The 1,097,648-nt window shown below is 37.0% G+C and overlaps 36 protein-coding genes, 8 long non-coding RNA genes and 1 pseudogene across 103 annotated transcripts; 16 read left to right on the top strand and 29 right to left on the bottom strand.

Moving 5' to 3' along the window:
• Window positions 1–5,732: 5,732 nt before the first annotated feature.
• On the bottom strand, window positions 5,733–45,743 carry LOC139977404 (uncharacterized). Its single transcript, XM_071986706.1, has 3 exons — window positions 43,638–45,743; window positions 9,040–9,473; window positions 5,733–8,470 (listed from the first exon to the last, which is right to left on the bottom strand). The coding sequence occupies exons 1-3, from the start codon at window positions 44,221–44,223 to the stop codon at window positions 8,249–8,251; spliced, it is 1,242 nt and encodes a 413-aa protein (XP_071842807.1). The 5' UTR covers window positions 44,224–45,743; the 3' UTR covers window positions 5,733–8,248.
• Window positions 33,553–33,625, bottom strand: LOC139978099 (U2 spliceosomal RNA; annotated as a pseudogene).
• A 34,819-nt stretch (window positions 45,744–80,562) lies between the features above and the next one.
• Window positions 80,563–97,003, bottom strand: LOC139977401 (tetratricopeptide repeat protein 12-like). The gene is made up of 17 exons (XM_071986701.1): window positions 96,762–97,003; window positions 95,859–95,968; window positions 95,495–95,519; window positions 94,766–94,965; window positions 93,763–93,955; window positions 92,745–92,933; window positions 91,863–91,932; window positions 91,179–91,276; window positions 90,139–90,307; window positions 88,996–89,088; window positions 88,705–88,768; window positions 88,230–88,358; window positions 87,278–87,448; window positions 85,054–85,158; window positions 84,369–84,468; window positions 83,381–83,600; window positions 80,563–82,493 (listed from the first exon to the last, which is right to left on the bottom strand). Exons 1-17 carry the CDS (start codon window positions 96,919–96,921, stop codon window positions 82,424–82,426), a joined length of 2,166 nt encoding a protein of 721 aa, XP_071842802.1. The 5' UTR covers window positions 96,922–97,003; the 3' UTR covers window positions 80,563–82,423.
• Window positions 97,004–97,208: 205 nt separating this feature from the next.
• On the top strand, window positions 97,209–148,650 carry LOC139977402 (uncharacterized). 2 transcript variants are annotated; one of them, XM_071986703.1, is made up of 21 exons: window positions 97,209–97,401; window positions 98,700–98,806; window positions 99,249–99,293; window positions 99,805–99,891; window positions 100,418–100,556; window positions 101,455–101,523; window positions 101,776–101,795; window positions 102,874–103,030; window positions 104,420–104,497; window positions 104,667–104,761; window positions 105,619–105,724; window positions 106,097–106,245; window positions 106,746–106,806; window positions 108,782–108,856; window positions 109,254–109,346; window positions 110,131–110,305; window positions 110,505–110,562; window positions 111,053–111,185; window positions 113,425–113,496; window positions 114,651–114,789; window positions 147,022–148,650. In XM_071986703.1, exons 1-20 carry the CDS (start codon window positions 97,345–97,347, stop codon window positions 114,750–114,752), a joined length of 1,878 nt encoding a protein of 625 aa, XP_071842804.1. In that variant the 5' UTR covers window positions 97,209–97,344; the 3' UTR covers window positions 114,753–114,789; window positions 147,022–148,650. The 2 variants fall into 2 exon arrangements, with proteins under 2 accessions (XP_071842804.1, XP_071842803.1); XM_071986702.1 differs by lacking the exon at window positions 101,776–101,795 and having other exon boundaries at window positions 101,455–101,543.
• A 19,127-nt stretch (window positions 148,651–167,777) lies between these two features.
• Window positions 167,778–174,047, bottom strand: LOC139977407 (protein BTG3-like). Its single transcript, XM_071986708.1, has 2 exons — window positions 173,352–174,047; window positions 167,778–172,319 (listed from the first exon to the last, which is right to left on the bottom strand). Exons 1-2 carry the CDS (start codon window positions 173,660–173,662, stop codon window positions 172,019–172,021), a joined length of 612 nt encoding a protein of 203 aa, XP_071842809.1. The 5' UTR covers window positions 173,663–174,047; the 3' UTR covers window positions 167,778–172,018.
• A 1,188-nt stretch (window positions 174,048–175,235) lies between these two features.
• LOC139977409 (uncharacterized) lies at window positions 175,236–196,173 on the top strand. Its single transcript, XR_011796529.1, has 3 exons — window positions 175,236–176,190; window positions 191,828–191,968; window positions 195,838–196,173. It is a non-coding gene; the product is annotated as an uncharacterized lncRNA (long non-coding RNA).
• LOC139977717 (uncharacterized) lies at window positions 177,226–185,790 on the bottom strand. Of its 2 annotated transcripts, none has more exons than XM_071987226.1 (2): window positions 185,442–185,569; window positions 177,226–180,118 (listed from the first exon to the last, which is right to left on the bottom strand). In XM_071987226.1, exon 2 carries the CDS (start codon window positions 180,095–180,097, stop codon window positions 178,871–178,873), a length of 1,227 nt encoding a protein of 408 aa, XP_071843327.1. In that variant the 5' UTR covers window positions 180,098–180,118; window positions 185,442–185,569; the 3' UTR covers window positions 177,226–178,870. The 2 variants fall into 2 exon arrangements, with proteins under 2 accessions (XP_071843327.1, XP_071843326.1); XM_071987225.1 differs by lacking the exon at window positions 185,442–185,569 and adding an exon at window positions 185,586–185,790 and having other exon boundaries at window positions 177,227–180,118.
• Window positions 196,174–259,795: 63,622 nt separating the features above from the next.
• Window positions 259,796–314,806, top strand: LOC139977403 (histone acetyltransferase KAT7-like). 2 transcript variants are annotated; one of them, XM_071986704.1, is made up of 12 exons: window positions 259,796–259,940; window positions 261,918–262,017; window positions 262,996–263,131; window positions 264,530–264,685; window positions 265,461–265,688; window positions 266,093–266,244; window positions 300,760–300,966; window positions 302,470–302,742; window positions 304,346–304,486; window positions 305,233–305,326; window positions 306,245–306,391; window positions 312,268–314,806. In XM_071986704.1, the coding sequence occupies exons 2-12, from the start codon at window positions 262,003–262,005 to the stop codon at window positions 312,477–312,479; spliced, it is 1,761 nt and encodes a 586-aa protein (XP_071842805.1). In that variant the 5' UTR covers window positions 259,796–259,940; window positions 261,918–262,002; the 3' UTR covers window positions 312,480–314,806. The 2 variants fall into 2 exon arrangements, with proteins under 2 accessions (XP_071842805.1, XP_071842806.1); XM_071986705.1 differs by lacking the exons at window positions 259,796–259,940; window positions 261,918–262,017; window positions 262,996–263,131 and adding an exon at window positions 263,175–263,267.
• Window positions 278,420–281,989, bottom strand: LOC139977408 (uncharacterized). Its single transcript, XR_011796528.1, has 2 exons — window positions 279,125–281,989; window positions 278,420–279,085 (listed from the first exon to the last, which is right to left on the bottom strand). It is a non-coding gene; the product is annotated as an uncharacterized lncRNA (long non-coding RNA).
• On the top strand, window positions 294,697–298,575 carry LOC139977405 (uronyl 2-sulfotransferase-like). Its single transcript, XM_071986707.1, has one exon. It carries the CDS (start codon window positions 297,463–297,465, stop codon window positions 298,492–298,494), a length of 1,032 nt encoding a protein of 343 aa, XP_071842808.1. The 5' UTR covers window positions 294,697–297,462; the 3' UTR covers window positions 298,495–298,575.
• A 928-nt stretch (window positions 314,807–315,734) lies between the features above and the next one.
• LOC139977447 (uncharacterized) lies at window positions 315,735–332,386 on the bottom strand. Of its 3 annotated transcripts, none has more exons than XM_071986786.1 (12): window positions 332,250–332,386; window positions 329,208–329,553; window positions 328,579–328,727; window positions 326,554–326,629; window positions 322,426–322,602; window positions 321,770–321,931; window positions 320,669–320,912; window positions 319,903–320,004; window positions 319,073–319,275; window positions 317,864–317,961; window positions 316,633–316,859; window positions 315,735–315,970 (listed from the first exon to the last, which is right to left on the bottom strand). In XM_071986786.1, the coding sequence occupies exons 2-12, from the start codon at window positions 329,520–329,522 to the stop codon at window positions 315,771–315,773; spliced, it is 1,953 nt and encodes a 650-aa protein (XP_071842887.1). In that variant the 5' UTR covers window positions 329,523–329,553; window positions 332,250–332,386; the 3' UTR covers window positions 315,735–315,770. The 3 variants fall into 3 exon arrangements, with proteins under 3 accessions (XP_071842887.1, XP_071842889.1, XP_071842888.1); XM_071986788.1 differs by having other exon boundaries at window positions 326,554–326,626; XM_071986787.1 differs by having other exon boundaries at window positions 329,208–329,550; window positions 332,250–332,365.
• A 1,866-nt stretch (window positions 332,387–334,252) lies between these two features.
• On the bottom strand, window positions 334,253–361,509 carry LOC139977419 (peroxisomal acyl-coenzyme A oxidase 3-like). 4 transcript variants are annotated; one of them, XM_071986734.1, is made up of 16 exons: window positions 361,185–361,503; window positions 358,693–358,963; window positions 356,062–356,304; window positions 355,382–355,456; window positions 353,167–353,256; window positions 352,232–352,464; window positions 349,670–349,766; window positions 348,141–348,323; window positions 347,454–347,585; window positions 346,912–347,032; window positions 346,360–346,482; window positions 339,889–339,999; window positions 338,921–339,075; window positions 338,008–338,143; window positions 337,442–337,596; window positions 334,253–336,938 (listed from the first exon to the last, which is right to left on the bottom strand). In XM_071986734.1, exons 2-16 carry the CDS (start codon window positions 358,921–358,923, stop codon window positions 336,831–336,833), a joined length of 2,193 nt encoding a protein of 730 aa, XP_071842835.1. In that variant the 5' UTR covers window positions 358,924–358,963; window positions 361,185–361,503; the 3' UTR covers window positions 334,253–336,830. The 4 variants fall into 4 exon arrangements, with proteins under 4 accessions (XP_071842835.1, XP_071842836.1, XP_071842838.1 ...); XM_071986735.1 differs by lacking the exon at window positions 361,185–361,503 and adding an exon at window positions 360,986–361,143; XM_071986737.1 differs by lacking the exons at window positions 334,253–336,938; window positions 337,442–337,596; window positions 338,008–338,143 and adding an exon at window positions 338,222–338,329 and having other exon boundaries at window positions 361,185–361,509.
• Window positions 361,510–362,344: 835 nt separating this feature from the next.
• LOC139977583 (protein maelstrom homolog) lies at window positions 362,345–384,547 on the bottom strand. The gene is made up of 12 exons (XM_071986980.1): window positions 384,305–384,547; window positions 382,145–382,294; window positions 380,021–380,105; window positions 378,924–379,115; window positions 377,535–377,665; window positions 376,297–376,351; window positions 374,822–374,966; window positions 371,414–371,482; window positions 369,875–370,058; window positions 368,770–368,833; window positions 365,814–365,951; window positions 362,345–364,668 (listed from the first exon to the last, which is right to left on the bottom strand). The coding sequence occupies exons 1-12, from the start codon at window positions 384,440–384,442 to the stop codon at window positions 364,469–364,471; spliced, it is 1,551 nt and encodes a 516-aa protein (XP_071843081.1). The 5' UTR covers window positions 384,443–384,547; the 3' UTR covers window positions 362,345–364,468.
• A 717-nt stretch (window positions 384,548–385,264) lies between these two features.
• LOC139977584 (histamine N-methyltransferase-like) lies at window positions 385,265–419,683 on the top strand. Of its 4 annotated transcripts, XM_071986982.1 has the most exons (5): window positions 395,209–395,259; window positions 406,060–406,230; window positions 413,781–413,997; window positions 416,372–416,686; window positions 417,610–419,683. In XM_071986982.1, exons 3-5 carry the CDS (start codon window positions 413,784–413,786, stop codon window positions 417,969–417,971), a joined length of 891 nt encoding a protein of 296 aa, XP_071843083.1. In that variant the 5' UTR covers window positions 395,209–395,259; window positions 406,060–406,230; window positions 413,781–413,783; the 3' UTR covers window positions 417,972–419,683. The 4 variants fall into 4 exon arrangements, with proteins under 4 accessions (XP_071843085.1, XP_071843083.1, XP_071843084.1 ...); XM_071986984.1 differs by lacking the exons at window positions 395,209–395,259; window positions 406,060–406,230 and adding an exon at window positions 385,265–385,357; XM_071986983.1 differs by lacking the exon at window positions 406,060–406,230 and having other exon boundaries at window positions 395,218–395,259.
• A 9,523-nt stretch (window positions 419,684–429,206) lies between these two features.
• LOC139977587 (uncharacterized) lies at window positions 429,207–433,114 on the top strand. Its single transcript, XR_011796608.1, has 2 exons — window positions 429,207–429,875; window positions 430,978–433,114. It is a non-coding gene; the product is annotated as an uncharacterized lncRNA (long non-coding RNA).
• Window positions 433,115–435,154: 2,040 nt separating this feature from the next.
• LOC139977588 (uncharacterized) lies at window positions 435,155–470,503 on the top strand. Its single transcript, XR_011796609.1, has 3 exons — window positions 435,155–437,773; window positions 437,852–439,495; window positions 470,189–470,503. It is a non-coding gene; the product is annotated as an uncharacterized lncRNA (long non-coding RNA).
• On the bottom strand, window positions 444,778–489,182 carry LOC139977586 (uncharacterized). 3 transcript variants are annotated; one of them, XR_011796607.1, is made up of 7 exons: window positions 488,876–489,182; window positions 480,986–487,144; window positions 454,706–455,236; window positions 453,798–453,920; window positions 452,863–453,001; window positions 451,431–451,523; window positions 444,778–447,761 (listed from the first exon to the last, which is right to left on the bottom strand). XR_011796607.1 is itself a non-coding variant. In XM_071986985.1 (5 exons), the coding sequence occupies exons 1-5, from the start codon at window positions 454,820–454,822 to the stop codon at window positions 447,577–447,579; spliced, it is 657 nt and encodes a 218-aa protein (XP_071843086.1). In that variant the 5' UTR covers window positions 454,823–455,211; the 3' UTR covers window positions 444,778–447,576. The 3 variants fall into 3 exon arrangements, 2 of the variants coding, with proteins under 2 accessions (XP_071843086.1, XP_071843087.1); XM_071986985.1 differs by lacking the exons at window positions 480,986–487,144; window positions 488,876–489,182 and having other exon boundaries at window positions 454,706–455,211; XM_071986986.1 differs by lacking the exons at window positions 453,798–453,920; window positions 480,986–487,144; window positions 488,876–489,182 and having other exon boundaries at window positions 454,706–455,220.
• Window positions 489,183–493,826: 4,644 nt separating this feature from the next.
• On the top strand, window positions 493,827–496,521 carry LOC139977582 (uncharacterized). Its single transcript, XR_011796605.1, has 3 exons — window positions 493,827–494,194; window positions 494,562–494,683; window positions 495,294–496,521. It is a non-coding gene; the product is annotated as an uncharacterized lncRNA (long non-coding RNA).
• Window positions 496,522–506,695: 10,174 nt separating this feature from the next.
• LOC139977160 (neural cell adhesion molecule 1-A-like) lies at window positions 506,696–514,207 on the bottom strand. 2 transcript variants are annotated; one of them, XM_071986329.1, is made up of 10 exons: window positions 514,019–514,207; window positions 513,010–513,327; window positions 512,561–512,851; window positions 511,740–512,042; window positions 511,123–511,416; window positions 510,716–510,817; window positions 510,394–510,436; window positions 509,577–509,665; window positions 509,244–509,283; window positions 506,696–509,036 (listed from the first exon to the last, which is right to left on the bottom strand). In XM_071986329.1, exons 1-10 carry the CDS (start codon window positions 514,095–514,097, stop codon window positions 509,009–509,011), a joined length of 1,587 nt encoding a protein of 528 aa, XP_071842430.1. In that variant the 5' UTR covers window positions 514,098–514,207; the 3' UTR covers window positions 506,696–509,008. The 2 variants fall into 2 exon arrangements, with proteins under 2 accessions (XP_071842430.1, XP_071842431.1); XM_071986330.1 differs by lacking the exon at window positions 512,561–512,851.
• A 557-nt stretch (window positions 514,208–514,764) lies between these two features.
• On the bottom strand, window positions 514,765–522,962 carry LOC139977161 (neural cell adhesion molecule 1-like). 3 transcript variants are annotated; one of them, XM_071986332.1, is made up of 10 exons: window positions 522,754–522,961; window positions 521,413–521,730; window positions 520,970–521,260; window positions 519,837–520,139; window positions 519,196–519,489; window positions 518,794–518,895; window positions 518,288–518,330; window positions 516,975–517,027; window positions 516,680–516,719; window positions 514,766–516,365 (listed from the first exon to the last, which is right to left on the bottom strand). In XM_071986332.1, the coding sequence occupies exons 1-10, from the start codon at window positions 522,830–522,832 to the stop codon at window positions 516,329–516,331; spliced, it is 1,560 nt and encodes a 519-aa protein (XP_071842433.1). In that variant the 5' UTR covers window positions 522,833–522,961; the 3' UTR covers window positions 514,766–516,328. The 3 variants fall into 3 exon arrangements, with proteins under 3 accessions (XP_071842432.1, XP_071842433.1, XP_071842434.1); XM_071986331.1 differs by lacking the exon at window positions 516,680–516,719 and having other exon boundaries at window positions 514,765–516,365; window positions 522,754–522,962; XM_071986333.1 differs by lacking the exons at window positions 514,766–516,365; window positions 516,680–516,719; window positions 516,975–517,027 and adding an exon at window positions 517,084–517,591.
• Window positions 522,963–527,140: 4,178 nt separating this feature from the next.
• LOC139977157 (uncharacterized) lies at window positions 527,141–570,495 on the bottom strand. 10 transcript variants are annotated; one of them, XM_071986319.1, is made up of 12 exons: window positions 535,059–537,210; window positions 533,795–533,913; window positions 532,517–532,834; window positions 532,068–532,358; window positions 531,485–531,778; window positions 531,013–531,129; window positions 530,635–530,677; window positions 529,197–529,276; window positions 528,942–528,984; window positions 528,107–528,186; window positions 527,784–527,823; window positions 527,141–527,550 (listed from the first exon to the last, which is right to left on the bottom strand). In XM_071986319.1, exons 1-12 carry the CDS (start codon window positions 535,091–535,093, stop codon window positions 527,454–527,456), a joined length of 1,557 nt encoding a protein of 518 aa, XP_071842420.1. In that variant the 5' UTR covers window positions 535,094–537,210; the 3' UTR covers window positions 527,141–527,453. The 10 variants fall into 10 exon arrangements, with proteins under 10 accessions (XP_071842420.1, XP_071842421.1, XP_071842422.1 ...); XM_071986320.1 differs by lacking the exon at window positions 528,942–528,984 and having other exon boundaries at window positions 533,795–534,008; XM_071986321.1 differs by lacking the exon at window positions 528,942–528,984 and having other exon boundaries at window positions 533,795–533,996.
• Window positions 539,677–566,940, bottom strand: LOC139977155 (neural cell adhesion molecule 1-A-like). 3 transcript variants are annotated; one of them, XM_071986309.1, is made up of 11 exons: window positions 566,801–566,930; window positions 564,366–564,484; window positions 563,471–563,788; window positions 563,048–563,338; window positions 546,266–546,568; window positions 545,674–545,967; window positions 545,215–545,316; window positions 544,752–544,794; window positions 543,514–543,572; window positions 542,667–542,706; window positions 539,677–542,247 (listed from the first exon to the last, which is right to left on the bottom strand). In XM_071986309.1, exons 1-11 carry the CDS (start codon window positions 566,812–566,814, stop codon window positions 542,139–542,141), a joined length of 1,692 nt encoding a protein of 563 aa, XP_071842410.1. In that variant the 5' UTR covers window positions 566,815–566,930; the 3' UTR covers window positions 539,677–542,138. The 3 variants fall into 3 exon arrangements, 2 of the variants coding, with proteins under 2 accessions (XP_071842410.1, XP_071842411.1); XM_071986310.1 differs by lacking the exons at window positions 563,048–563,338; window positions 563,471–563,788; window positions 564,366–564,484; window positions 566,801–566,930 and adding exons at window positions 547,192–547,482; window positions 547,614–547,931; window positions 548,951–549,735 and having other exon boundaries at window positions 539,783–542,247; XR_011796446.1 differs by lacking the exons at window positions 539,677–542,247; window positions 542,667–542,706; window positions 543,514–543,572; ... (2 more) ...; window positions 545,674–545,967; window positions 546,266–546,568 and adding exons at window positions 550,591–552,742; window positions 553,006–553,212; window positions 553,413–553,722; ... (1 more) ...; window positions 561,598–561,891; window positions 562,233–562,535 and having other exon boundaries at window positions 566,801–566,940.
• A 2,442-nt stretch (window positions 570,496–572,937) lies between the features above and the next one.
• Window positions 572,938–633,950, bottom strand: LOC139977156 (neural cell adhesion molecule 1-A-like). Of its 4 annotated transcripts, XM_071986312.1 has the most exons (10): window positions 633,476–633,941; window positions 632,600–632,917; window positions 632,180–632,467; window positions 631,241–631,543; window positions 630,656–630,943; window positions 630,196–630,297; window positions 629,697–629,739; window positions 628,289–628,374; window positions 627,354–627,393; window positions 624,517–626,934 (listed from the first exon to the last, which is right to left on the bottom strand). In XM_071986312.1, the coding sequence occupies exons 1-10, from the start codon at window positions 633,552–633,554 to the stop codon at window positions 626,826–626,828; spliced, it is 1,656 nt and encodes a 551-aa protein (XP_071842413.1). In that variant the 5' UTR covers window positions 633,555–633,941; the 3' UTR covers window positions 624,517–626,825. The 4 variants fall into 4 exon arrangements, with proteins under 4 accessions (XP_071842416.1, XP_071842414.1, XP_071842413.1 ...); XM_071986315.1 differs by lacking the exons at window positions 624,517–626,934; window positions 627,354–627,393; window positions 628,289–628,374; window positions 630,196–630,297 and adding exons at window positions 572,938–575,280; window positions 575,696–575,735; window positions 576,707–576,765 and having other exon boundaries at window positions 633,476–633,944; XM_071986313.1 differs by lacking the exon at window positions 630,196–630,297 and having other exon boundaries at window positions 624,513–626,934; window positions 633,476–633,950.
• LOC139977153 (uncharacterized) lies at window positions 587,864–605,312 on the bottom strand. 3 transcript variants are annotated; one of them, XM_071986308.1, is made up of 9 exons: window positions 604,660–605,022; window positions 603,774–604,091; window positions 603,354–603,644; window positions 602,528–602,830; window positions 591,400–591,516; window positions 591,023–591,065; window positions 588,752–588,831; window positions 588,438–588,477; window positions 587,864–588,000 (listed from the first exon to the last, which is right to left on the bottom strand). In XM_071986308.1, the coding sequence occupies exons 1-9, from the start codon at window positions 604,736–604,738 to the stop codon at window positions 587,904–587,906; spliced, it is 1,368 nt and encodes a 455-aa protein (XP_071842409.1). In that variant the 5' UTR covers window positions 604,739–605,022; the 3' UTR covers window positions 587,864–587,903. The 3 variants fall into 3 exon arrangements, with proteins under 3 accessions (XP_071842409.1, XP_071842408.1, XP_071842407.1); XM_071986307.1 differs by lacking the exons at window positions 587,864–588,000; window positions 588,438–588,477; window positions 588,752–588,831; window positions 591,023–591,065; window positions 591,400–591,516 and adding exons at window positions 591,992–592,163; window positions 592,896–593,215; window positions 601,288–601,581; window positions 601,910–602,212 and having other exon boundaries at window positions 604,660–605,312; XM_071986306.1 differs by lacking the exons at window positions 587,864–588,000; window positions 588,438–588,477; window positions 588,752–588,831; window positions 591,023–591,065; window positions 591,400–591,516 and adding exons at window positions 592,620–592,737; window positions 592,896–593,215; window positions 601,288–601,581; window positions 601,910–602,212 and having other exon boundaries at window positions 604,660–605,312.
• On the bottom strand, window positions 608,286–611,804 carry LOC139978027 (uncharacterized). Its single transcript, XM_071987946.1, has 5 exons — window positions 611,680–611,804; window positions 610,600–610,701; window positions 610,322–610,378; window positions 609,937–609,976; window positions 608,286–609,493 (listed from the first exon to the last, which is right to left on the bottom strand). Exons 1-5 carry the CDS (start codon window positions 611,756–611,758, stop codon window positions 609,385–609,387), a joined length of 387 nt encoding a protein of 128 aa, XP_071844047.1. The 5' UTR covers window positions 611,759–611,804; the 3' UTR covers window positions 608,286–609,384.
• LOC139977159 (cell adhesion molecule Dscam1-like) lies at window positions 615,861–622,394 on the bottom strand. 2 transcript variants are annotated; one of them, XM_071986327.1, is made up of 10 exons: window positions 622,191–622,393; window positions 621,477–621,794; window positions 621,027–621,317; window positions 620,208–620,510; window positions 619,577–619,870; window positions 619,177–619,278; window positions 618,816–618,858; window positions 617,991–618,043; window positions 617,612–617,651; window positions 615,866–617,194 (listed from the first exon to the last, which is right to left on the bottom strand). In XM_071986327.1, the coding sequence occupies exons 1-10, from the start codon at window positions 622,267–622,269 to the stop codon at window positions 617,092–617,094; spliced, it is 1,626 nt and encodes a 541-aa protein (XP_071842428.1). In that variant the 5' UTR covers window positions 622,270–622,393; the 3' UTR covers window positions 615,866–617,091. The 2 variants fall into 2 exon arrangements, with proteins under 2 accessions (XP_071842429.1, XP_071842428.1); XM_071986328.1 differs by lacking the exon at window positions 620,208–620,510 and having other exon boundaries at window positions 615,861–617,194; window positions 622,191–622,394.
• Window positions 633,951–637,071: 3,121 nt separating the features above from the next.
• Window positions 637,072–657,429, top strand: LOC139976978 (uncharacterized). The gene is made up of 20 exons (XM_071985910.1): window positions 637,072–637,223; window positions 637,744–637,820; window positions 638,179–638,487; window positions 638,762–639,100; window positions 640,585–640,677; window positions 642,556–642,649; window positions 643,412–643,442; window positions 643,806–643,853; window positions 644,263–644,307; window positions 645,289–645,423; window positions 645,854–645,898; window positions 646,733–646,852; window positions 647,167–647,211; window positions 647,756–647,863; window positions 649,286–649,339; window positions 650,423–650,545; window positions 650,862–651,011; window positions 651,365–651,469; window positions 652,004–652,093; window positions 652,453–657,429. Exons 2-19 carry the CDS (start codon window positions 637,766–637,768, stop codon window positions 652,073–652,075), a joined length of 1,971 nt encoding a protein of 656 aa, XP_071842011.1. The 5' UTR covers window positions 637,072–637,223; window positions 637,744–637,765; the 3' UTR covers window positions 652,076–652,093; window positions 652,453–657,429.
• Window positions 656,937–672,716, top strand: LOC139976980 (uncharacterized). 2 transcript variants are annotated; one of them, XM_071985914.1, is made up of 8 exons: window positions 656,937–657,066; window positions 660,204–660,268; window positions 661,289–661,830; window positions 662,602–662,724; window positions 663,193–663,322; window positions 663,689–663,827; window positions 665,577–665,669; window positions 668,647–672,716. In XM_071985914.1, the coding sequence occupies exons 5-8, from the start codon at window positions 663,281–663,283 to the stop codon at window positions 668,829–668,831; spliced, it is 459 nt and encodes a 152-aa protein (XP_071842015.1). In that variant the 5' UTR covers window positions 656,937–657,066; window positions 660,204–660,268; window positions 661,289–661,830; window positions 662,602–662,724; window positions 663,193–663,280; the 3' UTR covers window positions 668,832–672,716. The 2 variants fall into 2 exon arrangements, with proteins under 2 accessions (XP_071842015.1, XP_071842014.1); XM_071985913.1 differs by lacking the exon at window positions 663,193–663,322.
• A 122-nt stretch (window positions 672,717–672,838) lies between these two features.
• On the top strand, window positions 672,839–679,560 carry LOC139976979 (uncharacterized). Its single transcript, XM_071985911.1, has 5 exons — window positions 672,839–673,199; window positions 673,988–674,110; window positions 674,877–675,015; window positions 676,421–676,513; window positions 679,376–679,560. The coding sequence occupies exons 1-5, from the start codon at window positions 673,083–673,085 to the stop codon at window positions 679,558–679,560; spliced, it is 657 nt and encodes a 218-aa protein (XP_071842012.1). The 5' UTR covers window positions 672,839–673,082.
• A 1,272-nt stretch (window positions 679,561–680,832) lies between these two features.
• LOC139977318 (uncharacterized) lies at window positions 680,833–683,223 on the top strand. Its single transcript, XM_071986604.1, has 2 exons — window positions 680,833–681,115; window positions 681,326–683,223. The coding sequence occupies exons 1-2, from the start codon at window positions 680,833–680,835 to the stop codon at window positions 683,221–683,223; spliced, it is 2,181 nt and encodes a 726-aa protein (XP_071842705.1).
• Window positions 683,224–690,910: 7,687 nt separating this feature from the next.
• On the top strand, window positions 690,911–697,815 carry LOC139977316 (solute carrier family 35 member G1-like). Its single transcript, XM_071986603.1, has 4 exons — window positions 690,911–691,545; window positions 693,339–694,402; window positions 695,106–695,464; window positions 695,590–697,815. The coding sequence occupies exons 3-4, from the start codon at window positions 695,249–695,251 to the stop codon at window positions 696,247–696,249; spliced, it is 876 nt and encodes a 291-aa protein (XP_071842704.1). The 5' UTR covers window positions 690,911–691,545; window positions 693,339–694,402; window positions 695,106–695,248; the 3' UTR covers window positions 696,250–697,815.
• A 4,085-nt stretch (window positions 697,816–701,900) lies between these two features.
• Window positions 701,901–706,687, top strand: LOC139976977 (solute carrier family 35 member G1-like). The gene is made up of 2 exons (XM_071985909.1): window positions 701,901–702,710; window positions 704,535–706,687. The coding sequence occupies exon 2, from the start codon at window positions 704,575–704,577 to the stop codon at window positions 705,727–705,729; it is 1,155 nt and encodes a 384-aa protein (XP_071842010.1). The 5' UTR covers window positions 701,901–702,710; window positions 704,535–704,574; the 3' UTR covers window positions 705,730–706,687.
• Window positions 706,688–716,059: 9,372 nt separating this feature from the next.
• On the bottom strand, window positions 716,060–789,893 carry LOC139976791 (melatonin receptor type 1B-A-like). 8 transcript variants are annotated; one of them, XM_071985572.1, is made up of 3 exons: window positions 781,747–782,095; window positions 730,551–731,701; window positions 716,060–719,816 (listed from the first exon to the last, which is right to left on the bottom strand). In XM_071985572.1, exons 2-3 carry the CDS (start codon window positions 731,285–731,287, stop codon window positions 719,366–719,368), a joined length of 1,188 nt encoding a protein of 395 aa, XP_071841673.1. In that variant the 5' UTR covers window positions 731,288–731,701; window positions 781,747–782,095; the 3' UTR covers window positions 716,060–719,365. The 8 variants fall into 8 exon arrangements, with proteins under 8 accessions (XP_071841673.1, XP_071841674.1, XP_071841675.1 ...); XM_071985573.1 differs by lacking the exon at window positions 781,747–782,095 and adding an exon at window positions 733,815–734,079; XM_071985574.1 differs by lacking the exon at window positions 781,747–782,095 and adding an exon at window positions 733,688–733,826.
• A 9,267-nt stretch (window positions 789,894–799,160) lies between these two features.
• LOC139976786 (serine/threonine-protein kinase Chk1-like) lies at window positions 799,161–822,606 on the bottom strand. 4 transcript variants are annotated; one of them, XM_071985557.1, is made up of 14 exons: window positions 822,519–822,537; window positions 822,333–822,407; window positions 821,589–821,722; window positions 820,853–820,946; window positions 818,242–818,365; window positions 816,399–816,533; window positions 815,947–816,135; window positions 814,476–814,580; window positions 813,544–813,630; window positions 810,669–810,768; window positions 810,029–810,209; window positions 808,844–808,975; window positions 803,178–803,279; window positions 799,161–801,435 (listed from the first exon to the last, which is right to left on the bottom strand). In XM_071985557.1, exons 3-14 carry the CDS (start codon window positions 821,651–821,653, stop codon window positions 801,289–801,291), a joined length of 1,461 nt encoding a protein of 486 aa, XP_071841658.1. In that variant the 5' UTR covers window positions 821,654–821,722; window positions 822,333–822,407; window positions 822,519–822,537; the 3' UTR covers window positions 799,161–801,288. The 4 variants fall into 4 exon arrangements, with proteins under 4 accessions (XP_071841658.1, XP_071841660.1, XP_071841657.1 ...); XM_071985559.1 differs by lacking the exon at window positions 822,333–822,407 and having other exon boundaries at window positions 822,519–822,606; XM_071985556.1 differs by lacking the exon at window positions 822,519–822,537 and having other exon boundaries at window positions 822,333–822,492.
• Window positions 822,607–822,851: 245 nt separating this feature from the next.
• Window positions 822,852–832,710, top strand: LOC139976790 (uncharacterized). The gene is made up of 8 exons (XM_071985565.1): window positions 822,852–823,035; window positions 823,942–824,009; window positions 824,937–825,275; window positions 826,173–826,403; window positions 827,080–827,334; window positions 828,090–828,187; window positions 829,292–829,388; window positions 830,746–832,710. Exons 1-8 carry the CDS (start codon window positions 822,995–822,997, stop codon window positions 830,856–830,858), a joined length of 1,242 nt encoding a protein of 413 aa, XP_071841666.1. The 5' UTR covers window positions 822,852–822,994; the 3' UTR covers window positions 830,859–832,710.
• Window positions 832,711–833,037: 327 nt separating this feature from the next.
• LOC139976797 (ATP synthase subunit g, mitochondrial-like) lies at window positions 833,038–839,697 on the bottom strand. Its single transcript, XM_071985584.1, has 3 exons — window positions 839,545–839,697; window positions 835,433–835,593; window positions 833,038–833,698 (listed from the first exon to the last, which is right to left on the bottom strand). The coding sequence occupies exons 1-3, from the start codon at window positions 839,627–839,629 to the stop codon at window positions 833,570–833,572; spliced, it is 375 nt and encodes a 124-aa protein (XP_071841685.1). The 5' UTR covers window positions 839,630–839,697; the 3' UTR covers window positions 833,038–833,569.
• A 1,029-nt stretch (window positions 839,698–840,726) lies between these two features.
• Window positions 840,727–870,724, bottom strand: LOC139976798 (uncharacterized). 7 transcript variants are annotated; one of them, XR_011796269.1, is made up of 5 exons: window positions 870,611–870,724; window positions 869,917–870,201; window positions 868,414–868,627; window positions 867,263–867,309; window positions 840,727–842,332 (listed from the first exon to the last, which is right to left on the bottom strand). It is a non-coding gene; the product is annotated as an uncharacterized lncRNA (long non-coding RNA). The 7 variants fall into 7 exon arrangements; XR_011796268.1 differs by having other exon boundaries at window positions 867,263–868,627; XR_011796267.1 differs by lacking the exon at window positions 840,727–842,332 and adding an exon at window positions 843,623–843,633 and having other exon boundaries at window positions 867,009–868,627.
• Window positions 870,725–879,757: 9,033 nt separating this feature from the next.
• LOC139977456 (uncharacterized) lies at window positions 879,758–884,408 on the top strand. The gene is made up of 3 exons (XR_011796546.1): window positions 879,758–879,900; window positions 882,721–882,833; window positions 883,721–884,408. It is a non-coding gene; the product is annotated as an uncharacterized lncRNA (long non-coding RNA).
• Window positions 884,409–900,037: 15,629 nt separating this feature from the next.
• On the bottom strand, window positions 900,038–908,904 carry LOC139976796 (uncharacterized). Its single transcript, XM_071985583.1, has 9 exons — window positions 908,843–908,904; window positions 908,325–908,367; window positions 906,962–907,044; window positions 906,466–906,508; window positions 904,155–904,237; window positions 903,059–903,098; window positions 902,548–902,630; window positions 902,040–902,077; window positions 900,038–901,077 (listed from the first exon to the last, which is right to left on the bottom strand). Exons 1-9 carry the CDS (start codon window positions 908,864–908,866, stop codon window positions 900,972–900,974), a joined length of 543 nt encoding a protein of 180 aa, XP_071841684.1. The 5' UTR covers window positions 908,867–908,904; the 3' UTR covers window positions 900,038–900,971.
• Window positions 908,905–910,063: 1,159 nt separating this feature from the next.
• Window positions 910,064–937,022, bottom strand: LOC139977315 (uncharacterized). The gene is made up of 21 exons (XM_071986602.1): window positions 936,753–937,022; window positions 932,902–932,961; window positions 931,890–932,222; window positions 929,006–929,236; window positions 928,225–928,470; window positions 926,361–926,606; window positions 925,608–925,748; window positions 923,751–923,833; window positions 923,328–923,370; window positions 920,267–920,331; window positions 919,537–919,567; window positions 918,804–918,886; window positions 918,286–918,328; window positions 917,010–917,092; window positions 916,492–916,534; window positions 915,130–915,212; window positions 914,633–914,675; window positions 912,455–912,537; window positions 911,937–911,979; window positions 910,574–910,656; window positions 910,064–910,120 (listed from the first exon to the last, which is right to left on the bottom strand). Exons 2-21 carry the CDS (start codon window positions 932,948–932,950, stop codon window positions 910,064–910,066), a joined length of 2,112 nt encoding a protein of 703 aa, XP_071842703.1. The 5' UTR covers window positions 932,951–932,961; window positions 936,753–937,022.
• Window positions 937,023–963,161: 26,139 nt separating this feature from the next.
• Window positions 963,162–965,676, bottom strand: LOC139977981 (uncharacterized). The gene is made up of 4 exons (XM_071987874.1): window positions 965,595–965,676; window positions 964,901–965,185; window positions 964,221–964,310; window positions 963,162–963,790 (listed from the first exon to the last, which is right to left on the bottom strand). The coding sequence occupies exons 1-4, from the start codon at window positions 965,674–965,676 to the stop codon at window positions 963,750–963,752; spliced, it is 498 nt and encodes a 165-aa protein (XP_071843975.1). The 3' UTR covers window positions 963,162–963,749.
• Window positions 965,677–971,550: 5,874 nt separating this feature from the next.
• On the bottom strand, window positions 971,551–1,017,979 carry LOC139976788 (uncharacterized). Its single transcript, XM_071985564.1, has 10 exons — window positions 1,017,820–1,017,979; window positions 994,115–994,174; window positions 993,093–993,425; window positions 992,212–992,457; window positions 988,892–989,137; window positions 988,115–988,258; window positions 985,392–985,456; window positions 984,915–984,957; window positions 984,381–984,463; window positions 971,551–974,828 (listed from the first exon to the last, which is right to left on the bottom strand). Exons 2-10 carry the CDS (start codon window positions 994,161–994,163, stop codon window positions 974,787–974,789), a joined length of 1,251 nt encoding a protein of 416 aa, XP_071841665.1. The 5' UTR covers window positions 994,164–994,174; window positions 1,017,820–1,017,979; the 3' UTR covers window positions 971,551–974,786.
• A 3,132-nt stretch (window positions 1,017,980–1,021,111) lies between these two features.
• LOC139976795 (uncharacterized) lies at window positions 1,021,112–1,032,245 on the bottom strand. The gene is made up of 6 exons (XM_071985582.1): window positions 1,031,919–1,032,245; window positions 1,027,021–1,027,080; window positions 1,026,000–1,026,332; window positions 1,023,174–1,023,404; window positions 1,022,390–1,022,635; window positions 1,021,112–1,022,120 (listed from the first exon to the last, which is right to left on the bottom strand). Exons 2-6 carry the CDS (start codon window positions 1,027,067–1,027,069, stop codon window positions 1,021,870–1,021,872), a joined length of 1,110 nt encoding a protein of 369 aa, XP_071841683.1. The 5' UTR covers window positions 1,027,070–1,027,080; window positions 1,031,919–1,032,245; the 3' UTR covers window positions 1,021,112–1,021,869.
• Window positions 1,032,246–1,051,271: 19,026 nt separating this feature from the next.
• Window positions 1,051,272–1,097,363, bottom strand: LOC139976793 (uncharacterized). Of its 10 annotated transcripts, XM_071985580.1 has the most exons (7): window positions 1,093,781–1,097,363; window positions 1,093,058–1,093,088; window positions 1,092,249–1,092,322; window positions 1,090,221–1,090,263; window positions 1,089,673–1,089,752; window positions 1,088,964–1,089,035; window positions 1,081,165–1,081,516 (listed from the first exon to the last, which is right to left on the bottom strand). In XM_071985580.1, the coding sequence occupies exons 1-7, from the start codon at window positions 1,093,826–1,093,828 to the stop codon at window positions 1,081,502–1,081,504; spliced, it is 363 nt and encodes a 120-aa protein (XP_071841681.1). In that variant the 5' UTR covers window positions 1,093,829–1,097,363; the 3' UTR covers window positions 1,081,165–1,081,501. The 10 variants fall into 10 exon arrangements, 4 of the variants coding, with proteins under 4 accessions (XP_071841678.1, XP_071841679.1, XP_071841681.1 ...); XM_071985579.1 differs by lacking the exon at window positions 1,081,165–1,081,516 and having other exon boundaries at window positions 1,084,685–1,089,035; XR_011796258.1 differs by lacking the exons at window positions 1,081,165–1,081,516; window positions 1,088,964–1,089,035; window positions 1,089,673–1,089,752; ... (2 more) ...; window positions 1,093,058–1,093,088; window positions 1,093,781–1,097,363 and adding exons at window positions 1,051,272–1,055,055; window positions 1,055,553–1,056,403; window positions 1,070,879–1,071,163; window positions 1,071,572–1,071,729; window positions 1,080,229–1,080,246.
• On the bottom strand, window positions 1,065,731–1,070,409 carry LOC139976800 (uncharacterized). The gene is made up of 3 exons (XR_011796273.1): window positions 1,069,151–1,070,409; window positions 1,068,128–1,068,342; window positions 1,065,731–1,066,487 (listed from the first exon to the last, which is right to left on the bottom strand). It is a non-coding gene; the product is annotated as an uncharacterized lncRNA (long non-coding RNA).
• Window positions 1,097,364–1,097,648: the final 285 nt, after the last annotated feature.

Genomic DNA, 1,097,648 nt, shown 5'->3' with positions numbered 1-1,097,648 from the left:
TAGGTTCGAAAATGAGTTTAGTTTAGAAGGGAAAAAAGGATCAGGAGGGACACTCAAGTCCCCATCAAGGACCCTATAGGAGAGAAGAAAAAACTGAAGACAAACACTCAGACCCGATTACAATGCTCAAAGTGCTTGTCCAAAGCATTCTTAAACCCATTCACACTACTTACAAGTACAACTTACTCAGGTCCACTCATTCACAACCCTATTAGAAAAGAAAAAGTTATGCCGAATATTAATCCTACTTTTGTAACTTGTGGAGTTTAAGACAATGACCTCTGGTCATGAGGTATGTTTCGCAGTTCATCCATAATCAACAGGTGGGTAGGATTTTAAAATGTCTTTCTCTAGACTGCAGACTTTAGTCTCTAAAATAAGTTCGTAGCGATCAAACAGTCCGAATGATTTCTTTCTTCGGAGCTGTCTGAATAAATTAAATCGCTTCTCTAAGAAGGTTAATACCGTCTAAAATGTTGGTCGGTTTGATTTTAATGAATGCTTTAGACAATTACAACAGGCATTGCAATTTCCGTGTTACATTTTATAAAGTTTCTTCACAAAGGTCCTTCATTCTAGTAGACTGTCCCATCTGATTCTTGTCCGACTATAAACTAAACCTAATTAGCGGATTGATCGCCGTACCTCATTAGATTATTATGATTTAACAAACCAGATTGAGACAGAAATTCTATATTTGACATTATTTACCGGGATTTATAATATGTCGCCGTTATTAATGTTTTCCCCTATAAACGTCAGCTTATATTTATTACCTGCTGTTTGCCTATTAAATATGAGATAATATTGCAAAGCCGACGGAAATTCACCTTCACACCTGACACAAGGTAACAGCCGATCATAGCGGGTGTTGTGAAAATGTTAGGCTGGCTGCCCAGTTTAGCCGATTTTATGACCAGTTTATAAGGGATGTACGTAATTATCAAAGACATAGCAATAAGTAGTAACGAGAACTAGATCACGTGGAAGAAAGAGTCGTAAAGTCTTAACTTTATCGGAAACTGCCGCCGGTTTAGTAGTTTACGGGCAAAATCAAATCAATTGTTCTAGGCCTACGTCAGATTATTATCGGCCTTAGCTTGTCCAGACTCGCTGTGTAAGAGAGGTGTGACAATATAGTTACATTAAGAAAAAGATGAGAGAAAACTGATTTGGACGCATTGAGATGTTGACAGCAGTGAGAATTGATGTATGTTATTGCTAGAATAATATATTATTATAAAAAGCTATGAAAACTGTCTGATTTGAATTTTTTTTTCTATTACATCTTTCATAAATTGAATATAATGCATCATTTTGTCCATCCAACAGCACTTATCCTACCTAGCAGATCCAACACGTCACGAACGGTCCCCCCAAACAACTATACGAACCCAAATAGATCCTCACAGAAAACAAACATCTCCAAGTTCCCTGCCCCACCCGCACACTCCAATCAACATATCCTTTAACACCACAAAAGACCTGCCCGTACTCGAGCTACCCCAATACTCCCCCCCCCACATACAACAAACATCTCCAAGTCCCCTCCCCCACCCGCACACTCCAACCTATCATACCAAACCACAAAAGACCTGTCCGCTCACAGGCTATCCCAAAACTCCCTCCCCCTCCCAAAAAAAAAACATCGCCCAAAAAATCAGGTCGCGACAAAGGCAAAATTCGACTCGATTTGAAGTCGCAAGTTAGTTTTCTCCGCCAAAAAATATACTGACTCTAGACTACCAGGAACTTTGCCCCTACTGGTGGACCCTGTTACACCCATATGGTATCCTTAACATCATCATAGACAAAGCGGTGTGATAGTCATCTATTACGTAACATCAGAAAACTATCAACACTTTTCTGAGATTGAAATGGTTTACTTAGACAATCATATGTATCGGTGACTGGGGACATGATTTGAGTTTTGCAGTTGTAGTGGAGAGTTAGCTTAGTGGTTAACGCTGGTGCCTTCCAATCATAAGGTCCCCGGTTCGAGTCACTCCAAGATTAATGTATGTCGTCCAGTTATCAGAGTTGTTGACAATTGACAATTCATATAATGGACGTTAAATATGAATCTAAGAGACTTGGTCAGCCTGCGGCTTTGATAAGCCAATGAGGGTTCTTCGCGAGTTCCTGCTTGCAGGAGGATTTAAAATACATACATACATACATACATACATACATACATACATACATACATACAGTTAAACTTTTGTACATTTAAGCATAATAGGTATCAAGAAATTGCAACTCGTGTTAGAGGATTTTGACGAAATATCCCTCTTCCTATCACAACTTTTTTCTTTCTTCTCTTTGCTTTCTTTATGCACAAATATTTTTAAATCCACACGGTTATAAATCTGAAGCACGGCAAGGTATTATACAATCTTTGCGCAGTTGGCAAAAAATATAGCGTAATATTGTACTGTGTTTATGGCCAGCAAGTAACAATGGAACAGATTCTGATTGGAAGATTCGTTTGAATCACCAAGTGGTGACGTCATGTTGAGGGTTACATTAGATCGACACAGACTGCTATTATTATTATTATTATTGGCAGTTACAGGTGTTTCAGATAATCTCTTTGTTTCACAAGAAGTTTATGAAAATTTTTACAAACTATTTCTGCTTAGGCTTTCCTCAGACTTTCAAACTAAAGATGGTGACGTGATATTTATGTCCAAAATGTGAACGTGTCTTTATTATGATTTTTTCAACTATAGCTTATATTTAAGAAGAACTTTCCTATATATTTGACACAGAAGGAATTATTTCGAGAAGAACCCTCCAATATGTCACATATGAGTGCTCTAAGAAAACTATAAAAAAAAACTCATATTGACTAGCGTTCTTTGTTAATTCTTTAATTCAGATTTACGTAAAATACTAAAACATACATTTACATATGAGACTTAGCAAGGAAGGAAATACATGTTGTTGAAATTTTCCCGAGTTATATCATTTTTTTTTTTGTCCCAACGCTGCTTCTAATCTGCATAATGTTTCTTATCATTAAGCTAGTCGACCAAAGATTTATTATATTTTATTTTCCGTCGGCGCACAGTTATGTAGGCCTAGGCCTAACTATCAAACAGTTTTCATTGTTAAATGTGGAATAAACACAAAATACAGTTGTTTTTTATTTTAAACAAACCACCGTGCCAAGCTTAACGATCTAAAAAACTGTATACTGGAGGAACAAAACTAAAAAAAAAAACACAATATGCCATTATCAGTTGTTGACAGAATATTGCCAGATGCCTTAATTGTTTTATCGCTTCTTCATGAGTATGTAAGACACTGAGCAATACATTGGTAAAGATTCACTCGTGAAAAATAACCGCAACTGTAACACGCTTCCTCTGCTAACATTCGGACAATCAAAACAGATTTAATCTACTCCCGCAGCCAACATCCACCTCGCTTTCTACGGGTATATTTGTATCTCTGTGCGTTCCATGAAGTGTTATTGTGAATGCGCACCGTTTCTTTATAACTTGACCAAAACAAAATGGAATATATATATATATATATAAGTCAAAAGTACTTTGGAGTTACTTTTAGCAGGTCCTCATTTTCCCCCAGTAAACATATATCGTGTCACATATGTAATGCTTATTCCACACAAACAATCAAATATGCGAAAAGTGCTTAACTAATAAGAAATTATTTAATTCCGCTTAAAGGCATTGAAGACTCGCCCCAAACCGCGTGTCGCCTCTGAAAAAAAGTTAACTTTCCGTCGCTTGTAACTGAAGTTTTTTTCTTGTCGCTACAAAATGCAGACAGTAATGAAACGTGATACCTTGTTATCTTTTATCTAGACCTGAGATGTCCATCACTGCTGTGTACACTGTGTTGTGGGTAATGACCGCAGCTGTATGTATTGACTGTACACTAGTGTCTTATTACCGACGATAACAAGCTGTATGTGTATTTTCTGGGATCGATGGTGGTGTCCAACACTTCCGTTACACCTCATTCGAAACTAGATCAGATTACCGGCATCAGACGTTTCTTTGTGCGCGAGTCTTCACTCCCTGTAAGAAGTGTGTTTTGTTTTTTCTCTTTCTTTCGAACTGCAGTCCGTTATATCCACGGATTAAGTCGATCCCGGCATTCGATTGAGATGTTAAATATTTATTGCTGTTAGTTTCACCCCCCCCCCCCCCCAAAAAAAAAAAAAAATTAACCAAATTTCTCGCATTTCACCGCCACTGTGATCTGTACCAAATGTAAGATATGCTTTTTTTTTTGTCTTTATTAATTCAATTTATCCCCATAAATCATAAACCAAATACTGGGTTAATGAATAATATTAAATGTGTTAAATTTATTTAGAGTAGGCGTTTAAACATAGGTCTAACTTTATAATATAATTCGATAATGGACCATTCGATAGTCAGTGAAAACTATAATTGAATTTGGAATTCCATTTATGTTTCTAAGGATAACAACATTTTGTAAGGGGAAGGAATCATTAAATGTTCTCTTTATTAAATTTACTATTTTACCTCTCTGTCAATTACCTTTAAACTTACAACAGCTTATTGAGTTCGGAAGCACATCAGTTTACCAAACCTGCCGAGAGTCATTCAAAATTAACATTGTCATTGATCAAACTAAAATCCCTTATTTATGTTTTTCTCTTCACGAAGTCCATATTTCGTAGTAATAAATTAATCCTATTTGCCCTGCAAGATTTCATCCCACAAACGGTTTTTTAAAACTTTTTTCGTACTATTATTTATGAAGATAAACCCTATTACCATTCCTTCATTTAATGGACTAATCCGTTAAGATTAACAGTGACGAAAGAATACTACAAAGTGTTTTCTGTCGATGGACTTTTAATTTATCCCTTTAGTTAAAGTTCGTCAAACTTATTATCCACCGCGTGCATTACTCCCGAGGATAGACTGATCCCCCCAACCCCACTTCCCTCCCCAACCCGATAGTGCTGTCCCTGTGTTACGAGGATTTACAGAGGGAGGGGGACCAGGTAAAAAAACGTTGCGGAGGTATATTTTCACAAGGAACCCTCACACCACACAGGTGTGAAGTTGCTGGTGCGGGGGGGGGGGGGGGGAGGGTGGTGATTGGCAGAGTTCAGATTAATGTTCAGAGGTCCTTAGTGAGCGCTGTTCAATGCTGGAAGCATAGAGTACCTCCTGCAATCACTTCGCTCTGTTTGCGCCCTTTGACTCTAGAGTAATGCTGTACTATAGGCCTAATTCTATAGGAGAGTTAGCTAGGAGTGTTAGCTCAGTGGTTAACGCCGGTGCCTTTCAATCATAAGGTCCCGAGTTCGAGTCACTCCAATATTAATGTATGTCGTCCAGTTACAGAGTTGTTGACAGGTGACAATTCATAATCATGGACGTTGAAACATGAATCTAAGAGACTGACTTCGGTCAGCTTGCGGCTTTGATAAGCCAATGAGGCTTCTTCGCGAGTTCCTGCTTGCAGGAGGATCTAAAATACACTATGTACAATTATTGCTGTCCTTTGCTTTGTCCGTTTTTTTCTGAAATAAAATAGCCCCACCCCTAAATCATTTTCCCCTCCCTTAATTCCTCCCGAGTCCTTTCACCTAAGTCGCAGGTGTTAATCATGGTTTCCCGTCAAAGATTTGACATAAAAAACTCCTTTTTGAAACAAAATCACTTAAATGTTACGTCAGTGATAAAAGATTAAATAACTATACAACTTCAGCATTTAGTATTCAAAGAAAGTTTATTACAGACATTATTAATTAATAAAAAGATTTATCAAATATACCTTGAATCATTTCTTTCGTAATTAAGGCACAGGATGCGGTAAAAAGTTTAATATGAGGAAAATTTCATTTCCGGTAGATACCCTGCAAAATTGGATTTGATTCTTTCATTTTTTCGCGAAGTTCGGTTGTTTTGAAAACGTAAAAATACAGAGTGTTTAAAACATTTACACTCGCTTCTTGATAATTAAACATCGCCTTAAGATCTATAACTAAATTTTCAATATATTTGCGTTTGTTTTTTTGCTTGAGGACAAGGTAACATATATAATCGATCCGCAAGTTACACGTGGTAGTGTTGCAGTATAAAATAACAAAGTCATGTGCATGGTAACGCGCTGTCTGGCCCACATGGTCAACGTTGATAATGTTCTGCTAAGGTCAAACACTATGCTAAACACACACAACCAGTGGTAGCCGTGCAGCACACAACAACTTGTACACACATGGTATATCGAGCTGCCTGGACTATACATGATCCTAATGTTCTGTCTAAAATAAACACCATGTACAAGTTAGAGGGCGTGTGGCTTTTCGATCCTAGCAGGATCGTCTGCAGAAGCTAACTAAAGAAGCCTCCTAAGAAGATCCTGCTAGGATCGAAACGTCAGTCCCTCTAACATTTACATATTTCCCTACACAGGATTTTAGGCAGTTTGTTTTCCCTCTGGAATTAACACCACACAGACCACACTGGTCCGGTGGTAGCCGTGCAACATACAAAAACATATTCAAACATAGTTGAGAGAGTTTAGATTGTCACCGATTTTAAGTGTTCTGTCTAGAATAAACACCATACATATCACACATAGCGCCATGGAAGCCGTGCAGCATACAATATCACGTGCCTAGTATGGAGCTGACTCGATTATACATGGTCAACGTGTTCTGTCTAGAATAAACACAATATAGATTACACATAGCGCCATAGAAGCCGTGCAACATACAAGAACCTGTGCATGGTATATGGAGTAGTCTCATAGAGCAGTTCTTATATTATGCTCTATGAGTAGAGTCTAGACTACATAATCACACCGTGCATATGAACACTATATACCCGTACAACGTGTGAACACGGACAGACATATTGTGAATTTACTGTTGAGGTTCGTGTCATGGTAAACTATAGGGGTTTACTATCAAAGGCTCAGTAAAGATAAGAACTGAAGAGATGAATAACTGAATATTCATAGACAACTTAACAACTGGCTTCAAGTCCATTCCGTTTTGTTGTCTTATTTCGTCCTGTTATGTGTCAAAGTAATCAAAACCTGCGAAGATTTATACATAGCTAACTCTGGTTCGTCGGAAGGTTGCTTATCCTCGCGTTTTTAGCAATAATGTAATATTTTGCACCTGTGATGTCAAATATATCGTTAAGTCGCTTTCAATTGAAATTAATTTGTCAAATTTCGTACAAAATATGTTACAAACCATTAGTATTATGTAAACGTAACACTCATTACTAAGTACATTGCGTAGTTATATATATACACAGTGAAAATATCTTTGGTAATAACAATAAACGTGTGCATTGACCTCTCTAGCATATTCTTCTATACTATCTCAGCATAATATGGCACGGCACGTATGGTCACAAACTTAACTGTACAGTAATAAGATCTTTCACACAGACCATGTCATTTTATCCGAGCAGCCTATTTTCCAAACAATCAAATTTGTCATCGTAATATGAAAGATAATGAAAAACATTTGTGTGTTTTTATAAATGAAGATAAGCTGTGAGAATAATTCATTTTTTGTTTAATTCAAACAAAGAATCTTCTTCAAATGACAAAGTTTCTATAATTCCAGGAGCACATATACAAGTTGAAACTTTTCACATCTCGCTTTCACGATGACATTTAAAACCCTGCTTGTTCCTTATTGTGACGTCATATTGACGTATTTGCAGCAGCGAAAGGTATACCAAAAAAACAAACATATAATTTGCAATGGTAATAATAACCTATTTTGAAATCTCCTCTCAATAATTAAGTTAATGAAACCTTAAATTCAAGTATTACGTAACTACAGGCTAGAATTTAGCAGTTTCGAAAATGCCAATATTTACACTTATCGCACAATTTCTTGTAAAAATGGTCCCTTTAGAAGTTCTTGATAGTGTAATAGACATGCTGAAACTGTGTGCATTTTTTGAAGTTATGAAGATTATTATTTGTTATGTCTTTGGTTTCAATGCGAACTATAGCCTTGCCAAAGAGTGGAGGCGATGAGGGAGAAGGGATGTGGGGGGGGGGGGGTTGCCGAGCTGAAGAGCCCCTGACTCAACGGACTCTGTATAATCCTTGGATTTCTTTGGATCATATTCTCCTATCAACAAATAACTATACTTCGTAAAACGATCGTCAATAGCAAACGTTCTTCTTTAATTCTCGAAAACAACAAATTTCTTCAAGATTAATTCACGTCGAAAAGAATTAGGTTTTCTTTTCTCTTCTACGAAATAGGCATGAGTGGAGTAGGTGATGGCGCCTTGTCGATGACCATCGGTGACCTCTGAGGCGATGAGTCACGTGACATTGGTGACGTCACAGACTCAATATCGGAATCGTCTGATTGTTCGATTTCGGAGGGAGTTTGTTCCATTGATGCAATGTCCGATTTCTTTGGTCTTCCCTTTGGCTTTGTGGGAGCTTCTTGACCGCCACCCTGTAGTACCTGGGGAGATACAAATTAAAGGGGGAGTGGGTGTAATTGGAGTTTATTTACTGCCCTCAGTATATGCAAATCATTGCTATAAATTTCAAAAGATAAAATCCTGAAGGTTTGTCGCGGGTAGTAAGGAGTACACAAATACAGAAATGTTTCGACGATAACGGTAAGCGTAGTGTAAAATTTAAATTTTTGGTCTTAAAGAAAATTGGGGAGCATTGTTGTTTTACATGAGAAGTGTCGGTTGTCTCATGTTTCAATTATATTTGGACGTAGAATGCTATTGAATTCGACTGCAAATATCCCATTCTCTCCAACGGACAGCGTATGTATGCCTTAACTGTCACATATGCCACAATGCAATTGTATTTATGTTATTTGTTTGTGCATCAAAATAATATAAAGAAAACCAAATATGTTTATCGACTTTATAAATTAACTTCAAATTGACATTTGTCAAATCTAAATAAGTTGAAATACGCCAACCTTTCCTTCTCTCATTACCCAGAAGCTTCTCCCCACTTTTCCCGTGCATAATAGTACTGTGCTCCCTGTTTGCAGTCAAGGTTACTCACCTGTTTCTTCCATTTCATGCGTCTGTTCTGGTACCAAGTCTTGACTTGTAATTGACTCAACCCCAGCGTCTCCGCTAACTCTAACCTATCCGGTGTCGACAGATATTTCTGCTTCTCGAATCTCTTTTCTAGACCCATCAGCTGTAGTTCTGTGAAAACTGTTCGACTCCGCCGACATTTCTTCGCGGCCCTCGCCGCCTCGCTTGGCGAGGCTCCAGCGCGACCTCTTAGATAGACAGGAACGGGTATGGGAACCCCAAGAGGAGGGGGAGAGTTAGACCTAGGCGGGTGAAATGGATGATATAGCGATGATGGATGGAACAGACTTGGTTGTGATTGGAGACTGAATTGTAGAGCTAGGCTTCCGGTTGGAAGGAGTGACGGATGGTGGTAGTTTGTGGTAGGAAGAAAACGCTGGAAATAGCTGTTATTATCTGAAAAAAAAATAAAACAAAAAAAAATGACTTTCATTCATTAGTTTTGAAAAATAATTTAATAAATGATAATTAAATAGGTTTATTTGATTGATATATTGAAATTATTGAAATTGATTTTCTCTTTTTATGATTCCATTCAAGATCAGCTTGTGCGTGATATTATCTTTACCCATAATATATATAGGAGTTCGTCCAATTATTTGGCAAAAACAAATGTTTTCTACCAAGTTTCGGAAAACTGGCGTACACATTAATGTTTTCGTTGTATTCGTTTACGTTTAGTATCTTACACATTAATGCGTACACATTAATATATTTTTTTATATCCGTTTGCGTTCGTTAACTTATAGTGAACTTGGATATAATTCGCGCCATTCCGCGTATAAAATACATAATTAGATTTGCAATTAACAGCAGGTATGGCAGAATTGTTTTTAAAAATAACAGATAAAAGATTGGTTATTCAAATAACAACTTATAAGTATTCATAAAATACAGAGGCAATATTGTTCTTTGTTAAGAAGCACGAGCATCCAGTCAGGGTGGGTGGGTGGGTGGGGGGGGTGGGGGAGGGGCATGTGTGTTGTGATTCACTCGGCGTTTAGCGTAGGTCTATATTGATAATAGAAATGACCTCTGAACAATCTTTGCAAAGTCAAGAATGTTTAAACTTTTGTGTCTCCTGAACGCTCACAAACCATTCTACAAGTGAACACCTGTTGAAGACTACATACGTCTGATACATGAACTGTAGGGGCAACGAGCTCTTCAATAGTGTTAGTACCGAAGATATGTCACTTTAGCTAACTTGAGTAGTACAAATTATTCTACAAAAATCTCCTATGGAGATCCTATGGAAAGCCATTGAGCAAAACACTTATAAGAATGTAGGAGTTGAATATACTTGCGATCTAACAGCATGGTGAAATACGTGTTGGTACCCAAAATAGGCAGGTCGCCTCATTTGCGTAGGCCTATACATCGCTGGTCTATTAAACCAGGCAAGTTAGTTTTCTAAGAAAAAAAGTCGGTTCTACACCCAATAGGAAAAGTTGTATGTTGCAAAAATAGAGAGGCAATGGTGATTGGTAACTTGAAATCTTCCAATTTCACTGAAGATAGCTCATACCGCTTTTTGTTGGTTTTCGGATTCCACTTCTCAGACAAGTTGCCTCAGCGTACTAAGTAGCCCACTACCGGTACCACATCGTTTAGAAACTACACGCAACACGTTGTGCTAGTATTTTATCCAACGCCTTAAGTACCACAAATGGGATTAATAATATTAAAGTACAATTTAAGATGATCAAAAACAAATTACGATGATAATGTACAAATAAACTACGAGGATAGCATACATTGTGTGCCTTTCGGCGTCCCATGGTATTAGACGCTAAAGGAACTTAGTCATCTGCATGGGCGCAAATGCATTACTACATGACAAAAATTGTGTTTTATAGAAGATGGCACACAAAGAAAACAGAACCATTGAAATAGATTGTTCGAAGAGCATTAAACATAGGTCTTAATATAGGCCTACAGCAGTCAAACAAGTGGATGTTTAATTTGTGAGTAGTTTTGAGCGCCGAATCTATATTATACTCTCCGTTGGTTTACAAACCTTAAATCTAATTTATTCTCCCACCGTTTGCCAGCACTTACCTAATTTTGCGATACAGACCCCAAGCTTATTTGAGGATTATTATTAAATCAATTTTCGCTTATCTAACGTTACCAAGCCTGTTATATCCCACGGTGATTTGCCATATCTTAACCCTTGTTGATGCTTAGAAGATAAACACCTCCAACTGTAAGCAGTATGTTAGCATCAAATAGGGTAACCTTTTTTTTTATTTTTATTTTCGTGCGTTTATTATACTCGAAACACAAGCAGTGGTCGCGATAGGTGAGAGCACAGTAAAATGATTCGCTCATGCCGTGTCGCCCCGTCAGGAACAAGCGTAAAATCCGACTCCTTGTGCGACGCGGAAACTTTCCAGTAAGGCAGTTTCCGCTCTCTCGACGGGAGAGTTTCTTTTCTTCGTCTTGTTCAGGAAGAAGACCCCAAATTAACTCTAGCTGGATGTTTTTGGTATTGAATTTTGACCGATTATAATGGAAAAGATAAGTAAAAAGAATATTAAATACAATTAAAAATGTACCAGGTGCGCAGATCGGCGCTGTGATAACATTTCAACTTTTGTATTGTCGTAGCACAGAACATGGTGAGATAACTACACTATTTAGCTTCCAAAAGTGTCGAAAAAGACTCGAAAAATACCACCTCGAAACAACCACAAGCAGAGATAAATTTGAGGAAGGTTAGGGATGTGACAAGTGCATAGATAAACACATTTGATAACATAAGAAATAACAAGAATTGAAGCACGTAAAGAAACCGACCAATTTGAAGCTATACATTTCTTTTTCTAGTTTTATTTTTTTGAACTTTATGGGGATAGGGGGCCTTTGCTTTTGGCAAAAATTTATGTAACGAAAATCGCAGAACAAGCACAGGCGCAACCACTTATACTTCTAGAGGTCGGGGGCTCCAGCCCGCCCTCCAAAGGAGATCAAGGGTATCAGCCACCCCCTCCATACCACTCCCAACTGACAGACATAATATTACAACAATACTTGTTGAGTACAGTACTAAAATGTATATCGTATGTATGAACGGTACAACCTAAACATTTCAAAAATTGTGTCAAAAGTTACAAAAAATAGGAATATTTTGCATCACGGTATCTCCACATTTAAAAATGTCTCAAAGGGGAGGGGTACCCTACGACCCCTCCCCGGATGATATATATCATATTAGATACTCCGTGACACAAAATGGTGCTTGTACCCCATGTAAACAAGTGTTTACGACCCATTTGGTCTACATTTCGTTGGTTACCCTATACTTTGTGTTTACTCTGGCCAAAATACGTAATGTTCACACAAACGTGGCTAGCTCTCAATCTAAAATATCTACGTGGTTTACCTTAAAACCATTTGACTCCTACTTGTAACCGATCAATTTGATTTAATTTTAGTTTTATATCGCAAACCATTGACTTTGAGATGGGCCATGGGAGGGCGGGGGGGGGGTGAGGGGAGGGGAGGGTATTGATATAATTGCTACCGGTTTTATAATACAACAACAGGATCTAGACCTTGAAACAAGCGGCACTAGCACCTTTTCCGAGCAAAATGAAATCGGCGTGATCGGTGCCTCGGGCCGAGCGGTTCACCGGTGGGCCCTTACAACCTTACCCTGTGGACCCTTACACACATGTGTTTGACTAATGATATCATTTCTGGCGCTATTTTGATGGATAAACATATGAAGTATCAGAAAATACGTTTATAAGTATCTTATCTTGCATGCAGAAGTTCATTATGGTACCACCGGATTTTTGGAGTAAAAATGCCAAATTTAATCAAAACACACTTTTAATTTAAATCTATGATCATGCGTCCTTTTTTTCGCTGTACCACTTTCATTAAACTATCGCATCCAGTCGTTCTGAATGATTCACTTCCCGAAATCGCAGTGTTTTGTCAAAGAGACTGAAGTGCCACGTTTATTCAAGAATATAACATAAAATGTTTAGCCTAATTATGTTTGTGACCTATTTATTTCTTTACTGATAATTGGGTTCTTGCCCCAGTGATGGAAAATAGATAGATAGAGAGGCAAATAGATAGCTCAAGGGTTCATAAAGTGCAGACGTTTGGGTGTTAGAATGTCGTCATCATTGCCCGCAAGGTTAGTGTACTAAATATTACTAAAATAAATTCAAAAGTATTATTACAAGAAGTCCTAGCCCTCTAAATTATTCATAGAAACTTAGGAGTGTGAAAGGCGATAAAACTAAATATTTCAGATACTAATGGAATGTGTTTCGGATGGCAGCAATTAACTGTTGTTCAAAGTTGAATGTGATGGGCCACTGTTTTTTGGTGGGGGAGGAAGGGGTTCCTTTAAAGATATCAATAAAAAATTGTTTTCATATATTCATTCTTTGGAGTTCTTCTTTAGTTTTTGGAACTAAATGTCTACTTGGTCATTTTTAAGAAAATCCACTCGAGATAGAATCTGGGAACGGAACCCAAACAAACTTGATTCCGTCTCAACCCCAGTTCCCGCTTACATCGAGACATTGTCTACGTAGTGACGTCATGAAAAGTTGGAGCCACGATTTTATTCCAATTTCCAGTATACTAAGCTACAGTATGTTATATATATATCACGTTTGACTTGTTGTAGTTAGTATAGTTCAAAGGTAAAATTTTGGACGCATATAGTACGATTCAGCCAATACTGTTAAGTACGATTCCCATGGAACGCGGATAGGGAAAAACGTTATTTGGGCACGGGGAATGAATATAGTTGAGACTATAGGAACCGTAGTGTGTTGATTATAGAGAAACTTGAGTTGTGATGACGCTGTAAACATGTAATGTGACGTGATAAATTAATGTGATAAGGAGAAAATATTCTACGACGATTACAAATAATGTTGTGATGTAACGCAAATTCATGCAGCGAAAACTTCATAGAATACACGATAGATGTCAGCAGCATCTGAATCATAATCTCTAACAGATTTAAAAGATGAATTTATAGCCACAAAATTAAGTTTTGATATTTTGTAGACCATTAAAACACACAGATATCAGTCCAGGTTGTTAATCTATAACACTCTTAATTTTCGATAAATAACCCTTTAATCAGTTGAGGTTTATCAATTAAAGTGACTGGACCTTGTAGTCTAATACACAGACCATTACGTCAGTTCCTTAGATACAACACAAAACTGAATAAAGCAAAATCAGAGTTTAATAGCCTCAAATGAAAGGTTAAGGATGTCTTTACAGACTTGTGAAGGACAGCAAGTGTTGAATGTAATCCACGGATGCTCCGCTGTTTACGTGAAGATAAAATAACATCTTTCGGTAAAGTTATTATAACTTATCAAACACTGGATTAACATTAACATTAAGGCCTGTATTGAGCAGCTGACGTCATCATATATATATATATATATATATATATTTATTTATATATATATATATATATATATATATATTTATATATATATATTTATATATATATATATATATATATTAATATCGTTTAGTATACGGGTGTGTTTAATATTGTTGCTTTTACATTTTTTGCCTAATTTGGTTCTATATATTTAATATTTTGGATTTTGTTACTATTTTTTCTTCGGTTTTACATTTGTAAAGCGCTTTGAGCAGCTTTGCTGATTATGAGTTATATAAATATTACTTATTATTATTATATCACTATAGACTTAAATGAGCGTTCCAGAGCATATCTTTAGTAGTGACTATCTTGAAAACATGAATAGCTATAGAAACATTACTAGCATTGGAAGGGTTTGCTTGCTTCTCTTTCTTAGTTTTATAACATATCAATATTAAGATTCTCCTGAAAGTCATTCTTAAACCGAGTTCAAACTACACACACACCATCATCCACACGCGGTGCGTGCAAATGTGCAAAAACAAATAATTAAACGCTCCCTTAATTGGGTCTCTATGGTAACAAAGTAAGATAAACTAATCTCAGGAAGGAGAGAAGACTCCTCGCGAATATGCTTTTTATTCTATGACTATGTTCCGTTGGCAATAAAGTAATTAGCCTAAATTTGTTATGTTACGTGCCACACAGCCCTAACTGATATAATAGTGATGTAAAACTTAATTATGTCAAATTTATAGGATAACATTAATGTTCCTGTGTGGTTACGCTCTCAACATTGTCGTGTCATTTCAAATTACGATGTGAGAATTCAGGTAACTTTATAATAAAAAATATATATAAAATACAATGCCGCGAAGGATAGTCTTCAATTAAATATTATGAGTCGCTACAAAAGAACTAAAGCTAAATGAAGTTATCCCCGTTTTATCAAAAGTGCATTCATTAGTCACGAACGCATCAGCGACATTATTAATGGGTTGGATTATCTTAAAAGTATGTCATATGCCTTGATTTATATTTTACATTCTCCCATATTGCTTCATAGCAGGAAGAATTGAATTTGAGAATGGTTCGGGAGCAAAAAATCAAGAATCTTGATAATGCAGAAGGGAGTAAATCCGACGTGTGTGCATGTGGTGGGGGGGGGGGCATATCCTATGTATCACAGAACTGGGTAAGGGGTGGAGTGTGGGGGGTGTCCCCTGTGCCCGGACACTTTCGTCTTTTATAATAATTTTGTTCCATGAGGGTGGCACTCAGTAGAGTAGATTTGCTGAGGATATATATAACTCAAAAAGGAATCTGGGTTTGAACTCATCTTGGAGAAACCACCCCTACCCCTAAGGAGGACATGCTACATGCTAACGATGGCAGATTCAGACAGGAAAGAAAAAGACATATTCTAGAGACAGAAATTTAGGGAACGTAAATAAAACGTTGCAAGAAAGTCCAGTACTGACATTATTTATTTATTTATTTATTTTAATTCTCTGAAAATTCAAAGATTTGTTTTTATTCTCGTACAATGAAGTATTTTAAAAATCATTACGATGAAATCATAAAAGATTAAAACTTCACAATGACTTTCACATCAGCATCCGTAAGGCGAGGGAGAACGTAAAGTAAAGAGAAGAGTGAAGCTCTTAATTTAACAATTCAAGGAGTGTAAGCTCAGTGGTTAACGCTGGTGCCTTCCAATCATAAGGTACCCGGTTCGAGCCACTCCAAAGATTAATGCATGTCGTCCAGTAAAGAGTTGTTGACAATTGACAATTCATAATCATGGACGTTAAATATGAATCAAAGAGACTGACTTCGGTCGGCTTGTGGCTTTGATAAGCCAATGAGGCTTCTTCGCGTGTTCCTGCTTGCAGGAGGATCTAATATACATACATACACACATACAAAGACATCTGTAAGTCCCCCCCCCCTCCCTTAGACCTCTTACACTCCCTTTTATGACACATGCTAAATTAAATCATAGGCCTATAGTACGCGGCCACCCCTTTTGTCACCTTTTGAGTCATACTGTGGCAGTGTATAATGGACGGTGTCAATCATTTGCATATCAATACATTTTGAGTGGCACACCTACATTATCGTCACCGTATCCTTGTCGATGGTAACACTGTTTATACAGAAGACCACATACATGATTAATGGAGCCTCCATCTGTAATGTATCCGTACTTTATCGGCAATCTCTTGAGTAAATGTTCTGCCACACGTCCATCAAATAGATAACGTAGTTACTCAGTGGTCTATAGTGGTAATCAAGATACTGCTATATGGTGGACGATATAGGCTACAGCACGATGCTAACTATTATGGCACAGAGCTTACGTTAGAACTTGGTTTCAAAGTTAATCAGCCATTTGGGACAATTTCCTAATGCTAATAACTCTCTAAACTGTACGCCATTATCATGCTCTCAAAACACTGGTATTGACAGTACAAACAGTTCCTAACCTTGATTTGATAGAAACATGATATTCATACTGCTCATACTGAAAATACGAGTGCTCTGAAGCGAAATATGACAGTACAGTATAGAAAAAATTGTCCCAACTGGGTGAGTTAATTCTTTTAATTATGAATATTCATATCAAACTCTGGAAACATAATCACACCAGCCATTCTTGGCAAAAACCAAATCCGTCCAAACTCTTATATGGAGATCAAGGGCGTAGGAATGGGGGGGGGGCGCCAGCCCCCCAGTGAAAAATATGGAGGGGCGGAAGTATCATTCCGCCCCCCCCCCCGCTTCGCAAGTCAGAAAACCCCTTTTTCATTTCCAAATGAGAAAAAAATCTCATTTGGAGCACCAAATTGCATCTAAGGCCAGGTGAAAATGCAAAATTATATACAAAATGGAGTGGGTGGGTTGAAGTGTGCTATATTGCACCAAATTGAATCTGAGGCCACCTGGAAATGCAAAAAAAGTCCAAAGGGGGAGAGGGACACCCCCTCCCCTTAGACCCCTTCCCCAGGCTGGCCATCAGTCTTCAGCCTCCCCCCCCCCACTCAAAAGTACTTTCCTACGCCACTGATGGAGATTAACGAAGACAAAACAGCCCTAGTTGTAGTACCTATATATACATCAACTGTGATAGTGTTGTAGACACATAGCGATATGTTTTTCAAATGTAATTGGTTTGGAAAGTAAAGTGATCTTATATGAGCACATGTTATCATAACTCCACTGGGAGTGGCCTGGCTCAGCAGTGCCTTAATCTAGACAGCGCCAATATGTTCAGCTACTGTCATAAACCTTCCCTCCCCCCCTCCCATGCCCCTTCCAACCCTCCACCCTCTCCATCCACCAATTTGTTACTCTCCCAATCCACGAACGAATTAGCTGTTTTTATTTCTCTCCCAACTTACATAGTTTTACCAACTCATCGTTCAAACCAACCTGGTTGTTATACTTGGCTTCCTCGATAGAAAAGAAAAACACATTTCTTCTTCGTGGTGGTCTCGATACAATGGTCTTTAATTACTTCAAATTAATAATTTGACGTTTAATGACAAAGGTTTACCTTAATGCGATAAGACAAGACTCGGAAGATTAAGTCATTTGGTCCTGTATGCAATCAGGATTGGAATGCAAAGTCGTTTTCTTTTGAGGGTCCTTATAATTCGTTTCTCTCATGGGTGTTCCTAATATCTAATGTACCGTAACTAGGTTAAGTATCCATATACTGGGGTCTGACTTCCTCCCGACGGCGCCAATGTCTCTTTTTTTACATTTCCGAATGTTTCATAAACTTGAAGTTTTGTCTCGTTTTCGTCCAAAAAAGTATGTAACAATAGCAGTAAGAAAAACATCTTTTCATCATTTTCTCATCAAGCTAACTTTTAAGATCAAATTCCATATCACGTGACCACAGAATGTCACATCCTTTTTTATTCACTCCAGCTTCAAAAGAATTCCGAGTCTCTATTGTTCATATATTTATTTCTCTTTAAACAATGGCCAAATGATTTCATCAGTGTCCCCGTCTAATATGCGCGCGCAAATGATATGAAAAGCAATTTCGTTAAACGCAGACGACAGGGTAAAGATTCTTTTCCAAAACGCTTCCCGCTTTCCCCTCACATGGTGTCCGTCTGCCGTTACTAACTTCAAATCGATTGGAGGATTACAACCTTTTCTCTCTTTTTCTTCCCTTATCTTTTCTTATCTTATCTTTTCTTTTCTTTTCTGCAAGTGGCCGATCTCATTAAAGAAAGCAAATGTTGACAATGATAAACTGACATGCCAATTATCAACTAACGTCTTAACATTTTTATCGGAACTATCGACCATAGGCGCAGTTAGCAACCGTAGTAGGATTACGGTTGCTATGGCGACGCGTGGCCTAGTTCGCCTTCCGGCCTTCGCTTTTAATCTCGAATCTGGGGAAACATGGCGTCTGTAATGTCTGGAACGTCTAGGTAAGGCAGAATATCTTTATCTTCAACCGTGATACCTGATAGGGTCTTAAAGAGCTTCCCGGATGGATGCAATCACATGTTAGGTTACCAATAATAGATTGTTAGTTTATTGTTAATCTACTCACGAACGGCAACGTTTCCCTTCACCCCCTTAAGTTCTTGTGTCTGATGTTTAACGTATTCGCAATTATAACTAATTTGATTGTATTTACGCCTACGTTCATTAAAATAGCGCTCAAGTTGCAAGAAAGAACTTTGCTCGTTCCAATCTTAGAATGAAATCTCAAAGCAAAGAAGGCAAAACTTTATCTTTTATTTCTTTCTCTCTCACTCTCCCTCCCGCTCCTTTTCTGGAGGTCACGCAAATTTATGTTTTCTATAAATATCTCAAATAACACAATTATCTTCCAAAAATAAGATTCTTTTCCGTTTCGTTGTCAGTAAAAATGGCTTTGACATGCAGGAACTTGGCTAGGAAGAACAATTTAAAAGTCTTTTGGACGTCGTATAGCGATAAGGCCTTTGACTGTGCGTTTCCATAATACAGACCATTTGAATAAGTATTGGAATGCTGAATAGTTTTGAATGTGGAATATTTTTGCTGCAATTGGCCACTAAAAATTATGACTGTCACAGTACGGAAGAATAATGAAAGTTTTCATGTGTAGTATTGCGATGGGCTTTTTTTATGGATAGTCCTATTGCTAAAATAGTTAGTCTTTTTTTCTCGAATGCAGTCGTTTCGACTAATCACCTCTGCGCAAAGATTTGATTGCTTACCTACAATCACTGTTTTTGTGTCAAAATGAAATGCGTCTGTAGTTGATAAACTAAATATATTACGTTAACAATAATTTATCTCTCTCTCTATGAACTCTAAAAATTATATCTTTTTTTATGAATATGGCTCACTTTGGAGACTAATTATTAATATTCCTAACTTAGGTACACTGGTCAACTCTATGGGTGTATAAAACTCATTAGACAGTTAATGACCAGTTTACAGCTTTCTGCACATATGTGGGACGCTTACATAAACAACGACAGGTATGGGGAGAGGAGAGGGTACGGTACGGGTTGGGCGGGGCGGGGCGGGGCGTAAATCTAGACGGAAATTTGACGTCGCTATTTCCGATGTCATGTTAGAGAAGTTCATGGATTTTTCATAAGAACCATCTTGTCTCAAAGTTATACAATTACGTAACATCAAAAAGTTCCATGTGCACTGTGCGCCAAAAAAAGGTAACATTTGAATAGAACCGACCATGGAAATTAAAAACTACCGTACATACGCCCTGCGTTCATTTTGCTGTGAAGATATTGCAACGCCTATATATACCGTTTATTTACTTTTTCTTCAAATCTTTTATATATCTTTAATGGTTGAATTTTAAACATTCATACATTTTCTCTGACTTCAAATTCTCAGAGAAGGCACAATTTCACGAAAGGTTAAACTATGATGAAAATTACATAAACTTCATTGCAGATTCCGACCACAATAACTCGATTCGATATGCCTCATAATAACAGTATATAATTTTCTTGTCTTGTCTCGTCTGGTTATGCCAAAGACAACGCCTTTAATCTTATTCAAATGCAGGATATCAAAAACAAACATTATATTCCCATACACATCTTTGAATTCTCTCTTTCTGCCTTGTAATTTTGCAAATATACAACTTTTCTCAAATATGTTTTTTAGTATATTTTAGTATATTGCAGCAAATAATCATTATTATATTACAGAAAAAAAATAATAAATGCGTTCTGTTAGGCGATAAAACAATTCTCTATTCAAGAAAAAATAAGAAGGAATAATAAATAACAACATATACGAAATATATAAATAGTTAATTATATATGTTTGATAAGCACTAATTTTAGTCTCTGTTGAAGATCTGGTTCACGCTTTCTCTTTGGTTGTAGGCTATTGTAATTTTGTTATATAATTAATATATAACATCTTTCAATTCCTTTTTATTGTATGCTCGTAATTTCTTGCCAATATTCAATATTTTACTGAAACAAAACTGGACGTGTCCATTAAGCCGATCTAAAACTTAGTTCCACAGTAGAGAATACTAAAGAATAGTATAAATGAGATTTTTAATTAAACTGTTATTCTTTTCTTTTTAATAAGTTCTTCCACAATACCATTAATACATCTGAACAAGACAAAGCCACAAAAAAAAATGGGAGTCGTTACTCACAAAGTTAAGTTGAAATTTATAGTGTCAAAATTTGTAGAAATTTTCTGTGATGCAAATCAATTAATTATAAATTATTTGATTCTTTGTTTGGACAGGAAACCCGTAAGTACTTTGAACAATAGCCAAATGTTTGGTGAGGAAATCTGGATGGATTAAAACACTGATTCCGTTTTTTTCCCGAGATATTATTTTAAAAGTGGAACTACCCCAATTTATATAGCCAATTCTTATCTCATCCAAGAGTGATGAATTAACACCTATGTTTACAATTCCTTTTTCATTTTCTAAATTTTCTTCAAACAATACTTTTAGACTTTTTCTGATACTTTTCTTAATAGTTTTCTACCTTTCGTTTGAATCTATTCCTATTTCATTTTCTCAATTTTATTTAAACAATATTTTTAGACTTTTTCTGATACTTTTCTTAATAATTGTTTACCTTTTGTTTTAATATATTACTCTTTGTCATTTTTTCCTGCTAGACCAAGGTATAACTGGATAGGTAATACATTTTGAAAATGTGTATACTTTGTTATTATTTCTTCAAAACATTAATCTCTTCAAAGATTGAAAAATTAAGCGTAACCTTACTTCAGTAATAAGGTGCATCCCTCATTATACTTTCATACTATTTTAAGTAATTTAATAGATGTATTTTCTATCTCATTTCAAAATATATGAAACTTATTACAGTTTTCGGGTTTTTGTTTTGAAAAATGTTCTGGCTATTTTGGTCGGAAACAGAGGTAACAGTTATATTTTTGCTTAGCTTGTTCAACTGCGCCCATTTTATAAGATTCTTTATTCCCTATTTAGATGAGTAAAACTTAAACTTTTTGTGTGCTTTGTTTTTAGCTTTCTGAAGTCTTAAAACCATAACAGAGGAGGAATCAAGTACTTTTAACTCTATATTTACAAATTATAAACGTATCTTTTTTTATACCCTTATACTCATTACTTACTTAAAACCCATATAAACGTTACATTGTCGTTTTATCTGTTAAATTAGGATGGAAGGTTAGTAACAAGTAATGTTAACAGGTAATACTAACCTTTATTATTTATTGGAATACTAACTTTATAGAACTGTCACCCCATTTTAGCCAAAATTTAGTTCTGCTCTTTTAAACCTCGTTATTCATTTTTCAGTCAGCTTTTTCATTTTGAGTTCGTTACAGGTTAAGGAGGAGAAGTTTAATTTTAAACGTAGAAAATTGCATTTTCATATTTTGGTCAATCCATTTTCTTCATTTGTATGTATAACATTTATTAACAGACAAACTCTGGGTTAAAGTTGTTAAACATGTTACTTTAAATTTAGATGGAATGATGAAGAAACTAATTTATCTTTGTCCGATAGTTACAGCTTGTAGCTGTAAGTTTCTTAAAAGTAATATATTGAATTTCGTTGCTGAAAATCCGTTATAATTTTAATATACGTACAAGGTTTGATTCATTCCTTTAGCTTTAGCTTCTGGTTTATCTTTCTGAAATTTAAATATCGTTTTGTCATGACCAATTGTACTTTATCAATTAATCATTTTAACTTTGAAGGGTTGAAAATGAACATGAAATAATTACTTAAAATTTGTGGGATGCAACATTTGATGAAAAGAATTAGACTTAAACTTACTAAATAACGCAAAATAAAGCATTAAACCAACGGTTGATTAGACTAGTTATACATTTTTAATGGACTCATATTTAACTTTTTATACTTATTTATGAACATTTTTTTCTTCCATTAAATACACACATGTACATTTTGTCCTGATTAATTAATTTCTGCTCTCAAATTCTAATTAATTTTATTTATTTGTCTAATACGGGTAAACTATATTCAACTTTAGCCTAAATATGTGACATTCTGTATATTGTCATGGATGTTTTGGTTGTTGTGCTCCAAACACTTTTATTGAAAGTCAGAAAATAGTATTACGTGAGGTTGCTAGACTCTTAAGATATAAATCTCAAATTATATCAACGAGCTTACTTGATATAATCGGGGTTAGGCAATTAAAACATATCATCATTTATAAAACCAGATAACATAATGTTGACATGTGTCTTACAATAATATCCTCATCTTGAATAATTTATAAACATTTTTTGTTTAAATTTTTCATGATTTTGACTACTTTAATTAGAATTTTAATATGATTAAAAGTAAGATATACGAATCACGAAAATTCGACTGAGAATGCTAAGCTTATAAGAAGCAGTCTCAATGTGCTCTGGGATAAATTATATTAATCACTAGTTTAGTGGTAATAAAATAATTTGGAACAGTTGAAAATTACTAAAATAATACATCGATATTTGTCTATTATGCTATATTTTCGGATTTATATATTTCAGTTTAAACTCCTTACTTAAGTAAAAATTTAAGCATTGTAACTAGAGTAGAGTTTAATTCTTACATTGTTGTCTCTCCTTTGAATCTGCGTTTGTAAAGTGCAAGGTTCCTTGTCCTGTTCTTAAAATTGCATACTGCTTTAGATTTTTCAAGCATTGTTATTCTAATAGGAGAGATAATGTACCTGGAAACATGATATTTTACTTAATCCAACCAAATTTCACCTTCAGGAACTATGAAAGTGACATAAACATCACACTTGGTTTCAAACTGAAAGTACTAGATGAGAACACCACATAACTGCACTAAATTCTAAACACAGAAATACTCAGTATTTTGGATTATGCAGTTGATAGCTCACTTATTAGAAGCTCAGACCTGAGAGTGATTTTATTCCGAATTAAACTCGGCCCATAATCTCGCGGACCCTCAAGTTTGGACATCTCTTAGCCTATACTCAGCACATTACATAATCTATATTTTAGTGAGATTCTTGTTTCTCTCTAGCCTTTTGTTCCGATCAATATTTGCCTCTGGCCCTCATAGATAATAAAATTATCCCCCGAACTAAATTGTTGTAACAAAATAGACCATTTTGTCAGATAAAAGGGTATCATAACGTTATGTATTCATAATAACACAATGTTATAAGTCAATGTATATTGCAACTATATGATTGTTTTCACATTTATATTAACCTTGATCGTCCTTCAAATTTTATTTATGCCTTGTATAATATTACAAACCAAACATAATCAAAGAATCACTCTATTTGTATCTATGATATCTTTTTAAATGAAAAGCAATAAATATTGTCATTGAATACCACTAAGAAGTTCACAAAGAAAGTAATACAAAAATATACATTTTTGTAAGCAGAATTACGTTGAATTCTCGCTATGGACTTGACTAAATAAAGCACTCCCTTTGATGGAATTACACATCAGGGAAATAAAGACACCAGATATGGAAACATTTCTCATACATTTCAACTTTTTCTGCAAAACTAGTGAATATTTTGAAAGGATTTTGTTGCAATTAGAGACGTAACCGATACGACCATGACTCAAACCATTAGAAAATTTCTGTCAACATTTTTCTTTATAAAAGGTACTTTTCTGTCAAATTATATTTGGCATCAAAGTCAAAATTTCAAAATACCTGTTGCGAGGATTACGAATGAGTTTTGTCTGAGGCCAAAAAGATCCTGGAAATACATTGTATGTTAAAGAGTAATGTTCACATTTTAAAGACCGCTGTACACATTGTTTCTCTTGGTATGTTTAACGTGTGCATGGTGTACCAGTTGTTCTAGGTACCTAAAGTAATATGCCATTTTCTAAATACTATTTTTAAGTTGTTTTTTTTTTTAGATATTTATTCCCATGTACAGATCTAGGTAGAACTTTCCCATATGATTTTATGAGGACTTCTTGCTAAGTGAGCCTAGTAATTAAAACAATCACTTGTGTACAATTCGTAAAAAATCCACATAAAATATTGAATCAGACAAAAATATTTGTTACTTTGATAATTGTTTTCACAATTTGTCATAAACGATGTATATGTTCTTTAGCTTGTTAACCCCTTGTTAATTCGTCCATATTGTCTAATTAAAATCCTGTTGTGAACAATAATACTAGATACAACAACACTAAAATCAGTAAATATAATTACAACAACCAAGAGGAAGGAATTGACTTATTTTGCTTGTATTGTAAGAACTATCTAGCAATCTTTTCTAAACCATTAACTTAACAGAAATGTTATATCTGTTAGATAGAAAGGATATACTTGTTTCCCTAAAACAGTAAAGTGTTGGTTAATTAATCATCTATGCTAATAAGTTGACGACAAAGTACTTTTAAAAATTAAAATATGATAAGATGAAATACTGAAAAAAAGGGATCAATAATAATAACGCAAATATTTGTCTCTTCCATTGTTTTAACATTTGAAGAGCCTGCTAGCACATAAAACATACAAAATAAGATGGTATAAAGTATAAGAACACCAACATTGACACCAACCAACAGCAACAACAACACGCAATCAGGGAAGTGGTTTATTTTACAGTTATAGAAATAATTACAAAACATACATTTTCTAAAATGTAAACAATCGGTGTATACTTGGTGGATAAATGTAGGAGGGAATTGTGCGACAAAAATTCATCCATGCTTATCAGTTGACAGAGAAGCAGCGATAAGATCAACTTATGTAATTGGTTATATGTGAAGATATGACTAAACAAGTAGTCCGACAAACTTAAGAAAATACGGTTACGTTATTAATTGAGTGCAATGAATGCTTTGGACACTTTTAGAGACTTTAACAGAGGTTTGAACAGTTAATAACTGTCCTATATTACTGAAATGATGGGAAATACATATCAGTATTTAACATTTTAAAGTTCTGATTTCTAACAGACTAAACTTCAATATAATGGTTCGGACTAAATAACTAAATTATTAAAACTAAACTAGAAGATAAATTGCATTACATTTAATCTAACTGAGTAGCATATATTTTAAAGTAGAAATATAGTTGACAAATATTAACTTGTATTTTTTATTTTGTTTCTTAAGTTCTCGATGTCACGCTTAATTGAGAGATAAATTATTCTTTTTTTTCTGATGTTAAGTAAGATTAATAAGTTTAATACTGGCTACTCGTATTAGATTTTATCATCTTAATTATTATTTCTCGCCATTTACTTAAATTTGCTGCCTTTTTCTGTGCCTGTTAAGTTCTGTACATAGTTTAAGCTTGTTGATCATTCTTTTGAAAATTATTGATTGCATTAAACACCACTGTAAGTTGCTTAAAAAGTAGCAGAAAAAACGAGATGGATAAAGAATAATTCATTAGCATGTATAGATCATTCAATGTAAAGAGAATTATCCCGTCAGTAAAATATCCGATCACTAACTTCAACAAGTATGTATTATTGAACAGCAACAATTATCATTTTGCATCAAGGATTGGCCATAAAGCTACTCAGAAAATAATCACAAGTTTTAATTTGAGTCATTAATATTCAAATATTATAAGACATTGTCCTTGTTACATTTCGAACTTCCTTCCAAACATATTCTCAGTCACTTGAAATGCTAAAACTTCACAATGTGCCTTTTTTTTTGTATTTAATAGTAATACTTGGATTGAATAACAGTTAGTATTTTGATTGTATTCAGGGACCTTTATTTCTTGTTTCATTAAATAATTAGCAATTGAAATATCCAATTTCAATGAATTTATCCTAGTAACTAACATAATAAATTTCGCTTTTGTTATTATTAATCATTGGTTCATAAAGGGCTAAAATGTCATATCAGATAAAAAATGTTCAAACAAATTATCTCTTTCTACGTGCATTTACAATTGGTCTATACAGACCAAACTTTGTCTTATGTATCCAATTCTATATATTGCATATAACGATAGACAAACATTTAATTTCTAGAGCTAGTATGTAATTCAAAGGCGAGAGCTATAAATGGAATAACATGTTCTAAATGTATTTACAATTGGTCTATACAGACCAAACTTTGTTTTATGTTTCCAAATCTTTATATTGCATATTACGATAAGACAAATATTTACTTTCTAGAGCTAGTCTTTATTCCTAAAGCGAGAGCTATAAAGGGAATAACATGTTCTAAATGTTTTTACAATTGGTCTGTACAGACCAAATTTTGTCTTATGTATCCAAATCTAAATATTGCATATAACGATAAGACAAACATTTAATTTCTAAAGCTAGTATTTAATCCAAAGGCAAGAGAGATAAACGGAATAACATGTTCTAAATGTATTTACAATTGGTCTATACAGACCAAACTTTGTCTTATGTATCCAAATCTAAATATTGCATATAATGATAGACAAACATTTACTTTCTAGAGCTAGTCTTTAATCCTAAAGCGAGAGCTATAAATGGAATAACATGTTCTACATGTATTTACAATTGGTCTATACAGAACAAACTGTGTCTTATGTTTCCAAATTTATATATTGCATATAATGATAACACAAACATTTAATTTCTAGAGCTATAGTATTTAATCCAAAGGCGAGATCTATAAAAGGAATAACATTTTCTATATGTATTTACAAATGGTCTATGCAGACCAAACTGTGTCTTATGTTTCCAAATTTATATATTGCATATAATGATAGACAAACATTTAATTTCTAGAGCTAGTATTTAATCCAAATTTGAGAGCTAGAAATGGAATAACATAAATCCAAGAAATTATTTCACTCGAAGCATTGTGTCATAATTCGATACTTCCGTTAAATGTATTCAGCGCTTTAACAAATTATTAAGAAATATCAACAATTCTACTCGCTTCTGACAAATTTGTTTATAGAAATGCTCTTAAAAATCGTTCGCCTAATATTTTAAGCAGTAACGTTTATGCATGTATGCATCCAACCTTATTTCCTTTCTTTTACTTTTGTAACAAACTTACCATATTTTGTCCGAACATGCTCAAGGTTGGCTATATAAAATCTTATAAAATGGACTTATTTACCCAGCATTGCTTGGAGACGCCGTACATATGCCAATTTCTAAAATATTAGCCCAATTAGTTAGAGTGCGTTTATTATACTTATATTAGTAGTAGTGGCATTTTAAACCTACCATGGAAGTTTCGAATTTTATACTTTACAAATTTAAATGGAACTTTGAAAGTCAGAAAAATAACCAAACAGGTTGATAACGGGATTTTATTATCAAAATGTATTTGAAAGTTGCTAGAACCCTGCAACGTAAAACACTGTTTTAAGTTCTACACAAAGTTTGTTCTTTTCTAAAAATATGTCCCATACCAAATAAACTCATATATATCCACCATCTTGGGAAATAATAAAATCAAACGGTCGATACGAGATGAGACTAAAGTGCATTATTATTCTGAACAAATAAATATACTTCTGCTCTAGTCTGTATTAATTATCAATGTTTTACGACTGTGCTTCTGAAGAGATACTGACATATAAACCCTTACTGCTTGAATTCTTTTATCCATTCTACATAAAATAATCTAAACCAATCGACCGAAGATTTTCCTCTCTATTTTTTTGGAAATTGTAGCAATCTAATGTTAGAACTAAAACAGCTGTTCGTGATAATGGTTAGATTACATTAATTATACATTAGCCACGAAGACCATTCCAGGTGAGTTCTATGTACTTATATACTTTAAACCTAGAATGTTTTTCGTCAAAATGAACTCTTCATCCCGCTTAAATGAAAATGACAATACGATGTTTGACTTATAAAAACATCTTAAGTGGAACATAAGGATCCATATTAGCCTCGCGGACAAAATTTGCGGGGAGAAATTAGTCCATTTTACCACAAAAATGTCCTCACGATCATTAAAAACCAATATAAATTCCAACGCTATAGGTTTCGAGGTTTTACTACTGTGTTAAACGCTAATGCTTTTATTTGTAGAAAGTTCAGACTAAACGAAAACGGTTGTTGGTCGTAATCTTTACTTATGCATAAATGAAGGAAGAAAAATATATATAGAAGAGATCAAATTCCAGGAAAATCCATAAAGAACGAGTTTAAATTATGTTATTATGTTTAAACCACAAAATATATTTGACGTTCTAAGTCAATAATATACCAATCGTTTCGTCCTAAATTAAGGTATTTTATCCTTTTTTTGTGTTATATTTATAGTTTTCAAAGTTTTAGACAGGTATAAATCTTTCAATAGTGTTGGTTATTACACGAGTGAGATATTACATTGGAATCATAATGAACTGGTTACTTAGAATTTAAAGTAGATTAAACTTAAACGCATGTTCAGCAGTAAAATTGATCCTTTTATGGAGACTTTCAGCAAACTATATCTTTCACTGTGCGGTTAATAAATTGATAAGTAAAATATCGACAGATCTTGCTTCTTTTGCAAAGAAATAGAACAACAGTTTCGTAATTAGGTCAATTAGAGAGTTTCAGAATCTAAAGTAATTCTTAACTTTGAATATATATTTACTTATTCAGTTTAGTAAAGAAATATTAACTTTAAATGTTTACTCACATATTCAATTTCTAATATAAGTATTGTAATTTTATTTTACATATTCAGTTTGTAATATTCATGTTTAATGTAAATTTTTAATTTGCATATTCAGTTTGCTATATACTACTCACTTCGATGAAGCAAACTTCCCTTGTTGGGAAGGCAAAAGTTCCCTCAAAAATATTGTCAGTCTGTCACGGTATACTGACACAGTAGAACTTTCACTTCCCGAAATAACGCAGTTCCCTTTGTGCAAGAGATAAATATTTCCAACAAATATTATAATTTCCCAAAAATATTCTTCTGTCGAACTGAAACACTCTTACAACAAACCTATAGACAGAAAGACATACATTAATTTGCATATAATATTAGCGACGAATCCAACGTTATTATGAAGAAGTCAGTAAAAGCCCAAGATCAAGATATTTCTCATGAGCGAAACAGCAAAAAAGACATCTTTGTGGTTGGTCAGGAATGAGAGCACAAATTTAAATTATGAGACCTCACAAAGCAAGACTGTTACACAAGCTTTTCCGTTTGCTGTACAAAAAGCGTTCGCATCTCACGGAATTGCAAAATCCAAAAGAAATGCGTTCTTTCTCCAACAAACTAACTAATGATATAATAAGATTTTTCTTACAACGATTTCCACATATGGAATCAGTCAACAATCCAGCCCCCAATGAAAATCAGACAAAACAAAAGAACAGCCAATCATATATGTTTCCTTTGTTTGTTTCATTTGATGACTTCATTACTTTCTCGCGTTTTAATTATTTGACATTGTTTAATATCCTGACTGACTGACTGAATGTTTCCAAATCATGTAAATATGGACTTTTATCTGAAAGAGAAAAATACTGTTTGAGTTGGAATAATTATGATAAATTCGAAAACGAGAGCGAAATTTCAAAGATTTGCAACAAATTGCTATGTTTGAATTTTCTTCTTTCTTAAATTTCATGAAATGTTGAAATGATTTTTACATACGGAGATGTAGGGATTGATTTAAAGTGTTTTGAAATACTAATGCAAATGGGAGTGACCCTGTTCTATCCCTAAGGGAGGAAGGGGGTGAGGGGGTCCTTCGGAGGTAAATGATCGGTAGTACAAGAAACAATGGAGAGAGCAAACGGTCAATGCTTTGGATATAGATGTTTCCTTTGATGAAAGGAAAACGAATATTCAATATTTTTTCGTTGCCATGTCTGTATTTTGCCGTTAACTTGGGTAAGAGCCGAAATAATACCAAACTGTAGATTATAGAAAATGCGGATAGGTAGATATAGGTAAAGGCGGATAGGAGAGGAGAGAGAGGGAGAGGAGAATGTGGGGAGGGGGGGGGGTCGGGAAGGCCCGGTAAGGAAAGAGTAACTTTGAGTTGTGTTTCAAAGTAATTAACATGGAAATAGTTACAATAAAATACGTAAACTATAGTGTCATCAAAATTTATTTCATTAGCAAGGGAGCCTTAATAAAAATGGATATTTAATGAAATTATACATATATTGTATAATGTGAAGCTAGCGTGAGGCAGAGCTCATTGATTGATATAGGTCGATATAACTAAATACATATATATTCAATCTCAAATAAATTCTTCACTCTTTTGCATTTTGAGATAAAAATGAAAACCATAAAGAGGAGGGGGTTTGAATTGGGATTGGGAATTGGGTCTAATCATTGCATTATCATCTAAAAAATCATACGTTTTAGTATCTAAGTTATCCCTTAGAATGACCACACGAATATGAACCCTTATCCGATATAATACTTAGCATTGTTTTGAATCATATAAACATATGTAGTAATAATCTCCGAATGTTTCATTTGTTTTAATGAAATTATCATCTTTAATGCACATGGTTTTCAGAACTTGAAACCTATATGTTGATTCCGACCTCAGAATTTTGTTCGGTTAAATCAAGATGTCGTCCTTATGGTCAATGGTCCAGATTAATATATAGCATTACGTTGGAAATTGATCTAGAATTGTATTTTAATTGGTTTTGTGGTAACTATAGTCTTGTTATTGTGAGGCGGGCAGAATAGGTCTTGAACTATTATCCTAACACACGAAGCAAATGTAAGTTGGGAAGTTAGGTTCGTCTACGCTGTTGACTATATAATTCTGTAGTAAATATGCTCGTCTGTTGGGAAGAGTATAATTGTGTCTATCCTCCTTCCCTTTGAATGGCCTACTTTGAAGTACCAGTACAACAACATGAGCACGAGAACAAGAACAATACGTCATTGGTATAAGTACGAGTACAACAGCATGAGTATGAATACAACATCATGAGTACGAGCACACGTACAGTACGTCTTTGGTATGAGTACAACAGCATGAGTATGAGTACAACAGCATGAGTATGAGTACAACAGTATGAGTACGAGTACAACAGTGTGAGTACGAGTACAGCAACATGAGTACGAGTACAACAGCATAAGTACGAGTACAACAGCGTTAGTACAAGTACAACAGCATGAGCACCAGTACAACAGTATGAGTATCTGTAAAAAACCATGAGTATGAGTACAACAGCATAATACAAGTACAACAGCATGAGTACCAGTACAACAGCATGGTATACGAGAACAACGTAATTACTTCGAGGACAACGTAATTAGTACAAGTACAATAGGTCTCGGTATGAATACAAGTACAACAACATTAGTACGAGTACAACAGCATTAGTATCAATACAACAAAATGAGTACGAGAACAAGTACAATACGCCTAGGCATGAGCCTAATTACAACAGCATGAGTACGAGTACAACAGTATGAGTACGAGTACAACAGTATGAGTAGGAATACAACAGCATGAGTACGAGTACAACAGTATGAGTACGAGTACAACAGTATGAGTACGAGTACAACAGTATGAGTACGAGTACAACAGTATGAGTACGAGTACAACAGTATATGTATGAGTACAACAGTATTAGTATGAGTACAACAGTATGAGTACGAGTACAACAGTATGAGTACGAGTACAACAGTATGAGTACGAGTACAACAGTATGAGTACGAGTACAACAGTATATGTATGAGTACAACAGTATTAGTATGAGTACAACAGTATTAGTATGAGTACAACAGTATTAGTATGAGTACAACAGCATGAATACACCGGATGCATGTACAACTCTGTTCTGTGCACGAGTACAACAACATATATTAAGTAACAGTACAACAGCATAACATTCTCTTTTATTCTGAGTACAAGACACTAGGCGCGAGTACCGAAGTGTTAAATATTGGTACTAGTATGTATAGTAGATATATAGCGTGGCTCGGTTACCAGAAGGAGTACAAATTGCATGAGGAAGGGTACAATTACAGTTAACTAGCAATGCTAGAATATGAGTGTGTGAACTCACTACAAGTCTACTATTAACGCTGCATTTCATGATAGTTCTCGTCGTTATATCAGTTGCGAGAGAATTATGAAGAATTACAATAGTAGACCTACTGGTTATCTTTTCCACGTTTCTGAACTTTCAGAGATGTTATTTGAACGTCTAGCGTTAGTTTTACCTTAATTGATTTTCTGTACTAATACAACGTATAAACGATATGAATCATATTGAACGGATATTCTCATAAAGATGACAAACCTCTCAGCGAATTAGAAGATTAGAAGATAAATTATTAATCAATCCAGTTTTACCAGTAATTGATACAACAGAAGACAATATGTATAAACTTTAACGGATTCGCTAATGAAAAAGAAGAAAAAAAGTTATTACATAAAATTTGCGAGCCGCAAAATTTTTCTGTGTTGGATTAAGTGATAAAATAAGTCGTGCAGTGTAGAGGGATTTCCCCTGTTATCACACAACTAATCTTAACATACTGATGGGTGTTATGTTATTGTGTAGTTATTACTTTTTAAGAAAAGTCACCCAGGAGAGAAGCCGGGCACGAAAAACCAAACAACCGAACGACCGATCCGCTCTCAACCCCAGTCCCCTTGCATCGAGACTGTGACTGTGTGATCATCCTCGGGTGTGTATCACGATTCCTCTCGAAAGGGAACAGATACTACACATGATCTTAGCCAAAAGGCCGAGAAGCGTGTGTTAGTTATTATACATAACTTGTTCAGATTAAAACTTCAAAAACTGTTACCCAATGTTAACGAAACAAATCAATCTTTAAGAGAATAGACGGCAGTTGTTTTATCCATCCTTGCATTTTGACCTCGTTAAGCTATATTTATGTGACATTTCGTATCTTAATCTTTGCATGAGGGGGATAATTAATTACATTTACTAATAATCACAACCTGTTGCAACCTTCTAAACTGACAACTATTTCCCTCTGTATAACACCGGTTCTGATTAAACACAGACTAATCTCAAACAGCATGGACGAAGTTCTCTTCCATCCAAAGTCAAGCCTACTCTTTTCCATTAACCTTATTCTGCTACTTCTAATTTCCCGAATGAGAATAATATTTGACAGGGTCCATGTTTGCGGTCTTGTTAATATCATTTCCTTCCCTTGCTCCTTCGAGTTTGGATAGTAATAATAATAATAATATAAAATAAAAAAGTAAGAATCTCGAAGTCTTTTTTGTAAAGCTTGTCTAATCCATTCTGGTTGCTCTTCCTGCAATGTTAACATTAATTGTCAATATTAATTTAAAATTTCATTTAGTATTCGACAGTTCTTTTATCTTACAAACAATTAAGAATAATTTCACCCAGAAGTCACCGGGTCAGACGTTGAATGAAACATTCGAAACTGGTAACAAATGGAAGAAGATGAAATTTAAAAAACGGAATGAACCGTTTCTTATAATTCTCTGCATATTTCTTTTTCAAAGCATCTGGCATTACTTCCTATTGTTACTCTATGAATATTCATTTATTATAATTCGACATATTATCCTCACAGTGGATATGAACACACTGTGCAGTCTATATTATTATTTGCCTCTCCTGCACGATTAACTTTAGACGTACACACTGCTATAATAAATGTACCCGTAGACCTAACGAAATTTGCATATAGAAGTGCCCGTAGTTCAATATGCAAATTTCGTTAGGTCCATGGGTACATTTGAAAAATTAATTCTCGACTTAAACATTGCTATAAAAAATGTACCCAAAGACCCAACAAAATCTGCATATAGAGCTACGGGCTGATATTGTTTATTGTTATTTTCAAATTTTCAAATTAACAGCTAATCGCACCATTTGGGGCGAGAGGAACCGCCTCATGGCGTTTGCAATACAATAATGCAGTCGTTATTTGAATGAAAGAGTTGCAATCATGGAGTCCGTTTTCTCTCTCGAGTGCATTCTTTATATTTACACGTATGGGACTTATTTGTTTCTACTGTATATTCTTGTACTCAACAGAAGTCAAACTTAATGTACTCGCTCTCATTACGTTGTGTTCGTACTCGGGAGCTTGTACTCGCTTATATTCTGGTACTCCACACTTTGTACTCACATTACAGTCTGGAATCAGAGGAGAGGCACGGCTTTACCAAATGAAACGATTTTGTGGTCCTTTTCCTAATTGGAACCAACAGCTCAACGGAAAGTATACTACACTTTCTTTTTCTTTGCGAACATCCCAGAGAGAGCAAGAGATAGCGAGGGGAGAGAGAAGGGTAGGCGGAGGGGAGGGGTGCGGCAGGAAGGGGAATGGGGAGGGGAGAGGTGCGGCAGGGAGGGGAAGTGGAGAGGAGGGGTGCGGCAGGGAGTAGATTTCAAGAGCATTTCGGCTTTTAAGATCATTGATTTAAGCAAGACATTTCACGAGATTTTTGCTAAAGAAATTTCACTAAGGTTATTTTGTTAAAATCTCATTTAATTGTTAACTTATCTTTTTGCTGATGTTAAAATATTTCCATAGTAATTTTTTTTTCATTTACTTTGTAAAGTGATGATTTTTCTACAATATATTTTTCTGTAAGCCATAATTCCTTTCTTGTCCAGATTATTTTCGAACAAATCTGTTTCATTTTATAGAAAATTTTAGCAATTCGTGATCCTGCATGATAACATTTACATAAGCATGTAACATTTTGAAAGACGTTTTTGTTAGGGTAAATGCCCATCAACAACAACAACAACAAAAACTGCCATTTAATATTTAAGAAAACATTGATGATTTTCGTGTTTCTTTTTTTCGCTTGTAGCAATATTTCAAGTATAGTTTGTTTGGAAGCAGGACACTTCGCCCAACAACCATTTCGCCCAACTGCCATTTCGCCCAACCTTACCATTTCGCCCAACCAGCCTGGTCATTTCGCCCAACCAGCCTGGTCATTTCGCCCAACCAGCCTGGTCATTTCGCCCAACCAGCCTGGTCATTTCGCCCAACCAGCCTGGTCATTTCGCCCAACCAGCCTGGTCATTTCGCCCAACCTTGATTAAATATGATATTTCAAAAGGAAACGTTCGGGGATTGTTAACGTTACAGGATACGAACCGAATATTAAGGAAACTTGAGGATTGATCAGTGTGTTAGGGGTTAGGTTTGATAGTAAACATTCGAATATTAAGGAATATTAAGGAAACTTGAAGTCCTTTACTTTGTATAACTTTAGTAAGGAAACGTTCGGGAATTTTTAACGTTACAGGATACGAACCGAATATTAAGGAAACTTGAGGATTGATCAGTGTGTTAGAGGTTAGGTTTGATAGTAAACGTTCGAATATTAAGGAATATTAAGGAAACTTGAAGTCCTTTACTTTGTATAACTTTAGTAAGGAAACGTTCGGGAATTTTTAACGTTACAGGATACGAACCGAATATTAAGGAATTTTGAGGATGGATCAGTGTTTTAGGGGTTAGGTTTGATAGGTTTGATATAGTAAACGTTCGGGAATTGTTAACGTTACGGGATACGAACCGAGTATTAAGGAAACTTGAAGTCGTGGTTAAATTGATTACATATGTGATTACATATGTGGTTACATTGATAAAGTGGTTACATTGATTAAATATAGTAATTCAATATTACGGACGGGTTTTATATATTTTTTTTTTTTCAATTTAATAAGGAAACGTTCGGGAATTGTTAGTCAGCAGGATGGATCAGTGTTTTAGGGGTTAGGTTTGATAGGTTTTTATGAAGACCGATTCCCCTGTGTTTGTATAATAATATAACTCCCATTGTATGCGTAAACGCCTAAAGTAGTGTAATCCTCCCATTATACCCGAAATAACTGCTCAGACTCCGATCGATATCGAGCGGACCTCACTTTTTTATTTACCTATTACGAAGTACCTAACCCAAAATAAATCAAATTGAACTAGTGGAATAGAAAAAGTAATATTATTCTGACTGAATATTAGTAAAAATAAGGTTGGGCGAAATGACCAACACGGTTGGGCGAAATGACCATGCTAGTTGGGCGAAATGACTATGATGGTTGGGCGAAATGACCATGCTGGTTGGGCGAAATGACCAGGCTGGTTGGGCGAAATGACCAGGCTGGTTGGGCGAAATGGCAGTTGGGCGAAATGGTTGTTGGGCGAAGTGACTAGAAAGCGTTTGTTTCAAGGCTTTCTAGTCACTTCTGGTCATTTCGCCCAACCAGCCTGGTCATTTCGCCCAACCAGTCCGGTCATATCGCCCAACCTTGATTAAATATGAATTGATTACATATTGATTACATATGTGATTACATATGTGGTTACATTGATAAAGTGGTTACATTGATTAAATATAGTAATTCAATATTACGGACGGGTTTTATATATTTTTTCAATTTAATAAGGAAACGTTCGGGAATTGTTAGTCAGTAGGATGGATCAGTGTTTTAGGTGTAAGGTTTGATAGGTTTTTATGAAGACCGATTCCCCTGTGTTTGTATAATAATAAAACTTCCATTGTACGCGTAAACGCCTAAAGTAGTGTAATCCTCCCATTATACCCGAAATAACTGCTCAGACTCCGATCGATATCGAGCGGACCTCACTTAGGCTATTACGAAGTAACCTAACCCAAAATAAATCAAATTGAACTAGTGAAATATAAACAGTAATATTATTCTGACTGAATATTAGTAAAAATAAGGTTGGGCGAAATGACCATGCTGGTTGGACGAAATGACCATGCTGGTTGGGCGAAATGACTATGATGGTTGGGCGAAATGACCATGCTGGTTGGGCGAAATGACCAGGCTGGTTGGGCGAAATGACCAGGCTGGTTGGGCGAAATGGTAGTTGGGCGAAATGGTTGTTGGGCGAAATGGTTGTTGGGCGAAGTGTCCTGGTTCCGTTTCAAGCATTATTTGTTTCATGACTGTGAGACTAAGCCATAGCAGTTAGCTTAGAGCTTTCTGTGTTATTTAAAATATACACTTTTTCTAAATCACGAAGCGCGTATTTGCAGGTATATTGTAACCCTGTGTCAGACATGGACACACTTGCAGTTGGATTTGTACATATGACCATGATTCGTGTGTACGGTAGCAGGGCGATAGTGGCAGTGGAGAGGGGGGAGTGGGGAGGGGGAAGTGGGGAGGGGGCGGGCAGTGGGGAGGGGGCGAGATGGGCGTTAAGGGGGCTACTTTTGTATGGCAGAGTTTTTGTTAATCTCAACAAGTGAGAACTCAATCTTTCAATTCAAGTGAAACGTCAATCATCGAGAGTGTCCGGGAGGGGGAGGGGGGTCTTGAGGGGGGTGGTTAATTCATTTTCAGGAAAGCATATATAGACGTTATTACTGAGTGGTTTGTTGACAATGGAATTCTAAAAGTGGTGAATGTATTCACTCAATTGTAACTTAAGTTGCAAAAATTAACTCCAAAGAAAAGATTAAAATTCACTACCCAAATGAGAAGTCTTTCAAGAGGGAATCCTCCTCTCTTTGTAATTAAGAGTGTAGATAATGATTTGAAACTATCTGGTTTTAGTAGTTGTAATATAGATACAGTTGTAGACTATGCGTGTTTCCTCTGTGTGTCTATCTGTGTGTATGTGTCTGTCTGTATGTGTTAGAATAAAATGTAACTGAAATGGCCTTCAAATCAATAAAAAAATGTGGCTGCATTTGTGGCAGGTTTTAACTTTGTACCACTCTTTCTTAACCAAATAATGAACATGAGTGAACAAGTACATCAAAATAAAACGCGGTTCGAATTTACTTTGATCTGTTTTCTCCTGTTAAGCGTGTCATTAACAATTTAATTGAAAACACATAAAACAACTTCTGTTCCACAAAGCTAAGTAACTTCTGTAGTGTTTCATCTTAAGAAAGTCTTATATCAAAGTCCAGCGTTGTTGGTGCGACATTTGTGAACTAAAGAAAGATATTAACCAGTTATCAGCTAATTGGTCACTATAGATTGTTACAAATGCAACAAAAAATGCACAACTTTAATATTAATTGACCACAGCACCTTCACTATTAATTGTTTTCTTCTTAACGTTCCAAGAGCACTCTATAGGTTTGGACAAGCGATATATAATTACAAAAATTTAAATATGAGAAGAGATTTACAGATTACAGACTCAGATTGGAAGACGATAATTTAAAGTTGAGGAAAATTATGTGAGAAAATTAGCAATTTTTTTAGGACACTTGTTTTTGCGAATTGGAGATTTTTCACAAATTCTATTGAATTAAACGTTGTATGTTCTGACGTCATTAATCTTGCAAACTGATGGGGTTTGTTTTTCTTACAATTAAAAGGACTGGTTTGTAGCAACTGTTTGAAGAAGACAGCGGAATTAAGGATGAAAAAGAGTAATTTGTTGGTTCATTCATGTTTCATTCATTTAACGGAAACATTTACTTGTGGTGTATTGAACACAAATAGAGGAATTGATTGGGTGAGCGATCTGATGGGGGCGGGGAGGGAGGGGAAAGGTTGAAGGAATAAATTTATCCATTATATTCGGATATTGATTATGATTATTGACTGTATATCAATATTGATTACAATTAGAGATTATGTAAACGATATGTTGATTCAAGCTAGACAAAAACTTAAATAAAAGAGCTTAAATAAAATAATTAGTTAAGTATGTGGAGTATTAATGTCGTATATATGTTTTTCTTTTCTGGTAACATAATTAAGTTAAGTTCATACAGAATCGTGACTCGATCGTAAGATTTTAGCAAATGTTGTAATCAGTTGTACTCGATTGCGCTCATCGGAACAATGCAACCATTATTCTGAAATAATTATTCTGTCCAAAATTTGCCAACCAAAAATTCACAGAGGAATATATTAGCCCACAGTGTTGAACTGGAAAGTTCAAAATTCCTTTCAGTAGTAAATAAAATAGTTTAAAAAGAGTTGTTTTTTGAGAAAAATATTATAGTCAATATTTAATTTCGTAATGTCTGCATTATTATCAAATATGAAGAGAATATTTGAGTGAATCCCCAAAGCTCATACGTAAGGGCTATATATAACATTTATTCTGGTATTAAAAGAATTTACAAGAGAATTATAGAATCTTTGTTAAATATCAATGGTAGTGAAAGTTAAAAACGGTTTAGAAAAGTTGTTTATTGATTTTGGTGTCGAGCTTAACTCAAAATAAAACGGTGATTTATTTTTTTGTAATAAATGGTAATTTACGAGGTGAGATTTCTGCCGAATAGCGAACATTTATAAAGCAGACAATTTCAAAAGTCAAAAGAACGAGAATTGAATATTTAGAAGTCGAGAGAGAAAAGACAATTTTAATGAAAGTGCTTAATTACTGCAACAAAAAGAATAATCCTGTGTACGTACATTATATAAATGTTAATAAATATTTTCTCCTTTTTTCAGTAATGGCAGGTATAAGATCTCAAAAGCCAGTTATGGCAATAATACAAAACGGGTGAAAAAAATCCCGTTTTCGTAATTTTTCAGGTCTCTTACTATCGAGTCACCTGGTTAGTAACGTTTTGCAAACAGAAGCGACGTCGTTTGATGTATAGACTCTACTAACACGTAACTACTTTTATGTTACCTGTGTAGCGTCCGTAAACATGAGCCCGAAGGGTTAGTGTCCGCCATAGCTCCCCGCTGCTCCCCGTTACGGGGCGTTTCACACTCGAGCTCGCCGGGACTCTCAGCACGAATTTTCTTTCCTCGAGACAAGATTTTATTTATCCCAAGTCGGTTCTTTTTCTTTGAAATTGATTGGCATATATTCCTCTCCCCTTTCTTTCTTTTTTCGTGTTTCTTCTTTTAGCACATAGCTGGAACATCTCTTTTTATATGGATGATTCTATTAGTGTTAGTTTCGCAATGTTTCGTATGTTGTCGTGTGATAAAAACAGCTGACCAAAACAAGATCAGGTTTTGGCTGTTTTTCATGTCAAGTTATTGCTCGATACATACCGAACTATATACGGATAATTGTTACTATTTCTCCCTCAAAACCGTTACTTTACCTACCGATCATAACTGCAGTATAGTTATAACATTAGGCTGTGTTAATCTTTCAGTCATTATAATAACGTTAACAATAATAAAAATAAAAATAATATGTTCAACCCGAAATAGGGAAGGAAAGAAATGGTAAAATTATTTTAGGGTCGTGATAAAATTTAAATACAGCGAGAAAAAATAGCATATTCGTGTTATTGAGTCTAATCAATTTATACTTATTAATATACACGTAAGCGTTTGATTTTCAAATAATTTTTTTCCGTATATGGAAAAGACCAGATATAATTAATGAAAAATATCATGGTCGTACTCTTTGACCAATCACAGGCCACTACCCTCCTACGCTGCGATTATGGCATAAGAAATGAACTTTGAACCTAGTGAACTCGGTCTGCAGGTTATAGGCGTATATCATGCTTAGTTTAGAGTTAATGTCTTAATTATTGCTGTTAATAGACTCTTACAACTGATGATGGCATTTTGATTGAACCTGGCTTAAGTATAAATTGAAAAAAGTGCCAATATAAATACGTCCATGTTCATATAGGAAAGTGAAATAATGGAATAGTAAAAAATTCATTTCCGAATTTATTTATGGTTGCTATGTTGCTGTGATTTCTACAAAACGTAGCTTTCTTTAAGATGTGGTTATAATTGTTACATTAGCAATAATCCTATAGAAATTGAAATGAAATGAGGCTCATATAGGTTACCATTTGTTTTTCTCAAATTCATGAATTGTCATATTGGAACTTATAGCTTCAATAATTTAATGGTCATAGCAGTATTACAATCTTAATAAATACGAACATTTCATGTTCGACCCCCCCCCCCCTCCCCCCTTCCACAGCCCTCACAAAATTTCTCCCACCTTAACGCGCCAAAAAAATGCTGTTCTGGATAATTTCATCATTTCTATAATTTCTATAATAAATCTAGAGTATATTTATACATATTTACGTGCAACAGCACTCTCTGAAAATAAATGGTTTTATTTTAATTTATTATTCAGGTTCTTGAGTTCAGGATAGAAACGCTGTAAGGATTTGGAAAATATACAGCATTTTGATTTAGCAACCCGCCCATTTCATAACAAGGAAAATAGAAAACTACAAACATTTCGTGACCAGACTAGATAACATATTTCCGGTGATGGGCAACTCAGGTGCGAACGGGCTATTTCTAAAACAAAAGTGCGACTGAATTGATAGATTTCAAAGAAATGGTAAATGTTTGAAACATTAATACCGAAATATAAAAATCGCAATTTACATATTCGAAGTAGGCTACTTGAGACAAAAGATAAAAGGTTTGTTTTATAAGTTAATAATTTTGTTAGAGGAATTAAATCTCCAAAGAAAAATGCAAATTTAATAATTTCCTGATATCGTTTGAACTATCAACTTAAATACCTACATTGCTTAATTTCCTCTCTAGAACTAATAAAAATTGAGAACCTTCTCAGATACCCGAAGCGTGAGAAAATAATGAAAATCGCGGGTTGTAACAAGGAAACAATCATTATTTTCCTATAAACCTACTCATCACCTTCCCCTATCAGATCCAAAAATAACACAAACGGAAAGATCCAAAACCATAAAGATGAATTCAAATTTTGATATATAAGCCTTAGATTTTCCATTTGCAATATTAAAATGACAAGATAAAATGGTTCAGTCGGTCTATCCTGTAGTTGATAAGGACTTAGTTGATACAGTATAACATAAAAGCTAAATCGCCTTACTCAGCAAGAAATATTAAATGATATTTGTTTTCATCGGTTGGCATCTATTTTCTATATGTTTTAGATACGAAAACTCCTTTAAATTTGCAATTCATTTGCATAACCATTCCCTGATTTCATTTCAAATAATTTAGGATAGAAAAATGGAAGGTTTCCGTTTGTACTTTTAGGCATATGAGTAACACTCAAGTGTCTGGGCGACGAAACCTTTAATCAAATGTTGTCGATAATAATTCATCAATAAATGAGCACTTTTGTGCAACAAAAATCTAGAAATATGTCTCACTTTTGTCATTTAAATTTTAATGTCAGAAATAATCGATGGACTGGATATAATGTCTGGAACTGGACAAATAAACATTGATAATTTGCATTAAGAACCGTTCGATATTGGCATATGGGTATCTTTGTTTCATGACAAGCTCATTCTCAATACCTTTAATAGCGCAAAAATAAAATCTCAAAGAAAAAAACGTAACATTACTATTATTGTTATTATTATTATTATTATGATTATTATTATTAAATTTCAAATTAAAATGAGAAAGATTATAGAATATTGCAACAAATTGACGTGAAGGGTTTAACACGTTTGATCTGAATTAAATAAAATCCAAACATTACGTAAGTTAGTACATTCGATTCCGGCTTTCTTAACAATTAATTTTAACGACCTCTGATTGTATTATTCCATAGTGAAGAAATAACGCAATATATTTGAAACAATAGAATATGCTTCATCAAAAAAAAATGCACCGAGGTAAATGTTTTTTAATTTTAATTTTTCTTTAATGTTCTCATTTTTGTTTTTACTTTGTATTATTCCGTTTTATTGTTTTAATGGATTTTTAAGTATTCTATTTTGAGTGCTAGGGTATTAAGTATACATTAAAAGATATAATAAGCCTACTAAATTTGAATTTTTCACTTGAAATAATAAAATTTGTATTTATAATGACATCATGTCAAGAATTATTCTTACCTCTTATCCTCTCCATAACTTCCGGCATAGTTCTTCTTGGAAATTCACTTTTTCCCAATCTGTCCAATGTTTTACACTTTTCGAGCAGTTTTTTGTCCTCGTGCGTATTACCTTGACAACAAAGAGTTGAGGGTGAAATACCCATATTATTTCGATTTTCTTCCCTTTCGTCTCTATGCGTTTTCCTTTTAAGGTTATCGTTATCATGCAGTAACTCATTAATTGAAAATCCATTCCGTTTGGGTGAAATCTGTGATGGGCTATATCTCTGGGTGTTTTCGACAAGATTCGCGGAACTGGTCTTAACAGTATTCGCATCTACCGTTTGCCTGCTACCGGGCGTAGATGGTGAACCCTGCGTGCCAAACGCGGTTGAGTCAGTTTTTCTATATGGATATACTGGTAAGCTTGTGCCATACCCTGGCATAAAAGGTGGGCACACCAAGGTACCATAACGGGGGTCCGTTCTCTTGGGCATCACTGGGGTATTAGGAGCATAAACAGGTATCAAATTCTTTGTTGGCAAAGCAACGCTATGCATCTCGCGAGAATTGGAACGAGTTCTTTCCCAAGTACGTAAAACCATCGCAATATTATGCTCAGAGAGGGTCAACTTTAGCTGAATTCTCTTCCCTTCGAATAGGAAGAGAACAAGATGTAATATAGAAGCTGCAAAAGATGACTTCTTTGTTGTTTTCAGTTAAAAATTTAACTGGTTTGTAACTTTAGTTTAAATTTGTGATACAGCTTCTAAAGAGCAACATAAAATTATTTGCTTTCGAAGTTTTCCTCCCCCAAAAAATGAACGGTCTTCTTCTTCATAACAATTACTACAATATCTATAAACCTAAAAGCTATTAGGTTTGCGCGATTTTACACACAAATATGAAATAAGAGTTTCCGTTTTGGTAAGAATTTTTCAAATTCCATTAAAGCTCGACAATTTTTCTCTCCAGCTGGTTCGTACAAAGAAATGTTTCCAATTGTTTGTCGAAAGCGATTTTCAACTCAAATTTCTTGAGATTTGTCTGAGATCTGTAACTGCCAATCTCAATTTAATGTTTTGACGAATTTCAGACAAAATATTTGTTTCCTCGGTAAAGTAGAAATGATCCTGGAGAATTCAAAACTGGTTTATCTGAATTTTGATCACAGATTCGGTCTCTTCTGGAAGAAAAATAATTGTGTTCCTCCTTATTGACCTAACCACGCAAGAAAAGCAGTACCAAAATGGAACGTTGTTGAAAGTATCAGGAAACAAAAAAATTAGTTCTGCTAATTCCAGGATTATAAAAAATTCAAAAATATTCTGTTCACTATTGATTTCAATAGAAGGAAATTTGTCAAAGTAACTCGAAGTAAATGTATAAAGGCGAGTGAAAATAAACTCTTGCAAACTTGGGTAACAGCTATGTGTTTGGCCCATTCAAGAAGAAATATCTATTAAAGTAACTCAAAAGTTCCGGGTAAACGTTCTTGAAAATTCAAATGCCGCAAAGATATAAAAAGTTAATGCATAAACCAAATATATACATATAAATATATAAGTATAAATATAAATATAAATCTTCTTTATGTTTCTCTGAAGATGAAGATATTAAATTGAGTTGCCACTGTATCATCCCAAAATTGGGGGCGAAATGGCGACTTGGAATTGATTAATCTTTTAACCAAATGTTTAATTGTCCGTTCGTTTGTATGTATCACACAGCTGTTACAGATTTCAACACGTTCTCCATCTATGTCAAACTCTCCCTGTCGGCAAAAAATAGTTTGTCCATCATCTTGAACCAAAGAGAAATATAGAAAGTTTCCTTCCTTTTGTAAAACAAAACTTGTAACCCCTGTTTTCCCGAAGCAGCAGTTCCCGACAATCAATCCAGTTATAACCTTGTACACTCCTCCTCCGTCTCTTAGTAAAGTTCTCTAACTACCTAATGATCGAATCCGTTCATTGCCGTTAAATGGGTTGATAAACTCAGAGAAATCAGGGATCCCCCGACCACCGTCGCTAACCCCAGCATGGATTCTCCTTAAAGACCTTCTGCAACTTCTGTCTATCCACGCTCGCTGACATCCACATTTTTTTCAATCGGCGTTCCATGGTTCCCCGTGTTTATTTATTGATTCCTTACGTCCGTCCCTACACTAGTTCTCAAAACTTTGATCATGTTTTGAAATCATTTGTTAACTAACCAGCAATTCCGGAAAAAATAAAACAACCATTCCGGAAATTAAAGTTACAAGCATATATAGGTAATATTAAATTTGAACTATAATTTGGTGACGAACGGAACCTTTGAGCGGGCTTCAAGTTTTGATCCCTGGACTTTATTTTGCTTCACGTATAAGAGAGAGGAAGACCCCTTTAAAACACGTAGACTTAACTCACAAAGAGGTTAAGAGGGAAAAAATGGAGGAGAAAGAATTTGACGTTTAAGTCATGATTGAAACAGACAGTAACATGGAAAGGAAGATACCATTTCCAAAAGAGGGGTGATTACGGATGTTACTAGGGAGTTGGATGAGATCATAAACTGACAAATTCGATATAAATAGCATCCGCTAATCTTACAGTGATGCTTACATTATTACCAATGCGAATAATTTTGTTTCCATTGAGTCGGGCATGACAAATTAGTTATGTAAAGGTACAATCCCTTTCTTTGTAGGCCGGGGCTAATGTGACAAACTCATTTTGTGAGACGTTTGACGATAAAAGGGATCTAAGCTTAAAACCAAAGTTTGAAGGTTTGATATTCAAATTTCCAAAATACGTTCATGTGGGTTTTTCAGGTCTAGCGAAGGTCATATATGCATGTCTTTGCTATAAGGGCTGTTATCGATAGATAGTAACGAAATTGCATTGTTTACAACACTGAAAGCCCCCCAAAAAAGTGAATTGTCACCAATAAAAACTTACTTAGAATTAACTCAGAAAATTTTGTTAATGGAAATTGAAATGTAACACATTGTCAGTGCGTACGTCTTGGTATGGGATTGCATTAAAAAAGATACTCGCAATTAATGATCATATGTTAAAATGGCCGTAACTTCTGGAAAACGTAACGGATTTCTTGAACAGATGTTGCAATACTGCGTTCTATATTTCGTTCATTTTATATAGATCCCTTTAAGGGAGATTTTAAACGGTTCTGTGATGTCCCTGCAAGTCATAATAAACGAAGCATCCTCCCGGCTCAGTGAATGTCAAAATGATATGACTGATGCATTTAATATATGAATTTATGCTTAATGATGTTGAATATTTTAATGAACTGCCTCCCAACACCTTATACGTAAATATCAACATTTTCGTGAAACCTCTCATTCAAATCCTCGCGCCATAAATACATTTTGAACAAAGCGCGTTATGATCATGTACGCGTTATGATCATGTATGATCGGAAATATATAGATTTTTAAAGTTTGATAGAAAAAAATGAATGAATCTGGAAACATGATTGATTTTCAAAATAAAAAGATAATGAAAAATGAAATGTTCTAATATTGCATGAAATACTCAAATCTTTTCTTCTAACTAGGTTGTAGAGAGGGGGGTTGGACTAGAAGAGTTGGGGTCTGTCATTCCAAAAACTAAGTTAAACGTCAAGGAAAAAACGACCAAAGTTATCGATATTTATATCTTTTAACTGTATTTTAATTTTGTTATTTATTTTCCTTTTCGATATAGCCTAAAATTTTGAATTGCTGGCGGTTTTCATACCCTTGGGTTGCTCAGGTCAAATTACCACAACAAAGACTCCAGGAGGGTTCGGTGCTCTATATCTGTATGTCCTAAAGATGTTACCCGGAAATTAAGGCCACAATCATTTCGAAAATTTGGTTTGCAACTGTTTTCGTTCGAGTTAATTGAGACATTGGGCGAGGTTTAATTGGTAGTACAACACGTCACCACAAAATAGCGCTGATTTATATAAATATATAAACGTATATATATATATATATATATATATATATATATATATATATATATATATATATATATATATATATATATACATATATATATATATATAAATATATATATATATATATATATATATATGTATATATAAATATATATATATATATATATATATATATATATATATATATATATATATATATATATATATATATATATATAGCTCATAATCATAATAACCATGGGCGAATGACACCAAACTATTTAAAATTAACCTAAAATATTTGAAATATTTTGATTCTGCCAATTTATGCTTTACACGCCCTTAGCGCATGACTTAATCTCAAGATCGTTATCAGAAAATATTTTAAATATAAACTAGTTATATTTATATATATATATTAATATCCTTGAAGATGTACACATATAGTTATATTTTATTGGAGGGTAGTGAATTTACGGGTCACCTTCTATGAACACTATTTGTGACCTGGGAGGGAGGTGCCCTACTTAAGTAGATGCCCTACTTTCCCATTTTTTTCGTCTTCTTCTTGAATTTTTGTCAAAAATAGTCGCTATTCATTTCACTTTTAGAATTAAATCTTTTTCGTGGGATAATCTATTAACCTTTCAATGAGATATGCTATGTTGCATAAAGTCTCAAGGGGTGGTCCATGGCCCTATGTTCTACATTTTTACCAATTTTGTGTTGGTAAGCGATGACGTCATTATCCTCACGGAAATGTTGGACTTCATAATTTAATACTCGGTATGTTTGTCATTAATTTTTACCTGTTTTTTTTCGTTCGTATATTATCCCGTTTGTCTTTATTTGTAATGCCAATAATCATAATACTAACATAATGATGTATTGTTATGAATTAGCTGTAGTTATGCCTCGTATATTATCCTGCTTGAATATTTCTTCTTTCCTTACCAATATTTGTATAAGAGAACCTTGAAATATTGTCTTAAATTAGCTTTCTTTTTGTGTTGTATATGATCCCATATACATTTCTTAGTTATACCAATATTAATATCAGTAACTCAATGTAGTGTCTGTAATTACCTCTGTCTAGTCCTCGTATGTTATCCTGCGTGAACGTTTCACCAATATAACTACACTATTTTATGTATGATCTTTGATTAGATGTGTTTATGTTTCGTATATTATTCTGTTCTCATTTTTGCTTCGTTATGATGTTGTTTCTTGTTTTGTGTTTTCATTCTTACTCCTTGTTTTCATATCCTAGTTCATGTTCATGTTCTCATTCTTGTTTTCGTTATGATGTTGTTTCTTGTTTTGTGTTTTCATTCTTACTCCTTGGTTACATATCCTAGTTCATGTTCATGTTCTCATTCTTGTTTTCGTTATGATGTTGTTTCTTGTTTTGTGTTTTCATTCTTGCTCCTTGTTTTCATATCCTAGTTCATGTTCATGTTCTCATTCTTGTTTTCGTTATGATGTTGTTTCTTGTTTTGTGTTTTCATTCTTACTCCTTGTTTTCATATCCTAGTTCATGTTCAGGTTCTCATTCTTGTTTTCGTTATGATGTTGTTTCTTGTTTTGTGTTTCCATTCTTGCTCCTTGTTTTCATATCCTAGTTCATGTTCATGTTCTCATTCTTGTTTTCGTTATGATGTTGTTTCTTGTTTTGTGTTTTCATTCTTGCTCCTTGTTTACATATCCTAGTTCATGTTCATGTTCTCATTCTTGTTTCGTTATGATGTTGTTTCTTGTTTTGTGTTTTCATTCTTGCTCCTTGTTTACATATCCTAGTTCATGTTCATGTTCTCATTCTTGTTTTCGTTATGATGTTGTTTCTTGTTTTGTGTTTTCATTCTTGCTCCTTGTTTTCATATCCTAGTTCATGTTCATGTTCTCATTCTTGTTTTCGTTATGATGTTGTTTCTTGTTTTGTGTTTTCATTCTTGCTCCTTGTTTACATATCCTAGTTCATGTTCATGTTCTCATTCTTGTTTCATAATGATGTTGTTTCTTGTTTTGTGTTTTCATTCTTACTCCTTGTTTTCATATCCTAGTTCATGTTCATGTTCTCATTCTTGTTTTCGTTATGATGTTGTTTCTTGTTTTGTGTTTTCATTCTTACTCCTTGTTTTCATATCCTAGTTCATGTTCAGGTTCTCATTCTTGTTTTCGTTATGATGTTGTTTCTTGTTTTGTGTTTTCATTCTTGCTCCTTGTTTTTATATCCTATTTCATGTTCATGTTCTCATTCTTGTTTTCGTTATGATGTTGTTTCTTGTTTTGTGTTTTCATTCTTGCTCCTTGTTTTCATATCCTAGTTCATGTTCATGTTCTCATTCTTGTTTTCGTTATGATGTTGTTTCTTGTTTTGTGTTTTCATTCTTACTCCTTGTTTTCATATCCTAGTTCATGTTCATGTTCATGTTCTCATTCTTGTTTTCGTTATGATGTTGTTTCTTGTTTTGTGTTTTCATTCTTACTCCTTGTTTACATATCCTAGTTCATGTTCATGTTCTCATTCTTGTTTCGTTATGATGTTGTTTCTTGTTTTGTGTTTTCATTCTTGCTCCTTGTTTACATATCCTAGTTCATGTTCAGGTTCTCATTCTTGTTTTCGTTATGATGTTGTTTCTTGTTTTGTGTTTTCATTCTTGCTCCTTGTTTACATATCCTAGTCCATGCTTTCATTCTTGTTCGTAATGATGTTGTTTCTTGTTTTGTGTTGTCACTCTTTTTCGTTGTTTCCACGTATTCTCAATCATATTCATAAATGTATTTGATTTCACTTTCCTTATGTTTACTATGTTTCCTATCTCGTTCGTCTTGATGTTAAAGTTATATTCTTGTTTAAGTTACTGAATCTCTATTGGGTTCCCGTTATCGATCTTGTGTTTGTCAATATGTCGACGTAAACCTAATAATCACATGCTAAGAACTATTTGACAGGAACACGGTACATGCATATCCTATAAACAAATCGTATCACACTTACATACAAAATGTAGCCAAATAATCTTCGTTATTCAATGGTGCATGCTAGAACTAATAATAGTGATGTATCAAACTGTCTATACCGATAATCACATATACCACTGTTGTATACGCTGGGACAATGCGGTGGCTTGCACGGGATTTCAAAGTTTGGGGGGGGGGGGAATTCTCAATTCGGATTTAGGACCCAAATATACTAATAGTACAATATGAGAATGAATCATTTTTATGAAGGGGTAGGTGTGGCACTGGGGTCGTTGAAGCCAATGTAGGGGTGGGGAGGTGCTCCCCCATTTTTTTGTCAAAAAGGTTGGACGTCAAATGCTGCATTCAAGGGTATACTTAGACTAACCACTCAAACATAATGTTTTGCTTATATATACTCTTGACTTTTGTGTGGTTCATGAAAGGGGTGTAAACTCCAGCAGTGGTCTAATTCTTCACCAGTTGAATGTGAATATCCCTCGACTGAACCATTTTACCACAACTGAAGATGGAAGCCACTGCTGGGACTGTCGTTAAAACTTAACCTGATAACGGTATACACGTTAAGGAAATACTTTAGTTGAACGAAACATGGATAATTTACCTCAACTTCACTAGAGTTGAAATACCGGTAGTTAGGTATAGGGATTATATTCAGTGACGCATTAATTTCTAGATTTCTAAAACTTTTTTTTTTTCGCTTCGCCTTTAGTAATGTTTAATCGTCTCTGCATAGCTATAGTTCTGAAAAGAATCTCTTTTGAGCTTTTCCAAAACTGGTGAACGCGCACCCCTGTGCCGTCGGCTCCGCCCGGAGAACCTACACAAGAGAACCCCCAACCCCTCCCTCTCCCTCCCCTCCCTGTGAGACTAGAATTTGTTGTATGTAATGACCACACGTTGTATCCCATTTGCCACCATCCTCTGAATTTTGTTGTTAATCAGTACCATCTTAGAATAAGGAAACCTTTGATCTATTTTTAACGTCTAGATAAAAAAAACTTACAGAGACTAAAAGTACCTCCGTGGGAAAGTTTCATTCCCACTCAATAAGTCGTCTTCAATTTCAGAAAGAAGGTTTAATTGTTAATGTATTGTTATATATGCTATCTTATCCATGTTTTTTCCCGTTAATTATTCACTAATTAGGTTAATGAAAATTGATATAGGTTCATTAGTAGAATACAAAACAAAAGGAAGAAACAAGGAATGAACGGAAGCTGTAAATCGATCGACGGAAGATGTAAATAGGACACATGACTTCGAAACTGTTCTTTCATAACAATACTTCACATATATACAATACATACATACAACACATACAATAAATACATACATACAATATCTGTAGGTAATCACAAAGAAGATTTTTTTTGTAAAGCACACGATTAACTTGAGCAAATGAATGAAGGGTATTATAAAACCAAAAGGTTTTGTTCATCGTTTGTAAATGAAGATCACAAAACACATGAAATGATAATTATGTAAATCATTTTATTCTTAATGGGTTTTGAAGGTCGCGTTAATTGCATTGTTATCTAATATTTCTTATCCATTGTTTGCCCTATTAATTATTACCTAATTATTTAATATGACACCGATATAGTTAATAAGTAGAATAAAGTAGGGGAAGAAAGAGGGGCAAGGAATTTGGTCTAAGGAAGGCGTAAAGGTGGGACAATTAATATTTAAAGTGTTAACTTATTGTTTTCAAATGCACTTTACGCGTATTCAATATCTCTTTGTATTCTCAAAATTCAAGTGTTCATAGTGACTAGGCCGAATTTTTAAATCATTATGATAAATTCGTTGATATAAGTAGAAATTAAATAAAAGGCAAATAAGACTCTCTTCTAATCTTTTCTGCAACTTTTGAGAACCCTGTTTTGTTGAATATCACAAAACACGCTAAAGTTGAACCCTATTTACGAATGTTGAGGTCTCAATCCTTATAATATAATATATAAAATAAAAAATGGGAGTGCTTTTCTTCGTTTTCAAGTATTCGGGAAAATGTTCGAAATACATGAAAATTCAATTCTTTTATAACATTTGCAACTTTTGTATTCTGGTTCTTTCAAAAACGATGAAGGTCCATATTGGACGAAATAAAGAGAATAAATATTGTAAAGATAAAGCTATGCTGGCTCTATTTGTCATACTAGATAAGCTCAAGCAGGGACGCAACCACCGTTTTTGTACGTGGGTGGGGAAGGGCTAAGGTGGCATATTATCCAAGTGAGTGTGGCCCCTTTGGAAACATTTTGATAAAAAAGAGGGTTCTCATTGTCAAAATGGTGCTTTCTTTTTCAAGCTATGGAACAATATTGAAGGATTTTCGACTTTTTTAAGTTGTACCGCAAATACACGTTATATTTTAAAGCGCTGTGATTTCCTTTGTAATGTTCTTTCTACAGAATATATCATTCCGGCCATTAACCCACCCCCTTCCCTACACCATCCGCCTCCAAAATTTAACGTGGCTAAAATTTGAATGGAAAAATGCTATTATACATATGAGGCGATTGATGGCGGTCCTTTGTTAATTGGAGTCAATCCACTACAAGGTTCATGTAGGCCTTCTACCTGGTCAACAACCTGCGCGAGTTGACCCTTACACACTTACATTGTACTTTCCTAAATTATCCATTACAGTAATCAATTTTACCCTTGACCCCGAGCAAGGTTGGCCGCCATTTACGCGAAAATTGCTAGTAAGTGGTACGGTCGACGCTTCTGGCAAAGATTTTAGCAGTAATTAGTAAAAATAACGAATTATTTTTAAACAACAATAACACATATAAAGAGCACCAAACAACCATATACTATACCCTGCATAGCTGGAAGCTAATTATGGGGTAAAAAAGAGTTGACATTCGAGAATATGTATCCCAATCAACACAGAACAGCACGAAACTTCGAAGAGGTGTGAATATTTTTTAACACTTCTAAAAATGATTGTGGTTCAGCGGTAATTATTATGGACAATTATAAAGAGGGAAAATAAAGAGTGAGAAAAAAACGGCGGAAAAGAGATGCTTGTGGCTTGATAAAGATTTTACCTCAAAAATTGAGATAAGATACCACACCAAAGTCAATGTACTGTATTGCACGTGTATTAATAGACGAGATATTATTTTAAGGATTTGAATATCAGAGGATATTTTGATAAATAAATTTGACATATTTGTTAAAAAGATATTACAAAAATAGAAAAAAAAGAGATCTATGTAGAAAGTTCGAAAGAATGTTATAATTTGATTGTGGCAAACCATAAAGAAAAACAAAACGTGGGGCCAGTGCAAGTTGTATTTTGATACCAATTTCCTCAAATGTTTACCAGACAATAGGGGAAAACAAATAATATGAAATAATGCTCATAAGATCTAACACACACATTTTAGAAAGTTATGTAAATTCCGCCAAGTTGACATAACTGCAAAGGATGATGCCGTATAAGAGTAAACAAGAAAGTGGAATTTTGTTATTTACTTTGTTTTAAGGTCGAACAATACAATTATATGCGATAATTAAATTTTCCAATTACTAATGACAACAGGAAGCGTTACGTGAACCTATCAATGTTGTTTCGCGCATAACATTCATTTCCTTTGTTAATTATATGTACATGTTTTTATATGAGGTATCCTGTAATTACGATTGTCTCCAAGCCAATTAAATGTAGACCAAAGTATATGACCTATAATGTAGGCTAAGTCTCTGACCTATAAGCTAGGTTAAGTCTATGACTTATTAGCTAGGCTAAGTATGTGATATATTAGCTAGGCTATGTATATGACCTATAGCTGGGCTAAGTCTATGACCTATAAGCTAGGCTAGGTACCGTATATGACCTATAAGTTAGGCTAAGTATATGACCTATTAGCTGGGCTAAGTATATATATGACCTATAAGCTGGGCTTTAAGTTTGAAAGTACGGAGGCTGATAGGTTGATTGCTGGAAAAGCGGCGGAAAGCGATTAAACGGGACAGGGACTAAAAATGGAAGCTGCGGGTAAAATTCATCATTTATAAGAAAAACTTCAATCAACAGGCCCAACCCACCCCGAACCAACCCTACCCCACCACAAAATGGTGACAATAATAAGAATACTCCCGCTCTCTATTGATAGAAGATATGGCTCATGCAGTTAAACGTAGATAACTTGGAGTGTTCCGTCTATTTCTTTATTATTGTTATTGTTATTGTCATTGTCATTGTTATGGTTCTGGTTATTGTTATTGTTCAATATTTGTTAGAATACCTGAATACACGACGAAACTCATGTGCCCCTAAAGTTAATTTAAGTAACTAATTAGGAATTAACAAGTCGGCCAATTTTATAAATATAAACTTAAAAAGGAAAATTTGATGAAATTGAAGCCAAATTCCGCCCGCCTCTCTCCAATCTGAAATGTCGTGCATATCATAAGGGGATAATTAAATAACTTATGGAAGGGTGGGAGGGAACAGAGGGCGCAGATGCAAGACACGATTTACTATTATGACATTAACAAGCGGGACAGCTAAATTTAAAATTTACTTTAGAATACTTTATGAATTATTCTCAACATGTAACGATCTAAGACGTTGCACTTGTTACAAGACATCAGACTATTTCCTTAAATATCTGCACCCCGTCCTTAACTCCCTCCACATCATTTCTTCTCACCCAACCGCCACCCCTCCCCCTCCCCATCCGCCCCAACACACACCTCCCCTAACTTGGCAGTGTAGATATATGTATGTGATCTGCGTGGTGCTAAAACAGAGCAAAGCTTCTATTTAATTCTCCCAATTGTCTCAGTCACGTGATGGTAATCTACGTTGGTCCATAATGACCAATTTTATTATTTTCTCTTTGTCATGACCTTAGACTACTTTATCATTATTTCATACAGTTTCCTAATTAACCTGACCCTGGTCGGTCATAATATCTTGTAGATATTGAGGCGAAAGTGATCAAAACATGTCAATTTTAGAAGCAAAAAGAATAAAAACGGCATTCTATCACTCGCTTGACAAGGGAGATAGGCGGGCGGTTTATTCGTCATGATGTAACCTTGTAATTATCGTCTGATGTGTAAAAATTCATCACTTATTTCCTATAAAATAATCTGATTCTCTCACTTTTTTTGGTTGATAAGTGAATTTATTTAACCAGTATGACACCCAGGGCTATTGGTACAATTTAAGAATATCGGAGTAATGATCAGCCGTATCAACACTGTTCACCCTTACGTATTAGTATAAATGTACGAACGACCGATGACGTCATGTTTTTACTCAATTGGCGCTATATTGAAAACTATACATATATAGAGAAACTGTACACAGTTTCATGTGTGATTTGTGGATTTGGAAATGGAGTTTCTACGGTCTGAAATTTTATAACGTATAATGTTTTATAACCGATGTATGATAAAACATTTTCGTTCTTGGGAAGGGGGGGGGGGAGCGAGGGGACACGTTTTGGTGTATATTTGAACAATATCATGGCTGTAACGAGACAATTTCATTTCCTTATCAAATCGATTTAATTTCTACTCTGTTTGTGAAGCAAACTAATGAAATATTAATACTCTACATGCATTTCTAAAAGTAAACGTGGATTACATTGTATGCAGTTGCTAATTAATATACAATTTAATGATATAAATAAAACAAAACCTCCATTTCTCAACATCCACACAGCTGGGACGATTTAATTTCTATATTGTATTTTTATGTCCCGCTCCCAAAGCACTCAGTCGTACTGACAGTATGAGTATCACGTTTCTATCAGAGAAAAGTTAGGAACTGTTTTAATGTCAGTATGAGTGCTTTGAAGCATAATATAGGTGTACAGTATAGAGTGGTATTAGCATTAGCATCAGATAAAGATTAGGAACTGTTCATACTGTCAATACGAGTGCTTTGAAGCACAGCATGGGTGTACAGTATAGAGTGGTATCACCATAGGCAAATTGTCTCAACTGGCTACAACATCCAACATCACTATAGTCTTAATGAATATTCATTAGCGTATGCCTCACGCTGTTCAACGGCCAAGAGTGACATTAATAAAGACCGGCTTCGGTCACATCATACCCTTAAATAAATCTTGCGTCTTTATTTACGAAATGAAATTAAGAAGGACGTTTACCCTAATTGCGTTTATGGTTATGGATATCAAATCCATCTAGACACGTTGAAAATACATCCAGCGAGGAATTGTTAGCAACGTACTAATTAGTCATACCGTGTTGATTTTAACCGAGGGCGGGCCTCAGCCAATACGTCCCCACTTGTCAAGGGTTGTTATCGGTTCCCTGATTATGGTTGAGATCAAAGATTAGTACACCCGCTGATACATTGGTGTCTAATTGATACCCCACTGTTTTAACTCTGTGTAAATTGGTGACGATGAGATAATCGATGGAACCATCACACTATAATAATAGAGAACAATACTGGGGCCCCATGGTAACAGCCTATGCTCTCGCCTAACACTGAGGTTTCTATGGTTTTGTCGGTATAGTAAACATGTCTACTGATTCATAATTGTTATCGCAACACAGCTCTAAAGCCAATTCATTGAAAACATATGATGATAGGCTTACACTAAGTTATAATGACAGTAGCCAAGCCTATACGTATACTCATGTGAAGAATTACCCTGATGATTCCACGAAATGACTGTCTTTCGAAGGCAACTAACTAGCCATAAAACACACGTCTTATAGTTTGTTAATTCCTCTAGGGTAGATCGTCGATAAGTATGTTAGCCTATACTTTTCTGATAACCTATGAACCTATATTATAATATGTACACATATGTTCTGTCGTGGTAGGCTTATCTCTTTGTAATGGATATATATGGTCAATGTGTAAGTATACTTGCTTCCTCACGTTCGAAGCAATTATGCATTTTTGTATTCGAGAAACGACCTTGCAAGACCGGCCTATATTACAAAATAACTACAGCCTGCAATGGTTTGGTCAAGCATCGTTACCATAGGAACGATATCGACTACAGTTGCGATACTTGTTATAAAGAATATAATACGTCATTACCTGAGAGCAAAATACGTTTTAGTAAAATATGAATTCCATATTTTGCATCAATTGTAGTTTTTCGCTCGTCATCAGATGTTTTCCATTTTCAACCCAGGACCAAATCCCTGGAGCCTGGAGGCAGTCCAAACATACATGAAGTTGGTTTTTACATTTAAGCTTAGCAACTCATTCACTTAAGCTTACTTATTTTTTTTTTTTTATTTACAGCTTCTTTGTATATTTAGGAGAAAGGTTGGCAACATTGGTAGCAATACACGAGGTGTGGTACCATCTGTATTCTGCAATTTTAATCTTTCTTTCTTGTGGTATGATAGAAAAAATCTCAATCGCGGGGCCAGTTCCCTGCATGCATCTGGTATATCCGGGCTTCACAGATAGCCTATACACCACATGACCGTGTGGTTATACTCCATTACACTGAATATCTCTCCGTAATGTAAGAACCTGTTTGTGTAAGCTGCCAGCCTAACACGTAAATATTAATGTTTAGTTGATTTATTTTATTTAAAAATCTGAAAGGTTTTCAATGTTGGCCCCAAATATGCTAGAATGTTAAATAGTGGTCACATATGTAAACACATTTCATGCCAAATATCTCTCTAAATGTTCGACATTACATTTCTACCATTATTTTTAAAGTGAATGTGTTTCCCTTTCTCCTTTCGTCATACTTATAGAAACCTCTACCAGTTGAGAAACTCCCCCGACGTAAAAAAAAACAATTTATTTCTATACCAATCACGCTGTAGCTGTTTTAATACGTACAACCAGACACTCATCATTTTTCTCGGTCAATTAACCCCATGTGAAGAAGTCTTAACGTAACTTGTAAATGAAACATCCGTCCAAACAGAGGTGTAGATAATTATTTCTAAATTACTTCTCGACGTGTCGAAGCGATTAAATATTATCTTAACAGTATACGTCAGGAACGGTCAGTCATATACCTTGGTTATTATAGACTTGTGTGACGTCAGCCTCGTTGCAAGCATGTAACGCTGCTCTGGTGTTTACGGTATCTTTGGCCTTGTCCGACGAAAAGACAAGAACAACAAATTTTATTCGGTATTGTTTTTTGAAACAATAATCAAAGCAGGAAAATTTCTCATCAAATTAGTTAGTTTATTAATTAGTTTATAGGATTAAACACTTTCACGGTTGTATTCACTTAGCAGCCTTTTTATGCATATAGGAATCTGGGCGAAAGTTGTTATTGTGTGATTAGGCAACATAAATAACACGATGATGTATAGTATTTTGGCGATGTTTCAATGTTTCAATGCATCCGTGTATGTAGTACGATACATAACTTACCACAGAGAATAGCAAGTAGATGACATGGGATGGGCAAATGCACAGAATAACATACCACAGAGAAAAAGGACGTAGATTTATGTGGAATGTGCACGTTTAGTTTTACAAAGTGTATAACCTTCTACATAGGAAAGCGTATAGATTATAATATGAGATGGGCACATACAGTTATATGAGGGGCATATCTAACCACAGAGAAAAGGAAGTAGATTATATGGGATATACACATATAGTGTTATAAAGACAGTAGCCTTCTACAGAGGAAAGCGAATAGCTTATAATATGAGATGGGCACATATAGTGTTATAAGGGGCATGTCTACCCACCACAGAGAAAGGACGTAGATTTATGTGGGATATGCACGTTTAGTGTTACAAAGTGTATAACCTTCTACAGAGGAAAGCGAATAGACTATAATATGAGATGGGCACATATAGTGTTATAAGAGGCATATCGAACCACAGAGAAAGGACGTAGATTTATGTGGGATGCACACGCATAGTGCTATGTGAAAGACGTGCATGTTATATAGGATTTAGTACTGTTCAGGGCATCACCACTCATGGAGGAAAATGGGAAAGTGTATGGTTCGTATAAAATAAAAAGTCTATCTTGTTAGAAATATATTTTCTTAGTATTGAAACCTTACAACTGTATCCTATGGAATACCGTATAGTTTACAAAATAAATATATTGATGTACACGCAACATACGACATGCACTTTATTTATGAAATTACATGCAATTAACGTCGGTCAGGAAATTTCTATGAAAAATTCCTCAATTTGAGTTTCATTCCCTGTATCACGTGAACATGTCAACAAAATTCTTCTCTCCAAGACAAACATTGTCTCTCCTGTTGACGGTTGAGAAACGTGTGGCGTAGGGAAATATGTGTGTTACTATAGAAACCAAACAAACACGTCACCTTTCATTTGTTGTTTGTTTAATAATAGCAAAATTAAGAAGTGTCAAAGTTATAAACCAAAATTACTACAAGTAATATTCAGTTAGAAATAGAAATACTGAATAACCCTTTTATAGATAAAAACATAATAAGCATAACATTTAAACTAAAAGAAAGAAAGAAATAGTTATATATTTTACCTCAGGGGTAAACACAGTTTACGACATAATTCAAAGATGACAGACAAACATACACACATATACATACACACATACAACTGCACACGTGTCAAACTTTAAATCGGTCCATACTTATGACGCCAAATATTATTCTTAACGAAAATTACAATCATGAGATCTCTTTGAAGGAAAGTATTCCTTGTCCGGGTAAAATGTCATCCATTTAAACTTTCAAGATGTTTATTTATTTTATTTTATTTATTTTTTATTAATATTTTTTGAGGGTATCAATTCGATTAATATTGACTCTGACGTATAAGTATTTGTCAATTTCCAAAAATATTACCAAAGGCCAGTTGTGTAACAGATACGGTCACGTTGAATTAGTGTTGTTTGAGACGTGTATGTATTTAATATATCATTTAAGTAGCCATAACGGCGTGCCATAGAGTCACTTACTGGCGTCACTAGTAACAACTTTGTTTCCTCGAAGGAATTAAGGGTTGAAAATGGCAAAATGAGAAGAAAGTTGGGCTTGGAGGGGAACCATATATATATTTACTTATATTAATATATATAAATATATTTATGAGATTATATCAAGGTTATTGACGGTTAAATCACAGAAACGGAAGCGATGGGAGAGGCTGACAGTATTTTAGACGTGACCGGTGAGACCTTTCTCTTCAAACCTTTGACCTAATGAAACCGTGGTTATGCTTTGGGCTTTGGGGCGATGTGCCGTTGTAGGGTTACAAGACTTTTCAGTTTTGAAAAGAGCAAATAAACGTTTGGATAAAACGGGGTTTCGAATCAGTGGCTCTCAGGATTACAAATTCTGCCAACTGAGTTATCGACAAATTGGAAAAGATTATCAAACACAGAATGAAGTCCAGAAGATTCGAGCTCGACAACGAATTCAAAGCAGATTGAAGGCGAGACAAGTCTCGATATAATCTCCTGCCCTTCCCCTCCCATCACACACCCACTCCCCTCCCCTCCCACTAAACAATTATGCGCTATGACATGTTCGGTGTGTCCAGTTCTGTTCTGGATGCCAGAGACAAGGCAAACATTTCCCCTCCTTTACGAGGTAATCTAAATTTTGAGCCAGCAGCCAGATTTATAGTGGCCAATGGGTTACTTCTTCATATAACCTCCTACATTGAAACGCAAATTAGTAACGTTGCTATCCGAAACATGGTGGCAATTGTAAAGGATTAAAGAGTAGATTTTTTTTCTTCAAGTTCTTGGTAACATACACAAATAGTATTAATTAATATTAACATTTTATTATTAATTACTAATAACTGATTTTTTAATAAAATGAAAATCCATTATTACTCATCAACGACAGGTTTGGTGTGCTATGTGAGTGTTTATTAGTTATATATAATACATAATCAAACTGATAGTGACTTTACAGCAAATTTGGAAAGAAAAAAAATAGTACATTGATAATCTTTGAAATAAATCGAATGTGCATTCATGAAGAAAATATGAAATATTGATGGACTCAGCTTCATGCAGTCAGTGAAGGACACCCCGAGACCAAGACAGGTCCGAGTCTGCGGACCATAAAAGGAAATCCAGTCCGTCGAAGTCCAAGTCCGACGGACTCGAGTGTTTCTGTCCTGTTTTAGTGCAATTATAACCGTTTGATTGCTCCTTCAGCTTGTTTCATCAAATACTGAAAATTTCGAACAACATAAATTTAACGTATCGATAAAGCGTTGTCGTTTAGCGTTAAAAGTCTCTGAATTTGGTTAATTGCATCATTCCTGGGGAACAGGCGGGGGTGGGGGATTCAATATTTTGGTAAACGTTACAGATGATATAATATTAAAACCAACTCATCTTTCCATTAGTAGCAGGCCTGGCTAGGGGGGGGGGGGTATGGGTGATGCACCAGGGACCCAAGGTCAATTAGGGGGAGCTCTTTGTAAGACATAAACTTGAAGTCAGTCTCAATCAAGATACGCGATATCACCGCGATACCATCGCGATGCGAATGTAAGTTCGCCATATACAGATATCACTGTAGATTAACAAATTGCACGCTTCGTCAAAAGCGTCATTCGCTCGCTATACAATTAGAATAAAGAATTTGCGGATAGTTACGACTTCGTCAAACAATATTTTGCATTTTGTCACGTCATATCACATAATAAAGTGAAAATTAGTTTTCCAATTTCAATTAAATTTACACTTTACAAGCTAATCTGTTTTTCAGTTTGTGTTTGAAGGCTTGCTGTGCCTAAATGATGTCTTTTTTCATCTGTTGGGTTGTGGTTATAAGGCTATAGTTAAAACATACCAGCACGCTATATAGTCTTCAATGAACTTCAATTGAATAATAACATACTTAAGTATAAAGTCACCATTAACTACTATACTATAACGGTGTGGAATATGTCAAAAGTCGTTAGGTCAACTAATGTCAGTGATTTAGATTTTTCATTTTTTCATTTTTACTTTTCATAATTTTTCAAACTAAACGTGGCATTAGCGATGATATTATCGTGTTTATGAATATATTGCAGAATCGGAAGATATATTAAGCTGAAAGTAGCACGTGCGCCCTATAGGAACGTGAACCAGTCGCTAGGTAGAAGGAACTGCATACAAAACAGATTCCTTTCACAAACACACACAACGAAACGACTGAAATGCAAGACTATACATGTTGATCTATCATCCGAGTAACATTATAGGACATATTCATTTGTTACGGTATAGCTTGTTTCTCAACATTCATCATTCTTAATTACAAAAGAACATTTTCTTTTGCATGTTAGGCTAATTAATGTGTGTATGTGTAAACGTTGTAAACATTAAAAATATATTTTCATCTATTTGTTATCTATTTGTCTATTTGTTAAATAGTAAACACGAAAGGTTGCATTTAGAACGATAGGCTATGGTAAAGGTCTTACCATCTCATATAGGCGTAATTATTAAAGAACAAACGTTCTTATCAAATATAAGATTGAAGCGTTTTACGTATAGGTTCAGGATGTAAATTAAACCCTGCCAAATTTATGACAGGAGATGGATTCCGTTATCACTGACAAAAGCTATTGAACGCCAAATTTCTGCAGCTTGAACTGTGAAAATGGACCCACGGTGCAATTATTTCAGCCCATCTATCTACGACCGTCATATTATATCAGCTGTCCAATTTAGCTGGCAATTGACTGTAAATACTTTTCTCTTCACCAATCTCTCGTTTATTTTCTTACACAACTGACCCCTCTCGCTATCCTCTCCTCCCTGGTTTTCGATACAAAGAAAATATTAATCAGTTACGCGAGAATATTATTTTTCTTGTTTGTCACTGACTCGTATGTATAGTATCGTATCGCTGTGTGTAATCCCACGGGATAGGACACCAGTAGCAGATGGATAAACTAGTCGACGACATCTTACCTTTCTACCTGTCGTTTTAGGTTAAAGTTTCTAACGATAAAGATGATGAGAAACTTAAGTAGTGACTTGGAGACATACTTAAAATTCCCAGCAAGTACCTATATAATGATAGGTGTTATAGTTATACCCTAATGTAATATTAACCCGTGTACACGCTTGTCAACCTAATTGCTGTAAAAATAAAAAGGAGGTTTTAAGTGGTAAGTAGTTTTTCCAGTAACGAGGGTCTCCCGCTACGACACATAGTCTTGCAATATCCCAGAGGACTTAAACCATTAATGAACAAATAACAAACGTGTGACACCTCTTGAACGATCGACTCTGCATGATTTCTTTCTCTTTTTTTGGCGGGATGTTATAATGTAGGCCTATACCTGCAGAAATTGATGTCGTCTGCTAACCTTCCTGAAATACTAAGAACACATATGGATCTCGAACATCGGTAAATCTTTTATCGGTATTTTAGAGAGGTTGCTTAGCAACTGTTTAAAAAAACATATCACTGAATATGCTTTAGTAATGAAGATGATAAGATATGCAGATGAAACATGATGTGAATTTGAGTTCTGCCGCCTTACGTTGGTCTTGTTAAAGAGCAATGATCTTGCTTTTAATCTGCTCTCTTATTTTAATTTCTCAAAGGTTTGGTTATATCTTCGTTGCCAAGTTACGCTATAATTAAAATGTTACAAGAGTGCAAAGGGAAGAAAGAGTTTTGTCACACAGCAAGGTACTTCTAATTCTGACCTACTTTTAGCTTTGCGATGGTCCAAAAATCCCGATGATTCACACGATTAAAGCTTTTAAATATCAATATGAACCAGGCGTGGATTCCTATCAGACGGAAATTTAGCGTTACACAGTTTGTAACCTATCATGTAAATGTCATATATAAACAGACGGCTAGTGACCTTAAGAATTGAGCCATTCTTTTTTTTTCTGATTTTCAAGTTGTTCACCTTTATAATGTTTTAATTAATTTAGAATGTTTCCAGTTGCTATAGGTTTAATTGATGATGACATAGGCTTTGTATAGACAAGGTTTCCTTTTAAAGGGAAATTTTGTGTTAACATGTTATAGTATGGGCCTATGTAAAATGTTATATGTAAACAGAGAACTTTTGACCTTAACAAGGTACCATATTCTTCTTTTCCGATATTTCAAGTTGCTCACCTTTAAAATATCAGTTTAATTAATTTAGAATGTTTCCAGCTGCAAGGTTGAAATTGAAAATGACGTCGGCATTGTTGATAGAAGAGAAATAAATTTGAAGGTATACTAATTATTTCATAAATTAATGTAGTCACTCCACGACACGCCAAAAATATCATGTTTACTTCAAATGAAGAAAGGAGAAACACAGGAATAACATAATTAAACGTGTAGTAAATTATGATCGTGTTATGTGAGGCTATAGATAGCATATGTTTTCCTATTCAATTTGTTTTGCTTATCAGGATGCCTATCTATAATATTCAGTCAAGTGCAGATTATCGTATAGATGGTTCATCCAATTTAATTAATGAGCCTCCGACGCTTTAAGGGAACATTCCCAAACTTAAAATCATGAAAAATGCAACTTGAACAAGGGGGCACAACTGCCCCGGTGATATAACTACCCCCTTTGGGGCCCCCGATGACGTAATTGTCCGGGGGTCCAACTTGGCTCTCGACCCCAATAGAAGTCTCGTTACGGATGACTGTGTACAAACTTTCATTGGTTACGAACGGCAGAGGGGGGGGGGGGGGTAGCTATGATTGACCCTACTGCTTGTTTGCATGCGTCATTGCCATATGCCCAGTCCACGTCAGGGAGTTGATCCATTCTAAATCAGTAACGTTATTAACACGATACAGAATGAGGAATGGGATTCCTTCTTCCATTGAAGTGTATTGTGCGGACATGATGTGCGAAACCCTTTTCCTCTTACTCTGGATGTCATGTTGTTGTTGTTTTTGGCGCGGGGGGTGTTCAAATTTACATATATGGATATTACGTCTGGCCATGCGATCTTTGAAACAATGTTCACAGCTGTTAAATATATGAATATGAATATATTTTGTGATTTTTATCACCAATTGAGAGAAGATTGTCTTGGATCGGCGAACTGAGAGTACAACTTAAATGCATCATATCTCCCAGAAGTGCATGAAAGGACAGGAACATCAACCACACATGTCATGTAACATTAATGTTAACCATAACTAATACATGGTATTTCCCAGACTAAAACAAAGTAAAACTTAACGCTTATTAAAGTCATGTGTACTCTCGACGCCTGTTCGTGCAACATTAGGAAGTGTATATTAACATTTCAGACAGAGTAAAAAGTGCAATGGGATATTAACCCCTAATTATATGTTACCTGAACAGTTCATCAATTAAGTACAAGCACCCTCATTTTCAGGGAAACTATACAAGTATTATCGCAAATTGACTAACACACTAAAAGGCCAAAACTGCAGCATTCAATGAGGCATTTATATAGTACGCAGAAAGCTAGGATATACGATCAGTCAAGGGCGTAGGAACCGGGGAGAAGCCCCCCCCCCCAGTGAAAAATATGGGGGCGGAAGTATCATTTGCCCCCCCCCCCCCCGCTTCGCAAGTCAGAAAACCCCTTTTTCATTTCCAAATGAGAAAAAAATCTCATTTGGAGCACCAAATTGCATCTAAGGCCAGGTGAAAATGCAAAATTATTTACAAAATGGAGTGGGTGTTGAAGTGTGCTATATTGCACCAAATTGCATCTGAGGCCACCTGGAAATGCAAAACATTTCCAAAGGGGAGAGGGACACCCCCTCCCCTTAAACCCCTCCCCCAGGCCGGCCAACAGTTTTCAGTCCCCCCCCCCCCCCACTCAAAAGTACCTTCCTACGCCAATGCGATCAGTCGAGACATCATGAAAGTTAAATGTCTCATGGTTTGTGCTATTCAACAAAGTAAATAGGAATAAAGGCCTATATTGTTTTAATTCCCCCTAAGTAAGATGAGGTAGAATAAATTATGCCAAAATTTGCGTTCTATTATATAAGATGCTATAGGCTACCATACTGTACAGCTGTAATTGCATTACAAGTCAACGGGAACAAAAAATGCCTTATTCATATTTTAAATGTTTTAATATACCCTTGACATTATTCTTGAATATACCAACAAAGCGAGCTCTTTTCGAACTTCTTAAAGTAAAAAAGAAGAAGAAAATTCTTCTTTGAAAAGAATGCTCCAAAATGAACCCAGTGAGAACCATTCCATTCCTTTTAAAAATTCACGCTGTGTTTAGCGCGTACAGTGCCCCGCGGTTGCAAAAAATTGCCTAGGTGTTGTGGTCAATATAAGTCGAGAAATCATTACAGTCGAACCCATGTAAGGGGCGCACTTTGTTTTATTCGGGTCATGCTGCGCGCGAAATAAGGTGCAAGAGGTCAGCCATTATGGTCGTAGTTTTCGGCGGGAAGCCATATCAATATAAATTACTTGGTCGTTAATCGTTATCACTCTATTTGTTTTCATTTGAATATTGGCGAGAGCAATATGCTTTAGAGAAGCCTATCTTAATGACATGATGGGGCATTGATTTGTAAACGGCTGATGTTTGCCAATCTTCCAACTGTATGGGTGGTCTTTTCTTCTTGAATTCTTTCAATTTCCATAGTAGGGTAACAGGGAAGAGTGTAGCCTAACAGTACATCGTCACACGTGTACATATGTATAGGTCTAGTGTCAAACAATTACATCATGGTAGGATCAATGAAATTGGAAAAGACAATCAGGCCTGGTAGTCTGCGCTCTTTGTAGAGTTGTCCCCCTTACCTTAGAATAAGAGCGGGTGTAGGTTGGGGGTGGGGGTGGGCCCATAAGGCAAGTGATAAGGTGAACGGTCATCAATATTGTCACATTATCGAAAGATATTCATATAATGGCCATCCATTCAATAAATCTTTTCATATCATTTCAATTGCGCCAAGACTTTACGCACTCATAACACGTGATCAATGTCTTCCAATTATGGCCAGCTGAGTATGTCAATGGAAATTCTTCAAACAGGGGAATTTAGTAGGTTGAGAATACATATGCGGATGTAAAAAAAATGGAATAAAAAATAATGTGCGTATAATGAAAGTTTGGTAAATATTGGTTTTTATAATCGGTTAAAATAGATTGTAATCCTGTTAGATTCAATTATATATACCGCACATTAATCTAATGGTTTTGAATAATGTGGTTACGAAACTTGTAAACCCCTTTCCTATGATGTTGATTAAAGTATCACTGCACTCTATGAGTTAGGTCTACAATATGGCCTTCCTTGCTTAAGGAAATCAAAAACTTAAATCGTCATTCATACATCTCTTGACTTGTTGTAGTTTTTATATATCATCCAATTTTCTAACACTTTACTGCACGTTTGAATTCTACATATGCAGCCTAATGTAGACTGTTCGCTATGTCTCAATATAGGCTTTCGCTATAGGCCTATAAAAGGAAACAATCATGTTATGCGGGCGTGTGTATGTTTAACATTACATGCCGTATATGTATTATTGTACGGTAGGTTCAATTACAATACTATACATCTGTTCAGAGCAAATTACTTTCATTCGGGCTTCATGGAGCAGCATAACAGTAAAACTATAGGCGACACCTCATTTAGCTTATATACTATTTATACTTGTATATTTTCTAAGATACATTTTGTGAATAATTTGTCTATATTACGTTGTGAGGTTTATTTCATCCACGTAGGAAGACACAGTTATGTTTAAATTTCAACTATTAGTGGACATGGTTTGAAGTTCACTTTCGGCCAAACATATATACAACATATATCATACATAGTTTGTACATTTTTATTCTTGACTCTGTGTTACATTGATGTTAATTTAACTTCCTTTCTGATTTTTTGGCCCTCCAATTTTGAGAGAGTGTAACAACTACACGCATCTTCCCGGAAGCATGCGCATTGACCTGCCTCTAAAGCGGCTATGGTACGCAATACTATGCCAACCACATCCTAACACGTTGTTTTGGTTTAGCTTCCTGCGTGTGTATTATTAAATTCCAGCCGTCTTTGTTCCTTTTGCGAGGGCCCTTGGTTGTTACTGACTGTACGTTACATAGGGACTATTGTATGATGTGCATATGTAGGCTAACGATTAATATTATTATTACCATTGTATCACTGCCGTATACATGCCATTCGTCTCATTGTACTGGTTCTATGCAACACAGCAGTATTGTCGCCAAGCCTAACCACCTAGCTAGACATATGGTCTTATTTTACAATACAGTCGACTACTTAACACTCTAAAACGAAAGTTACGTTCAACATCAATTATTATCAATCGTAAATAAATTAATCAAGTTTAGCTACGCTGTGGATTAATTTCCACTATTTTAGCTATACCGCTGTCGTGTGCCCACCACGTTCCCTGGTTCTACAACACAAACAGACAACCAGCTCTCTTACGGCGCCGCTCGGAGGGACCCGTAAGATAGACGGGTGCTTATGTCACTGACCACCCCGTGATCAAGAAAATCAAATGGAGTCTCTCGCAGGGAGGATAACGAAGGGAAGCTAAACTTGGAATTTGGGACAGGCAAGTCAAATATCTTATGTAGATTGTTTAATAATCGTAATGAAATATTTACATGCTGTGTTAATTATCTTCAAAATGCTGAGTTTCCTGATCAGGTGTCCTATAATAAAATATGACGAGATCGTATCTGTGGAATGAAAGATTTTAATTTATATTTTAAATTTGAACTTCGAGTAGGCTAATTCTGTATTTGGTCACATGAGCGCTTAGTTAGATTCCTCCATAATGCGAGCTAATTTCAGTATCTGTGATAATCTTTTGGTCTATTTACCCAGTTTTATGAACAACAATACACCTTTATTTCTTTCTGTAAATCATAACCGCGTCATCTTTGACTCGTCAACACTGGGGCTGAATTACCATGGTAACGAGAAATAAAGAACACGTGCCTTTGGTCAGCGATTTGTTGTTAGCAACAGGGATAGGAGTGGTCATTCCAGCCAAGATAGTTTCTCATATTTACTAAGGAATTATTCTAAAAATGACCTAACATACAATCGGGAATTTTACACTCACTGAATAGATCAAACAACAAGAACGTCTCATCCGTGTGCTAATGAACACTTCTTAATTTTGAATTGCATAAAAGAAATATTGACATTAAATATTGATTGATATTTGTTTGTATTGTAGTATTGGAACGTGTCATATTAAGTTTATATGCATATCAACATAGACCCAAACACACGCATACACATGAACATGAATACAAAGACACATGTACAAACATGTCGGTAGCAACTGTGTTTTAAGCTTTGTTAGACAGATATTTTCGCGAAAGCCATAGATATAGTCTTTTCGGCTGCAACTGTGCATATCATACAGCTTCAGAACGTGACATCATTAATTTTTACCCCCCCCCCTATCCCGGTTCCCCAGTCCCTTGAGCCAACCTCATGTGTACAATTAAACAAAATCACCAGTTACAGAACACGAGAATTGTGCCTCTCCTTAAATTATTGGTGCCCACTTTCTTCACCTGAAAATAAATAGCGTATAATAAAGTGTGACATTCAATGTTTCTCACATTTTATTTCTTTATTTGAAATAAATCTAGACGAATCCAAGTAAATAATGACGTACATGGTGTTATTAGTTATTAGTAAAGAATATATAAGAATATATTAGTAAAGATATTAAAATAAACCAACCAACTTAACGAGAATATTATCAACATTTATAAACATTTATGCATTGATGTAATTTAGTATACGGCAGGCAATGGTAACATCTTCTGAAGATTTGTGACTTGAAAATTAGAGGGCGCTTCTCACTGTAGGACAAAAAGGCTGGTGTCAATCACCAACACTGTTAGACAGGGTCGCACAGAAACATATTTTTCAGAAACGAAGATAAATATGAGATGCCGTCTAGATTCAATAAAAAAAGCTTCAAGATAGGGATAATATTCTTTTTGGTGTACAATACTCTGTGATTTAGGTAAAGGTTGTACTTCATTTTGAAGCATTTTTGTTTAATAAATTTGATACCAATTTTAGGTTACGTCATACTCCTAGAACATTAATGCAACGCTAACCGTTTGTCATATATAGGTATGCTATTATACGTGTCTTATAAAATATCGTCTCAAAGATCCGAAAATTGACTTTCTAAAAAATAAACTTTCTGTAAGATGTTCGTCTTTCTTTTTCTCTTTCAAACTTTTAGATTTATTATTTTCATATGTCTTGCAGTAACTAATAGAGGAGTCCCTTTGAATATGTTTTTGTTGTTTGAATGAGGCCCATACACAATATGCGGTACCGTACTTAATATAAAGCGTAACTACGTTAAAAACACAAATCGGTTCACCTTTTCTCTTTTTCTGAGATCATTTCAAGATGCTTCGATAATATCGATTTATTCCAAAACTCATTTTGATCAATTTGATAATTGTACTTTAAATTCACCAATTGGTTGTCTCTAGATCTATGACGAATAATTATATGAATATTCATAAATCTATACAGTTGACCATCAATATGTATTGAAATTTAACGTCCTTGATGACTCATGAATAATGTAAAATTATATCAACTGATTAAAAGTCATGTGAGATAATAAGTAGCACCTCCCCTCCACCCTGTCCTTCATACCCTCCTCTTCCACCTCTACCCCCCCCCCCCCCTCTTCCCCTCAACGCCTTCCTCTTATTCTTTCCGATATTTTTTTATGACAATTCTTATAAAATCTTACATAAATGTCTCGTATAGAGAAAATCAAAGTACACTAGAGAGCAAAAATATCAGTTTGCCCTTAAGTTCGTCGAGCTCGGTGTCACCAACATTCACCAAAAGTGAAGAAATTAAGAATATTTTTATTTTTTCTATGATCATGTTTTTTGGGCTGTCAAAACAACCAAAGAAAATTTAACGATTTACCAGAAATGTTTCTCTCTCTATCCCTTCTCTCTTGACGCCAGCAGCTAAAAAAAAAATCATTTTGACAATTAAGGCGTACAATGTTTGTATTTCATTCAGGTTCATGGGCAACACAACATCGTTGATTTGATTTTACAAGATTTCAATTTCCCGCGAGGATAAATGTCCATTTAAATTTCAGCGATTTGCGATGTTATTGGTGACCTTTGACCTTTCATGATATTGGACTACGTCATTATGAGATAATGTACAAGTGGCTTTCGATGTCACATGTCTCCGTTCGTTAATTCACAGACAAGTTGTAAGTACATAACCTGACCACCTAGTCGTTATAACACAGTCAGAAGAAACTTCGTGAGTTTTATATACATAGAACACAGAACCAGAACCCTTTGCCATCATGCGCGGTGAATATTCCGCTCTGACGTATAAAGAAAACAGATTTGATGTTGTTGTTTTTTTGTCTGTGAAATTGGCTAACCTCTAGTTCACCTCTATTAAATTCACGCGTTGTGCGTTACTTCAAGAAACTATTGCAATGCTGCATCCGATCAATACATACATGAAGCATTTTATTCAATCTCAAAATTAAAAAATAATAACAACAACATTTTAATAAACCAAACATATTTGGTGTTTTACTATGACATTATACAATCGAAACATTTTCCTTATAAAATACACACATCGTGTGTTACTTTATTTAATCGTCTACAGTTCATTGCTGCGTATATACGAACTCTTACATTGATGCATTTTATTCCATCTAAACATCACCATATAAAAATTAAATTAAACAAAAAACCAAGCAAAAAGAAACATATTTTGTGCTTTTCTGTGACATACGACCATTATTTTATTTATACTTTCCGTATTAATTTCACGCGTTGAGGGTATAACTGACAGGGTGAATCATTACTGCATACGCACTCTGTATGTATGTATTTGTATGTATTTTAGATCCTCCTCCAGTCAGGAACTCGTGAAGAAGCCATCATTGGCTTTCAAAACCGCAAGCTGACCGAAGTCAGTCTCTTAGATTCATATTTAACGCCCATGATTATGAATTGTCAATTGTCAACAACTCTGTAACTGGACGACATACACTAATCTTGGAGTGACTCGAACTCGGGACATTATGATTGAAAGACACCGGCGTTAACCACTGAGCTAACACTCCACTGTATGAATTAGTATATAACCGACCCAGATCTAACGCAATCAGATGAGATTTAATTATTAATTGACTAAATGATTATCAAAAAGCCAGATTAGTATCTTATATACACAAATATATCTATGTATAAATATATCTTAAACACACAATAACAAATGTACTTCACGACTGGTTGCGTCCTTCTTCTGTGTTTTGGGTTGATGGAAGGAGTGAACTTTACAACTCGTGCCCGACAGACGTGAATCTATTTATACCATTAGGCCATTGTTTTTGTGGCTGTTATTTCTGTCACTTCGAGAAATGTTTCAATTGTTCTGAGGGTGTACTTGTTGGATGGGACCGCGAAGCCATGTTTATAATGAAGTTAAAGTTCATGTGTGGCGTAATGAGAGCAGGGACGTAGCTAAGGCCTGATGATTGGGGGGGGGGGGGGGTAGTGGCTGAAAATCCAACTGGATGGGATTTGAAGGCAGAAAATTCCAACTGCTGCCTTGTACCCCCTCCCCCCCCCCCCCCGCGCTACTCGTCAACGATACGGTGAGTGTCAGTCGACAGCGCTTTTGTTCCGAACTTATTTCGATACACTTGTACCCACTGGCACTCACTTCACAAACTTATTAGCCCCCCATCCACCCCCCCAACCAAATATTTTTTGTGAAAATTCTGGAAATATGCTGATAACTTTTCGGGCACCTACTGAAAGAAAGATAATTTGCAATGTGTTTTTCAATGGTTAAACTTATATTATTATTACCATTAATATTGTAACGATTTCCTTTTGTATTGTGGAGTATAAGAATCGCGAGATACAATTTCTCAAAGTGGCAAGGAAAGCTTGGTAAATATGACTGATTGAAGGTCAATTGTGACCGAAATTTTCAATCTTTAGGTCATTCACAATCACAGGAACCTATGAATAGGCCTAGATAAACTAGAGTGCGACAGTCGGAAATTCCGACTGTCGCACTCCAATTTTCCAACTATCGTCAGTTTTACCAAGTTTGGGGTGAGACACCCCCCCCACACCCCCCTCTAGCGACGTCCCTGAATGAGAGAAACAATGACATTGAAATCAGCCCATACACCAAATCCACTTCGACACCGGTTTTGTCATGTTGGGACACGTCAGGCGAAGATAGGAATTAAACCTCAGATCTCGTGTCATAGACGTGAGTCCACACCATTCGGACACAGATCATTTTCTGGTGTTAGTGAGGGAGGTATTTAGGACTATTATTTACTGTCATTGTTAGAAGTGTTTTAATTATTGTTCAGACCCCTCTTGTCTCAGATCAGCTAATTTTACTAAATTATCATAGTTTTTTAGGCCAGCCAGACTGTTGTACTGAAATATAAATATGTGAGATGTGGTATAACAGAAAATGAAATTTAAAGTTTATAATGAAACTAGGAAGGTGGAGAGGGTGGGGTGGGGTGGGGGAATTTTCACCATCCATACTGCGCATGTACGAGTTACTGCCGGTGCCAGATCATGTGATTCAGGCGCAAACGCCTATCACATTTGTACATAACATGTGTTTTATCATATGCGCGTATCTTGAAATATGAGATGATTTGCTCTGACTTCGCGGAATATATGTAATGTAATTCCCCTCGGCATCTCAGTTTCTTTGTTGTCTCTCTTGTGTATTGTTACGTCAGTATGAAATGTATACCGGTATGTTCGTGATTATATGTGCTTGATTGACTTTTGAGGCAAATTATTTTAGGCATTTGCGCATGCTCGGTTATACGCAAACAATTTTCAGATCTTCACCCTGTCACTGAACATTTCATTTTAGCAATAACTTTACGACGTTACAAAATGATTATTTGTTACAACGGATGAATTGAAAATATTATCACGTTGGAGCAATTTATCACGTATCGCCAGTTAGCCTTGCGAGTACAACGACATTAAATTAAATGATTTCACGTTACCATGATTCACGTGTTAACTATATATTAATATAAATATATATATTTATATGTATATATATATACTCTGGCCGTTTGCTATACTGACGTGAAAATATTAAATATATTACAACGCGATCAAAATAGATGGAGTCACTCATATTTAGTTTCAAATAAATTTAATTAGGTCGATTTTTTATATAATACCTTGTAACACTGTTATACGTTTATATATGTGTGATAACGTCGGTGTGTCCAAAGTTATGTTTAAAGGGGTTATGTGTAGTTTTAGGCAAAAGGACACTTTAGTTCAGAATGTGGAAACTTTATTAATCACAATAATGTGTGAATTGATAACCTCAATGTATAGTTCGAGGAGATGTGGTTATTTGAAGGCTGATAGGTTTTTTTTATCAAGATATACCTAACTGCTCAGAAACAGGGTAGGTTACCCGTGGAAGGGAAGGGGTGTGTGGGTATGTAGGTAGGTAGGTAAGAAGGTAGGTGGGTAGGTAGGTAGGTAGGTAGGTAGGTAGGTTGGAAGGTAGGTGGGTAGGTGGGTAGGTAGGTAGGTACCGTAGGTAGGTAGGTAGGTAGGTTAGGTAGGTAGGTTAGGTAGGTAGGTAGGTGGGTAGGTGGGTAGGTGGGTGGGTAGGTGGGTAGGTGGGTAGGTGGGTAGGTGGGTAGGTGGGTGGGTGGGTGGGTGGGTGGGTGGGTAGGTAGGTAGGTAGGTAGGTTGGTAGGTAGGTTAGGTAGGTAGGTAGGTAGGTAGGTAGGTAGGTAGGTAGGTAGGTAGGTAGGTAGGTAGGTAGGTAGGTAGGTAGGTAGGTAGGTAGGTAGGTAGGTTAGGTAGGTAGGTAGGTAGGTAGGTAGGTAGGTAGGTAGGTAGGTAGGTAGGTAGGTAGGTAGGTAGGTAGGTAGGTAGGTAGGTAGGTAGGTAGGTAGGTAGGTAGGTAGGTAGGTAGGTAGGTAGGTAGGTAGGTAGGTAGGTAGGTAGGTAGGTAGGTAGGTAGGTAGGTAGGTAGGTAGGTAGGTAGGTAGGTAGGTAGGTAGGTAGGTAGGTAGGTAGGTAGGTAGGTAGGTAGGTAGGTAGGTAGGTAGGTAGGTAGGTAGGTAGGTAGGTAGGTAGGTAGGTAGGTAGGTAGGTAGGTAGGTAGGTAGGTAGGTAGGTAGGTAGGTAGGTAGGTAGGTAGGTAGGTAGGTAGGTAGGTAGGTAAGTAGGTAGGTAGGTAGGTAGGGTGTCCTCAGTGATATGATGTGTTCATGATGAATTGTTTTAGTCGTTTATAACATGGTTTTATTACTCACTTCCTGATTTGCATAAAACGTGTACATTTGGGTTCTGGTTTCTTGATACGCAATCATTTTATAAATATACGCCTGTTGGATGGCGAGTTTTGCGACTTTTCAACAAGACAGAAAGGGTAGTAAAACGACAAGGATAGATGAAGAAGCTATAGGTCATGGTTATATCACTCCGTGTATGGAAAATGGCTAGATGCCCCCATGAATAATGATAATGAAACCTGAGAAATGCACATCAATATCAACAAAACATAATATCGGGATGCGATTATTCTCAGTGAATGCAATAAACAACAACTGTCAACAACAACAACAATAACTTTGTACCTAAACATTATAACCACCAAACGTCGTCACGGTGTAACTAACCTCTTTAAGTATCTCCAATTGATCACGTGACTAATCACGGTTCAATAAAAGTCACACGTCATGCTCGAGGTCTTCTCTTAATATCAAATATTATTTTAATTATGTTTTGACAACTTGAAACATAATTTGTGAAAAGCGTCACCACTCGTTTACATGTCGAAGACTTGTGAAGAGTTGTTGGTCAGTTTAAAGGGGTTGCGTGGCGAAACCGAGAGAAAAAATAATCATAACATTTGCTGAGAAAAGTTACAATTGAATCGACACGAGTTATGATAATATAGCGGAACTGATCACAGTGATAAACTTATAGTGGTTGAGTTAGGTAGTGAGAAATTCCAATATAATATCAGGATAGGCTTCACGTATAATATCCATTATTTTTATCCGTTAGTATTGAAAGTATATAGAAAGAATGGTAACGTTTTCCCCAAATTTTGATTTTGTTTGCCTAGAGGAGTTTGTACATGAGTTTGATACAAGGAACGCCATTTAATCGAGTAGTTTCCGTCACGGGAAAAAGTAAAAGAAAAATTAGGATTTGGGATGCCTATGTAACATCTGTTGCTTTTGTTAACTATCCATACCCCCCCTTCGTCCCCCTTACCCTTTCTATAGACCACAGCTTGGTCATTCTCAGTAGCGTATACAGTTTACGAAATCAAGATCCTCGTTTATTCGTGCAGGTCACGTGTATCGACCACTAAAAGAACAAGATATTTCTCTCATTTTTTACCTTTCTTGCATATAAAACCCCCCTGCCCCCCACACACACACACATTTTCAATTTTGCCTTACGACAAATGTTAAAGTGTCGTGGTTGGATCCCTTTAATGTTGCTTCGGTAAATACGCCATTTTATCCTACCCGGGGCAACCCGATGCCACACCGTGGCCGAAGCCCATTTTCACCTTCCCGGTGTGATCGCAGCAGGGTGTATCTGATCTAACTTAATTTCCAACACCTGGTTCTAAACAAAAAGTAATCACCATCAATATGAAATGATATTAAGAATATGACCACTGGTATTATTTGCTTGTAGGAGCGATCACAGGCCACAGTTTCGACGAGGTCTTTGAGGAAACTGTATCGGTGTGAGCTTAGTAGCCATGGGACTTGCCGTCGGTCGAAGAGAGATCGTTTCACTGGGGGGAGGGAAAATCTAATTTGGTGAATCTTTTGTTAGACTAACTTTGAAATCGTGACAGAGGTCATTTGAGAGACATGCACTATCGGAAATAATGGTTATTTCCTCTGAAAAGGGAAAATAATTGATTAAGTGATGGGTTAGAACCCACACGTTTAGGTATAGGGGCGAACGTATAACGTATAAAGTGTCGCGAGGTTAACTGATTATTTATGACAGAAATTTAAAGTAAAGGTTTGAAGATGAAAATAAGTTATCCAGTTAGTTTTCAAAGCTTGGTGAAGAAAATGTGACATCGATTTAGATTTCTGTATTTTGTTAAGAATATGTTCGTATTTATTTCACAGTGTCGTATACATAATTTTAATGGGAAGTTGGAGAGTGGGGGAGGGGGGAGTGCCAAATTCCAAATTTCCCCAGACTGATTAAGGTATGAGGCTTAACTTTTGTGGAAAGGCCCCCCAGCAAAAATAAAGTTTTAAACGTTCATAACTTTAGGTCTATACAAATACCTCTAAACGCAAGTGTGTGCTTATAAATAATAATAAACTCCAAACTGCCCCAGACTGATTTAGATGGTGACCGGAATCTTTATGGAAGGCCAGATGTGAATGAAGTATTTTATAAAGAAGGGGTTGCTGCCGTGGGGTCATTGCAGATAAAAAAAAAAAAGAATCATTTAGAAGTCAAATATATCAAAAGTAATTTGAACAGATAATCGCCACTAATCAGCAATATATGGGACACATAATCATTGATAGCCACCAATCAACAATATATGGAACAGATAATCACAGCCAATCAGTAATAAATTGAACAGATAATCACCGCCAATCAGCAATATACAGGACAAATTTCCACCATCGCTCTATTTTTACTCGATTCGACGTCTAGGAATAATTTTTGTAAATTAGAATTGGTAAGAAAAGTGCTTGCTTAATTTTTTATCAATTTTCGATTGTTCAAAGTTAAGGGAATCGCTAACCTTTAAACTTCTGCTTTAAGACATAGGACTCTGATCTTTAACCATCTGTAACAAGAAACCACTCCAACAAGCTGAAACAACCACAAAAGGCCAACGGTAAAACTTTGAGAGGCAAAGCTTTCCCTTGCCGATAAAAAAGAAATGTTTATTTTCACTTAAGAATTATTACCTCAAACAGGTGCCCTTATTAGCCACTTCTTCTTAAATGTCTTGACAACCATGACCGAGAATTTTCACCTTTTTAAATTGCAGTTATTGTTTAATGATAACAGTTTACGAACAAATGGAACTCTTCAAGTGTCAAAATGTCAATTTATGTTGTCACTATTATTCCAAACAAGTAAAATAGATATGTTTTGGTGGTCCCGAGTCACATACGATGCATTGACGCATGTAGAACTGAGACTGGGAACACAAAGACGGTAACTATATGATTGGTTTGGTTTCAAAGCTGTAGAATATTCTTAATACAATTGGTTTCATACATTCCCGAGTCACAGACGATGCATTGACTCATGTAGAACTTAGGCTGGGACACAAAGACGGAAACTATATGATTGGTTTGGTTTCAAAGCTGTAGAATATTCTTAATACAATTGGTTTCATACATTCCCGAGTCACAGACGATGCATTGACTCATGTAGAACTTAGACTGGGGACACAAAGACGGAAACTATATGATTGGTTTGGTTTCAAAGCTGTGGAATATTCTTAATACAATTGGTTTCATACATTCCCGAGTCACCAAGGACGGCGGAAGCACTTCCAATCTGGGGGGGGGGGGGGGGCACCAACGTCGAAGGGCACTTAGCAGAAATTCGATTGGACTGATGCAGCCTGATATTTAGTACCCTTTATAACTCTTATTGTATTATCTTATTTGCGTATACACATCACTCCATCAACGCCACCACCCCCCCCCCCCTCTCAAGGAAACAATGCATATTAGCACTGCAATATCTAATGTGCAAATTGGGAAACAAGGAAAAAGACAACATGAGGTGAAATCATTATAAAGTCCAAGTCCCTGCACACGCGATCGATACATGCATGAAAGCAAATGAAATATGTGAAAATACTGAAAGAAAAATAATTTTCTATGTGTTTTTCAATGGTTAAACTGATATTATTATGATCATTATTATTGTAAGGACTTTCCCAATAATTCTAACCAATTTGGAAGCGTAATAACACGACAAATGATTGTATGTTATTGGCATGCGATGTAATAACCAACGCATGCCTATATGATATGCATACTGCCATGTTGAACGCGCGCGGAGCGCGCGAAAAATTTTGGTAATATTTTTCGGGCAAGTCGTTACAGCCTCCCAATTCAAATTGGGCTCCTACGCCTGTGGTAGTAACATTTAAAAATTCCCGAAATATTTCATTCGACGTGGGTTTCGCTTTGTTAACTCTTTTTTTATTTAGAAATTTTTTGGTAGAAAAAGGGCACATTTTTAACCTGAGGAAAAGTGGGGGGCACGTGCCCCCTGTGCCCCCCCGGTTCCGCCGCCCTTGCGAGTCACAGACGATGCATTGACACATGTAGAACTTAGACTGGGCACACAAAGACGGAAACTGTATGATTGGTTTGGTTTCAAAGCTGTGGAATATTCTTAATACAATTGGTTTCATACATTCCCGAGTCACAGACGATGCATTGACACATGTAGAACTTAGACTGGGGACACAAAGACGGAAACTATATGATTGGTTTGGTTTCAAAGCTGTGGAATATTCTTAATACACTTGTTTTAATACATTTCCGAGTCGCAGACAGAAACTATATGATTGGTTTGGTTTCAAAGCTGTGGAATATTCTTAATACAATTGGTTTTTATAGTCTATTCAATTGACTCTGTAGTCTATATACAGTTGATTCCATACTGTAGTTGTAAGGGTGAGGAATTCTTGTTATCAGAATTTTTCCTAGAGATTGGCATTATTTACTTTTTTCTTTCTGGGATTGTAATTGGACACCATACATGCAATGTCTTATGCTTTTAAGCTTTATTTTATAGGCTATCCCAAAACTTGGGGACCTTCCCACCTCCATGAGTTAATTTAAGCATTTAATAAAGTTCAGTCGCTGAAAGAACACAAACTATGGACAAATTGCACATGACCTCAATTGTATCTGCCTTTATTAAGAACTCAATCTTAGTTACATAAATATAAAACATCACACAAACTGTAACTTAATTCAATAAAAGTATTAGGCCTACTTTAAAACAAAATCTAAGAGAAATTAATTATAAATTAACTAAGAAAAACATGAGTACGACCAACAATCTTCGGTACAATAAATATAAAAAACATTACACAAACTTTGCCTTAACTAAAATATAGTATTTAGGTGTACTGTACGACCAAATCTGATCGAAATCTGATCAAAACCCCTAAAACAAATGTGGGATCAATAAGATAGCACTGAGGCCTGGATAAAGTGTTTAATAATTGCCTGGAAGCACCTTATTGTGTCTGGTTCACAAGTTTACCAAACCTTGTCAAATAATACTTGAAAAATATTGAAAATTGACCAAATAAGGACACTATTCGAGATTTGCTGTCACTAATTATAAGTTGATGAGGGAGTAAGTAATAAATTATACTGGATCATGACGGATTCCTCGCCCAGAAACATTAAAATATTAGTATCAATCAATCCCTGCACGTAAAGAGACATTGATAAATTCAATTTCCGACTTTTTGTTTTATATATGGAAATTAAGCTTAAATACTCAAGGTAAAGACTTACACTTTGATGGGATTGAAGTATCAAACAACACCCATTCAACTATCGAGGTCACATGAAAATCTGTTTATTAGGCCTGTGGTTTAAATCGTCGACGAATCGATTGACAACAGTAGAACTATTTGTACTTATAAATAGATACATTCACAATTCCCAGAGCTGGTAATCTAATCTAGGTCTTACACGGTCTTACACCAAGCAGTAGCTGATACCCTAAGTTAACTAGTTTTTAAGTTTGTCTCTAAAAAAGATTCTCCTAGGATTGAAACATTAGGTCATCTAACTTCTACTTTTCCCTACTCAGGCCTCTTTGCAGTAGATGAGCAGTCTTGTTAACATTTTTTTTTCTCTCTCCAACATTTCTGGTACCAGTTTATGTGGATTACATCAGACTGTGTATAGTTAGGTTAATGATATTTCATCCTTTGAAATGAAACGGTTTGACTTCATTCAATCCGCCCTTCCAAATGTCACAGTGACAGTGTCCTGGGTGTCATCATTACCACATCCTTTGTGAGGGCAGCTCCCCGATCAAAGATGATCAAATGTACCCATGACATGAAGGTAGCTCCCAGTTCAAAGATCACCATTGTACCCATGGCATGAAGGTGGCTCCCAGTTCAAAGATCACTTATGTACCCATGGCATGAAGGTAGCTCCCAGTTCAAAGATAACCAATGTACCCATGGCATGAAGGTAGCTCCCAGTTCAAAGATGACCGAAGTACCCATGGCATGAAGGTGGCTCCCAGTTCAAAGATGACCTATGTACCCATGGCATGAAGGTGGCTCCCAGATCAAAGATCACCATTGTACCCATGGCATGTAGGTGGCTCCCAGATCAAAGATAACCAATGTACCCATGGCATGAAGGTAGCTCCCAGTTCAAAGATCACCAAATGTACCCATGGCATGAAGGTGGCTCCCAGTTCAAAGATGACCTATGTACCCATGGCATGAAGGTGGCTCCCAGATCAAAGATCACCATTGTACCCATGGCATGTAGGTGGCTCCCAGATCAAAGATAACCAATGTACCCATGGCATGAAGGTAGCTCCCAGTTCAAAGATCACCAATGTACCCATGGCATGAAGGTAGCTCCCAGATCAAAGATGACCAAAGTACCCATGGCATGAAGGTAGCTCCAAGTTCAAATATCACCAATGTACCAATGGCATGAAGGCAGCTCCCAGATCAAGCAAAAGATGAAAGGGTACCAGGAAGGTGTAGGGTTCTTGCGAGGGTACCTCAAAGAAATAAGGATAAGGGGTTGGATACAGGAAAGGAACTAAGAGAAGGTAAGGTTGGTGGGTTTGGTGATAACTGGCATTTTTCTTCATGTAGTAAGACAAAGGTCTTTTATTTCATTTGACATGTTTCATACATGAGTGGAGGATCCCGATGCCACCAAGATCACGAAGTCTCTCCAGATGTCTGTAACAGAGAGAAAGAACAAGAAGGTAAATCCTGAATGCACATCTGCATTAATCAGAAGACAGGGGGGGTGGGTGGGTGGGGGTGGACGTGATGAAAGTTAGGGACATTTGTGACATTTACAGGGGTTAATTGTTTCTTTACTTAGCCCATACATAAAAAAAAATATTATTTTATGAAGTCTGTTTTGCTGCTGCACATATGAAAGCTGACGTTGCGGTAAACTGTAGGAAATGATTATTAAGATCATAATTGTAATTTAAGTGAACATACCAGTCATATGGAAAGGAGTGTAACCATACATAAAATGATTCCCATGTGATTTGGGAACACTGTACGTCCCACCCTATGGTTGGTCCACGGGGGGGGTGTATTGACACACATTTATATGGGTACATGACACAAAATAAAAGACACACACCATATATTTTGGTCAACACCTTACTCAGGGGTTTGCAATAGGCAGTATGCAGGCCAAATCTGACCCATAAAAGATTTCAGTTGCATCGGTGAAGGAAACTTGAATTTCAATCTTGTATTTTTCAGTTTATTTGGGCCCTAGGGGCCTTAGGCTTCAGTATCCCACTGGCCTACCCTGTACATTGCTCAAGCTAGGCATATTTAGATAGAACAAGTTTGATTCTGGCTTACTCTCAGTCCCAAGGAATGGTTACACTCTCATAGAAACTGAATTTAGAACCTGTGATCTAAACTAACCAGTAGTACAACTAATAATGTTTACAAACTCCAAACTAGCAATGTTGAAAATATAAATAAACAACACCACAAAAATAAAAATAAAAGATGGCGCCATGTTGTTTTCAAGTCCTTTAAGAAGTACCAAGTTGCTATGTGAAGCAAAACTTATAACTTTTATGATTTCTTACCTTTGGTTGCCCATAGCAAGCTTTGCTAAAGCGATGGCGCTATTCTGCTTTATTGTTGAATTGCTTGTGTCTGTTTTCTCCAACAGCGCCCTCACAATGTCGGTCTCTTCCAACACAGAAGACGCTCCATCAACATCAAAGCAATGGCTGAGACAGAGGGCGGTGTTTGCAACTGTTGTGTCATCTGCTCGGTCTAACAAGGAGCAAATTCTTTTGAAATCTGAAAAACCAATGATTGAAAAACAGATGTGATCTGATCAGAAAGACAGGATTGACTCCCAAGGTTTCATACAGTTCTGTTAAATACGATTTCACAGTTTTTGATTGCTTACGATCTCCTCTATGACTTTTCTGTGTCCCTGAGAACCAATGGAAAACCACTTAAAGGCATTGAAGACTCGCCCCTAACCATGGGTCGCGCTCTGAAAAAGTTACCTTCCTTTTGCTTGCAAGTGACGTTTTCTTCTTGTCGTTACAAAATGCAGACAGTAATGAAACGTGATACCTTGTTATCTTTTATCTAGACCTGAGATGTCCATCGCTGCTATGTACACTGTGTTGTGGGCATTGACCGCAGCCTGTATGTATTGACTGTACACTAGTGTCTAATTACCGACGGTAGCAAGCTGTGTGTGTATTTTCTGGGATCGATGGTGGTGTCTAATACTTCTGTTACACCTCATTCGTAACTAGGTCAGATAACCGGCATGAGACGTTTCTTTGTGTTTTTAAAGACACAAACATATTAAACTCTTGGACTGCATTGTTTTCTATTTATGTCTATTTTTTCTCCTTCTGTTCTGTGCTTGATATCCGATACTTTAGTTTACAGATAATTTCACTCTCTCTGCTTGCTACAATCCACATTCTGACCGTTTAGTGTCCCTAACAATCACTGTAAAATCAATTCGGACACAAGTCTCTGAAAACGTTTGGACCAGGATTTTGTTTTAATGCTTTCATTCCAAACATATCCTAAGATTTTTACCTTTTTTGCTTGCTACAATCTGCTTCCTGACTTCCTTACTTCCCTGAGTCAGGAGTGTCAATACTTTAATAGATGCCTTATGAAGATCACGATTCTCATCCTGTTAGTGAAAAGGAAAAAAAGGAGATTTATAATTCTCAAATAATATAACTGGATGTAAATCTGTATTACTTGAAGAGATTAAAGGGAATGCTTAAAAAAATGTACTGTACTTACTTATAACACATGGTTTAATAAAATCTTTTGAATCTCATTATAATGGGTACAAAAAATAAAAAAGTTGGTAAAACGATGTTATAAAACATCTATGGCAAAAATGTTCTATGACCGGAGGGGAGGGGGGGGGGAGTAATTTATATCCTTTCATATTCAATTAATTGCTAGGATCAAACAATCAAGCTTTCCAACATTTATAAAAATTTGTTTACTTCCAAGAATATGGACTGTGGTTGCAATGACTATGTAACCCTCAATTCCCTTCCTCCCTGCCCTTTCCCCCCCCCCCCTTGTCACCTTCCCTCCTTCCCTTCCCCACCTCCCCCCTTTCCCTTCCCTCCCATCATCAAAGAGCTGACCTATCTCATTTTCATAAAGGTATTAGACTGTTCGTTGGTGGTTTAATTTACATTTCTGTAGTACATTATGTCTTCGCTAACTGTCCAACACCGTTTTAACATGGACTTACTCGAATAAATCCAAGCAGCTTCTCTGGAAGACCATGTTCGATGGCTGAAACGATGATCGCCGAGGGCGACTGGGGAATCAATCTGCCATACAAAGTAAGAGATCTCTGAAAGGTTAAAGAAAGGGTATGAACGTTATTAAAAAAACACCAACCTGTGGAGAAATGAAAGGCTGTAGGCAGGGGCGGGATTTGAGTTGTGAATGTGGGGGGGCAAACCTGCCATCAAGACTATCTAAGCGGAGCGCCACCATCGGTTGGCGCGGAGCGTACAAGAAATTTTTTGGCTTTACAAACCCTCCAGATGGCCGGAAACGGCACTTCCCGAGTGCTCTAAGCTGCATGTACCCATCCTTGAAATATGGATCTCATGTCTGCAATTGTATCCAGATAGTTAATTATCATTTAAATATTTGAAGAGGATTAATAGTAGAAGATATGGTCAGATGGTGGTGTACAACTTTTGTTATACGTCACTATCTAAGCGGAGCGCCATCATCGGTTGGCAAGGAGCGTCGAAATTTAAGCAAAAAGGAAATCCTAGATCAGCAAATATGACACCTCTGGTAACAATAAATCACATCTAGACAGTTCTTTCCCCTTAAAATTATTAGTGTATTGTGCATTGGACCGATCAAGAATATGTTCAGCACCCACTTCGAAATTCTTCCCGCGGTCCCCACTTCTTGGAGCACTTGGCAAATATTGGGGCCTGAACATACCTTCACCCCCCCCCACTTTTATGCAAAACCAAACGTAAGTGTTTCATTCATCATCGAGAATAGATCCGAAAACGGAACTCGAAGCCACACATTATTTTATCAGCCCTACCGAAACTGCCGAGTTCTGTATACTGTAATAATGTATTTAATGTGTTGCTGTGTTAGTGCCAATTTGTAATTTACATTATTCGATTTGCATGCATCATTTCAGGATTTCGAGCAGTAAAGAAATTACATCGGCATTGCCATTGCATATTGTTGAATGACACGGGGGGGGGATGTCATGTGTCAGTATATTGAATTTAATTATTGATATACCCAATATGCAAATTTGGCTTTCGTAAATCGTTTCTCAATTCAAATCTCAATCTCAAATCAATTCCTGAAGCTAGCACTGTAGCACATTCCGCGGATTCATCACATGCAGAATTGAATCGCTAGTTTGTTAGCTCCAGGATTCGTAACCTGTGCTGCGAACCATGTGCTAGCTCTAGCTCCAGTTATTCTGCATGCTTCATGCTACTATGTTAATCACAAATTCGACTTAGATTTGAATCAAATAGGCCTATTTTGATAGAGCTGTTGTGGGGGAATAATTTCGATTAGGGTTGTGCACATTTGTCTGCAAAAACGACAAAAAAAACAACTAAGGTCTGGGAAAAAGTGGGGGGCAAATGCCCCCTCTTGCCCCCCCCGTAATCCCGCCCATGGCTGTAGGAAGTAAGAATAGATACCTCATACTTACTAAACTTTCATGTGACTGCCAGGAATATTTAAAGCAACAAAAAATCAACTTATTGAGGTGACTGATAACTTGGTTTGTGATCATTTGAATGTTGTTCTTAACATGATTATCAGGGATAATATTTCCATATTCAGTTGTAATTATTTTCTTTTTCATAGAGTCACTTAAATTAGTAGTTATTTGAAGGTGGAAATCAGCCTTCATGTAGCCACTTCACAGCTAAAATTCATATATTTTTGAAAGGCACATTCTGGTTACATCAGTCACCAATTCAACAAAGCTGAGTTTTTAACTGATGAAGCTAAATCTTTAGCTCTTTGGTTGATCACTTGAACAAAAAAATGTGATCTGCTGGTTTAACGAAGCTGGGCCGGACATACCAGTAGCAAAATCAGACAGTGCTCAAAGTCCCAGAGCAATGGGCAGGCACACTTCTCACCACAACCTTGTACTCAAATCTTTATTTCATATTTTTTCCCCCAGTATTGTTGGCCATGAAATATAGATTGTTTCAGATAGGGTCAAGGACCACCCAGTATTCAATTGTTGGCCTTTCCATAGTTGGAGGGGGCGCAGAGACTGTTTTGCCCAATAGGTCCAGACCAGCTTTAAAGTCCACCCCAGTAAGTAAGTAATTTACCATGTATGTACAACAGCATTTATATAGGTATGTAACATTAATGTTACTCTGTGTTAAACAACAAAAGTCCAGTCAAAGAGCTATTACTCCTGATGATGAAAGAATCAAGTATACTCTCACCTCAACTATTTCTCTATCTTCACCAACGAACAAAGGTATCAGTTTTGTCGCTATGGATTCTGATTGGTCGGTTGAAAGATTTGTATCCATGGTAACATTGATAAGGAGTGCCAGTACAGATAGCAAGACATCCTGACTGTTTGGATTGGTCAGATTTTTCCCATGATGCTCCTGGATTAAGAAGAAATCAAATATAAGAAGTTATTTTCCTGTAAAAGTTTAACTTGAATGAGAACAATGGGTCAATAAAACATTGTTGCCATGGTGATTATATGAAATAAGAAAACCTTCAGCTTGATACTTAAGGTTAACAGCAATGAAACAGGCAACTCTGTGTTACATAAAGGCCCAATGACTAACCTGAACAATTGAAAAGGAATCACTTTAAAACCTGTTACCATGGTGATTAGGTGACATAATAAAACATTCAGTAGTTACCTTATATCTGGCATTCCAAAGTACAATTCTGTTACTATGTTTTAGGTGAAACTCTATTCTAGATATGGTCCCATAAGGGTCCCAAAGATATATGGTCCACATAACTGAAGTTGGCCCATGTAGAATAGCCTCGTTGGTGCTGTAGTGTAGTTATATTTAAAGGTACAAGGATATTGTTGAATATATAAATAATTATTGGAGATGAAAACTTCAAGAATCAAAGTCACATCCCTGGTTGAACTAACACCACCTTTAATTTCAGCAAGTTCTTCTTTTATTGCTGCCAAGACTGAGATTTAACGATATCTGAAGAGGTCTTACCAAACTGGAGTGAAAGACTCCTTGAAAATTAACATTAATTTGGTGTACAATTTGGATGTGGCCTTGAGGCCAGAATTTTGAAATTAATATTCTTAATAAAGAATATATCCAAAAACAATCAACTTGAGAATAAAATCAAACAAATTTGTGACTTATAATAAACCACATATTACCAATTTTGGGTAAAACTTACCAATAAGCCAGAGAGGGCATCAAACAATTTCGTCCTTTTGTTTAATTTCTTTCTGATAACAGAGTCACGTGCCATGTTACCCATGAAAGATGTGCATGAAGACAGGATGCTATCAGAGAGAGGACTAGTCTAATTAATGAAGACAAAAATGAGAGCAAAAATGAACAATAATGTCATAAAATTAACGTCCCCCAAAAAAGTAAAAATTACCAGTTTTTTACAGAGTTATCATCCATGGCTTTCACAGTGTTATTTAAATTAACCATACTGTCATTAAATTAACCTCCCCCCAACAAAAAAAAATGGTCAAAATTACAAGCTTTACCGAGTTACCGTCCATAGCTTTCACAGTGTTAGTCTATACACAAGCTTAGGTTTGTCAGTATGGCACATTCAATGCAGTCTTAGTGTCAAAGAAGAGAAATAAAAAATCAACTTTTTATCCAAATCCAGATGAAATCCTTTGAAAACTTACTAATAATTCTTCAAAAGCAGGAAGAAATTCTTCTTCCATTCCGTCCCGAAAGTGATGAGTGAATCTATGGAAATGATATGAAATTGGTTACAAAGATTTCCAGTTGTATGTAAAATTGTGTTGAATTTGTAGGACATTTTGTGGAGTATAAACCCTCTCTTTCAACTGATATATGATTAGCAAAATGATACAAAAATTATTAAAGCCCAATATTTTAGCAACACTATATAGTTATTTATTTACATATTATATTACATATGATTATACTAATTATCATTATTATATACTTACTTGTCAGCTGTAGATAGGTTGTTGATTAACTTGGTACACTCCGCTGTACCAACATTCCTGGATTGGACAAACTTCAGAAGTAATACTAACAACCTGATAACAAAATAAGACTTTGATTGTTCAATGACGACAAAAACATGAAAAGAGGGAAGTGTCTGGGGTCTCACTTTCACTGCCCCACCACTTATGTAGGGTGAAATAACCTTTGACTATTGCTGTGTGGTCTATAAACAAACTACCAATTACCATAGCAACACAAACTTGAAAACCTGAAACTGTCTGAGAGTTTAAATAGAAGACAGTTCAGCACAAGGAAGGAATTTGATTAAAAAAATGGACTGTGAGAGGTTTTACAGAGTTGCTATACAATACACAGTGAGAGAGAAGAGAGAATTACAGGACTACACCAAACAACAATCAAACTTATAGTATGAAATGTTTCCTGAAAGGTAATGAGGGCGGTATTGAAGAACTTAGCATGCATAGACTCCGAATGTATGACCCATTATTTCACTTTGGCTTAGAGTAAAACGTTTCTGTATGCTGCCGTGCTGGACATATCTAACTGTAATAGTAATTACTGACTTTGCGATTCTCATTATAGTCATTGCCAACTTTGTATTCCGCGGTCCCCTTCACAATTTTGCAGGTTTGTAAGATTGACTCCATAGTTTTCCCTTTCAGGAAACCAAACTGAAGTTGGCAGGAATGACAATGAAGGATTAAAAAATCACATAATAAAGTAATGAACAGATCATAAAGAAAATAGAAAGAAATAGTTATAAAGGCATGTATGCACAAACATACAAACAAGAAAACACATATAAGGAAAGTAAACAAGCACATGAATGAGTAGTCTTGGTCAAGGCGTTCGTTCTATATTAAATATATAGTATATAATTATATATAATTATAACACAAACTGAGGGTGCTCTTCCACAAATCTGCTGGTCAGGGGAATTAGCCTTAAAGAACTGGTTTTGACAGATTTTCAAAAGATGATGTGAGGGCACACTAATATTAATTGTAACAGCAGAATGCCAGGGTCTTGAACAAGACTAATGCATGAGTCAAAAAATGCACACAGCAATGATTGAACAAAGCAACCAACAAACACACAGACATACTAACAAACAGACCTACCTCTGCATATCCAAGTTAGATAACGTTTCAGTGAGTCCTGAAGGACGGTATGATATTTTTAGAAGGAGCGTCACACATTTGTTGGCAGTGCTCTCAGATGAACAACCCAAGAGTCCATAAATTATTTCAGGAATGCCAGGAAACTTTAATAAATATCTAAGATTTTCATCTGATGGAATAACAGAGAAGAAAAGGAATGAATATTTAATGACTGAATTCTGTCTCCTAATAAGGTATGGGCTTAGCTTCTTACCATGACATTAAACATTACAAGTGCTGTAGTTATATTGTGAAATCCATTATACCAACCAGTGATTTTAAGTTTTGCTTCCAGTGGTCGTTGGTGCTTATCAGAGAAGTAAACCCAACCAACATCTTTAGCATAGTTGCAGAGAATAATTTAGCATCCAAATTTTGTGTAGTTGGTTTGAAGGCTGCGAAGTGTGTAACTTATAAGATAATATGGTTCCTGTGTTAGAAAAAAATTGCTACACATTTTTGGCAATTGTATAGCAATTTGAGCATTTTGCATAGCATTATTGCGATGTGATACTGGATAAATGATTTCCTGAGATGTCTGTGTGATGAGCAACTCTCCGAAATAACCAACTAAAAGTCTTCTGAGGGAACATCAGTGATTTAATGTCCAGGGACAGCAATATTGTCAGTTTGTTATGTCACAGTGCTACTACGAGGTGAAAACCTTAAATTTGCTTGGTGGAATAATTATGGTTATGTTAGTTTAGTCAAAATGAAACCCCCAAGGAGCTACATTCCATTTCAATTTTCAATCTCCACAAAATATATACAATGCATAGAAACTTATCCAAACATAATGCCAATGTATGTGTAGGCTTAATATAAGCCTATAGTTACAGGATGTTACACACAAAAACATTCCTACCAGCTGGGAAATTAAAATTTTAAAAAGAATAAAAACAGTCTTGTTGAAGTGCATGACAAGCACATTAAGTTGACAACACAACTGAGCTAATCTGGTAGGGAAGGAAACCTTTACCAGTTGTAGAAATTAAACTTACCATTCTCTAAGATACAGCGATCCATGAGATCAACTGATGACATCACCAGTTCTAACTCGACAACGCCCTTTGACCCCTTAATAATCTTGGTTATTGCTCTGTGAAAATTAAGAACATTTACTAAACATTTAAAGTGAACTTGAGTATGTTCCTTTAAGATAAAATCCAGGTTAATGTACTGACTCTTCTAATAAAGCTTTCTCAATTCTAATCTCAAGATCACAAGATGACAGTAAAAACTCCCTACAAGTCATTTACTGACCCAGAGACACTGTCCTATTCTCTATGCTAACACATCATACCAGCTAAAAACTCACAACTCATTTACTCACCCAGAGACTGTCCTATTCTCTAAGCTAGCATATCAGAACGAGTAAAACTCACCGCAACTCATTCACTCACCCAGAGACAGTCCTATTCTCTATGCTAGAATATCAGACGGAGTAAAAACTCACCACAACTCATTTACTCACCCAGAGACTGTCCTATTCTCTAAGCTAGCATATCAGAACGAGTAAAACTCACCGCAACTCATTTACTCACCCAGAGACTGCCCTATTCTCTATGCTAGCATATCAGAACGACTAAAACTCACCACAACTCATTTACTCACCCAGAGACTGTCCTATTCTCTATGCTAGCATATCAGACGGAGTAAAAACTCACTGCAAGTCCTTTACTCACCCAGAGACTGTCCTATTCTCTGTGAAGATATCCAGGCCTTTGTTGGTCCTGAATAAAGTTCGAGAAACATCTGAGAATGAAATGTGAAACACAACAGGTTGTATCAAAATCAGTAATATCTCTCTCTCAAAGAGAGCCACAAGGTTTGATAAGAAAATGGCTTTAATTTGATTAATTTATTTGAAACATGTCTAGGTTTCTTGAAATTGTTCCACATTGTTTGTTCCAATGACAATAACACCTAGGAAATCCTTATAAATGCATTATGACAACAATGAATCTCATAACGGTCTTTAAACCATAATACCAGCCTGAATGATTTCTATGAATGAATGAATATTAAAGTGAGATTGCAAATATGATATCAGGGACCAACTCTGAAAGACTTGTATTAATAATAAGAAAATATACTTATAAAGGGCTTTGCTGAAAGAAATATCGCAACGCACTGTACGTCAGATATATAGAAAGCTAGTTCTTAATTAAAAACAAAAATATATTAAAAAAAACATAGTCAAAAGAAAGACTAAATTAAATGAATGTTTTTGAGATCTCAATGAGATTTCTTTAACATCATTCTGCCAGACGCATAGCCAGGAATTTGCCAAGGGAGGGGCGAACCTGTAGGCAAACTATCAGAGCTGTAGATTCTGCATTGAAAACTATCTACGCGTAGCGCCACCACGAGTTGGCGCTACGTGCACAAGAACATTTTGGCTGAAAATGCCTCCCAGATCGCTGGAAAAGGCACTTCCCAGGCCTTGTAAGTTGCATCTAAGCTTGAAATTACTAGCGATATCATAAAAAACACACAAAAAATATGCTCAAGGGGGCGGGGCCATCGCCCCCCCCCCCTTGGCTACGCGCCTGCATTCTACTAACCATCTTTCAACATGTCCGCCAGCACTGCCAAGCCTCCGCTATAGTATACGGTGGGCTTTCCCTCCGTTCTTATCTTCTCCAGAACATCTACCATGTTATTGGCATGATCATCTCCTTCCAGGAATAACTTCTGAGCTTTACTCTCTGCGGTGTTTGTATCTTTGGCTTGTTGAGCTTGACGGATATAATCTGTAGTGTGAGTAAATAATGTAAGAGAGCATACAATTTAAAAGTGATCTCTGGAATCGTGAACCACGATTTGCTAAATTTGTGTATATTTTGTTGTTTACAATCAAATCAGTTAAATGAGCATTGTGTAGTATATTCGGTGATTATAAGGTCTTAGGATTTATCGGTCACAACTGACCGAGAGAAATCACAAGATGGGTCAACCAGGAAAGAGATTGGGAGTCAGGTAAACTGAAGAGTAACTTAGCTGTCTCTTACTCACAAACAACTTTTTGAAATCCTTAACTTTCCAGAGAGTAAAACACTTTTCACTTTCACTGTTGCCTAGCAACAGCAGGCTGCTTTAACACCCTGTAAGTATGATGTAATCAGGGTTAGCTGCCTAATAATGATGTGTACAGGCCCTTTTATGCTCTCTTTGTGTTACATTGATGGTCTGAAAAGGATAAAAAATTGCCAAGCAAAGACAAGAAAAGTAAGATATCCTTAAGAGATAAAGTGAAGGATAAAGTGGCCCTGTAATCTGTTAATCCTCCCTGAAGCTTGAATGAAGTACTTAATTGTATTCAGTTGTAGAAGTACTTAGTATTCAGTTGTAGAAGTACTTACTTGTATTCAGTTGTAGAAGTAATTACTTTTCTTCAGTTGTAGAAGTACTTACTTGTATTCAGTTGTAGAATACATACACTAGCCCAATTAAACTCTCTTCCATACTTAGTACATTATGAACGATAATCAATATTGGCTTGTGCGAGAGAAAAAAAAAAAGGACAGTAATAATTAAATTAACAATCTATCCCTTGTAAGTTATAATCATGTCTTTTCTTACCTTTTGCTATTTTTTCTTGCTTTGGATTGTGTTTAATGATTTCAGAGAATATGAGGATGGCTTGGTCATATTGTTTCTGTGCCACAAGAGCCCTCCCCTTATGGACAAAAGCTTTCGTGAAGGTTGGATCTAATAATAAAGCAGTCTCACAGTCAGCGATGGCTTCTGTATACTTCTGTAGATGTAGATATGCCTTCACCAAGAAAGAAGAAAAAAGAAGAGATGTTTCTGTGTATCAGTGTTAAGTTTATACATCACTAGTGTACATCCCGACACTACCTTTCATCTCCTCCCCTTTGCAGAACTATCCAGTTTAAACTGTAGAAACAGAAATATTTGTCAACAATAACATTGTTTAATAAATATATCACTAAAACCACATACAAATGCAAAACAAGAACGGCTCAAACTGCAGTTTTGGAACACTGTTGGCTCTCAAATCAAGCTTGAAAGCTGAATTGGGGTTTAATACATTTATGATTCTCAAATTAAACAACAGTTTTTCTGTATTACTTGAAAAGAATTCAGAAAACAAAAACCAAAACTGCTTTTCACTTATAGTTAGGAAATAAGCCATACCCTGTTTGTGAACTTTTTGTGGTCCAACAAAAATTAATGATATAGTAGAATAATGTTACATTCTGGCTGAAGTTTCTTTAATTTTAACTTTAAAAATTTTAACTTTAAAAATTTTAAAAATAATTTTAACTTTGTGACTGATTCGACATTTCTGCCATTGTAGAATGGTTCTATTGTACTGCTTTTGCTTCTTGGCAGAACTGTTTGTTTCTTAGCAGGATTCTCAAAGCTAAGTCACATCATTATCTCTACTTTGACTACTAGGCTATATGTTTGAAAATGAAACAAAATGAGGACTGTAGGAGTAAAAAGATGAGGAGAAGAAGCAAGTAGGAATAGATAAATTTACCACAAAATGGATCCTATCATTTTGTCCCCTTTCAGCAGAGGAGGGTTGAGGCAATCTACAACCTGTTTCTCTTACCTGTGCACGGTTTGTATAAAGTACCAACATGTCCTTCAGATGCGTCAGTCCCTCGGAATACAGCCTTACAGCGGTTTCGTAGTCGCCCTCTTTAAAAGCCACGTTACCTTCCTCTTTCAGTTTGGTCGCCATTTTAGTCTTGGTCTTCCTCCTCGCAGCTCTTTCTGCTGCATCGGCCTCTATACTCTTCAGAAAGCCCTCTGAAGAGAAAAAAAAGTGTGGATCAAGGTCAAAGTCAAATGTTGCAAAACAATCATAGTTTGATGTTGTCATCAGTTTTAGAACAATGAAAAATTTACACCTATGGTTAGAGAAGTACTAAATTAGGGTTCCAGCATTGGCTCTTTTGATCTACTTAAACATATCATAACAAAATTAGCTACTGTATATAAGAAAGAAGCAGATATGATCAAGCAAAATTTGCAGACAATCGACTTCTTAATTTTCCCCATTAAAACTAAAACTGTAAAAATCTAAATTAACTCATAAAGTACCTGAATTTGGCAACATTTGGAAATATGGAGGAAATACAGGATTTCAGTAGGAAATATCCTAGGAAGGAAATTAAACATATCACATATTTAGCGAAAGAAAAACTTAGCTGCCTCATTCCTTTTACATGTAAAATAGGCTAAGCTAGGTTCATCTGCTATGCAAATGTTGTAAGGCCATCAAAATGCATGAATAATGAGTTATCAACATAAATTATCATATAAGTGGAACACTAACCTTGATTTGTGACTGTTTTCACTCCCTAAGAAAAAAAAAAATATGTAAGACTGATTATGCCAGACTTTGAAACCAACATTACTTTTAAATTTATCTTGTATTCTAGAAAACTTAACATGGGATCATAGTATTTTGAAGTCCTAAAGATACTGTACTGTAGTGAAAGTGGACAGAAAGTGGCTGAATAAATGTGTATTGTGTCTTCAAACTTTCTGCTCATTTCTCACAAAATACTGTAATGTTTGCCAACAGACTTCGAGATTGATGTGGACAAGTAGGAAGAAGGTCTATTAAATATGGCATTCTTTGTACAAAATAGAACATTATGGCAATTATTTCTTGCCAATTTTACTGAGATACTCACAGAGGCTGATGTGGGCTCATTTTTAAAGGCATCTTTGTTTATTACTGTTCTGTTAACTCCCTCTTTCTCCTTCAGATCCTCTTCACTCTCTTTTCCATTCACAATTGCTTCTGTTTAAATATGGAGAATAAACATTGGGTATACCAGGATTAAATTCTAGTGACCTGTTGACCTTGATGGTAAGTTATAAGAAATTTTGAAATATGATTAGACCTATGCCTATGCATAATTTGAGAAAAGGCATCTTTGATTTCTTTAAAGTTAGCCAAGAAGGGTAAAATCCTCACATTCCTGAAAAGTAACTTGTGCTCTTCTGACAACCAAAAAACGTATCGTTTTGTAACTCATGATTTCCGTAGGCAATCCAGCGCCACTGAGATCTTGAAGACTTTGAAATGGGAACCCCTCATTAAAGAAGGTAAAGGGCCACACTCATGCTTTTTTATCAAATTAATCATGGCCTAGTTGCAGTCCCAAACGAGAGTAATCCCTTTTTGAAACCAGGGAGACGTGGCCGTTATACTCAAATTCCACATAATCATTGTGCTTTTCAGTATAGTTTCTATCCTAGGACTATAGAACTGAAGACTGGAATAAGCAATCCTTGCTGCGCTGCGTACCAACATCCTCGTTGTGATTCCCGAGAGGGGTTTTAAACAAGTTTTTAACAGAAACAGAAATCAGAAATAACAGAACATTATAAAGTATCAAAATAAAAATTTTAAGTTTATTCCAGCAATCAGTTTTCGGTAAACTATTTCAAGGTTTGCCCAGTAATATACCGCGCGTTGTTTACATTTCGCGGATTCGGTTCGTTCGCTAATGCACTATGCGATATGCCTTCGCTGGTACTTCCTAAGAAAACTCAAAACGATTTGAAAAGTAATTTTTGCCTATTCATACCTAGTCGATCTACTTTACGAAGAAACTCTTCCATGTCTTCTTTCTCGTGGTTATCATCCATCTCTGCTATCAAGAATGATACTTTTACGCTGGCTGAAAATGTACAGTTGAACTGACCAAACAGTCGAGGGAAGCTAGTCTCCAAGGTCAACAGAAACATACGCTTCCACTATGTAACATAAATAGACAACGTTGAATTACATTTCTTTGTGGTTAGTTGGGCCCGAAAAATACAAATATTTGTGTTTATATCAATATTTTCAATTTTTATTTTCACTTTAACATCTTATATGCACTAATTATTGATAGAAAGTCCATCTTGGGTTTAAAGTCCTACACAATTCGTTTCATAATGACTTATTCACTAACCCAATAGCTACAATATGCGTCATAAAGCGTTACTAAAGTGGAACCTTATTTTGGGAAGGACGTACATCGTTGAAAATAGTCACATAAGACATAAAGACATGTGCAAGGGTGTGACACATTAATATTGCTACCGAAATTTGAAAATATAAATGAAACGGGAACGACGTAGTGTACCAACTGAAACGTTTCACGTCCACATCAACTTAGCAGGAATATGATATGTGTCATACTTGTAGCAGGCCACGGAAAACACTTAGAATGTGAAATAAAGGTTGGTAAACTAATTATTAAGCTAAGAAGAGTTAGACCTAGGCATCTATAGGACTAGGAGTAGCCTATACATAATTCTCAATTTACAGTACCTAGGCTAGGCCACATCAGGCACTTGTATTATTAGGCTATACCTACCAGTATATAATACTTAGGCCCCCCTAGTATTATATATACTGGTAGGTTTAACCTGATGTTACAAGTGACCTTGGGCTAGGCCTTGTAGTGCTCAGCAGTATGTTACTCAGCCACTAAGGTAGGCATTAGGCACACTTAGGCTTAGGAGCCTAGATTTTGAATATATATCAGACCAAGCCAAAAGTTGCTTATTGGCATGATTGGCACATCTGGCAGGATGAATAAGGAAAGGCATCGTCCTATTCCCTGTATCTGTAGCATGAATAACAATAAGGACCAACCTTGCTCTATCCTCCGGCTGCCTGGGGAATAAGGAAGTGCAACATAATATTCACCCAGCAGATATGGTGCCCTGCCAATGATGTTCGCCCCTCTGCTGACGGAATAACATGAACAAAAATAGAACTGTATGTTGAAAGCCACATGTTCATAAAACTTCAAGTTCTACAGATAGAATCATTAATTTGTTATTTTCACATGCAGATTATAAGACTAGAGCTAGTGGACAGAGGCGGTTATTGAAATGGCACCTAAACTTACGTGAGTGAATTCTCATCACTGTAATGTTTGAAATGTGGTTCATCTAATATTGTCCCAAAAGATGCCAAGTGTTGTGTTGGATAGAACATTGTGAAACTTCATTAGTCACCCTACAGTTTCAAAAATTTAAAGTGAATAACAATCGCGTTGAACCCTAACTGCTTGGAAGGAGAGTGGAAATTGTGTTAATCTGCACCTTATAAGCTCTGCACTCTGATTGGTTAACTGCCCGACATAGAGTGTCGCTATGTGGTATACATTGTTATTTGCCCAGATGCCATGCGAATACCCACAATGCCACATAATACTATACATGAAGGAAATTTAGGTGGACAGGGGTTGCAATAGGTACAATATCATGTGCTTGATAGCATTATTCAGTAGACCTAGGCTACTAGGTCTTCCCTTACCCAGATAGGCTAGGCCCAGTGCAAGTAATGTCAGCTTTTCTTATTTACTAACACTGGAAGATTAAATGACTGTTCAGCACATCTCTGTGAAAAGCAAATACTAAGCAACTCATGTTCAACTGTCATATGCTTCAAGTTAGTACTGACACATCTTCTGTAAACTTAACCTTTAACTTATTTTCCATTTTCCATTTCTCTCCACTTGTGATAGAATGAAGCCTCTGGAAGGTATTCTAATCTGGAAGGAGTACCAAAAGCTCTCTTACCAGGTGTTGGTGGCAAGAAGTTGCTTGACTTTTGGTGGGCAGCCGTAAATACGTATGAACTTTGTCATTTGTATCAAAATTACACACATTATATATTGTTATAACTGGTCCTCCAATTTGTATTAATATTAAGATCCATTTGTTTATATTTTGTCTCCAAATAAATGTAAGTTCAAAATACAGGTTATTGTTAGTACTAAACATAACTTCCTACAACTCTACAGCAGGCTTTGTGTTATAATTATCTAACTGTTGACTACTATGAAAACTCTAAAACCTAAATATAGGATACTAAATTCTTATTTTTATAATCTTTCCTGTCACATCTCATGACCCAGAGGCTCCTATAGATCCTTTCCTTGGGAAACTATTTTGAGACAATTGTCTTGAAACTGCAGAAAGAGTTTGAATTATGATGGCATTTCCTGTGTTTAATCTTGAGTTATTATTATATATATGAATTTCATTGTTCATTTTTTGTTACTGTCTTACAGACGACAAGTGTTTAATGAGGTCTACCTGGTAACAAATGCTGACAAGTAAGTACAAAGTATTATCAAGTAAAATTTAATGTTTAACTAAATGTAAGGTCATCTTTGTTGCCTTAAAATATTACCACGCAAAAAACATTGTTAATAGGACTTTTTAAAATTCTTTTCGGTATATTCTGACTACTTAAATTAATTCCAGATATTGTGATGTGTCAAATTTAGCAGTCTTCTGCCCCTGTGAGGAGACAATCTTCCTGTGGTTGCAGTCAATGAAGTCTTGAAATTTGGTTCTTTTTAGCCAGTTTGGGAATTTTGGCAGAGCTGAGAACATTTCATTTTGTAGTTTTTCATATGAAAGCCCAGTTTGTGCATTAAAGGAGATCAAATAAATATTTTAAAGTCATTGAAAAGTTATGCACTCTGGATTATTTCTCTTGGATTCATCCTGTCTAAATAATATTGAATTTTTTTTTTTCAAAGACCCATGATTATACTTTATTTTTACATGTATTATGCATCTCCTTGGTATTATTTGTATTATCCTTTTGGTTTAATTTAGGTACAAGTATTTTGAACGATGGGCAACTGCAAACGACTTTCCAGTGGAAAACATAATCAACGATGGTACTACAACTTACAGTGGCAGGTAAATATAAGAGCAATGAGAATGTATGTGCAATAATAATAACAACAATAATAATAATGACAACAACAATTATAATAACAATAATAGTAAGGCCTAGATTTTCACCATTTCAGCCACTTTAAAAATAAAAATAAAAATTGCTTCTAAAAACTAAATTAAGATAATCTACTGACTGAAATGAAGCTCCCACTAGCATCATTTTCCTATATTACAGTATAGTCATAATAATAATCATAATTACGTCAGCTATTGTAAAGGCTTTTTGAGAGCAGCCCAATAACATTTGCTGATAATAAGCAGTAACAGGGGGCTTACGTTAGGTGTACAGAAATAATGCAAGCATGTTCTTAATTGTCTACTGGCCAAAGAAGCCATGTGCTGTGTGTTTTGTTTTTCTACTGACAAACGGCAAAATCCGCTGGTATTTAGTCAGAATGTGGATTTGGCCTGACAGGCAGTGTCCAGTGCATTTGGTAGTATCCTTTCTTTTCTATTCCATTCTTTTCTTTTTTTCTTTTTATCATAGACTCGGATCTGTTGGTGACTTTGACCTGGTTCTCAGAAATAAAAAGATCGAGGATGATGTTTTATTGGTTGCTGGGGACATGCTCTTCCAGGATCATAAATTTGATGTCCTACAGGTGGTCCACTACTTCAGGAAAAAGGTAAAGGATGGGATAGGGGGAGAAGGTGGGGGGGAGGACTGCATGTTCTACCGCATCTGTTTGGCAGTTTGTAGCATCTAAATCATACATAAACTTGATACCATCCTATGTGCACTCTTCACAAGACACACTCACATATGGAATTACTATAACTGCATTGTTGCATATGACCCCCAGGTGACACTTCCTTCAAAAGATCTGTGACAGCTTACGTAAGAACCATCCCTAATGAAACTGACAGTATTTGTACAGGTGGTAGCAACTCAGTCAGCTGTGACACAGGTGTGACGTACAAGGACAATGTGGGTTAAAACCACGTAATGTCACCTGCCAGCTCAACAAAGTCACATTACAAGCAAGTACAACCATGTACTGTCACATGCTAGTACTGTCACATGTTGCTACTTTTAGCCTTTGAAGAAGATCCTGCTAGGATCGAAACGTCAGGCCAACTTACTTTTACACATGTTTCTAGTGTCACACTACAATCATGGAAAACTCAAATGCATGTACTGTCTAAAGCAACCATGCACTGTGACATGAATGTACTGTGACATACTTGTACTGTCACATACTTGTACTGTCATGCTACAACCATTGAGATGTCTCATGCATGTACTGTGATGTTGCATGTACTGTCTTATGTCACCATGCAATGTGACATGAATGTACTCTCATGCCAGAATCACTACTGTCACATGCATGTGCTGTCATGCTACAACCATTGAGATGTCTCATGCATGTACTACAAAATATTTTATACCACTACTTTGTAGGTGTCACACATGTACTATCCTATACAGTGTCACATTTGAGCATAAATCATGGAAAATAATTCCTGATATATTCAGTTTGATGTTTCAAACTCTTTGAGTATATTTTCCTTTCTTGACAACAGCCAGGAGAGCTCGCTATTTATTATGAGATGGAAGAGACGGAGTCGTCGACCACCAGAGGAATAGTTGAAGTTTGTCACACTACCAATAGGTTTGAGCATTTTCAACACCACTTGTAACTTATGTGAAGTCAAGTTTGAAGTTTGTCCCACTACCAATAGGTTTGAGCATATTCAACACCACTTGTAACTTATGTGAAGTCAAGTTTGAAGTTTGTCCCACTACCAATAGGTTTGTCCCACTACCAATAGGTTAGAGCATATTCAACATCACTTGTAACTTATGTGAAGTAAAGTTTGAAGTTTGTCCCACTACCAATTTAGGTTTGTCCCACTACCAATAGGTTAGAGCATATTCAACATCACATAACTTATGTGAAGTAAAGTTTGAAGTTTGTCCCAATACCAATAGGTTTGAGCATTTTCAACACCTCTTGTAACTTCTGTGAAGTGAATGTTAAGCAAACCAAACATTTTTATGCATTGGGAACATTTTAAATTGCATTCTTTTTTGGTCTTCTGGTATAAACTATGAAGTTACTTTCCATAAAATGTAATGAATTATTGGAACAAACAATGTAATGTCGGTTTAGCTTTGAAGAGTCCCATTACTGGGTTGTGTGAAGGAACTGTATTACAAGATATAAGGAAAGAGCCAAAGACAGGGCACTTTATTATACTTCCGTCAATCGATATGATTTTTCAAATAGAAAAAGAAAACAACATTGTTTAAGACATCATTAACACTGCACTAGATTGAACATAATTCAAACCACTGAGGTACTTTCAAAGTTGGTTATTATCAATCACTATGATATCAAACTATCTTTAATCTTAACGTGATGCATTTCTGCCGTCCAGTGCCAGTGAACATGTTTCCATCAGTGGCTATAATTGGTCGAAAAATGTCTAAAATATCCGTAATCGACGTTAGAAGAAAATTCTCGATGACCAGCTCTGTCAACTCTGTAACCCTATTTCAATTGTGACAGAGATTGTTAAATCACACTGTTTGCTTTTATGTTTGATTTTACAGTCAAACACACTCATCCCCCCCCCCACACACACACACATACATGTTTGTATTACATTTAGACCAAGGACCCCATTGTATTTTCCATTGTTCAAATCCACGTACCCTAACCTTAACAATACCCCATACAATAGAATTCTTCCGAGGACGTGGTGATTCTTTAGAAATCACAACCGAGGACCTGGAATTCTTTTGTTCAAGTCCTCGGTCAGAATACAAAACAAACGCACGCACACACACCTCTTCCCAACCCAAGATTTATAGGGGGAAACATTAAGATTTGCTTTATTTTTTTTCTTGTTTCTTCTTTTTTCTTTTCTTTTCTAGAATATGGAACATGTTTCAACATAATTTGTGATGTACCTTCAATTTTTTTCATTTTCTTCTAGGATAACAAAATTTTATGAGAAGCCTCGAGAAGGCGATACAAAATCACGTCTTGCCAGTGTGGTCTTCTACTGCTTCCAGAAGCAAACCCTCAACACCGTATCTCAGTATCTGTCAGACCATCTTGAAGTAGATCAGAGGTGCTTTGGAAAGTATATGGTAGGGTTATCCCCGCTTCATCTACAAAGAAACTTGAACAACCATTGGCTGTTTTATGGCTGTTTATAAGAAAGTTAGTTTGAAGAGCATATGGTGTTTGGAAATTATTTGATAGGGTAATCCCCACTTCATCTACAAAGAAACTTAAACAACCATTGGCTGTTTTATGGCTGTTTATAAGAATGTTAGTTTGAAGAGCATATGGTGTTTGGAAATTATTTGATAGGGTAATCCCCACTTCATCTACAAAGAAACTTAAACAACCATTGGCTGTTTTATGGCTGTTTATAAGAATGTTAGTTTGAAGAGCATATGGTGTTTGGAAATTATTTGATAGGGTAATCCCCACTTCATCTACAAAGAAACTTAAACAACCATTGGCTGTTTTATGGCTGTTTATAAGAAAGTTAGTTTGAAGAGCATATGGTGTTTGGAAATTATCGGGTATGTGATCCCTGCTTTATCTCCAAAAAGGCTTTGAAGCAATTTGCTTTTTCATTGCTGTTTTCCCACCAAAGCTTCTTTGGAAAGCTTACGGTGTGTTATATCTGTTTTATCACCACAGAAACTTATGCTATTTACTATTTTATCACTGTTTATTTAATAACAAAGTCACTGTGTAGAGCATATGGTGTGTCATCTGTTTTGTCACCAAATGAACTTTTGAAACTATGTGATATATTATCCTGTTATATCACTCTGATGTGGACAGGATAACTATGGCACAGTACTTAATACTCAAGATGTGGTTGAATGAGTACATTGCCCAGTGGTCAACAGCTCTAGGCCCTTATGGAATAATAAAAACAATGCAACAATTTGGTACAGAAAAACATTTTGTGTTACCCCGTACCATTTACGAGCAAACTTGAAGTGATTCGTTGCTGGTATATAATGTGAACAGTACTTATATGGAATTCATGAAAACAGTTTCATTTTCCCGTTGGAAGTTCTTATATCTTTCTCTTAATTGTACAGAAAATAAAAAATATGGGTTCTTGGATATTTTCATGTTTTTCCAGTAGCTATCCATTTGTGTGTTCACCTATCTCAGTAATGTTATTAGAGAACAAAAGTTTGTGTCCAACGGACGCATGCCCACGAAAAAGTTGCGTCACGTAAAAAAAGCTTGCGCCCCGATCGAACACCAATTACGTTTATCGTATGACCTACTGTTACTAATACTAGTGTAGTATCACTGCCTATACTTTGTGAATGTTATACACAATATATAGGGCAGAAATGCTCAGTGCCTTAGCTTCGCTGTTTTTCAGGGGCGGCCTGGCCCGACCCTCCTTTCGACCACCCTGCCGTTTCAACCAATTGTTACCTGTCAGTGTGTCAGCTTTATTAATTTATCTATTGATGAGCAGTTGTTTTATTTTACAGCAATACCTGGTGAATGACTCCAACATCCCCGTTTACGGCATGAAGCTACCAACAGGCTTTCAACTCATTGGTCAAGTTGTAAGTTTGTATTTAAAAAAAACATTTTGTAATCGCCGTAATATTGCTGTTTATCAGCGCTCATCGCAAGACCTTTGAGATCTCATTTCCCTATATATGCATTAAGTCCGACCGCTTTATTATATTCACAAATAGGGCAAGGAATATCTCTTTCGTTTTTTATTACCAGTCTCTTGCAGATTACGAGAAATGGTTGTCGTATTTTTCGGATAAGAAGTCCAACCAGAGGACGCAACAGCCCTACACTGCCAAGGCCTATGCTAGGTATTAACTTAAGTTCTTTTTCAAATTAAATCCATCTATTGAAGGGGGCACTATAAATTTTTACAAAAACTTCAGGATATTAAAAAGGATAAAATGATGCTATCGGAGGGTTGCTTGAAAGATGAGAATAATGTATACCATCTCTATATCCTGTTATTGATGTGTAGTATGGGTAATTGCTTCCAGAAGGTGCACATATTGAAATAGACTATTAATGTAATATTTCCTGTCTTGATTAAAATATGTTTATAAGCTACAAAAAAAAAATGCAGTATCCATTCAGATCTTCTGTAGGGATGATGTCATTCCCTCTGCTGTTGCTAGGGAAAGAAATTTTCACCGTTGATCCAAAACCTTAAATATGAAGATCTTACCAAATAAAACAGGATAACTATTGAAATGTACACTTCACACATTGCAATGATCCTGAATTGCCAAAAAAAAAGTTTCATTACAATTCTTTACTTTCATGAAATGGTCTCCATTCCAAATGTATGCTCCTTTATAACCAGACAATGAATGATATGTAACATTGCCAACCTGTCAGCATCTTTTGAATAGTGGTAGGTAGTATGTATACTATCACATAAGTATATAAAGGTACCTTTGTGTTGTAAATTCTTGTCTTTTTGTTAAGAATGAGCATATTGCAAAAATATTAAATTGCAAAAGAAATTCTTTGCTGGGAAGGATAGTTAAAAAACACTACTGCTCTGCTGTTTGTAAAGTGGCTGCCATGTTTCATCCTTGGCTAGTTGTATTGGAGCCATTTTGTGTTTCACTGACAGAAACACTCTTGGCATTTCCAGTTCTAAGTTCAATCCTCTTTGATGCTGGAACATTCTCTTTCTCTTCAGAATCGGATTAATCGGCAATCCATCTGACGGGTTTAACGGGAAGACAATATCTCTCTCTATCAGAAACTTCTGGTCGGAGGCCACCATTGTTGAAAGCAGAGACTTGGTATAGGTTTTGTTAATTTTATTAAATTTTATTGTTAAATTGAAAAAATAATATGAAAGAAATTCTTGAACCTATTTACACATTTTGGATAACTATGTTTGTAGACACCACATTATTTAAAGCAAGAGTCTCTGGTGGGAAGACCGTGGGGGCTGAGTTTGGCCTGCAAAAGATTTCAACTGCCCTCTACCCCTACAACCCCCCCCTCCCCCCACCCCTTAGAACAACCCATAATCTTACACTTTACCAAAAGGAATCATAATTTGGAAGGATGCAACCTAACCTTCAGATGTTGGAAATTGTTTGACTTTTGAAGACAATTACTACTTTTAACCAAGAGTTTATTCTTGTCCCCCCGTTCCCCCTCTTTAGGTCCTGGTGCCGCACCCTCTGAACGACCCCACGGAATTCGGTAGTCTGGGGGACCTTCACGTCATCAGCCGTAAAGAAGGATATTTCGGAGGGCTGAGATTGCTTCAGGCAACCTGTAAAAAATTCTACCAGTACTGCTCCGAGCAAGGGTAAGAAATGACTGAAAAGCCCCTCTTCAATGTCAATTTTCAACAGATGACCAGAATAGATGTAACACCATGTAGCGGTGTGATGATTAGTATGCAAGAGTTTTCTGTAGAAGGACGTTCTAGGCTAGGCTCTAGTTTAATCGATTATCAGCACTAGTGTACCTCAAAAATGAAGAAGATTAGCAATAATAACGAGAGGATAGACTACATACCACAGAGCTGAATTAGAGAAAGAGTTTTGATGCTCCTACAATAAACTGGACTTTGTTTTATGATTGTATAAATTAGCAGAGATTGTTGTTAATCATGCTTTTCCACCTGTCAAGAACCCCAGTTGTACATGCTTGTTACTTAAGGCTTAACAGCTAATCCTCCTCATCGCTAATCTGTACTATAACGACATGTATCATCAAGTAAATTACATTTCTTGTTTTATCTGTGAGCCCTCTATATTCAGCATGCAATCCTTTCCATTTCGTTTCGATTTGTGTTCCGTACAGAATCGCGCTGCCGAAGAGGAACTTTACTCTGAAGTATGACACAAACATTCCTAGACAAGTGGTGAGTTTATAATCTCTTGGTTCTAATAATTTTAAGTTTGTTTTAAAGAGTTTGCTGTTCAACCATTGAACAGTCTTGCGTTGCATTTTGGATTACTTTAGTAGAACACCCTAATTTGATGTGATTTTTTTACCATAATGTAACCTCCATTTGTCTTTAATTTACTGTAACACCAAAGACCAGAAATATAAAAACACCTCAATATAGTTTCAATTGACTCATATGGACCTCTTTATTTTCTAACTGATATTGAAAGTAACGTAAGAACCAAAGCGAGAGTCCGGTATAACCCAAGACCTATACAGGGAAAGACCTCTTTAAACATAATGACTCCCTGCTTTTATACAAATCAAAGATAATGTCTAGCATCAAACAAAGAAACATGTGATTGCTTAATCATAACGACCAAGCTGTGTATGCCACTGAATAGTTAATTTGCATGTTATTGCATACTGAAAGTAAAAGAATCTTTTACACTACTACAATAATGTACTCAGCAATGTGAGTTGCTATGGAGATACAGTAGTTGTTGCATTGAGACAGTGGATGACATATTGAGACATACTGTAGATGTGATTTATTTTGGTTTTACATTTGTAAAGCGCTTTGAGCGGCTTTGCTGATTATGTGCTATATAAATATTACTTATTATTATGTAAGATGTAATTGTTCATAAATATGTCCATATAGCAATAGATGTATAAAGAAAATAAGTTGAAAGCGATCTCACCAAACTAATGCAAACAGCCATGTTTTATTCTTCCAACTTTAAGAATATTTACAATGGACTTGTTTAAGATCACATGCAGTGTCCATTAATTTTGTCAGTCAAAAACTTTGTGAACAGTGTTGTCAAGACACACTCTGGCTTAAAACGGCCAAATATGTCAGGCTTTATGCTTCCACTTCACGAAGGGAAGTAGAGAACTTGATAACTGGGTTCTTGAAAAACCTGTTGAGGAATATAGGAGTAGAAAGGTTCACAAGTAGCCAAGCATAGGTGCCTACTTCAAAGTAGCACTTTGATTTATGTCAAACAAGTTTTCCTTTTTATTACACAGGACATGACTAACTTTTCCTCTGTTCCCTACTCCTTCTCCCCTTTCTCCCTCCCCCCCCCCTTTCACTCATCTTCTCACAGCTCTCTTCCCCTCCTTTTTTCTCCACACCTTTCTGTCTTTGTCCCTCTCCAGTTTATTCCTTACCCTGTGCCTTTAATCCTCTCTTTGTCCCTCCACAGTTTATCTCCTTCCTCTCCTCTTCTCCTGTTGCTTTCTACTTATAATCCCCTTACATCTATCTCATTGTGTTCACCATACTCATTAACCTGTCTGTATTCTGTGCGTGTTTTTGTCCCCTCTGTTACTGTAACTTGTCATTTAGCCTCTGAAGAAGATCCTGCTAGGATGGAAACGTCAGGCCAACTTACTTTTACACTTTTTATTACATAATAAAATAACATAATGATGTAGCCAGCCATAAACTTGAACGGTACAGTTTTCATTTCAGGAAAAACTGAAAGTCAATTTTTTTTTAAATAAATTGTGCAATTTGAATCTATCCTTGTGACTAATACTCACATGAAAATGTGTTCATAGCGAAGAAAATGCTGAGGGTTTATTCAAATTAATTTGTGATACAAAGGGTAAAATTTTCATTTGGTGAGTTTATTTTGGAGGTTTCATTTAGCTTGATCTACTGCAAACTTATTTTGAAGTAGTTCTTGTAAGGTTTAGTAAACATGCCCACATAATAATGCAACAGTGATATAAGATTATGTTTGGCCTCTAAGGTTATTAATAAACCATATAAATTCATCTTTTAAAAAAAAAATTAATCTTTGAACTCTCTTTTAAGCTGAACGTTGGGAAATTAAAATAATTTAGAAATGCAGGAAGTGAGATCTGAGAGGAGTTTAATTTCATACCTGTAATTTTTACAGATATTCTTTATCTTTTCGTCTTGATTTTCTCAGGGCTTAGCAGGAAGTAGTGCCATCGTCACGGCAACTATGCAATGTCTGATGCATTTCTTTGATATTACAGATTTGGTAAGCACGAAAAATCTTAAAATTAATATTCTGCGAGAGATTTACAAAATTTAGTCAGTGTGTTCTAGTATTTGATGTCTGTTGTTTACTTATTAATGATTTTAAAAGCACAAAGAAAGGATTTTCTAGAACAGGATTTAACCAACGACCTCATGGTTACAAGCCCTGCACTCCACCTACTGAGCTATCAAGCCCTTAGTTGGTGATCCCTGTAAAATCATTTCTTGACTGAGGGCGCCAGTCAGTACCTTGCATACTGTGTAAACAGGGATCATAACCCAGTTTCACTAAACACAATCCAGAAATTAGCATGGAATGGACTTAAAGAGAAATTCTGCCTTTATGATGTTTAGTTGATGTTGTAATCAGTTCTGTGGTATTTTGTTATTGTTACAAGGATATGAAGAAGCCTCTTCAACCACAGTTTATCTTAGACGTAGAAATGGAAGAACTCTTCATCAATGCCGGGCTTCAGGATCGAGTTATACAGGTGAGCTGATCCTCTTCAAATAGAGAGGTGGGATAACTTAATACTTATTGTGTTTTTTCTTTCTTTTTCATGTCTGTCTTTCTTTTGTTAGTTTTCACTGGAAGTTAAGGAAACTCATTCTGTGGATTATGTTACGCTCTACTTCTAACACCCCCCTCCCCCCCCTCTTCACCTACCCATCCTTCCCTTTGTCATACCCACTGGCATGTGCTCAACGGAACATCTTCTTGATCGGTCAACTTCGGGAAATAGTTGATTTGACCGTAGCGTAGAATAACCAGTATGCTGAGTATAATATGCAGAATAGCCAAGGTTGATGCACATATGGAGAGTTAAGTTTGTGAAATAAATTCAACCTATAAAGTAGCCGATTATATAGTGTTTGTACCTTATGTAAACTTAGAGCTATATTACATTATGATTAGATTATGGAGAGTTAATAGAAACATTCAGGTAGACAGATTCTAACTATTAAGAACTAAATACGTTGTCTCCTGTGTTTCTTTCAAGTTACCCCATTCATTAATATTTTTGGTATAACAGACGTTTATCAATACAGAAAACGTTTAGCTGTCCTTCAGCACAGAATTCTAGAAGTTACAGCATTTAATGAAAAGCTAATTCCACAAACTTCAGAATGTGGTGGGGAAAAAGAGTCAAATTTTGGTCCCTGGAATGAAAGACAAAATTTTGCTGTTTTTGCTTAAATGTTTAAGTTCAATATAATATTTGATCAATGCATGGATATGAAACCCATAAATATCTTCCTATCTTTACCACTCAGGTTTATGAGGGGTTGGTATATATGGACTTTTCAACAGAAATCTTTAAGGCACAGGGCCACGGTGACTACCAACCATTGGATATGGATCTGCTGCCCTCTATGTGGCTCGCCTACATCCGTAACCCCAGCGATTCGGGCAAAATACACAACAATGTAAGCGAGAGATGGCGGAATGGTGAGCATTAAATTGCTTTAACGATGTGAAAGGCACTTTGAAAATGGAATCTGGGAAAGAAATTCAAACACAAATATCAAAATATTCATAAGAAAATGTCAAGATTCAGAAAGTAAAAAAATTATGATTATTTGTACGCCCTGTAGTACAAAGTACTTTATTAACTTTCTTTCTTTTTTCTTTAATTTTTCGTTGTTAGGAGATTCTGAGGTCATGGAGGCAATGGCAACATTTGCACAGCTCACAGATCAGGCAAGGTAAGAATCCAAACGTTAAAACTACAGCTATCTTTCCGTTGTGTTTGTATCACTGTAACAAAAATTCTGCTATAAAACAGCAAAAACAGAAATGCAACTACCTTTTGTCCTTCTTTTCTTTCACCTTGCTATTGTTTGTAAATTCTCCCTGTCGTTAACTCTTCTCGTCAAATATTTCATTTTCAGTATCGCAGACAAAAGATTTGAAAGAACTTTGAAAGTATTCTGATGTGTTTTCATCACTGTTCAGTTGGTACTTTGTTATGAGGGCCGAATAGGTCGGTTGAAAATGAATTTACATATCAAGCTTTAATCTATTTTGTTGTTGTATCAATTAACAGCTGAAGTTTTTACCCAGCCACAAACATGTTGTTACATCAGGTCGTCAAAGGTCATACTATTAAACTATTCAATAATCGTCTCAAATGAAGCTTATCAAACCCAAACAACCCACCTGCTTTAATAATCACTTCTTTTTTTCAAATTCCAGACAGGCTTTGGAGACTAAGGACCATAACAAACTCAGAGAATTGATGGACGATAACTTTGATCTTCGTAGAAAACTGTACGGTGATGATGTCATAGGGGCTGAAAATCTTCAGATGGTTAATTTAGCAAGACAGGTATGACTGGGGAATATCTTGACTCAGTTTTGATTCTGTATAATATTCATTCTCTAAATTATGAGAAACACGTCTTTGACACGCTATGCGTCTCCTTCACACGCAGAAATAGCAAAATATGTTAACTATTCAACATTGTTACTGTGTTAGTTCGTTCGTCGCAAGATTTTCGGAAGCACACCTCCGCTCAAAACTAGGGAAATGTTGGCGAGATGGAATTAAACCTTTGGAAAATTCGTAGTTTTCAGTCGTCATGGGTTTTTCTTAAATTTCGAAAGAAAACTTTGATTTATCACATGTTCTGCAAGGTGAGTTCTATTAATGAGAAACCAATGTCTATTTTTTTTAAGTAGATTTCTTTGGTCGTTTCAGTTTAATTAAACAGAAGGCAATGTTTCGAAACCTTGTAAACAAGATATCTCAAGAAGTGAAACATTCAGTTATTTGTTTTTCTGACAGATTCAGCTAATTACATGAGATTCAGCTAATTACATCAGGTTTACAGGTAGCTCATTACATCAGGATTAGCTCATTACATTAGTTTCAGCTCATTACATCAGAATCAGCTAATTACATTGGATTCAGCTAATTATATCAGAGTCAGCTAATTACTCATTGAAACCACAACCCTTTCTTCCATTTTTCCATTTTACTGTTCCTTCTTCAAACGATGACAATGTCCATTTACCGGTTACTCTTTAAATAATCTAACCAGCCGACATCATAGTTCCATATTATTATCCTCTCATAACTCTTAAGACTATCGTTTACTCCATTTCTGCTGTTGTATTTGGGGATTCACATTCACTGGGAGTCTCCCCAAGGCCATTCCAGATGAGTTAACGGAGCCAGTCGTACTCCTACAAACAAATTAATATATAAACTCCTTCTCCTTAACAGTTGCATCATCTCCCAGCGATATTGATACAATAGAAACTGGTTTTGCTTCCTTCACCGTTATTAAAACATATTACGTCAACTATTTTGAAATGTCGCCATCCTTGTTAAGGTTGAAGGGTAGACCATTGTTACTGATCTAACAAGAAAACTCCTATTTATAATGAAAATAAGGAAACAGGAAAAATAAAATTTGGGGCTGATAAGTTTGTTTGTTTTGCTAAGGTCTTAGTGAGTTGACATGGCATAATTAATCTTGTCAGTTCAATGGATAGACATTTTGTCAAGATCTCTCTGTAAGGACATTTCCAGGTGTTATTGTGAAATTTGACCTGCTTAGCTGTGAGCACATAACTGAAGGAGGAATAGACACTTTCGCATTCCCCACTAAGCAATGCACAGGTTGTTTCCATTCATATGTCTTGAACAAAACGTGCAGCTCAATTTTGAGCAGTGGTGGCGCTACGGGGGGCATGAGGGGGAAATTTTCCCCTCCCCAGATTTCCCCTTGCCCCCCCACCCAGTTGCCCCTCAATCAATTCTGCTTCTTATCCAAAATGTATAGAACCAAGCTAATAGTTTGAATTAGAAACAGCTTCCGATACAACGCATTGATGTGAAAAATTGTCAAATGAAAGCACCTTTTTGCATCGAAGTCACTTTTACTTGTAGAAAATTCCTAAAGGGGTGAGAAAGTCCCTCCCATAAGACCCCTCCCCTATATCAGTGTTACATTTTTGGCCCCTTGCCCCCTAGTTGCCCCCCCCACCCGATTGCCTTGACTGTTGAGGCCACTGATTTTTTTAGGGATTTTTTTCCATTGACATGTATCATTCTACACATCGCTATAGATACACTCTGTACTCAATACAAAATTATTCCTGCATAAAATGGAATACTTGTCATTAGTATCAGACAACAAACAAGCTTGAAGCCTTTATTTTGATTTCATCATTATCAAGTTTTACTTGACTATTATACTATTATATCTAACTAGATAGATAGATAAATAGCATTTATAAAGTCCAGCTTCTATCAGTGCCCCACGACAGACTTGCACAGATGAGCTAGAAGACAAAAAAATTAGACCATATCAATCTTATTGTGAAATTGCAGACTATTTGTGAAGAACATATGTTTTAATTGGCGTTTTGAAGGGGTCATGGCCTACAATTAGGCGAATGTTGGTAGGGAGCGCATTCCAAAGCTTTGGACCAACTATTATATCATTAACTTTTAATTTACTTCTGCCAGGTTTTTGAAAGATCAAACTTCATCCCCTCAGTATGTCAAACTTTGTCGTTGCCGGCTTCATGTTTGCTATCTTCTCATTTTAAAATAGCATGGATCGTGTGCGAAGTTTCCTGGTTCCGGTGGTGCTGTGATCGGCTTTTGTCCAGATGCAGACAATCTGGTGAGAATCCAATTTTTGGCGATGATTTCCCAATAATCTATTTTTCTATAATCTGTATAACCTTGGAATCTATCTCCATAATAATGTACATATGATAATCCACAATAATTCTGTACCGTTCTTGGAGTAAAAGCGAAACGTACACCCTCTAAAAACATCTATATTCATTTTGTTTTTTAGCTCATCTTTAAATATCGATTTTTCGATTTACTGTCAAAACTTCTTTTTCCCCCTATGCCGAATGTCCACATGGCTTGATACGTTTTTGCTGAAAAATAGAATATTTAAGAAGACATAATAAACAGTCAATGCTTCCTTGAAATTTAGAATAGTAAACAGATTTTTACTCCATTTACTTTGGCTGGCGAATCGTTTGTTTCTCGTATTATATGATTGTTTTGAAAGGAAGTGACAAACTGTTTTAAGGTAAACCAGGAAATATTTGGTGGTGGGGGTGGATGTCGTCACGGCACACTTTTCTTTGTCTAAAGGCTTCATTTAACCATTAAAAATAATCTTGTTTATTTGTCCTTGAAATGCGATACAGTTCGAAAATTTGCTTAGCTTTCCTTGTTCCTTAAATTCAAGTCGATATTTTTATATCTTTTATAAAATAATCTTGTTTATTTGTCCTTGAAATGCGAAACAGTTCGGAAATTTGCTTAGCTTTCCTAGTTCCTTATATTCAAGTTTATTTTTATTATATCTTTTATAGGTCAAAGATTTTGTATATTATAAAAAAATGACAGATGTTTTCAACTCCATGTTCTATAATGATGTTATGTCAATGACTGCTGTTGCCAGATAAATAAATAAAAAGTTCACCAAATTCTAGGAATATTTATCTTCAAGATTAAACGAGCCATCAATTTGTCGTTGGTGTGTCTCTGACTAGTGCAAAAAATTGACCGTTTTTGGAAGCAGTAAATTTTGACCACTTAAATATTTCCTTAAGAGTGCCAATATTTTTTACCCTTATATTAACTTTCATTGCACATAATTTTGATGGCTACCAGAATATGTTTTTAATCATTTTCTTAAAATATTTTTGAAAAGTTTGCAGAAATTTATTATGATCTATTTCGAGCAGAATACGTCATATTTGATCCTCCTCTTTATTTTTCCAAAAATACTTTTTTTTTAAAATTTTGCAGAAACATTTGAAGAAGGCTTTCCAGTCAGAAGGTTTTGTCTTTTGTGATGTTTCTCCAAATCCACCTCAAGTTAAGACCAGGAAGAACTCCCAGTTGTCATAGCAACCGTGTGAAAAGATCTGGTGACCAAAATTAGCAGGTATTTTGGCTTGTCCCTCTTAGTCTTACCAAATATCTCGATTCCTCACAGCAGTTTGATATTCCTGTTTCCCGCAATGTTATCAAACCTTTGGAGTAAAAAGTTCAAAATATGATATCAACTGACCATTGCAACAACACACTTTCGTAGCTTAATTAACTAAACGAATGTTAATTAGCTGTAAAATTAGCTCTGTATTACCGATTCCAAAAACCGATAGACGTTTCATCCTCCAAGGCCTGTGTTAACATTGAATAACATCGAGCTAGCTCTGAATGAGGGCCTGCTAGAGTCAACACTTTGGGCTCTCTTACGTATGGATGGATATTGCCTTCTTGCATCATAAGATGGGCATTTGGTTTAACCCTTTTTGTCTCTCTCTAACATTTGATAAGTTTGGATATCAAATCAGCAGATGTTTCTTCAAAAGTTTTCCCCTTTTTCTTCAAGTGAAATAAGACAAACGAATGAACAGCTTAGATGTGGGAGTTTAGTCTCAATACGTGTTTGCTGATGAATTGCGGAAAACAAACTTGGGAAGCAGATTCAATGTCCCTAATTCTAAATGCACTCTGACCTGCTGGGTTTAATGGAGAAAAGCTGTCGCAATTGAAAGAAAGAAATTGATTTTCTGTTGCCCTTATGGTGTGAAAGATTTACCATAAAATCACTGCAGACTGCCTATATCAGCATGTTCATTACACAAATGTAACTATATATAATACTCGTATCGTCCACTCGTAAGTCCTATGCCTAACGGTCGTAAACAAAACAGAAAGATTTGATTGGCGCATGATCTGTTGTTCGGCAAGGCTTGCAAATTTTGATTGAAGTTTGTAGAATCTACGGGCTCGTTAAAAAATCTGACGAATTTTATTCAGCTCAAAATGTTTAACGACAGATAACTCAATAAAAATAATGATTACTAATATGAATATTGTTATTTACACTAAGATGTAAGGGCGGTAAGCTGGAAAGGTCAAAGTTAAAATTTGGCAAACACCCATTGAATTAAATTGAAATAGATCAATTGAAAATTGATAAAAAAAACTTGTTTATCTTTAAGAAATTGTTATGTAGGTCATCTAGCTTGAAACATGACCTTTGGAGACTGGAGCGTTTGATTTCTTCCCTTTCTTCTTTATGAGGGATGGGATTGGGAGGGGAGGGGAGGGGAGGGGGAGGGAGTTTGCGAAAGAACTGAGGAAACTGCTATGTTTCTTTGTAAAGTGTTCAGCAAATGACAATGTTGCCTTTCAAAGGAATTGCTCACAAATTTCATTGTTGTCCGAATGTGTTAAGTACCTTCATGCTATGTGCTGAATATTATGACAAAGAGACTGATGAGGTCAACCATGTGACCCTCTCAGTTCTCCTGCCACCCCACTACCTTCCTTCCCCCCCCCCAATGGCAATTCCTTGTTGCTCCTACGCTGTGTGGGCACGGTCGTCCTCTTAACGAGCAATATCGAGAAATCGACCGTATTAGCGAAGTCGTTCACTGGAGAGTTCAGCAGGGTTTGCCAACCCTGCCTGATTTAAAATTAACACTACGTTCCTTGAGATGAAATGTATTTAGTTCACCCCGGTATCTTGTCTTTCGATCGACCCCCAAAAGACTCGTCTCGTCATTGTTCCACTCACTGTAGGTCTGATCATCGTATTGATAAGCAAAGTATAGTCACTCTGAGCGCAAATTGGACACCTCTCTGCAAATTATATTCAAGCTCTCTGCGAGAAAATGTAATACAACGTTTATTATCTGCTTCGGGAGTCTTTTTCTCTAATCTAATATTCTGGGAAACTAATGGAGGATGAGTTGGGTGTTTTTTTTTTGTGCATATATTTCTGTTTTTTTTAGTCTTGAATCCTACCACCCCTACTGAGCATTTTCTACTTACCATACTGAGACACCCCCTGAGATTGTCTTTGGCCGAGCGAAGTTTAATTGGGAGATTACGAATGTTTTCCATATGTTTCTCGACATCAAAGTCACGGAGACAATATTTTCAAGTACGTCTCCCAGAGTTAAAAAACAAAACAAGGATTTCTCGGTTTATAGAACTTTCTTACTTTAATACTTGATATGTAAAGCAGTTGGCATTCAATTGGTCGCATTTACAAAACATTTTATTCTGCAACACGAATATATTACCAGCAAGAATAATTATTCCTTCAACAGTTGATAGAACATCAAAAAGAAGGGGAAAAAACAGTCTGCTACTTTTGAAAACAGTTATGAGTAATTAAACTAAGCCCAAACTGTTTTGTAATATATATTTAATATTACATTTCATCATCCGTTGAATAATGTAACAAGCAGCTCACTGACATTGAGTTAAGTCGGTCAGTGAATCACTCATTCAAACAGAGTTGTTTAGTTAGACCTGGGGTGGGAACCCTACGGCCCGCGGGCCACATGCGGCCCACCAGTGATTTTTTGTGCAACCAGTAAGATGTCTCAAGTAAAAGAGGAAAAAAATCAATCTATTTTACATCATCACAAACAAACGAGCTAGTTGCTTAGAATTTATCGGCACTAATGATGCTGTCAGGTACAGTAGGCCTATTATCCCCATTAATTATCAACTGTACTGTATTGACATTATGTTTTTGTTAATACAGATTAAGTACACACACTCGAATGCTTGAAAGTCCTCGGAATCAAAGGATTGAAATCAACAGCAGGTCGTTGGTTAGGTGCGGCCCAGTCAATTTTTCACTCCTTATATCTGGCCCATTCATTCAAAAAAGGTTGCCCACCCCTGAGTTGGACAGTCAAACAATAGTTCAGTTAGTCCATCATTATTCTGTCAGACAGTCTTTCAGTCATTTGATCCGTCAGTCTGAAATCATTCTTTCTGTCTGTGAGTCAGTCATTCTTCCTGTTAGTCATTACGTCAGTCAGAATAATTCTTTCCATAGACCACCTTGCTCTGATAATACAAACAAATGCCTTTGTGTAGGCTTATGCGAAGCTCAGTTTCACCCACCACAATGCCCACGACTATTTACTATTGAATGTTAAGGGAGAATAATATCACTATTTCAGATCTAAGATACAGTTTAATAGATGGTTTCTTACGTATATTATTGAATTAGGAGATATTTAGTCAGCCTTGTTTATACACTGAATGTGTAGACTTAATTTCATTCCCTAATGGCCTACAGCACCACACAGTATATACATTGTATGTTGATTTCATGAAACACGTAGTTGTCTTTAACAGTTACACCAAGCTGTACATGTTAACCCAGTCATCTTGTAACTGTGTCGGCTATGAACCTCTGCGGTGGCACTCAAACTAAAATTAAAACGGATGCACCCTAAAGCCTACCAGCCAGTTGTTCTAACATTACAGCTCACGTTGGTAATGTGGTATCATGAAATATACAAAAGAACTCAATTTATAGGCCTTCCTGACTATGTAACTCAGTCAGTCAATCAACAACGAAAAATGGACTGGGATATTAGAAATGGGTGCTTTGGCTTGTCAATGTTTCTGAGTGTGTGTATGTGTGCATTTTACTGTGGTTTCTGACTGACTCCTCTTAGCAAAGATTTATAGTTAGAAAGGGACTACCACCAACTACAGCTTAGATAACTCACTAGACCACAGGATTTGTAATCCTGGCGTCACTGGATCAGGTCATTTTTTTTTTTCATTTCTTTATTCCTGCATAAATTTACAGAGAAACATAAAAATAGGATAAAAATAGAACAATATACAGAACATCAAAAATACAGGTTAAGACATGCAAAAGTTTATGAGATTAAGATAATAATGAACAATGAAAAGCGTTACAAAAGTTATCAAAATTATCAAAAAGCTACAAAAAAGGATCTTAGAAGCTGTCTTTACCAGTTTAAAAAAAGGGGCTGCTCTGTAAATAAAACAAGTTCTTAGAGAGTAAAAATTCTAAAACATCATCAAAAAGCTACAATGAAGGATCTAAGGAGCAGTTTTGTACAAAAAGGGCTGCTCTGTAAATAAACGAGTTCATAAAGAGTATCATTCTAAAACATGGCGTGATATTTGGATTTCTCAAATTATAATTTTTTTTACTGCACAGAGAGTTGAGCTTGGAATGTAGAGGATGTTAGGAGTAGTTTGAATATTTTTGACATGTTCTTGCCAACATGTTCTTCATCAAAATTTCTTTGCCTGGTTGGTACATCGATAGTCATTATTGACTTCAAAGTAATGATATGAATGAGCCTGTAATAGAAGCATCCATCAACATGCTTGTTTGTTTCTGTCACCTGATTAAGATGTACATACGTCGACCTCATTTCGTAAATTTCCGATCCTTTTTTTGTGACATTTTTTGGTGTTTCAAATGCTGCTTGGTTTGTGCGTCATAAGTTTCAAAAGTTATTGATTTGATTTAACTTGAACAAGAATCTGAAATTTTTAGGTTTGGTCCACATTAATGAAAATATGTTGAATAGGGGTCGGTCTTTTACATTTATCAACATTTAGCAAATCTAGGGGGCAAAATTATGAATTAATTACTTAATTAAACTCCCAGTTTTAAATTCATTAAAATTTCAATTGGAGCAATTAGTTTCTGTTGTTGTTATGAAATTGCATGTGTCCCTGACTTTTAATTTAGATATGGATGTATCCTTTGGCTGTACAACTGAACAACAGCTGCTGAAAACTAGAAACCTTTCTATTTATTTGTGTGAGTTATTTTGGTCATTATCATCAAAATGACAATGGGCTTTTGTGTAACATCAGTGGCCTATTTTTAATCAACATATTTTTTTCCAATTTTCCCCAGAGACTTCATAATTAAACACAAGTGGCCAATTTTGTCTTTAAAATAATCTAGAAATCGTAGACAATGTGTTATTATCAGGTTTTTGTTCCAGCAGTTTTTTTCTTTTTCTCTTAAGTACCTTTAAGATTTCTTCCATGTAATCACGTAAGTTATAGAACACAGCTCTCTAGTCTCAAGAAAACGCTTCAAATAATCAAAAATCTGTTTCCAATAGCAAATAAATCGGCTTCAGTCTGGATGTGATACATCTTCTAAAACATGAACAGTCACTCACCATCAAATAAATAAGTACATTTTGTTTTTTCGATGGAATATAAGCATCCCCCACTAAGTTAACCTCTGTTTATGGGTTCAATCTACCTTAAGAACGAACACATTGCAAATACATATGCCTCTAAATATATAGTTTCCATTGGCCTTATAAAACAGACTTCTTGATTTTCTGATATCAAATGTAAGACCCGTCTAAAAGAAAACTGAGGTACATATAAAGGTCAACGTAACTCAAGACCTATATAGGAGAAGAACTAAATATTATGACTCCCTGCTGTTAATACCAGCAAAAGAGAAACTCTATTGTAATACAATCTCTATAGTAACAAAGATTGTTGAATCATAATAACAAGCTACGCATGCGACTGAATACTTCATTTGAATGTCATTTGCATAATAAAAGGCATTTCATTAGCATAATAAAAGTGCTATCCTAAGAACGATCTTCAACATTTTTCCTAGTTTTATGAAGTAAGTTTGATGACCAAGTTTATTATGACATGGCTCAGTTTGTATCGGGATCAATTTCAAAATTAACTAATAATTACCGTGGATAAACATAGATTATTATAACAATCTTTAGTAACAAGGAATCATTATTGTTGAATCGTAATAACAAGCTATGCATGCCATTGAATACTTCATTTGCATGTCATTTGCATAATCAAAGAAAAAAGAATCTTTTACACCAATACTGTAATATGGCCCTAGCTGACTACAGTTTCTAACGGTTTTAACTTCTAGAAGCGGTTGCAATAACGATTTTCGAACAAAAACTAACTAGTTTGAAGTGCTACCCTGATAATTAACATCAACACTTTAACTTGTTAATTGAAGTATTTTTGATGACCCAAATTTATTATTACAAACATGTCTTAGTTTGTTTTCGGAATCAATTTCCAAATTTGGGTTTCACATTAATAAAATTTAATCGTTATTATGGATGAACATAATTCGGTCATGTTGTTGAAAATTTGCAAAAATATACTGACTTAAATTTATGAGTTTCTAAAACAAACAATTAATTGTAACTTTTGACTGGCCATTTTTTTTATTAAATATACAATTTTAGGTTCCTAATTTAGCTCACAAGACAAAATTGTCCTCTGTGGTAAAATGCCACCCAAAAAATTTTGTTTTGTTTTTCCAGAAATTCTTCACATAGTACGGGGGAAAAAACTGCTGGATTATTTGAAAGGAAATCCTAAAACTTGCTTCCAAAATTTCATGTCTCTCATGATTTGAATGAAATAAATCCCTCTTGGCAAGCATTATGCTTGTGCTTGAATAGATGGCTGATCATTATTGTGAAGAAAACAATGGTTTCATAACAATAGGGCATTGTTCAAGGCTACTAACAAACAATCACATCTCCCCTGCCGAGTTGTGACGTTAATAAAGAAGCATTTTTAACCAATTAGTTGGCACACAGAATACATAATTATCGACACTTTTTCTAGGTTTAGGAAGCACTTTCCATAGCTAGAGCTTCATCTTATGTTTTTCTTATAAATTATATTTTACGGAACAACAATTATGATTGTACTCCCTCGTGGAAAGCGAAAATTACCATTGGCATGAACAGAGATTACATCCTCATCTTATGGATATATAATTGCTCGTTATTATTAAGAGAACAATGGATTCAGTAATAAAGAGTCCATTGTTCTGTTAGCTATAGTAAACAATAACAACAACAAACAGAACACCCCATAGGAAGATATGAATATGAAAGCAGCTAGTCCCTTGGTTGACCTTGGATGACCTTGGTTGCATCTTTATCTTTTCTAAGAAGGTATTTGAGCCCCACCCACCCTCTGATCTTGTGGAAATGTCTAAACCATGTGATCTTTGAATTGCAAAACTTCATCGGATCCTTACACACGTAACAATATTTGTGACCTTACTGAACGTTGATTTAATAGTTAACCTTAATGAGTATATCCTGTTAGGATAGGTTCCAGGTACCTCCATCAAAAAACCACTTGCCCATCAACTTTCACATGACCAAATCAGTTGGACTTTACTGACAGAAAGTTAATCAGATCTGTTGCAGTGAGATAAAAATGTTTAGAGCAGTAGCATGTTTTGATTGGTTATTATTAATTAAATCATCCTATTAGGATTTGACCCAGGGAGGAGAAGATGTGGCCCTGGGGTAGTAGAAATGGGCCATGCAGTGGGAGGAGGGATCAGAAGGAACCCCCTCCCTAAGAAAATACAATTTTACAAGTCACATGGTTCAATTCTGAGGCATCTTTAAACCATGCAGTAGGTCTCAACGTTAGGTTGTGCTAGGTCTCAACGTTGGGTTGTGCTAATAAAGTTCTACGTTTTTAGTTTTACGGGGACTTCCTTCGCCCTGGATGTACGCCTGCTTAATTCAGCCTTGATTGGTTACTTTATCAATGTATCCTGTTGAGGGTAAATACCAGGAACGTCCTCTCAAAGAACTGTTCATATCGATCAACTTTCCCAGTACCCATGGAGTGATAGATAATTACAATTAAAAATAAGTTACCTGGCTGCTAGCCAGGGTTTGAGTCTAAGCTTTGACCTCGTTGTGAAATTAATTGGTTACGATTTATAATTAATGGTTCCTGTTATGGGGCGGAGAGTTTGGACAAAACAAAAATATTGCAGACTGTTTCTGTTAGAGAGCGCTTGTTAATGTACCATGCATAAATTAAGCACTCTTATAAACCTAGCACTGGTCAACTGGCTCTATCAGGGCCCGTGAAAATGAAGGTTGCCACAAGCTGGTGGGGCCATTCTCCCAGAGCCTTGCTGTTGGTTTACAGTCACCGGGGATCGAACCCAGGGGCCAAAATACCTCTCGCTCTTCAGCTACAGAGCACAACCACTGCGCCACGGCAGCTGTTGATATATAATGCTCGTTTCTAATACTTAAAGTCCCTAATGAAAGCAAGTGACCGTATAAGAAGGCGGCAAAAGCAAGCTGCCGGCACCGGGGATCGAACCCAGGTGCCAAAATACCTCTAGCTCTGAAAGTACAGAGCACAACCACTGTAAAACTGTAAAACTTTAGTGCAGTCAGACCCTGTTCTATGTGTTATTATACAGCCACAAGTTTACCCTTCATGCGTAGTTGTGCTCTTGTTCTGCTGTTTATTTTTGCTTTGCAAATATATCATGGTACAGTGTGGGTGTGACATGGGCCCTATTGAGCGCTCAGTGCTGCTACTGGCATATATACATCCTCAGGGACCAAATGAAGTCTGTTTGACGAGATGAGACCCTGTATCTTACTTGGTTTCACGCTTGGTCTGTATGGACATAAAAATTTGCTGTTTAATGCAATGCAACTTTAATACAGCTTTTTTCCATTGATCTTCCAGTGATTATTTTTGATAGTACTGTTTTATACTTTTCAAATTAAAACAAATAGAGCTTGTATTTTGTACTACTGTAGTAAAGTTCCCTAGATATCAAATTATGAAGATTTATGAAACTATTTAGCAAGAGCGTCTCAGCTCGATCAATTGATACTTTGAGTGAATAACCCTAAAATTACCGGAAGCAATTAAGACCAAAGTTATCAGTTGTAGACAGCTGTTTTAAAGGAAATTCTGGTTGTACCATGGCAAAGAAAGAAACTTAGCCGGTATCGCCTTGTAAACTCCTGTGTAAAATGGTGGAGTTGCTGCACAACCACATAGATGCATAGCTGCTTTGTAAACAGGAGCTATGAGACCAAATTCAGAATTGCTACACAAACTCTGAACACCACATTACTCAAGACAACAACCGATGAGCTTTCTTAAATATCACCGCTCTAGCTTTAAATGTCTCGTTACCCAATTGGCCCCCCTAATCTATATAAATCGTGTGACCATGATCTAAAAGTATCTAAAGGTTTGCTTATTCAAATGTTGAAATGCTTCGCAACCTCCTACAACATTAACACCAACTGACCCGGACAAACAATCATAAATGTATATTTCCTTCCATAAATACAGAGATATCACGAGTAAACAAAAATCATCGCAAGATCACCTCCAACGACGTAAAAAATATTATTATAATCTATGCGATTGAGCTATTGTACTTCTGGTGAACTTGCCCTCATGAATATGCATCACGGTAATCTCTGCAGTCATTTCCAAAACACTATCTGATTGGCAGTAATCGAAACACTTAGAGTTCTGGTCTTCCTGTATTCTGTACAATGAGGAAGTCTGTAATTGGCATCGGTTGTAAAGTTTTGTGGAGAGCGAGACTTGTTGATGAGGTCCCTTTCCTGTTTTTCTGATTATTCCCACACATCAAAAATGTTGTCATGCTTTTCCAGTTTGTAATGGCATGTTTAACAGTCTGAAAACCCATTTAAATTGGTTTATAGTGGGTCAAGATACTAAAGTATATAATACCACTGGTGTTCATTCAACTTAAACTGAATCAAACAAATGCCAGCTGTGTATGAAAAAACTGAGATATAAAATAACTTGCTGCCACTGGTTTGAATCTTATTCTGGTTCAAAACCATCCTTGCTCTTTGCAAGTTTTTTTGTATTATTTGTCATAGGTCTTTGCCTTGGTTCTCAAGGTGTACATGTCCTAATTAATTGAAATACTGCTGAACATTCCATTTTCTTGTGAATAACTTGTCGACCTTTGTGAAGGGTTGACACTGTTGTCTCTCTCAATCTTTGTATCAAGATTGGCCATTTTATGCCAATTTGATAGTTTTACAGGCATAAAATTGACCATGTGGACGAACCACAGTGAAATTTTGTATCCTACATGTGGTCGGTAACACTGTAAGGATATTGAAATAGACTTTCACGAGAAGGCCCTCTATACAAAATCTACAAAGTTTGGTGTTGTTTCGTTTAGATATTTAGTCAATTAAACATCTCATTTGATTTTATAGTTGGATGTAAACATTTTTCCAATCATGATGGGCGTCTGGCAGGTCACATTAATAGGGTTTTGTAAAACATCACCGTCCTCTTGCAACTTGGGCAAATGTGTAAAAACTTCATCACTGTCGTTTAATTCCCCTGTTTATCACCAAGATTTGCCATTTTTACACTATATGTATTGATAATTTTACAGCAACAAGTGAGTATAAAATTGAGCTTGCATACCACATTGAAATATTGTATCTAAACGAAGGTCAGTAACACTTTAAGGATGTGAAATATATACTATCATAAAATATCCAGTTTTATGTTGTTCCTTTTGACATTTTAATAGGCCAAGTTAATTGCTTCACTTGATTCATTACTTGATGGAAACTTAGCTCCAATATTATGGGCTTCTGCTGATCACATTTATACGGTACGTATTGAAAACAACACACAAGTGCAATGCTGCAATTTGCTCCCCCAATTGTGTTTTAGACCATTGACTGTGTTAGGCAACTGACTTAGGCTGACAGTTAAGTGCATGATCTAATATGAGGAGAATACTTTGACTGGATTTGTAAACAGAGCAACATATTGTGTAATAAATGTACATGTCCTGTGATGAATATACTCATAAGCTGTTTGGCTATGTATATTAGCCTCTCAGTTTTATTCTTCTTAGATCTACTGGTTATTTCTGTTTAGTTGTTATTAACACTGCCTGGTGCTATATCAATGACCTATCAGTTATTTTACCTAACAGTGATCATGTGAATAAGAGAACCATACTATTTGTATGATGGTTACAGGTGCTCTTTTCATTGTAATTTCTATCTCCCGTCAAGTCATATCTTTACCTCTAGAGATTCTCAGCTGTAACTTCATTCTGGTGTGTGCATCGTGTGTCATTAAATGCTTCTATCGACATTTAAGATCCAGATATAACTATAGTTTTAACAACAAAAGAGACTCTTAAAACACAAGTATATGTTAAAGACAATTGGCTAATTATGTATAAATAGAAGTTCTGCAGAGATGTACTTTATATGAGAATGGACACTGCTAGAATGGACACTCCCTCTCACCACATTACCTCACTCATCATTCAAAATGTACATTTCCCAGCCTCCCCAAACACAGGGGGGAGGGGGAGGAGGGAGGGGGTGATAAAGGTAAAGCATTACATGGAAGTATGATTAATACTTTCAGAAAGCCTTCCCAAAGACAGCATTGCTTAAAGGCATTGAAGACACGCCCCAAACTGCGTGCGGCCATCTGAAAAAGTTAACTTTCTGTTGCTTGCAAGTGACGTTTTGTACAGTACAGTAATGAAACGTGATACCTTGTTATCTTTATCTGGACCTGAGATGTCCATCGCTGTACTGTTTGTACACTGTGCTGTGGGTATTGACCGCAGCTGTATGTACTGACTGTACACTAGTGTCTAATTACCGATGGTAGCAAGCTGTGTGTATTTTCTGGGATCGATGGTGGTGACTCATACTTCTGTTACACCTCATTCGAAACTAGGTCAGATTACCGGCATAAGACGTTTCTTTTTGCGTGAGTCTTCAATGCCTTTAAATACCCTGATTAGACATCACTGATGTTTACAAACTTGTGTAGATTCCCTGAGCTTGCAACCTGCACGTATTAGTTTTACAGACGACTCAAATGCAGATATGAATTGAGCATGAACTTAGGAAACAATAGGACCCTTAAACGTCGGTCTCTGAACAGGTTATTGATCTTACCATCAGCGGATATGTATCGCACCACGACAGGAAGTTTAGCGTAGGTGGTGATATGACGGCTTTCCTGCTTGGCACGTCACAATTTTGAGTATCACAGCAAATTTAACTCAGGAACAGGTAGTATGTAAACTGGCCATTAGTCTGTGCCGTGTCTGTTAGTTCATAGACAATGGAAAAACAATAACATCTTGGTAGACTCAAGCTACAGTAAGATCATGTTTCAGTATGTTTACATTCTCTGTGGTTAGTAATATTGCATGAAGCATTCTGTAATGTACATGCGCTAGATAAAAGTAGTTCCTTTTACATTATGTTAAATGATTCTCAGAAATAACTTCCAGTATTTTGACCACTTCTTTTCCGAATTGTTAAATTGATATATCGTTTTTTCAATGTGCTGCTTGTGCAGTTGTAAGATGTAAAAATTCCAATACTGTGTTAGAAGAATCTCCCCCTCCCCCCTGTTTTGAAGTATCCATTATGTGGGTCTGAAGTAAACATTACAGTAGGGCTTAAAATAAACACAGTCAGCTGATATTGCATTCATACTGCTCATCCACCTTAAACCAATATCAGGATCATGTAAAGCTTTACAAAGGGCAAGGTAGTGATATTGAAAGTTAAACATCAAACTAAGTCGAAGGGTGACACAGTTATTTATTCAAGTTTATTACAGCATTGTTTACAGTTCTAGAGATCCATATCAAACAACAGAGCTCAGAGTCGATCTCGAAACTGATACTTCAAATGTCAAGTGTATCATACAGTTTGCAAGTTTGAACTGGATCCGACTGGGCTTGATGTATGCCGTTGAGATCTGGATCAAATTTGTCGTGTAAAGACTGGATCGAAAGTCATCCCAGATTCGAAAGTGACTTGAGACTTGTGAAACTGACTTTTAGGAGTGTTAGCTCAGTGGTTAACGTCAGTACCTTTCAATCATAAGGTCCCGAGTTCGAGTCACTCCAAGATTATTGTATGTCGTCCAGTTACAGAGTTGTTGACAATTCATAATCATGGACGTTATACGAATCTAAGAGACTGACTTCGGTCAGCTTGCGGCTTAGATAAGTCAATGATGGCTTCTTCCCGAGTTCCTGCTTGCAGGAGGATCTAAAATACATACATACATACTTGTGTGTGAAGTGCATAGCAAATGCATGCGATATTTTGATGGTCACATTAGTTGACGGCCAGATTGGGATCATGTGTATTAGAGACATGGCATCTGTTACACGGATCAGATCGGAATCAAGTGTCAGGAAGGTAATCAAAGTTGAAACAAGAAACACATTTGTAGCGTAAAGACTGGATCAAAATAATCCTGGATCAAGACAGAGCTCTGTGTAAAGAGCAAAAAATGCATGTAGACATAGTTATTCATCTTCTAAGAGATAAAGAGCAAAATGAGATCATGTGTATTAAGATAAATGACATCTGCTACGTGAGTTTGATTGGAATCTAAACTTAATTGGGACCAGAAGTTGCAGAAACAATGGATAAAACTTTATTGACTTTGAACTCTGAAATTTTAAACCTTTAACCTCCTCCAACTATCAAACTATTCTCAGATCTTGTTTTAGTCATAAAGGTAGATGTTATGGAGATTACGACAGTCAATGTACAACTTAAAGGTGCATTCCTGCCTTCCACCTTAAATGTAACAAAGTCCATATGTAGTGATTTACTTGATTCCAAATTCGCTATTGATATGATATCAAACCGAAGACTCAATATGGCTTTAATGATGATACTTGATACTCTGGTTTATACGTTAGTTTAAGTTTTCTTACCAAAAAAAGAGGTTTGAATGTTTCGACGATGAGAAAATAAAAAGGGAGAATAATTGCATTCTGAAACACACCTTTAAAGTGTAGCAAGTTAAAAGTCACTTAGATGTATTTGCTTCTTGATAAGATAGTTCCAAAGAGCACTCATTAATTAATTGAGGTCGAAGAAACAAAGTCAACGTAACCATGAAAACGAGGTAATTCGAGATTATTCTACTCGACATAGAGATGAACTTTATTGTTCGGATAGGTTCGGTTAGACTTCGGACCAGAACAACCAGAACGTTGGCGAATAGGGTTGAAAGAAATTTGTTTGTCTGGAAACTTTACACACATAGATGTAACATACAATCAAAAAGAATAAATTGATGGTGGCATATGAAGTTGGCCAAAATTTTAAATTCTAAATTGTTATTGTCCTTGGCTGTGCGAAACGTAAGGATATCGTGTTCATATACTCAACTCCACAAGATGATATGAGGCTGTGGGGGGAGGGGTGGGGGAGTTGGTGGTGGTGGGGGGGCTGATTTTAGAAGTCATACTCCTCCCCTATCATATCTAGCTTTAATCACTGGACAAAATACATGTGAATATCCAATTGAAGTTATCTTTTGAAGATTTTTTAGGGAAAATACCATATAAGGGGATAAATTGTTGGGCTTGAATAACTAATAAGTTGTTCATCAAATCTTCTTGAAAACACAATGTTTTTTTAGTCAGGTGCTGCTACTACTATGGCCACCTTGGATAGTATGGTTAAATTCAGTTAACATAACAATGAAGGCTTTGCATCTAAGGGTTACTTTCATACATTGTACAGAATAATGTACTCTACACATCAGATGCCCTGAGGGTTGTGGGAAATATATATATATATATATATATATATATATATATATATATATATATATATATATATATATATATCTAGATAAATCCAGAAAAGGGAAAAAACATTTCTGGGAATTAAAAACCTAAAGACCACGGCGTTATCCGGTTTAAAATATCAGATACGATCTGCCGTCCCAGATAAACCAAAACAATTCCATTGAAATTACGACGGAATCGGATTAAAATAATCCGACGCGGATTAGAAATAATCCGATTTTCCAAAACTTCCACTAAATCCAGCAGAAATCAGTAAGTTGCTTTGACTTCACTGTTATGCCAACACTCTTCTGTATAAAGTAGTTTCAATTCCTGCTACTCCTTGTCACTTTCGGTGATCATGCACTAAAGAAGAGCTAGTATTGCTCGAAAGCTCTGCAAAAACCAAACATTGGCTGTTTTACCTCCAATCATAAATTTACTTAATTTAATTATTGTATCTCACTCGAGATCCAGCCTTTCTCTAAATGCAGCACATTTGTTTAAAGGGTGTAAAGACTTACACACAAAGAAATGTCTAATGCCGGTAATCTGACCTAGTTTCGAATGAGGTGTAACAGAAGTATTAGACACCACCATCGATCCCAGAAAATACACACAGCTTGCTACTGTCGGTAATTAGACACTATAGTGCACAGTCAGTACATACAGCTACGGTCAATACCCACAACACAGTGTACATAGCAGAAATGGACATCTCAGGTCCAGATAAAAGATAACAATGTATCATGTTTCATTACTGTCTGCATTTTGTAGCAACAAGAAGAAAACGTCATTTGCAAGCAACGGAAAGTTAACTTTTTTCAGATGGACACACACGGTTTGGGACGAGTCTTCAATGCCAGTAACAGTTTTTTCTGTTATTCCTATATATGTATATATGACAAGTTGTTGAACTTCATACAGAACCCTATTGAAATTGGTGGAGGTCAAAGGTCATTTGCAGACAACATTTAAGCCAAAGTCTGAAAACCTTTAAAACATGATAACTCCAAAATTAAAGCTACAATTAATCTTTGAATTCTCCAGTACTATCATTTTCTTTTGGTGAACATAGTTTGGTCAACTTCAGTTTAGTGTTGTGAAGGGGCTCTATAGGTTTCAACCAAACATACCTGGCATCCAGGAAATGAAATCTGCTTGAAAGAGTCGATATTCTCGCCTATCAGTTTCAATTCTTCAAGCTTCAAGTGGTCAACGATTTATCTCAAAATTAGCCATTTTCTCTGTGACTTATAATGCTAGATGACTTTTGCTTTAATGGCAATATGTTGTGAAAATATTTCACAGTGTATAAACAATGTCTTGTAGACCTCTCATTCATTAATAACAATTATTAAAGGGATGGTTGGTAGCAGAGCTCATATGCTAACTCAAAATTTGTAAAAGAAATTGTCCTTTTATTCACATATTCATGTCTAGATTTCACATTGGAAGACTGTTCTTTCTTGGATGTTGAAACATTTTGGAATACAAATTCTATAAGTACTGTAAAATCCTTACCATTGTAAGAAATGGTTGATGCCCACAACTGAGTGCTACTACATATAAGAGCTGTTAAATCTCTGATCTTTTGTGATTCACTCTTGATACTTGGACAAATTTAACTCACTTGCTCTACATTAGTCATATAGTTAATGTAGAACTTTGAGCAAAAAGTTTGGCAAGGAATCACACTGCCCTCAGTAATGGTTTTTAATCAGGTTTTTTTTTTTTTTTTTTTTTTTTTTTTTTAACGTTTTGAATTTTGAAGCAACTTGTTTGGCAAGGAATCACACTGCCCTCAGTCATGATTATTAGTCACGTTTTGTTTTAATTTTTTTTTTAAACATTTTGTTGAAGACCTTCCAATTGTTACAGTCTTCCTCATTCTTGAGTACATTCAATGGAGTCACTTGTAAAGCCACATGTCAGCTGGATTAAACATATTTTTTTGAGTCTTATATAAATTATATGTCACATGTCTGGTTACCATCTGAGCGTGAATGCCAGTCACGTGGCAGTGAGTGAAGTCTTTGGAAGCACATTGCCTAGTCACATGTCATGGATTTATAAAAAATTGAAAGTGTAAAAGCAGGTTTGGTTACATTCCTAAAGTATTTTGTTTTTGAAGGTGTTCTTTGGGGATGTTAAAGTCTGATACAAATTTCTAGATCCCATTGTCGGGTGGGGATGTGGTGGTTGGGGTGGGGGTGTGGTGGGGGGTTTGGTGGGGTCGGTGGGAGATTGCAAATTCAGATACACTCGGGTTTTGCACATCATTTTACAAGTGAAAGAAATTGAGACATTGTTTAACGTCTTCGTTTTGATCTGTCGAAAGAGAAATTAATATCATATTCAGTTAAAGATAACATTTTTCAACTAGCCAGTCAACCCCTGGTGGGAAGTGTATGGAAGGGTATATGTTTTGATATGGTTAGGACTAACACAGCTGTTAATGTGGGAGTAGAACAGACAAGGTTGTTTCATGCTTGCTTGAATCCCTTGATTGCTAGCATAGTAGAGTGAGGCACATGCTTGAAATAACAGACATTGAGAGGGCGACCGACAAATGTGGAAATTATATAAAACACAGCGTGTCACGTAGATGTTTCCACAGTCTGTAATAGTCGTGAGCACCCTTGCATCAGATGAGCTTACATATGAGCTGATATGATCATTTTTTATAGCATTTTTCGGTGATAAAATGGAATAAATTATTCCCAGCCTTTCTATGTCTTAATGTTTTTTTTGTTTTTTTTTCTACTCTTCTTTTTTGCATAAAAGTTGAAACCGTTTACTATGAAAGACTTACATAATTTTGTATTCAGACTTAAAGTCAAAAAATCACAAAATACCTCAACATTTGTAAAACTGATGATCAATGCTTTTAAAATGAAACTTTGGGCAATTGATGGGTCTATATTTATACATTAGTACTATTCAACTTTGGACTTTGCACCCTGGTTAATATTATACTGGTGTTATTCATTACCACATGTGGCAACCCAGACCTGTACCCACCACTAAATTAGCTGCCCTATACTAACCAAACATGTACAATCAACACAATTTAGTCGATAAAAATGTGTTGTGAGATTAATAGTATGCAGGCCTTTCTTTGTAATCTTGCCATCAAACATTGTTGATTCAGTGAGGGTTCTGTTCACATGATGTTTACCTTGTAAACAAGGAACTACTAAATGTATGTAAAACTTAGCTTCAGTTGGGCTTGTAGAATATGTACCACTAAATTACCAGTGGCTTTTAAGGAAAGGTTTGGGTGGAAAACAGAGAAATGCTGTTGATTAGGTCTAACTACAATGCTACAATTCATGTTGCTGGCTCAGAGCCCATCATTACAGTATGCCAATCATGCCAGGATGTATTCATGTTGTATGTTCAATGCCTTTCCCATACTGTAGGTCTTACTACAATGCAACAATTCATGTTGCTAGCTCAGAGCACACCATAACAGTATGTCAATCATGCCAGGATGTATTCATGTTGTATGTTCAGTGCCTTTCCCATACTGTAGGTCTTACTACAATGCAACAATTCATGTTGCTGGCTCAGAGCCCATCATTACAGTATGCCAATCATGCCAGGATGTATTCATGTTGTATGTTCAATGCCTTTCCCATACTGTAGGTCTTACTACAATGCTAAAATTCATGTTGCTAGCTCAGAGCCCATTATTACAGTATGTCAATCATGCCAGGATGTATTCATGTTGTATGTTCAGTGCCTTTCCCATACTGTAGGTCTTACTACAATGCTACAATTCATGTTGCTGGCTCAGAGCCCATCATTACAGTATGTCAATCATGCCAGGATGTATTCATGTTGTATGTTCAGTGCCTTTCCCATACTGTAGGTCTTACTACAATGCTACAATTCATGTTGCTGGCTCAGAGCCCATCATTACAGTATGTCAATCATGCCAGGATGTATTCATGTTGAATGTTCAGTGCCTTTCCCATACTGTAGGTCTTACTACAATGCTACAATTCATGTTGCTAGCTCAGAGCCCATTATTACAGTATGTCAATCATGCCAGGATGTATTCATGTTGTATGTTCAGTGCCTTTCCCATACTGTAGGTCTTACTACAATGCTACAATTCATGTTGCTGGCTCAGAGCCCATCATTACAGTATGTCAATCATGCCAGGATGTATTCATGTTGTATGTTCAGTGCCTTTCCCATACTGTAGGTCTTACTACAATGCTACAATTCATGTTGCTGGCTCAGAGCCCATCATTACAGTATGTCAATCATGCCAGGATGTATTCATGTTGTATGTTCAGTGCCTTTCCCATACTGTTGGTCTTACAACAATGCTACAATTCATGTTGCTGGCTCAGAGCCCATCATTACAGTATGTCAATCATGCCAGGATGTATTCATGTTGTATGTTCAGTGCCTTTCCCATACTGTAGGTCTTACTACAATGCTACAATTCATGTTGCTAGCTCAGAGCCCATCATTACAGTATGTCAATCATGCCAGGATGTATTCATATTGTATGTTCAGTGCCTTCCCCATACTGTAGGTCTTACTACAATGCTACAATTCATGTTGCTGGCTCAGAGCCCATCATTACAGTATGTCAATCATGCCAGGATGTATTCATGTTGTATGTTCCTTTTCCATACTGTAGGTCTTACTACAATGCTACAATTCATGTTGCTGGCTCAGAGCCCATCATTACAGTATGTCAATCATGCCAGGATGTATTCATGTTGTATGTTCAGTGCCTTTCCCATACTGTTGGTCTTACTACAATGCTACAATTCATGTTGCTGGCTCAGAGCCCATCATTACAGTATGCCAATCATGCCAGGATGTATTCATGTTGTATGTTCAGTGCCTTTCCCATACTGTTGGTCTTACTACAATGCTACAATTCATGTTGCTAGCTCAGAGCCCATCATTACAGTATGTCAATCATGCCAGGATGTATTCATGTTGTATGTTCAGTGCCTTTACCATACTGTAGGTCTTACTACAATGCTACAATTCATGTTGCTAGCTCAGAGCCCATCATTACAGTATGTCAATCATGCCAGGATGTATTCATGTTGTTAGTTCAGTGCCTTTCCCATACTGTTGCTCTTACTACAATGCTACAATTCATGTTGCTGGCTCAGAGCCCATCATTACAGTATGTCAATCATGCTAGGATGTATTCATGTTGTATGTTCAGTGCCTTTCCCATACTGTTGGTCTTACAACAATGCTACAATTCATGTTGCTGGCTCAGAGCCCACCATTACAGTATGTCAATCATGCCAGGATGTATTCATGTTGTATGTTCAGTGCCTTTCCCATACTGTAGGTCTTACTACAATGCTACAATTCATGTTGCTAGCTCAGAGCCCATCATTACAGTATGTCAATCATGCCAGGATGTATTCATGTTGTATGTTCAGTGCCTTTCCCATACTATAGGTCTTACTACAATGCTACAATTCATGTTGCTGGCTCAGAGCCCATCATTACAGTATGTCAATCATGCCAGGATGTATTCATGTTGTATGTTCCTTTTCCATACTGTAGGTCTTACTACAATGCTACAATTCATGTTGCTAGCTCAGAGCCCATCATTACAGTATGTCAATCATGCCAGGATGTATTCATGTTGTTAGTTCAGTGCCTTTCCCATACTGTTGCTCTTACTACAATGCTACAATTCATGTTGCTGGCTCAGAGCCCATCATTACAGTATGTCAATCATGCTAGGATGTATTCATGTTGTATGTTCAGTGCCTTTCCCATACTGTTGGTCTTACAACAATGCTACAATTCATGTTGCTAGCTCAGAGCCCATCATTACAGTATGTCAATCATGCCAGGATGTATTCATGTTGTTAGTTCAGTGCCTTTCCCATACTGTTGGTCTTACTACAATGTAACAATTCATGTTGCTGTCTCAGAGCCCATCATTACAGTATGTCAATCATGCCAGGATGTATTCATGTTGTATGTTCAGTGCCTTTACCATACTGTAGGTCTTACTACAATGCTACAATTCATGTTGCTAGCTCAGAGCCCATCATTACAGTATGTCAATCATGCCAGGATGTATTCATGTTGTATGTTCAGTGCCTTTCCCATACTATAGGTCTTACTACAATGCTACAATTCATGTTGCTGGCTCAGAGCCCATCATTACAGTATGTCAATCATGCTAGGATGTATTCATGTTGTATGTTCCTTTTCCATACTGTAGGTCTTACTACAATGCTACAATTCATGTTGCTGGCTCAGAGCCCATCATTACAGTATGTCAATCATGCCAGGATGTATTCATGTTGTATGTTCAGTGCCTTTCCCATACTATAGGTCTTACTACAATGCTACAATTCATGTTGCTGGCTCAGAGCCCATCATTACAGTATGTCAATCATGCCAGGATGTATTCATGTTGTATGTTCAGTGCCTTTCCCATACTATAGGTCTTACTACAATGCTACAATTCATGTTGCTGGCTCAGAGCCCATCATTACAGTATGTCAATCATGCCAGGATGTATTCATGTTGTATGTTCAGTGCCTTTCCCATACTGTAGGTCTTACTACAATGCTACAATTCATGTTGCTGTCTCAGAGCCCATCATTACAGTATGTCAATCATGTCAGGATGTATTCATGTTGTATGTTCAGTGCCTTTCCCATACTGTAGGTCTTACTACAATGCTACAATTCATGTTGCTGTCTCAGAGCCCATCATTACAGTATGTCAACCATGCCAGGATGTATTCATGTTGTATGTTCAGTGCCTTTCCCATACTATAGGTCTTACTACAATGCTACAATTCATGTTGCTGGCTCAGAGCCCATCATTACAGTATGTCAATCATGCTAGGATGTATTCATGTTGTATGTTCAGTGCCTTTCCCATACTGTTGGTCTTACTACAATGTAACAATTCATGTTGCTGTCTCAGAGCCCATCATTACAGTATGTCAATCATGCTAGGATGTATTCATGTTGTATGTTCAGTGCCTTTCCCATACTGTAGGTCTTACTACAATGCTACAATTCATGTTGCTGGCTCAGAGCCCATCATTACAGTATGTCAATCATGCCAGGATGTATTCATGTTGTTAGTTCAGTGCCTTTCCCATACTGTTGGTCTTACTACAATGTAACAATTCATGTTGCTGTCTCAGAGCCCATCATTACAGTATGTCAATCATGCTAGGATGTATTCATGTTGTATGTTCAGTGCCTTTCCCATACTGTAGGTCTTACTACAATGCTACAATTCATGTTGCTAGCTCAGAGCCCATCATTACAGTATGTCAATCATGCCAGGATGTATTCATGTTGTATGTTCAGTGCCTTTACCATACTGTAGGTCTTACTACAATGCTACAATTCATGTTGCTAGCTCAGAGCCCATCATTACAGTATGTCAATCATGCCAGGATGTATTCATGTTGTATGTTCCTTTTCCATACTGTAGGTCTTACTACAATGCTACAATTCATGTTGCTGGCTCAGAGCCCATCATTACAGTATGTCAATCATGCCAGGATGTATTCATGTTGTATGTTCAGTGCCTTTCCCATACTATAGGTCTTACTACAATGCTACAATTCATGTTGCTGGCTCAGAGCCCATCATTACAGTATGTCAATCATGCCAGGATGTATTCATGTTGTATGTTCCTTTTCCATACTGTAGGTCTTACTACAATGCTACAATTCATGTTGCTAGCTCAGAGCCCATCATTACAGTATGTCAATCATGCCAGGATGTATTCATGTTGTTAGTTCAGTGCCTTTCCCATACTGTTGCTCTTACTACAATGCTACAATTCATGTTGCTGGCTCAGAGCCCATCATTACAGTATGTCAATCATGCTAGGATGTATTCATGTTGTATGTTCAGTGCCTTTCCCATACTGTTGGTCTTACAACAATGCTACAATTCATGTTGCTAGCTCAGAGCCCATCATTACAGTATGTCAATCATGCCAGGATGTATTCATGTTGTTAGTTCAGTGCCTTTCCCATACTGTTGGTCTTACTACAATGTAACAATTCATGTTGCTGTCTCAGAGCCCATCATTACAGTATGTCAATCATGCCAGGATGTATTCATGTTGTATGTTCAGTGCCTTTACCATACTGTAGGTCTTACTACAATGCTACAATTCATGTTGCTAGCTCAGAGCCCATCATTACAGTATGTCAATCATGCCAGGATGTATTCATGTTGTATGTTCAGTGCCTTTCCCATACTATAGGTCTTACTACAATGCTACAATTCATGTTGCTGGCTCAGAGCCCATCATTACAGTATGTCAATCATGCTAGGATGTATTCATGTTGTATGTTCCTTTTCCATACTGTAGGTCTTACTACAATGCTACAATTCATGTTGCTGGCTCAGAGCCCATCATTACAGTATGTCAATCATGCCAGGATGTATTCATGTTGTATGTTCAGTGCCTTTCCCATACTATAGGTCTTACTACAATGCTACAATTCATGTTGCTGGCTCAGAGCCCATCATTACAGTATGTCAATCATGCCAGGATGTATTCATGTTGTATGTTCAGTGCCTTTCCCATACTATAGGTCTTACTACAATGCTACAATTCATGTTGCTGGCTCAGAGCCCATCATTACAGTATGTCAATCATGCCAGGATGTATTCATGTTGTATGTTCAGTGCCTTTCCCATACTGTAGGTCTTACTACAATGCTACAATTCATGTTGCTGTCTCAGAGCCCATCATTACAGTATGTCAATCATGTCAGGATGTATTCATGTTGTATGTTCAGTGCCTTTCCCATACTGTAGGTCTTACTACAATGCTACAATTCATGTTGCTGTCTCAGAGCCCATCATTACAGTATGTCAACCATGCCAGGATGTATTCATGTTGTATGTTCAGTGCCTTTCCCATACTATAGGTCTTACTACAATGCTACAATTCATGTTGCTGGCTCAGAGCCCATCATTACAGTATGTCAATCATGCTAGGATGTATTCATGTTGTATGTTCAGTGCCTTTCCCATACTGTTGGTCTTACTACAATGTAACAATTCATGTTGCTGTCTCAGAGCCCATCATTACAGTATGTCAATCATGCTAGGATGTATTCATGTTGTATGTTCAGTGCCTTTCCCATACTGTAGGTCTTACTACAATGCTACAATTCATGTTGCTGGCTCAGAGCCCATCATTACAGTATGTCAATCATGCCAGGATGTATTCATGTTGTTAGTTCAGTGCCTTTCCCATACTGTTGGTCTTACTACAATGTAACAATTCATGTTGCTGTCTCAGAGCCCATCATTACAGTATGTCAATCATGCTAGGATGTATTCATGTTGTATGTTCAGTGCCTTTCCCATACTGTAGGTCTTACTACAATGCTACAATTCATGTTGCTAGCTCAGAGCCCATCATTACAGTATGTCAATCATGCCAGGATGTATTCATGTTGTATGTTCAGTGCCTTTACCATACTGTAGGTCTTACTACAATGCTACAATTCATGTTGCTAGCTCAGAGCCCATCATTACAGTATGTCAATCATGCCAGGATGTATTCATGTTGTATGTTCCTTTTCCATACTGTAGGTCTTACTACAATGCTACAATTCATGTTGCTGGCTCAGAGCCCATCATTACAGTATGTCAATCATGCCAGGATGTATTCATGTTGTATGTTCAGTGCCTTTCCCATACTATAGGTCTTACTACAATGCTACAATTCATGTTGCTGGCTCAGAGCCCATCATTACAGTATGTCAATCATGCCAGGATGTATTCATGTTGTATGTTCAGTGCCTTTCCCATACTGTTGGTCTTACTACAATGCTACAATTCATGTTGCTGGCTCAGAGCCCATCATTACAGTATGTCAACCATGCCAGGATGTATTCATGTTGTATGTTCAGTGCCTTTCCCATACTATAGGTCTTACTACAATGCTACAATTCATGTAGCTGGCTCAGAGCCCACCATTACAGTATGTCAATCATGCCAGGATGTATTCATGTTGTATGTTCAGTGCCTTTACCATACTGTAGGTCTTACTACAATGCTACAATTCATGTTGCTGGCTCAGAGCCCATCCTTACAGTATGTCAATCATGCCAGGATGTATTCATGTTGTATGTTCAGTGCCTTTCCCATACTGTTGGTCTTACTACAATGCTACAATTCATGTTGCTGGCTCAGAGCCCATCATTACAGTATGTCAATCATGTCAGGATGTATTCATGTTGTATGTTCAGTGCCTTTCCCATACTGTAGGTCTTACTACAATGCTACAATTCATGTTGCTGTCTCAGAGCCCATCATTACAGTATGTCAATCATGCCAGGATGTATTCATGTTGTATGTTCAGTGCCTTTCCCATACTATAGGTCTTACTACAATGCTACAATTCATGTTGCTGTCTCAGAGCCCATCATTACAGTATGTCAATCATGCCAGGATGTATTCATGTTGTATGTTCAGTGCCTTTCCCATACTGTTGGTCTTACAACAATGCTACAATTCATGTTGCTGGCTCAGAGCCCATCATTACAGTATGTCAATCATGCCAGGATGTATTCATGTTGTATGTTCAGTGCCTTTCCCATGCTGTTGGTCTTACTACAATGCTACAATTCATGTAGCTGGCTCAGAGCCCACCATTACAGTATGTCAATCATGCCAGGATGTATTCATGTTGTATGTTCAGTGCCTTTACCATACTGTAGGTCTTACTACAATGCTACAATTCATGTTGCTAGCTCAGAGCCCATCATTACAGTATGTCAATCATGCCAGGATGTATTCATGTTGTTAGTTCAGTGCCTTTCCCATACTGTTGCTCTTACTACAATGCTACAATTCATGTTGCTGGCTCAGAGCCCATCATTACAGTATGTCAATCATGCCAGGATGTATTCATGTTGTATGTTCCTTTTCCATACTGTAGGTCTTACTACAATGCTACAATTCATGTTGCTGGCTCAGAGCCCATCATTACAGTATGTCAATCATGCCAGGATGTATTCATGTTGTATGTTCAGTGCCTTTCCCATACTATAGGTCTTACTACAATGCTACAATTCATGTTGCTGGCTCAGAGCCCATCATTACAGTATGTCAATCATGCCAGGATGTATTCATGTTGTATGTTCAGTGCCTTTCCCATACTATAGGTCTTACTACAATGCTACAATTCATGTTGCTGGCTCAGAGCCCATCCTTACAGTATGTCAATCATGCCAGGATGTATTCATGTTGTATGTTCAGTGCCTTTCCCATACTGTTGGTCTTACTACAATGCTACAATTCATGTTGCTGGCTCAGAGCCCATCCTTACAGTATGTCAATCATGCCAGGATGTATTCATGTTGTATGTTCAGTGCCTTTCCCATACTATAGGTCTTACTACAATGCTACAATTCATGTTGCTGGCTCAGAGCCCATCATTACAGTATGTCAATCATGCCAGGATGTATTCATGTTGAATGTTCCATGTTCATCTCTATACTGTGTGCACAGTAGTGTATATTTACCACAATGTATTCATGCTGAATCCCCAGTACCATAGCTTCCAACTGTTCCTGATACAAATGCTGGTCATCATTCATGTGATCAGCAAAGTGTGGAAGGGGTATAAGGGGGAGGAGGGTGCCCCTCACCTTTCTTGGGGGAAAGAATAGAAGTTTGAGACTTCCTACATGTTATGAATTGCCCTTACAGTGTGGCATATTATGGTGACCACTGACTCTGTTAAGTAGCATGTACACGTGTTGTGTGTGAACTTTATAAATTTTGACAGGTGTGTGCAGATCGATGGGATTGCGACATTAATTTAGTGAGTCTAAGTGGCCAGTAGTGGGTCACTTGGGAGCTCTGCTGTTCCCTACCACATTATTACCACTAGCTAGGCCCTACACTCTAGTTTATGTCTTAATCTATTATTGTTGTATGTTCCGTGCCCATCCCTTAACATTTCTTCCCCTACCACATTATAACCACTAGGTAGGCCCTACACTGTAGTTTATGTACATGTATTAATGTTGTATGTTAGGTGCCCATCCCATTACATTTTTCATACCATTTATCTGTCTGCTTTATACAGTATTTTAACTTCCGATTGACCTTTATTGTTTAATATATATCAATTGACAGTCCCAATATAACCTACTATTAAAGCAATGGACTTTACTTAAGTACACACAAGCTGTTTCACCTGATCAATGAAATCTCGCTTTGTGGTGTAAACAACCTCATTGCAAGGGATGTTGTAATATAGAACAGGTGTTCATAGCAAATAAACCAGCCTAGTGGCCCACTATACATGTTAAGCATAGGAGCTGAAGTTGTCATCATTACTACTGTACCAAGCCTAGTAGCTACTATGCATTTAAAGCATAGGGGCTGAAGTTATCGATCTCGGTTTCGGTCTCACGGACCTTCAGTCTCGCGGAACTTTTTTAATTTCGGTCTCGCGGACCTTCGGTCTCGTGGCCTGTAACCATCATTACTACTGTACCAAGCCTATTAGCTACTATGCATGTAAAGCATATGAGCTGAAGTTATCTTAGTAACTACTGTACCAATCCTAGTAGCTACTATGCATGTAAAGCATAGGAGCTGAAGTTATCATCATAACTACTGTACCAAGCCTAGTAGCTACTATGCATGTAAAGCATAGGAGCTGAAGTTATCTTAGTAACTACTGTACCAAGCCTAGTAGCTACTATGCATGTAAAGCATCTATAGGAGCTGAAGTTATCATCATAACTAATGTACCAAGCTTAGTAGCTACTATGCATGTAAAGCATAGGAGCTGAAGTTATCATCATAACTAATGTACCAAGCCTAGTAGCTACTATGCATGTAAAGCATAGGAGCTGAAGTTATCATAAAAACTACTGTACCAAGCCTAGTAGCTACTATGCATGTAAAGCATAGGAGCTGTAGTTATCATAATAACTACTGTACCAAGCCTAGTAGCTACTATGCATGTAAAGCATCTATAGGAGCTGAAGTTATCATCATAACTAATGTACCAAGCCTAGTAGCCACTTTGCATGTAAAGCATAGGAGCTGTAGTTATCATAATAACTACTGTACCAAGCCTAGTAGCTACTATGTATGTAAAGCATAGGAGCTGAAGTTATCTTAGTAACTACTGTACCAATCCTAGTAGCTACTATGCATGTAAAGCATCTATAGGAGCTGAAGTTATCATCATAACTAATGTACCAAGCTTAGTAGCTACTATGCATGTAAATCATAGGAGCTGAAGTTATCTTAGTAACTACTGTACCAATCCTAGTAGCTACTATGCATGTAAAGCATCTATAGGAGCTGAAGTTATCATCATAACTAATGTACCAATCCTAGTAGCTACTGTGCATGTAAAGCATAGGAGCTGAAGTTATCTTAGTAACTACTGTACCAATCCTAGTAGCTACTATGCATGTAAAGCATAGGAGCTGAAGTTATCTTAGTAACTAATGTACCAATCCTAGTAGCTACTGTGCATGTAAAGCATAGGAGCTGAAGTTATCATCATAACTAATGTACCAATCCTAGTAGCTACTATACATGTAAAGCATAGGAGCTGTAGTTATCATAATAACTACTGTACCAAGCCTAGTAGCTACTGTGCATGTAAAGCATAGGAGCTGAAGTTATCATAATAACTACTGTACCAAGCCTAGTAGCTACTATGCATGTAAATCATAGGAGCTGAAGTTATCATCATAACTAATGTACCAAGCCTAGTAGCCACTTTGCATGTAAAGCATAGGAGCTGTAGTTATCATAATAACTACTGTACCAAGCCTAGTAGCTACTATGCATGTAAAGCATAGGAGCTGAAGTTATCTTAGTAACTACTGTACCAATCCTAGTAGCTACTATGCATGTAAAGCATCTATAGGAGCTGAAGTTATCATCATAACTAATGTACCAAGCTTAGTAGCTACTATGCATGTAAATCATAGGAGCTGAAGTTATCTTAGTAACTACTGTACCAATCCTAGTAGCTACTATGCATGTAAAGCATCTATAGGAGCTGAAGTTATCATCATAACTAATGTACCAAGCTTAGTAGCTACTATGCATGTAAAGCATAGGAGCTGAAGTTATCTTAGTAACTACTGTACCAATCCTAGTAGCTACTATGCATGTAAATCATAGGAGCTGGAGTTATCATAATAACTACTGTACCAAGCCTAGTAGCTACTATGCATGTAAAGCATAGGAGCTGAAGTTATCATCATAACTACTGCACCCGCACACTTCTAGGCTAAGAATGAAATACATATACTTTCTACTTTCAAAAGTCTACTTAAGACCCATTTTTTCACTTGTTCTTTTGTAAATTAATTTACTTTCTTTGTAAAGCGCTTTGAGCCGTGACTTTTGTTTACTGATTTGGCGCTATATAAGTCTCATTTATTATTATCATTATTATATCCCAATAGTTCGTTAATTTCACCCTGGATGAGATATCCCATGGAAGTGTATATATCCCAAATAGGACATCCATGACTCTCCCACTGAGCCATTGTTATGCTAGCCAATCCCTCATCTAGGCATTAGCTAGACTCACAAGTCCAAGAGAATAAACTCTAAATATTATAAGATTAAACTTCTCTTCTGTATCACAATATCTTTAACCAGAGTACTGTTCCAGTGTCTCTAATGAAATCAATCAGGGATCGCAGCTGAGCCCCATTTGTGGAATTCAAATCCATTAGATATTCGGTCTCTGGACTCAATTGATCAGTTTAAGCATTATCTTAAAGCTCATCTGTTGTCTCACTGTTATTAGATGTTTTGTTTTTGTCATCACCAGTGTAAATCATAATGAGCAATTGTTGTTGGACTATATAAAATACTGTATAAAATATTATCTTAAATTAATTATTATTACTTCATTATTCTTATTATTACTGTTTATTATTATTGTTGTTGTTATTATGATTGTTGTTATGGTTATTATTATCATTATTATTACTATGATTATCATTCTTATTATGATTATCATTACTATTATTATTATTATAAATTATATGACGCTCTTCCGTATATATATATGGCTAAAAACAATTTGCAAAGGAATATGAAACCAACAATGGTAACTAGTTTTGCAGTATATACTTATAAAATAATTGCCATTTGATAAGGTTGATAAGAAATTGATAAGGTTCAAAAAGTGATGTTCAGGTGAGAGATAATGTGTGTTTTGTCAAGTTTTCTTACTTTTTTCCATCAAGTTTGTTTTTTGACGTTATACAGAGTAGATAATATAGAGTTAACAATTCCGACCTAAATAATAACAACAGGGACTTTCCGGATAGACGTAACTTCCGTGACTGCCTCGGTTTGACATTCCTGTTTTTTGTCTTTATTTTCGGCACATATCCTGCTGGCTGGCTGGCTGGCTGTTATTCAATACGTACATATATCCTTTCCTGTGAATACGAAAGTCTCATGATATATAAATTAAGTTTCCATAGAAGGTCTTGGATAGGTACAAGCCTGGTATGATAATTCACACGGCATCGATTACAGACATGAATCATATCATATCCATCGCTGCTCGCATTTACCCGATTCCAGACAAAAGGTGACATAAACTAGATTTAGCCATGGTTTGCTCTCATTTGTCAGTCATTAATCTAAGGAGAGAGCTGCTTATAATATCTGTACGGTATGTTCTCTGTTAGCCTGTTGATTTCACATTATTGTAAATACATCTTCTGACTGACTATGGTAGAGCTACAGGTATTTGCCAGATCAGCCATGGATACTTAGTCAGCCATGGTTACAGTAGACTAAGGAGAGAGCTGTTTCCTGGAGAAAAAATTACAAAATGCTCTCGTTAATATCATCCAGGGCAAATGTGTATTAGCCATTAAGATGATTGTCTTGATCTGTTTCTGTAATTGCAGGATTAAAGGGACACACATATATATATATATACTGATAAGAAGGAATGTACGTCTATCTGTATTAACACCTATATTTTGTGTATCTCTGCGGTAACTTGACCCGTTTGACTACTAACTCCCATAGTGTTAAGTGTTAAACATAAAATTAATTCACTGCACACATGCAAGTGTACCGTAATGGATACGCAAGCTGTGTTTTTTTAACAGTTTTAAAAAAACAGAAATAAAACTCTTTATTGTTTTTGCATCCCATTCCTATTCATCCATACCTCCTCCTACCTAATCGCCCTTGTCCACTCCCCTATCCCCTCACCTCCCTCACCCTTACCCCCTCCCCTCCCCCTCCCTTACATCAAAGAATAATAATGATAAATCAGTGTGAAGATTGGTAACTTTCTACGTATTAGAGGCCAGAGTGAGTTGCCTTTTGACATGTTTCTCTTTTTTCCCTCGTTGGTCTTAAAAGTTCTCTTCTTTAAGAGGAAACCATAACTCTCGAATCATAATTGACACAACAAGGGAAAAATTAATGAAAAACAAAGCTATTAACCTTCAAAACAGAAAGTAGGATATATATAAAATTTATGGTACGTCATAATTGCGGAGAGAAAAAAGGAGTAAACCATCACCGGTGTCCGGTTTCCATTCTGCAAAGTCTGATGCGAAACAAGGAGAGTAGAGAATTAAGTACCCTAAAATAGAATTAAAACAGGACACATTTTTAGAATGTTTCACTTTGTCAATTTGTCACTAGATGATGTCACTTTGAGCTCAATAGATCTACAGAGTAATATATAAAGACAGTGTGAAACTGTATGTATGCACATGTGTGTGGGTGTGTGCATGCTTGTATGTATTACTTTCAGAAATGATTCCTAGTTGATAATGAATAGGAAAAAATTCTCCATTGACCCTTTTTTTGTCTGGATAATTTGTCAAATGTATGGTGTACATATCAAAATATTTGTGGACCCGACATTTTCATATTTATGGTTAATTAATTTTGTGGAAAACAGCTTATTGTGAATTTTTGATTGGACTTTTATTTCTCATTTTTTTGTTACAGTGAAATTTGAATATAATCATCAATCTCAGGATTATTACAAAGTATTGAAACTTATTGCTATGAAAGCAAATCAGCAAGGTGTTCTCAGGTTGTAAGCTTAACTTTGTAGGGAATTGTCTCACTTTTCTCTTATAGTTGCCTTTGCAGTACATTCAAGAAAAGGCAGATAATAGATATTATCTCAGATTTGATTTTTGATAAAGAGAATCATACGTATGCAATCACTTTTACTTTCCAAATAAGGAGGAAGAATAAGCTATATTTGTTGCGTAGAATCACCTCAGAGTGCAAGGCCACGGCGTGTTCGTTAATGAATGTTTCCAGCTTAACGTGTCTTAGTCGGTTGGGACTTGGGATTTATGTCAGATAGACTCTGTTAACATTTCGTCATGCACCCAAACATGACCGTTATTACAGGGTGGTGACTCATAAGGTTTGTTGAACTGTTGACTTAAACAGGTGACTCACAGCATACTTTGGGATCATTTTAGGAATTAGTCAATTGCAATTGTGGACATTTGACAGAAAACTTTCTGTACGCCCATATTCGGAAATTTTGCTACCGTGATATGTTAGGTTAGATGAGAGATGAACCTAGAAAAGGTAATAGAAAATGCTATAGAATATACCCCGCTTTACATGTTGTGCATCACAAACCATGAGCACCCCCCTTCCCTACCCCTTGTTAAGGGATGAGGGTAAGAGGTCGGGAGGGGGTGGTTGGGTATATGTTAGTCAGAAGCAGAATCAGAAGCACATAACTAAATTGAAACCCCATTTCTAATAATGTTCACTCTTTATAGATGTACTTTCCTAGGAAATTATTTTACTCACTGTTTTGCACCCTTGTTTTTTATCCTTCTTGTTTCTCTTTCCACAGACATGTTTCTGTTTGAGAGGCTGTACTTTCATCGGAGAGAAAATAAGGGCATTAATCATGGGATATATGCTTCTCCAACTTTGAATGCAAATCATTCGTTTTCTTTTTATACCACATATCACAGACTAATATCGTAAGTTTAACTGGTGCTTGGTTGTCAATAAGGTGCATTTTATCAAAGCATGTTTTTTTTGTTTTTTTTATGGAAATCATGGAAAATAATTGTACAAATGTCTAAGTTACGCAAACTCGCACTGTTATCAAAACCCATGAATTTATTTCAACTAGATCAACGGTCTGCTATCTTGTAGGTCCATGACCCAGAATGTTCCATGAGGACTGAGCCTCACCCAACCTCCTACCCCCACCAGACCCCCTTCCCCCCCCACCCCCTTAATCAACACTCAGAATGCATGAAAGATTAAAGCTTGATCTATGGACTTGACAATAACAAAATATATCTTAACATTGGATCTCCATCAGGAAGATCTGAAAGTAATGATTTTTCCGTTGCCTGGAAAAATCCTGCGGCCAACGAAAACTTTTCGCACCCCATCGTTTGATGTAAGATCTGTCTAGATCAGATTGCAAAAGTTACAGTTAACAGGGATTTTCTTGTCTTGCCCAGAGGTTGTTTCGATATGAACTAAATCCAGGTAATACAGTTGTTTACTAAAACTGTATGAACATTGTTATATTTTACAGGTCAAGTCAACCGCCTTTATTAAAACAGTTAGGCATAAATTTCAGGGCATTTTCCATGAACAAGAAAATGCCTTTTACCTATACATATTTTATCAAGAATATTTTCCTAGGGATATTGAGAGTGAAAGGGAAGATGATATTTTCAAATTACAGAGCCAGTCAGTACTAAGTTGATTCAAGAATAAAAAACAAATTAATTTTATATATCATGCTAATAGGTGAAATTTGAAAAAGATCAGTTTCTATTTAAATCCTGATCCCTGAAGTAGGTTTAGGAGGCCTGGTAAAAAAAAATTGTTTTTGTTTAATACTTTAATAGTTTATTCCCATCACAATAGGGAAAAATAATCATGCACATGTTAATCTTTGTACCATCCTTCTCAACCTGGGGTCAGGGGGTCCTGTGGTAAGTTCGGAGGTTCTGTAAAAGACAAAAGGTTCCACAGGGATCCACAGGGATCCACTGAACAGTTGGGGTATTGTCTGTCAACATTTTACTGACTTGTATCAGCTATAATGGCTGTCAGACCAAATCTGAGCGTGTTACTTGCATCAGGCTCTAGGAAAACTTTACTTTCTTGTTCCCAGCGGTTTGTGGATGGGAAAAGATAGAAAAGCTTAAGTCTTTTAATACGCAATACTTCACATGTTGATCACATAAATGTGAATGTTGGTATCATGTTTCATGTTGTGAAAGAAAACAAAGAATTGACATTTGTAAGGAAAGAATGTGTTTGCCAGCTATTTCCTGTTTGTGTTTTGTTTTGTTTTCTGCCAAGTTCCAGGAATGATAACATTTTTAAGGTTAGTGTATATTAATGGTGTAATATAGCATTAACCTTATTTTCAACTCTTTTTTTTCTTATATTTTCTACATATAATCTATATAATTTATTGTTTCAGATATAAACTGTTTTAAGTAAATAGCTAAAATGTCATATTTTGTCTTCTTTTTGTCTTCTGAAGATTTTCTAAACAGTAACTTACTTTGTTAGATTGGCCAATTGTCAGTTCTCTGCAATTGCCAGTGGGGGCACACAGGTTTACATAGGTGGGGGGGGCAAATCCAGAAACCCCCCTCCCCCACATCCTGACTGTTTTAGTTAGGGGTTGAACTTTTATGGAAATGCTAGAGGCGAGTGAAGAATTTCATCAAGGTAAGGCATGTCCCTTTGGTTCTTTGAAGATGATGGCCATGTATGGGGGGGGGGGGTCTGAGGTCGTCCTCCCAACCCCAAAATGGAAATTTAGCATGAAATGGTGCATTCTGACACATATTTAATTCAGTCTATAAAAATCAGCTCTAAACACAAGGTTGTGGGCACAAATGAATATTGTTGAGAGTTTGCAGACCTGTCAACTCTCCCTGTTTTACCGGGAGACTCCCAGTTTTTACTTGAATCTCCCGGTTTCATATTCTCTTCTCCCGGTTTTTAATGTATCATCACTTGCGACATTTCTGAAAATAGCCAACAGTTAGTCCTATGCTTAGTAATTCCCCACAGTAACACTGAACAGGAAAGGCTATTCAGTGTAGTTCGCAAGAACAAGACAGTCGGTCAAGTCTCAAGCTTGATGGGACTCTATCTAGCATACTAGCCATGAAGTCACAGTACCCAGAGTCCACTGTTCCCTGTTTCAAATGGAAGCCTACTATAAAAGAAACCCTGTAGAAAGTGAAGCAAGCTGCTGTAAACTACAACAAGAAACACTGATTGGATGATTCTCTCACAGTATTGCATAAGTAGACTTACTTATTTAGGAGTATTTATATCATTTCAGTTGAAAATTACCAACCTCCCTATTTTCCCCTTGTTCTCCCTATTTTTTGGCCCTGAAAAATGTCATTCTCCCCATTTTGGGGTCAAACAGGTTGACAGGTCTGAGTTTGTGTGAGGTTTGAAAGGGGTGGCCTTATTCTTCCTCGGCTGAATGTAAAAAATATCCCCTGAACCAATTTACCCTATATGACAGTGCAGCGACGTAGCCAGGAATTTGAAAGGGGGGAGCACTTTTTGCGATTGATATGGATTTACAAAGTTGTAGTTGTTCAAGAAAATTTTTGGTCTTACAAACCCCCCCAGATGGCCGGAAACGGCTCTTCCCGAGTGTTCATTCTAGTTCCCTGGCCTCTTGCTAACTTGAGACACCTCATTCAATATCACTTGTAAACCCAAAAAACAAACGATTGAAAATAGTACGTAATTCAATACTACATAATGTATTAAAATGAGCAAGGTACATGTACAGAGTATGTCTTACTTTTCAACTGCTGATACTTGTAGATACAAAGATAGGCCAGAAATGTCTTTGATACAACTATAGCCAGTAATTGTCTTTGATACAACTGTAGCTAGTAAATGTTTAATTTAGCCTAATAAGAGAAGGCAAGAGCTATCCGACGATTGCCATCTGATGCAATTTTCTCAACTGTTTTCTCAACTGACATATTATCTGCGTAAACGGGTTCTTAACTACATGTTAAAAAACTGACAAGATCGGATCCTAGTCTTTTTCGGCGGATAGAGTGTTGAGTGAAACAGCACGCGATAGAAATGACAGCCTAGATGACAGAAGAATAGGTCACCTAATTTAGCCATATTCTTGCTACGTTCATTTCAATAGTTTTTCCTGTCTATAGACTCTTAAACTCGTCCAGCAAGCTTATGGATTTGAATTATGGGTGTTTAAAAAAAAAAGATAACTTGGCCAAAACAAATGTAGGCCCGGGCCTACAGTGCTACATACTGGCTACGCCCCTGATCATATGATATCATTATCAGCAGATTTTGTATCCTGTTTGAATTCTTTTACATGTTCTTTTACATAATATATCAGAAAGACAAACAAAGTGCTCTTTTACAATTTTTCCAGTAGGATGATTCTTGTTTATTGTCCAATGTCTGGACTTTAATACATTTGACGAACTTAACTGATGGACAATATAAACTTTCATATTTTGTAATATAGCCAGATATGCAGTGGCCTAAAAACAAATATCGTTATCGCAGTGTATTAGCAGTGTAATAATTATTATAGGAAGTGCGTATCACGTACGATTGCTCGCTTAGCTTCATAACATGCTGTTCGTGCAACAACTTAGGACGAATCATAGAAAGGATGAGAACGAACGTTGTCGACGTTGTTGTGCATACGGTTCGTGACATTCCATAGAGTGCGGTTAGGTAGGCAATATGTATTTTATTACGCAGTGGCCAACTGTAGACTTGTAATAGGCTATAGGCTTAATTGAGCTAATTGCATCTGCCAAACTAAGTAAGTGCTGAATCAGTAGGCGTGAATGTTACTACGATTATAATCGAGTTAACGGAGCTGGCGAGTATTCAAGATCAAAAGAGTACTGACAAAATACCATGCTAAAAAACGACAGCTTTTAAAAAAAAAAATCGACACTGAAAGGGGGGGAGCGGTCGCTCCCCCTGCTCCCCCCCCTGGCTACGTCCCTGTGACAGTGGAAAGTTGGGAGCTATCGTCATTTGTTAAGATTCCACAGCAGTTTGGGTTCAAGCTAAGCCCCCCCCCCCCCCCATTCGCCCCTTACATCTTACCAACCCCCGATTCCTTCCCCAAAGCACTACCTCACATTTGTTTTAACTTTTCAAACGTTATTCCGTTCGGATATGCTAGTACCAGTATTCACGCCAAAAGTATCGCCATACGCACGTAGTGGCGTGAATTAGTCCGTTACTATGGTAACACAGGTGACCGGAGATTCAACCTTGCGTGAGGTGTCTGGAAACAGGATATTCCAGGACCTGCTTGTGACCTAGAAGCCGCAATGTACGGTAGAGTTAGCAGGCCGTGTACAAGTTTTATCATTTCACCTTGTTTGTGTGGTTGGTGTCACGTACGTGCTATGGTTTCCTATGAATTTCTAACAATGAGGATACCAATCAAGCGGTGGTTGCAAAACACTTTCCAAATTATGTAAGTCTGTCCAGCTGTATGTCTGTGAGATACGACACCTTGACAACAAAATCATATCGTCATTGATGGAATATTACTCTGAAATTAGCAGATGTTGCTGTAGAGCAGTGGTTCCCTAACTGGGGTGCATGAACCTCCAGGGGGTGCGTGAGTCCATCCCACGGTGGGGGGGGGGGGGGTTCGTGAGACGTTTCTGAAAGTCAAAACTAAAATCTGCTTTATATAATTTAGTAATGTACAAAAGTCGTACCTATCGACAAACTCTTTTCGCGTTCATATGTTGCCATAGTAGTACCATACCGTGCATGTGATAAATAACTGAATTATGAAACAGACACAGGCCGCATGACTTTGGTGAAGTTGGTGTACGTATGACAGTACAATATTACACTATGAACTTGATCTTTTACGAAGCACTGTTATGCTTATTATAGTATAATAATGACTCAGTGTCTCCAAAAGTTGGGATTTCGTGGACAACTCTGACATCCACAGGGGATTCGTGGAGTAATAAAGTTAGGGAAACCCTGCTTTAGAGTAACTATCGGTCGGATTTTTGATACTTTATAGTCCTGCCCCCCTCCCCCAATCCTTTCCCCTAGCTCACCGGAATATGCATACATAAAAAGGAACTGTTTTTGATGTTCACGTTAAGCAGGTTATATCGTCGTTGAATGTGAACAATAAGACTAGCTGGCAGGCCTATAGTGAGGTGAATGATATTGCCTCAAGTAACTTGTGGCAATGGTTAAGTGACTGCGACCAAACGACATCTAGCTTTGTAGTATATTCCGTTCTGCTTCAAGTGTTTTCCTTGAACTAACATTCAAAACACCAAAACAAATTTGCCAGCTGTCGTTAAATCCCACATCCGTTCAAGACGTTTTGTGTGGCCAAACATTGTATGGTATTGGAATGTTCCATTGTTCGTGTCAACGGAGAAGGCAGTTGAGTATACTCTTTACATGGTGGTCTTTGAACGACCCTCCCAAACATCGCCTCCTCTCTTTCACCCCGCCCCAACTCTCCCACCCAGCAGTGTAGAAAGAAAACCCTTAAACAATATTTCATGATCATAATTAACAGTGTTCGTTCAAGGGCGTTGTGGCGTTTGTACTCTTCCGTACATACCTCTACCAGTTCACGGCTTTTGTTGTCTGGTACATTGCAGCCGATCTACCTCGAAATAGTGACGTCACTGGTTAAAGCCAACACGGGCGGACGTGACGTCCACGAAAACAGCCTAAAATACAGGAAACTATAAAGTAAAGTGTTTAGTTTTATATGTATACGAAGGGTTGTGCATTACCATTTAAAGAAATATTGCTTCGAACACTCAAGTTCGTGTTGATTATTAGATAATACAACGAGCATGGTTTTGTTTAACTCCTTATCATATCGATATAGATTGCAGTGGCGTAGGAAGGTACTTTTGAGTGGGGGGGCTGAAGACTGATGGCCGGCCTAGGGGAGGGGTCTAAGGGGAGGGGGTGTCCCCCTCCCCTTTGGAATTTTTTTGCATTTCCAGGTGGCCTCAGATGCAATTTGATGCAATATAGCACACTTCAACCCACCCACTCCATTTTGTATATAATTTTGCATTTTCACCTGGCCTTAGATGCAATTTGGTGCTCCAAATGAGATTTTTTCTCATTTGGAAATGAAAAAGGGGTTTTCTGACTTGCGAAGTGGGGGGGCGGAATGATACTTCCGCCCCTCCACCCCCCCCCCGGTTCCTACGCCCTTGATAGTTTGTCCCTGCTTAATGAGGATATGACAATCAATATGTCATGTTTCGATTTTGGATAAAATCAACAGTGTTAATTCAAGGGCATTTCCTGATTCATTAGCCTATTGACAACATTGTGTCTTTTTTTTTCTCGCTTTTGCCATAGTTTGGTGGTTATACTCTCACTCCATGACACTAACACATCACCACCCGCTCTGCAATTGTTATATTATTATTATTCATTGTTAACATCTCTCGCTCTTTCTCGATTGTTGCACTCCTTCGTTTTAAATTCAACCGTTCAGGTTTTCTTCTCAGATTTCCCCGGTCTCCCCATCTCCTCCACCTCTCCCCTGACATCCACCCTCTTCCATCCGTCCCCTGCCTCCCCATCTCTTCCACCTCCTCTCCCCATCTGCCTCCCCACTCTCGTCCACCTCTCCCCTTCCATCAGTCCCCTACCTCCCCATCCACTTCCATCAGTCCCCAGCCTTCCATCCCTTCCACCCCCCCATCTGCGTTCCCACCCCCTTCCATCAGTCCCCTGCCTCCCGACTCTCTTCCATCCCTTTGTTTCTGTAATTCGTTGGTTTCTGATTGCGGCGTAACAATACTGTTCATTACAAGTCAACGAAGTATCTCTAGAAAACCAATTAACGTCAAAATAACATTATACCCTTACCAGAAGACAATATCGACTAACCTGGTCACTCTTTCATAAGAACCCATTCAACATCTGCTAAACAGTCCGGACAAGCGTGCGTTCCTCACGCTTCGGTACCTGACATCTCCTAGAAAGTACGATAACTTTAGAGTAACTCCGGTAATAATGGTGATAAGCCTTTCCCAAACCCCAAATCCTATTTTCATAGTTTTGCGGGTTGAGTGGGGTCTAATGGTTATCAGAACTCCTGGTTCAATCACAAAGTAGTCTTGGGTTTTGTTTGTTGTAGAAGAACTCATTTCGTGTGTGAAGCTCAATTAGGCTCCTTACACTGTTGAATAAATTTGTTGATCACTTTACTGGAAAATAAAAGAGAGTTTATTATAAGAAAACAAACACAGTCGTACCCCTTATTTCAAATTGACAAAAAGTTTGTGTCGAGCATGCTTTGTAGGATGGTCAGGGTTGGGTATGAGTGGGTGGGAGGGGTGGGGGTTGGAAATCAGAAGCAACTATTATTTCTGCAGGGGGCAATATGATAACATGATTGTCGTGAGCTACACTGTTTTAATACTATTTTCAAGTTATTGCGGAAATATGCCAACAACAATAAAACGGAAGTAGTGTATGTAGGTTTTCTAATCCAAGGTTGTTCCACCCCCTGTATGGCTTATTTAAAGCATAACGTAAGCATTTAAGCTCATACTATTTTAAGGTTTCATCCAACTTCAGTCCGAAATGCAGAAATGCTGAGCGCGTACAAAACTTTCTGACGCACATATAGCGATTTTTTTTTATCAACGAGTTTTTGTTAACATTCAAGTTATAGTCAAGATTGTGGGTGGGGGTCATTTAAAACATTGTATACACATTTTATAATGTTATTATATAATTCATGTGCTTTATACATAGGTTAAACCTATATGCATGAGGCGTGAAAGAAAAACTTAGCGATACGATATCACAACTTAATACTTTTTATACTTGTACTTTCTATATAATATGGTTGACTTTTGAACCAACTGAACAATGCGACAACATTTTCAGGCTATATCATTATTAAGAAGCTGGATAAATTCAATAAAACCATTACCTTATACAATTAAACATTGAATTTACTATCATTTTTTTTTTTTTAAATCGGTAGTTGTGATTTCTAAATCATTTCGAATATATGGCATTATTTTATTACATTTTGGCTATTTATTATATATGTCAATCTTTGATTTCTATTTTGATTATAAACTCATCTGCAAACAAATCTTTTCTTTAGACATAGCGGATGAGCTGCATCATAAAGAGAGGCGAGTAGTCTGCTCTCAGTGGTCAACCCGAAGCGTCCCGCAGGATTTATCAATAAGATCGAAATAAGAACAGGAATCTCTCTCCATTTATAAGGAGACCAAATAGGCTTAGAGATATTTTTTAAGCCTCTTGTAGTTTCCCAGCGCTTTTGAAGTACGTCTGCCTGCCTGTCAAGACTTGTCGTGAAAAGCAGGGCAACTTTAAGACGATTTTCTGTGCTCCATCTGTGGTCGTACTTTTTTTTCTTTTTTTGTGGTTTTGCTGGATTATTGAGAAAGATTTTTAATTGCAGCTCGAGGAGGGAACCTGTTTTCTTTGTCCTGTAGTATTAAGCGTACTCGGCATATATGTAGAGGACATGTCACTTTACGACAGATTGTGTGCAAAAGCTGATAATCAGGCAGTTTCTATTATATACGGGCTTTGCGGAATTTACTGCTGGTATATGATCGTGCAGCGAGTTGTTGTTGGACTAGAATAGATCATGGATTGACTAAGTGGGCGCGGTCCAAAAGCTGCATTCGTAAAGTTAACGGATAAACTGTTTGATGGTTGGAAGAGAGAAATAGGCTGGCTATGGAACATTTTAAGTACATATGTAGATAAACGTGTTCTCATAGTAGCTACAAAGGGGACATGGGTACAGGGCGGTTGTGTGCGAATGGATAAGCTCTATGTGACATTTGGGTTGGGGAGGGGGGGGGTCGCTATCAGCCAATGATGTCCAGCCTAGTATCCCTGGCCTCTCCCCTTTCCCCAACTCCGCTTGTGTTCAAGCTCATTGAGGTTTATTACACGAATTAAGGCTTCAGTTATATTTATACGAAAGAAATAAATTAATATGGTATTCTATATAGTTAACATAATTGATACTTTAGCCTATATACTTCACGATGGTAGTCAATGTAACATATTTGTACATGTTTCATGATTCAAGAACGATGTTCCTTTGGACCGTGGATGGATGTATATATGTTGTAAAGACTGGCATTTTGAATCCATATTTTGTTTCAGTACTCTACGGAATAAAATGTGCAAATTTGATCTCATTCGACCTTTGACATAATATTATAGCAGATGAGTGTTTTTTTTTTGTAGTGATCCATAGTTTTGTGTTTCGTCATCACCATCTGTTTGCACCATTTAGAGTTAGACACAAAATAGTTCATAAAATTAGCAAGTGAAAACGAACGTGAGTCTGATATCGAGCTATAGCAGGGGTTCACTAACTTGGGTGCGTCAACCCCAGGGGGTGCGTGAGTCCATCCCAGGGGGTTCGTGGGACGTTTCTCAAAGTCAAAACTAGAGTCCTATTTGTTGAACTTAAATCTGAAATAAAAATCTGAAATATCATATAAATGAGTAATGTACAAAAGTCGTACATATCGACAAACTCTTTTCGCGTTCCATACGCATATATGTTGCCATAGTAGTACCGTACCGAGCATGATGTGATAAATAAATGAATTAGCAATCGATGCGTGATAAAATTCGTGATCTGATCTGGAAGTTTCCAAATAAATATTTGTTCATCTCTTCTATAGTATAATGATGACTCAGATATTGTCTCGAAAAGTTTGGGGTTCGTGGACAACTCTGACATCCACAGGGGGTTCGTTGGGGGATAAAGTTAGGGAAACCCTGGCCTATAGGCTATGTAGTTTTAGTATTGGAAATCCTTATACACACTGTAAGACTTCAGATAACGTGTGCGTGATGTTCAAAACACTATTATTGACGTTTGTGTTATCCCTGTTGACGTAGTGAACAGGACTGACCCAATGGTTTCTTGTAATCAAGTATAATAATTGTTCATGCCATCAAGAAATATTTCTTTTTGCTTCACGGTGATAGTCCCTTTAAGGTGATGAAACGCATCAAAGCTCAGTCAAATTAAACTGGCGCAACTAACAGTACGTGATTAATTAATTGTATTTATAGAATCGCCAAACTCTTTGATTTATTATCATACACAATATACTGAAATATGACGTAAGTCCCTAGCTTAAAAGAGGCTTTAAAGATTAAAACTAATAACTATGCAGAGATGTAATTTGTTAATTAGTCTATTATATACGGGTGTGTCGTACACACGTCTACAAGGCAAAATCCAAATTTGGTTTCATTTATATACTACATAACAAAATCCAAATCCTATAAGGATTTGAAAACTTATAGAGTTTCTTAGTTTATTGGAAATATCAATCCGCATATGCTACGTGACTGCAGAGGATTCATTGTCTCTTGGCAACGTTAAAAGGTTTCCATTTTTCGCTGTTTTCTTCTTCTTCGCCGTGAATCCCTTCAACTGGCTTCCACTTCCTCCTTTTCACGTGCTATCATAGTGAAGAAGATATCGAAGTCATGTCGCCTCTCGAATCTACCCGGTCGTCTGCCAAGTATGATGATCCAGTATACTTTACAACATTTTGTATACTCCCCTGTCACCCCTTCCCCTTCCCACACCATTACCCCTTCCACACCCGTCCCACACCCCTTTCCTCTCCTCGGTCTACTATCAAGCAACCCTGCAATAGTTTACAACTTTCTGTATGCTCATGGTGTGTTAACATCTTTGTCTTTTATCATAGCCTTACTAAAAAAAAACATTACATATCCTATTTACCTTCATGTTTGAATATTATTACAGCCAGTATGTCGATTCCCCTAATTTCCAATTATTTGTTTGTGTTTGTTTTTGTCTTGTTTTATTATTTTTTTAATCAAAACCCAAAATTTTCGTACCATTTTATTATGAGTTTAAAAAGAATTATTTGAGAAGCACTATCGAAAATTGACATGACTAATACTGTTCCACTACCTTGGTCTGTTTTCAAAAAGTATACACGAACGTCAGATAACAATCGGAGATATATTTAACACGTTAACCAGTTGCGCGAAATATTTTCGACTTGTCGTATTTAGGCCTACATATTATTTCATCGACCTTTTTCCTTTAACTTTGAGGGACGAATATTAAAACAAGTAAAGTTTTAATGAACACAAGTCAATGAAGATATCTAATTTCTATCTTCATCATTGAATTCTATATCAATTCATTAAATCTCTGTCGGGTTTATTATTACTGCTGGACGGTGGAGTATGACCCGATGACCGCGATGTGAACCTGTAGAGTTCACGTCGCGGTCCAGCAGTTTAGGATAGTAATCCGAAGAACTATGATAGCGTGATCTAGGTTAAAAAGAATAATATATTGCATTGATCGGGGATCACAAGGGATGTATAGTGTGAAGTCCTAAAGATCTGTTCGCGTGTGCGTGAAGGTCAATGCAAAGACAATGGCGTTTACAGGATGGGGAAGCGGGGGGGGGGCGGGGGGGGGGGGGTGGTGGGACACAGGTGCTGGAGGACATGATCAGCCATCTAGGACAACAAGGAGACTATGGTTCGGACGTGTATCCCGTCCCATTTGAGAAAGTTATGTTCATAACTATAAGGAGGATTTAACTGCTATATCTTATATGGTCTTATAATCGCATCATTCTAGCAAGTATACCTTATGCAACGCTCCTGTCTATCATTTGCTTATAAATACAAAAAGTGATTGATTTTAAAGATAAAACCTCCTGCGTCGCCACCCCCCCTTCACCCACCCCCTCCCCCCATTTAAAATAAAGAGGTGACTAGGTTTTAGGCATATTTCAACTTTTATGGCTTCCCCGGGATACAGACCGTGGATCAACAAACTTGATTTTGGTGACCATCATCATATATAAATATCTGCTAGAAAGTCAATTAATGGTAACTCATAATCAGACTTTAAGACCAAGCATTGCTTCAATTACTGAGATAAGTCATCAAATTCAGTATTCTACGAAGGGTCAGTGGTCAGATACGAACAGAAAAGTGAAATCTTAGAAAGTTATGTTACATATCGGAGCTCTTTTTCGCATCTGAATACTCCCAGCAAAGAAGTGTTCCCACCACTCTTATCCCACTAATTCCACTACCCCTTACTCCCTCCCCCGTTTTGTCTACGAAGTGCTCCACGCATTTCCTTCATCGACTGGCAATGTTCAATCATGTACATGTGTATACATACAGCCTCGCGTCGGCAGGCTATCAGTCGCAACATTAATGTGCAATATTGAAACACGTGGCTTTAATTTTCTCGAATGTGCGCAGTTTTCTTCTTTTCAAGCCAAACCTGGCTAACTTGTTCTTATTTTAATATTCACATTTTCCTCCACCCAAATGAGTGTGTGCTATTTTTAGAATCATTCAATAATGGAAATATAAATAACCGTAAAGTGTGCATTCGCACTCTATGATGTAATATCGAATTTGTTTCATCACTGGTAAAGATTATAGTTGAGCAATCATTGACGAAATAGGGATATTCCCCATTGCGAGACGGATCCTGTACAGTAAGTTGGCCTATAGAAACTATTTTGTATTTGATTATTATTCTTGGCAAAGCAAACGTACGATAAACATGTTTCATTCGGGAATCTACCCTCCGTAACGGAAACTTGCAAAAAGGAATAAACCCTTTAGACGAGTTTGTTTTTTCACACCGATAATAAAAAAATATGGAGTAATATATCATGGTACTTCCCATATGGTGTACAGTCAGTTTCACATGATAAGTTAGTATTGTTCGGCGAAACAATTCCCCCATATTAAAACTAGTAAATTGGAAGCAGGGAAGACATACAAACACACCGTGTTTAGACATGATGTATGTTATAGTTATACCGTGTATATACTAGACACACAATATAGTGTATAGGCCTATTAAGAACTTAGTTTACGTCCACGTGTATAATATAATGATGCCAGATCTTGTAGTAAATGTGTGTACAAGGACCGCAGGACCTCTTGCGAGGTCGAACAGGGGTAAACTCCTTTTATTTGATTTGTGTGTACAACAGCATGAGTATAGGAGTATATATAGCATTACATTTCCTTTGGTATATAAGTATACACGATTACGAATATACTAACTTCTAAGTGCGTGTTTATGAGTAATATTTTTCATGAAAGTACATATTCATAAATAGGATATGAAAAAGCAGTTAAGAGATTTAAAGCTTGAAATAACATGTAGTACCACTATGTAAAAATAATTAAATCAAAAGTTCATGAAATAATTACAGTAGGTTTTGTGGAACAACACCCTGAATAAATACTTAAGTGAGTATACTTATAGTTTACACCGGAGATGTCCGAGTATACCAGTACGCGCGAGTACCAGTATCCGGCGAGTACAATTAGTACGGCCGAGTGCGAGTACCAGTATAAGAGTACAAACACACCAGTGCTATAGGACGTGTACAGACAGTTACGTTAGTATAAGAGTATAGGATTATATATATATACTCACTCTACTGATTTACATATGCTACAGTATACTAATTTCAGTGACCGTTGTTAGTGTTGGAAGATTTTGGAAGAATACATTGAGTATCATGCATGGCTTTAGAGAAATATGGCATTATCAATATCACGTGATCACTGAGTCTGATGTAATCTGAGTTGATATCGGATAATATTATGGGACATGAAACGTTAGCACATAATAGTAGACTTATCTATAGGTTTAATTCTGTTCGTCTATTTTAATTTAATAAAAACCCTATTATACAACGGATTTGATATTTCATTTGGCTTTGGTCATCCAACCATCTCCATGAGAGAGAAAAACGCACCCTATGCCTCCCCTATCTTCACCCTGCTGGGTTATGCTACTATAGTTTTAAATACCTCTTATAGCGAGGCCCATATATATGTTGTAAGTCACAACATTTCGTGGTAAGAGTGTGGTACTTGCCAATGTGGCATTTGTCACAACGAATTGAACAATAAAATAAAAGCTTTATTCGATGTCTAATGTATACATTATGCATGTTTGCTCATATTTGTTTTCATTTTAACTAAAGCCATTATTTATAACTTTTCACCATTTCGACAGCACAATGCGTAAACACTGACGTCATGTAACTGTATTTCAAACCAACCTGTGTAAATGTTGCCATGGTAAATGGAAAATGCATTATGTAACGATGGAGATCCACTTCACAAAAAAATACAATAGGAAGAGGAATATAGTCGAAAATAATGAAGAAAAAATTTAATATAGGCCTATGTCAAGTGTAGAATGATATCTATACTTTTTATCCTTTTCTTTTTAAGTTGTTAATTTTCTTGGAAATACCAGGAACTTGTTATATTCATAACACAGAATGTATGAGAGTTGAATTGGAAATGAAGATTCTATGACGTAAGCTGTCGAAGTCCAACAACACACTCGGCGTCTGTACTTCATAACAAAATTCCCTGCTCAAGTTTCTTATATATATTGGGAACAAATCATGTCGAAAACAACTCTTCAAATTTCCAGCCGTTTTATTATATCTATATTTATCAGTTCATGTTGCCTAGTGATTTACAAGAATACATGATATACATATAAAATGGACGTATATGTCGTATGACCATCCATTGCGCATGCACCAATACCGCATCGTGTTTTGTTAAACGAATACGTGCACTTATCGACAATTAATATGACCTCTTGAACCAATGAGGTACTAAAAGCAGGTAAACACTTCAATTTTTATTTCGCTGACGTAACTGGAAGTTTTATCTTCCATTGTCAAATAGGATATATTCCGTCACATTTACGCACTGGCGCCATTTTGTTGTACATATAATATATATATATATATATATATATATATTTATATATATATATATATATATATATATATATATATATATATATATATATATATATATAAACTAACTACAGTGGTTTATTGGACTATGTTCCAGAAAGTGTCTCAGTAAAATTTGACAGGAAAAGCTAATACGATGGCTGTCCGAAATAAGCTCTTTCATTCAACCGACCAATCGTACACTATATAGGATTAGTTACGAATACGTCTCTCATGACCCATAAAATGATGAATATTAATACGAAGGTAAATTATGCAAGAAGTAAACCGACAACTAAATTGTCAAAAAAGTTTTGGAGAAAAAAAAAATACAAGGAAAAGTCAAGAAATGAATAAAAAGGAACGGACACGTCGAGAATTTCCAAGGAATACCATTAGGTCCATAGATTGTTGGAACCGCTTATATACCATCCTTTGGGATTCTGAGGTCAAAGGTTAAATAATGTATCACCATGGTTAGCCATAGCTGTTTAGCATGATTTGGTGAATTGAAGACTACTGTTTTCCTTTTAAGTATACTAACAATTTAAGAGAATGTGTATTGTAGTATAATTATGTACGCTATACCCAAACATTTCGAAATTTCAAACTTGCATGTACGTCCCACATCTGTATATAGTGGGATATGGTCCATTGGAAAACAGCAGCGTAAATATATTTAACCAATATACCCCCCCCCCCAGCTTCCCCTCCCTTCCAAATAAAAAGATGCAGTGGTACCGTACGGTAAAACTATATGCCTGCATACCTGAAGTTTATGGCAATAGAACACATTTTCCCATGCAAATACGCAAGTTCGCCACTTTATATGTTACGTTGCCAAGAGAACCATGTTATACAGTGGTATGTATCTATAGTACGCCCTTATTTACCTTTTCAATTCCGATTTCGAGAGAGGGTCATAACTTTTCTTTTGTAGTTATAAGTCGTGACGAATCGTTGGTGTATACAATACCGTATGGTCATAATAGAAGCACGTATAATTACACAATATATGTTTACTCTACGCGAATGACAAGGTTTTGTCACCGTGGAACCATTCACGCTCTGCATAATAAGCATTAATAATCGGTGCTTATTGTTGTATGTTATGTTTTCTTCATCGTGGGTGTAGTTACAAGCTGTAACCATGTCATGGAACAATGTCGTTATAACAATGTCATGGAACGATGCCATAACCAGGACGACACCACCCCACCCCCACTATACCCCGCCGTCCGTAGCGGTTACTTTATTGTCTGGCATGGTCGAGAAAATGAATCCACTTAGGGTTGTAGTCGTTGGCGTTACCGACCAGCAGTGACCGGTAGTCCTACCCTCCACCAAACAATGTTTGACATTTTGTAAATGTCATCTTTATTTTGCAAATCTTGGACACTTTATTAGAAGAGTAACACGGTAAGTGTTATGACATCTACTAATAACACTCTTTTATTTGTGACGTCATGCTGACCGTAGGCCAGTCCCTGGGGATCGGTTGGGTGGGGGCAGGAACAACTGTCACATTGGCTAATTTTGGGTCATTATAGACCTATGAGAAAATTTTGGCGAGAAAACGCCATCGGCGAGTGCTGGTCGAAAAGGCATAGGTTTTATTTGTGATTGTTGATGGTAGTTTAAGTGAGTGCTGGTTAATATATCACTGGTTGCCCCCCCCCCTCCATCCACCCCCCTCCACCCACCAACTCTCCCTACCACTTTAACATCTGATCATAAGATAATCCCATAACACAAACGGGAAAATCTCGCCAGAATATAGATATTCTTCGTTGAAACAGAAACAGAGTTTGTACACATCGGTCGAAGCGTTCAACTGTGACGTAAGTGCGTCACAAGTATATTTACTTTACGTGACGTCACAATGACGGCAAAATTACTCCTCCCTGGCTTCTGATCCACTGGTTTTACCCGCGACGTGAGTAACTGGCAGAATAGGGTTGCATAGGGTTAGGTGTATTGCAGGGGTAAACGATGGTGGGTAAAGAATGGTACAAAAGCACAATGCACGGATTAAAAGCGAGGGTCGATATTGCTTTCACTGCGAGGTAATAGACTTTTGTTATTGAAGTGAATAGACTCAGATCGGTGAATTGAATGGAGATTCTGGCAGCTGTTGAAAGGGAACGTTATGTCCGAAATATACCACCTGATCGATTCGTACAAAAACATTGATTGCGCGCCGACGTGACTCCGGAAAGTCGGTTTAGTATGAGCGGACTAATATAGGTATATATAGTCCTGCAACATGCATACACAACTTTCCAACGTATGAACAAAGCCAGGTATATACCGATGTACGTAAAGAATGAAAAGAGAGGAAGGGAAAAGAGAAATATCAGGGGGGGGGGGGTGAAGAAGCTTTCGTGAACAAATTAAATAATACTTAGTCTTTATACGATGGTGATGTTAAATTGTTAAAGTATGTATAGTGATGTTGTTATTATTAACTATATGAGACCAGGTACACATGTACAAAGTTACGAAGTTAGCGTGAAAATGAATATGTAAACGTATAGGCCTATAAGGTTTGTTTCATTTGAACGGCGAAAAGGCACAGTTTAGGGATCACTTACAGATTAATTCACTTATCGGAAAAACACACAAAAATATATACCCTGCAGTAGCCCGTTGGCACCGAGAAAACGTCACCGTATTAAAACCAAAATTGGATCCACAGTGTTATATGCTGATTGTAAGAGCTTAACACACATTACCGTAGATATGATACCATAATTCATACTTCACGAGTCTGGATTTTTCTAGAAGTGCAAGTCTACATGAAATCATAAATAGCTTTCAATTTGGATGTTAGGGTTTACTTTGGCTATATGGCAGCTCACCAGGTAAACTTGAAGGGCTACACTTGAACTTTAATCTTTCTCCTTAGCTCTGCCTACCTCTGTTTGTTTATGAGTTATGTATATATATATATACACTAATAACACAGCTGGACAAATATTATCGCTACGCTAAATATATATGGATAGCATATAAGGCGATATATACAATTTTTGAGCGAAAACAACAGATTTTAATCATAATACAGAGGGAAAAAAATATGATATATTTGTTTTGTCATCAAGCAAAGTACACTTTGATTTTATAGAAGCGAATCCGGGTTGAACTTCCCAATCACTGTAAAACCTAGACACATAGAAATTGATAAGGTTCAATTCTAGTTCGCTCTGTACAAAGTTTAGTCAAAAAAATCCTCCAAAACAAGTCGATGCACAACGATTGCAACACAATCATGGCTGTGATCATTATTCGGCCAGAACTATACAGCTATACCAGCAACCGAAATCTGTTGTCAGCTTGCCAAAAACCTAGTGGAATCTTTTAGGCAAATTGGGTGTATACAAAATAGTTCACGAACTAAGTAGACAACTCAGGTTGGGGGTAAACACAAAAGATTGATCTAAACATCTCTAGTCGGCGCTGAAAGAACTTTTCAAGCCCAATGGAATAGTGAAGATTTGCACAATGGGTAAAGTATAGGCTACGGGCCTACGTATAGGTATATATATGCGTGAATATAGCTTTCATTATTGCTGTAAGGTTATTGCAAACAGACATAATACAAACGCATCGAGATTTCGTGTAAAAGGCTTTCAAAAGGTAAATAAAGACTGCGGGAATTGTTAAGCTACTTTCGTTCTCACAATCCACTGTTATAGTATTCTACTGTGTGAAATACTGCTGAGCATACTAATTTCGCAATTCAAAGCGAAGGTTATTCAAAACGAAGTTGACAATAACACTGTGCTGGAGAGGCGTGTCATACAAATTCTATAGTGAAAAGGTTTACTTTTATTGTGATCTGTTGAACGCTTGCCAATTATCGGTATACATGAGTTGGCTTTTTGTATGTATCTGTATGTGTGTGAACCAGAAAATTAGGGTCATATTTACTATAAAGTGCGAACATGTACAAAAGATTTTCTTGATGAGTTGGTAGGCTACATCTACGCTATTTGCCAGATTCGTCAGTTTAGAACAATGCGTTGAATGCTATTCGGAAATCATATTTTATGAAAAGAAAGATAGGAAGGGGTATGTCGGTGGCAGTAAAAAAACAAAGGGTAAAGGAGAAAGCACGGCATCTATGATAAAAAAAAAAACATTTTGTGGCTAAAAGACACAGCTGGGCGGATCCATCATTTCTTATAGGAGGGGTGTTTAAAACCAACTCCCATAAAGGGGGGGGGGGGTTGGCGTTTGGTGGTGTTTCTCCAAACTGCAGCACAAACTTAGACGTCCAATGTGCCATTCTGAACCACCCTCCTAATCCAGCTCACCAAATGCCATATGAGCTTTCATATAAAGCTAACACTAAGCCGTATACGATGTATGCGAAAACTCTGAAGTTTTATCTGAATGATATTTTGGCGAACTAAACAAGACCATAGTAATGCCAGAACCTGTACCCGCACTTTTCAGGTTCTTCTGGCACTGAAAACGTACAAAAACAATGGTTGTTATGACTCACGCAAGTATACACACAGTATACGCTGTGGCACTACGTGCCTGTTACTAATATGGGTTATTAGTGCTTCCAGAAATTTCCATCCCTGTATAACTGAACAATGAAGCACTGCGTATGAAGCTCATAGGCTATGCCAACTAAGAAAGACATACACATCTTAAAGTATGGCTGCCGCCCTGCAGAACTCCATGTTGTAACGTAGTGGACTGTACTTGAAGCTATATTGCGGCAGTCTGTATAGCGACCACGCAACAACATCCACACGTACACCATTTAACACACTCAATATATTAACAAGCATCATTATTGTCCTATATTGTACCAGGGAGTTGTTATTCCATAACAACTCCCTGATTGTACGAGTCATTATTCGTGGAATTCATTTTAGATTTGTAGTTATAAAATCGTTTTGCTTATTTCATAGTTTTTGGGTGTTATTTAAATGGCGATAAGATGGTAGCCTACAGCCTATACGATCATAAAATTCCAGCTAACATACAATTGGTGTTGTCAACTAGCCATGCATCGAATTTCATTTAACCCCGACTCGACTATCTACATACAATACCATAGACCCACCCTCACGCAACGAACAGGTACATATAGTCTTTATCATAGTACAATGCTATACAAATAACGCAGTCAGCCGAATCAACAGTGGGTGTACAATAACTTGGCTCACCGCCATTTGCAGTTGTTTGCCAGATCTTTTATCTCTTCCTACTCGTACGTGCTTTATAACACACAGCTGTTTAATAAAGCTATCGACTAGTTGTACAGTTGTATCTACGGGGGAAAATAAGCTGTTAGTCAAATAACAGAGTTCACCAAGATTACACTGTATTGTTTTACGTAGGCACACTATGCATGTTGTTGAATAGTAGGATATCTGATCTTGTCGAGTTACTAAGATATATGTTACGCAGTACACAGCGGTGGAGTCGAATAGGGTGGGGGTGGGGTAGGGTTGATGACAAATGCGGTGGGGAAGGGTTGATGACAAATGCGGTGGGGAGTTCTTTGTTTGCAGAGATATTGCATAGGGATATATAAATTTGCTAAGTTTATGTTATAGATATATTTGTAAAACCTACTGTTTATATCTTCTTAGTCACTAAGCGTATTCATCAATATGTTTTGCACAACATACATTTTGTCGACCTGCGGATGGATGCCTTCCATAAACACATAACGAAATATGACGCAAAACAAAAGTAATTAAATTTATTCATGTATTCACTTTTTTTCATTTCAGCATCATTTTCTTGTCAAAAGGTTTTAAATACAAAGAAAGGTTTTTTTCATTTGTACACATGTACACGCGATCACATTTACAAACTAACATAACAACCAGCAACTATTGAATTTGGCAAACGAAAAAAAATAAGAAGATAATCATAAAAAATAAAAGTTAAAACACAAAAAAATACCAAATTCAATATGCTCAGTTGTTGTGAATGAATATATCTGTATATACAAGTCATTACTGTTTTGACAGGCATGGCGAGAAGGAAGAATATTTTACTATGATCAAAACTTTTCTTATGAAATATTTTTGGCTCAGGGAAAATGACACTTCTTCCAGGACAATAGCAAACCAAAACAAAAAGCAAGGATATGAATGAATCATGTGACATTTGAAGAAAAAAATGATAACGAGGGGGGGGGGGTGGGGGAGGGTTGGGGCGGGTTATTAACCACATCCCAAGTGAGGAATGACTTGTAGAAAAAAAAACACATTCAAGGTGAACACCAGATGTTTGTTTTTTTGTTGTTTTAGAGGAATTGGAGATTGAGGTGTAAATGTTGTGACATATGAATCAAATGACAGACAATGATCAAATAATTACCAATATTTCTCGATACTCTTTGTAAGTAATGAAGGTATGTGTGGCGGCTGTAATATATATATTTATGTATGCATCTGCAAAAGTCTTGAAAACAGGTCTACTTTCTTTCAACTGAAACTAATTGGAAATGTCAGTTCAGTCGAAAGATTCGGCACCTACGAATCAGTACAAAGTATTAAAGGAGTACAAGCCACCTTAGATATATATATATATATATATATATATACATACATATATATATATATACATACATATATATATATATATACATACATATATATATACATATATATATATATATATATATATATATATATATATATATATATATATACAGTAAAAGCATACATGTACAAAATTTATACAGTGCAGGCCAATGCATGAAGTTGAGTTTCTTCCTGGATACAGTAACACGCATGCAAATAGACCTGTCCTATGCTGGACAATATACAGCAGTAGTACGTGGTGGAAGGGTGCTCACCACATAAACAGGATGTGATGGAAACGATACATGTACAAAGGCAGGATACACAAAGTGCTGGTGTACATACTGTACCATTACTATATATATATACACATGACATACATACATACATACATATATATGGACTTTCTTTAAAAACCACTTTGGTATCGTTAACAGTCACATTACACCTGAGATAATATGAACAAACAATTTAAGCTAGGTTTGACGCCTTCGTCACTCTCTCAAGAATGTATAGTACAATGCACAATATACATCAATGCAAATCGCAGGCACTTTTTTGTTACGAAAGCCCAAACGTGTACCGAAATAAAGCAGAAGGAAAATTCTGAATGGCCGGCCATAGCCAAGAAGGCCACTGTGATACATTGTCGAGAGGCATATTGAATAGGAATATCGCTTGTAGAATTTGCACAACACGTTTCACGCACACATGTATGTATATATGCCAAGTTCATGTGATATATAATATCAATTTAAGCAAAAATTGCCATTATAACAAGAGTGATTGTTCATATTCTTAGTACAATTATATCTGTTATATTTTGTGCTACTTGAATGTATGTATGAAATCCAATTTAAATTTGTTATTCATTTGCTATAATTTGGAAAATAATCTAAGATAATTTTTTTTCTCTTTTTTATTCATTGTAGGATAATTTTCATTTGTCATTCATTTGTATCTGTACTTTTAATGCCATATAAAACATTGTAAAACTATTGCACGCTTTATGTGAAGGCTATTTCTAAAATACTGAATAAGTGAAAAAAAGATCATTACCATCTCACCTGCCCGTAACCAAATTCCCCAAATAGCGCTGTATATTAGTGAAAAGCAAGTCAAAATCGAACAGGCCAAACTTATGATGCATTGTGAGTGTACTGTACTGTGTTGTGAATGTAGTGCATAGCATTACAGTGAGTCTTTGACACACAAAACAGTTGTGTGAAATCTGTGTGTTATTATTAAAACCGCCCCTAATTTCAACTATTTAGTAAATTGCCCCTTTGATACATACAACAGTGTTCCTGAAACAGGCAACTGTTCTGTTAGCAAAAGCCTGACATTAGTTATTGCCCTTGAGACATTTCCTCTGAAACCTTCTGTAACAGCACGAGGAGATGTTTATTCACCTCTTTTAACAAGGGAATATTGTGATTTGTATAAAGCACACTGCAAACGGTAGTCTACCGAATTAAACTATGCGGTACTCTAGCCTACACGTTAAACCCATAATGTGAAAGAGAACTTATCTCACATTAGCACTGAAGAAATGAATGCATACTTTGAAGTTAGACATTGGTAATACAACAGACACATATTGTAGAGGACGGAAACACATGAGGCTAAGCCTAAGGTAACACACACTGGTGCTGATCCCACATATACTGGCTTCAAACATATATAGTGTCCACTGTCCTGCAATCAACAACCATACCCCCATTGTAATACAAACTGTAGTGACAGTCAAAGATTTCTTGAAATAAAAAATTTGCATCCTTTAAAATTCAGCAGCCAAACCACCCACCCCTTCTCTAGTCTAATTCATTGCAGTGTCTTATTTTTCAGTCATGATCATCAATATACTGCATATTCAGTATTCAGATTAAATCATGAATCAAGTGTGACCTACAGGCAAGACACGACCATCAAAATAACCACCCTCCCCATACCCCCGGCCACACAGTAAAACACTATCGCACAACTGCAATTTGCATCAGACTCAGCCCTGCTTGAGGTAATGACAAATTAAAGAAGACCAAAATGGAATGTAAAACCTTTTCATGTTGATAGCACCAACAATGTCATGAATATGCAACAAACTCATGAATAAACTACTTTGGTCAGACTCAAGGAGGGGCAGAGGCTTCAAACGTATCGACTACAAAATACCATAGAAAATGTTCTTTCTTGTATGAGTTTAGTACTGTACATGAAATGCAAATTCAAAATATACCATTCTATTCATAATTAAAAAGCAATTATTAGCAAACCAAGAATTGGATTCATCACAAGACAATGTTGCCAAAGCAGCGTTCCCTATATTAAAAGCATGAAGCCTATACTGTAACAGAAAAAAAAACATCCGAAAAAAAAAACATTGCATATCATTTCTTGTTGGAAAAGAAGAGTGTGAACCAAATTTTTGCAAACATTTCCACCATTACCTGCTAAAAGGGATTGCTTATTGTACAAATGGAACCACAAAACTCCAAGCAGAGAATTCAGACACCCTAGGGCACAAAATATGGTCATAACAAATCTTTCCTTCCCTAAAACCACATGCCAAGTAATCCTTGCCCTAACAAATGTGGATAAGCTATCAATCCATAGGGGTTATTGAGGTTAGTCTGAATATGCCAACTGTGGAGACAAACAAGGTCAATCTCAACCAATCAGATGCGAGCATTTTTCACCTCACTTTATGGGGAGAGGAATTTCTGTCATCCTCATGTCAAATGTCTTTAGCATCATACTGTGCAGTAACAAAATTCTTATGCTCAGAAAGTGAAATTGGAAAATCAAGGCAAAATGGTACCCCTGAGATCGCCATGCTTGTAAACAATGAACAACTTGGAATTTCGAGTCAAAATAACAAATATGTGATATCATTTCCAAGGAAATCTGTCATCAAGTAATGATCACAATTTACCTTAGAATCTGTAACAAGTGTGTGTGTTTTGTGTAACAATGGATAACAGGAAAGGTGTTTGCAAAAATTTGGTGCAACCATCAAAGAGCTTATTTCTGATACAGTACTTCTTCCAGGGAGGACCCTTTACAAGAGGTATAATGGAAAGAGACAATAAAAAATTAACTACTTAAAACCACTGATTTAGTGACTCAAAATAAAGTCACAAAATATTCCAAAGTTAAAATACAAAAAAAAAAAAAATGAAAATCTCTAAATTGCGCAAAACCAGATTTTTGAATTTCAAATTTGATTCTATTATCTGCTTTTTTTCTACAAAAGATGAAAATTGCAATGGAAATGAATATTCAGTGATTGGACTGGGCTGAAAAGTGAAACGCAAAAGGTGTAAAACGAATAAAGCCATCAGTTGCTAGGTCCACCGACCCCTTTGACAGGGAGGGTGAGAGTGGGGGGTGTCTACAGGAGGGGCTAAGAGCGAACCGCAACAGTCCCATTGTTCACCCAACGAAACGGATCTGGATTTTGTCGTCTGAGACGAGGGGAAGCGTAACTACTACTATACTGGCTGCTGTTGTACAGATCGTTGTTGTAATTGTTCTGCCTCTTTTGATTCCTCAGTTTACCCTCTTGCTGTTCCAGGAGGGTGTTAGGGGAAGGGATTCTAACATTGCCGTTGTTACCGTTGGTGTCTACTACCACGCTCTCCTCATCGCTGCTATCAGTACTGGTAAAAGAAGCTATTGTGCAGCACGTACCCATCTCACCGAACCTGTGAAATAATAAAAAGAATGGAACTACCTGAATATATAATCCCCTTTTCCCAAGTGATGGATGGAAGTTGCTGGTACTTTACAGTTCCACAAAGGTTTGTGCACCCAAATGTGAGTATACATACAATTAGGTTCTCACATCCAGCCATAAATTGAAGAATGTTAAAGAACTTTCAATTTTTGTCCACGCTGACAGCCTTCATACAATTACATAGCCAAACAATTGGGTAAAAAAAAACAACTTGCATTGAACTCAATTTTCAAAACTATGAACTTAAACTTGCCAAAAGCCAAACAATACACCTGACAAAGTTCTTTGTTTTTGAAATAGATCCAATGAGAAAAATTTCCTTGAACAATTAACACTTTCAGAAAGTGAAACAGCTTAACTGTTTGATTAACAACTGATTCTGAAAGGCAGGGTATCCTTACATCACATATGAATACTTCACAAAACTATAAAAAACAATTGGCATAGAAAATATATATAGAAAGTTATACCTTCAAAGAACATGCAAAAATTTCCATACACATCATATTTTGGTACACAAACAGAAACAAGAGCTATAAGCTATCCTAGTATGCAGTTATAAAAGCGAAGGTATAGCACAACCCATAGGACAGTGGAGAATAATTGTCTACGTAATCATGGAAATTGAAAAATGGTGTTTAATCCCTGAATGCCAAGAAAAAGGTGTGATTTGCTAAGGTCACTTGAGCTTATCAAATCTGTCATTATGTAGCTCAGAATTTTACTTTTCTTTTTGAATCCCATGTGGCCAAAGTGGCTGAGAACAACAGATGGTGGGTTGTTTTATCATGGATATTAAAGCCCTTAATGGAAAAGCTTTGTCAGGGCAGCAATACTCCATTTCTGTAACAAACAAACCCTGGCGGGTCTAAATCGACCATTTTCAACTAATGTTAGGCTTCAGTAGGTCTAGCCTAAGCTGTACTGCATCATTTATAGTACACATTAACAAATACTGTTGTTAAGAGAGAATGCATGGCTATTGCGAAATAATCCTCACCTGCATGTAACTTCTCGTGGATCAACCCAAAGAGTCATTTCAACTGGTAAGTTAAGAGAATTATATGTGACACCAGAAGCTTCTGCAGCCTTTACTAAAACACTGTCCCTGGGCTCATCAATACTAATACGAATACAGCGATAACCTTGTCCTTTCGACGGTTTATCTTCGTACCAGTGGTTTCTAAACCTGGACATCAAGACACGGGCTAATTGTTCCGAAAAAGCAGTAACATCTTCAGAATTTAAGTGCTTGCTCTTCCTAACAATTTTGGTAATGAATACCACTGCAGCTGAAATTTCGTCTTTCATGATTTATAAGTCAAAACAAAAGGTGGAATTTCTGGAAGTGAAACGAAAGCTGCATCCAATTTTGCTTGACATGTATGTACAGCCTAGTAATATGTAACCATGTACAAATTTACTAGCCTATGTGTAGATCGCCAAATACTCCTTTGAAGTGCTTTGTTGTGAGAATCGAACACTGATTTCTTCAGTAAAAGGCTCCTCGTCAGAAATCCGCAGTAATATTTAATCCCAAACGAACTCAATTATGATTCCTTTTCCGATGAAATGGTATGGAAGATCTTTGAGAGGGGAAATTAACTTAATCGAAAGAATTAGATTTGGAAGAGGACGTTGGTAGCGTTACCTTACTGCTTCGTGTCTATCTTGTGAGTAATCAGCTGAATTGTTTTGGAAACTATTTATAAGGTCATATGACGTCACAATCGAAATGAAAATTTAACCAATCACAAAGCTTGTGTATCGCGTCACTACGCGAAACTGATAAACAGTCATATGCATGGGTCAAATTCCACATACTATATATGGGCGCTTACCATCCTTATTGGGCAATATTATTCAAATTCTAAATTTAGTACGCCGTAAGCAAACATTAAGGAATGACGGAAGCTTGTACCATGCATTTACATTGCTCATATATAACGCAAAGTTATATATTCTAGTTGAAATAAATAGGTACAATTTCATTCATTTTTTTTTTTTTCACATCACCGCACAACGAATAGGTCAAATAAATAAGAGTAAATGAAAACGATTGGAAAGCTTGCTAACTCAACTTTCATTTCGGAAGAAAGTCATCCCGTTGAGATTATAGTATCAATGGTATACCACTGATGGCATTGGAAATAAATCTATATCGCAAACGATGCCTTTCATATGTTGGCAGAAAAGGTCCAATTTTTCAAGGGAAACTCTGCAAAGAAAGCCTTCTTAGGTAGCCTTCGTAATACTCAATAGAGGAAAGAAGTAAGATGAAACATTTATTTCTGAAACATGTATCAAATTTGACGGTTATTTGAGTTTTGCGCTATAAAGGAAGTGACCTTTCCAAAATCTTCATATGGCAAGGACATGTTGACCTATGTCGGCCCTAACCCCCCCCCCCATATCTCCTGATCCTTCCTGCTAGAAGGAAGTTACTGTGGTATACCTTCTGTCCCCCCCCCCCTTCTCTCTCTTTCTTTGACTCGGACTAAAACTATAACTTGTTTTTCGATGAGATTTTCTTAATATGAAGGTCTGACGTACATGGATCGGTCAATGAGAGGGGGTTATCTTTAATATTGATTTGTTAACCGAAGTTTCTTACGGTGTATAATGAGTGATTATATCGTCCTCAGAAGGAATGGATGTCTGTGGTCTTGCATTTATCAATCAGTTTGAGTATCCTTCAGGCTGGATCTAAACTTATTTGCAACCGCAGGCTTATATTTCGCTTATACAGAATATTAATTCACACGGACTCGCCTATGCAATATACTTCTTCATCAAACCCTTTTTCTCAAATTAAATGCATCTTCTGCAATTTCTCCATCTCTACACGGTCTGGATACTTTCTAACACATGCGTCAATACATTTAGCATAGGCTAGGCTGATAGGCTGGTATATATAACAGATCACATACATATACCATAGGTCTAGTTTAGCGATAAAGTTTACGTAACATTATTACACTTTTGCATTGATATTAGCAATTCCAGGAGCGAACCTGTATGTAGTGTTATTGAAATTTATAATGTCAGTTTAGTAATGAAATGAATGCATTGCTTTACTAATTTTTCAATTTAAACCGTTTTCATATATCTAGTGTAAACTGTAATCCCGAACAAGAAGTAACAGGAATGATAACATAATAGAGTAATGTATATCCTGTATGTATGTCCGACAACAGTACCCATCTTCTGCAATTTCTCCATCTCTACACCATTTCCTTTTTGTGACGGCCCGCAAAAAATGACATATTAAGCGTGAACATCATGTTGCCTTGTAACTGCCACTATCGACTCATTCAATGCTGATAATAAAAAAAATAAAGCTTTAACAATTGTTGCCATATTAGCTGCAACACTTGTTTGTATTTATATTTTAGTCATCCCATAAATATACGATTAGAAAGCTTATACGGACACTATAACAGCTGTTACCTGTTATCGATTGACCTTAATAATTTAAACTGTAAACTGTGGCCTTTATAAGCTTCCGTATTAAGCGGAACTCACTTCTCTGGAAAACAAAAGATCTCTTCGCTGAATTCGAGGCCGTCTGCCGCTTTTCAATGAACTCAGCGATCTGGGTCTTTTTTTACGCGCGTAGTATAATATGATATATTATGCTATGGTTGCAGGGTAGGCTTTGTTGTTCAGTTAGTAAAATGATGAAGGAATGGTGCAGGGTTGTCGCTAAGGGTAGGCGTGGCTAAGGAGGAAGCGAACTCGTTAGGTGGTCGATATGCAGCCTGTACCTGGGTAGACAACAACAGAAGTCCCTAGTACCCCGCTGGCTAACCGCAAGTAAATGTTACCAGGATCACTGGGTTAGAGGATGAAATCTTTCAGCATAATTGACAAGCCCGAACTTGTTTTTGTCGATTTCTGCTATACTGCACAGCTATTGCTAGCGAGTAAAGCTTAGCTGGGAAGGTATATACAGCCGAATAATTGCTATGATTACTCCTAGCAGAAAATGCGAACAAGATAATCTTGCTTATGACAACAAACTGAAAAGAAACGTGTTGTAACAGGACCTACAGGTCATATATATATATATATATATATATATATATATATATATATATATATATATATAAATATATATATATATATATTGTTGACAATATTTATATATTTAACACGGATAGGGTCTCAAATAAGCTACGGTACTGTAAGCTTCCTGTTCCTTGGGTCCCTAAAACTACACTACATAATCAGTTCAAATTGCCAAAGACCACCATTTTGCATCTAAGCCACTGTACATCAACACAAATGGCACTCCCTCCCCTTAATCCCTTTCTCAGGACGGCATCCCCTGCACGGGATGACAAATGAAGGATCCGCCCGGGTGCCAACAATTCGATTTATGTCACTGGTGTACCTTTTTTCTCTGTGTGTAAGGCCTGCTCTTATCATATCAACGTTGATAATGATAAATTGCTCAATTTGCCTGGGAATACCGCGAAACAAAATCATTGGCGCTATTCCTTATTGCATCATGCCTTCGCGTATGTCAAAGCTGAAGGTTACAATCAAAGAGTGGCGCTATACTATTACAAAGACTATGAGTTCCTTTAGGAACTCTAACAAAGACATGTATACTAGAATCAAGGAGCTGTAGAATTCACGTAAAAACTATGCAGAAGGGCTCCAAACAGCTGAAATTTAATATTCATCGAAGAAAGTGCGATGACCTTGAGATTGAGGGAAAGAAAGGGAAGGCGAGAGGGAAAGGGGGGGGGTGGAGGGGAGGTAGGAGGAGGAATGTAGAGGTATGAGATTTGAAACAAGAATTCAAATAATGCAAAAAACAAGCAATTATATATTTCTTATGATTTTATGAAAACTCATAGTTAGAATTCATTTACCTTCGTTTATTTTGATATCTTTCCCCTTGAGGTTAAGCCTCCGGGATTGAAGACGTCACAATTCTTACAAAGTATCCTTCTTACTACACGACGTTATCTATAAATGTCTCCCGTTACATTGTCACCAAAATCCACCGGTAGAGGCTAATTATGCTCAAAGTTTCATTAGGAATATACGTTTTGATACTAAATTTAATTGTTACTTAGTTCGAAATGCCAGTTGTAAAATGGTACCTGGCAATGCTGATTGGAACAAAGGGCCACCCACCCCCTCCCCCAGAAAAGAAAGAATACAGGAGACCTAAAACATCACTATGAAATATAAAAAAATAAAAGAATAAAGCAAATAATGTAATATTTATGGTAATGGTTGTGGTAAACGTTTCTTTGCAAAACTTTATAAATGATCTCACGCGTTTAATTTCAGGAGGTAAATATCGAATGATATAATTTAAACAATGCTTTCAGTATCATGAAATAAAACTGAGACCACATTTGACTTACTAATGCCTGGTTAATTGAGGAATATGATAATTAAATTAGAATCTATCTAACTAACTGTCGTAATTGATGGTTGAAGGCTGCACAACGGTTTAAATATGTCGTAACCAAATCAGCACATGCATTGTTCTTAAAAATTCATAATCATACTGAACCAATAATAATTTGCATAGATGGATATTCACAGAAGTGCGATTGAAAAAAAAACTAACAGAAAAGGAAACTTTACCATATGATCGCATATTTTGGCTTTAATTGAAAGTTTGTTTGAACAATGATAGCAAATAAAGTGGGTAAAATTATGGATGTTAGTTCAGTTTATTAGTCCGTTATAGATACTAGATACCATTTCAGTTAGCTTTGAAAATCAGTGTTTTTGTCATCAGTATTGCGGCCCATATTCAACCATATACCAGGAAGCTGTAAGGTACTTTACCTCAAGGTATTTACTCACCTTCAAAACTGATAAGCCTACACACACTGAAGACAGTAATATTAGACATGATATATGCATGTAATATATTACTATGATCAGAGTGTAGAAATACACATACATGCATGTAAACACGCATATCTTATCCCTCCCCACTACCCACCTCCCTCCCCGTATCCCTGGATACGCCACAGTCGGGATTACGTCATAACGTAGCTATGTCGGTCAATATAAAAATTGAAAGAATATGACATGCAGTTGTTACACATATAAAGGTTTAAATTTATAAGATTCTCATTTGTGAATGCTCTAATTATTGTTACGTTTGGTTATAGGCAAGAGATATATAAATGCTGTACAACAGAGTTTCTCAATAGGTGCCTAGTGGACCTATTCCGGTCCGCGATAGATTTCATGATCCAGCCCCGAAATGAAGAAAAAAACACAAAAAACCGAGTATATACTTTTAAACTGCAATCGTGTGCGAGGGCAGTAACGGTTTAATTTATTTAGGATTGGATACACCACCCTACATGCTTACTATATATAAGCACATTGCTCTATCTATAGGTTTAATGATACTTTTGTTCTCTCGGGTCCCTTGTCCCTATAATTGTGTTTCTCAGCAAGGCCTTCATGGAACATTAACTGAGAACCCTGTTTATGCAGTGATTTCTTTTTTTTAACTGGATTAAGATAAATTTAGATCGGAGCCGATGATGTGATACCTACTTCACCGAGAGTTTTATACCGAGATTGCGCGTGACCATGACGTATACATCTGACGCACATCAACGCACACAGTAAGATGAGGAGGCAGGAAACTACCGAGAGAGCAATGATGAGTCCCAACATTGCATCACCGCCACAGTCAAAATCACAAGATGCTAAAGTTGTGATATCTCTCCCCGTGAGACAGGTTGGACTTGCACAAGTCGCTTTCTTAAAGATATCCTTATTAACGAATGACGTTATCCATGTCATGTCTTGATTGCAATTAAGGTCATTTCCTTCCAGATCGACCCTCAAAGATTCGTTGCCGTTTAGTTCACCGAAGGCGTCTTCCGGAAATGTCTCAAGTTGATTTAAAGTTAACTTAATGAGGATGATTTGCTTTGGTCCTACGAAACTTTCGGAAGCTAAAGTTGAAATCGCGTTCTGGTCTAAGATAATCCTCGTCAGATTTTGGTTGTTTTCGAAAGCTCTGGCTTGGATTTCAGTAAGCAGGTTGCTACTCATGCAAAGTTTCTTTAAATCTGGCAAATTGTTGACAAAGTTAAAATCTGTGAGATTATTTTCGTCGGCGTAGAAGTCTGTCAAACTATTCAATTCCTTAAAGTTATTTGGATCAAGTTGTTCTAAGTGACAATTTGAAATTTCTAACATTTCGAGTTTTGTGAGGCCGGAGAAATCGTAGTCAGATACAAACGTAGTATCTTGTACAGACAACTGACGGAGGTTGCTAATACTTTGAAAAGTCGACGGTGCTACCGACATCTCGTTATTGGAATCCATATTTAAGACCTCCAAGTTATCCGTACCTTGAAAGGTTCCATTGTCAACCGATTCAAGGAGATTTCCATCAAGCATTAGACGCACCAGACTCGATTGAATTGAGAACGTGCCACTTTGAATCGACTGTAAATTATTATCACTCAAGATTAAATCAGTTAAAGAGTCCAAATTCTCGAAATCGCTCGAATTTAGGAAACTCAACTGATTCTTTTCAAGGTTGAGAGTAGTGGTGGTAAGTGGTATGTCACGTGGGACTGACGTCAGGTCCTGGTTAGAGCAGTCAACTACTGTAAATTCGCTGTCACAAGCACATTTTTCGGGGCAGTCGGAGGCAGATGACGTCATTGCAAATACGGTACAGATTACGAGCAAGCCGAATCTTCTAGCCGAAAAGGTACTGTCAGTTCTGGCCATTGTTGATGCCGGTATTTCTATCTGAAGGATCAGAGCAGAAAGAGAGAAAAAGAACAATATAGATTAATTAAATACAAAAGAGGAAAAACTTTCTGCAATTTTTTTATATTCAATCACTGATTTAATCTTACAAGTCATGATTTAAACCAATTTATTTTAAACAAAATGTCAGCGATTTAATTCAAAATGTGTTTCCTCTTCTTTTCATTTTAAAGGCCCAAAAAAGGAAATGAAAAGAAACATTTAGAAATTTTCTTTATCATTAGATAGCACAGAATGATTGAAATGAAGTTCATATATCTTTGCCCGCCGAATTTGATTTAGCAATAAAGCGTAACATTTACAGCATCAAAAAGGGAGAACATGTAAAGAAATAAAATATAAAGTGATTATATGGGACCGAGCACCACTGGTTTTATTAACGATGCAATGCCTAGCACAAAAATATATCAGCACAAGGTGAATTATGAGTGAATCTTTATGTTACATCAAATATGTTCACCCGATACTCATAGCTAGTACAGTAACTATACTGTTCATGTTCCACAACCGTGCATCAGTAACTACTGCGCTATGAGTATCGGGTGCTATATTATATCTTGAGAAGGTCTGGGTACTTTCTAACACATGCGTCAATACATTTAGCATAGGCTAGGCTGATAGGCTGGTATATAACAGATCACATACATATACCATAGGTATAGTTTAGCGATAAAGTTTACGTAACATTATTACACTTTTGCATTGATATTAGCAATTCCAGGAGCGAACCTGTATGTAGTGTTATTGAAATTTATAATGTCAGTTTAGTAATGAAATGAATGCATTGCTTTACTAATTTTTCAATTTAAACCGTTTTCATATATCTAGTGTTAACTGTAATCCCGAACAGGAAGTAACAGGAATGATAACATAATAGAGTAATGTATATCCTGTATGTATGTCCGACAACAGTACCCATTGTAATCAATACATTTTAACGTTACAACACTAATGCGGCCATGACAAACATAACATGAGCCTAAAAAAATATATATATAACACGATGTAGATAAAAAGTCAGGATTAAATGAAGACAACCAAACGATTGGTAAAAACCAATCGCGGCTTTGGGAATTGCAGGCCGATATCATGAGATTTGTCTAGAGATTTGAGGAAATGGTCGGATGGTGTGGGGGGGGGGTGGGGGTGGTTGAGGGGCAAAGAAGTTAGTACTTTAAGAAACTGGTAGCAGTGTTTATCAAGCCGTGAAATCTGAGGGCAAAACTGATAACCTTTCAGGTTGTATTTGCGAGAACATTTTGTTCTCATGTTTCTCAGACATCATAAAAGTTCATTCAGACATTTGTGCATTACCATGTCCGTGTATTATATATACATCTGGTCTATAGAGCTGAATTAGAAAGGTACGTACGGTGTTCCCGGAATTGTAAATATGCTTTTACAGTATGTAAACTCTAATAAAACACATGTGTAACATTGTCAATCTTATCTATGCTCCATATAGCACAGTTTCACAACAATATAAATATCTAGGCCTACCATACTCCGTTTACACTAGATCCACGATTGATCACGATGCTAGGAGTTTAACCGAAGGGAGCTTCGATTAAAAATCTCTATAGCTTAAACACAAGTTTTGATCTAGTTCCAACTTTAAGATTTTTGCATCCTGTTAGAGGGCAAGGTTGGACACTGAGCTTCTGAATCAAATTTGATATGTAATTAGCGAAGTTTGAGTCAAAGTTACAGCCGAACAAACGATGCATGAATAAAAGTACGCCTATAGTAACGTAAGTTAGGTCTTGAACAACAGAGACGTGTCATGGAGTGCCCTTCTTTGATGTCTTATTGCGACTAGATCAAGTCTCTTGCGTTTTGTGTGCATGAAGAAGCATATAAAGGCATTGAATACTCGCCCCAAACCGCGTGCCGCCCTGTGAAAAAGTTAACTTTCCGTTGTTTGTAAGTGAAGGGTTTCTTTTGTCGCTACAAAATGCAGACAGTAATGAAACGTGATACCTTGTTATCTTTAGCTGGACCTGAGATGTCCATCGCTGTATCGTTTGTACACTGTGCTGTGGGTATTGACCGCAGCTGTATGTACTGACTGTACACTATAGTGTCTAATTACCGACGGTAGCAAGCTGTGTGTGTATTTTCTAGGATCGATGGTGGTGTCTTACACTTCTGTTACACCTCATTCGAAACTAGGTCAGATTACCGGCATTAGACGTTTCTGTTTGCGCGAGTCTTCACTCCCTTTAACGCTGATAGTGAGGGATTTGAATGAAATGTTAGAGTTTAAATCTGTGATATCTCCCGAATGGCATATAATATTTTTCTCAGTCGTTTTGGGAAAGTTGCTCATGACAGTTATCTCTAACTATAGTCTAAGACTATATTTACAATAATATCAATGTCAAACCATCTCCTCACTGAATTAGAAACATTAATTTGACCTATTGAAGACTTAGGCCAACGTTCTGCTGCTTAACAGTTCAGCATACTAGTAACACCAGATTTTTTTATTCAAATTTGAGCCAAACTTGCGAATTTGAAGCCGACATTTGCTCCAAGGGAATTGAGAATGATTTAAAGTTAATGAATTAGGAAGAGACTAATCTCTTTATATAGGATCTTAATATAGGCCTATACAAGGGCTGGATTTAAAAGGTATTGAATTAAGAAGAGACTTGTCAATGTAGCTTTAGATCTTAACATAAACAGTAGGATCTTATAACATGTAGAGTAGGATCTTAACATGTACAGTAGGATCTTAACATGTAGAGTAGGATCTTAACATGTACAGTAGGATCTTAACATGTTCAGTAGGATCTTATAACATGTAGAGTAGGATCTTAACATGTACAGTAGGATCTTAACATGTACAGTAGGATCTTAACATGTACAGTAGGATCTTAACATGTACAGTAGGACCTTAACATGAACAGTTTGATCTTAACATGAACAGTATGATCTTAACATGAACAGCAGGATCATAACATGTACAGTAGGATCTAAACATGTACAGTAGGATCTTAACATGTACAGTATGATCTTAACATGTACAGTATGATCTTAACATGTACAGTAGGATCTTAACATGTTCAGTAGGATCTTAACATGTACAGTAGGATCTTAACATGTCCAGTATAGGATCTTAACATGTTCAGTAGGATCTTAACATGTACAGTAGGATCTTAACATGTTCAGTAGGATCTTTACATGTACAGTAGGATCTTAACATGTACAGTAGGATCTTAACATGTACAGTAGGATCTTAACATGTTCAGTAGGATCTTAACATGTACAGTAGGATCTTAACATGTTCAGTAGGATCTTTACATGTTCAGTAGGATCTTAACATGTACAGTAGGATCTTAACATGTACAGTATAGGATCTTAACATGTTCAGTAGGATCTTAACATGTACAGTAGGATCTTAACATGTTCAGTAGGATCTTTACATGTACAGTAGGATCTTAACATGTACAGTAGGATCTTAACATGAACAGCAGGATCATAACATGTACAGTAGGATCTTAACATGTTCAGTAGGATCTTAACATGTACAGTAGGATCTTAACATGTCCAGTATAGGATCTTAACATGTACAGTAGGATCTTAACATGTACAGTATGATCTTAACATATACAGTAGGATCTTAACATGTACAGTAGGATCTTAACATGTACAGTAGGATCTTAACATGTTCAGTAGGATCTTAACATGTACAGTAGGATCTTAACATGTACAGTAGGATCTTAACATGTACAGTAGGATCTTAACATGTACAGTAGGATTTAACATGTACAGTAGGATCTTAACATGTACAGTAGGATCTTAACATGTTCAGTAGGATCTTAACATGAACAGTAGGATCTTAACATGTACGTAGGACCTTAACATGTACAGTAGGATCTTAACATGTACAGTAGGATCTTAACTTGTACAGTAGGATCTTAACTTGTACAATAGGATCTTTACATGTACAGTAGGATCTTAACATGTACAGTAGGATCTTAACATGTACAGTAAGATCTAAACATGTACAGTAGGATCTTAACATGTACAGTAGGATCTTAACATGAACAGTAGGATCTTAACATGTACAGTAGGATCTTAACATGTACAGTAGGATCTTAACATGTACAGTAGGATCTTAACATGAACAGTAGGATCTTAACATGTTCAGTAGGATCTTTACATGTACAGTAGGATCTTTACATGTACAGTAGGATCTTAACATGTAGAGTAGGATCTTAACATGAACAGTAGGATCTTAAATGTACAGTAGGATCTTAACATGTACAGTAGGATCTTAACATGTACAGTAGGATCTTAACATGTTCAGTAGGATCTTAACATGAACAGTAGGATCTTAACATGTACGTAGGACCTTAACATGTACAGTAGGATCTTAACATGTACAGTAGGATCTTAACTTGTACAATAGGATCTTTACATGTACAGTAGGATCTTAACATGTACAGTAGGATCTTAACATGTATACAGTAAGATCTAAACATGTACAGTAGGATCTTAACATGTACAGTAGGATCTTAACATGAACAGTAGGATCTTAACATGTACAGTAGGATCTTAACATGTACAGTAGGATCTTAACATGTACAGTAGGATCTTAACATGAACAGTAGGATCTTAACATGTTCAGTAGGATCTTTACATGTACAGTAGGATCTTTACATGTACAGTAGGATCTTAACATGTAGAGTAGGATCTTAACATGAACAGTAGGATCTTAAATGTACAGTAGGATCTTAACATGTACAGTAGGATCTTAACATGTACAGTAGGATCTTAACATGTTCAGTAGGATCTTAACATGTACAGTAGGATCTTAACATGTATACAGTAGGATCTTAACATGTTCAGTAGGATCTTAACATGTACAGTAGGATCTTAACATGTAGAGTAGGATCTTAACATGTACAGTAGGATCTTAACATGTACAGTAGGATCTTAACATGTTCAGTAGGATCTTATAACATGTAGAGTAGGATCTTAACATGTACAATAGGATCTTTACATGTACAGTAGGATCTTAACATGTACAGTAGGATCTTAACATGTACAGTAGGATCTTAACATGTACAGTAGGATCTTAACATGAACAGTAGGATCTTAACATGTTCAGTAGGATCTTTACATGTACAGTAGGATCTTTACATGTACAGTAGGATCTTAACATGTAGAGTAGGATCTTTACATGTACAGTAGGATCTTAACATGTACAGTAGGATCTTAACAAGTATATACAGTAGGCTCTCAACATATACAGTCGCTGGAATTAAAGGTAAGGAATTCAGGAGAGACTTACCTAGTTAGTTAGGATCTTAACATGTATACATTTGGCTCTTAGCATGTACAGTAGGATCTTATAACATGTATAGTAGGATCTATACATGTACAGTATGATCTTAACATACAGTCGCTGGAATTAAAGGTCACAGGAGAGACTTACCTATTTAGTAGGATCTTAACATGTACAGTCGCTTATACAGGTGTTTCAGGTCGATCTACACAGTGTTGTTAACTTATAACATCAAAAGACAACTGTCTATAACAGCATCATAAGACTTCGCAAACAAAAATACTTCACCGCGATAAGATATCTGTTTTGAGTATTGACTCTACAGCAGTAGGGTGCTAAGTTTCTGTTTAGTTATACACTGTTATAAGTGTGACCGTTGAGCAAAGTACAACTTACGTGTCATGTTTGTTGGAATAGTTTATAGTCCACTTGTCCTTTGCTACAATTTGGTATAACTGTAGATAGCGCTCAAGTTTGACTTTTACGTGACTTTGGACAGATATGCTATTATGTCATAATCTAGAAAAAGAAAATAAGTGCTGCTCAGGGTTCGCGTTTTGTCAAAAAAAAAAAACAAAAAAAAAACGGTGGTAACATTTTGGGGGGTAAGGGGGGGGGGATCTGGGCGGGGCAGGTGTAATATTCTGTTTGTCTTTTACGACGGACTAGAAACGTTGGGACCTACTTTGAAACTTCTTGTCGTAACAATCATGATCATAATAACCTGTCTTTTGTATGTTTTGATAATTGATTTTACGCTGAAAAGTAATACCTGTAAGATTACAAATGTCTGTAGCCCACTCTTTATACGTTTATTTGTATAATGAAGGGATGGCTTATTATTTCGCTGGTGAAGAATTATTAGAATTTCATCTTTCAAAGATATCTTGTAAAAAACAAATAACGCCAAATGCTACCTATTCTTAACGTTAAAGTTTGACTATACAGTACAGTATACTCTACAGGTGTTGTTAACACAGCATTGTACGTGTGTGACGTACGCTACTGCCCAAAATCATGTACACATGCATTTTGTAGCTTAACAAATTATATGCCAAAGTGGGCGGGGCGGGGCAAGCTGAAGAATAATATTTAAAAATTTTGGCATCATTATGTTACCGATCTTAGCCTAGTCTAGTAGGTAGTAGGAGGATAACAATACAAATTACAGATCGACTATTCTTTAAAATAATGTTGAAAAACGGTGGAATGTTTTTGCGCAAGAATATCGTTAGTAAGTGAGTTTTTAGTGAATTTCGTGCTGAATTTTTGGTCGTTACAATAGGTAACACTGCATATATTTATTTTTTATGACGGAATCATATTTTGGTCATAAATATATAATCTGCTGTTGTGATAAAAAAACATTTTACTTGTTGTTTGGGCAAACTACTTTTACCCAACGTGGCTGGATAGTTCACACGTACCCAAATGTTAGGTAAAATACTTGCTCAAACTTGTTAAGAGTGGTATATGCTTCAAGGAGTGATTAAATACTGACAGAAATAAAAGTTTTCAAGACGAAAGTCTCTCATGACACTACATATATTTATCTTTTTTTATCATTCAAAATTCGTTTGTCATATTATACCAAACGATGTTAGAAAAGTACCTATACCCACTTGATAGATGCATTATCTAATGGGCTTTTCGGTAAAGAAAGAACAGTTTGGTCCTGCACAAAACAGACTCAGTTGCATAATACCAGTGTTATTTATAGATATATATGGGTAACCTAATACTTCTCTGACGCATGGTTACTCGGTGGCGACGATGAACTATGACGTCACATACAGCGCTGCGACCACTTGAATATTCAAATATTAGTAATGCTTGTTTTTAAATTTAGTGTGTCTCAGAAGTGAGTGAGGGCAGTATTACAATTAAGATAACAGTTTCAATTTCAAATTTATTTCTCATATGTACGTACAAGATAACTACAATATAACATTACAGTAGGAAGGTTAACATGTGAAGGACATTAGCAAAACAACAAGGCTGTTATCAGCGAGTGACCAAGACGTGACCAGAGCCGTGATACTTTTTGGATTTTAATTTAACTTGATATTGGGAGTCCAAATACACACAGTACACCAATATTTCCATTGATGATTGGGTATGACATTATCGGAGCATGGAAAATTGACCACTTCATAAGTATTTGAACAAAAAATTCGAAAAAAAAATCGTGAGACTAGTAAAAACTTTCATTCAACTAAACCTATCAGAAACAAATTAACTAAGACATAACAGGACTCAAATCAGGAGCCTCCAAGACATGTGTAGATATATGGCTCTGTAATTTGGGGAAATATTTTAATAAATCAAATTTTTCGGTCAAAATTATGACGAAAATACGCTCAGATATAAAAAAGATTTTTTCCCAAATGCCTCACCATACCCGCAAGATGTTCACCTCTCCAGAACCGTCACAGTGAGAAGCAGGAATGCATACACATAGTTTAGCAATAGCGCCTTCACTTTGTGAGTAATCCTAGCAAATTCAACTCAAGCATTTTTATCGTATCGAATTTCGGTCAACCACAGTTGAACGTCTCGTTTCTAGCGCGCAGGGGTGAGGGGGTGGGGTTTTAGTGCAGAGTACTACAGAGGGGTAAACTTGGTTGAAAATTGAAATTTGCAAAAAAAATTGAAAACAGAAAGCAGCCCTTGACCAGCATGGAGTTAAATATTAAAGTGGAGTTATGTAAAAAAATATTATAATTTATTCGCGAATGAAAATATAAGGAAACGTAAAAACATCAGTCATATCCTTCACATGCAAACATCAAATTATTATAAAATAACATGTCTTGAACTCATCAAGCTATCACAAATCCAGACGATTTCATCAAAATCATTTCAAATGGGCAAAGCAAAAGTACAGTGTACTTAGAATGACTTCATTTGCATATATTTGCATAAATAATTAGCTCAATTATAAACATTTTTTTTGGGGAAACCTCATTTCAATACCAGTTCAACAATGCATATTGCCAAAAGTGACTGGATTTTCATTAATTAAAATTTTAAATTGAGCACTCATCGTATGTACAGTGACTTAGTTGTACGATTATTGGTTTAAAAGATATGACGAAAATTGGTCACGGCAATTGTCGACTTGAGTTGCGTCTTGTTCTGATTTTTTTTTCTCGTTTCGGGCAGTGTGTGGCAGGCCGGTCGAAAACTTGGTACCGAACCATCGTAAAAGCGAACGTCAGGTGTGTCACGGAATTATTCACCTCAATCACCTGTGGTTGTTTTGTTTCTTTATAGCGCCCTCTTTTACAAGTTATCAACCTTTACTACACCACTTTTGGTGTAAATGCCTCTTGAATATTTACAGCAGATTGTTCTCAAGTCCGAAGTAAAGGTGATCCGACGCGAGATATAAGCGAAAATGGTGGAAAGAAAGAAAGTAAGTTTTATTTACCCTACACAATGCACAGAAGTTATACTCGACATCATACATTTACATAGCCAGCAAAGTGTGGAAATATAGTTTTCTGCCCTAAATCAAATGAAATTGTGTAACTTATAGAATCAATGCATCGATGAGCTCTAATAAATATCACCTGTATCATGTAGCTTGGATCCCACCTCTTAACAAAATAAGTTAGAATAATTCTACGATTTTCCGTCCTCTTTTTGACCGTTTGGCTAATATCATGTGTAGTATCTGTTCTTTCTAGATACACAGTACACAGCCGATCCAAGCTTAAACCTGATCACGTGGTTTAGTATCCAGGGGCCATATTCCCCGTTTCCAGGGGACCTCGTTTGCTCATTTGACCTAACAATGTCATGATCATACAGTTAAAGTTTCGACGTAAGGGTACTGGGGTTGTGATTTTTTTTATTTAAGTTTATTTGGTTATCATGCCCTCTCTAATGAGATGCGCCATATACGATACATTGTAGATCTCTTGGTTCGACAGAATGTGTCGAATTAGATATTTTACCGTTTACCGATAATAAATAAACCATCTTGAACCTAGCGACTTTCAAAGGCTACCGTATATATGTGTCCAAATACATAATGTAAGGGATGAAAGTGTACTTACCTGATTGCTAATGAATTTCGGAAAATTGTTCTAAATGCACTCTGACCAGGTGGGTTTTAAGGAGAAAAGACGTCGCAATAGAGAGAAATTAATTTTTCTGTTGCCCTTATGGCGCGAACGACTTACCGTCAAATCACTGCGACCGCCCAAATCAGCATGTTCATTACACAAATGTAAACAAAATAGTATACACATGCGGCCCAGTCAAGATTTTAACGCAGTCCTATACGAGTATCGTCCACTTTTTACAATTTCACGGAGGAAACATTGAATGAATATTGATATGAAACTTGCATAGAACGGTGTAATTTTCACTGACCTTTTAGTGCAGTATAAGCTAGAAAGGTCGAAGTTAAAGTTGGCAATCACGTACTGAGACTTTAAACGAATATCTTCATCCTTATTCGTCTTTAGTCCAAATAACAAAAGTAATGCCATAAAGTTAGTCTGCAGTAAACCCTATTGAGGTTTGTTTACGAAACGTAAGGAAAACAAACTTTGGGTAACTTTCGAAGAGAGGTTACTTATTTGACCAGTTTACGGTCAAATTGGTTGTCTTTGTTTCAATCAAGTTACAGTATCTCCAGATATTGTACTATATATATATATATATATATATATATATATATATATATATATATATATATACATTATATATATATATATTAATATACAGGCACTGCAATGACAAAACACCTACCAACACAGCCTATAGTGTACCTATTTCTTAGATGTGTGGGGCAGTTGTCATTAACACTTATAATGGGCTAATAATGATGTATGAGTTGTTTCTCTTATAATAACCCGCAGGTGTTTGATTCCGGTCTTGCGGCCAACAGAGTTCCAGAAATATTTGTCGATGGCCATTCGTTACAACAACTTGACCATTTTAGTTCGTTTGATCTTTCTAATCTTGCCGAAGGGGTTTCAAGTTAATTAGCATATTCATTACATGTTTAATGCAATCAATATGCAAATGTGACTTCAAAGAATAATATTAACAACTTGAACTTTTAGCAGTGATGATATATCTGTATTTGCGTTTCGTCAAACCTTTCTAACAAAGATCTAATTCCTGTTAAGCTTTCCGCTAAACCTTTGGAAATATTCAATAATTTGGAGGATTTATTTTTTTAAATTATGTACATTTACATTTCTCTTTCTGATGGGCATTTACAAATGTTCTCGGTAATAAGGAGCCACACTAACGGAAATATGTTTAATCTTATGAAATTTGATATTTTATTTATACAATACCAAGTAAATGTGCGGTTCTTCTCTAATTCTACTTCAAATTGTAAAGAAAAATAAGCTCCGGATAACACGTTTGGTCAAAATGGCAATTTTTCTGTCCTTGTTAAACAAAGGTGATAACAATTAGGGGATATAAAATAGAGGGAGCCCTAGGTCAAATTCTCACAGAAAGCGTTTCCTTAAAATGTTTAACTTATGATGCGTGAGAAATTTTACAAACTTCTTCAATGTATTGATCCAAATGCAAAATTATTCGTATGCAGAAGGCTTCCCAGGATAGAGTTTCTTCTTCATTTTGGGGTGATGGGGAGGTGGGGGTGGGGGAGGAGCGGAAGAAAGGGTGAGACAAAAACGTGGGGAAAATGGTGGATATAAAAATGAATGATTACCGTTGAGATCATCACTAAGTATCAAGTTCATAAATTGCAAATAATAAAAAGCTTACGTTTGTGGCTGAAGTTTTGAATGTTAAGGTTGTGACGTCACAATAAATAATGATTCTTTAGTCTACAAAACGCAAAGGAAACCACAATTTCTACCTGATGATGTTATGAGTTGATATCAGATTTTCATACTTCAGGGAAAAAAAACAAATATTTAATCCAGAAAATGTAGTATACCTTTTAAATATTTTGTTATTAAAGTTGTCCATGATTTCAATCCTATGGGTTCATTTATAAAGCAGAGCTTTAATTTTTGATCTATTATGGGCGACCTTGTTATTTTATTTCGATGTCTTGAGATGTGAAATTCATCGCATTTCTTGAAGCCATATGTGCTCTGTATTGTGCTAAAGGAATAAAGTTCTTAACCTAATGGTTATTCTACGCTTCCGTAGTTCCATCTTATTGCTATAAATGAGGAATGCACTCGAATAATGTTATTACTGTTGTATCTATTTAACTATTGGGCAAAGTTAATTAAACTTTGAATCAATGCGACTTATGTAAACCAATAAACAGTTTTATTTTACTACATATTCACTGTGTTCGTGACTGTTTTAGTAAATTATGGTTGATTTATTATATTTTTTATTCGATGATACTTTTCTCACTTTTTTTAATGTCCTTCCAGCTTTCCTTTATGTAGTACGGTACTTGTACTATCCTGGTTACCATGACAACGGCTGTAATATTCAGTGAGTTCTCCCAGCTACTATGGCCACGACTAAAAGATAAAGCAGTAAACTCCGAGATTGGTTTTTGTTTGGCTAAGGTAAATATTAATCAAGTTTGTAAATTTGTGCTCGATTCTTGCTTCTTTAGCAAATATTATTCAAAAAAACCTCTCTTCTTCTGGAAATTATGGTTCCCTCGAGTTTGCTGACAGTCAAACCTTCTTTGCTGGAATCTTATATCTGTATTGTGAGTTTAAGTTTAAGACATGATGAGGTCCTCCCGTTTGCCCAATTCACAATTTAACAGAATTACACGGTAAATTAAAATTTCTGTTGCCTTTCCGTAGAATAGCAGTTAAAAGCTTTTCAGTGGTGTTTGTGAAGCAATGAAGTGTCTGGGATATTTAAAGCAATATGCAGAAACAGTAGCAAACTATCACTGAGTGACTATAGTGTGTTTTAATATATCCCTATGATTAGTTAGTTTTCAGTATTACAGTCATAGCATGGCTTTGGAATTCATACTCTCAGATCTAAATTATCATTTTTTAACTGCCACATCACGGCATAACTTCAACGGCACTGTTCAGAAACTTCACACTGTCACTCTTGACTGTCACAGCATGGGTCGACGTCAAAACTCTCACAAGCTAAAACTGTCGTTATAACTGTCACATCGTGGTTACACTTTAACGGTCACAGTCACAAATGTCAGAAACTTCACACTGTCACTTTTGATTGTCATATCATGGGTCGACGTCAAAACTCTCACAACTGTCGTTATAGCTGTCACATCATGGTTACACTTTTACGGTCACAGTCACAACCGTCACGGACTTCAAACTGTCACTCTTGACTGTCACAGCATGGATCGATGTCAAATTCTCACAAGTTAAAAACTGTCGTTATGACTGTCACATCGTGGTAACACTTTAACGGTCACAGTCACAACTGTCACGAAATACAAACTGTCACTTTTGACTGCCACAGCATGGGTGGATTTGAAACTGCAACGGTCACAACTTTCACAGACGTCGAGTTTTGCAGAATGGGTACACTTCTAATTCAGCTTATCTTTAATTCCCCTGACTCTGTTGCGTTTCATTGACCAGCAGATTCACACAGAGATTACAGTAACTACTGTAAATCTTAAAAATTTTGTACCACAGTAAATACTGGATTGTGCTGATAAATCTGATAAATCGGTATAGCATGTCTATTAGGATTACAGTAAGAACTGAGGATATGTGTTATTCAGACAAATGCATCAAACTGGATTTGTTGGGATTACACATATCCTCAGTTCTTACTGTAATCCTAACAGCACAATCTACCGATTTATAGCACGATTCAGTTTTTGGTTGGGTACAAAACTTTAAAATTTACAGTAGTAACTGTGTTCTCTGTGTGTATCGGTGCCGCATATACGGTAGGTCAGTAGGTATATTCTATACCTTGGTTCCTTGTTTTCCTCCATCAATTTGCATCCAAACAGATGTTTTAAACTTTAAGAAAGTCCGCTGTCTTCTTTTTGTTGCTTTATCATTAAATTGTAGGCCAATTATCTTGCCTATTTTCAGGCGAGAACAAGTAACTTCTTATCGAACTCACAAAAGAATGGGGAAAAAACAATACAAGAATACAATAGTTACACGTAGTGAATCTGGTAAAAAAGAATAAAAAAGTTTAATATTTTTAGACACGAATTTAGTAGCTTTTGACAATAAATTTCCACCGATCAAAATTTCATAAATTTTCAGTCATTAATTTTCTTTTATATATTATATTTTAGAGCATAAATTATTTCGATTCATTGAATCTGAGTACCCTCATACATATTCTTATATAGCTGCTTATTAAAGCTTCTATACGCGTCATTATCATCGCATAACCGCTCACCTCATTATACCAATAATGAGAATATAAATCTAGGAGGTGGCATGCAATTAATAAAAATGCTCTCATGTAACACATACTCTCTCCATTACCCTAATATAACTAGTAAATATTACTTACCAAGCTCTAGAATAAAATGTGACGTTTTTGCCGATAGAGAATATTGCAATTTTAGTTTCTTGTCAGCTGTTTGGCTAATATAGAAATATGATATACTTTTCATTACCTGATAATCATTTAATATATTCTTGACGCCTTTTCATAGCTTATGAGCTGTTTTTTGTTGCTGACCCAGTTCATTCAAATTTCATCTTATATTGAGAAATATCGTCTTTTATTATATATTTGCCTAAATTCATATCTAGGCAAATGGATATCAGGCGATCAGGGCCTGATATGTTTCATCGTATTTAATTTCATAATTTCACTCTCTTTCTGTTGTTTTTATTGTTTTTTGGGGGTGGGGGGGGGGACAGCATCACGAATATAAGCATATATGATATTATTTCTAACGCAAGACAAATTCAGGTTTCGTATTTCACAATTTGGAAATTTCCTTCGACTTTTGGGAAAAGACATAAAATCCGAGAGATATTAAAGTTACCGAATAAGTGAAGTTCTTTTTGATACTGGATGACATGTTTACGTATTCTTATTGTAATCGCATTACGAATAAGGTTGGCTTAGGTTTCAACATATTTTCTTGATACAATGCTATATATCAAGATCGGTAAACATCCACTATTTGAGACGTAAAGACCCCCCCCCCCCCCCCGCCACCACAACCCCGGGAAGAATTTACAAATTCAGCACGAACAATGTTGCAAGCTTATAGTATTCGAAACGCCACTTTTAATAAACTATTAAGAATTTAAATGACAAAAGAATCGACAATTTTTCCAAATTTGGAGATGAGCGGGGGGTGGGCGGGGTGGTGAAGGGATGGCCAATTCTATATTTTATCCCTCCCCTCTCCCCATCCTCCTTTTTAATTCACCCCTCACCCCTCCTCTTCAATCCATCCCTCACCAATTTCTTCTCTTCAGTTGACTATCCTATTGGCGTTCACACGGCTGACTATAGACACTACAATTTCCTAACTTACCTCTCGGTGAATATGTAATGTCCTCGCTTCATGTTTTTTTGTCGCACAAAAATTTATTCCTTCAAATGATATAAATGACCTAATTTTGTACTTGTCCAAAGAAAAATCCTTCAATTAAAAAAGTAAAAAAAAATTCTAATTGCCAATAACAGACGTACTTTAATTGATTGTGGAATATTCTTTATGAAACAGTGAACAGCTTTTAAGAGGCACAAGCTCTCAATGCATGAGTACCCTTCAATCCATCAAAGTTTTAAGAAAAAGGGGGAAAAGAGAAGAAGCTTGAACTGTTTTCGATTTTGTATTTTATCATTTTTTTTTAAATCGGTGCTAATCAATAAGCGACCATTTTCACAGATGAACTCCTTGTGTTATAGCTTCATTTCGGTGATTCACCCTTACTTAATAAACCGTGTAACGTGGATATCTGGAATTTTAAACAAGAAAAGTAATAAGTTTCTAAACCACGATAATAACATCGGACTGAGAAATGATTAGTAACACGTTACCAATTTGATCAATAATGCCGATGGGCATGCATGTGATATAAATATGCATATTGCGCGGTGAACGAAAGAAAAATGTATGGATATAGACATAGATATATGTAATATACACATCATATACGGTACATATACATATGCATATACATACATATATATATATATATATATATATATATATATGTATATATATATATATATATATATATATATATATATATATATATATATATATGTATATTTGATATACATATCATATAAATATATTATTTCGTATGCCTCAGGTGTACATATTATCCTTGCATACAAGATATATATAACTTGTATGATCGAATTTGTATTTGTACCAATTGCACTCATTATAAGTAATTGCTACATCATGTAGACGATGAGTAAAAAAATCATATATTCTTGCATCTGGACTCGTTCCAACGCATTGTTGTCTAACCTATTTCTATGTCAGACCACTTTCGAGAGATACAACAGCCGCACCGAGAAAGGTTGAGTAAGTGGACCTTCGCTCTACGGCTCAATATCCTCGCAAATTATAGGAGAGAGAGTGGATGAAATAACTTCGTCGCTTTCGTCTTGGTACACCCACTCATATCGGGGGGAGGGGGGTGTTTGAGAGGAAAGGCGGTGGACGGTGCAGGGCACAAAGAGGTTTGCAACGTAACCATTACGTCCAAACAACGTCATGAGTGTCCCGAAGATTTTATTACTGCGATACCCAACACAATGTCACAGCTTTGTGAGCTGTATGGAACGCGAATCCTTTAATAAAAAAACATCCTTCGAAAACATTTGAATATACGTACAACTCAAAGAGTCCAATCAGTCCATAGTATAATAAATGAAAATGTCTTGCAGTAAAATGTGATCTTGACAATAACTAGTTAAATATTTTCTACGAATTGGAAATAAATCGGGGAAAATAAATAAAACAGCAGAGACAATTGTGAGAGTTATACAGTTAAATATGATGTATAGGTCTACATATAGTGAGGCCAGGAGGTAAAGATTGCCGATCTGTACGTGACGTTTAACTAAATGGCCTCTTCAATAACATTTATTTTTACTTCGAACCGTGTCTAATATTTCGAGTGGACAAACTAAGCATCATACTGAACCAAAAAAAAAAAATTAAAAAAAATCAGGATACGCTCATTCATTTATTCTGAATGTGTTTATTCTGAATGTGTTTATTCTGAATGTGTCTGGATGTATTCTGAATGTCAGACAAGCTAAAATAAGAAGAAAAAAACCTAGCATCCTCTCATTGTAATTGAAAACACTTGAGTCACCCTTGCAGGCCTAAGGTATGTTGGACGACAAGCATATCAAGTAATGTGTACTGTCGCTTGAAGACATTTCTTCTAGTAACAGAGAGAAATAGATAGAGAGAGATATTCGTTGTGATGTCAGGATCTCTTATGAGTGTAATCTATATCATCAAAGAGAATGACTTTGACTTCTTAATTATGTTTGACTTGCTGAAGTCTGTTATATAACCATTGCTATTATTCCAGTTTGTATTTTTACATCACTTTTACTTTTTGAGAAATGACCCTTTCAAGATCTTAGGCTCATCAATTAAAGTGGCTGGATTACTTAGGTTAACACAATGACTACTAGAGATCAGTTTCTCAGACGCAACACACTATCCTCAGTAATGTATGTATGTATGTATATTAGATCCTCCTGTAAGCAGGAACTCGCGAAGAAGCCTCATAGGCTTATCAAAGCCGCAAGCTGACCGAAGTCAGTCTCTTACATTCATATTTAACGTCCATGATTATGAATTGTCAACAACTCTGTAACTGGACGACATACATTGATCTTGGAGTGACTCGAACCGGGGACCTTATGATTGAAAGGCACCGGCGTTAACCACTGAGCCAACACTCCAATATGTAAAACGTATGCGGTGTATGGGCTGAAATGAACATATTTAATGTGCAAAACAAAAGTTGTCGAGCGTTTCAAATGTCGTCCAATGGTGCTCTGTTGTTTTTATGGAGTAATAATTAGAACACATAATGTTAGTACAGTAAAGGGCATGTATATATGCCACAACGGTGTACCACTAACATTAAGTATAGGCCTGTATACTGTGAAACAGAAGCCATCGTTAATTTAGCCTTAACCGAACATACAATAGATTTAATATTTATTAAAGCTGTATATCTTGAAGACGGAAGTAGCTATAAGAACATTAACGTATCTCAAATGTTCCTTCTCTCTTGGACTATGACATATCAATAATAACTGACATCCTGTTTATCCTGTCATCTGTTAAGGATAGTCCACAGTTAACGTGTTTGTGATATTGTTGCTATGTGTTTAGTAGTGGTCAAGGATCCTTCAGGATCCTTCAGGATCCTTCAGTTATGTTAAAATAATATCCTTTCAACACTTAAATATCCAAAACTTCGTCGGTAAATATCTATAGGAAATGCTTTTTGTTTGGAAGGATATATGGGAATAAAATGCTTTCTATTTTCCATGGAAAGATAGTATCTTTCGGATATATCCCTTCATTTACCTCTAACTGTCATGAGAAGGCGTGGCGAGGATTTTGTTCGTGAATATTCATCTAATGATTTACATAGTAATTTAAGCTATGTTGAGTAGTTATGTTGCGTAGTTCTCAATTCAAACAGGCTTGTGTTGTATTTTAAGTTGATCGATTTTTTAAATTATTTCTTTTGTTGATATTCGTCTAAGCCTTTCTACAACCTATAATATGTTCTCGACCCCCGCGTCTAATAATGTCTAACTGTTAAATACGTCTATTTCGAGTCCTCGGACCGGCGTTACATAAGGCAGGCAATGCATTCTTCTTGTAAGTTGAATTTTCAATGATTTTTTTTTAATCAGTTTCGAAATATGCCGTATAGGCCTATTTTTCTGTGTTGTAGTGAAACAAAAAGGGCGGAACAAGGAGTTTACATAGCAGGGGGACTGGCAGGTAGAAGTTCGGGGGGGGGGGATGGTTACCTCCTCCAAAAAGAAATTGACGTGAATTTGTGCATTTTTAAGGCATAATTGGACTAAAAATCAGGGCCTTAATTAAGTCTTAACGCAAGTTTGGACCTATGAACAGTTTTGAAGTTTGTGTGAGGGTGAAAGAGGGTGTGGTGTAAAGAGGGTGTGGTGTAAAGAGGGTGCGGTGTACAACCCCAACACCACAGTGTCATGCCTGGATACATATGTACATCATCATAAACGGAAAGCTAACCTGCGAAGCAGAAACAAATTAAAACAGAAAGAAAAAAAAATTGTCAAGACGGGATTCAAACAGTGACCTCATGGGTATCATGATGAAGGCATGTACTGGGAATCTTACGTCATTTGTTCGAACCTCGCTCGAGTGAATATTATCTTAGTTTGCTTCATTTGAATTTTTTCTAGTGTAAATTCCCTAGCAAATGTTATGTCAGTAGTAACAAGTTTAGTTTTGGAGTCTTCATGCAACTTTACATTTTGGTTACTGATTTGATTGAATCTGATAAATGTGCTTTACAGAGCAGTAAATTAGTTGCTGATGCATATTAAGAGGCTAAATTCTGTTTCAGTTTGGGAAAAGCAAATCTAGGCGTGCTACTCCAGAATTGAAACACCTCCTTCGCGGTTCAGCTGGTTTAAACTTAAAGGGACATTAAGAGTGAACATTTTAATGATAATTTAATGAGACTTCACCATAGTCGTAAACAGGACATTGACAATTTAAGGAGGGGCGTCATCCTGTAAGTATTAAAGGTTCTGTAGAAATGATGATGGTATAGATGGGGAGGGGGTAAATTAGTCAGAAGGGGAGGGGTGAAAGGGGGGGTCACGGGCCGCCTTGCACCCCATCTGAAACACGGACCTGTATTTCACTTCAAGTAACGCCATCATGATACAGCAGTTGCTCTTAATGTCAGGACACAAGGATTTTGAGAGTGGGTCAAGTTTTTCGTGCCCAAGCTACAGGTTGACTTTTATCTAACCAAATATTTATATGCGACTAGAACACGATAATATTATTTTGTTTCTTTGTAATTAATAAAACTTTTGGCATATTGTATGCTTTCTAAATATGACGTCACGGTACAATATGAATATCCATGAAAAATAACTTAAGACACAAAATTAAGTGGGTTATTACTATTATTATTTATATTGTTATTATTATTAGTATTATTTACCAGATTTATATAGCGCTCTTTTCATGCTTAAGCATGTTCGTGTTATGTTGTAGATCGATAGATATCACTGCTATTATTTAGGTAGTATTTCTATATCACGCTTAACGTCTTCTAGAAATGATCCTTTAAACATTTGAACTTCATCAGTTAAAGTGACTGGAATACTAAATCTAACAAAGAGACCATTGTAGGTCATGTCATCTAAACTAACACAGTAGACGTGTATGGTTTCGAGTAACATCTTAAATATGCATTTAAGACATTTCAAGGACATATGCAGGTGTCTTATGTCATCAAAGGGTGCTCTTCTGATTATAGGAAGTTAAAAGAATACATTTGGTTGAGTTATTTAGAATTTATAAATCAATGAATTAACATTGACATTAGGGCCTCTAACAGAGGAGTCAACGACAATATCAATTTAGCTTGAAAAAAAGCATTTCAGACATTTTCAATATTTTAATATTTCTTGAATATATCTTGAAAATCTTGAGAACAGGAAATGCCCAAGAAACTTTACAAGCATTTGTTTCTTCGTTTTCTTGAAGTAGGAAATATCAATTCTATCTAAAATCGTCTTTGAATCAACAAATATATGAGCGACATTTTGACTGTATATGAGTAGAAGTGCCATTATCATGTCTATAGATCGGCGTGTATATTTATTCAAATTAACCAGCGGCGCCCGTCAAGTTGTTTCAAAAGTGGTCATGGCAAACTCTATGACGTCATAATGACAAAGATGACGTCAACACAAGAGAAAAGAAAATGTAAATTAAATATTTCATGAAGAATAGCAAAATTGTCCTTTTTTAAAGAATAACTAATTGACAAATTATTGTTAGAATGAAAAAGTATACTGTTTGTAAAAACCTGTTTCATCCGAGGTCCTTAAATTTTTTTTTACTGACCCCTAGAAATAATGGGGACATGTTGAAAGACCCCCAGACATGGGGAGTATCACCTTTGACCTCAGCTTCAAGATATCTGATAATATCATATTTTTGTTTGGTCCGAGTTGGCATTCGTAGACTTTCTCTGACAGTCCTGTTAAAACATGTGGTACGTAATTCATTATACACAAACTGTTGACGGACCAGGCTGGCTTTTCCGACGACCCGCTACGGCCGCCGACCCCCCCCCTCACCACCCCTACGAATCCCTTGGCTCTCATGCCACGACCACAGTGTTGCACGGATCCGCTAGGGGTCAGGCTTCGGAGCCCAGGATGAGAAACATGGTGCTACATGATCTTAAAGCTGTATCTATTCGAGTAGTACTTTATTTATTACAGGGACGACAAGTTAATCTATTAAATCTAGTTTGTTACTTTAGTCCAGCGGTACGCAAACGTTAAGGCCTTCAAGTCAGGTTCTAACATGGGTACAGGACCAGGACTCACCCCAACAGGCCCTCGACCCTCACAATTGCTGCTAGATGCGACTCATGACTTCATGTTAAAACGAAAGAAGAAGAACATTATACGCCGGCAAGCTCCGAAAACTGTAGATACCTTTCTTCACGTCTGGATAAATCCGGCGAACACATGTGGTAAAAGTTTCCGCGACATATTTTAGCCCCGCCGGGGCAACAGGAGTAGGGTGGATGCGAGGGAGGGGAGGGGGTGGGGAGGTCGGAGATTGACCCGTCTGCGCCGTCATCATGTTTTAAAGAGCCACGGGCCTGGGTATACAGTTATGTGTTATGATTAAATGTCTTGGTGAAAAAAAAAACTCCAAACACCTGTTTTAACGTTTGCAACGGTTCTTATATATAGGGTGGTGAGGTGACGGTGATTATTAATTATTAACTTAATTATTTAATACCAATGAGAAGTAAGACTGAAGATATCTCACTCTCAAATTGATGATTGGTGATTCATTCTAATATTCCCTCTGTATGTGTGTGATGTGTGTCTAAATAACCACTCTCTCGGGAAATGAGTTTTTATCTGTTGTCAAGATTACACGTCATTTGATTCGAGACGTAGTTATAATATGAGTCATTTTTTGACTATTCAGAAGGTGTAAACTTCAGAAGAAAATGATATGTTATTAATTGTAAGAAATTAATGATCACTGCAGTGTGAATTTCTCTCATAACTGAGAATTTTCTCAAATATTGAATACTCTTGCGAATTACGAGAACCATTGTATTATATTCAAATGACTAGAAAAAGGTATAATTAGGAGACGGAATATATAGGGCTGATTGGAGAGGGGCAGTTGGGTATCTCTTGCCAGCAATCGATACAGGCTAATACGCCTCAGGTATCAAATTTAGCTGTAAGATGTTTAATCAATGGAAAGTCAAAGTTGTAATATATATTTGCAAAAACGGAAATGAAAGTGTTTAAGGTTTAATTTTGAAGTAATCACATCTTAACAGTAAAGGCAACAATCAGATAATTTCATTAAATTTTAAAAGTATCAACTAAGTTTTATGTAAGTTTTTAATCTATTAATTAGGTCTACATAACTTTGATTGTATTTTTCGTGCACATCTCTGAAATCACCTTGAGCGAAGTCTTGGCCTTTTTGTTGGAGGTAAAGTGTAACGATTTATTCCCTATTTTAATCAGTTTCTTCAAAATACAAAAAAAAAAAAAAAAGCAAGAAAGTAAGAAAAGACATTTCTTCCTTAGAATAATTCATGTTTTAGCAATAACACTTACGAAATACGGAAAACACAAAATCATAAAAAGGAAAACAATAAACATAACTTTTACGACAAATTGCAAAATAATTATTAAATATGATCAAAAAATGAAACAACTTGCATTTGTAAGTCAACATTTCTCGGTATTGCACGATTTCGCATTTTTGAACTTGACAGACCTTTATGTATCATGATATGAATATTCAACGATAATTAAATAAAGTCATGTATAAATTGTGTTAGTATAGATACATTATTATGCGCCAGTTGATTGTATCTCGCAAAGTTGTGAGTGTTAGCTCAGTGGTTAACGTCTGTGTCTTCCAATCATAAGGTACCCAGTTCGAGTCACTCCAAGATTAATGTATGTCTTCCAGTTACAGAGTTGTTGACCATTGACAATTCATAATCATGGACGTTAAAATATGAATCTAAGAGACTGACTTCGGTCAGCTTGCGGCTTTGATAAGCCAATGATGGCTTCTTCGCGAGTTCCTGTTTGCAGGAGGATCTAAAATACATACACACATACATAACTTAGGCTTAAATTATATAACACATACAACACATGGAAGAAGCCAAGCAAAGGTAAGCTGCATAAATTGACAAAATAACAATAACAATAATTGTAATAAGATGGATGCATTACTATTATCGTAACCATATTTACGATAAATGTTTGATAAAATGATATCGCCTAGGGCAATATTTTTGGTTCATCGAAGGTAGAACAGCCGAAGGTTTTATTACAAGTAAATTATGGAATATTTTGAAGGTTACTTGAGCACATTACGCATGCGTACAATAATCGGATTGTAAAATTCTTACAGTATAATTTGAAAGCAAACAAGTTTGAAACACGTCTTCAACTTTGGTGAACAAATAAATAAAGCGTGTATATAGACAAATATGACGTCATCAGTCTAGCCAACCAATCACGTTTAAGCTTCTGTCGGTAAGCTGTGTCCATTGGATAAAGTTGACAATAGACCCTTCGTCAATTTCTGCTCTAATTCCTTGGATACAGTGTTAGTTCTATCCATGACCTTGTCTTGACAACCAGCTGTGCGCATGCGTGAATTTTGACACCATCAAAAGGGAGAATCTTGCGGAAGAAGATGGGGTCATTTTCGTATCAAATGAGGTATTTTACTTGTACCCATAAAATGTGGAATCTTTTTAATCTATTGAGTTAAATTTCGAGGCAAACAGTGTCCTAAGATTGTACAGTTCTCCTGGTTGGTCCTGTTGTGTATTCGTTATACATTGATCTCTGTAAAGACAATTAAAAAAAGTTGTAATTTAAGATTATTTAATTATAACGAAAATCTGAATATTAAATATTAAGTTTTATCTAATATATAACAAGTAAAACAGAACGTCCGTGTTGATAGCGTGTTACTAATAATACTACTTGGATAAGAATATTGCGCAATAATCTGTGATGTCATACATTAATACAGCCAATACTCATAGCTAGTACAGTAACTACTGTTCATGTTCAAGTTTTTTCTTACTGCAAATTGAAAAAAATTAAAATTTAATAATTAGATTTAAAATTTAAAATTTAAAATTTAAAATAAAAAAATTTAAAATTTAATTTTGTTAAAATTACTGCAAATTTTCACCTGTCGGATTCGTAGTTCAACGTGTAACAGCTTTGCAGTACTTACTGTGCCACCTGTAACACATGTTACCGTGTTGCGAACACAGCGCAGAAGTTACTGATGCACGGTTGTGGAACATGAACAGTAGTTACTGTACTAGCTATGAGTATCGAGTGATTAATGACACTAAACAGTAGTTTGCCGATGAAATTACGCCCTGCACCCACCCCCTCCTCTCCTTCTACAACATATCTAATAATAATTAATTAATATAGTTAATAAGGTGTTACAGTTGGTAAAAGTCACTCGAGTATCTACAACGTAGTCTAGTTTCGTATTTTCTGCAATTGCAGTTTCGTACGTTTGAAAACAAGTCGTGTGAGAAGGTCTTGCCTTCAGACAAGATTGTAAACCTTGAAACTTTAACTTTCTAAGCAAGCGTTAAGATATTTTCTGAAACAAACCATCACAGGGTTTTTAAAACATATTGTGTGACCTGAAATTTTTTCGCGCTAAATAGTAATATTTACAAGTTTCCATGCTTTTTTTTTGGGGGGGGGGGGAGGGGGGGGGGGGTGATTTTGTTGTTGTTGTTGAATAAACTTACCAAGACTCTATTTCTTGGAGAAGAAGCTAGAGGAATGGTTTTCGCAGAATGAGATGAATCCATTGGATGTACACATACAGTAAAAATTAGGATGATAGACACAAACTGAGGAGGAGAAAAATACAATAGAGAAAGAGAAACATTATCACGGGCAGTCCAGTATGAAGATTACTTAAAGTACTTGAAAAGAAAATTAATTTAAAAAGAAGAAGACACAGTGTTCATCTCTTTATTATATGCAGGGGTGTAGATTGCCAGATGGGGCCATTATATTTATGAGGCCCCTTCTTGAACTCTTCACTTTTCCTTTAAAGGCATTGAAGACTCGCCCCAAACCGCGTGCGGCCCATCTGAAAATGTTAACTTTCTGTTGCTTGCAAGTGACGTTTTCTTCTTGTCGCTTCAAAATGCAGACAGTAATGAAACGTGATACCTTGTTATCTTTAGCTGGACCTGAGATGTCCATCGCTGTATCGTTAGTACACTGTGATGTGGGTATTGACCGCAGCTGTATGTACTGACTGTACACTAGTGTCTAATTACCGACTGTAGCAAGCTATGTGTGTGTATTTTCTGGGATCGATGGTGGTGTCTAACACTTCTGTTACACCTCATTCGAAACTAGGTCAGATTACCGGCACCGGACGTTTCTTTATGCGCGAGTCTTCACACCCATTAAAGTATTTAATGAAAATGAGCATTTTTATCCAATTTATCCCATGCCATTTAATTGAGCCCGGTCCCGGTGCTGCCCCCCTCCCCCTGATGGGAGCGAGGCGGGCAGAGGTGAGGCGGGTGGGGGGGGGGTAGGGGGACGAGGCGTAGAATGAGAATGACTCTCACAGTAAAATATTTCTTGAAGGTTGAATATGAGTGACCATTATTTGAATTTCTAGCATATCATCACTTTCTAGCATATTTTGAATTTCTAGCATATTTTAACTTCCTAGCATATTTTGGGGGACACTGTAACGTTTATAACGAGTTTTTGAAAGTAATATCCCTTAAATTTCATATTTTTCAAATTCATTTCATGACATTGTTTAGGACGATGACTTTTGAACAAAAAGTATGTATTATTTTATCAAATAATGACGTCATACGACGGTTGTTTAGCGAGTGTATTCACTTCATGTTAAGGTCTAGCTATGCAAGAAAAAGACTTCCAAAAGTACATGTCACCCAATATAGTTTCATTTCGAATAATCAACAAGAAATATGCAGTTCCGTGGATTCAAGACTCGTTTATATTATAGAATTTTTCATTGGGCGTTATTTTGGAGAGATATTACCAGAAATGAACTCTTTCAGTAATAATGCATTGATTAACAATTGTTGGTTGACTACAATTGAACTGGATATGTTTTCAATAAGTACATTGACATTGTGAACGAAAGGTTGCAGGTGAATCGTGCCTAAATTTCTAGTAACCTTTTTGAGATTTGCTCGATAATTTCTGACAAGTTTAATCTTACAGTACCAAACATTCTGCAAAGCGTGAATGTTGGATGATTCCACCAGAGAAATAACTATTATTACAACTCAACCAGACAAAACAGCAAACAAACATATAAACTCACAAACAGACACACAGACAGACACACAGACAATCAGACAAAAGAAAGACAAACAAACTAACTAATAAAGACAATGAGATATCAAAAGAGTCCCTCGAAAGTTTTCTTGAATTCTAAATGTACAAAATTTGATGAGATTAGAAATTGTCTTCTGAAATGAAGTAGTTTCAACTTTCTATACAAGTAGGTGTCAATTACTGGCTGTCAAACTGACCTTTCTGGAGTAATAAACATCACTCGAACTTTAAAACCCACTCGTGAAAAGACCGTATGTGTCACAAGGGGGAGCCTAACAGAGGTATAGGATAGTCCAATCTGAAGATAAAGACCATCACCTCTTAACGACACATCAAACACTCCACTTGTGATGAAATTTACAAAGCCAGAGGCGTTAATTTTCTTTTATCGCGAGAACAAAACGAGATGAGGTGCATAGGTTGCTACCTCTCATGAATTCACAATTTTGTTTTCCATCGTGTAAAAAGGGCTTATACGTCAGACATTTAATAAACTAGGCAGTTGTTTTATTGTTTCATAGTCATCTATACTTGTTGAACATTATCGAATCTGATTGGCTCGTTGCAGTCAGCTGACCGTGCATTAACCTATGCATAATGTATGGTAAACTCACCGGCGGATTAATATAAGTTGCAATATATATATATATATATATATATATATACATATATATATATATATATATATATTTATTTATATATATATATATATATATATATATATATATATATATATATATATATATTTATATATCGGCAAACTGTAATCCCGATCCCAAGCTGCATATCAGCTAACTTAAAGCAAGAGGCCGTAGCCTGAATTCATTGCCTTGAGTTATACCCACGTTCGTGCATTATCCTTCGATGAACGCACGGTAGACCTTTAACCCCCTAATGAAAATACTGATACGCCTTTGCATGTGATTGTAACCGAGTCTGATATTGATATTATCGTGGTTGTCATATATTGAATTTAATCTTTAATCACGAGGTCTGCGCTAGTGGTCTTAGACTTAACATTAGAAACCTTGTAATGTTTAGAAGGACATATCCATAAAGGAGATATTTGTGAAGTTGATATTACGGATAACACAGCGAATGACCTTTAGTAGCATCTGAAACTTCACTGCAGGGACACTATAGTGCAGAGGAGCTCATGGATGACACAAAGAATGCCCTCGCTCTATACATATAATGCAGTTAAAAGTCAAAGCATTATGCCCCGTTTTTCGACCTTGAATCTTATTGGTTGATTCCTCTATGCGTTGACTGAAGTCATTATAACGTGTAGAGGTCCACATGTTATGACCCTTACGGCCTCCCATAAACGGAGGCCTCAAGAGTCAGGTCAGCCCCCCCCCCCCCGGCTGGGAAGATTAGGTTACCGAACCCTGTTTTTCACTCATCATCAAGTATATATGCTATGAAGATGAGAATACATTATGTATCCCATATTTTTCCCGGGCCACTCCAAATTTTTCTGGTTCCATTAATAAACCCCGGGCCACGAACTGTAGCCCCCCTCTCCGCCACTCCTCCTCTACCCCTCTACCCCTCAACAGGTCTGCTCATGGGGGGGGGCGTGTTAGGCTTTGAATAAAGCAAATTTCATATTAATGGTACCCAAGTCTCGGTCTTTTCTGATCACCATAAACTATCAGTATATACTCGATAGTACGCTAATTCTCTAAAGCCTTCAATTTCTTAAAAAAATACATCCACTATTTACTAATCCTTAGGTTTTCGTCTATAAAAGACTTTAATTAAGTCGGTTTGTTTCTATCACAAATTACAAACACATTTGTCTGTATGTTTGGAACTGGAATGTACCACTTAATTCCTTTTGAAGAAATGGAACTAAATTAAATTGCAAATTTCATCAAAAAAGTTCCTTTGAATTTTTAATCTTGCTTTCATGTCTGAAAAATAGAAACTTTTTAAACTTCATGTTATAATGTCTTAGCAGTGGTTATAATAGTTATTAACAAATATATCAGTCAAAAATCTATTTGGCAGCTTAATAAAATATCGATGTTAAAGACTTGTGACACATTACAGATTGTAAGTTTTAACTCTCCGAAAAAGACGAAAAGAAGAGAAAGGGAAATTCTTTTCCGCATTTTTTTTAAAGTGATCAGTATTGATATCTAAGTGGTTAATATATGAAACTGAAATACCTTTTCAGAGGTTAATTTGTCTAAATAAGGTAAAAACTAGGTGTATATATCGATGATGCTAACATATATTTCAAAGTGTATGTTTTCATGGACTGAGTGAGGTACGACCACGCGACGGCAAATCTCTCTGATAGTTCGGGATATGCATACCACACACTTAAATAGTCAAGAGTAGTACTTAGGCGAATAATTCGCCTCAAGGAAAAGAGGTTTCGATGGACGGAATTATTGGAGATGTTCAATGATAGCTCTTCTGCATAAAGTTTGATGTCACCAGAGAAAGAGGGAGAAAAACAGTAAGGAAAAAGAAAAAGAAGGGAAGAGAAGAGAGGAGAGGAGAGAAGAAGGATGAGGAAGAGGAGGAGGAGGTATAGGAGATGACAGGAGATGGACAAATGCTGGCTCATTTAATGTTAAAGGAGCATGAAGTTTGAATGCGTGTTGTTATTCCGATGAGAATAAACAGTGTGAGTTTGTATTAGAGTTTGTGTTCATCCGTTAGTGAAGGGATGAATGATAATAAAGTGATTAAAGAACGACGAGGCAGTTAGGCGGGACGGAGAAACTTTAAAACTCACGAATTGAAGATATAAGAGAATAGTACAATGTGAGAAAAGAAGAGAGAAGGATCAAACGAAAACAGAAAGCAAATAAGTAAAAAGTACATTAGACATTACGTAATAAGACATAACAAGACAACTTAAATTGAATTGAATGCGATATTATGAAAAATAATAAGTAAATAATATTGGAAATGTATGATAAGAACATACATGATAGGAGAGACATAGAAGGTAATTGTAAGACATGGAAAGACATGTAATGACCATTGAAAAATGGCAAGTGAAATGCGCATGTGTAGTATCCTACACAATTAGTAACGAGACGAGAATACATGGTTAGACGAGACAACATCTGAAAGTCACAAAGGCCTATTGAAAGACACAGGAATACATGATAAGATTATATTATTAGTAAATGTCTACTAATATGACAAGACGAGGAATGATATTGTACAGTAATATATATGCATGCTTACTTCAAACCGTTGATAAGAAACAGGGGATAAGAGGATCGATACATGAGCCTATGAAAGACATGATAAGACATAACATGAAATAACCTAACAATGTTGAAGACAATACAGGATAACCCTCGAAAAAGACAGGACATTAAAGGAAAACAGATTACATGACATGTAAAGACAGGATGGTTTAAGACATCGTGTAGACATTACAAACTAGGAAAGGACGAGAAAAAATGGAATATTAGTAACGGAATCGATAATCATGCTATGCTTAAAGATAAAAGGAGTAAAATGAAATATCAAACAATATATAGTATGTTAGGGTATATATATAACACAATATAGAGTTTTTTAGGGTATATATGACAAACAATATATAGTATGTTAGGGTACATAGCAGACAGTGTAGAGTATATTATGGTATATAACAAACGATATAGAGTATGTTAGGGTATATAACAAACAATGTAGAGTATGTTAGGGTATGTAACAAACGATATAGAGTATGTTAGGGTATATAACAAACAATAAAGAGTATGTAAGGGTATATAACAAACAATATAGAGTATGTTAGGGTATGTAACAAACAAAATAGAGTATGTTAGGGTATCTATCAAACAATATAGTGTATGTTCGCTTATATATAAAATAAACTGTATAAATATACAATGTAGAGTTTGTTAACGTATATAACCAACAAAAAGATAATATGTTATGGTGTATAACAAACAATATATAGTATGTTAGGGTATGGAACAAACAACATAACAGAAGAGGATACAATTTCAGTCATATTAATACTTACAATGCTACTTTAATCAAGAGAAACGAAAAACCAGGGCAGCATGAAATTTGACTCACACACTTACCAGGACACGAAGTATTATATCCAAAGCTGACAATCAGACAAGCCGTGAGTTGATATTTAAGTAACGCTTTATGTTGTTAAGTTGTCCTTTAAGAGTCGATTGAAGCAAGAAAGGTTATAACTTGATCTGAATAAGTGCTCTAACATTTTACTTTGTTAAACAAGTCACTTTGGGTTTGACCTACTATGTATCGTACAGACTTTGTTACTACATTATCTTTATAACCACAGGTTTCGGTTATAAACAACCGCAAGGTTACAATTACATTGTAACCGAGCGCACTTACGAATAAATGAATATTATAGTTTTGGGAAACTGTCAGTGTATAATTTCATGATATCACGTGATAACATTGTTTATTTACTTCCAGCCATGTCATTCGCGTCACTAAATCCGCAAAACTATGTTCGTTCACTTGCGTTTCTGGAACATATTACGTTAGGTTCTTGCATTCCATGATCCAAGTCTTTCAGCGAGACTCAAACTCATTAGCATATAACCATTAGCATAGCCTCAGAACCTCAACTCATGGTCACTCATTTTTAATTGTTTACTACCACCTGTTCATTTCCCTATGAAAGGCTTTCCGATTTGTTAGGATAATTGGGAGCTCCAAAGTTACAAAAATTTCTCGTAGACTACTAGCAACTTAAGCAGGCTGAGACTGAATCCAGTACCGATTACCGGTATCGTCCCAGGTTAGTCCATTATATAATCCATATAAGTCCATATATAGTCCATATAATACAGATATTAATATATATTAGAACAATAAAAAACGTTTAATATTATATTGTCCAACGTTATAGTTTATAGGTAAAACATGTATGTTTGGAATTAATTTAAATTAAATTAAGATGCTTCCAACCATCCAGAGGTGGGGAAGGTGGTGGTGGTAGTGTGTGGGGGGTGGGTAGGGGGAGAAAGGCGACCAGTTTGGATCCCTCTTCGCAGAAGATGGTTAATTCTGTAGTTACGAAACTGGTCATTTAAGTAAGAAATTTAGCTGATTTATAGTGAGGCTATATCAGGAACTTTAAACATTTTTGGTTTTATATTCTCTGAAAGATTTAAAGGTTAAAAACCTTAAAATATCAAATGAGTATTTGATTGGCTTAGTCTCCTTTTGCTAATTCATATGATCCAGTGGAATAATTCAGCATTGTCGTGTATTACATTCCTAGTCAGAGGAGTGGGACGAGGCAAAAAGTCTCGTTAAACTAGACATCCTACGCCTAATGTTGACCGAAATGTCCCAATTACGCACCTACGGACCAAAATTATTTATTTGCAGGCTGCAAAGGAAAATAATAGGGGTTCACTTACTTAGGTTATTTACCTTGACTGACCACAAACTGCCCGCAGTCCTTCATGAATAAATGTTATAAGACCTAACACCATTTCTGGTGTTCTGTCATATAACATGGCGTGCCTTAGGTAATCACAAAATACATTCATTACTGAAGTTCAGAGCTTCTAGAACAGGAAATTTAATTTGACTTTGAGCAATTCGAGACGAAAATAACACATACGAATAAACAGGATCGAACCTTCGGTTGGTCTCTTTAAACTTGTAAATGGACAACGATTTAAAACATGTACATTTAATGAGAGTTTGACCAAGAAACCATGCGTGATCTTTGCAGATTGGAACTCTAACTTCAAACAGGTCCACCCACCTTTCGCCCACAGCCTGATTTATATATAAGATTCATCGTCAGTGCCCGTAATGGATATAGCCTGAAACATTCCAAACATTGTTTACGGTCGGATTCTCTGTTTCTTTCTGTTGGTTATATTTGGGTATCGTAGAAAATGTGCTTTGTTTGACATACAGACGCACAGACACACAGGCACACATACACGCATGCGCATAGACACATAGAGACACATACACACGGACACACACATACAGGAATATGGGAACACGGATATACAGGACTCAAGCCCACATAGGCCTACGTATAAAAACTCACAAACGCAAAGACAAACATGCACATAAACGCAAGACACGCAGGCACACACGCAGACAAACGCATAGACATACAGACATACAGACTTATGCATATTTTCAGTAGTTCGTGCTTTTATTAGGTAGTCCAATCCATGCCATGAATGATCTTAAAATGTGTAAATGGTTATTTCTCAAGAATGTTCATCATAAGTATTCATTAATTATAAGTATTTGATAGTAATGTACTTTTTGTTGTAACATTCTATAAAATATACACTGTCTGACTACCGAACAGGCAGATGAGGCAAATGCTCAACATCTCCCTAGATCAACTGGTACCAAGATACAGAGGCCTCGGTGAACCCACACCGGCAAGGACATTCTAGGGTTTGGCTTGAAAAAAATTAATAACGGAATGGGGGGGGGGGGTCCTTAGATCCATCGGTCCCAAGATACAAGGGCCTCAGTAAATGCTTCAATGCAAGACAAACCAACACTTTATATTCTCGGATTTGGGCTTGAAACGCTTAAAACAAATGAATAGGGTGGGGGGGGGGTGGGAGGAGGTAGCAAGCATAAAGTGCCGTAGGGGACAAATGGTACTAGTCTGGCACTGCCGTAGGGCGCAAGATGTTGTAAATATGGTGCTGCCGTAGGGTACAAGGTGGTGTAAATATGGTGCTGCCATAGGGTACAAGGTGGTGTAAATATGGTGCTGCCGTAGGGTACAAGGTGGTGTAAATATGGTGCTGCCGTAGGGTACACGATGGTGTAAATATGGTGCTGCCGTAGGGTACAAGATGGTGTACATATAGTACTGCCGTAGGGTAAAAGATGGCGCTAGTCTGGAATACATGTGATACAGCTATTTAATAAGATACTATTCTTATACTTACTATGCCCCATCATTCCTGGCTCTACCGGTACGCTGCTTCTACTGTCCCTGGTTGGGATATAGACTGTGCCCCTAGAGAAGTAATCAGCCGGATTCATAGGCATACTAGTGACCGCTGCTATACAGAAGCACAGGCACACAAACAGCAACAGGGTTCTCGTTAGGACTTGAAAATGCATATTGAAAGCCTTAGGAAATAAGTCTGTTGACAAAGAAAGAAACAAGGAAAGAGAAAGTGAATTATGGTAGCAAAGGTTTAACGTTTAAACCATTTAACGGTTAAATGGTTTAACGGTTTAAACGGTTTAACGGTCAGACGGTCTAACGGTTTAACGGTTTAAGGGTTCGATATCTTAAAGGGGTGTTCAAGTGACATACACCATTTAGCACTTATCTTATAAGTAAAGAGTAAACACTCGATTCTGATAGTAAACTCCATCTCATTATGTGGCTAAATGACAAAATGTTATTAGGATATGATTTTGACCTATAATGATTCAGAAAACGTCTAGTAGTTTTGGTTATAACCAAACAATTTCAGCAACCGGAATAAACCTTTTAGATAAATTTGTAACTACATTGCAGAAAAAAAAAAGTGCGGTTTTTTAATCAGAGGGCTACTGACATAAGTTTGAATAGGCATGGACGTTTAACAAGGTAATTTTCTCTACTTTTATTTTATCTATGTATGTCAAAGCAAAAACGCGTTTTATACTAAATCATTTTTGTTAATATCTCTTGACAAAGCACAAAACATTGACCTCACTTTGTTGCATGGTGGAAGAAATAGTTTTTGACAACTTCTTTCACACTTCAAAGTAGTCTAACATAACGATAATAAAAAAAAAATTAAATATGTATTTCCCTTTAAGCATGATTACTTCAGATTCTTCTTTCAACCTCGGAAATCCCACTTCTGACACCATTTGCCGCATCTGAGATCATTGGTTGGATTGAACTTTATTCAACAGACGCGTCTGTTTTTTAACCATACAGTAGAACTTTTTGAACAGGGATAACTCACAAAAGTAACATATATTATTGGCGAAAATTTAACGAAAATTTCATCTTCAAACTATGAACTCCTTACGCATCTAAAGACCGGAAGTTTAAAGCCCCTGTAGCACTTGAATTTTCGTTGAAAACAACAAATCCCTTTTTTTATCAAAAAATCAAATAAAAAATAAAGTCAGTGGTTTTATATCCAATATGTTGAAGACGTATAAAATTAACACGCCTGGACTATGTCAATACAAACGTATAACGTGTTTAATTTGATAAATGTTGATAATTTAGGCAATTATCAAATATTTTTTACGTTCTGCTCCGTCAATGTAAAACATATTCCAAAGTGCCCTGCGTTGCCAATTCTCGACGCTCTACTTATCCCAGTTAGAGCGTATACAACATAAATATAACATATAAACACATAAACACATATAAAATTGAAACAAAAATTCTTAACTAGATCGCTGTGTGTGAGCATCATGAAGATCATACAGTTATTTCAGCTCTTAAATTTCCCTCACTAAAGAAGAAAAGAAAAGAAAAATGTCTTTGCCATCTTGCAGAAGAAAGAAGAATATGATTTCTCATGGGCAAAGACATGGTAATATCTCACTACTATTGTTTATCCCATTGGAATTATATTGGAATAGTCCATAAATTTTAAATATATTAGGGGAGTTTATATGTGGCCCTTCTTACATGATCCTTCAAGACACTGTGACGAGACACGCACGAAATTTGATAACACGTATGTCAAATACTTTCCTCAGATGTATGAGAAGAAGGGATCAAAATGTTCATATAGGTGATAAGTTTATTGAAGTAGTTGTATAGGAAGCAGGACACTTCGCCCAACAACCATTTCGCCCAACTGCCATTTCGCCCAACCTTACCATTTCGCCCAACCAGCCTGGTCATTTCGCCCAACCAGCCTGGTCATTTCGCCCAACCAGCCTGGTCATTTCGCCCAACCAGCCTGGTCATTTCGCCCAACCAGTCTGGTCATTTCGCCCAACCTTGATTAAATATGATATTTCAAAAGGAAACGTTCGGGAATTGTTAACGTTACAGGATACGAACCGAATATTAAGGAAACTTGAGGATTGATCAGTGTGTTAGGGGTTAGGTTTGATAGTAAACGTTCGAATATTAAGGAATGTTAAGGAAACTTGAAGTCCTTTACTTTGTATAACTTTAGTAAGGAAACGTTCGGGAATTCTTAACGTTACAGGATACGAACCGAATATTAAGGAAACTTGAGGATTGATCAGTGTGTTAGGGGTTAGATTTGATAGTAAACGTTCGAATATTAAGGAATATTAAGGAAACTTGAAGTCCTTTACTTTGTATAACTTTAGTAAGGAAACGTTCGGGAATTTTTAACGTTACAGGATACGAACCGAATATTAAGGAATCTTGAGGATGGATCAGTGTTTTAGGGGTTAGGTTTGATAGGTTTGATATAGTAAACGTCCGGGAATTGTTAACGTTACGGGATACGAACCGAGTATTAAGGAAACTTGAAGTCGTGGTTAAATTGATTACATATGTGATTACATATGTGGTTACATTGATAAAGTGGTTACATTGATTAAATATAGTAATTCAATATTACGGACGGGTTTTATATATATTTTTTTTCAATTTAATAAGGAAACGTTTGGGAATTGATAGTCAGTAGGATGGATCAGTGTTTTAGGGTTAGGTTTGATAGGTTTTTATGAAGACCGATTCCCCTGTGTTTGTATAATAATATAACTCCCATTGTATGCGTAAACGCCTAAAGTAGTGTAATCCTCCCATTATACCCGAAATAACTGCTCAGACTCCGATCGATATCGAGCGGACCTCACTTTTTTATTTACCTATTACGAAGTAACCTAACCCAAAATAAATCAAATTGAACTAGTGAAATAGAAAAAGTAATATTATTCTGACTGAATATTAGTAAAAATAAGGTTGGGCGAAATGACCAACACGGTTGAGCGAAATGACCATGCTGGTTGGGCGAAATGACTATGATGGTTGGGCGAAATGACCATGCTGGTTGGGCGAAATGACCAGGCTGGTTGGGCGAAATGACCAGGCTGGTTGGGCGAAATGGCAGTTGGGCGAAATGGTTGTTGGGCGAAGTGACTAGAAAGCGTTGTATACACAACAATTTGATTGGTAAATCAACCCAGTATCAGGATACATTTATGCCGAAAGTTTATGCGTGGTAGGTAGTATTAGCTGACAAGATAGTATTATTACTCATCTCTGTACGTTACGTGGCAAATCCATGAGATCGAAAAGATTAACGAACATCACGTATTAATGAGTGCACAGATCCGGCCCCTCTTACACAGTGTTCAATTGTGTACATCACCCTGCTTCTAGTTTCATTGTGTACATCGCCCTGCTTGTAGTTCCATTGTGTACATGACCCTGCTTGTAGTTCCATTGTGTACATGACCCTGCTTCTAGTTTCATTGTGTACATGACCCTGCTTCTAGTTCCATTGTTTTCATCACCCTGCTTCTAGTTTCATTGTGTTCATGACCCTGCTTCTAGTTCCATTGTGTACATCGCCCTGCTTGTAGTTCCATTGTGTACATGACCCTGCTTCTAGTTCCATTGTTTACATCACCCTGCTTCTAGTTCCATTGAGTACATGACCCTGCTTCTAGTTCCATTGTGTACATGACCCTGCTTCTAGTTCCATTGTGTACATGACCCTGCTTGTAGTTTCATTGTGTACATGACCCTGCTTCTAGTTCCATTGTGTACATCGCCCTGCTTCTAGTTCCATTGTTTACATGCTTTCTAGTCACTTCGCCCAACAACCATTTCGCCCAACTGCCATTTCGCCCAACCAGCCTGGTCATTTCGCCCAACCAGCCTGGTCATTTCGCCCAACCAGCATGGTCATTTCGCCCAACCATCATAGTCATTTCGCCCAACCGTGTTGGTCATTTCGCCCAACCTTATTTTTAATAATATTCAGTCAGAATAATATTACTTTTACTATTCCACTAGTTCAATTTGATTTATTTTGGGTTAGGTTACTTCGTAATAGGTAAATAAAAAAGTGAGGTCCGCTCGATATCGATCGGAGTCTGAGCAGTTATTTCGGGTATAATGGGAGGACACTACTTTAGGCGTTTAAGCATACAATGGAAGTTATATTATTATACAAACAGGGGAATCGGTCTTCGTAAAAACCTATCAAACATAACCCCTAAAACACTGATCCATCCTACTGACTAACAATTCCCGAACGTTTCCTTTATCAGTAAATTGAAAAAAATATAAAACCCGTCCGTAATATTGAATTACTATATTTAATCAATGTAACCACTTTATCAATGTAACCACAAATGTAATCACATATGTAATCAATTTAACCACGACTTCAAGTTTCCTTAATACTCGGTTCGTATCCCGTAACGTTAACAATTCCCGAACGTTTACTATATCAAACCTATCAAACCTAACCCCTAAAACACTGATCAATCCTCAAGTTTCCTTAATATTCGGTTCGTATCCTGTAACGTTAAAAATTCCTGAACGTTTCCTTTTGAAATATCATATACTCAAGGTTGGGCGAAATGACCAGGCTGGTTGGGCGAAATGACCAGGCTGGTTGGGCGAAATGACCAGGCTGGTTGGGCGAAATGGTAAGGTTGGGCGAAATGGCAGTTGGGCGAAATGGTTGTTGGGCGAAGTGTCCTGCCACCCTGCTTCTAGTTCCATTGAGTACATCACCCTGCTTGTAGTTTCATTGTGTACATGACCCTGCTTCTAGTTCCATTGTGTACATGACCCTGCTTCTAGTTTCATTGTGTACATGACCCTGCTTCTAGTTCCATTGTTTTCATCACCCTGCTTCTAGTTTCATTGTGTTCATGACCCTGCCTTTAGTTTTAGTAGAAAATTAAGTCGCTTTGAGGCTTATTTGTATTATTCTGCTACAGGCTGTGGTCAAGGGCGGCGGAAGCACTTTTAATCTGAGGGGGGGGGGGGGCACCGACATCAAAGGGCACTTTGCAGAAATTCGATTGGACTGATGCAGCCTTATATTTAGTACCCTTTATAACTCTTATTGTATTATCTTATTTGCGTATACACATCACTCCATCAAGCCCCCCCCCCCCCCTCAAGGAAAATATGCACACTAGCACTGCAATATCCAATGTGCAAATTGGGAAACAAGGAACAAGTTTTATTTTGAAACAAAATGAGGTGAAATCATGCTAGTTGCTAATGTAGGAATATTCCGAATTAGAGTTTATTTCTTGTTTAATATCTAAACAATATTTTCCCATTCGAAATAGCTTTGAGTTTGCCCCACAGAAATTAATTAAAAGTCAGGGGCGTAGCCAGGATTTGCAAAGTTGTATGCACGACTATCTGAGCGGAGCGCCACCATCGGTTGGCGCGGAGCGTAGAAGAAAATTGTTGGTCTTACAAACCCCTCAGATGGCCGGAAACGGCCCTTCCCGAGTGTTCATTCTGGTTCCCTGGCCTCTTGCTAACTTGAGACACCTCAATTTTTATGTAGAAAAAGGGCACATTTTTAACCTGAGGAAAAGTGGGGGGCACGTGCCCCCTGTGCCCCCCGGTTTCGCCGCCCTTGGCTGTGGTAGATATTAGAAGTATCTTAAAAATGACGAAAGACGTTACTGGAATGTATTAAAGTTATTAGGTGAGTACTGTTTTAGACCCTACGTACGAGTCTCACATTCCACAGTACAGCAACTATTTTTCGAAGCGTCATATTACGTATCAGCACGTTTAAATGATGTTCATAAGGACTCACTGCTGATCTTCATGATGGAAAAATTGGCCAAATTCGTGACTAGTTTGTTGCTTTTATAGATCACCCGTCTGGCTTTGAACACCAAAGCGATATATAAAAAGAGAGAGTTGTAAAATATAACTTGACTAAAATGGTCAATCTTTCATTTTCAAGCTCACTTTCAAAATCTTTTTCTGTCTTTTCATGACGGCTTTATTGATAAAGCTAATCTTTTGATAAATCTAATGTCAGCAGCTCTCGTAAGAGCATTAAATGTTCACACTTCACCCATCTTATTATATCCAATGCATTAAACCAGCTGTTTGAGGTACATTTGATGAATTTCTTTTATGATGTTGTTACACGCAAAAACCCAATTTCCAAGCCGTCCAGTAGATTATTGTCACCTTTTATTGCAATAAATAGATAAAGGTAAATCAGATAATTGGCACAGAATGTGTGATTTATACGCTATGTCTGTGAAATACGACAAAAGGTAAAATATTAGCCGGCTGACGAAATTTGTTTGGAGCAATCAGAATCAGCAAATGGTTCTGAAGTAAGGTTTCTTTGCTAAAAAAATCTTGGTCAGTATCTTAGTTTGATAAATTAAAATCATATTTGGAGTAATATACATGCATGGTAGAGTCAGTAAAAATCACTTTAAAGTGATCATGAATCGACAATCGAATTACGGTAGTGGAAGGACTCTAGGGAATAGAACAACCTTAGCTGCCCTAAACTTGCACTTTGCGGCTAATCTGGTCAGATGCATAAGGGAGATTAATAAGGATTCCCCCCCCCCCCCCCTCTTCCATAGTTTGCTCAAAGAATGAAAACATTGATTTTTTTTTGCCTGAAAACCGCTACGCTTGAGGACCCAAATATAGGCCTATCTGAAATACAGCAGCTACAAGTGGGCTGGGGGGGGGGGGGTCGTTAGTTAAACAGGTATCCACTTATTGTAGCATTTAATATTAAATTGTTAGGTCCAAATTGGCACAAAATAAATAAAAAATAAAACGCAAAATACAGTCCCATTGTTGATATTTACATAAACATACACAAATGAAAAACAACCAAAAGTTATTCGGCGGCATCAATTCTGACCATTGCTGCAGATGATGTCACTGTGGGGTTTCATCGATTTGTATTTGACGTGTTCATCAATTCTGTGAAGGTTATTGCGTTCTAATCTTTACTTTTACAACCCCTCCCCCCTCCCCCATTGGAACAAAGGGATGAGGATACGGTAGAAAGTCCGTAATATGCCATTAACCTACTACAGGGTCCCTCTTCAAACGTCAGTTTTTATTCTCTCACTATCTCTCCCTTTTTTCTGTTTTACTATTCTGATAACTTTGCGCTTTCAGATTAAGAAATAATAAGAACTAAAAGCCAATTTGTGGTCTAAATTTGACGCCATCGTCCAATTTGCATTTTAGTGTTTCGATAGGACAAGGTCTCGTCATGTCAATATGGTTTCATTACAATTGATTCCACCAGGGAGTTACTTGGGTAGAACCTGCCTGATCATAGATACAGGTCATATATCACAAACTGAAGGCGAAGACAGAGAGTGGAGGGGTGGGGTGAGGGGAGGGGGGGGGGTGGTTTTAATACACGCCCTTCCAACCCCATAAAGATAAAATAAAAGTAATTATTTGGACAACCTTACGTGAAGGCTTAATTTATTACCTACTATTTACCGCAGCATGTAAGCTATATGATTAAAAGTCTAACCTTTCATATTTCTACCCTAAACATGGAAGTCGACCCCAGAGCCAAATCCACTTCATATTAAAATCATGGATCCACCCCTGAGCTGGGTTTGTTACTATCGATTTCACCAACGCTGATTTTTTCCTTTCATTTCAACCAATTTAGACATTTCTCAATATGGTTTCGCATTTCATCTCAGTTACTGTTTTTTCTTTTCTTTTCCAGTAGGAATCTCAACAAACTATAATGAAACAACTTCTGAGTGAGTATTTAATCGACATTTGATACCATTCTGTATCAAATCTTTTGACAATGAACTTCATATATTAAAGAAATATCCGATTTCATCTTTAAACATAACTCATACACTTTGAAAAGTGTTCGGGCGACCAGTCGCGTAGCAACGAATTTGTGAAGGGAGAGGCGAATCTGTAGGCAAACTACTAGAGCCGCAGATTTGGCACTTGAAACTATCTAAGCGTAGCGCCACCATAAGTTGGCGCGAAGCGTACAAGAAAATTTTGGCCGAAAATGCCTCCCAGACCGCTGGAAATGGCACTTCCCAGGCCTTGTAAGTTGCATTTAAGCATTTTCTATTTTGAAATTACTAGCGATATCATCAAAACATACAAAACAAATTTGCTCAAGGGGGGGGGGGGGAGGTCGCCCCCTTTGCCACCCCCTTCTCTACGCGCCTGCGGGCGACGATGATACCGAAAATCGAGCAAAGTTCACTCATTTCTAGTTATCGTTTCATTTCTTGAAGAAAACAAACATCAAGGAGCGTGTGTTTAGTTTAGTTTGCAGGTTTGGTGAAATTATGATTTTTAGCCTTAGACCTAATGAACAATATAACCAGCTCTCTTAGACAGAGTTTATCAAGCAGAAATCCCCTACCGGCACCCATACAACGAGTTTACATATTTTAGACAAAATGTGTGAATTCAGCCAATTCACTTGCTGGTATACAATACTATTGCACTGTAAATAGTAACACAAATTAATTATTAAATGTAATTATAAAATGACTAATGATTGAGAAGGTAATTTTCTATCAAACGTGAGTGGGTGTGACCCTGAGGTCATTGAATCCGACTCCAGTCCATTGTAGGGGACGAGGGCATTTTAGACGCAAAAGAGTGTATTCTAAGGAATATTTAGGCTATAAATTAGATCTCATGATCATATAGTTATGCAGTTTGCTAGTAAACACTTTTGACAGGGATAAAAGCTTCGATAATAAAGAATCCAAACGTGCTTGGCTAATTATCACGAGGCGAATTTTCCGATTTTTGTGATTAAGAGAATAAATTACATTGCCTACACGAAAATTGATATACCCTGAAGCTGATGGGTCAACCGAAACGTTCAGGCAAACTCTTCGCAAGAACAATTTTAGAGTGTAAGCTATAATCACAAACTATATTTTGTCCGCCTATGTTTATTTGATCTTTTCGTTTTACTCTTAACACGAACGTACGGACCCTGAAGCAAGCGATCATAAATCGTTACGGAGTTACTCATCCAATGTAATTAACTTATGTTGTACATATTCTAATAGAAGTGAAACTAAAACAATGATATGTTTGATTAATATCTTATGTCTTTTAAGATGAAGCTCAGTCGTAGCCGATTTTCAACTAATTGTTTGAATGGTCTTTCATTTTGGCTCGATTTTAAATAATTTGTTTGTGCTTTTTTTTGTATAGATCTTGATAAATGTTTAAATAGCTTATTAATGTTGAAATCCTTAACGAATAAACTTAATTAGCGTGTCTATAGTCAATTATTCTTTCAAAGCTGAAGTAAAAGGTGTACAAATTTTTTTCCCCAGAGATTGGGTCTCGGGGACAATCATTTCTCACCGAGGCCATGTATTTAAGTCTTCATAAATTGAGGGCACGTTCATAAGCGTATCAAGGATAAGTATTTGGTTGACTGAAGGCCCGGGTCCACTTATCCCCCACACCGGGCCCCGGGCGTAACCTACTCTCCCCTTGTCGTCAAGGCTGACTACAGCTGTCAACCAATGACAAAAGGAGGAAGTAGGTGCATTGAATAGCACGGATGTTCGTAAGTGCCATAGATGCTCAAGCAGTTATAACGTAGGACAACCTTAATCAGTTGAAAAACGCGATATTGTAACCTTAATGAATACTACGAGCAAACTTAACACAGTAGTGTGTATGGAAATATTCGTAGTCACATCGTATAGTTGTCTAAAAAGCATCACAATATACGTATATTAACTAATATCCAACGCCTACGATACTTTATAACTAGAGCTACTTGACGTTAAATGTTTAACCTAAAGTTATTATCATCAACAATGTTTATATTAAGACGCGTTTCTACCGTTTCTTCTTCTGAGAACAAACACTTCACTACGTATATATTATACAGAACATTCAGACTCGGGACATCGGAGCATTGAAGTACTTTAATGATGACGTGAGTAATGTGACGAAGCGGAACCCGATCCAAACAGTATGACAATCAGAATAAATGGTAACATGATAACACCCACGAGCTATGATACTTCACCGACCGTAGAACGGTTTGCATGATAACACCCCCGAGATATGATTCCTCGCCGACGGTAGCATGGTAACATTATCACACCCTGAGCAATGATACCTCGTCGACGGTAGCATGGTAACATGATAACACCCCTGAGCAATGATACCTCGCCGACGGTAGCATGGTAACATGATAACACCCCTGAGCAATGATACCTCGCCGACGGTAGAATGGTAACATTATAACACCCCCTGAGCTATGATACCTCGCCGACGGTAGAATGGCAACGTTATAACACCCCCTGAGCTATGATACCTCGTCGACGGTAGCATGGTAACATGATAACACCCCCTGAGCTATGACACCTCGCCGACGGTAGAATGGCAACGTTATAACACCCCCTGAGCTATGATACCTCGCCGACGGTAGCATGGTAACATTATAACACCCCGGAGCTATGATACCTCGCCGACGGTAGCATGGTAACATTATAACACCCCGGAGCTATGATACCTCGCCGACGGTAGCATGGTAACATTATAACACCCCCTGAGCTATGATACCTCGTCGACGGTAGAATGGCAACGTTATAACACCCCCTGAGCTATGATACCTCGCCGACGGTAGCATGGTAACATGATAACACCCCGGAGCTATGATACCTCGTCGACGGTAGCATGGTAACATTATCACACCCCTGAGCAATGATACCTCGCCGACGGTAGAATGGTAACATTATAACACCCCCTGAGCTATGATACCTCGCCGACGGTAGAATGGTAACATTATAACACCCCCTGAGCTATGATACCTCGCCGACGGTAGAATGGTAACATGATAACACCCCGAGCTATGATACCTCGCCGACGGTAGCATGGTAACATTATAACACCCCCTGAGCTATGATACCTCGCTGACGGTAGCATGGTAACATGATAACACCCCCGAGCTATGATACCTCGCCGACGGTAGCATGGTAACATGATAACACCCCGGAGCTATGATACCTCGCCGACGGTAGCATGGTAACATTATAACACCCCGGAGCTATGATACCTCGCCGACGGTAGCATGGTAACATTATAACACCCCCTGAGCTATGATACCTCGCCGACGGTAGCATGGTAACATTATCACACCCCTGAGCTATGATACCTCGCCAACGGTAGAATGGTTTGCCTATGTACTGTTCCTGGTCCAGTGTGTGAGAGTTATTCGTCAGCTGCGTCACATACCGTAATTGTATTATTTATTTATTTGGTGAGGTGGGGTGTGGCAGGGGGGGGGGAGTGGTATCTTGTTAATAATGATTTATATTCCTATATAGGATCGTTCCAGCTGAATCCGATGTAGGAGGAGTGGGAGGGGGGGGGTGTACTCATCAAAGTATAGGCGTTAAATTGTACATTCTGAGGATATCAATCAGTTCTAAATAAAAAAATTGTCCTAACGCAAGATTTTGGTAATATACTACTAATAACTAATATTTGTGTTGGGTTGACAATGAGCGAGGTTTGCACCCCCACACCCCTTGATCCACTCCATTACACATACTCCCTCTTAGTTTTTGCTCTCCTCTTCACTCCTTCCTCTCTCATGCCCTCTTTGCCCCTTTTAATTAGTCTCCCCCCCCCCCCGCCCTCTATAGTGGTCCTCTTAATTTAGTACCAAGCCAAACAAACAGCGTGCAGAGATCAGTAACTGCCGACAAGAAGTTGACATTATTATTAAGAAGCACATCCACACAATAGCGAATTGGTTACCCATATGGGATATGAAGATTTCGAAGGTTAATGCGTAAATAATTAATATTAAACGAAGGCATATTCGTCATGTCCAAATTGCTTGAAATTGAGTATAAATGGTGAAATAGTCATAAGGTATATTGATATATTGCAGATGTTTATTTTCGAGACACCAATACATACTAACTTATTTCTATAATTCATCAAAGTCATATTGATTTATTATTATGGTCAATACTGACGCAGTTATAGAACCAGAGACAAACGGAATAGAGAGAATCAGAGGGGGGGGGGGGGAGGAGGAGGAGGGAAGAGGGGGGGGGGGAGGAATAGAGCAACAAGAGTAGAAATATGGTGTCAGCAAAAGTATACGGTACTTTCACACCATGTAACATATGTTTTCCTTTTTAATTCTAAACACAATATAAGTATATCATTTTCAGCATTATCATACAGTTCTATATGACAGACAAATTTATCCTGGCTAGTAAACTGAAACCTTTTTTCTAATTATACAGTGAGTCATGCATAACCAATTAAGTAGCTTTTTTCCAAGTGGAAGTTTCACACTGAACCGCACTTTTGGATGGAGATATTATCTCTTACTGTCAATGAGAAAGCTCACGCGAAACTTTTGTAAAAATCAAAAGACAGAAGTATATTTATGGATAGAGCAAGCAAAGAGCTAATTCCAGTATAACAATCTAGCATAGAGCTTTACCTAGTATAAATAGCTAACAAAGAGCTAGTTATATAGTGTAAAGAGCTTTATGTAGTGTTAATAGCTATCATAGAGCTAGTTCTACAGTTAAAGAGCTTTATTTAGTATAAATAGCTAGCATAGGGCTAGTTCTAGTGTAAAGAGCCTTATGTAGGTTAAACAGCTATCATAGAGCTAGTTCTAGTGTAAAGAGCTTTATCTAGTATAAACAGCTATCATAGAGCTAGTTCTAGTGTAGAGAGCTTTATTTAGTATAAATAGCTAGCATAGAGCTAGTATAAAGAGCTTTATCTACAATAATATGATACAATGCGACGATAAAAAGCATATCAAAGTAGCTTCCAGGCATTCTGAGAATCAATACTGAGGGTGGGGAAGGAGCCGGTGGTGGTGGGGGGGGGGGGCGGTCAGATGGGTTGTGCGCGTAAAAGTTTGATTTTTGTGTTCGTTACGGTAAATTCAATTGCCTTAAACTTCCCATTTATGTGTTGTCGTTGTGATTAACACTTTATGTTAATTTTCAAATCAAACGAGACAATGAATATTATACATAATTCTAGCTACTGATTATTGTTTGGTCGATGAAAACATAATCAGGGAATCATTTTCTTCTCAGTGTGTGAACAATTGCAATCTTGTTTGAAGTAATATTTGGTAAAATTGCTCAACATTTACAAAATAAAGTGAACAATAATATATTAATATGTTTAATATGTTTCTTTCACCAAACAGTGAGAAATATTGTGATCTTTTACATGACACGAATTAAATATTGGTTATTCCCTTTAAAGGGTCGAGATTTTAGACAATCAACAATCATCCTCTATTTTGAACCTTACACAAAAATGCCAACATATTTATTTCGCACATGTCTTGCGTTCATGCCTAACTTTATTTAGATTAGACCTAGTCTATAGTCAATACATACCTCAGAATGCAACATTTGACGTGTAAACATTGTTTCACGGGGTGCGTGGGGGAGTGGGGCGCGGATACCCAGACCCCCTACATGGGAATCGATTTCAAAGATCACAGGATCACAAGGCGGCCTGATTTGTAAAATTCTGGTTCAGCCCTGACGATATTCAAACCATCAGCACAGCCATTCTGCTCATTAAATTAATCATTCGTTTTTCACCAAATTATAAGTGATGATTCGAAATATCATCAATTTAATTTACGCGAAAAAGAACCTTTCAATTATATAGACTGATATGAATCATTTCATGTCCTTGTATATTAATTTTAGTATATTTATTAGTATATTTATTATAAAATCAAACAGACGAAAATAAATTTGGCGGGAAATTAACATCAACCCTCTGACCTTGAAAGATAGCTTATATTAGTTGATTATTATGACAAAAACTTATGACTACTTCTTTTGCATAATGACGATAATATAACTTGAATTGAATATGAATAATCTATAACTAGAACAATAGTTAGCGTGAACATCCATATTACACACGAAATATCATAATAAATGTAAAAATGTAAAAACTGTAAAAAATATCTTAAAAGGATTTCCTTACAAAATATTGGATCGATTTGACACTTGCAACATCTCCTGTTTCCCCCCTTTTCAGAAATTAATCACTTAATTTGTTTTACTTATTGTTTATATGCTTTTCTCATTGTTCGTATAGCTAGATTTATTCTTGTGATATGTAAACAAAAGTAGAACAGACTTTAGACCTCCCGTTCAATAAGAATTTTAGTTTATTCGAAGTAATATAAAAAACTGTAACGAAGATGCACAAATACGTAAATTCTCTTTTCCCAAAATCTTAGAAACTTAAATTGGTAATTTACTTCACTGCCTTGCGCTCGTAAGTTTCGGTAAACAGGTCAACAAGTAAACAAGAGAAATATGAACAAAATACTTTTACATCTGTTACTCTCGACAAGAATAAGGCTTACTTTTAATTCTCGTCAATTTTTAAATTAACTTAAATAGTAACTGCATACCTGTAATTACTGCGTGTGTTCATTCAGCCTCCAAATTTAGAACATTTTGTTTAAGTTTCCCTAAATACTATTTTACCAGATAATAATCAGTATTAAACGTATCCTGTTGATATTTAATCTCATCCTCAAAATAAATCTAAGTGATAACTTCTAACCAATTGATCAAAGGCAAAACAAAAGAAATTAATAAAACAAAATGGGTATAAATTGAACAACAAAGAAACCTACCTTTATTTTAGTATAAACAGAAATACCACGATGATGATTCTCGAATGATTAATACGCTAGGTTCCCCAACAACGACTGGCTTTAAATAACTCTCAACGCAGACAAAAATAGCTGGCAACTTACGTAGAAATATATACAATAAATCTTCGCCCTCAGAAATCGCCGCTTCAAGAAATTCTGCTCAAACACTGCGGCAAATATTGGCCGTAGTTTATAACACGTGACATTGACGTCACAGCTTGAAATCGCAAGGGAGTTTTTCCGGCGTGTAAAACAGGAGATATGTGTTCAGCGGGGTTTAATTTCAATTGTCAGTTTAGCTGACACGGAAGTGATGATACGAAAGATTATTATTATTTGTTTTTTTGTTAATTATTTTCTCCGAAACAGACGTAAAGTTGTGGGTGTGAGAGTTGGTGACAAAACATGGAAGAATTTGACAAAAAGAGATAGAAAGATAAGGCGGGGATACACATGAGAAGTAAAAATAGGACAGCCATTTACGTATGAAGCTGACCTTTCCTAGGTATATATATATATATATATATATATATATATATATATATATATATATATATATATATATATATATATATTTATATATATATATATATATATATATATATATATATATATATATATATATGTGTATATATATATTTATATATATATATATTGTTTTCTATATATATATATAATATATATATATATATATATATATATATATATATATATATATATATATATATATATAAAATAATACTAATAATAATAATATATGCATTTATATAGCGCTAATTTTGTACAAAACATTCAAAGGCGCTTAACAAGGAAAATGCCAACCAGTCGGGTCAATCAAAATAAGCAAGCTTAAACAGATGCGTTTTTAGCTTTATCTTGAAAGCATCCAGGGTCAAGAAGTCGATACACATCAATTCCACCGGAAGTGAATTCCACAACCGAGGTCCTTTGTAGGCAAAAGCCCTATTGCCTAACGTATTATGATTGATACGAGAAACATGCAGGGTGATTTGAGAATGTGAGCGCAAAGAGTAAGAACTAGACTTCACCAAGATCATATCACATAAATACTTAGGTGCAAGACCTTTTAAACATTTAAATACTTGCAAGATTAGTTTAAATTCAATGCGTTGCTGTACAGGTAACCAATGAAGAGATTGTAAAGTAAAAGTAATGTGACAAAATTTAGGAAGAGCGTAAATCAACCGAGCCGCTCCATTAAGTACCATTTGAACTCTACGAAGCTTATAATCAGGTAAACCAATCAAGAGTGCATTACAGTAGTCAATGTGACTTATTACAAAAGCATTAATAAGAGTTTTAGTACAATCCTCATCCAGGAATTTTCTGATCTGACGAATATTATAGAGTCCATGGTGTGCCCTTGAGCAAACTTTTCCAATATGAATGTCCATTGACATGTTGCTGTCAAGATGAACCCCAAGATTTTTTGCACTATCACATGGCTTAATATCCACGTTACCTACCTTTATCATCTGAACCCGAGTCTTAGCAACTTGTTGACGAGTACCAATTAAGAGAAACTCAGTCTTGGAATCATTGATCATTAGCCTTTTACTGATCATCCAATGTCTTATTTCGAATATAAGTGATTGCATTGCCAGAACAGCCCGTTCCTCAGATAACAGAGAACCAGCATTGAAAGATAAATATAACTGTGTATCATCAGCATAACTATGTGCGTTAGGAAGGTGTTTAGAGACAATGGCAAACAACTGAGAAACATAACAAAGAAAAAGAACAGGACCGAGACAGCTGCCCTGTGGTACACCACAATTCAAAGAAAAATCTTTCGATGAGATATTTTCTATAGATACATGCTGTTTTCTGAAAGACAGATAATTACCAATCCATTTTTGTGCATTATTAACAATGCCAAATTGGGTACGCAATATGTTCATCAGAATATCATGGTTAACAGTATCGAACGCTGCACTCAAATCCAACAGGATTAAAAGAGTGCATTGTTGTTGGTCCATATTCATCAATATATCACTATGTATTTTCATAAGTGCAGTTTCTGTAGAGTGATTTTGCCTGTACGCAGATTGGCAATCAGGAAAAGGAGCATGTGATGAACAATGTGAGACAATCTCATTAACTACAGCTCGTTCAACTAACTTGGAAACATAGCTCAAATTACTTATTGGTCTATAATTAGAATAGATAGGGTCCAAACCTGCTTTCTTTAACAATGGAGTAACGGTAGCAATCTTCCATTTGTCAGGAACATTACCATCTTTAAGTGAAAGATTTATCATGGTAGTCAATACAGGCAAAAGGGGATCAAGACACTTTCTAAGTAACCAAGCGGGTATAGGGTCAAGATTGCAGGTAGCCGTGTTGGAGGATTTGATAATTGTGCGAACTTCATCGTTAGAAAGTGGCTTGAACCCAGTCAACTTCGATTGAAAATGCTGTCGAACATAAGGTTCAAAAGCACCAGTAGCAATGGAATCAATGTTTGCATTAATTTTATCAATTTTAGATATAAAAAATTGTCCGAAGTCATTAACAAGTTCCATAGTATTCTGGTGTGGCGGATAAGAAACAACTTGCTTTTTATTACACAATGACTTTACAACAGTATATATATATATATATAGAAACAATTATATAAGACCATATATATAATGTTGTTGTGAAAATGAGTTGCACGGAGAAATGAAAGAAGTTTATTTGCTTATCTAATGAGAGCGGTCTTCCAACTATGTTGCAAGGCAAACAAGCAAACTCAATTCTTTGAACTGACCTTAAAAGGCAGCAAACAATGTAAACATTTCATGACGATTTAAAAATAATAGATACTAAGCGTAAGTCGTGATTCCTTATTGTACCAAATTAGATTTCTGATCTTTCCTAATGGCGCACTCCATCATCTGACGTTTACATAAGAGGCCTGACACAGGATAAAACATAAAAACAGGAAACATTGTTTTTTTAAAGCAAATGACACAATTCTTCTGAGCGGGTGCAGACGACGTGAATATTCAAGTGCGGTATATATTAAACATAGCATCCGATAAATGCGCGCGTTATATTGACTTGTTTTATGAAACCCGAAGCCCGTTTATAGTGGAATTAATGCTTGTCCGAATTCTATTAATATCTCGCGTCGATTCCATTAATATTGTCCACTAAATGCCCAGATTGACGCCAAAAACATGTTTCTGACAGTAAGGTTCATTTGAAAACTTTTAAGTTAATTTATAACACATAGTCAAAATTAAGGGTCACTACTCATGTCCTTTAATGTCCTACTTTAATGTCCTATTTTAATGTCCTATACTTTAATGTCCTTTAATGCTCTACTTTAATGTCCTACTTCAATGTCCTATGTTAATGTCCTTTAATGCCCTACTTTAATGTCCTACTTAATGTCCTATACTTTAATGTCCTTTAATGTCCTACTTTAATGTCCTACTTTAATACTTTAATGTCCTACTTTAATGTCCTATACTCTAATGTCCTACTTTAATGTCCTACGTTAATGTCCTTTTAAAGCCCTACTTTTATGTCCTCTTTTAATATCCTATACTTTAATGTCCTACATTAATGTCCTATGTTAATGTCCTTTAATGCCCTACTTTAATGTCCTACTTTAATGTCCTATACTTTAATGTCCTTTAATGTCCTACTTTAATGTCCTACTTTAATACTTTAATGTCCTACTTTAATGTCCTATACTCTAATGTCCTACTTTAATGTCCTACGTTAATGTCCTTTTAAAGCCCTACTTTTATGTCCTCTTTTAATATCCTATACTTTAATGTCCTACATTAATGTCCTATGTTAATGTCCTTTAATGCCCTACTTTAATGTGCTCCTTTAATGGCCTATACTTGTTTTATGAAACCCGAAGCCCGTTCATAGTGGAATTAATGCTTGTCCGAATTCCATTAATATCTTGCGTCGATTCCATTAATATTGTCCACTAAATTTCCAGATTGACGCCAAAAACATATTTCTGATAGTAAGGTATACCTTTGGAAACATTTAAGTTTATTTATAACACAGGAATCAAAATTAAGGGTCACTACTAATGTCCTTTAATGTCCTACTTTAATGTCCTACGTTAATCTCCTACCTTAAATGTCATACTTAAATATCCTACTTGAATAACCTACTTTACTGTCCTACTTTAATATCCTACTGTAATCTCCTACTTTAATGTCCTACTTTAAATGTCCTGCTTTAATGTCCTACTTTTATGTTCTCCTTTAATGTCCTACTTTAATGTCCTTTAGTGTCCTACGTTAATGTCCTACTTTAAAGTCCTACGTTAATGTCCTGCGTTAATGCCCTTTAATGTCCTAGACTTTAATGTCCTGCTTTAATGTCCTATACTAATGTCCTTTAATAGGTGAGTTCATGCCTGTACGTATTTCAGTTTACGTACCTATACATTGAGTTTCTATACTCCAGTATACATGTATTTGTTAAAGCCTTTATATCCAATTTCCATTTTAGTAAACAATATGCCTTATTATATTCGAAATGTAATCCCAACATTGATTCCATTTAAGTCCTTATGCTTGCAGATATAGGCTTTCATGTCAACAATATATTCCATTTAATGCCTACTTGAAATTCCTGTAATCTACCAACGGCCGGCTTGTTATGCTTTTCTTATATTCAAAAAACAAGCAGATCCCGCCTAAAAATAGCTGAAAATCCGACAACACATATCTGCATACCCATCAACAATTCAGCCGTCTGACGATCACACATTGGTTGTCACGGCTGCACAGCCAAAAGCGGGAAATCAACATTTTATCATGGCTATAAACACGTAAGCATTATGAGAGCCTATATTATTATGTGAACTTAGTACCACTAACATTAAATTTCATACGACAACAGAGAGAACTTCCGTCCCGATTTTTATAGGCAAAATCAGGCGAATTATATCTGCAAGTATTTATCCCAAAGGAGAAGTTTTGAAATTCAATTTATCTTTTGAAGAGTGCGTTATAGGGTAACACTGTATTCCAGAGGTATAAAGTCAAACATTTATTTCATATATTTTACGCTCACAATTCCTTGGAAAGAGAATTACCGACGCAAAAACGGCAAAACGGAGAAAGTCACTTAAAAGTTAAAACAGAATTTGTATAAAATTAAACCAAATTTAAGAAATTTGAGAGACCTAATGGTTTCATATTAAAATCAATTTTGCTATAAGAAAGCCCAGTCTACGTTAACAGATGATAAATGATTTAAGGTAGAGTAAAAATGTTTCTGTGATAACACCATAAAAATATATAAAAAATAAAGCAAAATACTATTATAAGGTAATTATTATGGAAAATCATTCCAAAATTTTGTTTCCAAATGTTCAATTTTCAGATCATTGAGCAAAGCATGAAACACCATTAAGACAGAATTATTAATCAGTGTCTACTAAGAGGCGTGATGAAGCAATTTTCTTCCTGACAAAAGAAACGTTTGTGATTGACGTATTTTGTTGATCACGAATCATCAACATTTGTGAAGCTACAAATGTGAACTTATTTCTATATATAAATGTCGAACTACTAAGTGTTTGTTCCCGTCTTTTGCACCATAATATTTGCTTTTAATGTTAAAAACATTCAACAAAGGTATAGTTGTGACCTTTCTGTCTGTAGGACCATAACTATGGCATCTGTCTCAAATTGTGGTTGAAACATGATTGTCCAATCAAAACGATATAGATTAACTAGGACGAAGATTGAATAGCCATAACATGCACTAAATACAGTGTACATAGTATTAGGTAGTAACATGTACCTGTTTCGCGATAAGTAGTTTGAAAATAACGTCATTCAGTGACGTCATTCGTTAAATATCGCACAATCTTTCTACACACTTTACTGGTTGTTATGATCGCTATTTCGGGGGTGTCTCGTCTATGTGTCTATAAGGTCAACATTCTTACAACTTTGTTTTGTTTACCTTTTGGATTGTAACTTCTTTCTGACCAAGCTATTATTTATATATCTATATATCTATATATCTATCTATCTATCTATATATATATATATATATATATATATATATATATATCTATATCTATATATACATATACATATATATATATATATATATATATATATATATATATATATATATATATATATATATATATATATATATATATATATATATATGCAGAATTGCATGACGCCACGACCGTAATTTGTCCAGATTAGCAAGTTATTAATTAATCCATGTTTTGATTAATGGTTTAATTCATTCATCCATGTTATCGGTTATCCATTGGATTAGTCAGTTGATAATTGTAAGTAGCAAAGTTGTTATTTTCACGATTTTAAACAAAAGAAAGAAGTTGATATGACGTTATTTTTGCCGTCCAGGTGGATTACAGTGACGTCATATTTTCTGCACATTTCATATCTCTGCGAAACTTTGGGAAACAAATGATATCGTTATGATTGTTTGATTATGTACTACACAAAAACCGAAATATAAAAAAAAAAAGCACGATTGAAGAGTTAAAGATTGGCTAGTTAGTGTTTATTATAACACAATGCTTACTGGGGCCTATTAATTACGTTTTGAGTATAGACGACATTAATTTTACGAAACTTACCAAGTATTACTTTAAATAAGATAACAATTAAACCAACTACCTTACCGCAGTGCGCGATGGGGAATTAAACTCTGTAATGTGTTTAAGGCAGAACTGCCAAAGCTTTGTGTTGGACTGTTTTTTTTATTTTATATTTTCTTTGGTAAAATAATTTGAGGATATCTAACATGGCGTGAATGTCACCTGTCACGATGCCCTATTCCCTAGATGTTTCACATGTGTCTCTGAAATGTATTGTTCTGCTCCGTTGGTGTACCATCGGTGTTGCAAGTAACTCTATTATTATCATATAAGTGTTATCTAATTATAAGAGATATCTGATGTGTGGAAGAAGGGGGAGGGGAAGGGGGAGGGGCTTTTGAAAAGGAAATAAAGGTTAATTGAGGGGTACAGGAAGGAGAAGTCTTAATGTGTATACATCTTCTTTATGATGCCTTACAAGTGCTGGTATCTTAGTCGCATAGACTAACGTTTTCAAAAACTAGTTTTATAAAGAATTCTGATGTTGTTTAACTCCAAATCATAACAACAGAATGAAGACATTAGGCTTAATTTCAGGCCGATAATTTGTCGGTTTTGCACAAATCTATGAAAATTAGATTAATAGATTAATCTCTCCGTCATGAGTCTTCCTCATGTCCCTAAATTTCTCTGTGCTATGGTTCTTTTGCAGCCGTTTTCATTTTTAACCCATCTTGAAGTGGTTTTTAGAGAATATTCCTCATGACGTCACGGGGAATCGTTTGCGATAATTGTACCTAATGTATTAGCTGTTAAAAATTGTACCTAATGTGTTAACTGTTAAAAAAAGTTTCATAAATGTTATTTCCTTAGTGCTATAACATTTTCGTTTCAATATTATAAATTTGTAAGTTGCTCTCAAACTTGGAAAATATTCTAACGCTATATGCTAACAAGACATGCTAATGAGGTGACGTCATAATCACGTGGCTTACAGAGATTGCTTACAACAGTTTACGACATACAACTGGAAACGTGATTTGTTTTTCATTTTAAACATAAACAAATTATGCTAATCAATTATGATGACGTCATCAGTCATGTGACTTAGAATAATTGTTTATATCTTGATATTACTATACAAAATACAAGTGACAAAACTTTAAATAATACTGTTTAGGTATAAATATAAACAAGAGATATCAATCAAGTGATAAGATGTGATAAGATACTTAAACACCGTATATAAACACCCACTCCTTTGCCGTCGGGCGCCTACGCGGCTTTGATTGTCAAAATTTGCCAGGTAAATGAATTTCCTATATTAAATTGGCCATCTGTCAAAGTCTTAGGAGGAGAAATCAAAACAGTTCTACATCTTTTGGCAACTGTTTCGCTACACAGCGTCCACATAACATGTAGTAAAAAAAAACAAACATTGTTATGCTATCTAAGTATGCAATGCAAGTACGTAATACATGTTATGCAAGTTTGATTTCCCGTAACTCGTGTCTACGTAACTCGAGAATCGGATTTGACTCAGACCAGGTTCAACTTAACTTGGACTTGGCTGTGACCCGGTTCTACTTGACTAGGACTTGGCTCAGACCCGGTAGTACTGGACTAGGTCTTGGCTGGGACCCGGTTCTACTGGACCTGGACTTGGCTGGGACCCGGTTCTACTTGACTATAGGACTTGGCTCAGACCCGGTAGTACTGGACTAGGTCTTGGCTGGGACCCGGTTCTACTGGACCTGGACTTGGCTGGGACCCGGTTCTACTGGACTAGGACTTGGCCCGGACCCGGTTGCACTGGACTAGGTCTTGGCTGGGACCCGGTTCTACTGGACTAGGACTTGGTCCGGACCCGGTTGCACTGGACTAGGACTTGGCTGGGACCAGGCTGTAGCTGGACTTGCCTCGGAGCTGAGTCCAGCGGGATCCACCCAGTCGTTCTCATGTTAAATATTTTTGTTAATATTAATATACTGAATAAACAGCAATATGTACCTCAGGAAGGGACTTGTTTGGTGTAACGATGCTGATTTTGTTCATGTGTTGGTGCAAGTTGCCCGAGTCTGGTATTTGCACCTTAAAACAGCGAAGCTAGGGCACTGGATGGCATCTGCCATATATATTTTGTAGAGCATTCACAAAGTACAGGCAGTGATACTATCGCATCTTTACAACTACACTAGTAAAAGTATAGGTCATATAATAAACGCAATTGGTGTTCGATCGGGACGAAAACTTTTGTCTCTAGTAATATTACTGTCACTCGTTTTACTTGATTGCCGACATTCACAAAATATGCAGACATCATTTAATGTTTCAAATCAATAAGTTTAAGTGCGTGTTTTTTGCTGGCATTTTGTCTCGACACTCGTTTTACTTGATTTACGACATTCACAGCGTATCTTTACACATGTTGAAGGGGTTCAATGGCATCAGTTTAAAAATGCAGTATTTTTATGCTGGTACTTTGTCTAGACACTCGTTTTACTTGATTTACGACATTCACAGCGTATATGCATAGCCTATCACATTTTAAAAGTTGTTTACCGTGCAGCCTCCTATTCGTATCAGGCATAACGCACATGATATCTGATAGGCTGGCGGTGGGTGATAGAAAATACGAAAGCTTATAAAACAAGGTTTCCACAGCTTGGCGTCTGGTGACTCCAAATGACATTTTACCTTAATAAAATCTTTTACTGAACGTGTCACAACTACATTCTCAATATGAGATTCGTCCAACCTTCCCTTCTTGAGTTATCGTGTTTACAAGGTTTTCACAATTTGATCTCTAATGACCCCAAAATGGACCCCTATTGTTTTTGGTGGAGGTGTGTATAGCCACGTACAGTAGACTGACCTGTGTTAATCATGCCATAGTGATATTGTATCAAAATGGTGGTTCGGGCCATTTCTATAGTAACAGCTAGTTCTGCTTATACTAACAAGCAGAAATCTAGTTCAATGAAGTCATCGAAACCTCAATGCATTTTGCATTCTGGTTAGCATTACGCGGTTGAGCAATTTTGAACAGCGCCTATGGCAACTACGCAAGTTTAGACAACGACGTATGTTTAGGCAACGGAAGTTAAGACATCGACGTGAGTTTGAGCAACAACGTGGTAAAACAGCAGCAACAACGTTAGTATAGAAAGCACAAAACTTAGTTTAGACAACGAAATATGGTTGCCATTTTCGCGTTCCATAGTCTCAAGCTTTATTCACATGCAAGGACATTATGACATTCACGTGTCTATAGGTATGATAATTAGGTCTTGATTACATAAATTCCAAACTATCATTACACTTAGGACATTAATACATTTAGGCCTAAATGCTATTATAATTAGGACTTTATAACATTCAGCACAAAAAATGTTATTACACATTGGACTAGACTCCATTTACGACAAGTTATTACACTTGTGCCTTCTAAACTCAATCTCGTCTTTACAACGTCGTGTACAACGTGGGTTTGTGATTGAGTTGTCATATCCACCAAGGTTGAACGGCGCACAGCGGTGGCAGCTAAGTTCATGTCGTTTCCCATCTGCCTAACGATACATCACCTGAACAATTATTAAATTAAAAGACTCCTCCAGATCTATATTTCTCTTTAATATTTCATATTTTCCACAATTTTGAATGATAATGTCGCAATACTTGTTACTTTTTTTTTTTGCTTTGTGGTTGTGTTTCATGTTTTGACAAAAATATATGATTGTCATAAATAATATCGCAAATTTGACAAGAATTACATTATGATTCATTTATCACCGTTTAACTGTCAAAAGGTATTCGGTTTGTAGCTTTCTAACTGGAAATTAATAATAAAAAGTCCAGCCAGTTTGAAATTAAAACTTGTCAGTTCAGGGTGTCACACGATAAAGAGAACCCGCAGGTAAACGAATTTGAATTATTTTCAAATAAACAGAATTTGAATGCCAACTCGTTTCTCACGTGATATCATTAAAGAAGATGATTTGAAAGTCTGGCAGGAATTAAGTAATAAAGAGGAATATTATGTGTGTCGTATTAGTCGTTATGTGAAGTATAAATATTCTTTCCCACTCAAAATTAGGCAAAAAATGAAGATTCTGCGAAAAAAATTGAACAATGAACATTTGCAATTTTCATATTTTGTTACTCAATTTATAATTATTATTTATTCGTTAGCTTGATTTTATTTTTACGTACATAAATAATACAAGGTAAGAGCGAAAGAAATAATATTGTGAACGTTCCATATGTGTTTATGGCCAAAAATATAATTTTGTTTGTACTTTCAGTTTTGCACTTAAATAAGAGGAATCAAAATAAAATAAGGAGGATCATGCTCATTAACCTGTCTGTATTCTGTGCGTGTTTTTGTCCCTTCTGTTACTGTTACTTGTCATGTAGCTTTCGAAGAAGATCCTGCTAGGATCGAAACGTCAGGCTAACTTACTTTTACACATTAAATAAGAGGAAATAGAGAAATGTAATTTATTATGTAAATTTCTAGCTAAGTAGAACAAGTGTAATCAGGCGGGAATCATTAGAGAAAACTAATCAACGAACACCGAGGACTTGCCTAACGCATATAGGCTTTGTAGCTTTATACTACAGATTAACAGCTAAAAAGTAAAAGACAATAACCTATCAATAATAAAAAGTTACTCCCCCCTTCCCCACCCCCGTACCCCTAAATAAATTCTGATGAAAGTCAGTTGCACGTGTTATCTTCAAGATCGTGTATATTGAACATATTTGATGACACTTGATAACCCATAGAATCGGATGCTGTTGTCCTTGGCCTTAAAAGTCACCTACCGTAGTTAATTAATAACTTATTTTAAGGTATACACGTGTTAGGTGAGGTCGAAGAGTTTCTATTGATATGTATTAATTCACTGGACACCTGTTTTGATTGCCTTGCAGATATCTTCATTTCTCGGACTTTGACAACTTGAAGATTCTTTTTTGGTTAAAAACTCAGTCAAACATCTAGTAAATTGAATATATTGTGGGAAAATAATCGATAGAGGTAGGAAGGTAATTAATTTCAAGCTACATAAATTTAACAACGGGCGAGAGCGTAAATATCACGCATGAAAAAAAAAACTGTACCGGAGAAAAAGGCAAAACAGAAATACTACCAGGTGTCTGAAATTGATATTCAGAAGCAATTGTAGAGGGTTGTCCTAGCCTAGCGAATGGGGGGGGGGGGTGGTGATGATGGGGAAGGGATGGGGCTGTAATTCATGACATGTCAATATAATCGCATATCCTGAATTGATGGAAGGTCTTTTATTGGACGGATATACTGCTAGAACTGGTACAAAACAACACAGGTCGATAAAAGTCTTTGACCAAGTAGAAACGGAAGTGACGTCATTTTCACCTCTGCTCCAACCTCTGGTCCATCCTCTCTTCTTACTCAACTCCAAAGTTTGAACCTTTAAAAAAAATTAACATACTTCAATGAGCGACGTACTTATTGTACGTTATAAGTCAAATTGCTATAGTTAATATTTCCTATATGTAAGGATCGTTGAAAACTCCATTGAGTAATATATGTTATATAAATATTCTTTTAAATTTATATTCATTGTATTTTTATTTTTATTTATAAAATAACATCTTTTTACCCCTCAGAACCCTTTCGAATATGGTACTTTTTAAGAAAAGTCATCCCAGAAAGAATCTCGGCACGAAAAACCAAACAACGAACCGACTGATCCGTTCTCAACCCCAGTCCCCTTGCATCGAGACTGTAAGATCATCGTCTATGGCAAGCCATGTGGGACAAACACCGCATAATATATCCGCGTATTAATTCGAATATATACGCGTATTAATTGGAATATACATGTGTTGTACATGCGTATAGTTTCGCTTTTTGAAGCGATCTCGCGAGCCCGCAAAAATATTTATCGTTGATATATGTACACAGCAAGAGCGGAAATGTGTTTTCGTGTATATTCTAATTAATCCGTGCATATATTGCATTTAATCCCCATATGTATTTTATTTAATACGTGTATATATTCGAATTAATACGTGTATATATTCGAATTAATACGTGTATATATTCGAATTAATATGCGGATATATTTAAGCCACATGATTGGCTAATAATATATACGCGTATATATTCCAATTAATACGCGTATAAATTCCAATTAATACGCTGATATATTATGCGGTGTTTGTCCCACATGGCTTGCCATAATCGTCAGGTGTGTATCACGATTCCCCTATACAAGGGGAACATAATGCTATACATGATCTTAGCTAAAAGGCCGGTATGGTATTATTACTTTCAAATTTGTATGTAGTGTCCTTTTAGCTCTTCTACATGTATTATTAGTTGGTATGTTTTATTATCAGTTAATATGTTTTATCATTAGTTATCTGATTTAATCAGTATTGTTTCTTTATATGTAGATAAAGTCCTTTTAACTTCCATTTCAGTGACTTGTCGAAAAAGGGAAATCTCAGAAAAAGTCCAAATTTCATTTCATTTCTTAACATAAATGATCATAAACCTGAAAAAACCCACAGATGATAAAACGAACATAAGCTGAGAGATACAAATCTGAGAGCTGAAGTTGATTGAAAAATCCAAGAGAAAATTACATGAAAACTTTTCGATTATTATTATTCAATGGCGTGATTATTTGTTGTAGAAAATCTGGAATATACATAATTTAATTATATAGCATAAATCCATCAAATAATAATTTGTATTTTTGTGTGTTGTAATATTGTAAATAATTCATAGAAGTATACGGGGATTATTACTACAACTGCGTCAAAATCACTTTAGTACCTGGGGCTGGTTGATTTATGCATGCACAGTATAATGTAAGAAATTTCCTGAAATAACACTAAAAACAAACACCCCAACAAAACTTCATCTTCAGATGTTATTTACGTCCTTATAAAATTACTGCTAGTTTGTCATGGAAAACGTGATACATTTTGGAATGAATAAAAGCTGAATTTTCTCTTCAAATAATTCCATCTATAGATAACTTGTTTGTTAGAATATTACCTCCTTCAGTCGATACATGATTTATAAAATCAGAATAAAGAAAAATAATCGATTTATAGCTTAATGACCACAATGACGTCACTAACTCTGCTGTTGCCACAAAGTACATAGTACAAGCGCGTGCATTCCTCACCTTTAACCGATGTTTTCTTATTCATCGAAGCGCAGCTATATTTTGGTATCAACTGATACTTTTCCCATCCCCCTCCCCCGCCCCGCCCACCCGCCCACCCCTTTCAAGGAATCCCTGATCCGCCATAGGGGTGTTCGTACCTAATATATCTCTTTAAAAAGTACTTCTTAAAATTAAATTAACACGGATGTAGAAACTGTGATGTAGAAACATCCTGCTTATAGAAGGACTGATTTGCCCCAAGAAACGTCAAAAACAGACAACATTGATGATTAATTGGTTTCTCTCTGGAGCGAGTGAACAACCTTGCAAGTTCGCTAATCCTTCTTAATCTTTAAGGAATACGTTTCTGGCTATCAGATGCCTCTAGCGCTAGCTGCCATTTGTCATATGATAAGAGTCACATCGAACTTGCAAATCAAATACCCCAAAATTGGTTGTTTTTCACGAACTGTAAATAAGAAGCGTTTAGCAATCAAAGACTTTCCTGAAATATGATGCAATTAATATTCCAATGACTTGTCTTAGCACATCTCAGCTGCAAATGAGCATAAATTGACAAACGTAAGAATTGGTGTGTGGATATATGAGAATACGCCCAAAGGTAAACTTAATTCAGAAATCTACAGGGAACTGTAAACGCCATTACAGGAGCAGAAATTACGGTAAAGATGCTATAACATACGTACTAACTGCCTAGATATTACCTTACAGAGAGCTTCATTTAACAACCTTCATCGGAAGGATGGGGTTGCTGTTAATGGAAAATAAGGTTTGCAAAAACCACTGATAATAACACTTTAAATCAGTGTTGATCATTATTCCGAAGTATAGCTAAGGAAATGGATGAATGGATGGAAGGATGAATGAATGGGTAAATGGATGGATGGATGGATGAATGGATGGATGAATGATCGAACGAATGGAATGAATGATGAATGAATGAATGAGTGAAGGAGTGAGTGAAAGAATGAATGCTTCCATGAATAAAGCAACCAATCAATGAGTGGCTGGATAGAATGAATGAATATGTAACAGATTGGACACGCCTTATGTTTGGATGTAGCATGATAATTCTCCTAACCTGTCATTATTTCATACCCGGTCTGTTTTTGTCTGACACCCACATCTGCCCTTGAAACACGAATACAATATATAGACTATATATAGACTATATATAGACTGTATATAGATTATATCTAGACTATATATAGACTACATATAGATTATATATAGACTATGATTATATATAGACTATATATATATATAGCTTATATATATACTACATATATAGACTATATAGATTATATAAAGACTATATATATACTATGTATAGACTATATATATAGATTATTTAAAGATATAGACTATATATATATATATTATATATATACTATATAAACAACCTTTTTAGGTCAATGAGGTGCAACCTGCCATTGTTCTTGGCTACCTGGCAATCACTGAATAAATTCTGATCTAACAATAAACAGGTTTATATACATTTTAATCCGACAATTAATCTACATAAAAGCTTGCGTTTTTTTATAGAAAATGTAATGGTTTACATTTAAATATTTGCAAAACTTTTGAAGTGTTTGCCCCATTTATTTCATGTTCTGTTGCGATTTTCTTAAAATAAAATATAACATATTATGTATTCAGTATCAGATACCTTGGTATCTCATTTAACAGTCGGTTCTTGGTAAACAATCAATTTCTTCCAAATTCATTGAACAAAATAATGTAACCTTATAAAGGAAACACAAACACAAACACGATTATTAATCTAATATAATAGAGAAAAGTGTCATGAACGACTTCCTAATCAACTATAGAAAAAATATTCTTCCATTTGCGCCTTCTTACAAGTTTAATATTCCTTGGCACACGCAAGGCCGAAGACTTGATCAAGTCTAAATATGACGTCATCAAGTGACATGTGCTTTAAGTCCTCCCACCCCCCCCCCTCTCACTTTGTACAATGTTTAGTTTCTGACATGGGAGATGATTTTTGCAAGTTAATGAATCTAAAAACATTGAAACTACTAACATGCCGTGATGATGTGACTTTTTATGTCAACAATGCTAACACGCTACCAAGTAAGTATGACAACCTATATAGCCATGACATTTAAGTTGAGATATCTCACAAACTGAGGACAGTTAATCATCACAAAATGTATAACCATATTGATACGGGGGCGATCCCCGCTTGAGAAGGCCTCGTAATAATGAAACGAGACAGGAGTTATATTCCAACGTAATTATTGATACGAACAAAATGCCGGACTGATGTTTACAACGAGATGACATTAGGTCAGCGATACAAGGTAATGCATAGACTTGTGTTCAGTCGCTTAGTAGATTAATGACATCAGTCGTTCTTTGTATGCAATATGCCACACATATAGCCTAACATAATAAAGATCAGTGATAGTTTGGGGTTGTGACTCCTTTGGTGCAGATTTTGGGCAGATTTGCTCAAAACTTTCGACGCGATAACTTGAATCATTTTCAGTTTATCATTATAGGCATAGCCTACAGGTTTGTGTTTAGATTTCCATTATTGAAAATTTAAGGAAAGGCAAAAGAACATAAAAAAAAAATTCAGTTTATCATATCATCTTTGAATTGCTTTGTTTCCTCACAAGCTTAAGTTTTATTTCATTACTATCTTATACATTATCATCCTCAAATTCCATTAGCTGTAACAGTTACCTCGATTTCTTTACCCCCCCTCTCCGCCCCACCCTCCGTAATAATAAAAGTTCTTTTAGTGATTTCATTTCGCTTGCATATGCAACTGATAATTTTTACACGTTTGTAATTGTCGGCATATCGTGTGACAGTTATCACTTTCAGAACTTGTTTGTAAATTTATCCTTTCGCATAGAAGAAAGGTTAATTCAAGACGAATAATTCACAAAGCAAATCACTTTTGGTTAAAATCCAATTAGTCTTTCGAAAAACGGCAATAATAATAAAAAAAAAGAAGAAGAACTATATCGGCCTAGGTTTCCATTAAGTGGTTTCGAAATTTATTGGGGTGTAAAATACCAAACAAGAATATCGGTGCCTTCTTCTTATAGCCCTTGACTTAACGGTGTGTAATCATAAAACTTTTAAGACAACTATTAAAGGCTTTTGGAGCAAAAAGCACTCAGAAATATGAAATTTTATGATTCATTTTGAAAGGGTCAAGAAATCTTAAAAGTGTTCGAGTATAGTCGAGACATGACTCGTTTTCTTTGTTGAATTCGATTTCCATTGCTGAAAAGAATAAGCGACATTTTGTCTATAGGATGTAACTAGATTTGTTGCATTTTTTCTTATAAAACAGAAAAAATATTAATGAAAGTTATTTAAATACATGAATATTTTGCCCACATTTTAGTACGTATGTATACAATCAACGTTAGGTAAAGGTTTGCAAAGTCGCATCATTAACAACTCTAACGTGTTGTAGGACACAGCAATAACACATATGTGTTGTGGGATACAACAATAACACATCCATCTTGTGGGACCCAACAATGCAACATCTACCTGTCGTAGGACATTACAACAACACTGGCATGTTGTGAGATACAACAATAACACATCCATGGTGTTGTAGGACACAGCAATGCAGCATGTATATAGGGACATTACAATAACAATTACGTGTTGTGAGATACAACAATAACACATCCACGGTGTGGGACACAGCAATGTAACATGTATAGGGACATTACAATAACACTTACGCAATGCAACATGTAAAGGGACATTACAATAACACTTACGTGTTGTGAGATACAACAATAACACATCCACGGTGTGGGACACAGCAATGTAACATGTATAGGGACATTACAATAACACTTACGCAATGCAACATGTAAAGGGACATTACAATAACACTTACGTCTTGTGGGATGAAACAATAACACATCCACGGTGTGGGACACAGCAATGTAACATGTATAGGGACATTACAATAACACTTACGCAATGCAACATGTAAAGGGACATTACAATAACACTTACGTGTTGTGAGATACAACAATAACACATCCACGGTGTGGGACACAGCAATGTAACATGTATAGGGACATTACAATAACACTTACGCAATGCAACATGTAAAGGGACATTACAATAACACTTACGTCTTGTGGGATGAAACAATAACACATCCACGGTGTGGGACACAGCAATGTAACATGTATAGGGACATTACAATAACACTTACGCAATGCAACATGTAAAGGGACATTACAATAACACTTACGTCTTGTGGGATACAACAATAACACATCCATGGTGTGGGACACAGCAATGCAACGTGTAAAGGGACATTAACTTACGTGTTGTGGGATACAACAATAACACATCCATGGTGTGGGACACAGCAATGCAACATATTAAGGACATTACAATAACACTTACGTGTTCTGGAATACAACAATAGCATGTAGAGGAAATAACAATGAAACTTATCATATCATTGACAAACCATTTTCTGTTTTATATTACACGTTCATTAAACGAGCATCAAATGACTTCAAATACATTGACTACATTTTATGTTTACCAGTTATTAGTAAAGATTTGCATACTTTGGTCAAAATAATGCAAATTCTCAAGGAAAATCACAATGCATCTCTAGTAGTTTTTTACTGGTTCCAATCCTGTGTAAAGTAACATGCCTAGGCTAGTAAATTTGACAAGGCATTAACTTTCCCTACATTCGTCATGCCTTTACGTCTTCTCTCACAGCGTCTGCTCAAAGCATTCTCAGAACCACGTGTTTCATCCATTTAAACTAACCTTCAACTTTCGAGCTTTTGTTAAAGAAAAAAAATCGTAATATATAGAACGTTATTCATCGTGATTTTAAAAGTGTTAAATCTGATATTATGTTACACGTCTGGAAAGATTGTCATGACCAAGACTGACAAACTTGATCAATTTGAACCCGACATACTTCACAATTCTGACGGATTTAAGAAAAAAATACGAGACACCTTTGCGTCATTCTCCAACGATCATTCATATATATGTTGCCTTTATATAATAATTGAAATCCGTAGTGAGTTGGAAAATCCAGAACAGTGAAAAAACTGCCAGCCTCCACCGGGATTCGAAATATATATATATATATATATATATATATATATATATATATATATATATATATATATATATATATATATATATATATATATATATATATATATATATATATATATATATATAAAATTTAATGTCATGTTTGAGGATACGCTAAGATATCATCACTAAAATTTGCACAAATGTAGCTTGCGCGAACATTATATGATCAACTAACTAGAGGAGCGAATGGAAAAATAAAAATTCTGTATTTTAGTACAGATGCTATGGTAGTCTAAAGATCTCTGCTTTGTTAATTCAAAAAAAAAACACTCATATCATACCTTCTTAATAGTTTAACAGTAGGCCACCCGATAATGTGACCATTTAGTGTTAGTATAGGGTAAACAAAAACGATATTTAAGAGGCTCAAGCAAAATCATATTAACAAATCAAGTTTTCTTAAAGAAACTATTAAAAGAAACTATTAAAAGAGACGTCACCTACCTAAACATTACCGGGGTAATAGGTACATTCATTATCTATTAAACATTTGTTCATTCAAGGGGGGAGGGGGGGGGGGGGGTATTCAAAAAGACCCATTGTAAAAAAAATAATAGCGACGGCTCTTTGGATGCACGACCGAAGTGACCTCAATGATGTATATACAATGGACAGATAATAGTTCCTGATGTGTTACCTATAAAACATATGAACTGTTTTTCTAGCCCTCCACACAAAGCTTTTATGGGAAAGAAGGGGTTGAAAGGTCTTTGTCCTCTTCCTCGTATCCGTGACCTTCACCGTGACCATCCGAGTGGATGGGGTTTAAAGTGGACTGGGGTTGTTAGGGGATGGGGTTGTGAGTGGACTGGGGTGATAGGGGATCGGAGTTGAGAGGGGCTATAGGGTTGAGAGTGGACTGGGGTTGATAGGGGATGGGGTTGAGAGTGAACTGGGGTTGAGAGTGGAATGGGGTTGTGAGTGGACTGGGTTGAGAGTGGACTAGAGATGAGAGGGGACTGGGGTTGAGAGGGGACTGAGGTTGAAAGTGTAGGCTGATGGGGTTGAGAGTGGGCTGGGATTGAGATTGGACTGAGGTTGAGAATGGATCAGATAATTCGTTTGGTTTTCGTGCCCAGGCTTTTTTTATTGGTTATTTTCCTCCTTTTAAAGGGATAGATTTTAATCCACCAGTAAATCCATTTTAAGAACAATTGTTTGTTGTATTAACATTCAACGAATGTCCAAACGTCTTGTCCTAACAGAGGATATGTTCATTGTGTAGGTTTAAGTATTTTAATCTGTGTCTAACAATGAAGTTAGAGAGACAGGGCGTGTAGTCCTATCTTACAGTCTTAATTTTTCAAATGTTAATTTTCACATATCGCTCTTTTGTTAGAACTTCGCCATTCTACTTGTCAGAACTTCTGCAACCATATCATGCAAATCGGAGTTCCATGAGATCACACAATAAATTACTTCTGTGTGAAAATCGCTCAAATCGCTCATTGGGCAAAAGAGCTTTTGCTGCTGCTGCCCCTTCTCTGTGGAACAGCCTTCCAGAACATGTACAACACAGTCCATCTCTTGCTTCTTTTAAACGCTCTCTCTCAAGACTCATCTGATGAAAACTGTTTAATTAACTGTTCACTTTTGCCCATTTTTGCTTGCATTTTTGTCTTGTACTATGTTTACTGTTTTTTGTTTTGCTGTCGCACTGTTAGTGTCACTGCGCCATGAGCGTCTTTTTTGACGGATACCGGCGCATTATAAATGTCCATTATTGTTATTATTATTATTAATTACACGAACGACACAGTCTATAGTTTGAGATGTCAGCGCCCTTTATTTTCCTGACCTGGACATCTTCCAGGTCAGAGAGAGGTAGAATCTCGTAAAGAGTTCTTAATTAAGGAAAGAATCATTCAGCCATGGATATGGTAGTTTCAATCAACATTCCAGTAGAGATTTCTTAACTGTGATGTAAAATAGTTAAAATGAAGAGGAGATGGAATTTAAACCGAAAATGGTTGAACATCTCGTAGAGATTAAAAACACAATATGTGTTATGCGCAAGAGTGTGAGTAACAGCTTGTTATAAGTAACGTGTATCGCTCTAAGCTATACACTCTTTTATCGCCAGATGCAGGTTTTACTTACACTACACACTACCGGTACATGTAATTCAAATAAACTTGGCATACACAATATGCGCAGTGCCATGCATGCAGGAAATGTATTAAGTGGTATTAACAATGTTTGATTAAATTGAAGTGGTTATGCTTGGAGTAAAATTATGGAAAAGTAAAGGTTACAAAGCTGCGAGTATTACTGGGATTGCAAACACGTGTTAATATTTACTGTATGGTAGTATATATATATATATATATATACACGTATCTTTACTAACAGTAATAATTCGCTCAGTACTTGTCGATCATTTATGATTAATATTAGTTTGCCGATTCACCCTCTCCCACTCCCCTGCCTCCCCACCCACTCCGTCACACCCCCGCAACCCTGTAAAACAATCCATTAGCAATACGGACAAATTCGACATAATATGCCTGTGGCCGCCATCAATCTTAATCTTACAATATTAATTCGCTCAGTACTTGTCGATCATTTATGATTTAAGGTTGCCGATTCACCCTCTCCCCCTCCTTCCCCACCCACTCCGTCACACCCCCGCAACCATGTAAAACAATCCATTAGAAATACGGACAAATTCGACATAATATGCCCATGGCCGCAAGCAATCTTAATCTAACAATATTAATTCGCTCAGTACTTGTCGATCATTTATGATTTAAGGTTGCCGATTCACCCTCTCCCCCTCCTTCCCCACCCACTACGTCACACCTCCGCAACCCTGTAAAACAATCCATTAGCAATACGGACAAATTCGACATATGCCTGTGGCCGCAATCAATCTTAATCTAACAATATTAATTCGCTCAGTACTTGTCGATCAATTATGATTAATATTAGTTTGCCGATTCACCCTCTCCCCCTCCCCTCCCTCCCCACCCACTCCGTCACACCCCCGCAACCCTGTAAACCAACCATTGGCAATACAGACAAATTCGACATAATATGCCCGTGGCCGCAATCAATCTTATGTAATCCACTCCTCGAGTGTAATAACGATCTTATGTAATAAATAAACTTATGTAACAAATTAATCATAATAAAACCGCCGTGTCGTTTGGTGATCACTTTTTCCATTTGCGCAAAATATTAGTCTTGGCCAATAAAAAGACACTAAAATTTTGGAAATTAAGAATCCCTTGAGTAAGAATGTATTCTATGAGTATATATTATGAGAGTATTCTACATATCAGTATTTGAAGACGATTTCGATAGAGAGAGTAAAACGACTTTTACTTCATTCTATAGCCATCATGCTTGGTGTTAAAGAAAACATTGTGGTTGAGTACGTTCAATAATATGCCAAGTTATAGAACGAATGACTCCCTTAAATATAATACCCCCCTCTACCCCCCCCCCCGTGTAATTTACCGCTCCAAATGTTTTGAAAATAATTTGCACATGATTATTTTATAATATTATTAACGATGAAGGCTTCTACAATGCACTAACCTTTCGTAGAATATTTAAGAATGCATGAGTGACCAGATGACGGTCTGTATAATATCTAAATTAATTATGAGTGAAACCAAATTGATGACATATCGCTGAAAATAAATTAAAAAGTGAAATTTACAAAGAACCCGTCGTACAATATCATGTAACACTGTGTTCGCTTAAATTTAATCCAAGATACGCTTTCATATAAGTCAATAGTCTTTGATGTTTTCAATTTCCGCATGCTCCGTTTGTGTCAAAGAGTTTCTTGTGAGCAGGTAGGCCAATTTATATGTTATCAAATGCAACCATATTTTGGTAGGTTTGATAAACCTGTACTGTTCAAATTTTAAATTAAGTTGCAAATTTTGCAAGAATTACTTTTAAAGCTTTATTTTGGGTTGCATTTGTCAAACATAGGGGAAGCTGATATACTATATTTACTATATATATATATATATATTCAGTTAAAAAAAAATGAGAGAAGAGGCCTTAACTTGCCACGAATTTTTGCACACGTTGATGTTTTCCTTACAAGTGTAAAATACAATTAACTCTAGTAGAAGGTCTAATATAAGTTATGAGCATTAAGTTCTTTGCTTATTCTTATTCAAATATTGCTTTTCATTCGGGTTCTTGCTTGTTATTGAAGTTTTCCATTTTCTTCTTGCAAGTTTGGAAAGACCATATACGTAAATGTACAAATGGTACGCAATGATGATTTGAATGAAGATGAAGCCCCTACCCTGACCCCACCCCAACCCCTCGCCCAAATGAAAATCCTCATTTATGTCGCATGCCTTGCTGGTATTTGAAACGAAAGAAAGTATATTATATATTTCATTTATATTGGAGTTTACAGTGATAGTTTGCTAAAACGTGAAACATTTATGCGGCAATACGTATGTATATATTACAGGGGAATTAAACGTTAAGTTTGCATGACGATAATATTGGGGGGGGGGGGGGCTGCTAGAAAGAGCAAGAACTTAATGATAACCTTTCAAATTTTTGATCTTTCGCTGATGGCGTCATATCTTCATAGAAGTGGAGCATAGACCAATACACTATTTGTTGACGGAATAACAGACGCAGAAACAAATATACGTCATCTAATGACGATATCACATTCGAGTTTGGAACCCCGCAGAGAGAATCTATAAAGGGTAATGTGAATCATAGATTATGAATAGTTTTACCCAATAGCACTGAATGTTGGAAAATGAAAGATATATTTCTCTGAGCTTAGATCTCAAGAATCATTTCCCACGAGATTGAGACCTCTGCTTACAATCTTTCCACATACAAGCAATCAGGCCAACATTAGAACGAGTGAAGATTTGGACGAATTTGGAAGCAATAATAAAACCAAAAGGTTGTTTGCTTCTATCAAAGTTATTCCGCTTTCGTAATTAACTGCGTTAGACGTAAACCACCTCAGGATACAAACTGATCACATCAACAAAGTGGAAGGTTTTTCTTGTTTCTCTCTGTATATTGCTTTCTTTTTTTGATAGTTTTTGTTCTACAGCGAGATTTCTTTTGTATTTATCACCAGAATCTTGAACGTGTACGTAACATGAGCTCAAGAACAAAAAATAAATAAATAAATAATGAACGGGAAAGAAACCCGTATGCTTTGGCTCTGTGAACAAAATCTTTCAATTGTGTTGTTTTTATTTCATATTAGAGTTTTATGTATATATATATATATATATATATATATATATATATATATATATATATATATATATATATATATATACACACACACACATATATATATATATACATATATATGCCGTTAGTTTACTAAATGTTATTATAAAAGTCTATTATTTTAATTAAAAGTCTCATATTTTAAAATTTCTTGATTTTGTTTGTTTTTCCTCTCTTGTGATAAAAAATAAACAATTATGTATGCCGTTTATTTATAATCATTACCTGCTCATTAGTTTAATATTGATATTTGGGGGAAAAACAAACAAATCAGTGACCTTTATAAATTTTACTTTGATAATCCTTTTCGATCAGTTTGTTAATTAAAAAAAGTCACCTCAAATCGCAAGTTTAACGTTGCAAACAGGTGCTTTTAACATTGTTCGATGTGCAACAAAACATTAAATTATAAAACCTTTGTATAGCCTATAGAAAAAGGTATTGATTCATATGTATAGATAATCAGAATTATCATTAACAATTATATAGGACTATATTTTTGTTATACACCACCAGGATGGATAGCTGACGTCATAAGGGAATTTATTTTTTATCTGAGCAGCTTATTAGAGTTAATTTTAGCTCAAACGCATACACATAGAATGATGAGAAGTACACAGTTGTCACAGTTCGTGGTAACCTGTTTGTTTGTGATTTAATACCAATAACAAATCAGTTACGGTCAGGAGAATAACGATTCATCCCTCTTCCCAGAATTTAATGGACTAATTATCGTATACTCACTGAAGGATGCTAGTTTTGGTGAACAGTAACTCGTAAATGTGTCCTAGTGTGATCAATTTTAATCCTATTTCGATTAACAACAGACTGTGTGGTTTACATACAACTTGAAAAACATACTCAAATAGCGAGCTATAAATATTCATGCAATAGGTTTTTCGTCTGTGTTGGTATTATTTGTGTTTGTTTGTTTGTTTGAGCTAGGCATGTCTTAATTAAACCATTAATAACTAATTAGGAATTTAATTCCTTACGAAGGACGAAACAACTAATTTCAATTGGCGTTAACTTTCCATGGCGACTCACGTCGTGCACGCATGAATTACATACACACACATAGTTAGATTTATATAGCGCCAAGTTGTTTTATTGGATAAATTGGATAAATTGTATAATCACTATCATAAATGAAAGAAAGATGGAGAGCAAGAAATAAATAAAAGACAGTGGGGGTGGGGTGGGGGATGGGGTGGGGGAGGGGGAGGCATAAATGTGAATGAATACCGGTATCACTGACGGAAGTCACGTTCATGAAATTACGAAGGCCAATATCATTTGCGGCATGCAGTAATAGTTTATGAGAGCGTGCCTTTCAACACGCTGTCGTCATATTTACCAGGATTCACATGGGACTCTGTTCTGTGTAGGCAGAAATTAACAACAACCAAAAAAATATTCCTTCCATCTTGTGAATGTACCAAAGGGAATCGTTTAATAATGTAATAACGCAAGGAGAAAGCTCTTTTTCAAAACGTGTTAGTTGCACAGTACTGTTAATATGTCCAAATTTATAGTAATAGAAACTTTCATCACGGCCTTTTAAATATTCATAAATCAAACTTATGATTATTCACACGGGACTGTTATTGCATGAAGACGGAAAATATAAAAGTAAAATATGCCTTTGGGTGTCATTTGTGAATTTTGCTGGAATGAATGTCAAGATAGGAAACGGAGGAGGGATATGGCCGTGAAATCGTTCAAGCCGACTCCCACTTAGGGATATCTGGGGGGTCCTCCCACCCTCCCCGCCCACCCACAACAGGCTATAAATTAAGTCTCCAGTGGGAGGAGGGGGTGGGAGGGGGTTACATCTCCTAACCACATGGATCAGCGCCTGCTCAAATACATAAGTCTTATATATGGTCTAACAGATGCAAGTGAAAGTTATCTCTGTCAGAAAAACAACAATTAAGCTCTGTTCGAGTTATCCTGCATTAGTCTGTACCAAACCATATAGGAAAGTTTGTGCTTCTGCAAGGATCATGTGTGGATACTCATAGGCCTAGCTGGTACAGTAGCTACTGTTCATGTCCCGTAACACATGTTACCGTACGTGTTACGAACACAAAGTAGTAATTACTGATGCACGGTTGTGGGACATGTACAGTAGCTGCTGTATACCAGCTATGAGTATAGGCTGTATTATCTTATATGTATTGTTATGAAATAGTAATACCATCTCTTTGATGTTCCCGAAAAACTCCATCGAGACACTGTACAGGCCCCTTATATATTTATCTAGGTCAAGGATTCAGTTTTTCCCACGAGAAGTTTTAACTATCTTATTGAATCATGTCACAGGGCCTTTTCCCAAAATAGATCCATTGTGTCTGTAGAACATTCGAGAAGGTTCTTCTCACGTGGTATGGAAGTTTCCATAAAAAGGGGTGGACTTCCAAACTCCCAACCAATCAGGGCAGATCAGTGCCAAAACACTGATTTTTATATCGTTAAGCTAATGCAGGATGAGCAGGTTATTGGCTGCCTTCTGACTATGCGCAGTGTGATTTTCGGTAGAGTAATCGATAAAAGGCGGCATGGGTTTCCCAAGTCCGTGAGCGGTGAGGTGGCAGAACGGGAGAGTACACGTCTGCAGTACCTGAGGTCCCTGGTTCAAACCTCGGTGTCGACACTGACACCAATTTTCACCCCGCTCCTTTCTCGTGGTAGGAAAGTGGCTACACGTGGGAAGCGGTACTCACGTCCTTCGGAGGGGACGTTAAATTGCGGTCCCGGGAGCAGGACTACACACCCCTGCCTCGTTACTTCCGGGCACTATTCGAAAAGAGAAGGCGAGATTCGCCGGTGTCCTTCCACACACAAAAACTTGGAACCTCAATAATTTCCGGCTAAGGATTTCCTTAGTCTGCTGAAGCACCTTCGGGTGGAAGCATAATACGAGGTGTATCATATCATATCATATCGCAAGTCCGTTACTTCGCAATTACTTCGTCATCACTTTGTCACTCCTTCGAATTGCGTAATTGAAGGAGTCAGATCATTGTTATTTTATTTAATTAGAGAAGAGAATCGGCAGAGAAGAAATTATACCGAATCACTAATCAAATCCTATCTCGTCAAATTGTTTTTCTGAGAACTCATTGTTTTCTTCTATCTTCCGCTCGAGACGTCTCCTGAAGAAGCATAAAATACTGCATCAAGATAACTCCAGTACATCTCTCTCGCGAGTCCCGATATAATATTACATGTCGGAGGAGCCGGGCTTGTCATAATATTACAGTATAGTACGGTAGTTCTTCTCTTTAGATACGCTAACAAACCTTAAACCTGATCACGTGTATAGTAATCATGTCAACTGTTTTTCGCATGGACTCGCACCTGACTTGCACGTAACAACATGATGACAACACGGTTACTGTATGGGACTATATAATATGTAGCCTGAGATTCGATCAACGGTTGTTTGGGTGTCGTCCGCACGCACAGTCTCCATCTTGCATGGCGTGTCTTCACGCGCGAAGCGAGGAATTTGCCAAGGGAGGCGAAACTTGTAGGCAAACTATCTAAGCGTAGCGCCACCATTTATTGGCGCGAAACGTATAAGGAAATTTTGGCCGAAAATGCCTCCCAGATCGCTGGAAATGGCACTTCCCAGGCCTTGTAAGTTGCATCTAAGCATTTTCTAGTTTGAAATTACTAGCGATAATACAAAAAGATAAGGGGGCGGTCTCCTACTTCGCCCCCTTCGCCCCTTCGCCCCCTTCGCCCCATTCGCCTCCTTCGCCCCCTTCGTGCCCTTCACCCCCTCGCCCCCTTCGCCCCTTCGCCCCCTTCGCCTCCTTCGCCCCCTTCGTGCCCTTCGCCCCCTCGCCCCCTTCGCCCCTTCACCCCCTTCGCCCACTTCGCCCCCTTCGCCCCCTTGGCTACGCGCCTGCGTGTCTTTTTTGTTGATTTCTTTCTAGTGGTGTGGGTATTTGGTATCATCGTATGAGATTTATGTTCTATAAATACAACACCTTGATTCTGTTTTTTGTTTTATTATTATTTATTTGTTAGCGTTTTTTCTGGGTTTTTTTTTCATTTCCTTTTCGCTTTGTTTATCTTCTCCAACAGTTCATAACAATCACTGAACGTTAAACTTAACCAGGAAACCGACCCAAACTCGCAATCCTTGACTGACTCTTTTGAAATTCTCTCATCTCTACCTCTGTGATTATTAAAATCTTATTATTCTATCTTTCTTGTTATCATCTTAAGTATCGAAGAAGAAAAAAATATTAAATTTTAATGGGACTTATAGAAACACGAAAAACAAAGAAAACTGAAATATCCCTTGATTCATCTACAAAGCTATTCAGCGAAGACTGCCTTGCTTGGTTTTTCTATCATCGATCGAGTGAATATAATGAGATTGGTCAAATAACTATGAATACTATATCAAATTTGATATTAAAACAGCGTCACACAATGACAACCCTTAAATTCATATAGCATTATTTATGTCACACTGTATAAAACTCTCTAAGATTACATACAAGTTTAGTAAGCTCAATAGAAGATTAAAAGATATTTGCTATTATATATACCCTCTGCCTTCTATAAAGAAACCAACAATGTTTTTTTACGCCCCATCCCCACCCCCATCCCCACCCCATCTGTTAATTATCATTTATCATCCTGATTAATTATATTGTTGCGTTGTGGTTTTCGCTTAGGTGTTCGACTGTGATGTAAATTTGATCTCGTTTTATAAAAACAAAAGAAATGACATGTTAGTAAAAAAATTAGATACATTATATATGGTTAATATCGCAGACAGACTCCCCTTTACAAAAAAAAAAAAAAAAACCATCGTTTTATTATATCTAGAATTTTGATTTCCCTTAGGTTAATTTATATATAACAAGATTTCTCCTTTCATGAAATCAACCGTCTGTAGGTATGGTCAATGATATCAACAGGACAAGGTATATCCAAGGGATTTATTTAAATTTCTAAATAATAAATATTTTAAACGCGAGATATGGTTAGAAAGATTCACCGGGGCTTAACTAACTTAGATGTCAGTTCCTTTTACAAGTAATATATTATTTTGTATTCCTTCAAATAAATTTCATCTTCATTATCTATTCCAAAACAGAAAAGAAATAAAGATATAAACAGCTCAATAAACAAGATGGCGACATCCACCAAGCCTGCTGTCAAGTTGCATAGATGCACATTCATAAATATATATATATATATATATATATATATATATATATATATATATATATATATATATATATATATATATATATATATATATATATATATATATATATATATATATATATATATATATATATATGATGAAAATCACCAAAGATGAAATTCAATACCCGCGTGATAATGTAACACTATATCCTGCAATCATTATTCTCCTATATATAGTGCTTTGTGAAATATTTAACACATCAACATTGTGCCATCCGAATATAACATTCATCGGGCCTCTTGCCTTCATTACTGTTAGGTGTGACCTTGGAATCCCATTGGAATGAGAAAGGAGAGATGGAGATAAGATAACAACTATACCTTAATTCATCTTGTGTAAAGTCTCGAAAGAAGAAAAAAAAAGAGTCGAGTTTATGACACTGTACTAACGGCATGAGAAGTGATAGATGCGTATTACACACTACTTTATGTCTTCCATGATTAACAAATATGTTATATAAAATAAATATTTTTATATCGCTCTGACACTCTTTCACCCCGTTTATGTAAACTCTTTAGGTAAATGTTTACAATCAAACCAGACAAATATTATGAAATAACTCTATTTCTTTTTACGCGCTACTGGGTGTGAACATTCAATATAAATAGGAAAGCAAGTATCAAGGTTGAATACTTGTGGATGCGTCACAGCAGAGGCCTGGTTCGTCGCTTTGCAATCAGGTAGTGTTTATCAATCAGATGCATTTGCAATGCAAAACTTTTGATGAGATTAACAACATAATTCAAGCGTTACATTAGTGACGTCATGAGTCACATGTTCATATGAACCACCGATCCCCCCGACGCCCTACTCCCCCCTACCGAACCCCCTCCTGACGCAAATATTTCAGCTGTGATGTGAATTGCGCGTCTATATATGTATCTGTATCCATATCGTATTATTAAAATATTTACAGATTTGTTCCATATGTTATCAAGGAGAATTTAACAAACTCCATCATTCCTGCGCTGGTGTGGGTGGGGGTGGGACAGGGGAAATGGGATAGAGGGGCAGAGAGCTGAGGAGGGAGAAAATAAGTTTGTGTAATATCTGGATTCCTACCTGCCTATTACTCGGTCTGCTTGGTTCGAAATGGCTGGACTCGAGTCTGCTGGACTCGCCGATAGTTCACGCTGTGCTTCGTATATTGATTGTTGAATCAAAACTTTGCTTTAATTTTGGGAAGCCTTAACAAACGTGTGGCGCTATTTCAAAACGAATACCGTCAGAATATATAGAATATTCTATATCGTGTATAGAATACACACACAGGTTTATAGTTTTGCGTTGGCACAGCTTGAATCAAGTTAAGATAATATTTACATCTATAATTACAGCTATATATGTTAGAAAATTGGGTCATATTTTCATAAAAATGAAGCCACACATATCGAATGTCGTTCTTAAATATCGGTAATATTCGCAAATATCTTAAAGGTAGTCAGTATATGCCCCAAATTATAACAAGCTATAATTGCTAGAAGTTTTCAAAAAGTACTTTCCTGGAGGTCTTTACTCTCCAAATTGTTCTCAGACATTTTTAAGGAACACACAAGATGACTGAATGTCCCAGTGAGGAAAAGGTTGTAAAGGTTGTAATAAAAACATTTTAAGAAATTTGACCAAAGTTGACCATATTTGAATATCTAGTATATACTTGGGGCCAATACAGCATCCCTTCAATCGTGAAGACACTGAGCAAGTTATCCACGCCTTTAGTACCTCACGCAAGGATAATGGAAATGCGCTTCTCCGCTATGGTCTACCACAGAGTAAACTCCCTCCACCTCATCGCCTTCGAAACATTGCTGCACTGATTGTTTACATTATCTAAAAGTCTTGTTCCATCAAACCTATTCTTGAAGAAGACATGGATTGCGATCTCCTACCGTATTATTTATAACCTCCTGTTATTTACCAAAAAATCTCAGAATGGTTTGGCTCCCTCTTAGGTGTCTCTGACATGCTCCAAACATACACAGCCGATACGACGTCTTCGCTCAAGTAACATACATTTACTCCCAAAACATCGGCCTAGACATATATGGGGTAATATTTAGTATTAATATTTTGTAAACTTGCTGCTTTATAAGGTTTATACGTTTGTGTGAGAGTAACTGCTATTTTGGTGATAGTATAAGCCTAAGTATAGTCTGGCCCAAACATTCAGTCAAAGTCACGGTAATGAATACTGGTTTGGTCTAGAAGTTGCAGTTTAAGTGTCGATCCAGAGTTCATATGATAAACTTGTAATCGAGTTGTATATATATTGTATGTACGATAACAATGACAACTGTCACAAACTTTCAAGTTTATGAAATTTGGACATCCGAATGTTCGACCCTCTAACATTACAACACACCATAATTAAGTGATTACCTGTATTGCTGCAAAATTTTAACATGCTTACATTGTTTAAACTATTGAAAAGTTTGAAATGTGCAGATCCAATTTTTTTCTTCCCAACCAGCTGGGACAATTTTTTTCTATACTGCAGTGTTATGTCCCGCTTCAGAACACACGTATTGTCAGAACGAGCAGTATGAATATCATGTTTCCGTCTGCTCAAGGTTAGGAACTGTTTGTACTGACAATATCAGTGCTTTGAGAGCATGATATTGGAGTACAGTTTAGAGAGGTATTAGCATTAGGTAATTGTACCATCTGGCATAATCCTATACGAGAACCGGTCAAGATAATTGATGCTGGTTTGTATAATAATTTGTCTGTGAAGGTTTTGGTGTAGCGCCCTCTTTAACCGATGAAGGGAATACTGGTATAAATACTACCATGCACCCTCTCGGCAATTAGGAACCTAATCTTGTCGCTAGTTCCGGCCACTATTGTACAAAGGATTATACGGTAAAATGTTGATATTTGAAAAGCTAAGATGATCGATCTTTACATACCGTCTTCAAAAATGCCAAGAACCGTTAGAATATGTTTCCTTATGAGATTTTGTTGTAATGTACCGAGCAGGAATGTCTGTAGTGTAGGCTTCCATTGCGATTTACCGCGTAACGTTAATCGTACACTACAGGCTGCAGTAGGATAGCATATATGTATGATGGAGACCTAGTCTATACGCTAGTAACGTTAAAGCCAGGTAGCGGAATAGTAAACAATCCACATACCCTTCGTTAGTTTATTTCATCTCTGATAGTTGATTGACTCCAGCAACAACAGAACCTCAGTAATGATTCTGCTGCCTTAAGTAGAACTGGTTCCTTCAATGGGGTATAGTCATACATAGTGTTCTTGTAGTTGTACAGTGTAACCAAACCCTAATCAAACACAGTTTCACTACCATAGTCCATATCCAAAATTATGTAGGCCTAAATGTTTCTAATTTTAGGGCCAATACCTTGAATGCTTAAAGGCTACTTAACATTTACAGATCTAGTCCCATCTGTCAATGTCACTGGTTGGCTTCTTCATGCTAGGCCGTTTATTTTATTGTAGCCTACATTATGTTTTTCTGCTTGGGTCATTCCATTTATTCGTAGGGGTATTAAACAGCAACGAACTTGTTTCTTGTTCTCAAACTAGCTTGAGAATGACACTACAGTGACTATACACCACTAACTTATTTGAATACATTTGAACTAATATTAGTAGGAGACTTTTACACAAAAACATTACTAGTGAGGTGTTTTGTCAAAAGACAAACAACTTTGCTGCTATAAAAATATTCCTAATGAGTTAATGGAATAATCCAGCCAGGTGAATAAGAGACCCAACCCATTAATTTACTAATTAATGCCAGTAAGATACTTTAACACAGTTACAGTAGTCACTTCATGCTCCTTACCTTGTATGACACATACCAGGTTATGTTATTTTTCATTCGGGCTTCATGTTTTCTCTATATCGTTTTGAGGTTACAACATGAAATTTTGAGTTAATACATGGATTGTTGAGAAATAGTATATCAGATGCCCGAGTAGAGAGGTTAATTTTGTTTCATCTTCAATTCATAGGTTGTATGTGTTGGAGCAAACATGTATCAAGAAGGTCAACCACCATCAGATTAAAAATCCATATTTTATGTGGATTGGGGGGGGGGTTGGAGGAGGGGGAGGGCAGGGTTGCACCTAGGGCAAATTATGTATTCCAATTAAGAAGGCGAGTCCACTTTCTTGATGCTCAACTTTTGAAAAGCTTTATCCTTGCCAATCAGCATTGATATAAATGTATTGGACAATGACTGTTTTAGATTTTAAACAAATACAAAACACCCCTCTCTTAATAGTGGAATATACCAACCGGCGACTTGCAGGACTTCATCCGATTTGCCGTTTAAGTAAAAATTCAACAGTAGACATCTATCTGTGCAGTGGAACTAATGATAGTCGTAAACTTTCCTGAAATTTTGACCTAATTTTCACCAGAGGCTGACAAACATCCAACTCCATAACAGATAGTATGTTAGACTCGAAGTCAACATACTATTGAATGGTATGTCCATATGAAACAGACCAGGAATGAGTGGGACTTTCTCCGGCAAATCAATTCTTCACATAACAAGGTCTTTGTCGACCAAACTTTAGATGGTAACATAACATAACAATTAATATTTATGTAGATGGTATTGAACTACAGAGTAAGTCCTCCAAGCATATGAGAGGATGAAAACCGGGAAAGCTGCTCAGAATTGGTTGTCACATGCCTACAGCAATTTGCAAAGTTTTCATCATTGGTTGCAATCAGTGATCATGTTGCAATGCAACATTATTTAATGATTCAGAGTTGTTGCCATAGATCTGGTTGTAATTGTATTTTGTTGCAGAGATTCAATTGATCAGATCTTTGTTGTTTTTCTTTATTTTTGTTCCGTAGTTGAACCATCAAAGTAGATTGCAGAGAATGCTGAATCAGTCCGACTGCAGATCATCCTGCAGTCTTTAACACTAGTTCACTAGCGATGGGTAGGAGAAAGGTGAGTGTAAAGATAAAGGAAGAAAACAATTTCATCACGTTATTCCCTTCTCACTGTCTCTCTCAAAGAACCTATTGGGTAACATCATGTGTAGCATTATGATCCCATTGTAGGGAAATAGTGGTAAACACCTGACGATGATCACACAGTCACAGTCTTGCTGCAAGGGTTGAGAGAGGATCAGTCAGTTTGTTGTTTAGTTTTTGTGCCCAAGTTATATCTTGGGTGACTTTTCTTATAAAGTACTGTACCTTGAAGGAGAGTGTTGTGTTTGCAATGTAAATGTCTTTTGCACTGCTATTAAAGTGCAAGGAAGAATATATATTCAGATGATTAATTTCTTGAGAAAAGTTTACTTCTCCCTCCCCCCTCAATCAAATAGAGTATCAAACCCTAGTCTATACCTATAATATCAATGTGGCATATGCTCCCAAGGCTAGCTAACTTTGCAAGAATTTGGGCAGAAGGAGCTATCTTTGAAGACAACTATCTCTCTTTACCTGTTGATTATTCTCATTTCAATTCATTGCATTTTTGCAATGATACCTTGATAGTGCAATTCGCATTTTCTAAGGTTTGGCAAACATGGCCAACATTTGATCATTTATCGCTTGTTCACATTTAACAGACGTTGGTTTACCATTTTGTAGTCTCACATTTTCTAGTCGGCACATTCTATGTTATCAACTGCTACAGTTTAAACATATGTACTGTACTGGGTATATTAGCATGATTCTTGAGTTCGAGTTGGGGTGATATGGATCAAATGCATTAATGCTTCGGTGTTGTCTGAAGCTGTTGTGGGTAATGAACAGTTTGATTTACACAAGGATCTCATCTCTTCTACACCTTTAACGATGAAAGATTTGAATCAAGTCTCCTTCATCTACCAAAACCGATGTAATAAGACTCTACCGGGTTTCATCATTTGAGTATCTAGAACTTTTTCAAATTCATTTCATATTTTACTTTTTTCAGAAGGAGTCCAGTGATTGTGAATCCTCCGTGGCAGAGTCTGATAGTCCGGTAGACGTAGAAGAATTTAGTAGCTCGGACGAAGACAGGAGATTGACGAGGCAATCCACCAGGAACGTGACTAGAGCCACAAATCAAGGTATTGCTGACAATGTAACACTGATAGTTAATATGTGTATAGAGATGTACATGTGTGTGTGAATGTAGTAGCTCAGATGAGGACAGGAGATTAACAAGACAATCCACCAGGAACGTGACTAGAGCCACAAATCAAGGTATTGATGGCAATGTAACACTGATAGTTAATATGTGTATAGAGATGTGTGTATGTGTGCGTTTGTTTTGCTATCTGACCGAGGACTTGAACAAAAGAATTTCAGGTCCTCGGTTGTGATTTCTAAAGAATCACCACCTCCTCGGAAGAATTCTATTGTATGGGGTATTGTTAAGGTTAGGGTACATGGATTTGAACAATGGAAAATACAATGGGGTCCTCAGTCTGAATGTAGTACAAACATGTGTGTGTTTGTTGGTGTGTCTTTCTTCTTTTCTGTTTTCTTGTTTCCTTCATCCTTTCCTACATGAGAGTTGTTCTACCTGAAGGCTTCCTAAAACACAGGTCCTTTCAGAACTGTTACATCTAGTTTATTTAATCATATTATATATGTATCTTGTGGTAAGGTTAAAATGGCATTCCACGATGAATGTGAATAGAGCCACGAATTCAAAGTACCGCTGGCAATGTAAAACACTGATAATAAAGAGGAAACTAGTTCCAAACTGTCCGAGCTGTAAACACCATCTCAATGGTTTTAAATCAGTCGTTTGTGTAGTACTGTCTCTGTATGATATGTGTGTGTAAAGAGAGGTACACATTATTTCTTTTCTGTTTTCTTGTATGGGGGGGGGAAGATATGGGGGGGTCTCCTACTAATCTTAACCCAGAATGCTTCCTTTCACAACTCTGTGTTGTATGTTTAATCTAATCAATTCTATTTGTATATGTATCGTGTCGTAGAATGACATATACATCAAAAGAACTTGTTACATGCTGCATGAAAAATGGTTAGAATTGGTGGAAATAAATGCAAAATATTCTGCAATGGTTGAATTTAATCTAATCAATTCTATGTGTTTATTTGTATCTTGTTATACAGGCTGCATGAAAAATGGTTAGAATTGTTGGGAATGAATGCAAGAATGTTCTGCAATGGGTGAATTTGATGTCAGATTCATCCAATAAGAACGAAACCTTGCAGTATTTAGAGAATAAAATGATTAGTGAGATATTGTTGAATTGCATGTCATGGAGAATAATCCATTTAGTATATCACAAATCATCCATTCCATTTCTAAATATGAACTGAAAATAGAACTGGGGATTAGATTGAATTCCCCTGAAAGTACAGCTCCCCTCCCTCCCCCCCATGATATGTTATACCAATCTTCACCACACGTCCTAAGGTTATATTCATCAGTTTCTGGTTTGCTCATTACAGTTTTCTTGTCTCTGTTAAATTATCTTCTCGTTTCATAGTTCTGTACATGAGAGAACGAGCGGAATCTCCGCGGAAGAACTTGAAGAATAAACGCAAGCTGTCAGAGAGCTCCAGCAGTGACACAGATATTGAGGGCGACAGACAGCAAAGGAAGAGACCACGAAAGTTGTCAAATATCAAAGCCTACAAGAAAAGTAAGTTGAGATGCATCACCCCGGCATTGAGACCGTCGGTATTATTTTGAGCTATATAAATTAGTATTATTATGATTAATATTTGGTTTTAAGGTTATTCATGACAATTATTTTTGATGAGGGCTAGGCAATGCGGGGATTGATAAAACTGGTATTAACTTTTAACTTGCACTAGAAACAATCTTTTCATAGCCAATTTGATTTACAATTCCCTATAAATATAGTTTTTTGCCACAATTAGTGTGGTGTGAAACCTTGATTGATGGGGATGGCCCATTCTTCCAGTGCTGTTGAAAGTTAAGGTTATATAATTTTAGTCACTTGCTAAAAAGTGCCAGTGCTTAAAAATCTTCTGCCTTAAATCAAGCTCTCTCTGGCATTTTCCTGATTAATAACTCACATCAGTTACTGTACAGGGTTTTGCGAGCAGCCCAGTAACAATTGCTGATAATAAGCAGCCTATGCAAAATGCGTAAATTCTTTAACTGACAATTGTTACCGACTTATTATGAGTTTATGTTCTCGATGTCTACTGGCATTGTTAGACATTTTTATCTAATTTATCATTTTTATCTGGCAACTGGAAAAATTCCAGTAGCATATAGCGCCAATAAATAGGCTGGGATTAAGGCTGATATATAATTGATTTACTGTTCACCATTTACTGTAGGTATGACAATTGAAAAATTGTGGGATGCCGACCAGGTTCGTATTAATTTGAGTAAATGAAGACAGAACTAGCAGTCTTTTAGCTCTTTGTCTTCTCTTGAAACAGATCAAGAACTGCTATTGGCTGGCACGATGCCAAAGTCTGAAGATAAGTCAGATAACGGGGACGGTAGCAGCAAGGAGAATGAAGGAGAGGAGGGAGCGACCGGCCGGATTAAGAAAGAGATCAAACTAGATGAAGGAAAGAAAAGATTAAGCAAGATAATCGCTGAGAAACAGATACTAAAAGATGGAGTTGAACTCAAGTGTCCTGTACCTGGCTGTGATTCCCTTGGTGAGTGTGTCTGATTGTTGGTCTACAAATATGTTTGCCGAAATTTTACTTATAATATTTTACCGTTATATATTGGCACGGATGTTTTTGATGAGCATGCAGTCAGAGGAGAGTAAATTTCTCTTGGAATGACCAAGCTATTCCTTGAGGTAACTCAAGGAAAAGCGTTATTTTGACTGTTAAGACGTTTGATCTCTGAGACCTGTTTCAGATTGTACACTTAATGTACCTCACAATTGAGATAGCTGTGTAGACAACTTCAAAGACTGCCCAGTTTGTCCAAGGGACAACCACTCTATTAAAAGCTAAAGCAGTATTGGTCTGTCAGTCATGCTTCACACTTTAGAGTAACCTCTTTGGCTTATTTTTGCTTGAGTGCTTGTATCATATTTTCCCCCTGACAGGTCATTTTACTGGAAAGTTCAGCAAACATCGTACCATCTGGGGTTGCCCATTGTATCATAACATGACAGCTAACGACTGTAGAACAAGAACAGAAAAGATCACCAAACAAGAAGAAAAGAATGAATCGGCCAGGAAGAATCTTAGGCAGGCGGTAAGTCACTTACTTTAATGATAATAGACTGAAAGGGGAGATAAGCTGGGGGGTGAACAAGGCCATTGGGTGAGGGTTTAGATGTGGGGTGAAAGAGGATCTCCGGAGGAGGTTAGGGGTAGGATGGAGGAGTGGGTGAAAGAGGACATTGTGAGGAGGTTAGGGGTGGGGTGAAGGAGGGGACAAAGGGGCCAGCAGGGCAAGGTTAGGGGTGGGATGGAAGAAGGAGTGAAAGAGACCATGAGGGTGAGGTTAGGGGTGGGATGGAAGAGGGGGTGAAAGAGGATCTTGGGAGGAGGTTAGGGGAGGGATGAAGGAGGGGGTGAAAAAGGATATCGTGAGGAGGTTAGGGGTACGATGGAGGAGGGGACAAAAGGGGCCAGCATGGGGTGGTTGGGGGTGGGATGAAGATTGGTGTGAAAGAGGACATGGGAGGAGGTAAGGGGTGGGATGAAAGAGGGTGTGAAAGAGGACATCGGGAGGAGATTAGGGGTTGGATGGAGGAGGGGATGAAAGAGGACATGGGAGGGGGTAAGGGGTGGGATGAAAGAGGGTGTGAAAGAGGATATCTGGAGGAGGTTAGGGGTGGGATTAATTAGGGTGTGAAAGAGGACATCGGGAGGAGATTAGGGGTTGGATGGAGGAGGGGATGAAAGAGGACATTGGGAGGAGGCTAGGGGTGGGATTAAGGAGGGTATGAAAGAGGCCAGCGGGGGAGGTTAGGGGTGGGATGGAGGAGGATATTGGTTGAAGAGGGGAAGCATCAATAGTGAATTAGACAGTTTGTAAGGTGGTGGACACAAGAGAAGCAGTTGGATGTAAGCTAATATTGGGGAGAGGGGTGAGTAGAGCGGGTGGATTCAAGGTGTTTATATTGAAAACAAGAAGGAATTGTACTTAAACTGTACATATTTTCAAATCTCTCAAACTTTATACAGGATTTCTTGCCTTCCATGCATAACCTTAATTGCAAGCTGTAAGTAATTAGTTGCAATTGTTCTTGTCAATGAAGAAGACAACCACAACTATTGCTTGGTAAATGGTTTAATCACCCACTGAGTACTATCATCACAATTGTCTTTTATCTCTGCCAAATTTACCGCAAGAGAAATATTCTTTTTCTTAGCATACCTGTAAACGTCCACAGCAGATAAATCTAATATTAACCTAATACATAAATTTGTAAGAATTTTGTTTCACTACTCTGGGTAGACTAATTACACCTTGAGAAGAAATACTTCAATGATTGCATTTATGAGGAACAAAGGCATCTATAGCGATGTTATGTGTCGGCTACAGTTTGATCTGTCATGATCAAACAATACTAACTTCCTATGCGATTATAATATTTTACCATCAGAACTAACAGAACAAGCAGGAACATTACATGTGTAATATCACCAGTATATAGTGGTGTCATTGTTAAATTATGATATCGGCAATAAATATCAATATGAGTGTTGCTCCAGATACTGTTTGCCAAACACGCCTTTAATAATGATATCGCGGTATTTGATCTGACGAACATAACCTGAAAACATCTTACAAATAAAATGCAAGCATACCATGAATCACAGAAATGAAAATAAATCATTTTTCTTTTGTTGACTTGCTTTATTTTGTTTCAACAATTCGTGATATATTTCGTGTTGACTTCTTCATTTCCTATAAGTTGGTTGAAGTTAGAAACTAAGATCAACTAAGTGTCTTAGTGACACGGATATTTGTACCTAATTTACACCCTGCACAAGGCCATAATATCACAACTAACTTAATACATAGCACTGTCCATTTGTCAGCCAGTGTAAGTAAATTTCTCCTGACAGGGGTTTTGGTATACCCCGTTTCAAATCCATTTTCACAGGCCCCTACAGATGCCAATAGTATGAGTACTGTTTCAACTACTTTTGTTTTAATTTTCCAATAAGGTTCTGTTTTGTTTCTTCTATCGCTAAGTGGGTACTGTTCCCCCTCCACCCTCCCCCTCCCCCATCCCCCTACACAAACCATAATAAAGCACAAACCATAATAAATTGCTTCCTTAGTTCTTCTCCAGCTTTCATGGCAGAGCCGCGGGTTATGTGTATTTCATTTTGTGTAATAATAAAGCAAAAAAAAAAACCTTGAGTGTTCTTTTATTTTATTTTCCTTATCGATTTTCTTTGTGAAGTCAAATAATGTGTTATGTTTAATAATGTATCGACACGAATCTCACCTATTGGAAAGTTTTTAAAACTTCTTCATATTTTGCATATTTTTTTTTTTAATTTTGTTCTCGCACGATGCTCATTAGATTGTACAAAAAATGTAAAATGGCACCTGGCTTTATAATAACAGCTGGCACAAGCAATTAGGACATTGTATGATCTCCTCTTTTCTCAGCAAATATTGCCATCACTAATGATATCTGTTTCCTCCGGGAGACTTTGCCCCGAACATGTTTTGCAATTAAGCGAATATCTGTAATTTGTAAATTTGTTTTAAGTACCAGTGTAAGACAGGATAGATTCCCGTATCAGTGAGGTTAATTAACCTGACACATTCTGAAGTTTGTAAAAAGAGGTGATATTTGTGGCAGGATCAGTTTGTACTAGTTACATATGTTGTTTTCAGCTTATGAATATTCATTAACTTAGATGAAGGCTGCAGCCAGTTGGGACAATTTCCTAATGCTAATATCTCTCTAAACTGTACTCCAATATCATGCTCTCAAAGCACTGGTATTGTCAGTACAAACAGTTCCTAACCTTGATGTGAGAGAAACATGATATTCATACTGCTCGTACTGACAATATGAGTGCTCTGAAGCAGTATAGAAAAAATTGTCCCAACTGGGTGGAAGGCTGACAACATATATTAGTGATGACTCGGTTTGGAATTAACACCTTAATCTGAGAACGTGAACGAGACTATTGTAATGGAAATTAAATGAGATGCTAGGGGGGGGGGTGGTGAGGGAGGTGGGGGGTTGTGAGAGGGGTGGTGAAGGTAGAGGTACCATTACTATAGATATATGTTAACAATAAAAGTTACTAGTAAGCATGGAGTCCTGAAATGCTGTTAACCTACTCAACTTTACATATAGATGTTGTACCACAAGTAATTGCTCCCATTGACTTCCACACTAAACTTGTCACTTTCCAAGGCAGCTAGAGCATATATCTATAACTGACATTTCCTACCATGGAGGTAAAACAGATGGTCCTACCTACCATATGAATGATATAATACCTGATGGCTTGGGCTATCACAACACATTCAACTTTTGCCACCATGACCATTTAGATTTTGAGCTAGAAGAGCTCAAAGTTTATCATAGTGCTCCCCAACCAATCTGCCAGCCCTCGCTGTGGAATTTTCCTGTTTCACCTAGGATTTCATTAAAATCCCTTAAATTACCTTCAATCCTGAGCAGATTTTAGACCATCAGTAGTTTATTTCATCCTCTTCAACATCCAAGCATCAAAAAGAATGATGATAACTCAGAAAATGCCAAACAAATCACTGCAGTAGGTCACTTTAGGACTACCTTCCAACATCGGTTAACCTTTGAGATGGACATACACTTACATAATTGTGGTACATGTTACCTATGTGTGTTGAACAATCCATTCAATGTATTCTTGCTTGCTGCCCTCAGTTATTATCGACATGTTGGATTTCCTGTAGATCCAGTAGGTTTGGGATGAGTGGTTGGATGTTGAATAAATTCAGCTGTAAGACTTGAGCCAGGGATTAGTGGTACATGTGAGGATTAGCCAGGGATTAGTGGTCCATGAGAGGATGAGCCAGGGATTAGTGGTCCATGAGAGGATGAGCTAGGGATTAGTGGTACATAGAAATATGAAGCATGTGGGTGGGAGGGGGGTGGTAGAGGGGTTTAAGTGTGAGGGGATGGTCTGGAAATTATTGACCACTGGAAGAACAGAATAATATCAGACATGGTGCAAGGAAGGACAAGCTATGGATTAGTTGTACATTGAAAGATGTACCTTAAGAGGTGGGGGTGGGAGGTGGGGGTAAGGATGGGTATAGGAGTGTATTGGAAACATTTTCATGAATGGATGGACGTAAAATGATTCAACTATAAAGACATGGTGCAAGGAAGGACAAGCTATGGATTAGTTGTACATTGAAAGATGTACCTTAGTAGGTGGGGTTGAGGGTGTGGGTAAGGTTGGGTATAGGTGTGTGTTGGAAACATTTTCATGAGTGGATGAATGTAAAATAATTCAACTATAAGACATGGTACAAGGAAGGACATGCAGGGGTTTAGTGGGACATGGAAAGATGAACCTTAGTAGGTGGGGGTTGGGGGAGGTGGGGGTAAGGTTGGGTATAGGAGTGTGTTGGAAACATTTTTCGTGAATGGATGAACGTAAAATAATTCAACTATAAAAACATGGTACAAGGAAGGACACGCTATGGATTAGTTGTACATTGAAAGATGAACCTTAGTAGGTGGGGATTGGGGGGGTGGGGGTACGGTTGGGTATAGGAGTGTGTTGGAAACATTTTCATGAATGGATGGACGTAAAATGATTCAACTATAAAGACATGGTACAAGGAAGGACACACTATTGATTAGTTGTACATTGAAAGATGAACCTTAGTAGGTGGGGATTGGGGGGGGGTGGGGGTAAGGTTGGGTATCGGAGTGTGTTGGAAACAATTTCATGAATGGATGAATGTAAAATAATTCAACTATAAAGACATGGTACAAGGAAGGACATGCAGGGGTTTAGTGGGACATGGAAAGATGAACCTTAGAATGGGGGAAGTGTTGGGAGGGATTGGTCAGGGAGGTGAAGCACTGATTGTGTGGGAGTGAGTGCTGAAAGATAGTTAGGAAACATTGATTCCACAATATGGTTTTTGTGGGCAGCAAAGTACATTAATGTCCACTGGTAAAGATCATAGCAAAACTGCAGCTAGAGTACTGTTGGAGGGACTAGGAGGGGGGTGGGGTGCATGGGGTGTGTGGGGTGGATGAATTGATTCCACAAATGAATGCTGATGTTGGCTGCAAAGTGAAGTATTGTTCACTGGTAAAGATCATAGCAAAACTGCAGCTAGAGTACTGTTGGAGGGACTAGGAGGGGGGTGGGGTGCATGGGGTGTGTGGGGTGGATGAATTGATTCCACAAATGAATGCTGATGTTGGCTGCAAAGTGAAGTATTGTTCATTGGTAAAGATCATAGCAAAACTGCAGCTAGAGTACTGTTGGAGGGACTAGGGTGGGAGGGGGGGGGAAGGGTGTTTCGTGGTATGGATTTCTGTAATATTAAACAGGTCTTCATAGAGTTCCCCCCCCCCTACTTCCATATGTCTAGGACTACAGAAAAGTCCACTAAACTCAAAATACTCTACTAGTAAACTTGAAAAAGGTCAAGTATTTTTGTAGGTTATGAATTGTGACATTTAGGTCACTCTTGAAATGAGTTTTTATGCATTTTGTTGACATATGGTGGGGATCACCTCTTTATGTATTGACACAGGCTGATGTTGTTCAGTTTAGCATTGTGTGACGTATTTTATAAAACAAGTTGTACAAAGGTATTGATATACCATAGTAGTGCATGACTGTCTAACTGATACACTGCGGTTAGCTTCAAGGTTAACCTAATATTGGCCTCATGCTGTATACTGTAAGTAAATGTTGTTCCTGAATGTCTGAAAGTTTCTGCATGGCCTTTTCAAGGGTTTCTATTGTAAGATTATTCTCAGATAGTAATGGTGAACTTTAAGAGACAAGACATAAAGAGGGAGGGGGGAGGGGGAGGGGAAGGGGAAAAATAACGAAAGTTAGTAGTAAATGAATTCTACATGTTCAATTAATAGTCAACTGTCAATCTCAGAATTGGGAAGACAACCAATAACTTTTTTTCAGTTTAATTAATTACTTCAGGCACACAATTTTGTCGTTTAATTAATTACTTCAGGCACACAACTTTGTCGTTTAATTAATTACTTCAGGCACACAACTTTGTCTTAATATGTATGTATTTTAGATCCTCCTGCAAGCAGGAACTCGCGAAGAAGCCATCATTGGCTTATCAAAGCCGCAAGCTGACCGAAGTCGGTCTCTTAGATTCATATTTAACGTCCATGATTATGAATTGTCAATTGTCAACAACTCTGTAACTGGACATCATACATTAATCTTGCAGTGTCTCGAACTCGGGACCTTATGATTGGAAGTCACCAACGTTAAAACCACTTAGCTATATAGCAAATGGCAATATGACATATTTAAAAAAAAAAAGAGAAAGAAATATAGGAAAAAAGCTAAATCTCTGTACTGCTCCTTTAAGGCTACCTACGTAGCTGATGCTGTGAGCTCCTCATAGCCAGCCTCAAAAATTAATGTTAATCCTTTTGTTTTATAAATTCCAATGCAACCACCAATCATGTTCACTTCTTATAAACAACAGAGCACCCCTTGATATCTCCCAACACTTGTTTTGTCATTGAAAACTTTGCCTTGCATTTTAAAAACTTTTTTTTGACGCTATAAACAGTCTTATGTTATCCTACTGAGGTTTTTGTTGTGTTTTCAAATCGACCTTCAATTTCTGCACTGATTTCTAAAGGAGAAACCTGCATGAAATTGGGCGTGTGGCACAAAATATTTGTGTCCTATGCTCAAATATTTGACAACAAAGTGTGTCGATTAGATAAGGGTTTGTAAAACAAATATGTTACAACAAGTTTATATGACATTTACCATAGGAAATGGCATTGGCCGAGAACAGTTGATAAATAATTATAAAACATTGAAATTAATAAGAACCATAAATTGGTTGATTTTGGTCCAAAGTGTCAAGAAATGTTTGCATATGAATATTTGATATCATAAGCATACATGAATATTATATTATCTATATTATGATCATCTTGTGTAACAAAGGAAAGGTCTTTTTTCTTGATATTGAGACTGGCCAACATTGAAGAGAAAATTTCTAAACTCTGTTCACTAGGCTCAGTTTGTAGTAGTAATTTTTTGTCAAAAGAAGGTCGTTTGAAACTAGATTGTGTCTGGTGGTAAAACTTTGCGGTGATATTAAGAAAGTTTTACGCGACAGTGAACAAACCCCTTCATGTATACTTGGAACTGTCCAATGGTGCATGCAGTATAAAAAGCAAGAATTTTTTTTTTGGATACCAAGCAGATTTTGAGTCAGATAGGTGACGTAAACTTTAAACCACACTTTTACTGCATGATACAGCTCCTTTTTTTTCCCCCATAAATTTTTTGGTTTTCTTTCAAACTGGTGAGGCGTAACCTTGCGAAGAAAACCTTGTTTGCATTAGAGAAACGAAGGAGTTCATTGTTCATGGTGTTTGAACTGCCATAGTGTGAACTTCTGGGTGAAAGGCTTTGGAGGTCTACCTAATGGCAAACAATTGAACTGATACTAGGAATGGATTAAAGAACTACTATCTCTGTCAAATTACATATATAGATATATATATACAGTATATACCCTTGAGTCTGTGCATTGAACATTGGCAGTACCCAGTGTTAGATATTGGCCGATGTTTTCACAGCATTTTGGATAGTTCAATGTAAGAACAGGAAGTACTTGGAAGTCTATAAGCTTATAACTTTTATAACCAGTTGGAACCTTCATCAGCTGCTGTGGGTGAACTATTCTGTTTTGTAATCTACAGCCAATAATTTGAATCCAGGATTGAATCTGTGACCTCATCATTTCCCTATTTGATCTAGTCGATGGCAGAACAAACAGCTGAAAACTCTTTATTTTGTTAGCATTTCTCTAGATACAGCGGTATTATTCAAACAGATTTAGATTTCTGTCAACGGATGCCCGAGCCTTTGGTAAAGTCAGTTTTTATTTATGAAGAGTAGTGCATCGTACAGATCACATACCATCACGACTGGATTGTCTATCAGCTGTCTGGTAACCACGGTGAACTTAAAAAAATTGCTCTGTGACTTGATTTCTACACTGGGTAGTTGGTCTACTTGTCTGTTTGCACACTAACGTGGACTGCAAGAAAAATCCAGGCTACTGCTAGCCGTGTAGGTACATAGGCTAGAGTACTGTGGTTAGTGTTACATATATGGTTACCTTTCTGTGAGACATCTTCATTCTTTAAACCAATGTGTGTAGAATACCACATTGAACAATTGATACAGTATTCAGCCGTATCGTACAGCGTGTAAAGATCGAGCATTTGGATTCTCATTGCAACTGTAGGAACTTATGGTTATATTCCTCGCTTTCGTCCGTCAGAAAATGTGAAATTTGGAAACTATGACTAGATACATATCTCGGAGGAATTTTGACGGTTGGACTGCCTTCGGTATTTTGCCCGGAACACTTTCTGGAAATTTGCCTGATTTTAGCCTAAAATTGTAAATATTTTCACTATAAAATGCAGATTTTATATTGTGTAAATTATGTGGGATCAAAAAGTCGCAGGATTTAAACGGGTCGTGCCTAACCCTAGACGGACAGAGTACATGTGCAAAGTGGAACATTATCGCATTTTTAATAATTTGTGTGTCAGAAGACCGAGCATTTACCTTCCAGTTAAGGTTGCTGTTGTGTTTCATCATACTTTACTGTGTCTTTGCGATTCTAAAGTGAAATAATTGTGACCTTGAGTGCAAATGCTGGTGCAGTTTTGGTGTAGTCCCTGTGTTCCTTGTGACAGCGTGTGAGTTGGCTGAATTTTGTGCAATACCGACCACTGGATGTTATCTTTTAAGCCATTATATACCCTCTCTGGATTTTGACTGTTGGATGAATAAAATGTTTGATATTGATCGTTGGTCCTTACAGAGATCTGCCGAAACTACTTTCACAGACGGTCTTATACATTACCGTTAAAATCATATTGAAGACCACATGAGAAACTGATTTAGCAGAGCTGAATTGTCTCTCAGGTATTCTTTGTATTTCCTCATTTTTATGATCGTCTAACAATTGAAGTCAGAGGGTAAAGAACAAAAGGAAAACAAACAATAGATATTGAAGAAACAGTGAAAAGTATCATCTCAGAATTAAACTCCTGCTGTTCAAGATCCCTTTAACAGGAGGGCTGCTACGTACCCTCAATGGCCAATGCTGATATTTCTTGGACTGCCGCCTTCATCTAAATTTTGTTTATTATTGTCTTCAGTCTTAAGATATGACAATTTAAAACAAGACAAAGGTAGAATTGTTTGTCCAGATCTGCTACGAGAGAATGCGGCTGCTTGTTGGCGACAAAAGATGGTTCGCATGAAGAGGGCGCTATCGGTCCTCCTTTGTAGTATGTTTACGATCGCAGTCGCCTTCGTAATCTCTGACTTTGTTCTCCTTCTCACCTTCGTGTCCCCGCGTCTCCGATTCTGGCCCTTGGACTGGTACCTGGAACTGTTATTACCTCCGGGTCGATCGCACGAGGTATTAAGAGAGGTCAAATTGGACCAGGATAGAATGGAGTATCATCCAGAGTCGGCCACGTCGACACAAGAATCTTCAAACATGACTTTTGTATTTCATATTTTTCCCGGTGCCGGGTCCGGCGTGCTCCTGGAACTTATTGAGACTCTTCAGGATCGCAGACCGGAACAGATCGCACACGTGCAAGAAATGCCCCGCCTCTCCTTCCCACCGATCAAACAGTGGTCTCATTGGCATCGTGTGAGAAACTCGTTGATTCAAGTCATCCATTCCACGCCGAAACCCTGCGTGGTGTTTGTCGAGTCGCCGGTCTTCTTAACCATCAATGTACCGAACGTTTATTATTTCAGTGTAATGTACGACCCCTTACAGAGACTTCAGAATCACTACAAGTTGGACCATTGGGGGGACGATCTCACAAATTACATGCACCCTAACTGGCCCCGAAAACTCACCCCATCTTTTACCAGGTGTGTCCAAAGCGGGGGAAAGGACTGCTCGTACCCCTTGGCCAAGCATTTCTACACGCTCTGGTTCTGCGGGTTCGATAAGAATCCGAGATGCGTGCACAAGAAGGAGATTAGTCGGGCGTCCAGTTTAGCTAGGAGAACCATAGAGAGTTTGCAATTGGTGGGTGTGATGGAGCAGTTGGGGGAATTTGTTATGAGCCTGGAAGCCCAAACTCCCTCAGTGTTTGGGGGTTTAGGAGAACTCTATTGGAGCGATGCATTCAGACAAGTCCACGAGGACTTTAAACCAAAGAGAAACAATTCGTTAGAGGCTGCCATGGAAACCAGATTAAAAGAGACACTTAAAGACGAGTATTCCCTCTATCAGTTTGCAAAATCAAATTTCCACAAACAATTTATGAACTTGACCAGTGGAAAAGGCCAACCGAGAAGTCCAAGTTGACCCTTATTGATTTAAGGTTCTATTTATTTAAGTATTAAACTTATTGTTTGGTTGACAAACTAACCTCGATCCAACCCCATCGCATAACTATCCAATAAGTAGTGTTTTCCATATTCAAGATGCATGGAACGTTTTACCTTGCCTGTTCGAATGAGATCTTGATATTGTTACGATTAATCTCAGACATGTTTAGTGGTGTGGAATTATTTTATGCTGCAGCTGCAAACTCTATTAAGTTCTACTGTACCATGGATGATCACTGCCAAATTTGAGAAATGTAAGGTCTTCCTCTTGTTTTAATCTTAAATTGAATTGTCTGAAAATATTGTCATACAATTTCTTATGCTTTTTTAAGTCTAATTTCATGTAATATTAAGTTGGATTCTAAATTTTTTCGATTGAATTATTTATACAATGGGTAAGAGCAGAGTAAATGTTATGGCTCAAACGGGATTCGAACCAGTGACATCTGGAGTCACAAACCCTGCTCTCTAACGACTGATGTATCTAGCCATTTGTTGGTGGCCATCCCTCTATAGCAGGGGTGGGCAACCTACGGCCCGCGGGCCAGCGATATTTTTGTGGCCCGTGAGATGTCTCAAGAAAAAGAAAAAATCAAGCTATTTTACATCGTCACAAAAACAAGCTAGCTGCTTAGAATTTGACAGCACTAATGATGCTGTCAGGTAGGCCTATTATCCCCATTAATTATCAACTGTACTGTATTGACAATATGTTTTTGTGAATACAGATTAAGTACACACACCAAATGCTTGAAAGTCCTTGGAATCAAAGGATTGAAATCAACAGCAGGTAGTTGGTTAGGTATCTTATATCTGGCAATTCATTCAAAAAGGTTGCCCACCCCTGCTCTATAGCCATGATTCCTTTACTGGTGGCACCAGTCAGAATCCAAAGTATCTTGCAGGAGTTATACCCATGGAAGGATCACTTCATCTGGACTGGGCTGGATAGCCCAGTTTTTAGACCTGACTGAGCTTGTCTCTGGTTCCAATCCCATATTAGCCACACACTTTCCTTTGGCCTTTTCCATTTGTTTATAATTTTACAGTCAGTATTTCCAAGTTATATCAATCAATATTGTAATATATTTGATAATAATTGAAAACATTCCAAGTTTGAGTTGAAAATGTTAAATTGGAAGCCACCAGTAAGTTGTAATCTATAAGCCCTTGCGGGTTGCTCCCACATGTGTGGACACAAGCGTCGTAAAAAATAAATGCTGATTATCATGATTATTATTATATATAATCACAACAAAACTGAACCATTGCCATTGGAAATATATTAAGAACAAGTATCCAAAATGCATTATAAGGAATTTATGATTCCATCTTTGATGTATCATAATCACATGATTGAAGTGAATGATTCATGATATTAAAAGACTTGAACCAACGACATCGCTAATCCAATCTACATCTTGAACCTTTCATTCATTTTCTTCTTTTCTTTTCTTTTGTCTGTTTTTTGCCAAACAATAGGTCTTTGTTGAAATTTGTATACAGATTGTCTCAATATTGAAGTCATCTCAAAGTGAATATGTATTTATACAAGATTAATTACTACTGGTGTTGCATGTAACAACAGTCAATGTTTGTGCTGGTTAATAGAAAACACTAAACGAAAAGAGTACCAGACATGAGCAAACCATTTCAGTTCCCGAAACGATAAATTGGGCATTATTTCAGATCGTCAACAGTTTAAAGGCATTGAAGACTCGCCCCAAACCGCATGCCGCTCTCTGAAAAAAGTTAACTTTTTGTTACTTGCAAGTGAAGTTTTCTTCTTGTCGCTACAAAATGCAGACAGTAATGAAACGTGATACCTTGTTATCTTTAGCTGGACCTGAGCTGTCCATCGCTGCTATGTACACTGTGTTGTGGGTATTGACCGCAGCCTGTATGTACTGACTGTACACTAGTGTCTAATTACCGACGGTAGCAAGCTGTGTGTGTATTTTCTGGGATCGATGGTGGCGTCTAACACTTCTGTTACACCTTATTCAAAACTAGGTCAGATTACCGGCATCAGACGGTTGTTTGAGCGCGAGTCTTCACTCCCTTTAAGCCTAATGTAGTAGTACTTATAAAGTAAACTGGTCCAACTTTTCCTTCTTGGTTTGTTTTTGTCGCAGAGCAGTTCATTACTAAACAAGATATCACTTTGGCCTAACTTAAATATAAATGACGGGTTTCTTCTTCTAGCTCCAGTAAGCTGGAAGAATATGAAAACTTTTTTCATTCATGTTTTCTCCTGAAGTTATCAAACTAGTCTGCTATATCACTTTGTCTTTATAAGATTAAACCTAGATCTACAGACATGTTATGTTAGATTGAAAGATTGTCGTGGAGCTCACCAAAGATTATCCGCCCTTGTGATGTTGTATCCCTATTTCCTGATCATTTATTTACGATAGGTGTAATTTATAGCTTTGTGTAAATAACAGAGATTTACTGACTCCGACTTGTGTGGAGTGGGGTTGGACCTGCGTTCCTTCTAGCTAACTGTTTGGAGTGGGTTAAACCTGCGTTCCTTCTAGCTGCCTGTGTGGAGTGTGGTGGGACCTGCATTCCCCTAGCTACTTGTTTGGAGTGTGGTGGGACCTGCGTTCCTCCTAGCTATCTTTTTGGAGTGTGGTGGGACCTGCGTTCCCCTAGCTACTTGTTTGGAGTGTGGTGGGACCTGCGTTCCCCTAGCTACTTGTTTGGAGTGTGGTGGGACCTGCATTCCTCCTAGCTATCTTTTTGGAGTGTGGTAGGATCTGCGTTCCTCCGAGCTATCTGCTTATAGTGTTGTAGGGCCTGCGTTCCCCTAGCTACTTGTTTGGAGTGTGGTGGGACCTGCATTCCTCCTAGCTATCTTTTTGGAGTGTGGTTGGACCTGCGTTCCTCCGAGCTATCTGCTTATAGTGTTGTAGGACCTGCGTTCCCCTAGCTACTTGTTTGGAGGGTGGTTGGACCTGTCTTCCTCCTAGCTACTTGATTGTAGTGTGGTTGGACCTGCATTCCCCTTAGTTATCTGCTTTGAGTGTCGTTGAGATCTGCATTCCTCCTAGCTACTTTGTTTGGAGTGTGGTGGGCCCTTTGCTCCTATGAGCTCTATTCAATAACCCTTCACGAAAAGAAAAACAAGTTTTATTTCAAAATGGAATCATATGCTAGTTACAGACTTCTCAAGTTCTATTTTGTCTCAATGTTTTTTTAGTTCAATTATTCCTAATTCCAGCTGGCGTGAATCTCATTGTCTCCTCCTCTAAGTTAATACTGCTGAAAAAGAAGATAACTTTAAAGATGATTCCAGTATCTCTGCCAAGATAGCATATTTGCTAGAAAGTCTGGCAATGGCCACCAATGGTTGATAATAGTTTTAACTGTTAAGCATTTGACTGCCATTCTAAAGGTAGTTATCCACCCACACTGTGATATTTAATTGTCTAGTTTAACAATCCTTAATGGCTGCGAAAAATTATATGGTATATAATACCACCAATGGTTGATAATAGTTTTAACTGTTAAGCATTTGACTGCCATTCTAAAGGTAGTTATCCACCCACACTGATATTTAATTGTCTAGTTTAACAATCCTTAATGGCTGCGAAAAATTGAGAGAATCATATCCTCTAGGAAAGCTTTTTTGATAATAAAAACTTTTTGATCTTGCTAATATTTTGGTCCAATACTGAATCTATTATGGCAATCTTGTCAGGGAAGGTACAGTGAAGATTCTGTGAAAGCTTTGATGAGGGAGAGGGAGGAGAGGAGCCAGTTACAGCTTCTGTATGTGAAATTTGACTAAATAAGCCAAGAGACACAGAAAATATGTTATGTAAAGGGTTGTCGAAAATTTGTACAAATATAAGTGGGATATTATATGTTCTGATATTTTCTTGTTACTGGGGGTGCAGGTGAGATGGGGTAGGAGGGATTGCGGAGTTCATGTGGAAAGCATTAACCACTCTCTCTAGTTCCGTGGTTTTCAACCTTGGGCTCGCGGGCCCATTTGGGCCCGCGAAGCCGATTTTGTGGGCTCGCGAGCATTGCCCCAGTAATGATTAAAAATTGTGGCATTTTTGGGGGCTGGTGGCGAAGGCACATGATGATGTTTCTTAGGAAGCCTCTTCGATGAAACCTTGTACAACGGGTCAAATTTACTCAACCCTAATCCTATAAGACTAGTATAAGAGAATTCGGTGACTCCCACCAACCACTGCACACTACGTATTTACCAAGGTTATGATGTGTGGAAGCCTTGCTTTGTACCATTGCCTTGTACCATTGAGGGTTGCAAGAAATCTTTGAGATAGGCTCTAATTGGGCAGTACCTGTCATCTGATCACGGAGGAACATACATAGCTCTGATTGAGTCCCTGGGTCACCTGTGTCAAGAATACACTAATAAACGCTGTGAAATTGATTTTATAAGGTTGATAACTTTGCAGGGTAGGGTATGGGCTCGCGAGGACGGCTCGGAAGACGAATTGGGCTCGTGATCGAAAAAAGGTTGAAAACCAAGGCTCTAGTTGCTGTGAGCCTGTCCATGGGCCGGATTCTTTCATAACCCCAACCGCCTCCCTTCACCCCACCTGGACAGGTACAATATTTGTACCTTCACTTAAAGGGGTGCTAATTGTGCAGTACATATTCAGTACATTGTAAGTATGTGTATATGCAGATTGCTGCAAATTCTTACTTTTATTCTTCAGTAAGAGATAACATTTAAATGATCAATTCCTCACTTTTGTGGGTAATAGGGTTCGAGGAACATAACCGTCTGTAAGGGACTACCTGTACTTAATTTGAAATATTATGCATGATAACCATGAACGATGGACCACCTCTGTGAATCTGTACAGCCTCTTGAGTGATTGCCCCTTTCAGAGACATACAGGTCTCTGATCCCCAAATAGACACCATATGACATATTCAGTGCACTTGATTTGAAGAATCAGAGCTCAAAGCATAGATGTTCTTGTGCGGTGGGCTGGTGGGGGCGGTGGGGGGGGGGTGGGGAGGAGGGAGGGGAACTTGCTACCAGAACATACACAACCATTTACCTGACCATCAAAGTAGTACTTAAACTTTCACAAATATTTCATTGCCAGTTTAGATCATGGCCCAAATTTTAGAGGTCACAAATAAATCTAATCAATTCAATTTCACATGAAAGATTATAGCAGATTTGCTAGGAAATAGTATAGTAGTCACTCAAGACTAAACAAGGTCTTTATTACCACCTTTCAAGCCTCATTTCAAGCATTGTCTCATACTGATATCAAGTTAAATATTCTTCTACCTCTTTCCCTTCTATGGGAACAATTTGGATGAGAACCTATATACAGGAAAGTACTGTAGGCTTTTAAAGGCTGACCAAGCTTTGAGGGAGACCTCGTGGGAGGGGGGGGGGGGGCAAAGTTACTGCTGACCTTTTTAGGAAGCAGGTGTTAACCACAGACAGACCAGTTGGAATAGCTAAGGTGGACAATTAGTTGTATGACTACTATCTGTTTCCTAATCTCGACTGATCACCTGTGCACTGTATTTGTTCTTTATGGACTACACTACATTTGTGCATATGCAGTATTGTAGGACTAGTGTTATATGTACAGGCATGACTTATATAGTTACATATAGTATATATGTAGTATATATGGTATATTTATATAGTAATAGTAAATAGTGTATATTATATAGGGTATTCATAGTATAAATAGTATATATAGGGTATTCATAGTATAAATAGTGTATGTAGTGTATTCATAGTATAAATAGTGTGTATAGGGTATTCATAGTATAAATAGTGTATATAGGGTATTCATAGTATAAATAGTGTATATAGGGTATTCATAGTATAAATAGTGTATATAGGGTATTCATAGTATAAATAGTTTATATAGGGTATTCATAGTATAAATAGTGTATATAGGGTATTCATAGTATAAATAGTGTATATAGGGTATTCATAGTATAAATAGTGTATATAGGGTATTCATAGTATAAATAGTGTATATAGGGTATTCATAGTATAAATAGTTTATATAGGGTATTCATAGTATAAATAGTGTATATAGGGTATTCATAGTATAAATAGTGTATATAATGTATACATAGTATAAATAGTGTATATAGGGTGTTCATAGTATAAATAGTGTATATAGGGTATTCATAGTATAAATAGTGTATATAGGGTATTCATAGTATAAATAGTTTATATAGGGTATTCATAGTATAAATAGTGTATATAGGGTATTCATAGTATAAATAGTGTATATAGGGTATTCATAGTATAAATAGTGTATATTATATAGTGTATTCATAGTATAAATAGTGTATATAGGGTATTCAGAGTACAAATAGTGTATATAGGGTATTCATAGTATAAATAGTGTATATAGGGTATTCATAGTATAAATAGTTTATATAGGGTATTCATAGTATAAATAGTGTATATTATATAGTGTATACATAGTATAAATAGTGTATATAGGGTATTCATAGTATAAATAGTGTATATATAGTGTATACATAGTATAAATAGTGTATATAAGGTATTCATAGTATAAATAGTGTATATAGGGTATTCATAGTATAAATAGTGTATATAGGGTATTCATAGTATAAATAGTGTATATATAGTGTATACATAGTATAAATAGTGTATATAGGGTATTCATAGTATAAATAGTGTATATTATATAGTGTATTCATAGTATAAATAGTGTATATAGGGTATTCATAGTATAAATAGTGTATATATAGTGTATACATAGTATAAATAGTGTATATAGGGTATTCATAGTATAAATAGTGTATATTATATAGTGTATGTAGTATAAATAGTGTATATAGGGTATTCATAGTATAAATAGTGTATATAGGGTATTCATAGTATAAATAGTGTATATAGGGTATTCATAGTATAAATAGTGTATATATAGTGTATACATAGTATAAATAGATATAAAGTATATACAGTATAGTATATATAGTCTGATAAGTAGTGTGATATACAGGCATATATCGTGAGATTGTGATCACTGTTTTCTGTTTCTTCTGGTAACTGATTTTGTACTCAAACGTTGCACATCACTATTTGGCTTCTAACATCAAAAGTGATGTTTGTTAGTGACACCCTAACTACTGTACATTTGTTGGAATATCGCTTGAAGGGTAGGAATTTGAACACTTTTGGAAATTATAGTTTGTTATTTATTGCTGATCATATCAGATTTAGCAAATTTCTGCCATGTAATAGCTCACAACAAATGGTGAGGTTGGCACATATTTGAAGTGTTAGTAATACAGGCCATGTAGACTTCTCCCACACTCATGCATTTACAGTTTTAGCTTAGTTTGCAAAGTTTTGTTTTTACAATTTTGAAGACCAAATCAAATGGGAATTCCGTTATTTTCTCCCAAATGAAAAGTTGAAAACACAATCTTATTTATAGGGATTAGGCTGTGTCAAATTTTTAAGGATTCTTTGTGGCTGTCTCCTGGAATTTGGTTGTCCGAAAAATTCACAACAGTGACCAATATGTACACTGTAGGAAACATGCGTAAGTTGGTGATAGCACACAAACTTTGTTGGTGGTATTAACAAGTTATCATTATACCTGCTTGAGGGTATTTAGTTACAATGCAATCTGAATTTGATGGAAACATGGGTAAGTTGGTGATAGCACACAAACTCTGGTGGTGGTATTAACAAGTTATCATTACACCTATTTGAGGGTATTTAGTTACAATGCAATCGGAATTTGATGGAAACATGTGTAAGTTGGTGATAGCACACAAACTCTGGTGGTGATATTAACAATGTATCATTATACCTATTTGAGGGTATTTAGTTACAATGCAATCTGAATTTGATGGAAACATGCGTAAGTTGGTGATAGCACACAAACTCTGGTGGTGATATTCCCAATTTATCATTATACCTATTTGAGGGTATTTAGTTACTATGCAATCTGAATTTGATGGAAACATCTGGTCGTTTGCCGGACAACCTCCACGGCTGGATTTTGGTTGTCCGAAACATAAATTTGGTCATCTCTGGTGACTCGACTACCACTAAACCTTTGCCCTGTTACAGGGCTCCGCCCACAGCTTCCCAGATGCTTGGTTTATCATGCTTCTTATGCCTATGAATTTAATTTCCAATCTACCGTAGTTCTACAAAAGTTGTTCATTTTGTAATACTACAAAGAGCACCATAAACATAGTTACCATAAAAGGAAGCTTTATTGGCAATGATAATGAAAAGGTTATTTAATGAATATCAACTCGTGTTTTATATAATTTGTGTAAAAGTAAGTTGGCCTGACGTTTCGATCCTAGCAGGATCTTCTTCAAAGGCCAAATGACAAGTAACAGTAACAGAAGGGACAAAAACACACACAGAATACAGACAGGTTAATGAGCATGGTGAACACAAAGAGATGGATGTAAGGGGATTAGTAGACAAGGGATGGAGAGAAGAAAGAAAGAAACCAACAGGGGAAGAGGAGAGGTGGGAGATAAACAGTGGAGGGACAAAGAGAGGATTAAGGGAATAAACTGGAGAAGGACAAAGACAGAAAGGTGTGGAGTTATATAATTTGTAATTTATTCTTGATGTTTCAGATATCAATCATGGATGCAAATTTATCCAAAATGTTGTTTATAGATTTGTACTCTTTTATCCTCCAACAAACACATTTTTATTGCAGCTATAATGTCGTAGATGAGAAAAAAACCATCATCAAGACACTTTGTGAGATAAATTTTCAGAGTTTGATGAAAGTCCAAGTTTCTCTTTTAACTTATAAAATTTGGATTTCACCGCCTGATAAAATTCAAAATCCCTCTGCAAAAAACCCCTCAGTTTTTGTCTCGTCTCTTCGCTCGGTTTGACTTTCTCAGCTGTTTTCACTCTGGCCATAAACTCTCTTGTGGAGGGATGCTTGTACAAGTCTAATATTCCTTCAAACAAAGAAGGTACCAGTCTTTCTAATACTGAGAGAAAGTCTTCAAATTCCTCCAGCATTCCAACCACATGGTACTTCTCTAGCAGATTACGTTTCCCCTGCTCAAAGTTTTGGCGGCACGTTTGATAACAGACGATCCCAGTCCCACAGAACCTGGAGTGCATGGCCCTTCCGAGCCACTGTCCGCTGCAGATATGCCGCTTCTGTTCAATACATTGGTCCTGAGCAGATTCCTTGGTTTTGACCCAGTCGCGATCGTTTTTAGGCGCTGTTAAATTATCACCAGAGATATGAAATGAAAACTGATAGAAACCTCTCCATGGGGTCTCTCACGATACTGATGTACATAACGTTACCAGGACGTTTGAAATTGACGAAGTGCGTGTCCACGTAGAGAAAGGCCGGTTTCTTTGCTTCCATGACAAACTTTGGTACTTCCTTGGTCCGTTCGACTCTCACATCACTCTCAGCAGATGTAAGAGCCAGAACGTCCTGCCAGTTTGGATTTATCTTCTTCAGCTGTCCAATGAGGTAGAAGAAAGTCCGACTGCCACATTTAGGGACCATGTAATAGATCACGGTCAGATCTCTCAGGGCTGTGGGGAGAGGCGGGCGTTGGCGTGGCTTCATCTTCAAATCTACGTTAGCAGCCACTTCTGATTGCGATCCGTTCTGGACTTCCTCTCCCAAGACAGAAATGTTTTGACGAGGAACCATTTCTTTGTTCTCTCTGGGATCATGATCCCTGTTGCCATGGCGATGTGTTCCTACCATTCGCACGTGGGAGCCGATGGCATCGCTCGAAGACAGGTGGAAGATGGAGAAAGCTAAGAATCCTGAACCGATGGAGAGTGCGATGGCGGTCAAAGCCAGGAGAATTATCTTAAAACTGATTCATCGGAAGATGGATGACATTTGGAGAATCATGTCAAATTTGTCACAATGTGAGGAGTGTCTTCCCCGAACATGTTGTCATGGTTACCGCATCTTGCGTTGATCAAGAGTACGGTGCCGTACATTTAACTCTTAACGAGGCAGATATAAGAAGTTCTTTCATTCAATCAGTTTAATAACTCTTTGTGTTTGTCCAGTTGAGTTTGACTCTATGTGAGTGTCATTACTAAAAACTGACGATCTTCAATGAAGGACTCCAAATGAAAAATATATATCAGTAGAGCCTGTGAAAAATATTCACAATATGTCAGAGTCATTCAAGATCATGGAATGTCTGTCTGAACATTTAGACGTCCAAAGTATTAACCAGCCTTTCTCTAAAGCTACTGAAAGGTATTTTCTTTCTTACTCAATTGGTTGTACTGAACTAACGTACATACCCATTCGGCTCACTCTGGTAGAACATCCATCCATAACAACATTAAATCATTCAAACTTTTGAATATCTTCAGCTAATCTTTGAATTGCAGTCTCCTCAGATCTCTCCTTTCCAAGTTTTTCATGTAGGAATTTTGTTTAAAGCAATAATTTCTTCCATTTTGTTGAGATAGTATTTCTATCAACAAAAACTTCGGTAACACGATCCATTTATGCAAATGTTATGAATGCAGAGCATAGAATATATATAATCTAACTTTCAAGACTAATTTTATCCAAGAAATGAAGAAAGTTAATTCTTTCTTTTTTTAATAAAAATTTACAGGCCACAGAATCATTCAATACACAGAATTGGTACACTCTGTCAATGTTGAGCTATAGTGACTGTGTGCTATGTAAAATGCTTGTCCTATTCAGACAATTTTTCCATGCTTAATATCATTCACTGTGTTAGTGTGTTGCCTTTGCCACTTTCACAGTACTGATTATAAAGAAGTGCCATCAAAGTTTACTTTTGGACATGGTTCAGTGGAATAGAAGAAAAGATTGCTTAAAAGCCTTTTAAGATTGCTTAAAAGATTGCTTAAAAGCTTCCCAGTCATGAGATCCCCGGTTCGATTCCCCGCCGACAGCAATGTGTGTCGTCTGGCAAGGGTGTTGTTCAATAACAACTTCCCGACATGGACGTTAAATGGATGTGTGCCGAGAGATTGGCTACGGTCAGCTTGCGAGTCTATAAGCCTCCATGGCTTCTTTCGCGAGTTCCTGCTTGCGGGAAGATCACTATACATACATACATACATACATACATACATACATACATACATACATACATACATACATACATACATACATTTTGTTTCATCTCTCTGCTTCCAGCATCTAAAGTAGAAAAAAGAATGAATTTGAATAAATAAGTTTGTTAATTGTAGTGCTATGCACATGAACTTTGAAGTCTATATTTAAAGCAAAAACGTCATTTGGGGGATTTTTAAAGCAACCTTATTCCCTAGGAAGTGAGGAGAAGTTTCGGATTAAGTCTGTAATGTTTGAGATAAACTGTCAAGTGTGTAAGCTCTGGGTACTCGGTATTATCCCAGGGCCTACATCTGGAATTTCTTGATCCCTTAATGGGGAAGATCAGATCTGGAGTTATGGATAAAAAAACCAAGCCTGAAGTTTATCTGAACACTCCAGATGTGAAGGTGACACTAGATCATGCTGTTTGATTGTGACAATGATCAGATAAAACCATGTAGTGTGTATCTAGTTTTATCAATCAATCAATATTTACCAAGCAGGCCTTTGTGCCACCTGATAATGTACCCTCATGTCTGTCCTTGATGCGCAGAGTGTCAGGAAATCAGCAGGAGTCGTTCAACTGTGAAGCTAAATATCATTGTGGTTTATAAATGTTTGTCGTTCAATCCCCAAACAATTTCCAGGTGGAGTGTTCTAATCAGGATGAAGCCCACGAACATCTCAATAAAGAACAATTGAAGCAAACATCCCCTCACAGTATCCATCACTCATCATTAGGATTGTCAGATATTCAAACATTTCCTCTCCATTCTTCTCTCCACCCCCCCCCCCCCCCCCCCCCTTTTCCTTCTCTGCACACCACTCCATGAGCATCAGAAACATAAATTAATAGCTCTCCATTTAGATACAAACAGGATCTCCTACATGAAATAGATCTTTTAACTACTGTATCTGCGAGGGCCATGAAAGTGTCCTTTAACCTTCTGGGAAGTAGGACACTGTTTAATCCTCTGCTTGGTACAATAAATTGTTTCTACTTGATTAAAGACTTGTTCACTGACCAGAAAATGTTATTGCAGGCCTTATACTCTGAATCATGATCATATATAGTGAGTTGCTGAAAGATTATTTGTTATTAGACCGTCATTTAGTACAGATATGGCTATGCATTTATTTTACTGATCTGTAGCACTTGTAAAGTTTGTGACATTGATAGCTCCTTGGTATTGAATGTATTACATTACAAACATGTACACACATTGTGTGTAATATTCATTGGCTGCATGTTCAATGTACCTGTATGGGTATAAGATCTTACACTGTCCATCATTTACTTTGTGTTTCGTTGGTAATGGGTGGTATAACAGGAAGGTGGTGAATGGTGAGACATTAATGTGGGGTGGGGGAGGGGTGGGGGAGTGAGGAAGGGGTGGGAGTACGAAAGTGGAGGGAGTGGGAATGACAGGGGATGGGAAAGGTGTAGGAAGTGGATATAGAGGGGATGGGTGGAGAGGGAATGGGTAAGGGGTTGGGAGGGAGTGGGGGAATGGTGGGAAGGCAGTGGGGGAAAGGTGAGGGGGGGAAGGGAGTAGGAAAGGGTAGGAAGTGGATAGGGAGGGGGTGGGTGGGGAGGGAGTGGGTAATGGGTTGGGAGGGAGTGGGGGATTGGTGGGAAGGCAGTGGGGGAAATGTGAGGGGGAAGGGAGTAGGAAAGAGTAGGAAGTGGATAGGGAGGGGATGGGTGGGGAGGGAGGGAGTGGGTAATGGGTTGGGAAGGGAGTGGGGAATGGTCGTGGAAGGGAGTGGGAAAGGTGGGAGGAGAGGGGGATTGGTGGGGGGGAGGTGGTTATAGTATATATATATGTGGCAGACAGGATACAAAACAAAGGTTGACCAGTTAATGCCACATTCCTGATCAATCAGGAGATTTCAAACTGCATATAATAACTCTCTTTAACAGTTTTTTGAGTGTGTTTGATTTGGTACATGTATGAGATTCATATTCTAGACTGGTTAGGCACATGGTGTGGTTCCCAATGGTTTTTGTTTGAAATTGCATTGTGTAAAATTGAAACAGGCCGATTTACTTGGATTGTGTAGCTGGGCGATTCCGTGTTGATGCCGGTCTACACAGATGTCAAAATATCAAATTCCAAAAGTAGTAGATTTTGGTAGTAAAATAGTTAAATTTTTAAGTTAATTAAAGATTTTGTAATTGGGAAAATTCAACTGTCCTGATGAAATGCCTACTTTTGCTGAACATGTCAATTTTTTGCTATTTCTTTATAAATTTTATAAAGGTAGAAAAATTGGGAAATATACACATAGTAACAGTTACTTTTGAAAGAAAATCCCAGAAAGCAATTAACAGTTGATATTTGAAACCCTTTTGGAACCCTTACTTAAAATGGAATTTGTAGTTCAATGCTCATTAAATGAAAGTCAATAACTAATCTTCCATTAATGGTTTGTCACGTACGACGTATGTTTTATTCACGTTTTATAATCTGCACTTATCAAACTATATCAGATTCCATTTCCTTGTAATCTCTGTTTAGGCTTCCTATACTAACAATCATATCTACATAACAGGTTGCTTCACAATGTCTTCTGTTTTAATTAGACAATGAACATTTATTAATGTTCTGTACAAACAACATATTTCAGATAAGATAAGATTCACTTTATTAAACCCGCTTCGGGTAATTAAATGCTCGTTGTACAGAATAAGATGGATATAACATTAAAATTCAGCACATGGAAAATGACTCACATAAAACAATAAGACAATAAAATTACAAAGTCCAACAATGGCAAGACTAAGTATGACAAAAACAGTGAAGGTGTTACCAGAGGGCAAGAACACTAGCGATTGTAATTTTGATTATGGATTCTGATGCACTGTGGGACGAATGAGGAGAGGTGGCGATTAGTTTTGGCTGTCGGCAGCCTCATCCTCCCGCTCCGAGGAATCACTGCATTCTGAAATTGTCCTTGCAGTGGGTGGTCAGCATCATCCAAAATCCTGTCTAATTTCTGTTGGAGTAGATGGGTATAACTTGATGAGTAGGAGCGTTGGCTGTTGCCAATTATGCGGCCCGCATATGCGGCCTGCATGTCGTATGGGACATGTCGTACGAGAAATACCTGTCTGTGAACTTAGTTGAACTTAGCACTAAATACTAGATAAATTTACAAACCAGGATGGTAGTATTATACTGTATGTAGGTCATTAAATACATGTTTAATCCTCAAAGTTCATTGTACTTTAAAACTTTTTGAGTTTATGGTTCATGTACAGTCCTTCCTTAAGTTTGGTGCTGCTGATAAAACCCAGAAGAAGTTGAATGGTGAGCGCCGCTAGAGTAGATTCAATTATTTGTCAAAATATCCTACAGATAGTAAATTTTACCTAAATTACTATTTATAGTTAACAATACTTACTATGGAAAAGTCACCTTGAATTAAAATAAAAGATTGCATCAATATAATTAACTAGAGCCATTTTTGTGCGTATAAAGGGACGGACGTCAGTAGAAATGACAATGATGAAATTGTTACAGCATGTAATGTTTTATTAAAACTTGAAAGTTATATTTCCTAATATATTTGAACAATTATTAAACAGGAAGAGTACATTTTATTTATCGGTCATCAACAAGAGCTAAGTCACATTTAGATCATAAAGGGGGGAGGGGGGGAGAGGGGTGTCATCAAATGAGGGACGGACATTTTCTTCTCTGAGGGGCTGACAATACATAACGTAATTTTCAAATTTTCAAATCAAGTTATTTTAAAATTACAACCTTTGACATATAATGAATATAGGATTAATTAGCTCAAGAAAGGATAGTTTAGAAGTTTGAGAGATGGACACTTGGACAGTATTTGTGTGAGGGATGGGTACACTGTAGTGACATTACATACCTACCATACACTTTATGTATCATTTAAGCAAAGTCAAGAACTTTTGCACTGTTATTGTTTCATGTACAGACAATTCTGTAAAACTGATTGAAAACAAGCAGGCAAACCCAAATGTATTGTAGTGATTTCAGGGTGGTGAGAAACTAGATTTTCTCACACTAATTTGTTTACACCCATTGTAATATATATATATGACTTTAATGAAAGAGCCTTATGTAGTCTTTGTAATCTGTACTCCTGAGAATCTGTAAGTGTTAATTAAAAAACCTAATGAGCCATAAGAATAAGTGTTATAAGCATATCTTATCTTGATTTAAAAGCTTGGGAAAGTTTAACTGCATGCTCTTATCTTATTATTAGTCCTGGGAAAGTTTCATTGTATGTATGTACTTATATTATTCTTTGTAAAAAGGTGCGAAGACTGCTGGCTTAGCTTATCAGGATTGGTGGTCAGTAGCTGGGCATATGGTTCTGCTTTAAAAGGGATGTAGTCAGTAGTCAAAAAACGTTGTCTTTTCTTTGAAAACAAATCTATTATCCCCCGCAGGACCTCTTGCGAGGTCGATCAGGGGTAAAATTTCGTTCACTCATACAGATCCCAGTTATAAGTTGTCAGCTACCATTTAGTTTGCTACTCTAGCAGTTCTCTGCAGTTATCATTTTTAGTCTGTGTCACTCGCTCAGTTGTTTAATTGTTAGTTGTAAGTTGTCAGCTGTTAGTAATTATTCAGTCAGTTCTTGTTTACCTTGTTGTTATTTAGCCTTTTATGTCAGTGTCTTACATTAATAAATAGAAGCCAACTTTAATAGCTGTGTTTCGTGACTTATTTTGGAGCTACAATATTATTCTTTGAACAGTCAACTTTTCCGTGAAAGTTTCCTCAATTTACGGTGGAACAGTTCCGTTATACTTTCTACAATTTGGCGGCGCTACAGTATTCTAGGGTTGTTTGTTTGCTTGATAAACTTGGCCTGATTACACAGTTTTCATTGCTTTTCTCGCCTTTTAATTCCAAGGGTGATGCATATATGCCTGCTTCACTGTAGGACTTGTCCAGTACCACGTACTGGTTTTATGAACTCTGCCAGTGAGACATTTATTAGGTTTTAATTTGCATTTGATGGTTACCTCAATATGTTGTGAATTTAAATTTAGGCAATCAAAAGTGAATATCTGCAGCCACTTCAGAGAACTTTTTACTTTTTGCTTTATTAAGAGGAACAGAGCTACATAATAAATAATAAAGGGAATATGTCAGACCATGGAGGTAAAAACAGTTTTTTTACCTCCATGGTCAGAGCAACACAGGCATGCACGGACAGGACTGTTTGGGACAAACTCGTGCAACTGAGGCTGGTCACATGACCCCCTGACCACATGAACCCCTGCCTTCCTTTAGCATTCAAAGTTTGCATACAGTAGGAGATTTGAAGGCAGCCAGACTTTGTCTTAGAAATACTATGTTCCTTTGTCTAAAAACAGCCATGTATGTTTGCACTTGTATAGCAAGTTTTGCATTGCATTTTGCACTGCGATACTTGATACATTATTCCCTGTACAGTATGGGAACACATACATTATTCCCTGTACAGTATGGGAACACATACATTATTCCCTGTACAGTATGGGAACACATACATTATTCCCTGTACAGTATGGGAACACATACATTATTCCCTGTACAGTATGGGCACACATACATTATTCCCTGTACAGTATGGGAACACATACAATATTCCCTGTAAAGTATGGAAACACATACATTATTTCCTGTACAGTATGGGAACACATACCTTATTTCCTGTACAGTATGAGAACACATACCTTATTTCCTGTACAGTATGGGAACACATACCTTATTTCCTGTACAGTATGGGAACACATACAGTAGTGTACAGTATATTCTCTAACGCAATAAGTATGTGTGTTGCATATTGAAACGTACACAGTATAGTCTGTGCACAGGAAGTTATACACAGTGTGGGAAAGTATGTGCATGTCTGCCATTTATGTTACCATAATGTCTTGAATATTAACAGAACATTTCCAACCATGTACCACTGTCCAACATGACAATTGTCATGTGATTCTCAATCTAATATGATGCTACTGTATGTAGGTTCTGATTTATCAAATGATAAAATGTAACTGTTTATGATATCCTCACATCTGGCTGTAATATCATTTTATGATATCCTGACATCTGGATGTAAATAATCAGTTATTGTATGAAGGCCACACCAGCTATGCATTTTAATCATAGGGGAATAACAACTGAAAAACAAGGTTCAGACTTTGGGTTAAATATGTCAGCTTGAACAAATAAAATTGATGTTTGGTACAATCTTAAATATCGATGAAAATTCATGCAATTTAATAGTTCGACCTGTGTCCCTCTGCCACCCAGGGGTTAATCATGAATATTTGAACACATACATTATACCCAGGTGCAGGATGGGAACATATATTATTCTCTGTACAGTATGGGACACATTATTCCCTGAACAGTATGGAAACACATACCTTATTCCCTGTACAGTATGGGAACACATACCTTATTCCCTACAGTACAGTATGGGAACATATACTGTACATTATTCCTTGTACAGTATGGGAACACATACATTATTCCTTGTACAGTATGGGAACACATACATTATTCCCTGTACAGTATGGGAACATATACATTATTCCATGTACAGTATGGGAACACATACATTATTCCCTGTGTAGTATGGGAACATATACAATTATTCCCTGTACAGTATGGGAACACATACATTATTCCATGTACAGTATGGGAACACATACATTATTCCCTGTACAGTATGGGAACATATATACATTATTCTCTGTACAGTATGGGAACATATACATTATTCCCTGTACAGTATGGGAACACATACATTAATTATTCCCTGTACAGTATGGGAACACATACATTATTGCTGGTACAGTATGGGTATTCCCTGTACAGTATGGGAACACATACATTATTCCCTGTACAGTATGGGAACACATGTACATTATTGCTCTTACAGTATGGGTATTCCCTGTTCAGTATGGGAACACATTCATTATTCCCTGTACAATATGGGAACACATACATTATTGCTCTTACAGTATGGGTATTCCCTGTACAATATGGGAACGCATACATTATTCCATGTACAGTATGGGAACACATACATTATTGCTCTTACAGTATGGGTATTCCCTGTACAGTATGGGAACACATACCTTATCCCCAGGTACAGGATGGGAACATACATTATTCCCTGTACAGTATGGGAACACATACCTTATTTCCTGTACAGTATGCGAACACATAAAGTAGTGTACAGTATATTCTCTAACACATGAAGTATGTGTGTTGCATATTGCAACTTACACAGTATAGTCTGCACACAGGAAGTTTACACAGTCATTGTACTAATTCTGTTAGTGTGTCATGGTTGACCTGCCATTCCCAATAGCAGTGTCATGGACCAGTGCCCCTAGCTGTTGGTACAATCAAAACTAGCCAATACTATACCAATGGAAACTTCATTGTCCTTCTTATGACACGTAGTTATCTCAACAGTCCTATGCGTTGGCATTTCATGGTGGCTTATATAGTGTTATCATTAGCCACCAACAAGCAAGGGACGAGAAACAGAAAAAAAACGTTTCAATGTATTGAAAGATTGGATTGATATTTACGAGGAATTTCCACCACTTGAGACAGATTCTATGAAGCAGTTTAAAATTCTGTATTTTATCAAAAAGGATAACAGTGCTATGAATATTGGACTTTACATGAAGTTTTACATGAAGTTGTAGTTGGATAGCAGGAAATGTAAATAACAATTCCTGACCTTTGACATTTTGGAATCAATCAGCGTTGAAAGTTGTTCCGGGTTTTTGTGGACTGTTCTTGCTTACATGGCCTGTGGATACATTTGTACTGATGTCACTGCGGAAATAAATACATGTCCTTTTGGAGTTAACATTTTAAGGATTTCCTGGGCAAAGTTTATTTTATGTGACTTAAATAGTGACTTTTCACTGCCTTCTTGCTTCTTAGTCAAGATCCAGTTCCTTTAATGAATCACTAGCCACCTCTATGAACAGTTCTCAATCTGCATTCTTCGGATTAAACTTGGAAATGCTTGTTTCATTTCCGATCGGTTGCTCGAATGTCTGGAGAAATTACACTTAGCTTGAAAAACAAACAGGAAATCATGTCTCAAAAGTTTCACATCATTTTTGAACATCTGCGAATATCTGGATCCGGTTCGACAACGCCTGCTCAGTCGTAATTTGGAATTCCATCGAAAAATTTTGATCTGAAGAAAATATTTGCTTTCCAGTGTCTTTTCACATCCGGTGGAATTAAACCATCTTTGTTGATGTTAAAATTTAAAAGTGGTGGTTGGAAGAGATACTTTAAACAATTTGTTCTTGTCATTAGTGCTATTTACTTTCATATAAAAGTTAAGCTTGAAGAACCTATATATATATAGTTTTGATATTCAATTTCTATCTGTTTTATAACATTACCCTTATTTCTTGTCGAGGGGTTATTGCTTAGAGTCTTACCCTGAAGAAAATATCGTCTGCAGTATTCGTACGTTTTAAACTGAGACAGGTAGTCGTTGCTATGGCATCAGCAAACCAATAATGTGGTAATATCTCTCTGTTGTCACTCAAGATATTATTTATCAATCATGGTACCTAATAACATGATCTAAAGTGTTTAACATGGAATTCTCAAGTTGTCATGGTGATAACCTGAAATGAACATTTTGTCACACCTTTCCAGTTATTTATTTAAAGGAAACATTGCCCATCTTCGTTGTCAAGGTCTTTTTGCACAATAATTCCCTGCAGGCAATGCACTCTCTGCATTACTTATAAAGTCTGTAAACTCCAGTACATACCAAGTAGACTGGTTAACTGAATTGTATTAGAAATTTGGCTGTGGATTGGATGCAAAGGTTGAGAATCCTTTGAGGTTTTCTATTTGGTCATAATTTAAGTTTCCTTTTTTTCATCTCAGTGTCATTCTGTATTATGTATAGTTCTCATCACTGGCGGACATCGTTTCTTTTTCATAGTTAACCACTGAAACATTACCCTGAAGTGTGTATTTAATGATATAACAGACTTGTTCATATGGCTTTAATAGCAAACACAAACTGGTCTGTTAGCTATTGCTTTGTCACACAAGCTTTTATATGTCAATGGTGGTAACTAATAATATCTACAGTGTTTAATATCCAGTTCTCAAGTTGTCATGGTGATAACCTGCGATTATTCAAACAAGGACAGAGTTTCAGTCTGTATTTTAAAGGAGCACAATCCTGTTTTCATATCTAATATATGATCTGTCTCTAAATAGAACCCAATTGTGAATTTTTCTGTAAAATAATCAGAAAGTGGCTTTGGAAGGGATTGCAATGTGTTAGACATCCTCTTAGCTGAGTTGAGCTGAAACCATATTATGATCAGCAAAACCCTTCAGACGCATGTATGAGGAACATTTGAAAAACAAAATTTCTTTTCTTCAAGTTCTCATGAAACCAGTGTTATGGCAAATATTAACTGTTCGACTTTTACTGTAGCCATTTTGAAGTTTTGTTGAAGCAGAGTCCTGAAAATACAGGAAAGATATATGTACAGATATTTAAAGCAAAAGAAACAGCTGTAACGTTCTCAAGTTACATATGTGTAATAGTTTATCATGCCATCACGTTTGGCTATAATCAGCAGTTTTATATCAAGATCACATGTGTTGATGACATTAAGATAATTGGTGAATAACAACCGAGAAACAACATACTTTGGGGTTAAAGTATGTACAGCTGTTTAAATGACAATTCATGTTTGAAATATGGGTTGCATCTCAACTTATCTTCCCATCAGGAAGTTATTGAGGTTACTTCTGTTCCTACTGACATTAATGTTCCTCGGCATCATCTTTGGCTTGATCAGGTCCGATGGTAAAAACGCAGCCATCCAAGGGAAATTTCCGTCGGAGATGCGATCTTCGAACGAAGACTCTAGAGAGCCCATCATTAAAGAGACATTGGTCGTCACGCCGAAGGTCGACAGAGATATTTCTAGTGTGGAGCGAGTCGTTCCAAACACCACCTTTGTTTATTTTATCATTCCAAAGTGTGGCAGTAGAACACTCTTTTACCTGGTCAGTAATCTCAAAGAGAAGAACGGCTGGGGTGAGGTCTCGGCCCTCACGAAACTCGTGAAGGAGAGACGTCGCGATAGGACGTCCATGGTCCAGGAGTACGTGGACAACGCCACCCGGCCCGCGTTCCTCTACGTGGACACGTCGTTCGTACCGTTGAGAGACTCCGGCGATCTTGTCTATATCAGCCTGATAAGGGACCCTCTGGAGAGATTCCTGTCCGCGTACTACTTTGAAAAGAGCGGTGATGGCATCCAAGGACCAGACACAGGTCTGAAAGGAAAATACGAACGAGATTACTTTAGCCACTGTCAAAAGTCTCTTCGGAACGATACCTGCTTCGGTCACTGGCTTGGCAAAACGATACACCCGCGTTTCTGCGGCGTCACAAGCATTTGTAGCCAGATGGCTCGCAAGACAATCGAGCGAGCGAAGAGGATCGCGTCCCAAACTTTTTCCGTCGTCGGAATTTTAGAAGAATTTGACAAATTTTTGCAACTCTTAGAGAAAAAATATCCCGCACATTTTAAGGGCTTATACGAGATGTACCAGAAATCGGAGACTAGGGAATTCGTGTCGAAGGTAAAGACCAAGGAGAAGGAGAGGCCACGACCAGATATTATAGAAAAAATGAAAGAAGATATGAAACTGGACTATGAATTTTACGGTTTTGTTAAAGATCAATTTCATAAACAGTTGGATGAAATGGATATAAGATGATTTCTTGGTGCTTTTGGAATTTGTTCTCAATAAATCGTTATAAATCTATTGTGACAAACCTAACATGCATGGTGTTACTGAGCCTCTGTGTTTATAGTGTAATTTCTTATCATACAGATGCATTATAACCTTGGATAGTACTGTATGTAGTTAAAAGTAAATATCCAAGGGTAACATTTGGTATAAGAGGAACATTTAAACCTTCCTGGTGAAGTTAACTTCCCCTTCCATGCAATGCCATTTTGGAGATAACAACATTTGGAGAACTTTGTAAGAAGTTGATGCAAATGATAATAGCCAGTGACATGACCGACAGAACACTCTCCATACTGTACTGTTGGTGGTGTTGTATCACAATTTATTTCTTTGTTAAAACTAAATTTGTCACTTTCCAAGGCCACTAGAGTATTGATAGACGCTTTCAACCCAGTACATGATATCTGATTACTTGGACTATCACAGCACATTCATTTTATGCCATCATGACTGTTTACTTAGATTTTGAGTTAGAATCTAGGTGAAAGGTTAGCATAGTGCTCCCCAAACCATCTGCCAGTTCTCGGTTCTGTGATCTTCTTGTCTGACGCAGGATTATCTAAAATGCCTGAAATCACTTCCAATCCTCCAGAGTTTTAGACAGTCAACAGTTTATTTCGTCCCCTTCAACATCCAAGCATCAAGAAGTATGATGATCCCTCACATAAGTCACTACAGTAGATCAATTTAGGACAATTTTCCGATGGTTAACCTTTCCCAGGTGGACGACATACTCTACTCTAATTGTGTTGTGATAAATGTACTTGTAGCTTAGGAAAGTTACAGGTAAAAAATGAATGCAAAAGATTGGCTGATTTTAAACCTTACATCAAGGTTGAGATGACATTTATAGGTAAATAACACATTCATTAAGTGTTGTTAAAGTGATCCTTTCTGTATATGCCACACATATAGAGCTGTTGCCATGGTGTTGGGTGGGCACTCTACTTTTATGTTCCACATGCCAAGCTACAATCTCCAATCAGAACCTACCAGCAGGGCCTGGCACAGGTTGCTTGCAAAAGTGGTCAAGTAATCCTTTACATTTCATGAAGTCAAGTGGTCAAGTGGTTAAGGCAGTGGACAGTTTGTGATCTAAGGATTACAGGTTCGAGCCCTGGGCAGATCATTGCGTTGTGTCCTTGGGCAAGGCGCTTTATCTCCATTGCCTCTCTTCACCCAGGTGTATAAATGGGGACCTGCGAGGTAACTTGTAAATATAGTTGTGTGCGCCGGTTTGTGGCTGCACCCTGTGGGAAGTCCCCTGGGGGACACGTGGTTGTGGTGCACTGTGGTGCCCCAGGAGAGATTGATTGAATTGTGCACACTTTGGTGTGTGGGTGTGACAAGTTACCAATGACCAGGGGTTAAGTTGTAAAGTCATGTGAGGAGGCATTAGCCTCATACAAGACTGTAAACCTTCAACTTTATGAACAATTTATAACCATATATCATCCACATCCCACTTTGTGAGCCCAACAAGCTTAAACATACACATGTTTTCATGTCACCCCAGTTCATGAGCCTAATAAGCTTAGGATAGTCAATTTATGATGACACAAATCGAACACACGTTTTCATATCACCCCAGTTTGTGAGCCCAACAAGCTTCTAAGGATAGTCAATTTATGAACACACAAAAGAAGCACACGTTTTCATATCACCCCAGTTCGTGAGCCTAACAAGCTTAGGATAGTCAATTTATGAAACCAAAACCACAGTGAGTCATTGAGATTGAGAAATAATGAAAACAGACTAGAAGTTGACCTCTGACATTCCTCAGCCTACACTATGCATGGTTACTGTTAATTGTTTTATGCACACTGCTTTAAAGAAGAAAAGGATGAAAGGTTGTGACAATAAGATGGATAGTGAAATGCTATAGGATATCAATTTATGAACGCACAAAACACACATTTCATATCACTGCAATTTGTGAGCCTAACAAGCTTAGGATAGTCAATTTATGATTTAAGTTCGGTATGATGAATGACCTAGCTGTACAGTATAACATTATAGACAATGGTAGGATCAACAAATATTATGAAAGAGAGATCGCTATGGAATGTACCATTATAGTATGCTTTTTTAGAGAGAACATTATGGAATGTAACATTATAATATGTTATTTTAAAGAGAACATTATGGAATGTAACATTATAGTATGCTATTTTAGAGAAACTTTATAGAATGTAACATTATAGTACTGTATGTTATTTTCCTAACTAGAGCCCACAACGAATACAACAGCAGAAACGATACCAGGTTCAGGAACTGAGAAGACAGCGAAGGGACCTGATCCCAGACCAGATTGACCGGAACAGACAGCATCGGGATGAGTATCACAAGTCCAGAGAACCACTCCTAGACGGGCTGACCTCACAATATGACCTGGAACTGTTCAGGAAAGCACAGATGAGGGCAGCAGAGGATATGGTAGGTTAAATAGTACCATGCTGCCATGTATTATATAGAGTGATAGTTGTCATGGTAATATGACCTGGAATTGTTCAGAAAAACACAGATGAGGGCAGCAGAGGATATGGTAGGTTAAATAGTACCATGCTGCCATGTATTATGCAGAGCAATAGTTGTCATGGTAATATGACCTGAAATTGTTCAGAAAAGCACCGATGAGGGCAGCAGAGGATATGGTAGGTTAAATAGTACCATGCTGCCATGTAGTATGTAGAGCGATGGTTGTCATGGTAATATGACCTGGAATTGTTCAGAAAAGCACAGATGAGGGCAGCAGAGGATATGGTAGGTTAAATAGTACCATGCTGCCATGTATTATATAGAGTGATAGTTGTCATGGTAATATGACCTGGAATTGTTCAGAAAAACACAGATGAGGGCAGCAGAGGATATGGTAGGTTAAATAGTACCATGCTGCCATGTATTATGCAGAGCAATAGTTGTCATGGTAATATGACCTGGAATTGTTCAGAAAAGCACCGATGAGGGCAGCAGAGGATATGGTAGGTTAAATAGTACCATGCTGCCATGTAGTATGTAGAGCGATGGTTGTCATGGTAATATGACCTGGAATTGTTCAGAAAAGCACAGATGAGGGCAGCAGAGGATATGGTAGGTTAAATAGTAACATGCTGCCATGCATGATGTAGAGCGATAGTTGTCATGGTATGGTAACAAACTGTACGTTATCATGTCTCAGGCTGCTTGGCAGATGTAGAAGAAGAGTTCTATATCACAGCATTACGTAAAAGTAAAGGTTTTACAGTTAGTAATAACACCTACTTATGCTGCATGAAATAGATCTTCAAATTAAAAACGAATAAAACAAAAACTGTTAGCAAACTGCTTATCCACTAAAGAGCCTCTATGTAAGAGAATGTGTAAAAGTAAGTGGGCCTGACATTTCGATCCTAGCAGGATCTTCTTCAGAGGCTGAATGACAGGTAACAGAAAACTGGAACTTGGCAAATTATAAAACAGGTTAATAACCAACATATACTATAGGCTCATCCTTGGCTTGTTATTTCATTGTGCTGGGGGTCCCACCAACTCTCTGAAAATTCAAGAGAAAAAAAAAATATGTCCCTTTGGAATGGATCTAAAATGGTTTGTGAAGCCAGCTTTGATTTGATGAATCCATCATTAGTTGTCGGTGTCTTCAAGGTTTCCATTTCCATACCTCCCTTATCTACCAGTCATACAAAATATATGCCCTTCATAATTTAAATAAAGAACCCCTTTTTTTGGCTTACCCTGGGGGGGGGGTCGGTCTAATTAGGTCACCATAAAAGTTACCAGCAGATGATTGTTAATAGATGTCCAGTTTCTGCTACTCCAGCCCACCTTCCCCTCACCCTGTCCCCTGCCATTGGCTATTGTCATAATCTCGGCACCGGTAAAAGAGTTAACATCTGATCTGTCCATAGTAAAACAACGATATTATTGATCTCATCTTTTCAGGAAAGAGGTTTCGAAGGCCGATCAGTGGACGGGGGTTTAAAGAAGATAGAATTTGGTCGCTTTGAAATGGACACCTGGTACTCTTCCCCATACCCCGAAGAATACTCTCGACTTCCAAAGCTCTACATCTGCGAATTCTGCCTGAAGTATGCAAAGAGTGTCACGATCCTACGCAGGCATATGGCTAAGTGTATCTGGCGCCATCCTCCCGGGGATGAGATCTACCGCATGGAAAACATCTCAGTCTTTGAAGTCGATGGGAAGAAAAATAAGGTAATTTATGGCTTAAATGTTTTGAGGTTGCTGCAGGTGTGTTGTGTAATTCCCCATTTGTGCAGGGTTAACTTTACACAAGTTAAGTGGTTACATGTATGTCAATATTTGGCTGTCAACAAACTTGTCGCATAGGATTTGTTGGAGTGAGTCATCAGTTAACACTTTGTGAGTAATATTAAAGATGTCATTTGTGCAAGTAACAAAAGGAAATATTCTGGGATCGTATTAATACCAGATTAGATTAGATTAGATCAACTTTATTAAACCACAAGGGTAATTGCATGCTCATATGAAACAGAACATGAGATACAAACATTTAAATATGAAAACCTAAAACGTTACAGTACCAAACAATTGTAAGAATATGAAAATATAAGACATTTTAAAACATGCAGTAAAACAATATACAAAGCTCAGGACAATGGCAAGAGAGTACAGTCGGAACAGAAGAAACAGCCAGACGAGATCTAACGTTGAAAGTTTTCATTATAAAGTTTGATTCATTGTGGAATGAATGAGGAAGAATGTCGATTCGTATGAGATGGTGGTAGCCGCATCCTTCCACTTCTAGGAATAACCGCTCTGTCGAAATATTTATTGAGTGGGTGGTTATCATCCCTCATGATTCTATCTGTTGCACATTAGTATCAGCCCTGATTTTAAATATTAAAGTACTTTCTAGTTGTGTAATCAGCCTAGATCCAGCAGTTCACTGTATGGCTTGGTTTGGGTAATGTTACTAGGTCTGGGGAATCCCCAGTACCAGCATGGTAGTCACTGGTAAGCCAAAGTTAACCAACCTCAGTTACATTGCTTTTATTTCTTTTTGGAAACTTTAAATAGAAAATGTACAACAGATCTTTAAGAAAAGACCACATAAATACTAATAGTAATAATAATGAAATGTATTTATAAAGTGCAACAATTCCATAAAACATGATCAGAGGCACTATTACATAATTAAATTCACTAAAAAAAAAAAAATAAAATATAATACAAACAAGAAGGTAACACTAAAACTGAAAACTAAACCTAACCAGTAAAATAGTTAATTAAAATCCAATTCTTAAAATACAACAATATCAACAGGCACAAATGCTGGTAACTAGCCCCCCCCCCCAAAAAAAAAAAAAAGAAAAAATATTGAATAAAATTTATAACTAAATTGGTGAACAAATGGGTTAAGCAACACTTAAAATCAATAACTGCATTTATTAAGGCAAGTCTGAAATCTCTTTTTAAATGTTTCGATGGAAGGGCTTATAGGCAAACATTACTATGTAGATCGTTCCACAAAGGTGGAGCCAAATCTTGGAAGGGGGGACACTTTAAAAAAACTTGGATTGTTTCCGGACGATTGGACTGTTTGACAGAGTTAACTTTATGTAATGATTGGCTCTCAGAATGTAGTTTCTGAGTTGGCACATACATTTTGTCTAAAGATTATAAGTAAACTAGGTGCCAGGCCATGAATACCTTCTTTGTAAACCATAAGGAGTAACTTATAATTTATTCATTGTAAAAAGTAAAAATACCTAGATTGATTATCAAATTACCTGTTGTCTTTTCTAACTGTTTTCTCTCGTTTTTTTTCTTCCAGATTTATTGCCAGAACCTCTGTCTTCTTGCCAAGTTATTCCTGGACCATAAAACTCTCTATTACGACGTTGAACCATTCCTCTTCTACATTATGACTGAAAATGACACTACTGGCTGCCACATTGTTGGTTACTTCTCCAAGGTAAGGTCAAAGGTCGCCGGCATGAGAAACCTTGTTTCGACTTCTCCGATACCTTAAAACACAAAAGTTTAGGTACGGACTTCTCTACCACACCCTCATGAAATGAATATCGGCTAGACATTTATCTCTCCCTCTCTGATACGAATAATTATCCCATTTTCAGAATATTCATAGAATATGATTGCCTTTGTGGAGGATAGATGCGAAGGAAATGCATTATTTTGTTCTTGGAAAATTCATCTTAATGTCAAATTAACCAATTCATTTTACCCTAATTATGATAATAAGGTGTCTGGCAGTGAAAACTCATGAATATGCATAGTGTGTTTATAGTCTTTCCTGTTTCAAGATTGAACCCAAACACTGGGTTTGATGTCGTATTAATTGTAGACATTTGTCCGTCAGCCTAAAATGGACACTAAATTGCAAGTAAATTATTTAGCATATATCCCTGCCTATAAAAGCCTCAATAATTCTTTTTTGGATCATAATTATTCGGAAAAAAATGAGGTTTGGAATAGGGCGTGCTTTAAAAGGACGCTTTTTACCCTGGGTTTATTACAGATATGTATCAGGTTTGTACTGGTTACATGCTTCACCTCTGTCAACCCTCTGAACACTGTTGGGACGTATTACTAGATACAGATTGTGGTTGTCATGAAACCCTTGTGAAAAAAGTTTGGAGGGGATTTTGAGATTCAAAATGAAAATTTCTCTATTTTTTTTATTTATGTTTTTGCTTACAGGAGAAGAATTCCTTCCTGAACTACAATGTCTCCTGTATCCTGACCCTTCCACAGTACATGAGAAAGGGATATGGCAAAATGCTGATAGACTTCAGTAAGTTAATTCAGGAATCATATGAAGAACACACTACTGTCATTTGGTAATCTTGTAACGTTACAACCCCCTCAGATAAATGTTAGAACCCATCCTGTATCCTTACCCTTCCACAGTACATGAGAAAGGGATACGGCAAAATGCTGATAGACTTCAGTAAGTTGAATTCAGGAATCATATGAAGAACACACTACTGTCATTTGGTAATCTTGTAACGTTACAACCCCCTCAGATAAATGTTAGAACCCATCCTGTATCCTTACCCTTCCACAGTACATGAGAAAGGGATACGGCAAAATGCTGATAGACTTCAGTAAGTTTAAATCAGGAATCATATGAAGAACACACTACTGTCATTTGGTAATCTTGTAACTTTACAACCCCTCAGATAATGTTAGAACCCATCCTGTATACTGACCCTTCCACAGTACATGAGAAAGGGATACGACAAAATGCTGATAGACTTCAGTAAGTTGAATTCAGGAATCATATGAAGAACACACTACTATCATTTGGTAATATTGTAACTTTACAACCCTTCAGATAAGTGTTAGAACCCTACCCAATTGAAGATCAAATCAATAAAGTGAAAAATAAAGAACATACAATATTTCCCCGCATGTTGTGTTTTAGCAAAGGGGGCTATCCAGCCCTTAGTTTGTAGCATCCATTGTAGGTAGGGGGTGGGGGGGTGGTGGGTAGGTGTGTGGGGAGGGAAGTCTGAATCCTCAGTACCTTGCATACTGCGTTCCTCAGACATCTAACCGGAAGCCAAAAGGTTCAAATCCCAGCCAAACCATTTTGTTGCTCTCGTTTAGTTTATACATTTCCCAGTCAATCTTCAGTTATTCATTTACTTATATAATGAGAATGGTCATTATTAGTATATTTTTATATTTTTGTTTTCTATTTTTACAGGTTATTTGTTGTCCAAAACTGAAGAGAAAGTTGGTTCTCCAGAGAAACCCCTCTCCGATCTCGGTCTTATCAGTTACAGAAGTTACTGGAAGGGTGTACTCTTAAAATATCTCAGTCATTTTAGTGCTAGCGAAATCTCCATCAAAGGTTTGTTACTCCTTACTCTCAAAGGGCATCTTTAGTAATATCTTGAAGGGATTGGTGGTCCAATAATAGCATGCACGAAGCACTTTGAACTTTTCTGTGTAGACATTAATTAATAAATTTGTATTCCAAAAATGATGTTTCTGTTTCAGTTAATTGTGGCAAAATTTCCCTAATTAACAGTGTACCCCATCTGTCTGACTATTAAATGCAAAAACATATCATACAGCAAAATTAATATTGGAACGTTATTAAATTTTCCAGTTTGATCCCTTAAATAATTGACCCTACCATTAAATACAGGGTGTTGAAATGTTGAGAAAAAGCATCAAATTTTTGAAAGACTTGCTCTTTAACCTTAACTTGGGTTATTAAAGATCTTGGGAGAGTGTTTCATTTGATCAGTAGCAATCTCATTTAAGTAAAACTTACTAGTAGGTTTGCTATGAATTGCCAAATAAACTGCATAGAGCTGCTGCATTAAGTCATTGAGAGAAAGATGGCTGTGAACAACTCTCGACCTTGGGTAAAATCAAATTTACTTACTGTAATGGGTGGAATCAGTTTTTATCTCCATATATTACATATATGGAGATTATCTCACACCAATCGTTTTCAGTCTGAGGGCTCTTTAAATGCCTACTAGTTTTTACCCAAATGTCTGTTTGATGTGAAATTTCATCGTAGTGTACAGCACACGATGACACTTAAATGTTACTTATTGATAACATTTTAAAATGAGCAGAAAACATACTTTTGGTACGTTTTCCGCTATATTTTAGGTGATTTTTAATACAGCGCATGGTACTTAAAGGTATTGCGTTGTAGACGTAACCATTTTCTCAATTACATCGGTGAACATAGTGTTGTTATTTTTTTATCGTGACCTGTACCTTTAAATTCAACTGCCTGTCTTTATGATAATTAGATAAAAACACACGGTGATCATGCAGTAATAAGGCAATATCATTGGTTGAATTTCTGATTCCTATTGTGATTGGACGAGCGCTTGTCGATATGCTGGATGTTTGGGGTAAAAATAAATGGAACTGCTGTGCAAGCCTGCATGGCTGCGTGTATTTCCGTCTAGACTGTGCACGTGCTCGTACAACCCGTGACGTTTTGTATCCCGCATGGCGGGTCACGTAAAAAGCACACCAAACCCAACTCTCCACAATTAGATCCAGTGCCGCAGAATATTGGTATTTGCGTTCCATATTTACCAAATCCAACTCGCCAGTAGAAGAAAGCGGTAAGTCTATTTATTTAGTAAGTATTTAATGATAATATTTAAATGATAATAATATGAATTTTGGTACGCCACTCTGTGTTCGATATAACGTTACTCCGTTACTAGGCCTACCTAGCGTAGGTCTAAGTTAAGGCTGATTTGTACTAGTCTATTATTACTATTCCTAGCCTAGGCCTATATACAGTATTGCGAAGTTAGGAACTCTGCTAAGATCGGACACCCCCATGTTCGTAATATTACAGCAAGGGAAAATGAAAACCTACCAGTTTTCAAATACGTAATAAAAATCATCAATTAATTCAATGTTAGGTCACAAAATTTAACGATCTACCCACAAAAAATGGCCTTTGAAAAATATTTCCGTCGGGTATTTGAACATTGTGTTAACTTGAATGGAACCTTGCAAAACTCAACACTTTTACCAATCAACCACAATTTCCGGTGAATAAAATGAATATATTATGAAATGAAGGTAAGAATTAGACCAGACTATTTGAAATATTTAATGCCTATCAACTTTTGGCCTCCATTTTAGTTGGCCGTTCGAATTATACTTCGACGTTGTTAACCTAGGCGTAGGCTAGGCTGAGCCAATATTTTCCTGTACAGAAAATACAAAATTTTCCGTAAAAATTTTTCCGAAACTTTCACAATTTATATCTGCTGAGCAGATCTAATGAAGGGTGAATTTGTTTCACACGGGTATTTCTTCAGTTGAATGGTTGAAAATCCTCTCAAATTTTGTTTCTAAACTATGCAGGGTCCATCTAGTAATACTACTACTAGGCCTAGTACAAGGCCTAGGCTAGTTTTACTCGTAAGTAATGTATTACAGTAAGAGTAATGCGAAGTTAGGAACTACATAGTCTGAACACCTTCATTTTCGTAATATTTCAGCATGAGAAAAATAAATACCTACCAGCTGAAATATATGTAATAAAGGCTCCAGCTGGGCCTAGTTGCATTAATACCCCGCCACAATTTACCTGCCCCCTGTAGGCCTAAGTGGCTGCTAGGTGGCTACATTCTTAAATGGCTATGTTCTTGATAACGATGCAATCGTAGCCACTATCCCTACTTCCCTCTGACTTGAAATTATTTTCTACTGTTCCCTGTACAATATGATACACTTAAATGAGAAAGATGCAACTGGACCCACCCTAGCCACTCTTCTCAGCACAATGTACTAAGTTTCTTGTTGATCCAACAATGTCTGGTAATTTGACCTCAAATGACCCCTGGTGACCCTCGGAATTTTCAGCACGAAATGTGGACTATATGTACCAAGTTTCATGTTCATCCAGCAATATCTAGTTTCAGCCCCAAAAATGCCAGGGCCTAAACACTTGTAGGGCCCAAAGAGTTTTGATCTATGACACATACCTAACATATGTACCAAGTTTGATCCAATTCCATTTAATACTTTTTGAGTTATGAACGTTTGTTACGATCAAGGAACAAAAGGAACAGAATAACAGAAGGCGAAACATGATGATTTCTTGAGCTGCTCTCCCGCAACTAAAAATGTACCCTGGTTCACATCATATCTGCTCTGACCAGGGGACAGTAAAACTTGATTTGAATTTCAGCTTGAAACTTCTCCAAACACGCCTCTGTCGCCTTTTGCTGATCGATGATTATCAGTAAACATGCAAATGTACCTTCCGAACTGTGTCCAACAACCTTCTCCCTGTGTCCTTAAAAGGAGACACATTATCTTGAGTGTTTTCCTGTACCAAGGAAACAAATTCATCTGCCGTAGTTTTATTTACTTTTATTTCTTCTCAAATTTCAGACTAGACAATATCTCCATCATCACAGAGTGCGGGAACACCTTCGACCTACCTGCCAGTCTGCTCAGAGTCACTTGCCTTGACCTTATTGACATGACTCCTCTTCATATCAATTGACAGTGGAGAAGATAAGGTCAAGAAGATTCAGTTCGAGTATCCTGTTACTACAGCAGTATAGTTGAAAGTCCAAATAAGAAACTGATGACTAGAGGTTATTTCTGGACAAAATTGGCCCCTGATTGACCGTTATTTGGTCATCTGTATAATCCCAGTCTTCTCGAAGTCACTGGCTTTGACCTTATTAACATGACTCCGCCTCAATGTCAATTGACAATAGAAAATAAAGTCAAAGATAAACAGTTTACCCTGTTGCTACAGGTGTATAGTTAGCAAGTCAAAAGAAGAAACTGACAACCAGGGGCTCGCGCCATAGGAATCTATGCAATCATGAGTGCATGTGTGTGTGCGTGTATGGGTATGTGTGTGTGTGACTCAAAGCTTGTAAGTAGGTTTTCTCGGCACTCCAAAAGTGGATTGAGGTCATACTTGGTACAGAAGTTGCCCATTATTAGTAGACGATCCCTAGTTATTTTGGTGCCAATTTCATGAATATTTATGAGTGGGCGGGGCTTAAAGGGAATTCTCTAAAATGTCAATATATCGGCAACTGCATGTCCGATTTTGATCAAACTTAATTTGATAGTATTGGTAGGTGGTTTGGTATGTTTGTGTGGTACGAAATTTCATCTCATTAAATTCTGAAGGGGCGGAACTAAGTGCAATTTTGCTCATGACGTTATTTGTTTTTGCAAAAGTAGCCCCTGTTATTTGGTCATCTGAATAATCAGATTAAACATTTGTTTCACAAACTATTACTGTTCCATTAGACACAGTTTTCCATAACATGTAATGCACTTCTTCATTTTGAAAATATATGCAAAAGACAGCTGTGTAAATGCAAAGTGAAACATATTCATGTACAAAAGTTTTTTGATTTAAGTTATTCACTACTTTTCATAATTCCAGTCTTATCAAACATCTATCTTCAAATAAATTATTTGTATTCCTTGCTAGAGGCTCGAAGAATCTATGCAATCATGATTGTGTGTGTCAGGATGTCCTCCTGTAGGTATGAATACAGGTTCTACTAAACCTGTATTCTTGACTTCTGTTGAACATGCCATGTAACAATTCAGTAAATCTAGATTAATGGTATTTTTTCACAAAAATTAGTATCTTAAGCAAGTGTACAACAATGAAACTTTCTACATAGGGTTCGATACGTAGCCTACCAGACGTCAGTAGTGACCTCATTCTGTTTGTGAACACCACCACTCAGAAATGCGGTGTTTACAGATTTCTGGTTATTACGTGCAGTATTCACATATACCTTTCAATTATCTTGGGCAGTCTCAACGAAGTAGTCTACCCCTATTGTTTATTTATTGTTCCAGTAATCCAGAAATAAGAGAGGCCAATCTTAAAATTAATTTTTCCACATAAAGCATAGCTATGGTCAATTCATATTTGGTGGATAGGTCCACAATCAGTGGCGGCTGTGCATGATATTTATTCAGAGAGAACAAACTGGAGGGGGGGGGGGGGCCTTTACCTTCACAACATATCATTTTATACTTCCAGTCTTCACAACAGATTCTTTCCCCCAAAATAGTACTTATTTATGATGTGTGCTCCAAAAGTCACCTATATTTCAACTAAAAAATTTAGATCACCTTGCCGACATGTAATATCCAACACATTGCTGCCATTTATTCTTTAGACAGACTATGACATTCTTATTGTTTTAATTTTTTTTTTATATTCCTTTTACATCATTTGTTCTTCTATATTTTTATGTTTATAGTTCTATCAGCCATTTCTAGAATAGTGTTGAAATAAAACGAGCCTATTAAACAAACAATTACGACTATGTTATTTCTTTACATTTTAATATGTTGAAAATTTGAGGTCAAATTACTAGACATTGTTGGATCAACATGAAACTTGTTACCTATAGCCAACATTTCATGCTGCAAAATGGGGAGGTCATTTTAGTAGACATTCATTCATACTTGAATAGAATCCTCAGATTTGATTGATCTTATCGTGAGGTTATCTAACGAATAATCAACGCTCTGTGTTTAATGCTATCGCTGTATGCACTCTGGCTTCGCTTGTATTAAACCCAGAGCGTTGATTATTCTCTAGATAACCTCACTCTAGACAGTGAAATAAACCCTAATTGTTAGATCAACATGAAACTTGGTACATAAGGTCATTGGAGCAAATTTGGTAAGTATCATCAAAGTTGACTTGAAGTATATCTTATTAACCGCAGCAGCTATATTGACATGGTTTGCTATATAGTTGTAGGCTCATTTGTTCTGGAACTGGTGATTTGCATGGATACCGATGCAAAACCACTGATAGCTCAACCAGGCGAGACACTTGGAACGAATCACCTTGATTTATTTTTCAAGAAATGTTCAATAGCATTTTACATCAGTGGAAATAATATAGATGGAGATACAGCTGCATTGCTGCTCTTGTTAATATTACTGTCAAGAATTCAGCTTCTTACTGCTTGAGTTTTATCTAGAGCAGGGGTTTTGAATTGTTGGCCCATTTTGACTTCATCCAGAATCTTTCTCTAACAAGGTAATTGTGCCCTTAAGGCATTGAGCAGACTATCAGCCTCCACTGTGCATTGTACAAATTAGGGGGTTGTGAGATGTTAATTCCAACAAATGTCCCCTCAGTATAGAAAAATTTGGAATCTGTCGTATGAAGTGATTTTCTGAACGTAGGTGAAACATTTGGTTTTGTCTTTTCAGATATTAGCCAGGAGACAGCGATAAATCCGTACGATATCGTCAGTACCTTACAGTCAATGAGTATGTTGAAGTATTGGAAGGGGAAACATCTGGTGCTAAAACGTCAAGACCTTATCCAAGAGTTTCTTGCCAAAGAGGATACCAAGAAGAACAGGAAGACCATCGACCCCACCTGCCTGAAGTGGACACCCCCTGTCGTAGAGAACTGCTGATCCCCCTACCCCCTCCCCAACCCCCACAGGTGCTGTAGCCAAACGAAAAGGAACTCACAGCTACCATCAACCACCATGAACCCATTATCTCCCGTCAATGTTCTTCAAAGGGTGTCAGTGGTCTATTAAAAGCTGTGCATCTGTGAAGTAGCAGAACGCCAAAGATATATACGAAAGGGTGGAATAAGCGTTTGAATAACATCTAATGATTTTATGTTTCTCTGTAGGTGTATGTCCAGATTTTTTTTCACGGAAGATTTATGCCTCTTCACAACTTTCTTTCACACGATTTGTCGAGACAATTTTTGACATTTTTGGTTCTTTATTTCTGATCTGGATATGGTTAAGAGAGGTGTTCTCATTTGGTTACCATAGCAACCAATGAGATATGCACTATTCCTGCTGAACTGACTCTTTTGTTTTTAATTACGGTGGTTGTTGGGTGAACAAGAAGAGAGAAGTGCTGTATTTAATATTAACGGTATTTAATATTTGCGGTATTTAATATTAACGGTTGCAAGTTGCTTATTGTTGGGATCTCATCTGATGTTACATAATCATCAACGTTGAGAAATTTGTGGATGGGACTCAAGATAAATTTCTGTCGTAATATTGTAAAGAGTGCAGGCAATAGTGAGCCAAAATGTGTGCCCTGGATTGGAGCTAACATGGCTCCCAGCTAATTTGTCAAATACCTGGTTGCCTTTCATAGCATTATTTGCAAACTGCTCATCGAATTTAAAGTTTTATTACAGGGCAAAAGTTAACGTTCAAATTGTTGTGTTGCGGTTTTGAATTCTCTTTATTTTGTCTCTTGTAAAGTTCTATGGGTTTGGGTTTCTGCGAACTCAAGAGCTGGTTTGCTCATCAAATTCTAACTATCGGGAATTCATTCGAAGAGAACTGAAAGTTTCTTTCAGGTTGAAACCTTTCCATAAATTTTATGCTATAAATTTTGCTATAATTGTAACAGATAACGATTGAAAAACTGTGTATGTATTGTATAAGGTAGCTGAGCTCCGACACACAATGAAATGAATATTCATAAAGCAAGTTAGCTCAGCTGTTACAGTTTATATTACTGAGAACAAAGGTTGTAATTTATAGATGAAAAGACTTCGTTGCTAGGCTGTTTCACTGATAATAATTTCATTAGGAGTAGGCGCTACAACACTTGGAAAAAATTTAATATCACAGACGTGTGAATATTGTGTAAATCACATGTGAGAAGCACATCAGAAGGGGTCAGAAGTTGCTAAATTGTTTTTATAAATTTAAAACCAAACATTAAGGTAATGAATGTCATTAAAATCGGAACTTAAACTGGATTCAAAAGTATCGTAAATTTGTGACAATAAGCACCAGAAAATTCTTTACGAAGGTAAGAGTTACAGATATTGGCTAAACACACCTGCAGCCAAAGTGATGCAATTTTCAACCCAATTGTAAAATCCATGCTAATATTTCTTTCTTTTTAGTATTATCCTTGAATTATTACTTAGAGAGGTGTAATTAAATTTTTCAGTTATTCGTCTTAGTAATTTTTAGATGTTTTTTATTCACATCTAGTGTTTTAAATTTTGTTGACTCCTAAATTTTGCCACCTGTTTTTGCCTCAAAATGTGCTGCAAAGTGAATGGGGAATGGCACAGATTCTGAAAATACAGCGAGTATTTTAACCTCTTCTTCAACAGTCAGATTAAGATCCAGAATTTAAATTTAGGACTTATATTGGTCAACAATACAAAATCCAAGGCTAAATTATAATTGATCCATTAATTAATTAATTAATTAAGGCCTGATGTATGACATCGGTAAGCATCGGTAAGACTGACATGTTTTTCCATTACATAGGAGGTTGTTGGCAGTAAAACAAGTCCTATGAGAAAACTTTGATGATAAAACTATATGATCCAGCTTTCCCTGAGGTATCTTGTAATAAATGGCTAATCAATAATGAACATATATTAAAAAAATCACAAGGTCACATATTTGATAGCCGGTGACAGCCATGGTAAAGAGAATTGGCTTGGTGGCACTGACCATGTGTTACCTGGGGCTTCTGGTGGAAATTTTTATACTGTAAGATAAACTCTACAAGACAAAACAATTTTTAAACTTGTCCATTATAAAACTGTTTAAATAATTTCTGTGTGAATGTAAAAAGAAAAAAATACAATAAAAAAACCTTTTTATTTCATTTTCGGACTGTTTGGTGGTTTATAATGTAGCATATTACCACTTCAACTTGTAGTTGTATAGATCTCATATCATTGAAAACCATTTTGTGCAATGTTGTTACAATGAAAACTTTTGTACATAAATAACCTTTTATGCATTCCTGTCCTCTTTTTTAGTTTCTGTAATTATTATTTATTAGGATTAAGAAACATCTGAGTTTATTGTCTGATGTTAGTAGAAAAATGTACTTAGCATTGGGGACATTTTCAAGCCAGGAGAATTGTTCGTATTGCAATGCTTTGGTTTTCAGACAGTCCTCACACTTCCAATGCTAAGATAGCAATGTATAGGAGGTTAGGAGAAGGGATGGGTGGGGGGCGGGAGGGGTGACTTAGGGGTTTGCATGGAGAACAACAGCAGAATCAGTTTCCATTGATTAGCAGTAACTTTAATTTAATTTGGCAATACAGATTTGCAAATAGAAAACAAAAGAAGGAAAAAAACAAATTCACGCAACTAAAAATTATTAGGCAGTTCATGTTAAGACTTGTTTCAAGTCTGTTTCCATATGTATTGTCATGTGACTTTCTCCTTCACCTCTTGATGTGAAAATTGCAGCATCTCAGAACTCTTTGCAGCATATGAATTGCAGCATTTCATAACAGAATCAGCAGGACAAGAAGAACAACCTTGTAGTAGTTGGCGTTTTGATTAATATGTCCAATGTCCAAGATTTAATATACAGTATTTCTTCTGCTTTCACACTAAAAATTATTTATTCCTCTGAAAGATTTAAATTCACATTTTTCCATTAGCTGGGTAGTGATTTGTACTGAGCAGAAAGGGAGAGTTACGACTAATCGTCCATTTCAGTAGTACAGCCCTCAATTTGTCCCTCCCTACCCCCCCCTCTCCCCCACGATCCTGCCTATGGTCATGTGACATCAATATGATCTGTGGTATCGTCATCACCATCCTGGGTTGAAAGGTCATCGACAGAGCTAACACTAGATGCTACTGTACTTGATTGTAAATGTGATGTGCTGGTTCTGTCGACCCCACCCCATACTTCTCTCACCCCCTCCCCTTCCCCCACCATGCTGACTATGGTCATGTGACATCAATATGATCTGTGGTATCAGCATCACCATCCTGAGTTGAAAGGTCATCAACAGAGCTAACACTAGATGCTACTGTACTTGATTGTAAGTGTGACGTGCTGGTTCTGTTCAAAATGAATCTTAATCTCTCACTGTCTGTCATCGTTAGTCGACTACTGGAGCCACCCAGGTCTATCCTCTTGGTATATCCTGCAAATGATGGTTAAAAAAACACAAATTCCATAAAATAATTACTAAATATGAAATATTCTTTCAGTTGTTTGGCAGAAATGATTATACTCATTGGTCATTTTTGAAAGAGCCATCTTAAACAACATTTGCAATTGTTTTGTTCTATTGCCAACAATTTTCAATCCAAGCCTATATTTAAAGTTACAACTGGTAGAAGACCCCACATAATATAATAGGACTGCTGATATTTAGCCTGTTGCTGTGTCTACTTATACATAACTATAGCTGTTGTTGACATATGAGGGGGAGGGCCTGAAGAGAATTGGGGGCTACATGAGGTCCAGCCCAACAGCCTGGGTCCTATAGGGGGCCAGATGGGGGTACAATGTATTCTCATTATAAGAAAACTTTTTCATGGGCCCAAGGATGTACCATGAATTTCTGATGACTACAAACGGGGCCCTGTGATAAACTTGTCCTGTTGGTCAGACCCAAGTCTCGATATCCCAGTACGTCAGCCTTTAATAATGGGCCGACCATCAAATCCGTAGAATATCATCTTTGCTTCTCCATTTCTATCAGCAAGATACCTTCCCACCAGTTTCTCGCTTAGAAACATTTCATGTCAACTAAACACAACCCACAAAATACACTTCCACAGTTTCATTTCCCTATAATACCTTCTTGGGATCTCTGCAGGGCGTCGTAATCAATTCTTGGATCCTCCGCACACCAGAGCCTCAGTTTTTTTCTATCTTTCTCCGGACAGGTTTCAAACTGCATCATCTTGTATCCGGGGCATTTCTCAGCGTTTGCTAGATTTTGGATCAGGTTACAGATGGTTGGATTGGAGATGCCGAAGAATTCTGCACCGGAGCCTCGAGTGTCGTCCACCATTCGCTTCCCACTGCAGAATAGATTTATAATTATTAATGATTTATTAGTTAGTCATTGTTGCCAATCAGCTTTGATTAAGACAAATTATAACAAAAATTACATCTATTTAACTTATTTTGTTTCTTTTAACAAATTCTAATTTTCCAAAATCTTCATCTTATTAAGGTAAATTAATATTTTTCAAAATCGTGATCCTCAATGGATGAGAGAGATATTGTGGAATCATGAAACGGATTAAAATAATACTATTGCAGCAGGCTTGGCTCTACCCCAGCTTTTCACCAAACACAAAAAAAATTAAAATATTAATACAAATTATATGCTAATTTATACCCTAAATATGCCTCAGTTTGCACCATTTGTGGCCCCCAATTTTTTTTCTCCCTAGAGGAGGACCCTAAGACCTCTTTGGTTGGGATTTGGCTTCAAAAACAACAGGGCCACACTCCTTTATTAAAATCCTGGATCAGGCCCAGATCAGCATTTGGTAATGTTGTTAGGGTGGGATGAAGGACAGTTCGAGTGTGAAGCTATTGGCATATACAAATTTCCTGAAAGAATAAGTTCACCCAAATCTTAACGGCGGTAAGCTCTGTTTCCCGGCCGGGTGTCTCCTCTTGCTGAGAGGTGCACCCCAGTTTGTTTTTGATTGAAATGGCCTGCTCCCTGGTACGGATGGGGCTCAAAACTGGGGGGTAGGCACTGTTTCCTCTGAGGGGTGTCTCCTCTCGAAAGGGTAGCATGGGTGCGGGCAAAAAAAAATTTCAATTGCTACAGTAAGAGGTGTCAGAAATGGAAAAGGTTCAGAATTACTGAGCACAGTATATGAACAATTTGTGAATGGTCCCTTTCAACACTCTTGACAAAGTTAACCAGCTAAATCAGAGAAGACAATTAAATCTTTTAATTGACATTAATTATGACGATCATTAAATATCTCAGCAGGGCGACATTGTGCATAGTAAAGGGCCAAAATCACCCAGAAAATACTAGAAATGAGAAAAAGTTCATCACCTGGCTCTGTTGACAGCCTCCATTAATTTCTGATGACAAATATTGATGTTTTCACCTCGAAAACTCTGAGCCTCTTCACCTTCGCCACTAATCTGAAACTGTGAGGTGAAAGAATAACATTCGATGTTCAAGATTATAAATTATATTTGGCATGAACTATGTAAAAGGGAAAAATAAATATTTACAAACTGAAAATTTTACAAATGTAGAAAAGAAGCTTAAGAAATTTACACTGCACTGAAGCAAAATCAAACGAAGGTGATTATCTCCACAGACCAGCCAGACCATATCCTGTGAAACTGGGGAGCACAAACAATTATTTCCTATGCAGGTTGGCAGCAGTAATGCTGCAGCTCTCAGCTTCCTCAGTTTTGACACCTAAGCAGTTTATAACTAATCCTAACGTTTAAGCCAGCTACCATCTTCAGAACACTAAATATTACAGATGTTTGTGTCTTAACGTAATTAGCAAACCAAACACAAGACACTATTAATATGTATTTTTAGTATGAAGCATGTCATTGTACACATGCAAATGCCTCAAGACAAAGCCCATCAATATCAAACACATACACATCAACAGCTGGGACTATTTATTAAACATACCTTAAGGGCAGGTATGTAACACTTTTGCACACTCTGCACACAAGAATCCAGGAAGAATTTATCATTCTTGTAAAATTGATAACCCTCATAGCAAGTTAATAACGACCTTGTATGCGGGAAAGAGTTTACTCCATAGAATCTTGGGGAATATGAAATTCTAGTCTCATGACCTGATGCATCTGGTGAGTGATACCTGACTGCTCATTGTTTGACCACATTTTCTTATCTTGAGTAAAGTTTTGTCACCCCATAGCTGAAATTTTAAGGGTTGTCGTTTGGTCTGAGAAGACTTTCTAGTCACACAGTAGTAGTATCTTTGCATTTGTCAAAGGAAAAAAATTAATACTAAATGCACGAAATGCACTTGGTTTTTCCTTCCATTTGACATTAATGTTTTTGAAAATTGTCACTTTGCTATTTCAATGACGTTGTTGTCTGAAAGAAATTCAGTAAAGCTTTCTTCCAACTTTTATATTTCCAAAACTTAAGCAAGACAAATTCCCATGATGTTTCCATGTCATATAAATTTAAATTGAATTTTAAGATATTCTTTATTTGATTTTCCCTTCAGGTTAATAATTAGCTTGACACATTTTGACTCACCACTGGAGTTGGTCCACCATCGAGAATCTTGCATATGTACCACATGGACTTGGAAGGGTCCTGGTAGTGGGCGTATAATCTCTCGCTGGAGAAACCAAGGGTGTATATATGGCTCTTGTCATGATATCTGGGCCTGTCAAATTTTACTAGACCCAGATTGTGAACTCTGAGGTTTGAGAGAACAATTGGAAAAATAGGTTCACCTGTAGGACAAGAAAAGAAATTAGGAATAATTTATCCAGTACAGCTAAAAGATATGCACCACGGGCAAATTAATGCACGAATGCAAATATGTATAATGGCAAGTTTTTGCATAATCTTTTATAATTGTTAAAATATAAACTTCTACCGCATAAAATGAGAACACTAAACTATTTCCTGACTTTGGACAAAAATTTGCAAAGAAGCAAATGTATGAAGTTCATTTGCTGGAACATAATTTATAAAAATAAATCTTTAATTAACAAGTCCTTAATGTAGTGAAGCCTGCCACTTTCAAAACACATATTTTCTCCTTTACATAAAAATTTGTGATTTTAATACTTTCTTAGCATTTTTCATTGTCTGTTAATGCTTGAGCATTTATCCAAAATAGCTCTGGAAATTTTATTCCAACTATCTCCCTTCAAAGGTCATGAGAATGACAAAATTGAAGGAGAAAATGTAGCATTTGTTAATAACAATGTAAAACAATCTTGAGCAATGATTTTTGAATTAAACATGGGCGGCTATCCATGATTATTTTGTGCTCATTCTGCTGTTACTTTTCGTTCTTTGCGGGGGGAGGGGGGCAGATGGGGGTGGGGTTAGAGGACCATAGGGGGGCTTACCATTTGTTGAATTGAGAGGTATTGGAAGCATATAATGCTTTGTCATGGACAGTGTCTGTAGTTTCCTTCTCGGTGGTTCCATCTCCACTGGGTTGGTGTTGCCTACAAGGAAACAAAACCAAGCAGTTATACATAGGTACTGTACCAGGGGCTGGCAAGATATGCAGATCCTCTAAGATGGGGCTAGCTCAGGTGCTAAGTGAGGGGTACATTCTTTGTACCAGCTCTCATCATATGAATGCAAAGTTTGCATAAACAGCTGTTCAAAACAGTACACAGTCATACCTTAAACGGACTATGTAAAAGAGAACCAGCAATTTAATGGAAGTGAAATTGATTCAAAGATTGGTTCCTTCAACTGGTGACATGATAGCAATGTTTGCAACAAAAAGTTCTTTTAAAGACATGACATGTTGTTAAGTTTTAAATCAGCATGTCAGCAATTGTGGGCTCATTATTTATGTTCCCTTTGAAAATATTGACAGTAAAACATCAGGAGGAAACAATGTATGCCGTTTATTCTTTATTTTAGCTCATTCAAGAGTTTTACATTTTACTTTTTTTCATTTTGCCACCACAAATAATCACGGCTTAAGCTTTCGTCTATTACCAAACACTAAAGGAATTGTACTATTAAGGAAAAAAACAATCTTAAAATTGTTTGGCTGTTAACTTAAATATGAAACCTGTAAAAGCCACACACAAGGTATAGAAATAACAATTCCAAGAGGTAATTTTTGTTGAGACTGAATTTTTATTTTCTGACCTTTGACTTTCTTGTTCCTCTTATGTCTATGTTTGTTCCTCTCCTTCCTCTTCTTGGAGTCCTTCTCCTGCCTCCGTTCCACCTCCCTCTCAGGTTTCCTGGTCTTCTTGACCTCCAGCAGGGACATGTCTTTCATCATCGCCATGTAGCTGAGCAGACGGTTCAAAAGGAACCGCCTCTCTGTCTTGGCGCGAGATAACTTCTTCTCCGACTGGGCCAGCGTGTCTGCGAGGGCACCATTTTCCTGGATTGGGAGAATGAATAAAAAAAATGTAAAAAAATGTGGACTCTCTATTTTCAGAAAGAACTTCCCTAAATACAATTAAAGTAAATTTTCATGAAAAGATAAACCATCAAATATATATTAATATATAATTTTATGCTATAGCAAGTTACAGCTAATATAATCATAATAATAAAGGCTTATAAGCACAAGTACTACAGAAAACTGTGTTCACTGTTGTGCTGGAAAACAACTAATATGCAACTTATATAGATGATACGAATGAAATAAATATTCTATTTGCCTGTTCATCTGAATAATTTTCACTGTTGCTCTTGGGCCATAACAGTATGTCAAATCTACTGGTCCCCTGGTCCAAACACCCTGGGTGAAGCCACAGTCTTGTTTGCATTTATATACCTGGGTGAAGAGAGGCCATTGACACTCAGTGCCATGCCCAAGGTCTCAGTGTAATGGTCCTGCAAGTACTCATATGTGTCATCCTTAGCTTACATGTCCATCGCCTGATATCAACATGTGACCACAAATGCTCTCAGTTTGATTCATTAAGTCTGCGATGGTCACTGTCAGTCAGTGTGTATCAGTGGCAAACTACACAGAAACCAATGCAGTTATTGGCCGTGCGAAGAACATTTTATATTAAAACCAATCGAGAAAAATTTTGGTGGCAGGGAAGGGGGGATGCTTGGATCCTGACAGCATCTGCATCTTATGAAGGAATACTTACAAAGACCAGCTGTTTGGCAACTCTTCTCATGTAGAGGTAATTTTGTTTATGTCTCTGCTTGGGGCAGGGGGCAGGGGGAGGGGGATGCACAGATTCTGACAGCATCTGCATCTTATAAACGAATACTTACAAAGACCAGCTGTTTGGCGACTCTTCTCATGTAGAGGTAATTTCGTTTGTGCTTCTGCTTCCGAGATCGCTGTTCCTGTACTAAAGACTGAGATGAATTTCTGGCATTTGTGGAAGTCATCGCTATTTGTCGCTTGACTTGAGCTGTGAGTTCTTCAGGAGTCTAACGAGAAATAAAATAATGTACAAATCAGGAAGAAAAGATATATAGGTTGCTACAAGAAGAAAAGATATATAGGTTGCTATGGAAACGATCAAACGTTTACTTTTCTTGGTTTTAGTTATAAGTGAAGCTCTATCTTTGAATGATTCTGTACGTTGACCTTATAAACCTCATACTGCATTTTACGTTTAGCTTATCAACTGCAAACTGCATTTACGTTGACCTTATAAACTATGAATTCTGAAAAAGAAATGTGTTTAACCTCTAAGCACCTTTATGACATGTAGTCTACCCAACTTAAAGACTCAATAACTCCTATATGGAATAAGGTTTTGCTTTGGATACCCTATTACAAAGATCTTTAACATAATCCTACAGCTGATTGGGTAAAAAGCTTTTAATTTTCAAACGCCACTTCAAGAATACAAAGCAGTTAAGATGGCTGAACGTAGTTAACCCTCCCCGATGTTATCGTAACAACATTCAGCCCTTACCACGAGTCTGTAAACTTGACCTTTGACCTTCCTGAATCTCTTACTGCCTCGATGAAGGTCTTTGCTCAAGACAGACTCCAGACTCGATCTGGTGTTACTCCTCAGAATGTCGAGGTCTAAAATCCTTTTCCTGATTTCGTCGATGTGTAAAGGTCCGTTACTTGCTTCCAGGATTCTCTATTGAAGCAAATGAAAGATAAATTAGGAAAAGCAAATAGTACCAACTTGGAAACCTGGGAGGAAATCCTCAATAATTTATTCATAGAGAGATAAATTAATCGTAAAAAAAAAAAAAAATGACATGAATATCTTGATTTCCAATGAAGTCATCACCAGCACTTTTCTTTAGAACTGCAAAGTGTCAGCCCAAGGCACTAATGGTGAAGGGATTCAGCCTACATGTCATATGATGCTTTACAATGACCTGAGGTTATGTGTGTAGGTGACCTTTGATCCCAATTGTCTGTTTTACAAACACCTGAAGATATGTGTGTAGGTGACCTTTGATCTCAATTTTCTGATTTTTTGATAAAAAATGAAAAAAATGAATCAAGAATCAGTTTTAAGCAATGTATATTGTATTTACACCATGTACAGTATGGTAAACAATATGAACAGTACTTCAAAAGGTAACTGATCACCTTAAAGGTAACTGATCATTTTAGAGGTAACATCAGTTTGGCAAATTAACACAAATTACATTTATATGAAAATGGAAATGAAACATCAGGTAAAACTAAGACAAAGTGATATTTACCCTAAAAGCTAAGATTTTGGATCAAAAATGCAAAAGTATTTTAATTTTTTGGTACAATTACTGAAATCGGCATTCCTGATATGGACACGAAAAACCTAAGCTTAACTGGCCATGAAAGGGTAAATACTATTTTGCTTCACTCAGGTAGCAATAATCAATAACAAACTTCCTCTTTAGAAAAGAATCTACTGTTGTAGTATGAATCTACTGCAGTATAAATCTACTGTCCACTGTAGTATGAATCAACTATAGTATGTGAACCTACTGTTAACTGTAGTATTAATCTACTGTAGAATCTACTGTAGTACTGTGAATCTAAGGTCCACAATATTATTAATCTACTGTAGAATCTACTGCAGTATAAATCTAATGTCCACTGTAGTATGAGTCTACTGTAGAATATACTGTAGTTTGTGAATCCACTGTAGAATCTACTATATATGTGAATCTACGGTCTACTGCAGTATAAATCTACTGTCCACTGTAGTATGAATCTACTGTAGAATCTACTGCATTATGCACTAGGTTAACTAGGTCTGGTAAAGAAGTCTTCATTAAGCTGAAAAATAATACAAATTACCCCAAAGTCAAGAATAAAACAAAGTAATCATAAAAAGACAGTGAAATACCAGACTAATTAGATCAAAACCTTGATTAATAAAGAAAAGAAAAAAAATCAAAATTAAGGCAGACCAAATTGACTATATTAGGTTCTTATATTCCTAAGTTTTCTTCTTTTCTTCTGGAACTGACAAAATAACAAAGCTATTTACTGAAGATGGATGTCATATCGTCCCCCCCCACTCCCCCCCTGTCATTGGACTGATGCAATCCAAAATTCTTGAAATACTCACCTGTCAGGTAAAGCTGCAAGCAGAAGTCATGTAGAACTGAGTACAGTACATGTCTATTGGGGTGTTTCATTATTATATATCTGCTATTCATTTAAACAGACTCTAAGCTCACTTATCACACACAAAACATACAACATACATACCAGCATATAAATCCCCCCAAAAACCTATTACATCAGAGCTGGTTGGAAGACTACTGTAGTACTGATATGTACGCAAGAACTCATCTTTCGGCCTCGGGGGAACAAAACCCCAAGAACACACAAATAACAAACCTACGGGGAGGAATACTACCAGAGTTTCATGCCCACATATTTGTTACACGATTAAACAGAGATTTATGGATATATACTGTATATTGACATGTATGCGAACACTGTATATATATATATATGCAGTATGTGATAATTGAGTTACATTGACAAAGCGAGGTTCTGTGGCTGTGTTAACTACGAAAACCTTGTATCAATAGTTACCCAAATGAGGGGAGTTTTGTAATTAAAGTGCATTGTTTTAAAATGATGTTGAATTTCATCATAACATTTGTAAGAAACTTAAGTACAGTGTTATTTTATACCAAGTACTAATAAATACACACTCTACACATGTACAGTACACACTGTACATGTATGTACTGGTTAAACATTCATTTTATAGTATTAAAAGTCTTTTAATTAACTGAATTAAACCAGAAGCAGACAGTACATTGCAATAGTATTTGTTTATATGACATTGAAATCTGCAGTATTGAATTGTATGACCTTGAACTACAATACGCAGGCTCAAATTATACATGTGGAACAGCACAGTTCAGGCAAAATCGTTTTTTGTAAAAATCCCAAACTTGAGGATTGTTCATTTAAAAATATTAAGGCAAAATACCCTCCTGAAATTTTTTGTACAAACAGGGTAGTACTGTACTACTATATTCTCTTCTAGAAAAAAATAATGAGATTTCTTCAGGGTGACGTGAGATAAATCATCCAATTTTGAAGCAATCCAACTGAAATTTTCAGAATATGCTTATTTCATGGTGTTCCAAGTATACCATGAATTTGGTACTTTTTGAAAGAGGTCAAAACAAAATATACTCCAAAATTTGGTGATTTGATATAGAATGACCCACATGTATATCTCTTTTAATATTCAATATATCGCAATTGTCGAGTCGTAAATTTGAGTAGATATAAAATACACAAACTTTTGACTTGAGTTTCTAAAAATAGGGCTAACACACTCCTGAAAAATGATGTTTAAAGAAATATTGAAATTTATCCACAGGCCCAAATTGGATCCCCAATTAGGGCCAGAAGTGAGATTTCTTTGTTTGAGGGCGCTGTTCTTAAAACGTACGACCCGCTTGACTTTTTTGGGCACTTTTCTTGTACAACATCCAATGGACAAGGATCCTATGCAAATTAAAACTCAAAGATGCCTTTGTTTGTGAATATAGAGCACACTCAAGGTAGGGCCAGAAAAGGCCCCTATTTCATTTCTGCCATTTTAATTACTGGTTACGAAAAATTAAGACCTTAAATTTTCCTCAAAATTAGCTAAATTCGAAGACTGGTCACATGTCTTTCACAATATCTGCAATATCAGACATAAAATACTTTACAAAGATGCCTCCAAACTTGAGGGAACATTTAGGGCTCTTAAAATGCAACCTGGATTTGGTTGCTAGGTGTGGCCGTATCCTAGCAACCATAAAGTTTTAAACAGCTTTTTGCCCAAATTCATCCTTTGAGACATGTGGCAAGACATCATACACCAGTCTCAAACTTTAGGCAATTTACTGGACAGTATACAGTAAAGAGGATTTTACCATTTGCCAGTAGGGGAAGAACAAAAGAAAGGCAATTGCACTTTTCTACCGGTAGACATTAAGAACATAACCTGGCAATACGTTGCGCTAACTGATAAAGCCAATGTTACACATCTACAGTACAATTCAATCCGTACCCAAACGATTCCTTGCTCACATAGCCTGTATCATTAGTGCACCAGGAATGATGCCATTATCAAGTTTGCAAATGAAACCATAGTACATTACATAACAGAACGCAGATATTCCTGCATTATGGGATGCAGGGATGTGCTCAGGAATATTTCAGTGCGGGGTGGATTTGTTCAGTAGGGTGATCCACGTCCAGAGGGAGGGGTTTAAGGGGTAAAGGTGTCCCCCTCCCCTTTGGAAAAGTTTTGCAATTTGTTTCTATTTTCCTATTCTGAAGCTAACTTTTGTCCCAAGTATTCACCAATATTTTGGTAATTATGGTAAAATTTGTTAAAATTAATCATCGAAAGTAGTGGCGGGTGGAAATGTTTAAAATACTGTTTGTTCTGGGCGGCATTAAGAACTGCAGGGAGCAGGGAATGAAAAGGTAGAAAACCTGCAATGAGGAGTGTTTTTAATAAATAAAACTAATGGAAGCTGACTGTTCATGTACAAATATTACAAGGTTGGGTGAGAATGATGCAAAAGTTTCAATGGAAAGCTGAAGCTTTTAACCTCACCTGAGCAGCATCTAGCCATCCAACTCCAGACTTTTCTTTGACTTCGGGTACCTTACGCTGGCTGACACCGACACTGCTGAGGAAATACGAAAACCGAATGAGAGGTACCTTACACTGGCTGATACCAACCATCTTGAAATATTATCAAAATAAAACTAAAGGATACTTTATGATAGCTTACAACAACACTGTTGAAACAAGATATACCCTCCCCCCACCCCCCCCCCCCCCTCCAAAATAACACAGTTAAAGTTGCTTTGTGCAGTGTCTTCATTTAAGTCAATTACAATCTTATCTTTAGTAAGATTCTGTTTGTTAGGTTGAATTGCTCACCAAGTACAAAAAAAGGCTGGGTAAAAATTGATTGAAAACTGTGTTTATCTCAGATTTAACAGTATTAAACTGACAAGAATAAACTTAAACACTGCTGCAGTAGCAATGCCCTATCCTTGATGCAGAATACCCTGCAATGCCTAGAGGGGTGGGTGGCTGTATTTATGTTTACATAAACATTCAACTTTGTTTTCATTTATGGCATTGGATAATAAATGGCCTCCGGGCAGTTGCTGGTTGATGCTGACAGTACTGGTAGGTCTATCTTTATACTTGTCTAAACATCATATGAAGGTGGTTATCCAACTAACAGGTAATTAAATACCATTTGTTTCTATTTTGAATATGTTTTGCTTTATCCTATGTATTCAGCCATCTGTGAATGGACTCACTGTGTAATTATAAATGCACGGATGAAGTGAAGAGCTGAAGTATAACACTGTCTGTGGTGCAGAAAACTAGCTGTGAACATTCAATATATATATATATATATTGTAGGTGGCGCTGTTCATAAACTGGTAATATCTAGGTATCTGATATTACCCATTTTTTTGGGGCTTCCAGGATCCCACGTTATGTCATATTTTGTAATGATAAAATGAATATTCCAACTTGTTGTCCAATTTTGTTAAAAATGAATAGGGATGCACCGGATCCAAATTTTTGGATCCGGCCGGAACCGGATTTTGCCGGATAGTACATGAAATCCGGCCGGATAAAATCCGGCCGGAACCGGATTTTTTCATTACACAAAAGAAAATCATTAATAAGAAGTAGAGGTACTATGAAACAAGGAGCAAATCTTAGGTGAGGTATACGCATATTATAAAGAAGGTGGTTTTGTGGAATTTAAAAAAATTCAGACGTATTTAACCATATAAGAGATTGTTTCACACATAAATATTCAGAGAAAACATGAATGCCAACAATAATGGGAAAGTAAAGATTCAATGGAACAGTATTTTCACTGATAAGTATATGAATGGTCTATTTTAACTGCACAATATTAAACTGATGAAGGCTGCAAGAAATGATTTCACTGAAACTATTTTTTGTATATAGCTTCATATTATTACAGTAGTTGTATTACTTTGATTGATCTTTAGAAACAGTGGGTCAGACCATTGAGAAAATTAAATTGAACATGTTAAACCTAATTTTTTCCTTACTTTGAATGTTTTTATTAATTTTTGGAAATAGTTTACATAGATTTAAGTTAATACCAACACCTTTATAAGGAATAATTCAGGCCAGATTTTGAAAAAGATCCAGCCGGATTTTGAAAAATATCCGGCCGGAACCGGAACCAGATAATTCCTCACTATCCGGCCAGATAGTCCGGCCGGACTGGATATCGGGTGCATCCCTAAAAATGAATACAACATTTTTTTCTTATACATTTAAACAAACAATAGTCAGTAAGGTAATTATTTAAGATGTCCAAGAATGTTGAGATGCATTCAGCTATGAATTTCATAAAATTGATCTGTCTATGTGATATCATATGATAAAATTGACTAAATGGGATGAAAAGCTATATTTTTCTGAATCCCTATTAACACATAATGCTTCAGTAGAATGTTTTATCAACTAAAAATTGGGTTTGCAGACAACCTTGGCAATATTAACATCTGTAAAAGTTGTAAATGTTTGTGTCATTCAATGACTAGAACATGAAATGATGATTCTTACCTTGCTGGGTGGAACTGAGGACTAAACCCGGGCACAGAGTTGTACATGAAACCAGGTGAGAGAGGGGTGGGGCTTGGGGACTCCATGGGTACCATCGTTGGACTGAGAGCTTGAAAAGGCAGCTGGAAGTTAGGATGGGTCGGCATAAACTGCAGAAAGGAGGAGAAAAACAAAAAAATCAAAGAACCAATATAATACCCACGTCATCTATTTGGGGTTATAACAAGAAAACATTTGTAGTTCTCTTAGTTCGATTAAATAATCAAGCAGAGAGAAACAGAAAATCTCAACTTAGAAACACGTTAATAAATTTTGATACGGCAAATAGACTTTTAGCACTGATTCAGAAGCTCATGACAGTTGACATTCTCTGTCTTCTGTGAAGATTTATCACATCTGTAAATTGAATTTCTGATACTATTTTTTTTGCTTTTGATAATTGTCAACCGTATGTACCATGACCACTTGATAACAATACATGGCCTGTTGTTACACGGACAGCATAACTTCTCATATCTGTACAGATATTCCATCCACCCCCATCCCCCCCCCCCCCCTACATTCCAAATGCTCACACCTTACAATACTCGAACCATAAAACAATTAACTATGTAACATACTGTACTTACAGTGGTAGGTTGATGACCCATTGGTGACCTCAACTCCATCATACCAGCAGGAACCCCTGGGAAGTTTTGGAGTCTAATACTATTCGGCAGGAGGGAAAGAGGCAGTGTAAAGGGACTATGAGTGGTAACTGGTCTAGGACCCAGATCTCTTGGATAATGGTTAGAAACTGGAATAGCATTGTAGTCATGTCCCAAGGCTTGCACAAACCTCTCAGCTGGAGATGGAGGGGGATGATTCTGAGGGGACATGGTGGAAGGTGGGACCACCGACATGGTGGTCGTTGGAGTGTGGTATGCGTTGGGAGTGTCCGCCATGAGGATCAAAATTTATGATCAACAACACCTGCTGAAAAACAAAAGTCAAAGCAAAATTTAATGATGTTTAATATCGACAAGGTATGTTATCAGGGATGTAAGTGCAGCCCCCAAAAAAATACGGAAAACTATTCGGAGACCCCGGGTGAATGCCGTCCTAACACATCCTACTCCTAGCTCTGACTACTTACATACTATCGTTATGTTAGGCTAGCTCAAAAGTATTAGCGCTAACACATCCTACTCCTAGTGCTGACTACTTACACACTATCGTTATGTTAGGCTAGCTCAAAGTTACGAATACGTCGCAGCGAACTCCGAAATAAAAAACAGTCTCACATTCGAATGCGATCACGAATATCAACTATCATATGCGTATCCCGTAGATTTCCGCCGCTCACAAATATCACAAGCTTTAATTCCAAAACTTATGTCGAGCACCAGCAGTTAAGAAGATGTGAATTAGGCAAGGTTTTTCAACGACACAAATGAGCTATGGCGATTTGAAGTTCGCACGTACGCAATGATGTGTTCACATGGCACAATGTTGTACATTGCAATGCGATGTGTAACAGGAAATGGTATTTTGGTTGATCGATGAGTGGAAATTGAAGTTAGCTTGCTGCAACGGGCCAGGCATTTTTGGCGCGTTGTCTTTGATATTCGTACAATTTTGTAGAAACTTTAATGGAATTTTAAAAAAACCGGATTTCCGTAAAAATACGGAAGACTTACATCCCTGTGTTATACAACAGTGGAGAATAAGGAACTCTGGGGGTCTAGACTTATCATTTTATTTGTAAACACACTTCAAATTCAAATTTTATGATTAAAAGTATATAAGATGTATATCAGTGAGCAGAAGGTAGGCTAATTATGTGCAATATAATATAAATTCTTACAAAAAATATCAAAAAATATGCTGTTTAACAAATTGAAAGCAACTAGCCTTACTGCCTCCAGCATGTCTCACTGATGGTAGCACTTTACCCTTCAATGGTGATGCGATCTTGCTGTACATACTTTGTGAGAAGACATGGCAAATGGATTCTTTGGTGAATTCCCTCCCCTCTCCCCACCCCCCAGGCTTCATTCTCCTAGTAACATACCAAAACATACAACTTCCTCCTACTCAAGGGCAGTACATGCCACTGAGGACAACTGGTCCAGATTGAAACTTTATATGTGGTTCCAGAACTATTACCTACATTAAGAAATAACTGTACACATAAGCATAAAACAACATGACCGGCATTTTTCTGCCTCTGATGTATGGTTAATAATGTGTTCTGTATCAGCTAATCCAACTTGTCCGAACAACAGACTAAGGCCTATGCGGTTAAAATAAGGATATAATCAGGCCAACACATTTCTAGTCATTTGGTTAAAGACTGCGCCAACCCTACTTTTTGTTTTAAATCTAGTGTGAATTTTAGGAGTTGCTCCATGATTGGACAACCTTCAAGGAAAATTTGGTCATCTGAAAACAAACAAGGTGTTTTGACTAGATCCTAAAATTTTAATCCCTGAAATTTGTTCCCAGTGATTAAAAGGATATCAAAACCTTTGCCAAAAAACTTTATTAGCAGATTGATGGTCATCCTTTAGCTTGAAATATTTCATTTTGGTACTTTTAGATGACTTAAAAGCTATCTAGCTTTTTCATTACAAAAAAAGGATTTTATTTCCTGGAGCTAAATCATATACCTTTCATATAAGAAGAAAAAAGAAAACAAAATCACTGCAGTATGCATTTTGTTCCAACATAGTTGGCCAAAACATCAGATCTAGATAATGAAAAGGTAACACCTAACCATTCACTAATAACCTTAGTAGAATACATCATTAAATCTGGGTCTAACAAGATACCTTATTCTATCAGACTAAATGTTATTTTCCTTATATACATTCTCATTTAGAAAAATATGGATCACAACACTAGATGATGAATTTGAAGTATATTATTAAACTCAATTACAATTACGTGGTTCAGACAGCCTGGGGGACATATATATTTGGATTACATATGACATTGTAAATTTTGTGGAACTTGCAAGCAGTTGATCATCCTAAACTGTTCACACCCTCTAAAATCAAACTTTTAATGAACTGTAGACCAATAGGCCTTAGGGTAAGGTTAGGCAATGTTTATCTTTGTCATGTCAAATTTCGATTCATAGGGCAACCCTAGCAATGCACTTACATAATATTTTATTCTTTTGCAAATATAATGATATGCATATTCACCTTTTTTACTGGAATTTTGATATCAAAGGTGATTGCTGAGAGTTTCACCAAAAAGTGATAATGAGGCCTGTTGGCTGTAGAATTTGTGTCACTAGCATCTATGTGTAACTGCAAGTTAGGCTAGGCTACTTTAAAACGGCTAAATAGTAATGTCAGTGCTAGGCTTAACTTTGGTCTACGTTATCCAAGGATGAAACATAATAACTTATTTCATTACAGAACTTCTTTATATTAAAGAACATGTTAGGCATATCTATTATTCTGGTAGTGGTAGCTCACAAAGCCCGGAATCTATACGTATATGTCGCTCAACTACTACCAATGCTCTTTTTGGCAGATGCAATTGAAATACCAGGATTAGGAGTATGGGAACAAACTGTTACTGAATTGTGAAAATGCAAAGATAAGGGTTGAAATTAAAACTTAATGGTATATCTTAAATCACTCCAGGTATCGGTTAACTACTATGGCAATACTAACGTTTTTAAAGCCAAAAATTTGTCCCTAGTCTTAGCTTTCGAGGTCCCTGGCGTTCGCCCGTAGTGTACTAACAGGAAACGACGATAAAAGTTGGGTAACATCCCTAAAAAGCGAGTGTCTCGCGCACATTCGTAAATATTAAATTTTTAGTAAGGTAACAAATATATTTGAAAACATCTTTTTAAGTTTTCTCTGTATAAATGTTATTGTATATTAATTTTATATTTTTAGTCCTTTTCATTAGGCAGTTCTAGTATTAATTGTAATGGTTATATGATTTTTATATCAACTACGTACAAATTACAGGGGAAAGCTTTGCATTTATATCACGAAACACTTACGTCGAAACTTAGACAAATTCACGGGCAGAAAACGGGGACATCATTTTCTGGCGTGAAAAGCAAGGCCTGTGAAGGGTGGAGAAGTGGGAGGGAAGGGGGAGGGGGAAGCGGACGGGCAGGGGAAAGAAGGTAGGTTAAGAAGGTGGACGGCCGGAAAAACGGTGGAGTGAAGAGTGGGAAAATTGAGGGATAGTAATGAGAGAGAGTATAAGAGGGCGCAAGGGAGAGCCGGAGAATTGAATTTTGTAATTATGACAGATTCTAACGGGCCTAGCACAATTTGCCTGTTTCCGGCTAAAAAAACTGTTGAAGAGTTTGTTCATTTGGCAAGGAATGCTTCAAAAGTCAATTGGCATGCTGTAGGGATAATAAGAACAGGCTGAACGGAATGAAAATGGCGTTAACCTTGAATATGAAAATCAGACTGAAGAAAAATGCTAAAGCGGTATAGGTTATATTAGCCTCAACCGCTGAGTGGTGTGTAAGACGTTGAACAACACAATTTTATTATGCAAAACATTTGAAGAGAGAAAAGAAAAAGACACGGATCACATGAATTATCATACGTATATCACTATTCGCATTTATTAACACCATCGCAAGCTAGTACTGAAATAATTGTTCTTTTCCGTTACGACATAATTCTGGTTAATATTCTTGTAGAAACCGTACAAAAATACTGCTTTGCCAGTCTTAGCCACATTTTAAGTCAGATTTGTATAATCGTTCACGGGACGAAGCCTATGCAATAAATTAGCCTCGATTTAAGTGTAGGCGGCTTATATAGGCTACTGATGAAATTTATCGCTGTAACCATAAATTGTGAATCTTTTGGTTTTCATTAAAGAAGAAAGAAATGTTTGCGAAACGAGAAATATATGCATTGACTCAATTGACTTGGTAGCCAATCTTGTTGATGTGTGCATAGAAGTAAAATGTAATAGCTTTATCATGGACAAGGGCGGCGGAACCGGGGGGGGGGGGCACGTGCCCCCCCACTTTTCCTCAGGTTAAAAATGTGCCCTTTTTCTACATAAAAATTGAGGTGTCTCAAGTTAGCAATTAGAGGCCAGGGAACCAGAATGAACACTCGGGAAGGGCCGTTTCCGGCCATCTGAGGGGTTTGTAAAACCAAAAATTTTCTTGTACGCTCCGCGCCAACCGATGGTGGCGCTCCGCTCAGATAGTCGTGCATACAACTTTGCAAATCCTGGCTACGCCCCTGACTTTTAATGAATTTCTGTCGGTCAAACTCAAAGCTATTTCGAATGGAAAAAATTTAAGATATATTAACAAGAAATAAACTCTACATTAGCAACTAGCATGATTGCACCTCATTTTGTCTCAAAAGAAAACTTGTTCCTTGTTTCCCAATTTGTTCATTGGATATTGCAGTGCTGTATGCATATTTTCCTTGAGGGGGGGGGGGGCCTTGATGGAGTGATGTGTATACGCAAATAAGATAATACAATAAGAGTTATAAAGGGTACTAAATATAAGGCTGCATCAGTCCAATCGAATTTCTGCAAAGTGCCCTTTGATGTCGGTGCCCCCCAGATTAAAAGTGCTTCCGCCGCCCTTGATCATGGACGGCAGTGTGTCAACACAAGTTCATATCGTTTTCAAGAAAAAGATCTACAGAAAACAAACTAAGGTGTGATATCATTCATTTCATCTCAAAAGTATTTATTTTATCAACAAAATTGTAGATGATGTAACCTTCGATTTGTGTCCAAAGTAATGATTCAGTTCTTATACAAGTCATGCTTGGATTCTCAATAACTGAAATAGAAAATTTCGATCTTATGAGATTTACCATGGCCTATTAATGGTTAATAATTATGCCTCTTATTAACATGAGTGTTTCTTAAAGTTGAATAAAACCGTACACGATCACCGTATTATAATACTATCATAAATAACTGGTTTTATAAATTCACACCCATCATTCATCTCTTAATTAATATACAAAGGTTGATATAGGCTATACGCTTGAAACGCAACAGGAAAGTTTATTTAAGTAAGTCTAGCTGCAAGGCAAGATTTGCAATAACGTTATTAAGAAGCAGTTTTCATATGAAAGAATTTATATTATTCTAGTTGTAATCGTACTAAAATATAAGAAATTTACACAATACCCACAATGACCATATATGAAAACCAACTTTTACTCGGTTCATACCAAAAATTTAAATCAAACTTATTACCAATTCTTAATCATTATTAATATTCACTTTCCCGCGAATATTCAGTGGCGTGAGGTTAACGTGTGTTCCTTCAAGATATCATTTACACTAAGATATCTCCATATGTTACCCTAAGGAGGCAAAATAAGAAAAGTTTTTAACGTCATATGCTTTTGTATTATTAACAAACCATTTTCAAGATGAGAATGCCACATTAAAGGAATGAATCTGTTGCCGCTGTGAACAGAGGGCAGCATTGATTTTATTTTTAAATCGGGGAATACGTTGAGACAAGATTAGCTGAGAGAATACCTTTAAATTAACTCTTATCATGATAATAAACATTGTCAAACAATACGCGGTACTCGCGTAAGAGGAAAGCAATCCGGCCGTGGTGGTGGGCGTTCCGACCGTTCCACCAACGTGGCAGTAACTTTCGATTCTCAGCGATATTCTGATAAAAGATTCGAAACAGGTAAGAGAGGATCGAGGGCATAGAATATCCTTAAACTTATCCGTCTGGGTATTAACATGCGAGGCTATATTTACTATCTTTTTCTATGGCATCTCCAAGTTTCCAACCACCGAAAACCCATCGTGCCACCCCGACGCCCTGAGACTCAACACCAACTATTTGACCACACAGTTGATAACCTCCTTCAAGAGTCGACCACAAGCTTATAGTTACACATAATAATTTTGGCTAAAACTGAAAACTTTCATCGTTTAAAACAGCCTTTCGTACAAATTTTAGTAAATTTTCGATAGATAGGCCTAACTGAATGTTGATATAGTCCACTTTCATTGCAATAGCTGAAGGGACATTCTAGTGAGAAATTTCCATTGTGATCTTTGCAAATGATTGAGATTAATGTGAGACGGATTCAGACTTTTAATCACATAAACAAACTCGCGTGTAAGCGTTCACTTTACTATAATAAGAACAATAATAGTAAAAAAAAAAGCATCTTTGTTTGAACAATTGCAAATTATCTGATTTTGAGTGAAACTCTATATTTCTGAAAGACAAACAACTGCCGGTCAACTGCGACTCAAAAATGAAAGTCAAGAAAAAATTAAAATATAGGGAAAATGGACGACAAAATCACGTGGCTCGAGTTTTACCTTTCAAGACTATTTCCTCTTTTCACCAGAATTCACTCAAGACATAGAAATATCTTGTACAAGTTCTGTAAAGCTTCTCATCTTGTCTAAACTTATACATTTAACCGATAATTATGAATAATAACAGCTTCTGGTCGAACGTTTTGTATACAACAGATAAGGTCTGGGGGTAGGATTCAGCTCAATGATAATTTTTCTTTTGTTGAAAGGTAACAACTTAAGTGACCCTTCGAAGACTCCAAACAAAACTTAATCTTTGGAAACATGAAGCAAACTTCAGTTTGGAATACTTGATATAAATTATATTTGGCTATTTTGTGGCAATATATGAAACTGCGGAAGCATTGAATTTATAAACTAAATTATCCACGCCCTACACATCATACATTCAGAATGAAATATAAATAAGTAACTGTTGTATTTTTTATCAAATTTAAGTTTGAATAAAACCCATACCGGCATTGTATATCATATATCCGTCATTTATTGTTGTCAATAAATGCTATGTATGATTTAGAAATAAAACATTAATGTTTGGAATGTTATGGTGATCAGTGATATCTTAGCTTCGTCTCAAAAACACTGTATGCAAAATAATGGAATCAAATACTTGCGTTTTTGACAAATCTGTATATCAATTTTAATTTATTTTAGGTTTGTATTATCCCTTTGTTAAGCACTGTTGGCTATAAACATTTATTTCCTTGATATATAATTTTACAGAAGAATCTTTTATGTTTAAAACATTATTTTCTCGCAAATTTATAAAATAGTGATAGGTATGAAAAAGCTGGACTGACGGTTAAAGTTATTCTTGCAATCGTTTGTCCTGTATTAAGATTAAAGTCACGTGAGACTAATTCCACCAATGATCAATTTGTTATGACATTGGACATATAGGTCATAGGTCATTCGTTCTGTACACAGAATTACAGTTTAGATTGAGGATTGGCGGAGTTGACAAAAGTTTCCCAGTTTTCTGTTCTCGAGAAAACATTCGGTGTTTGTAGCATTGAGTTGTATAATCGTTTGTAAACCTGTAAAGAAGAAAAATAAATAAGCTAAGTAATAAATCAGCAAATTAATAAATAAATATATTTATAAGAAACACATTGATTTGAATTTTAAACACAACATTCAGAATTCTCTTTTTTTTTCCAAGTCAGTAATGCAAACCATCAGAATATGTAACAGACTCAAAGAACGCCTATTATTCACGGTGATAACCGACTAATATTGAACGAATTCCATCCAAATGTACTACATTAGCAATAATATTAAAAATAAATTAATGTTTCATATGCTATCTTTGAGTGGGATATCATCCACACATCTGTTTTCTCCCGGTATGGAATGTACAAAAAAAAAGGAAAATTAAATTCTAAACCTTCAGAAACTTTTTATTGAACTAATTTTTATTTTTTAGTATTATTAACAAATTATATCCTAAAGCTCAATCATGCAAACGACAATAAACAATAATAACTAATGTTAATAAACTAATTAACAAACTAACTGGGAAAAAGAAATATGATCTTACTTGTCCATCTGAATGTCCAATTGGAGAATTTAAAATAAAATCTGTCGGCGCTATAGCATCTACAAGAGTGACAGCTTCGTCTTTCAAGTTTGAGCAGAGATGTAAAATAGCGTCCTCTATTAATTGGATTGGCTCGGACCCGACGATGTAGCCACCTGAAAGAAATCAATGATTGATACATTCAGATAGGATCAATAAATCGATAACACATGTTGTATTAAATATACATGATACTGTGTCGTCACGATACCAGCGAGATTCAGAAAGATGAAGAGTCACACATACTTAGAAGGTGTGGGTATTCAGAATAATACATTTTGGAAAAGAAGAATAAATATTTTGAACTTATTCGATCATAACAAATTCAAATTCAAACAAATTTTAACTTTTATTTCAAATCACGATGAAGACGTATAAAACTCATGACTGGTACTAATTACTAATTAGTCACAGAGATAACTCGAAACGAAACGGACAAGGAAATCAATTTGAACTTTGATAAAAATTCAATTTTACATAATTATGAAAAAAAAAAAATTAATGTCACTAAGAAAAGATTGAATTACCCTTCACTAGCGTCGATGTATGTTTTTCCAGACTCCATACCCCGTACAAAGAGAACAATTTTAGTAGAACATTGCGTAGCTCAGGTAACACATCTGGACCATTGATAAGCTGATAGAACCAGTCTAAAGCTGTAAGCTAAATAAAGAACAGTTTTAGTAGAACATTGCGTAGCTCAGGTAACTTATCTGGACCATTAATCAGCTGATAGAGCCAGTCTAAAGCTGTAAGCTAAATAAAGAACAGTCTTAGTAGAACACTGCCTAGCTCAAGTAACTTATCTGGACCATTAATCAGCTGATAGAACCAGTCTAAAGCTGTAAGCTAAATAAAGAACAGTTTTAGTAGAATATTGCGTAGCTCTGGTAACACATCTGGACCATTAGTCAGCTGATAGAACCAGTCTAAAGCTGTAAGCTAAATAAAGAACAGTTTTAGTAGTACATTGCGTAGCTCCGGTAACTTATCTGGACTATTAATCAGCTGATAGAACCACTCTAAAGCTGTAAACTAAATGTAGAACAGTTTTAGTAGAACACTGCGTAGCTCAGGTAACTTATCTGGACCATTTATCAGCTGATAGAACCAGTCTAAAGCTGTAAGCTAAATAAAGAACAATTTTAGTAGAACATTGCGTAGCTCCGATAACACATCTGGACCATTAATCAGCTGATAGAACCAGTCTAACTCTAAAGTCGTAAGCTAAAGAAAAAAGAGACATCATCAAAACTGGGGATTTTCCGTCATAAAATGGTAATTTACAAATACTACTTTTTGTATGACAGTTTCAGCTCATGTTTCTTTAAATTTACTCCTCCTATATGAGGTCATAATCATTGTCGATGCGGGGGGGGGGGGGGTGGGGGGTTAATAATTCGGGAAAGAGACTTAATCCTTTTATTTTGAATTTTATACCTCAATGTATGCAATAGACATCGAGCGACAGTTGTAAACTTGCGAATTGTTGTTTGCGGTGAACCCATTTTTAGTCGCTTCCAACTCTCTGCTGAATTTGTCCCCACTCTGTTCCATTAGATACACTACCAGCCATCTGTAGGCTCGTAATATGGCTGTGGAAAGTATGAGAGTAATCAGAGAGGTTTAGAGGATGAAACAAATATGATATGAAAAGAATGAAGTGAAACGATTGTCTACTGGCCGAACCTGAAAGAACTTGTGACCGGGCCGGGGGGGGGGGGGGTAGGAGCTGGGAGGGGGGCACGTTCCCCCACTTTTTTCCAAAATAGCAAATGTGACCTACTAGCAAATAAAATGTGCCCCTTTGATGAAGAACTGTCTTTTGGATATCTTAAGCCTTTGTTAATTTTAATATTTTATTTTAATTATTCACGTGCACCATAATAGTATTGATAGCATACTAACTCATCATATATATTTAAGTAATATGGCCGGTGCGTATCGCTTTATAGCATAACGAGTGGTGGTTGTGGAATGATAAAGTGCCCCTATGATGTTGTGCCCCCCCCCCCCCCCACACACACAAACTCTTTCTACCGCCCCTGAATTGTGATGGTTGTATGAAAGGATTATAACACAGTCGATTTTTTTTTCTTTCTATGACTGATGCTATTTGTAAAACGAATCCAATAAAAATTGGATGAAAGGAAAAAGAAAGAAAAATAATTGTGTTCAATAACGACAGCAACTGCGGTGAATTTTAAAAGGAAGTGAAATCCTGTAAATGATTAATTCATTTTAGAGACTGAAAAATCAAAGAAGTTTAATCTTCAAGATTTGAAAAGATATAAGCGCAACATCTTATCTAAAAGACATAAACAGTTTCTGTAAATACTATAAGTTAAAACTCCTATTTCTGGGAATAGCACCGGTTAAAGTTAAAGAAAATATTTCTCCACCCTTACTATTTGGTTCTGCGAGTTCTTGGATTGATTTTGCAGAGAATTTATCTCCAAGAATATCAGAAACATTTCTCAAGAAATCAAGACTGCCTAGAGGGGAGCGGACTTCATTTCCTGCAAGAAATAAGAAAGACAACATGAAAACTTATGACTATGAATATAAAGACCTATATACATATATTAAATCTAAATTCACAACATTATAAATTGTACTATATACTTCCTATTAAACATATATTATATCAAATTATACATTCGTTTGAGATAATTCAGTTCAATTTATTCCCATCGAATGTTGACCAGCAAGATAAGCAAGAATTGAACGTAGGTCCAATCAGAAATCAATTAAAAGATTATGGGGGTGGGGTGGGGGGGGGGTTGGTGGGGAACGCAATGACTTGTCAAGTCTATAAGCAAATTGTACTTTATCTCTCTCACTAAAAAAAAGATTAAACTCATACTGTTAGATGTTGACTTCTTGTTATTGTAAAGGTTAATTCTACAGACGGTTAGTCGGTTAAATGAAAACCGAAGTGGGTTTTGCCTCTCTAGAGTTATTTCGGTGGACTGGGAAGATTTGCTACATATACTGCTAGTATGCTAATGAGCACTGCGCAATGGTTATTTTATGCTCCATTTAACAGACTGAAACTGTGCTAATTGCTGATATCATTATAAGTTATACCTTCAACAAAATAATATTTCCTTGAAGACACTTTGGGTCACTCCATAATTTGATATGTGATATACTTGGATGGTATAGAAGGAACTGTGTGACATGCAAACGTTAAATAGTGGATGAACCGTTGTACACAATATACAAAATATACTTATACAGCGATATAAAAAGTAACAAGTGGATTTAAATAAGAATCTTCACAATGGGTCGATAATTTTTTTAGCCTATGTAATGACATTATAAATATTAGTATAAAAGTATCGCAGAGTTGTCAGTATTGCTGTGGCATAACCAACAAAAATACCGACCGAATTGGAGAAAATGCCAACTCAAGGTCTGGGAAAATGTCGGGGGAAGGGGTGAGGTGGGGTGGAGGGAGTGGTGGGGTGCAATTGCCCTCTTGCCCCTGTAATCCCGCCTATGGGAAAAACCATATTGGTATATATCATATTTTTAAAATTTATCATTTTCTTTGGCAACCTCCCTGATGCTGCATGTAACCTGGTATACCACAATAAGAGTAGTGTATACATCATCTGAAAAGTTAACCATTTTCGGGAAAAATTCTTAAATGATTTTTTATGCTTGGGCGTGGAAGAGGATGAAATAAATAATACATGGGTTAACTAACCTTGGAATACATCCCTGGCTGTTAGGAGTAGGGTTAACTAACCTTGGAATACATCCCTGGCTGTTAGGAGTAGGGTTAACTAACCTTGGAATACATCCCTGGCTGTTAGGAGTAGGGTTAACTAACCTTGGAATACATCCCTGGCTGTTAGGAGTAGGGTTTACTAACCTTGGAATACATCCCTGGCTGTTAGGAGTAGGGTTAACTAACCTTGGAATACATCCCTGGCTGTAAGGAGTAGGGTTAACTAACCTTGGAATACATCCCTGGCTGTTAGGAGTAGGGTTCACAAACCTTGGAATACATCCCTGGCTGTTAGGAGTAGGGTTAACTAACCTTGGAATACATCCCTGGCTGTAAGGAGTAGGGTTCACTAACCTTGGAATACATCCCTGGCTGTAAGGAGTAGGGTTCACTAACCTTGGAATACATCCCTGGCTGTTAGGAGTAGGGTTCACTAACCTTGGAATACATCCCTGGCTGTTAGGAGTAGGGTTAACTAACCTTGGAATACATCCCTGGCTGTTAGGAGTAGGGTTAACTAACCTTGGAATACATCCCTGGCTGTTAGGAGTAGGGTTAACTAACCTTGGAATACATCCCTGGCTGTTAGGAGTAGGGTTAACTAACCTTGGAATACATCCCTGGCTGTTAGGAGTAGGGTTAACTAACCTTGGAATACATCCCTGGCTGTAAGGAGTAGGGTTAACTAACCTTGGAATACATCCCTGGCTGTAAGGAGTAGGGTTAACTAACCTTGGAATACATCCCTGGCTGTTAGGAGTAGGGTTAACTAACCTTGGAATACATCCCTGGCTGTAAGGAGTAGGGTTAACTGACCTTGGAATACATCCCTGGCTGCAAGGAGTAGGGTTAACTGACCTTGGAATACATCCCTGGCTGTTAGGAGTAGGGTTAACTGACCTTGGAATACATCCCTGGCTGTTAGGAGTAGGGTTAACTGACCTTGGAATACATCCCTGGCTGTAAGGAGTAGGGTTAACTGACCTTGGAATACATCCCTGGCTGTTAGGAGTAGGGTTAACTGACCTTGGAATACATCCCTGGCTGTTAGGAATAGGGTTAACTGACCTTGGAATACATCCCTGGCTGTAAGGAGTAGGGTTAACTGACCTTGGAATACATCCCTGGCTGTTAGGAGTAGGGTTAACTGACCTTGGAATACATCCCTGGCTGTTAGGAGTAGGGTTAACTAACCTTGGAATACATCCCTGGCTGTTAGGAGTAGGGTTAACTAACCTTGGAATACATCCCTGGCTGTTAGGAGTAGGGTTAACTAACCTTGGAATACATCCCTGGCTGTTAGGAGTAGGGTTAACTAACCTTGGAATACATCCCTGGCTGTAAGGAGTAGGGTTAACTAACCTTGGAATACATCCCTGGCTGTTAGGAGTAGGGTTAACTAACCTTGGAATACATCCCTGGCTGTTAGGAGTAGGGTTAACTAACCTTGGAATACATCCCTGGCTGTTAGGAGTAGGGTTAACTAACCTTGGAATACATCCCTGGCTGTAAGGAGTAGGGTTAACTAACCTTGGAATACATCCCTGGCTGTAAGGAGTAGGGTTAACTAACCTTGGAATACATCCCTGGCTGTTAGGAGTAGGGTTAACTAACCTTGGAATACATCCCTGGCTGTAAGGAGTAGGGTTAACTAACCTTGGAATACATCCCTGGCTGTAAGGAGTAGGGTTAACTAACCTTGGAATACATCCCTGGCTGTAAGGAGTAGGGTTACCTAACCTTGGAATACATCCCTGGCTGTAAGGAGTAGGGTTAACTAACCTTGGAATACATCCCTGGCTGTTAGGAGTAGGGTTAACTAACCTTGGAATACATCCCTGGCGTAAGGAGTAGGGTTACCTAACCTTGGAATACATCCCTGGCGTAAGGAGTAGGGTTAACTAACCTTGGAATACATCCCTGGCTGTTAGGAGTAGGGTTAACTAACCTTGGAATACATCCCTGGCTGTTAGGAGTAGGGTTACCTAACCTTGGAATACATCCCTGGCTGTAAGGAGTAGGGTTAACTAACCTTGGAATACATCCCTGGCTGTTAGGAGTAGGGTTACCTGACCTTGGAATACATCCCTGGCTGTAAGGAGTAGGGTTACCTAACCTTGGAATACATCCCTGGCTGTTAGGAGTAGGGTTCACTGACCTTGGAATACATCCCTGGCTGTTAGGAGTAGGGTTACCTAACCTTGGAATACATCCCTGGCTGTTAGGAGTAGGGTTACCTAACCTTGGAATACATCCCTGGCTGTTAGGAGCAGGGTTCACTGACCTTGGAATACATCCCTGGCTGTTAGGAGTAGGGTTACCTAACCTTGGAATACATCCCTGGCTGTTAGGAGCAGGGTTCACTGACCTTGGAATACATCCCTGGCTGTTAGGAGTAGGGTTAACTGACCTTGGAATACATCCCTGGCTGTTAGGAGTAGGGTTAACTGACCTTGGAATACATCCCTGGCTGTTAGGAGCAGGGTTAACTGACCTTGGAATACATCCCTGGCTGTTAGGAGCAGGGTTAACTGACCTTGGAATACATCCCTGGCTGTTAGGAGGAGGGTTCACTGACCTTGGAATACATCCCTGGCTGTTAGGAGCAGGGTTCACTAACCTTGGAATACATCCCTGGCTGTTAGGAGCAGGGTTCACTAACCTTGGAATACATCCCTGGCTGTTAGGAGCAGGGTTAACTGACCTTGGAATACATCCCTGGCTGTTAGGAGGAGGGTTCACTGACCTTGGAATACATCCCTGGCTGTTAGGAGCAGGGTTCACTGACCTTGGAATACATCCCTGGCTGTTAGGAGCAGGGTTCACTAACCTTGGAATACATCCCTGGCTGTTAGGAGTAGGGTTCACTAACCTTGGAATACATCCCTGGCTGTTAGGAGTAGGGTTCATTAACCTTGGAATACATCCCTGGCTGTTAGGAGTAGGGTTCACTAACCTTGGAATACATCCCTGGCTGTTAGGAGTAGGGTTCACTAACCTTGGAATACATCCCTGGCTGTTAGGAGTAGGGTTAACTAACCTTGGAATACATCCCTGGCTGTTAGGAGTAGGGTTAACTAACCTTGGCATACATCCCTGGCTGTTAGGAGTAGGGTTAACTAACCTTGGCATACATCCCTGGCTGTTAGGAGTAGGGTTCACTAACCTTGGCATACATCCCTGGCTGTTAGGAGTAGGGTTAACTAACCTTGGAATACATCCCTGGCTGTTAGGAGTAGGGTTAACTAACCTTGGCATACATCCCTGGCTGTTAGGAGTAGAGTTAACTAACCTTGGCATACATCCCTGGCTGTTAGGAGTAGGGTTCACTAACCTTGGCATACATCCCTGGCTGTTAGGAGTAGGGTTCACTAACCTTGGCATACATCCCTGGCTGTTAGGAGTAGGGTTCACTAACCTTGGCATACATCCCTGGCTGTTAGGAGTAGGGTTCACTAACCTTGGCATACATCCCTGGCTGTTAGGAGTAGGGTTCACTAACCTTGGAATACATCCCTGGCTGTTAGGAGTAGGGTTAACTAACCTTGGAATACATCCCTGGCTGTTAGGAGTAGGGTTAACTAACCTTGGAATACATCCCTGGCTGTAAGGAGTAGGGTTCACTAACCTTGGCATACATCCCTGGCTGTAAGGAGTAGGGTTCACTAACCTTGGCATACATCCCTGGCTGTAAGGAGTAGGGTTCACTAACCTTGGCATACATCCCTGGCTGTTAGGAGTAGGGTTAACTAACCTTGGAATACATCCCTGGCTGTTAGGAGTAGGGTTAACTAACCTTGGAATACATCCCTGGCTGTTAGGAGTAGGGTTCACTAACCTTGGAATACATCCCTGGCTGTTAGGAGTAGGGTTAACTAACCTTGGAATACATCCCTGGCTGTTAGGAGTAGGGTTAACTAACCTTGGAATACATCCCTGGCTGTTAGGAGTAGGGTTAACTAACCTTGGAATACATCCCTGGCTGTTAGGAGTAGGGTTCACTAACCTTGGCATACATCCCTGGCTGTTAGGAGTAGGGTTAACTAATCTTGGAATACATCCCTGGCTGTTAGGAGTAGGGTTAACTAACCTTGGCATACATCCCTGGCTGTTAGGAGTAGGGTTAACTAATCTTGGAATACATCCCTGGCTGTTAGGAGTAGGGTTAACTAACCTTGGAATACATCCCTGGCTGTTAGGAGTAGGGTTCACTAACCTTGGCATACATCCCTGGCTGTTAGGAGTAGGGTTAACTAATCTTGGAATACATCCCTGGCTGTTAGGAGTAGGGTTAACTAATCTTGGAATACATCCCTGGCTGTTAGGAGTAGGGTTAACTAATCTTGGAATACATCCCTGGCTGTTAGGAGTAGGGTTCACTGACCTTGGAATACATCCCTGGCTGTTAGGAGTAGGGTTCACTAACCTTGGCATACATCCCTGGCTGTTAGGAGTAGGGTTAACTAATCTTGGAATACATCCCTGGCTGTTAGGAGTAGGGTTAACTAATCTTGGAATACATCCCTGGCTGTTAGGAGTAGGGTTCACTGACCTTGGAATACATCCCTGGCTGTTAGGAGTAGGGTTCACTGACCTTGGAATACATCCCTGGCTGTTAGGAGTAGGGTTAACTGACCTTGGAATACATCCCTGGCTGTTAGGAGTAGGGTTAACTGACCTTGGAATACATCCCTGGCTGTTAGGAGTAGGGTTAACTGACCTTGGAATACATCCCTGGCTGTAAGGAGTAGGGTTAACTGACCTTGGAATACATCCCTGGCTGTAAGGAGTAGGGTTCACTGACCTTGGAATACATCCCTGGCTGTAAGGAGTAGGGTTCACTGACCTTGGAATACATCCCTGGCTGTTAGGAGTAGGGTTAACTGACCTTGGAATACATCCCTGGCTGTTAGGAGTAGGGTTAACTAACCTTGGAATACATCCCTGGCTGTAAGGAGTAGGGTTAACTGACCTTGGAATACATCCCTGGCTGTTAGGAGTAGGGTTAACTGACCTTGGAATACATCCCTGGCTGTTAGGAGTAGGGTTAACTAACCTTGGAATACATCCCTGGCTGTTAGGAGTAGGGTTAACTAATCTTGGAATACATCCCTGGCTGTTAGGAGTAGGGTTCACTAACCTTGGAATACATCCCTGGCTGTAAGGAGTAGGTGTCTGCTCGTCTGTTGTAAGATAACATTGTTATCTCCTTCATATGATACGTTAGGGTCGTTGTCATCTCGCAAAACACCAAATCGATTAGCTAATAATAAGTCATAAAAGAAACAAGTCCAATTAAAATGCCGTTTTGAGGGAAAGTTACAATCTGTATACTTCATGGATATAAACTACACGTTGTTTAAATGTAACATTCTGTTGAAAATGTACTACAATAGATATCCCATGTTATTCACCACCACCCTTTCACTTACCCCACAGATAACGCTGAGCCTTGTTGTGGTTATGTTCCATCGACAAATGTACCATCCTACTCACCAATAGCCTACCCTTTCCAAAAAGGTACTCCCCACAATTACCCATGTCCACTTTAAACCTTCCTTTAAACTTTAAACCTTCAGTGGACATGCGTATATGTATTCGATTTCGTTATTTAACATACCCCATATGTACCTATGACACCCCAAAACCTCCATGAAGATGTGACACCATTAAGGTTCATAATATCACTTACCCCACAAGTACCCATGACCACCACATGCCTCTCTGCACTCCTGGATACCATGTTGTGCGAGCCACGAAGCTGCTGGTTTACCTGAAGAAACCAAGGCGTGGACTTCTTTCAAAAGGTCCGCCTTGATAAGTAATAATATATATTATGATGTCATAAAGATTCATTTTTGGTTTATTTATGATGTAAATAACGTAACATTACTGCAATATCAACGCAAATGTGAAGTTGTCCACAATGCTGGCATTTGAGACAATAAGTTCAATTTAGAAAAAGCACAATTATGAATAAGCTGAAAATATTTAAACGATTCGCTTTATTTATAATTTCTTCAAGCAATGTTAATAAAAGTGCGACAAATATCTCTACCTAATAAATAAAGTTATCTATTCATACATCTGAAAGTTAAGATGAATTAGAAATCTACAATCTGGTTTGATGAATAAATTAATGTCGTGAAACAAAAGAGGTCATTATAGGTCAAAGGTGAATGAAAATATTACGAACTTTTAATATAGATAATTTTCTTTAAATAAATTACTTACGTCATCTTTCGCTCCAGGAGTTTTACTTCCGGTAATAATTGCGGTCAGGTATTCCACGTAGAGATAGTGAACTCTGCGCGCAAAGTTTAGATAGATGTAGCATCCAGCTACGTATGGTAAAAGGCGCCATTGCTATATACAAGAAACATACAAATTTGTCTGAGACGATAAATTGCTAAAAGCTTTCGTTATAACGTTAAACTAAATCTTGTGAAGTAGGCTATTTATTATCCAAATTTTGTAACTTATTGTTTTTCTAGGAACATGATTTAATTGACCAGATTGACTTAAACTTTTGGGGTAAACTTTATGTCTTGTAGGTTACAACTATGAGTTTATATCATGATTGATCATAGTATTGATATCAAAATGACATGGTTTGCTACAACAAACACTTATATTAAGAGGGTGGGGTGTGGGGGGAAGGGGGGGGAATCTGTCCACGCAGGAGACAGCTTTTTATTACAATTGTCTTCTGCTACGAAGGAAAATTGTTTTTTTAATGTACATAACAGCACATCAGAACCAGAGTATTTAATTGGCAACTGAGGCAAGTACCTAGAGGCTCATATGAAAACCCCTTACGTTAATGGGCCTCTCTCGACAATTCCAATCGAAGCATACAAATTCTCTATTTTCGGGATGAACATATACACGTTAGTAAAGGGGAGAGACACTACAACACACCTGTAACTGGTACTCCAGGACGGGAATTTCCCCTTCTTTGGTTGGTCCAAACTGCCGTCGTACGGCTGAGTATCTCACAGCTATAGATACTGCTGATGCGAGATTTACCGCGGATGAGTCGATGATTGCGATTCTACCAGAGGATAGGATGCTAAGGGTTGCCCCCAAACGCTCTCCGATAGACTACATCAAGTATTTAAAAGTAACAACAGTCGTCAAATAACGTTATACCTAAAACAGTTAAACTTGAATAAAATTAATGTACATATCAACTAATCAGTGAATGTCAAAATCAGATTCTGTATGAAATTGCATAATCTAGCTAATTGATACGCTACGTGCACAGGGGCGTAGCGAAGGGGTTTTTGTTGGGGGGGGGGGTGGAGAATTTGATTTGCCGACGGATCTGGAAGTGGTGACTGAAATGGGGGAGGGGTAAGGGGAGGGGGTCTACCCCTCCCCTTTGGAAAATTTTTATTTTGAAACGTCCTTAGATGCAATCTGGTGTATATTTTAAGTCAAATTTGATTTGCCGACGGATCTGGAAGTGGTGACTGAAACGGGGGAGGGGTCTAAGGGGAGGAGGTGTCCCCCTCCCCTTTGGAAAATTTTTAGTTTTGAAACGTCCTTAGATGCAATCTGGTGTATATTTTAAGTCAAATTTGATTTGCCGACGGATCTGGAAGTGGTGACTGAAATGGGGGAGGGGTCTAACGGGAGGACCCCCTTCCCTTTGGAAAATTTTTAGTTTTGAAACGTCCTTAGATGCAATCTGGTGCATATTTTAAGTCAAATTTGATTTGCCGACGGATCTGGAAGTGGTGACTGTAATGGGGGAGGGGTCTAAGGGTAGGGGGTCTACCCCTCCCCCTTTGGAAAATTTTTAGTTTTGAAACGTCCTTAGATGCAATCTGGTGCATATTTTAAGTCAAATTTGGCACGGAAGAAGCTCCCGTTCTCCTTTTCTCTATTCAGCTTTCCTTCTTTCTTCCCCTTCCGCTCTCTTCACCTTTTCTCCTTTTGCCGACAGACCCAACATTTGCCGACAGCGACCAAATTATTGGGGGGTGTGACACCCCCCCCCACACCCCCCGCTCGCTACGCCCCTGTATGTGCAGCTATAACTAAATGATGCTTTGATTAAAAAATAAGTTTTCATTTTGAAACAAAACAAAACAAAACATATAGTCAAGAGGGAATTATCAATGTTACCGAAAATGACATAAACAAATCCGGTTCACATAGAAAAATCCAGTCGTTTATAATATTAACCTGATTATCTCGTTCCAAATATAAATTAGAATACATATTAAGCAATTCAGAAAATATAGTTGGAAATTGATCACAAAAGTAAGCCCATGACATTTTGTATTTATAATTCATATGTAAAACAAACAAACAAATATATATATATATATATATATATATATATATATATATATATATATATATATATATATATATATATATATATATATATATAAATATAAATATATATATATATATATATATATATATATATAATTTACCTTAAACTGACTGACGTATCTTCCATCATCAACGACGTCACCGAGTCTGTTTAATAAATTTTCTTTAGGGATGCGAACTTTGTTAAAAGATGCAAATCTGAAGAGTTTACGAAATTAAGGAGAAATAACTTAGCAACGTTAGATCGTTAAGGTTGAGCATTATGCGGTCGATATATTTTTTATCAACCATGGGTAATAATTTGTTACACTCGCCAAATAATTTTCATCGAAGTCACCAAATCGAACGAGTTGTTCAGCTTAGAAATAAAGATAATGTAATAGCGCCCAACAATTTTGCCAAGTTTACTATATACTGTAACATGATGTGTAGCAATAAACAGTTCATTGAATCAAGCCCCCTCCCCCCCCCCCTTGGTTGGTTCCGATATTTTGAACAATAGATGACAACTGTCAGTTTTGAGTTTTCATTAATAATTGAATGATTACAAAAATGCCTATGCCTATAGTTTTGCGATAGGCTACATAAACTTATCCGCCATTCTGGTTTGAAGAGTAAGTATATGATGTACAAACCTATTGTAGAATCCATTCAATCCTAGTTAAGTATGATGTACAAACCCATTGGAGAATCCATTCAATCCTAGTTAAGTATGATGTACAAACCCATTGGAGAATCCATTCACTCCTAGTTAAGTACGATGTACAAACCCATTGCAGAATCCATTCAATCCTAGTTAAGTATGATGTACAAACCCATTGGAATACTCATTCAATCCTAGTTAAGTATGATGCACAAACCTATTGTAGAATCCATTCAATCCTAGTTAAGTATGATGTACAAACCGTTTGTAGAATCCATTCAATCCTAGTTAAGTACGATGTACAAACCCATTGTAGAATACATTCAATCCTAGTTAAGTATGATGTACAAACCCATTGGAGAATCCATTCAACCCTAGTTAAGTATGATGTACAAACCCATTGGAGAATCCATTCAACCCTAGTTAAGTATGATGTACAAACCAATTCAATCCTATAGTTAAGCATGATGTACAAACACATTGGAATACCCATTTAATCCTAGTAAGTATGATGTACAAACCTATTGTAGAATCCATTCAATCATAGTTAAGTATGATGTACAAACCGTTTGTAGAATCCATTCAATCCTAGTTAAGTACGATGTACAAACCCATTGTAGAATACATTCAATCCTAGTTAAGTATGATGTACAAACCCATTGGAGAATCCATTCAATCCTAGTTATTTGTATGATGTACAAACCCATTGGAATACCCATTCAATCCTAGTTAAGTATGATGTATAAACCCATTGTAGAATCCATTCAATCCTACAGTAGTTAAGTATGATGTACAAACCCATTGTAGAATCCATTCAATCCTACAGTAGTTAAGTATGATGTACAAACCCATTGGAGAATCCATTCAATCCTAGTTAAGTATGATGTACAAACCCATTGGAGAATCCATTCAATCCTAGTTAAGTATGATGTACAAACCCATTGCAATACTCATTCAATCCTAGTTAAGTATGATGCACAAACCCATTGGAGAATCCATTCAACCCTAGTTAAGTATGATGTACAAACCCATTGTAGAATCCATTCAATCCTAGTTAAGTATGATGTACAAACCCTTTTGTAGAATCCATTCAATCCTAGTTAAGTATGATGTACAAACCCATTGTAGAATCCATTCAATCCTAGTTAAGTATGATATAAAAACCTATTGTAGAATACATTCAATCCTAGTTAAGTATGATGTACAAACCCATTGGAGAATCGATTCAATCCTAGTTAAGTATGATGTACAAACCCATTGGAGAATCCATTCAATCATAGTTAAGTATGATGTACAAACCCATTGTAGAATCCATTCAATCCTAGTTAAGTATGATGTACAAACCCATTGTAGAATCCATTCAATCCTAGTTAAGTATGATGTACAAACCTATTGTAGAATCCATTCAATCCTAGTTAAGTATGATGTACAAACCCATTGGAGAATCCATTCAATCCTAGTTAAGTATATGATGTACAAACCCATTGGAGAATCCATTCAATCCTAGTTAAGTATGATGTACAAACCCATTGGAGAATCCATTCAATCCTAGTTAAGTATGATGTACAAACCCATTGGAATACCCATTTAATCATAGTTAAGTATGATGTACAAACCCATTGTAGAATCCATTCAATCCTAGTTAAGTATGATGTACAAACCCATTGTAGAATCCATTCAATCCTAGTTAAGTATGATGTACAAACCCATTGGAGAATCCATTCAATCCTAGTAAGTATGATGTACAAACCCATTGTAGAATCCATTCAATCCTAGTTAAGTATGATGTACAAACCCATTGTAGAATACATTCAATCCTAGTTTATTATGATGTACAAACCCATTGGAATACCCATTCAATCCTACTTAAGTATGATGTACAAACCCATTGGAGAATCCATTCAATCCTAGTTAAGTATGATGTACAAACCCATTATAGAATCCATTCAATCCTAGTTTATTATGATGTACAAACCCATTGGAATACCCATTCAATCCTACTTAAGTATGATGTACAAACCCATTGGAGAATCCATTCAATCCTAGTTTTGCTCCCATATCACCAACAGTTACACCCGGCATGGCCTGGAATGTGTGTGTGTCTCGTATGGGAACAATGAACATATGCAACCCGTGACACTGTCCATCTGGCATATATAGCTGGGCGTATATCACAGCATGGCTAGCTGACTTTCCCAAGGAACCCGACCAGCACTTAGAAGCTTCAAAATCTGGTGTGTTGATTACAAACTCCTGTCGGGATAATAAAATTCGAAACATTACATAAGATATGTAGAAAAAAAGCAACAAAAAAAAAAACAACGGAAAGTGAACTTTTATTTTAGGCTGGTGTCATTTCTCGACCAAGTAGACCTTCCAAAATCACTAAATAACTACCAAATAAATGCAAAAATGACTTAAATCCTTAAAGAGAAGAATCGCAAACATTTGTAGAATATATGTTGATATTGTATGGAATGACACTTTATCCCTTATTTCCTCGAGCCCCAAATTGACCCAGGCCTAAGGCTGTATCTCCCACTCCCCGACGGCCTATCGTCATGCCTGGGGAGATAAAGTGGGGCAACTGGTGTGGGAGTTATCTCCTGTATATAGTGAGAAACAATTTATCTTCAATCGACTCCAATGTAATTATACTATAGAAGTAAAGAATTGTAAAACTAACAGTGATTGAAAATACACTAAACAGCCATGAAGATTTAACTAATTGTAGAGAGGAACGGTAAAATAGACAATAGATAATATAGACAATAATATAGACAATAGAAAATGGGTGATTACCCGGAAGTGGGATTACTGTCGAGCAGTGCTAAAATGCTCTGTTTGTGAAAGGTTAGGTGTGAATGGGAAGGCGAAATATTTGAGAGGAGACAGTTTAGAGAGTAGTGGAGCAAGTAATAAGACACAATAGCAATGAATGTCAGGTATATTTACTTTCTTTTCCGGGTCGTATGTTGCGGTTGTCCTACATGCCCTCGTATTAGTTCCATGGGATAGTTCCGTCAGAGCAAAACAGCCACTTATCTATAATATAAGGAAAGGAACATGTAGGGAGCATGAACTTAAAGATGTTTATTCATGGCTGGAATTTCACAATTTTATTCACTTGATTAGAAATGGCCAGTGCTTAAAAATATCACACATTATGTTACTGTATACATATATAGGGGTCTTTGAGAGCAGCTACATAAAGTTGCTGATAATAAGCAGCAATACATTATACTATTATGAATGCAAATTCTTTGACATATGTTTAACCAACTTACCAAGTCTTTATGTACTTACTGCCTTCTGGCAGTAAAATTACAAGTGCTTATTTTGCTACTAAGAACCGGCAAAATCCACTAGCATTTAGCCAGTCAATAGTGTCATGAAGTGATATTATACCCCCCCCCCCCCACTAAACTTCTTATCAACTCTTGCAAGGTTATTCACCATTTGTACATTTGACCTTCAAGTTACCCCCTTAGTTAATTCCCACGGTTCCCGAATAAAGGAAAACATGAGAAATTGTTCGGTCCATTTTCAGACGTCTAGTTTTGGAGTCCGTAGGTTCAGACAAGGAAAAACATAACTAAAGATTAGGACCACCTGTTGTTTTCCTTCTCACTCATGATTGGTTCATTCAGTGATGGTGTCATAAATATTAATTAGGTTCGGTATACGTGATATTGGACCAATCATCAACCAGATGCCCCATCACGTGTGACCCCAAGCTTTGCAACTTGTCCAGTTTTATTACTTTATTATTAATTTGAGGCAAAATTAGTTCTGGAAAGTTGGTCGAATCAGCGAGTACTAGGTTGCAGCCGTTTACCGCATGTTACAATCTTCATTTTACAGTCATCATCGGTTCATCTTTAATTGAGAGACGGAGAAAATAAGCCACCTTGAAATCAACGGAACTTTTTAACTATTTCAGTGGCGCTTCGTGGCCAAGGCTTGCGTTGGTTGCCTACCATGTAATTACTCCCTACGGGCAACGATATACTAACTCTACCGCGCTCTAATGCATCGTCATAGTGTGACACCGCTAAAGAGCTCGAATTTCGAGGCCTGCTTATCTTCAGGTAATTGTTGTTATTTGTAACATATTTATTTTTAACATATTTACATTATTGTAGTTGGGATCGTAGATGAACTGTTATTGACTCACGGTGTTTTATCGGGTTTTATTTGGAACACAGAGGTTAAGAAATAATTAATCTGATAATTTGAAAGGATGTGGCTAACCCACTTGACTATAGGGGTACTAGAAATAACGGATTGGTTAAACAACCTTTGTATATCACACGGAGTGCGGTGTTTATTAAACTTGCTTGGTCCGTCCGTGGTTACGTACGATGATTTATATCGTAACTTGGAGGTTAGCAAACTTTGAACAAAGATCAATTAATTAATTAATTAATTAATCTGAAGCTGAAATAACACTATTGTGTAAAGACTAAGACAAAAGGGAGATTTGCCGTTGGTTCTCAGGATCAAAGTCTTGAAACGGTTTGGTCACTGGACAGACGTGCGTTTGCACAAACACTATATCGATGCCTGTTCTAATTAGAGCTGCGGTGATGAATTTAGCTTGAAGCTTAAACCAGGACCCCCCCCCACACACTTAAATATTCTAGAAAGTTAGAAAATGCCGTCACCCATGTTCTAATTTTAACACTCGCCTTGTACTATATATCCTTTCAACAGTAATTTATCCACAATAAGATACTTAATTGTCTGTTTTAACTCTTTTCCACATATACAGTAGGACTAATATTTTCAGGATCAGACTTTTACAGAAAGTACGTTTGACAATTTCTAGCATTTTTTAGCGTGCTTAAGATTGGACCAGTACTAATTACCTTTACATAATGTTAACTTACAAATTGGTTACCACGTGGAGAAGAAAACAAATAGTTTAATTTTCGCTGCCGTTTATCAGTCTAGGCAAGTTCCGATTATGTGCTCCAGAAACGTCGAGTAGATATGCTAGCAATTTTGCAACTATATTTTAGGCCTATTTATATAAATACTTCTTTGATAACGATACGTTCTTCCAACAGTATGATATCAGATAAGTAAATGTAACAAACATGTTCATATATATATGTATAATTAAACACTTAAAGCTTTGTCGTTATAGTCTCATTATTAAATTTACCTCGCCATGCATTCCTTTATCGATGAACTGCGCATGTCTTGAACTACCAGCTGTGAGTATAGCACCTGAAAATAACTGTAAAAGAAGTAACAGCTGATGAATTATTAAAAGAATAAAAATCCTCGATTAACGACTATAGCCAAGAAGGCTTGTAATCATGAAAGCATTGCAATACCTGCATGATATAATAAAGATACCACATAATGTGATTGTCACACATACATCTACAGTATTAGGAAACATTCTTGGCTGTACAAGGTATCCCTGCAGTGTCCACTATATACGTGATTCCTCGGGCTGAAAGTTTCTCTTTCCAAGTCGCGAAAGTTCTCATCGAACTGTTGAGCAAAGACACATTGGCGTACGCAAATGGGGGGGGGGGGGAGTGTTAAGGGCCGGGGTACATCATGACCCTCTTCCCACCTCCCTCGTCAGCCGGGGGTTAAAGTCCTGGTTGGAGAATATTTTAAACTCAGTCAAGGGAGCTTGAAATCAATCTTCCTGACCTAGGACGCCCTCTCGTATCGATTCATGCCCCTACATAAGATAACTCAGCTGGGTGAAATTTGCCTTTCTTCCGTCCGGACGCCCCCTCTCCCCCGGGACGCCCTCCACCATCTTTGAAACCATGTGCATGTCACTGCAGACACATATAGAAGAGAACAGCATCCTATACTTACCCCGAAATGGACGTTAAATCTAAGGGACAACGAGGCATCGTACATATTCAGTGCTTCCTGTAGCCACAGGTAAGCCTTAAGCTGCAGAGGAAAGTTATCTTTCAGCATAAAGTAAGGAGTAAACTGGTATTCTATAAATCGTCTGAACTGCTTTGTTGACATGTCTCTATGTTCTTCTATTGTCATTGGTCTGCTTGGACGATGGAACAATGGGTCACTTTCCATTTTTTTCCAAACTTTATACTAAATATATTGAAATTGAAAGAAAAAGCAATATATGAAAGAATGGATTGAAGGAAGAAAAAAACAAAATTTAAGATGAAAATTGAAGGAAACTGGATGGGAGAGGAGACGTCACAAATTAACCGAAAAGTGTACCTCTATCTTCAGTCGATAATCCAACATATTTATTCGATTTTGTTTTACATTTGATAGACATAAATGTAACGTGAAGAGACAATACGTTACTGTGACTTCCGTATAGTGCATTGCAATATACTAATATCATTTTTCAACTAAATGAATTGAAAGTAATTAAAACATATCTTGTTCTTCAAAGTATACCACCAAATAATTTACTTAACATAAAATACAAAGAATAAAATTAACAAAGAATGTAATTAATTAACGTCATTAACACGAAAGGCACGGATGGATGGAGAGAATTGTCTCGATGTCTATGGCAGATAGGGAGTGTAGATTCGTATCGATAGGGGAGTAAGTTAAGAAAACACAATTTTTAGAAACTTTGGGTGATAAAAATAGAAGAGGGAATCATTAATGACCAGAAATGACCTTTTTCAAAGGGTGCACAGTCCTAAAAACGGTTAACTTGACCCGCTCATTTTAGGTATGGAGGGTTATATAATGTTGTGAGGGGACGGGAAAGCGAGGAATCGAAGTTAAGTTCATAATGGAACTCTTTGAGTTCGAATTAACAAATGAATGGGACCCGATAACTTTGAAAACGAAATAAAACAGTCAATAATTGTGGGAAATTATAAGGTGTGATTTAAGCATATGAATGGAATTGAGTGGGCGGAGAGGTATGGGCGGAGCCTTATTAGTTGGAAAAGCCAACAAGTAGACAATTATTACAATTCTATTAGATATTGAGAGATAAGATTTGTGGTGCGGAACCGGGGAGGGGTTCTATACATTCCCTTTTCAATTCCACTAAATAATCAAATGTACAGTTTATTAGCAAACCCTTGCGTAGTTGCATGCGTGTATGCTAATTTCTGGCCAAAATAAGCTACAGAACGCACCATTTCACGCCCAAAGCGTTTATTTTTTTTCTGGGGGGGGGGGGGGAAGGTGTATGTCAACATATATTCTAAGGGGAGGACTATTAACTAATGCTCGGTGTGTTTAGTAACATCATGGAGTTGCTATAACTCCCTGGTAACATGTTATCACGAATAGATGATCTAACACTATAAATAACATTTTCAAAGGTTACAAGATAAGTTTTAACTGACTAAAAAAAGTAACAGTATAAACAAAGACACATGTTGGTTGATCATACTTTATCTTATCTAAGTTGCCGCATGTGGTAATTACATGAGTCTGTGGCACAGTAATGTAATATATTGAACCTCAAATTAATTTTTACGATCATATTGATAAAGTTAAGTTAAATATAAAACTTAATGACCCATTATCAGGAAATTAAACTGCTCAGTCTCCTCAATGCAAACGCAAATGTTTCACAACAAAATCATTTTCAGCAGTTAAAATTCTGTAAAATTAAAATGATAAATCTTGCTTTGATATCGCGGTTTTCTAATTTTAGAAAAACCTAATATTTAAATTTGTTAGCGTCTCGACTTAATTAGTAAACAAATGCGATTGCAAACCACAATATCATTTTGTGTTTGACAAATCATACACTATTATTAGCTTATTTCAGTGTTTCATACTGCAAATAGCCTAGGTCATATTGAAAAATGATTACAAACTGTATATCACAGTGGTACAGTGGCAAAGGTATTTACCTCAAAGCACAAAATACCAACAAAAACAATACAGTCCGGTACAGCGGTTCAGAGTAAATGCTGTAATATTTATGTTTGCTTTTTGCTAACTTTAAAGCCGCACGTAGGGTCTCCATCGGGTCTAACGGGACAGAAGGCCCCTCTTTACCACCTCCCCACCCCAACACACATTTATCTCTTAAAAGGCATGTACACATAGGCGTAGGAGGCGGCGGCTGGGGGCTGCAGCCCCCCAACCAAAAATGTTTGTGAAAATTCGGGCAATATGCTGAGAATTTTTCGGGCACCTACTGAAAGAAAAATACTTTGCAATGTGTTTTTAAATGGATAAACTGATATTATCATCATTATTATTGTAACGACTTGCCCAATAATTGTAACCAATATGGAAGGGTAATAACACTGCAAATGATTGTATGTTATTGGCATGCGATGTAATAACCGATGCATGCCTATATGATATGCACATTAAGATGTTGAACGCGCGCGAAGCGTACACAAAATTTGGGTTATATTTTTCGGTGAAGTCGTTACAGCCCACCCAAATCAAATTGGGCTCCTACGCCTATGCCTGTACATATATGGATTTCAGTAGTGGTTATTCAAACCATGATATATGTAGACAGGATCTCACCTTCAACAATACATTTTCCGGTCCATCGAGTAATATCTTCATATCCTGCCACCTGAATGAAGCTTTTTCTCTGTAAAGATTTAAAGGTCCCGGAGGAAATTCTTCCAGCATCCTTCGAGCTTGATCTTCTGCATTTTTGAAATCTATGGCCCTAGGTGTCTCATGATCCAAGTTGCCCCGACTTGCGGTAATCCTCTCGGCTTCCTCGACGATACTAAATCCTTGATCCATGATCAGAGAGAGTTGAGTCCTGAGGAATTATTGGTGAATCCTACCACGCAGCAGGATGAAATGTTTGAATAAAATAAACAGGAGTATTAAACATACATTAGTAATTAAGTCTGGTATGCTATTGCGGCACTAATTAAAGGTAGCAAACTGAACCCTATACGGTTGCTTTATATACTATAGCTACAGTGTATTAGTCAGTACTAACGGTCACGCGCTTGACTTTTCATAACAGTGGGTCAGTTCATATGTCCGCACATAGCCCTTCTTATCACGTTAATTGTGCTAGACGAGTACCGAGAATTACGTAATAGTCCACACGTGTGACTGTCGGTATGTGTGATTTTACTAGCTACGCTTGCATGAGGTGATTGACTATATGCCACAGACGCTGCAGTGCACGTGCATATAGTATAAGACTTGTCATAACACTTATCACCAGCAGACCAGAGGAGGTGGGGGAGGGTTGGAGATGGGAGAGGGTTGGAGGTGGGGTAGGGTTGGGAGTGGGGAGGGTTGGAGGTGGGGTAGGGTTAGAGGTGGGGCAGGGTTGGGAGTGGGGGGAGGGTTGGAGGTGGGTAGGGTTGGGAAAAGGGGAAGGTTGGAGGTGGGGTAGGGTTGGGAGTGGGGAAGGTTGGAGGTGGGGAAGGGTTAGAAGTGGGGGAAGGTTGTAGATGAGGGAGGGATGGATGTGGGGAGGGGTGGAGGTGGAGGAGGGGCTTTGGAGGTGGGGGATCAGGAGGGGATCAGTGGTATGATACAGTTCTGAGGTCCGGCGTCTATTAGTAAGCACGGAGAACTTTTGGAAAACTATTATTTACTCATTTTCCATAACGAGCTTGTGTGATACCATAAATCGTCAACAAATTGCTTCGTTTTGCTTTATTTATCAGAGTCTTGTTTTCAAGGGCGGCGGAAGCACTTTCAATCTGGGGGGGCACCGACATCAAAGGGCACTTTGCAGATATTCGATTGGACTGATGCAGCCTTATATTTAGTACCCTTTATAACTCTTATTGTATTCTCTTAATTGCGTATACACATCACTCCATCAACGCCCACCCCCCCCCCCCCCCTGAAGGAAAATATGCGTACTAGCACTGCAATATCCAATGTGCAAATTGGGAAACAAGGAACAAGTTTTCTTTTGAGACAAAATGAGGTGAAATCATGCAAGTTGCTAATGTAGGAATCTTCCTAATTAGAGTTTATTTCTTGTTAATATCTTAACAAATTTTTTTCCATTCGAAATAGCTTTGAGTTTGACCCACAGAAACTCATTAAAAAGTCAGGGCGTAGCCAGGATTTGCAAAGTTGTATGCAAGACTATCTGAGCGGAGCGCCACCATCGGTTGGCGCGGAGAGTACAAGAAAATTTTTGGTTTTACAAACCCCTCAGATGGCCGGGAACGGCCCTTCCCGAGTGTTCATTCTGGTTCCCTGGCCTCTTGCTAACTTGAGACACCTCAATTTTTATGTAGAAAAAGGGCACATTTTTAACCTGAGGAAAAGTGGGGGGGGGGGGGCACGTGCCCCCTGTGCCCCCCGGTTCCGCCGCCCTTGCTTGTTTTGATCTTGAATTAGGGAATAGAAATAGGCCTATATATACCGATGATATAGCGAATTGTTATAATTCAAAATAAGAAAAACATCTCCTTAAAAAAAAATGCATTCAAATATGGCGTCAGGCTCACTATTGGTGGTACAAAAGTGTCAAATTCAAATTTCACCAGTATGCTCAGAATATGTTCGGGCTCTTTCACCAATCAAAAAAAATTTTTTTTTACTCATCGACTTTCCATCTAATCACACAGAAGCTGCCTATATGCTATCGACACGGTAGCCTATATGTAAACAAGCACCGATACGTTATTTTGAAAACCCTTCATGAGTGAAGAAAAATGTGGACATTTGTGGGATTGTCTAGCCGACTTAAACTACATACAGAATTGAGTAAGTTCGTTACACATTTCAGACTGTCTTCGTTACCGTACTGCATGGTAAAAGTAAATAGGCCTATATTCTTATCACTACCTCAAATTCAATCTCCCATTTTAATACTCACAGCTCACTACATATAACACAGTAAACATAACTGAAAAGACGTTATTTTCTCCCGCAGTTGCTGATCGATTAAACTATATACAGCCGATTCATAACAGGTAGTCATATTTCATACGAACAAAGCCACGAATACACAGTATGTGGTGAAATAGTTTCCCGGACAACTTGATTAGCTGTCTATTGACTATTGTATGACTCACCTGAAGCTGAAATCATGCGTTTGTAAACCATGCGAGCTGCCGAAGGCATATATACACCACAGACCTAGTTTCGCGACACTTTTTACAGTCAACATATGACAATCCCGAATATAATATTCACTGAGTGTTTGTTAAATGAATACCAAGATTCGATATGTGAGACTTGTGAGTTCACTGGACTGGGTCCTTGTCTGAGTTTGGTCTTAGCAATCATAAATCAGTTAATCTGTTTCAACAAGTTTGTGTACTTTAACCTCCGTCACATGCTAGTCTGTGTTTAGTGCACAGTATCCTATATCACATCGCAGAGTGAATCGAAGTAGCCTAATTAGTTTTGGATTCAGCGGTATAATGAAAAACAAACACGTTGTAGCTCTTGGCTGGATACAATCATCTTACCTATCGCAGCCGGTTTAAAATATCCGCGAGAAGGGGATATCATATTGAGGAGTACTGACCGACCCTTAGGCAGGCAGGCAGGTAAATAGGCCTACCCCCCCGTGGCGGAGCGTCCATATAGTCAGGGGCGGATGCCCCCCCCCCCCGACGGACTCAAATCGACAGCTGGCGCCCTTTTCAGCTTTTTACCACTTTTTACTTATTCGCGATTATTTACTTTTTTATTGCGCTCTCATCTACCTATTGACATTTTTCACATTTTGTTGGCGATGACACCTATTTATTCTTCGTTTATTTGCAATTAGCAAGGCCAGGAAAGGGTCATTTCCGGCGATCAAGGGCGTATCTTTACTCAAAATATTTCTGTACGCTCCGCGCCAACCTGTGGTGGCGCTCCGCTTAGATAGTGTCGAAAGCGCCCCTACAGACCATTCTCGCCCCCCTTGACCAATACCCCTTAGCTCCGCCACTGCCCCCCCAACCCATCTGGGATACCATGTGTAGGCCTGCAAAGAAAGTTCCTAAACACGGCGTATTGTCCCCTTCTAAATTGTTAGTGTCCCTCCAACTCAGATATCCTGGTTATTGGGGCACTGGGTAATGGTGAGGAGCAAGGGGGGGGGGGGGAGTTGGAGTTGTCTGCTTTAATTAATGTTAATTTATCGTCGTCTAAACGAGACACTCGTGACGTCACGTGAGTTCGCCCTCTCTCGACTACAGTATATTCAGTTCCAAAAGTTCAAAATAACAGAAGACGATAGTTTATTGTATTACATAAACATAATCTATTAAACGGTGCCGACCCTCTGATATGAATCAAAGACGATCAGTCTTGTAGGTACTGAGCATGCGTAAAGGAACCACTTCTATGAATACATTATTTACATTTGTTCGTCTATCATAGCACTTTTTAGGTTAGAAACAGTCTGTGTACAAACTAAGGCTCATTTGAAATACGTCGTCATGGAGACGTGATTGATGTTTTGATTTCGAAAGTTGTCGGTGACACAGCGGAATCATTTAACAAACTTAACATAAAATAGTTCATTGCATATGCATGAGAGAACAAAAATAAAAAAAATAATCGTGTAAAATTTGATTGTGAGCAAAATTCAGTTGGTTTGCTTGGAACTAACAAACCACTTGATAAAGTAAAAGTGTAAAATACTCTTTGAGTTAACTCTCTTGAAGTATGGAAGTACTGACAGTCACACTACATAACTGAAAAGTCAAATGTTGTAGTAATTTATACATATTTACATCCAACCAAAACGTCCAAGCATATGCCATTCATTAACTAGTACTATGAATTCTAACAAAACATTTACATGACAAATCTGAAGGTTGTCAAAATTGCGGCCACATAATATGCTAGATAATCAAATATACTGGATAATCTTCTCATAAGACACACTGAAATTTCTGCTGAAATTCGTTTCCCTCACTGAGACACTTGATAATTATCAACCCTGAATAAGTTCTACATCTGGGAGTAATATGGAAAAAGGGGGGGTGGGTGAGGAGAGGGGCAGATTTACCAGGAAATTAATTAAAAAAAATGAAATGAGGTGGAGACATTGATGGTTTTTAAATCTCAGAGAACACTCTAGCATATTTTGGAAATAAGATCACCTTCAGTTGAATTATGGTCACTTAGAGAAAGGTTACCATGGCTGGTTACTAGTGGTTACCAATGGTTACCAGTGGTTGCAATTCTGACGATCAGGACCAAACAATCTACCAAATTATCAGAAAGAAAAGTTCAAAACAACATAATAAACAATGACCCATTGTTCTTTACATCAAAAACTGCAACTGTACCTCATGCCAAAACAAAAAATTCTCAAAAAAGTGCAAAACATAAAAAAACGTTTCTCATATAAATCATGTAAAATTAAAACAAGACATAGTTCCGCTAATTATGTTAACATCAAGTTTCAATAAGTTTTATTAAATGACATTTTTACTATGTCAAATGTAAATCAAATGTAAATATGTAACATGTTGGTTAAGTTTTGTTAGTTAAAAGGTCTTTCTGAAATCTCTTGCATTGAAGAACTCAAGCTACACATAGAGCAGGTGAAATTAAAAAGAAAGTGAGACAAAAACAACAAAACAAATTTACTTTGAAAACTTCATTATGAGATTAATGGGACATGCTACTTTTCTAGCAGAAAAATATAACAAAAATCAAATCAACTTTCTTTTACAGATTGTGCAAACATATAAATGTACTTTAAATAAGATTACCCAGTATTATACAAAGATATAAAAGAGACAACTGTTGTCAGAGAGGAAACTAAAGAAAGGTATATGACAAACCCACGGCAAGGATCAGGGACAGATGGAAAGAACTAAAGTACAAGGCAAGATGGAAACTTCAAAACTATATATCTGTTGTCAGTCTGTGAAAAAGACACCCCTGATACAGATGAAGGAGCAACATGTCACACAAATAGAGGTGTTGCTTAGGTATTAAATTCAATTTTTGGGGGAGGGGGAGTGGGGGGGGGAGGGGGGTTACGGAAGGAAGGGGACAAATGATTATAGAAGAAGTAAATCTTTCTTCATGATTTAGCAGGTGTTCAAGACAAAACCAACCATTTGCAAACTCTTGACGTGATATTGCTTTGCGAGTACTATAATCATGTAACAATGTCATTTGTGCATCAACTTAGTACTAGTATCCTGTTCTTTCTGACCTTCAGGTGATTTAACTAGATGATTGCCAAGATGTGAAAGAAAACAAAGATTTAAAATAAAATAGGAAAAAGGAAATTGAAACCGAGTATTTTGATTTCTTCTAAAAAATTTGCCAAACGGTATCTTTGATCCAGCCAAAGATAAAAGAATATACAAGATATTGTTTCCCAGCCCTCTTCCTCTTATGACTGCACCCCTCTGAACCCTCTCCCTATACCACGTCCGATACCCATAGCTAGCGGTGGCTGGTCGCTCCTGCTGGGCATACCCCTTCCCAAGCCACGGCCGATACCTGGGTGTATCATCTGTCCGGAGTATGAACTATTGATTGTCGTCGACTGTAAACGATGAGTGATTTGGTCCGTACCATCGCTGGTAGCATCTGTGGAGAAAGCAGAATGCAGACCAGTTAACATCAATACATATGACAGGGGAGGAAACATTTCAGTGAACGGGTCCGTTACCGTTACTCCGGATGGTAACATGCTGTGAGCTCAGAGAGCTCATTACTAGGTTATCCCATACCTTGACGACAATGTGGAGAATTAAGACAACTGCAGTGTAAATTGCTGACAATAATGATTGGAAGTATGATTGCATCTCCCAAATAAAACTTCAATTTTTATCTTGTTTATTTTAGTCAATTTTTCTTTTAATTTAGTTTGATTCCAGGCTGGGGATGATGCTTACTGACAGAGACTATTCTGACAAGCATCATATATATGTAGAAATTATACTGAGCTTAGACTATGTGCCATCTGTGTACCCCGTGTCTTGCTTGATGGGTGGGAGTGGGGGGGGGGACATAAAGGCATTCACAGCTATTGAGGTTTACTAATGTTAAAGTAAGATTGCACACCATTCTTTTGGGTTTTAATGTTATTGTTATAGCCCCGCGATGTTGGCGTACCATCGTATTGTTACTTTCTTTGTATATGTTAATTTGCACGTGTTTTTGTAGTTGTATGCATATCAGTTATGTTGGTAATTGTGTTAGTGTAATTGTGTGTTCTTTGTTAAGTGTCTTAGAGATATATTGTAAGAAGCTGAGGCTTGAGTAGTCTGGATTGGGTCTCAGCCGATTGTCGTATATGGTTAATAGATATTAGATCATGTGTAGTATCTGTTCCCTTTGATGATCACACAGTCACAGTCCTGATGCAAGGGGACTGGGGTTGAGAGCGGATCAGTCGTTTGGTAGTTTGGTTTTCGTGCCCAGGTTCTTTCCTGATGACTTTTTCTTAAAAAGTATAGATATGAGAAAGAGTTCCACGCCTTCTCAGTTTTGTGTTCAGTTGTGTACATATATTCTAACTGTCTCGTACTACTAAGACAGGACCCACGTCGTAGCCGAATCAGCTGGTGATATGGCTGACGTGACACTAACAGCTTACCTCAGGATGGTCATCTGTAGGCACAGCAATGTTATGTTATTATCAACACCTCTTATATATGATGTCATTGGTCATGTGAGAGCACATAATATGCAATCCAGCTTACTTTAACACAAGGGGAGAAAGTACTTACAAGGGTCAGACACCACCTGTGTCTGCCACTGAAAGTTTGGCATGGGTACAGCTGAGGGGCTAGGGGCCTCTGGCTCTGTTGATGCGTAGTACTGATTACTCTGTGCAGCCATTGATGATGATGATGAAGGTGATGCAACTGAAGAAATAAATAAAAAAACAATTGGTGGAGGAATGTCGTGTATTCGACATGATCCATCTAATATGATATGGTCACACATGTAGTAATCACAATAATGCTTGGCTTGATTTACAAAACAACTGAATTCAATCTGGAGGAACTTTGAGAGAAAGTTGAAATCTGTTAGATGAATGAAATACTTTAAGCAGTCATGACCGACAGGCATGTACCAGGATATATATGTGTATATAACCATGATATATATGTAAAATATCGTGGTTATGTATCATTTGTCTACTTATTTATATATATAAATATCAAAATCTTGCAGACTCGACCCCTTACCCACCACACTTGTGAAAAAATGCAAGGAGGTCACAGTGTCGATATTGACTAGGATCATCAACTCTTCTCTCATGAGTGGAATCTTCCCAAGAAGTCTCAAACTCGCAGTTATACGCCCTCTGCTAAAGAAGGCAAATATGGATGAGAACGTGCTGAAGAACTATCGTCCAGTTGGAAACATTCTATACATAGCTAAACTCATAGAACAGGCTGTGAAGAAGCAAATCGATGCGCACTTCGCTCTACATGGACTTTTGCCGAAATTTCAGTCAGCATACAGGGTGAACCACAGTACCGAGACCGCACTAATACGTGTCCATAACGACATAATGCTGGCCCTAGATAAGAAACTGGACGTGTTATTGCTACTTTTGGACTTGAGTGCCGCTTTCGAAACCATTGATCACAATATCCTGCTACATCGTCTTGAGTTCACCTTTGGTTTCACTGGTACCGTCTTGGAATGGTTCAGTTCGTACCTAAAAGACAGGAAGCAGTACGTTGCAGTTGCGTCCAGCAAATCAGACGAGACCACACCCATTTGCGGCGTCCCGCAAGGAACAACGCTTGGACCAATACTCTTCATCCTCTACACGGCGCCTCTCGAGGAGATCATCATTCGTCACGGATTGGAACCCATGTTATTTGCAGACGACACCCAGCTATACATCACTTTCAAACGCAAGAGCGACGCTCAATCTAGAATCGAAGCATGTATCGATGAGATAAGAGTCTGGATGAGAGAGAATCTACTGGTACTAAACGACAGCAAGACTGAGGTTATTCATTTCACTTCTAAATTTAAAGCCGCTAATAAACTAGAATCGCTTCGTGTAGGATCTTCCGAAGTTTCATCGGTACCACTAGTTCGCAACTTAGGAGTATATTTCGATCAATCTGGCCTCATGGACGAGAACATCAATCAACTATGCAAATCGGCTTCATTCGGATTATGGAAGATTGGTCGAATTTGTCGCCTTTTAAACCGTACATGGACAGAACGCTTAGTTCATGCTTTTATTACATCCCGTCTTGACTACTGTAATGCTCTTCTGAACGGTCTTTCTAAAACTGCACTTCATCCTCTACAGACTATCCAAAACGCAGTTGCTCGCATGATCACTCGTTCACGACGTCACGAACATCACTCCTATCCTCTACGATCTACATTGGCTACCTATACACCAACGCATAACATTCAAAATTTTAATTACTGCATTTAAATGCATACACGGACTGGCACCGTCTTACCTGTCTGAGCTGATCACACCTCGGGTACCCAAACGCGCCCTTCGCTCTAAGCCGTTCACTCTCGTTCCGCGCAACACTAATAACAAGAAGCACTATGGCCCTACAGCATTCTCGGTCGCAGCACCTGATCTTTGGAACAAGCTGCCTCCCGGAATTCGGATAATCACAAACTTCACCTCCTGCAAATCACACCTCAAAACGCATCTCTTTCAAGAGCACTACAAATGACGGATTCTAGGATTTTTTAGATTTTATGTTGTTCTGTCGTGTTGGTTTTTAAGTTCTAACTTCAATTGCAATTTTCACTTTTTAGTATTCAAATTGTAGATTTTGTAGTCATTCTGTTTTATCGCTTTACGCTTCACCAGTGCTTTAAATAGTTTTTCTATCTCTTATTCCTGTTTATATCTGTTTTTATTGTTCTGTCGTGTTGGTTTTTAGGTTCTAACTTCAATTGGATTTATTACTTTTTAGCATTTAATTTGTAGATTTTGTAGTCATTCTGTTTTATCGCTTTTCGCTTCACCAGTACTTTTAATAGTTTTTCGATCTCATATTCCTGTATATTTCTGTAGATTGTACTATGTATTTACTGTTTTTTTTTCTTTCTTTTTATTGTTTTATGGCATTGTATTTTCTAGATTGTTTGTAAAGCGCACAGATGCATCGCGCGTAGTGCTCTATATAAGATTTTATTTACATTACATATATATATAAACACTTATTTATATATATATATATATATATATATATAAATAAGTAGACAAATGATTTTGAGTTGGTTAGCATCCTGATTGATATCTAGAATAAGGCAATGTATGTGACCAAAAACAGAACTAGCATCATTCGATACATGTGACAAACGCCTACAGTGGAATTACGACCTTCCTTACTGGTGCCAAACCTCTGGATGTACAATCAGCATCCATTGCCTTGTTGGTTAGTTGGTTAGGGTGTCTGCATATAAAGCGGGAGGCCCAGGTTAGAAGCCTGGTGGAAGCTGGAAGTTTTTCACTGTTCTGGATTTTCCACCTCAGTCCAATTTCAAAAACATATATATATATATATATATATATGTATATATATACATGTATTGATGGATCACATCAATGGCAAATCGGTGTGATTCTATCAACCAAAGATGGTATTAACAAAATACATCTTTTTTTTTGTAAGATAAAAGGGTATCCAATTATTATTTTTAAAGACTAGACATGAATTTTCTTTTCCAGATACTTACAGTCGGTAGTTGGCCTCCTGATGGGCTGGTCTGAGACTTGTTGCTGTCTTTGCTGAGAACGATACTGGAGAAATGTATGAAAATATAGGAAATATAAAAAATGTAGGAAATATAGGAATATAAGAAATATAGGAAATATAGGGAATATAGGAATATATAGGAAAGGTAGGAAATATAAGAAATATAGGATATATAGGAAATATAAGAAATATAGGAAACAGGGAATATAGGAAATATAGGACATATAAACTATAGGGAATATAGGAAATATAGGAGATATAGGGAATATAGGAATATATAGGAAAGGTAGGAAATATAAGAAATATAGGATATATAGGAAATATAAGAAATATAAGAAATATAGGAAACAGGGAATATAGGAAATATAGGAGATATAGGGAATATAGGAATATATAGGAAAGGTAGGAAATATAAGAAATATAGGATATATAGGAAATATAAGAAATATAGGAAACAGGGAATATAGGAAATATAGGACATATAAACTATAGGGAATATAGGAAATATAGGAGATATAGGAAATACAGAAAATATAGGAATATAAGAATAACCTGGAATCAAATGATGAGTAGCCCAAATCCACTGACATATATTATAACAGAAACAAAGAGACATATGCCCTAATGGAATATAATTTAACCAAGAGAAATATTGAAATGGCATCTTGAAATTGTTGTGCCCCCTTAGGGCAATAAGGTTACTCTTATCACGTTACAACTTAATAACTCTCACATGACACAGAGGTGATTCAATATATGATTCAATACATTTTAGATGTTAAACTGTTATAAAAAAATACACACTTTTTTTAACTGTGAAGGCTTTTCTGTGACCTGTCATGAGGTGAGATAACTCACACTGTTTTGGAGAGTGAGTTGTGAAACCTTTGATGATACATTACAGAATCTACCCTTTCTGGTATATTTGCAGGAATGTAGGGGGTGAGGGGGAGTAGGAAGGGTAGTAAACACATTTTAAAACTCTTTCATTGTTTGAACTAAATTTGACCAATTCATGCATTCAGCATCTAATAAATCAAAAACGAGAGATTGCTTTATAAATGTTTTAAGGTCGCGTTACTCACTGTCCTTGCAACTGGTGGTTGTTGGGGAGGCATCTGTCGAGGCGGCTGTTGATAAGATATGGGTGTAGTTATCTTCGGGTAGACGATGGCTGCCATTTCATCTGTGTCGATCCTCTCAGGAAGATGTTTATCTGTTAAGGTGATATTGTAGACCTCCGATGCGATAGGATCACTCAGATGAAAGCTAATCGAGAGGAGAGGAAAAGAGGGACGGATCAGTTAGATTTATAATCGATGAGAATCAGCCATAGTTTGATCACTTTCACAAAACTCTGGTTCTCTGATAGCTTGCAGGGCAACCTCTCGAAAAAACTGTGCAAAAAGGTTCTAGAATGCCTACTTTTAAATCTTTGAATAAAGATGACAAGGCCAGTGTTTGTTCATAGCATGGTACACAGAGTACAGGGTTAGCAACTGAATGTGGTATACCTTACATGACACATGGAGACAAATGGAGTGTGTTTAATGTGGTTCTCCAATGGTTTCTACATGTCAGCCAATGTGCATATTCTCTGCTAGTGCTGATTGTGAATTAATCGCACCGCTCTTCTCGCGATTACTCGATTACAGTTATTACGTCATCACTGTCATTTTGCAGATATACAGTCAAAACTAATCTTTCTCCATGGTGCACTGTCTGTATTTGTTCTTTCAAGTCTTAATGTGTGGTGTCTAAATCATGTTAAAACAACTACCAAACAAAAACTGTGAACATCTTACAATCTAAAACATTTCTTAAAATCCTTCATAGTAAATCAAAAACTTTTGAATGAATCTACGATTTTTAACACAGCACAGTGAAAGTGAAGCATTGTGTGAACCTGTATACTTTTGTGATATTTGCTGACAAACTGCTTTAGTGTTGTTTCTGATAGGTTAGGCTATTTTTCAAAAGCAGATTATGTGTAGTAGGCTAGCTTGTAGTTGAGTAATCCCAACTTAGGTTTTCATCCCGATTAATCAAACTTCCAAAGTGTAATCGTGACTACTGGCGATAAATCCATTACGAATATCAGCACTATTCTGTGCTGTAAACAGTTCTTTGAATCAAAGTTACACGCATGTGAAAGTGCTCGTAAGCATTCATAAACGCTAGATAAACTGATAAAAAGACACGCTGGGTGACTAACTAGGTAAAGGTTACCCCTGTGCAGTTTGACCAAATGAAACATGTGCTTCAGAAATTACAAGTTGATGAAAACAATTAGTTTGACATGACACTCCCAGAAAGATCTCTTCGTCAATAATTACAAACAAGATTGTATAAACTACTATTGTAGAAGTCACCATACTGTTAAGATCTGCAGTCAGAGATCATGAGAGTGCCCTCTATTCATTTTTGGGCGTGACTGGAGTGCACCATTCAGCACGTTCACTTATCATTGGTGGTATATGAAGTGCGCCCTCTATTTCAGTTTTCAACTCTACGATAGTTTCCACTCATCTATTAAACTTGGTTTTTAAAATTGACAAAACTTTTCTTGTAGCAGAGCTCAAAATAACCAGATGTTCCTCTCATAAATGACTACTATGACTCACCAATATTTCTTGACTACTCCCAGAGCACACTTGTGTATTGCAAGATCTAATTCTTCATGAAACTCACACCTGTAGGAAGGTTAAAGAAAGAATCAAGGGTTACCAGTAGAACAGACAGTAGTCATTAACTAGCATAATGATGGTTTGTAATTGCAACTGCTGGTTACAAAAACTACACCCTACTGTCTTATACTGCACCGAGTGCAAACAGGTCATGTACACAACACTTCTTACAGACCATAAAACTTGAGCTAACCTGAACCAGACCAAATATCTCAATGAAAATGCGTTCACATTTTTGTCCTAAATTCTGCAAAAATGAAAAAATTTCAGAGCAAATTCATCTTTTTTTCTTTCTTATCAGGCGGAGGAAACAGAGGGTGTTTGTTTGTGAGGAATATTAAATACCTGGTATCATTCATGTGATCCCACTTTGAGTCTCCCAGCATGCCACTGAGCATACTCCAGGAGTGAGAAACCTCTTCTACATGAAACAGAGGGTGTTTGTTTGTGAGGAATATTAAATACCTGGTATCATTCATGTGATCCCACTTTGAGTCTCCCAGCATGCCACTGAGCATACTCCAGGGGTGGGACACCTCTTCTACATGAAACAGAGGGTGTTTGTTTGTGAGGAATATTAAATACCTGGTATCATTCATGTGATCCCACTTTGAGTCTCCCAGCATGCCACTGAGCAAACTCCAGGAGTGAGAAACCTCTTCTACATGAAACAGAGGGTGTTTGTTTGTGTGGAATATTTAATACCTGGTATCATTCATGTGATCCCACTTTGAGTCTCCCAGCATGCCACTGAGCATACTCCAGGAGTGAGAAACCTCTTCTACATGAAACAGAGGGTGTTTGTTTGTGTGGAATATTTAATACCTGGTATCATTCATGTGATCCCACTTTGAGTCTCCCAGCATGCCACTGAGCAAACTCCAGGAGTGAGAAACCTCTTCTACATGAAACAGAGGGTGTTTGTTTGTGAGGAATATTAAATACCTGGTATCATTCATGTGATCCCACTTTGAGTCTCCCAGCATGCCACTGAGCATACTCCAGGAGTGAGAAACCTCTTCTACATGAAACAGAGGGTGTTTGTTTGTGAGGAATATTAAATACCTGGTATCATTCATGTGATCCCACTTTGAGTCTCCCAGCATGCCACTGAGCATACTCCAGGGGTGGGACACCTCTTCTACATGAAACAGAGGGTGTTTGTTTGTGAGGAATATTAAATACCTGGTATCATTCATGTGATCCCACTTTGAGTCTCCCAGCATGCCACTGAGCAAACTCCAGGAGTGAGAAACCTCTTCTACATGAAACAGAGGGTGTTTGTTTGTGTGGAATATTTAATACCTGGTATCATTCATGTGATCCCACTTTGAGTCTCCCAGCATGCCACTGAGCAAACTCCAGGAGTGAGAAACCTCTTCTACATGAAACAGAGGGTGTTTGTTTGTGTGGAATATTTAATACCTGGTATCATTCATGTGATCCCACTTTGAGTCTCCCAGCATGCCACTGAGCATACTCCAGGAGTGAGAAACCTCTTCTACATGAAACAGAGGGTGTTTGTTTGTGTGGAATATTTAATACCTGGTATCATTCATGTGATCCCACTTTGAGTCTCCCAGCATGCCACTGAGCAAACTCCAGGAGTGAGAAACCTCTTCTACATGAAACAGAGGGTGTTTGTTTGTGTGGAATATTTAATACCTGGTATCATTCATGTGATCCCACTTTGAGTCTCCCAGCATGCCACTGAGCAAACTCCAGGAGTGAGAAACCTCTTCTACATGAAACAGAGGGTGTTTGTTTGTGTGGAATATTAAATACCTGGTATCATTCATGTGATCCCACTTTGAGTCTCCCAGCATGCCACTGAGCATACTCCAGGAGTGAGAAACCTCTTCTACATGAAACAGAGGGTGTTTGTTTGTGTGGAATATTAAATACCTGGTATCATTCATGTGATCCCACTTTGAGTCTCCCAGCATGCCACTGAGCATACTCCAGGAGTGAGAAACCTCTTCTACATGAAACAGAGGGTGTTTGTTTGTGAGGAATATTAAATACCTGGTATCATTCATGTGATCCCACTTTGAGTCTCCCAGCATGCCACTGAGCATACTCTAGGAGTGGGACACCTCTTCTACATGAAACAGAGGGTGTTTGTTTGTGAGGAATATTAAATACCTGGTATCATTCATGTGATCCCACTTTGAGTCTCCCAGCATGCCACTGAGCATACTCCAGGGGTGGGACACCTCTTCTACATGAAACAGAGGGTGTTTGTTTGTGTGGAATATTAAATACCTGGTATCATTCATGTGATCCCACTTTGAGTCTCCCAGCATGCCACTGAGCATACTCCAGGAGTGAGAAACCTCTTCTACATGAAACAGAGGGTGTTTGTTTGTGCCTAATATTAAATACCTGGTATCATTCATGTGATCCCACTTTGAGTCTCCCAGCATGCCACTGAGCATACTCCAGGAGTGGGACACCTCTTCTACATGAAACAGAGGGTGTTTGTTTGTGTGGAATATTAAATACCTGGTATCATTCATGTGATCCCACTTTGAGTCTCCCAGCATGCCACTGAGCATACTCCAGGAGTGAGAAACCTCTTCTACATGAAACAGAGGGTGTTTGTTTGTGTGGAATATTAAATACCTGGTATCATTCATGTGATCCCACTTTGAGTCTCCCAGCATGCCACTGAGCATACTCCAGGAGTGGGACACCTCTTCTACATGAAACAGAGGGTGTTTGTTTGTGTCTAATATTAAATACCTGGTATCATTCATGTGATCCCACTTTGAATCTCCCAGCATGCCACTGAGCATACTCCAGGAGTGGGACACCTCTTCTACATGAAACAGAGGGTATTTGTTTATGTTTAATATTTAATACCTGGTATCATTCATATGATCCCACTTTGAGTCTCCCAGCATGCCACTGAGCATACTCCAGGAGTGGGACACCTCTTCTACATGAAACAGAGGGTGTTTGTTTGTGTGGAATATTAAATACCTGGTATCATTCATGTGATCCCACTTTGAGTCTCCCAGCATGCCACTGAGCATACTCCAGGAGTGAGAAACCTCTTCTACATGAAACAGAGGGTGTTTGTTTGTGTGGAATATTAAATACCTGGTATCATTCATGTGATCCCACTTTGAGTCTCCCAGCATGCCACTGAGCATACTCCAGGAGTGGGACACCTCTTCTACATGAAACAGAGGGTGTTTGTTTGTGTCTAATATTAAATACCTGGTATCATTCATGTGATCCCACTTTGAATCTCCCAGCATGCCACTGAGCATACTCCAGGAGTGGGACACCTCTTCTACATGAAACAGAGGGTATTTGTTTATGTTTAATATTTAATACCTGGTATCATTCATATGATCCCACTTTGAGTCTCCCAGCATGCCACTGAGCATACTCCAGGAGTGGGACACCTCTTCTACATGAGCATACAACTGGGTCATCAGCAACTCCACTTCAATTGCTTTCCTGAGAGAGTTTGAAATACCTGAATAAGAAGATCAAATGCATAATTTTACCAGGAAATTGTGCATGGTGGGGGGGGGGTGGAGGACAGGAAGGGGCTTATAGTTGTGTTCCAACAACAGTGAAACACAATAGTCTTCAGTATTCTGATTAAGGTTGACTAGAGCATACAACAGACACACTAATGCCTCATGTATTTCGTCGATACAAAATTTTCGGAAATTCACAAAATAAAACAAAATACCCAAAAGAATTAGAATAGTACAATTGTTTATACAGAGAGGTTATTATCTCAGATTTCAAGTACCTCACATGGCACAAAGCCATTTTCCCAGCCTACATACTACTCCCAGCAAGTCATGAATTCAACAGTTCTTAGTTGTGAAGATAAACATAACAGGTAAAAAACATATCTAATGGAACGGTAGGTGACCAAACTGTTTAAAAGTCAGAGCACAAACTGTAAAACTTGGAAATTAGTGACATGAACTTTAAGATCACTGGTCAAGTAAATTGGTGAATCGCATGTTAATTTAATACTATGTGCTTTGGGCAAGAATGGCTAGTGCAACCAAACAAGAACATTTTCTGTTCAATAATATGATTTGGGAATGAATACTTACAAATGTATGTAATCAACTAAAAACTTTTAAAGTTCATCTCCCAGATAATTTACATATTACTATTTCATAAAGCAGATAAAATATGAAAAGTTACACATTGTATATTTTTCGGACTTTTTTCAGCATCCTCCATTTTTCATCAAAATATCTAATGAAAACATATCTTGTCATTTAGCCTCTGAATAAGATCCTGCTAGGATCGAAACGTCAGGCCAACTTACTTTTACACACCCTTTATTCTCCACACCTTTCTTTCTTTGTCCTTCTCCAGTTTATTCCCTACCCCCTTCCCTTAATCCTCTCTTTGTCTCTCCACTGTTTATCTCCTACCTCTCCTCTTCCCCTGTTGGTTTCTTTCTTCTTCTCTCCATCCCTTGTCTACTAATCCCCTTACATCTATCTCTTTGTGTTCACCATGCTCATTAACCTGTCTGTATTCTGTGCGTGTTTTTGTCCCTTCTGTTACTGTTACTTGTCATTTAGCCTTTGAAGAAGATCCTGCTAGGATCGAAACGTCAGGCCAACTTACTTTTACACATTCTCTTACACAGGCTCTCTTGTGGATAAGCAGTTTGCTAACAGTTTTATTTTATTTTGAAAATATATCTGTTAGATACAGATGCAGGCTTGACTTCACAGGCTTTGGTTCACATGATTTGGGTTCCAAAGTGAGGATATTTAAGATAATAAGGTTAATGACTAATTAAAGGCATTCTTTACATACAGTACCTGCTCTCTCTGACAACCACTTTAAACTCCACTCCACCATTCCTCTCTGGGCTGACTAAAGTACAAAGAAAAACACACGAGAGCAATGAATGCGATTACTGATGACTGACTGAGTTACATTCATAAACTTATACTACATTAATGTACTGACCAACAGATTCACTGTCTGGTCAATTAAAGTATAATGGACACAAATCAGCAACTAATTAATTAGCAACTAATTATTTAACGATATTACTTGATGGTAATGACAACTTTAACCCAGCATTTTATGTACAAATATTATCTTTGGAATAACATCATCACATCCTGGTTTAACCATTACAGCCCATCCTCTAAACCATAGTACAAGCCAGTCATACCGGTGAGGCACTTCACCCCAACCAAGCTCACCAAATACAACCTACACAAGCAATGGACTACTGCCAATACAACCCAGCCTTACCAATGCAACCCACACAAGCAAATGGACTACTGTCAATGCAACCTAGCCTTATCAATGCAACCCACACAAGCAAATGGACTACTGCCAATGAAACCCAGCCTTATCAATACAACCTGTTGAATTAACACAGTATATCAGTAAACCTTCACAGCCTAACATCTATCACTATAGAGTTGTCTCCAAGCTTGGACTGTGACCAGGTGAGAAAAGGTCCAATAATTTTTATGTGGGACCTAACATAGCAATAGGACCCAAACAAGGGATGGAGTCCAAGCTAGCAGATGGACCCACACAAGTAATGTGGCATAAATTCTCAATTCAAACCCATTTAACACCTAACTAACCCACACATTTTGTAAAAATAGCAAAAGAAGTAACTTTCTTCTGTTCTCTCTACTTTAAGCCCTAATCTAACCAATTAAGCTTAAAGCCATTGCAGACTCGCCCCCCACTACGTGCCACGCTCTGAAAAAGTTGACTTTCCGTTGCTTGCAAGTGAAGCTTTCTTCTTGTTGCTACAAAATTCAGACAGTAATGAAACGTGATACCTTGTTATCTTTTATCTAGACCTGAGATGTCCATCGCTACTATGTACAGTGTTGTGGGTATTGACCGTTGCTGCATGTACTGACTGTACACTAGTGTCTAATTACCGACGGTTGCAAGCTGTGTGCGTATTTTCTGGGATCGATGGTGGTGTCTAACACTTCTATTACACCTCATTCGAAACTAGGTCAGATTACCAGCATTACACGTTTCTTTTTGCAAGAGTCTTCACACCCTTTAACCTTACCTCACAAAAGACTGCAGGTGTGACTCTATGGTTGTCTGGATTAATAAATGCCACCAGTTCTCTCCAGACTTTCTGATAATCCCCCGTCGCATCTTCGTGACCCTCGATGGGAATCTGGTGAGTGTTTTCACCTGGAGGAGAGAAACAATAACCAAAAAAAGAAGACTTTGTGAAGAGAACCGAACAGGAAAGTACAGCCACGCAAGTAGTTCTTGATATGCTAAATTGGTCACAGCGTTTCAGCAGATTGCCAGCCAACTATTTAGGTATACTGCTTCTTCACAGTGCACTGGAAATCCTATTTGCATGGCAGCCATATTTTTTGTAAACCACTATACGTTTCCAAGTTTCAATGGTCACACAAGCCAAACAATATAAATCTGATTTCTTACTGAAATGTACAGAATTTTGGTTAAAATCTCACCGTGTTTATTTGTTTTGCTTTATATTTCGGTGTGTTATATTAAAGCCGAAGTTAAGTGTTGATATGTTGTCATAGACCAACAAAATACATCACCTTAAAATATGTTACATTTTATGGACCGCTCCTTTAAGACAAAATTGACCATGGTATTGCAGCACCCACCTTCAGACCTCGATACTAATATTACTCAATTAACGGCAATAACTAAAAGCAAGTCACAAGATTGCAAATCATTTATCTCCATGCCATTAAACAAGTTATCAGAACTTGGTTCTCCACGGATGCATTGACATTTGACATGATCATTCTGTTGAAATGGTCAACTTTGAACTTGGGCCCATTTCTTTCGGATATCAGTTCTGTTAGGTCTCCCCCCCCCACCCCCGCTCAGGGGCGGACTGGGTCTTAAAACCGGCCTGGGCATTTTCCACCTAGACCGGCCCATTATTCATTGATATGCTACTTACATAGTGATCGCCGTCCTGGGGGAGGGGTCATTGAAAGGTTTTTGAAGTTAAGATGCAAAATGGTGCTATATTTCTCAATTTGGTAGGTTACAATAATCCTTTAAAAATGACCCAAAAATAATTTTCCAGAAGCAACACTTGATTAAACTGAGGAAAGATAAAAAAAAACGTAAACAAAAATAGACAAAAATATATGTTTTAGACTGGAGTTTATATTGTTTGTCAAGCATTTTGTGACAACATGCTTGAAAACAATTGAAAAAAACCTAAATAAAATCCATTAGCACGGACGGGTTGCTAATAGCACGTTCTTTTGTTACGAACTAACAGACTAACTAACATGGTGATTTCATGAGCTGATTCCCACAGTTAAAAATATATTTCTACACAGCCCGTCTGTATTCTATTAACTACTGTGAAAATGGGCTGTAATTTCTACCAGGCTCCCCAGCCCACCGGGCCTTGTCCAACTGCCCCCCATGGCTACAGATCACTCACTGTTAGATTTGCAGGTATATCTGTAACCAATCGGTATCGGGTCGGGCCTCAGAAATCGGTGATACACTCTCTTGATCCCGTTCCTCAGAGTGTATTCAGCACAGGCCACCTCACACGGTAAGTATCCCATATCATTAGGCAGCTTGCAGAGAGTTTGGAACGCAATGAAGTAGAACTTTCTGTCACAGACACCTGCAAAGGGAAGACATGTCACAAAACCGTAAAATCACAAGATCGAACTCGGAAAATACAAAAGTTTTGCCTGCTTCGTAGATCTACAAAAAAAAAAGGGTGTTCTATGTACCTGAGGCACTTAATCACACTGTTTCTCAATGTTCCTTGATACAAATTTTCTTTGGTGTCCATTTTATCACGAAATAAAAATGGAAAATGAAAAAAAAAATCTTTGTTAGGCAATCAATCTACAACTACTACATTAATAATGCAGAATAGACCCAAAGATTAGCAAATCAAGGTGTTTTCCAATATTTCCTGATAACAGAAAAAATGGGCAATTGCCATCTAGAATGATTAAAAAAAAGAAAGAATGACTTTACATGTATACAAGCATGCAAGAGTTTGTTACTACAATGAGATCTACGTCAAGAAGAAAGTTTGGCTGACAGTTACAGTAATACATGGTGCAAATAATTTAGGCGTGATTCTCAGGACAGATATCTGGTACAGGTTTGTGGGTGTGAAGTGTTCATTACCTTGTATCATTTGCAAAAGGTATGTTCTGATAAGATTTACAAATTTATCAGGAAACACAAACTTGTTAAATGGATCAATGATTCATTACTAAAAGGCACTATAGGAATCTAGATAGAAGAAAGGGAAAAAAAAACAGGATGATACCACATGAAAAGTCGACAGAGACAAAAATAAAAGGAAAGTAGAACAATGGGAAATATAAAAAAGACAAAAAAAAGAGAAAGACAAATAGAACAATGGGAAGAAATGCAACAAAGACAAAGGACAGAGACAAAAGAAAGAAAAAATAGAACAATGGAGAGAAGCTACCTCTGGGATTGAAATATCAGATGTATCCATTAATGTCTTATACAGCAAAATCCATCAATAAATGCAGAACAAACCCTTTCCATCTGGCCAGTTTTGAGTCAACAACTTTTTCTCGTTTTCTCTTCGTTCTCTGAGTTGGTCGGCTACTGACACACGATCCTACCAGAGAGATGGAGAATGTTTGTCATAGCAAAGATCATCAATATGTTTAAGTAGCATTAAGAAAAATGAATCCAATATTGTTACTAGCATATTAAAAGTTTAATATGTTTTATTTCAAAACTGAGTGAATTATTACATTTTCCAGTTAATAAAAAAAAAAAATAACTACTTCACAATGTTGATTAAAAAACTCCAGCTTCAATGGCTACTTTTGAAGATGTTTGAAGTAGTTTACACACAAGTTTGCAACAAATTACTATGCTATGATAGTACAGTATGAATGTTCATTTAATATTTTAACAACTCTCAACGCGGAAACAACTACATATTGTGAGATGGAAAAATCCTTTCCAGTATATCAGAGATGTTACCTCCACATAAAATTCATATAGTCTCAAAACAGCATTGTGGAAACTTATGACAAGGCCTAATGTTATGATATTTGAGTGCTCACATATGATAGCCTATATTGTAGCACAAACTCTGCTACCTCGACACAGGGTAAAGAAATGTTACTAAGCAGTTGTTCTTGAAAAACATACTTTGTATTCATTGAGCACTGTAGATGCCAGAATGTTTGCGGCCAATGGGTAAAGGGATTGTTAGCCAATCAAATCACAGGAAATTTGGAAATAGAACCTTAGACTATTTGTAGCATGAATATTTCAGAAATACAAATTTTACCAATTCTGTAGGGAAGCATCCTCACGTGTGGATGATTAATAAACCATTCATTCATACTTAGTAAAGATTCCTAAATTCTATTGGTCCATTCAGGTCAGCTGACCGTGGTTAATCCTGTGAGTAACGCACGGTAAAATTACGGGGCATCACTTTAATAAATCTTTGGTTATATGTAACCAAAAATGTTTTGTTTTATGATTTTTCCCCCACACAAATGGTAGTGTATGAATGAACGGGGTTAATCAACGGTCTAGCGTGCGTTACTCACATGATTAATGCACTCCGGGTGTTAATGCTATCGCTGGATGCACTGGGGCTCCGCCCTCGTGCATCGCTTGCATTATCCCCCGATCGTGCATTAATCCTGTGAGTAACGCACGCTAGACCGTTGATTAACCCCTTATTCAACTTGTATCCATTTCATATAATCATGATATTGAAGGAATGATCGTAAAAAGCAATATTTCCTGAAAACTGAAAAGTATATATATCACCAATTTTTCTTCTAATTTAGGTCAAACAAAATTGGTAACTTATAAAATCTTGAATGGAATTATGATAGATTTGCAAGTACTTAGAAGATCTTAGTACTGAAATTTCTTTCTTCCCTTCATTCCAGTAATTAATTCAAATTCTAGGAAGTACGTCTTATTTTGTATTTTCAGGGTAATTGCAGGGCACCCTTGGACAATATTTCCCAACTCACTTAGTTTTACATTGATTATAACAAAAACTGCAAAACTGTATGAACAGAAAGGAAACAGAAAGTTCTACACTTAATTACTAGAGTAAATATCTAGATTTCTTTTCCAATTTGGACACCACCTCGGTGTGTCTAGAGGAATTCAAGTCTTATGAACTTTAAGAAATTTTGGTATGGAGACAGCTCATCATCTCCATCCACAGAGAGTATAGTCCTGGGGTGGGCAACCTATGTAAAGCCCGCGGGCCACATGCAGCTCGCCAGTGATTTTTTTGCGGCCTGTGAGATGTCTCAAGAAAAAGAAAAAAAATCAATCTATTTTACATCATAACAATAAATGAGTTAGCTGCTTAGAATTTATCGGCACTAATGATGCTGTCAGGTAGGCCTAATATAACGATTAATTATCAACTGTACTGTATTGACATTATGTTTTTGTGAATACATAGTAAGTACACACACCTATTGCTTGAAAGTCCTCGGAATCAAAGATTTGAAATCAACAGTAGGTCGTTGGTTAGGTGCAGCCCAATCAATTTTTCCCTCCTTACATTTGGCCCATCCATTCAAAAAGGTTGCTCACCCCTGGTCTAGACCATACAATGATTGTAACTTGAGACAAGATTATGTACAGGAAATAATCACTCACAGATATGTAATTTCTTGTGGTATCCATCCTGTGGTCAGTTGATCTAGCTCCTTGTTTATTCCCCTGACCTTCTAATGGGCCATTTTTCGGACCTTTCTTGTGCCTTTTTGCTTCATTATTGTAATGAGCTTTTTGATCTGCAGACAGTGCCTGTTGAGAGATGTCAATATTTAGTTAAAACTTAAATACCTTCAAGCCCTTTACACACTTGATACACAATACGATTAAAGAAGAAAGAAAGAAAGAGTTCATATTGTGTAGCATTTGATATGAGACCCTTCACACTACATGCAATAAGATAGGATCTGATTAAAGAACGTGAAATAATTTGAACTTTTGTTGTATGATAAATGAGTTGGATGGAGATGCGTTTTTTTTTAATTGCCAAATTGGAAAAAAGCTATAGATCACAAACTTACAAAGACCTATTTTTCTGAAACTGAAATGCTAAGCCTCTTTGAGCAAGGTGAACAAATTTATGAACCTCAATGCACTTAATTAGCCTCAACTATGCTTCCTCCCAGCCACAGAAATGACAGTTTTGTTTTTTCAGTTTGGCAATACTGTATTTATCATGAAATCTACCAACCACTGTTTACACAGGTCATCTTAATTTTGCGCAAGTTTTAGCTTAGGCCTAGACATTGTCAAAACCTTACCTACAGTGCTACATTTTGTGCCTAGGAAAAAGTTTACTGTGAAATATGAAGCCACAGTAGATTAGCAAAGATAGGGATTGTAAAATTTGTAAAGTGTATACAAGGTTTACTTGATTGTCGGGTGAATAAGCGTGGCAATCTTGCTTATTACCCAATCACAGCCTGTGAGCTGGGAGACTCATAAAGTTTAACAGGAAGGAACTTATGTCTATATGCATCCTATCGTAACAGTTAAAAAGTGTTCAGATGCATTACACTACCTTTAATGTAGTGTAATTGCATAAAAGACCATTGAGCCTACCCACAGGAATTTAAATATATTTGTCAGATATACTTGTAAGCACTTGGGAGGGGGTCATGGGGGGGAGGGGGGTTGGCATTTGCCCTAAGGTCATTGAAGGGAGATTATGGAGTCCTCCCGACAAAGAAAAAGTGAAACTGTGCATTCTGTCTTAGGCCTAGGTCCATTTATGATTTAGGCTAGGCCTTTATTAGTTTTATACTTTGGCTACACGTAACTTTGCAACTGCAAGGTTGGACTTATCAGTTCTACTTACTTGTTTGACTTGTTACGGTTACTGTCCTGATGGTCAAATATGCACTACATCAGGGATATTAAACCCAAAATCTGGTAAATAAGCACTCTTTCTTAACCAACTATCACTGTCTCAGGTATTAGTGAGGTAAATAGGCACAAACAAATCGCTTATTCAGCCAATGGGTAAATATGATCGCCATTAATAATATTGGCATCATGATAAGGCCAAGGCTAGGGTGTTACTAAAACGAATGACAATTGCGTTACACATAACGAATGACAATATGTTGTACACACTACAAAATTGCGTTGACTAAAACGAATGACAGTAATTGACAGCACAGACATTTGCTTCAACCGGATATCACAGTTCAGATTTCGTGGGTATCTACATCTAGTAAAGTACGGACAAGATTGTAAGTCTGATTTAAAAAAAAAAATTAACCTCATTTTTCCGATATTAATTGTTAGAAACTAACAATACTTTAATCTTGAAACGGCTTCAGATATATTTCTCTATAAATCTACAGAGGTAAAAAGCACAGCACTCAAGCGCATTCTCACACAAACTTTCCCTGTGGTTTCTATCCGTAAATTACACCAAAACCCTGCAACCACGTAACATGTGATTTTCCCCATTTATCATTTTTGCGCAGAAAACCAAAAACCGCATTTACTCCACTCCGTTAATCATTCTATATATCTCTTCTCAACACTGTCCTTCGTTGTCCTTCGTTGTCATTCGCAAATGATAATTAACCCTGTACAAAGTCAATTGTCATTCGCTGTCATTCGTTTGAGTTTGTCCCCAAGGCTAGGCCATTGCATTAGGCCATATAAAACCAACTGTCTGAGCGTCATCGTTTTTATTTACAAACTTCCACCTTAGCCTGTGTTGACATGCCTAGGCAGGAGCCTAGCCTTTAACTTAGCCATACACTACTGTTAATTGTAACGTCTAACCTTCCATTGTGGATTTGCAACTTCTACCAATTGTGGGATTGGTACACGACGTCCTTCTTGCTCTGAGATTTCTCTCTGCATTTCCAGCATGTACATAGTGAACCCATTGGTCACGTTCTTTTTCTTTTTGGGAGCCATTGCCTGATCAAAAAGTGTACGGGTGTTTGCAGCCTATGGACCCAACTCAGTTGTTCTCGGCAACTTTGCGGACTTAATTTATATATGGAAGCACTTGTACTATACTTAGCAAAGCACAGCTAATTAGAGGGGGCTATCCATTATTAGAGTGCTCGATGAATCGCTCTGCTGGCCTGTTAGGACGACCCGTAGCGAATTTGTTTACCCCAAACAGGTTTGCAATGTGTAAAAACTTGTGTTCTAGCCTTGATTATTCGCATACCATGTTGCAAGTTTTAGACAGGAAAATTCAGATTAACTAGAGTCATAATCTAGTCGCGCGAATCAGCGACGTAGCCAGGAATTTGAAAGGTGGGGGCACTTTTTTGCGATTGATATGGGGGAGGGGTCTAAGGGGAGCGGGTGTCCCCCTCCCCTTTGAGATATTTTATGAAAACTTGAAGGTCCTTAGAAGCGATCTGGTTGTGCCAGTTTCATCATTATCATATGATATCATATTATCAGCAGATTTTGTTTGTTCATTTACTTAATATATCAGATAGGCAAAAATAGTGCTCTTTTACAATATTTCCAGTAGGATGATTCTTGTTTAATGTCCAATGTCTGGACTTTAATACATTTGACGAACTTAACTGATGGACAATATAAAATTTCATATTTTGTAAGACAGCTGTGCAGTGGCCTAATACACTCCGATAACGATATTTGTTTTTAAAAACAAATATCGTTATCGCAGTACGTGTATAAGCAGTTTAATAATTATTGATAGGAAATGCGTATCATGTACGATTGCTAGCTTAGCTTCATAACATGCTGTTCGTGCAACAACTTAGGACGAATCATAGAAAGGATGAGAACGAACGTTGTCGACGTCGTTGTGCATACGGTTCGTGACACTCAATCGAGTGCGGTTAGGTAGGCAATATGTATTTATTACGCAGTGACCAACTGTAGGCTTGTAATAGGCTATAGGGTAAAATTAGCTTAATTGCAGCTGCCAAACTATGTAAGTAGTTGAATCAGTAGGCCTGAATGTTACTACAATTATAATCGAGTTAACGGAGCTGACGAGTATTCAAGATCAAAAGAGCACTGACAAAATACCATGCTAAAAAATCAACAGTTTTTAAACATTTTGGGAGCAGTCGCTCCCCCTGCCCCCCCCCCCCCCTGGCTACGTCCATGTTTCAGTGACGTCGATCAATAAACTCATTCATGTTTTGACATTTCAAGACCCGTGGACCTTATCATTCTTCTGATTCAGTGTATGTCTTCCAAGTTCCAATCGATATGGTTATTATTGATGGTGACGTCACGGGCAATCTAAATGGCTGAAAACTCCGTAATGTTTGGGGAAAAAGTTCGCAGCGCGGTACGTGCTTCCATCAGCGTACACGTGGACCGACTATGACGATGCGCACAGAAAATGATTTATTCTGTGGTCAATGAGGAGACGCGTTATTACCCCCCCCCGCCCGACCCTCCAAAAAAAAACACAAAACATGTGAAATGTCACTCGGTATGCCTCAACAATTAAAGTGCCCTTGAATGTGTATTGTGCAACAACTAATGTTCTAATTCTCATAGCTACCACATTCCTCATGAAGCTACGAGAAGAGTGTCATTTGTTTAGCTAAGTGGTACATATTTTTTCATTTCTTATCGCAACTTTCCATTTCAAACAAAATGATATTTTTGAGTATTATTTTTCAAATAATCGAAAATCATCATCCACATCCACATCAGGCACGAGAAGCAGACGACTGGATTCGTTGTTTCTTAGCAACACAAGTTTCCTTGCCGTTTTTGCACAAGCGCGGCGTATGTATGATAGGTGTAACCGCCGTTAGCAATCTGACAGTACATGTTCGAACGGTAGCCTGCGTTCGTGCAGATCAAGCTTTTCATGAGACGAAATATAAATCTCAACAACGTTATCATCCTAACCTAAGTAATTATTCTCAAATGATGCCCGTTCTGCAATTAGACCGGCAGCCCAGAGCACTTTGATCAAACGAACGAGGTACCAATATCTGAGTATTGGAACATTTGTGGAAAAACCCAGTATATCCAAAAGTGGACGTCTGCCGTGGTCGCTCTGCTGCATGTGGCCCATGGGGCCGGTTAAAGGGGGCCAAAAAATGCATCTGATCAAACGAACGAGGTACCACTTGAAACCAATGTCAACTTAATGCATGAATGCCACATAGTACTGAATGGCCCATGACAGACAAATTTTCTGCTGCAAAGGGCCCGCCAGACGCCCCAAAAGGGCCCCTAAAAATGCATCTGATCAAACGAACGAGGTACCACTTGAAACCAATGTCAACTTAATGCATGAATGCCACAAAGTAATGAATGGCCCATGCCAGACAAATTTTCTGCTGCTAAGGGCCCGCCAGACGCCCCCAAATATGGCCCAAATGCCCATTATCGTAGCATTGACCCAGATTAAATATGCAAGGTACCACTCAAAACCGGTTTGGAATGTTCGGGTTGACCTTACAGACTATGGAAATAATCATGCCAGACAAATTTTCTGCTACAAAGGGCCCGCCAGACGCCCCAAAAGGGCCCCTTAAAATGAATTTGATCAAACGAACGAGGTACCACTTGAAACCAATGTCAACTTAATGCATGAATGCCACAAAGTAATGAATGGCCCATGCCAGACAAATTTTCTGCTGCTAAGGGCCCTCCAGACGCCCCTAAATATGGCCCAAATGCCCATTATCGTAGCATTGACCCAGATTAAATATGCAAGGTACTACTCAAAACCGGTTTAGAATGTTCGGGTTGATCTTACAGACTATGCAAATAATCATGCCAGACAAATTTTCTGCTACAAAGGGGCCAACAGACACACTAAAAAAAAAGGGCCCCCAAATGGGCTATGATCAATCATAGTTGGTACCACAAAAAAAAACAAATATCAAATGCAAAGGTACTTTCCACAGATTAAAGAACTGCCAATGCAAGACAAATTTTCTTCTGCATAGGTCCCACCAGATAGAAAGAATAGGTTGCCCAATGCGGCCCTATATGGGCCTAATGGATTGTATATTGATGCAGAATATATGTGCCTTGTGACATGACATTTGTAACATTCCACAGAGTAAAGAAATGCCAATGCAATACAAATTTTCTTCTGCAAAAGGCCCTCCACATGTAAAAGAAATATGCAGTTTAAATAGTTAAGATGCCACAAGAAACCAATCTATAACAATCAAGAACATCCTGAATTATTCAAATTCCTTCCCGCTACATAGGCCAATGGAATAATGAGATTAGTATACTAGTAGGTGTATCAATTACTGAACATTTCATTGAGCAAAACAAAAATGACGCGAACTCAGTCTTTGAGGGAGATCCTGACAGTTATAATGCATTCTCAAATCCATTCTTGTTCCTTTTATCTATTCTTTTTCCTTTTATCCAGTCAGTACTTTGTATCGTGAGCAGTGTTTAACTTGACAGTTACTTTGTTTCGCTGGAAACATTGGAGCAGATTAAAATCAGTTTATGAATTGTAAATAAGAAACCAAAAATCATTTTGTATCTTAAAACACTGTGTTTACGTTAGCATTGTAAATCTACAAAGTTTAAAATCTTGAGAAAGAACGCTCAAGTGTCATCTTAAGACATACATGTAGTCGAACAAAAGAGATTGTTTTGTTTCTTAAGCTCAGACAAAGAAACAATTATCAAACAATGGTGAAAATGCTTTATAACGTGTACTTAACGATAAAGGTTTGGGTTGAAAGTAATGCTTCAATTATGTATCTTTTAAAAACCATATTGGACAGTTTCAACTTGAAACTGTCCAATATGGTTTTTAAAAGATACATAATTGAAGCATAGAAATGTATATGTACCTTTATGCTAGGTACACTCTTTAAAGGACTTAAAATGCTAAGATTGAACAAACAAATACTGATATCACCACGTATGACTCCATTCCCTGATACAAAATATAAAATGAGTAATTGGCGTATATTACTCCATCTTGGTCTTTTAGAACTTCCATCATTACACTAATTCAATTCGAATAGCTTGTAACAAGTCCAACAAATAGATGTGGCATCCATTTTTCAGAAATATGAATGCTAGATGAGGGTTTTTGTTTTCATCTATGAAGGGATCTTTTACCTTTGAAGAAAGTCATCTTGCTAGTTTAAAATGTAGTAAAATCATAATTGGCAAAGATAGTAACAAAAGATCATTATGTGATTACTCTGAACATGACACATGTTAGGTTCGAAGTATAAGAACTGAGAATTCATGTCTCTTGACAGTGATTAAACACTGGAGTGTGTGCATTGTAAAAAGACACTGCATTTGCCATTCAGACAGATCTCTAAGTTTATGAAAATTAAGTATTCCCATGAACTTGATTCTAAAAAGACAATGGAAGCTCAAATCAATGTTTCATTGTCGGAGTCATCACTCCAAGATGGTTCAGTACTTGAATCATCGCCATCAAACTCGGAAGCCACGTCTGGTCGGCTACTTTGAAAATCTTCGCTCAGTTCCCCCTCTTGGAATAGATGATCTGGGAGAGCCGGTCCCTCAAACCAGTCAGGGCTGTAGCACCCATTCTTGCTCTTCCAACCGTAGTTCTGTGGATCCAAGCCAGGCAAGACTCTTCCTCAGAGTGTTAGAATTATAATGTGGGGAACTGTAATTTTTGCCCAGGCCAGCAAATCCCAAAATATTTAGAGGCTTTGGTGAAAGTGTTATCTTTACTTTGCTTAGAGCAGCGAATAGCTAAATAAGATAAAACACTGGTCTTGTGTACAGTAACTCCAATTTATGCTGGAAACAATATAATCATGAGCTTGAAATGTCATGTTACAAGGCACATATATCCAATTCTTTAGACCCATATATAGGGCCACATTGGGCCACCTATTCTTTCTATCTGGTGGGACCTATGCAGAAGAAAATTTGTCTTGCATTGGCAGTTCTTTACTCTGTGGAAAGTACCTTTGCATTTAATATTGTTTTTGTGTGGATCCAAACCGGTTTTGAGTGGTATCTTGCATATTTAATCTGGGTCAATGCTACGATAACGGGCGTTTTGGGCCATATTTGGGGGCGTCTGGCGGGCCCTTAGCAGTAGAAAATTTGTCTGGCATAGGCCATTCAGTACTTTGTGGCATTCATGCATTAAGTTGACATTGGTTTCAAGTGGTACCTCGTTCGTTTGATCAAATGCATTTTTATGGGCCTTTTTGGGGCGTCTGGCGGGCCCTTTGTAGCAGAAAATTTGTCTGGCATGATGATTTCCATAGTCTGTAAGATCAACCCGAACATTCCAAACCGATTTTGAGTGGTACCTTGCATATTTAATCTGGGTCAATGCTACGCTAATGGGCATTTGGGCCATATTTGGGGGCGTCTGGCGGGCCCTTAGCAGTAGAAAATTTGTCTGGCATAGGCCATTCAGTACTTTGTGGCATTCATGCATTAAGTTGACATTGGTTTCAAGTGGTACCTCGTTCGTTTGATCAGATGCATTTTTATGGGCCCTTTTGGGGCGTCTGGCGGGCCCTTTGTAGCAGAAAATTTGTCTGGCATGATGATTTCCATAGTCTGTAAGATCAACCCGAACATTCCAAACCGATTTTGAGTGGTACCTTGCATATTTAATCTGGGTCAATGCTACGCTAATGGGCATTTGGGCCATATTTGGGGGCGTCTGGCGGGCCCTTAGCAGTAGAAAATTTGTCTGGCATGGGCCATTCAGTACTTTGTGGCATTCATGCATTAAGTTGACATTGGTTTCAAGTGGTACCTCGTTCGTTTGATCAGATGCATTTTTATGGGCCCTTTTGGGGCGTCTGGCGGGCCTTTGTAGCAGAAAATTTGTCTGGCATGAGGATTTCCATAGTCTGTAAGATCAACCCGAACATTCCAAACCGGTTTTGAGTGGTACCTTGCATATTTAATCTGGGTCAATGCTACGGTAATGGGCATTTGGGCCATATTTGGGGGCGTCTGGTGGGCCCTTAGCAGCAGAAAATTTGTCTGGCATAGGCCATTCAGTACTTTGTGGCATTCATGCATTAAGTTGACATTGGTTTCAAGTGGTACCTCGTTCGTTTGATCAAATTCATTTTAAGGGGCCCTTTTGGGGCGTCTGGCGGGCCCTTTGTAGCAGAAAATTTGTCTGGCATGATGATTTCCATAGTCTGTAAGGTCAACCCGAACATTCCAAACCGGTTTTGAGTGGTACCTTGCATATTTAATCTGGGTCAATGCTACGATAATGGGCATTTGGGCCATATTTAGGGGCGTCTGGCGGGCCCTTAGCAGCAGAAAATTTGTCTGGCATGGGCCATTCATTACTTTGTGGCATTCATGCATTAAGTTGACATTGGTTTCAAGTGGTACCTCGTTCGTTTGATCAGATGCATTTTTAGGGGCCCTTTTGGGGCGTCTGGCGGGCCCTTTGCAGCAGAAAATTTGTCTGTCATGGGCCATTCAGTACTATGTGGCATTCATGCATTAAGTTGACATTGGTTTCAAGTGGTACCTCGTTCGTTTGATCAGATGCATTTTTTGGCCCCCTTTAACCGGCCCCATGGGCCACATGCAGCAGAGCGACCACGGCAGACGTCCACTTTTGGATATACTGGGTTTTTCCACAAATGTTCCAATACTCAGATATTGGTACCTCGTTCGTTTGATCAAAGTGCTCTGGGCTGCCGGTCTAAATGGCGGAGCTAGGAGTATTGGTCGGGGGGGGGGGCGAGAATGGTCTGCAGTGTAGGGGCGCTTTCGACACTATCTAAGCGGAGCGACACCACAGGTTGGCGAGGAGCGTACAGAAATTTTTTGAGTAACGATACTCCCTAGATCGCCGCTGATATCCTGGAACTGACAAAGGGTTAAATAATGTTAGTATCGCATGCAGGAAGCGTATCACAAGACCATACTTGGTTGGTACTGTTTCCTATCGTGGAGTGAGAGTTCCAGGTCGTTTTAAAAGGCCGTGCACCATTAATCTATATGATGTGTACCATGGTTCGGCTACTAAAGGTGCACCATTAATCTACATGATGTGTACCATGGTTCGGCTACTAAAGGTGCACCATTAATCTATATGATGTGTACCATGGTTCGGCTACTAAAGGTGCACCATTAATCTATATGATGTGTACCGTGGTTAGGCTACTAAAGGTGCACCATTAATCTATATGATGTGTACCTTGGTTAGGCTACTAAAGGTGCACCATTAACCTATCTATATGATGTGTACCGTGGTTCGGCGACTAAAGGTGCACCATTAATCTATATGATGTGTACCTTGGTTAGGCTACTAAAGGTGCACCATTAACCTATCTATATGATGTGTACCGTGGTTCGGCGACTAAAGGTGCACCATTAATCTATATGATGTGTACCATGGTTCGGCTACTAAAGGTGCACCATTAACCTATCTATATGATGTGTACCATGGTTCGGCGACTAAAGGTGCACCATTAATCTATATGATGTGTACCTTGGTTCGGCGACTAAAGGTGCACCATTAATCTATATGATGTGTACCGTGGTTAGGCTACTAAAGGTGCACCATTAATCTATATGATGTGTACCATGGTTAGGCTACTAAAGGTGCACCATTAATCTATATGTGTACCGTGGTTCGGCTACTAAAGGTGCACCATTAATCTATATGATGTGTACCATGGTTCGGCTACTAAAGGTGCACCATTAATCTATATGATGTGTACCTTGGTTAGGCTACTCAAGGTGCACCATTTATCTATATGATGTGTACCATGGTTCGGCTACTAAAGGTGCACCATTAATCTATATGATGTGTACCATGGTTCGGCTACTAAAGGTGCACCATTAATCTATATGATGTGTACCGTGGTTAGGCTACTAAAGGTGCACCATTAATCTATATGATGTGTACCATGGTTCGGCTACTAAAGGTGCACCATTAATCTATATGATGTGTACCATGGTTCGGCTACTAAAGGTGCACCATTAACCTATCTATATGATGTGTACCGTGGTTCGGCGACTAAAGGTGCACCATTAATCTATATGATGTGTACCTTGGTTAGGCTACTCAAGGTGCACCATTTATCTATATGATGTGTACCATGGTTCGGCTACTAAAGGTGCACCATTAATCTATATGTGTACCGTGGTTCGGCTACTAAAGGTGCACCATTAATCTATATGATGTGTACCATGGTTAGGCTACTAAAGGTGCACCATTAATCTATATGATGTGTACCATGGTTCGGCGACTAAAGGTGCACCATTAATCTATATGATGTGTACCTTGGTTAGGCGACTAAAGGTGCACCATTAATCTATATGATGTGTACCATGGTTCGGCTACTAAAGGTGCACCATTAATCTATATGATGTGTACCATGGTTCGGCGACTAAAGGTGCACCATTAATCTCAATGATGTGTACCTTGGTTAGGCGACTAAAGGTGCACCATTAATCTATATGATGTGTACCATGGTTCGGCGACTAAAGGTGCACCATTAATCTATATGTGTACCGTGGTTCGGCTACTAAAGGTGCACCATTAATCTATATGATGTGTACCATGGTTCGGCTACTAAAGGTGCACCATTAATCTATATGATGTGTACCTTGGTTAGGCTACTCAAGGTGCACCATTTATCTATATGATGTGTACCATGGTTCGGCTACTAAAGGTGCACCATTAATCTATATGATGTGTACCATGGTTCGGCTACTAAAGGTGCACCATTAATCTATATGATGTGTACCGTGGTTAGGCTACTAAAGGTGCACCATTAATCTATATGATGTGTACCATGGTTCGGCTACTAAAGGTGCACCATTAATCTATATGATGTGTACCATGGTTCGGCTACTAAAGGTGCACCATTAACCTATCTATATGATGTGTACCGTGGTTCGGCGACTAAAGGTGCACCATTAATCTATATGATGTGTACCTTGGTTAGGCTACTCAAGGTGCACCATTTATCTATATGATGTGTACCATGGTTCGGCTACTAAAGGTGCACCATTAATCTATATGTGTACCGTGGTTCGGCTACTAAAGGTGCACCATTAATCTATATGATGTGTACCATGGTTAGGCTACTAAAGGTGCACCATTAATCTATATGATGTGTACCATGGTTCGGCGACTAAAGGTGCACCATTAATCTATATGATGTGTACCTTGGTTAGGCGACTAAAGGTGCACCATTAATCTATATGATGTGTACCATGGTTCGGCTACTAAAGGTGCACCATTAATCTATATGATGTGTACCATGGTTCGGCGACTAAAGGTGCACCATTAATCTCAATGATGTGTACCTTGGTTAGGCGACTAAAGGTGCACCATTAATCTATATGATGTGTACCATGGTTCGGCGACTAAAGGTGCACCATTAATCTATATGATGTGTACCTTGGTTAGGCTACTCAAGGTGCACCATTAATATATATGATGTGTACCTTGGTTAGGCTACTCAAGATGCATCATTGCTTTGAACCGTGCCGTGGTTAGGCTACTAAAGGTGCACTGAGGTATTGTGTAGTTTTGCATATTGTCACAATTGACCTGCCTTAGGAAGTTCCTTATTAGCCTCCCATTGAGCACCATGCATAAATACAGAGTTCCTCACAGAAAAGTCTTAGAACAACTATTTATTTCGAACAAAAAAATCCTTAAAAAACACCCTCCTTCTTGATACCCTAAAAAATACTTAGTTCATAAAATCTACGCAGAATATAAATTAAATTTTTCCTAGATAGGCCTACTTTAGATTTTTTTAAGCTGGGAGGAGGCTTCAGCCCTGGCAGAGGGGAGGGGGGGGGGGCTTGTTTAGGAACCCGGTGGCTAGAGGACTTGTGAGTAAAACCCCGTTGGTATTGTCTTACTCTGGGAACAGTCCAGTCACCGGGAATTTTTTTTTTTCATTTTTTATTAGCATAAGGGTACATCCCGGCAGGGTGGGTTTGCCAGGTCTGGCCCGGGGGCAACCTCCCATTACTTTTCCTAAGTAGCTCCCTTCTCACTTTTAAAGCTTCCACATTTTTGTACTGCTTTTTTGTACTGCTCATTTGTCTGCTTTTCCCAATCAAAAATGAAAATAAAAGTTGCAATTAACCTGCAGGAGCCGTGCCTTGCACGGCTCGAACAGGACTTTCACTCTGACCACGCTTGAAGTCTAGTACTAAACAGGAAGTATCTCATCATGCTAGGTTCCTTCTTGCTAAGAGCTGTACTTAAATAACCTTGTTTCATTACGTACCAATGTGTGCTATTTTGGATGCGTCATGGTTATCAGCGAGAAGAGGCCTAGAAGTTGAGTTTCAAGCAAGGGCGGCGGAACCGGGGGGGGGGGCACAGGGGGCACGTGCCCCCCCACTTTTCCTCAGGTTAAAAATGTGCCCTTTTTCTACATAAAAATTGAGGTGTCTCAAGTTAGCTTGAGGCCAGGGAACCAGAATGAACACTCGGGAAGGGCCGTTTCCGGCCATCTGAGGGGTCTGTAAAACCCAAAATTTTCTTGTACTCTCCGCGCCAACCGATGGTGGCGCTCCGCTCAGATAGTCTTGCATACAACTTTGCAAATCCTGGCTACGCCCCTGATGGAGTGATGTGTATACGCAAATAAGATAATACAATAAGAGTCATAAAGGGTACTAAATATAAGGCTGCATCAGTCCAATCGAATTTCTGCAAAGTGCCCTTTGATGTCGGTGCCCCCCCCAGATTAAAAGTGCTTCCGCCGCCCTTGGTTTCAAGTATTGCTTTAACTTACACCCTTGTGGCAGAAGTTGAATAACTGGTGAGTTAATTGACTCTGTATTTTATTTGGTTAACAGTAGCTTGGTCAAGTCTAATTTACCCTTCCTGTAAATGAGGGCTGGCAATGTGCTATACTGCATGGCACTGTATATACAGTATATATATTGTGTGTAGGCTAAGGCTGTGGTACAGTACCTTGAAGTGATATGTATTTTAGATCCTCCTGCAAGCAGGAACTCGCGAAGAAGCCTCATTGGCTTATCAGAGCCGCAGCTGACCGAAGTCCGAAGTCTCTTAGATTCAAATTTAACGTCCATGATTATGAATTGTCAATTGTCAACAACTCTGTAACTGGACGACATACATTAATCTTGAAGTGACTCGAACCGGGACCTTATATAAATATATATATTAAATATTCAACAACCAGTTTGGTAAATTGCAAATATCAAACAATATAGTAATGCTAAATTGAATGATCATATTGGCTACTATTAAAGGGCAGTTCCTTTTGTTTGACAAAATAGACTAACAGAATGATAGTAGAATACCATGGGTATGACTCACCACTTATCAGGGACGTAGCCAGAAATTTGAAGCGGGGGGGGGGGGGGGTGGGGGCAGAACTTTCAAAGGGGCATTTGTCACAATGGGAGCACTATAACACTTAACGGAGCGCCATGCATGATGTATGTATATAGAAAATGTTTGCCCAAAATGCCTCCCAATGCACTTTGCATGAAATGAAAAATAATAAGAGTATTTTATTACGTATAGCACACGAACTTTCAGGGGAAAGATTGAGAAGGTTCCCTATAGCTTCCTTCAACCTGAAAAGAGGGCTTAGATGATATTCCTGCTTTTAGTTAAATTTCATTTTTCGGGGTAATCGAAGAGAAGGGTGGGGGGGGGGGGCAGCGATCGCTCATATATCTCCCCCTTTGGCAACGTCCCTGCCGCTTATATCATTCAATAGATCCCTTTTTCTCAATCCATCAACCTTGCGAAGAGATTTCAACTTCCTTTCCGACACTTCCAAAAATTCTGCATTATCTGCGTTCTCAATTACACCCCTCAACTTATTTCTTATTTCGTCGGGCATTATCAAATATAATACCTTTGCCGTTAAATTCTCTTGTGGATTTATTCACAATTCGTGCATGGAAACAACGGTAACGATAACGGTTAGCTTGAAACCTATACGAACTTAGGCTCTGGCTCAAATTATAACCGTTTATTCGGATCTGGTTCAAATTATAGAATCTAGTTCAAAAAGTTGAAGCGCGCCATCAGTTTGTTGCATGATATTCAGTTGTCACATGAATTTATGCCGTTGGATAACAAACTGTTGTTAGTAGTGTAGTATGTAGTGTTCGCATTTGTTTTTTGTGTGTGGAGGGGAAGTGTGGTGGGTGAACTGAAAGGTAATAGCGCTCCATTACGGTCAAGCATTGATTTTGATAATACTTATATAATACAAAGTGTAAAAGTATAAATAGATATGTATATTTATAAAAGGATGTATAGGCTTAGGTATTTATACATTTATATAAGTATATATAGGTAGTTATACATTTATAAACGCATATTTAGGCCTAGGCATTTACATATATATATATATATATATATATATATATATATATAGATTGATTGATAGATAGATAGGTAGATAGGTATCAATATATATATTTAAAAATTAAGTATGATACAAGTAATAGCCGGAAGTATCACGTACCAGACACTCAGTAAAATAATGTAAATGAAAAGAATGAAAAGAATAAAGGCCAGAAAGGAAAAAAACAACAAAGGCGAATATCAACAATGAACTATAGATTGGCAAATAAAATGTAGGCATTTTATTGGAATGGAGAGCTGTCTTTTATACCGAGACGAGCAGGACAATATATTTCAGTAACTATAAAATCTGAACGAGTAGGGTTTGCAGAACGCGTGATTAAAGTAACCAGTACATGTACTGGTTACTTTAACAACTATTAATAGTTGTTACTGAAAGGCTATTCACATAGTACTGAAGCTTAGATATAACGACTTGAAATTTGGTCGTGATATCGCAAGATTTCAGTATGTTTATATGGATCAGATGGTTTGCTTAGAAAGTCCCTCGATGAAAACTGAATCTACAAGAAACATTGACATACTTGATATCATACTGATTTGACTAGTAGGTTTAGGCTCAGTTTGGATATTATACGTTGGGTGTTTGTGTGATTTCAATGTGTTAGATATGCAACAATGCAAAGAATAGTTGTAAGGCTATAGTTTGGGTGTCTGTGAGTATCGGTATTTAGGTGATGAATATGCATTACTTGAAGCGGACACGCAGCCAGTTGGGACAATTTCCTAATGCAAATACCTCTCTAAACTGTACTCCAATATCATGCTCTCAAAGCACTGGTACCGTATTGTCAGTACAAACAGTTCCTAAACTTGTTCTGATATAGAAACATGATATTCATACTGCTCGCAGTGGAGGCGGAACCGGGGGGGGGGGGGGGGCTGGGGGGGGGGGGCTCAGCCCCCCAATGAAAAAGTTGAGGGGGCAAATGCATGATAAGCCCCCCCCCAATATTTACCAAGGCTCCGAAACGTGCATCTGCCCATTTTTCAATGCATACTTGTCGATCTGTCCGATGCACACGTATACTATATAGGTGTAATAATTTTAGTAATTGCTGGGGGACCCTGGTACCTCGGCCCGTCCCCTGGCTATAGACCACATTGTCACCCCAACCGCGTCTTCACGCCCCGTGAAAAGTGGAAGCAGTGAGTGTGAGTACCGGTAAGCGTAACACAACTTCGTCTTAGGCCAATGACTTGCCTCATTTCAGCCAGTTCTCCAACATCCCCTTACTTAGTGGCGGAGCGTCCATATATACAGTCAGGGGGCGGATCCCCCCCCCTCCTGACGGACTCAAATGGACTGCTGGCGCCCTTTTCAGCTTTTCACTACTTTTAACTTATTCGCGATTATTGACTATTTTATTGCGCTCTCATATACCTATTGACATTTGTCATATTCTGTTGGTGTAATTTTCCGACAAAATGGCGACGACACCTATTTTATTCTCCGTTTTTCTGCAAATTAGCAAGGCCCGGAAAGGGTCATTTCCTGCAATCTAGGGAGTAACTTTACTCAAAAATTTTCTGTACGCTCCGCGCCAACCTGTGGTGGCGCTCCGCTTAGATAGTGTCGAAAGCGCCCCTACAGACCATTCTTGCCCCCCTGACCAATACCCCTAGCTCCGCCAATGCCCTTACTACACTCAAAAACATCTTTGCGAGTACACTACGAGTAATAGCTACTCTCTTAAAGCACCATCGAATATACAAATTACAATGTTTTTACAGACTTTTACGTGCAATCTGAGAAATTGCAGGCTCAGTGAGACCCATATTTTAGGGCTAGGTATTCGCAGCATAAAACACTCGGGAAGTGCCGTTTCCGGCCATCTGGGGGTTTGAAAAAAACCAAAATTTTCTTGTACGCTCCGGGCCAACTGATGGTGGGGCTCCGCTTGGATAGTCTCCACACATTAGCCCCCCAATAATTTTTCCGTTCCGCCGCGCCTGACTGCTCGTACTGACAAAACGAGTGCTCTGAAGCGGGACTTGACACTACAGTATAGAAAAATGTCCCTACTGGGTGGGACACGAGATACACAACTAAAAGGAATCATAGTATTTCCAATGTTGAAGTTTAGTCGGTGAACAGTTTTAGTGATGCATGAAATATGGACCGCTTGCGCGTTTGGTTTCGCGCGCTGCTGTGCTAGGAATAAATCACAGACAACGTAAATCGAGACAAAGCCAGGGGCGTAGCGAGCGGGGGGGGGGGTGTGGGGGGATGTCACCCCCCCAATAATTTGGTCGCTGTCGGCAAATTTTGGGTCTGTCGGCAAAAGGAGAAAAGGTGAAGAGAGCGGAGGGGGAAGAAAGAAGGAAAGCTGAATAGAGAAAAGGAGAACGGGAGCTTCTTCCGTGCCAAATTTGACTTAAAATATGCACCAGATTGCATCTAAGGACGTTTCAAAACTAAAAATTTTCCAAAGGGGAGGGGTAGACCCCCTACCCTTAGACCCCTCCCCCATTTCAGTCACCACTTCCAGATCCGTCGGCAAATCAAATTTGACTTAAAATATGCACCAGATTGCATCTAAGGACGTTTCAAAACTAAAAAAATGCCAATGGGGAGGGGGAACCCCCTCCCCTTAGACCCCTCCCCCATTTCAGTCACCACTTCCAGATCCGTCGGCAAATCAAATTCTCCGCACCCCTCCCAACAAAAACCCCTTCGCTACGCCCCTGGACATAGCTAGGCTCGTAATTAGTCCCTTCTCGTGTGTTTATCCCGTATACTCGCCTACTGTCTCGTTAGGTCAAGACGAAGAGGGAATATGTAGTACTTGTCTTTTGTTGTCCAAACTATAATGGATTGTATATCATGTTGTCAAGGGAACAAGCAAACCTATCGTATCCTCAATTGCTTTTGGCATTTTCCTCAAGTATATATCGTGGTATATGGATACAATTTGGAGATTTCCTGCAAAATAAACTTTCAAAATAATATAAAACTGTTAGCAAACTGCTTATCCACTATAGAGAGCCTGTGTAATAGAATGTGTAAAAGTAAGTTGTCTACTAATCCCCTAACATCTATCTCATTGTGTTCACCGTGCTCATTAACCTGTCTGCATTCTGTGCGTGTTTTTGTCCCTTCTGTTACTGTTACTTGTCATTTAGCCTCTGAAGAAGATCCTGCTAGGATCGAAACGTCAGGCAAACTTACTTTTACACAAAATAAACTTTCACTAAATGTCTTTGAAAAGATGTTTGTCATCTCATTTTGTTTGGTTTCTGTAGTTTTTGAGGTTATGTCGGAGAAATATGTTAGTTCTTGTTACGAAGTGGTCGATAAGACCGATACACGAGAGCGTGGTCTCAAAGAAGAAAAGTTAAACTTTCTATATCAAACTTACGTAATTACATATGAGAATAAACCCATCATGGACAGACATGATTACGGTAAGAGAAAGATCATATTAGGGGAGTTGTTAAAGTAGAAAATCTTAACTCCAGTACTTTTCTTGTCAGTTGTTACGTAAACAACTGTTAGTTGTTACTTGTTACTCCCCTTGTCAGTGGAATGTTAGCTCAAATGAATGTCGTCCAGTTACAGAGTTGTTGACAATTCATAATCATGGACGTTAAATATGAATGTAAGAGACTGACTTCGGTCAGCTTGCGGCTTTGCTACGCCAATGAGGCTTCTTCGCGAGTTCCTGCTTACAGGAGGATCTAAAATACATACAAACACAATGTGTGTATTCAAACGTGTGACGTCACTTAACTAAAGTTTAGACTTGTCAAACTATATATAGCTGACAATGCCCAGCTAAGATATGCTTTATCGTGTAACGATTAACCGGTCGATAGTGCGGTTGAGGGACCTCGTTGCTGACATGATACTGTTCAGTTGTGTTATGATGTGTGTATTGAAAACGATAAGGGAAAGTCCTTTTAGACAATCATACCAATACACACATTAAAAAAAAATGTTATCGGTGTTTCACTCGTATCAGTCAATATGCCTTACCGTATAGAAAATACGTTTTATTTCACTATACACACCGTAACTTTCACAATTGTTTCTCTGATAGAACAGACTGTTTACTTACATGTTCCTTGTAAGACCATGATCTCTTGTTGTCTGTAGGAAGCGTTAACAGTAAAACGAACGCGACACTATACAACTTCGTCAGGTTCAAGAGACTAAAACTCACTTACTGTTGTCTGAGCCGCGTAGACACAAAGAAATTATTCACTACTTTTGAGGATTCCCGTTCCATGTTATAGCTAATGTCTTATTGATTTGATGCATTTAGCCATGTTTTATTTAGCGTTGTTGAAATTATTCAAAGTTGTTTGTCAAATTTGCAACAAGTATATTTGAATATACAAATAATTAACTACGTATCGCTGTGGTCTCCGTTTGTTTTTTTTGTTTTTTTCATTTAAAAAAAATGAAATTCGTAATTTGTTTTCATGGCAACCTTTTCTGCTAATAAGTTCTTTTGTTATTTTTAATTTATTTCCTGCAAATGTTATGAGGATTTCTATTCGCAGTGGTGTTGGGTTTCCACTCGAGTTAACACCATTGTACTTTAAGGTTGTAATATTGCATAGTAGGCCTATACCTTTCACACACATCAAGTTATTGATTTTCCATTTATAGATATCTACACGTTGTAAAGAGTACCTGCAGATATACGCCGTGTTGTAACACACATATTTAGAGCTTGACCATATAGCCTACTTACGTTGTATTATATACAACAAGTACCCTGTGTGTAGTTTTGTAGTAGGCTACTGCTGTATAGCAAGCAAATTGATTTGAATCAATAGTAATCGATATTAGTTCTTGAGGGAACAACAATACTCCATGCAATTTAGAACTTTTTAAGCCTGAAGATTACTTGCTTGCCCAAAGTTTACCTAATAGAAATCGATTTTTTGGGGGGGATGTCCTGAAGAAAACCTCTTGAATTGGTAAGTCAAATGTTTGTTTCCCTTTGAAGTATAGACCTGTAAACACTATTCCTACTTCATAGATAGACCAGTGTGAACAACGTCTGTAGTTTATCATACATCATTGGAATAAGTCCGTTATTTGTAGTTACACCGCATTGTCTATAGTTAGGGTGTTACTAAAACGAATGACAATTGCGTTACACATAACGAATGAAAATATGTTGTACACACTAAAAAGTTGCGTTGACTAAAACGAATGACAGTAATGACAGCACAGACATTTGCTTCAACCGGATATCACAGTTCAGACTTCGTGGGTATCTAGATCTAGTAAAGTACGGACAAGATAAAACACGCACCTTATAGTAAGCGAAATTGTAAGTCTGATTTTAAAAAGTAAATTTAACGTCATTTTTCCGATATTTATTTTTAGAACCTAACATTACTATAATCTTGAAACGGCTTCAGTTATCTAAAGATTCTTTCTATATAAATCTACAGAGTGAAAAAGCACCGTGACAGCAATCAAGCGCATTCTTACACAAAAACTTTCCCTGTGGTTTCTATCCGTAAATTACACCAAAACCCTGCAACCACGTAACATGCGATTTCCCTCAAATCATTTTTGCGCAGAAAACCAATAACCGCTTTTACTCCACTCCGTTAATCATTCTATCTCTACTCAACACTGTCATTCTCTGTCCTTCGTTGTCATTCGTTGTCATTCGCTGTCATTCGCAAATGATAATTAACCCTGTACAAAGGCAATTGTCATTCGGTCATTCGCTGTCATTCGTTTTAGTTTGTCCCTATAGTTACGTACACTGCAATGTTATAATGACCTCACCGGTCTATTGGACCGTACCATTCGATAATAGGCAGACGCGTATCCAGGTTTTTGTAACCCGGGGCACGAATTACTAAGCGGAGCGCCACCATCAGTTGGCGCGCAGCGCACGAGAAAATTTCTGGTTTTGATACCCCCCCCCCCAGATCACCGCAAATGGCACTTTTCGGGCTTGAAAATGACCAACCAGATGTACACTTTTGCCTGAGAACCAAGTATTTCCGAATATAGTTTTTTTTTCCATCCATAACATTTTTGATGATTGTCACCAGTCACAAATCATGTTCGACTTCATCGCATCTTCTGTTGATCATTGCTTTTGTAGGTGATTCTACGTCGCGGCTCACGATAGGCTACCCGTCAGCCCCACTTTTCAAGGTTTTGCTCAGAATTTGTTCAGAATTTTGAAATTCACATTTCTCGTGACTAAATTCACTTCAAAACGTACCCATAATGTTGCACAAAATTTCATCTATAGACAACCAATATATTGCATCCCCAACCAAATATTTCTGTGAAAATTCGGGCAATATGCTGAGAATTGTTCGAGCACCTACTGAAAGAAAAATAGATTGCAATGTGTTTTGGAGAGGTGACGGTGTTCTTTGCGCATGGTGACTTGTGTCATTCATTTGAGAACATTTCAGAAGAGCTCCAGGTACTCCAGCTTAACTGCAGCCATGAAGATTACCGACATGAGACTTCTACTGCATTGTATGTATATAGCCGAGCACCCACCATCATCAACAGAGGCACCTGATATACTCATAGCTAGTACAGTAACTACTATTCATGTTCCACAACCGTGCATCAGTAACTATTGCGCTGTGTTCGCAACACGGTACCATGTGTTACAGTTGGCACAGTAAGTACTGGAAAGCTGTTACACGTTGGACTACGAGTCCGACAGGTGAAAATTTGCAATAATTAAAAAAAAAATATATATATATTCCAAATTTTAAATTTTAAAATTTGCAGTAAGAAAAAAACTTGCAGTCCACCTGTAACACATGTTACCGTGTTACGGACACAGCGCAGTAGTTACTGAACAGTAGTTACTGTACTAGCGAGTATTGGCTGACAGAGACCACCAATATCATCATCCGGAGCCCAGATACAGATGCCGTTGTGTTTGCGACTGGTGTCTGCAGTGAGATGGATGATTGCGACTGGTGTCTGCAGTGAGATGGATGCTCATATCATGTTTCATACTGGAAGAGGAGAAATGATGCGCACAATAAACAAAACAGCTGTAGCAAGAAACCTAGGTTCTGAAATGACCGGGCCTTAAATTGGACTTCATCGCTTCACTGGGTGTGACTCGGTTAGTGCTTTTGTCGGAAATTGTCGGGAAAGACAAGTCGAAAGCTTAAAGGATTAGTTCAGGTGTCATACATGTTTATCTTATATGAAAGAAGACAATAAACGAAACAAAATGATGAAGAAACTGTTCAAATATCTTATTCCGTTATGGAGATATTCAAGTTGAAAGGTCTATCTGTTTGTGTAGAAACTGCTGAAATCAGACTAGCTGTGATGTCACATCCTCACATTTCTGAAAAGTCTTTGTTATTTTATTTTGATTATATTTTTTTAGACTGGTGAAAAATATGTAATTAATTTTTATTGAAATATATTCACACATGTTAAGAAAGTGAGGATGTGACATCACACCCTCACAGTTAGTCTTTTTACACCAGTCATTTTCAAAGAAATGTTTATATCTTCAAAGCGTGATATCTCCTAAACAGAGCATGCTATCATGGTAGTTTCTTCACTGTTCTGTTTGCCTTTGTGAGCTCTTTCATACAAGATAGACATGTCAAACACCTGAACCAATCCTTTAACACTAGTTATGGCAGACACATCATGCATATACCAAGCTGGTTTCCAGGAATTGGGCCAAAGCTTCAGCGTTACAACTGAACAATGTCAGCAAAATGGAGAAATTTACATGTAAGCTGTATGGTCAAGATTGTGAAGAGGTCAATATGGCAAGATATAACATGTTCCGGATGGACTGTAATTTTGAAACATTTATGCCCCCAAACAAAGACTCACTACATCAACACATTCCTAGAGCTAATTATCAATCAGCCATTCATCGACGTGCATAATAACAAGTTCCCGATGTCCCAAATCCTGTTAACCATTGCTGGAATCTAGAAAAATGATGGCGAGCTGGCGATTCACTGGGGAGACATTCAACCTGCACCAGTTGATCTGTTGGCTGCAAACACAGTGTAGCTGCAAAAGAAGCAAATGCAATGACAAGGCAGTGTGGTTGTATCAAAAGTTATATTTCGTGCACAGACTTATGCAAATGCTGTAACTGGAACAACAAGGCAGATACTGAGGAGGATTTTGCTGATGATGTATGCCCATAGGTGGAAGATTCGGATACAGATTAAGTAATGGTTGACAAATAGCAGGTCCTTTTTTTTGAGATAATTTGCGCATTGTGTATGTCAGCAAATTACTTTAACTAAACCAATATAGGCCATACAAATTTAATTTTTGATGTGGGTGCCCCTTTAATCATTTGAGAAGCTAACTTAACCTTCCATTGAGCAAGTTTAGAGAAAAATGCAACTCCCGAAATCAGCACCATCAAAAGTACTCAGTTGCCAAATTTCATGCCCTGTCTACAAATTGAATATTTTAAGTGGGGTTGGGCCCCTTTAGTTTATTGGGGAGCTAATTAACCTTTGATTGAGCAAGATTAGAGGAAACTTACACATTTTTGTTCAAAATCAGCACCTTCAAAAGTACTTATTTGCCAATTTTCAACTCCTGCCTATGAATTCCATTTGTTATACGGAGTTCTCCTTTAATTAACCAATTAAGGAGCTAATTAACTTTGATTGCGCAAGTTCAGAGGAAAACAACTCATTTATTCAAATTCAGCCACTTGAAAAGTACTTTATTGCCCAGTTTCAGCTCTTGCCTATAATTTCAACTATTCAAGTGGGGTTCTCCTATATAAATAAATAAATAATAATTAATTAACTTTTGATTCAGCAAGGTTAGAATAAAACAACACATTAGTTTAAATTCAGTACCTTAAAAAGTACTTGCTTGACAAATTTCAGCTCCTGCCTATATTTTATGCACAAAAATTAAAATCCAAGCATGATATTGACTGTCATACCACGGTCTAGTTGGAGAAAACAACGATGAAACTTGCCAAACCGTTACAGCGGCCTCCTCCATTTAACTACAGTGTTATTTGTTGACTGCTGTAAGTAGAATGCGACACTTTCGGACCAGTTACTACTACTGTATAGTTTGAGTGTAACCGACCTTACTAGTTAGTACCTCTTTCGTATACCGTGCTGGTATAATACCCGTCAAAAGTTTATCTGCATAATTCAACAGTTTTCTGTTTCATTTTGACAAGTTTCGAGCTGCCTCTTGGTTCCGCTTTGTTCCTCCTACCAACAGGTTATAATTGTGTTCTCTCCTGTTAGTGGATCACTATACATTTGTCACCAGTCACCAGCCTAGTGCACCATCTGTGCCCAATACATCACCAGCCTAGTGCACATTCTATACCAATACATCCAAACGATACCAGGCAGACAGATAAGTCAAGCCAGCAAACTGTACCTGGCAGTGAGTATCCACCAAACCAAAATAGAAGTCTGCATCATTTTATATCTTCGAGTTGGTTAACTAATGTTTGCCATGCACACGTTAGCCTACTTTTCGTAACATTTTGTTAAATTGTTTTAATGTACATAGACCTATTTCAACGTTTGTAGAGCCTGAGTAGTTGAAATTCTAAGATCATGATGTAATGGTTAGGGCAATTGAAGAAGTTTCAACATTTGACTGCATAGTAGAGATCAATTAAGGACACTAGAGGGATATGGCACTGCACATTAAATGTTACTTCTCTCGGATCTATAACATAAATAATCAACATTGTCTGTGTTGTACTCTGGCGCTGATCTCGGCCGCCACACGTTTTACTGACCTCTGTTAGTTTGTCTTATTTTAGCTGCTTCTTTGTCACTGGTAAGGTGTAATTTTTTGGCACGTCATTTTTTCACGAGTTTCACTAGTCAATTGGTAGTTATTTCCTCGTATTTTGTTTGCCAATTTCTGTGAATTCCGTGTCATTCTGTCAAAAATGGTCTTTCCAAATGCAGCTATCGGTCTTCATGGTCCACTGACCCGGACATTTTTACTATCACTACGTAACAATACCCTTGCAAAACTTTTTTTTTGGGACGACATGCAGCTCAGAGGATTGAGCGCTTTATTCGTCCTCGTGGTTTTTTAAAGGATGGATTAGGCACAGACCACCGCCTAGGCTAATGAGACCATTATTTCCCATAATCGCAAACCATCCTTGTGTTCGGTCAGGAAAATATCGTTTGCCTATTATTATTCAAAGAGCCTCGCTCAATACTAGTAGACTCACATTGAAAGGGATGCTCTAGAATGCAGGTCTCTCACTGGGAAGATTTGCCTTGATCATTTGTTCTAATTGAAGAAAAACTAGACTTAATGTATCTGTTTGAGACCTGGCCAAAGTCTAACAATCTCTGATCTCTGACCTTCGTACTACTGTTACTGGATACACTTTTCATCAGAAATCTCGTTCACAGAGATTTGGCAATCTTAGCCAGGTCAAACCTCAAGGTGGATAATATAATAAGGCACACACATATAATCATTCGAATGTTTAGAGGTCACCTTTCGGTCACAAAATGTCATTTTGCGAACGGTTGTTATTGATAGGCCATCAGAGTCAGGCAAAAACACGGCAACCAAAAGTGACTTCATAGTTGATTTTTAATCTTTGCTAGAAATTGTTGTCCCATCACCTAGGATTCTTCTGATTGGTGGTGACTTCAACTTTTGTAGTATTGCTATTAGAGGTAACCTACTTTATTCTCGTCTCTTTCATACTCAATCATAGTTAATCTATATGCATCGCAACCGACAATGTTAACATGACACTGTCTCGGAGTACGATCGTATTTAGTTTAGTAATTAATCTCGTAAAGTTGTAGTATTATTATGAATCATTTATCTTGTTTCATAGTTTTACCACACAAATACAAGTTATACATCTGTCTTTGCCTAATTTTTTGGTTGAATAATAGACAACTTTCCCTAGAAAAAAAAAAGAAAAAAAAAAGATTGTCTATATTCCACAGCACTTAAATATTATCCCCCGGAGGACCTCTTGAGAGGTCGAACAGGGGTAAACTCCTTTATTGTTGTAGTATAACCCAGACCTGTCAACCTGTTTGACCCCAAATAGGGAGAATAACATTGTTCATGTCCACAAAATAGGGAGATCGAGGGGAAAATAGGGAGGTTGGTAATTTTCAACTGAAATGATATAAATACCAGTGGCGGAGATTTCTTGTCAGAAGTGGGGGGGTTGCAGGCCATTGATGAAATAAAAAGTCATAACTGCTGGCTCACTATCTAAGTGGAGCGCCACCATAAGTTGGCGCGAAGTGCACAAGAATTTTTTGGCAAATATTGCCTCCCAGACTGCAAGTAAATGGCACTGCCCAGGCCTTGAAAAGCTGCATTTAACCAGGGCGTATGCAGGAGTTTCTAACCCGGGGGGCGCGAATTACTATCTAAGCGGAGCGCCACCATTGGTTGGCGCGCAGCGTACAAGAAAATTTCTGGTTTTGGTACCCCCAGATCACCGGAAATGGCACTTGAAATGGCTTGAAACTGACCAACCATATGTACACTTTTGCCTGACAACCAAGTTTTTTCCAAATACTTTTTTTCTCATCTATAACCTTTTTGAAGATTGTCACCAGTCACACATCATGTTCGACTTCATCACATATCCTGTGGATCATTGCTTTTGTAGGTGATTCTTCATCGCGGCCCACAATATCCGTCAGCCCCACTGTTCAGAATTTGAAAATTCACAATTCTCGTGAATAAATTCACTTCAAAACATACCCATAATGTTGCACAAAATATCATCTATGGACAACCGATATAGAAAAACCTCCTTCAAACCCTAACAGACGGGTCAAAATTGCACGAGTATGATGAAGTATGATGAAGAATGTTGGTTAGGGAATTTTCGAAAATTCAGACGGCTACTAAAAAATTTCGTTGAAGGAAATAAAAATATACCAGATATTTCCGAAACCGAACACTACACACATCGACAGTTTTGACCATGGGCGCAGATCAGTCTTGGATAATGGTGGGGACGCGTGTCTGTTCTATGACACTATCTAAGCGGAGCGCGACCATGGGTTCGCGCGTAGCGTACGATTTTTTGGGGCAAATATACCTCCCAGATCGCCGGAAATAACACTTCCCAGACCTAATGATGCTCCTAAACCTCCTTAAGTTTTAGATCTCATTGCTTAGAAATTTAGTTTGGAGAAATGCATGGGCATCTGCAGAAAGAAAATCAGGGGACAAATATTCCAAGTAGACTTTTGTATATACGATGGGTCTGGGGTCCTCTCCCAGAAAACAAATATAGACTGCCGCAAATGCTGTGAAACTGTGCAACTGTGGATAAAATACAATAAAATGAGAACTGCTGCATGTCATTTGCACAATGCTGGATCAAACTGCGCCAAAGTTCCATACAGGGGAACTTGAAATGCAAAGACAAATTGGTGGGGACACGGTATATCATGTCCCCACTACTGAAAAAGTTGGTGGGGACGCGTCCCGCTGTCCTCACCAGGATCTGCGCCCATGGTTTGGAGGCTGTTTATCGTGGAACGCCATTTTCATGCTATGTACATTAGATCCTCCTGCAAGCAGGAACTCGCGAAGAAGCCTAATTGGCTTATCAAAGCCGCAAGCTGACCGAAGCCAGTCTCTTACATTCATATTTAACGTCCATGATTATGAATTGTTAATTGTCAACAACTCTGTAACTGGACGACATACATTAATCTGGGAGTGACTCGAACCGGGGATCTTATGATTGAAAGGCACCGGCGTTAACCACTGAGCTAACACTACGAAAATGCTCACTGATATGATGTGATATCTGCTGTTTGCTTTACAAATTCGAATAATGTTGTCACTGTTCCTCTTCCTCTTCCCGTTTTCTTGCCGTATTTTCTACTCCATCCTTTGGTCCTTTTCTCTCTTTCTTCTTTTTCTTTTCCTTCCTTCACCTCGTTGAAGTTGGCAAGTGTATACAGTTCCAAAGCTATTCAACAGCAACAAAACGTTATTTTGTGTATTTCTGTTGTGGGGTGAAGTTAGCGCTATGAGCTACAAGTTCCAATGCGCAAGGTGGGGGAAAGGGGCTAGAAATAATGTGTCGGTCAATTCTAACTCGGTTTTCGGTCGTTAATTGTTGATGTAGCCTACCAGGTAAAAGGTTGAAATGACTTTAACAATTTCAAATTTATTAATTTGATTTATTATGCCATTTGGAGCACATAACATAGGCTATAACAGAACATTACTGGGGGGGGGGGGTTGATTGTGTGGGCCAACCCCCCTCTTCAAAAAGTGGGGGGGTTAAAACCCCCCAACCCCCCTGTTTCTCCGCCACTGATAAATACTCCTCAATAAGTATAGTCTACTTATGCAATACAGTGAGAGAATCATCCAATCAGTGTTTCTTGTTTTAGTTTACAGCAGCTCGCTTCGCTTTCTACAGGGTTTCTTTAGTAGGCTTCCATTTGAAACAGGGAACAGTGGACTCTGGGTACTGTGACTTCATGGCTAGTATGCTAGATAGAGTCCCATCAAGCTTGAGACTTGACCGACTGTCTGTCTTGTTCTTGCGAACTACACTGAATAGCCTTTCCTGTTCGACGTTATATTAGGAAGTTTTAAATTAGGACTAATTGTTGGCTATTTTCAGAAATGTCGCAAGTGATGAATCATTAAAAAACCGGGAGAATAGAATATGAAACCGGGAGGCCGGGAGATTCGGGTAAAAACTGGGAGTCTCCCGGTAAAACCGGGAGAGTTGACGGGTCTGATAACCATCCTTCTCGACTTTCTTTGATACTTTGTTATTTTCATCATCCTGGATTTGATATCCTAAAATTGATGATAAACACAGTGTACATGTAAGTGGGAAAAGAAGAAGTTGTTTTTTTTTTCACACAAGAATTTTTTTCAGTGGAAAGTAATCAGCGGAAATTACTGGCGGAGAATACTACTGAAACCCTACTAGTATAATGTGGTACACACTTCACATAATTATACTAGCCTATATGCTAGGGTTGTGTATGAAGTTAACGTTAGGCTAACGCATGCAGTTAGACTCCTAGCCTCCCAGCTAAGTTAGGCCTAACACAGCCTAACTGGTGTTTAACTTTCGTTTGAAGTCGTCTGAAGAAGAGTTATAGTTTTGCTCGTAAGCTCTGCAAAAACCAAACATTGGCTGTTTAACTTCCAATAAATTACCTAATTAAATTATTGTATCTCACTCGAGATCCAGCCTTTCTCTAAATGCAGCATAGCTGTTTAACAGTTTTTCCGTTATTCATATATATATATATATATATATATATATATATATATATATATATATATATATATATATATATATATATATATATATATATATATATATATATATATATATATATATATATATATATATATATATATATATATATATATATATATATATATATATATATATATAGCGCCACCATATCCTGTTGTCAGCTTGTTATCAGTGCAGTGCATGTTTCACGTGTGTTTATGTTTTTATAATATGCGGTTTCATTAAAATAATTAACTATGACATTACAAAAGAAAATGATGTTGTCATACTGAAAGATGATATTAATGAATATTTTTGTTATACTATTTTACGTAGCTGTTGTAGACAGTTATGTTGTTGTAGTACATAAGTGTAACATCATTCAAAACACGTTGTCATTATATAATCATCAACTTTAATAAACGTTGTTGTCGCTTGATTTTCCCCATTTTGCGTTCCATATTCATAAACTTCATTGTCATTGGCTTGGGTGGAACAACAAGGATTTCTGTCGTATTGCATCTTAGGCTTTTTAAATTAGCAGCTAAGCCTACATAGGAAAACAACAGGATCAGACGGTCATATCAGTTCCAACAAAGTTTGTAATCACCATTACTTGAGTTGAATTCTACTTTCCTATCCTAGCAATTTGATATATCCTAGGCCTACTTATTACAGTAGACAACGATAAATTTATAGTTTATACTATTACTAGTTAGTACTATATTTAACTTGTACCTAGGTTATCGATCGTCTGTACGGTCACTGCCGGTGAAATTCCGAAGGACAGACGCAGTCTGCGGTCAGCCTAATCTATATAAGAAAAATCAATGCCAGATGTCGTTTACATCATACGAGTATTTGCTCTGTTGAAGCCACGTTTCAGTTACTGTACTTTTTAAAACGTCGCATTACAGTTCGAGCAGTAACCATTTGTTTCGTGGAACCAAGTATTCCTTTTTTGTAATAGAAACATGGTAAAGATTCCGTTTCGTTTTCCCATTTCGCACACTTATACCCTGAGAGGTGGCTCACAATTCTGTGCATTGTTTTAAAGTTGTTATTTATTTAAGGATTTATTTCAAGCTGGACAATTAATTGGGCACTTCATTGGATAACGTGAAGACTCTACTTAAAGTAGCGGTGTAGGTTGACGTTTTTGTGTGAGCTGTTGATCTTCAACTTGTTGCAAGAGACAAGCCGGGAGTTGCTTCGATGGATGCATTTCAGTTATATCTAGCTGTTCATTAATCAATGTCACTGGTTTGTGGATGTAGTACACCATAACTACTGCGACTATTCTTGCCTTACTATATTTGGTGTTTAGTACGAATTAATAGTATAACATACATGCTATGTGTGTAGTCATCACCTCAGAAATCTAATGTCGCGTTGTATTTCAGAAGTTTATCCAGTCTAAAGACCCCCTCTCTCTCCGTTAAGGGTATACTTGAGCAGTATTGATCATATGGCCTACACCCCGTGTATTAGTATAGGGAGTATTATAAAACGGGGTGTATTTTATCGGGTAGGATGTTTTAATCTAAATTATAATATACCCGGATTAAAATACTCAAAAGGGAGAGCTTCTACATTGTCACTCGGTTTCGTAAATGTGTGGTCCTCTTGATGAATATTGAACATAGGATTAGACATAGGATTAGACAATGGTGAATGTTATTCTTACATTTTTTTAATACATGTTCGACGTTTGTTGTGAAATTTGTGTTTTGTATAAACTATTCCTTCAAAGCTGGTCGCTAACATTTCCCCGTTCGGGACTGAAACGCGAATCGACTCCGACTCAACCGCACGTTACGTTATACGTCCTTGACCTGAAAAGTGATATTTCAAATTGTTACCAGACAAGCGTTACCAAACGAAACTGTGTAAGAACTGACAAATAAATTCGATTCAGTGTCAGTAGAACTATCACAGCACTTTATCTATCAGGTACAGGCTATAGGCGGCTTTTGTATGCATCATTAAACTTGGTGAATATGAACGGCTAGCTTTAACCCCACACCCATCGCTGGCCTTCCCTATTATATCATATTCTAACCTTGTCAAGCTTGTCGTTCCAAAAGAAGTTGAAGAAAAAACCCACTTCGAATTGGGTTTTTTCCATGAAGGATAGGCAATATTTGGAGTAGAAAATCCGACCTGGTTGATCACAAACGGTGGATAATTGTATTGCTACTCATGGGAGTGTGTCGCCTCACTGCACACTTTCGCCGATATGCCTGGGACAATTAACAATTTAAAGTCCAAAACCATTTGTAATATAAACAATACGTTAAAAAGCAAAACTTGAATCGTTTTGTATTTTGGTTTAGTATAAATGAACAGCCCCGTAAGGTAGAGGTCAAACCTATGACATTTGAAATGAACAGAGGTTGAAGTCTGAACCCTATCGTACACGAAAACTGAAAAGGCGAAACTCTGTTGAGCTTCATACATGTATGGTCATACAAAAATACATGTATTTGTGCGATCTGTTGGCAGGTGCTTCTTCAATAGATATTGACACGACTTCAGAATGCTGACACGGAAATTATTGTTCAGTATTGCAGAACGAACAATGCATAGACTATATTTGTTGAAACACACAGTTCGAATTCCAGGTTATTCACTATATATGCTAGTCTGACTTTTTTGATCACTCATTTTCATTTTTAAACTTCAGGGCATGAATTTCGAAAGTCACAACATGGAGAGTTTAGGGAACGACCTAGAATATTATGAAAAGTGTTTCGAAAACTACCTGAAGATTAGCAACAGGTACGTTAACTGGTTGCAGTGGATCGTAACAGTCTTCGACGAAAATCTTTTACCGAAGTTAAAACCGAATGGCCGTAAAGATTCGAGTCCTCTGAAAATGCTGGGGATTGGTTGCAGCGATGGTGAGTTGTTCCACGTCTACTAACGGATAATATTTACCATTTGTTGTAAAATGATTTCATTCGTCATAACGGATATCTGTATTTTCTTTGTAGTTTTTACTTAGTTATTCCTATTTTAGTTTTGCACATTTTGACACTTTTCAGCCTTTTTGCTACGGTACATATTTTTATATTACATTTTCTTCAAATTTTTAGATTTCTTTCAATGCTTTTGCATATCTTTATATTTTTATATTCGTTTTTTTTTATATAGCTTCACATTTTTTTGGGGTATTTTATAAATTTCTTACTCATATTTATTACGGAGCAGGAGAAACGATCTGAATTTCGATGTGTTATATTTATACATTGGCTGAATAAATTAATTGTATTGATAACAATTTACAAAGTTTAATTAGTGAAAAATGGGATCCAGCCCTTCCGGTCATATCATTATTTGTCTTTGTATCGCCCTAAGACTTGTCCTGCCAGGAATTTCTAGTTTCTGTAATAGAGTGCTTGAAATGTTGGCCCGTCCTGCCAGAAAATTCGAATCTTACACTGACTTACGCCGAGACGTGACGTCAGTGCGGCACATTGATAGTCTCGATCAGATCTCACTCTAGGGCCTTCATATACAATACACAGGAACGTCTACAGACATCGTGAATACAAAAGATGTCACTCTAAGCTTGGCCTTGCTGCAGTAGGTCTACACAGGAATGTGTACAGACGTTGCGTACTGCTGCAGTGAATACAAAATATATTATCACTCTAAACTATGCCTTGGTACCGGTACACAGGAGTGAGTACAGACTTTGCGTACGGCTGTGAATACAACAGATATCACTCTTAACTACGCCTTGCTACAGTACAAAGGAGTGTGCACAGACTAAGCGTACGGCTGTGAATGCAAAATATATCACTCTAAGCATGACCTTGCTTAAGTACACAGGAAAGTGTGCAGACTTCGCATACAGCTTTGATTAAAAAATCTCTCAAATACTAGTAAAGTAATTCTGGAACGTTTTAACTCTCCGAAAGATTGCTAGTTTGCCACTTCACCGAGAAATGTCCATCTAAATCGCTCTTTCACTTTCAGAAATTTTAATAGTGTAGCTTGCTTATGATAGCGTCCCTGCAGCCCCGGAAACGAAGTGCCGAGATGACGTCACAGTCGCTCATCGTTCTCCACTGTTCAAAATAGATTTAATTCAGTTGGCGCGAGGTTCAAAAATTCACTTCTCCTGAATCATAGGATGAAAAATTTCCGAACTAGGACTGTGCCTTAAAAAAAAAATATGGATTTTGTTTCCATACACCCAATAGACTGGCTACTAAAAAAATCCGTAAGGAACAATATGTGAGTCTCATTAGAACATATTCTATTTATAACTCGGGATAATGTCAATACAGTCTCCTCGAGTCGTTGATATGTTGAAGGGGGTGGTGGCATAGCAAGGGGTGGTGGCATAGCAAGGGAGCTACAACTTAACGGGGTTAACCGAGGCTCGTGACATATGCAGGAGGCCCGGGAAAATATGGGATATATCACAATTTTTTTAAATTTGTTTTATATGTATAGGATATGAAGGGTAAGAGAACGGATTCTAAAGATACTTTTGTACCCGGCATCCGACCTTGTTCTTGATGCCTCCATAGTGTATTTGATGTCATGTCGGTGGTCACTTCAGCATAACACTGACAGGCTCGTAATGCCAGAGATGCACACTTGTAGGTTCCGAAACTTTTCAATAGATGACCGAAAGGAATCTTTGGGTTAAAAACATCGCGTGTAGTTTTAAAATCATACAATAGAGGGCAGTATTATATCTTTGGTCCCTACACATGTTGATACTACCTTGCGTTAGCAACGATCAAAAAGTTGATTAATTTATAATGTAAGAGACAACAGAAGTTTAGTTTAGTTTAGTAGAAAAAAAGGATCAGGAGGGACACTGAAGTCCCCATCAAGGTCCCTATAGGACAGGGGAAAAACTAAAGACACAAACACTCAGATCCCGAATACAATGCTTAACGAAATAGCGACTCGACGTTAAGTGCAAGGCAACAGCCTTTTGGCTTCTCCAGTTTTCTGTTGTAGTTGCTTAGCGTCGCAATATAACTGCCTTCCAGGGTGATAATGATATCGTTCATGCCGCTGCCAAGATGTATAGAAAAGAAAGCGCTGGCGTTAAAGTCGCACTATATATAACTGTCTTTCTTTGTCTTTATATGTTTTGCAATATTTCAGCTTGTTCTCCTACAGGAATCTGACTTATTATCAAAATCAATTCGGTGCACAGGATCATTTTCATTAAACAAAGCTAATCTATAATTAATATTTTCCTGATATTAGCGCAAGGCACCTCTCGACTTTCATTACAATTTACAGGAACAATTGACTATGATTTTGTGAGACGGTGGTCTGCATATTATCCAAAGATATTCAACAGGGCGTTAGAGCCAGGAGATGCCATCGAAAACTACCAGCAGATTGTTACAGACAAACCAATCACAGGTGCCACATGGAAATTTCATCATCAGTCGTGGGAGGAGTTTTGTAGTGAAGTGCCACCAGGTTCGGAGAAATTTCACTTCATCAATGCCATTTCCGTGTTGTATTACATGGAAGATTGGAGGAGAGAAGTCATGAATATGTACGAGTATCTGGAAGACGGCGGACTGTTGCTAATTGTAGTAACAGCAGGTGACTAACCAGCCGATTCACACAGAGATTACAGTAACTACTGTAAATCTCAATGTTTTGTACCACAGTAAATACTGGCCCGTGCTGACAAATCTGATAAATCGGTAGCATGTGCTATAAGGATTACAGTAAGAACTGAGGATATTTGTAATTCCATCAAATCCCAAACAACTGGATTTGTTGGAATTACACATCCCCAGTTCTTACTGTAATTCTAATAGCACATGCTACCGAATTATAGCACGATCCAGTAAGTTACTGTGGTACAAAACTGTAAGATTTACAGTAGTAACTGTGTTCTCTATGTGTATCGGGTGTAATAACAGATATTGCAAAATGTTACTCAGTTTTTCAAATATATCTTTGGCCATACAGGCCCCGGCCATTTTGTAAACGCGAACTAATAATATCGCTCCAAATAGGATTTTAATTGGCTTAAGCCAGAAGACACCGTGTTTGAGATTTTCTTCTTCAATTAAACTTTCACGAGTAAACTGTTAATTATTGCAATCTGCCCTGGAATTTTCGTTGTTCTGATACGTATACTGAAGTATATACAGTATTGAATAAATACCTGAATGGGCCCCTTTTACAGTTATTTTTTTTGAATGAATAAGTCTCTTTTGTTATAATAATACATTGTGATTTTTGTTGAAAAAATGAGAAACCTGTAATAAAGAAGTATCATATTGTTGATAGAGTTAAAAAATAACTTTTAATTAAAAAAGTGCAAGTACATCAAAATAGTGGATTTGTTTTGGTACAAACTTCACAGTGAGTTTAACAATTTGCTTCGAAGTTAAAGGAAACTCACAAGTTCCACTGGTTGTGCCTTTTAGATTATATGCTGTAAACCAAAATTCATTTCAAGAGATATTTCTTTGTTCTCTTTTATCGTTTTAATTTCTTGTTTAATTGAACAGATCACAACCGTTCTTGGAAACTGCCAGAACAATTCCCGGAGTTGACGGATCACCCAGCTGAGAAAGTTAATTCGAAAACAGTCGAAGAGTTCTTGAAAACAGAAAGTGTTAACTTTAAAACTGTTATGTTACGTACTGTTGTGGATATATCTTCTATTTTTGAAGACGGTAGTGCCGATGGTAAAAAACTGCTTGATTTTCTGACGCATGTGAAAGATTTTGAACAAACCGCTTCTCCTGAAATGGTATCCAAATTCAAAAAATATCTAAAGAATGGGGATTGCACGTATCGCGAAAGTGGTCGGATACTGTTAGATAACAGTTGTGGCGCACTGATTATTGAGAAATCTACACCGAAATAATTTGTTTTCAGCTTAAAATAATGGTGCAGGGCGAAATTTTACTAGTGTATTAGGAATATTAAAATTAAGCGATAAAATCAAATATATATATATGTGCGTTTGTGTGCGTTTGTTTTTCTATCTGACCGAGGACTTGAACAAAAGAATTTCAGGTCATCGGTTGTGATTTCTAAAGAATCACCACGTCCTCGGAAGAATTCTATTGTATGGGGTATTGTTAAAGTTAGGGTACGTGGATTTGAACAATGGAAAATACAATGGGGTCCTCGGTCTGAATGAAACACAAACATGCGTGTGTATTAAACGATAAAATCATGTATGTGTGTGTGCGTGTGTGTGTGTGTGAGTGTGTTTATTAAAATATTATAAATACTGAAATTAATACTATACGGTATGAGTTTTCTCTGCCATCACGCAGCTGCCTTATGATCTTCACATAATTTCAGGACTTTTCTAAATATTTACCAAATTCCATGGACAAATTATGAATTATAGTAGAATAGAATGAAAGGACATGCATCACGTGAATTAAGTCTAGGGAAGTGGATTGCACTTTATAGCTTCTTTAAAGCTTTGCACTGTCATCCCAGAATACTATACTTAAATGGCCTGCTAAGTTGTTGCTATGTATAGGAGAACCACCAATCACAATTCCAGTTATATGTATATGAATTGTTTGACAGGACAAGAGAACGTTCTCTTTCAGTGAGTTTTCTTGCACTGTAAACGATGTATGAATTAGTAATCCAAGTCCCATGCTTACATGTCCCCACCAAGAGAGAACAGAAATACATAGCCTATACTGCACTTGATATATGATATTGCCAAAAGTTAAAGTATTTGCAAATAATCATAATGCATAACTCAATCAACAGAATTAGTCACATGACAGAAATCACAGAAGACACCTAACCTGCATAGAGGATTAAATAGATTGGAGTAAATATGGCACAGGAAAATATGGATTTACTTAACACTTAATGAATCTTAGTTATAAAGCCATTGAAGTAAGAAAAAATTGATTGCACTCTCTTCACAAGTTAGGGTATCAGTTACGTAAATCCGTGATTCACAGAGTTCTAATGCAAAAGTGGCAAATTGTTCTCCCTTTTTAAAGGGATATGGCAAATGATGTGTTTTAGACTGCCTGTGGTAAACCCGAAGCAGGAAAATATGTAAAATTAAAAAACTTATGTCCTAGTTACTGAAACCCTGACAACAAACGGTGTTTCTGTGGCAACCATATTCCAGCATTGCATACATAAAACTGCAATGGCAGAAGAATCACATAATAAACTGAATACAGAAAAATTTGATTTGAACATGAGATACAAAGAATCTGCTAATTTCCATATAGGTTTCCCCATTTTCCTTTCTTCTCTGTCATGATAATTACACCTTCTGTGGTGTTATACCCCTTGAAAACAATGTTTTGCTTTGTATACCTGCCCTGCTTATCAAGTTAGTAGTTTGAATTACAGACACAGTATGCTGATACAAGTGTAATTAAGGTGAGTACTTTCGAATAGCAGAGAAATTTTAATGATTGTTTTAACCATCTTTTAATGTAAAAGAAACCACGAGATGGATTAGCCATATAAGTAAATGCGGTGGAAGTATAAGTAACTAAGTCTAATGTCTGAAATGTTTTATAAACTATTGTTAAATCCAACATGCAAACTATAATAAATGAAAGTTGATACTAGTACTTCCTGTGAGTTTTTATACACTTTTAAAATAGCAGTCACAAGATATATAAGAAGACCAGTATCCACTAAAACCAGAATGCAAATGAGCATAGTGGCTATGCTGCTATACTGTATACCCAGTGGCGGAGCGTCCATACAGTCAGGGGGCGGATGCCCCCCCCCCCTGACGGACTCAAATGGACTGCTGGCGCCCTTTTCAGCTTTACCACTTTTTACTTATTCGCGATTATTGACTTTTTTTTATTGCGCTATCATCTACCTATTGACATTTTTCACATTTTGTTGGTGTATAATTGTCTGACAAGATGTGGTATTGTTGGCATTTGGTCCAAAATACCTAATAGGCACAACAGGCATTGTGTCAGGGCTACGAAAACATGAGCACCCACAAAGATACCACAGGGATTGTGATGAAGCGCATGTACTTTCAACACCCATATAAAGTTCCGAGTTATCACAAATGGCGATGATACCTATTTATTCTTCGTTTATCTGCAAATTAGCAAGGCCCGGAAAGGGTCATTTCCGGCGATCTAGGGAGTATCTTTACTCAAAAAAATTCTGTGCGCTCCGCGCCAACCTGTGGTGGCGCTCCGCTTAGATAGTGTCGAAAGCGCCCCTAAAGACCATTCTCGCCCCCCTTGACCAATACCCCTAGCTCCGCCACTGTGTATACCAATTAGTTTAAGAGCTTTACTGGTTGGCACAGTTTCTTGGTTAAGAAAAGCATGGTCAATCACAATATCTAAGATTGTGCCAAACTGTTTTACAGACTTTTCATGTTAGTTACTAGTTTGGTCAGGGCTCTTTTGGGAAAACAGGAAAACAGTTTCCATGCAGGATACACAGTCCTTTGATCCTTATGTCTTTAACACCCAAAATGAAGCCACCAGATAAGTCAGATACAAGATCTGTTGTTCTTCCAAACTTCTCTTCCTCAGCTTTTATATAGAGCAGGGTTTCCATAACTGTATCCCCACCCACCCCCCTCCCCCCCCCACGGACCCATTGTGGATATCAGAGTTGTCCACGAACCCCCAACTTTGCGAGACACGATCTGAGTCATTATTATACTATAATACGCATAACAGCCTGTGTCTGTTTCATAATTCAGTTATTTATCACATGCATGGTAAGGTACTACTATGGCAACATATGCGTATGGAACGCGAAAAGAGTTTGTCGATAGGTACGACTTTTGTATCTCACTAAATTATATGATATCTCAGGTTTTAGTTCAACAAAAAAGTACTCTAGTTTTGACTTTCAGAAACGTCTCACGAACCCCCTGGGATGGGCTCACGCACCCCATGGGGGTTCATGCACCCCAGTTAGGGAACCCCTGATATAAAGAGACTTGACAGAAAACAGACTATAATCTTCCCATAAAAGTGGTGAAGCGGTGTGATCATCCTGTCAAAAACCGAAAATAATAATAATATTAAAAAAAAATCTTGAGCGTTTTAAGCAAGTCACTCCACTATTGACTCAAATTAAGTGTTTTTGCTGACACGTCATGTCACTAATTCGTGACACTGCGTTATTACCATGACGTACATATCAATAGTTGTGACAATTGCAACTTTTGAGTTTTTTTCAAATATTACAATGAAGTATAGAATACCATATCGTGTGGGGTTCCTTGCTTATGTACAAATTTTGGTCTTAAATATTTTGATATGAACAGGAAAGTCGATAGGGTTGATCTAACTACTTAGCATGGTGAATATCCATCATTCAGTTAATAGCCTATGTACCATACAAACTGTTGTTAATATAACAATATCAAGCCCCTCCCTTAATAAATATACAAAATATAAATTGACCACACATGAACATGCATCCGTCATCAACATATATATAACAATACTTTAGTAGGAAACTAAATCGAATTCCAGTTGCAAATTTATTGTAATTTCATTTTTTGACCTTTGACAATATGGTTCATCTATACTCACTATGAGCTATCTCCTCTCCAAGTATGACAATGATCCATCATTATTTTGTTGAGTTATTGTGTAAATCATACAAAATATTGTTAACGATATAATGTGAAGCTTCACCCCCTCATTAATATGCATGTCCAATTATTAAACACAAAAAATGCACCTACTAGAAACCAGCAACCAATATAGAGTTAGGAAGAAATGCAACTTCCAGTTGCAGAATTATTGCAATTCGAAGATTTTGACTTTTTACCCAATAAACTCATTAATATTCAAGAGATGAGCACCTTGGGTCATCCGTCCACCAAGCGTACACAATAATCCATCGTTTCCTTGTCGAGTTATAGTGTATACAAGATACATCGTCACAAAGACTCACAGACATACACTGCTGCCCCCCCCCCCTTTTACCCCCTCACAAACATGTAGTAAATGTGAAAAATTTTCTTGGCAAATTTCTAGATATCTTTTGATTTGGTATCTAAAATGTTTCATTAACTGCATCAATGACAAGCGATATAGGCTAGTTGATCCATTGTGCAATAAATATTCTTAAAGCATCCTATTACTAATGATGCACAACTAAATTGCAAGAAATCTTGCCAAGCCGCTTCTATTTTCTTTACATATTATGTCCTTCTTCGATAGCATGTTACCAGGATCAAAATGGCACATACTTTATCGAGCTCTAGAAGAATTATACAGAATAATGACAAGGTGTAAAGATATACAGACACTGTTGTAGATTTTATTATGGCTAATACAGAGATCAGCATTATAGTGTTGTGTGGTACCAAGACATTTTTGTACTGGTATTTCTAATGACTATGATCAGGTAACACTCGAATTACCGATATTTGAAAGATACATAAACACCACTTATTTTCTTACTATAGTACAGTATTTTGTAGTACACGGATGTGATTTTTCGAAGTAACAAACTAAACAACCAAATATATTCATTGATCACGTAACCCACTTAATTTTGCAGTAGCCTATATCTGGACAGACCAACACACTGTTAGTGTTGGATATAAGCTTAGGCGACTCCAATTTAATTGTGGTCGAGTAATCGCAATTCTATAGAGTCCCAACCCTGAATGGTGTCACACCTCCTACATTTTAAGCAATGAACAAACGTGATTTCAACATCACAGCATAATTATTATTTAACAAATTTGTAAGAAAATGTTTCCCCCTGCAAAACTGTAAATTCATTTTAAATATACAGCAAGTTTCAAGTTTCTATTCTTGCAGTTTTGTTATCACGACTGGAAAAAAAAAAATTGTTAGTTTAATTTTTATCAAACCCACACGTGGGAAGAACCCTTGCACTTTTACAACTCGCTAGCTTTACATCGCACAATATGTCAGCTTTGCATTAGTGCGGCAAACTCAACGTACAAACTATACTGTAGCCAACTTCTAAAGCACAATTATTCGCAGGAACCACATGCTATAGTCATAAACTTATGCTACAATGAACACTGTCAATCGAGCTAATAATAGAGTACCCGTAGAGTTTCTTTCACGTTATTGTTACTATTCCTGGCAGACAATTTTGCCCGCGGCGTAGCTAGATATTTTAAGCTATTGTTTCCATTGTTAGCGTCTACTTTGACTCTCGCGCTCATCAATGCACGGGTCAAGGTTAGACGTTAGGTCTGTGTGTAAATATGCGTTACTTTGGCTATGATACCTACCGGTATGGTTACTGTACTGGCGTTACAAGGCAAGATGTACTTTCTGATTGGAAATTCCAATTTTAAAATAATCTTAAAATAAACAGCAAAGCAAACTGTCTTTGTAGTCATTCTGGAGCATCACCCACTTGATCCCTTTTATGAACCTAAGGCAACCTCCAAATCTGTTTCCAACCCCTCGTCAACCGTGGTTAAAATCAATAACAAGTTCTACTTGGAGAGGCAGACTGAAGTTTGTGTCTATTCCAAATAGACATATATGTGGTATTCATCCAACTTGCCACTCACAAAATTACAAGGATTCAGTGTTTGAATTTTGTTGACCTACCATAATCATTGGCCAGTACCATAATCACTATGGTAAATCTACTCATGACAATTGAACATAACAAACATAATAGTTTATCAATATTTGAAAAATGTTGACCTTTCACCTTCCCTATATATATATTCAATCACATCATTGGTTAGAAGCTTTTATTGTGTGCCTTGTTGACCTTTAACTGTGGAAGAACAAGTCCTTGGAAATATCAGATAATTATATAACGACCAACAAACACATACTATGTGAAGCAACAACGTAGAAGATCTAATGCACTGGTTAAATGTCATTTTCACCCTGCCATGCTGAAAAAGTGAGTGTGTATATTGCCAGCATGCATATATGAGCAAGATGGCGCGCACACACACAGCGAATAGAGAAAAATTAACAAACGAGAGCCCAACGGGCACTATGGTCCAGATAAAATTGTACGTCTGAATGGTTCCAAAAAATGTGGCCCAAACAAACTGGGTCAAAAATATATTTGCCCTCAAAACTTGAAGCACAAAAAATGAGGGCCAAACTGGTTTCAAAAAATATCGGGCATAAAGAATGTGTCCCAAAATTCATTTGAGGTGGAAATAATAGTTGGGCCCACGCGGCCCGAAAATGGGCCCTGAATTGTTTGGGGCCCAGATGGTCCCAAACAATTAAGGCTTACATGCACCAGGTTTTAAGTAACAACTGTATATCAAGTTTTGCTACAATCCGACTTATGGTTGCAGAGTAATTGCAATGTAAAAATTTTGCTTTGACCCCATACCTCATTAGTATTCATAACGTCATTGCAAAACACAACGTGGCACACCTTCTCATTTGAATACATATGCATATCTAGTATGACAAATATCCGTTACTCCATTGCTGATCAAGTTATGACGGACCCAAGCAAGTGTCACAGACGCATACACACACACGCTAACCTGACTATATAGGTTCCTTGACTTCCAGTATGGAACCTAAAAGGTTTTTCAGTACTGCTTAAAAAAAATGTTGCAGTGAGTCTTACATTACTATATTAATTACCATAAGTTTCTGTTTGACACATTTCAAGAAGGAAATCCACAAGGCTCTGGAATTTCTTGCCCCGAATGTGCTCTCACTCTCCTGTGAACACACTCACTTGTGAACACTACCAATGTCCAAGAGGTACTTATATTATAGAGAGGTCCTTAGAATGACTCTGAATTTGGCTTTGGAGTTTTTATTACTATGCAACATTTCATATCTGTTTACCTAAACTGACTTTTCTTAATGTCTGCTTCAACTAAAAGTGTTTACTACTCAATGTAGAACAGTGCCAAATAATATGTTCATACCAGTTATGATAAGGATTTTCAGTGTTGGACTTCTGATGAACTCAAATGATGTTGGCCTCTGCTGTAATCGACAAACATTTTGAACTGTTTATTATGATTATTTACAATGAGAAATAAAGATCAATATACTATTAAGTAACTCTAGCACCCTTTATGATTCCATGGCAATTAGGAAAGTATGGCTTTAAACTCAGGTCCACGATGGAACCACCACCCCCACCCCTGGCAACAATTTAAGCATGACGTGTTTGGCACCGGCCGAGGGTACATCATATATATTGCTTATTATATAGCAGTTTATGTACAATAACAAGTATCTGCCTTGTATAACTCTTAAGCAATAAAGAAGCCAACTTTGAAAGCCCCTTTTACGGTATTTTGAACACAAAACAGTATTTGCAGGCCCAACATTGTTGACATTTACTGGCAAAATATTGAATGCCAATTAAATACATAAACCGGTAACTTAGCAGACCATAGGTATATTGTAGTGGTAGAATATTTGTTTATGTATGTAATAAATTTACAAAAAATGCAAACTATTCTATTTATTTGATTAAACCAACACAGTTAGCCCCTATAAGTTTCAGGGCCTTTCAAATTCTAACCAGGGAGCCTTCAACCCCAGTCCCACCATGTGGCCCTTCAGAGGAACAATTCGGCCGTCATATGTCAAATGCATATATGTGTTAATTGAAGGAAAATGCCAATAAATATCTCCTTAATATAATGAACTTCACTAACCACACATATTGTACAGACCTAGTCAACGTGGAGGTTTTAATTCATTTAGCATACAAACAGGTGCTTAATCCTTTGATTTCTTATTTGGCTGTCATCTGTGCAGACTTAACATGCAGCCGAAAAATGTCCTCAAAGACATTGATAAGTTTCATCAAAATCATTTCCTAAATTTTAATTCTGCAAGCAAGCAAACAATCTCGAGAGAAATGGCAATTAAATAATGTAAAACCAATAACAAAATAATAAGCAGATAATATCATTCATTCGTTATGGCAAACTATTCCACCAAAGGTCATGAAAATCAGTTAAAGAGGGATCCTTTTACCATATAAACCACCAGAAAAACTATCAATCATACAAAGCCAAGCTAATATTTACGCCAATTTAAATACTTACATGTCTCGGTTTCACAGCAGGAATGTCACTGAAACCGAGACATGGAAAGCATTGAACTAGGGTCATTGTCATTGTCATACTGGGCTTTGGATGCATACCTGAAGAATTTAATTAAAGAGGTGGGTTTAATTATCTGCATTTATATTATTTGCACATTTCACTATGATCTATTCTGAAAAATAGAGTCAGTACACAGAGAACTAGATGAGCAGTAAACAGCTCAGATGCTATCCGTTATTAAGCCTCTGCGTAGACATGTACTACTGCCTATAATACGTGTTTGTGTCAAAGTGCACTGAACATATATATTCCTGCAGACGGTGGGAAACCCCGGGAGCGAGAAAATCTTTGCGGGTGCTATTTACAAAATTAATCCAAAAGCCTGGTACGTTTTCGTCGTTTTGATGACTGGGAAAGGAAAAGAAACTTAAATTTCGGTTTTCAGAAGTGTTTTTTGCAACCTCCTACTACACAATTCATTGGCTTCTTGAACTTTTGATATTAACAGTATAACAGAGTGTAGTATTGGCGTAGTGTTTGAAGTGAGTAGGGTGATCGAAATTTTTCCTCAACCGACTCCGCACATATGCATCACAGGGTGACCTGCAGTCACGTGAGCGCTTAGGAATTTTTTGCGAAAAGAGCAAATTCCTTGTCCAAAAGTGCTAGGTTTGATAAAGTTTTCCCGAGTCCCAAAAGAAAATAATACAATGTGCCATACATCAATGGAAAAGTACAAGTGTAAATATTCAATGTAACATAAATTTGAAAGGATTAGAGGATGTCAAAAAACACATATTAAACGTGGTGAAGTGTACAGTTTTTCGATCATTTAAAAAGTATCTGGTAATTAGTTTTGCTTGTCATATTGGCTGTACCAAGCCATCAAGCTATACTTAATAGTATTTATCAGACTCAAAGTGTACACATATCTAAAGGCTATCATTAAACCAATAAGTGAAAATTCAGGTGAAAAATAGAATACAACTGGAAGGTTTTGATGGAGATTGACGAGTAGCACAGGTGACATGGACTACAAACGTTTTTTTTTATCGTACTGGTATGCCTACTTTTTCAACATGCAGTATACCCTTGAAATGCCACACTTTTATAGCAATCTTTACATATCGATCACATTTTTAGCATCCAAACATTATATCCATATCGTGAACGGTAAGAGTAAATACAAATTCAAGAAGAGTTTCAGAACACCATAGTACGTATTTGAAAATCGGTTAGAGGACCGCATTGTGACCCCAAGAAACGCTAGATATGCTAACATGGCCATAACGTTTGTTAATTTAAAACATTTCCTTTGGGAATTGTTGAGAGCATTATAATATATATTTGAAGTTTATTCAAACATTTGCTAATCCGTGAATTCATAATAAATAATAATTCTTAAAAACAACAATGAGTCTTTCATTGAATTTTGGTACACTTTTCAATCGATGTTACTCTTTGCTTCACTGTATAGCTCCTTTAAAATGATAGCCCAGTCCAACATTCATTAAAAGATATAATTTGTGAATATAATCTGAGCATTAGGGAAGTTGGCATACAAATTCCTATACGTTGCTCGTTGAAGTTATTGGGAGTTGCCATCTCCTAAAATGAGTGGAATTGTGAAACCCTGGTTAACCTGATATACTTGACGAACAGCTTTAACAGATCTCACGTTTGATATGTTTGTGTGCCAACTTGAGTACAGGGAGCCTATAGGTATAACTAGAGGTCAAAAGTACCTTGGATTCAACAGCTGTCATTAAATCTCAACATTATATCCCAAGGAGAGACAGATTTGACTAATCTAATTTTAGTTCGTAGGTGTATCACACTGAGCGAAAGAAGATTATTGGATATTGCTTTGGTTGTAGGTAAAATTGTTAAAACCTTGTGCAAAGGATATTATCAAGAGAGGAAGCTTGTACAGGTGCTTAGTCTATTGATGGTACGACATTGAGTAGAAGAAACCTGTGGAATTTGGTAGAGATCAAAGGTAATTTTAGGTCGACTGGGGTCAAATTGTGAAAACATTGTAAACACAATATCTGAATGCTGAGTAGAAGAATACTATAAGTATCCTTTTCGGTCATATGCTGCCAATGCGAAAATTGTTTTCACATTTCAATGCTTTTTGTTGTATTACTTGAATTGAAGTGTGTTCTTTGCATTCTGGTTATTTTTGTATATATATCAAACATAAATGTGGCTCTTGTATTCCCCAAAGTTGCGGTATAAGTTAAATTTTGTTTGGAAAATTCGACTTTCCTGACTATATGAATGTTTATTTTCTCTGTTATTTAACATTCTGATATAGGTGGTCGGTGATTGGAAGCTAGAAAAGGGCATACCATAGTGCTATCATAGCGTGGAGTTGCTAAAGACTTGCATGCGACATGCTAAAGATGTGCGACATGATAAAGATGTGCGACATGCTAAAGATGTGCGACATGCGAAAGATGTGCGACATGCTAAAGATGTGCGACATGCTAAAGATGTGCGACATGCTAAAGAAGTGCGACATGCTAAAGATGTGCGACATGCTAAAGATGTGCGACATGCTAAAGATGTGCGACATGCTAAAGATGTGCGACATGCTAAAGATGTGCGACATGCTAACATGTGCGACATGCTTAAGATGTGCGACATGCTAAAGATGTGCGACATGCTAAAGATGTGCGACATGCTAAAGATGTGCGGCATGCTAAAGATGTGCGACATGCTAAATATGTGCGACATGCTAAATATGTGCGACATGCTAAAGATGTGCGACATGCTAAGATGTGCGACATGCTAAAGATGTGCGACATGATAAAGATGTGCGACATGCTAAAGATGTGCGACATGCTAAAGATGTGCGACATGCAAAATATGTGCGACATGCTAAAGATGTGCGACATGCTAAAGATGTGCGACATGCTAAAGATGTGCGACATGCTAAGATGTGCGACATGCTAAAGATGTGCGACATGCTAAAGATGTGCGACATGCTAAAGATGTGCGACATGCTAAAGATGTGCGGCATGCTAAAGATGTGCGACATGTAAGCGATAATATTGACTTATGCGACAAGGAGGAGGACATACGCTGCCAGTCATACTAGGCCGTGGTACATCCCTTGATTTCGTTTCATTCCGTGCAACTCAAAGAGGGAGGGGATAATATGTGAATGATAAATATGAAAATATTATTCTGAATGGATATTCAGTTGTCCCCACTTGCGATGCTGGTATATATGCTTAAAAATTGGTAAAAATCTAACAGAAATCGGGTCCTTTTGCGTTATTTTACGAGGCTATTTTCTACCAATCAGAAATGTCGTACGAGAGACATTCTTGCGGCATACACGAAATTTCGGCGAATCAACCAATCACAACGATTGTTAATATTGACAGAACAATTGTTCCGAAAACAAAAATGGCCGCGTTCAGTAGTGAAGGTGTTACACGAAAGTCGCTTCGAGAAAACTGTATTATACACGTTAAAGATTGCTCTAAATCAAAATTTATTGAACTGACAAGTAATTCATAAGAGAGATTTAAGAAATTTGCCTTGGAGTGGACACAATTTGATTGCAAGGAGGCAGAAATAGCCAGAAATTCCGCGACGGCGATCGGCCTAACGTTAACAATTCCAGAATGTGTTGGGGAAGTTTTACTACATCGAGACATATATGATGATACCACATTGAATGTTACAAACGGTTTTGCGACATAACTAAAGTCAAAAGGCAGGCAAAACACGCTGAAAAACGCGCTGCAGGTATGTACTAGTATTTTTGTCAAAAATGTGTAAGATTCTGTATTAATCCATTTTTTTCCTCCAACCAGACCCTTAATTTTATTTAAACCTAGGCGGCTAGGCCCTACCACTGTTTTTCCAAATTGCCCACTTGGAAAAGAAATGTATGTTCGGCGTAGAGCTCAGCCAATTTGACTAAACTTGGCGAATTTTAACGTACACAATATAACCACTATGCAAAGGTAATATAGCGATAGAAATATCTTGCTGGTGCAAGGCACAATATCTACTAGTACTAGGCCTATGTAAATTTTACCCTAATTCAAATCTGGCTTTTCAAATTCAATCTGGACAGAAAAGATATGCTCACACACAGTATAAGGTCTATAAGTAAACAGTTTGACTGTGATGTAAACAACACCATTGACCAGCATATTTCTTTCAAATGTCTCAACTTGTGGGTTACACCAGGCTGACAAAGCAAATTACAGGTTTGATCAAAAACACTACATATAGCCTACTGCATATAGCCTACATAGAGCATTATTTTATCAGCAAAATTTAATTTTCTTGTTGTAATTTTCTTGTCATCATTCAAACATGAGCAATATACGTACTGTAGTCCTGATACACTGATGGTATGCATGTACTTCTTAGTTCATTATGACTTATGGGAATGGGCCCTCAATAGGAAGAAGACATATATAGATTAATTTTTTTGTTACGGCAAATACAGTAAACAAAATAAAAACAGTATTTACAAGAGTTTATGCATTTTGAATTTGGAAATGTAACCTTTTCTGTCAACTTGTGTTAAGATTGCGAGGTAACTTTAAATGCCTTTGAGAAATTCAAAGATTTTGCTAGAGCATGTTGCTGAACATTGGCAATTTATTCTTCCTTCAAATTTTTAAACATAAAAGTTAAACTCTAAATATTATTTTCCTTTTTGATTATTGAATGATCCTAATGATTAGGGAGTGAAAGTTGGGGGCGAAATGCTTTGAATCTTAAGTAACAAAAACTGGAGGCAAATAATCCTTGCTCAAAATTTTAAAACTTACCTTTCTTGTTGCAAAACATTATTTAACAGCTATTTTTTTATTAAATTTTACTCATATAGAAACGGATGTAAACAAGCTGAATGATGACGCAGATGAAAACGAACCGCCGAGGAAACGCGCCCTCTGGTCCGACAATACAAGTGGTCCAAGAGAGTGGAGGGAACGCCACATGTTTCCGAATGAATGCTTCATTTGTCATTCCGTCAAAATGAAACCTTATAAGTTCACAGGGAAAAGACTGGTAGTGACACTTATGAGGTGTGAGATTGTTAATGGTGGAAAGGATATAAGAATTGTATACCCAGTTGGTTGCTCTACGGGGCCAAGCGGGCATGAAACCCATGAAATGGATATCAAACTCAAAGACGCTTTTAGAAGGGATTCCAAAGGAACATAGGGCTAAGTCAGTTGATAAAACTAGACAGAGGTTGCCGTCAACAAAGACCTTAGGATTGACTTGGCATGCAGAGTCAGACAAATTTCAACTTAAGAAGCCAGTAATGGTTAGTAATGTTGAAACCTTAACCAAACAAATTGTTTTAAGCAAGCTATCATCAGTGTTTGACCCTCTTGGAATTATTGGGCCTATTATAGTAGTAGCTAATATTTGAATGCAAAATAATTGGGGAAAAAGGACTTGATTGGGATGATCTTAATGTAGGGGGTCTAGAATCTGAAATCAGAAGGTGGTTGGAAAATTTAGTTAATTTAGACAAAATTGATATTGGAATATGCTTGTGCCCAAAGGGTAACGCAGACCAAAGAATGCATGTGTTTTGTAATGCTTCGAGTGATGCATATGCAGCTGTGGTTTATTTAACAACCATGGGGGTAAATGGAATCAGAGTGCAGCTAGTAGCTTCAAAAGCGAAGGTGGCTCCTGTAAAAGCTATAAGCATGCCTATTTAGTTTAGAGTTGTTTATTTGAGAAACATTACAAAGATTTGTCGTGTGGAAATCCTAGATTAAGTTAAGTTTTTGTGGTAAAGTAAATTTTACTTAGAAGCGGTTATAAATTCCCTTCAGACTGTACACAGTCCAGGCTTGGGGTAATCGTAATCAGTAATCGTAATCGATTACAATCGATTACATTTTTTGAAGTAATCGTAATAGTAATCGACTACTTTTGTGAAAATTACAAAGTAATCGTAATCGTAATCGATTACAAGGGCAAAGTAATCGTAATCGTATTACATTTATGATTACAGTGAAATTTGAATGAGAAGGGCAAAATTAATAGAAATGATTAAAACTAATTCTTACTATTGGCTTTTAGTGTGACCAAAGAAGTATTCCTGCTTCTAGAATTCTCTAGCACAATAAACTTATACTAAGAAGTACTGGGAAGTACATATTCAATATACCATACTGTAAATGCCCTTCCTTTTTCCCAGCAGAGAGTTATATTAAACAGATATGCAGAGGATTGTGCAAGTAACCACAATGTAATCATGATTGTAATCACGATTACATTACAATGTAATCGTAATCGATTACTTCAACTTTAGGCTGTAATCGTAATTGTAATCGTAATCATACATTCTCAAGTAATCGTAATCGTAATCGATTACATTCAGATGTAATCGCCCCAAGCCTGACACAGTCCAAGATCTATTGCATTTGTATCAGTGAATGTTGGTATAAGAACATACCATATAAGCATACATGTTTAATTTTAAAAAGTGTTTCCATGTGTTTGTGTCGAATGTAGACAGAAAGTGTTATATATAAGTTCAATATTATGTGATATAAATACTCCAAAAATATTTTACTGTACATAGATTTGCAGTAATGAAGAAAGATTCTTGATGGTTAATGTATGAGTAAAATGTATTAATTTTTTTTTGTTTTTTATACTTGAGGTAGAGTACCTCATGGAAGGGGAGAATGTTCTAGAGAGTAAAGTAGTCTAACAATTTTGCACCTGCTATGTTATGAAAATAGGCAAATGCTTTCAAAATGCCATCTATTGTTTGCCCAACCATTCTGTTTTTGTTTATGTAAAATTAGCATGTATTGTATTGAGTTACTGAATAGTGTGTTTTTAGAGACAGTGGTCAGTTGTAAACTGTTCTTCAGAGAGAAAGGTTGAGTGAGAAATAAGTATAATACGAAACACAACTTGTAAAAGACTGAGTAAAAGAGAGAGAGAAAAAGAGAGAGATGAGCAACGAAATAAATTAGAGAACAAGCAAATTTCCTTTTGAGTATTATTTCACTTTGTCTGGTAAACAATCAGCCTTGGCAGTCATCAGGATGGGTAAGGATTTAATTTTTCCGAATGAACGAAATGCTCATGATCAGAGATTGGAAGTTTTTTGTTGTTGTAAATTACTAGAAAAAATTGTATTTGGGATGATGTGGCCATATTTCAGGAAAATTGAGTATTTTACTTGGAGTGCTGTATCAGTCCCCACCCGGAAGTGTGGTAGTTTTTTTTGTTTGTTTTGTATTTAATAGTGAATATTGTATTTGGAAGGATGTAAGCATTCTTTCAGGAAAATTGATGAAAGGGAGTCTTATTTTAGCAATGCTTGGACTTAACTAGGAATGGTATCGTGTCGTCCAGGGGAGGTAGTATCTCTCATCTTCTTGCACCTCGAATAGAGTGGATAAGCATCTGTCTTTTGAGTCATCAGGCTTGGTAAAGTATTTCACTTTTGAATGAATAAAGTGCTCATAGTTTGAGTTGTAGTCAAATTTGGTTTGGGAGGGTATAGCATTCTTTCAAGGCGATTGAGAAAATCTTTATTTAAAGGAAGTCCATGTTATACAACCTACTCAGTCCAACTTCTCTATATACAAACAAAGATGTGGATGAAGTTTTGAAGATTATTTGAAATTTCCTTCCTTTTTGTTCCCTACCATATATAATCAATCCTTTCAACTGATTAAAATGGCCTTAATTAATTAAGTGGCTAATAAATTAGTAGGATTTTTAATAATTAATGCATTAAGATAATTAACTAGTTAACAATGTTTTTTAACTAATTAATCTAATTAACCAATTGGTTAATTAGCTAACATATTTTAGCAGTCATAATTCATTTATGATTTCATGCAAGGTCTGAAATAAAAAAAAAATGAGTGAACTCCCATGAAACTTGCAGTGTTAGTGTACTTTCTCACTTTAGTAAAACAGTAGTAGTGGAACTGGTATATGGGTTTTAAGCATGGTAATGTAACTCCCTTTTCCATGAATTTTCTTCTCGCTTAACCACAAACATACGTGGGGATAAAGCAATTTGTGATTAGCAACTCCTAATTCATCATTCTGTGATCAATTTAGCCCCTCCCTCGATCAGTTGCACGGAAATTGAAAACAGAGCACATAAATGCCCTATGTACCATGGCCTATACGCGAATGGCATCAAGTAAGTAGACACCTTCGCCACTTATACGAAACCAATTTATGAAAAAAAGTGGCCCCATATCATATCGATCAACATCATGGGAACCTAGGACACGTGACTAAGATTATATTTCGAAAGTGTACGGAGCTAGTTACACATATGGCAATCTAGTCAATGAAAATGATTGGCAACATTTTACAGTCTACTTATATTTGCTAAGGAGTCAAACAGGTCTTAAATCGTTTGATTACATGTATGGCCTGAGTGCTAGCGAAATGTGATCCTTCCACGTCAATGTCTTCATGCCAAATGCAATGAAACATTGGGGAAGAGGAGGTGGTATTCATAAAAGGATGCAGGTTTTATACACGCCTAGCTTATGATATACGATCATGTGTAATAAAGAGATTATGATTGTAATCTTGTTTTCAACTTTGTTGACCCCCACCCATGCGGGTCACATGCGGGTCACATGATCATGTAGTTTAATAAACTAAAATATGTCAATCGGTATTGTGAGAGGTTATAAAAATATGAGATACATTTTCGAACATTTTCAATGCAGTTGAGAAGTCATGGACATGTTGTTTTGTTCTCGGAGCTGGGGTGGGGTGGGGTGGCTGGAATAATCATTTAAAGAACAGTCAGAAAGCTCACTTAATATAGCTTTCCCTGAATGTTATTAAGAAAAAATATTCAACCAACTGCACATAATTATTGATAGTTTACTCTACACTGAGCTCCGAACTACAATATTATATACCAGTTGCCTTCTCACTTGAAAGAAATCGTAACTTTCAGCAAATCCATTTTTTTCTTCAAATAACCCGTTTCGCTGTTTGTGTGTTATCACAGACATCACTATATTTATGGAGTCCTACCATTGCGAAGTCACGCTGACATTCCGCACCTATATGTGGTAGGCTGAAATGATAGCTCTCTGCGGTCTTTAACTATAACACACTTCAGGTAACATACAACAACTTGATGAACTGGGAAAAACCTGCTGGTTTGAACAATTTCCTCTCTCTCTCTTTCTGTATATGGTTCCCCGAAGAACCATTGACATTCCTTGGTCGTAAAATTATGGAACGCGAAAATATGGAACGCAAAAAGGGCAAACTTATGTCGTTGCCTGAAATAAGTTTTTTTGGGTCAAAACTAAAGTTGTTGCTGCTGTTTTACCACGTTGTTTTACCACGATGTTGCTCAAACTCACGTTGATTTCTTTACTTCCGTTGTCTAAACTTACGTCCTGATTTGTAGCAACAGCCATGTAAATATCGTTAAAGGATGTGAAGACTCGCGCACAAAGAAACGTCTCATGCCAGTAATCTGACCTATTTTCGAATGAGGTGTAACAGACGTGTTAGACACCACCATCGATCCCAGAAAATACACACACAGCTTGCTACCGTCGGTAATTATACACTAGTGTACAGTCAATACACACAGCTACGGTCATTACCCACAATACAGTGTACATAGCAGCAATGGACATCTCAGGTCTAGATAAAAGATAACAAGGTATCAGGTTTCATTACTGTCTGCATTTTGTAGCGACAAGAAGAAAACGTCATTTGCAATCAACGGAAAGTTAACTTTTTCAGAGCCCGGCACGCGGTTTGGGGCGAGTCTTCAATGCCTTTAACAACCTGTTTAGTTGAACAAAATCACGTTGTTAACGATATTTACATGATAGTTGCTACAACCCCGAGGACGTTGTTAACGATATTGTTAACGTCATATTTGAATAACTGTTTTATCACAGAAAGTTATGATTTGAGGCAATCTATGAAGTTTGCGGAAAGCTACCACAAGACTTGATTGCCGACATTCACAACATATCCAGACATCATTTCATGGTTCAAGTTAATAAGTTTCAAGGGCATGTTTTATGCTGGCATTTTGTCTCGACACTCGTGTTACGTTACTTGATTTCCGACATTCACAGCGTATCTTTACACATGTTGAAAGGGGTTCAATGGAATCAGATTAAAAGTGCAGTATTTTTATGCTGGTCCTTTGTCTAGACACTCGTTTTACTTGAGTTCCAAAATTTACAGCGTATATGCATAGCCTATAACATATTAAAAGTTGTTTACCGTACAGCCTCCTATTAGTATCAGGCGTACATGTTATCTGATAGACTGGAGGTGGGAGATACGGTAACTAAAACAAGGTTTCCACAATTTGGCGTCTGGTGACTCCAAATGACCTTTGACCTTATTAAAATCTTTTACTGAACATGTCACAACCACATACTAAATATGAGATTCGTCGAACCTTCCCTCCTTGAGTAATATATCATATAAAACAAGGATATGCAACGCAAGTCTTGTTAAGGCTGTCGATGTCTGTGAAGTAGGAAATTGTTGTTGAAAAATCTAAACATAAAATTGCGAAGCAGCTACTCTGTAAGCATGTAGCCTTAAACATCCATCAGCCTTTCTCAGTTGCAAAAGAGATTGTGGACAGAGTACAAACAAAATTGCTATTTTACTTCTATTAGATTATACCACTACTAGTTAATTTCAACCCATTATTGCTTATAGCTATAACATACTATGACATCAACATACAAGCATTGGTATCCAACCTAGGTTACATGGATATTGATACATAAACCAGGGAGCTGCTAGTTAGAGTAGCAGCTCCCTGCATAAACTAACTGTGCGTGTGACGTGAAATGCATTTTGTAAGATACACAGATGTATAAGTAAGATTTTTAAGTAAAAAGTATAAGTCAGGGCATGGCTGTACTGAAAGAAGTGAAAGAATTATTGAAGTAAAATTACCTCAATTTATTGGTAATGAGTGGTGATGACTTTCTATGATATATTACACCGTTGTCACCCAGCGGCACATGTCACAATATGAAAACAAATGTATAGTATGCAGTGTTTGAAATGAATACACCCATTTTTTTCTTGAGGGGAGGGAGTGGGGGGGGGGGTGTTAAGTTATTCCATATATTACATCAAAACAGCATGAAGTCTCCCTCATTATCAAACACTGTCTTTGGATATACAACTCATATGTGAGTTATTTTGTTTGAGTCGGTATATGTTATTAATAGTAGTGTAAATGGCGTTTCGACATGCATATGCAATGACAGAAATATAGCACAACTCAATTCATCATATCGAACAGCTTATTTTTTTTTAAATTATTTCTATTTATATAGGACTATTTTTTTGTCGGTATCCATCCCGGTCTATTTATATCACGAGGCTTGCCAAGATCTCGTGATTAAAAGTGACCCATACCTCCCCCCTCCCAGTCCTTAAAAAGAACCCCAAGTTATTTTTGCATATAATCATTTACTTTGTGGACAAATACATTATCATATCAGACACATCGTGCTACTAACACAATTAAGTGACATAGATAAATCTTTAGGCTGTGAGTGTTTGAAAAACATTGTCTATGCAGGAGAATAGCAAGCGCAGCTGTGACAGGGGAATTACACGCGCAGCTGTGGGAACAATAGCACGCGCAGGTGTGGCAGGACAATAGGACGCGCAGCTGTGGCAGGAGAATAGCACGCGCAGCTGTGGCAGGAGAATAACACGCGCAGGTGTGGCAGGAAAATAGCACGCGCAGCTGTGGCAGTATCATAGCGCGCGCAGCTGTGGTCACACCAGGGCCACGTTCCACAAAGACTAACTTATTAACGCTTGATATTAAGTTCAAACTTAAGTTCGATTCTCATCCGATAGATCGTAGCGTAAGTTCGATCGTAAAATCGTGTTCCACAAAATCAAGTTTACGTTACGCTTGATTTTAATTAAGTAATGGTTAGTGGACGAGGCTACTTTGACCTTTCGTGACCTCAAGTCACTTATGTCTCCGAAGTTTTGACACAGAGAACAACCTGTTGGCGCATTATATGTCATCAAAATGGTGAGTAAATATCAGATAAAATGGGTCAGAATAAATATTTAACCACAATCTTTTCAGGAATGACAGTTGCAAGTTCTTATTGCATTGGTTTGTTGTTTGTTTCGACTCAATAACATGGAAAGATCTGCCGTTGACGGCATTTTATCTGCCATTATTAAGTTATTACAATTAAAGCTGTTTAATGGGCTGAGCAGCTGCGTGCACTGCTAGCCTATATCCATTGACTGTTGGGACTCCAAATAGAGGTCACGGGGTCTAGCCTGGTATTGGCAAGGCTGTCTCATTGAATTTAGAGCACAGTGTTCTTGAGTCGTTAAAGATAACTTGAGAATTTTTCACAGAACAATTTTTTTCCTAGTCTAACTCAACAGAAAAAAAAAACAGAAAGAAGAATTTTCTCAACAAAAAAATGTTTGTGCTTTGCCAGTTTGCCAATTTGAAAATCGTGATAAATTGTTTGGTTGAGCTGGACATTGCTCACAGAAAGTAAGACTTTTTAAAGCCTAAGCACACCAAACTTAGCATTCGGAAGCTTTTTTTCTTCTTCAAATTGAATACAATATGTACATTTTGCATGTAGTGTTGACAGAGCATGAATCAAAGGTGTGTTTTAGTTTGAATAATTAACATACAATGATTTTGCTTTTTAAGATACATGCAAGCTTTCATTGTGCAGCCAAAAAAAAAAAGCACTCAGCAAAATTTTGGGACTTGAGAATATGTTCTATACTGCGTATCTGTTTGGAATATATATATAAATAATACCATGAGTGAGTGCGTGTACGATTTGACACTATTTGAAGCTGAAAAGATTGCCAGTAATAACACCTCATGCTGTGTCATCATGTAAACGGATAAAGAGAAGTGAAATCTTGATATCGCACAACATGGAAATAAGATGTGGAAATTTATTCAGAAGAAAGAAACAAACAGGTAGAAGATAGAAAATAACGCCGCACATTCCATCAGGGTTGCAGGAGGCGTCTCAGAGAAAAATGCTTCAGAAATTAAACAGAAGTGGTCAGATCTGAAGATGTTGGCCAACAAATATCAAAGGGCTAAACATGCAACAGGTTAATGCATTTATGGCATAACTCACATCCATCATACTTTGTCTGGTTTTCTTGATATATGGTAAACGCATCGATAACAATTGTTCATATCATTTAATTGTAGGTGAAGGGCCAGCAGCTGATTACAGCAATGGCCCCCATGCCAGAGATGGTGTCAATGCTCTGGGGACATCAGTGACCGACCCTTTGACTGCTTTGAGCGAGTCATCACAGGATTCACCACCAACAGAATTGACACCAATCAGGCAGTCACACCTTTCTCCTGTAGATGTCCCCCCCCCCCCGAGACGTCCCCACAATCTGACAACGAATTGAGGGATATCTCATTACAAGAAGAGATAATCAAGATTGAAAGGGAAAAGCTTGAGCTCTGCAGAGAGAATTTGATGTTGCAAAAAAGGCATTCTTTCTGTACTTCAAATCATCTCAGCAGCCCTTGGTCACGAAAAGTAACTTCAAAATACATACCCCCCTACCACAGTTTTTTCTGTGTCTGATAAGGTTTAATAGTATAATATTGCTATGTATTGCTGTTAAACAAGTGTGTAGAAATCTTTAGTAAACTCCTGGTTGCCAAGACCTTTCATTCATCCCAGCTGCCTCATAGGCTTTAGAACATTAGGTCACATTAATTAATGATCCTCTTGTCATAAACAATGTCATCAAGTAATCTAAACTGGAGAAGATTTCTGAAGAGATTCATTCCAGGCCAAAGAAGCCAGTTATACTGCCTAACTGCTATCATTATGCAACCTGCACTCTAGTGTACTCTTCAACGTGGAATATATTGGTTCTTTACTAAAGTAGCTTTATTGCCTATACAAGTGAAGGAAGCTAAAGAACTACTAATTGAATTGGAAAAACATCTGAGAGGAAGTAATTGTAGACAATATTAATGATCAAGGATTGGTTACTTCCTTTCCGACAATCTTTGAGTTGATTGTCATTTTTGAACTATCAATTATCTAACAGCATTGAGGTCAAATTTATATACTTATTTTTAGCTTATAAACTATCTGTTCAAGATATCAAATTTCTATCGGATGTACAACTGGAACAAAGTTGATGGTTAACATAACTTAAATTGAATTCAAATGCGATGTTAAGCTATTATATATGTCAAAATGTGAAAACTGTTTTTTTTTGTGTAGAATGCATGGGTACTTACAAAATGCAAAATGTATGTTTGACATGACATTCATATTCTTTGTTGACACTGAGTACAGCCCAAACTAATTTGCTTCTTTCAAAGTTAACAAGGGTACGTAGGGGAAGGGTTAGAAGAAGGTATGAGACGATCATTTTGGTGAACAAATAAGTAATTATATCTGCCCGGACAGCTGCCCCATGGACATTATCAGGTGCTGTCCCAGCTTCATCTGGGTCTGGTTGAACCTGTTGGTCAAGCTGGGGGTCTAAGTGTGGCTCCTTCAAGTCCATACTGATGTTAAAGAGGACACATCAGGCAATGATGATATCACAAGCTCTTTGTGGAAACCAGCAACCAAAGATATTGGCCTAGTTTTAAAGAAATGCAACTTCCAGTTGCAGAATTATTGCAATTTGAAGATTTTGACTTTTTACACAATAACATCATTAATATTCATGGATGAGCACCTTGGGCCATCTGCCCACGAAGCATAACACTGATCCATCATTTCCTTGTCGAGTTATAGTGTATATAAGATGCATCGTCACATAGACTCATATATATATATATATATATATATATATATATATATATATATATATATCACACACACACATACATACACACACATATATATATATATACATATATATATATATACAAAGACGACATGCAATAAATATTCTTTAAGAATCCTATTACTAATGATTGCGTTCATGTAGGACTATTGACATTAATAATGTGATCTTTCGAAGTAACAAACTAAACAACTAAATCTATTTATTGATCACTAAACCCACCCAATTGTGGTCTAGTAATCGCAATTCTAAGAGTCCCAACCCTGAATAGTGTCGCACCTCCTAAATTTTAAGCAATGAACTAACGGTATTTCAACATCACAGCATAATAATTATTCAACAGAATTGTAAGAAAATGTTTTCCCTGCAAAGCTGTAATTACTTTAAAATTCATTTTCAATACAGCAAGTGTGAAGATTTTATTCTTAAAGTTTTATTATCACGACTGAGACAAATTGTTAGTTTACTTTTATGAAACCCACCAATTCAACACTTGACGAAGATGACTTGCACTTTTAAAACTCGATAGGTCTACATCGCACAATATGTCAGCTTTGCATTAGGGCAGCTAACTCAACGAACACACTACTGCAAATTTATTCGCAGGAATCGAGGGCTTTAGTCATAACCTAATGCTTAAATGACCACCTTCAATCGAACAACGAATACAGTGCACGTAGAGTTTCATTTTATTGTTACTATTTCTATGACAGGAAATGTTTCCTATAACTAGTGGGCGGAGCTAGGAGTATTGGTCAGGAGGGGCGAGAGTGGTCTGCAGGGGCGCTTTCGACACTATCGAAGCGGAGCGCCACCACTGGTTGGCGCGTAGCGTACAGAAATTTTGTGAATAAAGATACTCCCTAGATCGCCGGAAATGATCTTTCCGGGCCTTGCTAATTTGCAGATAAACGAAGAATAAATATGTGTCATCGCCAAATTACATCATCAAAATGTGACGATAGGTAGATGAGAGCGCATTAAAAAAGTCAATAATCGCGAATAAGTAAAAAGTGGTAAAGAGCTGAAAAGGGCGCCAGCAGTCCATTTGAGTCCGTCGGGGGGGGGGGGGGCATCCGCCCCCTGACTGTATGGACGCTCCGCCACTGCCTATAACTACAAATCTTATTCCATTGTTTCCCTTGTTCACGTCTACTTTGCTCGCACTCATCAATGCACAGTTCAAGGTTAGACGTTAGGTTTGTGTGTTAATATGCATTACGTAGTCCAGGGTTGTCCAACCTTTTGCAGAGGAGGGCCACATGGAATGGTTATGATGAAGGAGGGGGCCGCATGTGCAATGTGCGCACTGCGTGCAGAGTGCACTGATTTATTTTCCTTCCTAATAAAACAGATGAATAAGGTCCAGCCGCCCCCCCCCCCCCCCTCTGCTGAGAGTGTCACACAAACTGACCTGTATGCAGTTTTTTTGGACCCAAAAGGTTTGAATTATTGATTATATAGCTTCAAATTGTTATCAATAAATCTGCTCACTAAAATTTCGCACCGTAGAGCACCTCTGGCGGGCCGGACGCAACCCTGCGGCGGGCCGGATGTGGCCCGCGGGCCGTAGGTTGGACAACCCTGACGTAGTCTATGGTACCTACCGGTATAGTCACTGGCGAAACAAAGCATGATGATCCTATTGATTGGAAATTCAAATCCCAAATCCCCCTAAACAAACTGTCATTGTAGTTATTCTGGAGCATCACCCACTTGATCCCTCTTATGAACCTAAGCTCCAATTGACCTTCATATGACCTTTGGTCTCCAATTTGCAAACACCACTTATTGTCCAATACACAAGAACCATTGTCCCAGATCTTAATCAACTTCCAAGCAGTATATAAAAAAAGGAAGCATTCTTACCGTTTTCAAAAAATAACTCAAAATTCCTCAGATGACTTATGACCTCCCGATATTTAAGGTTTATAAGAGAAGGTTCAGCAAATTTCCTTACTTGTTTGTTTCCAGTAAAGCTGAGTAGGAGTTCTTTATTTCTGTTACAATAATTTCCACTTCAATGATGGTTTTTCTTCGATGGTGATTAGTTCACGTCATCAGTTCTTGAAGTTACTTTTCATTTTTCTTTGTCTTTTTCATCTCTTGCAACATCAAACTGATATATAGGAATATCAAACTTCCCATATACTGGAGGTTATACTGACTTGTTATGCTCAAAATATTAAACCTACAAGTGACTGGATATTATAGAGAGTCTGGCTTAAGTTATGTCATACCTTTAGAGACAAACTATATCACAATACTGTAAATTGAAATGGCTGCAAGCCATGGTCATTACGCCTATATATAGAACCTGCGCTAGAATCAATATAGATCATGCAGTACCCATGATCTTCCAATTATTATATAAATCCAACACACCATTTTATAATAATGCTACCACTCATGAATAATTAATGTGATAATATCATTCCCTATTGCATATATACACCGGCATACTGTCATATATTTCCAACAAATACAAGGCAACTCATGACACTCATGTTGTATTCACCCAAAACAACAGGTATTGTCTACTACCCATGTATCTAGTATGATATCAATCCTTGCAAGTAGTCCAGGAGATATCATGTCCACAGGTTCGTGGTACAAATCCATACATACACACGCAAATTGGACTGCAGAGGTTCGGCATCGGATCCAAATGTTAGTCATTTACCAAACATGATGTTCATCCAATTTTCATTTGACTTAAATATCATGATCTTGATCTCACAAATAAATACCATCAATTGCTTGCTTGAAAGTCATGATAGCATATAAAGTACTGATTTTGTTGCCAATATTTTTCTTCTTACGTTACTACCGTTCTACATGGCTCTTTACATATACCCGTTACAACGCAGACTACATATAGGTATTATAGGGGCAGAAGATATGTTTATCTATGTAATAACGTTCTTAAAAATGCAAACTATTCTATATATTTTATTAAACCAACACAGTAATCCCATATAAGTTCAGGGCCTTTCCAATTCTAACCAGGGAGCCTTCAACCTCAGTCCCACCATGTGGACCTTCAGACGAACAATTCGGCCCCCATATTTCAAAAGCATGTGTTAATTGAATAAAAAGTTTGTAGTGAAAAATTTTGCGCCATATGGTTCAAAATATCCAAAATAATATAAGCATGTCCAAATATTCTCATATTATTTTTCGACATGCTTATATTGTTTTGGACATTTTTGATACATATGGCATATGCATGTCTCAGTTTCACAGCAGGACTGTCACTGAAACCGAGACATGTAAAGTGTTGGTAGCCGTTACATAACACAAACCATACCATTCAAATTAAGGTATGCATAAATTAACATATATAAAACTATATCGTAAACAGATTATTTGGTGGCGCTAAGTAACTATCCAACATAAAGCATTGAACAAGGGTCCTTGCCACCTCATCATACTGGGCTCTGGATGCATACCTGAAGAATTGAATTAAACAGGTGGGTTAATTACCTGCAATATATTTTGCCACGCTTTACTATGATCTATTCTGAAAAATAGAGTCAGTACACAGAGAACTAGATGAGCAGTACACAGCTCATATGCTATATCAAATCAATATAGTGATACTAAACGTGCCAAACTAAGAAACACGTTGACTATTCAAACTTACATGATCTAAAATGAATACCTTTCACTTGTAGGCTAAGTCTTTGACAACATTTCATTCCACTATTGTATTAAAGTATAAAGCCTATTTGTGCTGTTTAAGAAATTACCTTTAAGTATCACTTGATTTTCTTTGAATTCCTTTGTCTTTGCTAGCTTAAGGCCCTGTTGCAAGCAAGCGACCGTATGAGAGCGCGGCAAAAGCAATCTGCCGGCACCGGGGATCGAACCCAGGAGCTCAAAATACCTATCGCACCGCAGGTACAAATATAATTTAACAGTTTTAACCATTTATTACCGTATCATTCCTTGGTAATCTGTTTTTCCTTTGCAACAAAACGATTGTTTTACTAGACATCCACGAAATACAAACCCGCTTGATTGCATTGTTTCTGTACGCTGTCTAAATGTTTAATATAAAATGAAGAATTGTTTTTATTTCGTCACATTAAAGCTTGTATTTTATTATAAGAAACACTTTTTCATGGTTTTCAAAATAGTATGAGTACATGCCCATGAGCTCATGACTTTACTGTTATTAAGTCGAGGAGTCAGAGAGGATGCGGACTTCAAATTAGAGGAATGATGAATTCGTGAATAGTTTAAAGCCTGAACTCTGACTTATCTTCAATCCGACTTGCTTTGGACTTGAACTGACTGATCAAGAAATTCCTAAAGAATGCGAAGGTTGGAATTTTAAACGTCAAACGGTTTAATACATTATTTGTTGTTACACAGTCTGCGGACATTTTAAGAAGTTTTGACAAACACATTCTACTGTGATATAATCTAACCGTTAGAAACATTACTTGTTTGTACTCATGTAAGTCAACATGCTTCTAACGGCAACAATTATTGAAATTGCTAATCAAATAACTACATATTAAACAAGTAAACTTTCTTTTTATCACATATTTCCTCAAAATATATTTTGTTCCCCCTCCCTCGTTCTCTCAGTAACAGTGACATTAGAATGCTTTCCATTACCAAATTTGTACAAAGTCGCATCCGTCATCATGATGCTGTTGTTCGCAAAGAAATGAGTATATGTTTCGATGGTACATCAAATTAAAGATATGTTAAGCTTTATGAAAATGAAGTTGACTTCACAGTATCATTAGGGTCTACCCAATGACCATCCACTAGACATAAACATTTGTATTATTTAAATTGATGATAACTGAATCTTAAATGTTTCGCAGGTTACACTTCGCAATAACTAATATACACACTGTATACATATACAATTGGTTGAATTAGAAGACTATAAAATGAATTTCAACTAGTACATACATCTATGTACAGTGTGTACAGTACATACACTGTACTGGGGGTATATGTACAGTGTGTGTTAGGTTTAAACATAGTCTTGGCTCTCATGGCACTCTGTACATATACACCCAGTACAGTGTATGTACTGTACGCACTGTACATACATATGTATGTACTGGTTGAAATTCATTTTATAAGTCTTCTAATTAAATGAATTCAACCAGGAGCAGACAAGTACATTGCAAATAGTATTTGTTTATATGAAATTAAAAACTGCACAGTATTGTATTGAATAACCTTGAAGTACAATACCCAGGCTCAAAACACATGAAACATCAAAACAGGCAAAAATGTGTTTTTTGTAAAAATCCCAAACTTTGAGGATTTTTTATTTCAAAATAAGGCACAACACCCCCCTGAAATATTTTTTACAAACAGGGTGGTACTTTATCTCTTCCAGAATAAATTATCAGATTTTTTCAACATGACGCGTTTTGAGTTATTGGTCGTCAAAGACGACTTCTTTTGTACATCGGAGCAACTTAACAGCTTCATAAATTAATATTGAGAACAGCTAGAACCCTGAAATATGTTTGGATGTAAAAACTTTATACTTATAATTAAAGTATAAAACCCTGACAGCTCTAACATGGTTACTTTGGTAAAAAATTGGCATCAAAACCCCTACCTCATGCTGAATCGGCATGAAATAGCAACTTTAGAGTTGCACAACTTGCAAACATATTATAGGAAAGGATTGTAATCATTATTTTGTAATGTTTGTACTAGACATAATAACCTCTGAAAGAGTCAAGTACCCTGAAGCAATGCTTTAGGATCAATTCATCACAAAAAAATAGCACATTGTTTAGTGAAAAGTACAAAAATCGAATATTTTGACACTTTTAAGTTGACCTAACTCCACAAGACAATATTTTTGTAGCCTAATTTTTTATATTTTTGTTTTATAGGATAGACTCTATAGGCATTTGTAATAGAAAGGTAATAGAATGTTCAATTGCTGAGAAATTAGACCTCAAAAGTCAAGAAAATGCCAAAATGCCATGGTGGCGACAAATTGCGGAATTATAAAGTGTGATAAATCGGCCAATTGTAAAGCAATGCAACTGAAATTTTCAGAATATGTTTATTTCATGGTGGTCCAATCATACAATTTTTTTTGGAGTTTTTGGAGAGGGTGCAGCAACAGCCATCCGTGATTTGACACGGAATTACCCAACGTCCTTTCCACATGTCCGATGGAAGTATTGTCCTGTCCACATGTCCGATGGTAGCAATGTTCTTTCCACATGTCCGATGGTAGTAATGTCTTTTTCAAATGTCCGATGGTAGTAATTTCCTTTCCACATGTCCGATGGTAGTATTGTCCTTTCCACATGTCCGATGGTAGTCACGTCCTTTTCGACTGTCGTTTTATTTATTTTTTTTAATTTAATGTCATGCTTATATTTCAATTAGAATTATGTAACTGTTTTATTTCTAGCATATTTATAATGTATGCACCTTAATGTCACTGACAAACCAAAAAGGAGAAAATGCAACACTTTTATACAAACGCAAAAAGTCTATCTCCATTTTTTGGCTCTGTAACATTAGAATAACTGAACCAAAAGCTGAAGCATGCATTACATTAACCTAAACTAAACTTATTATCATGTTAAATTTACATCTTCTGCAAAACGATTATCTTGGCTGGCTCATCATTGATGTGGTATGATTCTCTCTCTTCTACACATCTGCACAACTTAGCTTCCTCCCATTGTGACGACAGGATCTGAAATTGACGGGCGCTTAGAGCTTGGATTTCACTCATGGATTCCTCAGCAACATTAAAAATGATGTATCCACCTAAAGAAAGAATGGAACAATAATGTACTCACTGTACATTATTGTACACAACAAATAAAGTATAAGCGGGTCCATACAATCACATATTTTCTTTCAAACTATTCAGAAAAATTAAACATTGATGCACTGTTCCACTTCAAAGTTGATATGTTGCTCCAGTCAATGTTATTGTTAAAAGTATTTCGATCGGTAGATTGTGCAATAACTTGTGATGTCAACATGTGCAATGCATCAAATTCTTCCGTTTATTTTCTTTCTTTCTTTAAATATTTTTTTTCCATACTTGATACCATTCTTTATTTAGTTGAAGTCACCTCCTTTGCCTAAAACCTCCTAATCACGTTGAATATTTCTCAAGATTGATAATTATGTAAACTGTGGAGGAAAGACACATGTTTTGGTTCATATACGACCTGAAAGATTATTGATCAGCGGCATCAACCTAGAACAGTGAATAAATTGCAGTATTTTATATCTCAACGACGAAACAAGCTAACATATATGACTCAGAAAAAAACACTTGTATTTAAATCTCAGAGTTCGTTTATTCTTTAGATACAGGCAACAAGTTGGAGGTTTTAATCTGTCTTCGTATACAATCCAAACACATGGTTCTCTTAATCTGAAAGCCTCGGCAGTTTTGTATCCAAGTACGTTTGCTGCTTTACATCTAGCATGTTTAAACTTATTGCAAAAGAAAGCATGTTCATGTTTTGTGTAATTACTTGACTGTATTTAGGTTGATAGTCCGTAAACTATATTTTTACCACGAGACATTTAGCAGAATTTCGGCACGCTCTGGCACACTTTCATAGCACCGCAGCTTTTTAGTTCTAGCCTAGTTTGGAAAATCTAACCTGCTAATAGATCAATCATGATAATACTAATTAGCAGTTCTTTCTACGTCACATATGTAGGAACTTTGGAATCTTATCAATTTAGAAAGTCATTTCAGATGGTAAAACCGTAGATTGCTCTTGAATAAAGAAGCCACCTTACTATGACCCGGCCGGGTATCGAACCCGGAACCCCCCGATTGCTAATCCCCATTGCTTCAACATGGGCGGCGATCCTGGGGGGGAAGGGGGGATATATCCCCCCATGAAAATGGGTGGAGGGGATGTAATACACCATATCCCCCCCACCAAATGCCAGGGATAAGAATATTTTCATGCCTACATTTATGCATCATCGTGAATGTACGGCTCTTTTTTAGCTCATTTCTCGCCTACCATAAACGCAGTGCGATCTTTTCAAATAAAGCGTCTTTATAAAGCAAGAATAGTTGACTGTAGGCTTCATTGGCCCTATAACAACAAAAGGTATTATTGCACCCACGGTATTGATATAGTACATATATGCACCATCATAGTATTCATATAGGCCAGGGTTGTCCAACCTTTTGCAGAGGAGGGCCACATGGAATGATTATGATGAAGGAGGGGCCGCATGAACCCTACGCTCGATTTTTCGCACTGATTTATTTTCCTTCCTGATAAAACAGATGAATAAAGTCCAGCCGCCCCCCCCCCCTCCGCTGAGAGTGTCACACAAACTGACCTGTATGCAGTTTTTTGGACCCAGAAGGTTCGAATGATTGATTATATAGCTTCAAATTGTTATCAATAAATCTGCTCACTAAAATTTCGCACCGTACAAGCATCTCTGGCGGGCCGGACGCAACCCTGCGGCGGGCCGGACTGTGGCCCGCGGGCCGTTGGTTGTACAACCCTGATATATGCCCTATAGTAGGCCTACACACGTACATGTTCCCTCGAACAGCATGTTACCAGGGTAATGCTTAATACACGTTTCACCTGGATGCCCTAGCAATCGGTACCTAGGAATGTAACTATGTGTAATTGTGTATTGCATGTGTATAGGCCTATAATAGCCTGCATGAGGCCATTTTCTTCATCGAATAATATAAAAGAGCTCTCGAACATTCTAACGTAGCGCCTGAAACAAGATTGACAGGGGCAATTTTCCCAAAATAACACCCGAAATTAAAAAAAAAAAAGTATTTTGGATCCTGATTATGAGATATTTCGGACATGATATCCCTATTTTTAAGTTGGGTATATGCCGCTTGGAAACCTCGGGAAGTGCCGTTTCCGGCCATCTAGAGGGTTTGTAAATCCCAAAATTTTCTTGTGCGCTTCGCGCCAACCGATGGTGGCGCTACGCTTAGATAGTCAACAAGGTCATATCCCCCCCACTCGGAAGTACGGATCGCCGCCCATGTGCTTCAATAATGTTGTAAAATTATAGTATTCTGTAACTACCTTCAACAAGTTATGAAAAATACTCTCAAATTTGTTACAACTAACAGAACTATCGTGGCGGAAAATGATGAAACTGATCTAAGACGTAACACTTTACTGTCTATTTAATTATACAGGAGTCAATAGTGAAACCATACATTCTTTTATTACTGTAATCCCTTTTGCTGTATTACTTTAGTCACCTCAATTCATCCTTAGTTTCTCTGATTTGATTTTTTCTCACACATTTTCGTTCCAACTGTATAACAGTGCATTTAAGCAAATAACATGTTGTAAGGTGAAACGAAAGCAATGTTTTGTTATGTGTCTGAATGTCATTTGTTCAAATGTTATTCTACAACGGAATCCACAGAAGCAAGATGCCATTGTTGAGATACTCTTTGTTAATATGTATAATTACTAACCGTTACTTCTTTTTTTACGCGATAGATTGTAGGTGAACAGACACCTTGTGTAGGTAAAGCATAATTATAGTTGTACAACAATTCTCTCTAAACTAATTGACAGAGACACTGCTGTATATCTACATATTTGTTTTTAACAGTGTAAGTCCAACTATATTGTGAAGAAATTTTAAGTTTGTGAATACTGCATGGATTACAGTCGTTATACGTTGTAAGTTCGAAACGATTGTAAGCAAGATAAAGAGGAACAGTTGACACGTAGATCATGTACTGTCGTTGATAAGGGGAGGGTGGGGGGGGTGGGCAAAACTTACTACCGGCTCACTGACAAATCCGGTCCTGAAACAAGCTTTAAACGGGCAACATTTGGCTCCCCGGACAAAACTAGAATATTTCGCGACCAAGAGAAAGAAGGTGCATCAGACCCAGTGGGTTGTGAGCTAGTAACCATCTTCATCATGAAGGTATTGGCTATATACTTCTACGATATATGTCCTTTCATTAAAATTGATTTCCAAATCACGTAATACAAGATATTGCTGGCAAAGTTGCATTCCATTTTTTTTCCAACATCTAAAACTTGGCTTAAAACCATTTTCTGTTTGTCAACATCTAGAAAATATGCAATAAACCTCACGATATGTAGACAATGGTATGACGAATTCAAGTTCTAACTTGGTGGGTAGGTGCCTGACCATAAAAAGCACGTTTCTTACGCGATTGGTGACGTCATAGGTCAACGTTAAGAGATCAAAGACCCCAAACTGTTTGTTAGCCATAACCTGCTTGTCACTCTGTTGGAAAAAGTCATTTAAACACAATATATCCAAAGAACAATAAGACAAATTTAAAATAGTAAATTTAAAAGGTTGTTCAAGATCGAGGTCAAAGGTCAATGTACTCCAGAAGTCAAATTGGCCCAATTTGTGCGGATTGCCCTCTTGTTTATGCTTTCGTTAAGTTAACCACTAAACACTTACCCTTCTTAACATAATTCATGAGCATTGGTATGGAGTTATATTGCACCGTACCGACAGAAAAAACGCCGCCAGCTACTACAGCGTCATAGGAACCTGAAAAATGAAGACATTATCACCTGAAATGACATCCAGTTATTGTTTTCTGTACAGTGCAAACCACATAACCTACATCTTTGTCCATGCAATGGATATAGGTGTCTCCCGTTTATTTCATCAATCCAACGTTGCTTTGAAATATAACATTGATTATCAGTTTCACACAGAACACATTGATAAACATCAGCACATTGGGAGCCATGTTTGTGATCTTTTTTTTCCATTGAAAGATATGTTCTGTGCTGTGCCTGAAATTAAGTCTTTGTCCCTCCACTGTTGCTATCCTACCTCTCCTCTTCCCCTATTGGTTTCTTTCTTTCTACTCTCCATCCCTTGTCTACTCATCCCTTTACATCTATCGTTTTGTGTTCACCATGCTCATTAACCTGTCTGTATTCTGTGCGTGTTTTTGTCCCTTCTGTTACTGTTACTTGCCATTTAGTCTTAAATTGTTAACAATTTCCTGCAGTTTTAGGTCAAGAAACCATATCCACATAGCATTTATGAGGCGCCGATATTTTTATTTTTCATATTTCATGATATATAATGATATGTCATTCATTTGCTACTAAGGAAAAAAAAAAAATTCTTCAAAATGTTGCAAAATTTCTAATACAGAGCATACACATATATATATATTAAAAAATATATCTAAAGTACAAGCAATAATCAATACATTTGATATGATGACATCGAACATTATTTACTGGGACCCTCTTGCTGGAGTGATAAAGACGTGGAATTTCTAGAAAGGGACGCAACAGGGGTGTACGTAACAAAGAACAAACTTGTGCTCTTTTTAAAAGACAATAACAATTCTTAAATGTTAACTGACTTGTATTATTATCTGGAAAAAGACCATCAGAGCCTTACATGAAGAATGTTAGATGGTTCAAGGTTTAGACGTTTTAGTAAGTTAAAGTAGGTTACATTTAATTAACCTTTAGCTAGGAACAAGACGTTAAGATGTGAATGTTTTCATTTTCAATTAATATAAGTATCACTGTAAGTAACCTGTCATCAGAATATCACTTTAATGCGTCAAAATGAATATTCGATTAAACGGAATTAACAAGATAAAAATTTGAAAAGATAAAATCTTCAAAGTCTTGCATTTTCATGTAGGATTCGTCCAGCGTTGGAGGACAAACTTCTCAATTGGTTATCATTATCTTCCGAACACGAATAGTTGCTCATTGATGATTAGTATTATCAGTGATAGTATAGGATATAAAATTCGGGGAGGGCGGTCTTCAGATATATTGATTATATATATAGCATGGATTTATGTACAGTCAATGTTACCAAGTTTGGTTTCATATTGACTTTAGCTTACCTTCAGTAAGTCCTTTGATTTTTTCTGTTCCTATAGTAGCCAAGAGTGTGTTACGGTAAACTCTTTTCCTTATGGCAATATCAAGCATCTTCTGTGAAGCATCTAAGGCATCAATTGTTAGGAAACCTCGATCAAAAAGCTGAGAGCAAGGATGTTAAGATTGATATATAAGTTCAGATGGCTGTATAAGGTAAATGTGCACAGCCTGTCTCGAACGTTATAGTACTCTTACACGGATGTCATATATGCAACTGCTAGCTTGTATAACAAACGCTTGTTAGATCCCTTCAATTTTGTTTGCACAATTAATTGGTTGATTAATGTTATGATCTGTTCTCCTACCTCCACCGTTACAATAACCTCCGCTCTAGACGAAAAGGCCATTATTACTTAAATCATTTATACAGATCGTTCAATAGACTAGAAACTTCAACGCACTGTCCAACACGTACAATTATTTTGGCATCCAACCTAATAGACAGTGATAAAGAAAGGAGAACAATGCTTAATTTAAATGGCTGAAAACAAATCAAATCATAATCATCACTGAATTAAGCAGGCAAATAATGTTGTTGTACTTTTAGCAATATATCTACAATTACGAAAGAAAAGAAGTGTATAACAGAGATTGTGTTTTTGTCAATGTCACCCAAATGTTCAGGGAGTAATATTGGAAATGCATATGCAACAACGTGCGCCATGCGGTCGTCACCAACTTGTGACCGCACAGCCCCAATTGCCCAATTACTTGCATCATGTAGTATCTAATACAAATGGTCGGCCCAAATTGGGATGGACCAAAATAGGAATACTTGTCAGAGCTAACTTAGGCTCCTCAGCAATATATTTCTGGTTTATATCAGTGGTTAACACATCACAAGGGTAGAAGCGGAAACAGAAGATAGGAGACTATTCGGAAGGCTACACACACTTACCAATTTGCCTATAATGCCAGATCCAGCGCCTAGGTCCAGAATTACAGCACGTTTGTTTGAAACGTATTCAACAACCGTTTCCGCTAAGTCTCCGTGGTATCGAAATCCTGCATTTGGAACGTACTAACAGAAAAGCAAAGAAATATATATTTCACGTACTTTGATGATGCGCATGTGATATAGGATGGAAGGAGGCAATATTACCGTCTCATATTGCACCGCTTCGACCATTCATCTAATAATCTAAAATGTTTAAGAATACATTGTTGAACATTCCTCGTGGTCTCTACTATCAACTTCATTTTAGGGTTAAGGTAATGCAAAACTTCACTATGAAAGAAATTGGCCTATTGACTATCATTGTTCATGTATTGATTGTTGATTGACCGAAGTTATGCCTCAAGATGGTATCATAACGACCTTTTTGAGATTTCTAAGTTGTAGCAGTTACTATAACCTACGTTAGAGGCGCATTAGTAACACAAAAGTATAGCTTGTCATCACAAATCTGCATTTTAGTCCAGTTTATTAATTATATTTACTTCTGAAGGTTTTAAAAACTAAATAATTAGCTTTGAAAACAAGCTCACAGAAGATAATTGCTTAATAAACTTGCTAGAAATGTAAATTTAATAAACAATAGAGCATGTTTTTGGCAAGTATGCGAATGCCGAAAATAGCTGAAAGTACAATAAAAACATGGACCTATTGATATATATTCAGAAATATCTTAAACGAAATATCTTCAGTTTAATTCGTGTAAGCGGAAGTAAAAGCAGCAAAACTGAGAGATTCGTTTCAAATAACCCGGATCGTTATGTAAAGGTTTTTACAATGAAAGACAAGATTGAAGCACCTATCTGCATATACACACCTAACGGTGATTCACATTATAATGTTCTACGTACCTTCTCATATAATTCCGAGTTCTTGTCGTACCAGCCAATAACATCATCAGTCTTTTCAGTCTTCATAATTTCCCACAAAACAGTTCGCTCATGTAGATAGGTCTTCAAAGTCGACATGATCACATGGATTGTAATTTTATCAATTAATTTAGTCAGCTTGATTCTCGAACAGATTCAATAACAGAAAAACACATTCGCCTGAGCTAGCGGACTGCTACGATGGAGTTTCTATATACCAGCTAAAGTCATTATTTGAAATGTGTGACATTCCATCACGTGAATTATCAACTACTTTCGTTATAACCAAAATGTATTCCTTATATATGGTGCTCCCACACACTGACTAAATGCACCCGATGTCAGGAAATATGTCTCTTGTGTCAGGCCCAGACGGGGTCACAAGGGGTCACAAATATGTTAATAAAACATGTAGCTCTCAGCTAGCGCCAGTGTTCACTCCGATCTTGCAAAAAACACTTGATTAGGGCGTTATTCCCGAGATATGGAAAACGTCAATCATAACTCCGGTTCCTAAAACAAAAGTGGTTTCATGTTTAAATGACTACCGTCCGATATCACTCACGTTAAATATCATGAAATGTCAGAAAAGGTGGTACTAAAACTTCTTCTTGCTAAAAAGGTGTTGTTACAGATACAAAATAAATTTGCCTACCAGAGCAAAAGAGGTGTAGATGACGTCATACTTGTTTACTTGCATGGGGTTTTGAAGCACTTACCCAGCAAACACAAACTTGATTTTAATATATCAGGAAAATATTTGAACCAATGTTATGATGGCGTTATGAATAATGTTATTCAAACGTAAATGTTGAGTCGCAAGAACAGCAGGATAACGATTTCACAACGTTTTATATAACATTATTTTGATGTTAGCACAACGTTTCTAAGATGTTGCAGAAAAAATGTTTTAAATACGTTATAATATCATTTTGAGAAATATTATGATAACGTAATAAAATCACGTTATAAAAAAAAAATGTTGAGTCGCTAGAATAGCAGGATAACGTTATCACAACGTTTTATACACCGTTTTTTGTTGTTAGTACAACGTTTGTAAAATGTTAATTTATTTTTGTTTTTTTGGGGGAAAATTTTAGCATTTCTTGCAATACCATGTATTAGTCCTTCACACCTTTGGAACTCTTTCAACCTAATATTACCTTTCAACTCCAATATCCACAATGCAAAAATCATTTGATCTCTGTTGACCCTATAGATGATCTTTAACCTTCACCAACATTAATATGGTGTTCTTCCAAATATTACGGTACACTATATTTGCCAAGTACGAGACCTGTCAAGACTACGATACGGTGTTTACAAGATGTACACACTTTGACCTGTGTTGACCCTAGATGATTTCTGACCTCCACCAGCTTCAACAGGGTTCTCATATATTTGAAAATGTTATATTTCAACAATGGAAATAAGCTATGAAGATTTTCAACCTCTGAAATATATGTCTTTAATTGTTCAAAACTTAATACCGAGCCAAATTTCACAAAGGAACCTCCTCCCCCACCCCAACACCCCAAAGAAGAGTTGTATTCATTCAAAAGTGTTATTCATCACGTAGAAGTTCATGTTATATCACACCACCCAGGTAGTACAATTCACCTTTGACATCCCTGCAAACATTCCTGTATTTATTTAGTATATTGACTTATACGCAAGTTTGAAATTACAATGTCTACCAATAACAATTCTAGAAGTTGCATATATGGTATAGGCCGTATTGTTACTGGGATTTTAAAACTTGCGTCCACGGGACGCAACATCTTAAAATGTTTGCGTCGGCTCAGTAAAACTTGCATCTAGGATGCTGTCCTCGATGAAAACCTGCACTTTAAAATACCTCCTAATGAACGCGCAATACTTAAATGCATAATGACCCTGACAATACGCTGGCATGTGCCTAAGGTAAGCGTGCAGTGGTATGCCTATAATGTGTACCAAAACATGTAATGATGAAACCGTTATTTAATTACGATAGCAACATTACTGTCAAATTTCGAAGCGAGAACTTTGGCCGTTGACTAGTTAGCATATATGCAGGCATGGATAGCATACAGGGGCGTCAATCCGATTTGAAACGTGGGGGGGGGGGGGGACGTAATCGATTCGAGTATTCCGGCCGTAAGTACTATCTAAGCGGAGCGCCACCATCGCTTGGCGCGCAGCGTACCAAGAAAATGTCAGATTTCAATACCTGCCAGATCGCTGGAGATGGCACTTGCCAGGCTGGATAGCAGCCATCTAGTTGCGTGATTTCGGGGGAAAATTACAAATTCGTCACTCAGGAAATCTGCAATAAAGTTCATGCGACCTTCATATTTGGTGGATTGTTTCTTTTATTAGTGATTCCAATTGACATGAACATTAGAACCCAGTGCAAGTTGACAAATGATGCGGCGAACTGGAACCCCAGCCCCATTTTGCCCTATGTTTCAGGATAGAATTCCCCATTTGTTCGAACCCATGACAACTAACAATCTGTGAATAAATTTACTTCGAAGTGGGCACATTATATTGCACCAAGTCGGTCAAGGAATGACCCCAGGGCCTCAGATATAGGCCTATTGCAGGGGTGGGCAACCTTTTTGAATGAATGGGCCAGATTTTAGGAGTGAAAGATTGACAGGGCCGCACCTAACCAACGACCTGCTGTTGATTTCAAACCTTTGATTCCGAGGACGTTCAAGCAATAGGTGTGTGTACTAATCTGTATTCACAAAAACATAATGTCAATAAAGTCCAGTTGATAATTGATGGTGATAATAGACCAACCTGACAGCATCATTAGTGCAGATAAATTCTAAGCAGCTAGCTCGTTTTTGGTAATGATGTAAAATAGATTGATTCTTTTCTTTTTCTTGAGACATCTCACGGGCCGCAAAAAAATCACTGGCGGGCCGCATGTGGCCCGCAGGTTGCCCACCCCTGGTCTATAGGAACGATGTCCCAAAATGTCCCCGGACATATAGGCGAAGGAAGCTATCCGTCGCGACTGCATGTGAGTTTCTCGACAGTGCCGTCCTGGGAGTCATACCACAAAATGGTGCATTTCCTCATACGCCATTATTTAAATAACTAACTAATTAGGCACAGCCCAGATCCGAGTTCGTATAGCGAGCTTAGCGCAAATTTGGCAAAAGTCGTCAAACGCCAGCATGTTAAACCAGGTTGCTAGGTCAACGAGAATACATTTTTATGAAATTTGAAACAAAGATGGCAAGACAACCACTTTATGTTTTCAGGACCTCACACATGCGCAGACTTAGAATAGGTCCCATGTGAGTGGTGGCTAAAGTGATGAAGGCATCAAAATAAATCAGTGGTTGTTCGTTGGAGTCCTCACGCAAGTTACCTCGGTTGCTAGGTGGATCTGCATCTGGTTGAATTATGGTCGGAGCGTACTATGTAACCACCGTGTACCCAGGGACGTAGCTAAGGCCTGATGATTGGGGGGGGGGGGGGGGTGTAGTGGCTGAAAATCGGTTTTGAAGCCAGAAAATTCCGACTGCTGCTTTGTACCCCCTACTCTCGCGCTTCTCGTCAACGATACGGTCAGTGTCAGTCAGAAACCCAATCTTTCGCGACTGCACTTTTGTTCCGAACTTTTTTGCGATACATTTGTACGCACTGGCACTCATTTCACAAACTTATTAGCCCCCCCCCCCACCTCAACCAAATATTTTTGTGAAAATTCGGGCAATATGCTGATAACTTTTTGGGCACCTACTGAAAGAAATATAATTTGCAATGTGTTTTTCAGTGGTTAAACTTTTATTATTACCCAATTATTCTAACTAATACGGAAGGGTAATAAGACGGAAAATGATTGTATGTTATTTGCATGCGATATAAAAAAAACCGATGCATGCCTATATGATTTGCACATTATCATGTAGAACGCGTAGCGCGCGAAAACTTGGTTATAATTTTCTGGCAAGTCGTTACAACCCCTCCCCCCCCCAATCAAATTGGGCTCCTACGCCTACGACGGTAGTTCTATTAGGCATTTTTTTTGTAGTATTCAAAATCATACGAAGTTTTTTACGGTGGAGTATAAGAATCGCGAGATACAACTTCCCAGAGTGGCAAGGAAAACGTGGTAAATATGACAGATTAAAGGTAAAGTTTGACCGAAATTTTTCAATTTGTTTAGGTCATGCAAAATCACAGGGATAAATTAATAGGCCTAGATAAACTAGAGTGCGACAGTCGGAAATTCCGACTGTCGCACTCCAATTTTCCAACTATCGTCAGTTTTACCAAGTTTGGGGGAGACATCCCCACACCCCCCTCCAACGACGTCCCTGCGTGTACCCAGTGTTCTCACTGTGGAGTAAACTCCGGTATCACTCAACAACAAGGTAACATGGGATGCGCTGCCACGGAATATGCTCCCTATTTCATTTTGCCAGTATTAGGGAACGGGCACCGTCTTTGAAACACCATCTACAACTAAACAACAACTATGTACAGGCTTTGGCTCTAGCTATGAAGTACTGTCTCTTATGATAATAACGGAGCGCGTTAGTTTTCTACTGGAATCGCCCGAAGATGCGGCGTCTGTAATCCGAGGAACCAACGAACTTCTCTGCTAACTCCTCATGCTTCAACTGGGCTAGACGTTCGCGGTGAATATGGCACACCATCACATGGTTCAGCCTCTGTTGAGTCATGGTGCTCTGTAGCCTTGTCTTCAAACGCCTCAAAGCACTAAAAGAATTCTCGGCTTCCGTCGAACTGGCGGAGGAAACGAGGAGCAACCGCACGAGAGCTTCGACTTCACCAAACATAGCCCGTACCGCTGGATTCATCTACTTGAATATTTGTCTATACCCTTCAACCGACGACGAATGGAACTGGCCTCGAAAGAGAAACAGACTAAGCTTAAGATTGTTGGAGAGCTCAGGGTATCACCTCACGAGATCTGGGTGGAATTCTACATTCAGCAACATTGAGTGATATTCGATGATATGAATCCTGAGATGTGTAAGCCCTAACCAAATAGAGCCACGACACTACTCTTTTTCCAAATGTGTGGGAGGGGGGACATTTGATATTGTTTTCCCCACCATCGAAATGTGGGGGGGGATGGACGTGTACCCCCGTCCCCCTGGATTGACGCCCATGATAGCATACAATACACACTGCTGTACGGTATAGAACTAAAGTGTATATGATCATGTTATAGGCTATATGTATATGCTGTGAATTGTCGGGGACAAAACGAGTGTCTAGACAAAATGCCAGCATAAAAATACTACAATAGTAAACTGATTTAAGTGAACCATTACACTCTGCGTGCATATGTCATGAATGTCGGAAATCAAGTAAAACGATAGTCTATAGACATAATGCCTACATAAACTGCGCTTTTCAACGGATTTAAATGAACCATTAAAGGAATAACGAAGGTGGGGATTATTGTAAAAAAGTAAAACACCCTCCTGAAACTTGTTGTACAAACAGGGTGGTACTAAATCTCTTTTAAAACAAATAATCAAATTTTTTTTTCAACATGACACTTTGAGATATTAGCTGTCAAAGATGACGTTGGTTGTACAGAGCAACTTAAGAACCTCATTAATTAATATTGAGGAAAGCTGAAACCCTGAAATTTGGTAAGTTGTACAAGCTGTATGTGTATAATTAAAGTAAAAAAGGCTCACAGTTCTCGCATGGTTATGTTGTATAAACAATGGCATCAAAAACCTTTTCTAAATGCTGAATCGCAGAACAAAATAGCAACTTCAGAGCTGGCAAACCTCTTAAAGAATCAAGTATCCTGAAGCAATAATTTAGGAGCAATTTCTCTTTTAAAATTGCACAATATTTCTCACAAAAATAAACCAAAACTGATTAGTTCAACATTTCAGAAACAAAAATATTGTCACATGACTACCTACTGTAGAACCACAGATGATTAATATGGCTTTAAAACAGATGGTCCAAATAATACAAGAAAGGCCTAGGTTCATTTAAAGCATTAGGCTCGTGCCACATATGTGCAACCGCGAATGTTTTTCACGAACATTGTCATAGGTCTAGGTGATCGTTTATAGTTTACAGCGGTGGGCTGCCCAGGCCTATATATTATAGGCTACACCCTAGTATAGGCCTGGGCTTAGCTTCGATTTTAACTCAGATTCAGGATACAGGCCTAGACTATCAACATCTACATCTGAAGGTTGTTTAACAACACATTCGCATGCATGCCAAATCCGTGACTGATAATGTGATATTCGTCTAGGACTGTGCTAGGGCCTACGCTAGGCAACATACCAAAAGTTAGCCTAACAAGTTAGCACGGGCATACGTTATAAATTGGGCGTAAACTTACAATAAACGTACATGTTGAGTTGTTAGAATAGCAGGATAACGATTTCACAATGTTTTATATAACATTATTTCGATGTTAGCACGTTTTAGAGATATCCACGATTTCCATCGTTAGATATCATGTAAAAGGTTTTTCAGAGTTTTACCTCTGGTGATCTATAGTTAATTTGACCTAACAAGCTATAGGATTCTTGTACTCAATATGGCAAATGCATAGACCATGTATGAAAAGTATATCCATGATTTCTACCATGACAAATAATGTTTGAAGGTTTTCAGGCCTCGAAAAAATATTTGTAAAATACTCGCTATTTGGCGGCCGTGACTAAAATTCTACTCGCCAAATTCCACTCGCCACTAGGCTAAGTATTGTTGTTCATGTCTCCAAAGTACAGATTTGCAACATCAATACTTTCTATGAACAAAGGTTAGGCAGTTAGGCAGATACAAGGTGCTACGTAATTGCGCATTGGAAAGTCATTTTTCTTTGCAGAATGAAATTTAAACTCTTTCAAACAAAAGTAAGTGTTGAACAAAGTAAAACATGTCGCAGAGTCATAAATAAGCAGCTAGGCCTACTGTAATGTCTTTGAACAATTAAACTAAAAAAAAAAAAAAACGTCTGTAAAAAACACCTAGCAGCAACAACAGCAAACTTGTCTCAAAACTCTTTTGATTGTTCTATACTTTGCGAATTATAACTCGATAGCCAGTAGGAAATTGCCTTAAGAAATAATGAAGGCCTGTTTTGCCATCTTAAGTGTATTGGTATTCTGACTCGTATTCTTCACGTTGTTGTGTTAACGAACCCTATTCTGTCCAACCGTTGCTGGCCTAGACAACATACAATTGCTCATAGGCCTAGACAGGTTTGTTCAAGTTCTCCCATAATCATAAACGTTGCGAAAGTCGAACGTCACTTTTAAGGCCAAGCTATGCTGAAACTGGTGGAAGAGACTACACAAATTGAGATCAACAGCCGATCCAGTCAAAAGCTCGTGAACTCACTGCCAAACTAAGACCGTTTTACACAATTATTTCGCATTGAGATTAGTCAGAGTAAAAAATCTAACTAGACAAACTGTTCAGTTTCATAAACGCTGCCTGGTCACAACAAAAGTACAACCTGAAATAAATACGACGGAAGACGTCCAAGAGAACCACTGTACTACAAAGTACATCTTTCTGCACGCAAAATAAGGCTTCCGAGCGGCAAGTTAAGGACAATGCAACTATGTTCGTGTTTTCAGTTTCGATTATACGGATGCCTATAAGCTCATATCCAATTGTCAATAGCATCCTATTCGTACGAGGCGTTACGCACATGTTATCTGATAGACTGGTCTCTGGGAGATACGGTAACTTCTAAAACAACGTTTCCACAATTTGGCGTATGGTGACTCCAACTGACCTTTGACCTCAATAAAATCTTGTACTGAAACGTGTACCAACTACATACTAAATATGAGATTCGTCCAACCTTCCCTTCTTGAGCTATCGTGTTTACAAGGTTTTCACAATTTTACCTCTAGTGACCCCAAATGGACTTGAACCCTCACTAAAAACAATACGGATCTTGAACTCAATGTGGTACTCCTTCACACGAAATGCGAGATTTATCCAAGCTTTTCTTCTTGAGATATCGTGTTTACAAGGTTTACTCAATTTGACCCTTGGTGACCCCAAATGACCTTTGATCTCCATAAAAAACTATAGGTTGTTGGTCCTAAATGTGGTCCTACTACTCACGAAATATGAGATTGGTCCAACTTTACCTCCTTGAGATATCGTGTTTACAAGATTTTCACTATTTGGCCCCTGGTGACCCCAAATGACCTTTGACCTCCCCACAAAGCAATAAGGAACTTCTTCTTAATGTGGTACTCATATAAACCAAATATTAGATTGGTACAAGCTTCCCTTCTTGAGATATCGTGTTTACAAGTGAGGCGTCACACACACATACGCACGCATACACACACACATACTCTCCGCCTGCATGAATGCATAGGTTACGATTATCATCGAAACCGAAAACACTATTACTCCACCATGGGCTTCATTTGCCTGTTAGGATTTTAAAAAGGGTACTGGTAATGTGCAGAAGTTACAAAGACACCCCCAAAACAGGTCGTTCTTATTTATGTCCTTTTTCAAATGATATATCCTTTTTTTTTTTAAATAGCGTTTTAAATAATATTTTTACAACATCAGGCAAAATGTTTTGCTGAAAACATTAGATAACATCATCAAAATGTTTTTAGTTTTAGGAAGACATTTTGACGAGGTTTTCAAAATGTTATCATTCTGTATTATTCAAGACCCTCTAAAACGTTTCAATATTACTTTAAAAACAATTTTAGTTTTAGGAAAGGCAATAATGTTCATGATCATTTTATGATCGATGGCAAAGTAGTTTAGAGGGTAGTAAGCTACAAGTACCTGGGAACGTATATTGATAATAAACTTAATTAGAATATTCACACAAAAGCTGTTAAGGGTAAAGCCTGCCAACGACGTTATTTCCTTAGAAAAGTAAAACAATGCAGAGTTGATTATACGATCATGAAATTATTCTACCAGTCAATCATCCTAAGTGTTCTAACGTCTAGTATTATATGTTTCTTTGGCATTATGCCGAAGAAGTACAGGGCAGAGCCCTAACGTGTTCGGAAGCTAGCTGAACGCTGCTGCATTGGTTCAAGCCTTCTGTCATTCTCATCCATATATGAAGAGAGTCTGATGAAGAAACTAAATAATATAAAAGAAGATCATACATACCCTTTTTACAGTCTTATCATGTTCAACAGATCCGGGATACGATTACAGGTGCCACATATTAAAACGTCCAGGTTCCGTAATTCTTTCCTACCTGAGGCAATACACTGTGTAACTCGCGCGCAAAGCGATATGGCACAGTGTGTGATCTGTCACTTGCAGCTCTCTGTGCTGCTTCTGTAACAATTCTGGTTCTGCTTATTTACTTTGATTCTCGTAGTTGTTCACTAATAGCTGTTTATTGTATGGTTCTATTTATATTCACTACTATTTTATGTTTACTGTTTTGTTTTCTGAGATGGACAATAAAGTGTCTACCTATCATCTCCTTTCATTTCTTCTAAAGATCGTCCTTCAAGAAAGGTTAGCTCAGGAAATAGCTGTATTAACTACAATTATTATGAAGAGGTAATACATCCCAGTGACATGTATACAATATTTGATAGCTTTTACATCAGTGTCCTCATATTGTTAATGCATAGCATGTTTGTTTTGTCTATATGTATATCCTTTGGTAAATATTGAGAGATAACCCATGTATGAAAAGTCTCTAAACATATGGAAATTTTTACCACGACACTTGAAGTAAGAATGATTTTGCTAAAAGCAGCTGTTGAGGTCACTTTGTTAAGTTGTTGATACTGTTTAATTCTACATTTCATACCAATAGAGGTCATCAGATTGACTAATTAAGTTTCATTTAAATAAATTGATGTGAAATTCTAACTTTTTAAATTTTTCATGTAGATTACAACTATGTTAACTACGCTGCTATCCCACGTTTAGGGAAAGTACAATTTTAAACGTTGAATCAAAGAGTTTAATAACATTTCTATCGACCTTCATTGGATGAAAAAAATCGAGATGATTGACATAGTGTGATCAATTGCTTTTTGCTTAAGCAAAATCATCCTCATAACTTCCTTATTTTTAACATGTAACACTTTTAATTTGGTAATAAAATCTACTGGAGAAATTCAACTGGTATGTGAAGGCGTATCAACTGGTTCTGTATATCTGTCAATGAGGGTGTATTACCCAATTGTAATGATTGTACAGATTGCACGCAATCACACACCAGTAGAATCATGTTTTGTTTTAAGGCCGTGTTAAGACCTCAACTAGCGATTTGTCTTTTTTGCTTATTTCAGTATAAAGCTCTGGCATTATGTTCACCAAGTAATGCATAATAGTATAACGCCATGTTTTCTCCTGGAAGACAAAGGCAACCATTATGATAAGCTTATCATCACGAATGACATCTATGCTACATAGTAACTCTAATCACAATTATCTGTGCTAATAATTTGAAATAAAGTTTGACTAGATTTTTAAAGAAACGTTGTGCCGCGGTTGGCACTTTTGTCAAGAGACAGCACATTTAAGAGATTTAAGGTCTAAACACTTTTCAGTATAGAACATCAAAAATAAAATCAACATGTCAAAAAGCAATATCATCATTTCAAGACTAACATCAACCTTTTTCACATGTCAGTCACGTGAGTTCGGCTACTCTATCGGCGTTTATTGGCGGTATCACAAGTTCAGAAAGTATATTAACATATTACGAATATAACAGGGTGTTACAAGTTAACATCAGCATGTAACGGTTGGCATCAATATGTCGCACCTTCATATCAGTATGACAGAGAAAAATGTTTGAGAGCTTGTGCAAGGAATATATTGTACGGGCCTGTCTAACTTGTCTTCTCTTGTAATAAAGGTGGAGGCGGAAAATGGGGGTTGAAAACAGTTTAACATTTTATAACTAAAGAGAATCACCAATCATTCACTTTACAACACATTCAAGTATGTGGAAGTAGTGAGCACATCATCTTCATTATGTCGGTTGTGCTCATAGATGTGAACGCAACTGCAATAATTAATAAACATTATTAATATTCGTGCGTATGTTGTTGTAAATAAAATGTGTTAAGGAATACATTTTCAATGAATTATAAAACAGGTTTAAATAGTGTTAATAGGATATCAATGGAACAAATTAAAAAGTTTCCGAGTTCACTGATTTGAGCAATATTTATTAGCATGATTTAAGTCTATATTTCAATGAGTATTAGGCTAGTGGTATTATTAATGATATTATAAAACTATTTAAACATATCTTAAAATGATTATTAATAAATCAAGTTTCAAAATGTATAAAATGCTGTCACAATAAAAAATAACAATTCACAAAGAAAATGAAGATAAACAAGTAAGAAGAAGACTATAAGGGATAAGACCGAAAGGAATGTAGTCCTTGATATAATAGATTGTCAATAACTTATACCATTAAGTAAGTAAGAGAACAAGAGAAAGTACGAGAATTCGAGTCGTTCCCTACATTGAATTCTTTCATCATTCCATTACAATTGAAAAACGTCCTGTAGCATTTTTCGGTGTTTTTTATCGGTCTTTCCCTTATATATGAAATGCATGAGAAAAATCCTTAATTCGTTAACTAAAACTAAGATAAAATAATAACCGTAAAAGTTTACAAGGTTGCTAATTACAAAGTTGTGACTATTTGGTTATTATGTTGTCTTGCGTATAGCTGAGTAACACAGTGTTCATTGACAGTATGTATGTAAGACTTGAAAATTAATGTTTTATTGGTTGTAAATTAACGTAGAAAACGGTAACAAGAAGGAAATCCGATAATCACAAGGAATTACAAAATTTGCAGATGTTTTATGTTGATCCTAAGCAGTTAATTCAGTGCGTATAATTCGCTCCTTGTTTCACAGCTGGTAAGGCCACGAGGAAACAGTTATCGAAATCAGATATGATGGCTCATTAAAAACACCAAACTTAGAACAATGTGTTACACAATTAACAACGTTACTTAGAAACTGCAAGACGCATCTCATGTTAAATATATTGCAAGAGTAGGTCTCTGGTACCAAATATCCAATAAAAACCTTAAGTTAATTCATTCATTATCACAATTACTTAGAAACAGGGCGTTCAATGGAATAAATCCTTCTATATCAAACTGCAAGGCTGTCAGTGACCAATATTTAGTACATCGTGGTACATCGCCTTGTTGAATGTGTAACCAGAGATCTAAAGCAACCCATTCGTGATGTAACCAATATGTTTCCTTAAACTTCCACCAGCAATGTAACAGGATGGAAACAAAGAAGGAAAAAAAAAAGATACATAACTCTCAGCAGTACTAACACCGATTGCTAATTTACCAGCTTCCACTTTGCTGCAATACATATTACAAGTTTGTCTTTTTTGCACTTGTCGAATTTTCCGTTTACATTATTGAAGCATTATTACAATACTTATTTGTTGTTGTGTTCATATTATTTTTATTTTATTTTGTTGCGATACTTTTATAATCCTCTCCCTGTTTTTATATGATTTACTTCATAATATCAAACAGGAGCATACGGCCAATACTTTGGCCGTTTACAATAGCGATTACAAGCAGTATGTATTTAAATATATATTTTTTATTTGTAACATTGTCATTTTAATAATAAAATGAATTCTAAACTATCAAAGAGTAAATTTAATTTCGAGCATTATGTTGCATTGATTGAAATATGTTTTAAAGTCATCATAATAAAACAAAGTGGACAAAACTTAATCAGCTTTACATGTTATGATTTCATACCACAAAAAAAAAAAAAAATCCTTTGCTACAAGAAGAAGCAAAAGTTTTAATATCGTTCTATTGGCCCGTATTGAGGTGTCTTCATATCTTAGTGTAACAGACAACCATCGTAAATTTGCTACGCAAAGTTTCTACGTCATCTTTCAAATTCATTACCTGTAAATCAAAAGAACATGAACTAATGGGGAAAAGACAATATGAACGAAACTTAACTGGCTTGAAAGGGTTTCCTTTACCAGTGAATTATTCCTCATGTACAATAATAATTGTTGTCTCTGTGGACAGATATATGTCATTGGTAGACATTAAATTATGAAGATCTTGCGAAGTAATCAAACGAAACTTTATTACACAATCTCTAAATCGATTTAATTCAAATATATCTAGTATTGGATCCCGGCCTCTTTGTTACTCGTGTAAGATGGATTTTTCGTCTCGTCAATTTGCAAATATATATATATATATATATATATATATATATATATATGCTATAAGCATGTCCTTTCCAGGTTTAAACTGAATCTTCATGTCATAACCTTGTAATCTTAATAATAACCTCTGTAATCTAGGTGGTGCTGCACCTAAGTTCTTCAGTTTTATCATTTCAAGTGGCTTGTGGTCACTTTTGACAATGAAAGATTTCCCATAAATATAGGTGTGAAACCTCTCACATGCATGTACAACTGCCAGCATTTCACGTTCTATGTTGGCATACCTTTGTTCGGTTTCAGGTAGGGCTTTTGATGCAAAATAAACTGGTTTAGAATCTTGCAATAACACACATCCAATTCCTTTCATGGATGCACCCACTTCAATGACACTTTCCTTATTGGGATCAAAATATGCCAAAATTACTTGCTTTCTAATTAGTTCCTTTATCTGGTTAAAGGATTGATTATGGGATTAATGGAACTCCGTATCGGCCTTCAGTAAGGACCTTAATGGTGAAGAGCAAGTGGAAAGGTTGGAACAAATGGTGACATGTACGTGGCTATACCCATAAATTCTTGAAGCTCTTTCTTGTTACTTGGGGCTTCAGTTTTTTCTATAGCCTTAACCTTTTCAGGGTCTGGGTGCACACCTTGTGAGTCATAAATTGATCCAAAAAAATTAATACTTGGCTTCTTGATTTCACACTTCTCGTAATTGAACACAAGTCCCTTCTCTCTTGCCACTTTCATGAGCCTGTGGAGGTTTTGATCATGTTCCTCCTCTGTTTTGCCATACACACCTATGTCATCAGAAATTCCAAACGTACCTGGGCATAATTCCAAAATTTGATCCATCTTTGCCTGGAATATGTCCTGACTAACAGACAAGCCGAATGGCAGTCTTTTAAACCTAAACCGTCCAAAAGGACTATTAAAAGTGGTTAGGAAACTGAATTCTTTCTCCAACATGATAGACCAATACCCATGTCTAGCATCCAATTTGGAGAATACGGTACTGTGTGCAAGCTTATGAGTAATTTCCTCCAATGTTGGAGTTTTATGGTACGTACGTTTAATGGCAGAGTTTTAAGTCTTTGAGGTCTAGGCGTACACGCCACTTCCCATTGGCTTTTTGGGAGTACACTACACTAGAGACCAATTCAGTTGGCTCTGTTACAGACTCAATTACACCTAGTTTCTCCATGTCATCGTACTCTTTCTTGACATCATCGATTATTTGTATTGGACATCTACGAGCAGCATGAATTACCGGTGAAACATCTGTGTTTATAACAATATGGTAGTTCCCTTCTAATTTGCCAACCCCTTCAAATCCATCAGGGCATAACTTTCTTAAGTCATCTGCAGTGTCAATTTTAGTGGTGTCAACAGACACTCCACAATGCAAGGTAACTAACTTCAATATAGGGATGAGTTTAATCCCAAAATAGCTGGACCTTTGACATCAGCAACATAAAATTCAGTTTCTATAGTTCTATTACGAAACTCGCATTTTAGGGTATGAGTACTGAAATGACGTATGATGCTATCATTGTAAGCCATGACCATAGTTTCGATAGGTTTAGTAGATCTGGGCAGTGGAATACCACTTTTATCAATACAATGAGGATACATTTGTCTAAATATACGCAACGGCAATACATTTCCTTCGGCACCAGTATCAACTTTGGCCTTTAGTGTGGCTGGCTGATCACCTATAACTATGTTCAGGTTGACAACAGCTTGATTATCAGCTATTTTCTGAGGACCATTTATATTGTAAATATATACTGAATCAAAACAAAGGTTTTCGGCACCTCGGTTCAGACGAGAATCACTCTGGTTTACATGTGCATTTGTCAAACCGTTTACATGTCGCTCATCTTGGAGCTTACGAGGTTTAAAACTGCCTCTTCCCCTTTTTGGATGATCACCCTTTCCATTACGTTTCTTTTGTCTACATACGGATTCCCAATGGTTTGGCTTTCCACAATAATTACAATTTGTCCCTTCGGCCGGACACTTCCCCCTGTGTGGATAATTTATTCCACACCTAACACACTTCTGGGTATTTCCAGGATGGACTTTGGTACTACCCTTGTGCACATAATCTACAGAGATAGAGAGTGCATTTAATGCTTCCATATGTGTCCTTGTAGCCTCAAAGGTTCTTGCTACATCTAATGCATCATCCAACTTTAAGGTTTCATCTTTGCCTAACTTTGCCTAACTTTGTTCTCTTTTATAGTTTTGATTTCTTGTGTAATTGAACAGATCACAACCGTTTTTGGAAATTGCCAGAACAATTCCCGGAGTTGACGGATCACCCAGCTGAGAAAGTTAATTCGAAAACAGTCGAAGAGTTCTTGAAAACAGAAAGTATTAACTTTAAAACTGTTATGCTACGTACTGTTGTGGATGTATCTTTTATTTTTGAAGACGGCAGTGCCGATTTAAAAAAAAACTGCTTGATTTTCTGACGCATGTGAAAGATTTCGAACAAACCGCTTCTCCTGAAATGGTATCCAAATTGAAAAAAAAATATCTAAAGAATGGGGATTGCACGTATCGCGAAAGTGGTCGGATACTGTTAGATAACAGTTGTGGCGCACTGATTATTGAGAAATCTACACCGAAATAATTTGTTTTCAGCTTAAAATAATGGTGCAGGGAGAAATTTTACTAGTGTATTAGGAATATTAAAATTAAACGATAAAATCAAACGATATATATATATATATATATATATATATATATATATATATCGTAACGTGAATGGCCTTTATTCTCATCCGTAGTAAACTGTGCACTTAGCTACATAGCCAGCCATGTCATGAATATTCATAATCTTTTAGGATGTAATTTTGGGAGGTTAAATGTTAATTGATGTGTTTTGTTGTCTAATTAAGAGAGTTATGGATTTAGTAAACCAACATTATCATTAAGTTAAATGTCTACGACATGTCTGCACATGTTTAGGGGGAATAATGTTATTGTTGTTAATTAAATAGTTAAAGGGATTGTACTTCCCATGTTATATTGCGTGGTATATGGACCAGAGTGAGACGGTCAAATAAACGCCTATAAAATTGTTCTTTTCTTAAGAACTGGCACTCACACACTCTAAAGTCTTGTGCGCAGAGTCATTTTTGTTGTGTGTTTGTAACCTGGCCTGGTCTCTAGTTGCTGCTCTGCGGTTAACTGATACACAGGCTAGCATCGATTTCTCCATACAGATCTTCTGGCAGTATTCTTGGCCGTGCTTAGGGCCCCTCGGAACGCAACAACTGGTGGCAGCGATGGGATTCTGAACTCCTGGAGAAGAATACTAAACCCCAGACCACAGGATCTGAAGAACAGAACAGAAAAGACTGGCTCTCCGACAGAAAAGGTTGGCTCTCCGACAGAAAAGATTGACTCTCCGACAGAAAAGACTGGCTCTCCGATAGAAAAGACTGGCTCTCCGACAGAAAAGACTGGCTCTCCGACAGAAAAGATTGACTCTCCGACAGAAAAGACTGGCTCTCCGACAGAAAAGACTGGCTCTTCGACAGAAAAGACTGGCTCTCCGACAGAAAAGACTGGCTCTTCGACAGAAAAGACTGGCTCTCCGACAGAAAAGACTGGCTCTTCGACAGAAAAGACTGGCTCTCCGACAGAAAAGACTGGTTCGACAGAAAAGAGGACAAGGCACTCTGACGATCCTCACAGAAAAGACTGGTTCTCACAGAAAAGATTGGCTCACCATCAAGGGACTCTGATGTTTTCTCACAGAAAAGACTCTGGTTCTCACAGAAAAGATTGGCTCACCATTAAGGGACTCTGATGTTTTCTCACAGAAAAGACTCTGGTTCTCACAGAAAAGATTGGCTCACCAACAAGGCTCTCTGATGTTTTCTCACAGAAAAGATTGGCTCTACAACAAGGGACTCTGATGATTTTTACAGAAAAGACTCTGCTCCTATAAACAAAGAAGTCTGGTAATATTTACGGAAAGAGTTTGGTTTTCCATTCTGAGGAACATAGTGCAGACAACAAGTGGAACTTTCTGACTGATCTACAATGCAGTCTGGCAATACCAGAGTTTGAACCACTGATAGAGAGGAATTTCGGTATCTGAAGAAAGAACACTTTCGGACTTGTCAAATTATTCCCGAAATAATCAAGAAATACTCTGCATACACCAACTATGTCGGAGGCACGTTCAAGTGAACACTGGCTGCTAATGGACCAATGTACGTCACCTGTGAGCTCACAGCCATCAAGGAATCCATTTCAGAAGGAAGAAAGACACCAGACCAATCCTTTCCTGAATACCGACTTATATCAAAGGGATATGAATCAATCCTTTACTACACTCCATACCAAAGAGAAAGTCATGGATATGTGCCCAGAACCAACAATCAGTTCAGGTACCCCCAATCATCAGGAGCACGTGTAACAGGTAACACTCCGACATATGACGGATCAACCCCATGGAAAGATTTTCTCGTTCAATTCGAGGTAGTCTCAGAACTCCATGGCTGGAGCCCGCTTTCGATGGCATTAAACCTGGCAGCAAATCTCAGAGGGCCAGCTCAAGCACTATTGGCAGATCTCCCTGAAGAGTACAGGAGAAATTACCAGGCCCTGACAGTAGCATCAAAGCAGAGGTTCGCTCCAGAAAATCAATGCGAATTGCACAAAGCCCTACTCCGGAACAGAAGCCGTAAAATGACAGATAGCCTACCAGAATTGGCACAAGATCTGCGTAGACAAGTAGTTAAGGCCTAACCTGATGTTCCCAGCTCCATGCATGATGCATTGGCAAAAGATTATTTTGTTGACTGCTTGCAAGACCCAGATACCAGATGGCGGGTTTACCAATCTAGACCTGCGACTCTACAGGGAGCTGTCACTATTGCAGTTGAAATGGAGGCTTTCACCATTGCGGAGCAGAGGAAAGGTGCTGCAAGAAAGCTTGTTCGAGCTGTGGCTTCCGGCGAAACTGTGACTTCCGGTGAATTCGTTCAGACTAAAACCAAAGAGCAGACTCAGGAGACTCAAAGTGAGATGACAAGCGCCCTCATCGAAGCTATTAAGAGCGGCTTTAACGAAATTAAAGGCGAGCTCAAGAATAATAACAGGGGCCAGAGATATACAGGAAGTGGCAGACTGAGTGGAGCGGAGTTCAGAGGACGATGTTTTAAATGCAACAAGCAAGGTCATAGGGCTAGAGATTGTCCTGAAGAGGCCATGCAAACATCAACACAGGAAAACTCCAACCTGTCGAGTTTAGGGGTCGAAGGTCGGCAGTAGGGGACAACAGACCCTCCGTGAAGTCAGCGAAAAGAGGAAAAAGTAGGCGAGAAGTAACAGTTGAAGGGCAATTAGAGAACGTCAAATTGTCATTTGTCGTAGACACCGGGGCAGATGTCACCATCGTAAGGCCAGATGTCTACAATGCCATTTCTGAAGAGTTAAGGCAAAAGTTGCAAAAATCTTCAGTGCAAGTGGGAATGGCAAATGGACAGCCCTTAGGCTACGACGACTTCGCAACTTTCTCGCTGATTATCAAAGAAAAGTTGGTCCAGTACGAAGTATGGGTAGCGGACATCGAGACTGAAGGAATCCTGGGAATTGATTTCTTGCGACAACAATTCCCGGAGTTGACGGATCACCCAGCTGAGAAAGTTAATTCGAAAACAGTCGAAGAGTTCTTGAAAACAGAAAGTATTAACTTTAAAACTGTTATGCTACGTACTGTTGTGGATGTATCTTCTATTTTTGAAGACGGCAGTGCCGATTTTAAAAAACTGCTTGATTTTCTGACGCATGTGAAAGATTTCGAACAAACCGCTTCTCCTGAAATGGTATGCAAATTGAAAAAAAATATCTAAAGAATGGGGATTGCACGTATCGCGAAAGTGGTCGGATACTGTTAGATAACAGTTGTGGCGCACTGATTATTGAGAAATCTACACCGAAATAATTTGTTTTCAGCTTAAAATAATGGTGCAGGGAGAAATTTTACTAGTGTATTAGGAATATTAAAATTAAACGATAAAATCAAACGATATATATATATATATATATATCGTAACGTGAATGGCCTTTATTCTCATCCGTAGTAAACTGTGCACTTAGCTACATAGCCAGCCATGTCATGAATATTCATAATCTTTTAGGATGTAATTTTGGGAGGTTAAATGTTAATTGATGTGTTTTGTGGTCTAATTAAGAGAGTTATGGATTTAGTAAACCAACATTATCATTAAGTTAAATGTCTACGACATGTCTGCACATGTTTAGGGGGAATAATGTTATTGTTGTTAATTAAATAGTTAAAGGGATTGTACTTCCCATGTTATATTGCGTGGTATATGGACCAGAGTGAGACGGTCAAATAAACGCCTATAAAATTGTTCTTTTCTTAAGAACTGGCACTCACACACTCTAAAGTCTTGTGCGCAGAGTCATTTTTGTTGTGTGTTTGTAACCTGGCCTGGTCTCTAGTTGCTGCTCTGCGGTTAACTGATACACAGGCTAGCATCGATTTCTCCATACAGATCTTCTGGCAGTATTTCTTGGCCGTGCTTAGGGCCCCTCGGAACGCAACAACTGGTGGCAGCGATGGGATTCTGAACTCCTGGAGAAGAATACTAAACCCCAGACCACAGGATCTGAAGAACAGAACAGAAAAGACTGGCTCTCCGACAGAAAAGGTTGGCTCTCCGACAGAAAAGGTTGACTCTCCGACAGAAAAGACTGGCTCTCCGATAGAAAAGACTGGCTCTCCGACAGAAAAGACTGGCTCTCCGACAGAAAAGATTGACTCTCCGACAGAAAAGACTGGCTCTCCGACAGAAAAGACTGGCTCTTCGACAGAAAAGACTGGCTCTCCGACAGAAAAGACTGGCTCTCCGACAGAAAAGACTGGCTCTCCGACAGAAAAGACTGGCTCTTCGACAGAAAAGACTGGCTCTCCGACAGAAAAGACTGGTTCGACAGAAAAGAGGACAAGGCACTCTGACGATCCTCACAGAAAAGACTGGTTCTCACAGAAAAGATTGGCTCACCATCAAGGGACTCTGATGTTTTCTCACAGAAAAGACTCTGGTTCTCACAGAAAAGATTGGCTCACCATTAAGGGACTCTGATGTTTTCTCACAGAAAAGACTCTGGTTCTCACAGAAAAGATTGGCTCACCAACAAGGCTCTCTGATGTTTTCTCACAGAAAAGATTGGCTCTACAACAAGGGACTCTGATGATTTTTACAGAAAAGACTCTGCTCCTATAAACAAAGAAGTCTGGTAATATTTACGGAAAGAGTTTGGTTTTCCATTCTGAGGAACATAGTGCAGACAACAAGTGGAACTTTCTGACTGATCTACAATGCAGTCTGGCAATACCAGAGTTTGAACCACTGATAGAGAGGAATTTCGGTATCTGAAGAAAGAACACTTTCGGACTTGTCAAATTATTCCCGAAATAATCAAGAAATACTCTGCATACACCAACTATGTCGGAGGCACGTTCAAGTGAACACTGGCTGCTAATGGACCAATGTACGTCACCTGTGAGCTCACAGCCATCAAGGAATCCATTTCAGAAGGAAGAAAGACACCAGACCAATCCTTTCCTGAATACCGACTTATATCAAAGGGATATGAATCAATCCTTTACTACACTCCATACCAAAGAGAAAGTCATGGATATGTGCCCAGAACCAACAATCAGTTCAGGTACCCCCAATCATCAGGAGCACGTGTAACAGGTAACACTCCGACATATGACGGATCAACCCCATGGAAAGATTTTCTCGTTCAATTCGAGGTAGTCTCAGAACTCCATGGCTGGAGCCCGCTTTCGATGGCATTAAACCTGGCAGCAAATCTCAGAGGGCCAGCTCAAGCACTATTGGCAGATCTCCCTGAAGAGTACAGGAGAAATTACCAGGCCCTGACAGTAGCATCAAAGCAGAGGTTCGCTCCAGAAAATCAATGCGAATTGCACAAAGCCCTACTCCGGAACAGAAGCCGTAAAATGACAGATAGCCTACCAGAATTGGCACAAGATCTGCGTAGACAAGTAGTTAAGGCCTAACCTGATGTTCCCAGCTCCATGCATGATGCATTGGCAAAAGATTATTTTGTTGACTGCTTGCAAGACCCAGATACCAGATGGCGGGTTTACCAATCTAGACCTGCGACTCTACAGGGAGCTGTCACTATTGCAGTTGAAATGGAGGCTTTCACCATTGCGGAGCAGAAGAAAGGTGCTGCAAGAAAGCTTGTTCGAGCTGTGGCTTCCGGCGAAACTGTGACTTCCGGTGAATTCGTTCAGACTAAAACCAAAGAGCAGACTCAGGAGACTCAAAGTGAGATGACAAGCGCCCTCATCGAAGCTATTAAGAGCGGCTTTAACGAAATTAAAGGCGAGCTCAAGAATAATAACAGGGGCCAGAGATATACAGGAAGTGGCAGACTGAGTGGAGCGGAGTTCAGAGGACGATGTTTTAAATGCAACAAGCAAGGTCATAGGGCTAGAGATTGTCCTGAAGAGGCCATGCAAACATCAACACAGGAAAACTCCAACCTGTCGAGTTTAGGGGTCGAAGGTCGGCAGTAGGGGACAACAGACCCTCCGTGAAGTCAGCGAAAAGAGGAAAAAGTAGGCGAGAAGTAACAGTTGAAGGGCAATTGGAGAACGTCAAATTGTCATTTGTCGTAGACACCGGGCAGATGTCACCATCGTAAGGCCAGATGTCTACAATGCCATTTCTGAAGAGTTAAGGCAAAAGTTGCAAAAATCTTCAGTGCAAGTGGGAATGGCAAATGGACAGCCCTTAGGCTACGACGGCTTCGCAACTTTCTCGCTGATTATCAAAGAAAAGTTGGTCCAGTACGAAGTATGGGTAGCGGACATCGAGACTGAAGGAATCCTGGGAATTGATTTCTTGCGACAACAATTCCCGGAGTTGACGGATCACCCAGCTGAGAAAGTTAATTCGAAAACAGTCGAAGAGTTCTTGAAAACAGAAAGTATTAACTTTAAAACTGTTATGCTACGTACTGTTGTGGATGTATCTTCTATATTTGAAGACGGTAGTGCCGATGATAAAAAACTGCTTGATTTTCTGACGCATGTGAAAGATTTTGAACAAACCGCTTCTCCTGAAATAGTATCCAAATTCAAAAAATATCTAAAGAATGGGGATTGCACGTATCGCGAAGGTGGTCGGATACTGTTAGATAACAGTTGTGGCGCACTGATTATTGAGAAATCTACACCGAAATAATTTGTTTTCAGCTTAAAATAATGGTGCAGGGAGAAATTTTACTAGTGTATTAGGAATATTAAAATTAAACGATAAAATCAAACGATATATATATATATATATATTGTAACGTGAATGGCCTTTATACTCATCCGTAGTAAACTGTGCACTTAGCTACATAGCCAGCCATGTCATGAATATTCATAATCTTTTAGGATGTATTTTTGGGAGGTTAAATGTTAATTGATGTGTTTTGTTGTCTAATTAAGAGAGTTATGGATTTAGTAAACCAACATTATCATTAAGTTAAATGTCTACGACATGTCTGCACATGTTTGGGGGGAATAATGTTATTGTTGTTAATTAAATAGTTAAAGGGATTGTACTTCCCATGTTATATTGCGTGGTATATGGACCAGAGTGAGACGGTCAAATAAACGCCTATAAAATTGTTCTTTTCTTAAGAACTGGCACTCACACACTCTAAAGTCTTGTGCGCAGAGTCATTATTGTTGTGTGTTTGTAACCTGGCCTGGTCTCTAGTTGCTGCTCTGCGGTTAACTGATACACAGGCTAGCATCGATTTCTCCATACAGATCTTCTGGCAGTATTCTTGGCCGTGCTTAGGGCCCCTCGGAACGCAACAATATATATATATATATATTGAAATTTATACTACACGGTATGAATTTTCTCTGCCATCACGCAGCTGCCTTATGATCTTCACATAATTTCAGGACTTTTGTAAATATTTACCAAATTCCATGGACAAATTATGAATTATAGTAGAATAGAATGAAAGGACATGCATCACGTGAATTAAGTCTAGGGAAGTGGATTGCACTTCATAGCTTCTTTAAAGCTTTGTACTGTCATCCCAGAATACTATTTAAATGGCCTGCTAAGTTGTTGCTATGTATAGGAGATCCACCAATCACAATTCCAGTTATATGTATATGAATTGTTTGACAGGACGAGAGAACGTTCTCTTTAAGTGAGTTTTCTTGCACTGTAAACGATGTATAAATTAGTATTCCAAGTCCCTGGCTTACATGTCCCAACCAAGAGAGAACAGAAATACATAGCCTATACTGCACTTCATATATGATATCGCCAAAAGTTAAAGTAATTTGCAAATAATCATAATCCATAACTCAATCAACAGAATTAGTCACATGACAGAAATTACAGAAGACACCTAACCTGCATAGAGGATTAAATAGATTGGAGTAAATATGGCACAGGAAAATATGGATTTACTTAACACTTAATGAATCTTAGTTATAAAGCCATTGAAGTAAGGATATATGATTGCACTCTCTTCACAAGTTATAGTATCAGTTACGTAACACCGTGATTCACAGAGTTCTAATGCAAAAGTGGCAAATTGTTATCGTTTCTTGAAGGATATGGCAAATGATGTGTTTTGGACTGCCTGTGGTAAACCTGAAGCAGGAAAATATGTAAAATTAAAAAAGTTATGTCCCGGTAGTTACTGAAACCCTGACAACAAACGGTGCTTCTGTGGCAACCATACTTCCAGCATTGCATACATAAAACTGCAATGGCAGAGAATCTAATTATTAACTGAATACAGCAAAATTTGATTTGAACATGAAATACAAAGAGTCTGCTAATTTCCATAGGTCTCCCCATTTTCCTTTCTTCTCTGTCATGGTAATTGCACCTTATGTGGTGTTACCCCTTGAAAACAATGTTTTGCTTTTTATACCTGCCCTGCTTATCAAGTTGGTAGTTTGAATTACAGATACAGTATGCTGATACAAGTGTCATTAAGGTAAGTACTTCAAAGAGCAGAGAAATTTTAATGATTGTTTTAACCATCTTTTAATGTAAAAGAAACCAGGAGATGGATTAGCCATATCAGTAAATGCGGTGGAAATATAATAAACTATGTCTCGTGTCTGAATTTTTTTATAAACTATTGTTAAATCCAACATGCACACTAACAAAATGAAAGTTCATACAAGTACTTCCTGTGAGTTTTTATACTTTTTTAAAATAGCAGTCACAAGATATATAAGAAGACCAGTATCCACTGAAACCCAGAATGCAAATGTGCATAGTGGCTTTGCTGCTATACTGTATGCCAATTAGTTTAAGAATTTCACTGATTGGCACAGTTTCTTGGTTAAGAATAGCATGGTCAATCACAATATCTAAGATTTGTGCTAAACTGTTTTACAGACTTTTCATGTTAGATACTAGTTTGCTCAGGGCTCTTTTGGGTAAACAGGAAAACAGTTTCCATGAAGGATGGTCCTTTTGTTTTTAACACCCAAAATGAAGCCACCAGATAAGTCAGATACAAGATCTGTTGTTCTTCCAAACTTCTCTTCCTCAGCTTTTATATAGAGCAGGGCTTCCCTAACTGTATCCACCCCCCTACCCCTACCCACACGAACCCATAGTGGATATCAGAGTCGTCCACGAACCCCCAACTTTGCGAGACACGATCTGAGTCATTTTTATACTATAATACACATAACAGCCTGTGTCTGTTTCATAGTTCAGTTATTTATCACATGCACGGTACGGTACTACTATGGCAACATATGCGTATGGAACGCGAAAAGAGTTTGTCGTAAAGTACGACTTTTGTACCTTACTAAATTATATGATATGTCAGGTTTTAGTTCAACGAAAAGTACTCTAGCTTTGACTTTCAGAAACGTCTCACGAACCCCCTGGGATGGACTCACGCGCCCCTGCGGGGGCTTATATGCACCCCAGTTTAGGAACCCCTGATATAAAGAGACTTGGCAGAAAACAGATTATAATCTTCCCATAAAAGTGGTGAAGCGGTGTGATCATCCTGTCAAAATCCGAAAAAAAAATATATTTAAAAAAAAGATCTTGAGAGTTTTAAGCAAGTCACTCCACTATTGACTCAAATTAGGTGTTTTTGCTGACTCGTCATGTCACTGATTCGAGTCACTGCGTTATTACCATGAGGTACATATCAATAGTTGCGACAATTGCAACTTTTGAATTTTGTTCAAATATTCCTATGAAGTATAGAGACCAGAACACCATTTCGTGTGGGGTAAAAATGTTGGTCTTTAATATTTTGATATGAACAGGAAAATCGATAGGGTTGATCTAAATACTTAGCATGATGAATATCCATCATTCAGTTAAACTGATGGTAATATAACAATAATAAGCCCCGCCCTTCATAGATATATAAAATATAAATTTACCACACATGAACATGCATCCGTCATCAACATATATATAACAATACATTAGTAGGAAACTAAATCGAATTCCAGTTGCAAAGTTTTGGTAATTTCATTTTTTGACCTTTGACAATAAGGTTCATCTATACTATCTATATGAGCTAAGTACCCACCAAGTATGACAATGATTCATCATTAGTTTGTTAAGTTATTGTGTAAATCATACAAAATATCGTTAGCGATATAATGTGAAGCTTCACCCCTCATTAATATGCATGTCAAATGATTAAACACATACAAATGCACCTACTAGAAACCAGCACCCAATATAGAGATTAAAAGAAATGCAACTTCCAGTTGCAGAATTATTGCAATTTAAAGATTTTGCCTTTTTACCCAATAAACTCATTAATATTCATGAGATGAGCACCTTGAGTCATCCGTCCACCAAGCGTACACAATAATCCATCGTTTCCTTGTCGAGCTATAGTGTATACCAGTGGTTCCCAAACTTTTCAAGGCGGGGACCCCATTTCATGTAGCGCCATCCGAGCGCGACCCCAAGTTTGTGTCTCCGGAATAATGAAGTTGTGCAGGCATTCACTTACCGTTGTGTTCTTCTCTCAGTGTGACGGGTGGGCCTGTTTCTCTGCAACCAGTTTCCCGATACGCGGCTCTGTCGTTGACAAGGCAACAATCATGTCCGATTCTATTGACAGTCGATCCTGGACTTCGTTTTTATGGCCGCCATTGTTGAAAATGACTGCTCGCAGATGTACGAAGTAGGGTACGGCATAAGTAGCCACACTGCCTTTTGTGACACATTAGGGTAGGATTTGAGCATCCTGCACCAAAACTCTTGTAGGGAGAAAGACTGATACACGGTTTTCGCTTCAGAGTCTTGCTTCATTCTGACGAGCTCCTCTTCGATGATATCATCCTCAGCCACTGCGTCTAGCGGGGCAGTGAATGGATCTCGTGCCACAGCAAACGAGGGAACATCGAGTTCTGGGAAGTATTTGTCGAATTGGCTGATCAAAGACTGGATATGCTAAGCAATGTCAACAGAAAGAGTCTCAACTTCGATGCCTTCAGATTCTTCGATGTGAGCGGATAGGCGAGGAAACAATACAAAGCGGCGGTTATCCACTTTGCTTTTCAGCAAAGCTAGTGTCGCGAGAAATCCTTTGATGTTATCATTAGCGATCATCAGGTTTGTGTCTTTGCCCTGCAGCGTGCGATTCAGCACATTCATCCTTTCAAAAATGTCACTCAAGTAGCACAATTTAGCTAGCCAGTTACTCGACTCCAGCAATGACCCCCATTAGTCTTTCTGCTGCATACGCAAGAACTCCTTCAACTCCTCACGCAACGTACTTGAGTGTAGAACAGCAAGTTCATGTGATCAGCGTCCATTTCCTGACAGAAAAGTCGGAACAACCTTGTGTTCAGTGCACTCGATTTGATGTGATTGACAATTTTTATCACCTGTGATAGTACGTCCATGAAGCTTTCGGGCAGTGTGCGAGTAGCCAACGCTTCCCGGTGGATCATGCAGTGGATCGTTACCGCATTAGGGGCGACTTGTTGCAATTTGGCTTTGAATCCGGAATTTTTTTCCCAGCATTGCAGGAGCTCCATCTGTAGTTGACCCAATTAGCTTGTTGAAGTCCAGACCATTTTCATGATAAAATGTTTTAATTCGTTTGAAAATGTCATCTCCTTTGGTTGTTGTTTCCAATGACTTGCACAGCAGAGGTTCATCAAAAAAATAATCATCTTTGATGAACCTGGCCCAAACCATCAACTGTGGGCAGGATGAAATATCAGTGGATTCATCCAACTGTATGACATGCCAAGGTGACTGTTTGATAGCAGCAATATTCTGCGTGGTAATGTCCTCACTCATGTCACAAATTCTCATATGAACAGTGTTATTCGAAAGAGGTATAGTTCCGAGTTTGTTAACCATGTCTTCTCCGATCATGAGAGAAACCATATCCTTCGCACATGGCATTATCAGCTCTTCTCCGATAGTGAGTGGCTTCTTAGCTTTCGCAATGCACAGCGAAACGCGATAGGAAGCCTCCACTGCACGTTCATTGGTCTGACTACACTTGCCTTGTTTATCCAACCGGCTGTTTCTCAAGGTGGTTAACTTCCGTTCGAAAAATGCACGGTCGCGGTCAGCGTATGCGGTATGTTTCGAAGTCAAATGACGTTGTAACTTGTTAGGCTTCATCGATGCACTCGAAAGTACATCATAACAAATAACACACTGAGGCTTCTGAACTCCACGATCCGTCACATAATAGAATCCAAGTTCAAGGAATTTGTCCAAATACTGTCGTTCGCGTGATGCCCAAGCCATCTTCCTTAACACATTGTCGAACTATAATTTCCAACTGAAAGCGATCCCGTTCTGAACATCGAACAATGTTGTTGTGCGCTACTGGCTACAGTGCTACACGCTACACCTCGCGCTATATTGTTCGACCCACATGTACCTGTAGTACAGTACTGTAGCTGTATGTGAAAACAACATAGTGAATATACAGAAGCAGGGTGGCAAGTGACAATTGAGCAAAAAACGCCAGATTCACTCAGGAAAAACGCTAGAACGGCCGCTAATAAAACCCTAAATATGAGTTTTCAGGGTGAATTTTGTAGGATTTTGACTGCGAACGTTCAAATTCGGGTAAATTTTGGGTACCCTCAGATTTTTTATTTATATTTTGAAATAAGCCTGCGACCCCACAAGAATTGCTTGACCCCAGGTTTGGGAAACTATGGTGTATACAATTACAAGATACATCGTCACAAAGACTCACAGACATACACTGCTGCCCCCCCTTTCCCCCCTCACACATACATGTAGTAAATGTGAAAAATTTTCTTGGCAAATTTCTAGATATCTTTTGAGTTGGTATCTAAAATGTTTCATTAACTGCATCAATGACAAGCGATATAAGAGTTGATCCACCTTGCAATAAATATTCTTAAAGCAACCTATTACTAATTTATGATGCACAACTAAATTGCAAGAAATCTTGCTAAAACGCTTCTATTTTCTTTGCATATTATGTCCTTTCTCGATATCATGTTTAACATGCAGGGGCATAATGGCACAAATCTTATCGAGCTCTATAGAAGAATCATACAGAATAATGACAAGGTGTAAAGATATACAGACACTGAGTGTAGTTTTTATTATGGCTAATACAGAGATCAGCAGTATAGTGTTGTGTGGTACCAAGACATTTTGTACTGGTATTTCTAATGACTATGAACAGGTAACACTCGAATTACGGTACCGATATTTGAAAGATGCCCCTATTAAAGTTAAAGTCATACAAAAACACCACTTATTTTCTTACTATAGTACAGTATTTTGTAGTACAGGGATGTGATTTTTCGAAGTAACAAACTGAACAACTAAATCTATTCATTGATCACTAAACCCACTTGATGTTGCAGTCAATCTGGACAGACCAACAAACTGTTAGTTTTGGAGCTAACCTTAGGCGACTCCAAATTAATTGTGGTCGAGTAATCGCAATTCTATAGAGTCCCAACCCTGAATGGTGTCGCAACTCTAACATTTTAATCAATGAACAAACGTGATTTCAAGATCACAGCAAACTAATTATTTAACAAAATTTTAAGAAAATGTTTCCCCCTGCAAAACTGTAAATTCATTTTAAATGTACAGCAAGTTTCAAGTTTCTATTCTTACAGTTTTGTTATCACGACTGGAAAAAAAAAAATTGTTAGTTTAATTTTTATCAAACCCTCAAATTCAACACTTTGGGAAGAGCCCTTGAATTTTTACAACTCGATAGGTCTACATCGCACAATATGTCAGCTTTGCATTTGTGTGGCAAACTCAACGTGCAAACTATACTGTAGCCAACTTCTAAAGCACGATGATTCACAGGAACCACATGCTATAGTCATAAACTTATGCTACAATGAACACCGCCAATCGAGCTAATAGTAGAGTACCCGTAGAGTTTCTTTCATGTTATTGTTACTATTCCTGGCAGACAATTTTGCCCGCAGCTAGATATGTTATGCTGTTGTTTCCATTGTTAGCGTCTACAGTTGGGAGTCTGACCCCGTGACCTCGAAGAATGATCAACGATTACGCATATCATTAAATTTGAATTTGCCCGCATTTTACGTAAAGTCGGTCCTACGTTTCACTCACAGAATTTACAGACATTGATAGTTTACAACTTACCGGAACCTCACAGAATGGATTAAAAGTAATTCCAATGTATGGTAGGGCAAAGATACCCGAGAAAAAATCAACGAAAACCTATGAAACAACGATTGCAATCCAACTTCGTCCTCACACATGTATTCCTAACTGACACAAAATAGGTCAAAACGAACCAACGAAAGAGAGTTACAGCAAAAAAGTTCTCCCATTTGTGGATCGTGTACTCTCCTACATGATGCTGTAAAGATTAGGTGAAATGGTTGTCTAAGACGGCCAGTCACAAAACGATTACCTCGACTCGGCGATTTTGTTGCTGTCGCCGCCATTTTGAAATTAGGTAGACTTTCGCCAAGCCGTTTGCATGCTATGGGCTACTACCGACAAGACTTCACTCAAATCGTTTTCAATGTAGTGGAACCAATTCCTTTAGTGTACGGTCTATTAGGAATGCTAGGTTTTGTGGCGTAATTTAAGTTGTGCTAAGGTTTGGAAGAAATTTTGTCCCAAATTCTAATATATGATTACGTAAAATGTGAAATTACTGAGAGCTGCGTATGGGAGGGGTAAGAGAGACAAAATGGGGAGGGCGCAAGGGAGATGGTGTTTCCTGACTAGCTAAATTAATGGTGGTAACTATTAAGGTAACACAAATTTTTCTGAGTCTGTTGTCAAAACTGAAGGGGTCATACCACATGTCGAATATACAAAGGTAACATGGCCTAGGCCAAACCTTATTTCTAGTTGTTTTCTAAGGAACTTCCAACAATTCCGAATGATTTATACCTACAATACCAAATGATTTATACTTACCCACTTACCATAATTCCACAGTAGCCCTTACTCAGTGAGATTCTGCAAAGCTGGGTACTCATCTGTTGCTTATATTCATCAATAAATATCAGTTAACAGTTTTCTAGTCAATACCAATCCTTGTTTGGTTCATGTATCACACTACATAACCACTTGTCAATATTGGAGTTAAGTACTGTGGCTTGGGTAGGGGTGGGTTGTTTAGGGGAGGGGTGTGGTGTTTTTAGGGGTTTTGGGGGAGGGAATGTGGTGCTTAGCGGATTTGGGGAAGGGTTTTGAGGTTCCCAGCTTTGGGATGGGTGTGGTGTTCACCAGCTTTGGGAAGAGTTAGGGTATTTTGGAGGGATGAGGTGGTTTTGCCACATATGGGGACTTTAATTAAAGCGGACTTTCAGTACACAGGACGTGTTTGGATACATTACGTTCTATGGATACTCTGACCAAATATTTTGAGTAGGGCTGTTTTCTTTTTCACATGCATAGTAGAACATTAGTCAACAGTGGAAATAGAGTTGCCTGGTCTTTTATTGATTTTATAACTGTAACAATAAGGCACTTTAAGCAACAGAAAAAAGAAAACAAAAACATTTGGTGTGACACTCTCCATGAAAAAACATGTTTTAATGTCCTGTGAAAATATGGGCATGAAATATAAATTACTTCGATCACTTCAAAGTGAAATACTTTGTTCAAATGGAAGGAATAGCTTAACAAAATTTGAATACTTCTTGAAATGAAACACACTTCATACTGTGAAGACTTCATACAATAATATTGTCTGAAAAAAAATCACACACAATGTCAAGTGCATTATGACTGGAAGGGGTATTTCAAGGTGGCATAGTGAAGGCATGACATAGCAACAACAGTTCAGGTGGCAGGATGGATAGTTTTGTAACTTTGAAATGGTGAGATATACCTGTGACATATAGCATAAGATATAGCATAAGATTAAAATTAAAAGACAAATATATAAAAGTAAAAGGTAAGAGTAGAAACTAGAAAGTAAATAAATAAGTCCAAACTTGACATATAACTTTAACAACCTGGTCTTCTTCAGAAATAGGAGCACCAATAGCAGCCCAACGATCCATAATTCCTTTCATATAATTCAAATTATTTCCAACTGACTTGCCCTCTGCCATTTCAGTTCTGAGGTACTTTTTCTTGAGCTGAATTTTGTTGGTTAGAGAATCCTTTTCAAACAGAGTACGCAAGGCATCCTAAGCATCACTTGGTTTGTCACTTGTTGTAATTATTTCCAGCTGACTAGATGCTATTGCAAGCACAATGGTGAAAAATGCCAGTTGTGTCTTTTTCAAGTTTGCACTCTTCTACTTCTCACATACAGTAACCCCCAACTTTCCTGAGCCATCCTCATAGCCCACAGGTCTTTTGCAAGAAACAAATGTCTCATCTGGAAATTCCATGTCAGCCAGTTCGAGCCATCCATTTTGTTAATTTTCCACGTCATATCTTCTGTTGTTCCAGCCATATTGGTCAGTTGTCACGACTAAATTAACCAATTTAAGTACCGACATTTCCCAAGAAATGGTTCCAAAATCAGCACATAAATTCCAAACAACAATCTATTCTACACAGTTAACTTCCAGTGTATGTGTCTGGGCCAATAACCTGTTCGAGTTAGCTAGAGAATAGGCATGAGACTGCTGAGTATATTACAGCCTGTTGCTGCACACAACTTGTTCTTTTTATAAGAGTATAACAGAAACTGAGGAAAAATGTAAATTACATATATATAGAAAACAAAATTGCTTAAAGGTAGCACACTAATAATACAACCTGATTAAACAAACAATAGTTTGGAGCAGAGTTGTAACAACAGGCACTTAACTGATCCACAGGCTGCATTCCTTCTTACTACGGGAACATATAACAGAGCTAGGAACTTAAAGATGTATAGTATTAAATAGAATGTGAGACTACATTTATTAACAGATTTCTATAAATAAACTCTTATATGAAGACTTCAGATTTGAGGATAATAAACATGGGGATGTAATAAACTCTGGAAGCTCTCTGGGCTAATACTTAATACCAGTGGACCTGCATTTTGCAATGTTAGTCATTATACATAACAAAACAAATTTAATAGTGAATGAAACTTTTCTTCTTTTTGGGAATAACTTTTTTTTGGTCATATATACATGGGAAAGCACCTTAGAGAAATCTGTGTGTGACATACACACACACATAGGGAAGACTGTACGTGAATGACTAACTAAGTACTTCTACTACTGTACCTATCATAGAAAACAACTTAACAATAAAAAGATCGTAAACTCTCATTAACAGCAAAACATGTTGTCACAAAATGATCCCTGATAATGTTTAAGTCACCTGGAATTATAGTAGCTATGTACAACTACATGGCTCTATGAGGTGCAATTGTTCTCAAGTACCAGCAGTAGGTCTAACTGTAATAGCAATAAGTATAAAGTGTAAGCAGTATTAAGCAAGCTAGTTTTATTTCTGTGTTACGTATCTTGCTCTACCTAACTACATATTAAGCATAGGGAATTGGGCCTAGACTTAAGTCATGGATCTAATAACGGTCTTGAACACTTGTAACAAAGTGACTTTGAAATGGATCCCAGGATGGAGGAAATTTTCACCCAGTCCAGCTTTAATAAAACTCATAATAAGCCATGATCTTAACTTATACATAGTACAAAGGCAGTCTACTAGTACTACTAATAATTTTTGTATAATAATAATAATACTAAATTGTATCTTATGCAGTCCAAATCTTTTCAAGAACAGGCCCCTTAGAATTATTACACAAGGACAAGAAGGCGTAGGCTAAGAACTAAAGGTTATAAGCCTTAGTCCGTTATTAAAATTGGACTAAACTATGCAGGTATTCTAGTATTACTAAAACTAGGCTAGGGCCTACCTGTAGTAAAAACTTGTCGTAGTATATTACTTTAGTAAATACAAAAGTACTAGGCCTATAGGCTAGCCTAGGCTTGTACTAGTAATATTACTGTCCGCTATGCCCTCGAATTTTTAAATTTTAACTATTTAGTAGCCATAAGTAGTACCGTGACTTATCAACTCCCTGATTTTTCCATATTAACGCAAAAAAATGAAGGGAATCTATGCCGAATAGAAAGATTACGAAAAATACGAGACGTTGCAAATCTAGCACTAGCTACATCATAGTCGACATATAGCGCTAGGCTGCACGTTATAGGATACGGTGCTTTCGTGTATATGTGTATTATGTACGTTAGGGTACATGTATTAGGGGCAACCAAAACCACATAGGAGCACCATTTTCGTTGACCAAAAAATCACACTTTTCGGGGGAGTTACAACTTTTCTGAAAAATATGAGTAAGATTCAAGCTTATATATTACAAAAATGCTATTTTCACGGTTAAAAGTTGTCTAAGACGCGAAAGTCACATAACGATAGACGTCGACTCGATTTGACTTACCTTTATGTTTTTGCGTTGGTCGTCGATAAGAAAATGCACTGTTCTATTGGTAAAATCTTCGTTTCTTTCCGGAAATGATCGTATTTGAGTCTCTAAAGTATCCTTTATCGAGCTACGATACTCGTAAACCCGAATGACATTGGGATGTTTGCGAATTTTACCGATTACATCCATACATGGAAGTAGCGAACCGAAGTCCGTAGAACCGGATTTGCGCGAAACAATTACTTCCGGGTCAAGTAGCTGTGCTCGAAAATTTGCTAGTAACGGTCATATATTGAGGTCAGACTTCCAACTGTCTACTTTGACTCTCGCACTCATCAATGCACAGGTCAAGGTTAGACGTGAGGTCTGTGTGTAAATATGCGTTACTTTGGCTATGATACCTACCGGTATGGTTACTGGCGTTACAAGGCAAGATGTACTTTCTGATTGGAAATTCCAATTTTAAAATAATCTTAAAATAAACAGCAAAGCAAACTGTCTTTGTAGTCATTCTGGAGCATCACCCACTTGATCCCTTTTATGAACCTAAGGCAACCTCCAAATCTGTTTCCAACCCCTCGTCAACCGTGGTTAAAATCAATAACAAGTTCTACTTGGAGAGGCAGACTGAAGTTTGTGTCTATTCCAAATAGACATATATGTGGTATTCATCCAACTTGCCACTCACAAAATTACAAGGATTCAGTGTTTGAATTTTGTTGACCTACCATAATCATTGGCCAATACCATAATCACTATGGTAAATCTAATCATGACAATTGAACATAACACACATAATAGTTTATCAATATTTGAAAAATGTTGACCTTTCACCTTCCCTATATATATATATATATATATATATTCAATCACATCATTGGTTAGAAGCTTTTATTGGAAATATCAGATAATTATATAACGACCAACAAACACATACTATGTGAAGCAACAACGTAGAAGATCTAATGCACTGGTTAAATGTCATTTTCACCCTGCCATGCTGAAAAAGTGAGTGTGTATATTGCCAGCATGCATATATGAGCAAGATGGCGCGCACACACACAGCGAATAGAGAAACATTAACAAACGAGAGCCCAACGGGCACTATGGTCCAGATAAAATTGTGCGTCTGAATGGTTCCAAAAAAATGTGGCCCAAACAAACTGGGTCAAAAATATATTTGCCCCCAAATCTTGAAGCACAAAAAAGAGGGCCAAACTGGTTTCAAAAAATATCGGGCATAAAGAATGTGTCCCAAAATTCATTTGAGGTGGAAATTATATTTGGGCCCACGCGGTCCGAAAATGGGCCCTGATTTGTTTGGGGCCCAGATGGTCCCAAACAATTAAGGCTTACATGCACCAGTTTTTAAGTAACAACTGTATATCAAGTTTTGTTACAATCCGACTTATGTTTGTAGAGTAATTGCAAAATTTTGCTTTTGACCCCATACCTCATTAGTATTCATAAGGTCATTGCAAAACACAATGTGGCACACCTTCTCATTTGAATACATATGCATATCTAGTATGAAAAAAAATCCTTTACTCCATTGCTGAGTTATGACGGACCAAAGCAAGTGTCACAGACGCATACACACACACGCTAACCTGACTATATAGGTTCCATGACTTCCAGTATGGAACCTAAAAGGTTTTTCAGTTCTGCTTAAAACAAATGTTGCAGTGAGTCTTACATTACTATATTAATTACCATAAGTTTCTGTTTGACACATTTCAAGAAGGAAATCCACAAGGCTCTGGAATTTCTTGTCCCGAATGTGCTCTCACTCTCCTGTGAACACACTCACCTGTGAACACTACCAAATGTCCAAGAGGTACTTATATTATAGAGAGGTCCTTAGAATGACCCCGAATTTGGCATTGAAGTTTTTATTACTATGCAACATTTCATATCTGTTTACCTAAACTGACTTTTCTTAATGTCTGCTCCAACTAAAAGTGTTTTCTACTCAATGTAGAACAGTGCCAAATACTATGTTCATACCAGTTATGATAAGGATTTTCAGTGTTGGACTTCTGATGAACTCAAATGATGTTGGCCTCTGCTGTAATTGACAAACATTTTGAACTGTTTATTATGGTTATTTACAATGAGAAATAAAGATCAATATACTATTAAGTAATTCTAGCACCCTTTATGATTCCATGGCAATTAGGAAAGTATGGCTTTAAACTCAGGTCCACGATAGAACCGCAATCCCCACCCCTGGTAACAATTTAAGCATGCCACGTGTTAGGCACCGAGGGTACATCCTAAATAGTGCTTATTATATAGCAGTGTATGTACAATAACAAGTATCTGCCTTGTAAAACTCTTAAGCAATAAAGAAGCCAACTTTGAAAGCCCCTTTTACGGTGTTTTGAACACAAAACAGTATTTGCAGGCCCAACATTGTTGACATTTACTGGCAAAATATTGAATGCCAATTAAATACATAAACCGGTAACTTAGCAGACCATAGGTATTTTAGTGGTAGAATATTTGTTTTTGTATGTAATAAATTTACAATAAATTGCAAACTTTTCTATTTATTTTATTAAACCAACACAGTAAGCCCCTTTAAGTTTCAGGGCCTTTCCGATTCTAACCAGGGAGCCTTCAACCCCAGTCCCACCATGTGGCCCTTCAGAGGAACAATTCGGCCCCTATATTTCAAAAGCATGACTACGTGAATTGAATAAAAATGTCAATAAATTTCTCATTAATATAACTATAAGCTATCTATCATACAAAGCCAAGCTAGATATTTAGGCCAATTTAAATACCTACATGTTTTAGTTTCACAGCAGGAATGTCACTGAAACCGCGACATGGAAAGCATTGAACAAGAAACCCGTGCCACCTCATCATAATGGGTTTTGAATGGATACCTAAAGAATTGAACTAAAGAGGTGGGATTAATACCTGCGTTTATATTTTTGCACACTTCACTATGATCTATTCTGAAAAATAGAGGCAGTACACAGAGAACTAGATTAGCAGTAAACAGCTCAGATGCTATCCGTTATTAAAGGGTGTGAAGACTCGCGCACACGGAACGTCTCATGCCGGTAATCTGACCTAGTTTCGAATGAGGTGTAACAGACGTGTTAGACACCACCATCGATCCCACAAAATACACACACAGCTTGCTACCGTCGGTAATTAGACACTAGTGTACAGTCAATACACACAGCTACGGTCATTACCCACAACACAGTGTACATAGCAGCAATGGAAATCTCAGTTCTAGATAAAAGATAACAAGGTATCAGGTTTCAATTACTGTCTGCATTTTGTAGCGACAAGAAGAAACCGTCATTTGCAAGCAACGGAAAGTTAACTTTTTCAGAGCGCGGTACGCGGCTTGGGGCGAGTCTTCAATGCCGTTAACACCCTGTTTTGTTGAACAAAATCACGTTGTTAACGATACTTACATGATAGTTGCTACAACCCCGAGGACGTTGTTAACGATATTGTTAACGTTATATTTGAATAAATGTTTTATCACAGAAAGTTATGAGTTGAGACAATCTTACGGAAAGCTACCACAAGACTTGATTGCCGACATTCACAACATATCCAGACATCATTTCATGGTTCAAATTAATAAGTTTTAAGGTCATGTTTTATGCTGGCATTTTGTCTCGACACTCGTGTTACGTTACTTGATTTCCGACATTCACAGCGTATCTCTACACATTGTTGAAGGGCTTCAATGAAATCAGATTAAAAGTGCAGTATTTTTATGCTGGTACTTTGTCTAGACACTCGTTTTACTTGAGTTCCAATATTCACAGCGTATATGCATAGCCTATAACATATTAAAAGTTGTTTACCGTACAGCCTCCTATTAGTATCAGGCGAACATGTTATCTGATAGACTGGAGGTGGGAGATACGGTAGCTGATAAAACAAGGATTCCACAATTTGACGTCTTTTACTGAACGTGTCACAACTACACACTAAATATGAGATTCGTCCAACCGTCCCTCCTTGAGTAATAAATCATATAAAACAAGGATATGCAACGCAAGTCTTGTTAAGGCTGTCGATGTCTGTGAAGTAGGATATTGTTGTTGAAAAATCTAAACATAAAATTGCGAAGCAGCTACTCTGTTAGCATGTGGCCTTAAACATCCATCAGCCTTTCTCAGTTGCAAAAGAGATTGTGGACAGAGTACAAACAAAATTGCTAAATTATTTCTTTTAGATTACACCACTTCTAGTTCATTTCAACCCATTATTGCTTATAGCTATAACATACTATGACATCAACAGAGTGGTGATGGCTTTCTATGATATATTACACCGTTTTCACCGAGCGGCACATGTTACAATATGAAAACAAATGTATAGTATGCAGTGTTTGAAATGACTACACCCATTTTTTCTTGAGGGGACGGGAGGGGGTGGGGTGTGGTGGGGGGGGCGGTGATAAGTTATGCCATATATTACATCAAAACAGCATGAAGTCTCCCTGATTATCAAACACTGTCTTTTGATATACAGCTCATATGTGAGTTATTTTGTTTGAGTCAGTAGATGTTATTAATAGTAGTGTAAATGGCGTTTCGACATGTTATGCAATGACAGAAATATAGCACAACTCAATTCATCATATCGAACAGCTGAATTTTGTTTCAATTATTTCTATTTATATAGGACTATTTTTTTTGTCGGTATCCATCCCGGTCTATTTATATCACGAGGCTTGCCAAGATCTCCTGTTTAAAAGTGACCCCTACCAGCCCCCCCCCCCCCCCAATCCTTAAAAAAAATCCCAAGTTATTTTTGCATATAATCATTTACTTTGTGACAAATACATTATCATATCAGACACATCGCGCTACTAACACAAGTGACATAACCAACTCTTTAGGCTGTGAGTGTTTGAAAAACACTGTCTGTGCAGGAGAATAGCACGCGCGGCTGTGACAGGAGAATAACACGCGCAGCTGTGGCAGAACAATAGCACGTGCAGCTGTGGCAGGAGAATAACACGCGCAGGTGTGGCAGGAAAATAGCACGCGCAGCTGTGGCAGTATAATAGCACACGCAGCTGTGGTCACACCAGGGCCCAGTTCCACAAAGACCAACTTACGCTTGATATTAAGTTCAAACTTAAGTTCAATTCTCATCCGATAGATCGTAGCGTAAGTTCGATCGTAAAATCGTGTTCCACAAAATCAAGTTTACGCTACGCTTGATTTTAATTAAGAAATGGTTAGTGGACGAGGCTACTTTGGCCTTTCGTGACCTCAAGTCACTTATGTCTCCAAAGTTTGACACAGCGAACAACCTGTTGGCGCATTATATGTCATCAAAATGGTGAGTAAATATCAGACAAAATGGGTCAGAATAAATATTTAACCACAATCTTTTCAAGAATGACAGTTGCAAGTTCTTATTGCATTGGTTTGTTGTTTGTTTCGACTCAATAACATGGAAAGATCTGCCGTTGACGGCATTTTATCTGCCATTATTAAGTTATTGCAATTAAAGCTGTTCAATGGGCTGAGCAGCTGTGTGCGCTACTAGCCTATAGCCATTGTTGGAACTCAAAATAGAGGTCATGGGGTCTAGCCTGGTATTGGCAAGGCTGTCTCATTAAATTTAAAGCACAGTGTTCTTGAGTCGTTATGATAACTTGACAATTTTTCACAGTACAATATTTTTTCCATTTTTCCTCGTCTAGCTCAACAGAAAAAAAAAAACAGAAAGAAGAATTTTCTCAACAAAAGAGTTTGTGCTTTGCCAGTTTGCCAATTTGAAAATCGTGATAAATTGTTTGGTCGAGCTGGACATTGCTAACAGAAGGTAAGACTTTTTAAATCCTAAGCACACCAAACTTGAATACAATCAAAGGTGTGTTTTAGTCTGGGTAAATAACATACAATGATTTCCTTTTTATAAGATACATGCAAGCTTTCATTGTGCAGTTAAAACATGCACTCAGCAGAATTGTGGGACTTAAGACTATGTTCTATACTGCGTATCTGTTTGGAATATAAATTGTACCATGAGTGTTTGTGCGATATGACACTATTTGAAGCTGAAAAGATTGCCAGTAATAACACCTCATGATATGTCATAATGTAAACTGATAAAGAGAAGTGAAATATTGACATCGCACAAAATGGAAATAAGATGTGGAAATTTATTCTGGAAAAAAAATAACCCAAACAGGTAAAAGGCAGAACATAACAGAACATTCCATCAGGGTTGCAGGAGGAGTCTCAGAGAAAAATGCTTCAGAAATTAAACAGAAGTGGTCAGATCTGAAGATTTTGGCCAACAAATATCAAAGGGCTAAACATGCAACAAGTTAATGCATTTATTGGCAACTCACATCCATCACACTTTGTATGGCTTTCTTGATATATGGTAAAACGCATTGATAACAATTGTTCATATCATTTAATTTTAGGTGGAGGGCTAGAAGCTGATTACAGCAATGGTCCCCAGGCCAGAGATGGTGTCAAATGCTCTGGGGACATAAGTGACCGACCCTTTGACTGCTATGAGTGAGTCATCACAGGATTCACCACCAACAGAATTGACACCAATCAGGCAGTCACACCTTTCTCCTGTAGATGCCCCCCCCCCTGAGACGTCCCCACAATCTGACAACGAATTGAGGCATATCTCAACAAGAAGAGATAATCAAGATTGAAAGGGAAAAGCTCGAGCTCTCCAGAGAGAATTTGAAGTTGCAAAAAAGGCATTCTTTCTGTACTTCAAATCATCTCAGGAGCCCTTGGTCACGAAAAGTAACTTCAAAATACATACTTCCCCCCCCCCCCACACCAAAGTGTTTTCTGTGTCTGATAAGGTTTTATAGTATCATATTGCTATGTATTACTGTTAAACAAGTGTGTAGAAATCTTTAGTAAACTCCTGGTTGCCAAGACCTTTCATTCATGCCAGCTGCCTTATAGGCTTTAGAACATTAGGTCACATTAATTAATGATCCTCTTGTCATAAACAATGTCATCAAGTAAACTAAACTGGAGAGGATTTCTGTAGAGATTCATTCCAGGCCAAAGAAGCCAGTTATACTGCCTAACTGTTATCATTACGCAACCTGCACTATAGTGTACTCTTCTACGTGGAATATATTGGTGCTTAACTAAGTAGCTGTATTGCCTATAAAAGTGAAGGAAGCTAAGGTACTACTATTTATATTGGACAAACATCTGAGAGGAAGTTGTAGATAATATTAATGATCAAGGTTACTGCCTTGCCGACAATCGTTGAGTTGAATGTCATTTCTGAACTATCAATATGTATGTCTGACATGACATTCATATTCTTTTTTGACACTAAAAACAGCCAAAACTAATTTGCCTCTTTCAAAGTTAACAAGGATATGGGAAGGGTTAGAAGATGGTGTGAGACCATCATTTAGGTAAACAAATCAGTAATTATATCTGCCCGGACAGCTGCCCCATGGACATTATCAGGTCCTACCCCAGCTTTATCTGGGTCTGGTTAAACCTGTTGGTCAAGCTGGGGGTCTAAGTGTGGCTCCTTCAAGTCCTTACTGATGTTAAAGAGGACACATCAGGCAATGATGATATCACAAGCTCTTTGTGGAAACCAGCAACCAAAGATAGAGTTTGAAAGAAATGCAACTTCCAGTGGCAGAATTATTGCAATTTCCTTGTCGAGTTATTATGTATATAAGATGCATCGTCACATAGACACACATACATACACAGACATACACAGACATGCAATAAATATGCTTCAAGAATCCTATTACTAATGATTGCGTTCATGTAGGATTATCGACAATTATAATGTGATCTTTCGAAGTAACAAACTAAACAACTAAATATATTCATTGATCACTAAACCCACTTAACTTTGCAGTTAGTGTTGGATCGAGCTTAGGCGACTCCAATTTAATTGTGGTCGAGTATTCGCAATTCTATAGAGTGACAACACTGAATGGTGTCGCACCTCCTACATTTTAAGCAATGAACAAACGGTATTTCAACATCCCAGCATAATAATTATTCAACAGAATTGTAAGAAAATGTTTTCCCCTGCAAAGCTGTAATTACTTTAACATTCATTTTCAATACAGCAAGTTTTAAGTTTCTATTCTTAAAGTTTTATTATCACGACTGAGACAAATTGTTAGTTTACTTTTATGAAACCCACCAATTCAACACTTGGCGAAGATCACTTGCACAACTCGATAGGTCTACACCGCACAATATGTCAGTACTGCATTAGTGCGGCAAACTCAACGAACAAACTACCGCAAAATTATTCTCAGGAATCAAAGGCTTTAGTCATAACCTAATGCTCAAATGAACACCTTCAATCGAACAAAGAATACAGTACACGTAGAGTTTCATTTTATTGTTACTATTTCTATGACAGAAAATGTTTCCTATAACTACAAATCTTATTCCATTGTTTCCCTTGTTAACGTCTACTTTGATCGCACTCATCAATGCACAGTTCAAGGTTAGACGTTAGGTTGGTGTGTTAATATGCATTACGTAGGCTATGATACCTACCGGTATAGTCACTGGCGAAACAAAGCAAGATGCTCCTATTGATTGGAAATTCAAATCCAAAATTCCCCTAAACAAACAGCAAAGCAAACTGTCATTGTAGTTATTCTGGAACATCACCCACTTGATCCCTCTTATGAACCTAAGCCCCAAATGACCTTTATATGACCTTTGACCTCCCTTTTGCAAACACAAATTATTGTCCAATGCACACGAATCATTGTCCCAGATCTTAATCAACATCCAAGCAGTATATAAAAAAAGAAGTATTCTTACCGTTTTCAAAAAATAACTCAAAATCCCTCAGATGACTTATGACCTCCCTATATTTCAGGTTTATAAGAGTAGATACTTTTTAAGAAAGAGTCACCCAGGAAAGAACCTGGGCACGAAAACCAAACTACCAAACGGTTTATAAGAGAAGATACAGCAAATTGCCTTATTTGTTTCAAGTAAAGCTGGGAAGGAGTTCTTAAATTCTGTTGAAATCATTTCCCCTTCAATGATGAACTTTCTTCGATGGTGATTAGTTCACGTCATCATTTCTTGAAGTTTCTTTTCATTTTTCTTTGTCATTTTCATCTCTTGCAACATCAAACTGATATATAGGAATATCAAACTTCCCATATACTGGAGGTTATACTGACCTGTTATGCTCAAAATGTTAAACCTACAATTAACTGGATGTTATAGAAAGTCTGGCTTAAGTTATGTCATACATATTCAGAGACAAATTATATCACAATACTGTAAATTGAAATGGCTGCAAGCCATGGTCATTATTCCTATATATAGGACCTGCGCTAGAATCAATATTGATCATCCAGTACCGATGATCTACCAATTATGATATAAATCCAACACACAATTAGATAATAATGCTACCACTCATGAATAATTAATGTGATAATATCATTCCCTATTGTATATTAATACCTGCATACTGTCATATATCTACATCAATTACAAGACAACTCATGACACTCATTGATATTCATGTTGCATTCACCAAAACAACAGGTATTGTCTACTACCCACGACCCACATATATCTAGTATGATATCAATCCAACAAGTAGTCCTGGATATATCATGTCCACAGACTCGTGGTACACACATATACACGCAGATTGGACTGCAGAGGTTCGGCATCGGATCCACATGTTATTCATTTACAAAGCATAATGTTGATCCATCTTTCATTTGACTTAAATATCATGATCTTGATCTCACAAATAAATACCATCAATTGCTTGCTTGAAAGTCATGATAGCATATAAAGTACTGTTTTTGTTGCCAATATTTTTCTTCTTACGTTACTACCGTTCTACATGGCCTTTTACATATACCCGTTACAACGCAGACTACATATTATAGGTATTATTGGGGCAGAAGATATGTTTATCTATGTAATAACTTTCTTAGAAATGCAAACTATTCTATATATTTTATTAAACCAACACAGTAAGCCCCTATGAGTTTCAGGGCCTTACCAATTCTAACCAGGGAGCCTTCAACCCCAGTCCCACCTGTGGCCCTACAAAGGAACAACTCGGCCCCCATATTTCAAAAGCATGTGTTAATTGAATAAAAGTTTGTAGTCAAAACTTTTGCGCCATATGTTTCAAAATATCCAAAATAATATAAGCATGTTCTCATATTATTTTTCGACATGCTTATATTGTTTTGGACATTTTCGATACATATGGCATATGCATGTCTCGGTTTCACAGCAGGAATGTCACTGAAACCGAGACATGTAAAACATTGAACGAGGGTCCTTGCCACCTCATCATAATGGGTTTCGAATGCATACCTGAAGAATTGAATTAAAGAGGTGGGTTAATTACCTGCATTATATTTTGCCACACTTTACTATGATCTATTCTGAAAAATAGAGTCAGTTCACAGAGAACTAGATGAGCATTACACAGCTCAGATGCTCTATTAAATCAATGTAGTGATACTAAACATGCCAAACTAAGAAGTACGTTGACTATTCAAACTTACATGATCTAAAATGAATACCTTTCACTTGTAAGTCTTTGACAACATTTCATTGCACTATTGTATTAAAGTATGTAACCTATTTGTGCTGTTTAAGAAATTACCTTCAAATATTCCTTGATGTTCTTTGAATTCCCTTGTTGTTGCTAGCTTAAAGATCATTTATCTAAATTTCATTAAACTATATCACACATACAAATGAAAGGAGCATTTTCACAATATTCAGTGACACCTTATAACCCCTAAACTATTGCACAATTAAACACCTGTTCAAAAGCGTTAACGTGTAAATTGGTAATGGCAGACAAGGTTGGTATCTGATACTTCAGCAATTTGGGGAAACTGTTGCTTTACCTAGGTTACAGGGACATGTTCCGTAACCTAGTTTAGTATCAGCAGAAATTGATTTTTCTTGGACTCAATTTACCGTATTTACCGTATTTATTTGTTTGCCACAAAAGTACAAAGTGGAGGGAAGTCTTCCATAAAGATTAAAAGCTTAACAATGTGGAAGACTCCCTGAAGAAAGAAAAGAAAAGAAAAAACAAAATATATATATGTGTAAGAATACATACATAGATATAAGTACAAATTAAATGTTCAATATATATATAGTACTTACATACAGGTATAATTTAGTTTTAGTCAGTAACTAGCTATTATTTCCTTACAAAACCACTTCTTAAAGGATGTGACTGACTTTTTACTCTTTAAATCGTTCATTAGAAGATTCCATGTTTTTGTTGCACGGTTTTGTAGGCTTAAAGTTCCAATGGTGGTATTTTAGAGATTATAGTGGGCATGATTAGCATGCCTCGTGTTATGATTATGTACATCTCTGTTACTGGTTAAAAAATTGTCAAAGGCAGCTGGTAGTAATCCATTCCATGTCTTGTAGGCAAATAATGCAAGCTTAACTTTAATGAGATCGTGCAATTTTAGTAAGATGAGTTTCTTAAATAGGGGACTGGTGTGCTCACGTGGGGCTGAGTGTGTTATGTGGCGAATGGCTGCCTTTTGGAGTATTATAAGATTGTTAAGGTTGGTGTTGTTTGTACCAGACCAAATAATGGAACAATAAGTGAGATGCGGGACAACCAGGGTCTGGTATAGTGTTCTGAGTATGTTTTCCGATAGATAATATTTCAACTTAGATAATATGCCAACATTCCGTGCAATTATACTGCAAATGGTTGAAATATGGTTGCGCCAGCTAAGTTAACAATTAATATTTACACCAAAAAATTTAGTAGTATAAACTTGCTTAATTATTTTCCCATCCATACATATATTTTTTATTCCAAATAAGTGTATTACGAGTATTAAAGACAATGTAATTACTTTTTTGTACATTTAGTGATAATTTGTTGGCTGAAAACCAATTACAGAATTTATTTAATTCATTTGACACGTTGGAAGATAATGTGATTATGTCGTCGCTCTCGAAGAAAATACTGGTGTCATCAGCAAAGAGAATGATTTTGGCTAGTTTGGAGACATGACAATTATCGTTAATATATAGAATAAATAACAAAGGACCTAAGACTGAACCCTGTGGAACGCCGCAACGAATTTTAGCAAGATCGGATCTAGAGTTTTTATACAAGGTATACTGTTATCTGTTCGAAATATAGCTTTCAAGCCAGTTGAGAGTAGTTCCTCTAATGCCGTATGAAAATAATTCATTGATAAGGATGGTATGATCGATCGTGTCAAACGCCTTCGAGAGGTCGAGGAATACACCAATGCAGTTTTTGCCATTATTAAGACTAGTATGTAAACTGTTAAGTGCATCTGCCAAAGCCAGTTCAGTAGAATGTTCGGGTCGAAAGCCGTACTGTTCTTTACAGAGAATATTATATTGGTTAAGAAAATTATATATGCGATTGAACATAAGTCGTTCTATGATTTTAGAAAAACAGGAAAGCAATGAAATCGGTCGATAATTCTCATATACATTTAAATCTCCCTTTTTATAGATTGGTATAACCTTTGCCGTTTTAAGTTTATCTGGGAATACGCCAGTGTTAAATGATAAATTACATATATGGGTCAAAGGTTAGCAATAAAAGGAATAACATTTTTATAATACCAGGTTTGAAATCATCATAAACTGCTGCTTTATTGGGTTTCAAGTTGGAAGTTGCAATTTTAATTAGTTCTTCTTCAGTGACTGGGAATTTGAATATTGAATGACTATTGTTATAGATGGTTTTATGTGATTTACCTTTGTTATTTATTTTACTAGCAAGCGATGGTCCAAGATTTACATAGAAATTGTTGAAGTTATTCGCAATGATATTTTCATCACTGGTTTCTTGGTCACCATCTATGAAAACAGCAGGATATGATGATTCTTTACGGTTATTGTGCAACATTTCATTAATAGTACGCCATGTATGGTTTGTGTTATTTCTGCTCTCATTAAATTTATTGTCAAAATAGAGCTTTTTCGAAAGTCTGATTACTTGATTAAGCTTATTACGATACGTTGTATACATAGACTTGTACATAACTGTAGGAGACTTTAACTGACATCTGTGAAGTTTGTGCTTCCTTTTAATGAAAGTCAAAATACCATTCGTAATCCATGGGTGTTTCTTTCTACGACGCTGTTTATGGTTGATTTGGCGAATAGGAAAACAATTATTATAAGTTGAACTGAGATAATTAAAAAAGGTATTATAAGCAGAATTGACATCATTTTCGTTTAAAACATTATCCCAATATGTGTCCCTTATTTCAGAAGTAAACCGCTTTATGTTGTTAGTATTGTAATTACGTCTATAGATGGTGTTGTTAGATCTGATTTTCTTCCCTACCACTTTTAAAAATATCGGAAAATGGTCACTTATATCAGTGATGAGAACCCCGGAAGTAATCGTAGAGTCATCATTTGTAATGATGTTATCTATCAGGCTTGTAGTAATGCTACTAATACGAGTTGGGACAGTTATTGTAGGGATGAATCCGTTCGAATAGAGAATATTTAAAAACGTAGTTGATTTGATTGCATTCGTTAAATCAATATTATAATCTCCCATTATGTAGGTTTTACAGTTTTTATTCGAAATGATATTGAAAATATTTTCCAGATTAACATTAAACTCATCTAAAGAACCATTAGGTGGTCTGTAGACTATGCCGATACATTTCATCAGACTATGCCGAATTTACATCAATTCAGACGGATTTGTTGTGCAAGTAACTTTATATCAATAGAAAGGGTAACCATTGTCACATATCTGATGAGTTTCAATACTTTTTTGGCTAATTATGTATTCAAATAGGCTATGCAAATTATGTCCCAAATAGCTTATTTTAGTTGGATTGCATACTACCAACAGTACGAAACATTTTGTTTTTGGTGTATTTTATGATAAAATAGTATTATCTAAAATATTTCCTATCATTTGAGGCTAAAATTTCTACCATGAGAATGAGCACAGCACATATGCAATATATATTCGATACACGTATGTACACTACACGTGCACCGTACCTGCATTGTGCGAATCGTTTTCACAACGATTTTGGTGGCGCTATGGTGATATTCATTGCTTTACTTTTGTAAGAAAGCCTGTACAAAATGTCATATTTATACGAGATATGATTTATAAAAACAGTGAAAAGTGTTTCAACTGTTTTTCGGTTTTTGGACAGGCTCTTGGCAATATTGCAATGATAATTCAAATGTCCAATTCTCTATTGCCCTGATCTATTCAGCATAGTTTTTTTATGTATAGGGCTCCCTGTGGCTGTCAGAGTTGTCCACGAACCCCGAAGTTTTCGAGACACGATCTGAGTCACTATTATAGGCCTACTATAATACCCATAACACTGCTTCGTAAAAGGTCAAGTTCATAATGTAATATTGAACTGGTTTATCATGTCACAACAGGCTAGCGACTGCATGTTGTCACTCAACAACAATTTTCAAGCATGGATTAATGCTAACTGTGCTTTGTGTCGGGCAAAATGGAGGTCATCTGGAATTTCAAAATAATAACAAATACTTTGGCCAACCTTCCAGTTACTTTCTCGTCTCTTTATCTTCACGACGTACTGTCATGCGTACACAAACTTCACCAAAGTCATGCGGCCTGTGTCTGTTTTATAATTCAGTTATTTATCACATGCACGGTAAGGTACTTCTATAGCAACATATGCTTATGGAACGCGAAAGAGTTCGTCGATAGGTACGGCTTTTGTAGATTTCTAAATCATATGATATATCAGATTTTAGTTCAAGAAAACGTTATCTAGTTTTGACTGTCAGAAACGTCTCACGAACCCTCTGGGAGGGATTCATGCACCCCAGTTAGGGAATCCCTGTTGTAGAACGTTTGTGAATGTGTTGTCCTTTTTCAAAGTCGAGATAGTAAAATAAATAAAAGGTAAATATGTAGAATTTTAACACTTTTTGATCAAAACGATGTTTGAACCAACATTTTGGAAATAAACATCAACAACATCCCCCTAACTCAAACCAAGTTTATAGCTAGAAGGGTTGGGAAGATAGGCCTACACATTTCTCAAAGTGTTAGGGTTTTTGGGCATATTCGCCCAGTAAACGGGAATGGAGTTTCAATACCCTACAGATGTGAATAATATTAATTTATGAGACAGAAAATATGTTTGAAGAAACAAAATAGTATTTTTGAAGTTTCATTACCCAAATGACTTGTGCCTTACCCATTATGTATTTTGTATTATGCATTTATGTATTTAACAACATGGTTAAACACATTTTAAACATGGTTAAATAAACCATAGCTGTGATTTACCATATTGAAAGACATGCCCACCTTACATATGCTGAGGTTTTGTCAAAAAGGTTCTGGACAATCTTTATTCACTGCTTTTCGGTTGGAAAGAGGCCGCCATGAAAAAACTTTAGAAGCGGCGATGGTATATTCTCTCTAGGGATACCAAAGGGTAATGGCCATAGCTTAAGGGATACCACATGCTTTCTGAATGGAATATGTCGATGTATTGAAATTCTAAAATAATTATAACGGCATATCTTTATGATCATAAGCTCTCAATTTCCATGGCTTTATTCCAATATTAGAAAAATAATGAATTTTAATTTCAAGGCAATGATGTCATCTCTGAAGTGACTTAAGTTGGTAAAAAGTTTAACTTTCTCTTAACTGCATCATTATAGAAAGATGGGATTTTCACTCTTGGACATGCTTTGAATGCTCAACATCATTTATTTGTATGCTTTTACTGCATAATTCATTAAGTGAGTGCTATGCTATCAAGGATAGAAGAATAAGTTTGTGATCAAATAACAAAACCTGTCTGGAATTATGTTGCAAGCTTTGTCAGATGCATGCATTAAAAACAGGCATGGTTGATTCCTGGAGAAGGATTTGGCTTCCTGGAAGATTCTGGACATTTTTCCTGAATTATCCATCCGTCCCACTCCTTATCATAGACCTTTTGTTTAATGATGCAGTTGGCAGGTGTGCTAGGCCTGTGTTGAAAAACACTAATGATTTCTTCTCTATTTTTTACTCCTATTATAAAACAATTATTGCCGGAAACCCCATAATCCTGTTTTGATGATGTACTGTATGTACTAAACACAATTGTTGATAATGTGTACAAGAACAGGCCAGGATTTCCTTAATACTTCATTAATAAAAGTTATAAAGCCAATCAAGTGCAAACATAATAGCACTCTCTTCACAAATTAGGGTATCAGTTACGTCAAGCCGTGATCCACAGAGTTATAATGCAGTGGCAAATTGTTCTCCAGTTTTAGACTGCCCGTGGTAAACAGGAAAGTATGCCAAATGTAAAACTTCTGTTTAGTCATTGAAACTCTGACAAAAAAAAGAAGACAAAATAAAGCTGTCAACAAACTGCTTATCCACTAGAGAGCCTGTGTAGGAGAACGTGTAAAAGTAAGTTGGCCTGACGTTTCGATCCTAGCAGGATCTTCTTCAAAGGCTAATTTTTTCAGGGTTATATATTCACTGATTACACAAATATACCATTTTAGCTTTTGGAGAAGATCCTCTAGGATCGAAACGTCAGGCCAACTTACTTTTACACAAAAAAAAAGATAATTTTGTGTCATCGCATATATTAGACTGTACCCTAACAAAAAAATTGTAGCATCGCATACAAAAAATTGCAGAGGATTAATGAGATACTACTCCTAAAAGGAGCTAATAGCATGTTGGTAAGCTAAGCCTGAATAAAACACAGTTTAAAACTCACCTAATAAGAAATCAATTTTCCCTGATTTCACAAATTAACCAGTGAGAAAGGCAAACTGGAGAAAGCCCTGCTCAAGCCCAGTCACCATGACTGACTGTTTACTGTACAAAACACCATTTACTGACACAGATAAAGCTCTGCAAACCATTTGTTCACAAAGACCTTAGTCAACTTATACTGCTTCTTTTACCATACAATTCAAACTACTGATGTCAATAACCTTTCCTTGTGTTGAAGTTACATTATCTGCTTACAGAGAAACAAGGAGACGTGGTATACAACACCGAATAAACTGATGTCTTTGTGCCAATGTCAAGGAGAGATTTGTCATATTTTTGGTCTTTCTTGCTAAGGTTTTGAAATAACTTTGCATGGATTCAAACCGCAAGCTAATGCAGTATGCAAGAGGCCCACAATTTGATATTTGATCGGCATACTAGTAGATGAAATAGTGCATATTTTGAGTTATTTCATCCTTAAAGAGATCCAAATAAAGTTCTAAGAAGTCACGAATGAGACCCTGAAGGTATATAGGACATTGATGACTTATTGTGAGGTGAAGCAAACACAAGTTCAACAACAGATGCCAGATAAAGTAACAACTACCAGTGGCTATCACCCTCTGGGATAATATCACCCAATATCAACAGCGAATCTCTCATAACACAATACATCTGCATGGCTGTCTGTTTGATGACTATGTTGCCAGTATTCCATGTTTACTGGTACATGTTTGACAGCCTTGTAATTACCTATAAACCCCAAAGAAATTCAATCTCTGATCAAATTCTTGAATGGAAATCAAACCAGATGTTACAAAATAAGTCGTTTTTGATTTTCCCTCAAGGGTGCTATTGATTGACATATTTCGAAGTCGTCTTTGAAGAGACAGATATGTTATGCCCGCTCTACAAAACTGAATAGTCTTCATACTGTCAAATACAAGCGAAAGATATAACTTCTGCTAAGAAGTGAATCTAAACCAGGAACATTGTCAATTATAAGCACTGCTTGAACTGATCAGATTGATTTGCTGCCGTAAATGACTCAACGTCTACCGGTAAATCACTTAGACGGAATGTTGGCTTTTGATACATTTCGCGCCATTTTAACATCATCATTCCTAAACTATGCTGGATGCAAATTTGCCTATCATATGGTGTTTCATTTGGTGGGGCTGAAACATCACAACTGTTTTTATCCAATTTATCTTCCTCTCCATCAGCAGTATCTGATTCTCCAAGCTGTTCTGATACATTTATAAACACTCTACGCTCACGAATAAGGTTAGATTAAAATTTAATATAGGCTTTCGCACAACCACCAATCACACATCTAATGGTAAAACCCGACTCTAATGCATGAACTGCACGGATGTGTTGTATGAAGTAACTGTACTTGTGTGGTACGAATTGTATCTGTGGCAGACATATGCCAGTACTGTATCTACGCAATGGATGTTGGGAGCATTGAATTTTGCCGCACCATATCCTGGGACTAGGAGCTTCCATTCAGCCATATGCGTTAAAAGCTGAAGAAAAATGGAAAAGAAACGTGCTTTGTCATCCTTAGCAATGACAGTGTTGTATGGAACGTTAAGTGTGCAATATTTGGTCCCACCATGACATACGCGAATAAACTTGTACGGTCATACACTCAACAATAGGTACACTAGCACTGCCAACCTTATAATTATACAGCCCAATGTAGGCCTAACTTTAAGCTAAGCCTAGTATATATGGTTGTAAATGTTATTGTAAGTTACTTCCATACAAGACAACGTTGGGGGCCCCCGTATTTGTGAACCAGTGTATGATGCTGCTGCTAATGACGTCGACGATGACGATGACGATGGCGATGACGATGACGACGATGGTGAATGCTTACGGCGCGGTGGCGATGCGAAACATACTCACTAGTTGTTAACACACCTGGCTCTTTCAGTTATTTTAGCGCTACTGAGAATCGTCGAGCCTTCCTGTTCTCGGAGTGTTTTAGGTTAAACAGGAATGCATTTTACTCGGCATAATTGAATATTTTTTACACATTTCTCCCTCAGTTTTTTTCGCAGTGTACAGAAATTCAGAGATGAGAAGTAAAGAGCTAAAAATTAGGCATTTCCATAATCTTATTTGGGTCATCGTGACATGCGGTTACACTCTGCTGGAGACTACCCCCTATAAAACTAATATATGAATATACCTAAAACTGTGGTCAACGAGAATTCTCAATATATACAGTTTTGCAGTGCTGTAGGTCGTAAATGTGATGTTGCTTCTGCACTTTTGTTCTTAGGAGGAAATATCAATATAAAATAGAAGCAATTATAGTTTAAGAAAGTGAGATCATAGCTAATACAATAAAATATAATATGCTATAGACAATACAGGAGACCAAAGTGTTTACATTTATAGCAGAGATTGTGTTGGTACTCTCATTAGTCACAAACTAGAAATAATAGCACGGAAAGTATTCACAATGGTCTCAATCATGACAATACATGCTTTGAAATATATCTTAACATTCCAACACTCATAAACATTTCACGCAATCGATTTGTAATAATTACATTTATCAAAAATGGTTTATCTGAAAATGATGGTGTTCTGAAAATGATTTCATGAACAAACACAAACAGTTCCTTTGAATATTTTCATTTCATTTCATTCATTAATTCTCATAGTTATTTCCAGCGAGTAACAAAAAAATAATAAGAATTATCAGAGTCAAGTGCATTTTCTCTATATATACAAATGATATATACGTGCTTTCTGTTTTCTTTAGGTAACGTACATTTTTTGCATGGGAAAGGAAAAAAAAAACGAAAGCTAAACATATCAAAAATATATAACATAAAATAGAATGTGATGTCGCTTTTTAGCTTTCCAGAAGCCAAGCATCACATTTGATTGCACTAGCAATGTTAACACCTATATACAAGAATGAACATTACAAAAAGGACACTGAAAAAAACAATAGGATAATTACACTAATGCGCAGCTATATAATATTCGATTTCATTTGTATTAATTCCTATTCATTTCCTTTAGGTCTTAGAGATCAGAAGTTGAGACATCTTGTACACACTGTTACTTTTCGTGTTAGGTTTCAAAACACTTGTAATGACAGAATGGGCATGATGGATATCATATTTTTATCAAGTAAATATGAGAAACTGTTCGTACTAGTAGTAATAGTGCTTCAAGCATGATGTGATAGGACAGTAGAGTATGTAACAGCATTTGCAAAATAAAGAAGTTGAACGAGCGAAATTGTTTCAATTGTTTCTTATCCCGATTTAGAACACGGTATTCTTTCTTAGTCGTATAATCGTCGACACAATTGATGCAGGCCAAGGGGTTATTTCCTCATTCCCCATCCTCCTTACAGCTGGTACTAAAAAAAAATTGAAAAAGAGAAAAACTACAAACATGATTCTGTTGAATTTGGAAAGCTATATTAAACGACGGTTTCTTTATCTCCACTGTATGCAACAATGGACAGTCTTATTACAAAAAATTTCAAACAGAATATCAAATCTTACTTTTTTTGGGTAAATCTTAAGTTCTATAATATAATAAAGTAATGAAGGAAGTTACATACAATTCATATGTAGGAATAGTGGTTGCGTAAAGCTGAATGCCTGTAAAGAGGATGGAAGAAAAAGCAACGATAAAGAATAAATATAAGCAAATGAATAATAATAGCCATAAACGTTCTGTACCAGGAGATTAGAAGATGAAAGTAATATTGTCCAAATGCTCATTTGGGTAAGGAAGTAATACTTTATTTTATTGTTCAGATACCTGATATGAAACTTCTAACGTTAGTTAATATAATAAAGAAGCCAACGTGAAAAGTGTTTAAAAAAACGATTTACATGTTGGAAGTGTGCTTTCTTAGATTATCAGTAAAGAAAATAGCTGCATTGAATACCTTCAGAGTAATTGTGATAGTAATCACTTTTTTGTCTCTCGTTCTCGTCATTATCATCGTTACTCTCTTCCTTCTGAAATCTATATCGGCTTAAACGTTAGTCAAACAAAATTTAGAAAAAAAGAGAAAGGAAATCACTTTTATAAAAGTTAATCATATATACTTCCACCAGCTATTCGTGGAAATGTTACAACTGAACATTTAAAAATAAACTGCAAACTTTGGTTATCAACATATGTAATCTGTACTGTGATGGCATGAACAGAGTTTCGAATGTAAACCTATCGCATAGTTATGTAGTATATATAATATAAAGTATATCTATATACAATAGATATGTATAAAGAAGATATCCAGGCTGGAAAATAAATAGGTTATACATTGATCAACACATAAGTAGTACAGCATAACGATCTGACGCAATGGCATAATTGGTAAAGCAACACAAACCGATGTGTTTATGTCAAAACGTACAGCAATAAAATGAACTAACATAACGGTCATTGACTTGTACTACGAGTATGTTCTTGGTATAGTACACAATATACTGTGCTTATCAATATAGTAACTGTTCATCATGTGAACAATTCCATCAAAAGATTTCCTTAACAAGCAGACGGGAAAAGGTGTGAACCAGGTCAAGAACTATTACTTCTTTTCAAAAAATGACTTTTACTGTTCCTCGATGCGTGCATTACTTGAATATATTTGCTGCTGTGTTACCGAACAGTACCAGCAGATGTAAGAAACCATAATAAAAACATTAATTCGTTAAAAGTTGTCAAACATTTAATATGTGGCATATTTGAATATATACCTTTTACGTTCGGAAGAGAATAGACAACTTCTATCATGCCTGTCTGAAAAGATAATATTTAGAAATAAACCTTACTACATATTCAACGCAGTTTCCTTTGAGTCATTGTCGTAAAACGAAAACTCTCCATCAGATAGGAGCTTTGGTTAATAAACATCCATTTCAATGACATAAAGAATTGAGGATCGATTTCTGTTCTTGATGTAATATAAATCTACGTTTCTTTTGAAACAAAAGTTAATAAGTCAATAAGTGTTAGCTGCATTGTTTAATTCTGTCTTACATTTAGCCTACAGTTAAACCATGACTATGGTGTACTTACTTTTTAATAATTGTATTAGCAGAGCCACCAGAGAAATAAAAGCAAGAACTGCTGAAATGACGATTGCTAATAATGCTCGTGATAAATACACTCTAGATGTCACTGCAAAAGAACAGAAAACTGGAATGTACGTATTATTTAGTGGAGTCAATAATGGATCAATTAAAATACACACAAAACTACATGCAGGCCCCAACTGTGACTAAGCACACCGTTAGTTTGATACAGTACATTGGTTGAAGGACTAGTTGAAGTCTTTTCAGACGATATCCGTGAAAAATAACTTTCATAGAATAAAAAAAATCTAGTATGCCTTTTTTTTAAATTTTATTTTCAGAAATGAATTGAGACTTAGTGAAACTGCCTGCCAAACTCACCCTTTATTTAACACACAGTTGCAAACTTACCATTTATTTCAATCGTCTTACTTGACGCATATCCTTCTGAATTATTAGCCACACACTGGTATTCCCCAGTATCGTTCATTGCAAGGCCTTCTAGCTCAAACTTCCAAGTAGTAATGCTTTTGTTGTTCATCTTGGCTTTGGTGGGGAGGTGTGTCCACTCAGATTCATTCATGTTCGAGAGCATAACTAACCTTGTATTAGGGGGAGGATGTCCGTCTGACTGACACTCAATAGTTATGTCACTTCCTTCGGGGACCGTAGTTGAGAGGCTCAGCATACGTACACTGGCTGGATCTGTTACAATGCAATTAAAATGAACATATATCCATTATGCTGTGCTACAAATGTTAAACGGTGCCAGAAATTAACAATAGGCTGCATTGCTATTTTCTGTAGAGAAATTGACATAAGTTGACATTTCACCAAATTATCTTGTCCTTTTTGTTGATAAAGAAACTTGAATTAGGAGTTAAATTCGTAGCACAGACTTGGAACTGTGAAGAAACTTTTTAAAACAGTTCTGGTACTATGTAAAACAGAGCCAACTGATACCCTTTAGTGTGAAGGTGATAAGTTCACCTGTAGTTTTAGTTACGTGTTCATATTTCATGACTTACATTTAGCTACAAGATTCAATACTTGTGTTGTTGCAGCTGGCGGAATCTTGTTGATAGCGAAGCATCTGACTTGCAGAGGCTGTCTCACGGCCACGTGTATCTTGAACGTCCAATACGTGTATGGTTCTATATGATAAACATACTCAGTGACGTTGGGGAGGATTTCCCAATCTCCCTCTGTTGATAGCCATTGTAATTCAACACTTGGTCTTGGGTTACCCTTAGAAATGCAGCATACGTTGGCAAACTGGTGCAAAGATATATGAAGTAAGTCATTCCATGCGTATCTGATTGAAGCTGGATCTGCATTTGAAAGAATTGAATAATTTTAACAATCACCGCCAATGATTTGGCTTAAATAAAAATAGTGATCCAGTCACATCATGCACAATTAGCGTGTGCAACACATAAGTTATTCATAAAATCAATCATGTGTGTACCTCATGGAAAGGAATTTACCCTCATCAGCCGCTATTGGAATCAATGATTTGGTTTAAAGAAAAAAATATATTCAGTGGGATAATGCAAAGTTAGCCTGAATTTTGAATTAAAAGAGATCAAATACAATGTGTCTCACAACATACCTTACAAAGGCAATATACATAAAATGGACGTCTTCCTCTTGACCATGAACTATATAGAATAAATAGTATGTACCGATTGTGTATTTCCCAGTATGACCATATAGGTAGATTCAATTTCTAAGCTCACACTCTCTTAGACATTTGTAAAACAAAAAAAAAATCATTTTCATTTTTCTATAGCTTCATGAGCTTGACTGTGAAATATATACAACGTATGGTGCAAATTCTATTACTAACATTGGACGTCCATTGCCACTTCTGAGTAGGCATTCATCTCTTTGCGAAACGAACACCTTAACAATTGACGATGATAGCAACGATGCACTTCAAAGGTAATCTCACTACAAATATGCTTCATAACTCCCGCTGGAGAATACGTCTTCACTTCTTGCAAAATTAGCAGAGGGCCATTTTGATTAAGAGTCCATGTGATGGTGTCCTCTACTGTAAGGGATACATATATACAACATGTAGCTGATATTGTCTCGTTTTCTGTGGCACCATTTGCCATTGACACGGATGGAAAAGCTGCAAGAGTAAAAGGTACTAAGATCGACGGTTTTGTTTAAGAAAGAAAGGTGAAGTTCATATTAAACATTGATGAAGCTAGTTAAAACTGGAAAACTACAAAGAGTCTTTTACCTTGTGCATCACACAGTTATGTTTTATGAAATGTTGGTTCTCACCGATAACTGAAACTTGAATGGATCTTTCTGATGATCTTCCTGTGTCTGAAAAGTCCATATGACAGGTATATGTACCTGCATCAAGAAAGTTGACATTATAAATCTCCAGTGCAGCAAATATTCCGTTTTCCGCAACAGTAGAATTGTAGTCTTTAGTCGTCTTAACTACGTTATCCACTTGTAAATCATGTTGAAAGGTTGTTGATTGCGGTAAAGTCCACGTGACGATTGGCACATGTCCACTCGTGTTAAAATTTAGTTCTATTTTTCCAACGGTACCAAACTGTGTAAGAACTTCCGTGTTTTCGTTTAGAGATACTGTAAAATAGAACAAGCATTTACTTTGGCTTGAGGTATAAATACAGAAATAGGTTACTGAAGATTAAAAGAATGTAACTAACGAACTAACCTTGATTTGAAACGATTATTTGTTTGCAAAACAACTAAGCGATTGGAGCAATAACTCAGAACCCTTCGTAATATTAAGTATTTTTTTCATGTTAAGTTTCACAACGAGAGAGGATTATTCCAAAATATTATTGGCTGACAATTTGTGCCTCATCGCTTACTTCCTGAGCGTTTAAATGTTAAACTTAATTGTAATTATTTTAAATAGCACACATCATGAACTTGACACTCGACACTCATAGCTGCTACAGTGACTACTGTTCATGACCTGTAAAACATGTTACCGTGTTACGAGCACAAAGTAGTAGTTACTGATGTACGGTTGTGGGACATGAACAGCATACTTGAACCTAACCATCAGGCGTATAAGTGACAACATTTTATCAAATATAAAGCAGGAATGTGTGTCCCGTCTATCAATTGAATTTGTTCAATACCATTATTGTTGAATGCAGCGATAACCGTGACATGTTTGATTGATTGAACTGAAATGGAAACATGTGAATTGAATTATACTTGACTGAACACAACTATATTTGCGATTTAGAGATGTGTTCCTATAGTTGATCTCTTTTAATAATTTTAACAGTTTGAGGCTTACCTGACAAAGAAACCATGAAAGCGAATAATAACCAACTTGTGTTAGGCGACAATTGTTTTAAATTTGTGTTCACGTCCATAACAACTGTTAAGGATTCTTGCTAGATTTTTTTGGTAGAACTGAAGACCAACGTTGACGCTGAATAAACCTGTTCTGAAAAATAGCAATAGCTGCCTCTAGGAAGAAAATGACTGTTTCTTTCCTGTTAAGCAAACTGAAATGTATTTTTCTTAATATTAAACTAGGCTTGACTAATATTATAGATATTTTACTTTCTATATGACTTTATTATATTAGTTTATGTCAATTACAATGGTTTCTGAAAGTAAAAGACGCACGATTTGTCAGTTAGGCACAATACTAAGACAATTAGTGCTTAAAACAGTACGTATTATTAACACATCGTACTAATCGAGTAGTTTTCTAACAGAAAACGTTCATTGTATGGATTAATCAAAACAATTATAGGGTCTCCACGGTAATATTTGAATGCAAACATGATATCCTATACCACAAACTTTTCTGTCTGTACACTGTGGAAGCGACGTCACAAGTAGTTGTTCTTCAAAAACATACTCTGTGCTCATTGAGCACTGTATATGCAAGAAGTTCTGAGGACAATGGGCAAGGGACTGTTAGTAAATAAATCATTGGAAATTTGTAAAAGCACCATAAGGTACTTATTATGAAAATCTCAGTAATCCAAGTGTTGCCAGTTCTGTATTGACACAGATGGTGATTGGACATAGTTTGGTACTATTGAAAATAAGTTGTGCATCTATAAAGGAAAGAAAGTAAGGGGGTCATTCAATAATCATGTGTTTGTTATGTTTTTCATTAGCCTAGTTATGAGTGTGTGCACTTGGGGTTTGTTTCTCAAAAACAGCAAGATCCGTTTGTCGAACGTAAATATTTTGTGTCCCTGTCTAAAACCTTGTGTCCTGCGTTCGTAACAATGCTGGAATTATTGGTTAGCAGAGGCAGGACACATTGTTGAATGTTTGTTGAGAATTGGATCGCCAACAATTTTTTTTTGTACAGTTTTACACTGTCGCTTCTACACTTCCGTTCTTATGAGTAAAGATCAATTAAAATGAACGCAATAACAGTTTAAGAATGTGAGGTCATAGTTCATACAATATATAAGACTATAGACAATACAGAGAACAAAGTGTTTATATTCATAACGGAGATTGTGCTGGTACTCTTTTTCTCTATAAAACATATCATGTTATAAGGAATGTGTAGAATCTTTACTATAGTAAATCGTTAGTCACAAACGAGAAGTAACAAAATGGAAAATATTCTCAATGATCTCGATCATAACAATAAATTTACTTTTATTAATTTAGAATGGTATCTCTGAAACTCCATGGCGTTCTGAACATGCTGTCATGAACACAAAACATAGTTCTTTTGCAAATAGTATTTTCATTAAATTCAATAATAATAATAATAATAACAATAACAATATAAATGACAATGACGATGACAATGACAATGACAATAACAATAATAATAATATCAATGCAAATGTATTGGTCTAAAGTTAGCTTGCTGATGAAAGAGAAAATTAAAGTAGGTTGGGGTACCAGTTTTAATAGCACGAAAACAATCTTATATATATTTCCAGCGAATAGCAAAGTTAATAAGAACTATCAAAGACAAGTGCATTGTCTATACACAGATATATAAAATACTGTTTAATTGATACTGATCTTTAATTATTGTATATTGGTGGCATGGGAACGGAGAAAATGGAAGTTAAATTAATCAAAATATATAACATTAAATTGGAATGCGATATCGTTTTTGAGCTTTCCAGAAGCCAAGCATCACCTTTGATTGCAATGACAAAAATAACACCTACAAACAATAACAATGCACATTACAAGAAGAAATCACACAAAACACATGGATAATAACACTGATGCATAGCTATTTGATATTCAATTTTAGTTGTATTAGTTCATGTTCATTTCCTTTATGTCTTTGCGATCAAACGGTGAAACACCTTTGCATACACTGTTTCTATTCATGTTTTGTTTCAAAACACTTGAACTGACAGAATGGGCACGATGGATATTATTTTCCTATCAGATAAAGTTTAGGAACTATTCGTACTATCAGTAATAGTACTTTGAATCTTGGTATAATAGGAGAGTATAGTATGTTATAGCATTGGCAAACTTGTGGCCGTCTTGTAAAGAATTTGAACGAGCGAAATTGTCTCCGGTGTTAATCCCAATTTAGCACATAATATTCTTTCCCAGACGTGTAATCGTCGAAACAATCGACGAAGGCAACTGGCTAATTTTCCCAATCCTCATCCTCCTCACAGCTGGAACTATAAAAATTGAAAAGGAGAAAAACTACACACATGATTTACTGAAAGTTTTTTTTTCATGAATACGTTACGGACGAATTGTAACACTACCCACATTGCATTCTTAACATATTATTATTAACATAACAGCTAATGTTGAATATGCAGGGTCACCGCATAATCTCAAACAAACACTACATATCTATCTCTGTTGTTTGAAGTAATGCACAGTCATATTATGAAAACAACTTTCAAATAAAATATGAAAACATACTTCAGTTTAGTAAATATTACATTGTAAATAAAATAATAAAATAATCAAGAAAGCTACATACGAATCGTATCTAGGGGTAGTGGTTGCGTAAAGTGGAATGCCTGAAGAGTGCAACAAAAATATAAATGTAAAATAAATAGTTATAGCAATACACGTTTCTGTAGAAGGAAATGTGTAGACAAAAGACAAAAACGAAAGTTAAAAATTCTTTCATCAACATTGTGTTAAATTGCTCATTGGGTAAGGAAGCAGTAATTATATTGTTCGGATACCTAATATGAAACTTTTAACGTTAGTTAAATGAAGAGAGTAATGTATATAGTGTTTAGCTGCAGGATAATTGTAATCGTTAGTACCTGGTTGTCTCTCGTTATTGACATTATCACTGTTACTTTCGTCTTTCTGAAATCTAAAAAAAATGTGTACAACTTAAAAGTTTGCTAATAAGAAATTAAGAAAAAATTGAAAAGAAAATAGATTTATAAAAAGTTAACCGTATTTATTACCACAAATAAAGTAGTTAAACAATGCAGTAATTTCATCATGACTATGACAAGTTTGCAAATGGCATATGTAATAACGTTTGTTCATGGAATGTTAACCAAGCAGGTATAAATAATTTTGTACTTAAATTTTAGGAAAACCCCTCAATTATGAAAATAGAACACAAATTTGAGAACGAAACTTTTCCTTTCGAATGACTTACAACTTTCTTTTTGTGTCAAACGTGTCTCTGCAGTTCATCTGGATCGTGATGTAAGTGTTTTATAAAAATCATACAGTTCAATTATGTAAGCAATATACAGTCTATTTAGATACAGTAGATCTTTATAATCAAAGGTTCCCAAGATGAAAAGGTCATCATTAGATGATACACTCCACCTGAAAAAAACATACACTTTTACTTAACTTAGTAGAAGTGTAAGATCAAATAAAATAAATCTGTTAGCAAACTGCTTATCCACTAAAGAGCCTGTGTAAGAGAATGTGTAAAAGTAAGTTGGCCTGACGTTTTGATCCTATCAGGATTTTCTTCAGAGGCTAAATGACAAATAACACCAACAGAAGGGACAAAAACACGCACATAATACAGACAGGTTAACGAGCATGGTGAACACAAAGAGATAGATGTAAGGGGATTAATAGTAGAAAAGGGATTACACCCCTTGTCTCTTCCATCCCTTTTCTTCATCCTTTGTCTACTAATCCCCTTACATCTATGTCTTTCTAATGAAGAATGTATAGAAAATAATGTGGTTTACGTACTATGTTACCCTCAACAAAGAGAGAATTGTGCTTTAACGTGATATCCGGTCATTAATTTACACTACTTATAGGCCTATCGTGCACTTTTACAATATTCTACATTCTACATGTCTATATTCTGTACCTGATCAGCTTAGAAAGCAACGTTGCTAAGTTCGTGCCATAATGGAACATTGATATTTCCACTTTGCTTGCCAAATTAGGTGTCTAACGAAATAAGAGTGTCTGCTATCTATATTCATTTTAAAAAGAGTTGATCTTTTTTGCAACTAAAACTAAAACTAAGGAAACATCAATCGTGTTAATTAATTTCGCCAATAGTGCATATGTCTCCATTATTGGTGTAACAAACAATAATAAGAGCTATGATAACGCTTAACATTTTATATACTTGAATATATACCTTTTATTTTCAGAAGAGAATACACAACTTCTATCATGTCTGTCTGAAAAGATAATCAAAATGCTTTTAAGTTGGAAATTAAGCTCAGTCTTTGTGGATAAAATACCATACTACTAACAGTTCAATGCAGTTTCCTTCGAGTCATTGCGTTTGAGGTAACCATATACCTACATTGGATAGCAGATGCGGTTATTAAAAATATATTTACATAAAACATACGAATTAAGCATCGATTTGTATTCTTAACAAACTGATACAATTGGAAGATATTATTTTATTGTACCTAATGCAACAGTATTTTAAACTTTTTTTTATAAAACAATTGATAATACATTATTCAAACACTTACAAAATCGTCTTTCTTTGGGAAGTTGAATATATGGCAATATCGTTTTTATGGTTTTCCTTTGAAACTTAGAGAGTGTACAGTGTTTTTACATATGCTGTATTGTTCAATTCTGTCTTAAATATAGCCAAAAGTGAAACAAAGATTTTGGTATACTTACTTTCTAATAATTGTCTTAGCAGAGCCACCAGAAAAATGAAAGCAAGAACTGCTAAAATTACGATTGCTAATAATTCTCGTGTTAAAAACACCCTAGTGGTCACTGCAAAGAAAAAAATGAACACTGGAATGTACGTATTACTGAGAAGAGTCAGTAACGGATCAAATAAAATACACACAATACTATATGCAGATCAACTGTGACTAAGCAGACCGTGAGCATTGATTCAGTACATTGATTGATGGACTAGTTGAGGTCTTTGAAAGCGATAACCGTGAAAACTTAACTTTCATAGAATAAAAAGTAGAAGAACTATAGCTACCATATTTTGAACACATGTAATGTTATTTTCAAAAATGATTGACCTTTGGTGAAACTGCCGGCAAGCAGTTGCGAACCTACCATTTATTTCAATCGTCTTACTTGACGCATATCCTTCTGAATTATTAGCAACACACTGGTATTCCCCAGTATTGTTCATAGCCAGGCTTTTCAGCTCAAACTTCCAAGTAGTAGTGCCTCTGTTGATCATCTTGGCTTTTATGGGAAGGTGTGTCCACTCAGATCCATTCATGTTCGAGAGCATAACTAACATTGTATCAGGGGGAGGATATCCGTTAGTCTGACACTCAATAATTATGTCACTTCCTTCGGGGATCGTAGTTGAGAGGCTCAACATACGTACACTGGCTGGAACTGTTACAAAACAATTAAATGAACATATATCATTTATGTTTTGCTGCAAATGTTAAACGGTGCCAGTAGTTAACGGTAGGCTGCAGTGTTATTTTTCTTTAGAGAAATTGACATAAGATGACATTAATCTAAGAGCTTCTTTTTGAAGATTTCTTATTGTCCTTTTTGTTGATAAAGAAACCTTAATCAGGCGTAAACTTCGATGCCCAGTTGTGGAATTGTGGAGAACAAATTCTTAACACAGTTTCGGTTCTATGACGAACAAAACCAGCTGATACCTATTAGTGTTAAAATTGTAATAAGTTCACCTGTATGATTTTCTTACTTGTTCATAATTGAAGACTTACATTTAGCTACAAGATTCAATACTTGTGTTGTTGCAGCTGGAGGAATCTTGTTAATAGCAAAGCATCTGACTTGCAGAGGCTGTCTCGCTGCGACGTGTATCTTGAACGTTGAATAAATGTATGGTTCTCTATCATAAACATATGCAGTAACGTTGGATAGGATATTCCAATATCCTTCTGTTGACAGCCATTGTAATTCTACACTTGGTCTAGGGTTACCCTCAGAAATGCAGCATACGTTGGCAAACTGGTGAACAGTTAGATAACGTAAGCCGTTCTCTGCGTATCTGATTGAGGCTGGGTCTAATAAACAATCCGAACAATAAACATGAATTGATATCTTAGCTTACCAGCCCACAAACGTCATTAATGTGTGTACCGCATGGAAATGAATTTAACATTCGGCGAACTCTATTGGAATCAATGATTTGGTGTAAAGGCAAATACTGATTCAGTTTGGGCAGCCCTTACCGCAAAAACAAATTATAAAATAATTAAATTACACCAAAAATCATTTTGTCTCCATCAAAATAAATGTAGACCACTCGCCCCAGAACGCATAAATGGCGTGCTTGACATTGCTGGTAAATTGCCAAGTTTATGGTCTATTCAATCGGAGGTTTAGTGGTGAATTTATTTCGGACGGGAGTAATTATTTTGAACTGATTCATTTATTTCTTCTTTACATTTGTTGTTAGTAGGACGGAATGCGGGATAAAGTACCCTATTTTCTCATGTTAAGTTGATTTTTGGTGTAATTTAACTAATAAAGTTTTATATTTTGTTTTGCGGTAATGGCCGACCATAATCCAGTGGCATCATATAAATTAGCGTGATTTTGAATAAAGGAGATGTAATGAACTATATAGGTAATATGACTTACAACATACTTTAGATAGGCAATATACAGAAAATTACTAGTGGACGCCCCTCTTGACAATGAACTTGAATACATAGTACTGTAACAAGGTGTATTTTCCTGTATGACCATTTAAGTTGATTCAGTTTCTATGCTGACACCTTCTTAGCCAATCGTAATAACAAATATCGAAAACTAATTTCCTTTGTGAAACATCTTCATGAGCTTGACTGTGAAATATTATACAACGTATGTTGCAAATTATATTACTTACATTGGACGTCCATTGCCACTTCCGAGTAGACATTCATCGCTTTACGCAACGAACACCTTAACAATTGACGATGATAGCGACGATGTACTTCAAAGGTAATCTCACTACACATATGTTTCATAACTCCCTCTGTAGAATACTTCTTCTCTTCTTGCAAAATTAGCAGATGTCCACTTTGATTAAGAGTCCACATGATGCTGTCCTCTACTTCAAGGGACACATATAAACAACATGTAACTGAAAGTGTCTCTTTTTCTGTGGCACCATTTTTCATTGAAACGGATGGAAAAGCTGCGGGAGCAAAAGTGACTAAGATCGTTGAACTTTTTAAAAAGAAAGAGGAATTTAATTTTGAACGTTGTTAAAACTACTTGAAAAGTAGTAAATAGAGTCATAGCCTTTTGCATTACATAGTAATAGTTTATGAAATGTTTGGTCCTCACCAAATACTGAAACTTGAATGGATCTTTCTGACGATCTTCCTGTGTCTGAAAAGTCCATACGACAGGTATATGTACCTGCATCAAGAAAGTTGACATTGTAAATCTCCAGTGCAGCAAACATGCCGTTTTCCGTCACAGTAGAGTTGTAGTCTTCGGTCGTCTTAACTACGTTATCCACTTGTAAATTATGTTGAATGGTTGTCGATTGAGGTAAAGTCCACGTGACGATTGGCACATATCCACTCGTGTTGAAGTTTAGTTCTATTTTTCCAACGGTACCAAACTGTGTAAGAACTTCCGTGCTTTCGTTCAAAGAAACTGCAAATTAGAACAAGCATTTACTTTGGCTTGAGGTATCACTCCAGAAATAGGATACTGAAGATTAAAAGAATGTAACTAAGGAACTAACCTTGAATTGAAACGATTATTTGTTTGCAAAACTACTAAGCTATTGGAGCAATAACTCAGAACCCTTCGTAATATTTAGTATCGTTTGCATGTTAAGTTTCACAACGAGACAGGGGTATTCCAAAATATTATTGGCTCACAATTAGTGCCTCATCGCTCACTTCCTGAGCGTTTAAATACTTAACTTAATGGTAGTTATTTTAAATAGCACACATCATGAACTTGACACCCGATACTCATAGCTGGTCAGTGACTACTGTCCTGTTGCACAAGTTACCGTGTTACGAACACATAGTAGTATTAACTGATGCGCGTTGTGGGACATGATCAGTAGTTGCTGTATCGATCATTTTGTGCGAGTTCAATAATACGCGATTCTAAAATGAAGTCGTATCTAGTCGTTTCATGCTATAAATAGGCGTATTGGATATACCCGAACATGGCCTTTCTTCGTTCTCGGCATGACAAATTAGCGTAATTTAAAGAGAGGTGTTAACTGGAATCAAACGGTACCGTACCTCCTTGTCTTCATAGACTCCTTGTCCAGTCGCGCAGTTCTTTGTCTTACATGGGAACAAGTTAACAATTTGCAGTTGTTACAGTGCTACCTGTAACACATGTTACCGTGTCACAAATACGCAGCAGTCATTAATAATGCACACTGGATGCTGTTAAAGCTATGAGTATCGGCTGAACTTGAACACAACCATTAGGTGTATAAGTCACAACTTGTTTATCAAATATAAAGCAGGAAAGTATTTCCCGTCAATAAATTTAATTTGCTCGATACCATATTGTTTAAAAGCAGCGATAACCGTGACATACTTGATTGATTGAACTGAAATGGAAATATGTGAACTGAATTATAATTTACTGAATAAGATGTGTTCCTATAGTTGATCTGTTTTGATAATTTAATAATTGGACACTTACCTGACAAAGAAACTATGAAAGCGAATAGCAACCATCTTGTGTAAGGCGGTACTTGTATTAAATAGGTTTCTACGTCCATAAGGAGGTTAAAGGATTCTCACAAAATTGTTTTGGTTGAACTGAAGACAAATCTTGACGCTGAATAAAACTGTTCAGTTAAAACGCAATAACTGCCTCCAGGAAGCAAATGACAGTGTCTTTCCTGTTAAGCAAACTGAAATTCATTGTTCTTAATATTAATCGAGACTTGACTATTATTATAGATATTATACTTTCTATATGCATTTATTATAATATTTATTGTAAATAACAATGGTTCTGAAAGTGAAAGAAGCACGATCCGTCAGTAAGGCACAGTAATATGACGGCAATTTGAGTTAGAAAACAATACGTAATATTAACATATCATACTAAGCAAGTAACCCTTCTAACAGGAAACACTCGTTGTGTTGATTTGTGAAAGCAATTTAAGGGTCTCCACGGTGTTTGTGTTCTAAATACCGCCTTTCGTTTGCTATAGAAAATACTATAAAACTTATTGATCATTTGTTTTAGGCAATTTTAGCGCGTTTTTACTTTTCCGGTATATGAATGCACAGTTCACCTTAACAACTCTCACGGGAGAAAAATGACATATTGTTAGATGGAAAATCCTTTTCTGCATCGGAGATGTTAGCTTCTCGTAAAATTGATAAATTGTCCCAACTCATGACATTTGTGATCGAAACAATGATTTAGATTTTATGCGAAAGTAGAACCATGAGCGTTGTCGTCGAAACTTGTGACAAGGCCTAATGGCCTAACATCATAGACTATTTTAGCATTAAAATCTCAGTAATCTAAAGTTACCAGCTCGGTATTGAAGCATCACAATTTTTTGATCATGGAAGACATGTTGGTACTTTTGTAAAGAAGTTGTGCATTTCAAGAAAAAGAAAAAACGATGCTCATTCAAAAATAATGTCCTTTGTTATGTTTTATATTGTTGTGAGTATGTGTACTTCTCCAAAGTATTTCTCCAAAATAAAAAAATTCCATCCGTCGGACGCAAGCAGCCTAAAGATTTTGTGTCTCGGCTAAAACTATAGTAACAAAGATGAAATTATTGGTAAACAGAGGCAAGACAGAGTCTTGAATTTTTTGTTGAGATTTGGATCTACCAATTGTTCATTGTAAATTTTTCTGGAAAGTACTTTGTCATAATTATATGATTGCTTTCTAAATGCAAATGTCAAAAACGTTGACATAAATTGACGACTCTGGTATCGCTTCGGTCAAGTTTAAAATGGAATACATAATTGGAATTACCTTAACTTGATACTCATCAATCTGTGATTGATAACATTATACCGACTCTTCAAATGTGTGTCCTCATATATATGAAATTTTGTGTAAACTGTGCAGTACACATAAATGGCGAAACCAGTGTAAATTGTGACAATGGATGCTCTGGCTAACTACGTCAAAGGTAATACAACCCTAAACTACAAAGACAATGTAGGTTGTATCATGGCCTCTTAGTATACAAATGTCCAACGTAATGGGTCTCCTTTATTATTAATCCCTCCATAATGTTTTCAATGAACGTTGCATAGAACAAATCGTGGGTTTTCTAAACATATGTCTTGAAACTAACCTACATCGACGGAATAAGTTATCCGGTATGGCATCGCAGAATGCTATGCAGAATGGTCAAATTGCTATACATATAAAATCGATAAGATGACTGCCATGTCGGTGGGAGAGGGGAGGGGGTTATGCACCCATCAGCCAGAATAAAACCCTTTGATATCCAAAAATCCGAGGCATCTTTATACTATAAATTAGGTTTATAATTTGATTTATAATTGGGTCTATAATTAGATCATAACCATATGTTAATACTCCTTTAGGATTTTGTTGTTGTTGTGAATCTCCACACACCCTGGATCTGGGCCAGAAGGAGCCTTACTTCTGGAGAGTTTTTCCCTTCCTATAATTTGAGAAATGTTTGTTCCCATTAGGGGGATTTAGGTGAGAAAATGGCATTTCAATGTCAGAAGCGGCAAAGAAAAAGAAGACGATTTTGTAGTATTTCTCAATATTTCGAGAAAATGACAAAGTATTTCAGGGAGATACATGGGAACAATTTAACAGCTTTGAAGTTGTTACAGTACCACCTGTAACACTTTAATACGAACATAAAGTAATAATTACTGATGCATGGTTGTGGCACATGAACCGTAGTTGATGTACCAGCTACAAGTATCGGCTGAATTCAGAGATGAGAAATATGGAGATAAAAATTCCACCGTTTCATTTGGGTCATCGTAGCAGGCGCTTAAATTCTTCTGGGGAATTCCCTCTCCCATATTAACCTAATATTATTGTATTTATTACCTATATACCTAAAACTGTCTTAAACGGTAATCCTCAACTTTTTACAGGTTTGCAGTGTGTGTAAGTCGTCAATGGGAAATAGTCTCTACAGGAGTCTCTTAGGAGTAAAATCAATAAGAAAATAAAGCAAAAGTAATTTACGAACGTGAGTTTAGACAATACAGAGACAATGTGTATCTTTATAGCGGAGATTGTGTTGTTACTCTTGTGTCTACAAAAAATCTGATGAAATAATGAAAGTGTACAATCTTAATAATAGTAATAATGATGATGACGATGACGACCGTAATAATAATATAATAATAATAATACAGTTCTTATAAAGCGCAACACACAACAAAGTCTCGATGTATTGTACACAAAACAAACATGTACACAAAATATAATACACTACAACCGTGAAAACATATGACGTTATTAACATACTGAGCACATTTGACATGCTCTGGGTGACTATTGAAAAAAAAAGCCGAAGCACATTGAAAGGAACGTTGGCCGTATGATTTTATGGATACCGGGTGTGAAACCAGTAATTACTTTGTACTAGACCTTAGACGGCGCGCTGGAGTGTAGTTTTGCACAAGGCAACTCAGATAACAAGGAGCGATGCCATGAATACACTTAAAAGTTAACATGATGACTTTGAAGTCAATGTGCAGTTTGACAGGGAGCCAATGAAGGTCATTAAGGATAGGTGTGATGTGAGAGACATGACTTACATCGTGAGACCAATCTGGCAGCAGATTTCTGAATGCGTTTTAATGTGCTCAATTGATGATCTGGTAGACTAAACAGCAAACTGTTACAGTTATCTAATCGAGAGGAGATGAATGCATGAACAAGACGCTCAGTTGTTCGTCCGTCGAGGAAACTACAAATTTTACCGATTTTACGAAGAGCATAAAGTGCTGCACGGCAAATGTTATTTACATGCGAATCCATCTTTAGGTTGCTATCAAATATGACCCTTTTATTCCGAACTTTACACACATGTTCAATTAGAACGTTACCGAAGTTGACATACGAAACAGGTGGTACCCATCTGAAGCGAGATGATAGGTGAATAATCTCGGTGTTGTCATCGTTCAATTTCATATCATTTGTAATAGACCAATATTTGATATCTCTGACACAGGATTCCGATTTTGAAAGCATAGCAATAGTTTATCGTGTCTCATTAGAGTGTAAATTGCGTATCATCAGCATGGTACCATGACTTTGAATAATGTCCTCCAGAAGAGACGTGTACATGATGAACGTAAACGGGTCGATTACAGAGCCTTGTGGCATCCCGCTCGTTTACAACTTGAGATCTATGAGTCATATATGTTTGAACCAATTTCGTGCCGTGTCTGCAATACCATATCTGTTTACAAGGCGGTCAAACAAAAAGGTAATGATTAATTGTATCAAATGCTGCAGAATAATCCAGCATTCCAAAACTGCTTCATCTCAGCAGCAAATAAAAAATCGTTATGCACACGTAATAAGGCTGTCTCTGTGCTGTGGTAAGATCTGTATGCGCTCTGCTATTATTCCGAAAAAGGTAATCTTTCAATCTTAACTTTAGTAAATCATTAGTAACAAACTAAAAGTAACAAAATTATAATTATTCTCAATGATCTCGTTTGTCACAATGAATACTTTTTAAATATGTTAAAATTTTAACAAATATAATCTTTTCAGGCAATTAATTTGTAATATTATTACCAACGAAAGTATTCTCGAGTTTTTAAAGAATGGTGCCTCTGAAAGTGTGGGCGTTCTGAAAATGCTATCAAGAACAAATGAACACAGTTTCTTCGCATATATATATTCTATTGATGGCGTTCTGAAAATACTATCATAAACAAACGAAAACATATCCTTCGCTAACATAATATTCATTTCATTAATTAATATTAATATTTAATTCTAGCAAATCACAAATGTTCATAAGAATTATCAAAATAAAGTGCATTGTTCTATCTACAGAATTTTTTTTGTGTTATTGTTTTCCTTTGTTAATGTATATTTGCTGCATGGAAAATTAGAAAAAGGAACATAAATATATAACAATAAAAAGGAATGCGATATCGTGTTTGAGCTTTCAAGAAGCCAAGCATCACTTTTGATTGCACTTTACACTTTTATAACACCTACTTTAGAAATGCAAATAACAGGAAGAAAACACAAACAACTGACAGATGGAGCATTATTGAAACTTTTCGTACTGTCAGTGATTTGAAGCATGGTATGATAGGACAGTATAGTATGGTACAGTATTTGTAAAATATAAATTTAAAGGAGCGAAATTTGTTTCCATAGTTGCTAATCCAGATTTAGACATCATATTCTTTTCCAGACGTGTAATCTGCGACACAATCGACGATGACGCAAGGCTCATATCCCATTTCCCCATCCTCCTCACAGCTGGGACTATAACAATTGAAAAAGAGAAAACTACAAACATAATTCACTGAAAGATTCGTCTTTCATGAATACGTTACGGCCTTTTGCTAATACTACGAATATTTTTATAAACTTGTATAAATACTTGAAATAATGGACAGTCATATTACTAAAACTTTCAAACAAAATATGAAATCATACTTGTTTTTTGTGAAACTTGCATTGTAAAATATAAAAAAGTAATAAACGAAGTTACATACATTTCATATATAGAATTAGTGGCTGCATGAAGCTGAATATCTGCAGAGTAAATGGAAGGACATTTCACGATAAGAATAAATATAAGCAAATGAGTAATTATAGCAAAAACGTCTGTATCGAAGTTTCGAAGTAATATTGTCCAAGTGCTCATTTGGGTAAGGAAGTAATACTTCTATTGTTCGGATACCTGATATGAAACTTTTAAGTTAGAAAATCAAAATAATAAAGAAGCCAACATGAAAAGTGCTTAAACAATGATTTATATGACAAAAATGTGCTTTCTTTAGATTATTAGTAAAAAAAAAATGGTTGCAGTGTATACCTGCAGGGTAATTGTCATAGTGAACACTATGTTTTCTCTCGTTCTTGTCATTATCTCCGTTACTCTCTTCTTTCTGAAATCTATCTCGACAGAAAAGTTAAGATATATTAAGATAGGTTTATAAAAGTTAATCGTATATACTTCCATCAGGTATAGTAATTTTATCATGAACATAACAAGTATACTATGCGTGGAAATATTGCAACATTTAAATATAAACTGCAAACTTAACCAATATATGTAATCTAGACTGTGATGGCATGAACAAAGTTTCGAATGTAAATGTATCGTACAGTTATGTAGTGTATGCAATGTACAACATATCTATATACAATATATCTGTATAAAGAACACTCGAAGGCTGGTAAGGTCAAAATTAATATGGTACACAGCAATAGGTAGTACAGCATGAAGATCCGCACGGGTATAGTTGGTGAAGCAACACGGATGTGTTTATGTCAAGACGTACAGCGATACAGTGATTTGACATAACGGTCAATGACGTGTGCTACGAATATTAATTCGTACAGTACACAATATACTGTGAAAAGCTATATAGTGACTGTTCTGTCACAAATACAGGTGAACAATTCCATCAAGAAAGTTCTTAAACAAACAGTTAACTTTGATCAGACGGGGAAAGGTGTGAACCAGGTCAAGAACTATTATATACTTCTTTTGGAAAATAACGTTTACAGTTTCTCGATTCGTGCATTACTTGAATTTTCTTTGTGGCTGTGTTCACGATAAGTAACGTTAGATGTAAGATACAATAATAAAAGCTATTATTTGTTAACTGAGTCTAACGTATAATATGTTGTATATAAATATATACCTTTTACGTTCGGAAGAGAATACGCAACTTCTATCGTGTCTGTCTGAAAATATATTAAAAATATTTTGAAGTTGGAAATAAACCCTACTACATATTATTGAGGCATTGGGTTTAGAAACAATTACCTCCAGTGTATAGCAGCTTCGGTTAATTAACATCCATTTAAATGACATACAGAAGTAAGGATCGATTAGTGTTATTAGGAAATTTATACAAGTAGACGATATAACTTTATTATATAACTTATTTGAATACCTGCAGGGTAATTGTGATAGTAAACACTTTGTTGTCTCTCTTTCTTGTCATTATCACTGTTACCATCTTCTTTCTGAAATCTATAACGACATAAACGTTAGTTAAAAAAGAATTAAGAAGAACGGAGAAAGTTAATCCTTTATACTTCCACCAGCTTGATTGATTTCATCATGAACATAACAAATAAGCTATGCGTGGAAATCTTTCAACATTTAAAAATTAATTGCAAACTTTAGGAAACAACATATGTAATCTAGACTGTGATGTCATGAAAAAAGTTTTGAAAGTAGACCTATCAAACAGTTATGTAGTATATGTAATGTACAAGATATTTTTATACAGTGGATCTTTATAAAGAAGATATCCAGGCTGGTAAGGTCAAAAATAGGCTATACATAACGACGTTATACAAGGGCATAGTTGGTATAGCAACCGATGTCTGTATGTCAAGACGTACAGCGAGCCTGGCAGTGGATAGACATAACGGTCAATGAATGACGTGTGCTACGATTTCGTACTTTGTACAGTTCACTCTATACTGTGATAAGCTATATAGTAACTGTTCAGGCTCAAATACATGTTAACAATTCCATCAAGAGAGTTCTAAAACAAACAGTTAACTTTGATTAGACTGGGAAAGGTTTGAACCAGGTCAAGAACTATTACTTCTTTAACTGTTCCTCGATTCGTGCATTAATGAAATACATTTGCTGCTGTGTTCACGATCAGTTACGGCAGATCACCCGATACTCATAGCTAGTACAGTAACTACTGTTCAAGTTTCACAACCGTGCATCAGTAACTACTGCGCTGTGTTCGCAACACGGTAACATGTGTTACAGGTGGCAGAGTAAGTACTGCAAAGCTGTTACACGTTCCAATGTAAGACAAAGAACTGCGCGAATGGACAACTATTACACTATTAAACTATTACTATATTAAGGCCTAGTTTAGACGTGGAACTACATACATACATACATATATACATAAGGCTAATCTAGGTTCCCCCTCCCCCACCTTAGGTCCCGTTTTGTATATCTGTTTGTATCTATTTGAGACTTGCACATTATCATCTGTCCGTGAAGAATGTTTCAAGCAAATGGATTTACTAATACGATTAGAAAAAAAATTGAGGCTACCATCTAAATCTCGCATGCAGTATACAATTAGGGAGTAGTCTTCGTTACCCAGCGGCCGCGCATTTTCACCTTTCGGAGCTTAACGTGTAACAGCTTTGCAGTAATTACAGTGCCACCTGTAACACATGTTACCGTGATGCGAACACAGCCTAGTAGTTACTGATGCACGGTTGTGGAACATGAACAGTAGTTACTGTACTAGCTATGAGAATCGGGTGGGCAGATGTAATAAACAACAATAAAAGCTATACTCTTTTAACGGTGTCAAACGTATAATATGTGCATATTTGAAAATATACCTTTTACGATTGGAAGAGAATTCGCAACTTCTATCATGTCTGTCTGAAAAGATAATATAAATATTTTTAAGTAAGAAATAAAGCCTTCTTAATATTAAACGAAGTTTCCTTTGAAACATTGGGTTTAAACAATTACCTCCAATGTTAAGCAGTTTCGGTTCATTAATATCCATTTCAATGACATAAAGAAGAAAGTATCGATTTGTGTTCTTAAGAAATTTATACATGTAGAAAATATAACTATATTTTACCTAATTAACAGTAGTTTAAACTTTTCTTAACGCAAAACTTAATAAATTAGTAATAGTTTTTCGATGTTGGATTTTTCAATTCTGTTTAAATATAGCCTAAAGTGAACCATGATTATGTTGTACTTACTTTTTAATATTCGTATTAGCAAAGCCACTAGAAATATTAAAGCAAGAACAACTGAAATGACGGCTGCTAAAAATTGTCGTGGTAAATACACCGTAGATAAATTTCCAATAGATGTCACTTCAAAAGAAAAATAAATGCTTTAAGATTTGACTTTGGTCAACGAGATAGATTGAATATACCTATTACTCAATAGTCAATGGATCAATTAAAATACACACAAAACTATATACATACCAACTGTGACTATTCAGACCGTGGGCATTGATTCACTACATTGATTGAAGGACTAGGTCATGTCGTTGAAATCGATAAAATTGAAACATTAAATTTCATAGATTAACAAAAGTGAAAGGAATCTAGTATGCCTTATATTTGAACGTTTGTTATGTTATTTTCAGAAATGATTTGAGCTTCAGTGAAAAAGCCGGCTAAACGCACACTTTATTAAACAAACGTACAGTTGTGAACTTACTATTTATTTCAATTGTCTTACTTGACGCATATCCTTCTGAATTATTAGCCACACACTGGTATTTCCCAGAATCGTTCATTGCTAGACTATTCAGCTCAAACTTCCAAGTAGTAATGCTTTTGTTGCTCATCTTGGCTTTGATGGGAAAGTGTGCCCACTCAGTTCCATTCATGTTCGAGAGCAAAACTAACATTGTATCAGGGGGAGGATATCCGTCAGACTGACACTCAATAATGATGTCACTTCCTTCGGGGACCGTAGTTGAGAGGCTCATCATACGTACACTGGCTGGATCTGTTACAAAACAATTACATTTGACATATATAATGTATGCTACACATGTTCAACGGTGCCAGTAGTGAACAGTAGGCTGGCTTGCTATTTTCTTTAAAGAAATTGACATAAAATGACATTTCACAAAGCATTTATTTTCGAATGTATCTTGTCCATTTTGTTCCTATAAAACCTTAATTGATACCAATACGTGTGAATGGTAATAAGTTCACCTGTATAATCCAGTTATATCTTCATGAGCATGAATGTGAAATATTATATATCGTTTTTTAGTTATTCTTTTACTAACATTGTACTTTCATTGCCACTTCCGAGTAAACAGACCTCTTTTTAAGCAACGAACACCTTAACAATTGACGATGATAGCTGCGACGCACTTCAAAGGTAATCTCGCTACACATATTTTTCATAGCTCCCGCTGGAGAATGCGTCTTCACTTCATGCAAACTTAGCAGAGGTCCACTTTGATTAAGAGTCCACAGGATGATGTCTTCTACTGCAAGGGATACATATATACAACATGTAGCTGATATTGTCTCATTTTCTTTGGCACCATTTGCCATTGACACGGATGGAAAAGCTGCGGGAAAAAGGGTACTAAGATGGTTGATATAGTTTAAAATGAAAGGTGAAGTTCATATTGAACATTGATTAAGCTAGTTAATAGTAGAAGAGTACTTTAAAATACATTGACTTTTACATTACACAGTAATATTTTATTGAAATGTTGGTTCTCACCAATAACTGAAACTTGAATGGATCTTACTGACGATCTTCCTGTGTCCGAAAAATCCATACGACAGGTATATGTACCAGCATCAAGAAAGTTGACTTTGTAAATCTCCAGTGCAGCAAACACGCCGTCTTCCGCAACAGTAGACTTGTAGTCTTCGGTCGTCTTAACTACGTTGTCCACTTGAAGATTATGTTGAAAGATTGTTGATTGGGGCAAAGTCCACGTGACGATTGGCACGTGTCCACTCGTGTCGAAGTTTAACTCTATTTTCCCAACGGTACCAAATTGTGTAAGAATTTCCGTGCTTTCGTTCAGAGATACTGTAACATAGAACACGTATATATTTTTTCCTGAGGTATAACTCTGGGAAGGTAACTGAGCGATTGGAACCCTGAAAATATTAGGTATTTTCTTGCATGTTTAGTTTCACAACGAGACAGGAATAGGGACATTCCAAAATATTATTTGCTGACAGTTTGTGCTCCATCGCTCACTTCCTGAGCGTTGAAATGTTGAACTTAATGATTATTACTTTAAATAGCACACATCAGGAACTTGACACCCGATACTCATAGTTAGTACAGTAACTACTGTTCATGTCCTGTAACACATTACGAACACAAAGTAGTAATTATGATGCACGGTTGTGGAACATCAGCAGTAGTTGCTGTATCGAACATTTAGTGCGAGTTCATCAATACGAGATTCTAAAGTGAAGTCGTATCTCGTCGTTTTAGACTATAAATAGGCCTGTTGGATATACCCGAACATGACCTTTCTTCGTTTTCGGAATGACAAAGTGGCGTAATTTAAAGAAAGGTTTTGACTGGAATCAAGCTGTACCGTAACTTTACTTCATATCATGGGAATTTCATCTTCATTAACTCTCTGTCTTACATGGAACAAGTTAAACATTTGCAGTTGTTACAGTGCCACCTGTAACACATGTTACCGTGTAATGAATACAAAGTAGTAATAACTGATGCACGGTTGTGGGACATGAACAGTAGTTGCTGTACTAGCTATGGGTATCGGCTGAACTTTAACACAACCATCAGGCGTATAAGTTACACATTTTTGATCAAATATAAAGCGGGGAAGTATTTCCCTTTAATAAATTTAATTTGTTTGCTACCATTCATGTTTAAAGCAGCGATAACCGTGACATATGTGATGATCGAACTGAAATGGAAATATGTGAATTGAGTTATAATTTACTAAATAAGATGTGTTCCTATATAGTTGAACTGTTTTAATAATTTTAATAATTGGACACTTACCTGACAAAGAGACTATTAAAGCGAATAACCCCCATCTTGTGTAAGGCGGTAGTTGTATTAAACAGGTCTCTACGTCCATAAGTAGGTTAACGGATTCTCGCAAGATTTTGTTGGTTGAACTGAAGAGAAATCTTACGCTGAATAAAACTGTTTGGTCAAAAACGCAATAGCTGCCTTCAGGAAGCAAATGACAGTGTCTTTCCTGTTAAAAAAACTGACATTCATTGTTCTTAATATTAATCGTGGCTTGACTATAATTATTAATATTTTACATACTTTTTGACTTTATTATACTATTTAATGAAAATAACAATGTTTTTGAAAGTCATAGTTACGGCTAGCTATGGGTATCGGCTGAACTTTAACACAACCATCAGGCGTATAAGTTACACATTTTTGATCAAATATAAAGCGGGGAAGTATTTCCCTTTAATAAATTTAATTTGTTTGCTACCATTCATGTTTGAAGCAGCGATAACCGTGACATATGTGATGATCGAACTGAAATGGAAATATGTGAATTGAGTTATACTTTACTAAATAAGATGTGTTCCTATATAGTTGGACTGTTTTAATAATTTTAATAATTGGACACTGTTATGATGTAGCATGTTACTTTAAAGGTTAACTACGCTAATTGATGTTATGCAATTCTTAAATGGTGTATTATTATGCTAATTTGTAAACGTAAAGCACAATCAGTGCAGTTCTAAGCTACGGTCGAGTAACCTCACCGAATGCCATATATATTACTTTTCAAGGAGTGGCTCGGCCTCTTCTCCCAGTGACACCAACCTGTACGTCACGCCACGTAAAACAACGATGTCTGCATAGCCCTTACAAAACCTACCTTTTCCGTTCCGGCCTTTCTTCACCATGCCAACCACGCTGTGTGTGACTTACTCTTAACTCTCTTTTGGATACCATTCTTCTGAACTTATTATTTACCTTACCTGGTCCTGTTCTCTATACCGGAGCTGTTACTTATACGAAAAGCGCCTTCCGGAAGCCAGACACACCCGCACTACGGTTACAGACTACCCTGTGATTTGACACCCCAACGGAGAGCCCAGCGGTAGCGAGGTACCTTGCGTGCGCGCTAAGTTAACATTAAGTATTAAGGTATGTAATGTATTTATGCTAAGTTATATATTTTTGTTACCAAGAGACACGCATTAGATTCTTTTAAAACAAAACCTATCTAACCTACTTTATTGTGTTCGTTTCCCAAACCATGATATCTGGACTTCGTAACAACACTTACCTGACAAAGAGACTATTAAAGCGAATAACCCCCATCTTGTGTAAGGCGGTAGTTGTATTAAACAGGTCTCTACGTCCATAAGTAGGTTAACGGATTCTCGCAAGATTTTGTTGGTTGAACTGAAGAGAAATCTTACGCTGAATAAAACTGTTTGGTCAAAAACGCAATAGCTGCCTTCAGGAAGCAAATGACAGTGTCTTTCCTGTTAAAAAACTGACATTCATTGTTCTTAATGTTAATCGTGGCTTGACTATAATTATTAATATTTTACATACTTTTTGACTTTATTATAATATTTAATGAAAATAACAATGTTTTTGAAAGTCATAGTTACGGTACAGTTATGCGACGACAATTAGTATTAACAAAATCGAACATTTAGTGCGAGTTCATTAATACGCGATTCTAAAATGAAGTCGTATCTAGTCGCTTTATGCTATAAATAGGTCAATGGATATACTAGAACATGGCCTTTCTTCTTTTTCGGCATGAAGAATTGGCGTAATTTAAAGAAAGGTGTAAACCGGAATCAAGCTGTACCGTACCTCCTCTACTTCATCTCATGGGAATTTCATCTTCATAGACTCCTTGTCCAGTCGCGCAGTTATGGCTTACATGGGAACAAGTTAACAATTTGCAGTTGTTACAGTGCCACCTGTAACACATGTTACCGTGTTATGAATACAAAGTAGTATATACTGATGCACGGTGGTGGGACATGAACAGTAGTTGTTGTAGCAGCTATGGGTATCGGCTGAACTGAAGACAAACCTTGACGCTTTAATAAAACTGTTTGGTCAAAAATGCAAAAGATGCCTCAAGGAAGCAAATAGCAGTGTCTTTCCTTTTAACAAGCTGACATTCATTGTTCTTAATACTAATCGTGGCTTGACTATTATTATTAATGTTTTACATACTTTATGACTTTATTATGATAGTTACTGAACATAACAATGTTTTTTGAAAGTCATAGTTGGGTACAGTAATACGACGACAATTAGTATTAAAATCAATACTTAATATTAACATATCATACTAATCAATTAACCTTTAACAGAAAACGCTCGTTATGTGGATTAATGAAAGCAATTAGAGGTTTTCCACGGTGTTTGTGTTATACATATCGAATTTCTTTTATTATACAAAAGACTTTGAATCGTATTTTATCATTTGTTTTATTCAATTTAAGCGAGTTTACTTTTCCGTCCCCTTTGCACTACAATATATACATAACTATTGACGCAACGTGAATTAAACACTCCCGCTTCAATAGCTACTTTCAAAGATGTAGCACAAGAAAAAGAAAAAAAAAACATTCTAGCTGGGTCACGTCGTCAACGGGACCGCGAAAATGTACGCAAGTTTGCAACGAATAAATTATTGTGTTGAAAGCACACTTCACTTGAACAACTCTCATAAGAGAGAAATAACATATTGTTAGATGGAAAATCCCTTTCTGCACCGGAGATGTTAGCCTCTCGTAAAATTGATAAATTGTTCCGACTCATGACATTTGTGATCGAAACAATGATTCAGATATTATGTGCAAGTAGGAACATGAGCGTTATCGTCGAAACTAGTGACAAGGCCTAATGTTATGATATTTGCGCGCAAACATAGGATAGCCTATAACACAACCTCACTGTCTCTACACAGTTGAAGTAACTTTACAAGTAGTTGTTCTTGGACAATATACTCTGTGCTTATTGAGCATTGTAGTTGCCAGAATGTTTGCGGACAATGAATGAGGGACTCTTAGCCAATCAAATCACGCGAAGGTTTGAAAACACTATTTTTAGCATGAAAATATCAGTAATCTAAATGTTGCCAGTTCTGTGTGGAAGCATCACAACGTGTGATTGTTATGATTTTATTAGTTTTCAATCAATCACCTGTAGGATTGAAAAATATTTGGTTCTTATGAGAAGAAGTGCATTTTAAAAGAAAGAAAAAAAAAGATGCTAATTCCGCAATGATGTATCTTGTTGTTTTTTATATTGTTGTGAGTTGTGAATGTGTGTATTTCTACAAAGTATTTCTTCAAAATAAAAAAAAATAAAAATAAAATCCCAACCGTCGGAAGCAATCAGTTTAAAGATGCTAAAACCTTGAGTCCTGCGTTCGTAACAATTCTGGAATTATTGGTAAACGAAACGAAACAAGACACAGTTCTGACAGGTTGTACCATTGCCTCGTAGTAAACGAATGTCCAATTTAATAGGTCTATTTTTTTTTATTGATCCCTCCATACTGTCTTCAATTAACGTGGCATACAATAAAACCTGTGGTTTATGAACCAATGTCTTGAAAACGGTCAACTTCCGAGGAATAATTTATCCTGACCGCATCGCAAAATGCTATGCAAAGTCGTAAAAATACTATACAAGTGCTATTGTTATACAAGTGGTATCTATAAGAAGACTGTCAGGTTGGTGGGTGGGGGAGGGGCGGGGCAGTTTGGGGCCCATCAGCCAGAGCAAAAAACGTCCAATAGTATAATAATATAAATTAGTTTTACAATTACAATACAGTACTAATACTCATTTACGAGTTTTGTGTGAAGCTCCACACTAGATCTACGCCAGAGTGGAAGTTACTTTTCCACTCCTTATCATTTGAGAACATTTTGTTCCCATTAGGAGATCTAGATGATAGAAATGCACTTCAAAGTCAGAAGTGGCAAGGAAACCAAGACGAGATTGTGTAACAAAAAGTATTTCTCGATATTTCGAGAAAATGAGAACATTTTTCGAGAAGATAATGAATATGGATATAAATAGTAGACATCTCATTTGGGTCATCGTTGCATGTTCTTACATTCTTCTGGAGAATACCCTATATAGCTAAAATTATATTTATGAATATGTTTAAATCTAGAACTGTCTCAAACGATTATTTTTAATTTTTACAGGTTTGCAGTGTGTGTAAGTCCTTCATATAAATAATTTTCATTACATTCATTAATTGTAATATTTTTCCCAGCAAATAAAATAAGTTAACAAAATAATGAAAGACTAGTGTACTGCATGTATTTGCATATATACAATTAATTCTTGTGCTACTGTTTCATTTAGTTAATGTATATTTTGTGCATGGGAAAGAAGACAACGGAAGTTAAATACGTAAAATTTGTACATAAAAATAGAATGCCATTTTTTTACTTTCAAGAATCCAAGCATTACGTTTGATTTGACTGGCAATAAAAGTACCTTCAATAAGAATGGACATTTCAGGAAAAACACACACAAACAAAAGGATACTTCATTTCATGCACAGCTATTTGATATTCGATGTTATTTGTACTAATTCATATTTTTTCCTTGATGTCTTTGCGATCACAAGTTGAGAGACCTTTGTATACACTGTTTCTTTTCATATTGTTTCAAAACACTTTTACTGACAGAAGTAGCGTTATGGATATAGTTTTTCTATCAGATAAATGTAAGGAACTGTTTGTACTCTCAGTAATAGTGCTTTGAAGCCTGGTATGATACGACAGTATAGTATGTGTTACAGCATTTGCAACATTGTACAAACTGGCTGTTTTTTAAAGAGCGAAATTGTTTTTATTGTTGCTAATCCTTATTTAGAATAAAGTACCCATTCCCAGACGAATAATCGTCGACACTATCGACGAAGGGACCGGGCTCATTTTTCCAATTGTTGTCCTCATCAGAGCTGGAAATTCAAAAAATGAAAATAAGCCATGTACATATCGTCGCTAGAGGACGTAGTCCTCTTGACAATGACCTAGAATATATACTACTTTACCATTTGTGTATTTCCTTTTAAGTAGATTTAGTATCTAAACTTACTGCAAAGCTGTTACACGTTGAACTACGAATCCGACAGGTTAAAATTTGTAGTAATTTAAAAAAAAAATAATATTTAAAATTTTAAAATTAAATTTATAATTAAAAAAAAATTAAATTTGCAGTAAGAAAAAATTTGCAGTAATTACTGTTCCACCTTAGCACATGTTACCGTGTTACGAACACAGAGCAGTATTTGCTGATGCACGGTTGTGGAACATGAACAGTAGTTACTGTACTAGCTATGAGTATCGGGTGCCCTGGTCCTTCGTCAGGCGTAAAAAGAGTGATTGAAATCACAATAGTCTACCGTAAGTCCCAGACTGCTCAAAGTGCTTGAACCCGGAAAGAAAAGCCATGTCCCTATTGAGACCGTGACAGTGTGAACGTACTAGGATAAATTCGACTTCCTTCAAGTTTCTTTTATTATGGTCAGACAAATTACCTAGGATTATGGCAAACTTGAGACGGTCGATATTGTCTTGTGGAAGATTAAAATGTTCAGCCATTGGAAAACTGGTTTTATTGAGTCTGATTGTGCTTTTGTGATTATTAAGTCGTAAACGAAAGGGAGTGGAGGTTTGGCCAATGTATTGTATATCAGTACAGAGAACACAAGTGATAAGATATATCACAACGGGAGTGTCACAATAGGTAATAGGCTAATGCTTTCAAATTGCAATCTATTATTTGCCCAACCATTCTGTTTTTGTTATGTAAAATTCGCATGTATTGTATTGAATTACAGAATAGTGTGTTTCTAGAGACAGTGGTCAGTTGTAAACTGTTCTTCAGAGAGAAAGGTAGAGTGAGAAATAAGTATAAGACAAAACACAACTTGTAAAGACTGAGTAAAAGAGAAAGAGAAAAAGAGAGAGATAGAGAGATGAGCAACAAAATAAAAAAGAGAACAAAAAGAGAAAATTTCCTTTCGAGTTTTATTTCACTTTGTCTGGTGAACAAAGAGATTTATGTAAGGGGGTAAGTAGACAAGGGATGGAGAGAAGAAAGAAACCAACATGGGGAGGACGAGTGGTAGGAGAGGATTAAAGGTAGGGAATAAACTAAAGAGGGACAAAGATAGAAAAGGGTGGAGAAGAGAGATACGAGAAGAGGGATGAAAGAGGGGAAACAACGCGAGGAGGGGGGGGGGAAGGGGAGCAGAAGAAAGGTCAGTCATGTCCTTCCTGAATGCTGAGCCCATGTGGTTGAATGGTGCGAAGGCATTGCATCTATAGTCCCTCTGTCTGCTGATTCGTACTAGGTCAGGACGGTTATCTAAGAATTGAATCTCATGTAGAGACATGCCGTTTATGTTATAGTTGGGAACGTTAAAATGTTCTGCAACCGGGGTCTCAGTCTTCATGGTGTTGTCGGTTGGTCTGTGACCTTTGAACCGCTTCTTGGATTCAGCAATGTGGTGGCTGCAGACAATAATCTCGAAATGCGATCACATTTGAAGGTATCATGCTGAATGGATGAGGGTTTAAAGTTAGAAGTGGAACAGCAACACGAACAAATAGGTTGCGTAAACGAGTGTAGGCAATGGTAGGTGTTTGGTCCTACTCTTCCCCTTCCCCAATTGGTTTCTTCTTCTCTTCATCCCTTGTCTACTTACCTATTACATCTATCTATTTTGTGTTTACCCTGCTTATGAACCTGTATGTATTCTGTGCGTGTTTTGTCCCTTCTGTTACTGTTACTTGTCATTCATCATCTGAAGGAGATCCAGCTAGGATCGAAACGTTACACCAAATAAATTTTACACAGAATAAAAAAATTAGTCCGAGGCATTTTTATACTATAAATTTGCTCTATAGTTAGGTCATAACTATACTTTAATACTCCTTTAGGAGTTTCATGTGAAGCTCTACATTACCCTGGGTCCACACCATTTGAGAAAATTGTGATCTCATTCAGGGATCTAGATTACAAAATGGCACTTCAAAGTCAGAAGTGGTAACAAAACATTAGACAAGATTGTGAAACAAAAATTATTTCGAGAAATGTTTTCGAAAATATAAGAAATATTGACATAAATAGTAGACAATTTCTTTATCTTATTTGGGTCATCGTTGCATGTTCTTACATTCTTCTGAAGAATACCCCATATAGCTAAAATATAAGTATAAATATTTATAAACCTAGAACTGTCTTAAACCTTTTTTTTTTTAAATTTTGACAGGTTTGCAGTGTGTGTAAGTCGTCAATGTGATGTTGCTTCTACAATTCCATTCTTAGGAGGACAATTCAATATTTAAAATAAATCAATATTAAGATAATAAAGTGAGCTAGTGGTTAAATAAATACAACAGACTGTAGACAATACAGAGACCAAAGTGTTTATATTTATAATGGAGTTTGTGCTGGTACTCTTTGTCTCTATAAAACATATCATGTTCTTAAGGAACAAGTACAATCTTTACTATAGTAGATCCTTAGTCACAAACGAGAAGTCACAAAATTAAAAAGTATTAAAAGTATACCCAGTGATCTCGATCATAACAATAATTTTTTTGAAAAATATCTTAAAATTTCCAACAAAAAATTGATTTGTAAACTTTTCACCGACCAAATATTCTCGACTTAAAGAATGGTAACTCTGATAATGATGGTGTTCTGAAATGCTGTCTGAACAAACGAGCACTGTTCCTTTGCATATATAATTTCCATTTCATTAATTATAATATCAAGTTGTAGGAAATAACAAAGATTAATTAGAATGTTCAAAGACAATTGTATTATCTATATGCACAAATAATATTAACGTGTTGTTTCTTTTAGTTAATGTATATTTGTTGAATGGGAAGTTAGAAAACGGAAGGTAAAAGGAAGATAAAATGTGATATTGTTTTGGGGCTATCAGGAAACCAAGCATCAAGTTTGATTGTAATGGCAATAATATCACTTACTATTAAAATGCACTTTACAGGAAGAATACACACAAACTACAGAATATTAACATCGATACACATATATTTGATATTCGATTATATTTGTATTTACTCATATTAATTCCTTTTATGTCGTTGTGATCACAAGTTGAGACACTTATGTATACACTGTTTCTTTTCATTTTATGTTTCAAAACACTTTTGCCGACAGAATGGGTATGATGGATATCATTTTCCTATCAGATAAAGTTTAGGAACTGTTTTACTCTCAGTAATAGTGCTTTGAAGCATGTTATGATATAGACGGTATAGTATATGTTACAGCATATGCAAAATAAAGGATTAAAACGAGCGAAGTTTTTTTTCCAATGTTGCTAATCCAGATTTAGAACATGGTATTGTTTCACAGACGTGTAATCGTCGACATAATCGACGTAGGGACCGGGTTCATCTTCCCACTCCTCATCGTCCTCACAGCTGGAACTATCAACAGTGAGAAAGGAAGCAACATCCACTGAAAGGCTTGTCTTTCATGAATACGTTATTTACGTTTGCTAATACTATGTATATTACATTCTTAGTATATGATGATTAACATAATGTTAAGCTAATGTTAAATGTGCAGGGTCATCGGATAATCTCAAATGTGGAAAAGAAATATGATTCTGATTTATGTAAAGCCTATTATTTCCAATACTTTAAATACATCATATTATATAGACATGGCTAATGGTAATTCTTGATTGTAAAATTTGGTAAGCTACAGGAACAAACACTACATCTCATCTCTGGTATTTGACATAGTGCACAGTCATATTACTAAAACTTTCAATAGAGTATGAAAGCACACTTTTGTTTGATAAATCTTACATTCCAAAGAAATAATAAATAGAATTACTTACTATTTATATCTAGAATAAGTGGTTGCATACAGCTGGGTGTCTGTAGAGTCCATGGGAGAAAGAGCAACGAGCAGAATAAATATAAGCAAATGAATAATGATAGCAATAAATGTTTCTGTATCATGAGATATGAAGACAAAACAAAAGAAAACGAAACTATCTTATCAAGTTTGTCCAAGTGCTCATTGAGTAAGGAAGTAATATTTCATGGCGTAGCGAGAGGGGTTGGCTGGGTAGGGTGGGGAGGGGGGCAGTGGGCAGAGTGTCCACCACATAATTTGGGGATGCGATGAGCTACGGTGAAAAATCAAAGGTAGCAAAACATGATAAAATGTACTCGAACCTAGGGGATTGGGCCGATATATATTTTGCATTATTGATATAACCTGATGGTTTTCGACCGCGCACGCGCGAAAATCCTTTTGTCGTTTTCCCCTAAAAATTGGTAAAGGTTTTGTACCAAGAAATGAAAACTATAGTACACGAATTTTGTTTAAAAATATGGAAATTATAGAACCATTTTTCGAAAAACAAAGTATTTCATTATTTCATTTATACCTCTCCACCAGGACGGCGATCCACAGCTATGTGCCTGCATATAGGGACAGAAAATTTGGCCAACCCCTCCCCCACAAACACCAGAAACCTGGCTACGCCGCTGGTAATAATTCTATTGTTCGGATAACTGAAATAAAACTTCTAACATTAGTTAAATGAATATAATAAAATTTCAAATATGAAAGTTGCTTCATAAAACGGTTAATATATAAGGCTGTGGTATATTTATAATACTATTTCAAAATATATCTGCAGTGGATACCTGCAGGGTAATTGTCATCGTTCACACCTGTTTGTCTCTGAGACTCGTTCTTCGCATTATCATTGTTGCTCTCGTCTTTCTCAAATCTAAAGCATGTAGAAAAAAATGTATATCCTGTTTTAATTTCATCATGACCATTCCTTTATAAGTTTGCTATGCGAGGAAATTTTTCGATATTAAAAAAAAAAATGCAAAGTTAACCAAATGACAATGCAAATATGTATGTTAAAGGAATGCAAAATGAGTAGGTACAAATAATTTATTACTTAGTAGTTTAGAAGAAGAAAAAAACCTCATGTTTGATAATATACAAATGTAGATACGAATCTCTTGCTTTGGAAAGCCTTACAGCTTAATCTTGTTTATTGAAGTCCAATATGGACAGTGATGTTAATGTAGAAAGTTCTCTCAACCTGAGAAACTCTTTAACTAGGCCTTGTAGAAATTGTCTGCAGTGACTTTTAAATTGGTAAACTATTGACATTTAGAACTGCGTTTGTTCTATAGATACCAATGCAATCTCAAATTGAAGTAATGCAGTAACACTTTCAACCAGGATGTGTACATTTCATGAAGTTAGCACCATAAACAATGTTTTCAAAAAAGTAAACTGAAAAAGAAACCGCACTGCTGAGAATATCGCGAAATTTTCTTTCGCTTTGTCATAATTTTCTTTAATTAAACAAGTAAGTTACAAAGAAAATGTCAGTCCAAAAACAACCATAACAGTGATGTTAAATAAGGAACATATTGTTGTTGTCGAAGATTGCAGTTAATAAGTAGTTCTGTCCAAAACATGTATCTCCTAAAAGTACATGAGGAAAGGTTAAAAAGCCTCCAACAATGCTCATGATTAAAAAAAAATGGCTATCGAATCTATCATGGAGCCTTTTCTCTCAAGAAGAATTTGTAGAGAGTGAAGTGGTTTACCGATTACGTTGCAAGTGGCCGTTTCACCTTACACGATACAAAAGCATTCGACATTCTGCGCAGATTCTGCGCTGTAAAAGCAACATTGTAATGTTTGTGCCTAAATGGCGATTGTAGTTCCACTTCGTAAAAAAATAAGATTGTCGGCCATCTATATTCATTTAATATAGATATTTGTACTGCTCTTCAACATAAAACTAAAGAATCATAAATGTTGTCAATTAATTTCTGATACTGGTGCATATGTCTACATAATTGATATAAAAAACAATAATAAGAGCTATATTTTGCTAACGTTATCTAACGCATAAAATGTTGTATACTTGAATATATACCTTTTACTTTCGGAAGACAACACGCAACTTATATCATTTCTGTCTGAAAAGATAATAAACAGTGCTTTTGAGTTGAAAATTACGTTTAGACTGTATCGATAACATACCACACTACTAACAGTTAAATCACAGTTTCCTTTAAAGCATTGCGCCTAAGAGTAACCACTACCTCCATTGGATAGCAGCTGTTGTTAAGAAGCATCTATTTGTAGTAAATGTATACATTAAGCAGCAATTTGTGTTACTCTTACGAAACGTACTCTTACTTTTATCATAACAAAGGTTAATACATTAGTAAAAGCTTTTAATAGCCTCGTTCTTTGGAAAATTTAATGTATCATGACAATATCGATTTTAGGCTCTCCTTAGAAACTAAAAGAGTTCACCTTGTTTCCCAATGCTCCATTGTACAATTGTGTCTCATATTTAGCCTAAAATTAAACAATTATTATGGTCTACTTACTTTTTAACATTTTTATTAGCAAAGCCAAGAGAATAATGAAAGCAAGAGCTGCTGAAATGACGATTGCTAACAATTCTCGTCGTAAAAATACCCTAGATGTCACTACAAAAGAAACAAACAGAAAATGCTGCTGACTGTCATGTTGCAAGTTCTGTCTTTGGTAGAGAAGAGGCAGTGAATTTACGTATTATTGGAATCAATAATGGATCAAATTTTGAAAACACTCAAACTATATACAGACCATTTGTAAATATGAAGACCGTGAGCATTGATTCAATATAATGATTGAAAGTCTCGTTCACGTCTTTTAAGGCGAAAACGGTAAACATTAACTTTCACAGAATAATTAAAGAACGAAATCTAGTATGCCGTATTTTGAACTATTTCAGAAATGATTTGAGCTTCAGTGAAACTGCCGGCCTAACCCAAACTTTACTAAACACACAGTTGCGAACTTACCATTTATTTCAATCGTCTTACTTGACTCATATCCTTCTGAATTATTAGCCACACACTGGTATTCCCCATTATCGTTCATTGCTAGACTATTCAGCTCAAACTTCCAAGTAGTAATGCTTTTGTTGCTCATCTTGGCTTTGATGGGAAGGTGTGCCCACTCAGTTCCATTCATGTTCGAGAGCATTACTAGCATTGTATCAGGGGGAGGATATCCGTCAGACTGACATTCAATAATTATGTCACTTCCTTCGGGGACCGTAGTTGAGAGGCTTAGCATACGTACACTAACTGGATCTGTTACAAAACAGTAAACATGAATACATTTCATTTGTGCTTTGCTGCAAATGTTAAACGGTGCCATTAGTTTTCTTTAAGGAAATTGACAGCGCATCTTTTAGAAGGTATCTTGTCCTTTTGGTTCATGACGAAACCTTGACCAGCCGGTAAATTCGTAGCAGTTGTGGAACTGTTTAGAACAAATTCTAAATATAGGTTTGTTACTATGAAGACAAAACCATCTGATACTGTTCTATTTGAATGGTAATAAATTGTTTCCGTTTATTTAGTTACTTGTTCATAGCTGAAGACTTACATTTAGCTACAACATTCAATACTTGTGTTGTTGCAGCTGGAGGAATCCTGTTGATAGCAAAGCATCTGACTTGTAGAGGTTGTCTTACAGCCACGTGTATCATGAACGTCCAATAAATGAATGGTTCTCTATGATAAATATACTCTGCAACGTTGGAAAGGAATTTCCATTCTCCCTCTCTTGACAGCCATTGTAATTCTACACTTGGTCTAGGGTTACCGTCAGAAATGCAGCATACGTTGGCAAACTGGTGAACAGATAGATGACGTAGGCCATTCTCTGCGTATCTGATTGAAGCTGGATCTAAGTTGCAAACAGTTGAACAATTTTAGAAATCACCGACTTCTTTTGGAATCAATGATTTGTTAAAAAAAATCAATCGCAGTTACATAATGCAAAATTAAAGTAATAAACATTAGCAGAGAGTTGTTTTATGGAATAATTGTTTAGGCAGAGTCCATAATAAAAAAAAATAAAAATATTAAAAAAAGGTTATATAAGCCTTTATTTGCGTATACGATTGAAGCTAGATCTAATTTATAGAATAAATAAGTAAACTAAACACCCGATATATTTGCTATGTTATATCTTAGCTTAATCAGCTCAGAATCCATGGAAGTGAATATAACAATCAGCGAACCCGGTTGGAATCAATGATATGGTTTAAAAAAGACAGATCCAGTACCATAATGCAAACTTAGCCAGTTATAAACATTATTTAATTAAATTAAAAATTTCCTCATAAATATTACGCAGTGCGTCTTACAACATTCTTTAAAAAGTCAATAGGACTCTAGCAATTTTAGTGCATTTATAGGCCTATACCTTCTTATGCATCTGGTATCACAAATATTTAAAACTCATATTCAGTTTTAACAACATCATCAGCATGGCTGTGAAAAATTATTCAATGTTTTATTACTTACATTGGACGTCCATTTTCACTTCCGTGTAGACAGTCATCTCTTTACGCAACGAACACCTTAACAATTGACGATGATAGCTTCGATGTACTTCAAAGGTAATCTCACTACACATGTTTTTAATAACTTCCTCTGCAGAGTTAGTCTTTACTTCTTTCAACATTTGCACCGATCCACTTTGATTGAGATTCCACATGATGTTGTCTTCTACTGTAAGTGATACATTTACACAACATGTAGCTGAAATTGTCTCATTTTCTGTGGCATCATTTCTCATTGACACGGATGGAAAAGCTGCGGGAGCAAAAGGGACTAAAACCGTTGAACATTGATAAAACGAGTTTAAAGTGGAAACTACTTAACAGAGTCTGTCGACTTTTACATTACACAGAGAAATTTTAATCTATGAAATGTTTGGGTCTCACCGACAACTGAAACTTGAATGGATCTTTCTGAAGATCTTCCTTCATCCGAAAAATCCATGCGACAGGTATATGTACCAGCATCAAGAAAGTTGACATTGTAAATCTCCAGTGCAGCAAACATGCCGTCTTCCGAAACAGTAGACGTGTAGTCTTCAGTCGTCTTAACTACGTTATTGACTTGTAAATCATGTTGAAAGGTTGTTGAGTGCGGTAAAGTCCACGTGACGATTGGCACATGTCCACGTTTGTCGAAGTTTAGTTCTATTTATCCAATGGTACCAAACTGTGTAAGAACTTCCGTGCTTTCGTTCAGAGAAACTGTTAAGTAGAACAAAGCATTTACTTTTGCTTGAGGTGTAAATACAGAAATAGGATACTGAAGATTAAAAGAATGTAAATAACGAACTAACCTTGATTTGAAACGATTATTTGTTTGCAAAACCACTAAGCGATTTGAGCAATAACTCAAAACCCTTCGTAATATTAAGTTTCTTTTGCATGTTTCACAACGAGAGAGGAGTATTTCAAAATAATAATGGCTGGCACTTTGTGCCTCATCGCTTACTTCCTGAGCGTTTAAATGTTTAACTTGTTGGTAATTACTTTAAATAGCACAAATCATGAAATTGACACCCGATACTTATAGCTTGTCAGTGACTACTGTCCTTTTGCACAATTTACCGTGTTACGAACGAAAAGTAGTAATTACTGATGCTTGGTTGTGGGACATGAGCAGTAGTTGCTGTATCGATCATTTAATGCGAGTCCATGAATACGCGATTCTAAACTGAAGTCGTATCTAGTCGTTATGTGCTATAAATATGCCCATGGATATACCCGAATATGGCTTTTCTTCGTTCTAGTCATGACAAATGGGCGTAATAAAAGGAGAGGTGTTAACTGGAATCAAACGGTACCGTACTTTTTCACTTCATAGACTCCTTGTCCAGTCGCGCAGTTTTTGTGCTTACATGGGAACAAGTTAACAATTTGCAGTTGTTACAGTGCTACCTGTATCACATGTTACGTTGTTACAAACACACAGCTGTCATTACTGATGCACAGTGGCAGCTGTTCCAGCTATGAGTATCTGCTGAACTTGAACACAAACATAAGGTGTATAAGTGACAACTTGTTTATCAAATATAAAGCAGGAAATTATTTCCTGTCAATATATTTAATTTACTCGATACCATATTGTTTAAAAGGAGTGATAACCGTGACATACTAGATTGTTTGAACTGAAATGGAAATATGTGATCTGAATTATAATTAACTGAATACGATGTGCTTCTATATTTCATCTGGTTCGATAATTGTAACAATTGGACACTTACCTGACAAAGAAACTATGAAAGCCAATAGCAACCATCTTGTGTAAGGCGGTATTTGTATTAAATAGGTTTCTACGTCCATAAGTAGGTTGAAGGATTCTCGCAAAATTGTGCTGGTTGAACTGAAGACAAACCTTGACGCTGAATATACCTGTTTAGTAAAAACGCAATAGCTGCCTCCAGGAAGCAAATGACAGTGTCTTACCTGTTAAGCAAACTGAAATTCATTGTTCTTAATATTAACCGAGACTTGACTATTATTATAGATATTTTACTTTCTATATGAATTTAATGTAAAATTTAATGTAAATAGCAATGGTTCTGAAAGTCAAAGAAGCACGATCCGTCAGTAAGGCACAGTTATACGACGGCAATTTGAGTTAGAAAACAATACGTAATCTTAACATATCACACTAAGCTAATAACCTTCTAACAGGAAACACTCGTTGTGTGGATTTCTGAAAGCAATTTCAGGGTCTCAACGGTGTTTGTGTTTTGAATACCGCCTTTCTGTTGCTATTTAAAAGACTTATAAAACCTATTGATCATCTTTTTAGGCAATTTTAGCGCGTTTTTACTTTTCCGTCTACTACAGGCAAGTGAACCCAATCCCGGCTAGTTCCGACCCCTTTTGTATTACAATATATAAATGACTATTGACGAAATGTCAATTAAACACTCCAGCTTCCATAGCTACTTTAGAAGATGTGTGATGCAGTTTACACACTAACGTAGCACAAGAACAACACTCTAGCTGAATTTACGCAAGTTTGCATTAAGAATTACTGGCAGTGGTAAATGAATGCACAGTTCACCTTAACAACTCCCACGGGAGAAAAATTACATATTGTTAGATGGAAAATCCTTTTCTGCATCGGAGATGTTAGCTTCTCGTAAAATTGATAAATTGTCCCAACTCATGACATTTGTGATCGAAACAATGATTCAGATATTATGTAATAGTAGAACCATGAGCGTTATCGTCGTAACTTGTGACAAGGCCTAATGTTATGATATTTGCGCGCAAACATAGGATAGCCTATAACATAACCTCACTGTCTCTACACAGTTGAAGTAACTTTACAAGTAGTTGTTCTTGGACAACCACACTCTGTGCTTATTGAGCATTGTAGTTGCCAGAATGTTTGCCGACAATGGATGAGGGACTCTTAGCCAATCAAATCACGCGAAAGTTTGAAAACACTATTGTTTTTATTCGTTTTCAATCAATCACCTGTAGGATTGAAAGATATTTGTTTTTTTTTTTTGAGAAGAAGTACATTTTAATATAAAGAAAGATGCTTAATCAGTAATGATGTATCTTGTTATTTTCTATAATGTTGTGAGTTGTGAGTATGTATATTTCTGCACAAGTATTTCTAAAAACAATAAGAAAAATTCGTCCGTCGGACGCAATCAGTTTAATGATGTTTTGTCCATGACTAAAACCTTGGGTCCTGCATCGTAACAGTGCTGGAATCATTGGTAAACGAGACACGACACAGTCTTGACTTTTTTGTTAAGATTTAGTATATTTGCCAATTGCTAATTGTAAACATTTTTTGTAGAGTAACTTAGTTTCCTAAATGCAATTGTCAAAAAAGTTGACTTATACTGACGAAACCGTTATCGTTTTGGTCAAGTTTGAATTGGGATACATAACATGGCTTTGAATTTGAATTACCACAACCTGATACTCACCAACGTGTTTAAAAGTTATAGATTGCATCATACTAACTCTTCACCTGTATGTTCCTATAGATATATATGAAATTGTGTTATTTGTACAGTACACATATATGGGGAAACTAGTGTTAATTTTGAGATTGGATGACCTGGCTATCTATATTAAAGGTCATACAACACTAAAGTACAAAGAAAATACAGGTTGTACCATTGCCTCATAGTATACGAATGTCCAGTTTAATAGGTCTCTTTTTGTAGTTGATCCCTCCATACTGTCTTCAATGAACGTTGCATACAAAAAAGCCTGGGGTTTATGAAACAATGTCTTGAAAATGGTCAACTTCCGGGGAATAATTTATCCGGACCGCCTCGCAAAATGCTTTGCAAAATTGTGAAAATACTATACAAGTGCAATTGTCAGGTTGGTGGGTCGTGGAAGGGGAGGGGGCAGGTTGGGGTCCATCAGCCAGAATAAAAACCCTTTGAGGTCCAATAGTATCATACTATAAATTAGTTTTACAATTATTCTATAATCAGGTCATAACCATATACTAATACTCCTGCCTGTACGAGTTTTGTGAGAAGCTCCCCACTGGATCTACACCAGAATGGGACTTACTTCTCAAGGGTTTCCAACTCCTTCTCATTTGAGACTATATTGGTCCCATTAGGGGATCTAGATAAACAAACAATGGCACTTCAAAGTCAGAAGTGGCAAATAAACCAAGACGAGATTGTGAAACAAAAAGTATTTCTCGATATTTCGAGAAAATGAGCAAATATTTCGAGAAGATAATAAACTTGGAAATAAATAATAGACATTTCCTCCATCTCATTTGGGTCACCGTTGCATGTTCTTACATTCTTCTGGAGGATACCCCTATTTATTTAGATCATATCTATAAATATTCCTTAACCTTGAACTGTCTTAAACGATTATTTTCAATTTTTACAGGTTTGCAATGTTTGTAGGTCGTCAATGCGATGTTGCTTCTACACTTCCATTCTTAGAAGGAAATTCAATAATGAAAATAAAAGCAAACATAACATAATAATGTGAGGTCATGGTTAATAAATACAACAGACAATAGACAACACAGAGACCAAAGTGTATATATTTATAGTGGAGATTGTGCTGGTACTCTTTACTATAGTAAATCATTGGTAACTAACGAGGAGTAACAATATGGAAAGTATTCTCAATGATCTCGGTCATAACAATAAATGTTTGAAATTTTCAACAAATATAATCATATCAGGCAATCGTTTTGTGATCATTTTTTTACGGCGTAAGTATTCTCAAATAGTGTCTCTGAAAGTGATTGCGTTCTGGAGATGCTGTCATGAACGAACGAACACAGTTCCTTCATATAAATAATTTTCATTACATTCATTAATTCTAATATTATTTTCGGCAAATAAAAAAGTTAACCGAATAATGAAGAACAATGAAGTGCAGTGCATATATTACATGTATACAACTAATATTTATGTGTTACTGTTGCAATTAGTTAATGTACAATTTGTTCATGGGAAAGGAGACAACGGAAGTTAAATACATAAACATTGTACATGAAAATAGAATGCAATATTGTTTTTGAACTTTCAAGAATCCAAGCATCATGTTTGATTGTAATGACAATAATAGCACCTTCAATAAGAATGCACACAAACAAAACACACACAAACAAAAGGATACTTCATTTGATGCACAGCTATTTGATATTCGATGTTATTTGTACTAATTCATATTCATATCCTTTATGTCTTTGCGATCACTTTTGTATACACTGTTTCTTTTCATGTTTCAAAACACTTTTACTTTTGCTGACAGAAGTAGCGTAATGGATATAATTTTTATATTAGATATAGGCTAGGAACTGTTCGAACTATCGGTAATAGTGATTAGAAGCCTGGTATGATACGACAGTATAGTATATGTTACAGCATTTGCAACATTGTACAAACTGGCTGCATTTTAAAGAGCGAAATTGTGTTTATTGTTGCTAATCCTTATTTAGAATAAAGTATCCATTCCCAGACGAATAATCGTCGACACTATCGACGAAGGTACCGGGCTCATTTTCCCAATTGTAGTCCTCATCAGAGCTGGAAATTCAAAAAATGAAAATAAGCCATGTATATATCATCGCTAGAGGACGTACTCCTCTTGACAATGACCTAGAATATATACTACTTTACCATTTGTTTTTTTTTCCTGTATGACCATTTAAGTAGATTTAGTTGGTAAGCTTACACCTTCTTAGATATCTGCAATACGCAAATTAAAAAATTAATTTTCATTTTTGTTTATCTTCATGAGCATAATTGTGATATATTATGCAACTTATGGTGCACATTGTATTACTTACATTGGACGTCAATTGCCACTTCCGAGTAGCCAGTCATCTCTTTACGTAAAGAGCACTTTAACAATTGACGATGATAGCGACGATGCACTTCAAATGTAATCTCACTACACATATGCTTCATAACCCCCGCTGGAGAATACGTCTTCACTTCTTGCAAAATAAGCATAGGTCCATTTTGATTAAGAGTCCATGTGATGCTGTCCTCTACTGTAAGGGATACATATATACAACATGTAGCTGATATTGTCTCATTTTCTGGGTACTAAGATCGTTGATTTTGTTTAAACAAAGAAAGGTGATGTTCATATTGAACATTGATTAAGCTAGTTAAAAGTGGAAAAATATTAAATAAATTATGTTGCGTTTTACACTACATAGTAATAGTTTATGAAATTCTTGGTCCTTACCGATAACTGAAACTTGAATGAATCTTTCTGACGATCTTCCTGTGTCCAAAATATCCATACGACAGGTATATGTACCTGCATCAAGAAAGTTGACATTGTAAATCTCCAGTGCAGCAAACACGCCGTCTTCTTCAACAGTATAGACGTGTATTCCACAGTCGTCTTAACTACGTTGTACACTTGTGAATCATGTTGAAAGACTGTTGACTGCGGCAAATTCCACGTGACGATTGGCACATGTCCACTCGTGTCAAAGTTTAGCTCTATCTTCCCAGCGGTACCAAATTGTGTCAGAATGTGTTCAGCGATACTGCAACATAAAAACAAACATTTGTTATGCTCCAGAAGGAATCCTAGAAAGCGGATAATACAGATAAGAAGGAACAAACTGTAACTAACGAAGTAGTTATGTTTTAAGATATTGTTTGTTTGCAAATAACTGAGCAATCGGAGAAATAACTAAGAAACCTTGATTATATGTAAAGTTTCCATATTTAGTTTCACAATGAGCCAGAGAGTATGACAACATATTTTAGGCTGGCCATTTGTACTTCATCGCTCACTTCCTGAACGTCTACATGTTCAACGTATTGTTAAAATTAACTTAATGGAATTTTCACACATGATGAGTTTGAACAAAATGATGAGGTGTATAAATGAAAACAACTTTGGCAATCATTATCATATATAAAGCAGGAAAGTATTTCCCGTCTGTAAAATTTAACTTTTTAATTTAAATATTGTTTGAAAGTAGCGATAACCAGGACATGTTTGATTGAAACAATGGAAGTAAATGAACTGAATTGTAATTTCGTTTCGTTAATTTGTTTTCCACAACATGTGTTGAATGTATAGCACAGAGTCTAAATATAAATAGAATGCATATACAAACATGTTGTGAAGGAGGAAAACCAAAACTAAAAAACAAATCTGAAGCTTGTTGAGAGCTAATTCCCTGATAAATTACAAACACAGAAAGAAACACACACATATATATATATATATATATATATATATATATAGTAATTACAATTAGAAGCAAGAACCCATCTCTAAGCTGACAACACCCATGTCCGAGTTTTGACCCCCCCCCCCCGATTCCACCATTTTACATTCGTATCAAATGTAGTATGATCATACAAATACCTCATGTGCAATTTCATTTCGTCAATGACATCACCAAAAAAAAAAAAACCCGGAGAAGTCGAATGAAAGAGTAAGACTTAACTAGTACATGCTGATATAATGTTTTGTAAAATGATTCCTAAAAGCTTGTATACTTTCCTTGCAAATCAATGTTGCTGGTAACATTTAAAAGAGTTCCAAACATTTACTGCCCGGTAACGTAACGAACTTTGTAAGAAACGTGAAAGGGGTGACAGGGTTCCGCCAAAAAAATTGCATGTCGGGTACCATATCTGTGTATGAACCTACTTTTCTCGAAAGAATGAACAGTTATTCGGCAGAAGAATGTTCAGAAATCTATATGCAAAGAAGTGAACCCCGAAAATAAGGATATCATGTACTTTCAAAAGATGCAAGGACTTAAAAATATCACTTGTTGGATCTCTTGGTCCAGCCGTCGAAATGTGCCTAACTGCTCTCTTTTGTAGAATATACAGAATATGTACATGACATGAACTAGCACCAGACCAAACTGATGAGCAACAGTTTAAGTGAGGATAAATTAAAGTAAGATAAAGGCTATAAATAAATGTACGATATGTGATTAACCCAACCTATCTTCGATTCAATAATAACATCTAAGAATTTAGTTGAAGCCTTTAAACATTAACATTAACATATATATTGAAATCGTTATCTGTATGGCCGGCAGAATGATTTAATGCAACTTAACTAGTCTTAGCTACATAAAGTAGGAATTATTAGAAGGAAAGCAGTCTAAGAATATAGAGAGTTTATGGTAGGTCATATTTTCAAGTCGTTATAGATTATTGTCAGAAAAGAAAATGTTTGAATCGTCCGCAAACACAACAACTGAGGCATTCCGAGATAGATGATGAAGATCATTTACATAACTAATAAAGAGAAGTGGTCAATCATAGATAGATAGAAACTTTGTTGTCCATTTTAGAAAAAAAAGAACGGAAATTATTTCCCGTCGACAGTAAACATATCATACCTGAACTCGTTCCATTGAAAGCAATAATCATTTTGCCATGTAGCCATGACACCAGCTATGTAGCCATTACATTAATTATGTGGCCATGACACCAGCTGTGTGGCCATGACACCAGCTATGTAACCATGACACTAGCTATGTTACCATGACACCAGCTATGTGGCCATGACACCAGCTATGTAGCCATGGCACCAGCTTTGTGGCCATGGCATCAGCTATGTGGCCATGACATCAGCTATGTGGCCATGACATCAGCTATGTGGCCATGACACCAGCTATGTGGCCATGACACCAGCTATGTGGCCATGACACCAGCTACGTGGCCATGACATCAGCTATGTGGCCATGCCACACCTCTAAGACTTTAATAAGAGAGTTTATTCAGGAGTATGTTGTAGGCAATTGTGTCGGGCGCTTTATGCAGGTCCAAACATATTCCCAGTGATATATTTTTAATTTAGCGATAGCTCTGTGTAACTTGTCGATAGCATCTTCCAGGGCAAATCAGTAGAACGTCCAGAGCGAACACCATACTGACTGATATGAGATTGTGATAAGAAAAAAAGCATGCTTGGACTGTACAGAACATCAGCTTGTCAAGAATCTTTTAAAAACTAGACAAAACAGAGATTGGTCGGTAGTTAATGTAGGTCTTACTTCGACTACTTTGGATACGCTCGTTTTGTAAGATAAATGAAAAATATAAGTTTAAGGTCGATATATAAATGAAATAACTTGACGAAGGGAGAAATGCTATCATAACCTGCAGATTTCTTTGGGTCTAGATAATTGTAGCCTGTTATTACAACCTCCGGGACATTTGTAGGAGCTAGGAACATTTAGTGAGGATTGCTTTGAGTTAGTTATCTTTTGAGCAAGTGACGGACTAAGATTTGTGACAAAAATATTAAAGCATGAGCAATATTTTGAGAAAAAGATAAAAAAGATCATTCTCATCATCAAAGTTGTCAGGGTTGTCTGAAAATGTTGCGATTTTATGCAAAATGTCATTACTATTTCGCCAAGTACGTTTAATATCATTTATTTATTTACTTTTTAATATCTCTATAAAGTACATTTTCCTAGCTATTCGCACAATATGATAATTATGATAATATGATTTCTCTTCCTGCGTAGATTGTTTTAAAAAGTATCTATCAAGTTTGTATTTATGAATGAGGCGTTAAGTAAACCAAAGTACTTCTGCTCATTAGTACTATTGAGCTCAATCCACGGAAAGCTCTTTATATAAGTTTTCTGCAAATTTGATAGAATATTTTGTAAGCAAAATTTGTGTCATTTGTGTCTAAAACATGTTACCAGGCAATTTGTACGATGTGTGAAATGAAGGACTGAACGTTTTTACCAGAATAATTTCGGAAGCGTAATTTGGGACAATCATTAATCTGAGAGGTATTCACGAAAGTGGTCATTTATATCTGTTAGGAGAATTCCTGAAGAATCATCCAAAACATTAGCATCCATGGTGCTGAGTGTATTGGCAATAAGTGAAATAATACTACTTGTTACCAAAGTATAGGCTGGCTGATTGAAATAAATGCAATGAGTAACTTGAATATAAATTTACTGAATATATCTATATTGGAGTATCATGAATTTGTTCCGTTTAGTTGAGCTGTTATAAAAAGACACTTACCTGACAAAGAAACTATGGAATCTAATAACAACCATCTTGTTAAGGCAAACGTTGTCTTAATTAGGTTTTTGTGTCCATAGGTAGGTCAAATAATTCTTGCAAAATGTCGTTGGTTGAACTGAAGACAAATCTTGACGCTGTATAGAACTTTTTTGAAAATCGCAGTAGCTGCCTCAAGGAAGCAAACGACTGTTTCTTTTCTGTTAAGCAAACTGAGCTTTATGGTTGTTAATATAAAACTTGAGTTTATTCTTAATGAGAGTTTTGTTTGTATATGACTTTTTTTTTAATGATAATTAATCTTAATAATTTGTTCTGAAAGTGAAAGACGCACGATCCGTCGAGTAATACGGCGACAATAAGTGCTAACATTATACATATATCATATTAATCAAGTAGTCTTTTAACAGAAATAGCTCCTTATGTGGTATGATAAAATAATGAAAGGGCCTCCGCGGTGTTTGTGTTTTACATATCACATTTCTTTTGTTATAGATCACTTATTGATTTTATGTTGTATTCAAAAGTGAGCGAGTTTTACTTTTCCCCGTCCACTACAGGCAAGTCGGCCCAATCCTGGGCATATCCGACCCCTTTCGCTTTTACAGTATGTTTATAACCTTTTACTTAAGGTCGATTACGAAACTCCACTCCAATGGCTACTATAGAAAATGAAGTAGTGTACGCACTAACGTTGCACAAATATTAAAGCTCAAGCACGTGTACATTGGTATAAATGTAAATTTTACTTTCTCTCAGAGAATGAAATTATTGTGAGATGGAAAGTCCTTTTCAGTATCGGTTATAAATTTTCTGCAAATCATAACATTTGTGATCAAAACAATGGTTCAGATATACCGCGATAGTCTCAAAAACAATACAGCTGCACTTTAGAACCATGAGCGTTGTCGTCGAAACTTGTGACAAGACCTAATGTTATGATATTTGAATGCCCACATTTGATACCCTATAACACAACTTCTCAATCTCTACACAGGGGGAAGTAACGTTACAAGTAGTTGTTCTTGGCGAATTGAGCACTGCAGATGCCATACTGTTTGCGGACAATGGGTAAGGGACTATAAGCCAATCAAATCACGGGAAATTTGGAAAGCACCATAGACTACTTTTAGCATGAAAATCTCAGTGTGTAAAAGTAAGTTGGCCTGACGTTTCGATCCTAGCAGGATCTTCTTCAGAGGCTAAATGACAAGTTACAGTAACAGAGGGGACAAAAACACGCACAGAATACAGACAGGTTAATGAGCACGGTGAACACAATGAGATGGATGAAAGGGATTATAAGTAGACAATGGATGGTGAGAAGAAAGCAACAGGGGAAGAGGAGAGGTAGGAGATAAACAGTGGAGGGACAAAGAGAGGATTAAAGGCACAGGGTAGGGAATAAACTGGGGAGGGACAAAGACAGAAAGGTGTGGAGAAAAAAAGAAGGGAAGAGAGCTGTGAGAAGATGAGTGAAAGGGGGGGGGGGGGGCGGAGGCAGAAAGGGGAAAAGGAGTAGGGAACAGAGGAAGAGTTAGTCATGTCCTTCCTGAATGTTCAGCCCATGAGGTTGAATGGTACGAAGGCGTTGCATCCAGAGCCTCTCTCTGCTGATTCGTACTAGGTCAGGACGGCTACCTAAGGATTCAATCCCCTGTAGGGACATGTCGTTAATGGTATGGTCGGAAAGGTTAAAATGTTCTCCAACTGGGGTCTCAGTCTTCATGATGTTGACTGTGGATCTGTGACCATAGAATCGCTTAAGTTGAGGGTGGTTTTTGTTTCGCCAACATACTTATGGTACACATTCTATTACACAGGCTCTCTAGTGGATAAGCAGTTTGCTAACAGTTTTATTTTATCATGAAAATCTCAGAAATACAACTGTTGCCAGTACTGGACTGAAGCATCACAACTTGTGGATAATTGAAGACATTCATGTTCATTCAATAATAATGTGTTTTGTTATGCTATTCATTCAAACATTAAAATATATACGCGATATTCTATTGTTACATTGTATGTATGTATGTATTTTAGATCCTCCTGCAAGCAGGAACTCGCGAAGAAGCCATTATTGGCTTATCAAAGCCGCAAGCTGACCGAAGTCAGTCTCTTACATTCATATTTAACGTCCATGATTCTGAGTTGTTAATTGTCAACAACTCTGTAACTGGACGACATACATTAATCTGGGAGTGACTCGAACCGGGGACCTTATGATTGAAAGGCACCGGCGTTAACCATTGAGCTAACACTCCTATGCATTGATGCACAGCTATTTTATATTCGATTTAACTTGTGTTAGTTCATGTTCATTTGCATTATGTCGTAACGATAACAAGTTTAGACACCTGTTCCTGTTCATGTTATGTTTCAAAGCAGCCTCCACCGGGATTCGAACCCGGGCCTCGCGCTTTATAAGCGGACACCCTAACCACTATGCTATGCTAATTGTATGTCCAGGGGTTCTTTACCAGTGAGGAAGGTCGTTATTCCACTGTAGGCATTTTCACCTGTATCGAACAATACTACTACTAATGATAATACTAGTGACATATTTTCCTTATTCTAGAGATCAAACATGATGCTAACCAACTCGAAATCATTTGTGATTCCTAAAGCCGGATCTCGAAAGAGTTACTTTGAACAGACTCCGTTAAATGAAATGGAAGTAAACGACAAAGGCAAATGAATATATATATATATACTTGAACTTGTAGTGAGCTGGAAAATCCAGAACAGTGAAAAAACTTCCAGCGTCCACCGGGATTCGAACCCGGGCCACCCGCTTTATATGCGGACACCCACTAGTCTATGGACGCCGATTGCATATATATATATATATATATATATATATATATGTATATATATATATATATATATATATATATATTTTAAATTTATATTTATATATATATATATATATATATATGTATGTGTGTGTGTATATATATATATATCTACCTCTCCCCCCCCCCCCCACCCCCTCTCTCTCTCTCTGTCTCTCTCTATATATATCGCATATATGTTTATTTTTCGCACATATTTGCATAAAACATAGGAATTGAGCATGGATTTGTGTTTTTAGGAAATTTATACAATGTTATTGTAACAACAGTCAGTGGCGTCGCCAAGGGGGGGGGGGCACGTGCCCTCTGGAAAACCTAGTGCCCCCGAGTGCCCCCCCATCTGAGATTTGGGTTGGTAAAAAATATATATATTTTGTTATATTCAACTCCCATCATCTGAGTTGGTTTTTCATAAGAACAAAGAAGCACAGTAATTCGTATTTTCTTCAAATGAGCTGCGAAAAAATGAAAAAGTTTGTCCTTGACCGTCGGGTATCGAAGTCGTAACCCGCGCCATCACAACATCTTAATAGATAATGGGAGAAAACGAGAAGGACAAGAAAGGAGTCGGGGGTCATGCACACATTATTTCAACAAATGTAGGTTCTATTGATAGGGTTAGGCATAATATCGACAGCATGTGGTTCATATCCTCTGCAAAATTCGGCGCGTTGTTTAAATCATTACCTCAAAAATAGCAATTTCTGGAGATATCTTCAGATCGAATTTAGCATCAAATGTGGCACCATTTTGCATCTAGCCCATCCTCCGTATGCGAAAATTTTCCAATGGGGAAGGGGGCACCCCCTCCCCTTAGACCCCTCCCCCAGGACGGCGATCCACCTAAGTGCCCCCCATCAAATGCTGGTGCCCCCCTGTGTCCCCCAGACTGAAAAGTCTGGTGACGTCACTTACAACAGTATTTTAAACTTTGTTTTTCAAAACAAATGTACTACATTATTAAAGCGCTTTGAACAGTCTCTTTCGTTTTACATTGTAATATATGGCAATATCGTTTTCAGACTTTCCTTAATAACTAAGAGAGTTCACAGTTCTTCCCAATACTGCTTTGTTCAATTCTGTCTTATACATAGCTTAAATTGAAACCATGATAATGATGTACTTACTTTTAAATATTTGGATTAGTAGAGCCACCAGAAAAGTGAAAGCGAGAACTGCTGAAACGACGATTGCTAAGAATTCTCGTGTTAAAAACACCCTGGATGTCACTGTAAAGAAAAAAAGAAAACTGGATTGTACGTATTACTGAGTGGAGTCAGTAACGGATCAATTAAAAATACACAAAAAAACTATATGTAGATCAACTGTGACTAAGCAGAACGTGAGCATTGACTCAGTACATTAATTGATGGACTAGTTGAGGTCTTTGAAAGCGATAACCTTGAAAACTTAACTTTCATAAAGTAAAAATTAGAAGAACTATAGCTACCGTATTTTGAAGACATGTAATGTTATTTTCAAAAATGATTGAGCTTTGGTGAAACTGCCGGCAAACAGTTGCGAACTTACCATTTATTTCAATCGTCTTACTTGACGCATATCCTTCTGAATTATTAGCAACACACTGGTATTTCCCAGAATCGTTCATTGCCAGGCTTTTCAGCTCAAACTTCCAAGTAACAATGCTTTTGCTGCTCATATTGGCTTTTATGGGAAGGTTTGTCAACTCAGATCCATTCATGTTCGGGATCATAACTAACATTGTATCAGGGGGAGGATATCCGTCAGACTGACACTCAATAATGATGTCACTTCCTTCGGGGACCGTAGTTGAGAGGCTCAGCATACGTACACTGGCTGGATCTGTTACAATGCAATTAAAATGAGTACATATCATTTATGCTCTGCTGCAAATGTTAAACGATGTCAGAATTTAACAGTAGGCCGATTTGCTATTGTGTTTATGGAAAGTGGTATAAGATGACATAACACAAAGAGCTTCTTTTCGAAGTTTTTGTCATTTTGTTGATAACGAAACCTTAACTCAGGCGTGCATTTGTGGCACACATAAGGAACTGTGAAGAAAAAAAAAATGTTAAAATCATTCGGGTAAAACGAAGAACAAAACCAACTGATACCTTTTATTGTGAATGATAATAAGTTCACCCCTATTTTTAGTTACTTTTTCATAGCTGAAGACTTACATTTAGCTACAAGATTCAATACTTGTGTTGTTGCAGCTGGAGGAATCTTGTTGATAGCGAAGCATCTGACTTGCAGAGGCTGTCTCACGGCCACGTGTATCATGAACGTCCAATACGTGAATGGTTCTATATGATAAACATACTCAGCAACGTTGGAAAGGAATTTCCATTCTCCTTTTCTTGACAGCCATTGTAATTCAACATTTGGTCTAGGGTTACCCTCAGTAATGCAGCATACGTTGGCAAATTGGTGAACAGATAGATGAAGTAAGCCATTTTCTGCATATCTGATTGAAGCTGGATCTACATTGCAAACAATTGAACAAATTTAAATAATGAACGATCTATATTGGAATCTATGATTTGGTTTAAAAAAAATAGCAATGTATTTACATAATGCAGAATTAGCGTGTTCAAAACATTACGTATTTATAACATCATTCATGTGTGTACCGCATGGAAAGGAATTATACAAACATCTGCCGCTATTGGAATCAATGATTTGGTTTAAGAATAAAGCTGATTTAGCGGGATAATGCAAAGTTATCCTGAATTTTGAATTAATTCAGATCGATTACAATGGGTCTCTTAGCATAACTTACAAAGGCGATATACATGAAGTGGGATTCTTCCTCTTGACAATGACTAAAATACATAATAATGTGTATTTTCCTGTATGACTATTAACATATATTTAGTTTTTAAGCTTGCACCTTCTTAGACGAGAATGTAAAAACTCATTTTCATTTTTATATATCTTCACGAGCATGACTGTGAAATATTATACAACGTATGGTGCAAATTATATTACTAACATAGGACGTCCATTGCCACTTCCGAGTAGACATTCATCGCTTTACGCAACGAACACCTTAACAATTGACGATGATAGCGACGATGCACTTCAAAGGTAATCTCACTACACATGTTTTTAAGAACTTCCTCTGCGGAGTTAGTCTTCACTTCTTTCAAAATTAGCAGCGATCCACTTTGATTGAGATTCCACATGATGATTTCCTCTACTGTAAGGGATACATTTACACAACATGTAGCTGAAATTGTCTCATTTTCTGTGGCATCATTTCTCATTGACACGGATGGAAAACCTGAGGGAGCAAAAGGGACTAAAATCGTTGGAACATTGATTAAGCTAGTTTAAAGTGGAAACTACTTAATAAAGTCTGTCGACTTTTACATTACACAGTAATATTTTAATCTATGAAATGTTTGGGTCTCACCGATAACTGAAACTCGAATGGATCTTTCTGAAGATAATCCTTCGTCCGAAAAATCCATACGACAGGTATATGTACCCGCATCAAAAAAGTTGACATTGTAAATCTCAAGTCCAGCAAACATGCCGTCTTCCGCTACAGTAGACTTGTAGTCTCTAGTCGTCTTAACTACGTCGTCCACTTGTAAATCATGTTGAAAGGTTGTTGATTGCGGTAAAGTCCACGTGACGATTGGAACATATCCACTCGTGTCGAAGTTTACTTCTATTTTCCAAATGGTACCAGATCGTGTTATAATTTCCGTGCTTTCGTTCAGTGATACTGCAACATAACCAAACAATTACTTTTGTTTGAGGAACAACTCCAGAATTAGGATATTGAAGACCAAAGGAAATTAGCTAACGAAGTAACCTGTATTTCAACAGATTATTATTATTTTTTTCTTCAAATAACTGAGTATTTTGGAACAATAACTTAGAACCCTTGATTATAGTAGGTGCCTCTCGCATGTTTAGTTTCACAAAGAGACAGGAGTATTAAAAAATATATTAGGCTGGCAATTTGAGCTTCATCGCTCTCTTCCTGAGCGTTTAAATGATTAAATTAATGGTAATTACTTTAAATAGCACACATCATGAACTTGAACACTTTCGTCTGACTAAAAAGTGACAACAACTAGGCATTTGTATCACATTTTAAGAGGAAAGTATTTCCCGTCTATAAATTTAATTTGTTCAATAGCATTATGGTTTGAAGGCAGCTATAAACGTGACGTATTTGAAATAAAATGGAAATATGTGAATTGAATTTTAATTTATCGAATATATCTAAACTGACGATTAATAGATTTGTTCCTATTGTTGAACTAATTTAAACATTTTAATAATTTGACACTTACCTGATAACGAAACTATGAGGGCGAATAACAACCATCTTATGTAGAGTGATAGTTGTATTAAATAGGTTTTGGCGTCCATAAGTGGGTCCAAGGATTCTTGTAATATTTCGTTGGTGTAACTGAAAACAAATCTTAAACGCTGAATAAAACTGTTATGAAAAATCGCAATAAGTGCCTTCAGGAAGCAAATGACAGTTTCTTTCCTAGTTAGTAAAATTAGCTTTATTCTTGTTAATGTTAAACTTGACTTGACTATTATTATAGATATTTTACTTTCTATATGACTTTTTTAATAGTTTTAAATAAATAACAATGGTTTCTGAAAGTAAAAGACGCACGATTCGTCAAATTAGGCACAATCATAAGACAATTAGTGATAAAAAATTGACTTGACTATTATTATAGATATTTTACTTTCTATATGACTTTATTTATTAGTTTAAAATAAATAACAATGGTTTCTGAAAGTAAAAGACGCACGATTCGTCAAGTTCGGCACAATCATAAGACAATTAGTGATAACAATAATACGTATTATTAGCATACCATAATAATCAAGTAACATTTTAACAGAAAACGCTTTTTGTGTGGAGTAATGAAAATAATTATTGGGTCTCCACGGTGTTTGTGTTTAATATTTTTTATCACAACAATGATTCAGATATCACGTGATAGTCTCAAAAACAATACAGCTGCACCTTCGAACCATGAGCGCTGTCGTCGAAACTTGATACAAGGCCTAACGTTATGATATTTGAGTGCACACATTCGATAGCCTATAGCACAAACTCTGCTATCTCTACACATAAATAAATGTTACAAGCAGTTGTTCTTGAACAATATACTCTGTACTCATTGAGCACAGTAGATGCGAAAAGTTCTGTGACTTTGGTCAAGGGACTTTTAGTAAATAAATCTATGGAAATTTGGAAAAGCACCATAAGGTACTTATCAAGAAGGTTTGCATCTATAAAGGAAAGAAAGAAAGATATTTTCAATTATCATGTGTTTTGTTATGCTATTCATTCGCCTAGTTATAACTTTGTGTACTTGGGCTTTGTTCCTCGGGGAAAAAAAAGGCGGTCGGACGTAAGCAGCATAGAGATGTCGCCTCCCTGGCTAAAACCTCCCGTTAATAGAAGTGCATCCAAGACAAGTGCATTGTCTATATATGCAAATAATATGTATGTGCCACTGTTTCCTTTAGTTAATGTTTATTTGCTGAATAGGAAAAGAGAAAATGGAAGATAAATATATAAGAATATTTGTTTAAAATTTAAAATGTATATAATGGTTTCTCAACAATAACATCAACAAGATCTGTTTGTCGAACGCAAGCAGTTAACATATGTTGTGTCCCTGGTTAAACCTTGTGTCCTGCGTTCGTAACAATGCTGGAATTATTAACAAACTGAGGCAGGACACATTCTTGGATATTTGTTGAGAATTGGATTGTCAACATTTCATTTTGGCAGTTTTACATTGTGTTTTAGATGCAAATGTGATGTTGCTTCAACACTTCCGTTGTTAATAATACTAATACTAATACTAGTCATAATGGGTAGCACTAATTTTATGATTAGGGGACTTACTATGAAGCATCTAACGTCATTAAACATAAGATAATAAAGACGTCCACATAATAAAAGTGCTTAAAACAACGATTGTCATGTTAAGATTGTGCATTCTATAGATTGTTAGTAAAGAAAACAGCTGCTTTGCATGCCTGAAAGGGAGAAATATATTACCACCAGCTATATTAATTTCATCATGAGCATGACAACTATGCTTTGCGTGGATATATTACACCATTCATAATTAACTGGAAACTTAAGCTAACTACAAACTTACCAAATATATTCAAGAAATGCAAAACATGTACAAATAACTTTTAACTCAAAATTAAAATAGAATCAAAACTTCATGAAAACTAAAACGAATGCTTTTCTTCCATATGCTTTCTTCAGCATACAGCTTTGTTGTTGTGCGCATGTAACACTTCTCTTCAGTCCAATCTGGACTGTGATGGCAAGAACAAACTTTTGAGTCTAAACCTTTCGTACAATTATGCAGTGTATGTATTGTAAAATATCTCTGGATTCAGTAGATTTTCATAAAGAAGATTCCCAGGCTGGTAAAGTAAGAATTATGCTTTATACTGTGCAGCATAACGAAATGACACAAGGGCATAGTTGGTATAGCAACACAAACCTATGCGTTACTATCAAGACGTACAGCTATACAGTGAATTGACATAACGGTCATTGACGTGTAATATGAATACGTACTTGGTATAGTACAATATTTACTGTGCTAACATGCTTTGTAATTAATGTTCAGTCGTAAATACATGCAAGCAATCCCATCAAGAAACAAACACTTAACTTATATTGGATGGAAAAGGGTTTTCTTTTGGAAAACGACAATAGCTGTACCTGGATTCGTGCATTTCTTGAATCCATTAGCTGCTGTATTCCGGACTAGTAACGGCAGATGTAAGGAAAAATAGCATTTTGCTAAGTTAACAACGTATAATATGTTGTATATTTCTAAAATATATACCTTTCACGTTCGGAAGAGAATACGCAACTTCTATCGTGTCTCTCTGAAAAGATAATAAGACTAGTTTTGAGTTGGAATAAAATTTATAAACCATACGACTAACACGCACTTTAAATTTGAAGCATTGTTCTCTTTAAATCTCTATTAGACAGTAGCTTTGGAAAATAAGCATGCATTTCAATGATATAAGGCAAAAAGGTTCGATTACTGTTATTTATAACTATGCTGTAATGGTATCTTAAACTTTTGTAAAACGAAAGTGGATATAGTTGTAAGTGTTTGTCGATGTTCCATTGTTCAATTCTGCATTAAACATAGCTTAAAGTGAAACCATGATTATGATGTACTTACTTTTTAATATTTGTATCAGCAGAGCCACCAGAAAAATTAAAGCAAGAACTGCTAACATGACGATTGCCAATGATTCTCCTGAAAAATATACCCTAGATGTCACTACAAAAGAAAACAAACAACAAAGGGATATATGTATTATTCAGTGGAGTCAATAATTGATCAATTAAAATACACACAATACTATGGTCAGAGGAACTGTGACTAAGCAAGCCGCTAATTTTGATTCAGAAGGATTAGTTCACGTCATATGAAGCGATAACTGTGAAACCTTAACTTTCACATGATAATTAAAGAAAGAAATCTACTATGTCTTATTGTTAACAATTTCTGAAATTATTTGAGCTTTAGTGAAACTGCCAGCCAAATACTTTATTAAACGCACAGTTGCAAACTTACCATTTATTTCAATAGTCTTACTCAACGCATATCCTTCTGAATTATTAGCCACACACTGGTATTTCCCAGAATCGTTCATTGCAAGGCTTTTAAGCTCAAACTTCCGAGTAGTAATGCTTTTGTTGCTCATCGTAGCTTTGATGGGAAGGTGTGTCCACTCAGTTCCATTTGTGTTCGAGAGCATTACTAACATTGTATCAGGGGGAGGAAATCCGTCAGACTGACACTCAATAATTATATCACTTCCTTCGGGTACCGTAGTTGAGGGGCTCAGCATACGTACACTGGCTGGATCTGTTACAAAAGCAATTAAAATAAACGTATATCATTTGTGCTTTGCTGTTAAACCTATATTACAAGGTTTAGGTAGTTAACAGAAGGCTGCATTGCTATTTTATGTTGAGAAATTGACATTAGTTGACATTTTACAAAATATCTGGTCCAACTTGTACATAAAGAAACTTAAATCAGGGTTAAATTTGTAGCACAGATGGGGAACTGTGAAGAATAAATTTTAAACACAGAATTTGGTACTATGTAAACAAAAACAACTGATACCTTTTAGTGTGAATGGTAATAAGTTCACCTGTTTTTTTAGTTACTTGTTCATAATTGATTACTTACATTTAGCTACAAGATTCAATACTTGTGTTGTTGCAGCTGGAGGAATCTTGTTGATAGCGAAGCATCTGACTTGCAGAGGCTGTCTTACGGCCACGTGTATCATGAACGTCCAATACGTGAATGGTTCTCTATAATAAACATACTCAGTGACGTTAGAGAGGAATTTCCAATCTCCCTCTGTTGACAGCCATTGTAATTCAACACTTGGTCTAGGGTTACCCTCAGATATGCAGCATACGTTGGCAAACTGGTGAACAGATATATGAAGTATGTCATTCCCTGCGTATCTGATTGAAGCTGGATCTACATGGGAAAAAAGTTGAATAATTTTAACAATCACCGCCAATGATTTGGCTTAAATAAAAATAGTGATCCAGTCACATCATGCACAAATAGCGTTTGCAACACATAAGTTATTCATAAAATCAATCACGTGTGTACCGCATGGAAAAGAATTTACCTTCATCAGCCGCTATTGGAATCAATGTATTGGCTTAAAGAAAAACTATGATTCAGTGGGATAATGCAAAGTGAGCCTAAATTTTGAATTAAATGAGATCGAATACAACGTGTCTCACAACATACCTTACAAAGGCTATATACATAAAAAAGTCATGTTCGTGTTTTTTTTTATATTTCTTCATGAGCATGACTATGAAATATTGTACAACATAAGGTGCACATTGTTTTACTAACATTGGACGTCCATTGCCACTTCCGAGAAGACATTCATCTCTTTACGCAACGAACACCTTAACAGCTGACGATGATGGCGGCGATGCACTTCAAAGGTAATCTTACTACACGTGTTTTTAAGAAATTCCTCTGCGGAGTTAGTGTTCACTTCTTTCAAAATTAGCAGCGACCCACTTTGATTGAGATTCCACATGATGTTGTCTTCTACTGTAAGGGATACATTTACACAACATGTAGCTGAAATTGTCTCATTTTCTGTGGCACCATTTTCCATTAACAAGGATGGAAAACCTGTGGGAACAGAAGGTACTAAGAACGTTATTTGTTAAAAAAGAAAGGTGGAGTTTATATTGAACATTGATTAATCTAGTTTAAAGTGGAAAAGTACTAAATAAATTATATTGCGTTCTACACTGCATAGTAATAGTTTATGAAATCTTCGGTCCTCACCAATAACTGAAACTTGAATGGATCTTTCTGACGATCTTCCTGTGTCCGAAAAGTCCATATGACAGGTATATGTACCAGCATCAAGAAAGTTGACATTGTGAATCTCCAGTGCAGCAAACACGCCGTTTCCCGCCACAGTAGACTTGTAGTCTTCAGTCGTCTTAACTACGTTATCGACTTGCAAATCATGTTCAATGGTTGTTGATTGCGGCATCGTCCAAGTGACGAATGGCACGTGTCCACTCGTGTCGAAGTTTAGTTCTATTTTCCCAACGGTACCAAATTGTGTCAGAATTTCCGTGCTTTCTTTCAGTGATACTGCAACTTTAAATAAAAACATTTTCTTTTGCTTGAGATATTACTCCAGAAATAGGACACTAAAGATAAAAAGAAAATTGGCTAAAGAAATAACGTTATTTTAAAAGATTATTTGTTTTCAGTATAACTGAGCAATTGGAGCAATACATGAAGAACCCTTGCTTGTATTATGTGCCTTTTGAATGTTTAGTGTCACAACGAGATATTAGTATTAAAACATGAATTTTGCTGACAATTTATGATCCATCGCTCACATTTTGAGTGTTTAAGCTTTAAACTTAATAGTAATTACTTTAAATAGCACACATCGTGAACGTGAACATAATCATCAGGTGTATCACTGACAACAAATTTGGCATTTTATAAAATATAAAGCAGGAAATTATTTCCCGTCTGTCAATCTAAATTGTTCAATACCATTATATTTTGAAAGCGATAATCATGACAATCTTTTGTTGATTGAAATATGATGAAAATATTTGAATTGAATTGTCTGATTATATCTATAATGGCGATTCATGCATTTGTTTCTATAGTTGATACATACCTGATAACGAAACTATGAAAGCGAATAAACACCATCTTGTGTAACGTAGTTGTATTAAAAAGGTTTTCGCGTCCATAAGTAGGTTCTAGGATTCTTGCAGTTTTCGTTGGTTAGATTGAAAACAAATCTTGTAGCTGAATAAAACTGTTATAAAAAATCGCAATATCTGCCTCCAGGAAGCAAATAACAGTTTCATTTCCGTGAAGAAATCTGAGATTTATTGTAGTTAATATATAACTTGAGTTTAGTATACTAAGTGTATACTTTGTATATGATTATTATTGATTTTTTATAGTTTATTATTGTGTTAACAATATTTGTGAAAGTGAAAGACGCACGATCTGTCAGTTTGGCACGCTAATACGGAAACACACTTAGTGCTACTGTTGACAACGCCTAACGTTATGATATTTGAGTGCACATATATGATTGCAGATACCATAAACTTTGCTGTCTGTACACAGTTGAAGTAACATTACAGGTAGTTGTTCTTTAAGAACAAACTCTGTAGATGCAATAATGTCTGCAGACAATGGGTAAGGGATTATTAGCAAATCAAATCACAGGAAATTTGGAAAAGGACCATAGGCTACTTTTAGCATGAAAATGTCAGTAATCCAAATGTTACCAGCTCTGTATTGCAACATATCAACTTGTGGATTTTGAAAAGAGTGGTAAGAAAGATGTTCATCAATAATCATGTGTTCTGTCATGTTTTGCATTCTCCTAGTTATAAGTGTGTGTACTTGGGGCTTAGTTTCTTAACTACAACAGCACAAAAATCCGTCCGTCGGACGCAAGCAGTTTAGCGATTTCGTTTCCCTGGCTAAAACATTGTGTCCTGCGTTCCTAACAATGCTGGAATTATTGGTTAACATAGTCAGGAAACAGTCTTGGTTGTTTTCCAATGCAATGCCAAAAACGTTGACCTAGACTGATATCGTTTTGATTAGGTTCAAAGTGTAAAACATAATGCGGTTATAATTTTTGAATTTCCACACCCTGATACTCATCAATGTGTTTAACAAGTGATAGATTGCATCATAATCACTCTTCACATGTGCTTCCTCATGGACATATATATAAATATAAATATATATATATATATATATATATAGATATAGATATATATAGATATACATATATATATATATATTTATATTTATATATAGATATATATGTAGATAGATATATTATACATATTATATATATATATATATATATATATATTTATTTATTTATTTATTATTTATGAAATTTTACTGTTTACATTGTACAGTAAAGTACTGTAAAGTGTGATATTGGGAGGATCTGGTTCTTAATGTCAAAGGTCAAACAACAGCCTGTGTAAGAGAATGTGTGAAAGGAAGTTGGCTGACGTTTCGAACCTAGCAGGATCTTCTTTAAAGGCTAAATGACAAGTAACAGTTACAGAAGGGACAAATACACGCAGAATACAGACAGGTTAATGAGCATTGTGAACACAAACATATAGATGTAAGGGGATTAGTAGACAAGGGATGGAGGGATTTAGATTCTTCAAAGAAACCTGAAATATATGAGTATTGTAGGGTTGTGTTTGGAAATAAAGCATCACCTTTCTTTGCACTTAAGGTTTCGCACAAGAATGCTCAGATACATAAGGATCAATTCCCATTAGCAGCACAGACAGTTCTCAAATCTACTTATATGGATGATTCATTAGATTGAGTTGTTGATGAGCAAGTAGGGCAGTAATTGTATACCCAGTTGGTTGCTCTGTGGGGCCAAGCGGGCATGAAACCCATGAAATGGATATCAAACTCAAAGACACTCTTGGAAGCGGAACATAGGGCTAAGTCAGTTGATATAACTAGACATGAGTAGCCGTCAAAAAAGACCTTAGGATTGACTTGGCATGCAGAGTCAGACAAATGTCAATTTAAGAAGCCAGTAGTGTTTAGTAATGTTGAAACCTTAACCAAGCGAATTGTTTTAAGCAAGCTATCATCAGTGTTTGACCCTCTTGGAATTATTGAGCCTATCATAGTAGTAGCTAAGATTTTAATGCAAAAAAATGGGGAAAAGGACTTGATTGGGATGAACCTATAGTAGTGGGTCTAGAATCTGAAATCGGAAAGGTGGTTGGAAAATTTAGACAAAACTGAGATTGGAAGATGCTTGTGCCCAAAGGGTAACGCAGACCAAAGAATGCATGTGTTTTGTGAGTGTCAAGTGATGCATATGCAGCTGTAGTTTATTTGACAACGCGGGGGGGGGGGGTAAAATGCACCTGCTATGTTATGTAATAGGCTAATGCTTTCAAAATGCAATCTATTATTTGCCCAACCATTCTGTTTTTGTCATGTAAAATTAGCATGTATTGTTTTGAGTTACAGAATAGTGTTTTTCTAGAGACAGTGGTCAGTTGTAAATTGTTCTTCAGAGATAAATGTAGAGTGAGAAATAAGTATAAGGCAGAACCCATCTTGTAAAAGACTGAGAAAAAATGAAAGAGAAAAAGAGAGAGATAGATAGATGAGCAACGAAGTGAAAAAAAGAACAATCAAATTTTCTTTTGAGTTTAATTTCACTTTGTCTGGTGAACAAAGAGATATATGTAAGAGGATTAGTAGACAAGGGATGGAGAGAAGAAAAAACCAACATCGGGAGGACGAGAGGTGGGAGAGGATGAAGGGTAGGGAATAAACTAAAGAGGGACAGAGACAGAAAAGCTTGGAGAAGAGAGATACGAGAAGAGGGGTGAAAGAGGGAAACAATTCGAGGCGAAGGGGGGGGGGGAGGGGGAAGCAGAAGAAAGGTTAGTCATCTCCTTCCTGAATGCTGAGCCCATGTGGTTGAATGGTGCGAAGGCATTGCATCTACGGTCTCCCTGTCTGCTGATTCGTACTAGGTCAGGACGGCTATCTAAGAGTTCAATCTCCTGTAGAGACATGCCACTTATGGTATAGTTGGGAACGTTAAGGTGTTCTCGAACCGGGGTCTCAGTCTTCATGGTGTTGACTGTGGATCAGTGACCATAGAACCGCTTCTTGGATTCAGCAATGTGGTGGTTGCAGACGATGCATCTCGAAATGCGATCACATTTGAAGGTATCATTCTAAATGGGTGTAGTAGGGTCCTACCTCTCCTCTTCCCCTGTTGGTTTCTTCTTCTCTTCATCCCTTGTCTACTTACCTATTACATCTATCTATATAATTTGTGTTTACCCTGCTCATTAACCTGTCTGGATTCTGTACGTGTATTAGTTCCTTCTGGTTCTGTTACTTGCCATTCATCATCTGAAGGAGATGCTGCTAGGATCGAAACGTCAGGCCAAATAACTTTTACACAGAATAAAAACCCATTAGTCCGAGGTATTTTTATACTATAAATTTGCTCTATAATTAGGTCATAACCAAATTCTAATACTCCTTTAGGAGTTTTGTGTGAAGCTCCACATTACCCTGGATCCACACCAGAAGGGCTTACATCTGAAAGGTTTCCTCGTCCCTGCTATTTGAGACAATTTTGATCTCATTCGAGGATCTAGGTTAAAAAATGGCACTTCAAAGTCAGAAGTGGTAAAGAAATATAAGACGAGAACGTAAAACAAAAATTATTTCGAGAAATGTTTTAGAGAATATAAGAAATATTGACATAAATAGTAGACATTTCCACCATCTGATTTGGGTCATCGTTGCATGTTCTAACATTATTCAGGAGAATACCCCTATATAGCTAACATATATTTATAAATATTTATAAACCCAGAACTGTCTTAAACGGTTATTTTCAATTTTTACAGGTTTGCAGTGTGTAAGTCGTGAATGTGATGTTGCTTCTACACTTACATTCTTAGGAAGACAATTCAATATTTAAAATAAAGCAAAATTAAGATAATTAAAGTGAGGTATCAGTTCATAAATACAACAGACTATAGAAAATACAGAGACCAAAGTGTTTATATTTATAATGGAGTTTGTGTTGGTACTCTCTGCCTCTACAAAACATATCATATTCTTAAGGAACGAGTACAATCTTTACTATAGTAAATCATTAGTAACAAACGAGGAGTTACAACATTGAAAGTGTTCTCAATGATCTCGATCATAACAATGAATTTTTTGAAAAATATCTTAAAATTTCCAACAAAAGATTGATTTGTTAACTTTTCACCGACCAAATATTCTCGACTTAAAGAATGGTAACTCTGAAAATGATGGTGTTCTGAAATGCTTTCATGAACAAACGAACACTGTTCCTTTGCATATATAATTTCCATTTCATTAATTATAATATCAAGTTCTAGGAAGTAACAGAGATTAATTAGAATGTTCAAAGACAAGTGCATTATCTATATGCACATATAATATTAACGTGCTGTTTCCTTTAGTTAATGTATATTTGTTGAATGGGAATTTAGAAAACGGAAGGTAAAATGAAGATAAAATGTGATATTGTTTTGGGGCTTTCAGGAAACCAAGCATCAAGTTTGATTGTAATGACAATAATATCACTTACTATGAAAATGCACATTACAGGAAGAACGAACACAAACTACAGGATATTAACATCGATGCACATATATTTGATATCCGATTTTATTTGTATTAATCCCTATTCATTCCTGTTATATCTTTGTGATCACAAGTTGAGACACTTATGTATACAATGTTCCTTTTTCATGTAATGTTTCAAAACACGTTTGCTGACAGAATGGGTATGATGGATATCATTTTCCTATCAGATAAAGTTTAGGAACTGTTTTAACTCTCAGTAATAGTGCTTTGAAGCATGTTATGATATAGACGGTATAGTATGTGTTACAGCATATGCAAAATAAAGGATTTCAATGAGCGAAGTTGGTTCAAATGTTGCTACTCCAGATTTAGAACATGGTATTGTTTCATAGGCGTGTAATCGTCGACATAATCGACGTAGGGACCGGGTTCATCTTCCCACTCCTCATCGTCCTCACAGCTGGAACTATCAAAAGTGAGAAAGGAAGCAACATTCACTGAAAGGCTCGTCTTTCATGAATACGTTACTAACGTTTGTTAATACTACGCATATTACATTCTTAGAATATGATGATTAACATAATGTTAAGCTAATGGTAAATGTGCAGGGTCACCGCATAATCTCATATTTGTAAAAGAAATATGCTTCTGTTTTATGTAAAGCCTATTATTTCCAATGCATTAAAGACATTCTATTATATACAAATGGCTAATGGTAATTCTTGAATGTAAAATTTGGTAAGCTATAGGAACAAACACTACATCTCATCTCTGGTATTTGACATAGTGCACAGTCATATTACTAAAACTTTCAATAGAGTATGAAAGCACACTTTTGTTTGATAAATCTTACATTCCAAAGTAATAATGAATAGAATTACTATTTATATCTAGAATAAGTAGTTGCACACAGCTGGGTGTCTGTAGAGTCCACGGGAGAAAGAGCAACGAGCAGAATAAATATAAGCAAATGAATAATGATAGCAATAAATGTTTCTGTATCAGGAGATATGAAGACAAAACAAAAGAAAACGAAAATATCTTATCAAGTTTGCCCAAGTGCTCATTGAGTAAGGAAGTAATATTTAGTGGTGTAGCGAGAGGGGTGGGCTGGGTAGGGTGGGGAGGGGGGCAGTGGGCAGAGTGCCCACCACATAATTTGTTGGGGATGCGATGAGCTACGGTGGAAAATCAAAGGTAGCAAAACATGATAAAATGTACTCGAACCTAGGGGATTGGGCCGATGATGGGGAGGGGCTGGGGGACCAATGTAGTAAGCAGTCACATACAAAATATGTCCGCTATGCGGGCGGTTGCAGTGTCTCTCCGAGTGGCCATTTATTTGTTTTCATATATATATATATATATATATATATATATATATATATATATATATATATATATATATATATATTGCAATATTGATATAACCTGATGGTTTTCGACCGCGCACGCGCGAAAATCCTTTTGTCGTTTTCCCCTAAAAATTGGTAAAGGTTTTGTACCAAGAAATGAAAACTATAGTACACGAATTTAGTTTAAAAATATGGAAATGATAGAACCATTTTTCGAACAACAAAGTATTTCATTATTTCATTTATACCTCTCCACCAGGACGGCGATCCACAGCTATGTGCCTGCATATAGGGACAGAAAATTTGGCCAACCCCTCCCCCACTAACACCAGAAACTTGGCTACGCCGCTGGTAATAATTCTATTGTTCGGATAACTGAAATAAAACTTCTAACATTAGTTAAATGAATATAATAAAATTTCAAACATGAAAGTTGCTTCATAAAACGGTTAATATATAAGGCTGTGGTATATTTATATTACTATTTCAAAATATATCTGCAGTGGATACCTGCACGGTAATTGTCATCGTACACACCTGTTTGTCTCTGAGACTCGTTCTTGGCATTATCATTGTTGCTCTCGTCTTTCTCAAATCTAAAGCATGTAAAAAAAATGTATATCCTGTTTTAATTTCATCATGACCATTCCTTTATAAGTTTGCTATGCGAGGAAATTTTTCGATATTTAAAAAAAAAATGCAAAGTTAACCAAATGACAATTCAAATATGTATGTTAAAGGAATGCAAAATGAGTAGGTACAAAGAATTTATTGCTTAGTAGTTTAGAAGAAGAAAAAACCTCATGTTTGATAATATACAAATGTAGATACGAATCTCTTGCTTTGGAAAGCCTTACAGCTTAATCTTGTTTATTGAAGTCCAATATGGACAGTGATGTTAATGTAGAAAGTTCTCTCAACCTGAGAAACTCTTTAACTAGGCCTTGTAGAAATTGTAAGATGTCGGATTGTTGTTTTTTAATATGTCTGCAGTGACTTTTAAATTGGTAAACTATTGACATTTAGAACTGCGTTTGTTCTATAGATACCAATGCAATCTCAAATAGAAGTAATGCAGTAACACTTTCAACCAGGATGTGTACATTTCATGAAGTTAGCACCGTAAACAATGTTTTCAAGAAAGTAAACTGAAAAAGAAACCGCACTGCTGAGAATATCGCGAAATTTTCTTTCGCTTTGTCATAATTTTCTTTAATTAAACAAGTAAGTTACAAAGAAAATGTCAGTCCAACACTAAGTTTTTCAACAACCATAACAGTGATGTTAAATAAGGAACATATTGTTGTTGTCGAAGATTGCAGTTAATAAGTAGTTCTGTCCAAAACATGTATCTCCTAAAAGTACATGAGGAAAGGTTAATAAGCCTCCAACAATGCTCATGATTAAAAAAAAAAATGGCTATCGAATCTATCATGAAGCCTTTTCTCTCAAGAAGAATGTGTAGAAAGTGAAGTGGTTTACCGATTACGTTGCAAGTGGCCGTTTCACCTTACACGATACAAAAGCATTCGACATTCTGCGCAGATTCTGCGCTGTAAAAGCAACATTGTAATGGTTGTGCCTAAATGGCGATTGTAGTTCCACTTCGTAAAAAAATAAGATTGTCGGCCATCTATATTCATTTAATATAGATATTTGTACTGCTCTTCAACATAAAACTAAAGAATCATAAATGTTGTCAATTAATTTCTGATACTGGTGCATATGTCTACATACTTGATATAAAAAAAACAATAATAAGAGTTATATTTTGCTAACGTTATCTAACGCATAAAATGTTGTATACTTGAATATATACCTTTTACTTTCGGAAGACAACACGCAACTTATATCATTTCTGTCTGAAAAGATAATAAACAGTGCTTTTGAGTTGAAAATTACGTTTAGACTGTATCGATAACATACCATACTACTAACAGTTAAATCACAGTTTCCTTTAAAGCAGTGCCTAAGAGTAACCACTACCTCCATTGGATAGCAGCTGTTGTTAAGAAGCATCTATTTGTAGTAAATGTATACATTAAGCAGCAATTTGTGTTACTCTTACGAAACTTACTCTTACTTTTATCATAACAAAGGTTAATACATTAGTAAAAGCTTTTAATAGCCTCGTTCTTTGGAAAATTTAATGTATCATGACAATATCGATTTTAGGCTCTCCTTAGAAACTAAAAGAGTTCACCTTGTTTCCCAATGCTCCATTGTACAATTGTGTCTCATATTTAGCCTAAAATTAAACAATTATTATGTTCTACTTACTTGTTAACATTTTTATTAGCAAAGCCAACAGAATAATGAAAGCAAGAGCTGCTGAAATGACGATTGCTAACAATTCTCGTTGTAAAAATACCCTAGATGTCACTACAAAAGAAACAAACAGAAAATGCTGCTGACTGTCATGTTGCAAGTTCTGTCTTTGGTAGAGTAGAGGCAGTGAATTTACGTATTATTGGAATCAATAATGGATCAAATATTGAAAACACTCAAACTATATACAGACCATCTGTAAATATGAAGACCGTGAGCATTGATTCAATATAATGATTGAAAGTCTCGTTCACGTCTTTTAAGGCGATAACGGTGAAACATTAACTTTCACAGAATAATTAAAGAACGAAATCTAGTATGCCGTATTTTGAACTATTTCAGAAATGATTTGAGCTTCAGTGAAACTGCCGGCCTAACGCAAACTTTACTAAACACACTGTTGCGAACTTACCATTTATTTCAATCGTCTTACTTGACTCATATCCTTCTGAATTATTAGCCACACACTGGTATTCCCCAGAATCGTTCATTGCTAGACTATTCAGCTCAAACTTCCAAGTAGTAATGCTTTTGTTGCTCATCTTGGCTTTGATGGAAAGGTGTGCCCACTCAGTTCCATTCATGTTCGAGAGCATTACTAACATTGTATCAGGGGGAGGATATCCGTCAGACTGACATTCAATAATTATGTCACTTCCTTCGGGGACCGTAGTTGAGAGGCTCAGCATACGTACACAAACTGGATCTGTTACAAAACAGTAAACATGAATACATTTCATTTGTGCTTTGCTGCAAATGTTAAACGGTGCCATTAGTTTTCTTTAGGGAAATTGACAGCGCATCTTTTAGAAGGTATCTTGTCCTTTTTGTTCATAACGAAACCTTGACCAGCCGGTAAATTCGTAGCAGTTGTGGAACTGTTTAGAACAAATTCTAAATATAGGTTTGTTACTATGAAGACAAAACCATCTGATACTGTTCTATTTGAATGGTAATAAATTCTTCCGTTTATTTAGTTACTTGTTCATAGCTGAAGACTTACATTTAGCTACAAGAGTCAATACTTGTGTTGTTGCAGCGGGAGGAATCTTGTTGATAGCGAATCATCTGACTTGTAGAGGTTGTCTTACAGCCACGTGTATCATGAACGTCCAATAAATGAATGGTTCTCTGTGATAAATATACTCTGCAACGTTGGAAAGGAATTTCCACTCTCCCTCTCTTGACAGCCATTGTAATTCTACACTTGGTCTAGGGTTACCGTCAGAAATGCAGCATACGTTGGCAAACTGGTGAACAGATAGATGACGTAGGCCATTCTCTGCGTATCTGATTGAAGCTGGATCTAAGTTGCAAACAATTGAACAATTTTAGAAATCACCGACTTCTTTTGGAATCAATGATTTGTTAAAAAAAATCGATCTCAGTTACATAATGCAAAAATAACGTAATAAACATTGCTTATTATAAGAGTTGTTTTATGGAATAATTGTTCAGGCAGAGTCCATAATAAAAAACAGGTTATGTTAGCCTTTATTTGCGTATACGATTGAAGCTAGATCTAACTTATAGAATAAATAAGTAAACTAAACAACCGATATATTTGCTATGTTATATCTTAGCTTAATCAGCTCAGAATCCATGGAAGTGAATATAACAATCAGCGAACCCGGTTGGAATCAATGATATGGTTTAAAAAAAGACAGATCCAGTACCACAATGCAAACTTAGCCAGTTATAAACATTATTTAATTAAATTAAAAATTTCCTCATAAATATTACGCAGTGCGTCTTACAACATTCTTTAAAAACTCAATAGGACTGTAGCAATTTTAGTGCATTTATAGGCCTATATCTTCTTATGCATCTGATATCACAAATATTTAAAACTCATATTCAGTTTTAACAACATCATCAGCATGGCTTTGAACAATTATTCAATGTTTTATTACTTACATTGGACGTCCATTTTCACTTCCGTGTAGACAGTCATCTCTTTACGCAACGAACACCTTAACAATTGACGATGATAGCTGCGATGTACTTCAAAGGTAATCTCACTACACATGTTTTTAATAACTTCCTCTGCGGAGTTAGTCTTTCCTTCTTTCAAAATTAGCAGCGATCCACTTTGATTGAGATTCCACATGATATTGTCTTCTACTGTAAGGGATACCTTTACACAACATGCAGCTGTAATTGTCTCATTTTCTGTGGCATCATTTCTCATTGACACGGATGGAAAAGCTGCGGGAGCAAAAGGGACTAAAACCGTTGAACATTGATTAAACGAGTTTAAAATGGAAACTACTTAACAGAGTCTATCGACTTTTACATTACACAGAGAAATTTTAATCTATGAACTGTTTGGGTCTCACCGACAACTGAAACTTGAATGGATCTTTCTGAAGATCTTCCTTCGTCCGAAAAATCCATGCGACAGATATATGTACCAGCATCAAGAAAGTTGACATTGTAAATCTCCAGTGCAGCAAACATGCCGTCTTCCGAAACAGTAGACGTGTAGTCTTCAGTCGTCTTAACTACGTTATTGACTTGTAAATCATGTTGAAAGGTTGTTGAGTGCGGTAAAGTCCACGTGACGATTGGCACATGTCCACGTTTGTCGAAGTTTAGTTCTATTTTTCCAATGGTACCAAACTGTGTAAGAACTTCCGTGCTTTCGTTCAGAGAAACTGTTAATTAGAACAAGCATTTACTTTTGCTTGAGGTATAAATACAGAAATAGGATACTGAAGATTGAAAGAATGTAAATAACGAACTAACCTTGATTTGAAACGATTATTTGTTTGCAAAACAACTAAGCGATTGGAGCAATAACTGAGAACCCTTCGTAATATTAAGTATCTTTTGCATGTTAAGTTTCACAACGAGAGAGGAGTATTCCAAAATAATATTGGCTGACTGGCACTTTGTGCCTCATCGCTCACTTCCTGAGCGTTGAAATGTTTAACTTGTTGGTTTTTACTTTAAAAAGCACACATCATGAAATTGACACCCGATACTTATAGCTTGTCAGTGACTACTGTCCTTTTGCACAATTTACCGTGTTACGAACAAAAAGTAGTAATTACTGATGCTTGGTTGTGGGACATGAGCAGTAGTTGCTGTATCGATCATTTAGTGCGAGTCCATGAATACGCGATTCTAAACTGAAGTCGTATCTAGTCGATATGTGCTATAAATATGCCCATGGATATACCCGAATATGGCTTTTCTTCGTTCTCGTCATGACAAATTGGCGTAATATAAAGATAGGTGTTAACTGGAATCAAACGGTACCGTACTTTTTCACTTCATAGACTCCTTGTCCAGTCGCGCAGTTTTTGGGCTTACATGGGAACAAGTTAACAATTTGCAGTTGTTACAGTGCCACCTGTGCACACATGTTACGTTGTTACAAACACACAGCTGTCAGTACTGATGCACACTGGATGCTGTTCCAGCTATAAGTATCGGCTGAACTTGAACACAATCATTAGGCGTATAAGTGACAACTTGTTTATCAAATATAAAGCAGGAAAGTATTTCCTGTCAATATATTTAATTTACTCGATACCATATTGTTTAAAAGAGGCGATAACCGTGACATACTTGATTGTTTGAACTGAAATGGAAATATGTGATCTGAATTATAATTAACTGAATACGATGTGCTTCTATATTTCATCTGGTTCGATAATTGTAACAATTGGACACTTACCTGACAAAGAAACTATGAAAGCGAATAGCAACCATCTTGTGTAAGGCGGTATTAAATAAGTTTCTACGTCCATAAATAGGTTGTATGATTCTCGCAAAATTGTGCTGGTTGAACTGAAGACAAATCTTGACGCTGAATATAACTGTTTGTCAAAAACGCAATAGCTGCCTCCAGGAAGCAAATGACAGTGTCTTACCTGTTAAGCAAACTGAAATTCATTGTTCTTAATATTATTCGAGACTTGACTATTATTATAGATATTTTACTTTCTATATGAATTTAACGTAAAATTTAATGTAAATAACAATGGTTCTGAAAGTGAAAGAAGCACGATCCGTCAGTAAGGCACAGTTATACGACGGCAATTTGAGTTAGAAAACAATACTTAATCTTAACATATCACACTAAGCTAATAACATTCTAACAGGAAACACTCGTTGTGTGGATTTCTGAAAGCAATTTCAGGGTCTCCACGGTGTTTTTGTTTTGAATACCGCCTTTCTGTTGCTATTTAAAAGACTTATAAAACCTATTGATCATCTTTTTAGGCAATTTTAGCTCGTTTTTACTTTTCCGTCTACTACAGGCAAGTGAACCCAATCCCGGCTAGTTCCGACCCCTTTTGTATTACAATATATAAATGACTATTGACGCAATGTCAATTAAACACTCCCGCTTCAATAGCTACTTTAGAAGATGTGTGATGCAGTTTACACACTAACGTAGCACAAGAACAACATTCTAGCTGAATTTACGCAAGTTTGCAATGAAGAATTACTGGCAGTGGTAAATGAATGCACAGTTCACCTTAACAACTCTCACGGGAGAAAATTACATATTGCTATATGGAAAATCCTTTTCTGCATCGGAGATGTTAGCTTCTCGATAAATTGTCCCAACTCATGACATTTGTGATCGAAACAATGATTCAGATATTATGTGAAAGTAGAACCATGAGCGTTGTCGTCGAAACTTGTGACAAGGCCTAATGGCCTAACATCATAGACTATTTTAGCATTAAAATCTCAGTAATCCAAAGTTACCAGCTCGGTATTGAAGCATCACAATTTTTGGATCATAGAAGACATGTTGGTACTTTTGTAAAGAAGTTGTGCATTTCAAGGAAAAGAAAGAACGATGCTCATTCAAAAATAATGTCCTTTGTTATGTTTTATATTGTTGTGAGATGTGAGTATGTGTACTTCTCCAAAGTATTTCTCCAAAAAAAAAAAAAAATCCGTCCGTCCGTCGGACGCAAGCAGCTTAAATATTTTGTGTCTCGGCTAAAACTATGAATTCTGGGTTCGTAACAAAGCTGAAATTATTGGCAAACAGAAGCTAGACAGAGTCTTGAAATTTTTGTTGAGATTTGGATTTGCCAATTGTTCATTGTAAAATTTTTGGAAAGCACTTTGTCATAAATATATAATTGCTTTCTAAATGCATATGTCAAAATCGTTGACACAGACTGACGACTCTGGTATCGCTCCGGTCAAGTTTAAAATGTATTACATAATTGGAATTACCTTAACCTGATACTCATCAATCTGTGATAGATAACATCAAATTGACTCTTCAAATGTGTGTCCCCATATATATGATTTGTTTTGTAAACTGTGCAGTACACATAAATGGGAGAAGCAGTGTAAATTGTGACATTGGATGCCCTGGCTAACTATGGCAAAGGTAATAGAACACTTAAATACAAAGATAATGTAGGTTGTACCATGGCCTCTTAGTATACAAATATCCAACGTAATGGGTCTCCTTTATTATTAATCCCTCCATAATGTTTTCAAGGAACGTTGCATAGAACAAATCGTGGGTTTTCTAAACATAAGTCTTGAAACTAATAAGTTTAAGTTAATAAACAAAGTTTATACGTTATCCGGTATGGCATCGCAACATGCTATGCAGAATTGTCAAATTGCTATACATATACTATCGATAAGACGACTGCCAAGTCGGTGCGAGGGGGTTATGCACCCATCAGTCAGAATAAAACCCTTTGATGACCAATAGTCGGAGGCATCTTTACACTATAAATGAGGTTTATAATTCGATTGATAATTGGGTCTATAATCCGGTTAAACCATATGCTAATACTCCTTTAGGATTTTATTGTTGTCGTGAATCTCCACACACCCTGGATCCGCGCCAGAAGGAGCCTTACTTCTGGAGAGTTTTTTCCCTTCCTGTAATTTGAGAAATGTTTGTTCCCATTAGGGGGATTTAGATGAGAAAATGGCATTTCAATGTCAGAAGCGGCAAAGAAAAAGAAGACGATTTTGTAGTATTTCTCAATATTTCGAGAAAATGACAAAGTATTTCAGGGAGAAACATGGGAGCAATTTAACAGCTTAGTAGTTGTTACAGTATCACCTGTAACACTTTATTACGAACACAAAGTAGTAGTTACTGATGCACAGTTGTGGGACATGAACAGTATTGATGTACCAGCTACAAGTATCGGCTTAAATTCTTTTGGAGAATCCCCTTCCCCCTTAATAACCCAATATTATTGTATTTATAACCTATATACCTAAAACTGTCTAAAGCGGTAATCCTCAACTTTTTACAGGTTTACAGTGTGCGTAAGTCGTCAATGGGAAATAGGTAATCGTCTCTATACTTGAGTTCTTAGGAGTAAAATCAATAAGGAAAATAAAAGCAAAAGTAATTTACGAACGTGAGGTTGTAGTTAATAAATGCAATAGAGTTTAGACAACACAGAGATAATGTGTATCTTTATAGCGGAGATTGTGTTGTTACTCTTGTGTCTACAAAAAATCTGATGAAATAATGAAAGTGTACAATCTTAATAATAATAATAATGATGATGACGATGACGACCGTAATAATAATATAATAATAACACAGTTCTTATAAAGCGCAACACACAACAAAGTCTTGATGTGTTGTACACAAAACAAACATGTACACAAAATGAAATAAACCTTCTTGTACGTGCTGCTGTTCCACCTCTAACTTCTAACCCCACACCCATTCAGCATGGTACCTTCAAATGTGATCGTACTTCGAGATGCATCGTCTGCAGCCACCACATTGTTGAATCCAATTCCATCACCAGCCACAGCATGCAACTCACACACAAGACTAAGGGTCACATCACTTGCACTACCACCAATGTCATCTATCTGATCTCTTGTAGAGTTTGCGGCATCCAGTATGTTGGCGAAACCAAAACCACCCTCAAGAAGCGATTCTATGGTCACAGATCCACAGTCAACACCATGAAGACTGAGACCCCAGTTGGAGAACATTTTAACCTTCCCAACCATACCATTAACGACATGTCCCTACAGGGGATTGAATCCTTAGGTAGCCGTCCTGACCTAGTACGTATCAGCAGAGAGAGGCTCTGGATGCAACGCCTTCGTACCATTCAACCTCATGGGCTGAACATTCAGGAAGGACATGACTAACTTTCCTCTGTTCCCTACTCCTTCTCCCCTTTCTCCCTCCCCCCCCCCTTTCACTCTTCCTCTCACAGCTCTCTTCCCCTCCATTTTTCTTCACACCTTTCTGTCTTTGTCCCTCTCCAGTTTATTCCTTACCCTGTGCCTTTAATCCTCTCTTTGTCCCTCCACAGTTTATCTCCTTCCTCTCCTCTTCTCCTGTTGCTTTCTACTTATAATCCCCTTTCATCCATCTCATTGTGTTCACCGTGCTCATTAACCTGTCTGTATTCTGTGCGTGTTTTTGTCCCCTCTGTTACTGTAACTTGTCATTTAGCCTCTGAAGAAGATCCTGCTAGGATCGAAACGTCAGGCCAACTTACTTTTACACAAAATGAAATACACTACAACCGTGAAAACATATGAAGTTATTAACATACTGAGCACATTTGACATGCTCTGGGTGACTATTAAAAAAAAAGCCGAAGCACATTGAAAGGAACGTTGGCCGTATGGCTTTGTGGATACCGGGTGTGATTTTGTACTAGACCTTAGACGGCGCGCTGGAGTGTAGTTTTGCACAACTCAAATAACGAGGAGCGATGCCATAAATACACTTAAAAGTTAACATGATAACTTTGAAGTCAATGCGCAGTTTGGCAGGGATCCAATTAAGGTCGGTGTGATGTTAGAGACACGACCAGACTGTGAGACCAATCTGGCAGCAGATTTCTGAATGCGTTTTAATTTGCTCAATTGATGATCTGGTAGACCAAACAGCAAACTGATACAGTTATCTAATCGAGAGGAGATGAATGCATGAACAAGACTCTCAGTTGTTCGTCCGTCGAGGAAACTACAAATTTACCGCTTTTATAAAGAGCATAAAGTGCTGCATGGCAAATGTTATTTACAAGCGAATCCATCTTTAGGTTGTTATCAAATATGACCCCTATATTCATATTCAATAAGAACGTTACCGATAATGACATATGAAACAGGTGGTACCCATCTGAAGCGAGATGATAGGTGAATAATTTCGGTGTTGTCATCGTTCAATTTCATATCATTTGTAATAGACCAATATTTGATATCTCTGACACAGGATTCCGATTATGAAAGCATAGCAATAGTTTATCGTGTCTCATGAGAGTGTAAATTGCGTATCATCAGCATCGTACCATGACTTTGAATAATGTCCTCCAGAAGAGAAGTGTACATGATGAACGTAAACGGGCTGATAACAGAGCCTTGTGGCATCCCCCTCGTTTACAACTTGAGATCTATGAGTCATATATGTTTGAACCAATTTCGTACCGTGTCTGCAATACCATATCTGTTTACAAGGCCGTCAAAAAAAGGTAATGATTAATTGTATCAAATGCTGCAGAATAATCCAGCATTCCAAAACTGCTTCATCTCCATAGTCAGCAGCAAATAACAAATCGTTATTCACACGTAATAAAGCTGTCTCTGTGCTGTGGTAAGATATGTATGCGCTCTGCTATTATTCCGAAAGAGGTGATCTTTCAATCTTAACTTTAGTAAATCATTAGTAACAAACTAGAAGTAACAAAATTATAATTATTCTCAATGATCTCGTTCATCACAATGAATATTTTTAATATATGTTAACATTTTTAACAAATATAATCTTTTCAGGCAATTAATTTGTAATATTATTACCAACGAAAGTATTCTCGAGTTTTTAAAGAATGGTGCCTCTGAAAGTGTGGTCGTTCTGAAAATGCTATCAAGAACAAATGAACACAGTTTCTTCGCATATATATATTCTATTGATGGCGTTCTGAAAATACTATCATAAACAAACGAAAACATATCCTTCGCTAACATAATATTCATTTCATTTCATTAATTAATATTAATATTTAATTCTAGCAAATCAGAAATGTTCATAAGAATTATCAAAGACAAGTGCATTGTTCTATCTACAGAATTTTGTTTGTGTTATTGTTTCCTTTTGTTAATGTATATTTGCTGCATGGAAAATTAGAAAAAGGAAGATAAATGTTTAACAATAAAAAGGAATGCGATATCGTGTTTGAGCTTTCAAGAAGCCAAGCATCACGTTTGATTGCACTTTGCACTTTAATAACACCTACTTTAAAAATGCAAATAACAGGAAGAAAACACAAACAACTGACAGATGGAGCATTATTGAAACTTTGCGTACTGTCAGCGATTTGAAGCATGGTATGATAGGACAGTATAGTATGGTACAGTATTTGTAAAATATAAATTTAAAAGGGCGAAATTTGTTTCCATAGTTGCTAATCCAGATTTAGACATCATATTCTTTTCCAGACGTGTAATCTGCGACACAATCGACGATGACGCAAGGCTCATATCCCCTGTCCCCATCCTCCTCACAGCTGGGACTATAAAAATGAAAAAGAGAAAAACTACAAACATGATTCATTGAAAGGTTCGTCTTTCATGAATACGTTACGGCCTTTTGCTAATACTACTAATATTTTTTTTTAATAAAGTATTATTAACATAATGTGAAGCTAATGTTTAATATGCAGGATCACCGCATAATCACAAATTAGAGAAAGAAATACGTTTTTGCTTTATGTAAGGGCCTATTTTATTCAATTCACTAAAAACATTATATCATTACAAATATGGCTAATGGTAATTATTGAATGTGGAATGTGGTAAGCTACAGAAACAAACTCTACATCTATATCTCTGTTACTTGAAATAATGGACAGTCATATTACTAAAACTTTCAAACAGAATATGAAATCATACTTGTTTTTGTAAAACTTACATTCTAAAATATAATAAAGTAATAAACAAAGTTACATACATTTCATATATAGAATTAGTGGTTGCGTGAAGCTGAATATCTGCAGAGTAAATGGAAGGACATGTAACGATAAGAATAAATATAAGCAAATGAGTAATTATAGCAAAATCGTCTGTATCGAAGTAATATTGTCCAAGTGCTCATTTGGGTAAGGAAGTAATACTTCTATTGTTCGGATACCTGATATGAAACTTTTCAACTTAGAAAATGAAGATAATAAAGAAGCCAACATGAAAAGTGCTTCAAGAATGATTTATATGACAAAAATGTGCTTTCTTTAGATTATTAGTAAACAAAATGGTTGCAGTGTATACCTGCAGGGTAATTGTCATAGTGAACACTATGTTTTCTCTCGTTCTTGTCATTATCTCCGTTACTCTCTTCTTTCTGAAATCTATCTCGACAGAAAAGTTAAGATATATTAAGATTTATAAAAGGTTTATAAAAGTTAATCGTATATACTTCCACCAGGTATAGTAGTTTTATCATGAACATAACAAGTATGCTATGGTTGGAAATATTGCAACATTTAAATATAAACTGCAAACTTAACCAATATATGTAATCTAGACTGTGATGGTATGAACACAGTTTCGAATGTAAATCTATCGTACAGTTATGTAGTGTATGTAATGTTCAACATATCTTTATACAATATATCTGTTTAAAGAACACTCGAAGGCTGGTAAGGTTTAAAAAGGTTAATCTTATATCCTTCCACCAGGTATATTAATTTCATCATGAACATAACAAGTATGCTATGCGTGGAAATATTGCAACATTATAATATAAACTGCAAACCTAATCAATATATGTAATGCAGATTGTGATGGCATGAACAAAGTTTCGAATGTAAATCTATCGTACAGTTATGTAGTGTATGTAATGTACAACATATCTTTATACAATATATCTGTTTAAAGAACACTCGAAGGCTGGTAAGGTCAAAATTAATATGGTACACAGCAATACGTAGTACAGCATGAAGACCCGCACGGGTATAGTTGGTGAAGCAACACGGATGTGTTTATGTCAAGACGTACAGCGATACAGTTATTTGACATAACGGTCAATGACGTGTGCTACGAATATGTACTTCGTACAGTACACAATATACTGTGAAAAGCTATATAGTGACTGTTCTGTCACAAATACAGGTGAACAATTCCATCAAGAAAGTTCTTAAACAAACAGTTAACTTTGATCAGTGATCACTGTTACTATCTTCTTTCTGAAATCTATAACGACATAGACGTTAGCTAAAAGGAATTAAGAAGAACGGAGAAAGTTAATCCTATATACTTCCACCAGCTTGATTGATTTCATCATGAACATAACAAATAAGCTATGCGTGGAAATCTTTCAACATTTAAAAATTAATTGCAAACTTTAGGAAACAACATATGCAATCTAGACTGTGATGTCATGAAAAAGTTTTGAAAGTAGACCTATCAAACAGTTATGTAGTATATGTAATGTACAAAATATGTTTATACAGTAGATCTTTATAAAGAAGATATCCAGGCTGGTTAAGTCAAAAATAGGCTATATATAACGACGTTATACAAGGGCATAGTTGGTATAGCAACCGATGTCTGTATGTCAAGACGTACAGTGAGCCTGGCAGTGGATAGACATAACGGTCAATGAATGACGTGTGCTACGATTTCGTACTTTGTACAGTTCACTCTATACTGTGGTAAGCTATATAGTAACTGTTCAGGCTCAAATACATGTTAACAATTCCACCAAGAGAGTTCTAAAACAAACAGTTAACTTTGATTAGACTGGGAAAGGTGTTAACCAGGTTAAGAACTATTAATTCTTTTACTGTTCCTCGATTCGTGCATTAATGAAATATATTTGCTGCTGTGTTCACGATCAGTTATGGCAGATCACCCGATACTCATAGCTAGTACAGTAACTACTATTCAAGTTCCACAACCGTGCATCAGTAACTACTGCGCTGTGTTAGCAACACGGTAACATGTGTTACAGGTGGCACAGTAAGTACTGCAAAGCTGTTACACGTTCCCATGTAAGACAAAGAACTGCGCGAATGGACAAGAAGTCTATTAGTATTTGACTTATTACTATATTAAGGCCTAATTTAGACGTGGAACTACTCATAAGGCTAATCTAGGTTCCCCCTCCCCCACCTTAGGTCCCGTTTTGTATATATATTTGTATCTATTTGAGACTTGCACACTATCATCTGTCCGTGAAGAATGTTTCAAGCAATGGATTTACTAATACGATTAGAAAAAAAAATGAGGCTACCATCTGAATCTCGCATGCAGTATACAACTAGGGAGTAATCTTCGTTACCCAGCGGCCGCGCATTTTCACCTTTCGGACTCTTAGTTCAACGTGTAACAGCTTTGCAGTAATTACAGTGCCACCTGTAACACATGTTACCGTGATGCGAACACAGCCTAGTAGTTACTGATGCACGGTTGTGGAACATGAACAGTAGTTACTGTACTAGCTATGAGAATCGGGTGGGCAGATGTAAGAAACAACAATAAAAGCTATACTCTTTTCACGGTGTCAAACGTATAATATGTGCATATTTGAAAATATACCTTTTACGATTGGAAGGGAATACGCAACTTCTATCATGTCTGTCTGAAAAGATAATACAAATATTTTTAAGTTGGAAATAAACCCTACTTAATATTAAACGCAGTTTCCTTTGAAGCATTGGGTTAAACAATTACCTCTAATGTTAAGCAGTTTCGGTTCATTAATATCCATTTCAATGACATAAAGAAGAAAGTATCGATTTGTGTTCTTAAGAAACTTATACATGTAGACAATATAACTATATTTTACCTAATTAACAGTAGCTTAAACTTTTCTTTAAGCGAAGCTTAATAAATTAGTAATAGTTTTTCGATGTTGGATTTTTTAATTCTGTTTAAATATAGCCTAAAGTGAACCATGATTATGGTGTACTTACTTTTTAATATTCGTATTAGCAAAGCCACTAGAAATATTAAAGCAAGAACAACTGAAATGACGGCTGCTAATAATTGTCGTGGTAAATACACCGTAGATACATTTCCAATAGATGTCACTTCAAAAGAAAAATAAATGCTGTAAGATTTGACTTTGGTCAACGAGATAGATTGAATGTACCTATTACTCAATAGTCAATGGATCAATTAAAATACACACAAAACTATATACAGACCAACTGTGACTATGCAGACCGTGGGCATTGATTCTACATTGGTTGAAGGACTAGGTCATGTCGTTGAGGTTGATAACATTGAAACATTAAGTTTCATAGATTAACAAAAGAGAAAGGAATCTAGTATGCCTTATATCTGAACATTTGTTATGTTATTTTCAGAAATGATTTGAGCTTCAGTGAAACTGCCCGCTAAACACACACTTTATTAAACAAACGTACAGTTGTGAACTTACTATTTATTTCAATTGTCTTACTTGACGCATATCCTTCTGAATTATTAGCCACACACTGGTATTTCCCAGAATCGTTCATTGCTAGACTATTCAGCTCAAACTTCCAAGTAGTAATACTTTTGTTGCTCATCTTGGCTTTGATGGGAAGGTGTGTCCACTCAGTTCCATTCATGTTCGGGATCATAACTAACACTGTATCAGGGGGAGGATATCCGTCAGACTGACACTCAATAATTATGCCACTTCCTTCGGGGACCGTAGTTGAGAGGCTCAGCATACGTACACTGGCTGGATCTGTTACAAAACAATTAAATTTGACATATATAATTGTATGCTATGCTACACATGTTCAACGGTGCCAGTAGTGAACAGTAGGCTGGCTTGCTATTTTTTTTAAAGAAATTGACATAAAATGACGTTTCACAAAGAATTTATTTTCGAATGTATCTTGTCCATTTTGTTCCTAAAAAACCTAAATTGATACCAATACGTGTGAATGGTAATAAGTTCACCTGTATAATCCAGTTATATCTTCATGAGCATGAATGTGAAATATTATACATCGTTTTGTATTTATTCTATTACTAATATTGGACTTTCATTGCCACTTCCGAGTAAACAGACATCTTTTTACGCAACGAACACCTTAACAATTGACGATGATAGCTGCGACGCACTTCGCTACACATATTTTTCATAGCTCCCGCTAAAGAATACGTCTTCACTTCATGCAAACTAAGCAGAGGTCCACTTTGATTAAGAGTCCACATGATGATGTCTTCTACTGCAAGGGATACATATAAACAGCATGAAACTGAAAGTGTCTCTTTTTCTGTGGCACCATTTGCCATTGACACGGATGGAATAGCTGCGGGAAAAAGGGTACTAAGATGGTTGATATGGTTTAAAATGAAAGGTGAAGTTCATATTGAACATTGATCAAGCTAGTTAAAAGTAGAACAGTACTTTAAAATATATTGCCTTTTACATTACACAGTAATAGTTTATGAAATTCTTGGTCCTTACCGATAACTGAAACTTGAATGAATCTTTCTGACGATCTTCCTGTGTCCAAAAAATCCATACGACAGGTATATGTACCTGGATCAAGAAAGTTGACATTGTAAATCTCCAGTGCAGCAAACACGCCGTCTTCTTAAACAGTATAGACGTGTATTCCACAGTCGTCTTAACTACGTTGTACACTTGTGAATCATGTTGAAAGACTGTTGACTGCGGCAAATTCCACGTGACGATTGGCACATGTCCACTCGTGTCAAAGTTTAGCTCTATCTTCCCAACGGTACCAAATTGTGTCAGAATTTCGGTGTTCTCGTTCAGCGATACTGCAACATAAAAACAAACATTTGTTATGCTCCAGAAGGAATCCTAGAAAGCGGATAATACAGATAAGAAGGAACAAACTGTAACTAACGAAGTAGTTATATTTTAAGAGATTGTTTGTTTGCAAAGAACTGAGCAATCGGCGAAATAACTACGAAACCTTGATTATATTATGTAACGTTTCCATATTTAGTTTCACAATGAGCCAGAGAGTATTACAACATATTTTAGGCTGGCCATTTGTACTTCATCGCTCACTTCCTGAACGTCTACATGTTCAACTTATTGTTAAAATTAACTTAATGGAATTATCACACATGATGAGTTTGAACAAAATGACGAGGTGTATAAATGAAAACAACTTTGGCAATCTTTATCATATATAAAGCAGGAAAGTATTTCCCGTCTGTAAAATTTAACTTTTTAATTTAAATATTGTTTGAAAGCAGCGATAACCAGGACATGGTTGATTGAATGATTAATAGAAACAATGGAAGTAAATGAACTGAATTGTAATTTCGTTACGTTAATTTGTTTTCCACAACATGTGTTAAATGTACAGCACAGTGTCTAAATATAAATATAATGCATATACAAACATGTTGTGAAGGAAGAAAACCAATACTAAAAAACAAATCTGAGGCTTGTTGAGAGCTAACTCCCTGATAAATTACAAACACAGAAAGAAACATATATATATAGTAATTACAATTAGAAGCAAGAACCCATCCCTAAGCTGACAACACCCATGTCCGAGTTTTGACCCCCCCCCCCCCGATTCCACCCATTTTACATTCGTATCAAATGTAGTACGATCATACAAATACCTCATGTGCAATTTCATTTCGTCAATGACATCACCAAAAAAGACCCCCGGAGAAGTCAAATGAAAGAGTTAGACTTAACTAGTACATGCTGATATAATGTTTTGTAAAATGATTCCTAAAAGCTTGTATACTTGGCTTGCAAATCAATGTTGCTGGTAACATTTAAAAGAGTTCCAAACATTTACTGCCCGGTAACGTAAGGAACTTTGTGAGAAACGTGAAAAGGGGTGACAGGGTTCCGCCAAAAATTGTGCATGTCGGGTACCATATCTGCGTATGAACCTACTTTTTCGAAAGAATGAAAAGTTATTCGGCAGAAGAATGTTCAGAAATCTATATGCAAAGAAGTGAACCCCGAAAATAAGGATATCATGTACTTTCAAAAGATGCAAGGACTTAAAAATATCACATGTTGGATCTCTTGGTCCAGCCGTCGAAATGTGCCTAACTGATCTCTTCTGTAGAATATACAGATTATGTACATGACATGAACTAGCATCAGACCAAACTGATGAGCAACGGTTTAAGTGAGGATAAATTAAAGTAAGATAAAGGCTATGAATAAATGTACGATATGTGACTAACCCAACTCATTTTCGATTCAATAATGACATCTAAAAATTGAGTTGAAGCCTTTAAACAGTAACATTAACATATATATTGAAATCGTTATCTGTAAGGCCGGCAGAATGATTAAATGCAACCTAACTAGTCTTAGCTACATAAAGTAAGGATTCTTAGAAGCAAAGCAGTCAAAGAATATAGAGAGTTTATGGCAGATCATCTTTTCAAGTCGTTATAGATTATTGTCAGAAAAGAAAATGTTTGAATCGTCCGCAAACAAAACAACTGAGGCATTCCGAGATAGATGATGAAGGTCAGTTACATAACTAATAAAGAGAAGTGGTCAATCATAGTTAGATAGAAACTTTATTGTCCATTTCAGAAAACAAAGAACGGAAATTATTTTCCGTCGACAGTAAACATATCATATCTGAACTCGTTCCATTAAAAGCAGTAAATTGTTTTCTTTTTGCCATGTAGCCATGACACCAGCTATGTAGATTAGTTATGTGGCCACGACATCAGCTATGTGGCCATGACATCAGCTATGTGGCCATGCCACACCTCTAAAACTTTAATAAGAGAGTTTATTCAGGAATATGTTGTAGTCAATTGTTTCGGGCGCTTTATGCAGGTCCAAAAATATTCCCAGTGATATATTTTTACTCAGCGATAGCTTTGTGTAACTTGTCGATAGCATCTTCCATGGCAACTTCAGTAGAACGTCCAGAGCGGACACCGTACTCACTGATATGAGATTGTGATAAGAAAAAAAGCATGCTTGGACTCTACAAAACATCAGCTTGTCAAGAATCTTTTATAAACTAGACAAAACAGAGATTGGTCCGTAGTTAATGTAGGTCTTACTTCGGCTACTTTAGATACGCTCCTTTTGTAAGATAAATGGAAAATATAAGTTTAAGGTCGACATATAAATGTGATAACTTGACGAAGGGAGAAATGCTATCATAACCCGCAGATTCCTTTAGGTCTAGTTAGTTGTAGCCTGTTATTACAGCCCCCGGGACATTTGTAGGAACTAGGAACATTTAGTGAGGGTTGCTATGAGTTGGTTATCTTTGAGCAAGTGACGGACTAAGGTTTGTAACAACAATATTAAAGCATGAGCGATACTTTGAGAAAAAGATAAAATAGATCATGTTCATCATCAAAGTTGTCAGGGTTGTCTGAAAATGTTGCGGTTTATGCAAAATGTCATTTCTATTTCCCCAAGTACGTTTTATATCATTTATTTATTTATTTTTTAATATCTCTATGAAGTACATTTTCCTAGCTATTCGCACAATATGATAATTTTGATAAAATGACTTTTTTCCTGCGTAGATTGTTTAAAAAAATATCTATAACGTTTGTATTTATGTTTCACTGACTGAATGAGGCGTTTAGTAAACCAAAGTACTTCTACTCATTAGTACTTATTATATAAGTTTTCTGCAAATTTGATAGAATATTTTGTAAGCAAAATTTGTTTCATTTGCGCCTAAAACATGTTACCAGGCCATTTGTACGATGTGTTAAATGAAGGACTGAACGTTTTTACCAGAATAATTTCGGAAGCGTAATTTGGGACAATCATTAATCTGACAGGTATTCACGAAAGTGGTCATTTATATCTGTAAGGAGAATCATCCAAAACATTAGCATCCACCGTGCTGAGTGTATTGTCAATAAGTGAAATAATACTACTTGTTACCAAAGTATAGGCTGGCTGATTGAAATAAATGGAATGAGTAACTTGAATATAAATTTACTGAATATATCTATATTGGAGTACCATAAATTTGTTTTGTTAGGTTGAACTGTTAAAATAAGACACTTACCTGACAAAGAAACTATGGAAGCTAATAACAACCATCTTGTTAAGGCAAACGTTGTCTTAATAAGGTTTTGTATCCATAGGTAGGTTAAATGTTTCTTGCAAAATGTCGTTGGTTGAACTGAAGACAAGTCTTGACGCTTTATAGAACTTTTTTGAAAATCGCAGTAGCTGCCTCAAGGAAGCAAACGACTGTCTCTTTTCTGTTAATCAAACTGAGCTTTATGGTTGTTAATATAAAACTTGAGTTTATTATTAATGAGAGTTTTATTTTGTATTTGACTCTTTTTAATAATAATTAATCTTAATAATTTGTTATGAAAGTGAAAGACGCACTTTCCGTCGAGTAATACGGCGACAATAAGTGCTAACAAATCATATTAATCAAGTAGTCTTTTAACAGGAATAGCTCCTTATGTGGTATGATAAAATAATGAAAGGGTCTCCGCGGTGTTTGTGTTTTACATATCACATTTCTTTTGTTATAGAACACTTACTAATTTTATGTTGTATTCAAAAGTGAGCGAGTTTTACTTTTCCCCGTCCACTACAGGCAAGTCGGCCCAATCCTGGGCATATCCGACCCCTTTCGCTTTTACAGAATGTTTATAATCTTTTACTTAAGGTCGATTACGAAACTCCACAACAATGGCTACTATAGAAAATGAAGTAGTGTACAAACTAACGTTGCACAAATATTAAAGCTCAAGCACGTATACATTGGTATAAATGTAAATTTTACTTTCTCTCAGAGAATGAAATTACTGTGAGATGGAAAGTCCTTTTCAGTATCGGAGATGATAGCTTTCCATAAAGTTATAATTTTTCTGCAAATCATAACATTTGTGATCAAAACAATGGCTCAGATATAACGCGATAGTCTCAAAAACAATACAGCTGCACTTTAGAACCATGAGCGTTGTCGCCGAAACTTGTGACAAACCTAACGTTATGATATTTGAATGCCCACATTTGATACCTTATAACACAACTTCGCAATCTCTACACAGGGGAAGTAACGTTACAAGTAGTTGTTCTTGGCGCTTTGAGCACTGCAGATGTCATACTGTTTGCGGACAATAGGTAAGGGACTATAAGCCAATCAAATCACGGGAAATTTGGAAAGCACCATAGACTACTTTTAGCATGAAAATCTCAGTGTGTAAAAGTAAGTTGGCCTGACGTTTCGATCCTAACAGGATCTTCTCCAGAGGCTAAATGACAAGTTACAGTAACAGAGGGGACAAAAACACGCCCAAATACAGACAGGTTAATGAGCACGTTGAACACAATGAAATGGATGAAAGGGGATTATAAGTAGACAAGGGATGGTGAGAAGAAAGCAACATGGGAAGAGGAGAGGTAGGAGATAAACGGTGGAGGGACAAAGAGAGGATTAAAGGCACAGGGTAGGGAATAAACTGGAGAGGGACAAAGACAGAAAGGTGTGGAGAAAGAAAGAAGGGAAGAGAGCTGTGAGAAGATGAGTGAAAGGGGGGGGGGAGGGAGGCAGAAAGGGGAAAAGGAGTAGGGAACAGAGGAAGAGTAAATCATGTCCTTCCTGAATGTTCAGCCCATGAGGTTGAATGGTACGAAGGCGTAGCATCCAGAGCCTCTCTCTGCTGATTCGTACTAGGTCAGGACGGCTACCTAAGGATTCAATCCCCTGTAGGGACATGTCGTTAATGATATGGTTGGGAAGGTTAAAATGTTCTCCAACTGGGGTCTCAGTCTTCATGATGTTGACTGTGGATCTGTGACCATAGAATCGCTTAAGTTGAGGGTGGTTTTTCTTTCGCTAACATACTTATTTTACACATTCTATTGCACAGGCTCTCCAGTGGATAAGCAGTTTGCTAACAGTTTTATTTTATTTTTATTATGAAAATCTCAGAAATACACCTGTTGCCAGTACTGGACTGAAGCAGCACAACTTGTGGATAATTGAAGACATTCATGTTTATTCAATAATGTGTTTTGTTATGCTATTCATTCGCGTAGTTACAAGTGTGTGTACTTGGGATATGTTTCTCATGGAAATAAAGTCCGTGGGACGTAAGCAGCATAAAGATGTCGTCTCCCTGGCTAAAACCTTCCGTTAATAGCAGTTATCAAAGACAAGTGCGTTTTCTATATATGCTAACAATATGTTTGTGCTACTGTTTCCTTTAGTTAATGTGTATTTGTTGAATGGGAAAAGAGAAAATGGGAGATAAATGTATAAAAATATATAACATTAAAATATATACGTGATATTCTATTGTTACATTGATGCACAGCTATTTTATATTCGATTTAACTTGTGTTAGTTCATGTTCATTTCCTTTATGTCGTAACGATAACAAGTTAAGACACCTGTTCCTGTTCATGTTATGTTTCAAAGCAGCCTCCACCGGGATTCGAACCCGGCCCCCCCCCCTTTTATATGCGGACACCCTAACCACTATGCTATGCTAATTGTATGTCCAGGGGTTCTTTACCAGTGAGGAAGGTCGTAATTCCACTGTAGGCATGTATCACCTGTATCGAACAATACTAGTACTAATGATAATACTAGTGACATATTTTCATTATTCTAGAGATCAAACATGATACTAACCAACTCGAAATCATTTGTGATTCCTAAAGCCGGATCTCGAAAGAGTTACTTTGAACAGACTCTGTTAAAAGAAATGGAAACGGCAAAGGCAAATGAATATATATATACTTGAAATCGTAGTGAGCTGGAAAATCCAGAACAGTGAAAAAACTTCCAGCGTCCACCGGGATTCGAACCCGGGCCACCCGCTTTATATGCGGGCACCCACTAGTCTATGGACGCCGATTGCATATATATATATATATATATATATATATATATATATATATATATATATATATATCCACCTCTCTCCACCCCCTCCTCTCTCTCCACCTCTCTCTCTCGCTATATATATATATATATATATATATATATATATATATATATATATATATATATATATATATATATATATATATATATATATCCACCTCTCTCCACCCCCTCCTCTCTCTCCACCTCTCTCTCTCGCTATATATATATATATATATATATATATATATATATATATATATATATATATATATATATATATATATATTGTTACGAGGGCCCATTGTAGCCTAACGCTAGTCACTGCTAGTGAGGAACCTAATGTTATAATATAGAAAGTATTTGAAATTGCCTACTTGATAAATCAATATTTGAGAAATTAGGTCGGGTTACCGTGTCAGAATGTTATAAAACACGATTATTCTGGTATATTCCTTATGATGACACGCTGGTCTCTGGTTAACGTCGGTTTGCGTGACATCGCGTGTAAGCTGTGCACACATCTTCGTGGATTCTCTGGAATGTTCGCGAGATATGCAAAGGACTTCTGGGAAGGAAGAAACTGGGTCGAATCGTTACTCAGGTGTATCGAGAAAGATCTAGATGATTCTCAGTTTCTGAACGAATAAAAGCGACGACACATATTATACCATTCTACTATATATCGTCAGTGCTCAACTGCCAGTAGTTTCTGAAGGATTGAGATATCGATACCAAGATTGATTCTACACTTCCATTCAGAAGTTTGAAGAGGACTTTGCTGTGAAACTACAGTTTTCCAGTCGTTATTGCGGCGAAGGTGAATAATTTCTGTCTCCTTTGAGGAAGTTCGTTACGCCAGGAGTTGGTGGCAATAAGGCTGATTTTGGACTGACTCTTGTAATATTTAGTCGGCGAGAAGTTCGACTTGTGCTTCACTCTATTGTGGCTGGAGGTCCGTCTTCTATTTTGGAGCATCGCCGGAAAGAAGGTGACTGCTGATTCTGGGATCGCGAGAAACTTCGTCGAGGACCAGTGAATTACGCGGTACAACGGACCGAGAATCGTCGTCATCAAGGTCGTGGCCGCTGAGGGATATCGCCGTTGGAAGAGACCAGCGTGTTTTAAAGTGTATGCTATCTTGTCAAGTTTGTGAGTAATTTTCTATATATTTGTAATTACCACTTGTTGTTGTTGGCTCAAACTCCATTGTTCAATATAATTTACGTTCTCATTCAAATTCTCTAGACTCGTCAATTTGTCTGTGTTCCTTACGGAAACGAACCCAGGCTCGTGTCTCGTTAAAATCAATTATCGAGACCTCTCGCATTCCAACGTAACAATATATATATATATATCGCATATATGTTTATATATCGCATATATTTGCATAAAATATAGGAATTAAGCATCGATTTATGTTTTTAGGAAATTTATACAATTTTATTGTAACAACAGTATTTTAAACTTGTGTTTTTCAAAACAAATGTACTACATTATTAAAGCGCTTTGAACAGTCTCGTTCGTTTTACATTGTAATATATGGCAATATCGTTTTCAGACTTTCCTTAATAACTAAGAGAGTTCACAGTTCTTCCCAATACTGTATTGTTCAATTCTGTCTTATACATAGCTTAAAGTGAAACCATGATTATGATAATGATATACTTACTTTTAAATATTTGTAATAGCAGAGCCACCAGAAAAGTGAAAGCGAGAACTGCTGAAATGACGATTGCTAATAATGCTCGTGTTAAACACACCCTAGATAAATACACACAAACTATGTGCAGACCAACTGTGACTAAGTAGACTGTGAGCATTTATTCAGTGCATTGGTTGATGGACTTGTTCACGTCTTTGAACGCGATTACCATGAAGCATTATTTTCAATCAAAATTAAAAGAAAGAAATCTTGTTGGCCGTATTTTGAACTATTTCAGAAATGATTAAAGCTCTAGTGAATCTGCTGGGAAAACGCACACTTTATTAAACACACAGTTCCGAACTTACCATTTATTTCAATATTCTTACTTGACGCATATCCTTCTGAATTATTAGCCACACACTGGTATTTCCCAGAATCGTTCATTGCTAGGCTTTTCAGCTCAAACTTCCAAGTAGTAATGCTTTTGTTGCTCATCTTGGCTTTGATGGGAAGGTGTGCCCACTCAGATCCATTCGTGTTCGAGAGCATACCTAACATTGTATCAGGGGGAGGATATCCGTCAGACTGACACTCAATAATTATGTCACTTCCTTCGGGGACCGTAGTTGAGCGACTCAGCATACGTACACTGGCTGGATCTGTTACAATGCAATTAAATTAAACATATATCATTTATGCAGTGCTGCAAATGTTAAAAGGTTTCAGTAGTTAACAGTGTGCTGCTTTGCTATTTTGTATACGGAAAGTGGTATCAGATAACATGACATAAAGAACTTTTATTCGAAGGTATTGTCATTTTATTGATAACGAAACCTAAACTCAGGCGTTAAATTTGTGGCCCACTTTAGGAACTATATTTAAAAACATTCTGGTAAAATGAAGAACTAAACCAACTGATAACTTTTGGTGTGAATATCAATAAGTTCACCTCTCTTTTTAGTTACTTGTTCATAAATAAAGACTTACATTTAGATACAAGATTCAATACTTGTGTTGTTGCAGCTGGGGGTATCTCGTTGATAGCGAAGCATCTGACTTGTAGAGGCTGCTCCACCACGACGTGTATCATGAACGTCCAATACGTGAATGGTTCTTTATGATAAACATACTCAGTGACGTTGGCATGGTTTTCCCAATCTCTTTCTGTTGACAGCCATTGTAATTCTACACTTGGTCTAGGGTTACCCTCAGAAATGCAGCATACGTTGGCAAACTGGTGAACAGATAGATGTAGTAAGCTATTCTCTGCGTATCGGATTGAAGCTGGGTCTAATGAACAATACGAACAATAAACACGAATTGATATATTAGCTTAACCAACCAAAAAAACGTAGTTCATGTGTGTACCGCATGGATATGTTGAGAATTGACTTAAGTTGACATTTCACTAAATTATCTTGTCCTTTTTGTTGGTAAAGAAACTTCAATTAGGAGTTAAATTCGTAGCACAGACTTGGAACTGTGAAGAAAACTTTTTAAAACAGTTTTGGTACTATATAAAACCCAGCCAACTGATACCCTTGAATGTGAAAGGTGATCATTTCACCTGTAATTTTTGTTACTTTTTCATAATTGATCACTTACATTTAGCTACAACATTCAATACTTGTGTTGTTGCAGCTGGGGGAATCTTGTTGATAGCGACGCATCTTACTTGCAGAAGCTGTCTCACGGCCACGTGTATCATGAAGGTCCAATACGTGAATGGTTCTATATGATAAACATACTCAGTAACGTTGGTTAGGATATTCCAATATCCTTCTGTTGACAGCCATAGTAATTCAACACTTGGTCTAGGGTTACCCTCAGAAATGCAGCATACGTTGGCAAACTGGTAAACAGATATATGATGTAAGCCGTCCTCTGCGTATCTGATTGAGGCTGGATCTACCTTTCAAACAGTTTAACAATTTAAACAATCACCGATATCTATTGGAATCAATGAGTTGGTTTAAAGAAAAATGGCAATGTATTTACATAATTCAGAATTAGCGTATTCAAAACATAATTTATTTATGAACATCATTCATGTGTGTACCGCATGGAAAGGAATGATAAAATCATCTGCCGCTATTGGATTCAATGATTTGGTTTAAAGAATAAAACTGATTTAGTGGGATAATGCAAAGTTATCCTGAATTTTGAAATAATTAATATCGAATACAATGGGTCTCACAACCTACCTTACATAGGCGATATACATAAAGTAGGCTTCTTCCTCTTGACAGTGAGTAGAATACATAATAATGTACGAACTGTGTATTTTCCTGTATGACCATTAACATATATTTAGTTTTTAAGCTTACACCTTCTTAGACGAAAATGTAAAAACTCATTTTCATTTTTATATATCTTCACGAGCATGACTGTGAAATATTATACAACGTATGGTGCACATTGTATTACTTACATTGGACGTTCATTGCCACTTCCGAGTAGACATTCATCGGTTTACGCAACGAACACCTTAACAATTGACGATGATAGCGGCGATTTACTTCAAAGATAATCTCACTACTCAATTGTTTCATAACTCCCGCTGAAAAATACGTTTTCACTTCTTGCAAAATTTGCAACGATCTACTTTGATTGATAGTCCATGTGATGGTATCCTCTACTGCAAGGGATACATTTATACAACATGTAGCTGAAATTGTCTCATTTTCTGTGGCATCATTTCTCATTGACACGGATGGAAAAGCTGCGGGAGTGAAAGAGACTAAGATCGTTGACATTGTTTAAAAAAGGTGAAGTTCATATTGAGCATTTATTAAGCTAGTTAATTAGCTCTGCTAAACAGAAATGTTTTATTTAAATGTGTGGTTCTCACCGATGACTAAAACTTCAATGGCTCTTTCTGACGATCTTCCTGTGTCCGAAAAATCCATACGACAGGTATATGTACCTGCATCAAGAAAGTTGACATTGTAAATCTCCAGTGCAGCAAACACGCCGTCTTCCGCAACAGTAGACCTGTAGTCTTCAGTCGTCTTAACTACGTTGTCCACTTGTAAATCATGTTGAAAGGTTGTTGAGTGCGGTAAAGTCCACGTGACGATTGGCACATGTCCACTCGTGTTGAAATTAAGTTCTATTTTCCCAATGGTACCAGATCGTGTTATAATTTCCGTGCTTTCGTTCAGTGATACTGCAACATAAGCAAACAATTACTTTTGTTCGATGAACAACTACAGAATTAGGATATTGAATACCAAAGGAAATTAAGTAACGAACTAACCTTTATTTAAACAGATTATTTGTTTTCAAATAACTGAGCAATTTGGAGCAATAACTTAGAACCCTTGATTATAGTAGGTTCCTTTCGCATGTTTAGCTTCACAACAAAGCAGGAGTATATAAAAATATACCAGGCTGGCAATTTGTGCTTCATCGTACACTTTCTGAGCGTTTAAATGATTACATTAATGGTATTTACTTTGAATAGCACACATCATGAACTTGAACACAATCGTCTGACGTATAAGTGGCACCAAGTTAGGCATTTTTATCATGTTAAGAGGAAAGTATTTCCCGTCTATAAGTTTCATTTGATTAAAACCGTTATGGTTCGAAGGCAGCGATAAACATGACGTATTTGAAATAAAATGGAAATATGTGAATTGAATTGTAATTTATCGAATATATCTAAACTGGCGATTTTTAGATTCGTTCCTATTGTTGAACTAATTTAAAAATGCTAATAATTTGACACTTACCTGATAACAAAACTATGAAAGCGAATAACAACCATCTTATGTAAAGTGATAGTTGTATGAAATAGGTTTTCGCGTCCATGAGTGGGTCAAAGGATTCTTGCAATATTTCGCTGGTTAAACTAAAAACAAATCTGAACGCTGAATAAAACTGTTATGAAAAATCGCAATAGCTGCCTCCAGGAAGCAAATTACAGTTTCTTACCTGGTTATAAAAACTAGCTTATTGTTGTTAATATTAAACTTGACTTGACTATCATTATAGATATTTTACTTTCTATATGAATTTATTTTAAAAGTTTAATACAAATAACAATGGTTTCTGAAAGTAAAAGACGGACGATTCGTCAAGTAGGGCACATTAATAAAACAATTAGTGATGAAAAGTATACGTATTATTAACATACCATAATAATCAAGTAACGTTTTAACAGAAAACGCTCCTTGTCTGGAGTAATGAAAACAATTATAGGATCTCCATGGTGTTTGTGTTTAACATGCCGCCTAGCTCTGGTTACAAGAAAGACTATAACACATATTGATCATATATTTTATTGAAACTCGTCCCCGTCCACTACAGGCAAGTCGGCCCAAACCCGGCCGGTTCCGACCCTTCTCGAATTATAGTATGTAAATAAATTGTACGTAATTTGATTACAAAAAAATTTACGCAAGTTTGCAACAAAGAAAGTACTGTGACATGAATGTACATTTTACTTTGACAAATCTCATAAGGAGAGAATGAACATATTGTGAGATTTAAAATGTATAAATGGTCTTAACTCATAACATTTTTTTATCACAGCAGTGATTCAGATATAACGTGAGAGTCTCAAAACAGCTGCACCTAGAACTTGTTTCAAGGACTAACATTCGATAGCCTATAGCACAAACTCTGCTATCTCTACACAGTGTAAATAAATGTTATAAGCAGTTGTCCTTGAACAACATACTCTGTGAGCATGGAGCACGGTAGATGCGAGAAGTTTTGTTACAATGGGTAAGGGACTTTTAGTAAATAAATCCAGGGAAATTTGGAAAAGCACCATAAGGTACTTATCATGAAAATCTCAGTAATCCAAATGTTGCAGCTCTGTATTGAAACAGATGATGATCGAACATAGTTTGGTACTATTCAAAAGAAGTTGTGCATAAAGGAAAGAAAGAAAGATGTTCATTCAATTATCATTTGTTTTGTTATGCTATTCATTCGCCTAGTTATCAGTTTGTGTCCTTGGGCTTTGTTTCTCAGGAAAAAAAAATCCGTAAGCAGCTTAGAGATGTCGCCTCCCTGGCTAAAACCTCCCGTTAATAGAAGTGCATCCAAGACAAGTGCATTGTCTATATATGCAAATAATATGTATGTGCTACTGTTTCCTTTAGTTAATGTATATTTGTTGAATAGGAAAATAGAAAATGGAAGATAAATATATAAGAATATTTGTTTAAAATTTAAAATGTATATTATTGTTTCTCAAAAACAACATCAACAAGATCTGTTTGTCAAACGAAAGCAGTTAACATATGTTGTGTCCCTGGCTAAACCTTGTGTCCTGCGTTCGTAACAATGCTGGAATTATTAGCAAACTGAGGCAGGACACATTCTTGGATATTTGTTGAGAATTGGATTGCCAACATTTTTTTTACAGTCTTACATTGTGTGTAAGTTGCAAATGTGATTTTGCTTCTACACTTCCGTAGTTAGGAGTAAAGATCAATGAAAATGAAAGCAATAATAGTTTAAGAAAGTGATGGCATAGTTCATGCAATACAATAGACGATAGACAACACAGAGAACAAAGTGTTTATATTAATAACGGAGATTGTGTTGATACTCTTTGTCTCTATAAAATATATCATGTTACAAGGAAAGTGTACAATCTTTACTATAGTAAATCATTAGTCACAAACGAGAGGTAACAAAATGGAAAGTATTCTCAATGATCTCAATCATAACAATAAATTTACTCTGATTAATTAAGAACGGTGTCTCTGAAAGTCATGGCGTACTGAACATGCTGTCATGAACAAACGAACATAGTTCCTTCGCATATACTGCTTTCATTTAATTCAAGTATTAATAGTAATGATAATTATCATAATAATAATAACAATAATACTAATACTAATACTAATCATATAAATACTGCTACTACTACTACTACTACTACTGCTACTGCTACTACTGCTGCTACTACTAGTACTGCTGCTACTGCTACTTCTGCTGCGACTGCTGCTACTACTGCTGCTACTGCTACTTCTACTACTAGTACTACTACTACTACTGCTACTACTGCTGCTGCTGCTACTACTGCTACTACTACTACTACTACTACTACTACTACTACTACTGCTACTACTACTACTGCTGCTGCTACTGCTACTACTGCTGCTACTGTTGCTACTACTGCTACTATTACTACTACTGCTACTACTGCTGCTACTACTACTACTACTACTGCTACTACTACTACTACTACTGCTACTTCTACTACTACTACTACTACTACTACTACTGCTACTACTACTACTACTGCTACTTCTACTACTACTACTACTACTACTACTACTACTACTACTACTACTACTACTACTACTACTACTACTACTGCTACTACTACTACTACTGCTACTGGTACTACTGATGCTACTGCTACTAGTACTACTACTGCTGCTACTACCGCTACTATCACTACTACTGCTGCTACTGCTGCTACTGCTGCTGCTACTACTGCTACTACTACTATTACTACTACTACTGCTGCTGCTACTGCTACTGCTGCTGCTACTGCTACTACTGCTGCTACTGTTGCTACTACTGCTACTATTACTGCTACTGCTACTACTGCTGCTACTACTACTACTACTACTGCTACTACTACTACTACTGCTACTTCTAATACTACTACTACTAATACTACTACTGTTACTACTACTGCTACTGATGTTACTGCTGCTACTGCTGCTACTTCTGTTAATACTACTACCGCTACTACTGCTACTACTACTGCTGCTACTGCTGCTGCTGCTACTACTGCTACTACTACTACTACTACTGCTGCTGCTACTGCTACTACTGCTGCTACTGTTGCTACTACTGCTACTATTACTACTACTGCTACTACTGCTGCTACTACTACTACTACTACTACTGCTACTACTACTACTGCTACTGCTACTTCTACTACTACTACTACTACTACTACTACTACTACTACTGCTACTACTACTACTGCTGCTACTGGTACTACTGCTGCTACTGCTACTAGTACTACTACTGCTGCTACTACCGCTACTATCACTACTACTGCTGCTACTGCTGCTACTGCTGCTGCTACTACTGCTACTACTACTATTACTACTACTACTGCTGCTGCTACTGCTGCTGCTACTGCTACTACTACTGGGACTGCTACTACTACTGCTACTACTACTACTACTACTACTACTACTGCTGCTGCTGCTACTGTTGCTACTACTGCTACTACTACTACTACTGCTACTACTGCTGCTACTACTACTACTACTACTACTACTACTAATGCTGCTGCTGCTGCTGCTGCTTTAAAATAAAGTTTGATGTGAACTGACATTCCCAAAACAAGTGCTCAAGATTTTCAACAGTGTACAGAAGGTACACTGGCTATTCTTAGTTTAACCCATACTAGACAAAAGTTTGTTAGTCGCAATTATTCTATGTAAAAAAAAAATAACGAACCTTACACCGGAAACAGTATAACTCGGCATTTACAAAAAAAACTTACCAGTCGTTCTCCGTAAAAACATTAAACATTTTTTGTTTCCATTTTTCTGCTGTAGGTTTCTTGGAAATAGGAATCTATTCATCTGAAACCGGCGCATAAACCTGTCATACGACATTGGATAACCATACTGATTAAACAAGTCGCTGACATATAATAAGTTCCTCTTAAACAAGTAATTATACATAACCACCGCATTATCTACACGAATAAACGCATTATTCCAGATGAATTGGTTACCAAAATTCCCAGTTGGACTGTTAAAGGAAATGTCACACCAATCATATATAAGTTGATTATCAAACACATTATTAATATTGTGAATATCTTCCTTAGCACAATTGCACTGGAAAACAACTTTTAACCAAATGACCCTAACGCAATGTCGAAAAACAATTTCCAGTGACCATGCATATCATTACAGTACTGTTTAACCCAGATACACTTTAAACTATTCATAAAACTTTCCATATGTGTTACTTTAAATCTACCCCAACTAATAGAACTGATACTTGATGACCGTTTAATTTTGTTCGGGTTGCCAGACCAAAAAATAAATAAATAAATAAATAAAGCCTTCCAGATCCTTAACAAATTTACACTTAGGACTAGGTAACACAAGAAATAAAAAACAAGCTTTGAAAGAGCAAACGTTTGAACAATAAGATTGCGGCCGAAATGTGTTAGGTGCCTGGACGCCCATGTTCTAAGGCACCTTTTCAATCTAGAAAGTTTAGGAAGAAAATTGAAACGGAACAAATCATTTCCATCTTTGGTAAAAAAAGATACCAAGCAAGTACAGGGATCATGAGTAATCTTAACAAGAAAAATTGCTTTGAAGCAAAGGACAGGTATATTAGGACAGGTATATTTGGACAGTAGAGTATATGTTACATCATTTGCAGAAAAAGGAACACTTAGAATGTCTTTTAATGAATTTGAACGAGCGGAATTATTTCCATTGTTGCTACTCCCGATTTAGAAAATGATATTCTTTCTCAGACGTGTAATCATCGACACAATCGACGATAACCCCAGGGTCGTTTCTCCATTCCTTATCCTCCTCAAAGCTGGCACTGTGAAAAGTGAAAATATGAAAACCCTCAAGCATGATTTACTGAAAGGTTCGTCTTTCGTCAATACGTTACGGACGTTAGCTAATACTACTCATATTATCATTATTAATATATTATTATTAACACAATGTGAAGTTAATGTTTAATGAGCAGGGTCAACGAATAATCAAGAATTTGAGAAAGAAATATTTTTTTGTTTAATGAAAGGCCTGTTATTTTGAATGCACTAAATACATTATATCCTTACAGATATGGCTAATTATAATTCTTGAATGTAAAATTTGGTAAGCTACAGAAAAGAACATTACATCTATATCTCTATCGTATGCAACAGAACGCAGTCATATTACTAAAACCTTCAATAAAATATGAAAACATATTTCCTTTTTGCAAATCTTACACATACCAGAGGGAATATTTATGTAATTAAGGGAGTTACATACCAATCAGATCTTAGATCAGTAATTGCGTAACACTCGATGCCTGTAGAGTGCATTGAAGAAAAAGATATAATAAGAAAATCAAATAAGCAAATATAAATATGCAATAAACCTTTCTGTTTCAGGAGATTAGAAGACGAAAGAGGAAAGAAATTTCTTATTTTTTATCAATATTTCCCAAGCGCTCATTTGGGTAAAAAACCAAAAATTCGAATTTTGGAATACCTAATATGAAAGTTCCAACGAAAGTTAAATGAAGATAATAGAGGAGTCAACATTAAACGGACTTGAAACAACCATATACGTGTTAAAAGTTTGCTTTCTTTAAATTATTAGTAGGAAAACTGCTGAATTGTATGCCTGCAGGGCTAATTGAGATAGTACCCACTTGTTTTTCTTTCGTTCTTGTCATTATCACTGTTGCTCACTTCTTCCTTTTTTAAACCTGCATTGGATAGCAGCTTCGGTTAATAAACATCCATTTTAATGACAGAAAGGATAAAAGATCGATATCTCTTCTTATCAGATTTTACGTGCTGTAACAGTTTTATTGACTTTTCTTTTAAAACAAAAGTGAATAATTAGAAAGAGTTTGTCAATGGTGCATTGTCCAATTCTGTCATATAAATATAGCTTAAAATTGAAACCATGATATGAAGTACTTACTTGTTAATACTTGTATTAGCAGAGCTAACAGAAACATGGAAGCAAGAACTGCTGAAATGACGATTGCTAGTAATTTGCGTGTTAAATACACCCTAGACGCCACTGCAAAAAAAGGAAGAAAGGTGAATGTACGTGGTGTGACGCCCAGGGGAGCGTCACGTGAACGTCTCCGTACATAGGTGGCAATACTGTTGGAGTAGTTGTCCTGCTTGTGTGTATTGTTTTATTGTTCTCTGAGGGGCTGTTTTATCTAATATCTTTTTATATGTAAAATGAACTGTTGTAGTTTCATACGCTAATTTATACCTTTTGTTTCCGTCTCCCTTTCAGCTGTCCTGTATAACTGAGTGGAGTCAGTAATGGATAAATTAAAATACACAAAATGGATAAATTAAAATACAAACACCACTATATGCAGACCAACTGTGACTAAGCAGACCGTGAGCATTGATTCAGTACTTTGGTTGAAGAACTAGTTCACATCTTTTAAAGCGATAACCGTAAAGCATTAACTTTCACAAAATATTTAAAGAAAGTCGTATCTAGTCGTTTTATGCTATAAATAGGCCGATGGGTACACCCGAAGATGGCCTTTCTTCGTTCTCGGCATGAGGAATTCAAAGAGAGGTGTTAATTGAAATCAAATGGTACCGTACTTCCTTTACTTAATAGACTCCTTGACCAGTCGCGCAGTTCTTTGTCTTACATGGGAACAAGTTAACAATTTGCAGTTGTTACAGTGCTACCTGTAACACATGTTACCGTGTCACAAATACACAGCAGTCATTACTAATGCACACTGGATGTTGTTCCAGCTATGATATATCGGCTGAACTTGAACACAATCATCAGGCGTATAAGTGTCAATTTTTTTTTTATCAAATATAAAGCAGGAAAGTATTTCCCTTTTATTAATTTAATTTGCTGGATTCTAATATTATTGTTTAAAAGCAGTGATAACCGTGACATACTTGATTGATGGAACTAAAATGGAAATATGTGAACTGAATTATACTTTACTAAATAAGATGTGTTCGTAAAGTTGATCTGTTTTGATAATTTTAATAATTGGACACTTACCTGACAAAGAAACTATGAAAGCGAATAGCAACCATCTTGTGTACGGCGGTAGTTGTATTGAATAAGTTTCTACGTCCATAAATAGGTTGTAGGATTCTCGCAAAATTGTGTTGGTTAAACTGAAGACAAATCTTGACGCTAAATAAAACTGTTCTGAACAAAAGGCAATAGCTGCCCCCAGGAAGCAAATGGGAGTGTCTTTCCTGTTAAGCAAACTGAAATCCATTGTTCTTAATATTGATCTTGACTTTTATTATTAATCCTTTACTTTTTACATGACTTAATTATAATAGTTCATGTAAATTACAATGGTTCTGAAAGTCAAAGAAGCACGATCCGTCAGTAAATCACAGTAATACGACGGCAACTTGGGTTAGAAAACAATAAGTAATATCAACATATCATACTAAGAAAGTGACCTTCTAACAAGAAACATTCGTTGTGTGGATTTATGAAAGCAATTAAAGGGGCTCCATCCGTGTTTGTGTTTTGAATACCGCCTTTCTTTGGTGACAGAAAAGAGTATAAAAGTGATTGATTATTGATTTTATTCAATTTTAGCGCGTTTTTACTTTTCCGTTCACTACAATCAAGTAAACCTAATCTCGGCCAGTTCCGACCCCTTTTGTATTACAATATATAAATAGCTATTGACGCAATGTAAATTAAACACTCCCGCTTCAGTAGCTACATTAATATGTGTGATATAGTTTACACACTAACGTAGCACAAGAACAACATTCTAGTTGAATTTACGCAAGTTTGCAACGAAGAAATTACTGGTAGTGGTATGAATGCACAGTTCACCTTAACAATTCTCAAAGGAGAAAAATAACATATTGTTTGATGGAAAATCTTTTTCGGCATCGGAGATGTTAGCTTCTCGAATAATTGATAAATTGTCCCAACTCATGGCATTTGTAATCGAAACAACGATTCAGATATCACGTGATAGTAAAACCACAAGCGTTGTCGTCTGGACTTGTGACAAGGCCTAATGTTATGATATTTGCGTGCAAACATATAATAGCCTGTAACACAACTTCACTGTCTCTACACAGTTGAAGTAATTTTACAAGTACTTTTTCTTCGATAACATACTCTGTGCTTCTTGAGCGTTGTAGTTGCCAGAATGTTTGCGAACAATAGGTGAGAGAAAGTTGGAAAAGACTATTTTTAGTATGAACATCTCAGTACTCTTAATGTCGCTAGTTTTGTATGGAAGAATCACAACGTGTGATTGTTATGATTGTATTTGTTTACAATAAAGCACCTGTAGGATTGAAAGACATTTATGTTGTATCTTGTTATTTTCTACATTATTGTGAGTTTTGAGCGTGTGTATTTCTGCAAAAGTATTTCTAAAAACAATAAAAAAGACAATACGAAAGACACAGTCTTCACTTTTTTATTAAGATTTAGTAGATTTGCCAATTTATTGTAAACATTTTTAAACGTTGTAAACGTTTTGGGCAAGTTGGAAATGGAACACATAACATGGCTTTTATTTTTGAATTCCCACAACCTGAAACTCACCAATGTGTTTGACAAGTTATATATTGCAATATACTAACTCTTCACCTGTATGTCCCTATGGATAACCATGAAATTTTGTGTAAACTGTACAGTACAAACTAGTATAAATTTTGAGATTGGATGACCTGGCTATCTATATTAAAGGTCATACAACACTAAAATACAAAGAAAATACAGGTTGTACCATGGCCTCGTAGTAAACTTCGAAAGAATGTCCAATTTAATTGGTCTATTTTTTGTTAATCCCTCCATACTGTCTTCAATTAAAGTTGCATACAATAAAGCCTGTGGTTTATGAACAAATGTCTTGAAAATGGTCACTTTCCGCGGAACAATTTATCCGGACCGCCTCGCAAAATGCTATGCAAAATTGTGAAAATACTATACAAGTGCAATTTTTATACAATTGGTATCGATAAGACGACTGTCAGGTTGGTGGGTGGCGGGAGGGGAGGGGGCAGGTTGAGGCCCATCAGCCAGAATAAAAGCCCTTTGAGGTCCAATACTATCATACTATAAATTAGTTTTACAATTAGGTCTATAATCAGGTCATAACCGTATACTAATACTCCTGCCTCTACGAGTTTTATGTGAAGCTCCCCACTGGATCTACGCCAGAATGGGACTGACCTCTCAAGGGTTTCCCACTCCTTCCCATATATATTCAGGGGCGTATCCAGGATTTTCTAACCCGGGGGGGGGGCACGAATTACTATCTAAGCGGAGCGCCATCATTGGTTGGCGCGCATCGTACAAGAAAATTTCTGGTTTTAATACCACCCAAATCACCGGAAATGGCACTTTTCAGGCTTGAAAATAACCAACCAGTTGTACACTTTTGCCTGAAAACCAAGTATTTCCCAATAGTTTTTTTTTCCATCCATAACCTTTTTGAAGATTTTCAACAGTCACACATCATGTTCTACCTCATCGCATCTCCTGTGGATCATTGCTTTTGTAGGTGATTCTATATCGTCGCGGCCCACCATACACGACAGCCCCACTTTTCAAGGTTTTGAGCCCATTATTTGTTCAGAATTTGAAACTTCACATTTGCCGTGAATAAACTCACTTCAAAACATACCCATAATACAAAAAATGTCATCTATGGACAGCCAATATAGAAAAACCTCCTTGAACCTCTAACAGACCGGTCAAAATTACACGAGTAGAGGGAAGTATGATGAAGAATGTTGGTAAGGAAATTTTCGAAAATTCAGTCACAGTTGATTTATTGGTGTACAAATATTAACCCCTCTTATAACGGCTATTATCAAACTTGGTTGAAGGAAATAAAAAAATACGAGGTATTTCCGAGACCGAACACTAAACAGATAGGCGTAGGAGGCGAGGGGGCTCCTACTGAAAGAAAAATAAATTGCAATGATGTAGCTAAAGGAAATGAATAGTTTAAAAAATATCTCCTTGATAATTAAAATAAAGTTCTAAGCTTGGCCGACTTATTCGCCATTACTAATGTAAAAGAGAATTTGAGACAATCGGACCACCGTGCTGTTTCTCCATCTGCATAAGACATTTCGTTGTTTACATTTTCCCGCTGAATACTGCTCAATTTCAACGGACAGTACGGTACACGATGTCATGCGATGTAATAACCGATGCTTGCTCTTATGACATTGACATTAACATGTTGAACGCGCGGTGATATTTTTCGGGCTAATCGTTACAGCCCCCAAAATCAAATTGGGTTCCTATGACTACACCATTTTCATGCTCACTGATATGATGTGATATCTGCTGTTTGCTTTCCAAATTCGAACAGGCGCGCCAAGGGAGGGGCGAAGCCTGTAGGCAAACTATCTAAGCGTAGCGCCACCACGAGTTGGCGCGAAGCGTACAAGGAAATTTTGACCGAAAATGCCTCCCAGATCGCTAGAAATGACACTTCAACCTTTTTCTATTTTGGAATTACTAGCGATATCATAAAATCATAAAAAAAATATGCTCGGGGGGGGGGGGCGGTCGCCCCTTCCCAAAATGCGTCATGTTCCCCGACGACTCGGTCGAAACCTGCCACAGTTGGTTTCATAGCACAATTGTTTAGGCGTCCATACACACACACGCGTTATGATAGACCATATTTAGTTTATATATAGATACATTAGTGAGAGAGGAAAATGGAAACGTCAAAAATGGAGTTGTCGGTATAAGGGTAGGGTGAGGCGCACGCCTCTTCCGAAATCCTCGATCCGTCACTGGCTACCCGGCCATGTGTATATAATAGGGATCAGCGCTGTGATGATGTCACTGTTCCTCGTTCTCTTCCGGTGTCTTGGCGTTTTTCTTTTACTCCCTCATTTTCTCCTTTTTTCTCTCTTTCTTCTTTTTCTTTTCCCTTCCTTCCTCTCCTTCCTCCTCTTTCCCCCCTCTTTTATCCCTTTTTTCTTCTCTTTTTTCTATCCTCTTTTTCTTACCCGGGGGCGCGCGCCCCCAACACCCCCCTGGATACGCGCCTTATATTGTTCCCATTAGGGGATCTAGATTAAAAAAATGGCACTTCAAAGTCATAAGTGGTAAAGAAAACCAAGACGAGATTGTGAAACAAAATGTATTTCTCGATATTTCGAGAAAATGAGCAAATATTTCGAGAAGATAATAAATTTGGAAATAAATAATAGACATTTCCTACATTTCATTTTGGTCATCGTTGCATGTTCTTACATTCTTCTGGAGGATACCCCTATATATTTTGATCATCTCTATAAATATTCCTTAACCTAGAACTGTCTTAAACGATTGTTTTCAATTTGTACAGGTTTGCAGTGTGTGTTAGTTGTCAATGTGATATTGCTGCTACACTTCCATGCTTAGAAGGAAATTCAATAATGAAAATAAAAGCAAACATAACATAATAATGTGAGGTCGTGGTTAATAAATACAACATACAATAGACAACACAGAGACCAAAGTGTATATATTTATAGTGGAGATTGTGCTGGTACTCTTTGTTTCTATAAAACATATCATGTTCTATGGAACGTGTAAAATCTTTACTATAGTAAATCATTAGTGACAAACCAGAAGTTACAAAATGGAAAGTATTCTCAATGATCCCGATCATACCAATAAATGTTTGAAATATATCTTAACATTTCTACCAAATATAATCGTTTCAGGCAATCAGTTTGTGATATTTTGTTCTCGGCGTAAACTTTCTCAAAAGGTGTTTCTGAAAGTGATGGCATTCTGAAGATGCTTTCATGAACGAACGAACACAGTTCCTTTTTATAAATAATTTCCATTACATTAATTAATTGTAATATTATTTCCAGCAAATAAAAAAGTTAACCGAATAATGAAGGACAATGGAGTGCAGTGCATATATTGCATATATACAACTAATATTTATGTGTTACTGTTTCATCTTATGGTCATTTTTTGCATGGGAAAGGAGCAAACGGAAGTTAAATACGTAAACATTGTGAAATAAAATAGAATGCAATGTTGTTATTAAACTTTCAAGTATCCAAGCATCACGTTTAATTGTTATGGCAATAATAGCACCTTCAATAAGATTGCACATTACAAGAAGAACACACACAAACAAAAGTATTTGCTATTCGATGTAATTTGTAATTCATATTCCTTTCCTTTATGTGTTTGCGATCACTTTTGTATACACTGTTTCTTTTCATATTATGTTTCAAAACACTTTTACTTTTGCCGACAGAAGTAGCGTAATGGATATAATTTTTCTATTAGATAAAGGTTCAGGAACTGTTCGAACTATCAGTGATAGTACTTTGAAACCTGGTATGATACGACAGTATAGTATATGTGACATTTTTTTTTCAACATTGTACAAGCTGGCTGTATTTTAAAGAATTTGAAAGAGCTAAATTGTTTTTATTGCTGCTAATCCTTATTTAGAACAAAGTATTCATTCCCAGGCAAATAATCGTCGACACAATCGACGAAGGGACCGGGCTCATTTTCCCAATTATTGTCCTCATCACAGCTGGAAATACAAAAAAATGAAAAAAGAAAGCATGACAAACATGATTCACTGATAGTTAAGGTTTCATGAACACATCAAGAACGTTTGCTAATACTACGTATATTAATTATACTATATTATTATTAACATAATGTTAAGCTAATGTTGAATGTGCAGAGAAAGAAATATATATTTATATATTTTTATGTATGTCTACTATTCCAATGCATTAAATACATTATATCATTACAGAAATGGCTAATGGTAATTCTTAAATGTTAAATTTTGGTAAGCTTCCGGAACAAACTCTACACCTCTATTTCTGTTAGTTGAAATAATATATTATTAAAACTTTCAAGGAGAATATTGTAACATACTTTTTTTGGGTAAATCTTAGATTCTTAAGGAAAGATTTAAGTAGCAAAGGGAGTTACATACCAATCATATCTAGGATCAGTGGCCGCGTAACAATGAGTGCCTGTAGAGTGCATGGACGAAAATACAACGATACGAAATATTAAGCAAAATGAGGAATTATAGCAATATACGTTTCTGTATCAGGAGATTTGAAGACGAAAAAGAAACAGAATTTTAATTTTATTAATATTGTCCAAGTACTCATTTGGGTAGCAATACTTATATTGTTAGGATACCTGATATAAAGCTTCTAACGTCATTAAAAATAAGATAATCAAAACGTCCACATCAAAAGAGCTCAAACCAGAGTTTTACATGTTAAAATTGGCATTCTATAGATTGTTAGTAAAGAAAACATCTGCTTTACATGCCTCCAGGGTATTATTGTGATATAACTCACTTTGTTGTCTTTCGTTCTTGTCATTCTCACTGTTGCTCTCTTTATTCTGAAATCTAAAAGGACAGAAAAGTTAAATAAAAAGAATAAAGAGAAAGAAAGACAGGAAAATAGGTTTCATAAAAGTTAATCGTATATACTATCACCAGCTATATTAGTTTCCTAATGATCATGACAACTACGCTATGCTTGGAAATCTTACACCATTTAAAATTAAACTGCAGTGTAAACTTAAGCTAACAGCAAAGCTACCAAATATATTTGAGAAATGCAAAATATGCAAAAATACCTTTAACTTACAATTAAAGTAGAATCAAAACCTCATAAAAACTACAATTGCAAAAACGAATATCTTTCCCTCGATATGCCTTCTTCAGCATACAGCAAAACGATCTGACGCAAGGACATAGTTGGTAAGCAACACAAACCGATGCGTTTATGTCAAGACGTACAGCGATACAGTGAAATGACATAACGGCCATTGACGTGTGCTATGAAAACGCACTTGGTATAGTACAATATTTAATGTGCTAAGCTAACGTGCTATGTATTGTAGAATATCTCTTCATTCAGCAGATTTGTAGTTACTGTTCAGTCGTAAATGCATGCAAACAGTTCCATCAAGAAACAAACACTTAACTTCTATTGGATGGAAAAGGTTTCTCTTTTGGGAATTGACAATAACTGTTTCTGGATTTGTGCATTTCTCGAATACATTACCTGCTGTATTCCCGATTAGTAACGGCGGATGTAGGAAAATGGTTAAAGCTATAATTTGCTAAGTTAAAAAGGATAGGTTTTTTTTGTATATTTCAATAATATATATACCTTTCACGTTCGGAAGAGAATACACAACTTTTATCGGGTCTGTCTGAAAAGATAATAAGACTAGTTTTGAGTTGGATATTAAATTTATAAACCATACTACTAACATGCACTTTCAATTTGAAGCATTGTTCTCTTTAAATCTCCATTGGACAATAGCTTCGGTAAATAAACATGCATTTCAATGACATAAAGCATAAAGGCTTGATTACTGTTTTTAAATAACTTTATTTTACCTGCTGTAACAGTTTGTTAAACTTTTGTAAAACGAAGTGAATATAGTTGTAAGTGTTTGTCGATGTTCCATTGTTCAATTCTGCATAATACATAGCTTAAAGTAAAACCATGATTATGATGTACTTACTTTTTAATATTTGTATAAGCAGAGCCACCAGAAAAATGAAAGCAAGAACTGCTAACATGACGATTGCCAATAATTCTCGTGAAAAATATACCCTAGATGTCACTACAAAAGAAAACAAACAACCAAAGGGATGTACGTATTATTCAGTGGAGTCAATAATTGATCAATTAAAATACACACAATACTATGGTCAGAGGAACTGTGACTAAGCAGGCCGCTAATTTTGGTTCAGAAGGATTAGATCACGTCATTTGAAGCGATAGCTGTGAAACCTTAACTTTCACATGACAATTGAAGAAAGAAATCTACTATGTCTTATTGTTAACAATTTCTGAAATTATTTGAGCTTTAGTGAAACTGCCGGCCAAATACTTTATTAAACGCACAGTGGCAAACTTACCATTTATTACAATAGTCTTACTTAACGCATATCCTTCTGAATTATTAGCCACACACTGGTATTCCCCAGAATAGTTCATTGAAAGGCCTTTAAGCTCAAACTTCCAAGTAGTAATGCTTTTGTTGCTCATCTTAGCTTTGGTGGGAAAATGTGTCCACTCAGTTCCATTCATGTTCGGGATCATAACTAACACTGTATCAGGGGGAGGATATCCGTCAGACTGACACTCAATAATGATGTCACTTCCGTCGGGGACCGTAGTTGAGAGGCTCAGCATACGTACACTAACTGGATCTGTTACAAAACAGTAAAAATGAAAATATATCATAAATGCTTTGCTGCAAATGTTAAATCGGTGCCAGAAGTTCACAGAAGTTAGTATTTTTCTTAGAGAAATTGACATAGGATAGCACTTCACTAAGAGCTTCTTTTCGAAAGTATCTTAGTGTCCATCTTGATAAAGAAACCTTAATCAGGCGTAAACTTTGAAGCCCAGTTGTAGAACTGTGGAGAACAAATATTTACACAGTTTCGGTTCTATGAAGAACAAAACCAACTGATGCAAATTAGTGTTAAAATTGTAATATATTCACCTCTATGATTTCTTACTTGTTCATATTTCAAGACTTACATTTAGCTACAACATTCAATACTTGTGTTGTTGCAGCTGGAGGAATCTCGTTGATAGCGAAGCATCTGACTTGCAGAGGTTGGCTCACGGCCACATGTATCATGAAGGTCCAATACGTGAATGGTTCTATATGATAAACATACTCAGTAACGTTGGTTAGGATATTCCAATATCCTTCTGTTGACAGCCATTGTAATTCAACACTTGGTCTAGGGTTACCCTCAGAAATACAGCATACGTTGGCAAACTGGTGCAAAGGTAGGTAAAGTAAGCCGTTCTCTGCGTATCGGATTGAAGCTGGAACTACGTTGCAAACAAATGAACAATTTTACCAATCACCGACCTTTTTGAGAATCAATGATTTGGTTTAAATAAAACAAGCGATGTATTTACATAATGCAGAATTAGCGTGTTAAACACATATATCATGTGTGTAGCGCATGGAAAAGAATTTACCAATCATCATCGCAATTGGAATCAATTATTTGGTTAAAAGAAAAAAAACTGATTCAGTGGGATAATGCAAAGTTAGCATGAATTATGAATTTAATGATATCGATTACAATGTGTCTCTAAAATTACGTTACAAAAGCAATATAAATTAAATGGACGTATTCCTCTTTACAAAGAAATAGAAGACATAGTAATGTATTAATTGTGTATTTCCAAGTATGACCATATAGGTGTATTTAGTTTCTAAACTTACACCTTCTAAGACATCTGGAAAACGCCTATTAAAATTCATTTTCGTGCTTTTTCATCTTCATGAGCATGACTGTGAAATATTATACAAAGTATGGTGCACATTAGTTTACTAACATTGGACGTCTATTGCCACTTCCGAGAAGACAGTCATCTCCGTACGTAACGAACACCTTAACAACTGACGATGATAGCGGCGATGCACTTCAAAGGTAATCTCACTACACATATGTTTCATAACTCCCGCTGGAGAATACGAATTCACTTCTTGCACAATTAAAAGAGGTCCATTTTGATTAAGAGTCCATGTGATAGTGTCCTCTACTGTAAGGGATACATTTATACAACATGTAGTTGAAAAAGTCTCATTTTCCATGGCACCATTTTTCATTGACACGGATGGAAAACCTGTGGGATCAAAAGATACTAAGATTGTTCATTTGTTAAAAAAGAAAAGTGAAGTTCAAATTGACTATTGATTAAGCTATTTAAAAGTGGAAAAGTACTTAAGAAATTATGTTGCGTTTGACACTATATAGTGATAGGTTAGGAAATATTGGTTCTCACCAATAACTGTAACTTGAATGGATCTTTCTGACGATCTTCCTGTGTCCGAAAAATCCATACGACAGGTATATGTACCAGCATCAAGAAAGTTGACATTGTGAATCTCCAGTGCAGCAAACACGCCGTCTTCCGCAACAGTAGACGTGTAGTCTTTAGTCGTCTTAACTACATTGTCTACTTTTAAATCGTGTCGAAAGGTTGTTGATTGCGGCAGATTCCACGTGACTATTGGCACATGTCCACTCGTGTCGAAGTTTACTTCTATTCTCCCAACGGTACCAAATTTTGTCAGTATTTCCGTGCTTTCGTTAAGTGATACTGCAATTTGAAATAAACATATACTTGTGCTTCATGTATAACTACAGAAATAGGATACTGAATAATAACAAGCACATTAACTAACGAACTAACTCTATTTTAAAAGATTATTTGTTTGCAAAATAACTTAGCAATTGAAGCAAAAACTTAAGAACCTTTGATTATATTATGTTTAGTGTCACAAGGAGATTGTATTTGAGATGGCTTTTTTTATCAACTATGAAACATGAAATCATTCCTGGTTTATAAATTTTATTCATTCAATACCATTTTGTTTGAAAGCAGCGAAATCGTAATAACCTTTTTGATTGAAATATAATGCAAATATTTGAATTGAGTTGTCTGAATATAGCTATATAGGCGATTCATAGATTTGTTCCTAGAGTTTATACATACCCGATATCGAAACTATGAGAGCGAATAACCACCATCTTGTGTAAGGCGGTAGTTGTTTTAAATAGATTTTCGCGTCCATAAGCAGGTCTAAGGTTTCAGGATTCTTGCAAGTTTTCGTTGGTTGGATTGTAGACAAATCTTGTAGTTGAATAAAACTGTTATGAAAAATGGCAATAGCTACCTTCAGGAAGCAAATGACAGTTTCATTTCCGTGAAGCAAACTGAGCTTAATTGTAGTTAATATAAAACTTGAGTTTATTATAATAAGTGTTTACTTTGTACATGATTATTAGTTATTCATTATAGTTTTTTTTATTGTGTTAACAATAATTGTGAAAGTGAAAGACGCACGATCCGTCAGTTGGGCTCGCTAATACGCAAACACACTTAGTGCTACTTTTGACAACGCCTAACGTTATGATATTTGAGTGCACATATATGATTGCTTATACCATAAACTTTGGTGTCTGTACACAGTTGAAGTAACATTACAGGTAGTTGTCTTCAAGAACATACTCTGAGCTCATTGAGCTCTGTATATGCAATTATGTCTGCAGACAATGGGTAAGGGATTATATAGCAAATCAAATCACCGGAGATTTGGAAAGCACCATAGGCAACTCTTAGCTTAAAAATGTCAGTAATCCAAATGTTGCTAGCTCTGTCTTGAAACATAACAACTTGTGGATTTTGAAGATATTTGTGTACTTTTGAAAAGATGGTTAAAAAGATGTTCATTCAATAATCATGTGTTCTGTCATGTTTTGCATTCGCCTAGTTATAAGTGTTTGTACTTGGGGTTTTGTTTCTTAACTACAACAACACAAAAATCCGTTCGTCGGACGCAAGCAGTTTAGCGATTTCGTGTCCCTGGCTAAAACATTGTGTCCTGCGTTCGTAAAAATACTGGAATTATCGGTTAACATAGTCAGGAAACTGTCTTGGTTGTTTTCCAAATACAAGGCAAAAAACTTTGACTGATACTGATACCGTTTTGATCAGGTTCAAAGTGTAATACATAATGCGGCTATAAGTTTTGAATTTCTACACCCTGATACTCATCAATGTGTTTAACAAGTGATAGATTGCATCATATTCACTCTTCACATATGCTTCCTCACGGATATATATATATATATATATATATAAATATATATATATATATATATATATATATATATATATACATATATATATATATATATATACATATATATTGTAGAAAAGATGAAGACAACATGTAATGCCTTTAAACCCAACATAATATTTAGAATAGAATAAAAATAACTACACGCTACACAAATTTTCGGACACCCGATACTCATAGCTAGTACAGTAACTACTCTTCATGTTCCACAACCGTGCATCAGTAACTACTGCGCTGTGTTCGCAACACGGTTACATGTGTTACAGGTGGCACAGCAATTACTGCAAAGCTGTTACACGTTGAACTACGAATCCGACAGGTGAAAATTTGCAGTAATTAAAAAAAAAAATAATATTTAAAATTTTAAAATTAAATTTACAATTTAAAAAAAATTAAATTTGCAGTAAGAAAAAACTTGCAGTAATTACTGTTCCACCTGTAGCACATGTTACCGTGTTACGAACACAGAGCAGTATTTGCTGATGCACGGTTGTGGAACATGAACAGTAGTTACTGTACTAGCTATGAGTATCGGGTGCCCTGGTCCTTCGTCAGGCGTAAAAAGAGTGATTGAAATCACAATAGTCTACCGTAAGCCCCAGACTGTTCAAAGTGCTTGAACCCGGAAAAAAAGCCATGTCCCTATTGAGACCATGACAGTGTGAACGTACTTTAAGGATAAATTCGACTTCCTTCAAGTTTCTTTTATTATGGTCAGACAAATTACCCAGGATTATAGCAAACTTGAGACGGTTGATATTGTGTTGCGGAAGATTAAAATGTTCAGCCACTGGAAAACTGGTTTTGTTGAGTCTGATTGTGCTTTTGTGATTATTAAGTCGTAAACGAAAGGGAGTGGAGGTTTGGCCAATGTATTGTATATCAGTACAGAGAACACAAGTGATAAGATATATCACAAAGGGAGTGTCACAATAGGTAATAGGCTAATGCTTTCAAATTGCAATCTATTATTTGCCCAACCATTCTGTTTTTGTTATGTAAAATTCGCATGTATTGTATTGAATTACAGAGTAGTGTGTTTCTAGAGACAGTGGTCAGTTGTAAACTGTTCTTCAGAGAGAAAGGTAGAGTGAGAAATAGGTATAAGACAAAGCACAACTTGTAAAGACTGAGTAAAAGAAAAAGAGAAAAAGAGAGAGATAGAGAGATGAGCAACAAAGTAAAAAAGAGAACAAAAAGAGAAAATTTCCTTTCGAGTTTAATTTCACTTTGTCTGGTGAACAAAGAGATTTATGTTAGGGGGTAAGTAGACAAGAGATGGAGAGAAGAAAGAAACCAACATGGGGAGGACGAGTGGTAGGAGAGGATTAAGGGTAGGGAATAAACTAAAGAGGGAAAAAGATAGAAAAGGGTGGAGAAGAGAGATACGAGAAGAGGGATGAAAGAGGGGAAACAACGCAAGGAGGGGGGGGGGGGAGGGGGAGCAGAAGAAAGGTCAGTCATGTCCTTCCTGAATGCTGAGCCCATGTGGTTGAATGGTGCGAAGGCATTGCATCTATAGTCCCTCTGTCTGCTGATTCGTACTAGGTCAGGACGGTTATCTAAGAATTGAATCCCATGTAGAGACATGCCGTTTATGTCATAGTTGGGAACGTTAAAATGTTCTGCAACCGGGGTCTCAGTCTTCATGGTGTTGTCGGTTGGTCTGTGACTTTTGAACCGCTTCTTGGATTCAGCAATGTGGTAGCTGCAGACAATAATCTCGAAATGCGATCACATTTGAAGGTATCATGCTGAATGGGTGTAGGGTTAGAAGTTAGAAGTGGAACAGCAACACGAACAAGTAGGTTGCGTAAACGAGTGTAGGCAATGGTAGGTGTTTGGACTCTTCCCCTTCCCAAATTGGTTTCTTCTTTTCTTCATCCCGTGTCTACTTACCTATTACATCTATCTATTTTGTGTTTACCCTGCTTATGAACCTGTATGTATTCTGTGCGTGTTTTGTCCCTTCTGTTACTGTTACTTGTCATTCATCATCTGAAGGAGATCCAGATAGGATCGAAACGTCACACCAAATAATTTTTACACAGAATAAAAGAAAATTAGTCCGAGGCATTTTCATACTATAAATTTGCTCTATAATTAGGTCATAACTATACTCTAATACTCCTTTAGGAGTCTTATGTGAAGCTCTACATTACCCTGGGTCCACACCATTTGAGAAAATTGTGATCTCATTCAGGATCTAGATTACAAAATGGCACATCAAAGTCAGAAGTGGTAACAAAATATTAGACAAGATTGTGAAACAAAAATTATTTCGAGAAATTTCTCTATCTTATTTGGGTCATCGTGGCATGTTCTTACATTATTCCGAAGAATACCCCATATAGCTAAAATATAAGTTGAAATATTTATAAACCTACAACTGTCTTAAACCTTTTTTTTTTTAATTTTGACAGGTTTGCAGTGTGTGTAAGTCGTCAATGTGATGTTTCTTCTACACATCCATTATTAGGAGGACAATTCAATATTTTAAATAAAGCAATATTAAGATAATAAAGTGAGGTCGTGGTTAATAAATACAACAGACTGTAGACAATACAGAGACCAAAGTGTTTATATTTATAATGGAGTTTGTGCTGATACTCTTTGTCTCTATAAAACATATTATGTTCTTAAGGAACAAGTACAATATTTACTATAGTAAATCCTAAGTCACAAACGAGAAGTAACAAAATGGAAAGTATTTTCAGTGATCTCGATCATAACAATGATTTTTTTGAAAAACATCCTAAAAAAATTGCCAACAAAAAATTGATTTGTAAACTTTTCACCGACCAAATATTCTCGACTTTAAGACTGGTAACTCTGAAATGATGGTGTTCTGAAATGCTGTCATGAACAAACGAACACTGTTCCTTTGCATATATAATTTTCATTTCATTAATTATAATATCAAGTTCTATGAAGTAACAGAGATTAATTAGAATGTTCAAAGACAAGTGCATTATCTATATGCACAAATAATATTAACGTGCTGTTTCTTTTAGTTAATGTATATTTGTTGAATGGGAATTTAGAAAACGGAAGGTAAAATGAATTTAAATGTGATATTGTTTTGGCGCTTTCAGGAAGCATCAAGTTTGATTGTAATGACAATAATATCACTTTTGAAAATGCACATTACAGGAAGAACGAACATTAACTACAGGATATTAACATCGATGCACAGATATTTGATATTCTATTTTATTTGTATTAATCCATATTCATTCCTGTTATATCTTGTGATCACAAGTTGAGACACTTATGTATACACTGTTCCTTTTTCATGTAATGTGTCAAAACACTTTTTCTGACAGAATGGGTATGATGGATATAATTTTCCTATCAGATAAAGTTTAGGAACTGTTTTTGCTCTCAGTAATAGTGCTTTGAAGCATGTTATGATATAGACGGTATAGTATATGTTACAGCATATGCAAAATAAAGGATTTCAACGAGCGAAGTTGTTTCCAATGTTGCTAATCCAGATTTTGAACATGGTATTGTTTCATAGGCGTGTAATCGTCGACATAATCGACGTAGGGACCGGGTTCATCTTCCCACTCCTCATCGTCCTCACAGCTGGAACTATCAAATGTGAGAAAGGAAGCAACATTCACTGAAAGGCTCGTCTTTCATGAATATGTTACTTACGTTTGCTAATACTACGTATATTACATTCTTAGTATATGATGATTAACATAATGTTAAGCTAATGGTAAATGTGCAGGGTCACCGCATAATCTCATATTTGTAAAAGAAATATGCTTCTGTTTTATGTAAAGCCTATTATTTCCGATGCATTAAATACATTCTATTATATAGAAATGGCTAATGGTAATTCTTGAATGTAAAATTTGGTAAGCTACATGAACAAACACTACATCTCATCTCTGGTATTTGACATAGTGCACAGTCATATTACAAAAACTTTCAATAGAGTATGAAAGCACACTTTTGTTTGATAAATCTTACATTCAAAAGTAATAATAAAAGGAATTACTAACTTATCATATCTAGGAGAAGTGGTTGCATACAGCTGAATGTCTGTAGAGTTCATGGAAGAAAGAGCAACGATCAGAATAAATATAAGCAAATGAATTATGATAGCAATAAATGTTTCTGTATCAGGATATATGAAGACAAAACAAGAGAACACGAAACTATCTTATCAAGTTTGTCCAAGTGCTCATTGAGTAAGGAAGTAATAATTAGTGGCGTAGCGAAAGGGGTGGGCTAAGTAGGTGGGGGGGGGAGGGGCAGTGGGCAGAGTGTCCACCACAGAATTTGTTGGGGATGCGATGGGCTACGGTGGAAAATCAAAGGTAGCTAAACAAAATGTGAGCAGTCACATCGAAAATATGTTCGCTATTCGGGCGGTTGCATTGTGTCTCTGAGTGGCCATTTATTTGTATTCATATATATATATATATATATATATATATATATATATATATATATATATATATATATATATATATATATATTGCAATATGTGATATAACCAGATGGTTTTCGACCGCGCAGGCTCGCAAATCCTTTTGTCGTTTTCCCCTTTAACAATTGGTAAAGGTTTTGTACCAAGAAATGTAAACTATAGTACACGAATGTAGTTTAAAAATATGGAAATGATAGCACCATTTTCCGAAAAACAAAGTATTTCGTTATTGCATGTATACCTCTCCACCAGGACGGCGATCCACCGCTATGTGCCTGCATATGGAGACAGAAAATTTGGCCTACCCCTCCCTCACATACACCAGAAACCTGGCTACGCCGCGGGTAATAATTCTATTGATCGGATAACTGAAATAAAACTTCTAACATTAGTAAAATGAATATAATAAAATTTCAAACATGAAAGTTGCTTCATAAAACGGTTAATACATTAAGGCTGTGGTATATTTATATTACTATTTCAAAATATATCTGCAGTGGATACCTGCAGGATAATTGTGATCGTACACACCAGTTTGTCTCTGAGACTCGTTCTTGGCATTATCACTGTTGCTTTCGTCTTTCTCAAATCTAAAGCATTTAGAAAAATATATATATCCTGTTTTAATTTCATATGACCATGGCGTCATAAATTTGCTAGGCGAGGAAATTTTGCGATATTTAATTAAAAAACAGACTGCAAAGTAATCCAAACGACAATGCAAATATGTATGTTTAAGAAATGCAAATAAGTATGTACGAATGATTTATTACTCAGTAGTTTAAAAAATGAGAAAAAACCTCATGTTTGATAATATACAAATGTAGATACGAATCTCTTGCTTTGGAATGCCTTACAGCTTAATCTCAGATTGGACTATTGAAGTCCAATCTGGGCAGTGAAAATCTTGAATGTATATTAATCGTACAGTTCTGTAGTATATGCACTGAAGAGTAGATTTACATATAATAAAGAAAGGTTCTCAGGGTAAGAAGGTCATCATAAGAAAGTTCTCTCAACCTGAGAAACAATTTTACTAGACCTTGTAGAAATTGTAAGATGTCAGATTGTTGTTATTTAATATGTCTGCAGTGACTATTAAATTGGTAAACCATTGACATTTGGAACTGCGTTTGTTCTATATATATACCAATGCAATCACAAATGAAAGTAATGCAATCACACTGTCAACTAGGATGTGTACATTCCATAGAGTTAGCAACATAAACAATGTATTCAAGAAAGTAAACTGGAAAAGAAACTGCCGTGCTGAGAATATCGCGAGATTTTCTTTCGCTTTGTCATCTCTTTCTTTAAACAGGTAAGTTACAAAGTACATTTCAATCCAACACTAAGTTTTCAACAACCATAACAGTGAGGTTAAATATGGAACATATTGCTTTTGTCGAAGATTGCAGTTAATAAGTAGTTCTGTCCAAACATGTATCTCCTTAAAGTACATGAGGTAAGGTTAATAAGCCCCCAACAATGCTCATGATTTTAAAAAAAAAACACAAATTGGCTATCGAATCTATCATGGAGCCTTTTCTCTCAAGAAGAATGTATAGAAAGTGAAATGGTTTATCCATTACGTTGCAAGTGACCTTTTCACCTTACACGATACAAAAGCATTCGACATTCTGCGCAGATTCTGCGCTGTAAAAGCAACATTGTAATGTTTGTGCCTAAATGGGGAATATAGTTCCACTTCGTATTAGGTTTCTAACAAAATAAGTTTGTCGGCCATCTATATTCATTTAATATAGATATTTGTACTGCTAAAACTAAAGAATCATGAATGTTGTCAATTAATTTCTGATACTGGTTCATATGTCTACAATTGATGTAACAAACAATAGTAAGAGCTTTAATTTGCTAACAATATCTAACGCATAAAAAGTTGAATATATACCTTTTACGTTCGGAAGACAACACGCAACTTACATCATTTCTGTCTGAAAAGATAATAAACAGTGCTTTTGAGATGAAAATTACGTTTAGACTTTATCGATAAAATACCATTCTACTAACAGTTAAATCACAGTTTCCTTTAAAGCATTGCGTCTAAGAGTAACCACTACCTCCATTGGATAGCAACTGTTGTTAAGAAACATCTTTTTGCAGGAAAAGTATACATTAAGCAGCAATTTGTGTTACTGTTACGAAACTTATATAAGTGGAAGATAATTATAGCTTTATGGTTATTATGGCTTCTTTTATCATAACAAAGGTTAATACATTAGTAAACACTTTCAATAGCCTCATTCTTTAGAAAATTTAATGTATCATGACAATATTGATTTTAGGCTCTCCTTAGAAACTAAAAGAGTTCACATTGTTTACCAATGCTCCATTGTGCAATTGTCTCTCATATTTAGCCTAAAATGAAACCATTATTATGGTCTACTTACTTTTTAACATTTTTATTAGCAGAGCCACCAGAATAATGAAAGCAAGAGCTGCTGAAATAACGATTGCTAACAATTCTCGTCGTAAATATACCCTAGATGTCACTACAAAAGAAACAAACAGAAAATGCTGATGACTCTCATGTTGTAATTTCTGTCTTTGGTAGAGTAGAGGCAGTGAATATACGTATTAATGGAATCAATAATGGATCAAATTTTGAATACACTCAAACTATATACAGACCATCTGTAAATATGTAGACCGTGAGCATTGATTTAATATAATGATTGAAAATCTCGTTCACGTCTTTTAAGGCGATAACGGTGAAACATTAACTTTCACAGAATAATTAAAGAAAGAAATCTAGTATGCAGTATTTTGAACTATTTCAGAAATGATTTGAGCTTTAGTGAAACTGATGGCCAAACGCAAACTTTATTAAACACACAGTTGTGATCTTACCATTTATTTCAATCGTCTTACTTGACGCATATCCTTCTGAATTATTAGCCAAACACTGGTATTCCCCCGTATCGATCATTGCCAGGCTTCTCAGCTCAAACGTAGCAGTGCTTTTGTTGCTCCACTTGGCTTTGATGGGAAGGTGTGCCCACTCAGTTCCATTCATGTTCGAGAGCATTACTAACATTGTATCAGGGGGAGGATATCCGTCAGACTGACACTCAATAATGATGTCACTTCCTTCGGGGACCGTAGTTGAGGGGCTCAGCATACGAGCACTTACTGGATCTGTTACAAAACAGTAAACATGAATACATTTCATTTGTGCTTTGTTGCAAATGTTAAACGTTGCCATTAGTTTTCTTTAGGGAAATTGACAGTGCATCTTTACGAAGGTATCTTTTCCCTTTTGTTCATAATGAAACCTTAACCAGCCGTTAAATATGTAGCAGTTGTGGAACTGTTAAGAACAAATTCTAAACATAGTTTTGGTACTATGAAGACAAAACCAACTGATACTGTTCTATGTGAATGGTAATACATTCATCCGTTTATTTAGTTACTTGTTCATAGCTGAAGACTTACATTTAGCTGCAAGATTCAATACTTTTGTTGTTACAGCTGGGGGAATCTCGTTGGTAGCAAAGCATCTGACTTGCAGAGGCTGTCCCACGGCCACGTGTATCATGAACGTCCAATAAATGAATGGTTCTATATGATAAATATACTCTGCAACGTTGGAAAGGAATTTCCACTCTCCCTCTCTTGACAGCCATTGTAATTCTACACTTGGTCTAGGGTTACCGTCAGAAATGCAGCATACGTTTGCAAACTGGTGAACAGATAGATGACGTAGGCCATTCTCTGCGTATCTGATTGAAGCTGGATCTACGTTGCAAACAGTTGAACAATTTTAGCAGTCACCGACATCTCTTGGAATCAATGATTTGTTAAAAAAAATAGCAATCCCAGTTACATGATGCAAAATTTAAAAAAAAATGATAAAAAATTGCTTAATATAAGAGATGTTTTATAGAATAATTGTTGCTCAAGCAGAGTCTATAATAAATAACAGATTATGTAAGCCTTTCTTTGCGTATACGATTGAAGTTGGATCTAATTTACAGAATAAATAAGTAAACTAAACACCCGATATATTTCCTATGTTATACCTTAGCTTAATCAGCTCACAAACCATGTAAGTGAATTTAACAATCACCGACCCCTGTTGGAATCAATGATATGGTTTAAAAAAGACTGATCTAGTACCATAATGCAAATTTAGCCAGCTATAAACATTATTGAATTAAATGAAAATAACGCAGATTCCCTCATAAATATTTTTCAGTGCGTCTTACAACATTCTTTTAATAGTCAATAGGACTGTAGCAATATAAGTACATTTCTAGGCCTATACCTTCTTATGCATCTGATATCACAAGTATTAAAAACTTATTTTCATTGTTTACAACTTCATCATGATCAGCATGGCTGTGAACAATTATACAATGCTTTATTACTTACATTGGACGTCCATTGCCACTTCCGTGTAGACGGTAATCTCTTTCAACGAACACCTTAACAATTGACGATGATAGCTGCGATGTACTTCAAAGTTAATCTCACTACACATGTTTTTAATAACATCCTCTGCCGAGTTAGTCTTCACTTCTTTCAAAATTAGCAGCGATCCACTTTGATTGAGATTCCACATAATGCTGTCCTCTACTGTAAGGGATACATTTACACAACATGTAGCTGATATTGTCTCATTTTCTGTTGCATCATTTCTCATTGACACGGATGGAAAAGCTGCGGGAGCAAAAGGGACTAAAATCGTTGAACATTGATTAAGCTAGTTTAAAGTGGAAACTACTTAACAGAGTCTGTCGACTTTTACATAACACAGTAACATTTTAAATCTATGAAATGTATGGGTCTCACCGATAACTGAAACTTGAATGGATCTTTCTGAAGATATTCCTTTGTCCGAAAAATCCATGCGACAGGTATATGTACCAGCATCAAGAAAGTTGACATTGTAAATCTCCAGTGCAGCAAACATGCCGTCTTCCGCAACAGTAGACTTGTAGTCTTTAGTCGTTTTAACTAAGTTGTACACTTGAAAATCATGTTGAAAAGATCTTGCTTGCGGCATCGTCCACGTGACGTATGGCACATGACCACCCGTGTCGAAGTTTAGTTCTATCTTTCCAATGGTACCAAATCGTGTCAGAATTTCGGTGCTTTGATTTAGCGATACTGCAAAACACAACAAACCTTTATTTTGCTCGAGGAACAACTCCAGAAATTGGACATTGAAGATCAAAATAAGCAATCACTAACCAACGAACTACACAATATTATACCTGAATATTCCTTGGCAAAATAACTGAGCAACTTGGAGCAAATAACTAAGAGCCCTTGATTTATTATGTTCTGTTTGCATATTTAGTTTCACAACGAGACAGGAGTATGAAACATATTATTGGCTGACGATTTGAGATCCCTCCCTGAACGTTTATATTTTGAACTGAATGTGTATTACTTGAAATAGAACACAGCATGTACTTCAACAAAATAATCAGGTATATAAATGACAATTCTGTTTAATCAAATGCAAAGCAGGACAGTTTTTCCCGTCTATAAAATGAATTTGTTTAACGTCATTGTTATTTGAAATCAGTGATAACCATGACATGTTTGTTTGAGCGAAATAAAATGGAAAAAAAGTGAGTTGACTGTAATTTACTGAATATATTTATATTGGCGATTCATATATTTGGTCCAATAGTTGAATTCTTATAATTTGACACTTACCTGATAAAGAAACTATTAAAGCGAATAACGACCATCTTGCATAATGCGACATTTGTACTAAATAGCTTTTCGTGTCCATAAGTAGGTCAAAGGATTCTTGCAAGATTTCGTTAGTTGAACTGAAGACATATCTGAACGTTGAATAAAACTGTTATGAAAAATCGCAATAGCTGCCTTCAGGAAGCAAATGACAGTTTCTTTCCTGTTAAGCAAACTGAACTTCCTTGTGGTTAATATAAAACTTGACTTGATTATTATAGATAGGATGATGTGACTTACAATGGTTCTGAAACCGAAAGGCGCACGATCCGTCAGTAAAGCATAAAAACGGTGCCAAAATATATATATAATAATAATAATAATCAGCAATTATTCTTACAACGCTTAAGCGCCCACAAATGTGGGAGAAATCTGTAAGAGCTTATGAATTACAACTTACGCTTCAGGTGGCTTCCAATTCAACATTTTAACTTCAATTTGGAATCTTTTAAATTTAGCAAGTCATTTCAGAGATTTCTTTGCTAAAAAAAAAATCCACCTTACCATGACCCGGCCGGGTATGGAACCCGGAACCTCCCGATTGCTAAGTCTCATTATTATTACACCGGTGCTTATTTAGCGCAAACTCCCAGGGTTCAATGCGCTTAACAGATATACAAAATACAATTGAATAACGCTGATTTAAAAGTACTGATAGAGGTGAGGCTACGTATTTATGATGGTAACGTGTTCCACAACAACGGTGCGACATGGCTAAAAGCTTGCTCTCCGACTTGCTTGTTTGATCTACGAGTTGTGAGAGCAGAACTTTCAGAGGATGACCGAAGGATACGAGATAGTTTGTGTATGTATGTATGCATTTTAGATCCTTCTGCAAGCTGGAACTCGCAAAGAAGCCATCATTGGCTTATCAAAGCCGAAAGCTGACCGGAGTCAATCTTTTAGATTCATATTTAGCGTCCATGATTACGAAGTGTCAATTGTCAAAACCTCTGTAACTGGACGCCCTACATTAATCTTGGAGTGAATCGAAGGTGACAACTGATGGAGGCATTTGTATATATAGGTGAGGATGCGAAATTGTTAGACATCCAATGCCTGATATGCTTAATGCAATTTGCATAAAGCATATCATTTACAGCTTCACAGGTCGGCAGGATCATAACCGTACACATCTGTATATCATGGGCATATCGGTGGTAACTCATGCCATAGTGTTAAATGATAACTTGCAGGGGCTTTGTGTGGAGTTCAAAACCACAGGGCCCAGAACCGATCCTTGTGGAACCCCATAGCGAACATGTCGAGGATTCGATAGTGCCCGTTAACACATATACACTGTGAACGATTGCTCAGGTAAACACAAACCAATTTAACGCCATATCAGATATCCCAAAAGACGTAATATGTAATATGTTTAGCAACTTCTTGTGATTTACAGTGTCAAAGGCTCACTGAGATATAATTACAATACTATTGCAGCCTTATTACTCTCCATAATACACGATAAGTCGGTGTGTATTCCAATCTTCGCAGTTTCAGTAGAATGTTTGGTTTACTATTATACATTCTGATGTTGAATTTAACTCGATTTCAGTAACGAGGCATGGGCCTTAATATTTGAAATAATATTTTCAATCTTGTTCATGAAAAACTCCAAGAGCTCGCTCCCCTGTGTGCTGTCCAATGAGTCACATGGTAAAGCTGGTGGATCATCTTTCAACAGGCTGCACAGGGCATTAAAAGTAGACTTCTGGTCGGATGAGAAAAAAATGTTGCTCATAAAAATCTTCCTTGGCAATCAAGATGTGAAGATTGACAAGGTCTCGCTTTTGTTCATACATTTTACGTTGAATATTAAGTTTGGTTTTCTCCAATGCCTTTCACACGCACGACGTTCACGCTTGGGTCTCCTGATATCATCGTTGATCCAGGGGCAAGTTGCCTTAGTTCGTGTCTTCCGAGTCAACATAGGAGCATATTTATGGAGAGCACTACCCACAATCTCGTCAGTCAGTGAAAGCATCATCAACTGTTATCGATGAGACATCCAAAGAGTCGAGTAGATGCTTTACATCCATTTCGACCACCTTATTATTCACATTTCGGTAATACCCCCTCACGTTTGGAACTGCTTGAATCAGTTTTCTTACCCTTAATTTAAAAAAAACGATGATGTTATGGTCAGCTTTAACCGAATCAAGAACAGATGGTCTAGTACAGATTAGATTGTGTGGTCTGACCAATACAAAATCAAGGGTGTGCCCACTTTTTTTGTGTGCTACCACTAACAGCCTGGTGCAAGTCATGCACCTCCAAAATTTCCATAAACTGAATGACCCCTGGAGAAATTACGTCATCAACATGTATATTAAAGTTACCACATGTTAATAGTCTACCAGGTCGAGTGACCAGTTCGGATACCAGACGCTCAAACTCAAACGGACCATCAATGTTAAGCAGTTGAGTTGGTCGATAAGTTACAGCTAGTGTGAACTGTGACGATTGAGATAACGTTAACACTTTACACTCAAAAGTTGATGTTGGGGGCATATATGAATATTCACGCAGTTTTAACAATTTACGATGGATAACAGCTACTCCGCCAAACCGTCTTTCCCCCCTAGACAAAAGTTTGATACTGTAATCTTTCGGACACAGCTCCTTTAACCCACAAATGTCAGTAGGTTTAAGTCATGTTTCAGTCAAGAATGCTTTCAAAAGGTCAAATTGTTGATCGAGTAGGTGTTCACAGACAGTGGTGACCTTATTACAAACAGATCTTGCGTTCAGAAGCACGCATTTAAATACAGATAGCTAAGAGTCCGGTACTCCTTTAATGTGTAACAGATTGTCGTGGTTTACACCGTAGGCTGTTGGCAATCCATTTATAAGCCGACGATTACTAGTCACTTCAATCGGTTTTTATAAAGTTCCTAAATCCTCCCCTTTTTCCTCTACGAGTTGCAGAATTAATCCCAAGATGTTAAGCTTCTGCCAAACAATATAACCCACTGGTTGGTTCTGTGCACTGCCTATATGGTTCAGTAACTGTGCGCTATAAGTAATACATGTTGCCATAAAACGGCAAAACACAACACAGTTCCGAGATCTCAAATCTCATCCTAAAAATGTTGCACAAAAATTGTTCCAAAATAACACCAAACCATGTAACTAATCAGCTATAAATATGATATCCTGGCAGCAATGACCAATATGAAATCAAATAGGTGAGATTCTAGCAATACACGTTGCTTTAAATGCCCACCGCCTATCCACTCGCCATAGCTCCGGTATCATTACTTTTGTGAGTCATTGTGATTTTTATGATTTTCATTTTACATTTATAAAATTGACTATAGGCAAAGCAGTTTCGTTTTATGTATCATGAACTTCGAGAAGTGGCCGTATTTATAATCTACTCTGAATTCCTTTGGACATTGTAGATGCATAGAGGTAAAGCGAAACTACGTGTAGACTTAAATAAATATACCGATTTATACACTCACCGTACATATATTGCATACTTGTATATGGGTTGAATAAATATAAATATTGTTACCCTTAAGACTTTGGACTGTCATCGTGCACACTTCTAGCAAGAACAACGACTAGCTCCCAAGTTCTAGTTTTCTTTGATAGTGTGCTATGTTCGTATAATGCGTGGGTTTTAAGTATGTGCTCACGTTGTTCATTGTGGTGAATGATACCGATACTAGACAGTTGATTTAATGTAATGGCAATTTCGGTGAGTATAATTAAGAGATAAGTATTACATATTAGGAAAAAACATGCCGTTATTGATAATTATGGAGTAATTACATACATGCCCTTGTTTTCGATTTTAAACATACATCCACATTTAGTGTTTTTAGTTACTACGTTTGTCCGGTACTGTAGAATTACACCATATGATCAACTTAAACGACAGCGTGGTAAGGTGACTCAATCGCTTAGAACAAACATTGCTTGTATTTTGTTTGTTGCATAAAGTGAATTTGAATTTAATTAGCTAAATTTTAAATCGCAATGCCTTTTCATTCATGAAATATTTGCTAAACACAGAGTGATGTGAAAATAACAATTTTTCGCAGACTAACGTTAATTATATGTAATACTTTGAAACAATACACATGGCACATTTATATTATCTTTATTTCATAACATGTATTTCAACACGTGTCATATGGTATGCCTTTTTTTAGTATTTACATGTAAAGGTGGTCAATTTTGAATTTTTGAACTGTATGTTGTTTACTTCATTTCAGAATATCACTGCGACCGTAAAAAATGGAATTTGCCGTCAAATATCTGACCTATATTTTAATGTTCTCAACTATTCCGTGTAAGTTATTTGTAAATTCACATGTTTTGTTTCAATACCAAATCCACAAAGTTTAGAGATATGATAAAGACTATTAACTAACCATTGATATCTGAATTGGTTCGATGTCATTCTTTTCTACTTACCAAATATCATCAAACTCACATTTATATGATTCACTAGGTATTTTCAAACGCATGCCTTGTACTTTCGTGTATTCTTGTTACAATTATGAACAGACAAGAATTTTATTTTACAATTTTAATGATTTAATTCAATTTGCATAAGCCTTGCTTTAAGGATAGTATTGGCAAACTTTGGAATCGCATTCGCATAACATATTTCTGAAATGTTATCAGCTGACTGTACTCTGTTGCAGATCAAATATGTCTTGGACTCGATTGGCCAAGATTAGTGGTGAATGAAGGACAAACGGCAAAGGTTCCATGTCCAACGCAAGGATCCTCGGTGTCGTATTTTTGGAAGAGTGGATTGTTTTACAACGACAGTGATACCGTTGCGTCACTTGTACATGGTATTTTGCAAAAATCTTCAGAAAGTTTTGATATCACTAATGACGGTACGCTACTCATACATAACGTTTCTACCCGTCAAGAAGGACGGTACTTTTGTAGGACAACATCCACTTCCAACGAGTGTCATGGGGCTGTTACGGTTTATGTAAAAGGTAAATATTTACAAAAATTGTATTACTGACATCTATATTTATTGAAGCAACGAAAGAGAACACTCTACATTCTTAAATGTAATTCATAGTTTTCTCTCAGTTGTCTAGGAACATATATAACATACTTAGTAAATTGTGGTGTTAATAAATGTAAAAAGACGAAAATCAAGTAACTGGTAATTGAAGTGGTATTGAAATGCTAAGAGGTATTTGATATAATTGTAGTTTGTATATATGAACATATATTTTGCATGCATATCTTCTTTATGCATAGTGCCAGATGCACGATCACGGATACATATAGAGGAATGTAGTCCACAAAGCAGTTGCACGTTGTTTCTGGCACTCCACGACACGATGGCTTTAACATGCAAAGCAGAGAACATGCCATCGGGTACTAAGCTTATCTGGCTGAACGGATCGCACCAACTTGAAAGTCAGAAGTCTGAAACCGTAAATTGTGGAGCTCTTGAAAGGAAGGACACAGACATTTGTAACACAATAGAATTCGTATTTCATAACCCAGTAGGATTAATTTGCCTAGTTCTTAGTGAATTGTCACGTCCCGAAGATACACCTACGATGATAGCTTACGTGACCTTGGTAGAACAAGGTAAGAGAACTGTTAGTTGCTTCATTTTGTATTATATATTTAAAGTTATTGCTTACAGAAAATATAGTAGCTTTACAATAACGTTCTGTCTCTTGGTTTGACGTGGCTATTACTTCAAATTCTAGTCAATATTTTAAACTTGGTTAATGAAATACTTCGATACTCTGGTTAGGCAAATGATGAATTTATGATGAATATTTTAGTTTTGTTTGGTACTTCGAAGTATCAATAATTAATGTGATCCTTTTGTGGATATTCTCTCATACATTAGCTTTTGCCAATAAGGTTCTATATTTCAAATAAAATCCAAATTATTGCAAGCGACAGTAGTTTCTCTGTTGTTCTAGCTTCCTCTTGAGTGTTGAAGCCTACAGATTATGGAGCTAGTCAAATTAACTTGGTCACGATCTGATTTAGTTTTCATTGAAGACATATATTGTGTTTAATTCCGTTATCATTTTTTCTAACGGCTAATTTCGACGCAAACCTGACAATATAGTACAGCGATTGTTTCTGTTAAGGTTGATCCCAAACCTCACACTGTGTCAGGACTTATAGTAACACGCACTATTTCTGTCCCTGGAATAATTCACTGTTGCTATAATCAGTGGCAGTCTGCTGTGCTGTGCTAAATGGTATATCTGTACCGAAAATTGAACAAATTGGAGAGATGTGTTAATTGGAAATTAAACACTTGCATCGAGTCAAATTCTATTATAAAAAAAACAACAAAGGAAAACAAAATAGTATGCCTTTAAAGACGCTTCTACTATAATCAAAATGTCTCTAACAAATCGACAAAGAGATGCAGTCGATTGAAGAGGCAATGGAGGATAAACAGAATGGGCCATCGGTACAGATATTGAGATCAGTTGAATGGTGTGTTGGTATTGCATCAACAGTGTTTCACAACGGTGTCTCTGAGATTTATCTTCGTTTCACCATCATGGTGTATAAAATATCCCACATGAAATAAAATACATGATAGGGTTGCATACTTTGATTTGTACCCGTGTTCACCCATTAATGGCTTTCAAAATGTGCCTACAACATTTGTTAAGGCCATGCCAAAACCGATGGATTTAGATATTTATAAAAGTAGAACAGCAGATATCGCACCCAGATCCAAGTGTATTCTGTCTGTAAAAAATGGGATTGGTAAATGGCTGTTTTGGATGATGTGATAGACGAAGGGAAATTAGTTTGTTACGGTTTCGTCAGTTCTGTTCAATCTCCCAAAACAAAGGGGTTTTGGAAAGCAAAACAAATTTTCTAAAGGTAGTATGCTACTTCATATATGTGCGCGATGAAGGAAACTAGAATATTAGCAAATGGGTTTAACTAGAACTTCAATGAAGACAATACAAGTTTTGCAGTTTTATTAACCTTATGTGAAATGTAGTACATATTTAGTGGTAAAACATACTACCCAGTCATCTCAATTGTTTGTGTTATCCACTAACCCTGATTTGTTCTTGCTTTAGGTGATCCTTTACAAGTTGCCTGGATTGTAGCTGTGGCTGTTCTTTCGGCCATCTTGCTCACTATTTTCTTATGCTTCATCATATACACATTTGGTGAGTACAGAGAAGAAAACTTAGGTAGTTCACCATATTGTTGATGCACTTGTCTTCTTGACCGACTGTCAACACCAATACACCAACAGAACATTTTACCACATTTATGCGTATAGAAAGCCAACGCTATCAGTCACATATTGAGAAAAATGATTGCATATTAATCACGTGACTACATGAAGTAAAGATATTTGAAATCCCCGTTCATTGGACTACCAAGCTGAATAGATGTGGTGTAAAGATGATATATTGGTGAACCTTTCTGACTAACTAATTCAACTGAAAGCTGTCAGATCAAAATTGTAATTAAAATTAAACAATAAGGCATTTGTTTAACAAAATATGCTACTGCTACCTTGTGTTGTATGAAATGATACGGCTGAATTAAGTATTTTTGTTTTACAAATTTTTCGATAGAGTACATATAAATATATATATATAAATATATATATATATATATATTATATATATATATATATATATATTTATATGTACTCTATCGAAAAATTTATATATATATATATATATATATATATATATATATATATATATATATATATATATATATATATATCTATATTATATATATATATATATATATATATATATATATATATATATATATATATATATATATATATATATAGGTGACAAACGCCTACAGTGGAATTAAGAACTTCCTTACTGGTTTCGAACCTCTGGACATACAATCAGCGGCCATAGCCTAGTGGTTGGGGTGTCCGCGTACAGAGCGGACGGCCCGTGGTTCGAATCCCGGTGGAGGCTGAAAGTTTTTTCACTGTTCTTGATTTTCCAACTCATTACGATTTTCATTTCTATATATTCATTTGCCTTTGTCGTTTTACCTCCATTGCATTAACATAAAGTCTGTTCAAAGTATCTCTTTCGAGATCCGGCTTTAGGAATCACAAATGATTTTGAGTTGGTCAGCATCATGTTTGATCTCTAGAGTAAGGCAAAATATGTCACCAAAAACAGAACTAGTATTGTTCGATACAGGTGACAAACGACTACGGTGGAATTACGACCTTCCTTACCGGTTTCGAACCTCTGGACATATAATCAGCGTCCATAGCCTAGTGGTTAGGGTGTCCGCGTACAGAGCGGAAGGCCCGTGGTTCGAATCCCGGTGGAGGCTGAAAGTTTTTTCACTGTTCTTGATTTTCCAACTCATTACGATTTCCATCCATCCATCCATCCATCCATCCATCCATCCATCCATCCATCCATCCATCCATCCATCCATCCATCCATCCATCCATCCATCCATCCATCCATCCATCCATCCATCCATCCATCCATCCATCCATCCATCCATCCATCCATCCATCCATCCATCCATCCATCCATCCATCCATCCATCCATCCATCCATCCATCCATCCATCCATCCATCCATCCATCCATCCATCCATCCATCCATCCATCCATCCATCCATCCATCCATCCATCCATCCATCCATCCATCCATCCATCCATCCATCCATCCATCCATCCATCCATCCATCCATCCATCCATCCATCCATCCATCCATCCATCCATCCATCCATCCATCCATCCATCCATCCATCCATCCATCCATCCATCCATCCATCCATCCATCCATCCATCCATCCATCCATCCATCCATCCATCCATCCATCCATCCATCCATCCATCCATCCATCCATCCATCCATCCATCCATCCATCCATCCATCCATCCATCCATCCATCCATCCATCCATCCATCCATCCATCCATCCATCCATCTATATATCCATCTATATATTTATATATTTATTTATTTATGTATGGTTAAAAGCTTTCTGAAATGACTTATGAGCTTCCATTAAGTGTATAGACATTGTTCTCATAGTTGGATGCCTTAAGGCCAGATCATCAAAAGAGACATCAGGCACCAATAGCAATAAAGATGATCACAAACAGAAAGAAAATGCAACCGGTCCTTGGTGAGTTAAATTAATCAGTAAATCATGGTAATAAATCATAAACGTTAAAAGTAGACAACGCACCCATAATATCTTTACACATTTTCTCTACGAGGGGAATAAGAAGCAATTCAAATTGCTTAATCAGGCATTATGAAGATAGGGTATTTTCTCCCATTACACAAAATTAAGATTCTGCTTATTCTGTCTACCCCAATGTAACTATCATACCTCATTTTATATATGTACAAGCATCATTGTTCATTAAAACTATCATATTTGCACAGCACACTGTATGTTTTCATAGCTGTCGAAATATGGCCATTAAAGTTTGAGGTTGACTTTACCACTAGCTGAAGTAATTTTTTGTCAAAACAATTAGCCTTGAACATTTATAACGACATTATGGAGGTCGTATCAGGAATTTGCTTTTATAACTTTGCCAGTTTTTCAGTTGTATAATAAAGTGGCAATTTTGCCAAATCTAAACAATTGAGTGGTTCACTTTATCACGCTAAACTGGTTTTTCCCATTAGTAACATCTATTTCATTAGTAACATTCATCTGGCTAGGTTTTCGTTCAGCCACAGCTGAGAGACTTATACTCAATTCATCACAAAAGCTATTTGTACTGTATTCTAAACGAAAGTCTTGCTTATTGTAAGGGTGTTTGGGTATTATTCATAGTCACTGATGATGTAATTATTGTCTAGTCAATTCAGTGATTTTGAAGTTATATACAATGTGTTAAAACACATTTCTCAAACCTTCTTACACTCTCAGTGACGAGACAGAAATGGATCCATTACTACAGGTTTGATTGCTTTAATTTTTCATTTGTTATTTGTATAAAGATAACTTGAGTTTCGTATAGTTCTCTATAGAAAGAAATAAAGGACACTTTAAGATATGTTTCAGTGAAAATCATTTTATGGCAGGTAATGCTTAAATACTATCTTGCATAAGAAGTTCTTCGACAAATGGAGCTTCTTATTCAGTACTGAGATGCCACTAATACAAGTATTCTCTCTCAGGTGCTTCAAAAATATTGCAAATATTGAACAATATTTAATAAATGCATGTTTTCTTATGTTACTATTCTTTCAGGATATTATGTATCACATAAATCTAGTAGTTTGAAGACTAGGTAAAACAATTTTTCTCCTTCTTTTCAAAGGAAACAAATACGATAAGGAAAGATGAAAGTAGTAAAGGAGAACGCAAGGTAGGTTTGAATGCTTAGTTTCATATAATTCAATTGTATTAATTTCTGAAAACGATGTACTCTTTTTTCTGCAAATCTGTATAGACATTCTGTATAGACTGTTGAGACATAGACATAAAAAAGAGACACCATTAGGTATAACAATATTTATGATTCCTATTTGTAGCATGTGAATAATGGTCCGGAGCTTCAGATAGATTGAACGTCTAATTTAGGAATTATCACTTCAAACACTGATCTATAAATACTGATAATAGATTATCCCGTTCCATTTAAAACTAGATCAACAATAGAGTATAACAAGCACAATCATGTAACATCCCCTTTTTTGAAGATAACACAGCTATATTGTAGTACATTACATATCGATGGAATATTTGCATACTTTTCTTGGATTATTTCATTACAGATATCCGTAGACGAAGAAAAACCTGCGGAAGCGAAATCAAAAGAGGTGATATCTCACTAGTTAATATTTCCTTTATTAAAATTTAAACTTCGAACAAGAAAGATCCACGATACAGAGAGTATTCTTGCCAAAGTTATATTTGAGACATACCGGTAGGGTGATTCTTGTTGAACGTTTTTTCCGACAAATCTTTCAGTGTCTCAAACGTGTTAGATTTATAATATATATCAGAACTAAACGTTCAGAACAAAATAGTATTTTGAATGGCACAACACTTCGTACATACTTGTTATCCTTATATAAATGTATTCTAGAAAATACATTTTGTATACACTTCCATTACTTTCCAGTGAGTTGACATTTTCTTGTTTTTTTCTTCTGCAGTGTAATTGAGAAATATGTGAATTAAAATGTAATGTTATCACTCGAGTTAAGACGATACAGAGCAGCCTTAGATATTTAAGTAACTTTTACAATATAATGTATATATACTTGCCACATTCTTTGCACACTAATACGACATCATCTTTGTCCTTTCTTAATGCCCATGCATTGTGCAGATACAATTTGAGTCAAATAGCACATATCTTTGCCCGACTTTTGAATTGTATCTGAGCAGCTGTATTAATGGTATGTGTGTCTTATACTTAGTTGTCACACTAATTTAGTTGATGTTTAGAAGAGAAAATAAACACTCTGTTACATGTCTATGAAAGTGGTAAGGTATTGCAACATACGATGTGAACTGTGTTGCTATCGTTTATATCAAAAGAAATTGTCTCCCTACAATAATCCTTCAAATGTAGTCACCAAAGTGTTATTTTTTGTTAATTTAAGTAGATATAATGTTCATCAAGTGTGACTGGCGTAGGAAGGTTCTGTGTACGTATTATTACAAAGACATTGTTAACGAAAGCAGGATTAGAAAAGGGCATTGGTTGACAAATAATACTTCTCAACGATGTAATGTGACGTTGTTAAGTAGTGAGAAGTCTTATTACTATTTGAAATTTGTTCAATCAACAGTCCGAAAGTCAAGACATAGAATCGTTGAAGGAAATCAATTCACCCACTGAGATAGTAATGACCCCTCCAACTGCCCCTATTCATCCTGATCCATCCTCCGTCACAACAGAAAACGAAAGCGTGTCAACATCATCGGTAAGGATTATTTCTAAACGATGTGTTAGTTTTGTAGTCTACATGCATATATATGGTATTCACATACGTTTACTAGAGTATGCGGATTATTTTGTTATAGAGAAGAATTATTAATATGTTGTGTACGTGTTATGTATCCTAAAATAAGGTTTGCATTATTCTTGACAGTCAATTGACATTTTTGTTATCATTCTTCTGCAATTTTGTTTGTTTTCTCTCTGTGCTGCATGCTACAAATAGTATTGTGTATTCTGGTACCTGTGATTCTCGATAGCTGAATGAAGTCTTTGCTTATTTAATGTGTTGTATATATGTATCGACATTATTGATCAAATTATCATCTATGAGCCTTAATATGTAGACAGTGTTTCCCCCTTCGCAGAATGTTTTACTATTAATGAAAACTGTTACATACTTTTGATCTCTACAGGCATCTACGAAGCAACACAAACTGGTTGAGAGCAAACCAGAAAAGGTAACACTGCGGTGATTGCATTATGAGTGTTAATATACCGTTCCTGTTTCTAAAGTATTGAAATCATAACTACATTGTCAACGAGGATGACTTTTATTGTAACAGTTAGTGTTGGATACTTGTCAATATGAAACACGAAACTACTCTAATATCATAAAATTTTAAGTTCCATTGTTATTGTGTTCTTACAATATCTACATGCAAGGCCAAAGCTCCTAAACAGAGCATCTCTTCTACTATGACTTTTAAAGTATTGCAAATATTGGACTATTCACGTAGTACTGGCTAGGGTTAGTAGTCGACATCACCTTTGTGTCGATTCGTGCTTTTATAACACCTTGCAAGAATACTATTGATTGGATGCTTGTATAAAACAGTGATAAAAGAAATGAATAGGGGATATTTGCCACCTAGTTGGCGGCGCTTATTCATGACTTTTTCCTCATGATGCAATGAAATAGAATTTACAGCCGACGAAAATTCAAGATCGAGAAGATGAAAGTTTTTTCTTTTGCAGAAGGTTAAAGAACATCTTATATTTTCTACTAATTTTGTGAATTGTAGAGCATAAATCTGAGAAAATTCCAGCTACTAGAAAACAAATGAAATATCTGTACTAAACTTTTAGAACAAAACTCCATTAAGAAGGGGTCTTTAACAAGTAGTATTATAAGACTTATAAGACATTGTAAACAAAAGCAGAGAAAATTGCCCGTTATACATTACAAAAGGGATAATATAAAGGCCAACAATTAATTCCTTCTCAAATATGGAACGGCCTTCTTAAATAGTGAGAAGTTTAATTACCGTTTTTATATATTTATTAATCAACAGTCGGAAAGTCAAGGCATTGAACTGATGACGGAAATCAAGCCATCCACTAAGACCATAACGACCCCTCCTACTGCCCCTAAGCATGTCACGACAGAAAAAGGAAGCGGTTCAACGTCATTGGTAAAAGTTACTTTCTTAACGATGTTTATTTTGCTAAAGCTTACATTACTATTGACAATGAATTGACATTTTAATAATGACGTTGTTCTTTTTCTTCTGCAATGTTGTGTTTTTCATGTCTGTGTGTATGTTACAAACAGTGTTGTTTATTCAAGTACTTGTGATTCTCGACAGCTAAATGAAGCCTATGCTTATTTAATGTGGTGTCTATTTATCGAAATTATTGATTAAATTATCATCTATTAGAAGAATAAGTATACAGTTTTTCTTTTGTTACTATTATTGAAACTGTTCCATACTTTTGATCTCTACAGGCATCTACAAAGCAACAAAAACTGGTTGAGAGCAAATCAGAAAAGGTAACACTGCAGTGATTGCATTATGAGTGTTAACATACCGCACATGTTCCTACAGTAATGAAATTGCAACTACATTGTCTACGGGGATGAATTTAAATGCAACAGTTAGTGTTTCAATATGCAAAATGTGAATACTCGGATATTCGTGGCCCAATGATAGTAGCGAGCAAGGACCCCGTTGGGTTAATATTTTAGGATCCATTATTATTGTGTTCTTACGAAATCTACATGCAAGGCCAAAGCCTACTATGACTTTACGATAACACTAACTTACAAACATTGGAATAGTCAAAGTAGTATCTGCTAGGATTAGTAATGGGAACTAAGTGTATGTAGATCCGTGATTTTATAACCCGTAGCAAGACTAATATTGCTTGTATGCTAGCATGAAAGTGTGATGAAAAATTAAAAAGATAAGAGTTGCCCGAAATTTCACAAAAGATAAGACAAATCGCATAACTAAGAACCAATTACTAATCAAGATATGATATGGAGTTGTTAATTGAGAAGTTTTATAACCATTTCGGATTCAACCAATCAACAGTCTGAACCATCCACTGAGAGAAAAGCAATCCATTCCACTCCTCCTATGGATCCTCCTTACGCTACTATCACGAAAGGAAAGAAAAACGCCTCAACATCACCACTAACGGTTTGAAAACTAAATTTCTAATCAATATATATATATATATGTTTGTATAAACTTTTCAACTTTTCACCTTTGAAACTTTGAAAACGCTTCGACGCCTTTCTGAAAAATGGGTTAGGTATCGGCATCATCTTTCCGCCTTTACAACCATGCCGACATGTTCTCTACAAAACAGTTTCAAGTCCTGCTACTCCTAGTCACTTTCGGTGATCATGCACTGAAGAAGAGCTAGTTTTGCTCGAAAGCTCTGCAAAAACCAAACATTTGCTGTTTTACTTCCAATCACTTACCTAATTCCATTATTGTATCTCACTCGAGATCCAACCTTTCTCTAAATGCAGCATAGTTGTTTAACAGTTTGTATATATATATATATATATATATATATATATACTCATGATATGTACCTTAGGTCGACAGTTTATGGTAAAAAAAGTGTACCTTAGGTCAACAGTGTACCCTAGGTCGACATTTCAGTGTAGACCTAATGTTTTCACTACCATTTTAAGACACTTTTTTACGGTCGCAAATAGCTTTATAATGTTCTCCGTCCTCTAAAACGTTCATTTAAAAGTTTTGGGTAGGGTCGGTTCAGGGCTAGGGTTAGAAAAAAGGGTTAGGGTTAGATTAAATTTAGTGTGTAAGTCACAGTGTAACTGTCGACCTAAGGTATGATCCATAGTTTTATTTTCATACTTTGGATACATGTCAATATGCAACATGACACTATTCGGACCATTCTCAATTCGGATATTTATTAATTTAAAAGCAAACCACACACACACAAAATAGAACTACAATATTGCAATACTTGGAATATGAATATCTTTTACTTATACGTTAATATGTTAAGAATTTTAAATATCCAGTGTACTAATGTAATGTATATTTACCCGGTTGTGTAAATATTTTAGATTCCAGTATTATTGTGTTCTTACGAAATCTGCATGCATTGCCAAAGCCTCAGCATCAGCTCTTCTACTATGACTTAACGATAACATTAGCTTACAAACATTAGACTAGTCAAAGCAGAATCTGCTAGGATTAGTAATCGTTACTAAGTGTGTAGATCCGTGATGTTATAACCTGGAACAATAACAATATTGGTTCTATCCTAGCATAAAACTGTGATGAAAAAGTGAAAAAATAAGAAATGCCCGACATTTAGTTACAGGCGAAATTTACTCATTTTGCATTGAAATATAATTTACAGCCGACTAGAAATCAACATCGACAAGATGAAAGTTTGTTACAAAAATTAAGTATATTTATTTTCTACTTTTTTTGTGACTTTTAGAGCAGATATCTACCAAATTACACAATGTGAATAACAGTACTAAACGTTCAGAACAAATAATAATTTGAATGGCACTCCTACTTTGTATACTAGTTAACATGTTAAGTTACAATTTACTAACTTTACAGGACGTACAGAAAGCTCAAGTAAACGAATCACCAGTGGACAGTCTTCCAGAGCAGGTAAGATATATTTGATATTTCGTTTCTTTTCACAAATTGCATGGCATATAATTGGAAATACATTTAATCGATAACATTAATATATCATTACTCAAATTTAAGATATATTAGTTTACGTCAAGTGGAACCGGCATTTCTCGTACAAAAGGGTTTAACACTTATAGCAACAATTTACTAAAGGTACAGAACTTACAGACAAATACAGATAAAGATCGCTTAGTCGAAAGTATCTCAAATCATGTAAGATGATATTTGTTATTTTATGAGCCGTTTCAATAACATGACAAGCAGACAATTCTCTTTTTGAATTTGGACTTGACGAAGCAGTTCAAATTAGTTGATAACCTTGCGTTATGTTTTTACGGTTAAAAGTCGTAACGTATTGTAACCTGAATAGCAAGTGTTTTTTTTTCTTCTTATAATTTTGATCAACAGTGATCGTCTCACCACAGTTATACTTTAATTGCTGTCACTTTTTTTGTGATTGTAGTAGATTTAATGCTGATCTAATTCGACCAATGTAGAAAGGTTCTTTACCAAGTAATATCACCAGACTTTGTATCCGAAAGAATTTGAAAATGTTTTGTGATGCATTAAATAAAGAAAGGGATCATAAAACAAAGTGTATAAATTATAAACCAATTACTAATCAAGATATGATATGGAGCTGTTAATTGAGAAGTTTTATAACCATTTTGGATTCGACCAATCAACAGTCTGAACTTTCCACTGAGAGAATAGCAACTCATTCCACTTCTCCCATGGATCCTCCTTACGCTACTATCACGAAAGGAAATGAAAACGCCTCAACATCACTACTAAAGGTTTACTTTCGAATCAAGACTGCACACATCAATCTTAGATATATAAATTAGCGAGATTTGCATTAACTTGCACGCAATTGTAACATTAGTTTTCTTAGTAACTATTCTTGAAGGTAATTGTCTTTTTATCTTGATTTTAAAACTAGACGTAGGACAAACGTAAATTAAACTTGTGACAAATATTTAGGATTCTGGTCATGTGTAACATCTTTGTTAACAGCATGATCAACTGTGCATTTTTTTTCCGTACACTCCACAGTCCCCAAAGCAGGAAATATCATCCACCACGGAAAACAAACCAATCTCTAGAGGGAATCCTTTTGCTCCGTCTCGACCTCCTCTTCCGTCCTCAAGTAAAAAACAAAGCAGCTCAAAATATTCGGTAAAATTGCCTTTACAGTTACTCATTTCCATCCGCATCGTTATAAAAGAACCGAACGCTTTTCAGAAGAAAATAGTAAATAAACGTGTACATTATGAACTTATTCTATGAGGAAATATTTTCCAACTTCACTTTCCAACATCTCTTGTTGCAGAGCATGGAATTAATTATTTAAAGACATGGTTTTACTAACTAACGTTTAAATTCCTTTGTCAATTCATGTATTAATTATGTCTAAAGGAGTGTACGAAAGCAGATGAGAATTTATTGTGATTTTAAGATATTTCATTAACAGTTGAATCATTCCAATCCACAGTCCGAAACTCAAGACATGGGTTTGACGAAGGAAACCAAGCCATCCTCCGAGAACAGGCCACCGCCTCCCCCTCCTCCTATAGTAGATGAGCCATCCCCTGAGAAAAGGCAACCGCCTCCCCCTCCTCCTGTAGTAGACGGTTCAACATCGGTAAATTTGGCCAACAAGTTGTATTATTATGTAGTCCACATACCCTAATATTCACACACATATTTGCTAATGTTGACCACAGATCTCCTTTAAGTGATTTGTTATGGTTATCTGGATCACAGTATTCCAACCGCCAATGTAAGTTTTGACCACAGTATCCTAACACAAAGCAACATTGAGTACGTGTCATGCATATACGAATCAATGGGTTAAGCAGCTACTAAATTCTTTTGAAAGTTGACCTGCCAAAATTGGTGGATGAACTTCTTCTGTCTTGCTAACGATATGATATAACATTGAAAATGAAGGAATCTCCTTCTCTGCATTCACTCCTCGTGTTCTGTTATTTACAGCTTCAAAAACGCGATAAGGAAAACGATAAGAATCCACTTCAAAATAGACCTCTTCCACCTGTTCCCACTGCCGCAAAGGGAAACGAGGAAGGTGTAACACCATCGGTAAGTATGTTTCGGTATAATCTGTTTCTCAATATATACAATTATTTACCTACACATTTCAGCACAGGGTTACAAAGTATATCCCTGATGTAGATGTTTATACTGAGAGAATGCACACATTGTTTTAGTCTAAGCAAGTAACGGTAGTTTGGGCCACCATCAGAAAGACAGATTAGGCCTATTCCAAATGCTGAACCTGTATGGTACCGGTATCAACTATAACAATAGAAATATCATTTCTGAATTGTGACTTTGTTCAATTTGGGCCTGTGACAGTGAAACTCTTGATGAAGGTTAGCTCGTTAAATTGATAGGAAGATATAATCATTCTGTAAATGACAATAACCGGTTTGTACTACTTAGATAATTTCTGCGTCAAGACGCCACGGAACACTTGTTACTAGTGTGTTTAATTTGGGACCTCTGTAAACAAGTAGCGACAATTACTGACCTCTCAAAGATGTATTGTGTTATAACGGTTACAATATAAAATAATTATAATGAGTTGCTACTCTTGAAAATTGTAATTTATAGTCCAGAAGTCCTGATAAGAAAGGGAAAAAGGAAAAAAGAACAGCCCCCCTACCACCTTCTCAAGGTAAATGAAGACTTTACGCACCATCGGTAAATATTTCATTTGTTTTCATTTCATGTAATGATATGTTGTTGTCGTGAAATATCTTTATATATGTGTATTTGTTCATTTACGAGACAAAGACTCCATCTCACACGAGTTAGCAAAAAGCGGGGATCCAATACTAGATATATTTGAATTAAATCGATTTATACATTGTGTAAAAAAGTTTCGTTTGATAACTTCGCACGAACTTCACAATTTAATGGCTACCAATGACAAATATCTGTCCTCAAGAGACAAAAAATAGTTATTAGGAATATTTGAATTGTAAAGTTAATCCTTTAAGCAAGTAAAGTCTCATTCATATTGTCTTTTCTCCATTAGTTCATGTTCTTTTGATTTATAGGTAATGAATTTGAAAGATGACGTAGAAACTTCACGTAGCAAATGTACGATGGTTGTCTGTTACACTAAGATATGGAGACACCTGGATACGGGCAAATATTTTAAAAATTGCTTCTTCTTGTAGCAAAGGATTCTGTTTTTTTGTGGTTTGAAATCATTAAATGTAAAGCTGATTCAGTTAAGAAAATACCTATATGTCCATTTTTTCATTATGATAACTTTTCAAAATATTTCAATCAATGCAACATAATGTTCGAAAATTAAATTTACTCTTTGATAGTTTAGAATTCATTTTATTATTAAATTGGCAATGTTACAAATAACAAATATATATTTAAATACATACTGCTTGTAATCGCTATTGTAAACGGTCAAAGTATTAGCCGTATGCTCCTGTTTTATATTATGGAGTAAATCATATAAATAAAGGGAAAGGATTATAAGAGTATCGCAACAAAATATAAAAAATATTATGAACACAACAACAAATAAGTATTGTAACCATGCTTCATTAATGTAAACTGAAAATTCGACAAGTGCAAAAAAAAACAAAAAAACTTGTAATATGTATTGCAGCAAAGTGGAAACTGGTAAATAAGCAATCGGTGTTACTACTGAGAGTTATGTATCTTTTTTTTTTCCTTCTTTGTTTCCATCCTGTTACATTGCTGGTGGAAGTTTAAGGAAACATATTGGTTACGTCACAAATGGGTTGCTTTAGATCTCTGGTTACACATTCAACAAGGCGATATACCACGATGTACTAAATATTGGTCACTAAAAGTCTTGTTTTGATATAGAAGAAATTTATTCCATTGAACGCCCTGTTTCTAAGTAATTGTGATAATGAATGAATTAACTTAACGTTTTTATTGGATATCTGGTACCAGAGACCTACTCTTGCAATATATTTACCATGAGATGCGTCTTGCAGTTTCTAAGTAACTTTGTTAATTGTGTAACACATTGTTCTAAGTTTGGTGTTTTTAATGAGCCATCATATCTGATTTCGATAACTGTTTCCTCGTGGCCTTACCAGCTGTGAAGCAAGGAGCGAATCATAGGCACTGAATTAACTGCTTAGGATCAACATAAAACATCTGCAAATTTTGTAATTCCTTGTGATTATCGGATTTCCTTCTTGTTACCGTTTTCTACGTTAATTTACAACCAATAAAACATTAATTTTCAAGTCTTACATACATACTGTCAATACCCACTGTGGTACTCAGCTATACGCAAGACAACATGATAACCAAATAATCACAACTTTGTAATCAGCAACCTTGTAAACTTTTACGGTTCTTATTTTATCTTATTTTTAGTTTACGAATTAAGGATTTTTCTAATGCATTTCATATATAACGGAAAGACCGATAAAAAACACCGAAAAATGCTACAGGACGTTTCTCAATTGCAATGTAATGATGAACGAATTCATTGTAGGGAACGACTCGAATTCTCGTTCTTTCTCTCATTCTCTGACTAAATTAATGATATAAGTTATTGACAATCTATTATATCAAGGACTACATTCCTTTCGGTCTTATCCCTTATAGTCTTCTTCTTACTTGTTTATCTTCATTTTCTTTGTGCATTGTTATTTTTATTGTGACAGCATTTATCCATTTTGAAACTTGATTTATTAAGAATCATTTTAATATGTTTTAATTACTTTTATAATATCATTAATAATACTGCTAGCATAATACTCATTAAAATGTGGACTTAAATCATGCTTATAAGTATTGCTCATATCAGTAAACCCGGAAACTTTTTAATTTGTACCATTACTATCATATTAACACTATGTATATCTGTTTTATAATTTCATTGAAAATGTATTCCCAAACACATTTTATTTACAAGAACATACGCACGAATATTAATAATGTTTATAAATTATTTGCTTTTGCGTTCACATCTATGAGCACAACCGACATAATGGAGATGATGTGCCCACTACTTCCACATACTTTACATGTGGTGTAAACTTAATGATTGGTGATTCTTTTCAGTTCTGAAACGTTAAACTGTTATCAACCCCCATTTCCCCCTCCACCTTTTTTACAAGAGAAGACAAGTTAGACAGGCCCTTACAATGTATTCGTTGCATTCTGATATCAAGCTCTCAAACATTTTTCTCTGTCATACTGATATGAAGGTGCGACATATTGATGTCAGCCGTTACATGCAGATGTTAACTTGTAACATGCTGTTTTATTCGTAATATGTTAATATACTTTCTGAAAGTGTGATACCGCTAATAAACGCCGATAGAGTAGCCGAATTCAAATGTCTGACATGTTAAAAAGGTTGACATTAGTCTTGAAATGCTGATATTGTTTTTTTGACATGTTGATTTTATTCCTGATGTTCTATACTTAAAAGTGTTTAGACCTTAAAGCTCTTAAGTGTGATGTTTCTTGGGAAAAGTGCCAACCGCGGCACAATGTCTCTCATGGGCGTCAACAGGTGGGGGACGGGGGGGGGGACATGTCCCCCCCACTTTCAAAAGTGGAGGGGATATCATATCATTTGTCCCCCCCACTTTTCAGAGCAGTTATTAAAAAAATCACATGCATATGCGCGATTTTCTATCACAATTGCTGAGCTGATTCAAGTAGAATCTAACTTAAGAATCATTATCAATAAATTGCACTGGAAATTAGAACAGTGCTTGGCCCTTTATCCCCCTTCCTCCGATAGTCACCCTCCCCGCTTCGTCCGAGACCTCTGATAAAAGTTTGTGCGATGTTTGAACGATGTTTTAGAGTGTTTTGTGGAAGCACCCCTTCTCGCCAGAAATGGAATTCCCCTTGCCCTACACTGTGAATCAGAGAAAATGACGCATTTCAACTTGAAAACAAGTCGAAGACCCCACCAGGAAGGTAATATCATATATTTTAGGCCATACAGACAGTATTCTGCCTGTATGCAGGGTATTATATGATGCCAAACTACCGAAAATATTTCGTTTGAGATGGACGCTGTGTAATTCGTTTCCCTTGGTGTCAGAACGGCATCTTTCTACCAGTACTTTCTGTCGGAATTTAGTTTTGTGAGACAAAATTTCTCCTCACAGATCTGGTTCTGATGTAACTAAAAACGACTCAGGAAGGCCGTCTCCTGCGATCTAGGGGGTCTTATGTACCCAAAATTTTCTGGTACGCTACGCGCCAACCAATGGTGGCGCTCCGCTTAGATAGTATAGTGTCCCCCCCCCCCACCCCCCCACTTTCTGAAACCTGCTGACGCCCATGATGTCTCTTCCAAAATCTAGTCAAACTTTATTTCAGATTATCAGCAGAAATACTTGTGATTAGAATTACTATGTAGCATAGATGTCATTCGTGATGATAAGCTTATCATAATGGTTGCCTTTGTCTTCTAGGAGAAAACATGGCGTTACACTATTATGCATTACTTGGTAAACATCATGCCAGAGTTTTATACTGACCTAAAAAAGAAAGACAAATCGCAAGTTGAAGTCTTAACACAGCCTTTACACAAAACATGATTCTACTGGCGTGTGAATGCGTGCCCTCTGTACAATCATAACACTTGGGTAATACGCCCTCATTGCAGATACACAGAGCCAGTTTATACGCATTCATATACCAGTTGAATATTCTCCAGTATATTTTCTTACTAAATAAAAAGTGTTACATGTTAAAAATAAGGAAGTTATGAGGATGATTTTGCTTAAGCAAATAGCAATTGATCACACTATGCCAATCACCTCGATTTTGTTCATCCAATGAAGGTCATTAGAAATGTTATTAAACACTTTGATTCAAAGTTCAAAATTGTACCTTCCATAAACGTTACATAGCAGCGTAGTTAACATAGTTGAAATCTACATGAAAAATTTAAAAAAGTTGGAATTTCACATCAATTTATTCAAATGAAACTTAATTAGTCAATCTGATGACCTCTATTGGTATGAAATTGTAGAATTAAACAGTATCAACAATTGAACAAAGTGATCTCAACAGCTGCTTTAAGCAAAATCACCCTTACTTCAAGTGTCTTAATCGTGGTAAAATTTTCCATATGTTTAGAGACTTCTCCTACATGGGTTATCTCTTAATATTTATCAAAGGATATACAAATAGACAGAGCAAACATGCTATGCATTAACAATATGAGGACACGGATGAAAAAGCTATCAAATATGTTTATACATGTCACTGGGATGTATTACCTCTTCATAATTGTAGTTAATTCAGCTATTTCCTTAGCTAACCTTTCTTGCTCTTGAAGGGCTATGTTTAGAAGAAATGAAGGGAGATGATAGATAGAAACTTTATTGTCTATTTCAGAAAACAAAACAGTTAACATAAAACAGTAGTGAATATAAACAGAACCATACAATAAACAGCTATTAGTGAACAACTACGAGAATCAAAGTAAATAAGCAGAACCAGAACTGTTACAGAATCAGCACAGAGAGCTGCAAGTGACAGATCACACTCTGTGCCATATCGCTTTGCACGCGAGTTAAACAAGTGTATTGCCTCAGGTAAGAAAGAATTACGGAACCTGGACGGTTAGTATGTGGCACCTGTAATCGTATCCCGGATCTGTTGAACATGATAAGACTGTAAAAAGGGTGTGTATGATCTTCTTTTATATTATTTAGTTTCTTCATCAGACTCTCTCCATATATGGATGAGAGTGACAGAAGGCTTGAACCAATGCAGCGTTTAGCTAACTTCCGAACACGTTCCAGCTCTGCCCTGTACTTCGTCGGCATACTGCCAAAGAAACATATAATACTAGACGTTAGAACACTTAGGATGATTGATTAGTAGAAAAATTTCATGATCGTATAATCAACTCTGCATTGTTTTAGTTTTCTAAGGAAATTACGTCGTTGGCAGTCTTTACCCTTAACAGCTTTTGTGTGAACATTCTAATTAAGTTTATTATCAATATACGTTCCCAGGTACTTGTATCTTACTACCCTCTAAACTACTTTGCCATCGACAATAAAAAATGATCATGAACATTATTGCCTTTCCTAAAATTAAAATTGTTATTAAAGTAATATTGAAACGTTTTAGAGAGTCTTGAATAAAACAGAATGATAACATTTTGAAAACCTTGTCAAAATGTCTTCTTAAAACTAAAAACATTTCAATGATGTTATTAAAATATTTTCAGCAAAACTTTAAGCCTGATGTTGTAAAAATATTATTTTAAATGTTATTAAAAAAAAAAGTTATATCATTTGAAAAAAAGGACATAAATAAGAACGACCTGTTTTGGGGGTGTCTTTGTAACTTCTTCACATTACCAGTACCCTTTTTAAAATCCTAGCAGGCAAATGAAGCCCATAATGGATTAGAAGCGTTTTTGGTTTCGCTAACGCTTGGCATGTTGCCTAGTGTAGGCCCTAGCAAAGGCCTAGGCGAATATCACATTATCAGCCACGGATTTGGCCTGAATGCGAATGTGTTGTTAAACAACCTCCAGATGTGGATGTTGATAGCCTAGGCCTGTATCCTGAATCTGAGTTAAAATCGAAGCTAACCCCAGGCCTTGTATTAGAGTGTGGCCTTTAGTATAGGCCTGGGCAGCCCACCGCTGTAAATTATAAATGATCATCTAGACCTATGACAATGTTCGGGAAAAAACATTCGCGATTGCACGTATGTGGCACTAGCCTAATGCTTTGAATGAAACTAGGCCTTTCTTGTATTATTTGGACCATCTGTATTAAAGCCAAACTAAATCATCTGTGGTTCTACAGTAGGTAGTCATGCGACAATATTTTTGTTTCTGAATTGTGAACTAATCAATTTTGGATATTTTTGTGAGAAAAATTGTGCAATTTTAAGTGAGAAATTGCTCCTAGACTATTACATCAGGATACTTGATTCTTTCAGAGGTTTGCCAGCTCTGAAGTTGCTATTTTTTTCAGCATTTAGGAAAAGTTTTTGATGCCATTTTTTTACAACTAACCATGTGAGAACTGTGAGGTTTTTTTTACTTTAATTATAAACATACAGTTTGTACAACTTACCAAATTTCAGTGTTTTAGCTTTTCTCAATATTAATTAACGAGATTGCTAGGTTGCTCTGTACAAACGAAGTCATCTTTGACAGCTAATATCTCAAAAGTGTCATGTTGACAAAATCTGATTATTTGTTTTACAAGAGGTTTAGTACCACCCTGTTTGTACAACAAATTTCAGGAGGGTGTTTTACTTTTTACAATTATCCCCGCTTTCGTTATTCCTTTAAGGGTTCAATGAAATCCGTTGAAAAGCGCAGTAGTTTTATTCAGGCATTATGTCTAGACAATCGTTTTATTTGATTTCCGACATTCATGACATATGCACGCAGAGTGTAATGGTTCACTTAAATCAGTTGACTATTGTAGTATTTTTATGCTGGTATTACGTCTAGACACTCGTTTTTTCCTACGACAATTCACAGCATATACATAACCTATCACATTATCATATACACTTTAGTTCTATACCGTACAGCAGTGTGCATTGTATGCCGTCCATGCCTGCATATATGGTAACTAGTCAACGGCCAAAGTTCTCGCTTCGAAATTTGACAGTCATGTTGCTATTGTAATTAAATAACGGTTTCATCATTACATGTTTTGGTACACATTATAGGCATACCACGCTTCCATTACGCACAAGCCAGCGTATTGTCAGGGTCATTATATATTTAAGTATTGCGCGTTCATGTAGAGGTATTTTAAAGTGCAGGTTTTCAAGGAGGACAGCATCCTAGATGCAAGTTTTACTGAGCAGACGCAAACATTTAAAGATGTTGCGTCACGTGGACGCAAGTTTTAAAATCCCAGTAACAATACTGCCTATACCATATAGCAACTTCTAGAATTGTTATTGGTAAACAATGTAATTTCAAACTTGCGTATAAGTCAATATACTAAATAAATACAGGGAGGTTTGCAGGGATGTCAAAGGTGAATTTTACTACCTGGGTGGTGTGATATAACATGAGCATAAATGTGATGATAAACACTTTGGAATAAATAGCAACCTTCTTTAGGGTGCTGGGGTGGGGAGGAGGTTCCTTTGTGAAATTTGGCTCGGTATTAAGTTTTGAACAATTAAAGACATATATTTCAGAGGTTGAAAATCTTCATAGCTTATTTTCATTGTTGAAATATAAATGTTCAAATATATGAGAACACTGTTGAAGCTGGTGGAGGTCAGAAATCATCTAGGGTCAACACAGATCAAAGTGTGTACATCTTGTAAATACCGTATTGTAGTCTTGACAGGTCTCGTACTTGGCAAATATAGTGTACCGTGTTATTATGAAGAACACCATATTAATGTTGGTGGAGGTTCAAGATCATCTAGGGTCAACAGAGATCAAATGCTTATAAAGGTAATATTAGGTTAAAAGAGTTACAAAGGTGTAAAGGACTAAAACATGGTATTGCAAGAAATGCTAAAATTTCCCAAAACAAATGAAAATTAAATTAACAGATTTCATACATGGGGATTTCAACGCTCTATATTAAGAAGACCCATTTTGTGTTTGGCATTGATCAAAGGTTATCTGGGATCAAAAGAAAGTGTTTCCCGCTGTTGCAGGTGCATGGCCAGTGCTTAAGTACTATAACATTGTATGAAGAAAGCCTTGTAAATATGGCATGTAATGTTTGAAGGCAAAACCAAATACACAATCAACATTTCACAGTGTTTAATCTATAATCAAGCATGATTTGTTTTTCTTGGTTCTAAACAGAGACAAAAATCTTTGGCACAGAAGAGGAAAAGGACTTCCATGGAAAAAGATGGTGGATCTTTAGAGTAATGATTGTTTTCTATTACACATGTGCTTTCTCTGACAATGTCATGATTTGTACTTTATTAAAATAAATTGACAGTACAGAAAGTATTCAAGTATGACTAACTCCTTTCTGACAGTGTTGGAAGCACCAGACAGTGCGCAACCATTCCGAATCTCATGTTTCATTACATTCACAACTTGAATAACCCGTCTAAAGTACTCTCAGTTTTTGAAATGCTCTTAGATGTCATGACATTTTCTATAACGTTATAGCAGTTGTCAAAACATTACTATAACGTCTTTGAAAAACAAATCTGAAACATTTTAAAAACGTTGTGCTGATATCGAAATAATGTTATATTTAAAGTTGTGAAAATGTTAAACTGCTATTATAGCGACTCAACATTTAACGTTTTAATAACATTATTTTATAACGTTATCTAAACATTTGTAAAAATGTTAATATGTCTTTACAACATTTCTGCAACATTTTAAAAACGTTGTGCTAACAACGAGAAAACGTTGAATTAAACGTTGTGAAAACGTGATCCTGCTATTCTAGTGACTCAACATTTAATTTTTTTATAACGTTATTTTATAAGGTTATCATAATATTTCTCAAAATGATATTTTAACGTATTTATAACTTTTTCTGCAACATCTTAAGAACGTTGTGCTAACATCAAAATAATGTTATATAAAACGTTGTGAAATCGTCATCCTGCTATTCTAGCGACTCAACATTTACGTTTGAATAACATTATTCATAACGATATCATAACATTGGTTTAAATATTTTCCTGATATTTTGAAATCAAGTTTGTGCTTGCTGGGTAAGTGCTTCAAGACCCCATGGAAGTAAACAAGTATGGCGTCATCTACACCTCTTTTGCTTTGGTCGGTAAAACTGATTGTTAACTATAACAACACCTTTTTAGCAAGAAGAAGTTTTAGTACCACACTAATCAGACATGTCATGATATTTGACGTGAGTGATATCGGACGGTAGTCATTTAAACTTGAAACCACTTTCGTTTTAGGAACCGGAGTTATGATTGACGTTTTCCAGATCTCGGGAATAAAGCCCTAATCAAGTATTCTTTGGAAGATCGGAGTGAACACTGGCGCTAGCTGAGAGCTACATGTTTTTATTAACATATTTGTGACACCATCTGGACCTCTGGCATTATTTATCTTAACACTATAGAAAAGTATTTCCTAACATCGGGTACATTTAGTCAGTGTGTGGGAGCGCCATATATAAGGTATACTTTTTAGTTATAACGAAAGCAGTTAACAATTCACGTGACCTGAATGACACACATTTCGAATAATTACTTCAGTTGGCATATAGAAACTCCATCATAGCAGTCGGTTAGCTCAGGCGATTTTGTTTTTCTGTTATTGAATCTGGTCGAGAATCAGGCTGACTAAATTAATTGATAAAAATACAATCCATGTGATCATGTCGACTTTGAAAACCTATCTGCATGAGCGAACTGTTTTGTGGGAAATTATGAAGACTGAAAAGACTGATGATGTTATTGGATGGTACAACAAGAACTCGGAATTATATGACAAGGTACGTAGAACATTATTATTTGAATCACCGTTAGGTGTGTATATGCAGATAGGTGCTTTAATCTTGTCTTTCATTGTAAAAACCTTTACATAACGATCCGGGTTATTTGAAACGAATCTCTCAGTTTTGCTGCTTTTACTTCCGCTTACACGAATTAAACTGAAGATGTTTCGTTTAAGATATTTCTGAATATATGTCAATAGGTCCATGTTTTTACTGTACTTTCAGCTATTTTCGGCATTCGCATACTTGCCAAAAGCATGCTCTATTGTTTATTCAATTTACATTCTAGCAAGTTTATTAAACAATCATCGTTTTTGAGCATGTTTTCAAAACAAATTTATTAATTTTTCAAAAGTTTCAGAAGTATAATTAATAGAGAGGACTAAAATGCAGATTGTGATGACAAGCTATATTTTTGTGTTACTAATATGCCTCTAACGTAGGTTATAGCAACTGGTTACAACTGACAACTCTTAAAAATGTCGTTATGGTACCATCTTGAAGTATAACTTCGGTCAATCAATACATGAACAATGAAAATCGATAGGCCAATTTCTTTCATAGTGAAGTTTTGCATAACCTTAACCCTATAAAATGAAGTTGATAGTAGACAGACCACGTATGTGTATGTATTCTTAAACATTTTAGATTATTAGATGAATGGTCGAAGCGGTGCAATATGAGACGGTAACATTGCCTCCTACCATCCTATATCACATGCGCCTCATCAAAGTACGTGAAATACATATTTCTTTGCTTTTCTGTTAGAACTTTCCAAATGCAGGATTTCGATACCACGGAGACTTAGCGGAAACGGTTGTTGAATATGTTTCAAACAAACGTGCTGTGATTCTGGACCTAGGCGCTGGATCTGGCATTATAGGCAAACTGGTAAGTGTGTGTATCCTTCCGAGTAGTCTCCTATCTAACTATCTCTCCTTGTGAGGTGTAAACATCTGATAGAAACCAGAAAGATATTGCTGAGGAGCCTAAGTTAACTGTGACAAGTAGTCCTATTTTGGTCCATCCCGATGTTGCCCGACCATTTGTATTAGATACTACATAACGGTACATGATGCAAGTAATGAGGCAATTGGGGCTGTGCTTTCACAAGTTGGTGACGACCGCATAGAGCACGTTGTTGCATTTGCATTTCCAATATGACTCCCTAAACATTTGGATAACATTTAAAAACACAATCTCTTTTATACACTTATTTTCTATCGTAGTTGCATATATATTGTTAAAAGTATTATAACAGTATTTACCTGTTTAATTCGGTCAGTGAATATTATGATTTTATTTGTTTTCAGCCATTTAAATTAAGCATTGTTCTCCTTTTTTGTCACTGTCTGGTAGGTTGAATGTCAAACTAATTGTACGTGTTGGACAGTGTGTTGAAGTTTCTAGGGCAATGGAACGTTCTATATAAATGATTTAAGTCATAATGGCCTTGTCGTCTACAGCGGAGGTTATTGTAACGGTGGAGGTAAGAGAACAAATCAAAACATATATCAACCAATTCATTAAAAACGATCCCCATTGACATAAACCTACTTGACATATATAACACAGCACATACATCAACACATAATTCTGCAATAAGCCGATATTGGAAGACTCCTTCAGATACACGTCTGGTACTGGGGAGCAAGCGAATAAGAAAACGAACATTTTTTATTAGAAGAAAAGTTAACAATCTCAATTATATACATTGGGAGCCAAATTGTAAAACAAACTAGCAATTGCACATATGACATCCGTGTAAGAGTACTAACGTTCGAGATAGGCTGTGCACATTTATCTTATTCAGCCATCTGAACTTATATATCAATATTAACATCATTGCTCTCAGCTTTTTGATCGAGGTTTCCTAACAATTGATGCCTTAGATGCTTCACAGAAGATGCTTGATATTGCCATAAGGAAAAGAGTTTACCGTAACACACTCTTGGCTACTATAGGAACAGAAAAAATCAAAGGACTAACTGAAGGTAAGCTAAAATCAATACGAAAACAAACTTGGTAACATTGACTGTACATAATTCCATGCTATATATATAATCAACACTTCTGCAGACCACCCTCCCCGCAATGCATATCCTATACTATCACTGATCATACTAATCATCAATGAGCAACTTTTCATATTCGGAAGATAATGATAACCTATTGAGAAGTTTGTCCCCCAACGCTGGACGAATCATACATGAAAAGACAAGACTTTGAGGATTTCATCTTTTCAATTTTGTATCTGTTTAATTCCGTTTAATCGAATATTTCCTTCGACGCATTAAAGTGATATTCCGATGACAGGTTACTTACAGTGATACTTATATTAATTGAAAATGAAAACATTCACATCTTAACGTCTTGTTCCTAGCTAAAAGTTAATCAAATGTAACCTACTTGAACTTACTAGAATGTCGAAACGTTGAACCGTCTAACATTCCTCATGTCAGGCTCTGATGGTCTTTCCCCAGATAATAATTTAAGTCAGTTAACATGCAAGAAATGTTTTTTTTTTCTTTTAAAAAGAGCACAAGTTTGTTCTTTGTTAGGTACACCCCTGTTCCGTCCCTTTCTAGAAATTCCATGTCTTTATCACTCCAGCAAGAGGGTCCCAGTAAATCATGTTCGATGTCATCATATCAAATGTATTGATTATTGCTTGTACTTAAATTTAGATAAATATTTTGACTATATAGATATGCGCTGTATTAGAATTCCATAAAATATGCAACATTTTGAAGATATGTTTTTTCCTTGTGGCAAATGATTTACATATCATAAAATATCATGAAATATGAAAAACAAAAATATCGGCGCCCCCATAAATGCTATGAGGATATGGTTTCTTGACCTAAAACTGCAGGAAATTGTTAGCAATTTTCTTCAATTATATTTAGGTATAAAAATAGGTTGGCCTGACGTTTCAATCCTAGCAGGATCTTCTTCAAAAAAGGCTAAATAACAAGTAACAGTAACAGAAGGTACAAAAACACGCACAGAATACAGACAGGTTAATGAGCATGGTAACACAAAACGATAGATGTAAGGGGATTAGTAGACAAGGGATGTAGAGAAGAAAGAAAGAAACCAACAGGGAAAGAGGAGAGGTAGGAGATAAGCATTGGAGGGACAAAGAATTAATTTTAAGCACAGAACATATCTTTCAATGGTAAAAAAGATCACAAACATGGCTCCCAATGTGCTGATGTTTATCAATGTACTCTATGATACTGATAATGTATTGATTATTGCTTGTACTTTGGATACATATTTTGACTTAATATATTTATGCACTGTATTAGAATTCCCAAAATATGCAACATTTTGAAGATTTTTTTTCCTTTTTGGCAAATGATTTACATATCATGAAACTATCATGAAATATGAAAAACAAATATATCGGCGCCACATAAATGCTATGAGAATATGGTTTCTTGATCTAAAACTGCAGCAAATGTTTAGCAATTTTATTCAATTAATTTTAGGCACAGAACATTATTTTCAATGGTTAAAAAAGATCACAAATTTGGCTCCCTATCAGCTGTTGTTTATCAATGTGTTCTATGTGAAACTGATAATCAATGTTATATTTCATAGCAACGTTGGATTGATGAAATGAACGAGAGACACCTACATCCATTGCAAGGTTAATGATGTAGGTTATGTAGTTTGCACTGTACAGAAAACAATAACTGGATGTCAATTCAGGTGATAATTTCTTCATTTTTTAGATTCCTACGACGCTGTAGTAGCTGGCGGCGTTTTTTCTGTCGGTACGGTGCAGTATAACTCCATACAAATGCTCATGGATTACGTTAAGAAGGGTAAGTGTTTAGTAGTTAACTTAATGAAAGCATTAACAAGAGGGCAATCCGCACAATTTTGGCCAATTTGACTTCTGGAGTACATTGACCTTTTACCTCGATCTTGAAAAACCTTAAAACATACTATTTTTTAATTTTTCTCATTGCTCTCTGCATATATTGTTTTAATGACTATTCCCAACAGAGTGACAATCAGGTTATGGCTAAAAAGCATTTTGGGGTCTTTGATCTCTGAACATTGACCTATGACGTCAACAATCGCGTAGGAACGAGTTTTTTATGGTCAGGCACCTACCCAGTAGGTTACAACTTGAATTCGTCTCACCATTGTCTACATATCGTGAGGTTTATTGCATATTCTACCTGTTGACAAACACAAAACGGTTACAAACCAATTTTTAGATCGACCTTTGATCTAAAAGACAATTTTTAAGGTTTCTTTTCCCTTGAGCTCTGATCTGTTTGAAAGAAATGTGCTCGCGTTATCCGGAGGTGATGGGCTGCAACTTTGCCAGCCATATATTTTTTTACTTGATTTGGAAATTAATTACCATGAAAGGACATCCTAGAAGCATATAGCCCAAACCTTCATGATGAAGATGGTTTACCAGCTCACAACCCACTGGGTCTGATGCATCTTCTTTCCGGGGAGCCAAATGTTGCTCAATGAAAGCTTGTTTCAAGACCGGTTTTGTCAGTGAGCCGGAAGTAATTATTGCCCCCCCCCCTCCCCTTTACCTCTCCGTGAAGTTATCAACAACAGTACAGGATCTGCGTGTCAAAATGTTCCTTATTTTTCTTTCTTAAAATCGTATCGAACGTATAACGACTGTAAATCCATGCAGAATTTCACAAAAATAAGATTTCTTCACAATATAATTGGACCTACACTGTTAACCAAAATCTGTAGATTTACAGCAGTGTCTCTGTCAATTAGTTTAGAGAGAATTGTTGTACAACTATATGCTTTGTCTACCTAGACAAGGTATCCGTTCACCTGCAATCTATCGCGTAAAACGAAAGTAACATTTAATAATTGTACAAAAACGGTTCTGTAAAGTCACCGTTTTTATTATGTAGAGAAAAAAATTACCTTATGTTATTTCATGGACAATGGGTGTATATTTACAAAGCCTTTAGTACAGAAAATTTCTCCGGTTTTTGTATATTGATGGAAGGTACTTGTATATTTAATGGTAGTGTTGTATAGAAAAGGAACCAATCATATATTAACAAAGGGTATCTCAACAATGGCATCTTGCTTCCGTGGCTTCCGTTGTAGAATAACATTTGAACAAATGACATTCAGACAATTAACAAAACATTGCTTTCGTTTGGCCTTACAACACGTTATTTGTTTAATGAACTTGTAATTCAGTTGCAATAGAACGAAAATATGTGAGAAAAATCAAATCAGAGGAACTAAGGATGCATTGAGGTGACTAAAGTAACAGAGCAAAACGGATTACAGTAATAAAAGAATGTATGGTTCACTATTGACTCCTATGTAATTTAGTAGACAGTAAAGTGTTAGGTCTTAGATCAGTTTCATCATTTTCCGCCACGATAGTTCTGTTAGTTGTAACAAATTTGAGAGTTCTTTTCATAGCTTGCTGAAGGTAATTACAGAATACTATAATTTGTACTACAATATTGAAGCAATGAGGCTTAGTAATCGGGAGATTCCGGGTTCGATACCCGGCCGGGTCGCGAATTTTTTTTTCCCAAACAGGTTTGCAATTACGGAGTTTTCAGCCAATCAGATTGCTCGTGACGTCAGCATAAATAATAACCATCGCTTGGAAGTTCAAAGACATATACTGAGTTACACACTGACACTTGATTGAGTCTAGTTAAGGGGTTTCCCTTCAAATGCCCTAACTTTACCTTGATGCTTGGATTACATGTTGACCTCAATTATGATACATACGCTACATTCTATTTGTTTCGTGTTTACGTTATCCACGATTCGTGAGCCGTTCTATTGAAATCAGAATTCGTTTCGTGGAATGGGAAGGCCTACACTAAAAGCAACTTCACGACGCGAGTTCACGAATCTTGAGTGAATATACGCAAAACAGTATAGTGTATAGTGTGATATATTTCCGTCACTGCACTGTGTACAGAGTTTAATGCTTGGATTACATGTTGACCTCTCTTATGATACATACGCTACCTTCTATTTGGTTCGTGTTTACGTTATCCACGATTCGTGAGCCGTTCTATTGAAATCAGAATTCCTTTCGTGGAATGGGTAGGCCTACACTAAAAGCAACTTCACGACGCGAGTCTTGAGTAAATATACGCAAACAGTATAGTGTATAGTATGATATATTTCCGTCACTGCACTGTGTACAGAGTTATAATACATATAGGCCTACAGCGCATGTGTGATGTACCCTGTACGAAACTTTCACTGTGCGATGTTATCGATTAATGCCTTCACAGAAAACTTCGATCAAAGTAGATCATACAATACTAGTGTGCTAAATATGTCTAAACCAATTCCAAACATATCTAAATATATGTACGAAAAGCTACGGGTAATTTTGAACGGATATATCTTCGTTGAAACAAATGGATGCAGAACCTCGAAGTGAAAGTTTCTATGGTGATGACGTAACTTTTCCGACCAATCATGAACGACTATTTACTCACACTTGCAAACCTGTTTGGGGAAAAAATAGCGGCCGGGTCATAGTAAGGTGGCTTTTTCATCCAAGAGCGGCTACGGTTTTCCCATCTGAAATGACACAAGAAAGAATTTGATGCATTGCACATGTTGACATCACAAGTTATTGCACTATCTACCACTATTAACAATATTATTGACTGGAGCAACATATAACCTTTGAAGTGGAACAGTGCATCAAAGTTTAATTCCTCTGAATAGTTTGAAAGAAAATATGTGATTGTATGGAACCGCTTATACCTGATTTGTTGTTTACTGTACATTATTGTTCCATTCTTTCTTTAGGTGGATACATCATTTTTAATGTTGCCGAGACATCTATGAGTGAAATCCAAGCTCTAAGCGCTCGTAAATTTCAGATCCTGTCGTCACAATGGGAGGAAGCTAAGTTGTGCAGATGTGTAGAAGAGAGAGCATCATATCACATCAATGATGAGCCAGCCAAGATAATCGTTTTGCAGAAGATGTAAATTTAACATGATAATAAGTTTAGTTTAGGTTAATGTAATGCATGCTTCAGCATTTGGTTCAGTTATTCTAATGTTACAAAGCTGAGAAACGAGATAGACGTTATGCGTTTGTGTAAAGGTGTTGCATTTTTTCCTGTTTGGTTTGTCAGTTACATTAAGGTGCATGCATTATAAATATGCTAGAAATAAAACAGTTACATAATTCTAATTGAAATATAGGCATTACATTAAATTTTTGTTGTTTTGGAAACGACAGTCCCAAAGGACATTACTACCATCGGACATGTGGACAGGACATTACTACCATCGGACTGTTGAAATGGACATTAATACCATCGGACAGTTGAAAGGACATTACTACCATCGGACTGTTGAAATGGACATTACTACCATCGGACATGTGGACAGGACATTACTACCATCGGACTGTTGAAATGGACATTAATACCATCGGACATATGGACAGGACATTACTACCATCGGACTGTTGAAATGGACATTACTACCATCGGACATATGGAAAGGACATTACTACCATCGGACTGTTGAAATGGACATTACTACCATCGGACAGTTGAAAGGACATTACTACCATCGGACTGTTGAAATGGACATTACTACCATCGGACATTGGAAAAGGACATTACTACCATTTGGCATGTTGAAAGGACATTACTACTATCGGAAAAGTTAAAGGACATAACAATGAAGGATTGCACTTATATAGTAAACTGGTAATATAACAATTTAATAAAATAAAAACGTTTTGGTGAGATAAATTTGCATCTGGATACTTGTACTCAAGTATTTTTGAAGGATTTCTACAAATCAAACAATGAAGTCGACTACGCTTGTAAATGTTTGTCATTGTTCTAAAGAAGATAGTCTTGACGTTTCACTGCTGCTGAGTTTCTTGTCTTTTGTGAAAAACTTGAAGCAAACGGTATACAAATTCTAGGAGTTTATTAAAAGTTTTAATGTTCTCTAAGAGAAAATTGTAAAATTTTATTAGATAGCATCGCTAATATAGTCGTTGTTAAGAATTTTTTTCATACTTGTCTGATTGAAGTTATTGCAAAGTGTAACTTGCGAAACATTTAAGTTTTATTAATCATCAATTTAAATCATGTAAATGTTTATATCTAGTGGATGGTCATTGGTTGGACCCTAATGATACTGTGAAGTCAACTTCATTTTTACAAAGCTTAACATATCTTTAATTTGATGTACCATCGAAACATATACTCATTTTCTTTGCGAACAACGGCATCATGATGACGGATGCGACTATGTACAAACTTGGTAATGGAAAGCATTCTAATGTCACTGTTACTGAGAGAACGAGGGAGGGGGAACGAAATATATTTTGAGGAAATATGTGATAAAATGAAAGTTTACTTGTTTAATATGTAATTATTTGAATAGCAATTTCGGTAATTGTTGCCGTTAGAAGCTGTGAGCCTGTTGACTTACATGAGTACATACAAGTAATGTTTCTAATAGTTCAATAATATCATAGTAGAATGTGTTTGTCAAAACTTCTTACAATGTCCACAGACTGTGTAACAACAAATAATTAATTAAACCGTTTGACGTTTAAAATTCCAACCTTCGCATGCTTTAGGAATTTATGGATCAGTCAGTTCAAGTCCAAAGCAAATCGGATTGAAGATAAGTCAGAGTTCAGGCTTCAAACTATTCACTAATTCATCATTCTTCTCATTTGAAGTCCACATCCACTCTGACTCCTCGACTCAATAACAGTAAAGTCAGGAGCTCATGGGCATGTACTCATACTGTTTTGAAAACCATGAAAAAGTGTTTCTTATAATAAAATACAAGCTTTATGTTACGAAATAAACAAAATATTCATTTTATATTTAAACATTTAAACATCAAACATCAATATTGCAGAAATTAATACTGGGAAAGCCTCCCGAAAACGCAAGAAATTAGAAGTGGTTATTCACGCCTCATATAATCGCTTGGGAAAGTGACTAAATTTGATGAAATCGTAAACGCCAAGGTACATATTTGCGTTGAGGTATAATTTACAAAGCCAAGTTTAACAGCGAATGCAGAATGCGCTAAACAATCTCAACTTCAATGTGCAGGAATAGATTGTCTATAGCATGAGCACTTCACTTAAAAGTTTTTCAAAGGGATCTGTTGAAAATTATTTTTTTCTTTTTCCTACAAGCTTAGGCGAGATCATCAAAATTGTTAATCATCAGGATAATAATAAGGCAGCCGGTTTTTAATATTAAGGGTAGTTAATAAAAAAAAAGTGTATGGACGAGGTTGGTGAACCCCTTGTCAATATCTTCAACCTTTCGCTTAGTTTAGGAGTAGTACCTCAAAATTTATAAAAAAAAATGCTAAAGTCCTGCCACTACATAAATCAGGTGACGTTACAGATGAGAAAAGTTATAGACCTTTTTCTTTTTTACCCTTTCTTTACAAGAAAGATAGTTTTTAATCGAATGTATTCTTATCTTGCCAAATATAATATACTTAGTGACAATCAATATGGGTTTCGTCCAAATCATGCAACATATCTGGCGGTTATTAATTTAATCGACAAAGTCGCAAATGCGTTTAAAAATAAACAATTTGGACTTGTAAAAGGCATTTGGTACCGTAAATCATGACATCCTCTTAAAAACTTTCTCATCATGGTATTAGAGGGACTGCTTTAAGTTTTTTTTTTAGCTACCTGAGTAATAGACAACAGTTTGTAACTTTTAAGTCTAGCTCTTCCACCATGAATTCAATAACATGTGGAGTTCAAGGGTCTGTTCTTGGTCCTCTGCTTTTTCTCATTTATATTAATGATATTAAGGCAACTTCAACAATTCTTTCTTTCATATTATTTGCCGATGACACTAATATTTTTTGCCGTCACAAAAATTTACAACATGTCTCAGCGATTGTCAACCAGGAACTAAACAAAGTATCTGTTTGGTTTCGGGCTTGTAAATTATCTTTAAACATTGATAAAACAAACTTTATGATTTTTCGTCCTTACCAAAAAGCGGTCTGTGATATAAATATAAAGATTGATAATCAGCTAATTTGTAATGTTAGCACTACTAAATTCCTTGATGTGATAATTGATAATAATGTGAATTGGAAGCCACATATTTATAAAGTACAAACGTATGTTGCCAAAATTGTAGGTGTGATGTATAAATTTAAATCATTTATTCCAAATAATATTCTAGTCTCTATTTATAAAACTAATAATTTCCCATCTTCATTATTGTGCTATATCCTGGGCAAACTTTTCTCCCAATTACGTAAACTCCCTAAAGAAAAAGAGCTGTAAGAATAATTTGTAATGCATCTTATCGTGGTCATACCTCCCATTTATTTAGTGAGCTTAAGTTACTGACAACTTTTGACATTTATCATTATCAGTGGGGTATATTTATGTTCAAGTGGCGGGAAAACTTGCTTCCAACAAAGACATTTACATTAAAGAAAAATACTAAAACGGTCTTTATTAAATAAGCACGTGTAAAGTTTCTAGTTTCTTTTCCTATGTTTAGGTGTATTTTGGTTGGGTAGGGGGGCGGGGTGGTGGGATGTGTGTTTTCGTTGGTGGCCTGACCTTCATAAGCACTGCTTCTGCCAGGTCTCCCCACTTCACGACATTTGTATTTATCAATTGTTTAATTCCTATGGAATGTATTTGTATTGTATATTCAAATGTTATATGTTCATATTTTTTATGTTATGGTGAAGTGGAAATAAAAAGTTTCAATTTCAATTTCACTACCAGTGTTAGCACAATTAGGACTATTCCTCAATTTGTTATCAATTCCTGCATTAACCAATTCATCGCTACTAACATCAAACCTACAATAAAAATAATTTAAATCATTAACCAGTTTTTGTCCATTTCTAATCGTTCCACTTTTATTTTTTCCATTTGTAACCAGTCACACTTTGCATCACTTACCAGGCTGCTTTCGAATTACCCACCCCAGATTTATCTTCCAATTTCTTTATTATCACTTTAGTCAGGGGTGGGAGCGTCATATATAAGGAATACATTTTAGTTATAACGAAAGTAGTTAACAATTCACGTGATGGAATGACACACATTTCAAATTATTACTTCAGTTGGCATATATAAACACCATCGTAGCAGTCCGTTAGCTCAGGCGATTGTGTGTTTCTGTTATTGTGTCCTGTCGAGTATCAAGCTGACTGAAACTAATTGATAAAAATATAATCCATGTGATCATGTCGACTTTGGAGACCTACCAACATGAACGAACTGTTTTGTGGGAAATTATGAAGACAGAAAAGACTGATGATGTTATTGGATGGTACAACAAGAACTCGGAATTATATGACAAGGTACGTAGAACATTATAATTTGAATCACGATTAGGTGTGCATATGCTGCAAGGCAGCCTGCTTTAGTCTTGTCTTTTATTGTAAAAACCTTTACATAACCATCCGGGTTATATGAAACAAATCTCTCAGTTTTGCTGCTTTTACTCCCGCTTACACGGATTAAACTGTAGATATTTCGTTTAAGATATTTCTGAATATATGTCTATCCTTTCGATGTGGTTATTGTACTTTCAGCTATTTTCGGCATTCGCATAAATGCCAAAAGCATGATATTTTGTTTATTTTTCATTTCTAGCAAGTTAATTAAGCAATCATCTTTTGTCATGTTTTCAAAAAGAATTTATTTAGTCTTCAAAGGTTTCAGAAATAAGTATAATTAATAAAGAGGACTAAAATGCAGATTGTGATGACAAGCTCTACTTTTGTGTTACTAATGCGCCTCTAACGTAGGTTATAGTAACTGGCTACAACTTACAACTCTTCAAAAGGTTGTTATTGTCCCATCTTGAGGTATAACTTCGGTCAATCAACAATCAATACATGAACAATGATAGTCAATAGGCCAATTTCTTTCATAGTGAAGTTTTGCACCACCTGAACCCTAAAATGAAGTTGATAGTAGAGAGACCACGAGTAATGTTCAACAATGTATTCTTAAAAATGTTAGATTATTAGATCAATGGTCGAAGCGGTGCAATATGAGACGGTGATATTGCCTCCTCCCATCCTATATATAAAGGCCCCTCATCAAAGTACGTGAAATACATATTTCTTTGCTTTTCTGTTAGTACGTTCCAAATGCAGGATTTCGATACCACGGATGCTTAGCGGAAACGGTTGTTGAATACGTTTCAAACAAACGTGCTGTGATTCTAGACCTAGGCGCTGGATCTGGCATTATAGGCAAACTGGTAAGTGTGTGTAGCCTTCCGAATAGTCTCCTATCTTCTGTTTCCGCTTTTACCCTTGTGAGGTGTTAACCACTGATATAAACCAGAAATATATTGCTGAGGAGCCTAAGTTAGCTCTAACAAGTAGTCCTACTTTGGTCCAACCCTATTTTGCCCCACCATTGGTATTAGATACTACATGGTGCAAGTAATTGGACAATTGGGGCTGTGCTGTCACAAGTTGGTGACGACCGCATAGAGCACGTTGTTGCATATGCATTTCTAATATTACTCCCTGAACATTTGAATAACATTTAAAAAAACAAAATCTCTGTTATACATTTATTTTCTATCGTAATTACAGATGTATTGTTTAAACAGTGAATATTATGATTTCATTTGTTTTCAGCCATTTAAAGTAAGCATTGTTCTCCTTTCTTTATCACTTTCTGGTATGTCGAATGCCAATATAATTGTATGTGCTGGACAGTGTGTTGAAGTTTCTAGTCTATTGAACGTTCTCTAGAAATGATTTAAGTAATAATTGCCTTTTCGTCTAGAGCAGAGGTTATTTTAACGGTGAAAGTAGGAGAACAGATCATAACATTAATCAACCAATTAATTGTGCAAACAAAATTGAAGGGATCTAACAAGCGTTTGTTATACAAGCTAGCAATTGCATATATGACATCCGTGTAAGAGTTTTAACGTTCGAGACAGGCTGTGCACATTTATCTTATTCAGTCTATCTGAACTTATATATCAACCTTAACATCCTTGTCCTCAGCTTTTTGATCGAGGTTTCCTAACAATTGATGCTTTAGATGCTTCACAGAAGATGCTTGATATTGCCATAAGGAAAAGAGTTTACCGTAACACACTCTTGGCTACTATAGGAACAGAAAAAATCAAAGGACTTACTGAAGGTAAGCTAAACTCAATATGAAACAAAACTTGGTAACATTGACTGTATATAATTCCATGCTATATATATATAATCAATACTTCTGCAGACCACCCTCCCCGCAATGCATATCCTATACTATCACTGATCATACTAATCATCAATGAGCTACTATTCGTATTCGGAAGATAATGATAATCAATTGAGAAGTTTGTCCTCCAACGATGGACGAATCATACATGAAAAGACAAGACTTTGAGGATTTTATCTTTTCAAATTTTTATCTGTTTTATTCCGTTTAATCGATTATTCCCTTCGACGCATTAAAGTGATATTCCGATGACAGGTTACTTACAGTAATACTTATATTAATTAAAATGAAAACATTCACATCTTAACGTCTTTTCCTAGCTAAAGGTTAATTGTATGTAAACTATTTTAACTTGCTAAACAATCAAAACTTTGAACCGTCTAACATTCGTTATGTCAGGCTCTGTTGGTCTTTCCCCAGATAATAATTCAAGTCAGCTAACATTTAAGAATTGTTTTTTTTTTAACAAGAGCATAGGTTTGTTCTTTGTATACGTGCACCCATATTGCGTCCCTTTCTGGATATTCCATGTCTTTATCACTCCAGCAAGAGGGTCCCAGTATATAATGTTCGATGTCATCATATCAAATGTATTGATTATTGCTTGTACTTGAATTTAGATAAATATTTTGACTATATAGATATGCGCTGTATTAGAATTCCATACAATATGCAACATCTTGAAGAATTGTTTTTTTCCTTGTGGCAAATGATTTACATATAATAAAATATCATGGAATATGAAAAACAAAAATATCGGCGCCCCCATAAATGCTATGAGGATATGGTTTCTTGACCTAAAACTGCGGGAAATTTTTTAGCAATTTTATTCAATTAATTTTAGGTGTAAAAATAAGTTGGCCTGACGTTTCGATCCTAGCAGGATCTTCTTCAAAGGCTAAATGACAAGTTACAGTAACAAAAGGGACAAAAACACGCACAGAATACAGACAGGTTAATGAGCATGGTGAACACAAAACAAAGATGTAAGGGGATTAGTAGACAAGGGATGGAGAGAAGAAAGAAATAAACCAACAGGGGAAGAGGAGAGGTAGGAGATAAACAGTGGAGGGACAAAGAATTAATTTCAGGCACAGAACATATCTTTCAATGGAAAAAAAGATCACAAACATGGCTCCCAATGTGCTGATGTTTATCAATGTGCTCTGTGTGAAACTGACAATCAATGTTATATTTCATAGCAACGTTGGATTGATGAAATGAACGGGAGACACCTTCATTCATTGCATGGGTAAAGATGTATGTTATGTGGTTTGCACTGTACAGAAAACAATAACTGGATGTCATTTCAGGTGATAATTTCTTCATTTTTCAGATTCCTATGACGCTGTAGTAGCTGGCGGCGTTTTTTCTGTCGGTACAGTGCAGTATAGCTCCATACCAATGCTCATGGATTACGTTAAGAAGGGTAAGTGTTTAGTGGTTAACTTAACGAAGGCATAAACAAGAGGGCAATCCGCACAGTTTGGGCCAATTTGACTTCTGAAGTACATTGACTTTTGACCTCGATCTTGAACAACCTTAAAATGTACTAATTTAAAATTTGTATCATTGTTCTATGGATATATTGTGTTTTAATGACTTTTTCCAACAGAGTGACAAGAAGGGTATGGCTAACAAACAGTTTGGGGTCTTTGATCTCTGAAATTTGACCTATCACGTCACCAATCACGTAAGAAACGTGTTTTTTATGGTCAGGCACCTACCCACCAAGTTAGAACTTCAATTCGTCTCACCATTGTCTACATATCGTGAAGTTTATTGCATATTTTCTACATGTTGACAAACATAAAATGGTTATAAACCAATTTTTAGATTTGTGACCATTGATCTAAAAGAACATTTTTATGTTTCATTTCCCTTGACCTCTGATCTGTTTGAAAGAAATGTGCTCGCGTTATCTTTAAGTATTGGGTTGCAACTTTGCAAGCCATATTTTGTATTACTTGATTTGGAAATCAATTTTCATGAGAGGAAATATATCCTAGAAGCATATAGCCCATACCTTCATGATGAAAATGGTTTACCAGCTCAAAACCTACTGGGTCTGATGCATCTTCTTTCTCTTGGTCGCAAAACATTCTAGTTTCGTCCGGGGAGCCAAATGTTGCCCGTTTAAAGCTTGTTTCAAGACCGATATTGTCAGTGAGCCGGTAGTAATTTTTGCCCCAGTTCACCTCTCCGTGAAATTATCAACGGCTGTACAGGATCTACGTGTCAACTGTTACTTATTTTCATTTCTTTCAATCGTATCGAACTTACAACGTATAACGACTGTAAATCCATGCAGTATTCACAAACTTAAAATTTCTTCACAATATAGTTGGACCTACAATGTTACATAAATTTCTGTAGATTTACAGCAGTGTCTCTGTCAATTAGTTGACAGAGAATTGTTGTACAACTATAATTATGCTTTACAAGGTGTCTGTTCACCTACAATCTATCGCGTAAAAGAAAGTATCAGTTAATAATTTTACAAAAAGGTTATGTTAAATCACTTTTTTTATGTAGAGAAACAATTACCTTCTGTTATTTGATGGACAATGGGTGTATTTTTACATAGCCTTTTGGACAGGAACAATCTCCTCTTGTAAGGTATCTGTATATTTACAAAGCCTTTAGTACAGATACATTCTCCTGTTTTGTATATTGATGCAAGGTATCTGTATATTTAATGGTAGTGTTGTATAGAAAAAGGAACCAATCATATATTAACAAAGGGTATCTCAACAATGGCATCTTGCTTCCGTGGCTTCCGTTGTAGAATAACATTTGAACAAATGACATTCAGACAAACAAAACATTGCTTTCGTTTCACCTTACAACATGTTATTTGTTTAATGCACTGTTATACAGTTGGAATAGAACGAAAATGTGTGAGAAAAAATCAAATCAGAGGAACTAAGGATGAATTGAGGTGACTAAAGTAATACAGCAAAACGGATTACAGTAATAAAAGAATGTATGGTTCACTATTGACTCCCATATAATTAAGCAGACAGTATAGTGTTACGTCTTAGATCAGTTTCATCATTTTACGCCACGATAGTTCTGTTAGTTGTAACAAATTTGAGAGTATTTTTCATAACTTGCTGAAGGTAATTACAGAATACTATAAGTTTACTACATTATTGAAGCAATGAGGCTTATCAATCGGGAGGTTCCGGGTTCGTTACCCGGCCGGGTCATAGTAAGATGGCTTTTTTCATCCAAGAGCAATCTGCGGTTTTCCCATCTGAAATGACTTTCTAAATTGATAAGATTCCAAAGTTGAGTTAAAATGTTGAATTGGAAGCCACCCGACGTGTAAGTTGTTATCCTTAGCCCTTGCGGGTTTTCTCCCACATTTGTGACGTAAAATAACTGCTGATTATTATAATCATAATTGATCTATTAGCAGATTTGATTTTCTAAACAAGGCTAGAACTAAACAGCTGCGGGGCTATGAAAGTGTGCCAGAGCGTGCCGAAATTATGATAATGACTCGTGGTAAAAAATTGTTTTACAGATTATCAACCCAAATACAGTCAAGTAATTACACAAAACATGAACATGCTTTCTTTTGCAATCAGTTTAAACATGCGATATGTTAAGCAGCAAACGTACCAGGATACAAACGAAAACTGCCAAAGCTTGCAGATTAAGAGAACCATGTGTTTGGATTGTATCGAAGACAGATTAAAACCTCCAGATTAAAAACCAGATTAAAAACTTGTTGCCTGTACTTAAAGAATAAACGAACTCTGAGATTTAAATACAAGTTTTTTTTTTTCTGCATCATATATGTTAGCTTGTTCCGTCGTTGAGATATAAAATACTGCAATTTATTCACTTTTCTAGGTTGATGCCGCTGATCAACAATCTGTTATGTCATACATGGACTACACCAAAACATGTGTCTTTCCTCCACAATTTACGTAATTATCAATCTTGGGAAATATTCAACGTGATTAGGAGGTTTTGGGTAAAGGAGGTTACTTCAACTAAATAAAGAATGGTATCAAGTATGGAAAAAAAAATTAAAGAAAGAAAATAAAAGGAAGAATTTGATGCATTGCACATGTTGACATCACAAGTTATTGGACAATCTACCGATCGAAATACTTTTAACAATAACATTGACTGGCACAACATATCAACTTTGAAGTTGAACAGTGCATCAAAGTTTAATTTTTCTGAATAGTTTGAAAGAAAATATGTGATTGTATGGACCCGCTTATACTTTATTTGTTGTTTACTGTACATTATTGTTCCATTCTTTCTTTAGGTGGATACATCATTTTTAATGTTGCCGAAAAGTCCATGAGTGAAATCCAAGCTCTAAGCGCTCGTAAATTTCAGATCCTGTCGTCACAATGGGAGGAAGCTAAGTTGTGCAGATGTGTAGAAGAGAGAGCATCATTTCACATCAATGATGAGCCAGCCAAGATAATCGTTTTGCAGAAGATGTAAATTTAACATGATAATACGTTTAGTTTAGGTTAATGTAATGCATGCTTCAGTATTTCCTTCAGTTATTCTAATGTTACAGAGCTAAGAAACGATATAGACTTTATGCGTTTGTGTAAAGGTGTTGCATTTTTTCCTGTTTGGTTTGTCAGTTACATTAAGGTGCATGCTTAATAAATATGCTAGAAATAAAACAGTAAAATAATTCTAATTGAAATATTAGCATGACATTAAATTAAAAATAAATAAAAACGACAGTCGAAAAGGACATTACTACCATCGGACATGTGGAAAGGACATTACTACCATCGGAAATGTGGAAAGGACATTACTACCATCGGACAGTTTGAAAAGACGTTACTACCATCGTACATAAGGACAGGACATTACTGCCATCGGACATGTGGAAAGGAAATTACTACCATCGGACATTTGAAAAGGACATTTCTACCATTGGACATGTGGAAAAGACATTACTACCATCGGACATATGGAAAGGACATTACTACTATCAGAAAGATGGAAAAAGACATTACTATGTGGAAAAGGACATTTGCTACCATCGGACATATGGAAATGACATTACTACCATCGGACTGGTGAGAAGGACGTGACTACCATCGGACATGTGGAAAGGACATTACTACCATCGTACATATGGAAAGAACATTGCTACCATCGGACATGTGAAAATGACGAAATGGGTCATTCCGTGTCAAATCACGGATGTCTGCTGCTGCACCCTCTCCAAAAATTCCCAATTTTTTGTATGATTGGATCACCATGAAATAAGCATATTCTGAAAAGTTGCATTGCTTTACAATTGGCTGATTTATCACACTTTGAAATTCCGCATTTTGTCGCCACCATGAAATTTTGGCATTTTCTTGGCTTTTGAGGTCTCATTTCTCAGCAATTAAACATTCTACTACCTTTCTATTACAGATTCCTATAGAGTCTATCCCATAGAACAGGAAAATAAAAAATTAGGCTACAAAAATATTGTCTTGTGGAGTTAAGTCAACTGTCAAAATATTCCATTTTTGTACTTTTCACTAAAAAATGTGCTATTTTTTTGTAATTAATTGCTCCTAAACCATTGCTTCAGGGTACTTGATTCTTTCAGAGGTTATGTCTAGTACAAGCAATACAGAATAATGATTACAATGCTTTCCTATAATATATTTGCAAGTTGTGCCACTCTAAAGTTGCTATTTCATGCTGCGATTCAGCAAGAGGTAGGGGTTTTGATGCCAATTTTTTACCAAAGTAACCATGTTAGGTCAGGTCAGGTCAGCCAGGTCACCTAGTCTAGTGAGGAGGGTGGTTGGACACCCTGATAGAACTAAAAACAAGATCTGTCTTAAGGGCGCTGGCTCAGTTAAGAGCCAACAGCGGCCATCCAGCAGCCCTTATCTCTTCCAACCCGTCTTGGGCCAGAGTGGAAGAGTAGGCCCACAAACCAGCATGAATAAGTCTTCATTACCACGGCCCCCAGTCCCCAGCAGCTCTGCATCCTTGGACCAAGGTGGCGGTTCAGTCAGGAAAGGAGCAGGGGGTGCGAAGAATCTCTGGGTAAGGACAGGCCACCAATGGAACCTGAACGTAGGAACTTACAATGTCAGAACGCTACTGGATGAAGATAGACTGATAGAGTTGTAACAAGAGCTAGAACAGGTGAAGTGGGATGTCATTGGACTCAGTGAAGTTCGGAGAAGAGGAGAACAACTTGAACAGCTAAAAAGTGGCCACCATCTATTCCACATAGGGAAGAAGGATAAAAGTGAGGCAGGAGTAGGATTTCTAGTTCATAAAAGTCTGGCAGGAAATGTAACAGAATTCAAAGGAGTCAATGAACGACTGGCACAGCTCACTATCAAGATAAATAAAAGATACAGTCTCAAAATCATTCAAGTATATGCACCAACTAGCAGTTATGATGATGAAGAGGTAGAGAAACTGTATGAGGAAATCAATGAACTGCTGCAAAACAACAATACACACTTTACTATAATGATGGGAGATCTAAATGCAAAGGTCGGAAAGAAGGAAGATGGTGAGGAATCAGTGATTGGAAATTTTGGACATGGACAGCGCAATGACAGGGGAGACAGACTAGTCGAATTTGCCATCAGCAGCAAGTTAAAAATCCTGAATACATTTTTCAAGAAAAAAGCAAACAGGAAGTGGACTTGGATAAGTCCAGACAGAGCGACAAAGAATGAAATTGATTTTATCTTTTCATCAGATCTAAACATTGTCAAGGACGTAAATGTTCTCAACAAAGTCAACATAGGCAGCGACCACAGAATGGCAATGGGGAAGTTTCAAATAAACACTAAGTTAGAGAGACAGAAGCTACTTAGACCAAAGTATAGCAACATTAACCTAGACAAACTCACAGAAAGAAACCATGAATTCCAACTGGAACTAGCAAACAAGTTTGGTACACTTAACGACGAGTGGAGAGAGCAAGATCTAGACACATGGAACCAAGAGACAATAGACATCATTCAAGAAACTGCACTCAATGTAGCAGGCAGGAAACCCAAAGACAGAGTTAGCAAACTATCAGACAGCACAAGGAAACTGATTGGAAAACGTAGACAGATGAAGATGGACAGTCAAGGTACTGACAACATAGAGTACAGGGAAACCTGCAAAACTATCAGGAAGAAGATACGTGAGGATGTCAGAAACTACAACACCAAAATGATACATGACACAATAGAACACAACAGGAGTATTAAGAAAACCAACAAGAAGCTTGGCCAGGGAACAAAGAAAATCAATAAACTTCTGGACTCAAATAGGCAGGAAATAACAGACCAGGATGATATTCTGCGGAGAATAGAGAAATTTTATGTAGAACTATACCAAACCAATCAGCAAACCGGAGACATAGATGATTCTCAGGAGAAAGTACCCAAAGTTGAATGCTGGGAAGTAGAATATGCTTTAAGCCAAATGAAACGGGGCAAGGCCCCTGGACAGGACAACATAATGACGGACACACTAAAAGAAGCAGGGGATGCAGTTAATAAGGAACTTGCAAAGCTCTTCACAGCTTGTCTTCACCAAGGGAAGGTGCCTCAAAAGTGGAAAGATGCCAACATGATAATATTGCACAAAAAAGGAGACAAAAGGGACTTGAAGAACTACCGGCCCATTAGCCTTCTATCCAATATATACAAGCTTTTTACAAAGATTCTGACAAACAGACTGGAAAGACTTCTAGACGACAACCAACCAAGGGAGCAGGCGGGATTCAGAAGAAATTTCTCAACAATAGATCACATTCACACCCTCAACCAACTGAAGGAAAAATGTCAGGAGTTCAATATACCTGTATGTGTCGCTTTCGTGGACTATGAGAAAGCTTTCGATTCCGTTGAAACCTGGGCAGTTCTCGAGGCACTGAAAGAGCAAGGCATCAACCCTAACTACATCAAAGTAATCAAAGACATCTATACTGGCAGCACAACTACTGTTAAGTTACACAAAGAAAGCAACAAAATACCAATAAGGAAAGGAGTGAGGCAGGGAGATACCATATCTCCAAAGCTCTTTACAGCATGCTTAGAACACATCTTCAAAGACATCAATTGGGAAGATAAAAGGTATCAATGTGAATGGGGAGAAGTTCAACCACCTCCGTTTTGCTGATGATATAGTCATCATAGCTAACAACTTCAACGAAATGGAGAGCATGCTACAGGACTTTGACATAACAAGCAGGAAAAGAGGACTGAAAATGAATATCAAGAAGACCAAAGTAATGGCAGACCAATCAGTTAAACACAAACCAATCATCATTAATGGAACAGAATTGGAACATGTATCTGAATACATTTACCTGGGACAACGGGTCACTCTCACCGAAAGGAACCAAGATAATGAAATAAGGAGGAGGATCAAAGCAGGGTGGCAAGCATTTGGCAGATACAGCCACATCATGAAGGGCAATCTACCGTTATGCTTCAAAAGGAAAGTGTATGACCAATGCATTCTCCCATCGAAATTTTTCAAAGATGTCGAACTACAACATACTCCAAAATTTGGTGATTTGATATGGAATGACCCTGTTACTACCATCGGACATGTGGAAAGAACATTGCTACATTGAACATATGGAAAGGACATTACTACCATCGGACATTTGAAAAGGACATTACTACCATCATGCATGTGGAAAGGACATTACTATGTGGAAAAGGACATTACTACCATCGGACATGTGGAAAAGGACATTACTACCATCGGAAAGTTGAATAGGACATTACTACCATCGGACATGTGGTGAAAAGGACATTACTACCATCAGACATATGGTAAGGACACACTACCATCGGACAGTCGAAAGGACATTACTATTATTGGACATGTAGAAAGGACATTACTGCCATCGGACATGTGGGAAGGACATTACTACCATCGGACAGATGAAAGGACATCACACCATCGGACATGTGGAAAGGATATTACTACCATCGGACAGGTTAAAATGATATTACAATGACGATTTGCACCTATAGTAAACTTTTAAAATATAACAATTTATTAAAATAAAATCGTTTTGGTGAGATAAATTAGCATTTGGGTACTTTGTACACAAGTATCTTTGAAGTTTTTCTACAAATCAAACAATAAAGTCGACTACGCTTGTAAATGTTTGTTATTGTTTTTAAAGAATATAGTCTGAACGTTTCACTGATGCTGAGTTTCATGTCTCATGTGAAAAACTTCAGGCAAACGGTATAAACATTCTAGGATTTTATTAAAAGTGTCAAATGTTCTCTTAGAGAAAATGGTAAAATTTTATTAGATAGCATCGCTAGTACAGTCGTTGTTAAGAGGTTGTTTCATACTAGTCTGATTGAAGTTATTGCAATGTGTAACTTGCGAAACATTTAAGTTTTATTAATCATCAATTTAAATCATGTAAATGTTTATATCTAGTGGATGGTCATTGGTTGGACCCTAATGATACTGTGAAGTCAACTTCATTTTCACAAAGCTTAACATATCTTTAATTTGATGTACCATCGAAACATATAGGCCTACTCATTTCTTTGCGAACAACGGCATCATGATGACGGATGTACAGACTTGGTAATGGAAAGCATTCCAATGTCACTGTTACTGAGAGAACGAGGGAGGGGGAACGAAATATATTTTGAGGAAGTATGTGATAAAATGAAAGTTTACTTGTTTAATATGTAATATATTTGAATAGCAATTTCGATAATTGTTGCCGTTAGAAGCTGTGAGCCTGTTGATTTACATGGGTACATACAAGTAATGTTTCTAATAGTTCAATTATATCATAGTAGAATGTGTTTGTCAAAACTTCTTACAATGTCCACAGACTGTGTAACAACAAATAATGTATTAAACCGTTTGTCCTTTAAAATTCCAACGTCGCCTTCTTTGGGAAATTCTGGATCAGTCAGTTCAAGTCCAAAGCAAGTCGGATGGAAGATAAGTCAGAGCTCAGGCTTCAAACTATTCACTAATTCATCATTCATCTCTTTTGAAGTCCTCAATAACAGTAAAGTCAGGAGCTCATGGGCATGTACTCATACTGTTTTGAAAACCATGAAAAAGTGTTTCGTATGATAAAATACAAGCTTTATGTTACGAAATTATAAAAAAATCTTCATTTTATATTTGAAAATTTATACACCGTACAGAAACAATGCGATAATGCGGGTTTGTATTTCGTCGATGTGTAATAAAACAATCTTTTCGTTGCAAACCCAACAAGATTACCAAGGAATGTATCTAAATGGTTGAAAACTGTTATATGCTTGTTCCAATTTGTCTAGGTTGCACATATCCGCGGTAAAGAATTATAAATACATTTATTTGAATATACACTTAGAGAGTATATCCCGTTCTGTATCGTATACAGTCTATGTCGTAAAAGGTGGCCAATTACAGTCGAGTGTTTCAAGTGTTTCGCAATACTTCTATCATCTGGCAAACATCAATACAATATTAATAATAGGACAGCCTCTCGAAAACACAATAAATTAGACGCTGTTATTTACGCCTCAGAAATATCATTAAGAAAAGTGACTAAATTTGATGAAATCGTAATATTTGCGTTGAGGTATTAAACAAATGTAGCTTTTAAGCGGGGAGAATTTACAAAGCCAATTTTAACGGCGAATGCAGAAAATGTGCTAAAAAATCTCAACTTTAATGTGCAGGATTAGATACTTTTTTTAAGAAAAGGTCGTGCAGGAAAGAACCTGGGCACGAAAACCAAAATACCGAACGACTGATCGTCTCTCAACCCCAGTCCCCTTGCATCGAGACTGTGACTGCGTGATCATCGTCGGGTGTGCATCACTATTCCCCTCGAAAGGGAACAGATACTACACATGATTGTGTATAGCATAAGCTCGTCCTGTAGCTGGCCGTTTTAGCTAGAACTGCATTTGCCTGCAAAAACGTATTATTGTAGTGCGCGTGGAGTGATTGCAGTATTAGGAAGAACTTTTTGTTGTTCATGGTGTTATTTGTCGGGCGGACAACACACCAGGGAGTATAGTGATGTAAGTACCTACATAGTGAGGGCTTTTTTTGAGAGCCGTAACAGGCTCAGAATAAGCTGGCTACCAGCTAGCCTTTGAAACTGCAAATGTACAGAAACTATTTGAAACTTTAAGTTTCAACGTCCAGTCATGTAGGTATCGTTCCCTTGAACAATAATGCCAACAGCTAGGGACGTCGCTATAGGTGGGGTGTGGGGGGTGTCTCACCCCCAAAGGTGGTCGGAAAATTGGAGTGCGATAGTCGGAATTACCGACTGTCGCACTCTTAGGCCTAACTAGGCCTTTTCATATATTCCTGTGATTGACCTAAAAATTGAAAACTTTTGGTCAGACTTGACCTTTAATCAGTCATATTTACCACGTTTTCCTTGCCACTTTGAGAAATTGTACCTCGCGATCCTTATACTCCACCATACCAAACTTCGTATGCTTTTGAATACTCTAAGAAAATGCCTAATAGAACTAACGTACAACGTTCGCCAGCTTCAATTCGGTTAATTTATGTACTAATTTTGCTATTGGGTGGGTTGAACCTTTTCGCTAGTTTCAAGTAAGTTCAGTATATATCAGAGACGTAGCCAGTTGGGGTGGGGGGGGGGGTGGGATAGTGGAAGCAACTGTCACCCCAATTTCAGTGTCGAAAAAATGTTAAAAACTGTTGGTTTTTACCGCATGATATTTTGTCAGTGCCCCCACCCCTTCAAAAAACAAAATATTAAGCGCGCTAGGAACAAGCAATTTTTTTGGGTATATCACTATACGTCGTCCAGTATAATTTTTTGGAAACAAAATGTTCTCCCCTTTGTTACAGCAACATAGCGTTTGTAGTTATAGTCTATGGAGCTTCAAGCAGATAACTTATACTCATGGTGCTTACTTGCTTAACCACAGTGATAAATAATTTTGCCAAGTGTGGGCCAGTGGGTACAAATGTATCTAAAAAAGTTCGGAACAAAAGTGCAGTCGCAAAATATTGGGTTTCTGACTGACACTGGCCTATACGTATCGTTGACGAGTAGCGCGTGGGGTGGGGGGGGGGAGGTACAAGGCAGCAGTCGGAATTTTCTGGCTTCAAAACCCATCCAGTTGGAATTCCAGCCACTACACCCCCCCCCCCCAACAATCATCAGGCCTTAGCTACGTCCCTGAAGCCCAATATTGTAGCGCACGCGCGCTGCAATAATTACCAGCACTACAAGTATTAACTTACATAACGGTAATGGCTGGATAAGTGTGGATCTAGATCTTTAATTTCATGTTGCATATTAGGTCTACAGCTAAAAGGTTTACCTCAATTTTTTTCTCTACAGGAATGCTTATCGTTTCTGTATGCCTACTGTTGTTATTTTAACGGCAGCTCTGCCTTGTTTAGTGTTTGTTTAGGTATTAATACGATAAATAATATTCACTTACCCTAGTTTTTCTTACTTGTTCCGATAGGTCTCCAGTTCGAAGGTCCTTCCAAAGTAAACAGATGAGGCGCGTCCCCGGGTAGCTGTCTTAATACAACCAGCCCAGGGGAGACAAGAAACCTAACCGCTGACAAACCTCTATACACTAACGTTAAGCAATACAACCTAACTCGAGGCACTTGCGTAAAAATGAAATATTAAGTAATGTACGAGTATAGGAAACACGCGCCCGCCCATACATAAGTTAACGTACACTATACAACACAACTCTCAACTCTACGGCCAAGCTTTTATAGCATGCTGCCCAGTGGAATGCCAAAACTATTTATGAAAATGAGCACAGTCCTGGAAGAAACATCAAGTAGAGTTTTGGAACGCGAAAAGGGTAAAGCAAGTCGCTACATTTGGCATGCATTGCGTACCAACCATGGACGGCTACTAGACGTAAACCCCCTGTAGCACTTAATTGTAATAGTACTCATTGGATGTATGTTCTCTTAACAAGTAATGTCACAATCAATATGGCTGCCATAATTCTGGTGAATATAAGGGAACTCAGAACTGTCAAACAATCGAACTTCACCAGGAACACATGCATCATTTCAGGACTATACGCAATTCACATAGACATAAGCAGCAGACGTCAGGCTCATTTGATTTCTATCAACTAAGATTCCCTGGCCGTATCTGCACGTACCAATCGCGTAACACGATACGGGTCACCGCCATACGCAATATTTAAGACTGACTAGGTGTTCGAACAGTAGCTAAAGTGAGCACATACAGTTCAAACCTTTCTTGACACAGAGACAGTAAATATTATTATCATTATCAACCAAACCTAAACAAATAGTGTTCTCAAATGTACCATTAAAGCCCGTTAAATTAGCTTATGTTGTCTCTGAGCAATGAACGTTTTACAAGTCTGTTATTTCAACGGGAACAAACCAGCGCGCACAGATTTTTGGAAGAGCGGGCAGCACTTCACATCAGCAAAGGGCCAGCTAAGATATTCCTTTTACCGAAGATTTTACTACAATTGAAACGATATCGTTTTCGCTAAATTCGTGATGCATAATTCTTTTGATTTAGAGAGCAGCCGACATGATAAACGTAAATCCATCCGAAATGTTTCTTTCAGTTGTGAAGAAGCGGATTGTTTTTATATTTGCCAAAATAGTATTAAGGCGATATTATCCCTGCTACTATATAGGAAAATAGAAAAATACTCCTAAGATTAAATATGCATTTACAGTTCTTTTTTATTAAATGTCTGAGAATATCTTTTTCGCTGCAATTTTGAAATTTAAATATCTTAATTAGAAAGATACTTTTTAAGAAAAAGTCGTCCAGGAAAGAACCAGGGCACAAAGACCAAACTACCGAACGACTGATACGCTCTCAGCCACAGTCTCCTTGCATCGGTACTGTGACTGTGTGATCATCGTCAGGTGTGTATCACCATACCCCTCGAAAGGGAATATATACTACACGTTATTAATATTATACCATGATCTTAGAAAGAGTAAGACACTGTCTAAATGTTAGGACACGATACTAATCACGTGTAGAAGAAAATGTATTACGTAATGCTATTGTAAGCAACTGGAAAACTGGTTGAACTAATGTGATATTGATATGTCAATGCATATAACTTTTCATTTCAACGTTACGCTGTATTCACCTTATATGAGACCCCATTGCAGATCTCAACCGGGGTGTACTCTTAAAGTATCGTATACATTAATTTCAGGTTACGAAAATATCCTCTGTGTTGTGTGTATTATTTGAAACAATGATGATATGTAAACCTAATAAATTATTGTAATGAAAATAATCTAACTGAGAAAACTGACAAGGTTGACAAAGTAGAATCATTTATTAAATCATATATCACATGACATCGTCAAACATGTCAAGTTTTTTTTTTTTTTTTTTTTGGGGGGGGGTGTGCATTCAATGAAAGTATTCATAGTTGTGATGTAAGAAAGAGATAACAAAAAGAAAGAAGATGTTGATAATTTCGTAGTCCTCATGTTAGACAGTGGTTACACGTTTTAGTAACACCATGAGAGGTTCTAATACAGCAAACTAGCGAAGTATGTTAGAAAATGTTACTTTACCCAATCTAACGACCTTGAAGCTGTGACCTTGAGCTCAGGGAGAGTTATGGAAGCAGATTGTGCTATCCTTTAGCGGCGATCATGGGGGGACGGGGGGACATGTCCCCCCCCAATATTTTAGGTGGGTGGATATAGTACCTAATATCCCCCCAATATTTGGTAGCATATTTTTTGTGTGTGGCTAAAAATAGAAAATAATGCGTGAGATTATTTATCCAATCATATTTGGTGGTGGCTAAAACTTCATCCAACACATGCTGCATGAGGTAAATGACTCTTCGTGGTCGTTTCTGTGACCTGTTACCGTATAGCATGTGGTCGTTCATGATTATTATCATAATGTATGTACATCTCTTGTGTATGAGTGTAAGTACGTACAATCATATTTATGATCGATATGGGTTCACTGGGTTTCCATTTGGCCTGTTTCCTAAAAGATTTCTAACCGCAGGCGCGTAGCCAAGAGGGGGGGGGGGGGGAGATATGATATTGAAGTTGTTTAGTAGCCGTTATAAGAGGTTTTAATATTTGAAAACCAATAAATTAACAGTGTCTGAATTTTCGAAAATTCCCTGACCAACATCTACATCATGCTTCCCTCTACTCGTGCATACTTGACCGGTCTGTTAGGGGTTGAAGGGGGTTTTCTATATTGGTTGTCCATAGATGAAATTTTGTGCAACATTCAGAATTTGAATAAAAAATTCACATAAAACATACCGATAATGATTATGGGTATGTTTTTGAGTGAATTTATTATTCAAATTCTGAACAAATAATGGGCTTAAAACCTTGAAAAGTGGGGCTGATAGGTATTGTGGGCCGTTACGTAGTATTACCTACAAAGCAATGATCCACAGGAGATGCGATGACGTCAAACATAATTTGTGACTGGTGACAATCTTGAAAAGGTTATGGTTAAAAAAAACTATTGGGAAAAACTTGGTTCTCAGGTAAAAGTGTACATCTGGTTGGTCATTTTCAAGCTCGAGAAGTGCCATTTCCGGTGATCTGGGGGGGGGGGGGGGCTATCAAAACCAGAAATTGTCTTGTACGCTGCGCGCCAACCAATGTTGGCGCTCCGCTTTGATAGTACTTCGCGCGTATTATTGAAATACATGTATATATATACATATATATTTATATACAAAATATCACGAAGCGCGCGAACAAGCAAACAAGCAAATGTTCCCCCCCCCCCCCCCAATGAAACAAATCGCCGCCCCTGGTGCTATCGTTAATCCCACTACCTGTGTATCGGTATTGGACTGTGCCAATGAACACGTTTCATATTAGCTTAATTTCACGCATTGTGTTTTCTGCTTAAGTGGCTCGCATTGTACTTGTAACATTTATGATAAACAGTTCACCGTTTGTGGAATAATCACGTAACTCACTTTTCAAAACGTATGGTTTATTGTGCAATATCTAAGCATTGACTGATCAAGTGAGAATTTCCATGTTCAAATATTGAATCCCAATGCTGTTTTCATATTTACGATACTTTTATAGATTATATAGAAAAGGATAAGGTCAAATATGCATATGCTCGCTCGGAAATCGTCGGTACACGAATAAAGTCTCTAAATTAACGTTTTGAAACTGCCATATTAACCCTGCAAAATACGTGGCATGCCCCAAAAGCAGGCACCCCTACAAAATCCTGTTTTTGTATAATGGGATGTTCCTTCACCAAACCATTTTTAGTTTCCAGACAGTTCTTCATTTGGAAGTACCCCGTGAAAATGATCGCAGATTCCGTCCGATTGGAATGCGAACTGTCTGGATTGGTTGCTGGGCCTTGCGTGTGAGAGGCAAACATGAATCCTGCAAGCAAGTAGTTTTACACAAAACTATATGATGTTTGTCTTTATTTACATTTCCTGTCGGGTATGTTGATTTTTTTTCTTTATTTTGTTGAATTACTTTAAACAAAGTGGTATAGAGAGGCTGAAGGTTCTACGAAAACTTCAGAATCACATAGTTGTTGAGTGAAATTAAGATGTAAAGTTGTAGATTGGCTCAGACCATCACATAATTACTTCAGTAGGCTCATGTACAGTAATGTTGCTATGCATTGAAATAATGATGGGATTTGAACTGCACATTGCCTGACAGGCTATGTGAGCACAGGTATCATGCTTAGTAAGCAGCATGGAAGTAATTGCCAAGAAAGGGTCATAAAATATACCAAGGTGGTTTGTGTTAAGTTATGCGCTCTAGGGGAGATTGGAATAGAAAAGGCAGCTATAATCATGCATGAAATTCCACTGTGGTAAAGATTGTTGCCATGGTGATATAAATGAATAGGGAGTAAACGTTGTATGCTTAGCCGCAGAGAAGATTCAGCTATCATTTTACATGAAAGTATTGTGAAGACTTTTTGCAATTTATTGTTTCAGTTAGTTGATTGCCATGGTGACTGAACCAGGTTAAGGGAGCATACTAACACTGTATCATTATTATTCTAGTTATTTAGTCATGCTCATGCACTACAAAATGTTCAGGGTTATGATTTCAATGTTGCTTTGGAATGCTATTATGGTAGTTGGACCATCGCCAAGGTTTTGAATTAAGTCAGTTGAGTTAAATGTATTTAGTAAAAGGTGATGAAGGGTCACTAAAACTAGCTTAAGGATTTCATCCTCATGGTGAAATGTCATCAAGGGCATTGTTTTGTATTCTTTTACTCTTCTGGTCCCTTACTGAATGTTTAAACTTTTAAAGTGTGACACTGTGTGGAACTGGATGAGGTAACGTTAAACCGAATATGGTAACAGGTAAACAAGTAGGCTTGACCGTCGTGGTGCAACTCCAAGGGAACTGTCAAGGATTGTGCATATTCCGCAGCAGTTATTGTTGTATTCAGAGAGGTACAAGTAATGCATATGGATCAAGTGGTCAGGCCGGTAACGGTCATGTGTTAACATTAGCACCTATGTAGTATTGCTAAGACCCTAGTATGTACAGCCTAGTGTACCTTTCTTTTTCACAAAGCTATTTTCCTGTTTATATTTGCTGTACTGCCCAGAGAACGCCCACGGCAACGCTTCAGATTGATACTAGGGTCTTGCACATTTCTCCCAAGCTATCTTATGTTTCCTTTGATTTTTGGCAAAAAAGCGAAGAAGCCAATCAGGTTTGCCAATTGGGGCCACTTTCCGGCCCAAAAATGTTTATTCAGGCCCTGCCTCCCGCAGTGAACAATCTTAGATTGGTTTGTACACTGCGAGACGGCCGCTAATTGTTGTGGAAGATACATGATCTCTCATGACATGCAATTTACGTAACAATAATATGAATAAAGATTTTGTGGTTTGCATAAGTTGTATCGTAAGGATCCTCGGGCATGTAACATACAGTGGGCAAATACGAGAAAAAGAGTATTACAAACGACTTGGCCAAGACTATGACCTATGCAGAGGTTTCGACTGATTGTTGCTGTAGTATAATCCCGTGTCAGGAGTATTCCCAAAGTTACCATAATAGTTTAGAGTACAGCTACGATAGGATCGTTCGTTGAAGCAATGTTATCCCTAATTATATAAGTTCATGTTGTAAACCGGAAGAGATAAGTGGACGGTTGTAACAACAGCGGATAATACATATACATGAACCCTACAAGCAAGTGTTCGTGCACTAACAAATATCTGATGTTTGTCCATATTTACTTTTCCTTTCAGGTTATGTAAATCGCGTGGAGGCAACATATACACAGAGCAAAAGGCGGGGATTATGTCGCTGGAAGTAACTCGTTTGATGATTACATTCCACTTTTCGAAAAAACAGAAAAAGATATTTTACCACTTCGTCAATCGTTTGTCAATATCAAATAAGTCTATTTTGATTTGGGGGTAAACTGTCTGTACTGTCCATTCGCGGTACAACTGTTTTTAAGCCAGATTGGAAACTGGATTTAAACCAGGTCAAATAGTGTCCAACTTCAGGTAGATCATCACTTACAAGATTGCTTAAATAAGAAAAAAATCATGCACAGTTCAAAGTACGTCATTTACAATATTTGAAAAGCACGGTGATTGTCAATGCGAACTTATTAAACCAACAATAGTCGAGATAATATTCTGCGTTTGTTATTAAATCTGGTTAACGTCGTGGTAATTGTGATACTTTGTACAGTCCAGGGTTGAATTTTCCTCCTAGCTAAAATCCAGAAAAAAAATTAATGCAGTTTCACAGAGACATGACAGCTACAGCGTCTGATGTGGCTGCTGATACTATGTGCGTTAGATCTGACATTACACTGGCTTAACACAAAATCACATTAGCCTAGTTTGTTGAGTTAACATGGCGCATGATCTAGACAATCTTAACAAATGTACAAATTCATCGACCCTGTCATCTCGATTATAATAGGATCTTATGAACTGAGAGTCACAAAGACTCTCATGAGCTGTCCTTTCTTCTATAGCTGTGTGTAGGCCTTTAGCCATTTGAATGCATTACATGATTTTGGTCAGAACTTTAAATTTCAAGAAACATCTTCAGTGACTTTCCTTCGACGCAAGAAGAAAATAAAAACTTTCGAATAAAATATTGCAGAAGAATTTCGATGGGTGATGGTGTAAGTTTATTTGTTAACTTCACATCGCTGCTTGAAGTCCCACCTACGTCCGTAGTGTAGTGCTCGACTGCTAAGCTGCAAATCAGTGCATTAACTAAACGGTAGAGTAATAACATGACACAAGGATTCACTTCGACGCATTAAAATGAACAGAGGACCAGACAGGTAAGCATATATCTAATCAAGAGACATTTCATTCATTTTATCCTCCATGGGACTAGCCCTCCTTCAACACTATGTGTAAAACAAATATTTCACTATTTATAGCGATATAGAGCAGGTGTTCCACAAGTTTGTTATATTGGCCTCAGAATATAAGCTATTTCATCACAACTTTAAACCTCAGTTGAACAAACTCCAGCCTGTAATTTGCGGATGGTGAAGAAAAAAATGTTTCATATCGTTTATGTTAGATGTTCCTGTTTCGCCCCATGTGATCTGTTTTAATGTGGTTTGAGTTTTTTTCTGTAATTCATGGTCTGCAAGAATAATTTATCGATTAAAGTGTACTATTTTAATAACATTAAACCAAACTGTACTCTTGGAAGTGTATTTTTAGCACTTTTTTGTGTCATTTACAAATAGTTATTGGTGTATACTCATTCATTGTCACATTAATGTGTAAAGCGATACTTTGACGGGATCGGTATATTTTTAACAAAAAGTTAATAATATAAGCTGCAGAGAGTTTTTTCCATCATGTATAACACACTTTACCACAACAAATGTGTTAATCTGAACATTCCATGTCACAATGATTCTTCTTTCAAAATTAAACAAATCTTGAAATTTGGCTAGCAATAACTACTTTTATGGTAGTACTTTACTTTCTTTTTCCAAAAACCAAATTTAATAAATATGGAAATAGATGGAAACATCAAAAAAGAGGATAGGCTATCCTCAGACGTGACTGTGACACCCGTTGAAATTATTCACACTGATGGTCAGAGCAAAGTTGGAACGGACCACCCTGCTACCCTCACGTCATCCTTTTTACCATGTGACAACTGCATGCCTAATCAGGATGACCAACAGGAAAGCCAAGCAAAGAAACCTCAACTTTCAGCCCTTGGTAGGCTAAGATGGCATCTACGAAAGCGCGAGGGAATATTTCTTAGTTTAATCGCGGCTTTTTTCTTTGCGGTATCGGGAGCGTTCATAGATGCTATCGCCACTACGGTTAACCCCTTTCAACTAACATCAATGAAGGTCCCTGTCTTGTGGTGGGTACATCATCTTTGATGATAGCCAAACATATGCATCCCCCACGCCATTTGGAACAATACCTATGGTTATTACCCAGTGGCATTACCTTGACTGGCCTTAATTTATTTTTGGCTTTTTCTTACAAGTACATGGCTTTTAGCGACACGGTGTCCATTTCTCAATTATCTCTCATTCTGACAGGTGTTTTGAGTTGGATTATCTTGAAAGAACCGTTTCGTATTCTTGATCTTCTTTTAGCGATTCTTGCTATGACTGGCGTTGTGCTTATAGCACGTCCATCTTTTATCTTTGGAACAGGAGACAATATCGAGGGCAACAACGCTATACTAGGAACAGTGTTTGCCTTATGTGTTTCACTTTGCGGGGCTCTAGCATTTGTTATCGTTCGAAAGCAGTCCACAATCGGCATTCATCCATATCAATCTTCCTTTGCTAATGCTGTAGTCATGGAAATATTAAGCATCATCTTATGTACAACTACAAGTCAATGGAGTTGTCCATCTAAGAGAGAATGGTGGCTTTCCCAGGGAGCTGGTTTAAGTTACTTTATTGGTCAAATTACTTTGTACTTGGGATTAGCGAGAGAAAAAGCAGCAATTGTAAGCATAGTGTTTTCTTTCCAAATAGTGTTCGCATTTATATTGCAAATCCTTGTTTTTCAAATGATGCCGCTGTGGACATCACTGATCGGAGGATTACTCGTGCTAATCGCTTGTGTTGGAACTGTGATGAATAGACCAAAAACGTCTTCTGCCGGCAAAGTTAACCAAAATACCGACGATTGAGCATTTTGTTGTGAGAACCACGTAATGGGACTTTTTAAATCCCAGTTTCTATATCCAATTTGCTCTGAACGTTTCTATGAATAATTCAAACATATTGCTGGACGAAACTGATGCACAACTGTTCAGTTATTCCTTAGAATAAAGCTAATCAGCAAGGTATTAACTATTACATTCTCAACATTTTGTGAGCACTGAAACTATTTCAGTCGATATTAAGTTTCTCCTGGGTCATGTACCTTAAGGTGGATACATTTTATTCAATGTGTTTTTCAGAATAATCCAAGGCTGAAATCCCAGCTCTGAGCCAAGAAACTTTTCAAATTTTGTTAACAAAGATACAAACAAACCTATGCTTATTTATCGAAAAGGAGGCAACGAACAACATCAACATAAAGCCAGCCGAGATGCTCATTTTACAAAAGATTGAATATTAATATAATCTGTCATTATTCTGCCAGTTTTGTGATACCTTCACATTTCGTGATTTCGGTCTGGAAACTAGCACACGACATATAAATGACGCCGAAATATATTTGCCACAGGTGTCTTGTTAAACGTACTAGTAACTGGGTGCACGATTTAAAAAATGCCTCACAAGATTGACCATATTCGGTATTAAATTGTTCCTGTATTTGAACTTATCCCTGTAAATATTTATTCTATACTGCAAATGTTATGCCTTTGCCATATTGAATGTAAATAACTATGTAAATCAAATCAAAAGAGTGAATAAATTTACAATTCGAACTCGAGAGATTGTCACAGGTCAGGTATCGTTTAAGATATTTCAGGTCACGTTAATATATGTCTGTTTGGATGAAGACTACCCTGTGATAAATTTACATTCATTTTCTATTCTAAAGGTATTCTTGGCACAAAGCCGGTGTCCATGCGAGGTATGCATATATTTGCCTATCAATGGCATGTGGTGTTAAGGAATGTTTTAGTTATGCGGGCTGTTGTGCTAGCATGCTGTCTGGAAGTAGGGCGGTGTGGTTCTCTGCAAGCTAGCAATTGGTTAATTTCGTATGTCCGATTCTGGTTGTACGTGGGTCTCTTCGTGTCTTCAACCAATATTCTCAACTGGGTTACTTTGTGTGCCCAACTCTTGTTGTACGTGAGTTACTTCGTGTTCCCAACCTGTATTCTCAACTGGGTTACTATGTGTGCCCAATTTTTGTTGTACGTGGGAAACTTCGTGTACCCAACCTGTATTCTCAACTGGGTTACTTTGTGTGCCCAATTCTTGTTTGTACGTGGGTTACTTCGTGTTCCCAACCTGTATTGTATACTTGGGCTACTTCGTGTGCTTAAGAAGTCTGATATTAACCGGACTGCTTTGCGTCCCGAGGTTCGTAACCGACCTGTCAGCCATAGGCTACTCTCAAATGTATCACCGCTGGGCTATCCAGGCAAAACCGGGCGAACGCCAATTCATTATCCCGTAAGTTTACGTTTCTTTTATGTTAGTTATTGTGTAATATTGTGTAATGTGATATTGAGTAAGTTAAATTATGTTTGTGTATCGACCCGATGTTTGCAAGGAAAGCATTTTTATTTCCATATTTTCAGGTTTTTCCTGTTCTCTGTATCATACACCTGTATATTCCGGTGAATAAACTCACTCCACTGAAACTCGACAACTCCTGTTCTCAATCCGTCATTTGCGTCCTCCGACTTTCATCGACCCGCGACAGAGATATGATTTCGACTGTTAGCAAACAACAGCCGGGTTCACGTGAAGAACCAAGTATGAATATATAACTTAGCGGTGACGTTTTTGGCATTGAACAACTTGTTGACCCCATCTGATCTTAGGTACACAATAGTTTATCAATCTATATTATCTATACTTACTTTTCATTGCGTTGTTGTTGTACATCAGATGATGCTGAACTTATACGAGCGATATTGAACTAACTCGGGGGCGTCACTATGAGAGCAAATTTTTATAGCATTTTTCTCCCACGAAATGATTATTCGTCGGGTTAGAGCGACTACCAGCTTCCGACAACATGTGCATTGTCTTCGGGATGGTGAACCCCGGGTTTTTATGGGGGGGGGGACGGTTTCTGAGTTAATGTAGGATATTACGAAAATAAGAAAAATCTTATCATGCTGTAATATCGCAAAGTGAAAAATGTTACTGCTTGTTAACCAATGGATTCTTTTTTCATTTCGAATGCAGGTAAATTTCAATTCCGCAAGCTTTATTCCTTACAAATCGCAACAACTGTGTGTATGTGTGTTTGAACCGACAGTGTTGAAATATATTTGCTCATAAAACCACCGTTACACCACTGTATACGTTTTACTGTCCAAGGTTGGACTTTATCACACTTAAAATCAAATAAAACATATTTTACAGTTTACATTGACCACTGAAAGAAGAGCTTGGCAATTAAAGCTGCTGCGAGGGCAACAAATGCCTGATAAGATCACTGGATAAACAATATCCATTAGGTTCTGCAACGAAAACAGGGGGGGGGGGCAAGGAAATTCAGGCCACCTCTAATGAATCCGCCATGTGGACTAAAAATTAGCTGAAGCATATTGCTGGTGTAAAACAAGTTCGTACATAATGGAAATGCTATACCAAATTATTTCGTTAGGTTCTTTGGTATCTCAATGTACTTATCTCTTGGGCACCTCTTCCTATAAATCATTGGATTCACCAATGAGGAAGGACATACTGATCTTATTTTGAGGGAATCTTACTTTGCACATGATGTAGAAAATGTGAGACACTTAACAATTCAACAATATAAAAAACAGAAACAAAGACAATTGGTACGGTCGAGTCTACCGATTTGACACAATTGTGTAGGCATTAAGCTATAAGCGTGAGAAGATTCCATCAAGAGCATTAAATGCTAAGAGTGCTTTGCTTTTACACCTTCTCCCTGCTTCACTCATTGCAAACGATCATAATAAATACTGTGAACTTGATTTGGTGGGATTTGGTAAAATTTCTGTTTCTTTGTGATGTCTAATCGGTTTCTTTGAACCTTTATTTGACCTAAGTACGAAGTACTTACGTCTTGCTTTGTTGTTTGTATGACAGTATAGTGTTTGCCTGTTAAATCGAAAGATGCAAAACGATACAAAAAATGTGGATGTAACCTGACACAAGTGGTCACGTTTACATGAAAAGTTGCGTTAAACCAGACGCGGTAACCATATTTCCATCAAGATACATGCAATTCTATTTTATTATTTGAGTTACTGCCATCGTGTTATCTTTAAAGTTTAAATGCATGAGAGTTATAATTATTCATGCCGTGTTCCACAGTTGTTGATTATGATTAAGGGCTAACCTGCTTCTCATCCGAATCGGTCATTTCAATTTTGACAAGAATGGTAAACAGATGTGCTATTGAGGAGGTTATCCAACGATAAAGATTTCCTTTTAACTGACGATTCAGCCAAGGACCTCACTTTTGTTTCAACGCCAAGCCTTGAATATTTACGAGTTACACATGACTACACACTGCTTTAAATCGTTCGCTTGTTAAATTCAGTGTTAGGGCTTTAAAAAATGGAGTTTGGTACAAAAGTACCTTCCTAGTCGTAAGCTACAAATTGCAATTTACAACGCGATATTTTATGTATTGTATGTATGTATTTTAGATCCTCCTGCAAGCAGGAACTCACAAAGAAGCCTCATTTGCTTATCAAAGCCACAAGCTGACCGAACTCAGTCTCCTAGATTAATATTTTACGTCCATAATTATGAATTGCCAATAATATTGAGTATTTGGGGGGCTTAAAAAGCCACACACAAAGGAGAGATTATGCGTGTGAAGTAAATATGAAAAAATAAGGATATTCTAATTTGTTTAATTAAATTAAAGATACGTTTCTGTTGTGTTGTATGATTTTCTGTACAAGGGAAAATTATTTTAAACTGTTTTAGTTTTTGCTGATAAACGAAGACCGCCGTTTTTAATTATTATGATATCAAGCTATGACTTTGGCGATGTTATCTACATTATCAAATTATGTCTCTTGTAAAGTTTCGACCATAGTATGAAATAAAACCATGATAATTGAACCAACCGATCTTTATGCCTTTTTTTTAATTAAAGCTTGTAAAGTTGGGTACCCGTTATTCAGTTAAAACTAATGCGTGGTATAATTTCTCAATATGTCTTACAGTTATGACCAGTTGGTACCGGGAAGGCCTTACAGACAGAAAATACTAAACACACAATCCTATGCATTAATGATTGACTGGACAAACCAGACTATTCTAAAAATGTTGCCAATAATTCGCCAAGGTTGTGAATGAAGTCAGTTGAGTTAAATGTATTTAGTAAAAGGTGATGAAGGGTCACTTACACTATCTTGAGGGATTTCATACTTATGGTGAAGTGTCATCAAGGGCATTGTTTTGTATTCTTTTACTCTTCTGGTCCCTTACTGAATGTTTCAACTTTTAAAGTGTGTCACTGTGTGGAACTGGATGAGGTTACGTTAAACCCAATATGGTAACAGGTAAACAAGTAGGCTTGACCGTTGTGGTGCAACTCCAAGGGAACTTTCAAGGATTGTGCATAAATCGCAGCAGTTATTGTTGTATTCAGAGAGGTACAAGTAATGCATATGGATCAAGTGGTCAGGCCGGTAACGGTCATGTGTTAACATTAGTACCTATGTAGTACTGCTAAGACCCTAGTATGTACAGCCTAGTGTACCTTTCATTTTCAGTAAGCTATTTTCCAGTTTATATTTGCTGTACTGCCCAGAGAACGCCCACGGCAACGTTTTAGATTGATACTAGGGTCTTGCAATTTTCTCCCAAGCTATCTTATGTTGCCTTTGATTTTTGGCAAGAAAGCGAAGAAGCCAATCAGGTTGGCCAATTGGGGCCACTTTCCCCAAAATGTTTATTCAGGCCCTGCCTCCCGCAGTGAACAATCTTCGATTGGTTTGTATACTGCGAGACGGTCGCTAATTGCTGTGGAAGATACATGATCTCTCATGACATGAAATTTCCGTAACAATAATATGAATAAAGATTTTGTGGTTTGCATAAGTTGTATCGTAAGGATCCTCGGGCATGTAACATACAGTGTGCAAGTACGAGAAAAAGAGTATTACAAACGACTTGGCCGAGACTATGACCTATGCAAAGGTTTCGCCTGAATGTTGCTGCAGTATAATCCCGTGTCAGGATTATTCTCAAAGTTAACATAATAGTTTAGAGTACAGCTACGATAGGATCGTTCGTTGAGGCAATGTTATCCCTACTTATATAAGTTCCTGTTGTAAACCGGAAGAGATAAGTGGACGGATGTAACAACAGCGGATAATACATATACATGAACCCTACAAGCAAGTGTTCGTGCACAAACAAATATCTGATGTTTGTCCATATTTACTTTTCCTTTTAGGTTATGTAAATCGCGTGGAGGCAACATATACACAGAGCAAAAACCGGGGATTATGTCGCTGGAAGTAACTCGTTTGATGATTACATTCCACTTTTCGAAAAAAACAGAAAAAGATATTTTACCACTTCGTCAATCGTTTGTCAATATCAAATAAGTCTATTTTGATTTGGGGGTAAACTGTCTGTACTGCCCATTCGTGGTACAACTGTTTTTAAGCCAGATTGGAAACTGGATTTAAACCAGGTCAAATAGTGTCTAACTTCAAATAGATCATTACTTACAAGATTGCTTAAATAAGAAAAAAATCGTGCACAGTTCAAAGTACGTCATTTACAATGTTTGAAAGTCACGATGAATGTCAATACGAACTTATTAAACCAACAATAGTCGAGATATTAATCAGCTTTGTAAATTAAATCTGGTTTACGTCGTGGTAATTGTGATACTTTGGACAGTCCAGGGTTGAATTTTCCTTTTGGCTAAAATCAAGAAAAAAAGTTAACGCAGTTACACAGAGACATGACAGTTACAGCGTCTGATGTGGCTGCTGATACTATGTGCGTTAGATCTGACATTACACTGGCCTAACACAAAATCACAGAGCTTAATTTGTTGAGTTAACATGGCGCATGATCTAGACAATCTTAACAAATGTACAAATTCATCGCCCCTGTCATCTCGATTATAATAGGATCTTATGAACTGAGAGTCACAAGGACTCTGCAGCTGCGAGACTTTCTTTTATAGCTGTGTGTAGGCCTTTAGCCATTTGAATGCATTACATGATTTTGGTCAGAACTTTAAATTTCAAGAAACATCTTCAGTGACATTTCCTTCCACGCAAGGAGGAATACAAACTTTCGAATAAAATATTGCAGAAGAATATCGATGGGTGATGGTGTAAGTTTATTTGTTAACTTCACATCGCTGCTTGAAGTCCCACCTACGTTCGCAGTGTAGTGCTCGACTGCTAAGCTGCAAATCAGTGCATTAACTAAACGGTAGAGTAATAACATGACACACGGATTCACTTCGACGCATTAAAAGGAACAGAGGACCAGACCGGTAAGCATATATCTAATCAAGAGACATTTCATTCATTTTATCCTCCATGGGACTAGCCCTCCTTCAACACTATGTGTAAAACAAATATTTCACTATTTATAGCGATATAGAGCAGGTGTTCCACAAGTTTGTTATATAGGCCTCAGTATATAAGCTATTTCATCACAACTTTAAACCTCAGTTGAACAAACTCCAGCCTGTCATTTGCCGATGGTGAAGAAAAAAATGTTTCAAATCGTTTATGTTAGATGTTCCTGTTTCGCCCCATGTGATCTGTTTTAATGTGGTTTGAGTTTTTTTTTTCTGTAATTCATGATCTGCAAGAATAATTTATCGATTAAAGTGTACTATTTTAATAACATTAAACCAAACTGTACTCTTGGACAGTGGCGGCGGAACCGGGGGGGGGGGGGGGCTTGGGGGGGCTCAGCCCCCCAATAAAAAAGTTGAGGGGGCAAATTCATGATAAGCCCCCCCAATATTTACCAAGGCTCCGAAACGTGCATCTGCCCATTTTTCAATGCATACTTGTCGATCTGATGCACACGTATACTCTATAGGTGTAATAATTTTAGTAATTGCTGGGGGACCCTCGGCCCGTCCCCTGGCTATAGACCACATTGTCACCCCAACCGCGTCTTCACGCCCCGTGAAAAGTGGAAGCAGTGAGTGTGAGTACCGGTAAGCGTAACACAACTTCGTCTTAGGCCAATGACTTGCCTCATTTCAGCCAGTTTTCCAACATGCCCTTACTTAGTGGCGGAGCGTCCATATATACAGTCAGGGGGCGGATGCCCCCCCCCCCCTGACGGACTCAAATGGACTGCTGTCGCCCTTTTCAGCTTTTCACTACTTTTTACTTATTCGCGATTTTTGACTATTTTATTGCGCTCTCATATACCTATTGACATTTGTCATATTCTGTTGGTGTAATTTTCCGACAAAATGGCGACGACACCTATTTATTCTCCGTTTATCTGCAAATTAGCAATGCCCCGGAAAGGGTCATTTCCTGCAATCTGGGGAGCTTCTTTACTCAAAAATTTTCTGTACGCTCCGCGCCAACCTGTGGTGGCGCTCCGCTTAGATAGTGTCGAAAGCGCCCCTACAGACCATTCTTGCCCTCCCTGACCAATACTCTAGCTCCGCCACTGCCCTTACTACACTCAAAAACATCTTTGCGAGTACACTACGAGTAATAGCTACTCTCTTAAAAAACCATCGAATATACAAATTACAATTTTTTTACAGACTTTAACGTGCAATCTGAGAATTGCAGGCTTGAGACCCATATTTTAGGGCTAGGTATTCGCAGCATAAAACACTCGGAAAGTGCCGTTTCCGGCCATCTGGGGGTTTGAAAAAACCCAAAATTTTCTTGTACGCTCCGCGCCAACCGATGGTGGCGCTTCGCTTAGATAGTCTCCACACATCAGCCCCCCCCCCCCAATAATTTTTCCGTTCCGCCGCGCCTGCTCTTGGAAGTGTATTTTTAGCACTTTTTTGTGTCATTTACAAATAGTTATTGGTGTATACTCATTCATTGTCACATTAATGTGTAAAGCGATACTTTGACGGGATCGGTATATTTTTAACAAAAAGTTAATAATATAAGCTGCAGAGAGTTTTTTCCATCATGTATAACACAATTTACCACAACAAATGTGTTAATCTGAACATTCCATGTCACAATGATTCTTCTTTCAAAATTAAACAAATCTTGAAATTTGGCTAGCAATAACTACTTTTATGGTAGGTTTATATATCTCGTTCTTCGTGTCTAATAACTTATTTTTGACGCCTAACTCTCATTTTACATTGCAGATTGCGTACTTTCTTTCTCCAAAAACCAAATTTAATAAATATGGAAATAGATGGAAACATCAGAAAAGAGGATAGGCTATCCTCAGACGTGACTGTGACACCCGTTGTAATTATTCACACTGATGGTCAGAGCAAAGTTGGAACGGACCATCCTGCTACCCTCACGTCATCCTTGTTACCCTGTGACAACTGCATGCCTAATCAGGATGACCAACAGGAAAGCCAAGCAAAGGGACCTCAACTTTCAGCCCTTGGTAGGCTAAGCTGGCATCTACGAAAGCGCGAGGGAATATTTCTTAGTTTAATCGCGGCTTTTTTCTTTGCGGTATCGGGAGCGTTCATAGATGCTATCGCCACTACGGTTAACCCCTTTCAACTAACATCAATGAAGGTCCCTGTCTTAGTGGTGGGTACATCATCTTTGATGATAGCCAAACATATGCATCCCCCACGCCATTTGGAACAATACCTATGGTTATTACCCAGTGGCATTACCTTGACTGGCCTTAATTTATTTTTGGCTTTTTCTTACAAGTACATGGCTTTTAGCGACACGGTGTCCATTTCTCAATTATCTCTCATTCTGACAGGTGTTTTGAGTTGGATTATCTTGAAAGAACCGTTTCGTATTCTTGATCTTCTTTTAGCGATTCTTGCTATGACTGGCGTTGTGCTTATAGCACGTCCATCCTTTATCTTTGGAACAGAAGACAATATCGAGAGCAACAACGCTATTCTAGGAACAGTGTTTGCCTTAGGTGTTGCAGTTTGCGGGGCTCTAGCATTTGTTATCGTTCGAAAGCAGTCCACAATCGGCATTCATCCATATCAATCTTCCTTTGCTAATGCTGTAGTCATGGAAATATTAAGCATCATCTTATGTACAACTACAAGTCAATGGAGTTGTCCATCTAAGAGAGAATGGTGGCTTTCCCAGGGAGCTGGTTTAAGTTACTTTATTGGTCAAATTACTTTGTACTTGGGATTAGCGAGAGAAAAAGCAGCAATTGTAAGCATAGTGTTTTCTTTCCAAATAGTGTTCGCATTTATATTGCAAATCCTTGTTTTTCAAATGATGCCGCTGTGGACATCACTGATCGGAGGATTACTCGTGCTAATCGCTTGTGTTGGAACTGTGATGAATAGACAAAAAACGTCTTCTGCCGGCAAAGTTAACCAAAATACCGACGATTGAGCATTTTGTTGTGAGAACCAAGTAATGGGACTTTTTAAATCCCAGTTTCTATATCCAATTTGCTCTGAACGTTTCGATGAATAATTCAAACATATTGCTGGACGAAACTGATGCACAACTGTTCAGTTATTCCTTAGAATAAAGCTAATCAGCAAGGTATTAACTATTACATTCTCAACATTTTGTGAGCGCTGAAACTACTTTCAGTCGATATTAAGTTTCTCCTGGGTCTTGTACCTTTAGGTGGATACATTTTATTCAATGTGTTTTTCAGAATAATCCAAGGCTGAAATCCCAGCTCTGAGCCAAGAAACTTTTCAAATTTTGTTAACAAAGATACAAACAAACCTATGCGTATTTATCGTAAAGAAGGCAACAAAAAACATCGACAAAAAAGCCAGCCAAGATGCTCATTTTATTTTGTGATACCTTAACATTTCGGTTTAGAAACTAGAACACGACATATAAATGAAGCCGAAATATTTGTTCCACATGTGTCCTGTTAAACGTACTAGTAACCGGATGCACGACTTAAAAATACCTCACAAAATTGACCATATAGGGTATTAAATTGTTCCTGTATTTGAACTTTCTTTGTGAATATTTATTCTATACTGCAAATGTTATGCCTTTGCCATTTTGAAAGTAAGTAATAATGTAAATAAAATCAAAAGAGTAAATAAATGACCATTTGAACCCGAGAGATATTGTTTTGACTGTTAGCAAATAACAGCTGGGGTCACGTGAAGAACCAAGTATGAATATATAACTTAGCGGCGACGTTGTCGGCATTTGAACAACTTGTTAACCCCGTCTGATCTTAGGTGTACAATCGTTTATCGATCTATATTATCCATACTTACTTTTCATTGCGTTGTTGTGATACATCAGATGATGCTGAACTTATACGAGCGATATAGAACTAACTCATTGGCGTCACCATGAGAGCGAATTTCTATAGCATTCCCTCCCACGAAATGATTATTCGTCGGGTTAGAGCGACGGTCGTCGCGGAAACTATTAGTTTCAGACAACATGTGCATTGTCTTCGGGATGGTGAGCCCGGGTTCCTGGGGGGGGGGGCGGTATTTGAACGGGTTGGGCGGTTTCTGAGTACATGTTGCATATTATGAAAATAATAAAAATCTTATCATGCCGTCATATTGCAAAGTGAAAATTGTTACTGCTTGTTAACCAATGCATCACAAATTCAATTCCGCAAGCTTTATTCCTTACAAAATGGTAACAACTGTCTATATGTGTGTTTGAACCGACAGTGTTGAGATATTGTTGCTCATAAAACCACCGTTACACCACTGTATACGTTTTACTGTCCAAGGTTGGACTTTATCACACTTAAAATCATATAAAACATATATTACAGTTTACATTGACCACTGAAAGAAGAGCTTAGCAATAAAAGCTGCTGCGAGGGCAACAAATGCCTGATAAGATCACTGGGTAAACAATATCCATTAGGTTCTGCAACGGAAACAGGGGGTGGGGCGACGAAATGCAGGCCACCTCTCATGAATCCGCCCTTTGGACTAAAGATGAGCTGAAGCATATTGTTGGTGTAAAACAAGTTCGTACATAATGGAAATGCTATACCAAACTATTTCGTTAGGTTCTTTGGTATCTCAATGCACTTATCTCTTGGGCACCTCTTCCTAGAAATCATTGGATTCACCACTGAGGAAGGACATACTGATCTTATTTTGAGGGAATTTTACTTGGCACATAATGTAGAAAATGTGAGACACTTAACAATTCAACAAAATAAAAAGAACAGAAACAAAGACAGATGGTACTGTTTAGTCTACCGATGTGATACAAGTGTGTAGGCATTTAGCTATAAGCGTGAGAACATTGACATTGACATCATTTATTTACATCATCAATTAAATACAAGAATGTTGAACGTAGCATTTTTAAGCTCACAGAAAGCACAATACATTACAGAGACAACATTCGTTGATTGGTATATACATAGATAAATCAAGATTAAATAGAAATGGAGAAAAAAGAAGCTAAATGCTTATAAATACTTTCACCAGTTATATATCTGTCTATACATGTATTACAGTGAAGGCAAATTGGTGATGGCAATATTAAATGGAAAATAAATAGAAAGCACTAAAACAAACACAGATGTTGTGGCTTAGAGAGAATGAGATATCTTAATTTAAACAATCATCATCATAGGCTGTCATGAAATTGTTTTTAAGTCTTTTTTTAAACAAGCTTAATGTAACAGCAGATTTAATAGTGCTATCGAATGAATTCCAAACGTTAACACCAGAGAAGGAAATAGAAAATTGTTTTTTTCTTTGTTCATGCATATTTCAAATAAAAATTGTCATAAAAATCTCTTATTGTTAATAAGTACAAAATAGCTTGCAAAGTTGATGGCAGACTATTATGAAAAGCTTTATACATGAAAATACTTGTACTGAAATCAATAATATCAGAAAACTTAAGTGCTCGTAACTTATGAAATAGTGGGAAAGTATGGTCCAAAAATTTAGCATGACAGACAATACGAATAGCCTTTTTCTGTTTTAAAAATAATGGATGTACATTGGTTTTGTAAGTGCTACCCCATGCTTCCACACAATAATTCAAAAAGGGAAGGAAAATAGCACAATATAAAGAATACAGAGCATGGGTATTAAGAATATGGCTAGCTTTGTAAATACTTTTGGAAAGTTTACTTGAAATATGGGAAATGTGATATTTCCAGGAAAGTTTACAGTCAAGGAACACACCGAGAAACTTGATACAGTTAACTTGGTCAATTTCTTAACCATCTATGGTAATGTTGACATTGTTACATGTGGTATGGTTGGAGAAAGTCATATAATTAGTTTTGTTTACATTCAATGATAATTTATTAAGGGCAAACCATCTGCTTTTCATTTGCATTTGCTTTGCATTTTTCAGCCCTTTGGTCATCTCATGGGCGGCGATCATGGGGGGGACGGGGGGACATGTCCCCCCCCAATATTTTAGGTGGGGGATATAGTATCTAATATGCCCCCCAATATTTCGTGGCATAGTTTTTTTTTAGCATATTTTTTAAAAACTTTTTATGGTATCGCTAGTAATTTAAAAATAGAAAATGCTTAAATGCACCTTACAAGGCCTGGGAAGTGCCACTTCCAACGATCTGGGAGGCATTTTCGGCCAAATTTTTCTTTCGCGCTTCGCGCCAACTTATGGTGGCGCTACGCTTAGATAGTTTGCCTACAAACTTCGCCCCTCCCTTGGCAAATCTCTCGCAAGGCGCCTGTCTAACCGTGTCACAATTTGTTATTATATATGACCGAAAGTAGTTTTTACTTTTTTTCGAAATGAATAGCTAGACGGACCGCATCCGTAGTTAAATTTGGTTTGCCAGTGAAAATGGAAAATAGGGCTGTAGCAACCATATTTTAAAAAAAGAAAAGAAAAAAAAGCCCCCCCCCCATGATCGCCGCCCATGTATATATATACATATATATATACATATATATATATATACATATATTTGTGTGTGTGTGTATATAAATATATATATATATATATATATGGGCGGCGATCATGGGGGGGGGGGGGCGGGGGGACATGTCCCCCAATATTTTAGGTGGGGAATATACGGTAGTATCTAATAGTAACTAATATTCCCCCCCCAATATTTGGTGGCATAATTTGTTTGTGTGGCTATAAACAGAAAATAATGCGTGAGATTATTTATCCAAATCATATTTGGCGGTGGCTAAAACTTCATCCAACACATGCTGCATGAGGTAAATGACTCTTCGTGGTCGTTTCTGTGACCTGTGACCGTATAGCATGTTGTCACTCATGATTATTATCATGTCTGTAGCCCCTACATATCTTGTGAATGAGTGTAAGTACGTACAATCATATATATATATATATGATCCACATCGATATGGGTTCACTGGGTTTCCATTTGGCCAGTTTCCTACAAGATTTCTAACCGCAGGCGCGTAGCCAAGGGGGGGGGGGGGCGAAGGGTGGAGACCGCCCCCCCCCTCGAGCATATTTTGGGGGTATTTTGTTTATGATATCGAAGTTTTATAGTAGCCGTTATAAGAGGTTTTAATATTTGTACACCAATAAATTAACTGTCTGAATTTTCGAAAATTCCTTGACCAACATTCTTCATCATACTTCCCTCAACTCGTGCAATTTTGACCGGTCTGTTAGGGGTTGAAGGGGGTTTTTCTCTATTGGTTGTCCATAGATGAAATTTTGTGCAACATTATGGGTAGGGTATGTTTTGAAGTGAATTTATTATTCAAATTCTGAACAAATAATGGGCTTAAAACCTTGAAAAGTGTGGCTGACGGGTATTGTGGGGCGTTACGTATAGAATTATCTACAAAAACAATGATCCACAGGAGATGCCATGAGGTCGAACATGATGTGTGACTGGTGACAATCTTGAAAAAGGTTATGAATGAAAAAAAAAACTATTAGGAAAAGCTTGGTTCTCAGGCTAAAGTGAATATCTGGTTGGTCATTTTCAAGCCCGAGAAGTGCCATTTCCGGTGATCTGGGGGCTATCAAAATCAAAAATTTTCTTGTTCGCTAGTAATTCGCCTGCACCCAAGCAAATGTCCCCCCCCAATATTTGAAACAGATCGCCGCCCCTGGGTCATCCATGGTTTGTCTTTAAATTTCCTCTTGGCTGACACCAACTTGAAAGGACAAGTTTCATTGAAACACCTTGTAATAATATCAATAAACTTATAGTATGAAGAATTAACATTTTCCGCAGTGTAAACTTGTTCCCATGGCTCATTACTAAGCTTGCTATCAAATGCATACATATTTACATCACTTTGATTTCTTATGTAGAAACAACCATTGTCAGGAACTTGACTTTTTGTATCGGATCCATGACTACAAATTGTAAAAATGGGGAGATGATCACTCACATCACAAACTAATATACCACAATTATGCTCGGCCCCAAAACATTTGTGAAATGTTATCAATTAATGTAGCAGACTGAATGGCGATACGCGTGGGTTTGTCTATCAAAGGAAGCATACTTAAAATAAACAAGGCATTCAAAAAATCACGTGTATGATTACTGTGCTCATAGTTCAATAGATTTAGATTGAAATCTCCACACATATAAACATTACATCTTTTATGTCTATACAGTTTCTCAAGAGTATCACACAATACTTTAAAAGATGAATCAGGTTGTCTGTACATACAAGATATCAAGACAATCTTTTTGTTTGGCACAGAAACCTTAATTGTAATACACTCTCAAGTACATTAGTCATTGCAAAACCCATATCATTCGAAACACTATATTTGAGGGTATTGCAAACATAAATCGCAACTCCGCCCCCTCTTTTATCTTTTCGATCTATATGGTGAAGATCATATCCAGTGAGTTGAAAAAGAGCAGTATTTGAGACATGACTCAACCAAGTCTCACTGATAGCTATAATATCAAAGTTAAAATGTAAGTTGTTTAAATAATCAACAAGGTAACAGAATTTGCAACAAGACTTCTACAATTAAAATGCACGACGGACAGACCACAATCGTTTGCATCATCTTTAAAGAAGTTGTCCGTATAATAGCTACAGTTATTATTATTGAATGAATTAAATAGATTATTATCAGTATCAATATCCTGCTCATAATCAAAATATTTTTAATCTGTATAGTTAAAAGTTTGGAAATTAAGATCAAACAATTGATTTCCGTGGTTACTAATATCATGCATGTCAAAATTTGTGTTAAGTAAAAAGTCTTCATCAGATAGCTCATTGACGGGATAAACGTTATCAGCCATAAGTGATTGTTACACAGCTTACAATATTGTTGCATACGTTTGCACTTGCAAGAAGTATGAAATGACTTACTCTGTCCTTGCACAGTAAAATAGACTCATTTCTTGCATTAAAAAGAATACTTCTACAACAACACAAAAGATACAAAAACATCACAGTCATATCCATTTTTGAGAAGAGAAATAAGCCACAGTGGGTACAGTAGTTTTTTCTTAGTTGATTTTTTTATGAGTGGGCACTTCAATGTTTGTTTACAGCTTTGCAAGGTCAGCAGATGAGTTGATTGATATTTTAGTTTCCTCTTGGTCATCAAGAAGATTCTATTAAGAACATTAAGTACTAAGAGTGCTTTGCTTCCTCACCTTCTCCCTGCTTCACTCATTGCAAACGATCGTAATACATATTGTAAACTTGGTTTGGTGGGATTTGTTAAAATTTCTGTTTCTGTGTGATGTCTAATCAGTTTCTTTAAACCTTTATTCACTGTTACGTCTGATCACAGAGTGTTGACCTAAGTACGAAGTATTTACGTCTTGCTTTTTTTTTTGTATGACAATAAAGTGATTGCCTGTTAAACTGAAATATGCAAAGCGATACAAATAATGTTGATGTAACCTAACACAAGTGGTCACGTTTACATGAAAAGTTGCATTAAACCAGACGCGGTAAGCATAATCCTAGTTTATTCTTTGAGTTACTACCATCGTGTAATCCATTAGGCTATAATGCTTGGACGTCATAGTTATTCATGCCTTGTTCCACAGTTGTTGAGTAAGTGTAATATTGTGACGAGCCCGCTTCCTCCGATAGTAAAACTATATCGGGACTCGCGATAGAAAGGTACTGGGATATCTTGATGCCGTATTTATGCTTCTTCAGGAGATGTCTCGAACGGGCGAAAACAATGAGTTCACAGAAAAACAATTTGACAAGATCGGATTTGATTAGTGATTCGGTATAATTTCTTCTCTGTCGATTCTCTTTACAAATAAAACTAAATTACAATGATTTGACTTGACTTGACTCCGTCAATTAAACAATTAGGAGTGATGAACTTTCGGCGGAGTGATAAATTTGCTGACCAAGTCATAAACTTTCGGCCCCATGCCTTTTTATACCTTACTTCTATAAAATCCCTCTGCGCATAATCAGAAGGCAGCCAATAACCTGACCATCCTGTATTAACTTAACGATATAAAAATAAGTGCGCTGGCACTGATCTGCCCTGATTGGTTGGGAGTTTGGAAGTCCATCCCCTTTCTATGGAAACTTCCATACCACGTGAGAGAACCTTCTCGAATGTTCCACAGACATAATGGAATCTATTTTGGGAAAAGGCCCTGTACCAAGATTCAATAAGATAGTTAAAAACTTCTCGTGGGAAAACTGAATCCATGACCTAGATAAATACATAAGAGGCCTGTAAGGTGTCTCGATGGAGTGTTTCGGTAACATCAAAGAGATGGTATCACTATTTCATAACATAAGGGCTAACCTGCTTCTCATCCTAATCGGTCATTTCAATTTTGACAAGAATGGTAAACAGATGTGTTATTGAGGAGGTTATCCAACGATAAAGATTTCCTTTTAACTGATGATTCAGCCAAGGATCTCACTTTTGTTTCAACGCTAAGCCTTGAATATTAACGAGCTACACATAACTACACACTGCCTTAAATCGTTCGTTTGTTAATTTCAGTGTTAGGGCTTTAAAAGATGGAGATTGGCACAAAGGTACCTTCCGGTCGTAAGATACATTTTGCAATTTTCAAGGCGATATTATATGTATTGTATGTATGTATTTTAGATCCTCCTGCAAGCAGGAACTCGCAAAGAAGCCTCATTGGCTTATCTTACCGAACTCAGTCTCTTGGATTCATATTTAACGTCCATAATTATGAATTGCCAAAAATATTGATTACTTTGAGGTGCTTAAAAAGCCATACACAAAGGAGATTATGCGCGTGAAGTAAATATTAAAAATAAGGAATTTCTCATTTGTTTAATTTAATTAAAGAGACGTTTCTGTTGTCTTGTATTATTTTCTGTATGAGGGAAAGTTAATTTTAAATTGTTTTTCATTTCTGCTGATAAACGAAAACCGCCGTTTCTAATTATTATGATATCAAGCTATGATTTTTGCGATGTTATCTACATTTATCAAATTATGTCTCTTGTAAAGTTTCGATCATAGTATGAAATAAAACCATGATAATTGAAACAACCGATCTTTATGGCTTATTCAATTAAAGCTGGTAAAGATGAGTACCCGTTATTCAGTTAAAACTAATGTGTGTTATAATTTCTTAATATGTCTTACATTTATGACCAGTTGCTACCGAGATGGACTTACAGACAGAAAGTACTAAACACACAATCCTATGCATAATGATTGGCTGGACTAACCAGACTACTCTTAAGGTTTCGCCAATAATTCGTCCACATTTAAACAGAAAAATGGACGACGCTAGTAAATTTTCCACGGAAATATATATATATATATATATATATATACCTATTATGTGAATATTCCTACAGCCTGAGGTAGAGATGCCTGACTTTATTAAGCTTGGAACCGTGATACGATGTTCCTTCGAAAAGCTATCCTCTAGCTCAACATCTTCCACAACAGCATGTAGGGTATAATTCATAGCTAATCTAAACTATATTTGTTGTTGTCCCGTTGCCTGTATGTTTGTATGAGAGCAAGGAGGAGGGGGGGGGGGTGTTGAGGGTAGCTCGTTTATGTCTTTATAAACAGTGTGGTGTTTCTTTGCTTGTTTCTTCTGTTTGTTATTTCACTTATGGAGTAATCTACTTGTTAATCCCTCAATGGTTTTTTTTATATATTAAGGTTAGGCTACTTTATTTGATTGTTAGCACTTTAGTCATACTAGTCAATCTAGTGACAGAATGAATGAATGTATAAATGAATTAAAGAATGAGTGAATTAATTAATTAAGTGATTTATCAATTATTGATTAATTAATATTAATAATTTAATCAATTAATGAATGAAGTGATGTTAAAGAGTAATGTTTATTGATTAATATTAAAGGCTTTACGCAATGAAGACTTTCAGTAAATTTAAATTTCCTCTACATGTCACTACCCCTAGTTGATGTCACCCTAACATTTACTATTAGCATATCTAAAGATGGTTCTATTTATTGTGGGTGGGTGGATTCGGGACGGAAGGATACAAAGAGCGGAAAAATTGAAAAAATGAGTAACATTTCACCAATTCCTTGTCCACTAGTGGCCGTGTTATTGAACAGCCTGAAATATATAGCATAATTATAATGAATACCAAAGTCGGTATCTTACTAACGCATAGATGGAGTAAAATATTAACCATTTTTTTTGTTTTTCAGTAAGGAAAAGAAAGGTGGTTTAATAATTAGCAATATGAAATAGATCAATGCATCTAATGTAATCCACAGAGGTCATTCGTGAACGAATTTTAAGCTATTGCAAATATTTTTCAGAGCTACTATCGACAGCTAAATTGCAAAGAGCGCCACGTTTTTGTTATAGTAAATCCCTGCAGGTACTCAAACGGAACGATTCTGTAACTTTCATTCTAGCTACTATACGTGAATAACGATCAACAGAATTGTAGTCAGCGAAGGAGTTTAAGAGAATATCTTAAAATAGATATAATACAAAAAAAATATATCGTTTCATTACTCCAATCTGTACATATATGTCAAGCGGTGGTTTTCTCGTCATCACATTAAAAAAGGTACATTAGAACGGTACACGAAGAGCAGAAAATGTGTGCATTTTTGTTATGCTGTCATTACGTATTATACCATTAAGAAGACAGCTAGAAACTAGCACTAATTTTTGGATGGATCTGTGAATCTTCTTGGCCATAACATATTACAGGGAATGAACCAAATTGGATTTTTTGTGACTAGTATGTAACATCATTTGTATTCTTAACAGTTATACGTACGCATTACTTACGACCACATACATATATAAGCAATTACAAAACTTATTACATTATTTGTTGTTGTTAATGTATTATGACATAGCATTGTGGGACTTAGAGCAAAACTTTAAAGCCCTCCCAAATAGCCCCCCCCCCCCCCCTTCGTACTCATCTAATATATAAGTTTATAGGTTTCCAAAAGGCGGATACAGGATTAAGAAAAGTAGGGGGACGGACAATGAGATCGTTGAAGCCGACTGTCATGGCGCGGTATATGGGGGTCTTTCCCATAAGAAAAATGACATATATTCATAAAGCATTGCAGAGGTATTGTAACTCTTACAAGCCATCCAACCACACCCCACCCCACCCACACCCCACCCACAAACTCCGCACTTTGTGTCCGTCATCAGGAACAAGATATTTCTCGCTAGGCATAGCTGTTTCAAGCAAAACACCTTGCGGAATGTCGGAGTTATACGTTGGAAGTTAGTAAAAAAGTTTAAAAAGTGCAACAAGTGCAATGAGAAACACAAAGAAAAACACAATATTTTCCAAAAAGTATTGCAGCTCCATTTATGAAATTTATTTACACCTTTTTATACAGATATGTCTCGCATAATAATTACAATTTTTGAAGAAAAAAATAACCAAAATTACATGAACAAATTGTTACGAGGAAAGAAAATGAGAAATGTGCCAGAATAAAATACTGATTTTCCTTTTCCCTGTTTTCTATTAGCCTGGTTAGCTGATGGTTATAAATTCCAAATGATTGTAATATTAATACTAACTTCTGTGATCAGTCATTGCTGCAGAAATAACGTTACAATTGTTCTCGTTTAACTATAGATATAGGTTTAGGATACTACAGACTGCTACCTTATTGAGGTAGCGCTGTATTTGGTATTAATTCTCTACCTCAATGTTGCAAACGGTCTACTCAATAAATATGTCTTTTTTAAGACTTTTAACATTTCTGGAAAAATCACTTTAATAAATGATATAAGTTTGTTTTGATTATTATATATAAATTTTTCTTGGGAGTTTAAAATATAAATATGTTTAATTGCTGTAACAATATAGTTAATAACAATGGAAGTATATCTGTCTTGTAATGCCTTACGTTTACTGGTGCCCTGCAAGATTCCCTATGAGTTGCTATACATTGCGCGAAATTTGATGACACGTCAAAAATAAAATTAGTTGAGTTGTAAATTTACAAGCAGCGTACCAACTCGACAATGTGATCACTTTCGTCAAGATGTAACCCTCTCGTTACTCAAGAACTCGGTAAATGTCTTCTTTTTTTGGACGTGATGTCAAGTAACGTGCCACGCAGCAGCTGGCCATGTGATAAATTGTCGAAAAGATGTCACGTTAGCGTACCTCATCAACTGGACAAATTTCTTATTCTGTGATGTTTTGTCGTTTTATACAGACACAGTAGCCTATAACTCTACCAATCACTTCTCATGTCTACTCAGGACCTCCGTATGTGATGGTGTAATCGGATATTATGCAAAAGGTAAATGTGCAACGCACAATGAACTTTGAAGTGTTTAAGTACCAAAATCGAAAGTGTCAAGAAAGCAGCTTTCACGCTGTTTCAGTGAAATGATATAGGTTAGCCCCAATCTCATAGCTTTTGTCCTATGATACACTTCCGTAGTCAGATGAACCCAGGAAAGCAAGAGCGGAAGTAATTAAAACAGTTTGACTATTGTTAAACGCGAAAAGATAACACTTTTTGTATTCCCGGTGGACAAAATTTAAACTAGCAGAGCATACTCGCATTTGTTTCGCTTGTTATGTTCTGGATTATTTCCAAAATTGGCTCATACATATAGAGAGGAGAGTTTTAATGAGAGAGGTAATGTGATAGATAACACAATTAACACGTGACATAGAACTCAAACATGGACGTGATTGTATGTAAAGTAGTTGTAATGATTTACAAGCGGTTATACGGAGAAGCTTAGTATTATTGATACAGTTACTATCACAAAGTACAGAGAGGTTTGCGTATAACACAGAACATTTTCTTATTTCTTAATCTTCTCCGTAACGTCTGTTACATAAGGTCAAGATGCTCTCTTTCCACCCCTGTCGATCTTCTGCAGCTCTTCTCACATCGGACCAGCTTCTCCAGCCATTCTTGTCTCTCTCTTTAGTTACTGTCCTTCTCCAAGTAACACAGAACATACGAAACTATAATGTCACACCTGTACAGTATACGCAGAGTCGTCCTCGATATATGCGTGGATACACTGTCCGCATTAGGGAATATGATATGTTGATTTAGTCTAATATAACATTGGTTCAGTTACTTTTATATTCAGTCTTCTATAAGATAATTCTATAGTGTTACAATCAATCATCTTTACAGTGTAAGAAAATGGGGATATGTTTGGGACATGGATTGTTGTAATTGACCAATTGTGGGAAATTTCTTCGACTTAGATGAAATGTTTAAAAAAAAATGCTTATAAGACTCTCGACGATTTAGCAATTTTTTTTTTATAGATTTTCCCACATGGTTTGTTGGACATACTTTAAGACATAATGAATACAAGGTCAGTATAGCAGATTGATCAAAAATATTAAGCGTCCAAATCGTGTTCTTCTTGTCCGGATTTCAGGGATCGCCAAATTATTCCACTAAGGGAGCCTCATAACGGATGGAAGGCTACCAACCATCCCATGGCCTCCCAGTTTAACGTCACAGGCCTAGACTCTCGCCCAGACCTCCCGTCAAGAGAGCAAATGTTTTCTAAGAGACATAGCTTAGTAAGTTTCTGGTAACATTGGTCAAGATACACATGTTTGGCATCTTTACACTGTTTATGTTTTAAGTCATGCCATGAAATGTTATTTGTCAATACCTGTTTGAATAGTTCAACAGAGTTTTTTTTGTATCAACCATTCAACTACAGTGGTGCACCAATCAGTCAAGTCAAATTGATTTCAGCCTACCGTCGTTCCAGAATTAAATACATCAGAGTTAGTTGCAGGTGAATCAGTGCCTATTGAACGAACCTTTATTAGAGGAAAGAAGGTCCAACGGTAGTTATCGATAATGTTTAATCTGAGATTCAAAGGTTGTTTCCTAGAAAGGTTATAATCTTCTCAAAAATTTAAGGTTCATAGTTGACAATCATTTCCTGATATAGCGGAATGTCGACGTCACCAAATGCGTCAGTTATTAGGAATGTCTGAGCAATAAGCAGAATATAAATATAATATTTTTATCTGCCTTGTATCAGAATTTGAACTAATTTACAAAGTGGTAATATGACTGTATCTTAATTAGAAGTATTGTTATCTCTATAACAGCTGTAAAATCGAAACAAATGGCTTCGAGAAACAAAATTTAATTCTTGTGTATACTACATCAGTTCGTATGAATCTACCGAAGGCTTAGCATTATAAGCCTAATCTTACAAGAACATTTTCCAACATTAATTCGTAATATGCCTTACACAATATACATTATTTCTTCACGATCGTCAGTAATTTTGAAGGATTTTGTATTCTTATTAAAATAAATGACTTTTCTGTAGATATCTCACATCCATCTTAACCATCATAAGCATCACTCTTCTTCATTGCATTCGCCTACTTCGTTACACTATAACGATTATAGTTACAGTATTAAGAGTTTCGTCTGACAAGTCCACATGATATTGTAATGTCCAACCCTTGGTAAGGATAAATAGGTCGTCATACACAGTCATGATATGACGTAGATGACTGATGGCATATTCCCACTTCTGACACCATATACATGTACACACAAACGCCGTAGGATGATCATATCGTTCCATAATATGACGTTCTTCACCTCTCTCACCATCTGTGCATCCCTTCAGCGGCATTTCATACACAGTAGTCTACCCTCACGTACCGAGTCAATGGGTTCTGGTATGGTTTTCCATCTGCACAGAAGTATGGCTTTGAAAATGTTTTTAAAGTAAGGATGTTTTGTGGCGTAAATCACCCAGTTGATACAGCTGTTGAACATAAGAATGGTGGCAGCATAAGGTACAAATGGCGCCCCTTGTTTGTCATCCAATAATAAGACGAACAAGTAGGGACTTATGCAAATGAGGAACGCACAGAGAACGTAGAAAAGATTCTTCGTGATTTCGATCTGCCTCTTTGAAAGGTAAGTCTTGATAGACCGATGACGTCGCATTACACGACGACCGCTAGCTGTCGTTGATCGCTGAGATGCGAATGTCGCCCTCTTAGCAGAAGCAGAGACAGAGGGGATCGGGCTTGAAACGTTATTTCCATTTGATGATGTCGAATGTACTCTGAAATGACAAAAACAAAATACAAATTTATTCAACCGAAGCACGTCCTTTAGCAAATAAAGTAAGAGAATCTAATTATTCATTGTTTCACTTTGTTTCAGTAACACGTTGTGAAAAGATGCATTACCCAAACACTACAGTACAATAAAGAGTACACCTTGTCATAAGGGTTAACCCTAACCCCTATCTTGTCATAAGGAGTTCTCTCTTTTTTAGGGATACTTAATCTTTGTTTAACAGTTTTGTTAACATTATTAAAGGACATTCTTGCTCACTAAATGAGAGTGCCTTTCTTTGTTAACTAAAATTCAAAGGTAACAGGACTTACACGTTTTTATTAAGTGTACTATAAGATTTATCCTTTTTTTTATTTCCCTTTTGAATCGCTTTGTGGTTAGCCACTCAATTCATTGTCAAACTTCCCTGCGTAAACCTACATTCTTGCCTTCAGCCTCTTCACACCGCCGCCCCCCCCCCCATCCTTCTAAATTCAGATTCAAACCTTTCCTGCCACCCCTCGGTCTGATGAAAATATTAAACGAAACCTTTCGTGTATGATCGTTTTTACCAGGGTTGTTTATTACCTTGCTAGTTTCAACAAGTACCACAACCCTAAATATAGAACTTGCCATCCGTTTGCGGAAAATTTAAAAATAGAATAAAGATTAATTTATCTATTAATCAAAGCTAAAAGCAGACAGCGTACCTGGAAGGATAACATGTTTAATGTTTACATTTTAAAATTCAGGAAGTAACAAAAGAAAACTTGCATATTTTTGATCAATTATTAATTAAAGCTAACCGTACAGTCAAGGTGCTTGGATAGTCGCAACGATGGCAAAATCGAGGTACAAACGCATCAAATTTTATTACATACCTATGACCGTTACATTACGCACATATAATTACATTATATTACATTACATTACAGTGGGCATATAATATTACCTGACATCACGTTACATTACAATACGCACATATTATTACAGCGAGAAGGTTGTGAGCTATTATAAGCCGTCTAGAAACTTTAGATATAATGTATAATACATAAGGTGAGAGCTTTTTACGAGTTTGATGCGTGTTGTTGTTCAACGGCTAAATAATTGAATACTTTCAAACTTAACCTCTGTATAGCTATATATAAGGCTGACTGATTTGTTGCCCAACTGCCCCTAATAATCCCCTAGTGTGGCTACGGTCTTTTCGACGGTCCTTTCCACTCCTAAATTCCAATGTAATACCATCACTTTAAGTTGTTTTATTCTGTTTAAAACTAGTCTTTATCTAATTGCTTAACTCGATGGTAACCGTTATTTTCATATGAAATTGAGACTTCGAGACATTTTTATGTTTTATTTGTTTACCTAATTTTTATTATTATTTTGTGGTGGTGGTGTGGGCGGGATACTTATCTAGGAACAGTGATGTGTAAAGAAAATCGAATAATGCGGAAATGGCGAATTTCAAAATGACTAACGCTGGTAACTATTAGATATAACGTTAAAATTAATGAGTTTCTCACTGAAATCCATAGCAGCAATTAACGTGTGCCGCAGCGTTCATATTATACTGACGTCTAAAGCATGGAGGATAACATGCAGTTTTTATAGTTAAAACTTCCCCCCTTCAGCATCAATGGTTAGCATATAAATTGGACAGCTTCAAGGTAGTACGTAACCTGTTGGTATTCATCATTTATTTACCAAATAAACATGACATTTATCATCATTTATTTATTTTAAAAATGTGACATTTATCCTCAGGATTCATCCCTAAATCGACTCGTAAAGTATCTCCATGCTGTATACTGATGTATTCCTGCCAGCAAATAGAAAATATTCTACACGAGACTTGACGATGTATCTGCATATTTTTTTCTTCTGTTTTTTTCTTCAAAATTTTAAACCACATCTTAACACTTAGTTACTGAATATGAACATGATTTATAACAGAAAATGATTCAAGATTATTATTTGAAAGACGTATAATTTATGGCAGTGCAGATGGTGGGGGTTAATAGAGCTGAATGTGAATGGACGGGAGAGCCCCCCCTCACCATACCCCTCCCCATCCCACTAAAAGCAAATAGTACCTTCTAACTCTATTCTCCCAAAAAAAATTGAGATCATAATTAAGCACAGCGATAATTCACCCTTTATAATTGTTACAAAAAAGAAAAATATTTGGAAGTTTGACAGATAAGAAGCGATTTACATCTAGACATTTACAATCTCACTGAGGAGTCCTCTTCTTTCAACTTTTGTTCATCAATATACCCACCCTTACACCGCCACCCCTACCCCCGTCCTCTTAACACGCTTTTCCATTCCACTAATCTCACACACTACCTCTCCCATGCTACAATTCATTCTGCACAAGGTAAAAAGTAGTGTGGAAATATGAGCTAGAACATATTCTACTGCAACGGAAGGAGTTATATGTCTTCTTACCAAGAACACAATTCAAAATTTCTCATAAATCTTCTCCAGGCTTAATTTAATTTTAATTTAATCCCCACCCCCCCCCCCCACCTCTCTCTCTCTCTCTTTCTCTCTCTTGTTTGAAAAAAAGATAATTCAAATCGTCGTTGTTCTCCAGGACCATTCACACTATATATTTTTTTTTTGTATAAAGTCACAGAAACATAGCTAGAGGAGTTATACTTGATTGAGACACTTCTATCAAGGATATAAGAAAGTGTAAATTTATCATCCCTGGCAAAATAATCGTTTCTGAAGTGATCAACAACGCCGAACAAGCGTCAATCAAGGAGATAAAATATCCATGTCAACGACTCTAGTCTTTTCTTATCGTAATCCAGTTTGGTATTCAGATAAATGAAAATCGACCCTGGATTAGGACAAAATGCTTCAAGGTATTTTAGATGCGATGCAAGTTTATTCACCACGAAAAAAACCCCAAAATGATTATTCTTTTGTCCTTTTCTTCTTTTAATATAAGCGATTGAAAGTTAATTTTAGGACTACAAAAGTCACGTAGTTTTATCAACACCAGTCCTTTAAGGAACAAATTTATTTTCCGTTTGGACCTTCTGGCCTTTATTTATTCCGTGTCTGAAAGCTAAATAGGTAAATGGATGAAAGAATAAACAAGAAGGGCTCTCAAATTTCAGTATGAAATTATGTGTTGTTTTGTGGGAAGTTTTGCGGATATTTTATACATTTATTTCTTGGTTCCGTAATATTGCAAGTTGCGTTTACAACACTGTACTGACTTCAATTTCAAAGATCACATATTGTTACACAATTTGATATTACCGGTAAATTATGTACAGGAATCTAATTCTCAGGCTATCACAAAGCATAACAAAGTGTGGATGCATTTGAGGTTTTGTTTATAAAAAAGCAACCGACAAAATGGAATACTTTTATCTGTTGAAAGTACGATATCCATACTGCATGCACGAGAAACGATATCATAGATAGATTGCACAAACATATTCGAAAATTAATTTTAACATTCATATCTTCCCAGAATGCACCACTTCCGGCTAAAGGGATACCAATGTAATTGAATCAATAAGAAATACCGTGACGGAACTATGCATTGCCTATTTGCTCTCCAAAAGAGTTAAGCTGACCACCCTATCGTGAAATATATATAGCCTTTCTCAGGTTCTCAGTACAAGTATTCGTAAAGCTTAAGAACATTGAGAAGACAAAATTATATATATATATATATATATATATATATATATATATATATATATATATATATATATATATATATATTCATTTCAATCGTTGTTTCATTAATTCGTTTTATTTGATTGAATAAACACCTACCCGGATGCGGATTTATTAGCCTATACACGTCATGTTAGTCTGGTAAGGCTAATTTGGTTAATTCCTACAGCTAAGCTAACCCTAATCTTAAAATACAATTGCGTGTCCTACTTGTCACTGGCGACAAAGTGATTATTCCACACATTGCCACCGTACATGTATGCAGGGGCGTACAGAAATTATTCTAGACCTACACGAACAATTAAATCATCTGTAAGGTCATCTTTTTGAAGTATACATTCTATTCGTGGAATATTCATGGGAGTATCAAATATTTCTGACGAGCGGGAGCCCGGACTTGAACTATTCTCGCCCCTTATTTCACCTCAGGATGGAAGCTATATAGCTCCCTTCCCGCCCCTCCCTTACCCCTCCCTTACCCCTCCCTTGCCCCTCCCTTGCTTCTCCATTGCCCATCCCTTGTCCCTCTCGACTATGCACATGCCGCTAATAATGATACGTCAGCAATTTCTGTGGGACTTTTCGAAGAGAAGAATTATTTATGACACTCAAGAAATTAATGGCAAGTTCTCAACGTGGATATATATCATAGTGCATTAGGAGCTAATAGACCAGACTTAGCAGGTTCTGTAACGTTATTTAAATTACAATATACGTACAGAGACATACAGACATGGATTCGACTTGAACGTCTCTTAGATGACAAAGTATCATGTTCAAAGAGGCTCTTGTCTACCTGCAAATTAAGTTTCTAGTTGACATTGTACCAGCTACTTTTCGGTTGTTATTCATTGTATTTTGATGTCAAGTAAAAGCTACGGCGAGGAAAGAATGATAGTTAGCCTAAAGTAGAATAAAAGTTACAAATCATTTCCTGATCAACGGAATAGGATGCTGAGATTCTAACCATAAACACACCAACTGAAGTGAAAGTGCTATACCTATGCAAACTGTATGAGCTATGGGGTAGTTTTGAAAACTATTTGGCCGGCAGGGAACATGGCTCAAATGACACGTGAATGTCATTGTTAAACACGTGACTGTAGATGAGCTGCTGCCAATGAGAAGCAAACATTTTCAGTCTAAATATCTCCCAGTTTTTGTCTCCAAAATGAAATTAACGATCATCGTTATTCATGATGACAAATTTAATTTTCCTGTGCTAAAAGTAAATATCACAAATTTTGTATAATGTCGCGCTCGCGTTTCGATCTAGCATTAAAGGCCATTAATGCGCATTTGGCGTTCTATGCTTTTCATTTTTCTATATAGTCTGCGAGGTAGTTTAAATATCCTAATACCCGCATAATACTCTATGCAATGGCGATATGAGGTGTTATATCAGTAAGAAGAGAAGTCAAGAGATATAATAGAAGCGGAAGCTCGTGACAGTAATTTACAAGCTATTTGTTTGTCAGTTTCATTGTGCATTCTGTATGCATGACACGTTAAGTAAACCTGAAAATGGAACAACGATGGTATAGGCCTATAGAATTTCTTTCCAACTGAGTTTCTGATTTATATTAAAGTACATTCTTTCGTAATTTACAAAGACTAAATATAAACCGATAACAGCCAGACTGTTAAACCGAGATATAATGAAACGAGAATTGTTTTAACATAAAACTATTGGATGTGAAATATAAAACTAGAATGATCGATTAAAACCGAAACTTCTTCGCAAAATAAAAAAAAAAACACACTTCCTGATTTAATCATAAATAAAGAATAAACTTATATAGGTATATAAATGGAAATATAGATTTGACGATTAGTTTCGATCGGCTGCATATGCAATAGATTGAAAGAAACTCATCTTTTGTCGCTAGAAAGATGGATCGTTATTTTGAGAGAATCACTTTGAGAGTCACTTATTCACTGTGTGTAGAAGCATGTACGTTAGTGTGTGTCATAGTCACTACAATATACTGAGAATTGTTATTATTCTTGTTCAGTTGTACTTTCTTCTCTCTTCCGAGCCTAAATTCTTCCTTCATCTCTGTCTCTCGCATTCTGTTTTCATCTTTCCTCATATTTATTCGTCTTCTCATTTTTACTTGTGCTCTTTTTTTCTTGTCTCTCATTTTGGTGAATTGAATTGAATTGAATTGAGTTGATTTATTTTATTTTGTTTTTGTCTTTATTGTCAATGGCCTTATTAAACATATTTCTGTTCTAAAGTGTCCTTCATATTATGTTATTTTGTTGTATTGAGTTTTTTTTTCATTTTTCATTCTTTGTTGTCAATAGCCTTATTATAACCTACCTCTGTTTTATAGTGTCATCTATATGATGTTATTTTTACTGTACGATGTGTCAGGTTTTTGTTTTCGATACAAAACATAAATTTCAATTGAATTGCTACGGAAAGTATAGCTTTTACTGGACACTACATTTCCCTGCCCCCGTCTCCGTTCCCAACTAACCCCCACCATCCCTTACCACTCACTCTGGATATATGTGATCGACAATGCGTTAGGTGATGCCTTTAAACTTAGCGTCCGTCTAACGATAATTCCTCGCAGCCAACATTTATTATATACCCACACTCACAAACTCACCCAGACTCTTCTGGGTAACAATAAGTTGGCCTCTTATGCCGCCTTCCGTCAGTTAATATTGTTTTGCTCACCACTCTCTCTGCCCTACAGACAAATAAATTAATGTCGTGTGGAATTGAGGGAATTATTAGGCAGAAAGGAGTGTAGCAAGGAATAACCATTCTGTAACTTAATGCAGTCTGATTGACAAGATTAGAAAGAAAGTGAAAAACCTTCATTAAACTTCCATATCGATGTTAATACTCGCTGTGTATGCGCGATTGTGTGTGTACATACGGTACGCATATATGCATACGGTGCAGTTTCATTGTTCCTGTTTACTTCTTCAAGAGAAGTGATTTGAGAAAGACCTTTTAAAGATATCAGTCTGACGGAAGTGTCATTGAAAGTGAAACTGTAGATAACAATCGACAAATGTAGACTTTTGCCATGTCGTTCATACATAATTCAAACACGGACAAGTGTACTGGATAGGTAAATATGTAAAACGATCATCCAATGAACATTTGTCATTATCAGTCATAACACATAGTCCTTACAGCGCGCCCGTCCGTTGGTTGGTAACCAATAGTTACGGTCCAGAAGAGCGGTGAAAATATCACTTCAGAGAGATCCTATGACTATTGCCCAGGCGCGGCGGAACGGAAAAAATATTGGGGGGCTAATGTGTGGAGACTATCTAAGCGGAGCGCCACCATCAGTTGGCGCGGAGCGTACAAGAAAATTTTGGGTTATTTCAAACCCCCAGATGGCCGGAAACGGCACTTCCCGTGTGTTTTATGCTGCGAATACCTAGCCCTAAAATATGGGTCTCAAGTCTGCAATTTCTCAGATTGCACGTAAAAGTCTGTAAAAACATTGTAATTTGTATATTCGATGGTGTTTTAAGAGAGTAGCTATTATACTCGTAGTGTACTCGCAAAGACGTTTTTGAGTGTAGTAAGGGCAGTGGCAGAGCTAGGGGTATTGGTCGGGGGGGGGCAAGAATGGTCTGTAGGGGCGCTTTCGACACTATCTAAGCGGAGCGCCACCACAGGTTGGCGCGGAGCGTAGAGAAAAATTTTGAGTAAAGATACTCCCTAGATTGCAGGAAATGACCCTTTCCGGGCCTTGCTAATTTGCAGATAAACGGAGAATAAATAGGTGTCGTCGCCATTTTGTCGGAAAATTACACCAACAGAATATGACAAATGTCAATAGGTATATGAGAGCGCAATAAAATAGTCAATAATAGCGAATAAGTAAAGAGTATAGTGAAAAGCTGAAAAGGGCGCCAGCAGTCCATTTGAGTCTGTCGGGGGGGGGGGGGCATCCGCCCCCTGACTGTATATATGGACGCTCCGCCACTAAGTAAGGGGATGTTGGAGAACTGGCTGAAATGAGGCAAGTCATTGGCCTAAGACGAAGTTGTGTTACGCTTACTGGTACTCACACTCACTGCTTCCACTTTTCACGGGGCGTGAAGACGCGTTTGGGGTGACAGTGTGGTCTATAGCCAGGGGACGGGCCGAGGGTCCCCTAGCAATTACTAAAATTATTACACCTATATAGTATACGTGTGCATCGGACAGATCGACAAGTATGCATTGAAAAATGGGCAGATGCACGTTTCGGAGCCTTGGTAAATATTGGGGGGGCTTATCATGCATTTGCCCCCTCAACTTTTTCATTGGGGGGCTGAGCCCCCCCCAAGCCCCCCCGGTTCCGCCGCCACTGCTATTGCCCGGTCTCAAATTTCAGACAATTTGCAAAAATATTAGCTTTGCCGCAGGAAATTGTCACTTATAAGATATAAAGTAGCTTATTTTCATCCACACTCAATGTTTAAAGCAACGAAAAGGGTGTAGAGAAATTGCATCATTTATGATCTGATGGTTTTGACGCGCAATCGATTGGTGCGCGCATTCAATTGTCGCTGCTTGCGAGCTAACATTATCAACCTCGATAGCACCCCCCCCCCCCAAGCGTTACTAGATATTCCCAAACAAGTCAATTATATCAAATCTTTTCGACTTATTTTGCTGAGACCACCCTCGGAGAGTTTACTCACATTGAGAATAATTTTTACTCTTCGATTTGAACCTCCATATACAGTCACCAACATTATGAGAAGTACAATTACAGAAAATGGAAACAGTTGCAATGTGCTGAAACCTGGGCGTAAATTTATACTGACTTTCAACAGACATTTGAAGTAGTTTTCAGTGTGCTAAAACCCATATGTAACCCATACATACATGTATCCCTATGTCCTTGTTCTATCACAATTCAATATTTACATTTATCAAAATATGATACCTCACCCTGTACTACAGAAATGTATTATCGATTAGGTCGGACTCTGAGGTACCCCAGGGCTATAGCCACCTTGAATCCCATCCCACCCCTTCCCCGCCCGCCTGCTGAGGATGGCTACAGAGAGGCTTGTTCAGTACTAGTAGTTCCTGTGAGGTTACGCTATCAAGTTTGCTTTGATTTTTCGAGTCAAACTCGTCACCCATGGATCCCCTATCGAAACATAAATATGAATATCGTCCAAGAAAGAACTATTACAAAATTTTAGTCATGAAGATTGATAACAAGCTATTGACAAAAATGGAAAGTGAAAAAAGGGGGCCCGGTGTTGTAATTGTCCCCCGTAACCCAACTTGACCTTTGGCATATATGGCTCTTTTCAGAGTGTACATGATTTAAACGGTAAGGGTGAGACAAATCATATGTTGCCCCTAACTGCATTAGGTAGGCACATGGACCTTCATGACTGGACGGGAGGCGGAACCAAGGATTTATATAAAGGAGGGTGTGTTCCATCCATAAAGCCTATGGGTTAACACCCCCCCCCCATGGTGCATTCTGGGGCCAACTTAGTCAATTAGTTAGATCGATAATTAGGTCTGAACGCAAGGTTGTGATACTTTTTATATTTTCTGGAAGTTGAAAGAAGGGTGTACATCCTAACAATCCCTGGATTCTCACGACGTCCTGCAGGATCTGGGTGAATAGTCTAATTCTTCAAGGTAAATGTAACAAATTCCCCCCGATTGGAAGAAGTTTCCCTTGCCCTCCGCCCTCCCTCCGCTTATTTTGGCAAGCCACTGGTAACGATATCCATTGCTACTTCAAAGCAGCAATAATGTTTTAAGAGACAATACAGCACGCAAAGTTTATCTACATATCATAATCACAATACACCCTAAATAATAACTATACCTGTATCATTATGTCAGCCTACGCTAACCAAAGAGATCTTGAAGTGCATTGTTGGGGAAAGCGGAAACATCGTCAAGGTTTATCCATCGACATCCATGTTTTATTCTATCCCGAAACAAAGTGTTTTTTTCACTTTCATTTTTAACATCCTACTTTTCTTCGTTGTCCATACTTTTTTATGGGCAATTTCTATGTTTCGAAAGTATCTCAAGCAAGACTTTCCCATTATTTTTTTTTTATTTCCTTGTCATAATAACTATCATAATAACGCCAACTTTTTTTTTCTTCATTTTCTTATACTTTTCATTATTATCTCCCTTTCCACTGTCAAGGAGGATAAGTGTCTGTCCGTATTTGATTTATCGACACACATTTTAGACGGCTTCTCGAAGCTAGGAAAACTGTAATTTAATTATATCGTCAACACTTTCTCCGTAAAATATTTTACAGCGTTAACTTATTCGATGCCTATTGTGTATCGTACAATAGCACTGCGTGTCATAATTGATCATGTGTCCATATATAGTATACAACGAAATAAAAAATTTGGTCGGTATGCTACATTATATGTGTGATTTGTAATCATCAAAATGTCTTACAAGTCAGCAAAATCTTCTGAAAAACTTTAACATGAAACTTTCAAGAAACTATTTCAGCTGATACCTTATATTTTTATTTATTTTTTATTCCATAATTTGTATGAGTAAATAAGGAGATATTTACGGGCCCATAAACATTTTATGGCCTACACATTTTGGTTTAGTTTCATGTTTTCTGAGAGGATAACGAGAGCTTGTTAAAAATTTAAAAGAAGTTTAAACTTCGTGCAGCAGGCAAACAGTTACGGTTAACGCCTCACAGATGATCGCAGGTTTCAACAAGTTTTGAATATAAATGAAATCAAACTTAGCATTATGATAACATAATTCCAAGGTACCTCTCTAAAAAAGGTACTGTCGATTTTAAATTTTACTGCATTTCGTGAAAATATTATGTTAATTAACTTTTTTATAGATAAATATACAATTGTTCTACTTCATTGCTGTAAGAAGAAAATTATGAAGGAATTATCATGAATGAAGTTTATGAATATTCATGAAATGAAATGTCTTATATGGAAATTTGCATATACGTCGTATTGCAGGGAAAAATGCGAATTCAGGGATTATGGGAAACGAAAATGTTTTGGAACTTACCCGTTTTCGTCATTTGTTACACTTTGTGTATTTGCTGGCGAAGAGACCACCTCAGGGTCTTCCCGGGTAGCTAGTTTCTGCGCATGCTTAATAATATGCGCGTAGATGCGTATGTAACACACTATTACCGTGATGAGTGGAATAGGGAAAAGACCGAGACCGATAATTATATCGTAGAGATGTTCATACTCGGTATCCAATAGATCGGAACAGGTATGGTACTTCTGGTTATACCCTACCTCACCCCAGCCTATAATCAGCGGTACATTGACCACACATACAGGGATGATCCAGATAAAGGACAGCCATATTATAATGTTTCTCTTAGAGCCAAAGATCTTCTGGTAATCTTCGATAGTTTTCGTGATCAGTACGAACCGATTAATTGAGATTACTCCCAGAGTGTATAAACTGACACCTAAACACGTCATCAATGTGGTTGCGGAGACTGCGCATATCCAATTAGCAAACGGCCAACCGTTCCTGGAGAGAAGAGCGATGATGTTAGACACGATACCCAAACATGTTACCAAGTCAGCAATAGCCAGGTTAACCACGAACACATTGATAGCCTTTCGCAGTTTACGCGAAACATAGACAGAGAAAATGACGAGTGCATTGCCGAAGACTCCTGACAGCGATATTAATATAAGCAGACAACCTATCAGGATCCTTTGTCCATAATCAGTAAATTCCCAACATTCATCACCTACGCAACTTGTTTCGTTCATCGCCATCTTGTATAAGTCGATATATTAAAAAGTGTTAAGTCGATGAAACGTCTGCCGATTTTGAATTCTGATATAATATTTCAGATTTCTTTTTTTTTGCGAAGTCTGGTTTTAGATATTTAGTATTACTTCTTCCTCGCTACTGCTGCTGCTGTTGTTGTAAAATTGCTGATTTATTTCCAAAATTCCACGAATCTCGAAAGATCAATTTCAGCTGAAGTGGCAACCAGAGATTCAAAATTGACAAGATTTCATAAAAAAAATTGTCAACAAAGCAAATTATTACGAGACGATCAAAAATGAACCAAATTTCGAAATAGGTTAATATATTCCGGTAGTCCTTCTCTTGGCACTTGGAAATTGTACATCAAGCTACTTCTAAATCATGCTTCGTCTAAAATAGGTTGTTGTTACTTTATCCTGCAATAAAAAGAAAGGAAAGATTTGACATTGGATTTTGGCAGCTTCGCATCATAAAGCATATTTTATTCTTGAGATTTTATGCATTAGAGTTTTTCGCATCATATATACACCCAAACTAGCGTCTGTTCAGTTTACATCAACAAGTTCTGAGCCAAAGCTCTTGTCTGATGGGATATCATTATGTCTTGGGTTCTGTCAGGAAACTTATACAATTTGAAAATAGATTCAAGTGAGATAACGTATTGCTTTAAAATGTTAAACAATGGTAAAAGATAATTCCACGGTAAACTGACTAGACCAGTTTGTTTCACTGTTACTAAGAGACTACAAATCCAAAGGCAGTTAAACTTGCATAGATGTTATCAGGTACCATCATCGACACAGACAGCTGGGCTACAAATGTTCCGGTGTATCTGGTATTTGTTGTAAAAGTATTTCAAGAACATCTCAGTTGCAAACATTTTTTAACTTGGTGCATATTTCAGAAGGTTACTCCGACAAGTAACATATGAGGAAAATAAACCTTGTTACTGACACCGGTGCGGCTTATTAAACGGGAACGGTCTGCCTCGGGTAACATGCAAGGGGGGGGGGGTTGCCATGTCACAGCCATAATATATAAGAGGGGCGGCTTGGCCGGGTACCGTTACGGATGGGTTGGGGTAGCCACATGGAAAGGGGGCCCCGATTCTCATTATTACTAATGTTTTGCCCAAAATACAGGAAAGTATCCGTTATTTTGTTGCCGTATAGAAGTATATATGTTTAGCCGTTTAAACAAACAAGAGGAAAACATTTAAGAAACATTCATTAAAGAATGAAAATTTCCAAACATTTAATCAGTACAAAGCTTTGCCCAATATCGCACCATTTTGCATCTAAGCCACTTACATAAATCAAACTTTCTCACCCCCTCCCTTTAGACCCCTCCCATAGGACGGCATCTCCTGCACGGTGTAACAAAGGAAGGGTCCACCTGGGTGCCAGCTATTCTAGGCAAGACACCGGTTGACACCTTTAGCATATGATGATGGGGAAGATAACGAGGACTTGTTCATAAAGCTAGTGAATTATATTTTGAAATCTTTTACAACATTAGACAGAACTTAGTAACTTTAGAGTCAAGCTATTGACTGACACAAAGCATTAAACACAGAGTAATATGTCGTAATAAAGGTACAGCGACATATTTCTTTCTATCCTGGTGGAAACAATCTCAGTAATCTGAAAATACAAGACTATATTCCTCCTTTTTTTTACCGTAGAAAATACACTGAGCCTGTCATTGACTAATATATATATATATATATATATATATATATATATATATATATGAAACGAAAAAAAGGGATCTTTATTTCCCTTGCCTATTACAAACAGAAATGATTCAGTTTCTACGTTTCCATCTGGCCCGGGTAGAGGCTCCTCTATCCCCTCCCCCCCTCTTCCCCCTCCCCCTGTTTCCGTACACCTATATCTATATAGAAATACTAATCTGGATTGAATATTATTTTATATTACCTTAAAGAACAAATAGACAATAGCATAACGTACTTCTAGTTATATACTGATTCTCTATATGGCACTCGATAAAGGAATTACTTACTTTGTATTTCAAAGAGGCCAAGAGTTATACAATCAACGATTGGTCATTTGCAGTATTTTTTTCATATTTGATTTATTTTTTCTGTCCTGTAATGTCGTATTGAAAGCGAACACTTACGTCGTCTTGATTCACAAATAGCCTGCGATTACCATCTTGTTTATCAACCCCTTTATAATAAGCACTTATTTATATGCATTCTTTGTTATATGTATTTTTACAACGAAGCAATTAGTTGACGTGTTCAGTGGAGTGGTTTCGGGGAAATGAATCAGACCAAACATCAATAAATATTAATATTGATAGTATTGTGAAATGAATTCAGTGGATCCATTTACCTGAATCCAAACTTAATAATAATAAACAAAAATATGTAATACCTGTTTGGTCTGATAAATTTACTACCAGTCGGAAATCCAAGGCAACAGGTCATGTAAAAGAAAACCATATATGTGTGGATAGAAATACAAGAAATAAATAGGTAAAGCGGACGTAAATGATATTAACCTGTTTGTATACGTTCCCTCCGTTTATCCGTCTGTCCGTCCTTTTGTGCAGGAATATAATAATTTCTTGAGATAAAAGATGACTCCAAATTTAATAATGCAAAGAATAAATCAAAAACCGCTCGGCGATCACAAAATCCAGCCAATCACGGAAGGTGTATATAGCTCGTTCACAAGACTGAAATGAACGCCTACATAGCTTAATATGTTACTATATAATAGTACATGCATTCCCCGTTACAAAACTGCCATACTTCCTTAATTCTATATTGCCAATATTAACAATTAAACTCTATGAAGTGTATGTAAGGGAAGTTAGCTTACGTATTTACCAAGAATTAGACGTTATTGGTGCATACATAATATGTTTTACTTGTGGTTAGGCGCGTCATAAAATGTAAAAGGTTGCTAAAGCTATTAAATCCTTTAGTATATTGGTTTAAGAAAGACATTCCTGAGAATTGTAAAGGTCAAAGCGTTACACGTATAGGTCGAGTCCTAAACTAGATATCATTTATATCACTCTTGCACTGAGTCCGTATCCTACTGGTACGTGCATCTTATAGTATGAGTGCTTAACATGGTTGTACTAATCGTCATGGGGTTTAGTACTAAAGGCATTGAATAGGCATAATAGTCGTAATCCTTCTCGCTATTGTACGTGTACTTATACCAAGTATAGTTTTATATGTTGTACTCGTGTTCATGCTGTTGTACTAAGTAGACGTAATCATACTCGCGCTTGTATTTGTACTTATACCAAGTAGAGTTTTATATGTTGTACTCGTGTTCATGCTGTTGTAGTATAGCCATAATCGTACTCGCGCTTGTACTTGTACTTATACCAAGTAGAGTTTTATATATTGTACTCGTGTTCATGCTGTTGTAGTATAGCCATAATCGTACTCGCGCTTGTACTTGTACTTATACCAAGTAGAGTTTTATATATTGTACTCGTGTTCATGCTGTTGTACTAAGTAGACGTAATCATACTCGCGCTTGTATTTGTACTTATACCAAGTAGAGTTTTATATGTTGTACTCGTGTTCATGCTGTTGTAGTATAGACGTAATCATACTCGCGCTTGTACTTGTACTTATACTAAGTAGAGTTTTATATGTTGTACTCGTGTTCATGCTGTAGTAGTATAGACGTAATCGTACTCGCGCTTGTATTTGTACTTATACCAAGTAGAGTTTGATATGTTGTACTCGTGTTCATGCTGTTGTACTAAGTATAGACGTAATCGTACTCGCGCTTGTGCTTGTACTTATAATAAGTAGAATTGTATATGTTGTACTCGTGTATATGGTGTTGTACTCGCATTACAATTCCTACATGTATTAGTCACACTATGGAAATATCTCGTGTTCGTTTTAAACATAAAGTACTCTTAATTTTTTGCTGATAAACGAAAACCGCCGTTTCTAATTATTATGATATCAAGGTATGATGTTTGCGATGTTAGCTACATTATCAAATTATGTCTCTTGTAAAGTTTCGATCATAGTATGAAATAAAACCATGATAATTGAAACAACCGATCTTTATGGCTTTATTCAATTAAAGCTGGTAAAGATGGGTACCTGTTATTCAGTTAAAACTAATGTGTGTTATAGTTTTTTAATATGTCTTACATTTATGACCAGTTGCTACCGAGATGGACTTACAGACAGAAAGTACTAAACACACAATCCTATTCATAATGATTGACTGGACTAACCAGACTACTCTTAAGGTTTCGCCAATAATTCGTCCACATTAAACAGAAAAGTGGACGACACTAGTAAATTTTCCACGAAATATATATATATATATATATATATATATAAATATATATATATATATATATATATATATATATATATATATATATATATATATATATATTATGTGAATATTCCTACAGCCTGAGGTAGAGATGCCTGACTTTTAAGCTTGGAACCGTGATACAATGTTCCTTCGAAAAGCTATCCTCTAACTCAACATCTTCCACAACAGCATGTAGGGTATAATTCATAGCTAATCTAAACTATACTTTTTGTTGTCCCGTTGCCTGTATGTTTGTATGAGAGCAAGGAGGAGGGGAGGGGGGGGGGGTTGAGGGTAGCTTGCTTATGTCTTTATAAACAGTGTGGTGTTTTTTTGCTTGTTTCTTCTGTTTGTTATTTCACTTATGGAGTAATCTACTTGTTAATCCAATTGTTAATCTCAATAGTTTTTTTTATATTCAGTTTAGGCTACTTCATTTGATTGTTAGCACTTTAGTCATACTAGTCAATCTACTCTGTAGTGACAGAATGAATGAATGTATAAATGAATTAAAGAATGAGTGAATTAATTAAGTGATTTATCAATTTATTGATTAATAAATATTAATAATTTAATCAATTAATGAATGAAGTGATGTTTAAGAGTAATGTTTATTGATTAAAATTAAAGGCTTTACGCAATGAAAACTTTCAGTAAATTTAAATTTCCTAGACATGTTACTACCCCTAGTTGATGTCACCCTAACATTTACTATTAGCATACCTAAAGATGGTTCTATTTATTGTGGGTGGGGTGGATTCGGGACGGAAGGATACAAAGAGCGGAAACATTGGAAAAATGAGTAACATTTCACCAATTCCTTGTCCACTAGTGGCCGTGTTATTGAACAGCCTGAAATATATAGCATAATTATAATGAATACCAAAGTCGGTATCTTACTAACGCATAGATGGAGTAAAATATTAACCTTTTTTTTTTTTTTTTCAGTAAGGAAAAGAAAGGTGGTTGAATAATTAGCAATATGAAATAGATCAATGCATCTAATGTAATCCACAGAAGTCATTCGTGAACGAATTTTAAGCTATTGCAAATATTTTTCAGAGCTACTATCGACAGCTAAATTGCAAAGAGCGCCACGTTTTTGTTATAGTAAATCCCTGCAGGTATTCAAACCGAACGATTCTGTAACTTTAATTCTAGCTACTATACGTGAATAACGATCAACAGAATTGTAGTCAGCGAAGGAGTTTAAGAGAATATCTTAAAATAGATATAATACAAAAAAAATATTTCATTATATTATATTATATTTCATTATTAAAAATGTTTCATTACTCCAATCTGTACATATATGTCAAGCGGTGGTTTTCTCGTCATCACATAAAAAAGGTACATTAGAACGGTACACGAAGAGCAGAAAATGTGTGCATTTTTGTTATGTTGTCATTACGTATTGTACCATTAAGCAGACAGCTAGAAACTAGCACTAATTTTTGGATGGATCTGTGAATCTTCTTGGCCATAACATATTACAGGGAATGAACCAAATTGGATTTTTCGTGACTAGTATGTAACATCATTTGTATTCTTAACAGTTATACGTGCGCATAACTTACGACCACATACATGTATAAGCAAATTACAAAACTTATTACATTATTTGTTGTTGTTAATGTATTATGACATAGCATTGTGGGACTTAGAGCAAAACTTTAAAACCCTCCCAAATAGCGCCCCCCCCCCCTTCGTACTCATCTAATATATAAGTTTATAGGTTTCCAAAAGGCGGATACAGGATTTAGAAAAGTAGGGGGACGGACAATGAGATCGTTGAAGCCGACTGTCATGGCGCGGTATATGGGGGTCTTTCCCATAAGAAAAATGACATATATTCATAAAGCATTGCAGAGGTATTGTAACTCTTACAAGCCATCCAACCACACCCCACCCACACCCAGGGTTCGACTTATGGCCAAAAAATTGCATAGCAACAAATTTCGACAATTGCTATACAATATTTTTGTTGCATAGCAGTTCCCCAATATTGAATAGCAGTTTTGAAATTACCACAAAACGGACCAAATGTTGGCGATCAATGTATTAACTAGAAAATGTTTGTTTATTATTATTATTTATACTAGTGTTGCTACGATAATAGTTTTCAATATCGGTATCGGCCGATATTTGCAATATCGGCAGCATATCGGTATCGGTAAAATTTTGCCTAATTGCCAATAACAGCAAACCGATATTGAACTTTTCTTTTTAACAGCAGAGCTACCTGTACTTATTTATACTTGCAATGATTTGTTAATCTGCCCAAGACGATCCATTTCTTTAGCGTCAGTTAAACTCAGATTCATTTTCGATTAATATCCATGGAAACCTGACTCTCCGTAACATCTAAAAACACGTCTACAGCGCGCGAATATAACCAATGACCTTCGTGAACCTTGGCCTACACACAGCATTAGTGCAGCATATATACACTGTACTAACCATTCATTTCCTCAAAGGCCTCCGTGAAAACCTTGAACATGATGCATACAGTAACTGCACAGTTCACTCAGTGTTGGAAAACCTTCAATTTCCCGCGAACACACTGCCGATTTCCCGCCGGTGTTCGCCTGCCTAGCACGCGTAACGTGCGAGCATAAAGGCGTGGTGTCCAGGGGCCCGTCTTAGGGCTATGGTGGGGTCATGGGGAAGAACCCCTCGTGGGGATCCTGGGGGCGAAAGCCCCCGAAAATTGTTGTGATTTTTTGCGATGTCTGGCGATGAAAAAATTCGCAGTTGAGGATGCAAAATACTGACAACTTTTTTAATTTAAATTGTCACGAAACTGATGAAAATTTTAAAATGACAAGTTAAAGTAGCTATATTATGTTATAAAATGAAAAAAGATTTAATCTGTCTTTCAATCTTTAAAAAGTGCAACTTACAAAACTTCCGATATTATGAAACAAACAACGTTCAGCAAAGCCCCGTTTCTAGACTGCCTAACAATGAATAGCCTGGACTATGCGTACCAGTGGCGTAGGAAGGTACTTTTGAGTGGGGGGGCTGAAGACTGATGGCCGGCCTGGGGGAGGGGTCTAAGGGGAGGGGGTGTCCCCCTCCCCTTTGGAATTTTTTGCATTTCCAGGTGGCCTCAGATGCAATTTGGTGCAATATAGCACACTTCAACACCCACTCCATTTTGTAAACTTAATTTTGTATTTTCACCTGGCCTAAGATGCAATTTGGTGCTCCAAATGAGATTTTTTTTCTCATTTGGAAATGAAAAAGGGGTTTTCTGACTTGCGAACCGGGGGGGGGGGCGGAATGATACTTCCGCCCCTCCACATTTTTCACTGGGGGGCTGGCGCCCCCCCCCCCCCCCCAGCCCCCCCGGTTCCTACGCCCTTGATGCGTACATTTTTACAACTGCAGTGTTTAACCCTATACCCAACTACTGTACCACGGTACATGTGCTGCGAATTTGCCCAGGTACCTTCCCAACAACTGTGAGCTCATCCCCTGTGTAACACCTGTTTGTTAACATTTTTTTGGCACGTTGCCAGGGAACCTTTTAGTTACGTGAGATCCGTAACTGCCGAGGTGGTTAGGCTATTTGCTTTACACTTAACTATGGTAGGATATTATTTTTTCAGGTTTTTTTTTCGCTATATGGTCAAGTGAATAAGTTGTACATTGTGTATAAACTCAATAAATTATAACTTCTACATTGTGATCGACAGTTCGTAAGTTAAGGTTTGAGTGTTTGCTCCCAAATCTGACTAGGAATTTGAATCGCACAAATCGGCACAATGTGCGATGCTGATTTGGAAACGTCTCGCAAGTTTGTCGTTTTGGATCGCATTTTGCGATGCGATACCGGAAAAATCGAACACTGCCCACACCCCACCCACAAACTCCGCACTTTGTGTCCGTCATCAGGAACAAGATATTTCTCGCTAGGCATAGTTGTTTCAAGCAAAACACCTTGCGGAATGTCGGAGTTATACGTTGGAAGTTAGTAAAAAAGTTTAAAAAGTGCAACAAGTGCAATGAGAAACACAAAGAAAAACAATATTTTCCAAAAAGTATTGCAGCTCCATTTATGAAATTTATTTACACCTTTTTATACAGATATGTCTCGCATAATAATTACAATTTTTGAAGTAAAAAATAACCAAATTACATGAACAAATTGTTACGAGGAAAGAAAATGAGAAATGTGCCAGAATAAAATACTGTTTTCCTTTTCCCTGTTTTCTATTAGCCTGGTTAGCTGATGGTTATAAATTCCAAATGATTGTAATATTAATACTAACTTCTGTGATCAGTCATTGCTGCAGAAATAACGTTACAATTGTTCTCGTTTAACTATAGATATAGGTTTAGGATACTACAGACTGCTACCTTATTGAGGTAGCGCTGTATTTGGTATTAATTCTCTACCTCAGTGTTGCAAACGGTCTACTCAATAAATATGTCTTTTTTAAGATTTTTAACATTTCTGGAAATATCACTGTAATAAATGATATAAGTTTTTTTTGATTATTATATATAAATTTTTCTTGGGAGTTTAATATATAAATATGTTTAATTGCTGTAACAATATAGTTAATAACAATGGAAGTATATATGTCTTGTAATGCCTTACGTTTACTGGTGCCCTGCAAGATTCCCTATGAGTTGCTACATTGCGCGAAATTTGATGACACGTCAAAAATAAAATTAGTTGAGTTGTAAATTTACAAGCAGCGTACCAACTCGACAATGTGATCACTTTCGTCAAGATGTAACCCTCTCGTTACTCAAGAACTCGGTAAATGTCTTCTTTTTTTGGACGTGATGTCAAGTATCGTGCCACGCAGCAGCTGGCCATGTGATAAATTGTCGAAAAGATGTCACGTTAGCGTACCTCATCAACTGGACAAATTTCTTATTCTGTGATGTTTTGTCGTTTTATACAGACACAGTAGCCTATAACTCTACCAATCACTTCTCATGTCTACTCAGGACCTCCGTATGTGATGGTGTAATCGGATATTATGCAAAAGGTAAATGTGCAACGCACAATGAACTTTGAAGTGTTTAAGTACCAAAATCGAAAGTGTCAAGAAAGCAGCTTTCACGCTGTTTCAGTGAAATGATATAGGCTAGCCCCGATATCATAGCTTTTGACCTATGATACACTTCCGTAGTCAGATGAACCCAGGAAAGCAAGAGCGGAAGTAATTAAGACAGTTTGACTATTGTTAAACGCGAAAAGATAACACTTTTTGTATTCCCGGTGGACAAAATTTAAACTAGCAGAGCATACTCGCATCTGTATCGCTTGTTATATTCTGGATTATTTCCAAAATTGTCTCATACATATACAGAGGAGAGTTTTAATGAGAGAGGCAATGTGATAGATAACACAATTAACACGTGACATAGAACTCAAACATGGACGTGATTGTATGTAAAGTAGTTGTAATGATTTACAATCGGTTATACGTAGAAGCTTAGTATTATTGATACAGTTACTATCACAATGTACAGAGAGGTTTGCGTATAACACAGAACATACGAAACTATAATGTCACACCTATACAGTATACGCAGAGTCGTCCTCGATAGATGCGTGGATACACTGTCCGCATTAGGGAATATGATATGTTGATTTAGTCTAATATAACATTGGTTCAGTTCACTTTTATATTCAGTCTTCTATAAGATAATTCAATAGTGTTACAATCAATCATCTTTACAGTGTATGAAAATGGGGATATGTTTGGGACATGGATTGATGTAATTGACCAATTGTGGGAAATTTCTTCGACTTAGATGAAATGTCTAAAAAAAAATGCTTATAAGACTCTCGCCGATTTAGCAATTTTTTTTATAGATTTTCCCACATGGTTTGTTGGACATACTTTAAGACATATAAGAAAACGAATACAAGGTCAGTATAGCAGATTGATCAAAAATATTAAGCATCCAAATCGTCTTCTTCTTGTCCGGATTTCAGGGATGGCCAAATTATTCCACTAAGGGAGCCTCATAACGGATGGAAGGCTACCAACCATCCCATGGCCTCCCAGTTTAACGTCACAGGCCTAGACTCTCGCCCAGACCTCCCGTCAAGAGAGCAAATGTTTTCTAAGAGACATAGCTTAGTAAGTTTCTGGTAACATTGGTCAAGATACACATGTTTGGCATCTTTACACTGTTTATGTTTTAAGTCATGCCATGAAATGTTATTTGTCAATACCTGTTTGAATAGTTCAACAGAGTTTTGTTTGTATCAACCATTCAACTACAGCGGTGCACCAATCAGTCAAGTCAAATTAATTTCAGCCTACCGTCGTTCCAGAATTAAATACATCAGAGTTAGTTGCAGGTGAATCAATGCCTATTGAACGAACCTTTATTAGAGGAAAGAAGGTCCAACGGTAGTTATCGATTACGTTTAATCTGAGATTCAAAGGTTGTTTCATAGAAAGGTCATAATCTTCTAAAATGTTTAAGGTTCATAATTGACAATCATTTCCTGATATAGCGGAATGTCGACGTCACCAAATGCGTCAGTTATTAGGAATGTCTGAGCAATAAGCAGAATATAAATATAATATTTGTATATGCCTTGTATCAGAATTTGAACTAATTTACAAAGTGGTAATATGACTGTATCATATTTAGAAGTATTGTTATCTCTATAACAGCTGTAAAATCGAAACAAATGGCATCGAGAAACAAACTTTAATTCTTGTGTATACTGCATCAGTTCGTATGAATCTACCGAAGGCTTAGCATTGTAAGCCTAATCTTACAAGAACATTATCCAACATTAATTCGTAATATGCCTTACACAATATACATTATTTCTACACGATCGTCAGTAATTTTGAAGGATTTTGTATTCTTATTAAAATAAATGACTTTTCTGTAGATATCTCACATCCATCTTAACCATCATAAGCATCATGCTTCTTCATTGCATTCGCCTACTTCGTTACACTATAACGATCATAGTTACAGTATTAAGAGTTTCGTCTGACAAGTCCACATGATATATGTCCAACCCTTGGTAAGGATAAATAGGTCGTCATACACAGTCATGATATGAAGTAGATGACTGATGGCATATTCCCACTTCTCACACCATATACAAGTACACACAAACGCCGTAGGATGATCATATCGTTCCAAAATATGACGTTCTTCACCTCTCTCACCATCTGTGCATCCCTTCAGCGGCGTTTCATACACAGTAGTCTACCCTCACGTACCGAGTCAATGGGTTCTGGTATGGTTTTCCATCTGCACAGAAGTATGGCTTTGAAAATGTTTTTAAAGTAAGGATGTTTTGTGGCGTAAATCACCCAGTTGATACAGCTGTTGAACATAAGAATGGTGGCAGCATAAGGTACAAATTGCGCCCCTTGTTTGTCATCCAATAATAAGACGAACAAGTAGGGACTTATGCAAATGAGGAACGCACAGAGAACGTAGAAAAGATTCTTCGTGATTTCGATCTGCCTCTTTGAAAGGTAAGTCTTGATAGACCGATGACGTCGCATTACACGACGACCGCTAGCTGTCGTTGATCGCTGAGATGCAAATGTCGCCCTCTTAGCAGAAGCAGAGACAGAGGGGATCGAGCTTGAAACGTTATTTCCATTTGATGATGTCGAATGTACTCTGAAATGACAAAAACAAAATACAAATTTATTCAACCGAAGCACGTCCTTTAGCAAATAAAGTAAGAGAATTTAATTATTCATTGTTTCATTTTGATTCTAAACACGTTGTGAAAAGATGCATTACCCAAACACTACAGTACAATAAAGAGTACCCCTTGTCATAAGGGTTAACCCTAACCCCTGTCTTGTCATAAGGAGTTCCCTCTTTTTTAGGGAAACTTAATCTTTGTTTAACAGTTTTGTTAACATTATTAAAGGACATTCTTGCTCACTAAAAGAGAGTGCCTTTCTCTGTTAACTAAAATTCAAAGGTAACAGGACTTACACCTTTTTATTAAGTGTACTATAAGATTTATCCTTTTTTTTTTATTTCCCTTTTGAATCGCTTTGTGGTTAGCCACTCAATTCATTGTCAAACTTCCCTGCGTAAACCTACATTCTTGCCTTCAGCCTCTTCACACCGCCCCCCCCCCCCCATCCTTCTAAATTCAGATTCAAACCTTTCCTGCCACCCCTCGGTCTGATGAAAATATTAAACGAAACCTTTCGTGTATGATCGTTTTTACCAGGGTTGTTTATTGCCTTGCAAGTTTCAACAAGTTCCACAACCCTAAATATAGAACTTGCCATTCGTTTGCGGAAAATTTAAAAATAGAATAAATATTAATTTATCTATTAATCAAAGCTAAAAGCAGACAGCGTACCTGGAAGGATAACATGTTTAATGTTTACATTTTAAAATTGAGGAAGTAACAAAAGAAAACTTGCATATTTTTGATCAATAATTAATTAAAGCTAACCGTACAGTCAAGGTGCTTGGATAGTCGCAACGATGGCAAAATCGAGGTACAAACGCGCATCAAATTTTATTACATACCTATGACCGTTACATTACGCACATATAATTACATTATATTACATTACATTACAGTGGGCATATAATATTACCTGACATCACGTTACATTACAATACGCACATATTATTACAGCGAGAAGGTTGTGAGCTATTATAAGCCGTCTAGAAACTTTAGATATAATGTATAATACATAAGGTGAGAGCTTTTTACGTGTTGTTGTTCAACGGCTAAATAATTGAATACTTTCAAACTTAACCTCTGTATAGCTATATATAAGGCTGACTGATTTGTTGCACAACTGCCCCTAATAATCCCCTAGTGTGGCTACGGTCTTTTCGACGGTCCTTTCCACTCCTAAATTCCAATGTAATACCATCACTTTAAGTTGTTTTATTCTGTTTAAAACTAGTCTTTATCTAATTGCTTAACTCGATGGTAACCGTTATTTTCATATGAAATTGAGACTTCGAGACATTTTTATGTTTTATTTGTTTACCTAATTTTTATTATTATTTTGTGGTGGTGGTGTGGGCGGGATACTTATCTAGGAACAGTGATATGTAGAGAAAATCGAATAATGCGGAAATGGCGAATTTCAAAATGACTAACGCTGGTAACTATTAGATATAACGTTAAAATTAATGAGTTTCTCACTGAAATCCATAGCAGCAATTAACGTGTGCCGCAGCGTTCATATTATACCGACGTCTCAAGCATGGAGGATAACATGCAGCTTTTATAGTTAAAGTTAAGAGAGCTTAATAAAAATGTATAATCTTTTTCGCAAATCAGGTTGTTCAAGTAGTTAAAAACATGATCAGTTCCTGAGTAGAAGTGTTGACAGAATATTGACAAATTCTCACTTAAAACTCCCCTCCCCCCTCCCCTCAGCATGAATGGTTAGCATATAAATTGGACAGCTTCAAGGTAGTACGTAACCTGTTGGTATTCATCATTTATTTACCAAAAAATGTGACATTTATCATCATTTATTTAAATAAAAAGTGCGACATTTATCCTCAGGATTAATCCCTAAATCGACTCGTAAATTTTCTCCATGCTGTATACTGATGTATTCCTGCCAGCAAATCGAAAATATTCTACACGAGACTTAACGATATATCTGCATTTGTTTTTCTTCTGTTTTTTTCCTTCAAAGTTTTAAACCACATCTTAGCACTTAGTTACTTGTTGATATGAAAATGACTTCTAACAGAAAATGATTCAAGATTATTATTTGAAAGACGTATAATTTATGGCAGTGCAGATGGTGGGGGTTGATAGAGCTGAATGTGAATGGACGGGAGAGCCCCCCCCCCCCCACCATACCCCCTCCCTATCCCACTAAAAGCAATGAGCACCTTCTAATTCTATTCTTCCTTTATAGTTGTTACAAAAAATATATATATTTGGGGGTTTTATCTCTCGATTTACCTCCAGACATTTACAATCTCACTGAGCAGTTCTCTTCTTTAAAATTGTGTTAATCAATATGACCCCCCCCCCCCCAACTTCTACACCCGTCCTCTTAACACGCTTTCCCATTCCACTAATCTCACACACCACCTCTCCCATACATGCTACAATTCCCTCTGCACAAGATAATAAATGTGGAAAGAGTTTTATTTCTCCTTTAACAAGAGCAAAACTCAAAAGTCCCCATAAATCTTCTCCAGCCTTAATTTAATTTTAATTTAATCTCCCCCCCCCCACCCCCACCTCTCTCTCTCTCTCTCTTTCTCTCTCTTGTTTGAAAAAAAAAAACATAATTCAAATCGTCAGTGTTCTACAGGACCATCCACACTATATCATTTTTTATTATAAAGTCACGGAAACATAGCTAGAGGAGTTATACTTGATTGAGACACTTCTATCAAGGATATAAGAAAGTGTAAATTTATCATCCCTGGCAAAATTATCGTTTCTGAAGTGATCAACAACGCCGAACATGCGTCAATCAAGAAGATATATTGTCCATGTCAACGACACTAGTCTCTTCTTATCGTAATCCAGTTTGGTATTCAGATAAATGAAACTCGACCCTGGATTAGGACAAAATGCTGCAAGGTATTTTAGATGCGATGCAAGTTTATTCACCACGAAACCCCACAAATGATTATTCTTTTGCCCTTTTCTTCTTTTAATATAAGCGGTTGAAAGTTAATTTTAGGACTACAAAAGTCACGTAGTTTTATCAACACCAGTCCTTTAAGGAACAAGTTTATTTTCCGTTTGGACCTTCTGGCCTTATTTTATTCTGTGTCTGAAAGCTAAATAGGAAAATGGATGAAAGAATAAACAAGAAGGGCTCTCAAATTTCAGTATTAAATTATGCGTTGTTTTGTGGGAAGTTTTGCGGATATTTTATACATTTATTTCTTGGTTCCGTAATATTGCAAGTTGCGTTTACAACACTGTACTGACTTCAATTTCAAAGATCACATATTGTTACACAATTTGATATTACCGGTAAATTATGTACAGGAAACTAATTCTCAGGCTATCACAAAGCATGACAAAGTGTGGATGCATTTGAGGTTTTGTTTATAAAAATGCAACCGACAAAATGGAATTCTTTTATCTGTTGAAAGTACGATATCCCAGGAGCGGCGGAACGGAAAAATTATTGGGGGGGCTAATGTGTGGAGACTATCTAAGCGGAGCGCCACCATCGGTTGGCGCGGAGCGTACAAGAAAATTTTGGGTTTTTTCAAACCCCCAGATGGCCGGAAACGGCACTTCCCGAGTGTTTTATGCTGCGAATACCTAGCCCTAAAATATGGGTCTCAAGCCTGCAATTTCTCAGATTGCACGTAAAAGTCTGTAAAAACATTGTAATTTGTATATTCGATGGTGTTTTAAGAGAGTAGCTATTACTCGTAGTGTACTCGCAAAGACGTTTTTGAGGGTAGTATAAGGGCAGTGGCGGAGCTAGGGGTATTGGTCAGGGGGGGGCAAGAATGGTCTGTAGGGGCGCTTTCGACACTATCTAAGCGGAGCGCCACCACAGGTTGGCGTGGAGCGTACAGAAAATTTTTGAGTAAAGTTACTCCCTAGATTGCAGGAAATGACCCTTTCCGGGCCTTGCTAATTTGCAGATAAACGGAGAATAAATAGGTGTCGTCGCCATTTTGTCGGAAAATTACACCAACATAATATGACAAATGTCAATAGGTATATGAGAGCGCAATAAAATAGTCAATAATCGCGAATAAGTTAAAAGTAGTGAAATGCTGAAAAGGGCGCCAGCAGTCCATTTGAGTCCGTCAGGGGGGGGGGGATCCGCCCCCTGACTGTATATATGGACGCTCCGCCACTAAGTAAGGGGATGTTGGAGAACTGGCTGAAATGAGGCAAGTCATTGGCCTAAGACGAAGTTGTGTTACGCTTACCGGTACTCACACTCACTGCTTCCCCTTTTCACGGGGCGTGAAGACGCGGTTGGGGTGACAATGTGGTCTATAGCCAGGGGACGGGCTGAGGGACCAGGGTCCCCCAGCAATTACTAAAATTATTACACCTATATAGTATACGTGTGCATCGGACAGATCGACAAGTGGGCATTGAAAAATGGGCAGATGCACGTTTCGGAGCCTTGGTAAATATTGGGGGGGCTTATCATGCATTTGCCCCCTCAACTTTTTCATTGGGGGGGCTGAGCCCCCCCAAGCCCCCCCGGTCCCGCCGCCACTGCGATATCCATACTGCATGCACGAGAAACGATGTCATAGATAGATTGCACGAACATATTCGAAAATTAATTTTAACATTCATATCTTCCCAGAATGCACCACCTCCGGCTATAGGGATACCAATGTAATTGAGTCAATAAGATATACCGTGAAGGAACTATGTATTGCCTATTTGCTCCTCAAAAGAGTTAGGCTGACCACCCTATCGTGAAATATATATAGCCTTTCTCAGTACAAGTGTTCGTAAAACTTAAGAACATTAAGTAGACAAAATTATATATATATATATATATATATATATATATATATATATATATATATATATATATAGATATATATATATATAGATATATATATATTCATTTCAAATCGTTGTTTCATTAATTAATTTTATTTGATTGATTAAACACCTACCCGAATGCGGATTTATTGGCCTATACACGTCATGTTAGTCTGGTAAGGCTAATTTGGTTAGTTCCTACAGCAAAGCTAACCCTAATCTTAAAATACAATTGCGTGTCCTACTTGTCACTGGCGACAAAGTGATTATTCCACACATTGGCCACCGTACATGTATGCAAGGGCGCACAGAAATTATTCTAGACCTACACGTACAATTAATTCATCTGAATGGTCATCTTTTTGAAGTCTACATTCTATTCGTGGAATATTCATGGACGTATTAAATATTTCCGACGGGCGGGAACCCGGACTTGAGCTATTCTCACCCCTTATTTCACCTCGGGATGGAAGCTATATAGCTCCCTTCCCGCCCCTCCCTTACCCCTCCCTTACCCCTCCCTTGCCCCTCCCTTGCTTCTCCCTTGCCCATCCCTTGCCCCCTCGACTATGCACATGTCGCTAAAAATGATACGTCAGCAATTTCTGTGGGACTTTTCGAAGAGAAGAATTATTTATGACACTCAAGAAATTAATGGCAAGTTCTCAACGTGGATATATATCATAGTGCATTAGGAGCTAATAGACCAGACTTAGCAGGTTCTGTAACGTTATTTAAATTACAATATACGTACAGAGACATACAGACATGGATTCGACTTGAACGTCTCTTAGATGACAAAGTATCATGTTCAAAGAGGCTCTTGTCTACCTGCAAATTAAGTTTCTAGTTGACATTGTACCAGCTACTTTTCGGCTGTAATGCATTGTATTTTGATGTCAAGTATAAGCTACGAGGAAAGAATGATAGTTAGCCTAAAGTAGAATAAAAGTTACAAATCATTTCCTGATTAACGGAATAGGATGCTGAGATTCTAACCATAAACACACCAACTGAAGTGAAAGTGCTATACCTATGCAAACTGTATGAGCTATGGGGGTAGTTTTGAAAACTATTTGGCCGGCAGGGAACATGGCTCAAATGACATGTGAATGTCATTGTTAAACACGTGACTGTAGATAAACTTCTGCCAATGAGAAGCAAACATTTTCAGTCTAAATATCTCCCAGTTTTTGTCTCCAAAATGAAATTAACGATCATCGTTATTCATGATGACAAATTTAATTTTCTTGTGTTAAAAGTAAATATCACAAAGTTTGTATAATGTCGCGCTCGCGTTTCGATCTAGCATTAAAGGCCATTAATGCGCATTTGGCGTTCTATGCTTTTCATTTTTCTATATAGTCTGCGAGGTAGTTTTAATATCCTAATACCCGCCTAATACTCTATGCAATGGCTATATGAGGTGTTATATCAGTAAGAAGAGAAGTCAAGAGATATAATAGAAGCGGAAACTCTTGACAGTAATTTACAAGCTATATTTTTTTGTCAGTTTCATTGTGCATTCTGTATGCATGAAACTTGAAACTGAGTTTCTGAACTATAGTAAAGTACATTCTTTCGTAAATAACAAAGACTAAATATAAACCGATAAGAGCCAGACTGTGAAACCGAGATATGATGACACGATAATTGCCACATAAAACTATTGGATGTGAAATATAAAACTAGAATGATCGATTTAAACCGAAACTTCTTCGCAAAATAAAAAACCACACTTCCTGGTTTAATCATAAATAAAGAATAAACTTATATAGGTATATAAATGGAACTACAGATTTGACGATTAGTTTCAATCGGCTGCATATGCAATAGATGAAAGAAACTCATCTTTTGTCGCTAGAAAGATGGATCGTTATTTTGAGAAAATCACTTTGAGAGTCACTTATTCACTGTGTGAAGATATATGTACGTTAGTGTGTGTCATAGTCACTACAATATACTGAGAATGATTATTACCTATGTTCAGTTGTACTTTCTTTTCTCTTCCGAGCCTAAATTCTTCCTTCATCTCTGCCTCTCCCTTGCTTATTTCATCTTACCTCATATTTATTTATCTTCTCATGTTTACTTTTGTGCTCTCTCTTTCTTGTCTCGCATTTTGGTGAATTGATTTTTTTTTTTTGTCTTTATTGTCAATGGCCTTATTAAACATATTTCTCTTCTTTAGTATCCTTCATATTATGTTATTTTGTTGTATTGATTTTTTTTTTCATTTTTGTATTCTTTGTTGTCAATAGCCTTATTATAACCTACCTCTGTTTTTTAGTGTCATATATATGATGTTATTTTTACTGTACTCTGTGTCAGGTTTTTGTTTTCGATACTATCATACAAAACATAAATTTCAATTGAATTTGTACGGAAAGTATAGCTTTTACTGGACACTACATTTCCCTGCCCCCGTCTCCGTTCCCAACTCACCCCACCATCCCTTACCACCCACTCTCGATATATGTGATCGACAATGCGTAAGGTGCTGTCTTTAGACTTAGCGTCCGTCTAACGATAATTCCTCGCAGCCAACATTTATTGTATACCCACACTCACAAAGTCACCCAGACTCTTCTGGGTAACAATAAGTTGGCCTCTTATGCCGCCTTCCGTCAGTTAATATTGTTTTGCTCACCACTCTCTCTGCCCTACAGACAAATAATTTAATATGTCGTGTGGAATTGAGGGAATTATTAGGCAGAAAGGTCTGTAGCAAGGAATAACCATTCTGTAGCTTAATGTATTCTGATTTACAAGATTAGAAAAGAAAGTAGAAAACCTTCATTAAACTGCCATATCGATGTTAATACTCGCTGTGTATGCGCGATCGTGTGTGTACATACGGTACGCATATATGTATACGGTGCAGTTTCATTGTTCCTGTTTACTTCTTCAAGATAAGTGATTTGAGAAAGACCTTTTATAGATATCAGTCTGACGGAAGTGTCATTGAAAGTGAAACTGTAGATAACAATCGACAAATGTAGACTTTTGCCATGTCATTCATACATAATTCAAACATGGACAAGTGTACTGGATAGGTAAATATGTAAAACGATCATCCAATGAACATTTGTCATTATCAGTCATAACACATAGTCCTTACAGCGCGCCCGTCCGTTGGTTGGTAACCAATAGTTACGGTCCAGAAGAGCGGTGAAAATATCACTTCAGAGAGATCCTATGACTATTGCCCGGTCTCAAATTTCAGACAATTTGCAAAAATATTAGCTTTGCCGCAGGAAATTGTCACCTATAAGATATAAAGTAGCTTATTTTCATCCACACTCAATGTTTAAAACAACGAAAAGGGTGATAGAGAAATTTCATCATTTATGGTCTGATGATTTCGACGCGCAATCATTTGGTGCGCGTATTCAATTGTCACTGCTTGTGGGCTTACATAATCAATTTCGATAGCAACCCCCCCTCCCCCCCCCCCCCAATTGTTACTAGAAATTCCCAAACCAGTCAATTATATCGAACCTTTTAGAGTTATTTTGCTGAGACCACCCTCGGAGAATTTATTCACTTTTGAGAATTATTTTTACTCTTCCGTTTGAACCTCAATATACAGTAACCAACATTGTGAGAATTACAATTACAGAAAATTGAAACAGTTTCAATGTGCTGAAACCTGGGAGTAATTTATACTGACTTCCAACAGACATTTGAAGTAGTTTTCAGTGTGCTGATACCCATATGCAACTTACACATACATATATCTCTATGACATTTTTATTGCAAAATTCAATATTTACATTGTTCGATATATGACACCTCATCTGTATTACAGATATTTATTATCGGTTAGGTCGGACTCTGAGGTACCCCAGGGCTGTAGCCACCTTGACCCCCATCCCACCCCTTCCCCGCCCGCCCGGTTGGCAGGGCTGAGGATGGCTACAAAGAGGCTTGTTCAGTCCTAGTTGTTCCTGTGAGGTTACGCTATCAAGTTTTCTTTGATTGTTTGGAACAAACTCGTTACCCAGGGAACCCCTATCAAGACATAACTATGAATATCGTCCAACAAAGAACTGTTATAAAATTTTAGTCATGGAGATTGATAACAAACTAATGGAAAAATTGAAAAGTGAAAAAATGGAGGCCCGGTGTTGTAATTTTCCACCGTGGCCCAGCCTGACCTTTGACATATATGGCTCTTTTCAGCGTGTACATGATTTAAACGGTAAGGGTGAGACAAATTATATGTTGCCCCTAACTGCATTAGGTAGGCACATGGACCTTCATGACTGGACTAGAGGCGGAACCAAGGATTTATATAAAGGAGGGTGTGTTCCATCCATAAAGTCTGTGGGTTTACACCCCCCCCCCCACCCCTCCAAAAAAAAGAAGAAAGAAACCCCCAAAAACATAATAACATTTTGGCACCAAATGGTGCATTCTGGGTCCAACTGAGTCAATTAATTAGATCGATAATTAGGTCTGAACGCAATGTTTTGATACTTTTTATTTTTTCTGGAAGTTGAAAGAAGGGGTGTACATCCTAACAACCCCTGGATTCTCACGACGTCCTGCAGGATCTGGGTAAATAGTCTAATTCTTTCAAGGTAAATGTAAAAATTACGCTCCGATTAGAAGATTGAGGTTACCCTCGCCCTCCGCCCTCCCTCCGATTTGTTTGCAAGCCACTGGTAACGATACTCATTGCTACTTCAAAGCAGCAATAATGTTTTAAAGGGTGTGAAGACTCGCGCAAAATGAAACGTCTAATGCCGGTAATCTGACCTAGTTTCGAACGAGGTGTAACAGAAGTGTTAGACACCACCATCGATCCCAGAAAATACACACACACAGCTTGCTACCGTCGGTAATTAGACACTAGTGTACAGTCAGTACATACAGCTGCGGTCAATACCCACAGCACAGTGTATAAACGATACAGCGATGGACATCTCAGGTCCAGCTAAAGATAACAAGGTATCACGTTTCATCACTGTCTGCATTTTGTAGCGAAACGAACAAAACCTCACTTGCAAGCAACAGAAAGTTAACTTTTTCAGATGGTCGCACGCGGTTTGGGGTGAGTCTTCAATGCCTTTAAGAGACAATACAGCACGCAAAGTGTATCTACATATCATAATCACAATAAATCACCCTAAATAATAACTATACCTGTATCATTACGTCAGCCTACGCTAACCAAAGAGATCTTGAAGTGTGGTAGCGGAAACATCGTCAAAGTATATCTCCATCGACATCCATGTTTTATTCTATCCCAAAACAAAGTGTTTTTTTCACTTTCATTTTCAACTTCCTTCTTTTCTTCGTTGTTCATACATTTTATGGGCAATTTCTATGTTTCGAAAGTATCTCAAGCAAGACTTTCCCATTATGTTTTTTTTATTTCCTTGTCATAATAACTATCATAATAACGCCAACTTTTTTTTCATTTTCTTATACTTTTCATTATTATCTCCCTTTCCACTGTCAAGGATGATAAGTGTCTGTCCGTATTTGATTTATCGACACACATTTGAGACGGATTCTCGAAGCAAGGAAAACTCTAATTTAATTATATCGTCAACACTTTCTCCGTAAGATATTTTACAGCGGTGACTTATTCGATGCCTATTGTGTATCGTATAAAAGCACTGCGTGTCATAATTGATCATGTTTCCATTGTATACAACGAAATAAAAATTTGGTCGGTATGGTATATTATATGTGTGATTTGTAATCATCATAATGTCGTATAAGTGAGCAAAATCTTCTGAAAAACTTTAACATGAAACTTTCAAGAAACTATTTCAGCTGATACCTTATATTTTTATTTATTTTGTATTCCATAATTTGTATGAGTAAATAATGAGATATTTACGGGTCCATAAACATTTTATGGCTTACACATTTTGGTTTAGTTTCATGTTTTCTGAGAGGATAACGAGAGCTTGTTAAAAATTTAAAAGAAGTTTAAACTTCATGCAGCAGGCAAACAGTTACGGTTAACGCCTTACAGATGATCGCAGGTTTCAACAAGTTTTGAATATAAATGAAATCAAACTTAGCATTATGATAACATAATTCCAAGGTACCTCTCTTTAAAGGTGCCGTCGATTTTAAATTTTACTGCATTCGTGAAAATATTATGATAATTAACTTTTTTATATATAAATATACAATTGTTCTACTTCATTGCTGTAAGAAGAAAATTATGAAGGAATTATCATGAATGAAGCTTATGAATATTCATGCAATGAAATGTCTTATCTGGAAATTTGCATATACGTCGTATTGCAGAGAAAAATGCGAATTCAGGGATTATGGGAAACGAAAATGTTTTGGAACTTACCCGTTTTCGTCATTTTTTACACTTTGTGTATTTGCTGGCGTAGAGACCACCTCAGAGTCTTCCCGGGTAGCTAGCTTCTGCGCATGCTTAATGACATGCGCGTAGATGCGTATGTAACACACTATTACCGTGATGAGTGGAATAGGGAAAAGACCGAGACCGATAATTATATCGTAGAGATGTTCATACTCGGTATTCGATAGATCGGAACAGGAATGGTACTTCTGGTTATACCCTACCTCACCCAAACCTATAATCAGCGGTACATTGACCACACATACAGGGATGATCCAGATAAAAGACAGCCATATTATAATGTTTCTCTTAGAGCCAAAGATCTTCTGGTAATCTGCGATAGTTTTCGTGATCAGTACGAACCGATTAATTGAGATTACTCCCAAGGTGTATAAACTGACACCTACACACGTCATCAATGTGGTCGCGGAGACTGCGCATATCCAATTAGCAAACGGCCAACCGTTCCTGGAGAGAAGAGCGATAATGTTAGACACGATACCCAAGCATGATACCAAGTCAGCAATGGCCAGGTTAACCACGAACACATTGGTAGCGTTTCGGAGTTTACGCGAAACATAGACAGAGAAAATGACGAGTGCATTGCCAAAGACTCCTGACATCGATATTAATATAAGCAGACACCCTATCAGAATCCTTTGTCCATAATCAGTAAATTCCCAACATTCATCACCATCGCAACTTGTTTCGTTCATCGCCATCTTGTATAAGTCGATATATTAAAAAGTGTTAAGTCGATGGAACGTCTGCCGATTTTGAATTCTGATATAATATTTCAGATTTCTTTTTTTTTGCGAAGTCTGGTTTTAAATTTTTAGTATTACTTCTTCCTCGCTACTGCTGCTGCTGTTGTTGTAAAATTGCTGTTTTATTCCCAAAATTCCACGAATCTCGAAAGATCAATTTCAGCTGAAGTGGCAACCAGAGATTCAAAATTGACAAGATTTCATAAAAAAAATTGTCAACAAGGCAAATTATTCGAGACGATCAAAAAATGAACCAAATCTCGAAATAGGTTAATATATTCCGGTAGTCTTTCTCTTGGCACTTGGAAATTGTACACCAAGGTAGCTCTAAATCATGCTTCTTCTAAAATAGGTTGTTGTTACTTTATCCTGCAAAAAAAAAGGAAGGAAAGAATTGACATTGGAATCGGCAGCTTCGCATCAAACAGCATATTGTTTTCTTGAGATTTTATGCATTAGAGCTTTTCGCATCATATATACACCCAAACTAGCGTCTGTTCAGTTTACATCAACAAGTTCTGAACCAAATCTCTTGTCTGATGGGATATCATTATGTCTTGGGTTCTGTCAGGAAACTAAGACAATTGGAAAATAGATTCAAGTGAGATATTTCAGTGTCTATATACAATCGATAACTTATTGCTTTAAAATGTTAAACAATGGTAAAAGATAATTCCACGATAAACTGACTGGACCAGTTTGTTTCACTGTTACTAAGAGACTACAAATTCCAAGGCTGTTAAACTTGCATAGATGTTATCAGGTACCATCATCGACACAGACAGCTGGGCTACAAATGTTCAGGTGCATTTGGTGTTTGTTGTAAAAGTATTTCAAGAACATCTCAGTTGAAAACATTATTTAACTTGGTGCACATTTGAGAAAGTTTCTCCGACAAGTAAGATATGTGAAAAATAAATTTTGTTACTGATACTGGTGGCTTATCAAACGGGGGACGGTCCGCCTCGGGTACCATGCAAGGGGGATGCCATGTCACAGCCATGATATATAAGAGGGGCGGCTCGGCCGGGTACCATTACGGATGGGTAGGGAGTAGCCACTTGGAAAGGGGGCCCACGATTCTCATATTACTAATGCTTTGCCCAAAAATTACAGAAAAGTATCAGTTATTTTGTAGCCGTATAGAAGTAGATGCCGTAGTTTATAAACAAACAATAGGAAAAGTTTTAAGAAACATTCACAAAAGAATGAGACTTTCCAAACATATAATCAGTACAAAGCTTTGCCAAAGATAGCACCATTTTGCAGCTATGCCACCTTACATAAATAAAACTTTCTCAACCCCTCCCCTTTGACCACTCCCATAGGACGGCATCTCCTGCACTTGGTGACAAAGGAAGGATCCGCCTGGGTGCCAACTATTCTAGGTAAGACACCGACTGACACCTTTAACATAATGATGGGGAAGATAACGAGGACTTGTTCATAAAGCTAGTGAATTATACTTTGTATTCTTCTACAACATTAGACAGAACTTAGTAACTTTAGAGTCAATCTATTGACTGACAAAAAGCATTAAACACAGAATAATATGTAAATGTATATCTATATCTATATATATATATATATATACACACACACACACACACATATATATATATATATATATATAAACAGTCACCTCTAAAAATACTGACTACCAAAGCAGTCAATAATCTAGTCAGTTGAAATTTAACAAAACCTTCCCTTATAGGCTCACATTACGAGTGATAAACTTAATGTGATAATGTGATATCAAATCGTTTTAAACGGCTTTTATATAATCAATACCATGACATATTCAAAGAGAAAACCAAAAACAGCATAGTACTAATAAAAAAGGAATATATCTCTTTACATTTGTAGCAAGGTTTATCAACTTACACAGAGGCACTGTTTTCTCCAATTGAAGAAACAGAATCTTTCTCTTTTACGTATCATAAAGTCGATAGCGATCGAAATAGTCATGGGAATATGTTACAGTATATTTAGGGTTACTCGGAAAAGCCTTGCGGGTAATTGTCCATGACTATAGTCTCCAGAGAGGAAAGGTTGGAGTAGATAGCCCGTTTAACTTGATATTAGAAGCTATGTACAGACGAACACCATTCAACAAATGCTTTGAAAAATATACGCTTACCATTAAAAAGGTTTACTAAGTGTGATTGGATAGAACGGTAGTCAATCTTATAGTATATGTTCAATAGAACGAACAATAAACGTGAGATAATGCAGGAAATGTTCTCGAACCTTTCATCTAACAACATTATTAATAACATATAGACTAATTCCAAAGTTATTCAAGTCGGTAACGTTAGAATCATTAATAAGGACATATAAGACGATATGAATTAATTAAGGTACTTATTACAAAAGGAGAAATGTGGAAAGATTGTAACTACCCGCAGTATCTACCAGTGGAGTATATCAAACCGTTGATTGGAAGAGGGTGGGGGGGGGGGAGGGGCAGAACAACGGTGGTTCCACCAGAAGAAATTAATATTGTAAATGCTACGGTGGCCTTGACAGGACATTGGAAATGTTGACTAGTTTATATCAGACGAAACTCCGACGTATTATGAGGAATATGAAACGAAAAAAGGGATCTTTATTTCCCTTGCCTATTACAAACATACATGATCCTGTTTCTAAATTTCCAACTGGCCCCGGTAGAGGCTCCTCTGACCCCATTCCCCTCCACTGTTTCCGTACAACTATATCTATATCGAAATACTAATCTGGATTGAGCATTGTTTTATATTACCTTAAAGAACAAATAGACAATGGCATAACGTACTTCTAGTTATATACTGATTTTATATATGGCACTCGAAAAAGGAATTACTTACTTTGTATTTCAAAGAGGCCACGATGTATCACAACTCCACCGAACAACACAGTTTTATATTATTTTCGCAAAAGTGATACCTACATTTAAGCAATACATTAAAACAATTCATATCGTAGAGTGAGTTTTCTTACCGAATCGACCTGTAAGCATTGCGGAATATATTTCTGCAGTTCTTAAAAAGCATATTATTCCTAATAATTGTGTATAAATGGTACTTTACAGCAAGAGAAGGCGTATCCTCAATCTTAGCTCACCATACAGGCTGTTTACTTTAAATCGACTAGTCTAAAGGAAGTATACCAGGACGTTATAAGCCCTCCATCCCGGTTGTGATTACTCATTGTTCTCTATCACTCAAAAGGGCAAAAGTAACTATGGTTACTGCATGTTACCTAATACCTAATAAACGAATAATTCAAGAATTGACCAATCAACGCGTCCGTATTACTAGTTTCGATTCGGGTTAAACGCGTAGGTGAATAACAATCGGTATTACGTGTTCTTAAAGTACTTATGATTTGATAGTTACATTATGACGATGTCATAGACATTCCCAAATATTTCCATAGACATTCCTGGTGTTGCCATTGGCAACTGAAATGTCGTAAGAGGTAATATTATATATTGTTTAACTCCAATGAATAATTCTGGCAGTAATTCTTGCCGTTCTTGTGAAACGTCTAATAAAACACGTTCAGGTGTATTTGGATACGAAAATCGTAACCTGCACAATTGCTGTACGGGTGTATTTGTTCAGACAACAACATTCATCAAGCTATAACCAACCTTTAGTCTAAAAATAGATTTTATTCGCTATTGTGGTATGTCCGTTAATATAACTCTAAGTCAATCCTGTAGATTTAGTACCAGTGTACACGGACATAGGGTAACATGTATGAGTGAAAAAAAAGAAACAAGTCATTGAACGTTATAAGTTAACTATGCTGTGCCAGCACCTATTGCATATTATCAGACTGTATAGTATGTATCCTAGCCGTTTACTATACGGTATAATGTCAAGTGACATGCGCAATGCCCACACAAATTGGATCAAAGCTAAATTTTAAAATATGTCTTAATTATTACAGTTTGGTACGTTAAATATTTTAACTAATTATATTGTTAGCCAAGGCGTAACTTTCTTTGACGTAATCAATCAAGAAAACTTACGAACTACTGTGTTGATGACGTCATAGTAAGTCAATAACGATACCTAGTATGAGTACCACTAGGAGTAGTAGGATTACCAGGAGTATACCAAGTGTACCAAGAGTAATAGGATTACCGAGGGTACCAGGATTACCAAGTGTACCGCGAGTACCGGTGTACCACGAGTACCAGGTTACAAGAGTTATACAATCAACGATTGGTCATTTGCAGTATTTTTTTCATATTTGATTTATTTTTTCTGTCCTGTCATGTCTTATTAAAAGCGAACACTTACGTCGTTTTGATTCACAAATAGCCTGCGATTACCATTTTGTTTATCAACCCCTTTAAAATAAGCACTTCTTTATATGCATTCTTTGTTATATGTATTTTTACAACGAAGCAATTAGTTGACGTGTTCAGTGGAGTGGTTTCGGGGAAATGAATCAGATCAAACATCAATAAATGTTAATATTGATAGTATTGTGAAATGAATTCAGTGGATCCATTTACCTGAATCCAAACTTAATAATAATAAACAAAAATATGTAATACCTGTTTGGTCTGATAAATTTACTACCAGTCGGAAATCCAAGGCAACAGGTCATGTAATAGAAAACTAGATATGTGTGTATAGAAATACACTAAATCATTTATAATTATAGGTAAAACGGACGTAAATGATATTAACCTGTTTGTATACGTTCCCTCCGTTTATCCGTCTGTCCGTCCTTTTGTGCAGGAATATAATAATTTCTTGAGATAAAAGATGACTCCAAATTTAATAATGCAAAGAATAAATCAAAAACCGCTCGGCGATCACAAAATCCAGCCAATCACGGAAGGTGTATATAGCTCGTTCACAAGACTGAAATGAACGCCTACATTGCTCAATATGTTACTATATAATCAATTGTAGTACATGCATTCCCCGTTACAAAACGGTCATACTTCCTTCCTCCTACATTGCCTTTTTGGTAATATATTTCATGGATATTAACACTTAAACTCTATGAAGTGTATGTAAGGGAAACCAGCTTACGTATTTATACATTTATCAAGAATTAGACGTTATTGGTGCATATATAATATGTTTTACTTGTGGTTAGGCGCGTCATAAAATGTAAAAGGTTGCTAAGGCTATTAAATCCTTTAGTATACGGGTTTAAGACAGACATTCCTGAGAATTGTAAAGGTCAAAGCGTTACACGTATAGGTCGAGTCCTAAACTAGATATAATATGTATCACTCTTGCACTGAGTCCGTATCCTACTGGTACGTGTATCTTATAGTATGAGTACTTAACATGGTTGTACTCATCGTCGTGGGGTTTAGTACTAAATGCATTGGTAATGGATTATCTATAGTAGTCGTAATCCTACTCGCGCTTGTACTTGTACCAACTAGAATTTTATATGCTGTACTCGTGTCCATGCTGTTGTACTAACCAAGTATAATTGTATATGTTGTACTCGTGTTCATGCTGTTGTACTAAGTAGACGTAATACTACTCCCGCTTGTACTTATACCAATTAGAGCTTTATATGTTGTGCTCGTGTTTTATGCTGTTGTACTCGCACTACAGTTCCTACATGTATTATTCACACTATGGAAATATCTCGTGTTTTTTTTTAACATAAAGTACTCTTAATTTGATTAATTTGTATGTTCTTTCATGTTTTCTTCTTTAGTTTTGATTTGATTACGTTCTATGGTTTTTTACAAACCTTGCCGCAGTTGAATCGTTAAATGTCGTGTTAAATTCCTTCCAATTTATATTTTCTCTATATTTGTCTTTTCTTGTTTGACAGCCATTTGTTATTTTCGTCACCAGAAAATCTGGAATCGTTGATGAATTACTTTCCATTAAGACACGTTCCCGCTTGCGAAATATAGTCATGACAGGAAAAATAAAAAAAAACGATCTTATCGGTTGTTTTAACTTCATCAAATAACTGCAATTTTTGACACGACTGGAGCTGCAAAACAAATCTGAAGTCTTAAAGAAACCTAGCCTGCAGAAGCCGACAAATGACCAACTCAACACGATATATTCCTTGCAAAAATTAAACCCTATACGCCTACTTAAAAATGTTGATAAAAATCGTTGTCAGCTTAGCAAATGCGAGAAATATTTAGAGTACTTAATCCCTAAGGGTTTGTTATTGTGTATTACGGTATTAGTTTGTCTTCTCTGCGATTACAGCGCACAATTTCTGCCGAATTAATCCATTGACAATATCGGAAATCTAATCAAAATCTTTCCTAAACTAAAACTATGAATTAGGCAACGTCTTCCCAAGTAAAGTGGTTACATAAGTTGTTAAACTCGCGTGTTGTGTACGACGTAAGTGTCCTATGTTTTACGTTATGGAACTATCTCATACTGTTATGAAACTTAGCCGGCAGAATGATTTTCCCTCATAGTTTAGAAATGTTATAACGACATTATTTTACTCATTGTATCGCTTTTAGGAGCACCGACGTTCAATTTTTTAATGCATGTAACTATTATTAAATGATGAAATCACAGTTCAAAGATATATTTCAATGGTCAATTAGATACAGAATTTATCACCTGATCTTCAGTTTTAAGCTCTCTGGACAATATTAAGTAGGATTAAACACACGGTACATGTATTTTACACTAATATTATACCATTAGAATCCGAGATACCCGCATACTACACTGCAGCTAGCTATTGTTAGTGTGTGTATACCTTAGCCTCTTTACTACAAACTTAATTTTTTTGTAAGTTTGAAATAATCTTTTAGGAAAGAGAAATTTGGAAGAGAAATCCAAACAGTTACCTTGATCAGATTAATCACATGTCTGGTTGTCTTATCTTTCATTCTTTGAGTTTTAATGAAACTATAATTATACTAGTTAGGATTAGAAGACAAAATATAGTCATTCAATAAAACGGAAATCAGCAAAATAGAGAGAGATTTTTGTTTACATGTAGGCAGCTGAACAAGTTTCACTTTCTAAAGAATGATATGTGGACAAACTTTAATTTAAATTTTTCGTAAACCGATAGAATGTCCAAGACACAAATCAGGTCAAATAAACAGGTTGCACTATGTAAACTAACACATCCTTTATTAGTTTCTCGGAAATAATATTATAACAAGGTAACACATTTTACCGTCACGGAACACGATTACTCCACACTACAGAGTGTGAAATACAAATAGCGTATCCATATGTTTTCTTCGTCTGTATGAAGTTGATAGACATTTATATAAACATCATCATCATCATCATCATCATCATCATCATCATCATCATCATCATCATCATCATCATCATCATCATCATCATCATCATCATCATCATCATCATCATCATCATCATCATCATCATCATCATCATCATCATCATCATCATCATCATCATCATCATCATCATCATCATCATCATCATCATCATCATCATCAACATCATCATCATCGTCATCATCGGTGTAACATTGGAGGAGCATCCCAGCTATTCAGCATATTGTTATATATCTACTTTGTATGCTTCGTTTTAGATTGTGTAGTTATCTGCCCATGCTATGAAATATTTGCAGATTAATGAATGAACCAAATCCCCCCCCCCCCCCCTCGAATTAAGAGTTTTTACGCTGTTATATCCAAACTTATCATTTTGTTCTATGATTGACAAATCGTCAAGAAAATGTTAGTTAATTTCTTAAATTCAGCTGCAAATTTGGTCACATTATAAGTTTTTTTAGGAACATCATTGGTTTCCTTGTATCCCATCTAGCAAGTCAGCACAACAGGCATCTTTAAGTAACAGGGCGGCCTTTATGCTACTCCGTACATAGTTTACATGCTATTGGTATTGTTATTTCTCTTTCATATTATAACATCACCTGTGCATATAGGCCTTGTGCCATTATTGTACACAGCCGGTAGGAAGTATTCAAACTCAAAACCTCGGTGTAACACAATGCCCCATAAAATAATACTTGAGGTCACTGGGAATAGTACCATCCAGGGTTGTGAAAAGTAAAACAAATATGCCGAAGAATGTATTTGCAGTGACCATACAAGAGGAACGGAACTAGGGTTTATCCTGTAATGTTAGATTACATTGTAATAATACAGGGTATTCACTCTTATGTAGGCCTAGTAGGGAAAAAAAATAAAGTTTGGAACTACAAAACTATACTTAACTGCAGACACCCCCTCCCTCCCACACCCCACCCTGCCGCCCAACCAAATCATTGGCTGCACACATAGGCCCACTTTGGTCAGGAACACACAGAAAGCATATTAAGGAAAGTGAACAATTGACTTTATAGCAGGTAGACCAATCATGTCTTAGTTACCATGGCGCCCGGAGACCCGTTAGAGTAAAGAGACTACTTAAAAGCTCTCCTTTCGAGTTCCCCTATAATCCCCATACCTGGATAGAGGCACAACCCACTCTTACCGACAACCTATATTCAGATGATTTACCTTCAGGCAGTCAATAACTGGGATTGGTGAGTCTTCAATTAAAATACGGCTGTCAAATCAATCTTTCTATATTTGTACGCATTCATCATTACTATGGAGTTGTAGATTACACCATACTGTAGTAAATACTTCCAAGAAATAAAGAAAGGTTCTGTTCTAAGTATGGTTGAAACGGGAAACAAGGTTACATTAACGACAGCAGTAACAGGAAATCTGTTGTCCATATGATACTCATTCCTAGGAGCGTTTAATGATCTTTGTGCAGTCTCTGGGTACTCAATTGCACTATATATACTTTACGACATTAGCATGTACCTCTAACTGAGTGTGTTGTTTGCACGTATCAGACAACACTTACAATTTCAAGGATTGATCCCTATACCTGTCTATTATGCATGAAGGAAAGTACGTCTTTCTTAATAATACCCAATTTAAATAAAATAAAATAATAATTAATAAAAATAAATTATGATTTTATATCTTATTTAATAATATCACGAAACAAACATCTGAAGTTTCATATTAACCCTTCCTATAACAGCGAGGTATTGTAGATCTATATGATTTTATATCTTATTTAATAATATCACGAAACAAACATATGAAGTTTCATTTCAACCCCACCTATAACAGCGACGTATTGTAGATTTATATGATTTTATATCTTATTTAATAATATCACGAAGCAAACATCTGAAGTTTCATATTAACCCTTCCTGTAACAGCGACGTATTGTAGATCTATATGATTTTATATCTTATTTAATAATAACACGAAACTAACATCTGAAGTTTCATATTAACCCTTCCTATAACAGCGAGGTATTGTAGATCTATATGATTTTATATCTTATTTAATAATATCACGAAACAAACATCTGAAGTTTCATTTCAACCCCACCTATAACAGCGACGTATTGTAGATTTATATGATTTTATATCTTATTTAATAATATCACGAAGCAAACATCTGCAGTTTCATATTAACCCTTCCTGTAACAGCGACGTATTGTAGATCTATATGATTTTATATCTTATTTAATAATATTACGAAACAAACATCTGAAGTTTCATATTAACCCTTCCTATAACAGCGAGGTATTGTAGATCTATATGATTTTATATCTTATTTAATAATATCACGAAACAAACATCTGAAGTTTCATTTCAACCCCACCTATAACAGCGACGTATTGTAGATTTATATGATTTTATATCTTATTTAATAATATCACGAAGCAAACATCTGCAGTTTCATATTAACCCTTCCTATAACAGCGAGGTATTGTAGATCTATATGATTTTATATCTTATTTAATAATATCACGAGACAAACATCTGAAGTTTCATATTAACCCTTCATGTAACAGCGACGTATTGTAGATCTATATGATTTTATATCTTATTTAATAATATCACGCAGCAAACATATGAAGTTTCATTTCAACCCCACCTATAACAGCGAGGTATTGTAGATCTATATGAGTTTATATCTTATTTAATAATATCACGAAGCAAACATATGAACTTTCATACTAACCCTTCCTATATATATAACAGCGACGTATTGAAAATCTCTATGATTTTATATCTTATATGAAAAACCGACCATGTAGTATATTCTGTTGTTTACGAACGGAAAGGGTAAAACCTCATCCCACATGTTAATCTGTATAGCCTGAAGGCAGATAAACTCAGCGTATCAGTAATTCATATACATAAACGGAAAATTTATATAATACATTTTGTCAAGTTTAATCAAATTCAAGTGTTCTTCTTTCATGCCTGCAGATGTTTAAATATTCGTGTAGCTTCGTTTGTTTATAGTCGAGAAATCGAAACAACATTCTTAATTGCCAAGCAATGCGTTATTAACAGTGATATTAATAGAAGTCTACCGAATTAGTTATAAGTTTCTATTCCCATTGACTTGTTATTAATATACGTATGTTTACACTCTGAAGCACATTGTCCCATATAGTCAGTATTGAAACTTAAAGGGAGACTATAAATCCGATTAAACATGCTAAATATAGACCTTAATGTCATTCATGAAAATCTGGAACAACTAGCTCGAACGTGCTTTAAAGTAGGCTTATATTTTAACAGGATACAGGTAATCATCTATGTCTCGGGTGTACGTTTTATTTTTCGTGTCTTACTGTGTCTATTTCCACTGTCCTTTCAATTGATTTTAAATCATTGCTTTTAAATATGAGAAGAAATCGACTTAGAGAAAATTATATTTTCCCCTCGTGACCTAGTTTCTCACGCCTTTTATATGACGCCTTATATACTGATGTAGGCCTTTAAGTATGTAGATTATTCTATAAGATGTTAGTACAATGATTGTCCTCTCAATTCATCAATTCTAGCGTTATATTGATTTTTGGCCTTTCATGTTCCTATTTTTTAGCTTTCTTTGAAAACAATATTAGAAGACTAGTATATTAGTAATGGTCGCATAAAAATACAAAACTTTACTGACTCGCTCGAAATTAAGTCATAACGTAGTCAAAGGTCATTGCCTCCGCTGAATACAAGAATATACATTTTACAATAATTCTTATCTAGTTTAGTAGCTTTCTCTGTGTTGTGCCCACAGTGACTGTTATTATATATACATCGATTTTATCAATCAAAGCCATTAAATGAGATCACTTTACCTCTATAGTAGACAAAAGGCGATCCAGAAATGTTAATGAGGCTAATTATCGTATAACTTTCAATGTGTAGGACTAAACAATGTACGATGAAACAATTAGTTATAATATACATTCTGTGTAAGTCGATTTGTAAAGTAATCGGTATAAAGACTTCAATGGGTGAAGTTACTTATAATTATAATAGTTTCATTTCTAAAAGTGCATAACCCATTTGCTATTATTTAACTCCGAAGTAACTGCTGCATTGCACAATAAAATTCCATATGTTTATCGTGACTAGCATGCAGGGTCTTCAATCATGTTAAGAAAGTATGGATGGATGGATGGATGGATGGATGGATGGATGGATGGATGGACGGATGGATGGATGGAAGGCTACCGAAGAAGTTGTGCGCAGTATTATCAATCATTATGTACTTGCGTTTTAATTCATTTTTATTATTACCGATGTTTTTATGATAAGTTCGGTCCTGGTGATACTGCCTTATATATATACACTAAAACTTTTCAGAGAAATTTCGTTAAGCTAGAATATTCATTATTGTAACTGAAATACTCAATATTAAACCAAAAATACGGTTCGATCTTTTTATTCAGTTGGAGTTTCTATTTTCTTCAAAAAGCTCTCGCGCTATGAATAGACACATTGCCATAATCTGTTGTGGATATTATTGTCAAACATTGCGTTTCCTCTCAATCTTAGATTACGATTAAGGAACGGCAGGTGGATGAATGTTATTAAACGCGACACTTGCAATATTGTAAAGAAACTTAATCAAATCTTTTATCTTCCCTTCAAGGTGTTTCGTTCTTTCGTGTGAGGTGTTTCTTTCCGGTAAGGTGTTTTTTTCTTTTGCCTTTTCATTATCGCGAGAACAGGAAGTACCTCACACATTGATTGACACCATTTAAAAAAAAAAAAGCGAATACAATGTTGATATATTCAAATAAAGATGTGGTGTGCATAAACAGAGTTATCATTAATATGCGTTAACACGTAGACCTATGTCGGTTATATTCTGTCAAAAGCTGTTTCGAAGTTATGTTACGTAGGTATGACACAGAACTAAACCTCATAGCTGACAGACCTTAATTGCTTCTCTGTTTATATTTTGTATAGTCACGTCTTAAATAGTTCATGCTCTGTAATAGAAATACAAACCATCCTAAATGGAACGTAATCAGTAAGAGACCCTCGTCGCTGCATTCTATGTTTACGAATCCGTGTCAGATTAATCTATAAACTCTTCAGAAGTAACTACGCCTGTCAATTGAAACTTTACTATAAATGGGGGCGGGGGAGGGGCTTGGGGTGGCGGTGGGTCCCGGAGGGAGGTGGGCCATGGGCTATGGATGGGCGGCAAGTGTCAGTCAGCGAGGGCGGGTGGTATAAAACAAGGGAATCGTAAAGCTAGGCAAAGTTCAAAATAGATTAACACTTAACCGAAAATGAACAAAACGTAAATAAACAAAGCTTGAAATGTGGAACAATTAGGATATTGTCCCGGAAATTCTCCACCGACGAAACTTACTCTGAGCTGTATTACCGTTATGTAAGCGTCTAACTCGATATATTTTTTGTTTTGTTAAGATGAGATTTGTTTTCTGAAATTCAGGAAGTGTTCAGGCTGACCTCTTCCGTTAATCTAAGCCATAAGTACCAAGTTTTCCGAATCGGTTTGTTTGACCTTGGTAAAATAATCTCATTACCAGACAACTTTTAGTTTCATAATAACCTATTTCTGACTAAACCAAAGCCTATTTCTTGGAATGATACATAGCTGATGTGTTTTAACCAGGGATATGTCTCGCTAACAAACCAATTCAGAATATATCAGCTGCACAATGTTTGGCAATGTTAGAAGACTTTCTTGATTGTATTATAACAAAGTTAAAACATTAAACAATGCACTTGAGCAACAAATCTATTCAAGTAATATGAAATAAGCATACGTAATTTATCTTCAACAGAAAGGAAAACAAGGAAAACAAAATAAGATAACGTTTGACTAAAGTAAAAGGAAAGCGCCGTCATCACCTATTGCATAATGATAAATGTAATACATTAAAAACAAAAGGAGTAATTCTACACTCCTTTGTGAAGCACTTCGGTATAGCACTGTGTAGTTAGACAAAGGGAACACGGCAACATTTAACTTAAATGCATCGTTATATATATATAGAATTATATTATGTTCTAATTGTTGTGAACTTCCTTGTATTCCAATGTTCTTCTTCATAAGGGTGAGATTGATTTTCGTCCAATACGTGCACTATTAAGGTATAATCCTAGTGTGCACTATTAATGGTATGGTCTTAGTGTGCACTATTAAGGGTATATTCCTAGTGTGCACTATTAAGGTATGGTCATAGGGTGCACTATTAAAGGTATGTCCATATAATATGCACTATTAAGGTATGCTCCTAATGTGCACTATTAAGGATATGGTCTTAGTGTGCATTATTAAGGGTATGGTCTTAGTGTGCACTATTAAGGGTATGTTCCTAGTGTGCACTATTAAGGGTATGTTCCTAGTGTGCACTATTAAGGGTATGGTCCTAGCGTGCACTATTAAGGATATATGGTCCCAGTGTGCACTATTAAGGGTATGTTCCTAGTGTGCACTATTAAGGTATGGTTCTACTGTGCACTATTAAGGTATGGTTCTAGGGTGCACTATTAATGGTATGGTCCTAGTGTAAAGCATCAACGCATGGAAAATGCGAAAATCAAAATGGTATAATATAGGTATATACAACCTAGTCTGCACTGTGACATACTTAAATAACTTTTTGTCGGATAAATTATTCCATTGAGGTATATATTTATATGTATAACAAAAAACACAAGAACCGCATCAAACATTAAAATTGTAACCGACCATAAACGGTACTGAAAACTTTTCTTTGATTCCGAGTGAACCATCAAAGCCAAATTCTGTCCTTTTCTATATCATTGTGTGTCTTTCAGAAAGCTCTTTTCGGTCAAGGTACTACTTCCAATTATTCTAAGTTACTGGGTCACTTTCTACTGGGATAACTGGCAAACGGTCATAGAGAATAAGATAACTTCCGCATAGGGCTGGCCTACCACAATAGCAACAATAAGATAAGGTTTTGCCAACTGGCACGGGAATGATTGAATGGCATTTACTTTCCGTAGATATCACTAAGGCAAGCAGATAAAATCCCGATTCAATTTAAAGAGACTGTGTTGCCTATAGTTATTGAACTAGAGGAAGTGAACACTCTTTTACAACTCAGTTTTATAGACCTAGTTATGGGCATGTAGTCTACTTTTCTTTATTCTGCCAGTAAGCTGTGGAAATCTCTCCCTATGGAGTTTCAAATCACTACTAATCTTGAAGCATTTAGACGGAGCACAAAACATTTTGTTGGACTTGCTGATAAATGACGAATCTGAGGAGTTTATATATCCTATGAGCTCATGTTAATGTCTTGCCTGTTTTAGTTTTTTTTTTTTTTTTTTTTTTTTTTTGGGGGGGGAGGGGTAGTAGTTTCTCTTTATACATTGTTATATTGTTTTGTATGTACAGGGACCACAGTGGCCATAAGCCGGCTAGACAGACTGTTCTGTGTTATCCCTACACCTTGTATCGTGTATTGTATTTGTATTTTAATGTAAAATAAGTCAAATCAAATCAAACTGATGCCTCCAAAGCTCCTATAGAACAAAACCTGTATGCTAAAATAGCTACAATGCCAATACAGTTCGATTAAAGTGATCTGTTTCAAGTATTGTTATTAAACCTGTGTAATATCTGACTTCACATGATCAAAACAAGACATGACCCTACAAGAATCCTTTTTCATCTCATGCTTTTTGGATCTAGTAATTAAATATTTAATATATTCTGACCCATGGTATAGTTATTAAATAGAGATATATTCTGACCAATTATATAATAATTAAATATTAAATATATTCTGACCCATGATGTAGTTATTAAACATAAAATTTATTCTGACCCATGATATATATTAATTAAATAGCAAATTAATTCTGACCCATGATGTCACTCGGAATTGTTCTCCTATACGTTAGTATAACTTTATTAAAATGGAGATCACTTGGTGTGTTATTTATCACATTATACATTATACACTGTGCAAATCTTCAAAACTTGTCTTCATTTTATTTGACATACAGATTTACAATTGGAGTTACATGAAAGTGCATTAATTTAAAACTAGGTTTCAGTAATGTAATGTTTCTAAATTGTATCAAACTTAATTCAATAGGTATATTTTAAAACACACAGCAACGATGAAGCAGGTATCGGGCTATAGTCAATACAGAATGTTATTACGTAAATGTTGGTCATTTTTAGCCAGTAAGTTTAAGCTCATTCAAAGACTGCGGCATGTTATTACTAAAGGTCACATAAAACACACAACTAAAGGTTACTTTTTATGATTATTATTTCCATTTTCAAAGTTAAAAAAAAAAGAACAATAAATTTCCTGTTCTTTCATATCGCCAAATCATCATCCAATATTACTGCTTACAATCACAGCAACCGATTGTTCGTTTCCCAATGCATGATGGGGTTTTATTGAGCGTAACCGTGAATGGACCGTTTATTTCTACAAGGAACCTATCCTTCGTTTTATCATTTAACAATTTCCCTTACTTGAAAACAGATACCTAGATTTTACAATTTGGCCTTCCGGTCTTACAAATCTAAGTCATTAAACTTTCGAGGACTTATAAGGTTTCCTGACAACGTACAGTTAAAAGTTGGTATTCTTCGATATCACTATATGTCTATTAAAAGGGTATATGTTACAACATGCATGTAGAAGGTCAATGGTGAGTATGATCTGCCTATCAAAGCTATGTAATCCACAAAGCGACACTTGGAGCATTTCGTGGCCATGCATATAAGTTCTTATGACCTGCGTAATTTTGATACGTCTGTGAGAACTGTAAAGGTGTTTATGTATATTCAGGTATATGCATTACATAAACAATTCATTTTAGCCTACCTTGGCAAAGTAAAGATATATCATTTTCGTATATGATGTATTTTGCGTTAAGTTGCCATCTTACTAAGCCATATAATAATCATATTTCAATAATTTCTGCACATAATTCATTCAAGTATATAACAAAATGTTTATTATGTCTTTGGAATGTTTAACTGCTCTTTATGTTATGTCATGTATTGCCAGTTCAATCTAAATTCAGCTAACACATTTATCTTTAATAATGTTATTGCAAACAAAGGAATTACATTTTAAATACTCTGTCCTATTCCGATTACGGTAAACAATTGGTGACAATTCATGTTTTTCTGTCATAAAAACATAAACTTTCCTTGAGCTGTGTTATAGGTATGTTACCGCCAGGTGTGTGGCAGCTACAGCGAAACACACATATTTATGCACCAGGTACTGGCCAGTGAATACTCCCACGTAACAATGAAAACAAAAAAATTGAAATATCGATGTATGAGTTATGAAAAGGTATTCCTAATTCTAGAAAAAAAAAGTAGTATGAAGAAACCCACGAAAAAAAACTGAAGAACAAAAGCTAATTAACTAAACTGAGCACGCTTTCTCGTATTATTTACATCAAAAACCGTCTCTATAATATCAGTAAACGTCTTAGTTAATCCATCTTGGGGCAAAAGGGTTCCCCAGATCTTACCATAATAAACATTGTTTCGTTTGAAAACCTCCCAATTATACGCCACTCTTTATCGTTTCTAGATACATTTTGATGGATTAAAATGCCATTTTGTGCTTTCATGTATTACAGTAATGTCCATCTCTAAGTTCTGTTACAAAAGGATTACAATCAACTCAATCAACTCAACTCAAACAGACTATAGTAAAGGCAAACTGTTCCCCAGTCTGTCATCGAATTTCAGCATATTATAAAAGAGTTGGAAGAGGTTCCGTACTTTCATGGAGATTAATTACAGATATTGAGAATTCAATCAAATGTTTCAGAGAGGCAAAAAAAGAGATTTCCAGGGACCAGTAAAATGTAGTTTGTTAAAGGGTTGGCTGTGAGTGACCATTTTCTAACCTTCTAGCCGATGTCATGGTAACACTGATCACACTGAAGGTTTGTGTGGTCTAGCATATCTTTAATTGAATAGAAACAATCAATGTCACTCCAATGTCAAGAAATTTCGTCGAAACAGGATTTAACTTCATTTGTGACGTCAGAAGGTACTCTATGGGTCTGTCTGGATTAGCTTACGGTAAAGAATTCCCCGAATCGTGAATTGATTGAAAAAAACCTTGAGAATCTCCTCTTTTATAGAAAATCAAATTTCAGCATTCATCCATCCTCTTTTTTAATGATTACCTGCTTATTTATCGATCGACCAATGTCACTTTGTGAAATTATTTTTTCGGCTTTGAGAATTTATTTTTATCCGTTTGGCCAAGGAAATTCTTAGCATTTTATAAAGAACAGAATGCACTTCACTCTTTCGTTTGAATCGCCACGTTGACTTTTGAGTACCCCCCTCCCCCCCCCCCCCAACCCCCGCTTGTTTTGTGCTAATTTGCTTTTGTTTTGTTGCACTCTCTCTCACAATAATATCACAAGAGTACAAGCGGGAATGATAATGATCTATATCACGGAATGAGCCGTGAACTGCTAGCTAACACATCAAACTAGACCACGCCTTAGAGCATCTCCTGCTCTATAGGGTGCTCGTAACGTTACATGACTGTACGTCAATGAATCAAAATTAGTTAAAATACAAAGTGTTTAATGCACTATTCCGCTCAAACGAACGCGTTTTCGAAAGAAATTTTTTTTTTTTCGGACTGAACAAGTTGATTACATCTCAACGTGGTGGTTATTTGGGATAAGTTATGGTAGTCTTCGAACGATAGAAACTGTTATATTATTCTTGTAACACCAGTGGCAGGTACAATCATTCAGATTGATCGAGGCAATCATTTGGGCAAATTCTAACTGAAGAACAAGTTTTCCAACAAATTTCTAGCAACGTTGAAATTGTTATCTGATTTGTTCGTTTCATTATTACTATTTAAAGATTCCATTGAGATTATGTCAGAGTTGTCACTCAGAGACGTGTGCTATTTACGTTAGTAAAATCTTAATTCTAAAAGGGAGAATTCACTCTTTAAAATTGTCAACAATGTTCGCTCTTTCGATAATTGAAGTGAATTCTAACAAATTTGAGTCTTACATTGTCAGTATATAACTCACTAGTTTTGAGCTAGATTGATATGAATTATGTCTTTGATACGAGTGACTTTCACTCCTCTATAGATTGAACACTTCCTGAATACTCTCAAAGAGTGAATTCCCGTTCTTTAGAATTACAAGTTTTTTAATCACATACACACTGAATGAATACTAAGTCCATAGACCAAGAATTGATTGTCTTCGTTATTTCATAAATAAACAGTGAAGATCATGGGCTGGGTCATAGTGGTTTTATGACATAAGGGAGAAATCTTCAGATTCAACAAAATAGGTGCTGTAATGAGCATGCGCGGCAAATGAGCGAGAGCAATATACTATAGTGTACAGTACCGCACCATGCCACGCCACCCTACGCTTTGCAATGTATATGCTATGATATGCTATGCTATGCTATGCTATGCTATGCTATGCTATGCTATGCTATGCTGGGCTGGGCTGGGCTGTGCTGGGCTCGGCTCGGCTAGGCCAGGCCAGGCCCGGCTAGGCTAGGCTATTCTTTACTATGCTATGATATGCTACGCTTTGCTATGTATATATATGCTATGTTATGGTTTGCTATGTTATGGTTTGCTATGTTATGGTTTGCTATGTATGATATGTTATGCTATGATATAATATGATATGCTATGCAATGCTATGCTATCCTACGCCATGCCATACCATGCCATGCCATGAGGCTCTTCTCTACCCTATACTGCACTACACTGCACTACACTAATTTGCATAGCGTAATGAATCTATCCTACAGCTGAAGTCCTCAGAGCTATTAACACTTCGTCTTAAAATGTCTTTGAAGTCACAGCATCGAAACAACTTAAAGTACTATGTATCTATTACGTCTTTATATTATTTCTCTCTAAATTTGAACGTAGTATTCGGGGTTTATTATAGAAGGTGTCCAAATAGTAAATATATATGTAGGCCTTAAAGAGGACATGACGACACGCAAATAATATTTCGATTGATGATGTTGAAATATGGTCTGGTAGAAATATATTGGCCATGGGTATGAATCTTTTGGAATGATACAATATATTACTTAAAGTAAAAACAGCATGTGATGCGTCTATTCATCACATGACTAGTACAATGAAACAAGAAATTGAAGAATCAAGTCTGAACTCCGAAGATAAAGGAAATATTAAACTATCCTAACACGTGCGTATAAGCTCCTTGTTAATACTAGTTCCTCTTTTGATTATAAATAGTTTTATTATCCTGCATTTTCACTCACAAGAAGTTCACTATAAAGACTGTTTGTAAACAATAAAGGGAAACGAATATGAACAATTACCGGTACTGATATAGCAGACTAAAGGAATAAATCTAGCAACGCTGGTGAAAAACAACTTTTATATATTTATATCGACTATAGTAACTACTAATCTTGCAAAAAAAACAAAAAAAAACTTAAAGGGAAGTTTACCTAATTCGGTAACTAAGCGATCTTATCTAGCAGTCACATTAATGTCCACGAGGAGTTTTGTAACGTTTGGACACTGTATAAGCTCCTTGTTAATAATAGTTCCTCTTTTGGTTTCAAATAGTTTTATTATCCTGCATTTTCACTCACAAGAAGTTCACTATAAAGACTGTTTGTAAACAATAAAGGGAAACGAATATGAACAATTACCGGTAGAGATACCAGACTAAAGGAATAAATCTAGCAACGCTGGTGAAAAACAACTTTTATATATTTATATCGACTATCGTAAACTACTAATCTTGCACAAAACAAAGGTTAAAGGGAATTTTACCTAATTCGGTAACTATGGTAAGTGGTCTTATCTAGCAGTCACATTCATGTTCACGAGTAGTCTTGTAACGTTTGGAAACTGTTTTGCCTTGTCACGATGACGTCATTTCCGTCCTATATATTTTATCAAGATACAGGGTAACGTTTCGGGATAGTCTGCAGAGTGAGGGGGGGTAAAAGGGGGTGGGTGGGGGTAGTGGGGGTAGTGGTGGGTGGTGCATGTGATCATCTGATTTATTTTACCCCTGTGGAAATATATAGCACGTTTTGCAGTGGGTGTTCCGTACATTTTAGTGGTGTTTACTATACGCAGTTCATAGTAACGTTTGAGATCTACCGATAAATCTATCCTCCATTCTGCCTTGTCAGAAAAGGTTACAAACATGCGATCTCACTTCCTTTATATTCCTTTACATTCAAAATTGGTTACAGGTACAGCTAGCATAAATTTCTGCTTTTAAAACGTAGAATCCAATTATTTCACGCCGCCGCCATTCATACAGATTACTGCAGGAATTACGCTTGGCTTAATTTCAATAATGCCTGCATATTTGTTGATAAGTAAGTTTCATATTGATCTTGGCACCATACTATTTTCCTAAGAATGCTAAACAATAGATTTACGCATCGCTAAGGGGTACAACATGGTCACACTTACACTCTTACCAAAGAAGGCTAGTATATGCGACAATACTGGATGCCGAGAGGGTCTCTTGAAATATTATGATCACAGTTTCGAACAAATCTGCACTTCTTTGTGAGTACTAAAAATAACCCAATGCTGTTTGAATATCACGACTCAAGATAAATTGGCTCGGTTTCAGGTATCATGTGAAGCGAGGCAAAACATGCATTTGAGATGCAGTAAAGTTTGAATGAAATTAATGATCAAGAATGTGCATTATCAGCTTGAGTGAAACTAACCCTACCATGAGCAACATGAGACGCACTGGTTGCTCACACTATTTAATTTCAACCTATAAATAAACTCATGTTCTGTGCACGGGCTCAACTAGAAAAAACTTCTGAGAGGTTTTATCATAACCCCCTCCCCTCTGACAGTAAAAAATATTACACAAAAATCCAAGTGTGCAGTGCATAAATATGTAACATGTTATGCGTTAAACCTAAACAGTCGAAAATTCTTCAACCATGTTTTAAAAATTTCCAAAACATAGCACCATTTTGCATCTAAGTAACCCCACCCGCCAACACCATTTTAACGAATTCCCCCCCCCCCCTTGACCTTCCCTGACTGAACGACTTAACAACTTAGTCATACAAACAGGTGGTTACGCCCCTTATACATTTACCAATATGTACATATACATATATATATATATATATATATCAGGCGCGTATCCAGGATTTTCTGACCCGGGGGGCGCGAATTACTATCTAAGCGGAGCGCCCCCATCGGTTGGCGCGGAGCGTACAAGAAAATTTTTGGTTTTGATACCCCCCAGATCACCGGAAATGGCACTTCTCGGGCTTGAAAATGACCAACCAGATGTACACTTTTGCCTGAGAACCAAGTATTTCCCAAAAGTTTCTTTTTCCATCCATAACCTTTTTGAAGATTGTCACCAGTCACACATCATGTTCGACCTCATTGCATGTCCTATGGATCATTGCTTTTGCAGGTGATTCTACGTCACGGCCCACAATATCCGAAAGCCCCACTTTTCAAGGTTTTAAGCCCATTATTTGTTGAGAATTTGAAAATTCACATTTCTCGTGAATAAAATCACTTCAAAACATACCCATAATGTTGCACAAAATTCAATCTATGGATAACCAATATAGAAAAACCTCCTTCAACCCCTAACAGACAGGTCAAAATTGCACGAGTAGAGGAAAGTATGATGAAGAATGTTGGTCAGGAAATTTTCGAAAATTCAGACACAGTTAATTTATTGGTGTAGAAATATTGCAACCTCTTATAATGGCTATTATAAAACTTGGTTGAAGGAACAGAAAAATAGCAGATATTTCCGATATCAGGTATATCGAAACCGAACACTACACACATAGGCGTAGGTCCCGTAGGAGGCGGGGGCTGCAGCCCCCACCCCCCCCCGCAGCCAATTTTTTTTTTCCAATTTTTTTCGGACACCTACTGAAAGAAAAATAAATCGCAATGAATAGCTTAAAAATTATCTCCTTGGTAATTAAAATAAAGTTGTAAGCTTGGCCGACATTACTACTGTAAAAGAGAGTTTTGACATAAATGGATCTGTATGCTTTTTCTCCATCTACATAAGATATTTCGTTGTTTACATTAGCATTTGGCGGTATACTGTGCAACTTTCACGGACCGTGCGGTACACGATGCCATGCAATATAATGACCGATGTTTGCTTATATGATATTGGCATCGATATGTTGAACGCGCGCTTCGTGCGCGAAAAATTTTGGCTTTTTTTTTCGGGCAAGTCATTACAGCCCCCAAATCCAATTGGGCTCCTACGCCTTTGACTACACACATAGACAGTTTTTGAGGCTGTTCATCGTGGAAAATGCATTTCAATGCTCACTGATATGATGTTATATCTGCTCTTTGCATTACAAATTCGAACAGGCGTGTAGCGAGTAATTGCCTGTAGGCAAACTATCTAAGCGAAGCGCCACCATAAATTGGCGCGAAGCGTACAAGAAAAATTTTGGCGGAAAATGCCTCCCAGATCGCTGGAAATGACACTTCCCAGGCCTTGTAAGTTGCATCTAAGCATTGTCTGTTTTGAAATTACTAGCGATGTCATAAAGAAAATTTGCTCGGGGGGGGGGTGGTCGCCCCCTTCCCGAAATGTTCCCCGACGACTCGGTCGAGTTCAAGACCAGCCACAGTTGGTTCCATATAGCACAATTCTACAATTGTTTAAGGCGTCCATACACACACACGCGTTATGATAGACCATATATAGTATTTATATAGATACATTAGTGAGAGAGGAAAAATGGAAACGTCAAAAATGGAGTTGTCGATGTAAGGGGTAGGGTGAGGCGCACACCCCTTCCGTAATCCTTGATCTGTCACTGGCTACCTGTGTATATAATAGGGATCAGCGCTTTAACTATGACTGTTCCTCTTTCTCTTCCCGAGGTCTTGGCTATCTTCTACTCCCTCCTTTCTCTTTTTTCCCTCTTTTTTTTTTCTTTTTCTTTTCCCTTCCTTCCTCTCCTCCTTTTCTTTTTTTCCCCCTCCTTTTCCCTTTATTCTTCTCTTTTTTTCTCTCCTCTTTTCCTTACCCGGGGGCGCGCGCCCCCAACGCCCCCCTGGATACGCACCTGTATATATATATATATATATATATATATATATATATATATATATATATATATATATATATATATATATATATATATATATATATATATATATATATACCGCGCGTTTTAATGTGTGTTAAAATTCACGTTGAACTAAGCATTATACGGTCTATCGATCAGACCTATACGTATTGTGTTTATATCACCTCTTGTACTCTTGTAGGCTACAAACAAATATTGTTTAAGGCAAGGATTCTCTGTTTAGAACTAACTGCGGCAAAGTTAAAGGGATCCTTGGTCGATTACTTTATATTCATGCTTGATGCCTTGCGGGGTTTTTCCCCCAAAACTGAAACAGTCTTTCCTATTGCTAGAGAAACCCGTGATACCTTTCAAGGGTCTCTGTTTACTTAGTATATTAGGAAACACCCAAGCAATTCCGTCATAACAATAGATAGCCTATTTCTTTAAAACCATTTTATTTGCACGATTCATTGAACATAAAACTAGGCTACATAAACTGTTTGCTTCTCTACCTATTCGCTTAGAGCTCCAAATATGCAGAGCTTTCAAACTGAGAAATGTGTGATGTTGTAATATCCAGTAGTCTTGGTTTGGAAAGCTCGGGTAACATTCTCACGATGTGTGGGAGCACTGATATAATACTTAGGCCCTTTTGACCTTCCCATTTACATCTCCCCTGTTTAACTAATGTATGTATGCCAGCCATGGGGGAAACCTGAACGTCTGGTAAACTAGACCTACATCTTGTACAAAGGGACACCCCGGGGTGAATAACTGGTTCGATAGGATCCAAATCGTGTATACAAGTTGTAAGTTGGGTTGTAATACGCCCTGCAGTTTCTACGACGTATTTACATATTACATGTATAGGCCTACGTTTACGTGAAATTACGAAATATACACATTATAGGTAGGTTAAGAAACTGAAATATTGGTTGCTATAGTGATACCTGGATAAGTGCGGTTATGTTATTCCCCAGTAAGAAGTGTATGTTTGAATCAGTTACGTTGCTACAGCATTCACAACATAACGGTGCAGTTGAGTTGGTGTTACAATAGATGGATAAACTCCTGTAATGAATATAACATCACGACTTAAACTATATGACGTAAGCCACCTTCGAAGCCGATGTACTTATTTCCTATCAAGCTTTCCGCGTAACAGGTGTTTACCTATACATCTTACCACACTTTTATATCGGTGTACCTATAGCCTATTACACATTCGGCTTAAGATATGAAGTTGTTCTTTGGCTGTTCATTTCACTTCAACTTTTGGGACGAAAATTACGTGAATGAGTACAATTGGTTAACCCAGTGACAGTTCGGGAACATGATCGATTAGCATACAGCGGTTATGGACAGCACTACTTTAATATCGATTTGATCCATGATATGAAACAATGCTGCGGAAGATTTAGTTATAATTCGCGCATAAAACTACTTTTGCCTAGACTTTCTCTCCCACCGTCCCACACTCCAAGTCTCGATCCCCGAATCGCACAGCGGGAGATTCTAGCGATGTTACAGTATGTTCAAAACAGTAACATAAGGCATATATCTTACATAATGTAGCTTAAGACTTGTCTAGCTCCCTTGCACTAAACCATGAATAATAAAACAGATCGCCACCCCTTCAAATCCTTGGAATGATAATCTTTGCACCAAGGATCGAGACACTTGTATACTACCGTTGTAAGCTTGCCTATAAAAAGTACCGAATAATCTTGGCGTTGAAACAATGTTGTTTCTTTTTACGAATAGCTGCAATTAATTATACGTGTTCTAAATTAATTATCCCCCCATATATTTGACTCGTGCATGGTCTATTTTACAAATTTCATTTGTGTGGCCCCGAAATTCCAGAAAACTTAATGCTTCTTTAATCGAATACGTTTTTGTTCGTGTGGCTTCGAGAAACGATGAAAAACATTTAAAACAAATGAAAGACAATTACTGCTTGAAAGAAGAGACAATATGTGGAACGACGTCTTCCCTGAACAACTGAACTTAAAATAGGTTCGATTACAACAGTATGTAATTGACCTACTTAACGCGTGACAAAAGTCATACCAGTTTCCAAGGGTGGGGGCAGGGCAGACCAATAATTATTAACGACAAACTACTGTGAATGAGTAAACGGTTCTTTCGTTTCTTTGTGGGTTTTTGCCTTACTTTTATATTTAGTTTCTTGCTTGGGAAAATCAATTTGCGGAGTTTCCATATGATTTGAACTAAGTTCGTATAATGCGCCCACGTAGGTATACACGCAAGACCTTGCACCCAGCATACAGTGACCAAACAATAAGTTTATATTTTCTCAAGTAAACAAAACAAAGATGGCTATCGCCATTACATAATAGAAGCGGTTCCAGGTAGGGTAACAAGTCCCCTTCTGAATTATTTCGACTCTATTTATTTTAAATATATTAAGGTACATATAGGCTGTTGGACACAGTATTAAAAGAGCTTCACGTGTGTGCATTTCCTTATAATTTCCTAATGTTTTTTATGCACCGCTATTTCGGTAGTAATTTCGATATCTAATTATACTTGCCTCTTGCCTCCTTAACCCCCCTCCCACCCCCCCTGGACAAATCCTGGATATGTCACCCCGCACAATGGGAACTTAAAATATAGCTTATTTGTTTACCCATGCCTTCTCATGGCTAACGTTTTGTGGACGCCCTTGTCTTGTGCCAAAAGTTAATATAAGTTATAGGTTTCAAGTAATTCGCACAATGATGATCCAAGCAAATTGCAAGACTTGCTTTGGAATCATACTCCAATTAGCAACTCAAATTACAAAACATATCTCTTCCATTCGCAGTTTGCCCTATACGTATCATATTTTATTGACATAAACCGAAATTAAGAAACTTCCTGTGTGTTTTGTTGTACATGAAATAATATATAATCGCTATACCGATAAACTGAACCTCGTAGATTACTACCGTTTATGATATTTATGATATGAGTAAGATTCTCTATTCTTGCAGGAGTAATTCAACAGCTAACAGTTTTCAAACTCTATATATGTTGGTTCCACCCCCTCCCCTAACCCTCCCCCCCCTTCCCTGCCACATGTCTTTCCTCTACTCTCTATCCCTTCGGTCGTTTAAGTTACAAACTTACCTTTTCGTATGTTGTAGCTGAGGTTAGCAGCTCTCTGGGTTAAGTTGGCCTAACATGCAATACCTTTAGTCCAAAGGTCTACCGGTTTACCTTGGTCTGTTCACTTACAAGTTACAGGCCTCTTTTCGCCTTCCTTGTGAACAAAACATTTCCGCACGAATGAATACTGTATTATAATGTGAGTAGTTTTGCTAACTCACTGTTATTGCTCCTGTGCGGTATCTCTCACCCCGTGACACTTTTAACCATACCTTTGGTTAGCATTGAAAATTAGAACGAATGAATAGATTCCGAACAGTAGTCGAATACGGAAGCTTTTACGTAACATAAACAATATGGATGTTTTACATAACATGACCAAGGTTGCTGTTTTGGTAAACAAACTAGGAAGTATTTATTTCAAAATTAGATCCTTAGCTTAGTTTCAGCAGTTCTGGATATCTCTATTTATATAATATTGAAATATAACAGTCTAGGTGATACAGTGTTAACAGCAACACAATGACCGTTTGACCCTCACTTTACGTTTCAAAGTGACGATTTTGGAATATTTTGTGTAGTGCATATACATATACGTATGTATGAATACATATTGTAACATCTGCATGTATAGCTAAGCATGAAGGAGCAATTCAATATTTAAAATACTTATCAATAGTTGTTTTACTTTATAAACAATGCTTGCAAAGTACTTACAATTCTCACGCCTTGTCGTGTAAATTGTTGCTAGTACATATTTGTTGCAAGCCAGTCATTTTGCATAGCTTTTTTTGATATACGATACTATCTTCTTCCTCATGCATGATTTGCTAAAATATTGATAACGTTGCAATTAACATTACGAGAAGAAAAACCTTAACAATATACCTTACCGTATACTGAGCTCTGAATAATTTTAGCGCAGACTTGCCTATCCTTTACCTCCATTTCCATAGAAACTCTATGTTATCACGTGCCATAGCAAGGGCGGCGGAACCGGGGGGGAGGGCACAGGGGGCACGTGCCCCCCCACTTTTCCTCAGGTTAAAAATGTGCCCTTTTTCTACATAAATATTTCTAAATAAAAAAAGAGTTTACAAAGCGAAACCCACGTCGAATGAATTATTTCGGGAAGTTTTAAATGTTTACCACCACAGGCGTAAGAGCCCAATTTGATTTGGGGGAGGGGGCTGTAACGACTTGCCCGAAAAATATTACCAAAATTTTTCGCGCGCTACGCGCGCGTTCAACATGCTAATGTGCATATCATATAGGCATGCGTTGGCTAATACATCGCATGCCAATAACATACAATCACTTCCCATGTTATAACCCTTCCAAATTGGTTATAATTATTGGCAAAGTCGTTACAATCATAATGATCATAATAATATCAGTTTAACCATTGAAAAACACATAGAAAATTATTTTTCTTTCAGTATTTTGACATATTTCATTTGCTTTCATGCATGTATCGATCGCGTGTGCAGGGACTTGGACTTTATAATGATTTCACCTCATTTTGTCTTTTTCCTTGTTTCCCAATTTGCACATTAGATATTGCAGTGCTAGTATGCATTGTTTCCTTGAGGGGGGGGGGGGGGGGGGATGGCGTTGCTGGAGTGATGTGTATACGCAAATAAGATAATACAATAAGAGTTATAAAGGGTACTAAATATCAGGCTGCATCAGTCCAATCGAATTTCTGCAAAGTGCCCTTCGACGTTGGTGCCCCCCAAATTAAAAGTGCTTCCGCCGCCCTTGTGCCATAGTTACCAGTTGACAGTTCCATTGTGAACGTAAATATCTAATCCGTGACATTCGCACATTTTAGTTGTGAAATATTGAGAGACACTTTATTGCTGCATTCATCGTTAACTTCGTCCATAAAATCCATTGGTTTTGTGCACAGCCGTTGACGGACAGACAAGCTACTTTCATACGAACACACATGGATTGCACAACGACATTGAAAATTTGCTAAACCATCAAAAGTTTGCCAATAAAAAAGAATTGACAAATTATAATGAATTTGGAAAAAAGAATATTTTCTGTGTTGAATGTCTGTAAATTTGAATCAGGGAAAAATGATTGTAACCATAAAATATACGTTATACTTAGACCGAGTTATGTTATGACAGGATGAGCGATACAGTAATCTAACTTAGTATTTGTCTTACCGATAATACATTGCAACCTTACATAATCGGTATGGCATGACATGCAATATCGAAGTTAGCTTATATAACCGGTGCTGTGGCCGAGTGGATAAAGGCGGTGGCATTTGAAGATATGAGGCTTATCAATCGGGAGGCTCCGAGTTCTATACCCGGCCGGTTCATGGTAAGGTGGGTTTTTCATTTAAGAGCAATCTACGGTTTCCCATTTGTAATGACTTTCTAAATTGAATAGGTTCCAAATTTGAGTAAAAAAAATGTTGAATTGGAAGCCACCCGAAGTGTAAGTTGTAATCCATAAGCCCTTGCTGGTTTTTACAACATTTGCGGTCGCTTAACCGTCGTAAAAATATCTGCTGATTATTATGATATTATGAATGTATGTCTATAAAGACTGTGTAAATTGAGTTGGGTGGTAAATTAATCATATACAATCAGTGGATTATTATTTTGTGCGTACCGAAAAGGGAGAAATCATAAGATAATGTTTGATCTTATATTTTTCTTTATATTTCAATGTACCACCGGTGTTGAATCATAGATGAAATATGTCATCCAATATTTGTAATTGACAGTGATGGTTGTTAAATCTAACGAAAACGGCATAAAACGATTACATTTGAAAACAGTTTATAAACTCATTATAAGAGCTATAGACCACACGTAGATGTGAGTTACAACAGCGACGGTGTCATCGGTGTAACAAATGAATAGCCTACTACTCAAGTTATAATTTTAGATTCAAAATTTGAGTTAAAATGTTGAATTTTACAACACACACTAATCCTGTTAGATAGTAGTAGACTAAGTACTGTACTAGTAGTGATACCGGTTGTTTTATTTTCTATACTTTATTCTTCCTCTGCAGTATAGGTCGTATTACCGGACAGCTATTTTCATATCATAGGACTTTCGAAGCGAGATTATTGCTGAATTGATAATACAATAAATATGGTAAGTTAGTATTCCTCCGAATAGCTTCATCGTACGTCAGTTGAAACTTGAGCTAGCTGTTTGGTAGCCTAGGTCTTAGTATAATATAAGTAGAGCCTATAGTCAGAGACCTAGTGATAATAAGTTACGTTACTAGGCCTAGTCATAGAGAGGTTGTGAAGATGATAGAAGGTCTGTGATACCATGTGCAGTAGTATGTATAACCATAGGCTAGGTTTTGCATATTTATTACTGTTGTCACTAGTCTGCTAGTCGCATCGACGAGCAGCTGTTCTTCGAGAAATAAGAGCTGCTAAAAAGTGCATTCTCTCATTGGCTTGTTCAAATCAAGAGGCACGGCGCAACAGAATACATTCATGAAATCGGTCTTCAGCGGATAAATGTTTGGATACTTTCGATCATTAGTTTTTTTAATAAATGAGATGTTTTTGGCAAAATTAGCTTGGTGAAACATTCCCATTTTCATGGATCGTCAGATAAGCTCCTTAAACGAAGCACGTTTAATGAAAATGAACAGTCTTATGTATTTCCTTTTCCTTTTTTTCAAACGAACGGAATCACTTTAAACTGGACTGGCCCGATCTTTATATTTTCTCTTCGGAATACGGACAAACTATACTACAAAGAAAACTGGTGTCGTTACACAACAAGTGACATGTTTCTCTGTTACTGAACGAAATAACATGTATCTGAAAGACGGTTTATTAAATGGATAGTCACGTAGTTTAGTCATTTTATATTTTTATATCTTTCCTTAGAGTGTTAACGGTTTAAGAGTGAAGCCAAAAATCTAAACCTATTTCGTTACATGTCGAGAAGAGGACAGGAGAATCACATGACCTCTTTTTTGTATCGCCTGGTTCCAATGGAGTGTAGCAAGCGGAGCGGTTGTACAGGCAACATTTACAACATAAATATAAATATATATATATATATATTTATATATGTATTTAGATAAATGTATTTATATATATTTATATCTGCGTTGGGTTGTATATATATATATATATATATATATATATATATATACATATGTATAAATATGTATTTATATAAATGTATATATATATATATTTATATCTGCTTTGGCTTGATCAGACCTACACAAAGTTACATACATCTTTTGCACCAATGAACTGTTCTTTCAGTGGATAATATCAAATATCAAATATTGTTGGACTATTACCGCAATTTTCTTTCTCCTTTTCCCCTCTTTGTTGTTACTTTGTGTATGTTAAAGCCCAAGTGTCTCCCCCTTATTTTGTCCCGATAAAATAAAATAGTTAAAATAAAGAACAAGTTTGTAAACGTACCTAACAAACACATAATTCAACTAAAAATAATAAATGACCCCAGCATAATAACATGATATAATTTAATTGATTATAATTTAATGCTTCGGCAGATTGAATAATATGTTCTATCATATTGATAAAAATCAAAAATATATTTGGAATAATGCCAAATCATAAACACAAGATACGTAGTGTGACTTATTTACCAGTTCACAACCTTTATAAAACCGTAGTTCTTTCAATTTGCTTATTAAGTGTAATTAATTTAACAGTTGAAGTACACGTATCTATATATCTTCTTTTCAAATTTTATACAGTAATAAACTTCATATTGGATCACAATTTGCCAAGGTGTAAATATCGGTTCATATAAATACATTGGCTCGATTTAAAGCTACCGTATCTTTTAAGTATCATCGTTCGTATTTAAAAGAGAAACACCATATCTTGGAATTGTTTGAGCTTATACGATACCATGTGTATAGAAAACAGCCTACAAGGTTAAGTGAATAGTTCTGGAAAGAGTTTCGAAAGATAGTGAAAGGTGTAAAATCGATTAAAAGGGAGTATAGAATCTAAGAATTATTGACAATTCGAAGGTGTCTGTTGCTATTTTGGTCACATATGTTTAATTATTGATGACTCATCACAAATCTACTAGTAACATCAACTTCGGATCATTCCTCTACGGATATATATATATATATATATATATATATATATATATATATATATATTTACACACACACACACATATATATATATATATACATATATATATATATATTTACACACACATATATATATATATACATATATATATATATATATATGTGTATGTATATATATATATTTATATTTATATATATATTTATATATATAAATATACATTGATACATATATATTGCAAAGGCACGCTATAACCAGCACATTTCATACTCAAAAGTGTTCATAACTGCATACCTTCCAATAGTTAACAGAAGTGATCATTTCAAACCACTCTCAAGGTTATCCAAACTTAACAAGAGATAACATGACAAAACGTTGAAAATACTTTTAGTTTTAGAAATGCTTTCGTTTATCTTTAGGAAACACGTTGGCATGTGAAAAGAAAACAAAAGAACATATTAAATCGAATTCTTAGTGCCTACAATTTCCTGTTCAGTATAATGAAACATTAAAGCTACGCTCCCACGAGGAAGTATCTTTTAAAATTATCCCCTGTCAATAAAGTGATGTTTTTCTCATATATTTAAACAGATGAAATCCCTGAGAGATTTAAATGTTGAAAATTCGATTGATCAAATATTTTACCATTCGACAACATGTTTGGGACTGTAAATACAATGAACAGAGTCGTGACGTCATTCGATAAGCTGACCTATCGCCTTTAAGCCAAACGTCGAAGCAATCGTTGTTACCAAACCATATAGTAATTTAAATAATAGAACATCAAATTCCGTGCCTACATATATATGCGATACTTCTCTGTAGGCCATATCGTCATTTAAAATCTCATCATCACAGAACCATATCATAACGGTGCTCAATGCTCAATGAAGTTCTAATAAACCAAACAAATGGTAATAAGGGATGCAGAAAATTTTACAGTTTGACTTAATATTACAGGAAATAGGCTTCTGGAAGCAGTAAATTGCGAGGCTATTTTTTTATCACTTATTTATTACTTTGAAGTTTAAAATTCACAAAGAGGTCAGTTCAATACACATGTGTAATGCTTGTGTTCAGTAACAATTCCTACACAGTAATACATAAATGAATATATATATATATATATATATATATATATATTTATATTTATATATATATATATATATATATATTTATAATGTAACTATATTATAATGTATAATGTAACTATATTATAATATATATATTATATTATAATGTAACTATATTATAATGTAACTATATTATAATATATATACATATATGCCTATATATATGTTCCACGTGTTGGATAGACATAATAGTAGAAAAGATGAGGACAACATGTAATGCCTTTAAATCCAACATAATATTTAGAATAGAATAGAATAACTAAACGCTACACAAATTTTCGGACATCCTGGTCCTTCGTCAGGCGTAAAAGGAGTGATTGAAATCACGATGGTCTACCGTAAGCCCCAGACTGCTCGCAGTGCTTAAACCCGGAAAGAAAAGCCATATCCCTATTGAGACCATGACAGTGTGAACGTACTTTAGTTATTAAGATATATATATATATATATATATATATATATATATATATATATATATATATATAGACCTATAGTGCCTATATATATGCATTTTTTTAAAGCGAGTTTATTTCATGAAAATCAGAAGGCAGATTGATCTTACGTTACATTTTTTTATTGATTTCAATGTTTGTTTGTTTTTTTCTAAAAATATGTAACATGTTGATTACGTTATTGCTCAAAAGGACATTCATAGAAAATAAACCCTTGATATATCTTGGGCAGTAAACCAAACAGTTTGATCCACTCTCAACCCCAGTCCCCTTACATTAAGACTATAACCATTACTATCATATCATGGCGATGTAAGGTCAAGTATCACGAATCCCTTTGAAAATAGATGCTACATATTATGATCAGGTTAAAGGTTGCAGGTGAGCGATCTGTTATGTACTGTGTACACATGATCACATATGATCTTAGCAAAAACGGAAAGACGGGATCGGATGTGTGTTAACAATTTGGTTTAGAAGTGACCGGTTGAAAGGGAATATCTAATTGGATCTAATTCACATATTATATGCACAGAATTGTAGCGTCATAAAAGTCACGAACCAGCTCTACAACTGTTAATGAGCTAGAGTAATTGACGGTGGGGAGAGGGGGTGGGGTGGAGGGAGGGGTGGGTGAGGGTTCCCGGTAGGGTTTACATTTCAGTCACTAAGAATATATTTATGAATTATCGCTTATTTGGACCTGTCTGTAAGGCCCAATTATGCCACATTATCTGCTTTAAAGGAAGCAAAAATTCCTGTATTTTTCTTGTTAGTTATTATCCAATATGCATAAACTTCCCATAGAAGTCAAACATCTACTATACGACGTCAAAAATATCGTTCAACACCGTCTAGCCTACATGATTGTATAGAACGTTTCTGTGGGGGAGTGGCCGTTGTTTTTGGCTGGGTTACAAATAATCCATAATGAGGTATGGCCCTGGTGAGATCCAGGGCGCATCTATAGTATTTCCCAACATTTTCTTGAATGTTCTCTTGTACCGATTTGCAATAACAATAGAAAGTTATATTTTCCCTTTTTTTTTTACAAACAAGTGTTTGCCACGCTGGCTGATGCAAGCCACTCGTTCATCAATTTACGTATATTTCACTTAATTTCACCATTTCAAACAAATAGTGGTAGCCTAGAAACTCAATTATGTTAGTATACACTAATGAAAATGTTATAAATTAAGAAAACAAAACAAATTAAGCTATGAACAACGATTGACCTACCTGTTTCACAATCCTTTCTCAGATAAAGCTTCAATAGAATTCCTTTTTGTTGTCTGCAGTAAATTGAAAGTATACACGCCATATAACATAGATATATTATGTAATGTCACTGGTTCAATAGTAGTATTGCTTAAGTCAGCAGGTTCGGTGAATTAATTAGGCCATACAAGATTGAAATTTTTGCAGAGGAAAGCAAAAGTGCAAAGTCGTATTATTGAAAGTGAAAGTAGACTCATGTGATAAATTTAATGTTTCCCGAAAAAGCCCACCTATTTCTGTAAAACTAGTTAAATAAATCCGTTTTTAGTTTGGCGTTATAAACCGAAAGCCGACAATACGAGTTGTCGTAAATGTAAACATCCTGTATCCCGAACAGGAACAAACTAAGATGATATTTTAATATTTTACCACATTATTGTTTCTTCAATCTGTAGAAAGAGTCAGAAATCGATAAGTATATATTGGTATCCTTTTATAATAATTTGCAGGGATGTGCCCAGGATTTCCTGAGTGCCGGGTATACTGATCGCCGTGCTGGTGGGGGGAGGTCTAAAGGGGAGGGGGTTACCCCTGCCCTTTGAGAAATTTTTCGATTTTTGAAGGTGCTTAGATGGCAAATGCTGGCACCTGTGTAGCTTTTTAAGCACATAAACTAGTTTTGCTGACAATTTACTTTTTTTCATTTTTTTTAGTGAAATATATAACGTACCTGGTAAAAGTTATTTGTATGTTTCATAGAGATGTTACAAGGGACCGATTGAGAGCCGTAAGTAATGTTTTTTGCAAGCGTAATTGATGCATTATTAGACTGTATGATTTTGGCATAGGCTAGGCCCAATTTATGTTGAATATATTGTTAGGAATGTCGGGATTTCTGATGAAAATATTGCTGGGCGGGATTCACGATTTTTAAGACAGTGCTGGGCGGTAATTTTGAGTGCTGGGCGGGGCCGCCCAGTGCCGCCCAGCGTTGGCTGTACATCCCTAAATTTGTACAAATAAATGTGACATTTACAGCAAATGTTTGCGGTCACTGTTATTTGTACCTAATTTACGATACCGACCGTGAGCTACTAAAAAAAAAATCGTATTTGATAACAAAAGTTAAGACGGGGCAGAAGGGAATTACCATGGAAACTGTTTGATTATGTTGACTGTTGTCATCTCAGAACGAAATTTTCAAAACAAAACAAAGCCAAAGCTAACGGAGTATCGAATTGTTTCAATGACTCCGATTATCCTTTGAGAAGCCTACTACGATCTAGGTCAGGGTTTCCCTAACTTTACCCCCCCCCCCGAACCCCCTGTGGTTGTCAGAGTTGTCCACGAACCCCCAACTTTTCGAGACACGATCTGAGTCATTATTATACTATAATACGCATTTATAGTGTTTCGTTAAAGATTTAGTTCATAGTGTAATATTGTAATGCAAAAAACAAAACAAGAGACGAACAAATATTTATTTGGAAACTTCAAGATAAGATCACGAATTGTATCACGCATCGATCACCCATCATACACAATGAGCCGGATGCTCCTGGTTTTATCACATGCACGGCACGGTACTACTATGGCAACATATGATTGTGTATGGAACGCGAAAAGAGTTGTTCGATTTGTACAAATTTTGTACATTATTAACTTTATATGATATATCAGATTTTAGTTCAACAAAAAAATACTCTAGTTTTGACTTTCAGAAACGTCTCACGAGCCCCCTGGAATGGACTCACGCACCCCCTGGGGTTCATGCACCCCAGTTAGGGAACCCCTGATCTGGGTATTAATAATAATAATACTTATAATACTAATAATACTAATAATAATCATAATAACAATAATATCATGATAATGATACCGATATCGATGACGATGACGACGACGACGATGATGATGGTGACGATGATGATGATGATAATAAAACTAATAATAATCGATTTTTATATAGCATTCTTTACCAACGATGCGTCTCAAAGCGCTTTACAGACGTCATATATCAAATGACAAGTTACTTCACAGGTACCCATTTAACCCATGGGTGGAGAGATCAAGGCGATTGAGATGAAGCATTTGCTCATGGACACAACGTAATGAACTAGGCAGGAACAGAGCCAGCAATGGCCTTGGATCACGAGTCCAATTGTCCATCACGCTAATCCTAACCCACACGAGGAATGTGTAACATCACTCAGCTTAAGGTTCTCTATTGCAGTAAATCAATTAATCGACAATATCATTGATCTCTAAGGGTGACATTTAACAACTGCATGAAAACCGTCTCTTCTGATTTCAATTACTTGTTTCGTCACACTTTTTCGCAGCCTTCCTCTTTGACCACGCTAGCTAAGAGACCCATGATCAGAATTATTAGTCGACCGTGATTAATACGGATTCTTACCGAGATCCACTCATCCAATTCCAAGGGCGTAGGAACCGGGGGGGGGGGGCTGGGGGCGCGAGCCCCCCAGTGAAAAATATGGAGGGGCGGAAGTATTAGTCCGCCCCCCCCCCCCCGCTTCGCAAGTCAGAAAACCCCTTTTTCATTTCCAAATGAGAAAAAAGTCTCATTTGGAGCACCAAATTGCATCTAAGGCCAGGTGAAAATGCAAAAGTTTTTACAAAATGGAGTGGGTGTTGAAGTGTGCTACATTGCACCAAATTGCATCTGAGGCCACCTGGAAATGCCCAAAAAATCTTAAGGGGTCTAAGGGGGACACCCCCTCCCCTTAGACCCCTCCTTCAGGCCGGCCATCAATCTTCAGCCCCCCCCCCCACTCAAAAGTACCTTCCTACGCCACTGTCCAATTCATCGATCGCTCCTGTTTTTTCTTCGAATGAAAGCGACTCATTGGCTTCAAGTATCTCTCTCTGGAGGATACTAATAACAGGTTTTCATTTAAGGTCAGCACTCTCTTAAGTCTCCTAACCACCCATACCCCACCCCATCCCTCGGCACATACACGCACGCAAGTACAACCATAGCCTATATGCTTAGGCTATGAACAAAATATTTGCTAGCCGCAGCTCTTTCAACGAGTAGCTTAGAAATACCCTATGATTCTAACGTTTTGGTTCAATAATAATAGTACCAAGTATAGCCTATCTATGATAATGATAAGGGACGTTAGAGTTGGGTCATCCGAGATTGGACAGAGGTTGGAATGGCAATTTCAATGTAATAATAATAATGATAATAATAATCAGCAGTTATTTTTACGACGCAGCGAACACAAATGTGGGAGAAAACCCGCAAAAGCTTATAGGTTACAACTTACACGTCGGGTGGCTTCCAATTCCACATTTTAACTCAAATTTTGATTTTTTTTTTCCATTTAGTAGTCATTTTAGATGGGAAAACCGGAGATTGCTTTTGGATGAAAGACCAACCTTATTATGACCCGGCCGAACCACGAACCTCCCAATTGCTAAGCCTCATTGCTTCAAATCATGGGCGTCAATCCAGGGGGGACGGGGGGACACGTCCCCCCCACATTTCGATGGATGGGGGAAACAATATCAAATGTCCCCCCCACACATTTGGAAAAAGAGTAGTGTCGTGGCTCTATTTGGTTACGGCTTACACATCTTAGGATTCATATCCTCGAATATCACTCAATGTTGCTGAATAGAGAATTCCACCCAGATCTCGTGAGTTGGTACCCTGAGCTCTCCAACAATCTTAAGCTTAGTCTGCCTTTATTTCGAGGCCAGTTCCATTCGTAGTCGGTTGAAGGGTATAGACAAATATTCAAGTTGATGAATCCAGTGGTACGGGCTATGTTTGGTGAAGTCGAAGCTCTCTTGCGGTTGCTCCTCGTCTCCTCCGCCAGTTCGACGGAAGCCGAGAGATCTTTTAGTGCTTTGAGGCGTTTGAAGACAAGGCTACGGAGCACCATGACTCAACAGAGGCTGAACCATGTGATCGTGTTCCATATTCACCGCGCAGGGACATCGTTAGAGGGGTGTGGGTGTGCCTCACCCCCAAGCCATGGTAAAACTGACGCTAGTTGGAAAATTGGAGTGCGACAGTCGGAATTTCCGACTGTCGCACTCTAGTTTATCTAGGCCTTTTCATGTAAAATGTTTATTAAATTTCGGTCAAAATTGACCTTTAACCTGTCATATTTACCACGTTTTCCTTGCCACTTTGGGAAATTGTTTCTCGCGATTCTTATACTCCACCGTACAAAACTTCTTATGATTTTGAATACTACAAGAAATGCCTAATAGAACTACCGTCATAGGCGTATGAGCACAATTTGTTTTGAGGGGGGGGGGGGGGGGTTGTAACGACTTGTCCGAAAAATATAACCAAAATTTTTCGCGCGCATCACATGATCATGTGCATATTATACAGGCTTGCATCGGTTTTTACATCGCCTGCAAATAGCATACAATCATTTTCCGTCTTCCTACCCTTCCGTATTGGTGATAATTGTTGGGTAATAATAATATCAGTATAACCACTGAAAAACACATTGCAAATTATCCAAAAAGCTTTCAGCATATTGCCCGAATTTCACAAAAATATTTGGTTGGGTTGGGCAATAAGTTTTGAAATGAGTGCCAGTGGGTACAAATGTATCGCAACAAGTTCGTAACAGAAGTACAGTCGCGAAAGATTGGGTTTTCTGACTGACACTGACCGTATCGTTGACGAGTAGCGGGAGGGTGGGGGGTACAAAGCAGCAGTTGGAATTTTCTGGCTTTAAAACCGATTTTCAGCCACTACACCCCCCCCCCCCCCCAATCATCAGGCCTTAGCTACGTCCCTGGGTACATGGTGGTTACATAGTACGCTCCGACCAGAATTCACCCGATAACCAGATGCAAATCCACCTAGCAACCGAGGTAACTTGCTTGAGGACTCCAACGAACAACCACTGATTTATTTTCATGCCTTCATCACTTTAGCCACCACTCACATGGGATCTATTCTAAGTCTGACGATACATGCGCATGTGTGAGGTCCTGAAAACATAATAAAAGTTGTTTGTCTTGCTATCCTTGTTTTCAAATTTCATGTAAATGTATTCTCGTAGACCTAGCAACCTGGTTTAACATGCTGGCGCCAAATTTGCGCTAAGCTCGCTATACGAACCCGGATATGGGCTGTGCCTTATTAGTTGTTTAAATTATTAATAATGGCGTATGAGGAAATGCACCATTTTGTGGTATGACTCCCAGGACAGAAAGTCGAGAAACTCACATGCAGTCGCGGCGGATAGCTTCCTTCGCCTATATGTCCGGGGAAATTTTGGGACATCGTTCCTATAGACCAGGGGTGGGCAACCTTCGGGCCACATGCGGCCCGCCAGTGATTTTTTTGCGGCCCGTGAGATGTCTCAAGAAAAAGAAAAAAAAAACAATCTATTTTGCATCATCACCAAAAACGAGCTAGCTGCTTAGAATTTATCTGCACTTATGATGCTGTCAGGTTGGTCTATTATCACCATTAATTATCAACAGGACTGTATTGACATTATGGTTTTGTGAATACAGATTAAGTACACACACCTATTGCTTGAACGTCCTCGGAATCAAAGGTTTGAAATCAGGCCGTTGGTTAGGTGCGGCCCTGTCAATCTTTCACTCCTAAAATCTGGCCCATTCATTCAAAAGGTTGCCCACCCCTGCAATGGGCCTATATCTGAGGCCCTGGGGTCAGTGGCGTCGTGCCCATTGGGGCCCGGGGGCACAGGCCCCCCCCAAAAGAAATCAAAGGTGTCACACAATTTTGTCATAATTTAAATAAAAGTGTTTTCGAAATCGAAAAGTAGACTAAATATTCAATTGCTCTTTGATGGTCGTTGCGGATTTTCCACACACCTCAAAGACGACCTTTGAATATGTTTGTCCTAAGCTCGCGTTTGATACAGTCTCAATTAACCTGGAAAATAATCACTTCGTTATCGCGCGTTTTACCTTAGGTTTCGCTACTTTCACTTTTTCTGCCCATGTTTTCAAACGGCATGGCTTTTTCTTCACCCAGTCACCACTTCTCACGGGCATGGGCGGCAAGGGCGGCGGAACCGGGGGGCACAGGGGGCACGTGCCCCCACTTTTCCCCAGGTTAAAAATGTGCCCATTTTCTACATAAAAATTGAGGTGTCTCAAGTTAGCCCGAGGCCAGGGAACCAGAATGAACACTCGGGAAGGGCCGTTTCCGGCCATCTGAGGGATTTGTAAAACCAAAAATTTTCTTGTACGCTCCGCGCCAACCGATGGTGGCGCTCCGCTCAGATAGTCGTGCATACAACTTTGCAAATCCTCGCTACGCCTCTGACTCTTAGTGAATTTCTGTGGGTGAAACTCAAAGCTATTTCGAATGAAACAAATTTGTTAAGATATTAACAAGAAATAAACTCTAATTCGGAAGATTCCTACATTAGCAATTAGCATGATTTCGCCTCATTTTGTCTCAAAAGAAAACTTGTTCCTTGTTTCCCAATTTGCACATTGGATATTGCAGTGCTAGTATGCATATTTTCCTTGAGAGGGGGGGGGGGGGGGGAGCGTTGATGGAGTGATGTGTGTACACAAATAAGATAATACAATAAGAGTTGTAAAGGGTACTAAATATAAGGCTGCATCAGTCCAATCGAATTGTTGCAAAGTGCCCTTTGATGTCGGTGCCCCCCCAGATTAAAAGTGCTTCCGCCGCCCTTGATGGGCGGTGATCATGGATCAGCCAACACGAAAATGTTTCGATATCTTAAATGTTGGGCGCTTCTGGGAGGCGAGGAATTGGTAAACTTAGGAATAAATGGTGATCACTTCCTTCGAAAATATTTCCCAAAATAAAAAATTGCCGGAAAATTTTATCAATTTTAGGGGTGTTGCTTTCTGCCATAATGCACGGGAAGTGCCGTTTCCTGCAATCTGAGGGGTCTGCCAGAAGAAAAATTTTCTTGTACGCTGCGCGCCAACCTATGGTGGCGCTCCGCTTAGATAGTACTTACGGCCGGAATACTCGAATCGATTCCGTCCCCCCCACGTTTCAAATCGGATTGACGCCCCTGCTTCAAATGCCACCGCCTTAATCCACAGCAAAAATATTCAGAATGTCTAATTTAATATCCATAAAGTGAAGATTTTGCACTCTTCCTTTTATCAACCCCATCCCCTTTTCTCGATGTAGGGCTCCCATGAACTCGCGAGGTTTCAAACCAACCTCGGGGAAACATTAAATACGCTAGACACATTTAACAAGCTGAATATTAATCAAAGGTATAACATGTTGAATACGTTAAACGTTTGTATTTTGCTGTATCTTGTATGTCTAAAGCAGTGGCGTAGGAAGGTATTTATGAGTGGGGGCTGAAGACTGATGGCGGGCCTGGGGGAGGGGTCTAAGGGGAGGGGGTGTCCCCCTCCCCCTTTGGAATTTGTTTGCATTTCCAGGTGCCCTCAGATGCAATTTGGTGCAATATAGCACACTTCAACCCACCCACTCCATTTTGTATATAATTTTGCATTTTCACCTGGCCTTAGATGCAATTTGGTGCTCCAAATGAGATTTTTTTCCCATTTGGAAATGAAAAAGGGGTTTTCTGACTTGCGAAGCGGGGGGGGGGGGGGCGGAATGATACTTCCGCCCCTCCATATTTTTCACTGGGGGGGGGCTGGCGCCCCCCCAGCCCCCCGGTTCCTACGCCCTTGGTCTAAAGTCAAACCTCTGCGACATGGAAAGAAAAAAACTGAGGCAAAGGTTCCCTTGTTCAATCCGTATAGACTACAGCAACTCGCCGAGTTTTAACCTCTGGTCTAAAACTAGGCAAATAATCAATCCATCCTACGATGGCTTTCCTGTTATCCGACCGTACCCTGGAAAACTATTTGAGTAAGCCTATGCATATAGGGTTTGTGACCCCAGGAAATTGACCATATGTTAATGCGGAAAAACTACAGGATCTTTACACTAGCGAACACACATAAATGACAGGGGAAGAATACAACTGTAGGTAATAAAGTGCCAACTTGAAAAAGGACCTGGAAAACCACGAAATAGTTTCACTATTGAATCCGTCCCACGGATATTAAAACCAGTAATTACATCCAAAACCAAAAGTGAAACTCGCACTCGTATATTTCATTCCATAGTTTATACCATATTTGGCTAAATGATGTCAAAGTTAGACTTACTCAAGTCGTCGATCATGTTGTATATGAAGGAACATTGAATAAACTGTTATATCTCCCAAACTAGGGGGGGGGGGGAATCTAAGAAATTTGGGGGAGTTATTCCTCAGAAGAACGATCGATGGATTTCATTTACAGACCCGCGAGTGACGGCATGACTACTTTCATAGGCGTAGGAGCCCAATTTGATAGGGGGGGGGGGGGGTGTAACGACTTGCCCGAAAAATATAACCAAAATTTTTCGCGCGCTCCGCATTTTAATGTACGTATATCATATAGGCTTTTACATTAGTAATGGCGAATTAGTCGGGCAAGCTGAGAACTTTACTTTATTACAAGGAGATTTTTTTATTAAACTATTAATTACATTTTGCTACATCATTACAATTTATATTCTTTCAATAGGTGCCCGAAAAGTTCTCAGCATATTGCCCGAATTTTCACAAAAAAATATTTGGTTGGGGAGGCTCAGCCACCCAACCCCCCCCCCCCCCCTTCCCGCCTATGACTACTTTGAATATGTATCACGCGACTTTACATATGCTGATACACAGTCAGTTTTCAACCTTCACTTGAACGAAATTCAGTATTTTATTTCTCAGGGTTCTTTGATTTATGAAATATACTCTTCCCTAAGGTTCGAATCACCTCAGATCATATTACAATGACTGGTTTGTAAAGATATGCTGAGGTACACATTATGGATAACCATTACATTGTTGTAAATTGCAGTGTGGGAGATAAGTGAATAGAAACTTTGACAATGGACGATAGACAATTATTTTAGGGGTAACAGCTGGTCACTTTCACATTCAAACAAAAACATATAAGGAAAACACAATAAATCGAAAGGAAAATGGAGAGAAATATCACGTTCCTTTGTAAGGCAGCCGGGAAATAATGTACAACGATTGTAGCACTTTGTACTCCGATAAGTTAGTAACCTTTCTTCGTAAAATCTACAAATGATTTATCTTCAAATTCAATCCCATCCAGGCGCTGATCACGAGGGAGTGTGAGACTACACAATCCTTTGGTCAAAACTAGTCACCAGCACAAACTTGCATTTAGACCTAACCATTGACGTGCACAGGGTTTCAAAACTTGGTGGGAGGATTCCCCCCTCCCCCAGTTGATTTTGGAGGGACTGAACCTTCATGGAGGGTTTGCAGAGGCTGGAAGAATTTTGGGTGAGGTTGTGGCTGTTTGAGCCAAGGTCCAACCCCAATCTCCATCATCAGTCAGGGAAACATGTTCAGACAGGGACGTTTTTCCCTCAAATTCAACGTATTTTGAGTCTAAAATGATTCATCTTTGAGGTGAAGGGGGGGGGGGGGGTGGTGAAAGAGCAACCAATAATTTCAACACACGGTATCAATTTTATTATGCAAGTTTTATTAAGCTATTGGTTTGTATCAATTCTATATAGTAATAAAGACGTCATTTGAGTGTATTATGGAAGGCATCATTTCTGAGGTGCTTTTCTGATCACATAATTTTTAAGGCACCACTTTTTTAATTTGACCTTTTAAGGTCCTCTTATATAGGCACCATTCTGAAGGCATCATTTCGAATGCGTCCTTTTACAGGCAAAATTCTCAAGGCAACATTTGACTACAAAGGATTCATTTTCAATGCTTTGTAAAGGCACCATTGGTTAAGGCATCATTGTGAAGCCTCCTATTTACATGCAATATTCTCACAGCATCAATTTGAAGGCATCACATGGAAGACTCCCTTGAAGGCGCTACTGTAGGTGCATCATTTATAAGGCACCATTTTAATGATACATTGAAAAGTTACTTAGACGAAAGGGTTTCTACGATTAAACCCACAAATAAAAAGTTTTCCTCTTACTCTGTAGTTGATAATTTTTTAATTTTATATTTTACAAACTGAGTTCTAAACTTTCTTCAGTTTAGGAATATTTTTTGTAACAATCCAAACAGATAAAAAGAAATATTGACCATATTAGTTCCCCTATAATATTCTCAAGGCAACATTTGACTACAAAGGATTCATTTTCAATGCTTCTTTTAAAAGGCACCATTCTGAAGGCATCCTTTTGAAGGCTTCTTTGTAAAGGCACCATTGGTTAAGGCATCATTATGAAGCCTCCTATTGACATGCAGTATATCTCACGGCATCAATTTGAAGGCATCACATGGAAGACTCCCTTGAAGGCGCTACTGTGGGTGCATCATTTATAAGGCACCACTTTTAATGATAAATCGAAAAGTTACTTAGATGAAAGGGTTTCTACGATTAAACCCACAAATAAAAAGTTTTCCTCTTACTCTGTAGTTGATAATTTTTTAATTTTATATTTTACAAACTGAGTTCTAAACTTTCTTCAGTTTAGGAATATTTTTTGTAACAATCCAAACAGATAAAAAGAAATATTGACCATATTAGTTCCCCTATAATATTCTCAAGGCAACATTTGACTACAAAGGATTCATTTTCAATGCTTCTTCTAAAAGGCACCATTCTACAGGTATCCTTTTGAAGGCTTCTTTGTAAAGGCACAATTGGTTAAGGCATCATTGTGAAGCCTACTATTTACATGCAATATTCTCACAGCATCAATTTGAAGGCATCACATGAAAGACTCCTTTGAAGGCGCTACTGTGGGTGCATGCATCATTTATAAGGCACCACTTTTAATGATACATTGAAAAGTTACTTAGATGAAAGGGTTTATACAATTAAATAATTTGACCTAATGAGAACAGTTTTCCTCTTACTCTGTAGTTGATAATTTTTTAATTTTATATTTTACAAACTGAGTTCTAAACCTTTCTCCAGTTTAGGAATATTTTTTGTAACAATACAAAACAGATAATGAGAAATATTGACCATATTACTTCCCCTATAATGAAGGTAGGCACTGACTTTGAATGTCATTGAAGGATAAAAATGACAATTTAAGGCAATTCTGGCTAAGGTATTTACATTTTAACATTACTAATATTAAACAGATTTATAGACATGATGAGGTTCATATGTGATCTTCATTTTGTTGGTATTTCTGTTCTTCTATCACAGTATACCCTGTACAACCAAATCACTTATCAGGGCCTGTATTACCGAGATCCAACATCCAGCTCTAACCTAACTGCATATCCACCTGATCCACATAGTATCATACAATAATATCATTTCATATTAATATAATTATCAAACACCCACAATACATGATGCATCACAACGACAGACATTGCATCACAACGACAGACATTGCATCACAACGACAGACATTGCATCACAGTGACAGACATTGCATCACAGTGACAGACATTGCATCACAACTACAGACATTGCATCACAACCAGTCAACGCATCACAATGACAGACATTGCATCACAACTTCATACATTGCATCACAACTTCATACATTGCATCACAAAGACAGACATTGCATCACAATGAGAAAACACCAAGACAAAAGTTGATTCAGTACTTTTGCAGGTATCTTCCAGTCTAAACGTATCTTCCTTAATCAAGGGTTTGTTGAGTATGTTTCAGGATCTTTGCTGCCGACACCAGAGGGAAGAATACTAGGAAATAGGTTTGGTCCTTTCACAATAATGCTGGCCAGAGCTTTCTTAATCTTCATAAAGTGACGCTTAAATTCTATGCCATCTCCCTGCAAAATACATAAATATAACAAGAAGTTTAAAGAAAATGAGGAAACTTGAAATACGTAAGTTAATAATAAACATTTCCAAGGAAAGTAAGAAGGGAGCCAAACAAATATAACAAATAATAATGACTCTTTGCCCTGCTTTTAATGCTGATATGACTCTTTGCTCTGTTTTTAAGCTGATATGACTCTATGCCATGTTTTTATAGCTGATATGACTCTTTGCCCTGTTTTTAAGCTGATATGACTCTATGCCATGTTTTTATAGCTGATATGACTCTTTGCCCTGTTTTTAAGCTGATATGACTCTATGCCATGTTTTTATAGCTGATATGACTCTTTGCCCTGTTTTTAAGCTGATATGACTCTATGCCATGTTTTTATAGCTGATATGACTCTTTGCCCTGTTTTTAAGCTGATATGACTCTATGCCATGTCTTTTATAGCTGATATGACTCTATGCCATGTTTTTATAGCTGATATGACTCTTTGTCCTGTTTCTAACATGCATCTTGGAACCTCTAACAGATTTAGCTATAGAAATGCAATTACACCCACACACTGTAAAGGGAAATAGTCTACATTTGTGGTTTTGAGTCATTTTTGATGATGAGGAAGAAAGAAACCAGACAAGATTAAGAAACATAAACATTAGTTTGAGGGTAGGCAATACCTTGTGAGTGAACATATCATCAGCTCAACACAATGGGATCTATCGTATGAAAACATAACATCACCAGTAAAAGGGGATTGAATTATTATACAAGTTGAACTACTCTAAATGATCTTACATAGTTTGATTCTTTTCTGACTTTCCTATTTTTGCTGATGGAGAGGAACTAATCATGACAGTAATGTTCCTACAAACTTTAACATTCTTCCAGCCAACTTCTTCAAAATATGTACTTTAATTTGGACATAAGAGACTTGACATCTCCAGTTTAGAATTCCAAACTTTGAAAGTTCATCTGCCAAATAATAATCGATCATGTTCCAAGTTTAATTAGCAATGTTGCCACCCCCAAAGTAGTTCTCCACACCGAAACAAGACATGTCCAGTTGAACACCCCCAAATGTCTTGTATAACTTGGTGAGTCCATACCCTTCCCCCCCCCCTTCCATGTTTTGCAATGCCTCTCATAACTTTGTGAGTCCATACCCACCCCCCGCACCCTTCCGAAAATTTTGCAAACTTTTTACCAATTTTAGCATCCTAAAAGTAGGGGATAATTCTGATTACCTTTAGGGTGTGGTCTGAGCTAACCCAAAGTTCAAATTTAGAAGCAATTTCTGCATGCTCGCATGAGGGAGTGCGCCCATAGAATGAGTGCATTTGATCATCGTGAAGCAAACATGACTTAGACATCGTGTCTTTCAGACTCAACTCCCTGAACTGATGTGTACCACACTCTTACACACAACTTAATGGATTTTTACTATGTCTCCTCTCCTCTGTACTTAGCGACATGTGCGCAATACATTTGCAATTTGTACCACACTCTTGCGCACAACTAGAGGGTGCTCAAGACATGTGCGCAACACGTTTGCAAATTGTACAGAGATGTTGGCATTTCTATCATCCTGGTATCAATTCCTAATCTTAGTAAAGCAGGGGTGCTATACAATGATTGCAGTATACGATATATTGTATTTTGTATCAACAAGTGGGTTACATCAATAAATTTCTGAAACCACGAACAATGTGTTTGACATTTTTGTGAGAATCTTTCCAACGAATCACAGACCTTGGATAATCTGAAGTCCACCAGAACATTTCCGTCCATTTCCAGCAGATTAACCTTAAAGGTCAAATTGTGTTTCCTCTTGTCATTGAGAGTCACCGTCACCTAAAGGGAAGAAAAGAGACTTTGTTTTGTGAATTTTTAGAATACTAACATTTTTTTTTTAGATACTCCGGTTGCAGAGACGATGTGACAATTATGTGGATAAAACTATTCTACAACGTATAGTTGAGTAAACCTTCTGAATATCGTTGTCTTAGCTGTCAAAGTTCTCTGCATTTAGGCTTTTGCAGAAGTTCGTTTTGTAAAAATATATATTTCCTCCATGATTAAGGTAATTGGATATTAAAACAAAAGACCAAAAAATGGCATTCTCAGCTCATTTTTGCCATAATGACATACAGGTAATTCCCTCTGATGTGTGTTGCCATATGAAATGCAGAAAATATCAACAAATAAAAAAATGTCACACAAAGTGCTTGAGGATGTGGTTTGACCTGAAGATGCCAGAATAGATAACAGCATTTTTATTAAGTTTTTTCCAAAACACTAGTATTTTAATAGAATATTCTAGCGGCTTGTTGGTTTTATTTTAAAAATGGTGAGATTTTTGACAATATTAATGGACGTTTGCTCCCAAAATATCTGACTTGGGAAACACTGCAAATTGACATAAATTGATGGCCACTTGCCAAACTGACAAATTAACAGTGACATTTAGCATAACTAGGACTTGTAAAGTGACATTTATTTGTTTGTCGGTAATAAATAAACATTGGTGATATTCAAAGATTGATTTTAGGAAAGCCGGAAATGTCATTGTTTTACTTTTTCCTATTTGTTTGGAATGTAAACAATTATCAGTCATATTTATGTGCTAAAACAGTTTAAATGTAGGCGTTTATCTGTTTTACTTTGCATGAATTGCAATATTTTTTGGAGTAATACTTGGCTGGTTTCTTGGTTAATTTATGAAACAAACATAAACATCTTCCTTGTTTTTTTTTTATTTGCTACAAACATAGCAACCATTGATCCAAATGTTAATGCACTAATTAACTAAGGCATGACACTTCCTTGCCAGCTATCTTTCCATATGACAAGTAATTAAATGATTTCATTCTGATGTCAAATATTTAATGAAATGTCAAACATGTATTCAAAATGAGAATTCAATTCAACAGCGACTAATCAATAATTAAAATGTGCATGTAATTGCAGTTGACCTATTTTTAATTTTTTTTTTGGAGGGGGGGGGGTAAACTTTATTATATGTTTGCTATTTGTGATTGACATCTGTGAATGATTGAACTAGGGCGAGATCAGAGCAAGTAAAGAACAGGCTTGGGGCGATTACATCTGAATGTAATCGATTACGATTACTTGAGAATGTATGATTACGATTGCGATTACGATTACAGCCTAAAGTAGGAGTAATCGATTACGATTACATTGTAATGTAATCGTGATTACAATCACGATTACATTGTGGTTACTTGCACAATCCTCTGCATATCTGTTTAATATAACTCTCTGCCGGGAAATAGGGCAATGAAATAGGGCAAAGGAAGGGCATTTACCGTATATACGGACAAAATTGTGGAAGTATATCTACAATTCCTACCAGGCATTACACATTTATGCCTTAACACATTTAAGATGTGTAACCCATAAGTCCAGTAAAAAATACAATTTAAACAGACAAAGAGTAAACAGACATATGGGCGATTCCGTGAAAACAGGGACATGACCCCAAATTTTCAAAATCATTTCTGCAGCCATTTTTGGCTTCTAATATACTATAAACACATTTAGGGTCTGGGTTATGTACTTTTTTTTCCAACTATATCACGTTCTTCTACCAAAAAATGTGAATACCTGACTAATGTTGATTTTTGAGGGAATATTTGAGGAAATAGTATGGATATTTCAAAGTCTCAGATTTCCATATTTGAAAGCAACCTAAATAAATTTGTTATATATGTATTGGTAGTGCCATTAGTGATATATTAAAATATTAATCACAATTCCTCCAAACAGTATGGTTTGTAGGCATATATGGCTGTAACGACACATAGCTGATTTGAGAGCGTAATGCGAGTTACCGAAAGACCAAGTTTTTAACTTTTTTTTTTCACTGGAGCAGATAATTTCCTGCCATTTCATATTATGCTTCTAGTCAAAGTAAAGAGTATAAAAATAGTTGAAAGAATTAGAAATGTACCTAGTATATAGATATAAATAGCCATTGAAAACTGTAATGCGAGTTACCAGTAATGCGAGTTACCGCTGTAATGCGAGTTACCACATATTATTCCAATCTCACTTGCAGTACTACTGATCAACAAAACAATACAGCGCACTAAATACTTATATAAGGTGTGCACAGTAGTTACTTCCTGTACCCAGAATGCACTGCAACCTCCATTACATCACATGTGACCCTTAAGACAGTTTCAACAGACATTGATGATTTTATCACCTGACCTTTGTGGAATCACGGACCTTCCAAGTTGCATTCAACTGTGACATCATCAAATGAGTAAAGTTAGCCTATTCTTTCTCCATTTTAACACTAGCATTTTCATGGGATATTAATTGCTTAGTACAATATTTAGGACAAATTGTGAGAGCTTAGGTTATATTAGTCTGTAGCCTATCACATAGTAATCTATATGTTCAAGGATGGGCAAATATTGTAAATCATGACCATTATAATGTGCCTAACATCTTGATGGAAATTAGTCTTGATGTGAAAGCTGATGCTGCCAAGGGTGTGGGCACCTCAGAATTAGTGGGGTGGGCAGAGGGTATGGGACGGACGGGGAGTTTGCATAGGGGATGATTGGGGCTGCTGGGGGGGATGGGGCAGGATTGCAGAGGCTTGGTCAGTTGGAATAGATTGGTGTGGTTTACCAATTCAAATGTGTGTTCCCCAAATATCATGATGTGCAAACCCCTTTCCCCAATATGAGTGTCTTATCACTACAATGTGAAAATCAACCTTTACTCCAAAGCATTTCAAATCCCCAAATTACACAAAATAAGGCAGGCCACCAGATTTCACAGGAATTGATAACTGGAAATGGCCAAACCCCAGGGACGATAAAACTTTCTATCGACGAAGCAAGATGATAAAGAAGTTGGGAACACCTTTGATTGCTAATAGTTGTGGCCAATTCAAGTTTGCATCAAAATTCTAATTTGATACAAAACACCATCCATTCAAGGTTATCTAGAATGGCCATATATAGCTACCACCATGCCCTCATACCGCATGATGAAACATCTATTGTGTTATTGTTGATATTGTTATTATACTGATAGAATTAGGAACAAGGATTGTTTTATTAGTTTCATGCTTTTCCTAAGAACCCTAAATACAAATTTCCAAAGAACCAATCACTAATTAACATGCCAAAGAAACTTTTCTTGTAATTCACTATATAAGCTGTGAACCTGTTTAACTTTCAGTAGATGTTTTGATACATTAAAATGGAAGAGGAGAGCTACCAGTTTGCTTGGATTAGCTTCATTGGAAATTTGGATTGATAATTCAAGAGTGTACATTGCAATCTTGTAAGTCAACAATTTTGGATTAGCTTGATTGGAAATATGGATTGATAATTCAATAGTGTATTGCAATCTTGTTAGTCAACAATTCTTCAGTTGATTTTCTGGTTCAATCAACTTCGATTATTATTGATATAATTGTCAGGATGATTTGCAAACTGTTGCAAAATGTTGTTAAAAGTTTTGGAAAGAGTTTTACAGTTTCTAAGAGTTTCCAAGAGTTTCAAAAATGGCTTTGGAGCATATCTCTTTCAAAGAATTTGATGAATAAAGAGCAAAATCGATGACTGGAAAAAGTGTAATGCGAGTTACCGTAATGCGAGTTACCAGACTTTTCCCCCCTCAATACCACATCTGAAGTTGTTTCATATTTTCTACTGCTGATTTATAAACATCAGTAGGGTAGATATCTTGTACATGTATGCAATTGAAGAAATCATTCTTTGTTTGAGCACAGTGCCATTTTGTACCGGTGTCAATTTTTCAGGTGTCCTTTTTCTGTAATGCGAGTTACCGATATTTGGAAGCGCACCATACATTAAGGCGAACACAATGATAATTCTTGATGATTTCATATTGTAGCTATGAATGTTGGGTATAACACCACAGAAAATTGAGGAGTTACACTAACCCATATTCGAGCCACAGCACTTGGATTATAAAAAAACAGCAAAAAGTGTAATGCGAGTTACCATGGAATCGCCCATATACTAAAGTAAAACAAATGAAGATTTTCATGCAACACTATATTTTGTAAACTAATAATTTCTGCATAGCAGCAAAACTAAAAACTCTTTTACATTATAACACCAAAATAAAACTAAACAGCTTTGAAATGGGGCATTCCACAGTACATGGGACATGGAAGGCCAAAGTAAGAGTAAATTATTTTCATCAAAAAGTGGTCAACTCTGGTAAAGCAAATTCCGATCCACCAAAATACTTAATTTGCAGTGATTTTTTCAGCAACAAGGTTAATTACATTAATTAAAGAGGTGTAAATGGTGCAAAGTTGGATGGGTTATTGGACAATGGAATGTAGGATAATTTTTTAATAACTTTTTTCCCCACAACATGAGATGAGCATAATTAACATTTTACTAATGAACATTGAAATGTTTATTGTGCTAGAGAATTCTAGAAGCAGGAACACTTCTTTGGTCACACTAAAAGCCAATAGTAAGAATTAGTTTTAATCATTTCTACTTAATTTGCCCTTCTCATTCAAATTTCACTGTAATCATAAATGTAATACGATTACGATTACTTCGCCCTAGTAATCGAATACGATTACTTGGTAATTTTCACAAAAGTAATCGATTACGATTACGATTACTTCAAAAAATGTAATCGATTGTAATCGATTACGATTACTGATTACGATTACCCCAAGCCTGGTAAAGAATAACAGTTTAATACAAGGATGAGATCTGGGAGTGGTTCATGCAAGTTCAAAAATGATTCAGTCAAAGAACACTTTATTTCCCTTCTGATTTTAAATGTGGAAAGCAAACTCCCACGTTTATGTTGTCTGAATACATGGTTTCCACACTATAAACAAAGTAAATTCCAGAGTTTCTCAAGACCAAAAAAGGTTTCATGGCTTACTATGAAGCCTAAACTTTAATGAATATGTACAATGTAAGGCTATCTATAGTAAAGCCTATCAATTGTAACCCCTATAAAATGATTGTTGACACTGTTAACATCACAGGAGATTGTAAAATGGAATACTCCAGATAGAAAAATTGTCATTAATAACAAGCAATATTTAAGCTAGCCCAAACAACATCTTCACTGTCAATGCTACAGCACTATATGATGGCAAAACTGCAACAATTAACTAACGAAAGACCCAACTACTATTGAGGAATATTGCAATTTAAAATCCCATGGACCAGCTCCCATTTTATGATATTTGATGTTTGATTTCGTAGTGACACCACATTTTTTTTTTTTTCACTGGGGGGGGGGGAGTATTCTTTTCACCTTTGCAAAGGTCATGACATGAGAGGGCAGCATTGCATGGTATAAGCATAATAGGAAATTGTGCCAACTGAGTAGAATACTTGATAAAATACAAATCCATATATTACCTGATTAGAGTGATGATTTTTCCATGTGTATCTAAGTTTGTCTAGAATAAGAGTTAGTTTCTCCTTTGTCATCTCAGTGTCCAGGCTGCTGAAAAATCGAGTCATCCTCTTAACCAGTTTCTGGTACGGAGTCTGAGTAAGGTAAGAAACGTAACGTATGGAGTCAACAAACATAATAATTGGAATCTGCATAATGTAAGAATGTGGTAATCTCAAGAAAAATGAAACATTTGCTAAAGACATTATTAAGGCATATTATGCCAGATAAGTTTAATTTTTAACAAGAGCATCCTAACATTCCTGTAGAATGAGATGTTTTGCACATGAAACATCCTTACGATGTATTTTGTTGACTTATGCATGAATCCTACATCTGCTCCAAGCTATCAATCAATGAAGCAATTACATGTAGAAATATCACCAAATTATAGCATTACAGCTGTCTACCAATTTATCAGACAAAATATTGCCGAGAGAAATGAGTCTACTGGTAACGAATAGCAGTGGAAGGGCAAGTTTCCAAAGATTCTTTTCTGCTTGTGCTCTGGACAACCAGGCATTACATTTTGAATGTCCAAGAAAAAACAATGAGCAATAAGTACATTGCAAAAGATATGTGTAGACTAGGTGAAATAGCACAAAAACTGGGGTTGGGGTGGTAAAAGCAATCATTTTACCTAAATATTTGAGGGTGTTAGTTATAGTGTAACTTTAATTTAATGCAATCACCGGACAATCGCCACAGCTTATTTTGGTTGTTGGAAACAGAAATTTGGTCTCAGAAGACAGGACTACCATATAAACATTTACCCATAGGGTATGGGTGTCAATTTATGGGAGGGGGAAGGGACATTCCCCCCCCCCCTCAGGTTTTTGTGGAGTGACAATATTGCAACTTGTCATCTGCAGTTTCTAAATGTTTGTTAATTTAATAACCTGCAACCCCACACAAAGCATTTCAAGCACCCACACACTGGTCTAAACTATTTTTTTTCATACGTATGAGCAGGTGCTTGAGAGCGCAGGAGCAGAATACTTGCCTGGGTGGCACATTTTGCCCACCCATGATTGGACCCATCTCTTATGATGGCAGGCAAAGTACTAGACAGAAAAATGTCCTCCCCAACCCCAACCCCCTCCCTTTTCACAATTTGGTGACCATGGCAGTGTATTTTTGATTTGTACCTGTGAGGACCCTTGAGTACAATCTGTCTGGGTACTAAGGAGTAGATTCTCCATGTGCACCGGTTGTGAGAAGCTGAAAGGGTTCAACAATTCTTGCACCAAACTTTCAGAGACGTTCTTCGGGACCATCGGAGAGTTTGGCAAATGAGGCGCGGGCTGGGAGGCAGATACATTCTCATAGCTGGAGCAGAGAAAAGTGACTTGGTATGGTTAGTTACAGAGACAATTTGGTATATTGTTGGGGTACCTTGAAATTAGATCAAATTATACATAAAATATGAAAGAAAGAGAGTAATCCATTCTAAATATCAAGGATAACCATTGGCATATTGTAGAAGAAGACGCAACTCAACTGGATAAATGTATCTGTGTTTGAAAATAAATTGTTTTAATCTTATCATAGAACTTAATCATGAGAGTGTGGAACATGAAATTTGAATGCATTTTACTTCATGTTTTGATTTGTGAACATTACAGAAAATATACCTCCTTCGTCTGATGTTGAAAAGAAAAGTACAAAACAAGAAAACAAGGGAAATAAATGGTATAATTACTATACCATCCTTCATGCATCTTTACCACTTACTGATAACAATGGGCAGAATAGATAAAATATAATTAGTTAAAGATCTCAACGAACCTATGTAATGGTGAGGCAGGAGATAAATCGTGATTGGAACACAACCGTTTGAGAGGTACTTGACCAGAAGGAGAGCAGGAAGGAACTCTACTTGACTGACCTGAAAGCAAGGTTCCAGAATGTCAGTTGATCATACATGCCACTTCATTTGAGTGAGGGGGGGGGGAGGTGGGGAGAGGGTGGATGGGGGAATTCAAAGATTATTCTGTTATTTTACTTGAGGAACTGGTATCATCAAACTGAATGAATTGTCAAAGATATAAAGTTACCATTTAACTTGAAGATTTATAGTCTTGTATCAAGGCCAAGGCCTTCTCACCAGGCTTTATAACAGTTAACTCCTGGTCATTGGTGACTTGTCCCACACACCCCTGTGTTCACAATTCTAACAATCCTTCCCTAGGCTTTCTCACACTACTTTATAACAGTTAACCCCTAGTCATTGGTGACTTGTCAAACCCACACACCCCTGTGTTCACAATTCTAACAATCCTTCCCAAGGCCTTCTCACACTTCTTTATAACAGTTAACCCCTAGTCATTGGTGACTTGTCCCACACACCCCTGTGTTCAAAATTCAAACAATCCTTCCCTAGGCCTTCTCACAATACTTTATAACAGTTAACCCCTGGACATTGGTGACTTGTATAACCCACACACCCCTGTGTTCACAATTCTAACAATCCTTCCCAAGGCCTTCTCACACTTCTTTATAACAGTTAACCCCTAGTCATTGGTGACTTGTCCCACACACCCCTGTGTTCAAAATTCAAACAATCCTTCCCTAGGCCTTCTCACAATACTTTATAACAGTTAACCCCTGGACATTGGTGACTTGTATAACCCACACACCCCTGTGTTCACAATTCTAACAATCCTTCCCAAGGCCTTCTCACACTTCTTTATAACAGTTAACCCCTAGTCATTGGTGACTTGTCCCACACACCCCTGTGTTCAAAATTCAAACAATCCTTCCCTAGGCCTTCTCACAATACTTTATAACAGTTAACCCCTGGACATTGGTGACTTGTATAACCCACACACCCCTGTGTTCACAATTCTAACAATCCTTCCTTCTAGGCTTTCTCACAATACTTTATAACAGTTAACCCTTAGTCATTGGTGACTTGTGTAACGGGTTGAAATTTGGGACCCCACCAAAATTTCATATTAAATGCGCATTTGGCGGTCCATAGCATGGAGCACCCATGCAGAGACTGTTGCAAAATTGCCATAATGCACTGTTACACCAAGTTTTTCCTGTTCTCTCTTCTCCAGGTGAGATGGTCTTTAAATCCTACCTTTTGGCTAAATCAAGTACTACTAAGCCCATCATAAATGTTTAGAGGTCTTAAATATATTGGTTTTATGTGTGGATGACCTGTTGTTAAGCAGCAAATAAGTAAGGAATAAACTGTATTATTTGTGAAGGTTATAATTATGTATCGTAGTGCATGCGTAAGCTCATGCCCGTTAGGTTGTTAGTATACTGTGTGTGTGCATGCTAACGTAGCGTGATAACTATCATAGAGTACATGGGGATCGCAGTGTTAACAAAGCTGACAGGTTATTTTCCGTCAGGAATTGTAAGCTATTTTACTGGGAAAATGGATATAGGATGAAGGATTACAGTTGTTATCATTAATTACAGTTGTTATCATTAATTACAGTTGATATTGATTAATTATGTTAGTTTAGAGTTTTGGTATGATGCAGGAGTGACCATTTTGAAGGTGTTTGTGTGCAGCATTTGTTCATACGTGATGAAAGTGTAGGCTATGGCTGTATGATCATGGCGGCCATGGCCTCGTGGTCACTGTGAAGTGACGTCACGATTGATGTCGCCATTAGGGGAATCCCCTGAATTATGTCGTCGGCTACGATGGTATTACTAGTGCATATAGTTCAATTGAATCATTCTGAGTGTGTGTTAAGACCTCGGTGAGGTAATGCATATTTCCTTGATAGTAGGGAAAAGTATATATGTAATAATTTAGTTCTGCTGAACTGTAAAACTAGGTGGAATCACCTAAAAGTCCTGGATTTAGATTTTGAGTAAGTCAGATGCCAAAGAATTAAGATATCTAAGGAGGGCGAGTTAATATTTCATATGTTCCTGTTATTGAGCTGACATGTTGAAATAAACTGTTGCAAAATTGCCATTATGCACTGTTACACCAAGTTTTTCCTGTTCTCTCTTCTCCAGTCTTCTAAAGCTCCTCAATGGTAATAGTTCAGTGGCCCGCCCGGTGTAACACTTGTCAAACACACACACCCCTGTGTTCAAAATTCAAACCACTCTTCCCTAGGCTTTCTCACACTACTTTATAACAGTTAACCACTAGTCATTGGTGACTTGTCAAACCCACACACCCCTGTGTTCACAATTCTAACAATCCTTCCCAAGGCCTTCACAATTCAAACAATCCTTCCAGAGGGATTATGGTGAACCAAATATCCCTTGGGGTACATCCAATAAGGTGCAGCCCTTACCTGGCACTCTTAAACTACATTTACAAGTTCTCTCATAGTTCCACATTTATACACCTCTGTTGGATTGAGACAATTGAGAGGAATTGCCTTTCTCCCAAGGACTCAATGTTATTATCTGGCCGGGGAAATATAATGAGAGAGCTCTCAGAACCACTAGCCCATTACATTATTCTAGGTAAGAATATAAGTATACGTGTTAATTGTTACAACTGCTTTAATCTTCTTTTGTACTACGTAGCAGCATTATCAAGGAAGTTTCAAAAGGGCAAAATGGGTTCGGACTTCTCCCAGATTGAATGATAAAAGGGAGGGCATCTTCTCCTCTGATGAGGAGGGGGTGGGGGGAGGGGAGGATTAAGGACATTAAATAGTAATATCGGTACCTTTAGTTCTAAACCACCTGTCTTTCTTGATCTGTGATATGCTGTACCTCCTTCTTGGTTCATGCTGAAGAATATTCCTTAACAATGCTGGTTTAAGAGAAAGAGAATCAAACTGACTAAACTTAATCAACTTAATTAATAAAGGTTATCATCAACAAGGATTGCTTTGGCCAGCCTAGAAGGAAAGATGAGGTAAAAGGTACACTTTATATTGGCTTGGCCTATCTTCTCTTTTTCTAAAAAGTCTGTTTTGAATAATTTTTGTTTTATTTCTTTTTAATTCATACTGTTTCACATGAATAGTATGTTTACCTGTAAATGTTTTTGTGGTATATGCAGGCTACACAGAAGCTACTAAATAATAAAAAATCTGACTTGTTATGTTTCTTTTATTTAATTGAACAAAATAAAAATAAATCAGATTTATTTGATGAAAATCAGATGTATTAGTCAAAATCGAGTTGGTTCAAGTTTCTTTTTCATTAAGTCAGAATTTGTGGATAAGTATCATAATTATCATATTATATATTTTGAACATATGTGTTGGTATGCACTATATTTCAAAGTGACCTACTCCACTCCCTCCCCAAAGTTACCTGTATGTTCTTAATAAAAATAAGCCAAAATATAACTTTTTTCAGTTCATTTAAAACTTTCTCTGCCTGTTCCAAGTTTTGTTTTATAATTCCCCAGTATTTCTGTTTGTTTACAAGTCCCCAGCACCATTAATATGGATTTTTCTTTGGTTTGTTCATAATTTCCAAGCATTTTCATATACATGACAAATGAAGCTGTTCATCATTACCATATTTGTATATATTACCATATATGAATATATTAGCAATTATAACACACATTGATAGTTATGTTCATCTTTGGGTCTCCTTTTATCAATTAAATAAAGCACACTTTCGATAGAAATGCTGACTAACCTAATGCCACCATGTCCACCTTCTTCCAAGGAGAGACCTGTATTTTCTTGTTCAACCAATCTTTGTATTCTTTACATTCTGGTGTCGGCTCATCCCAGGGTAGCTCTGTGGATTAAAGAATATAAAATCAGGTATCCCATTCTCAAATGAAACACACAATTTGGTACTTTTCACAGAAGATTAAACAATGCCCTTTGTATGTGAAATAGCCAACTGAGTATATTGAAATAGCAAACTCAGTTATCTTGCTACATAAATGTCAATGGGATATGACTGGGGCAATGATGAAAATCATATATACACTTTCTATTTACTAACTGTTTAGAGTCAATATAAAATAAAACTGTTAGCAAACTGCTTATCTACTAGAGAGCCTGTGTACTGTAGGAGAATGTGTAAAAGTAAGTTGGCCTGTTTATAATCTCATTGGCCTATTTATTGGCCTCTTTATTGGCCTGTTTATAATCTCATTATTTTTAAAAAACAGAAAGCAAAATAAAAATGGCGAAAGATGTACCTCATTGCGGTAATCTTGAAAGATATTTTACTTATTGATACATTGATAAAGGAAAATATGTATGTACATGAGAAAGACCAATGTGCCATAATACCCCCACTTCCCCCTTCCCCCAAAAACCTACCACGTTTTTACTTCATTTAAACTGTTTTAGTCAGATGTATCCCTACTACAGTATACTTAAATCTATTATTGTGAAAATTACATTGCACCTTGCTTGCTCACATTTTTAAACTGATGTTAAAATAAATTTTAAATATGCTCATAATTCACATTCACAAAAGCAGACCAGTGACTAGATGTACTTTGCATGTTGGTTTAATAAGGACATTGTTTGTGGGGGCAAGAAGGTTTTATGCAGAAGCAAAGCAAGGTTTTTTTTTAATTTGCTGATAGTTTCTCACTAAATTGTACAAACAATTCCATTCTGATGCAAGCAACATGAAATCCAATCTAAACCCATTTGGCTTAATACCCAGACATGTGTATGGTTATCAAATTATTATTCTCTCCAGCTCAAATTATTATTCTCTCCAGCTCAAATTATTATTCTCTCAAGCTCATTATTACTGTTAGTATAAATACATTGTTAATATAACATTCTTTAATCATCTCACAATGTTAATATAGTACTAAAATTCAGACAGGAGTTGTCTCTAAATGTCAACATCATTGCTACCATGTATGCTAGAGAGATCATTAACAATGGTAATTATAATTAATTAATGCAAGATTGAATTGTGTCCATTAAATCATTATAAGGAACAGCAAAACTACTTTATCAAAGTTTAATCCTCCTTTAAGTCTGCTAATAATCTGGAGGGGTACATGACTCTCAGGAAAATAGTTTCAGAAACTTCTAGAAAGACAATACTAGATTACAGGCAAAACTACGGACACCTGATTGTAGAAACAGAGAACAGTGGGGTGAAAAACAGAAACCAAAGTATAGACCTCCAGCCAACATGGCGACCAGAATAATTCCACAAGACCAGACATCAGCTGGTTGAGCCCTGTATTCCTCCTTCTGTAAGATCTCTGGTGCTACGTATGGTGGAGTGCCGCAACATTTACCCAGCTTCCGCTCCTTGCCTTGATGACGAAAGACCGTCGCAAGTCCAAAGTCAGAAATTTTTAAATTATCTGAGGGTGATACAGAAAAATACAACACCTGTAACAAATATGTTTCATCTAGCTGAAAAGAAGTAACAATTCCTTAGGATTGTGTAATTGTTAAGAATTTCGTGCAATTTGTAAGGATTATCTTTCTTCAGGACTGCAAACTTGTCCACTTTTAAATTTTGTTTCCCAATTCCAGTTTGTGTATTATTATCCTTGTGAGAGTTCCATGGTTATTTTTATAGTTAAACACATACATAATATGTAGAAATATTCCTCCTTCTCACCATTGTCATCCAGCAGCAAGTTCTCTGGCTTTAAATCTCGGTGAGTGACTCCCATTTTATGAAGATACTCTACTCCCTCTATCAGCTGGGAGAAAAACCGATGAGCATCACAGGTTGGCATCCCCACATCAGGTTCTAGAGTGCAATGGAAGAGAAGTAGATTGAGATTAAAATGATGGACAATGTCACCGATAACAACTTTACTCTCACTTTATAGATGGGACTTTAAGAATTATTCTAAAACTATAAACAGGGGTCCGGAAATGTCAAACAAGAGCTGTTCATTTTTTGTTTATGAACTGTAGAAAATGTTTAGTAAATAGTCTTGATATTAACTAACCTTGATAACTAAAAACAAGCTGGCTAAAATAAAAGCTACAATAGAATTTAATTCTAAAGAACTAGTCAATTAACTTCTTTGCTGAACTCAATTGGTGGACAAATATGGGGTGTCCTAATTTGCTAAATTGCAATTTCGTTTTGAGTAACACTCCATAATTTTGGTAAAATTGCAGAATAAAGTTGTGGATCAAAAACAAAATAATAATATTATGAGATGACTTTAGCCAGATGTTAATGTCTGCACAAGATAGTAACTAAAGTAGCTCAAAAAAGTGCAGAACAATATTACTTTTGGCTGAAATGAAAATATTTATCAAAAGTATGATTTATCTGGATCTGTTAGATGTTGACGTTAGTTTAGAACCCTCGGTTGACTTCACACAAAGTTAAACGTAGCAGCTTTTTTCTCAGGAAATTTGGAATCTTCTATCACTCTCTCAGAACGACCAATTTTTAGGTCAACAGGATTGATGTACAGAAGGTATACCATGATGCAAGTTGAATGCTCAAGAAAATCTAAGTCATTAATTAGGTTCAAAATGTATACAATTCTCTCCTAGTGCTAGTCCATTAGTTCTGGCAATCAGGGAGTGCTGGTTGGAATGGTTCTCATTGGTGTTGATCAGTAAAACTGTGTGCTGGTTGATGCAGACAATCACCATATAGCTATATCCTTGAGACTTTCACCAGTTGGTAAAAAGAAACTGATGTCATCTCTGACCACCAACAAACCATAAAACTTTTAACCCTGTTTGTTCTGTACAATCTATTTAGTGTAGGGTGACCATATTTGCCTGACTGGAATCAGGGACATTTACCGTAATGCGTGACTGATATGGGGGAGGGGTCTAAGGGGAGGGTGAAAATTGTCAAGTGCCTAAGGTGCTTAGATGTAAAATGGTCAATACTTAGAAGCACTTTTTTAAATCAATTTTATTTTCAAAAATGTAGCTTTTTCACAGATGAAATTTACTTACTTTAAGAAAGAGTGCTCGGCTAGATCGATCTAGCATTTTCCGCTTTACACTGGCCCACCTGAAATACTGGTTAGTTCCGTTCTGGGACTGCACACTTGACTAAATTTTGTTTTACAATTATTTTACAAATAATGTGAGATATTTTCGAATTCCTGAACAATTTGACGAATCGGGACATTTTCGGGGACACTTGTTCATCAGGAACATCAACAAGTGATCAGGGATTGTCCCTGAAAATCGCGGACAACTGGTCACCTTTAGTTAATGTGCAATGCTTGTAACATGTCCTCTCCTTAGCATGTGTTCAGTTACACTCGGTAATAACATTGTACGAGCTGGTAACTGGTTCAAAACACCAAGTTACTCAATTGAATCTCTATATTATTATATCGAAAATTATTATAATTACTATATAGAAAGTAAGAAGCTTTCAGTTATGACCTCATTTTAAGAATATGACGCTACTGATGAGCTTTAAAACAATTTTTTTATCTTGGACAGGAATATTTACTTCCTCAACCTACCAATTCGGTCAAACAGTTCTCCACCGCTTGCATATTCTAAGAAGAGGTATTGTGTATTCTCCTCTTTGCGTTGACCATAAAATCGGATAATGTTTTGATCGGTGAGCATTCTGTTAATGCAAACCTGAACATGACAAAAAGAAAGAGATATTTTAATAACTTTTCTGTAAATTTAGGAAGGAAACTTGAAGTAAAATTATTACAAACATCACATACTGTAATAGAAAAAGTATTAATCCTATCGTATAAACTAGGGCTTATAGAAAAAAAAAAACAAGTTATTATTAAACACAGGGAATACTAAAAATGGTTCTGTTCATAAAAACTGTTGTTGCGCAATAATTCTACTTTCTGTGTGAAGCGAACCGCGGATGGCGGGGGAAATTACCGGTTAGGGTTCCTTCGCTTCGAACTCATAAGTTATCAATGAGGAGGCAAGAGTGTTCTTGCGTTGAAACAAAGACTGACTTTTATTACAAACTCTACACAATAATATGAAAATATACAAATGAAGAATAAGTCATGACACATGACAGTATTAAATGGCTTTGTATGATAAATGGCTCAAGGGTCTCTTCACTATCTTAATAAACTACCCTTACTCGGGGGAAAAACCTATACTCAATCTAAGTAATATTCACAGAACCTATGCTCCAACTGTGAAATATATACCAATTAAAGACTCAATAATATTACCCTGCAATACGACATAGCACTCGTACAATACAGAACAACAATGCATAAAGCGTATAAGGAAAAATGTAAAATGAACATTATGAAATAGACTGCATAGATAATAATAAACGTTTGCCAACAGGCGAGGACTTTTGGCACCTTCGTAATGGCCAGCCTAGGGCAACTAATGCCGCTGCAACTCATTATAGGCCTTTTCACCGTACTGTTCCTAGACAGCAGGAATTTACACCTCCTGAACCCACAAACTCTCAAGAGACTTGGCACTCCATAGCTATCCATAAAGACTAAGATTAGAAGGACAAGCTCTTGAGACAACTCTATAGTGACCAACAGTAACAATCATGTTCAAGATACAAAATACAAATACGTACACTCTTTACACTGCGAGCAGTAGAATACTGAAATACAGGTACAATAAAATAATAATCTTTCAATACAACTCAACTGTCAATACAGTACAATACACGTAACTGTTAATAACTTTCTGGATACTTCACGTGACTGTATATAAACTCTCTGTATATAAACTCAACCTAACCGTTACTGTCACTCTACAGTATACTAAACGTACGCAGTACTACTAGCACCCATGTGCTTAACGATACACAACCACTGATCTACATAGTGTACACAACACACGCTATAAAACCATAAGACCAAGGTCCAAACACAACCTAACATACGTACTTTACAGTCAAGTCCAACCTAGCCAGAGGGGCAACAATTACAACTCCAATTCGATCAACTTACAATAAGGGTATGTAAACAAGGGTATTAAACAATAATAATATGTGTTACTTAATCCCTTACTATACTGGAGTCAGCTCGCTCGCGAATAACAAGACGAAAGAGACTCTTCGCTCGCGGTACAGGAAGCTCGCGGACATCAAGAATACGGCAAGGAGACTCTGTCAAGCTAGTTGGCTCGCTATGGTATACAGTACATCCGCCATCTTGGGAAACCAAGGACTTCGAGACAGAAGCTGAACCATCCAAAAACCTGAGGCATCCTGCCTCTGAGAAGGGTGACATCTCCTTCCTGACTCCAGATAATAAGGATATGGATAAACTCTGGGCTATTGACGACCCGAGTAATGAATATGACCAAAATAGTAAGGGGTTTACGAGGCGAGCCCCGGAGATCTGCAGGGACGATGTTCGCCATACAACACCGTGTACAGAACTGAAGAAACACGTGGAAACAACTAACGCTACAAACTGGCTATTACGAACTATTACGTAATACATGCAAATATGCAGCGGGTGCACACAACAAAATTTCACTTCACTACATGTGCAATATTTTAGTTTTGTTGTAGTGAATCCCAGTTCTGTTATGAAGCTTACACAAGCTAATCCATTGCATGAATTATCACCAATACCTATATATATCAGCCTTCTCCTTCCAAATGACACACACAACTACTGGTACTTATCACACCCATTCCAGCTCTCAGAACAACCAATTATCATTCCCAGATACATCAGCATCTGACCCTTTTCATCAAGAATTTTGGCAGTGAAGCTCCCCCCCCCCCCCCACACACTTCTCACTCAACATAACTCCAGTGCAGTCACAGTGAACAAAGTCATTTTGAATCCATTACAATGTAAACTCCATCTCATAATTTAACACACCAGATATACCAGATTTCATGACAGCCCAAGACTCCATTTAACACTACATGGTGTCCATACAATCAGATGCAACAGATAGACAACTTCTTGCAAAGACATGTTCAAGGACTGGACATGTTTTTGTGAATAGTAGACAAGGCTGGACACAAAATGGAGGAAGTATTGGAAGCAGATAGGGCAGTACAACTTGCATTCTATTTTCCAAGTGAGTTCAGGGTCACGCTGAGAAGGGAGGGTGAGATGATTATTGATAAATACATCTTAAATTCTAACCCACCTCTTTCCTGACAGCATCAGTGGTCTGTTTGTTCAGTTGTAGAACCTTCACTGCAACAGCTTCATGAGTTGATCTGCTTATGGCAAGCTTCACTCTGGTTTCAAGGAAAATTCAATCAAAGTGAAGTGATAATTGAGAGATAAATAAAATCATTGGTAGATACAAGTAGGCTACTTAGTGATTGCGGCAGATGTCAAAACAAACAGTATTTTAGATCTATAGATTGATAGCAGCTAATGAGGAAATGTAATAGAAACAAAATCGCATCTATAGATACAGTAGATACTGTAGAATAACATTAAAATATTACCAAAATAGATTTGCAGGACGGTTAAAAAATACTCAGTACAATTAAGTTGCAATAAGTACTGAAGAAGAAATGAAAGCTTTTATTATTGAAGAGTGAAGACAGTTTAGGTTGCACCCACCATATTGTTACTCAGTGGTTGTTTGGCCCAAGCCTACCTCCAGCTTTAGAGTGAGTTTTATGCAATGCACCTGACATTGATGGTTCAGGGAAGTGGGATGATCCAATGATTTTTTACAGCAATGATTTTCATGTGCACATCATGCTATCACAGCCATCAATTTAACATCAAGGAAGGGCATTGGACTTACTCAGACCGCTGCCTCCCTTCTCAAATATTAAAACCTACATTAGTGAAATCAGTTTGAGAGATTTCTGTTTTAGAACAACAGCAACAGGACTGATATTGAGTTGAACAATGTAACTTACTCTCCATAGGCACCCTCTCCTAGTGTCTGGACAAAGTCCCAACCATCAACAAATGGTGTCACCATTCTTTCATATGAACTGTAATGGAATCACTCTCAGTAACAGCAGATGAGTTTATAGAGAATGCTGCATTTCTGGAAGTATAGTAAAACCAGTGAAAGCAGTAACTTCTTAGTTGTGGATGGTCCTAGGCTACTCCTTCATCTTCTAACAGCTAAGAGTAAGACTGAGACAAGTTTGAGTAAGACATTGCAAGTCACTATATGCATGAGAAGAGCTGATGAATAATTTATTATGACAAAACTAGACATCCCTACACATAGCCTAGCAAGGATGTTAATTTAGGCCTAATTAATAATTATGGTCAAGTTTTTCCTTTCTGCCAAACATGATCCCACATAGGCTAGTCCCAGATATCACACATTCACAGGTTTGCGGAGTCAGGTCACTATGACTATGAGTAGCCTAGCCTGTTTGATGTGACAGTCAGGCCACTATGTTGGCTTTAGTGAAACCAGTGTCCATCGCCAATTTCTGTTTATAATTGACTGAGACTGCATAGGTACGTCACTTGGTGTAGACTCGAGGCCCAGTGTAGTACTACTACTAGTAGAAGACCTCCTAGCTTATTCGATTGCTATGCTACGCCTAGACTAACTAGGCCTAGCCATTTCATGTAAAAATGACAAAGAATATACGTTAACCAAACACGATGAGTTAGAATAAAATGGTACTTAGGCCTACCCACTTCGCCCAGCATTCAGCGTTTTCATTTCAATTAGTAGTAGTAGAGGGATGGTTATCAGAGTTCTTTCCTTACTGAAACCAAAAAATACAAACGCAATGTTAGTTGTTACGACTGTTGTGCCTTATCTTTTCTAGGCCTACATAGTAAGTAAGAGTTGTAAACTGTAACAACGTTATACGTACATGTACTGTAGTTTCGTTACAGACAGTCCGATCCATGTTTCTGTATTTTGCGCCAAATTTGTTCTATTGCGGAAGTACAAGTGTACGTAGACTACGGATATCTTTACTAGCCACGTAATGATAGAAAAAAAGTAATTACTAAAATACACTTAAGATGCAAAATAGTAGGATGAAACATAATAATCATTAACATATTTTAAAGTACTATTGCAGGAACATTTTCATTGCTGAAGATGAGTTTTTGCAGAAACAAATTAAATTCCAATGTCTTTGAATGTGATATTGAAACCACCGTAGAAAATAATTTTGGAATGGACTGACCATACAGTCGGTCGACGTTCAGCTAGATTGCAAAAGAAATGCTATACCTACCAACAATGTGACAGAAAATCACACAGTAATGTAAATTCTGCATCTCCATCGTCGTAAAATCGATGATCATTGCATATTAAAAAAGTCAGCTTACCATTTTCGATATGTCAAAAAGTTCACAATCTATGGAAGAGGAGATGAGCAGGTATGAAATAGCGTACAAAGTGCCATGTTTTTAACGTTAGGCTCTTTGTACACTTTGATAGCCTTGTTGTTTAAAGCCTAGCCTTGGTTCATTGCCACTGTCGAAAAGTCAACATAGAAGCGCAGTTCCGCGAAATCTTATAGGCTTAGGCCAGAGGTACTAGGCATAGACCTCACTGTGCTAGTAACTACAAGTGGCAGTAGTAACAGGCTGTCAGCGTACCAACCAGTTAATACAACTTTGGCCTGGCTAATTGCAACTAACAAGTAGAGTGGGTTAGGACTAACGTTATTTAAATCAAGCATTTAATGCTTCAAGTACTAGCGTAATAGCTCTAGTCTAGGATCATGTCACATTCATTGCCGCGGTTGTTTCATTTTGGACTATACCATTAGATAATAGTTTGGTGCTTAGTTTAACAATGGTAAAAGTTTGGCATAGGGAAGGGATTAATAATAATATTATTTCAAAACATTTGGTTACGAAAGTGAATTGTCGTTCTCAAAATAGTTTGAGAACAACAAAACAACAACTAGCCAAGAATTTGCACAAATACAAAACACCCTATATAACAGTGAAATATTCTGACTGGCAATGAGTGGGACATCCAATAGAAGTACTGACTACTCTTAATTTTTGCTGCTTTTGTTTTGGAGGCATAGGGTACATGCTTTAGACAAGCCTGATATCAGTTCATATTTGGAAAATACCATTTAGCCTAGGCCTAGGCTAATAACAAATTCTATCTGCTACATGTTGAAATAATATATATAGCCTTAGATTGGGAATCTGTGATGAAAATAGCTAGGCTTGCAAACAAAATTTTCTATATAGTTAATTCATTCTCAGCGAAGCCTTGGGATGGTGCTTAGACTAATGACGTATGTTTTCTCTCTTCTTTCACAGGTTTGAGCAAGAGATTGCAGATGTGACTGCAAACTTGCCAAAACCTCCAGAAATTCCCAAAGCAACAGGTTTGAAATTACTACTTTCTGCATTAATGCTGAACATTACAAGGATGTTTTCCCACAAAGAGCAAGCATTACTATTGCTGAGAGAAGATGTAATAAAGAAAATACAAGCTTATACTGTAAAGAAAGATTATGATTTCTTCTGCTCACCAAATCCAACTAGTCTGCTTGCTATTCATACGTTATAATGATATATACATTCAGATAACTCTTTGCAATTGGTTAGATGTCAGTTAGGTACAGGTAACTGACAATGACAATGAAAACGAAACAGTTTATTTCCAGCATAAATACTCAATATCACGTTTATGAAAGTAACCAATAAGTCAAGTGAACAAATATATTAAATTATACATGTATATCAATTGTTTTTAATTGTTTTATATTTAGATATATATTTAAACATATAAAATCTTAAAGACATCCATAGTGCATATACTGGACTTTTTTAGCATCTATTGTCGAAAATGTTGATCCTTGTTGCTAAATTTTGTAAGATTGAGGCGTTTTTCGCGCAAAACATGAATGGAACATGTACTGTACGTTTGGGTAGAGTAAGGATCATGATTAATGGTTTTGTAGGCATCACTGTGAGGTGATATATTTAAATGCAATCTGCTCCTTTACTGCTTACCTGTCCATTACCCTTTTATTTGGTTATGAAATAAGAAGAATTCTATTGAATATCATTGAGCACATCACTACTTCAATACTTTTTTACTTGTCTTTTCTAAATGGTTGATACAGCTTTCATAATCATAAGGAATCAGTTAAATCGTTCCCTGGAAGCTGAACTACAAATTTTCATTTTATTAGTCACCACCTAATCAATTGGTCAAATAGTAAGCTATGGTAGCTTGGCAATGAGCAGTCATATTTTGTAAGTTCCACTAATTAACTAATTGACTAATTAATATTCTTTTCTCTTAGGTGGTAGACATGGTGGATCCACATCTTTCATTCCACATTCAGTACAGAGGTCACCGCATGTACGGCTGCCACCACCTCCTCCTCCACACCCTTCAATGATGGGAGGAATGGGTCCAATGCACATGGACCGAGGAATGGGCCCAGGAAGACCTGGTCCTGGTATGGGGCCCCGTGGTCCTGGGCATGGCATGGGCCCTGGAGGGCCTGGGCATGGCATGGGCCCTGGAGGACCTGGGCATGGCATGGGCCCTGGAGGACCTGGTCCAGGAATGATGGGACCAATGCGCCCCTTTGGCCCACCACCACCTCCAGGACCAATGGGTCCAATGATGGGGCCAAGTAAGTAAATGCAACAAACTTCCACAGCATTTTAATATGAATATATATGGCTCACAGGTAATGTGACCAGAGCTACTTCCTTTCAGTCATATAGTACTGCAGTAACAGTTCTGTTTAATGATATATGATTTAGAAAGCAGTAGCTAGTGACTCGTCTATGCCAGAAGTTCTCAATATATTTTCTACGAGGTCCAAGGGAAACACTGGTTGCAGCAAAAGGACCTGAGAGGACCAAAATCTCACAGCTTTTCAATTGAGCAATGTGTAGTTTGCTGAAGCCTAAGACCATAAGAAGATGTTGCCCGTTGGCAACCTCCTTTGTTACCAACATGTCAGAACACACACCCCGCTCAATATAATCTTCTGGTAGTACATGACCAATAAATGCAAATTCGACAAGATGGAAATAAGTTAATCAAAAAATTGGCAGCCAAACTACTGTAGCGGTCTACCTTTTCCCAGGAATTTCATTTCATGTAACATATTGTTTTAGTTATTGTTGGTATTATTAGAACTTATATTGTCATTGTCCAATGCATATTAACAATCAAATGCATATTTAGGTGTTACGTACGGCAAGGATTGTATTTGACTTGCAGCCTTCAAAGTAGTAAAAGTAGTAGAATTTGTAGTAGTAGTAGTAGTAGTAAAAATATCCATAATAATAATAATACATTTATGTCGCGCTTAGTACAACTCTGGAAGAAAAATGATCTAAAGCGCTTACCAAAAACAGTTTTAATTACACTAAGTAGAAAACATTCAAAGGAAAACATAGGAAGACAGTTATTGGTGGTAAACTACTCATGGTTGTTAATAAAAATCAAGTTTATGTAGTCGTTAGTTAATTGAATTTTCTCATCAACTGTAACACAGCATTGTGACTTTTATTTACAGATATGCCTCCTGGAATGGGTTTTCCCCATCCTCCACACCCTCCTCAAATGGGTCCAGGGATGCCCCCAATAGGACCCATGCCCCCAGGAATGATGCCTCGTCAGCAGCCAACGGTCATAGCCAAACCACCAACTGTGTACTCAGCCAAACCAGTGAAGTTTACAAAGAACAAAGGAGAACAGAAAGAGAAAAAAGAAAAGAAGAAGGAACAGATCGAAACAGAAGAAAAAAGTAAGACATCACTCATTTCAACATATGTTCTGTTCAGGGCTCAAATTAAGGGAAAAGAAGAAGTAACATAAAGAAACAGAAGAATAAAGTAAGACATCACTCATTTCAACATATGTTCTGTTCAGGGCTCAAATTAAGGGAAAAGAAGAAGTAACATAAAGAAACAGAAGAATAAAGTAAGACATCACTCATTTCAACATATGTTCTGTTCAGGGCTGAGGTTAGGGGAATAGAAGAAGGAACAGAAAGAAACAGAACAACAAAGTAAGACATCAGTCATTTCAACATATGTTCTGTTCAGGGATCAAATTAGGTGATCAAGAAAAGCAAGGGTACAGCAAGTTGACTTCTTGTCAACATTTTATTGATAATTTAAAAGGGCATAACAGTAATTCGTAAGGGCATCAATAACAATTGGCCCGGCTTCTGTTAGCATTGAATTTCATGACTGGATTTATGTCATCAATTGACTAATTGAGTTTGTTATGCAAGACATGACTTGATAAGACACAGTGCTAGCCTTCACTCTCAATGTTATCATAGTGAAGTGATTCAGTTTCAAAGTTGAGCTCAAAAACTAAAAAAAAACAAATGGAACATTTATTCCTTTTGAAGGAAAAAATATTTCGTTGTTAAATTTACAATTTTTTTCCCAACCTGTTTACAAATAAAACAGAGGTAGAACCCGTTCCTGAGATTAAAGAACCACCACCACAGATTCAACCAGATCCTGTACCACAATACCCAGTGATTCCGGAACCAGTCCTTATTCCTCAACAGGACCCTGGGCCTTATGGAGGCTTCCAACCAATCACAGGTGACAACACAGAGACTTCTGAGCCTCCGCTAAAGAAACAGAAGAAGAAGAAAGTGTTAAGGACGGCTGCTGGAATGGTCTGGGAAGATGAAAGTCTGACAGATTGGGATCCAAGTGAGTTGAACTTTCATTAAAATTTAAAAATAAATTTAAAAAATAGATTTATTTATTGTCACACAAAAATACAATACACTGTGGTCCCTAAACTTTTGAACTTTTATTAAAAAAGGTTGCATGGTAGGGATTCTCATTTTGAATCAAGTCCAGGCAATGCAGAAGAGGCAAGAATACCACTCCACTGTAAAAGGAGATCATCTTATGTAGAAAATTGACATTTCCTGATCTGTGTGCATGCTTTTAAAAAGCAGCCCAGTTTCTTATTTATGCAGATTAGGCTAGGGTACATAATCTGCTATGAACTCATGGTTGCCCTAGGATGTATAAAAGGTTTAGTCACTCATCAAATATAACTTTCATATAGTAGATTGATGCCTAAGATAATGTTAAGTCCAGTTCCTGCAGATTCAAGGCAAGTTCTATGTGTTTCTTTATCCTCAAAAAGTCATAAATTTAGCTTTTTTCTTATTTAGAGTATAGTAACTCTGCTAAGTCTCTTGCCTACAATACCCCTTCTTTCTCTTTCTAATGACTTATATGTAGCCTGACTTAAGTGTAGGCTCTGCTTAAGTGCCCCATGAATCAAGTCACCTCATTGTCCCTAACCTTAACTAATGCATTTCGGTCACTTAATCTTCTATCCTTTTATGTTTTTTTTTTGCCATGGATTGTCATAACTCTACTAGTACTAAGTCTTTTTTTTGATAAATATTGATTTGATTAAAACCATCAAATATTTTATTCCTCTTCAGATGACTTCAGGATATTCTGTGGGGATCTTGGGAATGAAATTAATGATGAAACTCTCACAAAGGTTTTCAGCAGGTATCCAAGCTTTATCAAGGCTAAGGTAAGGCTCATACTTAGCTGTTTGTGTTAGTAACCAAGTTTTAGGAAGGCTAAGGTAGGGCTCATACCTAGCTGTTTGTGTTAATGACCAAGCTTTATCAAGGCTAAGGTAAGGCTCATACTTTGCTGTTTGTGTTAAGGACCAAGCTCTTTCAAGGCTAAGTTAGGGCCCATACTTGGCTGTTTGTGCTAAGGATTGGTGTAATGGTTAGGGTTCCAAGTTGAAACATCACCAGGAACCAGATTCTCTTGACCTAGCATCAAAGCCGTTGCTTTGCAGTGTTGTTGGGTGAAGTCGTCCATGAATTTCTGCAGTTTGGTTTTAGAAAAATGGATGGAGTTTTGATAGAATGTTCTTTGAGGTGCTTGAAAGACTGTCATTATGTTGAGAGAGGTGCCATCACTTCTCACAGTTTTTGAGAAAGTGATAAGATGCTGAGGTACATTTCTTGTGAATTGGATGTTAGAGTTTCAGGAACATTTACATGCCTGCCTAGGAATTCTCTACCCATTCGTTGAAATGAGAGGGTAAGATATAATCTGTTGTTCATACTCATTCATCATATTGATAGGGTTGTGTTGGCTGCCTAAACATTGGGTAAATACTCAACTTAATTATTGAAAACTAAATTAAAAGCAGTTTATTACCCCATAAAGTTATTTTCTGTAAATTTGGCCAATAAGGCAACAACAGGCAGAATTAATTACTGGCATTTCAATGCTTATTGGTGATTAAGAAATCAATGATGGTATGTTTGCTTTTTGTTGAATAAACCTGGTAACTTGGAGTTTAACATAGGCCATAGTCTGAAATCCTCCCAAACCAGGACATTAAGAAATAAAGCATAGATAAACTTTAGACTTGATGAATAGGTCGAAATGAGTACAAGAATCATGCTGTTAAAATCAACAACGGCCAAACCTAACATATTGTATGCAGTGTTCCATTCCAGGTTGAAATGTAAGACCAGTTTGCTTTCTGGTTGCACCTTTGTCTCTGAAGGGTAGTGTTCAGAAGTTATTCTTCATCTGTAAAGTGTATGGTTATTTGGGAGAAATTTCTTCATTTTTCTTTAACTTTCTTCATTTTTGCTTCAAACTTTAGGTGGTTAGAGATAAACGAAGCAGTAAAAGCAAAGGCTATGGATTTGCCAGCTTTAAAGATCCAAACGATTTTGTGCAAGCTATGAAGGAGGTCAACGGTAAAGAAATCATTTGTTTTTTCATCGTAGTTTATTTCTATATATTTTCCCTATCATTAAATCTCCCGGAGTGTTAACATTTATTTAATAAGCTGTAATTCATAAGAGGGTTACTTTATCCATCCAAAGAATGTTTTAAGGTTGTTCTTTGAAGTGACCATTAAACTTCAACTTTCCATGAATTTTCCAAAGTTATTGTTACATATCCAGTACATTAATGCGCAAAGAAATGGCCGCGAAGAAAATGGATGTAACCAGTGACTTGGGAAAATAATGGTCTTATGCTCCCTCAGCTGACCAATCACGTTACAGTTATCTCAACACTGAAAGTGACAGTGTTAAAACATCACAAAGAAACGTCTCATGCCGGTAATCTGACCTAGTTTCAAATGAGGTGTAACAGAAGTGTTAGACACCACCATCAATCCCAGAAATTAAACACACAGCTTGCTACCATCGGTAATTAGACACTAGTGTAGTCAGTACATACAGCTACGTTCAATACCAACAACAGTGTACATAGCAGCGATGGACATCTCAGGTCTAGATAAAAGATAACAAGGTGTCACGTTTCATTACTGTCTGCATTTTTTAGCCACAAGAAGAAAACTTCACTTGCAAGCAACAGAAAGTTAACTTTTTCAGAGCACAGCACGCGGTTTGGAGCTAGTCTGCAATGCCTTTTAGCTTGAAATATTCAGTGCTTTAGACACTCAAGTACATCTTGTGGCATATATAATATGTTTGAATACAAGTGTAAGAGACAAGTAAAGTTAATTTGTTGTGAATTTGAATACGCTTATATGTATCATCTGTCCCTAAGTTACCTGAGTGTACAGCAAATCTTCTGGTAAATAGAATGTGTTTGTGCAATAGCAGTAGACACTTTAAGTTCATCTGGTGTGAAGTAGAATGTAAAATATGTTGATATAAATGACACAGACACTTGAATGTGTATAAAATATCAGTTACTTGAGTACATTGCAACAGGTGTGGAACCAGAATCTTTACACATAAGGGGGTTAGGGCCCTGGGGTTGTTGAAAAGGGGCCTTAAAATTTTAGTCGTGAATTGATGCATTAGGAGGCATATTTAAAGCTTTATCTAAGCTTAAACTTTAGTCGACACACAAGGTTTGCTAATAACTACTCTAATATTTTTTGGGGGAGAGGGTGGGGGGAGGGAAAAAAAGGCCAGATGTGCATCCACCCGGGCCCTCCTGTAGCAGGACCATCCTTATCAATTGTAATGCTATGATAATAACTAAGTTTAATATATGTCAAATTCAGTTTGAACAAGTTGCCAGGGTTACATAATAATATGGCTAAATTGTTGCCTGCTTTATATTCCTTCGCAGGTAAATACGTTGGAAATCGACCAATCAAATTGCGGAAGAGTACGTGGAAAGATAGAAACATTGACACTGTCAAGAAGAAGCAGAAAGAAAAGGAAAGATTAGGGCTCAGATGATATTTTCTGTTTTTAACGATTACTTTGAATACAAGGAACAGTTTGCAAAGATGTCTTGTATGTCCAGAGTTCAGGATGAAGTTAGAATGGTGAAGAGGCAAACAGCCTACCAAGCCTGGAGTCAGTATGACCAACCCTACAGAGGTTTAGTATTATAGTAAGAGCCTGAATAACAAGATGGTCTTGGATGAGATGAGACAAACCAAGGATGTGGACAGCCCCTCTGTGATACTGGATGCAGAGAATACTCACTAAAGATTCAATCACAGGATGTCTCTTAGGTGGGTCAAAGGTTATTCTCTAAGTATCAAATCATTTTATGGCTCGGTTGTATCACTGAATATTCACGTTATAATCTGATTCCTGGATGGCAAGTCACAATTGCCTAATGAACAGCTTTGGTACGGTAGAATTGTTGATATTTCAGGAGGCTCGCTATAATCCATTCTGACCAAGTAAAGGCAGGTTAGTAGAAAGGGGAGGGGGAAAAGAGGAGGGGGAAAAGGGGAGGGGTAAAGGGATGGAAAGAGGGGAGGGGGAAAAGGGGAGGGGTAAAGGGGAGGGTAGAGGGAATGGTGGAGGTAGTACAGTGTGAAGCTTTTATTGAGTTGATAAGTTCTTCAGAGAAATAAAGGTGTCATCAGAGTCCAATGTTTATAGCAGCTATGATCATAGGGTGGCCAGATGTCAAGCATTAATTAGGTCAGACAGTGCAATTTCAGTGTACTGTCCTCCACCTTGCATGATGTCATGTTAGTGGCTACCGGCTACACCATCTGAGTTTAGCAGCCATAATGCACTGGGAATATAAGCCTTTACACAGCTAGATTCACAATCATTATGAGTTGATATAAGTCACCTTGTTTAATGCCATTCTATTTTACCATCTAGTTCAGTGATTCGACCATTTCAAATACACAGCAAATTTCTATTTCGCAGTTTTCCAATTTGCTCTTTACATGTGACTGATGCTGATGTTAAAACTGTTTTTGGGAATGAATTGTTTAGGATAGAATCAATCGATGTTGTAACGACTCATAACTGGTAGTCACCTAATTTCACAGATGTCTCGAACGAGTATTGCCCTCTTAGAAATAAAAGAGTGACTTACATTAGTGACTAGACTGTTTGGTATCATTCCTGACTTGCCTCATAACAACTGTGTAGTGAAACTCACTCACATTAACCTTCCTATGCTTGGCAAAATCTCTAGCATGGCATCCTTGTGTGGTCATGTGCAATTGTAAGTTGATTTGGAAAAACTGACAAAACGCAGAGATGAAGGCTCTTGATTCTCCTTACATAAAATATCAAACCGTTTGTCACTGTCGAATCTATCATAGAATATTAAGTATATATCTCACTTCCTGAATAGAGGTATTACAAGTGTTATATACAGTAACCGACCAGCTGTTTAATATGCTTTTATTAAAGTGAGTTTTTCATGAAATATTTGGATATTTGTGTTACCTCTTTAAAATAACCACAAACTAGGAGATTGATTTAGAATGGTTAAAGGTTCTACTTTATGTTAAATTAAAAAGTAATTGTCAGAAGCTACCAAGAAGATCCTGTTTTTTTTTTTTTAAATCTTGAGTTGTTTTAATTTGCAAATATTTCCTATCATTCCTTTCTGGAGATGAAAAGATCAAGAAAACATGCTACATTTGTAAACTTTACTGAAGCACCTGTTAGAGTTGTATTTCTAGTTAGCTTTAGCAGATTATTGGGGGTGAAATATAAGTTCTGTCCTACCTCCATTATAGCTTGAGATTGCGGATGCTATGAGCTCCCTCACAATACCTACATGCCTTTGATGGAGAAAAGATTCAATAAATGTGTGACAAGACTACTTTTATGATGACTCAAATTATTTTTTTAATGATTGCCCAATTTGTGTGACTTTGTGAACAATGGTTTCTTTGTGTTTGAGGAACATAAGGTTTCATATAAATACGGCGGCTTTAGTCACCTCTACGGAAATATTCAAGTGCTTGGAGCATTGACGGAATTCATCAGGAGACGAGCATGGCATAAGTTTTACCAACCAGTGAAAGAAATCCACCAGGCTACAAGAATGGCCTTTGCAATCCTGCTCCGCCACCCCCCCCCCCAAAAAAAAAGTTTGGATCTGTAAAGAACTCCATGCTGCTGCAAAGATTACAAGGAACATACCGACTAGAGAAATCTCATATATTCTTCACAACTCTATGAAAACACAATTCAGAAATATTTAATACAGAAATAAAATTCCACAGAAAAATTGTGAGATTTCATTTCTGCATATGTAGGTCTACTTCAATGAAAATGATTAGAGGCAATTCAGATAACAGGTTCGGTAAGATAATTTTAAATCATGACAAGCTTTGTATAGTAGTTCTTAAATGTAAACGAATTTAAATCGAACTTCACAAGCGATCAAACATGAGTAGGACTTTTGCTGTTTACACTATACTAACATTTCACATGAAAACGAGAACTTATATAACTGGAAAAGCCAGACATATTGTTAAATGTTTTGTACCTTTTCTTCCAAGACTAATGTTCTTATTGTCATTGTTTTTTAAAATCTCTTACTGCAAACGTCTATCTTTCAATACATCCAACTTTTTTTCCAAGATCAATCTTGCTAAGAATAATAATTAGCCGGAATAAATCAAATAATTTTCAAGGAAGTAGATCTAGGCTTCTATACTACAGGTATGGGCAGATCAAATGTAGCCGTGGGGTTCATAGTCTGACTTGATGTTATAACCGACGAAGCTTCGTCGACCGATCTGTTCACCGATGAAAAACCAGAACGCTACCTCTGCACATACCAACGTATTAACCCAAGCTTCCTGCGGAGAAATAAAATATCAGAGATAAATAGCCCTATCAGAATTGTTATGGGGAACGTACTGTAGCAGTGTAGCGGATAGTAAATGGTTCAAAACACATGGACTGAACCGTATGGAATACAGTCAAAGTATGCACTTTTAATTTGTACAGCAGTTTAAACTACGTATAAAGGATTTTGCACTTGTATATTTCATTGTTCAAACAGTAGGGATGTGTAAGATTTGGTGAATAGAAAACCAGCTTTGGGGGTGAAACCATTACATTATTTGACCTAGTCTTTTTGGAGTATGTAGAGTACTGTATAGTGCCAATGCAATCTGCATTGAATGTAAATACCAGTCATCCTGGGATGACCTGGTATTGGTTGTCTGATCAGAAAGTTGGTCGTCTAGGACAACTGGACCTTGAAAATTGCCTTGTACAGGATTCAATATTCTGACAGTACATCAGATTCTTTGCCACCTTTTTGTCACTTGTGTTCTACTGTACATATATCTATGGTATTGATATCAATGGAATGTCTTCCAGTGGCACACTGTTAAGTTATATCTCTTACCATTTAAAGCGAACATGTAATTAGTACTAATTAGTATTTACCCAAATCAATTGATAATAAAAATTATTTTGCCTAAATTCCAGGTATATATCCCATACTTCATAGCAAAATGCAACAACACACAGGTCATCAACCATTACACCAATGCAAATTGGGTAGCAGACTTATTAATTAACATATTGCATTTGGTTATCAACAAACATTGATAACCACATAACAGCCATACAAAATATCTTTGCTAAATCATTTTCCTGGATATTGGTACAGTATCTAAGGCACATTTGTTAAGTATTCTCCTAATAAGTCGATCAACATTTGATACATGTTTTGGATTGGAAACACAAAGCGATATATTTGTATTCTCCTTTTGTCTTTATTTCAATTGCAAAATTTTTCTGTTGTCCATTATCCCAAAATGATGTTTCTCTCTTTGAGTACAGAATACAGAAAAGTACACCTAATTAAGGTTTTCATACTTTCACAAATAATGCTCCTACAGTACTGAATTGTCTATTTTTACTGGCGGGAGCCAACTTTGGGCCCATGCCATTTCTTAATGCATTGGTGAGCTGATTATTGCTTATGGGTATAGACATGCAACCATAGACTATACCCAAGGAATAAGGATTCATGTGGCCCCTCATAAGGGCACAGGGTGACCCTAAAAATCACAAAAAAAATGTTTTTGGTTGAATAAAGTGCCTACTTTGGGTGATCATAACCAGAAAAATAAAGGAGATATGTTAAATTGAGTGCAGATTCATGAATTTTGTCAAGAAGTAAGATCGAATACCAAATTTAAGCTCTCTACCTGGTACAAAGACTGAATTATGAGCTTTCTAAGTCGGAAAATATCACAAAAGTCACTTTTCGTGAATCACGCAAGCACAAATTGCCGCCTAGGCCAAATTTCAACAGGCTATATCTCGAAAATGACATGGAGTATGATTTTACTTTGTTGTATGTGTTCATTTGGGCCACATTCACTCATCTTGATGAAGTTTCATCAAAATCTGAGAGGGTCACCTGGGGACCACTGGTTGATTTGACACAGAATGACCCTATAGTTTCCTGTCTAAAAAACTGATATACATCTTTACACTTTCATAGCAACTTTACCATTTCATATCACATTTTGCAATGCCATACCCCAGTGGGTGGGTTGAGAGGAACTTACCTTCACTGTTAGATTCATAAATTTGCCAGTTTTGGCACTGTCTACTATCTTGGAGAAACCTTTAGAGATTGCAGGAACATCTGCTGGCATTGGAGGGGTTAGTTCTACCCTGGCATAATACCAAAACTTGGACAGACGAGGTCTTGACCACTGCAAGGCATCTGTTAGACACAAGAGAAAATTGTAAATTGTAAATTGGTCAATTATTTATCGTTTTCTGACCGGAGTTGCTGCCGAAGGGAGACTGCATATTTTTAGATGTATAACTACTATCATCCTACATCACTTAACTTAGAAGGATGCACGATAGAGAATATCAAATTCTGCTCTTACAACTAGAGTCATGGTGGTGACTTTTTTAATTGAGTCAGAGTTGCAGAGATGAAGAATGCCTGAATTTTAAGTCATGGTGGAGTAGTTACACAACTCTAATGCCACATGACTTCATCTGGCTATAAAGCAGAACAATGAAATCCTGTCAAATTAAGGCTACATGGCTTAGTAAAACCTGGTCAGTTTTTAATTTTAAAACTATTTTTAACAGAAAAAACATTTTTTAAACATACGTATTGTAAGTATGCAAACTTATTGTCTTTGTGACAAAACTTCTTCCAACCCACACAGGCTCACATATTGCTAATGGCAGTATGTTGCATTAGCAGTTGTATGTTATATATTTGAGAGGAAGTTGCGAATAGTATCAAGACCATTACTATTCTTGTTTGCTGGTTTTTAAAAGAAATTGACACTGAACTTGAAGCTTTGGCATGCGGCTCATGATGACCGAGTTAGTATCCCCAACAGCAACTTACTCTATGTAGAAATGAGGGAGTTGAATTTGCGTTGGTGATAATTCTTTTACTCCTTAGCCGGAGTAAAAGTTGCAGCACTTGGGGAAGAATTAATTGCTTTCACTTGGTAATAAATTCAGAACCTAGTGAGCCAGTCGGGTACAGTACCGCCCATAAGTAACTTAGAAAACCGCACTCTTTTATTGCGCTCTGTGTGTTTAAACCTCGCTCTATCTTTTGTTAAAACCCGCATTAAAATGCAGTTAATTGCGGGGAACTGTTTATCAGAGCGCAGATTCTGTCGAAAGGCTTCCCTAATTCTATTCATGCCCACTAGAAGTGTGAAGTTCATTGTTACCGTCAGAAGGTCAATGGCTGTAATCCTACTTAATTCCTTCCAATCTGGTAACAAAAGAATATCGATCGTCGCCAGTAGAAGGAAGACCGAAGGTTTATACTCGGTCAAGAGAAGGGATAGTGTTAAGCAGGAATCTTACACTGTTTAACTTCAGTGTGCGCAAATCAGTTGGATTGATGAGTGACGTTAGCATAAAAACTTCCCGCGAACAATAAAAATTGCTGGTTAATATTCAAAGTCCGTTCGGGAAAAACAATATTCCTGAAAGTTCTTGCATTCGCGATAAGTTTATACTCAATGCACTAATTCACTTGACAGTATAGAGAGAGGGAAAAAAAAAAATGAAAATCAGAAGAAAAATTACCATTTGTGTACGAAAATTAATGTAGGCCTATACCTTTCAAATTTTACAAAAGATCGAGCAAAACAATTTCGAAAAATTCACGGGAAACTGGCATATCGTGCTAAATGCAACTGTCATGTAAACAGGGCTCTAGTACACCCATTTATGAATATAAGACCACATCTTGTGTATATCGGGGAGAAAAGAAAGTCTTTTCTAGAATTTCCAAAAATACGGAAAATTAATATCCTAACATAGTTAAGTGTATAGCAAATAGCCTAACCATCTCTGTAGTTACGGATCTCACGTAACTTCAAAAACACATCTAATTGTATTTTGCGGAGTTGACGTTTTTACAAAAACATGGAAACAATATAAAGCATTTAGTCAATCATGCCAAGTGGCCTAAAAAATGTGATCACAAGGGTTACTTTCATAAAGATGGCCATAGCTAGGGGCCTTATTCGTGCTATGCGTGTATGGTATAGACTGTGCCTCGTGTTTCATGGGGGAATAGCTTGTTTTGTTCATGCGGAAGAGTCCGTTGGATTGAGGTGTGTTTTACTTTCCTATATGTACTGTAACAGGGATATTTTACCTACTTTTTTTGAACGTCTAAGACAATATTTCTCATAACTTTACCGATCCTTTCTTATCTGACTGACTTAATTAATTCTAGAGTGGAGCCAAAACATTTTGCTCCATGTACAACGTTTTTTGGAAACGTGCCAAAAATGTTATCAAACAGGTGTTAAACAGGGAATGAGCTCACAGTTGTTTGGCAAGGTACCTGGGAAAACTCACAGCACATGTACCAAGTATTTGGGTAGGGTTAAACAACTGTAGTATAGTGCACGCTTTTCATTGTTATGCAGTCTAGAAACGGGGCTTTGCCGAACATTGTTTGTTTCATAATATTGGAAGTTTTGTAAGTTAAACTTTGTGAAGATTGATAGACAGACTAAATCTTTTTTCATTTATAACATAATACAGCTACTCTAACTAGTCATTTTGAAATTTCCATCAGTTTCCTTCTTGCTTTTTATTACTTCTGGTAACCAAAACATATCGGGAAATAAAATAAACATTTATAAAAAAGGTCTTGCCATTCAACACGAAACTCTTCTCGTTTAAATCTTTCTTTCAGTCAAAGTAGTGAACTTTGTACTTTGGCCTAATGTGCCTAAACGCCCCACAAACACGAGGCCTAATGTTACTACAAAAAAGTGGTCTGTTAGTGTTACGGCGAAAGGATAAGGCACAAAGTTTCCTTCTTGCTTTTTATTACTTCTGTCTTCTGGTAACCAGAACATATCGGGGAATAAAATAAATACGTTTAAAAAGGGTTTGCCCTTCAACACGAAAATATTCTTGTTTAAAACTTTCTTTCAGTCAAAGTTCGTAAACTTCGTACTCGTAGGCCTACTCTGGGTGTTTACAATTGTGATGCATATAATGTGTCACACTGTGTTGATTGTTACAAGCGATCGGTTTACACTACCTCCACGCTATGAATAGCGTTGTATCGATCGGTTCACTACCATTGTGTCGGTGGTGAAAAGCGAAGTGCGGGGAATTCGCGTTTCTTTATTTGGAGTGCAGGGAAAGTAGCGTTCCTTTATTTGGAGCGCGGTTAATTACAGTTAAGCCGCGTTTTGCACTGAATCGCGCTAATCTTTTCCAAGTTACTTATGGGCGGTACTGTACATGGTGAGACATCCTTGCCATAAAAATGTGTTCAGTACAGAAAGTGGAGGTGTCTGAAAGTAATTGCAATAGGCCTTGGTGCAATAGAGGACTTTGCACACAAGAAAATCACAAGACTGAACAGATGCACGTTACTTTTTCCATGCTGCGCATACTATATACACTGCCCTGGGGGGGGGGCAGGCTAAACACATGATATGTGATATCCAAACAGGGAGGTGTGCAGAAGATTCATGTTTCCCTTAAATTTGTGTACTGTGTTGTGCATAAGTACTGTAGTTGCACTGATAAATACATAGGCCTAGTTGCCATATTCCAAAGTCAAATTTGTCAATCTCACTTTGTATTTAACAAGCCCAGAGGCCTACAAAGCCTTCATGGAAATGGCCAACAATGTCAGTGAAACTAAGAAACATGGTGATTTTTATATTTTGTAACATGTTCCTAGATTATGCCACCTTTTTACCTTCATAATAAACACATGGGTGAGGTTATTCCTTCTTTCAAGTTCAACTTCAAGCAGTTTGACTAGGCTATCGACCAGGCTTTAGCCTAGCTAGGCCTAACATAACAGGATGAAAACCACTGAGCATAATCAGCGAGATTGTCATCACCACTTTCTTCGAAAATATCAATAATTACCTTGCTATTGCAAATTCACTGTAGACCTATAACTAAGTACCATCATAGCCTACTACAGTCTATATTAAGCTTAGGCTCAATCTACAGTAGCCTCACATATGTTAGGCAATTAGCCTAACACTTTGGAAACTGCTATTAGTATTACACGCCTATGCTTTTGTAACAAACATCGACAAGGTGACATTACGATAAAGGCCAATAAACGCAAGTAAACTAACGAAATTTCATAAAATGACACCCACATTAAATATGGTAATAAGGTTATGCTTACCTCCTGCAACTTTGGGCCCTTGTGTGGCCAAGGAAGTGCCTAATCTCGTTCCGAGACCGACAAGTTTCTGTGCAGCTTTCGCCATTTTGCAAATGTGAGAATTTGGAGGCGCTCTTTCAGCTTCCAGCTGCCAGAGCCGTACCTAGAGTTGTATGGAACGCCAAAAAGAAAAATATAGTCGATGATGTCAAACTATCTTAATGAAAAGGTGACCACTTTTTTGATGATGAAGACAACTATTTCGATCATGACGGCTTTTATTTTGATCGGGATTGCACAAATTTTGTTGATGATGTCAAATTTTGTGTTGACAGGCCACTACCTCGATTTTAAAGGCAACTTTTGGGATGATGATGACCATTATTTGTTGTTGTTGTTCAAAATGTTGTCGTCTGTTAAAAAGTTTCTGTCGTCTAAAATGATCGGGGTTGTTGAAATTCAATTCTTCGTCAAAATTAAATCATTTGACTTCTAAATAAAAGCTTTTTGGTAAGCTAATTATTTTTGCTAAAGTTATGCCGTTGTCTACTTCGACGTCGTTGTTGATTAATTGAATGCCGAGGTTCATTTTAAAATCTGGTCAAAATGATATCTTGTTTCAGAATAATTAGCTCGACGAAGTCTAAAACCCCTTGTTGTATCTTCCGTTCTTGTTGCTGTTCACAGGTTCCGATGCTGTGAATTAATTTTATTGTTGCCGTGAATGTATGAACCGTTGTGTAAGGAATAGGGCGCTGTTCACTTTTGAATGGAGGAGTTTGGTACAACTCTCTGTACAACAACTTTGGAAGACAATCCGAGAAGCAATGTAATGCGCGTTAGCTGCGCCGTGAATATGCATACACACATGACGCAATACATTGGTCATGCCGACAAAGAAGATTGCGAATTTGATGGCTATCTTAGTACGAACCTTAACAAACTGTTTTACCGGGGCAAGAACAGTTTCCAATTTTATCAGCGGTATGGCTAATTGCTATGCTAATAAGTAATGTACACATTGTGGACTGGGACATGCCCCCACCTCCCATCTTCGGGGGGGGGGGGATTTTTCTTCTGGTGTCCTTTTTTATTTCCATTATCAGGCCCTACCTAAATCAGTCGTGGTGATTTTATTATTATTTTGCATTATTATGATTTACTACCACAATCTTTTGTTAGAGCTACTTATATAGACTTAACGTGTTCCATAAAAAAAAAGTGTTCTAAAATGTGTGCCACTTGGAAGCAAGTTTAAGAGAGATGAGTGGAGGATGCACGTATGCCCAATTAGCTCCTAGTGTTGGGTATATATTAGCGATTCAAACAGTAAACATACATAATATAACATGTAGTAGGTACACGCAGCTGCATGGCATTGCACATCCCTATACTGATTCAAGTGGGGATGTGTTCCTATTTAAAACGACAATCTAGTTCCATGTGACGGTCTGGAATGTGATAGAATGTATCAATGACTGCATAAAAGTGTAGTGATTCGAAGATTTCTATGCTTAGTGAGATTACAAGGAGAATCTTTAGAGAAGCAGATCTTTAAAGGTCTGCTGTAAAGACCCCAACTTATAGCACGCTGTCATGGAAAGGTTCTTGAGATTTCGTAATCCACCTTCCTTGGCCATGAAATGACTTCTCTTTACCTATAAGTCTGCAACGCCTGCCACATATATTTTCCAATATGAGGGTCTTTGTGTGAGGGTGGTATGATTAACTACACTGCAGACATGAACATATTTCTACACAGTGTTTACACAAAGAGCCTAATGGTGTTAATAAACTATGTTTGCTAATTTAAGAGCCTGAGGTCGATTTGCGACCACAAATCACGTAATCATAAAACTGTCCTATAGCCTATAGCTATAGCATGCTATAATTGGAGCCGACTGCTGGTATCCAATATTCTATATGACATAGGTGTTATTTCGTCTTTGTTTTACTGCCTCCATGTCGGTTCGGATAATTTCTGACGGGGGTGAGGGGGACTTTCTCTCTGTTGCCCATTCCCATGATACGGGTGTGAAATTAAATTTACTTATATTCATAACTGGTTTTATTTACTAATATCTTCTGATATGTATTCTTGTGAGGGGAAGGGGATGATAGTTCTTACGGGGATATGATAAAGCATGGGGATATAATACAGCAAGTGAGTTCATGGCCGGTTTGTACAGTTTCATCATATAATCAGACGGTAGTCGAAATCTGAGAAAATAAAGATAAATTCATAAGGATAAAGTTATAATTACTACATGATCATAATATAGTGTAACGCTTCGTTCATGTCTGGTGTGGCAATCTTTAAAGCAGGGGTTTGCAAAAGGGTGTCTCGATAATAAAATAGCAATGGAGAAAATATTAATGCGCCCGCATGGCACTGTAGTACGATTACGATTACGACTATAATATATAACTCTAACAGTTATTCTTGCTTCGTTCAAGTGTTAATTTGACGTATACAATTCTTTTCTCGATCCATTTCTCTATTTGTTTAGGTCTTTATTCCCTGTTTAATGTTTTTCAACTGATGACCATATTATTGCTGTTTTATTTCTTAATCATCACAAAACTTTGACGGTAACTGCCATCGACCCTTGTTTATAGTTTAAAGTGGCGGCACAGAAGTAAAACAATCCCATTTGAGTTTGTTTGCTGTGGATTGTAAGATCTGAGATAAACGTCTCCTGTGCTGTGACTTTCTTCAAACTGTACGTCTGAATGGTAAAACTTTCATCTCCGCCAATGGAAGAACACTCGTCATCGTTAAGTCCAAAGTGTCTTGACAAACGACTTCCTACATGAAGCGGGGCAAACAAATAACAAGAAACAAACAATTTCTAGATAAGTTTACCTTACAAAAAAATTCCTCCCTAAAAAGGGCGCAGTAAATCATTTTTTTTCCATTTTTCTTTAATATTCATTTTTAACTGGTTTTTGATCTAGTCCAAGCTGAAGTCACCTCAGCCGCAAGTGAAGTGTGTGGACTGGAAATGATGGAGTAGTTTCTTGTTAGCCAGTAAGCTAAAACAGAAACAAATCAAACAAAGAATATGTTATATATATCTTTAATCTTATTCTAATAAAGTATGATAAATGTCTATGTAGTATGTGACAGTTTAGTAAAAGCATTATAAGATCATTTCCGATTGATGTGAAAACTATATTAACTGCTTATGCTTGAAGTAATGCTGCAATTCTTTGCCGGGAAATCCCAGTTATCCTCCCAAGTTGTTCACTATGACGTAAGCAATCGTGCACCTAGCCTTTTTTTTTTTGAAGGGTTGAGCTTTCCGGTCTCAGGAAGATTGGTGACCGCAACTCAGGGCGGTATTTTTGAAGTAGTAAATTCTCGGGCGCGTAAACTTAGGCCAATGTTCAGACTAGTATAAAAGGATCTGTTGGTAACGCGTTGTGTGGCAACCTGAAGGTTACAAATTCTCTTACACAGGCACTTCCATGGATAGCTGTTTGCTAACAGTTTTGTTTTATTTGATTTATTTTAAAAGTTAAAATACTATGCAAGTTCGGTTAGACACCTCCCACCACAGTTCCTATCCTCGTATTTACTTACTTGAAACTAACAATTATTGAAGTATTCCTTTCCATGCATTAATGAATTTTAGAAAAGAATTCTTTTTCTACGTAAGCATAACACGGCTACCGCTCTCGTTATCGTACAACAATAGCTTGGAAAGAGTTTACAAACATTTTACAAGGTTAAATGCACATCTGGTTCAGTTCCACGCGTCGTTCGTCTGGAATCTTTCAACCACAAATTTGATTCATCCGTCTTGTAATACGCCTTCAGATGTCTGACCGCCGTTGCGTTGCCGTCTTTTAGAACCCTGTCCTTGTTCTACTTCGTAAGTTTTGATCTTAACTTTGCAAGGTTCTTTCAAATTTGGTGTTCTTGGTGTGTCGGTGTGATGTCCAGTCTCCTGTCCGAAGAATAATCACAATGCTGGAAAGTGAACTATTGTCCAGGTCTCTCGTCCTTTTCTTTGTAAAAGATTTCTAAAATCTCCCCGTTTTGAAAACTTCTTACTGAAGCTTGCACAACAGAACTGAACCTCAAACTGATCTTTTCTCCATTTTCTGCCAAAATAACAGAAATGGGAACGAATATTAGGTTAATTTTAACATTGTAGAGACTATCAAGATCTTTGGATCCATAGAGAGTTATTGTTGCCTGTGTAAGCCATCAATCGGCCGTGATGCACCACTTTGATGCACCCCATCTTAACATGATAGAGTACGTCAGTCAGTGGCCCAACACAGGGTCGCTGCAGGTTAGGGGATATGCCATTTTCTTGGTAATGTTCAGGAGCCACATATCTCTATCCTGACCGTATACAGCATCGCCTCCAGCGCCTTGTTACATCTTCCCACCATCCTGTCCGATTGCCGATGAAAGGTGTAGTCCTGTTTTTTTTTTACGTCATAAATTTTGCACACCCATGGGAAAAATTGGGACTCAAACTATCGTACTTGGTCAGTGTGAATTTCACTTGGTATTCCGAAGCGACAGAAAAACTCTTCATTCAATATATTCGCAACTGTTCCAGCCCAGGGGCGTATCCAGGGGGGCGCAACAGGCGCGCGCCCCCCCTATTGGCCGTCACCAAAAAAAAAAAAAGTTTAGCAAAAAAAAAAAAAAAAAAATTGATGACGACCTTTATGTGAGATGTCGGTGATCGCTCAACCCCCCCCCCCCCCCTCCCGTATGCTTTATTTTTTGTTTGCCAAAAAAGGTTCTGGCGAAGTTCGGCGGCATAATAGTTTTAGAAACATAGATGGTAATTGTGTTTGTATTATCACTATAAACACTAAATGACATGCCAGCCATACTAAATTGTGCATTTTGTGTCCATATTTACTGGAAATGTTGCTTATTATTAAGGTCGAAAAATGGATCACATATGGCCATGGGCGGCGATCCTGGGTGGAGGCCATTTTCTTCATCGAATAATATAACAGAGCTCTCGAACATTCTAACGTTGCGCCTGAAACAAGATTGACAGGGGCAATTTTCCCAAAATAACACCCGAAATTAAAAAGAAAAGTATTTGGGATCCTGATTATGAGGTATTTCGGACATGACATCCCTATTTTAAAGTTGTGTATATGCCGCTTGGAAACCTCGGGAAGTGCCGTTTCCGGCCATCTAGAGGGTTTGTTAATCCCAAAATTTTCTTGTACGCTTCGCGCCAACTCATGGTGGCGCTACGCTTAGATAGTCAACAAGGTCATATCCCCCCCCCCCCCACTCGGAAGTACGGATCGCCGCCCATGCATATGACACCATTTTGCATTTCAGCCCTTCTTTGAAAGCAAAAATTGTACACCCCTCCCCTTAGACCCATCCCCCAGGACGGCGATCATTCATACCTGGCGCCCCCCCCTATTGGAAAATCCTGGATACGCCCCCGCAGCCTACTTTTCCCACATAGTATAAGCCTCCGTCCATTTGCTGAATTAATCTGCTATCACTAGTGCATACTTGTTTCCCCTGTCTGACACTGGAAATGGGCACATTATGTCCATTGCATGTCCTTGAAGAGGCTCACAACAGCTCCGGTAGAAATTGTCACATATTTTACTTAGGGTCTTCCTCATTTGATTTCTTTTCCAAATCTCTGCTCCGGGCGCTAGATAGTAAATGAAACCTCCGTCTCCTGACTGGTTTCAAATTGGCAAGAACTGCCTGCGTCGGACCACTTAGACTTACAGCAAGCTGTTGATATCTACAGCGTTTGTTTCACCCATATAGTTCAGCTATTAGCTCAAAGTGTACAAGATAATCCTTCCATGGTGTTGAACCGTCAAAGAGTGTGAGTGGTACCTAACGGCATCTGCTGCAATCTTCTATTTGCAAATGCGAAAAGCAAATTGGACTTATTTGTGTTAGTTTAACCACCGTCACCGCATTTGAGGGGCTCTCTTCCGTCAAAGTGTCGCTTTTAGGCCAGCCGCATGTCGCCCTGGAACGGGTTTCAATTGTTAAGCGGTGGTTGACCTCTGTTCGGCGCGTCTCCCCTCATCGAGTTTTTGGGTTCCCTCTGACCTCGTGGGTTTACACCATCGTTGCCTATTTTGTGTTGCTCGACACTAACTTGTCACCGGCAGTTCTTCCTCCTCGAAAGGGCTCCCAATCTGGTCCACATTCTCCTTTGTTAGTCCGACCGCCATCCTCTGTTTAGCCGGCTGTTCGATAAGGCACCGTCCTGTATCTTCTCTGCCTCGCTACCACTTTGCTGGCCACCGGTAACCCGCCTCTTCTGACAATCTTAACATACTCCCATCCGGATGTTTTCTCACCGTAAGGCCCTGGCCAACCTGTCACTACTTAGGCTATTGTTAAAGGGGTTTAACATAGGCATCTTGGACTGGTTTTCCTTTGCCCATTTCACCAGCCTGCAGCAAATGATACAAATCGCACTGCTATCATTAATGTAATGTCACTTTCCTGTATGGTGGGGCAGTCTTTAAAGCTGGGGTTGTCAAAAGAGAGTCTCGACGAAAATATGGAAATGGAGTAGATTTTCAAGTGCCCGTGGCACAGTGGCACCCTTTTTGAAACCTCCCTTAACTTAGGGGATAAATACGTGGGGAACCTGTCTTAAATTTGATTTGAGACCGATGATGACGTCATCGAGGAGGCTGAGCGGACCGAGGCGATAGCCGAGGTCCGCTGCCCTTCTCGATGACGTCATCAGAGGTCTCAAATCAAATTTAAGACCGGGTACCCTCGTTTTTATCCCCATTCATAATTGACCCTCACAAATGTTAGAAAACGGTATTTTTTCGCTAATTTTTGCTGATCTGTATTTAATTCTCCTAATTCCTCCCTTGATCTTTTTCCTTAATGACGTAATAGTCACCTCATGTAAAACAGCATTTTCTTCTGACGAACATTAAAAGTGAAAAAAATACGAATGAAGCAGTATTGTTTGGTCTTAAATTTTGGTAATGTAATCAATTCAAACACTCAAAAATGGAGGGTAATGACAATTAAATAAGAACAAATGAACACATTTCTAAAGATAACATTTTAAAACTTATTTTTGACCTACCAGGTCAAATTGCGCAATAAGCAGATGCTGAGTTGTGTGTGGTCTGAAAAGTCCGTAAACGCTACAACAGTTAGGCTAGCATAGCAACGTTGCCTGCTGCTAACATTCTTTTGAGTAGAACTCGCCTATGTATTTCAGCTATGAACTCGAAATCTTCAGCGCTCGATCCGATGCCAACTCAGCTCGTTAAACTTTGCCTACCAGAACTAGTGGATGATCTTGTTAACATTGCCAACACTTCCTTCAAAGCAGGGACTGTTCCGCGACGTCATAAACGCGCTCTTGTCAGACCATTATTGAAAAAGCCCGGACTGGATCCTGATGTTTTATCAAATTATCGTCCCGTTTCCAACCTTTTATTTGAACATAAATTCTTAGAGAACATGTGTTTTAATCAAATTGATGAATATTTTAACCAATTCTCTCTTTATTCGAAATTTCAATCTGCATACCGAAGAAACCATAGCACAGAAACCGCGTTGCTTCGTGTAAGAAATGACATTCTAGTTTCAATGGACAATCATAAAGAGTGTATTTTAGTCCTACTCGATCTTACCGCCGCATTCGATACAATTGACCACGATATTTTACTGCAGCGTTTGGAGCATCGGTTTGGCATAAATGGTACTGCTTTAAAGTGGTTCGATTCATATCTTCGAGGACGTACTCAACGTGTCTGTATTGACAATTGTTATTCGGAAGATGAACCATTATTTTGCGGTGTACCACAGGGAAGCGGTCTTGGGCCGATTCTTTTTACCTTGTATACATCCCCACTCGAAGACATTATTTTAGCCAATGATATTGACTTTATGCTTTTTGCCGATGATACACAACTGTATTTTTCGTGTAAAAATCTATCTGACTGGAAATTCATACCTGAAAAATGCATAGATGATATTCGTGAGTGGATGGCAGCAAATCGACTTGTACTCAATGATAGCAAAACAGAAGTAATTCATTTTCACAGTAAGTTCCGAAAAGTTCAAGCAGACATATCTAGTTCAGAGTTGGTGTTACTCATGTTAAACCCATTTCCGTTGTCAGAAATTTAGGAGTGCAATTTGATGAATTCAGTTCTATGTCAAGTCATGTTTCAAAAATTTGTCAGTCAGCATCATACTCATTGTATCGTATTGGGAAAATTCGTAAGCTCTTAGATCGCACAAGCACAGAAAGATTAATTCATGCATTTGTTACATCGCACCTTGATTATTGTAATAGTTTATTATATGGAATTGAGCAACAGCAACTGGCACGTCTTCAACTGATTCAAAACTCGGCAGCACGCATGGTTACACGGAGCAGGAGGCACGAACACATCACACCCATATTGATTGACCTTCATTGGTTACCTGTCTCCGCAAGGATCGAATTTAAGTCTCTAGTCATAACTTACAATATTATAAATGGCACTGCCCCTCACTATCTTGGCTCTCTGATCAGTCGTCAGGCTCTTCCAGAGCCCATGCAGATTGCAAATCGCACACGACAGAGGAACAGACATTCTATGGAGATACGACTAGAGCCTGGCAGATTCGCCCAAAAAAGCTTTGGCGCACGATCCTTTGCCTATTTTGCACCTGATCTATGGAATGCACTCCCCAATGACATTAGGGCAGCTCCATCATTAAATGCTTTTAAGGCACACCTTAAAACTCACCTTTTTCGAAAGTATTATTCTTTTTAAACCTCCAGTAATATTGATTGTGTTACCATCTTGCCATGTTTTGTTTTATATTGAAATTTATTTTCTATTTTTGTTTTGATAGTCTTATTGTTGCTATTTCTTCGGCTGTAATAGTTTAGTATTTTAGTTTTATTGTATGCTGTCATATTTTATTGCTTTTGTCTTTAATTTCTGAATTTTTGTTTTTGTTTTTTATTAATTATTGTTAGTTATTTATTTCTGTATTTCTTAGGATGCAATATTTTTAGATTGTATTATTTTTAAGCTGTAATACTTTTTAAGTTGTATTGTTTTTATGCGTTTCTGTGAAGCTGCTTTGAGATCATTCTTTTGATGTAAAGCGCTATATAAGAATACATTATTATTATTATTATTATTATTATTAGTCGGTAGATGAACCGTTCAAATAAACGTTTACTGGGCCTGAGAATGAGCAGTTTTTGAAGAGGTTCCGAGCCCCATTGTATGATTGTTCGACAGGTTTGGACTTGTAGTAACCGCAGTGTTATTGCGAGTCTGAAAGATCGCTAGGCCTAGTCCCTGGTCAGTCATGTCGTTACTGCTAGAATTAGTAGTAGACCTAGTGCTTACGTTATTGCTAGGCTTAGCGACAAGGTTTCTTCTATTATAGTTAAGGGCGGAGTGTATAGCCTAGTGGTTAACGCCGGCGTCTCCCAGTCATGAGATCCCCGGTTCGATTCCCCGCCGACAGCAATGTGTGTCGTCTGGCAAGGGTGTTGTTCAATAACAACTTCCCGACATGGACGTTAAATGGCTTCTTTCGCGAGTTCCTGCTTGCGGGAAGATCACATATACATACATACATACATACATAGTGTCAACATTGGACGCGTTACGCTTCGGTTCTTCGTTGAAGTACCTCGATAAGGTTGCTGACATTGACTCTAGCTCAAAATTAAGCTCAAAATTAATCCCTTAGTCATTCATGTTACTCGAATTATTTAGCTGGATGATTTAACAAGTACGTACATTGTGTATTGAGACTCTGTGTGTGTGAAAACATATACAGTACTACTGCTGTAACTAATTGCAAGTAGGCTATATATACTGTACAGTATTCTTTTGCAATTTGAAACATTTCTTTGCCCATAAACATATTTGCATATACTCATGGCAATGTACACCATGTCTTCATTTCTTTTAATTATGACTTCATGATTGCCACGGCAACAAACCAGTGTTTGTCTAGCATTTCGATCCTGAAGCAATTCTCCTCTCTATATTCTCGACCAGTCTCGAATCGCATTCGAGACTGGTCCAGTATACAGAGTGTTGGTTTAGGCATTTATGAAAATAGCATACAAAGGTTACAAAATATTATGCATACAATATAAGGCTCTTGCAGTTATTTATTGAATTACGCAGAACGTCGCAATTACACAATACCCAAACGCGGCGTCTTAACGAAGCGTACAACGCAGCACTACACGCAGCGTACAATTCAGGGCACAACGCGGTGCTACTTGTAGCGTATGACACAACGTACAACGCAACGTAAAACGCGACGCCAAAGGCAGCGACCAACGTGGCGCTGCACGCAACGTATAATTACGAAATCAAGTTTAAGGCTATCCAGAGTTAACTTTAAGGTGTCAACAACGCCGTTAACCAATGTAAATACATTAAGGAAAAACAGATGGACCAAATGACCGTAATGTGAGTCATTTTACCTTGCTTCCTTTCTGATAGCTGAACTAGGACTAATGCTCCCAATCAGCGTCTTTAACTTTGGCTGAAGAGTATGGGTGTCAATGGGAATTTACTGTCTTGGATCGAGAATTTGCTTGGAAATAGGAAACAGAGGGTGGTAATTAAAGGCTGTGCTTCTTGGCAGGACGTTCCTAGTGGGGTTCCACAAGGGTTTGTTTTGGGTCCCTTGTTTTTTGTTGCCTATATAAATATCATCGATGGAGATATTTTTTGTACAGCTAAGAAGTGTGCTGATGACACCAAATTGTATTCTGAGGTCTCTTCCAAAATCGATTCTGAGAAGTTACAAACGGATTTAGATAAGGTTTTTTCCTGGTCTCATGGATGGCAAATTCTTTTTTAAATTGGTAAATGCAGGGTAATGCACATTGGTAGTAGTAACCAAAAGTATACCTACAATCTTAATGGTGTGGAGTTACAGAAGCACTCTGTTCAACGAGACCTATGTATCTACATCGACTCATCTCTGCAACCTTCTAAACATAGTCTTGAAGTTGCTAAAAGAGGTAATAGAGTTTTAGGTATGATCAAAAGGAACTTCAGTTATCTGAAAGAGTGCATCGTAGTTGAGCTTTATAAGCAGTTGGTTAGGCCTCATCTGGAGTATGCTGTGCAAGCTTGGAACCCACATTTTGCTAAGGATAAGGAAGTATTTGAAAAGGTCCAGAGGAGAGCTACTAGGATGATTATTACCTTAAAGAGTGTTCCTTATTATGGACGGTTAAAACTGTTTAATCTCACCACACTGGAGCTTAGGAGGTTAAGTTGGGACTTGATTCAGGTTTTCAAGATTGTGTATGGTTTTGACAATTTATCCTTTACCGACTTTTTCATATTTGCTAATAGTAATTGTACCAGAGGTCATTGTCTTATTCTCCAAGAGTCACAAAGTAGGATTACTACTCGGCATGTCTTTTTTTTTCTAATAGGGTTGTGAATGAGTGGAACGGTTTGCCTGAGAAAGTTGCACTTGCAAGTAGTGTCAATGGGTTAAAGAATGCTTTGCACAAGCACTTTAAGCATTGTAATCGGGTCTGAGTGTTTGTGTCTTCAGTTTTTTCTCTCTCCTATAGGGTCCTTGATGGGGACTTGAGTGTCCCTCCTGACCCCTTTTTTTTTCTACTAAACTAAACTAAACTAATGCACTAATGCTGCTTATTACGGACGGACTTAACTATATCCATTAACCAAAGAGAGATGATCCTTACGAACGTATGAAAAGCGATCAAGCTAAATAACTGTGCTTAATCTTCCTCAGTGCAATAGTGCAGTGTACTAACAATTATTACCACTCACAAATGTAGTAAATGATATTCTGAGCACTTACAATATCTACGAACAGTTAGACACAGTGCAGTGGTATTGACAACGTAAGTTTAACCTGTAACCTTTAATCTATTTTCATATTTGTCGCTGCGTTGTACGTTGCGTTTTACGCTGCGTGTGGCGCCGCGTTGAACGCTAGCTTGTGGCGCTGCGTTTAGCGCAGCGCTGGACGCTGCGTTTAACACCGCCTTGGGGTAGTGTGTAATTGCGTTAACAGTTAAAGTTTCGCGTATAGTTGGGATAACTGTAAGAGCCGTACATTGTTAGCATAATATTTCGTGACCTTTGTGTGTTAAAGCAGGTGGAATAAACGGTACCACTGTGCCACGGGCACTTGAATATTTTCTCCATTACAATCTTTTTGTCGAGATATCCTTCGCCAACCCCAGCTTTAAAAGACAGTGAAGTGACGTTACAATATCAAAAACTTACCATTGAAAGCATAAATACATAGTACTGTAATGTTGCCTTTAGTCCGTCAGGATCTTCCAACCGATGGACTTAACTCAGCGAACGCAAGTCTTAATAAGGACAGATTCTCACATAAGATAAGAAAACAGAATTGTTTGATTTCTCTGTAATGTCTTGGTTAGTAGTCAGTAAGTAGTAAGTTGAGTCTCGTCTATCCGACATGCTCAGTGATAAACCGCCGCCACTTATCACGATCTTGTGCAAGGTTTATTACTTCCTCGAAGTTGTTAATATTAACGTCCTTATAATGCGATTTTATTTTTCAAAGCAAGGTAGTCACGGGCCTCCCTACTGGTGTAGCAGTATGTCTCAATGCTTCTCTTAAACTTAAAGCAACCTTTGCTAGAGCGTCCTCCTGCTACATGACCGAAAAATCTCAATCTTCTAAGTTCGACTATGGATGACCAAGGTGTTTGGTTGGTTTCATTGTAGAGCTCATCGTTTGATAAACAATTGTTATTGGTCCATCTAATGTTGAGAATATAACGAAGTAGTCTCCTTTGAATGTGTCAATTTTGCGATCAAGATCCTTCGTTGTGACCCACAGTTCGCAATTGTACAAGAACATACTCTTTAATTAAGCCTCAAAAATCCTAAGCTTAATGTTTTGGCTTATGTTTTCGCTTTTGAAAATACTTGACAGTGTGTTGAAAGCACCGTTGGTTATACCAATTCTTCGGTTAATATTTTCTTTGGTCTCCAGCAAGCTTCCAACATATTTGCACTTCTTCTCTTGCAGGTAAACGACTAACGCACTACGGCTACAGTATAGGCTACTAGAGCATGACCGAAAATTTGAAATTCGAAAAATTCACTCGACTAAATCACTGGAAATAATGAATTCAAACTGTTTTAAACACTAGATCCGTTGACAGAAACAATACACATTGATACAGGAGGTGTCGACAGGAGGTGTTCACTAAAATGAGCAAAAAAAAAAAAGCAAACTTCCGAAGAAAGATGATGCCAGCAACACGCCACTGATATCTTCCGATATTTTGAGACGTTTATAATGTCAACGTTCTTGCTTGAGACGTTTATATTGAATGACAAAATCTGGGCGAACACTGACTAAAATAATTACATTAAAATATCAGACAATATACAAATCATTCAATGCAGATCAAGCTGCTTAGAATTTATGGGGTTCTTGCGTAACCAGCGTAATCTCTTCGTGAGTCACTGGCGTCACCTTCTGTGGGTAACCGGCGAAGCTTCGTGCGACAGTGGCGTTACACTTTGTGCGTAACCGGCGGAAATCTTCGCTCGTAACAGGCGTTACACTCCTTGTGTAACCGGAGTAAAGTCTCCGTGCGTCACTGGGGTTAAAATTCTTGCGTTACCGGCGATACACTTCGTGAGTAACCGGCGAACCTTCCGCGGATACGATTGAAGTGAATAATTTTCAGTTTCTGTCTCGGACAAAACTACAATTTTTATTTACTATATGAGCAGGGTCTTTCCATGATATTTCCTTGCCCATAGCAAGCTGGTACACCTATACAAGGTTTCTATACAAGGAATCTTTCCAGATTGGTTATTCGATCTGCGAAATGTGATGTCGTTTTTTCGTTTCTGTGCTGATGTCCTGTTTAACTCGACTTTTTGTAGCAGTAGTGTTGTTTTGATTGGCGAGCACGGCTACCTAGTCCGGCTTCCCTTTGCGGCTTCCCGCCTTTCTGTCTACCTTCTGTCTACCTGGGTCACGACCCCGCGCTACCGTGATTTTCTGGAAATCTTTACCTGTACAACTGGTGCGCTTGAAAGTAGAAGAGAAACAGGTGATTGTTTGGGGACTCCTAATTGAGACGACGATGCGACAATACGTGTGTGTTAATAGTAGCCTTCACCCAAGTAAAGAAGAAGAAAGCAGAGTGCTGCATGGTAAAGGGTAACCATTTTTTTTACTAAGTTGAGACTCAGGAATCTCTGAACCCTAGGAGTACGGATAAGCCAGGGTTTGGGAGAACTGTTGGATTTGGCAACTTTGGGACCGGGATTTTTACCCAAGGGCGAGTTCAAGGACTCAGGGAATCTTAGAGGCAGGCCTACGTAGAGGTAACGGGAGAGAGTTCGACTTATCGTGTGACAAGGAGGTTATCTGCTAGGCGACGGCTGAGTAAAAGTCTTGTTGACAGGTCAATCATATGCTCTTCATTCCCGTGTGATAGAGGGAGATAACGGAAGTCTATATGACTCACGAAGTTTCGCCGGTGACGCACCTAGTGTTACGCCAGTGACACACGGAGGGTTTTCGCCGGTTACGCACCAAGTGTAACGACAGTGACGCACGAACATTTTACCCCGGTTATGCACCGAGTTAAAGGCGAGTGACGCACGAAGCTTCGACAGTTACGCACAGAAGGTAACGCCAGTGACGCAAGAAGAGTTTATATCGTTTTCGCAAGAACCCCACAAATTCTAAGCAGCTTTATCTACATTTTATGAATTGAATATTATTTTATTTTTGCATGTAATCATATAAGTCAGTATTCGCCTCGAATTTCTCATTGAAAATAAACGCCTCAAGCAAGGTATGTAAGAAAAATTTAACGATTCTGTTTACTTATCTTCTGTGAGATTCTGTCCTTATTAAGATTTGCGTTCTCTGGGTTAGGTCCATTAGCTGGAAGATCCTGACGGACTCAAGGAGAGGTTACAATTGGTGGCAGTGGTAGTATCTTTTGACTGATGGACTCTCAAAACAGTCGAGTGGTAATATCCGAACCGTGGGGTCACTCAAATCATGAAGATAGGAATCCAGAGTAAAAGAGGCTGCTGATAGACGAATATGCTGACCATCGATCCAGTGCTGGATCTGATCTGTTTCCTTTAACCTATGTCCTTACAACTCCAGCCGAGATGAGAACTAGGAATGTGGAGGGTCAAGCGTAACCATTTCGAGCTACCAACCCGTTCAGCGGTATTCAAAGCCCAGTGTATCTGTTTTCCCTAGACGTTAGAGAATACAAAAGTCATCGCACGGACAGAAATAGTGGAAGGGCAACCCAGTACCCCGACTATTCCACAGGCGGATGGATTCCGCTTCGTGACGAATGGAGAGGAGACAGTCTGAACGCGAAGGAATCACACTACCGAATGGACGATGAATGATTAAGACGATATAATCCGGATAGCAGAGCGAATCTTTACACTTTTAACGGGACGTCGGGGATTAGGCCCGATGTATTTGATTGAAACCGTGATTTCCTGGAAATCTCTACTTGCACAACCGGTGCACTTGAAAGTAGAAGAGGAATAGGTGCTTGTTTTGGACTCCTAATTGAGACAACGATGCGACATTACGTGTGTGCGAATAGTAGCCTACGCCCAAGTAAAGACGAAAAAGCAGAGTGTTGCACGGTAAATGTAATCATTGACGCACCTAGTGTTACGGCAGTAAGGCACGGAGTGTTAACGCCGTTTACGCACCAAGTGTAACGAAAGTGACGCACGAGGAGTGTACGTCGGATACGCACGAGATTTCACCGGTAACGCATGAAGTGTTACGCCATTGACACACGAAGCTTCGCCGGTTACGCACAGAAGGTAACGCCATTGGCGCAAGAAGAGCTTATATCGGTTACGCAAGAACCCCACAAATTCTAAACAGCTTTATCTTCATTTTATGATTTGAATATTATCTAATTTTTGCATGTAATTATACAAGTCAGTGCTCACCTCGAATTTCTTATTGAAAATAAACGCATCAAGCAAGGTATGAAAGGGAAATTTAACGATTCTGATTTCTTATCTTCTGTGAGATTCTGTTATTATTAAGATTTGCGTTCTCTGGGTTAGGTCCATTAGGTGGAAGATCCTGACGGACTCAAGGAGACCTTACAATTGGTGGCAGTGGTAGTATCTTTTGACTGATGGACTCTCAGAACAGTCGAGTGGTAATATCCGAACCTTGGGGTCAAATCATGAAGAAAGGAATCCAGAGTAAAAGTTGCTTCTGATAGACAAATATGCTGACCAACGATCCAGTGCTGGATCTGATCTGGTTCCTCCAACCAATGTCGTTACAACTCTAGCCGAGATGAGAACCAGGAATGTGAAGGGTCAAGCGTAACCATTTCGAGCTTCCAACCCGTTCAGCGATATTCAAGGCCCAGTGTATTTTTTCCTTGACGTTAGAGAATACAGAAGTAACCCCAAGGACAGAAATATTGGAAGGGCAACCCAGTACCCCGACTATTCCATAGGCGGATGGATTCTGCTACGTGACGAATGGAGAGGAGACAGTCTGCACGCGAAGGAATCATTCTACCGAATGGACGATGAACGATTAAGACGAAATAATCCGGATAACAGAGCGAATCTTTACACTTTTAACGGGACGTCGGGGATTAGGCCCAATAAAATTGTTTGAAACCATGACTTCCTGGAATCTCCACTTGCACAACTGGTGCACTTGATAGTAGAAGAGGAACAGGTGCTTGTTTGAGACTCCTAACTGAGCCGACGATGCGACACTACGTGTGTGCGAATAGTAGCCTACGCCCTAGTAAAGACGAAAAAGCAGAGTGTTGCACGGTAAAAGGTAATCATTGACGCACCTAGTGTTACGGCAGTGACGAACGAAGAGTTTACGCCGGTTACGCACCGAGTGTAACGCCGGTGACGCACGAGGTTTTGCCGGTAACGCATGGAGTGTTACGCCATTGACGCACGAAGCTTCGCCGGTTACGCACAGAAGGTATTGCCAGTGACGCAAGAAGAGTTTATGTCGGTTACGCAAGTACCCCACAAATTCTAAGCAGCTTTATCTTCATTTTATGATTTGAATATTATCTAATTTTTGCATGTATCTATATAAGTCAGTGCTCGCCTCGAATTTCTCATTGAAAATAAACACCTCAAGCAAGGTTTGGCAGAGAAATTTAACGATTCTGATTTCTTATCTTCTGTGAGATTCTGTCCTTATTAAGAATTGTGTTCTCTGGGTTAGATCCATTAGGTGGAAGATCCTGACTGAATCAAGGAGACGTTACAATTGGTGGCAGGGGTAGTATCTTTTGACTGATAAACTCTCAAAACAGTCGATTGGTAATATCCGAACCGTGGGGTCACTCAAATTATGAAGATAGGAATCCAGAGTAAAAGTGGCTGCTGATAGAGTAGCCCAGTGTATCTTTTTTCCTTGACGTTAGAGAATACAAAAGTCAACCCACGGACAGAAATAATGGAAGGGCAACCCAGTACCACGACTGTTCCACATGCGGATGGATTCTGCTCCGTGACGAATGGAGAGGTGACAGTCTCCATGCGAAGTAATCAGACCACCGAATGGACGATGAATGATTAAGACGAAATAATCCGGATAACAGAGTGCATCTTTACACTTTTAACGGGACGTCGGGGATTAGGACCGATAAAATTGTTTGAAACCGTGACTTCCTGGAAATCTCTACTTGTACAACTGGTGCGCTTGAAAGTAGAAGAAAAACAGGTGCTTGTTTTGGACTCCTTATTGAGACGACGATGCGACACTACGTGTGTGCGAATAGTAGCCTACGCCCAAGTAAAGACGAAGAAAGCAGAGTGTTGCACGGTAAAGGATACTCATTTACGCACCTAGTGTTACGGCAGTGAGCACGGGGGGTTTACGCCGTTTACGCACCAAGTGTAACGACAGTGACGCACGAAGAGTTTACGCCGGTGACGAACGAGTTTTTGCCGGTAACGCATGAAGTGTTACGCCATTGACGCACGAAGCTTCGCCGATTACGCACAGAATGTAACGCCATTGACGCAAGAAGATTTTATATCGGTTACGCAAGAACCCCACAAACTCTAAGCAGCTGTATCTACATATTATGATTGAAATATTATTGAATTTTTTGCATGTAATTATATAAGTCAGTGTTTGCCTCGAATTTCTCATTGAAAATAAACGCCTCAAGCAAGGTATGAAAGGGAAATTTAACGATTCTGTTTTCTTATCTTCTGTGAGATTCTGTCCTTATTAAGATTTGCGTTCCCTGGGTTAGGTCCATTAGTTGGAAGATCCTGACGGACTCAAGGAGACGTTACAATTGGTGGAAGTGGTAGTATCTTTTGACTGATGGACTCTCAAAGCAGTCGAGTGGTAAAATTCGAACAGTGGGGTCACTCAAATCATGAAGAAAGGAATCCAGAGTAAAAGTGCCTGCTGATCGACGAATATGCTGATCATCGATCCTGTGTTGGATCTGAACTGGTTCCTCCAACCAATATCCTTACAGCTCCAGCCGAGATGAGAACCAGGAATGTGGAGGGTCAAGCGTAACCATTTCGAGCTACCAACCGAATCAGCGATATTCAAAGCCCAGAGTATCATTTTCCCTTGACGTTAGAGCATACAGAAGTCATCCCACGGACAGAAATAGTAGAAAGGCAACCCAGTACCACGACTATTCAACAAGCGGATGGATTCCGCTTCGTGACGAATGGAGAGGAGACAGTCGGCACGCGAAGGAGTCACACTACCGAATGAACGATGAATGATTAAGACGTTAAATTCCGGATAACAGAGGGAATCGTTAACATTTTAACGGGACGTCGGGGATTAGGCCCGATGTATTTGATTGAAACCGTGATATACTAGAAATCTCTACTTGCACAACTGGTGCGCTTGAAAGTAGAAGAGAAACAGGTGCTTGTTTGGGACTCCTAATTGAGACGACGATGCGACACTACGTGTGGGCGAATAGTAGCCTACGCCCAAGTAAAGACGAAGAAAGCAGAGTGTTGCACGGTAAAAGCTAATCATTGACGCACCTTGTGTTACGGCAGTGAGGCACGAAGGGTTGAGCCTGTTACGCACCAAGTGTAACGAAAGTGACACACGAAGAGTTTACGCCGGTTACGCACCGAGTGTAACGCCTGTGACACCCAAGTTTCGCCGGTAACGCAGAAAGTGTTACCCCATTGACGCACGAAGCTTCGCCAGTTACGCACATATGGTAACGCCATTGACGCAAGAAGAGTTTATATCGTTTACGCACGAACCCCACAAATTCTAGGCAGTTTTATCTACATTTTATGATTTCTCATTGAAAATAAACTCCCCAAGCAACGTATGAAGAAAAATTTAACGATTCTGTTTTCTTATCTTCTGTGAGATTCTGTCACTATTAAGATTTGCGTTCTCTGGGTTAGGTCCATAAGTTGGAAGATCCTGAGGAATCAAGGAGACTTTACAATTGGTGGCAGTGGTAGTATCTTTTGACTGATGGACTCTCAAAGCAGTCGAGTGGTAAAATCCGAACCGTGGGGTCACTCAAATCATGAAGATAGGAATCCAGAGTAAAAGTGACTGCTGATCGACGAATATGCTGACCATCGATCCAGTGTTGGATCTGATCTTGTTTCCTCCAACCTATGTCCTTACATCTCCGTCGAGATGAGAACCAGGAATGTGGAGGGTCAAGCGTAACCATTTCGAGCTTCCAACCCGTTCAGCGATATTCAAAGCCCAGTGTATCCTTTTTCCCTTGACGTAAGAGAATACAGAAGTCACCCCACGGAAAGAAATAGTAGAAGCGCAACCCAGTACCACGACTATTCCACAGGCGGATGGATTCCGCTTCGTGACGAATGGAGAGGAGACAGTCTGCACGCGAAGGAATCACACTACCGAATGAACGATGAACGATTAAGACGATATAATCCAAATAACAGAGCGAATCTTTACACTTTTAACGGGACGTCGGGGATTAGGCCCGATGTAATTGATTGAAACCGTGACTTCCTGGAATCTCCACTTGCACAACTGGTGCACTTGAAAGTAGAAGAGGAACAGGTGCTTGTTTGAGACTCCTAACTGAGCCGACGATGCGACACTACGTGTGTGCGAATAGTAGCCTACGCCCTAGTAAAGACGAAAAGTGTTGTACGGTAAAAGGTAATCATTTACGCACCTAGTGTTACGGTAGTGAGGCACGCGGTGTTAACGCCGTTTACGCACCAAGTGTGACGAAAGTGACGCACGAAGAGTTTACGCCGGTTACGGACTGAGTGTAGCGCCAGTGACGCACGAGGTTTTGCCGGTTTCGCTTGAAGTATTACGCCATTGACGCACTAAGCTTCGACGGTTACGCACAGAAGGTATTGCCAGTGACGCAAGAAGAGTTCATGTCGTTTACGCAAGTACCCCACAAATTCTAAGCAGCTTTATCTTCGTTTGATGATTTGAATATTATCGAAATTTTTCATGTATCTATATGAGTCAGTGCTCGCCTCGAATTTCTCATTGAAAATAAACGCCTCAAGCAAGGTATGGCAGAGAAATTTAACGATTCTGTTTACTTATCTTCTGTGAGATTCTGTCATTATAAAGATTTGCGTTCTCTGGGTTAGGTCCATTAGTTGGAAGATCCTGACGGGATCAGTGAGACGTTACAATTGGTGGCAGTGATTGTATCTTTTGACTGATAGACTCTCAAAACAGTCAAATGGTAATATCCGAACCGTGGGGTCACTCAAATCATGAAGATAGGAATCCAGAGTAAAAGTGGCTGCTGATAGAGTAGCCCAGTGTATCTTTTCTCCCTTGAGGTTTGAAAATACAAAAGTCAACCCACGGACAGAAATAGTGGAAGGGCAACCCAGTACCTCGACTGTTCAACATGCGGATGGATTCCGCCTCGTGACGAATGGATAGGAGACAGTCTGCATCCGAAGGAATCAGAACACCGAATGGACGATGAATGATTAAGACGATATAATCCAAATAACAGAGCGAATCTTTACACTTTTAACGGGACGTCGGGAATAAGTCCCGATGTAATTGATTGAAACCGTGATTTCCTGGAAATCTCCACTTGTACAACTGGTGCACTTGAAAGTAAAAGAAAAACAGGTGTTTGTTTGGGACTCCTAATTGAGACGACGATGCGACACTACATGTGTGCGAATAGTAGCCTACGCCCAAGTAAAGACGAAGAAAACAGAGTGTTGCACGGTAAAGGATAATCATTTACGCACCTAGTGTTACGTCAGTGAGCACGGAGGGTTTTACGCCGTTAACGCACCAAGTGTAACGAAAGTGACGCACGAGGAGTGTACGTCGGATACGCACGAGGTTTCGCCGGTAACGCATGAAGTGTTTCGCCATTGACGCACGAAGCTTCGCCGCTGATCGACAAATATGCTGATCATCGATCCTGTGTTGGATCTGATCTGGTTCCTTCAACCAATGTCCTTACAACTCCAGCCGCGATGAGAACCAGGAATGTGGAGGGTCAAGCGTATCCATTTCGAGCTACCAACCCGTTCAGCGATATACAGAGACCAGGGTATCCTTTTTCCCTTGACGTAAGAGAATACAGATGTCACCCCCACGGACAGAAATAGTGGAAGGGCAACCCAGTACCCCGACTATTCCTCAGGCAGATGGATTCCGCTTCATGACGAATGGAGAGGTGACAGTGTGCACGCGAAGGAATCACACTATCGAACTGACGATGAATTATTAAGAAGATATAATCTGGATAACAGAGCGAATCGTTTCACTCTTAACGGGACTTCGGGGATTAGGCCCGATGTATTTGATTGAAACCGTGATTTCCTGGAAATCTCACTTGCACAACTGGTGCGCTTGAAAGTAGAAGAGAAACAGGTGCTTGTTTGGGACTCCTAATTGAGACGACGATGCGACACTACGTGTGTGCGAATAGTAGCCTACGCCCAAGTAAAGACGAAGAAAGCATTATGTTGCACGGTAAAGGGTAATCATTGACGCGCCTAGTGTTACGGCAGTGAGGCACGGCGGGATTACGCCGGTGACGCACCAAGTGTAACGAAAGTGACGCACGAAGAGCTTACGCCGGTTACGCATGAAGTGTTACGCCATGGACGCACAAACCTTCTCCGGTTACGCACAGAAGGTAACGCCAGTGACGCAAGAAGAGTTTATATCGGTAACGCAAGAACCCCACCAATTCTAAACAGCTTTATCTTCATTTTATGATTAGAATATTATCTAATTTTTGCATGTAATTTTATAAGTCAGTGTTCGCTTCGAATTTCTTTTTGAAAATAAACGTCTCAAACAAGGTATGGCAGAGAAATTTAACGATTCTGTTTTCTTATCTTCTGTGAGATTCTGTCCTTATTAAAATTTGCGTTCTCTGGGTTAGGTCCATTAGTTGGAAGATCCTGACGGACTCAAGGAGACGTTACAATTGGTGGCAGTGGTAGTATCTTTTGACTGATGGACTCTCAAAATAGTCGATTGGTAATATCCGAACACACTGAGTGTTACGCCGTTGACGCACGAAGCTTCGACGGTTACGCATAGAAGGTAACGCCAGTGACGCAAGAAGAGTTTATATCGGTTACGCAATTACCCCACAAATTCTAAGCAGCTCTATCTTCATTTTATGATTTGTATATTATCTAATTTTTACATTTAATTAGTCAGTGCTCGCCTCGAATTTATTGTTGAAAATAAACGCCTCAAGCAAGGTATGGCAGGGAAATTGAACGTTCCTGTTTTCTTATCTTCTGTGAGATTCTGTCCTTAGTAAGATTTGCGTCTTCTGGATTAGGTCCATTAGTTGGAAGTTCCTGACGGACTCAAGGAGACGTTACAATTGGTGGCAGTGGTAGCATCTTTTGACTGATGGACTCTCAAAGCAGTCGAGTGGTAATAACCGAACCTTGGGGTCAAATCATGAAGATAGGAATCCATAGTAAAAGTGGCTGCTGATAGACGAATATGCTGACCATCGATCCAGTGTTGGATCTGATCTGGTTCCTCCAACCAATATCCTTACAGCTCCAGCCGAGATGAGAACCAGGAATGTGGAGGGTCAAGCGTAGCCATTTCAAGCTACCAACCCGTTCAGCGATATTCAAAGCCCAGTGTATCCTTTTTACTTGACGTTAAAGAATACAGAAGTCACCCCACGGACAGAAATAGTGGAAGGGCAACCCAGTACCCCAACTATTCCACAGGCGGATGGATTCCGCTTCGTGACAAATAGAAAGGAGACAGTCGACACGCGAAAGAATCACACTACCGAATGGACGAAGAAAGATTAAGACGATATAATCCGGATAACAGATCGAATCGTTACACTTTTAACGGGACTACGACAGTGATGCACGAAGAGTTTACGCCGGTTACGCACCGAGTGCAACGCCAGTGACGCACGAAGTTTCGCCGGTTATATCATGCAGAGTTACGCTATTGGCGCACAAAGCTTCGTCGGTTACGCACAGAAGGTGACGCCAGTGACTCACGAAGGGCATACGCCGGTTACGTATCGAGTGTAAAGCAAGTGACGCCCGAGGTTTTGCCGGTAACGCATGAAGTTTTACGCCATTGACGCACGAAGCTTCGCCGGTTACGCACAGAAGGTAACGCCAGTGACGCAAGAAGAGTTTATGTCGAAAACGCAAGAACCCCACAAATTCTAAGCAGCTTTATCTTCATTTTATGATTTATATATTATATGGTTTTTGCATGTACTTCTATAATTCTGTGCTCGCCTTGAATTTATCATTGAAAATAAACGCCCCAAGCAAGGTATGATATGGAAATTTAACGGTTCTGTTCTCTTATATTCTGTGAGATTATGTCCTTATTAAGATTTGCGTTCTCTGGGTTAGGTCCATTAGTTGGAAGTTCCTGAAGGACTCAAGGAGACGTTACAATTGGTTGCAGTGGTAGTATCTTTTGACTGATGGACTCTCAAAGCAGTCGAGTGGCAATATCCGAGCAGTGGGGTCACTCAAATCATGAAGATAGGAATCCATAGTAAAAGTGGCTGCTGATAGACGAATATGCTGACCAACGATCCAGTGCTGGATCTGATCTGGTTCCTCCAACCAATGTCCTTACAGCTCCAGCCGAGATGAGAACCAGGAATGTGGAGGGTCAGGAGTAGCCATTTCAAGCTACAAACCGTTCAGTGATATTCAAAGCCCAGTGTATCCTTGTTCACTTGACGTTAAAGAATACAGAAGTCACCCCACGGACAGAAATAGTGGAAGGGCAACCCAGTACCCCAACTATTCCACATACGGTGGATTCCGCTTCGTGACGAATGGAGAGGAGACAGTCGGCATGCGAAGGAATCACACTACCGAATGGACGATGAATGATTAAGACGATATAATCCGGATAACAGAGCGAATCGTTACACTTTTTACGGGACGTCGGGGATTAAGCCCGATGTATTTGATTGAAACCGTGATATACTAGAAATTTCCCATTGTACAACTGGTTCGCTTGAAAGTAAAAGAGAAACAGGTGCTTGTTTGGGACCCCTAATTGAGACTACGATACGACACTACGTGTGTGCGAATAGTAGCCTACGCCCAAGTAAAGACGAAGAAAGCGGAATGTTGCACGGTAAAGGGTAATCATTTACGCATCTAGTGTTACGGCAGTGAGGCACGGCGGGATTACGCCGGTGACGCACCAAGCGTAACGACAGTGACGCACCAAGAGTGATACGCCGGTTACGCACCGAGTGTAACGTCAGTGACGCACGAGGTTTCGCCGGTTATACATAAGGTGTTACGCCATTGACGCACGAAGCTTCGCCGGTTACGCACAGAAGGTAACGCAAGTGACGCAAGAAGAGTTTATATCGGTTACCCAAGAACTCCACAAATTCTAAGCAGCTTTATCTTCATTTTATGATTTGAATATTAGTGTTTGTCTCGAATTTCTCATTGAAAATAAACGCCTCAAGCAAGGTATGTCAGAGAGATTTAACGATTCTGTTTTCTTATCTTCGGTGAGATTCTGTCATAATTCAGATTTGCGTTCTCTGGGTTAGGTCCATTAGTTAAAAGATCCTGACGGACTCAAATAGATGTTACATTTGGTAACAGTGGTAGTATCTTTTGACTGATGGTCTCTCAAGCAGTCAAGTGGTAAAATCCGAACTGCGGGGTCACTCAAATCATGAAGATAGGAATCCAGAGTAAAAGTGGCTGCTGATAGACGAATATGCTGACCATCGATCCGAGTTGGATCTGATCTGGTTCCTCCAACCAATGTCCTTAAAACTCCAGCCGAGAAGAGAACCAGGAATACAGAGGGTCAAGCGTAACCATTTCGAGCTACCAACCCGTTCAGCGATATTCAAAGCCCAGTGTATCCTTTCCCCTTTACGTTAGAGAATACAAAAGTCACTCCTTGGACAGAAATAGTGTAAGGGCAACCAAGACCTCCGACTATTCCACAGGCGGATGGATTCCGCTTCGTGACGAATGGAGAGGAGACAGTCGGCACGCGAAGAAATAGCACTACCAAATGGACGATGAATGATTAAGGCGTGCAGACAGGTGACCCGGATCAAAGGAATAGAGGAGCTAATGGTAGCGATCAAACCGTCTTTCAAAAATCGGGGCGGACGAAGGCCCAACGCAGATCAGGAACGTTCACCTAATAGCTGTTGGAATTGCAGACAGCGTGGGTACTTTAAGCAGGATTGTCCTACTAAACAGCCAACGCCGGCAAAGCCAAGCGATGACGTTCAGGAAACAACAATATGTCGGGCAAGAGGGCCAACACCCGGCAGGAGCCATAGAGAAACTCCGAATCTTTGTCTATTCGTGTAGGTACGGACTTAAGCGAGATGGAATATACTCTGATTTTACAATAGAAGACTTCATAGTACCTTGCTTGGTAGACACAGTCGCAATATGTCAGTGATCAATGAAGACCCCTTATAAGCTTCCACAAGAAGAACTGATATTTTTGAAGAAGGCGGAAGATACTATCTCTTTTGCTGATAACATGCGGGTAACCTGTCTGCACGCCTGCCTCGGGTCCTATGTGCCAAAGTCTGAGACACTGTTGCCACTGGCCTTTTCTCCGTGATTCCGATCTCCCTGTGTATTCTCTTCAATATGCGTCTTGCGCACTGCCTTACTATGGGGAAAATGCCCGCTGTCGCTCCACTGTATAGAAGGCCTATAGTTCAAGTGAATGCTGAACTGCTTCATCTAGGGTCCACTGTCGTGCTTAGTGTACCCCTAGCCTCGTCTCGGGCTCGTCCAACGCATCGATGAAGTGAGCGGGCCATGAGGTCCTGTAGATCACTGGCAACCCCAATTTAGCCAGAGCGTGTCAGCCGTTTGATATCATGAGCCAACTGAGGCATTGTCTTTCCCTTAGCTCTGGTACGATTCCTTTTATTTCTTGCTATTTTTATCCGTGGGGTGACTTCTGTATTCTCTAACGTCAATGGAAAAAAAGATTTCCTGGGCTGTGAACATCGCTGAACAGTATGGTAGCTCGAAATGGTTGCGCTTGAACTACCGTATTACTGGTTCTCATCTCGGCTGCGTAACCGACTCCCTAGTTAACCGTCGAAGCTTCGTGCGTCACTTGCGATACACTTAGACGTTCGTTAATCTCACTCTATCACATGGGAATGGAGAGCGTATGATTAGCATGTCAACAACACTTTTACACAGCCTTCACCTAGATTCTTCTTGTCACACGATAAGTCGTACTGCCCGCGTTACACCTACGTAGGCCTGCCTCTTAGATTCCTCGACTCCCTAAACTTGCTCTTGGGTCCAAAATTCCGGTCCCAAAATTGCCAAATCCAACAGTACTCCCAAACCCTGGCGTATCCGTACTCCTAGAATTCAGAGCCCCCTGAGTCTCAACTTGGAAAAATATGGTTACCCCTTACCGTGCAACACTCTGCTTTCTTCTTCTTTACTTAGGAGTATGCTTTTCTTCACATACACACACGTCCTGTCTCCAAACAAGCACGAATTTCTGCTTCTACTTTGAGCGCGCCAGTTTGTGCAAGGGGAGATTTCCAGAAAATCACGGTAGCGCGGAGTCATGGCCCAGATAGACAGGAAGGCGGGAAGCCGCAAAGGTAACCCGGGCTAGGAAGCCGCGCTCGACCATCAAAACAACACTACTATAAAAAAGAAAAGAAAAGAAGTTCGGTTTAAGCAGGACATCAGCACAGAAACGAACAAAAATATAAAGCTGAACATTACTTAGACAAAATCATGGATTCTTGTATGCTTAGTTGACAAATAGCTCCCGGTTGTAATTAAACGTTACCGGGAAACTCTATTTGCGTTGTGCACATCGCAAGCACTTCAACAACACAGGAGCGCATAATATTAACCTGTATTTTTGCATATTTTACGATAGGTTTAGTGCAAGAAGGTACCAACAACGCACAGAGATGGCGCACCAATTTTCTGATGTGCGCAGCTAGGTTCGATGCGCTGAAGGCTAATTTGCCGGAGGCCCCAAAATGCGATTTAGTTTCACGTCGTTTCCAGCGCTGTCGATCGGACTACTGAGTCGTAGCAATGTATGCCCAATCTTCCAAATCCTGAACAATAAGAATATAGATAAGCTCAATATGAAGAAAAATCAAGTTTGTCCTAATAATCAGCGATAAAATCGAGAAGATACTCTAAACGTATGTAGAAAACATATCACCTGGCATTATCTGCAATACCCAGCGCGAGAAACGAAGACATCATCTCCTGTTTGTAATAAATAAATCGATATAGTTAGAACATAACTTTAACGAATTCGTAGTGGTTAATTTCCCGATTAGCTGCTCTCGGAGGCTACCCATGGTAGGATACTGCAGGGTAGATGTCCATGACTGAGTGAGAGCTCAAATCGTGTGTGTGTCGGGGTGGGCGCGTGTCTGTGTGCGTTCGTGTACGTGTCGAATTTTGTGTCAAAAGCGCCTCCTGGACGGCTGAGCCGGTTCCCTTCAAACTTCAGTTACATTAAAGTTGAAGTTTAAAGTTGAAGCTTTGCGGTCTTTTTCAAGGCCCTCTCACACGACTTTACAACTTAACCCTGGTCATTGGTAACTTGTCACACCTACACACCAAAGTGTGCACAATTCAATCAATTTCTCTTGGGCACCACAGTGCACCACATCTACATGTAGCCCGGGGACTTCCCATAGGGTGCAGCCACAAACCGGCGCAAACAACTTTATTTACAAGTTACCTCGCATGTCCCCATTTATACACCATGGTGAAGAAAGGCAACGGAGATAAAATGACTTGCCCAAAGACACTACGTAATGATCTGGCCAGGGCTCGAACCTAAAAATGCTTAGATCACAAGTCTTAACCAATTGAACATAACATTAACAGTCCTCTACAGTCGGAGCATCTAAATGATCGTAGCTCAATTTTTTTCGAAATAACTTCGAAGATCAGATTCTCTCTAAAAACATGGTATCCTTTCATTAACTGTTTATGCAATTTATAACATTCAGATATTTTGGGGCCAAAACTGATGACCTTAATTGAATAAAGCTTTCCCTCATTGGGGTAATGAAACTTCAATAACTCCAACTATGTAGCATCATTCGTATTTGATCTTACTACTAAGATGGTCACAACATTGTAATAATACCATGTAGATAGATACACAAGAACTCTCAAAGGTTCAACAGTGTTTTGTAATCTATTAACACTTTTGCAACCACTTTGCAACCACTTTGCAACCACCTTGCAACCAATTTGCAGGGGGAAAAATTGTTCGAGAGCAGAACCAAGAAAACCTAAATCTCACTAATATAAATTGAAGAATGTACATGTATAGACCGATAGGATACTCACACCTAAGGCATTAATGGTCCTTTAACTCGCCTAGTGCAAATCTTTTGGGCCGTTTGTTCAAACTTGTGGGCCATTGAGTTGGTTCCGATGCCGAAGGCAAAAGTAAATCTTTTTAAACGTCAGATTTGGTACGTATTTGTGATGTCATGGGACAATATGGAAGGCAAATCATGCGATCTTCATATTGTACGCTGGGATGACTGTCACCCCTTACCTAAGAACAAGAAAACGAAAAAGATTAGTGGTTCCGATGTCTAAACATATTCATAGTGTGGTAAACCATACATGGTAATATGCATGAACTTGTGCACACCAAATGACTATCTATTGATTATTGCAGCAACATATTAAGGAAGGTATCAGGAATCAGTTATCATGTTAATAAAGCATATTTAGTGACATAGTGTAATACAATTGGCGCCTGAATGATCCCCAAACTATTCCGCCCAAACAAACTGACTCCAAAATATATAACCCTAAAATGTGGGCCCAGAAAATCGGACCAAAACAATGTGTATCAAAATGTATCTGGGGTGGAAATAAAATTCTGGGCCCACCGGCCTACAAATGCGCCCAGACGTTTATGGGGCCTATATAGACAGCCATTCAACCTTGAGGCCTACATGTACCAGCTACTCACCCACCACTGTATCCCAAGTTTGGATACAATCCGATTTATGGTTGTGGAGTTTTGCAATTTTACAATATTGGGTCAAATGAAATTCTGCGCCTAACAGAAACAAATGAAAACGTATACACTAAATGCTGCTTTTGAGGCAAATTGACGCTATAACATGATTTCTATAAAGTAGCTCTAAACGCAAGGTTTTGCTAATGGTTTTGGGGTTCCGTGTGAAATTCATTAAGGCGCGGGTGGGGTGGGGTTGGGGTGGTGATCCGTAGCAGGGGTACATCCCTTCCCGTGTGAATTAAAAATGACTATTATGGTTGAATTACTTTAGTGACTGTTTATCTCTATCAAGGTGCTCATATGTGCCACATCTGGCCAATATTTGTTTTAGAAACTTAAATAATAAAAACTGGCCATACAAGTTAGTAAATAAATTGATAATTCAAACTTCCAGTCTCCATCGGGATTAGAACCGGTGCCTATATATATATATATCTATCTATATACACAAAGATCCGGGGTTCGATTCCTACCTTCGCCTGATGAGTCCCAAAAGGACGAAACCGGTCGTGAAGTGGAATTTTTCTGGTGTGTTATTCTTTATTGATTTACTATATATCTGTCATACCACTTGCTCCACATTCAACACACACACACACACACACACATATATATATATATATATATATAGTATATATATATATATATATATATATATATATATATACATATATATATATATATGTATATATATATTTATATATATATATATATATATATATATATATATATATATATATATATATATATATATATATATGTATATATACTAAATTCGTACATATTTTAAAAATGATAAGATTGCTACTTACATATTACTGATAGATCGTACACAGGATCCTGTTTTTCCCCATTGAACCAACAGATATATCGGCCATTGTCCGAAGATACGAAGTCTGTGATAGTAAAGCTTGTTATTCCGTCGGATATATCAAACAACAAAAGAGGTGTTCTGGAATTATTCTCTGTAGTGTCAGAACATCTGGCAAAAACAACGTTGGTATTGTGTCGTAATTCTAAACGTCCAAAGCCATTATATCTTAAACTAAAATTAAGACGAATGACACCGCCTTCAGCAACATATACCTCAGAAATCGCTGCAACGAAAGAACATTAGAAATATTCGTTAAATGATACAGTATACCAGCGATCGTTGTACACAACGAATTTATACCCACCGACCTTCCGCACCACCATTCCTTACTCATACGGTTTGACTATTTAAACCTTGTATCTTCACTTCTTGCTGCAGAAAGGTTACATTCATTCGCTACCAGACTACGGAACCGCAAAAGTCGTTATCAAGAGTTGCTGCAGGCAGGAATGTCGTACTGCCATTAAACGTCTTAGTATAGAACTCAACTCCCATTTTAAAGTTCCATTTTAAAGAGGTTGTTTTTAACAAAGCCACTGAATTTACAAACAAAGAAACGTTTTAAGCAAGAACCTTGGTTTTTTACAATTTCAAAACTTAAATGTAAGTGTTCTAGTGTTTAAATTGCTTACCACAACAAGGAGTTATCAGATAATTTACATTCACCGTTATGAATGCAAACATGGTGAACAAAAGCAGTTTTGGTGGTTCTTCCTCAGTCTGCAGGGCAGCCATTGCAACCTTAGCCACAAACAGTAAAGTAGGTTAAAGTGTAGTTCTGTTGTACGCTGTAAGATAAAATACCAAACTGAAAGCAAGATAATAGGGACTTATGAAAAGGAAACGAAACCAAAACTAGAGAAGTTGATTCTTTGAAAAAACATGCAATTCCATTTTTGCTTAATATATAGATGAAAACGAAAATCTGAAATTAATAGGTGATTCCATGCTGTGTCAACGTTAGCCTGTTATCCGTCAAAACTTGAACTGTTTTTGTCGAGTGTCTGGGGTGTGTAAGTGGCGTAGTAAGGAGAGGCGTAACCATAGATTAGGCTTGGGTGGATATCTTTTATATTTGGCACATATAGACGCCCGGTTGTGTCACTCTCTGTTGATGACAGAATTTCTTTTGGATTCCCGTTAGTGACACTGTTGGCTGGAAGTACTTGGGTGTGGAGGCGCCTCCCGAATAGAAAGCTTTTCCAAATTGTTCTTGACTTATGTTAGTAATTTTGAAGCACATATAAATACATGCCGGAAAAATGATAGGTCTTCTTTTACAACGTACTATATCCTTGAGCCTTATATTGGCTTGCTTGATTAAATTAGCCTCACTGTGTACCTCTACAAGGTATACTTAGTAGTTGAACACGGAGACAGTTGCTTAGACTCCCAACCAGTCATTAGTTGAAACTAAAGTCTTTTAAAAAGAAACTCTGGTTGAAACAACCATTGTACTTGTAACCACAGGTTGATCGCTCTCACACAGGGATATAAGTCTTTAGGGAAGCGGGGGTTCTTCGGCTGTAATGGGGTCAACTACCTACACCGAGATACTCGATGTTGTTAGGCACACATCAACAATGCGCCTCGTGACATATGAGGACCCTACCTTACTACTACTGCAACAACTGGCTCGTCTGACTCAACACACAAACAAACAGAATAACACTTAAAGCATATATATATAGTTATACGAGGTATATATTCATAACTACGACATAAAGAAAGAAGGAGAAAACAGGATAACAATGGAGATAAACAACAACTGTCACTAATTGCCATTAACAATAAAACACAGTCAATCCCATCTCGGGATGGATCACTAGTTGGGGTTGGGGCTCACTCCCTCTCTAGACCCGCTCGACCGTCAGTCAGATCCGGGGAACATTATGGCCTGGTGGGGAGGGGGCATCTTAAGACCAGGGCGTTAGTCACGCCCACCCAATCCCAAAGGACCTGTATAGAAAATATAGAGTACGGTAATTTCTAATGGCGATGTCTCCGACATCCTATCGACGGCTGAGGGCTGTCAAGTGAGTGGCTTAACTTACATGCCAAATATAATCAATACAATGGACTCAATACAGGGGCGTCAATCCGATTTGAAACAAGAAAATTTCAGATTTCAATACCTGCCAGATCGCTGGAGATGGCACTTGCCAGGCTGGATAGTAGCCATCTAGTTGCGTGATTTCGGGTGAAAATTACAAATTCGTTTCTCAGGAAATCTGCAATAAAGTTCATGCGACCTTCATTTTTGGTGGATTATTTCTTTTATTAGTGATTCCAATTGACATGAACATTAGAACCCAGTGCAAGTTGACAAATGATGAGGCGAACTGGAACCCCAGCCCCATTTTGCCATATGTTTCAGGATAGAATACCCCTCAATTGTTCGAACCCATGACAAATAACAATCTGTGAATAAAATTACTTCGAAATGGGCACATTATATTGCACCAAAGTCGGTCAAGGAATGACCCCATGGCCTCAGATATAGGCCTATAGCAGGGATGGGCTACCTTTTTGAATGAATGGGCCAGATTTTAGAAGCGAAAGATTGACAGAGCCGCACCTAACTAACGACCTGCTGTTGATTTCAAACCTTTGCTCCCGAGGACGTTCAAGAAATAGGTGTGTGTACAAATTGTATTCACAAAAACATAATGGCAATACAGTCCAATTGAAAATTAATGGTGATAATAGACCTACCTGACAGCATCATAAGTGCAGATTCTAGGCAGCTAGTTCGTTTTTGTGATGATGTAACAAATCACTGGCGGGCCGCATGTGGCCAGGGCCGTAGTTACCCAAAATGATGTCCCAAAATATCCCCGGACATATAGGCGAAGGAAGCTATCCGCCGCGGCTGCATGTGAGTTTCTCGACTTGCCGTCCTGGGAGCCGTACCACAAAATTGGTCCTTTTCCTCATACGCCATTATTAATAATTTAAATAACTAACTAATTAGGCACAGCCCAGATCCGAGTTCGCATAGTGAGCTTAAAGCAAATGTGGCCAAACGTCGTCATACGCCATCATGTTAAACCACCAATGACTTTAATACCACCCATACCACACTTCCAACGGGACTGTGTCAGTTTAAATGTTTTGCTAGGTCTACGAGAATACATTGCTATGAAATTTGAAACAAGGATGGCAAGACAAACCACTTTAATTATGTTTTGAGGACCTCATACATGCGCATGTATCGTTAGACTTAGCATAGGTCCCATGTGAATGGTGGCTAAAGTGATGAAGGCATCCAAATAAATCAGTGGTTGTTCGTTGGAATACTCACGCAAGTTACCTCGGTTGCTAGGTGGATCTGCATCTGGTAATCGGGTGAATCATGGTCGGAGCGTACTATGTAACCACCGTGTACCCAGGAACGTAGCTAAGGCCTGATGATATGAGAGAGAGGGAGAGGGGGGGGGGAGCGTGTAGTGGCTGAAAATCCAACTGGATGGGTTTTGAAGTCAGAAATTCCGACTGCTGTTTTGAACCCATACGAAGTTTTGTACGGTGGAGTATAAGAATCGCGAGATACAATTTCTCAAAGTGGCAAGGAAAACGTGGTTTATGACAGATTCAAGGTAAATTTGACCGACATTTTTCAATTTTTAGGTCATGCACAATCACAGGAAAAAATGAATATGCCTAGATAAACTAGAGTGCGAAAGCCGGAAATTCCGGCTGTCGCACTCCAATTTTCCAACTATCGTCAGTTTTACTAAGTTTTGGGGTGAGACACCCCCACACCCCACCCCCGCTCTAGCGACGTCCCTGTGTGTACCCAGCGTTCTCACTGTGGAATAAACTCCGGTATCACTCAACAACAAGGTAACATGGGATGCGCTGCCACGGAATATGCTCTCTATTCCATTTCCCCAATATTAGGAAACGGGCACCGTCTTTGAAACACCATCTACAACTAAACAACAACTATGTACAAGCTTTAGCTCTAGCTATGAAGTGCTGTCTCTTATGATAATGACGGAGCGCACTATTTTTCTACTGGAATCGCCCGAAGATGCGGCGTCTGTAATCCGAGGAACCAACGAACTTCTCTGCTAACTCCCCAGGCTTCAACTGGGCTAGACGTTCGTGGTGAATATGGCACACCATCACTTCAGCCTATGTTGAGTCATGGTGCTCCGTAGCCATGTTTTCACACGCCTCAAAGCACTAAATTATCTCTCGGCTTCCGTCGAACTGGCGGAGGAGACGAGGAGGACCTCAAAAGAGCTTCGACTTCACCAAACATAGCCCGTACCGCTGGATTCACCAACTTGAATATTTGTCTATACCCTTCAACCGACGACGACTGGAACTGGCCTCGAAAGAAAGGCAGACTAAGCTTAAGATTCAGCAACATTGAGTGATATTCGATGATATGAATCCTCCTGAGATGTGTAACCGAATAGAGCCACATCATTACTCTTTTTCCAAATGTGTGTGTGTGTGTGTGGGGGGGGGGCATTTGATATTGTTTCCACCACCCATTGAAATGTGGGGGGGACGTGTTCCCCCGTCCCCCCCCCCCCCCTGGATTGACGCCCATGGCTCAATACCAACTAAAATATGGCACAAATCTACAACAAGTACACTCTTATCATTAAGGCTAAATGTTTAAATAAAATGTGTTTCCAGTAAATAACATTACAAGTAATAAAGCTCACATCTAGCCGACGTGGCAGTTAATGACGGACACAAAGGCAGTAAGTCTCAGTCAAGTGCTTATTGCCCTAACCCAATTACTAGTATGTCCCTAATAGACAACTAAATGCATAAACACTAAAATATCAGAGATGTTTAATATCTAATTAAATTAAAGTCATACCATCGATTGATATACTCTAACATCCGTTGTGTAATTTAGTACAACTATGTGTTCCATTGATATTGACATATAGCCAATGTTGTTTATTCCATATTGGAGCCATCACAGAGTAACTGAACATTACTATTAAACCTAAGAAGCTTACTTCTGAAAATTACAAAGTGGTTGGTACCTGTATAGAAATTATAGAGTAATTTCTAATGGTGATGTCTCCGAACTCCTATCGACGGCTGAGGGCTGTCAAGTGAGTGGCACAGATCGCTGGTAAACTGGCCTTCTTATAGTGCCAGGGGACAGTACCCTAAAACAAACCAACTTCCTGCCCAGCCCAAATAAGGAGATAAATGAACCAGCTGATCGGCCTACTTATTACCGGGAAACACCAACATTGCTCAATAACCACTAGGACACCAAGTGTAAACAACTTAGTTACTTAGTCCCCCAGAGAATTAGTTCATACACAAAGAGGTGAACAGTGGGTCACCTGTTTGCAGAAGGTCTCTCTCACTCTGGGGACAGCTTAGCTCACCAATGGGTTATGTGGTGGTTTTAATTTAAGTTTACTTAAATAGTGTCTAGAGTTCCTTCATAAATAGGAACTCTAATAGTGTCATGATGGTCCCTTTTGGAAATGACCCACCCGCCCAAAGTTTCTTTAAAAAGGGCAAAATCACCTGGTATTTTAGCAAAACCAGTAAATCGATGCCCCTAAACCGTCTCCTCTGTCCTTTGTAGCCTACGTTACGTAAGCCACGCCTGTGTCATCTATAGTTTTTTCGTGTTTACTTTGGTTGCATAATATAGTTTTTTCCTACAACCCCTTAATGTGATGACGTAGAAAGGAGCCATAATACTTTTGACAAGTTTGACCTTTGACCCCTTTAATTAATTTAAATGAACACATTATTTATCCATTATATCAACCAACAGGGTCATTCCATGCTAATTGATCAAATCTTCAGAAACATCCCCATGTCATCCCCTTACATTTCACTGAAACTGACTACTTGAAACAGTATGTTTCAAACTAATTCACAGAACTTTTTAGCTCTATAGCCGGAGAGGTTCAGAAGTTATGGCCCTCTGAAAACAGCAAAATATATCATAATTTCAGAGACCTAGCCCAACAACATTGACCAGAGGGCCCCGGAAATGTAGCCTGGATGTGTGTTTTTTTTTTGGTAATGGATTAGGACTAAAGTGATGATTTGTTTTTGTTGAGCGCTATAACTTATTAACCTCTGACATTTTGACATTCCAGAGAAACTTTTCAACTCATATTTGATTTGATTTCGGCAGTTTTTATATGAAGTGATGATGGGCCAAACCGCAACCCTGACACATCGCTGATAGCAATGTGTCTGGATACAGAAGGCTCGATATGTAAAGATCAATACAGACCTAGATATTCAATTGTTCATTACAATTATTTACTTTGGTCATAGGCTAAACTAAGACAGAAATTATCTGTTTTCTAAAAATAAAATTCTGTCAGAATATCCATCCTTCAATCCATTTTGTTGAGTCTTTTAGACTGCCCACATCTAGCCTTGGATCATAATTACATTTGAGATAATACTTGTTTCAACTTCAAATAAAAATATTCATTTTGACAATTTTATAAAATGACAAATTCCAAGATGTTTCTCTGGTGAAAATTCCGCCTTAATTTAGGCTATACCTCATGTGTAGTATTATATGTTGTGTGAGTACAGTATTGCTCAAAGTATTTATTGTTTATTGTGACCTTGAGGGATTTTATGGCACAAGTAGCTGATGAGGGACCACTTATTCAATCCCTGGCAATTTAATGATCCCAATAATTAAAGTTTAAGATCAACATGTGAATAAATTAACCAGAGCGATTATTTCTAAAGCTTTTCATTAAACTTTGGTCCTCGTGTGTACTGTATCCAGTGCTTCTTTTGAGGTAAGGGTGAAATGGCATTACTATTGTTTTTGGTATAGGTCACCTGAGGTCATAGAGGTCACTCACCAAACCCCTCACTGTTACCTGGGTGCCCGAGTAGAGATATTGTGGTATATGGGTCTAATTTTCCTACCCGCTGCAATCACAACTTGGGATCCAACTTTTTTACTGGGGAGGGGACTTACCATACTTATTGTCCTGGGTGTCTTCTGGAATATTATTCACCCATTGTGCAATTTTCTTGGGGTCTTCATCTTCAACAGCATAGGGGTGATATTTAACATTCCAGTGACAAACTTCTCCTGTAAGTTCACTTCGGTCACTCGAAAGAACTCTGCTATAATATGTAAAGTAATGTACAGCAATTAAGTTAATACAAAATTCTGTACAATACAAAGAAATAATGGATAATCTAAGAATCTGATTATTGTAGGATTCACACTCTTGAAATAGGAAAATTTGTACTTAGTTTTGTAAAACTATAGAATCAATGATGCCATAGCACAACCACAGTACAATGCTTGACATAATTGAACAATGTACCCAGCAAACACATAACATTATCATAACATTTTTAAAAGGTCGTAGAAACGTTATAACAAAACATTTTTATATTATATTTATATAACGTTATTATGATGTTATTTTATAACATAAAAATGTTTTAAAAATGTTTAAAAAATGTTTTGTTTTCAATATTATTTCAAAATGTTGTTAAAATATCATAAAAATATATTCTACCGTTAATTAGATGGAAATATGCATTGTGGGTATATGATGCATTAAAACTACGAAAACAATGGCACTTCATCAAATGTGATTCAAATATGCTAATAAACTTGCATGTTAATAATAATATTTTAAAAACATTTTTAAAACGTCTTGCTATATAAAATATCATCCTAATGTTATAATAATATTTTCTTAAAACGTTATATCATAATGTTTTTAATTTGTTATACAATAACATTGAGGAAAATGTTTTATAATGTTTTAAAAATGTTTTACCTACAACACTATATCAAAATGTTTTTCAAATATCATATAACTATTTTCTAATGAAGTCAGATAAAAGTTGCATTGTTGGTACATACGCAATAAAATTAAATAAAAAAGACTAAAAACAAACATTGCCTGCACCCTCAAATTGATTCAAATAGGTTCACAAACTTGTATATTAAAAACGTTTTAAAAACATTTTTATAACGTTTTGCATCACAAAATATCTTTAAAATGTTTCAATAATATTTTCTTAAAACGTGATATCATAATGTTTTCAATGCGTTATACAATAACATTTGTAAGAAAATGTTTTTAAAATGTTTAAAAAATGTTTTAACTTCAGCATTATATCAAAATGTTGTTCAAATATCATATAAATATTTTCTAATGAAGTCAGATAAAAGTTTGCATTGTTGGTATATACGCAATCAAATTATAAAAAAAGACTAAAAACAAACATTGCCTGCATCCTCAAATTGATTCATATAGGTTCACAAACTTTTATATTAAAAACGTTTTAAAAACATTTTTATAACGTTTTGCATCACAAAATATCTTTAAATGTTTCAATAATATTTTCTTAAAACGTGATATCATGATGTTTTCAATGCGTTATACAATAACATTTGTAAGAAAATGTTTTTAAAATGATTAAAAAATGTTCTACCTACAACATTATATCAAAATGTTGTTCAAATATCTAGTTTCCTAATGAAGTCAGATAAAATTATGCGTTGTTGGTATATACGCAATAATAAAAAAATTTTAAAAAATAAAAACATTGCCTGCATCCTCAAATTGATTCAAATAGGTTCACAAACTGTTATATTAAAAACGTTTTAAAAACATTTTTATAACGTTTTGCATTACAAAATATCTTTAAAATGTTTCAATAATGTTTTCTTAAAACGTTATATCATAATGTTTATAATTAGACTATCGTGATAAATCACGGTAGTCTAATTATTATAAACGTATCTGTGGTAGATCACGTGATAGTGATTAATCACAGATACGTTTATAATAACCCTTATCCGCATTAGGGAGTGACGTCAGACCGTCAGGTCACGCTCCACTGAGCATCACTTGAAGCGGCCGCAGTTTGCAGTCGTGTTTAATCATAGATACGTTTATAATTATTAGACTACCGTGGTTAATCACAGATACGTTTAAAATAAGTTATAATTAAAGGTTTCGGTTAGGTTCCCAAGGGTTAATATTAATGGAGCATGTTCTTTCATAATCTCGAAATAGAAATAAAAAGATTCAAACTTAGTTTCAAACTTAGTGTCACATGTATGAATTCCAGGAATTTGATTGTTTAAAAAAAATCACGTACGTTCGACGTATACGCGCTAAATTTAAAGCCATTACCACCAGTGTTACCAGCTTTAGCGTTTTACACTAGATTTAGCGTGTTTTAGACTTTTCTGGTGTCCCAGCGTACGTTTTTTTCGTATCAAAATTGATGGTTCCCCAAAAAATGACCGTATCCGAAACATTCGAGGTGAAATTCCCGCTTTGCAACACACTTGAACCGCTATTTATATGTTACTTTTACACAATGATATCGCGGTCGATATATTTAAAATGAATAATGCAGAACGTACGTACAGCTGAGGCGTACGTTTGCATGTAGTAAACGTGAGGAGCGGAACTGTGGGCCATTGTGTACACTACGTACACAGCCTTACCGCGGATTGAGACGAGAATCGTCTGAATTTGTTGTATTTTTGTTGATTCTTCAGTTGTTTTGTTATGATTCTGAGCCATTATGACTTGAAGTTTGTTTAAAATAATCATATTCATAACAATGTCTATCATATAAGTAAGTGCAACTTGTGATGGAGGTAATAGGCTACATTACATATGTGCATTAATATCTATATCTAGCGTTTTCTGGGATTTGACTTTTGCAAATCTAGCGTTTTTTTGGCATATGCCGCTGGTTACGCTGATTTGCTCATTTGCCATCAACTTTGCCAACTCTGCCAACTTTGCCTTCAACTACAAAGTTCAACAACCCCGTACTGCTCTAGTTACTGCAGTAAGAATTACTCATTCAAGTCTGTGAATTATCCAGATTCTTTGATACTTTTCATCAGGAGTTAGGAGTAAGTCTATCGAAAACAAGAAATAATTAGGTAAGTTCATTGTATTTTTCATAAATAATGCAAAATCAGCCTACCGTACTTTAGTATAGGCTTATAGCATTAACGTAAGTTGTACCACTAACGTTAAAGGCCTAGCCTACCTTACCACGATATGCACGTTATCACGTATTTTGTATGATGGACCCTGCGAAGTTCGGACACGTAAGAGGATCAGAGGGAATTTTCAAGCTTAAAAAATACCTGTATGAAACAAAGTTCACCCTTTTATAGATCAGCTTAGCAGACATTAATTGTGAAAGTTTCAACATTTTAGGGAAATGTATATAGGCTATAGGGCTACTTTTTGTACAGGAAAACCAAAGAGATTGGGGCTTGTTATTTAATGTGTAGGCCAGGCATAGGCCACCTGTTTTTGGTTAAACCTTGCAAAGAAAATGATTGATTGATTATTAGTACAGAAAATAAACAAAAAAGTTGGTTTTAGTGTTATAGGTTAGGGTACTGTACATGTTGTTGGAAACAGGTGCACGCATTATTACATCGAGCCAAAAACGTCCATTGTTGCTAAGTTCAGACAGCCGACTTAAATGGCCGCCAAAAATTAGGGCTCGATTTAATAATGTGCCTATTTCTTTGTCAGTTTTATATATTTACCTTTCTGAAAATGGTTCGGACCCTTTATTTGCAATCAGAACATTCATGTGTAGATGACTTGTTTGAGTTTGTTTACTAACTTTTTTGGGGTATCGGTACAAGATTTGTCAAGAAATTGGTCCATGTCAGGCGTAGCTTAAAATGTTCCAGTGATATGTAACACTAATTTCCTATTGAATAATACAGTATAGAAAAAGCTATTTTCTTTGTTTTTTTTTTTATTAAATGGTCCCAGCCCTTTTATTTTTAACCAGAACATTTGCAGATAAATTGAATGAGTTAGAACATAATTTTCTTGGTTCAAAGGTACAAATTTTCTCAAGACATATCTGCTTTGACATCGATATAATTGTTTCCAAACAGGAGCATCATCTAACTGAGTTTCCTGTAACAATTGTAACAGAGAGCATTTTACTGTTATCTCACCTTCCCCTTACCCTAGGAACATATTTACAATATCTTAGCTAGTAGCACAGACAGGAAGTTCTTACATCACACCTCTCAGAAACCTCCAACTTATTAGTTCCAGGAGATCATCCACACTGTAACCTCTAGTGTAACTTTCTACAACCAAAACCCTACACCTGTTTGTGCACCTATTATTATGTAATCTTCAGCAGGATGTGTGGTCAGCTTCACAGCAGCTTAACCACTGTTTATGTAGACAGAGTAACATCCTGTCCCATCCTCTTGTAATCCATTGTAAAAGAGTATATAAGATGCAACTTTCACCATTTGTATTCAGTAGCATATATCAAGCCAAGGAAGATATCAATTTTCTAATTCTTGGCAGGAAAAGTTGAATTGTGGTCAGCTTAATCTCTGAAATCAAACAATTCATATTAAAGTAGAGTCTCAATCAAGTATCAAAGCAACTTCAGTAAATCCCAGTAATATCTGTCCCATATATATGTAATATATAGCCCATGGCACTGATTAAACTGCAATAATGAAACTCATATAATTAAATACCAAAGCAAATAGTCTTGATTGTAGAAATCAAAGAGCCGAGTCTCTTGCTTTAGTGGAACTTTATTCAAACTTTTATCAAACAAATGAACTTGTATTAAACCTGTTTTATTCCCCCCGGGGGTGGGAGGTATTTTCAGTGAGAAAAATCCTGTCACACTGGTATGGCATGTGTCCCATCGTACTAAAACAAATTGAACAATTCTAGAAATTGCCTGCAAGAATCCCCTCTAGTTGACCTGTTTGATAGAGACTCAATGAAGTATGTGAGCTTGGATATAATACTGAATTGGGTGCACGTAAAGATATATAGCCTAGTATGAGCCCATGCACACTTCTTCTGTGGTACTCCCTATTCAGAGTGAAGTGTCAACTACCAAATAGAATACAATTCCCTATAATCCCCCAATCAAACCTTACTGGGGTGGAGTATCATGAATAAATTAACTTCCTGTGTATAGACAGTAGATTGCATAAACTATGGTTGTGAAGTAGCTCATTGGGTATAAAACAAGTGTCTGTGTTCAACAAAGGGAAATTGGTATCATTGGCCCCTTAGTGGGGGATATAGGGCCTAATTGTGAAATAATATATACAAGACAGCATGACTTCCGTTGATTGTCTGGAAATCAAATTAAAGCATTGGGCTCGTATGTAATATGGGTGGGTATAGGTGTTTTTGGAAGATTTAGGTAACATTTGAGAGGAAATTGAACTTTTGATTAGTGCAAAATTTAAAAAAATCTGATTTAAATAAAAAAAAAATCTGATTTAAATAAAAAAAAAAAAATCTGATTAAAAAAAAAAAAAAAAATCTGATTTAAAAAAAAAAATCAGCAATCCTGGTTCCAGGTTGCCCGATATTCTCCCACTGGCAAGTTTTGAAATTAACCTGAAAAAGTCATCCAACTGTGTATATACCATAGTGTCCCCAGGTTTACATGTACAAACAAAAATATATCGATCTGTCACTGAGTATATTTATGTGTCATAAAATTTACATTGCATACATATTAAACAGCACTACAAGTGCTGGACCCATGGGTACAGGCTCATGAGTACGGGTATGGGTAATGGCCTATACTGTAAGTACGGGTCCAAGGAAAATGAAACTGTGAGTATGGGTACCAGTACCGACTCATGAGTATGGGTACGGGTATGTATAAAATATGTTAGCCAATTTTTTTCAAACAGATGTTTAATACTTGTTTCCTTTCATTTGTACAGAAGCACTAAGGAAATGCATCAAAAATGGGAAGAGGAACGATTTCTTGTTTGAAATCGGTGAAGTTCTAAGAAATGCCCCAAATATGCCAGGAGGCAGCAACTACATGAGAAAGGTAATTGGAATTGTTTATATTAATGAAATAAACAAGATCATGTCTCTAAAGCACTTAGTGTTTGTGTAGATGTGAGTGGAACAATATTGTGAAAAACAAATGACTCGGCACAAACTTAATGCACTTGGTTCTGCATGGCAGAGCAGAAGAGTGATATCTGCAAAATGTTCTGAAAATTTATCATCAAATACCGTTTTTTTACCTGCCAAATCTGGAGTAACCACCATTCCCAACCCCCTCAGATTTGGACTTGGGGAGATAGCACCCTGAGGCAAAATGTTAGATGTGGGTGTGCTAAATTTATGTGACAGAACATTCTGTCAAAGGCATCATCGCAGCGATACGCCATATTGTCGTGGAATCAAGGTGCTTTTTTGGGGGATAGTATATGTATATATATGTTTTAAAATAGCCTATGCTATGGTGTGTTAGGCTATAAAATTCACCAGTTTATGTGTATAAAATGATGAGAATAAAAAAGACATCGTTTGAAGATTTCAAATATAAGTATAGGCTTTAAATTCGCCTATGCTACAGGGTGTCAGGCTATAAAATTAACCAGTTTGTGTATAAAACGATCCGAACAGAAATTGTCATCGTTTGAAGATTTAAAAAAATATAGTTTTAGGCCTTAAATTCGCCTATGCTACAGTGTGTTAGGCTACAAAAAAATCACCAGTTTATGTGTTTAAGTTCTCAGAAATGCCCTAATTAATATGCCAGGAGGCAGCAACTACATGAGAAAGGTAACTGGAATTGTTCATGTTAAATAAACAGGATGATGTATGTGTTAAGCACATCCTTGTGTAGATCGAACCATCAGTGACTGCATGCATGTATAAGATTTTTAATTAAAATATATTACCATTGTTCTCCATATCTTATAGAAATCACAAGTGGCACAAAAGAGGAACACACAGGTGTATGAATCTGAGGTTGAATCAGATGAGTGACCAGCAACTCCAGCGATTGAACCCTCATCGTTCTAATATTGTGTTCTCAGATTTTGTTGTCTGTTTTTGTATTTGCTCTTCTAGTAATATTCTAGTGTTCTAGTATTTGTTGTCAGAAATAAACATGTTTACATTAAACATAAATAATGTCTCTTATATTTGACTTATTATCTCGCTAATCGGGGTGGGAGTTCAGCGACAATCACCAAGTAGTTCCAGTAGCTCAAGCTACCAAGTAGCTCAAGCTCAAGTACCGCCCCTTTGTGTTCGCAAGGGCGCCGGTTGTCACGCCACAGTGACCTAGCATCCCGCTGCCAGAATTTTCGGGTACCTACTGTCAGTTCCGAGCTGCGCATGGCCAGGGGAAGAGGTGAGACACATACGACCCAGATGTGAGCTAAAGGGGGGGGGGGGGGCGGGGTTATGGGGATATCTAATAACGTATTGTCGCTGTCATCCGATCATTTCCAAGACATTTTGATGACATTTGGAAATAATGTTATCATAACATTTGCTATAAACGTTAACATAATATTTTCCAAACGTTTCGTCTGATATTTTATTAACGTTATATTAAAATATCAAGTAAACGTTTTGATCAATTGTTAGGTAAACGTTATATGAAAATATTATTAAAATGTTTTGGTCAAATGTTATGAAAATGTCTTTAAAAGACTTTATAATAACGTAAAATATTGAGTCTTAGAAATAGCGGGAAAACGTTTAAAAATATTTCATCTAAACATCATGAAAACGTTATAAAAACGTTGTGATGATATTGGAACAAAACATTTTAAAACGTTTTCCCGCTATTTCTAAGACTCAACATTTAACGTATTTTCATACTGTTTGACCAAACGTTTTCCTGATATTTTTAAAACGTTATTGTGTTTGCTGGGTAGATGCTGTTCAAATCAAGTTTCGATTGGACACTTGCAGTCACAATACTATATCATAAGTGTTAGTTATTATAATGAGTGAATACTACTGTTTGTGGGCTCATGAATATTAATCAGTCATGGGATCAGAGACCTAAATCTTGATAATAACACACATGGTTTTCACTGTTTGACCTCCTGTGATTCAAAATGACATTTAAGCTTAACCTTTAGTTTTAGAACACTATTTTTTAAGCCAGTAACTTTTTTTTGGCAGGCAACTACATCCTGAATTATGTTGTCGACAGGGTGGTACTATATCTCTTCTACAAAAAATTATTCAGATTATTTCAACATGACACGATTGAGTTATTCGCTGTCAAAGACGACCTCTCTTGTACATCGGAGCAACTTAACAACTTCATAAATTGATATTGAGAAAGCTAGAACTCTGAAATTTGTTTAGGTGTAAGGAATTAATACTTATATTTGAAGTATATAACCCTGACAGCTCTAACATGATTACTTTGGTAAACAATTTGCATGAAAGCCCCTTCCTCATGCTGAATCGCAGCATGAAATAGCAACTCAAGAAATGCACAACTTGCAAATATATTATAGGAAAGCATTGTAATCATTATTTTGTAGTTTTTGGACTTGACACAATAAACATTGAAAGAATCAAGTACCGTGACGCAATGGTTTAGGAGCACTTTATCATTAAAAATAGCACACGTTTTAGTGAAACATACAAAAAAATTAATATTTTGACACTTTTAAGTTGACCTAACTCCACAAGACAATGTTTTTGTAGCCTAATGTTTTATATTCCTGAACTATGTGATAGACTTTATAAGCATATGCAATACAAAAGGAAGTAGAATGTTTTATAGCTTAGAAATGAGACCTCAAAAATCAAGAAAATGCCAAATGCCACGGTCGCGACAGATTGAGGAATATCAGTGGGATAAATCGGCAAATTGTGAATTAATGTAACTGAAATTTTCAGAATTTGCTTATTTTATGATTATGGTGTTCTATTCATACACAAAATTTGAAAATTTTTGGAGAGGGTGAAGCAACAGCCATCCGTGATTTGACACGGAATGTCCCTTTACCATATATTCAGGAGTTAAAGGCCTGTAGGGCCTAGTCTATTGACTCAATTTAGAAAATTCCTAATGACTGTTTATTTTGCACAGTCGGTCTGCTCACTCTGTTGCAGAGGTATGTGTAGCCTACCGTAACATTAGGGTCTGCAATTGCAAAGTAGTTAAACTAGGCCTAGCATAGGCTATCTACTATCTTGTATTGGCCTAACACCGTATCATACTATTGGACACCTACTAGTACTAACTATGCTAGGCTAACGGCCTTTGGCGTAGCCTACTACTACTACCTGCTTTCGTTTGTTTAAACGTTTCAGGTTGTAGGTCTATTATATTACTCAATGTGAATGATACTTATTTATATGCAATACAAGTAATATATGTTTATGATAACATAAATTTGTAATTTGATATTACCTGTTTATCTGTCACGGTGACGATCAGTAAACTGTAACTAGGCTAATAACGAGTGCTGTGTGTGAACATAAGAATGTGCATTCTCGGAGCAATGCAAGAATGACACTCTTGTTGGGTTCATTGTGAGTAACTGTGGGTGTAAAATGCGTAACAATGGTGTCCATAACACATATACTCTTAAAAAGTGTCAATTGACGCCCAATTTTATTTTCAGTGTATGATGTGCGGCCTATATTTCATCACTGGAAAATCTAGACGGCCCTGTTTTGGGCCCTCTTATGACGACAACATATTTTTCCTGAACAACTTGGGTTGTCCACCATTCAAACGTTTTATCCATAACATTTCAGTTTATTTCGACAAACTCTCCGGGAGCAGCATTTGTTACGTTTTCAGAAAATGACCTCGTAACCTCAACCAAATCGAAAGAAAAATGACTTGAAATGGCAGTCAATCAGACAAGGTAGCAAAAAGGGACAGAATTTCGGCAGAATCGCTATAGCTCATCTGAAAGCTTTCAGCTCGAATATAAAAAATGTATATTCTTAATTTCATCTTTCAAAACAATAGTTTAAATATTCTCGACAGAACATTGGTAGGCGGAGCTTGTAGACTTGGAACCTTCGAATGATTGGCTCTTTTAGCAACTTGCTCGATTTTATTCTTATTGTTGTGCTACGATTCCACCGATAACAAATTTATGTAAATGCATTTCTATAAATGGTATCGTCTCTCTCTCTTTCGTGTTGCTGGGTGAGGTTCCTCTTTGTAGCCACATCAAGACTTGTGTCAGACGTGTCTAGTTAGTAGTAGTAAGAAGATCTCACGATTCTTAAAGTGGCCGTGACACGAGTCCTGTCTTTTTGGGATCCATCTAGGCATCTTCTCTAGAACATATATCAATCATTCTGCCAGTTAAAAACTTGATTTTTTTCTTCGAAATTTGAGAATGAATTTACCCTCTTCGGGCTTGAAAAGTTCGTTCTCCCGAAAATTTTCCTAATCTCATGACGTTATGCGACGTCATCTTAGGAACACGATTTGCTCTCGTTGATCCCTCCGAACATATATCATACTTACACTACGACAAATTTACATAAATACACAAAACAATTGATAACAAGTCGGCACGAAATCAAATCAAAATTTCCCATACAATGGCAGATTTAAAACCAAATGCGGCAACCGAAGTTCGAAGTGATAGTGGTTGATCACCAGGCAGTTAAATTGAGCTATAATTAGAGAGCCCATTCTCATATTCGAGGCAGAGAGTGCAGGCGATGATCATGCTAATATTGAACCGAACGTTGAGTGTGGACTGGGGAGGAGGAACCGTATCAGTTCGAGCCTGTTAAAAGAACCGAAACTGAAGCTCCACAACATATCGAAGAAGAAGCCCGTTCGGAACTATTGCAAGGAACATACAACGTGGAAAGAATTCATTAACGAAGCATTGAAAAATAAAATCCAGTCCATTTTGTGCATCTGTTGTTGGAAGCCTAAACCGTATTGTACGTTGTGTTATGGTGACTTACAACCATAAAACCTTAACCCTTGTTGGCTATTATTCATACATGCACAGTATGGTGCTCAGTACTACTAGTAGTAGTAGGGTTGGTTGCATACTTAAAGATTGACTCGGGGATGTAAACTGCATTATGCAGCCTATGTGTCATTTTATACTCATTATTACTAGGCTAGCACTTAGACCTGGAGTTTTGCAAATCAATTGTCTGAAACAAAAGAATGTTTCATGAAACATGGAAGGTGCAATCTCACAACAAATGTAACCATAACTGTACATTGAATCCCTGCTTGTTATTGTGGACACCATGTGCCAACATTGATACATTTTGAACTTTCTTAATTTTTTCAGGCAGTACAGATGCATAGCCTACGGTCAAAAAGTTCAATTGTGCTGGAGGTTCCTAGCAAGACACGTCAGGGTTGTGCTACCATCATGTGCAGTCCACAGGGTCAGAATGAAGTTTCCAGCCAATGGTCATTACACTAGATTCAAGTTGCCAAATTGTATAGGGAGCCTTGGTTGAGAAATCCCTCCAGAAACACCTTATCTATTGTACGATTGTGTTGGATTATCAATCCGTCAGGGTTCCCTCAGTGCTGATATATTGAAATTCAAGACTAAATTAAGGATGAAATGGTTATTTTCCAGACCCAGCAACAACAATGAAAGAAAAGGCATTTTTTGAAGCATTTGGACACATGTATTGGCGTGACCGTGATGTCATATTATTTGTGCATAAGTGAACGGGCATTGACCTATTTTTAGGAGCATTTACCTCCCAGACATGTTTGCTTCGTACCTGGTAGCCAAAATATCCATATCACCAATGATATTTGACAGAAAGTCCTAATAAAGACCAGTGGAGACCGCAGAACTCTGGAATGTTTAGACTTTGTTTCTTCAGCATCATGGGTTTGTTTTGCAATCTTTCTTCAGAAACTCAGCAGTACACACTGTCAATGGTCTTCGATTGAAAATCCAGATAAACTTTTATATGGCCCATATACAATTGTATCTGGTTAAATTGTATTGCAACGATATCTGGGCCAGATGAAACTTAATCTGGTTGATATAAAGAAGATAAAATTTATATGGGCCATATAAAATATTATCTGGCTAAATGTTTTGCCATCCATATCTAGGCCAAATGCAACTTTATCTGGTTGATATAAAGCAAATCCAGGTAATCTAGTTACATCTGGCTCTATATGGCCAGATAAATATTTATCTGCATATCTGGCATAACTGTATGTAAGCGGGATATGTCGATCAAATAGGAAATAAGTGGCCAATACTGGACTAGCATTGAGAGTAACTATCCAGCGTGATCAGTTATCTCTGTTATGGTACAGAGACCCATACAGAGGGCAAGACACACGCAATTGCGTGTTAATGCAGAAAAAAATTTATCTGGCCATATAGTTCTGTGTTTATATTTTAAAATATAAACACAGAACTCAAATTGTATTAAATATAGTAGAGATATGTAATGTGCATGCATATTTACACATTTTTACTTTACCTTACCAAAACATTTGCAAACTGGTACTTAATACATGTACATTCAAATGTTGGGCCCAGGTAAATCACATTACTTACTTAAATGAACTGGCATCGCGCGGTACCACTAGTTTACTTCAAAATAATACTTGGAGGTTGAGTTCTTTCTTCTTCTGTGGTCCTGTAGATGTTGATACTAAATTGCGTTGTGCTATTCTTTTATTTAATGTATTTGCTTTCATAAATAAGTTTCAGGAGGGCGATATTTGTTCTATTCAGTATCGGTCGATAGAGGCCTCCCCAACAAAAGAGGGTTTACCTGGAATACGAATAAGAAATTATTGCCATAACTAACTGACCCATCATATTCCAGAAATAAATTGGGGCACTCACATTTTTCACAAGAAGATGTAACCCATCCCTTCTGAAGCTAACCTCATGAGCCTATGACTACACAATAGGGCCATGAAGGGGGTGTTAATTTAGATTATACAGCAAAATCTCTTCGTCTATTGCGACTTCAGTGTAGTAACGCTTATACTAGTACTAGTGCTCGGCCGCGCTCCCTCCAAAGGATCGCCACTTGCCACACTGTAGGTTTCCTGTTCCCCGATCTGGTCTTCAGAGCTTTTAATATAGAATACTTGAAAGAAGAACGACTCGTTTATGTCGACCCATTAAATCCCATTTGTTTTATTTCATTGACGAGGAGGGATCGTAGTATGCTTCTGTGAGGGGTGTTCGCTACATACGGAGCTGTATACTGACTAGGCCTAGTGAAATAGGCGCTGGGGTTGTGCACTCACTTGGTCACAATCGCCTGTTTTTTCGTCCTTCGATGAAGGCTAATTGCATGGGTTATGACATTTCTGCAGCCCCAACAACAAAACGGACCGGTATTTCTCTCGGATATTTTACATGTTGTAAAAAACTGGAAATTTCTAACGATATAGCGTAAGGTAGTGGTTGTTCTCTAAGTGTAACTGTGCGTGTATGTGGGAAGGTATGATCGTCACGCATCCGGTTCATGCCTGGAATGGGATGCAATTATTAAAACGTCAATTTCTAATTAGTCCTTGATGTTTTAAAGGTGAAAAGGATAATTTTAAACATAGATTTTCTCATAGATTCAGAGGAAGTAACTCTCGATTAGCTGAATTTTTCATGTCATGGCCTCTTTAATGTCTCAATACGTGTTTGCTGATGAATTTCGGAAACAAACTTCCGAAGCAGATTCAATGTTCCTTATTCTAAGTGCACTCTGTTACGAAGGCCCATTGTAGCCTAACGCTATTCACTGTTAGTGAGAAACCCAATGTTATAATATAGGAAGTATTTGAAATGTCCTACGTGACGAATCAATATTTGAGAAATTAGGTCGGGTTACCGTGTCAGAATGTTATTTTTCATGATTGTTCTGGTATATTCCTTATGATGGCATGCTAGTCTCAATTTCCTGTCGGTTTACCTGAAACCTCGTCGTACGCTGTGCTCGCATCCACGGGTTTCTCTGGAATGTTCAGCGAGATATGCAAAGGATTTCCGGGAGAAACTGGGTCGAATTGTTACTCAGGTGTATCAAAAAAGATTCAGATGATTCTTGACATGGCGAATCGTATAAAAACCGGCCCAGATCGGAAAAGTATCAGTTTCTGAAAGAATACAACTGATGACACATATTATAACATTCTACTATATATCTTCAGTGCTCAACTGTCAGTACTTTCTGAGGGATTGAGATATCGATACCATGATTGATTATACACTTCCATTCAGAAGTTCGAAGAGGGCTTTGCTGTGAAACTACAGTTTTCCAGTCGTTATTTCGGAAAAGGTGAAGAATTTCTGTCTCCGTTGAGGAGGTTCGTGACGCCAGGAGTTGGTGGCTATAAAGCTAATTTTGGACTGACTCTGGTAATATTTAGTCGGTGAGAAGTTCGACTTGGGCTTCACTCGATCTTGGCTGGAAGTCCGTCTTCTATTTTGGAGCTTTGCCAGAAACAAGGTGACTGTTGTTTCTGGGATCGCGGGCGACTTCGTCGAGGCCCAGTGAATTTCGCGGTACACGGACCGCGGTTCGCGGTATCGTCGTCGAGTCATCAAGGTCGTGGCCGCTGAGGGATATCGCCGTTGGAAGAGACCAGCGTGCTTTTAAGTGTATCCTATCTTGTTAAGGTTGTGAGTCATTTTTCTATATATTTGTAATTAAAACTTGTTGTGGTTGGTTCAAACTCCTATGTTCAATATAGTTTATGTTCGCATTCAAATTCTCTAGACTCGTCAATTTGTCTGTGTTCCTTCGTGAAACGAACCCAGGTTTATGTTCCGTTAACAATTAGCCACCTCAAAATTATCGGGACCTCGCGCATTCCAACGTAACAACTCTGTCTAGGTGGCTTTAATTGTTTAAAAGCTGTCGCAATCAAGAGATATTTATTTTCTGTTGCCCTTATGGCACATTTACCGTAAAATCCCTGCGACCGCCCAAATCAGCGTGTTCATCACAAAAATGTAACCTATATATACTTGTATCGTCCACTTTTGTTACACAATTCCACGAAGAAACATCTGAAACACCAGTTTATTTATTGTAAATGACACAATTCTGCAAGCTACATTGGTAAGACCGAAAATATGATACCATTCAAGGGAAGGAACCTAACACGTACAGGCTAGCCCGAAAGTGAAAGTCCTAGGCCTAACGGTCGTCAACAACACTGAGAGATTTGATTGGCCCATAGTGTTGGGCGGGGCTGGCAAATTTTGACTGAAGTTTGTAGGATCTACGGACACGTTAATAAATATGGCGAAATTGATTCAGCTAACCATGATTAACGACCGATAACTCAATAAAAATAATGAATATTGGTATGAAAATTACATATCACGGTGTCATTTTCAATGAGCTTTAGTGCAGTATGCTGGAAAGGTTGAAGATTAAATTTGGCAACACGTACTGAGACCTTAAGAAACCTCCGTATTATTTGATTGAACTCAATTACCTCACACCAACGATTTCCCTTATCTTGTTTCACCAAAGTGTGTGCACTTCAAATATGTAAGGCATGTGCATAATCATTTTTTTTTTGGCACTGTGCTGAAAGGAAACACATTCAAAATAGTTGTCTTGGTGACGTCATTTTCAGAACATGTAGCGAGTTGTTGTACAAATAGCAAATCGAAAGTATGTGTATCTTCCATTTAACAAGCATTTGGATGTAGATATCATCTAAAAATAGGAATATTTGCAAAGAAGTGTCACTTTTTATTGAAGATCCCACTTATAATTTCAGTACAAAATAGCTTGGAGCAGAGTTGTTAATTATCTGAAACATAATGATCAACTTAACAAAATTAACTCTATAAGTAACATTAATCCACTTTGAAAGTTTGAGATGCTGACCTAAAGAAAACTTGATGAAATTATTTAAAAGTTTGAAAAATTTACATATATACAGTTTTTAGTGAGAGTACTGTACTTTAAACAAAATAAGAACTCTTGATATGGATATCATTACAAAGATCAGTAAAATGTAAACTTCACAGAATATGGAGATAGCGAGAAGTTGCAGAGGTTTTACAGTGTAAAGATTTTTACATTTGACCCCATAACCTCATTAACATTCATAAGGTCTGTAGTGCACACCTTCATCTGCACAACAAGTATAAGAAATATCCATCATTCCATTGTTGGGTTAACGCTGACCCAAGCAAGTGTCACAGACACACCCTTATAGCCCAGTCATTTTAGCCTCAAATCAGGCCAAACTTGAAACAAATTGCAACAGAATTTTTTCCACCACAATGCATTTCTTTGAGGTCCCCAGAACACCATACTAAAAGTCCCCAAAAATCCAAATAGGGGAAAGACGTCTAATTTGCATAAATCCAAGATGGCCGCCGAAATTCAATATTTTGACATATTTCGGCCTCTAGATGGTTTATTTGAATGATTTAAAGTGCCAAAGTGAGATTTTTGAGTACAATGTTTAATTTGGAATATGTTTACAAATGATAACATGTGTTGCTCATCAGCATATTTTCAAAATGGCCGCCAAATTTGCAATTTGTATTGTTTTATGCACACAATACTTATGTAGATTACTCTGTCTGTCTTTAGTAAGTTTAACTAAAGTGCAGCAGGCAAGTGTTCTGATTTCACATATTTGTCAAGGAATAAAAGTGCACAAAATTACACGGGGATTATTTAGAAGGGGGCATAATCACACCTTATTATTAATCTGTTTTATATTTTATATTTGCTATAAATTGTGACACTTAGATATTGCATACGGAACAGCTGAATAGAAAAAATATATAGTTATGTAATGGTACAGCATTGTGTTTCGTATGGTCATAGTGTATTTTGTTTCATTTTAAGTCGCAGCACTATTGAATTAGGGAATTAGGTCGAAGGTGCCAGGAAAAAAAAACATATTTGACCCAATTTTGGTCGAAAATGGACCCGGCGGCATCAAATCATAGCTCCACAACGCAACAACCGATTTTTTTCGCTCTAAACAGCGCTGAGATCAGCGACAAATTCTACAGCGATCTAGCACTAGCAATAGGTGCCTAGCGCCACCGTTTTTCAGGGAGATCCCCTGGAACCTCTGACAAGACCAGTGCGGAGGTTCGGTTCTTCGAAGCCCAAGATTTGCCTCTCAAGAGGTACCTTTGTGACACTTTACATGTATTTTCCATCAAAGTTGGTAAGAAGAATCATTTATAGAACTACTACTGTAACTAAAGTCCAATGAAACTGAATTACAGACTTCTCCAGGACTCTCAGTTGGTGGGGTTGAAAATGAAGACTATACTCGTTAGGCTACTGCATTGTTAGCATAGGTTAGAGTTAGCCCAAGCTGTTCCTTTGGCCATAGGGATTTACACAGTAACAATGGGAAGTTTCTCTTCTGTTTTTTACGCCAGGAGATCATAAAATCAATGGTTGTGGGGTTCAAGACAATTACGTACAACGGTAAACATGGATAAATGTTGTCTGTGTGATGAAACCATCTCAGATGGAACGAAGAGTGTTGTCCTAACAGCAAAAGGCAGCGATGGGGTGAATCGAGCAAGTCTCCAGCGTGGAAGAGATTTAAAAACTGTTCCTGGAGATAAGGTCCATGTAGACTGTCGGCGTGAATATTGCAGGCCATCAACCATCGCACGTGACATAGGGTCTCAACAGTTGCCAGTTGAAAAATGCCATGATCTTCGTTCACATCAAGCATTTGACTTCACCAATCACTGTTTACTTTGCGGACAATTGGCCAAGTGTGATGAAGGGAAAAAAAGAGGCTTTGAAGTATATCCAGTGAGAACAAAGGATTTCCAAGAAAGTGTGGTGCAAATATGCAATTCCAGGAAAGACGAGTGGGCTGAAGCAATCCTGGGCCGACTAGCATCCATTAATGACCTGCATGCTGCAGATGCAGTGTACCATCAGCAGTGTAGTAGCAACTTCAGAACAGGGAAAAGAGTACCAGTAAAATGTACAGATGCAACTGAGCATACACCCAAACAGACCAAAGTTGGAAGGCCAGATTCAAAGCACAGAACAGAAGCATTTATGAAAGTGGTACACTATTTGGAAGAAAACGATGATGAACTTATTACTATCAATGACCTTGTTCTTCTGATGAGTGAAAATCTCAAAATCTCAAAAATTCAGAATATACACCATACAGTGCTCCTTATATGAAAACCAGATTGCAGCAGCATTTTGGTCAGAGACTTATGATGACTACACTAACCAAGAAAGCATGCGTAATTACATTGCGCCAAACAGCAATGTCAATCCTCCATGAATTCCACAAAGAGCAACAACGTGAGAATACTGAAGATGAGAAGCTGAGAATAATCAGAACTGCAGCTAAACTCATTGAGAGTGATGTTAAGTCCATGGATCCTCAAGTAGATGTTTACCCATCCCTGGAAACCACACCTTTAACATATCTGCCAATTACTCACGTATCAATAGAAGATCCAACATCACAACTGGATATTCTGTGGAAGACATCTTTGCTGCTTCACATCCCTAGACCAGCATGGTCAGGTATGATGCAAATGCTTCATCATGGCCAATACCCTGGACAATCATCCGTCACATTTCTCCCAATGATTGATCTTGATCAAAGTGATCCATCCTGCATTTATTCTACGATGAAGTTTGTATCATCCCAAGCAAAGCAACAGAACGTCACTCCCATCCTCACTTTTGACCAACCCCTTTACTGGAAAGCCATGACAATTATCCAGTCTCAACCAGTTGGCAGTGATCTCAAGCGTGTGGTTCTCAGACTCGGTGGGTTCCACATGGAAATGAGTTTCCTAGGGAGTATTGGGCACTTGATGGCAGACTCAGGACTGCAAGAGCTCCTAGAAGTTGTGTATGCAGGCAATGCTGTCCGCCATATGCTGACTGGCAAAGCTGTATCCAGAGCAGTCCGTGGTCACATGTTAGTTGATGCAGCATTGAACACTATTCTTGCAGCAAAAGCCTACAATGTCACAACACCAACTACAGAAGAAAATGTTGAACATGCAGGTATGACAGACAATATCCAAGTACCAGCATCCATGGATGCAGGTGTTGAAGTTGAAAGGATGGCAAACAGTTTCCGGGTGCCGACAGCTGTAGACAGAGATGTTAATCTTGACAGGATGATAGAGAATGTCCACATGAGAGCCGTAGAGGTAGATGAAGCTGAAAGGATGGTACACTGTATCCAGATGCCAACCACCACGGAAGGAGATGTTGACCCTGCGAGTGGTGATACCCTGGATATAGACATTGACAGAATAGCACAAAGTGTCCATATACCAATCATCCAGGTAGATGTTAATTCCGAGAGGACAGTAGTCAGTGGTAATGTGCCAACAGTGGATCTGGATGTTCATCTTGACAGGTTGGAAGAAAGTGTCTCAATGCCGACCACTGCCGTAGATGTAGAACATCAAGGGGTCTTTCACAATGCTCAAGAGGAAAGAGAAATATATGGTGAATGCACGGAGAAGGCAGGTCTCGCATTTGATAGAATAAGAGATAGTGTTGGTCCAAATGCTGATGACAGGTTAGTGTTTACACAGCAAGGGATTGATATTGACACCATCCATGACACCACCGACTTGACAGAAGCAAAAAAACTCTATGATGAGGTGATGTCTTTTGCATTGTCAGCAGAGGAAGCGTGTAAAGCAGATGTGTTGAAGAGAATCAGATGTAAACTTGAAGATCTCAGGCAAACAATGACATCCAGGACAGCCATACTTTGGTTCCAATACATGGATATGGTAAACATCCTTCAACGATTTCTCAAGGCTGAACGAACTGGAAATTGGGGATTACATCTCCAAACAGTTCACGACATGTTGCCATACTTTGCAGCCTCTGGACATGCTCTTTATGCCAAATGTGCATATGTGTACTTGCAAACAATGCTCAATCTACCAGAAACCCATCCAGATGTCTACCGAAAATTTCAGGAAGGCTATCATGTGGTGAGGAGGAGTGACAGGTTTTGGGCAGGTTTATCATCTGATTTAATTATCGAACAAGTACTGATGAGAAGTGTTAAGACTGATGGTGGGCTCACAAGAGGAAAAGGAATGACTGAAAATCAACGCCTGGTGTGGGTTCTGTCAATGCCAGCATGTGCAAGCACTAATGAAGCCATGCAAAAGTTGAGTGTCGTATTAAACTAGTGACCAGCACAAGGATACTTCAGCAGCTAGACAAGCCAGAGATGTGAGTGACACACTTCAGCTTATCACCTACCTGACAGAGAGGAGTCCTTTTGCTGAGAAAGAGTCACTGGTTAACATAGCTAATGGCATGACAGCACAGGAAGGAGTCAACGTTGAGAGATCAAGAGAAGTTGGAGAAAAGATTCTCTCCTCAATGGTAGGCAAATCTGTTGAAGCTTTCAAATTCCGAAAAGCTGACCAAGCGGTCACACTAGCATCACGGTCAGCTGTAAAGGTCTCAGGTAAATCTGTTACGGTTGATCCCCAGCTGTTATTTCAGCGACTTACTACTGTTCGAGACCGCTACCAAGATGTGCCAGCGCTGTTCCAGTATGAACTCTGTAATTATCCCCCTGCATTGTTTGAATCATCTTGTCTCCCTCTGCAGCCAAAGAAGGCAGTCCTTGCTGATACCCTTTGGAGAGCTATGCCAAACGAGCAACGCAAACCCAGTGGAGATTGCCAGTATGTTCTAGATGGCGGCGCATTGCTCCATAGAATGCCATGGCCCCGGGGATCTACTTTTGAGAATGTGAGCCAGCTGTATGTTAGGTATGTGACACAGAAATATGGTCCTGCTGCCATTGTGTTTGATGGATATAGCGATGATCCCACGATAAAAGATGCCACCCACCTGAGGAGAACAGCAGATTGTGCAGGCGTTACAGTGCACTTCACGGGTGGAATGGTTCTCCAATCCAAGAAGGAGGAATTTCTGAACAACAAAGTCAATAAACAGCGCTTCATATGCTTTGTAAGTGACAAACTAGAAAGAGCAGGCTGCAGCGTAGACCATACGAAGGATGATGCTGATGTCCTTATTGTCCAGACAGCTATTGCATCCGCCAGAAGCAGGGATACTGTTGTGATAGGAGACGACACAGATTTGCTGGTCCTTCTACTTCATCATGCTGAAATGAATGCACACGAGCTGTTCCTGAGATCTGAGCCAAAGAAATCAGCACAACAAACCAAATCATGGTGCATAAAGCAAGCAAAGGAGTCACTAGGCCCTCACATATGTGATAATATTCTCTTCATTCACGCCTTCCTCGGCTGCGATGTGACGTCTCGTCCATTTGGATTGGGGAAAGGCTTGGCCGTTAAAGAGATAAAGAAAGCGAAATTTCGCAAACAAGCCGAGGTATTCAACTGTACGGAGGCAGCAAAAGATGATCTGGTGAAAGCAGGGGAAAAGGCGCTTGTGTCCCTCTATGGTGGTGGTGATGAAGAACGACTAGACGCTCTTCGCTACAGAAAGTTTTGCGAGAAAATCTCCAAGGGCACATCTCATGTGCAACCACAAACATTGCCTCCAACTTCTGCAGCTGCCGTTTATCACAGCCTTCGGGTGTATTTCCAGATAATGCAGTGGAAAGGGACAAACAGAAATATGAAACCAGAGGAATGGGGTTGGCATGTCGTAGATGGTAAATATCTACCTAAGCAGACTGATAAATCTCCAGCACCATCTGAACTACTGAATTTCATCTGTTGTGGCTGCAAGACTCAGTGCAACACGAATAGGTGTACATGTCGTCACCATGGTCTCTTCTGCAGTGATGTTTGCACCGAATGCAGAGGAATAAGCTGCAGGAATTCCGAGCCACCAGACTTCAGTGACAATTGATTTGCCCTATCTGAGCTAGAGATGTAATGAACAAAAGACCTACGGTAATACCAAAGGACAATCTAAAAACCACTGCGTAGTACCGGGGCCAGGGCTTGAACCAGATGATTATACTCAATTTCAAGTGGTCTCCTCATACCATGATGCCCCTCCAGACTCTATGGGTGTCATGTCTTGCTGAAGTAAAGTGATTTTCTTGAACTATGATTATTTGACAGATCACATAATTGAAAGGATATTCAGTGATATCTGACACACTGTCCACTTTTCGTATTCCACTTTTGCATATTTGAAGAGATCTCTCATACTCACACATGAATAATATTTCAAAAACAGTCTGTTTATGACAAGAGAGATCTGTCATTGTTGCCGGAATGAATTGTTCGGACTATAAACTAAATACACAGTAACTTACAGAGCCATTGCAATACACCATACGAACTTCGAAACACGAAATTTGAATTTTGGAAATAGGTATATCCTGTGTATATGGATGTTTGATATCATAAATAGGATAATAGAATCACTGAATATCCCTTTAATACCAATAACTGTACATTCTGAGCATGCTAGATATATCTTGTACCTACTAGGACACACGATACTTTATTACTGGAAAGTGAATTTCAAAATATTTGTATAAAAAGCAGCAAATAATATGGTCAATATAGGTATTCTGCGGCCATTTTGAAAATATGCTAATTACTATGCAAATGAACCACTCATATAATCAAATTGCAACCTTTTGCAAATGAAATCCTATGGACAAATACCCCACTCTGGAACTTTAAAGCATTCAAATAGGCCATCTAGAAGTCACAATATGTCAAAATATTGAATTTTGGCGGCCATCTTGGATTTATGCAAATTAGACATCTTTCCCCTATTTGGATATTTTGGGACTTTTAGTATGGTGTTCTGGGAACCTCAAAGAAGGCATTATGGTGGAAAAAATCTGTTGCAATTTGTTTTAAGTGAAACGTTAAAATGACTGGACTATTAAACACACACGCAGAAACAGAGCCGACCTGACTGCACAGGTTCCTTTGCTTCATGACAAATATTGGGATGTCATGAACATGTGCTTATGAACCAGAATCCCCTTACCAGTACGAACCAAATTTTATATTAAGCCTCACCCATTCATTAATATGCATGAAGGGAACGAAAGACAATTCACTCTTCACAGGGTAACTAACTTCCAATATAAGACATTGAATCATTTTGTAGTTGTTGTGGTAGTAACATCAACATACCAAGTAAAAACTAAATCAAACGGCAATTGCCATCCGCCAACAACTGGGCTTGTTCTCAATGTGGTACAATTACATACCAAATACTGTATGCGATATTTCTTAAGATATCTGTTCAAAGTTCTCTTCTTGCAATATCATGATTTCAAGGCTTTCACGACTTGACCTGTTGTTCCCATATGACCTTTGACCTCCACCAAAATCAATATGCTTCTTGTACTCCATGTTATACACCTTCATACTAGTGTTCAAACGATAATGCTTTAACAGAATATTCCGATTACCGATTATTTTATTCATAACCCGACCAATTCAGATTCCGATTATTTAAAAAAAAGAACATATATATAAGTAGATTATACCAAATCTGCAATAAAGTATGTGATAAAAACAATTATTGTTGTGATTCTATTAGGAAAGATGTACCTCAAGAATTTCCTGAGGCCCTCCTTAGACTGATGCTCACAAGAGGCATGATTCCAATCACTTAATTTCTGGAGGGGAAAAACTTGAAAACAAATGTACATAACATGTATTTTTTAGTTGTTTATTCACAAAAACCAAACCTATGTAGAATTTACATCAGAAAACCTTTGCTAATGATGCTTGCTATGTAATGGATTAGGCGTTATTTACTGAAATGGTTAAGTGGTTACATTGCATTATCTGCCTTTCATAGCTGATCTTATAGGACAAGTTATTGTAGACTTCTCGGATCTACATCTTGCTTATGAAGATGCTTATTTCTTTAATATGTATCTGTAATGTTACACCTGACACACAATCACAGACCGTTTTGTTACAATCTAGACTGAGATAGAAAGCAATGATTCATACTTGTCTTTATTTATTAAGGATTTACATTAAATTATTATTGTTGTGTTTGTTAATGCTGCTCCTTCAGTTCTGTTCTCAAGCCACAACAAAGCAAAAACATTTGAAGAAAACCTTCTGGTTTACTTACATATATAAAATTAGTTTATTCTATCCACTTAGAAACAACATCAAAATCCTCAGATTTCATGATGTATAATGTACAGCAAGCAAAATAAATCTCAATAGAGAATGATGACACTGATCATGATTTCATAGCATGCTCATTTAAAGTATTCATAGAGTTATGTTAAATCTTCTGTACCCACCTGACCCTGCTTTTCCTCCAGTAGTTCCTTAAAATATCTGTTTTCCGTCCTTTTACTGCCATTTCCTTTGCAAAATTCATACCTGGTAAACATATATGGAATAACATATCTAACATTAGCTTCAGAAGTTGAATTGAGCATCTGGAAATGTCTATGACATCCCAGTAATAGAAAGAAATTCTCAAAGACTTTAATATACACATACTTCTAGGGTTATGATAGAGGATGCTTATGTAGAAAACCACCTCAATTTACCCAGATTGTAGCTTTTAGTGAAATTAATAGATTTGAAACACTGATAACATTGACATAACAGTAATTGTTAATTTGGATGTTTTAGATTGAAATTTCAACAAGCAGTGGTGTGAACACACATTCTAACAACTCATGATAGCACAAAAGCTATTTTAAATTGCTCATGATAGCTTGATAATAAAGATGACCAATGTATGAGATAGCGTTACACTTGTACAACAATGGGTCTATATGTCCTAAGTTACTCATCAAATACGATTACCAATGAATGAAGGAGCAAATGACATAGATGATTACACTAGTACAACAATGGGTCTATATGTCTAAGTTACTCATAAAATCTGATCACCAATTATAAGATAGTAAGTAACATAGCTGATTACACTAGTACAACGATGGGCTTATACTTCCTAAATTACTCATAAAATCTAATCACCAATGTGTGAGTTGGTAAGTAACATACCTGATTACACTAGTACACCAATGGGGCTATATGTCCCAAGTAACTCATAAAATATGATTACCAATGTATGAGATATCAAGTAAAATAGCTGATAACACTAGTACACCAATTGGGCTATATGTCCCAAGTAACTCATAAAATATGATAAACAATGTATGAGATAGCAAGTAGCATAGCTGATTACACTAGTATAACAATGAGTCTATATATATGTCCTATATTACTTATAAAATCTGATTACCAATGTATCAGATAGCAAGCAACATAGCTGATTACTCTAGTAGAACAAAGAGTCTATATGTCCTAAGTTACTTATACAATCTTACTTTTCGAGGTTCTCTTCTATATTCTTCTCTTTTGTCTTCTAATGGTGAAGATAAAGAATCATCAAACAAAAAAGACATTGAAGCTATCAATTGTATTGTGACACTTATAATTAACAACACAATTCATTAACACTGCTTCTGGTGTGTGTTAATCAATACTTTTCATATCAACTGAAAACAATATCATCACAATGTTGTGTCTGTAGAGGTGAAGCCCAACACAACTCACATTTTACTGTTTTTGGGGGATTTTGCAAGATGCTCTCTAAATGATCAGCCTCAAGCCTCCCCCTAAAAACACCAACAACAAGCAAATAAGGTAGGGAACTCATGTTTTAAATGTTGATGAAAATTACTTTAATATTACAGCATTACGACAATTTATTTATACTGAAAGACGGCAAAATCCTCAAATGATAATTCTAATCAAAATGTCACAAACGTATGATAACAATTCAATGGCAACTCCAAGTTTGTGTAATTTATTTGTTAAAGCTTTAATACCTACCAGAATTTTCTGCATCTCCAGGACCTCCTGTAGTTGTTCCAGAATCATTATTTGTGACTCGCTTTGTGTCGATCCTTCAGACACTGTTGAAAAGAAATATTGATGTACAACCAACTATAGCATATTGCTTTTTCATCTTAAAAAAATCAGCTAGAAATATCTACCAATTGCTGGAGTTGGAGTAACATAGCGGAAAACACTAGTATAGCAATGGGTCTATATGTCCTAAATAACTCATAATATCTGATAAACAATGTGGAGATGGAAAGTAATATAGCTGATTACACTCGTACAACAATGGGTATAGATGTCCTAAGTTACTTATAAAATGTTATCACCAATGTATGAGATAGCAAGTTACATAGGTGATTACACTAGTACAACAATGGGTCTATATGTCCTAAGTTACCGATACAAAATTATTACCAATGTATCAGATATCAAGTTACATAGATGATTACTCTAGTAGAACAAAGATTCTATATGTCCTAAGGTACTTATAAAGTCTTACTTTTCTCGAGGTTCTCTTCTAGCTTCTTCTGTTTTGTCTTCTAATGGTGAAGATAAAGAATCATCAAACAAAAGATTCATTGAAGCTATCAATTATATTGTGACATTTATAATTAACAACACAATTCATTAACACTGCTTCTAGTGTGTGTTAATCAATACTTTTCATATCAACTTTAAAAAAGTCATCACAAGGCTGTGTCTGTAGAGGTGAAGCCCAACACAGCTCACATTGTACTATTAAAGGACTAGTTCAGGTGTCACAAATGTTTATCTTATATGAAAGAAGACAATTAAAAAAAAAAAACCAATAGTGAAGAAATTATTCAAATATTTTTTCCGTTCAGGAGATATTCAAGTTTTAAGTTCTATCTGATTGTGTATAAAATGCTGAAATCAGACTAGCTGTGACGTCATATTCTCACATTACTTAAAAGTCTTTGTTATTTTATTAAAATACGTTGGAAGATTTTATGACTTACAACCAAAAGATACGTAAGGAGATCTCATATGTGTCAAGGGATGTATTAGAGATTTAACATCTGAAGAATGCTTGGTTATATTTGTTTTAGATTTTTGACAAAAAAAATGCAATTATTGTTTAATGAAATATGTTGACACATGTTAAGGAAGTGAGAATGTGACATCACACCCTCACAGTTACTTTTTCTACACCAGTCATTTGCAAAGAAATTTTGAAATCTCCAAAGTGTGATATCTCCTTAACAGAGCATGCTATCGTGGTAGTTTCTTTACTGTTCTGTTTGTCTTTTTAATCTCTTTCATACAAGATCGACATGTCAGACACCTAAACCAATCCTTTAATTTGAATTTTGCAAGATGCTCTCTTAATGCTCATACTCCTCAAGCCACCTCTTAAAAAAAACAAAAAAACAAGCAAGCAGATATGGTAGGGCGCTCATGTTCTAAATATTGATGGAAACCATTTAATATTACAGCATTAGGACAATTTATTTGTACTGAAAGACGGCAAAATCCTGAAAGATAATGATACCCAAAATGTCACCAACCCATGTTCACATTTCTCTGGCAACTTCAAGTTTGTGAAATTTATTTGTTGAAACTTTAATACTTACCAGCATCTCCCGCGTCTCCATCATCTCATGTAGTTGGTTCAGAAGCGTTACGTGTATCTCGCTTTGTTCCGATATTTTAGACACTGTTGAAAGAAAAAAAATTGATGTACAGCCAACTATAACATATTGCTTTTTCATCTTAAATGAGCAGCTAGAAATATCTACAAATTGCTGGAGTTGGATTCTATGACATCCCAGTAATAGTAAGAAATTCTGAAAGACTTTAACGGACATAGGTATGATAGAGAATGCTTATGGAGAAGACCACCCCTAGATTACCCAGATTGAAGTTTTAGTAAAATTGGTAGGTTTGAAACACTGAAAACATTGACATACCAGTAATGTTAACTTGGAAGTATTAGATTGAACTTTCAACAAGCAGTGATGTGAACACACATTATAACAACTCACGATAGTACAATAGCTATTCTTAATTGCTTATAATAGCCTGATAATAAAGATTACCAATGTATGAGAAAGCAAGTAACATAGCTGATTACACCAGTACAAAAATCGGTATATATTTCCTAAGTTACTCATGGACCGATTACCTATGTATGAGATAGCAAATTACATAGATGATTATACTAGTACAACAATGGTCTATATGTCCTAAATTACTTATAAAATATGTTTACCAATGTATGAGATAGCAAGTAACACAGCTGATGACACTAAGCGAACAATGGGTCTATATGTCCTAAGTTACTCACGAAATATGATTACCAATGAGATAGCAAGTAACATAGCTGATTACACTAGTACAACAATGGATCATATGTCCTAAGTTACGCATAAATATGATTACCAATGAATGAGATAGCAGTAAAATAGCAGATGACACTAAGAGAACAATGGGTCTATATGTCCTAAATAACTCACGAAATAAGATTACCAATGATATAGCAAGTAATATAGCTGATTACACTAGTACAACAACGGGTCTATATGTCTTAAGTTACTCATAAATATGATTACCGATGTATGAGATAGCAGTAACATAGCTGATTATACTAGTACAACAATGGGTCTATATGTTCAAAATTACTCATAAAATCTGATAACCAATATATGAGATAGCAAGTAACATAGCTGATAACACTTGTAGAACAATAGGTATATATGTCCTAAGTTACTCATAAAATCTGATAACCATTGTATGAGATAGCAAGTAACATAGCTGATGACACTAGTACAATAATGGGTCTTTATGTCCTAAGTTACTGATAACATATATCTACCAATGTCTTGCATAGAAAGTAACATAGCTGATTACACTAGTAAAACTATTGATCTATATGTCTTAAATAACTCATAAAATCTGATTACCAATGTATGAGATAGCAAGTAACATAGCTGATAAGACTGGTACAATAATGGAGCTATATGTGCTAAGTTGCTCATAACATCGTATTACCAATGTATTATATAGCAAATAACATAGCTGATTACACTAGTACAAGAATTATTCTACATGTCCTAAGATACTCATTAAATCTGATCACCAATGTATGCGATAGTTACTTATACAATCTGATTACCAATGTATGAGATAACAGTAACAAAGCTGATGACACTAAGTGAACAATGGGTCTACATGTCCTAAATTACGAAATATGATTACCAATGAGATAGCAAGTAACATAGCTGATAACACTAGTACAACAATGGGTCCATATGTCTTAAGTTACTCATAAAATCTGATCACCAATGTATGAGATAGCAAGTAACATAGCTGATTACACTAGAACAACAATGGGTCTATATGTCTTAAGTTACTCATAAAATCTGATCACCAATGTATGAGATAGCAAGTAACATAGCTGTTTACACTAGTACAACAATGGGTCTATATGCCCTAAGTTACCCATAAAATATAATTACCAATGTATGAGATAGCAAGAAACATAGCTGATTACACTAGTACAACAATGGGTCTATATGCCCTAAGTTACTCATAAAATCTGATCGCCAATGTATGAGACAGCAAGTAATATAGCTGATTACACTAGTACAACAATGGGTCTAGATGTTCCAAGTTACTCATAAAATCTGATTACCACATATATAGCAAGTAACATGGCTGATTACACTAGTACAACAATGGGTCTATATGCCCTAAGTTACTCATAAAATCTGATCACCAATGTATGAGATAGCAAGTTACATAGCTGATTACACTAGTAAAACAATGGGTCTAGATGTTCCAAGTTACTCATAAAATCTGATTACCACATATATAGCAAGTAAAATGGCTGATAAAACTAGTACAACAATGGGTCTGTCTCCTAAGTTACTCATAAAATCTTACAATTCTCGTGTTGCTCTTCTAGTTCATTCTTCATTTTTTTCTTCTAAGGGTGAAGATAAAGAATCATCAAACAAAAGATTCATTGAAGCCTGCAATTGTATTGTGACATTTATAATTAACAACAAAGTCTATAAACACTGCTTCTAGTATATGTTACACAATACTTTTCATAATAATTAAAAAAAAAGTCTGCGTTTGTAGAGGTAAAGCCCAACATAGCTTACATTGTACTGTTATTTTGTAAGATGCTCTCTTAAAGATCATACTCAAGCCTCCTCCTAAAAACAATAGCAAGCAAGCAGATATGGTAGGGCACTCATGTATTAAATATTGATGGAAACCACTTTAATTTAACAGAATTAGGACGCTTTATCTGAACTGAAATAAGGCAAAATCCTCAAAAGATAATTCTACCGAAAATTTTACCAACCCATGGTTACAATTCACTGGCAAATTCAAATTTTTGGAATTTAATTTTTAAAGCTTTAATACCTACCAGCATCTCCCGCATCTCCAACAACTCCTGTAGTTGTTTCAGAAGCGATTCTTGTGACTCGTTTTGTGTAGATGTTTTAGAAACTGTTGAAAAGAAATATGGATGTACAACCAACTGTAGCATATTATTCTTTACCTTAAATATGTATAGCAAGCATTATCTACCAATTGCTGGAGTTTATAGTACATTCTTAGTGACTGCTTTAAGGTTTCTTCCTCGGTATATGGTGAGTTAGATGAAAATAAATTCAGCCATGATCACTTTACCAAACAATGCAGACACTTATCAATAACAATATCACCAAACAGCTTAGAATACATTCATGTCTTGAGCTTAGCCGTCTCATTATTCACACTGTACAGGATGCTCTTCCTTAACGGAAAACTTGATATATTGTTTACTTTTGAGAAACAGTTCACCTTGATTATATTTGTGGATGCTACTACCCCATTTATTAGCATCTTCTTGGTTATAAACAGAAATTCACAGTCCAGTAATATACTTTCACATTTTATTGGTTATTCAACTATATGTAGGACTTTCTACTTCTGTCAACCCTAGAAGGCTTGTTACTTTACACTACAATGTATTAGATAGCAAGTAACATAGCTGATTACACTAGTACAAGAATGGGTCTCTATGTCCTAAGATACTTATGAAATCAGATCACCAATGTATGAGATAGCAAGTAACATTGTTGATTATATAGTACACCCCTGGTCTATATGTCCTAAATTACACATAAAATCGTATCACCAATGTATGAGATATCAAGTAATATAGCTGACTACACTAGAACAACAATGGTCTATGTGTCCTAAATGACTTATAAAATATGTTTACCATTGTATGAGATAGCAAGTAACATTGCTGATAACACTAGTACAACAATGGGTCTATTTGTCCTAAATAACTCATAAAATCTGATCACCAATGCACGAGATAGCAAGTAACATAGGTGATAACACTTGTAGAACAATGGGTATATATGTCTTAAGTTACTTATGAAATCAGGTCACCAATGTATGAAATAGCAAGTAACATTGCTGATTATATAGTACACCAATGGGTCTATATGTCCTAAATTACTCATAAAATCGTATCAGCAATGTATGAGATATCAAGTAACATAGCTGATTACACTTGTAGAACAATGGGTCTATATGACCTAAATTACTCATAAAATCTGATCACCAATGTATGAGATATCAAGTAATATAGCAGATTACACTAGAACAACAATGGGTCTAAATGTTCCAAGTTACTCATAAAATCTGATTACCATATAGATAGCAAGTAACATAGCTTTTAGAGCTAGTACAACAATGGGTCTATGTGTCCTAAGATACTCATAAAATCTTACAATTCTCGTGTTGCTCTTCTAGTTCATTCTTCATTTTTTTTTCCTAAGGGTGAAGATAAAGAATCATCAAAACAAAAGATTAATTGAAGCCTACAATTGTATTGTGACTTTAATAATTAATAACACAGTTTATTAACACTGCTTCTAATATATGTAAAACAATACTTTTCATAAGAATTAAAAAAAAATCATCACAAGGCTGCATTTGTAGAGGTGAAGCCCAACATAGCTTACAATGTACTGTTATTTTGTATCTTGCAAGATGCTCTCTAAATGATCATACTTCTCATGCCTCCTCCTAAAAACAATAGCAAGCAAGCAGATATGGTAGGGCACTCATGTTTTAAATATTGATGGAACCCACTTTAATATAAAACAGCATTAGGACACTTTATTTGTACTGAAATAAGGCAAAATCCTCAAAAGATAATTCTACCGAAAATTTTACCAACCCATGGTCACAATTCACTGGCAAATTCAAGTTTTTGGAATTTAATTTTTAAAGCTTTAATACCTACCAGCATCTCCCGCATCTCCAACATCTTTTGTAGTTGTTTCACAAGTAATTCAGGTGACTCGTTTTGTGTAGATGTTTTAGAACCTGTTGAAAAGAAATATGGATGTACAACCAACTGTAGCATATTATTCTTTACCTTAAATATGTATAGCAAGCATTATCTACCAACTGCTGGAGTTTAAAGTACATTCTTAGTGACTGCTTTAAGGTATCCTCCTCGGTATATGGTGAGTTAGATGAAAATAAATTCAGCCATGATAACTTATCCAAACAATGCAGACACTTATCAATAACAATATCACCAAACAGCTTAGAATACATTCATGTGTTGAGCTTAGCCGTCTCATTATTCACACTGTACATGATGCTCTTTCTTAACAGAAAACTTGATAAATTGTTTACTTTTAAGAAACAGTTCACCTTGATTATATTTGTGGATGCTACTACCCCATTTATTAGCATCTCCTTGGTTATAAACAGAAATTCACAGTCCAGTAATAGACTTTCACATTTTATTGGTTATTCAACTATATGTAGGACTTTCTACTTCTGCCTACCTTAGAAGTCTTGTTACTTTACAATACAATGTATTAGATAGCAAGTAACATAGCTGATTACACTAGTACAAGAATGGGTCTCTATGTCCTAAGATACTTATGAAATCTGATCACCAGTGTATGTGATAGCAAGTAACATTGCTGATTATATAGTACACCAATGGGTATATATGTCCTAAATTACTCATAAAATCGTATCACCAATGTATGAGATATCAAGTAACATTGCTGATTACACTAGTACAACAATGGTCTATGTATCCTAAATGACATATAAAATATGTTTACCATTGTATGAGATAGCAAGTAACATTGCTGATAACACTAGTACAAAAATGGGTCTATTTGTCCTAAATAACTCATAAAATCTGATCACCAATGTATGAGATAGCAAGTAACATAGCTGATAACACTTGTAGAACAATGGGTATATATGTCTTAAGTTACTCATAAAATCTGATCACCAATGTATGAGATAGCAAGTAACATAGCTGATAACACTTGTAGAACAATAGGTCTATATGTCCTAAGTTACATAGCTGATTACACTAGTAAAACAATGGGTCTAGATGTTCCAAGTTACTCATAAAATCTGATTACCACATATATAGCAAGTAAAATGGCTGATAAAACTAGTACAACAATGGGTCTGTCTCCTAAGTTACTCATAAAATCTTACAATTCTCGTGTTGCTCTTCTAGTTCATTCTTCATTTTTTTCTTCTAAGGGTGAAGATAAAGAATCATCAAACAAAAGATTCATTGAAGCCTGCAATTGTATTGTGACATTTATAATTAACAACAAAGTCTATAAACACTGCTTCTAGTATATGTTACACAATACTTTTCATAATAATTAAAAAAAAAGTCTGCGTTTGTAGAGGTAAAGCCCAACATAGCTTACATTGTACTGTTATTTTGTAAGATGCTCTCTTAAAGATCATACTCAAGCCTCCTCCTAAAAACAATAGCAAGCAAGCAGATATGGTAGGGCACTCATGTATTAAATATTGATGGAAACCACTTTAATTTAACAGAATTAGGACGCTTTATCTGAACTGAAATAAGGCAAAATCCTCAAAAGATAATTCTACCGAAAATTTTACCAACCCATGGTTACAATTCACTGGCAAATTCAAATTTTTGGAATTTAATTTTTAAAGCTTTAATACCTACCAGCATCTCCCGCATCTCCAACAACTCCTGTAGTTGTTTCAGAAGCGATTCTTGTGACTCGTTTTGTGTAGATGTTTTAGAAACTGTTGAAAAGAAATATGGATGTACAACCAACTGTAGCATATTATTCTTTACCTTAAATATGTATAGCAAGCATTATCTACCAATTGCTGGAGTTTATAGTACATTCTTAGTGACTGCTTTAAGGTTTCTTCCTCGGTATATGGTGAGTTAGATGAAAATAAATTCAGCCATGATCACTTTACCAAACAATGCAGACACTTATCAATAACAATATCACCAAACAGCTTAGAATACATTCATGTCTTGAGCTTAGCCGTCTCATTATTCACACTGTACAGGATGCTCTTCCTTAACGGAAAACTTGATATATTGTTTACTTTTGAGAAACAGTTCACCTTGATTATATTTGTGGATGCTACTACCCCATTTATTAGCATCTTCTTGGTTATAAACAGAAATTCACAGTCCAGTAATATACTTTCACATTTTATTGGTTATTCAACTATATGTAGGACTTTCTACTTCTGTCAACCCTAGAAGGCTTGTTACTTTACACTACAATGTATTAGATAGCAAGTAACATAGCTGATTACACTAGTACAAGAATGGGTCTCTATGTCCTAAGATACTTATGAAATCAGATCACCAATGTATGAGATAGCAAGTAACATTGTTGATTATATAGTACACCCCTGGTCTATATGTCCTAAATTACACATAAAATCGTATCACCAATGTATGAGATATCAAGTAATATAGCTGACTACACTAGAACAACAATGGTCTATGTGTCCTAAATGACTTATAAAATATGTTTACCATTGTATGAGATAGCAAGTAACATTGCTGATAACACTAGTACAACAATGGGTCTATTTGTCCTAAATAACTCATAAAATCTGATCACCAATGCACGAGATAGCAAGTAACATAGGTGATAACACTTGTAGAACAATGGGTATATATGTCTTAAGTTACTTATGAAATCAGGTCACCAATGTATGAAATAGCAAGTAACATTGCTGATTATATAGTACACCAATGGGTCTATATGTCCTAAATTACTCATAAAATCGTATCAGCAATGTATGAGATATCAAGTAACATAGCTGATTACACTTGTAGAACAATGGGTCTATATGACCTAAATTACTCATAAAATCTGATCACCAATGTATGAGATATCAAGTAATATAGCAGATTACACTAGAACAACAATGGGTCTAAATGTTCCAAGTTACTCATAAAATCTGATTACCATATAGATAGCAAGTAACATAGCTTTTAGAGCTAGTACAACAATGGGTCTATGTGTCCTAAGATACTCATAAAATCTTACAATTCTCGTGTTGCTCTTCTAGTTCATTCTTCATTTTTTTTTCCTAAGGGTGAAGATAAAGAATCATCAAAACAAAAGATTAATTGAAGCCTACAATTGTATTGTGACTTTAATAATTAATAACACAGTTTATTAACACTGCTTCTAATATATGTAAAACAATACTTTTCATAAGAATTAAAAAAAAATCATCACAAGGCTGCATTTGTAGAGGTGAAGCCCAACATAGCTTACAATGTACTGTTATTTTGTATCTTGCAAGATGCTCTCTAAATGATCATACTTCTCATGCCTCCTCCTAAAAACAATAGCAAGCAAGCAGATATGGTAGGGCACTCATGTTTTAAATATTGATGGAACCCACTTTAATATAAAACAGCATTAGGACACTTTATTTGTACTGAAATAAGGCAAAATCCTCAAAAGATAATTCTACCGAAAATTTTACCAACCCATGGTCACAATTCACTGGCAAATTCAAGTTTTTGGAATTTAATTTTTAAAGCTTTAATACCTACCAGCATCTCCCGCATCTCCAACATCTTTTGTAGTTGTTTCACAAGTAATTCAGGTGACTCGTTTTGTGTAGATGTTTTAGAACCTGTTGAAAAGAAATATGGATGTACAACCAACTGTAGCATATTATTCTTTACCTTAAATATGTATAGCAAGCATTATCTACCAACTGCTGGAGTTTAAAGTACATTCTTAGTGACTGCTTTAAGGTATCCTCCTCGGTATATGGTGAGTTAGATGAAAATAAATTCAGCCATGATAACTTATCCAAACAATGCAGACACTTATCAATAACAATATCACCAAACAGCTTAGAATACATTCATGTGTTGAGCTTAGCCGTCTCATTATTCACACTGTACATGATGCTCTTTCTTAACAGAAAACTTGATAAATTGTTTACTTTTAAGAAACAGTTCACCTTGATTATATTTGTGGATGCTACTACCCCATTTATTAGCATCTCCTTGGTTATAAACAGAAATTCACAGTCCAGTAATAGACTTTCACATTTTATTGGTTATTCAACTATATGTAGGACTTTCTACTTCTGCCTACCTTAGAAGTCTTGTTACTTTACAATACAATGTATTAGATAGCAAGTAACATAGCTGATTACACTAGTACAAGAATGGGTCTCTATGTCCTAAGATACTTATGAAATCTGATCACCAGTGTATGTGATAGCAAGTAACATTGCTGATTATATAGTACACCAATGGGTATATATGTCCTAAATTACTCATAAAATCGTATCACCAATGTATGAGATATCAAGTAACATTGCTGATTACACTAGTACAACAATGGTCTATGTATCCTAAATGACATATAAAATATGTTTACCATTGTATGAGATAGCAAGTAACATTGCTGATAACACTAGTACAACAATGGGTATATATGTCTTAAGTTACTCATAAAATCTGATCACCAATGTATGAGATAGCAAGTAACATAGCTGATAACACTTGTAGAACAATAGGTCTATATGTCCTAAGTTACTCATAAAATCTGATAACCATTGTATGAGATAGCAAGTAACATAGCTGATGACACTAGTACAATAATGGGTCTTTATGTCCTAAGTTACTGATAACATATATCTACCAATGTCTTGCATAGCAAGTAACATAGCTGATTACACTAGTAAAACTATTGATCTATATGTCTTAAATAACTCATAAAATCTGATTACCAATGTATGAGATAGCAAGTAACATAGCTGATAAGACTGGTACAATAATGGAGCTATATGTGCTAAGTTGCTCATAACATCGTATTACCAATGTATTATATAGCAAATAACATAGCTGATTACACTAGTACAAGAATTATTCTACATGTCCTAAGATACTCATTAAATCTGATCACCAATGTATGCGATAGTTACTTATACAATCTGATTACCAATGTATGAGATAACAGTAACATAGCTGATGACACTAAGTGAACAATGGGTCTACATGTCCTAAATTACGAAATATGATTACCAATGAGATAGCAAGTAACATAGCTGATAACACTAGTACAACAATGGGTCCATATGTCTTAAGTTACTCATAAAATCTGATCACCAATGTATGAGATATCAAGTAACATAGCTGATTACACTAGAACAACAATGGGTCTATATGTCTTAAGTTACTCATAAAATCTGATCACCAATGTATGAGATAGCAAGTAACATAGCTGTTTACACTAGTACAACAATGGGTCTATATGCCCTAAGTTACCCATAAAATATAATTACCAATGTATGAGATAGCAAGAAACATAGCTGATTACACTAGTACAACAATGGGTCTATATGCCCTAAGTTACTCATAAAATCTGATCGCCAATGTATGAGACAGCAAGTAATATAGCTGATTACACTAGTACAACAATGGGTCTAGATGTTCCAAGTTACTCATAAAATCTGATTACCACATATATAGCAAGTAACATGGCTGATTACACTAGTACAACAATGGGTCTATATGCCCTAAGTTACTCATAAAATCTGATCACCAATGTATGAGATAGCAAGTTACATAGCTGATTACACTAGTAAAACAATGGGTCTAGATGTTCCAAGTTACTCATAAAATCTGATTACCACATATATAGCAAGTAACATGGCTGATAAAACTAGTACAACAATGGGTCTGTCTCCTAAGTTACTCATAAAATCTTACAATTCTCGTGTTGCTCTTCTAGTTCATTCTTCATTTTTTTCTTCTAAGGGTGAAGATAAAGAATCATCAAACAAAAGATTCATTGAAGCCTGCAATTGTATTGTGACATTTATAATTAACAACAAGGGTCTATAAACACTGCTTCTAGTATATGTTACACAATACTTTTCATAATAATTAAAAAAAAAGTCTGCGTTTGTAGAGGTAAAGCCCAACATAGCTTACATTGTACTGTTATCTTGTAAGATGCTCTCTTAAAGATCATACTCAAGCCTCCTCCTAAAAACAATAGCAAGCAAGCAGATATGGTAGGGCACTCATGTATTAAATATTGATGGAAACCACTTTAATTTAACAGAATTAGGACGCTTTATCTGAACTGAAATAAGGCAAAATCCTCAAAAGATAATTCTACCGAAAATTTTACCAACCCATGGTTACAATTCACTGGCAAATTCAAGTTTTTGGAATTTAATTGTTAAAGCTTTAATACCTACCAGCATCTCCTGCATCTCCAACAACTCCTGTAGTTGTTTCAGAAGCGATTCTTGTGACTCGTTTTGTGTAGATGTTTTAGAAACTGTTGAAAAGAAATATGGATGTACAACCAACTGTAGCATATTATTCTTTACCTTAAATATGTATAGCAAGCATTATCTACCAATTGCTGGAGTTTATAGTACATTCTTAGTGACTGCTTTAAGGTTTCCTCCTCGGTATATGGTGAGTTAGATGAAAATAAATTCAGCCATGATCACTTTACCAAACAATGCAGACACTTATCAATAACAATATCACCAAACAGCATAAATACATTCATGTCTTGAGCTTAGCCGTCTCATTATTCACACTGTACAGGATGCTCTTCCTTAACGGAAAACTTGATATATTGTTTACTTTTGAGAAACAGTTCACCTTGATTATATTTGTGGATGCTACTACCCCATTTATTAGCATCTTCTTGGTTATAAACAGAAATTCACAGTCCAGTAATATACTTTCACATTTTATTGGTTATTCAACTATATGTAGGACTTTCTACTTCTGTCAACCCTAGAAGGCTTGTTACTTTACACTACAATGTATTAGATAGCAAGTAACATAGCTGATTACACTAGTACAAGAATGGGTCTCTATGTCCTAAGATACTTATGAAATCAGATCACCAATGTATGAGATAGCAAGTAACATTGTTGATTATATAGTACACCCCGGGTCTATATGTCCTAAATTACACATAAAATCGTATCACCAATGTATGAGATATCAAGTAATATAGCTGACTACACTAGAACAACAATGGTCTATGTGTCCTAAATGACTTATAAAATATGTTTACCATTGTATGAGATAGCAAGTAACATTGCTGATAACACTAGTACAACAATGGGTCTATTTGTCCTAAATAACTCATAAAATCTGATCACCAATGCACGAGATAGCAAGTAACATAGGTGATAACACTTGTAGAACAATAGGTATATATGTCTTAAGTTACTTATGAAATCAGGTCACCAATGTTTGAAATAGCAAGTAACATTGCTGATTATATAGTACACCAATGGGTCTATATGTCCTAAATTACTCATAAAATCGTATCAGCAATGTATGAGATATCAAGTAACATAGCTGATTACACTTGTAGAACAATGGGTCTATATGACCTAAAATACTCATAAAATCTGATCACCAATGTATGAGATATCAAGTAATATAGCAGATTACACTAGAACAACAATGGGTCTAAATGTTCCAAGTTACTCATAAAATCTGATTACCATATAGATAGCAAGTAACATAGCTTTTAAAACTAGTACAACAATGGGTCTATGTGTCCTAAGATACTCATAAAATCTCACAATTCTCGTGTTGCTCTTCTAGTTCATTCTTCATTTTTTTCCCCTAAGGGTGAAGATAAAGAATCATCAAAACAAAAGATTAATTGAAGCCTACAATTGTATTGTGACTTTAATAATAAATAACACAGTTTATTAACACTGCTTCTAATATATGTAAAACAATACTTTTCATAAGAATTAAAAAAAAATCATCACAAGGCTGCATTTGTAGAGGTGAAGCCCAACATAGCTTACAATGTACTGTTATTTTGTATCTTGCAAGATGCTCTCTAAATGATCATACTTCTCAAGCCTCCTCCTAAAAACAATAGCAAGCAAGCAGATATGGTAGGGCACTCATGTTTTAAATATTGATGGAACCCACTTTAATATAAAACAGCATTAGGACACTTTATTTGTACTGAAATAAGGCAAAATCCTCAAAAGATAATTCTACCGAAAATTTTACCAACCCATGGTCACAATTCACTGGCAAATTCAAGTTTTTGGAATTTAATTTTTAAAGCTTTAATACCTACCAGCATCTCCCGCATCTCCAACATCTTTTGTAGTTGTTTCACAAGTAATTCAGGTGACTCGTTTTGTGTAGATGTTTTAGAAACTGTTGAAAAGAAATATGGATGTACAACCAACTGTAGCATATTATTAATTACCTTAAATATGTATAGCAAGCATTATCTACCAACTGCTGGAGTTTAAAGTACATTCTTAGTGACTGCTTTAAGGTATCCTCCTCGGTATATGGTGAGTTAGATGAAAATAAATTCAGCCATGATAACTTATCCAAACAATGCAGACACTTATCAATAACAATATCACCAAACAGCTTAGAATACATTCATGTGTTGAGCTTAGCCGTCTCATTATTCACACTGTACATGATGCTCTTTCTTAACAGAAAACTTGATAAATTGTTTACTTTTAAGAAACAGTTCACCTTGATTATATTTGTGGATGCTACTACCCCATTTATTAGCATCTCCTTGGTTATAAACAGAAATTCACAGTCCAGTAATAGACTTTCACATTTTATTGGTTATTCAACTATATGTAGGACTTTCTACTTCTGCCTACCTTAGAAGTCTTGTTACTTTACAATACAATGTATTAGATAGCAAGTAACATAGCTGATTACACTAGTACAACAATGGTCTATGTATCCTAAATGACTTATAAAATATGTTTACCATTGTATGAGATAGCAAGTAACATTGCTGATAACACTAGTACAAAAATGGGTCTATTTGTCCTAAATAACTCATAAAATCTGATCACCAATGTATGAGATAGCAAGTAACATAGCTGATAACACTTGTAGAACAATGGGTATATATGTCTTAAGTTACTCATAAAATCTGATCACCAATGTATGAGATAGCAAGTAACATAGCTGACTACACTAGAACAACAATGGTCTATATGTCCTAAATGACTTATAAAATATGTTTACCATTGTATGATATAGCAAGTAACATTGCTGATTACACTAGTACAACAATGGGTCTTTATGTCCTAAATAACTCATAAAATCTGATCACCAATGTATGAGATAGCAAGTAACATAGCTGATAACACTTGTAGAACAATGGGTATATATGTCTTAAGTTACTCATAAAATCTGATCACCATGTATGAGATAGCAAGTAACATAGCTGATTACACTAGAACAACAATGGGTCTATATGTTCCAAGTTACTCATAAAATCTGATTACCATATAGAAAGCAAGTAACATAGCTTTTAAAACTAGTACAACAATGGGTCTATGTGTTCTAAGATACTCATAAAATCTTACAATTCTCGAGTTGCTCTTCTAGTTCATTCTTCATTTTTTTCTTCTAAGGGTGAAGATAAAGAATCATCAAACAAAAGATTAATTGAAGCCTGCATTTGTATTGTGACTTTCATAATTAATAACATAGTTCATTAAAACTGCTTCTAGTATATGTTAAACAATACTTTTTATAATAATTTAAAAAAAAAGGTCATCACAAGGCTGCGTTTGTAGAGGTGAAGCCCAACATAGCTTACATTGTACTGTTATTTTGTATCTTGCAAGATGCTCTCTAAATGATCATACTCCTCAAGCCTCCTCCTTAAAACAACAGCAAGCAAGCAGATATGGTAGGGCACTCATGTTTTAAATATTGATGGAAACCACTATAATATTGCATTATTAGGACACTTTATTTGTACTGAAATAATGCAAAATCCTCAAAAAATAATTCTACCGAAAATTTCACCAACCCATGGTCACAATTCACTGGCAAATTCAAGTTTTTGGAATTTAATTTTTAAAGCTTTAATACCTACCAGCATCTCCTGCATCTCCAACATCTCCTGTAGTGGTTTCAGAAGCGATTCTTGTGACTCGTTTTGTGTCGATCTTTTAGAACCTGTTGAAAAGAAATATAGATGTACAACCAACTGTAACATATTTTTCTTTACCTTAAATATGTATAGCAAGCATTATCTACCAATTGCTGGAGTTTAAAGTACATTCTTAGTGACTGCTTTAAAATAAAATAAATTCAGCCATGATCACTTAACCAAACAATGCAGACACTTATCAATAATAATATCACCAAACAGCTTAGAATACATTCATGTGTTGAGCTAGCCATCTCATTATTCACATTGTACAGGATGCTCTTTCTTAACAGAAAACTTGATATATTGTTTACTTTTAAGAAAAAAATCACCTTGATTATATTTGTGGATGCTACTACCCCATTTATTAGCATCTTCTTTGTTATAAACAGAAATTCAAAGTCCAGTTATGGACTTTCACTTTTTTTTGTTTATTCAACCATATGTAGTACTTGTTTCTTCTGCCTACTTTAGCAGAATTGTTACTTTACACTAGATACAGTCTGCAATGCCTCAAGTATTAGGTAAGTCACATCTATAGCAGTTCAATGTTTTTGGTGATCCAGGTGTTAAAATGACATGTTATGTTTGATAGTCATTTTACAGTTTCGTTCAGGCCAAATTGATGAACTTGTCAATTACCCTGTCATCTCAAATTCATAAACAAATGACTTACATGTTGCATCCGGTGTTGCAATTTTATCCTCCTTAACATGGAGGAAAAGAAGAGAATTTTAATATTAAAATCATAGATTGCTTAAAATCAAAATAACTATAATAGCATTTTAGTTAAGAAGCTATTTCTATGCTATGTTAAACATAGCATGACAAACCACCCGGAATAAATTATGCAATTACCAAATCAGTGGCATGAAGTGCCGTATCCCTACGAGAGTAGTTCTACTTATGCCACCTATTGTAGAAAAATATGGTAGATAAAACAGTTAACAAGGTTTGAAACTTTAGATCTAAAATGATCTTTATCCACAAGCAATGACATTAATTCCACTGGGATGCATCCACATACCCACTTTGAGTCCTGTACAACTTGTCTTTCTTTAGATACTGTGTTTGCAGGTCTGTTTACATCCTTTACTCACTTCAATGCCCATCAACGTCCACAAACAAAGTACTTCTAGTGCTTAACATGGAGCACTATTCTGCATACCTCAAAGGAAATACTGATTCCCTTCATGAGAGACACATACATTAACAAATCACTAATGTTACCATTATCCTTGAACCAAAGCCCATTGAACAGACTGCAAAAAGTTTATCTGAAGTCTCCCTTGGTTGTCGGAAGGAAAATAGGCGGTACATGTTGTTTTTAATGTAATTTATTTTCCACAGTGAGGAAAGTGAGAGCATGTATCTAGCTCTGATCACTGCTTTTCTTAAATACTAACCAAATCAGAAATCTGCTGGTCTTTTGTGCTACTTTGAATGGATGTCATTTCTTCCGGTTTTGCAGCTGTGTGTTTAAAGAAAACATGATTACCGAAGGCAAATTCCAAATGGTATTAAATAACGCTACACCAACCTACTTACTACTTATTCAAGTGGCCGATTAAGTTTAAAGCATAATTACATTGCTTTCATCTAATGAAATAAGAATAATGAGCATCCTTAGGTGTAAGGTTTAGCATGTGTGTGTATATGTAGCTCGATCAAAGAACGTTTACTCCACAGTATTAGGACACAGACACAAATCAGATATGTGCATGTCAGAAACAACATTAGGTGCATGGTTGGGTCAAGAATCTTGGAAACTAATGAGGGTAGTAATTTTTTCTCTTCAAAAACCCAAGTCACTGGATTATTGAGCTAATTAAAGTTGGTAAGTAGTTGAACGTTTTTACCTAAAGTGAATAATTGTTTCTGACACGGCAGTTATGTTTGATAGAATTGCTAGAACTGAAACTCTACTCAATTGATAACTGAACCAAACCAAACTTACAATCACATGAAAATTAAGCTAACAGTGTAGCTTAACTTCAGTTAGGTCCCTTAATGCATCCCGATATAGCCACACACAATTTAACACACTTTCTGTTAGCCAATGATAGATTTTTCAGCACTGGTCAGACTTCTCTGTAATATAGCTTTGAAGTAGTTCATGTGACAAGTGCCAGGTTTATGTTACCTTCTCCTTAAACTGTTAAAACCGATTTAACTACAAAAAGGCACAAACCATCTATATATACTGACTTCCTTTCATTACTGGTAACTAATTGAGCCAACAATTCTATTAGGCATTTGGCCTTTTATCAAGTTTATGACCAATTAAATATAACCTAAGATATCAGTTGAATTCATGCGCTACTGCAGTATTGTTATAATACTACTACTGTTGAAGCACCGGACTTTGTACAGGGCACTTCAGAGAGGATAACCAACTCATTGGTATTGTAGTTTGAACTATAGCTTATAAAATAATATTTACCTGGATTTCATAGGTAATAGCAATAAGCTGCAGGTCAAAGTTTTAAGGATTTTTTTTCTGGTTGTCCATCGGTCAACGGTCAACCAGGCCTTACACTTTTGTCTAACAGCAAGTTTGGTTGTACAATAATTCTAGCAAAAACACAGATTAAAAACCAATATTTTTACTGTATCTCCAAAGTGACGGAGGGTGATACCTAGGCTATTAATGATTTGACCTATTTAGGAATATATGGTTACAATGCATTCTGAATTTGATGTAAAAAACTGGTCTTCAGAAAAATATGTACATCAAATCAGTGTTATTTTCATGTTCTACTGGCTTTAAACATCTAACCTATGGATAATTCATGGTAGACTCATTGGGAGATTAGTTAAAAAAGAAGTATCTTGGCAAGCGTAAACCCAAACCAGGCTAGCTGCCTAAGCTAATTAAAGCCAAATCACGAACCTTCTGTGAACCAATCAAATTAAATATAGTATGACTATCCCTAGCTTTAAGCCTTTACCAAATGAGGACCATAATTTGCCAGAAAGCTGGTTTTCAGGCTAAGATATACTACCAGTAGCGTGCGAGCAACATCGATAACCTCATTAAGCAAAGTTGGCATTAATGTCATTAATATTATGGCATTATGCAGCCATTAAAACGAAAATAGGACTAACATAAGTTATAGTTTCTGAAGTTATTGGAAAGTTCAAATAAACAAAGGAGGCTACTTTCAAATGTCCAGAGAGCTCCGATCCAAGGAATTGAACTAACTGACGACACTTTTACACGAAAGTCTGTTGACTAGCCAATGCCATGCCACTTTATGTTACACTTACATAATATCACTGCCAAGCCTAGGCATGCCATTTCTGCTTGGGGAATGCAACAGCAAACTGTATTTAAGCAATGCAAGTTTTCAAGGAACAGTAAACATCATTCTCAGAAAGTAATATTTCATGTCCTGGTTCACATCTATTTTCATCCGATCAAATGTTAAAGTCATTGTACTAGAAAATTCAACTGTTTGTTTAAGAACTTTCTTGATGGAATTGTTCACATGTGTTATGACTTAGCACAGTATGTCGTGTAACTATGGACCTTGCCTTCATATTTGGTTGTCCAAAGGATTTCTTGATTGTGAAAGCACCAACTTAAAAATACTACTGGAGTTGTCTGACTTTGGTACATTGCACATCATGTGCACTAACGTTACTTAAGATATGCCAATGGATTATTATATTAGTTACATACGTCCTGCGATTTTCCAACACTTGGATTTTTAAAATGACGTGCCTTACACAAGAGCCGTGCGTAAGAAATACTATTATAAAACGAGTAAGCCTTGTAGCTGTAACATTAGGCTACGTAGGCCTAGTATGTCGGCCTGAGGGTTAAGTCTTTCTCTTAGTGACTGGTCTTACAGAGATTGACTTTGCGAAAATCGTGGACAGAACTGTAGTGTAGAGTTATAGACATTTTATGTGGTGCATGACACTGTTCATTATTAATCATGTTGGGTTGCGGAAATTCTCTGGTAGTGAAAAACGATTTCCGTAATCGTTTCTGATCACTAATTTCCAAGAGACAGAGGGTAAGCTCAGGGTATACAGCACGTACATTGCAGCAACATAAGCGAGAATGCAGGATGCCCACATGCACAGTATACACGTTGTACTCCAGCTAGCTAGATAGCGAGGTAGAAAGCAAGAGTGGTCGCTTTCCAAACTTTCCAAGCTTTGTTGGAAGTGTTGAACCCTTACGGCAAATAAGCTTGTCGTCCGTCGGACCACCTAAGAAGGGTTTTACGCTGTCAGACATGTTTTGTGGTTGTTTCGGACTATGAGTCTGAACTTTCAACAAACAGTGATGTGAACAAACAGTCTATAAACAACTCATGGTAGTACAAAGGTATGCTACATTGCTAATATTAGTCTGATAATAACATAACCAATGTATGAGATAGCAAGTAACATAGCTGATTACACTAGCACAACAATGGGGTTATATGCCCTAATTTATGCATACAATCTTACTTTTCTCATTTTGCTTTTCTAGTTTATTCTTCATTTCTGTCTCCTGTGGGTGAAGAAAAAGAATCATCAAACAAAATATTCATTGAAGCCATCAATTGTTTTATGACATTTATAATTAACAACACAGTTCATTAACACTGCTTCAAGTTTGTGTTAAACAATACTTTTCATATAAATTGATAAAAAACATCACAAGAATGTGTCTGTAGAGATGAAGCCCAACACAGCTCACATTGTACTGTTATTTTGTATCTTGCAAGATGCTCTCTAAATGATCAGCCTCCTCCTAAAAACAACAACAAGCAATCAGATATGGTAGGGCACTTTAGAAACCACTTTAATCTTACAGCATTACGACAATTTTCTTGTACCAAAAGAAGGAAAATCCGGAAACACCCTCAACCCTAAAGCTTTAATACATACCTGTTTCTCCTTCTGTTCCAGTTGTTCTGTAAGAGGAATCAATTCTTCCGCTCTATCAGTCAATTCTATTTTACTGTTATTTACTGTTGGAATAAATAGAAATGTTCAACCAACTGTAGCATATTCTTATCTTAAATGAGTATAGCAAGCATTATCTACCAATTGCTGTAGTTAGAAGTACATTCTCAGTGTCTGCTTTAAAAAAAAATCAACTTCAGCCATTATCACTGACCCAAACAACGCAGATGCATACAATAACAATATAAACAAATAGCTGTGTGAGCTTAGCATTATCATTATTCACAGTGTACATGATGTTCTTTCTCAACAGAAAGCTTGATAAACTGTTAAATTTTAAGAAACAATTCACCTTGATTATATTTGTGGATGCTTGTACTCCTTTTTAGCATCTTCTTGGTTATAAACAGATTTTGACAAAGGAGTAAAGGAGTAAAGGATTTTTACATTTAATGGCTATTCAAGTGTATGTAGGACTTGTTACTTCTGCCTTCTTTAGACGTATCGTTACTTTACACTAGACAGTCTGTAATACCTATAGTATTTGGTAAGTCATGCAATCTACAGCAGTTATTAGTTTAGATCTTCCGAGTATCAATTTTTCTGGCAAACCAGGTGTTACATTACATGTTACCTTCTCCTTAAACTGGTAAAACCCCTTAAATTATTTTTTACTACAAATAAGCACAAATCCTCTACACTGACTTCCCTACATTACTGGTATCTAATTTAGCCAACAATTCTAAGATAAAACTAAGATATTACTTAAATTCATGCGGTACTGCAGTCTTGTTATATTACTCCAAATCATGAAGTACTAGATTTTGTACAGAGTACTGGAGAGGATAACCAGCTTATTGCTATTGTTGTTTGAACTAAGCTTGTAACATAACATGAACTTGGATTTCATTGGTAATAGCAATTTACTGCAGGTAAAGGGCAAAGTTTTCAGTATTATTTCTGGTTTTCCATCATTCATTCAGGCCTTACACTTTGGATGTCCAAACAGCAAGTTTGGTTGTACGAACTAGTTTTAAATGCTACCAAACACACAGAGAAAACCAATATGTATATCTCTAAGGTGACGGAGGTTAATACTTAGGCTGTTCATGATTTGACAAAATTAGAGATATTTGAATACAACCCATTCTGGATTTGATGTAAGAAACTAGTCTTCAGTCTTCAGTGGGCTTATGTTATGCTTATGTAATAAAAAAAGTGCTCTTTGGTTGCAATAAACGATGTAATGAAGTGTCGCACAGCCATTTCATAGACAGATATTCAAATACTGAATATTGAAGAAAGGAGTGCACACAGATATTCATTCTGCAGACTTCATTCAGACTTCATTCAGACTTTAATCTGATCATCATCAACCCTCCCTTTCATCTAACTTCTCTTTCTACTTTGGCTCTATCCATATTTGTCAGTAATCCTTGTTAACATCTTGGTAGTTAGTAGCCAATATAATTTGGTAACAGATATTAATATCCCGAGCAAATTGTTTTTGCTTTGGAACACAACATCAATAATACTATAGCCTAGAGTTTTATAGCGCAACTTTTCTTCTTTAGATATAATTTTAACAAGGCTTGCAGACTGACCTCTAGAGACCTGAAATGACCTTTGACTTCAAACAATATCATTAGGGTTCATCTACGTGACACAGAGCACCCAAACATTAAATATGAGATACATCCAACATTTAATTCTTGAGATATCGTGTTTACAAGGTTGTCAGAGTTTGAGAGCATGTTGCAAGTATGCCATAACTTACATTTAAAACGTTCAAACCTACTTAAACTAATATTAATTAGTGTCAATTAATCGATCACTTACCTGCACGGTATGCTTTCAACTTTTTGTGATTCTTGTACAGGCAACAGCAAATCAATACTAATACCAAAATTATTAGTAGTGAAATAACCGAAAGAATAATGGCAGCCTTCCTCCAACAAGGTTGCAACCAATCAGTTACGCCTGTGGATATGAAAAAAGTACCTCATTTTTCTCAAAAGAAGATAAATAGTGTAGCTGTTGGTTTCAGACATCAAAACAGTAAGAAGGGAGATAAGCTAACTTTTAATATGTTCATTTAGTATTCATTTTAGGTGACAAAAAACTGGTTACTTATTCAATGTGGCTGGTTTCTCCCACAAAACCTTTGCACACTAATAATGAGCAACAACATGTAATGTAATACTTCATTAGTTAAGAAACCTATTCCACAGTAAGTACTTCTATAGCAGGTTTACCTCACATTGTAGATACATTAATGGAATGGAACACTCATGTCAGGATTCAGTAAAGTCTACGGTTAAAGTAGTGAAATTTGTATATAAAGATCACTCACACAGACAGGCTTACAGTAAAACATTTTGTAAGGGTTAATGTTATAAGATACCAATATCTGCAAGTGTAACAAACTAAATAAGAATGTTAAGACGTGTGTAATGCATGCAATTTGAAAAGAATACTTGGGAGAAAGTATGAAACAGGAATTGAAAGCAAAGAGGACTTCTGATCAAATAGTCCAGAGTATTCAACAAACCGGGCTCTCTAAATTATAAACACTGTTTATAAATTACTTACTTGTTACAGGAATTGTGACGCTGTCCATCAGTTCATCGGAGTCTGTACAATTACACTGAATAGTCTCATATTCTCTGTCTACAATTATACCAGACGGTGGATAGCAAACTACTGGGAGCTTCCCATCCACATCATCTTCACAGACCGGTGCATTGTAGCCATGTAGCACACCCTTCTTACCCATGTTATAGGAATTTACTGACTCTCTGTGATGTGTTTTAATTGATGGAGGAGAAGACATTTGCCCTAAAGCAACAAGAAAGCAAGAAAGTATTGTTATACTTCATATATACTTCACTAAAAATGTATGTTTATATATTGAAAATTTCCCGATATCCTCTTACTTCACATTGGGCAGATGTAACTTGATATAAGATGAAGTTTGATATGGCCCAAATTAAATTTTACCTGGTTACATTTTATGGACTATATCTGGGCCACATATTTGCATATCTGGATTGACTACATATCCAGTTATATCTGGCTTAATATTGCCAGATAAAACTTTATCTGTACATCTAGAATAACTGTATGTAAGCAGGTTATGTCGATCAAATAGGATATAAGTAGCCAAAACTGCAAAGGCTAGCGTTGAGAGTAACTTTCTAACTTGATCAGTCATCTCTGTTCTGGTACGGAGACCCATACAGAGAGCAAGACACATGCCTAATATCATATAAAAAAACACACAACTGCATTGTAATATAGTAAACGAGGGGAATGTGCTAACTGATGTATAATACATGAACATTCAAATGTTGGCATCCCGCAGTACTGGTACGCTTAAAATAATACTTGAAGGTTAAGTTTTTTATTCTTTTGTGGTCCTGTAGATGTTGATACTATTGCGTTGTACTATTCCTTTATTTGCAATAATATTTGCTTTAATAAATAAATCCAAGAAGGGTGATATATATGTTCCAGTATCTAGGTTCAGTCCAAAAAAATATTACTTGTTTCAACCCGTTCCAAAACTGTCATCCTTACTTCTAACTGTTCAGTTCACTCCAGAACCTCTGCCAATGTCCTGACATCAATAGGGTTATTTTATGAATCTCTGTCACCTTTTCTTAATATATTAATAATTTATACTAGGCTCCTTTCTGCTCTCTACTCCTACCATATGAACATTCCCATTCCTATGTCGCTCCCAGAGTACATACAACAATACACATATCTCCTTTGTCCACAAGCAGACCGTTCCACTTACTCTCTAAGTCATCCTTTTTCCAACTAAAACCCAGATAGAACAAGTAGCTCAGTCAGAGTTACCCCCCCCCCCCACCACCACTAACTTGGTGTGCACAGTACAGTGTTTTATCGTTGACATATATATATATATATATACATATATATATATATATATATATATATATACATGTGCAGAACCACAATATAGGGCAATGTTAACCTCTTGGAAAATACAAAAAATGTAAGAGTACCCAGTCTTACATGTTTATCAATATCTGGTTTTATATGGCCAGATAAAACTTAATCTGCATATCTGGATTGACTACCTATCCAGTAATATTTGGATATATATGGCCAGATAAAACTCAATCTGTGTATCTGGATTGACTACATATCCAGTTTGATATGGCTTCATAATTGACCAGATAAAACTTGATCTGCATATCTGAATAGTCTTTATATAAATATATATCTGGTTTTAAATGGCCACATAAAGGCTTGATATGGCCAGATTAAACCAGATATAAAGCCAGATCTGGGATTTTGGTAAGTATATACTTGTACTCATACTCAATCTATTATATTTCAAGTCTATAAACATTACATCTTTATAAAGATTTGTATCAATAGCATATCAGTTTCTACATTGAAAACACAAGGTAAAAGTACTAACTTGTTACAGGAAATGTCACACTGTTCATCAGCCCATCTGAGTCAGTACAATTACACTGAATAGTCTCATATTCTCTGTCTACAATTACACCAGATGGTGGATAGCAATCTACTGGGATGTTCCCATCCACATCATCTTCACAGACCGGTGCATTGTAGCAATGTAGCACACCCTTCTTACCCATATTATAGGAACTTACTGACTCTCTGCGAGGTGTTTCAAATAATGGGGGAGAAGACGTTTTCTCTAAAGCAACAAGAAAGAAAGAAAGTATTGTTATACTTCACTAAAATATATATTCATATATAGATAGTCACCTGATGTACTCATATTTGCCACCTTTGGAAATTAAGTTTAAATACAAGTCAAAGATTACCTCCAAACTCCTAATTAGACTTCGAGCCTTGCACTCATACTCATGATATATAAAAGACAATGTTAGATACTGCTGTGTGTCATAGCTTGCCATCTTACTAACTAGGAAAGTTTGTCAGAAATTGTCACCCTATTCCCTTGGAAAATTAACTTCTTAAAGATTTCGATTACTTTTGTTTGGAACTGAAATGACATTGGACTCATTTGCTCACTTTGACAATATTCCAACAAGAAAAAAAAAGACTGATATCCAGTAAGAAAAAACATTACTGTTGTTATACTTCAAGGGATATTCGACTTGTAATCATGCTCAAGCTATTGTACTACAAGTCTAAAATATTGCATCTTTAATAAGGATTTAGCATATCAGTTTCTACATTGAAAACACTACCAAAAAAGTACTAACTTGTTACAGAAAATGTCACGCTGTCCACAAGCCCATCTGAGTCGGTGCAATTACACTGAATAGTCTCATATTTTCTGTCTACAATTATATCAGACGGTGGATAGCAGACTAATGGGAGGTTCCCATCCACATCATCTTCACAGACCTGTTCTCCATAGCTATGAACGATGCCCTTCCTACCTACATTAAAAGCTATCGCTGAGGTAGGTGATTGTGAAATTGATGGAGATTCTAAAGAGCAAGGAAAGAAAACCAAAGTATATCATGATGTGTCCACCATGTACATATGCACAGATATGCTTACTATAAGTAACACCTGCATGCGGCATATTAAAGGCACAAAGCTTTAATAATAATAATAATATTTGATTTTTAATATAGCACTTGATACCAGCGATAGGTCTCAACGCGCTTTACAGACGTTATATACTCCTGGTCAATGATAACCTGTCCCAGATACAATCCCTCAAGTTAGCTGCAGTTATATACTGCGCCCAATGACAAGTTACCTCACAGGTACCCATTTAACTCATGGGTGGAAAGAGGCAAGTAAGGAAAGCTTTGTCTGAGATACTCTAGTTTTAACATGACGCTCAGCTAAATCATATACAGTTCACTTCCATTAATAAGAGAAAACCAGCAATGCAATAATGTATTGAGGGTTTGAACTTTGATGTGTCACCAGATGCATCTTTTAGGTATCTAATATCTAAGTTGGGATCCCTTTAAAAGATATCAAGAGATTACAAGGTTTCCACAGAGTATTCTCTGTTTCTCTGACATAAAAGGACCATTGAATTCTACTTATAGAACATTAGCAATATTGTAACTACATTGACTTCTGCAAAGTGACTTTACACTATAAATCTATCTTGGAACATACTTGATAACCATAAAAAACCCAGTCTATATTGTCTGTGTGTGAACCAGATCATAACCAACTCAATATTAAATATTGTTGGTCTTAACTTTATTATCTTGATAACTATTGGGATGCTTGTCAGAAACTTTATTCCTTTAAAAAAGTAACTTTTCAAAGAGTTTGGCTTACTTCTGTTTGCAAATGAAATGGCCTTGGCCTCATTTACTCACTTGGACAATTCTCCAACAAGATCGAATTTGTCAAAACAGCAATTACAGGCAGAATGTAGAAATTATATTGCAAATTAACTTGAATGTATTGTACATATCACTTCAGTAACACATCCACTGAATGAGCAGTATTATTATAAACTGCGGTCACCCACAAAAACACATTCACACTATTGTCCTCAAAAATGCATTGCAGTTTCTATAGTGCAATTATAGTACTATACAGTAGCTCATGTTTTAGAAATCTAATATCTGAAGGTTTTTTCTTGAAATATTGTGCCTCTTGTGTTTTCACACATTGTTCTCTGTTTCAGTGATGGAAGGAACTCCATTACAAAACCAGAGGGAAACTCCTCCAAACAGTTACTTGCCTTTAAAAAACAAATACACATGCAGCACAGGATTAGATTGCACACTAACCCTGGCTGAAGTTCATACTGCATGTACCTAAGCTGACCTTTGACCTCCACCTAAAACAGCAAGGAGGTTCTGCTACATATGGGAATGGCAAATCAGCATAAGTTTCACATCTCCATTGAGACCTGACCTTTACAAATTTTGTTGGGTTTGACTTAGAACTGCAAACCCTACATGAACTTTCACCTATACCAAATTGTTCCAACAATTTTACTTACTGTATCATTTGGGTCATCTACCATGGATTCATGATCTCTTTATAGGTATAGTTCTCAAGATAAAGTACTTTGATAGTTTGACCATTTGAATCTTTGCTGAACCCAAATGACTTTTGACCTCCACCCCAAAAATAGGGTTAATTGTACTCACTATAAGAAAGATACATACCTAATATGAGCTATGTGATGTAACCAATCTTGGTATATCATGTTTACAAGGTTTGCGTTTATAAACCTTTACAGAGAGCAAAATGTGAGAGCCAGTAATCTTTCCTATCTGGAGATATCGTGTATTTGTGTTTACAGGGATTTCAACTTTTGACCCATGATAACCTTAAATGAACTCTGAAATACACAAAATTGTGCTAAACTTCACACTACTGAAGGCTATTCTACCACATGTGCACACATATGAGCTCCTTTGATGTTCAGGCTCTACAGATACAGCATTTATCAGATTTTTCCATTTGCCTTCTGCTGACCCCAAATGGTCTTTGACCTCCACCCAAAACAATAGGGTTCTTTTACTAATTATGGGAAAGCTACATGCCACATATGAGAACTGCAGAGGATCTTGAGATATCAATTTTAAAAGCTATGGCATCACACACACACACAAACGCTAACTTAACTGCATAGGTAACTTGCCTACATAAGGCAAATAACCAAAACACAGCTTTGTTGCTCATTACAAAATCCTTGTATGGAGAACGAGATTCATCCCAAATTCTTTTGTAAAATTGTAACAAACGAAGGAAAATACCTCATCATGAGATTAACAAGAACCTATCAAAACTATAAAACAAGATTTGGGCTATCCAGATATTAAGCATCTGTTTGTGAGTATTTATCATAAAATGCATATACACAAATCTATAGTTAAAAAGTGAGCTACTCAGCAAATATCTGATTATATTGATCACACACACAGTGACACAGAGATTGCACAACAATGTTGTTTAGTAACAAGGCAATAATGAGAGCTACATAACAACTATTACAACCTAGTCAAAGACGACTGCCACAGTGTGCAAGAATGATTCAGTCACTCGAAATCGAACACTGCTGTGAAGCCTAAAACTGTCCTAGATTTAGGCATCTGTTTGTTAGTATATATCGTGGAATGCATACAATTTTAACAACCAGTGACTACAAACCTTTTGACAAAACTAAGAGCCTGTGATCAGAATAATAGTTGTACCCATTTTCATCTCCTCTAAGGCAACGGTAATATCTGGCACCATCTTCTTTGCTAACAGACTCCAGTTGTATACTACCATTGGCGTGTAGAGTACAATTGATGATTCTGTCATCGCAGTCAGTATGTCCGCCTCTGAGATCATATGCTAAGTCTACAGAGCTACCATTAGTCATGGTTTCCCATTTCAGGTAACCTTCGGCCACTTTAGTCTGTAACCCACATTCTATTGTTGCATCTTCCCCTTCCTTAACAACTGTAGTACTGAACTCCTGTGCCTGCACAAATGACCCTGCATGATGGAGAAGGAAAACAACATAAAACAACACTACCTACCTTATTATTATGTTGATAAGATAATTTAACATGCAACATAGTTTGTATCTCAATTTAAATACTTGTTTTTATGAACTTCTATATAATGGCTTTGTCTTTTTATGCTTACAGTCTGAAGCCACAAATAGCTTGCTTCGTACGACTAAACAAACTGTAATAGTAATGTGTGCACATTACAGGAAAAGTACACAGTTTTGTAAATTGTTTACATCAAAAATCTTAGATCACCAGAGTTTGACCATTTCTCTCTTTGTAGCACTTCAGAACAGCAACAGGTCAACATGAAACATCCATGAACAGATGTAGCTCAAAAGTGAACTACTAATACCAACAAATATATGATTATATTTATCACTCATACAGAGATTGCACAACGATTTTTTTTCACTAACAAGGCAACAATGAAAGCTACAAAACTATCAAAACCTTATACAATATGACTGCGACAGTAGAATGATCCAACAGTCATACAAAATCAAACACTGCTGTCAAAACTAAAACGGTCTTATTTTTCAAGTAAAATACACATAATGGTAACTACCGGTACCTCATGGATAAAAGACAACAATATCGAATGTCTAGCAGTTATAAGTAAACTATACTGTTCACAATACATTACAGAGTACTTCACTCACCTATAATAATCCAGTATATTGCCCATGCCATTCTGGTATGATCCCACATTTTCTGTTAATCTGAAATGTAACGTAAATATCATACAGTATAAACTATTTACAAGATTATCTTGTGAAACCTGGCTACAAAACCTTCGCAGCAGGACAGGCACTTGGGAGTACCAAATTACATACAAAAAGCAAACATGTTGTGATATATTTATGCAGACCACAACAATTAGATCTTGTTTATATATCGGAATTACGTAAGGTGTAAGAACTTTATAAGAAAGTATCAAACTCTCACGGCTCTAACGTTGGTTAAAATTTGGAATCAATAACCAATACAACTGAAATTTTCAGAGTATGCTGACTCCTTGGTGTTACAAGCATACAATATATTTAGGAATTTTAAAAGATGTCGAATTAAAACATAATCCAAAATGTGGTGAATTGATATGGAATGATCCACTCATAAAGTTAGATTTATTATGATCGTTTCGTCAAATACATTTATTAATGATTTAAGTACAATTACATTTCAAAGGACTTACAGAAAATATGTTTATGTTGGCTTTAGTGCCAGACACTATTTAGAGACTCTCGGTTGAGTGTCTCTGCTGCTTTCTTTAGTAGCTCTTTACGTGTTAAAACTCTATATTATGATATACATGCATCAAAGTAATGGAAATGGTTTTCTTTTGAGCCAATAATTTGACTGGTTTTGCCTCGCGCATTACGCGAGTCTTAGGTGATAGAAAACAACCACCTCTGTGATTGGCTATTTAACTGAGACAGCTGCACTACTATCATAGAATCTTTGTTGGACTTCCGCTGTGTCTTAGAGACGATATAAAACATATATACATGCATGAATTGCTTGCAAGAAAAGCCACCAACGGTGTAAACAAATGAGGTAGGTTGCACACAGTGAATTTTTCGATACAATATTGTTTCAATGCTATCTAAAAGTGTTTTGTTTTATCTTTCTTTTGAGACAATTTTTGTAACGGAAAGCTTAGCTAGGGAAGCCTTTCGGTGACATCCATTGGGGGGGGGGGGGGGGGAATAACATAGTAGGTATGGCAAGGGTGCTTTAATTGCTTGTAAAGTGTTACCCACTAGAGAGCCTTCAAAGATGTTTTGATGATGAAATTCCGCTAGAAAAGGTAATCGAAAATAAACAGATATTTTGGGAAAATATTAGATTTCTTGTGCGAACCACTTTCTGATGGTTCTGACCCCAGGCTGACCACAATTTTGTTTGTACCTCAATTTCATGGAGTTTGGAAGGCCAAAATTTCATTCCAGCGAACCATTCACAGTCCGTTTGTTCAGAAGCCTCCATTAGGAACCCTTTAATTCCTTTGGAACTCATTTAAATCATTTGGAACTCTACCCCTTTAATTCATACCAGCGAATCATTCACGAGACGCACCTATTCACTGACTGTTATTATATATATTGATTTGGGAGGCCGCTATTGACAGAAACCAAGCCGATGCGAGCACACGCGTTCAGCCGGATTTTACATTTGTTATTATGCCGACTCGAAGTAAGCTTTCTCATTCATCAGGTAAGGATTCTAAAGTAAGGCCCCGACTGGTGATAAATGGGACTTACCGTTAATAACCTTTGGTTTTGTTCTACTGAAACAAGTATGACTTTATTATTGAGTTCGTTACAGGTAAACCAAATCAGACGTCTGGTATTGATGTCGTAATATCGGGGAATTCCACATATCGGTGTGAAGTTAGTTACTTATTCTGCTTTCCTCGTTCGACATTCGCGAATAGGTAGCTGTAGTACACATGCTACTTATTCGGTAATGAACTCGGTTTCAGTTATTCTCCGCACACAGTACTTTCCGCCGAAAAAATTATTGTGCGGTAAAACAACTTCTTTTTTTTCAGTTACAGGTACATTATGTTTTTCTTCATTTTTAGGATATCAAATCCAGGATGATGAAAATAACAAAGTATCAAAAAAAGTCGAAAAGGATAGTTTGACTGAATTAATGGACATCAGGGAAATTAAGCTGCTTATAATTTACTGATGGGATGTGTGTAATTAGGGATGACGTAAAGAAGTACGAGGCGGTCGCGATCTGCGTAACAGGCAAAAGGAGGTTATTATAATTGATATGTCAGTTCATAAAACCTTTCCTGAACAGATATTTGTATTTTAATATGGGATTTTCCGAGACTGAGTTATAAAATGTACAAGTTTATTGGTTTAAGAATAAATTTGTAAACTTTATATCTTCCTGCTTTCATTCAAACGCGGTTAACGTTGTAATACGTAATTGCGCTATTGCAGTATGATATCACATATTAATTATAGCATGATATTTGATCTGATATGATAGACAGGACCTCATATGTGAGGCTTTGATTGTTTGAACCACAGATTTACCCTAAAGCTGTCCCGATTAGTTTTACCCTGATTGTGCCATGGTTTTACCCTGATTGAAACACACTTTTACCCTAAATTTACCAGATTTGTATCCCAACTGCACAACAGTTTTCCCTACTTGTCTTAATTATAATCAGTATACCACAAATTACCTTAAATTTCACCAATTTGTGGATTTTATCATAATTGGCCTAGTTGAAACTTTCGACAAGCAACTCATATGTCATGATATCAAATGATTATGATGGCATTCTATTTTATATGCAACAGATTTGGTCAATATAATGCAGTCAAAACAAGCATGAAAGCAATAAAAAGGTTAAACAGTTTTACATATTATGGTATGTAGTTTCTTAAAGTAAACTATGTATGTATAAAACTTTTATTCTATAGGGCTACTGTGTCAAGTTTACCATGTTTAAAACCAATTTAACCATATTTTACCGCTGTAAGACTAGCGTACATTTACCAATGCAATAAAATCAAATATGTTGATGATACCGTGCTGACTGGTCTTCTTTATAATAATGACAGCTCTGCCTTTGTTAGTGAAGTACAGAAGTTTGTTGGTTGGTGTAAAAGTAACAGTCTGAAGTTAAATATAAATAAAACTAAGGAAATAGTGTTTGATTTTAGGAAAGGCAATAATGTTCATGATCATGTCATAATCGATGGCAAAGTAGTTGAGAGGGAAGAAAGCTACAAGTACCTGTGACCGTATACTGATAATAAATTTAATTGGAATGTTCACACAAAAGCTGTTAAGGGTAAAGCCTGCCAACGACTTTATTTCCTTAGAAAATGAGAACAACGCAGAGTTAATTATACGATCATGAAACTATTCTACCAGTCAGTCATCCTAAGTGTTCTAACGTCTAGTATTATATGTTTCTTTGGCAGTATGCCGAAGAAGTACAGAGCAGAGCTGAAACGTGTTCGGAAGTTACGCTGCAATGGTACAAGCCTTCCGTCACTCTCATCCATATTTAAAAACAGTCTGATGAAGAAACTAAATAATATAACAGAAGATCATGCACACCCTTTTCATATCCTCATGTTCAACAGATCTGGGATACGATTGCTGCGCCATACTAACACGTCGAGGTTCCGTAGTTATTTCTTACCTAAGGCAATACACTTGTTAAACTCGCGTGCAAAGCGATCTGGCCACGGTGTGTGTTCAGTCACTTTCAGCTCTCTGTGCTGCTTCTGTAACTGTTCTGGTTCTGCTTATTTAGTTTTAATCGTAGTTGTTCACTAATAGCTCGTATAGTGTATGGTTTTGTTTGTATTCAATACTGTTTTAGGTTTACAGACGACGGTAAATCATTTTCCGTTTCTTATTTTCTGAAATGAACAATAAAGTTTCTAACTAACGTGTCCACGGCAAACATTTGTCAACCAACTCAAAGATATAAAAATAAGCAAGCTACTATTTTGGTTTGGTGGATACTCACCAACAGTTACAGTTTGTGGCGAGACTTATCTGTCTGCCTGGTATCGTTTGGATGTATTGGTATAGATGGTGCACTAAGCTGGTGACTGGTGACAAAAGTAGGGATCCACTAAAAGGAGGAGCGCACGTTCGACTGTTGGTAGGAGGAACAAAGCGGAATCAAGAGGCAAAATGAAACAGAAAACTGCTGAATTATGCAGATTAATTTTTATCGGGTATTATCAGCACGGTCTACGAACGAGGAACAAACTAGTGTAGTCGAATACACCCAAACTAAAGCTACAGTTCGTTGAGCATTTTGAATGAGTGAGCGTTATTGCCGTCTATAGCCATTGTGAATCATTCGACCTGAAAATGTTTGTTCTACACGCAATGAACGGACCATGCCAAGCAAATTGCAAAATGTTTTCATTATTCAACGAGTATACTACACTGTATAAGACATATAAAGAATAAAAGCCTACGCGCAAAAGCCATGATATGGAGGGAGGAAGTAGCAGTAACTGGTCCGAAAGAGTCGCATTCTACTAACAGCAGCTTACAAATAACACTGTAGTTGCGTGGCGATCAAATGAAATTTTCTTTGTGGAAAGAACCTTTATTTCACATACATGAACAATATGTTTGTTTCATAGCAGTCTAGATTCTCCAAGCGATTGGCTGGCATTACGTCATTGACTGCTGCTTCGACCTGCATTGTTGTCATCGTCGCAGATTCATCTATTTCTGGCTTAAATATATATGGTTGTGTGTCTCCCTTAAGTAGAAATTCGAAATCCTCATCCCTTCTCTCTTCAAATTGTAGAATATTATCCGATTCTGAACCGTCTGTCTTAATTTCCCCACTCCCTTTATCTCCCCTTGTTTTTCCTCTGTCACCTCTCTTCTCCTGGCTCATTTCCAACTTTGTTTTCTCTACACCTCCCTGTCTTTATCCTTCTGTAGTTTATTTTTACCCTCTTCCCTAAATCTTCTCTTTGCCCCTATACTGTTTTTCTCCTTCCTCCCTCCCCCCCCCCCCTGGTGGTTTCTTTCCTCTCTTCATCCTTTGTCTACTAATCATCTAACATCAATCTCTTTTGTGTTCACCCTTCTCATTAACCTGCCTGTATTCTGTATTTGTATTTGTCCCATGTAGTTTATATGTTACGTGTCGTTCAGCTTTTGAAGAAGATACCGCTAGGATCGAAACATCAGGCCCACTTACTTTTACACATGCTTTCATTTGGGATAGTAGTTGTAGTAGCCTAAACTTTAAAGGATTTTTAGACAGATTGTAGATTGAAAGTTGTTCACAGTTTTGTTTGGTAGATGCTTTAACACGATTTAGACACCACACGTTAAGACACGAAAGAAAAATAAAGACAGTGCACCATGGAGAAAGATTTGTTTTGACTGTATTTCTGCAATTTAAAATAACAGTGATAACGTCATGACTGTAACCAAGTAATCGCGAGAAGAACTATGCGATCAATCGATTACAAAAGAATTAGTCGAATATCAGCACTATTGTAACTCTTTTTATTAATATTAATATTTCATACATTTCAAAGACTTTGAAAATATTTTTCATTCTGCATGAATGTTAAAATATTAAGGGATAAACTGTTAATGTAATATGAAATTTTACTCCAAACCTTTGCACTGTCTCTATTACTTGCACTTGAAATTTAAAATTCCTTCCAAGCATCACCATGGTACTGTGGAATTGCCCTATTACTAACGTAAACTAAGTTCAAGTAAGCCAACATGCCTAGGTTTACGATCGCCTAGGCTCAACTTTGAGTTTGATTTATTTCCACGTAATATAAATACAATGGTAAATAGTGAATATACAAGAAAGTAGAGGAGGACTGAAGAAACAGAGCTTTTAAGATCAGTCCCCCTCAACAAAACAATAAACACAAGAATACAATGGGTAAGTAAGAGGAAGAAGAAAAGAACAAAGAAAGAAAGAAAATTTAAACTATCACTGTTTAATGATAATCATCGTTAAGTAAAATGTATTTCATTTTTTGTTTGAAGCAATGGATACTTTTGGATGTTTTATTTTAATGTCCAATTTATTCCAGATTGTAACTCGAAAATTGATAAAAAGTCAACGAGTCCTCTCGGAAGTGATCAAATTTGTAGGGAAGTTTTGTCAAAAGCGTGTATTGTAGTTATGAACGTCACAATTAAAAAGATAGTAATCATCAAAGTTAGAAGGCAACAGGCCATTAACATATTTATACATCAATAGAGCGACTTGGAGTTTGTTAGTGTCGAGATATTTAAGATTTTTCAGTTAGAAAATATGATTTTACTCTGTGCACGGTAACTAGAATTTGTAATCAGTCTAATGGCTTTCTTCTGGAGAGTAAACAGGCGATTAATGTAAGATGGATAGGTGTTTCCCCAAACTATGTTGCAGTAAGAAAGCTTTGAATTAAGTAGGGAATCGTACAGTGTTTTAAGTTTATGCGATGGTACAAAATATCGAATTTAAGTATTCCAATAATCTTTGAGATATGGGAGCATAGACTGTTAATATTGTACTTCCATGTAAGATATGAGTCAAAGATGAATACCTAAAAATTTAACTTTCCAACAAGAGAAATATCACCATTATCAATAAACACGTTAACTTTATCAACCTTTCGCTGAACAGGGCAAAATATAATAACAATTGTTTTGCTTACATTTAAAGACAGCTTATTTGCTTTAAACCAGTTAGATACAGAATATAGTTCAAAGTTGACACGAGCAGAACAATTATATCACTGTGCTTAAAAAGAATACTTGTATCGTCTGCAAAGAGTGTAAAGTTAAGGATATGAGAACAGTTACACAAGTCATTTATGTAGATAATAACAAGTAGTGGTCGAAGTACATAACCCTGTGGGACGCCGCAGCTTACTTTACTGGTAATAGAAGTTTGATCATTAATGCGTACAACCTGTTCTCTCTTGAAAAAAAAAACTTTCAAACTATTCATATGCAACCCCACGGATTTCATAAGTTTTGTAGTAAGATGTTATAGTTGGCAGTGTCGATTGCTTTTGAAAGATCTAGAAACACACCAACTTACAATAAGCTAGGGCAAATAGGGGACCTAACTTAGGGCTAGGCTACTTAGGCCTAGTAACTTACACTGTAGCCTAGTTTGTGGGCCTAAGTTCGGCCAACAAAGTTCTAATCCAAATTATGATTTAAAGTGAGTTGGCTAGTATCACTGGATCAAGTCTATCTCGGATCCGGCCGGTGTGTTTGAATTTTCACTATACCATTGGATAATAGTTTGGCATCGAGTTTACCATCGGATGAGAGTAAGGCATAGGTTAGAGACTTTAAATGTCGTATTTGTGAAGCGTTATTGGTAATTGCTATTTGTCTCTGTGTGTATACATTCTGTCGTTGCATTGTAAAGTCGTATTATCATGTTGATATATGTTGTATTTGTGAATGATTATTGGTAATTATATGTATGGTGATAGTGCTAACGGAAAGAAACTGACACCCTTCATTTGTCTCTGTGTGTTTATGATGTCGCTGCACTTATGTCATGGTTTATTATGACATAGCCTATAATAAGTGGTGTTAGGAATATAAAACATTTCATTTGTCTCCATGTGCGTCAAAGTGATATAGTTACATATGAACGAATGAAACGACACACCATTTGAGTTCAGATAAAAATTTCATTTCATTCTTAGTCCATGCTATATTTGCCACAACTTATGGTCACTACAATAATTCATGACATAGCCTGGTTAGGGAAGCTTTATGCGATTACGATGTTCCTTCCTATTTTGCTAATACTGAATCAAGCCAGAACCTTTATAACGGCAGTGTCTGTATGGGTTAAAACGCCAATCGGGTCCATCAATGTGTTCCCATAAAGCATATGTTACTAACAGTATGAAAAGCGAAGGTTCATTCTGCCAATAACTTGGACCAGTAGTGTGTGTATTTGCCATAAGTCAACGGCGGGGCTTCATCCATCAGATCTCAACCAATCACTCGGCAATACAGCGACGATATCTCTTCAGAAATATACTATCTTAATCAGAGAGCAGTATTGGGTGTGAGGTGCAGCGGGCAGTCTCGAGTGACAACAATGGCTTTTTATAGGCCATCAAATTCTCTGGAAAGGGAATTCGTTCCTCCTCTCAAACATGCCAAATGAAAATATTACTCTGAAACTGTAGAAATTAGTTTTATTTCCCACAATATTCAAACACGAGCAACAGTGTACACAACCCAAAACAACATTCAGTGCAACAGAAGCAATACATTCAGTACAACTGCTTTGAGAGATTCTACACACAAACTAAACACCCAACACACAATTATAAACTTCCCTCTCTAAATCTAATGAGGCATGGTCCTTTTATTAGCATTTTAGCATTGAGTATCCGCAGAATTACCCTTGAATTCACGACCTTATACGTTAGACTGCTACAGACTAAGCCTAACGCTACATAAAAATGAATCGCCAAATCCTTGACTTAAGTAGCAGTAGGCCTACCGTACAATTTCTGTGATTTACTCACGTACTTAGATCTGGCCTATGCTTTCCCATCCTATTTAATTATTTCAATTTGCACTTAAGCTACTCATTCTTAGATCAAAATTCATTGCTAGAAAATGGCGCTCAGCGATCGTGAGTAGTTATGAAGCTGGAAACATTGTTGACAATGGATGGACAGAATCACTAAAGCTGATATGGCCCGAGAAGGTTATAATGCCTGACGATATGCAAGAACTGTTTCTAGATAATGATTGTGAAGACTTTATAGGCGACAGTGATGATAGCGATTCAAAAGATTAATAAATCATAATTGTTATGTACTTCAAAACAAACAGACTTTTAAATTTGTCCCAAGTTTTTGTATTTTTTGTATCCTATATAAACTGACGTTTTTGTACACAAGTCAATGTAATTGGAAACATTTCTGTGACGTCATTATAAATTGGTACATAACTCACCCTACAGGGGTCCTATATGGACAAAAGTGGTGTCATAATGTGCGCAAGACGTGGGGAAAAGTATGAAAGAATCTAGTTTATATCTCAAACGGTTCAAAATCCGTGGCGTATAGGGTCATAATGCTCCCCGGTGCAGTGATGGTTAAATAGGGGTCCTTTAGAGATCCTCGTATACTCCCCCACCATCACAGTGTTACCATATCCAATATATAAGGCTTAATTAACTAACTGGGTTTGAATTTTAAGGTTAATAAGTTTGTTTGAGCTCTTTAAAAACTGACAATGTTATTGACATGACTTTTTTCCAAATTCCGAATGTTTCATATATGGACACTGAAAAATCATGTTTTTTAGATAATCATTACTCGAAATAGGAATACACTAGAGAGCTATCCATAGCTTCATTTTGCACATAAGACATCCTGCATTAATAAACAACCTTTTTCCGAGGGGGACACACGGATGTTTTGTTTGTTTGTTTTTTTCTTCAAAGATTTGTTTACATTATAAAAATCGGTCGTTTTGTACCATTTGACCCCTTTTTTTTCAAAAAATAGTGGGACCAGTGAAAACCTTCAATCCTTTTCCAACTCTTATTTTTACCTTGTACTTCTCACTGCCGTTTTCTTTCTTTCTCATAGAGCTGCAATTTTCATTTAGTTTACAAAGTTTCTGGTATTTCTACAAATATGGAACGGTTAATTTCATTCACAGCAACTACAAGTTTGAAATATTACTGATTTTCTTTGGCGATTTAGGACTCCAATAATTGGTGTGGAGGGGGTGGGGTGGATACAAAATATTGCTCCTAATACCAAAATTGTCATTTTTCTCAGCTAACATATTTTCTTTTGCATATGTTATTGGTTTTACATGTGTGCTATTTATATTGTCTATTAAATGATTCCATCCATTTTAAAACTTTGTAGTATTTTACTCAAGTCCCTCCAGTTGTGTAGTTTTTTATTTTAAATTATTTAAATACATTAGCCGTTGAATATTAATACGTTTTAGTTTTCAGCCTAATTCTATATATTCCTCTCTTTTCATCTCAACCGCATGCCCAGGTGCATATGAAACATATGCCATGATATGTTATGTTGAGACATGACTTCATTCAATAAAAGAAGTCTCAAACTAGTTTGACATAAATGAAGGACTGTATGCAATAGGATCCGATTCAACAAATCTTCTTCCAGCAGTATCCCATGAAACGAGACCTAATCTAACGAGATTCCATTCAACATAAGCTCATACGAATGGATCCATTGCAATGGGACCTCATCCAAAGGGATCCCGTTCAACGGGAGAATAGGATTTTCAACGCGGTCACGTTGAAAGTTTCCATAACAAAATGTTGGAACCCCGTTGAGTAGCATTCAATGGGACTCAACGGGATCCCGTTGAATGGGACTCAACGGGACTTTATGGGAATTTTCTCCTGGGGACCACGAAAAGAAAACTTTGGGCCCTAATCAAGACCAGCACGCATTGGACCACCTAACCAATGTGTCATATGAACTATAAAGACAATATAGAGTAGAACCACAATGCGTCTTGCCCGGTCAAAAGAGTGCTTCACCAATCAAAATGACTACTACACCATCATTTCTCAAATTGGTCGATGTAACGGGATAACGTAAAAACTGTGGGCCGTAATCAAATCCAGAACGATTGGGACCACCTAACCAATGGGCCATATTAACTCTAAGAACAATGTAGAAGAGTACCATAATGCGTCTTGCCCGGTCCAAAGAGTGCTTGACCAATTCAAATGACCACTACTTCATCACTTCTTAAATAAATGTAACGAGACCACGAAAAACAAACGTTTAGGCCCTAATCAAACCTGCACGCATTGGACCTGCTAACCAATGGGTCATATCAACCCTAATGGCAATGTTGAAGAGTATCGCAATGCACTTTGCACGTTCCAAAGAGTGCTTGACTAATTTAAATGATCAATACACCGTCACTTTTTAAATGAATACAAAGGGACAACGATAAAGCTTTTGGCCATAATCCATCCAGCATGCATTGGATCACCAAACCGATGGTTAACATGAATTCTAAGGACAACGTAGAAGAGTACCATGATGCGTCTTGCCCGGTCCATAGGTGATTGACCAATTTAAATGACACTACCCCATCATATTCTCGAATAAGGTAACGGGACCACGAAAAGAAACCTTTGGGCCCATAATCAATCCAGCACGCCTTGGACCACCAAATAGATGGGTAATATGAACCATAAGGACAATGTAGAAGAGAAACAAAAATGCGTCTTACCGGTCCAAAGAGTGTTTGACCGTTTCAAATGACCGCTAAACCGTCACTTCCTCATTTAATGGATACAAAGGGACCACGACAAGCTTGCAATTTCTACAATACGGTACAGTACCTTGGTAAACTGGTGGAGGGTGGAGATGATGGCATCGATAATGACAATATAACACTGCTGCTGATGGATACACATCTCCACAGACATGACACTTGGAAACGTCTTCTGCCATTCTGAAGTACAGTGGGACAATTTAGGTATCTAATAAGTAAAAATAAAGGAAATCATATAGTTGCAAACAGATGCAAACAATCAAAGCCACAAGTCCCGAGGAAAGATATAAAGCAATTCCTTAGTGTAACAAGTGAACAATTTCTTAAAAGGAGATTGTAAGTCAAATTAGGCTATTGACCCAGACAGTTTCTCAAGTAGAAAGTAAAGATAACTGAAATGAGTACATTCAGTGCTCTTTTAGTCCACAAACGTTCAACCAAGGAAGATAAATTTATGACATACATATATCAGCTGATAACTTGAGATTTTTGGCCCCCTATTATTTCTATTTAAAATGCTGTTTATTAAGCAGTGACTTTTTAGTTGCAATAATGCAGATCACTACTACTCTAATTAGATTTAATGGTATAAAATTATGGGTGACTTTCAAAGCCTTAAGGTATTATTTCATCAGACGGATTCGGATACGGAAGCGGCATAAAACGCTCTCATTGAATTTCAACGGATGTCATTCCATCTGCACGGATGCGGATGCGTTTTCGAATGCAAATATATATATGCAATAACTTCAATCGCTTACCGTGGCGATTGGTTCGGCGATTCGGATGATAGCCGCATACGATGAACAGTTGATATGACGTCATCATGTAAACACGCAATACTATTTCGACACCACAAACACTTGTGACTTGCCAAATAAAGGAAAATGCCGAGAAGAAAACACGATTTAGGTAAATTAGAGAATGAAACACTCATCGAGCTGGTAAGGAAGCACCCGTGTCTTTACGATGCTAGACTTCCTGAGCATAGGAATGCCCAGCTATGTTTTAACGTTTGGCAGAGCATTGCCAACGTGTTGAACAGAGGAGAAATTGACGGTGAGTAGGTTTGAGGCCTACCATACGGAATCCATTGTATTAATGCCAAGGTTAGGTCTAACGCAGGAAGCCTAGGCCTACTTCATGTTGCTCACACTCATAAGTCATAGTCATAACTTCGGTTTAGGGCCTATTCAATATCATTATTGGCCAAGCTTTGTCGTTATCACCGTATTGTGTATGATGGCAAGCATAAAACCATTTTTGTTAGAAAGGATGGTTTTATAGATCGACAGTAAGACATGGTGTGTACTGCCTCTACTACTACTCTAGGCTAGGCTTACTTGTAGTTGTAGAATTACTAGGCCAAGCATCACCGATTGAGAAACTTTGATTATGCTTATTATGAACGAGATTATAAACTCACCTTTAGCTAGTTAGACGTAGGCGCCTAGTCCTGGTCTATGTTGCATGGGGAGGACTAAATATAGGCCAAAATAATAACGAACTCAGAAATCGAATTAAGTAATTTCTGTAATAATGGAAATGGCAAAGTTTATACAAAAACTGCAGCAATAACAAAATAGTCCTATATCTATGTTTGGAGTCCTTTTTTCCAAAATATTGAACAAAATAACGATTTCTTTCTTCCGAAAGGGCTAATTATTTAATCAGTGCAGTTCACATTACTGTTAAAAACACATATGGTGCCTAATTTCATGCATGATACTTTGCTTTCTCCAAAAAACCACAATAATTTAAAATAATTGCTGATGATCTTTATTTTCTGTGCTGGTTTAGCCGACCTTAGAAATAGCTTAGGCCCAGGTCCCACATGCTTAGTGGCATAAAAAAGAAAACATCGTTACATTAGGAGTCATTACTTTCTCAAGACAAACACTGCAGGGTAATGTAGTTATAGTATAGACCTTCCTCCCTAGGTGCAAACAGGACAAACATCGGGCTGCATGAAATTAGGCGACACACGAAAATAGGGACATGCTGTATATATAGTAAGGGCAAATGTTGTAAGGACTGGCCAGTGTGTTCAAGTACAGTCGCTTTATAGTTATCAGATATTTGTGTAGTGTTAACTTACGTATTTTAGGGATTGAAAAAGCAAATATGGAAAATTACAGTCCTTGTTCATTTCTTTTCATCTTTATCAATTAGCATAATGATACACTAGAGAAACTTTGATAGAACTTCTTATGAGCTTATTTAGGGTATATCATTTCAGCATCGGAGTGAAAGAAAAGGTAGCGAAACACATGGGACACTTACATAAAGAAACGCAGAGAAGTTAAAACAAAGAAAAGTGGACAGATTGCCGAAAGGGCACAGAAATGGAAATATTTCAAGTTGATGTCTTTTCTTGACCACTTTATTGAAGAAAATAAGTATTCATTTAAAATCAGTAAACTTTCTGAGATAATTAAACAATCCTCATCAATAGTCCATATTCTAGCTAAATATTAATTTGCAATGATCTATTTGAAATGCTGACAAAATTAAATTTTGTGCTTGCTGAAAGAAAAAATAAATTTGGCTTTAAAATATCAGTAATTACTGCAGTCTAATTCAATGGGGGAATATGATCATATATTTACAGGTCTCAGTTTGTGGTAACCAGAACAGCCACCCTCTGTTATTGAAACAAACTTGTACAAATGGAGCCATTTGCAACATTTTAATCTCATTATACTACAGTACTGAGAGCAACGTTCCATCTGGAGGTGAGATATCTCTTGATGGTGAAGTGTATGGTGGTTCGACTTCAATTGGAAAGTAAGCATATTCTGCTGGGGCATGTTTTCAGTTTGACACTTCATGCCATGAAAATACCTCGAGTCACATGGGATTCTTGCCATTCAACTGGAGCTACATTGCAGAAATACTCCTTAAATATTTCCCTGCATTGGATGGCCTCTACCTCAGCTCTGTTTCCAATCCGAGGAATGTCTCTTAGGCCTTCTACTGCCATTCTTTCAGATCCTTGGTTCAGTTAGTAATTTGGGTTGGGGTTGTATCTCTTTGAATAAGATTGTGAAAAGAAACATGTTGCCTTGACAATGTCGTTCACCCATTCTGCTCGAACGGCAATTTTCATGTGATAAACTAGATTAAAAGTTTGCTGATCGTGCGGACAACCCCTCCCAGGGTAGGACGAAGGATATTTTTTTTTTCGCAGTGGAAACGCCTCATCATCGACAAACACATTAGGCACTTTTCCAAGGTGTTCTGCTTCTGGTAGGGTTGAATCATCTGGTAGCTGTAAATTATTGGCTGCAATAGTTTTTCCCAGGTTTGAATTGGCAAAGACACCACTATCACTATTTCTGCCATATGAACAAATTTCAATGCAAATGAATTGTAAGTTCGCATCAACTAATGCCATGAGGACTGTAGAGAATGTGTTCTTATAATTGAAATAAAGTGATCCGGAATTAGGTGGCGCCTTCATAACAATATGTTTGTCATCTATTGCCCCCAAGCAATGTGGGAAGTGCCACTTCGTCAAGAAAATTAGCTGCAATCAATTTGCATTTGCTACTGGTGTTTGGAACTGGCATGAAAACGACTGACAACCGATTCCATATAATATTACAAACTTCACCAACAATATTACCAACTGTGGTGTATCCTACACGATAGTCAAATACAATGTAACGAAAAGATTCCCCAATGGCCTGGAATGTAAAGAAAACGGTAAATTATGAGGAGAGTTGTCAAACCCAATTTTTTTTTAAGGAGTATCGAGATTGAAACAAAGTCTGGAATATTGAAGCGAGAAGGAATGATTGCTTTGTTTTTTATTGGCTCTTTTCACAGTACAAGTGAATTAGTGTCGCCTGCCCCGTCACCATCACCAGAAGACTCTTGAAAATCACTTGGACTCAAAACCACCCACAAGCACATGAGATGCTGATGAAACACCCGTTAAATTTAAAACTAACAGGAGGAGCAAAGAGAGACAAAAAAGGAAAGAGGGTTAGAAAATGCGCTGAAAGACCTCATACAAAAACATACGCGACATTGGGAGGATATGGAGAAGGATATGAAGGAGCAACTAGCAAAAATGGTGATGAGTTGTTTTTTCAGAGTTGTGCAGAGAGAATAGAAAGGTTGCGTCCCCAATTCAGATCCAGCTTATAAATGCAGATTTTTCATTTTTTTTTTAATGCAGAAAATCCGGATCTGATTCAAGTCCCCATTATGCCATTGCTATCGCAACTTACAGCGACCATTTCTACAGCTTTAACATATGAATTATAGGATGCATGAAACCAATTGAATTTCAAATGTGTTACGTTCAAGTACCACATTTATTACACTAAGCCTATTGTTTCTGGTGGAAGTCAAAGGTCATTAGGGGTTACGGGGGAGTCAAATTAGGAAATCTTTGTAAATATAATATCTTCAGAAAGGAAAATATAGCCAAACCATCTGCTTATTCGCTCAAATTGTGTCGCAGTTAGCTGGCAATGAAAATATTCACTGAATAATTTCGTTATTGCTGCTATCTTCAACCACATGGTATTTTAACACCACACTAACGGTCGATGGGAAATCTAGCCTAACCATCTGTTTATTCGCTCAAATTGTGTCGCAGTAAGCTGGCACTAAAATATTCACTGAATACTTTTGTTATTGCTGCTATCTTCAACCACGTGGTATTTTAACACCACACTAATGGTCAATGGGAAAATCTAGCCTAACCATCTGTTTATTCGCTCACATTGTGTCGCAGTTAGCTGGCACTAAAATATTCACCGAATACTTTCGTTATAGTTGCTATCTTCAACCACATGGTATTTTAACACCACACTAACGGTCGATGGGAAATCTAGCCTAACCATCTGTTTATTCGCTCAAATTGTGTCGCAGTAAGCTGGCACTAAAATATTCACTGAATACTTTTGTTATTGCTGCTATCTTCAACCACGTGGTATTTTAACACCACACTAATGGTCAATGGGAAAATCTAGCCTAACCATCTGTTTATTCGCTCACATTGTGTCGCAGTTAGCTGGCACTAAAATATTCACCGAATACTTTCGTTATAGTTGCTACATTCGACCACATGGTAGTCTAACACCACACTAAGTCAATGGAAAAATCTAGCCTCCTGGTGAAGTTAATAGTGTGCTCTAATGGTAACGTTGTTTATACAGGCGATTTGCTTTCTCCGTAATAACACTCAATATGTTGGAGTTTTTTAGTAAGTTCAAAGTTCATATCTTGAAACATGCGTTAAAGAACGACGAATCCTATTGTTTTGTTTCATATTTTTGTTAAAATAGTCTTATCTTTGTGTACATACCTTATACATATTGCAAGTCTTTGTCGAGGGCAGATAACTTCCCTGCTTCTGCAATGTTTTACTAAAGCTTCTTCAACTGTTGACAGGACTTGTTCAAATTGATCTTTGGTTGTCAAACCTGAGCTCATTAACCAAAGTATGATAGGCCCCATATCTACGTCGGTTACGGAACAGTTGATGAACCCATCATCGGTATTTTCTGTTTTTTCGTGCCGTTTCTTCATATAAAAACCAGGATTCAGTCATAGTATACATTCATTTAGTAGTCTAGTATTCTCTTTTTGGTGCTTAGTAATTTTTTTAACGAGAGGCAGCTAGCTAGGGTTGATTTGGTTTAATAAATTAAATAAACCCTCTAATTAGTGTGAACAGAGAAATAAAGAAAAGCATTTAAGAGTGATGGTAAAATAGCTTTTAGCAACGGAATCGGACACGAGCCAACAAATCACTAAGTCAAGGGACCTCCCTATGAAAAGGTCATAGCTAGGATTCTGGGCATTTTGTAAATACGACTAGTGTATGAACTGCGCCGGGCATTCACACGTCTGCAGGATTTAAGTATCTAATGAAGATCGTTTAACCTGTGATTTTACATGGGAAGATTTTCTAGATAACAACCACAGACGATGTAACCTACCGACAGTTTCAACGTATATAACATAAGCCTAGGCTATTATCAGACTTTTTATTACAGATAAAACCCATAAATTCTTCCAATGATGGCCAAACTGTTTCAAACACCAACCTTCATCGTCAGATACATCGAAATCATCAATGTCAGGTGTTCTTCATGTGCATACAGTCGTTGTAAACGCATTCTAGACGTGTTTGGTGCCATTTTGCTAATATATATTCTGATCCCTTAAACACGATCCCTTATTTACAACCGAAAGGGAGGTTCGTCGTCATTTGTCAAGACTTCACTCATTGAAGGCTGCCGGACCAGACAAGCTCTCCCCGCGGGTCTTAAAACAATGTGCAATACAACTTTCGAACATTTTAACGCATATTTTCAATCAATCTTTCACGACCCGTGTTATACTTAACTTATGGAAGCAATCATGTATCATACCAGTACCTAAAACCAGTGCAATATTATGTTTGAATGACTTACGTCCTGTTGTCCTCACTGCTGTGCCAATGAAAGTTTGTGAACGTATATTTTTAGAACGCTTTAGACCATTCGTAACCCCATTTTTAGATCCTTTCCAGTTTGCATACCAATCAGATCGTAGTTGTGAAGATGCCATTTTTTTGATCCTTCAAAAACTATACTCTCATTTAGAACATTCTTGCCGAGGACAGTTTGCCCGTGTGACATTTTTTGACTTTTCGTCTGCATTCGACACTATCTAACCACATACTTTAGTCAGTAAACTTAAGAATATGGACGTTCCCGGTGGCTTTTTTTTTCACTAGATTTCAAACTATTTAACTACCAGAACTCAGTTGGTGAAACTCAGCCATTGGTGTCTCTCCGATGTTATTTTTTCAAATACAGGGGCACCCCAGGGAACAGTTCTAGCACCGTTGCTATTCACACTTTACACGTACGATGCCAGGTCATTAGAACAAGGGTGCTCACTCATCAAGTTTGCTGACGATACTGCCATGATTGGATCCGACAGAGTAAGCCGATCAACAAAACAATTGAAGTCTGGAACCAGGCGGCTCAGGAACGCCTGCAGGACTGCTTCGAAGAGACTGATTGGGACTTGTTTATGAACAACTGTAAAGATATCGATGAACTCACAGACACTGTTGGTGAATATATAAACTTTTGTAAAGGCATCGTAGTTGAAAAGAAATGGGTGACACTCTATCCAAACAACAAACCATGGGTAACGTCAGAACTGAAAGCTGTTATCAACGAGAAGAAAACTTGCTTCAGAGAAGGTGATCGAGATAAACTGAGAACGGTGAACCGGAAATTAGATGGTGAAATACGGAAGGCCAAGGATAGATACAAGGACAAAATAGAAAGTCATTTCAAATCAAATGACACTAGCATGGTATGGAAAGGCATGAAAAGCGTGACTGGGTGGGAAAACCATAACACCAATGATATCACTCTACAATATACACTCAGACAATATAACCTCTGACAACATGCCTGATGTTTTGAACAAGTTTTATGCTAGGTTTGATAACCATGAATTTTCAGCAGAGCTTCGGCGTGCCTCTCTTAGACTAGATGGTTTTTGTCAATCTGAAAGAATAGAGTTTACCCGTGGTGAAGTCTCCCGGGAATTGAGGCGGGTCAAACCTGGCAAGGCCTCTGGACCAGATGGTATTAATGGTAAAGTCCTCAAAATGTGTCATGAACAGCTCTCTTACATTTATCATCATATTTTTAACATGTCTCTACTCACTCATCATGTCCCAGTCTCCTGGAAAACTTCCCACTTGATGCCAATCCCTAAAAAATCTGCCTTTAGTGTTTTAAATGACTTAAGACCAGTGGCACTCACCTCGATCCACATGAAAATCTTGGAACGTCTCGTACTTTCACGATTGCGCCCCCAAATTCTTGATCATGAGGATCTCCTGCAGTTTGCGTACAGGGAAAAGCGCTCTGTGGAAGATGCAATCTTGTTTTTTGTTGACTCCATGTATAGGCACTTGGACAGTCCTGGTAATTTTGCTAGAGTCCTATTTGTAGATTTTTCATCTGCATTCAACACCATCCTTCCACACATCTTAGTTGATAAAATGTGTAGTTATGGAATCAACTATAATCTGACAAAGTGGGTGTTGGACTTCCTGACAAATAGGACACAGAGAGTAGTTGTGAATGGCGGAGTTTCTAGCGATATTGTGATGAATACTGGTGCCCCACAACGTTGTGTTTTATCAACCGTTCTTTTCACCCTCTATACCTCTGACTGTCGCAGCACACAACCCAACACGCATATTGTTAAATTTGCTGACGACACATGCATTTTAGGTCTTATTGAGAAGAATGGTCACGAAACCGGGTATAGGCATGAAATATCCACCTTTACGAATTGGTGTGACGAAAACAGATTACAACTGAATGTGTCTAAAACAAAGGAGCTTGTTGTTGATTTCCGGCGTAGTGGGCACCAACTAGAGAGAATTGAAATTAGGAACGAGCCAGTAGAACAAGTCCATTCTTATAAGTATCTGGGAGTTTCCATTACTGATAAATTGGAGTGGGGTGAACATGTAAATACTGTTCTGGCCAAAACTAATCAACGTATGTTCTTTCTACGGAAGCTCAATTTATTCAGACTAGACGCCTCTCTCATTTCTTTGTTCTACAATGCGGCCAATGAGACCATTATTACATTCTGCTTGGCTGCATGGGTGGCAATACGACTGCTAGAGACATGGCTAAGATGAATACACTTGTTAGAAAAGCGAGGCGAGTTTGCCGGTCTGATGATCTCAGATCAGTAGATGAGCTGCTTGTCAGGGTAACTAAAGAAATACTATGTCAATTACGTCGTCGGAACATCCTCTAGGAAATCAGGTTGAGTATAGCAGTCGAACTGGCAGGCCAATTGCCATCAGATGCCGGACAGAAAGATACAGATGTTCGTTCTTGCCAAGGGCCATTCTTAGTCTTGCCAATGAGTTTTGTAGGAAATAGGGTTTTTTTTTTTTACTATATGCCAGTACATGGATTTTTATTGTCTTAAGAAATGTATATATTATAAATCTTATGTTTTGATGTATTTATGTATGTTTTATGTATGTTATACTGAGATGGAGTGAACTCCAATTCCTTTTATGGCCAATAAAGATTCTTATATCTTATATCTATCGATACTCTTAGTCAATGGTAATAGTGATGAAGCTTACTTACGTCAAATTCAGTCTTTTGTGAACTACTGTGATCTTAACTTCCTCCAATTAAATGTTGCTAAGACCAAATAAATGATTATTGATTTTCGTCGCAATACTAATCCTCCACCCCCTGTTGTTGTAAAAGGAAGTGTAGTTGATCGTGTTACGTCATATAAGTACCTTGGGGTAGTGCTGAATGATCACTTGGCATGGGGAGATCATATTGATATATTGGTTGAAAAGTTGAATTCTAGATTGTACTGCCTCCGTAAGATGTCGAATTTTGATGTTCGTCATGAAATCCTTGAAATGTTTTATAATTGTACCATTATCGGGGTTTGGCGTTATTGCTTAATTTGCTGGGGTGGGAATGTAAACAAACATGAAATAGATCGTATTAACAGCATCATTAAGAAAGCGGAGAGAGTAGTCGGGGAACCCTTGCCTTCCATTGGCTCGGTCTACCACAGCCTTCTCGCGTCCAAACTGGACGCGGTATGGAAGGACCATACCCACCCCCTCTATGAGCTACTTCATAATAGTCAGATGTCCAGAGGCAGTGGCAGGTTGAGACTTCCGTGTCTCAAAACCAATAGATACAGAGATTCTTTCATACCCCGTGCAATTAAGCTTTTCAATGAGGTTTTATTACGTTGACTTTCTTATATTGACTTTTTCTTATTATTCTTATTGTCTTATTGTACAATATACACATCTATTTTTGTAACATTTTCATTGTTTTATGACCGAGTGCCTGAATTTCCCCTTGGGATCAATAAATGTTTACCTGTCTTACTTACTTATCTTATCTTAACCGCATCAGTGTCAGATTCGTATCCGTATTGTTTTAATCGCAAACGTACGCATCCGCAGCCCGCAACCGTATGCCGCAACCGCATTCCGTATCCGTGCTTATGGAATCCTAGCTTAAGACTTCCGTTATCTCACTCTATCACACGGGAATGAAGAGCGTATGATTGACCTGTCAACATAACTTTTACACTGCCTTCGCCTAGCAGATAACCTCTTTGTCACACGATAAGTCGAACTCTCTCCCGTTACCCCTACGTAGGCCTCTAAGATTCCCCGACCCTTGCACTCGCCCTTTGGTAAAAATCTTGATCCCAAAATTGCCAAATCCAACAGTACTCCCAAACCCTAGCGTATCCGTACTACTAAAGTTCAGAGCTCCTTGACTCTCAACTTAGTACAAAATATTGATACCCTTTACCCTGCAACACTCTGCTTTCTTCTTCTTTACTTGGGTGTAGGCTACAATTCACACACAAGTGTTGTCGCATCGTCGTCTCAATTAGGAGTTCCCAAACAAGCACCTGTTTCTTTTCTACTTTCAAGCGCACCAGTTGTGAAAGTGGAGTGGAGAATCACGGTAGCGCGGGGTCGTGACCCAGGTAAACAGAAAGGCGGGAAGCCGCAAAGGGCACCCGGGCTAGGTTGCCGCGCTCGCCAATAAAAAAAAAACACTACTACAAAAAAAGTCGGGTTAAACAGGACATGAGCACAGAAAAGAAAAAAAATATCTGAACATCAGTAAGTAAAAATCAGGGTTTCATTACGGCGCTACATATGTACTTTCGTTCGCTACACTACACCCTGACTAAAATGCGTCCCGCATTTTTGTTAACTCTGACTTGAAGTGTCTGACTTGGAGCTTGTGCTGGAGCGGTAAACCCGGTTATATGTCGATGGAGGTCCCCTTTCCTGTCAGTGACATAATACCAGTCTTCACACTGCCATCCCCTTCTCTGGTGTTTGCCTTTCGCATTCCTGCTAAAGGTTTATATCGCCACGAACTGTAACCCACATTCTCGACACCAACATTTAGTGGACAACATCAATGAGGCCCTTTTAGGTCTGATGCCCCCTCTGTCTGCTGTTATGCTCTTCTTTATTTGAGCCATAACCCGCAATCTGAAAGAACAAAGAGGAAGCTATGCGTGAAAATGATCCGTTACTGTTCATTGCCCCCCACAACCCCCCCCCCCCTAGCCGTTTTGGTCCGGTCGTGTCCGTGTTCATTTGGGTATGTCTTTGGTGCAATGTACGGTAGGGCCGGTTGGCCCTTTATTACGCCTAGGTTGGGTCTTATCGTCACACATGTCGTTGGAAAGATTACCTGCAGGCCGATCCCGAGACACACTACATTTGTTCGTGGCCGCCACCTTGCTGATACTGTTTTTGGAAGTATTATCCTCTGATTGCTATTCTGCAACGCCCTCTTCATCAATTCCATCCTGAGGAAGGATGTTCTTTGCAGCAGTTGTCCACCGGGGTATGTTAGTTCTTTCGTATTTTCGCATACGTGAATAAGTGCATAAGTGAAAAATTATCAGTTTCTGTCTCGGACCAAACTTCAATCTATACAGGATGTCGTTGATCCTATTTACTATATGAGCAGGGTCCTTCCATGATCTTACCTTGCCAATAGCAGGCTGGTACGCCTATACAAGGTCTCCTTCCCTGAATCTTTGCAGACCTGCTCTTCGATCTGCGAAATCTTCATGCTACTCAGCGTTGGTTTCCATGTGAGTACGAGCATCCTGCATAATCTTCTGTAAAGATTGCCTTCAACCGTCGACGAATTTTGGATACTCAGTATCACCCTCGGCTTCGGGGGGAGGGGGGACCGAATACAATAGAGTGGTGTTCTCGTCTGTCTGTTTAACATAATCTCAGCCGGCCAGAACCCAGGGGTCTCGTGCACGGCGGACGCAGTTGTAGACCATATTCAACTAGAGCAGCCATCGATCCATGCACGTTGATCCGGGGCCAATACAACTGCCAGCATTGATTCAAGTGTCCTATTAAATCGTTCGACCATTCCATCAGACTGCGGGTGATAAGGAGTTGTCCTAGTCTTCGCGACACCATAAAGTCAGCATACGTCTTGGAAGAGAGATGTTTCGAATTGTATGACCTGATCGGAGTGAGTTTCTCCAAGGATCTCTAATCGGTAAACGAAGTCTTTTACTAATATTCTGTCAACGGTACTGGCTTCCTGGTTCTTCATTGCCACAGCCTCTGTCCATTTCGCAGTAATCTTTAATAACGAGATTGTATTTGTTGCCAACTTCCGTAATAGGCAGGAGCCCTATGATGTCGATTGCAATTCGTTGTAAAGGTTTGCCAGTATTGTAGCCCTTAACTTGCATTTCATTCTGAGCTTCGGCCCCTTTCTGGACCGACAAAGGTCGCACTCTTCAATCCAACGTTCCAAATCTCTACGAAAACCACTCATTCGTGCAATGTAGTAAACGTTGCTAAAGACAACAACTCAGGACTTTCGAAGACAAGGACGTATCGAAACAAGATTTAGCCCCAACTTGACCTTGGGGATTGTCAGTAGACAGTCTCCGGAAGTTGCAAGGCAACGACGTGGAAGTGTGCAAGATGTTGAGGTGGAAGGAGGGAGGGGAGCGTCCTTGAAGTGTTCAGCGGCAGTCGCATACTCCAGAACTACTGGCTTCATTGGGACAGTATGTACTTATCAGAAAGACTACAACACCGACAGTTCGAGTCTGAAGACGGGACAACATCCAAGAGTCAGTGTCCGGTTCCCGATTTATTGCAGAAACTTGTGTGGGAATTTGCTCATTCACACCACGTATTAGGGCATTTTATGCCCAGGAAGACCGTTTCTTGAATTCGTGAAAGATATTTCTGGAGTGGTTATCGGGGTCAATGTCAGTCCAGAAAGGGACATGTGTGGCAATAAGACCCAGCCCAGGCGTAATAAAGGGCCAATTGCCGCTACCGTACTTACACAAAGGACCGACCAAAAAAAAAAACACGGACACGATCGGTTCGACGCGGTTAGGTGAGGGAAGGGGGGCAATGAAAAGTTACGGTTCCCTTTCACGCAGAGCTTTCTTTCTGTTTGTTCTTTCAGATTGCGGGTTATGGCTCCAAAAAAAGAAAAGCAGAAAAGCAGACAGAGGAGGCATCAGATCTAAGAGGGCCTAATCGATTTTTCCACGGAATTTCGATGTCGAGAATGTGGGTTGCAGTTCGTGGCAACAGAAACCCTTAGCAGGCATGCGAAAGACAAACACCAGAGAAGGAGATGGCAGTTTTAAGACTGGTCTTATGTCACTGACAGGAAAGGGACCTCCGTCGACATATAAACCGGGTTCACCGCCCATACAAGCTCCAAGTCAGACACTCCAAGTCAGGTCCTCCCTGATCGCAGGAAGAGAGAGACCTTATTACCGAATTCCAAAGAGAGAAGCCGCAGTAGACGAACCTTGTAGCCAGGTCGAAGATGATGTCCCTCTCCATTGGTGTACCTACCACTTCGACTCCATACATAGAGCCTGAAGACAGGAAGGAAACCTCGGTCGTTGAGGAAATCAAGAGAGCAGAGAAGGAGGTCAACGACCTGCTCTTTCATAAGGATGAAAGAAGTTATGGTTACTGAATTAACGATGACGGGACGATGTTTTGAAGGACAACCAGGGTGCTGAAATTCCCAGGTGGGAGAGTAATGGAAAAGTATATATGGTGTATATTTAGACAGCAGCCCCAAACCTAAAACCAAGAAAAGAAGAAAGATTTTGTTTTAAGGTTTAAAAAAAAAAAAAAAAACGACGATAGATAACCAAAATGCCGGACGCATTTTAGTAAAGGTGTAGTGTAGCGAAAGAAAGTACACATGTAGTGCCGTAATAAAAGCCCTGATTTTGACTTACTGATATTCAGATTTGTTATCGTTTATGTGCTGATACACTAATTAACCAGACTTTTTTGTAGTAGTAGTGTTGTTTTGATTGGCGAGCTCGGCAACCTAGCCTAGGTTCCCTTTTCGGCTTCCTGCAAAGGGCTTCCCGCCTTTCCGTTTGCCTGGGTCAAGACCCCGCGCTACCGTGATTTCCTGGAAATATTTACTTGCAAAACTGGTGCACTTCAAAGTAAAAGAGAAACAGGTGCTTGTTTCGGGACTCCTAATTGAGACGACGATGCGTCAATACTTGTGTTTGAATTGTAGCCTACACCCAAGTAAAGAAGAAGAAAGCAGAGTGTTGCACCAAGTGTAACGACAGTGACGCAAGAATAGTTTACGCCGGTTACGCACCGAGTGTAACGCCAGTGATGCACGAGGTTTCGCCGTTATTGCATGAAGTGGTACGCCATCGACGCACGATGCTTCGTCGGTTGCGCACAGGTTACGCCAGTGACGCACGAATATTTTACGCCGGTTACGCACCGAGTGTTACGCCATTGACGCACGAAGAGTTTACACCGGTACGCAAGAACCCCATCAATTCTAAGCAGCTTTATCTGCATTTAATGATTTGCATATTATCTGATTTTTGCATATTATTATATCAGTCAGTGTTCGCCTCGAATTTATCATTGAAAATAAACGCCTCAAGCAAGGTATGACAGAGAAAGTTAACGATTCTGTTTTCTTATCTTTTCTGAGATTCTGTCCTTATTAAGACTTGCATTATATGAGTTGAGTCAATTAGTTAGAAGATCCTGACGGACTCAAAGAGACGTTACATTTGGTGGCAGTGTAGTATCTTTTAAGTAATGGACTCTCAAAGCAGTCGAGAGGAAATATACGACCCGTGGGGTCACTCAAATTATGAAGATATGACTCAAGAGTCAAAGTGGCTGCTGATATACGAATATGCTGACCATCGATCCAGTGTTGGATTTGATCTGGTTCCTCCAACCAACGTCCTTACAATTCAAGCCGAGATGAGATCCAGGAATTTGGAGGGTCAAACGTAACCATTTTTAGCTACCAACCCGTTCAGCTATGTTCACAGCCTAGGGTATCCCTTTCCCCTTGACGTTAGAGAATACAGAAGTCACCCCACGGACTCAAATAGCGGAAGGGCAACACAGTAGCCCATTATTCCGCAGGCGGAGGGATTCCGCTTCGTGAAAAATAGAGAAAAGCACAATCCGTCCTAGCAGATTAACTGCTAGTCGCAGGAGAAGTTACCATGCTCTAGTGGATGCCCCATCGAAGCTATTTGATGGTCCGTACCCCTAACTTCGTCTCGGCTCGTCCAACGCATCGATGAAGTGAACACGGGCCAGGAGGTCCTGCAGATGGCAGGTAACCAAAAGTAAGTCTGAGCATGTCAGCCGTTTGATATTACGAGCCAACTGGGGTATCGTCTTTCCCTTAGCTCTGGTACGATTCCTTAGTTGTAAACCTTTCAGCTTGGTTTGACGTCTTGGATCAAAACGTTAGGATAGGACATCCACTGGAGCATGGTAACTTCTCCTGCGACTAGCAGTTACATCTGCTAGGACGGATTGTGCTTCGCCCCGAAGGCTTGCTGCCAGGTACTTTGCCTTGATGTCTTCGCCCCAGTGATTTACTCTCCTACAAGTTCAAATTGTGCTCGGTAGTCCTCCCATGGGGTGCTTTTATCAAACACATCGGGCCTAATCCGCGACGTTCCGCTAAAAGTGTAACGATTGCTCTGTTATCCGGATTATATCGTCTCGATCGTTCATCGTCCATTCGGTAGTGTGATTCCTTCGCGTCTCCTCTCCTCTCCTCTCCGTCTCCTCTCCATTCGTCTCCGTCTCCTCTCCGTCTCCTCTCCGTCTCCTCTCCGTCTCCTCTCCGTCTCCTCTCCTCGTCTCCTCTCCTCTCCTCTCCGTCTCCGTCTCCTCTCCGTCTCCGTCTCCTCTCCCCGTCTCCTCTCCGTCCGTCTCCTCTCCGTCTCCTCTCCGTCTCCTCTCCTCTCCGTCTCCTCTCCATTCGTCTCCTCTCCGTCTCCTCTCCGTCTCCTCTCCATTCGTCTCCTCTCCGTCTCCGTCTCCTCTCCATTCGTCTCCTCTCCGTCTCCTCTCCTCTCCTCTCCTCTCCTCTCCTCCGTCTCCTCTCCGTCTCCTCTCCGTCTCCTCTCCGTCTCCTCTCCGTCTCCGTCTCCTCTCCATTCGTCTCCTCTCCTCTCCGTCTCCTCTCCTCCGTCTCCTCTCCTCTCCTCTCCATTCGTCTCCTCTCCTCTCCGTCTCCTCTCCTCTCCTCTCCGTCTCCTCTCCGTCTCCTCTCCTCTCCTCTCCGTCTCCTCTCCGTCTCCTCTCCATTCGTCTCCTCTCCGTCTCCTCTCCGTCTCCTCTCCGTCTCCTCTCCGTCTCCGTCTCCTCTCCTCTCCGTCTCCTCTCCATTCGTCTCCTCTCCTCTCCGTCTCCGTCTCCTCTCCATTCGTCACCGTCTCCTCTCCGTCTCCGTCTCCTCTCCATTCGTCTCCTCTCCGTCTCCTCTCCTCCGTCTCCTCCGTCTCCTCTCCGTCTCCTCTCCGTCTCCTCCGTCTCCTCTCCATTCGTCTCGAAGCGGCATCTCTTCGCCTGTGGAATAATCGGTATATTGACTTGCCCTTCCGGTATTTCAGTCCGTGGGGTGACTTCTGTATTCTCTACCGTCAATGGAAAAAGAAATCCCTAGGCTGTGAACATCGCTGAACGGGTTGGTAGCTCGAAATGGTTACGCTTGACCCTCCAAATTCCTGGTTCTCATCTCAGCTGCGTAACCGACTCCCTGCGTAACCGGTGAAGCTTCATGCGTCACTGGCGGTACACTTAGACGTTCTTTATCTCACCCTAGCACACGGGAATTAAGAGCACACGATTGACCTGTCAACAACACTTTTACACAGCCTTCGCTAAGCAGATAACATCCTTGTCACACGACAAGTCGAACTGCCACCCGTTACCCCTACGTAGGCCTGCCTCTAAGATTCCTCGACATCCTGAACTCGCTCTTGGTACCAAAATCCCGGTCCCAAAATTTCCAAATCTAACAATACTCCGAAACCCCTGGCGTATCCGTACTCCTCGGATTCGGAGCTCCCTGATTCTCAACTTAGTAAAACAAAATGGTTACCCCTTACCGTGCAACACTGAGACCTTCTGCTTTCTTCTTCTTTACTAGGGAGCATGCTACTCTTGACACAAACGCACGTACCGTCTCCAACCAAGCACGAGTTTCTGCTTCTACTTTGAGCGCGCCAGTTCGTGCAACAAGAGATTTCCAGGAAATCACGGTAGCGCGGGTCATGACCCAGATAGACAGGTAGGCGAGAAGCAGCAAAGGAAACCCGGCTAAGTAGCCGCGCTCGCCCATCAAAACAACACTTCTACAAAAACAAATACAAGAAGAAGGTCGGCTTAAACAGGACATCAGCACAGAAACGAAAAAAAAAAAAATTTGAACATCACCTAGACAAATCATAGTTTTATTTCGGCTCTAAATATTTACACTCGTTCGCTACAGTACATTACTTTAACTTACTTGTTTGTTCTGTAAAATAGTTTGTATGAACCATCAATTGTTTCAATTGTCCTGTACTTTTAGATCAAACATGGAGTCTTCAGGGCACCTAAATCTGTTATTCTTTTCAACACATTTCACACTGTCACAAATTCAGTTCATCTTTATTTCAGATATTGGGTTTGATTTTGGAATAATATTACAGTGTTCGATGGTTTTTTGTATGCTTAGTTGACTAATAGCTCCCGGTTGAAATTAAACGTATATGGGAAACGCTGTTTGCATTGTGCACATCGCAAGCACTTTCAATAAATTAACAAACACAGGAGCTCATAATATTAACCGGTATTTTTGGCATATTCTACGACAGGTTTAGTGCAAGAAGGTACCAAAAACGCACAGAGATGGAATTGCGCACCCTATTTTCTGATGTGCGCAGCTAGTTTCGATGCGCTGAAGATGCTGATTTCACCAGAGGCCCCGAAATGCGATTTAGTTCCACGTCGTTTCCAGCGCTGTCGATCGGATAACTGAGTCGTAGCAATGTATACCCAATCTTGTAAATCCTGAACAATAAGAATATAGATAAGCTCAATATGTAAGAAAAAAAATCAAATTTGTCCTAATAATCAGCTATAAAATCGAGAAGATACCCTAAATGTATGTAGAAAACATATCACCTGGCATTATCTGCAATACCCAGCGCGATAAACGAAGACACCATCTCCTGTTTGTAAAAAAATAAATTGATAAAGTAAGAACATAACTTTAAAGAATTCGTAATAGAAAACATACCGTAATCCAAACTATGACTAAGAACGAAGTGATTTTCTACAAACAACTGGGTGACGGAGGCTAACTAAAAACATGACGTTACATATTTGTAAACATGATTCACCTTAGACCTGAAATTTTGGTTTAGAGCTACCGAACGTTTTTAACAGTTAGGTTTATTTATTCGTTTCATGATTTCCGATGATACAGCTATGTCAGTTGCTATGGCAACTTTTTTCGTGGTAATGGATAATTTCCCGATTAGCTGCTCTCGGGGGCTACTCATGGTAGGGTACCGCAGGGTAGATGTTCATGACTGACTGAGAGCTCAAATCGTGTGTGTGTATGTGTGTGTCGGGGTGGGCGCGTGTATGTGTGCGTTCGTGTGTGTGTCGAGTTTTGTGTCAAAAGCGCATCCTGAACGGGTGAGCTGATTCCCTTCAAACTTCAGGTACATTAAAGTTGAAGTTTAAAGTTGAAGCTTGACGGTCTTGTTCAAGGCCCTCTCACACGACTTTACAACTTAACCCTGGTCATTGGTAACTTGTCACACCTACACACCAAAGAGTGCACCATTCAATAAATCTCTCTTGGGCACCACAGTGCACCACATCTACTTGTAGCCCGAGGCCTTCCCATAGGATGCAGCCCCAAACCGGCGCAAACAACTTTATTTACAAGTTACCTCGCATGTCTCCATTTATACACCTGGGTGAAGAGAGGCAATGGAGATAAAATGACTTGCCCAAGGACACTACGTAATGATCTGGCCAGGGCTCGAACCTAAAAATGCTTATATCCCAAGTCTTTACCACTTGAACATAACATTAACAGTCCTCTACAGTCGGAGCATCTAAATGAACGTGGCTCAAATTGTTTGGAAATAACTTCGAAGATCAGATTCTCTCAAAAAAATATGGTATACTTTCGTTCATTGTTTAAGCAATTTATAAGATTCAGATATTTTGGGGCCAAAACTGATGACCTTAATTGAATAAAGATTTCGATCATTGGGGTAATGTAACTTTAATAACTCCAACTATGTAGCATCATTCGTATTTGATCTTACTACAAAGATGGTCACAACATTGTTATAATACCATGTAGATAGATACGCAAGAACTATCAAAGGTTCAACAGTGTTTTTTTTTAATCTTATAATTTTTGCAACCACTTTGCAACCACTTTGCAACCACTTCGCAACCACATATTACACATCTGGTCCATTGCTTTCTAGATTCGTTTGCAATCCGAGGCCAGAGAAAAAAAAATGTTCGAGAGCAGAGCCAAGAAAACCTAAATCTCACTAATATGAATTGAAGAATGTACATGTCATAGACCGGTAGGATACTTACACCTAGGGCATTAAGGGTCCTTTAACTCACCTAGTGCAAATCCTTGGGCCGTTTGTTCAAACTTGTGGGCCATTGAGTTGGTTCCGATGCCAAAGGAAAAAGTAAATTTTCATTAAACGTCAGATTTGGTACGTATTTGTGATGTCATGGGACAATATGGAACGAGAATCATGCGATCTTCATATTGTACACTGGGATGACTGTCACCCCTTACATAGAAAAAGAAAACGAACAAGATAAGTGTTTCCGATGTCTAAACATATTCATAGTGTGGTAAACTTTACATGGTAATATGCATGAACTTGTGCACACCAAATGACTATCTATTGACTATTATAGCAACGTATTAAGGAAGGTATCAGGAATAAGTTATCATGTTAATAAAGCATATTTAGTGACATAGTGTAATATACTTGGCGCCTGAATGATCCCCAAACTATTCCGCCCAAACAAACTGACTCCAAAATATATAACCCCAAAATGTGGGCTCAACAATTTGGACCAAACGAATGTGTACCAAAATGTATCTGGGGTGGAAATAAAATTCTGGGCCCACCGGCCTACCAATGCGCCCAGACGTTTATGGGGCATATATAGACAGCCATTCAACATTGAGGCCTACATGTACCAGCTACTCACCCACCACTGTATCCCAAGTTTGGATGCACTCCGATTTATGGTTGTGGGGTTTGGCAATTTTACAATATTGGGTCCAAACAAATTCTGCGCCTAACAGAAACAAATGAAAACTTAAACACTAAATGCTGCTTTCTGAAGCATATTGGCGCTATAACATGATTTCTATAAGTAGCTCTAAACGCAAGGTTTTGCTAATGGTTTTGAGGTTTCGTGTGAAATTCATTAAGGCGCGGGCGGGGTTGGGGTGGTGACCCTTAGCAGGGGTACATCCCTTCCCGTGTGAATTAAAAATTACTTCTATGGTTTAATTAGTTTAGTGACTGTTTATCTCTATCAAGGTGCTCATATGTGCCACATCTGGCAAATATTTGATTTAGAAACTTAAAAAAATAAAAACTGGCCATAAAAATAAGTAGATAAATTGATAATTCAAACTTCCAGTCTCCACCGGGATTCGAACCGGTGCCTATATATAGATATAGATATAGATATATATATATATATATAGATATATATAGATATATATATATATATATATATAGATATATATATATATATATATATATATATATATATATATATATATATATATATATATATATATATATATATATATATATATATATATATATGTAACTATTGTGAATATAGGGTTTTAAAATGATAGGATTGCTACTTACATATTACTGATAGATCGTACACAGGATCTTGTTTTTGTCCATTTAACAAACAGATATATCGGCCATTGTCCGAAGATACGAAGTCTGTGATTGTAAAGCTCGTTATTTCGTAGGATATATCAAACAATAAAAGAGGTGTTCTGGAATTACTCTCTGTAATGTCAGACCGTCTGACAAAAACAGCGTTGTTATTGTGTCGTAATTCTAGACGTCCAAAGCCATTATAGCTGAAACTAAAGTTAAGATGAATGACACCGCCTTCAGCAACATATACCTCAGAAATCGCTGCAACGAAAGAACATTAGAAATATTCGTTAAATGATGCAATAAACCAGCGATCGTTGTACACAACGAATTTATACCCACCGACCTTCCGCACCACCATTCCTTATTCAAACGACCTGACTATTTAAAGCTTGTATCTTCACTTCTTGCTGCAGTAAGGTAAGATTCATTCGCTACCAGACTACGGAACCGCACAGGTCGTTATCTAGAGTTGCTGCAGACAGGAATGTCGTACTGCTATTAAACGTCTTAGTATAGAACTCAACTTCCATTTTAAAGTTCCATTTTAAAGAGGTTGTTTTTAACAAAGCCACTGAATTTAAAAACAAATAAACGTTTTAAGCAAGAACCTTGGTTTATTACAATTTCAAAACTGAAATGTAAGTATGCTAGTGTTTAAATTGCTTACCACAACAAGGAGTTATCAGATTCACCGTTATGAATGCAAACATGGTGAACAACAGCAGTTTTGGTGGTTGCAGGGCAGCCATTGCAACCTTAGCCACAAACAGTAAAGTAGGTTAAAGTGTAGTTCTGTTGTACGCTGTAAGGTAAAATACCAAACTGAAAGCAAGATAATAGGGACTTATGAAAAGGAAACGAAACCAAAACTGCAGCTCTTGATAGTTTGAAAAACATGCACGTCCATTTTGCTTAATATATAAATGAAAAGAAAATCTGAAATTAATGGGTAATTCCAAGCCATTAATATTTTGGGTGACATTGTTTTTTAAGCCCGCTCTTTCAACTTTAACTTCCGCCGTAATCAGACAACTGATTTAGCTGTTACATATCCAAAACGTTCTGACTTCAACGTTAGCCCGTTATCCGTCAAAACTTGAATTGTTTTTGTCGGGTCTCTGGGGTGTGTAAGTGGCGTAGTAAGGAGAGGCGTAACCATCGATTAGGCTTGGGTGGATATCTTTTATATTTAGCACATATAGACGCCCGGTTGTGTCACTCTCTGTCGATGACATAATTTCTTTTGGATTCCCGTTTTGGTGGGTCACAAACTGTATCCATTTTTTCCATAGTTTCCATAGTTAAGCACGGAGACAGTTGCTTAGACTCCTAACCAGTCATTAGTTGAAACTAGAGTTCCTTTAAAAAGAAACTCTAGTTGAAACAACCATTGTAATCAATTCGTCTGTAAGTAATTTTTCCATCATTTGGTTGCAGGTCAAACATGTACTGCAGCATTACATCACACTTCAGTTTACACTGCTAATTGACAGTAGAAACTGATCAAGCCATTTACGTTGGGTGTCAAAACCCAGAAAACCAAACCATATTCCTTTCGTATTTGTGAAATTGTATATATGCATCATGACGGTGTGTGTATCTTTTATATGGGAACAAGGTCAAAGGTAGAGAAAACATGTTAAAAATGTTATGCTTTATATTTTCGGTTTAAAAAAATAAAATAAACATGGTTATTTATATACGCCATCTCTCTCCACCCCCTCTCCATCCACCTCCTCCTCTCTCCGCCTCTCTCTCTATTTATATATACATATATTTATATATATATATATATATATATATATATATATATATATATATATATATATATATATATATATATATATATCTATATATCTATATCTATATCTATATATATATATATATATATATATATATATATATATATATATATATATATATATATATATATATATAATATATGGCAATTGAAATCGTTGTGAATTGAAAAATTCAGAACAGTGAAAAAACTTCCAACCTTCACCGGGATTCGAACCCGGGCATATATATATATATATATATATATATATATATATATATATATATATATATATATATATATAAATCCCTTGCTGGATCTTCATCAGTCCACTGCAGCTATTGTTGTCGATGAACTGCACTCGTTCGAGCTCTTTTTTTTTTTACAATACTCTTGTTTTTCTTCGAAGAGTAAAAACAAAGACAAGATGAAAACCTTAATGAGAAAGAGTTGCAAGGCTTTCCATATGTTGAGAAGCCTTCGTCGGGTTCTAGTGTTAACCGTACATTACGGGTGAAGGGTGTCAGTGGATCTTGTCTATCTGTTACTGGATTATAGCACCAATTTAATGGTATCTAAGTAATAGCCATTTGAATGAAAATCATTGATGTTATTTGTAAATTATGAACATTCATGACGAGTCCATATAGGGAGTTATAACTTATAACGCTATTTTGTACTCCTTATTTCACGGGGCCTTTTTCAATATATTAACTATAGGGGGCTGCGGCCTTTCCAGTCCCCTACACGGCCCACCCACTCAGCTCACCGCACCCCCCCCCCCCGCCAACCCCAGTTGGTGGCATGTAAAACAAGTAGCCTAATGATTACACGAACCTAATAACTTAAATTTACACCTTAATTCCCCATATGGCATCCACTCAGCACCATAGGCGTACGGGATCATTTCAGTTTGGGGGAGCAGAACTTTTTGTGCCCGAAAGTTCCGGTGACACTATCTAAGCGGAGCGCCACCATCGGTTGGCGCGTAGCGTACAAGAAAAATTTTGGCAAACAATGCCTCTCAGATTGCCGGAAACGGCACTTCTGAGGCCTTGCAAGTTACTGTACATCCAAAACATTCTTTATTTTATAATCTCACGTTTTAGAAATTTACACTTCCCCAAAAATTTGGTAAATTAGAAGAAGAAAAAATGGTAACATCACTTTGAAGGGGAAAAATGGGACACTATATTTTTTAAGCTCCTATTTAGTTACCTTATTTATTATTTTAACACAGTACTCAGCTACCTCCAGAAAAACATACATTGTTCAACGAAACGTAGGCGGGATAATGTCGCTGTGTCGGGTGAGACTGCAATTTGTCTCACAAAAATTATAAAATGTAACAAAGAATATGATAAACCTGTACTTTTAGGCTTGTAGGCACTCCCGCCCCCCCCCCCCCACCATCCATGAAAAAGAAAATGTTTCTTATATACACTCATGTTGGGTATGTCCAGGTCACGGGCGGCAGAAGCACTTTTAATCTGGGGGGGGGGGCACCGACATCAAAGGGCACTTTGCAGAAATTCGATTGGACTGATGCAGCCTTATATTTAGTACCCTTTATAACTCTTATTGTATTATCTTATTTGTGTATACACATCACTCCATCAACGCCACCCCCCCCCCCGCCCTCAAGGAAAATATGCATACTAACACTGCAATATCCAATGCGCAAATTGGGAAACAAAGAACAAGTTTTCTTTTGAGACAAAATGAGGTGAAATCATGCTAGTTGCTAATGTAGGAATCTTCCGAATTAGAGTTTTGTTCTTGTTAATATCTTAACAAATTTTTTCCCATTCGAAATAGTTTTGAGTTTGACCCACAGAAATTCATTAAATGTCACGGGCTTAGCCAGGATTTACAAAGTTGTATGCACGACTATCTGAGCGGAGCGCCACCATCGGTTGGCGCGGAGCGTACTAGCAAATTTTTGGTTTTACAAACCCCTCAGATGGCCGGAAACGGCCCTTCCCGAGTGTTCATTCTGGTTCCCTGGCCTCTTGCTAACTTGAGGCACCTCAATTTTTATGTAGAAAAAAGGCACAATTTTTAACCTGAGGAAAAGTGGGGGGGGGGACGTACCCCTGTGCCCCCCGGTTCCGCCACCCTTGGTCCAGGTATACAATTGACTAGTTAGAAAAAAAATTGATCGTGCAAAAAGCGTGGTAGCCCAGATGAACTGCGCTTACGGTGGTGTTACACGGAAATATTCATCATGATGCTAAATAAAGAAAATCATGGAATTGTCGGGCAAAAATTTGAAAAAGATTCGGGCAAGCTACTGCATATATATATATATATATATATATATATATATATATATATACATATATATATATTTCCAGAGGACAAGAAATGCGGGCAAAAGTCCTGAAAAATTCGGGCAGCCTAAGAGGAAAAAAAAAAATTCTCCTCTTAGGCTGCCCGAATTTTTCAGGACTTTTGCCCGAATTTCTTGTCCTCTGGAAATTTGGGGGGCAGTCTGCTCCCCCGCCTCGTACGCCTATGCTCAGCACACATATGCTACGGCTACTATTAGAATCCCTACCGTGCCTTTACTCTTCAATTAGGCCTACTTGTGTAAAACATTGAATAAACCAGAACTAAGTAACATAAAATTATATTTTAGCGGATAATATTGTTCTAATGTACCTCTTGTTTTGGAAGATTTAGATGAATGTTTAGATGAAACTTACCTGGGAAGGGACATTCCGACATTATGAGAGGCACTTTTGGCAACTGACTATGATGGCGCTCAACTTAAATATTGTCTAGAGTTCCTTTATATAGGAACTCTAATAGTGTCATGATGGTCCGTCTTGGAAAAGACCCCACCCGCCCAAAATGTCTTTAAAAAATGCAAAATCACCTGGTATTTTGCAAAAACAATAAATAGATGTCCCTACACCGTCTCCTCCTGTCATTTGTAGGCAGGGGCGCACATCACAGGGGGGGGGGGGATGGGTGGGATAAAATTCCCACACTTTTTGGTCAAGGGGGATGGTCTACACAATCATCCCCTCCCCCACTTTCCAGTCCGATATAAAAATCGACCCTGCAAACCTCATCTTCGAATAATGTTGATGTATAAGAAGGAAAAAAACAGAACATTACGAAACGCTACGCTATGATAGCAGTGGGTCACCCTCACAAATTGAGTTTCTCGACCTAGATAAATATATAAGGGGCCTGTACGGTCTCTCGATGGAGTTTTTCGAGAACATCAAAGAGGCAGTAGTACTATTTCATACAAGGGCGTAGGAACCGGGGGTACGGGGGGCGCCAGCCCCCCCAGTGAAAAATGTGGAGGGGCGGAAGTATCATTCCGCCCCCCGCTCCGCAAGTCAGAAAACCCCTTTTCATTTCCAAATGAGAAAAAAATCTCATTTGGAGCACCAAATTGCATCTAAGGCCAGGTGAAAATACAAAATTAAGTTAACAAAATGGAGTGGGTGTTGAAGTGTGCTATATTGCACCAAATTGCATCTGAGGTCACCTGGAAATGCAAAAAATTCCAAAGGGGAGGGGGCACCCCCTCCCCTTAGACCCCTTCCCCAGGCCGGCCATCAGTCTTCAGCCCCCCCACTCAAAAGTACCTTCCTACGCCTATGACATTTTCATAACAGTAGCACAGAGCAACGTTAACAGATCGAAGTCGAAATTGGCTCTAACAACTTAAGTAATTCTCACATGTCGTATTCCACACACAAACTGTGGCAAAGTTCAAATGGCAAATCTGCCAAGTAATCATTTTACAGAGAATGACCATGAACTGGACAAGAACCCTGCATAAAAAGTTTTAAAAAAATGATTTAATCAAGTGTTCCACGGCGGGTAGAATCATTTCCCCAAAATTTAGATGGAGGACATTTTGCTATTCACACCAAAACTGGTAATAAATAGGGCCTACTGACAAGTTGAAGAGCAAACTTCATGATCATTGTATGATCTGTGGCCTATATTTCATAACTGGGAAATCTAGACGGCCTTGTTTTGGGCCCTCTTATGACGACAAAATATTTTTCCTGAACAACTTTGGTTGGCCACCATTCAAACGTTATTTCCATATAATTTCAGCATATTTTTTTCGACAATAATCTCCAGGAGCAGCATTTGTTACATATTCAGAAGATGACCTCATGACCTCAACCAAATCGAAAGAAAAATGACTTGAAATGGCAGTCAACTCAGACATGGTGGCAAAAAGGGACAGAATTTCGGCAGAATCGCTATAGCTCATCTGAAAGCTTTCAGCTCAACTAAAAAAAGAACAAATTCTTAATTTCAACTTTCCGAACAATAGTTTAAATATTGTTGACAGAAAATTGGTAGGCAGAGCTTGTAGACTTCAGTGATGATTGGCTCTTTAAGCAACTTGCTCGATTTTATTCTTATTGTTTCGCTACGATTCCACCTATAACAGATTTATGTAAATGTATTTCGATCAATGGTATTGTCTCTCTCTCTTTCGTGTAGCTATGTGAGGCTCCTCTTTTTAGCCACATCAAGACTTGTGTCAGAGGTGTCTAGTAAGTAGTAGTGAGAAGGGTCCCACAATTCTTAGTCTCAATATGTGTTTGCTGATGAATTTCGGAAAACAACCTCCTTTTGCCTTTATGGCGCGAAAGATTTACCGTAAATTCTCTGCGACCGCCCAAACCAGCATGTTCATAACACAAATGTAACATATATATACTTGTATCGTCCACTTTTGTTACCCAATTCCACGAAGGAAACGTCTGAAATCAACAGTTTATTCATTGCAATGGAAGGATATGACACAATTTCGCAAGCTACATCGGTAAGACTAAAAGAAATGACACTATTCAAAAGAAGGGACCTAACACAGGCTTGCCTTTTTATTGTAGAACTCACTTCATATTGCAGTAAAAAATATCTTGGAGCAGAGTTGTTGATAATCTAAAACATGATAATCAACTTTGAAAAATGACAATGACAATGACAATGAAACTGTTTATTTCCAACACAAAAGATAAGTACATTTTCAACAAGAATTCAATACATATAATCAAATAATCATGGTATTATATATAATTCAATGAAAACTACCAAAGATCTAATGTGTGGAAAAGGAGAAAAACTGAAGTGCAATACTTATGAATCGTTTTCCTCCAAATATGTGTTGAAAAGTATAGACAAAAGAATTAGTCAAGACAGGTTAACAAAATAAATCTATAAGTAACGTTTATCCACTTTGAAAGTTTGAAATGCTGATCTAAAGAAAACTAGATGATATTATTTGAGACGTTTGAAAAATTTACACATTTACAGTTTTTAGTATTAGTATTTCTGTACACAAATTTGAGCAAGCCATTTATCCAATCATAATACCTTCACACATACTCCGGTAAAGATGGCATCAAGTTTGGCACCTATATACTTCAATAAAATTATACTTCTTAATATGGTTATCATTACAAAAATCCCTGTAATATAAAAATCACAGAATATGGAGATGGCGAGTATATAGTTGAAGAATTTTTGCAATGTAAAGATTTTTACATTTGACCCCACAACCTCATTAATATTGATAAGGTAGATAGTGCACACATTCTCACCTATAGTACATCTGCACAACACGTATAACAAATATCCATCATTCCATTGTTGGGTTATCGCTGACCCAAGCAAGTGTCACAGACACACCCTCAAACACACATATACAGAAGCCGACCTGAATGCACAGGTTCGTTTGCTTCATGACAGATGTGGGGATGTCATCAAAATGTGCTTATGATTACCCAGAATCACTGTACCAGTACGAACAAAATGCAAAATCATGTACTGTACTTACTATGTAGTTTCATCACTAACTTGGACATACCTTTGAAGAGATAATGACATTTTAAGAAGTGTATGTTAGGTCTCTCCCACTCATTTATATTCATGAGATGGAAACCAGTGAAACCACAAACAATTTAGCACATGTACATATCATGGGGCATCTAACTACTTTGACATTGGTTCCACTTGCATGTGCTGAGATATCGTGTGTACAAGCTGTTTTTGACGATTTCCCATTAAGCCTCAAAGGTAAACTTGTTGTTGCAAAGGACATGTACTTACTATGTAGTTACATCACCAAAACCAAGTATGAACTAAATCAGACATGGTTGAAGAGATACTGACATTTTAAGATATTATGTTAAGGCCAGCCCACTTACTACTTTCATGAGATGGGAACCAAAAACGATAAGGCACATATACACATCATGAGGCATATACCTACCAAGTATGACGTTGATTGAAAGCAAATTGTCAATTCATGAAACATTACTTGGTCAGTCACTGCAGTCGGTCTAAAAGCAGTTATTCTGCTTCAAAATCAATCTAATGTACACCCCTTTGAGAAATGCTATTAACAGGTTACAAATGGCTTTGTCTGCAACATTTGCAGTTCCAAATTACCAGCCAAATCAGATTGAATTAACAAAATGGCCACATATGGTAGGGCACAGATCAAAATTCCTCAGAAAGGGGCATAACTAGGCAAATGTATTCTGTGCATCTGCTCAAGACCAAGTTACAAGTACAAAACAGAGAAAGAAAAAAGAATGCAATAATGCATCATGGTTTCGATGATGTAATATGAGCAGTTTTCTTCATGAATCTGAAGTAATGTATAGTGATGATGTACAATATACTTGATCTTAATAATACAGTTAAAAGCAGTGTGATGTGACAAACAATAAATTCACAATGACACAGGCTGTCCTGAAATGACCATTGGCCTCAACAACAGGCTTCTTGTACTAAATGTGATAGATACATCAACAAACTAAATATGATAATCTGTCCTTGTTGAAATATTGTGTAAAACATGGTTTCACAATTTGACCACTGGTGAACTCTATGACAATTGACCTCCGCCCACAACATGGGCTTGTACTCAATGTGGTACAATTACATACCAAAGACTGTACATGCAATCTGTCCAAGCTTCCCTTGCGATATTTTGTTTGGGAATTTGTGTTAGAGTAGAGAGACCAGGTAAGAGGGGAGTGAAGTTAATGTTTAACATTTAATGACTTCAAATGACCTTTGACCTCCACCAAAAGCAATAATAGGCTACTTAACTTTGATTATGTAAATCTACAAACCAAATATGAGATCTGTCCAAGGTTCCCTCATTGCAATATCATGTTTTTAAGGCTTTCATGATTTGATCTGTTGTCCCCATATGACCTTTCACCTCCACCAAAATCAATAGGCTTCTTGAACTCCATGTTATACACCTTCATACTAGTGTTCAAACGATTATGCTTCAACAGAAAATACCGATTACCGATTATTTTATTCATAATTGGGCTAATTCTGATTCCGATTATTTGAAAAAGGGAAAATATCTCATTTATACGAAATCAGCAATAAAGAAAGTGACAAAAACGATTATTGTTGTGATTTTACTCTGTTTCCATTTGCTTTTATTGTAGAAAAAAAGGCTCTTATACATCCCTTTGTAGGTACCAAATCATCTCTGGAGTTTCGCGAGAAAAAAAAAACACATTATTTACAAATTTACAAAATATGAAAATATGACATCCTACCTAGTAAGCACTGTGCTAAGCGAACGACTTAGCCACCTCGAGTGTATGTCACCTATTAATGGCTTGAACTGCGCTAAGAATAGTTACTCAAAAAGTATCTCAGACAAACCAACCATCTTCAATCTTTACCAAAGTGTAAATTTTAATTACTTATTTCTTACATTCCAACATTATTTTGTACTTATTTTCAGCATTATTCCGTTTATAAACAAATATAAATGTTACGTTCTTGAAGTTAAACATTCTTATTCGCTTACAATTTAACTCCATTCAAGTTCAATAAGCAAATATAAGCTTTGGCCAATCAAACTGAACAGCAAATGGTACCATCTTTAAAGATACAGTCTTGTGGTTTTGCTAACTAGTTACAAGAGGACTTATCTCACTGGATAACAGATTTTGCATGGGCTATGTTCAATGAAGCAGAAATCTACACATAAGAAGTGGGACAGGAAATCTATTAGGAAAGATGTACCTCAAGATTTCCCTAAGGCTCCTCCTACTGTTGCTCACAAGAGGCTTGATTCCAATCACTTATTTTCTGGAGAGGAGATAATTGGAAAGAAATGTACATAACATATATTTGTTAGTTGTTTATTCACCATACCAAACTTTAAAGACCAACTATGGAGGCAAATTTTTTTGGGGGGATTTTCCATTAATTTAGGAGTTTACATACCCATAATCAACATGTGTAAAAAACAATCTTCGAAAACCTACTATAACCCATCAAAAAACGACCATGAAAATGGACATTTTGGGTAGTCACGTGACATGAACCTCTGGAATGTCTGAAAACAGAGATTGACCCAAAGGAGCCTCTGGTCACCGTGTGACGTCATTGTTTGTATCCTGCGAAAATCAAACACTGATATAGGCACTGTTTGTACACAGATAGCGATCAATTGTACTGTTTTTGACTTCCAATTTCGAGCGTTTGAAAAGCTGTTAGCTTAAAACAAGAACACATGAAGGTTAACAACTAGTTTTAAGACAATTATAAGCAGAAATTTTAGTTAAATTGGTTATTTCATTAGCAAAATTTCCACTCAAATGGAAGCATCTTTTACATAGCGGAGCGTCAATAGGTCTGTACGGTACAATATACTGTAGAACATGCAAGCAGCTTGGCGATTCCGTAATACAATTTGATCGCAAGATACCGTAAACTGAACAGAAGAATAGACCTAAAAGATGCCTCATGCGTGATATGTGACGGGAAAATGGCTTACGTTACTGTCAACGAATTACCAAAAAGACACTAAACATAATCGAACAACTACAAGAAGACGCTGACCCGAATCGACCAGGGTAGCATATACATGACTAAGCTTCAGCTGAACATAGTACTTACTCGTTTTAATATCCAAAAGTACAAACACAGAAAAAGTATACTTTCAATAAACAAAATTTAGCAGTGAATATCCAAATCCACGTTTCTCGTTCAATCCTGGGCGAAATACTACCGTGACTCTGTGTAATTCCATAGAGTTAGGTCTAGTTGAAACAGGCCTTGACCAGTTACATCCCGCAATCACAAGACAGTCACTAACGAAATAAAACGTCCGATCGCTACATAGAACCGTTTTTATTCAACTCCTTGGACCATGCAGATGCCGGAATAAACATAACGGACAATATAACACAATGTATCACAAACTCACGATACTGGAATACAACAAAGGAAATAGATAAATGCGATGAAATCCTATAGCATGACTATTTACACATGCTGTGAGCCATACATGTACCATGGAGCTATAGCTCCATGCATGTACTAACAATGCTACCCTATATGCACGGTATATACACGGTCATCTCTTACGGTAAATATTATACTGTCAATTGCGTGATATAATGTTACATGTAAGGACGTCCAGAGCTTGTTTACGGTCAATTTCACATTAGCTATGTCCGGCCATGGTCCGACACAGCTATCGACAGAATATAACTTTCGCAGAATGAGACATTTGCAGCTTACACAGAGGCAGGGTCATGCATGTGGACTCATGGGCATGAGATACTCCGGGTGCTGAAAAATCTTTCCGCGTGGATCTCAAAAATTGATCCAAAGTCTGCGGCATTTTACGTCGGTTCTTTTACTTGGAAATCTAAAAAAGCTGATGCTTTTGTTGGATGAGGTATAACTGCAACCTCCAACAACACAGAATTGTGGCATTTCGGGGGAAAAGGAGTAATATCGTTGATGTTTTTGGCAGCTCAAGTATACAACTTTACACACTAAATATTGTTGTGAGTGAGGTATACAAACAGTGACGTCACATGGTCACCTGATGTCTTCGGAATGTTTCAGGAATGTCTGAAACAGGTTTCATAAAAAGCTGACTTTTCTTCCCATTTTTCACGTATTTAACGTCCGGAATTGGTAAAGTTAATTACAGCAATGTAATTGGAGTGAGTTAAGGATTACATACATGCAAAATGGTGGGATTTTATGTTCATCGAAAGTCTCCATAGTTGGTCTTTAAGCAAAATTTACAACAGAAACCTTTGATAATGATCCATGCTGTGTAATGAATTATGTGTTATGTAATGAAAAGGTTTAGGTGGTTACATTGCAGTAGCTGTCTTCATAGCTGTTCTTAGAGGACAACTTATTGTTGATTTCTTGGATCTACATCTTGATTTTGAAGATGTTTATTTCTTTAATATGTATCTGTACCGTTACACCTGTCATGGAAGTACTGACCTTTAGTTTCAAGCTAAACTGAGATAGAGAGCAATGAATGATTCATACTTGTTTTTATAGTCACTTTTAAACTTTTACATTAATTATTATTGTTGTGTTGGCTGATGCTCCTCCTTCCTCTCAAGCCACAATAAAACAAAATCATTCATACTTGTTTGTAAATATTGTCACTTTAAGGATTTAAAATAATTATTATTGTTGTTTTGATTACTGCTCTTCCTTTCTTCCTGTTCTCAAGCCACGACCAAACAAAAACATGTACAGTGGTGTTACGTCGAGGTTGACAATATCGTATGGGCATTTTGGTCGGTTACAGTCGGTTATCGTCTTTATAGTCGGATCGTCGAGCAACACTTTTATCGTCAGGAATCTCAAGCAGCACTATTATAGTCTGGCAGCGCGAGTATCGTCAGCTCGAAATACACTAACTATAACGTTGGGTTATTGTCCGTTAATCTGCAGTATCTTCGGCAAGGTAGAGAGCTTAGAGGAAACGAACAATAGGTTGTGGTTTATGCTTCCAAGAGCAACAGCCACGAGGAAGAATGGCTACTAACAATATGTCAGACAGTTAACTAATTGCAAGAAAATTCCTTGCAAGATGACCGAGGCCATGACCAAACACTACTGTACTGTATATGATCAATGTCAACATACTGTACAAATCTGAATATAGGCCTACAAAAAACATTTCGATTTTGAATGCCTTAGTAAATCATCATTGATTTTGTAATAAAACCTCGCTGATTTTAACGGATATATAAAACATTACACTATATGAACATCAGAAATACAATCATACTTCCCAGTATCAATCATGCTGATACATTCCGTACCGCCGCTGAAATACACCCTATCCATTGGCCGGTCTGACCGGCACATAAAGCTTTTAACCCTCGACTTGTTTGAAATATTTTTTTTATTTTATAAAAGTATTCCACGATCACTAGACAGCCCCCCTCGCATCGCAACAACCTCTACCTACCCCTACCCCTACCCCCCCAATTGTACTGTTTTTGACTTCCAATTTCGAGCGTTTGAAAAGCTGTTAGCTTAAAACAAGAACACATGAAGGTTAACAACTAGTTTTAAGACAATTATAAGCAGAAATTTTAGTTAAATTGGTTATTTCATTAGCAAAATTTCCACTCAAATGGAAGCATCTTTTACATAGCGGAGCGTCAATAGGTCTGTACGGTACAATATACTGTAGAACATGCAAGCAGCTTGGCGATTCCGTAATACAATTTGATCGCAAGATACCGTAAACTGAACAGAAGAATAGACCTAAAAGATGCCTCATGCGTGATATGTGACGGGAAAATGGCTTACGTTACTGTCAACGAATTACCAAAAAGACACTAAACATAATCGAACAACTACAAGAAGACGCTGACCCGAATCGACCAGGGTAGCATATACATGACTAAGCTTCAGCTGAACATAGTACTTACTCGTTTTAATATCCAAAAGTACAAACACAGAAAAAGTATACTTTCAATAAACAAAATTTAGCAGTGAATATCCAAATCCACGTTTCTCGTTCAATCCTGGGCGAAATACTACCGTGACTCTGTGTAATTCCATAGAGTTAGGTCTAGTTGAAACAGGCCTTGACCAGTTACATCCCGCAATCACAAGACAGTCACTAACGAAATAAAACGTCCGATCGCTACATAGAACCGTTTTTATTCAACTCCTTGGACCATGCAGATGCCGGAATAAACATAACGGACAATATAACACAATGTATCACAAACTCACGATACTGGAATACAACAAAGGAAATAGATAAATGCGATGAAATCCTATAGCATGACTATTTACACATGCTGTGAGCCATACATGTACCATGGAGCTATAGCTCCATGCATGTACTAACAATGCTACCCTATATGCACGGTATATACACGGTCATCTCTTACGGTAAATATTATACTGTCAATTGCGTGATATAATGTTACATGTAAGGACGTCCAGAGCTTGTTTACGGTCAATTTCACATTAGCTATGTCCGGCCATGGTCCGACACAGCTATCGACAGAATATAACTTTCGCAGAATGAGACATTTGCAGCTTACACAGAGGCAGGGTCATGCATGTGGACTCATGGGCATGAGATACTCCGGGTGCTGAAAAATCTTTCCGCGTGGATCTCAAAAATTGATCCAAAGTCTGCGGCATTTTACGTCGGTTCTTTTACTTGGAAATCTAAAAAAGCTGATGCTTTTGTTGGATGAGGTATAACTGCAACCTCCAACAACACAGAATTGTGGCATTTCGGGGGAAAAGGAGTAATATCGTTGATGTTTTTGGCAGCTCAAGTATACAACTTTACACACTAAATATTGTTGTGAGTGAGGTATACAAACAGTGACGTCACATGGTCACCTGATGTCTTCGGAATGTTTCAGGAATGTCTGAAACAGGTTTCATAAAAAGCTGACTTTTCTTCCCATTTTTCACGTATTTAACGTCCGGAATTGGTAAAGTTAATTACAGCAATGTAATTGGAGTGAGTTAAGGATTACATACATGCAAAATGGTGGGATTTTATGTTCATCGAAAGTCTCCATAGTTGGTCTTTAAGCAAAATTTACAACAGAAACCTTTGATAATGATCCATGCTGTGTAATGAATTATGTGTTATGTAATGAAAAGGTTTAGGTGGTTACATTGCAGTAGCTGTCTTCATAGCTGTTCTTAGAGGACAACTTATTGTTGATTTCTTGGATCTACATCTTGATTTTGAAGATGTTTATTTCTTTAATATGTATCTGTACCGTTACACCTGTCATGGAAGTACTGACCTTTAGTTTCAAGCTAAACTGAGATAGAGAGCAATGAATGATTCATACTTGTTTTTATAGTCACTTTTAAACTTTTACATTAATTATTATTGTTGTGTTGGCTGATGCTCCTCCTTCCTCTCAAGCCACAATAAAACAAAATCATTCATACTTGTTTGTAAATATTGTCACTTTAAGGATTTAAAATAATTATTATTGTTGTTTTGATTACTGCTCTTCCTTTCTTCCTGTTCTCAAGCCACGACCAAACAAAAACATGTACAGTGGTGTTACGTCGAGGTTGACAATATCGTATGGGCATTTTGGTCGGTTACAGTCGGTTATCGTCTTTATAGTCGGATCGTCGAGCAACACTTTTATCGTCAGGAATCTCAAGCAGCACTATTATAGTCTGGCAGCGCGAGTATCGTCAGCTCGAAATACACTAACTATAACGTTGGGTTATTGTCCGTTAATCTGCAGTATCTTCGGCAAGGTAGAGAGCTTAGAGGAAACGAACAATAGGTTGTGGTTTATGCTTCCAAGAGCAACAGCCACGAGGAAGAATGGCTACTAACAATATGTCAGACAGTTAACTAATTGCAAGAAAATTCCTTGCAAGATGACCGAGGCCATGACCAAACACTACTGTACTGTATATGATCAATGTCAACATACTGTACAAATCTGAATATAGGCCTACAAAAAACATTTCGATTTTGAATGCCTTAGTAAATCATCATTGATTTTGTAATAAAACCTCGCTGATTTTAACGGATATATAAAACATTACACTATATGAACATCAGAAATACAATCATACTTCCCAGTATCAATCATGCTGATACATTCCGTACCGCCGCTGAAATACACCCTATCCATTGGCCGGTCTGACCGGCACATAAAGCTTTTAACCCTCGACTTGTTTGAAATATTTTTTTTATTTTATAAAAGTATTCCACGATCACTAGACAGCCCCCCTCGCATCGCAACAACCTCTACCTACCCCTACCCCCCCCCCCCCAGTTGCCTAAACTTTGCAATAGACTCGTATATTTACCTTGCAAGGTACAAATGTCCAGCAGCAGATAAAATTATGATAAATCCATTACGGTCCAGAGTAACAATTTGCGAAAATCGAACTCCCGTTCGTATTGCTAAATAAACGTTGGTGTTACAAGAAAGGCTAATAAATGTCCAGTTAGAATTAATTGTATCCAATGAATTTATTTTGGCGACCTGCCAACTTTTACTTCCACAGCAAATATTACATGAGTACCGCGTAAATCGGTCAAAGTTTGCGAATAACAGGTGGCTATAAGAAGACCCTTCGTTTCTCAAGCTTTGTCACTGATCTAGATATTAACTGGGTCAGGCATAGGGTTGGGCGATATTTTCTTTTTACCGTCACGATAAATAGTTAAACAATTATCGCGATATTTCGATAACTTTTCCTCAAACAGAATTAGCGTAATGGTCGAGCTTTGGGTGGACGGAGAAAGAGGGATATATGGAGGGGACATTCAATGAGAATATCTGAAAAACTTTACGATATTTTTCACAAATATTGATGCTTAGATAAATGCTTCCTCACAATCAAAGAGCCGCCCCGAACTTCGCTCCGCTTACGTAAAACTTCTATATATATATAACACGTAGAAAAACCCAAGTTTTTACACACATAATTCCCACTGACATTGGTCACAAAACATAAGTAGGTCACCGACATTCGAACTTGCCGCAGTTCATTGCACCGTGGGAACAAAACAACACATTGAACATGATGTTACAATTTCCCGCCGTCTGGATGCCGAGGGTAAATTTTCGTGTAATATGCAAATTATGAATGGTACTATTCTGCGCGGTTAAACTTTAACCTAAAAATTGTGACACATACAAATTTTGGGAAGTTGTTGTTGTTGTTGTAGAAGTTACTTTTTTATCAAATGTAAAGTACTGTATCAAGAGCGTATCCAGGGGGGGGGGAGGCGTTGGGGCGCGGGCCGTCAGAAAAGTAGGAGAGAAAAAGAAAGGGAAGAAAAAAAGGGGAAAAGGGGGGGGGATGAGGAGGAAGGAAGGGAAAAGAAAAAAAGAGAGAAAAAGGAGAATAAAATCCAATAAATCCCAAGGGCACTGTACTGTATCGATATCTAGCGATATCTGGGATGAAATTCCCAAAATCTTCCCTAAACTGTTGATTCCCTCCACCCCCCCCGCCCACCCTCCCACAGTTTATTATTTACTTCTCGTTATTTAATCCTCTCTTTATCCTTCCACAGTGTATATTTTCCCCTGACTTATTTTCTTCTCTCCCTCTTTGTTTACTAATCCGTTTACTTCTTTATTTGTGCTCACCTTGCCCTCTGTACTGTATACATACACTAATACAGTAGTTTGCCTCTTGTATTTTCTGTTACTCGTCTTTGCGTCCGAAGTTCCTACTAGGGTCGAAACTAGCCCCCCCCATCCCTCCCTTATTTTTTAACATAATGACCAGAAATAACAGGTTTTACTTTGACGGGGCGTAAAAAAAAAACTTAGTTTATAAAAAATTTTTGACCAACATGTTTTCGGACCAACATATTTTTTTGACCAAACTGATTTTGGTCCCAAAAAATTTGAGTACAAACAATTAAATTTCGGGTCACAAGCAATTTTCGGTCACAACTATTTGGGTCATAACAAACTTTGGGCCCTCTTTTTTCGTGAAAAAAACTTGGTGCGTCCAAAAAATTGTGTCCCCCCAAAAATTGTGTCCCCCCAAAAAAGTTAGGTCAGAAAAAATGTTGGTCCAAAAAAATTGAGTCCCCCCAACAAAAAAAATTGGGTCCCAAAAAATTTGGGGCCCAAAAAATTAAGTCCCCCCAAAAAAATTGGTCCGAAAAACGAGGGCCAAAAAGATTGAGTCTCCAAAAAAGAAATTGGGTCCGAAAACATTTTCGTCCATAAAAAATTAGAGTCCAAACAAATTGTCGGAACATAAATACGTCGGAACATAGAGACGTCGGAACATAGGGATGTCACCATAGATAGAGCTTATTTAAACGCATTTTAGGATTCCTCACACTGCCGATAAAAAGTCTGTATCTCCTTCCGTTTTCGAGTTATGGGTGATTTAAAGTTTACAAAGTATAAAAGGTGTTGCCTCAAATAATGTTTTTCAATTTACGAAAACATGAGTGTGATTTTATTTAGTAGATCATATTGGACAAGCTCCGAAATTGTACTGATAGATAGAGTGTACTTACAATGCATTTTAAAATTCGATTTTAAGTTACTCTAAAGTTGCGTAATGTGCTCTGATGTCAGTCTATTTGGTTCAAAATAAATTTCCAAAAATTAAATCTTTTCTCAACACTTTTCAGTGTCTGTAGTAAAATCAGTTCATATGAAAAAAACGATGTACGCTAAGGTCTTTGTTTAAGCACGTAACCACCCCGCCCCCCCCCTCCACTTTCCCTCAAGCTTTGAAGTCGACCCTTGGATAACGCGTATGGGAATTGCTGCGGGTGTGTTTGATGTTCCGACCATTTAACTATGTTACATTCAAATGGCGCCGCGGCGTCTGCATTGCAGTGCCAGGTTGTAACAACAAAACTAAATGGAAGTTTTAAATCTATTAATTCACTGTTAACATTCTGGATAACATCCACTAAATTTGTGTTCGGTCTGCAGATGTTTTATTCTTCACATTATGGTGCCTTTATATTGTAAGATATTGCCGGTAAAGAAACAAATCTTTTACCAATACTATATTATCGTAGGTGGATTGAAAACATTAAACACCGTTGCACTCGGAAAGGTAATTTTTTTTTGTACAGGGAAAGTAGTAAAACATTTGGCTATATATGTGAGGTGTTACATTGTTTTGCATCGAAGTTCGTGCATGTTGCGGTAATACTGTAAACAACTTAGGCTAGGCCGCCTAGCAATGTACAGTAAGTTCAGAAGCGCATTGTCTTTTGTTCATCAACAGGCTGTAGGCCTGGTATCGTCTGACTAACTGACGCTACGGACTATAATTTTAACAATAGCGACCGATTTAATCCTTTCATGAATGGTCGGTCCGCAACTTGGGCTAGGCCGCTTAGCGATGTCAGTTCAGTACAGTAGTTCTCTTTAGTTTATCAACAGACTGTAGGCCTGGTATCGTCCGGATTATCCGACGCTACCGACGGAAAATTTAACAATAGCGATCGATTAAACCTTTCATGAATGGTCGGTCCGCATATTGAGTTATCGTCAGGCTAATACACCTGTACTTGTGCAGTATATCGTCGGGTAGAATTTTTAAAGTCGGATCGTCGAAATTGAAATTTATCGTACGGTATAGTCTGTATAGTCAGGTGGTGTCAACCTCGACGTAACACCACTGTAAAGACAAACTTCTGGCTCACATAAATTTTTTAAAATAATTTAGGCTACTTCTTTTCACTCAGAAACAACATCAAAATCTTCAGAGCTCATGATGTATAATGTACAGCAAGCAACAGAAAAACTCAATAGAGAATGTTGACATTGGTCATGATTTCATAGCATGCTCATTCAAATTATTCATAGAATTCTTCAGTACTTGTTAAATTACTGTACCCACCTGATCTTGCTTTTCCTCTAGTAGTTTGTTAAGATCTCTGTTTTTCAACCCTTTCACTGTCATTTCCTTTGGCATCTTCATACCTGGTAAACATATATGGAATAAAATCTCTAACATGAGCTTCAGAAGTTGAATTGAGCAGCTGGGAATGTCTATGACATCCCAGAAATAGATAGACATTCTGAAAGACTTTAACAGACACACACTCATAGGGGTATGATTGAGGATGCTTATGGAGAGGACTGCCCCCAAATTATCCATATTGCAGGTTTTAGTGAAATGGGTAGGTTTGAAACACTGACAACAACAGCTATGCATAGTAATTGTTAACTTTGAAGTATTAGGTTGAACTTTCAATAAGCAATGATGTGACAACACATTCTATAAACAACTCATGATAGTACAAAAGTTATTCTACATTGCTTATAACAGTCTGATAATAAGATTACCAATGTATGAGATACAGTGGCATGTAACATAGCTAGTTACACTAGTACAACAAAGGGTCTACATGCCCTAAGTTAATCTACTTACTTTTCTCGTTTGGCAAATTTAGTTCCATTTTTATTTCTGTCACCTAAGAGTGAAGGAAAAGAATCATTACACACAAAATTAATTGAAGCCATGAATTGTATTATGACATTTATAATTAACTACACAGTTCAATAACACTGCTTCAAGTGTGTGTTAAACAATACTTTTCATATCAACTAATAATAAAACATCACAAGAATGTGTCTGCAGAGGTGAAGCCCAACACAGCTCACATTGTACTGTTATTTTGTATCTTGCAAGATGCTATTTAAACAACATCAAGCAAGCAGATAAGGTAGGGCACTGATGCTTCAGATATTGAAGGAAACCATATTAATTACAGCATGAAGACAATTTATTTGTACTGAAGGCAAAATCCTCAAGAATTATTCTACCCAAAATGTCACCAACCCATGATCACAATTCACTGGCAACTTCAAGTTTGTAGAATTTAATGGTTAAAGCTTTAATACCTACCAGCATCTCCCGTAGTCCTTCCAGAAGCATTGCTTGAACCTCACTTTGTTTCAATCCTTTACCAACTGTTCAAAAGAAATATGGATGTACAACCAACTGTCGCATATTGCTTCTTCATCTTAAATGAGCAGTTAAAAATATCTACCAATTGTTATACCTAACAGTACATTGATATTCAGTGTCTACTTTAATCAAAGAGATCAAGTTCAGCCATTATCACTGACCAAAACAATGTAGATGCTAATCAATAACAATATCACCAAACAGCTTAGAATACATACAGGGTATATGTGTTGAGCTTAGCCTTATCATTATACACACTATAGAGGATGCTCTTTCTTACGGAAAAGTTGATATACTGTTTACTTTAATAGCAATTCACCTTGATTATACTTGTTGATTCTTCTACCCCTTTTCTTAGCATCATCTTGGTTATGAACAGAAATTCACAGTCCAGTAAGAGACTTTCACATTTTAATGGTTATTCAAGTATGTACTGTAGGACTTGCTACTTCTGCCTACTTTAACAGTATTGTTACTTTACACTAGACATAACTTGCAATGCCTATAGTATTAGGTAAGTCACATCTACAGCAGTCCTTAGTATATATATTCCGAGTATCAATATTTTTGGTGAACCAGGTGTTAAAATTACATGTTATGCCTGTTTCTAGGTGCGGTTGCTAGCGTTATGGTGTAATCAATTTTATAGTCATTTTGTTTCTTTCGGGCTAAATTGATGACACTGTCAGCTACCCTGTCATCTCAAATTTATAAACAAATGACTTACAGTGGATCAATTTTATCTTCCTAAACATGGAGGAAAAGAAGATAATTTAAATATTAAACTGGCAAAACCCATTTGATTAATTTTACTAAAAATAAGCACAAACCAACTACACTGACTTCTTTACATTACTGGTATCTAATTTAGCCAACAATTCTAAGACAAAACTAAGGTATCACTTGAATTCATGTGCTACTGTAATTTGGTTATCTTACTGCTATTCATGAAACACTAGATTATGTACAGAGTACTGGAGAGGATAACCAACTTATTGTTATTGTAGTTTGAACTATAGCTTGTAACATAATATGAACTTGGATTTCATTAGTAATAGAAATGTACTGCAGGTACAGGGCAAAGTTTTAAGGGTATTTTTCTGGTTGTCCATCGGTCAACCAGGCCCTACACTTTCGATGTCCAAACAGCAAGTTTGCTTGTAGGATAATTTTTAAAATCTAGCAAAAACACAGAGAAAAACCAATACCGTATGTATACTGTATCTCCAAAGTGATGATGGGTGATACCTAGGCTATTCATGATTTGACCTAATTAGGGATATTTGGTTACAATGCATTCTGAATTTGATGTAAATAACTGGTCTTCAGTTGGACAGCCAAAGTTGGTTTTGGTTTTTGATGCACACAGATATCCATCCTGCAGACTTAATCACCTTTAATCTGATCATCTCCTCTCTTTTTCATCTCACTTCTCTTTCTACTTTGACTCCATTCTTTGTTCAATTTACCCCTTCTATACACATGCAATCCTCTTTTCCTAAAGATCATAATTAGGATTCTTTAAAAAGTGGGTGAAATGTTGATTAATAGATATGGATGGAAGATGCAATCACTTGTTAGTCAAATGAGGTCACTAGCTTAATATTTGATTTGAAAATTAGTAGTATGCCTAATTAGAATAACAGTGGAATGAGAAGGAAATGTGAGTGAATGTTGAGTGTGATATCAGTGTAGAAAACATAGTGTCACAATATTGACAAACAGGTTTTCTAGTTGCAATAATGTTGAGTTCTTCTTGCTCCCATCCAACCAAGTCCTTCCAGAGGGTGAGCATATTTACAACATACAGTAATTCTCCATCAAGTATCCCTAGTTTACATTAGTTCTTCTAGCCCCCACCCAACAAATTGCTTCCAGAAGGGGAGCATATTTATAACATAATTCTCCATTGAATACTCCTTGTTAACATTTTGGTACAGTAGTTAGTAGCCAATTTAATTTGAAACAGAGTTTAAATATCCTGCGAAAAGTGTTTTGCTTTGAAAAAAAAACATCAATAATAATTTAGCCTAGAGTTTCAAAGCACAGCTTTCCCTTGCTTGCCTACTTTCCATTATCTTCAGTAATTGTTGACATTAACAAGTGGCTAATTAGGATGCTATGGATTGTAAAAATAAATTGTAATTTCTTAGAATTCTTACGTGGGCACATTAATCACTTGATATGAGTGTGGTGATATGTGCTGGAATATTATTTCATTATAGGTTAATAGCACTGTCTTTCTTTATTTGAGGAACTGAAATTTTGTTTTGAGAACATTAGCACCTAGTTTTGATAAAACAGTTGGAATTGCCTTCAAATGACTGATAACAGAAAAAGAGTACATGTGCATGACATGGGGAATCCACATAATACAAATGAGATACAGTTTAGGTTTCTTAGAAGATAAATTGTTTGCAGACTGACTTCTACAGACTTGGAATGACCTTTGACCTTATACAACATCATTGGGGTTCATATACGTGACACAGAGCATCCAAACATTAAATATGAGATATATCCAACATTCACTTCTTGACATATCGTGTTTACAATGTTGTCAGAGTTTGGGAGCATGTTGCAAGTATTTAACTTACATTTAAAACGTTCAAACCTACTCAAACTATTATTAAATTAGTGTCAATTAATTGAACAATTACCTGCATGTTTACGGTTTGTGTTCCACTTTTTGAGATTCTTGCACAAGTTCAGGCAAATCCATATAAATACAAAAATTGTTAGTAATATAACCAAAATACTAATGAAAGCCTCCCTACAACCAGGATGCGCCCAATGAGTTAAGCCTGTGAATATGAAAAAAAGTATCTCATTTTGTGGCAAAGGAAGATACATAGTGTTGCTGTCGATTTCAGACACCAAAACAGTAAGAAGGGAGGTAAGCTTACTTTTTAATATTTTCATTAAGTATACAATTTATGTGACAAACAACTGGTTATTTCTTCAATGTGGCTGGTTTCTCCCACACAAACTTTGCACACAATGAGTGAGCAAAAACATGTACTGTAATACTTCATTAGTTAAGAAACCTATTCCACAGTAAGTACTTCTACAGCAGGTTTACCTCAACATAGTAGCCATGTATGATCTACTAGATACATTAATGGAATGGTGCAATAATGTCAGGATTCGGTCAGGTCTACGGTGAAAGTAGTGAACTTTAGACATTAAGATCACTCACACAGACAGGCTGATAGTAAAACATTTCGTAAGGGATATTGTTATAAGATACCAACATCTGCAAGTGTAACAAACTTAATCAGAATTTTAAGAGGTGGAGAATGCATGCCATTTGAAAGGAATACTTGGGAGAAAGTAGGAGCGAGAATTGAAGACAAAGATGACTTCTGATCAAATAGTCCAGAGTATTCAACATACCAGGCTCTCTAAATAGTAAACACTGTTTATAAATTACTAACTTGTTACAGGAAATGCCACCCTGTCCATCAGCCCATCTGAGTCTGTACAATTACACTGAATAGTCTCATATTCTCTGTCTACAATTATACCAGATGGTGGATAGCAGACTACTGGGAGGTTCCCATCCACATCATCTTCACAGACTGGAGCATTGTAGCCATGTAGCACACCCTTCTCACCCATGTTAAAAGAAGTTACTGACTCTCTGTGAGGTGTTTCAAATGATGGACGAGAAGAAGTTTGCCCTAAACCAACAAGGAAGAAAGAGTGGAAGTATTTTTACACTTCATATATACTTCACTATAAATATATGTTATATATATATTGCATAGTTACCTGATATACTCACATTTGTCAATTGTGGAAACTACTGTAAGTATAGATACAAATCAAAGATTACCTCCAGACTACTAATTAGACTTTGAGTCTTGCACTCATACTCATGATATTGAAATGCAATATTAGATACTGCTGCTTGTCATAACTTGCCAACTTGCTGAGTCCTGAAGGAAAGATTGTCAGAAACCTTCACCCTATTCCTTTGGAAAAGTAACTTTTCAAAGATTTTAGCTTACTTAGAAGTGTTTGGAATTGAAATGGCCAAGTTGGCCTCATTTTGTCACTTTAACAATATTCCAGCAAGATCAAAATAGTCTAATATCCAGTAAGAAAAAAAAAAAAATTCTACTTGTACTAAATCTCAATCTATTATACTACAAATCTATAAGCATAACATCTTTATAAAGGATTTCACCAATAGCACACCAGTTTCAAGAGCCCAAGGGCACTGTGGTTCCTTGCATAGGGGAACTGTATATGACAAAACACATATTATTATAGCAAGATTGGGCTCAATTAGTCCAAGTAATTGTGGTCCTTCATGTACCCATAAAGTAACCAACACTATAGCCAACACATTTGTGATCACAAATTGTGAACGGAGTTTTGATCGAAAGGCACTTTTGAGATCTGACTATGGCGTTGAAAATGTAAGAAATATAAGGTCACCTACAAGCGGGTCAACAGATATGATAACATTGGTGACCTCAGATGGCATGACCGTTAAGTTTGAAAATGTTCCACCACATTCACAACTTGTCTCAAAATATCAACCGTGTCACAACTTGGCATTGGGAGTCAATTGCATTAAATGTCTAAAAATTAACTTTGAACTTGTATACATAACTTCACACACAAAGGTCACCCGGGGTCAACCCATTGACATTTTTGATCGGTTAGACGAAAATAGAGCATCAAAAATGTAAAATTTAAAACATTTTTCTTTTGCCCATATTCTCCCCCTAAAGTACAATTTTATTTAACATGAATTGACCTTTGGTGAACTCGGATCACATGACCGTTAACTTTGAAATATTTCCCTATACCATTTGCAACTTGTCCCAAAATATCAACCGTGTCACACCTTGGAACTGGGAGTTATTGCACTAAATGTCTGAAAATTAACGTTGACCTCATATAACTTCCCACACAAAGCTCACACGGGGGTCAACCCATTGACATTTTTGATCAAAAGGTACCTTTGACATCTGAAAATAGCATCAAAACTGTGAAAATCCCCAAAACACTTAAAGGTCACCAGAGGTCAAATTGAGGTCTAGGGTCACCCAGATGCGTGTTGACAATGGGATTACATAGAAGCAACCCCCAACCCTAACGGACAATTCGTTCTCAAGTTATCGCAAAAATACTAGTTTTTTATCATTAATTGACCTCTGGTGACCTCAGATCACATGATCGATAGGTTTGAAAATATTCCCCTATACCATCTGCAACTTGTCCCAAAATATCAACCATGTCACACCTTGGCACTGGGAGTTATTGCATTAAATGTCTGAAAATTAACTTTGACCTCATATAACTTAACACACAAAAGTCACCTTTGGGCAAACCCATTGACATTTTTGATCGGTGAGACGTGAATATAGCATCAAAACTATAAAAATGCAAACATTTTTTCTTTGCCCATTTTCTCCCCCCCCCCCCAAAAAAAAATAGTTTTTTAACATGAATTGACCTTTGGTGACCTCAGATCACATGACCGTTAAGTTTGAAAATATTCCCCTATACCATTTGCAACTTGTCCCAAAATATCAACCGTGTCACACCTTGGCACTGGGAGTTATTGCATTAAATGTCTGAAAATTAACGTTGACCTCGTATAACTTCACACACAAAGCTTAGCTCACCCGGGTGTCAACCCATTGACATTTTTGATCGGATGGTACCTTTGATATCCAAATCAAGCAACAAAACCAAACATTTTCTTTTTCGCCCGTTTCCTCCCAAAATAAGCACATTTTTTGTAATGTGACCTTTGACCTTTTGACCTTGGTTTCAGATGTAGTTTGATATCCTGATTCCAAGTCTGTACAGCCATCCTACAGTAACTCCGACCGAAAACTTTGACCCCATATACTGTAACTACGTACATGAAGGTCACACAGGGATCAACCTGTGACATTTATGATCAGAAGGTACCTTCGACATCTGAAAATAGCATCAAAACTGTAAAAATCCCCCAAAAAACTTAAAGGTCACCAGAGGTCAAATTGAGGTCAAGGGTCATCCAGATGCAGGTTGACAAGTGGTTTACATTGAAGCAACTCCCAACCCTAACAGACAATTAGTTCTCAAGTTATCGCAAAAATACTAGTTTTTAATCATTAATTGACCTTCGGTGACCTTAGATCACATGAATGTTAAGTTTCAAAATGTTCCCCTATACCAGTTCACAACTTGTCCCAAAATATCAACCTTGTCACACATTGACACTGGGAGTTATTGCAGTTTTAATATTTTGGGTTTTTGGACCATAACTGACCTTTGTGGGCACCGCAAACAATAGGGCATACCTTCTCCATATGGCGGATCTATAGTCCAAGTTTGGCCTCAATCCAGCTTTCCCTTATTGAGATAGTGCGTACCCAAGCAAGTGTCACAGATGCACACACAGACACACCCACACCGAACTGACTACATAGGTTCCTTTTGCTAAAGCAAGGAACCAAAAAGTGCTAACTTATTACAGGAAATGTCACACTGTCCATCAGCCCATCTGAGTCAGTACAATTGCACTGAATAGTCTCATGTTCTCACTTTGACAATATTCCAACAAGAATGATATAGTCTGATATCCAGTATTAGACAAACATTACTGTTGTTATACTTCAAGGGATGTTCTTCTTGTACTCATACTCAAGCTATTGTACTACAAGTCTACAAATATTACATCTTTATAAAGAATGTCATCAATAGCATACCAGTTTCTGCAATGAAAACACTATCAAAGAGTACTAACTTGTTACAGGGAATGTCACATTGTCCATCTGCCCATCTGAGTCTGTACAATAACACTGAATAGTCTCATATTCTCTGTCTACAATTATACCAGACGGTGGATAGCAGACTACTGGGAGGTTCCCATCCACATCATCTTCACAGACTGGAGCATTGTAGCCATGTAGCACACCCTTCTTACCCATGTTAAAGGAACTTACTGACTCTCTGTGAGGTGTTTCAATTGATGGGGGAGAAGACGTTTCCTCTAAAGCAACAAGAAAGAAAGAAAAGGAAGTATCCACACATAGTTCTCTGTCTCACTAACAAAAAAAATGGCTGTCATGCTCTCGTTATGAAATCCTCATATGGAGAATGAAATTCATCCCAAACTCTTTACAAAATTAAGCATGTATTTCACTATAATACTAAGATTCAACAGAGCCTGTCAAAACTAAAAGACAATAGTTTGACATCTGTGTGTACATATTTATCATGAAAATGGATACAACTTTAACAACCAGTGACTACAAACCTTTTGACAAAACTAAGAGCCAGTGATCAGAATAATAGTTGTACCCATGTTCATCTACTCTTGGCAATGGTAAACATTTCCAGAGTCCATACACAGATCTATAGTTACAAAATGAACTTTTCAGCAAATATCTGATTACATAGATCACACACACAGAGATTGCACAACAATGTTGTTCAGTAACAGGGCAATAATGAGAGCTACATAATGACTATTACAACCTAGTCGAATAAGACTGCCACAGTGTTCAAGAATGATTCAGTCACTTGAAATCAAACACTGCTGTCAAGCCTAAAACTGCTAGATTTAGACATCTGTTTGTTAGTATTTATCGTGGAATGCATACTACTGTACCAATGACTACAAACCTTTTGACAAAACTAAGAGCCTGTGATCAGAATAATAGTGGTACCCATCTTCATCTCCTCTAAGGCAACGATAATATCTGGCACCATCTTCCTTGCTAACAGACTCCAGTTGGATACTACCATTGGCGTATAGAGTACAATTGATGATTCTGTCATCACAGTCAGTATGTCCGCCTTTGAGATCATATGCTAAGTCTACAGGGCTACCATTAGTCATGGTTTCCCATTTCAGGTAACCTTCCGCCACTTTAGTCTGTAACCCACATTCTATTGTTGCATCTTCCCCTTCCTTAACAACTGTAGTACTGAACTCCTGTGCCTGCACAAATGACCCTGCATGAAGGATAAATAACAACATCAAACAACACTAATAACCTTATTAGCATGTTGATAAGATATTTTAACATGCAACATTGTTTGTATCTCAATTTAAATACTTGTTTTAAGAACATCTACAATGACTTTGTCTTTTTTATGCCTACAGTCTGAAACCACATACAGCTTGCTTTGTACGACTGAGCAGACTGTAATTGTAATTTTTGCACATTACAGGAAAAGTACATAGTTCGGTAAATTGTTCACATACAAAATCTTAGATCACCAGTTTGACCATTTTTCTCTTTGTAACATTTTAGCACAGCAACAGGTCAACATGAAACATCCTGAGTCCATGAACAGATGAAGTTACAAAGTGAACTACTGTTACCAGCAAATATCTGATTATATTGATCACACACACACAGATTGCCCAAAGATGTTGTTCAATAACAAGGCAATAATTAAAGCTACATAACCATCAAAACCTAATAAAATATGACTGCCACAGTGTGTAAGAATGATCCAAAAGTCACACAAAATCAACACTGCTGTCAAAACTGAAACTGTCCTATTTTTCAAGTAAAATAAAAATTTATGGCTACTATCGGTACCTCATGGAACTAACGACAATAATACTGAATGTCTAGCAGTTCATAAGTAAACTATACTGTTCACAATATTACATTAAAGAGTACTTCACTCACCTATAATAATCCAGTATATTGCCCATGCCATTCTGGGACGATCCCACATATTGTGTTAATCTGAAATGTAATGTTAATATCATATATAGTATAAAATATTCACAAGCATATCATGTGAAACCTAGTAGGATGCTTAATTGCTGAGAAATGAGAGCTCAAAAATTAAGAAAATGCCAAAATGCCACGTTGACAAATTGCATAATTTCAAAGTGTGATAAACTGGCCAATTTTGAATCAATGCAACTGAAATTTTCAGAATACAGTATGATGACTTTATGGTGCTCCAAAGCAAACAATACATTTGGGAATATTTAAAAGATGTCGAATTACAACATACTCCAAAATTTGGTGATTTGATATGGAATGACCCACTCATAAAATTAGATAAACATTATGATAAGTTTGTCAAATACATTTATCTATGATTTACGTACAATTACATTTCAAAGGACTTACAGAAAATACGTTTATGTTGGCTTTAGTGTTACACACTATTTGGAGACCCTTGGCTGAATTGTGTTTTTGCTCGGTGCTTTCGTAAGAAGCTCTACATGTGTTAAATCTTTCTTATGATATATACAGGTACATGTATACATGTGTGAAAGTAACGGAAATTGTTATCTTATGAGACAAATTCCGTTAGGAAAGTTAATCGAAAATAAACAGATGTTTTTGGAAAATGTTAGATTTCTTATGCGAACCACTTTGTGATGGTCCTGACACGAGGCTGACCACAAACTTTTTTTCCCCCTCAACTTCATGGAGTTTGGAAGGCCGAAATTGCAAGTACACCAGTGCATATCCCTTCACTAGTTTGCAGGGCTGAAATTTCAAATAAACTATTGCATATTTCTCTACATTTTCTTTCGACGAACAATTAACACCAGTTGCTGTTTGGACCACATAATTAGATGTTTAATACACTTTTCCTCTATACCTACAGTATATAAGGATCTGAAGATTGTACAATGAGTGTGTAATGGAGTCTGTTCAGGACTTCTGGAGTTACAAGAATGTTAAATTTCTTTAAGAATCTTGGCCAGATGTTTAGTAGTGTTTAATGACCTTTGACTGTAAAATGAGAACCTTCATAATGCTTGGGAGTTTGATTTGATGTGTGTGACTACTGCAAACTGTACCTGCAACTACAACAGTTTGGCAAAAAACCCTTAATACTGAACAAACATAAACTTCTGATCCTGATTCAAGCCACAACATTCCATGCAAACAGCTACTATAAGGAGATTTAAGCAATTTCAAAAAAGCAAAAACAGTCTTACAGTACTTGCCAACTATGAAGTATGATCGTTCAACTTTTGTGGGATCGAAATTCGACACAGGGTGATGAACTTATGACTCAAGATTACAAACGGTTAACTTTTGTTGTGCAGTGAAAGAATGCAAGTATGCACGGTGGAGCGATTGCATGGTACACCTAGCATAGGATTTAAATCTCTTGTAATAGACTTTAGCAACGATCGAGACCGAAAACTCACCAACAGATACTTTTTCTGAGAACCAATCTACACTAAAACTAAAAGGCGTACTCATACTATGTAAAGAATATGCAAAATTAAAACTAATAATTTTAACTATTTATAAGCATGATACGTTTTCTTTTTATGCACTGACCAGTCTCGTGCATTGTGTACTATGGTGTTTGTAGTCTATTCTTATTGTGCACAGACATTTCAATTAAAGCCAGTAAGTACTGTATTACATTATTATTTTATTAGCCTGGGCTAATTGCCACGTCGTTATTTATCCTTATATCTTTGGTGACTCAGCCTATTGTACATTTTGTATTGTTGTTTAGCTCGACCTACTGTATACTGTAGTCCAAGCAGGCTAGTTACAGTACTAGTCAGTCATTGTAGACATTTTTTTTGTAATAACTTTTTACTAGGCCTTCTGCCACAATGCCGACAATTATCTGCAGTTAATTGTGTTTTTCTTGCAGCTGTTACAATCAAGCTGCATGTCAATCCTAATCAGGTCAAAACTCCATCATTCTTTCTGCCAATTTGTCAATCTTCGGCAAATCAATTTTTAAAAACGAACCCACCCCGGTCATAGGCGTACGAGGTGGGGGGGCAGACTGCCCCCCCCAATTTCCAGAGGACAAGAAATTCGGGCAAAAGTCCTGAAAAATTCTTTTTTTCTCCTATTAGGCTGCCCAAATTTTTCAGGACTTTTGCCCGAATTTCTTGTCCTCTGGAAATATATATATATATATAAAAATATGCAGTAGCTTGCCCGAATCTTTTTCAAATTTTTGCCCGACAATTCCATGATTTTCTTTATTTAGCATCATGATGCCCGAATGTTTCCGTGTAACACCACCGTAAGCGCAGTTCATCCACGCTTTTTGCACGATCAATTTTTTTCTAACTAGTCAATTGTATACCTGGACCCAGGGCGGCGGAACCAGGGGGGGGCACAGGGGGAACGTGCCCCCACTTTTCCTTAGGTTAAAAAAGATGCATTTTTTCTACATAAAAATTGAGATGCCTGAAGTTAGCAAGAGGCCAGGGAACCAGAATGAACACTCGGGAAGGGCCGTTTCCAGCCATCTGAGGGGTTTGTAAAATCAAAAATTTTATAGTACACTCCGCTCAGAAAAGTCGTGCATACAACTTTGCAAATCCTGACTAAGCCCGTGACTTTTAATGAATTTCTGTGGGTCAAACTCAAAGCTATTTCAAATGGAAAAAATTTTGTTAAGATATTAACGAGAAAAAAACTCTAATTCGGAAGATTCCTACATTAGCAACTAGCATGGTTTCACCTCATTTTGTCTCAATAGAAAAGTTGTTCCTTGTTTCCCAATTTGCGCATTGGATATTGCAGTGCTAGTATGCATATTTTCCTTGGGGGGGGGGGGGTTGATGGAGTGATGTGTATACACAAATAAGATAATACAATAAGAGTTATAAAGGGTACTAAATATAAGGCTGCATTAGTCCAATCGAATTTCTGCGAAGTTCCCACTGATCCCATACATCCCCGACATGAGTGTATACAAGAAACATTTTCTTTTTCATGGATGGTGGGGGGGGGGGGGGAGTGCCTACAAGCCTAGACGTACAGGTTTATCATATTCTTTGTTATATTTTATACTTTTTTGTGAGACAAATTGCAGTCTCACCCGACACAGCGACATTATTCGGCCTACGTGTTGTTGAAGAATGTATGTTTTTCTGAAGGTAGCTGAGTACGGTGTTAAAATAATAAATAAGGTAACTAAATAGGAGCTTAAAAAATATACTGTCCCATTTTTCCCCTTCAAAGTGATGTTACCATTTTTTCTTCTTCTAATTTACCAAATTTTTGGGGAAGTGTAAATTTCTAAAACGTGAGATTATAAAATAAAAAATGTTTAGATGCAACTTGCAAGGCCTCAGAAGTGCCGTTTCCGGCAATCTGAGAGGCATTGTTTGCCAAAAATTTTCTTGTACGCTACGCGCCAACCGATGGTGGCAATCCGCTTAGATAGTGTCATGGGAACTTTCGGGCAAAAAAAAGTTCTGCCCCCCCAAACTGAAATGGTCCTGTACGTTTCTGCGCCCAGTTATTGGGCCTATCATTGGTTGGGAAGAACTGGCAGGCACAGTATGTAACCAATGCTGCAAAACATGGAACTTGTTCTAGAGCTGCCCTGCTCTTGTTGATGTTGAGTGGCGACATCCAAACTAATCCTAGACCCTCTACAATTTATCCATTTGGGTATTGCCAGATGAAAGTCGGTTGGTAAGAGAAAGCCTTAGCTTGCGATGAATGTAGTGTCTGGTTCCACAAATCCTGCCTAGAACTTGGCAGTGAAGACTATCATCATTTAGAATTAGAAGGCTCTGCTGTTAGTTGGATTTGCAATCACTTTAATGCCCCAAATATGATGGGAGCAGGCCTGTTCAGGTCATTTGAAGTTGAAATGTTTAATAGTTATAGCATCCTAACCATCTGGATGCTCAGATTCACTTGGGCCTACGTTTGATCCACCTCTTACTAGCAGCCCCATCAAACAAAAATCTAGTGCTACCACTAAAAAGCAACAAGTTGTTTCTAGGTCCACTAGAATATCATTTAGTAGTAAAAGCTATGCCTCTACCATAGACTCGAAACCGGATGTCCCTCTTAAAGGCAATAACTGGTAAACTCTTATTGTCAACGTAAATGGCTTAAGAAGTAAGGCTGACCAATTGAATACTGTAGTGGACTACTGTATGTGAGGCCTGATGTCATTGTGGGTTGTGAATCCAAAATAACAGATAAGGTCCACATTGCTGAAGTTTTCCCTCTGGGTTATCAGAAAGATGTTTTTCTAAATGCCAGACAGAGGGGTGTTTATAGCATTAAGGGATGTTTATGTGGTCTCCCAAGTCCATGGGGCTAAGTCAGACTATGAAGCTATTTGGGCTGCAGTTACCATTCCTATAGGCAGCGGCCTCTTTATGCTCATTCTACAGGGCCCCAGGGTCTGGCCTAGAACCATTTCAGAAATTGGGTGAGGTCCAACCCTTTTTAATTCCCCAGTGAATGAGGTCACCAGGAGGAAAATCCTGTGGTGAGTAGATCTTTATTTTTCCCAAATTAAGGTCGCCCAGAATGAAAATGTGATCGCCACTTTGATATGCTAAATATTAGTACAAAAAACAATAGGCCTAGGCTCAACATCGAGTAGCACTACTGTCAGTACTGACTACACTAACGTTGAACAATAGTATAATTAAGTTCTAATTCCCGCGCTTTGATAGTCGTGGCAACATAAGGCCCGTGCACGTACACATATGTATGGGACAACACCGTAACGTAAACGATTGCTACAGTACCGCTCACATATAGCTGGACATGTGTACACGCACAGAATTGTATAAAGACGTATAAACACGTACAACAATTTAAGAAATGCTTACCGTTAAATACTGGCATTAAACAATACATTTCGTATTTATTCCAAAAAAGATCCACAGAGGATAAAAATGCTAAGTAGAGCTTACGTAAAGAAATATAGAAACTGCATGTACATGGTCATTTTAGGTATCCAAATACTATACAAAGAGATTCAGTTCACCGTAACACCCCCTTTTCATTACCACCTGAAGAAAACCGTCTTTTAAAAATTATAGTACCTTACAGCACTTTACATTTGATACAAAAGTTACTTCTACAACAGCTTCCCAAAATTTTTGTGTCGCAAAAGGGTTAAATTTTAACCGCACAGTACAATTATTTGCATATTACACCAAAGTTTACACTCGGCGTCCAGATGGCGGGAAAATGTTCAATGTGTTGTTGTTGTGTCGTTCGGTCGTTCCCATGGTGCGATGAACTTGGGCAAGTTCGAATGTCGATGACCTACTAATGTTCTGTGACCAATGTCAACGGGAATTAGATGCATGTTACAACGGTATGGTACGTAGACCACTACAACATGTGTGTACAGCGGTCTTAGGAAATTATTGTTGCTCTGAACTTTTGAAAATTTGGAATGGGAAATCCATTTAAAATTAATTTTATAGCAACGTGTGTTTAGTCAGTAAGTACATTTCAGTTTGTGCAAAGCATTGGTGAAATTTTCAGTTGCAAAAACTGATCGCCACATTATTATAGGGCTGGCGACTAGCATTAATTTTTCAAGAAATTCTCATCGCCAGCCGAGAATTGTGGTCGCCAATGCGACCGTAAATAAAAAGGGTTGGTGAGGTCATAAAGAAGGTCAATGCTAGAGGGGACAAACATGTTGTCATTGCTGGGGACATGAATTGTGGCCATAGAGATAGGACTAGCACCAAAGTCAAGGAGAATGCTACTGAACCAGGTGCACACAAAGAACTGCTTGACCTTAATGATAATTAACTGAAAAATACCAAATTCTCTCCCACTGGGGAAGAAAGATACTTGATTTACATTTGACAACCAGGCCCTCCTTGGTGAAGTCACAGTTAGTAGTTATTGCTTCTGAAATCAGGCCTAAGTATAATCCAATTAACAGCTCCTAGGAAAATTTAGTCTTATAATCATGCAAACTGAATTCTCATTAAAGAGAAAACCATACATTTTGCTAAACAGTATGCCCACATACAGTAGCAACGAGTGACCAGCGCTCTGTTAATAAAAATTGGTTAGAACGAGTTCAAGAAACATAGACTGCTTGAGATGCTTGATAAGCATATCCCCTCAAAACTTAAATCAACACGTTACAATCTTCCTTGGATGTCTCCTCTCCTACGTAAACTGACTAGGCATAAGCATCGACTTTACAACCTGGCTAGGAGAACTACCGAAATGGGGGAAAGGGCTGAAAATTGGATGAAATATAAGGACTTCAAAAAATCTACCCAGCTACATGTAACAAGCAATTAAGAAAGCTCATCATGATTACATAAAACAAACCATGACTGATGCTTTTAAAGAAGGTAATAACCGCCCCGTCTGGAATTATATTAAACAGCAAAGAAATGATGTGGGAGGGGTAGCACCTCTGCTTTAATGTTCCATGTGTTTTGAGCCTGGGTATTGTACTTCAAGGTCATTCAATTCAAAACTGTGCAGTTTTTAATTTCATATAAAAAAAATACTATTTGCAATGTACTTGTCTCCTAGTTGAATTCAGTTAATTAGAAGACTTATAAAATGAATTTCAACCAGAACATACATATGTATGAACAATGTGTACTGTACATACACTGTACTGAACACACTGTTCATGTGTGTGTGTGTACAGTACATACTGTACACTGTACTGGGTGTATATGTACGGAGTGCCATGAGTGCCAGAAGACTATGTTTAAACCTTATACTAATATACACACTGTACTTGGTTGAATTAGAAGACTGAGCACTATAAAATGAATTTCAACCAGTACTGTACATACATGTATGTACAGTGTGTACAGTACATACACTGTACTGGGTGTATATATATATAGCAACTTTAGAGCTTCACAACTTGCAAACATATTATAGGACAGCATTGTAATCATTATTTTGTAATGTTTGTACTAGACATAATAACCTCTGAAAGAATCAACTACCCTGAAGCAATGGTTTAGGAGCAATTCATCACTAAAAATAGCATCATTTTTAGTGAAAAGTACAAAAGTCAAATATTTTGACTTTTATGTTCACCGTTCTCCACAAGTCAATATTTTTGTAGCCTAATTTTTTATTTTCCTGTTCTATGGGATAGACTCTATCTGGCATCTGTAATAGAAAGGTAGTAGAATGTAATTGCTGAGAAATGAGACCTCAAAAGTCAAGAATATGCCAAAATGCCATGGTGGCGACAAATTGCGGAATATCAAACTGTGATAAATCGGCCAATTGTAGAGCAATGCAACTGAAATTTTCAGAATATGCTTATTTCATGGTGGTCCAATCATACAAAAAATTTGGGAATTTTTCAAAGATGTCGAACTACAACATACTCCAAAACTTGGTGATTTGATATGGAATGACCCATAAACGACATTACTTATCACATTAAATTGCAACTTTATTGCATTTGCATTTATTTGCATTTATTTGCAGATGATGCTTTGCTGTATAGGCCTATTCACTCATTTGACGATCATCTCATCTGTTTTTTTTTACTCCATCTATACAATCAAATATTAGAGTGCGTCACTGCGCAACCTTATCTTGGTATCCTGTTTAGTGACAATTTATCTTTCTCTACATATCTTGGATAAGATATGCTCTAGGACCAGCAGAAAGCTTGGCTTCCTGAATTTGCGCCCTTGCCTACCAGAAATTGAATTGGCCTATATGTCTAAAACCCCGTTCCCAAGAACGCGGTCTTGCTTCAAGCAAGCATAGTTGGAGCTAAAACTGTAACCACAGATAATTAGCCCTGCAATTTGAACCCGCGTTTCAACGAGTTAACTCCGGGCCTAGCAGCAGGCTTGGAATACCTTGGAAAACGTCCGAACCAGGTTATTGCAATAGAGAATACGACCAGCGATCGACAGCTATGCAGTGAGTTTTTTCACAGGGGCATATATCATCCAAGCAGCGCACACACGCCATTTTCTACCAGAGCTTTCCTGATACGGCCAACGTTTACCACCTTTGAAAAAGTCAATGCACTGGGCAGGGAAATCATTGTTTCTATCTGAAGCGCAATATTTTGAGTGGTACGACTTTTTGCGAGGGTTAAACAAAAAAATCTTTCATAGTTTCCAAAGTGAAAAAAAAATAAAATGGAAAACCTAAATATAATCATATCAATTATATCTAGCAGATATGCCGACTTTGTGTGTGTACAATTGTTCCAACAACTCTGGAAAAAATCTGTTTGCACACTTTACCCAAAAGAAATATTTAACCCCTAACACAAAATGGTTGGGTTGGGCTCGATGTCCGCACCTGTTTTATACTGTATATACCATGTTTGGACTTGACATAGATGTAAAAAAATTTCTTGGCAAGTTGCCAAGAAGAAGTTCCACTGCAGTGTACTTTGCTAGTATTGCATCAAAGAAGTTATGGCGTATAGACTAAACGCTTTACAGTGGCACATTTCCTGTTATTACTTTCTAATACAGAGTTCGCAGTATTCGAAGTGAACGTATTGGTTATGGTGTGCTTTCATGAACATTCGCCTCATCGACTACTGTAGGCTTTGTACAGTAGGTCTTAGAACACTCCACCTTTGTTACTAGATCAATTCATGCTGGCTAAAGATACATTTATCTCACCTGGTAGGCCTACGCATAACTATTTGAAGAAAAAGTATTTTTTTTACATCCCCATATGATCCTGCAGATGTTAGATGATGTGGTACAATTATGACTCCATAGCAGCGTTTATAACTCATTTCTTACACTTTATAAATTGGTGGGAAATTAGTGCTAACCCAAACGATGGTCGCGGAAAATCTTACAAGTTATATATGTATCGGTGTTTTTGTGTAACACGACTAAAGTTTGAACAGAAGACTCTTTGTTGTTTATCCTTTTGCTGTAAACTTGATCCGTGAATTTTATCTCAGCAATTTTTCCTTATATATGTTTTAATTATAACATTTTTCTTAAATATATTCCATTGATAACAATTACTGTGGTTACAACTATTCCATGTGTAATAACTGTACCCACATTTTCCCCCTCTACTCAGTTTGAATACATATGCTTTCACAATTTTTTTAAACATTACGAAGTTAATGCGCAACTTAAATCCATCTTCGTTCAAAGTCCGATATTTGGTACCATGCCACGATTGTAGTTCGAGCTCTAGGGCCTACACGATTAAACAGCTGGTCCTGCGTCAGTATCTGGGTCGCTAGTTGACTTGTATTTTATGTTTTAAGATGATAGCAATTAACAAATCACATATTTTAACTGGTAAACGTCATTCATCAACTCTGTAAGAAAGCGAATGTATACTCCACCCATATTCCCTTATATGGACGTTTACTACGAGCTTCATTGACCATGATTTTGACAAGGTGACATGCACCCAGTCTAAACGGCGGGAAAAAGTTCAGCACATCAGTTTCCTGTATTATAAACATGTTCCTGCATCGGGAGATGTACAGTACACAGCAATTACTATTTACGGTCAATTGTAAGTCTTTTCTTTTTAAGTTAGCAAACATGTGTACTGTGGCTCTTGTTTGACTGAATGCAGAATGCATGCATTCTAGTTATCCTTTTATTTTTACTTTGGTATGTGATTTACAATTTTTTCTTTTATATAGGCCTATTCGATTGTAAAATTTTACGGGCCTGATGAGTTAGTAACTAGGCTACGTGTTAGCTGGGCTACTACATATTATGTTCCTGATTATCGATAAAATAGAAGCCAGTAACAGTAAGCCTAGCTTAAATTTTTCAGTTTGTACTTTATTTGGCTGACCGTTCTGCCGTAGCCTTTCTCTCCCATACGCATACAGATGTCTCAGTACACTGGAGCGTTGCGGCATGTCCCATCAAGTTTCGTCATATTTTCATCGCACCAAATGCCAAGCAATGCAAATACTTCATCATCCGACCACATACCTCGCTCTGTCTACTTCTGCGACATATTGTACAGGAAAATATCGATAATAATAATAATAATAATGGCCTTTCCGGTTATCTGGATGTCTTCAAGAAGCAACTCAAACTTTACACTGTATATATCGATTGTTTATGTCGATACAGAAATAAGCAAGCGGTGGAAACCACAACTGATAAAATCCATCGTATCTTTTACACCCCAAGGCAATAGTTTATTTACACTGATCAACGTTTACCCGGGCTTGGCTGTCCTAACCCCACCTCTCATGAGGGGCTTGATCAAGCTCGGGCTTGCTGCGTTCCCACGGAGTAAAAGGGTGGATCAAGTTGCCCTAGCCTCGATAGGTCGATCAAGAGTGAAGCGAGCCCGCGTTCGTTGGAACAGGCTATATGAGTCGTTCTACTCTTGAATATGCAGGTCAGCTTTGGGACCTTTATAAGGTCTGAGACCAAGATCAAATAGAAAAAAATTCAAAGTAGCACGTTTTGTAAGGCAATGTTAGGCAATCCAGCATCACTGAGATCTTAAAGTCTGGGAAATTCCGTGAAGTCAGACGTACATTTCGGACAGTTTGTTGATCCATATCTCACAGGCTACGTATAGGAGATAACTTTTCATGTTGGTTTTATGGTACATGTACCTTGTACAGTACTATTCTTGAATGGAGTTTCATTCCTTGTCGATCCAAATAAACTACAAAAATACTCAAAAACCCTCCCTGTGACGGACGTACCCAGAGAAAGTGACTTTTTCAGATCGTATTTTTCTTTTGAATATTTCTGTGAATTGGAATGGGATACAATTAACAAGAGCCCAAGGGCACTATGGTTCCTTGCTTGTAAGGAATATTTACAAGGGAGCAGCACTGTCCTAAAATTGTGATGTGGTCCAATAAACACATTTATTATTGCCAAAAATATCACAAATCAACCACTGGTCCTTTTGAGAACCTGTTGAGGACCAGGTGAATGATATGAGTTGGCTCTTTCTAACTCACAGAGTCATCCAAACTGTACTTATTAAAAATTTTAACAAACCCTAAAACAAACCCTTGATATCTAATAACTTAGCACACAAAGGTTGCAGAGGAGTCGACTTATGGACAATTTAGATCGGAATATGCCCACAACCCTTACTGAAATTCCATATCTGGTTTGATATCTGGCTATATATCTGGATACATAAAGTTTGATATGGCCATATAAAGCCAGATCTTGACATAATTGTAAGCCAGATATCCAAATAAAGTTTGATATGGCCATATAAAGCCAGATATATCTTGATATAATTGTAAGCCAGATATCCATATAAAGTTTGATATGGCCATATAAAGTCAGATATATCTTGATATGATTGTAAGCCAGATATGCATATCAAGTTTGATATGGCCAGTTATCAAGTATTATTGATATGGCCAGTTATCAAGTTTGATATGGCCATATAAGGCCAGATATATCTTGATATACTTGTAAGCCAGATATCCATATCAAGTTTGATATGGCCATATAAAGTCAGATATACAGTAACTGGATATAGAATCAATCCAGATATGCAGATAAAATGTTATCTGGCCATATATAAAGCCAGATATATCTTGATATGATTGTAAGCCAGATATGCATAAAGTTTGATATGGCCATATAAAGCCAGATACATCTTGATATATTTGTAAGCCAGATATCCATAACAATATGGCCATATATAACTGGATATAGAGTCAATCCAGATATGAAGAATTGCAGATTAAGTTTTATCTGGCCATATAAAGCGAGATATAACTGGATATACATGTAAGACTGTGTGCTCTTACATAGTGTATTTTCACAGAGATTTACCATGCCCTTTATTTAGTACTGCACATATTTCAGTGGTAAAGCACTTACAGTACACACACAAGTCAAAGGGGGTATAAATTGGCTACTTGATCTATCTGGGTTGCTCGGCAACCACAGGATCTTTGATGGAAAAAGGATGACTCAGAGGGTAATTAAGTGTGAACATGGAGGAAAAACAGACCCCATGGTGTGAAAACCTTCTTTGGAACAAAGAACATATATGTATTGATACTCTGGGAGTGGGATAGGAAAAACAGTGTATACATACATGTATTTATACCTTCAAGTAATAATTTTAAGTGTAGTAGTGGTACTGTACCATGCCATTTCAGTTTAAAGTTTAAAGAGGTCATGACACGAAAAATCCAACTCATCGAGAGTAACTTCCTCTGAATCTATGAGAAAATCTATGTTCAAAACTATCCTCAACACCTTGAAAACCTCAAGGACTAATTAGTAATTAACGTTTTAATATTCGCATTCGAAAATAGATATCTGAGAATGCGATTTCACAACAAGACAATGATGACGTCATGTTAGGAACACACGTGCAAAGCCCAGGCATGTATCGGATGCGCGACGATCATACCGTTCCATATACAGTACACGCACATTTACACTGATAGAACAACCACTGTATTATGCTATATCGTTAGTAATTTCAAGTTTTTTTTACAACTGTTGTAAACTATCCGAGAGAAATGCCGGTCCGTTGTGTTGTTGGGGGCTGCATAAATATCATTACCCATGCAATTAGCCTTCATCCATGGCTGAAGGACGAAAAAAACACGGCGATTATGACCAAGTTAGTGCACAACACCAGCGCCGATTTCACTGGGCCTAGCCAGTATGCAGCTCCGAATGAAGCGAACACTTCACGGAAGCATACTACGATCCCTCCTTTTTGTTATGAAATAAAACAAATGGACTTTAACGGTTCGACATAAAAGAGTCATTCTTCTGTCAAGTAATCCACAAAAAACTACTCTGAAGACCAGATCGGGGAACAGGAAACCTCCAATGGGGCAAGTGGCGATCCTTAGGAGGTAGCGCGCTGAGCACTAGTAGTACTATAGTATTAGCGTTACTACACTGAAGTCGCAATAGACGAAGAGATTTTACTGTATCATCTAAATTAACACCCCCTTCATTGCTCTATTGTATACTAATAAGCTACGAGGTTAGCTTCAGAAGCGATGGGTTACATCTTCTTGTGAACAAATCTTAGTGCCCCAATTTATTTCTGGAATATGCTGGATCAGTTAGTTATAGCAATAATTTCTTATTCCTATTCCAGGAAAACCATTTTTTATGTTGTGGAGGGAGTGGGGGTAATGGGGATGGGTCAAAATACTAGGTAGGTAAAAAGATTTTATTCCAAAGGGTGTTTAATTAAATCTCAAAGCGATTTATTTTAAAGTCACAGAGCCAAAAATTCACACAACATAGTTCAAGTGTTAAATCATTGAACAAAATTTATTCAATATCAGTTCTAGACAGTCATTCTGGACAATCTGAACTAACATTAACAACAATCATTGTATTATATGACATAAAAGTAAAACTGTACTTTCCATAAACATTATCATTCTTAAATTACACTATTGTAATTTGTGACATCAAAGGAGGTTAAAAGAAAACAACTTACATGAATTTTTTGGCTTTAAGCCTACAAAGCAGTTGCATGTCCATCGCTATCAATCGTTGTTGTGACAAATTAATTAGAATAATCCAGAAGCAAATACAATAAAGGGTTATTTAAACCAAGAAACACTGCACGAAGTAACTCACATGCAAAAATGTTACACAAGCACGACGACACGTACAACACTGATGGGCAATGTGAAACACAGCATCACACGCATTAAAACAATCCAAGACCATTAACAGGGTGTACTGCTGAGTTTTTGAAGAAAGACTACAAAACAAACCAACTGCTGCTGAAGAAACAAAGTCTAAACATTCAAGAGTTCTGCTGCCTCCATTGGTCTTTATTATGACTTTTCTGTCAAATATCATTGGTGATATGGATATTTTGGCTTCCAGATTAAAGGTACGAATCAAACGTCTGGGAGGTAAATGCCCCTAAAAAGGTCAATGTCCGTTCCCTTATGCACATATTATATGACATCACGGTCACGCCAATACTTGTGTCCAAATGCTTCAAAACATGCCTTTTCTTTCATTGTTGATGTTGGGTCTGGAAAATAACCTTTTCATCCTGAATTAAAAGTCTTGAATTTCAATATATCAACACTGAGGGAACCCTGACGGATTGATAATCCAACACAATCGTAGTTTAGAAAAGGTGTTTCTGGAGGAATTTCTCAACCAAGGCTTCCTATACAATGAGTTTTCTCCTGGCAACTTGAATCCAGTGTAATGACCATTGGCTGGAAAATCACTTCTGATCCTTTGGACTGCACATGATGGTAGCACAACCCTGACGTGTCTTGCTAGGAACCCCAAGTATCATTGAACCTGTTGACCGTAGGCTATGTATCTGTACTGCCTGGGAAAAAATTTATGAAAGTTCAAAATGTATTAATGTTGGCCATGATGTCCACAATAACAAGCAGGCATACAATGTACAGTTATGATTACATTTGTTGTGATTTTACACCTTCCGTGTATCATGAAACATTCTTTTGTTTCAGAAAATTGATTTGCAAAACTCCAGGCCAAAGTACTAGCCAAGTAATAATGAGTATGAAATAACACATATGCCTACCTAGCATGGCTGCATAATGCAACTTACATCCCCGAGCCAAACGTTCAGTATGCAACCAACCCTACTAGTACTACACACTCTACATATGGGTTGTAAGTTACCGTAACACAACGCACAATACGGTTTAGGATGTTCCGCGAATTCCAACAACACATGCACAAAATGGACTGGATTTTGTTTTTAAATGCTTCGTTAATAAATTCTTACCACGTTGTATGTTCCTTGCAATGGTTTCGAACGGATGTCTTCTTCGATATGTTGTGGAGCTTCAATTTCGGCTCGTTTAACAGGCTCGAACTGATACGGTTCTAACACCTCCGCTCCACCCTCAACGTTCGGTTCAATATTGGAATGATCATCGCCTTCACTCTCTGCTTCGAATATGAGAAAGGGCACTCTAATTATAGCCCAATTTCACTGCCTAGTGAAGAACCATTATCACTTTGAACTTCGGTTGCCGCAATTGGTTCTGAATCCGCCATTTCACAGGAAATTTTGATTTGATATCGCACTTGTGATCGGTGTTTTGTTTAGTAACTACTAGTGGTATGTGTACTTGTCTACTGTGTACGTGAATGGTATGTTCGGAGGATCGTAAAGCAGCGACAACAAATGTGTTCAAAACGTGACGTCACATGACGTCATGCGAATTGGAAAATTTTCGAGTAAACAAAGTTTCAAACGCCGAAAAGGGTAAATTCATTCTCAATTTTCGACTTGAAAAATCAAGTTTTAAACTGGCAGATTGGTTGATACATGTTCTAGAGAACATTCTTTGATGGATCCCAAAAAAATAGGACTTTGAAATTTTCGTGTCATGGCCACTTTAACCATGTATTTTTTTTCTGATGGTCATATTGCCTCAATAATCGTTTGAACAGAAGACCCTTTTTCAATATTAGTTTTTTATTTCTAAAGGCTTGGACATACTGTGGGTAAGGCGAAACAAGATAAAACAAAATACCTACGGATGGATCAAACAGGAAATGTAATTAATGGCCAGATAATTAAGCATTAAATAAAGAGTTGCTTTATCTGCGCCATATATTGCCTTTATTTGGTTTCAAATTATATTTCTTTACATCGCCAGATGAAGTTCTGGCACAGATGATGCCATTTTTTTTAACAAGTTCAATCTGGATTTATCATAATATGGGACAGTAATGGATTTGCCATGGGCATATATATGGATGTGGCATATATGAGCCAGATATGGATTTTTAAGTAATGGGCCAGATATGGATTTGCCATATATAGGCCAGATATAGTATTTCTAATTAATGGGCCAGATGTGGATGTGCCATATATGGGCCGGATATGGATTTGCCATATATGAGCCAAATATGGATTTCTCAGATATGGATCTGCCATATATGGGCCTGATATATTCGCCATATATGGATCTGCCATATATATGGGCCAGATATGGAATTGCCATATATGGGCCAGATATGGATTTGCCATGTACGGGCCAGATATGGATTTGCCATATATGGTCCAGATATGGATTTGCCATATATGGACCATATCTGCATGGTCCAGATAAAAAGTGACCCATATAAAGTTTTATCTGAGGCAGATGTGGCCTTTATCTTATATCAAGTTTTATATCTGCCCAATTCTTGGTATGGCCAGATATAAATTCCATATATGGCACAGATATGGGCCAGATACAAATTGCCATAATTGGGCCATACATGAATTTTGAGAAGGGGGAAATTTCAAAGAATCGACTTGAGAGAATCTATAGAGGTCAATGGAGGTCAAAGGACACCCAAATGCAGGTGGACTGTTGGATTGCAATAGCGTAACTCCCAACCGTGATGGACATTTGGTTCTTAAGTTGTTGCAAAATCATAGTTTTTGACCACTAATCGACCTTAGTTGACCTTGGATCACATGACTGTTATGTTTGGTAACGATCCCTTACCCCATTCACAACTAGTCCACAAATATCAACCATGTCAGCCCTGTCAATGGTAGTTTCACTTGAAGTTATTGCCAAAAAAACACATTTTGACCCATAATTGAACTTTGGTGACCTTGGATCACATGACAGTTATTTTGGAAAATGTGCCCCTACTTAATTCACAACGTGTCCCAATAAATTAACCATGACAGACTTCGTAAGTAGAATTTGTTGCAAAAATTAGCATAAGTTGGCAGTTTTTTGCACATAAGCAACCTTGAATGACCTTGGATGACCTGATGGTTTTTATAAAAAATGTTCCCCTCGATGATGTGAAACCTCTCCTAAAATTGTTATTTGCTCCAAGTACACACACAACGTTATTGCTAATAGGGTATCAAAACCAACCTTTGGCCCCTCATAACTTGACAACCGGGTGTCCGATTGAAGCGGGAGTTGGTTTTTACTCTATAGAGCACAAAGAGCTTTATCATATCAAATTATTGACAAACTTTTTTGTTTAGCCCTGTATCACCTAAAATGAGCCTATTTTTCAAAATTTGACCTTTTGACCTCACGGCCAGATGTAGTTTGACACGCTGATTCCCAAAAGCAACATGCAAGTCTGTACGACCATCCTAAACTGTACTTATTAACAAGAGCCCAAGGGCACTGTGGTTCCTTGCTTGGGGTATATAACAATACACATAATATTATCAAGCAAGATTGGGCTGAAATAGTCCAAGTAATTGTGGTCCTACATGTTCCCATAAAGTAACCAACACTATAGCCAACACTTTTGTGATCACAAAATGTGATCGGATTTTTTATCAAAAGGCACTTTTGAGATCTAAATATGGCGTCGAAAATGTAAGAAATATAAGAGACCTACAAGCATGTCAACAGATATGATAACAATGGTGACCTCAGATGACATGACCTTTAAGTTTCAAAATGTTCCACCACCCCATTCACAACTTGTCCCAAAATATCAACCATGTCACACCTTGGCATTGAGATTTAATTGCATTAAATGTCAAAAAATTTAACTTTGAACTTGTATGTAACTTCACACACAAAGGTCACCCGGAGGTCAACCAATTGACATTTTTGATCGGTGAGACCTAAATAGAGCATGACTGTAAAAATTCAAACATTTTTTCTTTGCCCATTTTCTCCCCCCATAATACTACTTTTTTAACATTAGCTGACCTTTGGTGACCTTGGATCACATGACCGTTAAGTATGAAAATATTCCCCTATACGATTTGCAACTTGTCCAAAAAAATCAACCTTGTCACACCTTGGCACTGGGAGTTATTGCATTAAATGTCTGAAAATTAACTTTGACCTCAAATAACTTCGCACACGAAGGTCAAATGGGGGTCAACCCATTGACATTTATGATCAGAAGTTACCTTTAACATCTGAAAATAGCATCGAAACTGTAAAAATCCACAAAACACGAAAAGGTCACCAGAGGTCAAATTGAGGTCAAGGGTCACCCAGATGCGGGTCGACAATTGGATTACATTGAAGCAACTCCCAACCCTAACGGACAATTTGTTCTTAAGTTGTCGCAAAAATACTAGGTTTTTATCATTAATTGACCTTTGGTGACCTTGTATCACATGACCGTTAAGTTTGAAAATATTCCCCTATACCATTTGCAACTACTCCAAAAATATCAACCTTTTCACACCTTGGAACTGGGAGTTATTGCATTAAATGTCTGAAAATTAACTTTGACCTCATATAACTTCGCACACGAAGGTCACACAGGGGTCAACCTATTGACATTTATGATCAGAAGTTACCTTTAACATCTGAAAATAGCATCCAAACTGTAAAAAAACCAAAAAACACGAAAAGGTCACCAGGGGTCAAATTGAGGTCAAGGGTCACCCAGATGCGGGTCGACAATTGGATTTCGTTGAAGCAACTCCCAACTCTAACGGACAATATGTTCTCAAGTTATCGCAAAAATACTAGTTTTTTATCATTAATTGACCTTTGGTGACCTTGTATCACATAACCGTTAAGTTTGAAAATATTCCCCTATACCATTTGCAACTACTCCAAAAATATCAACCCTGTCACACCTTGGAACTGGGAGTTATTGCATTAAATGTCTGAAAATTAACTTTGACCTCATATAACTTCGCACACGAAGGTCACACGGGGGTCAACCAATTGACATTTATGATCAGAAGTTACCTTTAACATCTGAAAATAGCATCGAAACTGTAAAAATCCACAAAACACTAAAAGGTCACCAGAGGTCAAATTGAGGTCAAGGGTCACCCAGATGCGGGTCGACAATTGGATTACATTGAAGCAGCTCCCAACCCTAACGGACAATTTGTTCTCAAGTTATCGCAAAAATACTAGTTTTTTATCATTAATTGACCTTTGGTGACCTCGGATCACAGGACCGTTAAGTTTGAAAATATTCCCCTATACCATTTGCAACTTGTCTCAAAATATCAACTGTGTAACACCTTGGCACTGGGAGTTAGTACACTAAATGTCTGAAAATTAACTTTGACCTCATATAAATTAACATACAAAGGTCACCTTGGGTCAACTTATTGACATTTTTGATTGATGAGACCTAAATTAGAGCATCAAACTATAAAAATTCAAACATTTTTTTCTTTGCCCATTTTCTACCCCCAAAGTACTAGTTTTTTGACATTAATTGACCTTTGGTGACCTCGGATCACATGACTGTCAAGTTTGAAAATATTCCCCTATACCATTTGCAACTTGTCCAAAAATATCAACCATGTCACACCTTGGAACTGGGAGTTGTTGCATTAAATGAAAATTAACTTTGACCTCGTATAACTTCGCACACGAAGGTCACACGGGTGTCAACCAATTGACATTTTTGATCGGAAGGTACCTTTGATATCCAAATCTAGCATCAAAACCAAACATTTTCTTTTTTGCTTGTTTCCTCCCAAAATAAGCACATTTTTTCTAATGTGACCTTTGACCTTTTGACCTTGGTTTCAGATGTAGTTTAATCTTCTGATTCCAAAAAACAAAACGACAAGTCTGTACAACCATCCTAACTCCGACCGAAAAACTTTGACCCCATATAACTTCGCACATAAAGGTCACACGGGGTCAACCTATTGACATTTATGATCAGAAGGTACCTTTGACATCTGAAAATAGCATCGAAACTGTAAAAATCCCAAAAACATGAAAAGGTCACCAGAGGTCAAATTGAGGTCAAAGGTCACCCAGATGCGGGTCGACAATTGGATTACAATGAGGCAACTCCCAACCCTAACAGACATTTCGTTCTCAAGTTATTGCAAAAATACTAGTTTTTTATCATTAATTGACCTTTGGTGACCTCGGATTACATGACCGTTAAGTTTGAAAATGCTCCCCTAACCAGTTCACAACTTGTCCCAAATTATCAATCTTGTCGCACTTTGGCACTGGGAGTTATTGCAGTTTTAATATTTTCGGTTTTTGGACCATAACTGACCTTTGTGGGCACCAAAAACAATAGGGCACACCTTCTCCATATGGCGGATCTATAGTCCAAGTTTGGTCTCAATCCAACATTCCCTTATTGAGATAGAGCATACCCAAGCAAGTGTCACAGACACACACACACACACACACACACACGCCAACCTGACTGCATAGGTTCCTTTTGCTAAAGCAAGGAACCAAAAACAAAAAAACTTGACATCTGATACCTTCGCACATGAAGGTCGCACAGGGGTCAACCAAAGACAATTTGGAACGGATGGTACCTTTTAGATCCGATTATGGCCACAAAAATTCAAATAACCAAAAAAACTGATAAAGGTCACTGGAGGTCAAACTGAGGTCAAAGGTCACCAAGATGCGGGTCGACTATTGGATTACAATAGCATAACTCCCAACACTGACGGACATTTTGTTCTCAAGTTATTGCAAAAATACTAGTTTTTGACCCCTAATTGACTTTGTTGACCTTTGATCACATGACTGTTATGTTTGGAAACGATCCCTTACCCCATTCACGACTACACCCAAAATATCAACCATGTCGGACCATGTCAATGGGAGTTGTTGCTGTTTTTAATATACACTGTATTGGTTTTTGGCATCTAAGTGACCTTTGCGGGCACCAAAAACAATAGGGATCTTCCTCTTACTATGTGCTATCCATCCACGAAATTTGATCATGATACGTCTTTCCTTATTGAGATATCGTGTACACAAGTCAAGCGTCACATACACACACACATACATACACACACATGCCAAGTTGAATGCATAGGTTCCTTGCTTTGCAAAAAGCAATGCACCCAAAACTACTATGTTGTGAAGAAGACTCTTAAATACCCATATCAGTAAACAAGCAGAAACTTTAATCACTTCCCTGCAATATTTTCAAAAATTCCTCTGTGACGGACGTACAATTTTTTGTGACGGACGTACACGTGTGAAATTATATAGTAAATGTACGTCCGTCACAAACAAAAGCGCTACTTGGTATCCCTAAAATTTCAATTTGTGACAGAGCTTCACCCAGAGTTTCCATTGTTGACAGATGTACACAATAATGCAGCATTTACTTGCACATGGCTAATGGAACAACTTAAGTAATAGTGAAAAGAAAGCTTACCCTTTCACATAATTTCTATTCTTGGAAATCTATATTTCACTTTCACATGTATACATGCAAATCATCACTGGAAATGATAATGGTAAGCTCATTTGAAATTTTGTGTGCATCATTTCAAACAATACATGTTAGACCCCTATGGTGTTGAAGTTCTCTAGTGGGTCAGAATGATGGGTCTTTATTAACATTAGGATGATTATGAGCACCAAACCATTTTTCTTTCACTGTTCTCCACACCCTGTTATTTTACTTGACAATTTAAGTTTATTAAAATACATGTACTGCAAGCTTCTGTATGGATGATATGTAGTAACAGCACTTTTCAGCAAACAAGAATTTCAGATGTGTGATACAGTGTATTGCATTGCTTCATGAGCTCTTACGCTGTGTTTACATTGGATCCTCTGTTCCTGGTCCTGTGTTGACAATTTAACTGAAAATTTGTTACATACAAAAATCTCCTATAGTGTTCACACTTAAACTCATGCTCCAGCTCTGATTGCCCACTCTGAGTCAATGAACAGGAAGTTACAATATTCGTAGGGTGACTCTCACAAAAGTGCGAATGCACAAATTGTAATGGGAAATTTCTAATATAGATGAGTGTCACTAACTTCTGCATGCAATGTATATAGATTCAAGATTGGGGTGAAAGTGGGAGAAAGAAGTCAGTGTTAACCAGGGTGTGCATACTAAAAATAGCTATTCAGCAATACCGCTGAATAGCTATGAGAGCAATTACTGGCAATAGTTCTTAAATATCTAATGTCAAGAGATACAGTACAGAGGCACACCCTTGGTTAGTATAGCAACTATGAAACAAGTATAAAAGTAATACACACAAACACTGTGAAGTTAAGGAAGAACCATCTGGTAACTCTGTCCACCAACACATAAAACTATGAGCACATGTGGTTTCAAATTAACTTTTCTTCCACATAATGATACCTGAAACCCAACACAAAAGGTAATGAACCTAAAGCAAATGAAGAACAAATTACATCAAAACAATAACATACACTCTACAGCAGTAAAAAAATACTAACAATTGTAATAACATTTCTCGATGACTCTCTGACAATCTTCCTTCCAAAACTGATTTATTATTCTATTCCAAACTGGTTGAACACAGTGTAATTAATATGTTGGAAAGGAAACCTCATGGTCAGTGGGAAGAATAAATGGCAGAACTATAAAGAAACAATGTTGTACACAAACAAATAGTTTGTAGCTTATAGTTCCATATATGTCCATGGTTAATTTGCCTAATAGTGCGTGGAACAGGCATGGTGTTATGTAGTTCGTTTGCCTTGATCTCGGGCCACCGTGATACCAGAGCAGGGTTTTAACGAGTACCTAACAGAAACAGATAACTATAGACCCAACCAACTTTACATACAGAATAAAGGACACGGAAGCTTGATAAAACATTCCGTAAAGCTGGCTACACACACACTTGCAAGTTACTGCACTCTGATTTCACTCGAGCAGCATGGCATACCCGTAAAGAATAATTTTTGCACAGGGGAGCTATAGCTCCCACTAGTCGCCATGATGAAAATGACTTAGTTTTTACGAAAATACCCGAAGATGGCCGACGGTGATCGGAATAACAATATTTACGGAATTTACCGAAGTTAACTAAAGGTCGAACCGATGGATGTTAATATTTGGTGTTATACTAGGACACGTGCCTCATGTATACATGTATTAAATTGTATAATGTTTATTATGTGTTTATTGACAGTGAGCAATCTTTTCTTAAGCAAATATAAAATATACAGTAAACGCAATTCAGTTATTTAGTTTAGGGCCTAGAAAATGGGAAACTGCATGCTGAGCAAATGAACCTGAGGCAATAAGCTTGGATTAACAAACAGAATGTGCCAAAAACTGCCTTTATTTTACCTGAGGCAATAAGAAAAGTCACACCCATAGTCCCTAGCTTGAAGTAACTCCCTTAAGTCTTATATGATCCCCCCCCCCCCCATCAAATCAAGTTTTCATCATTGCAATAGTGCACCCCCTAATATCAAATATCTGAGTGAATATCACACATTATCATCACATTATCACACGGTACTTGTTGCAGATGTAGAAGTCCTGGGACAGAAGTTAAACATTATTGCACAAAACCATCTACAGAGTCATTCAAAAGATAATTAATTGATTTGAAAGTAAAAAGTCTCTCCACATAATACACCCTGAAAATAAATGAAAAACTGCTAAGTCCGAAATGTCGACAAAAGCATGTGGCAGGTTCAATCTATTATTAGATATCACGCTTAATTCACTTCCTGAATGTTCGGTATTATTCGGCCATGTATTACGTCGTTTTCTCCATATTTCTCATTTTCCATCATGGCGGCTAGTGCAAATTTTGTACAGAAGATGCCTAATGCACATTCACATGAAGTGAGCGGGAGAATGTTGTAATGGTATAGCCTCGCCCATACAAAACAAATAGGTAACCTAGCCTATGTTTGTTTAATGAAGATTTAGGGCCTAGCGAAGAATCGTTCCGAATCCAACATAGAGAAAACATGCAATGCCCACGGGTGATAAATGGGACTTACCGATACTAACCTTTGATTTTGTTTTATCTAATAAAACAAGTAGGCCTATGGCTTAATTGTCGAGTCCGTAACATTACTTGCAGGAGGATCTAAAATACATACATACATGTACGTAATATGATTAGGCTACCAAATTACTACTGTATTACTACTCAAGAAGTAACATTAGAAAATAGAAGCGGAAGAACGAACACAGGCCTACTGTAGCTACTGTACATTATTTCTGCAGGATGCATCATGGGATGGCCTTGGATTATCATGTTACATCATGCACCAATGACTTTGCTCGACAAAACGTGAGGATTGGCTGGCATCCTGGTGAAAGTACTTCATATTCATGTATATATTGTGGATAATAATGACCTGTTTGAACGTAGCAGCCACTAAGAGCATCCACTAACAGCAGCCAATCAATAGCAATCAATATTGTATACATCAACGTTACACGCCTTTGGCCACTGATGTTTGTACACTGTGACGAGCGCTGGGTACGCTGTGGCGGAAAAGTGGATCCCAGCCGCCACTAAGCGCAGCTTAAATTAGCGGACAATAACAAGACTGTTACTTTTTCGTACCTGTTTTAAAGCGATAATAATTAACGCTAATTAATACTGTAAAATGCCAATAATTGCACCATATGAGAGATGAGATGTTGCTCTTTCTTGTGATATATTTTGGAATTTAATGGTGGACGATTTCTGCATCCATATTAAACTGAAACTTGTGATCCTACCAAATCTTGTGGAGAAAGGCGTAAATTGCGGCAATTTTTATACCATTTTTTTCTCTTTTTTCAAATGTCTAAACAATTAATTTATGAGAATATGCAACCGTCAAGAGAGGTACAATGATGACTTTAAGTTATTCCTCTTATACGGTAACAAAAATGATTTCTTGACCAAAAGTGGCCATAAAGTTTTAACCCCGATACGGACATCTCTAAACGCGCTGTATATACGTTACGTTTTTTTTTTTTTTTTTTTTTTTTTTTTTTTTCAAAATCGATTAATTTTAGTTATGGAGTCTACTGGCATGTCCGGTTAGCACCACATTCAAGTAGAAAGGTTCCTCTTTTTCGTGGTATACCTCTACTAGCGGTAACAAAATGATTTCTTGACCAAAAGTGGCCATAAAGTTTTAACCCCGATACGGACATCTCTAAACGCGCTGTATATACGTTATGTGTAATGATCCAATTTTTTTTTATTTTCTTTCAAAATCGATTAATTTTAGTTATGGAGCCTACTGGTATGTCCGGTTAGCATCACATTAAAGTAGAAAGGTTCATCTTTCATGTGGTATACCTTTACTATCGGTAACAAAAATGATTTCTTGACCAAAAGTGGCCATAAAGTTTTAACCCCGATACGGACATCTCTAAACGCGCTGTATATACGCAATGTGTAATGATTAGAAAACTGTTTAAATTTTTTATTTTTTTCAAAATCGATTAATTTTAGTTATGGAGCCTACTGGCATGTCCGGTTAGCACCACATAAAGTAGGAAGGTTCCTCTTTCCCGTGGTATACCTCTATTATCGGATTTCTTGACTTCCGGGTTAATTTTGTCCTTCTTGTTGGAACAACTGAATATTTGTGCTCCATATCTTTTCTTTGTAGCAAATCTTCTGTATTCCACCTGTACCGAAATATCAGACTATATAGACAAAATATGTAAGCAAACAAAATTGATAAATTTTCGTCGTACTGTATTTTCTTCCAAAAGAAGTTAGTCATTTACCTTTTTGCAGCATGACAAGAAAATCTTCACATCGTACCATAAGACCACATATAACCAACATGAAGTCTGTGTGGAATACATTGTACATTTACATACGATCGGATACTTTAGTACGATTCATTCCTATGATCTTGAGGTTCTAAAGAATGACTGACGATATTAATCTGTCTTCTCATTACCTCTTTGTAAAAGTATAATTTGTAATATTATCACAACAATAAAACGTCTTATAAGTTACACAGAATCTATATGAGACATGGCAAACCCTATATTCACAATAGTTACATATATATATATATATATATATATATATATATATATATATATATATATATATATACATTTTAGATCTAAAGTGTAAAACTGTATATAATATACAAACATATATATATATATATATATATATATATATATATATATATATATATATATATATATATATATACATATATATATATATATATATATATATATATATATATACATATATATATATATATATTTATATATATATATATATGTTTGTATATTATATACAGTTTTACACTTTAGATCTAAAATATATATATATATATATATATATATATATATATATATATATATATATATATATATATATATATATATATATATATATATATATATATATATATATATATATATATATATATATATATATATATATATATATATATATATATATATATATATATATATATATATATATATATATATATATATATATATATATATATATATATATATATATATATATATATATATATATATATATATATATATATATATATATATATATATATATGAAAGATGCAATACCTTGTTGGTCAAATTAGGTCACTAGCTTAATAATTGATATTAGAATTAGTAGTATGCCTCATTAGAATAAGCAGTGGAATGAGAAGGAATATGGTTGAGTGTGATATCAGTGTAGATACCATAGTGTCACAATATTGACACACAATTTTTGTAGTTGCAACAGTGTCGAGTTCTTCTTGCAACAATCAAACCAATTCCTTCCAGAGGGTGAACATATTAACAACATTATTCGCCATCAAGCAAGAACATTAGTTCTTCTTGCCCCCACCTAACCAATTGCTCCCAGAGGGGGAGCATATTTACAACCTAATTCTCCATCAAGTATCCCTTGTTAACATTAGTTCTTTTTGCCCCCACCCAACCAATTGCTCCAAGAGGGGGAGCATATTAACAACATAATTTTCCATCAAGTATCCCTTGTTTACATTAGTTCTTCTTTCCTCCATGTACATGACATGGGGAATCCACGTAAATAAATGAGATATGACATCTTCAGATAAATTATGAACAAGGTTTGCAGACTGACCTCTACAGACCTGGAATGACCTTTGACCTCTTACAAAATCATTAGAGTTCTTCTACGTGACACAGAGCATCCAAACATTAAAAATGAGATACATCTAACATTCAGTTCTTGAGATATCTGGTGCAAGCATGCCGTAACATAAATTAAAAACGTTCAAACCCACTCAAACTATGATAAAATAGTGTCAACAATTGATCACTTACCTGCAAGGTATGCTTTCAAATTTTTGCGATTCTTGTACAGATTACGGCAAATCAATAATAATAATACCAACATTATTGATATTGAAATAACCAAAAGACTAATGAAAGCCTTCCTCCAACCAGGATGCAACCCATGAGTAATGCCTTTGAATATGAAAAATATGATAAATAGTGTAGCTGTCGTTTTCAAACACCAACACAGTAAGAAGGGAGATAAGCTTACTTCTTAATATTTTGATAAATAACACATTTAGGTAATAAAAAGCTGGTTACTCTTTCAATGTGGCTGGTTTCTCCCACACAAACTGTGCACACTATGAGTGAGCAACAACATGTACTGTAGTACTTCATTAGTTAAGAAACCTATTCCACAGTTATTACTACTATAGCAGGTTACCTCTCATAGTAGGTATGTACAGTATGGTCTACTAGATACATTAATGGAATGGTGCACTCATGTCATGATTCAGTCAGGTCTACGGTGAAAGTAGTAAAGTTTAGATATAAAGATCACTCACACAGACAGGCTTAAAATAAACATTTTGTAGCAGATAATGTTATTAGATACCATTATCTGCAAGTTTAACAAACTTAACCATAATATTCAGAGGTGGAAAATGCATGGTATTTGAAAGGGAACACCTTGGGAGAAAGTAAGAGGGGGAATTGAAAGCAAAGATGACTTCTGATCAAATAGTCCAGACTATTCAACATACCAGGTTCTTTAAAAAAAAATTCACTGTTTATAAATTACTAACTTGTTACAGGAAATGTCAAGCTGTCCATAAGTCCATCTGAGTCTGTACAATTACACTGAATAGTCTCATATTCTCTGTCTACAATTATACCAGACGGTGGATAGCAGACTACTGGGAGGTTCCCATCCACATCATCTTCACACACTGGAGCATTGTAGCCATGTAGCACACCCTTCTTACCCATGTTATAGGAACTTACTGACTCTATGTGAGGTGTTTCAACTGACGGGGGAGAAGACATTTGCCCTAAAGCAACAACAAAGCAAAACTGAAAGTATTGTTATACTATAAATATATGTTTAAATATATATATCTATATATTGCATAGTTACCTGATATACGCATACTTGCCATTTTTCGAAATTAAGTATAAATACAAATCAAATATTACCTCGAAACTCCTAATTAGACTTTGAGCCTTGCACTCATAACCATGCTATTAAAATACAATGTTAGATACTGTTGTGTGTCATAACTTGCCATCTTGCTAACTAGTTCGTTTATAAATTACTAACTTGTTACAGGAAATGTCACGCTGTCCATAAGCCCATCTGAGTCAGTGCAATTACACTGAATAGTCTCATATTCTCTGTCTACAATTATACCAGACGATGGATAGCAGACAACTGGGAGGTTCCCATCCACATCATCTTCACAGACCGGTGCACTGTATCCATGTAGCACACCCTTCTGGCCCATGTTATAGGAACTTACTGACTCACTTTGAGGTGTTTCAAATATTGGGGGAAAAGACGTTGTCTCTAAAGCAAAAAGAAAAAAAGGAAGTATTGTTATTCTTCACTATAAATATATGTTTACATATAGATAGTCACCTGATGTACTCATATTTGCCATCTTTGGATATTAAGTATAAATACAAATCAAAGATTAACTCCAAACTCCTAATTAGACTTTAAGCCTTGCACTCATACTCATGTTATTGAAACGCAGTGTCAGATACTGCTGTTTGTCGTAACTTGCCATCTTACTAACTAGGAAAGTTCGTCAGAAACTTTCACACTGTTCCCTTGGAAAATTAACTTCTCAAAGATTTCGATTACTTCTGTATGGAGGGACTGAAATGACCTTGGCCTCATGTGCTCACTTTGACAATATTCCAACAAGATCAAAAAAGTATGATGTTCAGTAAGACAAACATCACTATTGTTGTACTTCAAGGGATGTTCTACTTGTACTCATGCTCAAGCTATTGTACTACAAGTCTACAAATATTACATCTTTAAATCGGATTTAGCATATCAGTTTCTACATTGAAAACACTACCAAAAAAGTACTAACTTGTTACAGGAAATGTCACGCTGTCCATCAGCCCATCTGAGTTGGTGCAATTACAGTGAATAGTCTCATATTCTCTGTTTACAATCACAGCAGATGGTGGATAGCAGACTACTGGGAGGTTCCCATCCACTCCATCTTCACAGGCAGGTTCTACAAAGCTATAAACTCTGCCATGCCTACCTAGATTAAAAGCTATCGCTGGGGTAAGTGATTGTGAAATTGTTGGAGATTCTAAAGAGCAAGGAAAGCAAACCAAAGTATATCATGATGTGTTCACCTTGTGCATCTGCACAGATATGCTTCTAACTATAAGTCACACCTACATGTGGCACATTAAAGGCACAAATCTTTAATAATCATAATATTTGATTTTTCATAGCACTTGATAGCGTAGGTCTCAGAGCGCTTTCCAGACGTTATATTACCCCTGGTCAATGATAACCTGTTCCAGAGACAATCCCTACAGTGGGCTGCAGTGAGATACTGCGCCCAATGACAAGTTACCGCACTGGTACCCATTTAACCCCTGGGTGTAGAGAGGCAAGTGAGGAAAGCTTTCTCTGAGACTCTACTTTTAACATGACGCTCAGCTAAATCATATACATACAGTTCACTTCCATAAATAATAAGAGAAAGCCAGCAATGCAACAATTAATTGAGGGTTTAATGTGTCACTAGGTGCATTTTTAGGCATCTAATATCTTAAAATTGTGATCCCGTTTTAAGATATAAAGAGATTAAAATGTTTCCACAGATTATTCTCTGTTTCTCCGACATGAAAGGACAATTGGATTCCACTGTACTAACTAGAACATTACCAAAGTTGTAACTACACTGACTTCTGCACAGTGACTTTACACTATAGATCTATATAGTATGTGTGTGAGCCAGATAATAACCAACTCAATATTAAATATTGATGGTCTTAACTTACCATCTTGATAACTATAGGGATGCTTGCCAGAAACTTTCACCCTATTCCTTTAAAAAAGTACATTTCAAGGTTTTGTCTTACTTCTGTTTGCAACTGAAATGACCTTGGCCTCATTTACTCACTTGAACAATTCTCCAACAAGATCAAATTTGTCAATCCAGCATTTCCAGACAGAATGTAAAAATTGCATTGCAATTAACTTGAAAGTATTGTACATATCACTCCAGTATCACATCCACTGACTGAGCAGTATTATTGCAAACTGCGGTCACCCACAAATACACATGCACACTATTGGCCACAAAAGTGCAAATTGCAGTTTCTATGATGCAGTTATAGTACTGTTGCTCATGTTTTAGAAGAATATCTGAAGGTTTCTCTCTTGAGAAATAGTTCCTCTTGTGTTTCCACACATTGTTCTCTGTTTCACTAAAATGGAAGGAACTCCATAACAGCACCAGGAGGAAACTCCTCCAAACAGTTACTTGCCTTTAAAAACACACCCATACAGCACAAGATTATATTGCACACTTACCCTGGCTGAAGTGTATACTGCATGTACCTAAGCTGAACTTTTGAACTCCGCCTAAACAGCAAGGAGGTTCTGCTACATATGGGAAAGTCAAATCAGCATAAGTTTCACATCTCCATTGAGACCTGACCATTACAAATTTGGTAGGGTTTGACTTAGAACTGCAAACGCTACATGAGCTTTCACCTATACCGTATTGTTCCAACAATTTCACTTATCATTTGGGTCATCTACCATGGGTTTAAGATCTCCTTTATATGTATAGTTCTCAAGATAAATATATGTTGACCATTTGGACCTCTGCTGACCCCAAATGACTTTTGACCTCCACCCCCAAACACGGTTTTTGTACTCACTATAAGAAAGACACGTGCTAAATATGAGCTGTATGATGTAAACTATCTTGGTATATCATGTTTACAAGGTTTGCGTTTATTAACATTTACAGAGAGAAAAATATGAGAGCCAGTAATCTTTCCTATCTGGAGATATTGTGTATTTGTGTTTACAAGGATTTGAAGTTTTGACCCATGGTAACCTTAAATGAACTCTGAAATACACAAAATTGTGCTAAAGTTCACAATAGAGAAGGCTATGCTACCACATGTGCATTGATATGAGCTCCTTAGATGTTCAGGCTCTATAGATACAGCATTTTTTTAATTTTTCCATTTGCCTTCTGCTGACCCCAAATGAGCTTTGACCTCCATCCAAAACAATAGGGTTCCTTTACTAATTACGGGAAAGCTACATGCTACATATGAGAACTGCAGAGGATATCTTGAGATATTAAGTTTAAAAGCTATGGCATCACATGCACACGCACCCACACCCGCACACACAAACGCAAACTTAACTGCATAGGTAACTTGCCTCCATCAGGCAGATAACCAAAACACAGCTTTGTTGCTCATTACAAAATCCTTTTATGGAAAATGAGATTTATCCCAAATTCTTTACAAACGAAGGAAAATACCCCATCATAAGATTTACAAGAACCTATCAAAACTATAAAACAAGATTTGAGCTATCCAGATATTAGGCATCTGTTTTGTGTATTTATCATAAAATGCATATACACAAATCTATAGTTAAAAGTGAACTACTCAGCAAATATCTGATTATATTGATCACACACACAGATATTGCACAACAATGTTGTTCAATAACAAGGGAATAATGAGAGCTACATAATAACTATAACAACCTTGTCAAATTCGACTGCCACAGTGTGCATGAATAATTCAGTCACTCGAAATCAAACACTGCTGTCAAGCCTTAAACTATCCTAGATTTAGGCATCTGTTTGTTTGTATATATCGAGGAATGCATACATTGTTAACAACCAGTGGCTACAAACCTTTTGACAAAACTAAGAGCCTGTGATCAGAATAATAGCTGTACCCATCTTCATCTCCTCTAAGGCAACGGTAATATCTGGCACCATCTTCTTTGCTAACAGACTCCAGTTGGATACTGCCATTGGCATTTAGAGTACAATTGATGATTCTGTCATCGCAGTCAGTATGTCCGCCTCTGAGATCATATGCTAAGTCTACAGGGCTACCATTAGTCATGGTTTCCCATTTCAGGTAACCTTCTGCCACTTTAGTCTGTAACCCACATTCTATTGTTGCATCTTCCCCTTCCTTAACAACTGTAGTACTGAACTCCTGTGCCTGCACAAATGACCCTGTATGATGGAGAAAAAACAACATCAAACAGCACTAATTGCTTTATTAGCATGTTGATAAGATGTACTTTAACATGCAACATAGTTTGTATCTCAATTTAAATACTTGTTTTTAAGAACATCTACAATGGCTTTGTCTTTTTACGCCTACAGTCAAAAACCACATACAGCTTGTTTTGTACGACTGAGCAGAGTGTAATAATAATTTTTGCACATTACACAAAAAGTACATAGTTTGGTAAATTGTTCACATACAAATCTTAGATCACCACAGTTTGACCATTTCTCTCTTTGTAACACTTCAGCGCAGCAACAGGTCAACATCAAACATCTTGAGTCCATGAACAGATGTAGTTACAAAGTGAACTACTGTTACCAGCAAATATCTGATTATATTGATCACACACACAGATATTGCACAACAATGTTGTTCACTAACAAGGCAATAACGAAAGCTACATAACCATCAAAACCTAATAAAATATGACTGCCACAGTGTTTAAGAATAATCCAACAGTCACACAAAATCAACACTGCTGTCAAAACTGAAACCGTCCTATTTTTCAAGTAAAATAAAAATTTATGGCTACTATCGCTACCTCATGGAACTAAAGACAATAATACTGAATGTCTAGCAGTTATGAGTAAACTATATTGTTCACAATACATTAAAGAGTACTTCACTCACCTATAATAATCAAGTATATTACCCATGCCATTCTGAGATGATCCCACATTTTGTGTTAATCTGAAATGTAACGTAAATACCATACAGTATACCTATTTACAAGATTATCATGTTCAACCTGGCTACACAACCTTGGCTGCAGGACAGGCACTTGGGAGTACCAAATAACATACACAAAGCAAACATGTCATGATATATTTATTCTGACCATAAACATTTTATCTGGTCTATATATTAGAATTATGTAAGGTGTAAGAACTTTATAAGAAAGTATAAAACCCTCACAGCTCTGCACAACTTGCAAAATATGACATGTGAGCGTTGTTTTCATTATTTTGTATTGTTTGTACCAGACATCATAACCGATAAATGAATCAAGTACCCTGAAGCAATGGTTAAGCAGCAATTTATCACTCTAAATAGCACATTTTGTAGCAATAAATGCCAAAATCATATATTTTGAGATTTTTAAGTTGGCCTTATTCCACAAGACAATGTTTTAATAGACTAATGTTGTGTTTTCCATTTTTTTGCGACAGACCTGAAGATTCTATAATAGAAGGTAGTAGGATGTTTAATTGCTAAGAAATGAGACCTCAACAGTTAAGAAACTGCCACGTTGACAAATTGCATAATTTCAAAGTGTGATAAATTGGCCAATTTTGCAACAATGCTACTGAAATTTTTAGAGTATGCTGACTTCATGGTCTTCTAAGCAAACAATACAATTAGGAATATTGAAAGATGTCGAATTACAACATGCTCAAAAATTTGGTGATTTGATATGGAATGACCCACTCATAAAGTTAGATTTATTATGATCGTTTCGTCAAATACATTTATCAATGATTTACGTGCAATAACATTTCAAATGACCTACAGAAAATAGGTTAATGTTGGCTTGAGTGTCAGACACTATTTAGAGACTTTCGTCTGAATTGTGTCTCTGGTGCTTTCTTAATAAGTACTACCTCTTTACGTGTTGCGTCAAAGTAACGGAAATGGTTCTCTTATGAGACAAATAACTTGATTGGTTTTGCCTCGCGCATCACGCGAGCCTTTACTGATAGAAAACAAACGCCTCTGTGATTGGCTATTTAACTGAGACAGCTGCACTACTATCACAGAATCTTTGTTGGACCTCCGCTGTGTCTTAGAGAAGATATAAAACATTTATACATGCATGGAATTGATTGCAAAAAAGCCACCAGCGGTTTAAACAAACAAAGAAGCCTGTACAGAGTGAATTTTTCGTTACAATATTATAGTTTCAATGCTATCTGAAAGCGTTTCGTTTTACCTTTCTTTGGAGACAATTTATGTAATGGAAAAGCTTGGTTAGGGAAATCTTGTGGTGACATCCATGGGAGGGGGGGGGGGGGGGTAATATAGTATGTATGGCAAGAGAAGACTTTAAATGCTTGTATTGTGTTACCCCCTAGAGAGCTCTCAAAGAGGTTTCGATGATAAATTTCGGTTAGGAAAGTTAATCGAAAATAAACAGATATTTTTGGAAAATATTATATTTCTTGTGCAAACCACTTTGTGATGGTTCTGACCCCAGAAACCCTCACCTTCATGGAGTTTGGAAGTCCAAAATTGCAAATACACCAGTGCATATCCCTTTACTAGTTTGGAGGGCCGAAATTGCAAATACACTATTGCATACATTGAGCGTGATATGGAGTCTGTTCAGGACTGGTGGAGTTTACAAGAATGTTAATTATCTTTAAGAATCTTGGCCAGATGGTAGTGTTTAATGGCCTTTGACTGTAAAATTAGAACTTTCATAATGCTGGGGAGTTTGATTTGATCTGCAGACTACTGCATTTTACCAACTACAACAGTTTGGCAAAAACTTAAGTTTATGATTTAAGGGTGTGAAGACTGCGCAAAAAGAAACTTCTAATGCCGGTGATCTGACCTAGTTTCGAATGAGGTGTAACAGGAGTGTTAGATACCACCATCGATCCCAGAAATTACACTCACACACATCTTGCTACCATCGGTAATTAGACACTAGTGTACAGTCAATACATACAGCTGCGGTCAATACCCACAGCACAGTGTACAAACAATACAGCGATGGACATCTCAGGTCCAGCTAAAAATAACAAGGTGTCACGTTTCATCACTGTTTTGTCTGCATTTTGTAGCGACACGAACAAAACGTTACTTGCAAGCAACGGAAAGTTAACTGGGCCGCACGCGGTTTGGGGCGAGTCTTCAATGCCTTTAATCCAGCTTTCAATTAGGTTTATCTATTTACTTTTTTTGCTATTGGTGGGTTGACCCTGTTCACTTGCTTCAAGTAAGTTCAGGAAATATATATTAGTCTCCTCAGGTAAGTTCAGGATATATATTGTGTCTATGCATAAAACAATCATTGCTAATCTACGGAAGCTTAAAAATGCCATCAACATAAGAAAAACTTTGCCACATAAGTTAACATTTTTCAGTAAATTGTTTAGATAACAAGATAATATCTTATCTAAAATCAGAAAACTGTTGGGTTGCTCAATTGCTTTAACTGAGCAATTGAACAATTTTCTGCAACATTTTTAATTGACAACTTACCATATCTCGTCAATTGGTCATATTTCTGCACAATGTTCAATTGTTCACTTCATTCCAACTGAGCAATTGAATAATTTTTTGCAATTGATAACATATCGTATCTCGTCAACTTAACATTTTTCTGCAAAATGTTTAATTGTTCATTTCATTCCAAATGCTCACCTGGAATGAAATGAACAATTTCAAATTTTGCAGAAAAATATTGAATTGACGAGATACGATAAGTTGTCATTATTATTTTTTTTTCCAGAAAATTTGTCAATGGCTCAGATGGAATGAATTGAACAATTGAACATTTTTCATATGAGTGATCAATAACCCCCCCCCCCCCTCCACAAAGAAGAAAATAATATTTTGCACGCTACGGAAAAGCACAGTATTTTTGGGTTATTCACTATGTCGTCGGCAGCAGTCGAAATTTTCTGGCTTCAAAACCCATCCAGTTGGAATTTCAGCCAATACACCCCCCCCCCTAATCATCAGGCCTTACCTACGTCCTTGAGTATGATATCACATGTTATATTTGGCATGATATTTAATCTGATATGATAAACAGGACCTGATATGTAAGGCTCTGATTGTATATCTTGTATAAAGTATAAACAACGTTACACGCTGCGTTGTACCATTCAGCATCTTGCTCGGATTTAATTTTTTTCTTGATACTGCACGTTAATTTCATAGGATAAATCTCATACCTATGAAAGAAAAACGCAATTTGATTGATTCCTGATCGTCATTCTATTGCTAGTGCCTCTCGTTACTCTGTGTGAAATTACAGGAAGTTGGCTACTAAACGACAAAAGCTGACTTAAGATAGGAGGATTATTAATGTAGGATATCAGCACAGCTGGCAATGTACGTGTAGGGGAGGTGGTGGTTTTATTACAGTGTGACATACAGGACTCCGAGCGAAAATTTGGATTCTCTCAACGATGGGCTTGAATTTACCCTTTTGTGGACTATGGCATTACCGTAGTTTACCATAATTAACCCCAATTTTACCCTAAAGCTTTACCAACTAGTTTTACCCTAATTGTACCATAGTTTTACCCTAAATTTACCAGATTTGTATGTCAACTGCACAACAGTTTTCCCTACTTGTCTTAATTATAATCAGTGCACCACAATTACCTTAAATTTCACCAAGGTGTTGATTGTATCATAATTGGCCTAGTTGAAACATACAACAAAGCAACTCATTTGTCATGATGTCGCATATGTTTATTATAGCATACTATTTTATATGCAATCGATTTGGTGCAAATGCTGCAGTCAAAACAAGCATGAAAACAATAAAAAGGTTGAACTATTTTACAGAACATGGTTTGTACAGTTTTTTTTTTAAATAAAATAAGTATGTACCATACTTTATTCTATAGGGCTACTGTAGCAAATTCACCATGTTTTACTCAATTTTACCATAGTTTACCGCTGTAAGACTAGGGTACATTTAACAATGCAATATATCAAATATGCTGATGATACCGTGCTAGCTTGTCAAATAATGACAGCTCTGCCTTTGTTACAGAAGTTTGTTGGTTGGTGTAAAAGTTAAATATAAATAAAACTAAGGAACTACTGTTTGCTCTCAGGAAAGGCAATAATGTCATTATTATGTCATAATCGATGGTAAAGTAGTTGAGAGGGTAGAAAGCTATAAGTATATTGGACCGTTTATTAATAATAAACTTAATTGGAATGTTCACACACAAACGATCATGAAATTATTCTACCAGTCAATCATCCTAAATGTTCTAACGTCTATTATTATATGTTTCTCTGGCAGTATGCCGAAGAAGTACAGGGCAGAGCTGGAAGTTCGAAAGTTAGCTAAACGCTGCATTGGTTCAAGCCTCCGGTCACTCTCATCCATATATGAAGAGAGTCTGATGAAGAAACTAAATAAAATAGAAGAAGATCATACACACCTTTTTTATAGTCTATGATGTTGAACAGATCCGGGATACCATTACAATTGCGCCATACTAAAACGTCCAGGTTCCGTAATTATTTCTTACCTGTGGAAATACTCTTGTTTAAATCGCGTGCAAAACGATCTGGCTACAGAGTGTGATCTGTCACTTGAAGCTTCCTGTGCTGCTTCTGTTACTATTCTGGTTCTGCTTATTCAGTTTTAATCGTAGTTGTTTACACAAAAGCTTGTTTAATGTATGGTTTTGTTTGTATTCACTGCTGTTTTATGTTTATTGTCGACGGGAAATCATCAAGATATCTAACTTGTCCACGGCACACTATTGTTAACCAACTCCAAGATATAAAAAGATGCAGGCTTCTATTTTAGTTTGGTGGATACTCACCAACAGTTACAGTTTGATGGCGTGACTTATCTGTCTGCCTGGCATCGTTTGGATGTATTGGTTTAGATGGTGCACTAAGCCGGTGACTGGTGACAAATGTAGGGATCCATAAAAAAGGAGAGAACGCACTTACGCCTGTTGGTAGGAGGAACAAAGGGGAACCAAGAGGCAGCTTGAAACTTGACAAAATGCAACAGAAAACGGTTGAATTATGTAGGCTATTTTTAATCAGGTATTTCCAGCACGGTATACGAAAAAAGGAACAAACTAGTGTAGTCGAATACACCCAAACTAAAGCTACTGTACAGTTCGTAGAGCATTTTGAATGAGTGAGCGTTATTGCCGTATATATCCATTGTGAATCATTCGACCTGAAAATGTTTGTTTTACACGTGATCAACGGACCATGCCATGCAAATTTCTTCATTTCAACGAGTATTCTACACTGTATAAGACATATAAAGAATAAAAGCCTACGTGCAAATCACATGGTATGAAGGAAGGAAGTAGCAGTAACTAGGCCTAAAGAGTGGCATTCTTCTAACAGTAGCCTACAAATAACATTGTAGTTGCGTGGCGATCAAATGAAAATTTCTTGGGTGGAAATTACCTTTTGTTCACATACATGAACACTATGTTTGTTTCAAAACAGTCTAGATTCTCCAAGTGATTGGCTGGCATTGCGTCATTGAATGCTGCTTCGACCTGTATTGTTGTCATCGTAGTCAGATTCATCTGTTTCTGGCTCAAACATATAGGGTTGTGTGTCTCCTGAGATAGAAATTCGAAATCCTCATCCCTTTCCTCTTCAGACTGTGGAATATTACACGATTCTGAACCGTCTGTCTCAATTTCCCCTCCCTCTATCTCCCCTTGTTTCCCCTCTGTCATCTCTCTTCTCGTAGCTCTCTTCCAACTTTGTTTTCTCTATACACCTCCCTGTCTTTGTCCTTCTGTAGTTTATTGTTTACCCTCTTCCCTAAATCTTCTCTTTGTCCCTTGACAGTTTATATCTTACCTCTCCTCACCCCGTGTTGGTTTCTCTCCTCTCTCCATCTTTTGACTACTAATCCTCTAATATCAATCTCTTTTGTGTTCACCCTGCTCATAAACCTGTTTGTATTTTGTGTTTGTATTTGTCCCATGCAGTTTATATGTTACTTGTCGTTCAACCTTGTCGTATCAAAGAAGAAACCGCTAGGATAGGATCAAAACTCAGGCCCACTTACATTTACATATACTTTCATTCGGGATACTAGTTGTAGTGGCCTCGTAGGTTCATTTGATAGTTTTGATTTACTATGAAGGATTTTCAGAAACATTGTAGATTGAAAGTTGTTCACAGTTTTCGTTTGGTAGATGTTTTAACATAATGTAAACACCACACGTTAAGACACGAAAGAAAAAATAAAGACATCATGGAGAGAGATTTGTTTTGACTGTATTTCTGCAATTGGAAAATGACAGTGATGACGTTATAACTGTAACCGAGTAATCCCGAGAAGAACTATGCGATTGATCGAGTTAAAAAGAAACAGTCAAATATCAGCACTACTGTAACTAATTTTAATTAATATTAATATTCATACATTTCAAAGACTTTGAAAACAATATTTCATTTTGCATGAATGGTAAAATATAAAGAGATGAACTGTAATATGAAATTTTACTCCAAACCTTTACACCTAACTTTGGGTTTGAGTTTGATTTATTTCCACTTAATACAAATACAATGGTGAATAGTTAATGTACAAGGAGGTGGAGGACTGAAGAAGCAGAGCTTTTGCGAGCAGTCCCCCTGTACAAAGCAATAAACGCAAGAGTACAATGGTTAAGTAAGAAGAAGAAGAAAAGAACCAATAAAGAAAAGAAAAAAAAACACTTCTTAATGATAATGTGAAATGGATTTCATTTTTTAGTTTGAAGCAATGCATACTTGTGTTTGTTTTATTTTAATGTTCAAACTATTCCAGGTTGTAACTCCAGAATTGATAAAAAGTCGATGAGTCCTCTCGGAAATGATCACATTTATACGGAAGTTTTGACAAAAGCGTGTATTGTAGTTATGAACGTCACACTTAAGAAGATGGCAAAAGTCCATTAACATATTTATATATAAAAAGAGCGACTTGGAGTTTGTAAGAGTCGAAGATATTTAAGATTTTTAAATTAGAAAATATGATTTTACTCTGATCACGATATTTTTCAATTTGTAATCGGTCTAATGTTTTTTTTTTTCTGGAGAGTAAACAGGCGATTGCGGTAAGATGGATAGGTGTTTCCCCAAGTTTTGATGCAGTAAAACAGCTTTGAAATAATGAGGGAATCGTACAGTGTTTAAAGTGTATGCAATGGTACAAAATAACAAATTTTATGAAGTATTCCAATAATCTTTGAGGTATGGGAGCATAGACTGTTAATATGATACTTCAAGGTTAGATTTGAGTCAAAGATGAATACCTAAAAATTTAACTTTTTCAACAAGAGTAATATCACTATTATCAATAAAATTGTTAACTGTATCAACCTTTCGCTGAACCACGACGAAATATAATAACATCTGTTTTGTGTAAAAGTAAGTTGGCCTGACGTTTCGATCCTAGCAGGATCTTCTTCAAAAGGCAAAATGACAAGTCACAGTAACTTTATGGGACAAAAACACACACAGAATACAGACAGGTTAATGAACAAGGTGAACACAATGAGATAGATGTAAGGGGATAAGTAGACAAGGGATGAAGAGAAGAAAGAAAGAAACCACAGGGGAAGAGGGGCCAAGAGGGGATAAAGGGGAGGATGTAGGGAATAAACTGGAGAAGGACAAAGACAGAAAAGTGTGAAGAAAAAAGGGTGGAAGAGATCTATGAGAAGAAGAAGAGTGAATGGAGGGGGACAAGGGGAGAAGGGGGGGGGCAGAAGAAAAGTTAGTCATGTCCGTCCTGAATGTTGAGCCCATGAATGGTGCGAAGGCGTTGCATCCACAGCCTCTCTCTGCTGATTCGTACTAGGTCGGGACGGCTACCTAAGGATTCAATCCCTTGTAGGGACATATCGTTAATGGTATGGTTGGGAAGGTTAAAGTGTTCTCCAACTATGGTCTCAGTCTTCATGGTGTTGATTGTGAATCTGTGACCATCGAATCGCTTCTTGGGGGTGGTTTTGGTTTCGCCAACAAACTGGATGCCGCAAACTCTACAAGAGAGCATATATATGACATTAGTGGTTGTGTGGCAACTCACACACCAGACCCTTTGTCTAGTGTGTGAGTTGCATGCTGTGGCAGGAAAGGGAATTGGATTCATCAATGTGGTGGCTGCAGATGATGAATCTCGAATTACGATCACATTTGAAAGTACCATGCTAAATGGGTGTGGGGTAAGAAGTTACAGGTGGAACAGCAGCAAGCACAAGGTCTTGTAGGTTTGTTTTGTTGACATTTCAAGACAACTTTTTTGCTTTAATCCTGTAAGATACAGATTATAGTTCAGAGTTGACATGAGCAGTACAATGAATATCACTGTGCTTAAAAATATTACTTGTGTCGTCTGCAAAGCGTGTAAAGTTAAAGATATGATAACAGTTACACAAGTCATTTATGTAAATACGAAAAAGTAGTGGTTCAAGCACAGAACCCTGTGGGAAGCCGCAGCTTACTTTACTGGTCATAGAAGTTTGATCTTCAACAAACTGTTCTCTCTTGAAAAGATGGCTTTCAAACCAATAATATGCAGCCTAGTTTATAGGCCTAAGTTCGGCCAACTCAGTTCTAATCCAACTTAGGATTTAAGGTGAGCAGGCTAGTATTACTGGATTAAGTCTCTCTTTGATCCGGCCGGGTTTTATAATTTGCACTATACCATTGGAATAGTCAGGTTAGGGATTTCAAATGTTGTACTTGTGAATAGTTAATTGTTATTTGTCTCTGTGTGTACATTCTGTGTTGCATTTAAATGTGTCATTATTGATTAGATATATGTTGTATTTGTGAATGATTATAGGTAATTATATGTATGGTAATAGTGTAAACGGAGAAGAAACTGATACCCTTCATTTTTCTCTGTGTGTTTATTATCTCGCTGCATATAAGTCATGGTTTATAGTGCCATAGCCTATAATAAATGGTAATAGTGTAAATGATAGGAATATAAAACATTTCATTTGTCTCCATGTGCGTCAAAGTGATATAGTTACATATGGACAAATGAAACGACACACCATTTGAGTCAGTTAAAAATTTCATTTTCATTGTTAGTCCTTCCTATATTTGCAACAACTAATGGTCACTACAATCAATCATGGCATAGCCTGGTTATTAGCATTAGGAATTCAGTGTCCGCAGTATTACCCTTGAATTCACGACCTTACGTTTAACAGCTACAGACTAAGCCTAACGCTACATAAAAATGAATCGCCAAATCGTTGACTTAAGTAGCAGTAGGCCTACCGAACAATTTCTGTGATTTACTCACGTACTTAGCCCTAGCCTATGCTTCTCCAGCCTCTTAAATTATTTCAATATGCTCTTAAGCTACACATTCTTAGATCAAACTTCATTGCTAGAAAATGGCGCTCAACGATCGTAAGTAGTTATGAAGCTGGAAACATTGTTGACAATTGATGGACAGAATCACTAGAGCTGAGATGGCCCGAGAAGGTTATAATGTATGACGATATGCAAGAACTGTTTCTAGATAATGATTGTGAAGACTTGTTAGGCGACAGTGATGATAGCGATTCAGAAGATTAAGAAATCATAATTGTTATGTACTTCAAAGCAAACAGACTTTTAAATTTTTCCCAACTTAGAGTATTTGTATCCTATTTAAACTAACGTTTTTGTACAAAAGTCAATGTAATTGTAAACATTTCTGTGACGTCATCACAAATTGGTACATAATTCACCCTACAGGGGTCCTATATGGACAAAAGTGGTGTCATAATGTAAGCAAGACGTGGGGAAAGTCATGAAAGAATCTAGTTAATATCTCAAACGGTTCAAAATCCTGGCATGTAAAGTCATAATACTCCCCCAGTGCAGTTAGGGTTAAATAGGGGTCCTTTAGAGACCCCCTAATACCCCCACCACCACAGTTTTACCACATCAAATATATATGGCTTAAATAACTAACTGGGGTTGAATTTTGAGGTTAATAAGAGTTTGTTTTACCTTATTTGTGTGTAAATGTAACCTATGGTATTTTTCTTTAAAAAGTGGACCCCCCTTCCCCCGAAAAAAAACCTTTTCGGAAGGTGCGTTCAGGATTTAGGCATTTACCAAAAATATTCTTATTCCTTATAAAAATCTGGTTTAGAAAAACTACATGAGATAAATCCTCCTCCAGGTGATAGTTAGCTCATTCATAGCCTGGTCTATACGGGGAGTGGAAGGGTCAAGTCAGTGCAATTTCTTTGTTATGATCTATTTTTCTTTAGTACCAATATGGCTCTTTGCTTTATTTGTATAATTTGAACAACTACAAAAAGGGAAAATGAAGAAAAGAAGACAATATTGAGAGTTCGAGTTCCAAAGGAGCTGGATACCAGCGTAGAAGAATCTTCCTTAGAGGACGATCTCACAATTTAGCAGGCTGCTATTTTGAAGGAAAGAGTAAGTTTTGCCCATTAAAAATGAGAGCGGCTATTTGTCCTGTATATTGGGATTACATACAAATTAAGTGTTGGTATACTTAAGATGTATAACATAGCATTTCAGGTGTGCTTGCATTGTAGAATAGAGACAATCATATATGCATGCCTGAATAAAGTTCATGACATTGGAAATACAGGTACTTTATGCTCAGTTACCTGTATTTTCTTTCCTTAACATAGAATAATTTATTGTACGAAATATTAATTAAAGCCTTTTGGCAACATATAAAATGTAAATGTCATACTATTTCAGTGTACAAGTGAACAGCACATAGCAAAAATTACCAACGAACCTATCAAATGAAAAATATTATTCTAAACATGAGAATATGCGAGGGACTATCAAGATACTTCAAGGACAATTGTAATGTTGATGTTTCTACTTTAAAAAATATGTGACTATGAAATATGTAACTGTAAACTAGCTGGCAAGTAATTTTAATTAATGAAGGGTTACAGTAGGAATACTTACATAATGCAACATCCCACATGATAATTCTCAAGACCCTATGTCATATTTTTGTCTGAGTAATTGCAGATATGGCTAAACTTGAAAGAGGAATATTTTATGAATGGTAAAATATTATATTTTTCATTATGACAACTTTTTCCATAACTACTGAAGAAACAGCTCTTTAATAATAGACAATGTTAATGACCTGCCTTGTTTAAAGTACTGTACTTGTAAGTTGGTCATTTTTTTCCTTACTTCCAATTTCAGAAAGAGAGAAAGCGGGACTAGACCTCGGCCTACAACCAAAGTTTAAAGGCAAAAATGGCAGTAAACTTAGCAAGGAAGAAATCATTACCTCTTTTTTCCCAAAGTGCATTACCAAAGTGCTAGATTGCAACTGTGGGTACTCAGGAAGTACCAAGCAGCAAGGAAAAGTACAGAGAGGCAGAGGAGGACAATTTAGAACAAATGTCTACCATAAAGAAGTTAAAGGAAAACGAATCAGTTTATCTGAAGCTTAATCAGGTACTGCAGCTGCAGTTGTTGCAGCATTTGAAAGGAAGGTCAAATGGAACTTACTTGGTAACGCCTAGGTGGAAATAAGAACAGTTTCATGAATTTTGAGAAACTTTTACCGTATCACCTATATCTAGCAAGTTGAAAGCCAATACAGCATACCTTTGTTGGTGTTCTAAAATAATGCCAAGATATATTACTTAATGATACCTTCATGGCGTGTTACAGTAAAAAGACACTAATTTTCAATATATAAATAGCTTTAATGTCAGGAGTCAATTGCACGTTGGGAAACTGTTAGTGCTTCACAGGCACAGTTAGAGGACATCAGAAGAACTGTTTTCCTGTGTGTCGCATAGTTTATTGGTTAGTTGCTTTCACCTACAGTAACCTTAAAACCTCGTTTGAAATGCCATGACAAATACTTTAATAGTCAAATTCCAAGGGGAAATGAGAACTTCAAACTCAAGAAAACCAAAGATTTGGCAAGTAGTCCATCTATGATACTACATAATATTGTGTAACTAAGCATCGCTTTGTTTGAAAAGAATGCTATCAGCTATTGACAAGACATAGGTGCTGTATTAACATATAAGCAACCACCTGTCGTGTAGAATGCTCTTATTTTAAGAAGTCGAATGAAGTATATGGATCGTAAATAGGTAAACAAAACCTTTCATTTCATGTTTTCGCAATTGGGTAATAAATTATTGTGTATCCAAACATGTACTGGATTATGCTTGGCCATGTTAAAATATCCATTTCCCTTACCCATATATGAAATGATCATGTGATAATGTATGTTTTGAAGGCTATGGCTCTTACCAGTTATCAATTGATCCATAAAGTTGTTTTCTATTTTATATATTACAGGAAAAGATGGTGGATAACCAGTAAAAAGTTCACCCCTAAGTCAGATGGAAAGAATGACCAGCCACTTGCCAAAGCTTCGGACAAATCCAGTGATGCTGATCTAACCAAAAGTCACACCTATGTTGAAAAGGATGGAAAGTGAGTTGTAAAGCGGATAACGAGCCCTCATAAATCTGCCAAAAGCAGCAGATGCATTCATTATTCCATGATTAAAATGTTTGACTGTTCTTGGCACACATCAAATGAATGCTAAGCTTGGTCTATGAAACACATTGTAATCTTCCGGTAAGCTACACTTAAATCAGAATTGTGTATGTTTCAAATCCTGGTCTAATTGTTCAGTATCAGGGTATCAAATACTGTGTTGTCAGGTTCGTGGCAGCAATTATATTTTAATCATGATGCACCTGCAGTTGCATGTTGAACCGCAGGTCTTGGTTTCTGATCACAGCTCACTAATTTTTATACATCAGATGCAAAAAAACTACTCATCAATGATGATAGTATATGAACCATTGCCTACTTGATAAAAGATTCATCAACATCCTTGTTATGGAGTGTCATGAAAATCTCAAAACACATCTCCAGAAACTAAACATCAAAAGAGATCATATTTGAATGGTAAATTAACTTATTGATGTTACCTACCTAGCAGTGTGGTCAGGTCTGTAACTGCTGTATATATTATCTTTTATTGAAAATGTTTATAGATCTACATTGACGAAGAGGTGTCTGTCACCAAAGGACAATGGGATGCTTTGCAGATGCAGGAAAGGCATCCATATTTGTCAGGGACCTTGCAGTAGCGATTTGGGGGACAGAGGTTCTCAAAGAACGATAAATGGAAGGAATGTTGTGCCGAAGGTTTAAGGACCACATAAAAGAAAGGGCTCCCTTGAGTCTTATCAAACTAAGTGCAAAAACAGTTTTGTGAACTACTATCCTTTGAATACATTAATGTTCTATTTGAAGTTTCATCTAAACGAGACATTTGCCTGAGAAGATTACGTTGTCAGTTTTATATATTTTTCTTTTCCCAATGTAGTTGCCATGTGTATACATACCAGTTACATATTGTTCTTTAACAATTGAATGCTTTAATAATTATGAATACAATAAACATGAATTTCTTGCTTGTCATATTGATTTTTGCAGATTTTCTATTAAATCTTTCATACCTGAATGAAGTGATAGCTCCATTTGAGAGAATAGTCTGCTAAAAGCGAAGACATGCGTGTAATAAACACCATATTTAATTGGCATCGTTTCATTGTAGATACTTCCACGAAACCGATAACTCACTTGAGTATAGAAACTGGCCAAATGATCGGTAAAGTTAATGCACTGGGCGAGATTCAATTTACCAGTACCTGGAGTCATGAAACCAAGGGCAGGAATGGGTCTGTGATACATTGCACATTTTACTTTGTGTTCATTTTGATCACTCAGTATTATATCATGTGTTCATTCTCTTAATCCATCTCCAGATTGCTTTCAAATCGGTTGGACAAATTTAAAATAACTTCTAATGAGAAGTATATTGCTGCTACAATTCAAGACATCAACCGTTGCATCATGAGGAAAGAAAAGTAAACCAGAGCAATTTCTCAAGCAAGGGCAATTTTCCTTTTCCAACTTTTATTTCTACCTTGTATTTCTCATATCTTTCATTGAAATATTTTTATGAATAGTTAAATGATATTTTTTTTTGTAAATGAGGTGTTACAAATCTTAAAAATTGCAGGGTAACACTTACTCTTCTGTATGAATTTAAAACGATGTTTACAGGCTTTCTTTTATGCTCCTTATTAGCTCACCTAAACAAAACTCTTTCATTTAAGTAAATAAACATATTTTAGTTAAAAACGTTTTCGTGTGTGATTGAATATTAATATTTTTAAGTGAGATGAGGAGGTAGTTAGTTCCATATACGCTGCAGGGGTTAGACTATGTGGATTAAATAGTTTGAAGAATAATTGAGTTTTCTTTGTCCAAGCTTATCTTACCAAAGAGGTGCAATTTTCATTTAGTTTACACAGTTTCTGGTATTTTCTACAAATATGGAACGATTAATTTCATTCACAGCAACTATTATTTTGAAATACAACTTATTATTTTAGGTGATTAAGGACTCCAATAATTAATGTGCAAGTGTTGGGGTCGATACAAAAATTTGCTCCTCTTACCAAAATTGTCATTTTTTTCTCAGCCAACCTATTTTTTTTTATATGTTATTGGTTTTACATACGTGCCAACTATATTGCCTACTACATGATTCCATCCATTCTAAAAGTTTGTAGTATTTCAATGGGATTTCAACGGGTTTACGTTGAAAGTGACCAAAACAAAATGTTGGAACCCCGTTTAGTAGCATTCAATGGGACTCAAATGTATCCCGTTGGATGGGACTTAATGGGATTTTTGGGACCACGAAAAGAAAACTTTGGGCCCTAATCAAGACAAGCACGCATTGGACCACCTAACCAATATGTCATATGAACTATGAAGACAATATAGAGGATAATCACAATGCCCGGTCCAAAGAATGCTTCACCAATCAGAATGACTACTACACCATCATTTCTCAAATTGGTCGACGTAACGGGATAACGTAAGAACTGTGGGCGGTAATCAAATGCAGAACGATTGGGATCACCTAACCAATGGGTCATATCAACTCCAATGGCAATGTAGAAGAGTATCGCAATGCATTTTGCACGTTCCAAAGAGTGCTTGACCAATTTAAATGATCATTACACGTCACTTTTTAAATGAATACAAATGGACAACGAAAAAGCTTTGGGCCCTAATCCATGCATCATGCATTGGATCACCAAACCGATGGTTAATATGAATTGTAAGGACAACGCTGAAGAGTACCATGATGCGTCTTGCCCGTTCCAAAAGTGATTGACCAATTTAAATGACATTACACCATCATATTCTCGAATAAGGTAACGGGACCACAAAAAGAAAACTTTGGGCCCTAATCAATCCAGCACGCCTTGAACCAACAAATAGGTAGCAAAACAAGATATTTACAAGTCAACTCAACTCAACGTTCATCAAATAAAGCATCAAATAAAGGGAAATAAAATACCTGGAAACCATGTAGTTCTCTTTATCTTTCGCCAGTCAGGGAAACATATATCACGAATTTTACCTGTGGATAATATTCTCATTGAAAATCTCTCCAGTAAGTTGAATTCTGACATCGGTTCTTATAAGTTGAGCATGTCGTTTTTGACATTCTGCTTAGGCCCAGCCTATGATACTGCATTTGTATAAAGAACCCTTTCCGCGAACCTTAAAGAGGTACGGTAACCTGATCATTATCTTTGTGCCTTGCGGAAATATCGCCCATCAATATGGCTCGACGAAATAGAACAAAATTACAGGAAATGACATCCACTCCTCTTGGAACTGATGAACTGGTCAACGAAATAATAAAAGAATTGACTGAAAACGGAGATTTTAAAAACCTACTTCAGAACTGCATTGAAAAAGCTATTAACCGTAAATTGAGTAAATTGTCTGAGGAACAAGAACGACGGGAAGCCCAGATCTTTGGAAAATCAACTTGAAACTGCCTTCAAAGATATCAAACCCACACAAAATATCTCGCTGATATGAAATCTGAAATTGAAAAAAACATGGACAAAATGAATGACCTTGATCAATATTGTTGTAGGAATTGCGTACGAGTATTTGGTATAAAGAGAATGCCAACGAAAACCCGACCGAACTACTCATAAACTTAGCAAAAAAAAACAGCTTGATGTAGACATTACCCCCATCTCTATCGACAGAGCACACAGAGTAGGGAGACTCATTGAAATAGAACCCGGGCAATCATCGTCAAGTTCCAGAGCCATAAAGATTGTAAGTCCTTTATCAAGAACAGACGTAAGCTGAAAGGTTCGGGCATTGTCATTAAAGAAGACCTCATCCACCATATCCAGCAACTACTCAAGGCCACCCAAAACCACGACTTGATAGAGAGTGCTTGGACCTCAGACGGTAAAATCTTAGCAATCTACAAAAGAGACGCAGGGAAAAGTACAGGAGTTAAAAAGTTCAGGAATATAAGAGATATTGATGCATAAACTATTACCACCTTTTCATGCAACAGAGACTACACCGCTTTAACAGTATATGTAGAGTCCTACCGTGGCCGGATTCCTTTCGTTGCCATATACACCTGTTACGATTACAATGAACTGGAGTATCCTCATGATGTCGAGTAACATTTCTGCAGCATACAAAACAAAAAGTTACGTTCTCTGAAATGTTTTCCTTGCAGGCTTGTAAGGCTTGCATATTCATCTGTTTGTTTTTGTATAGTAGTTAGTTTGTGTATTTTTGTTTTCTATGTCCTTTAGTAATTGTTTTTTTTTTTGTAATGGGGATTTTTTTCAGCGAATACTACGGTGTTACTATTTGTCAGTTATGTCACGCTTTAAGTCACAATACCTGCATTACTCAACATAAGGATGGTACTATAAACAACTGGATTTGTAGGACATGTTCTCAATCTAATTTTCCCTTTTTTGACGTCACGGACGATGAACTCGCACCTGGTTTGGGGAATTGTTGTACGCATACAGGTGCTTCATTAACAAATGACACTCCAGTACATGATGAATGGTATATGGATTATTTTGACGATATACGTTCGGATATGTGTAAGTACTACAATACTGATGATCTTAATATGATGCCTACTAGTAATTTCAATATTTTTCATTTAAATAGTCGTAGTCTCAATAAGAATTTCAGTGCGATTAATGACTTTCTTTCAACTATATTAAACACGATTTTACAATTATAGGTTTCACGGAGACTTGGTTCACAGATGACTTGTCTCCACTCATTAAATCAGATAATTATTCACTTGTCGGGAGTTATCGCTCTGTTAAGAGGGGTGGAGGGATTTGTTTATTTATTGATCAAAAATACACATTCAGTCAACGCGATGATATATCAGTATTTAATGATCATGTTGAAAGCCTTTTTGTCGAAATAAGAGTTCCCTTCATAAGAGGAGATATAATCGTTGGCATAATCTACCGTCCCCCTAGTGGAAATATTACTTCGTTTAATGATTACATTTACCAAACACTGGATGGTATCACTAAGGAGAAGAAACCTTGTTATTTGTTGGGTGACTTCAATATTGACTTCAATAGGCCAAATTCGTCGGATTTTTTGAATATTTTAGTTTCTTGTGGTTTCATACCCACAATAACCAAACCTACCCGGGTTTCTAGTTCTTCCTCGTCACTCATTGACAATATCTTGACTAACGACAATTTGGGTGATGATACTATAATGACCTCCTATTGAGGAGTTCTTATCACTGACATAACTGATCATTTTCCGATTCATTTAAATATTTCTTTTTTACCTACTAAGCATGATCGTAAGGATTTTTATGCTCAAGATTTTTCAAATATCAATATTGATAATTTTATTTCGGAAGTATCTGGTTTGGACTGGCATCAAGTTTTCAATGTTAATAATTCTTTCAATAATTTTCACAATACACTTAGTGAAATTTATAATAAAAATTGTTAAGGGAAAGAAGACGAGGAAGAAACCTTCCCCTTGGATCACTTCTGGTATCTTACATTCTATTTTTACAAAAAAATAAGCTTTATAAGACATATATAAAATTGCCTACAGCGGATAATAAATACAATTATGCACGCTTCCGGAATAAACTTTACCACGTTCTCCGTATTGCAAAAAAGGAATTATTATTTTCATCTTTTTAATGAAAATAAAAACAACATGAAAGAAACATGGAATATTATCAATGGCACTCTACAGACTAGAAAAACCAACCATTTTCCCGATATCTTCCATTCTAAGGATGGTCATGAATTCACTGATGTAAATAAAATAGCAAAGGCTTTTCATAATTATTTTGTTGGCCTTGGTCCTTCCTTAGCCAATTCCATTGATTCTAATGTTCAATTCAGTAGTTACCTAGGGGATTCCAATCCCTCCACTATTTTTCTCTTTCCTGTGACTGAAAGTGAAGCTTTTAATGTCTCAAATTCAATTTTTGCTACTAATAAATCGGCTGGTTGCGATAATTTCCGCCCGAACATTATTAAACTGATAATACCTTATATTGTAAAACCACTGACTTATATTTTCAACCTCTCATTTACCTCGGGTATTTTTCCTGATATTCTTAAACTTGCCAAAGTCATACCGATATTTAAAAAGGGTGACGTTCATTTATTTAGTAATTATCGTCCCATTTATATACTACCTTGTATATCGAAAATCTTGGAAAGGTTGATTTTTAACCGTCTCAATGCTTTCTTTGATAAGTTTCATATTCTCAATGAAAACCAATTTGGTTTTCGCCCTGGCCACTCTACAGAACTTGCTTTGGTCAATGCAGTGGATAAAATTCATAGTGCTCTTGATTCGGGTGATAATTTTATTGGTGTTTTTTTAGACCTTTCCAAAGCATTCGATACCATCGATCATGGAATTCTTCTGAGGAAATTATCACATTACGGTAATAGAGGTCTATCTCTTTCTCTCATTTCAAGTTATTTGTTTAACAGGCAGCAGTACGTTTCTTTTTCTGGAATCAATGCTGATAATCGTTCAGTTAAGTGCGGAAATCCTCAAAGGTCTATATTAGGTCCACTTCTTTGTTCTGACGTTTACTTATGGTGCTATGAACAATCTGCTTCCAAGTTGTTTTGCTACCTTTCATACAATTGTTCACTCTATTCACAATTATAATACTAGACAAGCTGGTCATTTACGTGCTTCTTTTTGTCGTAATTCAAAGAGCATGCAATGCCTCCGTTATCGATCTATTTCTTTGTGGAACAATCTTCCGATCAACTTGAAATCCTATACTTCCGTGGCTTCATTCAGGCGACATCTGAAAAATTACTATGAAAACCTTTATTGATTGTATCCGTTGTAAGGGGTGGGAGTAGGTGGTGGTGGTTGGGGGGGGGGGTAGTGTTATTTGTCTTATTTGTTAAGTTTATCTGTTATTTTGGGGGGGGTTAGGTGTTAAGAATTTCTATTTTCTTTGATGGGAGTACTCTATTCGATTAAGCCCACAAGGGTTTCTTAGTTTACTTCCTTTCACATATTTTACTTATTTGCAGTAACATTGTCTTGTTCACCTTGTATTACTATGTGTTGAAACAAATAAATCATCATGTGTAGTAGGAACTATAAGGAAAATGTAGAAGAGAAACATAATGCGTCTTACCCGGTCCAAATAGTGCTTGACCGTTTCAAATGACGGCTAAACCGTCACCTCCTCATTTATTGGATACAAAGAGACCACGAAAAACCTCGTGCCCTAATCACATCCAGCACGCATTTAGCCACCTAATCAATGGGTCATAAGAACTATAAAGACAACGTAGAAGAATACCATAATGCGTCTTGCCCAGCTCAAAGAGTGCTTGGCCAATTTAATTGACCACTTCACCATCACATCCTCGAAAAAAAAGTAACATATAAAGAAGCTATACCAATTAAATACTGTAGATTGCAATTTCTACAGTACTGTACAGTACTTTGGTAAACTGGCGGAGGATGGAGATGATGCATCGATAATGCCAATATAACACTGCTGCTGATGGATACACATCTCCACAGACATGACACTTGGAAACGTCTTCTGCCATTCTGAAGTACAGTGGGAAAATTTGGGTAACTAATAAGTAAACATCACAGATGCAAACGATCAAAACCACAAGCCCCAAAGAAAAAATATAAAGCAATTCCTTAGTGTAACAAGTGAACACTTTCTCAAAAAGGAGATTGTAAGTTCAAATTAGGCTATTGACCCAGACAGTTTCTCAAGTAGAAAGTAAAGACAACTGAAATGAGTACATTCTTTGCTCTTTTAGTCCACAAACGTTCAACCAAGGAAGATAAATTTTTGACATACATATAATAGCTGATAAATTGAGATTTTGGCCCCCTAGTATTTTCATTTCAAATGCTGTTTATTTAGCAGTGACTTTATAGTTGCAATCATGCAGATCACTATTACTCTAATTAGATCGAATGTATAAAAGTATCTGTGACTTTCAAAGCCTTAAGGTAGGATTCCATACAAACGGATTCGGATACGAAAGCGGCAAAAAAAAAAGCTCTCATTGAATTTCAACGGATGTGATTCCATCTGCACGAATGCGTTTTCGAATGCAGATATGTATGCAATAACTTTGATCGCTTAATGTAGCGATTGGATGCTAGACGCAAACGATGATAAGTTGATATGGCGTAATCATGTACACATGCAATACTATTTCGGCACCACGACCACTTGTGACTTGACAAATAAAGAAAAATGCCGCGAGGAAAACACGATTGAAGTATCTTAGAGAATGAAACACTCATCGAGCTGGTTAGGAAGCATCCGTGTCTCTATGATGTTAGACATGCTGAGCATAGGGATGCCCAGCTATGTTCTAAAGTTTGGAAGAGCATTGCCAAAGTTATGAACAGAGAAGACATTGACGGTGGGTAGGTCTGAGGCCTAACCCAACGTAATCCATTGTATTGATGCCTTGGTTAGGTCAAAATAGTCCTATTTCTATGTTTGGCGTCTGTCACAAGTGAAGGAGTAGTCCCCCACCTGGACACGTCTCAATCTGCTTAATGTTCGACACCCGAGACGAATGACATAAATAAATGACAGACTACCAAGAATTTTACGAAATGAAACATATAATTTATTTACAACTCGTCTAGACCAATGACTTTTTGGTCTCGACAAAAGAAACATACATATACCCAACCCAAAAAAATACACACTTCGGTTAGCATTCGCTAACCCAACCAACCCTTCCAAACAAATCTACTATGGGTCTGCCCTATCGCTATACTTCTCCTCTATCGCTCAAGACTTCTTCCCTATCGCTTAAGGCTTCTTCCCTATCGCTTAAGACTTCTTCCGGCTAGTACCCTGCAGGTAAGCTTCACACGGTACGGCGAGCCCCTCACACCAGCGTAGCCGTCGGGCCCCAACACTGCAACCCTATATGACAAAAGTACAACAAAACTACTCTCAGGCATGCGCCAAATGACAAACATATGGCTATACCTATATATATATATATATATATATATATATATATATATATATATATATATACCAACGAATATTGTCAAACTATGACGTCAATATAGCCCCTATCTGACGTAAAGTCAGCAAGCAACACACAACCAATATGGTGTCACTATTTACCAAATAATACCAAGAACCTCCGGGTCAACCCTTACCATGAAACAAATAATAGCTACTCAATACTATACATGATAAAAAACAAAATTAATCAATCCAACCAAAGGCACTGAGGCGAACTTTTTAATTCGTACACACTTATACGACCTAAAAACACCTTAAATGCTTTAAACGCATTTGACCCTAAACAATAACAAATTCGTATGCCTAAGCATGGATAAACATTTTACAAAACTGACTGAATTGTGAGCCATAGATCGAGGACTCTTTAAAATACAATATATTAATTTCTCCACAAACCCTACTGTGCGATCAACAATATAGATACCAATTAAATGAGTAATACGGACAAAAAATCAACTTACGGGATCGTCCTAATAATAATCCCGGATAAACTTGGTCAAACGGCCAGGGACGTAACACACAGTAACACGGCCCTTTGCGGTGCACATACACACAGAAATGTGTCCAAAATTATTTCGTCGAATTAGACAACGGATACACCCAGTAATCCTCAGGATACGCTGATATTGCTTAGGCTAAAACGCAACGGCACAAAATATCAACGTTCCCAGTCTTTAGGCTCATACAAAGAAGCCTAGGCTCATACAAAGAAGCCTGGTTAACGGCTAACACACAGAAGCCGAGGAATAAGACGGCGAAGACCGGACGGTGGTGAGACTCACACAGAATGCCTCATCCAACCACACCTCAATCCTTATATAGCGACCTTAGGTTGACCCCTGCCCTTACCCGCCAAAGCACAATCTACGAATTCCGATGGACCCGTTTCCCATTATGTACTTGCTTGGATCTACATACACTACCCGAGAAGAACCCGTCTCCCCATTGTTCACCTCCTAGAATTTGCATACATTACTCGAAAGAAGAAATGAACAATTTGCAAAGGCCTAGGCTACCCGGTGGAAATTTCCACCCACAAGGAATGCTAAAATACAATGCAGGCGTGACAGAGTCCTTTTCCAAAATGTTGTACAAAATAACGGTTTATTTTGACCGAAGGAGGTAATTATTTAATCAGTGCAGTTCACATAACTGTTAAAAACGCCTATGGTCCCCAATTTCATGCATGGTACTTTGCTTTCTCCAAAATTGTAATTGCTGATGATCGTTATTTTCTGTGCTGGTTTAGCCGACCTTAGAACAAAGCTTAGGCCCAGGTCCCACATGCTTAGTGGCATAACAAAAGACCATTTTGGTGTTATAAAACATAGTTACATTAGGAGTCATCATTTGCTCAAGACAAACACTGCAGTTTAATGTAGTTATAGTATAGGCCTTCCTCCCTAGGTGCAAACAGAACAAACATCGGGGTGCATGAAATTAGGCGACACACGAATATAGGGACATGCTGTATATATATAAAGTAAGGGCATATGTAGTTAAGACTGGTCATTATGTTCAAGTACAGTCGCTTTGTAGTTATCAGATATTTGTGTAGTGTTTAGTTACATATTTTAGGGATTGAAAAAGCAAATGTGGAAAATTACAGTCCTTGTTCATTTCTTTTCATCTTTATCAATTAGCATAATGATACACTAGAGAAACTTTGATAAAACTTCTTATGAGCTTATTTAGGGTATTTCCTTTATCATTTCAGCATCGGAGTGGAAGAAAAGGTGGCGAAACAAACGGGACACTTACATGAAGAAACGCAGAAAAGTTAAAACAAAGAATAGTGGACAGGCTGCCAAAAGGGCACAGTAATGGAACTATTTTGAGATGATGTCTTTTCTTGACCAGTTTATTGACGAAAATAAGTAATAATTTAAAATCAGTAAACTTTCTGAGATAATTAAACAATCCTCATCAAATGTCCATATCCTGGCTATATATTAATTGGAAATGATCTATTTGAAATACTGGCAAAATTAAATTTTGGGCTTGCTTGCTGAAGGAAAAATAAATTTGGCTTTAAATATCGGTAATTACTGCAGTTAATTGGGGGGGGGGGTATGATCTGATATTTAAAGGTTTCAGTTTGTGGTGTTATTGAAAAGGACTAGTACGAATGAAGCAATATGTTGAACAACACATTTGCAACATCTTAATCTCTTTCTACTACAGTACTGAGAGCAACGTTCCATCTGGGGGTGAGATATCTCTTGATGGTGAAGTGTATGGTGATTCGACTTCAATTGGAAGGTAGGCATATTCTGCTGGGGTATGTTTTTAGTTTGACGCTTCGTGCCATGAAAACACCTCGAGTCACATGGGATTCTTGCCATTCAACTGGAGCTACATTGCAAAAATACTCCTTAAATATTTCCCTGCATTGGATGGTCTCTACCTCAGATTGTTTCTTTAGTTCAGTAATTTGAGCTGTGGTTGAATCTCTTTGTTGAAGATTGTGAAGAACACATGTTGCCTTGACAATGTCGTTCACTCACCCATTCTGCTCGAACGGCAATTTTCGTTTGGGTAAACTCTCCACCGAGCAGCCAGTATACCGAAACAGTTAACAACAATCCTTCGTGCTCTTGACAATCTCATATTAAAAATTTGCTGATCGTGCGGACAACACCTCCCATGGTAGGACGGAGAATATGCTTATGCAGTGGAAACGCCTCATCACCAACAATTAGGAATTAGGTGGCGCCTTCATAACAATATGTTTGCCATCTATTGCCACCCAAACAATGTGGGAACTGCCACTTCGCCAAAAATTAGCTGCAATAAATTTCCATTTGCTACTAGTGTTTGGAACTGGCATGAAAACGATTGACAACCGATTCCATATCACCTTACAAACTTCACCAACAATATTACCAACTGTGGTGTATCCTACACGATAGTCATATGCAATGGAACGAAAAGATTCCCCAGTGGCCAGAAATGTAAAGAAAAAGGTAAGTATTGAGGAGAGTTGTCAGTCCCGATTTTTTTTAAGGAATAATGAGATTTTGAATATTGGGATTATTGAAGTGAGAAGGAATAATTGCTTTGCTTCTTTAATGGCTTTTTTCACAGTACAAGTGAAGTAGTGTCGCCTGCCCCGTCACTATCACCAGAAGAGCCAACCTTGGACTCAAGATCATCCACAAGCACATGTGATGCTGATGAAACACCCGTTAAATTTAAAACTAACAGAAGGAACAAAGAGAGACAAGAAAAGGAAAGCAGGTGAGAAAATTCGCTGAAAGACCTCATACAACAACATAAGCAACATTGGGAGGATATGGAGAAGAATATGAAGGAACCACCAGCAAAAGATGGTGATGAGTTGTGCAGAGAGAATGAAGAGGTTGTGTCCCCAATTTAGATCGTGCTAAAAAAAACTTTTTTTTAAGCCGAAAATCCGAATCTAATTCAAGTTACTATTATGCCATAGCTATCGCTACTTAAAGCGACCATTTCTACAGCATTAACATATGAATTATAGAATGCATGAAATCAATTCAATTTCAAATTTGTTATTGAAGCGAACCGCGGAATGGCAGGGGAAATTGCTGGATGGAGGGGTCCTTCGCTTCGAACTCATAAGTTATCAATGAGGATGCAAGAGTGTTCTTGCGTTGAAACAACGGCTGACATTTTATTGCAAAACTCTACAAAATGGTAAATGAAAATATACATATAAACAAATGGTTTAATAAACTTAAATGGCTCTTTACTCCTAATTAAAACTATCCTGACTCTGGGGAAAAACCTTTACTCAACCTATAAAATATGCACAGAACCTATGCTCAATCTATGACATATCGAATAACAAAAATCTATCTGTACCATAAATACTAAATCCACGTAATATTAATACAACATAGCACTCGTATACAATGTATAAAGTGTACAAAGAACAATGTAAAATGAACATAATGAAATAATCTGCATATGAATAATAAACGTTTGCCAACAGGCGAGGAATTTTAACACCTTCGTAATGGTCAGCCAAGGGCAACACATGCCAGCTGCAACACATTATAGGCCTTTTCACCTAAACTGTTCCTAGACAGCAGGACATTTCACCTCCTGAACCCACAAACTGTCAAGAGACTTGTCCCTCTGTAGCTATCCAAAATGGCTAATATTCAAGGACAAACTCTGAGACAACTCTTTTGTTACAACAGTAACAATAATGTTCAAAATACAAATACGTACACTCTTTACACTGCGAGCAGTACAATACTCAAATACAGGTACAATAAATAATCTTTAAATACAACTGAACTGTCAATTACTTTCGGTAAACTGAAACCCAACCGGTACTGTAAGTTACAGTACAGTATAATAGTACACAATACTACACACGTGCTTCAAGATACACAAGACACGCTATAAACCCGTAGAACCAAGGTCCAAATACACAACCTAACGAATGTACTTTACACAGTGAAGTACAACCTAGCCAGAGGGGCAACAATTACAACTACGATTCAATTAAATAACAGTAAGGGTACGTACAGAATTTATATTTATTAAACTCTTACTACACTGAAGTCAGCTCGCTCGCGATAAGGAAGAAGAAGAAGACTCTACGGGACGGGAAAAGAAGCTCGCGGACATCGAGACTCCATCAACGCTAGCTCGCTATATAGTATGATATGTCCGCCATCTTGGAAACCAGTGGCTTCGAGCCAGAAGCCGAACCATCCAAAACCTGAGGCATCCTGCCTCTTAAAAGGGTGACATCTCTTTATGGACTCCAGGCAGTAAAGATATAGATATTTCTGACAATTAACGATCCAGAGATAAATAAAAATGACAATACTAAAAGGGATAACGAGGCGAACCCCGGAGCTCTGCAGGGACGATGCTGCCATTAAAACGACGTATACAGAACTGAAGAAACTACACGTGCAAACAACTAACGTTACAAACTGACTATTGCAGTATATTACGTAATACATGTAAATAGGGTGCATACAACAAAATTTCACTTTACTACATTACTACATCTGTTTACTTTTTTCTTTACTTGGGTGTAGGCTACAAATCACACACAAGTGTTGTCGCATCGTCGTCTCAATTAGGAGTCCCAAAACAAGCACCTGTTTCTTTTCTAATTTCAAGCGCACCAGTTGTGCAAGTGGAGGGTAGAATCACGGTAGCGCGGGGTCGTGACCTAGGTAGACAGAAAGGCGGGAAGCCGCAAAGGACACCAGGGCTTAGTAGCTTAGTAAGTAGTTTAATAGGACACTTGAATCAATGCTGGTAGTTGTATTGGCTCCGGATCAACGTGATTGGATCGATGGCTGCCCTACTTGAATATGGTCTACAACTCAGTCCGCCTTGCACGAGACCACTGGATTCTGGCCGGCTGAGATTACATTTGGAAGACAGATGAGAACACCACTCTATCGTATTCCCCCCCCCCCCCCCTTCCAAAAGGAGTCGAAATTCGTCAAAGGTTGAAGGCAATCGTTACAGAAGATTATTCAGGCTGATCGTACTCACATGGAAACTAACGCCGAGCGGCTTAAAGATTTCGCAGATCGAAGAGCAAGTCTGGAAAGATTCACGGATGGAGACCTTGTATAGGTGTACCAGCCTGCTCTGGGCAAGGGAAGATCATGGAAAGACCCTGCTCAAATAGTAAATAGGATCAACGACATCCTGTATAGATTAAAGTTTGGTCCGAGACAGAAACTGAAAATTATACACTTCAATCGTATGCTAACATACGAAAGAACCAACATACCTCGGTGGACAACTGCTGCAAAGAACATCCTTCCTCAGGATGGAAATGATGGAGAGGGCGTTGCAGAAGAGCAATCGGAGGATAATACTTCCAAAAACAGTATCAGCGAGGTGGCGGCCACGAACAAATGTAGTGTGTCTCAGGATCGGCCTGCAGGTAATCTTTCCAACGACATGTGTGACGATAGGCCAGACCCAAATGAACACAAACACGACCGGACCGATGTGGTTGGGTGAGGGAGGGGGGGGGGGCAATAAAATGTAACGGCTCCTTTTCACGCATAGATGTCTTTCTGTTTGTTCTTTCAGATTGCGTGTTATGGCTCCAACATACAAAAGCAGAACAGCAGACAGAGGGGGCATCACACACAGAAAACAATATGTAAAATAATGTTATGTAAATCACGGGTTGTAAAAAAGTACATGGAATTATGTTAATTTTACACAGCATTCTGTAAAAGTATACATATGCATGCCATTGAGGATTACGCAAACTTATTGTAAACATCTACTAAGTCATTTTACATGATAGCGAGTAACTTTTACCAAAGCGTTAACCAAACGGAAGCAGAGTTTACATAATACAACACTACTTTGTACCAGCTTGTCGACATTTATCGTTACTAAATGTACTATAGTTACCACGGCCATACATACGTGCCAGCCGCATACCGTTACGTACTCAGTGTGCGATTACGAACTACAACGGCATGGAAAATGACGTTAGGAGACTGGGCCTGGAAGAATTGATTGAAAAATTCAAAGGTATGTTTGATATTATGTAAGTGAACGTGACAAGAACGAGATATGCTTAGAGACCCACGACTAAGTTGGGTAGACGAATGCATTTGAATCGCTTGCGTTACGTAGACCTAACGTTAAAGTAATACTATAAGTTAATATAATAGGCTAGCTGCTGTTTGTCATAGTCAACTCATAATTGTCAACGAATCCGTGTAGCCTACATACAAGTAATTTTAAACGGAATATCCTTCGGACGGACGGAGGACTTTGGTCTAGGCCTTTATTGTAACCTAGTGCATTATATTCCTATTGTACGTTAACCGTAACTTCGTATACCCTGCGAGTCACTTTTTTAAGTAGTACTAGTACGGTATACTTAGGCGATTTCAAGGCAAAACATTTTAAATAGCATCGGCATGGGCCTTTAGTTACGCTGGTACTATGTTTAATAAAGGATAAACATATATTCATGTATGCAATATATAATTACCACTTATTGCCAATTTAGCTTGTAAGTTGTAGCAAGTAGGCCGAAGCTGATGTGGACTGGTGATACTTTTAGGCCTAGTAGTAGTAGTAGTAAGTTGAGTCTCGTCTATCCGACATGCTCAGTGATTAACCTCCGCCACGTATCACGATCTTGCGCAAGGTTTATTGCTTCTTTGAAATTGTTAATATTAATGTCCTTGAATTGCGATTTTATTTTTCCAAGCAATGTAGTCACGGGCCTTCCAACTGGTTTAGCAGTATGTCTCAGTGCTTCTCTTAAAGCAACCTTTGCTGGAGCGTCCTCTTGGAGTCTTGCTACATGACCGAAAAATCTCAATCTTCTATGTGCGACTATCGATGACCAAGGTGTTTGGTTGGTTTCGTTGTAGAGCTCATCATTTGATAACCAATTATTATTGGTCCATCTAATGATGAGAATATTTCGAAGTAGTCTCCTTTGAAAAGTGTCAATTTTGCAATCGAGATCCTTCGTTGTGCCCCACAGTTCGCAATTGTACAAAAAATTACTCTTTAATAAAGTCTCAAAGATCCTAAGCTTAATTTTCCGGCTTATGTTTTTGCTTTTAAAAATGTTTGACAGTGTGTTGAAAGCACCGTTGGTTATACCAATTCTTCTGTTAATGTCTTCTTCGGTCCCCAGCAAGCTTCCAACATATTTACATTTCTTCCAACTGTCATTTCCTGTTCTTGTGATTGTAAATTTCTCAGTTTTTGTGCAATTGATTTTCAAATTTCTTACTGCCAGTTTGTCAGAGACTCGTTTTTCGATGTCTTGCAGTATATGCTGACCAGTTGATGCCCAAGAGATATCATCAGCGTATTGTTGGTCTACTGTGAAAAAAGAATTAGTGGTGGTAGTGCTGTAATCATGAACAACTAACTGCGATGGCAGGATAACTGCATCGATATCATTATCATCTGATTTCATAGAGTTGGCTAGATAAGTTACAAAAAATAGTGCACTTGCACTATCTCCTTGTGGTGAACCAATGTTAGTATTAAAAGGAAGTCCTAGTTTGCCCTCTAATTTGACGGTGTAGGAGACGTTATCGATTAGTAGTGATATCAGGTGAAGTTCGTCGTTGTCAAGAACCTGTTCTAGGTCAGTTAGCAAGGATCTTCTTTGAATTGTGTCGAACGCCTTGCTCATATCTAGCATCAATAGATTTGTAGTGTAACCTATGGATGTTATAGCTTTTTCTGCTAGCACTTTAAAAGCGAAGACAAGTTCAGCTGTGCAACGTCCTGAAGTGTAGGCAGTTTGGGTAATGGGGAGGATATGCTCATCAATTGACGGACGAATCCTCCTGGCCACACAAACCGCAAGAATTTTCCTCAGTGTTAATAATAAAATTACTGGTCTTAAGTTTTCTGGTGGACCTTTAGTCTTTCCCGGTTTTTGGATAGGAGTTAGGATTCCTTGTTTAATTTCAATTGGGAAATCTCCTGATTCGGCTATACTATTTAAGATATTTGCTATGTGTTTGTGTGTGCATGGGGCATATTTGAGATGTTCGGCTGTGACCTTGTGCCTAGGCCCAACTATAATTTAGCTATATTATGGAAGTGATCTAGCTGTTATAATTCAAAGCAATCTACACAATTGCATACAGTGGGAGTGAGTATTGTTTTAAGCATTGTTAATATGATGCATTGGTTGTTAAAGTTGCCTACATTGTCTGATGAATGTTTAATGCAAGTTCCTGTATTGACAAGGAGTCAATATAGGCCATCTGGCTTGTAGTTTCAAACGTACTTGAAGAAGTTAGAATCACAACTGATTAAATTGTGGGCATTTTCTTTAGGAATCTCAATATTTTGTGAGGTTACATGTAGATAAATGCTTATGCTCCTAGGAGGTTTTAACACAACTTCATTATGATGGGATTTTTTTTTTCTTTGTTGTTACTTAAGAAGCATCAACTTGGAATTCCATTTGCAAAAGATTTCAGAAAGACCTCAGTCATATGTGTTACTGTTTGGAGGAAGCAAAACACATCCCTAGCAGTCATTTGTGATCATCGAGAGACATGCCCTACCCCAGTAACTGCAGTGTAGCAGTCATCATAGACAGCACTCCACGTTTTCTCATCCCACGGATCAGCATATATCTAAAGTTGTTGCTTATTTGAAATTGACTTTGGGAAGAGTTGTTTATTTGTGTTTAATCTGGAATACCTTAAGGCATGCGCAAACAACAAAGACCAAGAAGATGCACTGTAGCAATTGAAAATGTTGGCACGTTTGAGTTGACTTAATTCCACAAGACAATACTTTTATAGCCTAAATTGTTCATTTTACATTTAATGGGATATAATATATGAAGCTCTGGAATAGGAAAGTAGTAGGGTGTTTAATTGCTAAAATCGCACATTCTGAATTGGTTTGAGTTGTCATTGATTTTTGTTCTCTGTTAAATGTACCTTTCTGCTATGAGCGATTCAAACATGGATCCATATATTGTTTACCTAATTACTAGGTAATAATTACCTTAAAACCTGTGAAAATATTTACTGAACGGTTGCTATGTAAACTTCTCTTGCAAAATTTTACATAACAGTATTGTATTTGCGTTACATAATAAACGTGTAAAAGTTTACAAACCAGCAGTTAAGTAATTTTTACTTAAATTTTTAGTGTTCTTATTTGACATGAAAATTAAGTAAAATTTTACTTAACCTGTGTAAAACGTTGTCTGAGCGCAGACCTAAGAGGGCCTCATCAATTTTTCCACGGAATTTCGATGTCGAGAATGTGGGTTGCAGCTCGTTGCGACAGAAACCCTTAGCAGGCATGCGAAAGAAAAACACCAGAGAAGGAGATGGCAGTGTGAAGACTGGTCTTTTGTCACTAACAGGAAAGGGGACCTCCATCGACATATAAACCGGGTTCACCGCCCCAGACAAGTTGCAAGTCAAACACTCCAAGTCAGGTCCTCCCTGATCGTAGGAAGAGAGAGAGACTTCACGACCGAATTTAAAAGAGAGAGATGCCGCAGTAGACGAACCCTGTAGCCAGGTCGAGAATGATGTCCCTGTCTATTGGGGTACTTACCACCTCGACTCCATGCATTGAGCCTGAAGACATGACAGAAACCTCGGTCGTGGAGGAAATCAAGAGAGCAGAGAAGGAGGTCAACGACCTGTGCTTTGATAAGGATGAAAGTAGTTATGGTTACTGAATCAACGATGACGGGACGATGTTTTAGAGGACAACCAGTGTGCTGACATTCCCATTTTTTCCCATTTACTGGAGAAGGATATAAGGTGTATATTTAGACAGCAGACAGAAAGATTTTGTTTTAAGGTTTAAAAAAGAAGGAAAAAAGACGAGAGATAACCAAAATACGGGACGCATTTTAGTAAGGGTGTCGTGAAGCGCCGTAATAAAACCCATGATTTTGACTTACTGATGTTAAGATTCTGTTTTTGTTTCTGTGCTGATATCCTGTTTAACACCACTTTTTTGTAGTAGTAGTGTTGTCTTGATTGGCGAACGCGGCAACCTACCTAGCCCAGGTTCCATTTGCGGCGTCCCGCCTTTCTGTCTGCCTGGATCACGACCCCGCGCTACCGTGATTTCAGAGAAATCTCTACTTGCCAACTGGTGCGCTTGAAAGTAGAAGAGAAACAGGTGCTTGTTTCGTGACTCCTTATTGAGACGACGATGCGACAATACGTGTGTGTTAATAGTAGCCTTCACCCAAGTAAAGAAGAAGAAAGCAGAGTGTTGCACGGTAAAGGGTAACCATTTACGCACATAGTGTAACGCCAATGACGCACTCAGGGTTTATGCCGAGTACGCACCAAGTGTAACGACAGTGACGCACGAAAAGATTACGCCGGTTACGCAACAACTGTAAAGACAGTGACGCACGAAGAGTTTACGCCGGTTACGTGCCAAGTGTAACGCCAGTGATGCCGCCGGTATTGTTTTAAGTGGTACGCCATTGACGCACGAAGCTTCGCAGGTTACGCACAGAAGGTGACGCACGAAGAGTTAACGCCGGTTACGCAAGTGCCCCATCAATTCTAAGCAGCTTCATCTTCATTTAAAATAATATCTGCTTTTTGCATGTTATTATATAAGTCAGTGTTCGCCTTGAACTTATCATTGAAAATAAACGCCTCAACTAAGGTATGACAGTGAAATTTAACGATTCTGTTTTTTCATCTTCTGTGAGATTCTGTCCTTATTAAGACTTGCGTTCTCTGAGTAATTCCATTAGTTAGAAGATCCTGACGGACTCAATGTGACGTTAAATTTGGTTAGAGTGAAGTATCTTTTAACTAATAGACTCTCAATGCAATAGAGAGGAAATATCCGACCCGTGGGGTCACTCAAATCATGAAGATGGAATCCAGAGTAAAAGTGGCTGCTGATAGACGAATATGCTGACCATCGATCCAGTGTTGGATCTGATCTGGTTCTTCCAACCAATGTCCTTACAATTCAAGCCGAGATGAGAACCAGGAATTTGGAGGGTCAAACGTAACCACTTCGAGCTACCAACCCGTTTAGCGATGTTCACAGCCCAGGGTATCATTTTTCCATTGACATTAGAGAATACAGAAGTGACCCCACGGACTCAAATAGCGTAAGGGCAACGCAGTACCCCATTATTCCGCAGACGGAGGGATTCCGCTTCATGACGAATGAAGAGAAGCACAATCCGTCCTAGCAGATCTAACTGCTAGTCGCAGGAGAAGTTATCATGTTTTAGTGGATGCCCTATCCTAGCGATTTGATCCAAGACGACAAACCCAGCTGAAACGTAGCCTATACAACTAAGGAATCGTACCAGAGCAAAGGGAAAGACGATACCCCAGTTGGTTGGTTCTAAATAGTTACGATTGACCCTCCGCATTCCTGGTTCTCATCTCAGCTGCGTAACCGACTCCCTGCGTAACCGGTGAAGCTTCGTGCGTCACTGGCGGTACACTAAGACGTTCTTTATCTCACCCTATCACACGGGAATTAAGAGCATAAGATTGACCTGTCAACAACACTTTACATAGCCTTCGCTAAACAGATAACCTCCTTGTCACACGACAAGTCGAACTGCCCCCTGCTACCCCTAAGTAGGCCTGCCTGTACGATTCCTCGACTCCCTGAACTCGCTCTTGGGTCCAAAATCCCGGTCCTAAAATTGCCAATCCAACAGTACTCCCAAACCTTGGCGTATATTTACTCCTCGGATTCAGAGCTCCCTAAGTCTGAACTTAGTAAAACAAAATGGTTACCTCTTACCGTGCAACACCCTGCATTCTTTTTCTTTACTTGGGTGTAGGCTACAAATCACTCACAAGTGTTGTCGCATCGTCGTCTCAATAAGGAGTCCCAAAACAAGCACCTGTTTCTTTTCTAATTTCAAGCGCACCAGTTGTGCAAGTGGAGGGTACAATCACGGTAGCACGGGGTCGTGACCCAGGTAGACAGAAAGGCGGAAGCCGCATCGGAAACCCGGCTAAGTAGCCGCGGTAGCCCATCAAAACAAAACTACTGCAAAAACAAATACAAGAAGAAGGTCGGGTTAAACAGGACATCAGCACAGAAACGAAAAAAAAAAAAAAATCTGAACATCACTGAGACAAATCACAGTTTTGTTTCGGCTCTAAATATTTACACTCGTTCGCTACGGTACATTACTTCAGCTCACATGTTTGTTCTGTAGAATAGTTTATATGGAACATCAATTGTTTCAAATGACCTGTACTTTTAGATCAAACATAGAGTCTTCAGGGCACTTAAATATGTTATTCTGTTCAACACATTTCACACTGTCACAAATTCAGTTCATCTTATTTCAGATATTGGGTTTTGATTTTGGAATAATATTAGAGTGTTCGATGGTTTATTGTATGTTTAGTTGACCAATAGCTCCCGGTTGTAATAAAACGTTACCGGGAAACGCTGTTTGCATTGTGCACAGCGCAGCACTTTCAACAACTAAGAAACATATTAACCGGTATTTTTGGCATATTCAAGGACAGATGTAGTGCAAGAAGGTACCAAAAACGCACAGAGATGAAATGGCGCACCAATGTTCTGATGTGCCCAGCTAGGTTCGATGCGCTGAAGGTGATAATTTCACCAGAGGCCCCAAAATGAGATCAAGTTTCGCGTCGTTTTCAGCGCTGTCGATCGGACTACTGAGTCGTAGCAATGTATACCCAATCTTCTAAATCATGAACAATAAAATATAGATAAGCTCAATATGTAGAAAAAGTAAAGTTTGTCCTCTCAGCTACAAAATCGAGAAGATACTCTAAAGGTATGTAGAAAACATATCACCCTGCATTATCTGTAATACCCAGCGGGATAAATGAAGACATCATCTCCGGTTTGTGATAAATAAGTCGATAAAGTAAGAACATAACTTTATTACATATTTGTAGACATGATTCACCTTAGACTTGAAATATGGGTTTAAAGCAACCGAACGTTTTTAACAGTTAGGCTATTTATACGTTTCATGATTTCCGTTGATACAGCTATGCCAGTTGCTGTGGCAACTGTTTTCATGGTAATGGCTAATTTCCCGATTTGCTGCTCTCGGGGGCTACCCATGGTAGGGTACCGCAGGGTAGATGTTCATGACCGAGTGGGAGCTCAAATCGTGTGTGTGTGTGTCGGATGGGCGCGTTTCGGTGTGCGCCTTCTTGTATGTGTCGAATTTTGTGTCAAAGCGCATCCTGAACGGTTGAGCCGATTCCCTTCAAACTTCAGCTACATTAAAATTGAAGCTTTACGGTCTTGTTCAAGGCCCTCTCACACGACTTTACAACTTAACCCTGGTCACTGGTAATTTGTCACACCCACACACCAAAGTGTGTACAATTCAATCAATCTCTCTTGGGCACCACAGTACACCACATCTACATGTAGCCCGGGGTCTTCCCATAGGGTGCAGCTACAAACCGGCGCAAACAATTTTACTTACAAGTTACCTCGCATGTCCCCATTTACACACCTGGGTGAAGAGAGACAATGGAGATAAGATGACTTGCCCAAGGACACTACGTAATGATCTGACTAGGGCTCGAACCTAAAAATACTTAGATCACAAGACTTAAGCACTTGAACATAACATTAACAGTCCTCTACAGTCTGAGCATCTAAATGATCGTTCCTCAATTGTTTGAAAATAACTTCGAAGATCAGATTCTCTCAAAAAATATGGTATCCATTCCTTAATTGTTTCAGCAAATTATAACATTCAGATATTTTTGGGCCGAAACTGATAACCTTATTTGAATAAAGATTTACACTGGGGTAATGGAACTTTAATTACTCCAACTATATAGCATCATTCGTATTTGATCTTACTACTAAGATGGTCACAACATTGTTACAATACCATGTAGATAGATACACAAGAGCTCTCAAAGGTTCAACAGTGTTTTGTTATCTATTAACACTTTTGCAACCACTTTGCAACCACTTTGCAACCACTTCGCAACCACTTCGCAACCACATATTACACACCCTGGGCCATTGCTTTCTCGATTCGTTTTCAATACGAGGCCAGGGGGAAAAAATGTTCGAGAGCAGAGCCAAGAAAACCTAAATCTCACTAATATAAATTGAAGAATGTACATGTTATAGACCGATAGTTTCACACCTAAGGCATTAAGGGTCCTTTAACTCGCCTAGTGCAAATCTTTTGGCCCGTTTGTTCAAACTTGTTGGTTCCGATGCCGAAGGCAAAAGTAAATCTTCATTCAACTTCAGATTTGGTACGTATTTGTGATGTTTCCAAACCATCACGGCCCACGGGACAATATCGCAGGGATGTAAGTGCAGCCCTAAAATGAAACTGGAAAACTATTCGGAGATCCCGAGTGAATGCCGTCCCGGGGGAGGGGTCAAAGGGGAGGGGCCTATGGAAAATTTGTAATAATTACAGTCCCCTTGAGGCACCCAAACAAAATGGTGGCAATTATTTATTATTTTATCGTACATCTTCTGAAATATGTCAAAAACTACTCATTTCAGTGCAAATTTTGTTTGAACTGTCTCAGTTTGTAATGCTACTGGTAGATGCAACAGGACGCATAAACATGGCTGGAAGAACAGTATTTGTCTTTTGTATGTTGGTTCTTTCTCGGTGTTTATTCTCCATACTGTGCGCTACCAAATCTTTCTTCCCACCACTGCTGTAATTTATATCACAGTTGCACAGTTGCACATTTTACATCTTGCACAGCCTGGTTTGTCAATCTTCCTCATGTTATCACTGAGAAATGTCTCATTGTTATCTTTCATCCATTTCTAGATCCATCTGTTCTTTATCCCATGATCCACCTTACGAATTTCTGCTGTTCTATCAAGCTCCATTTTTTGGAACTATCGATGTTCAATTACTAGTACTACTGTTATGCTTACACTCACACCAGTAACACTGCACACAGTAAGTAGTAGCGATAACACATCCTACTCCTAGCTCTAACTACTTACACACTATCGTTATGTTAGGCTACGTCAAAAGTATTAGCGCAAACACATCCTACTCCTAGTTCTGACTACTTACACACTATCGTTTTGTTAGGCTAGCTCAAAGTTAAGAATGCGACGCAGCGAGCTCCGGAATAAAAATCAGTCTCACATTCGAATGCGATAATGATTAGCGACTATCATACGCGTATCCCGTAGATTTCCGCCGCTCACAAATATCACAAGCGTTAATTCCGAAACGTGTGTCCAGCACCAGCAGATACTAATTAGCAGTCCAATCAACGTGAATGAGGCAAGGTTTTTCAACGAGAGAAATGAGCTTTGGCGATTTGAAGTTCGCACGTACGCAACGATGTTCACATGGCACAATGTTGTACAGTGCAATGCGATGTGTAACAGGAAATAGAATTTTGGTTGATCACTGAGTGAAAAATTGAAGTTAGCTTGCTGCAGCCGGCATTTATACCGCGTTGTGTGTTTGATATTCGTACAATTTTGTGAAAAATGTATTGGAATTAAAAAAATGGATTTCCGTATAAATACGGAAGACTTACATCCTGTAATATGGAAGGCAAATCATGCGATCTTCATATTATACGCTGGGATGACTGTCAACCCTTACCTAAGAACAAGGAAACTAAAAAGATAATTGGTTTCAATGTCTAAACATATTCATAGTGTGGTAAACTTTACATGGTAATATGCATGAACTTGTGCACACCAAATGACTATATATTGAATATTGCAGCAACATATTAAGGAAGGTATCAGGAATCGGTTATCATGTTAATAAAGCATATTTAGTGAATTTTGTTAATTCCAATAAATTTCCACACAATTGTACGAATATCAAACACACAACGCGGCATAAATTCCCGCTGCAGCAAGCTCACTTCAATTTTTCACTCAGTGATCAACCACAATTGGCGCCTGAATGATCCCCAAACTATTCCACCCAAACAAACTGACTCAAAAATATGAAACCCTAATATGTGGGCCCAACAATTCGGACCAAAAGAATGTGTACCAAAATGTATCTGGGATGAAAATAAAATTCTGGGCCCACCTGCCTACAAATACGCCCAGACGTTTATGGGGCATATATAGACAGCCATTCAACATTGAGGCCTACGTGTACCAGCTACTCATCCATCACTGTATCCCAAATTTGGATACAATCCGATTTATGGATGTGGATTTTTTCAATTTTACGATATTGGGTCCAATCAAATTCTGCGCATAACAGAAACAAATGAAAACTTATACACTAAATGCTGCTTTCTGAGGCATATTGACGCTATAACATGATTTCTATAAGTAGCTCTAAACGCAAAGTTTTGCTAATGGTTTTGAGGTTTCATGTGAAATTCATTAAGGCGCGGGTGAGGTGGGGTTGGGGTGGTGACCAGTAGCAGGGGTACATCCCTTCCCATGTGAATTAAAAATGACTTTTATGGTTTAATTAGTTTAGTGACTGTTTATCTCTATCAAGGATCTCATATGTGCCACATCTGGCCAATATTTGTTTTAGAAACTTAAAATAATAAAAATGGTCATACAATTAAGTAGATAAATTGATAATTCAAACTTCCAGTCTCCACGGGGATTCGAACCGGTGCCAATATATATATATATATATATATATATATATATATATATATATATATATATATATATATATATATATATATATATATATATATACACTGAAAACTTAAATTGGTTCACCGACTAACCTAACGTTAGTCCATCTGGTGCCTCTCCCGACTAACATAGCCTTAGTCAGTTGCTATACCGACTAATTTATTTCTTAGTCAGTTGGATTTCTTAGTCGGTCATCTTAGTCCGTCAGCTTAGTCGATCAACAATTTCTTAGTAGGTAAATGCATATTAGTCAGTTACATTAGTTGGTGACATTAGTCGGTCTTTACCGACTAATTTATATGAGCCACCGACTAGTTTATAGCAGGTTTTACATTAGTCAGGATGGTGCCTCTCCCGACTAACCTTTCTTAGTCGGTATCGACTGACTAGTTGCACTGACTAGAATCACTGAAAGAATTAAACCCGACTAGTTTCACTGACTAGCATCACTGAAAGAAAAGAGAGCAGAAGAAACACAAATAATGTGTACGTTGGCAGTATTTATTTCTGATAAAACTTCTGATGTCTACAAAGGCTGACTTTCGACAGATAGAGAAGAAATCACTGTGAACAAAAATCTGATTTTATTCCAACAAAGTTAAGACAAGTTAATGGATCAAACATGAATCGCAAAAGTATAGCACTGCACAATAATGCAAAGTTGAATCTTGGGCAAGGGTTCCTCATGACTTTCGTTTTAAAGTGGTACCCCAAATCGACACCAGTTAAGTCTTCACGAACAAAGAGTGTTTCTCTTAACTACAAATGGCCTCCCACTTGTCTCCAGGAAGCCAAAATCTGCACCATTATTGACCTGCGAACAGAAAATATGATATACGTGTAAGCACAGATACAGATATAGCACATGATAACTCACATTATCATAAACATACATTTACATTATAATTTTATAACATATTGGGAGGTATACATTTAAATCTAGGTCCCTCAAATTATAAGCCAGGAATAGCAGCTTTACCAAATAATTATTAGCTTTGCACAGCATAACACCAAGTTATTTTTCAAAGCTTAATAATTATGTTAATCATGTTAATAATGATCCCAATAGACCGGGAGCCCAGAGGGTTTGGTTAGCTGGGAAGGTAACCAATTGCCTTGTACATCACAAGTTCACAGTGCATTCCTGTATATGAATTATGAAACCAGACGACTGGCAAACCGACTGTGGTGGGTGTGGCTGAGAGAGCAATTTTAAAGTCACCAGGTAGCTACAGTAACCTAGATCAGTTTTCATGGTAACACATCAAAGTAAGTACAATGTGTCAGGTATGGCCCCAAGAGCAACAAATGGCCATTGCCAGTAATTATTGGTGGTGGGGTACCCCTGCCAGTAGACCCCCAATATGCCCATCCCCTCATTGACCTAGGTGAGCTCATGATTTGACCAGTTGAAACCTACAGGAAAATGATAGGTATCACTTCATATGTAAGGGATGGGTATTTCCAGTCATTTACATTGGTGGGGTAACCCTGCCAGTAGACCCCCAAAATGCCCATCCCCCATTGACCTAGATTAGCTCATGAGGTAACCAGTTGAAAACTACTGTAAAATGATTGGCAGGACTCTATATGTAAGGGATGGGCATTTCCAGTAATTTATATTAGTGGGGTACCCCTGCCAGTAGACCCCCAAAATGCCCCCCCCCCCTCATTGATCTAGGTCAGCTCATGATTTAACCAGTTGAAAACTACTGGAAAATGATTGACAGGATTCTATATGTAAGGGATGGGCGAACTCTGGCAGTGGTGGCCCACCAATATAAAATACTAGAAATGCCCATCCTTACATATGAAGTGATACCTATCATTTTCCTGTAGGTTTCAACTGGTCAAATCATGAGCTCACCTAGGTCAATGAGGGGATGGGCATATTGGGGGTCTACTGGCAGGGGTACCCCACCAATAAAAATTACTGGCAATGCCCATCCCTTGTATCTGAAGTCCTAACCAACATTTTCCAGTAGGTTTCAAGTGGTTACCTCATGAGCTGACCTAGGTCAGCCGTGAGGGGTCAACTGTTGATCACTGGCAGGGGTACCCCACCACCAATAATAACTGGCGATGGTCATTTGTTGCTCTTGGGGCCATACCTGACACATTGTTCTTACTTTGATGTGGTTACCATGAAAGCTGATCTAGGTTAGCTATTAGGTGACTTTAAAATTGCTCTCCAGCCACATCCACCACAGTCGGTTTGCCAGTCGTCAGGTTTCATATACAGGAATGCATTGTGAACATTGTGATGTACAAGGCAATTGGTTACCTTCCCAGCTAACCAAACCCTCTGGACTCCCGCTCTACAGATCAGTGAAAATTTGACCAAACTTATGAAGCTTGTACGTAATTGATATACTAGACTGTTTTTTTTTTTAAACAGGTTATGAAAAGTATCTTTAATATCATTAAACAGTTGGGTACAATAGTTAAACTCACTCTTCCATCTTTTTTCTCTATGGTACTTGTTCCTTTGCTTTTTGGACTCTTGTATAAACTCTTTTGTTCTGCGTAGGGTACCAATATATCATCTTAAAACATGTCTTTAAGCCATATATAACACAGTTCTCCTCTTCTGTTGTTGCCTCCACACTGGTGTCGTACATCACAGGAAACCTCACACTTGACTTAGATATTTGGCTTTTCAATTCCTGCTGGAAAAAAGAAACAGCAAACTAGCAAAGTATTCATCATTTGAAGAAAATGAAATTAAGTTGTCACCACAAAGTTATGTGAGATTTGCTTCCACTATAGTCTCAAAAAACAATCCCAAAGTTTGAAGCAGACTGTATAAAGCTGAAAATTTGAACGAGAGTGTCATCACCATTGCAACCAGAATCAAATGCCCAGAATACAGAGATAATAAAACATGGGCTAAATCTTTGTTTGTTTTTATGATCTTTAAAAATATAAAATTTTAGAAACAGAAATGCACTGAGCCAACTTATTTATAGGCCTAATCGTTTTTAGTTGTTATTTTGCTTGCTCACATAACAAGCCTGTTTAGACCTAGGCTAGAGGAGAATCAGTACTTTGTTACACTAAGTTTGTCTTTCGGTCGTTTTGATTTAGTCTTACTAGTACTACTAAAGTATATAATGGACCGGCGAATACTAGAGAATACCCAGAGTTTTAGCAACTGCGTTAAACTGTATCATCTGATCTATTATTTACGTCAATGAGTTTCATTCAATCTAGGATCAAAAAGAGAAAATTAATTAATCTTAACCTTTAAACTTTGCTACTAAACAGATATGCTTGAATTACAAGTAAATGTTAAAAAAAACATCATAATCTACGAATCGATGCATATACATATACATAAACAATATAATTTGAATTCGCGCAAGTGAACCCTGCACTACATTGGACAGAAAAAAAAACGTGCAATTAGACCAAACTAAACATACTAAATTTTCCGTTACTTCTACATAAAATATCAATACAAATACAACAACTTACTCTTTTGGCAGTATACTAAACGCACATGTTATAATAACTTCAGACTATCAAGCTTTCCTGAGAAAAAACGGTTAATACTTCTTACAGTAAACAAGTCGACCGTGAAGGAATGTCGCAATTGTCCGGCGTGACCGGAAATTAAATACTAAAAAATGATAAATGAAAAGGTTAAACAGAACTGAAGCGTGCATCCTGACTGCTCGCAACATATAATACCGTTGACTAGCCAACATAATTTGTTCAGCCTACTGTGACTGTACGTTTGAAGGTCTAGCCTTGCCTATTCAATATCACAAAGCCTACCCATTTAGATTCACATGGGAAATTACAGGAAATCTTTACCAAATGAGTGTAGACTTCAAATAAACTATTGAGACTTATAGTTCCAGCATTTGTTTGGGAATAAATTAGAAGATTATGTGCCACTGTTCAATCTAGACCAATACACACATAACACATTGTTAATTGTTGTTTAGAATGCACACTTTAGTGTTGAGAAAGCACTGCAGTACCCAGTAGAAGCCTATAGGCTACTCACTGTCATTGCACTTGTGTATTGCGAAACGCCAGCGTGGCAACGGTAGCGTTACACTAACCATAATACAGTACTAGTGCCAGTGGCCTAACAATTAACTTTAATTTTACCTTCAAGTTAAAGGAATAACAGGTAGACCGATGATGGCAGTTAATACCTCCATTCTTCTAAAGACCTTCTTGGGTGATTTACGGTTGAAAGTTGCTTAGAGTGATCGTATGAAACTATGCCAAGTCCAGCAAGCTGCCGTTGCCTCCCGGTTTCCAATTTGAAGTGAATCGAATTGGGTTAAAATACATTAGTCCGTCGACACCGACTAAGCTACGATTATGGCGTAAATCGGGTGTCCGTATCGTTCTTAGTCCATGGGTTAAAATACCTTAGTCCGTCGCCATCGACTAAGTTGCGATTAAATATTCCTTAGTCAGTGTAAACTGACTAAGAAGCAGTGATGAAACGAAGATTTTTGCTAGTTCGTGTGCATTGACTAACGTTACAGACTAATTTAACGTTAGTCCGTTGCAATATTGACTAGTTAATTTTTTCAGTGTATATATATATATATATATATATACACAAAGATCCGGGGTTAAATTCCTACCTTCGCCTGATGAGTCCCAAAAGGAACGAAACCGGTCGTGAAGTGGAATTTTCTGGTGTGTTATTCTTTATTGATTTACTATATATCTGTCATACCACTTGCTCCCATTCAACACACACACACCCACACACATACATATATATATATATATATATATAGATATATATATACATATACATATACATATATATATATATATATATATATATATATTTATATATATATATATAGAGAGAGAGAGAGTTGGTTGGTTGGCGTCTATCTTGGCGCAGATTGCTCTATGTCCGGAGGACAGACCGGAATATATGTTGCGACAAGTTGATACTAGTGGAACACTAGTTGTTGTAACTCGGAGTTTCACGCGTTGAGCGATCATCAGATAACTCTTGCTACTTACATGAGTTGTCTGATGATCGCTCAACGGGTGAAACTCTGAGTAACAACTAATAGTGTTCCACTAGTCTCAACATATATATATATATATATATATATATATATATATATATATATATATATATATATATATATATATATATATATATATATATACTTAATTCGTACATATTTTTAATATGATAGGATTGCTACTTACATATTACTGATAGATCGTACACAGGATCCTGTTTTTCTCCATTTAATGAACAGACATATCGGCCATTGTCCGAAGATACGACGTCTGTGATAGTAAAGCTCGTTATTCCGTCGGATATATTAAACAACAAAAGAGGTGTTCTGGAATTACTCTCTGTAATGGCAGAACGTCTGGCAAAAACAACGTTGGTATTGTGTCGTAATTCTAAACGTCCAAAGCCATTATATCTGAAACTAAAATTAAGACGAATGACACCGCCTTCAGCAATATATACCTTAGAAATCGCTGAAACGAAAAAACATTAGAAATATTTGTTAAATGATACAGTAAACCAGCGATCGTTGTACACAACGAATTTATACCCACCGACCTTCCGCACCACCATTCGTTACTCATACGGTCTGACTATTTAAAGCTTGTATCACCACTTCTTGCTGCAGAAAGGTTAGATTCATTCGCTACCAGACTACTGAACCGCAAATTCGTTATCTAGAGTTGCTGCAGACAGGAATGTCGTACTGCTATTAAACGTCTTAGTATAGAACTCAACTTCCTTTTTAAAGTTCCCATTTCAAGGGGTTGTTTTTAACAAAGCCACTGAATTTACAAACAAATAAACGTTTTAAGCAAGAACCTTGGTTTTTTACAATTTCAAAACTTAAATGTTAGTGTGCTAGTGTTTAAATTGCTTACCAAAACAAGGAGTTATCAGATAATTTACATTCAACGTTATGAATGCAAACATGGTGAACAACAGCAGTTTTGGTGGTTCTTCCTCAGTCTTCAGGGCAGCCATTGCAAACCTTCGCCACAAACGTTATAGTAGGTTAAAAGTATAGTTCTGTTACACGCTGTAAGGTAAAATACCAAACTGAAAGCAAGATAATAGGGACTTATGAAAAGGAAGCGAAACCAAAATTACATAAGTTGATCCTTTGAAAAACATGCACGTCCATAAATGAAACGAAAATGTGAAATTGATGGGTAATTCCATGCCGTTATTATTCAAGGTTACATTGTTTTCGAAGCCCTCTTTTTCAACTTTAACTTCCGCCATAATCAGACATCTGATTTAGCTGTTACAGAGCCAAAACGTTTTGACTTCAACGTTACCCCGTTATCCGTCAAAACTTGAATTGTTTTTGTCGGGTGTCTGGGGTGGGTAAGTGTCGCAGCAGGGAGAGGCGTAACCATGGATTAGGCTTCGGTGGATATCTTTTATATTTGGCACATATAGACGCCCGGTTGTGTCACTCTCTGTTGATGAAAGAATTTCTTTTGGATTCCCGTTTTGGTGGGTCACAAAATGTATCCATTTATTGTGGTCCAGCTTCACTAGGTGGGGTTTTTCCCCATACTTTGTAACTAAGCCTTGCAAATTTGGCAGATGAAGCCATTTGTAAAATGGCAACGTCATCTACCGATGGTGTGCACAGAATATCTATTCAAAGTCCGATTAGCTGTTTTACGACCGACTGCAGTGACTGGCGAAGTAAAGTTTCAAAAAGGGGACAACTTGCTTTATACTAACAACTGAACTGTATACAAGTAGTAAATATTTTCGTTAGTGACACTGTTGGCTGGGAGTACTTGGGTGTTGAGGAGCCGCCCGAATGGAAGCTTTTCCAAATTGTTCTTGACTTATGTTAGTAATTTTGAAGCACATATAAATACATGCCGGAAAGATTGTAGGTCCTTTTTTACAACGTACTATATCCTTGAGCATTATATGGGCTTGCTTGATAAAATTAGCCTCAATATGTGCCTTTACAAGGTATACTTAGTAGTTGAACACAGAGACAGTTGCTTAGACTCCTAACCAGTCATTAGTAGAAACTAAAGTTCCCTTAAAAAGAAACTCTAGTTGAAACAACCATTGCAATGAATTCGTCTGTAAGTAATTTTTTAACACACTTCAATTTACACTGCTAATTGACAGTAGAAACTGATCAATTCATGTACGTTGGATGTCAAAACCCAGAAAACCAAACCATATACCTTTCGTTTCTGTTCAGTAGACAGATGTCCGAAACATCAGACACTGGAACTCCGTACTTGAAGCTTTATATATGCATCAAGACGGTGTGTGTATCTTGTATATGGGAACAAGGTCACAGGTAGAGAAAACATGGGTTTCATGAATAAACAGGTGTACTGAAGGTTAAAATTGCATCCTGTACATGATATTTATGCTATACTGGTGTGTTATTCTTTATTGATTTACTATATATCCAGGCGCGTATCCAGGATTTTCTAACCCGGGGGGCGCGAATTACTATCTAAGCGGAGCGCCACCATCGGTTGGCGCGGAGCGTACAAGAAAATTTCTGGTTTTGATACCCCCCAGATCACCGGAAATGGCACTTCTCGGGCTTGAAAATGAGCAACCAGATGTACACTTTTGTACACTTAAATTGAGAACCAAGTATTTCCCAATAGTTTTTTTTTTCCATCCATAACATTTTTGAAGATTGTCACCAGTCACACATCATGTTCGACCTCATTGCATGTCCTGTGGATAATTGCTTTTGTAGGTTATTCTACGTCACGGCCCACAATATCCGAAAGCCCCACATTTCATGGTTTTAAGCCGATTATTTGTTGAGAATTTGAAAATTCCCATTTCTCGTGAATAAAATCACTTGAAAACATACCCATAATGTTGCACAAAATTCAATCTATGGACAAGCAATATAGAAAAACCCCCTTCAACCACTAACATACAGGTCAAAATTGCACGAGTAGAGGGAAGTATGATGAAGAATGTTGGTGAGGAAATTTTGGAAAATTCAGACACAGTTAATTTCTTGGTGTACAAATATTAAAAGCTGTTATAACGGCTATTATAAAACTTGGTTGAAGGAAATGAAAAATAGCAGATATTCCCGATATCAGATAACCGAACACTACACATATAGGCATAGGAGGCGGGGCTGCAGCCCCCCCCCCCCCAACCAGATTTTTTTCCCCTGAAAATTCTGGCAATATGCTGAGAATTTTTCGGGCACCTACTGAAAGAAAAATTAATAGCAATGGTGTAGCTTAAGGAAATGAATAGTTTAAAAATTATTTCCTTGGTAATTAAAATAAAATTCTAAGCTTGGCCGACTAATTCGCCATTACCACTGTAAAAGAGAGTTTTGACATAATTGGACCTGTATGCTTTTTCTGCATAAGACATTTCGTTGTTTACATTAGCATCCGGCGGTATACTGCGCAACTTTCACGGACCGTACGGTACACGATGCGATGTAATGACCGATGCTTGCCTATACGATATTGACATTAACATGTTGAATGCGCGCGAAGCGCGCGAAAAATTTTGGTTATATTTTTCGGGCAAGTCGTTACAGCCCCCAAGTCCAATTGGGCTCCTACTACACACATAGACAGTCTTGAGGCTGTTCACCCTGGAACATGCATTTTCATGCTCACTGATGTGAAGTGATATCTGCTCTTTGCTTTGCCAAGGGAGGGGCGAAGCCTGTAGGCAAACTATCTAAGCGTAGCGCCACCATGTGTTGGCGCGAAGCGTACAAGAAAATTTTGGCCGAAAATGCCTCCCAGATCGCTGGAAATGACACTTCCCAGGCCTTGTAAGTTGCATTTAAGCATTGTCTTTTTTGAAATTGCTAGCGATATCATAAAGAAAATTTGCTCGGGGGGGGCGGTCGCCCCTTCCCGAAATGCGTCATGTTCCCGACGACTCGGTTGAGTTCAAGACCAGCCACAGTTGGTTCCATAGCACAATTGTACAATTGTTTAAGGCGTCCATACACACACACGCGTTATGATAGACCATATATTGTATATATATAGATACATCAGTGAAAGAGGAAAAATGGAAACGTCAAAAATGGAGTTGTCGGTGTAAGGGGTAGGGTGAGGCGCACGTCCCCTCCGTAATCCTCGATCTGTCACTGGCTACCCTGTGTATATTATAGGGGTCAACGCTGTAATTAAGACTGTTCCTCTTTCTCTTCCCGAGGTCTTGGCGTTTGTCTTCTACTCCCTCCTGCTCTCCTTTTTCTCTCTTTCTTCTTTTCTTTTCCCTTCCTTCCTCTCCTCCTTTTCTTTTTTTCCCCCTCCTTTTCCCTTTTTTCTTCTCTTTTTTCTCTCCTCTTTTCCTTACCCGGGGGGCGCGCGCCCCCAACGCCCCCCCCCCTGGATACGCACCTGATATCTGTCATACCACTTGCTACACATTCAATTCTTATTAACGGCTTCGCTAGCCTATAAAGAGTGGTTATTCTGTGTTAAATTGTCAGATTCAAAGCGCCAGGGGTGCACTCTGTACAATCATAACACTTGGGTAATACGCCCTTATAATGACAGTTATTCAAAGCCAATTTATACGCTTTATCACACCAGTAGAATCACTGTGGTCGAGTGGTACGGACTTCGGTTCGTGACACGAATATCCGGGGTTCGATTCCTGCCTTCACCTGATGAGTCCCAAAAGGACGAAGCCGGTCGTGAAGTGAAATTTTTCTGGTGTGTGATTATATATTCTATATTGATTATATATTCTATATTCAATATTGATTGATATATTCTATATATATATATATATATATATATATATAGGCTATATACATAGGCTATATATTTATTTATTTATTATTTATTATACAAAATTTCTATAGCGCCTTATCCAATCAGAAATTGCTCTAAGGCGCTTTACAGTAACATACATACAAACATGATAAACACATATATAAATCGATAATGTAAGGTATTAAAAGGGTAGAAAATTTGTTATATACAATCTGACCATAAATTGTATAAAAAATGCGAATGGAAAAACCGAAAATGATACAAAAAAATTCTTAAAATTTAAAATATGTATAAATATGAAAAATTTTAAATTTTAAAAGCGCTATAAACGCAAAATGGATAATGCATTGTAATAATGTGACAACATATAGTATAGAAAACACAGTTAATGGAATGCAGATCTAAATAGAAATGTTTTGACTAGTTTTTCAAATTCATCTATATTTTTGGCACACTTAGCTTCCTCCGATAAACTGTTCCATAATGTCGCAGATGAGTAATCGAAACGCCTGTTTCCGTACGCAAAAGTTTTAATGACAGGTTAGGTAAGTAAGGACTTGGATTCTGAGCGTAGAGATCGAGTAGGCTTGTATTTATGTATTAATTCAGAGAGGTAGATAGGGGCTAAACCATTGAGTGACTTATATGTATATAACAGAATCTTATAACTGAACCTGCAATGAATCGGCAACCAATGTAAGTCACGTAATACAGGTGTAATATGCTCATGTCTACGAGTGCGACTTACAAGCCTTGCAGCGCGATTCTGAACTCGCTGAAGGCGATCGGTGAGCTTGTGAGGCGGGCCATATAGTAGGGCATTGCAGTAATCCAGTTTTGATGTCACAAGGGCATGGATTAAAATCTTACACGCATCATCTGAGATATACCTTCTAATTTTGCCAATATTTCGGATCTGCCAATAACAGGACTTACAGATAGAGTCAACTTGATTATCCATGGTAAGATTGTGATCAAGATATACACCTAAATTCTTTACTTTAGGAACTGAACATATGGTGTAAGATCCCATATTTTATATACAAGTCTTGCATAGCATTACCCTGAAATTTTGGTTAAAATACAACGAACTCAGTTTTGTCCTGATTAAGTTTCAAACAATTAACCCGCATCCACCTTACTATATCTGAAAGGCATGCTTGGAGCTTTAAAGATACATCATTCCAGGACTCAAGGGCACCAAAATTCAAATACAATTGCGTATCATCAGCATAACAGTGATGGTTGATGTTATGGCGCCGAATTATTTCTCCAACTGGACGGGTAAACATACAATATATCAAAGGACCAAGTACAGATCCTTGTGGCACCCCAAACCTTAGCTGTTTCTCATCAGATATAACATTATCAAGTTGTATACATTGCATTCTGTCCTTAAAATAGGACTTAAACCATTTTAATGAGTTTGACGCAATTCCAAAAGTATGTTTGACACGATTAAATAAGATCTCATGATCTTATATATAGGCTATATATATAGGCTATATATATATATAGTCATTCAATATAGAATAACACACCAGAAAAAAATCCACTTTGTGAGAGTCTAGTGGAACTGTAGTAGTTGTAACTCAGAGTTTCACGCGTTGAGCGATCATCAGACAATCAAAGCTGGCAATTGAAATCGTTGTGAGTTGAAAAAATCCAGAATTTCCAACCTCCTCCGGGATTCGAACCCGGGCCTATATATATGTCGAGGTTAATCCCTTGCTGGAACTTCATCAGTCCACTGCAGATATTGTTGTCGATGAGCACGGGCGTCAATCGGGGGTGGGGGACGGGGGGACACGCCCCCCCACATTTCGATGGGTGGGGAAAACAATATCAAATGTCCCCCACACATTTGGAAAAGAGTAGTGTCGTGGCTCTATTTGGTTAGGGCTTACACATCTCAGGATTCATATCATCGAATATCACTCAATGTTGCTGAATGGATAATTCCACCCAGATCTCGTGAGTTGGTACCCTGAGATCTCCGACAATCTTAAGCTTAGTCTGCTTTTCTTTCGAGGCCAGTTCCAGTCGTCGTCTGTTGAAGGGTATAGACAAATATTCAAGTCGATGAATCCAGCGGTACGGGCTATGCTTGGTGAAGTATAAGCTCTCTTGCTGTTGCTCCTCGTCTCCTCCACCAGTTCGACGGCAGCCGAGAGATCTTTTAGTGCTTTGAGGCGTTTAAAGACATAGCTACGGAGCACCATGACTCAGAAGCCATGACAGAAGCTGAACCATGTGATGGTGTGCCATATTCACCGCGAACGTCTAGCCCAGTTGAAGCCTGGGGAATTAGCAGAGAAGTTCGTTGGTTCCTCGGATTACAGACGCCGCATCTTCGGGCGAGTCCAGTAGAAAACTAGTGCGCTCCGTCATTATCATAAGAGACAGCACTCCATAGCTAGAGCAAAAGCTTGTACATAGTTGTTGTTTAGTTGTAGATGGTGTTTGAAAGACGGTGCCCGTTCCCTAATATTGGGGAAATGAAATAGGGAGCATATTCCGTGGCAGCGCATCCCATGTTACCTTGTTGTTGAGTGATACCAGAGTTTACTCCACAGTGAGAACACTGGGTACACGCAGGGACGTCGCTAGAGGGTGGGGGGGGGGGGGTCTCACCCCAAACTAGGTAAAACTGACGATAGTTGGAAAATTGTAGTGCGACAGTCGGAATTTCCGACTGTCGCACTCTACTTTATCTAGGCCTATGCATTTATTCCTGTGATTGTGCATGACCTAAAAATTTTGGTCAAAATTGACCTTTAATCTGTTATATTTACCACGTTTTCCTTGCCACTTTGTGAAATTGTATCTCGCGATTCTTATACTACACCGTACAAAACTTCGTATGATTTTGAATACTCCAAAAAAAATGCCTAATAGAACTACCGTCATAGGCTTAGGAGCCAAATTTGATTTGGGGGGGGGTTGTAACGACTTGCCCAAAAAATATAACCAAACTTTTTTCGCGCGCGTTCCTCATGTTAATGTGCATATCATGTAGACATGCATCGGTTTTTACATCGCATGCAAATAACATACAATCATTTTCCGTCTTATTACCATATTGGTTAGAATTATTGGGGAAGTCGTTACAATATTAATGGTAATAATAATATCAGTTTAACCACTGAAAAACACATTGCAAATTATCTTTCTTTCAGTAGGGGCCCGAAAAGTTATCAGCATATTGCACGATTTTTCAAAACTATATTTGGTTGGGGCGGGGGGGGGGGCTAATAAGTTTGTGAAATGAGTGCCAGTGGGTACAAATGTATCGAAAAAAAGTTCGGAACAAAAGTACAGTCGCGAAAGATTGGGTGTCTGACTGACACTGACCTTATCGTTGACGAGTAGCGCGAGGTGTGGGGAAGGGGGTACAAAGCAGCAGTCGGAATTTTCTGGCTTCAAAACCCATCTAGTTGGATTTTCAGCCACTACACCCCCCCCCCCCCAATCATAAATGCAGATCCACCTAGCAACCGAAGTAACTTGCGCGAGGACTCCAACGAACAACCACTGAATTATTTTGATGCCTTCATCACTTTAGCCACCACTCACATGGGACCTTTTCTAAGTCTGACGATACATGCGCATGTGTGAGGTCCTGAAAACATAATTAAAGTGGTTTGTCTTGCCATCCTTGTTTCAAATTTCATAGAAATGTATTCTCGTAGACCAAGCAAAACATTTAAACTGACACAGTCCCATTGGAAGTGTGTCACGGGTGGCATTAAATGTCATTGGTGGTTTAACATGCTGGCGTATATGACGACTTTTGGCCAAATTTGCGCTAAACTCAATATACGAACTCGGATCTGGTCTGTGCCTAATTAGTTAGTTATTTAAATTATTAATAAAGGCGTATGAGGAAATGAGGACTCACAGGACGGCAAGTCGAGAAACTCACATGCAGTTGCGGCGGATAGCTTCCTTTGCCTATATGTCCGGGGACATTTTGGGACATCGTTCCTATAGGCCAGGGGTGGGCAACCTACGGCCCGCGGGCCACATGCCAGTGATTTTTTTGCGGCCCGTGAGATGTCTCAAGAAAAAAAAAAAATCAGTCTATTTAACATCATCACAAAAAACGAACTAGCTGCTTAGAATGTATCTGCACTAATGATGCTGTCAGGTCTATTATCACCATTAATTATCGACTGGACTGTATTGACATTGTTTTTGTGAATATAGATTAGTACACACACCTATTGCTTGAACGTCCTCGGAATCAAAGGTTTGAAATCAACAGCAGGTCGTTGGTTAGGTGCGGCCTTGTCAATCTTTCGCTCCTAAAATCTGGCCCATTCATTCAAAAAGGTTGCCCACCCCTGCTATAGGCCTATTTCTGAGGCCCTGGGGTAATTCCTTTACCGACTTGGTGCAATACAATGTGCCCATTTGGAAGTATATTTATTCGCAGATTGTTAGTTGTCATGGGTTCGAACAAATGAGGGTATTTTATCCTGAAACATAGGGCAAAATGGGGCTGGGGTTCCAGTTCGCCGCATCATTTGTCAACTTGCACTGGATTCTAATGTTCATGTCAATTGGAATAACTAAAAGAAATAATCCACCAAAAATGAAGTTCGCATGAACTTTATTGCAGATTTCCTGAGTGACGAATTTGTAATTTTCTCCCGAAATCACGCAACTAGATGGCTACTATCCAGCCTGGCAAGTGCCATCTCCAGCGATCTGGCAGATATTGAAATCTGAAATTTTCTTGGTACGCTGCGCGCCAACCGATGGTGGCGCTCCGCTTAGAAAGTACTTACGGCCGGAATACTCGAATCAATTACGTCCCCCCACGTTTCAAATCGGATTGACGCCCCTGTCGATGAGCTGCACTCGTTCGAGCTCTTTTTCATCTTCGGAGAGTAAAAACAAAGACAAGATGAAAACTTTAATGAGAAATATGTTGAGAAGCCTTCGTCGGGGTATAGTGTTAACCGTTTATTACCGTTTATACAGGGTGTCAGTGGATCTTGTCTATCTGTTTCTGGATTATATAGCACCAATTTAATGGTATCTAAGTAATAGCCATTTGAAAGAAAAAACATTGATGTTATTTGTAAATTATGAACATTTGTGAAGAGTTAACTTAACGTTATACGCTAACGTCTAAAGTTAACTCATAGGGAGTTAACTTATAACGCTATTTTGTACTCCTTATTTCACATGGCCTTCTTCAATATATTAACTAGGGGGCTGCGGCCCCTCCAGTCCCCTACACGGCCTACCCACTCAGCTCATCCCCCCCCCCCCCCGCCAACCACAGTAGCAGTGGCGTAAGAAGGTACCTTTGAGTGGGGGGCTGAAGACTGATGGCCGGCCTGGGGGAGGGGTCTAAAGGGAGGGGGTGTCCCCCTCCCCTTTGGAATTTTTTGGCATTTTCAGGTGGCCTCAGATGCAATTTGGTGCAATGTAGCACACTTCAACACCCACTCCATTTTGTAAATAATTTTGCATTTTCACCTGACCTTCGATGCAATTTGGTGCTCCAAATGAGACTTTTTTCTCATCTGAAAATGAAAAAGGGGTTTTCTGGCTTGCGAAGCGGGGGGCGGAATGATACTTCCGCCCCTCCATATTTTTCACTGGGGGGGGGGGGGCTGGCGCCCCCGGTTCCTACGCCCTTGCACAGTAGGTGGCATGTAAATCAAGTAATGATTACACGAACCTAACAATAAATTCACACCTCAATTCCCCATATGACATCCACTCAGCATACATATGCTACGGCTACTATTACAATGCCCTATAGCTCTTCAATTAGGCCTACCAGTGTGTAAAACATTGAATAAACCAGAGCTAATAGAGTAACATAAAATTATATTTTCTCTAGTGATTTTAGCGGATAATATTGTTCTAATTTACCACTTGTTTTTGAGGAAGATTTAGATGAATGTTAAGATAAAACTTACCTGGTTAGGGACACTTTTGGCAACTGATGGTGGCGCTCAACTTAAATAGTGTCTAGAGTTCCTTTATATAGGAACTCCAACAGGGTCATGATGGCCCCTTTTGGAAATGACCCACCAAGAATGTTTAGATGAAACTTACCTAGGAAGGGACATTCCGACAATATGAGAGGCAATTTTGGCAACTGATGGTGGCGCTCAACTTAAATAGTGTCTAGAGTTCCTTTATAAATAGGAACTGTAATAGTGTCATGGTCTCTTTTGGAAATGACCCACCCGTCTAAAATTTCCTTAATAAAAGAGCAAAATCACCTGGTGTTTTGGCAAAAACAATAAATCGATGTCCCTAAACCGTCTCCTCATGTCCTTTGTAGCTTACGTAAGGTAAGCTGTACGCCTGTGTCACCTATAGTATTTTTTAAAAATCTATTTACAAGGCTATGAATGTTATATCACATCTACGTTTTTTTTTTTCGTGTTTGGTTGCATAATATAGTCTTTCCGTACAACCCCTTAGTGTGATGACGTAGAACGGAGCCATAATAATGTCTGGTAATATGAGATGTTTCATGTTTACTCGGCAGCTTGCCACTATATAAATCCCTGCATATATATATATATATATATATATATATATATATATATATATATATATATATATATATATATATATATATATATATATATATATATATATATCCCGGATGTTCAGGCATCTATCGGCTTTCATCGGGAAAGTCTATTCCCAGTTTCTTACAAGCTGATAGTTAACAAGGGCAGCAACGTTGCAGAAGCTCAGCTACTATATATTTTAGAAATTTGTTTTGATTGCCAATATTTCTGAGCAGTTTATCCATTTGTTGTGCGAACAATATAAGACATAGTCGGTGTAATTTCCTTACATTATGCTCCTTGTGAACATAGTTCAGTACAATGTTAGAAAGTTGTAAATATTTGTTTTGAGAGAAAGACAAATATAGATGTATTTTCTTTCATTGGAATAAACCACGATAAAAGTAAATTTGAAAAGTCAAAAGGCGGTAATTACCGCAAAGTTGTATGCTTTAGGGATGAAATATTGCAAACACATCGAACGAACATAATATGCACTTCGAAGTTTTCATTCATGCAATAATAAAATGCAAACGTAAAAAAAAAGTATTCCTCTGCACCCATAAAATAAAAGAACGACCTGCAACTTGTTTACAATCGACGTAGCAGAGCAACGTTAAAAGATCGAAGTCGAACTCGTCTCTAACAACTTAAGTCATTCTCACATGTTCTATTCCACACACAAACTGTGGCATAGTTCAAATGGCAAATCTGCCAAGTAATCATTTTACAGAGAATGACCATGAACTGGACAAGAACCCTGCATCAAAAGTAACGAAAAAATGATTTAATCAAGTGTGACACAGCGGGTAGAATTATTTCCCTAAATGACGGGAAAATTGAGATGGAAGACATTTTGCTACTCATACCAAAACTGGTAATGAATACTGACAAGTTGAAGAGCAAACTTCATGATCATTGTATGATCTGTAGCCTATATTTCATAACTGGGAAATCTAGACGGCCCTGTTTGGGCCCTCTTATGACGACAAAATATTTTTCCTGAACAACTTTGGTTGTCCACCATTCAAACGTTATTTCCATAACATTTCAGCATATTTCGACAATAATCTCCGGGAGCAGCATTTGTTACGTTTTCAGAAAATGACCTCGTGACATCAACCAAATCGAAAGAAAAATGACTTGAAATGGCAGTCAATCAGACACGGTGGCAAAAAGTGACAGAATTTCGGCAGAATCGAAAGCTCATCTGAAAGCTTAAGCTCAACTAAAAAAATAAATTACATTAATTTCATCTTTCCGAACAATAGTTTGAGTATTCTTGACAGAAAATTGGTAGGCGGAGCTCGTAGACTTCTAAACTTCAGTGATGATTGGCTCTTTTAGCAACTTGCTCGATTTTATTCTTATTGTTTCGCTACGATTCCACCTATAACAGAAATGTATTTCTGCCATTGGTATCGTCTCTCTCGTCTCTCTCTCTCTCTTTCGTGTTGCTGTGTGATGTGTCTCTTTGTAGCCACATCAAGACTTGTGTCAGATGTGTCTATAGTAAGTAGTAGTAAGAAGGGCCCCACAATTCTTAAAGTCTCAATATGTTTTTGCGGGATGAATTTCGGAAAACAAACTTCCGAAGCAGAGTCAGTGTTTCTTGTTTTAAGTGCACTCTGCCTAGGTGGCTTTCGAAAGAAATTTATTTTCTGTTGCCCTTATGGCGCGAACGATTTACCGTCTACTTTTGTTACCCAATTCCCCGAAGGAAACGTGTGAAACACCAGTTTATTCATTGTAATGGAAGGAAATGACACAATTTTGCAATGTACTTCTTCGGTAAGACCGAAATAAATAGCACTATTTAAGAGAAGGGACCAAACACAGGCTAGCCCCGAAAGTGAAAGTCCTAGGCCTAACGGTCGTAAACAACACAGAGAGATTTGATTGGCTCATGGTGTTGGGCGGGACTTGCAGATTTTGATTGAAGTTTGTATAATCTACGGACAGGTTAATAAATATGGTGAATTTGATTCAGTTCAACATGTTGAACGACTGATGATAACTCAATAAAAATAGTTAATATTGATATGGATTTTGCATAGAACGGTGTCATTTTCCCTGAACTTTTAATGCAGTATGCTGGAAACGTCGAAGTTTAAATTTGGCAACACTTACTGAGAATTTTAAAAACCTCCGTATTATTTGATTGAACCCAATAACTTCACACCAACGATTTCCCTTATCTTGTTTCACCAACGTGTGTGCACTTCATATATGTAAAGTATTTACATAATATCATCCTTTTTTTTACACTGTGCTGAAGGAAACACATTCAAAATAGTTGTCTTGGTGACGTCATTTTCGGAACCCGCAGCATATTGTTTTACAAATAGCAAATCAAACGTAGGTATATCTTTCATTAAACCAGCACTTGAATGAAGACAGCATCTAAAAATAGGAATATTTGCGAAGAAGTTTCTCTTTTTATTGAAGATCTCACTTTTTATTGCAGTAAAAAATAGCTTGGAGCAGAGTTGTTAATAATCAAAAACATATTAATCAACTTAAAAAAAAATAACTCTTTAAGTAACATCAATCCACTTTGAAAGTTTGGAATGCTGACCTAAAGAAGACTTGATGAAAATATATTGCACAAAGACTTAGAAACGGCTCTTTTCTGTACACAATATTGAGCAAGCCATTTATCCTCTTCATAATACCTTCACACATATTCCATTAAGGAAAGCATCAAGTTCGGCACCTAGATACTTAAACAAAATTAGAATTCTTGATATAGATATCATTACAAAGATCAGTAAAATGTAAAATTCACAGAATATGGAGATAACAAGTAGTTGCAGAGTTTTTGCAATGTAAAGATTTTTACATTTGATCCTATAACCTCATTACCATTCATAAGGTCGTAGTGCACTTCTTCTCACCTATAGTACATCTGCACAACAAGTATACAAAATATACATCATTCCATTGTTGGGTTATCGCTGAACCAAGCAAGTGTCACAGATACACCCTGAAACACACAGATACAGAAGCCGACCTGACTACACAGGTTCGTTTGCTTCATGACGAATGTGGGGATGTCATGAAAATGTGCTTATGATTAACCAGAATCACTGTACCAGTACGAACCAAATTTAACATTAAGCCTCACCCATTCATTAATGTTAATGAAGGGAAGGAAATACAATCCTCTCTTCACAGGGTAAATGACTTCCAAGTAAGACATTGACTCATTTTGAAGTTGTTGTGGTAGTTACATCAACATACTAGTGTTTACACGGGTCCAAAAATCGGGAACAGGGTACCCGAGAGACGAAAAATGGTTTACCTTCGTGTATCGCGATTTTCAAGAAACTACATATTTGGTGCTATAATAAATGAGTGATACTGTATTCTCCACTGACAATGTTTTCATGTTCATATACGTAGGTGTAAGATAAGGTATAAAACCTTCCTCAATAATTTTTATTTGCTTTTGTTTATTTCCAAAACTTGTTAATAACTTCATATAATAAATACCACTTCTTACATCGCACTGCCGCAGATGCTTGTTTGCTCTCCACCTCTATTGAATCAGCCATATAAATATCAAATTCAGCTCTTAAACAGTTTTTACTACTACTATCTATTATGCAGGCCCAGGGTTCGCATTTGCCGCGAGATCGCGCGATTCGCGGAATTTGATCGCATTTGAGAAAACGTTTAGCAAAAAGCCATTTGCGATAATTATTTTCTAGTTATCCCGTCTATCATCCATCAGTAACATCTCGTAAAATTCCTTGTCATTTTGCCTTCTTTGTTGACATATTGTTTACAATCTGTTTTTTACGACTTCCCAATAAGCCCCACCCACTCATTACAATAGAAGATGTTAAATTATTGTTGCAAAAACATGTACTTACTATGTAGTTTCATCATTAACTTGGACATACCGTTGAAGAGATGACACTTTAAGAAGTGTATGTTAGGTCTCTCCCACTCATATATATTCATGAGATGGGGAATCCCCCCCAAAAAATGGACACATGTACACATCATGGGGCATCAAACTAATACGACATTGGTTCCACTCGCATTTGCTGAGATATCGTGTGTACAAGCTGTTTTTGACGATTTTCCGTTGGGCCTCAAAGGTAAACTTGTTGTTGCAAAGGACATGCACTTACTATGTAGTTACATTCCCATACCAAGTATGAACTAAATCAGACATATGGTTGAAAAGATACTGACATTATAAGATATTATGAGATGGGAACCAAAATTGATAAGGCAAATCTACACATCATGGGGCAAGTATGAAATTGATTAGTTTAGTCTAGTAGAAAAAAAGGCTCAGGAGGGACACTTAAGTCCCTATCAAGGACCCTATAGAGAGAAAAAAAAACTGAAGACACAAACACTCAGACCCGATTACAATGCTTAAAGTGCTTGTCCAAAGCATTCTTAAACCCATTGACACTACTTGCAAGTACAACTTTCTCAGGCAAACCAGTCCAATCATTCACAACCCTATTAGAAAAAAAAAAGTTATGCCGAATATACTATGTGACTTTTGGAGTTTAAGACAATGACTTCTGGTACAGCTACTGTTAGCAAACATGAAAAAGTCGGTAAAGGATAAGTTGTCGATACCATACACAATCTTGAAAACCTGGATCAAGTCCCCACGTAACCTCCTAAGCTCCAGTGTGGTGAGATTCAACAGTTGTAACCACCTATTATAAGGAAAACTCTTTAAGGAACTAATCATCCTAGTAGCCCTCCTCTGGACCTTTTGAAGTACTTCCTTATCCTTAGCAAAATAGGGGTTCCAAGCCTGCACAGCATACTCCAGATGAGGTCTAACCAACTGCTTATAAAGCCTAACTACGATGTCCTCTTTCAGAAAACTGAAGTTCCTCTTCATCATACCTAAAACCCTATTACCTCTTTTAGCAGCTTCAAGACAATGTTTAGAAGGTTGCAGAGATGAGTCAATGTAGATACCTAGGTCTCTTTCAACAGAGACCTGCTGTAAGTCCACACCATTAAGCTCGTATGTAAACTTTTGGTTACTACTACCAATGTGCATTACCTTGCATTTATCAATATTAAAAAGCATTTGCCACCCCTGAGACCAGGAAAAACCGTATCCAAATCCGTTTGAAACTTATCAGAATCGCTTTTGGAAGAGACCTCAGAGTACAATTTGGTGTCATCAGCCAATTTCTAGGCTGTACACAAAATATCTCTGTCGATGTCATTTATATAGGCAACAAACAACAAGGGACCCAATACAGACCCTTGTGGAACCCCACTAGTAACGTCCTGCCAAGAAGAAGCACAGCCTTTAATTATATCCCTCTGTTCCCTATTACCAAGTCAATTCTCGATCCAAGAGAGTAAATTCCCATTGACACCCATAATTACCATCGACACACATATTTGAAAGCAAATTGTCCCTTTATGAAACATTACTTGGTCAGTCACTGCAGTCGGTCTAAAAACAGTTATTGTTTCAAAATCAAACTAAAGTACACCCCGTTTGAGAAACGATATTAACAGGTTACAAATGGCTTTGTTTGCAACATTTGGGGTTCCAAATTACCAGCCAATCAGATTGCAATTGACAAAATGGCCACATATATGGTAGGGCACTGATCAAAATTCCTCAGAAAGGGGCATAACTAGGCAAATGTAGTCTGTGCATCTGCTCGGGACCAGGTTACAAGTACCAAAAAAAAAAAACAGAATGCAAAAAGTGCATCATGGTGTTGATGATGTAACATGAGCAGTTTTCTTCATGAATCTGAAGTAATGTATAGTGATGATGTACAATAAACTTGATCTTAATAATACAGTTAAAAGCAGTGTGATGTGACAAACAATAAATTTGCAATGACACAGGCTGTCCTGAAATGACCATTGACCTCAACAGCAGGCTTCTTGCACTAAATGTGATAGATACATCAAAAAAATAAATATGACATCTGTCCTTGTTGAAATATTGTGTAAAACATGGTTTCGCAATTTGACCACTGGTGATCTCAAACGACTATTGAGCTCAGCCCACAACATGGGCTTATATGCAATGTGGTACAATTACATACCAAAGATTGTATTGGATCTGTCCAAGCTTCCCTTGCGATATTATGTTTGGAATTTGTGTTAGAGTAGAGAGACTGGGTAAGAGGGTAGAGAAGTTAATGTTTGGCATTTCATGACTTCAAATGACCTTTGACCTCCAGCAAAAGCAATTATAGGCTCCTTCACTTTCACTATGTACATCTACAAACCATATATGAGATCTGTCCAAGGTTCCCTTCCTGCAATATCATGTTTTCAAGGCTTTCACGATTTGATCTGTTGTCCCCATATGACCTTTCACCTCCACCAAAATCAATAGGCTTCTTGAACTCCATGTTATACACCTTCATACTAGTGTTCAAACGATTATGCTTTAATAGAAAATACCGATTACCGATTATTTTATTCATATTCGGGCCAATTCCGATTATTTGAAAGGGAGAAAATATCCCATTTGTACGAAATCGGCAATCAAGTATATGATAGAAACAATTATTGTTGTCAATTTTCTATTTCCTTTTTGCTCTTATTGTAAAAATGAGGCTCTTATGTATCCTTTTGTATTTACCAAATCACCTCTGGAGTTTTGCGGACAGAAAAAGAAAAAATATTTACAAAGTTCCAAAATATGACATCCTACCTAGTAAGCACTGTGCTAAGCGAATGGCCTAACCACCTCGAGTGTATATCACCTGTTAATAGCTTGAACTGCGCTAAGAATAGTTACTTTAAAAGTATCTCAGACAAACCATCCATCTTCAATCTTTACCAAAGTGTATATTTAATTACACATTCCTTACATTCTGACATTATTTTGTTCTTATTTTCAGTATTATTCTGTTTATGAACAAATATAAATGTTACGAACTTGAAGAACTTACGAACTTGATCTACACATAAGAGATGGAACAGGAAATCTATTAGGAAAGATGTACCTCAAGAATTCCCTGAGGCTCCTCCTTAAACTGATGCTCACAGGAGGCTTGATTCAAATCACTTATTTTCTGGAGGGGAGAAAATTGGAAAGAAGTGTACATAGCATATATTTTTTTTTGTTTATTTACCATTCCAAATCCTATTTGAAATTACGAACAGAAACCTTTGATAATGATCCTTGCTGTGTAATGAATTAGGTATTATGTAATGAAACAGTTTAGGTGGTTACCTTGCAGTAGCTGTCTTGATAGCTGTTCTTAGAGGACAAGTTATTGTAGATTTCTCGGATCTGACAACTTGCTTATGAAGATGTTTATTTATTTATAACATATCTGTACAAGCTAGACTGAGACAGAGAGCAATGATTCATACTTGTTTTTATTTATTGTCACTTTTAAGGATTTAAAATAATTATTATTGTTGTTTTGATTACTGCTCTTCCTTTCTTCCTGTTCTCAAGTCACAACCAAACAAAAACATGTAAAGACAAACTTCTGGCTCACGTAATTTTTTTATATAATTTAGGCTACTTCTTTTCACTCAGAAACAACATCAAAATCTTCAGAGCTCATGATGTATAATGTACAGCAAGCAAAAGAAAAACTCAATAGAGAATGTTGACACTAGCCATGATTCCTTAGCATGTTCATTCAAATAATTCATAGAATTCTTTAGTACTTGTTAAATTACTGTACCCACCTGAGGCTGATCTTGCTTTTCCTCTAGTAGTTTGTTAAGACCTCTGTTTTCCCACACTGCCACTGTCATTTCCTTTACATGCTTCATAGCTAGAAAACATATATAGAATAAAATCTCTAACAAGAGCTTCAGAAGTTGAATTGAGCAGATGGGAATGTCATCCCAGTAACAAAAATACACACATTCTGAATGACTTTCAAACTACTAAACACACAATCAGAGGGGTATGATTGAGGATGCTTATGGAGAGGACTGCCCCCAAATTACCCAGATTGCAGGTTTTAGTGAAATGGTTAGGTTTGAAAAACTGACAACAACAGCTATGCATAGTAATTGTTAACTTTGAAGTATTAGGTTAAACTTTCAATAAGCAGTGATGTAAACATACATTCTATAAACAACTCATGATAGTACAAAAGCTATTCTACATTGCTTATGATAGTCTGATAATACAGTAAGATTACCAATGTATGAGATACAGAAGCAAGTAACATAGCTGATTACACTAGTACAACAAAGGGTCAATATGCCCTAAGTTACTCATTAAAACTACTTACTTTTCTTGTGGAGCTCTTTTAGTTCCTTTTTTATTTCTGTAACCTAAGGGTGAAGGAATAATAACACTGCATCTAGTGTGTGTTAAACAATACTTTTCATATCAGTTGATGGAAAAACATCACAAGAATGTGTCTGTAGAGCGGTGGCGTCGCCAAGGGGGGGGGGGGGGGGAGGCAGGGGTAAAAAAATATATCTATATTTTGTTATATTCAACTCCCATCATCTGAGTTGGTTTTTTCATAAGGACAAAGAAGCACAGTAATTCGTATTTTCTTCAAATGAGCTGCGAAAAAATGATAAAGTTTATCCTTGAATGTCGGGTATCGAAGTCGTAACCCCCGCCATCACAACAGGTGTCGATATTTACATTGAATGTGTCAGTGCTCACGCCATACCAGAGGATATACACATCCGCTTCGTGAGCTACGTGACTGTGAGAAGGGAGGGTACTGCAATATTTTGCCTTGGTCTGAGGTTGACAGGTTAGGAGCTGACGAAATGTGAGAATGTGAGGGTCCGCAGGCACCATACTTGCCTATATTTGCGGACCCATATAATAACCGTTGTGTAGGGGGTGCAGAGGTCATTTGAGGTCAGATGCTTGTAGGAACAAATGGCCAATGCTGCATACTGAGCCATACTTGATGTGTGATCAAACTTTGGATTGCATGGTGAGATCCCTGATAGGAGCCAATAACGATGCTTGAACCTGTTACATCTTAACAGATAATGGGCGAAATTGAGAAGGACAAGAAAGGAGTCGGGGGTCATGCACACATTAATTCAACTAATGTAGGTTCTATTGATATAGGGTTAGGCATAATATCAACAGCATGTGGTTCATATCCTCTGCAAAATTCTGCGCCTTGTTAAAATCATTACCTCAAAAATAGCAATTTCTGGAGATATCTTCAGATCGAATTTAGCATCAAATGTGGCAGCATTTTGCATCTAGTCCATCCTCCGTATGCGAAAATTTTACAAAGGGGAGGGGGCAGTGGCGGCGGAACCAGTGGGGGCTTGGGGGGCTCAGCCCCCCAATGAAAAAGTTGAGGGGTCAAATGCATGATAAGCCCCCCAATATTTACTAAAGCTCTGAAATGTGCATCTGCCCATTTTTCAATGCATACTTGTCGATCTGTCCGATGCTATCGTATACTATATAGGTGTAATAATTTTAGTAAATGCTGGGGGGACCCTCGGCCCGTCCCCTGGCTATAGACCACATTGTCACCCCAACGGCATCTTCACGCCCCGTGAAAAGTGGAAGCAGTGAGTGTGAGTACCGGTAAGCGCAACACAACTTCGTCTTAGGCCAATGACTTGCTTCATTTCAGCCAGTTCTCCAACATCCCCTTACTACACTTAAAAACGTCTTTGCGAGTACACTACGAGTAATAGCTACTCTCTTAAAACACCATCAAATATACAAATAACAATGTTTCTACTACGGAAGCGTAGAAGGGACATTGCATTGACGAGTTACCAACTTGACAAAACAACAATTTTCTGCAAATTGATGAGTTGTCGAGATGGTAACGTGACAAAATTCAGAAATTGACGTTTTGACGAGATAACGGATCTCGTCAATGCAGCAATTTTCTGCAAATTGACGAGTTGCACACTTACTACCATCTCGACAAAACGACAAAATTCAGAAAATTGACGTTTTGACGAGATAACGGATCTCGTCAATGCAACAATTTTCTGCAAATTGACGAGTTGCACACTTACTACCATCTCGAAAACGACAAAGATGACAAAATGACAAAATTCAGAAAATTGATGCATTGGCGAGATCCGTTATCTCGTCAAAACGTCAATTTTCTGAATTTTGTCATTGCAAGATGCTCTCTAAACAACATCAAGCAAGCAGATAAGGTAGGGCACTGATGCTTCAAATATTGATGGAAACCATACAGCACGAAGACAATTTATTTGTACTGAAAGAAGGCAAAATTCTACCCAAAATGTCACCAGGCAACTTCAAGTTTGTGGAATATAATGGTTAAAGCTTTAATACCTACCAGCATCTCATGTAGCTCCTGTAGTCCTTTCAGAAGCATTGCTTGAACCTCACTTTGTTTCAATCCTTTACAAACTGTTCAAAAGAAATATGGATGTACACCAACTGTCGCATATTGCTTCTTCATCTTAAATGAGAAGTTAGAAATATCTACCACTTGTTATACCTAACAGTACATTCATACTCAGTGTCTACTGTAATCAAAGAGAATCAAGTTCAGCCATTATCACTGACCAAAACAATGCAGACACTTATCAAAAACAATATCACCAAACAGCTTAGAATACATTCATGTGTTGAGCTTAGCCTTCTCTTTATTCACACTATAGATGATGCTCTTTCTTAACAGAAAAGTTGAAAAACTGTTTACTTTTAACGCACAATTCACCTTGATTACATTTGTGGATGCTTGTACCCCTTTTCTTAATATCTACTTGCTTATAAACAGAAATTCACAGTCCAGTAAGGGACCTTCACATTTTAATGGTTATTCAAGTATATATGTAGGACTTGTTACTTCTGTCTACTTTAGAAGTATTGTTACTTTACACTAGACACAGTCTGTAACGCCTATAGTATTAGGTAAGTCACATCTAAAGCAGTTCTTAATATACAGTAGATCTTCCAAGTATCAATGTTTTTGGTGAACCATATGTTAAAGTTACATGTTATGTATGTTTCTAGGTGCGGTTGTTAGCGTATGGTGTAATAAATTTTATAGTCATTTAGTTATTTCAGGATAGATTGATGACACTGTCAACTACCCTGTCATCTCAAATTTATACACAAAAAAAATACACAAAAACTTACATCTTTCCTTCAGTGGATCAATTTTATCCTCCTAAGCATGGAGAAAAGAAGATAATTTAAATATTAAATTCATAGAGTGCTAAAATTCAAAATGCCTATAATTGGAATTTAGTTTTCTTATTATTGTTCGAGAAGCTATTTCTATCCAGTGTTAAACATAGCATGACAAACCACATGGAATAAATAATTCCATTACCAAACCATTGGCATGAAATGCTGTATCCCTATGAAATTAGTCCTTATTATGCAACCTCTAGTACACATAGATAAAATGGTTTACAAGGTTTTACACTTTAGATCTAAAATGATCTTTATCCAGAAGCATTAAATCCTCTGGGATTCATCCACATACCCACTATGAGTCCTGTTCAAGTTGCCTTTCTTTAGATACCATGTTTGCAGGTCTGTTTACATTCTTTACTGACCTCAATGCCCATCAACCTCCACAAACAAAGTACTTCTAGTGCTTAACATGGAGCACTATTCTGCATACCTAAGAAGGAAATACTGATTCCATTCATGAGAGACACGCATATTAAAATATTACTTATGTTACCATTATCACTGAACCAAAACCCATTGGACAGACTGCAGAAGATTTATCTGAAGTCTACCTTGGTAAAATAGTTGGTGCATGTTGTTTTAAAGTTTACTTTATTTTCCACAGTGAGGGAAATGAGAGCATTTATCTAGCTCTGATCAAAGCTTTTCTTAAATACTGACCAGATCAGAAATCTGCTTGTCTTTTGTGCCACTTTGAATTGGTGTCATTTCTTCCAGATGTGCAGCTGTGTGTTTAAAGAAAACATGATTACAGGGCTAAAAGTTCCGAGGTCAATCCAAGTCAAATCAACAGATTTTTGGCTCGATTCTACATTGACCCTCTCAGAATCACCTGAAATTGATATGGTGTCTTGCCACATGTCTCAAAGGATGAAATTGGGCAAAAAAATGTTGAAAACTTTTGGTTGCTAGGATACGGCTACGTCTAGCAACCAAATCCAGATTGCATTTTAAGAGCCCTAAATGTGTGTCAAGTTTGGAGGCATCTTTTGCATAAATGTCAAACTTTTCATGTCTGATATTGCAGATATTGTGGAAGACATGTGACCTGTCTTCTAAGTTAACTAACTTCGAGGAAAATTTACGTTCCCAATTTTTTGTAACAAGTAATTAAAATGGCAGAAAATGAGATAGGGGCCTTTTCTGGCCCTATTTTGAGTGTGCTCCATATTCAAAAACAAAGGCATGTTTGAGATTTAATTTGCAAAGGATCCTTGTCCAGTGGGTAGTTGTACAGGAAAAGTGGAAGCAAAGTCAAGTGGGTCATACCTTTTATGAACAGCTCCCTCCAACTTAAGAAATCTCACTTCTGGCCCTAATTGGGGTCCAATTTGGGCCTGTGGGTAAATTTCAATATTTCTTTCTGTTGATTTGGCATTGATTGACCCATTAGGTAACTCTACACCAACCTCCTTACTACTTATACAAGTAGCCAATCAAGTTAAAAGCATGATTACTTTGCCTCCAGCCAATGAAATTAGAATAATATGCATCCTTACTGTAGGTGCAAGGTTTAGCATGTGTGTATATGTGGCTTGGTCAAAGAAACATTTACTCCATGGTATTAGGACACAGACACAATCAGACATGTGAATGTGTAGAAACAACATTGGGTGCATGGTTTGGTCAAGATCATGGCAACTAATGAAGGTACATGTTTCTCGTTTCGAAAACACAAGTGACTGGATTATTCAGCCAATAAAAGTTGGTAAGTGTTTGAATGTTATTACCCAAGGCAAAAACTTGTTATGGACAACAGCAATTATGTTTGATAGAACTGCTGGAACTGAAAATTGACTCAACTACAACCAAACCAAAGTTAACAGTGACTTACAGTCACAATAAAACTCACAGTAACAGTGTAGCATAACTTTCACTTCTACTGTAGGTTCCGTAGTGCATCCCATTATTAACACACACAAGTTGACACATTTTTTGTTAGCCAAAAACAGATTTTTCAGCACTGGTCAGACTTCTCTGTAATAGACAAGTGCCAGCTCTAGTGTTACCTTCACTTTAACTGGTAAAACCCGTTTTAATAATTTTACTTCAAATAAGCACAAACCATCTATACTGACTTCCTTACACAAGTGGTCTCTAATTTAGCCAACAATTCTAAGATAAAACTAAGATATTACTTGAATTCATGTGCTACAGTAGTGCAGTCTTGTTATCTTACTGCTATTCATGAAGCACCAGATTATGTACTGAGTACTGGATAGGATAACCAACTTATTGCTATTGTAGTTTGAACTATACTATAGCTTGTAACATAATATGGACTTGGATTTCATTGGTAATAGCAATGTACTGCAGGTACAGGGCAAAGTTTAAGGGTATTTTTCTGGTTGTCCATCGGCCAACCAGGCCTTACACTTTCGATGTCCATACAGAAAGTTTGGTTGAAGGATAATTTTAAAAATCTAGCAAAAACACAGAGAAAAACTAGTAAGTATACGGTACCTCCAACATGATGGTGGGTGATACCTAGGATATATTTATGATTTGACCTAATAAGGGATATTTGGTTACAATGAATTCTGAATTTGATGTTACTAACTGGTCTTCAGTTGGACAGCCAAAGTTGATTTTGGTATTTTGGTTTTTGATTGCTTGCCAAAGAAAGGAGAGCACACAGATATCCATCCTGCAGACTAATCACCAGACCTTTAATCTGATCATCTCCTCTCTTTTTCATCTCACTTCTCTTTCTACTTTGGCTCCATTCTTTGATTACTTTACCACTTCTATACACATTCAATCCTCTTTTCCTAAAGATCATAATTAGGATTCTTTATCAAGCGGGTGAAATGTTGCTTAATAGATATATGGAAGATGCAATAACTTGTTAGTCAAATGAGGTTACTATCTTAATAATTGATATGAGAATTAGTAGTATGCCTAATTAGAATAAACAGTGGAATGAAAAGGATTATGGTTGAGTGTGATATAAGTGTACAGTAGATAACATAGTGTCACAATATTGACAGACAGGATTTCTATTTGCAACAATGTCAAGTTCTTCTTGCCCGAACCAAACCAATTCCTCCAAGAGGGACAACATATTTACAACATAATTCTCCTTCAAGTATCCCTTGTTTACATTAGTTCTTCTTGCCCCCACCCAACCAATTCCTTCCAGAGATGGCGCATATTTACAACATAATTCTCCATCAAGTATCCCTTGTTTACATTAGTTCTTCTTGCCCCCACCCAACCAATTCCTTCCAGAGGTTGAGCATATTTACAACATAATTCTCCATCAAGTATCCCTTGTTTACATTAGTTCTTCTTGCCCCCACCCAACCAATTCCTTCCAGAGGTTGAGCATATTTACAACATAATTCTCCATCAAGTATCCCTTGTTAACATTAGTTCTTCTTGCCCCCACCCAACCAATTCCTTCCAGAGGTTGAGCATATTTACAACATAATTCTCCATCAAGTATCCCTTGTTTACATTAGTTCTTCTTGCCCCCACCCAACCAATTCCTTCCAGAGGTTGAGCATATTTACAACATAATTCTCCATCAAGTATCCCTTGTTTACATTAGTTCTTCTTGCCCCCACCCAACCAATTCCTTCCAGAGGGTGAGCATATTTACAACATAATTCTCCATCAAGTATTCCTTGTTTACATTAGTTCTTCTTGCCCCCACCCAACCAATTCCTTCCAGAGGTTGAGCATATTTACAACATAATTCTCCATCAAGTATCCCTTGTTTACATTAGTTCTTCTTGCCCCCATCCAACCAATTGCTTCCAGAGGGGGAGCATATTTACAACATAATTCTCCATCAAGTATCCCTTGTTTACATTAGTTCTTCTTGCCACCATCCAACCAATTGCTTCCAGAGGGGGAGCATATTTACAAAATAATTCTCCATCAAGTATCCCTTGTTTACATTAGTTCTTCTTGCCCCCATCCAACCAATTCCTTCCTGATGGTGAGGATATTTATAACATAATTCTCCATTAAGTATCCCTTGTTAACATTAGTTCTTCCTCCCTCCGCCCAACCAATTCCTTCCAGAGGGGGAGCATATTTACAACATAATTCTCCATCATTCTTGCCCCACCCAACCAATTCCTTCCAGAGGGGGAGCATATTTACAACATAATTCTCCATCAAGTATCCCTTGTTAACATTAGTTCTTCTAGCCCCCACCCAACCAATTCCTTCCAGAGGGGGAGCATATTTACAACAGAATTCTCCATCAAGTATACCTTGTTAACATTAGTTTTTCTTGCCCCCATCCAACCATCCAACCAATTCCTTCCAGAAGGTGAGCATATTAACAACATTTTTCTCCATCAAGTATCCCTTGTTTACATTAGTTCTTTTTGCCCCATCCAACCAATTGCTTCCAGAGGGTGAGCATATTTACAACATTTTTCTCCATCAAGTATCCCTTGTTTACATTAGTTCTTCTTGCCACCATCCAACCAATTCCTTCCAGAAGGTGAGCATATTAACAACATTTTTCTCCATCAAGTATCCCTTGTTTACATTAGTTCTTTTTGCCCCA

This window comes from Apostichopus japonicus, chromosome 12 (genome assembly GCF_037975245.1).
Source record: "Apostichopus japonicus isolate 1M-3 chromosome 12, ASM3797524v1, whole genome shotgun sequence".
NCBI classification, from domain to species: domain Eukaryota; kingdom Metazoa; phylum Echinodermata; class Holothuroidea; order Aspidochirotida; family Stichopodidae; genus Apostichopus; species Apostichopus japonicus.
The sequence above is the reverse complement of the archived record's forward strand: the minus strand, read 5'-3'. Positions and strand labels throughout refer to the sequence as shown.

Excerpts from the sequence above, each read along its gene's own strand:
- LOC139977717 (XM_071987225.1), bottom strand. The coding sequence starts at position 180,097 with ATGGCCAGAACTGACAGTACCTTTTCGGCTAGAAGATTCGGCTTGCTC.
- LOC139977318 (XM_071986604.1), top strand. The coding sequence starts at position 680,833 with ATGTTAGGTCAGGTCAGGTCAGCCAGGTCACCTAGTCTAGTGAGGAGG. Across the intron at positions 681,116-681,325 it reads AGTCAGGAAAGGAGCAGGGG|GGAAGAAGGATAAAAGTGAG; the intron begins GTGCGAAGAATC and ends TATTCCACATAG.
- LOC139977316 (XM_071986603.1), top strand. The coding sequence starts at position 695,249 with ATGCCTAATCAGGATGACCAACAGGAAAGCCAAGCAAAGAAACCTCAA. Across the intron at positions 695,465-695,589 it reads AGGTCCCTGTCTTGTGGTGG|TACATGGCTTTTAGCGACAC; the intron begins GTACATCATCTT and ends TTTTCTTACAAG.
- LOC139976786 (XM_071985559.1), bottom strand. The coding sequence starts at position 821,653 with ATGGTGACACCATTTGTTGATGGTTGGGACTTTGTCCAGACACTAGGA. Across the intron at positions 818,366-820,852 it reads CTGATGCTGTCAGGAAAGAG|GTTTGCATTAACAGAATGCT; the intron begins GTGGGTTAGAAT and ends TGTCATGTTCAG. Across the intron at positions 816,136-816,398 it reads CTTGCTGCTGGATGACAATG|ATAATTTAAAAATTTCTGAC; the intron begins GTGAGAAGGAGG and ends TATCACCCTCAG.
- LOC139977159 (XM_071986327.1), bottom strand. The coding sequence starts at position 622,269 with ATGGACGCGAAAATCTATTTAAAACAACTACCGCCTTACACAAGATGG. Across the intron at positions 621,318-621,476 it reads CATTCAAGTTACAGTTATTG|GTTTTCCATCCGTGTCAATG; the intron begins GTGAGAACCAAT and ends TTGATCCCACAG. Across the intron at positions 619,279-619,576 it reads TAAGACTATTGTAATAAATG|TGACATCTAGGGTATATTTT; the intron begins GTAAGTTTGCCA and ends TTTCTTTTGTAG.
- LOC139977160 (XM_071986329.1), bottom strand. The coding sequence starts at position 514,097 with ATGGACGTGAACACAAATTTAAAACAATTGTCGCCTAACACAAGTTGG. Across the intron at positions 513,328-514,018 it reads TTTCATGGTTTCTTTGTCAG|TATCTCTAAACGAAAACACG; the intron begins GTAAGCCTCAAA and ends TCTATTTTACAG. Across the intron at positions 512,043-512,560 it reads AGTGGCAATGGACGTCCAAT|ATCCAGCTTCAATCAGATAC; the intron begins GTTAGTAATAGA and ends TTTCAAATGCAG.
- LOC139977155 (XM_071986309.1), bottom strand. Across the intron at positions 546,569-563,047 it reads AGTGGCAATGGACGTCCTAT|ATCCAGCTTCAATCAGATAC; the intron begins GTTAGTAATATA and ends TTTGCAACTTAG. Across the intron at positions 542,707-543,513 it reads CGAGTCTCAGAGACAAACAG|ACACCCAGCTGTATGCAACC; the intron begins GTGTGAACGATG and ends TGGACTCTACAG.
- LOC139977407 (XM_071986708.1), bottom strand. The coding sequence starts at position 173,662 with ATGAAAGACGAAATTTCAGCTGCAGTGGTATTCATTACCAAAATTGTT. Across the intron at positions 172,320-173,351 it reads CCACGAGAAGTTACATGCAG|GTTCGGTGAGATGGGTACGT; the intron begins GTGAGGATTATT and ends ATTATTTCACAG.
- LOC139977157 (XM_071986316.1), bottom strand. The coding sequence starts at position 570,388 with ATGGACGCGAAAACCTTTTTAATACAACTACGTTACACAAGATGGTGT. Across the intron at positions 569,289-569,447 it reads CATTCAAGTTTCAGTTATTG|GTTTTCCATCCTTGTTAATG; the intron begins GTGAGGACCGAA and ends CTGTTCCCACAG. Across the intron at positions 527,824-528,106 it reads CTATGACAATTACCCTGCAG|ATATTCAGCTTCATGCAGCC; the intron begins GTATACACTGCA and ends TTTACTCTGCAG.
- LOC139976790 (XM_071985565.1), top strand. The coding sequence starts at position 822,995 with ATGTCAAAAAGTTCACAATCTATGGAAGAGGAGATGAGCAG. Across the intron at positions 824,010-824,936 it reads AGAAATTCCCAAAGCAACAG|GTGGTAGACATGGTGGATCC; the intron begins GTTTGAAATTAC and ends CTTTTCTCTTAG. Across the intron at positions 827,335-828,089 it reads TCTGACAGATTGGGATCCAA|ATGACTTCAGGATATTCTGT; the intron begins GTGAGTTGAACT and ends ATTCCTCTTCAG.
- LOC139976795 (XM_071985582.1), bottom strand. The coding sequence starts at position 1,027,069 with ATGTGGGATCATCTCAGAATGGCATGGGTAATATACTTGATTATTATA. Across the intron at positions 1,026,333-1,027,020 it reads AATATACTTGATTATTATAG|GGTCATTTGTGCAGGCACAG; the intron begins GTGAGTGAAGTA and ends TCCATCATACAG. Across the intron at positions 1,022,121-1,022,389 it reads CGTGACATTTCCTGTAACAA|GGCAAATGTCTTCTCCCCCG; the intron begins GTTAGTAATTTA and ends TTGTTGCTTTAG.
- LOC139977981 (XM_071987874.1), bottom strand. The coding sequence starts at position 965,676 with ATGGCTGCCCTGCAACCACCAAAACTGCTGTTGTTCACCATGTTTGCA. Across the intron at positions 965,186-965,594 it reads TCTGATAACTCCTTGTTGTG|CGATTTCTGAGGTATATGTT; the intron begins GTAAGCAATTTA and ends CTTTCGTTGCAG. Across the intron at positions 964,311-964,900 it reads GTACGATCTATCAGTAATAT|GCGCAGAATTTGTTTGGACC; the intron begins GTAAGTAGCAAT and ends TGTTTCTGTTAG.
- LOC139977403 (XM_071986704.1), top strand. Across the intron at positions 264,686-265,460 it reads TATCAAAGCCTACAAGAAAA|ATCAAGAACTGCTATTGGCT; the intron begins GTAAGTTGAGAT and ends CTCTTGAAACAG. Across the intron at positions 265,689-266,092 it reads ACCTGGCTGTGATTCCCTTG|GTCATTTTACTGGAAAGTTC; the intron begins GTGAGTGTGTCT and ends TCCCCCTGACAG.
- LOC139977161 (XM_071986331.1), bottom strand. The coding sequence starts at position 522,832 with ATGGACGTAGAAACCTATTTAATACAAGTACCGCCTTACACAAGATGG. Across the intron at positions 521,261-521,412 it reads CATTCAAGTTTCAGTATTTG|CTTTTCCATCCGTTTCAATG; the intron begins GTGAGGACCAAA and ends TTGCTCCCGCAG. Across the intron at positions 517,028-518,287 it reads TTCTCTTCTGAAAATAAAAG|ATTTCAGAAAGACGAAAGTA; the intron begins GTATATATTCAA and ends CATTTTTTTTAG.
- LOC139976788 (XM_071985564.1), bottom strand. The coding sequence starts at position 994,163 with ATGTGGGATCGTCCCAGAATGGCATGGGCAATATACTGGATTATTATA. Across the intron at positions 988,259-988,891 it reads GGTGGCATTTCCTGTAACAA|GCTTAACTCATTGGGCGCAT; the intron begins GTTAGTAATTTA and ends TCATATTCACAG. Across the intron at positions 974,829-984,380 it reads TAGAGGAAAAGCAAGATCAG|AAAATAAGTGATTGGAATCA; the intron begins GTGGGTACAGTA and ends TCTCCTCTCCAG.
- LOC139977156 (XM_071986312.1), bottom strand. The coding sequence starts at position 633,554 with ATGGACACGAAAAGCTATTTAGTACAAATGTCGCATTATGCAAGATGG. Across the intron at positions 632,918-633,475 it reads TTTAATAGTTTCTTTATCAG|TATCGCTAAATCAAAGCACC; the intron begins GTAAGTGTCAAA and ends TGTGTTTTGCAG. Across the intron at positions 629,740-630,195 it reads GCTAATAAAAATGTTAAAAA|ACAGAAATGATGTAAGTTGC; the intron begins GTAAGTAGACCA and ends TTATCTTTTCAG.
- LOC139977315 (XM_071986602.1), bottom strand. The coding sequence starts at position 932,950 with ATGTGGGATCATACCAGAATGGCATGGGCAATATACTGGATTATTATA. Across the intron at positions 915,213-916,491 it reads AGAAGAGCAACACGAGAATT|TTTCTAAAACATCTACACAA; the intron begins GTGAGATTTTAT and ends TCTTTTCAACAG. Across the intron at positions 912,538-914,632 it reads AGAAGAGCAACACGAGAATT|GTTCTAAAACATCTACACAA; the intron begins GTAAGATTTTAT and ends TCTTTTCAACAG.
- LOC139977404 (XM_071986706.1), bottom strand. The coding sequence starts at position 44,223 with ATGGTTTTACGTACTTGGGAAAGAACTCGTTCCAATTCTCGCGAGATG. Across the intron at positions 9,474-43,637 it reads AGTTATGGAGAGGATAAGAG|ATAATAACAGCTATTTCCAG; the intron begins GTAAGAATAATT and ends TTTTTTTTTCAG. Across the intron at positions 8,471-9,039 it reads GCATGAAATGGAAGAAACAG|GTACTACAGGGTGGCGGTCA; the intron begins GTGAGTAACCTT and ends GTATCTCCCCAG.
- LOC139976978 (XM_071985910.1), top strand. The coding sequence starts at position 637,766 with ATGGAATTTGCCGTCAAATATCTGACCTATATTTTAATGTTCTCAACT. Across the intron at positions 642,650-643,411 it reads GAAAATGCAACCGGTCCTTG|TGACGAGACAGAAATGGATC; the intron begins GTGAGTTAAATT and ends TTACACTCTCAG. Across the intron at positions 646,853-647,166 it reads GAAGCGGTTCAACGTCATTG|GCATCTACAAAGCAACAAAA; the intron begins GTAAAAGTTACT and ends TGATCTCTACAG.
- LOC139976977 (XM_071985909.1), top strand. The coding sequence starts at position 704,575 with ATGGAAATAGATGGAAACATCAGAAAAGAGGATAGGCTATCCTCAGAC.
- LOC139977419 (XM_071986734.1), bottom strand. The coding sequence starts at position 358,923 with ATGGATCAAGGATTTAGTATCGTCGAGGAAGCCGAGAGGATTACCGCA. Across the intron at positions 355,457-356,061 it reads GATTTAACGTCCATTTCGGG|TTATTTTCAGGTGCTATACT; the intron begins GTAAGTATAGGA and ends CTTCTTTTACAG. Across the intron at positions 348,324-349,669 it reads GATACGTCAGTCAGTTTAAG|TCTATCGGAGAGCGTTTGGG; the intron begins GTAAATTATATA and ends TACTTGATGTAG.
- LOC139976980 (XM_071985913.1), top strand. The coding sequence starts at position 661,714 with ATGTCGACTTTGAAAACCTATCTGCATGAGCGAACTGTTTTGTGGGAA. Across the intron at positions 661,831-662,601 it reads ACTCGGAATTATATGACAAG|AACTTTCCAAATGCAGGATT; the intron begins GTACGTAGAACA and ends CTTTTCTGTTAG. Across the intron at positions 665,670-668,646 it reads CATGGATTACGTTAAGAAGG|GTGGATACATCATTTTTAAT; the intron begins GTAAGTGTTTAG and ends TTCTTTCTTTAG.
- LOC139977583 (XM_071986980.1), bottom strand. The coding sequence starts at position 384,442 with ATGGCTCCCAAAAAGAAAAAGAACGTGACCAATGGGTTCACTATGTAC. Across the intron at positions 374,967-376,296 it reads GTGGTTGTCAGAGAGAGCAG|GTATTTCAAACTCTCTCAGG; the intron begins GTACTGTATGTA and ends CTTCTTATTCAG. Across the intron at positions 371,483-374,821 it reads GATCATATGAATGATACCAG|GTGTGAGTTTCATGAAGAAT; the intron begins GTATTAAATATT and ends ACCTTCCTACAG.
- LOC139976979 (XM_071985911.1), top strand. The coding sequence starts at position 673,083 with ATGTCGACTTTGGAGACCTACCAACATGAACGAACTGTTTTGTGGGAA. Across the intron at positions 674,111-674,876 it reads CTGGCATTATAGGCAAACTG|CTTTTTGATCGAGGTTTCCT; the intron begins GTAAGTGTGTGT and ends CCTTGTCCTCAG. Across the intron at positions 676,514-679,375 it reads CATGGATTACGTTAAGAAGG|GTGGATACATCATTTTTAAT; the intron begins GTAAGTGTTTAG and ends TTCTTTCTTTAG.
- LOC139977584 (XM_071986981.1), top strand. Across the intron at positions 413,998-416,371 it reads GGGGATTGGTTGCAGCGATG|GAACAATTGACTATGATTTT; the intron begins GTGAGTTGTTCC and ends TACAATTTACAG. Across the intron at positions 416,687-417,609 it reads GCTAATTGTAGTAACAGCAG|ATCACAACCGTTCTTGGAAA; the intron begins GTGACTAACCAG and ends TTAATTGAACAG.
- LOC139977447 (XM_071986786.1), bottom strand. The coding sequence starts at position 329,522 with ATGGCGGACACTCCCAACGCATACCACACTCCAACGACCACCATGTCG. Across the intron at positions 320,913-321,769 it reads TCGCCAAACAGCTGGTCTTT|GAAAATGGTGCCCTCGCAGA; the intron begins GTAAGTATTCGT and ends CTCCCAATCCAG. Across the intron at positions 316,860-317,863 it reads GAGGCTGTCAACAGAGCCAG|TGGGAAGCGAATGGTGGACG; the intron begins GTGATGAACTTT and ends TCTATTCTGCAG.
- LOC139977586 (XM_071986985.1), bottom strand. The coding sequence starts at position 454,822 with ATGTCGACTTTGAAGACCTATCTACATGAGCGAACTGTTTTGTGGGAA. Across the intron at positions 453,921-454,705 it reads ACTCGGAATTATATGAGAAG|TACGTTCCAAATGCAGGATT; the intron begins GTACGTAGAACA and ends CTTTTCTGTTAG. Across the intron at positions 447,762-451,430 it reads CATGAATTATGTTAAGAAGG|GTGGATACATCATTTTTAAT; the intron begins GTAAGTGTTTAG and ends TTCTTTCTTTAG.
- LOC139977402 (XM_071986703.1), top strand. The coding sequence starts at position 97,345 with ATGATATGTGTCATACTTGTAGCAGGCCACGGAAAACACTTAGAATGT. Across the intron at positions 97,402-98,699 it reads ACTTAGAATGTGAAATAAAG|AATGAAGCCTCTGGAAGGTA; the intron begins GTTGGTAAACTA and ends CACTTGTGATAG. Across the intron at positions 109,347-110,130 it reads TTCAGGATCGAGTTATACAG|GTTTATGAGGGGTTGGTATA; the intron begins GTGAGCTGATCC and ends TTTACCACTCAG.
- LOC139977401 (XM_071986701.1), bottom strand. The coding sequence starts at position 96,921 with ATGTTTCTGTTGACCTTGGAGACTAGCTTCCCTCGACTGTTTGGTCAG. Across the intron at positions 90,308-91,178 it reads TCGCTGTATCTTAGAGAATG|ATGAAAATCTTAGATATTTA; the intron begins GTAAGTTTAATT and ends TTATTCCATCAG. Across the intron at positions 88,359-88,704 it reads CTGCTTTTGAAGAATTATTA|ACTAGTCCTCTCTCTGATAG; the intron begins GTAAGTTTTCAA and ends TTCATTAATTAG.
- LOC139976797 (XM_071985584.1), bottom strand. The coding sequence starts at position 839,629 with ATGGCGAAAGCTGCACAGAAACTTGTCGGTCTCGGAACGAGATTAGGC. Across the intron at positions 835,594-839,544 it reads AGGGCCCAAAGTTGCAGGAG|ATGCCTTGCAGTGGTCAAGA; the intron begins GTAAGCATAACC and ends TGTGTCTAACAG. Across the intron at positions 833,699-835,432 it reads TTATGAATCTAACAGTGAAG|GAAGCTTGGGTTAATACGTT; the intron begins GTAAGTTCCTCT and ends ATTTCTCCGCAG.
- LOC139977153 (XM_071986306.1), bottom strand. The coding sequence starts at position 604,738 with ATGGACGCGAAAACCTATTTCATACAACTATCACTTTACATAAGATGG. Across the intron at positions 602,831-603,353 it reads AGTGGCAATGAACGTCCAAT|ATCCAGCCTCAATCAGATAC; the intron begins GTAAGTAATACA and ends TTTGAAAGGTAG. Across the intron at positions 601,582-601,909 it reads ATTGAATCTTGTATCTAAAT|ATCCAGCCAGTGTACGTATG; the intron begins GTAAGTCTTTAT and ends GCATTGTAACAG.
- LOC139976791 (XM_071985567.1), bottom strand. The coding sequence starts at position 755,159 with ATGGCGATGAACGAAACAAGTTGCGATGGTGATGAATGTTGGGAATTT. Across the intron at positions 743,264-754,422 it reads GTAAAAAATGACGAAAACGG|AGTACATTCGACATCATCAA; the intron begins GTAAGTTCCAAA and ends TTGTCATTTCAG.
- LOC139976793 (XM_071985577.1), bottom strand. The coding sequence starts at position 1,071,674 with ATGGCTGCCCTGAAGACTGAGGAAGAACCACCAAAACTGCTGTTGTTC. Across the intron at positions 1,071,164-1,071,571 it reads TCTGATAACTCCTTGTTTTG|CGATTTCTAAGGTATATATT; the intron begins GTAAGCAATTTA and ends TTTTCGTTTCAG. Across the intron at positions 1,056,404-1,070,878 it reads GTACGATCTATCAGTAATAT|TAGACCAACAATACGCTGAT; the intron begins GTAAGTAGCAAT and ends CTTTTTTCACAG.
- LOC139976796 (XM_071985583.1), bottom strand. The coding sequence starts at position 908,866 with ATGTTGGAGATGCGGGAGATGCTG. Across the intron at positions 907,045-908,324 it reads AGAAGAGCAACACGAGAATT|TTTCTAAAACATCTACACAA; the intron begins GTAAGATTTTAT and ends TCTTTTCAACAG. Across the intron at positions 903,099-904,154 it reads TGGAGACGCGGGAGATGCTG|AAGACAAAACAGAAGAAGCT; the intron begins GTAAGTATTAAA and ends CTTCACCATTAG.
- LOC139978027 (XM_071987946.1), bottom strand. The coding sequence starts at position 611,758 with ATGGACGTAGAAACTTATTCAATACAACTACCGCCGTACACAAGATGG. Across the intron at positions 610,702-611,679 it reads TTTCATAGTTTCTTTGTCAG|TGGCGTCTAGGGTGTATTTA; the intron begins GTAAGTGTCCAA and ends CTTTTTTTGCAG. Across the intron at positions 610,379-610,599 it reads GCTAATACAAGTATTAACAA|GTTTAAAAAAGGAAGAAGTG; the intron begins GTAAGTACTTCA and ends TATCCAATGCAG.
- LOC139977405 (XM_071986707.1), top strand. The coding sequence starts at position 297,463 with ATGGGTTGCATCTCAACTTATCTTCCCATCAGGAAGTTATTGAGGTTA.